Source organism: Oryctolagus cuniculus, chromosome 2, assembly GCF_051225735.1.
Source record: "Oryctolagus cuniculus isolate XC-2025 breed Fujian yellow rabbit chromosome 2, ASM5122573v1, whole genome shotgun sequence".
NCBI classification, from domain to species: Eukaryota; Metazoa; Chordata; class Mammalia; order Lagomorpha; family Leporidae; genus Oryctolagus; species Oryctolagus cuniculus.
In genome coordinates this window covers 161486915-162640347 of record NC_142868.1, presented here as the reverse complement: position 1 = coordinate 162640347, position 1153433 = coordinate 161486915, and the positions used below count along the sequence as shown (strand labels likewise).

Sequence of the window (1153433 nt, the reverse complement as noted above, 5' to 3'; positions counted from 1 at the left end):
TCCTGTTTTCAGGAGCCGGGATATCGGCTCTCATCGCTTTCTCTTCTCCTTCATTTAGGAGAGTGGGGCCGTGCACCTGTGGGAACTGAACTTGTCTTTTGCTCAGGTCATGACACGTGGGGAACAGGATGGAGCAGGGGAAGAGGAGAGCTGAATTCCCTCAGGGGACACCATGATGTGAGCTAATTAGAGTCCTGTCCTCCACCCCCTCTTCAGCTCACACCTGCCGTGGGAGAGCTCCATTCCCAGGCTCCGAGAATTCTGATTAGCAAAGGGAAATGATCAGCAGCCCTTCCTCAATATGGACCCCCCCCCCCTCCCCCCACCACAGCATTCTGGGCAAGGGTCTCAGGGGCTGAGTACAAAGCGAAGTCAGGGGTGCCCTGTGCCCCTCATCAGTTAGGGCCCCTAGCAGAGACAGGCCCCAAGCTTGGGAGAGGATGATAAGGCAGGCCTGCGGGACAGGGAAGCCTGAGGATGCTCACAGGTTCTCTCCCTGCACACAAGGTGCCTGCCCCACCTGGGCAGTGAGCACTCTCCCCCCATTAAAGTCAAGTCAGCAGCCTGTAGTGTCAAGAAGATTCAAATTTACAGCAGATAGAGTGGGAGAGAGGGAAACCGAGAAGAAAAAAGCAGCGATGTTCAAATTAAATTCCGGACGATTTACATCACAGGCTCCGGTGTAACTTAATGCACACCTGAGAAGGATGTTACATCAGTAAGCACGAAGAAGGGCACGGGTCCATCCACGGCCAGGCGTGCAGGTGTTGTGAGTTTCAGCACTGCACACGTAAGACAGGACAGTCATTGAAAGAGAGATTCAGTGGGCTCGTTTGTGGCCCACCTACCATAGCCACACCCATTATTTGTTGAATCTCTGAAATAGTGAGCTGACGGGGTGCTTTGTCCCAGGCCCCCACCCTACTCTGCCCGAACTCACAGCAGCCTGGTAGCTCATCCGTCTGGACAGCAGAGGCCGGCTGTGCTCAAGATCAATGCACGCAATTCCAAAGGAAGCAGGGTGGGCAAACCCGGATCCCAGGAGCTGTCCTCCCAAGTGGGAAGTAGAGGGGAGCCTTGGTGGTGTCATTGCCTTTCAACCTTGGCCAGATGGGGGTACCAGGTGAGTCACGGCCTGCACAAGGCGCAACACGGGCAGCAGCATTTCGTCACCATTCAGTTGACAGTGACTCAGCACAAGCAACAAAAGTCCAGCTGCTTCTGTCAAAGTCCTGAGTTACAGAGTTCTTCTTAAAATATTGTTTTGATATTTTCATATCGAGCTTTTGAGTGAGGTCAACTCAGAGGGACAACTGGAAATCTCTAAGCCTCATTGTTCATTCTTCCTTGCTCGGTTGTTTTCGAGCACGTGTTCCTAACACGTGTGATCGCTGTTTTCGCTGAGCTCCTTTGTATCCTGCAACGCTGTTTGTACAACGGCAACCCCCTGGAGGAAGGATGCGCCGGCCTCTCCTGTGCACAAGGCCATGATCGCACTCAGCAGACAGCGACAAGGGGCAGGTGGCTCTCACGGCGCTCGCATGTTGTACTCTTCAGAAGCTGCACGCCCTTCCGCCTCCTGCCCAGACCTGGTGTCTAAGAGGCAGAGCCGGGCAGTGAGAAAGATTGGCGCGGTAAGCACGTTGCCAGCACACAGCCAGGCAGGGCCATGGAGATAGTCCTGCAGCCGGTTTCTTTTATGGGTCATGAATCTGCGTCCTTTTGGTGTAGGGACATATATGACTGTAGCAGCAAAAACCCTGTCCTTCCCTGACTGGTCCTGGGGTACATTCGATATTATAAAACAGCACAGAATAATAAAGGATGATAGCAAAGGCGCCCGAAACACCATCTAGTCCAGTGTTTCCAAAAACAGTTATCCGGAGATGTTAATAGGGAGGCTCTAGATAAAGAATCTCCTGCTCACATACATAATAACCCCCCATATACTCACAATGCACCCTGAAATATTGAAGGCACTGAGAATCATGGTAGCAGATAAATCTTAACTTCAACATCCAACAAATATATTTATGGATAGAACAAATTTCCCCTTCACAAAGTCAGCAGCATACTGTCATGCTATCATTTTGGTGAAATACATATCTGCCTCCCTCTTTCCCCATCCCACCCAGCCATGAAACTTGGCCAAGCCCTTATGAAAGCTAGGCCGATGCCCGGGTGAAGCCCTCAGAACACCTGCTTCCACAAGGAGGCTTGTCATACTTGCGTGTCATGCTCATGGTCTGGCCAGTGGAGACGGTGGCGTGCCAGTTCCCAGCCTGTGTGGCAAAGGGCCTGTGAGGCTCTTACTCTCCTCTGCCTGTACCATTATTACGAGCACGTGCCTGGGTTAGCCTGCTCCAGGATGAAAGGCATGTGGAGCGAAACTGAGTTACCCCCTTTATTCCATAAGCATTAGCTGATGGCCGGCCAACTGCAGACACGTGAGGGAGCCAGGCAGAAGGCCACTCTGAGTGCTGAGCGATGAGCACTTCTTGTCACATGCTGCTGAAGCTTTGTGGTTGCTTGGGCTGTGTTGTGCAGCACAACTGAGGCAACAGGTAACTGGTGCACTACGGCCAGAAGAACATGGCTTTGGAGTTTTAGTTGTATATTCTTCTTCTTATTATTATTATTATTTAAAAGGCAGAGAGAGAGAGATTGAAAGTGAGACAAGAGTTGCCATCTGCTGATTCACCTCCCAAACGTCTGCAACAGTGAGGGCTGGGCCAGGCCAAAGCCAGAATCCATTCTGGGTCCCTCAAGTACATGAGTCACTACCTGATACCTCCCAGGGTGTGCATCGGCAGGAGGCTGGAATTAGGAGTGCAGCCAAGACTGAAAGCTGGCATTCCTACCTGTGGCCAAGCCACAGGTCTTAACTGCTGGGCCAGTCTGCCCCAGCTTTGGTGACATTCAAGTCCTAGCTCCACAATCCAGTAGCTGTGTGTACCTGAGCAAGTTATGCAAGTTCCCTTAGCTTTAGCTTCCTTGTGTATTGAATAAGGATAATCTCAGAGTATGAGAATCAACAGAGATAACGACTGAATGCTGCTAAAATAGCGTCTGGCACATGGTAGGTGATCAAGCAATGTGACTTCCTTTGTCTGAAGTCCTTTAACAGAGTACACAGACTTTCCAGCCACGCACGCAGGCGTCTTCATTCATAGATTTGAACAGTCTGGAGTCAGAACTCACTAGGCATTCCCAGCCATAGGGGCCATCCGGACATCCATTCTCTTTAGTAGCTGACTTGTATCACTTAGTGGCATAGCACAAACTCCTCCCCAACATCCTAACTTCCTCGTCAGCAAGATCCTACATTGCTGTGGCTTGGGTATGGTTCAGGTGAGTCCCCCAAAGATTCATGGGTTGGAAGCTTGTGGTGATGTTCAGATATGGTAGGGGCTTTAACAGGTGGGTCTTACGGGGAGGTCTTTAAGTCACTGGGGGACTGAGGACATGCCCACAGGATGCCATGTTAGTTGTGTCAAGGCTGAATTGTAACACAGTGGTTTCCTGTTTGGTAATACAACCTCTTGTCCCTGTACCCATTCCTGCCACTGCGATGCTGTCTACCATGAGGCCCTCTGTAGAGCCAAGCTGCTGCAGGCTCCATGCCCTCACACACCCTTTCTTTATAAAGTACCCAGCCTCAGGTATTTTGTTGTAGTAACAGAAAGTGAACTATGCATATATACATCATGCCCATAGACCACAGAGTAGCCCCCAGTAGGGTGAATATGCCCTCATTCATTGTGCCATTTTGCATACTTACATCTGTCATTCTCCTAACCAAATAAGGAGTTAACACGTAACAAACACCAAGATAGATGAAGCAAGGGAATTATAAAATAGCACATAATAAACAAAGAAATAGCAAAGAGAAGACAAACTTTGTAAGTTGACAATGAGGACAATGGCACAGTGTTATCAATGAGTATTTAACATTACTGCATCCATTCTGTTCAAGAGGCACAAGCAATATATTATTATTATTTTTTTTTTTTTTTGGACAGGCAGAGTGGACAGTGAAAGAGAGAGACAGAGAGAAAGGTCTTCCTTTGCCATTGGTTCACTCTCCAATGGCCGCCACAGCCGGCGCACCACGCTGATCCGATGGCAGGAGCCAGGTACTTATCCTGGTCTCCCATGGGGTGCAGGGCCCAAGCACTTGGGCCATCCTCCACTGCACTCCCTGGCCACAGCAGAGAGCTGGCCTGGAAGAGGGGCAACCGGGACAGAATCTGGCACCCCGACCGGGACTAGAACCTGGTGTGCCGGCGCTGCAAGGCGGAGGATTAGCCTAGTGAGCCGCAGCGCCGGCTGCAATATATTATTTTTATTTATTTATTTATTTATTTTGACAGGCAGAGTGGACAGTGAGAGAGAGAGACAGAGAGAAAGGTCTTCCTTTGCTGTTGGTTCACCCTCCAATGGCCGCCGCAGCTGGTGTGCTGCGGCAGGCGCACTGCGCTGATCCGATGGCAGGAGCCAGGAGCCAGGTGCTTTTCCTGGTCTCCCATGGGGTGCAGGGCCCAAGCACTTGGGCCATCCACCACTGCACTTCCTGGCCACAGCAGAGAGCTGGCCTGGAAGAGGGGCAACCGGGACAGAATCCGGTGCCCCAACTGGGACTAGAACCCGGTGTGCTGGCGCCGCTAGGCGGAGGATTAGCCTAGTGAGCCACGGCGCCGGCCGCAATATATTATTTTTAAGATATCTATCTCTAATGGATAAAACAAAAACTGTGCCGTCTAAAAGAAAAAGGCCTTCATCTGAGAAATTTTACTTCAGAGGTGCAAAGTCAGATAATGTAAACTTGTTTCCAAACTCTCTTTTTTTTTTTTTTTTTGTTTGACAGGCAGAGTGGACAGTGAGAGAGAGAGACAGAGAGAAAGGTCTTCCTTTGCTGTTGGTTCACCCCCCAATGGCTGCCACGGCCGGTGCGCTGCAGCCAGTGCACCGTGCTGATCTGAAGCCAGGAGCCAGGTGCTTTTCCTGGTCTCCCATGGGGTGCAGGGCCCAAGCACTTGGGCCATCCTCCACCGCACTCCTGGGCCACAGCAGAGAGCTGGACTGGAAGAGGTGCAACCGGGACAGAATCCGGTGCCCCGACCGGGACTAGAACCTGGGGTGCTAGCGCTGCAGGTGGAGGATTAGCCTATTGAGCCATGGCGCTGGCCTTCAAACTCTGTTTTAAATACTTATGTATTTATTTGAAGCACAGAATGCGTGTGTGTGTGTGTGAGAGAGAGAGAGAGAAAGAGAGAGAGAGAGAGAGTAAAAGAGGGGGGGCCGAGCTGTGGCATAACCGCTGCCTGCAGTTCCAGCATCCCATATGTATGGTCACCGGTTCGAGTCCCAGCTGCTCCACTTCCCATCCAGCTCTCTGCTATGACCTGCAGAAGATGGCCCAAGTACTTGGGCCCCTGCACCCGCGTGGGAGACCCAGAAGAAGCTCCTGTCTCCTGGCTTCGGATCGGCCCAGCTCCAGCCGTTGGGAGTGACCCAGTAGATGGAAGACCTCTCTCTCTCTCTGCCTCTGTCTCTCTGTAGCTCTGTCTTCCAAATGAATGAATGAATGAATCTTTAAAAGAAAGACACAGATAGACACAGACAGAGAAAGATAGACTGGTTTACTCCCCACATGACCTCAACAGCCAGGCTGAGCCAGGCCAGGCCTGGAGCTCCATCTGGGTCTGCCCCGTGGGTGGCAGGGCCCCAGGATTTGAGGCATCTTTGGAAATGGAGCAGCCGGGACTTAAATCAGTGCTCTAGTATGGGATGCCATCCTTGCAGGTAGTGGCTTCACTCACTGAGCCACAAATCCAGCCCCTCCAAATTCTTAAAAAACAGGACAGAGATAAAGCTCAACTCTGCAGATTACAGGGGTTCAGATGTGTGAGGCTGACCATCATGATCCCCCTTCCTCGGACCTATTCCTATTCCTGGTCCCCTCCATGTGTTAGCTGCCTGGCTTGAGAAGGAGGGCAGTGGGAGGGGAGGGGAGGGGAAGGGAAGGGAGAGAGAGAAGAGGGGAGGGGTGGGGAGAGGGAGAGAGTCTGCCTTTTCCCTAAACCCTCTGGAGCTCCCAGTCCCCTCGATGGACCATTCTCCTCATTTCTGAGCCTTCCAGTGGGGACAGCTGCTGGTCAGCAATGGTCCGCTCCTGGAGGAAGTCCTACTGGCCTACAGTGGAAGTCCATTTCCAGTTATTACCACTAGACAAATGGCTTTTAAATTACATCCTAAAAGGCCTGCAGGCCATTTGTCTTCATAAGTAATGACACAGAAATACTGTATTCCTGCCATCCTCGCCCTGCAAAGGGGTTGTGCCTTGCAAGGGGGAGAGTGGGAGGGTGAAGAGGAAAGAGGTCCAGGAAGTTGAGACACTGGGGGTGGGGGCAGGGTGGGAAGTGATTCAGAGAAGCTGGGGGCTTCCCTGGAGCCACACGGAGTGACGCAAGCTGGCAGGGCCTCTGAGAAGGCAGAGATAAAGCAGTGCTTCTTGGAAGCTGTCTAGATCAACAGAGAGAACTGGAGCAGAACTCCCAGGAAGGGAAAGGGAGGCAAGTCTGAGGAGCGCTGACGTGTTGGAAACTGGGGAGTGAGAAAGTCAGACAATGGTCATGACCTGGCCTTGACCATCAGGCTAGAAGAGACTGGACTCTATCCTCGATGATGCAAGCTTGTGAGCCAGGGATTTCCCGAGGAAGCAGCCAGAGCCTAGGCCAGCAATAAGACAGCTGCTCTGACACCGAGCTCAGCCCTGAGGCCCCAGGCCTCTCTCCTCACCACCCGTGGGAGATCTTAAAAGCCAGGAACTGCTACCTCCACCAGGTCAGGCGTTAGCTCTGTGACATGTTATGAATAGGGAGACATTAAAGAAAGAATTCCAGCATTCTTCCTCCATGCTCTAAAGCCTTTGTTTACCTTATTAGTCGAGGCCTGTCAGTTCCCCCATGAGCTGACAGGTCTAGAGGGTGAAGGAAGCTGTCACCGCATGGTTTCCATGCTGACAGACTGTCTCGACTCCGTTTCAGCATACAGCCAGCCTCAAGGCACCAAGTTACACTACATCTTTCAGATCCGTGGCCTCCCTGGGGCATGGCGGGACCAGAGCCCCGTCTGGAGCTCACAGAGTCACACACAGGGGCCCCTGGGTCTGGCGAGAACAAAAAGCTGCCAACTCTCAGGGATGAAGTTATCATCATCTCGTACTGCCGGCTCGTCTCCTTTCCAGAGAGATACCACTTTGTGTACCCTTCTCCCTACTGCTTCCTAGAATAGACCTGAAGTCCCACCTTCCAAGGGGACAGCCCTGGGCCCAGCCAGCCCAGCCCAGCTGTCTCACATGCTCCGTGTACTAACTTCATGTCCCTTCAATTGGACTTACACTCTCACAGATCCACACACTACACAATGGCTAAGCATGGTGTATGTGCAGGAAAGTTGATTTTATACAGCTGTAAGGAGAAACCACTATTTCTGTATTAGAACAAACACAGGTATATTAAAAATGAGCATGCAAAATTTTCATTTTTTTTTTTTAAGAAAAGACAAAGTCCAAGGTGTTTAACCCTTATGGAAAGAGTTAAGCTCCCAGGTTCCACTCTAATATTAGCGATGCTTCGGTGAAAAGTTTAAGAGCTGCTTTCCTAACGTGACAAGTTACAAAATAGTTCCCTGTATCAAGTTTCCAGTAAGTCTAGAGAATAGGTCTGTGTCTCAAGTTCCTCATCTACTGCAGTAAGAATAAAATAGCATTTATAGACCATGTTCCATTCTGTGCATTTTATATGGATTATCTTCTTAAAAGACGGCTGCCACCCAATGAAGTAAGGACTATTATTATAACTGCCTGAAGAGCTTAAGTGACATACCCAAGGTCATACGGCTTTGAAGTGGCGGCACTAAGATTTAAAGCCAGTAAGCATGACACCAGACCCTTCTTCCTGAGCCACTCGTCTACAGCGACTGTACAGTGAAGGAGCAAATTCACGTGATTTCCAAGGTCTCCTGAGCTATGCACTCACAGAAGAAAAAGTACAAGGAATGTGGCCCAACATAGAGGACTCTGTCTTACATAAATATAAAACCAAGATGGCGGGTCATTGTTGTTCTCCTCCTCCAGGTTTGGGTAGGTGGAAATGTTGGGCTGAATCTCCTATTAGAGACAAGCTTGGCAAGGTGGCACCTGGGGGTGCTTCCTAGAGGAAGCCTTGGAGAGGACTCAGAGGACACGGACCACCAGGCTTCCAGTACTTACCCGGTGCTGCCTTAGGACCAACTTCAGTAGAATGGGAGTGGCTTCTTAGTGGCCACATTGAATTAGAAAGCAGATAGAGTTGATGACAATAAAGTGACAAATAGGTGACATGAAAGGAAGCAGGAGAATTGCAGAGTAGAACCTAGAGGAATGCCTCTCTTTCTGAGACTTCGACTTCCCGCCTCCGACTAGGCCTTCCTCTACTCCACCCAGCGCGGAGAATCTTCCAGAGCACATTGGTTGCTGCGGCACTCGACGCTCCGAAGCCCAGCTCTGACTGGCTGCTGCCTACAGTGTTCTCTCTCACCTCTGCCACAGACACCCTCCACCCCCACCCCCAGGATGGATTCTTCAGGAGCAGGCTTTAGGCTCTTCTTGTAACCCCACTGGGCCGAAGGCAGGACTAAACCCCTTTCTGGTGTGGAACAACCACAAAGCTGACTTACGCTGGATTCACATCCTGACTCTGATTCTGGCAGCCATCACCATCTTGGACCTCAATTTCCTCATTTGTAAAATGACGCTGGTCCGTAGTTCTCAATCTTGGCATTACATTAGAACCACGTAGGAAACAGAGAAGGTCTCAATGGTCAAGGCCTACCCCAGGGATTCTGCATGCATAGTGTAGGGCCAGACATCAGTGTGTATCCCGGGCTAAAGCATTCCAGGTGATTCCAGTGTGCAGCCAAGACCATAGACCACTGGATGAGATCATCAAAACAGTCCTATGCAACTCCATGATTCCACAAATTGGACTGAACTGGATTCCAAGTGAGGTCATCCCTGGGAGAAGGTTCAGGTTAGAGCTCTTCCGGACTCGCAGGCGGGGGAGGGGTGTAGTCGGGGTTGTCGAAATGGCCTTGGTCAGTCTCCACCCCACTCATCATCGCCTGTGCCTGGGGCCCTCCTCCCCTGGGCCCTGCTCGTAAGTGAGCACACACGTCTCCACAGGACTCCAAGATGCTCAAAGAAAGGGTTAAGGCCTCCCCCTCGATCCGACCCCTCCCAACATATTATGTGCTCTTTAAAATGTCAAGGAAAGTTCAGGATTGCAGTTGGCAGGTCGTGCCAAAATTCTTGCCTGAACATATTGGATTATAAAATATGTGGATATGACAAGCATATCTGACAGATCAGTTTGCCCCATATTAAGATGATGTTTAAAAGACAGACATGTTTTTTCACTGTTGTGGTTTAGGGTTTGGGGGTTGTTTTGTGTGTTTCCGAAATGTTTTCATTCTTTTCTCCTTAAAATATGGTCCTGACTTTGAATTGTGACATCAATTAAAAGCTAAGCTAATGACCAAGCTCAGCCCAGGGGAGCACATTAAACACCACTTAGGAAAGTTGGTTCCAGCTCCTTTTCAAAGCCAAAGTTTGGACAGCAAACCTGCTCAGATACCGACCTTCACTGTTTCTGGAATAAAAGTCTTTCTGTGACCCTCTCGCATTGTAGGGCTGCATAAATGGGGCACATTCATATCCTTTCTCTTTCTCCCCTTTCCTCCCCACCCCCCCTTTCCTGTCTCACTTGTTGAAACAAGCACAGTAATTGCATTACCAGATTTCCAGGATTAACTTTTTGGTTCAAGAAAGAGAGCTCAGTCTGAGCGTGTATCTGTAATTAGAGGTGGTAGGGTAATTAGCTGTGCACGACTCGGCTGTGTCTACACCAGGCCTGGAGGACCGGCCTGTTTGTTCTGTTTCATCAAGCGACTCAATCAGACAGTGAGTGCCCCACTCTCAGACCTCACAAAACAAATATTTGCTGATTGATTGACTCATCAAACAACTGGTCAATTCAGCTAAAGCAGCTCTTTGCTGTCTGCTGAAGCCAAGGAAAGAAAAATAATTGACCTAAGCCCTTCACTTTTCAAACGACTGCTCTGCTGCCTTACAGAAACAACCGCGGAATGGCACCGGCGAAAGGTGTTGGAGCCCGCTCCTCTCTCGCCTTTTAACATCTTTCCAAAATAAACAGCATTTAAAAACCAATAGGCTACAAATGAAGCTCAGGATGAAAAATCTACCGCAGACGCCCATCACTGGATCTCCAGAAGGCCGAGGGTCTCCAATCACAGAGAGGCATGGCGGTCACGGTAGCTGTGGAGCACAGGGTCTCAGCCCATAGAGGCCCCCTCCCCACGGGCATGGCTGCCAGGCATTAAGGCCACCAGGCAGCCAGGTCGCCAGGTATTTTGGTGTGGACGTGATGCCAACACCCAGAGGCAAAGGGGACACAGAGACCCGATGCTGGTGGCCCGCCGGCCTACCTGTGGTGAAGCCACAGCTTTCTTTGCTCCTCGTTAGTGCACTGGGAGGGGCTGGCTGAAGGCTCCCTGAGCCCTGTGGGTGGAAAGTCCCCCTGAAGAGTGAAGAATTCCAACACATTTTATTTCCCACTGACCAGAGCTATGTATCTGTGGGGCCAGAAGAAAGAAGCTTGCCACACGGTGCAGCAGGGCTGCAGCTGCACACAGAAAGGTCTGCCCGGAAGCCCTAGGGGCAGCTGAGGAATGGGTAATGGGGGCGGGGTGGGGCGTGGGGGTCTTTCTGTGAGGAGCAATTTAAAGTGACACCACGTGAAAGGCCAGGAGTCCACCAAAGGCAAACAGCCCATCACCTGTGAGTGATCCCCGGAGCCCAGGCACATTCTGACAAAATCCGTCTCACAAATTGTCCAGTGTTTAAATTGAAGTCCATTTGTTAATTTGGTAAACACGGACGTGATATTGACAATGTGCCTCTAATCCAGGCAGGAAGGAAGTATCCAGTATCAGACAGCTTCAGGCCCCCTTCTGTCCCCTTCACCTGAAGGGCTGGGCTGCATGTGGGGCCTCAGGGGTGGGGAGTGACAGCTCAGACAGCTGGTGGAAGGACAGTGGGGCACAGGCCCTTTAACCCTTCCTGAGCCACAACCCTCTCCCTTGGGGGCAAGGGAGGAACTAGCAGCACTCGCCTACCACCCTTAGCAGTGTGGAGTAGTTTGCAATTTGAAAACCGATTCTCATGTCTCCTAACAAATCAAATCTTCAGGGCTATTGGATGAGACCGGCTGGGATGGTCACTTCTGTGTGTCAATATGGCTGGGATGCAGGACCCCGACAGTTGTTCAAACATCATTCTACATGTTTTTGTAAAGGTGTTTTTGGAAAAGATTCACATGTAAGTCAGTGGACTCTGAGTTAAGCAAATGGCCCTCCACCATGCATACGGGCCTGGTCCAATCAGTCAAAGACCTTAACAGCATGGACCCCCCTCCCCGGGGTGAGCAGGGGTCCTCCTGACAGACCACAGCACTTCCCTGAGCCACAGCCTGCCAGTTTACCCCAAAGGTTTTCGCCTTGACAATTATTTAAATTGTATCAACTTCTCTTTCTCTTTGTCTACCCTGCACAACCCCATTGGTCCTAGTTCTCTAGAGAACTCTTCAGAGTACTGCAGCAGCAGTGCTACCAACCGCCATTTTATGGAAAAGGAAATGGGCTTATTGAAAACAGTAACAAAAACCGGGGTACCTTCAGGGCTGACATTTTGGTGTAGAGAGTTAAGTTATCACTTGGGACACCCACATCCCATATGTGAGTGTCTGGGATTCAGTCCCATCTATGCTTCCAATCCAGCTCCCTGTTAATGTGCCTGGAAAGGCAGTAGAAGATGGCCCAAGTGCTTGGTTTCCTGCACCCACGTGGGGGACCCAGATGGAGTCCCTGACTCCTGGCTTTGTAGGACCCCAAAAGCGGTGTCCTCTTGTGACAACCCCAGAAACACAGACTCCAGACCAGACGATGCAATAGAGCAGGAGGTAATTTTATTTCATTTGCGCAAATGGGCCCCCTACTGCTGCAAGCAGCAAGCAAGTGAGAGGAGCCCCGAGCAGCTATCTCACACAGCTTTTAAAGGGCAAAACCACAAAATTAACATATTATAGGCTGGCGTAAGTTCATTGGATAATTTTCAGTAGCAGGCCTTGTATGGCAGTCTAAAAGTGGTAATGTCGGTGGAAAAGTACTAGGTCAAAGGGATACATTAGGGGAGGGGGTCTCTAGGAGAGAGGAATAGGTTGCTACGTGCCTTGCAGCTTTCTTTGTTAACCTTGAGCAAGCGTAGGGAAGGGGCTTATCTACAAGGCAGGTGTTCTGTGTATCTCTGGTTAGTAGCTGACTGCTTTCTCTGTGAACCGGTTTACTCCCCATTTCCCAAGGCCGTCTCTGGAATGGTTTGTCTCAGGAGCCCCATTTTTTTATGGTGGCTCTTGGCTCCTTTCAGCTTCAGCCTGGCTTAGCCTAGCTCTTGTGGGCATCTGTGAAGTGAACCAGTAGATGGAAGCTCACTCTCTTTCCCCTCTCTGTCACTCTGCTTTTCAAATAAATAAATGAATCTTAAAAAAAAGAAATAACTGGGGGGCTGACGCTGTGGCATAGCAGGAAAAGCCACAACCTGCAGTGCCAGCATCCCATATGGGCACAGGTTTGGGTCCCGGCTGCTCCACTTCCAATCCAGCTCTTTGCTGTGGCCTGGGAAAGCAGCAGAAGATGGTGCAAGTCCTTGGGCCCTTGCACCCTCATGGGAAGACCCAGGCTCCTGGCTTCAGATTGGTGCAGCTCCAGCCGTTGCGGCCAATTGGGGAGTGAACCAGCGAATGGAAGACCTCTCTCTCTCTCTCTCTCTCTTTGCCTCTCCTTCTCTGTCTGTGTGTAACTCTGACTTTCAAATAAATAAATAGATCTTTTTAAAAAAAATGCCTGAGCCAGCGCCGCAGCTCACTTGGCTAATCTTCCGTCTGTGGTGTCGGCACCCCGGGTTCTAGTCCCAGTTGGCGCACCAAATTCTGTCCCGGTTGCTCCTCTTCCAGTCCAGCTCTCTGCTGTTGCCCGGGAAGGCAGTGGAGGACGGCCCAAGTGCTTGGGCCTTGCACCCTCATGGGAGACCAGGAGGAAGCACCTGGCTCCGGGCTTCGGATCAGCACAGCGCCGGCCGTAGTGGCCATTTGGGGGGTGAACCAACGGAAGGAAGCCCTTTCTCTCTGTCTCTCTCTCTTACTGTCTAACTCTGCCTGTCAAAAAAAAAAAAAAAAATGCCTGAGACACAAGCATGTTAACAACAACAACAAATAGCTGGGTCACCATGGTATACATTGGCTCCCTCAGAGACAGTGCACTGGGAGCACGCTCTCACACGATGACCTCATCATTTAGAAACAGAGAAGGCCAGGCCTGGAAAAGAACCCAAGAGCTCAAGGTTTGAGTCCCTGATGTCCAGGGGAGCACATGTCTTGATTATTCAATTCTGTTCCAAAGATTTCTGGGACACATAGCCTCTACTCTGCCCCTCATGGCTTCTTTCCCCCTGCTGAGTGGATCTACCTTCTCTTCATGTCAACCCCCTTCCTTTGGTGCTGTCATTCACAGGGAGGGTGAGTGCCTCATTGTAACACTGATGGCAAGAGCCTTCTGTGAAGTAAATGACAATTTTAATTTTAATTTTTTTCTTTTAAAGTGAGACAGACATATAAACAGAGATCTTATCTGCTGGTTCACTTCCCAAATGCTTTCAACATCTGGGGTTAGGCCAGGCCAGGGTCTCTCATGTGGGTAGCAGGCACCCAAGCACTGAACCATCATCTGCTACCTCCCAGGGTGTACATTAGCAGAACTCAAACCCAGAAACTGTATTCAATATGGCATGCAGGTGTCCCAAGCAGTGTCTTAACCACTATGCCAAACACCTCACCCCTTCCCTTGTTTAAAATTTCTATTTCTTTTTTGTTCAAAAGTTTAGCCAAGAATAATACCTTGTAGTCCTTGTTCCAGATTTTAGGAGATGGAATTCTGAAGGTAGAGGTCGAACCCAGATACCCACCCCTTATCCAACCAACCATGGTGGACTAGCTTCAGCACCAACAACATGGCTAGCAGAGGCCTCCCCTTTGGTCCAGGGCTAAAGGAGACAGGGATGCCACATCTGAAACTGTCAACCACACCAGTGTTTCTCAAACCTTGCCCTGCATCAGAATCACCAGGAAAGCTTGGAGGAAGGAGATACAGATTCCCTAAGCCTGCTGACACTAGCTCAGAGGCCTTGGACCAGCAGCCTCCAGCTGCCAGGAGCCTTGTCTACTTCCCCCAGAATGTTCAAGGGAACAGGCAGGACAACCAATACATTTAGCAATAGCCTCCTCTCCCTATTCCAACTCTTCCTTCTCCCACCCCACCCAAATGAGTCTGTGCAACTGTGTGACTACCTCTGTTTGGGAAACCACTGTAAAATAACATCAGATAATGTAAATGATGAAGAGATGGGCAATAATGATCTCATAACCCTGTGTGAACCTCTCACTGCCCATCAAGTGCTTTCCCACTTATGAAGCTGGTCATTGTGCTAGGCTGTTCAATTAATAGCCCCTAAGGTATGCACGTTTTATTCTCATTTGCCAGAAAGAGGAAGTGAGGTTCTCATCCCATCCTCATTACAGCCCCCTAAGGCACACACTTTTTATTCTCATTTGACAGATGAAGAAGGCAAAGCTCTGAGAGCCTAAATGACTTGTCCCACGTCACTTAGTGACAAAGCCACTTACTCCTATGTCTGTCACCTTCAGTTAGCAGAATTCCGTGAGGTTAGAGGTGAGAGGTACCTGCTTTTGCTCATCCCACTATGCCTGGCACTAAGCACAATGCCAGGCATGGTACAGTTGCTTGCTAATACTGGAGAGAGGGGGTGGCAGCAACAACAAGAAAACTGATGGCCTGGTGGTCTGTAGCTAGGACACCCCACGGGTCCCACCAGAGTTTCCCAGGCTGATACACTCCAGGCAGACTGAGTTGCTCATCCTCTTAGCCTCCGGAGCAGCCAGGGTGCTTCCTCTGGCCGTCCCAGCCTGTCTACCTCTAGCATGCCGAACCATTAGGGTCTGTGTGTGTGTGTTAGGATCGTGGCAATTGTGTGGAGTTCAGTGCAGTGTCCTTTATTTTTTATTTTTATTTCTTTTTTTTTTTTTTTTTTTGACAGGCAGAGTGGACAGTGAGAGAAGGAGACAGAGAGAAAGGTCTTCCTTTGCCGTTGGTTCACCCTCCAATGGCCGCCGCAGCTGGTGCGCTGCGGCCGGCGCACCGTGTTGATCTGAAGCCAGGAGCCAGGCGCTTCTCCTGGTCTCCCATGGGGTGCAGGGCCCAAGCACTTGGGCCATCCTCCACTGCACTCCCGGGCCACAGCAGAGAGTTGGCCTGGAAGAGGGGCAACCGGGACAGAATCTGGTGCCCTGACTGGGACTAGAACCCGGTGTGCCGGCGCCACTAGGCGGAGGATTAGCCTAGTGAGCCGCAGCGCTGGCGCAGTCTCCTTTAAAGAGTAAAGATTTGTCCCTCTACCCCAACCCTTTCTAGTTATCCAAACACTCTTGTGAGATGTGCAGAAAATTGTTCTTTATCCTCTGTATTGAGTGAGCAAGTGGATAATAGTCCTCTTTCCAACTAGAGCACCCCAAGGCTCCCTCCTCCCTTGCCCAAGTTTCAACTCAGACCCTAAGAGTGGGGTTTGGGTGGGGGTGGTTTCTCCCATGTAGAGGTGCTGACTGAGAAGGCCAAGGCCGGCAGCATCTGGCATTCCTCACATGAAACCCAGAGGCGCTACGCCTGATGCCAGGACTGCAGAACGCCTTTCCTGCCAGGGGATTGTGTTCATTTGCACAGGATCTGAGACAGAAATTCCAAAGAGATGATACTGGAAACCGAAGGCCTATATCATATTAATAATACAGACAGGAAGGCTCCCTCGGCAGCTGGTAGCAAACTCATATTAAATAAAGAAAGGGACCTGGCCCCAGCCCAAGCCCCAGCAATGCAGCCAGGTCATTTCAGATTACAAATAGAAACAATTAAACCTTATTAGCTTTATTATAGACCTTGTCTCTGGCTGGCTATTAGGTTTCTGCACTTACATGCTAATTTCTGAGTCAAGGAATCAGAGATCCCCCCAGATTAGGTATCTACCACAGCCCAGCAGGCAGCAAAACCTAAGCAGTATTTATACTCGCTGGCCCCCAGTACCCATGTCGGGTGCACAGTGAGCAGCAAGCCAAGACAGCTGAGCTGGCTCGCAAGGCACAGCAGAGAGAGCACCAGCTCTGCACTCGGAGCGCTTGGGCTGGAGGCGTGCTTGGGCAACTATGGGAGGCAGAACCCACGTTAACTCTCCTGCCCTCAGTCTGCTCAAGCCCCCGAGCCTTCACCTCTCCAGCCCCGGGGCCACTTGCCACACCCCTCTACCCACCACTTCCTAGAGAGCACATGATTTGGTTGAGCTGACGTCAAATGTGGACAATCCCACGATTAAGTAATGGGAGTTAAAATGCAGAGGGACCAAACTGCAGCTTCTCTTCTGTAAAATGAGGACAACAAAGCTCTCTGCTGATGTCCTGGGCTCATGCGGGTTCCTCCGCTTGCTGGAGTCACTAGTGCTGACTAATGACTCAGCTACTTAACCTCTCGTGGCCTCAGCTTCCTCTTCCCTAAAATGGGGACAGGCTTCTGGAGAGAAGAAAAGAGATGAATGTACTTCTTCTTTGACAAACTGCTAATTCTGCCCTTTGTCCACTTTTCTTCTGAGACGCTCATCTTGTTGATTTGTGAGAATTCCTTCTATGTTCTAAACTTTAGCTCTCAAATTTTTTTTTAAATTTGTCACCTATGGCACATAAAATGCTTAGCCTACTGACACATCAGTGGCAATTTTATTATGAAGAAATGTTTCCTAAGTGGGAAATGAGCTACCAGTATTCCATTGTTACCAGGAAGAATAGGTCAGACCCAAAGAAGGGGAGCGCTGTCTTCCTGGACAACTGAAATCCATCAGAGCTGGCTGGAACCAGAGGTGGTAATGAGATGGACAGGACTGGCACCGACCAGGAGTCTTCAGATGAGGAAGACAAGTGTCAAAAGGAACCAAGATCTTGAATATGACCGGCTCTCCTCGGATGAGAATACGTCCTGGCTCCATCTACCCCTCCTCCTGCCTCCCTCGCTTGAAAGAGCAACAGAAAGGCTCTCATCAAAGACCACCCCACATCTACTGCTGCAGAAATGGCAGCAGCAAGCCTCTGCGGTCCACACTGGCTGCAACAGAAGCTGGTCCAAGAAGGGCTGGACGCGTTTGTGTGGGCCACAGCCACGGTTGGTCATTAAGTGGCCTCTGAAAATGACGATAACATGCTGAGTGCTTACTTGATATCTGGCAGAACCTAACATTCTCTCATTTGATCCTCAAAGCAGCCCTGAGAGCCATCTAGCACTGGCATTTCCAGGCCATTTCACAAAAGGGGAAACTGAGGCTCAGAAGTTCCATGTTTTATTTAAATTAAAAAAAAAAAACAAAACCAGGTTGGTAAATGACAGAGCTAGGACTAGGATCTGGGCCTCTTGATTCCTATTCAAGATTATTCACTCAACAAATCTGTGCCAAGGCCCCACCATGCACCCACCTGGCTCTAGGTCGTGGCTTTGTTCTAACCCCTGTTTAGGCACTCCTAGAATGCCTCAGACCTTCTCATCTGTGCCTCATGTTACCTTGGGGCTCCTCCAGTCCAAGTGCGGGGCTGGAAGGTCCCTGTAGGAGGACCCTGGCCCAAATCTTGGCTTGGAGTTTTGTGAATGTTCCTGTATCCTGTGCCTAAGCAAATGGAGCACTGTTCTCTGGGCAACCATGCCAAAGAGCTGGGCCATGAGGCTCCCATAAAGATGCAGCTTGTGGGCCAGGCGGAATAACTTAAGAGGTTTGTGAGTCCACGAAATACCCTTGGTTTCCCTGCTGCAGCTGCAAACCTTCGACGTTTTAGTTCCTGCTAACTCAGCAAGGTGAACTGGCTTGGCTTAGAGCTGGTGGAGAGGAAGACAGCTCTTGTTCCTAAACCCAGCATGCTGGCAGCCCCAGCAGCCCCGGCAGGCTCCATCTCACTTCATTTCTCCAGGAAGCCCTCCATCGCCACCACCACCACCACCACCACCACCCTGAGATCAACGCAGGGATCCAGCCAGGGGTGAGGCCACAGAGACGGGCGCCCCAGCCAGGCTGCGTGTGGAGCTCTGGGCTGCCAGCTCCCACCCCTCCTCAGCCTCCTCTTCCTCAGGGCGCTCCCGCAGGAAAGTCTCCCCAGCCGGCGGCTGGTGCTGTGGTCAACTGAGCGCAGACACTGGCTCCGGTCCCATCATTCATACCGCTCCCCCTCCCTCCTGCAATGCATGTGCTGGGGGCCAGGCAGCTGACGGGGACAAGGATGAGTCCTGGCCGTGGGTCTGTGAGGTGAGGGATCGCTCTAAAATGGAAAAGCTGCTTCAGGTCCAAAGAGGAGCCACGGGCTCAAGAACTCACAGAAGAGAGCAGGAGGGCCCACCCAGGAGGGCTCCACCGGGTGCTGCTCACTCCTTGTTTCCACAGGGAGCATTTAGGGAGCCTTCCTGTTCTGACTCAGAGCCCTGAATCCCAGGAAACTAGGATAGAGAGGCAGTGCACCAGGGCCCTCCTGGCTTCCTCTGCTCGCAGCCTCACAGCCCAGGGGCGCCTCTCCCAGAGCCCTTGGTGCGTGCAAAGCTCTGGCTCCCTCAGTCGAGGTGGGACAGCTTGATGGAGGGGCTGCGGTGCAGCAACAGGGAGACGCAGGGCTAAGCGTTTCCAGCTGCCCGTGGGCCCGGACTATATGAGGTGAGACTCTGCGAGGTTTCCAAGCATGGGCGAGGACAGCCCAAGGGCAGCCCCGGAGCTTTTTTTCTACTGTCCTCCATTTGATGAAAGACTTGTGGTTAAACCTTTATCTTCCATAAACATTTAAAATGTGGTTACCTTGATTTCCATGTCTCATTTTCCTTTTATTAAAAAAATGGGTTCCTTGCAGTAAAACATCTGATACGGGGGCTGTTCTGCAGAAAACAGATGTTTCTTCATGTAATAGACGTCGGCAGCCTGTGTGTGCCCACCAGGCCTCACACTCACGCTCAGACACATGCACACACATGTGTGTCTCAGTAAGGGCCCGGCGGCCACGCCACGGCCATCTACCAGTGAGGCCTATGAGTTAGGAGGCCAGAAGGACCTGAGACAGGCATGGAGGCGTGGAAGGGGTGGGGTGCATGGATCTGAGTGTTTGCACTAAACATCTCCCTGCTCAGTTCATTGTCTTGCTTTCTGGGGCCTCCTCACACAACCCTGGAGATGGGACACCCCTCTGAGCTCGGGTGCTCCCTGCTTCTGTAGGTGATAAGGGCAAAGCTGAAAACCAATAGGCACAATCAAGGGGAGTCTGCCAGCTTAGCCTGGGGCAAAGTAAGGAGGAGGCTCCGCCCCCCATCTTTCTCTTCTTTCTCACCGTCATAGGCTAAGGGGAGGGTCACACAGGTTCCAAGGCCTTAGGAAAAGCCACCATTTTTGCTTCCTCCAGTAAGGCGCACATACGCTTTTGCCAGTTTTACTTTCATGTCTCAGGCATCGGGAGAGCCTGGCTCACTCTTTTTCCCAGGACTTTTGTTCCTTGTCTTTTCTGGAGGTTCCCCTAGAACTAGATGGGATGTCTGAAGTCTGCTCCCTTTGCAAGGATGCTTGTACTTTCACTGATGCCCTGGAAATTAAGAGTTAGCAAGGCCCAAAGAAATAAGTTCCCAGTTCTTGAATGTCTGGGTGCAAAGAAAGCTGTTCCTGCAAGGGCGAGGACCCCGTCTGCTAAATGTGCGCCCCCCCAACACACACACACACAGCACAGAGGGAAAGTTACAGAATGGGTTCTACGCCCACCTGCCTCTCTCTGTTCTGGGACCCAGGACACCGTGACCCGCATTGCCCCTCAGCCCCCCTTGAGGAGAGCTGGCTTTGTTCTTTTCCAGTTCCTGTGCACAAGCTGAAACCCTGAGCCAGTGATTCCAGGTCACCATTTCCCCCCAATGATCTTGATCTGCATCCAACCCACTTCATTTCAAATATGATTTGTGAAAGCTTACAGAACGGCACATAAGATGAAAATGGTATTTATTCTAGCAAACAACTAAAAAATGGGGATAGAAAAATAAGATAAATCCCGGGAGCTACACCAAATCTTTGCTAAGGAAAACTGTGGATTTGGCCCAGATGCTAGAGCAAAGAGGACAGCGCTATTGGTCCTGAGAGTCACAGTGTCACCAGGATTAGGAACAGACACAGACATTCCTGGATGGGAAACGCCACAGCAGCTTCTCGCATGGATTTGCAAACGGAATATTGAGGGATATAGGAAGCCAATGGGTTGCATCTTAAAAACAAAGCAAAAAACCAGACAGATCTTTTCTTACAGTTTATAAAAAATGAAAAGAAAGGAAGCAGGCAAAAGAATTGCTTGGGCTAAAGGGGCCAAGGGCTCCCCTCTGGGTTGAGGATGCCAAAGTAACCTATAACTTCACTCTCCCAAAATTCAGCTCACTGAAGGCACTGCATGTCTCTCAGCATTTCCAAACTTGCCAGAAGGCATGAGGCCCCTGGAGGGCTCCTTAAGCCCTGAGAACCATGGCAAACAGACTGCAGCCACAGCCAGGGGAGCCGACTAGGGTTTGGTGTGTGGCCCCATGTGCTCTTACATCCAGGCATGCTTTAGAAATCCTGCCACAGACCAGGGCTCCACTCATTGGGCTGCAGCAGGAGGTAAAGAAAGACCCATGAGAATGGCAGACTCCATCCTGGGCACGTGGCATCCATAGTAGAGGCCTGAGCATGTCTCTGCCAAGAGAAACAGCAGGGTGAAAAGGCACTGTAAAAGCTCTCAGCGCCACGGGCTACAGTGACCAAGAGTGGGACAGAGGACTTCCCTGTCACGTTCCCAGTATTTGTCCCCCACCTCCCACACCAGCCCCATCCTGCCTTTCCTACTCCCAAGGTGAAGCAACCCTTGCCGAGCTGTATCTGGGATCAAACCCTGGCATTCCTACCTATGACTTTGTGTGCCTTTGGCAAGTTCTTGATCTATTCAGGGCCCTGGTTTCCTTATCTATATAGTGAGGGTGTTCACTAGGCAGCATATACTAGCCTATACTGAAATGACGAGCAACTCTAAAATTTTAGCAGATTAAAGTAAAGGTTGGGTCTGGTGTTGTGGCACAACAGTTAGGCTGCCACTTGCAATGCGGTATCTCATATCAGAACACCAGTTCAAGTCCCAGCTACTCTGCTTCCAATCCAGCTCCCTTGCTAATGTACCTGGGAAGGAAGCATAGGATGGTCTAAGTACTTGGACTCCTGCCACCCATGTGGAAGACCCGGATGAAATTCTGGCTCCTGACGTTAGCCTGGTCCTGGCCCAACCATCCTGGCCATTTGGGGAGTGAACCAGCACATGGAAGAGCTCTTTCTCTCTACTTCCTTCTCACTATCTGCAACTCTGGCTTCCAAATAAGTAATAAGTATTTTTAAAATATAAAGGTTCATTTCTTCTTTATAATATTTATTTATTTGAAAGGCAGAGAGAGAGAGAGAAAGAGAGGGGGAAAGAGAGGGGGAAAGAGAGAGAGATCTGTTGGTTTACTCCCCAAAAGGCCATGATGGGGACCAGGCTGAAGCCAGGAGCCAAGAATGCCATCCGGGTCTCCCACATGGGTAGCAGGGGTCCAAGTACTTAGACCATCTGCTGCGTTCCCAGGAGCATTCCCAGTGAGCTGGATCGGAAGTGGAGCAGTCAGGACTCAAACTGTCGCTCCAATATGGGATACAGCATCAAAGGCAGCAGCTTAATCTGTTGTGCCACACACTGGCCCTAAGGTTTATTTCTTATTCAAGCAAATTTGGCTACAGGTGCAGGAGCTGACCAAGGCATCTGCCCTCTACTCCAGGCTGCTCTGATGATGGGTCACATAGTCAACCATGGGCTTTCAAGATTGGAATAGGATTGTGGGGAACTTCCAGTGACTATAAAATGCTTTAGTCCAGAGGAGATGCACATCTTCCATTTACCAATTGTGGGGAGCAACCCGGACTAGACTAAGTTACTGGAATTAGGACTTATTCTATGCATCTGCTCTCCCACAATATGGCGCTGAGAAGGGAGAAACAGCTTCTACGCAGCTGCCTCCAGTTCAACCAATAAACTGTAGGACCTGCTCCTGATTGGAGGAGAGCAGCATACTCGGCATGTGGGTAGCAGAGTTGGGATTGGTGGAAGGACTATAAAGGAGGAGAGAGACAACATGCACCAGGAACATCTAAGGGGAACACCTGTGCAGCCCCCGAGAGAGCCGGCCGGCGGTGTGCCGCTCCCCCGCGGAAGTGGGGAAAGTGGCAGGGGGAACCGCCCTTCCACGGAGGTGGAAGGGACAGCAGCCAACCCGGGAAGAACCAGCAGCAAATCCGGGGAGGGCCGAGCAGACGAAAGAACAGCGCAGGGTCCTGTGTCGTTCCTCCATGAAGACGGGGAGCGACATAATGGTGCCATGACTCAGATATGAAGCCTAGGCAGGGTTTAGTGTCGTTCCTCCATGAAGAGGGGGAGCAACACCAATCACTAGGGCAAATTTGTCAACCAGGCCTGCCTTCAGCAAGGCCGTGGCAAAGGGCAATCACCTTGGTGTCTGGAAGAGCCCCAGAGAGGAGGAAGCACTGAGCATGGTATTACCGGGGATAGTAAGAATGGCAGCAGTAACCCACGCACGCCCCTAGCGCCATTGCTGCCGTATGGAAAAGGTTTCAGAATGCTCATCTCTTGCCTTCTCTCCCATTCTGGTAAGAAGCTGCTTTCCATTTACTAGCTGGTCACTTCTTTTTCCCAACAGCTCAGGTTTCTGGAGTATCTTATGACCATGAAGTTCAGCATTCATCATGAGATGCCTAAGAACTTTGGATGCCACAATAACAAGGGGAGGACTTATTATCTCATATTTTATTTCTCCCTCCCTCCCTCTCTCCTTCTCTCTCTCTCTCTCTCTCTCTCTCTCACACACACACACACACACACACACACCACTAATATTTGTTAAAGAATGAGCGTTGGGGCTGTCGCTGTTAGGCAGTATGTTAAGCTTCTGTTTGCAGTGCCATCATCCTATACAGGCACCAGTTCATGTCCAGTCACTCCACTTATGATTCAGCTCCCTGTTAATGTACCTGGGAAAGCAGTGGAGGATGGCCCAAGTCCTTAGGCCCCTGCACTCATGTGGGAGAACTACAGGAAGCTCCTGGCTTTGGCCTAGCCCAGCCCAGCCCTGGCCATTGCAGCCATTTGGGGAGTGAACCAGCAGATGGAAGATCTCTCTGTCTCCCTTCTCTCTCTCTCTCTCTCTCTCTCTCTCTCTCTCTGTAACTCTTTCAAATAATAAATAAACTTAAAAAAAAAAAAAAAGAGTGCCTGTTCTGAGGGTTGTGCATTAAAGTTCCACCACCACCTGGCGACATCAGTGAACGTGGCTGATTCAGGATCAGGGGACAGGAAGTGCTACCAAATGCAGGGGAAAGGCCATTCCTGGGACAGGAATGACAGCTCCGGGTTCTAGAATCTGTGTCCACATCCATGAAATGTGGCTAATACTCCTGCTTCACTCACTGGGCTGTGATCGGATCCTCTGTGAGCAGGAAGCTGAACCCCTGCAACTCAACCCAAATGCAGGCTAGGACTGTCTGACAGGTGCCAAACCCCTCAAACACTGCTCTGTGCTTAGCGATCTCACTCCTCCGAGGTAGTCCTAGTCCCTTGATAAGTGACTCACTGTCGGGCTGCAACGCTCCACAGTGTCCCCAGCAGAGCCCGTCTGGGAGCATGCGCCCTTCTGGCGGCCTTTCCTGCAGCAGCCTGGGCTCTGGGCAACAGCTCACTGCTGCCCTAATCATCACGGAGCTCCCACCACCCGCACAACCTGAATGCCAGCTTTCACGCAGGCATCTGGCAATGTGTGTGCTTATGAGCAATTTGTAATGGAAAAAAGACTGACCTGCAGCAGGCTGGGAGGAGAGGGGCCCAGAACACCAGGAAAGGCAGATCCCTTCACCAGGGCCAACTCGGGGCTGCCCTGCGATGCTGAAGGCACTATTTGATCTCCTGTTAAGTTCCACATGGCTTCAATTTCCACGTGCTCTGAAAGAACGGAATTAGAGTCAACGGATCCAACATGTCTGCCATAAAGACATGTTCTTAATCAGGTAGGAGAAGCAGGAGAAAAGGAAATTCTCACTCATGGAAGACCTACTATGTGCCAGCCTCATACCAACAACTTTGTTATCTCCTTTGAGCTTCACAATAACCTATGAAATAGCTTTTACTATTATCCTTTGTGGTAAGTGGCAAAAAAAAAAAAAAAAAAAAAAAAAGTCAAAACAGCCACGTATTCTACACCTCATCCCATCAAGAAGTGGAGTCTGCTGCTCCATCCTTCAGGTTAAGTGTTGACCATTCTCGCCTTGGCCAATGGGCCTGAGCAAACACAATGGGGCCTGAGTAAGCAGGGGCTTGGAAACGCTTTAGCATCAGGCTAGCCCTCTCTTTTCACTTTGAGCCCTTTGCCAAGATCTGAACAAGCACAAGGCAGCTTCCTGGAGTGTAAGAGAACGTGTGGAGCCAGGCCCCAGATGTTGCAGCCACTGCAGCTTAGGAGTGAGGCCGTCCTAGACTACCCAGTCCCAGTAGAGGCAGTCCGTAACCTGAACAGCTGCCCAGCCAAGCCACGGAGCCATGAGAAACGTCAGTGCATGTTGTATTAAACCACCACGTCTTTGGAGGTTGGTTGTCCAGCAAGAGCTCCTTATACAGGCCTCGCTGTAGGTGGGGCCGAAGCTCAGAAAGCCGAAGTCATTGCTCCCAGATTGCTCAATGGCGAGCAGCAGCGCAAAGACTCGAACCCCGGCTGATGCTCAGCGGACTGAACGATCTGCTTCCCCTACGACACGCCAGCATGCAGAGCGGGTGCCCGAGTGAAAATCCCCCGAGAAACGCTAACTCCCCCCAGCCCCCGCCATCGTTCCACCTTGGGGAAAGCCAGCAAACCTCCAGTCCTCTGGGGAAGTGCTGCTGACGGAGACCTCCTGTCTCACAGAGGCACAGCTCGGATCAGGACGCTCCTGTCCACATGGACTGTCGTCAACAGAACCGCAGGGCCGCCCAAGAGCCCCAGCAACTGCGCTCCGGCTACACGGTTCTGCCTTGGCTCCGGTGCTCAGTGGTGTGACGGTGACCCTCCGGGAGCTCCCCGGGAGTTCTGTTTGACAGTGGTATTGAGAACCACCTCAAATGTTTGAATGCATCCCCAGGAAACTACTTCCTGGCCTGACATCACGCTCTGAGCGGCCGAAGGGCCTGTCTAACATGAACGCGACAGGCTCGGGAGCCCTGGTGACCAGCCCTTGTGGTCCCAGTCAAGTTCTCCTGTGCTGGCACCTCCAGGTTCCGGCTAACCTGTGAACCCCCTACGGAGGAGGAGGACAGCACGTGAGTGTTGGGTCCTGGGGCAGGGAAGTCTGTGCTGCTGAAAGACTGGTTTTAAGCAGAATTTGGGAACAATCCTTGATTGGGTTTTTTGGTACCTCTGGGACTGGCTTCCAAGCCTCCCTGCCTCCCTCCCCCACCACCAAAGTGCTCCATGCTCTGGAATTATTTCCCCTTCCCTCCCCTTCCCCTTTGCTGCTTTCTCTCTCACCACCCAGGTGAACCAGACTTCCAAGATGGGCTTCCTTTAACTGTCCCCACTTTGTTCCACTTTAACTACTTCTCTTCCTCCACTCAGAATCTCATGGATTATGCAGAAGCATCAGATACCTGTCCCCTGGTCTCTCTCCTAGAAATGGCAGCAAAGAGTCTGCTGACAACAGCACTGACCAATCCATCAACAACTTTAATTTGAATTCTAATCACATCCGGGACTTCAGCTATAAACTCTTGCACCTATGGTGAACAGAGTCTGTACTTTGATATCCTTCATGACTTAAAGGTTAAAGTCTAAATCTGTTGAAAAATAAAATGCATAAGGAGAAAGAAATCTTTTGATATGATTTATGGGATACCGTATGGAGCCTGGAATTTGTTCTTGAAAGCAATCATGTGCAAAGAAATTAGCAGATACTAATTGCTTTCGGGACAAAAGTGCATCTCATTATAAACTATTGGATTTTTTTCAAATGAGCTCCTTTCCAGCTATGCGAACATCTGGAATCCCAGGGGCCAGAGGCCATGCCAGAGCCTTCCTTTCAGCCCCAGATGGAAACCTGGCTTTGCAGGCTGCAGGGGCTTTGCATTAGAAAGGCTGCAGGCTGGGGAAGTGGCCAGTGCTGCTTTCTGGGTCACAGGGTGAAACGAGTAAGGGCCATGAGTAGCAAGCACTGAAAATCTCAGCTTCAATTCCAAACTCAGCATCGCATTCAAGCTTCCCTAAAACCCGGACCTTGCCAGCTTTGTTTCCTCCTCGCCTTCTTCCTCCCCAACTCTCACCCCTAAACTGTCCGCAGTCCACAAAGATCTCCTTCACTTGGGAATAATCTCCTCCCCCTGAACCCCATTTTTAAAAAGATTTATTTGAAAGAGATAAAGAGATCTTCCATCTGCTGGTTCCCTCCCCAAATGGCCCACAGCAGGTCTGGACCAGGCTGAAGCCAGGAGCCCAGAACTCTATCAGGGTGTCCCACATGGATGCAGGGGCTCAAGATCTGCTGCTGCTTTCCCAGGCGCTTAAACAGGGAACTGGATCACAAGTGGAACAGCTGGGTCTCAAGCCTGGGCTCTGACCTGGGATGCTGGTGTCCCAGGCAGCAGCTTAATCCACTATGTCACAACATCAGCCCCCATCCCCTTTCTTTTTTTAAAAGATTTAGTTAGTTATTTGAAAGTCAGTTACACAGAAAGAGAAGGAAAAGCAGAGAGAGAGAGAGAGACAGAGAGGGAGAGAGAGGAAAGGAGAGGTGTTCCCTCCGTTGGTTCACTCCCCAATTGGCCGCAATGGCCGGAGCTGCTCCAATCCGAAGCCAGGAGCCAGGAGCTTCTTCTGGGTCTCCCACATGGGTGCAGGGGCCCAAGGACTTGGGCCATCCTCCACTGCTTTCCCAGGCCACAGCAGAGAGCTGAACGGGAAGTGGAGCAGCCGGGACTTGAACTGGCACCCATATGGGATGCTGGCACTGCAAGTGGTGGCTTTACCCACTAAACCACAGCGCCGCCCCCCCATCCCATCCCATTTCTTCACTGATCCAAACCCCGATCCTTCAAGGCCTGCTGCAAAGCACTTCCTCTCCACTTCCTGCAGGGGCTGCATGCCACCAGCACTGCCACAGCAGAACTCCATGGTCCACTTGGACCTCCTCTGCCTGCTCTGCAGACTGAGCTTCTAACAGAGGGGGAAGGTGGGACCGGATGCCTCCTCTGGGCTCACCCTCCAGGTCCAGGGGAGTGGGGTCAGATGCCTTTCCTCCTAGGCAGCACCCTGTTTTGGGTGGCTGGCCAGGCAACCTAGCACCCCAATCCACAGAGACTGATGGACTGAGCAATACAAAAGTGTATTTCCCAGAACCTCTCAGGAGGGGGTGGGGCAGGAGCCTCCCAGGGTCATTCCCAAGCAACAATGAATGGTCTCTAAACTGTACTTCAGGGCCCAATTAACACCAAGGCTTTGGTTTTACTGAGAAGGGAATGTGAGTTGGAGCCAGAGTGGATTAACTGCTCAAGACCAGAAGAGAAAGGACTGTAGTTACCACACAGGTTCCCCTCTGTGGGCCTCCCCCTCCAGCACTCTGCCTTTCCCTAAATGGAAGGGACCACACCTTCAAGAGAATCTACTGGGAATGACCTTGCCCAGGGTAGCTGCTGTGTGCAACCGTGGCCCAGCTGACTTGGCAAGGGGGTCTCTGTTCCTCTGCTCCCAACTGCTAGCTGGGCACACAGACCCAGGCCACTCTCCTGTTTGTGGAGGGCTGAGGGCTTGCTGGCCATGCTGGGAGGAGCACACCCCTCCATGGAAGCATGGGCCTCTAGCCTGCCAAAGCACCCATAAGCAAGGCCAGGGGACTCTGTTGCTGGGCATTTTTTGCTCAGATTCCCTTTTTTCTTTTCTTTTTTTTAAAATATTTATTAGAAAGAGTTACAGAGAAATGGGGGTTGGGGGGGCTTCCATCACTGATTCACGCCCCAGATGGCCGCAACAGCTGGAGCTGCACTGATCCAAAGCCAAGAGCCAGGAGCTTCTTTCGGTTCTCCCACGCAGGTGCAGGGGCCCAAGGACTTGGGCCATCTTCTACTGCTTTCCCAGGCCATAGCAGAGAGCTGGACTGGAAGTGGAGCGGCCAGGACTCGAACCAGCAGCCATATGGGATGTCAACACAGCAAGCAGCAGCTTTAACCACTAGGCCACAGCGCCGGCCCCCAGATTCCCTCTTATGCTGGCAGTTAACAATGACCAGGTCACTCCTTTGACCCTGGAAGCCAAAGCTTCCAGCCCCAGCCTAGGAACTGACTCTGAATCTTTCCAGAATTCCTCCCAACTACAGTGGAAGAGAGGACTCTACCCCAGGCAAGGACCTCCACAGAACGACCTACCATTGGTCCCAGCCTAAGGCAGATCTGATTCTTGGACAGGTAACCTAGAAACATGGAATTGAGCTTGGTACTTTTCCCCTTGCATTTTTTTTAAAGATTTATTTATTTATTTGAAAGTCAGAGTTACACAGAGAGAGGAGAGGCAGAGAGAGAGAGAGAGAGAGACAGAGAGAGAGAAAGAGAGATGTCTTCCATCCACTGGTTCACTCCCCAGATGGCTGCAATGGCTGGAGCTGCGCTGATCCAAAGCCAGGAGCCAGGAGCTTCTTCTGGGTCTCCCATGCGGGTGCAGGGGCCCAAGGAATTGGGCCATCTTCTACTGCTTTCCCAGGCCATAGCAGAGAACTGGATTGCAAGTAGAGCAGTAGAGCAGCCGAGTCTCAAACCGGCGCCTATATGGGATGCCGGCACTTCAGGCCAGGGCATTAACCTGCTGTGCCACAGTGCGGACCCCGACTTTTCCCCTTCCTGACCCTGCTGAGTAGGGAAAATGGGTTGCTCTAAGGAATCATTCTTTTTTTTTTTTTGACAGGTAGAGTTATAGACAATGAGAGAGAGAGACAGAGAGAAAGGGCTTCCTTCCATAGGTTCACACCCCAAATGGCCACCATGGCCAGTGCTGTGCCTATCTGAAGCCAGGAGCCAGGTGCTTCCTCCTGGTCTCCCATGTGGGTGCAGAGGCCCAAGCACCTGGGCCATCCTCCACTGCCTTCCCGGGCCACAGCAGAGAGCTGGACTAGAATAGGCACAACTGGGACTAGAACCCAGTGCCCATATGGGATGCCGGTAACGCAGGCAGAGGAATAACCAAGTGAGCCACAGCGCCGGCCCAGGAATCATTCTTGAGGGAATCTTTTTGTTCCTCTGGGAATCAGCTGCTGCAGTTGGTAGAGCATTGGTACCACCCCTTACACTGTGGCTGTACCTCCCGTTCCCCATTGAGAACAAGTCACCACATGGCTTCTCTGTTCCCCTGGGAGCCCACAGTGCTCAGCAGGAAGCAGCTTCCCCAACACCAAAGTTCTCCCCCAGTGCAGCATTTCCTAGTACCTAAAGGACCCAGGTTTGGTGGCTGGCCCGGGCCTCATGTCTCCGGGCCTCAACGCTGAGTCCTGTCACTGAGGCCTGCCTCCTGCCAACGCTCCTCAACAATTCACGGTGGTGTCAGGAAGCACAGTCTCCCGGACTGCCCCAAACTGAAATGTCTGTGCATCAGACAGCACACTCAAGGATAAGACACTCACACAATGAGAGACTACATTTGCAAAACGTATCTGGTAAGAGATTAACACCCAGCATAGAGAACCCCTTAAATCAACAATGAAAACAAACAATCCGATTGAAAACTGGACAAAGACTTGAATAGACACTTTTCCAAAGAGGATACGTAAGTGGTCAACAAGCACAGGAAGAGACGTTCCATGTCACTAATCATTAGGGAAATGCAAAACAAGCCATAATGAGATACCATCTCACATCCCCTAGGATGGAGCTATCCAGTAACAGCAAGAATAAAGTTGGTGAGTATGTGGAGAAGTTAGAAACCTACATGCTCATGGTGGGAATGCAAACTGTACAGCTGCTACAGTAAACAGTATGGCAGTTTGACAAAAAATTAAGAACAGAATTAACACATGACCCAGCAGTTCCACTTCATGGATGTCCGCACACAAGACTGGAAGCAGAGTCTGGAGAAGATATTTGTACATCTACGATCACAGTAGCATTATTCATACCAGCTAAAACGTGGGAGCAACCCAGGTGTCCAGCCACAGATGAATGGATGACCGAACTGGTTTTACTGCGTTCTGAACATGTATGTCTTACCAAAATTCATACGGTGAGATGACAGCTCCCAAAATGACAGTAGTAGGAGCTGGAGCCTTTGTGGGTGGTGAGATCCCAGGGGTGAAGCCCACACGCATGGGGTTAGTGTCCTCATTAAAAAGGGGGCGGGGCGCTCACACAGGCCTCTGCCACCACGTGAGGACACAGCGAGGAGGCACTGTGTATGAACGGGAGCTACCATGCTGAGCTGGGGAGGTGATCAGAGCAGCTGCCCTTCCACAACTGCTTTACCTCAAGCGCCCGCGATTTTTTCCATACCAGCTCGCCAAGCGAAGACACAGCACACAGACTGTGTGGTGGTCCCTGCCTGCAGAGGGCGCTCCTCCTTCTCAGGCTTCAGCTCCTGGCTGTGGTGGTGCCTGCTGTAGCTCAGGAACCTCAAACCCTGACCCAGGCTCCCTCCTCAGCCCTGACACTGCCTCCTGGCTGGCACTCTCAAGGGATCACCAGCATGCAACAAGGGGTCTGTCTCCAGCACCTCCACTATCTGTCCTCAAGTCTGTCCACCCCACCCCCACACACTAACTTTCTAGAAGCATCAGTGACACTTCGGGTGAGAGCTTTGCTCTGACACCAGGCTCCCTCGAAGCAGCACAGCCCAGTGCTGCCTTGCAGCGGGGCAGCCTCCGTCTCGGGAGCGGGCGTCGTGGGGAAGTCAGGGAGGGTGCCTCTTCCTCACCACATGCGAGACAGAACTGTTTAGCTTGGCCAAAGCCAGCTCCAACTGTGTGTGATAGCCATCTCCAGGCTCGCTGAGGGACAAAAAGACCAAGGCGGAAAGAGGAGCCAGGCTGCGGGCCTCGGAACTGGGAGATAACGGACGAGGGGAAACACAGTCTGAAACCCAAGAATGTCTCCCGGTGCTGGCTTTCCGGACGCACTGCAGCGCACTGGCTGATAGAAAGATAAAGATGCTGACGGGGATGCTCAAGTCATCCTCTAACCTCGTCTCTCTCAAAACCAAAACCAAAAAAAAAAAAGGGGGCAGAAACCCCACAAGGACCCCTCCATGTTTCTCTTCCCTCTTTAATGAGGGATGGCAGCATCTTGCTCCCATCAACACTGGGCACAGAGCCCCCACCCAGGCTAAGTGACCTGCACATCCCTGAGTCAATGGACAAATGAAGGCAGCTGCCCTGTTGGGCCTCCGAGTTCAAATCCCAGCTCTGCTACTACTCCTGCCATGGCCGCCAGCGAGCATTGGATGGCCCCAAGCCTCAGTTTCCTCATTTAGAAGGCGGCGTTTACAACCGACTCGGCCTCACTAGGCGACAGTGATGACCACACAATACGGCACAGCTGAAAGGGCCTGTAAGGCTAACACCATCTCCCAGTATTAAATTCCAGTGAACTTAACCCTGACTTTTACACAGCTTGTAATTTAGACATGCACTGTGCCCTGCAGTAGTCACTGGCCACATGTGGCTATTACGCACTTGAAATGTGGCTGATGCAAATTGACACACACAGTAAGTAGGAAGTGTGTATTTGAATATAAGCATGTAAAAATATCCTGCTAATATTTTATATGAGCAGATGTTGAAATTATCATATTTTGACATATTGGGTTAAATATATGAAAATTTACCCTTTTTCTTTTTACTTCTTTCAATGTAGCTACTAGAAAATTTCAATTTGCACATGTGGCTCATGTTGTATTTCTGTTGGACAGCACTGGTCTAGACGGACACACACACGAAGTCAACACTAACAAGGGAATTAAACAACCAACCGTCTGGCAGTGATCCATCAGCGTTCAATTCCTGGCTGACGCTGGCAGTCAGTGACTGGCACACAAGCGCTGGCCAACCAGTGTCCCCTGAAATGCACACCACACGGGTGTCTCTCTGGATCGCCACTGGTCAGAAGAGCAAACCAACACTGAACTCTGAGCAGCCTTCAGGATAATCCAAACTAACTCCTCATCTTTATCGTTCAGATGAAGAACTGAAGGTTCAGAGAGGGTTGGGACCTCGCCAACCCCACACGGCCCACGACTGACTCGGGGTATTTTCCATCAGACCGCAGTGGGGATTTTTTTTTTTTTTTTTTTAATGAAGACTGCCTAAATCACATTCCGTGATAACTCGGTGGAAATAACAACCATGTCCACATTTGGTGGATGAGAAAACTGAGGCCCAAGTAACTAAACGGGCACAAAAAGCTGCATCTCTGAGACCAGAGCCTTGGCCCTTCACCCCACACTCCCTCTCCCATGACAGGCTTCCTCTCCAGACCAGGAGGATGGCCCAGCACCATGGAGCCTCCCCTGGCTCCTGCCCACCCACCCCCACCTCCGGCTCAGGACCCGCCTTGAGCATTCTTCAGCCTAATTGAATAATGGAACCACACCGATTCTTTCTTCCAAGGGCCAGGGGTCCTGCTTGGGAATGTTGACTTTGGAAAACAGTACCAAAGACACTCTGGCTACAATTTCCAAATCAGAAACAGCCTCCAAATCCTTATTCAGCAAACAGCAAGAGACCTCAGAAGGGCTGAGCCTGCTTCGTGGCGACAGCCTAGAACCTCCTCTCCCTGCGTCAGGCTTCCAGAAACAAAAGAGGGAGTCACAGGGAAGCTCAAAGCCACAAACGTCTGGCTGTCCCAGGATTCAGAGATGAACCCAATAAAAATCCTACCTCTTGGTCACGCCCCGTCCAGTAGAGAAGATCCAGGCCAACAGCGGAGTGGCAGCAGACCGCAGGGAAAGGGGCGGAGCCAGGCATCATGGGGTGGGGTTCTTGCTCCTCCACCTCTGCTGCTTTCCTTCCTTACGGTTCAGTGGCTGGCACTTGAGCCAGCCCACGGCTCTCCCCAGGTGGCAGCTCAGTTACTGTGTCCGACCACTTCCAGAGCCCTCTGTGTGCACGGCCTTGCCCTGCAGCTGTTTTCTCAGAGTCTTTTCCTTATCCCCAAGGGTCTTCTTATTCTCTCTCATGGTATCTAGAATGAGGCTGCGCACGCAGTAGAAGCTCAGGAGATTCTTAGATGTCTAGATCTATAGGCCTGGGGCAGAGGTGGCATGAAAAATAAAGAATATGTTAGGAGAGAATTTCAAACATTGCCATTACTCCCATCTCTCATAGGCACTTTTTGGGAAGTCTTTACAAAAATGACACTAGCCCCTGTCATCATGTCCCAGCGTCTCGCCCCTCACCTGCCACAAACATCTTCCTACTTGTGTGTACACACCTCAATCCGCTTGCCTTCCTGAGAGTTTGACTTTCAGGCTAGTACCTAAACATCAATCCACCTACCATCTATATCTCTTGGGCACAAAGCACAGAAAGTGTGTGTGTAAGGGCTGGGGTGTGTTGCAGAAGGAGACACAGACTTGCTCTGTCTACTCAGCTACAGGCTAGTATGTGCCATAAAAATGCCCTCTGCATTTCATTTTTGTTTTTAAGATGTATTTATTTATTTAAAGGCAGAGTTACAGAGAGGCCGAGGCCGAGGCCGAGAGAGAGAGAGAGAGAAGTCTTCTGTCCAGTGGTTCACTCCCTAAATGGCTGCAATGGCTAGTGCTGGGTCAATCAGAAGCCAAGAGCCAGGAGTTTCTTCCAGGTTTCCCTGTGGGCACAGGGGCCCAAGGAGTTGGGCCATCTTCCACTGCTTTCCCAGGCCATAGCAGAGAGCTGGATCAGAAGAGGAGCAGCCAGGACATGAACCAGTGCCCCTATGGGATGCCAGCACTGCTCACGGTGGCTTTACCTGCTATGCCACACACTATGCCACACGCCGGCTCCACCCTCTGAATTTCAAAGAGTACAGACAAGTGAAAGTGCAAAATGCTCACTAAAATTGAGTAGCTTAAGTAAACGAGGCTAAATGAAATATATTCAAGTTGCTCTCACCTGTCTCTAGTTATGGCTACTAGAACATCCTAAGATAAAGTGCAGGCACACACCTACTTCAGGTATTGGGGGTGGGGCTGTTTATGCTCTTTATTGTCCTCACAGGCATTCCTCCTGCAGTTACACTTTTCTAACGTTTTATTGCAGGTGAGGTAAATGCATAAATGTGCTATGTGGAATGACTGACGTTCAGGATATATGAGGGACATTAAAGGCACCGTTAGGATTTGATGACAGCTGCCAAGAATACTTTCTATAATCATAAATGAGATAAGCACAAAGCAATGAAGACAACATAAAAAATCCTGGCACAGGCCAGGGGCAGGTGTTCCCCGTGCTGCAGCTAACGACCCTATGGGAGCCTGCTGCTGGCTGGCAACAGCTCCAGGGCCGGGGCCGGGCCGGGAGCAGCAGGGTAACGCTCTGTCCCCATGGCCATTCTCACCTATGCTGATGGCTTGGCCTGGAAGGCATCCCTGCGTGTACTTTCATCCTGAAATCCCTGCCAGCTGTGCGAGCTTCAGCCGAGGCCCCTCCTCCCAGGGGTCTGCCTTGCCGCCTGCACTGCACATCAGCAGGGGGCTCTGGCTGCCTCCTACTGTGTGAACTGGTGGGGGTGGGGGGTGAGGGGGTGGAGGTTTGTCCTGGGGTACATGGATATAGCTGGGCCACTCCCGGGCTCCATGGAAGGTTCTCCACCGGAGACGACTCCGTGAGCTAGGCAGGCCAGGCTCCTGCAGACTCTGTGACTGTTCACTTTCCAACCACCCTCCCTCCCTCCCCGAACAAGTGCTCCACTGGAAACTTTCAAGCATACTCTCCATCTCGACACACCCCACTCTGCTATGATCCCAGTGGGGACAGCCAAGGGAGCAGACCTTGGCAAAGCTGCTGGATGCTCAGGGCACCCCAGCTGGCTGTCCTCCTCGGGCCCTCCACTCTGCTCACCCCAACCACACTGTCTTCCACAGCTGGAGGTCTCTGCCCCCTCCCACTGTCTCTGTATCAGGTGTGGGGAAGGATTCGGGGAGCGAGGGAGCCAGCAGGGCCACAGTTCCAGCTCGCAACCTAAAGCGAGAGCCAAACAGCACAGCTGAGCCGAGGCTCAGACCTTCTCTTCCGGCCCTCCAGGGCTGAGGCAGCACAGGGTACTGGGGGCTGCCAGCGGATTCTGCTCCCTCCCCAGCCCCAGCACTGAAGGCCAGACAGAGGGGGGCTCCTCCTCATGAGGCCTGGCAGGACATGGGACCAAGGGCAGACCCAGGCAGGCGTGGGGCAGGGACGGCTCACCGCTCCTCCAGGGCGCTCCCGGTTGGCCCTGAGCCAAGAGCAGGTGGACTGGCGCCGTGAGTTTTAAGGCTGCTCATTTAACTGTAGAGTCTTCTGGGAGCTGGACCTTCCTCCCAGTTCCCACAGCAGCCAGTGTGGGGTACACACAGGCACCAACATGGCTAGGCAGAGGCTTAAGGGCGAAAGCCTGTGGCCAAAGCCTGAGACCCTAGGGCATTCTGGGAAGTCAAGGAGGGGCACAAACAGCAGAAAACCTCTCTCGGCTCTTCTGGAGGGTCTGCCCTCCTGCTGCCAAAGGCCGCCACGACGCCCGGCTCCACCCCTCCCCCCGACCGGGTGGTTCTTCCTCCACTCAGGCCGTCCCTTCCTGCACCACCCACTGGCTTCCCTGTCCCTTCCTCCTCCCTGGGACGGAGAGGATAACACCAGGGCTTCTTTTCAGGTTGCAATGGGCATCAAACACGCTGTGCTAGGCTAGCCTGGGGGCCGGGGCTGCCACCAGCCAGCGCCCCTGGAAGCCAGCCACTGTGGTAGATATTCTCATTCCTGTCCCGATACTCCCGCAGGGGTGAGCTCCGGGATTCCACTGACAACCGCCTTCATGTGCAGTCCAGGAGGGGAAGCTGAGACCCCACAGAGCCCTCCTCTTGCAACTGGTGCCACTACTGCTGACTGTGGTGGAGCCCTGAGCACACGCAGTGTGCCTGGGGTGGCATCTCCACAGTTCTGAGACCTCAGTGGCTCTTTTCACATGGGCACTACCCCCTCCCCCCCAAACCAGGTTGACAGGTGGTGGTGCTGCTGCTGCTGGTCCAGGGACTACACCCTGGTAACCTCTGCTGCGGCAAAAAGCAAGCCGGGAGGGGTCGGCATTGTGGTGTAGTGGGTAAAGCTGCTGCCTGCAGTGCCAGCATCCCACATGGACGCCAGTTCGAGTCCTGGCTGCTGCACTTCTGATACAGCTCTCTGCTATGGCCTGGAAAAGCAGCAGAAGATGGCCCAAGTCCTTGGGCCCCTGCACCCGTGTGGGAGACCCAGAAGAAGCTCCTGACTCCTGGCTTCGGATCAGTTCAGCTCCAGCTAGTGCAGCCATTTGGGGAGTGAACTGGCGGCTTGAAGACTTCCCTGTCTTTCTCCCTACCTCTCTGTAACTCTGACGTTCAAGTAAAGTAAATACAAAAATCTTTAAAAAAAAAAAATAAAAAAGCAAGCAGGGACCCCTCCACGCTGTCATAGCCCCATCCCAGCTCCCAGCAGCTCCCAGCACAGTTCCTGGGATGAAACAAGTGTTCAAGAGCTGTTCATCGGGGCCTTTGGCGTATCTCGCTTCTTTTATGTCTAGCATAGCCACTTTCTGGCTCCTGGGAGTGCCAGTTTGAGAAGCATGGGCGCTACTGGGGAGGTGACTACTCAGGCGCTGGCCGGAACAGCTTCTACATGCATCCCACAGGGCTGGAGGGCAGCGTCTAGCCCCGCCATGCCCCGCGCGGCTCTGTACAGCTGTCCCTCATACTGAACCTTGGGGACTTCCAGCTGTGTTATTGGCGCTAGAGAGGAAGGAGTCATAGGGAAGACAGGTGGAGGGGTGGGAAGGCAGGGAGAGTCTGACCCCACATGGAGAGGTGTTCTCAGCTCTCGGCCTTTCGATAACCCACCAGCCCCTTCAGCTTTTTTTCTCCTTTTCTGCTTCTCCCCCTCTTCCCTTCTTCTCTAACCTTTTTCTTGGTTTCCAGGGTTTTTTTTAATTGTTTTTAAAATCTGTTGTTTTATTTTAAAATTTAATTTTTAGTGTTCTGCTACATTCTCTTGGAATACAGATACTATATACATGCACACATATCTATAAATACTATCTTTTCCTCGAAAACAGAGACATTATCTTCTCAGTCGCCTTTGACCACGATACAGTGCCCTCCCGAGACCAGCGATGGGCTTTAGGGCTTCCCTCTGTTCAAGACAAGGGCTCTGCAGACCCTTGGAGGGTGAGAATGCTTGCCACGGGCAGCACTATTGCTCCTGCTCCAGCTTGGTCCAAGTCTTCCCTTCAAACGGGGCTCCAGGCTGCACCCCAAACCTCGGACTCCTGTGGACTTCCACCCACAGCACGTCCCCTGGATGCTTCTCGGTTTTTTTATATTGACTCTGGCTTTCTCTCCTTTTCATTGTCGTTGCTGGAACAAGGCCTCAGGAGAGAATTACGCCACCTCTGCATTCCCCGGGAAAGAAAGTGGCGTGATAAGGCCAGATTTAGACTGGCACGTTAGGCAGCCAGTGCTAAGGAAGTTCTACCCAACAGTGTTAAATCTTGTTTTAGAATTATCTTTTAGAGGCTGCAAAGAGGGTTTCTGGATGCCCTTCACTCGTGTTCCACAGGGCCACATAGACTCCTGCGTCAGTGAGAAACACACGTGTGTATTTCTCAGTCTGGTGGAAATCGCCCATGGGTGATTTCATTCTTCTGCCTCTCCCCATGGTACTCGGCGGGGACTTCTGCCCCGCAGCATGCTCGAATGAGCAGGCTCCCCACTGACTCAAGGGTTCAAATGAGAGTGGTGGGAGCGAGGTCAGCTACTGCGAACATGAGGTACCAACTCTATTTTAGATCAAGTACAGGCAATCGTGTGTGCACGCACATGTGTGTTTTCTGATCTTCCATCAAGGAAAATGAAAAAGAGAAGGGAGAAGAAACTCAATGTTCCCTTAACCTCAGGAGTGGCCCAAGCCTTGGATTTCTGAATTGCAAGTTCACAGAGTATCTGGGCTGTTTCCTGGGGAAGAGGGTAAGAAGCGGCTTCTCTCTGTTTATGGTGGTGGGGACAATAAAGCCACTTCTGGGATTGTTCACAATCAGGGGGCCCCAGCCATGAATCAGTCCCGGTCCCTGGCTCCCTGCAGGAGGCACCTCTACTTGAACTTACTGTAGGTTTCACCCAACATGCTCCAGGGGTGTGCACCTACAGAGCCACCACCTTTGCACTAAACATCACAGAGGACGGGAGACACCTCCTGTCAGCTGGCAGTCAAAGCAGAGAAAACCTAGGGTTGCAACCTGGAACCCCAAGAGTCCTGAGGCTAGGCAGGCTTCCCTGGGGATTGTTTCCTAAAGATGCAACCCACCCACAAAGGTTCCACGTGATCAGTCTGCACCTAAGGCATTTTGCACAAGGATCTCAGCGATCCTGGCATGAACCCAGGGTCACCACAGAACAGGCAGCCCTGCAGCCCTCTCTAGTTACAGCCACCATTTTGATCTAGCGAGGCAGAGGAAGCTTCTGCATAGGACCATGGCAATGCAGGACTAAGACTGGTGGGAAGTGGGAGGAGTGGGCAGAGTAGGGATGGGGAGGGCACAGCCTGAGCTCTCACTCATTCCCTTCAACTGTCCTCTCCCAAGTCCCAACTCCTGCCAAGACAGGTCCAAACTGCATGCAACTGGGAGCCCCCTGACCTCCATGCCTGACCAGAGCTGGAACCTACTTTTCCCCTGTCCCAGTCCTCAAAGGTACACCTGCCAGACTGCGTGGATTCAGGAACTTGCACTTCCTGAGACAGAAAGAGACACAGCTCCTGCTTCTTCCTCTCCCTAAAGCTCAGCAGGCTGGGAATGCAGGAGCTTAGAAAAGGGGAGGAGGAGGATCTGCAGTGGACTGGTGACTGGGGTATGTGTGTGTGTGTGTGTGTGTGTGTGTGTCTGTGTGCACACATGCACACTGGGACTCATCTGGGTGTGTGCCCAAGTGGACTTCTCTCAATTGGGTTGAGGAGAGAACATGAGTGGTTCTAATTCTCTCCTTTGGATTTTCCTGCATCTTCAACAACAAATACGAGTCCTTTGTACCCAGATGTCTAAGCTTGAAAGAGAGGATTTGATTTTGATGCTAGGATTCCTTTAGAGGCCTGAACGATGAGTCTCTCAAAAAGGAGGAGGCTGATGGCAGGCGCCTGAGAGCAAAATAAAGATCTGCTGGGTGATTTCAGCCCTAGTGCATATTCTTGAGGTTTAGTTCTGCTTGTCCACAGGGATGAGGGTCCTCTTAGAGCTCTCCCTGTGTGCAGAGTCAAGACCTGGGTGAGCTACTCCCTGGCCCAAAGGCCCAGGAACCAGCTTCCCAGAGTTCACGCCCTGGACCTGACTGCTATGCATCACACAGTGTGTGTGTGTGTGTGTGTGTGTGTGCACGCGCACACTAGGGGAGGGTGGTATTGCCAATCTGCCTCCTACCTGAGATGCAGCAGCACCTCCAGATGTGTTTCTAGGTGTCACCATCTCTGCCTTCCCTCAAACCCTTACCTGGCAACAATGCAAAAAGGAGAAGCAAGAGGGTCTCAGTCTTACTCATGATCCTCGCACTCAGGGCCAGCGCTGTGGCATCGTGGGTAAAGCCACCACCTGCAGTGCCAGCATCCCATAAGGGCTCTGGTTCAAGTCCTAGCTGCTCCACTTCCAATCCAGCTCTCTGCTTTGGCCTGGGAAAGGAGAAGATGGCCCAAATCCTTGGGCCTCTGCACCCATGTGGGAGACCAGGAAGAAGTTCCTGGCTCCTGGCTTTGGACAGGCTCAGCTCTGGCCGTTGTGGCCAATTGGGGAGTGAACCAGAGGATGGAAGACCTCTCTTTCTCTCTGCCTCTCCTTCTCTCTCTGTGTAACTCTGACTTTCAAATAAATAAATAAAATTTTCTTTTTTTTTAAAAAGAATACTGCACTCCCAGGCCTATTATAGGACGCTTCCCTCTACTTCCCAGCAAATTCTCGGCATCTCCAGGACATTTGATAAGAACAGCCCTTGCAGGATCTTTGATCTTAAATCTACTAGATTGCCAAGTCATAAAACTGTGCTACAACCTCTGTCACCAGCCCTCCAGTAAGACAATGTCTATGCTTTTAATTTTGACTTAGAGAGCCAAGAGTCATGATTCCTCTGCCTGGACTTTTTCCTTAACTTGGTTAAAAGATCTTTTAGGATACATACCATTTTCCCATAGGCCAAAGCATAGGTTCAAAAATGACCAGTTACCCAAATCACTCTTGTTGACTGACGAGGCTGGCTGGACAGAGAGATGGATGGATGGGTGGATGGATGGATGGATAATGGGTGGATGGATGGGTGGATGGATGGGTGGATGGATGGATGTGTGGATGGATGTGTGGATGGATGGATGGATGGGTGGGTGGATGGATGGGTGGACGTGTAGATGGATGCGTGGATGGATGCGTGGATGCATGGATGGATGGATGAATGGCATGTGGACTCCTTCACTGAGGTCTTCCCATAGAAGTGGTAGTTTTCTGGCCAATCACCCAGCAAATACCTACTTGCCATGTGCAGCTATTGTTATTGGTCCTTGGGATTCATTGGTGAACAAAAACAGTCCCTGGCTTCAAGGAATTAATGTTCCATCAGAGAAAGTCTACAGACAATAAACATCTAAAATAGGTACATCATGGAGGATGTCAGAAAGGAACAACTTATTTGGAAACAACACAAAAGTAGCTCAGGGTTAGAAGGGTTGGGATTTGGGTGGCTACACAGACTGTAGCTCCGAGGGGAGTCAGAATAATCGATCTCCTTGAGATGGCAACATCTGAGCAAGAGGTTGGGGGAGGCAAGGGAGTCCGGCTTGTGGGGGGAGCATGAACAGCCATCAGGTGGAGCATGCCTGGTGTGTTGAAGAACTACAATGGGATCATGGTTGGAGTAGAGTAGCAAGGGGGAGATGACAGCCAATAATTCAGGGAGGTTAGGATGGCCTGGCAGGTCCTCTATGGTCTTGGGGAAATTAGGAGTCAGTGAAAGGTTTTGAGAAGAGGAGTGCCATGATAAGATTTAAACTTTAAGACTCCCTCTAGCTGATGTTTTGGGAAAAGAATGCAGAAAGACAAAGGCAGAAGCAGTAGGAGGCTATCACAGTAATCCAGATGACAAAGGATGGTAGCCATGGAGGTGTAGAGCCCACACACTTGGAAGGAAGGAGTTGCTAGTGAGTGAGATAGATGATTGCGGATGAAGCAGGTTTACCAGTCTGCAGGGGGATGGAGGGGCAGAGAATAGGACATAGCAGAAAAGAATATTGAGATTAATGTATCACCAAGTGAACGCCCAAATAGAGAAATGAGACCTGCAGATATCTATTTAAATTTGGGCATTAGTGAAATACGTATGAAATAATATGGATTAAGTGAGATCACCAAAAGAATTGACACAGATAAAGGAAAGAAAACAACCAAGGACTGAGCCCTCATGGATATCAACCCAAAAAGATCAAAGGATGAGAAGGAACCAGCAAAGACCAAAAAGGAGCAACTTGCAAGAGGAAAACAAAGAGAATGTGCTGTGCTGGAAGCCAAAGGAAGAGTATCATGCAGGAAAACATGATCAATTGTGTCAACTGCAGCTGATGAGTCACTGATGTTGAAGACAAAGACTTGGCCACTGGGCTCAGTAGCAGGAAGGTTGATAAGAGTAGTTTAAAGGAACATGAGATGAAACAGATGGGAGTTAGTGAGCAAAGACAACTTTCTGTAGGAGAAGTAGGTTCAAGAGAAGTTTTTTTTTTTTTAATGGAAGAAGTAATCACACAGGGAAAGGGATGATCCTGAAGAATGAATCATTGAAGACAAAGGGGAAAGTGGGCAGTATCGCCAGACCCCTTGAAATGGGATGGAATACGTCATGCAGGTGGAGAGGGTGGCTCTAGACAGGTACAGGGCAGGGTCTTCCCCATTACAGTCCAGGAAACTGAGATGTGAGGGCAGATGCTGGCAGGCAGATGGAGTGTTTTGTTGGTGAAGAGGGAAGCAAGGTCATGAGCTTGGGAGGAAGGAGTCCCCGGTCTAAAGAAAGAGGTGAGGGTATAAAGTGTTCATCCAGGGGAGTAGGAGATTGAATGGACTTGGGACATTGTGTACAAGACCTGGCAGCAGCTAAAGACCTCCTTGAAAGCAGTAGGCACGAATTCAAAATGAGATCAGTCAGTACGCTTGTATTTTAGTCCCCAGTAGGCATGGAGTAAGTGTAGACTTGGATTTAACCATGCTTGTGGTTTTGACAAGACAGTGCAACAAAATGAGTGGGACAAGAACGTCAGAGAGATACACAAGGGAGCGATTGTAATGATTGACCATGGAATTTAAGTTGCATTCTAGAAAGAGGGGCTTCCAGTTTAGTAAGTGGGAACATGTGGGGTCTCTTACTTTTCCAAGAGTGAGCTGTGGATGGAAAAAGTCTGAGCCTCACTGCCTGGAGCTCCCCCACTAACTCAGTGATCCCTGGTGATAATAATGGAGGTGATCAGTCTTCTGAACTTGTTCTCATCCTGGCTCACCAAAGAGATGTGAAGCAGTGCAGTGGTTGGCAGTGGAACAGGGAGGTGAGGGGCCTCCTGCTTTACTAGACGTGCTGTGCGTCTGCCTGTGGACAGCCATGGACAGTCCTCCCTGCCCCAGCAGCAAGCCTGTTCACTGAGAAGGAGCTCTGTATGGGGAATCCCACAGGAATCTCAAAAAGAGTCACAGATCACCACTTACCTGAAGAGGAGATGAACTGTAGAAACACAGTAAAACATTGAGTTAAGAAGTTACCACTAGCCACAAAATAAAAGTAAAGTGGAGTTATAAGTCAGGAGCTAAGGCAATGCCTAATGGCTGTTAGGGAGACACTCCTAATCATACCAAACAGACATCTCTGGTCAGTCAAATATCAGTGTGCTGTGGACAATACCCTCCTACCCACGCTGACTGGACAGTTCAAACATAAGCAAGGAGGAACCAGCATTGATTGGACAAGTCGGAGGATGGCAAGCTGGAGAACTGCCCAAAATGAGGATCAAAAGGGAGCCCTTGCACCGCTCTTCATCCTCTCGGGGATCATGGCCCGGTGTGTATGAACCTCTGGATCTCCACACATCCGGAGCTGAAGGGGCAGCCCATTACTCTGCATGGAGCAGATAGCAGCACAAGCTGACAACGGACAAAGGGCCCAGTGTGTGTGAACCTCTGGATCTCCACACATCCGGAGCTGAAGTGGCAGCCTGCTACTCTGCACGGAGCAGGTAGCAGCACAAGCCGACCTGCAGATCTGTCCCTGAGCTGTAACACCACTGTCTGTGTGAGTGAGTGTGTGTGTGTGTGTGTGTGTGTGTGCGTGGCCCAGTGCGAGCGAACCTCTGGATCTCCTCGCACGTGGAGTCAAAGAGCCAGCCTGCTAGCTTTTGCTACGCGGCACAAGGTGACAACGGGATCAAGAGGCCATCTGGAGCTGCTGCGTTGCTGCCTAGCTGCTGTCTGACCAGTGGAGCTGCCGCCTCACCCCCTCACCTGGAGTCCTTACCAGCCTGCTGCTAGAGTTGACCGCAGAGCCTGCGGAGCCCGACAAGGCCTCTCAGCAGGGGACCTCTCCAACTTCTCGCCCGCCGTCCGCCTGGAACCTTGAGCCTACTGCCCAGAGTGATAACCTTGCCACGACTTCCCTCCTGTAAGTGACTGGTCCGAGTTCCGTCCCTGCTGGGACACTGAACTCTGGACACTGGACGCTCCCCGCAGGAGAAACACATTCGTGACAGTGATGCGAGCCTAGATACGTAGCAAACCAATGTTCTGACTCTTTTGCTGTGCTTAGTGTTCATTGTGACAGTACTTAAGATTATTTTAATAGTGTTTGTTATGACTTGTGGTATAATATTGATTGCCTGGCAGACAAGTGATATTGTTAAGATTGGGTAGATGTAGTTAAGTAGTTAAGTGGTTAAGTCAGGTAGTTAAGTGGTTAAGTTATGTAGTTAAGTAGTTAACCATTTAAGTCACCTTAAATAGTAGTGTTAAATTTAGTGATAAGTGTATTAAAGAGGATAGATTGATAAGTATATTGGTACTGATAAGTGTATTGACCTCAATGAGCATGCTGATGAGTAGTATGATATAAAACCTCCTGGTGTGTCCCCAGTGTGTGAATAATAAAGTTGGAAAAAGACAGTGTTGTGTCCATGTGTTCCTTTCTTCCCCGTGACTGATAAGTCGTACATCGCACTTGGCTACTATTGAGCTACGTGACAGTAGGCGCTCGCAACACTCTGGCAGTTACCTCTAACCTCAGCCAGGCCTCTCCGCCCCTGCAATTTGGACCAAAGTACCTCCACTGCCAGCTGCCTGTCCTGTCCTCCCACCTCCTGTTGGAAGTTGGCTTTTCTCTACCCAGTGTATCAGTTCCACCTCAGCTCACGTCCTCTGAGTCCCCACAGATTTCTGAGTCTCTGCCCCTGGCTTGTATGCGTGTGACTAAGTCCTTGGCTGTTCTTCCCTAGTCAATGTTCCAGCCTTTCCTACCCAATTGGCCCCCATCAAATATCCAGGCTGGCCCTCACCAGGCAGCGTCATTCCTACACATTCAGTCTCAGGATTTGTTGGCTTCACCCACCCACTGGCAGAGTCAATCTCTAGCCTATTTCCAGCATCATCATGATTATAACAGTGATAGTGACTGCCACAAAATAACCACCAGGAAGATAAGAACCTAGTCTACCTAGCTCACAGCAGTGTCCATGTCCCCAGAATCCAGCACAGAGCCTTGCACACAGTAAGTACTCAGCAAAGACCTGAGAAGGGGCCGTTGCTGTGGCGTAGCAGGTAAAGCCGCTGCCTGCAGTGCTGGCATCCCATATGGGCTCTGTCCCAGCTGTTCCACTTCCAATCCAGCTCCCTGCTGTGGCCTGGGAAAGCAGCAGAAGATGGCCCACGTCCTTGGGCCCCTGCACCCATGTGGGAGACCCAGAAGAGGCTCCTGGCTCCTGGCTTCGGATCGGCACAGCTCCAGCCATTGCAGCCAACTGGGGAGTGAACCAGCAGATGGAAGACCTCTCTCTCTCCCTTTCTGCCTCTCCTCTCTCTGTGTAACTCTGACTTTTAAATAAAATAAATAAATCTTAAAAAAAAATACCTGAGGAATAAAGGAATAAATGAGAACCATCTATCAAGTGCTTATAAAGTCTCAAGGAGGGCTGAGTTTTTTTCACATATTACTTTACTTAATCTTCCCAACAATCTGCTACAAGAGATGACACTGTCCCAAAAATGTTATAGATGGGGAACTGGAGATGCTAAGGAATCACAAGCTAATATCTTGCAGAAACATGTTTGGAGCCCAGTTCTGTCTTTTAAATCAGCTCCCCAGTACGGAGTCCCCAGCATCACTCTCACCTCACTGAAGACAGAACAAGAGGCTACAAAGCAGAGTCTGCAGGCCAGAGCCCTCACTGACCATGCTACCTCTCAACAACGGGACGGGCAGGCGCCTGGATCTACGTCTTTGATTTGCCCCAGCTCTGGGAAACCAGGCTCCCATGCACAGTGGTTCAGCCCCCTCAGTCAGCTCTGCCCATGGTATACCCAGTGAGCACCCAAAGCTTTGGTCAAGACCCAGCCATTCCTCCTGCAGGTGACCAGCCTCACGGTCTTCCTTCCACAGCCTGCCCTACTTTGTTTTCTGGGCATGGGTCTCAGATACAAGGTGAAATGGCAGTAACTTGGCAGTTCAAATACCTGAAATGGATGCAAAGATAGTGTACTGGGTATCCTCACTCATTTGTCCTTAATAATAGAATTCTCAAGCTTCAGACAGGTATACAACTGTCCAGGTAAGTTCTGGGGAATAGGATGACCTCAGAAGTAACATGTGCCTTTTCTTCACCAGTGGTTCTTAACTGGGGGGATCCCCACCCCTGACCAGAGGACATTCGGCAACATCCAGAGACATTTTTCATTGTTACATGGGGAAGGACTACTGGTACACAGTGAGTAGAAGTCTGTGAGACTGCTAAACACCCCCACAGTGCACAAAACAGCCCCCAACAAAAAAGAATTGCCTGACCCAAAATGTCAACAGTGATAATATAAGCTTGAGAAATTTTATTCTGCATCATGACCTTGAAAAGAATGCACACAACCCCTTGGTCCTTTCCTCCTCTTCTCCAAGCTATATGTTGAGGAAAACAGGTGCAATCTACTTGAACTTAGAAACTTCATGCTTGGGGATGGTGAAACCACAGCACCACCTACTTCTTGGGTTGCTTACTCCTCTTATTACCACGAGAGAGAAATGCTCTCTCTTGCATCAGGAATTGTATTTTGGGGTGCTTTGTTACAGCAGCTTAGCCCATACCCTAACTGATACAGTGGATTTGAAGAGGGCAGTGACCTGGACCCCTGGAAATACCTTCCCATGTCCCTAGCACCAGTCTGTGCCCTTGGCCCACAATCCCAGCCCACTCTCTGGTCCCTGTCTAAGATGGTCTCTAATCCCAGACTAAACAGAAGCTCAGTATAGCAGATTTAGTGTAATTCCTTTTCTCCAATTCTATTTTTCTCTTTCTTTTATATAACACCCTGTGACAGGCAGAATAGTGCCTCCCAAAGTGTCCAGGTCCTAATCTCTGGAACTTACGGCTGTGCCATGTCACACAGCCAGGGTATTGAGACTGCAGGTGCAACAAGGCCTGACAATCTGCTAGCAAACTGAGGCGGTCGCCCTGGACTAGCTGGTGGGGCTAGTGTACTCACAGAGCCCCTTATGCATCAGACAGGGTGTCGGGAGAGGCAGAGTCAAAGCCCGCAGTGTGACCCAGACTTGGCTGGCCACTGCTGGCCTTGATGTCAGGAGCCACACGCCAAGGAATACGGGCAGCTCCTTGAAGCTGGAGTCTCCCCTGCAGCCTCCAGAAGGAACCAGCCCTGCTGATATCTTGGTTTTAGCCCAGAGAGACCCATGTAGGACTTCTGACTTCCCAGACTGTAAGATCATGAAAGTTACGTTGTTTTAAGCACCAAGTGTGCACAAACATTTTACAGTAACCTTAGAAAAAGAATACTCACTGCCTTCTCCCCTTCTCCTTCCTCTTTCCTCTTTCCAACTAGCTTCCAGGGATCTGTTTATTACCCTAAGTGAGTCTGAGCTAGTGTGGAGGAGAGACCAAGGCCTCCTCAAAGCCCAAGAGAAGATGACAGTGGCCATGCTAACCTGGAGTATGGGCCAGGGCCAGAGCTGAGTGGGTTCAGGACTAACTCTTTTTGTGATTTGCTTCCAGAGAAACCATTTCATCTGCACCCAGTCTGCTCCTTATGGAATCCAGGCTGTCAAGTCCATGGTCTACTTTTCCAAATGTGCTGTGGCCAAAGCCAAAGGGAGCAATCGGCAATTGCCACGGTAAATGGAGGTGGGATTAGCCAACCCTCTAATTCCAAAGTGTTTAGCTTTGGAGCACAAAAAGTTAAACACCTTCTTGCAACACATTGTAAACATGTCAGTGTGTTTAACATGTTAACCGTGCTCTGTTCTCCTGCCCATGTGTTTAGAAAAGAAACAGGTTATGATGTTTAACTAGTAAATGGATGTATGCGCTCATAGCAGCTAACACTTTTTAAACACTCGTGGATGCTTAAAATTATGATGTGTTTAAGATTCGAACACGTTTGCTTTTCTACACTCTTAATCCAATGAGTGCTGGCTGCACTTTTTCTAATCACAAGGGTTCGTCCACCTTGCAAAGGCCAGTGTGCACTGACAAGTTCCTAGAGCTGCCAAGCGCTGCTTTTTTTTTTTTTTTTCCTTTTTCTAAGCATTTCCTTTACACGCGGAGCCCTTTCAGGGGGGAGGGGGGAGAATAGTGACCAGGAGAGTGGAAATGGGAGTAATTCTAGGAGGAGGTCCAGGGCTCTGTTCTGTTGGACAATCTCAAGGGCTTTCCCAGCACTGGCTCTGAGCTTTTGCCAATGGCACCCTAGGGTTCAGCACAAGAAAGCCAGAAGTCGCCAGGTCCCAGAGGCAGCCCACACACGAGTGTGTGGAGGAACCAGGGGGAAGCCACACCCCCAGGTGCTACTCGGGCTCTGCCTAAGGGTCTTCTCTACACATGCGCTAACCACCACCTTGCCCTTACAAGCCTTACAAGTCTGCAGTCGTCAGGAGGGTGGCCAGGGATGACTGCCTGTCCCCTGTCCCTGTACCTCCATGCCTGCTCTACCCCAGGGCTCCGTGCTGTCCTGTCTGTCTCTGCTGTCAGACATCCTCCCTGGGTGTCCTTCTTCCTTGCCGGTGTCCCCCTCCCCGGTCCTGCAGCCATCTGGGCCGTCTTTTGGTTCTCACTGCTTCCTGCTCCAGTGCACTGCAGTCTCCAGTGCCTGCTGCGTGATGCCGTTCCTTTCTCATTCTCCTCAACTGGCTGTTTGAGAGCAGCACCCAGGGAAGCTTCTCCCGGCAACCCCCAGCCCCTCAAGTCCTCTTCCCAGCCCCCTCTTCTGCATCCTCATCCTGTGGGCTTCTGTCCTTGTTAGCACTTCATCGTCACTTACTTAGATTTGTTCCCCCACTGAGCTCAATTTCCAATGAGGGCAGAGCCTGCCACCATCTGGTTCACCCCCAGATCCCAGTGCCCAGTGCCCGACACGTAGCTGGCGCCCAAGGTATGCTTATCGAATGGCCAATAGGACTTCAGCTGCCCAGTCGACCTTGCAGGAATGGAAAGAAAGATGACATTGTGAGTTGAGTTGGGGGCTGTGGGCCTGCTCTCCCACCTGTGCGAGCTGTTTAATTTCTCTGACTCTCGGCCTGGCTGCATGCCAGATGGGGAAAGGGCTCCCTTCAGAACACGTTATGGTGCTGGCACAGAGGAGAAGGGCTCTGCGAGGCTCTCTTGGTGCCTACAGACATGAAAAACACAAGACTGTCCTTGCTCTCACAGGGTTTGTAGCTCACCGTCCAAGATAAGACTTCAACATCACTAACCACAAGATAGTGCTCCAAGACCACTGAGAACACCGGAGAGTGCCCAGGAGTAAGAGCTGGCTCCCAGGTAACAGACTGCGGAGGCTGTATGGAGGAAGACATCTGGGCAAACTTTCAAACAGGCCCGGATGTGGAGGAATGAGCCGGGGTCCTCTCATCGATGTGGTGACGTTAGGTGCAGAGATGCTGGAGCCTGGCACGTGCTTGCAGAGGGGATCCAGCATGGCTGCCACGGAGGACAGAGGAGGCGGCAGGAACGGCAGTGAGAAGAAGAGGCTGAGATCAGGGACCTATTGAAGAAGAGGACTGACGAGCTGATTGGAGCTAAAGGCCCAGGGCGAGACGGAACCCCAACAAGAATGTCCAGGTTGCAAGACTGGACCATCAGAAACATGATTCTTACTCTTCCCACCAGAATAAGCACAGTGGCTGAGAGTCAGACAGCATATCCCAGACATGCTCCCCACCAGGCACTGATGCAGCCACCGGGCGAAAACACTCGTTGGCAGTGAGAAGTACAGGTGTGGACACGAGCATGTGGATTAACACTTCCCGGCCTGGCCACACAGCTACAGGGAAAATCAAAGGACGTGGTGAAATGGAAGGGATCTTGGGACACACATGCCACTGTGTGCATGCAAAGCAGGGCAATTTCTATGACTGTTGCAGAATAGATTCTAAACTTTCTCAGAAGTAAAGCTAGGGGAAATACGTCTGGTCGCTCTCCTTACTAGAGATTAGAAACCAACCTACACACTTGCAGAATGGAGGTCCTTAAAAGAGACATAGTGGCTTTGGGGCCAGCAAAGGGGCCTCATCCTAGTGGATATGAGAAAGAGGGAGGCACCAGGCACCATTGCTCTTGACCTCCCACACCCCACATACTCCAGGGATGCAGAGGCAGGAGCAAGCCCACCTGCTCAGAACACCTCTCTCTGCCATCACAGGGATTCGCACACCTACGTGCACACGTGTGCATGCACACACTCACACACACAGTTTCTGATGTCTGAGTTCTACCCGCAGAGATTCAGGCTGGCCGTGTGCGTCTGGTTATGTGAGCTCTGTCTATGAGGAGGGTCCACCTGGAGCAAGCCAGGCTGGGCACCAGACCCCACACCAGTGACTCTGCCAAGTGAATGCCACCCAGGGGAGACCTGGGTCAGGAAAGGCAAGCGGCTCCCCTAAGGGAAGCTTGGGGAGACAATCCCACGCTTTCAAAAAGCAGTATTTTAGAAATATTTCACACTTATTCAGAGAAATAAAGCAGGAACTTGTGTTCCAACAATAACAAACATTCAACATGTTTGCCTTCGTAAGAACTCCTCTAATTAATATAAAGTAGAATTTCAGACACTGATGCACCATTAACACATTTGTGCATTTGGAACAGGCTTTCATTTTCCACATCTTTCGTCACTCATAAATGAATCACATTTGTCCCTCACACTCACTGAGGTAACCTCCCCAGATGGAGTTACACAGTCATATTCAAAACACGACTGTAAATGCCTTTCTCCTTGGCATCAAGTGGCCACCCGACTCCCACCTTCCCACTCAGAAAGGAGCCAGCCTTCTTAGGGCTCCGTGGTTCCCTGCAGTTTTCTACACTAGGTAACTTCTTGGGAGGTGCACTAAGATGTTTACATTTGAGATAATAAACGGGATCACTCATTTCCTGAGAATAGCATTACTGCAAACGTGACTCAGGTCAGAACTTCAGCTAACCGTGTGTGCCCATCAGCTTGGGCAACTGACAGCTGGCTGCTCCCAGGACTGCTGGGGACACCCACAATTCACACCATGCAACTTGCAAAGCAGTGATGGACACCGGGTCAGTGCGGTAGAGACTGCTCCCCCACTTGGGAATGCACTGTCTATGAGGTCATGGTAGGCTTTACCAGGGTGCACTAATCTTGCGTTCTCACGCCCGCCCTAGCACAGATAACCAATACTTCTCAAGGGGCTCAGGCCACGGGTTGCCAGGAACGACTCCAAGACCATGGCAGTGAAAAGCCCTGTCTCTTCCTCTGCCTTGTTGATTCAGGAGGCGAATATTTCAGGAAACCCTCATACAGCCCTCCCGGGTCCCTGAGTTGTCACATGCAGGATGGGTGCTTCACGGAACACCAGGACTGGTATGAATGAGAAGTGCAGCTTTTTGTGCTAAAATTAAGATATTTTAAAGATTGTGCATGGAAATGTGACTTACACTTGACTTAACTGGGTGGCATCTGCGCTCCTATGATAGATGGGTGGTTGTATTAATTGCTTACTGCTGCTGAAACAAACTGTCATGAACTTAGTGGTGCAGAATCAGTTCACATTGTGTCAGCTCAGTGGCTTGCAGCAAGGGATGGCACAGTGACCCACGAATTTGCTTACCCAGCCGACCCTTAATCCCATGCTGGTGGAGGCTGGCCAGCAACCAGTCTTCCTCATGTAATATGCCTCTATTTTGGCCATATTTATTTTTATTTATTTGAGAGACAGAAAGGACAAATGCAGACAAATGCAGAGAGAGATCGTCCATCTGTTGGTTCACTACCCGAAAACCTACAACAGTCAAGGCAGGGCCAGGTTGAAGCCAGGAGCCAGGAACTCCATCCACATCTCACATGGATGGCAGGGATCCAAGTACCCCAACTTCTTTCCTTGTGAAACACATACACAGTTGCATGTATAATAACAGATGTTGGGAAAGAATCCAAATAAAGGTAAACTTTATGCACAAAGATGTTTAGGAAGGATTACAGATTTTGTTATAGAAAAACTGGAAACAACTAAGTATGTAACGATAGAGAAATGTGCAAAGGCATTCTAGAATGCACCGCATGGATATTATGCACCTGGTAGACCTGTGATAAATTTTTATAATTCTGAAATTCTCTATATAATCATTTTAAAGCAAGTTATGCATTTATATGATCTCAGCTCTGAGAGGAACACAGGCAGAGAAGAAAATTCTGTGAATATATGTACCAAAGTGTCATAGGCGTTTTTCTGTTTTTGGTTTTTCAGTGGTGATTATACAAGTCAAATAGCCCTTGTCCAAAATGTAGAACCAGAAGTGTTTCAGATTTTGAACTTCTGCATATAACCAATGAGATATCCTGGAAAATGAGATCCAAGTCAAACACAAAACTCATTTATGCTTTATATACATCTTAATACACATAGTCTGAAGGCAAATTTATATAATATTTTTAATAATTTTGTGCATGAAACAAAGTTTCATGATGCAAAGTTTTCTACTTGTAGAGTCTTGTCAGCACTCAAAAACTTCGAATTTTGGAACATTTTCCATTTTGGATTTTTGGATCGGGGATGCCCAACCTGTATCTGTATAAATATTATATAAACATGTATATATATAGATTTTTAAACAATTATTTGGCTGACATTGTGGCACAGCAGTTTAAGCAGCTCCTGTGATATTGGCATCCCATATCAAAGCGCCAGTTTCGAGTCTCAGCTGCTTCCAATCCAGTGCCTTGTTAATGTGCCCTAGAAAGCAACAGAAGATGGTCCAAGCTCTTAGGCCTTTGCCACCTATCTGGGAGACCCTAAATGGAGTGCCAGGCTCCTGGCTTCAGCCTGACCCAGCCCAGGCCATGGAGGCTTTTTGGGGAATGAGAACCAGCAGATGAAAGATCTCTTTCTCTCTTGCTGTATCCCTATCTCTTTCTCTGTCACTCTGCCTTTTTCAAATAAAGAAATATTTTATTTCTTTGAAAGGCAAGGTGACAGAAAGAGGGAGACACACACACACACAAACACATTGAGACAGAGACAGACACAGAGATGGAAATCTGCTGTTTCACTCCCCAAATGGCTGAAGCCAGGAGCCAGGAAATCCCTCCTGGTCTCCTACACGGGTGGCAGGGACCCACGTAAGGTACTTGGGCCATCTTCCACTGTTTTCTTAGGTACATTATCAGGGAGCTGGATGGGAAGTGGAGCAGAGAGGACTCACACAATGCAGGCTCCAATCTTTGTACTTTCTTTTTTGTACTTTGATTTGCTAAAATGTCCACAAAGGACAAGGGCTACTTGTGTCATCAAAGCTCTCTGTTGGTGATGACAGAAGCTCTCCAGACTGGACAAGCATGATTGGGAAGCCCTAGAGAATTATTTTATTACTGCTTATGAGGGAAGTTGCTGTCTCATCCGTCTCTGAGTACCTGTGGACCAGTGAGTACCTAGGTGACTCCGATTGTCTCTCTGAAAATTTGCCCTAAGGGAGCAGCTAGGATTTTTGCAAAAGGTACAGGGACCACCTGGATCAATCTTGAGAATGAACTAGAAGATTGGAGATGTCACACTGATGACTACTCACAAGCTTCTGCTCAGCTCACCAAAGAAAGGATGGAAAAACAGTCCTCGGTGTGCATATGAAAAGATACATCATCTGCCGGGTAGCCAGAACCAAGGAGCAAAAGCACATCATTCCCAAGGTGAAAACAAGTGACAGGGGCAGGTGTTTGGTGTGACTGCTTGGGATGTGTGCATCCCTTATAACAGTGATGGATCTCGGCTGGCGCCGCGGCTCACTAGGCTAATCCTCTGCCTTGAGGCGCCAGCACACCGGGTTCTAGTCCCGGTCGGGGCGCCGGATTCTGTCCCGGTTGCCCCTCTTCCAGGCCAGCTCTCTGCTGTGGCCAGGGAGTGCAGTGGAGGATGGCCCAAAGTGCTTGGGCCCTGCACCCCATGGGAGACCAGAAGAAGTACCTGGCTCCTGCCATTGGATCAGCGCGGTGCGCTGGCCACAGCGCGCTGGCCACGGTGGCCATTGGAGGGTGAACCAACGGCAAAGGAAGACCTTTCTCTCTGTCTCTCTCTCTCTCACTGTCCACTCTGCCTGTCAAAAAAAAAAAACAGTGATGTATCTCAAGTCCTGGCTTCCTGGTCATGCACACCCAGCGAGGCAGCAGGTGATGGCCCAAGAGATTGGGTCCCTGCCACTCCCATGGGAGACCCAGATAGAGTTCCTAGTTCCCGGCTTTGGCTGTTGCATTTGGGAACTGACTCAACAGATGGAAGATCTCCCTCTGTCTCCATTTCTTTGCCTTTCATATAAAATGAAGATAATTAAAAAAAAAGAAAAGAAAAATGGATGATAGCTATTGTGGTAGAGGGAGGGGAAAGAGGAATATTTGCAGGCTGCAAGAAGGAAGTACAACTGGCAAAGCCACACTGGAAGGCAGTAGGGAGCCTGGAGCAAATCACAAAACTGCCTGAGTCCTGTGGCCCAATGTTGCCACTTGGATGAAGTCACCTCAAGATATGAAAAAGAAAAATCTAAACACCCAGCTTTATGAATTTCATCCAGTGGAATACTACAAAGCCATTAAAAAGCACAGTTGAGGAACAGGCGCAGTGGCACAGGGAGTTAAAGCCCCAGCCTGCAGTGCCAGCATCCCATATGGGCACCAGTTCAAGTCCCGGTTGCTCCACTTCCAATCCAGCTCTCTGCTATGGCCTGGGAAAGCAGTAGAAGATGGCCCAAATCCTAGGACCCCTGCACCTGTGTGAGATCTGGAAGAAGCTCCTGGATCTTGGCTTCGGATCAGCTCAGCTCTGGCCGTTGCTGTCATTTGGGAAGTGAACCAGCAAAATGGAAGGCCTCTCTCTCTCTTTGGCTGTACCTCTCTCTGTAACTCTGTCTTTCAAATAAATGAAATAAATCTTTATTTAAAAAAAGCACAATTGAGAAGAATTCATAAGAAACAGAGATGATATTTACAATATGTTGCTATGTTTAAAAATCAGATTATAGGAGCAAGCACTGTGGTGGGGGGGGATGGGGGTGGGGAGGGGACGCCGTCTGCAGTGCCGGCATCCCATGTGGGTGCCGGTTCGGGTCCCAGCTGCTGCACTTCCCATCCAGCTCTCTACTATGGCCTGGGAGAGTGGTGGAGGATGGTCCAGGTTCTTGGGCTCCTGTACCCGCATGGGAGACCTAGAGGAGGCTCTTGGCTCCTGGCTTCAGATCAGAGCAGCTCTGAGTGAGCCAGCAGATGGAAGACCTCTCTCTCTTCCTCTTGTCCTTTGTGGACATTTTAGCAAATCAAAGTACAAAAAAGAAAATATACAGACTGGGTCCTGCATTGTGCGAGTCCTGTCTGCTTCTCTCTCTGTGTACTCTGATTTTCAAATAAATAAATAAATCTTTAAAAAAATCAGATTATAAAATAGCAAACGGCATGATCCAATTTGATAGCAAATGAATAAACAAGTAAATATATAAATAGACACTCCTAGAAAAAAGCTTGCTTATATTAAAATCTTTTTTAAAGATGTATTTACTTATGTAAAAGGCAGAGTTACAATGCGAGAGGGGGAGAGGTAGAGAGGTTTTGCCATCCACCGTTTCATTCCACAAATGGCCACAATAGCCAGAGCTGGGTCAATCCGAATCCAGGAGCCAGGAGCTTCTTCCAGGTCTCCCATGTGGGTGCAGGGGCTCAAGCACTTGGGCCACCTTCCACGGTTTTCCCAAGCCATAGCAGAAAGCTGGATCTAAAGTGGAGCAGCCACAACTCGAACTGTGTTGCAGGAGGCGGCTTTACCCACTACACCACGATCGCAGCCCCTATACTAAGGTCTTACAGCATGACGGAATCACAGGTGATGCTCAGGGTGTCTGGGGAGATGCTCACATTGGATTTCTAAGACTTCTGTAATAAGTGCGTGTTGCTCCCAGCATTATGCTTGTGTTCCCAAGTCATTGGCCCACAGGTGCTTCTGCTGCCAGGACCTCTGTTCTACGCGCTGGCCAGAACGCCCTGGCCACTGTCCTGCAGGACTACAGCAGCGTGGACACTGGAGAACAGGAACTTTTTGGAGGACTACATTGACTTTTGCAGGCTCCCTGCTGTGGTAGTACTGGGCACCCCAGCATGGTTTTAAGGATGGAACAGCCTTTTGAGGCCAGTATTATGGTTCCTTTGGTAAAACAACTTCTTCAAATACTTCTGAAATACTTTTGCCTCTGGTCATTCCATGTGCAAAAACAAAAAATAAAAAACTTCCCCTATAGCTCTCGTCTACTTGTAATTGTAGACCCACAGATTGTTGTTTTTTTTTTTGTTTTTTTTTTTTTTTTTTTTTACAGGCAGAGTGGACAGTGAGAGAGAGAGAGAGAAAGGTCTTCCTTTGCCGTTGGTTCACCCTCCAATGGCCACCGTGGCCGGCGCAGTGTGGCCGGCGCACCGCGCTGATCCAATGGCAGGAGCCAGGTACTTCTCCTGGTCTCCCATGGGGTGCAGGGCCCAAGCACTTGGGCCATCCTCCACTGCACTCCCTGGCCACAGCAGAGAGCTTGCCTGGAAGAGGGGCAACCGGGACAGAATCTGGTGCCCCGACCGGGACTAGAACCCGGTGTGCCGGTGCCTCAAGGCGGAGGATTAGCCTAGTGAGCCGCGGCGCCGGCTCACAGATTGTTCTTCCGTGGCCCAACTGCTAGGTTCTGCCAGTGCTCCTGGTTTGACGGCATCTGTCTTGGGGCCCTCTGAAAGCCCAGGCGCAGGTGGGCTGGCACCGCCCTCCAGCACCCCCAGCCCAGCAGGCTCACAGCAGCACTCTGATTTACCCTCTGCTAAGCTGCTGGCTTCTCAAACGCCACGGACACTCCACGTCAGTTGCAGGCACAGAACAACTGGCTTCTTCAGGGCAGCAAGCCTCCAGTGACCCAACCTCCAGTCGACAGAGATCTCAGGCTACAGGAGGGCAGGGCCAAGCTACATCCCCATGTTCTCTTCGCTCTACCTTCACATCCCTCTTACAGGATGGAGTCAAAGCAACCCGATGCAGCCAAGCACACACACCAGTCAGCCTCTTCCCCACCGTCTCCACTGTTGCCATAACCGCAGACAGCCCCTGGCCACTTGTCTAAGGCCCGGCACCACTTGAGCAAATGTTTTGCGGCATGCAAAAGTCCCCCAGCAGCATCGGAGTCCTTCCTGACAAGTGGAACATGCAGCAAAGATTGCTGGCCTGGAAGCAGGGCCACTGGCAGGGGACAGCCTCATCCAGCACTGTGCCTTCTGTAAGCTGGGTTTTGAAGACACCGCTCTCATCATCATGTTGGTCACACTTGATACTTTTCTGCTTCATGGCCCTGCAGGGAGACAGTCTCGGCACTGAAATGCCTTTCTCAACAAGTAGCAGGAAGTGGACACGGGCTTAGCTTGATTAACTGCAGCCTGTGTTAAGGTGTCTACGCGCAGCAGGTGCGGCCGTCAGTTCCTTGTTAGAGTCCCATGAGATGTCAAAGGCTGATGAGATGATGGGAGCTCTTGTGTCCCCAAATGTCCCCCAAGCCCCCATTTCCATTTCCTCACCATCTGAGCAGAATGATGGTGTTTTCCCTGGGGCCCCAGGCAGGACGTGGCCAGTCCAGTCCAACATCCTCGGTGAGTGGCACACGGGCTGCCCGGGCATGGCTCTGGCTGGCTGACTCCTCACTCCATCCTCCTGCACTAGTCCTGCTGCAAAGAACAGCCTGTTCTTCCCAAGACCCATGATACGAGGTGGGAGGCACCACCCGCGATGAGTGCTGGCATCTCTCTGGCAAGGACAACCCCTCCTAAGAGAACGAGGGGAAGAGGTGGGACAGATGAGCCAGCTGCCAGGAGGTGTGACCTGAGGGACACCACTCCTGCTCTCAAGTCCTCTTGCCCCTGCAGCCTCCACTGCCCCCACCCCACCCCGTGAAGGCTCCACTCCTTAATCAGAACTTGGAATCAGCTCTGCTCTCAAGGTCAGCTCCTTGTGGTCTGGGGTAGGCTGCGGTGAAGACCCCTCCCCAGCTGCCGACCCCTCCCCACACCTCCTTGTCCCGCCTGCTGCCCCCTTCCCTCTCTGTCCTTCTGCTCGTTCCCTATGCTTGTTTCTCTCCAGTTCAGCTCTTCCTGGCTCCAGATGGCAGATACGGGTTTGCCCTACTGCCCAACCCCTGGGCACCCCCAGCTGCTCAACCTCGAGGGGAGCCACGCCACCCATCACCGAGCACCTCGGGAGGGCCCAGCCCACAGCTGTTTCCCAGGAGCTGGGGGAGGGGCCCAGGGATCACTCTGGGCAGGGGTGGCACAGATGCCCATGCTCTTCTCTGCTCCCCACTGTGATCACAGCTGCGAGGGCCACTGATGGGCTGGGCCAGGTTCCCTGAGACTGCCGGTCTTCCTTCAGGTCCTGAACTCACGACACTGCCTGTCTCGCAGGAGAAATGGGGCCACCCCCAGCACAGCAGTTTACAGGCTCTGAGGAGGGGGAAGGAGGGAAAAGCACCTCCCTCAGTCTTTGCTGAAAGCTAAAGAGGCGGCCCTCCTCCTCAGCCCGCCCCGGCCTGGCCCGGCCGTCTGCCTGTGCCCTTGCCAGCCCGCCTGCTGACTGCATTGCATCAGTCGCGGGCCCACACCGCCTCTGCGGCTGCTCCTCCCCAGTCCTCCCCATGGTGACTAACGGGCTCTGGCTGTGGCCTTGATTGATTGGGTGACAGGGTGGCCAGGGCCCGAGGCACCCCCGCAGTTCTCTGCAGAAGAAAGGGGTGTCCAGGGCACATTCCAAGCCCTGTCAGCGCTGGCTTAGCCCCTTCGTGGTGTAAAATCTCACGCCTGGAGCCCTGCGCGCTCCTGGTGCCAGCTGCAATTTTATGGGTGGTGTGTGACTTCAAAGGCCTCCTTCCTGCGTCGCCAGGCCAGGCAGGCTGCAGAGCAGAGGCCCATGCCCAGGGCACCGAGGAATTCTCCCAGGGCCTGGACCCAGCCTCCTCTCCTGCCTGCCCTGCCTCTTCCCCCGAAATCCACAAAACTCACTTTCCCAGCTCACTGTGTGGCCACAGCAGGCGGCACGCACTGCTGGTTAGAAGACTGTTTAAAGGGTCATGTACAGCCCAGGTTCACGGTCAAGGCACTTCTGATCAAACATTTGTTCAGCGTCTCAACAGCAGTAGGTTTTTCTTTTAAGATTTAGTTTTTATTTGTTTGAAAGGCAGAGTTACACAGAGAGGGAAGGGAAGGGGGTGGGGAGAGAGAAAGAGAGATGGATCTTCCATCTGCTGGTTCACTCCCCAAACGGCCATAACAACGGAGGCTGAGCCAGGCTGAAGCCAGGAGCCAGGAGCGTCCTCAGGGTCTCCCGCGGATGGCAGGAGCCTAGGTACTTGGGCTATCTTTCACTGCTTTCCCAGGAGCTGGATCAGAATTGAAGCAGCCAGGACTCAAGCCAGAACTCATATGGGAGGCCGGTGTTGCAGGCAGCAGTTGAACCTGCTATGCCGCGATGCCTGCCCCCTTTTTGTTGTGTTTTTTCCCTGTATAAAGTCCCCACAGCAGCCAGCCAGGCGGCCAGGGTGTGCTCTGGGTGACCCTGGGACCGTCTTGCCATCTATTAGCCTTGTCTACCCAGGAAGGTGACACTGAGGTCTGACCACTGCCTCACAGTTCTGGGGAGGCGGGGGGCAGGGGGCAGAGGAAGATACTGCCCAGTCCCCACTGCTAGTATCCCTCTCTGGCAATCTTGAAACAGTGCAGCATTTAAGATGCACTCAGCGTCTGACTCCCAACTCACCCTGCCCAGCTGTGCTGCACTGGGGGGAGCCAGCCAGCCCTCTGGGCTCCAGCTCCCTGGAGGGGATTAGTCAACATTGTGGAAGCACCTGACAGGTACAATGGAAATGTTTGCCACCATCCATCACACCCTGATTCTTGCTGTGTCCTCTACATAATGCTTGAGTCAGTATTGTTTGCTAATGAGATGACAAGGCTCCAGGGGTCTTCTCTTCTCTTGCATATCACACATAGCACACAGCCACCAGCACACAGCCACCAGGGTGGTGTGGCAGTGACAGCAGCCCAGGTGCCACTCTACCTGCACTTGTAAATAAGGTCAGGAAAGTTAATAAGCCCTGCAACCCAGTTTACTCATTTATAAAGAGGAGCTAAGAATGAACTGCTTCGCTGAGCAGTACAGAATTTACATGCAATTTAAGCAAAGCTACCAGTAAAGGTCAGCAAAGCTCAGTGCCCACTCCGCCTGGAGCAGGCACATGGTGTAGCTCAGTGCACACTTGATGCCTTGAGGCTGTTCTGAAGAGTATATGTTAAACCGCGCAGTGGCATCAGGGCCCTGGTCCACCCTTCCACTGGCCGCACCTGCCACAGTGGCCATGCTTAGGATACACTGAGATGAACTCAGCAGGGTGAGGCCCCTGAGAAGTCTGTATCTTCTCCCTCACACTTGCCAACATCTGGTACTGCTCCGTGCAAGCCCCACCAGACACAACCCCCATAGACATGGCCCTGGCCATCTGAAACCCTGCCCAGAAAAAAAGCTGAGAGAAAGCCAGCGAAGGAGAAGCTGCCCTCCAGCACACCCACAATCTCGCCAGTGATGGAAACTAACACGGGGGGAAACATGACAGCAGAAAAATACAGACTGTTTTGAAGTCTGCCCACCTGGGAGTCAAGCCACATTGAAAATCAATAAGGCATCAAGGCCAGGAGCTGAGAGGGCCGACTGGATACCTGCTTGGGCCTCCTTTCAAACAGCGAAAGCTTTGAAGTTGCAGATGACCAATAAAAATACAGCTGGCATTTACAGCTCCAGTTCCTTCTGCCCTGGCCTTTCCCTACATTGCTAAAGTCACAGACAAAGCTGCCCAAGGCAGGAATCTTGGCCCAGGACTACAGGCCCCATTCCCAAACCATTGACAAGGACAGTTGGCTCCTGGCGACGAGTGGCCAGGGAATGGCGATTAACCCTAGGCAGGCTGGCACCTCCCCAGAACAAGCCTGCCTCGGGCTGTGTCCATCAGAGGCAGTGGCTGAGGCTCCCCGAAGCACTCTAGTTAAGCTGTGGCTGAGACGAGCCCCAGAGACACTCCTACCCCCACGGGATGCCAGCTCTATTCGCATGTCACTGCCTCCCTTGGGACTCTACATAATGCGGCATCAGGGGAAAGGCAGGCCTGCTGGAATGACCCCTGCCCCACACAGCAAGATGGAGCAATCAAGACACAGCAGGGCAAAGAGACTTATCCCAAACGGCAACAAAAGTCACAACAAATGCCCCTGGCCTGGGGTTAAAGACCCTGCCCTCGAAGGCTGCTCTCGCAGGAAGCTCCATGACCCTACTCGCCTCTCGGTAAGCAGGTAATGAGTTCTGGGAAGCACGAACACACAGGCATTCAAGAAGACAAGAGGTAGAGACTCTAACATCCAGGAGAGAAAGCATCACAGCAGGCTTAGAATGAGTGGAAGACGGTACATTCTACAGCGTATATGGGCAATGTCGGGCTTAATGACCACGCGGAGCCAATGTCAATAAACAGAGAACTATTAGGAAATTCATTCATCAGGGTCTTGTTTATACTCCTATTTGTCAACCAGGTTATTTGTTTGACTTGTGGCCTCCTGGGTTTATTATGGTCATTTCTGTCACCGGCAGAGAGGGGCCGAGGGACTCTCACACATAGGCAGGGCCTGTCTATGGCTTAGGCACCCCGTCCTGGGCCACATTCTCACAGAACCTCAGCTCTCAGCAGGTCCAAGGTCAGTGTCCTGTTAACAAACAACCTCTCCCTAGGCTGGTGGCTTATGGAACTTTAATTGATTTGCTAATTACTGTTTCCTTCTTCCCAGGGAAGCTGACCGCAGAAGCACTCTGCTGCCTTTGGGGGAATCCCAGCAGCAACTGCCCCAGGCTGGAAGCACTGCGGGAGACAACCAGGACTCGAAGCTTCCTGAGGACACCCAAGGCCTTTCCTGACAACCCTGGTTTTGGTCCCTGCACTCCCACACCTGCCTCTGTGCACTGCCTGACTCTCAGTGGCCCATACTGGTCCCTCTCCTTCTGCCTTTTCCTAGCCCTAGCCTGAACATCAAGCTCCTGCAGAGAGGCTTGCCCTGTCCACGTAAATCCCAGAAGGGATTTATTTGCCCCACCTCTGGCTTCTGAATCTCTCTGTCCCAATGACGATCACCCCCTGCCGGCACCTCTCGCATCCGGCTCCATGCACTGCACACTTGAGCCTGCGACAGTGTAAGTGCGTAAGTGCTCCGTGGCCAGCCAGCCTTGAATGTCACGTAGCTCTTCACAGTTGCCTTGGCCCTCTCCATGTGCACACTCCCAGACAGTGCTGGACCAAGAAAGAGCTTGGCATGGTGCAAATGTAATTCTTTGGTTAGCGGTTTTGCCTCCCATCACCTCCTAAGATACCTCTGTGTCAGCCCAGCCCATAAGCAAGGAGGGAATGATAATCACCTTGGTAAGGGGTAGTGGCCCTCCCCACTTTTGTCTCCTAAACTGCACCGGCTTCTGGGTCTCTACCTTCTCTGGGCCTTCAGTGGCTGCTCCAGACACAAAGGTGAAGTAAGTTCTCCATGCAAAGTGAGAGATCATAGTAGCTTCCTGAGCAGCAGGCGGCGGGACCCACCCCACCAAAAGTAGACGTCTTTTGTCACCTGGGAGGGAAAGGTGAAGGGCCTCGTGGGAGATGGAACCCGGATCCGATTTCTCCAGAATCCCCCAGGGCCACACCAGCAGCTGCCCGGTGGACTCGGACACGTCTCAGAAGAGCAGGAGTCTGGAAAAAGCAGTCGGGATCCCTTACCTTCTGCAAAAAGCTACTGTGCAGCCTGTTCCTTTGTAGTTGGGGTTTACAAAGGAAAGTCAAACCATCTTGGAAAAATCAGAAAGCAGATGCGCCCATAATTGGACTTGGCAGGGGCAATAGAAACCTTGTTATGGGTGTTACAGGCCCTCGCACCTCAATTCACCTGGGGCTGGGAAGGCTGCTGATGCCTCCACACAGATGTCTGGGGGTAAGAGACCCTGTGGGCAAGAGACGGAGCTGCTCTGAGACCCCTGGGGAAACGCCCTGCCCAGCCTGGGCCTGGAATGACCCTCCAGGCTTCGGGGGCTCTTGTCCAGGGGCATCCACACACCTGGGGCCCCTCCCTGGTGAAGCCGCGGCTGCCCAGGTCACCGGGCCCACCCCAGGAAGGCCCAAGTGCAGCCTGCGGCCGGCCCAGCACCCATAGCCACGACCCGGTGCTGAATTTTACTATCCGCCATTTACCACTCTGATGGGGAAAACAAATTTAAAACACCTGGAAATTTATGTCTCTGATGGGTCGAGTTGCACTGCTCCATTATATTAAATAATCCAGGCTGTGGGCTTCAAAGGCGCCGGCCTCCCAAGGCCACCAGGCCGCATGGCCTTTGTTAATGGTGTGGGGACCGGGCGGCCCACTGCCCACCTGCACTTGTGTCCAGGCTGGGGAGTGCCCTGAGGCTGCCAGGGTACTCAGGGGCCCAGCCAGGCCACCCCAAGGCAGACCTGTCTCCGCCCAGGGCCTCGAGGCCACAGCTCCAGTGATCAGCCCTAGAGCTTCCACAGTGCTGACTTTCCCCCCTCTCACACTGCATGTGGCAGGCAGGACTCCGGTCACATGCACTGAGTGGGGGCAGTGGGCTGAGGGCGCCCTTCTCACCCTGCTGCTAACCAGCTCTGGGACTTAAAGCCTTAGTTCTCTCCTTTACGTGTCAGGACGTTAGCCATGGGGGGCTGTTGGCTTGGCCCATGCCTCTGCCCAGGCACACACACTGCCCACAAAGCACCTGTCCTACCCCGGACTTAGCCAGGGACTGGAATCTGGGTATTCAAGTGGCAGCTCCTTTAAGCTTAATTTCTTCTGGAATGAAAATTTAAAGAATCCCAAAGGGCCTTCAATGGAATAGTTTGGAGTCAGTTTTCAAATGATGGAGCTAGAGTTAGATTAGCTGCACAGGTCAGAAGGTAGTCCAGTCTCGGCCTGGGTGTGGCATGAGTTCTCTGGCCGCAGAAGTACTCAGCTGGACTGTCCCCAGCCCTTCCTGCAGGCAGGCCAGGTGCTCCTACAGTGGACACCCAGAGGCAGGGCCAACCACGTGCTGCCCACCAGGCCTGAAACAGGGTTCTCTGGAATCGCCAGCCTCCATCCATGGGTGTGACCCACATGGTGTGGGAAGGTTTCCTTCCTGACAGTTTAATGACCATGCTTTCCCTTTATGACTTGCGAGGTTCCACTTGGGTTGCACGGGAGGATGCTTCATAACCCCTTGAATGAGGTGCCTGCTAATGTCACTGTTACAGAGAGAGAGCCTCTAGCATGAGTTAGTGCCAGGGCAGCGCAGTTCTGTGAGCCAGGCCTCCTGGGTGGGGTTTAGTGTACCATGATGTAGTCTCACCTTATCTGCCCGTCAAGCAACTCTGTCCAGCTGCAAGCAAGCTGGTACCACTGGTGTGCTCAGCCACTTTAAAAAGAGTATTCACTTTATTTATTTAAATGAATAAATACGTAAATATTTATCTCACTCCCCAAATGCCTCCAACAGCCAGGGCTGGGACAGGCCAAAGTCAGGAGCCCAGAACTCCATCTGGATCTCCTACATGTGTGGCAAAGACTCAACTGCTTAGCGCATCACTTGTTGCCTCCCGGGGTACACATTAGCAGGACACTGGATTCAGAAGCTGAGCAGAGACTCAAACCCAGACACTCTGATATGGGATGTGGGTGCTCCCAGTGGTGTCAACCACTGTGCCAAACACCTGCTGCCCCTGCTCACAAACTGTTTCTGAAGGCAAATGTTATGTTCCTGGCTATATTATAAAAAAGCATGACATAGAATTTTGCTTAAAATGAGGTATTTCCTCTCTTGGAGGCCCCCTCCATGCCACTCTGGTTAGAGGTTTTTTGACTCTAACAAATCTTATTCTTTAAATCTCTCTGCCTGTCCGCTGAGAAATTCTTCCACGTGAGACAAAGAACCGAGGTAATAGCACATTCTTTGCCACCGTTTCCCCATAACATTAGGAGATCTGGACACTGTTCTCAGCTTCTAGCTTCTGTTCCAGTCCAGCCCTAGCCATTGTGGACAACTCGGGAGTGAATCAGCAAGGGCCGGCACTGTGCCATAGCAGGTAAAGCCGCCGCCTGCAGTGCCGGCATCCCATATGGGCGCTGGTTCAAGTCCCAGCTGCTCCATTTCTGATCCAGCTCTCTGCTATGGCCTGGGAAAGCAGTAGAAGATGGCCCAAGTGTTTGGGTCCCTGCACCAACGTGGGAGACCTGGAAGAAACTCCTGGCTCCTGCGGCCATTTGGGGAGTGAATCACTAGATGGAAGACTTCTCTCTCACTCTTTCTCTGCCACTGCCTCTCTGTAACTCTGCCTTTCAAATAAAATAAATAAATCTTTAAAATAATAATAAAAATTTTTAAAAATATGATCCCAACTTTGAGAAGGGGTATGTATGTCACATTCACATAGAACAAAATAACTAAAATACCTCTAGATATTTACCTCGATTATTCAAGGAGAGTAAGAATGTGGTTCACTTTCACTGTCTACATTTACTTTTCTAAGACCTTTAAAATGAGCCCATGTTAATCATGAGTTTTATTTTTTTTAAATTTCCCTATTTAACTTGAAAAGCAGATAGAAAGAGCTCTCCCTTCCACTGGCTTACTCCCCAAATACCCTCAACAGCCAGAACTGGGTCAGGCAGAAGTCAGGAGCCGGGAACACAATGCAGGCCTCCCATGCAGGCAGTAGGGACTCTAGTACCTACTCCTCATGCCATCATGTGGTGCTTCCCAGGGTGCCCGTTAGCAAGAAGCTGGCCTCAGGAGAAGAGCCAGGACTCAAAACAAGGCACAACACACCATGTGGGCATCCCAAGTGGGTCCTAACTGCAACTCTAAACATTTGCTGCGACTCTGAGTTTTAAAGGGAAATATTTTAAAAATTGAGTTTGGGTTCCCAGACAGAACACGAGTAAGCGTCAGCGCAGCCCCACTCACATCATTGTGAGTTTCCAGGTGAGGAACAGCAAGCACCAAGAAAGGGCGTGAAGTCTGGCACCCCAGCCAAGGCCAACTTTAATGGCTGTCAGCCATCACAATGGCTCACTTCTCAGGGATCACCCCAATTAGGATCTTCTCCATGGCCTACAACACTAGCCTTCTCACTTCAGACAAGGAGCATCTGTGGCACAGCTGGAGCAGCTGGGTTGGAAAATCAATCACTGCCCAACAACTGTGCAACTGATGGCCCATCAATCAGAAACATAAGGCGCTTGCTCCATTTATAAAACACGTCCATTTGCTTGCAAACCTGCAAATGCAATAAGCAGCCCAAGCACCTCGAGCCCTGGAGAAACGGCCTCACCAGTCACTTAGCCTGTGAAGAATCACAGGCTGGTGCCCCCAGAGGGAACTCCCACGGCAGGAGCTGGGCAGACCTCTGGCCCCACCGCCACTAGCCCTCCAAACCTCTGCACTCACAGGGCCCCGGAGTCCTCCTCAGAGCCACACTCGAGACTGGGCTTGAGGCCGTCATTGACCCTGACAACCGTCACGCTGTAACACTGGGAGGACCCAGCCGCGTCGGAAGCTTTTCTCTGAGACCTTGCTTTCTTTTTGCCCTCCTTCCTTCCTTTCCTGCTTCCTTCTGCTTCCTCCTCCCAAGGTCCAGATGTTAAAAGATAAATGCTTTTCCTCTATATCCTAGTTAAGTAAAGACCCAACTAGAGGGACTTAGTCACTGAGCTGCACATGAACTGACTTCTGGGTGCATTTACTTTCTCAGCATCTGAAGGATTTTTTTTTTTTTTTTTTTTTTTTTTTTGCATGGCCCACAGAGGACTTTGTGTCACACAGTATTCCAGAGGCCCTGGATAAATATGAATGGAATAAATGTAGGAATTAAAGTCCCCATGTTCAAGTCTGTGCTTTGGACCAGCACCACAGTCACCTATGGCGCAGCAGGACGCTCCAATCCTGTTTGGGCGCGTCTCTCGTGCTGGCCTCCAGAGTAAGGTGGACGGTCACTGGGCTTTGGCTTTACACTGGGCAAGAAAGAGTCCAGCCAATATCCTGGGTCCCTGCCACCCCTCTGAGTAACAACGGGGATGATGAACGTCAGAGCCTACTTCATGGTTTATGTACTATCTTGCTTGATTCTGAAAATCCTAGGAAATGCGCATCATCGCCACCAAAAAAACAGGCGACAACCACAGGGAACTGACAATGAAGCAGAACTGCTAAGTGTTCGCTGGTGCCACGCCTGGCAGCACACTAAGTGCTTTGCAAAGGTAGAGGCATTTCAGACACTTCGGGAGGACGCAGCGTGCACAGACGTCATCAGGCCCATTTTACAGATAAGGAATTTGACGCTAAAAGGAAAAGGAGTCCGAGAGGTTGGAAAAGCACACCAAGCTCTCCCGCTAAGTCTGTGGGTGAACTAAGATCTAAACTGGGGCTTCTGACACCGCGACCTCAAAGCTTCCCAATTACAGTGTGATTCATAGTGTGTTAGGGGCATGGCTCTTGGAGTTGTTTAAACTTTCCCGTTAGCATGATGACTGGGAGCTCAGGATTTCCTTTCCGGAGCAAAAGGCTGGACCCGGAAAACCCCAACAGGGCCCAGCTAGAAGCCCAGAGTGGCTCCTGGGAGTAGAATTCTCCGTGACCGGGCCTCTGCATCTTAGCCCTGAGGCTGGAACTCACGTGCCTTCCGCAGCTCCAGGACCTTCCACCTGCTCTGGTCTGGGAGGCAGTAAAAGGCTGAACTGCCTCTGCCCTTGCACTTGGCAGCCTCTTCCTCTGGAGCCAGGGGCACAGGCCGTTGTGGGCAGGAGGGAGTGCTGCAGCGGGAGCCATTCCTGGCCCGAGAGATGACTCACATAGTCAGAGGGCATCATGCAGCAGCAGCGGCCTCAGGGTGAGCTGAGAGGGGACAGGCATGCAGCGTGTGGGGAGCTTGGTGGGGCTAACAGAATACTAATTGTGGGGAGAGCAGTTACTGAGTGCTTCCCTGTGGCAGGTGCAAGAGTGACTGAGTTTTCCCGTTCGGCTCTGAGGGAGGCTCACAGGGAAGAAGCTAAGGGGAGACAGATTTCAGGTTGTAAAGGGAAGAACAAAGCTATGCAAAGATCCAAAAGGCTGCCTTGTTGGGGGGGAGGGGCAGGTAGGGGTTCCCCATCTCTGGAGGTGTCCAGTCATACGGTGGACAAGCCCCGGAAGTGATGTTACAGACAGAGGAGCAGAGAGCAAGATTTAAAGACCTCTAGTGTCCCCGCCAACCACGTGGTTTCTGTGACTCTGCTTCTATGCGTAGCCATGCACCGCCTCTCTTGCCTCCTGCAAACAAAGTGCTGACACTTTCCGCTTCTTCTCAGCAAATGCCACGTTCCAGATGTTCCTGGAGGGGCAGGGACACGAGGACTCCCTTTCACTGTACTTTCCCACACAAGTTCAAGACTGTACCCCAGAAGCTCCCAACAACATGATATTACGAGGTCATATTTGGAGGCCATGCTACCTTCCAACACACAGCAGCATTGGATAAAATACAAAAGAGAAAGTTACAGTAGGTCACACCAGGAGAACATCTCTGAAACCAAATCCAAAGACAAGCTAGCAAACAGGCAGCAGCTCAGCCCTTGCAGGAGAGGGGCTGGGATGAGGCTTCCCCACCCATGAAATGAGGCAGAAAATGGGTCTTGGGGCCGGCGCCATAGCTCACTTGGTTAATCCTCCGCCTGTGGCGCCAGCATCCCACATGGGCACCGGGTTCTAGTCCCGGTTGCTCCTCTTCCAGTCCAGCTCTCTGCTGTGGCCTGGGAAGGCAGTGGAGAATGGCCCAAGTCCTTGGGTACCTACACCCGCATGGGAGACTGGGAGGAAGCACCCGGCTCCTGGCTTCGGACTGGCACAGTGCCAGCTGTAGCGGCCATTTGGGGGGTGAACCAACGGAAGGAAGACCTTTCTCTCTGTCTCTCTCTATCACTGTCCTTAACTCTACCTGTCAAATAAATTAAAAGAAAAGAAAATGGGTCTCACTGCTGCTGTAGGTTCCAGTCTATCCGAAGGGCAACAGGGATTAGCACAACCTCACAGGCAAGGCCTGGGTCCAGATGCCCCTGGCTCAGGACTGGACAAGAAGCCTGAGCCAAAAATACCAGGTCTAGGACTCAATGGGATTCCTGGGACACGGTCCCAAGATCCCTGCAAAACAGCTATGTGGGAGGGTGAGGGCAAGGAGAGATGTAAAGAGTAAACTCCATTCAAAATGAGTTTGCAAACAAAAATTCCAAAACAGATGGAAAACCAGCCCTCAGAAAACCAACCTGAAAAAATCAACACCAGGAAATGAATGCACTTGAAATGATGATGGCAGAGAAATAGGAAAGCAAATAGAGAGTAAGTATGTTTAAGTAAAGGAAGAAATAACATTTATATTTTAAAACTATGTAACAGAGAAGAAATAAATGAGGGAAAAAGAGAGAAAAAAATAAAGAAAACCTCAAGTCTTGGAAATAAAATGATAGTTGATGAAATCAAGAATGTAAGAGAATAAATTCTACATGGGATATCATTTAAGAAAGAAATAAATTAGAAGAAGTACTTGGAAGGTACTTATTCAGAATGCACTATGTGGAGAAAAATAAATTACATATGCAACTGAAAAGACCTGGAGAATAGATTCAGAGGCTAAAACATATATTTAATAGAAGCTCCAATTTAAAAGAGAGACAGAATGAATAACAGAGAAGCAATATTGAAAGAGAATTTTCCAAAATTGAGGAGCTAGGACTTGCCAAATTGGAAGTAGTCACTGGGTACGGATCAGGATAAAGAAACACATCTTGGCACGTACCCGCAAAACTGCAGACCATCAGGAAGAAGAGGAAAATCATAAAAAGTTCCTGGAACTGGCTCCACTGGAACTCTGAAGAGGAACACTAGGGGAAGCTCAGGCCTTGGAGCCGAAGCTTCCCTCTCACTTGTTTCTAGAACAAGAGGCAAGATTGGTCCCCACGCCAGGAGGGAGCAAGAGGGGAGAAGCTGCTGCCTGCCTCCTCAGCAGTCCAGGCCTGGTGCAGAGAAGGACCCAGGACCCCTGGCACCAGGGACAGCAAGCCCATCAGGCAACTCCTGCTACTGGTCCCCACCCCACAAACTCTTGAGGAAAACCCTCAGCACCATGGTAGCTCTTGAGGGTATCTGCAGTGAACACAGAATGCAGAACTTCTCCGTGTTCCTGAAATAACCCCCGACTCCCAAAGAAACAGGTCTTTGGCAAAGCACTGGATTCCTGCCCTTGCTACTGCCCATTGCAGCTTTTCTTTATAATGTTCAGTTTTTCCCACATTTTGTCAATCTGCGGGAAAAAAATGTGGAAATGGGGCTTTCACATGCTGGAGACAGACAGCAAACTCCTGTTGGAAAAAATGAAATCTCCAACCTGCAGCCCCGGCCTGAGTCAGACTTTCCATGGAATCAAGACCTCTGCCTGCAACTTGAGAGGCAGAATTAAGTCGTAATATTCCAGCAAATAGCTACAGCCATTCAGAAAGCTACTCCCGGCTCCGTGGCTGCATGGCAAACCAACGCAGGGGCAAATTTCATTACCTGTCAGGAACTAAATAAAAGCTTTGCTTCATCTAATACTCCCAGTGTGCGGGACAGCTATGAAAACAAGGCTGACGCTCAATCAATTTGCTGTTTACAGAGGCCCGAAGACGCATGGAGACACACACACTGGCTACTTAAAACTTTGGGAAGTCTAAATTTTTTTAAAAAAGATTTATTTTATGTATTTGAAAGGCAGAATTACAGGGGGTAGGGTGGAGAGAAGAGAGAAAGAGAGATCTTTTGTTTGCTGGTTCACTTCCCAAATGACCACAACAGCCAGGGCTGGGCCAGGCTGAAGCCAGGAGCCAGGAACTTCATCAGCTTCCCACATGGGTGCAGGGGCCCAAGGACATGGACCATCTTCCACTACTTTCCCAAGGCACATTAGCAGAGAGCTGGATTGGAAGTGGAGCAGCCAGGATTCAAACGGGCACCCATACAAGATGCCAGCACTGCAGGCAGCGGCTTAACCCACCGTGCCACGGTACTAGCCCCCTAAATATTCAACTGCTCCCCTTTCCTGCCCATCCCCAAGAGGTCTTGCTCTGTTCACAATCTTCCCTTAAGATATCAAAAATGGCCAGTTAGGCAAGTCCCACCGGGAGAAGCTATCCACAACAGAACACTCGTGTCTCCCAGAGAGAAGCCGGTCCTCTGAGGTCCCAGGCCAGCACGTCAGGGCTCAGGATTCCATCAGTGACTCACAGCAGAGAGAATATCTGGGACCCACTGTGGCGAGAAAGTGAAGCCACCTCCTGCGACACCAGCATCCCACGCGGGAGCGTCACCTTGAGCCCTGGCTACTCCACGTCTGATCCAACTCCCTGCTGAAGCTCCTGGAAGTGCCATGGAAGATGGCTCAAGTGCTTAGGCCCCTGCCACCCACCCCAGATGAAGCTCCTGGCTCCTGCCTTCGACCCGGCCCAGCACTGGCAGTTGCAGCCATTTGGGGAGTGAACCTGTGGATGGAAGATCTCTCTGTGTCTCCTGCTCTCTATCAAGGAAGGCAGAGAGGGAGGGGGAAAATCCTTTGTCACCAGGAGGCTCTGATTACTCTGAACCTCAGTTTCCCCAGTGTGAGCTGGGAAAACCTGCCTGGTGCCCTCACAAAGCCGTAAGGAGCCTGAGGGCGATGATGGACGGGACGGAGCTGGGCCAAGCAGGAGAGGCGCTCTTACTGCTGAGCAGAGCGTTCACTGCTATTTCGCTGCCAGAGGCTAGGAAAGGAGCAATTCTCCCCTTCCCAGGAGCGGGGAGCAGCCTGCGGGGCACAGAGAGCGGGGCCGGGGCAGGACCGTGGTGTGGACTGGGTTGTGAGCCGGGCGGGAGACGGCTGGCCCAGCCAGGACTTCCACGGAGGCTTTGCAGAAAGGCACGTCAGCCCACCGGCCAGCCGCAGAGAACCTGCCCCGGTGTGTTTCAGGGGAGACCCCAAAGAGGCTACAAAAACAGTCGCTGGTTGAAAATAAAGAGCCAAATCGGGACTGGGGACAGACTTCCAGCTTCTCAAAACCTTTTCTTCCCTGAGCCTCAACTCAGCGGCATGGATTTTGGAGTCGGCGTTCCGTGTGGCCGTGTGACTTGGACTTGCCACTTCACTTCTCCGAGCCCCAGTTTCCTAACTTGTGAAACAGATTCTGCAAACGTCTTAAGTGAGAACCATGGTGTAAGCAACTCTGCCCCACTCTGGTGCCCCTCCCCCCTCCTGGGACCTCCTGAAACAGAGGGACTCATCCATCCTCAGCACCTTTCCAACAGAGAGAGCCCAGGCCTAGGCCAGCAAGCTCACTGGGCCAAGGACCGCAGGCTCTCAGAGTGGATGTCCTGGACTTGTGGGGACACACTGATGCACGGTCTCCCCATCTGTTCCCCAGGCCCTGCCACCACCCCCTCCCCAGCCCCAGCGGTCCCCTTTCACCTACACCGCAGGGTGGCCCACGGCATTCCAGCCCTGCGGGCCTCAGCTAAAGAGACAGCCCTGATTCCTCCTCTGCCCACAGCCAGGTAAAGAGAGCCCCCCTCCCACCGAGCCTTGAACGGATCAGATTCTGAGGACAGTGTCGCCTTTTTAAACCTCTCTGTAGTGAGCTTTTTCCTCCTGAGCAGTTCTAATAAAATCCCTAACCCGCTGCTCCTCCTCCGTGATCAGCTGCCCTCAGGCCGCACCAGTCTGTTTGTGTTATAAATAAAAGCTGAAATATGCAGCTTGCTCGTGTGCGCAGGCTCCTTGGGGGCCACCGCCTGCCGCCCTCGTGCGGGGAGGAAGGCCCCAGCGAGGCCTTGCCTGAAGCCAGCTCCTCCGGACGCGGACAAACCACTACAAGGCCCTGCGCCGCATCCCCCGCATCCCGGTTTAATTACGTGGGCGCAGAGCACGCTCCGCGGCCCCCCAGGACTCCCTGTTCCCTGATTATTACCGCCGCAGGCCCCCGGGCGCGGGGCTGCCCAGCCCTCATTTCAATATTTACCACTTAGATCACTTAAGGGCTGTCAGCTTTAATAACATTTTATCAATTGGATACTTATATTATTCACGGCTTCATAAAAATAACAAGGCCTGCCTTGGCATTTCAATCATACCCAGGCTAATTTCTGCGAGTGCTAAGGGATTTCGTTGTTATTAACGTTTAGCTCCGCCGTGACGGCTTCTCTTCCCCGCGCACTGGTGCGGGAGGTGGCTGCTGGAGCAGGCTGCAGGCTGTCAGCCCCTGGGCTTGTGGTCAGGGAGGGCTCAGGGTTGGGGGTTGACCTGCACCAAGCCAGCATGGGACCCCTGCCCCGAGCAGGTGCAAGACTCCCTCACTGCATGTGGGTGGCTCAGAAAACTCCTGCCTTCCGGTCCTGACAGCCTGGCCCTGGCTCCTCTGTCCTACCCAGGCCCCAGGGGCAGCCACAGTGAACTATCCTCAGGGCTCCAAGCCTCAGCCCCATGTCCACCTGCAGAGCCCCTGCTCAGCCTTCCAGACTCGGCCGCAATGGCACCTCCACCAGGAAGCCCTCCCCTGCCTCCCAACAGCCTGTGGCACCCTCAGAGCTCAGTCTGGGAATGGCTCCCTCCTGGCCCTTCTGCCTCACACGGGAGTCTAACTAACGTCCTCTTCTCCCTGGGGCACTAGAGTTCTGGCCTTCCTGGAGGCCACTGCCACTCTCCCTTCCCTTCTGCCCTCCCTCACAGGGCCTGACTTTCCTTTTTTTTTTTTTTTTTTTTTTTGACAGGCAGAGTGGACAGTGAGAGAGAGAGACAGAGAGAAAGGTCTTCCTTTGCCGTTGGTTCACCCTCCAATGGCCACCGTGGCTGGCACGCTGCGGGCCGGCACACCGCGCAGATCCAATGGCAGGAGCCAGGTACTTTTCCTGGTCTCCCATGGGGTGCAGGGCCCAAGCACTTGGGCCATCCTCCACTGCACTCCCGGGCCACAGCAGAGAGCTGGCCTGGAAGAGGGGCAACCAGGACAGAATCCGGCACCCTGACCGGGACTAGAACCTGGTGTGCCGGCGCCGTGAGGTGGAGGATTAGCTTAGTGAGCCGCGGCGCTGGCCTTAGGGCCTGACTTTCCCCAGGGCCTCCCTTTCAGAGTAAAAAGCAGCGAACTGCTCCGGGTCTCAGAGGGCTCAGGCCACCCTGGCTACGGTCCCCAGAGATGTGGTCCTTTCAAGGGAAACACTGCCAGCCAGTGGGCAGCTCCCTCCCCCCGCTGGGAGCCCTGGGCGCCCATCATGAACTCTTGTCTGCTTCCCACCCCCCAAGCCCACCCCTCCAGCCCATCCTCCTCCCCAAGGCCATGGTCTGCAAGTCACAGCTGCAAAACCTTCCCTGGGCTTTCACTGCTCTTAGTCCGCACCCCCGGCTCTGTGCTCTGTGCCACCCCTCGGCCTCACCCACAGCCCTTGCCCGGCTTCCGGGGCTCGGGCCATCGGGGCTGTCGGATCCTCAACCTCACTGAGACTTCCTGGTGCCTGCAAGAGGCCTCTGGCTTCTCCTGGTAGAAGCTGGTCCTCTCTGCTCTCTCCCCGGGACTCATCACAACTTGAAATTGTTTAACTTCGCTTTTGGTTTGCTTCACGAGCCTGGAGACTGTCACGGAGGCGTAGCAGTGGCTCAATGAAAACCACTCATTCCTCCCTTTCTTGTTTTTCCTTAGAGAACCCTCCCGCACCCCAGGCAGCCACCTCCCTCTTATCTCCTCTTGAGTCTACAAAGGGAATCTGACTCACCCGGGCCTTTCAGGTTGCTGGAAACCCAGACCAGTGTCCACAGTCCATCGCTGGTGTAGCACAGTGGTTAGGGCCACACAAGTGCCCACCGCGGGCAGACCGCATCGCACAGCGGGTAGGGCCCAGGCGCTGGGGGAAACTGCTCACTTGTCAGCTGTGTATGCTCAGCTTTCTGCACCGCGGTCTGTTCATTGTAACGTGGCCCTGGTACCACGCCCGCCTAGGGTCTCTGTGGGGAGGACGTGAGCTCCTGTCTGTGGGCGTCTGCGCCCCGTACGTAAGTGACGACTGTCGTGACTGCACGTCGAGAACGGCCTCCTTTACGTCCCACAGACTCGTGGCCCACCCCCAGCCCGTGGCTGCTCCTGGGGGCCGGGGCGGGGGGCACGGCCAGGCGCCCAGGCGGTGCGGTGCGCTGCGGATGGCCTCGGCTGGGGCTGGGCGGGAGCCGGCCGAGTCCCTGCCGCCCGCGCCCCGGCTCTCGGCGGGCACACACGTTCTTGCAGGAAGATGCTCTTTCCCACCCTGCAAAGGCAGACTCCCTGGGTCTCCCTGGGAAAGCAGCTGTTTCTCTCCACTGCTCTCAGGACACGGTTGCGCCACTGGAGAGAAGGGAGGCTTGCGTGGGGCTGGCCCCGCTGCCGGCTGGAGTCCTCGGGGGCAGGGGTGGGTCTTCCTGAGCTGCCAGGCTCCATTTGTGCCCCAGAAGCGGTACTGCCTCTGTCAGCCAATGTGTCTTTGGCTCGAAGCTTCTGCTTGGATGACAGGGCCGTCAAATGCCTCCCAGGTGATCGCGCTCCCGGCTGCCTGGATGGTGCGTGGGCGTGGGCCGCGGTGGGGCTGCGTGAAGCAAGGCCTGTCCCTTTGGGGCCCCTGGGTCGCCTGTGCCCTGTCCTCTCCCGTGTTCTAAACTGCAGGGGAAACGGCCCTGCCAGAGCCTCCCGCCCACAGACAGTGGCTTTTGTTACACGCGGAGGTGTTGATCCGTCTCTAATCAACAGCTTAATTAGGTCTGCAGAGATGAAAGAGGCATTTTCACTTGGGGAGCTAATATTTATAGAGAGCCCTCTCCCCAGCCCCTGCACTGGAGGTGTTAACAACTTGAGGGCTAAATCAAATAAAAATTATAAAACTCATTTCTTCACTCTACAAAACTCACTCACTGGCAAACTCCGAACTCTCTAGGCTGTGCGCTGCCCCCTACAGCAGCTTCCTTCAGGGCCGTGCAGGCCAGAGCAGCCCCTGGCTCGCGGCAGACACACGTGGCAAGGATTTGCTGAACCTTGAAAGCGAAGAGTGTCTGATGGTGTTCTTCTCCAGCAGGAATCACCATGGTGTTGTGGTTAAGAGCTGGGCTTGGGAATCGGACCTGGAACTTAATCCTGGTAGCCTTACCACCTAGTCCTAGGACCTTAAGCAAGTCTGTTTAACGTCGTCACGCCTCAGTTTCCGTTGCTGTATAATGGGACGCTATTATATTGTTATATTATAGCGCTGTTACCCTTCGAGCCTGTAGCACAGTCTTCGCTATGCAGATGCGCATTTAGCATTTGGCTACAAAGAGCACAGGTGACAGGTAAACCTCAGGGCCTCTACTGCTACAGGAAAGTCTTCTGGGCAGTTTTCAAGCTATCTTGTTTCATAGATGGCTAAGAATGTATTAGGCCCTCTCATGAGGGAAGTGAAAAATCAAAACCACAACAAGACACCACTGCAAACTCCCTAAGCCCGCTATAATGAAGAAAACAGGAAAATAATGTTGGCGAGGACACGGAGAAACTGGAAACTTCCTGCCCTGCTGCTGCGTCTTCAGTGGTCAGCCCTCGTGGACAAGTCTGGCAGTTCCTCGAAATGTTAACGTCGCATTTATACCATATCACCCACAGCTCCGCTCCTAGGCTTATGTGTTAGGCTGTTAAGCAAAGATACCTCAGACTAGGTAATTTATAAACAATTGAAACTGTTCACAGTTCTAGAAGTTCAAGGTCAAGGCTGCAGCAGATTCCACGTCCAGAGCAGACCCGTTTCTCATCGGCAGCACCTTCCATGTGTCCTCACAGGGCAGGAGGAGCAGAGGCTCCCGCAGGCCTCTGTTATAAAGACGCAAATACCAGTGAAGCAGGCAAAACCCTTAGGACCCAACCACCTGCTGCAGGCCCCGCCTCCTCATTCCACCACTGTGGGGATCCGGTTTCAGCATGAACTTTGGAGAAACACAAATCTTCAGACGGAGCAGTTGATGCCCAAAAGAACTGCAGAGACTCCAGCAGACGCTTGTGTACCAAGGTTCTTAGCATTATTCACAACAGTCAAAAGATGAAAACACAAATGACTGTCAACCGATGACTTAAAAGAAAAACTGTAGTATAGCCATAGAGCAAAAAGTATTCAGCCAGAAAAAGGAATGAGATTCTAAAACATGCTCCAGCGTGTATCAGAACTTAAAAACATGAAGAAACTAAACACAAAAGGCCACATGATTCCATTTATCTGAAATGTCTAGAACAGACAGATCCAGAGACAGAAAGGAAGTAGCAATTACTATGGCTGCTCACTTCCTCCACGGCTGGGGACACAGGAAGTCGCTGCTAATGAGTATGGACTTTCTTTTGGGGGTGATGGAAAGGTTCTGGAATTAGTGATGATGGCTGCACACCAGAGTGAATATATTAAAAAACCTACTTTAAAGCATGAGGTTTACTTTATGTGAATTATCTCTCAATTTAAAAAAAAAAAATGCATTAGGCTCCCAAGGGTGCATACACAGCACTCACTGGAGGCCTCCTTCAGCACCTTGCTGCCCGGGACCAGAACCCACAACCGTTTCCGGAGAAAAACCTGTACAGCATAAAACACTCTCTACCATGTTGCACCTTGAAGATCCCCTTCCACTTTGATCCTTAGGCTAACCTTGAAGGCAGGTGTTATCGCTGTTCTAACCCACGTGGAAACTGAAATTCAGAAACATGAGGCCAAACATCAGTGAGCAAACCAGTGCGAGAGCTGGGGCCGCAGGCCTCGAACTCCGGCAGCCTCTACTCTCCCCATTGATGAAACCACAACCTAACCAGCAGTGTTTCCAAAGCATCACAGCTCGAAGCCACCTCCCACCAGAGTCCTGGCGTGACTGACTGCAGCCCTTAGCCTGCCTGCACGTGCGCCAGTCCTGGTTCTGTGCGCGCCGAGCCTCCAGAGAGCACATCGGCAATGGGTCCCACAACCCCCTTTCACCCAGACAAGGAGCTTACCTGCAGCACGAGTGATTATCCTGCTGTCAGGTACTCCCCAGCCGTCCTGCGGATTTTGACATTGACCGAGCACCTCAAACAACCAAGGGGAAGTCGCTGTTTTTACGGTTCCCGTCTCCTTCCTGACCCCGCAGAAGTCCACTTGAACGGAGGCTTCCCGTGAGGTCTGGAGGCTTTCAGGTGCAAAGATGAGTGAGGTGTAGGGAGCAGCCAACCAACTGGGTCAAGCAGCAAACGAAGAGAAGCTGAGAAGGAAGAAGAGACTTCCCGTTCTGCAGACTGGTGGGAGGAGTGAGGGAAACGGAGCACAGAGGAAACCAAGGGAGAGAGGAGCAAATGAGCAGCGTGGAGGGAACCACAGGAGCCCAGCCGGCCTGCGGCAAGTAGGGCAGAGATGAGGCGGCGCGAGCAGGCAGGAATCAGATGTAAAGGGGCTAACAAGGAAGCTGGAGGCCCTGAGGACTTTCTGAGGAGGAGCTGACGTGAGAGTTGACCCCTACCCCCAAGGTGTGCGTTGTCCATGTGGACAAACCAGTAAAACAAAGAACTCCTGCTCATGGGTCTCCGATGTAGTTACCAGGGGCAACCGAGAAAGGTTTTAGTAACCAACCAACTTGGCAGCTGCCTCATGAGTAACAGAACCAAAGGTGTTTACACACAAATCTTCTGTGAGATGTTGGGGAAAGGTGCTAAAGTCCCAATGCTCTCGGTCCCTCCCCGCTACCTCACTGGAAGCAGCCTTGTCACTTTCGTCTGTAGTCACGTCCACCCATTTCTCCTTAGGGCTGAGAATGCTGCTAGAGTCACTGATGCTGCCTGGTGAAATCCAAGTGCCGAAGCAACCTCCTTGCCAAACTGTTGTGCAGCCTCTGCCTAAACACCCACAGTGACAACACTGTCATTGTCTACTGGGGAGAGCCTCTGTCTTTAGAAATATCTAGTGCTGGGGCCAGTGCTGTGGCATAGTGGGTAAAGCCGCTGCCTGCAGTGCTGGCATTCCATTTGGGCGCTGGTTTGAGTCCTGGCTGCTCCACTTCTGATCCAGCTCTCTGCTGTGGCCTGGGATAGCAGTAGAAGATGGCCCAAGTGCTTGGGCCCCTGCACCCATGTGGGAGACCCAGAAGAAGCTTCTGGCTCCTGGCTTCAGATTGGCCCAGCTCTGGCCATTTGCGGCTTGAACCAGTGGATGGAAGACCTCTCTCTCTCTCCCTCTTCCTCTGCCTTGCCTCTCTATAACTCTGCCTTTCAAATAAATAAATAAATCTTTTTAAAAAATGGCTAGTGCTTTAGAAATGATTTCCTTGGGTAAAGTGAACATCTTGTGTTGGGGTGGCTGAGTCCAGATTCTTGGCCCTGACACAACAAAGAGGACAACGTGGAGGTAAAGGGCAGCAGAGAAGGAAGATCTATTTGCGTACAAAACACAAGCAGGTACTCACGGAGTAGGGGCACGCTCAAGACAGAGCTGCACTCAGCCGGGCTTGGGTCTACCCCTTTATATGATCTGGGGACACGGGGGTGGGGAGTGGGATGCGGGTTAATTGACATTAAGATGGGGAAGAGTTTGGGGGTGGGGATTCACTACCACCCGTGTCCCTGCCATTTTTGGGAAATCTTGGAAATGTCATAGTGTCAGGTTCACAGTGGAAATGGGGGTGTCAGGCTTTGTAATTTTATTATAATGACATTATAATGAATTAAAAGTCCTGTCAAGGATGCAGCCCACAGGCGCGCTGGATATTTTTGGCTGGCATCAGTTCTAAGAGGTGGTTTTGCAGAAGATGCAGTTTTCCAGTTCTTGGAGAGAGGGGAAAGGTTGAGTGACGTAGGCAGGGCCGCAGCACAGGCAGGAAGGGGCTGGCAAGCTCAGCTGCTACCTGCCAGCTACCCCTCTGCTTACATCAACCCGGTTTCCTGTGACCTCCACTCACTGGCCTTTTCCCACCTCTTAGGGCTGTTCCAAAATACATTTGCCTGGGTCAGGGGTTTGGCAGAGTGGTTAAGATGCTACCCGGGATGCCAGCCTTCCATTTTGAAGTGCCTGGGTTCAAGTCCAGGCTCTGCTTCCAATTCTAGTTTCCTGCTAATGCTTACTCTTGGAGGCAGCAGGTGACAGTTCAAGTCCTGATGCCTGCTACCCGTGTGGGAAACCCAGACTGAGTTCTTGGCTCCTGGCCTTGGCCTGGCCCAGCCGCAGCTATTACAAGCATTTGAGGAGTAAACCAACAGATGGAAGATTCTCTGTCTCTCTGCCTTTCAAGTATAAATACATAAATATAGTTTAATTTTAGAAAGACATTGGCTTATTCCTCTATATGATGGTTCTTCAATATTTTCCGGCTTTTGTTGTATTCTCGACACATCCTCAGTGAGTCTTGCCTTCTAGTTCGTGTGTGTGTGTGTGTGTGTGTGTACTGCTTTGAAGCTTTAAGTGGTCCTAGCCATTTTTCTGTTTTCCTCCGATTTATTTTTTATAGAAGGAACATTTCATATTCTGCATTTCCTCTGTGATATTGCTTTTTATTTTTTAAAAGATTTATTTATTTTTTACTTGAAAGTCAGAGTTACACAGAGAGAGGAGCGGCAGAGAGATAGAGAGATCCTCCATCCGATGGTTCACTCCCCAGTTGGCCACAACGGCCGGAACTGCACTGATCCCAAGCCAGGAGCCAGGAGCTTCCTCCGGGTCTCCCACGGGGGTGCAGGGGCCCAAGGACGTGGGCCATCCTCCACTGCTATCCCAGGCCACAGCAGAGAGCTGGATCGAAAGTGGAGCAGCCTGGACTTGAACTTGCGCCCATATGGGATGCTGGCACTTCATGCCAGGGCGTTAACCCACTGTGCCACAGCCCCTCTCTGAGATATTTCTGAACTTCCCCTCGATGGGGCAACATCGCATAGGAAAGTTCAGTAAAGGTGTGGTCTTATCGCCCCCTCTCCTCCCACAGTCACTCACAGATGACAGTAGGGGTAGAGACCTGGAACTGGAAGCACCAACCTGGACCCAACCAGTTCCAGGAGGAAGTCCAGTGTAAAAGCAGAGTGTGACGTGTAATGGACATGGGAACAAACATCAGTAATCTAACTCTCCCCAAAGGTTAAGAGACAAGATATTTAGGAGCAAGTGATACCCCAAGAACTCAGCAGACAATGGCCAGGGAAGTTTCTCAGCGAGTGGTCAAGCCTCAGGTCCAGGCTTCTCATCTTAAAGAGATTAGGATTCTGTGAAGGGCACAGGAACCAAGAACCAAGCCCAAGTCCTGGCTGTGGGCGAAGGACCCGCTCCAGGCTAGGTGGGGTATTGACCCCGTCTGGTTCTGAGTCCTGGGGCATCATTTTGAACAAGATTCTGGTTCCCACCTGCTCCCAAAGCCTCATCTCGGGCCCTCGGGCTGCAGGTAGGCTGGGCGCCTCCACACTCTCTGCCTCCTCTCCACTCTCTTCCTGGCTTCCGCTTTTCCTCCCTCCCTCCCTCCCTCTCTCCCCACCCCAACAATCCGGAATGAAAAGGCCTCCTCACTCTCCTTAGCTTCAGTCCATCTGGGCTTTCCTTCTTGAACTAGCTAACTGGATGCTCCCACACTTGAATCATCCAGCTTCTAGGAGCTTAAAACAAGATTCTCAGACTCCTTCGAGAAAGGCATTTTCATGTTCCGGGCACGGGAAGGAAGCGCGGTGGCGTGAGTATTTCTAAACTGGGAACAAGGTTTGTCATCAGCACAGCTGGGGCCAGGGGAAGAATGGGAAGAGCACCCAACAGCGCTCGAAGCTGCTGAGACCCGATGCTGGACCAGGGCTGCTTCCACCCCTCCTGCCAAAGGCCGGGCCTGACAGGGCCGTGTGCAGCACAGCTGAGCCTGCAGGGGCCGTGGGGAAGAGGGAGATGGCCACGGCTGGAAGACCGGGCGGGCCTCAGCAGCCACAGTCTTCAGGCCAACACGAGGCTCCGGCTGTTCCGAACTCCTCCGGATTGTGCTGACACGGCTTTTCCCCGCTGAGGTGGTGGAGCTGAGCACTCGGGAAACGTTCTGCAGAACCGATTTTTATAGTGAGCAGAAAGAGAATGCCGCTTGTTTCAGGTCCAAAAAAAAACCCAATAAAAACCAGGGAGATGGGGAAGCTCGGCGAAATGAGGATGGAAACAGTAATAGACTGAGTTCTATAGTAAGTAATTGGCAAAATAGTTGGAATTTCTTCACGTATATTGAAAAGTCTCATCTCACTGCTTGGAAGGTTCTCCTGCCTGGGAAACCTGTACTAGAAAGTGGCCAGGATTTCTCTGTGTGGCTTCAGTGTTTTAAAAGTCCACCATCTTAATGAGGCAAGGGTGACTCAGCGAGGCCACCAGGTCAGACGACAGCAAGAAGGACGGCAGAGATCTCGAGATATTTGGAGCCTGTCGAGACATTCCAGTAGGATTTTATGCAAATTTAATCAGCTCCCAAATCAAATCACAATTATTTAAACCATTATCAGCAGGCCAGAGTAACGCCAGGCATGTGTATTATTCTCACCAGTCCCCCCCGCCACGAGCCCCCCACCAACCCAGTGGCGATGAGGGAAAAATACGTGTATTTACTTTTATTATCTTGCATCCTGTGTGATGCCACCACCGCTAAGTGCATCCAGCACCTTTAACTAAAGCAACTAATTGCAAGCCACTTTCAATATCTCTTGTTTTTTAATTTAATGCCCTCGGAGAGATATAATTGGGCTGGAGGGAAGAATTTTCACTGAAGTCATGAATTTGCTATATAAATACAAACAAGAAAGAAAGCTAATACAGTAAGGGAATATGGGATTAATTTTGAAATTGTCTGATTAGTGGATTGCTGCCCATCGATAATTGCCTTATATTTTCCCAAGGCCCTGTCTTTATTGGAGTCTGGCACGGCATCTGCCTACGGCCTGTCAATCAGCCAGCGCAGCTGGGAGGGTGTGGAGAGACCACAATTGGAAGCCTGCTGGGGCGCCTTGTTAGACGAAGCAATATATCCCAGACGTGAAAACACTCCCCGCGCAGCTCGCCCGCTAACGTCTTGACACTCAATCTTCCTGCCTCGGAGCGGGGCCTCCATGGGACCAGGTCTGAGTTTTCAGAAGGAAAAGGAGAGAAAGTCCCCAATGCTGGCTTGCCAGTCTCTCCCAGGCCTGGGCTCTGCTGGAGTCGGAGGTCAGAGACACTGTCCCCCTCTCGGGGGCGGGGGCACCCAGAGATGCTGTTAAGAATTCGGCAACAACTGAAACTTTGAGAGCCACACCAGCATCATGCGGGGTGGATGCGAAAACTCGCTTCCTACATTAAAAATGAAGAAAGGTGATCGAAGGGTTACGGCGAGTGTGCAGATGGTGGCTTCCTATCGGAATCAATGCTGAAAATCTGGAATGTTCCTCCAGCTCCGAGAAGGTGTCCGTCCTCTCTCTCTGGGCTTGATGGTCTGAAGCCCTTAAAGAGTCCAGGTCAGGAGAGAGGAGGTGGCTCCCTGGGCAGAACCCACTGTAAACAGCTTTTCAAACCCACGTGGGTGTATATGCATCCACGCACACGCATGGAAACACACAAAAGCAAGTTGCAATGCGGCAAATGATGTTTACGTCATGTCCATTTGCAGAAATGCTTGTGTCGATCTTGCCAGCAATCAATCGAAATCTACACCACGGCTGGGCCTGTAAACACGCTTCACTCGGCAGACAGACAGACAGTAGTGATGGGGAGCTAAGATGGCTCAGAGCTCACGCTTGTTCTGCTTTGTCTGCTTGTCATCTACTGTTCTCCTCTCTGATTGGTAAACTGAGCATTTGCTTTAAGTTGGGACTTGGTTCTTGTGAGCAGGAACTGCAAGGAGACGGCAGCACCACTACAGCACCCCGATGGGTTCGTGGGCCACTGCAGGGCGACGTCCTCTGCAAATCCAGGTCCTCACTGTGTCCTGCGGCCAGGACCCACTTTGGTGCCGTCTCCATTCTGCACTGGGGACCTCTGGGTCTGCTCTTTGGCAGCGATGGCAGCCCGCCAGGCACAGGGCTGAGGTCTAAAGGACAGAGGCGGACGAGAGCCAGGCCTGCAAGAAGCAGTGGCAGCCCCCGCGACACTGAGTGAACTCCGTCCTCACTCACCACAGAGAAACCTGCCCGTTCCCTGTCCTTCGACTTTCCGTTGGGGTCCCGGCCCTGGGATTTGTCTCGCCTCTTTCGCTGTGTGTCTTCCATCCTGGGTGATCAGGGAGAACAGGATGCCTGGTTGCTGGTACGTGGGTGGCACTCCCCGCAGCGGGCCGAGTCCTCTCTGGATGTCCCAGTGTGTGCCTGCCCACCTCCCTCGCAGGCTGATCTCGTCTCCCTGGGGGTGGGGTGAGATGGTCCATGAGTGCGTGTTTTTCCCCCAGTCCTTGCCTGGTGCCTCCCTTCCGTCCCCGACCAGCCCAAACCTGTCTTCAAAGCCAGCCCTGATCTCCTGACTCCAACTGCTGGGATTGCTTTTAAGCTCTTGGAGGGCAGGGCCTCTGGATCTTCCAAGTGGCAGTTTGTGTTTCGCGAATGTTCACGGTATCTGTCAATAACGGGGACTCAATGGACACTTACATTCTGGTCACCGTACTTATTACGCACCCTTGAGCAATGTGCTCGCCTTTCCTGTGCCTCACCTGCTGCCTCTGTACAATGGGAAGCTGCCCGGTGGAGTCCTTGCAGGGAGGAGGTGACATTTGATGTGCAAAGCAGTGTTAGTTACTGGTACGGAGTAGGTAGTCGAAGAAATGCCACCCACCACTACTTTCCAGCTGCTCTCAAGAAATATAATGGGCCGGCGCCACTGCTCACTAGGCTAATCCTCCACCTGCGGTGCCGGCACACCGGGTTCTAGTCCCAATTGGGGCGCAGGATTCTGTCCCGGTTGCTCCTCTTCCAGGCCAGCTCTCTGCTGTGGCCTGGGAGTGCAGTGGAGGATGGCCCAAGTGCTTGGGCCCTGCAGCTGCATGGGAGACCAGGAGAAGCACCTGGCTCCTGGCTCCTGGCTTTGGATCAGCGCGGTGCGCTGGCCACAGCGCGCCAGCCGCGGCGGCCATTGGAGGTGAACCAACGGAAAAAGGAAGACCTTTCTCTGTGTGTCTCTCTCTCACTGTCCACTCTGCCTGTCAAAAAAAAAATAAAAAAGAAAAAGAAATTTTAAAAAAGAAATATAATGATGGCTACACAGTAACTATGTTCACTAAAATGCTACATTTTCAAAGCAGAATATAAGCTGACAGGTACACTAGTATGACAGTCTAAAAATATATTCTACAATTTTCAAACAACTTCCACATAGTCTAAGTGCCTACCAGTTACTCACGGCTCACCATGTCAGAGGTAATCGGCTGCTGGAGACTTTGACCCACAGAGAAAATGAGCTCTTGAAGATCACCATGTCGGGGTGCCACTCAGGACAGCAACGTCCTTTGTCTCCTAGGTGGCGTACCCCCTATTCCCAAATGCACAGCGTGACAGACAAAATTAAGGTCGTAAAATAGTTGTGCTCTCTAGAACCAGTCAACTCTGTCTCAGACCCAAAGTGGAAAGACAGGACTATAAAGTGGGCTTACAGATGTCCGGTTCTGGGTCCAGGCAGGAGGCCTGCTGGGGATCCTCTCCAGAGGAGGAGAGGAGGCTGTCAGTGCCTGGGCCAAGGACGAGATCCACGAGCTTCCCAAGGTCATCGTGCAGGGGCACATGTAGCCACCAGTCTCTCAGACTTGCTTCTGTCTGGGAGGCCAGGGAACCCAACAGAGGCTCCCACAGAAGTGCCAGTCCCGGGGGGTGGGGTGAGCTCGGGGATAGCTTTCCCTTCCTCCCACATTTGTAAGTGTTGGAGCGCCCATCTTACCATCCCCGCTCACGCTCCCTCTCCACTGAGTTCTCTGGCCCTAATGTCATTAGTGTGCAGACAACAGGACGTTCACAGCCGCAGACTGAGTCCTCCTCCTGAGCTTTGGATCCTTGTGAATCCAATAAGCATCCCAGAGTCCACACGTCTGAAACACACGTGCGATTCCTGTCCCAAAGCAGCTCCGCCTCCCTCTGCTCGTTCTCGGTCAAGAGCATCCCTGTTCAGCTGTGCGGACCAAACCCTCCGAGTCGCGTGGAGTTCTCCCTTTCTCTCTCACCCTACATGCAAGTTCTGTGGCTCCATCTTCACAGACACTGGGTGTGCCGGCTGCTCCCCACCTAGAGCGCTGTACCAGGTGTGAAGCCGGCTAACGCTGCCGCCCAGCTGCTCTTCTTGCTACCATCTTGCTCCCTGCTAGCCTGTTGCCCAGGCAGCAGTCACAGCGATGTCTAGACATCATAAATCAAATCATGTCAGACCACTACTCAGAATCCTTTAATGGTTTTCCCCGACACCTAGAGTAAGACCCCCAAACCCCATCTGTGGTCTACACCACCCTACCTCATGTGGCCCCATTTCCTCCCAACCCCTACTTACGCACTGGGCTCCAGCTACACTGACCTCTTCGCTGCCCCCTGAAACCAGCACACTCTTTGTGTAGTTCCCCACCTCATGCCACTCTAGCCTCCACCCAAGCACCACCTTCCAAAGAGGAGCGATCCCACCTAACTTTCCCTTCCCCCACATCCTCACCACTCTCTATCCCCTCTCCTTGCTCATTTTTTTAAAAGCAACTGCCTGAAATTTATTTTCTTGCCCGTTCTCATTGGTACCTCCTCCCTGTAGGATTCTTGGGAGTAGGAATTCTATGTCTCTTTTCCTCTGTTTTATGCCTGGGGGTTGAACTGTGTAAATAAGAGGCACTCAACAAATATTTGGTGATGGAGTACATTACTGACTGGGTCAATAAATAAATGCTAATTAGCCTCATTATCGTGTACACAGTAACTCTCTTGGAGTAATTAAAAAAAAACTTGGGACTGGTGCTGTAGTGTAGGGGGTAAAGCCGCTGCCTGCAGTGCCAGCGTCCCACATGGGCACCTGTTCAAGTCCCGGCTGCTCCACTTCCGATCCAGCTCTCTGCTATGGTCTGGGAAGGCAGTAGAAGATGGCCCACGTCCTTGGGCCCCTGAACCCACGTGGGAGACCCAGTGGAAGCTTCTGGCTTCAGATCAGCACAGCTCCAGCCATTGTGGCCAATTGGTGAATGAATGACCCAGTGGATGGAAGACCTTTCTCTCTCTTTCTGCCTCTCCTTCTCTCTGTGTGTGTAACTCTGTCTTTCAAATAAATAAATCTTAAAAAAAAAAAACACCTCTTCTTTGTGGGAGGAAAAAATAGGTCCCTTAAAGGGACAAAAACGAGGGTTGATAATGACAAGACAGCAGAGATTTTTATATAAAGAGATTATTGGCTTCTTTAGGAAAGCAAGACTCAGGTCTTCAACGTTGCAAAAGTGTGTCACAGAGGGTGTGGCTAGATCTCTTCACCTGGTTTTAATCCAGAAAGTTCTGTCCCCTCTTAACAGCTTCAAAACATTACTGCTTTCACTCCAGCTCCAATTTCTTGCAACAGAGCTGAGATCAGACTGGGACGTTGCAACAAGACCTCACCGCTGGTCCAGGGAAGCTGAAGCAAGCTGAAGCAAGGACTCGGCACACTCCTATGGTGAGTGAGGTCCCAGGCCTTGTGCAAGGGGCACAGAAAGGAAGGAGGAAAGAGCTCCAGGCCCGTCCTTCAACGAGGGCCGCTCTCTCTCGAGGTACAGGCTGGCAGCTTTGGAAAAGACAGGATAGGATTTGCGAGATAGAAGCGGTCTGAGAAACGCAGACAGGAACGTGTTTCCGCCTCCATTCATTTAGGTGCAGCTTTCTCCTGAGCCCTGCAAGATGGAATCCCAAGCCCAGGTTTTGCAAATGCACACTGTGCTTGGAGGTAGGAGTTCCAAGCAGGACGTCATGGCTGCAAAGCGGAGGTGTTTTGCAACACCTTGAATCTCCATTCCACCAGGGCCCACTGAACCGAGGTCCCCTCGTGCCAGAAGAACACCCTCTGTGTCTGCGCACCTCCCATTGTCTGTAAGAGTCACTACATGTGTGCTGGCTTATTGTCAAGCAAACGGTATCCACCTTGAGTCCCAAGATTCTCACAGCAAAGTGAGAGCTGGGGGGAAGGAGAGCTGTGGAGCAGGCTCCTTCAGCAAGGTGACTGATGATGTGATAAGAGGGCGCGGGCACCATACAGAATGCAAAACAGGAATCCCAAGGCAACCAGTTGCAGATAGAGAGCTAGGTAACTGATGGCATTCTGGGAACACCGTTTCCACTTACCCGCTTGGAACAGAACAATCTGTAGCACAAAAGGAGGCTAAAATTTGGCAGCGCTCACTGGGAGCCCCCGGGGAGGCATGAGTGGTGGGAATTCCTAAAAGAGATCCTAACTTAATCAATCACCTGGAGCCGGAGGCAAAAAGCTGCCCTCGGAAATAGATCAAAGGGGCTGTATTGGCCAAGGCGTGCACACACTGTATCAATCTCTGGCCCAGCCGTGTGAGGCTCCGGGCGTCACCTCACAAGCGTGCCCAGAGCAGCCTGGTTTTATTTGTGACTGTCCCAGAACGGCCTGAAACAATTGCAAAGCAAGGCCGATGGGACAGGGGCCATGGGGAGTAGGAGTGAGGACCAAATGAACATTCCTGAGATTGATTTCATTTCATTTCATTCCGGCAGAACCCACACTAAATCCATCCTCAGAGTGACAAACGGGTGGTGGGGGGGCCCTCTGAGAGCCGGAGAAGGGCTGGAGGCCAGAACAAAAGCCAGAGCTGGCTTGTGTCCAGCCAGAGGCCTGCCCCTTCGGCCTTCATCTGCTCCGACTCAGCACCCAGGAACCGAGGCCATTCCTGTCTCCCATCTCGGGTTCAAGGCTGTGGGCCCGGCAGCCGGCCTCAGCCCGCCTAGCTCTGCGAGTATAAGCAACGGTGTCAGTAGCATACACAGAGGGACTCACATACACCTTCCTATCCATTCTGGTTTCTCACTTCGTATCTTTCTTCACTTCATGCTCCTTCTTGCAAATATCTCCATGTTGACTATGGTCCCTCAAAGGAATTAAGCCCGAGTGCTCTGTCTGATCCGGGAATTAACTTCTGTGCTGTGCATCCAGATTGGCAGTATCATGTACCATCCTGGTGAGAAACAAGAAAAGAGTCATTCCAGTAGCTTTCTGTTTTCTGCAAGTTGGAGGAGCAGCCAGGTTAAGAAAGGCTGATGTTGGCCAGCGCCGCAGCTCACTAGGCTAATCCTCCACCTGCGGTGCCAGTACCCAGGGTTCTAGTCCCCGTTGGGGCACCGGTTCTGTCCCGGTTGCCCCTTCCAGTCCCGCTCTCTGCTGTGGCCCGGGAGTGCAGTGGAGGATGGCCCAAGTGCTTGAGCCCTGCACCCGCATGGGAGACCAGGAGAAGCACCTGGCTCCTGGCTTCAGATCAGCGCAGCGCGCCAGCCCTAGTGGCCATTTAGGGGGTGAGCCAACGGAAGGAAGACCTTTCTGTCTCTCTCTCTCTCTCTCTCGCTGCCTAACTCTACCTGTCCAAAAAAAAAAAAAAAGGCTGATGGTGTAGCGCACTGTCTTGGGGAACTGTAATTTAACCAGTCCTGAATGGAAGGACATTTAGGTCATCCCTTCCCTTCGTATTGCAAACACTGCTTTTCTGGCTGTTTCCATAACATAACTAGGTGAACTTTCTGGGTATATCTGAAGGGTGAATTCTTAGCCGTGGACATGTTCTGAGCTGGATTTTAAGCTCCTTCAGAATAGGAAAATGCTTTAGCCATTTTTCCTCGCTCCCTTCCCTTGCATAGTCAATATATAATAGTCATTCAATACTCGTTGACATGAATTAATGGAAAAGATACAAGCCATTTCCTGGCATGATCGGGTGATAAGCACAAAACACAACAGAACAAAATGGTTCATAACGAAGTGCTAAACGAAATGGTATGGACCTCGTAAAACTTCTGCAGGAATTCCAAATGGAAGGTGCTGCGTCTTTGATTTTTATCTTTCTTCCTACATCTGAATTTTATATTGCATTGCTAATAAACATCGTAGTCCAAGAGACTAATGATGGGTAGGTTGACTGCCATCTTACTCATGGCGCTAACAAACTGGAGAAAGAGCAAGACCCTGGTGAGAGCTGGTCCTGTCCCCGTGGTGGGAAGCATCTCGAATGCCACAGCCCGCGGATCTGAGAACGCGGTGTTCCAGGAAACTGACGGCTGGCTTAAGGTGCTAGTGAAAAACTTCTAGGAAAAAGGCTGCGATTTGGAATTTTCTATTTTTCTCTTAAGCCACTCAAGGAGTAACCAGAAATTTGTAAATCCATACTGCCTCGCAGATAGGAGAATTAGTCTTGGCTGTGGAATATGGGACTCCTGCTGTTGACTTCAGAGCCAGCCCTGTAGTTCCTTAAGATGACGCCATCACATTCTTACCATCCCAGCACAACATTGTGAGAATTTACTATCACTCCTTTACAAACAAGGGGAGGCGCAGAGAAGCGGAGAAAGTACTTGACATCCCAGGATTCCTAAATGGCAGAGCTGAGCTTGAATTTGGACCTGCCATTCTCCTTTCTTCCCTTTGCTCTTGGGAGTGGATTTTTCTTGATGCTTAAGCTTCAGGACCACCCTGTACCACAACTTCCAAGACTTCGGGAGGGACCCTCACATGGTGTTTATATGGTCATGTATTTTCATAACATTTGGACATGTGAGATATCGAATGGGAGAGAAAACCACTGCCTCTTTTCCTTCTGACTTTCTCCGTGACTCACTCCCTTTCGGTTGGATGGCCTTCAGTAGCTCAGGCACTTTTAGGATCTGGCTAAAAGAAAGTTGAGTTGTGGAATGTATTTAGTTTGAGGTTGCTGAACTATGTTTACATGATTCACAATCACTTCTATGTAGTGCTTTGTTATTGCTATCTCTCTCTGTGCAAAAACAAAATAAATAAATCTTTAATTTTATTAAAACTACAAATTCACAAGGTAACAAATAAAATATCTTTTAAAGAGAATGAAATCAAATAGTAAAGAGGGCCTAGAGAAAAGCTGGATGGTACTACAGGACTCACAGCCAAAAGCAGTCCTCCCCAACTCTCTGAGAGAGCTACCTTTCATTATTTTGGCAATGTGTTTTGATAGTCACCTCCACATTTTTAAACAATATCCTGATGCTTCATTTTTTAAATGAAAAAAAAAAACTGGCAGGTACATAAAATTTTCTTTAAATTATTTTAAAATAATTTGGTTTTCCACAGGAAAATATAGAAATTTGGCTTTGAATATTATAAATATTAAAGTAAGATTTATAATACTTTCTTGAGTTATCAGTGTTAGAAATTATCTTGATTTCTTATTTCAACAGATAGAGCTATAACTCATGACCCTATCCACTTCCTCATAACCCTTTCCCACATTTTAGAGATCCATTGTAACTTTTGGTTAAATGAATAGAAATTATATTTTATTATAGAAATACTAGTTTTACAAATGCTAAATTTAAAAAATTTATTAACAACAGCTGGACATATGTATGGGATACTGTGCAACATTCCAATACGTGTATCCAATATTACTGATCAAATCGAGGTGATCAATATTTCTTCTCTTTGACATTACTTTACAATTGGAGCCTTGGAGACCCTCTCCTCTAATTGCTCACAAAATACATAATAGATTATTGTGAACTGAAGTCACCCCGCCACGTGGTGTAGCACTAAGAACTTACTCCTGCCATCTAAGTCTGACTTGGCACCTGTTACCACCTTCTCTCTGTCCCCACAATAGCCACCCCCCCCCACCCCCAGCCTCTCGGAGTTACTACACTGCATTCAGACTGAGTTTCCAGCATCCACACACGAGGGAGAACATATGGTCTTTATCTTTCTGTACCTGGCTTATTGTATTTAACACCATCGTCATTGGTATTTTGATGAACTCTATAGGATTGATTTGGGGAATATGGACATTTTAATATCGATTCTTCCAATCTGTGAACATGAAATGCTTTTCCACTATCTTATGTCCTCCACAATTTCTTTCATCAGTATTTCATAATTTGTAGAGTTCTTTCAGTTCTTTGGTTAAATCTCCTCCTAATTTCTTTTGCAGCTATCGTGAGTGGGTTTGCTTTCTTGATTTCCCTTTCAGTTATATCATTGGTGTATAAAAATGCTACATGGTTTTGTGTGTTAATTCTGCATCCTGCAACTTTACTGTATTTGTTTATTAGTTGTAACAACTTTTTTGGTAGTGTGTTTAGATTCTTCATGTATAAAATAACGTCACCTGCAAACATGGATATTTTCACTTCCTCTTTTCCCATTCTGATGCCTTTATTTCTTTATCTCCCCTGACTGTTCTTGAATATTCGACAGTTTGTTACTTCAGGAGGATATTGGCTGTTTTCATATATTAGGATGATCGTTTGGAAATAAAATTTCTTAGTTGTACTTTCTCAAAAAGATAGGCTCTATGGTTCTTTATTCACTTTGAGGCTTGTCCAATAAACTAGATAATTTACTATTCCATAAATAATTTAATTTTTTGCCTGCTTTCCCAAATAGTTCTTTGAAGCTCAGTAACTTAACGGGGATATATCTCTAAGTTGCCTGTTTTAGATAATTTTTCTTGGTTGTGCTCTTGCCACATAGATATTCATTTTTTTGGTTAATTTTAGGAGAATTTTCTGGAATATTTTTAATTGCTTGCCTTGCCCATTATTTCTGTTGCCTTCTTGAAGCCCCTATATTACACTCCTTGGTTTGTCTTCTATAACTATCATTTCCTTTCTAAGCTTTTCTACTCATTTGTTTGCTTACATTTCACCTTGCTGTCTTTTCTCATTTCCATTCTCTAAGCTAGTAGTCTTCAATGAAGAATTCATTGCCCTGGACAAAGACTTTACAGGGGGATATGCAAGCCTAGACAGTTTTAAGAGCACCAATTTTCATATCCATATTTATTCTTTCCAAACACTGATCTACCAGCAAATATAATTGAGGTTGAGATGTTCTGTGGGTTCCTTTTTCTTGTATTCCCCTTTCACAGTCTCTCAGCACCGCTGGTATTGGTGATGCTTCCTTCGATGAAGTCTGCATAAATCTCGGTAGAGCTCCGTGTCTTTGCTTCTCTTACACACATTTATGTTAAGGTTGAAACGAGGCATTAGGAATGGAAGACTTTGCCTGTGTTGGCAGGTTCTGAATTAACTGTAGAATGAGCACCAAAAGATACGACAAATTTTGTTTACTCCTCTCACCTCTTCCAATCCATAACTATAGTCAAAGAATTAATTGCTCCTAAGGGAGAGTCCTGTGAGAGACAGTGTGCTGGGAACCAATTTATGACAAGCCTGGCTCGCTCTATCTTATCTACATATCCATTAATCTAAGTATTTGAGTATTAGTATCTATGTCTAAGTGATATGTCCATGCCCCACAAATTGCTCTTTCTGAATTTTACCATTCTTGGTGCTGGAGCTTGGAGAAAACACTTGCACATCTTTGCTTTGGTCTCAGGTGCATATCTGCGTGATTTTGAGGAGAAGGAAATGAACAGGTCCATACTAACTTCCAGTGCTTCCAGGAGATTAGTATTACATCTGGAAATGGAACATATGGCCAAGGTAACGGTTCACATTGTCTTGAGTATTTATTCAGAACAGAAGGGGAAACACTTTCATTGCCTCTGGCCAACAGATATGTGATACTGTAAACTCATAGCTGTCTTTTATTTGGACACATCTCTTTTTCTCACTGCCACTAGCAAATCATTTGTTACTCAATTATTTTTCCATCAGGCAATTATTAGATTTCTATTATCATAGAAGGAATATGTTGTAGATTCTACCATAAACAATACACATAACTTCAATTGTTAGTAAAGTTTTTGTAATTTCTCCGCTTACTGATGACCCAATACTTTCCTTTTACTGTTACTTTCTACAAGGTAGTTTAAATTGCATTTTAAAAGCAAAACATCTACTTTTGAACAGGTGTAGGATAAAATGTTCCCAAAACATACACTAAAACATATCATGAACTCTACAGAACTAACTTTATTTAATTATCAGTAATTCCTACCTCTCAGATGTTGATACACTTTTGTAATAATATCAAACACATAATTGTAAACATACTGCTTTTAAACCATTAAGTGAATTGCGAACTTATCTCTGTTTAATAACAATCAGGTTATCCAATTGTATCTACCTTTCTTACCTTTTTAAGACATTTCAAGATGTCTTAGAAAATGTAAATTATAGTTTGTAATGGCAGATTTATAATTTCTGATTTTATCATTTTTTAAAATGACCTCTTCACTGATTTAAGTTACAAAAATGAAGTTTATCTTAAAAAAAAAAATCCTGCCGGCGCCGTGGCTCGCTTGGTTAATCCTCCACCTGCTGCGCCGGCATCTCATGTGGGTGCCGGGTTCTAGTCCTGGTTGCTCCTCTTCCAGTCCAGCTCTCTGCTGTGGCCTGGGAGGGCAGTGGCCCAGGTGCTTGGGCTCCTGCACCCACATGGGAAACCAAGAGGAAGCACCTGGCTCCTGTCTTTGGATCGGCACAGCTCCGGCCGTAGTGGCTATTTGGGGAGTGAACCAACGGAAGGAAGACCTTTCTCTCTGTATCTCTCTCTCACTGTCTAACTCTACCTGTCAAATAAAAAAAAATCCCAAAAATAATTCATTGTAATTTGATAAGGTTTGAAAAGACTTTCTGGCAAAATTACCAGAAATTGAATAAAGACCAGAAAAAAAGTTCTTTTGCCTGCTGGGTAGATTCCAATTCCTGGGTTTCAACAGAACTGAGGTAGAATCTAATCAATTGATCAGCTATTTGTCATTAAAAATAATTTTGATGGTCACTTGGCATGTAACTTTAAAGGACATTTAAAAAAGGAAAATTCCTTTACCTCCATGTAGTTACTTACACAAAAAAGGGTTCTCAGGTCTTATGTTTACAAAAATGAGAAAGACAAACAGCATTGATGCCCAGCTTGGCTCATCCTGAAAATGTCATATTTATATATTTACTCGTGGAAACATGAACTCATTAGAAAATGCCTCATCCAATATCATAAAGTGATCAGTTTCTCATAAGTGTCTACTGTTAAAATTTAATCAATATGTATCAAAATTTATAATATTTATTTTGCTTAATTATATAACTTAATAATTGCAGTAATTGAAGCAGGAGAAAAAAATGAATACTTAGAAGGCTTATTGACAGAGCAAATTAAAACAAATTAAATTTTGTTTATGTATAATTGTTGCAGAGAACTATGATAAGATAACCATCAAACATCTTTAAACAGAAAAATATTGTTCTGTGATAAAACTACGTAGAAAAGACTAGGAGATCAGATAAGAAGAAATTATGTACAATATTTATTAAAGTGAGGTCATTCATCTGAATGGATATTTAAAGTTCACATACAGTTTAATGTGGTTCTTAGATTGTAGTTTCTCCACCTCTGATCTAATATAAAATTGTTAATCATGTTAATAATGTAGATGAAATTTACAAGTGTGTCACAGCTGTAGCCATTACTTTGTGAATATGAAAAAAGCATTCTTCCAGAATTCAAACATTATTACCTAATTCAGCAAAGAAGTTACACATGCCATTGAGAACTGAGGAAGGAGCGACAGTCCACCCACGTCCGCATTATTTCTCTTTCTTCTCACCTGTTCATGTAAACAAAAGGAGCAGCCAGCATTCCCGTGGGAGCGACTCTGGGCCAGCCCGGCGTGATTCTCAGCAGCACGTGTTCCCAGCTTTCACGTGGGCTCCCTTCTTCACCCATCTCCTTTGGCTTCTCAAAACCAGAGCTGGCCTCGGGAACCTTGGGCCACGCGCCCGCGCATTTCCTTCTTGCTATGGCTACAGCACAGGAGGGACCTGCACAGGTCTCCTACTTCTGGGCTGCTCTGACATCTGCAGCAAGGAACCCTCTTTGCATGCTCCCCAGCTGGAGCCCCCAGCTTCTGTTTTAGTTTCTACCGGGAGTGCAGTAATCTCTGACTTTTTACCAAAGTGTTTCTATTTTAAGTAGTTACTGATGTGCTCAGGCTTAAACCCCCCATCTTGCTATTCACTTTCTGTCTATTCCATTTGTCTTTCTGTACTTCTTCCACTCTTACATATTTTTTTTTAAATTTGACAGGTAGAGTTATAGACAGTGAAAGAGAGAGAGACAGAGAGAAAGGTCTTCCTTCTGTTGGTTCACTCCCCAGATGGCCGCTACGGCCGGCGCTGCGCTATCCGAAGACAGGAGCCAGGTTCTTCTTCCTGGTCTCCCATAGGGTGCAGGGCCCAAGCACTTGGGCCATCCTCCACTGCACTCCCGGGCCACAGCAGAGAGCTGGCCTGGACGAGGGGCAACCAGGACAGAATCCGGCGCCCATATGGGATGCCGGCGCAGCAGGTGGAGGATTAACCAAGTGAGCCATGGCACCGGCCCCCACTCTTACATCTTACATTTTAAAATTAATCAAATACTTTTTGTGTCATTGCACTTCCCTTTTGATTCGCTTGCTGAATATACTTTATGCTACTACTAGAGATGACAATACACATCTTGATCAGCTGGAATCTGACACAAAATTTGTGTTTTCACCAAGGACTAGAGAATACTTTCAGTTCTCTTTAATACTTTTCCTGCTTTTGTTGCTACCATTATCATGAATTTCATTTCTACATATTAAAAACACTTATTATAAGTGTTTTTAAAAATATTTATTTGAGACAGACAGCTACTATTCACTGTCCCTGCCAGCTGGGGCCAAAGCCCAGGTCTCCACGTGGGTGGCAGGAACCCAATTACTTGAGCCATTAGTGCTGCCTCCCAGAGTTTGCATTAGCAGGAAGCTGGAGTCCGGAGTCAGAAGCAGGAATTGATCCCAGGTACCCCAATGTGGAAGGCTGACACCTTAGCCATTATCTTAACTGCTAGGCAATGCCTACATTTCCTGGTGTTCTTAGAGTTAATTTTCATAATCTACAGCCACACATTTTTCTGATTTTGCTATTAGGGTAATGCCAGCATCACAGAAGGAGTTGGAAGTGCCCTCTTCAATATTCTAGAAGTGCTTGTGTAGAATTTGTATTCTTTCTTTCTTGAATGTTTGGCAAAATTCTCCAGTGAAGCCATCTGGGCCTGAAGTTTTCTTTGTAGGAACATTTTAAACTATAAATTCAATCTCTCTAATAGATCTACTACCACATCTCACAACATCTAGTTCTTCATGAGTGAACTTTGGTAGTTTGTGTTTAAGGAATTTGTGCATTTTGGAAGGAAATGGAATCATGAAATGGACATTCATGATCATGTTGAATTGATTGCTGTAAAGTTGTTCTTTTGTACTTCTATATTTTAAATTTGAATAGATGGAGTGGGCATTTGGTATGCATCTAAGTTGCCACTTGGGGTGCCCACATACCATATCAGGCTGCCTGTTTGGAGTCCCTGCTCCTCCGCTTCTGATCTCGTCTCTGCTAACGTGCACCCTGGGAACAATTCTGCCCTGGCCCAAAGGAGAGCTCTCTGCAGATGAAGCCATTGAGTGAGGCAGATGGGAAGTGACTGAGGACGAAGGGGTGAGTGGATTCAGGCTGTGATGCTAAGGCTTCCCGCTTGGGCAGTCCACAGGAAATCATGCACACATGAAGCACGACTTGCTATGCCAAGCAGAGTAATCACGGTGGCACAGGTGGCGAGATGAGAATCATTCCGGGAGGGGCTGCCCTCCCCCACACCTCTCCCTGTAGGCTCTTCTGCCCTGACTCCGGCCTCGAAGAAGGCATGGGGTGGGGTTGGGGAGCGGTGGGAGGTGGGTGGAGTGACTGTGGCGAGAACAATTTCCAACACCTGGGGTTGCCAGGTGCCACCCAAGTGGGAGACCCAGACTGAGCTCCTGGCTCCTGGCTTTGGCCTGGCCCAGCCCCAGCTGTTGCAGGCATTTGGGGAATGGATCAATGGACGGATGCCCTCCTTTCAAATAAAATAAATAAATAAATAATTTTAAAGCATATAACTGTACTGATAAGCATCACACCTAATTAAACCAGTAAATTTTTTTAAAAATATGACTGGCTTCTGTAGTTGTATTTCCTCTCTCCTTCTCCTTCATGGAAGCTTGTGTTTCCACCTGCTTTGCCCCTGAGCATGCTGGGTAGAGGTATACCATTGTTAAAATTTTTCTCAGAGAACCAATTTTGTTTCCACTCAGTTGTTTTCTGCTTCCTGTTTCACTGATTTCCCCCTAAGTATTATTTTCTTTCCACTTACTTTGGTTTCATTTGCTCTTCTTTTCCTGGTTTCTCAAGGTGGGAGCTGAGCTCACTGGCAGGACTTGAGGGTGAGAATCCCAGAGAGAAGGGTAGTGCGTCCTGAGCACTCTTCCTGCAGGGGACCTTGCTGACACTGAGTGGCTTAGTCCAAGAGTTGAAGAAACAAGGAAGGAGTACACAGAACCAGGGCATCCAATCGGCTCTTTCAGTGATCTCTCAGGCGAGGTGCCACAAATAAATGAGAGACCAGGCCCTGGCATGCATCCCAGCTTCCAGTTAAGGCTCTGGAAGTCACACCACGGGTATTTAGGTGAGCTGGAAACAGAACAGCGTGCAACAAAGACCGCAACCTAGCTTCAAAGGAGCACATCCCAGACTGGGTTAAAGTGATCTCATGATACTGTAACTCCCTGCAAGACAGCAGTTAGTCTTCTCTTGAGAAAAAATTATTAGCTTTTCAGATTATATCTACAGTTCGAGGCATTTGCAGACATGCCAAGAGATAGGACCAACCGGCCAAAACCAGGGAATAAGAAAAACTTTAGAACAGACTCACAGATGATACAGATGTTGGAGTCATCAGACAAGCTTTTAATATTTATTTGAGAAGAAGAGACACAGAGGGAGAGAGAGAGAGATCTCTCCTATCAGCTGGTTCACTCCCCAAATACCCACAGTAGCTAGGGCTTGAGTCAGGCTGAAGCCAGGAGCTGGGAACCCAGCCTGAGTCTGTCCAGTGGTAGCAGGAACCCAGCCACTTGAGCCATTACCTGCTGCCTCCAAAGGAAGACGGAATTGGCAGTGGAGCCGGAACTCAAAGACAAGCACTCCGATAAGTAAGAAGGCATCTTTGCCACTAGACCAACTACCCGCCTCTGCCCCAAGCATTGCTTGAAACTGATTAATGTGTTCAAGATAATACTGTGTGAAAGAGACACACTAGAGGACTGGAATCAATAATGAAGAAAAGTGATTTAAAGATAAATTCTTGAACTGAAAAACATAAACTGCTGACCATAAAAACTCATTAGAAATTAAGAGGATTAACTAAAAGATTGGTCATGTTCAGATATTCAAAGTGAAACACAGGTCTACACAAATGCTAAGACTTACCAGAGGGGCCAGCGCTATGGTGTAGTGGGTGAAGCCGCTGCCTGTGGTACCAGCATCCCATATGGGTTTCGGCTGGAGTCCTGGCTGCCCCTCTTCCAGTCCAGCTTTCTGCTGTGGCCTGGGAGAGCAGTAGAGGATGGCCCAAGTGCTTGGGCCCATTAACCCACATGGGGGACCTGGAGGAAGCTCCTGATGGGCGCAGCTCCAGCTGTTGTGGCCAATTGGGGAGTGAACCAGTGGATGGAAGACCTCTCTGTCTCTGCCTCTCCTGCTCTCTGTGTGTAACTCTGACTTCCAAATAAATAAATAAATCTTAAAAAAAGACTGACTTTAAATATATACAATTTATTGCGCATCAATTATTCCTCAATAAAGGTTTGTCAACCATAATGGAACAAAGATCAAAGTTAAATCAGATTTATTCTCCATTAAAAAATTTTCTAGAACACATTACAGAAGTATTTTGAAAGTTCCCATGAAAATAATTATTTTAGTCTAGGATTCTAAGTTCATCTATACTTGCAACTGAGTGAGAGGATGGCTAACATTGTGAAACACACACGTCTCAAAGTATTTGCATCCCATGGATATTCCCCCCACCCGAATTCATGAATTCTAATAAAACAAACAGAAGAAGCAGCACAAGATGATGTAAGCTTTAAGCATCAAGAAACAGTGACACCTCTCTCAAGACAAAAGGTTGAGGGTACCGTACAAGAAACATGTAGAACCTAAAATACAGTAGCATTTTCTCAGACTATAAGAAAGATAACTCCCATAACATGGCACTTAGAACATTCTCCTTCAACACCTGGCGACACAGGGCTATGTGTTCTTTTCTTTTCTTCTAATAGCACTATTTGAAACCACAATTTACCATATTATCAAAGTGAAAAATAATTTAACCAAATGCTATTTTTCCAGTTCTTAGTACTAATTAAAATTTTTTTTAAAAATGCAGTGACAATTACAGTTTGAGAGAGGAGTGAAGACTCTCAGTGCTTTCAGTATCACTACTGCAGAAATGCCATAACACCAGCGGGTGTTGCAGGGCAAAATCAGAGAGAGGAGGCAGAAGGAGCTCTAGTTCATTTTCTCACTTCATGTAGTCTAAAATTGATGGGCAAAAAATAGAGATTTAAATATGTTAACCAAACAAAGGGGAGAAAATAAATAACCAGAGAACAATTAAATGACTAACAGAATCTCCAGTCTCTTCTTTTAAAATAGAGGAATAAAGAAATCTCTTACCCCATCGCTGTTTTAAGAACAACTAGAAACAATTACAATGCAAGGAGAGTAAAAACTCTATCTGAAGACAATGAAGAAACACCTATGACCTGCCCCTTACTACTGTTCATGAAGAAGGGCTGCTAAGTGTGGTGGGAGATGGGGGTGTGGCCACAGATCACAGGCAGAGCCAACGGGCACAGCTGTCCCTGTTAGTGATGTATCCCAGGAGGACCAAGGCAAGAGTTTCTTAGTTGAAAAAGACTGCGGGTTGCAACCTGGATGTGGAATTCTCTATGACTTTCTTTTTCTTTCTTTCTTTCTTTCTTTCTTTCTTTCTTTCTTTCTTTCTTTCTTTCTTTCTTTCTTTCTTTCTTTCTTTCTTTCTTTCTTCTTCTTCTTCTTCTTCTTCTTCTTCTTCTTCTTCTTCTTCTTCTTCTTTTTTTGTTTTTATTAACGAAAAGGCAGAGTTATAGAGAGGCAGAGAAAGAGAGAGAGAGAGATCTTCCATCTGCTGGTTCACAATGGTTGTAGTTGGGCCAATCCACAGCCAGGAGCCAAAAGCTTCTACCTGGTCTCCCATGCAGGTGCACAGGTCCAAGGACATGGACCATCTTCTGCTGATTTCCCAGCCCATAGCAGAGAGCTGGATCAGAAGTGGAGCAGTTGGGACTCGAACCGGTGCCCATATGGGATGCCGGCACTGCAGGCGGCGGCTGTATCCACTACCCCACAGCACCAGCCCCCATGACTCCCTTTTGAAGCCACATAGGTATAACATTATCAGAAATCAAGAAACTAAGGTGAACAGATGGCCCTGAAGCTACCAATTCCTATAAATCAAAGTTGTTTTTCTTTTAAGATTTCATTTATTTATTTGAGAGATAGAGTTACAGACAGAGAGAGAGTGAGACAGAAAGAAAGGTCTTCCATTCACTGGTTCACTCCCCAAATGGCTGCAATGGCCAGAGCTGGGCCAATCTGAAGCCAGGAGCCAGGAGTCAGGAGCCAGGAGCTAGCTTCCTCCAGGTCTACCTTGTGGGTACACTTGGGCCATCGTCTGCTTTCCCAGGCCATAGCATAGAGCTGGATCAGAAGTGGATCAGCTGGGAAATGAACCGGCGCCAGTGCTGCAGGTGGAAGCTTAGTCTACTACACCACAGCACTGGCCCTAAATCAAAGTTTTATAAAGTTTGTATCCGCACCCACAGTATACTTTTTTTTTTTTTTTGACAGGCAGAGTGGACAGTGAGAGAGAGAGACAGAGAGAAAGGTCTTCCTTTTGCCGTTGGTTCACCCTCCAATGGCCGCCGCGGCCCGCGCGCGGCGGCCGGCACACCGCGCCTATCCAAAGGCAGGAGCCAGGTGCTTCTCCTGGTCTCCCATGGGGTGCAGGGCCCAAGCACTTGGGCCATCCTCCACTGCACTCCCTGGCCACAGCAGAGAGCTGGCCTGGAAGGGGGGCAACCGGGACAGAATCCGGCGCCCCGACCGGGACTAGAACCCGGTGTGCCAGCGCCACTAGGTGGAGGATTAGCCTAGTGAGCTGCGGCACCAGAACAGTATACTCTTTTGAACCTTACACAGGTAGGGCTGGGGTTGGTGCTGTGGCACAGCGGGTGGGGCCGCCGCCTGCAGTACCAGCATCCCATATGGGTGCCAGTTTGAGTCCCAGCTGCTCCATTTCTGATCCAGCTCTCTGCTATGGCCTGGAAAGCAGTGGAAGATGGCCCAAAGACTTGGGCCTGTACCCACGTAGGAGACCCGGAAGAAGCTCCTGGCTCCTGGCTTTGGATCAGCTCAGCTCCGGCTGTTGCAGCCAATTGGAGAGTGAACTAGCGGTTGGAAGACCTCTCTCTCTCTCTCTCTGCCTCTCCTTCTCTCTCTCTCTGTGTAACTCTGACTTTCAAATGAATAAATAAATCTTTTTTAAAAAAAAAGAAGCAAAAGTAGGGCTTTAATGTCAGGTAGGAGGAATTCTTGCAGGCCCAAAAGTCATTAAAACAACGAGGATACCTGAAAAAGGAACCAGGAATGATTTTACAACCGTGTGAACATACTTCACAATCACTGGATTATCCACTTTATGAGGGTATATTGCAGGTAAATTATATGAACTATATTTTGTCGCTCCCCTACTTGCGGAGGAACAACACCGGACCCTGTGCTGTTCTATTTGCCCGGCCCTTCCCGGGTTAACTGCCGTCCCCCCCGCCCCCGCCTCCGCGGAGGGGCGGCACCCCTGCCACTTTCCCCGCTTCCGCAGAGGAGTGGCATACCACCGGCCGGCTCTCTCAGGGGTTCCTCAGATGTTCCTCCTGCATGTTGTCTCTCTCCTCCTTTATAGTCCTCTTCCACCAATCCCAACTCTGCTGGCGTTCTCTCCCCACACGCTGAGCATGCTGCTCTCCTCCAATCAGGGGCAGGATCAGCTCCTGCAGCTTGTTAGTCGAATTGGTGAGGCAGCTGTGTGGAAGTTGTTTACTCCCTTTCAGTGCCATATGGTGGGAGATCAGATGCATAGAATTAGTTTTAGCAGTTCCAGTAATTTAGGCTAGTCTTGGTTGCTCCCCACAGATCCCCCTTTCTTTTTATTCTTTGGCGTTGATACATACCTGTCTTCAGTGCCCCGCAGCGCATACTCTGCTCAGCTAGAGTTGCCCACAGGTGCTTATCGCCCTACCAATCAGGCAAACCGAATCCGGGTCCTCTCATCGCCATGTTGTGGGGAGGCTTTTAGGCGCTGATGCGTGCCTGTGTTTGGTGCCCTGCGGCGCATACTCTGCTCTGCTCTGCTAGAGTTGCCCGCAGGTGCTTACCACCTTACTAATCAGGCAGACCGAATCTGAGCCCTCTCATAGCCATGCTGTGGGGAGGCCTTTTTTATTTTTCTCTATTTCTATCTATCTCCGGGCATTCCTATTTCTCTTATTTTACTTCTATCTCCCAGCATTCTTATTCCTCCTATCTGCGCAGCTTCCTGGCGCCCCGTGCTCTCCGTGCTCGGCAGCTTCCGCGAATCATAGCCTAGCTTAAGTCTCCGCTTCTGGTTTAGTTTTTCGTCTTTTGCTACCCGGACTAATCTGACGAATCCCAACCTAGCTTACGTCTCCACTTCGGCCTACCCCCGCATCTTCACCTTCCTCTAGCTTATATTCTTCTCTCATTTCCCCTAGCTTCTCCCCGCAGTCCGTATCCGAGTCTATGCCTAGGCTTTCGCTAGCTTCTTCCGGCACCTTTTCCATCTGGCTTTTCCCTAGGCTCTCCCTAGTCTCTCTCTGGTATTTTCCTGCTTCTTCCCTCATAGGTTTCATATCCGAGTCATGGCACCATTATGTCACTCCCCCACTCGCGGAGAAACGACACCGGACCCTGTGCTGTTCTATTTGCCCGGCCCTTCCCGGGTTAGCTGCCGTCCCCCCCCCGCCCCGCCTCCGCGGAGGGGCGGCACCCCTGCCACTTTCCCCGCTTCCGCAGAGAAGCGGCACACCACCAGCCGGCTCTCTCAGGGGTTCCTCAGATGTTCCTCCTGCATGTTGTCTCTCTCCTCCTTTATAGTCCTCTTCCACCAATCCCAACTCTGCTGGTGTTCTCTCCCCACACGCTGAGCATGCTGCTCTCCTCCAATCAGGGGCAGGATCAGCTCCTGCAGCTTGTTAGTCGAATTGGTAAGGCAGCTGTGTAGAAGTTGTTTACTCCCTTTCAGCGCCATATGGTGGGAGACCAGATGCATAGAATTAGTTTTAACAGTTCCAGTAATTTAGGCTAGTCTCGGTTGCTCTCCACAATATTTCAATAGAACTTTTTGACAAAGGAAACAGCAGACAAAATCACTATAGGGAAAAATAAAGGCCAAAAAGATAAGAAAACAAATTTAGCACATGTCAAAAAAATGTGGTATGTATAGTTGAGAATTATGACCTAATAACTTAATATGGATTCAAAGAACACAGTGAAAAAGTGGCCTATATGAATCAGGTGAACTAAAAAAAATGACTGAACGAAGAAATAATGCAGCATAAGAAGATAAAGTTGGACTAAGATATGGAGAAGCGACATCATAGAAATGGGTATTGTAGAGAGGATTAATAGATAACATTGAAAATAAGCTTAAAAATGGGAAGCAGCCTTGGGAAAACTGCACAAAATTTATTAACAAAGAGTTCTAACGAATGACAGAGGAAAATCATCTATTTGGGAGATGGATAAGGAAGAGTTACTGCTCAATTATGCATTCAGCAAAAGACAGCAGAACAATCAAGCACACATGAAACCTTTAAAGTTTAATTCAAGAAAGTTCTGAAATAAGACTTCCATCTGCAGATTTAAACAGGCACACCATGCCGCAGGAAGAACCAAGAAAGAGGAACTGACAGTAGAACATACCCAAAGTTACTATCAATCAGACAGAAAAACCAACTGCCTCAAAGGGAGAGGATAGAAGTCAGTGGCTTAACTCTTCTTTGGAGCAACATTCAAGAGTGTATAAATTCACAGTTCTCAAAAACCTCATGAGAATTGACTCAAGGATTTTATTTCCACCCAAACATAAAGGTTAGATACACATGTTCAAAGATAGAAACGTTCGAAGAGCACAATTCATAGGAATCATTCTTGAAAACATTACTAAAAGCAGCTCTGCACATTGAACGACAAGAGGAAAATGAAAACAATGAAGGGTTCAATTAAATAAGTTAGAAAAAGAATAGTACAATAATCTTAAGAACAAAAGAAGGGAGATATTAGTAAAGATAAAAGCAACATTTAAAAAATTAGAACTGGGAGAACTATAGGACAAACTATCTCCTACTTAATGTCTCTCAGGAAAAATTAAAGAGTAAACATTTAGCTAAGCTAATTACAATATAAATACACAGAGGATATATATATATATATATAATTAAAATGGAATATAGAGAAATAAGCATAGACACTGAGTAAATTATAAGATAATACATTGCTCAGCTTTATGCAAATAGATGCAATAGATAATTAGCTAGGGAAACACAAATGAACAAATCTGATCCCAGAAAAGGAAGAAAATATAAATAGATCAATTTCTAGAAAATTTAACAAGTGAATTCTATCAAATCTTTCAGGTATATATATATAACGCTAATACTTTTAAATGGTTCCAAATGTACAGAGGAAAAGTCCCAAAATCTTATGAACTCAACATTACACAGTCCTCACCCTAAGCACTGAAACAGAATATTAGCCAGTGCACTTTACAGGTATATTAGTTAAATACATAACGATCACACAAAACTCATACTGAGAATGCAAAGATGGTTCAATATGAAGAAATCCCCTATTACAATATGACTTACACATAGATCAAAGGAGAAATATTGCCTGAACCAGATACTGAGAGTCATCTGGTAACATGTGACATTCCTTTTGAATTTATCAGTAAAATGCTAATAGACAAGTCATTTCTTAAAATGAAAAATACATATATTTCATTTCAAAGGCCAGGAACTACACAATGAACCATTGAGTCCCATTAAAATTAGAAGAAAAACAAGTGTACACATTATTACCACTGCTGCTTAATTTCATTTGGGCAATTCTAGCAAAAGTCATTAGGGAAGAGAAAAGAAAAAGAGCTAAGATGAGAAAGGAAAAGGAGGAAAATATTATTTGCAGATGAGATCGTACTGAGTCAGCAAGTCCAGGAAATCAAGTAAAAACATTCCTATTACCAAGAATAACAAGGTAAGTTAGTAAGGTGGCTGAGAACAAAGTTAAAACACAAAAATCAATAGTTGTTTAAGTAAAGAATGATCACTAGACAATATGACAGAAAAATATTCACTTTACAATAACAAGAAATGTGATAGAATTCTCATGGATAAACCTAAGAAATGTGCATAATCCACAGGAAGGAAGCTTGCAAACATTACCCAAGGCCAGTGAAAAAGACTGGATAAATAGTGAGGCATATCGTATTCTTAAATAAAGTGATGATGGGAATATGAAGGCAGCGCTCTGTAAATAAATCTATAGGCTGGCCCCTCTCAATATTTTGGGAATAGAGTAAGAAAAGAACAATTGGGGGAGATCCCAGCAGGCACTGAAAAGTAAACTTTAGGGTAATTAAAATGGTTTGGTACCCTCACATGAACAGGCAGATCTACAGATTGGAACAGCTATCCCAGGAATAGATGCAAACATTATTGGGACTTAGTTTCTGATAAATCTGGCATTTCAAATCAGTACGATTATACAGTTAACAAACAGTATTAGAGTAAGAGGGCAGTCATGTGAAAATCTGAAACTAAATTTTCTTTCTCCTTATACCAAAATAAATTCTAGTTAGATTAATTAGTTAAATGAGAAAAAATTACATGTAAATATAACAGAAATTATAAATCTGACTTTACAAACATTTTTCTTTATGGCAAAAATAATTGACTATATTTTTCATTTCCAAATAGTAATTTGGCTGCTTTTATCAAATCTACTCTATCATTTGACAAAATTCTCTTTCTCCCTAGATAAACAACTACGTCTTGGGCACATCAGTTAGTTAGATTTATTTTGTAATCCGTGCCTGATCACTCCCGCACGCAAACGCTTTGTGGGTCTCAGGCAGCTGCTTTTGTCTCTGCTGTTGTGACTGGCTTGTTTCTTGTTTAGTTTGGTTTTTTGTTTTTCAACTCTTGATTATGAGATACTCCTTGGAACTAACTTTTTTGAGAGAATTCTCCTTTAAAGACTTTTGTTCACTTTAGCAGGTGCCAAGGAGTACAGGTGATTTTAAAGCATATTTTTGGTGTGCGGATTTGGGGCTCACTCAGGCAGCAATCAGCAGGGAAAGCAACATTTTTGTGATTTGTGATAGATTACATTGTCTCTCTCTCTTTTTTGAAATTCCAAGTATTTTCTAATTTTCTTCTTTGATGTTGAATTATTTGAAAGCGTTTTTAAGCTGCAAACATGTGTTATTGAAGCTTGCTACCCTCGATTACTCCTCTGTGCACTCTGCAAGAAGACACTGGCCATGACAGCCTTACCTGGGCCTTGGTTACCTCGTGCTCATACGAGAATCACCACTGCACGCTCTGTAGCACCCATGCTCTCTGCACAGGGGCAGAACGCTCTTTGTCCTATTTTTCTGTTTTGTTTTTATCTGTGTGTTGTGACATATCTACTCCAGATCTTAGAAAATTATTCCGGAGAAAAATTCACAGAGAAAGCCTGCTGGAGAGGGCCTCAGTGGTGAGCCGAGGCTCCTGGACTCCCGTGCAACACAAGGGCAGCCAGCGTGCTTGCTCTGAGGACACGGGATTGATTTGTTTAATGTCTGAGAGGTCATGCGCCCGGGGGAGGGGAGGCGAGCTCTGCGCTCCCGCCCATGGCCTGGAACCTCATCCCTGCAGCTGCGCGGACACGTGCACCGGGAAGAAGCTTGCCGGCTCCTCTTTCCCCTCCTTAGCTGTTCACGTACACTGCTCGGCCATCCACGTGCATCACCCCGCCCAGGCAACATGCTCCCCACGGAGGTCTGCCGTGGGAAAGCCTTTCCTTCAGAGCCCCAGACCACCCGGCCGGGCGTTCTTCCCCTCCTGGGTCCATCCCGGCATTGACTTCAGTGCCGAAGAGTGTGGCCACCCATGCCTGACTCCGGGTCACTGCCTGTCCCTACCAACTTTGACATTCCCAGCTCCCGAAGGCAGAACACATGGCAACAGGGTCAAAATCAAGGCAAATACGGGCTCCCGCGAACTTGCACTTTACACCAACTTTTTCCTAGCTCCCCTCCTATGTCCAGCCCTCGGTCCCAGCACATCTACCCCAGCACAGCAATCATCCTCAAATACCACTGCATATTTATTTATTTTTTATTTTTTTTTAACTTTTATTTAATGAATATGAATTTCCAAAGTATGACTTATGGATTACAATGGCTTCCCCCTCATACCGTCCCTCCCACCCACAACCCTCCCCCCTCCCACTCCCTCTCCCCTTCCATTCACATCAAGATCCATTTTCAATTATCTTAATATACAGAAGATCAGCTTAGTATACATTAAGTAAGGATTTCAACAGTTTGCTCCCACACAGAAACATAAAGTGAAAAATAATAGATGATTTTTTTTAATGATGCTAAAATCAGATCAGACCTATTGTCATGTTTAATCCCAGTGAGAGTCAAGTTGGGAATTGATAATTTTTTTTTTTTACAGAAGATCAGTTTAGCATGCATTAAGTAAAGATTTCAACAGTCTGCACCCCCATAGAAACACAAAGTGAAATATATTGTTTGAGTACTCGTTATAGCATTAAATCCCAATGTACAGCACATTAAGGACAGAGATCCTACATGAGGAGTAAGTGCACAGTGACTCCTGTTGTTGACTTTACCAATTGACACTCCTGTCTATGGCATCAGTAATCTCCCTATGCTCCAGTCATGAGTTTCCAAGGCTATGGAAGCCCTCTGAGTTCTCCGACTCTTATCTTGTTTTTGTTTTTTTATTTTTATTTTTTTTTATTTTTTTTAACTTTTATTTAATGAATATAAATTTCCAAAGTACGAATTATGGATTACAATGGCTTCCCCCCCATACCGTCCCTCCCACCCACAACCCTCCCCTTTCCCACTCCCTCTCCCCTTCCATTCACATCAAGATTCATTTTCGATTATCTTAATATACAGAAGATCAGCTTAGTATACATTAAGTAAGGATTTCAACAGTTTGCTCCCACACAGAAACATAAAGTGGAAAATAATAGATGATTTTTTTTAAATGATGATGAAATCAGATCAGACCTATTGTCATGTTTAATCCCAGTGAGAGTCAAGTTGGGAGTTGATAGTTTCTTTTTTTTTTTTTTTTTTTTTTTTTACAGAGGATCAGTTTAGTATGCATTAAGTAAAGATTTCAACAGTTTGCACCCCCATAGAAACACAAAGTGAAATATATTGTTTGAGTACTCGTTATAGCATTAAATCTCAATGCACAGCACATTAAGGACAGAGATCCTACATGAGGAGTAAGTGCACAGTGACTCCTGTTGTTGACTTTACCAATTGACACTCCTGTCTATGGCATCAGTAATCTCCCTATGCTCCAGTCATGAGTTTCCAAGGCTATGGAAGCCCTCTGAGTTCTCCGATTCTTATCTTGTTTAGACAAGGTCATAGTCAAAGTGGAGGTTCTCTCCTCCCTTCAGAGAAAGGTACCTCCTTCTTTGGAGACCTGTTCTTTCCACTGAGATCTCACTCACAGAGATCTTTTGCCAGAGTGTCTTGGCTTTCCATGCCTGAAATACTCTCATGGGCTTTTCAGCCAGATCTGAATGCCTTTAGGGCTGATTCTGAGGCCAGAGTGCTATTTAGGACATCTGCCATTCTATGAGTCTGCTGAGTATCTCACTTCCCATGTTGGATCACTCTCCCCTTTATTTATTCCATCGGTTAGTGTTAGCAGGTACTAGACTTGTTTATGTGCTCCCTTGACTCTTAGTCCTTTCATTATGATCAATTGTGAACTGAAATTGATCACCTGGAATAGTGAGATGGCATTGGTACATGCCACCTTGATGGGATTGAATTGGAATCCCCTGGTATGTTTCTAACTCTACCATTTGGGGCAAGTCAGCTTGAGCATGTCCCAAATTATACCTCTCTTCCCTTCTTCCCTCTCTTATTCCCACTCTTATGTTTAACAGGGATCACATTTCAGTTAATTTTCAACACTTAAGAATAACTGTGTGATAATTACAGAATTAAACCAGTCATATTAAGTAGAACAGACAAAAAAAATACTAAGAGGGATAATGTATTAAGTTGTTCATTAACAGTCAGGGCTATGCTGATCAAGTCACCGTTTCTCATAGTGTCCATTTCACTTCAGGAGGTTTCCTTTTTGGTGTTCAGTCAGTTGTCACCGATCAGGGAGAACATATGGTATTTGTCCCTTTGGGACTGGCTTACTTCACTCAGCATGATGTGTTCCAGATTCCTCCATTTTGTTGCAAATGACTGGATTTCGTTGTTTCTTACTGCAGTATAGTATTCTAAAGAATACATATCCCATAATTTCTTTATCCAGTCTACCGTTGATGGGCATTTAGGTTGGTTCCAGGTCTTGGCTATTGTGAATTGTGCTGCGATAAACATTAGGGTGCAGACTGCTTTTTTGTTTGCCAATTTAAACTCCTTTGGGTAAATTCCAAGGAGTGGGATGGCTGGGTCGAACGGTAGGGTTATATTCAGGTTTCTGAGGAATCTCCAGACTGACTTCCATACCACTGCATATTTAAATGGTCTCTCTTTCTTTGTCCCTTACAAAAATCTTCCATGGACACTCTTTGCTTAGAAATTAAGGTTCAAATGAAAGAGCACCAGCAATGGTGGGTAAAAAAGGCTAAAAAATAGCAACTATAAATAGAGACTTGTTTCCTTTTCTCAGCTTCTTTAATGAACACAGAATTATATAAAATAATTATACCAATGTGTTGTTGGATATGTAACATATATGGATTTAACAACAATATAACAATTACAGTACAAAAAGGGGAGAAAAGGAATAGAGGCATAGGATCTAAGGTTTCTATATTTCAGTGGGAATAAGTTAGTATAATCAGAAGCAGGTTCTGCTGAGTTAAGATGTATATGGCAAGCCTAGAGAAACACTAAGACTACAACTCTCAACAAAGACATCACAAATAAAGAAAACCACAGATCAACGTCTATAATGAATACAGCAGCAAAAGTCCCTGCCAAAATACTAGCTGACCAAATCCAGCAATAGAGAAGGAAGGATATGTATATGTATATGTCTACGTTATATCAGTTTGCTAGTGCTGCCCTAAAAAGTGTTGCAAACTGGGTGCTTAAATAATAGAAATCTATTGTCTGGCATTTTTGCAGGCAAAAAGATTGGCATGGGGTTGGTCAGGGACAGGGTTGGTTTCTTCTGAGGGTACTAGGGAAGGCTCTGGGCCAGGACTCTGTTTCTCCTTCTGGTAGTTTCTTGTTTTGTGGCAGAGAAATGCCCATCTTCATACAATGTCTGCAGTGTGTGTGTGTGTGCATGTGTGTGGGCATGTGTGTGAGTGTGTGTCCAAATTTCCCTTTTATAAGAACAGAAAGCATACTGGATCACGGCTCACCTTAATCCATTATGACCTCACTTTAGCTAAGAACATCTGCAATGACCGTGTTTGCAAATGAAGTCACATTATGAGAATATTGGGTTTAGGACTTCAACATATGAATTTTGGGGGGACAAAATTCAATCTATAACCTATCCCATGGCTAAGTGGAAAGTATCCCAGGAACACAAGATTAACATTAAATTAAAATTAACAAATGCAACCTATCACATTAATAGAAAAAAGGAAAAAGCCACACAATTATCTCAACAGATGCAGAAAAAAAATTTGACAAAATTCATTAAAAATTACTCAAAAAAACTAGGCGTATAGGGAACTTCTTCAACCTAATAAAGGGCATGTACAGAAAACCCCCAAAACGCTAATGATGAAAGGCTGAACGCCTTTCCCTTAGGATCAGGGACAAGGAGCAGGTGTTTGATGGCAATGTTCAGGATGCTGCTCAGGATGCCTGCTTCTCACACCCAGGTGCCTGGGTTTGAGTGCTGGCTCCACTCTCAATCCCAGGTTCCTATGAATTTGAAACCCAGGAGGCAGAAGGTGATGCCTCAAAGCACTAGGCCCCTGCCACCCATGTGGGAGTCCTGGATTCAGTTCACAGCTCCTGGATTTGGCCTTGTCCAGCCGCAGCTGTTGCAGACATTTGGGGAATGAATCATCAGATGGACGATTTCTCTCTCTCTGCCTTTCAACTAAATAAAAGAAATATAATTTTTTTAAATAATCAGGAAGAAGACAAAAAATGTCCATTATCATCACTTCTATTGAACAATGTACTGGAAGGTCTAGTCAGAACATTTAAGCAAGAAAATGAAAATAATTTAATTTGAAAATAAACTATCTCCTTTCAAATATGGAATGGAAATTCCAAGAAATCCACTAGAAAACGACTAGAACTAATAAGTAAGCTCTGCAAGGTTGCAGGATTTAAGATCAACATACAATTGTTTCTATATATTTACAGTGAATATTCAGAAAATAAAGATGAGAAAATTCCACTTATAACTGTGTCAAAAAGATTAAAACGCTTAGAAATAAGTAAAACAAAACAAGTGCAAAAATTATACTATGGAAACAATGGAAAGAACTTCCTACTAAATGGAAAGACAGTTCATGTTTGTGGGGCAGATGATTTAACAGAGTTTAGACGGCAATATTCGCCAAACTGACCTATAGGTGCAACACAATCCCAATCAAAATTTCAGCTGTTCTGTTTGCAGAAACTGATGAGGTGATCATACACATGAAAATGCAGGGAACCCAGAACAGCCAAGCAATCCTGAGAAGGAGGAAGAGGGAGAGCATTCACATTTCTGAAATTCACAATTTACTACAAATCTACAGTATTCAAGACTGAGTCGGACTTAGATAAGGATAAACATAGATCAGAGATTAGAATAGATTGACATGTCTACAGCCTAAAACCCTTACCTCCGTGGTCAACTGATAACTGACAAGGGTCTCAAGACAATTAAATGGGAGAAAGAAACTTTTTTTTTTTTTAACAAAAAGTGTCAGAACAACTAGATAACTGAATATCCATTAGCAAAAGAATCAGTTTGGCCCTCTATCCCATTCCATACACAAGCGTACTGATTATTAAACTCTTATTTGTTAGAGAGAGAGAGAGAAGCATGAGCACGAGTGTGCTTGCTGAGGGGAGGGGAGAAGGTGGAAGGGAAGAGGAGGGGAGGGAGCAATTGCATTTGCTGGTTCACACCCCAAATGCCCACAACAGCCCGGACTGGGCTGGTGCTGAAGCTGGGGGCCTGGAATTCAGCCTAGGTTTCCCTCCTGGGGTCCAGGAACTTAGCTAGTTGAGCCGTCACCTCTACCTGCCAGGGTCTACACTAGCAGGAAGCTGGAATCAGGAGTCAGAGCTGGGAAGGGAACCCAGGCACTCCAGTGTGGGACATGGATGTCTTAACTGCTAGGCTCAATGCCCACCCCAGATTGTTAGACTCTGAAAAGACAGCATAGGCATACATCTTCATGCCTTTAGATCAGGCAACAGTTTCTTAAATACGACATTGAAATCTCAAGCATCAAAAGAAAAAAAAAAAAAACAAACAGATAAACTGAACTTCATCAACTAACAATTTTTTTGTTTCAAAGGACATTATCAAGAAAGTGAAAAGCGATGGGCTTTGCCCGAGGAGTTAAGATGCCTGGGTCTCATACTAAAAAGTATTTGGATGTGAATACTGGATCCATTCTCAATTCCAGCTTCCTGCTAAATGTGGGAGTTGAGAAGCAGCAGGTAGTTATGTCCCTCCACCAGGAAGGATACCTGGATGAAGTTCCTGGCTCCTGGCTTTGGTTTGGCCCAGCCCCAGCTGTTGTGGACATTTGGGGAGTAAACCAGGGAATAGGAAAATTCTGTTTCTGCCTTTTTTTTTTTAAAAAAAAGATTTATTTATTTATTTGAAAGTCAGAGTTACACAAAGAGAGGAGAGGCAGAGAGAGAGAAGAGAGATCTTCCATTCGCTGCTTCACTCCCCAATTGGCCGCAATGGCCGGAGCTGTGCCGATCTGAAGCCAGGAGCCAGGAGCCAGGAGCTTCTTCCAGGTCTCCCATGTGGGTGCAGGGGCTCAAGGACTTGGGCCATCTTCTACTGCTTTCCCAGGCCATAGCAGAGAGCTGGATCGGAAGTGGAGCAGCCCGGACTTGAACCGGCACCCATATGGGATGCTGGCGCTTCAGGCCAGGGCATTAACCCACTGCGCCACAGCACTGGCCCCTGTTTCTGCCTTTAGAATAAAAAAAAAAAAAAAAAAGTGAAAAGAAAACTTGCAGAATGGAATAAAGTTTTTTTTTTTTATAAATCATCTTTTGGTAAGAAACTTGTATCTAGAATATATAAAGAATTCCTACAACATAGAAAAACAACGTAATACAAATTGGTCAGTCTGAACTGATGTTTCTTTGGAGATATACAAATGGCCAATAAGTAAATAAAGGATGGTTAACAATATTACACACGAGGGAACTGCAAGTTAAAACCACAATGTAAAAAAACCATTTCACACCCACTAGGATGGATAAAATAAAAAGTACACACCACAAATGCTGATAAGGATGTGGAACAATTGTAATCCCCAGGCATTGCTGGTGAAAATGTAAAATGGTGCAGCAATTTGGAAAACAATTTGGCTATTCATCAAAATGTTAAACATAGCCACCATTTGATCCAACAGTCCTACTCCTAGGTACATAACCAAGAGAAATACAAACATGTCTACACAAAAAATTGTATGTGTATGTTCATGGGAGGATAATTCATAACAGCAAAAATATGGAAAGCATCCAATATCTATCAACTGATGACTGGATAATTCCAATGTATATTCATACAGCAAAATGCTATTCAGCAATAAAAAGAAATGAAGTTGTGACATATGCTACAATATGAATGAACCCTGAGAACGCTAAGCTAAATGAAAAAAAAAAAAAAACCAATTGCAAAACATTATACAATTCCCTTTAAGGAAATCCATGGAGACAGAAAGTAGGTTAGTGGCTGTCTAGGCCTGGAGTTGGGGTTGGAATGTGGAGCAACTGCTAATGGGGACAGGGTTTCTTGTTGGGGTAATAAAAATACTCTAAAATTTACTGTGGTAATGGCTGCAGAACTCTGTGAATATACTAAAAACCATTGATTTGTGCCCTTTAAATGGGTGAATTGTATGGTATGTGAATTATATGTCAATAAAGCTGTTACCAGGAAAAAAGGGCAAGGTGAAGTTTCTGGAGGCAAGATTTTTGATTGCAGACTATTTTCTTTGGTCCTGGCCCTATTCACTGGGACTGTATTAAGTGAAGAGTTGGCCAAAGCCCAAAGGAACTCTTGCTCTGCGCTTTGCCTTGAGCAATTTATTTTTCAATAACCCTTTGTCCAATTAGACATACACAGTCCAGTTTTGCATATCCTCTCCTAGGGTTTTTGATGTTTTTATCTTGGGGATGGAGCGGGGCATGTTTTCCCCTTTGAAAGATGTGGTGGGTTAAGGGCCAACTGTCAGTTTTCGTTTTCTTGGCCCCTGAATCACGTCCATTTTCAACTGCAACAGCTTCCAATATCAATCATACAGGAGCCAAACCCTCCATGAGCTAGAGATCTCCCCACTGCTCTGCATTTCTAATCAGGGTTCTTAGAGGTCTAGATGGAAGGGAGGGATCCGAGGAACCCAGCAAACAAATGAGCAAATAGAGGCGTTTTGGTACCTGGACCACTTGGGTCCTGTTACAAAGTTGCGGGGCCAGGAACAGGCAGGCTGGGGCCAGCTCGCAGGGGAGCCACTTGGGTAGCCTGGGTGACAGTTGAGCTCCACAAGTCCAGAACAGCAGCTAGGCATGACTGGGCATTTGGGCGAGAACTGGGGTGGTGGGAGGCAGCTCAGTAAGCTAAGTGAGTTTGGAAGTAGCTCAGATCTGATGCTCCAGAGGCCGTCACGGACCTGAGTACGAGGCTCCCCAGACTTGATCAGCCTCGCCCGCATCATCCCCACCCTGCCGGCAGCCAGGTCAGCCGTAGCCTGGTTATTACTGCTGTCATGCTGTTTGCGGTCTCACCTGGACCGGGGGCTTCAGCGTGGCCTTCCGCATGCATGTTGCTGTGAGACTCCTAAAGGCTCTAATACAAGGCTCTGACGCGACTCGGCCCACTTCCTTCACGCTGTTCACGGAAGCCGAGTGATAAAGTCTGGGAGGGTAGGTGAGTTGTACCTGGTAAGGTGAATGTCCCAGGAGATAGCAAAGAACTTTCTTTTTCCTACATCCTCATCCCCATCCTCCCCCCACTGTCTTGAGCCACCATCATTCCGCACAGCTTCTTCCAAACAACCTGACAACTAAGAAGTTGGCGATGCTTTCTTATGAGGCTGTGATGAGCTCAGTGACGCAGCCCTTTGCACTGGCGATTTCTGTTGCTGCGCCCATTTCTCTTTTCCCTTCCTCTTCCTACTGGAATTGTAACCCCCAGTAAAGCAGAGCACACAAGCTTTGTTCTAGAGAAAAGTGCGCTGCGACAGAGACCTAGACCAAACTTAGAGGAATCAAAGCAAAGATGGGAGACTCAGAAGGTCTGGAGATGGGGTCCTACTCCGAGGAGGTAAGCAATGAATAAGAGGGGCATGAGGAGCCTGGATTACCACGAGTAGCAGCAGATATCCACGGATGCCATCCTGCTGGAGTCCACAGAGGAAGACACTAATGAAATGCTGTCATTATGTACTTGAGCGCATAGGCAGAGGAGGTGAAGAAGAGGCATGCTGGACGAGGAGAGCTCATAGAAGTGAACTTGACCTAGTCTGGGGGGCTCTGTAAGACTTTCCTGAGAAACACCATCTGGGCTGAGATCCACACTTGTGACTCAATAAAGGGGTGGGGGTCAGAGTGAGGAAAGACTGTTCCAGAAAGAGGATGCCTACAGAGGCACTGCAGAGAGAGCACCATGCTGAATCAGGAAACACAGAGAACCCTGCCCACGAGGAGCGGGGCCTCCCTGCCTGGGCTTTCAGCTTTTTTTTTTTTTTAATATAAACCCACAATAAGAATACATTTTAATGCAGTATCAACACACACACACACACACACACACGGACACGGACACACAGGATGGAAACAGAAGTTCAGGAAGCAATGCCTGTCTTCCTGTATGGGGGTTTTGTACTAGCTATGAAGGTTGAAATGTGCACGGCCTCTGAAGGAGCAATGGCACTGGGACCAGGTGCCACGGGTCCCCGCAGCACGGCCGGCCACTGTTTATATACATACACTGAAACACATCAAGTCAGTGTGCAGGTGTTGATAAGGAAAGATGGACCTGCTGTATGGTAAAGAGAAAAAGTAGAACACTGTAGGATTCCAATTTGTTAAAAAGCCCTACATATGAGGGAGTAGATACGTTGAAAAAAAGCTGGGATACACATAAACCATGCAAGTGGCTACTTCTCAAATTATAGATTTCTGTGTTCCAACTTTTATATTTCATTACTTGTGCTTTCTATAGTACCCATTACTTTCGCAATCAGAAAAAAGTCACAAAGTTACAACAAAATGGCCAAAAATAACTTCAGATGTTTCCTGTGGTTGCTTCCACAGGTAAAGTGACAGTAAACCTTATTAGAAATCCAGTTGTTTGGCTATTGAAGTAGTAAATTACACCAAACTGGACTCAACTAGCCTTTGGAGTTTCAGCTTCATGGAATTGCTTTAACTTTGTGAAGCAAAGAACCTGAGCAAACCTTAGGTTTGATTTTCCTTGGAGCTACCTCCTCCCCTTCATTGCCAAGAGACTTAAACTTGGACAGCAGGTGGGCAACTGTCAAATGATCAAGTGCTGAGACGGGAGGAGGACATCTAAAAGGCATGCTCCCTGGAGGGAAATCTCCCTAGTTATCGAGGGCCTGGCCACACGGATGTGGAAAGTTTGTCAGAAGTGAAAAGCTTTCAGTAGCAGGTTTTCATCCATCTGTTAGTTGATTGCTTTTGCAAAATACTGCAATAAATCTGGGACTTCTTTCTGGCCCGACTGCTTGACTAAAACTTGGTAATCCAACAACACAGAGCTCTTAAAAAATTGCCTTCCCTCCCTCCCCCATCTTCCCTTCACCACTGTACCTTTAACTTCGGATTTTTCTTCCAGGCAGGGCCGTGTGAACATTTCAGGCCGCCACGTCAGATGGGCCATCCAGTTGTGGCACTTTCTCCGGCATCTGAGAGGTTGCCCTGCGGTACTTAGATTAATAATTATTTCCCTTCTTCAAGGTGAGACTTTTCTCCTTGGAAATACTTGCAAGGTGTGTACTGCAATCTTTATTTGGATGCTTGGTGAGCAGCAAGGGAACCGCAAGTCTTTTCTGGGGCGACTTTTAAATTAACTTCGAAAAAGGTAATTTTTAGTGCTGACAGGACCACGATCTCCTTACCCCAATTGCTCCCTAAGAACCCGAGCCTTCATACAGAGAATCATCCTCACCATATAAAATGAGTGAGCGAGAAGAAATCTAATCCTTCTTCCTGTGGACCAGACTGCTTTGGCAACGAGCCCAGTCATTCAGGAGTTCTCCAGGATCTGTTATTTAAATCCAACTCATAATGACTGATTTTAGGCAGGAAGCCAAAATGAAAAGATGGACTGAATCTATTTTGGGTTTTGCCATCCCTGTTCCTTCTTACCAACTCCAATTTGAACACAAGTGCTAACTCTGAGGTCAGGGTTAGATAGATAGACACCCCAACACGAGCTCCCCATTCATCAGAAGCTATGCTTTCCAAAGGTCCTGTGGTTGCAAATGAGTTGGGATGCCACCATGTTCTGAAGTCGGCAGCAGCCAGGCTGAACTCCAAAACGCCCATGTTACTGAGTTTAAAATGCCTTTTGTTGTAGTTTAAAATGCAACTCCTCTAGGCTGAACACAGCCTCAAAATATGTCTTATTCATCTTTCGTCCCTACTACTTGGCACAGGGTCTCACAGTAGGGGTGTAGGAAACGCCTTCTGGATGGAACTACGAGGTCTAAGGCCCATGCTTCCCCTACTTTTTAATTACATCCCACAACCATGGCCACTCAGTCACCTCTCAAAAGTCCTTCCATATTTGGTTATAATTTAAAAACAAATTTTATTTATGTATAATCTATCTAGAATTCAGTTTTGTGTGTCATTATACTTTTGTCCTATGGGAAATACCACTTTTTAACAGACATTAAGTTCCCAATGACTTTGAATTGTTTTTATTCTGCTTTTTTGTTTGTCTATTCCTATGCCAGTAACATGCTGTTTATTTTATTTTATTTTTTTTTAATTTTTTTGACAGGCAGAGTGGACAGTGAGAGAGAGACAGAGAGAGAAAGGTCTTCCTTTGCTGTTGGTTTACCCTCCAATGGCCGCCGCGGCCGGCGCGCTGCGGCCGGCGCACCGCGCTGATCTGATGGCAGGAGCCAGGTGCTTCTCCTGGTCTCCCATGGGGTGCAGGGCCCAAGCACCTGGGCCATCCTCCACTGCACTCCCTGGCCACAGCAGAGAGCTGGCCTGGAAGAGGGGCAACCGGGACAGAATCCGGCGCCCCAACCGGGACTAGAACCCGGTGTGCCGGCGCCGCAAGGCGGAGGATTAGCCTAGTGAGCCATGGCGCCGGCCCAACATGCTGTTTAAATGATGGCAGTTTTCTCTGGTAGGGCACAATCCTCCATACCATCCACCTTAATTTTTCTTTTTCAAGATTTATATATTTTATTTGGAAGGCAGATTTACAGAGAGAGAGGGGAAGAGACAGAGAGAGATCAATCTTCTGTCTGTTGTCCACTCCCCAGATGGCTGCAATGGCCAGAGTTAGGCTGGTCTAAAGTCAGGAGCCAGGAGCTTCCTCCGGGTCTCCCGTGTGGGTACAGGGGCCCAAGAACTTGGCCATCATCTGCTGCTTTCCCAGGCATATTAGCAGGGAGCTTGATTGGAAGTACAGCATCTGGGATTTGAATTGGCACCCACATGGGATGCCAGCCCTGCAGGCAATGGTTTTACCCACTATGCCATAGCACTGGCCCCTCAATTATTTTTTAAAAATATTGATTTGACTTTTGTTACATATTCTCCCCAAAATTTTAATTTTTTGCTTTAGCTAAATATACAAACAGAAGAAAAATCAACTGGCAAAAGTATGTGTGTATATACTAGAGGTCTACAAAAATTTCAAGGAAATTTTTATTATGAAAAGACTGAATGGATTTCAAAAATGTTTTGTGACCCAAAAGCATTCTTTTAATTTCATTTTCTGTTAACTTTTAAAAAGTTTTATTTATTTTATTTGATAGGCAGAGGAGAGAGAGAGAGAGAACCTCTGTCTGCTGGTTTACTTCCCAAATGCCCACAAGAGCTCGTGCTGGGCCAGGTTGAAGCCAGGAGCCCAGAATTCTAACCAGGTCTCTGACAGGGGTAGCAGTACTTCTACTAAATACTTGAGCCATCAACTGCTGCCTCCCAGGGTGGACATTAGCAGGAAGCTGGATTAGAAGCGGACTTCATCCCAGGCAGTCAGGTAAGGGGATGCAGAGGCCCCAACAGGGGCTTAACCTGCTGTGTTGCAACACCTGGAACCTCACTGACTCATATAATACCGTATCTTCCCAGCCTTAGAGCATTCTGTTCCTGTTTTATATTCATTAGCACAGTTTTATAATGTATAATTATCTTCATATTCATCTTTTATATTGCTTCTTAGATTGTCTGATATGTTATAGTGTGTTATAATAAATAGGAATGTTTATCCCATCATATTGTCTAACAAGATTTTTTGGTTGTTTTATATTCAACCATCTTACTGAATTCTTGTTTGATACCGATTTATTCATTTACCCATCCAGTCAATCGACATCTTCTGTACACCTGCCACATGCTGGGCGTTTTCTTGCATATAAGGGACACTGGCGCGAACTACGCAAATGGACATTTCAGAGCACACTTTGCCGTAAATCCTCCTTCCCCCGTGTCCAGCTTAGGCAAATGAGGAGCCTTATTTCTCTTGCACAATGTAATGCTGAAGGAGCTATTCTGGTTACTCTATAATGCCAAGATGGATTTAGGAACTGTCTATCTTTCCATTCAGTCATCTCTACTGCTCTTCAGCACGCCCAGCTCACTGCATACCAACAAGGAAGGAGGGCAAGGACGAAGCTGAGTCCACCCCCATGACTTCTGCCTGCACTCAACTGGTCAGAACTGTATCACATGGCTGTGTCCATCTCCACTAGCCACTTTACTAAAGGAGAAGTATGAATAGGCATCTTGCAGGCCTTGCCACAAGACAAAAATTCCTGCCCCATGGAAAGGTTAAAGGAATTTATGGCCGAGTGCCTTGATTTTCAACAACTTCATCCTTGGACTTCTCTTCTGTATCTCCACTCGCTCCCCTGGTGTTCATATTCAGTCTCATGGCTCTAAGTCACCTCCAAATTTATCTTTTTCAGTCTGGTGCTCTCCCCTGCACTTGAAAATCAAAAATACAACTGCTTAACTTGGCATCTTCACTTGGACATCTAATGAGTATCTCAAATTCAATCGGTCCGAGATGAACAGCCTTGTCTGTCTCCATCTGGTTAGGACACAAACCTTGGGGCTATTATAGACTCTGTCTCACATCTTACACCAGTAAAACCTCTTTGGCTCCACTTCTGCCTTTCAACTACATATAGAAACCCACTTCTCACCATATCCACCACCAACATCCTGGTGTAAGCCACCATTATTTTATGTCTGCATTATGGCAACAATTTCCTAAAATCTGTATCCACATAGATAATCTTTCCAGGATTCTCTATACTTGACCTCTTCTAATGATTTTACTGTCACCCTCTACTTACGCTACCCTCATTCCTCATACTGTGGTTTACCAAACACTGCAACCCTTCTAGAATCTTGAGGTCCCGCATCCCACTTTCGACAATTACTCCTCTCCACCCCTTCTGTCCGTTATCATTCCCTTCCCAGCATCTCTCCAATTCCATCAGGATCTACAACCCTTTAATTTCTTTGTGCATCTGTCCTCAGCTTCCTTGCCCTTATTTCTAGTGCACCCATTTGGCAAATTCTCAAATCTGATGAGAACACCTATTTACCTAATATGGGCCTGTACCAACACAGCTAGTATGGCCAGACAAAAATAACCAAACTTGATCATTAACTTCAAGCAAACATCTCACATTGCCTGGAAATCATATTCCACATCCCTAGGTTTTCTGCTCTCATTCTCATTTTCTTACCTTTCCTTTCTATTTCCAATGTCCCCTACTCCGAATCTTTAGTCTCATGTTATGATAACATTCCTTCATATTTCAATGAAAAAAATCAGAGAAACCCAAAAAGACCTTCCACAAGCTCCCACATTTACGTGCCTACACTGGTGCCCGTATAGTCAACATTTTCTCCTGTTAAATGAACTCTTTGTATTACTTCCTATCTTAGAACAATCACTTGTGTACTAGATTCTAGGATGTCATTCTAGTAATTCTCCCCTATCTCTTATATAAAATTGTTTTGGATCATTTCCATTTGTATACATTATTTATCTCTAAAGGATTTTGTAAATTCACTCAACTCCACTGCCCCCTTCCAGCCACTGCACTATTTCTCTTCTTCCTTTATAGCCAGAATCTCCAAAAGAACCGCCTATACTCACTTTTTCCAAACTCTATCTTCCTGTCCTCTCTGACATTCTCTCCAATGAGCTTCATCCCCAGAATTTTTCAGAAACAATTTTTATATTTTTATTAAGGTCAACAAAACATTTGTCCTAGGGTAACTTCTGGTAATCTTCCATATTTCAGTCAAATGCCATGGAAATATTTCCAAAGACAATTCCTTTATTATATACCATCACCATGACGTCACTTCTTATGGTTGTAATTCTATGTTTTCATATGGTTCTTTAATAATTCTTTCTTCTTCAGTCAACTAAACTCCATAAGAACAAGGATGATGTCTACTTTTCTATCCCAATTGTACCACCAGTGTCTAGCACAATGTCTAATACGTTGTAAGCAACAAATAAATGTTTAGGGGGAATCAATGCTTTGTCATCATCATCTCCATTTTAAACTAGAAAAGAGGCTCACAGAAGTAAAACAGAATAGGGACTAATAGCAGAACACACTAACCACCACGCTACATTCTGGAGTTGTAATGACGAATGAGACACAGACTCTCTTCTCCCAGGTTAGGCTTCACACAGCCCCCACTGTGTTTGAGACAGACAGGCAAACCATGCAACCTAGTGCAGTGTCAAGACCTAGTGCAAAGTCAGTGTGCACAAAGTCTTAGCTGTCAGGTCAACAGAACTGCGTTAGAGTATGAATTCCTCTGGTTCCTGTATTGAAAGCTCCTGGAAGATCTCTTTTCAAAAACCTTCATTTGAAATTACACCTCTGGCTTTAGAATGTGACTCTTTGGCTACATAACATTCATCACTGATCTAAAATTATGAACCAGAAAGAATACTGGGAGGGGTAGGAAGGTCAACTTAAGTTATAACATTAAAACCAGTTGAAAACCAGTGAGAAAGATAAAGACATATTAGGAATGAGACTTCTAGGTGAATAGGATTTGAGTTAGACAACTTTTAAAGAATCTACTGCAGTAAAAACAAAAAAAAAAAAAAACAAAAAAAACTACAAATACTGAACTAGAGAGATCTTCTATCTACTGGTTCACTCCGCAGATGGCCACAATAAAGGTCATCTTTATTCCTTTTTGAGGTTTTTATCATAGCCAGGGCTGGGCCAGGCTGAGGCCAGGAGACTGGAGCTTCATCTGGGTCTCCTACAAGTGTGCCTGGAACCCAGGCACTTGGGCCATCTAGTTTTTTTCCCCAGGCCCATTAGCAGGCAGCTGGATCAGAAATGGAGCGGCCAGGACTCAAACCAGTACTCACGTGGGATGCTGGCTGGTGTCGTGGCACAGTGGGTTAAGCTGCCACCTATGATAATAGCATCCCATGTTTGAGTGCCAGTTTGAGTCCTAGCTGAGCCACTTCCCATCCATCTCACTGCTGCTGTGCCTCAGAAGGCACAAGATGGCCCAAGTGCTTGGGCCCCTGCCACTCATGTGGGAGACTGGTACGGAGTTCTAAGTTCCTGGCTTCAGCCAAGCCATTGTGGCCATGTGGGCAATGAACCAGTGGATGACAGATCTCTCTCTCTGTCTCTCCTTCTCCCTGTGTAATTCTGCTTTTCAAATAAATAATTTTTTTAAAAGGGTTGTAAATTTGGGACAGGAAACGACCAGGTAGAACATTCACAACTTGTAAATGACCACTATTTAGGTGACTATGATTAGTGCCCAAAAAGGGCACTCTAAGAATAAAAAGAGGTACTATTAAAAATTATGCCGGAGGGCTGGTGCTGTGGCACAGTGGGTTAAATCTCTGGCCTGCAGCACTGGCATCCCATATGGGTTCCAGTTCGAGTCTTGGCTGCTCCACTTCTGATCCAGCTCCCTGCTCATAGCCTACGAAAGCAGAAGAAAATGGCCCAAGTTCTTGGGCCCCTGTACCTGCAAGGGATACCCAGAAGAAGTTCCTGGCTTCTGATCGGTCAAGCTCCAGCTGTTGCCACCAGTTGGGGAGTGAACTAAGGCATAGAAGACCTCTCTAACTCTACACCTCTTTTTGTAACTCTCTCAAATAAATAAAATAAATCTTTGCTCATTAGCACTGTCTCAGGCAAACAAATCAACCTGGTCACCACTCATTACCCATGGAAAAAACCAGGTACTCCATTATGCAAATAACTTCATTAGGCAAATCAACAAAGGCAGGAGTAGTCAGAATGGACAGGATATAGTCCCTGTGTAGACTCTGTTTAAATCATTTACCCTGACAGGCCAGCTAACACCATCTCCATGGAATAAAAACAGTAAGAGCCACTCCTTTATTGACTTGTTTTTCTTGTCCTTTTACATCTCATCTATTGTCAGGCTTTAAGAAGGCCATCTTTATCCCTTTTTGAGGTTTTTATCATGAAGGTTAAGAAAGAGTATACCTTTCTGTGCTAAGCTAAGTCAGATAAGATCATTCTTCAAACTTCCAGAGCTTCCCTCTTCCCCAAAGGTACAGTTGCATGAACCACATTTTCATTAATCAATGTTGACTTCTAGATCATTCACTGAATAAAATGCAAAAACAGACGATTAGCCACAAAACTTTATTGTAGGAATTCATACATATGTCCTCCCGCAATATGTTTTGATCCATTCACTTGATGGTTACAAACACATCAGAATTTGTTTGACTGGCATAGTTTACTTAGCAAGGGAAAATCAAGATTATTGCAAAATCATGAATCAAGTCAAAAGCCTGATAGAAAATATATAAAATGGGAGAATTAAACAATGCCAGCCCTTCTGTGTCAACAGACATTGTACAATCCAAATCAAGAAGACAACTCCATACAATCCCATAGAAGGAGACGTTGGCAAGTAGAGGTGAAGTAATCTGTTATACAAAATTCAAAAAGAGTTGAAGATAAATTATAAAAAATAAAATTTTGGTCAGAAAACCATTACTACATAAAGCCATATAAAGATGACTACTAGTTGCTTTCTCTGAGGGAAAAAGAAATCAAGCTATTTGTTTTCTATTTATGCAGAAGGAAGAATAAGTGTTTGGAAAAGACTTCTGATAGAAAGTGAATTCTTTCTCATCTACTAGCCAGAATTCATAAACATGTGACTATCCTTGGCAACCTGCAGAAACGAGGCAATGAAACCCGTGTTTGGTCTTCCGCAGGACACTCACAACACCCGAATGAGGTCCAGAGTTATCCTAGATCGTGGGATGTCAATGTTGAGTACTTGCACTTCCACTCTTTCTCCGGGGCCCAGCCCGAGACTCCTTCTCTTCTTCGTTTTGGAAAGCTTCGCTTCTGTTACATTTCGAATGGGAATCAACCCTGATTTCCCTACTCCTATATCTACAAAAATTCCAAACAGAGTGGCATTCTCAACTTTGCCTGTAAGCACTGTCCCAACCTGCAGATCTTCCAGGCAGACTATGCTTCTCTTGAAATCAGGTTTATCAAAATCTGTATGGAAAGGGAAAACAAGTCATTGTGAGAAATCAGACACCATACTTCCTAGACACAATGTAACTTGGTGAGTAAGCATTTACCGTATACTGATTATATGCCCAGACTAATATTATCCCTTGAGGGGAGACAGAGAAGGAGTTGAAGACACAGGCCTGCCTTCAGAGAAAATACATGAAATGGGAAAAAGCAGCTTTCACACGGTAGAAACAATTCTGGGAAATTTATTCAAACACTTTCTTCTCCCCTAACTCTAGTCTGACATCAGCACAATGAGAAAACACCTTTCTCAATGAAAGCACAAGGCTAAATACAAACACTAAGAACATAAGACCTATGGAGGCAGGAGATTGGGAGGTTTTCTTCAATGCTTGGGGGCTGAAATTATTTAAAGGTGGTAGAAAGTATATTAACTTTTGGTCAAATGTGGATGAAATTCAAATGTCCTCACTCTCACTTCTTCCTATAAATTTGGAACTCAGGAACCAATTTCTATCAATTTCAAATATATGTATCCAATCAAAATTTATGGATTCTTGACTATTTATGGTCCAGAAACCCAGACCAGATAGTACTTAATCTTCTTTCACACACTTGATCTTAGCCCAAAGGCCGAGAAGCGATCTTCTTTCAGTTCAATTCATCAAACCTTTATTAATTCCTGTTCTTATCTCCCGGCCAGGCACTCCGCTGGGTGCTAGAGATCGCAGGTCCCTTATGGCCCTCAGTGCTCGCTGACTCAAGTGTACATTTCTCTGTTCATTAACACCACGCTTCCAACGGCGGGCATAAAGTACGCCAGGGGATCATTATGGCTTTTGGTACAACAGAAACGACACCACAGGTTCGATGAGGGAGATAGTTAAAACTACCTGCGCAAACGGGGCGGTGAGTTATCTGAGGCCTCCACTGAGCCAGGCTCTTCTTGCCCCCTTTCCTAGGATTACTGAGTGTTGACTCTAATAACAAAGAGCACATTCTATGCTTGGAGCTCCTTTTACTAAGACCTCATTTTCCCCTCCACCCAGTCCATTTCCTTTTCCTCCACAGCTGTTGGCTTTATCCTGATTACTTGTTAAAGCTATCCTTTACATTTGTATTAACAACTGGTCACCTCCTCCACCGTCCCCCCACCCCCTCCCAGTCCAACCATACTGAAAGCAGTATTTCTTAAAAATTAAGCTTTTTTCCTGTAAAACAAAACAAAAACCCTCCTTAAACTCTGAATCTCATTTTCACCGTAAAAAAAAAAAAAAGAACATGCTAAAACTGCAATTGCTTTTGCAGAATTTCACCTGATTCTGAAGTATTGAATTCGAAAAAGCAAGAAGCCAATGGTAATGTAATATCACATTGGATGAGGGCTGCGTCAAAGCAAAGTGAAACGAAGTCGCTGCTCAGGGCCAGAGGCGGGATGGACTCTGAGGCCCAGAAAGCCTTCGCTTTTATGCTTGGAAATTCTCCCCCGCTGCATTTCTTGCAGAGGTCCAGCTGCTGCAGATTCCCCAAGGGTTTCTGATCAGCTGCTTAGTTTAATTTTGCATGGAAAATCAGAGTCAGGAACTACTTAACATGTTCCTGAAGACAGTCTGGGCCACTGAGAAATCAGAAAATCCTCCCTGTGCCATGTAAACTGTAACACTTTGATAGCCAGGGCAGCAATATCCAGTCCACTGTGACCAGGCTGCTTCTGAGGAACCCAATTTTGGAAACTAACCCAGAGTGTTAATAGCAATGGAATTGCTTACATCACAGCGAGAACAGAAGACAGAATGGGAAAGGAACTACTTTTGAGAAAATAGAGACAAGAGAGGTAACAGAAGCTACTACCTTGTGGAGATGCCCCCTCAAATGCGGCTCTTGCCTTCCCCCTTGGTGTGGTGGCTAGCAATGAAACAATTCTCAGAGTATCTTGAAAATTGTGACTTTTACATAGGCAAAGGTCAGTTCCAAAGTTTGCTGAAAGAGACTATTTGAGGGGCCAGCTTTGCGGCACAGCAGGTGAACTTGCTGCTTGTGATGCCGGCATCCCACATTAAAGGGTCCCTTGGAGTCCTGGCTGCTCTGCTTTCAATCCAGCTCTCTGCTAATGCACCTGGAAAGGCAGTGAAGATGGCTAAAGTTCTTGGGCCCTTCACTCCTGGGAGAAACCAGGATGGAATTCCTGGTTCCTGGCTTTGCCCTGGCCATAGCAGCAATTTGAGGGAGTAAATCAGTAGATGAAGGGTTTTTTTTAAGAGACCAATTTGGAATTTCATGTGCCATTCTGTTAAACACTGCAGTATCTGGAGCCAGCACTGTAGTGCTGCAGCTTAAGCTGCCACCTGCCATGCCAGCATCTCATAAAGGAGTGTCAGCTCCTGGCTGCACTTGATCCAGCCTTTCAAATAAATAAATCTTTTATTAACAATGACAACAAAAAACCCCCACAAAACACTGAACTGGATAGTTACTAGACAGTAACTGGACAGCCTAGACGCATCTGTTTCTGTTCAACTAAAGGTATCCCAGGTAAGGACCACTATACTACTTAGCTTGTTTGTGGTTTAACTGGACTTTATAACTTAAATATTGGTCTTTGCTCTTAGTCTACAGTGTATTTGCGATAGTGGGCCAATCAACATCATGACAGAAACTCAAAGATGGACAAGAGCATCTAGTAAAGGATACCTGCAGCTAGAGTACACAAGGATACTTCAAAAAACTCTTGAAAATGCCTATTATGAATAAACTATTTATAGATTTCAAATTCTTTTGTACCAACATAAACTTATCTTTGAATTTCATTTTTTCAACAACTTTTGAAATACCTTCACATTTGCCAGCTCCTGATAGGCATACCAACACCAAACACCATGCTGTTTGAGGATTCGGTATTAGTTCTGCTTAGTATTCAAGCTAGAGCTAGACAACACCAGGGAATTCACATAAAAGCATCCCTGACCTCCAAGTGGAGACAGACCCGCTTACTGCAACGGCAGCTTTGTGCAGAGCACCCGCTGAAGGCTTCTGCTCCCATGTTTTTGGTGTAGGTCTTACTGAGTGTTATGGTTTCCCTTGATACTTTTTTTTTTTTTTTAATTTAAAATTTACAGAAGAGTTGAGGGAATAGTACAATATACTTGCTGGGTGTGCTTTTTAAATTCCCTTAATCTTTCCAAAGAAGCACATCTAACCACCTTAGCATAGACCAACTCAGAATGAAAAAGAGCCAAACCCTAAATGCAGGATCATTAGAACTGGTCATGGGACAAGTGTGCAGAGTCATTTAAATCTCAGGGGTTCCTATTCAAACTTCCTCGGGAAGTAGGTCATTTGATACCTTAATTCTTTTTCACCAGGTCATTGCTCTCAACAACTACGGCTGTTATACTTCCCTCATCTACTACCTGTGCTGAAAGCTGAGAACACTTTTAATTAGAACACTTTTAATCAACAGAAAGATATTATCTTATTTGTTGAATGTCTTCATTGACAAAGAACCCATGAACTTGGAAGGCTGTAATTTAGGAGGAAGAGTCACTCTGAACTTCTGAATGGGATGCTTTACCCTGGACTTCTGGGTCTGGGACATGAAGTGGCTTACAAAGGAGGATGAAAAATGTGTGCCTTAACGTATGCAGCAGAACATGCATGATGCATTTATTCTAGTGTGATGGTAAATAAGCACTGCTCAGAGTTTGGTGATCATGCTTCTAACTTTGCCTCTGGATACGAACAATAATGACTTTGAAGGAAGGTCACTAAGCTTCAATTTTCTCAGTATGGAATGGGAGGATAAAATCTTTTTTGCTGATGACACAAGATTATTGAGGGGATCAGAGAAGATGATGTGAGCTATGCAAATACCAGATGTTGTTTTTCAATAGCTTACCTGTTCGAAAGTCAAAGCTTTCAGGCTGACTGAGACCATCTACGATGACCTGTAAGGTGTGTACTGTTGTTTGCAATCTTTCTGCAATTTTCTCTATTCCTTCCTTTTCAAGGAATGAATTTATTTTCTGTTGCATTTCAGGCTTTCCAATCTCACACAGTGTCCCTCCAACAAATGATAAAAACCTGTAGCAGAAAAACAAAAAGCCTAAAACATCAACAATATTACTTTTTTTAATCACCTTACAGAGGTCACCCTAAAATTCATTCATCTCAGATCCATATATCAAGCTTCTTATTGAGTAACCTATTCTGTAATATATGCTCTGTCCTGAAAAAAAGGTAGGAAGAGTAGAGGTGGCTTCGGCTCTTGTGCTACTTTTTTTCAAATGAATTACCTGCTCAGAGTCAGTACCAAAAACATTGCAGAGTTTAACTCATTATAGTTTATTGTTATGTATTTTATCTCAACAAAGTGGCTGACATTTACTCTAAGCTTCTGAAACTTTCAGTTAGGGAAAAGTAATTAAATTTAAATTAGCCAATAGGCAAACAATTGTTGTTACCCAAATCCAACAAAATATGCTTCAAGCATTGCCAGATTTTGAAAATTACTCTACTTATCTGCCAGATCACTGCTTTTTACTTCCGTGTGCTCATGATGGGAGTACACTACTGTGTAGTAGCCTGTGCAGTACACTACTGACCTAATAACCCAAATTCCATCAATAGTCATGCCATGCATAAACTTACATCAAGGTACACTGAGTATCCAGTCAACAGAGAAAATGAGAGAGGATATTTTAAAAAATGAAATTTTCTTCCTAAATGCAAACCAGTAAGACCTGAATTATATAAACCACAGATTAATATTACACTGATACACCGTATATATTTATTTGCAAAATAAAATGTCTGTTCTTAACAATGTCCTTTTAGCTCTGTTACTATTTCCCTTGTTTGAACGACTACCTCTCAACGACTTCCCCTTGGAGTTCAGTAAGAAGTTAAGAAAAAACAACTTAAGGGTTAAGATGCATTTCCCTTCTATTTCATGTGAATATTGGGCTGTAGCTTACTTTCTTGACATCCCTTGGCTGGGTATTTTTCTACATCATTAAGTTCCATTTCCTATGATTAATGGCACTTTAAAAATGTCAACACAGTAATCAGACAGATAGTGATACTAATGCCTTCAAATCCTTTCCTCTAAGGATGTCCCTTGAATTCAAGGCAGAAAGGAAATGGCTGAAGGCTTGTCTATAATCAGAACTGGGATGTATCCCATTTGGCAGGTTGCTGCATCATCGTGAAAGGAATGCTTGTGATTTCATGTGTTTTCCACTGTTGTGTTCCGCTAGAAAAGGCCTCTTCAGTGACACTGCGGTACTGATAGTCTGGTCTGTGGTGGAGAAAGCTCTCCGAACTCTCACTTAACTAGTGCATTTTGTTGGGTTCTAATGTGCGCCTTTTTACATGTCTACAGCCTACTTTAGGTCAAAACCAGATTTCTCCAGCATGCAACTAATTCTCTTGAGGACATATTCTGGCTGATGGTGTATAAAAGACCAAGGAGCAGTGCTGGGTCTCCGTCTTTGGAAATGAGCTTCCATCCAGACCGACTGACCAGTAAGAGACCCACTGTGAGTCTGAGTGTCTGTGGCTCCCCCAGCCTGGTGGAGTGGCAGCCGGTATCTGTTAGTGCTGATAGATGGGCAGTAGCACACAGGGCCCTGGTGACAGGGAACAGCTGCTGGAGCTCTGACTGACAGATCAGATGACACATGACAACCTCTGCCCACAGCCAACTTCCTTACACAACTTTCTAAATAATTCCTGCCCTGCTGAGCAGGCTTCCCTGGTATTTGTCTTCTTGGCTTTACTGGTCTGCAACTGGCTACTTAGAACATCTTTCAGATACTCAAGATTCGAGCTTACAACCATCTGTTCAAATGCCCAAAATTGCATTCATGGCTGTAAATCTAAAACTTTCAATACCATTTTATGATTAATAAAAGTAACCAAATGGCAGAACCTTCCCAAAACACTATACAAGTCTTGGCTCAGTAACAAAAGCATAGGCTCAGCTTATTACTTGGAGTCTTAAGGTTACACGCCTGTGTGTGTGTGTGTCAGAGAGAGAGAGAGAAACTAACTTTATCAAAGTCATTTCCATATAAATACTTCTGCATAAGGTAGATGTAGATGTTAAGAAAAAAACTGACCTGTTTAACCTGAGTGCATATTTGATATATCATTTTCATTCTCACATACATAAGCCTGAGGGCACTGGTAACTAAAATCACTTAAAAAAAGCACCAAGTTGTGGTCTTGCTAATGCTTCATATTGATCAACTCTATTTTTAAATGACCACAGGACAAAGTCAAGTGCTTTTTTTTTTATTTGGAAAACTTCTTTAAAATTAAGAACAAAGTCATAGAAAAAGAAAAAAGGGGAAAGGGACTATAGAATGAACTGAACTGGGAAAAGCATTTGGATAGGGCTCTCCCTTACTGGATTTCAAACACCTTCCGCTGTATATGATAGCAATGTTTTATGCTCAGCAGTCCCACGATAAATACATGCTGCTTAAACAGCCCAGGAAAAACATTCATTCTGCGTACTCCAAAGTCTCACGTTAGGACTGCGCGTGATAGGCACTACTCCATACATGTCCTTTGTAGCTCAGAATCCCTAATGAAAACAGTGTGGGAAGCCACAGCAGACTGCCAGTGAGCTGCACTGGCAGATGTGTGCTGGCAGGACAGCATGATGCAAGGATGTTCTCATTGAAACATGACAATCTGAAAAGGCAAACTGAGGTTCGACGAGGTTAAACAACCTGAGGCCACACAGCTATTCTCACTAATCGGAGTTTCACGTGTCTGTAGAACCAAAGGAATGCAAAAGACAATGTGCTGGCCGGCGCCGCAGCTCACTAGGCTAATCCTCCGCCTTGCGGCGCCGGGACACCGGGTTCTAGTCCCGGTTGGGGCACCAGATTCTGTCCTGGTTGCCCCTCTTCCAGGCCAGCTCTCTGCTATGGCCCGGGAGTGCAGTGGAGGATGGCCCAAGTGCTTGGGCCCTGCACCCGCATGGGAGACCAGGAGAAGCACCTGGCTCCTGCCTTCAGATCAGCACAGTGCGCCCGCCGCGCCGGCCATTGGAGGGTGAACCAATGGCAAAGGAAGACTTTTCTCTCTGTCTGTCTGTCTCTCTCTCTCACTGTCCACTCTGCCTGTCAAAAAAATAAATAAATAAAAAATAAAAAAAGGCAATGTGCTACATTTGTTAAGGTAGAAAACACAGTATTTTGCGTAATATTTTACCAACACAATTAAATGGCAGATTGACTTTAAACAACAGTTAACACTGAGCAAATCCCACAAATAAATCATTACGCACATGCTTTTAAACAGTTCTCTCAAAAGTCAATGAGTTATTAAAGTCATATTTTCATTTTTCCCCACTGTCTCTGCAAGGCTTTCTCAGTTTGCTAAGGACTGCTGTTTGAGCTGCTGTTTTTATTTAATATGTAATTTCATCCATCTTACTTAAAGTAAGAAAGTAGCATAAATGCAACAAATAAGCACATCATGTTCTTTTAGCACACATCTGCACAAAGTTAAAACACAGACCTTGCAGTGGAGATAATGCCTATTTTTCAGAGTGGTATATAACCTAAAATCACTGATATTTTCAACAGAAATATGTTACAAATGCAGGGCTTTCCCCTCAAAGAATAAGAAAAGTCTTTGTAAGGTTTTTTCCCCCCCAAAGAAGAAGAAATTCTCAAGATTCATAAGCCTTCAGACATAGCCAGTCAGTTTTATGTAATCATTTCCAGCATGGAGATTTAGGAGCTGAGGACTTGGTTCATTACATTAAAGCAACATGATACCCTACAGAACACAGAAGAACCATGGTGATGCAACACAATCACTTTAAAAACAACTTAATATTAGCATGTGCTTTGTGGGCAAAACACACATGATTTATAACTCCACCCAGAACCGTGCTCTAAGGGCAAAGTACTTCTAGTCCTCTGCTCACTCTCAACACTTTTAAGACACTTTCATACTGGCTTATTTTCATCTATTACTTTTTGTTTTGTTTTGACAGGCAGAGTTAGAGAGAGAGAGACAGAGAGAGAGGTGTCTTCCTTCCATTGGTTGGTTCACCCCCCAAATGGCTGCTATGGCTGGCGCACTGTGCCAATCTGAAGCCAGGAGCCAAGCACTTGGGCCATCCTCCACTGCCTTCCCGGGCCACAGCAGAGAGCTGGACTGGAAGAGGAGCAACCGGGACAGAACCGGTGCCTCAGCCAGGACTAGAACCCAAGGTACCGGCACCACAGGTGGAGGATTCGCCTAGTGAGCCGCGGCTCATCTATTAGTTTTAAAGTAACTATCTCAATAAGCAAAAAATTTTAGAAATGACTAGGTACAGGGTCAGCAGGTTGTAATCTGTGATACACATAGACATTCAAAGATTTAAAGAGGGCTTTTGCTCTCAGAGAAAATTTGGCCTTTTAAACTGTGACTGTGGATTAACTGATGGAACACAAATGAAAAGTCCAAGAATAATCTGTTACTCTAAAAAAATACAGATACTGTATATATTTTCAGATTGACTATTCTCAAGACTAAATAAAGACTAATAAATTCAAATGTGATGAAGGCTAAAACCTGCTACTCCTTTTACACTGTCTACAGGAGAGCTGCATTGACACAGGTGAGTACAGAGTGGGGCATACTAGGTCCACGTTAAAGAAACAGTGCCAGTCTTACCCCGTCTGCTGGGCCAGCAGTCAAACCACAGAGACAGCAATGCGCTTTCATCATCATCAAAGAATCTTTACGCATTTCTAGTCTCCTTGTTAAACCAAAACACACTTAACTGGGCCAGAATCCTTTAAAATCTTTCTCTGGTACAAAATCCACAAGTAATTATAAATTCAACTAGAGTGCATTTTTGGAGAGCTCCACAGGACTACAGAAGCTAGTAGATATCTGGTGAAAATAATATGTAAGTGCCTTTTCTTAACATATAGTCAGTTACCGAAGGAGCAAGTAATTCTACTCAAGAGTTTACACTGACTTCTGAAAACTAACACACTGCAGATAAATAGTTAAAAAAGGGTAACCCTTTCAAAAAGGGGAAGGGATTGCTCTAGAAGCTCTTACTTAGAGCAGGATCTGGGAGCCCAGTTGTAAACGGGACACAGCTATCGGGGCTGTGCAATGCTATCGCTGGCTACTATCTGCAGTATTTTTGGAACACTGCTTGCATTTATGAGAGTAGCAGAAAATAACCAAGAACTAAAAAAGGAGAAGTGGTCACTGCTTAAGAAATGCGGTTTTGGTCCCTGCACCTGCATGGGAGACAAGGAAGAAGCACCTGGCTCTTGGCTTCGGATCGGCGCAGTGCCGGCCGTAGCAGCCATTTGGGGAGTGAACCAATGGAAGGAAGACCTTTCTCTTTGTCTCTCTCTCCCACTGTCTATAATTCTACCTCTCAAATAAAATAAAAAAAACTTTTTTAATTAAAAAAAAAAAAGAAATGCAGGTTTTTTTCTTGCAAAGGACTTAGTTTGTAAGCATCAGACAGTTACCTGATTGTAACTGATGAAGAGTTTGCTAAATGTTTCCTTCTTTTTAAAAAATCTGTTACACATGCACAGAATCTGGGCACCCACTGCATGCTGCATTATTTGATATATAGAAGAACAATTCATAGAAAGGTGGTGTTTTATTTTAAAAGTTATAATCTTTACCAACTTAGTACAGGCAATTAATTTTGCATATAAAAAGTACAGTTAAAATATCTTCACTTAAAAATCTATGCAGGTTCCCTATTTCAGAACCACTTGTTATATATAATATATACTGGGTAATTATCCTATGATTTAAACTGTAAGGGACAAATGCATATACATATGTATCCAAAAGAGATATAAAAGCAGGAAGGCACTAAGGATTGAAATGCTGATAGCATTGTTCTAAAGAGTAAACTCCTGTTTAAGAAACTGCCTTAGAAATAAATTTGCAAGTGACGTAAGAATATGAGTTTTCTCACAATTTTAAGAACATGTCCATCAAAAGAGACCAGGGTTGGGGGAGGAAATATCCACAGTATTAGGCAGCTTGATTGCCCCCTTTCTAGGGAATTTGGTTGTTTTAAATCCTATGCCCCTTGCTCAAATGATAAAGATTTGCTAAAACCAAGCTTTTCAAGGAAATGTACAACATGCTGAAGCCAACTGAGAATTCACCAGTGAACGCTGAGTTGGTGTGGAGGAAGACTCTCAGATGGAACAGAGCCTGTGCCTGGAATGAGGCTACAGCCGAACCCTACGTCACGACAGTGTAACTGGAATACACAGTTCTGCACTTGGATCTGCTCTTTCAGAGGCAGGGTTTCTACGTGCAGACTATGCGTGAATACTTTGAAAGGACTCAAGGAAGATGATTTCATTTAATTCTCTCAAAAGTTTATTGTGGGTGTAGATCTGCAGATAAGGAAAACCTCAGAGAGACGGAGCCATCTGTCCAAAATCACACAGGCTTGCAGCTGAGGTTAACAGTTACGACGCTTCACATCTTCATTAGCACCCCCTACCCCTTTACCGTGGGGGATTTTCAATGCAGACAGAAGATTTAGATCTCAGATAAAATTTGGCACCCAGGACCCCTGCCTGGGAGCAATTTATTATTATTTTTCAAACTAAATTCAAAAGAAAAAAAATGTTGGCTCTTTTTGAGTTACTGAGTAAGAGTTGGACAAAATTAAGTTAGTGGTTTCAAAGGCTGCAGAGTCTCTACAGCTCAAAAACTCTGTGTTTAGAATTAATATAATTTAATTTACTGCCTGTAAAGCCATAACGTGGATTAGTGCCTGTGAATATTTGAAAGAGAAGGGCAAATAGAAAAGTGGCATTCAGAACTGTAGAGGCCAACGGCTCTGGCTACTGGGGGATGCAGCTCCGGTAGTGAGGGAAAGCTCCTTTTCCTGGGGAAGCAGCACTTTTGCTACGAATACTGACCTCACAAGCAATCTTCCTTTCCTAAAATTTGAAAACGCTCAGTATCCGCCAATACAGCCCATCCTTGGTTGCCCTCTGAATGGGCAGGGGTGCTGTTATCACATTTAAAGAGTGGGCAATGGAGGTAACAGTAATTTGTTTATGGTGACGCAGAGGATCAGAAGACAGGCTGAGATTACAATCCACAGCGAGACTGGGGACAGGAAGGAGGGGGAGATAATGGGAAAGTAAATCAATACCCGCCTGAGCTTCAGGCTCCAGACCTAGCGGCCTAAACTTGAAGAGGAGAAAAGGAGAAGGGCAGACAAACGCTGTGGAGGTGGAAATGCCTGGAGCAAGCACAACTTGATGGCTGGCGGGCAATTCCTTCTTGCTCTTCCTTCTTGGCTTACTAACAAGCTGCTCCAGACAGGCAGGAGAGAAACCAGCCATTTCTCCAGTGCCCAGAGCCGGTATCAACACTAACCAACAATGTAAAATGCCCCAAACCATACCCAGGTCACATGGTAAACCACCCCACCTTTCTTCCTTGGGGATGGACCACTTCCCCCTGCTTTTCTCTGATGGTTCAGCTTGACAGCCCTGTGTCAATCACAACAAATCTGACAATTGCCATGACAGTGGCTACACAGACCAGTCACTCTGTCCTGAGTGCTAAGTACTCCATAGAAAAGGGGTCTTCAGAAAATTCAAGGAAAATACATATTATGAAAACTTGTGCATGAATTTCAAGGATTTTTTTTACAGCAAAATAAACTTATCTCTACATTTCATTTTTCCAACACAGATAGGTATACCAGGGTACTTTCAAAGTTCATGGAAAATGAAATTAAAAGATAAATTTATTTTGGTGCAAAAAACTTTTGAAACCCTTGTATAGGTTTTTCATAACATGTATTTTCCCTGAGCTTTTCCAAGAGCCTGTTTATTAACTTGTGTAATGAGATAGGCACTATTTTTACCCCCACTTACCAGACAAGAAAACGGAGGTACAAGGGGGTTACATAACATCCCCATGGTTTGAGGCCAGGCAGTCTGACTGCCTCTAGGCAGTGCAATGCTGCTAGGCTGAGCCAGGGGTAAGTCATGCATGGCTTCAGGTTCTTGAACTTCAAGTTCCCTCTACTGGGTGTGCCAGAAACTTCGTGTGGGCTGTGTTGGCACAGGGTCTAGGACGTCAGATATGACAATCAAGTCCTAGGAACCCAGAGTCTCATCATCTAATTCCCAAGGGGGTGGATTCTCTTCCAACACTTTTCTCTTTTGTGAGGGCACTTTTGAAAATATGCTGAACATTACCTCCTGAGGGCTATTGTAAGATATTTAGATTTTAACTACTAACAAGAGGAAAAGCCCAAAAATAACTTTTAGTAATCTTCCAACTTAATATATTCATATTTTTAAAGTCTGGCCTCTCTTTTTTATAATGCTGTTTCTCTTCAGAAAAGACGTTCTAATATAGCCTAACAATAGCTCCATTAGAAGTTAATGTAGGATCACTAATTGGTATATGTCCTAAGTTATCACTTATCAAGAGCCAGTGATGATTCTGCCTTAATTTTGGTGTCTGAATGCTGCCAACTCTTGCAAGGCAAGTCCAGAAAACTTTGAGACCTTTCAGATTTGCAAATAATCTCTTAGGTCTGTTTACCTAATCACCATTTATTTTACAGCCTTTGCAGTTGGATTTCTCTTCAGTCAAGTTTCCCACAAGGAAGCATGTTTTTATCATTGCAGGAGTTAGCTGGCACACCAATACGGAACAAAACGTGGTGATTTTAGATGTGAGGAGGTGCACTCAACATTATCAGTAGGCCAGGGGAGTCACTGCTCAGGGAAATCTCGAACCCTAAGTCATGGGCCATCTGCTTGCTCACAGTCAAAACTATGAGTATCAGATCTGTGAATGCCACCGGTCCACTGCTGCTATTTGTTTTAAAACAATTTTCACTTTCTGCCTTACAACTATTTATTTGCTAGAAGACTTCTTTCCTTGCAGGGCAGCAAGCTTAGCTGGAGAGAAGGTGACTGAACCGCTGAAGGCGATCCTAAAGGAGGTGTGGGGAGCAACCCGGACTAGACTAAGTTACTGGAATTAAGACTTATTCTATGCATCTGCTCTCCCACAATATGGTGCTGGGAGAGGAGAAAACAGCTTCTACGCAGCTGCCTCTTGCCAACTTGAGTGATGACCTCCAGGAGCTGATCCTACTCCTGATTGGAGGAGAGCAGCGTACTCGGCGTGTGGGCAGCCGAGTTGGGATTGGCGGAAGAGGACTATAAAGGAGGAGAGAGACAACATGCATCAGGAACATCTAAGGGGAACACCTGTGCAGCCCCCGAGAGAGCCGGCCGGCGGTGTGCCACTCCCCCGCGGAAGTGTGGAAAGTGGCAGGGGGAACCGCCCTTCCACGGAGGTGGAAGGGACGGTAGCCAACCCGGGAAGAACCAGCAGCAAACCCAGGGAGGGCCGAGCAGACAAAAGAACAGCGCAGGGTCCTGTGTCGTTCCTCCACGAAGAGGGGGAGCGACATAATGGTGCCGTGACTCGGATATGAAGCCTAGGCAGGGCTTAGTGTCGTTCCCCCACGAAGACGGGGAGTGACAGGAGGAGTTAACAGACGCTAATTTGCTGAGCAGGAAGGGAGAGACAAGAGACTGAGATGTGCCCACTTACTAACGGTCTTCAGTACTGGGCACTCATGACTCTCTGCCTTGACTTTCTTTCGGCTCTATGGCAGGAAGCAAAGCAGGACCTCTGAAGGGCCTCATCTCAGTCCAGTCACTTTTAGCCAAGGGGCACCGGGTAGGATTCATTTATTTCATCAAGGAATCCTTGTGTATCTGTTGAGTTAATCCCACCTTTGGTCTGAAAAACCCGACACAAGTCTTCAGTAATGTAAGAATGAACACTGCTTGACTTCTGTACAGAGGTTCCTCTCTCCATTCAAGGATCTTGCCAGGCTGTCATTATTCCTGTCCCAGGCCTGAATTTTAAATTCATGGTTGTCTACTCTCTGAAAACACACTTTTCAACCTTGATTGTAGGGGTCAGAAATAGGCACATTAGCAATAATAAAGGAAATATCACAGTACTAACATTACAGTACAGGTATTACTACAAATCATGCCTCGATAAACATTTACCTCGTCCATCAGAATGAAACATCATATTCCTGCCTTATACGCTGTTAACCACTTCCAGAAACTAGACTTTTAAAATTTCCCCCTAATGGCCAAAATGAAAATAACAAATACTAGTTAATGTTTTATCAAAATGAGTGCTGAGTAACAGTCTTGCCATTAAATATCCTGGCATTTTCCAAGTTAAATCAAGAGCGCAACAACTTTCAAGCTTAACTATCTGGAGTGAATCAAGTTCTTAATGCAGTAGATTCCTTGGGAGAGAGCCAGGTCTCACTGTGACACATATAAATCAGCATACTCTGCGGCACAAAGCACTACCTCCTGGCACCTTACTCAAGAAAAAGAGGAAATCTGATATTGCCTTGGCTCTCCCGATCACCCAGAATGGCAGGACAGAAATGGGACACGTAGCAGATGGGTAACCCCTAAATAGGCTGTTTCTGGGCCTTATTTTACTCACGCCATAGCAGCAATTTCAACCATGGCTTACAACATCCATACGATGAAACCATCCACTTGTGGAGACCCTGTGTAATTCCTGGATGACAACTGAAAATGGTAGGAAATCCTCTTGGATGGTCTGTCTCTGCCTCTCTATTTTGTGACAATGAGGAAACCTGGACCCTGAACACACTCCTTTGTGAAGGCAAATGACATTCAATTTGGAGAGGTTCTGAAATCCTTTCAATGCACAGGGATTCTGAAAGAAGCACCTATCCTGCATGTGAAGAAGGCAACACTAGGAATGGATGATCCAAATGGGCTACCAACAGTTTAGCTACACAACTAGATTGACCTCAGACAATTTAAGACTACAGGAAAAATGTCTGCACTGCAGGAAAGCCAGACACATTGCACTTGGTTCTATTAAAGTTGTCAACTCCTGAGTAGTTCCCTTTCCTCAACTATGTTTCATTCTCTATCATTTATTCTTTCAAATGATGCCATGTCAGTGTTTGTCAGGTGCTGGTGGCACTGTAATGACCTGTAATCTTCTGGTCCCTGTGCTATTGCAGCATTCAGCCTACAATAAGTCAACCTTAAATTTAACTGCCACTAGCCTTAAGTGATTCAGATGCCAAACTTTCAGATACATCATTTCTTTTGCAGAGACGAGGACAAATAGAGAGGCTCACAGCTTTACTTTATGATATTCTCCTGTGTCACATTTCTTTTTGACCATCCAAGTCTATAATGAATAAGTGGCATAAAGAAGTTGCTTACTTTTTTTCAACATATTATTATTTTCCTTACTTTTATTAAGGGGGGATCTTCTTTCAAGATCCTGACTCTTAAGATAAGTTCAACGTCCTCCCATTTTTTTGTATTTTCTATGATTTCAACATTTATGAATTTTGCTGGTGATGATTTATTCATCAATTCGAATGTGCAGAGCACTGAGGTACAACCTAAAGAATATACAAATGAATAGAGGGGATTTATAGCCTCAAGGAGCCTCCCAAAGTAGGGAGGATACAACTTATACTCACAGATACCCTAATAGAGGTCAATCATTATGAAGTATCCTCGTGAAACACAAAGGTTGTTCATGGAGAAGGAGCTGTTTTCTACAAAGGAGTATCCCATAGGGTCATGGGCAACTTCAAGGAATCTGGACTGAAAAACAAAGGATGAAATGAAGTCATCTGAGCTGAGGAAGACTGTGGTTGGAGCAAGATTTTAGGGGAAAGAGCTAGGTTCAGTTTTATGCATGTCAGGTTAGGCAGCTAGACACAGGAGTGTGAAGTTGGGAAGAGTAGTTTGGGCAAAGGACATAAATATAGGAGTCAAGAGCTTACCATAATCCTTAAAGCTAAGAGACTGGAAGAAATCACCAGGGGAGTGATCACTGCTTAGTTCTTTAACTTCTCTCTTTCGCACTCCTCTTCCAAAACAGCGAGTTTCTACTTCATATTCCACACTGTCTTGAGTATTCATATTATTTTTGCTATTCATAACCACAGTTACTGTCTTTCACTCCCTTCATCCAATCTGTCAGCAAAATCTATTGGCTGTACTTTGAAAATATACTAGAATCTGAACACTTCAACACTTCTGTCATCTAGGTCTCAGTCATCATCATCTTTCACTTAGACGACTGTAATTAGTCTGTCTCCCTGTTTCTACCACTCCCTTTATAGTTTATTCTTATCACAGCAGACAATGGGATCCTTTTAACATGTAAATCAGATCATGGCACTCTTTAGCTCAAACTCCAGCGATGGCTCCTGATTTCACTCACGATTGAGTTCAAGTCCCTATAACAACATCCCAATGCCCTTTTGACCTATTTTCCACTTCCTTGCTCTTTCTGCTCTAGCCACATGGGCTGCCTTGCTAGTCTTTTTTGAGCATTGCAGGCCTGAGTCCACATTAAGGCCTACACACGTTTGGCCCCTCCTCCCTGAACTTATTTTCACGATATCCACACAGCTGACTCCTTTACCTCCATCAAGATTTTACTCAAACGTCATCTTGTCAGTGAGGCCTGTGCTGACTACTCTCCTTACATATGCAAGCTCTTAACCATAATGCTGGCAGTCCTGATCCCATTGGTCTTCTTTTTCCCTGTTTCTGACAGCATTTATCGCTTGTATCAATTTTTTTGTTAGTTTTTTGCTGGTTGTATAATATCTGTCTCTTTAAAAGCATAGATCTTGGCATTTACCATATATCCCAAGACTGCATAATGGTACTTGGAATACAGCAGGCACTCAAAAGACATTTGTTGAATGAATGAATGATTCTGTCAGTTTAAGACAGTAGTGCCATTATCCATTCATTAGGAGCAACAGAGGAAGGCCAAATCTTTTTGTTTATTTGTCTTGTTTTTGTGAGGGACTAGTGAGGAGAACTGATGAGGAGAGGATGGAATTATAAAATTATATGGCGGTGCACATTTCAGTTTTAGATACATTGCATTTGAATTGCTAACATATTCATGAGGAAACTCACTGATGAAAGAAGAGGTAGAGCCAGAGCTTAGGAGAAAAACCTGGAGTACAGAAAGGAAGATACAGGATTGGAATTACGTGAAGATGTCAGAGATGAAGGGGCTGCACAGAACAAAAGAGAAGGTGACTAAGGTAAAACACTTGAAGAACTTCTCCATCTAGCAGGCCAAAGCAGGAGGAAAAACCAGAGAAGGCACAATATGAAGCCATGAAAGAAGGTCGGAAAGTTGATGCTGTCAAATGTGGCAGAATGTTCTAGAATGGAAAAGTAGCCGCTGGTTTTGATAATCAGGAGGCCATTAGTTAAGACAGTAATTTCAGGAGAGAGCTAAGGATAGAAGCCAGTTTGTAAAAAACTGGGAGGAAGAAGATAGTAAGAAGTAGAGGCAGACAGTTTTTCTGAGAAGTCTGGCAATGAAAAGGAGGAGCAATGGATTACATGTTATAAGGGGAAGTAAGATAAGAAGTGGTTGCTGCCCTTAGCTTTTAGGGAGCACAGAATGAGAAGGTCAAAGCAATAATGAGCCTGTAGACTTAAATGACGGCAGAGTTAGACAGTGAGAGAGAGAAAGGTCTTCCTTTTTTTTAAAATCCAAAATATGAAATGGGAAAGGATGCCATAAACAGAAAAAGAGAAAGACAGTAATTTTACATTTTGATAAATTTCTGAGGGTGACATTATGAGGATGACATTAAGGTCATTTACTTTCCTATCACTTCTCTGATATAACCGAAACTCAAATTTACTGCAATGGAACTTATTCTTACAGACGGAGGTCAAACCAATATTGACATAATCACATACTGAATGGGCTTTTTTTTTCCCCTGGGAAGATATTTGTTTGTCATTCATTACATGGGAGTATGAACTACCTATGTTGAGTGATGTCTAGAGTAGGTGTACCTAAAAGCCAGAAACGACTACTTGGGTTCTAAACGAGGTCATTGGAATGGCAAGTTTCATTAACAATATTATCTCCAGATTTTAAAGATCAAGAATTGAAGTACATACAGAAGACATTTCCCATGAAATAGTCTGCAAGTTCCCTGCTTCAGACACAAGGCCATTTCCAAAAGAAGCCAAGAGAGGGGTGAAATCACTAGCAGGGCATTCATACAGAAATTGGCCCATACGAAAATTGGCAGAAGAGTCTAGTCTGACAGGAGAAATTTAAGACTGTTCAGGCTTAAACACTGTTCATGGCATTATAAACCAGTGTGTTACTTGGCAATGTGTGTGAACAGTCACAAAAACTTTCAAACCTTTGGCAGAAGAATCCTGTTTCTAGGAACCTACCATAAGGAATCACTATTAGCACTGTTGTTATTAAATCAAAGATCATCATTTTATGATATCATCTAGCCTTTTAATTAGAACATGTAGAAACTGTAGAGCTCCCCCCCAAAAAAAACTGTGCTTGTAATAGAAAGCAAGTTGAAAAACTTATAACCTATATTATAACAATATTACAGAAACAAACAAAAACTGTACATTAAAAAAGACATTGTGGGCCAGTGCTGTGGCACAGAAGGTTTACCCTTTGCCTGCGATGTCGGTATCCCATACAAGCGCCGAATCGAGTCCCTGTTGCTCCACTTCTGATCCAGCTCCCTGTTAATGTGCCTGGCCCAGCCCTGGTTGTTACAGCCATTTGAGGAGCGAAACCAGTGATGGGAGATCTCTCTCTCTCCCTCTCTGTGTCTCCTTCTTTCTCTGTAACTCTACCTTTCAAATAAATAAATAAATCTTAAAAAAGACTGGCTTGCATAGAACAAAATTCTAATTTTATCTCCATGGAGACATCAAAGCTATTGAAATCAGTCTGTGGATCCATGTGCACATAAGTATCTTCTCAAACAACAAACACTAAAAATACAATTACTATGAGATCACAAAATACCTTGATTTTTTTTTTTATTTTTGACAGGCAGAGTTAGACAGTGAGAGAGACAGAAAGAAAGGTCTTCTTTCTGTTGGTTCACCCCCCAAATGGCCGCTATTGCTGGCGCACTGAGCCGATCCGAAGCCAGGAGCCAGGTGCTTCTTCCTGGTCTCCCATGCGGGTGCAGGGCCCAAGCACTTGAGCCATCCTCCACTGCACTCCTGGGCCACAGCAGAGAGCTGGACTGGAAGAGGAGCAACCGGAACAGAATCCGGCGCCCCAACCAGGACTAGAATCCGGGGTGCCGGTGCCGCAGGTAGAGGATTAACCTAGTGAGCCACGGTGCCAGCCAATATTTTTTTAAAAATAGGATACATGTCCTAAGGTTGAGAACAAGACAGGAATGTCTACTCTCATCACTTCTACTCAACTTATACGAAGGTTCTGGCCATTGAAATAGGCCAGATAAAGAAACAAAAGGCATGGAGATTAAAATGGAAGAAGTCAATCTTTATTTGCTGATGACAAAACTGCTTAGGTAGAAAAACTTAAGGAATCTACATATACTCACTAGAAGGAATAAATAATCTAGTGAGTCTGTAGGACACAAAGTTACCAAACAAAAATCAGTAATGATCATATCTATTAGCAACAAACTAGCAGTGGCAAATTTTACAAATTCTATTTACAACAGTGTTGAAAAACACAACACACTTAATAAACCCATACAATGGAAACTGTAAAACACTTCTTAGAGAAGTGAAGAAGGCCTAAGTAAATGGCAAGTTATAGTATGTTTATGCTCCAAAAGATTCAATAAACACTAATTGTAAATTCACCTAGAGAGTCAATATAATTCTAATTTTAATCCCATAAGGGTTTTTTTAAAAATGGTGACTGACAAGCTGATTCTAAAATTTATGAGAAAATACTAATCACTTGGAATATTTATTTTTTTTTTAAAAAAGATTGATTTTATTTATTTGAAAGGCAGAGTTACAGAGAGAGAGTCTTTCATCTGCTGGTTCACTCCCCACATGGCCGCAGCGGCTTGAGCTGGGCTGATCTGAAGCCAGGAGCCAGAAGCTTCCTCTGAGTCTCCCACGAGGGCGCAGGGGCCCAAGGACTTGGGCCATCCTTTATTGCTTTCTCAAGCGACAGCTGAGAGCTGGATCAGAAGTGGAGCAGCCAAAACTCAAGCCAGTACCCACATGGGATGCCAGCACTGCAGACTGGGGCTTTAACCCACTGAGCCACAGTGCTGGCATCCAGAATATTCAATTTTTAAAAAGAAAAAAAAATGAAGAACTTACACGATCTAACCTCAGAACTTAATAGAATGCTAAAAAAAATCAATATAGTATAGCTGACATCAAGACTGAAAAACAGAACAACAAAACAGAATAGCCAGAAACAGACCCACATTTATCTACATTTATCTAGTCACTTTTTTTTTTTTTTTTTTTGACAGGCAGAGTTAGACACTGAGAGAGAGAGAGACAGAGAGAAAGGTCTTCCTTCCGTTGGTTCACTCCCCTAATGGCCGCCACGGCCGGCGCTGCACCAATGGAAGCCAGGAGCCGGGTGCCTCCTCCAGGTCTCCCATGCGGGTGCAGGGCCCAAGCACTTGGGCCATCCTCCACTGCACTCCTGGGCCACAGCAGAGAGCGGGACTGGAAGAGGAGCATCTGGGACTAGTACCCGGCACCCCAACCGGGACTAGAACCCGGGGTGCCAGCGCTGCAGGCAGAGAATTAGCCAAGTGAGCCACAGCGCTGGCTAAGTCATTTGATTTTTAAACAAAGGCAACAAATATGAGCTAAGTAAAATTTTTTCCCCTAACTTATTTAATTTTACTTACTTGAAAGTAAAGACACATAAAGACACAGACAGGGAGAAATTCCATTTGTTGGTTCACTCTCCAAATACCTACAACAGCTAGGGGTGGGCCAGTCTGAAGCCAGGAACCCAGAACTCAATTTGGGTCTCCCACATAAGTGGGCAAGTACTCAAGTACTTGGGCCATTACCTGCTATCTACCAGGTTGGAAGGTGAACTGGAAGATGAACTGGAAGTGCAGGCAAGACTCAACCAAGCCACTCCAATATGGGATGCAGGTATCCCAAGTGGGTTATTAACCACTGTGCCAAATGCCCACCTCATTTGTTCATTCTTTAGACATAGTGCTAGGATAACTAAGTGGTCATAATGGAGAAAGAAAATGAACCCTGCTCTCTAATTCAAATTATACACTAAAAGGAATTTAAGATGTATTATACACAAATGTAAAGGCTAAAACCATGACGCTATTATAAGAAAATACTGGTGGATTCATTTATAACTTGAGGTAGGTAAGATCTTGGGTTCTTAAAACAAGAAATGCAATAACTATAAGATCCAAAACATTGATAAATTAGACATCATCAAAATTAATAATTTCTGCTCAATAAGACACCGTTACAAAATGAAAAGGAAGGTCAGAAACTGGGAGAAAATATTTGTGAAACATATTTGGCAAGGGACTTTTTGATGTATGCCAAACAACTCAATTAGAAAATAGTCAAGTTACATGAACAGATTATTTTACAAAAGAAGATACCCAAATGGCTAAAGCTTATCAAGAAAATGCTCACTAAAACTACACAGATACTACTACATACAAACTAGAATGAGAAAAACCAAAAAATAAGACTAACATCAAATGATAAGATATCTTGATAGGAGTTTGGATTACACAGATGTTGGAATTTGTCAAAATTCAGCTATTGTACTCTTAAAATTTAACTGCATGTTGGCCAGTGCTGCGGCTCACTAGGCTAATCCTCCGCCTTGCGGCGCCGGCACAGCGGGTTCTAGTCCCTGTTGGGGTGCTGGATTCTGTCCCGGTTGCCCCTCTTCCAGGCCAGCTCTCTGCTATGGCCCGGGACTGCAGTTGAGGATGGCCAGAGTACTTGGGCCCTGCACCCACATGGGAGACCAGGATAAGTACCTGGCTTCTGCCATCGGATCAGCGCGGTGCGCCAGCCGTGGCGGCCATTGGAGGGTGAACCAATGGCAAAGGAAGACCTTTCTCTCTGTCTCTCTCTCTCTCACTGTCCACTCTGCCTGTCAAAAACAAACAAACAAAACAAACAAAAACAAACAAACAAACAAAAAACAAAAAAAACTGCATGTGAATTTTACCTCAAAAGAAAAAAAATATAAAAATTATTTAATTGTCAATCATATGCATGCTGAGGTCTTTATTGGGAAGTGCGTTGATGTCTGAAATTTTCACACATAGACTGAGACATAAACAGATGGATAAATGTGAAAAAGCAGGTGTGCTAATGTTAATGATTAATGATAATGAGAATGATAAATGATGATGAAACCAAGGTGTGGGTATAGAGGAATTCACTGCAAATTTTCTAACTTTTCTGTATATTTTATTTTAATAATAAAATACTTGGGGAAAAACAGGAAGCACTGTTTTGATGTTGATAGACTATTATGCTTTTTTAGTTTTCTCTAATGTGCTGTAATTATAATTTTAAAGACTTTTAGAAGAAAGCAAATCAATTATTTGTTAAAATAACCAAATAATTTCAAAATAAGTTAAAAATCTTATTTAGCATCAGTGAAAATGAAAATATACACTATTTTAATATCTCATATAAATCAGCAAAGAACTTCTGGTTATATAACAAGTCACTGTTTCTGAACTAGTTAAAGTTTTTAAAATAAATGTGCTATTAAATAGTGTTTTCTTTCTTTTAGTGACTTACATTAAGCTCCCCTTATACTTGAAAACCTCCTATCAGTCTGTGTAAATATAAGCTCCTTAAGAATGCATCATTTCTTAAGACTGCAATAACTCATCAGGCTGATAAATTCTTAGGAAACCTGAGTTGGCTGTTTACTTTCTAAAGGGCTTTATCTTTCGAAAAGCACAAGCATTATGCCAGGTGCTAGTCAATTGTGTCTTGTTAATTTCCAAAACAAACAGAAGAGAGTGCCATGCAATTTCCATTACACACACTTCCCCATTAGAAGCGGGTTTATTAGCTTGACACTGCTCCAGGAATAATGGCTTCAATCCTCACTGAAATAAAATAATGTGCCACATAACTCAGCAATGCGGAACTTCTGAAAAATGTTGTCATGTTAAACACGGTCATATTTTTCAGTTTCCCTTATGCCAAAACAGGCCATTTGCTGTCGAGAACTCATTCTGGGCGTAGAGCCTTCTCCCGTGGGCTGACTTACCTCATTGCTATGTCATATGATTCCGGATGAATACAAGTTTGGTCCAACGGGTTTGGTTTCAGTACAACACTGACTGTACTTTTACTCTTCTTTTTGCCCTGCTTCTCATTTGTGACCTCAACACCTGCTGAAGATGTCACAGCAAGTCCTTGAATTTGGCTTGAAGATTCAGTCTGCTGACTGCTGTAGCAATTTAAAACCAGAAAGAAACCCATAAATTTACACCAAAAAGGGAGGGGCAGGAGGATGTTAGAGGAAAAAGAGGAGTCCTTTAATTTAAAACATGCTCATTTCTCTGCCTTACAAATATATACAAACAGCAACTCTTCACTTCACAGAGATTATCATTTACTTGTATGAACCACTGTTAACAGGGCTTTGTGTTACTTAAATCCAAAAACATTTTTAAATGATTCAGTCTGTGTAATTTGCCAGTTATTCTAGGAGCAAACAGAAAACTGGAGGGAAACAAAATGATGACATTTCTCAGAGCTGAAGAAAAATACAAGTCCTCAAAAGAACCTACTGAGTCAGAACAGGACGAACGAGAAAAGATTCATGTTTGACATATCATGGGGAAGCTTTAAAATATAAATATTCTTTTAAATCCCAAAACGCTTTCAAGAGAGTAAAATTAAATCATTTGCTTCAAAAGGGCCTAGAATCAGACTGGCATCAGATTTCTCATTGGCAAACATCAGATGTCAGAACACGGTGGAGCTGTATCTTAAAAGTTCAGAGATAAAATGATTTTGAATCTACAATTATATACCCAGAAAAACTAGTATTCCAACAGGAAGCTGAATTAAAATGATTATACAGCCTCTCTAAAAAGAGTTTCTTTTTTTTTTTTTTATTTGACAGGTAGAGTTATAGACAGTGAGAGAGACAGAGAGAAAGGTCTTCCTTCCGTTGGTTCACTCCCCAAATGGCTACTACGGCCGGCGCTGCGCTGATGGAAGCCAGGAGCCAGGTGCCTCCTCCCGGTCTCCCATGCGGGTGCAGGGACACAAGCACGTGGGCCATCCTCCGCTGCCCTTCCTGGGCCACAGCAGAGAGCTGGACTGGAAGAGAAGCAACCGGGACTAGTACCTGGCGCCCCAACCGGAACTAGAACCCCGTGTGCCAGTGCCGCAGGCGGAGGATTAGCCAAGTGAGCCATGGTGCCGGCCCTAAAAAGAGTTTCTTAAGGATAAACTCCAGCAAAAACAATGAATTCCAGAAAAATGATAATATGAACTATAAGAAATAGTGATGAGCACAGAAACCATAAAAACTTACATTAAAAAACTGCTCATGAATAATATAAAGTATCAAATATTATGCCACAGAAAGAATGAAAACAAAAAATAAACCAAGTGTTTTCTGAAAACACAACATTACTAGGACAGAAAATAATTTTCAAGGTAACTTTAAAAGTATAACTATCAAGGAAGGATAATCATGATATCAAGGATAGCTTGGATATATAATCAAGGACAGTTATGAATCTTCCAGTAATTATCAGTTGAAAAAATAAGATATTGATCAAATTATGGTCCATCCACATTATTGAATACTATGCAGACATACAGAATAAACAAATAAAGCAGGTTTCAAATAGTTGTATAGAATGATCTCTTCTGTATATATGTTAAGAATAAACACATACACAAGGTGATATAAGCATAAATTTATTTTCGAGAAGCAATATATAAGAAATTATTTTGAAAGGGGAGACTGAGACACATTTTACTTTTCCTTTTGTTCTTTATACTTTTTAAATTTTTAAAGAAAGTATTCAGAAAACATACAGACTAACAAATAGAGGATTACCTTATCCTCAACGTTTTCATTTTTGGCTTTTGAGTTTTGTGACCTAATTACAAAGATTTCCTACTATTCCAATGTTTTGTGAACTTTGTCCATGTTTTCTTCCAGCACTTTTCTAAGAATTTATTTTTATTTACTTGAAAGGCAAAGTTACACAGAGGGACAAACAGACACACACACACAGAGATAGATGAGAGAGAGGAGAGAAGAGAGAGAGAGAGAGAGAGAGAGAGAGAGAGAGATCTTCCATCTGTGGGTTTACTTCCCAATGTCCAAAACGACTGGGGTTGTGCCAGGCCAAAGCCAGGAGCCTGGAGCTTCATCTGGGTCTCCCACATGGGTGCATGGGCCCAAGCACTTGGGCCATTTTTCATTGCTTTCCCAGGCGCATTACTAGGGAGCTGGATGGGAAGTGGAGTAGCCAGGTCTTAAACAGGTGACCATATGGGATATCGGTGTTGCAAGCAGTGGCTTAACTCACTACACTATGTTGTTAGCCCCTTTTCTGGTACTTTCACAGTTCCACTTTTTAGATTTAAGTCTATGCTCCATCTGGAATTTATCCTGGTAAAAGATGGGACTACAGCTTCCTCCACACATATCAAATTCATGCCAGTTGTCATAATACCATTTATTAGCTATCCATCAAATTTTCCTCAACTATTTGAAACATCACCTTTATCATAAACTAAATTCTAACTATGTTTCAGTGAATGTCAGACTCCAGTCTATTCTATTTCAGCATTAAACCAAACTATCTATTATTGCTTTATAATATATTCTATTGTCCTGTGGTGTTGGTTTTCCCTTGGTCTTTCCTTGAATAATATTTATTTTTCTATATGGCCTGTATTATAATCTTGCCAAAAGAAAAATTCATTTGAATGGAACAGATAGTTCTAAAGTAGCAGATATATAAAAGCTGTTCTCTTGTGACTAAGTACTGAGAAGTTTATCCAGTTTTTTTGCTTTTGGGGCACCATCATTAGAAAGTAAAACCCTAGCTCTTAATCTACACAGTTGATAATTACTGATTTGGTCAATTTTTGGTGAGAAGAGAGTAAGGAAGCCCTTGCATCCTTAAGGAACAGCCATCTCAGTGTGAGGTGGTCACTGTGAAGTCTTGAAATCTCCTTTGTCACCTCATCTTGTATCTGTTCTTTCTACTTTCTATGCTCCAATCCTGTGGACCTTATTTTGTTTCCTAGTCCTGCCTCAGGCCTTTGTACACCTAATGATGGTTTTGCCGGGTATACTTGACTTCTGATCCCTGTGTGGCTGACTCTTTTGATCCATTAATAATTGCTCAAATAACTTTTCAATACAACTGCTCTCCAAGACAGTGTCAGAGCTCCCTGTTTGAATTTCTGTAACACTTATTGCATCATAAGAAACCATATACGTGACTAGTTTATTATCTGTCACTCATGAAAAACAGAGTTTCCTGACTTGCTTACTATTGTCTGTACCTAGTAAAGCACACTTGACACATATTGAATGAAGGTGTGAATGGTGGACACCTAGAAACAGTAGGCTGGTGATAACGCTAAGAAAGGAAGCTGGTAACAGGAACAGAAGTATACACTTTAATAATCACCTGCAAAATGTTCGAATGTAATCCTGGTTGATTCTGATGAAGCCAGCACACTGTTGGAAGGATTTTGGACCCAGCCCTTTCACTTTCTTCAGCTGTTCTCGGTTGATGAAGGGTCCATTTTGTTCTCGCCATTCAATAATATTTTTGGCTCTGTTGGCATTGAGTCCTGCAATATGCCTTTAAAAATAATAAAATGAGTAAACTGAGAAAATGCAGATTTCATTTGAAAAGAGTGATACAAACATGTGGACCATAAAAACAACTGCAACTACATTCTTTCATATTCTAAGTTAATCCGAAAGAGAGTTAAATAAAAAGGTCAAAGAGGAAAAAGTTGTCCAAGAGGAGAGGGCAATAGAAACAAAATAATGTCAAAACCAGTAACTGTCATAAATATTTCCACAATATTTCTAAACTAGTCATATTCTTTGTGTTTCTGAATCAAGAAATAATTCTGCCTATTTCCGTTTAGCTTTGCAAAGAGAGTTAGCAACCAAAGTTATAACAGCCACAAGTGTGTTATACTACTTTTATTTTTTGTTGGTCTGTTCTCATGAATGCAGAGTTGAAGCTCAGAAAGGTACTTACCCCTAAATGCCACAATAAGTACAAAAAACTAAAACTATACCTTTAGGGAATTTTCTTAGTATTAAATAATCCATTATGTCCCATCATCTTATACGTAGGACACTTATACAATGTTAAAATGAGCAATAAATATACTACTTGTGCTAACTTTGAAATAAATATCATTGAAATATTTGCAGAATTGAAAACTTGGGACTTGATAGGTAAAAATATTATTATTTACAAGAATCTTAATTCCATTATGTAATTGCATATAGACAATATGAAATGTCTCTAGCTATGGTGGAAAAGTAACATCTGAAAAAATAATACATTCTGCTTTACTAGTTCCAATGAAAAAGGTCCAGCTCAGGGAATTTCATGCTGCATCAGCAAACTTGTATAAGAAATGCAAAGCCATGAACAAAAAAAGCAACTCTTCTATAACCGTGGGAGTGGGGGCGGCAGCAGAGAGAATATAAGATACAACTGTATGATGGAAATTTTGACAGGTGACTTATGAAATCGGGGTAAAAAATATGGTAACCATACCTTGGAACCATCACAATTTATCTTTTGGTTACTGCCAATTTTGACAGATGCATGCAAGAGACTGAACCAGGAAAAACGTCTACTCTCATGTGGTGGGAAACAGCTCTTTTCCATGTTAACCTTATTTAAATTCTATTAGCAACACTAATGCACTCAATGGTTACCATATGTTCTTCACTTTAGATTTGCAATATTAAAAATGATAATGTGAATTGTTACAATTCTTTTCTTAAATGATGTCTTCCCTCCTGACTGATTACCCAAAGCAATGTATAAACTCTTAGCTTTTCTATACTTGGCAGCTCTGCACACATGTGTCCCCTTATAACAGCTGAGTTTGGACTGGAGGGCCAGTTAAATTTGAGATTCTGTGATCTTCAGCCACAGACTTCTTGTCTCACCTTAACAAAACTTCTGAACAGATGTTAATATCCACTCCCACAAAGCTGACACATTCTTCTACAACACTGTCCAGTGTTGCCTTGAGTAAAGTCTGGGATACATCATGCTGAGAAGACAAAGATCAAATATCAATCAACAGTGAAGGAGATGCAGTGCATGGACTATGCCATTACTTTGTCTATAAATGCTGGTAGTTGGCTAACATACACCATGGTAAATTTCTTCATCCTCTTGAACACTGTTAGCAGATGTCATTGAGATGAACTTCAGTAATCTTGTTTTCTTACTTTATAAGATACTTAGACCCCTGACTTGAATATAACAATGTCTACATTTTCCCCTTCTTCAACATTCTGCTAATGCAGTGGTTCTCAAACTTTAGGTTGCATCAAGTCATCCATAGACCTTGTCAAACCTCAGGCTGCTAGGCCTCAGATTCAGATGTTTGATTCAGTGTTGCGCACTCTAGTAAGTTACCAGGTAATGTGGCTAGCAGACTGCTTTAAGGCATATGGGTCTCTTTTATTCATGTCCTGCATTACTATGTTAGCTTAACTTGCATACATGTTCTATTCCATAGTTAAGAAAACAAAGGAGGCCGGCGCCGTGGCTCACTAGGCTAATCCTCCACCTAGTGGCGCTGGCACACCGGGTTCTAGTCCTGGTCGGGGTGCCGGATCCTGTCCCAGTTGCCCCTCTTCCAGGCCAGCTCTCTGCTGTGGCTCGGGAGTGCAGTGGAGGATGGCCCAAGTGCTTGGGCCCTGCACCCCATGGGAGACCAGGAGAAGCACCTGGCTCCTGCCTTTGGATAGGCGCGGTGCGCCCGCCGCAGTGCGCTGGCCGCGGCGGCCACTGGAGGGTGAACCAACGGCAAAAGGAAGGCCTTTCTCTCTGTCTCTCTCTCTCTCACTATCCACTCTGCCTTCAAAAAAAAAAAAAAAAAAAAGAAAACAAAGGGGCCGGCATTGCGCAGCAGCAGTAGATTAAGCTGCCATCTGCAATACTGGCATTCCTTATCAGAGTGTGCAGAGGGAGATGGCCCAAGTCCATGCATACCTGCCACCCATGTAGGAGACCTGGATAGAATTCCTGGCTCCTAGTCCCTACCGTTGTAGCCATTTGAGGAATAAAACAACAGATGGAAAATCTTTTTCTTTTTGTCTTTCCCTCTCTCTGTATCACACTGCCATTCAATAAATAAATCTTTAAAAAAGAGAAGAAAGCCAGTGTTGTGTCGTAGCAGATAGAGCTACCACCAGCAATGCTGGCATGCCATATGGACACCAATTCATGTCCTGGTTGCTCCACTTCCAATCCAGTTTCCTCTTGATGGCCTGGGAAAAGCAATGGAAGATGGCCCAAGTATTTGGGCCTCTGCTACCCATGTGGGAAACCCAGATGACGCTCCTGGCTCCTGCCTTTGGCCTGGCCCAGCTCTGACTATTACAGTCACCTGAAGATTAAACTAGCAGATGTGAGATCTCTATCTCTCCCTCTCTGTGTAACTCTGAATTTCAAATGAATAAATAAATAAATCTTAAAAAAAAAGAAGGAAAACATTGTCATACCAGGAAGTAGTACATTAATACTAAGTTGGACAGTGAATCAAAATATTTTCCCAAATTGGATAGTATTATTTATAGGAATAATATTACTTTATTTACAATTAAGAAAATACACTGTCAATGAAACCCTGACATGTGGCATATTATTGCTTATAATTTTTTTTTTTTAATAGGCAGAGTGGACAGTGAGAGAGAGAGACAGAGAGAAAGGTCTTCCTTTGCCATTGGTTCACCCTCCAATGGCTGCCGCGACTGGTGCACAGCGGCCGGTGCACCACACTGATCCAAAGCCAGAAACCAGGAACCAGGTGCTTCTCCTGGTCTCCCATGTGGGTGCAGGGCCCAAGCACTTGGGCCATCCTCCACTGCAGTCCCGGGCCACAGCAGAGAGCTGGCCTGGAAGAGGGGCAACCGGGACAGAATCCAGCGCCCCGACTGGGACTAGAACCCGGTATGCCAGCACCGCAGGCAGAGGATTAGGCTATTGAGCCGTGGCACCGGCCTAGAATTTATTTTTAAAAAATAAATATGATTTAAAAATAAATATGATTTTTTAAAAATCATGTAATAAAAATGAAAATATAAGCAATTGAAGCCGGTTAAAATATTCCTAAAATTTGTTCACATTTAGTGTGTATCCGTTCTGAATCACTCAGAGTCATAGGTGTCAAGGCTTCTGTGCTGTTAAGACCTTGGGCAGCGTAGTGCTTCTTAAAGGAGCTACTCTCTATTGCCTCCTGGATTTTCTCTGAAGCTTCAGAAGGTCATTCTTGGACACTGTGATGGTAGTAGCCTAATCTTAATCTTTCAATAGAAGAGATTCTGGGCAGCAACACAACTCACATTTCCTTCCCCAAAGGTCTTTAAATGGTCTATTATTTGATGGTTCATTAACTAAAACAATGAGGGATTTGCAGTTTAGTAATGCCTACAAATTAACAACTGATCTCATGTAGAACTACACCATGATGTAGCACAGGGCCAACAACAACTGTAGGAAATCATGAATGGTCAGATACATCATGAATGTTAAAATGTGAGAAAATGTGCATCTTATATTTGATGACTGGTCCTATTTGTAAGGAAACATTTGCTGTTTGATGAAGCCAGGTTGCCATAATGAACACACTTGATGGTATTCGTAATTCTAAAGTTAATAAACTCTAGTCATTTTTCATAGTTAGGAAACTTCCATCTATTATATCTTCCATCTATTGGTTTATTCCCCAAATGGCCACAACAGCCAGGTATGGACCAGGCTGAAGTCAGGAGCCCAAGTTGGCCATCTTCTGCTGCCTTCCCAGGTGCAATGGCAGGACACTGGATTAGAAGCAAAGTAGAAGGTTCTCAAACAGGCGCTCTGATAGGGGGTGCTGATATCACAAGCGGCAGCTTATTAGCCTGTGCAACAATGCCCTTCTCCTCTTTATTTTAAAGAGTTGTTATTTAGTCACATTTTAAATAGTAAAGATAATTATAAAATTTTAAAATAAATGATTTAAAAATAGTACAAACATGTAAAACTTAATAAAAATGACAGACTCCTGATGTATTTTGTTGGTAATGATAGTCTGGTTGTTGACAGCTTAAAACCTTCAAAATTAAAAAGCAAACAGAAACACTTGGGACACTTCCACTAGAGTGGCTAAAATAGAAAAAGATGCAAAACACCATATATTGGTTAAGAGATGGAGCAACTACAATGCTGAAAACATTATCCTAAGTACATTTTAAGGCAGATAAACAAGACAAGGAAGTTTTATGGAGGATATATTTTGTATAGTTTCAATATAACTACCTAAAATGGAAGCAGATATATTTAAATAATGCTAAGATGCATTATTGTTCAATATAAATTAAATTAGATAAATTTTACAGGAATAAAATATTAACTAATTGTCAAACTGACTTAAGAAGAAGTAGAAAAACTGAACAGACCTGTTAATAAATAGAGATTCAATTAGTAATCAGAAAGCCTCCCAACAAAGAAAAGTTTAGGAACAGAGAGCTTCACTGGTGAATTTATTAAACATTTCAAGAATTAACAAAAATCTTGACACCAAAGACAGATAAAAACATCATAAGAAAACTATAGATCAATACCCTTATGAATATAGATACAAAAATCCTCAACAAAATACTACCATGCTAACTCCAAGAGCATATTAAAAGGATTACACACCATGACATACATGTGGTGCATGTAATATGTGTGAACTCAAGAACCAGATTTGTATTTCTTTTTAGTTGGGAAATTCTTCTTGACATTTTTAAACTTTTAATTTTGAAATAATTTCAAATTTAGTAAAAAATCAAGAGTAGTACAAAGAATTTCCTTATAGCCTCCCTTCAAATAAATACTTGTATATATTTCCAAATAACAAGAACACTGTTTTTTATATCCATAATTATTAAAATTAGGAAATTTACCAGTTTAATAATATTATCAAAACCTACAGCCTACACATTAATTAATGTGCCAATTACACATTTTACAGAATTTCCTGCCCAACCTAGAATTCAATCCAGGATCATATATTGCATTTAGTTGTATCTTTTCATACTCTTGGCTAGGCATCTTCCAAGATGGTTCCCAAAGAACCCCCAATTCTGGTATTCATGTACTTGTGTAATTCCCTTCCATTGAGTATAGAATTCAATGATAGATTTATTATTAAGGTTATTTTAACAGTCATAATGACCTATTTGTATAGAAAAATATTTTCAATCTGCATTCAATTAAAATGTAAAAGCACAGGCTTAACAGTGTACCATATGGAGGCACTTCAAAAAGTTAATGGAAATGGAAAAAAAATTATTTTAGTACAATTTTTGAAGTCCATGCACATTCTTCTCATAAAAAGCATTTTCCATAAACTTTTTGAAGACCTTCACATACACTCATATCATTATCCTCATGTTCTGGATTGGAAAAAAAAAGCCCTGAAAAAGAGACTATATCTATACATTAACACTTCTCTAATTTCTGTATTTGGGTATTAAAAACATTTAAATACAAATAAAAAAAGCATTTAACCTTATCATGGGTAGCAAAAGTAAGTATTATTTTGAGATGCTTCTATTTTAAATATTTAGCTGTAAAGACAGATATATATATATATATCATATATATATATATATATAGTCAAATATATGTGTGATGGGTGCTCTGGTCATGATGTAATATGCAGTGCACTTCAAGATCAAAAGGAATGAAAAACAATGGTCTGAGCCAATCATGGTGGTGCCATTCCATTTATTCAATTATGGCAAATAAATGTGAGTATAAATTTGCTGAGTGCTTCAGAAAAAGACTTCACTGCTCTTAAATAGAAACCCTAATAAAGAGCTGGCCCTTTCTTCTCTTTTTTTTTTTTTTTTGACAGGCAGAGTGGACAGTGAGAGAGAGAGACAGAGAGAAAGGTCTTCTTTTGCCGTTGGTTCACCCTCCAATGGCCACCGCGGCCGGCGCGCTGCGGCCGGCGCACCGCGCTGATCCGATGGCAGGAGCCAGGAGCCAGGTGCTTTTCCTGGTCTCCCATGGGGTGCAGGGCCCAAGCACCTGGGCCATCCTCCACTGCACTCCCTGGCCACAGCAGAGGGCTGGCCTGGAAGAGGGGCAACCGGGACAGAATCCGGCGCCCCGACCGGGACTAGAACCCGGTGTGCCGGCGCCGCTAGGCGGAGGACCTTTCTTCTCTTGATTCAAGCATGACTCCTGGAACCAGGCTAAGCATTGTACCGTGCAGTATGATGAGGCTGAGGAACAGCTGGGTCATTAAGCATGGCAGATGGCACACAAGAAAGACTGGCTCTTCATGACACTCTTGAGGCTCTTGAATTGAGTCAACTAGTTCTGGACTCACTCTTCTTCTGTGCTTCTTGAAATGAAATTTTCTTATTGTTTAATAAATAATAATAAATAATATATAAATATATAATAAATAATATATATATATAATATATATATATAATATATATATATATAATATATATATATAATATATATATATATTATATATATTATATATATATTAAATATATATATATATTATATAATAAATAATATATATATAATATATATATAAATAAATAATATATAAATATAAATATTTATAAATATAAATAATAATAAATAAATAAATAATAATAAATAAATAATAAATAATAATTTCCCTTATTGTTCAAGCTACTTCGTGTTAGGATCACTGACTTATTTATTTATTTATTTATTTATTTTTTAGTTGAAGCAGTCACTTTACTTAGCTGCTTAAAGTCTAGGGGGAAGACTAAGGCAATGAAAACAACAATACAGTTGCTACCAAAACCCTTGAGCTTTTACTGCCAGGCATTGTTGTAAGATGACTTTAGAAAATCATATAATTGAGTCTTCACAATTATCCTATGAAACATACATATGGTTCTATATAGCATCTTCATTTATAGGAATTTATTCTAAGGAAATATCAAGACACACACACACACACAATATAAAAATCTACATAAATTATGGAGCAGGCATGCAGTGAACTATTATGAGGCCATTAAACACACAGATCTACAATTTCACCAAAATACCCTGCAAGAAAAAGGGCCCCAGATAACATATTAGTTAAAATATTTAATTCTTCTAGCACCTACTATGCAAGAGAAATTTCCATAATCACTGCTGAGGGCTGTAATCGTGGATTTTGCCGACATTCTTCCCCAACTTCTTGCTTAGGAAGTACTAAGGAAATAACACTATTTTCTACAAGTAAAAATAATACATACATCAAAAAGGGAATAATGAACAAAGTTCCATATTGTCCCCATAAAAATGTCTTTGACATGAAAGCAGGGGCATTCATTTCACCATTCTACAAACATTTTCTAAGCAACTATTATGTACCAGACATTGTGCTAGCTGTGCTAGGTGTTGAAGGTATAGGAAAAATCACATGTATTCCAGTCTTCAAGATCTGCTGAAAGCTCAGATGTGACACATCAATCTACTGGCAGTCACTGTTACAAGAGGAAAGAGTCTCCCAGGACTGCCAGTGCTGATAATTCCCAGGACTAGATGGCCAGGGACAATGAACTATTCCAGTTTAAAAAGAAGTTACCCAACTCTGAACTTCGGAGCAAGCTTTTTGAACCGTATATTCTTTCAAATTCACAAAAATGCTATTTAGGCCATTATATATTTCCTTAAGTTTTATGAGATTTTTAAAAAGGGATATAAGCGGTCATTTATGCTAGTCAGCTTTTTTGAGGTCAGAATCCACATTTTTATTATTACTACCACAAACTTCTAAAGAATTGCTCATCAAACTGGCGTGTTTTATTCTGTCCTGAAGCACTAACATTATCTCACAATTATTAAAAGAATATGCATCCTTCCAGATAAAACAGTGCTGAGAACTACAACTTCTAAGGCAACAAGGTTTTACTGTACATATTCCATATTAAACTTCAAATTTATTCCCAAGTGGTCTTCTGGTGCAATACTCTTACTTGAGTCTTTGTTTTATTTAGCATTATCACTCATGTCCCTTCCTGCCCCTTAGTATTGCCAAAATACACAATGAAGTCAGAAACTAAAGAGGCAAGAAAGCTTTACAGGGAAAGTTTGTTCAATTTTAATTGAAACAAATTTATTTCCTCATCTTGCATCTCCTTTCCTTTGAATGACATGTGACAGTTTAACAGGCATCCAAGAGAGTGTGTGTTGAGTGACCCATGAAAGATAGAACTGACGGGAGAATGGAAAACATTTGAGAAAACAGAATTGTGTGTACTTAAGAGTTTCTCCTCCTCTAAATTCTTCAACTGCAGTATACAAGAAGTTCTTATATTCCCTTTCAAAGACCAAGACAATATTAAGCACCACAGAAATACTTTATTTAACCATTTAAAACCTAAGTGTTCTAGCTCTACTGATCACAAATACAGAGAACGAGACAAATAATCTTGAAAAGGGGTTCTTCATAAGCACATTCTTTTAAAAACACACACATTTTTTAAACGAATAAACTGTATAATGAATAAGTCATTGTGCCTACGGGGCCTGGGATTAAGATGGCAAAGGCCATTAGACTTTCAGCACCACAGGGATTTTTCCAGCCCTGGAAACACAGATCGCATACTATGGCCAATGGTCATTCACAGGGGAAAAAACAACACAGGGAGAGATTCTCATTGCAAACACCCCTCTCCTGAGAAAGCACAAGGAACTCAGTATTTAAGCACCCAGCTTGCATGAGCTTATTGAACTATTCGTTGTAAATCAGTCATGCAAGGCAACATGACAGAAAGGTTCTGGAAAATAACTATCTTATTTGTCCTGCACAAGACATAGGAAACTAATTCTAAACATCCAACCTTTCAGGGCTTGAACAGTATTAAGGCCTTAAGGAACGGACCTTCTGGGGTATGAAATGGAGTGTCCACAGTTGTTCAGTGAGGTCTCCCTACTCAGATGGCCAGAATGCCTGTGCTACCAGGGCACCTCTAAAATCTTCATTCAGCTCACAAATTTCCAGCAGCTCTTTTGTATCCTGACCACCACATATGCATCTTAACAGCTAGCAATTAATTTTAAACAACAGACAACAGGCAGTGTAGGACCATGATCCGAGAAACAGGGGAACCACATAGGATGAGCCCTGTAGTAGTTGTCCAGCTTTAAGAAGATGCTTCCCAGACAATGGCACTGGGACGTGGTCTAAGCAGAGCATAGCAATCTTACTGAGCTGAGAAACAGAGGCTGGAGGGCAGGACTGTAGAGGTCACTGGAACTTAAAGAGCATGATACCAGATAGGCCGGCACTTTGAAGAGCAGAACTCTACAAACCTACAGCCAGCACACCTGATGAAGTCAGTTAAATACCAAGCTGCATATGCCCAGAGTGCCAGGACAAGATTGCACATGGTAGGGACAAACAGCTGCCTGGGAGTTATAGGCTACATAGAGATTCCTGAGATTTCACAGAACTGGGAGCTATAAACTAGTCTATCACCAGAGTGGGGAGACCCCTCTCAACACCCCAGACACTCTGTTGATACCTAGAAAGGGGTAGAAATGGACTACAGTAGTCCCGGAATAAAGGTTACTATATATCTACTTTACCAAGGTTTAAAGGATATTCGTTATCTCAATGGGTTCACTGGTGTATTCTACCAAATATTTAAGGAAGAACTTATCCCAATTCTCTATAGTGGTCTTGTAGGAGACACAAAGCAGAGGGAATGCACTCCTCAGTCTTCTATGAAGCCATCATTACTCTAATACCAAAATCAGACAGAGACGTTATGGGAAAACTATAGACTAGCAGCTCTCATGAAGACAGATGCAAACATCCTCAAAAAAATATTACCAAGTCAACATCTAACGGTGTATAAAGTGAATTATACATCTCAACTATGATTTATCCTAGTATGCAAGTCTGGTTTTACATTCAAAAATCAATTAATGGATTCATCACATCAATAGACTAAAGAAGAAACAGCACATAATCCTAGATGCAAAAAAAGCATCTGACAAAATTCAACACTCATCCTTGATAAAAAAAAAAAAAAAGCTAAAAACAAAAACAAACAAACAAAAAAACACACACAAAGCTTCCAGCAAATTAGGAATGGATGGGACACATCCAACTTGATTATGAACATCTAATGTATGAAAAAAAGAATACAGCCAACATCATACTTAATGATAATTTACTAGAAAATCCAAAAACACTATACAATACCAAATGCTGGCAAGAATGCAGAGCAAAGAATTCTCATTCATCGCTGGCTGGAATGCAAAATGGTACCATCATCTGAGAAAACACTTTGACAGTTTTTCACAAAGTAAGTATAAACTTAATAATACCCAGTAACTATGCTCCTTAATATTTACCCAAATGAATGGAAAAATGAGCCATACAATTTCATTTATAATTTCCAAATCATAGAAGCAATTAAGATGCCTATCAGTAGATAAATAGACAAATAAACTGTGGAATATCTGGACAATAGAATATCACTTAGCACTAAAAAAAGAGAGCTATTAAACCATGAAAATACATGGAAGAACTTTTAACGCATACTACTAAGTAAAAGAAGCCAAAGCGAAAAAGCTACATATATATGATTCCAACTCTAACACATTCTGGGGAAGGTAAAGCTATTCAGACAATAAAAAGATAAGTTGTTCCCAGGGGTTTCCAGGGATGGACCAATGGGTAGTGACTGAAGGGAGCAAAGAGGGGAGGGAAGAATGAATTGGAGTGGTATACAGGGTTCCTATGGATGGTGGAATTATTCTGTATGATATTATACTCATAGGTATATGTCATTGTACATTTGTCCAAACCTATAGAATGTGTAACAGCAACAGAGAACCCTAACATAAACCATGGGTTTGGACAATAAAGATATGTCAATATAGATTCACAGATTGTAACTAACGTACCAGTTTGGTGTGGCATGTTGAGAGGCTGTGCCTACATTGGGGGAAGAGGAATATAGGCACTTCATACTTTCTGTTCAATTTTGTTTTGAATGCTAAACTGCTCTAAAATATTTTTTAAAGCCCTATAAGAATCAGTTTGCTCTGATAGTAAATCATCTGACAGCCAGAGCAAAATTGAACATTCTTCAAAGAAAACCACAAAATTTGCATTCTCAACAACATAACACCCATCTTGTCCACCACACAATAAAAATAATCAGACAAACAACCAAGTAGGAGAATGTGACCTTTAACAGATTAATGAAGTCATTCAACCAAATCCAATCCAGTATGACCCAGATGTTAGAATTAGCAGACAAGAACTTTAAAGTAGCTCCAGGACTACTCTAAGCAAAATAGAGTCAGAAATGAATGAAAAGATAACATATAGCAGTGAGATATGAAAGCTATAATAAATAAGCAAAGAATCAAGAAACACAATATCTGAAATGGAAAATTTATGAACTGTACTTAACACTGAATTGGAGAAGCAAGAGAAACCAATCAGTGACCAAGAAAAGGGATGATCTCATTTGAAGGAGAGACAAAAGAAGGGAGGAGAAACACCAGACATTCAAGTGTCCTGAAGAATGAGGCCAAAATGTGTGAATGTGTAATCAGACCCCTGACAGAAGAGAGAAAAGTACAGATGAATATCTGAAGAAGCAACAATCAAGCCCTTCCCAAATTTTTTTAAAAAGATTTATTTTTTTGAAAGACAAATGACACAGAGAGAGAGAGAGAATCTTCCATCTGCTGAATTGCGTCTCAAATGGCCACAATGGCCAGGGCTGATCTGGGCCAAAGCCAGCAGCCTGCAACTCCATCTAGGTCTCCCATTTGGATGGCTGCATCATTTGCTGCTTACCCAGGCACATTAGCAGGGAGCTGGACAGGAAGTGGAGCAGCCGGGATAGTAACTTAAACTACTGCTCTTCAACACCGGCCCCTCTCAAAATTTTTTTAAAAAAAGTCCAGTGAACCCTAAGAAGAATCTCATTAGAGGACACAGGAGAAAGAAAACTCCATTTGGGAGCATTACAGTCACCCTGCTGGAAAACAAGGATCAAGAGAAAACCATGAAAGCAGAGAACAGACACATTCCACACAGAGGAACAACACTATACTAATGGCTAACTTCTCTGACACATCAGAGGTGAGGAGACAATGAAATCTCACACACACACACACACACACACACACACCCTGTTGACCACAAATTCTGCACTTTTCAAAGATCAAGGAAGAATCAAGGCATTTTAGATAAATGAGAACTCACTGCCAACAGATCTGCACTACAAAAATGTTAAAGGGAATTTTTCAGATGAAAGAAAATTGGCAACAGATGGAAAGTATGTGGATGAATATAAAATCGTGTGTGTGTGTATATATCCTAATTTTACTTAAAAGATATATGACTATTAAAGTACAAATGACAACATGGTATTTAAAATAAGCACACACACATACACCCAAAGGAGGATGGTGAGGTGGTACAATGCTAACTACTGTAGCCTGTGAAAAGGTCAGAATATCCCTAGAGTAACCACTTAAAAAAAAAAAAAAACACACACTGCAAAAAGGTATAGCTGAAAAGTCAATAGAATGAAAATGGAAAACCAGAAATCATTTCACTCTCTCCTCAACAAGGCAGAACAGAAAGAACAGAGGACCAAAGAGCAGACAGGACAAATAGAAAGCAACACTGAAACCACACCAACATTTAACATCAAATGGAAGTCAAGTCAGTGCTCCAATTAAAAGGCAAAGACTGGGGGCCACCACTGTGGCACAGCGGGTTAAAGCCTTGACCTGAAGTGCAGGCATCCCATATGGACACCGGTTCTAGTCCTGGCTGCTCCTCTTATGATCCAGCTCTCTGCTGTGGCCTGGGAAAGCAGTAGAAGATGGCCCAAGTCCTTGGGCCCCTGCACTCACATGGGAGATCCAGAAAGAAGCTCCTGGCTCCTGGCTTCGGATCAGCGCAGCTCCGGCCATTATGGCCATCTGGGGAGTGAACCAGAGGATGGAAGAACTCTCTCTCTGTCTCTACCTCTCTCTGTAACTCTGACTTTCAAAAAAAAAAAATAAAATAAATTCTTTAAAAAAAAAGGGCAAAGACTATCAATAAAGACTGCATAACTCAAATCTTTGCATTTTCCTGTAGAATATAGCTTTGAAAAGAACTGTACTGACATAGGAACCCAAACTGTCTAAACCGTTTGGCCAGTCAGTTTAGAAGGGGAGGATGACATCCAGAACTGCGTCTCTCTCAGGTTTCCCAGTTCTAGAGCTGGGAGCTGGGGTACAAAATACAGAACGTTTCTGATTGTTGCAAACTGGAATGTAATGTTAATGTCCTCTCCAGGGATTTCACCTTCTGACTTTGAAAGCTAATTCTTTTACATATAAAGTGATTTTCAAAGCCAGAATCATTCTCAGCATAACTTCACTAGACCATGTTGGGGAGGTCAGTGGATGAGAACAGCATGCAGTTAGATGACACAAACTTGCTAGTCAGTGGCTTGTTTGGGTCTCAATGGTGATTACTAATGTAAGAAATGCATCCTGTCTTTAAAGTTTCTTGCAACGATTGAAAATGAAGCAAAATGTGTACTTCTTTATGGATCATGCTAAAAAATGAGTCTTTTCATTTGTGATTATAGTAGTCCTGTGTTTAAGTTTTAATCTAATATAGTTTTCATTCTGTCTTCTAGTAGGTGCTCTTATGTCCTCTAGTGGATACAGGTTGATACAGTAGAGGAAAGATAGGGGCAGTACTGGCTAAGGGAAGGTACAAAAATCCTAACCGCCTGCTTTCTTACATGCTTTTCCAAACCAATGCCTTGAACTATCTAAGTTACCATAAACAAAGAAAACATTAACACATCTGAACTGGACCACACCTCTCTGCCCTGTGTGTGGTCACTGAGCTAAAACATAATCTTGGCTCATGACATATGCATGAACAGATGCACACCAATTAACTACACGTTTTGACCTGACATAATACAAAGGAGTCGACATTTCCACTGTAAATCTCTATTTTTAGATTTATAGCTTAGTCATAAAAGTGGATTTTAGAAAAACTCAGGGTGCAAAGATTTAGCCACAAGAGAGAAGTTTTCCTTCTAACAAACTAAAAGCAAAACATTGTGTAGAAAATCTAATCTGTAACTATGGTTGTGTCTTATGCAGGGAGAGAAGTGCCCCTCTTTATGCACAAAATTTTAACAGCCTAGTGTTTAAACTACTTGAGAGAGCAGAGGTTAGAGATAAAAAGGATATTAATGAAAAGGAATATTAAAAGCTTTTATTCCTAAAATGCAGAAATAAGGCTCCCTGTGAATTTTTAGGAACATATTTTTCCTCCACATCTACACATAGACATATGTGGCCACACATGCAGTCGGATATGAATTGGCATCTAGCCCATTATTATTATAGACAGTAAACTTTTCCCAATTAGAGCTGAGGCTGACACTGGCTGCACAGGATCCACATTAATATGTTTCCATGGAGCCAAAGCACGAATGTGAAAAGACTCCCTTTTATCTGTGTGACCTGTCTCTACGTGACCACAACATCACGGAGCCCAGGCACTCCACGTGACCTGCAATAATTACTCCACACCAGACCTTGGGTATTGGTGGAGATCATCACTGGCCTTCAAAACTCTGCCTTCCATAGCACTCCTATCCTCATTTCCTATTTTATCTTTATCCGTAAGTATCCATAATGATCTGAGGCACACAGATGTGTGCGTGGGTAAATAAATAAATACAGCTTGTTCTTTTCTATATCCTGGCACATAATGGGTACTCAATTATATTGCTGTTTTAATCTGCATTCCCTTTAGTACTGGTTTAGGTGAGAATCTCTTTGTGTGTTTACTAGCTGGCTAGCCTTTGCTTAGTATTTCACTTTCTTATACAATGCTTCTTAGTAAACTGTAGGTATTCAACAAACTGGACAAAAAGGAACAATCAGGTCAAATTTCTGGCAATTCCAACTGCTGGATTCTTCCTATTAAAGCTGGGGATTTGGTTTAAGAAGTTGGTTTAAAAATTGTCCCCAAATAAAAGTAGACACAGGTGACTTGGACTTACTTGAGGGTATTATTCCAGTACAACCTATATTTATATTATAGAAAAAAACATTTTTATTGGGCATTAATCAGCGTAAAACTCAGAAAGTGAAATTTTGAAGGGGAATCTAAGATGCCCTAACATAACATGTTAAGACTGACCATGGCCTCAAGTGTTCCCACTCCACACTGCCAAATCTCCAAAAAGTTTCTGGGTAGGTTTCTAGCTTAATAACAACTTCCTGTTAACTTTGATTCTAGTCTGACTAATCTCTGGTGCTTTTAGTCAGAACTGTTTAAGTTTCTGTTTTTCTGGGAACTCAGTAAAATTTAAGCTTCTATCATTTTGAACTGAACTAAATTAGAGCATCTTGTCACATAATAAAAAAAAAAGACCAAAGAAGCTGGGAGACCTGCCATGAGAATGCAAAGAAACACCAGCAGCAAAGTCCTGCCTTGCCAGCTCCCTGATCAAACCTTATGCAACTCTTTCATGGGATGCCATGTATTATAGAAAAATAATCTATCTTAAAACCTACATGGTTAGAAACTGATTAGGTACCTCTACGAGAAAGGTCAAACAGCTAGCTAGAATATAGGTATATACTTTGAAATACAACTAAAAGTTTGGGATAAAAAATTTTTGATATAAAAACATTGCATTTAGATATAATCTTTGAGGGTGTAATTTAGTAAGTATAATGACTCATTTTCCTAAAATATCTCCAAGGATTATAGCAGAATTAGGCAAAACCACATACATCTGACCCATGGGAAATTGGTTGTGGACAAAGGATAGGTCACAAAGTTAAAAACCTATAAACAGAAGAATTGTAGAATGTAGAAGAGGGATCCTAATTTCTCTTTACTAAGGAAGGAATCACAGGGTACAGGAATCAAACACTGTCCTTAAAGGTTTAGCCAACACAAGCAAGAGGAGAACTCAATCCTTCAGCTTACTCACCATTCAAACCAACAAGGGGAATAGTTTGATAGAGTAAATCTTAGTTTAGAAGTGATAGTTTATTTTAAATGTTTGATTTTCAAAATGAAGTAGCAACTTTTTTCTGTTTTAGTTTGAAAACTTTTTTCCCATACTGAGAAGAAATGAGAGGAAAAGGCAGTCTACCTGTCTTCTTCAGGTGCTTCCCACAGGAAAGTGACAATTTATCATGAATTACTGTGGCACACAGATCCTCAGGTGACCCACGGTGATACTTATCTACTCCTCCTCCTGTTCTTTCCTTAGGTCACTCCCTCCCCTTCAGGGCGAACAATAATGTGACTTGCTTATAAAAAGAGTATGGCAAAGAAGACAAGATGTCACTCCCGTGATTGGGTTCCATGACAGGATAAATAAGGGTGATTTTCCTGTCTTGATGGCGTAAGTAGTCATGTCGAAGAAGCCCATGTGGCAAGGGACTGTGGGTGGTTGTTAGGAAGACCTAAGAGTTGTCTCTGGCCACCAGTCAGCAAAATGTTGGGGCCCTCACTCAAACAGCCACAAGGGCATGGATCCATTCACCAACCTAAATGACCTCAGAAGTGAAGTCCTTCCTGGCTGGGCCACTAGGAGACAGTACAGCCTGGCCAACACCTCAGTTGTCACCTGGTGGGATCCTGAGCTGAGGATCCAGCCAAGCCAGATCTGTACTCCTGAGACAGAGAAACTGAGATAACAAATGTGCTGTTTTAAGCTGTTCCATGTGTGATTGTTTGTTATACAGCAGTAGGACACTAACACAAGTATCTATGCTTACTGCAACATCCACTGTTCAGTTATTGAATGCTCTTTGGAAATGTTAAGCCTAGTTTTCTTTAAAAAAAAAAAAAGGATTTATTTATTTATTTATTTTTATTTACTCGAAAGGAGAGAGTAAAACAGAGAGAAACAGACAGAGAAAGGGAGATGGAAAGAGAGATCTTCCATCTGCTGGTTCACTACCCAAATGGTGCAACAGCTGGGACTGAGGCAGACTGAAGCCAGAAGTCTAGAGCTTCTTCAGTGTCTCCTTCAAGGATGCAAGGGCCTAAGCATTTAGTCTATCTTCCATTGTTTTTCTAGGCACATTAGCAGGAAATTGGATTGGAAGTGGAGCAGCAGGGGACTCGAATTTGCGATCATACAGGATGTCAGTGTCACAGGCGGTAGCTTTACTAGCTATGCCACAGCACCAACCCTGCCCAGTTTCATTTTACCAGCTAATACCAGCAACTCTTTCAGTCTAGCTTTCTCTAAATTTTGTGTTGATCCATGTTTTATTAAGATAATTTTTCAGTCTTCTTTCTATGACATTTCCATGTGCCTCAAATAGATCTAAAGGCAAGCAAATAAAGTATTTTTGAAAGCTTGTAGTATTTGTTATTCATTCAATAAATGTTACAAATAATTGCTGAGTGTCTGCTTTGTACTTGTCCCTGTTCAGAGTACTGGTAGTGCAGCAGCAGACAGAAAAAATATACAAGGGGTCTTCAAAAAGCTCATGAAAAATGCATATTATAAAAATACTATGCATGCATTAAGTTTTTTGCACCAAGATAAACAACCTTTAATTCCATTTCCATGAATTTTATGATGTACCTTCATACAATTAGGTAAATAAAAATTATAACTTGTTATAAATGCTATCCAGGAAGTAAACAGAATAACAAGATAATCAAAGGAGCTTGAGGAGTCTTCTTGGGTGAAGAATTGACTCTCTGCAGGTATAAATTAAATCTGACACTTCAAGGATAAGCCAGTCATGTGAACACTCACAGAAGCAACATCCCAGTTAGAAAAAAATGAGTGCCACGGCCTGGAGGTAGGAACAAACCACAGTGCTCATGGCACTGGAAAGTGCGCAGAGTGGTTGGGGCCAAATAGGCAAGGCAGGAAAGTGGTCAGAAATAAGTCTGGAGAAGTAGACAAGGACGTTACAGGTCCTTATGCAAGGAGCTTGAATTTTATTCCAATTACAATGGGAACAGAAATTACAAACATTTTTTAACAAGCACACACCATAGAAAATGGATTGAAAAAAGGCAAAAGTAGAACCAGGGAGTCCTGGCAAGAGACCTTCCCAGTTTATCAAGAGGGACATGATGGCTGGCTAGAGTCAGGCAGCTGAAGGGAAAAGAAGCAAAGATGGAGTTAATATTGGGGTGATGAAGCCAAAGGAAAAATGGAAGATTTTAATAAAAAGAGGTTTCAATGAGAGTAGGTTTGTAGCTTTACTCAGTGAACATGATACAATTAATAGAAATGGGGGAAGGATGGAGAGAAAGTGTTTAGTAGTTTTAACTTTAATGTAGGGAGAAGGTTAGTGGAGGGAAGTCAAGAGTTCATTTCCAAGCATTTTAATTTTGAGAAGTCTATTGGACTTTCAAATTGGAAGGCCAAGTTGGCCAGTGAATACCTGGAGTCTGGAGTTCAGGGGACAGGTCTATGGTTAAGCATTTAAAGAATGAACTGCCTGGCATGCAGAAGAACAGAATGAACATCTAATACAGGGCATTAGGTAGAAGACGTATAAACATCAGGAAACAGATGTGGGACGGTGCATATTGTAAGCAGCTAAGTAGGTAAAAACTGAATATAGCTCTTTTGCATCTGCTATATGCAAGTAATTCTGAAATTCATCTGGCAAAGGGAGCAGGTGACAACCACCTACTTGTTCTGTGAGATGGGTTGCCTCCAGAGTCCTTTTTATATATACCTAATAATTTCACTAGACAAAGTACTTAATCTTTAATGACAGGTACCTCATAAGAAAACGTGACCAGGCTGAATTTCCAGGTAACAGTTCATAATTTGATATGGTTGTTTTGAACATGAGGGGGCAAAATTCCAAGTGTTGCACAGAATCTATACTAAGCTGTCAGAGTTCTTTAAAATCCCTGTACGAGAAAATCCATTTTACAGTAATTCCCAAAAATATTTATATTGGTTGCAAGAACGTGTCTGGAATTTTACAAAGCCAACTTAATTCATCCTTACAACTATGTGGGGCAGGAACTATTATTAACTCCATTTTATAAAGAAGAGGGAAGTGAGGTTAAGGCAGCTGCTCAAGGTCATACTGCCAGAGGATGAACACAGAGGGCCTAACTTAAGCCCAAGCTTTTAAACATGGTGCCCTTCTGATTCTCATTAGGGAAGCAGTATCTCCTGATCTAACCATGCAAATTGCATCTCCCCTGCTTGGGTTGCAAAGAAAACCCAATGACTTTACCTATTTTATTTTTCAAGGGAAACTTTTGTAACAATCATGAACCCTTTTTTCACTTATAATGTTTTCCATTCATTCATAAGGCTTATCATGACTAAAAATGTTCTGACAAAATAGACACACTTTAAAAATTCTATACTGCATTGTTCTTATTACAAACCTTATGGAAAGAGTAACAGTGTCTGTACAATCTCAGAACAAAAAGGCAGGAGAATTCTGAGAAAACACCTGGCAACTTGCTTTGACAGGGCCTGAGTCTTTTCCATTATAAAACTGTAATTTGCTTTCTCCTGTTCCCTTCCCCTCTAATTTTTCAATCCTTCTGTCACTGAGAAGGATCAAACTGCACCATTTTATAGGAACACTGAAAATAATTATGATTTGTCACCTAACCAGCTCAGCCATGAATGACACATGCATTTGTTTCTCAAAGGTGAATTCACTGCTTTGGGACATTTCCATTACTGGTTGGTTCCTTCACAGTAAGCGTAGAGGTTAGATACGAGGCTTCAGGGTCAGAAGAAAAGGACTATGTCTCTCCGAACTGGCAGTTTTGTTGCTTTCCCTTCCTGGCTAACTAACTGCAATTGTCTTGATAAGACTCAAACTTTTATTTTAAACAACTGCATTAAAAATTTTATTTGAAAGGCAGAGATACAGAGAGAGAGAAAGAGAGGGAGACACGGAGAGATCTTCCATCCACTGGTTCACTCCCCAAATGCCTGCAATGACTGGGGCTGGAGGTAGCCAAAACCAGGAGCCAGGAGCTTCTTTTGGGCCACCCTCGAAGAGAGAGGGCCCAAGCACTTGGGCAATCTTCCACTGCGCTCTCAGGTGCATTAGCAGGGAACTGGATTGGGAGTGGAGCAGCAGGGGCTCAAACCAGCGCTCATATGGGATACCAGTGCTGCAGGCAGCAGCTTAATCTTGTCACAGCACTGGCCTCAAACAACTGCAGTTTTATAAGTGGAAAAGCAAAGAATCATGATTATCACCTCCCTTTTGTAGGAGAAAACAGCACAGGAGAAAAGAATGACATCCAAACATCTTCTGGAATTTCAAAAATTTTGGACTGGGAAGGTTTATATTAGTATAACGCCCTCCAATTCACAGATGAGAATTGGACATGAATAAAGTATCTTTGTGTGTTCTTGTACCTTCCACTAAAAATACTGTATGTGTAGAGACAACAAATTTTCCTCTATTGAGCAAACACCAAAAGGTACAAAAGAAAGCAAAGTTGAAAATTATTATCTGAAATACAGCATGATGAAGTACAATGGCTTCTGAGCGTCAGTTCATGATAGGTTTTCAGGGATTGAAGGCACAATGAGGAAAACAACAATGTGATGTCTGTCAACAAGATAAACATTCCGGAAGGGGAGAGGGAGTGGGAAAGGGGAGGGTTGTGGGTGGGAGGGACGGTATGGGGGGGGGGGAAGCCATTGTAACCCATGAGTTGTACTTTGGAAATTTATATTCATTAAATAAAAGATAAAAAAAAAAAAGATAAACATTCCACTGAAACAAGTGTCCTCTAGGGTATAGTTAGGACATTTCTACTATCTTCGCCATTTTGCTGGCTTAATAATTCGAGACCACCTTAGAAGAGGAGCTGGGACCTCCATGCCTTACTTCTCCATATCGGACTGCCAATGTACGCTTACTGATACACTTGAAGGCCCCAGGGTTCTCAGTGCACCAGACAATGAGGATTTTCATTTGCAGCCTGCAACGCTGCCACCAAGCAAGACAATTATCTTATTCTTAAAACCCTTGACACTTGGAATTGACAGCCTCCTTCTGGATGAAAGCCTTGCAGACATCTGTTTCCAGAATAGAGAGGTTTGATCCACACTGAAGATGTGCTGTGGCAAGTAATTTTCTGCCAAAATCAGCTTAGAGTTTCCAGAAATTCTTCAGCTTCCTTCCCACTGGCACTCCCACACTCACCACTCACTTTCACATTATGTGCCAAACAATGATTCTTAAACTAGTCAAACTATCTAGAACTAGCAGTAAATTTAATGTTGTAGTCAGGTCTAGTCTTTTTGTCCAGCATTGCAAAGACCTCGTTTGCTTTGGCAGTGACTGTCATGGTGCCGAGAGGGCTATATTTTTGTGTCTGGTCCTCATTCCCTATCATCAGAAATCTCTCTATATCTGATATAGACCCTTCTCAAGTTTTTGTTGGTTGCGTTACCTCTGATGAAGTAATCCAGTAATGGTTTGAATCTTTCCACAGTTTCTGTCACCTTGTTCTAGATCTGCAAGACTGTAGCTATGGTGGAATGGGACCTGACTAAGGAGCAATAATCATGACTAGTTTTCCACCTCTGTAGTATTTAATCACTTTTTTTAAAAAAATATTTTTATTTATTTTATTTGAGAGGTAGATTTACAGATAGTGAGAGGGAAAGACAAAGAGAAAGGTCTTCCTTCCATTGGTTCACTCCCCAAATGGCTGTAATGGCTGGAGCTGTGCCAATCCAAAGCCAGGAGACAGGCGCTTCCTCCCAGTCTCCACATGGGTGCAGGGGCCCAAGGACTTGGGCCATCTTCTACTGCTTTCCCAGGCCATAACAGAGAGCTGGATTGGAAGAGGAGCAGTCGGGACTAGAACCAGTGCCCATATGGGATCCCGGCGCTGCAGGCAGCGGCTTTACCCGCTACACCACAGCGCCAGCCCCACGGTATGGTTCCTTTTTTGGGTTAATGCATTGTTTTAAAATCGACATAGGATGAGGGTTGTACAACCTTGAATGTACTAAGAACTGCTGAATCACATAATATAAATGGTGAATTATATGGTATATGAATTACATATCATTAAAGCTATTACTAAAAGAAAAGGAGGGAGAAGAAGGGACAAGGAAGAAAGGAAATAAGAGTGTTGATAGTCTCATAGATACCTGTTGGGACTAATACAATAACTTTTTTAAAAAGACTTTATTTATCAGGGTTGGCATTGCAGTGTAGTGAATAAAGCCGCTACCTACAGTGGCAGTATCCCATGTGGGCACTGCTTCAAGTCCCGGCTGCTCCTCTTCCAATCCAGCTCTCTGTTATGGCCTGGGAAAGCAGTAGAAGATGGCCCAAGTCCTTGGGCCCCTGCACCCATGTGGAGACTGGGAGGAAGCTCTTGTCTCCTGGCTTTGGATCAGCGCAACTCTGGCCATTGTGGTCATTTGGGGAGTGAACCAGTGGACGGAAGACCTCCCTCCCTTTCTTTTTTTTTTTTTTTTTTATCTTTTATTTAATGAATATAAATTTCCAAAGTACGACTCATGGGTTACAATGGCTTCCCCCCCCATACCGTCCCTCCCACCCACAACCCTCCCCTTTCCCACTCCCTCTCCCCTTCCATTCACATCAAGATTCATTTTCGATTATCTTAATATACAGAAGATCAGCTTAGTATACCTTAAGTAAGGATTTCAACAGTTTGCTCCCACACAGAAACATAAAGTGAAAAATAATAGATGATTTTTTTTAAATGATGATGAAATCAGATCAGACCTATTGTCATGTTTAATCCCAGTGAGAGTCAAGTTGGGAATTGATAATTTCTTTTTTTTTTTTCTTTTTTTTTTTTTTTGACAGGCAGAGTGGACAGTGAGAGAGAGAGACAGAGAGAAAGGTCTTCCTTTGCCGTTGGTTCACCCTCCAATGGCCGCCGCGGCTGGCGTGCTGCGGCCGGCGCACCGCGCTGATCCGATGGCAGGAGCCAGGAGCCAGGTGCTTTTCCTGGTCTCCCATGGGGTGCAGGGCCCAAGCACCTGGGCCATCCTCCACTGCACTCCCTGGCCACAGCAGAGGGCTGGCCTGGAAGAGGGGCAACCGGGACAGAATCCGGCGCCCCGACCGGGACTAGAACCCGGTGTGCCGGCGCCGCTAGGCGGAGGATTAGCCTAGTGAGCCGCGGCGCCGGCCTTTTTTTTTTTTTTTTTTTTTTACAGAAGATCAGTTTAGTGTACATTAAGTAAAGATTTCAATCGTTTGCACCCCCATAGAAACACAAAGTGAAATATACTGTTTGAGTACTCGTTATAGCATTAAGCCTCAGTGTACAGCACATTAAGGACAGAGATCCTACATGAGGAGTAAGTGCACAGTGACTCCTGTTGTTGACTTTACAAATTGACACTCCTGTTTATGGCATCAGTAATCTCCCTATGCACCAGTCATGAGTTTCCAAGGCTATGGAAGCCCCTTGAGTTCTCCGACTCTTATCTTGTTTAGACACGGTCATAGTCAAAGTGGAGGTTCTCTCCTCCCTTCAGAGAAAGGCACCTCCCTCTTTGAAGACCTGTTCTTTCCACTGGGATCTCACTCACAGAGATCTTTTTGCCAGAGTGTCTTGGCTTTCCATGCCTGAAATACTCTCATGGGCTTTTCAGCCAGATCCGAGTGCCTTTAGGGCTGATTCTGAGGCCAGAGTGCTATTTAGGACATCCGCCATTCTATGAGTCTGCTGAGTATCTCACTTCCCATGTTGGATCACTCTCCCCTTTATTTATTCTATCGGTTAGTGTTAGCAGATACTAGACTTGTTTATGTGCTCCCTTTGACTCTTAGTCCTTTCATTATGATCAATTGTGAACTGAAATTGATCACTTGGAATAGTGAGATGGCATTGGCACATGCCACCTTGATGGGATTGAATTGGAATCCCCTGGTATGTTTCCAACTCTACCAATTGGGGCAAGTCAGCCCGAGCATGCCCCAAATTATACATCTCTTCCCTCTCTTATTCCCACTCTTATGTTTAACAGGGATCACATTTCAGTTAATTTTCAACACTTAAGAATAACTGTGTGATAATTACCCTCCCTCCCTTTCTCCCTCCCTCCCTTTCTCCCTCCCTCCCTCTCTCTCTCTCTCTCTCTCTCTCTCTGCCTCTATCTCTCTGTAACTCTGCCTTTCAAATAAATAAGTATTGTGGGGAAAAAAAAGTAACCACCAAAAAATGTGTAACAATACACAATTCACTAATAGCAGATACAACAGTAATTAACCAATCAACCAAATAATAGGAGTTGGTTCTTGCCTATCAGTAATACCCTTGAATGTGAATGGATTAAATTCCCCAGTCAAGGCCAGCTCACTAGGCTAATCCTCCGCCTGTGGCGCTGGCACCCCGGGTTCTAGTCCCGGTTGGGGCGCCGGATTCTGTCCTGGTTGCTCCTCTTCCAGTCCAGCTCTCTGCTGTGGCCTGGGAGTGCAGTGGAGGATGGCCCAAGTGCTTGGGCCCTGTACCCGCATTGGAGACCAAGAGGAAGCGCCTGGCTCCTGGCTTTGGATCGGTGCAGCGCCAGCCGTAGCAGCCGTTTTGGGGGTGAACCAACAGAAAAGGAAGACCTTTCTCTCTGCCTCTCTCTCTCTCTCTCACTGTCTAATTCTGCCTGTCAAAAAAAAAAAAAATTCCCCAGTCAAAAGACATAGTTTGGGTGAATGGATAAAAATACAAGACCCAACTATACACTGCCTAAAAGAAACATGCATATAGAAATGAAAAAATGAGCTGGAGTAGCTATACCTATGTCAAATAAAACAGATTTTCAAACAAAAATGGTAAAAATAGACCAAAAAAAGGCATTATATAATGCAAATATTATTAGACCTAAAGGAAGAAATAGATTCCAATACAATGATAGTGGAGGATTTCTACATCCTACTGTCATCAATGGTCAGATCATCCAGACAGAAAATAATGAAAGATACAGCAGAGTTAAACCATACTGTAGAGCAAATGAACCCAATAGATACTGACAGGATATTCCACCCAACAGCTGTATAAGACCCACTCTCCTCATCAACACATAGAGCATGGTCTTGGACAGAACATGTATTAGGCCACAAATCAAGTCTCAATAAATTTAAAAAACTGGAAATCCTACCATGTATCTTCTCAGACCACAAACGAATGAAACTAGAAAGCAATAAGAACAGAAAATTTACAAATACTTAGAAATTGACATGCTCTCTAATAGTCAATGGATCATTGAAGAAATGAAAAAAGAAATTAAAAAGATTCTTCAAACAAATGGAAATGAAAACACAACATATCAAAACCTGTGGGATACAGCAAAAGTAGTATTAAGAGGGAAGTTTATAGCAGTTAAGTGCTCACATTAAAAAAAACAGAACTCAAATACATAATCTAATGATCCAGCACAAAGACGTAGAAAAACGAGAGCAAATTAACCCCCAAACTAGCAGAAGATGAGAAGTAGTAAAAACTAGCAGGAATAAAACACAAAAAAACCAACAAAACAAAACTGCTTTTCTTGACAAGATAAACAAAATAGACAAACTGCTAACTAAAGGAAAATAAAAAGAGAAAAAAACAACAAATAAAATTAGAGATGAAAAAGGAGACACTACCACCGATAGAACAGAGATACAAAGAATTGTAAGAAACCATTATGGGGGCCGGCACTGTGGCATAGAGAGTAAAGCCGCTGCCTGCAGTGCCGGCATCCTATACGGGTGCTAGTTCAAGTTCCAGCTGCTCCACTTCCCTTCCAGTTCTCTGCTGTGACTTGGAAAAGCAGTAGAAGATGGTCCAAGTCCTTGTGACCCTGCACCCAGGTGGGAAGACCTGGAGGAAGCTCCTAGCTCCTGGCTTCAGAATGGCACAGCTCCAGCCTTTGAGACCAATTGGGGAATGAACCAGCAGATGGAAGACCTCTCTCTCTCTTTGTCCTCTCTCTGTGTAACTCTTTCAAATAAATAAATAAATCATAAAAAAGAAAACATTATGAACAACTATATGTCAAGAATTGGAAAACTGCAAAGAAACGGATAAATAACTGAATATATGAAATCTACCAAGATTAAAACAAGAAGATATAGAAAATCTCAACACACCTATACCAAGTAATGAGATTAAAGCAGCAATTAAAAGTCTTCTGTCAAAGAAAAGTCCACGGCCTGATGACTTTACTCCTAAAGTCTACAAAACATTTAAAGAGGAACTAACTCCAATATTCTCCAAGTTATTCCAAAGTACTGAAAAGGATGGAACACCCTTTTAGAAAACTGTTTTTATGAGGCAGCATTTTATTGATATCAGAACCAAACAAAGGCACAACACAAAAAGACTTCAGACTAATATCCCTGATGAACACTGATGCATAAATTCTCAACAAAATATTAGCAAACTGAATTTAACACTACATCAAAAACATCATACATCCCTATAACATGGGATTTATCCCTGTGACACAAAGTGGTTTAACAGCTTAAGTCTTATGAAGAGAATGAAGATCAAAAGCCATATGGTCATCTCAATAGATGTAGAGAAAGCATTTAATAAAATTCAACATCCTAGGGCTGGTGCTGTGGCATACAAAGTTAAGCCTCTACCTGCAGTGCTGGCATTCCATACGGGTGCTGGTTTGAGTCTTGGATGCTTCACTTCCAATCTAGCTCCCTGCTAATGTGTCTGGGAAGAGCAGAGGGAGATGGCCCAAGTCCTTGGGCCCCTGCACCCGCCATGGGTGACCCGGAAGAAGCTCCTGGCTCCTGGCTTCAGCCAGGCCCAGCCTGAGCAATTGTGGCCATTTGGGGAGTGAACTAGCAGATGGGAGAAATATTTCTCTCTCGCTCTCTCTCCTTTTCAAATAAATAAATAAATCTTTTAAAAAAATCAACATCCCTTCATGATAAAAACCCTAAATTAGGTATAGAAGGAACTATATGGCAAAATTATAAAGTCTATATATGAGAAACCAACACCAATATCATACTAAATAGGGTGAAGCTGAAAGCATTTCCCTCAGATTTGGAACAAAACAAGGATGTCCATTTTTAATACTCTTATTCAGCACAGTATTGAAAGTATTAGCAAGAGCAACTATGTTAGAAAAATAAATGAAGGGTGTCAAAAATCTGTATTTGTAGATGATACGATTTTGTACCTACAGAAACCTATGAAAGAAATCCATAAAAAAGCTGTTAGATCTGATAAGCCAATTTGGTAAAGTCATAGGATACAAAATCAACATATAAAAAAAATCATAGCATTTTTACTCACCAATAATGATATTGCTGAAAGAGGAATCAAGATAAAAATCCAACTCAGAATAGCTAAATAATATAAATATTTAGGAATAAATTTAACCAAAGATGTGAAAGATCTCTACAATGAAAATTACAGAATATTGATGAAGGAAATCACCAAGAACACACACAAAAAAATGGAAAGATATTCCACGTTCATAGATTGAAAGAATTAAAATAATGTTCATAATTCCTAATCTACAGATTTCATGCAATTGTTCTCAAAATACCAATGACATTCTTTTCAGAATTAGAGAAAAAAAAATCTTAAATTTCATATGGATCCACAAGACCCAGAAAAGCCCAAATGATCCTGAGCAAAAACAAAAACAAACAAACAAAAACACCATGCTGGACATATCTCAACTCCTGATTTCAAAGCATATTACAAAGCTAGAATAATCAAAATAGCAGGTACTGAAAACCCATAGATCAATGGAACATATAGAGAACCCAGAAAAATACACACATACATATAGCCAACTAATTAAACTGCAGAAACAAGTCTTCAATAAATGGTGCTGGCAAAACTGGGTATATACATGTAGAAGAATGAAATTAGATTCCTACCTCTTTTTTTTTTTTTTTTAAGAATTTATTTATTTATTTGGCAGGCAGAGTTACAAACAGTGTGAGAGAGAGACAGAGAGAAAGGTCTTACTTCTGTTGGTTCACTCCCTAAGTGGCTGCAATGGCTGGAGCTGTGCCAATCTGAAGCCAGGAGCCAGGTACTTCCTCCCGGTCTCCCACGCAGTGCAGGGACCCAAGCACTTTTGGGCCATCCTCCACTGCCATCCCAGGCCACAGCAGAGAGCTGGACTGGAAGAGGAGCAACCAGGACTCGAACCAGCGCCCGTATGGGATGCCAGCATTGCAGGCGGAGGATTAACCTAGTGTGCCACGGTGCTGGCCCCAGATCCCTACCTCTCATCATGTGAAAAATCAACACAAGACGATCAAAGGGCCAAATGTAAGACCCAAAACTATGAAACTGTTAGAAGAAATCATCAGCGAAACACTTAAAGACATTGGTTAAGAAGCGACTTTATGGATAAGACCCCAAAAGCAAAGGTAACAAAAGCAAAAGTAGACAAATGGGATTACATCAAATTCAGAAGCTTCCATATAGCAAAAGGAACAATCAATAGAGTGAAGAAGCATCTAGCAACACAGGAGAAGATATTTCTAAGATATTTATTTGACAAAGGATTAACATCCAAGATATAACAGGAACTTAAAATAAAAAATAAACCAAAAAACTCAACAACCAATTCAGATTAAGAAATGGGCAGGGGTCAGTGCTGTGGCATAGTGGGTAAAGCTGCCGCCTGAAGTGCTGGTATCCCATCTGGACATCGGTTCAAGTCCCGGCTACTCCACTTCTGATCCAGCTCTTTGCTATGGCCTGGGAAAGCAGCAGAAGATGGCCCAAGTCCTTGGGCCCCTGCACCCTCGTGGGAAACCCAGAAGCTGCTCCTGGCTCCTGGCTCGGATCGGCACATCTCCAGCTGTTGCGGCCAATTGGGGCGTGAACCGGCAGATGGAGGATCTCTCTCTCTCTCACTATGCCTTTCCTTTTCTTTGTGTAACTCTGACTTTCAAATAAATAAACAGAGAAGAGAAGAGAAGAGAAGAGAAGAGAAGAGAAGAGAAGAGAAGAGGGAAAGGATACATGAAAAAGTGTTCAAAATCACTGAACATCAGGAAAATGCAAGTCAAAACAACGAAATATTTCCTCACTCCTGTTAGAATGGCTATTACATAAAACACAAAAAGTCACGAATGCTGGTGTGGTGGTGTGGATGTGGAGAAAGAGGAACACTATACACTACTGATGGGAAAATAAGTTAGTACAGACACTATGGTAAGTGGTATAGAGATTTCTTTAAAAACGAGAAATAGAATTGTCATATGACCCTGTAATCCTACTACTGGGTATGTATCCAAAAGATATGAAATCACTATATCAAAGAGACACGTACTCCACCATGTTTATTGCAGCACTGCTAACAACAGCTAAGATATGGAATTAATCAAAGTGTCCATCATCAGATGAATGATAAAGAAAATCAATCAATCTCTCTCTCTCTCTCTCTCTCTCTCTCACACACACACACACACACACACACAGGAATACTATTCATCCTTAAAAATACAATGAAATTCTGTGATGTGCAGCAAAATGGACCAAGCTACAAAATGTGTTAAGTGAAGTAAGTCAGAAAGACAAATACCACACATTCTCTCCCTCATATATCAGAGCTAAAAAGAAAGATAACTCCATATGAATACAGAATATTGGTTACTAAAGGTTGAGAGGGATAGAAGGAATAGAGGGAGTTTGGATTAAAAAAAAGTAGGGGAAGGTCGGTGTAGTGTATTAGTTTACACTAATATAAGATGTTAATAATAGAGGAACCTGGGTGTGGAATAAATACAAACTCTGTATAACTCTACAATTTTTGTCTTATAAAACTAAAACTATCATAAAATTAAAAGTTTAGAAAAAAAGTGACAACAGTCTTTTGGACAGTTGGAAAGGGCTTGAAAAAAATTTGTTGGAATAAACGGAATGTGCCTTGGCTTCTGTGGTCAAAATTTCTGGGACTCAGCTGAAACAAGATTCTGGCTTAAGACTTAGATGGTTTTCATCACCCCATAAACATTACCATTATTGATGCAGATCTGTCACTTGAAATATTTTACCCATATCCTCTACTGCAAGGAATTTTCTTTCTATCCATTCATCTCTAGTGACAAATTTGTGGCACTTACAAATTTAAAAGGCTGTCAAAATCTAATAATGAAATCTTGGGGGGAGTCAGGTGGGGCACAGATCAGAAAGAACCAAAATTAATTTCAGAGGATTTACTACATAGGTTAGGGGTCACAGCGAGGCAAGTTTCTCTCTGCAATGTGAAATCTACAGAAGCGATACCTTCCAAGAGGGAAAGAAAAAGTAGAGAAAGAATTAGTGCTTGTCAAGTCACAGAACAAAGTTAGTAACACATTAAAAAGAAACCAATGTATAGACACCGTGGAAAATCACATGATGTTAGTGACTTAAACCAGACCCAGGCCCATACTAGCTTTAATACTGGCTATCACTAAGAGGCAGACATACTTCTCAACTACTGATAACTCCTCTCTGAAACTTTTCCATCTCAATCAAAGCTGAATTTAAAGGCCTGAGTTCTATAACTTTTCCCTAGTGAAGTTTAACAAAAATGGAAAGATGGTTCAAAAAAGGAAAAAGGTTATTTTTTTTCCTTGCCAAATCCCATGAGTTACCTGCTCTAGAGAAAGTTTAATGGCTGGGAGCAGGCATTTGCTTCAAAGCATTAATATTAGGTGTCGTGAAGAAGAAAAATCTGGAGGATAAAGTTGTATTATAAACTGGCACATTCACTCAGGGGACACAGTTGAAGGAGCTCTGAAGTGAGGAAGAACCTATATAGTGCTTCAAAGACCATACTGGGTAAGAACCAGGGCATTAAACTAACACCTGACTTTAAAACAGCTGCCTCCTAAGAGAGATTATGAGTTACCAAGGGGGGCAGCATTGTTGTACATAAGGTTAAGCTGCCACCTGCAATGCCAACAGATCCAGCTCCCTACTAATGTGCCTGTGAAGGCAGCAGAAGATGGCAGGTGCTTGGGCCCTTGCACCCAGAGAGATGCAGACAAACCTCCTGGTCTCTGATTTTGGCCTGTCCCAGCCCTGGCCATTGCAGCCATACAGGGAGTGAATCAGCCAATAGAAGATACGTGTTTGTGTGTGTCTATTCTCTTCTCTCTTTAAATCTACCTTTCAAATATATAAATCTTAAAACAACAAAAAAGTTACTATGTCAAGGAAGTCCCAGCAGGCTGGCTTTAAGTTGTGGGAAGTGGGCCTTTCGCAGTGTGCCATGGGAACAGTAGCCAAATGCTTTAGCTAACCAGATCTCTGCTCCATCATGTCCCCAGTGGTGGAACAGCAAGTTCTGGTGTTGCTGGCAATTCCTGGCATTCCTTGGCCTTGCAGCTGCATCACTCCAGCCTGCCTCTGTCTTCATGTGTCTCCCTCTCTATATGTCTGTGTTCTCTCTTCTTCTAAAGACACCGATCACTGGATTAGGGCCCATCCTAATATAGCCTCATCTCAACTAATTGTATCTGTTAAGACTCAGCTTCCAAATAAGGTCACATTCTGATGTTAAGGGAAGACATGAATTTTGGCAGGACACTCAGCCAGCACACCCCCAAACTCACCACAGGCAGCACCCAAAATATTTATTGAAAGAATTTATTTGAACATTATTTATTCACAGCCAAATATTTATTTCCCTTTCTCCACCAAAGGAGGAAAACACACACACACACACACACACATACAAAACACATGATTCTTCAGTAAGGAGACTAGAAAGGGCCCAGGAAAAAAAAAAAATCCTCTGAAATCTGGACTGTAGTCATTCCCAAGAAACAGTCACCTCCCTTAGAGATTCTGATAAAACAAAATCCACTAAAGAAACAACCCCATGAAGCATTCAGTCCATTTAGCTTCATGTGGCATATTGTAAAATAGGAAGCCACCATTAGGGCTCTTGTAGAAGTTGAACAAGTCTCTATCCTAAGAGACATTATGATACCAAATAGGAGAAAAATAACAAACACAACAGAAGAAATAAAGGAGAAATCTCTCTGGTTTGTATGCTTAGAAAAATTAGACATGCTGTAGTTAAAAGACAATAATAAGTAAGAATATAATACCATGAAAGGTAGATTAGAAATCAAGAAGATATTTTTAAAAATGTTTAATATGAAATATTCAAAATAAAAAGGATGAGAGGATACAGTTGAGGAGCTCCTCATCAACAACAACAATACAAAAAATCAAGAGCTGAAAATTTGAAAATGAGACAAAGATGTTGAACCTGACAGGGCCAATATCCGACTTAGTGGTGTTAAGAGAAAAGCAGAGGGTAAGAAACCAGATATACAGCAAAAGATAACATGCACAAAGGGAAGGAGATCTTTAGATTACAAAAGTACAGAAATACCCAGCTCAATGAAGGGATACAGACAAGCTCCTAGACCTAAAAAGGAGCAAAACAACAACAGCAAAAATCGCTTTCCAAAACTCAACAAACAGGTCACCCTCCAAAGAATGAGACTCGGATCCCTGTCAAAAGCACTGGATTAGTAGAAGACAACTGAAAGTGTGTAATAAATGCTCTAAGGAAAAACGATGTCCAACTTAACAGTCTGCAGCCCATGACACTACTATTCCAGCAAGAGAGTAAAGAGCCTTCCTGACATGCACGGACTCGGAGCATTCTCATACCTCCAAACAGTTGTCCACGGGTGGCAGGCTTTACTTGCTGCTGCTTTTGATCATTTCCCTTGTGCTACTAGAGTAATGTTTTGTGCTTGCTTACTGAAGATTCTAAAGATATTAAAACAGATTACTTCCATGACTTTCTTTTCCCATCACTTATAGTTTATTTTTTATTTTTATTTTTCAAAGATTCATTTATTTATTTGAAAGATAGAGTTACAGAGAGGGAGAGACATAGATCTTCCATGTACTGGTTCACTCCCCAGATGGCTGCAATGGCCAGAGCTGCGCCAATCCGAAGCCAGGAGCCAGGAGCTTCTTCTGGGTCTCCCACATGGGCGCATCTTCTACTGCTTTCCCAGGCCATAGCAGAGAGCTGGATCAGAAATGGAGCATCCAGGACTCAAACTGGGACCCATATGGGATGCTGGCACTGCAGGTGGCAGCTTTACTCGCTATGCCACAGCACCAGCCCCACTAATTGCTTTTAAATAACATTATATCCTAAATGGAATTCAGATACAAAGAGGTGAATGACTCAGGAGACTATTGAAAATTGTGGAGCACATATTTTTTTTCCATTTGGAAGCCAATTATCTTCTAATCAGAATTCTCAAGATTGGCTTCTTTTGCAAAAAAAAAAAAAAAAACAATAACAAAAACAAACAAGCGAAAAGAAAAATGAAACATGTAATAGGCATATGCATATAAAAATGTGAAGGTTGTATATGAAGTATTTACCTGAGAGCTTTTTTTTTTTTTTTTTTTTTTTTTTTTTTTTTTTGGATAGAGTTATAGATAGTGAGAGAGACAGAGAGAAAGGTCTTCCTTCCATTGGTTCACTCCCCTAATGGCCGCTACAGTCAGCGCTGTGCCAATCCAAAGCCAGGAGCCGGGTCCTCTTCCTGGTCTCCCATGTGGGTGCAGGGGCCCAAGCACTTGGGCCATCCTCCACTGCCTTTCTGGGCCACAGCAGAGAGATGGACTGGAAGAGGAGCAACCGGGACTAGAAGCCGGCGCCCATATGAGATGCTGGCAACACAGGTGGAGAATTAACCAAGTGAGCCATGGCGCTGGCCCTGAGAGTTTTGTTTTTATAGACCTATTATAACTTCTCCAGTTATTGCAGGGTATGCTTCTGAATATGTTGTGTAATAGGAGCTGAATATACCAGAATTACATATTTGAAGCTAACATAATTTTATAGAATAAGTATACTATTTTTTAGTATAGAAAACATCATTTATACCAAGTTTCATGATAAACACCAGTACTATTCTTCATATCATGTGATGTACAATTATAAATTAACAGTTTATTATTTAATTCAAGTACAAAGAATATCAGAAACCTTATCTCTTTCTGTTTTTGACAAGCATAAACAATTAAGGCAATCGTTACTAAGTACACTCTTCAAAAACTAAGCAGCCTGGTTAAATATTTTCAGTGCTGCTACTGCATAATCATTATGCATATACCTTAGCTGTTAAAGGTATCTGTTTTGAATCCAATGGTCCTAACTTCAAATCTCTGCAAGCTACAGTTAGTGCAAACTAGATACTCTTCCTGAGTCCGTCAATTCAGTGAAATTTCAGGTGTGAGAGCTGAGAAAGCAAGAACCAGGGCTTCACAAAGGTGATCAGGATCTATACTGATGATCTGTCCCAGTTGTCTGAAGACAGAGGAAACCAGTTATCACATATACCAATTAAGGGTTAATGGACCCATGAAATCCAACAAAAAGTGCCCAAATACCTAAAGTGAAACAAAATTTTTACATTTCACAGCAGATAGCATGGGTTTAAAAAAAATGTACAACAGGTCTCTGGTACTAAAAGCATTAATTATCAGCAAAGTACATCATACATACTGATTTCAAACTTCCTTAAGGGCAAGGACCATGAACTTTGTGAGTTCCATCGTTTACAGCACATTGTGCTTGACATTTTGGATATAATTATTTGCTAAGTTTATGAATTAATGAGTAAATTGCATTTGTATAATATACAAAATATGTATTTGTATAGTACCAAATGCCAAATATTTTTCACATAAGGAATCTATAGCCCTAGTTGCAATCTAAAATTTCCAAAAAATGTAGATCCTTTACACTGAAGTGTTATTTTTAAATTTTTTTTGTGCTCTGTAACTTTAGCTGCAAATTAAGAAGTTCTTCTCAATTAGCATTATAGCTTCAAATGAAACACTGTCCTAATCTATTAGATGTCCAAGGGAGGGAACAAGAAAATGACTATATATGTCAATTAAAGCAATTACAGAACAGAAGGATGCTGGGATGAATATCCATCAAGTTAGTTTTAGAACACATAAGCAGCATCAGACTTTTGGAGAAAAAAAAGGGCAAAAGTGCCCTATCTTGGCTGAGTAGCACTATTAAATTCAGATGCAGGGTTCTATTTAGTTTGGACAGGTCCCAGACACAGAACAAAGTCAGTCTGTCTTAGTACCATAACTGAATTCTACAAGTTAACAGCTTTTCATGAAAAGCTGCCATTTCAAAATGTCAATCAAATCTGAGCATAAGTGGGAACTCCTGCAGAAATAACCAGCTGCAGGTTTGAAAAACATTTTTCACTGAAAGTGGAAACACAAAAGATGTTTGAATGGGATCTCTTTTCATTCCTGTAACAGTAGACGGCCATTTTCACAACATCAAGGACAGAAAACAGAGGACAAAATTGCAAATAATGTCTTGAAAGGGCTATTTGCAGGGGTGATGACTGATTCAAGTTACAAATGACAGAATTATTGGCAAATGGGAACTCATTAATATGAAATTGTTTGTTTCTCATTAAGCGATTATAGTCTCAGACTATTTTTTTAATTGCACTTGAATGATTACATGATGCAGAATGAAATGCAGTCCCAAGTTTTGACAATTATTTCAACTTCTTTACAGAAATTAATGATAGTACCCCCTGACAGTATGGGGAGGAATCCACTAATTACTGTTTATGAACATATAGAAAAGAAATACTACTGTACTTTCCAGAATACCAAAAATAAAAATACTATGCATCAATAGTGTAACTTTCTTCCAAGAAAAAGTCCCTAGTAAGCAATTATGTAATAAAGTGAGACTAAATGATAGAATATTAAATTTGATGTACTATGAGAGTTTTGGGCATCACTCAGGGATATGCACATCTGAAAAGACTGCAGGACATCTGCCACCTTGCTATATCTTCAGAGGCATGCAGCAGCAGAAAGATTAATCAGAACACAGATTTGAAAATTGTCCCAAAACTCTAAGAAACTAGCACTGCACAAATAGCCTGCAAACATTTCGTTTTACAAGACACACTTTGACAAACTGTTTTGTCACCTACCAGTGGCAATTAGGAGAATTTAAGTTCATAGAAATGACAAACTCCTTAACACCAATGTAACTGTGTAGCACAGATGATGTCCATGCGCCCTTTTATAGAAATGAAAAGTAAAATCACACCTGTGGTCTGAAAGGTACTACCTGTGTTGTGAGGTTCTATCAGAATTTTGGGGGCTCCCCAAATTAACCAATTTTTAGTTATTTGAAAAACTCAAAAGTATCTGACCTCTATTTATATAAAAGTACTTAAAAAAGTTAGTATAGATTTTCCATGAACCTTCTGTAGGTCCCTTACATGTTTATTATATCCTATATTATTATAAAATATGAGAACCACAAAAGGTAGTTTTTAGAAATTAAGACTCCTACCCTCAAATGCTACAAACTATTCAAACCAAAAGGCGTTTTCATATGGTATGAGTCAATTCAAGGACATCAGAATTGTCTTTTTTAGTTTTGAAATAAAATTTCAATTTTTCATTTTTAGAAATTTGGAGTTTTACAGCTTTGTTGACTCGAAAATTTGCCACATCTAACATAACTGCAAATTTATTTAACTTTATAGGTACAGTCTAATTAACATACTTATCTCTCAGGCAAATAGTGAGTCACTGATGTTATACACATTAATTGACTTAGGAATTTCTCTTGGGCTCATAATCAGCAAGAGCAGAACCCTTAAATAAGCATCTAATAATATCTGTAATATTTAAATATAAAATTAATTACACTGAAATTTAATAAACCTCACTGATATTCCTCCACTTCTCCCTAAGAGTCACAGCTCATGTTTACTTGCACAGGAGCTGCATTCTCTGTTAAAAGGAAAAACACACTGCATCTTAATTTGAGTCAGTGAATTTGGTTTTAACATATTTGTTCCTAAATATGGGATAGGAAGTCTTAGCACAATGATGTCTTTTGCTTTACCTTCAGAACTTTTTGCCTAGTACTACAGCATTCGTGGATCTTCCTGTGAGAATATTCAATATTTAGTTCTGAATGTTTTTCATTCCTGTGTTCAAATAGCTTTGTAAGATTGTAAAGTTTATTACCAAAAAAAAAAAAAAAATGTTGTGGTGGGGAGCAGGAGTTGGTTACCAGTTGTCACCCAAAGATAATAGCTGCTTTTATTGGGGTATTACAAATGCAAATGGTTTGTGTGGTATAAACTATATACTGGGTTTTAGTTAGAACGTCTAAAGCGATCACACAAGGCGTTCATCTGCATTCCCTGTTTATGGGAATGAAATATGTAGTCATTTGAAGTCCACAATATGTATACTGTGTTTGTAATAACTGCAGATTTTACAAGCACATTATTCTTTCCATTAGGATTAAAACCTCACCGAATAGCAATTTGTGAAAGAATTCTAGCAGGGCCCGGAGCCCAGAACTCTGACCTCTGATGAGACGCTTGGCAGCAACAAACTCTAGGTCTAGGCAAGAACATCTGGTTTGAGTTAGACTTCCTGAAAAAATAGCCCCTGTACTGGGGAAACTGGTATTCACTCAGCTTTGTATATATACTTTGACTGACTTCAACACTGCTATAGAAAAAAAAGAAAAAGAAAAGACTATACTCGAATGCTTGTCAATCATGAGACTCCTTGGTGGCCCCTCCAGAGTTAAGCACTCTTCTTAGGTAGAACAGTCTATTTCTCCCCATATTCTTTGAGTATTTTTTTCACATTATAGCATATAGAATGTACAATAATTTCAAAATAAGCCCATGTTTGTTACTAACAAACAAAATACATTACTTTTAATCACTCTAGGGTAGGAATTACCTGTTAAATTTAACTTCATTCTGTTTACATATATGGAAGGGGAAAGATAATAAGATGTTAATAAGCATGTGTATAAAATTGGCACCTAGTAAAACAAACAAACGAACAAAAACCAGTTTTTAACTAGTATTCATTTCTTCTAAAAATTAAAAACTTAAATGTAATAGCAGTATTTAGTGGGAAGTGGTTCTTGGATTTTCTTTTTGCTCTTCATTGCAAATTTGATAAAAAAAATTAAAATTCCAAACTTATTCCCTCATTTATACTACAGAAAAAATGTTCCAAGTTGAAATGCAAATACAAAACAACAATTTGGAGACAAGACACTAGTTAAAGGTTCACCTTATTTTCATCTTTAGCTTTAACACAAATGTGGCAATCCATCTACTGCAATTAACTAAATCTCTAGTGCATTTCAAAGCCAGCAAAAGGTGATTATTAAATTACTTTATATTCTTTTATATACACACACACACACACACAATTGTCACCTGATTGAAGATGGCCCAAAATTACAAATAGTGCTACAAAAGCCAAGGGCCCTATCTAGGCAGGATGGTTTCTAAAGCCAAAGATTATTCGGCAGCACTAACAAATACACAGAATCTATTCCAGTGTGATGCTCCCTACCTTGACTGTGATTTGACTGAGTTTGGAGCTAAAGCAAAAATGTAACCCAATTTCTCCCACGGTCAATGTGTAAGATCTATGTTGTGTGGAATAATGAGTTGGAGCACGATTCACTTTGAGGGACCTTGGGAGAGTTCTGTCAACCTCAGGTGAGGATAAACTGCCATTGTTCCTTTCCAAATCTCACCTCAATTAGATTTAAGATTAGATTAAGATTTCCCTGGTGAGTGGAAGTGCCAACTCATTACAACTTAGTCTTCTGAAAGAACCGTGTGGAACAGAGTGCACATTAACAGTTATACATTTCCTTAGGTACAAATGTGCATTCCCACCCGCAGTGTTGTGACAGACTCCACTGGAAAGTACGATGGTGTAAAACATTACTCTCGTTCTCCAACAGCTACAGCAGTCTGCAAACCCCGCTTTCCTTCTTCTTTAGGGAGCAAGAGAGGAATAATTATGATTCTTCACACTTTGCTTTGCAGGTTAAAGGAAAAGTCTTATTGACCAAACTCGAGCCAGATTCTGCCCAAAGTTCAGCAAAGTTCTCAGGATGCACACATGCTTGCTTGCCTACTCAATACAAATATTTTCTAACGTATGTCACAACTATGATTCAGCAAATTACAAACTTTGTACCATCTTAACACCATCCCCTTTTTAAAAAGAACATTCACATTTCTACCACAAAGTCTTGCTGTTTCTAAAACCATGGAATGCAAGAGGCAAAAAAAAATTCTGCTTCTCCAAACTTCATGTCTTGAATCTCTAATTTTTATATACTTGAACACAGAGTTCTCATTTGTCAGTTTGGAGTAAATATCATTCAGCACCTCTTTTCTCCTCACTCTTGAAATCTCATTTTGTATACACATAACACACACAACCACTCTGCACTTCAAAGTTCAGAGAAAAATTAAATGTTTCTCTAAAAGGTATTTATTTTGACATAAAATAAAAGTTAATAAAAGTAAACTCCTCTCATTTGAATTTAATTTTTTAGGAGACTATCTTGTGAAATTAAATGAAGGCTAATACGAATAAATTTCTACAAGGACCCACCATCACCACCATTTTAAAACAAGAATAAAATAATTCTGTCTGGGATCATTTCAAAAAGAAGCCTAAGGCATTTTTCTAAAAGTGTAAAAATGCATATAGCATTACCATATATATTTATATATAATCACATGGCAGGTACATGGTGGTAGAGTTAGGGATAAAATGTTTAGAATAAATCATTGCCTGGGATGCCTAGGTAAATTATTTTTGAAAGACTGTTTTTTTCTGAAGTCTGACTGTGTAACAATCTATATTTGAGTCAGTGCATAAGCATAAGTGTGCATGACTTGGTGTACGTGACTTTTTCATTCTGTTGGATGAGGACACTGAAAAGAACCGTTATCCTAATTCTGATGGCCAGGCTGACAGAAGACAGCCCCCGAGCAAAGGGCCGGGCACACCTCTGGCACCCTCCTTACGACACATGCAGCCAGATTTTCTCCCTGACACACGTGTGGAACGGACGTACCTAAAGCCTGTGAGTACACATCAAACCAACTGAGATAACAAGGAAAGATAACCAGCAAATAACAGAGGGGATTCTGTGTTCTGGTAGTACTTTTACACAGGAATTAAACAGCCAATTCTCTTTCCAAAAGACATAAAGAGCATGCCACTGCTAACCCTGTGCATTGCTGAGTGCTATGGCCACAAAGGCACATTTAGAAAATAAGCCCCCACTTGTTAAAGTTGTAACACTGCCACCATCACTAGAGTTTCACCTTCGTGACTTAAATAAATATAAACAAAGTAATAAACACTATATGTTTTATAGAGTTCTATGAACCAAGAAAAAAATCACCTTACTAAATAACCTCCTGGCAAAGGCAAAAGAAAATTTGGTATGCTTATATTTTCTGAGTTCCCAGAATATAAGAAGCAGTGGGGGAGACCTGACTTACTTAACTAAAAGATTTGTGCTTATTTCATTTTCCACATTGGCCTTTCTGGAAAGCTTCGGGGCTGGGGGCAGGAAGAAAAGCATTAAGCAGGAAAGAATGAAAAAATTAGAGAAGGGCAATAAATATAGTAAAAATATTTTGGTGTTTGAGACGCATCTTTCATATTCCAGATTTTATGATGATCTTGATGAAAATCTTTCTACTGACTGAGGTTGGAGATTAAAACTAAGCTCTGTAACAATCAGACAAGATGATCTCTTTCCTGTCCCAGGGAGTCAAAGTGCCCATCAAGTAAGTTACGCACTTAAATTTCTTATCAGTTAAGTAATGGTAAAACTCTGTGCTACTGGTAGTCATGTAAAAGGTTTATTCAGAATGGAAGGATGGAAATATTAATGGCTACTGTCATGTGAACAACTTTTCAAGAATATATTGTTCCAGATTTGTTAACATACTAATAGAGATTTTGTAAAGTTTGAATATCATTTTCGAGTCATCACCTGGATGATATCAATAACAACAATACTTATTTTAAGTAACCCCAAATTATATACAGTTGAGTAAATTTTAATTTGTTTTCACTTAAGGTCTTCTAAAGTTGAGGCCAGCATGCTGAAGAAAAATATTAAACTATCTATAACCCTGTGTAAACATATGATGCTACTGGGACTGGTAAGTGAATTAATTTTCCTTGGAAAATTAATTACTTATGACTTACAGTTGTAAAAGCAAACAACGTAACTCTGGATTAGGGCACATTTAATTTCTGTTTGTAGTAGTGATTAAATTAATTTCATATAATTCATGGTATGTAATGGAAAGCAGAACAAAAATGAAATTCTAGACAATGACTGACGAAGAAAAACGTACATGTTGATGAAGCTGATCCAAAAATAAAGGTCATGGATATTAATCACCCAATAATAAACTAGTATTTCAAAATTTTCTGCAAGAATAGATTTTAGATTAGTTTTTGAGAAAGCATTATTGAATGAAAAAGTCTAACGGAGAAAGAAAATAGAAAACGAGAATATCCTACAACATCTACTAATATCCCTCTCCTCTCCAAAATGCCAACAGAGATCTATACATCTTTTAAGTACAAATGAATACTTTCTGTAAATATAGATTTGGGAAAGCTAAAATTAAACATACCATTAAAATCCTGAGGGATAAAGTTCTTAAAATTAAAGTAAATTTTCTTTCCAACACCCAAACAGTAAAGTGCTTTTAGAATGGATCATCTGTGATTCATTTGACTGAACTATGCACCTGAGCACTACTAAGACAACAGATTTTGGCTAACAGAACCCTATGAATATATTCACAGCTGCCCATATGAAAATATCCACCTTTACACTCCATTACTTCCCATCTGCTCCAATTAAGCCACACATAATCTTTTAATTTTGGATTGCAACTTCATGGTACAGCTAATGTTAAAAAAAAAAAGAAAAGGAAATCTTGCCCTGATATTAAGAGTAATTAAATAGTTAAAAGTAGCTGTAAGAAACATCATTCTTATAGCATAGTTTAAAAAAAAAAAAAAGAAACATCCTCACAAAATTAGAACATTTCACGTTCTCATGTAACCCCTAAGTATTAACTATCACTAGCCACCTGGTGAAATCACTGATAGTCTAACTCCTGCTAACATTGGGGACCATTTGGCTAGGGGAGAGGAAGAATACTGACAAATGTTTTAAATGAAAGTATACTATTTCTGTAACTTAGGCATCTTAGAAAAAAGTAGACAAGGGCTTTAGATGAAAGAAATGATGTGAACAATGCAAATGAAAAAGATCACATTTAAAAGATGTTTTTAAGATGTGACTTTTTACAAATTTTAAAATAAAATATTCCCTGAGTTACACCTTCTATCACATGAAAACACTTACTACTAGTCATATACTATTCTACCTCTGTAATATGTATTTTTTTTTTTTTTTGACAGGCAGAGTGGACAGTGAGAGAGAGAGACAGAGAGAAAGGTCTTCCTTTACCGTTGGTTCACCCTCCAAATGCCGCCGCGGCCGGTGCGCTGCGGCCAGTGCACCGCGCTGATCTGATGGCAGGAGCCAGGTGCTTCTCCGGTCTCCCATGGGGTGCAGGGCCCAAGCACTTGGGCCATCCTCCACTGCACTCCCTGGCCACAGCAGAGAGCTGGCCTGGAAGAGGGGCAACTGGGACAGAATCCGGCACCCCGACCAGGACTAGAACCCGGTGTGCTTGCCGCAAGGCGGAGGATTAGCCTAGTGAGCCACGGCGCCGGCCCTATAATATGTATTTATACAGAGAAGTTATTAATTTGTGAGATGCCTCTGAGATCAAAGGAAGAAAATTACTAAAAATTCTCATGTCCATTATCATTTTATATCTGTAAAACCAAGAAGAAGTTGTGATGTTTCTTTGGAGTTTATGAAAATAAGAATTCCTGACATTGTCATCTTTAATGATTTTTCAGAAGTTAACAGCATTATGAAAAGGTAAATTAAGGACAGTGAAGAAGCTGTGACTTAAGATGATTAAAAGACGTTTCTGCTTCATTTTGAAGAGTTAAAACTAAATGAAGCAACAGAAACCTCACCTTTGTAGCTTGTGTGCCTAAAACACAGGGTTACTCTTATTTCAAAAAGAGCGTCAGTCAGCTTGCTCCAGGTGGAAAGGGTCTGTATAGAAAATGGCCTAGATAAGTCTTCTTAGAGGAGGGGGCATATTTAGTTCTTTTCAGCTAGTAGAGCAATCCTGGAAGCTGGATCGTCACTGTGGACTCTCAGAGAACTTCAACTGAACTTTATTTCCTTTCATTCCTGGCTTCAACATCAAAACAGTGTTTCAAGAAAAAAGACAAAAGACAAGTAAGCAAGCATGAGCTTATGGATGAGCACGAAGTCTATCCTGCTGTCCCCATCAGGGCTGCCTAACTACAGTCGTGAAAACAGAAAACAGAGTCTGTCTCAGATTGGCAATTGTGTCTCTAAGACAGGCCAGAGGTACACTGCTCCTCTCTCCTTAGCTTTTGCGAGGGGGCGTACGTGCACATGCACGCGCGCGCACACACACACACAGGGGCGCACGTGTGCGTGGATGCACAAACACATCCCAACACCATCACCCTCCCTCTGTACCCCCTTCAGTTTGAAATGGATTTCAGAAGTTTCTTCAGACATCTTTCTTTTATTATAACCACATTCATATTTCAGTAGAATGACTACGGGGAATCACTAATTTTTTATCTAAACTATGACGTTTGGCAAACATTATATAACCAGCTATAAATCTACAACAAGCCTCACATACTAAAGAGTTGGTAATTACATGATGAGAAACAGCTTGATTATGGGAGCGGCAAGGCAGGCTGTCAACAAACAAGCAGCTGCTTCTTATTCCAACTCATAACCAGATCGAGAGTTGCAACAAACTAAGGAGTTTGTTTCTGTTGTTGCTGCTGTGTTTGTTTTTAACTACTCTACCCTCTCCCACTCCCACCTCCAAAATACTGGGTCAATTTAAACATTAGATGCAAACCACAACAGAAGAATCAGATACACAGGGATAACAAGTAAAACACTATAGACTTACAAAAAAATTCTGTAGTTAATAACTAACAGAGGTTCAAAGTGTACTTTCCAATTCTACTTCAAATGCCTATCTTTCCCTGTGCAACACGTTCTGTCATTACTATTTATAAGAGGGAGCTCAGGCACTGGGCCTCCACTTCCTCATTCCTGAATTATGACCACAGCACTGCTGCCACTCTGATCCTTTGTTCTGGAAGCTTTCCCCACAGCTTCTTCTGTCCTCCCTTTTAGCAGCAGGAAATGAAATTGCTTATACCTGCCAGTGCAAACCAAATGATCTTGAAAGTACCGTATAACTTAAACGAAATGATTCTATGAATACTTGACAAGCTTATCATAATGAATAAATAATAGTAGTAAACAAGTCCTTACCATCCAAAGTTAAAAACAAACCATTAAAGAAAATGGAAACCATTTATATGATGGTCTCATCATGAAATAAGATCACTTTCATATCTGCAGCTACAGGCATTTTCCTGTTTCTTTTTCCTTTTTACATTCCTTTACAAAGAACATAGGTAGTCTCATCTCACTTCCCAACACAACACGAGGAAATAAAACTATTTTATCAAGGTGACACAGCACATGCGTAGTGAGGCCATGGTAAGAACTCCCTTTGGTGCCTTGGAGCTATGTTCTTTCTATGGAACCACACTGAGGTGTGGATGCCAGAGTGCTCATGCAAATCTAGTTGGATGTAGCCATCTGCAGAGGAGCCTCACTTTTCAGCAAGACTTTGATTAAACACACCCTGAATGGTAACTACTCAACTGCAATGATGGGCATAGGTCTACAAGCAGAATTATGTGCCCTAGCTGTGATTAAGCAAGTATTTTAATCTGGAATCCAAATTTCCTTCTACAAAACCCGAAAAACACGATCCCTCCTTAAGAAGATACCCTCTGTCTCACCTTCAACTACAACGTTTCATTTTCTTCAAAATTAGGTCTTCATCATCTAGCAGATTTGGCTTCTGTGTTTCGCTACCATCACTGGGTCTGTGTTCCCTTAATGCTAACTTTGGTGGCATGCCCATAAATTTGTATACTTGAAAATTCAAAAAGTTGCTTTTATTTGTCAACACATTTGTGAGTAGGCTTCAAACTAATAAACAAGGGTTGAATTGCTTCACACCACAGGAAGGGGCCCTACATGAGGGGCTAGGCAACAAACAGCAGGTCACAGAGACTGGAAGGAGACAAGGAAAGAAGCACAGAAGCAAGCAGACACAGCACAAAGATAGGCAAGAAGGCAGAGCAGGACAGCAGGCATATTTGGAATTAAGACTTCTCAGGCACACTTTAAAAATAACTATTAAATTCTCATTGTTCATGTGGGCACTTAGAAGACGGGAAGGAAGAGGACCAGACTTTTGAAAGCCAGTTCTAAAGAATAATTTTAAAATCTCTATCTTTGGCTGGTGCTGGCACCCCAGGTTCTAGTCCTGGTCGGGGCGCTGGATTCTGTCCCAGTTGCTCCTCTTCCAGTCCAGCTCTCTGCTGTGACCCGGGAGTGCAGTGGAGGATGGCCCAAGTCCTTGGGCCCTGCACCCGCAGGGGAGACCAGGAGGAAGCACCTGACTCCTGGCTTCGGATCGGTGCAGCGCTGGCCTTGGCAGCCATTTGAGGAGTGAACCAACGGAAGGAAGACCTTTCTGTCTGTCTCTCTCTAACTCTGCCTGTCCAAAAAAAAAAACTTCAATCTTTTTAAAAAGTTGCAAAACTTTTATGAAGACAAGACTACTATTAGCAAGTTAAGTGCTACCTTACATAGTACAGTGTCAAGCAGGTATCTCAGAATGTCTAAAACACAGTCTCATTCTACTAGGGAGGATAACTCGGAAGTTTGAGAAGTCCAACCAAGATCACAAAAAGGAAGTTTTGCCTATTTCCTTTTAGAATTAAATTTGTACTACAATCTAGGACTATGGATGATCATTACTAGTCACCATGGCTGAGGCAGTCTCAAAGTGGACATGCTGTCACCATGGCAACTGCATGACCCAGGGGCCCTAGTGCTCCCTCACAATCCACCATGTGCACAGAGACCACAGGTCTGGACCTCCCCCCTCCACACTATCCTTGAACTACACAAATAATGTTTCTGCTGGCTTTCGCCAACTCTCCTGGGGAAGTGCTATGAAGGAATGACATAATTTTTAGAGTAAATTTAGGGTTCTGAAGAGAAATATGGTGCTCCTTTCCAGAGCAGCACAGATAAAATGTAAAATTGATTGTTGTCCTGACTTCCATGGAGCCTTGTGATGTTTCAGAAATAAAACACCTCAATTAATTTTTGCCTATTAAATGAATTACTCATGGCCAAGTCTTTCAGTTTGTAATGGTTGGTATGGGCACATCTGGAAAATGAAATAGTGCTGGGAAGATGACTGATTTTCATTCCAGGCAGGTTCACATATCCAGATGATGCTGGGCATGGCTCAGCTCCAAGGAAAACAACCTTCTCTTAGCCTTGCAGTGACTGTTTGTGAGTATACAACAAGTGCTTTACACACACTATAGCTTGTTAGATGGTCAAGTCCTCTTACAATCCCACTCCATAAATGTGTGTACTTTTGTGTGGTATTATATCCTCATCTTGCCCACAACCATCCCCAACTTCCAAAGGAAGGTTTGTCAGAGACTCTTCGACTACAGGATCTGTCCATGCACTCTACAAAAAGGAGGAGCAACAGGTGTCTCACTTTTAATTAACTCCTCTCTGACTCCAGATATTTACCCTCTTTCACTGAGGGTTGAAAATGTTGATATACCTTGTGGCATTCTCCTCTGAGGTGTGTGTGTGGATGCTGCTTGGAAATTTTAAGGACAGTAGCCTATCCTAATGCCCTAATACATGGATCCTTAACTTCTTTTTTCCCTTAACTTGCTGAAAAAAGACTGTTTAGATCACTGGTGTTCAGTAAATTGCCTATCATAAAATGAAGGGAAAAATTTCTAGTTTATTAGAGATGAGTGGTTGGCATAGTGGTTAAGACACCTCACATCTGAGTCCCTGTATTCAATTCCCAGCTTTGCTCCTCATTCCAGCTTCTTCTAATGCAGATTATAGGATGCAGCAGTGATAGTTCAAGTGACTGAGTCCCTGCCACCTGTGGGAGACTTGGATTGGGTTCCTGGCTCCCAGGTTGCCCTGGCCCAGCCTCAGGCATTGCAGGTATTTGGGGGAGTGAACTACTGAATGGGAGCTGTCTGCCTCCCTCCCTCCCCACCACACATACACCTCAAATAATTTTTTAAAAAACTTTTAATTTCAAGTTTAAAATTAGAAAAAAATCACGGGGAAAAAATCATTTTGTAGATGAACTTCATGTTTTAGTGTTGAAAGTGAAGGCCCACAAATCAAAAAGCAGTCATTTCTAAAGAGCAAGGCTTTCCACTACACTCTCAGTGAATCACGCTGTGGTTAGTTGAAAGTGCTTGTTCACATAATAAATTAACCACCTCATTTCCTTCATCACCAAAATATACATAGCACCCCCATACAGATTTGTTTTAATAAAAGTAATAAAGCAAGCCCAGAGGTTATGGCTGTTATGACATAATCACACCTCTGAGATTTAAAAACGCTCACTTGCACATCATGCCTCAAAAAGGCTTTGCAAGCCCCCCTCTAACAAAACCTAACTGTACTCATACCCTCTGGCCCCATTTATTTCAAATAAATAATGAGACAAAAGCCTTGTATATATCAGGAGAAAATTCTCCCCTTCAATTATACACTTGAAAAGAACATACACTTTTTAGTAATACTGTACAATAAACAGCTTGGGCACTGTGATGTGGATTGTTAAAGAAAATATAGCACCAGAGTTAACAGTGAGCTAGCTCAATGTCATCCCAAAACAAAGACATTTTCTAAAGTTAGCTGTTCAAAATCGCCAGGCACATGTATTTCTTCTCTCTGTGGATTGAGAAACAATCTTTATTGTATACAAATCCATGCACATTAACTCTCCTTACCTGGGACTGATATTCAATTACTGAGAATAACCAAAAGAAAAACAATCTCCCTTGTCAATTTAATCTTTCCTCAATAGAGACTCTCCCTCTCTGGTCCCCAAATTCCTTTCCACGATACCAGAAAGAAAGACACTGCAATACAACTGTCCACAGCATAAGACAGATTTGGTGGAGAAATGGGCCATGCGTGAACTCACCCCGTAACTCAAGAAGGCCAGTTTTCCTGTCTCTGCACCACAGTGCAATCACTCTGCAGGCAGGGCTCACTGTCACCTCAACTCTATGACCTCACAGTCCTTTCTGCAGGTCATGTGTTTAATGCATGCTGTCACTATAATGACAATGATGCCTTCCCACTGAACTTAAAATGTAATACAACCTTACACATAATTAAATGTACCTGTGCCCTTTTTAAAGCCCATGGTCAACACCTCTCCTCACACACACATGCATATAAAGCAATGAGTTAATCAACACCAATGGAACAATATGAGATATTCAGAATACACCTAAGTTTTAGATTCTCAAAAACGGCCCTCTTGATTTTTCATATTTTAGCACAATTCATAGTATTGGGGTTTTCAACTATTTCTACTATGAATATTATTAGAGAAAGTAGTAAAAAATTACATCCAAGGTTCTTTCAGTATGCCAAAGTGTAATCCACATTTAATTATACCCAAAAAGTCAGCATCAGCAAAACAGAAACAAATTTGAGTATCAGAACTAAACACTATTGAAGTAATTTTACTCCACTGTTTTTAGTTGATAGGTTATCTTTCTACATAGAATCAATATCAAATCTAAACAGTACACTAAAAATCACCTTAGTGTTCAGTATCAAAGATAAAACTACTAAAAACATCTGCATACTTCCATTTTGATAGCTAATTTCACTTTAAATATGCAAGTTATACATCTTTAGAAATACTGGCTTGCTGATTTATTCTAATCGAAGAATATTCCTCTATAAATACTCCCTCTTGCCTGTCCAAGGAAGAACTATTTTTGTAGAACAGACTATGCATTGTAGAGAAGGGAAATGAAAACAAATGTGTAAATTAAGAAACTCTAGTTCCTTCATAAGCAGCAATCTTTTTTTTTACTTTACTCATCATTCTCTCAAGCCACATTCTATTCTACTGCCCCTAAATTCTCAAATATCTTTCAGTGAAGGTGCTCACACATAGTACCCCCAAAGAAAGATCTAAGACTGAGAACAGAAAGGAGATGAGAACAAGACAGCTCAGCTCTCCTCAGTAAGTTTTTCACTTGTCATTTCACTCCACAGAGAATTAGCATCCACTTTTCTTTCCTTTTTTTTTTTTTTTAAAAAGATTTATTTATTTACTTAAAAAGCAGAGTAACAGAGAGAGAGATTGAGTGAGAGACAAGTAGAGAGCTATCTTCCATCCACTGGTTCACTCCCCAAATGGTTGTAGCTGGACCAGGCCAAAGCCAGGAGCCTCTTCCAGGTCTCATATGTGGATGCAGGGGCCCAAACACTTGGGCCATTCTCCACTGTTTTCCCAAGTGCATTAGCAGGGAGCAGGATCGGAAGTGGAGCAGCTGAGATTGAAACTGGTGCCCATTTGGCATGGCAGCCTTACCTGCTGTGCCACAGCACAGGCCCCTCAATATTTACTTTTCAATGCCTAATTTTAATTAAAATTCAACATAGGAAAGCAATGTTCTAATGCATCTTCTGAAAACAAATTTCACATTATGAGATCAATGGTTAAATGGCATATATGTATAGTAAAGAAATAACAGTCTTGGGGCCGGTGCTGTGGTGTAGCTGGTAAAGCTACTACTGCCTGCAGTGCCGGCATCCCATATAGATGCCGGTTCGAGTCCTGGCTGCTCCTCTTATGATCCAGCTCTCCACTATGGCCTGGGGAGCAGTAGAAGATGGCCCAAGTCCTTGGGCCCCTGCACCCACATGGGAGAGCCGGAAGAAGCTCCTGGCTCCTGGCTTTGGATAGGCACAGCTCCGGCTGTTGCGACCAATTGGGGAGTGAACTAGCAGATGGAAGACCTCTCTGTCTCTCCTTCTCTTTTTCAAATAAATAAGTAAGTCTAAAAAAAAGAAAAAAGAAACAACAGTCTTCCTAGAGTGTCGACTAGTAAGGAGCTGTCAGGTGTCACCTTTCCCTACTGGACTACTGTCGCTCGCTCTGCAGGCTCGTGGAGGAGCGGCAACGGATTTGCTGTTGTCTTTTTCCCAGGTCCTCCCCGGATTAGCTGCCCCCCCCCCCCCCCCCGTGGAGGGGCGGCACCCCCGCCGCTTCCGCAGAGGAGTGGCATACCACCGGCCGGCTATCTCAGGGGTTCCTCAGATGTTCCTCCTGCATGTTGTCTCTCTCCTCCTTTATAGTCCTCTTCCACCAATCCCAACTCTGCTGGCGTTCTCTCCCCACACGCTGAGCATGCTGCTCTCCTCCAATCAGGGCAGGATCAGCTCCTGCAGCTTGTTAGTCGAATTGGTGAGGCAGCTGTGTGGAAGTTGTTTACTCCCTTTCAGCGCCATATGGTGGGAGATCAGGCACATTGAGTTAGTCTCAATCATCTCAGTGGTCTAGTCCAGTCTCAGTAGTTTCAGTACTTATTTGGCCATAGTCTCAGTACTTATTTGTCTCCCGGGCACCCCGCCATGTTGCGGGAGACGGGCCCTGCTCCCCACAGACTACACAAAGCTGCTGTTACAACGAATAGGAAGGATGTGGCACTGATTATTCTGGTCAGATCACATTTTAATCATGTATCAAATCCTTCACAAGGCCAGTCACTCACCATAAACTCATCTCCAAACCAGAAATTCCTATGGGGACAAAATGCTGAGGCACAAAGCTAGAGACTGAACCACACCCAGAATCAAGAATTTGTATATGAGACAAAATATTTTCAGGTTGCTTAGGTCTTAACATATGGCTCTTAAAAAGAATATGCCAAATACAACTTAATAAAACAAGAAAACAGACTATTTATGAAAGAGTAATTTTTACCAGCATTTTTAAGCGTTTATTAGAACTGTTCTCAAGTATCAATATTCTGTTAATAAGATGTTATGTTTTGAGATAATATATATAAGAGGACTTCAAAAGTTCATGAAAAATATATATTATGAAGACTATGCATGATTTAAAAAATTTTGGACCAAAATAAAAATATATTTTAATTCCATTTTTCCACACACCTTTTAAAGTATTCTCGTATATATAAATGATTATATTATGTGTGTGTGTGTGTGTGTGTGTGTATGTCAAAATTCTGAAGGGACATTTTCCCGATCACAGGGGGAGATCTCCAGCTGGCCAAAGAACTAAACAAATTCTTCCCTTTAACATAAAGAACTTAAAAAAATTAAGGATCAAAGTCTGAGGGGAAACTGAAAAGGAAAACAAGAGAATTTTAAAGATATTTTCTTTCAAAGGAGTTTCGTAAGAACAACAACAAAAACACCTAGTAGCCAACAGTTCAGGTTCACCCAACAAACAATTTTAACCAAGAGACTACAAAATTTAATGGCATGATCATGATAAACACAAGGGGGTAGCACTGTGGCGTAGTAGTTTAAGCCTCTGCCTGTAGTGCTGGCATTCCATAAGGGCACCAGTTTGAGTCTTAGCTGCTCTACTTCCGATCCAGCTCCCTACTAATGGCCTGAGAAAGCAGTGGAAGGTGGTCCAAGTGCTTGGGCCCCTGCACCCATGTGGGAGACCAGGAAGAAACTTCTAGCTTCAGATTGGCCCAGCTCTGGCTGTTGCAACCATTCTGGGAGTGGACTAGCAAATGGAAGACCTCTCTGTCTTTCCCCTTTTCTCTGTGTAGCTCTGCCTCTCAAATAAATATTTTAAAAAACACACAAAAAATACAATACATGATCAATTGTACTGATAATCTACCAGTCATTCATTCAGCAAAAACTGAATGTCTAATGTGTGCTAGGTCCTAGGAGTGTAGACAAACAGGAGGAAATAGACCACTCTCTTATAAGGGTTTATATTGTATTAGAGGAAAGACAATAAACAAACACTGTGATTTCAGAAATGTATATACTAGTTGTTCTTTTTGGGAGACATGGGGAGTATACAACAGGTTTCTACTTCCCAGAGAAAATAAAAACTAAGAGGCAGAGGACAGCCGCTCCCAGTCCTGTTATCTTGCACCTCTTCCCAGCTGCCCTGGACCCTAGGAGTTCCTTTCCCTTGAGCTCTTCCACAGGCCTCCAGAGGATGCCATCTCCAGGCACCAAGCTTCTTCCCTCCACCTTCTCCTACCTCCTCTGAGCGATGAGTAAACAACTCCATTCAAATCTTGACCTCCTTAAACAAACCTCTCTTCTTGAAAAATCTGTACACGCTTGCCTCTTCAATGCTCACTTCTCATTCAGTCTCGGTTTGCTTCTATCCTATTTCTGCCTCTTCATTCCAGTGAAATTATTGTTATAGTCATCACTCACATTTTAAAAATAAAACATGAAAGACACATTTCTGTACTTTATTTTTGTACTGTTTCATAATGTTGATTTTTGCTTCTTCAAACTCTCTTAGATACTGACAAGTCCTGGTTTTCCTCCCACAGTATATACAATGTAATGTGCATTTGAAACAGGTAGAAATCTTGATACATTTAAATATTTAATCTGATTCCATAGGGAGGGGATGGGGGGTACTCAGGAGGCATCAAGTAGGGTTTCTTTTGACTCAGAACAGAATAGCAGGGGCTAGTGTTCTGGCATAACAGGTTAAGCTGCCTCCTGAAATGCCTGCATCCCATATGGGCACCATTTCCAGTCCCAGCTGTTCCACTTCCAATCCAGCTCCCTGCTACCATGCCTGGGAAAGCAGAGGAAGACCTGCCACCCACATGGAAGACCTGGATGAAATCCTTGGCTCCTGGCTTCCAACTGGTCCAGCCATTTGGGGAGTGAACCAGTAGATAGAAGGTTTCTCTTTCCCTCTCTAACTCTGCCTTTCAAATAAATAAATCTTTTAAAATTATTTTATTTATTTATCTGAGAGGCTGAGTTACCGAGAGAGGGAGAGACAGAAAGATTTTCCATCTGCAAGGTCCCAAGCACTTGGGCCATCTTCTACTGCTTTCCCAGGACACAGCAGAGAGCTGGATGGGAAAGGAGCAACCAGGACTAGAACTGGCATGCATATGGGATGCTGGTGCCGCAGGCGGCACTGGCCCCCACAAAATAAAAATAAAATAAACAGGATAGCAGCACTGGTCTACATGGGAGCTTAGAAACACAGATTCTAATGCCCAAGTTCAGATCAACTATAATAGAATATGCATTTTAACAAGACCTCCACAGGGTTTTATATGCACATTCACCCTTGAGAGGCAACAGCGATCACCAGTTCTCAAATCTAAGCTAACACAACACAGATTACAGGGCACTATCCCCAGAATTTCTAACCATACAGGTCTGGAAAAGGGTGCAAAAATTTACATTTTGGGAGGCTGGTGTGGCACAATGGGTTAAGCCACCGCCTGCAACACCAGCATCCCATATCTGAGCTCTGGTTCAAGTCCCGGCTGCTCCATTTCTGATCCAGCTCCAGCTCCTTCCTAATGAGGTAGAAAGGTAAATGATGAGGGCACACTGCTTGGGCCCCTGCCACCTTCCTGGGAGACCCGGATGGAGTTCCAGGTTTCTGCCTGGCTCAGTCCTGGCTGTTGCAGGAATTTAGGGAATGAACCAGGAGATGGACGATCTCTCTGTCTCTCACTCTCTCTGTATCATTCTACCTTTCAAATAATTAAGGACATAATCTTAGGGGGAAAAATTTACATCTCCAACAAATTCTCAGATGATACTGATACTACTGATCTGGAGACTGTATTCTGAGAACCACTGGTTTGTGCCCTGGCTGTACATCAGAATCACCTGCGGAAATTTTAAACATGTGTTGGCATGTGGAGCTCACCCCTAGACCAATTAAACTAAAATCTCTTGGGATGCAGCCTAAGCTAGGTATTTTTAAAAGCTCCCCTGTCTAATCTTGGGTTTCTAATTTAGATAATTTAGGAGTGAGGGAGTGGAGTAGTAGTGAAAAGAAAACAGTATAGGATGCATGCTACTTAAATGATAGTACCATTATTACAACACATTATACTACAATTCCCTCCTTAAAAATCTGCTCCACCTAACTCTGACCTATAAATAAACATTACAAAGTTAACAGTGTACAGGTCTGTCCTAGGCTGTAATTCTCTAAAATAACCACAGTGGCAAACAAATGATATTTAGCTTGAAAAGTCACCGATGAAAAACATGTATTTGTGAGACAATAAATTCCTAAAGAATCAAAACTTCACTTAAAGAGTATTTGATTTGGTATAAAAGTAAGATCTTAAAAGAAGAAAATATATAAGAATATTATGAAGGCAAACCCGTAATATTAAATGTATTTTTTCATTTTCCCTGTTTTTTTTTTCTGATTATATAGATACTGATAAATCCTCATTGTAAAACATACACATACACACAAATGTATAATAAAGATATTAAAACTGAAAGCCAAAGTTCCTGAGTTAAAGCATTTTCAACATTTGAAGCTTTCCTAAATCTTTTTTCAAATTGTGAAATATTTCACCAAAAGTTAGAGAATATAAAAAATATCATGTGCCCACCAACCAGCTTACAAGTGAAACTCCCCATGTTCTACTCCCAGTTCCCATTCTTATCTCAATCCATGCCCCACGGCAAGTAGCCACTACCTCAAATTCCTGTGCTTATTCTATACTCTTAATATATCCATTGGTATTCACAAATCTATAGTTCTATTTTTCATATCTTAAATTTTATAACATTTGTTTAACACTGTACATATTTTGCAACTTGCTTTCTTTCTTACTATTACATGTTAGGAAGATTATCCATATTGATTGATATAGGTGGCTCAGATTGGGTAATTTTCACTGACATTTGATATCTCACTACCTGCGTATATTATTTTAGTTTTCCATTTTCTAGACGATGCAGATACTGTTTCCAAATTTTCACTGCCAGAAACAGTGCTTCAATTAACTTCTTGTGCCCACACAGGAGAGCTTTTCTAGGCCATGGATGTCTAGCAACAGAGTTGTCGAGTTGAAGAGAATCCCCAACTGTTCTCCACACTGCAATAAATGACACTTTTATATATAATGGGCAAACTGTTCAATATTTTACATGCTTGCTAACATCTGATTTGTCAAGACAAATGTTTGACAATCTGAAGGGTTCCCCTTTATGGCTTTAGTTTGTATGTTCCCCATTACTAGTGAGAATAATAGTTTTTTCCCCTTAATATATTGGTCTTTTGTGTTTCCTCTTCTGTGAATTTCCTGTTCATACCCCTTGTCTATTTTGTTGTTGTTTCTGTTGACTTTTAGGAGATGTTTATGTTTTACATTATTTACAGGTTATGTGCTGCATATCCCTGCTCCCTGCCTATGAATTGTCTATATTATTTACTGATTCTAATGTAACAGAAGTAATCCTTTCCTTTCCTTCATGTCTGCTGTTTCATTTCCGAAATGCCTGCAATTGTTGGGAGCTAAGAACTCAATCCAGGTCTCCTATTGTGGGTGGCAGGAACCCAACTACTTGAGCCAACACTGCCATCTCCAGGATGGGGATTAGCAGGGAGTTAGGGTTAGGAGCCACAGTTGGCTATGGAACCCAGGCCATCCAATGTGGAACTCTGGCATCTTAACTACCAGCTAAAGGCACACTCCTACAGTCACATTTTAAAGCCATTAAGTAGGGGCTGGCGCTGCGGTGCAGCGGGTTAAAGCCCTGACCTGAAATGTAGCATCCCATATGGGTGCTGGTTCTAGTCTTGGCTGCTCCTCTTCTGATCCAGCCCTCTGCTATGGCCTGGGAAAGCAGTAGAAGATGGCCCAAGTCCTTGGGCCCCTGCACCCATGTGGGAGACCTGGAAGAAGCTCCTGGCTCCTGGCTTCGGATTGGCGCAGCTCAGGCCATTGCAGCCATCTGGAGAATGAACCAGCGGGTGGAAGACCTCTCTCTCTGTCTCTACCTCTCTCTGTAACTCTGTCTTTCAAATAAATAAAATAAATCTTTATAAAAAAAAAAAGCCATATGTGAATTTTTCCAATTATCATAACTAATACTTCTAAACACTGAAAATTCCCTAAAGTTAGAGTAATTATGACTTTTGTGCTGATGTATGCAAACTGGAATCTGAGTAAAAACTGAAATGGATCTAGTTCCACTGCCAAGGTCAATGACATATAAAGAGTAAGCAAAAAAAGATAAAGGAAATTATATATACTACAATTAACAATTTAAGCCGGTGCCATGGCTCACATGGCTAATCCTCCACCTGTGGCGCCGGCACCCCGGTTTCTAGTCCTGGTTGGGGCGCCAGATTCTGTCCTGGTCACTCCTCTTCCAGTCCAGCTCTCTGCTGTGGCCCGGGAGTGCAATGGAGGATGGCCCAAGTGCTTGGGCCCTGCACCCACATGGGAGAAAGGAGGAAGCACCTGGCTCTTGGCTTTGGATTGGCGCAGCGCGCCAGCCGCAATACACCAGCTTAGGGGGTGAACCAATGGAAAAAGGAAGACCTTTCTCTCTGTCTCTTTCTCTCACTGTCTAACTCTGCCTGTCCAAAAAAAAAAAAAAAAAAAAAAAAATTAAAATATTATTGGTAAAAGTTTCTTCAAATCAAACTAAAATTCTTTATTTCTTTTAAAGATGAGTGCTGATGTTACAGAAGGGTATACTTTTCACTATACTTATTACACTATTGGTGATTTCTAAGAATCTAAGGAATCTAACACTAATATTTCAATGTGGGAAGCACAATTCATCCTGAAGGCAAAAAATACCCAGAATAGAAAACTTTTAAAACTTGAAGTTAAAAGAATAATTAGCAAATTCTAACACATCAGTTTGGTTCAGACTCCCAGTCAAGGTCAATTACTTATTTCCATTTAGTTAGATCTCTGCGTTGTAACAAATGCCTAAAATATCTTAAAAACAAGGTTAAGTCTGAATTTCATTCTTATTACCTTGTAGAGCAGAGATTTGGGTATGGCCTGTTATTCTGGGCCTTAGAGTCAAGTGAATAATGTGAATAATGCCTCAGTTTTAGAATAGTTTCCTATTTCACCGTTATGTTTTCTTTGCTTCAAAATATTGCTTTTGCTTTAGCAAAGAGGCAAAAATGTAAGCAAAAGTCAGGTAAAAGATTGTCCACGGGAGAGACCTTTTTTGTGTCCCACATGGCAATGACAAATAACGTAGAGATTACAAGATTTTAATCTTCTAAATTTTTGCTAATGGATTTTAGCAAACAATATAAAACAGATGAGGTACTTTACCTTTTACAAGCCTAAACTAAAATAGCATTTAATAATCCCTACATGTTAATGATAAAACAGTTTTTCAAAGATTAGTGTTACTGCTGAAGAGTCTTTTTTGTTTGTTTTAACCCAGAATTGATCCCACAGAGAGGGTGCTGAAATAAAATGCAAATTCCCATCTCTGGGGTTTTGCCATGAAAAATTTCAGCTGGGAAGACGATTTTCCTTTCACAGAGACTCCTCGTGGTCCACAATAATGAGGAATAAATATGGCCTGGATATAGAAGCCACTAAGGATTCCAAAAACTTATTTTGGATAACCATTTTATTCTCTGCCTCATCAAATGCTCTAACAGAGCACAAAAGGAGCAAAGAGGTTGTTCTGAGTCTTTCCCATGTTATTGCTTATGCTCATTACCAAATGGAGGTGTTAATGAGCATAAAAGTGTCTAAAACACAGTCCAAAAAAGAAACAAATATAAGTAAATCCAAATGATTTAAGTTGTGCTCTCAGGGTACAACAAGGCCAAGCGAAACCACTGTTCCCCATGTCCCACAGAACTCAACCCAGCCAACCCTGCCTCATCCTGCTCTCACCCTGGAGTGTTTTCTTGGGAGCAACACCAAGCCACTTTCCAGCAAAGTCTTTAGGGGTCAGTTAGGGATATGTTGTCATTTGACCACACTGGCGGCTTCTCTCTCCAGAAATAATGACAGGCATGTGTTTTTAAAATCAACTCTCCCCATTTTCTAAGACAAGGACTGGAGTGCTGCCTTTAGCATTTTAGCTGTTATTAAACCAAAAGTATTTTAGTTTCTATTGAAATAATACTATTATAGCTTCTATTATTTCATCTATTTAACATTCCTTCTTTGAATAACTTTTATTTTTTAAAACAACAACGTTTGTCCATTACTCATATCTTAAGTCACAAGGAAAGCATCAAATTCACACCAAGAACACCTAGAAGACCCACCTAAAAAGAAATTCAGTCCTACTGTGGTGGTACTGGTGGTATTAGAATTCCATGGTACCACGGCTTAAAATTAAGTAGTCAGTTGGCTAGGGGATGAAAATGGCACACATTTTACATTAATTTTTCCTAATGTATATTCACTATAGAAAGTTTAGGAGGGGAGGAGTAAAAAACAAGAAAATGAAATTCCCTAATCACACCAAGCAAAGATAAACACATGAGTCACAGGCCAGGTTTTCTTTCTTCCAATGTAAATGTGCTATCTATACTTGTTTTTTTGCTTGTTTGTTTTTAATTTGCTTATTTGAAAGGCAGTTATAGAGAGAGACAGAGAACCTTCCATCCGCTGGTTCATTCCCCAAATGGACACAAGGGCCACAGCTTCATTTAGGTCTTCCACCGGGGTGCAGGGGTCCAAGGCCTTGGGACATCTTCCACTGCTTTCCTCAGGCCATAAGTAGGGGGATGGATTGGAAGTGGAGCAGCCGGGACTCTCACCAACATTGCAGGCAGGGGGCAGCTTAAGCTGTTTTGCCACAACACCGGCCCCTCTATACTCATATTTTAAAAGTAAAATTAGTTTTACTCTGCACCAGAAAATTTGTTGCAATTTAAAAATAATAGTAAATGATTTCTCACGTTATTAAATCCTCCTTCAAAGCCCGATTTTTTAAAGGTTAATATTTCAACGGATGGGCGGATCATAATTCTTTCAAGTATCTCCTATTGTAGTTGCTTTTAAAAGTTTGCTATTGCAGTAAACTTGGGCAGCAGTTCTTATTATTGTCTTAGAACTAGCTAAAGGGAAAACAACCAGGTAAAAAAGGGATGCCTTTTTAAAAAATGCATCTTGATAGGCATTGACTACTTGCCAGAAATAGCAATTTATACTTTTACCTGCAATACATGGGAATGCTTATTTCACTGTTTCCTCATCTGCACAGATTTTATCATTTTATCACAACTTTACTCAACTATTAGACAGCAATAATAACATTTTAAAAAATATGTATTTATTTATTTGAAAGGCGGAGTTACAGAGAGGCAGACAGAGAGAGAGAGAGAGAGAGACAGAGAGAGAGAGAGACAGAGAGAGATATTCCCTCCGCTGGCACACTCTCTAACTGGCCATAACGGCTGGAGCTGGGCCAATCTGAAGCCAGGAGTCAGGAGCTTCTTCCAGGTCTCTCACATGGGTGCAGGGGCCCAAGGACTTGGGCCATCTTCCACTGCCTTCTCAGGCCACAGCAGAGAGCTGGATTGGAAGTGGAGCAGCCAGGACTCAAACCGGTGCCTTACCTGCTACGCCACAGTGCCAGCCCCAGGAATAACAACTTGTTTTGAGTTTCTTTAATAATGAGAAATTTATATTTCTTTTATGGTAAACTGTACATATATGTTCTTTTTATGTTCTATGTGAATGTTTTATATAAACCAACATATAAATGTGTACAAATCAAGAAGAAAAAAGTCAACAATAAAATGTTATATATTCATAAATAATTGTGGCCAATAATTTTCTCAGTTCATAATCTGGCCTTATATTTTTGTATTAACAAATGAGCCAACAAATTCACTGTAAGGTACAAATCCAAGGGAACTGAAAATGTACATCATAAAAACTTGTACACAAATGTTCAAAGCAGTATTATCTATAATAGCTGAAAACTAGAAATAATCTACATGTTTTGAACTGGTGAATGAATAAAACAAAATGTGATGTGTGTGTATATATATATATATGTATAAAATATATATGTATGCAGGCCGGCGCCGCGGCTCAATAGGCTAATCCTCCGCCTTGCGGCGCCGGCACACCAGGTTCTAGTCCCGGTCGGGGCGCCGGATTCTGTCCCAGTTGCTCCTCTTCCAGGCCAGCTCTCTGCTGTGGCCTGGGAGTGCAGTGGAGGATGGCCCAAGTGCTTGGGCCCTGCACCCCATGGGAGACCAGGAGAAGCACCTGGCTCCTGCCTTCGGATCAGCATGGTGCGCCGGCCGCAGCGTGCTGGCTGCGGTGGCATTTGGAGGGTGAACCAATGGCAAAAGGAAGACCTTTCTCTCTGTCTCTCTCTCTCACTGTCCACTCTGCCTATCAAAACAAAACAAAACAAAATATATATGTTTGCATGTCTGTCTATATATTTAAAATGGAATACTATCTGATCATTTAAAAAATGAAATACTGGGGCTGGCACTGTGGCATAGCAGGTAAGGCCAGTGCCTGTAGTGCCAGCATCCCATATGGGCGCTAGTTCGAGACCCAGCTGCTTTACTTCCGATCCAGCTCTCTGCTATGGCCTGGGAAAGCAGAGGAAGATGGCCCAAGTGCTTGGGACCCTGCACTCGCATGGGAGCTGCAGAGGAGGCTCCTGGCTCCCGGCTTCGGATCGGTGCAGCTCCAGCCATTGTGGCCATCTGGGGAGTGAACCAGCAGCTAGAAGACCCCTCTTTCTCTTTCTCTCTCTCTCTCTGCCTCTGCTTTCTGTAACTCTGCTTTTCAAATCAAATCAAATCAATCTTTAAAAAAAATGAAGTACTTATCCATGCTGCAATGCTGACCAACCTTGAAAGAAGGGAAAAAAGCCAATCACACAAGCCCACATATTGTATAATTCCAGGTATTTGAAATGTCCAGAGGCAAGTAGTTTAGTGGTTTCCTAAGGATGGGGAAGGAAGGGAGGTAGGAAGTGACTGCTAATAAGGTGATGAAAATTTTCACATATGAATATACTAAAAATCATTGACTTGTACATTTAAATGAATTTCAGAGCATGTGATTATATCTCAAGCTCTTCTGTATAAATACATCATGGTCTATTAATGCTTACAAGAAAGTGAATTTGTTTTATTCTCTAATTTTTAGAAAAATTTGTTCTACACCATATTTCTTGAAGTTATGCTGTTAAATAACATAGGGTGTCTGAGCAAATATATTTTCTTGGGCTACTATTTTTATTAATATGAAATAATCCTGCTTTGACTTATTTAATGAATTGTGCTGCAAATTATATTTCGCCTGACACCAACATTGCTGCAGATGATTTTTTTTCACTCATGGGGAATATTTTTACCAAACTTTTAATATCAATGTTGCTCATTTTCTTTAGAAGTATCAATTATACACAGATAACTTAGAGCTATATTTTACTTATAGAAGTCCAAGGTTCCATTAATATAGGAATTTAACACGTTCACTTTTCCCTATTAACTCGTCCTGTTTACTTATATCACTTTTATTTATTAAACTTCCTTGCTGTCTTTTCTTTGCCTTTGGTTGGAATGATAATAACATTTTATATTAAATATTGTGGTGGTTCTTCATATTTTTTCTTTTTTTTTTTTTAAAGATTTATTTATTTATTTATTTGAAAGTCAGAGTTACACAGAAAAGGAGAGGCAGAGAGAGAGGGAAAGAGGTCTTCCATCGTTGGTTCACTCCCCAGATGGCTAAAACGGCCAGAGCTGTGTCGATCTGAAGCTGGGAGCCAGGAGTTTATTTATTTGAAAATCAGAGTTACACAGAGAAGGAGAGGCAGACAGTTCTTCTATCCGCTGGTTCACTCCCCAGATGGCTGCAACAGCCAGACCTGTGTCGATCTGAAGCTGGGAGCCAGGAGTTTCTTCCGGGTCTCCCACGAGGGTGCAGGGGCCCAAGGACTTGGGCCATCTTTCACTGCTTTCCCAGGCCATAGCAGAGAGCTGGATCAAAAGTGGAGCAGCCAGGACACAAATTGGCGCCCATATGGGATGCTGACACTGCAAGCCAGGGCTTTAATCGCTGCGCCACAGCACCGGCCCCTCTTCATATATTTCAGATGATATTTTTAAAAATCAAATTCTAGAATTAATCACTATCTGATTCCTTACCACTTCTTTTTCATATACCCTCCCATGTTGATCTGATCTGATCCAAACACAGGTGGAGCACTGCTAATTTGAAAACTGGAAATCTGAAATGCTTCAGAATTGGAAGCTTTTTGAGCACAGACATATGGTACAAGAGGAAAATTCCACATTACAATACTTTGTTTCATGCACAGTATTATTTAAACATTATACAAAATTACATTCAGGCTACATATATAAGGTACATATAAAAATGAACTTTATGCTTAGATTTGGGTCTCAGCCCCAGGATACCTCATTACGTACGAGAAAATCTGGAAAACTCTAATGCACTTCTGATCCCAAGATTTCAGATAAGGGATATTCACTCTATATTCAAAGATCAACATAACAAAGATTAACATGACCAAGAAAGGCATTTGGCCCAGCAGTTAATATGCTGTTGAGACTCTTCCATCTCATGCAGAACTACCTGGGTTCAGACCCATTCTCAGCTTCCTGGTAATGCATACCCTAGGAGGCAGCAGGTAATGGTGCAAGCAGCTGGTCCCTGTCACCCATGCAGGAGACTGAGATTGAGTTCCTAGCTCCTGGCTTCAGCCCAGAACTGGTTTTAATGGGCTATTTGGGAACGAACCAGTGGATAGGAGATCTTTCTGTGTGGCTTTCCAAATCTATAAAATAAATTTTTTTTTTTTGACAGGCAGAGTGGACAGTGAGAGAGAGACAGAGAGAAAGGTCTTCCTTTGCCGTTGGTTCACCCTCCAATGGCCGCCACGGCCGGTGCACCGCGCTGATGCAATGGCAGGAGCCAGGTACTTATTCTGGTCTCCCATGGTGTGCAGGGCCCAAGTACCTGGGCCATCCTCCACTGCACTCCCTGGCCACAGCAGAGAGCTGGCCTGGAAGAGGGGGCAACCGGGAAAGAATCTGGCACCCCGACTGGGACTAGAACCCGGTGTGCCGGCGCTGCAAGGCAGAGGATTAGCCTAGTGAGCCGCGGCACCGGCTTAAAATAAATATTTTTAAAATGATATTTAAAGACTAACGTTTAGATTTTTAAAAAATCTATGAGACTCAAGGATAACATCTCACTGTGTATATGCACATGCGCATTATATATATATTTTTTGAAGATTAATTTATTTATTTGAAAGGCAGAGTTACAGAGAGGCAGAGAGAGTGTGTCTTTCATTTGCTGGTTCACTCCCCAAATGACTGCAACAGCCGGAGCTGGGCTGATGCAAAGCCAGGAACCAGGAGCTTCTTCCAGGTCTCCCATGTGGGTGCAGGGGCCCAAGGACTTGGGCCATCTTCCACTGCCTTCCCAGGCCTTAGCATAGAGCTGGATCAGAAGTGGAGCAGTTGGGACTCAAACCAGCATCCATATGGGATGCTGCCATTGCAGGCGGAAGCTTTACCCACTAAGCCACAGTGTCAGCCCCACATTACATGTATAATAATGGTTATCACTGTTTTCTATGTCTTTCCCTTCTTTGGACACACCCATTCCTTTTCAGACTGGAGTACTTCCATAAATTCTTTCAAAGAAAGTCTATAACAATCATAGAAGGTGAATCACTGCAGGTTCAAAAAGGTTTGTATTTTCCTTTCAAATTGATGGCTTGCCTGATTACAGAATTATGGTTTCAAAGTTATGAGTTCAAAAATGTTTTTCTTACAACTTCAAAACTATTGCATTTCTATCATTTATGTGTAGTTTTATCAATATCACTGATGTCAATCTCTTTCCTTTGTAGATAAAACTATTTTTGCTCTCTGTTCACCTTTAGTCAATTTCTCCTTATTACTGGTATTCTGAAATTTCATAGGAAGATTTTTTCAGTGTAGGCCTTTCTATTATTCTTTTATTCAGCACTCATTAAGAGTTTTCAAGGGGTTGGTGCTGTGGCACCGAGCTGTACCATGGCAAAGCAAGTTAAACCACTGCCTGCAGCACTGACATCCCATATGGGCACTTGTTCAAGTCCAGGCTGCTCCACTTTTGATCCCTGCTGATGTGCCTGGGAAAGCAAGTCCTTGGGCCCCTGCTACCCACCTAGGAGAACAGGATGTAGCTCCTGGCTCCTGGCTCCTGCCTAGCCCACACTCAGAAGATACAGCCATCTGGGGTGGAAGATGGAAGATCTCTCTCTCCCTCTCTCTCTGTAACTCTATCTTTTGATAAAATAAATCTTTAAAAAAGTTTTCAAAAGACTTCTCTATCTTCAGTTTGGAGAATTTTCCTTCTATTATCTGAGAGATTGTAACTGCCCTCCATTTTCTCAATTTGAATTTTCTATTTAATGGCTGTTGAAACTTTAGAGAAGTCATCCATATTGTGACTTTTCCTTCAATGTCTCTTGACAATATTTTAAAATTCTAATATAACTGATTAAACTCCTCCCACCTATGTTTGTTTTATAAACACAATAATCTTTCCTCTCTCTGTGAATATTAATTTTATTGATGTCAGAATATGTTGTGTATTCATTATTTCAATGTGTATTGTTTTTGTTCATTAAGTTTGGTGCCTCCGTTTTGTTTTTTTTTTGGCATAGGTTTTCTTCAAATCTTAAATGATTCTTAGTAATATGGTCATTTGAGAATCCCTGCTGTTTTTGTTTTTGCCTTCAGTGAAAATGTGGGAAATATGGGACATCCTGCTACATGTCATGTGTATGTTGGGAGTTTATCTTCTCAAAACAGCATGGTACTGGTACAGAAACAGATGGATAGACCAATGGAACAGAATTGAAACACCAGAAATCAATCCAAACATCTACAGCCAACTTATATTTGATCAAGGATCTAAAACCAATTCCTGGAGCAAGGACAGTCTATTCAACAAATGGTGCTGGGAAAACTGGATTTCCACATGCAGAAGCATAAAGCAAGACCCCTACCTTATACCTTATACAAAAATCCACCCAACATGGATAAAGATCTAAATCTACGACTTGACACCATCAAATTATTAGAGAACATTGGGGAAACTCTGCAAGATATAGGCACAGGAAAACTTCTTGGAAAAGACCCCAGAGGCACAGGCAGTCAAAGCCAAAATTAACTATTGAGATTACATCAAATTCAGAAGTTTCTGTACTGCAAAAGAAACAGGCGAGTGAAGAAGCAACCGACAGAATGGGAAAAAATATTTGCAAATTATGCAACCGATGAAGGATTAATAACCAGAATCTACAAAGAGATCAAGAAACTCTACAACAACAAAACAAACAACCCACTTAAGAGATGGGCCAAGGACCTCAATAGACATTTTTCAAAAGAGGAAATCCAAATGGCCACTGGACACATGAAACAATGTTAAGGATCACTAGCAATCAGGGAAATGAAATGAAAACCACAATGAGCTTTTATCTCACCCCGGTTAGAATGGCTTACATACAGAAATCAACTAACAACAGATGCTGGCGAGGATGTGGGGAAAAAGGGACACTAACCCACTGTTGGTAGGAATGCTAACTGGTAAAGCCACTATGGAAGTCAGTCTGGAGATTGCTCAGAAACCTGAATATAGCCCTACCATTCAACCCAGCCATCCCACTCCTTGGAATTTACCCATAGGAAATTAAATCGGCAAATGAAAGAGCCGTCTGCACCTTAATGTTTATTGCAGCTCAGTTCACAATAGCTAAGACATGGAATCAACCTAAATGCTCATCAATAGAAGACTGGATAAAGAAATTATGGGATATGTACTCTACAGAATACTATACAGCAGTAAAAAAAAATCCAGTCATTTGCAACAAAATGGAGGAATCTGGAAAACATCATGCTGAGTGAAATAAGCCAGTTCCACAGGGACAAATATCCTATGTTCTCCCTGATTGGTGACAACTAACTGAGCACCTAAAAGGGGACCTGTAAAAGTGAAATGGGGGAGTGCAGTGGAGGATGGCCCAAGTCCTTGGGCCCTGCACCCGCATGGGAGACCAGGAGAAGCACCTGGCTCCGGCTTCAGATCAGCGCGATGCGCCGGCCGCAGCGTTTGGCTGCGGCGGCCATTGGAGGGTGAACCAAAGGCAAAAGGAAGACCTTTCTCCCTGTCTCTCTCTCTTTGTCCACTCTGCCTGTCAAAAAAAAAAAAAAAAAAAAAAAAAAAAAAAAAAAAAAAAAAAAAAAAAAAGAAGAAGAAGAAGTGAAATGGATACTATGAGAAACAATGTCTTGATCAGCCCTTGTCCTGACTGTTGAGGAATAACTTACTATTTTATTCCTCTTAGTATTGTTTTGTTTTACTTAATACCATTGGTCAAACTCTTTAATTAACACACAATTATTCTTAGTCATTTAAATTTAACTGAAAAGTGATCCCTGTTAAATATAAGATTGGGAATAAGAAAGGGAAGAGATGTACAGTTTGGCACATGCTCACTCAGACTTACCCCTAATGGTAGAGCTAGAAATGTGCCAGGGGATTCCAATTCAATCCCATCAAGGTGTCATGTACCAATGCCATCTTACTTGTTAAAGTGATCAGTTTAAGTGCATAATTTATCAAAAAGGTTTAAGTGTCAAAGCGATTACATAAATAAGACTAGTGTCTGCAAATAATTGATAGAATTAAAAAGGGGAGAATGATCCTACATGGGAAGTGGGATACACAGCAGACTCATAGAATGGCAAATACCCTAAACAGCACTCTGGCCTCAGAATCAGCCCTTAAGGCATTCGGATATGGCTAAAAAGCCCATGAGAGTTTCGCAGGCATGGAAAAGCAAGACACTGTGGGGAAAAAAAAAAAAAAACAAAACCCTGAATTAAAGATCTCTGTGAATGAGATCCAAGCAGAAAGAACAGGCTATCAAAGAAGGCAATACCTTTCTCTGAAGGGAGAAGAGAACTTCCACTTTGAATATGGCCTTGTCTAAATAAGATTGGAGTTGGTGAACTCAAGAGGCTTCCATAGCCTTGGCAGCTCATGACAAGAGCCTTGGGTGATTACTGACACTATAAACAAGAGTGTCAATTGTTAAATTAACAACGGGAGTCACTGTGCACCTGCTCCCCATGTAGGACCTCTGTCTTTAAAGTGTTGTACTATGCGATAATGGTAAAACTACTACCCAAACAGTACTCTATACTTTGTGTGTCTTTGTGGGTGCAGTCTGCTGGAATCTTTATTTAGTATAAACTAAGTTGATCTTCTGTATATAAAGATAATTGAAAATGAATCATGATCAAGAATGGGATGGGAAAGGGAGTGGGAGATGGGATGGTTGTGGATAGGAGGGAGGTTATGGGGGGAAAAGCCACTAAAATTCAAAAGTTGTACTTTGGAAATTACATTTATTAAATAAAGGTTAAAAAAATAAAATAAAATAAAGAAAATGTGGGAAATATGGGACATCCTGCTACATGTCATGTGTATGTTGGGAGTTTATCTTCTCAGGAGGAGGCCCCGTGAGTCCTGACGATTAAAAGCCTCTTGATGTATTTCTAAGTTTTGTTGGGCAATGTTAGAATCAGTGCTGTGGCCTGAAATCAGGGTCTATTAAGGAAGGGGTTAGAGTGGATCTAGCAGGTTTCCATGCATCTTCTTATGTGATACTACAGGGCCCCTTCCCATTACTAGAATGTAACTCTGGTTTGACTTACCTAAAACTGCATCCACTTAAACACTATTGATCTGTACATGTTGTTAAGTTTTAGCTCTACCAGATTTTTACTTTTCTGTGGGTGTGACTGCTTATATTTATTATCCTTCAGGAATTCCTGAGATTTCCATCCACTAATGGGACCCATTCTCGTTTTCAAAGGATATTTCCGATGTAGTAATAATACATATGCGTCTATTTAGGCATAAACATACATGTATACCTTTTCTGTAATCTCATAGAATTTGAGTTTGTGGCTATGCTGTTGTTTGGGTAGTGTACTTAAAGATTATCAAGGGCTCAGTCTACTATCTTAATCACTTTCTCAGTTTCATTATCTGCTAAGCAGTATGTCCTCCAACATTAATATGGTTATTTCTCTTCATCTCAGACTTGAATAGCAAACTCCTATTTGGCTCTTCATTTGCATTATTTATAAGTATCTCAAACTTAACATATCCCAAACTGAATTAATGATCTTACTACATCAAATCCACCCTACTTAGGCATTATCCATACATCAGAACCCTTGTGGCAAATTCTTCACAATTCTCATTCCTTCACTTAGCACCAAGTAATCCCTACAAAATAGACTTCATTTCTTTCCATCTTTACTGGCATTAACTTTGCCCAAGGAACCACCACCTCTCACCCAGGCTAGTGTAATACCCTCCTAATTGGCCCAACTGCTTCTTGTCTCCCTTGCTTTCTCTTCCATTACTTCTCACTGCTATTAGAATGAATCCCAACTTTTTTACAAAAGTTTTTTACTGTGAATCTGAATCTAGAGGCTGAGTCTCTGCTATTTACTTAGAGTCCTTGTTGATGCCAACAGCTTATGGGTTTGCCTGGGTGCTATTACTACGAAATCTTTTCTTTATCCCACTGCCTTGCTGAGATGCTCCTTACTACAATGCCTGTATCATAAAACCTCTATAGTTATACTCTTCAAATCTCAGGCTTTTCTATTTACTTGTAGCTAGATCATTCCTTTTAGCAACCATCTTCCCCAAATAAACAAGTCCAGCTAAAGGTCTGAATGTCTCTTGCCCAATTAAAATGGGACTATTTCCAGTTGAGTCTCCATATTTGACAGCTTAGTCCAATTTTTGCCACTGTGTGATCCTGGGTAAGAATCATACCTACTGTAGAACACAGCCTCTTTTTCTGTCAAATAAGAGAATAGGATTGTCAAGATTTCTAAGATCTCTTCTATTTCTAGGAGTTACATTCCATGATCTAATATATTTCTTTAGAAAAAGAGTAGCAGAGTACCCTTTACCCAAATCCCATGAAAATTAAAAAGCGAATCATACTCTATTGCAGATTTAAGAAGGACATTCATCAAAGCAGAAAAAAATTTGATGCAAACGTTCTGGAGACAACTTAAGCCCCACATTCCCTTCTACTATCTCCATGGATTCATTTTACCTTGATTTAGGGCTATCCTCAACTACCCAAAGAGCATATATAACCTGAAGAATTTAAAATACAGTAACAAAAGTAAAAAGTACCACTATTATTACTATTGCTACTACAACACAAGACAACCATTGGATGGGTTTAAGCTATACTGGGCAATGACCAAAAATTAACTACAATAATCAAATAGGGATGGAAAATACAAGAAAACATAAGAGAGAGTAGCTACCAAAGGTTCTTCCTGAAAGATCAGCAAAGATTAACTGTTCATACTTGTTTATAAAAACAGATAGCATGTCCCCTTTGTTCCATATCCTCTCCAGTTTTATAATAACATTAAAAGAAGAGATGTTTCAAATTAAGTTACTAGTTTGACCTAATGTTTTAATAGTTTTTAAATCTGATTACACTCAGTTTTAAGCCCTGGTCAAAATTCCTACACCAGAGGGGAATAAAAAAAAAGTCTCTCCTTCCCTAATAACTTAGAACTAACTACCTTACCACAAACTGTGTAACCTTTGAACATGAGAATCTATTCTCAGTGACACTTAATTACTACGCCAGGTTTGAGTAGTCCTCTTTGTATTATTGATGGATTTCATAAATTAAATGATCCACATTGCTTTACCTGATACATTCCAACTCCAATGTGCTTCGGCTCAATTTTCACTAGCTCAGCTAATGGATCTTGTACACGCCTTGCTATGGAAACTGAAAAACAGAATCAGAAAACAAGTATGACTTAATGTGAAATGCAGGACTCACATAATTGCTTACATTAGATTCTTAAAATGTAAGTACTTAATCCTGTCCCTCCTCTCCATTTCATCTCCCCAAAAGTCTGACAATTTAAGTTTCAAAGTTGCTTTTTCTTCCCCACACAAAAAGAGACTGCAAAATTTCAGGATTAATTATATGATTCGAACTCCTTAAAATTCCTGAGCACAAATAGGGTTTAGATTTAGAAAAATGAATGAAACAACCAGTCCCTATATTTATACAATTATCTGTTCATTCTTTACATAGAGCATTATAGTGTAGGCTCTACTTTAAAAAGCACGCAGAACTTTGCTCTACTAAAATAAGCCTGCATTATTATAAATGATTTAAATTTATAATCAGGGGCCGGTGCTGTGGCACAGTGGGTTAACGCCTTGGCCTGAAGAGCTGGCATCCCACATGGAACCGGTTCGAGACCTGGCTGCTCTGCTTCTGATCCAGCTCCCTGCTACGGCCTGGGAAAGCAGTAGAAGATGGCCCAGGTCCTTGGGCCCCTGCACCCACGTGGGAGACCCGGAAGAAGCTCCTAGCTCCTGGCTTCGGATCAGCACAGCTCTGGTCATTGCAGCCAATGGGTTGTGAACCACTGGATAGAAGACATCTCTCTTTTTCTGCCTCTCCTCTCTCTGTGTAACTCTTTCAAATAAATAAGTAAATCTTTAAAAAAATAAATTTATAATCAAATATGCTTACTGAGGCTACATCCCACTAATAATGAATAACTGATGGAATCACAATATAGCTGGAGACTGAGGTCAGCTGGTCAGTAAGCACACATCGCAAGATGGTACTGGGAGGGGCTGTCGAGTCTCACTTGTTGCCTCTTAATGCTCATATGACTCCAATCGCATCCCTTTCTTGACCATCACAATCCATATTCAAGAGATTTCAGGATTAACTCCGAACACTCCTTTATATGTGCACAATTTTACTTGGCCACAAATTACTAACATCAATTTTTTAACCAAATATTTTTTAAAGATTTTTTAAAAAGTTATTTATTTGAGAGGTAGAGTTAAGACAGTGAGAGGGAGAGATGGAGAGATATTTCTACCGTTGGTTCACCCCTCAAACGGCTGCAACAGCTGGAGCTATGCTGACCTGAATCCAGGAGCCAGAAGCTTCCTCCAGGTCTCCCATGTGGGTTCAGGGGCCCAAGGACCTGGGCCATCTTCTACTGCTTTCCCAGGCCACAGCAGAGAGCTGGATTGGAAGAGGAACAACCGGGACTAGAACCTGGTGCCCATATGGGATGCCGGTGCTGCAGGCGGAGGATTAACCTACTGTGCCATGGCACTGGCCCCTTTAACCAAATATTACTATAATTTCATATCTAATTTAGTTTGCAAGTTAGATTTAGTTAGAAAAAAGATCTTCATTATGACTTACAGAAATGTCTGATGGTAGTTCTCCCCACCTTGAAATAACTTACATTGAGTCCTTACATATGAACAGCATCCATTTTGTAAACAAAAGGAATCTAATCAGTGTCACCTACTCACATAGGTTGGGAAACTCTGTTAAATGTTTAAGGCAGCAACAGAAGCCACCTTTTGGACGGGATGATTGGATCACTGATCTTTGCCACCTCTCTCACCAGAGATAAGATTCACTGTGAACACTGCATGAACATTCATGTCTTTCTCATTCCTTTATTATTTTTTAAAGATTTATTTATTTATTTGAAAGAGTTATATAGAGAAGGGAGGCAGAGAGAGAGAGAGAGAGAGAGAGAGAGAGAGAGAGAGAAAGGTTTTCCATTCACTGGTTCACTCATCAATTGGCCACAATGGCCAGAGTTGTGCCAATCCGAAGCCAGGAGCCAAGAACTTCTGGGTTTCCCACACGAGTGCAGGGGCCCAAGCACCTGGGACATTTTCTACTGCTTTCCAAGGCCATAGCAGAGAGCTGGAGAGGAAGCAGAGCAGCCAGGACTTGAGCTGGCGCCCATATGGGATGCCGGCACTGCAGGCGGCGGCTTTACCTGCTTGCCACAGCTCCGGCCCCCATATCCTTTATTATTATGTCTAACATATAATGATAGTGGCAGCCTGCCAAGCAAGCTTGAAGAACAATAAGTTGGTGTCAGACAATCTGTTTATCTCTTGCAGAGAAGAGACTGACAATTTTAAGGCTTTCAGATACACCTTTTTTATCAAAAATCACGACAGGTTAATTAGTACAAGATCTCAGGTTATAGGTGAAACATTTTCCTCTGATAACCAGTATTAGTGTATAATTATGAATTGAAAAAAGTGTCAGCAATGTGCTTGAATTTCTCTAATGCAAATATTCTTTATACTTGCCTTTAAATTAACAAATTATGATTTTCAAACAATTTAAACACTGCCAAAGTATTTTCAGAGTTAAAAACCACAGTAGTAAACTAAACTAACAATTCAGGCATCATGGAGGGGTGTATGGCCCAGCAGTTAAGAAAACATTTAGGATGCCTGCATCCCATACTGGAATCCCTGGGCTCAAGTTCTGGCTCCACTTCCAATTCCAGCCCCTGCTAATGCACAACCTGGGAGGAAACAGGTGATAGCCTAAGTATTTGGGTGTCTGTCACCCATGTGGGAGACCCAGACGGAGTTCCAGGATCCTGGCTTTGAATTGGTCTTGCCCTTGCTGCTGAGGGCATTTGCAGTATGAACCAGTGAATGAAGATACCTCTTCTCACCTGCCCCAACCTGCTCCAAAAAAGAATCAGAACATTTACTGTGTAGGAAAGCAGTATTAGAAATTCAATAAAAAATATGTCAATAGTGAGTAAATCCTGAAATCGACCCGTACAGAAAACACACATTTTGAAAATCTAAACTTAGAAACAGTTTAGAAGCTGTATAATTTGGTGAGTTTGGATACTCATATTTAGCATATACAGAAAAATTTTAAACTATTTTTTACCTGGCTCCCTTTAAAATAGTTCACTGCTAGTGAACTATTACCTTTTACCTTATATTATTAAGTGCAACCAAACAGTGGAGTGGAAATGAAGATTTCTAAGTGGCACATGTGTTAATTCTAAGCTAACAATAACAATTGTACTGTAAATTCTGAGTCTCTGGAGTAGTAATAGTGTCCCCAGTAAACAACCTTGAGAGGGGCTCTAACGTCTCTAGAATCATGACTCTTCTGTTAGATGTTCATAGCGTAAAAAGCCTAGCGTGGAAGGCACAGGAGGCAAGGGGAGAGATAAATGAACAACTTTTGGGGTAGAATCCTAAAGTTACATGTTCAGGCTTCAGGAAGAAGATGGTGCTGGCAGCATCACTAAAGAAGAAGCATGGAATAGACAGTGATGATGGAGAGCTCTGGGTCAAGAATGGCCAGGCTGACAGCAGCTTCTCAGAAATGAGAGAGAGAGAAATGGCTCAGGAAGAGGGAAGTCTAATGGATTGCTGATAAAGAGAATTAAGAGAGTAAGAGCTGAAGCCTGAGGATATGGGGAACATCTACATTTGGAGACAGAGAAGAAAAGGAAGAAACAGTGAAAGAGGCAGAGAATGAATGGTGAAAAAAATCTGTGGAAACTGTAAACAAAGTTACCAAGTGCACTTTAATTTTGACTTCTGGATAAACACACAAGAGAAATGTAAGCATATGTCCATATAAAATCTTATATATGAATGTTCACAGCATCATGCATATGGCATAAAAAATAAAAACAACCCTAACAGCCATCAACTGATAAATAAAGTGTTGCATACCCATATAATAGAGTATTATTTGGCAATAAAAAGAAATGAAGTCCTAACACATGCTACAGCATAGGTGAACTTTGAAAACATTGTATTTAGTGCAAGAAGTCAGTCACAAATTTTATGATATGAATCCATTCATTTGAAATACCCAGAACAGGGTTCAGAATGGAACTGACTGCTAATTGGCATGATTTTCTTTTTTTTTTTTTTTAAGATTTATTTATTTGAAAGGCAGAGTTAAAGAGAGGGAGAGGAAGAAGAGAGGGAGGGGGAAGGGGAGCAGGAGGGGGAGAGGGAATCATCATCTGCTGGTTCACTCCCCAAATGGCCGCAATGGCCAGACTTGGGCCAGACAGAAGCCAGGAGCCAGGAACAACTTCTGCATCTCGCACGTGGGTGCAGCGGCCCAAGCAACTTGGGCCATATTCTATTGCTTTCCCAAGCACATTAACAGGGAGCTGGACTGGAAGTGGAGAAGCCAAGACTCAAACTGGCACCCACATGGGATGCCAGCATTGCAGGCAGCAACTTTACCCAATATACCACAATGCTGGCGCCCAAAGTTTTCTTTTTGAGGTGATGACCGGTTTCTAAAATTGGATGTGGTGATGGTTGTACAATTCAGACTATACTAAAAAACATGGACTTCTTCATGTTAAAAGGGCAAATTATATGTTATACAAATTATATCTGAATACAGCTATTACATATTTTCAAAATGCATGATGTCCAAATGTATGCCAAATACTATTATTCCCACATATGACACCCACAATTCATTGTATCACTGATATTATTTACCACTGTATTTTAGTGATTCGATTCAGCCAAGAGAGAGAGAGAAGATATAAATAGGAGACTTTTAAAAGTCTGTGGGGCCGGCGCCGTGGCTCGATAGGCTAATCCTCCGCCTGTGGCGCCGGAAAACCAGGTTCTCATCCCAGTTGGGGTGCTGGATTCTGTCCCAGTTGCTCCTCTTCCAGTCCAGCTCTCTGTTATGGCCTGGGAGTGCAGTGGAGGATGGCCCAAGTGCTTGGGCCCTGCACCCGCATGGAAAACCAGGAGAAGCACCTGGCTCCTGCCATCGGATCAGCGCGGTGCGCCGGCCACAGCGCACTGGAGCGGCCACTGGGGGGAGAATCAACGGTAAAGGAAGACCTTTCTCCCTGTCTCTCTCACTGTCCACTCTGCCTGTCAAATGGCCAGCACTGCACCGATCCAAAGACAGGAGCCAAGTGCTTCCTCCTGGTCTCCCATGAGGGTGCAGGGCCCAAGCATTTGGGCCATCCTCCACTGCCCTCCTGGGCCACAGTAGAGAGCTGGACTGGAAGAGGAGCAACCAGGACTAGAACCCAGCGCCCACATGGGACGCCGGTGCTGCAGGCAGAGGATTAACCAAGTGAGCCACGGTGCCAGCCCCGAGCTCAGTTTCTTTAGGGATTGCCACTTGTGTTGGTCAGAATCTTCTCATCTGCTCAGAAGGGTCATTCTCCTGCAAGGTCTCCACAACAGGAAGTATTTCATGAATGCCCTTTTTGTCAGCAGGTATCCCCACTGGCTCTCGTATGCCGCCTCTTCCACTGTTTAACCCTCACCAGAGAGCAAATCTGCAGTCTTCTGCAAAGGAGCAAAAGTACAGTTATGCAGCTGTGTGGAAGAAGTCTAAATTACTGTTGGTGTTGTTATTTTACTGCAGGGAAATTCACATAATATAACCATTTTAAAGTGTAGAGATCAGTGCTACTTAGTCTACTTACAATGCTCTGCCATCGTATCTATCAAGTTCAAAACATTTACGCTGTGCCAAAAGACAACCTGCAAGCATGTTCCACTAAGCAGTCACTCTCCAGTCATGTCTCTCCCCAGAGTCCTGGCAATCACCAATTGACTTTCTGCTTCTACAGATTGGGCTATTCCGTACATTTCACATAAATGCTATCATGTCCTATATAGTCTTTTGTCACTGGCTTTGTTCACTTAGTGTAAAGTTTTCAAGGTTCATCCACGTTGTAGTATGTAACAGTACTTCACCCATTCTATAACTAATATTCTATTATATGGATATATCACATATTGCTTATTCATTCATCTCCTGATGGACATATGTGTTGTTTCCAGGTTTTGGCTACTGTGAACAGTACTACTATGAGCATTTGTATAGAAGATTTAGTCTGAATTCCTGTTTTCCAATTCTTTGGCATATATAAAAAAGAAGCAGGTCAAATATAGAATTATGATCTAGCAATCCTTGAGTATGTGTATGATCTAGCAATCCATGTGTGTGTGTGTATGTGTGTGTGTGTATATGCTAGGTCATAAGTCTATATTTGACTTGTTTTTCTTTCTTTTTTTACTTTCTAAACAGACTTTCAATCAATCCTCTCATTTTAAACCCACGTGCAATCTTCTCAAAATACCTCCAAAGGTACTTGATGTCATTTCCTGAACCATAATCCATGTCATTTAAACTGGATAGATCAATCAGTAGCAGATGGATAATATTCAAGAATTTATTATGGATTTCTGATTTAAAATAGAAGATTAAGTATACCTTTTATTTTTTCCCTCCCTTCTGAAATCCCTTAAGATAGAAGTAACGTTGTAAGTCCACCGGGGCAAAAAGAATGAGAGAGAAGATAACAACAAAATCTGAAGCTTGAAATCCAATGAGTAATAAGGTACCTAGACAGCTTGAGAAAGATGAATCCCAAGATCGCATTGTAGAAAATAGACTAAGAGAGACAAAGAAAGATTTTTCCAACCACTGGTTCCCTCCCCAAATGCCCACAACAGCTCGGGCTAGGCTAGGTCAAAGCTAGGAGGCCAGAACTCAATGCAGGTCCTCCACTGGGGTGGCTGGGACCCAAGTACTTGAGTCATCATCTGTTGTCTCCTAAAGTGTGCAATACAGGAAGTAGATTCAGAAGTGGAGCTGGGTGGGACCCATATGGAATGAGGGTATCTCAACCACTGTCTCAACCAAATTCCTGCAGAGAACACACTCTTTTAGTACCAACTTGGGAAGTCTGAAGGGCCGGTGCTGTACCATAGCAGGTTAAGGCCCTGGCCTGAAGTGCCAGCATCCTATATGGGCACCAGTTCGAGTCCCGGCTGCTCCTCTTCCAGTCCAGCTCTCTGCTGTGGCCTGGGAAAGCAGTAGAAGATGACCCAAGTGCTTGGGACCCTGTACCCAGGTGGGAGACCCGGAAGAAGCTCCTGGCTCCTGGATTCAGACTGGTGCTGCTCCAGCTATTGTGGCCATCTGGGGAGTGAACCATCAGATGGAAGACCTCTCTCTCTCTCTCTACCTCTCTCTGTGACTCTGTCATTCAAATAAATAAAATGAATCTTTAATAAAGTATCACTTCATTAAAATATTTAGATACACAAATATGTACATGTGTGTTCTCTTTAAGAATTAGTTTCCATCTGCTATTTAGGACATCTGCCAGCACTCTGGCCTCAGAATCAGCCCTAAAGGCATTCGGAGCTGGCTGAAAAGCTCATGAGAGTATTTCAGACATGGAAAGCCAAGACACTCTGGCAAAAGATCTCTGTGAGTGAGATCCCAGTGGAAAGAACAGGTCATCAAAGAAGGAGGTACCTTTCTCTGAAGAGAGGAGAGAACCTCCACTTTGACTATGACCTTGTCTAAACAAGATAAGAGTCGGAGAACTCAGAGGGCTTCCATAGCCTTGGAAACTCATGACTGGAGCATAGGGAGATTACTGATGCCATAGACAGGAGTGTCAATTGGTAAAGTCAACAACAGGAGTCACTGTGCACTTGCTCCTCATGTAGGATCTCTATCCTTAATGTGCTGTACATTGAGATTTAATGCTATAACGAGTACTCAAACAATATATTTCACTTTGTGTTTCTATGGGGGTGCAAACTGTTGAAATCCTTACTTAATGCATACTAAACTGATCCTCTGTAAAAAAAAAAAAAAGAAATTATCAATTCCCAACTTGACTCTCACTGGGATTAAACATGACAATAGGTCTGCTCTGATTTCATCATCATTTAAAAAAAAATCATCTATTATTTTTCACTTTATTTTTCTGTGTGGGAGCAAACTGTTGAAATCCATACTTAATGTATACTAAGCTGATCTTCTGTATATTAAGATAATCGAAAATGAATCTTGATGTGAATGGAAGGGGAGAGGGAGTGGGAAAGGGGAGGGTTGTGGGTGGGAAGGACGGTATGGGGGGAAGCCATTGTAATCCATAAGTCGCACTTTGGAAATTTATATTCATTAAATAAAAGTTTAAAAAAAAAAGAACTAAAAAAAAATTTAGTTTCCATCTGTAAATATCTCATATGGCAATTGTAAGGGTAAAATTAAAAATATCCTGGAAATGTATTTATCACAATGTTTCACATATACTAAGTGCTTAAAAAAGATTAGTAGTAGCAATCCCCATGATGATTATTGTTTCTACTCCCCATATCATTACTATACTATTACAATGCAAGCACCAAAGAGCACTTGGTGGGGTGGTAGAGACCTCCTGGAAGCGAGGGAAGAGCTTCAGAGGAGCAGCCAGAGTCTGAGCTGGGATGTGAGAGGACGACAGGGAGTGTGTTACAGAACTAACAGCTGAAGAGAAACTACAAGCTCTTTTGGATGCTGAAAGAAGCTTTCTGCTTCTGAGTAAAGAAAAAGTTTCAAATCCGTATCTCCAGGAACAGATTTCAAGAACAGCCAAGAAAGCTGATAAGACTACATGAGGAAAAGAAACTAAAGGCCCAGTCCTAACAAAGGGGTCTAAATGGCCACCTACTACAAGGAAAAATGCTCAGGACAGATGTAATATTTTGCTTATGATAGTAATTTCTTTCACTAGAGGTATCAAAGTATCCCAATTTCTTCACACATAAGATTTTAACTATCCCACAGCACAGAAATCAAAGCAACTGAAGGCAGTCAAAATGAAAGCAGGCTGTTTTAAGCAATACACTATCAAATGACAACCTCTTAGCAAATAGGCAAACCTAGTCACTTAACAAATATTTAGCAATAACTTGAAAGCCTGTGTATGTTCATACATTTACAAACTACAGATATTTGTATGTTAATATATTACTTCTTAACAACAGAAGACTGATAATAAATATTCTATAATAAAAGAAAGATAAAATGAATCCAATAAAAGATCTTAAAGTACTTCATTATCTATTATTAAACTCTCTTGTACTTATTTTTACTAAAGACCTTTCTGGTTAATTTTTCACTATACTCTAGAATACTTACAGTGTTCTTTAACAACAGGATAGTATTCTTCCTCTTCTTTTCTATAGTTGCAGTTATTAGTGCAATCAAGCACTTTCTTTCTAATACGCTGTTTACCTTTTAAATATTGTTGAATATTTAAAATATTTAGCTCAGCATATGTGCAAGTTCAGAATACAAAGTTACATACTTTTGTGATGGCCCATCATTTCTTACCTGCACTTCTCAAATTAGGGTCCAGCCCTGGCATCTCTTTGTTTGCTTCAGGGCTGACACTGTAGATGGAGGCTCCTGCTTCACTCACGATACTGAGAAGAAAGAGAAGGGGGAATATCATTTCCCAAGTTTTGGCCTGGTCAAAGAAAATAAATGAATGAAACTAGCTATCCAAAGAAAAAAACAGCAAGGCAAGTTGCCCTCTTCATACCTCAAAGATATCTACCACATGTAATATTTCATTAATAAAAAGTAATTATGCAACATTTGTTTTCCTCACAGAGGAAACACACAAATTTAAACCTCTGGTGAATTCAACCTGTTGTTTTATCTGAATGGTAACAAAAGTTGTCTCTATCACTCGTAACAAAAGACGGTTTCTAGATGAAAACAAAGAATACTCTCCCAGATGCCAACAAAAAAATTTCAGACTATACTTGTACTTAGCCTCTCCTGTGTTTATAATCCATTACTGACATTTATGATTCTTATCTGGATTAATCCTTCTAGTGTATCTTGGAAAGCATACAGACATAAGTATGGATGGATATGTGCTTATACAGACAAACAGAACACATGCATATGAAACACTGCCATAAACTATTATTATTACCTGGGCATGACTAACACCCACAACATGAAAAGAAAGGGATCAGACAAGAAGTCATCCCACCTCTTTCCAATGAACTTGAAGCCTTTCAATTCAGGTAGATGCAGAACTACTTCATTACCTCATTAACATAACCAAAGCATCATGTAAATCTTCCTTTCTTCTTTGATTCCAAATACTTGATAATCCGCAATGGGAACATCCTATTACAGCTGATATTTTTATGTTGGTGGACGTTTGTATAATTTATCAAACATTAACAAATTATAGTTCTTTTTAATATGCAAAAAAAACCATCATCTACCTTAAGTATACAGAACACGCATGGCTCTGTACCATGTGACCGTTTGGGTGTCAAAAATCAAAAGCAGAAGCAGTTCATGTTTACTTTTTAACCCACTTTTAACAATCTCTCCCTTTTTCTGCTCCAATACTTCAATTACATGAGGCAAATTCAATGAATAACTTTTAATGTCTTGTACCATTAAAACAATTGAATACTGAGAAATAAACAGTGGAAAAATTACTTTCCATCCCCATCTTTAGAGAACTCTATATTGAAATCTGATTACAATTATAAACCATTAAGATTTGAGAAAAGTATTCTGGAGAATGTGAAGACTCATCTGTTTGCCACTAAGATCTATCTTAAATTTTATGAAAAAAAAAAAAAAAGGGAACATTACATTTGAAAAGCAAAACTACTCATCTTGTTTCTCATCAACACCATCCTCATGATACTTTAAGAGATGACTGAATATCTATTATATTCAAAGCACAAAACCAAGCACTTTATGGATGTTATCTCATTGAAAGGACTAGGTTCAAATTTATACTTAAGTAATGGGCCCAATGTCACACAGCTGGGTAAGCAACTGAGCTGGATTTGAACTGTAAACCTAACAGATTCCTCTTTACCCATAAAAAACCAGGTAACTCCTAAATAGCTTCACAACCTCTCATTAAAATGAGAACCTAGGTTTTTCTGCCAAATAAAATTTTTTTCTAAAGAAGAATTACTTTCTTAAACAACACATCCATAAGAACTCATATTTCTCTCCATTGTCTGCACCTCTCATTCAAAGTTGAAGTGAGTTTTGTTTTCTTAAGAATCCAAGGTAGGACCTAAAGCACATAAAGGTCAAATATGTTCTATAGTTTCAGAGACAAATTTTAAAATTAAAAGATAATTGTACTTTTTCTACAAAATAAGATTTAGATTATAGGTATCTTCCACTATACAATGATCAAGGAGGAAATGTAATATTAAATAATGCTTGAAGAAATTCAGTGTATCATAATAACATGATGCTAAAAAATAATAATAATATGGTGCTAAAGTTCACATACTAGAAGATCTTTCAGTTCCATTATGGCAGTAGTTCCTAACCCCGAGCCCTTGGACTCCTGAGCAGGGAGAGGCAGGATTGATTAAAACTACATGCAAAATGTTTGTGTTGATGCATTTTCCCCCCTGGGAAAGAGAGTTATAACTTTCATTGATTACTTAAAGAAATCCATGACCCCAAAAAAGGTTAAGAAACGCTACCACAGGATATGAATATTCAATCACCAGTCATGGAAAATTCCATTTGCAACACAACGGTCAAATCACAATCTAAAAAAGTCTTTTCTGAAAAACCAAAGCATCTGCGTAGTGCAGAAGGTGGACCTATTCTTCACAGAAAATGTTTGTTTTAAAGCTCACTGGAAATTTATTTTCTATCATTTCCAGAAGGCTCCACAGTTACAACTCTTTAAGCAAAGGGAATTTAAATGAGAAATAAAAATTCTAATTAACTATGGTCTTTAGCTGTTGAGTACCTGAGAATCTGCTGGGTGATTCACTGTCTCTTGGAGGTTATAATTCTCAATAGACTGAGAGGAACTGTTGCAAAGAAAAACACTCAGATAATAAATATTCCTCCAAATACCGTACTGCCACTTCTTTTAAACAGAAGAATACAAAACAGATGTGACACATTGCACCCAAAGATTTTAGATTAACATTAATATTAAATCAATACAAAACGCAGTAAATTTCATATGCTTTAGTTATTGAATAGTATGGCTCCAATAAACAGTTCAGTACTAAGCACAGATCAGAAAGCTTAAATAATCTAAATGAACAGAAAAACCTTAACACTGATTACTTCAATATAAAACATGTAAGGACCTAAGAAGTATATGTGGCAAGAATTAAATGAAACAAATCAAACTGAGAGTGGTGATGATTTTTTCCAGGAGGAGTTGCTAAGAACAAAAGCTATTATGCCCCCTCCTCTTTTTCTTTTTTTTTTTCAATCCCTGTTTAGAGTTCAAGTATAGACAGCAGAAAACATGCTAATTTTGTAAAGCAATTTCTGTTCAATGGGAAGTTTCCAATACACAATTGGGAAATTATTCTAATAATCTCCAACATAGTTTGAAGAAAGCAGAAATGAACTTTATATAGAATTCATATAGCTAATTACTGAATAAGTATTATATTTCAGAAAACAAATTTCTCTCTGGTAAAAACAAATTCAGCTCAAAGTCTTAGTAACTGGATTATTTTAAGTATTTTTCCACAAGACAGACATGATTCTGAGCAGGATTTATTTGGGAGGATTTTAAGAGACACAGTTGTAACTGAACTAATGTTTTAGTTTATTATAGTATTCTGAATGCCCTTCAAATGCCTATAGTTTAGACAAACACCTAAATAGATACATATGGCATCTCCAGCTTTAAATATAAGAAAGTATATCTTAGATACCATCTTGACTTACCTTTTACCAGATATACATGCTAACATGCTAATTCTCTAAAATTAAATCAGCAATTTTTAAGATTTTTACTTAATGAAGATATATTTAGGTTTTTTTGGTTTTGAGAAAACATATCACACATCATAATCCAAATCACAAGTACAACGCCTACACTACAGATGCATTCACTTTCCTGGTCATTTAAAGATTTGGGAGAAGAATCCCATAAGTTAAAGATGTTAAATTTTATTATCTCTAGTAAAATACAATGATGTTACATAAAACTGACCATTAATCAGCATAATTTGTTTTCTTTTGAAACAATACATGTTTACATTACAGAATGGATATCTCCCCAGGTTACGAGGCTCTTTCACCGTGACAGGTTGTATGTCGATGAGCCTTTTAAACCCAGGTTTGCAAGTACTTTTCTTACAGTGACTATTCTGACAGTAAGGGAATGGTTTGTTTTGTTTTGTTTTGATCGAATTAATATGGGAGGGTGGGATTCTTTTCACGAGAACACTGGCTTGCTTGCTGTTTTTCTGGCTTAGAGCTGAGGGCTGCCGGCTTCCACGTTCATTTACGAGGGCAACGGCCCTGGCAGGAATTGCCTTCTCTCTCCTCATCTCCCACAGCCACACGAGCTTTACCTGGTTTTTCTTTTCTTCTTTTTTTCTGATTTTAAAACAAGCTACATACTTCCTTATGTTCATAGGAGAATTTAATTAAAAGGTAATCCACCTCAGTGAAAACAGTTATTAAGATACCAAAAATCAGGGTATTTTTCCTAAACAAATACAGACTAGTATGTTTTTATTTAAAAAGTTTTTTTTAACAGAAACTTTAACTTTTATTTATTTATTTATTTATCTGCAAGGTAAAGAGAGACGGGGGTTGGGGGAAAACACAGAGAGAGAGAGAGGGAGAGGGAGAGGGAGAGGGAGAGGGAGAGGGAGAGGGAGAGGGAGAGGGAGAGGGAGAGGGAGAGGGAGAGGGAGAGGGAGAGGGAGAGGGAGAGGGAGAGAGAGACTCCCACTTGCTAGTTCACTTCCCAAATACCTGCAATGGCAAATGTTAGGCCCACATTGAAGCCAGGAGCCAGGAACCCAATCCAGGTTTCCCATGTTGGTGGCAGGGACTCACCTACTTGAGCTATCACTATTATCAGGAAGCTTGAATCCAGAGCGTGACTGGGGCCCATAGTCACTCTGACATAGTATGCTGGTGTCCAAGTGCCTGCCCCTGATGAGTTTTTCATTTTTTTACCAAAGTATACTAGAATTCTTTAAGTCCTACCAATATCTAGCACCTTTCTCTTCTTTCTTCCTTCTGCCTACCCAGAACAGTATACTAAAAATAGCAACTATGCTAAATGCTTAGCTCACTTCACTAATTTTTAAAAACACTTCATCTAAAATGCATTCTTTCTGCTTTTCAAACTGCAAAGCATTCATATTGAGAGACCGTACATGACTCAGGCTATGCTGCTCAACAATAAAAAGGGCTAAAAACATTAACCAGCATAAATCCTGCTTCTTTGCTTTGCATGTGAGATGATCTGCTCTGAAATAGGAAAGGAGAGCTATCTGTATTGTAGGTGTGGGGAGCAAGGTCAAAACCCAAACCACCATCTACAGAAGGGGATCAAAAATTTAATGCTGAAAAGATGCAGTTATTTCTAAGAAAATACCAAAGCTGTTTTAAATTCCTTTACTTAATGATAAATTGTCATTTCAGGGAGTCTCAAATGAGCAATATCAAGTCATTTTAAAACCGAAGGTAATCTGGTGGTGAAGAGGATACAGGGAAACAAGTAAAGTCACACACCAGTGAAGACATCTGAGTAGCAGAAGTCTTGGATGGTTACTTGAAAATAAGACCAAAAGTCACAAAAATGTACATTCTCTCTCAACCAGATATTTTAACAACTTATATGAAGTAAATTTTAAAACACACAAAATATTAAATTGCACCATTCATGATAGCACAGCTGCGGCCAGAAGAAACTGAAACCAAAGTGCCTATCGCCAAAAGTGTTCATTACAGGTCACTAAAAATTATTACTGTAAGACATTTTGACCTCATGTAAAATACTCATGATAAACTATTTAGTGAAAAAAAAATTGGTAATAAAATTATGAGACCAACTGTGATATTTTAAAATATATGCATGGACAAAAAGAAAAAAATGAATTTTATGTACTATGTTAATACAACTTGTTTCTTTAAAATTTCCAACAATAATCATGTAGTATTTATTTGTAGTCACAAAAAGTTTAAAACTAAAGCATAATTATTAATTCATCTGGAAATCTGATAGACAATAGCCAACATAGTCTTAAATTCTACCAAACCTTCTGTTAAAGCTATTTTGAATTTAAAACTGAGTAAACATATAATTTGCTAATAACAACCTCTGAACATGGCTTCCAAAAGATCTCAAATAATGACATAATTGTAGTGTCAATGATAACATTTTTTAAAAGGTAGTTAATTAGAAAAGCCAAGATTAATATCCCAATTTTTACTTGTAGGCTGGATAAGAAGCAAATGCATAATGAAAATCAAACAAGAAAGTACAAATTATGTATCTGTAAGTTTTACTGTGCCTTCCTGAAACCACCTCCCAAGTAATTCTGCATGATCACCGAGGCACTATCAGCTCACTCTCCCCAATGTGAAAACTGTGAAATGATGCCACAGTATGCCAGGAAAGTGAGTACATTAGACAACACACACACTTAGGGCCAAATATGGCGAAGCAGAAAAAGAGAAAGAGAAAAGACACAACCACTTTATTCCAAACATACCAAAGGGTTTGCTTTTGGTTATGTGACACTACCGCCATCTGGTGGAAGATTATTGGAAGCAATTCTTCAACTAAGTTTTTTAGAAAAGTGGATGTAGAGAGTCTACCAACCAGAGGAGCTGCATGTACTCCCAGACAGACATCCTATCTTATTGGATCCACAGAGCAGGATTTCAAGACCCCTTGGTTGTTTTTCCTTTAGTGCCCTGCACCACACTGGATGCCCCATACCACAGTGGATGAATAGAACACCTGTCAGCCACAAACAAACAACCTAAAAGGGGCAGATTCAAATTAACAACTACCAAGTAGAATTGTAATTGGACTTTGGGGTTCAAAAGCATCAACTACCTATCCTGTTGTGTCAGGAACAAAACAATAGCAATCAATCTGGGAACCTGACTCATTTAGCAACACAGGTTTATACCACAATGATGCCAAGCTGTTACAATGTGCCACAATGGGTCCAAGCACTACACCAAAATTACTTTCAAGGCTGTCAATGGGCCATTCAAGGACAGGTGAAAAACTCAACAGAATCTTCAAATGCCATCACAGGGAAAAGCAAATCAACAAACTCAAGGACAAAGAAGATGGAGATCTTGTCCCCTATTTGTAGGTTAAGTCCCGCTACTGAAGTGGAAGCAATTTCTGTCAAAGAAAGGCACAAGCAGAAATTCTCCACCAGCTTCCACAGTCATCATGTCTTTTATTAAACTCTCTTCCTTCATCTTCTTCTGCTTTCCTCCTTTGAAATCACTCATTTATTTCTTTTTTCCCCACCTATATCTGAGACCAACAGGAAGCAAGATAGCACTAAGGGAACTCAAGGAAAAAATAGCCAGAGGACCAAGCCCAAAACTTGGTGCACGAGTAGTGGTATTCTATTAGTACCAGGGACAGGGAACATCTGGCCCGGGTGCTGCACAAAGCCCGCGTAATCATCTGGCCTGGCCCTGCAAAGGCAACTACAGGCAGGACCTGAAATTCAATACATCTATAGTAGGCTAACTTTTGACAATTTTGTATGGCTTGCAAATGATGCTATAAATATCCACATGGCCCTTTGGCAGAAAAGAGGGTTCCCTGTGCCTGCGCGAGGTCAATTCTGGACAGGAAAAGTAGGATGGAGAAGATAAACACCAAGTAGGAAGACTGGTTGTTTGCAGCAGGGCTACAAACACTCCATGCTCACTACCAACAAGGTACAAAAACTGAGAAGGCAGGGAGAATGCTGGTCTGATGCTGCAAATCAAATGTTTTCTGGGCAACATCCTGAAATGTACTGACTTAATTAAGTACATGATACCACAACCCACTGCTGGCTCTGGCCCTGCCTCATCCCGAAGGCAAGCGTGCTTGTCCTGGGTCCTGTAGTTGACTCCAAAACTGCCCACTTTCTATGTACTCAATTTGTATTCACTCACATCGTCACAGATTATCAGTGTTTATTTATTCTTGTTCAACTGCAGTTCTGCTCAGATATAAATCTGAAACTGGCACAGAAAACTGTAAACAAGGTTTTCTTTCAAAGGAAAAAGTCAGCTTTATTTACTGTTCTTTCCTAGCACTCTTATATGACATTTTTAAGCCTTTTATGTCACAAATATGAGGACTTCAGATTGCTATGGCATAGATTTCTCAAAATGAAATTTATTGCAAATAATTCTACTCGCATTATTATTTATTCAGTAACATAAGCCAGAATCAGAAAAACCAAATTCTATAACAACCATATTCTAATACTTTGCTACTAAGTGTGTACCAACATAATACTGAATATTAAAAGATTTTTAAAAATACAAGAATATAACAAAATGAAAACCTCAAATAGAAAACAAAGAGAAAGAGACAGTAAGACAAAACCTCTAATTTGAAAGAAAGATGGGGCCAGCGTTAAGGCACAGTAGGTTAAAGTACTGCTTGTGATGCTGGCATCCTATACTGGAGCACCAGTTCAAGTCCAGGCTGCTCTACTTCTGCTCCACTTTACTCCCTGCTAAAGCACCTGCGAAAGCAGCAAAAGATGGCCCAAGTGCTTGGGCTCCCGCCATCCACGTGGGAGATCAGAATGGTGTTCTGGGCTCCTGGTTTCTGCTTGGCCGAGCCCTGGCTATTACAGCTACTTGGGGAGTGAACTGACAGATGAAGGCTTTATCCTCCCTCTTTCTTTCCCTCTTTCCTTCTCTCTGTCACTCTACCTTTCAAATGAATATTATAAATTAAAAGAGCAGAGATATGCTTTGCTAACAACAAATAGCCTAATTCTCTTCACCAATAGCTAAACCAAGCTTTGGAAACAATGGTTTGTGCTATAGACCCTTACACTTTTCTAAATTGCCCAGCTATCAATCTCAATGAACTCCACCAATAAGTGACAAGTTTTCACCAGTTTCTCATACTCAGAGTTCCTCTCCCTATTCTACCGTTGCTTACATATGCCCCTCCTCCCACAACCTCTGCTTCCCTGTGAAGCAAACTTACACCATGACCAAAGTCATCATCCCTGCAGTCAACGGAGCAGTTACCCACAAGCTTCACTAACACACTCACCGACACGCACTGCAGTTTGGATCTCCAAGCCCTATTCTGCAGCAGCCTCAACCTGCAGAATCTCTTTAGGTCTCCTAGCTAATGCTGGAAAAAAAAAGTCCTGAAAGGACGTGCTATGTATACGACCACTTCCCCTGCTGAACCCCTCTATTAATTCTGGTTTTGAAGCACACGGAACAGGCAACTGGAGAGACTGAGCTGCTCGGCTGAGCCAGCTGCTCTGTTCACTGTTTTATCTCTAGTCAGATCTTTACTTTTTTAGGATCACTGCACATTTCTGGCTGTGCTATATTACACTGTGTAAATATTTAGGAGAAATAATTCCTTTCAAGGATCTAAACTTCCACTGTCGTTATGGCAAATGAACCTGTTTAGGCAATGCTCGTTAGCTAACAACAAACCTACAAGAGCACAGGAATTTACTAGCATATGTGGTACACAAACATCACAATCATAAAGCTTCTCACAGGGACATATCAAGAACATGAAAGAACAGTTTGTTTTTCCTCCCACTGCCCTGTAATTTCCATTAACTCTCCTAGAATAGACCTTAATTCAAACCTTCCTTGCAGTAACAGCAATAGTGCAGAGTGAATGGACAGAGACTATACCCAAAACTACCCACTTAGCTTTCCATGATTCTAGAGCAGAGATTCTTGCACATGAGGCAGCAAGAGAATCAGCTGGATGGTGTGTGAAAACAGACTGTGGGGCCCTGCCCTCTGGAGTCTGCTTCACTAAAACTGTAACAAGTTCACTGGGGACCACACTTTCTGCTCTGTGGTTTTACTGAGATACAATTTGCATTCCACACAATTCATCAACCTTGGCCTATGATTCAACGACTTTTAGTAAATGGACAGTCATGACTAGCACATAGTTTCAGAATATTTTGATTTATAAAGATCATCTGTGTCCATCTGCACTCACTCCTCCTTCCCCAGGTATCCTTGCATAGAGAACTCTCTCTATGCAAGGACTTCAAAAAGTTCATGGAAAATGGAATTCAAGGATAATGTAAAATGGAATTCAAATAATGTAATATTTCCTGTTAAGTTTTGGAAGATCCCTCATGGATGCACTTTCTCTGGACATTTCCTGTGAGTGGAATCACACAACAGGCACAATGTTTTTGAAATCCACCCACATTACAGCATTAATGTTTCCATTTTATTGCTGAAGAGTATATTCCATTGACATGGGTATATCACATTGTGTTTATTCATTTACCAAATGATGGACTTTTGGGTTGGTTCTAGTTTTCTGGTATCATGAATAATGTTGCTCAAATAGTCCCAGAACACACGCTGTGTGAACATAGGTTTCATTTCTTGTGGATAGACTCCTATGAGAAGAAATGCTGGGTTGTAAATTTATGTTTACTATATAAAGAAATGGTCTAGGTAGAGTGAATAAGGACTTTGGTTCATAACTTGGGAAAAACCTGTTATTTCTATCTTTTCACTATAGCTATTCTAGTAATTATGAAATAGTTCTACTTAGACTTTATTTTATATTTCTTTAATCACTAATGACACTGAACACTTATTCAATATACTTACTGGCCTTTCCTAATCTTCTTTAGTGAAATATCTATTCAAATCTTTCGCCCATTTTTAGTTGGCTTGTCTCCTAACTAGAAACCAGTATGTGGTCTTATTTATCCTATTACTTACTTATTTGAAATGTAGAGAAACAGACAGTGACCTCCCACTGGTTCACTTCCCAAATGCCCCCAACAGCCAGGCCAAGGCCAAGAGCCAGAATCTCTACCCAGGGCTCCCCTGTGCATGGCAAGGACTCAAGTACTTGAACTACTTTATGTAAAGTCAAGTCCTCTATCAGATACACAATTTGTAATTGTTTTCTCCCAATATCTAGTTTGTCTTTTCATTATCCTAACAGTCTCCTAAAACATAAAAGTTTTTCATGTCGATGAAATCTAGGAGTATGCTTTGAGAAGCACTGTTTGGCAGCCCCCAAAACTCAAATAACAAGTCCTTGAAAAACGTGAAAGCTTAGTGGTTTTCTATCTGTATAAATATTACTCATATGATATGCACATACATATGAGATATACAGCATGTAATAATATGTGTGTGTCTGAGATTCACAACATATGCTTTCCCTATTTTTCTTCTTTTTCAACAAAGCTTACTATAAACATCATCCTAAATAGATGTATTAGGAGGAAGAGAAAACGGAACTTGCAACTTGCTTTCATACATTATGTAATGAATAAATTCAGTAGTACATGGGCCTGAGCTATCACCTGGGAATACTGGATGGAGTGCTGGCACAAAAAAAAATGGACCTCTAATCCAGCATTTTCTGAGTTACTGTTCCTATGATGTCTGGTATCGTGCTTATTAAAGATGTAAGAAATAAGTCTACTCTATACATTCATGGGAAGAAAGATAAGTAATGTGCCATGGTAAAGAATACAGAGTATATGAGAGCACTTAAAAGAGTTTGGAAAAATGGAATCAAAAGGTAATTTTGGTGCAAAAATATTTTGAAATCCATGCAATATAAATTATTCACAACTTGTTAAAGACCATGCAGATGCATAATTTAAAAATGTTTCGATTTAAATTAAGAGCAACCAAAGATGGCAGCTAATGTTCAACTTATAATTAGTAAATACATGAAATGCACTCCAATAAATATAAGATATTCCTGATTTATGGAGAAACAAAGTGAAAACAATGGATGCTTATTCCTTGATGATTATCTATGTCCAAAAAAATGTTAAGATGAATATGCTGGAAAGCCAAGACACTCTGGCAAAAAAAAAAAAAAAAAAAAAAAAAAACTAAATGAAAAATCTCCACGAGTGAGATCCTAGTGGAAAGAACAGGTCATCAAAGAAAGAGGTACCTTTCTCTGAAGGGAGGAGAGAACTTCCACTTTGACTATGACCCTGTCGGAATAAGAGCGGAGTCAGCCAACTCAAAAGGCTTCCATAGCCTTGGCAACTCATGACAAGAGCCTAGGGTGATTACTGACGCCATAAACAAGAGTGTCAATTTGTTAAGTCAACAACAGGAGTCACTATGCACTTATTCCTCATGTAGGATCTCTGTCCTTAATGTGCTGTACATTGTGATTCAATGCTATAACTAGTACTCAAACAGTATTTTTCATTTTGTGTTTCTGTGTGGGTGCAAACTGTTGAAATCTTTACTTAATATATACTAAACTGATCTTCTGTACATAAAGAGAATTGAAAATGAATCTTGATGTGAATGGAAGGGGAGAGAGAGCGGGGGGTGGGAGGAAAGTTATGGGGGGGGAGAGAAAGCCATTGTAATCCATAAGCTGTACTTTGGAAATTATATTCATTAAATAAAAGTTAAAAAAAAGATGAATATGCTTATGTGAATGTTATTTTTATAGCTATAATCCAATATATATGTTCTGTGATTCTATGGAACATAAGAAGAATCTAGTTAAAAGATGAAGAAAGTTTAAACTTGTAATAAAAATCCTTCATTATATAATTCAAGGTAAACTAGCACTCTAAAAAAGAAGCTCTGTCTACTACAGAACTACCAGTTCTCTCCTATAAAAATGTTTTCAAATATTTAGCTCAATTGTCTTCACTGCCTTCTAGCTGCTGCAGATGAATTTTACATTTCTGCTAGTCTTCATCTTATACTACAGGGAACAAGCCTGCCGGCCCATATTCATTCTCCCTTGAGAAGCAGCTTTCGAAAGCAGCTGCAAGAAACAGTTTCACATGCGAACCAGCCTCACAGCATGTTCCGGTTCCCAACAGAGAACTTTTAGAGCATCTTCTCATCTAATCTCTACATTCTTTGCAATTTAAAAAGATGGGAGTCATTGGAACTTCCTTTCCAAGGCAGACCATATTATACCATCACCATCTGTGATGTTATGGCACTTGAGAGTCAAGATAAACAACAGCACTGAGAAATTGAATTGTTTACTCAAAAGCAATAGCCAATTATAACTTATCCATAAGATCAAATGGCAAGACTAAGCAAAATAATAGTAAGATCAGTTTTTAGGACTTCACTTTATGCCAGGATTCAACTCTTCTTCAATCAGTTAGACACCAATTACTTAAAAGGAATAAATTTATCGAGTTAGTTATTCAGTCCTTTATTTACCCATAAATATTCTGATCTTTGAACACTTAGATGGCTCAAGGACAAAAAGGGAAGAAGAAGCAGCAAGGACCTCGAACCAGCGCCCATATGGGATGCTGGCACTTCAGGACAGGGTGTTAACCTGCTGTGCCACAGCACTGGCCCTAGTAAAGACCTCTTATAAGAGGTCATACTCCCAGCAATTTAAGATTGAACAGCCATCAGTGTGTGCTTCTGTGTAGCAAAATGACTATAACAGAAGTCTATCACCCCAAACTCCACAATTCCCTAGTGAATTTTATACTAAAAATGAGAAGGTTCAGAACTCCCCCCAACCGTCATCAAGTATCCAGTACAATCCAGAACATAATCATTAAAATTTTTGCTTATACAACAGCAAATTAGTATCATGCTATATAGGTGCAAAGCAAAGGAAAATAAGAACATATAAATGCACTGGAATCTTCTACGAAACTCCCATGTGCTCTCCCAAAAATAACTGTGCCACTTGAGCAATTCAGCCATCTATGAACAAACGCCTTCAGCCTATTCCTGTGAAAGGGAAGACCGATCAGTTATGTCTTCATCTTCTCTGAAAATCCTGACATTTTTCACCAAGTAAAGGTTCCAAATGGCAGGTGTCAGAATGTCTTAGCCTCACATGTGGTGCCAGAAGGCAGAAAAAGCAGCAGCAGCATGTGGTCATGTCAGAGCCACACAGTGGCTGCCTGGAGAGCACATTCTGAAAAGAGCAAAGCTCAGACTCAGGTAAATCAGTGCAGTGCCAGATGCCGCTGTCAGAACAAAGCTGTGGTGCCAGGGATTAGCTGCTCAGAGGAACATTCAACTCAAGGCTCTGACAAAAGGGAAAATGGCTCAGCTCAGTGGCACCTGTCCATGTCCTCTCTGTATAATAAATAATTTGATCAAACTAACTCCTACCACGCAAAAAAGAAAATGGCCACAAAATTCTTTATTTAGTCTATAAAGATTATTTTCATCAAGGTCATTATTAGCTTTTCTGAAGTAATCACACACATTTGCATAGTGCAGTCATGTGTCACTTAATAAAAGGGAAATATTCTAAGAAATACATCATTAGATGATTTCATCATTGTGCAAACACAGAGTGCATTTACACAACTAAGATGGCTATGAAGGTGATACAATCTTATGGAATGACTGTGGTATACCCAGTCCATCACTGACTAAAATGTCACATGTAGGGATGTCTATTCATAGAGCTTTCAGATCTACTTTTAGTTTTCAAGATCTACTAACTCAAACTAACCAATTTAAACATACATAGATAGCCCTATATGGAAGTCATGATAATAAGCAATCTTCTTACTTCTCAAGTAAGAGAGACCTAGAGTGTTAAACAACCACATCAAGATTATCTGAAACCAAACCAAATAGTAAAATCAAGACTCAAAACAAAACCTGTTCTCTGGATTATCAGGCCTGACTTCTTTCTATTAGGAAACTTTTCCTTTCTCCGCACTTTTCCTTATCATCCTTATACAGCTTTTTCACAATAATAAAAAAGCTCTGGGAGCTTTTCAAAGTTGTTTGTGAAGGTAAAGCAGTTAGCATGTTAGCACTGTTGTTGGCAGAAATTAACATAACCGGTGTGATAATCTACTCTGTTTCCCCTAAGACCCCAGCCTAAGAAACAGTAAGGATGCCCGAGGGACGCTCACAGCAGATGACACAGAAGCATACAAGTGAGTGTTGATGGAGGAGCGGTCACTGTCAAGCCATTTGATCAGTTACATCAGAAATTAAACAACCTAGGACTATTCCAGCAGTAAGTACACAGATAATGATATGAGCCATTCACAGAAAAAGCAAACTCACCATCATTTAAGTTTATAGACTATCCTGGAATATACAAAAGATCCCTTAATACAATACCAAGGACTGTTACTCAAAATTACTTGATTTCCTTTCATACCTCACAAGAAGAAGTATAAGCATTTGCCAGGACTTCGCTTGGATTTAAGTTAGTAATCTTTTAGTATAAAAGAGTGTCGCTGTGAAGGTTTTTGAAGCAGCTAGAACAAGCATAATCTCCTAATTCTCTCACAAAGAAGTTGCACTTTTTTCCCCTCAATTTCATTCTACATGACTACACACTGACCTTTTATTTATTTGCCACACATGTGTGCCTATCTTCACGCTACAACAACTCAGTGAAGCCTACAAGCTCTTGCTTTGCCTTCTAATCCACTGGCAAGTCTGCTCTTCCACTCTGTGCAGTAGCTCAAGAAATTCCTCATCTTCATATTTTCCAGATCTTCTTCTCAGGCTGATTAAAATATACAGCATGGAAGGGATAAAAATACCAATTAATACAGATAAGTATTCATATAAGGACTAAGAGTACTCTCATATTCTATAGGTTGAAAACCAAATGTATTAAATAAAACAAAATTTAAATGTTCTAAATTAATTTAATTTCTTGTTCACCACTTAGTCTGCTGGTTTCCATTTCCAGGTCTGTTCTCTTTTTTGCTAACATTTTTCTGACTTTTAATTGATTACAGACTTCCCAAAAATCTCATTTTCTTATGTTTTACACATTAAAATAGAGGGATTGGTTTTTTTCAGTAACACATGCTCATGATCAAAAATGAATGCTGGTAAAACAGCATGGTGTTGTGGACAAGAAATGTTTATTGATCAAAATCATGCACATGAAATGGACAGTTTTACATTGGATAAGACCTGATACATATTTAAACTAAAATCCAAGGGGGAGGAGGCCAACCCATAGACAAATATAATCTCCAAATGTACAGTCATACTGATATTCATCAGTTTTCTTCAGTTCACAAAGAAGTAAGCAGATTTCAGGATGTCTTCAAACTGAAATCTCAAATGTTCTCAGTATGAAAAAACTGCAATCAGATGCCTATGTAAGGAAAAGTTCTATTTACCCAGTAAACCCAAAGAAAGCAAATGGATAATGCTGGCCATATTTTGCCTTTCTGACATTTCCTTGGGAATTTGCAAGAACCTTCCCTTTCTCCTCCCTGAGTAAGACCATTTAAGTGGGTGTTAAATAACTACAGAAAATTTTTTTAAAAAGGGGGGTGGGTGTGTGCAGCACTATGGTGTAGTAAGTTAAGCCTCCACCTGAAGTGCCAGCATCCCATATGCTCCACTTCCAATCCAGCTCTCTGCTGGTCGCCTAGGAAAGCAGTGAAAGATGGCCCAAGTCCTTGGGCTCCTCCAACCTCGTGGGAGACAGGGAAGTAGCTCCTGGCCTCAGATCAGTAATCAGCCCAGTTCTGGCTGTTGCAGCCATTTGTTGAGTGAACCAGCGGATGGAAGATCTCTCTCTCTCTCTCTCTGTCTTTCCCTTTCTCTCTTTGTAACTTTGCCTCTCAAATAATAAATAAATTTTTAAAAAATACTAAAAAAAAGTTTGGCTAAAACAAACAAAAAGTGAACTAGGACACTTAGAAGGCATTTGGCTAAAGACACTCACTGGGATCTCCCTGACTAAACCAAAGCTCAAAAGACTATGCCTATCTCATCTGCTGCCTCAACTTCTGTTCCTACTCTCGCTTTTACCTAGCTCCTGAACTCATCCGGGTACGAACCTGCCATAGACAGAAACTAGTGATGGCAAAGGGGAGAAAGGGGAAAAAAATTCCAGTAGTCATTAGTCTTTTCTTGTCCTGTCATCTTCTCTTGCTGAGAACGAGAGCATATTCGTCTTTACAAAGACTTTAAACCCAGTCCCTTGCTCATTACTGTTCCTTCCATCTAGCTCCCATCTTGTAATTCTGGAAAGACAAAAAACATAAAGAAAAGTTTCCTTTAAAAAAAAAACCACTATGCTTATTACACTCAGTGAACATTCCCTGAAACTTACAAGCAAATCCATATTCAGCTAATTCTTCTTTAAAGCCAACAAAATCTTCAAAAATTTCTTTTGATATCCTTGATAATTTTAAAATGTCACTGTTGGGTCTAATTTTTGGCCAATATATTTTATCTGAACAATTCTCAATGCCAAACTTAAATCAAATGCAGCAGAAAAAAAAAAGCCTAAAAACTAACAAATGAGTAAACATAACTCTCTGGGTACCATCTTACCTAGAAGTATGAAATCTCCCTCATTCTTTCTTAGTTTCTTGCCCCAAATTCCTAAAACCTAGCCAATAGATATTACATACAAAGCATAATATACTAAAGAAAGTTAGAAGGGTGTCAGATTATTTAGTTATGTGGCTGTTTCTAATCTTGAAAACCAAAAACAAATATAAAGATAACAGAAATTAGAAGAAAGCTAAAGCCAGGTTCTCAAAATTCCCAAAGGTAACAGAGGCAAAGAAAAGTTATTGCTATCACTTAATAAATATATACTTAACACCATGTGAAAAGAAAATCTGTAATAGCACTTCACCCTGAAGAATTAAAGTATAAACTTCCTGATTTCCCAGGACTGGAAATCACCTCCAACAGTAACTTTACACAACAACTCAAAGAACTTTAAAATTATCTTGTTTCTCCTAAGTTTGTATTAAGTATGAAGTCTCCATTCCAAATTGCTATTGTCCTGAAAATACGTTATTTCATATCACAGGGCTCCAATGAGTGTCTCTTATTAAGTTTTCCAACTCAAATTTTAGGAGAATTACAATTATACATAACATTACAATTTCTAAAATACTATTAATGTAACATTATGCATTATCACTAACATTCCATATGTTGGAATATCACAAAACATGTAGTGATATTCTAACATCATTTTCATTTGAAAGCTTAAAAAAAAATTTTTTGTCATTAGAGGAAAATTGAATAGTGGTGTTTCTCTTTTACCAGGGAATTGTTACACATAATAAACAAATAATTTTACTAAAAATTAATGTAAAAATTATTTATAACATTGTCTTAATGAAACATTATTTCTGGTTATAGGCATCCTTACACAATGATAATGAAAGACGTTTCCATTTTTCTCATATTTAAATGGGAGAAAAATGAATAGGAGAAGACAAGGAAAGCAGGCAGATAAATGTTTTCACAGGAGGTGGGGAGGAAGGGAGAGGAAAGGGAAAGGGAAAGTGGGGTGGTATGGAAGAAGAAAAACTCATGCACACAAATGACCCATCAATCCATTAAATTTTTCTTTTTTCCACTAAGATACATAACATGTTAACCAATAATTGCTTGTAAAGAAGTAAAAAATTGTAATCAATCAATACTAAGTAGTCTGCTGACCCAGATCACATACCCACCATAATATAAGAGTAATAAATTGGCAATAAAATCATTGTTTTCATCACCTGGAATAAATAACAATACACAAGGAAATTTGAGAGTATCAACTGCTAAGCTTATCTATTCCTTCAAAATGGAAACTTCAGGGGACCAGCGTAGGGGTACAGCAGATTAAGTCACCACTTGCAAAGGCTGCATACTATATCAGAGCACTATGTTGAGTCCCTACTACTTCTCTTCCCACTCAACTCCCTGCTAATGTGCCTGGCAAGGCAGAAGACAATGGCCCTACTTCTTTGGCCTCACACCCACATGGGAGACCTGGGTGGAGCCTGGCTCCTGCTTCAGTTTGGTGCAGACTGAGTTATTGAACCAGAAGATTTAAGATCAATATCTCTAGCTACTTCTCTCTCTCTGCAACTCTGTCTTTTAAATAAATAAATCTTTAAAAAGAAAAAGGAAACCACATATTAGAAAGACACACACACACACACACAAGGAAACTAAAACCTATTTTCCAGGCTTAGAAAACAGGCTTCTGCTACCAGACATTTTTTAAATACCTATTTCATTTTCAATCTGGCCATTTAAATATTCCCCCAATATCCCTGGAGAAATGCTGCACTCTAAGATAATTTCCAGAAGTAAATGCAAGCATCTTTGTGTGTGGTATGTGTGTGAACACACTATATTTGCTTCAAGCTTTAACTTTATTGCTTTAAAATGTAAGTTTTCCATTATATGTACATATGAAACAGGCAGGAAAAAAAATTGTAATTGGAATTAGTCTATTCTGAGGTCAGCACTGTGGCAGTGTAGGCTGAGCCTCCCCCTGCAGTGCAGACATCAAATATGACCGCCAGTTTGAGTCCTGGCTACTCCACTTCCGATCCAGCTCTCTGCTATGGCCTGGGAAGGCAGTAGAAGATGGCCCAAATGCTTGGACCCCTGCACCCGCATGGGAGACCTGGAAGAAGCTCTTAGTTCCTGGCTTTGGATCAGCCCAGCTCTGGCTATTACTGCCATTTCTGGAGTGAACCAGAGGATGGAAGATACCCCTCCCTCCTTCCTTCCCTCTTTCCCTCTCCCTCTCTCTCTCAAATAAATAAATAAATAGATAAAATATTAAAATAAAATTAGTCTATTCTACCATTTTAAAAAGCTAGATGATAATTTTTTATAGATTTATGTATTTGAAAGGCAAAGTTACAGAGAAGCAGAGGCAGAGAGAGGGAGAGAGAGAGAAAGTCTTCCATCAACTGGTTCACTCCTCAAATGGTTGCAATGGCCAGGGCTGGGCTGATCTGAAGCCAGGAGCCAGGAGCTTCTTCCATATCTCCCATGCAGGTGCAGGGGCCCAAGGACTTGGGCCATCTTCTACTGCTTTCCCATGCCATAGAAGAGAGCCAGATTGGAAGTGGAGCAGTCAGGACTTGACCTGGCGCCCATAAGGGATGCCGACACTGCAAGCAGTGGCTTTACTTGCTGCACCACAGCACTGGCCCCTAGAGGACAATTTTTAAAACAAATAATAACCTACAAGTTAGAAAGATGTAGACCGCAACATGATTGAAGAATAAAGGGGCATAAAAGTACACATTTTATAACTAAATGTATGGTCCTTCTACACAGCTAGGTTTTTGTCAAAAAGATTATAATTTACAGCATTGTCTTCCAAATCCTTGTATCTATAGAAAAAAAGTCTTCCAACTGTAGTCTTCTCAGTGAGGTGCCTAGAATATGCCTCTCAAACAGCTTGAGCTACCACAGTAAGCAGGCCTCAGGGCTTATGAAATGCCACAGACTTTCTTTCTTTCTTTTTTTTTTTAAAGATTTTATTTATTTGAAAGTCAGAAATACAGAGAGAGAAGGAAAGAGAGAAAGAGAGAGAGAGATATCTTCCATCTGCTGGTTCACTTCCCAAATGGCCACAACAGCCAGGGCTAAACCATACTGAAGCCACCAGTCAGGGGCTTCCTTCAGGTCTCCCATGTAGATGCAGGAGACCAAGGACTTGGGCCATCTTCTACTGCTTTCCCAGGTGCATTAGCAGGGAGCTGGATCAGAAGTGGAGCAGGGGAAATCAAGCCAGTGCCCATATGGGATGCCAGCACTGCAGATGAGGCTTAACCTTCTACACCACCGCGTTGGCCCCATGCTGCACACTTTCAAAGGCATTCCCTGCACTGAGTCTCCCATCATAGCAAGAGAAAACTCTAGATACATGTCTAAGTTGTTTCTCTGAACTGTTTCTTGTCAAAACAGAATGTCAAACATTATTCTATCAAATGCTATCCCTATGGAATCTAGTTCAATCCAAAGAGCAGCTACCAATTAGCAAAGTCGGGCCTTTTTCTATTGATATGTGAAATTAGTAGGATCCAAAAAGAAAGTTTCATCTCAGCAGCTAGTTTAAGTGCTACTGATAGCTATAATCACAGGCAGGCTGCAATTCCTTTTGAAGGGCTTTTCAAATGAACAAATACAAAGAAAAAAGAGAAACACAAGTGTTTTCATAGTGAATGACTGCCTAGGATTATAGAGTTATAAAAAGCCAAGGTTAGAGATCCAGACAGCCATGAGTATTGTGAACTAACAAGCCAAAGTCAAATGAAATTCTCTCTCACTCTTTTGACAAGGTCAGTGCACCCATCCCTCAGCACAATGACCAGCTGAATTTCAGGTTACCAAAGGTGCTTCAAAAAATAAAATCCCCCACGAGTCAGCTAATGTTTCTTTATCACCTTGGTTGAGGAAATAAAATCCTATAAGAAAAACATTTTCTGAGTCACTTTGCAGTTTTCCAAAAGCAGCATTATCACTCAGAAACTGCCCTGAAGAAGTGTTCATTCATTAGCACCGTAAGTGTGCAGATGAAAAAAATGGTATCCAATCATACCTTCAATCCAGATGAATTTTTACAGTCCATTTATAATTTGTCCACGGAAGTGAGTGTCATGTGCATCTATTAGAAAGATCTTTGATTTCTATGAACCCCCCCCCCAAAGCTCTAAAACTTGATTACAAAGCATAGAAATGCAAATAGGACAAAGAAGCTTGCAGAATAAGACTGTTTACAGGAAGCATGAATTTGAGATGCATAAGCCTACAGTTTGGCAAAAATCATTACATGACCCATGGCTACTACTTAAAAGATTAGATTTTAACTGTGTTAAAAAAAATTCAATAGTGTATATCCCCATGTGTATCTTCTCTGCACTTTCATTTAAAAAAACAAACAAACAAACAAACAAAAAAAACCACACTTTTAAACTTAAATGATCAAACACTTCCTAATGTTGATGGTTTTTAAAGTCTCCATTCCCAGATACTAAGTGTCCTGGCTTTGTGACGTAAGTGATGACAAATGGATCATTTCCCACCTACTCTACTTAACTCCTTCACCAATAGGACTGCTAGAATCCAGTTATGTAAAGAATTATTTTCAACAGCCACCTTCAATTACAAATGTTTGACATGATCACAGACATTCAATGCTAATCTCCTTTCAGACTGAAATACCCACATGAGGCCCTCTGAGACACACAGCATGGCTATTCTTTTTGCTTTACCTTATCTAGCACAGAGGCTCAAGTATGTTGGAATCCTCCCTCCTCCCCCATCATTATTGCCAAACCCAGCTCTCATGCAAAACAACATGCAAACCCACTTCCTTAGGTGCCACACATTTGCATGATTGAATATACTTAATTTCAGAGCCCTAATGCTAAGCACAATTTTGGACTCAAACTTTCAGTCTAGGTTAGTTCAGGAATACTCATCACTTATTCAATGAAAACAAAACCTCAGCCTATAAAGGAAAACCCTAACAGCATACTAAATTATACTCATCTGTTAAAGAGAGATTTTTAAATTTCAAAGAATAACTGTTTTCTGGTATATCAAATTCAAGCATTTATAGCAAAAGCATTAAACACTACTATTTCCATATGACAACTAGCTGGGACTCTGAACACAAAGACAATGATTCTGCTTCACGCGTAGGTGGATTCATGAAAACTTGCTCTTAAAGTGATTTTTCATAAGTTGAAATCCATTTTAGGTGCAATGAGGAAGCTCCCTAACTTACAGAACTACAAAGTGAAATTTTTACAATACAAAGGATTCATCAGAAAAGCAGCTGTTCACTTCTTTTTGAGCTTTTAGTTTGTGATTACTCGTTTACATTTGCTTAAGTGAATAATACTTTTCTTTATGACTATACCACACCATTAGTAATCAGAGAAACATGGGCCTCCTTGTTCCGTTAGAGGGAAAAAGGTCTGACACCCTTAATGTACATCAAGCTCATAAGAAGAAATGTCACAAAGGACACAAACCTCATGCTGAGAAGAACCAAGCAAGCACATAAAAAACACAGAGAAACTGCTCTCAGAGCATACACTCCTCAAAAAGCAAAATCAGAAACAAAAAAATCAAGTTCTGCCTTCAACCTCTTTGCTTCTGGTCATGCCAGTATTCCACAGTAACATTTATTCCACTGTTCCTGCCAGGTCATAGCCACAGGACAGCACACCAGCAATGGTAGATGGACCATCTTCCCTTTCTTCCTCCATGTTCTTCATTACATAAAGGTGTGTTTGCCCAAAGGTGATTACTGCCCTCGGTGACTATTTCTTGCCATCTGCTGAGATTAGAGGCTTGAAAAATCTCCACATATATTGAGAACATCTGACAAGTAATCTAGTTACACAACAAAGGCTAGATTGCCCCCTGAGAGTTACACTCCTACAGAAAAGATAAGCAGTTAGTGAGACAGTTTCAATCTAGCATCCGACCAAATTCAGTTCATGCTGAATTTTTAGCAGCTAAAGAAGATGAAAAATTCAGAGATGTTGCATTCTACTACTTAAAAAAAAAATCTATTGAAATATTTTACAGCCCATAAAGAACAAACTCTGGCTGGTTTGATCACTGAGCCTCAGGTCCACTCTAGAAAATGAGGAATCGGACTAGAACTTGAAGGGCATTTTTGTTCTAATAATAAATATTGTGGGGGCCGGTGCTGTGGTGCAGTGGGTTAATACCCTGGCCTGAATTGCCGGCATCCCATATGGGCGCCGGTTTGAGACCCAGCTGCTCCACTTCCCATCCAGCTCTCTGCTATGGCCTGGGAAAGCAGTGGAAGATGGCCCAAGTCCTTGGGCCCCTGCACCCTCGTGGGAGACCCAGAGGAAGCTCCTGGCTTTGGATCGGCACAGCTCTAGCCATTGCGGCCAACTGGGGAGTGAACTATCAGATGGAAGACCTCTCTCTCTCTCTCTCTGACTCTCCTCTCTCTGTGTAACTATGACTTTCAAATAAATAAATGAATCTTTAAAAAAATAATAATATTGTGTATGACTTAGGGAAACCCCCTAATGCTGAAAAACATGGAAACTGATTAATATTAATATGTATTCAGTGTTGGTCAGAGGTTTTTGTTTTAAGATTTGTTTATTTATTGAAAGAGAGAGAGACAGAGTGAGAAAGAGCTCTTCCATCCACTGGTTCACTCCCCAAATGGCCACAACAGCCAGGGCTGAAACAGGCCAAATCCAGGAACCTGGAACTCCACCCAGGCCTCCCACGTAGGTGGTAGCAGCCAAAGTATTTGGGTCACCTACCACTGCTATCCCAGGCACATTAGCAGGGAGCTGGAACAGAAGCAGAGCAGCTGGGATATAAATCAGCAATCTGAAATGGGACTCCAGCATCACAGGCAGTGGCTTAACCTACTGTACCACAGTGCCAGCTCCTAGAAGGTTTTTCTTTTTGTTTTGCTTTGTTCTGATTTGTTCTTGTCTTCAATTGAAAGTAAAGGTGAAATTAAGAATGTTAAAGACAAATTTATTCCCTCAAATTAAATTCAATGGTAACAGCCACCATATTTAACCAATGGAGAAGTGACAAGGCAACCATGGTGTGCTGGAAATATATCTAAGGTCTGATAACTGGGGCCGGTGCTGTGGCGTAGCAGGCTAAGCCTCTGACTACAGTGCCAGCATCCCATATGGGCACTATTTGTGTCCTGGCTGCTCCACTTCCAATCCAGCTCTCTGCTGATGGCCTGGAAAAGCAGTGGAAGACAGTCCAAGGCTTGGGCCCTTGCACCTGTGTGGGAGACCTGAAAGAAGCTCCTGACTCCTGATTCACTCAACTCAAGCAGTTGAGGCCATTTGGGGAGTGAACCTGTGGATGGAAGAACTTTCTCTCTGTCTCTGTCTGTCTGTAGCTATATCTCTCAAATAAATAAATAAAACTTAAAAAAACTTCAAATGGGGGGCGGAGCCAAGATGACGGAATAGTGAGGGTGCGCACTGATAGTTCGGGAAAAGAGAGTTTAATAAAAGTGGAGTTACTGTAGTCTCAGGAAAAAGCTTGGGAAAAAATTGCAGAGGAAACTCTTCCGGATCTAGTGGATGTGACATGGAGGACCTACAGGGAGAGCAAGGACACCCACGGCGCAGAAGCTGAGCTGCAGAGTCTGCGCGCCAGCTCTGGAAGGAGAGGTGAGACAAAAACTCGGTAACCCAAATCATTGGCGGGGAAAGGCAGAAAGAGCCTAGAGGGAATGAGGCTTGAAGCCCCGCTGGGGAAAGTTCACCAGGCTGACTGGAGAAGAGAAAAAAAAAAACGAATAAATAAGGGGAACCAGGACGAACACTAGCCTCTCTCTCCACTCACCTTACAAAGGCGAGCAAGACAAAGAGCAGGCACCATTTTGGACATACGTAAAGCGGCACCCACCATCAGCCAAGCAGAAAAACCTGACTCTAGTGGAGAGAAATAACTGGAGGTTAGAACCTAGTGAAAGTGTGGAACTAACGAACTGAGACTGTGAAAATCTAAGGGTGGGCGAGAGAACTCACTGAGTACACAAACTTGGTAACCTTGGCAACCCAGTGAGAGACTGTGGAGAAATTTGAGACCACACTGAGGGCTGCGTAGACCCTTTGTGTGGTCCTTGGGGTAGAGCAAACTAATACCCACAGGTGTCAGATTTCATACATCAACTACCCTCAATTCCACTCAGCTGTGCGGAATTACTTTCCTTCTGAGTCAAAAAAAAAAAAAAAAAAAAAGAGCGAGCAAACAACCTGGGTGAGTCACCTTTGGCACACCCTTAACCCTGAAGAACCAAACAGAGCTCTCTGGCCACACCCATCACAGCCTCTAAGGATCCATCAAAAGCAGACAGTCCACTTAATCTAGAGTCACAGTATAACGAGAAAAAACACCACAGTGAAGAACCCAAAGAATATCTCCACAATGCCAAACAACAAATGCAGAAACCAAGTTAACAAGAACAAGGAAGACACTATGATGCCCTCAAATGAACAAGACACCCAATTCAAGATGATGTAGATAACGAGATAGAAGAAATGCAAGAAGCGGATCTCAAAAACTTGATGAGAACATTAAGAAGTTCTCAAAAACAAATTCTTGAACTACAGAAAGGAGGAATCAAAATGAAATGAAATAACTAGTAGAACAGGAAACTGTGATAGTGATGAGAAATCATAATGAAATGAAGAATTCAATAGATCAAATGACAAACACATTAGAGAGCCTTAAAAACAGAATGAGTGAAGCAGAAGAGAGAATATTGGACTTGGAAGACAGAGAACAGGAAAGTATACAGTCAAACCAAAGAAAAGAAGAGGAAATTAGAAATCTAAAAAATATTGTCAGGAATCTACAGGATACTATTAAAAAAAAACCAACATTTGGGTTCTAGGAGTTCCTGAAGGCATGGAGAGGGAGAAAAGATTAGAAGGCCTTTTTAGTGAGATATTAGCAGAAAATTTCCCAGGTTTGGAGAAGGACAGAGACATCCTAGTACAGGAAGCTCATAGAACCCCTTGTAAACATGACCAAAAAAGATCCTTACAAAAACACGTTGTAATTAAACTCTCCACAGTGAAACAGAAAGAAAAGATCCTAAAATGTGCAAGAGAGAAACGTCAGATTACTCTCAGAAGATCTCCAATTAGACTCACAGCTGACTTTTCATCAGAAACCCTACAGGGTAGGAGGGAATGGTGAGATACAGCCCAGGTACTAAGAGAGAAAAACTGCCAGCCCAGAATATTATATCCTGCAAAGCTCTCATTTCTGAATGAAGGTGAAATAAAGACCTTTCATAGCAAACAGAAACTGAAAGAATTTGTTGCCACTCGTCCAGCCCTGCAAAAAATGCTTAAAGATGTGCTACACACAGAAACACGGCCATCAGTATGAAAGAAGGTAAAGGAAGAAAACCTACCAGTAAAAGATCATAGGAAGCTCAAAGCATATACTAGAAAAAATCTTTGGGAAAATGGCAGGGCAAAGTCACTACTTATCAATAGTCACATTCAATGTTAATGGACTCAACTCTCCAGTTAAAAGGCACAGACTGGCTGAATGGATTAAGGAACAAAACCGATCTATTTGCTGCCTACAAGAAACACATCTTTCCAACAAAGATGCATGCAGACTGAAAGTGAAAGGTTGGAAAAAGATATTCCATGCCAACAGAAATGAAAAAAAATGCAGGTGTAAACATATTAATATCAGACAATATTAACACAAAAACTGTTAAGAGAGACAAAGAGGGACACTATCAAATTATTAGAGAACTTTGGAGAAACCCTGCAAGATATTGGCACAGGCAAAGAATTTCTGGAAAAGACTCTAGAGGCACAGGCAGTCAAAGCCAAAATTAACTATTAGGATTACATCAAATTGAGAAGTTTCGGTACTGCAAAAGAAACAGTCAGACAAGTGAAGAGGCAACCGACAGAATGAGAAAAAATATTTGCAAACTATGCTAGAGATAAAGGATTAATAACCAGAATCTACAAAGAGATCAAGAAACTCCACAAGATCAAAACAAACAACCCACTTAAGAGATGGGCCAAGGACCTCAATAGACGTTTTTCAAAAGAGGAAATCCAAATGGCCACCGGACACATGAAAAAATGTTTAAGATCACTAGCAATCAGGGAAATGCAAATCAAAACCACAATGAGGTTTCACCTCACCCCAGTGAGAATGGCTCACATACAGAAATCTACCAACAACAAATGCTGGCGAGGATGTGGGGAAAAAGGGACACTAATCCACTGTTGGTGGGAATGTAAACTGGTAAAGCCACTATGGAAGTCAGTCTGGAGATTGCTCAGAAACCTGAATATAACCCTACCATTCAACCCAGCCATCCCACTCCTTGGAATTTACCCAAAGGAAATGAAATTGGCAAACAAAAAAGCCATCTGCACCTTAATGTTTATTGCAGCTCACTTCACAATAGCTAAGACATGGAATCAACCTAAATGCCCATCAACAGTAGACTGGATAAAGAAATTATGGGATATGTACTCTACAGAATACTATACAGCAGTAAAAAAAAAAATGAAATCCGGTCATTTGTAACAAAATGGAGGAATCTGGAAAACATTATGCTGAGTGAAATAAGCCAGTCCCAAAGGGACAAATATCATATGTTCTCCCTGATCAGTGACAACTAACAACTTAATACTTTATCCCTCCTAGTATTTGTTTGTTCTACTCAATACTATTGGTTGAATTCTGTAATTAATACACAGTTATTCTTAAGTGTTGAAACTTAACTGAAAAGTGATCCCTGTTAAATACAAGAGTGGGAACAAGAGAGGGAAGAGATGTACAATTTTGGACATGCTCAGGCTGACTTGCCCCAAACGGTAGAGTTAGAAACATACCAGGGGATTCCAATTTAATCCCACCAAGGTGGCATGTACTAATGCCATCTCACTAGTCCAAGTGATCAATTTCTGTTAACAATTGATCATAATGATAGGACTAAGAGTCAAAGGGATCACATAAACAAGACTAGTGTCTGAAAATACTAACCGATAGAATAAAAAGGGAGAGAACGATCCAACATGGGAAGCAAGATACATAGCAGACTCATAGAATGGCGGATGTCCTAAACAGCACTCTGGCCTCAGAATCAGCCCTTAAGGCATTCGGATATGGCTGAAGAGCCCATGAGAGTATTTTAGGCATGGAAAGCCAAGACACTCTGGCAAAAAAAAAAAAAAAAAAAAAAAAAAAACAACAACAACAACAACAAACACCAAACCTAAATGAAAGATCTCTGCGAGTGAGATCCTAGTGGAAAGAACAGGTCATCAAAGAAGGAGGTACCTTTCTCTGAAGGGAGGAGAGAACTTCCACTTTGACTATGACCCTGTCGGAATAAGAGCGGAGTCAGCCAACTCAAAAGGCTTCCATAGCCTTGGCAACTCATGACAAGAGCCTAGGGTGATTACTGACGCCATAAACAAGAGTGTCAATTTGTTAAGTCAACAACAGGAGTCACTGTGCACTTACTCCTCATGTAGGATCTCTGTCCTTAATGTGCTGTACATTGAGATTCAATGCTATAACTAGTACTCAAACAGTATTTTTCATTTTGTGTTTCTATGTGGGTGCAAACTGTTGAAATCTTTACTTAATATATACTAAACTGATCTTCTGTATATAAAGAGAATTGAAAATGAATCTTGATGTGAATGGAAGGGGAGAGGGAGCGGGAAAGGGGAGGGTTGCGGGTGGGAGGGGAAAGCCATTGTAATCCATAAGCTGTACTTTGGAAATTTATATTCATTAAAGTTTAAAAAAAAATTCAAATGACTCAGACTTAAATCCCTCTTACCCTAACTCCTATCCTTCTGAAGTTCAGTTTCCTGACCTGCAAAATGTGAATGACACAACGAGGGGGTTGTACTTCCCAATTACGAACTCAAAGTCAGTATTTGAAGGCAAAACTCTTGAATTTCTGACCGTACTAACATTTTTTGTTTTTACAAAGCAACAAACTATTTGGACAATTTTGTTAATCCAGAGTACTGGACTGGGCATTTGGTGCAGCAGTTAAGCATCGCTTGGAATGCCTGCGTTTCTATATGGGACAGTTTCTGGGTGCAAGGTCCAGCTCTGCTCTACTCCTGAAATGCATCTCCTGGCTTCACCGTGGTCCAGCCATGGCTATTTGCAGGCATTTGAAGAGTAAACCACTGAATCAGGAGATTACTGTCTCTCTGTCTCTATCTTTCAAATAAATCAAAATAAATTTTAGAAACTTTTAAAAGGGATATTAATAACTTCAACTTCATTCTTCACAAATTCCCATGCTCTGAAGTGGTAACCTAGTGAAAAAGCAAAACGCAGGGATAATTGGCTGTGGTGAAGTAACATCTAGGATAACCAGCAGTTCCAAATAACACAAATACAATTTCATAAGCTAATGGGTGTGAATCTCAAGAAAAAACAAATTTGAGAAATAAAATGTATCTAACAAGTCACCTGTGAAAGAAAAGAAAAAGATGACTACTACACTTTATCTCCTGAAGTGAGAAAACACCATGCAGAAACACATTCCAGCACGAATAATTTTGCCAACTCTTAAGTTAAAATTAGGCAGAAAAGTAACTCTCTGATCTGTTTACATAGTGCATGGCTAGAATGCAGACAAACACATGTCATGCTTCTGAACTCTTCTTAGCAACAATGAAATGGAATGGGGGTGCTGGAACTTTCTGAGACCTTCTAGCTCCATCATTATGGAAATCCGCCAATAGTCTGAGTCAGGGTTTCCAGAAGAAATACTTATTTTCATCACAGTTTCTCTGGAATATATACTTTTTAAAGTATTCTAACTATCATTTAAGTCGCTTTCAAAATTATTTAACAACTTCCTTATTCCTTATAAATTTTACAGCATTAACAATTTTCAAAGTACTATCAATGAAAAACTGCAAGTCTGTCTTAAATTATAAACAGCAACGACAGAACATACTCTTTACCAAACATCTCTCTTCAGTCTTTTTAATCATGGATGTCTACTCTTCAATTTTAAAAGCAATTTCTATCTCATAAGAAAACAAATAAGTGAATGATATGACAAAGACACTTGGAAACTAAAACTGCGTCGAGTTCAAAAACAGCAAATTCATTGAGAAGCAGGGAACAAGAGCATAAGAAATTACATCCCACTGGGGCCGATGCTGTGCATGGCAGGTTAAGCCTCTGCCTACGGCACCAGTATTCCATATGGGTGCTGGTTTGAGTCCCGGCTGTTCCACTTCCAATTCAGCTCCCTGCTAATGGCCTAGGAAAGCAGTGGAAGATGGCCCAAGTACTCGAGCCCCTGTACCCATGTGGGAGACCTGGAAGAAGCCCTTGGCTCCTGGCCAAGCTCCAGCTGTTGCAGCAATTTGGAGACTGAACTAATGGATGGAAGAACTCTCTCTCTGTTTCTGTCTCTCCCTCTCTGTAACTCTGCCTTTCAAATAAATTTTTAAAAAATCTTTAAAAAAACAAAAAGGAATTATATCCCACTAGACATCTCTTTGTACCAACTTAAGAATTAAAGGAGAATTCTTACAAATAGCTACTGAGTGTGAGCACTCGCAGCTTAACAGGGGCAGATGCTGCTGTCCTACATGTGCATTAATGATTTCCTTAAACTGCACAACAAACCTATCTCTGAAAATGAGCTATCCTGCAGAGAGGTGAGATGTTTTGCTACAGGTTATGTAACTAACAAACTAGTAAGAGGCAGATGCGAGAACTGAACCCAGTCTGACTCAAGAGCTAGCTTTTTTTTTTTTTTTTTTTGACAGGCAGAGTGGACAGTGAGAGAGACAGAGAAAGGTCTTCCTTTTGCCGTTGGTTCACCCTCCAATGGCTGCCGCGGCTGGCGCACCGCGCTGATCCGATGGCAGGAGCCAGGTGCTTCTCCTGGTCTCCCATGGGGTGCAGGGCCCAAGGACTTGGGCCATCCTCCACTGCACTCCCAGGCCATATCAGAGAGCTGGCCTGAAAGAGGGGCAACTGGGACAGAATCTGGCGCCCTGACCAGGACTAGAACCCGGTGTGCCGGCGCCCCAAAGCGGAGGATTAGCCTAGTGAGCCGTGGCGCCGGACTAAGAGCTAGTATTCTTAACCACTATTTTGAGCTTTACATTATATTCAGGACAATAAAGATATTTGATTAAATTCACATACTCATGAAGAAAAATTATTACAGTTCTCAGATTACTAACTGGCAAAGTGCAGCTTAGCTAGATTAAGAAAGATGCCCAAAGTCTGCCAGTTAGCAAGAAGAAGATTTGAGGTTCAAACTCAGGATGGTATGAATGTAAAGTCTGCTCTTAAACTGAACACTGTCCCACCTCACTAGGAGGCAGCAACTCCACTACCACCATCACAACCCTTCACCTCACTGAGGTCCTGATTCATCGTCCTCTATCTCACTGGACTACTACCATGACAGGGTAGATACAAAAAATCAAAACAAATTATTTGAAGAAGGAACATTGGCTGCCAAGAAAGACCTGAAAAATCATTTAAGTATTATGATAACTTTAAGCCACCTCTATACAGAAAGTCATTGTCAATATTTTTTGAACCAATTATCAGGTGATCAGTCATAAATTCACCTCTTCATAATCACTGCACATGTGGCTCACTCCATGACAAGTCCTGGAAACACTCTAAAGGGAATCCTGGGGCCAGCGCCGTGGCTCACTAGGCTAATCCTCCGCCTAGCGGCGCCGGCACACCAGGTTCTAGTCCCGGTCGGGGCGCCGGATTCTGTCCCAGTTGCCCCTCTTCCAGGCCAGCTCTCTGCTGTGGCCAGGGAGTGCAGTGGAGGATGGCCCAAGTCCTTGGGCCCTGCACCCCATGGGAGACCAGGAGAAGCACCTGGCTCCTGCCATCAGATCAGCGCGGTGCATCGGCTGCGGTGGCCATTGGAGGGTGAACCAACGGCAAAGGAAGACCTTTCTCTCTGTCTGTCTCTCTCACTGTCCACTCTGTCAAAATAAATAAATAAATAAATAAAATAAAGGGAATCCTGGAATCCCGGGTATAAGCGTGATGTTCTTCAGCAAATTCTGGCTTGTCTTCTGGGTCACCTATGTTTTGTTCCCCTCTGAAACCACTCCAAGTCAAATACTCTCTCTTGACTTTACACGCAGGAGAAAGAAAAGGGAGAGATCTAATAAGTTCGTTTCAAAGTGCTGAGAGCTTAATGTGTTCAATTCAAAAACAGAATTTGAGATAAACTACTAAACATACAGATTACACCAAAGGGAAAACGAATATCCTTTGTTCTTATGAAGGGGACATGAGACCAGCATTGCAGTACAGAGGGTTAAGCTGCTGCCTACATCACCAACATCCCATATGGGTGTCGGTTCAAGTCCTGGCTGCACCGCTTCTAATCCAGCTCCCTACTAATGGCCTGGGAAAGCACTGTAGGATGGCCCAAGTCCTTGGGCCCCTACCACCCACATGGGAGAACCAGATAAAACCCCTGGCTTCGACCTGGCCCACCCCAAGCCATTGCAGCCATTTGGAGAGTGAACCAGCAGATGAAAGATGTATTTCTCTCCCTCTCTCCTTTCTGTAACTCTGACTTTCAAATAAATAAATCTTTTTTTTTTTTTTAAAAAGGGGGAGGGAGGACAAAATAGACATTCTCAATATATAAGCAAAAATATGAGCAGGACCAGTACTGTGACATAGAGGGTAAAGATGCAACCCATGATGCCGGTATCCCTTATGGGCACCAGTTCATGTCCTGGCTGCTCCACTTCTGATCCAGCTACCTGTTAAAAGCCTGGGAAGGCAGCAGAAGATGGCTCAAGTGTTTGGGGTCCCTGCCACCCATGTGGAAGACCCAGAAGAAGCTCATGGCTTCTGGCTTCAGCCTGGCCATTGCAGCTGCAGCCAGCACACTGTGCTGATCCGAAGCCAGGAGCCAGGTGCTTCCTCCTGGTCTCCCATGTGGGTGCAGGGCCCAAGCACTTGGGCCATCCTCCACTGCACTCCCAGGCCACAGCAGAGAGCTGGCCTGGAGGAGGGGCAACCGGGACAGAATCCGGCGCCCCAACCGGGACTAGAACCCGGTGTGCCAGTGCCGCAGGCAGAGGATTAGCCTAGTGAGCCGTGGCGCTGGCCACAACACTTTTCTACATGCTTTGTGGGCAAGTCTATATTGTCTAAAGTACTTACAGAAACACCTATTTCCACAAAAATAATGAAAATACTCTTAATTTGTCATTATATAAATAGGTGTACATGTTTGAGAGGACACATCCTGACTTCACAAAAAAAGTTTTGTTTAAAAAAAGGCTAAGTTCTTTAATCAAGTATATACTGTAGGAATTTTTAGTGATTCTGTGGGAAAAGGTATTTTGTTAATGTAAATGTAAATCTGAAGAATGTAAACTCTGAAGAATGCTTCTACAGGACATATTAGTCACCCAACTTGTGAGTGAGTACCATGTACTAGGCACTTCTCTATGCCTGGGGATATAGCAGTAAACAAATAGTCAAATATGCACTGTAACTACAGAATTTATGCTAGTAAAATTTGCTAATCCTTAACTTTAAAAAACAATAAAACCTAATAGCTAAATATATATTGATAGTGAGTGCTAATATACTGTGCCAGTAAAAACATTTTTCAAAAGCGAAGTAGCTCTCAGAAAGGTGGTACTTAATCTATACATAGTGTATGGAGTTTCTATCTCATCAACCACCCATCAGCATTAAATATAACTTTAACATTTTAAAAATCAGTTTGAACATTACTAAACCAAAGTGTTTTCCTGTTATTTTGCTGTCTTACCATTTAAATGGTCAGTTCTGTCCTTACATTCTCTACTGTATTTTATTTATTCTCCATTTAATCAATCCCTATTCCTTGTTGTGAGTGCCACACTGTTTTGTAGTATTTAATTTCTTTTTTTTTTAAGATTTATTTATTTATTTGAAAGGCCGAGTTACAGAGACAGAAGTAGCGAGAGAGAGACAGAGAGACAGACAGAGAGAGAAAGGGGTCTTCCTTCCGCTGGTTCACTCCCCAGATGTCTACAATGGCCGGAGCTGTGCCGATCCGAAGCCAAAGTGCAGGGGCCCAAGGACTTGAGCCATAGAAGAGTGCTGGATAGGAAATGGAGCAGCCAGGACATGAACTGGTACCCATATGGGTACTGCAGATCGGGCTTCAACCTGCTGAGCCACAGTGCTGGCCCCTGTAGTGTTTAATTTTAAAATTGTAACTCAAATTTATATCAGTGAGGCTTTTCAATACTGGATGTCGTGGTAACAAACAAGCCTAAAAACAAGCAGCTCCTGGTAAGCAACTGAAGCAGCAGGCGGCTAAATCCCTCAGAAGACAGGGGAGCTATTCAGAGCAACGGGAGGTGAGTCTGACAAGCTTTGGGCTAGTCACACTAAGTTACAGAGTGTTAATCTGGCAGAAATGTCCTGCTGACTTTAAGTAAAAGTTAACTCTCAACTCAGCCTCTGAATGCAGAGTTTCAGAAATAATTTGGTCAATTTTGCTTAATTTATTATTTACGTGCAGGAGTAATTGGCAGTAAAAATTTAAGTCTCAATAAAAATTCAAAACACTCTTTCTGAAGCAAAAATAAAATGTCATAAATTTGTGGGTGATTTTTTGCAAATACATAAAAATTACATGTCTTAAACTTGGTAACATTTTAGATGCCATGAAATACAATAATATTTTTTGCCATCGTAAGAATTCTGTATGATTATTATCACCATTACTACAGGTAGAAAAACTGAAAGGTTAAGTAATACACCCAAGGGCATAAAACTAGCAAAATATTGAAGTCTACTTGGAATACAGAAATCCAGCTCTGCTACGCAACAGTGTTCCTTCAAAGAGTGTAGAATATTTACGTAATTATCTACCATAACTACCTCCAAACTTACCCAAGCACTGTTATATGGGATTATTGTGAGCAGATTGAAGGAATAGTATTGCACGGTAATTTCCAAGTTGGCTGGCAGCACTTGTCAATCCAATTGTTTACTAAGTGGAATGGAGAAGACAGAAGGAATTGAGAGACTGGTAGCTGCTTCCAAGCCCCAGTTCATGCCTGTTTCTCTTAATCTATAGTACCTTATTAGGAAACCACAGCTATGGACAAGTAGGTAGTAATTTTCCGTTTTACATTTTCACATGCTTTCCTTAAGAATCAACCAAGGCCGGCGCCACAGCTCACTTGGCTAGTTCTCCGCCTACAGTGCCGGTACCCAGGGTTCTGGTCCCGGTTGGGGTGCTGGATTCTGTTCTGGTTGCTCCTCTTCCAGTCCTGCTCTCTGCTGTGGCCCAGGAGTGCAGTGGAGGATGGCCCATGTGCTTGGGCCCTGCACTCGCAAGGGAGACCAGGAGGAAGCACCTGGCTCCTGGCTTCGGATCAGCACAGTGCACTGGCCGTAGTGGCCATTTGGGAGGTGAACCAATGGAAGGAAGACCTTTCTCTCTGCCTCTCTCTCTCTCACTAACTCTGCCTATAAAAAAAAAAAAAAAAAAGAAAAAGAAACAAACAAACAAACAAACAAAAAGCAATCAACCAAGAGAACATCTTCTTTATGAGTTGGACAGCCTGTAAAAGGATAGCTTAGAAAAAGACAGAAAATAGAATAATGACCTGAAATATTTCTAGATAAAGAATACAGAGATATTTGATCAAAAAAAGCTCTTAAAACACAAATATCTTATTTGACTTATTTTACTTACAACAGTGAGCTAACAATTTATAAACTGATGAAGTATGTACCTTTTTACTTTGTACAAGTAAAACAATATATTTACATCCCATTTTCCCAGACAGCAATAGCAGATTTGGGTTTGTTTTCTCCATGGCTTTCTCAAGATGAGTTCTTGAAATGAACAAAGCTGTAAGGGAGAAGAGAGAGGCGGGGGGGGGGGGGGGGAGTTGGAGGGGAGAAGGGTTGGGAAGAGAGAGAGGAATCTCTCCAGTTTTGTCTAACAGAATTTCTAGCAAAGTAAAGAATATTGAGAAAGCTTAGAGAATTGATAAGTAATACAAAAAGCTATAAGAAAAAAATTAAAGTTATCCTAGGAATGATCTCAAACTATAATTTTTTAAAAAGATTTATTTATTTACTTGAAAAAGTTACACAGAGAGAGAAGGAGAGGCAAAGAGAGAGAGAGAGAGAGGTCTTCCATCTGATGGTTCACTCCCCAGATGACTGCAATCTGAAGCCAGGACCCAGGAGCTTCTTTCAGGTCTCCCACGTGGGTGCAGGGGCCCAAGGACTTGGGCCATCTTCTACTGCTTTCCCAGACCATAGCAGAGAGCTGGATCAGAAGTGGAGCAGCTGGTACTCGAACTGGCGCCCATATGGGATGCCGGCACTGCAGGCAGCGGCTTTACCTGCTATGCCACAGTGCCGACCCCATCAAACTGTAATTTTTAAATCAAACCACATTTATAGCTCTAAAAAGTTCAACTAGATAGATCCCAGTTAAAGAAGACCATTGAAAAAGGAAGCAAAATATTCAGTTTCCTCAAATATAGATAAGTGAAAATATTGGTTATTCCCAGGAAAACAAAGGGAGCAACTTTATAGTCCTCACTGTATATCCATAGCCAGGGGGTCCTCAACTGTATAACATGTGAACCTGTTGACCCTCACCAACACCTCACCTTACACCCTGCATCTTTCAAACTAAACCTTAACCTCCCTGATCTGGAGACAAGAATATTTTTACCAAAATATAATAAGAAACAAACTGTTCATACAGCCTACAAGGGCCCAAGTGCTGGTCAATTAAGGAGTATACAGGGTTTCCTTGATTAAGTACAATTTTCATTAAGTACCTACCCACAAAGATTAACCTGAAATCCATTTAATACACTTGTGTGGTCACTTTAGAAAGTTAGTAGAAAATGAAATTAAAAGATTATTTACGTACAAAAATTTTTGAAATCCATGCATAATTTTTCATAGCTTGCATTTTTTCATGAGCTTTCTGAAGACCTCTCATATGGACAAATTTCAAAATTTTTGTACCAAAATAAATCAATCTTTGAATTACATTTTTATGAACTTTTTGAATTATTCTTTATTTTGTAATTCCAGAAATTGTAGTATTTGATGGGTCAAAATAAAATTTTGTTACTTTTGTTGACTTGGGCCTACAAGTTATATGGCTTTTTTTTCAAATCGTTTATTCATTTTTCCTGGACCATTAACTTTGGGAAATCTCTGATGCTTGGGTTAAATCTGTTTTTGCTTTAAAGAGGATGGAATGTGCCTCTGTTACATCCTAGTATAGCACTCTTCCGAGTACTTTCATACATAATTAATTTAATCTTTGCAACAATCTTATAAAGTTACTATCTATTATTATCCTCATTTTACATATGCAGAAAATGAGGCATAAAGACCAAAAAGCTAGTCAGTAGTGGAATTAGGATTTAAAGTCAGACAAACAATACTTCCCTGTACAAGTGCTTCAGATTTAAAACAGATAAATCTAAAACACAACACACCAAAAGGACAAAAGAACAGAAAATTACATTCCAGGCAAGTATTACCCAAAGAAAACTGTTCCAGATGTCATCAAACAGAGACCAGCAAGCTGACAATTTAAGGCCAGCACAGAGATGGCAAGTGGCAAGATGGCAGGGCCCAGCAGTACTCCTATGCTGTTACTGGGCCATGTCATGTCTAGGCCTACAGGAGTGTATCTGCTCAAGCTATGAATCTGGGTTGACTGAAGAAGGGCTGGAGGAGATAGCCCTCTGAAGCCCCATGGCTAGCTCAGGCAATCATGTGAGAATATAAACATCAGCACCTGTTCTCACTGCCACAAGGCAGTTTGGTTTTGCATCCTTGATGACAGCTACATTACTGAATTCACCACAAGGATGCAGCTCAATGACTACAGAGAATTAGTAAAGGAGAGAAGGAAGGCACTAGATCCACAATATATAAGAATTCCTGGGGGTGGCATCGTGGTACATCGGATTAAGCCAGTTCAAGTCCAGGCTGCTCCACTTCCAATCCAACTCCCTGCTAATGCACCTGGGAAAGCATTGGAAGATGGCTCAAATGCTTGGGTCGCTGCCACCCATGTGAGAGACCCAGATAGAGGTGTTGGTTCCTGGCTTCAGCTTGGCCCACCCCTGGACATGGCAGCCATATGGGAAGTGAACCATGGAATGGAAGATCTCTTTCTCTCTGTCTCTCTGCCTTTTAAATAAAAACAAAACAAAATAAAACCAAAAAAGAACTCAACAACAAAAAGGCAAAACTCCAATTCAAAACTAGGCAAAGGACTTGAATAGATGTTTTTCCAGTGAGGTGATACAAATAGCCAATAAGCCCATGAAAAGATGTTCAATATCATTAGTCACTGGAGAAATGTAAATCAAAATTACAATGAGATACCACTTTACCTCTACCAGATGTCTATAATAAAACAGAGAGGGGAGTGGGGGGAGAGTGAGAGAGAGAAAGGAAATAGGGGCAAGTATTTAGCCTGTAGTTAACATACCCACTTCCCATATCTGAGTGCCTGGGTTCAATAATGCCCAGCTCTGGTTCCTGACTCCAGCTTCCTACTAATGTAGATCCGGAAGGTAGCAGTGATGCACAAGTAACTGGGTTCTTGTGACCCATGTAGGAGGCCTGGATTCAGTACAATGCTTCTGGCTTCAATCCCACCCAGGGTCCACTGCAGCATTTGGAGAGTGACCAATAAAACAGAGCTCTCTCTCTTTCTCTCTCTCTGCCTCTACCCTGTCTTTCGGCCTCTCAAATTTTTAAAAGAGAAAATAAAAAATGTTGACTAAAATGTGGACAAATTGGAATCTTCCTTCACTGTTGGTAGGAAATCAAAATGATACAACCACTGCCAAAGCCAGTTTAGCAGAGCTTCAAAAATCAAACATAGAATTACCATATGACCCAGAAATTGTATTCCTTATTTATGCAGAAGACCTGAAAGCTGGGATTCAAACAGATATTTGTTTACCAATGTTCACTGCAGCATTACACACAATAGACAATAGATGGAAACAACCCAAGTGCCCATTGACAAATAAGTGGAAAAACAAACTGGTACATACAAACAACAGAAAATTATGCAGCCATAAAAGGGAATGAAAGTCTGATACATGACACAAAATAGATGGACTTCAAAAAGTTTTGCAAGTTGAAAGAAGCCAGACAGAGAAGGATGAATCGTGGATGATTCTCCTTATAAAAGGTACGTGAAACAGGCAAATTAAAAAAGTACAATAGAGGTTATCAGGAACAGAGAGAAGGTGGTAGGGAGAATTTGTTTAATGGATGCAGTGCTTTTGTTGGGGATGATGAAAATACTTTGTAAATAGAAAGTAGCAATAGTTCCAAAGCACTGTGAATGCAATTAATGCCACTGAATTTTATGTTTATGAAAGGTTAAAGTGATAAATACAGTGTATGCAATTTATCACAGTAAAAAAAATTTTTTTTGACAGGCAGAGTGGACAGTGAGAGAGAGAAACAGAGAGAAAGGTCTTCCTTTTGCCATTGGTTCACCCTACAATGGCCGCCACGGCTGGCGCACTGCGGCCAGCGCACCGCGCTGATCCAAAGGCAGGAGCCAGGTGCTTCCTCCTGGTCTCCCATGGGGTGCGGGGCCAAGCACTTGGGCCATCCTCCACTGCCTTCCTGGGCCACATCAGAGAGCTGGCCTGGAAGAGGGGCAACCGGGAAAGAATCCGGCGCCCCAACCGGGACTAGAACCCGGTGTACCGGCGCCGCTAGGTAGAGGATTAGACTATTGAGCCGTGGCACCGGCCAGTAAAAAAATTTTTAAAAGCAGTGAGATAACAAACCAAAAAATAGATCCAAAAACTGTAAAAGGATGGAAACAATGCAAAGTATGTCCTATGACTATAATGGGATTAAATTAGCAATGTAAGAAATTTGGGAAATTAAATGATATAATCCTAAACAACTAACAAGTCAAAGGAGAATCAAAAAGAAAATTAGAAAATACTTTGAGATGAACAAAAAAGGAAGACACAACATACCAAAATCTATGGGCTACAGCTAAAAAATGCCTACAAAAAGAATAATAGCTGTATTTTGCTATCTTCTAAAACGAAAGATCTCAAATCAACAACCTAAACTTCCACATTAGACACTGGAAAAAGAGCAAATTAAACTTAAAGCAACCAGAAGAAATGAAATAATAATGATTAGAGCAGGAATTAATGAAAGAGAAGAAAAAATAACAAATTCAATAAAATCAAAAGATGATTCTTAGAACACATCAACAAAATTGACAAACCATTAGTTGAGTTGACCAAGAAAAACTGGAAAGAATTAAATTACTAAAATCACAAATGAAAAGGTGACATTACTACTACCTTTACAGAAACAAAAATGATTTAAAAAAACAATAACTACACGCCAATAAAGTAAATAACTTAGATAAAATAGACAAATTCTTAGAAACACACAAATTATTGGATATGATTTAAGAAGATATAAATGATTTGAAAAATCAGTATTAAGTAAAAAGATACTAAATTTGTAATTTAGAAAACTATCCACAAATAAAAGTCCAATTCACCACTGAATTCTATCAAATACTTTAAAGAAGAAGTAATATAAATTATTCACAAACTCTTAAAAAACTGAAAGAGGAGGTATACTTCCCTATTCTTTATATAGTCAGTAGTACCCTGGTGCTAAAATCAAAGACATCACAAGAAAACCGTAAACCAATTATGTCTTATGAATATGAAAGCAAAAATTCTCAAAAAAATACTAGGAAATCAAATCCAGCAACATATAAAGAGATTCACAGGGGCCAGCCCTGTGGCATAGTAGGTAAAGCTGCCATTTGCAGTGCCGGTATTCCATGTGGGCACCAGTTCAGGTTCCAGGTGCTCAAATTCTGATCCAGCTCTCTGTGGTGGCCTGGGAGGGCAGTCCTTGGGCACCTGCACCTATGTGGGAGACCCGGAAGAGGCCCCTGGCTCCTGGCTTCAGCTTGGCACAGCTCTGGCCTATGCGGCCATCCGGGGAGTAAACCAGAGGATGGAAGACCTCTCTCTCTCTCTCTCTCTCTCTCTCTCTGTCTCTCTCTCCCTCTCCCTCTCCCTCTCCTTCTCTCTCTTATAGCTTTTTCAAGTAAATAAATAAATCTTTAAAAAAAAGAGAGATTTATAGACCTTGCCCTATTAGATTTAACCCCAAAAATGTATATTAATGTAAAATTAATACATGATATCATATCAACAGAATACATATGATAACCTCAATAGACCCAAGAAGGCATTTAACAAAAGTCAACATTTTTCATGATTAAAAACACTCAACACACTAGTATTAGAAATGTGGGGAGCAATCCGGACTGGACTAAGTTACTGGAATTAAGACTTATTCTATGCATCTGCTCTCCCACAATATGGCGCTGGGAGAGGAGAAAACAGCTTCTACCCAGCTGCCTCCAGTTCAGCCAATAAACAGCAGGACTTGCTCCTGATTGGAGGAGAGCAGCGTACTCGGCGTGTGGGCAGCCGAGTTGGGATTGGCAGAGGAGGACTATAAAGGAGGAGAGAGACGGCATGCACCAGGAACATCTAAGGGGAACATCTAAGGGGAACACCTGTGCAGCCCCCGAGAGAGCCGGCCGGCGGTGTGCCGCTCCCCTGCGGAAGTGGGGAATGTGGCCAGGGGGAACTGCCCTTCCACGGAGGTGGAAGGGACAGTAGCCAACCTGGGAAGAACCAGCAGCAAACCCGGGGAGGGCCGAGCAGATGAAAGAACAGCGCAGGGTCCTGTGTCGTTCCTCCACGAAGAGGGGGAGCGACAAGAAAGGCACTTCCTCAACAAGATAAAGATTATGAAGGAAAAACACACAGCTAGCCTCAGTTAATGGAGAAAGATTGTATGCTTTCTTTTAAGATTGGAACATAATGAGTATGTGCACTCTTGTCACTTCCATTCAGCATTTCATTGGAGGTTGTAATCAAGGCAATTAGGCAAGAACAAGAAGTATTTCCAAATTCCAAGTTGGAAAGGAAGAAGTAAACTATCTTTATCCATAGGTTACATGATCTTCTATAGTAAAAATCTAAAGGAAGTTGCTAAAAAATTATAAAAACTAATAAACATGTTCAGCAAGGTTTCAAGATACAAAATCAATCACAAAAACCAACTGTTTTTTCTACACACTTACAACAATCCAAAAATGAAATATAAAAACTCCACTTACAATGGCAGTATGAAGAATAAAATATTTAGGTATAAACTTAACAAAAGTATAACATTTATACTCTGAAAACTATAAAACATAGTTGAAAGAATTTAAAAGAGATGTAAGTAAATGGAAAAACATCACATGCTCATGGATTGAAAGACATTATTAAAATGGGAATAATCCTATCAGAATTCCCCTGATTTCTTTGTAGAAACTGACAAGCTGATTCTAAAATTCATCTGAAATTGCAGGTCACCTTGAATAGCCAAAACAATCTTGAAAAAAATGTAAAACTTACTATAAAGTAATACCATGGTACCTATTCCATTCAATGGAATAGGATACAAATAAACCAGCACACCATTCATCAACTGATTTGGACAGGGTATTATGATCACCCAACAGAGAAAGGAGAGGTTTTCAAACAAATGTTCCTGGGACAAATGAACAGCGACATGCCGAAGAACAAAGCGGGATCCTTAGGTTACATTATGCATAAAAATGAACTCAAAATTGCTAAAAGAACCGAATGTAAGGCCTAAGGCTATAAAACTAATAGTAGAAAATGTAGTAAATCTTTTTGATCATGTATTTGGCAAAAGGTTCTTACATATGACACTGAAAGTCAAAACAACAAAAGAAAAGTAGATAAACTAACCTTCATCTTTAAAACTTTTGTGCCCCAAAGGTGATCATTAAGAATGTGCAATAGGGCTGGTACCATGCCTCACTTGGTTAATCCTCCATCTGCGGCACCGGCATCCCATATGGGTGCTGGCTTCTAGTCCCGGTTGCTCCTCTTCCAGTCCAGCTCTCTGCTGTGGCCCGGGAAGGCAGTGGAGGATGGCCCGAGTGCTTGGGCCCCTGCACCCACATGGGAGACCAGGAGGAAGCACCTGGTTCCTGGCTTCGGATCAGTGCAGCACTGGCCGTAGCCGCCATTTGGGGAGTGAACCAAAGGAAGGAAGACCTTTCTCTCTGTCTCTCTCTCACTGTCTATATCTCTACCTGTCAAATAAAAAAAAAAAAGAAGAAGAAGAAGAATATGCAATAGTAGTGGGTGTTTGGTACAGGGGATAAAACACTGCATAGGATGCCTGCATTGTAAAGGCAAGTGTCCTGGCTCTGCTTCTAATTCAGCTTCCTGCTGATACATACAATCAATTAACTGGGTCCCTGCCACTGATGTGGGAACCAGGACTTTCTGGCTCCTGCCTTCAGCACGGCCTGTACTTGGCCATTTTGGGTATTTGGGGCATGAACCATCATATAGAAGATTAAGCTATCTCTTTTTCTTTCCCTCTCTTCCTCTCAAATACACAAATAAATAAATTTTAGAGCCTGGGAATGAAACAATAGTTGCCCAACTCCTTGTTCTGCACTTTGCAGAGAAATATCTACCTTCTTCCACCATCCCAATGTCAGTGACTGGCTTTCTATGAGCCAGATGAGAGAACCCAGGTTGGGGGTTCTAGAGCAATAACTCCAACTAGCCTGGGGAGCTGTTCTGCAACAAAATGGCAACTATGAAAGGGCTACAGTCCTAAGTGGGCTTCTTGTGCATAGCACACTGGCCCCTGGTCCACAATAATCCATCGGAGCTGTTTTGCAGCTGCCTGAACACTTTGTTTGTCTCAGAAACAGCCTGAAGTAGCTGACTGTAGACAAGGCACCGTTGGCCTAACAGCTTGTTGGGTGGACTAAACTAAGCTTAACTTCAGTTTGAAATATGGGGAAATGTCTTTGGTGAGTAGCAGTCTTATAATTATGATGCCAGGACACTATCTCTGGTGCTAATTTGGGCAGTTAGAGACCCCTATTTTTAACAGATTACTTTGTAACTTGTTAAACAGATTTTATAACTTGGTTTGGTTGAATGACTTCATGGAATTTTGTCTCCTTCCTTGCCTCTCTGGTTGACTTTTTCATAGGTCTTAGTCCATTGTGGGCTTTGGATTGGCTCTTCAGGAGTTTTGATGAATGGGCCCTTTGGGCCCAAGTGAAGGGAAACTTCCCCCCAAACAGAGTCAGAACTGAACTTAGTTGCAGAGGTGCTCCTAACAGACATCTATGGAAGGCTGAAGTCCAGGCTGTGTACCCTGGCATTCGTTGTTTGTCTAAAGTATCCTAAGATTTGTGTTGTACATGTTGTTTGTAATTTTATAAAGTGTTAACTGTTATGTGTGTTATACATTTGTACATGTTGTTTGTTGTATCTATGTGGTAAAAACTCCTAAATAATTGTATTTTTGATTGGCATATGGATAAATGAGCACTCATACAGATTAAACTTAAATTAACCTAAAATTGTTTTAAATAAAAAAATGGGAGAAACACTGCAGAGATAGAATCAATAGGACATACTAGCAGTCTAAATGAGGTATATGACACAATAAAAAACTTTAAATTACAAATTGTACACCCAAGAAATGTCATCAACAAAAGATGGGTTTATAAAATAACAACAATACATGAGAAACGGTAGGGTAGAGAGCCAAAACAGCAGGTAACTATGGCTGAACCTGAAACACTAAAGTGAGATTCTAGAGCTAACAGAAGGCATTGAATTTGAGTCTGAGAGTCTAGAGAGGACCTGAAATTAATGATATACACATGGAACACTCAGGGTCAGGGTCAGGGTCAGGGTCAGGGTCAATGCAAAAGATGAAGCTCCAGAAGCAGAACAAGAGATTATCAAGGAAATGAAGACATAAAGAGAAAACATAGGTATTGAGGAAACTATCTGAAGTGTTGTCTAAATTTAAGAGCCAGGAATTGGTGATAGGATGCATAGAAAGAATGCCTAACAGAATTAGAAGCAAGACTATCACAAGGGAATGGGAGAGCATCACTTTAGGAAACTGAGAGGAGTCTGGATAAGCTAGAGATTAGAAGAGGCTGCTGCACTGCACATAACATAGTCAGTGAAGATGGTTTCAAGAGGCTTTGACTCCACAGTGTGTAGCACAGACCAAGAACTCAATAAATAATTGTTGAATGAATGACAAAATGAATGATGGTCAAAGGGAAGAAAATCATCCTATATAACCAGAAGATACCTGAATATGACAGTGAAGATGACAATAACCATGTTACTATAATAAGATCTCAGGCTTCTAACCATGAAGGGGAATTTAAACAAAATGCTTCACTTCTCTGTACAATGCCAAAAAAAGGATGCTATGCATTCACTAGATTTTGAAGACAAACTTCCTCCCAAGATATTAAATTCAACAAGACAGATACAATTTACATTTTTCCACTAAGCATAGACCTGTCACTTCTCACTAAGAAAAGGTAATCAGAAGGAAGATGGGGGTGGGGGGGTAATAAAAAAAAAAAAAAAACACTGAAGACAAGTAGAGGCAAATCAAACCTGAAAGATCTAAGATACTTCAAAAGCCCAATACACTCCTGAAGTACTCTCAGGTCTGCTTTCTTTATCTGCTCCTCATACCTCCCCATCAAAAATCATGAATGAGAAAAATGTCAAGACCTCAATCTGGAACTTTGAGGAGTCCTTCCCATCCTTCCAATCTTTCTGCACCCAACAAAAATTCATTAAAAAGAAAAAAGACAGATAAATATTTTTCCACCAAAGTCTGCACAATCTAAAAGTAGTATTTCCTATTTAGAACCAGAACTTAAAAGGCTTGAGAGGCAGGACCCCACCAACACTTGGAGAGTAGATAAGATAGCATGTGTCCGGCACCCCAACAGGGACTAGAACCTGAGGTGCTGGTGCTGCAGGCGGAGGATTAGCCAAGTGAGCCATGGCGCCAGCCTGAATAGCGACCTTAAAATCAGTGAATTTTAATTCAAAATAAGTCTGGCACCTTGAGGAGATGAAAATCACTAAATCCTAGAAATCAGAGCATATGGGGAGTGGCACTGTGGCACAAAGGGTTAAAGCCCCAGGCCTGCAGGGCTAGCATCCCATATGGGTGCCAGTTCGAGTCCCAACTGCTCCACTTCCGATCCAGCTCCCTTCTAATTCACCTGGGAAAGCAGAGAAGGATGGCCCAAGTCTTTGGGCCCCAGCATCCATATGGGAGACCTGGAAGAAGCTCCTGGCTCCTCGCTTTGGATCGGCTCAGCTCTGGCCATTGCAGCCATTTGGGAAGTGAATGAGCAGATGAAGACTTCTCTCTCTATATATATAACACTTTCAAATAAATAAAATAAATCTTTAAAAAGAATTCAGAGCATATGGTTTGAATAGAATTCTTCTCATTATCAAAGTTATTACAAGAGACTTCTTTGCATCTATATCCCATGAAACTTTGGCAATACCAACGGCTGAATTCTGGGCCAAAATAAGATGCTGAGTATAAGTTACAGAAGTAGAACATGATAACACCAATGATGATAGAGGCATGTGTTAAACAATGGAATATCTGAATTCCAACCTGCTGGGAGTTAAGAGGGTTGTCTAGCAAAAATCTTCTCATCCTTTTCAGTCCTATAGTCAGAAAATAATTATGTTGAAAGGAAAAATAAAAAAGCTTTGAGGGGCCGGCGCTGTGGTGCAGCAGGTTAATGCCCTGGCCTAAAGTGCCGGCATCCCATATTGGCACCAGTTCGAGACCCGGCTGTTCCACTTCCGATCTACCTCTCTGCTATGGCCTGGGAAAGCAGTGGAGGATGGTCCAAGTCCTTGAGCCCCCACGCCCGCATGAGAGACCCGGAAGAAGCTCCTGGCTCCCGGCTTTGCATTGGCACAGTTCCAGCCATTGCAGCCAATTGGGGAGTGAACCATTGGATGGAAGACCTCTCTCTTTCTCTGCCTCTCCTCTCTCTGTGTAACTCTGACTTTCAAATAAATTAATAAATCTTAAAAAAAAAAAAAAGCTTTGAAGAAGAACAGGAATTTTAAGTACGGGGGTACCTGAGTAAACATAAGAATCAGTAAAAACTATATCCACCAACTGCTAAACTGGTGACAAGTTCAAGTTGCTTATCACTAAGTAACTAATAAATATCACTTTCTATCCTTGGTTACATGGCCCTTGTCAATCAAGCTATAGAATCACGTAGTTAATATATTTGAATGACAACATATGCAATCCTATGGACAATTAGGTCCATATTAGGTAAGATATATAAAACTTCAGAGTCCTAAAAAAACAATGTGAGTCAACCTAAAGACTACAACTCTCCAATTCAGGAAAATTAGAATGCTTACAAAATAACATACTAATGACTTTCTCTCCCTCTCTCCTCTACCTCTCCCCGTCCCCTCTACCCCTCTCTCTCTTTGAGATTTATTTATTTGAAAGTCAAAGTTACAAAGAGGGAGAGACAGAGACAGAGAGATCTTCTACATACTGGTTCACTCCTCAGATGGCCACAATGGCTCGGGCTGGGCCAGGCTGAAGCCAGGAACCACGAGCTTCATCCAGTTCTCTCACATGGGTGGAAGGGGCCCAAACACTTGGGTCATCCTCTGCTGCTTTCCCCAGACTATTAGCAGGGAGTTGGATCAGAAGCGGAGAAGCAAGGCCAGGAATCAACACCCATACTGGCTGCCAGACTCACAGGCAGCGGCCTTATCTGGTACACTACTACTGTGAAAGCCCTGATATTGATGACTTTCTAAGCAGTATAATCCTTCACTTTCAATTCTCTATGACCATGACGGGTTATATCATATAATTAAAGGAACATACCCTGTATAAGAAGATGTGTTTAACTTTGAAGGTGGAGAGAGAATAGGGGTTGAAGAGAAATATAGTATGAATAAAAGGTATCTACCTTCCAGCCTTCATTCTAGTATCTCCTAATTTCTATCCATTTCTCCCTTTCTCCCTTTCTCCCTTTCCCTTTCTCTCTCTCTCTCTCTCTCTCTCTCTCTCTCTCTCTCTCTCTCTCTCGTTTTCTCACCCAGAATTCACTCTTCTAAATGTGAGGGATGAGCCATAAACAAGTATGATACATGGCAATGGCAACAAGTTCTAAATTCTATATCCACAAAAGGGCAAGATGCACCACTCTTGTCTTCCATAATCACAGGTGCATATGCCACATAAACTGTGTACACTGCTTACCCCTCACACATACTAGGCTAGACCCGTGTAGCTCATTCTATATTGTCTCAAATATCTGTTTTCTATGAAAAGGCCACTACCAAACTCATTTGTGTCCATTGTATTGTTGGTTTCTTACACTTTACAGGCCAAAATCTTTGGTTCAATAAATTGCCACATCCATATCTGGGTTGAAATTTATTCTCACAGTATATATTAATAAAAAGTAAGTGAGTAACTATAAACAAAATTATAGAATATCAACAGAATATACTATTTCTAAAGCATTTTACTGCCATACAAACACACACTAGCAAGTATTATTTACAGAAAGTTTTATTTCAATAAATCTTACACTATCTACAAGAATGAATATGAAGGCAAGCAAATTTTATTTTCTAAAACATTCCATGATTTCTCTTTTTCTCTATTTAGATTAAGAGAGTTCTATGGTTAACACTGAGAACAGACCCAGAGACAGCCCTAGTGATAATCTAAATAGCAAAATGCTTTCTCATAGTTTTTACCTAGGAAGAAATAGCCAACCACTATTTGGGGGGAAAAGGAATGAAAGTTCCAAACTTTAGCTACAAGAAGTTCTACCCCAATATATTCAGCCCAGAACAGAGACAGCAGCCTCTAAAACACATGTTGACAGGAAAATAAACATTCTGCAATACCTAGGGCAAGCCTTCTTGAGTCCTGTCCCCTTTGTTCTTTCTTCAGACTTGGTTTCCCACTACTACATTTAGCAGCTTTTGCTCATACAGCTCCCGTACTGAATAAACAGGCTGTGAAGTTAAACTGGTCAAGCAATTTCTAAATAAGATAGCAAAATTGCTTTCTCTTCTTTCTTTCATTGAGGTCACCTTCTTCAGTCTTACCATAACCAAAATGAATGCTTCTTCCTTCACATGCAATGCACTCCACTCAACATTGGCCAACTCAAAGAAAAACACAGTAACAAACAATACTGGGATAAGCAAGTTGTAAAAGAACAAGCTCTAAACCTCATTTACTCTCTTTCTGGCTAACTACTGCCACCCCATCACCACCACCTCAACCTGACCCTCAACCCCCACCCTGCCTTGAACAACTGCTTTAGATTTCTTTTAGCACAGCAAGCAAAAGCTTGTAAAAGGATGCAAACCAGCTGAAACATTTGACAGACAGTGCTAAATACCAGGGAATTTCTATCAACCATTTTACTTTAAAAGGTGCTTTGATGTTGGCTATCTTTCATGTACCTCTTTCATGCCACATTAATAAAGAAAACTGGAGCTGAAGTAAATCAAGACCCAAGGTCACGTCTAGAATTACAGCACTGTAGGTACCTGATGAAATACGGATTAATGCTGCATGAGTAGTGAATAAAAGCACCTCCATGCACCAATCGGGCAAGTTTTACAAGTGTTTGTGAACTTTTTTCTGCAACTAGACCTGAGACACCTTTAATCTCCCATACCCCTGAAACCTAATTATCATAACGCGAACGCAAATGTTAGGGTTCCTTCAAAATCCAAGTGCTATGAAGCGGAAAAGTAATGCGAATTAAGCTGGTGTAACCTTAGAAATGTACGGATGTGGGGAACTTGAAAGTGGTATTTCAATACGGTAGAAGGGCAGAACACAAAGATTTAGCCACATAAAATACATTAAAATCAAAAGGGAGCCCCCACCTGCCAAAAAACACATATAAAACACAAATGAGGTAGATTAAAGAACTACTATTTTCAAATATCAACTTTTGGCCCCCGAATCTCTAAGGCCTATAACCAAGTGATAAAGATCTCAACAAAGGACTCCAGCAATTCTGAATTCCTCTAATGTAACTGAAAGGCCAGCAAGAACCACAGCGACTCTGTACAACCCAAACAGGAGTAGTAAGAAAAAATTTAAAATGTTCCTCTGGAATCAACTGAATACATTTTTTAAAAAAGCATTGGCCAAAGATTAGGGAAAACAGCAAGTTGTTTAATGGCAAAGGAAAGACAAAAATATGAATGAGAATAGACCCAAGAGTTAACAATCTCAAAGTAAAAACTGTTCCATCAGTAATCACTGATAATGCAGTCTTACCCTTACACATCTAATTTACTTTAGGAACTCTAAACAAAAAATGAGCTAAGAGTACTCAATATTAATACATTTTCTACATGTCTGGTTTCAACACAACATAGAATCCAGCACTAACCAAGACAGTTACTGAAATTCCCAAAAGATGGACACTACATCCCTGTTTCCTAACTTCACCAAAAACATCATGAATTGAAAGATATATATATATATCATTATTTCACCTGCTTATTTAGTAGCATTAGTCTGTCCTGTGACAGAAAATATTATTTATCTGATGTATGTCCTTCAAGAACTAACAGAACTATGTATATATGAAATTCGTGAACTTTATTCTATTTTCAAAACCACAGTAAAATATCAATTTGGAGAATTACCTAAAGATGTAAAACAGTACATTCACAGTAAGATTAGACAAAGAAAAAAATGAAAAAAAAATTTGTTAACCATATTTAATGGTTAACAAAAACACTCATAAAATCCTCAAGTTTCCTATTGTTGCATTAATGCTGAACATATTGTTGTTTAATTTACATTTTAGGTTCTGTTACAGCATACACTTGTCTAAACAGAACATCTGTTTTGGTTATAATACACTGTATCTTTGGCAAGAACTTATAATAAAACTAACAAAAACAATCAAGAATCTGTATTAGATACGGCAACAAAAGCAGATTTGTAATAAAAAACCTAAAGAGGAGAAATGACCATCACTGGGCTCTAGGCCAGTTCTAATCTAAGTCAATAAACAAAGATCTGTAAGAAGGACCACAGTTAAGGGTGGATTGAAGTCACTCCTGCAGATATTTAAATTGGACTTAAGGACACAAAAACACATGGGTTACAGAACTGGCAAAACATTTTATTTTGGTCAAAAACTGTCAAACTGAATTCAAATCCAAACAGTATTTTAAAATCAATCTATCTCTCACTCCAATTATTCATTCCTTATGCCTCCTTTCCCAACAAACTTCACTGAATCAGTCTATTTAAATATGTAGTTTTAAAAACTTTCTGACCTTTCAAAAAAACACACACAAATTATATTGGTTTTAACTCAGTTTCATTTTAAGATTCATTTAAAATTTTAATATTCCTAGCGTCCTAGAAAGGAAACCTTATAGAGTTCACTGTTTATAATAGTCACAGAAACAGAGCAATATCAACAGGTAAAAGGCAACAAAATTCTAAAATGTTACAGGACATCTGTCACTACAGAAAGAACTGAGAGATTTAAATACTGTTATCACTTTAACTTGTTTTAAAAGCATCAAAATCAAACTACTATTCAGAAAACAAGTTAGGCTATTCCACATTCCAGGCTAATTCATGACTTTTATCAGCACTAGAACATTATAAATGGAAGAAAAGAGGATGCTCAAATACAAAAAAAAAATCTATTTTCACATTGCACCAATAAGAAATAAATAACACAAATCACAACATTCCCTTCACATAGAACAGCATTCACTTTATCACATAAGGAGCTTTACACAGTTACATATCGCTTAAGTTCCAAAGTTGAACTTGATTTGTTGGAAAGTAAATTTCTTTGAACTAAAGAACAAGAAAAAGGTCCAGGTGGATTAGGGTGGGGATGTGCTGCACATTCATCTGATAGAATCACCCTATGATCAGAGTTTAAAAACAACAAGAAGAAAAACCTTACAAACCATTTCAACAAAATTTCTACCAAAAATTCCCTCTAGCAACACATGTCATTCATCCCTATGACAGTTCATGTTGCTAGATTAGGTCTTAAAGCTTCAAATCTTTCAACAACTTTTCTGGGGCCAGTCCCGGGGCTCAACAGGCTGAGCACCACTTGCAAGGCTGGCATCCGTACCAGAGCGCTGGTGTGAGTCCTCGCTACTCCACTTTCGACCCAGTTTTCCTGTTAACACTCTTGGGAAGGCAGCGAAACACAGCCCAAGTACTTGGGCCCCTGCCACCCATGCAGGAGACCCAGATGGACTTCCTGGTTCCTAGCTTCCTGGGCTCCCTCCCTGACATTCTGCCTTTCAAATGAATAAATAAATAAACCTTAAAAGATTTTTTTTTTCTGATGGTGATTCAAACAGACTTCTGTGTCCACCAATGAGAAAAAGCATGACACCAAACCTTGATTAATTTATCGACTAAAGCTTAGCCACAGTATCTGTGGCATGGCACTGGAGACCTCACACAAAACATCAAACCCTTAGCTAATCAACATCCTTTGGGGAATCACATAACTAAATCTCTAGTTTGTCCCTAAGAGTATTAAGAGACTAGCAAACACTGTGCTGAGATCCAGATGCATCCACCAACCCAATTTTCCTAACAAGAAATGACCAAAATGTTTTCTTTATAAGAAAGGTAATATGATTTTCAGTGGTTATAGCTCTATCATCCCTTCCTAAGTGCTCACAAACCAACTTTTCATAATAATCATCTTGCCTGATCAAGATCATCCTCAACAGTTATTTGTACAGTCTATTCTGTTTCTCCCTTGGGAACATCAAAATAACACCTGCCTCTCTCCAAGTTTCCACTATTCCTCAACAAGCACAAACAGTGGAATTAAAATTTTATTTATAAATACACCCAGAACTCCAGAAAATATTTCATCTGGGCCAGAACATTAAATGATAAACATAAGCTCTCTTAGCATCATATTCTTTTAATTACATCCTACTAGCTTTCTTTCATTGATAAGTATTCTTATTTTTCAATTCACAAGTCAAAAGAGGACTTGAGCAATTCCATTCTCTCATTGCCACTGATAAGGATTATAACAAGCAGTTACAATAATCTACAAGCAATGGGATACCTTTTCTCACTCTTCCTGAAGAATATCATTAAAAGCCTTTCATGCTACTTAGCATTCGGGAAGAAGCAGGTAATGAAAGGACCCAGGCTTCGGCTTCAGTCTTCCAGTACGATTTTTGACAGATCAGTGACTCCCTTCTTAGACACAACCTTAGTCACTCACACTTGTTTCAGCTTTGCATATGTCCTTTTAACACCCTCAGTTGGAAGGGAGTCTGCAGTCAGTACACACAGGCTGATTTACTTTAAATTTCTAATCTTTTTTTTGCTGGCAAAGCCCTAGAAGTCAAGGCGCTCTATTCGGAACACAATGCAACATTTGTATATTAAACAATACAGTTAAATACACAAGTGCTAAATCAGATACAAGATATTAGTAGACATAAAAAAATTAAGGAAAATGCAAAAATAAAAATTGTTCTAAACTTGGTTTGGCAAAAACCTTTCTTGTATAACATATTATAAAACCTTCTTCTAAAACAATGAAAATAAGCATTCTTAATAGAATGTTTAAGTAATTTTATTATATTCTTTAATAGGTCTAAGAATTGCTCTACAAACCAATAACCTGAACATTTTTTGGCTTTTTTTTCCCTAGTGTAATTATTTTAAATTCTCTTTTCCATAAAATCTAGTTACCTAAAATATACCTCTGAATTGGCCTACTAGGAGCCTTTTTCCTTCCAATAATATTATAAGAAAACTCTGACGTGTTAATAATTGAAGTGTTCAGAAGGTTTTCTTGGACATGAGGAATTTTAACTGAGAAAAGTCTATCTATTAATTTTAACTTTTTCCAGAGAATTTGGAAAGGATCAAGGTTCACGATTTTACTGATAGAACACATTAGCTCAGTTCACATATCCAAATATGTTTTGAGAACTGTTGCCCTATTTTCTTTCCTTAAAAAGACCTTTCACAATTTTATAAGGTATTCTATTATATTTCTAAGAGCATCCTCAATTTTCATGAGGCTCTTTTAGGCTAGTTTTCTCTCTAAACTTTGCAATTTTAAAGGTTCAAAAGCTGAAGTTTAGAAAATAATGTTTCTCAAACTTTTCTGATCATCAATAATAATGTACTTGATTATATACATCAACAAAATATACTTTAGAGCACAACCCAATACACAATACATGTATGTAACCCGAATAAATACGCAAGTGATAATACTTGTCTACTACATGAGACACAGTCTATTTTCCAGCCTTTTCTACTTATAGTGGTTAGACACACACATGCATTTATCTACGGCTACTACCCCAGTAGAATGAAAGCATTTAGAGGGCACGTACTCCGCCTTATCATTGCTCTAATTCCCAGTGCACAGTACTGTGCCTGACACATAGTTTCAGTGCTGATTATTTGAACACATATATAAAGGGAGGTTTTTGCTATAGAAAAAGCTCGAAAGGCTTATTTGGCCAACAGCAGCAATCACCTACCTTTGTCCCATAAAATTGGTGTGTACTGGGGAGGATGGACAGGAGAAAGTTAAAAGTTGGAAGAAAAAATTCCTTTAGGAAGCTAGTTGGAAGGCTGTGACATTTCTCTTGCTGCCTCAATACCCCTGGGGAAAGGTATCCCATTCATCGCATGCCAAGTGAGAGATTTCACTGAGACCACTAGGTAAGCTTCGAATGTGCTCCCTGGAGTATATAGGAAGCTATACATGCCTTATAAAAATAAAAATAAAAAAAAAAAAGCTACCTCTGAAGGTGCAGAAGAGAAATTACCAGAATTGATAAGAAAGAAAACAGAGGGGGGCAGATTAAAAAGGAGGAGATAAATGCTAAAGATAAGTTATTGATCCTCCTTTCAGACTAATCAACAATGTATGAACCAAAGGGGCCTGCAGGAAGAAGTGTGTGGTAGGCATTAAAGAGATTCCATCCAAGAGGACTAAGTAGCAAAATGATCTAGACAAGAATGGCCTATCTGAAGCCCAGGTCTAGAGAAGAACTATAGCCTGTCTGCAAAAGAAGACATCTGCCACGTCACAGAATGCTAGTGTGGGCATTCTCAGAAAACAAAACCAAAATCAAAAACTCTTCAAAACGCCCATGAAATAAAGAATCAGCAACTGTATGTGGTCACCTGGCCTATCCCCAGACTGTAATTGGTCCCAGGCTGTAACACAGTCCCTAAGACTATGATCCTTCTCCCTTTTCTCAACTCTATAAAGACTAAAAGGTGGAGAGATTAGAAAATTTACCTAGTAATTTGGAGAACAGGAGAACAAGAAGGAAGGAAGGAAGGAGAGAGGAAGCGAACTATATACCTGCAAATCCCTATAGTGAAGTCATGTTTCCCAGTGTGAAACAACTGACATGGAATTTAACTTACATCAAGTTTGGAGCTTTGCTTACTGCACTAGAGAAGATATTTCAATTGCTGAAATGAGATTGTTCTAATGATGAAGAGTGTCTGAAAAAGGCTATGAAGCCATTCATTATTTCAGCTAAGATGAACATGAGTTCCTACAAACATGAGCTGAATAAGAAGCAAAAGTAAAAAAATAAAAAGGTTGTTCTCTCTTCTTGTTCTTTACTGAGTATAACTCACTTAATTTGACATTTACATGTATAAATACTTCTTGAATGAATGAATGTATAAATTAACTAGAACGAAATAAATAAAAACATAATGCTATCCTTTAAGTAGTGAGACTACAAATTAGCTTTTAAAAGGCAGAAAAAGACATGCTGAAGGTAAGTTATTGATCCCCCTTTCAGGGTAGGCGACGTTGTATGAACCAAATGGGCCTACGGGAAGAAGTGAGTGACAGGCATTAAAAAGATTCTGAGAGGACTCTGTATTTTCCTTGATATTTCAAAATCCCTCTTGTAGGCACACTTCAAAACAGAAAAACAAAAATAAAAACAAAATCAAGTAACTGTCAGACAGTGAAGGCTACAACATAAGCATGTTACATTAAGCATATGTATATTGATAAGACAAGAGAAGGAAGTAATTACTAACTTGAAAATGTAAATTGAAATGGTTTTAAATGCTCGTCTTCAAGTCAGTGCTGTGACACGGAGGGTTAAAAAGTCACCTGCAAAGCCAACATTTCATAAGGGAGCCAATTCCAGTCCAGGTTGTTCCACTTCAATCCAGCTCCCTACTAATGCACCTGGGAAAGCAGTGGAAGATGGTCTGAATGCTTGGAATCCTGCCACCCATGTGGGAGACCCAGAGGAGCTCCTGGCTCCTGGCTTCGGCCTGGCCCAGACCTGGTCATTGTAGCCATTTAGAGAGTGAACCAGCAGAAAGAAGATCTCTCTCTCTCTCTCCTTCTCTTTCTCTGTATCTCTGCCTTTCAAATAAATAAATAAATCATTTAAAAAAATAAATAAATGCTCATCTTCTAATTTTTTCTTTTATGGTCTATGTCTTTGGTGTCTGAAAACACCAAATTTTAAATTTAAAGGAATTTGAAACAGAAAACCAAATAGTGACTTCTGTGTCCCAGTAATATGACAGACTAGCTACCTAGATTGACCTTTTATGGAAACCAATAGATATCATGAATAATAATGTAGATCTAGCTTCTTAACTCTATCAGTAAGTTGACAAGAAAGAAATATGCAAGCTAAAAAAATATATGTAGTGAATGTGGGAACCCTGATTTCTGAAGTTCAATTTCAGCTGACAGCATTTGCCAAATCAAGGTGTATTTTCTAGCTTTTTGGACTCACAGAGCTTCACAAAACCAAAGGAAACAAAGACGAATCTCAGGTTCTACCTGGGACAGATATGAAACAGAGATTGCCCCTATCCTTCCTCAAAGAGACAAAGCTGGGCCCCCAGAGTGCTCTGTATGAGGATGAAACAGAAATAAACTCAATATACCCTCCCCACAGGACATCACAATGAAAATGGACTATCTGAAACCTTGTCACACGGTGATGTGGGGGGAATTATTGATGAGAATATGGAACTAGAATCCATCTCTCTAGTTTGTAGCCTAAATTCACACTACCTGGGTGGTCAGAAAAAAACTCAAGCTGAGAATTTAATTTAAGTGATTCCAAACCGATAGTGTATATAAGAGCCTGGCAAAAGTGAATGCAAATCCTCTGAAACAACCCACAATCAATCCAAGCCTCAATGAATTCTCATGAAAACAAGGACAGAAAAGGAAATGAGGCACCACAAACCAGAACCAGCAGCTACAACAGATAGCAAAAAGACTTGTACAGATTTTAGATACTATAATTAGCACACAAAGTGCAAAATACAATGCTTAACATGGTTAAAAAAATAAAAAATGACCTTAAAATATATTTTAAAACAGTAAAGCAATAAATACACAAATTTAAAAAAAAAACAGAACTTTCAAAAAAAAATTATAACAAATTAAAATTTAATAGCCGGTTATCAATTCTCCAGAAATTTTAGACCTAAGTAGGAGTTAAAACTATAAAGCTTCAGGAATAAAACAAGGAATATTTAGTGTCCTTGGTTTTGTCAAACATTTATTAAACAGGAAACAAAAAGCAAAAACCACACACATGTTACACACAAACTGTATTCTATCAAAATTGAAAATCTTTGTTATTCAAAAGATCTGTTAAGGAAAGGTTGGTTAGCCTAGTGGTTAAGTGTACAGTGAAGATTCTCAAGTCCACATTAGGATACCTGGGTTCAAAGTCAGCCTCTAGCTCCTGACTGCAGCTTCCTGCTACTGTATATCCAGAGAGGCAGTAGTAGCTCAAGTAGTTGCCACCCACATGGGAAACCTGGATTGACTTCCTGGCCTTTGCAGGATACAGAGTTAATCATCTGTGGTGTTCAGAGGTGGGGTCCTTGGGAGGTGATCTGATAGGATTAGGTTGTGAGGTGGAGCCCTATGACTGAATGATGGTGGCTTTATAAGGGGAGGCACAGAAGCTCACGACCTCTTGTGATGTAATACTGTGACATGCTGAGACCCTGCTGGTAAGAACACCACCACCAGATGCCAAACCACTGGAGCCACTTAGTCGAGGACACTGAACCTCCAAACCTTCCTTCAAAAGTAGTTTGCCTTGGGTGTTTCATTACAGTAACAAAAAAAAAAAAAAAACAGCTGATACAAAATCCATGCACAGTTTTTTCATGACCCATTTTCCATAAACATAAAAACCCCTTATATGCACTGATTTCAAAAAATTTTTTGCACCAAAATAAACTTTATCTCTAAATTTAATTTTCTATAAGCTTTTGAAGTACCCTCATATATGAAAACCTTCCAAAATCTGGGGGAAAAAATATGAAATCCACAACATTTCCAGTCCCAAGCATTTCAGATAAGGAATACTCATAATTCAGGTCTTGAAAAGACTTACCTGAATATAAACTTTTACATTTAATATATCAGACTTCAAATTAACATATATTTAAAGAAGTAGACTTTTAAGTAATGTGTTTAACATGAAGGAGGTAGAGTTATATAAAACAAACCCTTGATTCAAGAAAATTTCAATAAAGAAGAAATTGGATACATTACATATAAACACAAGTGCATCTGAAAGAGCCAAACCATTTCTACATTTCAATAAATGTCATCAATGCTACACAAAAGAAAACACTGTTTATAAAAGAAATAATAGGGGTGAAGGATTAGAAAATAATTGAGAAAATTATAATAATAGAAACAAATACTCAGATATTCAAAAAATAAAATAAGTGCCTATTATATGTCAGAGGATTGAAAACAGCAAATGACTGCAGCATACAGTTTAAACAAATGACATTTAATACTGCAGAATTTTTCATGCACGCTTTTAGCTGTAAACATGTAACTAACAAACCTTAGCATAGTTATATTCTGCAAATTAATTTTTTTTTCCTGTGTTAGTGATACTTGAAGCTCTGGATGACTTCCCCTTGCTTGCACAAGTATCAGAATCTGTAAAGCATTCTAAGGGTATAGAGAAAAATCAATGAGGAAAAAAAAAGTAAAAAGGCCAGGGTACACAAGGGTTTGTAAGTCAGATATGAAACATGTCAGGGTAAAGAGTGTTAGAAAGAACAGTTAAGAGGGAATGTGCTGGTAGATATGTCTGAGAAAGGTTTTTCAGGATGACTGCTGACAAGATTATAGAAACGCACATCTGTTCCAAAGGTGTAAAAATGACAGGCAAAGAAAACCTAGCGATTTCAACTTTAATGCTGGGGCCGGCACTGTGGCTTAGCAGGTAAAGCTGTCGCCTGTGGTGCGGGGATCCCATATGGGTGCTGGTTCGAGTACTGGCTGCTCTGCTTCCAATCCAGTTCTCTGCTATGGCCTGGGAAAGCAGTAGAATATGGCCCTAGCACATGGGCCCCTGCACCCAAGTGGGAAACCTGGAAGAAGCTCCTGGTTCCTGGCTTTAGATCAGCCCACCTACAGCCATTGCGAAAGATCTCTCCTTCTCTACCTCTCTGTAACTCTACCTTTCAAAAATAAATTACAATTAGATATTTGGATCACTTGAGGAATTGAAAGCACATGATAAAATATTAGCAAGGAGAGGTCTGCACTGTGGCTTAGCAGGTTAAGCCTCCACCTGCAGCACTGGCTTCCGATATAGGCACTGGTTTGTGTCCTGGCTGCTCCACTTCCAATCCAGCTCTGTGCTAACGCCCTGGGAAAGCATTAGAGGATGGCCCAAGTGCTTGGGCCCCTGCACCCATGTGGGAGACCCTGAAGAAGCTCCTGGCTCCAGGCTTCGGATCAGCCCAGCTCTGGCTATTGCAGCCATTTTAGCTCTGGCCATTGCAGCCATTGGGGAGTGAGCCAGCAGATGGAAGACCTCTATGTCTCTCCCTCTCTCTCTGTCTCTCCCTCTCTCTGTCTGTAACTCTGCCTCTCAAATAAATATTTTTAAAAATTAGCAAAGAGAATCTAAAAACACAGCAGAAGAATAATTCAGAACAAAACGAGGTCAAGTCAGAACTGCAAATATGGCTAAACTGTAGGAAATGACTACTATAATTCACCACATAGGAAGAGCATTATCTCCATGTGACTGGAGCTGGTGTTGTAGCATAGTGGGTAAAGCTACCACCTTTTATGCAGGCATCCCATATGGATGCCAGTTCATGTCTCAGCTGCTCCACTTCCAATCCAGCTCTCTGCCAATGGCCTGGGAAAAGCAGCAGAAAATGGTCCAAGTGCTTGGGCTCCTACCACCCAACTGGGAGACCCAGATGAAACTCTTACCTCCTGGCTTCAGCCTCTCCCAGTGCTAACCACTGCAGCCATCTGGGGAGTGAACCAGGAGATGAAAGATCTCTCTCTCTCTCTCTCTCTCTCTCTCTCCCTCCCTCCCTCCCTCTCTCCCTCCTTCTCCTTCTCCCGCTCCCTTTTCCTCTCTCTGTAACTTTGACTTTCAAAATAAATAAATAAATCTTTAAAATATTCCATGTGATTATAGAAAAATCCTGAGAAGGTATAACTTTATTCTTTGTACTCAATTTATAAAACTTAATAAAATAGGAATCAAGTTTTAAAATTTATTTTAATCTATTTGAAAGCCATAGAGAGAGAGATAAATCGATCTCGAGATCTTCCATCTATTGGTTCATCTCCCAAATACCTGCAATACTCAGGGCTGAACTAGACTGAAGCCAGCAGCCAGGAGTACAGAACTCCATCCGGGTCTCTAATGCATGTAGCAGGGTCCTAGGTACTTTAGCCATTACCAAATGCCTCCCAGAGTCTGCATTAGCAGGAAGCTGGATTGGAAGCTTATTAGCCAGGACTCAAATGGGCACTCCCATCTGGGATGCAGGCGTCACACCCAGCAGCTTAACCTGCGGTGCCACAGTGCCCACTCTAGTACTGTTTCTAAAACAATCAGATAAGGACTATCCCTATGCAACATTTAGTACATGTAATGGTTTAGATATGTAAGTTGGTAGAAACGAAAGGATATGTGCATTTGCAATTTTGATGGAGTTTGTAACAATTTCCAGTTCCATTATAATAGAGCATCTGTGCCCCAACAACAACACAGTATGCTATCAAATGTTTTATTTTTACCAATTTGATAGATAAAATGGTATTTTATTAAGGATTTGATTTGTATTTCTTTTATTGTAAAAAGATAAAAACATCCTTTTATATATTAAAAAGCCAGTTCAGGTTCATTTTTTACAATTTGCTCATGTTCTTTGGCCATTTTTCTAACAAGTGCTGTTTTTTCACTGTTGATTTCTAGGAGTTCTTTATATATAAAGAAAAATAACCCTCTACTTTTAATAGAAAGATATTTTTCTCTTTGTGTTTTCCTGTAGTTTTATTTATGGAATTTTGATCATATATAAAACTAGATGATGAACTGGGAGAAGTATTCACCACAAATGTGTGTGCATACACATATGTATATATATACATATATAATGATTATCAATTTGCACAAGACATTGCCTCTGATTTCACAGTAATAATTTAAATATATAGAAATTATATTTATAGTAAAAATGAATCTTATGTAAGAACACACATTAATAAACACAAACAGCATATAATTTACTAAAGCCTTGGTGTTCTGTCTTAACACTGACTACCTTACTTTTAACACACCTAAAAATCCAGTGAGGTAGGTATTCCTTCCTCCATTTTAAAGACGGTCAGTGAAGCCAAGAGAACCCAACTAACTATTATAAACTTGCCTAACTAGTAAACGATGAAAACCGAAGAGGAACTACAATTTGTGTGACTCAACAGTTCAACCTTTTTACTACTACACATTGTCTGAAGTTCAATAAAGGGTTATTCTATAAGCAAATTTAGGTGAAACTCAAGACATCTTCACTACTTAATTTCTTTTAGGATTTGAAAGTTGTCTTTATAATCACTACATATATACCCCAGATATTTACATCAAATTAATGTGAACAAGTTAAAAGGAAATTAGAGAAATTGTCTTAAACTGAATCAGCTCTGTTAGATATTTTATTGGCTTCTCAAAATGATGGGGATATGTTTGCTGTTCTCAGGATGGGGAAGATCCAGTGTGTATTCCCCAGGCCAACTTGAATAACAAGGAGAGGTAGAAGGAAAAAACTAAGGCAAACTTTTCAAACTGGTACTTGATTGAATTGTGATTCTTAGACACCTATATTTTGTCCCTGATTTCCCAATCCCCTTTGGTTACCCTGAGTTTGTTCTCACTCATTTTGACTGTTTGTAGCACATAGAATACTACACTAAACACCTGGCCACTATCTTTTGGGCTACCTAAAGGAATCCTAGAGGGGCCAGCACTGTGGTATAGTGGAGAAAGTCGCCACCTACAATGTCAGCATCCTAAATGTGTACTAGTTTCAGTTCCAACTGTTTCACTTCCAATCCAGCTCCCTCCTGGTACTCCTGGGAAAGCAGCAGAAGATGGCCCAAGTCTCTGGGCCCCTGCACCCACACAAGGGACCAGGAAGACACTCCTGGCTGACTTCAGACAGCCCAGCCCCGATCCATTGAGGACATTTGGGCAGTGGACCAGAGGATGGAAGATTTCTCCGTCTCTGTCTCTCTCTCTCTCTGGAATTCTGTCTTTCACATAAATAAATAAGTCTTAAAAAAAAAAAAAAAAAAAAAGAATCCTAGAACTCTTCCAGTACAAAGTTTTGCTTTTTGTTTTAGTTTGCTATTCATCAGCTGACTATTCTTAGTTATTAGATTTCTCACTAACTGGAGATAGCTCTTGAGTACTTTTCCCTAACTATCAGTCATTGTAACTACCCCTTGTCCCAGAATTAAGCCCTGTCGAACTTAATATTTACTGTAGTTCCAAAGAGGTAAACAAAGCTATTTTAGATCCAATGGGAAAGTGGAGAAACGATGGAGAAGGAGAGCATAACTACTACAGATGCAGAGGTAGGACTAGGAAACCGAGTTGTGCTAGTCCAAAGTTCTTCAGACGCATGCTTACATGAAATTAAACCTCTGACCAACAGACAAGTTAGAAAGCAAGATCAGAAATATTTTTAAATTCTTAATACTTACCTTGACTGAAGGGAAATGATTAATAGGCTTACTTTGGGAGAAGAAGGCTAAGCTATCTGGAGTCTATAGGTGCTAGCCTATACCATCCTACTTATGAGTTAATGAGAGTCCTCATACAATGAACAACCTGAAAAAGTCCATGAAATTGAGTAAGCCTTAACACACTGCTTCAGTAAAAGGTTCTGGGACACTGTCTGGCTCTAATCATTCCTGTCTCAAATTTCTCCAAGAGACAGACACTATTTCCTGCAAAGCTCTTACAAACAGCAAGAGGTAGTTTGGAAGACAAACAAGATATATATCTTACAAAGAGCAGAGTGAATTCATCATAAAAGGAATTTTAGAAGTTCCCATTCCTCTCCAAGGAAACAAACATTCCTAACATCCTTACCAGTAAACAACATCCAGTGGTGCAAAGTAATTTTTCATTATCAGGTCAGCAAAGTAAGCTTCTGTTTCCCGGCAGGCAGTTCCATTTCCAATCACCACTGTGCTGCAGCTTCAAAACAGAATGAGAAGCTGAATGAGTTCAAGGTATGCTTTGAAATCAACCGGTGAAAATGTCCAGAATGCACAAATACTATTAAACGATGCTCTTATTCTCTTATATATTCAAGCAACCTCTCCATACTTTCCTAAGAGAAACATCAACTTATAGAGAGTAAGACATTGCCCCTGCACTTGGTTTAAGAGGCAGTGGAGAAACATTTAACATCACACAACCCATAACATCAACTTTCTTCCTATTTAGAAGGAAACAAAATTAGACATGAGTAAGTAAACTCTGTAGCATTCTAGGTTACAATCAAGGCATTACAACTGAATTATATGATATGCTATCAATTTCTGAAGCATCTAACTACTACCACAGCCATTCTATAGATCTCAGAAGGAAGGAGGGAGGGATAGAAGGAGAGAAGAAGAAAGGCAGAGAAAACCAGGCAGGAAGGCAGGGAAGCAGGGAAGCTAGAAGACAGAATGGAAGACAGGCAAGCAGGAAGAAAGATGGGAAGGAAATCCAAGCAGAAAAATTCCATGCTCACATATGCCCACGTGCCCAGCTGTATTTGGGAAGGTGGCAGAAGGTGACAAGCATTCTCTGGAGTCTCCACATGTAGAGTTCTCCAGCAATTTGCCCCAGAATTATTGTACATGGTTCCTTCTCTCTTACTTCCCTTAATCCCTCCCTCCAAATTAGGGCCATCAAAGGTATCTCTGATTGACTGAGCCACTGTAGTACTCAAGATTACTTATTTTCATACTTGAAATTCAGCAAAAGCCTCTTTATTTTCTCTGCCTCTCGGAAGCCTTGTCCACAATGCAAGTAAACCACATCAGTATGAAGTATCTGACCTTAAAAAGAAAAAAATGAAAATAAGTCATTTTGTAAGAAATTATAAAATATAACACACCAATGATTTGGTATTTCAAAATATTTCTAAAATACTGTTACTTCCAAAGTCCCAGAGATTTGATTTTGCCACTATTAACTGCATATTATAATACCTAAAAGAGAAATGGTTTTCAATAACATAAACTGAACATTTACTATATATCAGATAATGTGATCATCTATTCTCTTTTTCAATTGTAGATATAAAATGTGTTTCTCCTATGTAATTCTTTGAGCTGCTTAATTGAGACTTAGGAGGTTTTCTATATTGCATTATACAAAATATTTATTTTTAAGTATTTTTATTTTATTTAAAATCATTTTATTTTTAAAGATTTATTTATTTATTTGAAAGGAAGAGTTATAGAGAGAGAAAGAGAGAGAAGGAGAGACAGAGAGATCTTCCATTTGCTGGTTCACTCCCTAAGTGGCCACAACAGCTGGAGCTGGGACAGGCCAAAGCCAGGAGCTTCTTCCAGGTATCTCACATGGTTGGCAGGGACCCACGCACTTGGGTCATCTTCTGCTGCTTTCCCAGACTCATTAGCAGGGAGCTGTATTGGAAATGGAATAGCTGGATGGATTGCTGGCGCACTAGGCAGCAGCTTAACTCACTACACCACAGCACTGGTACCTAAAATCATTTTAATAATTTTTTTTATTTGAGGGTAACCATCTAAAAAAAGAAATAATGAATCAAGGAACTGTCTTAGGAAGTTAGGAAAAGAGCAACAGAATAATGAAAAAACAAAGAAAATGATGAAGTTAATAAGAAAAAATTAATGAAATAGAAAGTGTATATAAGGGCCGGCGCTGTGGTGCAGCGAGTAAAACTGCCACCTGCAGCGCTGGCATCCCATGTGGATGCCAGTTCAAGTTCCAGCTGCTCCACTTCGATCCAGCTCTCTGTTATGGCCTGAGAAAGCAGTAGAAGATGGCTCAAGTTCTTGGACCCCTGCACCGGTGTGCGAGACCCAGAAGAAGCTCCTGACTCCTGACTCTCTCTCTCTCTCTCTGCCTCTGCCTCTCCTTCTCCCTCTGTGTAACACTTTCAAATAAAATAAATAAATCTTAAAAAAGAAAAAAATATATAACAGGAAGGATCAACAAAGTTTAAAGTTAAAAATTACTTATAAGAAAAAAAAAAGAGCAGGAGTTTGGAACAGTGGTTTAGACATTGTTTGGGACATGTGCATCCAGTAATAGAGATCCTGGGTTCAGGTCCCATCTCTACATTTGATTCTAGCCTCCTGATAATGTGCACCCTGGGAGGAAGTAGGCTCTTGCTCCCTGCCACCCATGTGAGAGACCCGAATTGAGTTCCAGGCTCCTGGCTTCAGCCTGGCCCAGTTCTGGCTGTTGTGGGTATATGGGGAGTAAGTCAGCAAATGGAAGAGCTCTGTCAATCTCTCTCTCTCTCTCTACCATTCAAATAAACTTAAAAAAACTTAAAAAGAAAAGACAGAAGACACAAATCATATTAGAAATGAAAAGGAGGCCGGCGCCTTGGCTCACTAGGCTAATACTCCGCCTGCGGTGCCGGCACTCCGGGTTCTAGTCCCGGTCGGGGTGCCAGATTCTGTCCCGGTTGCCCCTCTTCCAGTCCAGCTCTCTGCTGTGGCCCAAGAAGGCAGTGGAGGATGGCCCAGGTCCTTGGGCCCTGCACCTGCATGGGAGACCAGGAGGAAGCACCTGGCTCCTGGCTTTGGATTGGCACAGTGCGCCGGCCGCAACGCGCCAGCCATAGTGGCCACTTGGGGGGGTGAACCAATGGAAAAGGAAGACCTTTCTCTCTCTCTCTCTCTCTCTCTCTCACTGTCTAACTCTGCCTGTCAAAAAAAAAAAAAAAAAAAAAAAAAGAAAAGAAAAGGAGATACACTAGAGATCGACCATAGATTAAAAGAGATAGAGACTATAATAAATACCTTCATATCAATCTAGATTAAATGATGAAATGGTTAAATACTAGAAAAATCTTACCAAAACAGATGGCAGAAACATGTGTGTGTGCATAAAATTTTAAAAAGTTTTTTTTTTCCTATTTATTTGACAGATAAAGTTATAGACAGTGAGAGAGAGACAGGGAGACAGGTCTTCCTTCTGTTGGTTCACTCCCCAAATGGCTGCCACGGCCGGCACTGAGCTGATCCGAAGCCAGGAGCCAGGTGCTTCTTCCCAGTCTAACGACTGAAAACTAATGTAGCAACTTATCCAGAAGAGAGTTATCATGACCCAGTTGGTTTATCTAAGGAAAGTAAGTATGACTAAATGTTTTTTTCAAAAATCTAATAATATAATTCATGACAGTAACATAGTAAAGGATAAATCTATATGACCTCTCAATATATGCAAGAAAAGAAATAATAAATATACTGCCCACTCACTGTAAAAATGAGTACCATTAAAAGACATCAAAACCAAAATCCCATTGTGTATCCATAGCACATAAACAGGAAACAAGATATCCTCACAGAAGCCAAAGGAGAAAGGAGCAGGGGAACAATGCGAAAACAGCTAGCTACATGCATCAGGACTTGTGTAGGACGGAAGGTGAAAGACGACTTACTGGTAGGAGAAATTATAGCTAATTTGCAGCCATGTTTGTACCCAGGATCCACTCCCATCAAAGTACGTCCTGGAACAGGGCTTGTTAAAAGAAGCTGACGAAGGTTCCGTCCAAACATCATTACTGATTCCTTCTCTGCATCGGAAGTCAGTTTGGCTCTTCAAAAATATAAAAAGAAAAGAATTACTGAGTTTTTTCATTTATCCAAGTTTTCTTTCCAGAAAAAGAGAATTTATTTTGTATAGTCGGTCCTTGCAGGAACATTTATTATAACAAAATGACATAGTAGAAAAGCAACATATAATAAAATTATATTGTCTATTTTTTGTTAATCCCTGTAACACATGGCACCACAAACAATTCTGAAGTAAACCTTATGAGCTTGTCATTTCTACACTTCTTCTCTATATGGTCTCCATCATACACAAAATCTATAGGTATAAGAGTGAGTGAGTGTATGAGCGTGTGTGTGTACACATGTGTGTATGACAGAGAATATACAGATTTGGATGTCAAATTGAAGTGTATCAACTGATTAAAAAATACAAACAGGACGGCACCGCGGCTCACTAGGCTAATCCTCCTCCTGTGACACCAGCACACCGGGTTCTAGTTCTGGTCGGGGCGCTGGATTCTGTCCCGGTTGTTCCTCTTCCAGGCCAGCTCTCTGCTGTGGCCCAGGAGTGCAGTGCAGGATGGCCCAAGTGCTTGGGCCCTGCACCCGCATGGGAGACCAGGAGGAAGCACCTGGCTCCTGGCTTCGGATTGGCACAGCACGCTGGCCTTGGCGGCCATTTGGGGGGTGAACCAATGGAAGGAAGGAAGACCTTTCTCTCTGTCTCTCTCTCTCTCTCTCTCACTGTCTAACTCTGCCTGTCAAAAAAAAAAAAAAAAAAACAAACAGATTAAATGGCAAATTTTCTAATCACAAGCCTCCTCCAATAACATCAAGTTTCACACCTCACATCTTTGATATAAGCTCTAGATTCTTTGACTCCCTTGCAATGGAGACTGAAGAGTGCAACACAACAAGGTTTACTGGGGGCTGATGCTCAAACACAAGAGAAACACCATGGTGGATGAGGATCCACTAACTGGCTCAATGAGAGGAGGTGGACAGCGGTTTTTAGCAGCACACCCTTGGGATACAGCACTTTAGTCTGCTCCCAGCTCAGTGTTCTGGCTTGCCCTCTTCAGCACAGAGTACCTGTGTGTTCTGTTGTTGTTTTACATTAAGACACACTCAAAATCACAGTGTGGCTCACTACTGCCACCACAAGAAGGTCACAATTCAGTTGCATTAGGCTGCTTGGCACAAGTGCACAGGCAGTAGGTGGGGTCTTTTGTCGTCAGAGTGTGTACACTCCTTGCTCCTGATTGGTTTGGAGCTAAGTGGAGCAGGCTGTGCTCTGTCAGAGACAGACATATGTTAGGGTGGGAGAGGAATACATATCAGGTCAAGAGTGCTCAATTTTGTGACTCCTTCCAGCCTGTCTCACCTTCACCTGCAATTACACCTTCTCACCCTAATCCACTCTCCACATCTACTCCTTTGTCATTCACACAGTAAGGTGACATGACCACAGATACTAACAGATGATCCCAAACCATGCCTTAAAGAACTTCCCAATTTAATTAAAAAAACTTACTAAAAGTCTACTTTTAAGACTTCCTAGGATAAAAATATGTTCTATAATGGGTTTGAAGGCATTAAACCACTCATCTCCTTAAAAGTTCTCAATGTATTATCTCCCAAAACTCACAATAAAACTTTTGTCTTCTCAATTAGACTAGGTAAAAAAAATGCACACCGCTGGTTATAAGAAAATTGACAGTAGAAATGAAATTCAAAGCCCATTTCATATAATTACTGAGGGAGAATTGCTTTCCTATGTAAAGATGCATTTAGCCAACTAAGATTTGCTGGCTTAATTCAGTTTCTTAAGGTTTTTGTGGTTCTACCTGCATTCAAGTAAGAAATAAAGTATCATGGTAGCTATTTTTAAATATTCACTTTTAAATTTATTGTCACTCTTACATAAGATGCCATAGTACGTGTAAGATACACAACTGAAAAGACAAGACCTCTCCCCCTTTAGACCGTTACCTGGTGAAAAAACAGAAAAATAAACACCCAAGTCTCAAACAATGGTAAGTGCTATGTTAATGAGAACCCACAGAGGGATAGACAAACCAGAAAAACTTTCTGGAAGAGATGTCTTCTCAGGTAATTCAAGAATGAAAAGGAATAGAGTTAAGCAAAGGAAGGAACTAGGGACAATACATGAGGGGCAGGAATAAGATACCCCAGACAGTGGAAGCAAGTAACTTCACATGCTAAAGTAAGACAGGGATTCTCAAAAAGTTCATGGAATATGGCTGATAAGCAATATCAATGCATGCATTTCCAAAGTGTTTGCACTACAATAACCTAATCTTTTAATTCCTTTTGAAATTCCTTTGTAGCCAGACATAAAAGCTGCAGAAGCAAGAAAAAAAATGAAAAATGGTCATGCATAGTCTTCTTCTTTTTTTTTTTTTTTTTTTTTTTGACAGGCAGAGTGGACAGTGAGAGAGAGAGACAGAGAGAAAGGTCTTCCTTTTTTGCTGTTGGTTCACCCTCCAATGGCCGCCGCGGCCTGCGCGCTGCAGCCGGTGCATCGTGCTGATCTGAAGTCAGGAGCCAGGTGCTTCTCCTGGTCTCCAGCACTGTGGCGCAGCGAGTAAAGACACCGCCTGCAGTGCCAGCATCCCATATGGGCAACGGTTCTAGTCCCAGCTGCTTCACTTCTGATCCAGCTCTCTGCTACGGCCTGGGAAAGCAAAAGATGGCCCAGGTACTTGGACCATTGCATCCACGTAGGAGAACCAGAGGAAGCTCCAGGCTCCTGGCTTCGGATTGGCCCGGCTAAAGCTATTGCAGCTGTTTGAGGAGTAAACTAGCTGATGGAAGACCTCTCTCCCTCCCTCTCTCTCTCTCTCTCTCTCCTTCTCCCTCTCCCCACCTTCTGCCTCTGTAACTCTGCCTTTCAAATAAATAAATACATCTTTTTTTTTTTTAAATAATGATGTGCAGCTCAATTCACAATAGCTAAGATATGGAATCAACCAAGATGTCTGTCAATTGAAGACTAGAAAAAGAAATTATGGTATATGTACACCATGGAATACTACACAGCAGTTAACAAAATGAAATTCTGTCATTTGAAACAAAATGGATGCAACTGGAAAACATACTTTATCTTAATGGGAATGGCTTATTTCACTAAGTATGTTTTCCAGTTGCATGAAATAAGCCATTCCCATAGTGAAATAAGCCATTCCCATTAAGATAAATACCGTATGTTCTCCCTGATCTGTGATAACAGAATATATAATGGGTAATCTATAGAAGTGAAATTGACACTTTGAGACATCATAATTCTGAACAGCCCTTGTCTTGACTGTTGAGGAACAGTTTTTTGTTTTCCATACTATTTGTTGAACACTTTTTTTAGTGTAGGGTTAATTGCATGTGTATAAAGTTAATTGAAAATAGATCTTAGTAAAAAATAAGAATGGGAATAGGAAAAGGAGGTGGAAGAAGGATGGAAGAGTGAGTGGGAAGAATCACTATATTCCTAAAGTTGTATTTATGAAAAGCATGAAGTTTGTATTTCTTAAATAAAAAGTTTCTGTAGGAAAATAAAAAGAAATAAAAATGAACTCTTGCAGCTAAAAAATAAATAAAATAAAAATAAATCCATTAATCCTCACAACAACAACAATAAAAAAGTAAAACAGATCTTTGTTAAAAATAAGAATGGGAATAGGAGAGAGAGGAGGAGGAAGGGTGGGAGTATGGGAAGGAGAGAGGGTAGAGTGGGAAGAATCACTATGTTCCTAAATTTGTCTATTTGAAATGCATGAAGTTTATATACTTTAAATAAAAGGTTTCTAGGCAAAATAAATAAATAATAATAATAAAGTTATCAATCACATCCTTCTGATGGCTTTTTTGTATTATCCTGAGCAAGCCAGACAGGATCACCATTCCAGCCTTCTCACGGGTTGGGTCCCCACCCTCTGACTGATTGTTAGCTGCTGTTCTGTTCCTCCCCACAAAATTGTGCTCAATAGACTCAACCTTCAGTTTCTCAGGTCTGTCTCTCATGGTTGGAGCTCTCCTCCTGGCTGCTGCGGAGGAGGTTTATGACTTAAAGAAATCTTGCTTTGCTCTCTGCCTTGTCCACAGGGAAATTCTTTCATGTGAAACAAGAACCAAGGTCACCTTTTGTCATTGCTGTTTTAACAGTAATAGCAGGTAAAGGCATAGCCTGAGATGCCATCACCACATATGGATGCCAGTTCCTGTCCTGGCTGCTCTACTTCCCGTGCAGCTCCCTGCTAATGGCCTGGGAAAAACAGCAGAAGATGGAGTACTAGGACCCCTGCCACCCATGTAGATCTGGATAAAGCTCTTGGCTCCTGGCTATACTGTGGCCATCTAGGGAGTAAACCAGCAGATCAAAGATCTCTCTGTAACTCTTTCAAATAAGTAAGTAAAACTTTAAAAAAATCAAAATTTAAAAAATTACGTTCTGAACTAAGATTACAGCAATAAAAAGAAAAACTCAACACATGATAAAATACAGTAAAATAGGTAAGACTTGGTAACTGACAAGGCAAGATTGAGGAGAAATGGGTATGAAAAATGACACATGGATGAATGATCATGGCAGAAACAGAAACAAGAAATGCAGAAGTAGGTTTTGCATAATATATAGTTAACTGAATAAAATGACTATAAAATAATATAGTTTGTATGATTTCTTTTAGTGCACATACATAAATGCAGAAAAGTGTGGGTTAATAAGGATTATGCTTAAATACTTAAATTATGTGATTTTTCCCCCTCATGCCTTACTGATTCGTTAAATTTCTCTACAATTAGACAAATTTCTTTTGAATTAGGGAAATATTTTTCTTAAAAAAACCTACAAAGCATTTCTGCCTCTCAACTGCTGTTTAGGTAAGTCAGTCTGTCAAGAGACACATCTGTAGACAATGTCTGCAAACTAACTTACAAACTGAAATAAGGTATTTTATTTTTAACCACAGGCGTTTTTTAAAAATGAAAGAATTCCTGCATGCCCACTGTTAATGGAAATCAGAAAAGGAGTATAAATTAAATACTCCCATACCAAACTGCATACATTGCATCTTAATGAACTTATATGCAGAAATGTCAGAAGCAACACAGGACATTCCAGGCAACATGAGAAAACAAAGAAAAACACTGCAAAAAGAAATTGACATTTCAAATAATGTTTTTTCCTTCTTCAAGAACAGAATTCCTATTTTCAAAGTTTATGCATTACCACTTAAAAACAAGAGATGATATTTTACACTGACATGAAATGAAATAGAATTACAGAAGGAAAAATATTTTGGAGGGACATCTAGGCTAAAAACTATGAAAACCAGACTAAATGACTTTGATAATAAGATACTGGACAGTGGGGTTATCTTTTTATTTTTTTTTTCCCCAAGAGGTAGATAGAGAGAACTCCCACTGGTTGGTTCACTTGTGCAACTGCCCACAACAACCCCAGGCTGTGGGCCAATACTAGGAGCAGAGAACTCAATCTACCATGTGAATGGTAGGAACCCAACTAGTTGAGCCTGCTGCCTCCTAGGGTGTGTATCAACAGGAAGCTAGAATCAAAAGCAGAGCAAGGACTTGAACCTAGGCACTCCAATGTTGAGATGTGGGTGTCCCAACCAGTGCCTTAATCACCAGGCCAAACTCCCACCACAGTGTGTGTCTTTTTAATACTACTAGCTCACTTCCTACTTAGAACACCTCTGAACTCAATGGTTAAGTCCAGCAAAAGAGAAAATATCACATAGGTTTTTAGGAATTCTAGTGAGGTTGAAGAGATGAATAGAAATGTACATTCCCTAGGTGACCTTGCTAAAACTTTTCAACTTTATCACTCTTTGACCTTCTACTAGTTCACTTACATGGTTCATGGTTTTGTTAGGATTTATTTATTTATTTCAAAGGCAGATTACAGAGAGAGGGAGAAAGGGATCTATCATCCACTGGTTCATTCCCCAAATGGCCACTAAGGCCAAGTCTGGGACAGGGCAAAGCCAGGAGCCTGGGGCTTCATCCAGGTCTCCCACGTGGGTACAGAGGCTCAGGGCCCTCTGAACTTTGGCCATCTTCTGCTGCTTTCCCAGGCATATTAGCAGAAGGCTGGATCAGAAGTAAAGCAGTCAGGACTCAAACCAGCACCCATATGGGATACCAGCATCACAGATGGTAGTTCAACTTGTTACGCCATAACACCAGCCCCATTAACATGGTTATTTTAATTATCTCCTAATATTTGCTCATCATTGCTAATAATTCTTTACCCAAACAACTCCCATTTGGAGTTTAAAACACATATATTAGCTTTTCCTCTTCACAGCAATAAATTCTTTTTTGTTAAAGATTTATTTATTGGGGCCAGTGCTGTGGCGCAGCAGGTTAAAGCCCTTGCCTGAAGCACTGGCATCCCATATGGGTGCCGATTCTAGTCCCAGCTGCTCCACTTCCAATCCAGCTCTCTACTATTGCCTAGGAAAGCAGCAGAGGATGGCCCAAGCCCTTGGGCCCTTGCACTCACGTGGGAGACCCAGAAGGAGCTCCTGGCTCCTGGCTTCGGATTGACACAGCTCCGGCTGTTGTGGTCATCTGGGGAGTGAGCCAGCGGATGGAAGACCTCTCTCTGTGTCTCTACCAATCTCTGTAACTCTGTCTTTCAAATAAATAAAATAAATCTTAAAAAAAAAGATTTATTTATTTATTTAAGAGGCAGTTACAGAGAGAAAGGCCTTCCATCTGCTGGTTCACTCCCCAAATGGCCACACAGCTGCAGCTGGGGTAGATTGGAGAAGCAGTAGCTGGGACATGAACCAGTGCCCATATGGGATTCTGGCACCACAGGCAGAGGCTTAGTCTGAGCCACAGTGTCGGCCCCCATAGCAATAAATTCTTTATATTCTACAACGACTTCCTTTCTTTGGCTCTCTTACCTCCAAGAACTGCCTCCAACTAATTTCTCCATTAAATTCTGTTTGTTTCTTCCAAGCCAAATCTATAATTAATAAAACCATTTGTTTGGTTTTATTGTCAAATTGCAAAACTAGTACTTAGAATTGGAAGACACAGACATTAAGTGGTCAAGGTTTAGACAGTCTATCACAATTAAGAATCATTTTATGATATACTCAAATACCTCTACAGATAGAAATCAAGAGTTAAATTTAAGACTATGATTCTGATTGAGTTCTCTGGAGTGTTTAATCAATCATGCTTTAACAGGATGTAGTATGTGCTTTAATAGGACCAGTATCATGCAAAATAAACAGTATTAGAAGTTAAACAAGAAAATATGTATACCTGAACTCTCTACAGAGAAGAGGATAAATAAGGCGTTTAAAGGAATCATCCAGTGAACTATGTAAAATCTTCATTAACTCTGGTCTTGCAAAGCCACGTGGCCTCCACCTGTAAAAAAGTAAAGTTCATACTGAAATTGATGTAACAATAAGACCATGAATGGAATCCTGCAAGAGTGGTGTGCAAGAAAATCCTCACTGAAGCCAAAGTAACATAATATGTGAGAAGAGGTCATGGTATCTGGAAATTGTTCCTGTAACATCTGGAGTTTTATTTTTTAAAACCTGGTAAACATAGTCAGACACAAAATTTAATGCAAAAACATTCTCTTCCGGGAAGAGACTCCAAAGTATTATCAACAACGGCAAAAATCCCAAGACATAAGTAAATCGCCATAAAATTATTACAACATTGCTACAGACTGAATTGTGTCCCTTCTCAAATTCATACAGTAAATGTCAACTGCTAATGTGATAGTCTTAGAAGGTAATCAGATTTAGACAAGGTTATGATACCAGAGACCACATTCTCTCTCTGTGTCCCTGCCTCCACCATGTGATGACATAGGAAGATGAGCCCTAACCAGGAAATGAATCAACTGACTCCTTGACCTTCAACCTTTCAGCTTATAGAACTATGAGAAAGTGAATTTCTGTTGTGTAAGCCATCTAGTTTACAGCATTTTGAGATGGCAGCTCAAGCTATGACAAGTACTACATCCTTCTTTTCTCATTTCTTTATCTCTTACTGAGAAACAAAGGAGAATTAACAAAGGAAAAACTCCACTGTAACACAAGCTTCTTGCCATTCTCAACTAGAACTTACTCTATTGTTCAGGCACACCAAGCAGCATACATACCATGGAATATGTAAGTGCCTCAGAACCAACTGTCGGCAGATACTAGAGAAAGAATATGAGAGAAAAATACAAGCTAAACAGGACAAGTTCAGCCCTAACCTTTCTGTGTTTTGATCCAGCATCTCTATCTTTGCCCTTCAGGGGTTCTCAAAAATACTGATGGTTTAAAATATTAATGTATTCTAATGAAAAATTAATATATTATCTCTAAGGATATCCTATCTCTTCTACTTATCTCAGGCTAGGAAATAAACTGAACTAGGGACAAGCTTTTAAGCATGTCTGATGTGCTGTAGCAAAAGTTATGTAATACTAATTGAAACACTTTCATAGAAGAGTGTTACCTGAGCAACATACCGTTTGTGCTCTTTTATTTCAATGAAGATGCTTTTAGGCAGGGCATACATCCTTCCTTCCATTCAAATCCCTGCTATTCCCTACTGTCATCTTTATTTTAGAGATGTAGAATGGTGAGCAAAAGGATATTAGGTAAGTTCTATTCTCAGTGGGAAAAACTTTAACAAAAGTATGCATGAATAAAGTAAAATCAGAGTGGGCATTTTGCCTAGTGGTTAAGATGCCCATGACTCATATCAGTGTGCCTGGATTCAATTCCTGACTCCCACCCTGTCCTCTTACTTCCTGCTAATGCAGACCTTGCAAGGCAATGTTGATAGTCCCAGTAAACAGGTTCCCACCACCCAGGTGGAAGATCCTGATTGATTTCCCGGCTGCCAGCTTTGGCCCACCCCAGTCCCAGCCATTGCAGGCATTTGAGGAGTAAACCAGCAAAAGGAGCTCTCTTTGTGTCTCAAATTTTTAAAAAAGGAAAATCAGAAATAATGTAAAACATAAAGATAAGGAAAACTCAAAAACAATGATGCTTAATAGCATAACATATTAGTTAAAAAGAAGATCTGAGCCAGATTACCTTGACTCAAATTCTGCTTTACTACTTTCTTGGGAGATATACTTGACCACCCCTGTGAAATGAGAGCAAGAGTATCTACCTCATGGAGTTGTGGTGAGTTCACACACAGACTTAACATGGTGCCCAGCACATTACCTGTAAGAATTTGCTGCAGATACTGCTTCATTACCATCATTAAGTCAGGGAATGCAGTGTCAAGAATGAATTCCCAGAAGAAGCATCTGAGACAGGTTCTAAAACTGCTCAACAGGCTAATCCTCCACCTAGCGGCGCCGACACACCAGGTTCTAGTCCCGGTCGGGGCGCCAGATTCTGTCCCAGTTGCCCCTCTTCCAGGCCAGCTTTCTGCTGTAGCCAGGGAGTGCAGTGGAGGATGGCGCAAGTACTTGGGCCCTGCACCCCATGGGAGACCAGGAGAAGCACCTGGCTCCTGCCATCGGATCAGTGCGGTGCGCCAGCTGCAGTGCGCTGGCCGCGGCGGCCATTGGAGGGTGAACCAACGTCAAAGGAAGACCTTTCTCTCTGTCTCTCTCTCACACTATCTATTCTGCCTGTCCAAAAAAAAAAAAAAACCACCAAATGCATTATGGCTCACCAAGCAAAACAAAGGAACGTGAGTGTTCCAAGAAAAAACCATAGCATATATAAAAGTTCAGAAGCATGAAAGAGCATGATAAATTCAAGTAACTACGAACGGATTAGTGCTGGTAGGGCACAATGTGACTGTGTCAAGTGTGGGGAAAACAAAGTAAAAAATACAATAATGACAAGATTACAAAGAGTTTTATAAATCACGGCAAGAGTTTGGCCAGTTAGGAAACAGAACATAGTACTGGGTCATGGCACAATTTGGTAGGAAGATAGCCCTTAGAAGCAGGAAGACCCTATGGAAGTGGCTTTTCTTAACTGTACAGTAGCTCCTTCCCCTTCACCCATGGATTTGCTTTCCATAGTTCACTCACTCAGGGTCAACCATGGTTTGAAAACATTACTATAACGCAATGAGGAATTAAGATATTTTAAGAAATAGCATATTCACATAATTTTATCACAATATGTTATTATAACTAACCCATCTTATTATTGTTGTTGTTACTCTCTTATTGTGCCTAATTTACAAACCAAGTTTTATTATAGGTATTTATATAGAGGAAAAAACATAATATATGGTATTTCAAAAAGTTCATGGATAGGGCATCCCTTTAGCCTAGTGGCTATATACCAGATCAGAGTACCTGGGTTTAACTCCTGGCTCTGAATCCTGACTCCAACTTCCTGCCAAGGCAGACCCTGTGAGGCAGAAGTGTTGTCTCAAATAATTGAGTTCCAGCCACCCACGTGGGAAACCAGGGCTGAGTTCTCAGCTTCTGGCTCTAGCCCTGTCCCAGCCCCAGCCACTGCAGATGGGAGTTTCCTCTCTCTCTCTTATACTAATAATTTTCCATGAACCTCTGTATATATAAGGTCCAATATTATCTACAGTTTCAGGCATTCACTGGGCAATCTTCCAATGGATAAGAAAAAACTACTACATATATCTGATAACTTTCAGGTCATTCACTTTTACTCTCAACCAAAATTTCCCCATTGCTCACAGGAAAATGCCAGAAAGTCTATTCCTTACTCATATTCTCCTGAAACTTCAGTAATATTCTTCAAACCTCAAGGTCCTCATTTGGCTTGGACTCCTCTGCTCCCCTCCATGGAACCGAAGGGTGTAGCTCTATTTTATATTTGAGGACACCTCAATTATACTCATTCAGCTGACCATTAGAGCATCAGACCCAGCCCTGAAAGACAACAGCTATTTCTATATCCTACAGCATAGAAACTCTTTTTTTGTTCCTTAAGCTACAACAATTTCTGTCCCTGCACTGACTTCTTGGGATGTATTCATGGCACTTAGCATCTTCAGGGAACTGAAATAGTATAAGGAATTAAGAGACTTTTTTTCACTTACTATTATTATAGCTAAGGAGACATTTATGGCTCAGAGAAAGAGCCAGGCAACATCCTCCTGCAAAGCTACCTCTAAAAACTCCCATGGCCCACAACCTGAAATCACTATTAAAAAAAGCAAAGTTGCCATCAAGACCCAACACTGGCCAAAAAAAATAAAATATAGCTGCTGTGTCTTTACAATGATCTATCACCACTGCTGACATCTCCCATCGTGCACCTGACACAAGGATACTTCTGAAACTTCCTAAAAAGGCTAGGAAATGGTCTGTTACCAAATTCCTGGGAGTCTCCATCCTTTCCTGGAAAAAACTGCCCAAAGCACCACCTCCCACACATCAACATCACATAAAGGGATGCTGATCACAAACTTCAGGGGTTGCAGCTCACTCTAGAGCATGCCAGTATTCCCTGTTAGTGTGTACTGTCATTTCACTAATAAATCATATTCCTCTGCTAATCTTCATCTACATCTTCTCTTCTAATTCTTTTTCACAGCAGAAACAAGAACCTTGAGTACCTCATTCCCCCACCAATAGCCTTTAATTCAATACTGAAATATCCCTGAATAAAACGAAGAAGGACCTCATTTAAACCAAATTTCACAATATAAAATACATATTATGTAAGATGTACACAATCAAGCACAAATTTAGCAGGGTCGCAAACTCAAATGCCTAAAAGGGCCAAGACAGCACTGTAAATAACTGAAACGACTCTTGCCCTAAATGCTATGTCTTTGACACGGACATGCTTTGTTCAAACAACAAAGACACATTTTCCATTTTAGCAAAGAAATATGCTCATCTTATTTCTTTTGCTTTCTGTACTTTTGTGGTCTTATCTATTCCAATGTCCTGAAGCAATTCTACTATGTTTTCTTCAAATAGTTTCATAGTATTAGGTCTTACAATTAGGTCTTTAATATTCTGTAAGTTCGGTTTTATGTAAGGTGACATTCTCCATGTGGATATCCAGTTTCTCCAGCACCATGTATGGAAGACAATTCTTTCTCTAACGTGTGTTCTTACCACCTTTATGAAAGATCAATTGGATAAAGATTCATGGGTCTATTTCTAGGTTCTAATCAGTGAGTTTCCTAAGTCCTGATATTTTCTTTTTACTTGTTAGTGTATTTTGGCTTGAAGAACTCCCTTCAGCACATCTTGTAGGACAGATCTGGTAGTGATAAACTCCCTTCATTTTTGTTTGGGAATGTCTTTCTCTCTCCTTTATATCTAAAGAATTTTGCTATTTTAGTTGGCAGGTTTTCTTTTCCTTTGATATTATGTTCCATCCTACTTTCTCCTGACCTGAAAGTTTTCTGCTAAGAAGTCTTCAGGTAGGTGAACTGGGCACCCTTATGTGTGACTTATTTTTGTTATCTTGCAGACTTGAGAATCCTCTATTTTTAACTTTGGAGAATTTAGTTATGTCTTAGAGGCAGATCTGGTTGAGTTATATCTAATTGCTGGTGACCTCTGCCATTTTTAAACCTGGATAGCAGTATCTTTCTCTAGGCTTGGGAAGTTTTCTGCTATTATTTTTTTTTATTATACTTTCTACCAGTTTGGTCTTCTTAAGTCCTTCTAGAATTCCAATAATTTTATATTTATTCTTTTCATGACATTCCAAAGTTCTCATTAACTTTTTTCAGTCCTCTTTTTTCCCTTTTGCTCCTCTGACTGTGTACTTTCAAAAAGACTGTATTCCAGCTCAGGTATTTTTCCTTCTGTTTGATCTAATCCACTACTAATCCATTGTATATGTTTTAAATTGTGTGTATATTGTACTTTTCAGCTCAAGGATTTCTGATTGCTTTTACTTATTTTCATCTCTCTATTAAGTTTCTACTGGAGAACTGAATCATTTCTCTCTGCTTTCCTGAATCTTACTGAGTTGCCTTGAAACAGCTATTTTAAACTATGTATCTGAAAACCTGCACATATCAGTTGCTACCTGATCACTTTCTGAGCCCTTATTTTGCTCATTAGATGAGGTCACGCTTCTATGAAAGTACTTGATGCTTGCTGGTGTACACTATCTGCGTATCAAACGATTAGCATTTTGTTTCCAGTTTTAGTAATCTAGTTTTGTTCATGCTTGCCCTCCAAAAATTCTAAGCAATCCATTTATTTTCTGAGTCTTCAGACATTTCCACTATTTCAGCACTAGATGGCAGCCCAACAAAAGGTCCTCTGCACATCTGCTGTCAGTGTTGTACCTACTGCAGCACTAGAGGGCAGACAGGCATCCAGGTTTGTCCCAAACCCACAGTTGTTGTGTTTCTCAGAATGAACTTGTAGAATTCCGGTACCTGCTTCATCTGTGAGCACTGGCCTTTACCCTCATTGGCTTTCACTAAAGCTCGGTCTCACTGCAGCAGGCCTGGCATGGAGCTCCAAGGCAAAAGTTCCCCAGACTTTCCTACCTATACACCAGCAGCCGGAGTCTTGCTCTGCTGTCTGCTGCAGATTGGAAGACAGGGTGGTGGGGACCTCCCTCCGCTGTTTGGCTAAGGAGGTGTGAAAGCCTCACTCGGCAGGTACTGGCCTAAGAAGGAGCAATGCAGCTCCCCAAAACTCAGGCTTTGAGGTTTACAGTAGTAAGCCTGGTAATGGATTTCAGTAGGGTCTATACTTAATTCCCTCTCTTCACCCAAGCAGGAGGTGTAAAAAAAGTGTTGCTTAGAGCTGGGGGAGGGATAACATGGCAACTCTTTCTTTCCTGCCCTCTTCAATGTATCTTCCCTTATATTATAATAAAATGTAACTTCCTGGGCTCTTGTGAAAGTGACTTGGTGAGTGAACTGCTATTCAAATTGGTGTCTCTTTGGGGAGATGTTACTTAAAGCAATTGTCACTCTATGAATCTGCTGTGTGGACTGCTTCCTATGTTGGAACATTCTCCCCTTTTTAATTCTATCTATTATTATTACCAGACACTTGATGATATTTATAGGATTACTTTTATATTTAATCCTATATGGTCACATTAATACTAAATATGATCACTTTAACACTTAAGATGGCTTTTTTTACCACCCAGCTTAATGGGATTTGGAATCCCATGACAAGTTTTTAAATTGTACCCTTAGAAGTAAGTCCATAGGAATGTATGCAGAACTATAGAATTTTATAGTTACAAACTTCCTCCTCCCTCTCTTATTCTCACTTATATTTTACTGAGAACCATCTTCAATTAAATTTATAAACATATGATTAACTCTATATTAAGTAAAGAGTTTAACAAATAGTATGAAGAAAAATAGTGAAAAGAAAAAAAATGAAACTGTTCCTCAACAGTCAACACAAGGGCAGCTCAAGTTACCCTTCTTGAAGTGTCAATTTCACTCCTATAGTTTTCATTTTAGGTGCTCTATTAGTTCTCACAGATCGGGGGGAACATATGGTGTTTGTCCTTTTGGGACTGGCTTATTTCACTAAATATGTTTTCCATATTTATCCATTTTGTTGCAAATGACTAGATTTCATTTTTAACCACTGTATAGTACTCCATAGTGTACATATCACATAATTTCTTTTTTTTTAATATTTATTTTATTTATTTGAAAGAGTTACAGAGACAGGTAGAGCCAGAGAGAGACAGGTCTTCCATCCCACTAGTTTACTCCCCAAATGACAGCAACAGCCAGAGCTGCGCTGACCTGAAGCCAGTAGCCAGGAGATTCCTCTGGGTCTCCCACGTGGGTGCAAGGGGCCATCCTCTGCTGTCCTCCCAGGTCATAGGAGAGAGCTGGATTGGAAGAGGAGCAGCTGAGACACGAATTGGCACTCATATGGAATGCCAGCACTGCAGGGTGAGGCTTTAACTCACTGTACCACATTGCCAGCCCCCCCAATAATTTCTTTATCCAGTCTTAGGTTGATGGGCATTTCGGTTGATTCCATCTCTTGGCTATTATGAATTGAGCTGCAATAAACATGGAGGTGCAGATAACTCTTTTATTTACTGATTTCATTTCCACTGGGTAAATTCCCAGGTGTGGGACAGCTGGGTCATATGTCAGGTCTATATTCAGATTTTTGAGGTATCTCCATACTGTCTTCCATACTGGCTTTACCAGTTTAAATTCCCACCAAAAGTGATTAGGATACTGCTTTCCCCACACCCTTGCCAGCATTTGTTGTCTGTTGATTTCTGTATGAAAACCATTCTAACTGGGGTGATGTGAAATCTAATTGTGGTTTTGATTTGCATTTCCCTGACGGCTAGTGATCCCGAACATTTTTTCATGTGTCTGTTGGCCATTCGGATTTCCTCTTTTGAAAAATGTCTGTTTAGGTCCTTTAACAATATCTTAAATGAGTTGTGTGTTTTGTTTTCTGAAGTTTCTTGATCTCTTTGTATATTCTGGTTATGAATCCTTTATAAGTTGTGTGGAGAGCAACTGGGAGCAACTCGGACTAGACTAAGTTACTGGAATTAAGACTTATTCTATGCATCTGCTCTCCCACAATATGGTGCTGGGAGAGGAGGAAACAGCTTCTACGCAGCTGCCTCCAGTTCAACCAATAAACAGCAGGACCTGCTCCTGATTGCAGGAGAGCAGCGTACTTGGCGTGTGGGTAGCAGAGTTGGGATTGGTGGAAGAGGACTATAAAGGAGGAGAGAGACAACATGCACCAGGAACATCTATCTGAAGGAACACCTGTGCAGCCCCCGAGAGAGCCGGCCGGCGGTGTGCCGCTCCCCCGCGGAAGTGTGGAAAGTGGCAGGGGGAACCGCCCTTCCACAGAGGTGGAAGGGACGGTAGCCAACCCGGGAAGAACCAGCAGCAAACCCGGGGAGGGCCGAGCAGACGAAAGAACAGCGCAGGGTCCTGTGTCGTTCCTCCACGAAGACGGGGAGCGACATAATGGTGCCGTGACTCGGATATGAAGCCTAGGCAGGGTTTAGTGTCATTCCTCCATGAAGAGGGGGAGCGACAAGTTGCATACTTTGCAAAAAATTTCCCATTCTGTCAGTTGCCTCTTCACTCTCCTGGTTTTTTTTTTTTTTTTTGCCATACAAAAACTTCTCAATTTAATGTAATCCGATTTATTAATTTTGGCTTTGACTGCCTGTGCCTCCAGGGTCTTTTCCAAGAACTCTTTGCTTTGTATCAATGTCTTGCAGGGTTTCCCCAATGTTCTCTAATAATTTGATGGAGACAGGTTGCAGATTTAGATCTTTAATCCATTTTGAGTGGATTTTTGTGTAAGGTATAATGTAGGGGTCTTGCTTCATACTCCTGCATGTAGAGATGCAGTTTTCCCAGCACTATTTGTTGAATAGACTGTCCTTGTTCCAGGGATTGGTTTAAGCTCCTTGATCAACTATAAGTTGGTTGTAGATGGCTTGGATTGATTTCTGGCATTTCTATTCTGTTCCACTGATCTATCCATGTGTTTTTGTACAAGTACCAGGCTGTTTTGATTATAACTGCCCTGAAGTATATCTTGAAATCTGGTATTGTGATGCCTCTGGCTTTGTTTCTGTTGTATAAGATTCCTTTAGCTATTTGAGGTCTCGTGTTTCCATATGAATTTCAGCATAATTTTTTCACTATCTCAGAAGAATGACTTTGGTATTTTGATTGGTATCCCATTGAATCTATAAATTGCTTTTGAGAATATGGACATTTTGATGATACTGATTCTTCCAATCCATGAACATGGAAGATTTTCCATTTTTTTTTTTTTTTTGCATCGTCTTCTATTTCTTTCTTTAATGTTTTGTAATTCTGTAGAGATCTTTGACATCCTTGGTTAAATTTATTCCAAAGTAGTTCTTTTGTAGCTATTGTAAATGGGAATGATCTTAGAAGCTCAATCTCAGCCTTGGCATTGTCTGTGTATACAAAGGCTGTTGATTTTTGTGTACTGACTTTATTTTGTGTGTGTATGTATAAATACATTGACTTTACATCTTATAATTAGCAATTTTACCAATCTCTTCTATGAGTTCCAATAGTCTCTTATTGGAGTCTTTTGGATTCCCTACATATAGAATCATGTTGTCTACAAATAGGAATAGTTTGACTTCCTCCTTCCCAATTTCCATCCTTTTGATTTCTTTTCCTTGTCTAATGGATCTGGCTAAAACTTTCAGAACTATATTGAATAGCAATGACGAGAGTGGGCATCCATGTCTGGAACTGGATCTCATTAGGAATGCTTCCAACTTTTCCTCATTCAACAGGATGCTGGTTATGGGTTTGTCATAAATTGCCTTAATTTTGTTGAGGAATATTCCTTCTATATCCAATAGGCTTAGAGTTTTCATCATGAAAGAGTGTCATATTTTATCAAATTCTTTCTCTACATCTATTGAGATAATCATATGGCTTTTGTTATTAAGTCTGTTAATGTGATGTATCACATTGATTGATTTGTGAATGTTTAACCATCCCTGCATACCAGGGATAAATCTGATGTGTTGTTGCATTTGACTGGCTAGAATTTTGTTGAGGATTTTTGCATCTATGTTCATCAGGGAAACTGGTCTGTAATTCTCTTTCTCTGTTGCATTTTTTTCAGGTTTAGGAATTAAGGTGATGCTGGCTTCATAGAAAGAAGTTGGGAGGATTCCTTCCCTTTCAATTGTTTTGAATAACTTGAGAAGAATTGGAGTTAGTTCTTCTTTAAATGTCTGGCAGAATTCAGCTGTGAAGCCATCTGGTCCTTGGCTTTTCTTTGTGGGGAGGGCCTTTATTACTGATTCAATTTCCCTTTCTTTTTATTTATTTATTTTTTATTTTTTTGACAGCAGAGTGGACAGTGAGAGAAACAGAGAAAGGTCTTCCTTTTGCCATTGGTTCACCCTCCAATGGCCGCCGTGGCCAGCGTGCTGCGGCCAGCGCACCGCGCTGATCCGATGGCAGGAGCCAGGTACTTATCCTGGTCTCCCATGGGGTGCAGGGTCCAAGCACTTGGGCCATCCTCCACTGCACTCCCTGGCCACAGCAGAGAGCTGGCCTGGAAGAGGGGCAACCGGGACAGAATCCGGCGCCCCGACCGGGACTAGAACCCAGTGTGCCGGCGCCACTAGGCGGAGGATTAGCCTAGTGAGCCACGGCGCCAGCCCGATTTCCCTTTAGATCCCTTAACATTTCTTTTAAACAGCCAGGTGCCCTGTAATTAGGTGCATATATGTTTATAATAGTTACATCTTCCTGTTGAATTGATTTCTTACTCATTACATAGTGCCCTTCTTTGTCTCTTTTAACAGTTTTTGTGTTAAAGTCTATTTTGTCTGATACTAGGATGGCTACATCAGCTCTTTTTTGGTTTCTGTTGGCATGGAATATCTTTTTCTATCCTTTCACTTTTCAATCTGCTTGCATCTTTGTTGGTGAGATGTGTTTCTTTTAGGCAGCAAATAGATGGGTTTTGTTTTTTAATCCATTCAGCTAGTCTGTGTGTTTTAACTGCAGAGTTGAGGCCATTCACATTCAAAGTGACTACTGATAAGTAACAACTTTGCTCTGCATTTTCCATACATATTCCTATTTTTTACTTTAGATTTTCTTTGTACTTTCATTGGGAGATTTCTTTCCTTTGCCCTCTTTCGCATTGATGACCATGTTTCTTTGTTTCTAATTTCTTCTTGTGTTGGGTTTGACTGTATAATTTCCTGTGCTTTGTCTACTAAGTTGGATATTCTTTCTTCTGCTTCACCAATTCTGTTGTTAAGGCTTTCCACTACGTTTTTTATTTGCTCTACTGAATTTTTCATTTCTTTAAGATATCAATTTCATAAGAGAAATCTTCTTTCATGTCTTCTAGGGATTTCAGTAGTTCATGCATTTGCTTCAGTTGATTACTTCTATGTAATCTTAGGTTCAACATTTTGAATTCCATTTCTGGCATTTCTTCTATCTCATCATCTTCACAATCTACTATTATTGAAGTATTGTGTTCTGGTTGGGGGCATCATGCTGCCTTCCTTATTCTTATTTCTTGAATTGGTGCATTTGTTATTCGGCATTTGTGGAGAAACTCTTTGGTTTCTTTGTTTCTTCCATGTGGTGGCTTTTATCTTTGTACTATTCCTCTATAGATAAGTGGAGTGTCTGCTTTCAGTGAATATCTAGAGGCATGTGGTGTCTGTGGTCAGAGAGCTCTGTTAAGTTCTCAGGGTGAAGGGCTTGTCTAAAGTGACACACCCTTGGAGCCAGAGCTGTGGCACTGTGGGGAAAGCCGCCGCCTGCAGTGTCAGTATCCCATATGGGCTCCAGTTCAAGTCCCAGCTGTTCTGCTTCCAATCTAGCTCCTGCTATGGTCTGGGAAGGCAGTGGAGGACGGCCCAAGTCTTTGGGCCTCTGCACTCGTATGGGAGACCCAGAGGAGGCTCCTGATTCCTGGTTTCAAATTGGTGTAGCTCCAGCTGTTGCAGTCAACTGGGGAGTGAACCAGTGGATGGAACCCCTACCCCGCCCCACCTCTCTTTCTCTCCCTGTGTAACTCTTTCAAAGAAATAAATAAATCTTTAAAAAAAAAAAATAGACACACCCATGTTTAGCATGATAAGTATCCTCTTTTTTTTTTTTTAATCATCAGAAGGGAGGTTCATTCTGCTCAGTTGATCTCTCCCTAAAGGAGACCAGTGCCTGATGGGTATAATATTCTTCCGCTCTCCCACAAGGACCACACCAAAGATCTGTGCAGTCCTCAGTGTAAGCTCAGATTCCCCAGCAATGTCCCTCACCAGGTAACCAGAAAGCACTGAGCACGTGGAGTCCCCAACAGTAACTGCCCAGAGTCCCAGGCACACCATGAGTCCTCCCACACAGTCTGTTTTTTCACAGTCCTGGCACATAAGCCTTCCATAGTCACAGCATCCAGCCTCCTGTTAGTTCTCCCCACCAGAGTCAGGAGTCTCCACTAGACTTGTTGCTGGGCATGGACATGAGCTGGTGCAGCTGTCACATATGTCCAAAATGGCACCCACTATTGGCTGTTACAGGACACCACTGCAAGGTGATCAGAGAAGGGTGAAACGTGTCCCTCCTTTTTTTTCTCTCCTCTAATTTGGCAGCTATACTATCCCCCTCGGGGCTCCAAGCCGGTTTCCTTCTAGGCTCTTCCTGCAGTTTTATTGCCAATGGTTTGGGCTGCTGCAATCTAGTCTCACCTCACTCTCCAATGCTGGTGCAGAGGCTCTCAACTGCTAGGGTCCTGAGTTTTGGGCGTCCAAGCCCTCCACATAGGTAGGTCCTTTGTGTCCCTCTAATTTGCATAGTTTCCTCTAACATTTTCCCCCTAACTCTTCCCAGAAACTGCACTCTCTCTACTTTTTTTACATTATCTTCTAGACTAGAGCAGAAAGCTCCCTCCCTATTCTGCCATCTTGGAAGATCTCTTGTAAGATTTGTTTGTATCACAACTTTAGTTCTATCTCAACTTTATCTAAATGGCTGCACAAAAGTCCACTGTTAAAATGTAACCTAATAGGTTTAAATGATCTACCTACTCCTTAATACTTTGTTTCATTTGACAGTTTCTGGATTAGTGACTTTTGGTTATTCAATAAGTTGATCCATTAAGGAAATTGGCTTAACAAGTTGACTTCTAAAGAACCAACAGAAGAGTCATGTTGAAGAGGCTGGCATTGTGGCGTGGCAGGCATTCCCTATGAATGCTATTTTGAGTTTCAGCTGTTCCACTTCTGATTCAGCTCCCTGCTAACACACCTGGTAAAGTAGCAGAGTGGCCCAAGTGCTTGCGCCCCTCTATCCCTATTGGGAGATCCACATGGAGTTTCAGGTTCCTGGCTTAGGTCTGGTATAGTCCTGTCCAGTGCAGCCATTTGGGGAGTGAACCAGCAGACAGACACTTGCGCTCTTTTGCGCTCACTCTTTCTCTTTCTCTCTCTCTCTAACTCTGCCTTTCAAGTACACAAATAAACCTTTAAGAAGCAAACCAGTCATGTTGGATGAGATAGCTAATTCCCAAAGTAGCCTTCACTTATTCTTCTCGAAGAATAAGTTGCCTACCTTTTCAAGTATTCCCATCAATCCCTTCAGGGGTGAGGCACCTTTTTTCTGCCAAGGGCCATCTGGACATTTATCACATCATTTAAGGATCACACAAAATTATCAACTTAAAAATTCGCCTGTTATAGATTCGTTGGATTTTCAGTCCTGCTTGTGGTTGCCTTGGCAGGGCTAGACCAAATGAATTTGTGAGCTTTACACAACCTGCAGTCAGTTCTCCATCCCTGCAGGTCTAAACTAAAGTTATACAGAGCTAGCTGGTAAAGAGCATATCCAAGATTTACACCTCCTGCTTGGCAAGATGCTTTAACCTCTATGCATAGTTTTCTCATTCCCTCAAATGGTGGCTACAAAATCTGATTTATAAACCAATCTAACACAGATCTTGGTGAGAGTCAAACACTTTAAAAATTTAAAATTAATCATTTTAAAGTGTTATACAAATTGCAATACTATTTTAAAAAACAACATACGAGCTGGCGCCGCGGCTCACTAGGCTAATCCTCCACCTTGCGGCGCCGGCACACTGGGTTCTAGTCCCGGTCGGGGTGCCAGATTCTGTCCCGGTTGCCCCTCTTCCAGGCCAGCTCTCTGCTGTGACCAGGGAGTGCAGTGGAGGATGGCCCAAGTCCTTGGGCCCTGCACCCCATGGGAGACCAGGAAAAGTACCTGGCTCCTGCCATCAGATCAGCGCGGTGCGCCGGCCGCGGTGGCCACTGGGGGGTGAACCAACGGCAAAAGGAAGACCTTTCTCTCTGTCTCTCTCTTTCACTGTCCACTCTGCATGTCAAAAAAAAAAAAAAGAAAAACCTACATACGATCATAAATTTCTTTGAAAAATCAACTTTTATTTCAGTTATCTTTAATGTACAAAATATTTTAGGTAAATTACATACCATATCTTTAGAGATTTATAGTGTAACATCTATTAAACTAAATGTTTGACTCAATCATCCTTAATGGGCAAAAAATTTCAGCTATACTACAAACAGTATGATGTTTTTATTTTTTCACAGTGGAAAAAATGCTCTTTATAAAAGAATCAAATGGTACCAAAAAGTTTTGAAGTAAAAATTCCTTTTCCTAAAAGTAATCATTATTAATAATTTCTTCTACACCTTTCCATATATTTTTCATTTAAACATATACAACATATTTGCTATCCTTTAATGAAAAAAGGACCTCTATACATTACCTGTCACTTGCTTTTTATTTTATTACATAATAGATACATCTCGATATTAGTAAATATAGGGATCAGTGTGGTATTTTAGAAGAGAGGAAATTCTGTAAAATCTATAAACTGGAATGGCACTGTGCCATAGGAGTTAAGCCTCCTCTTGCAGAACTAGCATCCCATATGGACAACAGTTCCAGTCCCAGCTGCTTCTCTTCCGACCTAATTCCCTGCTAATGGCCCGGGAAGGCAGAAAAAGATGGCCCAGGTGCTTGGGTCCCTAACCAACATGGGAGATCCAGAAGAAGCTACTGGTTCCCGGCTTTGGATCAGTCGGGTTCCAGACATTGTGGCCATTTGCAGAGAGAACCAGTGAACAGAAGCTCTCTCTGTCTCTCTTTCTCTCTCTGTAACTCTGCCTCTCAAATAAATAAATAAACCTTTAAAAAATATATCTATAAACTGACCTGTTTTGGATGCACCACCTACAGAATTCATTCTTCACTCCATCAGAAATGTTGACTTTGACTGTCAGTATCTTCAAATTTTCTCCACGGTTAATTGCCAGAATCTGAGTGCACAAATATATGACAGATAATCCAAAAAATACATAAATGATAAATATAGCCAGTCAACATTTATGAAACAAATCAGGCAGCTATCCTGGCAAGAGCTATATAATTTTTCACTTGTTTATTTACCAATAATATATTTAAAAAAATCATTTTAGACTTTTTTTTTCAAATAACCTATCTCCCTCATACAGGAAACCATAATATGCTCTTTGAAAAAGAAAAACAGGTAAAAAGCCTATCCACCACATTCACAGTAAGAAACTTTGGAATAAACTATTTTAAATTCTACTAATTGAAATTTTTTGATCTTCTTAAGTTGAAAGCATATACTTTTTATAATTGTGAAAAGATAATTTGTGCTAAGATAAATACCAACATGTGAAATCCTAAGTGGAATATTTAATAGCTACAAATTATTTTCACCTATTGAGCATCTACTAATTGTAGGGCTCATTTAAGCACTTTACAAATACCTCAATTCATATAAGTATAATCACCTTAATTTTAAAAATAACTTTTCTGAGACTAATCCATCACAAATCAAAGCTAGCAAGTGGCAAAGAAGGAATTTAAATTCAGATCAACCTGCCCATGTTCTTAATTAGTATTACATTAAAAGAGCAACTGGTTTAAAACAAATTAAAAGCATTCCTTAAAGGAACGCAAACACAATCTAAACCAAACAGAAGAAAGGAAACAACACTTAGGACATTCATATCCCATATTAGGGTGCCTGGGTTTGAGTCCAGGCTACATTCCCAATTTCAACTTGCTGCCAATGCAGACTCTGGGAGGCTGCTGATGGTTCAAGTAGTTGGGTTCCTGCTGGGTTAAGTTCCTGACTACTGGCTTTAGCTGGCTGTAGTGACCACTTGGAGGGTGAACCAATGGAAAAAGGAAGACCTTTCTCTCTGTCTCTCTCTCTCTCTCTCACTGTCTAACTCTGTCAAAATAAATAAATAAATAAATAAATAAATAAATAAATAAATAAAATTAACTCAAACTAGATTGTAGACCCTAAAATAAGTAACAAAACTATAAGATTAGCTTGTTATTTCACACATGCCACAGCTGGAGGACCTCAGGCTAAAGTTAAGACATTTGAAACAGGTGTAGCCAAAGAAAAATAGAAGAGGCATAGAATATTAAGGATGAATTCACAAAAGCCCAAGATCATGGAAATCTGGCCTGTTCTCTATACTATTTTTCCAAGGAAAGGTTGTTAATGATGTTAGACTATAGAGCTGTTAATCTCAGGTGTTGGAAGCAAGGTCTGGTCCAACAAATTTACATGTTATCGATCAAAAAGGTAAGTACTTTGAAATAATAGATGTTGAAGACAAAGCGTGGGTGAAGCTCATTGTCTAACAGATTTAAAATTAAAAAAAGATAAAAGTATCCTTCTAATAAATAAAAAAAATTTTCATTAAAACTAGAATTTAAGAAGTGTCCCTCTCTTTGAAAGTCATCACCAGAGCCATTCTTTTAGCCCAGTGGGTTAAGTTCCCACCTGCAACACCAGAACCCAATATGAGCACCAGTTCGAGACCCAGTTGCTCCACTTCCAATCTAGCTCCCTGCTAATGTCCCTGGAAAGGCAGCAGAGGATAGCCCAAGTGCTTGGGTCCCTGCCACCCAAGCAGGAGATTTGGATGGAGTTCCAGACTCCTGGCTTTGGCCTGGCCCAGCCCCAGCCATTGCAGCCATTTAGGGAGTGAATTAGTGGATGGAAAATCTTTCTCTATCTCTTTCATTCTGCCTTTCAAATAAAGACATAAATCTTGAAAGAGAGAGAGAGAGAGAAAAGAAAAAGAAAAATCAGTCATCACCAAAAGACTGGGAAAGACTTCAATCCCAACAACATTATCACTGAGCAAGAAGAGGAGGCAGTCCTTCCAGGATTAAACTGGGCAGATCATCCTTGAGGGTGTCCTGAACACTACCTGCAAAAAGTAGGGCTATAGAAGCCATTTTGCAAGCAGCCAGGTGGGACTAGAAGTCTGACCTTATGAAGGATTCTTCTAGAAAAAGAAAAAGAAACATGGAGACAGGAAGTGACTCTAATAGCTCAATCTCAGAGTGATATGGGCAAGAGAGCAAAGCACACATCAAAAGACAGCAAGGCAGTAAAAATTAAAAAGCAGCAGCACCACAAGAAGAATAAGGAATGAGAGCAGAAAGAGCTGTGGAGTGACTCAAAGAACTAGGAATTAGAGCCAAAGCCGTGACTCTTAGAAAGACTTATTGGGAATATGGTCTCCCATCCCTGACTCTGCTCCCCAGGGAGATGGCTTTTCTATCTATAGAAGGTAGGTTTCTGGGTAAAGGTCAAAAGCAGTTGCCTCAATGAGCTGCAGTTTCCGTATGATTTCTGGTTCCTTCACAGGTGACCCCTGTAGCTTTTCCATTCATTAGGATTCCAGATGAAAGCCCAGTTATGGCTGGACATGAGCCTGGCTGTAGCTGGTAAACAACTGATTGGCCCTTTTCTATGGGTCTGTCTTGGGCTGACTGGGAGGTAGGTTCTGCTGCATCCAACACAGGAGCAGAGAGACAAGCAGCAGGAGGAAGAACAAGGTAAGAATTGGTGCTCACTTTTTCCCTTCCCCTGACGTGGTTCTACTACACTAGAAATGACAGCCAGTAAACAAACAAAAAATGATAATTTGCAGTGTGACTTATCTTGTGTATGGCATTCCAGCTGACCACTCAGACATCTGGAGTGAAGATCACTGCTCAATTTTGTATTTACTCTTGTGTGACAACTGGTTCTACTTCAGATCTCTGCATAAACTTTTGGCACTAAATGGAAGTGTGTTTGATTTTAAACTTACTAAAAAATTCTTAAAAAAAAAAACAACTGTGAATCTCTCAGAAGAAAAGACAAAAGAAAACCTTTGTGATTTTGACTTAGTTAAAGCTGTCTTAAACATACCACCAAAAGCATAATCAACAAAATAATAATAATGGATAGATTGAACTTGAACAAAATTGTAATTTTTGTGCTTCAAAGGATACCATCGAGAAGGTAAAAATAAAATACATAAAATGAGAACGTTTTTACAAATCATACTAGTATTTCAAACTAGGGAATCTAGGACAAATAAAGAACTGTTGGGGCTGGCGCTGTAGCGCATCAGGTTAAAGCCCTGGCCTGAAGCGCTGGCATCCCATTTGGGTGTCAGTTCTAGTCCTGGCTGCTCCTCTTCCTATCCAGCTCTCCGCTATGGCCTGGGATAGCAGTAGAAGATGGCCCAAGTCCTTGGGCCCCTGCACCCACACAGGAGACCCAGAAGAAGCTCCTGGCTCCTGGCTTCGGATCAAAGCAGCTCTGGCCGTTGTGGTCATCTGGGGAGTGAACCAGTGGATGGAAGACCTCTCTTTCTGTCTCTACCTCTCTCTGTAACTCTGTCTTTCGAATAAATAAAAATATATCTTTAAAAAAAGAACTGTTACTCAATAATAAAAATATGCAATCCTATTAAAAATGTATAAATGATCTGAAGAGGTATTTGATCAAAAATTTTATACAAATGAGTGATAAATACATGAAAAGTTGCTCGATATCCGTAGTCATTAGAGAAACTGAAATCAAAACAATAATAAGAAACCACAGACAGCAAGCGTTGATGAGGATGTAGCGTGAACTACAACTCTCATAAACTGCTTCTGGGAATGTAAAATGGATTAGCCAATTTGAAAAATATTGTGGCAGTTCTTTGAAAGGTTAAATACTGAGGTACCATACAATGCAGCAATTATACCTCTAGGCATATATTCAAGAGAAATGAAAACATTTCAACACAAATGTCTGTAGCAGCATGAGTTGCACTATCTGTATGATGTGATATTATATGGCAATAAAAAGTAATGGAATACTGACACACACAACATTTGCTAAGCGAGGAAAATCAAATGTAAAAGGCCACATATTATGTGATTTTGTACAAAATGACCAGAACAGATAACTCAATATAGATAAATAGGTGGTTTTCAGGAGCTTGGAGCAAGAAAATATTTGAGGAGAACTGGAGTGGTTACTAATGAGTATCTCATTTCTTGTTCAGTTGATGGAAATGTCCTAAAATTGAATGTGCTAATAGTTGCACAGTACAGCACACACTAAAAATGTTTAAATGTATAATACAAATTGGTGCATTATATGTGGTATGAATTTTATTTTAATAAAGCTGTTATAACCTAAAACACTTGGCTTTAAGGTCCCACTCTGCCTTCTGCTAATGTGCACCATGGGAGGCATCAGGCAATAGCTCAAATATTTGAGTCCTAACATCCACGTGAGAGACCTAGAAGGAGATCTGGATTCCTGGCTTCACTCTAGCCCAGCCCTAACTGTTTTGGGCATTTGGGGAATGCCCAGCAGGTGGAAGATATCGTCTGTCTTGCTCTCTTTCTGCCTTCCAAATAAGTAAAAGAAATACAGTTTTGTAAAAGATGGAGAACAAAACAAGAATGCCCACTCTGACCATTTCTATTGGATACTATACTGGAGGTTCTAGTCAGAGCATTTAGGGAGAAAATTTTTAAAAATTTAAATTGGAAATAAGTAAATAAAACTATCTCCACTCAAAAATGGCATGAAAATCCCAAGAAATCCACTAGAAAACTATTAGAACTAATAAATAAGCTCAGGAAAGTTGCAGGATTCAAGATTAACATAAAAATCAATTACTTCTATATACTTGCAATGAATATTCAGAAAATAACAAGAAGAAAACAATTCCACCAAAAAATTAAAATGCTTAGAAATAAGTATAACAAAACAAATGCAGGGTCCAGCGCTGTGACATAGCAGGTTAAGGCACTGCCTGTGGAGCCAGCATACCATGTGGGCTATGGTTCAAGACCCGGTTGCTTCCATTTCCAATCCAGCTTCCAGCTTATGTGCCCAGGAAGGCAGCAGAAGATGGCCCAAGTGCTTGGGCTACTGTACCCATGAAGGAGACCCAGAAGAAGCTCCTGGCTCCTAGCTTTGGACTGGCCCAACTGTGGCCCTTGTAGTCATTTGGGGAGTGAACCAGCAAATGGAAGACTTCTCTCTCTCTCTGCTTCTGCCTCTCTGTAACTCTGTCTTTCAAATAAGTATATAATTTTTTTTAAATGTGTAAAAGTGATATTGTGAAGACAACAAAAACATTGTTGAAAGAAATTTAAAAACTTCCCCCCAAAATGGAAAGACAGTCCACGTTTATGGAGCAAACATGATCCAGTTCCCTGTTAATATACCAGCAGAAAATAGGACACCTGCAGCCTACGTGGAAGACTCAGAAGAAGTTCCCGGCTCCTGGTTTTGGCCTGGCCCAGGCTCAGTCATTGAGATCATTTAGGGAGTGGACAAGTGGATAGAAGATCTGTCCCTCCTTCTCTCTGTAACTCTTTATTTATTTATTTATTGCCAGGCAGAGTTAGACAGTGAGAGAGAGACAGAAGAGAGTTATAGACCATGAGAGAGAGACAGAGAGAAAGGTCTTCCTTCCGTTGGTTCACTCCCCTAATGGCCGCTACGGCCGGCACGCTGCGCTGATCCAAAGCCAGTAGCCGAGTGCCTCCTCCTGGTCTCCCATGCGGGTGCAGGGGCCCAAGCACTTGGGCCATCCTCCACTGCCCTCCCGGGCCACAGCAGAGAGTTGGACTGGAAGAGGAGCAACCAGGACTAGTACCCAGCGCCCCAGCTGGGACTAGAACCCGGGGTGCCGGCGCCGCAGGCGGAGGATTAGCCTAGTGAGCCACAGTGCCGGCCCTCTCTGTAACTCTTTCAAATAAATATTAAAAAAAAAAAAAGTTAACTTAGTAGATGAGTAAAATTATTCTCACAGTATATAGAGAAGGAGTTCCAGAGGACCTGTAGGGTTCAAACTCCCTCTGAAGGGTTGATGTGTGAATCTGCTCTAACAAACTGGGGACAGACACATTAACAAGAGCCATATTAAATTTATTCATGATCATAAGCACAGGAACCATACAAAATATGAAAGTCAAAAAGGACCATATGGTTGAAGCTTAAATACCCTCTTCATGGGGGAGAAGGAGATGGGAGTGTAGGAAATCTGAAATTTACAAGAGTAATAAGTGATTTTTAGGGGATATGGATAGGCCTGCAAAACAGATAATGGCCTGCAAGAAAGCTCCTCTGGGCTCCAGGTGTGGTATTTGATTTTCAGTTCCTTCCTCTGTGATATGAATTTAATCTCTCTTGGTTAACAAAATTTCAATAAAAACAATAAAGTCAACTGTGCTCCTCTGTGGTGGATGTGGTCTTAAGGTACCTAAGAGACCTTCAGCAAAAGCCCTTTCCGGTGCTTAAGGAAAGAAAGAATTGAATAATAGTGGGCTGCAGAAAAGACCTTAGTTCAGCATGTCAATGCACCATTCTTTGCAGTATCATTTTCTGAGTCCTAAAACACCCAAAATATACTAAATGGTTAAGAAATATTTGAATAACATACTCTTCATATCATGTTATACCAAAACAAAAAAAATTTCACATCTGTGTTATCCAAAGTTTAAAACAGCATTACATTTTTAACGATGAAAATTAAATATCACCTGAAAGGGAAAACATACTAGACTTCCAGTATCCTCTCTTTAACAACAAAATGCAGATAAAAAAGAAGAAAAATAAATTTTAAAATGATTTATTGAGGACTTTCAGGTTTGGTAAACACTGCTAGTCCCATGAATCCAAATCTCTCCTTATCCTTCCTGGCAAGCTACAAAACCAATACAGAGAATTAATAAAACACAGAATCAGCATCTTCTGCATTTCTAGAACAGAGTAATAGACTGGCATCAGATTTCTCAATAATAACATACAACAGCAGGCAGCAGCGCAGCAACATATCCAAGAAATTTAAGAAGGAGCCTGCGCTGTGGTGCAGTGGGTTAAAACCATGGCCTGCAGTGCTGCCATCTCACTGACTTCCAATCTAGCTCCCTAATATTGTGCCTGGGAAGGCAGTGGAGAATGGCCAAAGTACTTGGGCCACTGCATCCACATGGGACACCCGCAAGAAGCTCCTGACTCCTGGCTTTAGATCAGCCCAGCTCCGGTCATTGCAGCCTTTTGGGGAGTGAAACAGAGAATGGAAGACCTCTCTCTGTCTCTCCCTCTCTCTGTAACTGCCTTTCAAATAATAAATCTTTAACAACAAAAACAACAAAATTTAAGTAAAGAAAGTGCAAAACACAAATTATCATACCAAACCAAGCTGTCCATCACATGTCAAGGCCACAGAAAGCAATGCTGAATGTGACAGAGTTCAGAGACTACTGTATACATTTAACCTTCTTGAAGTATATACCACAGCAGAGGTCGGCAAGCTATGCCCCATGGGTCAAATCTGGCCTGACATCTGTTTTTATAAATACAATTTTATTTCTTTAAAAGACTGTATGTATTTATTTGAAAAGCAGAGTGATGTGGGGAGGGGGCTAAGGGGAAATAGGGAGAGATCTTTCAACTGCTGGCTCACTCCCCAAAAGACTGCAGTGGCAGAAGCTGGGTCAAGTCAAAACCAGGAGCCAAGAACTCCATCTAGGTCTCCTGCATGGGTGGCAGTGACCCAAGAACTTGGGACATCTTCTGATGCTTTCCTAGGTGCAATAGCAGAGAACTGGAACAGAAGTGGAACAGTCTGGCCAGGGCCACGGCTCACTAGGCTAATCCTCCGCCTGTGGTGCCAGCTCACCGGGTTCTAATCCCGGTTGGGGCGCCGGATTCTGTCCCGGTTTCTCCTCTTCCAGTCCAGCTCTCTGCTGTGGCCCTGGAGTGCAGTGGAGGATGGGCCAAGTGCTTGGGCCCTGCACCCACATGGGAGACCAGGAGAAGCACCTGGCTCCTGCCTTCGGATCAGCACGGTGTGCCAGCCGCAGCGGCCATTGGAGGGTGAACCAACGGAAAAGGAAGACCTTTCTCTTTCTCTCTCTCTCTCTCTCTCACTGTCCACTCTGCCTCTCAAAAAAAAAAAAAAAAAAAGTGGAACAGTCAGGACTTGAACCAGCACTCTGATATGGGATGCCGGTGTCCCAAGTGGCAGCATAACCCACTGCACCACAATGCCAGCCCCAGTAAAATTTTATTAAAATAACAAAGCTTATTCATTTATTTTTTTGTCTATGACTGCCTCATGATACATGGCAGTTGTACGGCTGCAAGTCATCTCGGTCTTGTAGCCTAAAGTATTTATTCTCTGATATTTTACAGAAAAAGTTTGCCAGCTCTGTACTGGACTACAGAATAAGTTTTTATGTAACCCAAAGACTAGAAAGCTTTGTCAAAACGATGCAGAGAAAGCATTTCAAGAAAATTGTAGGGCTAAGATTAAAACAAGAGTAAAGTTGATTTCCATTAAGTGTGCACAAATTCCAATCCTGATATCAGGTTTCCTTAATCAGACTGTCACTGCAACAAATACCTGAGAGAAGGTACTTATAAACAGTGGAGGTTTACTTTGGCTCATGGTTTTGGAGGTTCACAACCCACGACTGGATGGACAACACTGGATCAGACATCTGGTGAGGCCAGAGGGTAGCATCAGCAGAAGCACATTCAGAATAACATTCCCATGGCAAGCCAGGAGGCAGAGACAGGGGTTAGGTCTAACTCAGGCTTCTATGACCAACCCTCTCATGAAAAACCTCTCATGAAAAATACTTTCCAAGGGCACACTCCTTAGTGACTTACATACCTCCCACTAAGCCTACTTAAACACTATAACTAGATTAAGCTTGAATTCTCAATACCATTAACTTATCATTTAAGGGTTAAGGTATCTGCATGAGTTAGTAAACCAAATCATGTTCACATTATGGCACAAATAGATTTCAAAATAAAAACAAGATAAAGGAGGAAACCTGGTAAGTTAAAATCCACATTCCAGTTTTAAATAGAACAAGGGGCATAAATACCGTATCTTAAAGTTGTTATTAGGAGTAATATCACCAAAATGGTGGAGTAGGGAACTCCAAAACTCTATCCCTCCACAGAAGTAACAAACTGCTAAGGTAGCAAAAACTGTCAGAACCAACTTTTTCATAAATCTGGAATCTAATAAAAAAAATTTACAACCAGAAGAAAACATGAAGAAGAAAGAAGCTGCAGAATTTCCAGAAATCAGCACTTTTAACTTACCCAGCTACCTATCATTCCAACTCCCCAGCTCAGTGTTAACCATATAACAACCCACGTTCCTGGGACAGGGACCCTATATCAATCTATGTCATATCTATGTCACATATATACATGACTATATATATATATATATATATAGCCTAATATCAAAGGTTGCGGTTGTGTGTTTTGATCTGTCTGCTGCATCCCTGAGGAACTAATTCTAGGGCTTGCTTTTGTTTCATCTGCCTTAGGGTTTACCCAGAGCACAAAAAGATTCCCAGAATCTGGTTTGTTTTTTTTGTTTGTTTGTTTTTTTTTTGACAAGCAGAGTGGACAGTGAGAGAGAGAGACAGAGAGAAAGGTCTTCCTTTGCCATTGGTTCACCCTCCAATGGCTGCCGCGACCGGCGCACTGTGGCCGGCGCACCGCGCTGATCCGATGGCAGGAGCCAGGTACTTATCCTGGTCTCCCATGGGGTGCAGGGCCCAAGCACTTGGGCCATCCTCCACTGCACTCCCTGGCCACAGCAGAGAGCTGGCCTGGAAGAGGGGCAACCGGGACAGAATCCGGCGCCCCGACCGGGACTAGAACCCGGTGTGCCGGCGCCGCAAGGCGGAGGATTAGCCTAGTGAGCCGTGGCGCCGGCCACCCAGGCAGTTTTTGTCAAAAGTATTTAAAAACAGATATATTAGTCATATCCACAAGGGGAAAGAGATAACAGTGATACAACTGGCAGACAGCAAAAATGAGGTATTTGACAGAAAAAGGATTTTTTAAATTCCATTTATACCAGGAACTCTACTGGGCCACCTGTATGCTCAGAGCCAGCTGCAAGCTCTGCAAGTACCTGAGAAGACCTTAAGCTTTCACATCTGACTGACCTCGGGGCTCCAAGCAAAAGGAGGTAAGGCTCTGGCAGAGCTGTTGATGACGAAGGACCTAATGAAGTGTTGAAGTAGTGCTCCGACACACAGCCAGTCTTTAAAAGCAGAGATAATTTGAGCTTTGTATTAGTTGGTTGCTTTTTGGGTTTGTTTGTTAGATTTTTGGATCCAAATTTATGGAAATCTCTGTCAATTACTAGCTAATTACTAAGCTGAAAGAAGAGACACGTCATTGGCCACATATTGCAAAGAATACAGAATTACAAAAAGTATTAAAAAGTCATTAAAATAAACAACCCACAACAACAAACAATTGAGAGGGAAGAGAATTTGATTTCCAGAGTTGCCAGGTTATAATATTAAAATCACCCAGTCTTTACCAAAAAAATGAAAAGGCACACAAAGATTAACAAAGTATTATTCACTTACAAGAACAAAAGAAATGAATAGAAATTGTCCCTGAGGAAGCTTAGACATTGGCCTTCCTAAACAAAGAATTAAAACCACTGTCCTTCCGAGTCCCACCACTGTAAGCACGTTCTCAGCTAACACCATGATGATGCGATTGGTGTCCCCATCGAGTAATAAGCCTGAGACCAGCCTGGCATGGCAGGCCTGGCCTAACCATGGGACGCTGGCCCTTGACACTTGAGCCATCTGCAAGCAGTGTGGGCAGGGAGCCCAGCACTCTGGCCTCCTGGTCAGGTGGCCCCATCTCCTCAGGCCCTTACCCAGGCCTCTGTTGGGAACCACGTCAACATAAATCTACTTTCCAGAACCCCAAAGCGGGAGCTGCAGAAACTGTTCAGCAGCAGACACCTAAAGTAAACTTGAAGCAAGAGCCAGTGGCTGGTGAGGCTGTCAGCTGCGGGTAGTGATAAAGGTAGTGAGGAGATGCCACAGGTGGGCTTCCTGGGAACCCTGGGGAAGAGGCCCTGCAGGCTGGCTGGGCAGATCACGTGGTGGGGGCACCTAGGAAGAAGAAAAGTTCCCAGGCTGCCAACCGGAACAGAGGCCTGGGTGTTGGTTCGATCCGTCCCCCTTGGGTTTCACAACTTCGGGGTCGCTACCTCTGCTCACCGCAGCTGAGGCTGCTGCTGCTTGGGCACGTTTGGGGCCCCGAGCCTGACCTCTGGAACTGACCATCACTCACCTATAGTTTCTGCCAGTAAATCTGATTCTGGAATGATTAAAGGCCGCTTTGTCATCAAAAATAAATAAATAAATAAAACCACTGTCCTTTAGTTTAAGGAAATCACAGACAGAAACCTAACACAAACAAGGAAAATGATATACTAACACTACAGAAAAAATGAAGACTTGGGAATTATTATAAGGAACTAAGTGGAAATTAAGGAGCTGACAAGTATAATGATTGAAATGAAAATTCACTAAAAATGTACTAGGTTTAACAGCAAATTTGAGCAAGCAGAAGTACAATCAGTAAACTGGAAGGCAGGCCAATTGAGATTCCACAGCTTGGGAGGAAAAAAAAAAAAACAAAGAAAATAAATGAACAGAACCTAAGATACCTGTCAGACACTACTAAGCACACCCACTATACAAAATGGAGAGAAGAGGAGAAAACTGGCAGAAAGAATTTTTAAAGAAAAAATAGCCAAGAATATCCAAATTTTGAAGGAAAAAATTAATCTACACATCTAAGACTCACAATCAATTCCAAGTAGGATAAACTCAAAGAGATCCAGAACAACAGACATTATAATCAAATTGTCAACAAAAGACAAAGACGGATAATCTTGGGGTGGGTGTTTGATAGAGCAGTTAAGACCTTTCCGATGCCTTCAACCCGTATCAGACTGCTGGGTTTGAATTCTAGTTCCCCTTCCAACACCAGTTTCCTATTAATGTGCACCCTGGGCGGCAGCAGGTGACAGCCCGTGTACTTAGGTCACTCAAGTGGGAGATCCGAATTGAGTTCTGGGCTCCTGGCTTCCAGCTCACCTAGCCCCAGCTATTGTGGGCATTCATAGAGTGAACTAGTTGATGGAAGCTCTCTCTCTGCCTATTTGTTTCTTTATTTGTCTGAAAGTCTCTCTGCCTTTTAAATAATAAAATTTATTTTTTAAATGAGTCTTTAAAATAAGATAATCTTTAATGCAATAAGAAAATGGCCTGTCATGAACAGAGGTTCAATAATATTAACAGTTGATTACTCATGAAAAACCATGGCGGCCTTACCACAAGACAGTGAATGTGAGATATGAGATACTCAAACTGCTATAAGAGGGAGTGTCAGCTAAGAATTCCACATCCAGAAAAATTAACGTTCAGAATAAGTTCTGGAGACTGGCTAACAACAATGTGAATATATTTAACTTTATGGATCTATATGCCTAAAAATGGTTAAGATAGTTCATTTTATGCCACAATTGAAAATAATTTTTAGGCTAGTCCTCCACCTAGCGGCACCGGCACACCGGGTTCTAGTCCCGGTCGGGGCGCCGGATTCTGTCCCGGTTGCCCCTCTTCCAGGCCAGCTCTCTGCTGTGGCCCTGGAAGGCAGTGGAGGATGGCCCAAGTGCTTGGGCCTTGCACCCGCATGGGAGATCAGGAGAGGCACCTGGCTCCTGCCTTTGGATCAGCGTGGTGCGCCGGCCACAGCGCACCGGCTGTGGTGGCCATTGGAGGGTGAACCAATGGCAAAAGGAAGACCTTTCTCTCTGTCCCTCTCTCTCACTATCCACTCTGCCTGTCAAAAAAAAAAAAAAAAGAAAGAAAGAAAGAAAATAATTTTTAAAGTGAAATTAAGACACCCCAAATAATCAAACCCTAAGATATCTGTCATTGAAAGACCTGTCTCACATGAAATACTATAGACAGTCCTTCAGGCTAAAACTAAAGGAACTCAAAGACGTACCAAGAAATAAAGAACACTGGTAAAGGTAGCTTACATGTATAAATATAAAAGTCAGTAATATTTTAACTCCTCTTTTTTCTCCCATATGTTTTAAAAGCCATATTCCATATGTAGATATAGCCTATAAATATATTTAGGAAAAAAATTGGTAAAATGAAATATGAAATTAAAAAACCGAGATTAAATGACCATGGTTGTACAACTACACAAATCTCTCTCAGTTGTATTCTAAATCAGGTATCTCTGATTTGTGGGTAACATGGAAATAATCCAGAATTGAGTTCAGCTCCATGTCTAGTAAGAAGCAGAATCTAGTAAGAAATATTGCTGAGCAGAAAGTCCATACACCTGAGTGGCTACACCATCAACCTCACTAAGAATGCAGAGTGACTTACTATCTTCTCTGAAGTCTTCACTTGTGGTTTGTGATATGAAAAGAATATGACAGTATTATAAGAATTTTTATGAAGAAAAAATAGTTCACACAAAATCCTTTAGTAGGCAAACACAAAGTATTATCATTATTATGACTAAGGTAGCAAAAACTGTCAGAACCAACTTTTTCATAAATCTGGAATCTAATAAAAAAATTTACAACCAGAAGAAAACATGAAGAAGAAAGAAGCTGCAGAAGCAGTTAGTTACCTGATGATGTTGGATATTTCTTATGTTGCACGAAAAATTCTGGTACAGCTGAAATTTATCGACATCTTTCTCATTTACCTTTTTTGAGGAAACTTTAGCCAGTGATGACTGTATACAAATGTATCTATTCTGGCACCTATTCAGACACACAAAAGTTGAAAATAAAAAAGCAGCAGTTATCAATCTGTGCTTTAGAAATATACTTAATGGAAGTAAGGGTAGCAAAAAGGTAAATCAGTTAGCAAATGAGGCATTTTAAGGATGCTCAACTAAGAAAATGATGTTATTAACCCATCAAAAGAGGAATCTGAAGTAAGTTTTCAGTGTTGCCTCTAAGACACCTGCAGCTACGACAGCAACATACCTGGGTTCAGTTCCTAGTTCTGACTCCTGACTCCAGCTTCTTGTTAATAACCTTGCGAGGCAGCAGTGATGGCTCAGGTAACTGGGTTACTGCCACCCACGTAGGACATCTGGATTGAGTCCCCAATTCCTGGCTTCAGGCAGGCAGGCAGAGTTCTCTCCCTCTGTCTGCCTCATTCTACCTTTCTATTTGCCTCTCAAATAAATACATTAATTAATTTTTGAAAAAGGAGAACTCTGCCTACTCATGCTAACACAGGTCCTACAAATTTATATTATCAACCCAATCCCCCCATAAAATGTCTAAATGAATTCAGATTCTATCTGTAGGTAGGCAAGAGCCTCTGGTCTAAATGTTATCCTTTCCTAATCCCTGAGTTAGGCAGTCACAGTCAATTAAAAACTAAAAAGGAGAGAAACAAAAGGATGTGTCAGGATAGCTTCCCCAATAACAATTTATAAAATAGAACCAAATTGTAATAGTATAATTAGCTATAAAAATACATTTTAAACGTAAACAATTCTCCTACTTCAACTCATTCCTGTTGGGGCACTGAGAAAACAGAAAAGTTCTTGCCCCTTATTAACAAAATCCCTGGCAAGCAACAGTAGTCAGTTAGTCTGTCTCTCCCTTTTACACTCCTTTGCACAGCTCACTCAGCTAGGGATGTGGAGAGAGAGAGAGAGGGAGAAGAAGAGCAGGACCCTTAAAAAAGCTTGTCTTCTGATACACAGCAGAAAAGACAACGTAACTCAACAGAAGGGAGTTTTACATTACTGTCATTTTTTTTAAAAGAAGTATGAAAGCCATGTGCCCAAACAGTTCTAGGTGACAAATCTTGTAACTTTATAACTGAGACTGGACTAGACAGATGAGCTGCTCTCCCCAACAGCTAACATCTCTTTTGAGGTCAGCACACTGATCCATCCCTGATACCGTACATTATCAAGTCAACCCAACTACTGGCCAACACCAGAAATGAGAATTACAAAATTAAGCGCATACCTCACAATCAACATGTTTAAGATGCAATGCCACTCACACTAAAGAATCATGAATCTCTGTGTGGTGTATGTTATGCAATGCAGTGGCTTTTAAACTGTAGTCATCAGAACCCTTAGCTGAGTTGTGTCAGTGTAAGGAGGATGAGTAGGCAGAGTTCCAGGCTCCCTGCCCAGCATTCATTTAAAAGAACTTCACTTTTATCTGTTTTATATATTAGAGTTCTGCTGTTTGAACAAAGACTGCTACTTTAAAAAGAGTCTGAAAACAAAGTTTTTAATGAATGCTGTTGTTAGCACTAATCATGTAACCCTTAACAGCACCGGTCCACAAAGCAGAAAACTCTATGGAAGAGTTACTCACAATTTCCGAATGAAGTCAAGCGTGTCTTTGTCTTTAGCAATCATGTCTGCTAAAATATGTTGTACTCCTGTTTCAATATCCTGCAGCACTGAAAGCCCTTCAGAAGGGTAAAAGAAAGAACAAAAACAAAAAGTGTTAAGATTAAAGTCTATAATTGAAAGACACTAAATTAATTCCAGTCAAAATAAAATCTTAAGTGGATAAACCTAAGACAGAAAAATACTGCAGCAGTGACTAGCTTGTAACAAAAAGCAAGTTTCCAAAAGCAATATAGGCCCTTTACATGTTATATTGCCTAGTGGTAAAAATGCAGCTCTGGAACCAGCCACCTGGCTGGATCCTGGTTCTCTCATTTATATTATTACATATAATTTTGGGATCCTGGGCAAGTTTTCTGACTTCTCTGTACCTCAATTTCCTATTAAAATGTGATAATAATACTACCTCCTTCATTAAGTGGCTGCAAAAACCAAACTTGTTATAGGAAATAGGCACAATAGAATCATCTTCCAAAGTATACTATTTCACCTATTACAAAAACTTTCCTTTACAAGAAATTTTATTATACTCCTATTTTGGTTTGTGAGGCACTTATTCACATTTTCAATAACTATTTGAATTTCTCAAATCTCATACGCACAAAAGAGATCATGCATTTGTTCCTCTTCACAGTTATATTTTCTACAAATGGTGCATTAAGTTCTAAGTGAGTGCTTTATAGTATGAGTCTTGAACATCATGCCCCTGTGACATACCAACTTAAACACTGGTAGACATTATTTGCTTTCTTTCATTCCTTTAGTCTTTTTGCTTGAGAGCTCTTTATTTTTTCAGTAAAGCTTGAATTACTTAAGCACTTTGTATGCTTTTCTGTGAGTATACTTTTAACAGGTAATAGACACAAAAGCCAAAGAGAACAGGAAAACAAAGTTATTATGGCATAATTAATAAAGAAGAAATGCCTTGTGTGGTTGTGTTAACATTAACTACTGAAGTAAATGCATTTATTTTTTATAATTCAAAGAAAGAATTTTGGCCAAATTAACAGGAATTATATTTACATTTTAAGAAAATTAACAAATCACCTGAAGACTGCTCATATAAAGAATTTTAGAATGGTTGTGGCACATAGTAAGCCTGCAATAAACATTCATGTGTTAGTTATCTGCCTGGATAAGTTTTCATCTAAGAGAGGTCTATACTATAGGCTAAGTCCTGGAGCCCCAAAGCACCTCAGAGCAACACTACACAACGGTCAATGACAAGGGAGACACCAGGGAAGATTAAACCTACAATGAGAGCCATCAACAGAAGTGGATAACAGAAAGAAGAAATTACAGCCTTTGCTATAACCAAGGGTCTTTGAAAATCTCCCATTGTATAGGGGAATACAACTTAAAACCTAATATAATTGATATAATCTTATGTAACTAAAAGTTTGCTAGAGTTCCAGAGAAATGTTTTATAGTTTCTGAGGATCCAAAAATAAAATTATACTAGGTACTTATTAAACATAAATTCCTAGACTGTGGGCTTCTGATACTCATTAAATTTTAAAACACCACTCCTCGGAAGGGTCTTTGAGCTACCTTTAAAGCAGTGGTGCTCAGTGGGAGGCAAACACGATCAGTCATTTGAGAAGTTCTTTCAAATCACACACTCCCTCTTTAAGTCCAACCAGGGTGGAAAACAGGTTGGAAAGAAAGTCTTGTGTGTTCTGAAAAACCTCCTTCCCCCATCAAAGAGACCTGCTCTTTGAGGCTTAACACAGCCAAGGATAACAGGAGCTCCAAAAGTTTAGCACCTCAAGGAAATCCAGAGGAAACAAGGTACCCAGAACCAGAAAATCACACCCTCTGCCTTATAACAAAATCTTCCTAGGCGTGGACTCGCCAAACCTCCAGACCTGTAACAAAAGTTGAAAGGCCAACATTTCTTTTCACTTTATCTGCACTTGGACTACCTCTTCTTACACAGAATAGGAAAACCAGCTACTCCTCCTTGAATGCAACACGGGAATATTCAGGATCTCCTAGAACATGTCCATCTGTGGCACAGTGTAGATTTCTGATTCAGACCAAATTCTGGGTAATCTGTGGCAATGAGGAAGTGTCTTCCATTGAGGGGAAAAAAATCAAAATATCTCATTTCTTAAATACTTCTTTGAGGAATGAAGAAAATACTTCTTCAGAAAAACAGTAATAGAATTGAAGGTGATCATGATGGGAAACATTCTAAACTAACTTTAGAAAGCTGTACCTTGTTTAGAGGAATACTTAATTCTCCTTCATTTGTGATCGTGGTAAAAGAAAGAAGGAGTAAAGGAAATAAAGTCCTGATGTATCTGCTAATACTACTGTAACTGTGCTAGGCCCTGAGCTATCCACATGAGCAGAAGTATCACCAAGTGCTGTCATCATATACTCCAGGAGCATCACCACAGATGATAACCAAAAGAGATGGTTATGAACAACCTACTCAGTAAGAACTCGGTTTTGTGTGAGAACTAAGGAGATCTTTGTACCAAAAAGGCTCTGAAGTAGAAGGAAAGGAAATCAACATTACGAGAAAAGCAAGAATAAAAACAGCCAATAAACCTGTGTGCATATAACATTTTGCAAGCTCCAACGTTCCATTCTAGTGAATCATGCCATGACTGCGCACAGCTCGTTCCCACTAGCGTTAACCTTAATACTTGGCTATACAGTCTCAGCTATTATTAAAATATTAAATGCTGCAACCATTGAAAATCCAACTGCTAATACATGTTAAAAATTAAAGTAGAATTTTACTCATTTTGATCCATCTCTATATTCAAATAATCCTATTGTGCTGCTTCATTATCATCCCTTACCAAACATATTAAAATGTGTTTGTGTATGAATAGAAGTATTTTACAGATACAGACTCAATATTTTAATCATAAATTCACATTTGGTAGATTATTTAAAACAAAAACAAGTATGGTATACAATCTCTATGGTTTCGTACATAGTGTGGATTTTGTTATCAGAGACTGCCCCCTACAGACAGCTATACCCCAGACTAAAGAATCAACAAAAGGCCAAAAGAAACCAGAATTAAGGTAGGGGATACAGGAAGAGATGTAGGTCACAGGGTATAAACTTGCAGGTATATAACCTGAATTAATTCTGGAGATACAATGTATACCATGAGGATTACAGTCAATAATATTGTATGGTATACTGGAAATTCACAAAGAGTAGATTTTAGATGCTCTTAACCACAAAAAAATAATCAAGTATGTGAGATGATGAGCCACATTAATTTTTTTAAAAAATTTATTTACTTATTTGAAAGGCAGAGAGAGAGAGAGGTCTTCCATCTGCTGGTTCACTCCCCAAATGACCACAATGGCCAGAACTGAGCAGATTCGAAGCCTGGAGCCAGGAGCTTCATCCGGGTCTCCTATGTAGGTGCAGGGGCCCAAGGACTTGGGCCATCTTCTACTGCTTTCTCAGACCATTGCAGAGAGCTGGATTGGAAGAGGAGCAGCCAGGACTCAAACCGGCACCCATATGGGATGCCGGCAACGCAGGCAGAGGCTTTACCCACTATGCCACAGTGCCGGCCCTGGGCCACATTAATTTGCCTCATAAGCACATAGAGTATTCCTTGACTGTAGTTATCATTTCACTATGTAAATGATTGTCAAAGCACCATGCTGTCTACCCTTAAATAAACACCAATTTTTAAAATAAAAAAATAAATTTTTTAAAATTTTTTTGACAGGCAGAGTAGACAGTGAGAGAGAGAGACAGAGAGAAAGGTCTTCCTTTTGCCATTGGTTCACCCTTCAATGGCCACTGCGGACAGCGCACCGCGCTGATCTGAAGCCAGGAGCCAGGTGCTTCTCCTGGTCTCCCATGGGGTGTAGGGCCCAAGCACTTGGGCCATCCTCCACTGCACTCCCGGGCCACAGCAGAGAGCTGGACTGGAAGAGGAGAAACCGGGACAGAATCTGGAGCCCCGACTGGGACTAGAACCCGGTGTGCTGGCGCCGCACGCAGAGGATTAGCCTATTGAGCGGTGGCGCCAGGCCAAAAAAAAATAAATTTTTTAAAGAGAAGCGATCACCAGAGCATCCATCTTCCCAGTCAGTTCTAACAGAAAACTCCTGAAAAAAGCTCCTGCTACCCAGAAAGGTCTCACTCTAAGGCTGATTTAGACAATGAAACCAATGCATCTTGATATGAATTGTCATTGTCCTTGGGTTTTTCTTAGCGGTATCTCTTCCTTACTCTTTCCTTCTCCCATGCTCTCTCATGCAGGTGCACACACATAAAAGAATAGGAAGACACACATAAAGTAAATTTTAAGAACAAGGCATTTATTGCTAGGGAGTGGAAGGGTAGGAGTGGGGCCACACTTTATACTTCATGCCTGTCAGAACCATTGAAATGCTTTTTTAAGGAGGAACTGTGACTTATATCATGAAAGAAATTTTTAGAAATAGAATAAAAACTTTAAAAGATAATGTAGAAAAAACTTTGTAACTTTGAGATATGAGGGGATTTTTTTACGGAAAAAAAAGCAACTTAAAAAGATTTAAAAATTATAAAACTAGAACCTATTTATCAGGAGATAGCATAAGTAAAGTGAAAAGACAAGTTATGAACTGACAGTACCTATCTGCCACACATACAAGTGAAAAATATCTGAACAATACTTAAAAGTTAATGAGAAAAAGAGAAACAACAAAACACATAAATGGGCAAAAGACCTAACAGGTACTTCATCAAAAGGGGAAAGCTAAGGAATAGGTATGCCAGGATTTGTGTTATCACAATTACTTGTTCTTTAAATGCTATAATATTCTTTTGTGTAGTCACTACTTACTTTTTTAAACAGAAGCTTTTGAATTGAAAGAAAAAAAAAAGAAAGAAACAGGGCTGGTCTCTTGAATTAAAGCCGGTACCTTTAACGTCGGGTCGAATGTAGGAGAGAAGATTGAGCTCCCCTGGACGCTCAAGCAGTGTCCTGGCTGCTCCTTCCAATCCCAGCTGTTTTGCTCTCTGAGCTTTGGTGCCCTTACTCCCAGTTTTATATGGGGCAGACTAGAGAAATAAGGGCAGAAAACATATCGCATAATCTAGTTTTAAAAAGTAAAAGTTAAAAATAATACACAAAACTGGAGAACATTCTGAGAATTCTAAAGAATCCTTTTCTCCCTTCCCCCTTCCATGGCAATGAATTAATACTAAATAAATTAATACTTGTAGTACAAACAGGGCCTGTACCTTATCTCAGTTTTATTCTTTTCTACATGCTTAGTTATTTTTTGGTTTCATGCAAATTAAAAGCTCACTGCCCGGATTACAGGGTCCTCTTCTCAACACAAGCAGGATCCTAAACTCTGTCTTCATGCAGTGTTTCTGCTTTGTAATCCATACTCACTCCTCACCTGCCACCATCAGGCTTGTTAAATGTGGTGTCCAAGAGGATCCTCTAATTACATACAGCTATTGATACTCACCTCCTTCGAAAGCCCTCTTCCTGACTGCTCCACGCTACAATTATCTCCTGATTCTTCTTACACTTCTCTGTCCATTTTTTCCAGGTCTAGGCTCCCCCTTCCTCCACCCACTTTTCAAAAGCTGCTATTGCTGATTGGCTTCTCCCATGAGCTCCTCTTGAGCAGGTACTTCCAGTCTCAAGCTTTCAAATGCAAGACAGGCCAAAGATGCTCACATCTGGGTCTCATTCTGCTTTCCCCTTCTGTGTAACCTACTTCCTTCCTCACGCAGCTGGGAATTCCTCAAGGATATGGACTCTGTATTACCTTTAAAACCCCAAGGGCCTACCATGAAAAAAGTACTCAATAATTATTTACTCAATAAATAAATAAATAATAAAGGCCTGGCGCTGTAGCATAGTGGGTAAAGCCACCATCTTCAGTGCCAGCATCCCATATGGGCATCAGTTCAAGTCCTAGCTGCTCTATTTCTGAACCAGCTCCCTGTTAATGCACCTGGGAAAGCAGAGAAAGATGGTCCAAGTGCTTGGGCCCCTGCACCCACATGGGAGACCTGAAAGAAGCTCCTGGCTCTTGTCATTGGATCAGCCCAGTTCTGGCCATTGTGGCCATTTAGGGAGTGAACCAGCAGCTGGAAGACTTCTCTCTCTGCCTCTGCCTCTCTGTAACTCTGTCTTTCAAACAAATAAATAAAGCTTTAAAAAAAAAAAAGAATATTCTGTGGAATTAAATAATAGTAGCTAATGACTAGCTTTTTTATGTCTTTTCTTTTTTTAAGATTTTATTTATTTACTTATTTGACAGGGAGTGTTACAGACAGTGAGAGGGAGAGATAGAAAGGTCTTCCCTCCGTTGGTTCACTCCCCAGATGGCCGCAACAGCTGAAGCTGCACTGATCTGAAGCCAGAAGTGAGGTGCTTCTTCTCGGTCTCCCATGCAGGTGGGGGGCCCAAGGACTTGGGCCATCCTCTACTGCTTTCCCAGGCCATAGTAGAGAGCTAGACTGAAAGTGGAGCAGCTGGCTAGAACCAGTGCCCATATGGGATGCCGGCGTCGAAAGCGGAGGATTAACCTACTGTGCCACAGAGCCAGCCTCAGCTTTTTTATTTCTTAGTCTTCTTTAAAGATCCAAATCATAACAGTTTCAGGGATTACATTAAAAGACAAAGCAAGTTCCTTACCACGTGTTCTAGCTCTTCAAAAGTTTTACAGTTCAGCAAGGCTTTTAACAAGCATTCAGACATCTTCCCCTCTTTCTTAATTTTCTGGATTGTACTATGAACCTTCTTTGCAACGGCCCTGAAATTAAACACTGTTGTAATATACAAGATCTACATGTCAAAACTGTCATTTTGAGGCCATCTCAAACTTACAGAAAAGTTGTAGGTAAAGTACAAATAACTTTTTTGTCCTTTCATTCATATGAGAAGAATGATCTCCAGATACTTTAGTTGTGCATCTCCAATAGCCAGACTATAACCATTAAAATCAGGTAAATAACACTTACGTAACACTATCGTCTTATCCTCAGATCTCAGATCTCATTCAAGTTTCATCAGTAGTCACATTAATGTTCCTTTTAGTGGATTCAGTTCAGAATCACAGGTTGCACGTGGTTGCCATGTGTCTATTGTTTCTAGCTCAAACAGTATTGCAGCCTCTCCTGATTTTCAAGGCCTGGATTCTTTTGAATGCTATGGCCAGTTAGTTTGTAGAATGTCTCACAGTTTCTGTTCCTGTGATGTTTCTTCAAAACTAAATTCAGATGGTACATCTTGGGCAAGACTATCATAGGAGTGATGCTGTGTTCTTCTCACTATAGCTTACTTGTTTACAAATGATTTTCACTTGGTCCATTACTAATTAACTTTGGTCATTTAATTAAAGTAGCATCTGTGGGTTTCTCCACAATACTGATACTCTTTATAATTAATACGTATTCCCTTTGTAATTAACAAGTATTTTGGGTAGATGTACTTTTAGACTATGTCATTATCTCATTCCTCATTAAACTTTCAATTTATTCACTGATATACTTGTATCACTATAGAGTTATGGCTTCTTATTTTATTTAGTGGTTAAAATTCATTGCTATTACTTATTTTAATGCCCAAAATATTCCAGATTTGTCCAAACCCTTCCAACTACTTTCTATGTAGTTCTGACACATCCTGATCACTGTTTGAGCACTTTCTTATCCTCAAGGATATGGACTCTGTATTACCTTTAAAACCCCAAGGGATCATCTTTTACTTTCCCTTCCACAGCCCTGAAATCAGGAAATGGTACTCAGAAACCAAGTTATAGGTACTGGTTATTGCTCACTGCTATTATAGTATCACTGTTCAAGGTGGGTACACCCAGCACCCATGATTGGTTTCCAGATACTGTTCTCCAATACAAAGAACCAGGATTCCATGTAGGAACATAAACTCTAGGATAATCAATACACAGGGATCAATATAGAAGACAGGACAAGGGGAAGCACAAGCGTGGCAGTTGCCACACTTTCCACTTTCCACTGTGAATATACAATATTACTGATGTATTTAATGCAGCTGTTACTATGTACAGAATCTGCCTAAATATGCCATTTGCTAAATTGATTGGCAAAAGTCATATATGATAACGTGAATTACTAAAAAGGACTGATGAAAAAGAAAATTAAATATCTACATTTTAAAAAAAAAAAAAACAAAGGCAGATGATTTTCAATTAAAAGGAGGAATAGATAGTCCTTAGATCACACCTATATGTTGCTGATAGTCCTAGCAGTCCAAGACTGTTTTCAAGGGCTAAAGTCTACTGTGGTCATTTTCACAAAAGACCAAGCTCCTGTTGGCCTGCATATAAGAAAGGAGAGAGGATCCTTTAGAGAAAAATGCAGGAAGCTTTCCTTATTAACCAGAATCATCCTCTTTAATTCACTTTTTAACAGTGACCCATAGGAAGAAATATATTTCACCTCGCATCCCATTAAACACATACATATAGAGGCTATATCTTATTACCAAAAAGAAATATCTACTAAGGAAAAGATCTTCTAAGCCCCAGTCAATATCCTCTACTTATTTCAAGGAATATTCCCCTACCAATATTCAGTCCACTCCTCTCTTAATAGAAACCCAGGGAATGAAACTCCTTTGCAATGAAAATTTTTTATAGAAAACATAATAAAAATTTGAACATAAAGCTTCTGTTTGTCCCCATGCACCAATGACTTTTAGAATACCTTTAATATTTTTAAACACACTGTTTTTGCTTGTTTGTGACACTTCCCCCATTTCAAGTCCCAAACTCTCAAGCTTTCTTCATTACCTCGCCTTCAACCAAACAGAAAGTGTCCTTTGTAGTTTGCAAACTGCTAGCCTTCCAGATATGGAACATAGATGATTTTGTTTGGTTCAAACATTTTTTATGCAAAATCCCAGATTGCCAGCTTCTTTTCAGAAACAGAAAGACTCTGTAAATGGCCCTCCATGTCAGTAATGTTCAGGACATGAATAGGGACTGCCCCTCTCAGACAGGATTTGAAATCTCTAGCTCTTATCTGCCAATGCTTGATTTTACCAGCCTGGGCCTGGAAGATTTGCATCTGAGACCATTGGTTAACAAGTCATTTATAACTCCAGGTTGGCTAACAGATTCTGCCTCACATGAAATACAACTTTGCACATATCACCAATTTAGTTCTCCTGGCTATAAAAGAACTGTAACAAAAGTGATAGAAAAGTTAGTACAATACAAGTCTTCCAAAAATCACAGGAACCTTATCAAGTTTATTGTAAAATTAACCGTTGGTACTTTTTAGAATGGCTTGGTGATAGGATTATGCCCTATTTTAATCAGATCCTTGTTGTAGACTTGCAGAACATACACATCAACAACATAGTGCCTGTGGTGAACATGTGATAAATGAATTGTGAACATTGTTTTAATAATTTTACTGAGTAATATGGTCAGTCTTAGGGTCTTTATATGCATATTTTTGAGTTATTACATTATATCCAGAGGCATAATTTTTTAAAAAGTACTTTCCAATCTATAACCATACAAAATTTATAATCACTAATTCTAAATTACCATAACCTTTTAAAAGAATGGAAAAAGAAATTATAATTATTTTCTACAATACTCTACACTGCCAAAGAGATCATTCAAGAATTGTATGGTATTAATAGCACAGCTTTATACCAGCTTTGAATATTTAGATACAACTTACTTTTCTGAGTTTCCTGCTGGCAGTACAATTCTGTCACTCTGCTCGATCACTTGTGTGAGAGAAGGTAACAGTCAATCTGAGGCATTCGCTTTCCTAGTAAAGCACCTGATTGCTGACGAACACCCAAGCTATGCAGAAACACACCAGTAGAGGGACTCCGTACACCTCTAATAGGTAAGTAAAATGGAGCTGACTTTCTGTCAGAAGATGGGTACACAACAATTTAAAGAAAAAAAACTCTGGAGCACTCAAAACATTCTGCCTTTCACTTCCTCCCTATTTCTTATTGGCTCACAGATCCCTTTCCCTTCCATTAACCTCACCTCCTTCCAGGTTTCTTACCGGAGCTCCTCAAGGGTTTGTCGAACTTCTCTCAAGGAATCAGCATCAAGATTATTAATGAGCTCTTTTCGGTAACGTATGATGAAGGGAATTGTGTTATCATCATTAAAAAGACGGATGATGTTGGCACAAACCCAGAGTTCAATATTAGTTCTCTCAGATAAAACCTGTGAATCACAGACATTTAGTAATTTCAAACACTATAAACTAAACATCTATATTTTAATGCAAACTTTAAAAATCTAATAATGTTCTCCAATCCCTTAAAAGTTACTTATGTGGTATTTTAAAAGACCTTTATAAAACACACACGTATAGCAACAAGGCTTTGGTAAAATAGTCATTTCACTAATTCAATAAAACCCAATCTGAACACCTGTATCATTCAAATCCCATGATGCTCACATAGAGAACACTTTTCGATGATGCTGCCTTTTCTGACCACCACAAAATCCAGCCTGTTAGTACTTTTTCTCTCAAACCTGTGGCTTTTCCTGTTTCCTTTTCCAGCTGTCGTCGTCGTCGTCGTCATCGTCATCATCATCATCATCATCATCATCAGTATCTACTATCGAGTCTTTGGGGGGATATTGTGGTTACTTCCTCCAATATTGTGGTATTACCCCACTATGTATGTGTGGCTTGACAGCACTTGATCCAACTCCATTTCCACAACATTTGGTTCCAGTAACCACCTGTGCTGGTGTTGTGGGACAGCAGGTTAAGCTGCTATCCACAAAGCCGGCATCCCATATGACTGCTGGTTTGAGTCCCAGCTGCTACACTTCAGATTCAACTCCCTGGAAATGCACCTGGGAAAGCAGTGAAGATGGCCCAACTGCTGAGACCCTTGCAACTCCAAATGGAGTTCCAGGCTTCTGGTTTTGACCTGGCCAATCCTCAACAAGTCATGACCATTTGGGAAGTAAACCAATGGATGAAAGATTAGTTCCCTTCGTATCTCTCTCTCCCCTTCTCTTTTACTCTGCCTTTCAAATAAATAAAGTAAATCTTACACACACACACACACACACACACACAGGCAAAGTGTGACATTGCCCTGGCCAGGGAGATTAGCCCAAGCAACATGAAATTGAAGATTTGGGCTTGAACGGTAGACTCAGGTATGATGACGATACCCTCCTCTGGAGAAATAATTTGTAGAACTAGAAACTGGAAGCTACACCATTTTTTTCTATTAAGAGAACAATGGTGCTAAAAAAACAGTAGACAGACTTTTTCAGTGCACTGACCTTAACTTTCCTGTTACAAGATCAATAAATCTTCATTATTGCTTAAACTAGTTTGAGATGGGTTTTCCCTTGCTGTAACCAAAAGCTTTCTAGTCAACTGCCTCAGCATCACTGTGGGTTTTCTATCACATCCATCTAGTCTGTTACTAAGGAGGCAAACAGAACTTCTAAAATGTCTGTTCTCTCCCTTCAAGTGCCCTTTCCACTAATATCATCTTTTATCTACCCACAAGGCAGAGCGTGTTACTGTTGTTCATGCCTCCCACCTAACCTCTTTGTATTGCTGGTTACATTTCTAAAACCCAGATGTAACAAAGTCCCTTATTTTCCCCTTTTCTGGTTTTGAACATAAGCTCCAGTAACTCTTATCTACCTAGAAGTAAAAGTCCAATCACTTTACCTTAGCCTTAAAGTCCCTACCAAAGCTTGGTCCTGAATTGTCACTGCCCTCCAGGAGTCAGCAGTCCACAAGGAAGACAAAACATAAATGCAAGTAAGTACAAGTAAAGCAGCACATTGCAGGCACTGAGTATGCTTTCAGAGAAGAGAAAGATCTCAAAGGAGGCTATCTCTGACACCAGGTGGCACTGGCATCCCATATAGGCTCTGGTTCATATCCCAGCTTCTCCACTTCAGATCCATTGCCCTGTTAATGGCCTAGGAAAAGCAGAAGAAGATGGATGAAGGGTTTGGATTACTGCAACCACAAGGGAAACCCAGATAAAGCTCCTGGCTCCTAGCTTCAGCCTGGCGCAGACCTGGCTGTTGTAGTCATCTGGGAAATGAACCAGTGGACGGGAAGATCTCTGTCTCTCTGTGTGTTTCTCCCTCTCTCTTTGTAGCTCGACTTTCAAATAAATAAATCTCTAAAAACAAAAAAAGTTTGAATGCTATCCTATATTCAGCAAGAAGCCATTGGAATATCTGATCTGCTCACTGCTTATTGTTACCTGCAGAGTCAAGCCCATACAAACTGTCACATTCTGAGAATGGGTAAGACCCATGGACTGCAGCTGTGGTTAGGGTCTGTGGTTTCCCAAGCCAGCAGCATAAGCATTATCTGAGGACCTGCTTGAAATGCTAATTCTTGGCACCTACCCAAAATTCACTGAATCACAAACATGCAGTAGGCCCCAATAATCTGTATTTTAGAAAAATGAAGCAGACAACAAAGAAATAGAAAGCAAGCCCAAAGGACTTGCCCCAATTGGTAGAGTTGGAAACATACCAGGGGATTCCAATTCAATCCCATCAAGGTGGCATGTGCCAATGCCATCTCACTATTCCAAGTGATCAATTTCAGTTCACAATTGATCATAATGAAAGGACTAAGAGTCAAAGGGAGCACATAAACAAGTCTAGTATCTGCTAACACCAACCGATAGAATAAATAAAGGGGAGAGTGATCCAACATGGGAAGTGAGATACTCAGCAGACTCATAGAATGGCGGATGTCCTAGATAGCACTCTGGCCTCAGAATCAGCCCTAAAGGCACTCGGATCTGGCTGAAAAGCCCATGAGAGTATTTCAGGCATGGAAAGCCAAGACACTCTGGCAAAAAGATCTCTGTGAGTGAGATCCCAGTGGAAAGAACAGGTCTTCAAAGAGGGAGGTGCCTTTCTCTGAAGGGAGGAGAGAACCTCCACTTTGACTATGACCGTGTCTAAACAAGATAAGAGTCGGAGAACTCAAGGGGCTTCCATAGCCTTGGAAACTCATAACTGGTGCATAGGGAGATTGCTGATGCCATAAACAGGAGTGTCAATTGGTAAAGTCAACAACAGGAGTCACTGTGCACTTACTCCTCATGTAGGATCTCTGTCCTTAACGTGCTGTACACTGAGGCTTAATGCTATAACGAGTACTCAAACAGTATATTTCACTTTGTGTTTCTATGGGGGTGCAAACGATTGAAATCTTTACTTAATGTACATTAAACTGATCTTCTGTAAAAAAAAAAAAAAAAAAAAGAAATTATCAATTCCCAACTTGACTCTCACTGGGATTAAACATGACAATAGGTCTGATCTGATTTCATCATCATTTAAAAAAAATCATCTATTATTGTTCACTTTATGTTTCTGTGTGGGAGCAAACTGTTGAAATACTTACTTAAGGTATACTAAGCTGATCTTCTGTATATTAAGATAATCGAAAATGAATCTTGATGTGAATGGAAGGGGAGAGGGAGTGGGAAAGGGGAGGGTTGTGGGTGGGAGGGACGGTATGGGGGGGGAAGCCATTGTAACACATGAGTCGTACTTTGGAAATTTATATTCATTAAATAAAAGATAAAAAAAAAAAAAAAAGCAAGCCCAAGGGATGGAAGAGAGGTAAAGCCAGGAACTAGTGCAGTTTTCACTTGAAAACTATCACCTTTAATAAATATATATTTATTAAAGTAAATAATATTTAATAAATATATACTTAAATACAAGTTATACAACTGGCAGACAAAAATGAGAGGTTTAAGCAAAACAAAGGCAGCCTGGAGATTTTTCTCACCACTAAGACTTAGGCACTTTTTGCAACTGTTGTTTTACAGTAACACCTGTACAGTTTATTATGTTCTAAGGATTTTTACATATTCAATATTAACTCATTTAAATTATATGATAGGTATTATTTATACACACAAAAACTGAGGCCCCCAAAACAAGTAAATTACCCAAAGCCACACAAGCTATATTATCTCTTCAAAAATTCACTTTGTGGAGCAAGTGTTGTGGTGCAGCAGGTTAAGTTACTGTGTGAGATGGCCATGTCCCCATTCTGAGCGCCAGCTTCAAGGCCCTGCTGCTCTGCACTTGCACTTATGATCCAGCTTCCTGCTAAGGCACCTGGGAGACAGCAGTTGATGGCCCAAATACTTGACTTCCTGCCACTCATGGATGGAATTCTGGCTTCTGGCCTCTGCCTGGCCCAACCCAAGCTGTTGTAGGCATTGGGCAGTGAACCAGTGGATGGAAGACTGATAACTCACTCTTTTTCTTTTTCTTTTTCTTTTCCTTTTTCTCTTTCTCTTTCTCTCTCTCTCACTCTCACTATCACGCTGCCTTTCAAATAAATCTTTGAAAAATTCAGTCTGTGTGCAAAGCAAGATGACTTTTCAGGCAAAAATACAAATTAATCAAACAGCCTCACTCCTCCTAAATACTACTGTAGAACAGTAGAGCTTCCCTATAGCTCTCTGGCTGTCAAAACCCCTGACAAAATGCCCTCTCCCAAAGTGTCCTAAAATATACTCCCTTTTCCTCAGGTAACACGAAAACAAACTATAGCCTTAATCTTCATTTTATAAGAACTAACAGCTAAAGTAAATGACTCTCCAGTGAGCTGAACTAAAATGACTTGCTATTAAAAAATCACTCCCAAACCAGCAACTGCACACTTCTCTACTGTAAAGCTATTTGATTCCTGCTGTTCTTTTTATCTAGTCGTTTTATTAGAGTATTTATTTTATCACACAAAAGTTTCCTTAAAAGATTGCACAAGGAAAATCTAGCCTATGCCATTAGAAATCAGAAGTAATAATAGGAGAGGAAAAGGGGAGTTAGAAAAACATATGATGGGAAATTTAGTGTGGTTAGTTATGTTGATTTTTGATCTGGAAGCTGGTTATATGATTATACTTTTTTTTTTTTTTTTTTTTTTTTTGAGAGCAAGCACCCAAGCTCCCACTCAATGGTTCATTTTCCAGATGCATGCAAAAACCAGGTTGGGCCAGGGATGAAGCCCACAGCTAGGAACACAGCTCAGTCTTCCCACATGGGTGGCAGGGACCCAATTACTTAAGCCACCACCACTGCCTTCCATGGTCTGCATTGGCAGGAAGCTGGAGCCAGAGCCAGGAATTAAACTCATGTACTTCAAATGTGGGCCTTGAACATTTCTGAGCTATATATTCAAGTTCAATTTTCTCTATGTATGAGTATGCTAAACTTTATAAAAAAAAAATGTGTTCTTTAAAAAGTTCATACAGAGGTCAGCGCAGTGGCACAGTGGGATAAAGCTCCAGCCTGCAACGTCAGCATCCCATATGAGTGCCAGTTCGAGTCCTGGTTGCTCCTCTTCTGAACCAGCTCTCTGCTATGGCCTAGGAAAGCAGTAGAAGATGGCCCAACTCCTTGAGCCCCTGCACCTGTGTGGGAGAGCCAAAAGAAGCTCCTGGCTGCTGGCTTTGGATCAGCTCAGCTCTGGCCATTGCTTCGTGGAGTGAACCAGCAGAATAGAAGACCTCTCTCTCTCTCTGTCTCTGTCTCTCTGTCTCTACCTCTCTCTGTAACTCTTTCAAATAAATAAAATAAATCTTAAAAAAAAAAAGCTATTACAGTTTCTTTGATTTAAGTAGGACAAACAGGTTAAACCTAAAAAGTGGTACCACATTTAAATGCAGAATTGCAGTGAGATACCCAGTTCAAAGACATATCTTTCCCTAATTTTGTCTCCCATGATCTTTTTCACCCACATACTCCCACATCATCTTTTAAAACAAAGGGGTAAATGGCTGATAAAAAGGTTTTCATTTGCATTTTCTCCCTAATTTAGCAAATGAAACTAAAAAGTATGGTTGCTCCACTCCCCCCACATCCACCACCCTCAAAATAAAGAAACTGTATAATAGCAACCTCAACTTTAGAATAGATTACTTTCCTCAAAAATTACTTGTAGGGGCCAGCATTGCGGCACATAGAGGTTAAGCTACTGCCTGTGACACTGGCATCCCATATGCAGGCAGTTTCTTTTTCTTTTCTTTCTTTTTTTTAAGATTGATTGATTTATTTGAAAGGCAGAGCTACAGAGAGGCAAAGGTGGGGGGGGGGGAGTGGAGAAGGTATTCCATCCACTGGATCACTCCCCAAATGACCACGATGGCCAGAGCTGGGCCAATCCAAAGCCAGGAGCCAAGAGCTGCTGGGTCTCCCACACAGGTACAGGGACTTGGGGCATCTTCTACTGCTTTCCCAGGCCATAACAGAGCTGGATCAGCACCCAGATGGGATGCTAGCATTGCAGGCGGCAGTTTTACCTGCTATGCCACAGTGACAGCTCCAGAGGCAGTTTCAAGTTCTGACTGCTCTACTTCCAATCCAACAACCTGCTAATGGCACCTAGGAAAAAGCAGAAGATGGCCCAAGTATCTGGGCCCTTGCCATCCACATGGGAGATCAGGATGGAGTTCCAGGAGTCCAGCTTCAGAGTGGCCCAGCCCCAGACATAGCCATTGCAGCCATTTGAGGAGTAAAGCATTAGATGTAAGATTCTTTGTCTCTCCCTCTCCCTCTCCGTAACACCACCTTTCAAATAAATAAAAGAAATCGTTAAAAATACATATTATTTTTTTAAATTTCTTGTAACTAGTCACTTCTTCAAATTCTTATTAACATCTAGTGCCATGGCTCACTAGGCTAATCCTCCGCCTGTGGCGCCAGCACCCTGAGTTCTAGTCCCAGTCGGGGCGCAGGATTCTGTCCCGACTGCTCTTCTTCCAGTCCAGCTCTCTGCTGTGGCCCGGGAGTGCAGTGGAGGATGGCCCAAGTGCTTGGGCTCTGCACCCCATGGGAGACCAGGAGAAGCACCTGGCTCCTGGCTTTGGATTGGCGCAGCGCACCGGCCGCAACACACCAGCCGCAACACACAAGCCGTAGCGGCCACTTGGGGGGTGAACCAATGGAAAAAGGAAGACTTTTTTGTCTGTCTCTCTCTCTCACTAACTCTGCCTGTCAAAAAAAAATTCTTATCAAGTTCATGTTATTTATAACATATTTGCATATGTTATAAATATTTATGTTTAGACATAAAGCCCAAAAGTAAACCAAGTGTCAGGTTGCAGCTTTCCCTCCCCAAACAGCACAGCAAAACTCTTGAAACAGCAGAGGAGTTTTCAGAGTTTAAACACATCTTGAAGAGAACAGACCAAGGACCAAGATACCACGGCAGGCAGGGGCCTTGGAGAAGAACATACAAAATAAGGGAAAAATAAATGACATTTCCACATGCTCAATTAGTAAAAATTAACAACTCCATAAAATTTTTATTAGCTATTCCTTGCTTACTAGGTACTATTCAGGAATTCCCAAACAACTTGGACCTATTTTGTGAGCAGGTAATATGCATACTATAAACATTTTATTCAGTGTGGCCCTTATCTAAGTGTGCAATACTCTCCTGATTTTCTGAATTAGGACAACTGACTCTCACTCTTCTCAGTTCCCTGTTCTTCTAACACGCGTGCTGCTCTCAACCATATTTGAAAGCAGGAATACAGTTTTAAGAACAGAATTATTTTCTTTCCCATAAAGGGTCTCCTTCTGGGAGTGGGCATTTGCCTAGCAGTTTCGATACCCATGTCCCACATAGGAGAGCCTGAGTTTAATTCCCAGCTCCAGACTCTAGCTGCCAGCCAATGCAGACCTTGGGAGGCAGCAGTGATGATTAGAATAACTGGGTTCCTGGGGAGAGGCAAGATGGTGGAATAGCAACAGGGAAGTCTGCTTTAGGCCACACAAACCTAGCAGAAAAAATAAATAAATAAAAGTGGAGAAGGTACACTCTCAGGGGAAAGTGGCAGGGAAAGCCACAGTGGGAGGTCCCACGAAAGCAGTGGAAGGTGCAGACCTGCAGCAATGGAAACGGAGCATGAACTCTGAACAAGGACCCAGCATCCCGCTCTGGTGAGCAAGGTGAGGTCAGACAGCACCAGCCCACGCCACTGTTGATATGGCTAGAGGGAGAATTTAGTAGACTGCACCGTGTTTTGAGTCCAGCCTGGAACCCTCAGGAAAGCTGGGTGACTGCTCACCGGGGGTGGGGGATGGTGGAGTGGGAGGATGCCAGGGTATGTCTCTCTCTCTCTGTCCCCCTTTCTTCCTACCTATCTCCACACCAGCACCCTGTGGCTAGCTGTGGGAAGGCTGGTGCCATTTCAGTCATAAACAGGCAGAGACTGCTCCAGCTCTTCTGGGCACACCCAGCAACTAGCAGGGACTGTTGGCATGGGCAACCATAATAGTCTGAGTCAACTGGTGGGAACTATCCCCACCTTGTCATCCGGGCAACACCACCAGCTCTGCTGTGCTCACCTGGCAACAGGCAGGGAGGTGGAGCCATCCCCACCAAAGGGGAAGGACCACCTGTGAGGACTCTTGTACCCACCCAGCACAACTGTGAAAGGAGTGGGGCTGTGGCAGGCAGGTATTGTGCACACTTGTGATCCAGGGATTTTACCAGAGGGTAAAATCTGCTTTCCCCGCTGATTTTGACTCTGGCTGGGGGGATCAGATTCAATTGGCTGGGGGTGAAACACACACAGGCAGCAGCTCTGGGAACCTCTCAGTCTCTCTGTGGACAGGACAGGCTAGTGGGGTGGAATGGACTCTTGTGCTCCTTGACCATGGGAGTCCCGGGGTCTGAGACTGTGTAAACACTGTGACTGCATGAGAGGGGCCAGGGTATAGCTGGGTTTCCAGGCAAACTCTGGGTGCAGAGCCACACTGTCAGAAATCCTTGGTTGCCAGGGCAGCTCACTGCAGCTAGAACAGTGCTCACAGTGAGGACTGCGTAGAACATTCGCGTGGATGAGTGTTGAACCACTGAGGGCTAACACCCGGCCATTGCTCAGCTTGAAGGAGAGGAAGTGAGGAAGTGATTATGCCAACAGATGTGACCATACCCCCCTTCTGTTAATAAGAGGACATCTACCACCCCCAAACTAAATGTTACCCTGGATACTCACTCCACCCTGGACGACTGACCAGAGCTCCCTAGCACACCTACCACACACCTCTCAGTATTCACTGAAAGCACAGACACTCCACTAAGCCACAGAGGCACAGCTTCAGATAAAAGCTATCAGAGGGGGAGATAAAACAAACCTCCACAAATGCCCAAAAATAAATGCAGAAAATCAAGAAACAAGAATAAGGAATCATGATCCCCCTCCCCAAAGGAACACATCAACATTTCAATATTAGAATGTGAAGATGAAGAGACTGATAAAATCCCAGAGATGGAATTCAAAAAATTAATCCTAGAATTACTCAAAAGCAATCAGAAGCAAATCCATGAACTAAAGAAAACCATGAGACATGAGATCAAATAAATACAGTGGAAAGCCTTAACAGCTGACTTGGTGAGTTAGAAGATAGAATATCCAAACTAGAAGATAAATCTGGAAATCCTACAGTAAGACCAAAAAAAAAAAAAAAAAAAAAAAAGAAGAAGAAGAAGAAGAAAATAGAAAACTTAAATCAGTGTTGTAGATTTATGAGATACAACCCAACACATGGCTCTTAGGAGTTCCTGAAGGCATGGAAAGAGACAATGGACTAGAAGGCCTATTTAGTGAAATAATAACAGAAAATTTCCCCAATGTGGAGAAAGAAAGGGATGTCCAAGTAGAGGAAATACATAGAACTCCTAACAGACATGACCAGAAAAGATCTTCACCATGATACACTGTAGTCAAACTCACCACAGTAAAACCAAAGAAAAGATTTTAAAATATGCATGAGAGAAATGCCAGATTACTTTCAGAGGATCTCCAATTAGACTCACAGCTGACTTCCCATCAAAAACCCTATAGGCTAGAAGGGAATGGTGAGTTATAGTCCAAGGCCTAAAAGAAAGAAACTATCAACCCAGAATACTGTACCCTGCAAAGCTCTCATTTATAAATGAAGGTGAAATAAAGACCTTCTACAACAAACAGAAATTGAAAGAAATTGTCACCACTTGTCCAGCCTTATAAAAGATGCTAAAGGATATGCTACACACCAAAACACAGAAAGATAATCATCCTTATGAAAGAATGAGAAGGCAGAAAATCCCCAGAAGTACAAAAGAAATTCAAAGTGAACAATAGGAATATTTATGGAAAAATGGCAGGGCCAAGTTGCTACTTATCAATAGTCACCTTGAATATAAATGGCCTGGAAGTTTTAGCCAGAGTTATTAAGAAACAAAAAGAAATCAAAGGAATACAAATTGGAAAGGAGGAAATCAAACTATCCCTATTTGCAGATGACATGATCCTTTATATAGGGGATCAAAAAACTCCACTGAGAGATGACTGGAACTCAAAAAAGAGTTTGGTAAAGTGGCAGAATATAAAATAAACACACAAAAATCAACAGCCTTTGTACACACAGAACTTTTAAGATCAGTCCCATTCACAATAGCTCCAAAAAGAATCAAATACCTTGGAATAAATTTAACCAAGGATGTCAAAGATCTCTACACCAAAAATTACAAAACACTAAAGAAAGAGTGGGAATAAGAGAGAGAGGAGAGGTACAATTTGGGACATGCTCAATCGGACTTGCCCCAAATGGTGGAGTTAGAATCGTGTCAGGGGATTCCAATACAATCCCATCAAGGCTGCATGTACCAATGCCATCTCACTAGTCCAAGTGATCAATTTCAGTTCACCATTGATCACATTGATAGGTCTAAGAGTCAAAGGGATCACACAAAGAAGACTAGTGTCTGCTAATACTAACAGATAGAATAAAAAAGGGAGAGAATGATCCAACTTGGGAAGCGAGATACACAGCAGACTCATAGAATGGCAGATGTCCTAAACAGCACTCTGGCCTCAGAATCAGCCCTTAAGGCATTCGGATCTGGCTGAAGAGCCCATGAGAGTATTTTAGGCATGGAAAGCCAAGACACTCTGGAAAAAAAAAAAAAAACCTAAATGAAAGATCTCTGCGAGTGAGATCCTAGTGGAAAGAACGGGGCCATCAAAGAAGGAGGTACCTTTCTCTGAAGGGAGGAGAGAACTTCCACTTTGGCTATGACCCTGTCTGAATAAGATCGAAGTTGGCGAACTCAAAAGGCTTGCATATCCTTGGCAACTCATGACTAGAGCCTAGGGAGATTACTGATGCCATAAACAAGAGTGTCAAATTGTTAAGTCAACAACAGGAGTCACTGTGTACTTACTCCTCATGTGGGATCTGCCCTTAATGTGTTTTCCAATGTGAAGTAATGCTATAACTAGTACTGAAACAGTATTTTATACTTTGTGTTTCTGTGTGGGTGCAAACTGATGAAATCTTTACTTAATATATACTAAATCGATCTTCTGTATATAAAGGTAATTGAAAATGAATCTTGATGCGAATGGAATGGGAGAGGGAGTGGGAGATGGGAGGGGTGCAAGTGGGAGGGAAGTTGGGGGCGGGAGTCATTGTAATCCATAAACTGTACTTTGGAAATTTATATTTACTAAATAAAAGTTTAAAAAAAATGGAAAAATGTTCATAGATTGGAAGAATCAACATCATCAAAATATCCATTCTACCAAAAGCAATTTACAGATTCAATGCAATCCCAATCAAAATACCAATGATATTCTTTGCAGATCTAGAAAAAAATGATGCTAGAATACAAATGAAAACACAAGAGACCCCGAAGAGCTAAAGCAATCTTATACAACAAAAACAAATCCAGAGGCATCACAATATCTGATTTCAAGTCATACTACAGGGCAGTTATAATCAAAACAGCCTGGTACTGGCACAAAAACAGACTTGTAGACCAATGGAACAGAATACAAACTCCAGAAATTAATCCTTGCATCTATAACCTACTTATCTCTGACAAAGAAGCTAAAATCAATCCCTGTAGCGAGGACACTCTTTTTAACAAATGGTCCTGAGAAACTGGATCTCCATGTGCAAAAATATGAAACTAGACCCCTACCTTACACCTTACACAAAAATCCACCCAAAATGGATCAAAGACCTAAATCTACGATCTGATGCCATCAAATCATTAGCGAACACTAGGAATTGGCATAGGCAAAGACTTCTTGGAAAAGATCCCAGAAGCACAAGCAATCAAAGCCAAAATTGACAAATGGGATTACATCAAGCTGAGAAACTTCTGCACTGCAAAAGAAACACTCAGCAAAGTGAAGAGGCAACCAACAGGATGGGAAAAAATATTTGCAAACTATGCAAATGATAAAGGGTTAACATTCAGAATCTATAAGGAACTCAAGAAATTCAACAACAACCAAACAAACAATTCAGTTAAGAAATGGGCAAAGAACTTAAACAGGCATTTTTCAAGAGATGAAATTCAAATGGCCAACAGACACTTGGGAAAACGCTCAAGATCGCTAGACATCAGGGAAATGCAAATTAAATCCACAATGAGTTTCACCTCACTCCAGTTAGAATGGTCCACATATAGAAATCAACAAACAACAGATGCTGGCAAGGATGCAGGGAAAAAGATACACTGGATGGGGCCAGCACTGTGGTGCAGTGAGTAAAACTGCTGCCTGCAGTACCGGCAACCCTCATGGGAGCCAGTTCAAGTCTCGGCAGCTCCACTTTTGACCCAGCTCTATGCTATGGCCTGGGAAAGCAGTGCAGGATGTCCCAAGTCCTTGGGGCCCTGCATCCACGTGGGAGACCCAGAGGAAGCTCCTGGCTCCTGATCGGCATAGCTCCAGCAGTTGTGGCCATTGGGGGAGTGAACTAGCAGATGGAAGACCTCTCTCTTTCTCTGCCTCTGCCTCTCTGTAACTCTGGCCTTTCAAATAAATAAATAAAAATCTTAAAAAAAAAAAAAAAAAAAAAAAAGGTACACTGGTACATTGTTAGTGTGAATGTAAACTGGCACAACCACTGTGGAAGACAGTATGGAAATACCTCAGAAATCTGAATATAGACCTACCATGCAATCCAGCCATCCCACTCCTGGGAACTTACCCAAACCAAAAGAAATCAGTTTATGAAATAGTTATCTGTACCCCCGTGTTCATTGCAGCACAACTCACAATAGCTAAAATACGGAATCAACTCAGATGTCCATGAACTGTTGACTGGATAAGGAAATTATGGTGTATATACACTATGGAGTACTACTCAGCTTTAAAAACAAAAAATGAACTGTCTTTTGTACAAGATGGTCACAACTGGAAACCATTATACTTAGTAAAATAAGCCAGTCGCAACTGGATACCATTATACTTAGTAAAATAAGCCAGTCCCCAAAAGAAGATATCATGTTTTCCCTAATCCGGGGTAACTAATAGAGTATCTGAAATATAATGTATTGGAGTGAAACAGACATTTTGAGAATCAATGATTGTTTATAACCTTTGTCTCTTTTATTGAGGAACAATTTTATTTTGTTTTCTCTTCATACTATTTGTTGAACTCTCTTACTTAGGGTAGGGTTTACTATACAATAGATCATTGTAAAAATAGAGATTGGGAATCTGACAGGGAGAAGAGATTGGAGCGTGGGTGGGAAAGGAGGGGAGGAGAGTGCCACTATGTTTCTAAAATGATATAAAGGAAATATATGAAACTTGTATAACTTAAATAATATATACAAAATTTTAAAAGAAAAAAAAAGAGTCATTGGGTTCCAGCCACCTATAGAAGACTTGGACTGAGTTCCTAGCTCCCGGCCTGGGGACAACCCAGTCCTAGCTATTACAGACATTTGGGGAGTGAAAGAGCAGCTGGAAGCAGTCTCTTTCTCTCTCCACATGCACCTATCCCCACTGCCACCTGTCATGTAAATTTAAAAAAAAAAAAAAGTTTCTCCTATTTAAAGGGCTATAAAAAATAGGAAAGGAAATTCATATATCCCATAAGAAGTGTCTAAAAGTGAAGCTAAAGTTAGGGAAGGGTGACTACCTGGTTACATACATAAGAAGAATTCCAACAGAGTAAATGTACACTAAACAGTTTCCTAGGCAATGTCCTAAGTCACCTGGAAAACGCTGAGCTGAACAGCTGTCATCAGATTGCTGAGCAAAGGTGGGAGCTAGAACCATCACTCTCCCCAGCTTACAGGGAGAGCCCAGAGTCCCAGCGAACAGGCTTCCAGCTGTTAAAGGTCATCACCCATAAGGAGGAGAGAGGAAGACTGTGGAATTGAAAGGACACACAAGTCTATTTTCCAAGTAGGGCCTTAAAATGAGGTAACTAGCTTCCATCTCATGCTCCCACACCAAAACAATGGACATCCCTGCTATTGGCTCATTAATGAGTCTTCTGCCGTTCCTCCTGGTGTCTGGGCACCTGTCTCTCACCAAACACTCTTTCCTCATTCTACTCAGCAGAAAATCTTACCTCTCTCTGCGAACATATTTTCCAAAATATTTGCTTAGCTGTTCTTTTACTGACATTACGGAACTCAGTAGTGAACCAAGGTAATCACCCGTAACAAAAAATAAAAGTTCCAGGTTAACAAACTTCAGAATAAGCTTTCTTCCCTCAAAATCTGAAATCAACTTTAGTTATACCTGTTACAGAAAGGACACACATACAGAAACTAAATTCTACAGATACCTTGAATCAATTCTCAGTAATTTTTTATTTTTAAGATGGTTTCTCTTTAGTTCTTACTATACAAAGAAAAGTGTATTCTATTCTAATTAAAGCTACAAACAAGTTTTGGATTATCCATTACTTCTAATAACCCATTATGATAATGAAGGAATAAATGTTAACAGTTAAGTGCCCAGTACACCAGTACAGAGTCAAGCCCACAGTAAGCCAACTATTAATAAACAGCAAGTATTGCTATTCCTTGTCAATCAAAGATCTGTAAACAAACACTGTAAGGTATTATGGCAGTGATAAAAAGAGGAAGCTATATAAATCTTCACTATGAGAGGTTAATCCTCACTTAGAATTATAAATTTACATTCTGAAGCTAGACCTAGAGCTAGACACTTTCACTAAGCTACAAACACCCACCCCTGGCCTCAGCACAGGCACACAAACACAGCTGGAACCTCAGCAATCCCATTTCTACAACACAGTGAGGCCTCTGGCCTCCAGGCATTGGCCCACAAGAGGATACCTGACCACGGTCTGTCAATCAGAATCTCTTCCTGAAATTAGGAACCAAAATGCACAATCAGCAGGTCAGTCCATGTAACCAATGAAACTAGTAGAGCTAGTGGAGCTGTCATTTTTCTATCCTCTATACATAAACAGAGAAACCTGGTCTGCTGAGAAAAAATCACACCTCAGAGAAGCAGCAGAAGTAAGTGATCCTACCACCCCAGGTATCTTCTGTGAGTCCTCTGTTTTCCAATTTCTGAGTTGAGTCCTGTAAGAGACCTGATCACATTCTGTCCCTTTTTTTCTTTGAAAGGCCCCCATGTCTGACGGTAAACTCTCTTCTGCTTAAGCTCGTAGGAAGTAGGTTTCTATTACTTATCACCTTGAGACAAAAAGGCTAAGGTAGGTCTATGTTCATCTTTCTCTGTAACAAAGATTAGGGGATGGGGTGGGAAGCAAAGTGTCATAAAGCAGCTCTTGACTCAACTATGAATAACTTATTACCGAATCTCAAAGACCAGGGATTCCATGGTCACAGAAACCTGTCTCCGTTTCTCCTGCACACTGTCAGCTACCTCTATAGTAGTAGAGTATATATTACTAGTATATATAGAGTAGTATAGTATATATAGTGTATAGTCACTAAAAGACCTTAGCGATGACCTGCCTTGACTGAGGTCATATCAAAGAACTAACCTTAGTCAGCAGAACCCCTATACTGTGGGGAGCAATCCGGACTAGACTAAGTTACTCGAATTGGGACTTATTCTATGCATCTGCTCTCCCACAATATGGCGCTGGGAGAGAAGTAAACAGCTTCCGCACAGCTGCCTCCAGTTCAACCAATTAACTGTGGGACTTGCTCCTGATTGGAGAGCAGCGTACTCAGCCGAGTTGGGATTGGCGGAGGAGGACTATGGGGGAGGGGGGAGACGGCATGCACCAGGAACATCTATGGGGAACATCTAGCTGAAGGAACACCTGTGCAGCCCCCGAGAAGAGCCGGCCGGCGGTGTGCCGCTCCCCTGCGGAAGTGGGGAATGCGGCCAGGGGGAACCGCCCTTCCACGGAGGTGGAAGGGTCGGTAGCCAACCCGGGAAGAACCAGCAGCAAACCCGGGGAGGGCCGAGCAGACGAAAGAACAGCGCAGGGTCCTGTGTTGCTCCTCCACGAAGAGGGGGAGCGACATAATGGTGCCGTGACTCGGATAGGAAACCTAGGACGGATTGCAAACTTAGGAGGGAAGAAATGACTCGGATTAGGAAACCTAGCTCGGATAGGAAACCTGACTCGGATAGGAAACCTGACTCGGATAGGAAACCTGACTCGGATAGGAAACCTAGCTTGGATAGGAAACCTAGGACAGATAGCAAACTTAGGAGGGAAGAAACGGGAAGAACTGGGAAAATATCGGAGAGAGAAACTAGCAAACAGCCTAGGGAAATTACCGGAGAGAGAGACTAGCAAACAGCCTAGGGAAAAGCCGGACGAAAAGGGTGCCGGAAGAAGCTATTGAAAGCCTAGGCATAGACTCGGATACGGACTACGGGGGGAAGCTGGGAGAAATCTCTAAGGTCGAAAGCGAAAGTGAAAGCTAGAACAAACAGATTCGGACGCGGACTGTGGGGAGAGGCCAGGAGAAATGAGGGAGGAATATCGTTGGAGGAAAGTTTGGGGAAACATACCGGGTAGAGAAAACTGTTAGGGAAATTGAAGCCGCGGGGGGCAGGCCGAGGCGGATACGAAAGCCACTTTGGGGTTCTCAAGTTAGCCCGGGAATAGGGGGCGAAAAGTTAAAACCAGAAGCTGAGACGCAAGCTAGATTGGGATCCGTCTGATTAGCCCGGGGAGCAAAGGACGGGAAGCCAAACCGTGGGGCGGAGACGTACGCTGGGTTGAATTCGCCAGGCTAGCCCGGGGAACTTAGATTGAATCCTAGTGGCGGACACGTGAGCTACGCTGTGTTACTCGCGGAAGCCGCCGCGTGCAGAGAGAGCACGGGGCGTGAATAGATAGGGAACGCTGGCGTAGGCCGTGGTTCAGACGCGAAAGGGTTAAGCGTGGAGACCGCGGAGCGCGCGAAGCCGCGGAGCGCGCGAAGCCGAGCCTCGCAAAGCCGGGAAGCTGCGTAGATGAGAGAGGCGCGCGGGCTGAAGCGGCGCAGAGCCGGGAACCCGCCGGCGGGGCGAGGTGCCGGAAAGCCGCAGGGATAAGAGAAACAGAAGTTTGGAAGTGAAGTAAAAGAGAAATGGGAATGCTGGAAGATAGAAGTGAAATGGGAGAAATAGGAATGCCCGGAGATAGAGAAATAGAGAAAATAAGGCCTCCCCTCAACATGCCAATTAGAAGGCTTGGATTCGGTCTGCCTGATTTAAGGCGGTAAGCGCCAGCAAAGCTCGACCAGAGTATGAGCTGCAGGTCACCGAAGATAGGCACGAACCAACACTAATAAGTCTCCCCCACAATAAGGCAATGAGAAGGCTTGGATTCGGTTTGCCTGATAGGTTTTGTAAACACCTGCAGGCAGTTCTAGCAGAGCAGAGCATGCGCTGCAGGGCACCGAACACAGGCATGCATCAGCGCCTAAAAACCTCCTCACAATGGCGAAGAGAGGACCCGGATTCGGTTTTCCTGATTGATAGGACTTGTAAGAGCCTGTGGCAACTCTAGCAAGTAGAGCAGAGTGTGTGCCGCGGGACACCGAAGACAGGCGCATATCAACGCTAAAAAATAAAAAGAAAGGGGGATCTGTGGGGAGCAATCCGGACTAGACTAAGTTACTCGAATTGGGACTTATTCTATGCATCTGCTCTCCCACAATATGGCGCTGGGAGAGAAGTAAACAGCTTCCGCACAGCTGCCTCCAGTTCAACCAATTAACTGTGGGACTTGCTCCTGATTGGAGAGCAGCGTACTCAGCCGAGTTGGGATTGGCGGAGGAGGACTATGGGGGAGGGGGGAGACGGCATGCACCAGGAACATCTATGGGGAACATCTAGCTGAAGGAACACCTGTGCAGCCCCCGAGAAGAGCCGGCCGGCGGTGTGCCGCTCCCCTGCGGAAGTGGGGAATGCGGCCAGGGGGAACCGCCCTTCCACGGAGGTGGAAGGGTCGGTAGCCAACCCGGGAAGAACCAGCAGCAAACCCGGGGAGGGCCGAGCAGACGAAAGAACAGCGCAGGGTCCTGTGTTGCTCCTCCACGAAGAGGGGGAGCGACACTATACCAGTCACAAAGGAGTCAAACCAACTAACACGCCAGAAAGGCTGCACATACCTGGACTATGTCCCAGTTCATTTCCACCTCCTCTTTAATACTGTTGGCATTTGCTGGAAACTTGACAGGCTGCCCCTGAGGACACATTTCAGTCTTCATTTTCTTTAAAGGGGACTGACCAAATGTAAAGTCATCTTCATTCTCTTCCTTCTTGCATGTACCTTCCCACATGGTGCTTGTTGATGGGGTCTCTGTACTGTGATCCCCACCCTCTAAGTTGCTGACTTTGTTGATTTTTTCCACTTTCAATTTTTTGGTCCTTTGAGCTGAATTCTTCTGTTTTGTCTTTGCTGTTTTCAGAGTCTGTACAGTTTCCAATTTATTTTTTCTGTCTTCTAAATTAACATCAGCAATAGCCACAGAATTATTCTGTCAAACCACAAAGAGAACACATGAGAATTAGAAAATAAAAACCAATCACCCTGGAATATTACTCAGAAGTAAAAAGGAACAACTTAATAATATACACAATGACTTGGAAGGATCGCCAGGGAATTATTTTGAATGGAGAAAAAGCCAATCTCAAAGTTACATGCTATATGTTACATTTATATAATGTTTCTGAACAGTTCAGTCTTGCCAGGAGTCAGAAGGGGACAGAGAAGGGGGTACAAGGGAGGCATGTGGCTACAAAAGGGCACCAGCATGGACCCTTGCTGTGATTAAACTGTTCTACTGGGATGCGTACACAAAAGTACACATGTAGTAACACTGCTTAGAACTGTATACACACACATATACACATAAATAGAAACAAGTAAAACAGAAGAAATCAAAGTAAGATCAGTGGATTTTACCAATGCTGTGATACTGAATTACAGTTTGGCAAGATATTATCACTGGGAGAAACTGGAAAAAGGGCACATGGAATCCTTCTGTATTATTTCTTACAACTGCACATTAATTATTTATAAATTTAAAGTTTAATTTTTAAAAAATAAATGGGGGCCAGCATTGTGGCATAGCAGTAAAGCCATTGCCTGAAAAACCAGCACCCCATTATGGGCTCTGGTTCATGTCCAGGCTGCTCCACTTCCAATCCAGCTCCCTGCTAATGGCCTGGGAAAGGCAGTGGAAGATGGTCCAAGTGCATGGACCTGCCACCCATGTGGGAGACCTAGATGAAGCTGGTGGCTCCTGGCTTCAGCCTGCCCCAAGCCCGGACACTGTGGCCTTTTGGGGAGTGAACCGTGGATGGAAGATCTCTCTTTCTCTCTCTTTCAAATAAATAAGTAAAACTTTAAAAAAAATGAAAGTTAGGTCTATAAGACAGAAAGCAAAGATTAAAGTTTATAAACACAGTCAACACTTAGGGAGAGAACAGTAACATTTACACTCTCATTAAACCAATAGGCTACCTGCCTATCAAGTTATACAAAAGGATGGAGGACAGAAAACACAGAATGATAGTAGGACACTGTCAGACATTTGTCTTTTCTTTTTCTTTAAAACTGTTTTATTTATCTGAAGGCAGAGTTCTGGCTCACTCCTCAAATGGCTGCAATGGCCAGAGCTGGGTCAGTCCAAAGCCAAGAGCCAGAGCTGCTTCCAAGTCTCCCACGTAGTTGCAGGGGCCTAAGGACTTGGGTCATCCTCTACTAATTTCCCAGGCATGTTAACAGGGAGCTGGATCAGAAGTGGAGCAGCTGGGACTTGAACTGGTACCCATATGGGATGTTCGTGTCACAAGCAGAAGGTTTTCCCAGTATGCCACAGTGCTGGCACCAGGCATTTGTCTTTAATAAGAATTCACAAAGTAGCCCACATACGTCCCAGGCCTACTCTCTGAACCACCCCTGTCTCCAACTCAAATGATGTTCAGGTGTGAAGGAATGACTCTTGGCACTGGGAGTAGAGTAGAGAATAAGATAAAGATCCTGCCTTTAAAGGGATTCTCATTTCCCAAGGTCTGGTTATCTAAGTGATACAGAGGGCATAAAAATAAACAACTCTCAAACTAAAGTTTAGCCAAAATTCAGTCTCTTCCCTTATCAAACATTTTTTCCAGAATTATTATTAAAAATTTTGGGTACAGCAGCATAAGCCACTGTTTGCAATGCAAGCATCCCATATCAGAATGCCAGCTGGAGTTCTAGATGCTCTAATTCCCACCCAGCTCCCTGCTAATGTGCCTGGAAAAGCAGAAGAGGATAGCGCAAGTGAATGGCGCCCTTTGACTCACATGGAGACCTGGATGGAGTTCAGGTCATGGATTCAGCCTGGACCAGCCCCAGCCATTTGGAGAGTGAACCAAGAGATGGAAGATCTCTTTCTCTCTCTGTCACTTTGCCTTTCAAATAAATAAGTAAATCTTTAATAAATAAGTAAAAATATTAGGAATAACAAAAACAGCATTTCCAACCCAATGCTTGCCTACTAACTACCAAGTCTGAACTTGAATATGATGTACATTAACAGGCCTCTGAGTATTAGATTTTTTATCCAAAACATGAGGGATCAGAGCAGAGATATGAAGATAGCATGATTCTCAGGCTTGTAAGAGCTGATAATAACTTAATCAAATGAATTGACATGAAGAATGTGTCAACAGTGGAACTGTCAGACACAGAAGTAGAAAAAGGACAACTGCAGAAAGCAAACATAATCAGCATTCTGAGTAATGTACTACAGATAGGAAAGCTTAGCAAATAGATTGTGAGTATTTTGGTCCAATGATAAGACAGTACTCCAGTGAGGTAGATAACTTCAGTCCAACTTAGGTTCACACAATTAAAACATTCAGTTGTGAGGCTGGCACTGTGGCATAGTGGGCTAAGCATACATCTGTGCTGCCGGCATCCTATATGGGTGCTGGTTCGAGTCCCGGCTACTCCTCTTCCGATCCAGCTCCCTGCTATGGCCTGGGAAAGCAGAGGAAGATGGCCTGGGTACTTGGGCCCCTGTACCCGCATGGGAGACCTGGAAGAAGCACCTGGTATGCAGTCATTTGGGGAGTGCACCAGCATCTAGATGGAAGACCTTTCTCTCTGTCTTTCTGACTCTCTGTAACTCTACTTGTCAAATAAATAAATAAAATCTTAAAAAAAAAAAAAAAAAGGGACATGCCATTTGTCTAATTTAAAAAAAAAAAAAAACACTCAATTGTATGGGGCAGGCATTGTGGCACAGCAGGTTGAGCTGCTACTTGGGATGCCTGCACTCCATACAGGAGTGCCAGTTTAATTCCTGGCACCTCTGCTCCAATCCAGCTTCCAGCTAATGTGCCTAGGAAGGCACTGGATAATAGTCCAAGTACTTTGGATCCTGCCACTGAAATGGGAGATCCAGATGGTGTTTCTGACTCCCGGTTTCCGTCTGGCCGAACTCCAGTTATTACGGGCATTTGGGGAGTAAACCAGATCGATCTCTCTCTCTCCCAACTCCAGTTATTACGGGCATTTGGGGAGTAAACCAGATCTCTCTCTCTGTGTGTGTGTGTGTGTGTGCGTGTGCGTGTCTCACTCTGCCTTTCAAATAAATAAATCTTTTCTAAAAAAAATTCAATTGTTGGAGCCAGCATTGTGGTACAGCTAGTTAAGCTGCTGTCTGCAACATAGGTAGCCCATATGGGCACTGGCTCAAGTCCCAGCTACTCCACCTTCAATCTAGCTCCTGCTAACATGCCTGGGAGAGCAGCAGAAGATGGCCAAAGTCCTTGGGCCCCTACACCCATGTGGTAGACCCAGATGGAGTTCTAAGATCCTGGCGTTGGCCTGGCCCAACCCTGGCCTTTGCAGCCATCTAGGGAATGAACCAGAAGATGGAAGATCTCTCTCTCTCTCTTTCTCTCTATCTCACACAGTCTCTCCGTAACTCTGCCTTTCAAACAAAACAAATATTTTTTAAAAGAAAATTCAATTGTCACTGTTACAAATACAGTGCCAAGACCACAGCAGGCACTCAATAAATCCAAATGAATGAATGAATGAATCATCATGCAAATTTCTGATTATTATGTAATCCCCACTTAGTCCAGCCTCCAAGGAGAAATACTGCTAGCAATAAGAATTTCAAGTCCTTGTGATGATTATTTCACAGTATTAATTTTTAAAGGAGCTCTTTGGTTGCTCTTGTGAGCACTACTGATGCAAAAACACCCACGAGAAATATACTGGTTCCTGAAATGCTGACAAAATCACATTCCTAACTTAAAAACCCAGTCTCATCACTTAATATTTATGTACCATGAGCAAGTCACTTTGTTTTACCTAGCTTCCTCATCTAAAAGAATCAGATAACAACAACAAACACTTCAACAGTTGTTGGAAGGATTAAATAAGATCATGCAGGTCAAAAGTTGACCGACTATGTTGCCTATGTAAAAATAAGCACTCACATATTTGCAAATAGCCAAATCATTACCATCACCTAGGAAAGGAAATGTGAAGCAGACCAAGAAACACAGTGCATCTGATGGTAAACAGTATTAAGACCCATGGCAGGGTATATCACTGTCTGGCATGTTTTGCTATTTATATCTTTGTCCTACTTTAAGATCTCCCTAAAGGCAAAAACCTGATTGGATGACTTCTTGGCAAAGGAGAAGCATAATTCTAGGACAGAATCTAAGTCAAGCCACTGACATTCTCAAAGTGAGCTCTCTTCAGAGGTGGATGCTAAACTCCAGAGTAAACAAATACTGAACAGAAAATCATTAGAATAACCTAAAACACAAGAGCAGGAGAAAGCAGTATCACCAGTCAGGAAAGCAGGCCAGCACTCCCTCTCTGTGCAGCTTCAGCACCTACCAGCTCCTCTTTAACAGCCACAGCTTCTGAGCTGTCACTGACCACTTGGGTGTTCTTCTTCCCCCGAGGCACCCTCTTTGGTTTGGGTTCCTTGGGAGCGGGCTGCTTACGGACTCTGGGGGCTTTCTTCTGGGGCTCCCAGATGCTATCTTCCTTGTCATCTTCTTCAGAGGCAGACGATCTAGGGGTAAGTTAAAAGAAGAATTTCTAGTTAAAAGGAAACCAAATGTCAAAGATAAAAAGAGACACATGCTTCTTGAAAAAACAATAAAGTAGGAAATGTTTAATATGAAGCATAGTGATCTGTGAACAGGCTGTGAACAGTAATTGCTAAGAACTGAAACAACAGAATTGATCAGGGATCAGGGATCAACATAAAAATATTCCCCAATATGCTATATATCACAGGATTCTCTTCTCACCTAATGGACACACATATATGCATACTTTCAAGACATAGGAACTCACTTATTAAGTAATTTACTAGGCCATGTCACATCACAGTTAAGCATAAGCTTTTCAAATTTTTAAATTTAACAGTGAGAAGTACTTAAATTAGTTCCTAAGTGATAATCAATGTTTTTAACGTATTAAGTTAACCAAACCAATGAACAGAGAAAGAAATGACTCTAGGAAAGACCCTAAATAACATAAAAAGCACCAAAACCTTTCAGCTGTTTTCATTAACCCTTTTCTTTCACAAAATGGATGTTTTCCTGATTAAACTGGATTGAGTGCAGCCACAGCACTTTGCTAACAACCAAGAATCAGATTCATAGCAAGAACAGAGAAAATACAGCTCTAGCAGCTATGTAAACTCTGTTAAATGAACATCACACTGCTGCCAACCTGGTTAATCTTATTTATACCCTAATGTAAGAGGTCAATATTGGTGGGAGGGGGGACCACTTCTTTCACAGAAACAAATGAATAGAAATGTCTGGATTTTGTGGTTTAAGTTCTGCCTGCAGGCAAAATCTGACTGGATAACTTCTTGGCTAAATGATGCTGGAGGAGAGCATAATATTGGCAGGTCAAACCACTGATATTCTCAAGGTGAGCTCTGTTGAGAGACAAGAGTAAGCAAAAAAGAAAAAAAAATTACAAGATAATCTAACACAACAGCACTGACACAGAAAGGAACTAGAATCAAAAACCCAAGGATCTAGAAAACCACAGCCCCGCCTGTACTCTCAGCTGAGCAGGACAACTTCTCACATCAGGTTCACCACCTCGCAAGCCGACGCACTGACTAACCCTATTTCCTATAGAAAAGTCATCAAGATTAAAGGGTAATTAGTTATTATGAGGAAAACACAAGTACAGGTATCATCTCATTATACCCATGGTGGTTCTGAGGCAGCTGGTCAACTCTATTCCCAATCACACATCAGCTCTTGGCAACAACATTACGCAACTTCTCTGACCCCTCCTCGCCTCAACCTCTAGATGTGGAAATCCCCAAGGTTTAGTCCTCAGCCGTCTCCATGCTCTTCTGCAGTTTTTGTTTGTTTTCTTTTTGTCCTATGGCTCAGCACAAGAAATTCGATTTTATATCTTTACTTTGACCTTTCCAGAGTTCAGGACTTCTATATCTACTTTCATGTGGATGTTTGGCAATCACCTCAAACTTCCCAGGTCCAAAACAGAACTCATGAATGCATCACACTCACACCTGTTTCTCTTCCAGCCTTCCCAAAACACCTGTTTCCATCACACCTCCAAACTCAACCCATTAACATAGTCTGCTTTACCTTCAAAATATATCCTATATTAGGCCATTTCTCACTACTTTTTTTTTTTTTTTTTTTTTTTGACAGGCAGAGTGGACAGTGAGAGAGAGAGAGAGAGAGAGAGAAAAAGGTCTTCCTTCGCCATTGGTTCACCCTCCAACGGCCGCCGCGGCCGGCGCGCTGCGGCCGGTACACCGCGCTGATCTGATGACAGGAGCCAGGAGCCAGGTGCTTTTCCTGGTCTCCCATGGGGTGCAGGGCCCAAGCACCTGGGCCATCCTCCACTGCACTCCCTGGCCACAGCAGAGAGCTGGCCTGGAAGAGGGGCAACCGGGACAGAATCCGGCGCCCCAACCGGGACTAGAACCCAGTGTGCCGGCGCCGCTAGGCGGAGGATTAGCCTAGTGAGCCGCGGCGCCGGCATCACTTCTCACTACTATCACCACTAGACTTCTACAGTAACTTTCTTAGCTCATTCGTCCATTCTTCCTGCTTCCATTCTTATCCTCTAGGGTCAACAACAAAAAATCAAAACGTAAACCAGGTCATGTCACATCCCTGCCCACAATACTCTAGTAGTTTCCAAATGCAAGTCACATAAAATCCTAACACCTGAAATAGCATGGTATGTCCTCCCCATCCCAGTCTTATTTCCTATCACGCTCTGCCCTGATGACTGAGGACTGGCCACACCGGCCTTCTTGCTGTCCCCTGAACACATCAAATTCATTCCTGCCTTAGGGTCTTTTCACTTACTGCTCTCTCTGCTTGAATCACCAGCCCTGAGATCTTCACAAGTTACACTCCCAAATCTTACCCACATCTCTTACCAAATTCTCCAAAAGAACTTCCTGAGTACTCTAGACAAAATGCTCCCCCGCTATTGTCAGTCACCGTGCTCTCCATCTCTTCCCCTACTTTATTACTGTCTATCATAAATCAGTATCTTACTTAACAAACATCTTCAGAACACAGATTCTCAACTGGGGACAACTCTGCACCTCGCCCAACCCCAATGTCTAGGTAAAAAGGAAGGGGAAGAGGGAGGGAGGCTTGTGGCTGGCATCTGATGGGTAGAGGCCAGAGATGTTGTCAATGTCTATAAGCACAGGACAGCCCCCACAATAAAGAAATATCCTGCACACAATGCCAATGATGAGTTACCCTAACCTAAAGCAATACAAAAAAACTCCCTGTTCTCATGGAGCTGATAAGCTACTATAAATCTTATGTTACATATTTATTGGTTACTTTCTCTCTCCTTACTTAACACTTTATCACTAACATTGGACAGAGAACCTGGAGCATAACATGAGTTCAACAAATATTCACTGCCCAAATGAATAAAAGAGGCTCATTCCACTCAAATGACAAATGTAGGCAGAACTCCTTAAAATATTCGTCATTCCCCACCACCATATTAAACCAATATGCTTACAATTCAGAGCAAGAAGAAAATTCATCTTTGTATACCACAGTCTGGACCTGCACTTTTGCTCTTCTGGGCAATGATGACATCTGAAAGAAATGGAACAGGAAATCAACATGACCTGAATGGTCTCATCAATTTATTTGGCTACAAATATACCATTCAAATATACCATTCAAAACTAATATTCCAAGGGTAGGCACTGTGGCACACCAGGTTAAGCCCCCACTTGGGAATCCCACATCCCATATCAAGAGCAGTTTGAGTCCCAGAACCTCTGCTTCCAATCAGCGTCCTGCTAATACATACTGGAAGGCAGCAGATGACAGTTTAAGTGCTTGAGCCCCTACCACCAACGTGGGACACCGAGATTGAATTCTGGGCTCCTGGCTTTGGCCTGATTCAACACTGGCTACTGCAGGTATTTGGGGATCAAACCAACAGACAGAACACCTCTTTATCACTGCGTGTTGCTCTGTTTTTCAAGTAAATGAAAATTCGAAAACAACACAACAACAACAATAGTTCTACAGCTAGAAATGCCGAATGGGAGGTCCTTCCCCGGCAAGGCAGAACATGAGGCCTATTCACAAGCCCAAACCCTGTACTTTCCTATGAAAGGAGCAGCAAAAAGCCTTTAAAAAGCTTCAAAAGCCTTATAGATATGGACCATCTCTTCAAACGATAAGCTCCAGGGTTGGCTTTGTGGTATAGTGAGTAAAGTTGTAGCTTGCAACGCTGGCAACCCATATGGGCACACGTTTGTGTCCTGACTGCTCCACTTCTAATCCAGCTCCCTGCTAATGGCCTAGGTAAAACAGCAGAAACTGACCCAAGTATTTGGGCCTCTGCCACCCACATGGGAGACCTGGAAGAAGCTCCTGTCTCCTGGATTTGGCCTAGCCCAGCCCTGGCCTTTGCAGCCACCTGGGGAGTTAACCAGTGGATGGAAGATCTGTCTCTCTATTCATCCCTCTCCTTCTCTCTCTCTCTCTAACTCCTTCACATTAAATTAATAAATCTTTTTTTAAAAAAATTATAAGCTCCTATAGCATGAGAATTCTTAATTCCTTTAGACCTATACACTGGAGTATTCTTCAAGTGTTATTTGATAGTGATACGATCAGGTAGCAAATTATAAAGTCCTTTATTAAACTATATCTCAAAGACAAGAAATATTTTCCCCATTCTATATCTTCATGGTTTTAAAAAGATTTATTTACTTATTTGAAAGGCAGAGTTACAGAGAGGCAGAGGCAGAGAGACAGAACCATCTTCTGGTTCACTCCCCAAATGGCTCCATCAGCCAGAGCTTGGCCACTCTGAAGCCAGGAGCCAGGAGCTTCTTCCGGGTCTCCACGTGGGTGCAGGGACCCAAGCACTTGGTCCATCTTCCACTGTTTTCCCAGGCCATAGCAGAGAGTTGGATTGGAAATGGAGCAGCCAGGACTCGAACTGGCGCCCATATAGAATGCCAGCACTAGCAGGTGGCAGCTTTACCCACTATGCCACAGCACTGGCCCCTCTATATCTTCTTACAATATAAACACCTTGCTACAAAGTTGGCAAATAAATTATCCTAAATGACGGAATAAGCAGTTCGGTTATTCCTAAAACAAGAAAACCCTTCCCTTGTAATAAGATTTCTTCATAATATTCAAATAAAATGATTAATTACCATGCCACTAAAAAGCACTTAACAAATTCAAAGGCTCAGATCTAAAAAATTTTTAGATAAATAGGCAGAGGAAGTAAAGGAGTTTACTTCAGGTGGTTAAGACTTATCACCTAAAGAATATGTGTAAAGGGGCTGGCACTGTAGCGTAGTGAGTAAAGCCAATGGCTGTGATGCCAGCACCCAATATGGGCACTGGTTCATGTCCTGGCTGCTATACTTCCATTCCAGCTCTCTGCTAATGACCTGGGAAAAACAGTGGAAGACGGCCCAAAAGCTAGGGTCCCTGCTACCCACGTGGGAGACCTGGAAAAAGCTCCTGACTTCTGGCTTTGGCCTGGCCCAGCCCCGGCTGTTGTGGCCATCTAGGGAGTATAAGGATGGAAGATCTTTCTGTCTCTCCCTCTCTCTAACTCTTCAAATAAATAAATCTTTAAAAAAAAAAAAAAAGGAATATGTATAAAGCCATAAAAACTGCCTTAGACTCTGACATGTTTGGAACCCTTTAAACAAATTCTTAAACCAGTTGTATACTGTAATTCCTCTGGTTCTAACACCCACTCCAAGGAGGAAGTAGTGCCTCATAGAAACACTAAAAGAGCTGTCACCAAAGGGAGCTTGTTCTCCCAGCAGGCCTCGCTCAACTGCATCCAGGAAGCACAGAACCCCTGGGCAGAAGAGCGTTCGGAAGCTCCAAGGGAAAGCAGGCTCCAGCAAGCCGATGGGGTAACCCTGCACCATTCCCTTCATTCTCATCTTGGGATTTTCTGGTTATGTGTGTTATCCTCCTCCAAATGGGTACTTCTAGATACTGCTCACAGAGGAAAAGGCGACTGACTTCTGTTCATGTGTACTGTACCACAATGAACCAAAAACAGAGGAGGTTAGTGTATGACAGGCATAGCATTTCAAACTGGAGCAGGGCAAGAATGGATTATTCAAAACATAGTACTGAGACAACCAGCCATTCCTCTGGAGAAAAACTAATGTTCTATTTCCACACCATAAGCAAAAATATACTCTACAACGAGTAATGATTAAAAACATACAAAATAAAAGTATAGGGGTTGAACATGTGGCATAGTAGCAAAATTGATACTTATGACACCCACATCCCAAATCACAGTGCCTGGATTCGAGTCCCAGCGTGGCTCCCAATTCCAGCTTGCTTCTAACGCACACCCTGGGAGGCGGCAGGCAAAGGCTCATGTACTTGGATCCCTGCCAACCATGTGGGAGACCCAGACTGAGTTCCTGGCTCAGCCTGGCTCTTATAGGAAGAGAGATTTCTGCTGCTTTTTCTCCTTCCCTCCCTCCCTCCCTCCCTCTCTTTCCCTCTCAAACAAATAAAACTTAAAAAAAAAAAAAAAAAAACTATAAAAACCAAAGACAATTCTTCATAATCTTTTATGATTTATTTATTTATTTATTTGAGAGGGAGAGTTACAGAAAGAGAGAGAGAAATATCTTTCATCTACTGGTTCACTCCCCCAAATTGCTGCACTGGCCAAGTCTGGGCCAGGCTGATGCCAGGAGCCCGGAATCGTATCCGGGTCTCCCACACGGGTGGCAAGAGTCCAAGTACTTGGGCCATCCTCCACTGCTTTCCCAGGCACATTAGCAGAGAGCTGGATAAGAAATGGAGCAGCTGAGCCATGAACCAGCACCCATATGGGATGCTGGCATGCAGGCAGCAGCTTATTCCACTGCACCACAATGCTGGCCTGATTCTTCATAATCTTAAATGGGGATGGGGGAATGGAGGTTTTCTAAACATTATTAAAGTCTTAAAACCGAGGAGATTAACGGTTCCCACCACATAAAGTTAAAATCCTAAGCCAGTAATAGGAGCATTAAGCCATTTACCCAGTAGTATCCTTAAAAAGCCACAGAAAGCAATAGCTGATACTGGGGAACTAAAGGTAAAGGGAACTGGGGCTGGGCATGAGCTGTCTGACAAGGGAGCATCTCTAGGTACCCCACCCCTCTTCATGCTGCTAGCCATCTGCCCAGAAAACATCCTCAACCTTTATTCCCCAGAGAAGGTAAAATTGAGCCTCTGAACAACAGGACAGTAACTATAACCATAGGCATGGGAACCACACCAGCTGCACGCCAAACACAGAGACCTGCAGTCCTCTTTACCCACTAAGCTCCTAAAATGCTACAAGTCAGACCCTTGCCCTCTAGAACAAGGGTGGGGAACCTCTTCCCTGTCAAGGGCCATTTGGATATTTATAACCTCATTCACGGGCCAACAAGATCAACTTAAAAATTAGCCTGCTATATATTTATTGAAATTCCAGTCCTACTGGTGGTTGCCTTGGCAGGACCAGAGCAAATAATTTCAGTTCAGAGGCTTTACACAGTCCACTGGCCAAACATTCCCCACTGCTGCTCTGGAAGGAGGTTTTTCTTTGGAGAATCTCACCAATCCAGTTAGAAAACTAAAGGTGTTAGCTCCCCATCAAACAACAACCCAGATCCCCTTGTAACTAATCTCATTATACATTTTATTGCTGATTTCAGGGATCCGCAGTCAAATGTTAACTGGAAAATTCCAGAAAGGAATGATTCACAAATTTATAATCATGCACCATTCAGAGCAGAGTAATGAAATCCTCCACTGGGCCATCCTATCCCATCCAAGACATGGATCATCATCCCTTTGTCCAGCGTATTTGTCCAGGTGTTTATGCCACCTCCTCTTTCATCTTTCACAAGCCCATCATGGCTACCAGATTGAAGGTCATGGGATCATAGTAGCTGTGTTCAATAATATTTGTTTCACTTAATAATGGCTCTGAAGCTCAAGGGTAGTGATGCTGGCAAATTACATATGCTAAAGAAAAGCCATATAAAGTGATTCCTTTAAACAAAAAGGTGGAGGTTTTCAACAAGAAAAGAAAAAAAAACCATATGCTGAGGCTGCTAAAAATCTACTTTTGAAACACCATTCACATAACCTTTATTACAGGATATATCATTACGGTTGTTCTATTTTAGTGATTGCTGTTACTCACTCACTATGTCTAATTCATAAATTAAAATTTAGTGGAGGCATGTATGTGTATGGAGTGGGAAATATAATTTATATAGGCCCCAGTACTATTCATGGCTTCAGGCATCCATTGGTAGTCTTAGAATATATCTCCTGCAGATAGAAGGGGACTACTGTGCCTGAATTCAACATATTCCTACACAAACTACTGTATACTAATTCCATCTCCACACTTCAGCCCTAACAGAAATAATCTCATCCACTTCTGTGACTCACCTAAATCATCTTTTAACAATCCTAATCTCTCCATCCCACACCTTGCCTTCAAGATTCACATTTACATAACAAACTGCCTGCCTCTGAAACTATTTAGTTACCTAAAATGTAACACATCCACAATAGCACTCCAGATAACCAGTTCTTGTCACAGAATCCAATCCTACCCTAGTCTTTCTCTTCTCCATAAATGGCACCACCATCCACCTATTTGCTAAGCAGAACACTGGAAATTCTTTTAACAGCTTTGTTAGGTATAATTGACAGATAATACACTATATGTGTTTAAAATGTACAAATGTGGTAAGTTCTGACGTACGCACACACATCACCACAGTCAAGATAATGAATACATCCATCACCCTCTACAGTGCCATTTGTTACACCAAAACATTGCAATCCTGTTTTCCCACATCCAGTCTATTAGTAAGTCACATAAATTCTTCCTCCAAACTGTCTGAAATCTCTATGATCTCCATGGATCAGTAACACTTGTCTAAAGACACATTCTGCTTGCTATAACAGAATACCAGACTGAGTAATGTATAGAGAAATCTATTTCTTACAGTTCTGGTGGCTAGGAAGCCCAAGACTGATGGTCCTCAAGGGCCTTCTTGCTATATTAACCCATGATGAAAGGTGTCACGTGACAAGAAAGAGGGTATTTGTGACGTCAAGTCTCTCCCCCTCAACTTATACAGCCACTAACCCCATCCTAGGGGCCCTACCTCATGACCTCATCTAACTCTGTAACTACCTTCCAAATGCCTCATTTCCAAAGATCAACAATGCATGAATTTGGGGATTAAGTTTCCAACACAGGAACTCTGGGGGAACACATTCAAAGCACAGCAGGCCCCCTTCTCTCACCTGGATCACTCCAACGGCCTCTTCACTGCCCTCCCTACTTTCCCTCTTGCCCTTGCAACCCATGCACCACATATCAATCCACTCGCTACATATCAACCCAAGAGACCATTTAGAAAATGCTTAAAAAAAATTTCAGGGACTTCCCATACCACCCTTCATTTAGAATCAAATCATATTTTTTACCACAGCCTTCTAAAATGCCCTGCGGGACTGATGCTTGCCTCTCTAAATCACATTTAGCATTTGCTATTCCTGTAACAAGCAAGACTATTTCCCATCTCAGATTCACTCTGCCACGAGTACGCTTCCCCCTGCTCATCAATTGGCTGGTTTCTTCTTTTCTTTTAGAGCTCAACATTTTCAATCATAAAATGGGCTTCTCAGTTACACTTAAAAAGAACCCTACTTACTGTGCCCAGTAATGTGGCACCTGGGACATCAGTATCCCCTATCAGAGCACCAGTTGAAATGCAGCTGCTCCGCTTCAGATCCAGCTTCCTGCTAATGCACCTGGGAAGGCAGTATAAGATGGCCCAAGTCCCTACATCCAAGGAGGATGGAGTTCCCGGCCCCTGGCTTCCACATGGCACAGACCTGGCTACTGTGGTCATTTGGGGAGTTAACCAGTAGATAGAAGATATGTCTCCATCTCTCTTTCTCTGTTACTCTGACTTTCAAATAAATAAGTAAATAATTTTTAAAAACAGGATCCACTTATTTCCTCTATACAGCAGTAAATAACGTAACTATTATTCTTTTATTAAATCCCTCTCTGGGCAGTAAACACTATTTAGAAATATTTGCCTTATTTACTACACCTAATCACACAGAGCCTGGCACTTTATAACTGTGCTATAACTACTTACTAAATGAACATAATATATATAAATGGTCATTATAGAGAAAAACACATTCACTTTGCATCATTACTAAGCAACACTACAAGCAGTGCTCATTGCCTTCTTGAAAAAGTGACAGCACATAACAACATCGCTACTCTTTAGCGACTTGGGATTTTCCCTTCCTCCAGGCTATCATTATTATCATGGACCCAGGGGTCCATGAGCAGAGCCCGAATCAATCATTTAGAGGTCGCCCTGATGTGACTAATGTCGGGAAAGTGAAATTCGGAGTGCAAGGACCTACATTCACATATATTCAAGTTGGACAAACGATAATTTAAAAATTCAAGGAGAGCGAAGGGGAACAACTTTTTCCTCTTCTAAAGAAGCCACAGAAGGGCTTGGAATGGGAGCACAGATATCTAAGTCATAAAAACAAAATACCAGAGAGCTACAGCCTCGGAGATCAGATAGTCCTGCTGTATTACTTTATGAATGAGAAGCCTGAGACCCAACGGAGTGAAACGGTTCACTCAAAGTTAAGACACATGGCAAAGGACTAGAACCTAGAGCCCAGACACCACGAGGAGACTGTCCCCATGGCACACACGTGACATTAATGACACACGTCGCGGGGGAGGGTGCAGGCAAGCTGCCAGGAGAGTTTCCATTCCTTGCTCTGCTCGACAGAAACTCAGCGCCTCCTAGATTCCCAACATACTGCTCAAGAAGCAGATGATTCAGACAGGGCCATGACCTGAGGGTGAAAAGGCTGCTGTCTCCCCCGTTCCGGGCCATCTGTGATATTAAAAACCACAATCTAAGTCTGCCCGGGCTTTGCCGCGCCTGCCCCTACGCGCTAAGAGCTGCTGCAATTTGACATAAGAGCCAGGTGACACGCGGCAGCTAGGACGATTTTCCGGGTGTAGGTTGTGAGTCAGGAGTACAGACCGCTGACAATAAAATGGAATGAGGCTTCTCACTTTTAAAGAGGGGTGTTAGTCCCCAAATGAGCGCTCGAACTTTTTAAGTGGCCCCAAAAACACCGGGGCCCGGGCTCCAGGCTCGTGCGAGCCCGCAGGACGACCGCCAAGGCGGACGCACAGCTCACCTTCCCGCCCGGCGTGTCGGAAGACCGGGAGTCGGCGTATCACAAGACCGGGAGTCGGCGTATCACGGCACCTTCCGGTTCCCGCCGGAAGTTTTTCAAACGCCGGAAGTCCCGCCTCACTTCTTCCGGACCGGGTTAACAACAGCCTCCCGAGGAGCCGCGCTCCCGGAGCGGGGCGGAGCCGAACGGGACGCAGGCGGAGCTGGAGGGGATAATCAGTCGGAGCGCGGGGGTGAGCCCTTCTCGGGGGGCGGGCGGAGCTCCGTTTTTCTGGATCCGGGAGGCGGTGGAGCGGCGCTATTGGACTCGCGGATCCTCCTATTTTTTTTCTCTTCTTTCAATCGAAGATGTTTCTTTTCACTGAATTGCTTATTTGCAGGAGAAAAATGAAAAACAGTTCGGCTTTATTGTGACATAGGGTGTGCCTGGAGTATTTTATTTCCTAAGCCCTCAAATAAGGGTTTTGCCCCAGTCTTATGGCAAGTTCCCAGTCTTGCGTAGACCCTCTGCCGTAAGGAAGGACTTCAGTCGTAAAGTCATCACTGCCTTGGTTGGATCTCTCAGGCCGCTTGGTGCACTGCCAAGTCCACTGATTTGAAAAATGTGGTTCTGTCAGGGACTTCCTAGAATTGGGCAAATCGCTTTATGTCTTTGGACCTGTTTGTTTCCACTGCCTCCCCCCCCCCCCCCGTCCCACCTCTTACCTGTTAAGATATCTGGCACATATGTTAGGGGTAAATACTGAATTAATTTTTAAAAACATTGATTTGTTTATTTGAGAGGTAGAGCTGATGGCACTGCAGACGGCTCTACCCACTATGCCTGAGAGCCAACCCCAACACTGAATAATTTACTTGAGACAGTGGCAAGTCCTGCAACCAAGAGTGTAGAATTTAAGCAAATGGGGAGCTTAGGGTTGAGGGGTGCCACCCTATAAGGGGAGCAGAGAATCTGAACTTTCTTGAGCTTGTTTTTCATAGGAGGGCTTATCTTGGCAACAGTGCACTAAGAGGGGACAGATCACCACAAAAAAGGAGGAGTTAAAGCTGCAAGGAACCAGTTTGAGTCAGATCTTCACCACCAAAGCTGAACTTTCCTCATTAAAACACTAAATTCTCCACCTAGGAAAAGGGATTGCCTTCATGAAGAAGCATGAAGATTTTTGTCACTTGCATGTTAGGAGCAGGGGGACCTTTCTGCTCTTTCACCCTATCTTAGGAACTCCTGTAACTTTTGCTATAAAAGTCCTGGTACACTGCACTTCTGCCAGGCAGTTTCTTCAGGGAACTCTGCCTTCTACTGTCTCCTTTCTTTTCACAAGTAAATAAAGCTTTCCTTTGAGCAGCTCCCGCTTGAGGCTGATTGTTTGGCAAGACTTCAAGCCAACAGACCCCCTTGTGTCTACTTAACAGTCCCAGTAACCTGTCCTTCTTCGGCAAGAATGGAAAAACTACCCCACCTCATTGTCAGATTCTTGGAAAGTTTTGTGACTTAAGTCCTGGAAATGTAGTATCCTAGGTAGGCCTTTCTGCAGATCCAACGTTGTCATTGCCTTCTCACAAAGTAGCTCCTGCTTTTTATTTCAATCAGGCCTAACCCTGGTCTTAACCGCACTAGGATTCCCAGAGCTCCTCCTCCTCTTCTTCTTCTTCTTTTTTTTTTTTTTGATTAAACCAACATAAAAACTATAAAGGGGGCAGGTATTGCAGTATAACAGGTTAAGCTAACCATTGGAATGCCTGCATCTCATGTCAGACTGCCCACTAGAATATGGCTACTCAGTGCTTCTGACCCAGCTTCCTGCTAATGTTCCTGAGAGGCTGCAGATGGTGACCCAAGTAGTTGGGTTCCTGCCATCCACGTGGAGATCTGGATGGAGTTCCTGACTCCTGATTTTGGCCTGGCCCAGCCTTGACTTTGTGAGCATTTAGGGAGTGAACCAGTGGATGGAAGGTATTGCCCGCCCCCCCACACACACACACACCTCTCTCCCTCTCTCTGTGTCACTCTGCCTTTTAAATAAAAATATAATTTTAAAAACTAGAAAAGGCCTTCTCAGCAATTCTTTCACTGTTTACGTTAAATGCACATATTCAAAATCAGTTCCCAGTAGAAAGGAAAAAATGGCTGTTTTTAATGTTGTCTTTTTTACCAAGAAAACTAAACTCTAAGCTCATAGAAGCAGCCAATGACATTAGATTGTGAAATCAGGGAGGAAAGGCTGTTGTTAGTCTAGATTAGACCTTAGCAGACCAAAGCCCCATGGCTTTATTTCAGAAGATTCTAAAGAGCAGCTTTCCAATGCTGATGACTCACTTCCATGGACTCTCAGAACTGAAGAGCTTACAAGGTATTGAAATGACCTAGGAGTGGACATTGCTTACAGATCCACTCAAAGTCAGCGTAGATTTTATTGGATGATTTTTGTGATGGAAAGAATAACATGACTCTTCTGAGTAAATAAGTGTAATCCTCTGTATCTGAGATCATTGGTCATGAATGAGATTTTTTTCTTTTTTCCTAGTTTACACAGCCTTGTGCTGCCTTTTGCGATGGTTCCAGAAGACCTAAAACTATCTGCTACGATCACAGTCTGCTCCATGGTTTATAATACTGAACGGATAATAAAGAACACATTATAGTCCAAGATTATGGGAGTAGAAACCAGATCATAAAAACCAACAAGAATAATTTGTTATTTACTATTCACCTACGTTTGGTATTGCATTAGACAGATTTAAGGTGAGGGTTTTAAAGGTCAGGGTGAACTAATATTCAACAAAGTGTTTTTAAATATTCATGTTCTGAAAGAATTTACAAATAAAGACTGAGATCCTCTAGATACAAACATAAAAGATAGAGACCAAGCAAGAGCAGATTCAAGGGTTGGGTGATGCAGTTAATAGCCACACTACACAGTGAGCAGGAGACTAGGAGTTGCTGGTATGTTGGCCTTTGAGTCTTCTCTCCCTCATCATGGATATTTGTCTTTCACCAAGGGAAGAAACAAACTTTCTAAGCTAAACTAAATAACCTAGTAAGATTTTATACATCAGACATCTGGAAAAAATAAAATCTGGAGTAGAGTTTCCTAAAAGTAAAATATATAGGTGAAGGCCTACCCCAAAGACAAGTTAAGACTGTCCAAAGAACATTTTCTTTGGAATGTTTGTAGGAGAGCCTCTCCCGCTACAAGCTGTCTAGGGAAATTTACAATCTCTAAAGTATAAACCAGTAAAACTGCCTGTTCTGTCTCAGACCCTGCCCAATATGTTGTTTACCGTTGGATTTCCAAAGCTGAATCCCAAGGAATTCATGGATCTAAACCCTGGAATAAACCGGATAGCCACCTGAGACTATGCAATAGAGTTTGGGAGTAATAAAAAAAAAATGCTTTGGAGTTCTTAGAGGTTATTTATTTTATCACTCCAAAGCACATAGCTCTTTCCATGATATTAGTTGTTATGTTACATTTATGCGTTCCTGTCTATATGTTTAAGTCCTTTCTCTATGTGTTCTGTATCCCCTGATAGAATGTAATAATAGTAACAACTTACCTTAGTTGAGCACCTAACCTGTGCCAGGAACTAAGTCAATGCTTTTACGTGTATTTTTGTATTTAATTCAGGTACCAGTCCAATGAGATTGCTATTATCCCCATTTTATTTTATTAAGATTTTATTTATTTATTTGAGAGGTAGAGTTACAGAGTAGAGGGACACTAGAGAAAGGTCTACCATACACTGGTTCACTCCCCAAATGGCCACAACAGCTGGAGCTGAGCTGATCTGAAGCCAGGAGCCAGGAGCTTCTTCCAGGTCTCCCACGTGGGTTCAGGGGCCCAAGGACTTGGGCCATCCGCTACTGCTTTCTCAGGCCATAGCTGAGAGCTGGATCGGAAGAGGAACAGCTGGGACTTGAACTAGCACCCATTTGGGATGCGGCGCCACAGGTGGAGGCTTAGCCCGCTACGCCACAGCACCAGCCCCAATTATCCCCAATTTAATAAATGAGAGAAAATGAAGCATGGAAAAGTTAAATAATTATCCCAAGGTTACAACAGCTAATAAATTGCAGATCTGGAACTCAAACCCAGTAACCTGGCTTACTACAAGTTAGAAATTTTTAAAATATCTGTATACCATGAACTTAAAGCAAAGATCTTCAGTTTCTCTGCTATGATGGCCAGTGAAAAACTGAATCCTGGACATGTTCAGGGAATATGCAGTTATGAAGTCCAAGCATAGAATAAAAGGGTGTTCCAGTTTTATGGACCCTGAAACTTGTGAACAGCTCACCAGTTTCTCAGGCCTTTGGTCTTGGGCTGAGCTTTTCTGATTCTGAGACTTTCAGACTTGGACTGAGCCAAGCCTCCAGCTTCCCTTGTCCTCCAGCTTAGAAATGGCCTTTTGGCAGACTTAGCCTCTGTAATTCCCCTAATAGCCTCCCTTCTATCTGTCTATCTCTATCTCCTGTTGGTTGTTTCTGTGGAAAACCCTGAGTAATAATACACTCAGCAAAGGTGGCAGCCCCTTTTTTTAAGAGTCTAATGTTCTACCAACCAAGCTAGCCGGGCCTTGTAGGGAGCGCAGAGGCAGAGCCTTTGTGAAGATTAGAGAATATACAAACTGAGACAGCCCTTGTTCATTAATCTGCGTGTTAGCTCTTGTCCATCCTTTTTTCCCACTATCAAAAGCTCATTCCTAAACACTAAAACTGATGGATGTAATGAGCTTCTCTGAATAATTTAGGCAGGAATGTACAGATTTCCTGCAAAATCTGAGACAGGTGAGCAGAGAGAGGACTGCCTCTGTTTCCCAAACTTTCTTTTTAAGTGAGATAGACCAACGTAATTAATGGGGTTCCCAAATCTAGCCAGACATGTTATTCTTTCAAACTGGTGTGAAGCAATAATGTAATCTAATTCTGAGCCCATTGCTCTAGCCTAGATTAGATGTAGGTGTTTGTCAGCCTTTCTGATAAAAGGATTCAAAGATTAAAATCCTGAGTCTTGATTAAATATTGAATGGATGTTGAGGAAGTATCAGTTGAGCCTGAGGAAATTAGTTGTACAGATTTTCAAGGAATTGGAATTAGAGATTGCATATATTTAACTTTATGTCATGGGACCCACATGTTGGACTAGAATATATAATTTCTATCTTTAGCTGAAAATTTAAATTTGCAATGTTTTAGCTCACTTTTTAAAAATAAATTTCTAAGGCATTTTGTAATGAATGGAATTAGAAGTAAGATCAAGATTCATAAAAAGCACAAATAATAAATGAATGGCTGTATTTATTGCATAGTCCACTGTCCTACTCATCACTTCTTGGCAAACTCCCTGGCTAAGAGGCACTCATTCAGGTGCAGACATAGTACAAAATTTTTCTTAGTGACTTTCTCATCAGTAGTATCCAGGGACTACCTGAAACAACATGAGATCAACTATGGTAACCCCATGGGGGTCATTAAGATCATAATAATGTCATAGGGTTGCAAGAAAACTGAGTGGTAGCTTTGTGGGGCCAGATATGTTTTGATCTAATCTAGACTAACTACAGGGAGCCAAGTGTGGAGACTCCACACATCAGAACTAGATTTTATGTCTAATGTCTTTGGTCCATCTTCCAACTTAATAAACTGAAAGTATACTGCAAAGTGCTTGCTTGAAACATTCAGTAATGCTTACAGTCAAAATTATAATACTAGAGTCTTTATACATTAACTGGAACTCAAATGCAAAGAAGCATTGGTGATTAGATCAGTAGTCTATGTCCAACTTTGCATGGCTTCTAGAAGTTAGGTTTACTGAAACATAATTTACATGGAGTAAAACTCAACTTTATCACCATAATCAATCAGGATATGGAGCTTTTCCCTCACCCACCTCCCCAGAAAATGTCCTTTTGTAGCCAGTGCCCTCCTGACCCTGTAGCCCCTGGAAACCACTGATTTGTTATCCCAATATTTTTTTCCTTTTCCAGAATGTCCTATAAATTAATCGCAGAGTATATAACCATTTGAGTCTAGTTTCTTTTATTTAGCATAATACATTTGAGATTAATCCATATGATTGCATGTATCATTAGTTTGTTTTTTTCTTGCCAGTTGACATTCCTCTGTGTGCCTATACCAGTTTATCCTGTTGATGGACATTTAAATCATTTCCTCTTTTTGGCTATTATGAAAAATGCTGCTTTGAACATCCATGTACAAATTTTTGTGTGGCCACACATTTTCATTTCTCTTCAGAGAATAAATACGTGGCGAATCACTGAGCCATTTCATAAATGTATGTCTTAGTTTTATAAGAAACTACTAAACTGCTTTCCAAAGTAGCCATATCATTACGCATACCTGCCAATGCATGAGTGTTCCAGTTACACCATATCCTTGCCAGAAGTTGATATTATTAGGATTTTAAAGTTTCTTTTTGCAATTCTAAATGGCATATGTGGATATCTCATTAAGGTTTTAATTTGAGCTTCCCTAATGACTCATAATGTTTATTAGTAGTGTGCTTACTATCTATATGTATTCTTTGGTGAAATAGTTTAAATATTTTGTCCATTTTAAGTATAGTTTTTTGATTATTAAATTATGGGAGTTCTTTTTATATTATGGATACCAGTCCTTTATCAAATATAACCACTGGCCTTAAATTATGGCAGTGGGTATTTAGCCTTGTGGTTAAGATGCCAGTGGTTATATTTTAGATGCCTTAATCCCACATCAGAGTATGTGGTTTCAATTCCCAGCTCCAGTGCCCAATTCCAACCTCCTACATACAGTCCCTGGGAAGCAGTGGTGATGGCTTAAGTAGCTGGGAGACCTGGATTGAGTTCACAGCTCCCAGCTTCGTGGCCATTGCTGCATCAGGGGAGTGAACCAGCAGATGGGAGTTCTCTATTTGTGTCTCTGCCTCTGCCTTCCAAATAGGTAAATAAATAGACAGTGTTTTTAAAGTTGTTAGCTATAGGCAACAGCCAACGTAGCAGCAAACAGAACATGCCACAGCCAAGTGTCCTTCAAGAGGCTGGCTGACAGGTAGACTCAAAACCACCAATATTTTCACATACATGAATTTTCCAGATACCAACATTACTGCAGATAGAAAAGAGTCTTCATAGAAAAATGACCTAATTTTGCAGTGAAAGATGATAAAAGTATGAGCTTAAGTACTTGAACTTATCATCCTACAGAAGTGCATTAAAATTGAGAACATGGGGGCCGGCACTGTGATGAAGCAGGCGGAGCCTTCGCCTGCAATGCCGGCATCCCATACACGTGCCAGTTTGAGTCCTGACTGCTCCACTTCCAATCCAGCTCTCTGCTATGGCCTGGGAAAGCAGTAGAAGATGGCCCAAGTCCTTGAACCCCTACACCCATGTGGGAGACCTGGAAGAAGCTCCAGGCTCCTGGCTTCAGCTTCGGCAGTTGTGGCCATTTGGGGAATACACCAGTGGATGGAAGACTTCTCTATACCTGCCTCTGCCTCTGCTTCTGCTTCTGCTTCTGCCTCTCTGTAACTCTGCTTTTCAAATAAATAAATAAATCTTTTTTTAAAAAATTTGAGAACATGACCCTCATAAGCTTTAGCAAATGTGGAAAGTTAGTGAAGCCATTATGTTCTTATAGTATAAGTGGGTATTTGTTTAGACTAAACCTTGACCTAAGTAAAAGAAAATCCAAATAGCTTACTAAGAAACTACTATTGTATTGTGCAAGTGAGAGTTTAGCAGAAGTAGGTATTGTGTGTACAAGGTCCTTTCATAACTCTACCATGAGCTTTTGTTTTCTCAAAGACCTCAGGTCTACAACTTCTATAATGTTATGCCTGTTTTAAAAAATCATTAGCTTAACCTTCTCATATTTTTATGCACATACAAATCACTAGAAGGACTTCTTTTAAATATCAGGGTGTTGGCATTGCGGTAAGTCAAGTTAAGCCACCACCTGCGTCCCATATTGGAACACTGGTTGTGATTCCAACCCAATGTAGTTCCATGCTGTTGTGCCTGGGAAAGCCCTGGAAGATGACCCAAATACTTGGGTTCCTGCCACACATGTGGGAGACAAGGATGGAGCTCCTGGCTTCTGACCTCAGCCTGGCCCAGCCCCAGCACTTAAGGCCATTGGAGAATGAGCCAGCAGATGGAAGATCTCTTTCTCTTTGTGTCTTCCTCTCTCTGTGTCACTCTGCCACTCAGATAAATGAAGTAATTTTTAAAATGCCAGTTCCCAACTTTCAGCCCTCAAGATCCCAAATGAATGGGTCTAGCATGGTACCTTTATATGTATGCAGACAGCAGATGAATCTGATTCACTGTAGAAAGGCTGGACTAATTCTTAGTGTGCATTTGATTTAGAAAGTTTAGAGGACTGAGCTGTAGCAGTATCGTTTCTATTTATAGCATTTTATGGGGCTTGAGCCTAAACATGCCCTTCCAAATGATAGACCAGATATTTATAGTTCCTGCAAGCCACAACAACTACTATAGTTTGGTTTATTAATTGAAAGTCATGAAAACATCTAATATTATAGATTGCTTAACATTTGCAAGATACTATAATAAGGGCTTCATATACTCTGACTTATTTAAATTTTTCAATTTGTTTTGGTTTTGAAGCAGATAGAGGATATATTTATCCCCTTTTGAAGATGATAAGACTGAACCTTGGAGAGTTTAATTTATACAAAGTTAGAATAATTAAATAAATGTATCAAAGTTTAAAAAAAACTTACATACAGTACCTACTTTGACTGAACCCACATATTTTAGTTATCTATTGCTGCAAATTACCCCAACTATTTTTAATGTTTGTGAATATTTTAAATAATCCACTACTTTTCCTGAAAAACAAATGGGATGAAGTAGAGTCCAGAAAGCCACTGGATAAATAAGAAGAATGCATATGCAAAGATTTATTAAAAATGATATCCCTAGACTATTTCATCATCTAGTTAGGTAATTTTGGTTGTTTTGTTAAGAAAGTTTTTATTTAATGAATACAAATTTCATAGGTACAGCTTTAGGAATATAGTGGTTCATCCCCCTATCCCACCCACCACCTCCTCTCATCCCACCTCCTACTCCCTCTCCCATCCCATTCTTCATTAAGATTTGTTTTTAATTAACTTTATATACAGAAGACCGACTGTATAGTAAGTAAATATTGCAACAATTTACACCCACACAGACACACAAAGTATAAAGTACTGTTTGAAAATGAGTTTATTTGAAAATGAGTTAATTTTCATAGTACAACTCATTAAGGACAGAGGTCCTACATGGGGAGCAAGTGCACAGTGACTCCTGTTGTTGATTTAATAATTGACACTTTTTTATCACGTCAGTGATCACCCAAGGCTCTTGACATGAGCTTCCAAGGCTATGAAACCTTTTGAGTCCACAAACTTCATCATTAGTTAGACAGGGCCATAAGCAAAGTGGAAGTTCTCTCCTCCCTTCAGAGAAAAGTACATCCTTCTTTGATGTCCACTTTTTTCCACTGGGATCTCACTCACAGAGATCCTTCATGTAGAAGATTTTTTGCCACAGCCTCTTGGCTTTCCATGCCTCAAATGCTCTCATGGGCTTTTCAGCTAGTTCCAAATGCCTTAAGGGCTGATTCTGAGGTCAGAGTGCTGTTTAGGGCATTTGTAATTCTATGAGTCTGCTGTGTGGACTGCTTCCCATGTTGGAACATTCTCTTTAATTCTATCTGTTGTTATTACCAGGCACTTGGTCTTATTTATGTGATCCCTTTGACACTTAATCCTATCTGTATGATCATAAGTTTTTATGTTTTTAGCTTAAAAGAGGTTGACCTCATTTAGTTAGAGAATAATACTATTCAAGATTTTATTAGCAATACACAAGAAAGTCATACCATATTGACAGTGTCAATCCAATCAAAGGGCATTTGCATGTGTACAAAAATATATATTTAATATTGCATACTAGACCTGAATATGCACAGTTCAAATGAACACAAAAATAAGTTTGAATTTAACTTAAGAAGAAAAACAGGAGGAGGAGAGGGAGATACAACTCATATTTATGCTCTTTTGGTTTTAAGAAGTCACATAGAGTTAGGAGTTGGGCAAAGCCAACCTTGTTTCCTTTGGCCAGCCCACAACCTTCCCATTCAAAAAACTGTAAAACTAGCAAGAGCTGCCATAAAGGATTATTTTAACACCTTGTAACATGCTATTGCAAATATCTTTTTTCATTTGTTTCTTAATTTTCTTATAATGACTTTTCTGTCAGAATTGTTCTATGTTTATGTAGTTGACCTCTGGGATTTATGCTGTACTTGTGAAGGACTTTCTCATCCTAAGTGGTCTCTTAGTCACTAAATGACCAATTCACAGTAGTCATTATCTTGCATTAGCTTTCTTAGGTTTATTTTTGACTTCTTGATGAGCTTTGGAAGGCAGTTGAGAGTCCTAGTGGGAGATTGGGATAATGTTCTAGAAAAAAAAAAAAAAAGAAAGAACAAAAACCCACTTTGTTTTATTAGCAACACTTAAAAGAAATCACCTACTCGTGACAAATTCTCCCATTCTGATATGTCTAGCTATTAATTGGAAAGCTTATTTAAAATACTGATTCCCCAGACTGACTTCCAGAGATAGAGTGAGTGGGGCCTAGGAATCTGCCTTGTTGATCAAGTTTGAGATGGCTGTGAAGTGACAATCAACAAACTACGTTTTTAAAAACCCTGGTTTGGAGGGCATTGTTCCATTTGGTCAAATGTGGGCTAGATCTGGGTGCAGTCTGTCTGGGTCCCAGCAGTAGACAAATGCTACATTCAAATTAAGGTAAACTATTTTTTTTTTCTTTACAGGCAGAGTGGACAGTGAGAGAGAGAGACAGAGATAAAGGTCTTCCTTTTGCCGTTGGTTCACCCTCCAATGGACACCACGGCCAGTGCGCTGCGGCCGGCACACCGTGCTGATCCGATGGCAGGAGCCAGGTGCTTCTCCTGGTCTCCCATGGGGTGCAGGGCCCAAGGACTTGGGCCATCCTCTACTGCACTCCCTGGCCACAGCAGAGAGCTGGCATGGAAGAGGGGCAACCGGGACAGAATCTGGTGCCCCGACCGGGACTAGAACCCAGTGTGCCGGCGCCGCAAGGCGGAGGATTAGCCTAGTGAGCCTCGGCGCCTGCCGGTAAACTATTTTTTAAGGATGTGGGCGTGGGGAAGGGAAAGTAAGAGAATGACTACAACCTCTGGGCCCTAAGGGATGAGGGCAGGGACTAGTTATTGTAGTTGGAGAGAGTCCTGTGTAGTCAGCATCCTTGGGAGGAACAGTGGCCTTTGGTCAAGGGACACAGCCACCCTAAGCATGCAAAAGTGGAGAACAAATACCCTGACTTAATTCTTCACCCTTGATTTCCTGCCAGAGATCCCCATAAGCCAAATTGAGCTGGACACTTATGGGGGTAGGATCCCAGGAGGTTTCCCATAGAGAACAGCAGAGTGTAGGGTAGAGAAAGGTGGCAAATAGTTCTGGAGGGACAAATAGGGCACCTGGCACAGGACCATTGGAAGAATTGTGCTGGGGAGTACAAATGTATGACTGAGAAAGAAAAGCCATAGCCAAATATGTACCCCAGTGATTCTTGAAAGGAAATTACAGGAAAGAGCAACACTTATAATCTGGTAGTAAAATGAGAAAACCATATTTTCTGTATATAGATTGGAAGAAATTGTCTATTTTTACTTTGGCAAGTTATTATATGGAATGTTTTATGTTGTACATTAAAGTATTGGTCTTACGGAAGAATAAATGTGTATCAAAGTAGGTCTGTCCCAATGTTAAGCACTTTTATTTTACCTGTGCCCCAACACACAAATCACAAAAAAAAAAGTGTTCATTTCACTGCTTGGCCCTGAGCTTGCTTTGCCCTGTACCAGCCTGCTGATAAGAATGAGCCACAAATGCCAACAGGAACTGATGGGGATCACACTGGAACCTGCCCATTTCCACACCCCATCAGCATTGGCCTGGGGCCCATCTCTGTACAACTGGAAAGCTCCAGCCCTGAAAATTCTACCTCTAGTCCATAACAGACTCTTTGGAATAACTAATATGTTCACTTTGCACTGGTTGTCAGTTATTCTCTACCTCCCAGGATTGCTAAGATTCATTTTCCTTATTTGAAATTTAATATGACTGTGTGTGTGTGTGTGTGTGTAGAACATTCAGAATGATCTGAGAAGTGCCTATTTGAACTTCTAAATAACATCATTAATAAGAATGAATTAGCAGTGGTGTTTTAATAACATGCATGGCTGCCAACACTTTAAGTCATTCCCTGTGGTCAGCTCCCGTTTTATATAGCAAACACCACATATGAGCTATCGTGGTAGCTCAGTTGTTGAAAAATGCATTGATGCCAATGAAACTGTTTTTCTTTTCTTTTTGTGGATGTTTCTCTTCTCATCTCTATAGATGCTGTTCAGTGATTCTGTTAGAAATAAAAATCTATTATCAGCAGAGCATCTGATGTAATATATTTATGCCTTGCCTTGAGAAGCAGTTTCATCAACAAGAAGGTAAAGGAAGCCATGAAACAGCTATGTTGAACTTAATTTTAACCAACAAAGATCTGGTTAATGATTTGCAAGTGACCAACACCTTGGGACAAAGGGATGATATCAGTTGGAGTTAGTCCTGACCAGGCACTTGTGGGACTCTGGATTAAGAGTGTTCTACACAATGGCACAGTGCTAATTAGCTGTTACTAGGAACAAACACTAACCTGTGCACATATCTACACAAAGCAGTGACATCTGAAGGACTCATATCCAGCAATATTTTCTAAATCTGCATGAACTCTTCAGATGTTTTATTTAACATGGTTATTGATTCAAAAGTGGGAAAAATACGAAAGGAAACAGCAATAGAATAACTGTCACTCCTGCTCCCCAGCTACCTCCTGTGATTGGCATATAGTTTATTCTCACCAAAATTCATGTTGAAATTTATTCCCAATATAATAATATTGAGATATGATGGGACTTTTAAGAGATAATTAGGCCATGAGGGCTAGTGAATGGATTAATGTCTTTTTCAAGAGACTGGGTTAGATCTCTCGAGACTGAATGAGGTCTTAAGAGATTGAGTTGGATTTCATGGGACTGCAAGGATGGGTTGTTATAAGGTTATTCCTGTGCCCACATGATGGTGTCTATAAGACATCCTTGCCATTAGCTAAGCATGTGCCCATGCTCTGCTCTTGGACTTCCAAAACTATGAGCTAAATAGACCTCTTTTCTTTATAAATCATTCAGCTTCAGATATTATGTTAAATCAACACAAAACAGATTTAAGGTGTCTCCCATTGAACACTCTATTTTACCAGTATCTTCAGAGTCTTTTCAGAGAAAATTCTATGCATATGCAAAACAAATACAAATAATATATTTTGCCAAGCTCAGTGTGCCATTGGTTGCAGCATGTACCATTTTTATATATATTACTACAAAAGAAATTTTCCTAAAAGTCCTGCCAATTACATTATAATATGCCACCTGGTAGACAATGCATTCTAATTTTACCTGAACATATTTATTGAAGCTTATTTCATATTGTTACCTAGAGTATCTCCTCTTCCCTTTTATGGCTAAATCATACAAGGGCACTTCAAAAGCTCATCTAATGTGGAATTAAAAAATAAGTTTATGGGATGACCATTTAGCTCAGTGTTTAAGACGCCACTTGGGATGCCCCACCCCACATGGTAGTGTCTGGTTCAAGTCCTGGCTCTGCTTTCAGTCCACCTTCCTGAGAAGCAGTGGGTAATGGCTCAAGTACTTGAGTCCCTGCCACCCACATGGAAGACCTGGGTTGTGTCCTGAGCTCCTGGTTTCAGCCTGGCCCAGCCCCAGCTGTGGTGGCCATTTGGTTAGTGTACCATCAGATAGATGGCACAATCCCTTCTTACTCTTCAACTCTCCTCTTTTCTTCTCCTGTCTTTCAAGTAAAAGTGAAAAAATAAAGTGATAAGTTTATGTTAGTACAAAAATTTTTTGAAATCCAGAGTAGAGCAGTGGAAATAAGACTTTAGAGAACTTGTTCTAAGAAAATGAAGAAGGAAGAAATAAGACATTCTTTGGAAGAAATAGTGAATACAGATGACTGAAAGAAAGACTCAATAAACCTTAATTTGCTTCTTTCTTCTTTAAGGATGAAGATCTTCAAGTTGGAAAGTATAAGACAAATTATATAAAGAAGAGCTCAAGTCTGACATAAAAGAAACAATAGTTTATAGGAGTTAGTCTCTGAGTCTGAATAAGTAGAAACCATAGCACTCAAATACACAGATGTGACAGAACCATTCTTGGTGATTTTTGTGAAATGATGAAGAAAAGAGAGGACTGAAGATGAGGTGAAAGATGTTTACAAACATGGGAAGTAGAGATGATAGGAAATACAGATGAGTAAAATTTCCCAACAACAGCAAGGTTTAAAACACATTATTGGAGGCAGTCGTTGTGAGACAGCAGGTCAAGCTGCCACCTGGGACACCTGCATCCCATATCAGAGTGCTTGGGATTAGGTCAGCCTCGCTTCTTTTTTTTTCTCCCGACAAGCAGAGTGGACAGTGAGAGAGAGAGACAGAGAGAAAGGTCTTCTTCTTCCGTTGGTTCACCCTCCAATGGCCGCTGCAGCCGGCGCACTGTGCTGATCCGAAGCCAGAGCCAGGTGCTTCCTTCTGGTCTCCCATGCGGGTGCAGGACCCAAGCACTTGGGCCATCCTCCACTGCACTCCCGGGCCACAGCAGAGAGCTGGACTGGAAGAGGAGCAACCGGGACAGAATCTGGCACCCCAACCGGGACTAGAACGCCAGGGTGCCAGCACCGCAGGCGGAGGATTAGCCTATTTGAGCCATGGCACCGGCCAGGTCAGCCTCACTTCTAATCTAGCTTCCTGCTAATGCACCAGGCAGCAGATGGTGACCCAAGTGTTTGGGCTTCTGGAACTCTTGTGGAAGACTCAAATGGAGTTTCTGGCTCTTGACTACAGCCTGGCCCAGCCTCAGCTATTGCAGGCATTTAAAGAGTGAACCAGTGAATGGAAAATCTCTCTCTCTCTCTCTCTCTCTCTCTCTCTTTATCTCCCCCCCCCTTTCAAATAAGTAAAAATTTTTATAAGTACATTCTTTAACATTTAAAGAGGAAAATATAATTTTTTAATTTAAAGAAAAGGAGGTGAAAAGGAGCTAGAACAAGTCCATCAGAAATGTTACACCACAGCTAGCTTGTGGCTGTGGTGAGAACTAAGAATACACTTGCTTTGGCTGGCAGGGTGTAACTGCTCCTCACTCGTGCCCTGAGAGACACTTCCGGGAGAACCACAGGCATAGCAGGGTGAAGAAGGGCAAGGATGTGAGTGACACCTGGACCAGCCTCTAAAGTTCTCAGTGCGCTTTGCCTTCCTGCACCTCTGGTTGCAAGTCGCAGACAGCAATGACTTGCCTCTGGTACAGATGAGGGTGTGGACATGCAGAGCCTTTAAGTGATTCACTCCAAATCCCACAGCTGCTAGCTGGTCAAGCGGGGACTTGGAATCTGGATCCCATCCATGTTCCAGGAGAAGTTCACAGCAAAACTGAACTGCAGTGAGATTAATCCTGTGGGGCCAGAGTGGGAGGCAGGGGCAGGAGTTGAACTAAAGGAGCTTTCAGTAAACATTAGAGCTAATTAGAGCAAGAAAACCAGTGAGGAAGAGACCAGTCTTAACGTGTGTTCCCAAAGTGCTTTTGCCACCACAGCCTTTACCTGCCTTTTCTGAACAAGCTTATTAACCAAAAGAACAAGTGCACGGTCACTTGATTTGAAAACTGAGCGCTTGGACAGTTTTCCTTCCTGGAAAAAGACCATTTCCTCCTAAGGAAGAGAGCAGCCAGTGAGAAGGAAGTGTGATTTCCCCAATTTGGGTGCAAAAGAGAAATTGAAGATGAGAACTGGTAAATTGGGGGTTGAAACCCTTATATTCCTTTTTCTCTTAAAAGCTCGGCTGCTGCTCACTGGGGAATTTCTTAGAAGGACTGGTGGGAAAAGGAGACTGGTGGTGTTCCCAGCGTGGGCATCCCTGGCAGCTGATGGACCAGTTCAAACAACACGAGTACCCCTTTTCCAGGAGATCGTGTTCTGCAGGCTGAGGGAAGATGGACTTGGAGCACGGGCAAGTAGGACAGGAAAAGTTAGCACCCCGACCTCCTTTGTCCAAATAAACTCTTGGTTCACACCTGTGCTGGTCACCAGATCTGGGTACAAATAGCCCCAGAGCGTGAGGTCAGCTAATACTCTCATGATCTTTCATTTCTGAGTGATGGGTGGTCCCAGGAGAACAGAGCAGCTCGACGTTGGGCTTCTGTGTCAGTTCATACCCAGAGTTGCAGCTCTTCCTGAAGCAGTCAGCCCAGACCCATTGCACGAGACAGTCGGCTGCTGTTTTCCAGGGAGCCTGAAGAGAAAGAACAGCAAAAAAGGGTGAACCAAGTGCTTCCCTTTTTCACCTTTTGCCTGCACACTTGAGCCTTTTCTAACTTCCATAGTGAGGCGGCAACTCCCAGTGTGGAAAACAGAAGCTTTGGGGCCAAATGGACACTGCAAATTGTTTCCATCACTTAAAACCTGGATGATTGTGGGCACATTGTGTCCACTCTGAGCCTCAGGTCAACATCTCTAAAATAGAATCATACTGCTATTTAACCCATGACATCCTTCTGGGGGTTGAGCAAGATATGCATTTGTTCGAGCTAACGTGATCCTGGCTCGATATTTTGCCCCTAACTTGTATAAGTATTCCTGGCTCTGCTAGAGTCTCCGACTATGTCAGCTATGTGGGCAGATTCCCCTAGGGGAGCGAACCTACCCAGTGTGCCCTCTAAGGAGGCTGCTAGAGAGATGGGGTCCTCTGTGATGTATTCCCAAGAATGAGAAAAATTTGTCCTGGACAATCTACAATATCGTTTACCTGGTTTCCCTGAAAGATCAATGACTAAAGAGAGAGCAACACTTACAACCTGTAACAGGGTCAGGATGAAATCTGATAGCAGGACTGGTTTTGAACAATGGAGTAGGCACTGGCCTACTCAGCGCCTGTGAAGAAAGGCTGGCCATCACACACCTGCCCAGTCCTACACTCCTCTTCTAGATCCCCGGCCTTTTCTTTTTTGGGGTCTTTTGACCTCTCAGCAAGACCTCATCTGAAGATCTTTAACTTAATTAAGTCTGCTAAAAACCCCTCTTCTAAATAAGGTATCAGTTACAGTTCCCAGGATTGGGCACCAGGGCTTAAGAGCTAGACATACCCTTTTTTGTGGGCAAGCATCATGCAACACAGTGCACCACCTAATCCCTTTCTAGAGCCAATCAACTAATACACAGCACTGTGAGTCCATATAGTACTCCATCCACAATAATGCCCTCTTAACCTACAGAAAAGGGCAATGATTAACACAAAACAAAAATAGTCTGTAATAGTAATGTTTCAAATACTAGCAAGGAATGATTTATCTTCATTATTTTCCATTTCCTTCTCAAAGGAGGCTTTTCCCAGAGAACTCGCCAGGGGACCCTCCCACTCCCATGTCTCACTGTGTAGTTCTGAATCATCATAGGCGCGTTCCTAGACTAACCACAGGCAAAGGGAAGGCGTTAAACTTCCCCTGATGGGTTGAGAGCCTTCCGCTGATGAGGAAGACTCGTGGGACGGCAGATGTGGGAGGACCCAGCCTCAGAGAAACATATCACCTCCCGTCTATGACAGAACAAAATAATCACGGACAAGGAAGTAGAGGTTGGTGAATTGTTGAAAGGGTACTGTGTCTATATTTCCTGTGTGTGCTGTCTCCTTTCCCACCAGCTGTAGGGCTGACCCTTGCCTGGCACCTTGCTCCAGGGTAGAGAACATACCTAATTGAGAAAACACAAGGAAGTACCCAGTGTTTTTGCATGTGTTGTTGCAAGAGGCTGTGAGAGAAGGCATTTTAATAAACTGCAACATAATTTGTTTTCAATATTCTTTCGAAAGGCACTGTTAGGGTTTGGATGTTAGTTTCTGTGTCTCCAAAATACCTTTGTGTTGAAGGCTTGATCTCCAAAGTCTTTTGTTAATAGTTAATGGTTTAAGGGCAGAAATGTAATTCAATTATGGCGTCTGAGGTTGGAGTCTATGGGAAGTGGTTAGATTGGATTCCGGTGCTGGGATGGATCCCACATGATCAATCACAGTAGCTTTATAAACAGAGACCACATAGAAGTGGATAAGTGTGCTCCTTCCCGCTCGCTCCCCCGCCCCCAGACTCAGCATGTGACTCTTCTGCATGTGTTCTGCCAGCCACGACCCTTGTCACGCCAGACCAATGGGGCCACCTGATCTTGGGCTGTGAACCTCCAAAACCATGAGCTGAAATGAGTATTCTTTCCTTCATAAGTAATCCATATCAGGTATTTAGTAGTAGTGATAGATAAGACCTATCTTGTCATTAAATAAATAATCAAAGCATGTCCACTCAGTATTTTCAAAATACTAAGGTTTCAAAGCACCAAAAGAAAAGCTCTTTTTGAACCTTAAAGTATCTCTTTAGAAAAATATTTGCCTATGCAAATATGTCCTGAAAATGGGTTGGCAAAAATTTAAAGGAAGAAAGATCAAGGTATTTGCATTTAAATTACCCTGGGGACTGTAAGGAAATTAGCCATATCTGACGCAGCCTGCTTCTCAACAGTGACGCCCGGGTCTTAAAAGGTAAGCATTCTTTCTGCAGAAGAAATGTCACAACAGCAGGTTCCATGAGAGGCAGGAACCCACCTCTCACTAGCGCTACACTCATGGAGCTTATATTAGCATTTGATATGGTACATGTTATATCCTGTGAGGTAGTGCTTTGGATTGTTCTTGTCTTGTTATTTCTCTTGCCATTCAAGCCTACCTCAGGATCTATCAAAGCATAAAGTAGGCATCTTACCCACTGAGCAGCACTGATGAGAGTCCAGATTCAGGTGTTGGGAGAAAACCATTGCTCCAACACACAATTGTGTTGCCATGGGATGTACTTACTTTTTATCTTACTCATGCCATTATGCCAGAGACTTCCAACTGGCAACCTACCAGTTGAGTCTGGCCTGCGATAATTTTTAAATTTTAATTAGTTACCTACATTAAAGTTTTTTCAAATAATAGGAGGAAGGGTTGGGTGTAAATATTTGTTCTGTCTTCTCCCCCCAGAATTCCCATCATATATACGTTAAACTGCTTCCGTGGTTCAATAATGATCTTTTCATTAAAATCTTTTTTTTCTCTTTGTTTCATTTTGGATTATTCCTATGTTTTCAAATGCACTCAGTCTTTTCTTCTGCAATGTTTGTACCATTAACTCCATGTGCTTTTCTTCTCAGATATTATAGGATATTTTTACCTCCAGATGTTTGATATTTGGATTTTTCAATATATTTTCTGTCTAAATTTAACCTTTGGAACATTTGGAATTCAGTTATAATAACTGTTTTAATGCCCTTGTCTGCTAATTTTTTACATTTGTGCCAGTTCTGGGTCAGTTCCAGTTGATTGGTTTTTCTCCTCATTATTTCTTGCTTCATATTTTCCTCATATTTTCTTGCTTCTTTACATACTGCTAATTTTTTATCCTCTGCCAGATATTTTGAATTTTAACTTGTTGCACAATGGATATTTCTACATTTTCTTCAGTATTCTTGAGCCTTATCCTGGAGTATGGTTTGATCCTTTTGGGTCTTGTTTGTAAGATTGTTAGGCCGTACTACATCAATGCTCAGTCTAAGGCTAATTATTAACACCCAACTAAGGCAAGACCTTTCTTTTTTTTTTTTTTACTTTTATTTAATAAATATAAATTTCCAAAGTACAGCTTATGGATTACAATGGCTTTTCCCCCCATAACTTCCCTCCCACCCGCAACCCTCCCATTTCCCGCTCCCTCTCCCTCTCCCATTCCATTCGCATCAAGATTCATTTTCAATTATCTTTATATACAGAAGATCAATTTAGAATATATTAAGTAAAGATTTCAACAGTTTGCACCCACACTGAAAAACAAAGTGTAAAATACTGTTTTAGTAGTAGCTATAGCATTAATTCACTTTGTACAACACATTAAGTACAGAGATCCTACATGAGGAGTAAGTGCACAGTGACTCCTATTGTTGATTTAACAATTTGACACTCTTGTTTATGGTGTCAGTAATCACCTTAGGCTCTTGTCATGAGTTTCCAAGGCTATGGAAGCATTTTGCGTTCACCAACTCCGATCTTATTTAGACAAGGTCATAGTCAAAGTGGAAGTTCTCTCCTCCCTTCAGAGAAAGGTACCTCCTTCTTTGATGGCCCGTTCTTTCTACTGGGGTCTCACTCACAGAGATCTTTCATTTAGGTTTTTTGTTTGTTTGTTTGTTTTTTGCCAGAGTGTCTTGGCTTTCCATGCCTGAAATACTCTCATGGGCTCTTCAGCCAGATCCAAAGGGGCAAGAGCTTTCTACATTCTCTACCTTGTGTCTTGTGAATTATAAGGTTTTCCACTCTGGCTGGTGGAAGCAGGCACGATTCCAGGCTCTGTGGGAACATCAGGCACCATTCTCTGTGGTCTTTCCAGGTAGCTCTTGCCCAGGTGTTCCAGTAGCTTCCCCCATGCATGCACTTGTCAGTACACAGATGAATACTTGAGAAAACCACCTCATGTATCCAGAAGAACCCCTCTTTACAGTTCTCACTTCTCCAGTGCTATGTCAGGCAAACTCTTTTTTTTTTGGGGGGGGGTTGCTTCTATGTATTTTTTTTTCATTACTATAAGGGATAACAATCAGTCAGACTCTCGCACTGCAGTCGCCCCTACCTGTCAGCTTCATCTCTTCCAGCTAGCAGTCTACCAAGCCCTGCCTGGATTCCTTCTCACTGCGCCATGGCCTGGCAAGGCTCTTAACACACCAACCTGAGTCACTCTTGGGGCTCACCTGGTCTGTCCTCTGTATCTCAGGGATCATTCTACATTGTCACCTGCCACCAGCATCTTGAAAACTCTTTGCTTCATATGTTGTATCCTTTTTATGGTTGTTTCAGATGAGAAGGTGATCTTGTCTCTGTTAGATCGTCTCAGTTGAAAATGGACTTTCTGGAGCCCTCTCCTCCCATGTTTACCTTCCCACTCCTAGGTATTTACCCTACAGAAATGAAAACATACGCTCACACAAACACTTGTATACTAATGTTTATAGCAGTTTTATTTATAATCATCAAAACTGAAAACGCCCCACATCCCCTCGGTGAGTGAATGGCTAAGTAAACTCTAGAACAGTCACTCAGTGAATCATTTCTCAGCAGTAAAAAGGAACAAATGTTTGATATAATTTTGCTCAAAACATGAATAAAGCTCACGATCTTTTTGCTGAGTGAAGGAAATCATTCTCAAAAGGCTGCATCCTGTGTGACTCCATTTGTCAGACATTCTGCAAAAGGTCACACTGCAGGGATGAAGAACTGCCCAGCGGTTGCCAGAGGTTAGACAATGAGAGGTCAGCATTTCACCATAAATGAGTAGCATGAGGGGGTTTGGAGGGCTGATGGAGCCGTTCTGTGTTCTGACGGGGATGGCAGTTAGGCAAATGTGTATGTGTGTGAGAGCTCAGAGAACTGTACATGTGCTCAAAATATAAACTGTATTCTTTGTAAACAAAAGGAGTATACATGGTGGAGGATGCCTGCTCAGATGTCGACTAAAATGGTAGGGAGACATCACCGAAAATGCCTGGAAGCGGTGCAGGAGCCTCACTTTCCAGCTGGAGAAACTTTCTCCAGAGAGGAGTCTACTTAGGGCCAAAGAAGCACAACAGGAGTGGATTTATTTTCTCTTGGGGAACATTGCTGACGCCTGAACCCTACCCAGGCCCATCCAGCCAGTGTTAAGTTGGTGTCTGTTTATCTTTAAGGAATATCTAAGTCAAAGATTGCTGTGAAAGAATAGAGTCGTGGTTATAGTTGAAAGGCAAAACAAAAGCTGTGTGTGTGTGCGTGTGTGTACCATTTGAGAGCAGTGTGGTCAGCAAGAGGCAGTCTCCTGATTGACAAACTCAGGCCTGACTATGAGGGCAGATGTTTACAGAATGCTTGAGATCGCAAAACAAGCCAACAAGCAAACAAATGGGTGGACTTGGGAACTGGACCACTTGTCCATGAATCCAGGCGTATACCTACTTTTTACAAGTAGTATATCCTAGTATTGTGGCACCCATGAAAGAGCTTAAAGAAAAATAAACTGAGCTCCAGTGCACCCACCTAGATCGAGAAGTAGAACAACCAGTAAGGGGATTGGCACTGTGGCACAGCGGGTTAAGCCTCGGCTTATGAGGCTGGCATCCCATATTGGAGTGCAGGTTCAAGTACCAGAGACTCCACTTTTTTTTTTTTTAAGATTTATTTATTTATTTGTTTGAAAATCAGAGTTGCAGTGAGAGAGGGAGAGGCAGAGTAATAGAGGAGAGAGATTTTCTATCTGCTGGTTCACTCCCCAAATGGCCACAACAGCCAAGACTGGGCCAAGCCAAAGCCAGGAGCCAGAAGCTTCATCCAGATCTCCCAGGTAGGTGCAGGGGCCCAAGCACTTGGACCATCCTCCGCTGCTTTCCCAGGCATGTTAGCAGGGAGCTGGATCAGAAGTGGAACAGCTGGGATTAGAATTGGCACCCATATGGGATACTGGCACTGCAAACAGCAGCTTAACCTGTTGCACCACAGCTTTGGCCCCCTCCAGCTGCTCCACTTCTGATCCAGCTTCCTGCCAATGCACTTGGGAAAGCAGTGGATATTGGTCCAAGTGCTTGGGCCCCTGCCACCCATTAGGAAACCTGGATGGAATTCCTGGCTTCAGGAACCCAACAACCCAGCTGTTGCAGCAGAAGGAAGCTCTTTGCCTCTCCCTCTTTCTGTTACTCCACCTTTCAAGTAAATAAACAAATACATGAATTTTTTTTTAAAAAAAGCTGCTAGGCATATTGCTTCGTTTTTGTCCACCTGAGTCAATTCATTTGTAAAATGTACCCTAATTTTACTTACCATTAAGATATCTTTTAAAAACACATTAGGGATTATAGTAGATAGTACTTTCTTATCACAGGTTATAGGATGCTGATAGTTTATAAAAACATGTATCTTCATATTGGAAAAATATGGTAATTCATTTTGTTGGGCTGTTTTTTTTTTTTTTTTTGGGGGGGGTGCTGTTTTGATGATTAGAGTTGTTAAAAGTTAATGTCTGGCCGGCGCCGCGGCTCACTAGGCTAATCCTCCGCCTAGCGGCGCCGGCACACTGGGTTCTAGTCCCGGTCGGGGCGCAGGATTCTGTCCCGACTGCTCTTCTTCCAGGCCAGCCCTCTGCTGTGGCCAGGGAGTGCAGTGGAGGATGGCCCAGGTGCTTGGGCCCTGCACCCCATGGGAGACCAGGAAAAGCACCTGGCTCCTGGCTCCTGCCATCGGATCAGCGCGGTGCGCCGGCCACAGTGCGCTGGCCGTGGCGGCCATTGGAGGGTGAACCAATGGCAAAAGGAAGACCTTTCTCTCTGTCTCTCTCTCTCACTGTCCACTCTGCCTGTCAAAAAAAAAAAAAAAAAGTTAATGTCTGGCACATAGATCCCAACGAGCAGTTGCTAGCTGTTATTATTGTGTTGTTGTTACTACTATTCCTGTTCCAAGAAATGAATTACTATTATTGTATTGCAATGGACTGTAACACACCCCTGTCCCACCCTGTTCTGCATGCCCCACTCACTCTAACTTCTACTCTGGTGCATGGAAACACTGGGGAGATCAACAGAAACACTTACCACTTCTCAGTTCTTGCTGGAGAAAAGTAACAACAGCACGCTCGCCACCGTGCTGGCAGCGTCAGATCCATGTCAGCCTGCACACTGGTTCTCACACTGGAACTTGAACTGGATGATGGGTGCATCGATCCGGTGCTGAAGGACGGGGTCAGGGGCCTGTGTCTAGGGCAGCAGGGACATGGACTAGGGCCACAGTTCTGGGCCTGTCGCTGCCTGCCCCCGTGCTGTGGGTACATGGCTCAGTGTGAGCGCAGTTTCAGGTTCTTCCCCAGGACACAGAGATAAATAATTACTAGTGCACGGCGCTGAGAGGGAGGGACATAAAGCAGGCCTCCGGCTGGCCCAACTGGCTGGGAGACACAGCTGCAGCTGCAGGGTACAGCTAGCAAGCCACGGCATATGCTTGCTTCCATTTTTATTTGTATTACTATTCATATCCTCTACATTTTCCAGCATAATCCTATATCTGGTAGGGAGGAACAGTGTCTAGGGGGATGCCCACACCACACCTGGTCGTGGGACCATTGTTATTGAGGAAGCCGAGCCCAAGGCACACCCCTTACTCTGTGCCCATCCTCCACAACAAAACCCCACTATCCTGGAAGCACCTTGAGGAAACGGGGTAGCTGTCCACGCTAGCAATAAGAGAATTAGCAATGCAGTGTTCTGTAGGGAGGGTTTCCTGATAACTCCTTGTGCCAGAGACTGTACCTACATCGTTATTCTGCAAGGTGTCATGACAATGCCTTGTTAGGTTTCCGTAAATGGAGGTCCACTGAGGGGCAGGAATGTGCCCAAGACCCTAGAGCTTCCATGCTGGATCCCTCCACACCCTGAGCTGTGTGTAAGGAACAGGTGCAGAAGGCACAGGCACTTCATCCCAGCCATCTGGCTGCTCAGATGGCAGTGCTGAAGATTCTCCATGCAAACCACTGGCCAACTAAGCATCCTTTCTTCCTTTTGTTCTTCCATTTCATAAATGTTTGCCTGGGAGCCCAGCTCTAAGCACCAGGGGTGACCCAAGGAATCGAACCTACATCTCTGAATTTGCAGGGTAGTGGGAAAAGCTATGGGGGGCCCGGGTTTCATGGCTCCTAAAGCTTGAACAACTTGAAGAATCTGCTTTAGGAAAAAGAGCACAAAATTCAGAACAGGGCCTTGCAAGGTGTACAAGTGAGTGACAGGCCCACAAAAGGGCCACTGCAATTATGCTTTGGGAAAAAACAAACACGTGGGCCAGTGATAACCAAAAAAGAATGGGTGCAGGGCTGGTGGCAGATCAGAGACGGCTCTGGGGAGAATTGTCACTTATGCTGAGACCCAAGGGAGGGCAGCAAGTCCTGGCAGAGGGTTCAGCAGGTGCAGAGCCCAGGTTTTCAGAAAGGGATGAGGACAACAGCATCTTCTTCCTCCCAGGACCCCAAGGCTCCAAGGCCCTGAGTTGCCACTTCCTAGAGGTCAACAGCGCCCTGCCCTGGGTGGTGCTGTCACATTTCCTCCAGCACTTCTAGGCAATCTCAGGTCCCAGGGTTGGTTCTGACACTCCAAGAAGGACACCAGCCTGTGCTATCAGCATCTGGCCGCATGTTCCCAATCAGCTTATGTTTATACCTCCCCCAAACAGAACCATCTAGAAAAGCTTCCTTTGCCAGAAATTAACCTAAGGTGCAGTGCAGTAACTTCAGAAAAAGAAAAATAGGGAAGGGAGGAGACAGGAGTGCGGAGAAGACCAACTTTTAAAAGAAAATCCAGACCAGCGCCGCGGCTCAATAGGCTAATCCTCTGCCTGCGGCACTAGCACTCAGGGTTCTAGTCCCAGTCGGGGTGCCGGATTCTGTCCCGGTTTCTCCTCTTCCAGGCCAGCTCTCTGCTGTGGCCCGGGAGGGCAGTGGAGGATGGCCCAAGTGCTTGGGCCCTGCACCCGCATGGGAGACCAGGAGAAGCACCTGGCTCCTGGCTTCAGGTCAGCGCGGTGCACCAGCACAGTGCGCCGGCCGCAGCAGCCATTGGAGGGTGAACCAACGGCAAAGGAAGACCTTTCTCCGTGTCTCTCTCACTGTCCACTCTGCCTGTCAAAATAAAATAAAATAAAATAAAATAAAATAAAATAAAATAAAAAAAAAGAAAATCCCTCAGCCAGGTAAGAACTTGAGAGACATCTGCACCAACCCAGGTGGTCAGGGGTAGAAAAGAGTTCATATAAGAAGCAGTAAGCAGAGTCCCCTCCTTGCTCCAAGTTCTTAGTGAACACATGTCTTGTTCATTGTTCCCATCTGTGTGAGCTCAGCATCAGGCCCGGTGAAGCGAGGTTTGCTGAGTGGGCAACTCCCACAGTCCCAGGCCTTGCGTCTCCTGGGGCTTCCCTGGAGGCTCCAGTTCCAGGGATATCATAGGGCACACACACTGGCACCTTTCTCACTGCCCGGGCTGGTCAGGGGTCCTGGAAACCTGCGTGCTTTCTCTGAGTTTCGGTGGGAATAATGATACTTGCCCTCCGCTTGTGGTTGAGAGGGGAGGAATAAAGGGGGAGTCGGGATGAATAGCTCCCTCCAAAGGTCAAAGTATTGGGTCCTCCATGGCACAACCCACTGTGTGCTGCAGCAGCTCCAAGGTCAGCTGCAAGGAGGACCTTGACGAAGTCTCACTTGAGAGCTGAGAATGGATCCTTCCCCTAGGAAACAGGAGGCACAGCTCCTACCACATCACGACTTGTGGCAGATAGGGAGGCAACCAGGCACTTGAATGGGCAGAGAGGAGCTGAAAGAGAGTGTCCAGCACCTGGCTCTCCTGATCATGCTTCAGCGTCCTGCTCTTGGGCCATATGTGCTCCCAGGTCTCTGCTCACACCTGCAGAATGCCTTACAAAATACGATGGGGAAGGGAAGAGGAAAATAAAGAAAGGTTGGAATTTGCATGGAGGGTAAACCCAACAGATCATACCCATCCAGCTCCTGGGAAGAGGACCTAGTGGGAGACACCTGCTCTCTGCTCATGCCAGGCTCTCGCCTTCCGGACACACAGCTGGGCTTTGATTTCCAGCCTCCCTTGCAGTGACCTGTGGCCACGTGGCTAAGTCCCAGCCAATGAGATGCAAGTGACTTGGCCTAGGGAAACTTCCTGGGCTTGTTCCTTAGCTTTTCTCTTAAAATAGGATTTCTTTATTTGAAAGGTAGGGTGACAGGAAGAGAAAGGAAGACACACACGCACACACACACACACACACACTCAGAGCACTTCGATCTACTGATTCACTCCCCAGATGGCTGTAAAGCTTGGAGCTGGGCCCGGCCAAAGGAGACAGAAGCTCCATCCCGGTGCCCCATGTATGTGGGTGGCAGGGGCCCAAATGCTTGGGCCATCTTCCACTGTTTTCCCAGGTGCATTAGCAGGAAGATGGACTGGAAGCAGAGCAGCCAGGACTCAAAGCTGTGCTCTGAGGTGGGATGCCAGTGTTGCAGGCAGTGGCTTAACCCACTGTGCCACAATGCTGGCCCCCTTTTCTCTTGTCAAAAGATTAATTAGACATTATGGATGATCCCCAGGGTGATCAGAGAAGCCTGAGAAGGCTGGACTATCCCTTGGACCTGTTCACCACCCAGTACCGTTAGCATCTGCTGTGTTTGAGTTTTTACACATTTGGTGGTTTATTGTTAGAACACTTAGAACAGTTAACACACCCTAATTCACACAGATCAGCACAGCCCATGAATTCAGCCACCTCCAGGAAGCCCATGGCAATCTCCTTTCTGCCACCTGCTCCCTTATTTGCTATGGAGTCATTTCATAGCAGGGGACTAAAATTTACACTTGGGGCTCACATCTTTCTTTTCTATTTGACACTATGTCTAGCAAAAGGCCAATGTCAGGGGCAATTGTCTTGCTGGTGGTTCAGATGCCAGAGGGGCCAGCACTGTGCATAGCAGGTAAAACCACCGCCCATATGGGTGCCGGTTCAAGACCCAGCTGCTCCACTTCCCATCCAGCTCTCTGCTATGGCCTGGGAAAGCAGTGAAAGACGGCCCAAGTCCTTGGGCCCCTGCACCTGCATGGGAGACCAGAAGAAGCTCCTGGCTCCTGGCTTCGGATTGGCCCAGCTCCGGCCATGGTGACCATTTGGGGACTGAGCCAGTGGGTAGAAGACCTTTCTCTGTCTCTCGACTCTCAAATAAATCCATAAATAAATACATTTTTAAATTATTTTTTAAGATTGAGAAGGGCTAGGGGAGGAGATAGAGGGCAGTTGAAAGAGTTCCCAAACATGGTTAGATCCAAGGGCTGATGTCTAGTGTTCCACAGCACAGCTGGATGCCTGTAGTTCAGGGTGGCACATTTTTATCTTATAAAGAACTGGAAAGGAGGAGCTAGAAGCCTCCAAGCGGGGAACGAGGAGAAGCAGATGGGGATGCTGATCTGATTGACCAGTACGTGCTGTGCACATATTTCAAAATAGCACACTGGGGCCAGCGCTTTGGCGCCTGTGGTGCCAGCATCCCATATGGGCACCAGTTCAAATCCCGGCTGCTCCAATTCTGATCCAGCTCTCTGCTATGTCCTGGGAAAGCAGTAGATGGCCCAAGCCCTTGGGCCCCTGCACTGGTGTGGGAGACCAGAAAGAAGCTTCTGGCTCCTGGCTTCGGATCAGCTCAGCTCAGCTCCAGCCATTGTGGCCAACTGGGGAGTGAACCAGTGAATGGAAGACCTCTCTCTCTCTCTCTCTCTCTCTCTCTCTCTCTCTCTCCTTCTCCTCTCTGTGTAACTCTTTCAAATAAATAAATTTTTAAAAAAAAAGAATGTTTAAAATATTTACATTGAACAAAAATGTCCCTGTTTCTCTGAAATACTCTGAAATGTTTTGCAATTCCTGAGTGTTCATCAGATCATACACACTTTAGCCCTACCTCTTCCTATTCGTGATACCATTATAGTAGAGCTCTAAAATTCCGATTTCCAATTGTTCACTGTTGTTATACGGAAGCACCGTTTATTTTGTGAACTGATCTTTTAAATTACCACCTTGATGAACATATTTACTACTTCCAGGAGCTGTTTTGAAGATTCTATTACATTTATTTCCTTGATGGTACCGATCACGATCATCTGCAGATACGTTTTACCTTTTCTGTTAATTGCACGGTACGGAGTCTTCGCCAGCAGGGCTGGGAGCTGGATCAACAGCAGCAGGTGGAGAGGTCCGCGGGGTCCTGCTACAGATGCGCTGGGACGCGGGATCGGGCTTGGCGTTGAAAGGTCGCGAGCTCCTCGGGAGAGGGGCGACCTGTGCTCGGCCCCGCAGCTCCCACCCCGGGTCCCTGCGTCCGGCGGTGCTCCCTGGCCACTGCCGCCGCCCGCACCCCGGAGTCGGGAGCTGCCCTCTGAGCTCTGTCGGCGAGCCCCGGGAAGTCCGCTTCCCGCAGAGTCTGGCTTCTTCAATCCCAGCGTGGACCGAACGAAGGGACACGGCTGGAGCCCCAGCACAGAGCAGAAGTCTTTACAGCGGCGGAGGCCGTGATGGGGCGGGAGGAGCCGGCACTGTCCTGTCCCCTGCTCCGGACGGACAAGGGACAAAGGCAGCGCCCTGACGACCGAGAAGCAGCCCATGCCATAACCCCACAAATGGGGAGCCAGTGGCCAGGGGTGCTGACCTGAACCACATAGCCGGGGGACACTCCGGAACCCTGGCTGGGGCCACCGCCGCTGCATGTCTCTGCTCCTGGGCCTTGGGAACCCTCCTGGGACTGCGGCCTCGCCTGTCCCCGCCTTCCACTGGCTTTCTCCCGTCCTGGCTCCGGGCCTTGAACCCCGCTGGGCTGAGATGAGCTCCGGGCACGGCAGCCGCCTGCCACGCACCCCGCAACCCTTCTCGCAGCTAACCCCGGGAGCCAGACTCGCCCGAGCCCTCCTGAGGTCCAAGATTTCCCGATCCGAGCGGCCGCGGGGCTCGGGCCGTTGCGCTCGCGTCCGCCAGAGGGCGCGGTCGGCCCGCGGAGCCGGGCGCGGGAGGCCGGGGCGCAGAGGCGCGGCCTGGGGACTTCGTCACAGGCCCACGGAGGAGACCCAGCCGCCTCCAAGGTGCACGTTTGGGAAAGGAGGACAGAGGCCGAGGAGAGCGCTGTTCCTGACGCTTTTCCTGCTTACAGTGTTTGGCGAGCGCAGAGTCGCGCCCTGTGTGTTGCAGGACAGGCCAGAGAGGAGTCATTCTCATCTCCTGGCCGACAGGTGCCCAGCAGGTGTGTGGCCCGGCAGGGTCGCTGCTGGACAGGCAGGCACTCCTAATCGGAGTCCCATCCAGCTCCCTGCTGATGCGCACGCTAGGAGGCAGTGGGTGATGGCTTGGGCCCCTGCGCTCACATGGAGGACCTGGATGGAGCTCCTGGCTCCTGGCTCTGGCCTGGCCCAGTCCTGGCCGCTGAGAACATCGGAGGAGTGAAACAGCAGGATGGAAGATCCCTGCCTGCCTTGCTCTGCCTTTCAAATAAAGTGAAAAATAAATAACTTTTTTTTTTTTTGACAGGCAGAGTGCACAGTGAGAGAGAGAGACAGAGAGAAAGGTCTTCCTTTTGCTGTTGGTTCACCCTCCAATGGCCGCCGCGGCAGGTGCGCTGCAGCCAGCGCACCGCGCTGATCCGATGGCAGGAGCCAGGAGCCAGGTGCTTTTCCTGGTCTCCCATGGGGTGCAGGGCCCAAGCACCTGGGCCATCCTCCACTGCACTCCCTGGCCACAGCAGAGGGCTGGCCTGGAAGAGGGGCAACCGGGACAGAATCCGGCGCCCCGACCGGGACTAGAACCCGGTGTGCCGGTTCCGCTAGGCGGAGGATTAGCCTAGTGAGCTGTGGCGCCGGCCATAAATAACTTCTTTTAAAAAAAAATAAAGACAAGACAGGTACCACCAACTATGCTAAATCTAGGGGGGAGAGGTAAGGGCTCTAAGACAGGAGGGTGAGGGTGGGGGGAGCCCAGGGCCTCAGCTGGGGGAAGGAGACCTGGGGAGGGGGCAGTTGGGGGGGGAAGCTGAAGGCAGGGAAGCATTTACCACCAGCATCGTGTGCCAGGGACTTCAGAAAGTGCATGGGAAAATGGAATTAAAAGGTAAGTTCATTTGGGTGCAAGAAATTTTTGAGATCTATGCATAGATTTTTTTCATGAACTTTTTGAAGATCACTGCATAGACATGGGTCTCAATTTTCTTTTGCACCAAAATCAACTTATCCTTTAATCTTTTTTTTCCATAAACTTGAAAAAATGCCTATTTATTTTCATCTACTTTAAAGGCAGAGCGACACAGCCACACAGAGTTAGAGACACAAACACACACACACACACACACACACACAGAGAGAGAGAGAGAGAGAGAGAGAGAGAGAGAGAGATCAAAATGCCTGCAATAGCCAGGAGCCAGGAACTCCATCCAGGTCTCCGAGGTGGGTGGCAAGGCCCCAGCACTTGAGCCGTCCTCTGCTGCCTCCCAGTGTGCTTTAGCAGGGAGCTGGATCTGAAGTGGGAGCCGGGACCGGAACCCATACTCTGATGTGGGATGTGAGTGTCCCAAGTCAGGGCTTAACCGGCCGCACCCCAATGCCCGTCCCTTCCATAAATCTTTTAGAAGAACCTAGTGGACTCTGAATTCACACAGTCGTGGTTATACATTTTGTTATGCCGGACTGACTATTACTGGGAACAAAAATAACATCCCAGCCCTCAAGCCCTAGCTTGCTGGTCCTGAAAAGTGAATCAGAGGCAGAGAGGGCCTAACTGACTGTCCAGTCGGATCAGTCACGCTGGTCACTGACCAAATGTCCACAGGGCACCTGCAGAAACAGCGGCTCCTCCTGGTACAGGTGTCACGGAACTGTCCCCCGGGGAACACCAATGCACCCGTGCGGCTGTCTGTGTCAGGAGAGAAGAGGTAAAATACACAAGTTGAGGAGCGATGGGTCTTTTTATTTTAAAGACTCTCATCACAAAATGGCCTAAGGAAGAACCCTATCAACAGCCTGGTCCCCCTGAGAAGGTTATATTAGTTAGTATAGTGTACACTGAGTGTACTTATAAAAATGCCCATTTACAGCAAGTGGGTTTACAGAAGTCTTGCTCCCAGGGGATTACAATGTGCTTGGAGTTATTGTCATGAAATGATGTGCACTGGTTCCAGTGTGACCAGTGGAGGAGGCAGTGAATTTAACTAGGAGACTGGGGTTTAGGCCTCTATTCTGTGTGTGCTTCTTCGGAAAGTCAGTTAACTTCTTTAACTTTCCTCATTTAACAGAGGATTTTATCACAAGAAAACTATGGACACGGCGATCTCCTAGACCCTGCAGAGAGTGACTCACACGTGTTCAGTTCTGTGTCCAAATACCTCCTGGGTGCCGCCTTGGCTCTGGAGTAGCTTTAAGGCCCTGAGGGTCCCATGAGGCTGGGCCTGCGGCAGGGTGTGGGAGCTCTGGTAGCCAGGAGCCATGAGAGTATGCAGGACTCTCCTCCTAGTCTGCCCATCTTCTGTGTGCAGTGGCCCAGGGCCAGTGGCGGAGGTTGAACAGTCCCACTCTTTATCGGTCACTTAGCGTGTGCTACCCCGAATCACCTCCCTGCACCAGTTACTGGACAGCAGCATGGATGGCCGTCTCCAGTGTCATTCCCCAAGTAGCACTGGCCCTTCCCAGCCTGCTGTGGTTGGAGGAGGGGTCGCAGGCCAGCACGAGTGATGCTCAGCTTCCAGGTGGCCATGGAATCGCCTGGCTGAGCCCCTCCAGCTGCGCTTTCGCTCCTTGCCTAGGACCAGCCATGCTCCGGCACGTGGCTTGGCAGCTGGCCTGCAGGCAGGAATCAGCATGGAACAGACGAGGCATCCAGCTCCCAGCCGACCTGCACAGACTAACAGCGTGTGTGAGCGAGACCTTTGCGATTTTAATACCGCAGGATTTGGGATGTGCTGGCTACAGCAGGACCATCCAGGCCATCTCAACTACTCAAGGGTCATTGTGTGCCAGCATTTTTGTTTTCCCGCTGCTCCGAATGGCATGACACTAAAAATGTGAACTACAGTAGGAATCGTCCAATTGCTGTTTGTTGTCCCGAGAGCACCTGCTGTAGCGTCAGTACATACAGCTACTTAGTTAAGATCCCTGGGCTGATACACATCTTAAAATCCCAAGAAGCGGCCCAATATCTGAATCCAAGAAGATGAGGTATGGGATAGTGTTTTCCATAGGGGCCCGGGAGTATGGAGCTTGGAAGGAGAGGACACCAGGCTATCTCCTTCCTGCATGTTTGTGAGCTCCATGGGGCCACCTCTGACCCCTCTACCTCCATGCAGGTGTAACAGCAGCTTGGCCTCTGAGTCACCAGCAACAAGCCAGCAGGCCTGGGGCAAAGTAAGCAAGCAGCTAGGGCTGGGCCGGGGCAGGGCTGGTGTCGCTGGGCTGCAGTACATTCCGCCCTGACCCAGGTGTTGAACTCTGTTCCCGGAGCATGTGTGGAATGTCTGACAGGTGCAGGCCAGGCAGACCTCTGCAGCAGGCCCTCGGCATTCTGCAAAGGGCCATGTGAGCCCAGAGCCCAGTAGCAGGGCCATGAATACTGGCATGCAGGCAGGAATTACTGATTGCTGTTTTACCTTCTAAGCCACCCTTGGTCTGGCTTCCATTTGCACTTGAAGTGGAGCAGGGGGTATTTTAGACTCCTAGCCCCTACCCGCCCTGGGTGAGCATAAAGGTTTTCCCACCAACAAGATGGCATCTGGCATCTGGCATCTTCACGGTGTGCTTGGGGAAGATCTGTTTTCATCTGGCCGAATTTGAGAGTATGAAGGTGACAGATTTGTTTAGAAATAAGGAAGCAGTTGGGGCCAGCACTGTGGCGCAGTAGGTTAATCCTCTGCCGGTGGTGCCAGCTTCCTGTATGGGCACAGGTTCTAGTCCTGGCCACTCCTCTTCTGATCCAGTTCTCTGCTGTGGCCTGGGAAAGCAGCAAAAGATGGCCCAAGTGCTTGGGCCCCTGCACCCGCATGGGAGACCCAGAGGAAGCTCCTGGCTTTGGTCAGTGCAGTTCTGGCAATTGCAGCCATTTGGGGAGTGAAGCAGCGGAAGGAAGACCTTTCTCTCTGTTTCTCTCTCTCACTGTAACTCGACCTCTCAAATAAATAAATAAAATATTGAAAGAAAAAAAGCAAGCAAGCAGTAAGGATAGGAAACCAGCAATGTGTGCATGAAGAGTACCAGAGCTCTCGCCTTTTTATGAAGAAAAACATTCATCGAACACAAAATGGGTGTTCTGGTTGGCCCCATCTCTTAACATCTGCATCTGGAGAAACCTGTAATAGGAGGGAGCCGGGCCTTGCTCACCTGCAGACAGCACAGAGGCAGGTGCTGCCTTCCTGGACCCTGACCCAGGCTGCAGGGAGACAGTGTTGGAAGCTGGAAGGTTATGTTTGAGACAGTCGCCAACAGGCAATGACCTCTACTTCATGTATTTGGCAGTCTTGCTTTGGGGAGGGAAGGGGTGGAAATATCACATGCAAAAAGTTCAAGTTCAGTGTGTCCTTAATTCTAAACATATGTCCTGCTTAGTACACTAAAAAGGAGGGATTCGGGTCAATGTTTTTCAATCCAACCTACTTCGATTTGCATGCAAGACAGGCCGCACTCAGAGCCAGCGGAGGGAAGGTATGCCACACTAAGTAGACCAGGAGCCCTAACTTCACAAACTTCTGGACTTTCTAGACCTCCAACACGCTTCACAAATGGAGCACCCAGCTCCTATACGGAGATGCAAGGGGTGCCATGAGCTCAGCAGCTTAAAAAATATTTTAGTACAATACTTAAAATTATTTAAAATGTGCACAGTGTGTTCACCCTGGCTTCTTATATTAACTTTTATTTTTTATATGCGTCGCATCGAAGTGCTGAGCTTCTTGGTGCCTTTACCGTTTGTCTCTCAAGAATCTCTGGGTCACCTCCCTCCCAGGCTGGCCCTGCCTTTGAGTGCATTTGCAGAAGACGAAGCCCCACTTGCTACCCGGGAGAAAAAGCGCAAGAACAGATTGGTGGAACCCAGAAGCAGAGGAGGAAAACACTGCAATGAGCAAAAGAGATAAAAATTAAACAGCAAAGAACTGACAGGCACGGCCAGCTGGTGGGAGTGGCCACAGCAGGCGCAACTCTGGGAGCCTGAGGTTTTTCATGGGAATGGTCTCTGTAGTGCCTAAGGTTGCATGGGAGTCCCTAGCTGCCCGATCAGCCGGCGGGGCTCCAGGAAACTTCCAGTAAGCGGCTGCAGGCATCTGCTACCAAAAGGCGACGCCTGCCACGACGGCCTTGGGACTTTTCTGATGGTTTGGGGACCCATGTGCCACCTGTCCTTGTGCTTCCATTGTTTCACACACTGCCTCCTTCCTCACCTCCAAGCCTTTGAAAGCCTCTACGGCGACAGGCAAATGATAACTTTGTTGCTACCCAGGAAAAAAGGGACTGGGAGGCAGGTTTTGAATTTTGCTCTGCACTACCCAGATACTCGGCTCGCCGTGATCCCCACGAAACCGGACCCCACCGGACACCCAGGCGAGGGCGGTGGTTTCCTTTCCACGCTCGCAGAACGCCCGGGCCCCAGGTGGCGGCTACCCCTTGAGCCCCAAGTCCCAGCTGGGCCGCGCCCCGGCCTCCGCGCTCCCGGCTCCGCCCTCCCAGGTTCCCGGTCCCCGGCACGGGCAGTCCCCGCCAGGCCACCCTCCCCGCGCCGACTCCCGCGGAGGACGTCCCTCCCCCGCAGCCCAGAGCCCGGCCCACGTGACCAGTGGCCGCCGCGGCTCCCGGCCAGGGTTGAAAGGTTAGGGAGCTGCCCCCTAGGGCGCGCCCCGCTTCCCGCACCCCGGCCCCCGCGGGAGCGCAGACGCGGCCGGCGTACAGCGGAAGAGTCACTTTGGCAAAAGTAAACAGACAATACAGACGGGCCCGGGACGCTGCCAAGCTTTCACTTGTCCAAGAGTTCCCGCAGCTTGTGCAGTCCTGTGTAGGTCCCGAAGCGGGAGGCGTCCCCCGAGAAGGGGACCACAACGACCGTGTTGCAAACGCACCGCAAGCCGGGCTCGGCTTCCGCCCCTCGGCCGCCGCAGAGTCCCGGGACGCAGGGGCAGCCAGGCCGCTCCGCAGGCCGCTCCTGCCGGCCGCTCCTGCCGGCCGCTCCTGCCGGCCGCTGCCCGAGCGGGGGCTGGGGCTGGGGCTGGGGCTAGGGGCGGGCCCGGGTCTTTCGGGGCCACGGGGCCACCGCTACTCCCCAACCTAGGCTCCAAGAGACAAGCTGGCCGCAGGGGCTCCGAGGAGTGAGCGGCCGCTCCCGTCTCGGCCGGGGCCACAGGACCGATCCAGAGCGCGCGCGGCACCGCGCCCCGCTCAGGCCGCTTCCCCCAAACCCGACGCGGGGTCCCCGCCCCGCTCCCCACCCGCCGCCGCCTCCGCGGCCCGGGCCGGCTGGCCCGCTCGCTGCCGTTCTGGGCTCGGCTCACTTTCCCGAATTGCTCCCCCAACCGGCAAAACTTTCTATTTCCCCAAGCACTGGTGCGCGCGCGCGCGCGCGTACACACACACACACACACACACACACACACACACACACACAGACACGCGCGCACACACACTGACGTCTTTTGCGCATTTCCTGCATTAGAGGAGGCAGCGGCGCTCGCACACCGACCGAGGGAGCAGAGACCGCGGGGCGGAGCGGACTGGCGGGCTGCGAGCGAGTGGCGGCCCAGAGCGGGGACGCGGGCTGCGGGCGCGCGGGCGCCGGCGCCCGGGAGGTGGGGCCGCGCCGAGTCGCAGTCCGGCCCCGCCGCCGCGCCGCGCACCGCCCGGAGCTGAGCCGGCCTGCGCCCCGAGCCCCAGCGCAGCCGCCCCGGCTCCCGCGCCCGCGCGGATGTGAGATTCCGGGCTCCTGGCGCCTGCTGATAGCCGGCTGCGGCGCGGCGCTGCTTGGCCCGGGAGGCGGTGGCCGGGCTGGCCATACGGCTTGTGGATTTTTTCCCCCCTTCTTCTTCTTCTTCTTTTTTTTTTTTTTTAATTTGGCTCGGAGGAGGACCATTTCCTCTCGACATGCATCCCTCCGGATAGACTGAACATCCCTGGGTCCACCCCCGCCCCGCGCGGTCAGAGGCAGGCGCTTGGGTGCACGAAGAGGATCCGGGTTGAAATCTGCGCCCCCGGCTCGCGTCCCCGCCCCGGCCCGGCCCCCCCTCCCCCTCCCGGAGTCGAAATTTCCCGGGATTATGTTTCGGAAAGGTAGGTGAGCGCCGGGCGCGGCGCCCGCTCCGCGCAGCCCGGACCCCGAAGCCGGCCCGGCGGCCCGCAGACAGCCGGCTCGTCTCCTCTGCTGGAGGTGCCGCCGGTGGCTGGCGGGAGAGACTCCGGCACGGACGTTCCCGGCTCTCCCCGTCGTCGCCGCTTTCCGTTAGGAACCCGGCGAGGAAATACATGTCCTCGCTGAGACTCGCCCGCGCCGGGGCGCAGCGCCACAAGGTGTAAGGAGTGTGCGGGGTGGGGCGACAGGGGCCCCCGAGGTCCCCGCCGTCCGTTCTTCACCCCTGTCATCCCCGCCCCGACCATGGTAGTGTTCAATGGCCTGCTGAAGATCAAAATCTGCGAGGCCGTGAGCTTGAAGCCCACAGCCTGGTCGCTGCGCCATGCGGTGGGACCCCGGCCGCAGACTTTCCTGCTCGACCCCTACATCGCCCTCAACGTGGACGACTCGCGCATCGGCCAGACAGCCACCAAACAGAAGACCAACAGCCCGGCCTGGCACGACGAATTCGTCACTGATGTGTGCAATGGGCGCAAGATCGAGCTGGCCGTCTTTCACGATGCCCCCATCGGCTACGACGACTTCGTGGCCAACTGCACCATCCAGTTCGAGGAGCTGCTGCAGAACGGGAGCCGCCACTTCGAGGACTGGGTGAGTCCCGGGCCTCCCCGCCCGGGAACCCGGTGTGGGATCCCCGTGATTGCTGGGGAGGAGAGAGAGAGAGGGAGAGAGAGGGAGACAGAGAGGAAGATGAGACTTCGGAAGAGGCTTCAGCCCTCTGCTCGCCGTGTTGCCCTCCAGATGGCGGGGGCTGGCCAGAGCTTGCCAACTGGGAGAGCCCCAGTGCGCTGGTGCTGAAGGCTGGCCGAGGACCCAGCGCGTGGTGGACTGGCCAGTGTGTGATTGTGCGTGGGTGGGTCCCTCCGTCCTTGGAGAAGCACGTGGAGCCTGAGACTGAAGGCTTCTTGCTGGTCCTGGCTTTGTCCTGCGGTAGCCTTCCAGTGAGCACTTGGTTTATTTTTCCCTCTGGGAGAACGCCTGCTTGTTTTTCTGCTCCTGCATGGTGGTCAGCTCATCTTCGGCCAGACAAGGAGAAAAACGTGTTCTCAGGATGTCCCCTTGAGGGTCCCAGACACATGAGCCCAGCTGGTTTTGCCCAGTGCATTGCCCATCCACCTAGAATGAATTGTGTTTTAGACATGGTTCTGCTTGTAGGTCTTTGCAAGTCAATGCTTTGCGTCTTAAAGTTACATCGTTGCCTTGAGTTGCTGTGCAGTGAAATACTGTTTGCCAAGTCTGAGTTAATTGATTACATTGTCAAAATATTAGGGACTTGGAAATAGGCCTTGTCAATGTACTGTAAACCAAATGCATACCTTGGCCCTCAGACAAGCCGAGAGAAGCAAGCTTGGTTTTGAGCTGTTCTTGGAGAGAAGGTGTTGCGTTAGGAGATGGAATTCTGCATTTTCAGGTTGGTTACGTGGGTCTGCTAAGAGCAGCTGTTGCTGTGGATGTGAATGGTTTCAGGGTGCTTTGGTCTACACACAGAGAGAGGTTCAGAGATGGAGATGGAGAGGAATCACTTTCTATTGAAAAAGCACTCTGTGAGTGCCCCAGGGGTCAGAGGTTGCACCTGACTCACCTTGGGGTATCACCTTCCCTCCTTTTTGCAAGGACATGGAGTTTCAGGGGGAAATAGGAAAAAGCCTGTTCTTTTTCTGCTCATGGCTGTGATGTAGTCTGCCTGAAACCATGGTTACGGGGCTCACAGGGAAGCGCCAACAAGTACAACCCTGGGAGATTTGTGGCTTCCACTTTGGGAAGCAGGCAAACCTTCGTGGCATTCCCAGAGAGCTCAGTGGCATCCCGTGGCATCTCACAGGTGCCTGCACCCGAGGCCCCTTCATCCCCAGCCGCCTTTCCCTTTGCCTTCTCTCCTGTAAGCAGTGCGTGTCGGGGAAGCTGATGGGATTGCTCATTTCATAGCCAGACTTCAACACTAACAGCTGTGAGTTTGAAACTTGTTGTTTTTGCTCAGGAAGGGGCAGGGGAAAAAAATCGAAAAGCTAAAACCCCTTGACTGTAGTATCAAGGAGCTGGGGACCTTCTGCAGAGAGCAGGGGACATGACCAGCCGCCCTGCGTCTGTGCACGGAACAGGCAGTGGCTGGTGGCACTGTGTGCATTGCTGGCAGAGCTTCGTGGGACCCACTGCCCACACTGGACACATCAGGGTACCCCTACCCCCTTTCAGCATGCCCAGTGAAGCATGCCGTGGGAATTACTTGCTTGATTATCCTCCTGTAAGATTCTCAAATTCACACTGGACTTGGCCATAGACCAGATCATCCAGTGCACAGGCAAGTTTTACAGGCAAGGTCACTGAGTTCCAGAGGAGCTAACTGGATATAGCCAAGGTCACATGGCAAGCAAAGGTGGATTGGAAGTAGGGTCCCCACCTCCTCTTACCTCCCACTGCAACCCATCTGGCTTCCCGGTCTATTTATTCTCCCTGCAGATTCATGTGCTGTGTCCATGACATTTTTATTGTGCATGATAACTTCAAGTGCTTTCAAAATCATTATCTCTTTTGCCTGATAGCAAGTGTGAGTTAGGTATGACAGCTATTGCACGTATTTTAAAACTTGAGACACAGAGAAACCCGAAGTCAGAGAATCGAGGAGAGGAGCGGTGCTTATTACTCATCTGGTATTGTTTTTCCTGGAGAAGGCTGTGGCCACTTGACCCAGAGACCAGTGGCAACTGGGCTGAGTCAGGGCACCTTTTCCATTCCCATCATCCAGGGCCCGCCCACAGCATGACACCTGTGGATAGAATCGGCTGGGCTCAGGCCTCGGTGCTCCTTACCTGGAAGGAACAAAAAGACACACCCTGTCTTGGGTGTGGCTACCAAATCTGGCCTGAAGTACGGAGAAGTGCAGGGCACGAAACAGGTGCTTCTACCCCTGCCAGGGAGCCTGTCATTCCACTCAGGTTTGGATTCATGGAGCTTCCGTTCTGCGCTAAGCTCCACTGGTTGGAGGTAATTCAGAGGTGAAAGGCCATGGATTACTCTCCAGGGGCTTTCATTTCACTAAAGGAATGACACCAAAGCAGATCCACTTAAGTAACATTTAGATCCCAAATGAGGAGTACCATAAGTGTGTTAAAAGAGTTCAGAAAGATCATGTACTGAGAGAGCCTGAGGAATCCTGAAGGGCTCCTAGAAGGAGGCGTGAACTGGGCAAGAAAGAGTAGATACCATTTGAAGAGGAACCCACAAGAGGAGGCAGTGCTTAGGCATGGACGCGGCTGGGATAAAGGCAGAGAGTACCTAGGTCAGGGCTGGAGAACACACAGGCAGGGCTGAAACTGAAGGCACCGGAGAGAAATTCCCAGGTACTCGAGGTTTCCCAGATTGAAGACTTTTTTTCTAAGGATGGTCTGTGCTGTTTACTTGATATTTAAAAAAAAAAAATTGATTCTTATTTTCCACTTAATCCTTTATTAAGCTCTACTCTTGATAATACCACAGGTTTGAATATTAGATCTGATTTTTCTTTGTTCCCAGGGCTCTTAAAAACAAAAAAAATTCATCCCAGGTGCCCCTGAACAGCGTTTGTGATACAGGGTTCAGGTTTTGGACACACAGGAGTGGAGAAACTTTCGGAAACTGAGGCGGATCTCAAGTGTTTAAAAGCCAGGCTGAGATAATGATTCTCCTGCTAATGACAACTATTTCAGCTGTGATGACAAAGAGGGTTGCCTGAGAGAAGGCGCATTACAAAGAACAGGAGAGATTTCTCCAGTGCTTACAGCGGAATCCATTATCACAGCGTTGCGGTGGCTAGGTTTTCCAAGAACTAGCTAGATCATGATGCCTCTCAGATCTCAGTGTGCACAGGTGTCACTAGGGGAAGATCTCCAAAGTACGGGTCTTCTGGCTTCATGTTCAGGGCTTTGGGCCCTGTGGTTTGGAGTGAGCCCTGGGCATCTGCACTGATGGTGAGTTGTCCCAGGGGTTCTGACCAGACCCTCCTTGCTTTGAGAGGTATAGGTTAGGAAGGAAATTGCCAGCAGGGGAGGTGCCAGATAATTAATGGATCATATTTTCATAACAGAATTGTCTTGCAATTTTATAGGAGAGTGTGCTCATTCCTAAGGCAAGGTTGGTAAGGACATGTATGTGGACCAGGAGTACGGGCAGGCACTGGGGGAGCAGCGGCTGACTGCGTGCCGGCTGGAGTGGCGTTTGCGTCTGGGAAAAGAGCTCGGGAGAGGGCTTCCAGGGCTGCCTGCAGGTGCCAGCTGGCCGGCCCCTCCGCTGCTGCCTCCTTGCTTCTCATACCAAGCTCAGTTGCCCCTTTGTTCTGCGGCCAGAGCCCTGCAGACATCTTTGGTCTGTGTCCGTCTCCCGGTCTCCTGCTTTATCCTGTAGCAGAGCTGCTCATGGAACAGTGGTGATGAGAGCGGTGGCTCCCCAGACAGGCTGTGGGCACAGCTCTGGGGCCAGGTTGCCTGGGTTTGAACACCGTGTCTACTTTTGTGAGCTTTGGTGAACAATGTCACCTTTTTAATGTCTGTTTCTTCCTCTACAAAATGCGGGTGACAGTACAAGTCCCTATCTATAATGGAATGGGGTTCCTGTGGGGATTAAATGAGTTAATCTGTGTCAAGTGCATAGACCAGAGCTTGACCCCTAGTAACTGCTTAGTGGGTGATTAACTTCTGCAGTTGTCATGTTGTGTCTCCTACACCTAGCATGGGGCTGGCCCCAGAGAGGTTTCCTACTGAACTGATTATTATGCAGGCCCGGAAGAAGCACATTTTGCATGGGCTGCCAAGTAGTACTCTTCAGCCCTGTGGTCTCATTTGACAAGAAGTTTCCAAAGTGGCCCATGGGCGGGGCTTCTCAAATGAATGGCATATCTGGCGAACCAGGGGAAGGGGCCCAGAGGTGAGGCCCTGGCCTGTGGCCCACCAGGATTGCGTAGGGGAGGCACAGCTCCCCAAGATGTTTGGCCTCTGGGGTCTCTGTAGGAGCCTGGGGCTCTGGTGGTGAGGTTCCACAGGATCCCTGCTGAGCCACACCCTGTGGGGCTGGGCCGCAGGTTGCTGTAATTGCCCAAGGGCATGGTGCTATCTTCAGAACACTGGAAATCTCAGAATCTAAAGCCTCCAGGTATCCGAGGAGTGAGTGGGAAGGGTTTGCAAAGGAAGAGAGAAAGGCTTGGGAGGGTCTACCACACCCCCTCTGTGGGCGGCTCCTCCTTGACCTGGTCCTCCACAGATGTGCCTGAGCTCCTACATTCCATGTTGCTCCCATTGGATGTACTTAGCAGGGGGTTATGTAATAATTCCCCTGTGGTGCTATCTCACACCGCCTCTTAACATTGATGGGGCCAGCAGTCCTAACCCTGTGTCCTGACACCAGGTGGAGTTAGGAACATTTGGGGCCCTCAGTGGCGAGTCCCAGCCATCGGATACCTCTTCCACTCACTGTTGTATCCCTTTGGGCGTGCAATACGGGCTCTTAAAGCTGCTTCTTCATCTACAAAATGGGGATGGCTCTTACCTTTCAGAGTTGTGAGAATTAAATAAGGGATCTTTGTAGCGCTCTTACCAAAAGGTCTGGCTACGATATATTTCAGAAATTTTATTATTAATACTTGGACGTGTATTGTATGTGCTCTTGGTTTTAGAATCTTAAATGTATGGTATAGTGAGATATTTCTCTCACTGGCTTGTGAATGTATTCATATGAAAAGTCTTACATAGTCTAAAAATAAATTTAATTTAGTTACACTTCTAAAATATCCTTTTTGAAAATAATAGGATTATTTGAAATGAGATTATTTTGGGAAGTCTAGGAACTGTGGCCTTTGTGGCCAAAGGTTAATTATTTATTGAAGCATATGAGTAATTTGAAATAGGGATATTTGGGAGCTGGTGTTTTAGTTATATCTTGTCAATTTCATCTGGTTTCTTGAATTTAAATAAATTCCTGATGCTACTGACTCTAAATCCCTCATTTCAGCCCATACCCACCCTTGAACTCTAGAACTCAGATAAAGGTCAGATAAAGGGCTGCCTGCTTTCTCATCATTGCCATCTGACTGTGAAAAGGCATCTCAAACTCAGTGCATCCAGTGTGGCGTACCCGTTCCCCTCTGCTCAGAAACAGCAACTCTGTCCGTCCACTTAGCCTGGCCAAAACCTTCTCATTGTTATACATCTCATATCTAGCACATCAGCAACATCTGTTGTTTCTGTCTTCAAAATATAGGCCAGAGGCGGGTACTGTGGCACAGTGGATGAAGCTGCTGCCTGTAGTGTGGGCATCCCATATTGGAGTGCCAGTGCGAGTCCTGGGTGCTCTGCTTCTGGTTCAGCTCCCTGCCTATATGGCAGTGCAGCAGGGCAAGGTCAAAGTACTTGGACCCCTGCCACCCCTGTGAGAGACCTGGATGGAGTTCCAGGCCCCCAGCTTCAACCTGGCCCAGCCCTGGCCATCGTGGTCGTTTGAGGGAGTGAACCACAAATGGAAGGTCTCTTTCTCTCTCTTTTCCCTAGTTCTCTGTAACTCTGCCTTTCAAATCAATCAATCAATCAATCAATCTTTACACACACACATACACACTCTGGCCTAAGTCACTGTCATCTTATTCCAATGGCCTCCTAACTGGCTTCATTTTGCTCCAGTCTGCTCACAAATCTCTCAGCTAAAAACCCAAGTCCTCACCATAACCCACAAGGCCAACACAGTCAGGCGTCCTATTGTGCCCTCTCTGACACTGTCACCTCCTTGTTCATTCCTCTCCAGCCATATGGACCCACTACATACCCTTGAAACATAGCATGCTCTGTCTTCAGCCATTGCACGGTTCTCCTAGCACTGAGAGGACAGGAACAGACTGTTAGAACTCACTGACATCTCAGCAGAATCAAAACTCCAAAGGGAAGGTGATCGCGCTCCATACTCCTGTGATCGGCGCAGTGCCGGCCGTGAAAGGAAGACCTTTCTCTCTGTCTCTCTCTCTCACTGTCTGTAACTCTACCTGTCATATAAATTAAAAAAAAAAAAAAAGGAGGAAGAGGAGGAAGAAGAAAAGGATACTTTATTTTATTAAAATCAGTGAGATTCCCTGAAGATGTCTTTATGGGAGAATGCTCTCTTGCTTCCATGTGACAATTTGCACTAAGCTAAAAAATCTCCCTCCATCAAATAAGAAGTTTCTCGAAGTAGGAGCTGTGTACCTGTGGGATACCCAGGGCCCATGCAAGGTGCTCTGGTGAGGGGAGAAGGAAACCTTCTGTGCCCTTCATTTACAGAGCTTAAAATCAAGTTTCAATTCTCATGAGGATTTGGGATAGAAACCCCTTTGTCTTTGGCAGCAAGAAGAAATGAAATGTCAAATTCCGGCACCTGAACTCCCAAAGCTCACTGAAACATGTGCCGAGCAAGCTTCCCGGGGTTTCACTTCAGCTGAAGGACTCCAGAGCAGGCCTGCAGTATTTTACATAAATGAACGCTACACTTGGCAAATGGTCTGTCCCGGTTCCTCAGGGCACATATGGGCTTGTTAAGCCATTACAGTCTATTGTCATGCTAATCAGCAGGGCTGTACCTGTTTGAAATTTAGTTTTCAGGCAGCAATCGCGTGAAGTGGCCGAAAGTCTGTGCAGTGCTGGGATTTCTGAGAGGACGGGCGCAGACTGTCAGAACTCCCTGGCATTGCAACAGAACGGACACTTCAGAGCGAAGGTGATCACGCTCCATACTGCTGTGCCTGGGGGCAGGAGGAGGAGCCCACACCTGCCCCCAAACCCAAGTGCTGAAGTTAGGACCTCCCCTCTCCTGCTCCCTCCTGTCCCTTCCAGCGCACCTTCAAGCCACAGACAGGTAGTGGTGAGATAGTGAAAGTCACTTTTATTTGCTCACTGAGCTCCGGGCCTCCGGGACTGGATCAGACTACCGTGTTATCAGGCTCAAGCAGGGGTCGGGAGTCCTGGTCATTATGCTTACTGAGGAAGATCCCTGACTGATGCTGTGCCTGTCTTGCATGAATGGATTTGTTTGTTCTTCCAGTCCGCTCCACCTCTGGGTGCCAGTGCTCTTTCTCCAGACAGATAGATGCATCCTGTGAGCAGGAGGCGCCTCTTTCTTCCCCTCTGCAATCAGAGTAGGAGCCACTGAGGGGGTCCCTGTAACCCACTCACTCCTGGGTTGCCTGATTGAAAGGCTGCTTCTCTGGGGTGTGTCTTGTGAAGCTCAGCTGGGCCGCATTCTGTCATCCTACCGACTTCAGTTTTCCTCTGATGAGTCCATTGTCTGGAGCACTGCTGCAAAGAACCATGGTAGAACCCATAAAAGGTTCTAAACAGTGGGCAAAGTGGTGTATGCCTTCGTTGTTCTGCCTATAGTTTCATCCATGGAGCAAATATTTACTGAATGCCTTATATGCCAGGCACCAGGCCAAGAGCTGGTCCCTGCTCCCCTGGAGCACATAGTGTAGCAGGAAGCACAGTATTAATCTGGGAATAGCATCACTATCCTGGTCTAAAAACATTATCACTGAGAAGCAGGGGTTGTCATAATCTTTTCAGAACCTGGGGACAGTGGAACTTCAATTCTGCAAAGTTGGGTTGGCTAATACTTTGTCCTTTCCCAAGGACATATGCTAAGTGGGGAGTTCTATTAACTAGTAGTGTCAGACCTTGGATTCCAGTTTGTGAAATAGGAGTTAGAATAGTCTAGAATTTAGATGTTCTGGATCGTGTTACCATGACCCAGACTCAGCCATCAGCACCCTACGGTTTAGGCTCTTGATAGATGTTTGTTGTTCTCCATGAAGCCACGTCTTCTCTCCTCTGCAAAACTGTCAGCTTCCTGCTTATTCCTCCTTCATCCTTCTTTACGCCTGTGCTCAAAATCACACAGCTGTTTTTGATAGCTTGCTTCTTTACCTTATGTTCAAGGCCCACATAAATAAAGAAATTTACTTAAAAAAATGAAAGCCTGTCTCCATATCATCGAACCACTCAAAGGATATCCTAAAAACAAACACGCAAGCAAGCAGAATTTCTGGAATGCAAGGCCTGTGAATCTGTCTCCATCCCTGGCACTGATGAGTATCCCAGCTGTTTCAGGTAGCTGAGAGCCCATCCGTCACCCGTCAAGGTTGGAGCGCATCATCAACCAGGGTTTGCCAGCTGCCTTTTAGGAAGTGGGAGCCTTACAGTGTTTCCAGGTCTCTGTGATCTCAGAGCTTGGGAGATGTTATGGAGTCCTATGCATGCTGGAGAATTAAAGACAATTAAAGACTTCAAGATGGACAGTAGCAAAGGGAGTTGTGCACCCCTGCATAATTAGGTATTGCCTAAGCACATTTCATCATAGAATGATCTTAATGGGTGAAACCTTAAGAACCTGTGTTTTGTAGATCTGTTTTGAGAAGCGTTATAATTAGATAAAAGAGGAAATGGACTTTCCTCAAGTGAGCCGTTTGGGGAATCAAGATTAACACTCTTTTACAAAACAGTGAATCAGAGGAACTGTGGGAATTCACAGGAGAGGAGGTTCCTGCGAGTTCCGACAGAGGCTTCTTGGTAAGATTTTGAGCCAGGCTTGGAAGAAAATGGATCTAACTAGACCGATAAGGAGACCCTTCTAAACTGGGTGACGACAATAAAATATGTTAGAGAAGCAGTTTTTAGCATTTTGGGTTATGAGGAGTGGCAGGAGCCCAGTTCAATTAAAGTAGGAATGCAACCCAAAAATAGTTGCTTCATTAAAAAAAATTAAACGTCTATCCCAAGAAGGAGAGCAGTAGATAGAATGGGTAGCCATTCATTCATCTGCCCATGCTTCAGCCAGCCAGTCAGCTAGCCAGCTGTTCCACACACATATGTACTGAACACATCCTGTGTTCTAGGGACTTTTCTTGGAGCAAAATGTTAAGCAAAAGCACTCATGATTTTATTGAACTCTTGGCTATCAGGGGAATCTCTCCTGAGGACTCACCTCTGTCTCCTGTGCTGCAATGCCAGCTATTTTTTGTTTATTTCTTGGTAGATTGATAAGGATAGAAAATACTTTTGTAGAATCCTTCATGTAATTGAATGGTGGTGGTTTGTCCACATCCATGGATCTAAAAGAGTCGTATGAGCTTTGGAATTAGTTCTGAGCTTGAATTTTAGTGTTATCAGTGTTGTCTGCATGATATCGGGCCAGTGTGTGCCGGTCTCCCCATCAGCAAACTGAGAATAATAGCCACCTAGCAGAGTTACTGCAATTGGAGATGAGAAATGTAAAAGTGCCTGGCTTACAGCAAGTTTCCAATAAATGGTAGCTGGCAGTTATTGGTGGTTATCTGCAATTAATATTTTTGCTAGATACAGGTAAAATTGTACTTCTGTCTGAAGATGTTGTTTGTGATGACCACCTGGGAGGTACTAGCAAGGTTTTTTTCCGGCCTCTGTGAAATGAGCTAGCTACCAGGAGGCATTGGGATTGCTGCATTCCAGCGCCAGAACTAGAGTTCCATGCTTGGCCCTTCTTAGGCAGCTCCTGGCAGGGGAAGTGAGAGGAACATGGATTCCCTGCCCCCTGGATGACTTCTGCCCCAGTGGGGCAGCATCTGGTGCCTTGTTTCCTCTTGCAATTTTGGAAAGCTGAGAGCATTGCCTTTGGACCTGAACATCACCTGCATTAGCTGTGGGCCTCGTACGGAAACTGAAGTTTGAGAGTTTGAGTCTTCTTTTTTTTTTTTTTTTTTACAGTCGGTTTTGCCCTGGTCTGTGTGTGCATCCCATTTCCTCTGGGCCAAAGTCTCTGAGTTCATTTACCTACAGTATGTGCCTTCTGTGCCCCTGGTGATGCACACCGGTTGTTCCGTTGTCCTGGCCTGAATTTGGGCGGTGTCCCGTGGTGCTCCATTTGGAGAGTGAGGTTTGGCTTTTGACCACGATGTCTGGATTGCTTGGGAGCAAGAAGGATTGAATCGCAGCTAGCCTCCTTGCTGTCTTCTTCCAGAGAACTCTACATTTACTTGTTAATCATCTGTAAAGACCTTTGCTCTTTAAGCTTGGAGTTTAGATAAGTTTCGCTCGAGTAACAAGCATACACGTGGCGGACGGCTCATCTGGCCGTCACTGAGGAGCGGTTCTCAGACGTTGCTTTCCTTCTCCTCTTCAGCCAGGCTCACCTACGTCCTTTTCTTCCTTCTAAGGAGTCCACCCAGGAGTGGGAGACCTGCTGCTTCTCTCGTGCAGCTTTGCGACTTCAAGAAAATTCAGTTAGCCTCCTCACACTTCTGTCGTCTCATTTATGCAAAGTGTTAATTAATCCTGTCGAGTGTCGGTGAGGATCAGGGAGGATCCAGGGAGGCGACAGTGCCTGGGCATTGAGCTATCACCTCCGGGCTCTGTTGAGCCACTGAGCGTCTGCAGGGCCACCACTTGTCTTTGGCACCCAAACTCCTTCTTTTGTGTTGTTTGCTGCTCCCGGGCACCTGTCCTGTTCTCTAAGGCTGGTGTTCCCAGGCGGAATACAGCACGCCCAGTTAAAATCAAATTTCAGATAAACTATGAATCCTTTAAAAAAAAAAGATAGGGTAAATATCGCACACTTATGCTATAAAATCATTTATTGTTTATTAACAATAAATTAAAATGAGCTGAGAAGAGCCCCCATTTCCTGGCTGGCTAACGCCCTGGGCCACTGTTCCTACCACCCCGACTGTGAAACTTGTCCAGCGATAGATCTGCTCATCTTCTGGCCCCTCTGAGGACAGAGAGGGAAACCTGACCTCTTGTTAAGATCCTTCCAGAATTAGCTAAAGCCCCTAGAGTCTCCGAGAAAGCTGTCAGCCTTGAGGTCAAGAGTTCATTCCATGCTCTCAGCCTGTCCCACACCACGGGACCCCACACCTCTCCTCCCCACACGAAGATTGTCAGGGCTGTGGTCACAGGGAGTGCATCATCCCTGGCTGTGACCACCAAGCTGGATTTAAAAACAGTGTCTTCCTTGTAGAAAAGAATATCTCATTACACTTCAAGTGCTGAGTATGACGTCACGGTGATAGCTTTAGGACTGGTTTTCTTATCGTTCAGGTCTCCTGGAATCCAGGGGATTTGTGTGAGCTGTGCCTGGATCAGGGCGCTGCGAGGCCCTGGGCCTGCAGAACCGAGTCTCCCCGCCTCGTCCTGCCAAGTGTTCGGGGCTCTGCAGCTTCCATTCTCCTCCAGGAAGACCCCTCACCTCTGGGCTGGAAATGAGGTTATGCTTGTTTCTGCCCCACCCCCAACCTTGCTCTGTCCTTTCTTTGTGCTCTGCTTCCTCACACCCCCTTCCTGGCATGGTCTCACACCCACCCTCTCCTCTTTGGGCCGCCTTTCCCCAAATCCAGGCTGCAGCTCCTTGGGTCCTTGTGTGCACTACAGGGGACTTCAGAAAGTTCATGGGAAAGTGGAGTTGAAAGATCAGCTTGTGGCAGGCGTTGTGTCTCGGTGGGATAAGACCCTGCTTGCCACGCTTACATCCCATAAGCAAGTGCCTGCCGTTTAGTTCGGCCTCTGCCTCGGCTTTTGTTCCTGCTTACTGATAGTGCACCCGGGAGGCAGCAGATGATGGTCCAGTCCTGGAGTCCCTGCCACCTGTGTGAGAGACACGGATGGAGTTCTGGGCTCCTGGCTTCAGCCTGAATCAGCCCTGGCTGTTGTGGGCATTTAGGGGAGTGAACCAGTAGATGGAAGACCAATCTTTCTTTCTGTGTCTTTCTGTATTTCAAGTAAATAAAATGGATTATTTTTAAAAAAAGATTTATTTATTTATTTATTTGAGAGGTAGGGGTAGGGGTAGGGGTAGACGTAGATGTAGATGTAGATGTAGACATAGAGAGAGGTCTTCCATGCACTGGTTCATTTCCACAATGGCCACAATGGCCAGAGCTGGTCCGATCCAAAGCCAGGAACTTCCTCTGGGTCTTCCCATGTGGGTGTAGGGGCCCAAGCACTTGGGCAATCTTGTAGTGCTTTCCCAGGCCATAGCAGAGAGCTGGATTGGAAGTGGAGCAGCTGGGACTTGAACCAGCGCCCATATGGGATGCCGGCACTGTAGGTGGCAGCTTTACCCGCTATGCCACAGTGCCACCCTATAAAATGGATTAATTAATAAAAAAGCTCATTGTGGAGAAAATGAATTTTAAAATTCGTGCACAGTTTTTCGTAATATGCATCTCCTGTGAACTTGTTGAAGACCCTCATCTTTTCATCCTTTTTAAAGTCATTGATTTCTGGTGTTGAGGATCTGATACTTCTTGTCTGTTCTCTTGTAGAGACGGGGGGAGGGTTCCCCAAGAGTCAAAACTCCTACCTTTCTGTGCTAACATTTAGATATTGCCTTGCACATCATAGATGCTTGATTAGTCAAATAAAAATTTAACACTAAATCATAATATTTATCTAAATAATAAAGAAGTAGGTATTTGTCTGTAGATAATTTGTGCTGGGGTGTTCCTCTTCCTGCCATGCCAAAGTAGAATGAAATGTTTAAACAAATTACATACACACAAACACACACACATACTCTTTTAGGTTCTTCTTTTAAAAAAAGCAAGGGAAGATGCTAACACATTGGGAGGATTTTTATCCTTTAGTTCAGCATTTTTAAAAATTAATAAACTTTATTTTTCGGAGTAGTGTTAGATTCATAGGAAAATAGAGCGGAAAGAACACAGAGTTCCTATTTGCCCCTCTCCCCTAATATATATAATTTATTTGAGAGTAAATGGGGAGGGGAGGGTGAAGAGGATGAGCGAGTGAGAGCGAGAGTGAGAGAGAGAGAGAGAGGTTCTCCCATCCATTGCTTCACTTCCCAAATTCTTGCAATGGCTATGGCTGGACCAGCTGAAGCTGGGCACTAGAACTCAGTTCAGGTCTGCCATGTGGGTGGCAGGAACCCAGTTACTTGGGCCATCGTTAGGTGGAATCGGAGCTGGAGCCGGGAATCCTAGCCAGGTACTCTGAAATGGGATGAGGGCATCTTAGATGCTGGGCTGAACACCCACTGCTTTCTGTCTTTAACTAAAAGAGTGAAGAAGAGATGCAGCACAGCCCCAGAGAGCGAAGCAGGTGGCAGCGTGTTTCAGTGTAAGGGCTTTGAGTCGGAAGGAGGGGGTTCCCCCACGGAACCAACTGTGTGACATTTTCACAAGTTACGCAATGTCTCTTGAGCCTTTATTTCTTCATCTGTTAAACAGATTCGCTTATAACTATCTAATTATTTGAAATCAGTAATATGCTACATGTGAAGTGCTTAGAAAAATCTTGTCACATGATAAGCAACACAAATGTTAGTTATTTGCATAATTCTGCTGTTATAAAAATGAGTTGCAAGGGCAGGTGTTTGGCATAGCAGATAAGATGCCACTTGGGGGACCCATATCCTATTTGAGTCCTGGGTTTGCATCCAGTTCCAGCTTCCTGATCATGTGCACCCTGGGAGGTGGCAGGTGATGGTTCAAGCTGTGAAGTCCCTGCAACCCCCTTGGGAGACCTGGATTGAGTGTGGCTTCCTGGCCTCAGCCTGGCCCAGGCCTGGCTCTGTGGCCATTTGCAGAGTGAACCAGTGTCAAGGAGTATCTCTGACTCTCTGTCTCTCCCTTTGTCTGGCTGCCCCTCTGCCTTTCAAATAAACAACACAGAATCAAAGTGAGCTGTCGGCTCTGCGATTAGGGACTGATCACGTCGTGGGAGAGTCCACTGGATTCAGTCCTTTGAGTCTGAGGTCCCTTGGGGTTAGGGTCGCCTTTCCTCTGAGGGCCGGGTCTTAGAGTGTAGTTCTCAGTATGCGGAGTTCCGTAGGCCGTGGCTGTGGTTTGCCCACTTTTGGCATTATCGGTCGGTGTGTGTTCACAGAGCCCTGCACGCACAGTTTACTTGTATTTCTCTTTTTGGTGAACTCAGCTCCATCACCGATGAGCTGTGTGACCTTGGGGAAGACACATAATCCCGCTGACCTTTGGTGTCCTCGACTGCGGAACGGAATCAGCCTATTGGCTCTGCTTACCTCGGTGGGTCGTGAGACGCATTTCATGTCCCTCTGGAAAATGAAAGGTGTCCCATGGTGTGAGTAACCAGGAGGCACCGCCTTCGGCTGCAGGGCAGGCGCTGGCATCTCAGCGGTGACAAATGGGGACGCTGGGGCTGGAGTGGCGCGCAGACCTCATCTCGCCAAGTCCCTGATGACCGCAGCAGCTTTTGGGTTTCGCAGGCAAACAGTCTGCCCCAGTCTTTCCCATTGTTGGGGCTGAAGCTGTAAGACTGCTCTGTGGGTTTTGTTTCTAGGAAACTGGTGTCTTAGAAGCCCGCCCCCTCATGCCGGCAAACGCGTCTCCTCTCTTGCTTCCCTGTCCCTGCTTGGCTCTTTAAAACTGTGCCTTTATCGCTGCTTATCATATGACTGCACAGACGGCCGTACAGCCAGCTATTTTAAGGGGAACAGGGGGAGGAAGACAGATAAGACAGTGATTCAGAAACGGCAAGCGGAGCTGTGTGGTTGTCCCCTTGTGGGTGGGATGACAGCAGAGTTGTAGGCCGGGGCAGCCTCCCGAGCGCCCGCACAGGCAGCCAGCCGGGCCCGGCAGGATGGTGCTGGAAAGCCTGGCCCCGGGAGTGCTGGGCTGAGCTCTGCTGCCCTCCCAGGCGGGGCTGGGAGCAGTGGGGGCTGCGGAGGATGGGTCTCAGTGTCTGCTCCCAAGGAGCAGAAAAGGGCGCAAGGGCCATGTGCAAAGACCGACTGCAGCATTTCAGTGAAACCCGTGGGAAGCTGGGTCTGGCCTGCGTGGTTGCTAGAGGTGCAAATTAGTGGCACCATTTTTGGGAAAGCAGCATGGCAAGCAGTATCTGTAAAGATTAAAAGGCATACGAGGGGACTTCAGGAAGTTTGTGGAGGGGCCAGTTGTGGTGCAGTACAGTGCTATATCCCTCATGTACACTGGTTGGAGTCCTGGCTACTCCACTTCTGATGCAGCGCCCTGCTAATGAGCCTGGGAAAGCAGTGGAAGATGGTCCAAGTCCTTGAGTCCCTGCAACCTACGTGGGAGAACCAAATGGAGTTGTTATGGGCTCCTGGCTTTAGCCTGGCCTAGTCCTGGCCATTGCAGCCATTTGAGAAGTGAACCAGCATATGGAAGATTTCTCTCTGTCTCTCCCTCTCTCTCTCTGTAGCACTGCCTTTCAAAGGAATAAATAAATCTCTAAAAAAAGTTTGTAGAAAAGTAAAATTAAAAATTAGGCTTCTGTGCAAAATTATGAAATCCACTTTTTTCATAATATCTTCATGTTATCTGCATGAACTTTTTGAAAACTATTCATATGCATAGATTTCAAAAAATATTTTTTCTTGTTCAATACACACACACACACACACACATATATATATATAGAGAGAGAGCGCCAGCACCTACCTATCTGCTAGTTCACTCCCCAAATATCACAGTGGTTAGGGCAAGACCTGGAGGAAGAGCCAGGAATGCAATCCCACTCTTCCACATGACAGAGTTTACTTGAGTTATTACTGCTGTCTCCCAGGGAGGGCACATTGATGGGAAGTTGTGATTGGGAACTGGAACTGGGAATTGAACCCAGGTACTTCAGTGTGGGATGTAGGTGCCTTAAATGCTAGGCTAACTACCCTCTTTGGATTTCAGTTTTTTAGCACTCAAAGCTCATCTTTTAATTCCATTTTCCACAAACTTTTTGAAGTAACCTCATATAATCCAGGTGATCAATTCCATTTTTAGATATAGATGTGTGTGTATATATATATACACACACACACACACTCATATGTCTGTATGTATTGTGATACAGTAACATTACTCACCATCCATACACTAGCTTGTCTCTGTTGGCTGAAGGGCAGCCCTGTGGACACTGCGTAGGAGTGTCCTACGTAGGGTGCTGTGTGCCTTCCCTGATGGGTGTTAGATGTGAGGCAAGTAAGCATCATTTGCCCCTTCTCAAAGTTAAGTCTGTTAACTTGCAGGGTTTGTGTGCGTTTTTTCCTTTTTGGAGAGGGACAGATGTAAGAGAATAAAGACACATCTTGAGTAGAGCCTTGTTTCCCTCTCTGGGCCAAGATTCTCCACTGCAAGCATCTTGGGAAGTGGATCTCGAGCAGCAATTTTCAATATGGAAATAAACAACGTGGAAATGATCAGAATGCCTGACATGCAGTAAAGGTAAATACTGCTTTGCAAAAACTTCTGTTATAGTTTTATTGATGTGAGTTTACTGATCTTGATTCCCACCACACGTCCCAGTAGAAAAAAAATGGAGAAATGCTATCCTAGGATACAGCGCCTCATCCAACATAGGTTTAGTGAATACCCGTAAGGTGCAGATAGGAAAGTGGAGACGGTTTCTGCACTCAGTGAGCTCACAATTGGCGGCTTAAATGATTCCATAAAGACAGATGTTTTATGGTTCCCCAGGGGAAGGCCAGTTGAGGCTTTGAGGAAGAGGTGGCTTAGACCTGGGCCTTGAAGGACGGGGTGAGGGGTGTCAGGGGGGTACACTGGTCTGAAAATCTGGCTTGATTGCTCTTCAGTGAAGGAGCCTGTGACAGAGAAGCCTGCAGAAGCGCCCTGAGCAACTGAAACACCTGTGTTCTCCAAGGATGCCTGCCAGTGGCATTCACCATCAGATAGTGGTACAGCAAGGTTCCCGGGTTGAACCACAGGGTTCAAGGTTAGAGAGCTCAGTTCATGTCCTGTGATACATGGTGGGGTGCCCTAGCACTAGCTACACTTCTGCCAGCACAGGAGTGCAGGGTCTTTGGAAGATAAGGCATTCTGGCTTCTCCTCTTAGTGCCTACTCAATGTCAGTACATTTATTTGACAGTTGTGCTTTTTCTCTTGATTGTCCCATTAAGGCTGTATGTTAGTGAATATATGGGTGTATATCCTTATATAAAAAGTATACAACACACCCACACATTTACTCTTTTAAGTATATACACGGCACAAGTGTGTACTCCTTTTTAATTTGATATTTGTGAACAACAAAGACCAAAGGAATTTGAAGTGGTGGCTGAAGCAGACGAACAAGTACTTGGGTCTCTTGGTTTCCAGAAGGGCTATTTACTGCAGATGCATGGAAGTTCCCAAACACACTAGATCCAGGAGACCAGGACCTGGAGCAGAAGGTACTGATATTGGTACCACTAACGTTTAACACATCATACATGTATGCATTTCAGTTACATGAGAAAGGCAAGCAAAGGAATCAAAATGCCTTCTTCTCTTATTTTCTTCCTACTTTCCCTTTCCCCTTCCCTCCCCACCCCTCCTCTCTTACAGGGAAGATCAGATGGGGGAAAGGGCTATGAAACATTTTCCTTCTAATTGGAAGGACATAAAAACTGCTGTCTAACAACAGATGCTCGTTAAATCTTCATTAGTAGATCAAAAAATGTGAGCTCAGAAATGCAGTGATTTGCTCAACGTAAAAAATCCAATAGAGAACAGAAACTATGAGCGAACAGTGAGCTTGATCTTAAGCAAGGTGCCCGTATCACTCCACTGTGCTGCGTCCAGTCCTCCCCATCACATTTCTGTCAGTCATCATCCGTCCCCCATCCATCCATCACCTGTCCATCTGTCCATCCTGCCTCTGCCTGCCTGTCAGGTTACCTGTCGAATGATGCCAGTTCCATGTGTCTAGAATGTTTAGTGATGGAGGCTTGTTGGTTTATTTAGTTTGCTGTTCAGATGCTGACTGAGGTCGGGGCAGTTGATCAGACCACACCCTGGCCTGACAGAAGCTGAACCCTGTCTGCGGGCTGACGGAACCGTCTGCCTGCCCCTCAGCCACCAGTCTCTGCATGTCAGGAGGCCGACGGAAGCTGGGATGAGGGGTTTTTCTTTGAAGGCTTCCTCTTTTCTTTTGGTGATGTCCTTTCTGTTCCCCCTGCTTCCAGAACTCTCCAGAGAGTGCCAGGATCCATTTACTTGTGTCGCTCAGTCAGCCTGCTGGGACGGCCAGTCTTCCTTTGGAACTGGAGCTCTGTCTCACAGCAAGTCCCCTCGAACTGTGTTCCACACAACAAAGGAGACTAATAGATCATGCACGCTCCAGAATGAATGCCTTAATCAAGTGAATTGGGAAAGCACTGGATTACGTTAAGCAAAACACTGACTGGAGGTTAGCAACACTTACTGCTTATTTCCCACAGTTTCTCAGATGGCAATTGAGTAGTTTCTAAGTTCATTTGAACATGCGACACTATTTTGGGGCTGGTGCTTCTGTCTCTCACTATCGGTGGGGAAGCACTGCTTTCGACTCTGGCCCTTACCATTTAAAGAAAATACTCGTATCACGTAGGTGGGGTGTGGGCCAAGGAAGACTCGTGTGATGATTGGGAATGGGCCATTGTTTGGTTTTGTTCTTTTTTTTTTAAACTTTCTCCATTAAGACTAAAATTTAACTTTTTAAAGTAGAATCTCAACTTTTTTTTAGTAGGTATCTGACTCTAACAGAGAGAGAAAAGCTTGTGTTGAACAAACATATGAAAATAGGAGTGCAATTAGGGCCTTCGCTGGCAAGATTTTCTGAATGATATTCTGGGAGCTCACTCTTGTTCTGTCTTTAGCCGGTGACATTTATAAAGCAAAGGCAACGTTGCGGTCCCAGGGACCGTTCATATAGAATGACAGGGGCCCATGCCACAGGCCCACGGGCCTCCTTTTCTCCCTGAAGTGGGCCAGAGGCAAGATCACCCAAGAACCATTTAACTCTTGCGTCTTCTCTTCGAAAATCATTAATCCCTTGACAAGCCCCAGGTCTTTGCCATCAGTAGCTCTGGCGTGAAGGTGTACGTCAGCATCTCCAGTCCTCGGACCGGTTGGGAAATGACTGGGTAGAGGCTGCCTGCGCAGAGGTGAGTGCGGTCCCGCGGGCGGCCTGGCGGGGAGACGTGGAGAAGGCAAAGTCTGGTTTCAGGTTCTCAGGCTCTGCCTTCCCAAGTGCCTTCACCCAGAGGGTCGCATTCAAGGGCTGGAATTTTCACATGTGACTGACAGGTGGCGATCGATCCAGGTTTCGGGCAGGTCCACACGAGGTCGGGCCTGTTTGCGAGACGGCGATGCATCAGCTCAAACCTTCAGCCGTGGCCAGGGCCCGCCTCGCTCGCGCTGGAGGGACGTCTTGCGAGATGACGTCACGCTTGAAACGCCGTCTGCCCACTCTGTGAGGGATTAGTGCCTTTCTGCTTTAAAGGAAAAAGAGGCCATAAATTACTGCGGAATGTTATGGCACTGTCCACAGCATGGATTGGATGCCAAGGAAAAAGAAAACTCTGGCTCCTTTATGGAAAGCCAAATGGAAAAAGGAGATTGCTTCCTGAAAGGGGGCCACAGCCTGAGGTGGGGCGGTGGAGGGCAGGTCTGTAGCGCTCCCTCTCCTGGGCTCCTTGAGGCGATTTGGAAGGTTCTGGGTCTCCTCTTGATTACCTGGAAGACAAAACAAAGCAGGCACCTGGCTCTTTGGGAAACGGACGATAGAAGAGACTTTTTGGTAGCAAGGTTTTTTTGTGTGTGTGTTTGGATTATGCTTATTATCAACCCAGTATCTTTATTTCTGTTTACCTCGGATGGTCCACATCCCAGATTCCGACGCCACGTTCGTCAGATGTCAGAGAGGGGAAGGAAGGGGTGAGGTGGGAGTTTCCGAGGCTGGCAACTGAGGACGATGAAGGCAGGCAAATCCCGGGGACTGGACTTCATCATCGATTACAAACACACAGAACAATCCGGAACATTGTTAAGTTGCAAAACAAAATAGGAACAACACTGAGACGGCACTTTGTAGACAATCAAGGGTATGTGAAAAGCTCTTGGAAAATGGAATTTAAACATAAGTGTCGTTTGGTGCAAACCTTTTTGACATCAGGCGTGGTTTTTCGCAGTGTGCATTATCCATGAACTTTTTGAGGACCCTGTGGTGTTCCTCACACCAGGAAGACCCAGTGCGTCCCTTGGCCTCTGGCCCTGCGACTTTGACTTTTCTCAGCTTGCTTTCCTTTACGGAGAAGGACAGTGAGGCTCTTTAGAAGTCTGGCTTTCATGCTTTCGTCTGAGCAGTAAGGGCTCTTGCGCCCAGTGTAGGGCAGATGAACACTGTTGATTCCCTGTCATTTACCTTTTTCAGAATTGGAGTGAATCTAAATGAATCATAACAGTTGCATTTTGTAATTATTCTCCTGGGTATTGGCTAATTTTAAACCAGTCTGACGAGTTTTAAGGTCCATGTGATTGGGGGAAATTCAGCGATGCATTTCCCAGTTGGATCGCCCCCTTATTTCCTCCTCCCCCCCCTTGCCTCTTTGCAGGTGCTGATCTACTTGGCAGGGTTATCTTGAACATCTCAGCTGGGGAGGAGGAGGGGAGGCCGGGAGGGGCTGGCCTGAAGTTCATGCCAGAAAAGTCTAGGCCTCTGCTTATCAGCTGGCACCACTCAGAACTCCCAGACAGGCCTGAGCCCGGGTGGGGAGGCAGCTGTCCACCAGGAAGCCTCCAGCTGCTGGGGTGGGGAGAGAAGCTGAGGCTGGAGGAGTACCTGAGCGTCCTCCCTGCTTGGGAGCTGCCATCTCCACTCCAAGCTGTGATGTGAGCTGCTTTAGTCCTGACAGCCATGCCCCACCTATTTATTATTTATTTTTGCCTTGGTTCTACAGTCATGGCGGTTCACGGACACTGGTTGTTGACTTGGTATTGCGTTTTGTTTGTGTGTTTTGAGAAGTGGTGTACACCCAGAGTGGGGGATCTTGAGGGCCCTGGGAAGTTCAGCGGACGGGAGATGGCTTCCCTGGAGGTGCCGTGAGCGGCTTGTTAGGAATCTCATGGCTTGTTAGGAGTCCCATTCTCAAGCTAGAGCCTCCTCGGCGTCTCGGCTGAATGTCATTGACAAACCACAGCTCACCTGTGCTGGCTCCCCAGCCAGTAGGCCAGTGATTGAAGTGTTCCTCTACAAAAGAGATTTTTCAAAACCCAAGCAAGAGCAACAAAACAATGTGAAACATTTAAATAACTCCTTGGAGTATACAGAGCTTTTTCCTCTCCTAACCCATGTGGTTCGGAATGATATCAGTAAGGATGGCATTTTCGCGTTAAAAGGAAAACTAAGTTCAAGATTAGGGTGTGGATAGAGTCTAAGATGGTTCTACAATGATTGCCTGTTGCATTCTTTCTTTCTTAAAAGTAAATATTTATTTACTTTTATTTATTGAAATGCAGAGGGAGTTTACTCCCCAAAGCCCAAAACAGCTGGGCTTGGGCCAGGCTAAAGCCAGAAGCTGGGAGCTCAATGCAGGTCTCCCACATGAATGCAAAGACTCCAGTACTTGAACCATCACCTGCTGCCTCTCAGGGTGCGCGTTAGCAGGAGCAGAGGTGGGACTCGAAACCCTCCCTTGAGCCAAGGCTTGCACGTCGGGTCTGATATGGGAGTGGGCCTCCCAAGCGGCAGCTGAACTGCTGCAGCAAACTCCCAGCCCCTTGTTGCCCGCCTGAGTGGATACACACACGGCTCCTTTGGGAGCAAGGGTTGTTATTCATGCAGAGGAGAGTGGAAGTCTCTGGGCAGGCTCCAAGGGGGCGGCAAGTCCAAACAGCACATGCCCGTCCTTATGTGCTCAGTCATCGACAGCTGGGGTTGGGGAGGTACCCAGTATCTCCATCCTTGCCTTTATATCTCCTTAGCTTCTAGATCATTCATTCATTCAGCAGATCAGAAAGGAGCTCCTGCCAGACATCAAGTGAGGAGGCCCTGAGGACATAAGTAGGACCATGGTAGGTGAGAACCCTGAGCCTAGAGGCCTGGTATCCAAATTGGTAGACAGATAAGCAAATGGGCAATTATTCTGCCAGGGTAGCTGGGAAAGTTCACGGAAGTAGAATTGAAAGATAAGCTTGTTTTAATGCAAAACAAAACAAAACAAAAAACAAAAAAAAACCCACTAAGGTGTATGCATAGGAAGGGACTTCGAAGAATTTATAAAATATATACTATGAGAAAACTATGCATGGATTTCAGATTTTCCCCCAAGATTTATTTATTTGAAATATTTATTTATTTGAAAGAGCAACTGAGATGCAGAGACAGAGATTGAGATCTTCCATCCATTGTTTATTCCCCAAAAGCTGCAATACCCCAGGGATGGGCGAGGCCAAAGGCAGCAGCCAGGAACTCCATCTGGGTCTTCCACGTGGGCAGCAGGGGCCCAAGTCCTTAAGCCATCGTTCATTGCCTTCCCAGACATGTTAGCAGGAAGCTGGACCAGAAACAGAGTAGCCAGGACTTGGACCAGCACCCTGTTATGAGACGCTGGCGTTTGAAGGCAGCAGCTTAACCTGCTACACCATAAGCCCAACTCCTCAAAGTTTTTTTGCACCAAAAATGACCACGCCTGTAATTCCATTTTTCCGTGATGTTTTTGAAGTGCCCTGGTAGAGTATAAAGCACTGTCGTGTATGCCATCAGAACTCTTAAAGGGATCCCAGCTAGACGTGGGGGTTGGGGGAGGCTTTTAGAAGGTGACAGCTAAATGGAGACCTGAAAAGAGGAAAAGAGTTTAACATGACTGCAGCGTGCAGGGCGGTGGTGGGTGGGAGTAGGAGGCATGGGGACAAGTAAGATGGCTCTGTCAGCTGCCATCTCCTTCCCACCTCCCCTCCCCTCCTTCCTGCTGCTTGGATCCTGGAACCAGGAGGGCCCCCTTGAGCTGAATAGCAGCAGTTTGGGCTTTATTCTGAAGGTACTGGGAAGCCAGTGAATGGTTTTTAAACAGGGAAATAGCCTGATGAGATTAGCATTTTATCATGTTGGAGAATGAAACAGGGACAGATTAAAAAAAGGGGTGGGGGCTCTTGTAGTTAGCCGGCTAGAGCTGTGGGCTGAAGGCAAGTGCTGTTGGCCATTGCTTTAGATCTGCTTGGGGCAATTGTGTCACAGAGGCGGCTGTTGAATATGGGCAGTGAGGAGGACAAGTGAAAGGTGAATTATTTGGTGGGAAGTGGGAGGAACAAAGCACCTCTAGGTTTTCCTGCCCCTTCTCCTCCCTCCAAATGTAAATATCCATTTGATTTTTCATGGAACTGAGAACCTAATCATAGAAGTTGGTGGTTTGTCCGCCTACTGATCCTAGGGGAAGCTTTTGTTGTTGTTGTTGTAACGAGGGTATTTCCGCCCACTGTCTTTTCTCCTTCCTCACCTATTTTTCAGTTTCTTGGGAGCTGATTGTATGTCATATAGAAGTTTGGGGTTTTGCTTTTTAAGATCTTTAATATTCTTCCTGTTTTCAAGGGTATTCAGAATATGTAATGCAGTTCTTTTGAATTATAGAATGCAAAATACTTTTAAAGTGATTTTTTTTTAAATTAAAAGAATAAGAGACCAGCGTTAAGACTTTTGATTTTCTTTGGGCATTTGTGACTGCTTGTCATTTATAATTCTGGTAACGTTAGAAAGGGATCGGGGCTGGAGGATTTCTCCAGCGTTGCCTTCCGCAGATTGCAAATGTTTTGCAATGACTATTGCCAAATTAAAGATGCGTTTGTTCGCTAGGAGAGGTGACCAGTCATTCCCAAATGTCTCTCTAGATGTAAGGGTGTATCAGATGAGCACACGGGAGTCAGAGTGTTAGAGCGATACGTGAGGGTGTGTGCTCAGAGGGTGCAAGAGTCCATATTAAGGGGAATGTGTAGGGAACCCCTCTTTCCAGATGATTAATCGTCTAGAAGTTTAGCCTGGATTATCTGGGAACTCTTTTTCATTTCTCTGAGCTTTAACCCAGCTCAGTGGACTCTAAGATTTCCCACATGCCATAATGCATTATAAAATTTCAGAAGGCATGGCATGAGAATTGCAACTTCAGGAATTTGTAAGAGCAAGTGTTTTGGCTGTCTCCATTTCATCAGCTCCCGTTATCAGTACGGTTCATCCTCGGCGAGGTCTGGACAAGTGGAAAGTTTCTCATTTTCAAGTTAGTTGTTTTTTAATTGGTCACGCAAAAGAAAGACTTACATTGATTTTGAAAGACAAAACATGTCATTGTTTTTTTTTTTCCCACAAATGCCCAACTTCTACATGGCTGACTGGATATTGTTCAAATTTTCCAAAAGAAAAAAAAAAGAGAGAAACACCCTTATTTTGGATCCAAAGGCAGTCATGGAAAATTTCATCCTGAAGGGATAATTTTTCATAAATATGCAAGCAGCAAATGGCAATGTGGCTATAATAGCATCTGCCCCTGGACTTCTACAGACAATACCTTGTTGTAAACACTGAACCCGTTGCATCCAAAAGGGAAACATAGCATTGGAAGTTGGGATTGAGAATTATTTCCCATGAAAAGCTGCCCTGGGGAAGGTAAGGGCTCCTCCCTTTCTCTGCACCGCCTTACTTCACATTTTACGGTGTGCCTACCGTGTGGAAGGGGGCACTGTGCAGGGCAGAGCTGCCCTCCATTTGCAATCCAAAATGGGAAAGGCAAGTGCGTGTGGATAACCTCAGTCTGCTCCTAATGCGTGTTAGGCACATGGTCCAGACGGGAAGAAGTGCAGGTCTAGAGAGGTCGAGCTGATGGGTGCACAGACTGCAAAATCAGAGCAGCTCTGCTGGGAGCAGCAGGGCTTGGACGATGCGTTCAAGCATGAGGTGGAGTGGGGTGATTCAGGGAGTGGCTGCACGTGGAGTATTCTCACGAGGAGGGTTATGGGGAGCCGTAAGTGCCGAGAGCAAGGAGCCTGGAGTCTGTGGGTGTGTGGGTGTCTGGGGCTCCGCTGTGTGTGTGTTGATTGACCTCTGCAGGCACTTTGAACTTCTTTCATCTGGATTCCTTCCAGCTAGGGTGGAGAGGGCTGGCTCAGCGTGGCTCTTCCAGGTCCAGCCAAAGGTCTATGCAACGTGAAGGTGAAGTACTAGTGGAGCAAAGGGCATGAGCAGTTTCTGTTCCAAGCCTAGGCCTTGCTCATGTCTATCCTTTTATTTGGTGCTGATTGACATGGGAAGTTGTTTAGCATTTCTGTGTATTAGTAGAGCCCTCTGAGATTATAATGATGATTGAGGGAGAGGCAAAGAGAAAAGAATCAGAGATAAAGAAGGGTGTGTTGGGACGAAGGGTGAGGGTGCAGATTCCAGGCTGGCATTCACAGACCAGCTCTGGCTGTTCTGGAAGCAATAAAAGTTGGTAGGCAAGCCCTGGTGTGGTGGTTTGGCATGGATGCTATAAACCTGCAGAGGTTACTTACTTGGTTGGAGTGGAATGGTGAGCGCCAGCAAGCAGTGGAGGTCTAGCTGCGGATAGGAGTTCTTTCCAAGTCAGGAGGTCCTGGTTTGCTAGAACGAATAGAATGGAAGCACAAGCTCCTCTCATGGGCCCCTCTCTCTGCCCCTGGGAGCGAGAATGGAAAAAGAGAATCATTCCTCTGATAGCCCAAATAGGAGCTGACCCTCTAGGCTCAGACCAATTCTTTGAGTGATAGTTTTATGGTGCCCAGGGTTAAACATTAAAGTTGGACTGTTTACATGCTCAGGACATAGAGAGCCAAACTGGGAAAGGAAGATAAAGACAGGCTGATAAAGCACAGCCGACTTCTGCCGCCAGGCCCAAACTCACTCACTCGCAGATGTATACATCGTGGAGAACCCAGACATGTTGCCTTGGAGGAGTTTTAGGAGAGTAGGGAAACCTTTTAGCAAATGTGCATATTACAGAGACTTTCCAACAGCCTTATACCTTTCAACCAGCAAAGATAAATAAGAAGATATGGTTTGTCTCAAGGTGCTTATAATGAAAACCAGACGAACACACATAAAACAATTAGAGACTTGTCGCAGACGCTCTGAAGTTCTTCCACGCCATATTTGTTCTTCCTTCAGCAGACGTCTGTGGCGTGCGTGCTGTGTGCCCAGCCTTGCACCTGAGATTCGAGATGTGGAGTCTAGTCATTTGGCCCTTATGATCTACAGATGTCACTCACAGCGCTTTCTCTTGTGGTCCCTGTGGCTACTCTCCATTTGCCTTGCAGTGGGAAGTCATTGTGATCGTGTAGGGTGAGCTAGCTATTCTGAACTTTAGCTAGGTGGTTTGTAATTGCTGGATGAGAAATGGCCCCATTATAGGTCTCCATAAACTGAGTCATGCGGTTTTCAGAGGGCCTAGGTAGAAACATATGACACGCCTGCATAGAGGCCGCTCAGCTCTGTTTTAGTGTCAGTGTTTGTATGTACACCGAATGCCTCATTGGGCCCTGAGCAATTTCATTGGGAATCATCTTCCAAAATGCATCTGGCTCTGCCAGCTAGTCCTTCCTTGGCCTGTGGGTAAGACCAAAGCTAGGGCTATTTCTTGGTGACACAGCTGCCACGCCCATGTGAGTGGACACAAGTGGCCGGTGCCTGTGGAATCTCCACAGCAAGGATGCGACTGCATCCCTGGTATTTAAAACAGCAGGACGCTTGGTTCTCCTCCAGTGCACAGTCAGCACTCACGGCTCGTGTACCATGTATCATCTGAGTCACTCATTTGGCGCTTGCTGCATCCTGTCTTGGGTTAGTAGTGACTGTGGCATGCATTCGTTTCTCCTCCCCTGCTGCACTGCCCCAGTCCTGCAGACACAGGGTTTCTTCCCCTTTCCCTGTCCTCACCAATGCTGTGTATGGGGAGCAGACTGGATTTTGTTTTAATTATGAGATGGCTAAAATGTAAGTATTGTTTATTCACACAGTTATAAATTGACTTATTGAGCTTATTAAAAATAGCATTAGGGAGATATCACTGACATGCAATAAATTGCGCATATTTAGAGTGTTTAGTCTGATAAGTTTGAACTTGGTAACTTAATATCTTTCTTTTTTTTAATTATGTATTTGTTTATTTGAGAGATGGGGCAGTGGTGGTGGGGGGTCCTATCCACTGGTTTGTTCTGCCAATGGCTGCTTAGGCCGAGCGACTGAGCTGGAAGATGAAAAGTCAATCCAGGTCTCCCACATGGGAGGGAGAAATGCAAGTACTTGAGCCATTCCCACTGCTTCCCAGGGTCTGCAAGAGCCAAAGCCAGAGATTTAACTCAGAACTCTAATGTGAGATATGGGTGTCCTAACCCATGTCTTAACCACTAGACCAATTGCCCACCTCTATAATTTATTATTCATTTTTTTAAAATGCCATTGAATGGCTATTCCTTTTATATACATTGCCTTTCTGTGAGTATGAGATAGGAACTTTCAAAATGACACTGTGGCGGTGAAAAGGGGTCAGTTGGCTCCAGGATGACTTTTGGATTCTGGTTTCCTGCCATTGTGAGTTGAGGGGTGTCTGACATGCCATCGGCACGCAGTAAATCCTGCTCGTTGACCGTCATGTGTGCATAGCTGTGGAGTCTTCATCTCTCTGCCTTTTACAAAAACGAATATTTTACATCTTTTGTTTGTTTAGATTTCAATGGGGAAGTGTTTATAATGGCCTCAGTAACTTAGAGCAGTTTATCCTCTTGACAAATCCAGCCAAGATTTCACTTCCTGAGTGAAGGGATCCTCCTGGCCAAGGCCGGGTTGAAAGGTTCAGTGGGGAAAGCAAGTCGATAGACCTAGTGCAGCAGGTATATCTTTTCCCTCTGATTCTCACAAGGGCTGAGCGAGTCCTGCGCTAAGATCATGCAGTACCAGGGCAGGCCGGTCGAGTTTTAATTGATTCTAATTAGCACCCGGATAGGTTGACTTTAACAATTTTCCCCCAACCAGTCAGCCAAGTGGCGCTAGGAAATGTGAGACATCCTTCTTTGCAGTCATCAAAGGGCCCAAACTATTTTCAGATGCAGGCTCTGCAAGTCCTGCCTTTCTCAGAAGTTGGGAGGAAGTGAGATAAGGGGAGAACAACAGGGGAGGAAGGTGCTGAGTCGTGTGCGTTCTGGACTCACCTGTCGGCTCTGTGGGGCGGGGAGAGGGTGCTCAGTCTGTGCTCTCAAGGCCCTTGACTTGAGCAGGAGAGAATGAGAGCAGGGGTGTAGTCAGGGCTCACTGTTTCCAGGGAGCTGGGGAAGTGTTCCTTGTGGTCATTCCAGAAGCATCTTCCTACCTTGAACAAGTCACGTCAGCTGGAAATGCACACTGATGCCACAAAAATAAAGTCTGAAAAAACAAGCGGTCCACAGTGTCCAGTGCTCAGCCCCACTCAGCTGGGATCCTGTGTCTGCCGTTAGCTGCGGATGCGCTTGTTTTCCCATCCCCTGGCTGGACACAGGCTTCCCAGGATGGACCATTGGATTTGCAGGCAATTCCCAGCCATTTGTAGTGGTAGCAGATAAAAGTAATGTGGGAAGCTAAGTACACGATCAACCCAAGGCCTTCTTCATTGGAAGTTTTCAGTCTTCTTTGCCGTTGAACTCCAACGACAGCTTCAGAGTACAGTTGGCTTGGGGGTGAGGGTGGGGGAGAGGGAGGGAGGGAGGGAGAGAGAAGCCGTGCCAGAGCTGGGCAGCCCTGTGAAGTTTTGAGGGGAACTCTTCTTTCCTCTCCTCTCCATGAAATGGTGCCGTAGTCTCTCTCCCTCTGCTTGACACCTGCTGTCAGGAGCACCTGCAGGGAGCCTGTTAGAGCCCAGTGTGAATATCAGCCGGTGGCTGCTTTTCTCAAGAAATTCGTCTGGTGAACCTGGGCCTCTTGGGGGAACTGCAAGGCCTCAGCGTCTGTGAAGGAACCCCAGGGAGATGTGGAATAGGCAGACATGACTCCGAGATTGCACTGGGTTGGGGTGGGGGTGGGGCAGGCCTGCCTCACTTGTGCTCAACGTGAGCACCAAGGGCAGGTTTCAGGCTGGGTTCCCCCACATCTGGCCTGGACCCACGATGGGAAATAGATTCTGCCCTGCAACACGAGGTACACACGTAAGGGCTCAGGGAGCGACGCTTCGCTTAGTCTTACCACATGAGCAACATCTCATCTATTTAGTAACCTTACTAAATTGATTGCACAACCCACTGTGGCACATGGCCCATAGGCCAGGCAGGGCTGCTGCTCTGAGCTTCCGGCACCTGGGCGCTTAGGGCAAGTTGGGGCTCAACTTTCGCTCTCCTTTCTCTTGCCAAGTGCAAAGCAGACTTGAAGCTGGCTCTGCATGATACGGGGGTGCTTTCTATGACATGCATGGAGAGTGTTCCACATGTCGGTGCATGAAATGCCTGGGATTTGTGTGCCCCGACCCCAGCCCGTTTGTGAGGCATAGGTAGGACCACGCAGGAAACACAGAGGAAACACAGCAGAAGACCTGGCGGGAGGAAGGACACTGCCCTGGCTTTGGCACTGGTTAGATCTGCGTTTCTGGCTTGCTCCTCACATCTCCTTCCCTTGCACTTTGTGGTCTGAAAATAGGCCCAAAGACCAGGAAGGTGCTGGACGGAGGGAAGCCAAGAAGGACTCACGTGACCCGGGCACTGGCAGGTGACTCCTAGGTAACCAACACTTGGCAGAAGGGAAGAACTGGGTTCCTGTCTGTGTGGGCAAAGAAAGGCAGATCAGTTCTCTGTTGAATGTGGCAAATACTTTCGCTTAGTTGACCAACAGTTGCTTGTTGAAAACCTTCTCTGTATGTGGACTGAGTCAGTTAGTTTGCTGTTTAAGCAGCTTCTTATAGTCACTGTGCATTAGACACATTTCTTTGCAAAAAAGATGAGATGTGCCATCTGCATGAATGCCCGCATTGGAATTCTGGAGTCCTGAGATTTCACTGCTAGCTTGTCACTCTGCATATATTTCTTTCTTTCTTTTTAAAGATTTATTTATTTACTTGAGAGGCAGAGTTACAGACACAGAGAGAGGTCTTCCACCCACTGGTTCACTCCCCCAAATGGCTGCAATGGCTGAATCTGGGCTGATCTGAAGCCAGGAGCTTCTTCTGGGTCTCCCACGTGGGTGCAGGGGCCCAAGGACTTGGGCCATCTTCTACTGCTTTCCTAGGCCATCAGCAGTTAGCTGGATTGGAAGTGGAGTGGCTGGGACTCGAACTGGTTCCCATAAGGAATGCTGGCGCCACCGGCAGATGCTTAACCTTCTACACCACAGTGCTGCCCCCTACATATATTTCTTGAAAGCAGAAGAGATTCAACTACCAGGATTCAAATAATGACCTTGGTGCCAGGAGAGAGTGCCAGGGAGTTAATTACAGCTAGCAAAACAATTGCCAGGTTTCCTAGGGTAAGAAAAGTAGTTTTTCCCCCCTTCGTGCTGTTGATAGCATCAGCTAAGGCACAGGCATTTCAGCCAATGTGCGTGCTCTACACGGGGTTGCACAGGCGCGACAAGTCCCTACTCCCAGGTGCAGGTTTAAGGAGGAGATGAGGCTCACTCACGTGCAAGCATCAGAAAGGGACCCTAGGCCTTCTAAAGTGGCCAGATAGGGCCCCACCCAGTATACACCTGTTAGGATTCAGTGTATCTGCATGCAATGGAAATTCAGATTAGCAATGGCTTAAAGACATGAGATTTTATTTTTTTCAAGGGTAGCAAGTCTTGAACCAGGCTACTGTGGTGGTCCATGAAGCCATGAGGCACTCAGGCTCCATACAGCTTTCTCGTCTGTTATCTGTAGAGTGTGGCCTTCATTCACATGGTCCAGTATGGCTGCCAGAGCTCCGGCTATCAGCACATATTACAAGAGAAAGGGGAGAAGGAGAGCATTCTTTTTAGGAATTAAGGAAGGTTGGGAAATATGTATATATTTCCAGGTATTCATGTGCACAGGTGAAAATTGAGAGAGTCATTACCGAGGAAAAAGAGAGAATGGATCCTGAGGTTGGTATCTAGGCATGTCTCCCCCAGGAACGCGGTGCGGCTGGGAGGGGAAGCTTTGTAAGGGCTAGGGATGTGCTTCACGCTTTCCTGGGCGGAGAAGACCCCTCTGCTGTGGCGGATGGGCCCGAGAGGGAGCTCAAGAAGACCCAGCTCTCGCAGCGCAGTCCCTGCCTTGCGGCCCGTAGGACTCTACCCAGCCAAGGGACAAGTCATAGCTCAGCAGGCTTCGGTTATTATTACTTAGCAATTTACGTACGGGAGACTTGGCAGGAACGATGCGGAGAATCACAGATAGATGTTCTTGGAAAGGGATCTTAGTCCCTTTGCTCGTATCTGTCCTTCACAAAACCCACGGTGGCTTTATAAGGAGTGGCAGGTTTTAAAGGAGACAGGGAGGCAAGGAGAAAGCAGGAGGCCTTAGCAGGGAAGTGCAGTTGGAGGTGCCTACAGAAAAACTTGTCTTTCATTTCTGTTTCATTGGGACCCCAGAGCAGCAGTCAGCAATCTGATTTTCTCCCTTCCTCTCTCCTGTAAGGGTTTGCAGAATACAGGGCCAGCAGGGCTGCGTGAGCTTTCAAGCACCATGCTGCCGGAAGATCAGGGCTGCTCCCGCTGCTTTGACTGCACGTGGTCCTGTAGGTGACAGTTGGTGCATCAGGACAAAAGCAGTAAAGGGGGGGTGGGCACTTTCAGGCAGCTGGTTAGGCCTCCACTTGGGATGCCCATGTCCCGTATGGGAGTGCTCGTTTCAGCCCTGGCTGCTCAGCTTCTGGTCCAGCTCTCTGCTACTGTGCAATGTGGTAGGCAGCAGGTGATGGCCAAGTGCTTGGGCCCTGCCACTATGTGGGAAACATGCATGGAGCTCTGGGCTCCTGGCTTTGGCCTGGCCCAGCCCTGGCTGTTGGGGGCATTTTCAGAGTGAACCAGGATGGAAGAGCTTTTTTCCCCTGCCACTCCCACTCCCTATTACTTTTTCAAGTAGATAAAAAAAATTTTTTTTAAATACAAAAATTTACCTATGTAAAGCAAGATATGGAATTATTGCTATACTTATATACTATATTATGTGCTATTTATTACCAACAATAAGAAAATATAGTGGGGTGGTTTGGAATTGATATACAAACGCAGCCTTAGAGAAAACAACCAGGGGAAAACTGAATGGCAGTGAAGATCCCATTCATGATAAGGATAAATGAGAGTGAATAAGATGAACTACCTCTGCCACAATATTGCCTATTTAAAGCATATTTTATGAAGGAACCTCAACCTGTTCATGGAAAATGGAATTAAAAGATAAGTTTATTTTGGTGCAAAAACTTTTAGGAAATTATGCATAGTTTTGTCCTAATAAGAATTCCGTGAAGTATTAGAAGACCCCTTGCATGTATTTAAATAGCATGGGACTGCCACTCGGATAGGCAGAGAAGTCATTAGTACAGAACTGAATCCCAGGCTGAGTGCTAATATGCACAGAAGACTTGTCTTCAGAGGCGTCGTGGGTCACTGAGACAATGATATGTGATGAATGGTTGGAACACCTGAGTAGACATCTGTACAAACAGAAATGGGGTCTATACCTTGTTGCTTTCTTTCTTTCTTTTTAAAGATTTATTTATTTATTTAGTTGAAAGGCAGAGTTAGAGGCAGAGCCAGAGAGGTCTTCTATCTGCTGGATTATTCCCAAAATGGCAACAACAGCCAGAGCTGGGTTGATCTGAAGTCAGGAGCCAAGAGCTTCTTCCGGGTCTCCCATATGGGTGCATGGGCCCAAGGATGTGAACCATCTTCCACTGCTTTCCCAGGGAGCTAGATCGGAAGTGGAACAGCCGGGACTCAAACTGGCACCCCCACACGGGATGCTGGCACTGCATATGGTGGCTTTATCTGCTATACCACAGTGCCGGCCCCTATACCTCACTTCTATGCCAACATATGTGTCAGATGGGTCAAAACATTAAATATTAAGCTAGTACATAAAAAGGATTTTAAAAAACCTTATGGTAACACAATCTTCCTAGACATAACACAAACTCTGGAAATCCTAACAAGAAAGACTGATAGATTAAATACCAGCTTTTTTTTTTGAAAAACCCACTTTGCATGGAATTGATCCCTGAAACTTCATGGAGCACCATCAGCAAAGTCAAAAGATAACAATGAACTTAGAATCACAAGTAAAAACCAAAGAACTCACAGCCTTACATGTATAAAGAGCTCTAATAAATTCAGAAGAAAAATGGGAAAAAGATTGTTGACAAAAAATACAGATGACTCTTAAATATAACAAAAACATTCAACTCCCAATAAGTTATCATTTTAAAAAAAAAGAATGGTAATTTTTTTTCTTTTATTTGACAGGTAGAGTTATAGACAGTGAGAGAGAGAGACAGAGAGAAAGGTCTTCCTTCCATTGGTTCACTCCCCAGATGGCCGCCATGGCCGGTGCTGCACCGATCCGAAGCCAGGAGCCAGGTGCTTTTTCCTGGTTTCCCAAGTGGGTGCAGGGCCCAAGCACTTGGGCCATCCTCCACTGCCCTCCCGGGCCACAGCAGAGAGCTGGACTGGAAGAGGGGCAACCAGGACTAGAACCCATCCCGGCGCTGGGATGCCAGCACCGCAGGCGGAGGATTAACCAAGGATTAACTCTGGGCGCCGGCCCCAGAGTGGTAAATGTTAACAACAACAACAAAAAAAACAGCTATCGCTGAGGGTGGAGGGAAGGGGGAAGCAGGCATCCTTGTCTATTGGGAGAATAAACTGGAATGTCTTCCATGGTGAGTGCTTTGATGATCGATAAGCAAATGCAAACTACACATACCTGATACCTCAGTAATTCCGCTTCCACCAGCGTTACCCTCCAGGAATATGTATGTGCAGGGACAGGCATGCGAGTGTTTGATAAAGCAGCTGCGTGTCTTCCTGAACTGCATGTTGGGCTTTGCTCATCTGCAGAATGGGAATGATGATTCGAGCTACCTGACCCTTGATCTGGCCAGCAGAGGAGCCTCTCAGAAAATCACGAGGAAAAAAAAAAAAAAAAGGTGTTGTCTAAATTTAGGAGATTGTTCTGTAATTTCAGAAAAAGGAGAGGCCCTGGTGATTAGGTAATAGCCCTGTACTTTGAAATGCCAGGCCAAAGGCAGCCCACGGTGCTGGATATCTGCTGGCTTCTGTACTAGGACATCGAGTGTCCTGTGTGGCCAGGGTGATGGAATTGCTGGCAGCCTCTGTGACCCTGGGCCCTGGCAGGTGGAGCATTAGCACCCAGACGATGTGTCCCCTCCACTTCCTCTCCCCCACAGCCGAAACCAGCTCTGGGCTCTGGCATTGCCTCTTGGGTGCCAGCAAGCGAGGACCCTTGAGGTTGGACCACATGACATTCACACCAACCTAAATCTGACTCAGATAATGATGCAACCTGTTGCACAGCCCATCTGCATAATTAGAGGTGAGGAAATTGCTAAGAGAGGTCCCTGAGCACTCGGAGTCCAGAAGGAAATATTCTCAATTAATTAATGGGTGGGCAGGCAAAAAATTTAATATTTAAGTTAATGTTTAAAAATTTGATATTAAAAAATTAAGAATGCCCCGGAGTAGGATGTCATCGCTGTCCAGACAAGGGTGTGTATTACAAGAAGGACAACTGAGATTCATAGGTGTTCAAACTTTGGTTTTTAATGTTATTAAAAAAGATACCATGTTAGCATTCCTTCTTTTTGCCCCTGTAGCCCCAACATAAGGTGTAATAAAACAACCATTCTGGGAGCTAATAAATAGCAGAGGCTAGAATTTAGCAAAATGAAGAGAATTCATCTTGGACGAATACATTATGCATATGAAAGAGAGCATCAGTCTTGGCTGTGTTAGTGGCAGATGCCTAAACCACCAAATGATTGTGTTGATTTTTTGGGTTTCTGGAAAGAGACCAAGTATTTGGACTCTCCCTGGCTTATGTAATGTGTCAGCTATCGCATTGGTTAAGTCGAGAAGAATAAGGAACAGAGAGCAGGACTTGCAGTATGTGGGCTGGGAGAATACCCATCCTAATGAGTTGTCACGCTCATTTTTATAAATTACGACGACAGTGAGCATACCTTGGTCCATGCGCATTAGCCGGAGAGACTGTCATATCAGAAGGCTTCTCAATTGCTTGTGTGCGGCATGATTCATTGGTTGTGCAGCAACAACACAAGAGTCCATGCCAGCCTTCTGGGAGCTCACGTTTCAAGCTGATAGTGCTGATGTGGCCAGAACATAAGGACACCAGGGAAAATGAGCAGAGTGGCGCAGGCGCAAGTGAGCCGTCGGCTGCGCCGCGTTTCAGGCCAACCCCTCAAAAGAAAAGCTGGGTTAAAGGAGCTGAGTAAGTGAGGGGTATCCTGTACGAGAAGAGAGTGATGAAGCACAGCTCTTGTAGCACGTTGGACATAGAATCTCATTTTCGAAAACGTCAAGACCAGGTTCCTGCTTACAGGGTGTCATATGAATGAAAGAAAGATCAGTGTTGCTTCGCTGAAGCTGGGAGCCGAACCCTGGCATCGAGAACACGAGCACAAATGAGAAAATGTTGTGGAAGAATAGAAAGGGCTGAACCAAGCGGCGGGGGCGGGTGGGGGCACGGCCTCCCCCGAGCTTCAGGCCGCTCTCCCAGCCTTGGCTTCTCCAGGAGGGAGGTTCTGGATAGGCAGTTTCAAGGTCGCTCTCCTTGTTAAAAATTAACAATGTAATCTATGCTTTGTGTCTTAAAAATGTATTTTATATGTTTATGTAATTTTGGTATTCAAAACACTTTTAATAAATACACATAAGAAAGAATTTAAATAGGAAAAATACAAAGGTTAGAAGTGACCCCTCCTCTCTCTCCTTGTTATCATCCTATAAATATTCTGTTCATTTTATAGGCAACATGTGTCTGCTTCTTTTGAAAGCAAATAAGATAATCACCATATGTATGATGCTACTTTTTTTTTTTAAACTTAATTTTAGAAATTGCTTTCTTAGTTCTTAGACTCCTGTTGATCTGCTTTCTAACTTGGGAAGACTCCAGTACAGTGATCCCTAGTTAAAGAGTTAGCCTGCTGGTGTTCAGCTAGCTTCTTTTCACACATTTTCAGTTCCTTCCAAATGTCTGGGACTACCATCTAAGATACACAGGTGTCTAAGATGTCCCAGTAAGAAAAGGTGCTGTGAACTACGTGCTGTTCCTCCCAAGGTGCTGTGAACCGTGTGCTGTTCCTCCCGTTCCTGTGAGGCAGAGCCCCACCTGTTATGACTCGAGGCTGGAGCAAGGCCAGAGCTGGAGCACGCGTCCCTATGTCAGCAGGGGCAGGGGATGGAGCATGCACATTTATTCACGGTGTGGACAGGGTTTTGCACGTTCACAGGTTTTTTTTTTTTTTTTAGGGATTTATTTTCTCGTTTGCTGGTTCATTCCCCAGATGGCCAGGATGACCAGCGCTGTACCAGGCCAAAGCCAGGAGCTTCTTCCAGGTCTCCCATGCGGGTGCAGGGGCCTAAGCAATTGGACCATCTTCCCCTGCTTTTCCCAGGCTGTTGACAGGGAGCTGGACTGGAAGTAGAGCAGCCAGGTCATGAACTGGTGCCCGCAGGGGATGCCGGCGGTGGCGCAGGTGGCAGCTTTACCTGCTACGCTGCCACGCTGGCCCCTGCCTTCTCAGTTTGACTCACACGAGGACTGCTGTTGCTGCAGATGACTAGGTTGTGGGTAAAGATCCGGTCACACTGCAAGCAAACACTTCAGCCTCTTTGAAAACAGTATATTCATGTAAGAGGTTTTTTTTTTTTTTTTTTTTTATTTTGTTTTAAAAGTTAAAGCAATATCACCCACCGTTACAGATGAATCCCTTACGGAGAGGGCTGAGTATGCAGCCGAGAAGCTGGCAGACAGGCAGTTCACAGAATTAGGAAGGAGAGGGGCGAGAGATTTTGCCTCTGTGTCTACAGAGACCAGGTGAAGAGACTGGTGTCCCTGTGGGAGCTGGAGAAGGGAGACAGTGGCCAGGCAATCGTGGAGCAACCAAGATCTCCTAGAGTCTAGGAACAGTGTGGCCCAGGCTGTCCTGGGTTACCCTGAGATGCATAAAGCACATAACCTTGGGTGCCTGCAAAGCAGGGTCACTGCACATTTATTTTGGAAAGAATTTAAGGTTTAATATTTACCTAAAAGCTTCAAGACAGTCAACATGGGAAAGCCTGAAGGTGGACTTCCTTCTCTCGTGGCCTAGTGTTAACTTTATTTAAAAGGACACACACGGGGACATTGAGTTGCAGGACTGAGGAGCTAAGAGCCTGGGCCCAGTAGAGGCCTTTGCAGACCAGTGAGCGGGCTCCCCCATCGGCCAGCCTAGGTGCTTCTCCTTCCAACCCTTGCAGGGTAGCATGAGCCATTTGTCTGTTCAGGGCAGGAGTCGTCCTTTTGCTACCTCCACATCTGATTTCCTCACAAGAACAGGCTGGGTGCACCTGTTGCCGGCTGCTGTGTCTCCAGAGAGACTGTGGATTTTCGCTGTGACTCATGAGTATTATTTATGGCCACCATACTGGTGGAGACCAACATCCAGACTGAATGATACAAGCTCTGAGTGTTTCCCCTCTGTCCATCCGTGGATTTTCTGGACAGCTTCCCACTCGCTGGTTTGCAGCGTGTGTTCAAGAAAGAAACAAGCACGCCTTGTCCGGCCCCTCCAGCAGCCTTCTCCCCAGGGCTTTCATTCCTAAAAGGCTCTTGGTTCAAGGGTCTGCTTGGTTGAATGGAAAACGTGGCCGTGGCCGTGGCCATACTGCCGTCTTGATAATTATGCTCTGCCTCACTTTGTGTCTGGAGGGAGACATAGTGTTTATCCGTCTTCCCTCCCCACATCCCTTTGAGTGAATCTAATTTATGCTGGCTGCTATTTGAGGTCATTAGCTCAGTGGAACAGCACCCTGTGCTAATGGGGCCAAGGTCACCACTCTGCGTGGAGGACAGGCTCTTCCCTGTAATGGACAGCAGCAGACCCGACCAGCTGCTTGGCTGGCATTTCTGTGACGTATGGGCACACCAGGTGGGGAGGGTACAGGTGGCTTAAAAGTCAGCCCATCTCTGGATTTCTTGGGAAGCAAAACTCTGCTCTGAGGGGCTGCTGATTGCGCCTCAGGGATTCTCTTAGGACATGGTGGTTTAAGCAGGACTACAGCACTTCTGTCTAAGGGATTCGTTCATTTATGTCTTCACTTATGCTAAAAGGTCCTTCAGGTGTGTGGTGCATTTTTGTTTGGGAAATCTTCAAGGTGTTAATGGGTTTTAAGGACTGTGCCCGCCGAGGGCTGTGCAGACTAAGTGGCACAGTCCCTACTGCTTTACTCTCCTAGGGCTGCCATAGCTGGGAACCTCGGACAGCATGGCTTATGACAACAGACATTTATTCTCTCGAGTTCTGGAAGCTACAGGTCTGAGAGCAAGGTGTTGACAGGGTTGAGTTCCTTCTAAAACCCCCAGGGCACCTGGCTGTCCCATCCAGGCACTCCCAGGCCTGTGTTAGCACAGCACTGCCCCAGGCTTTGTCTCTATGGGGCCCGCTGCCCTCCCTTTCTGTCCTGCCTTCTTATGAGGTCAGCCACTCATTGATGTAGGACCCTCCGCCCCCCCAGCACACAACCTCACTTTAACTCGCTTGTGTCGGCATAGACCCTCTTTCCAAATCAGGTCCTGCTCACAGGGACTGGGGGGAGGGCTTTGACGCACCTTTCTGGGGGCTATAGTGGAACTCATCACCCCATGTGATCTCAGGAAGCTTCCAATTCCATGGGTTAAGTGATGGAAAGATGGCAGAGTCAGTGTCTAGAGGCCCAGCGCCAGCCAACACACGTCCATGCTACGGGACAGAGGCCTGGTAAAGGAGCCTGCCCTGAAGAGTGGGTGGGATTTCAGTTGCAGACAGGAGGGCAGTGAGGACGCATTTCAAGCCAAGTGAGCGTGAACAATGTCCAGAAGGCACCTTTGGGCAGGCCTGGGCAAGGGAGATGCTCCTAGTAGAAATGGGAGGGAGGGGCTGGTGAGCTGGAGGCTGGAGCCAGTGGAGGGGGCTGGGGCTGCTCAGGAGGGCTGGGCTCGGGGCGGTGGTGACATGAGAAGAGGACACACAGCATGAGGAAGTGTGAGGTGGGTCGATGGGGGGTGGGAGATGGTCCTCAGGCCTCCCGTGGACTGGCGCACATGGGGCGAGTGCTCAGGAGGAGAGCAGATTTGAAAGGGACAACAAGGAGTTTGCTTGTGAGTGTGTGGGGCCTGTGATCATTGCTGCTCCTGGAGTAGGCGCTTGGCACAAAGTTAGGAACTTGAGGTTGGCCTTTGGAAGGACAGGTCAGGGCCAGAGGCAAGGACGTCAGTGTGACAGTGGACACCAAGGGAATGGCTGGAATGACCTGGAGAGAAAGTGGGCAGAAGCAGAAGAGAAGCCAGTGGAGACCCAAAGAGTGGGGAATCCCCAGGCTGGACAGGGGTGGGAGGCGGTGCGGAAAGGCCGGAGGAAGGGGTAAGAAGAGGAGAAGGGTGCGCCCCACCCCTGGGTCCTGCCTCACGCCAGCTGGGAGGAGGGAGCATGAGGTGCACGGACTGGACCAGCGATGTTCCGCCTGAGACTGACAGGAGCAAACTCTCAGTGAAATGGCTGGGCCGACTCTGAGCAGCGAGAGGTTAGGGAGCTGTGGAAGGCAGGCAGGCAGGCAGGGGCGGCTGCCACTCTCCAACAGTTTGGTGAGAAAAGTGACAAGGAATGGGCACCTGAGGAGGCAGGGGAGAGAGCAGGAAGTTTTAGTTCATCAAGGAGCTAGAAAAGAGGGGATAAATAATTGATGAGCCGAGTTCTGGAAAAGACGGCAGGCAGGCTATGGGATCAATAGCAGGGAGAAAGGATGTTTACCCGAGACTCCCCGGGGGAATCTTGGGAATGATGTCAGGGAGTGCTTGCGTGAAAGGCATTTTCGGCCCACGGAGGGCCACTCTCGGCTCTGGGGCCCTCCCTGAAGACTGGAAGGGAGAGTGACCCGTGGACCCAGCGTTTTGTGGCTGTGGATCTGTGCTGTTACGCTGCCGATGTGGGGACTGAGAGCTTACACCCTGGCCCCAAGAGCTGTCCCACAGATTCCTTTGACCCTTCCAGAACTCAGGGATGCCTCTGGAATTCCAGAGAGGGGCAGAGCATCTCATCTAGGAAACAAACGTGCCGTAGAAACCTTGGCCTGCAAAGAACTATCATCCCCGCCCCCCATCACCATTCAGGGAAAAATTTATGCTTCTCCCCCTATCCCTGCCTCCATCTACGTCTGAATGTCTGCGTCTGGGGAAGGGGGCGTTGAAGTCAGTTGGGGTTAGGAAGCCTGGGGTGCCTGACCTCAAGCTCACAGCGTGTTCAGTGGGTGTCAGAGGCAGCGAGTCAGTCCAGCCCTATGCTAAGTGCTAAGAGGTGTGACAGGGATGACTCTCCTGCCTTCATGGGATTTAGGGCCTGTGCTAAGGGAGATACAAGAGCCCTGGGAAGTGCATATGTACCTGTGCTAGCTGTATGCTTCAAAAAGGAGAGGCTAAGTCAGCGTTGCCTAGAGAAGTTGAGAAATGTTCATGGAGGACAGGAGAGGGACTTTGAATGGGGGCGGTTGGATGGATGGATAAGAGATGGAATAGTATCCTAGGTAGATGCCCGCATACCAGAAGCAGTGTAGCATATCCTTGAGGCGATGTAGCTGGCCAGGCCAGAGGGGGAGTGTATCTGGGAATGAACTGTGGTCAGGTAAGATGAACCTGCGTGGCGGAGGGCCCTGCATGTCCATTGAATGGTGTGCACTTTTAGCTTGAGAAAGGCTGAGAGCTCCGGGGAGAGAAGTGGTCATGTGAGGAATCAGTGCTTTGGAAACAGGGCTGCCTCGCTCTGCGACTTGCGTTCGGCTTTGAAGAGCTGACTGCTTCCTGTGAGATGTGTTCCTTCTCCACGTGGAACTCACACATGAGTTCTTCCTTCCTGCTTTTCCCCTCGGAGCTGGAAGGCTGGGGGAGAAATTCCCTTGTCTCTTTCCCGTCACCTTTGGTCTCTTGCCCTTAGCCACTGGGTACCTGTGGCGGCAGCCTCTGTGGACTTTCTCCTCCAGTGATGCTAGTGCACCCCCACCGCCCAGGCCCGGGCTGCAGATTGCTGACGTGGCGGTCTTTCTTTGGCTTGCCTGTGAGGAGATGCTGCGTGTGCTAGACCAGCGCAGCACCGCTTCACAGAACAACTGCCCGTCACCGGGTTCCTTGATGAAATCCCGAAATAGCAGTCCTAGACCATGTGGCATGCGTGTGGGATACAAGGCTCTTGGGGAAGGGGTGGGAAACAGAGGAAAGAAACAGATTTTAATGTCAGGCTGACAAGAGTTTATTATACACATCAGTGGTTAAAATAATTACTTTTTACAAAAATTATGAAAAAAGACTTTCTGGGGCCTTGTTAAATACCAGCTGCAGTTCCTTGCGATTGATTTGCTGGGGCCCCACTAGAGACACCTCGTTCTCCCAGACCCCTTGGGGGATCTCGGCAGGAGGCGGTGGAAGGGTGGCCCTGGGCTTCCTGCTCCGGTTTCTCCATTTTATACCTGGAGGTTGGTGTTGCTGGTGTCTCTCACCATCATCTTTTTACTTGCTTTCAAAAAGATAGGCCCTTGCAGCTAAGCCAAAGTTAGTGGAGGTCAGAGGAGGCCCGAGGACCTGAATCCCTGTTTCCCCACCCATCTAGAATTTAATCCAGGGGAGCTGAGAATGTGCAGAACTCTTGGGGCTGTGCAGCATCTTGTTCCAGAATCAGGCCTTTTGTTAGGCTCATTGTGGAGCTCAGAGCGCAGACCCTTGATGGGGTGGGTGAGAACCAGGAAGAGAGTGTGCAGGGCTGTACTGGTCATGTGACTGGTCACGTGTCCACAGCCCCCATCATGGGTCTCTTGTTCTCCCTGTGGGGCCCTGCACTCCCTGCCTGTTTATTCTGGCCTTTCCTCCAGGTTCCCTCCACCTTGGCTCTTTTTTTTTTTTTTTTTTTTTGACAGGCAGAGTTAAAGAGAGAGAAAGGTCTTCCTTTTCTGTTGGTTCACCCCCCAAATGGCTGCTACAGCCAGTGCACTGCGCCGATTCGAAGCCAGGAGCCAGGTGCTTCTCCTGGTTTCCCATGCGGGTACAGGGGCCCAAGCACTTGGGCCATCCTCCACTGCACTCTGGGCCATAGCAGAGAGCTGGACTGGAAGAGGAGCAACCAGGACAGAATCCGGCACCCCAACCGGGACTAGAATCCACAGGCGGAGGATTAGCCAAGTGAGCCGTGGTGCCAGCCCACCTTGGCTTTTGTACCTACCAAGGAAGACTACTTTCAGTGCAGAGCCCAAAGCACCATTCATGTCCATGGTAATGTGGGGGATTGTCCCCGGATCAGAATCATCCTGGAGATCACAGGCAGATGCTGTTTTCATGCTCAGGAAGATGCCTCCAAATAAAGCCGTAGGCTCTGTGGTAGCTGGCAGGCCTTGCATTCTCTAGTCAAAGAGCCAAGGATCTACCTGTGAGGGCCTGTGCAGGTGAGGAGGGGGGTGCGCCCCCTGCTGGCCCTGCCTGGCCTTCCTGCTTGCCCAGATTCCGCTTGACACTGGTCCTGAGGTTTCCTTTGGGCTCTGGAGAGCTTTGGGTTGGCTAATGCCATTTCCCTGTGTGCTTCCTAATGGTGCTCTTGGCTAAAATATGGGTGAAAATCCATTTTATTCTTCATGTAGCCAGGACAGAGAATGACTAAGAAACAAAATTAGAATGGAACTGGAATCCAGAACTTTCCTGACAAAAGTGAGGACGGGCAGGGGCAGAGAGCAGCCTTCTGTGTTGACCAAGCACAGACTGGTTGGCCCCCATAGAAGCAGCATCTCCCACTCTGTCACTCCAGCCCTGATGGCCTCACTCCTTAAGCAGTCTTGCTCAGAGGTCATCTTCCCCTGGGCACACTTGTTCTTCACCTGTTCTGTTCTCAGGAGCTTTCTGGAAGTGGCTTCCTGTTTCAGAGCCCTGCTAGTTCGCTCCCCAAATGCCTACAATGGCTAGGACTGGGCCAGGCCAAAACCAAGAGCCTGGAACTCCATCTGGGTCTCCCTCATGAGTGGCAGCAGTGGCCTAAGCTCTTGGGCCGTCGTTGGCTGTCTTCCAGGATGCATTACAGGAAGCTGAGTAGCTAAGACTCAAATGTGTGCTCTGACATGGGACATGGACATCCCAAATTGCAACTTAACCTACTGTGCCACAGAGCCCAGCCCCCTCTGTGAGCTCTTTTTGATGAATCAGCACCCAGGTCTTCCTGGAAGTACCTGGAATTTGTCCCTGGATTCTTCTATTGTATATAGGTTACATATCCTCTGTCCAAAATACTTGGGACCAGAAATGTTTCAGATGTTGGAATTTTTTGGATTTTGGAATATCTGTGTACGTTTTCCTAATTGAGCATTCCTAATCCCCAAATCCAAAATCCAAAATGGTCTGAAATTCACCACTCAACAATCAAAAAGTTGCAGATTTCAGAGCATTTAGGATTTTAGGTTTTCAGGTTGGAGATGCTCAACTTGTACATATCTGTTTTGTTTGCTGAAAGACATTGAGAATATTAAAATGAAGATTCTTGCACACATCATTGCTAGCCAGCATGAATGGAAAACAGCGTTTCAGCAGAAGAGAGAGACCAGTCTCCTGCAAACTGCCAAGCATGTGTCATCTCCTTGTAGATTTATTTTCGGTTTCCAGGCAGCTACGATTTGAGCGGCCCTCCGTCTGTGCTGCCTTCATTTTCCACAAATGCTCCGCTGGGTGCCCCGTGCAAATGCAATGTTTGGCTGCAGGTCAGGCAGCATGCGCTGGTTTTGTGGGCAGGCTTCTGGTGAAGTCCTTAAAATCAGGTTTTATGTGTGATGCCCTACTTGATGTATTCACATGAAAATACCCAGATTACCAGGAGGTACATTGGATTGGATCATTTTCTATCAAAATCCCAAATCATGTTTAGAATTCTCTTTAAGCAAAATTAATGTAGCCTGGCTTGATGGAAAACTCAGATCTCTAGTTGGGAGATGTGAGTGAAGGGTAGGGGCTGTTTGGGCGGAATGCTCCAGCCAGTGGGGAGATGGCTCCCTGGGGGTGCTGGAGGGGCTGGGGGCTGAAGGGCTTGATTTTGTCCAACGTCTCTGCTAATGATGTGGAGCACAAGTAAACAGCAAGTTAATGGACTTCCCAGATCTGTGAAATTCGGCAGCTGTTGCAAACAGCAGTGAGCCCAGGGGAAAAAAAATATAAAGGAAGAGGAAAGAGAGGAAGGGAGGGGGTGGCAGGGAGGTGATCCATGTACGGAGGAAACAATAAGGTGAGACCCAGTTTTTCAAATCCTGATTCTTGTACCCTGGCGTGGCTGCAAGTGCCATGTGGCCCAGGAGCCCATCTGGCCAAATGGCCACGCGGAGGACACCCTGGGGGTAGCCAGGGTCAGCCATGCTGGGGGAGTTGTCTGGGATACTGAGACTGCTTGCTTTGTAGACACAGAACGGGTGTTATCAGGTACGCAAGGACCGTGTGGTCACCCTCCCTTTTCACAGGATGAACATCCATGCACTTAAAATCTCACCACTATAACAGGTTCAGGTGTGTGTATTGTTCAGGGCAAATTATGCCCGGTCAGCCAATTACCAGACCCAAGTACCTGCTGCTGTCCGGGATGCATGTTCTCAGAAGGCTAGAATTGGAAGTAAGCCAGGAACAGAACCTGGGCCCTTTGATAATGATGTGGGCAACCCAAGCAGCATCGGAACCACTGTGCCAAATGCCCACTCCTGTTCCTATTTGTGATAGGCAGCCCTAGTCGTAGGCACAGGGCGTGGCTTACTGTTCCTACCACGTGCTTTTCTTTCCCTCTGCAAGGAAGCTCTGTCTCAAATCCTGCTGCCTGCTCCATTCTCCTTCTGGTCTTCAGGAGTTCATCCTTGGGGGTGGGGGTGGGGGGGGCTTTCCCTCCTCCCCAGAGGCCTCCGTGCTGACCTCTGCAGGGGATGTACCCCTGGCTTCTTGCTATTTGCTTCCCTGTCTGCATCTTCTCAGGGCTAAGATGCTGCAATGTGGGAGCAAGTGAGCCTCTTCTGTGCCCTTTCTCATCAACTCCATTGTCCTCAGTTGGTCCTTGGACCTGGCTGATGAGGGGCTGAATGAGTTAGCAGTGAGTGACAAAGTGGAGGAGAGAGCGATGGCCAGACAGCCTTCAGTGTGATACCACGTGGAGTCTGTCTGTGGGGGAAGGGCTTTCTGGTGGGGGCCAGGGACTCATGAGATTTGTGGCCAGCCCCGTGCTGAGTGGGTCACTGTAGACACAGCTCTGCCATCCTTATCCACATGTGCACCGTCTTGTCTTAGTGGGGATAGCTATTTAAAGCTGACCCTGAAGGAACCTGTCATGTAGTATATGGACCTGGAAGTTCTCAGAAGCAGACTGGGGCTGTGTGTGGTAGCAGGTAGGCTGGTCGAGGTAGGTCTGGCTCCGCAGGAAGTACTGGCTTTGGCTGGGTCACTGCTGCAGGCTGATGTAGGCAGGTGGGGAGTGGAGACACCCTCTGGGATCCAGGAAAGCAGCAGGTGGATGCTGCGCCGGTGTCTGGTGGGAGTGAGACGCTCATTGCACACACTGGTGAGGGATGAGGGTAGTGTGAGGAGCTGTGGCGGCCAGGGGGCTTCAGCTCTGCCTCTCCTGTGATTGCCAGGCCTGAGATAGGCTGTCCTAGGGAGGTGGCAGCTGGGCCCAGCCTATGGGAGGTGGAAGGCGTGGCCCCCTGGGGTGAATGCCTTGGTTACTAATTAGGCTGCTTGGACTGAGGATAAATGTGTGTCTAAGTTTCCTTGCACGTAGCCGAGTAACACCTCTGAGTCCCTCCTGAGAGCCAGGGGCTCTGCTGAGAGGTGGAACACAATGGTGAGCAGGGTAGGAAGACAGTAAAAAGAGAGCTCTCTGTCACATCATGCCAAAGGACACGGGACACTGCAGTGGTGGTGATGAGGACGATGAGGGAGACAGCGCTGGTGCGCAGAGGTCCTGCAGACCCGGGAGGTCAGGGGAGGCTTCCCAGGGCCAGGAGGCTTGGGCTGCATGTGAAGGAAGGAGGCACAGGAGCAGCTGGGGGATTGAGGGGAGGGGGAGAAGCTTGAAGCCGAGGGCACAGCAGAGCACCGTCACTCGTGGATGTGCTGGATTTCTCCAGGACATTCCAGTCTCTGCTTCTGCCTGCCCGAAGGTCATCGGATGAAGCTGAACTTCACTTCGATGAGACCTGGGACGACCCTGAGGTCCTCCCTGTCTGCAGGTGGGAGCTGTGAGTTGAACCGTGTGGTTTGCACACAGACTCTGTCCAGGTCTCAGCAGCTCGCTCCACAGCACGTGCGCTCTGGACGCAGGGTCTCCGCAGACATGATCAAGTCAAGATAGGTTCATTAGGGTGGCTCCGGTTGGTGTTCTTGTCAAAAGGACAGCTTTGGACGCGGAGACAGACTTGGGGACGAGACAGCCAGGGGTAAATGGTGGTGGGGACTGAAACTGTGATGTCACTAGCCAGAGAATGCCCTGGACTCCAGACGTTGGAAGAGACAAGGAAGAGTCCTTTGGGAGCCGCGCTAGACTGACCTGTGCTAGGAACCAGGGTCCCTGTCCCTCCGCCTCTGATGAGGTCGCCATCCCTTTCCTCATAGGACAGGGCTTTAAAATGCAGGTGACCGGAAGACCCACTTACAGGTAAGCGGCTGGTGCTTTCCAGGGGGAGGTTTGGATACAAATAACTAACTCAATGAGAAGCTCCTTGAAGGCAGAGGCACCTGGTTCAAAATCTCCAGGACTCCCCTTGCTTGGATGACAGGGATAGACCCTCTGTGTTTGGAACTGATTTTTCTCTGGATTTTCTTTTATTGTCTTAAATAGAAATCGCCACTTGTTCTTATAAACAGTCTTAGAATATTTATTTTGTTTTGTTGTTTCAAAGACAATAATTGGGTTTCTGTCACAGTCTTTGCAAAACTATCTTCAACTGTGCAGCCTGTTCACTCACAACAACAAAAAAATCATAGTTTCTTATCCATATGCTCACAGTGGGTAAAGCTAAAATAGCTTGTTTTCTATTGCTGGTATTAAAATGATGGCTATGTCTCCAAATATCAAATGGGTAGAGTAATGCATTTTAAATTCCACTTGGATTAGGAAGCATTATTTCTGACCATATTATTTCATCTGTCCATCTGTCCATGCATCCATCTATCCATCTAGCCAGCCAGCCAGCCGGCCAGCATTCATTGAGCATTTGCTTGGTGCAAAGGCCAGAGACATATGGGTGACACAACCCTGCACGGAAAATGGCCAAGGAAGTCATGGCAGGAAACAGCACATAGAATGTGGGGTTATTAACGTTTGAGTTCCATTTGCTCTCTTCCTTTGCTTTTAGGATTCAATGTAGGGAAGCAGGTCTGTCTGTGCCTCTGCAGTGCAGTGTATCTCAGGGGAACCCCTGGTTTCATGTGTAGGGTTTGCTCTTGCTGCCTTGGGGATTGCTCATTTTTCATTCTTTCTCTGAACATTCTGTCTCCTCTGTGTCCCGCCCTCCTGGTGAATGGGGGTTGGAGAGGGACAGGAAGGGAGAAGGAAGGGAGAAGGAAGCTTTCACTTTTGCTTTGTGGTGACTACTCTGGTTGAAGACTAGGTCAGAACTCAAACCCTGAAGTGCCTTTCCTGCACCAACCGTGACGACTTGTGGGCATTTGAGGTTTCCGTAGCCTTGCACTGGGTCATAGTGATGTGGCCTTTGTCACCAGCCTCCCTTGATCCCTAGTCCTGACTCTGTCAGTGACCCTCTGGAGCCCTCCCCTTCCGCATTAGAAAATGAGATCCCAAGAGCAGTCTTGTGGAATTACATGAGGACAGAGTGCCTGCTCCTGTGTCCCACACGTGCAGGTGCTGGGTAAGTGGCAGACTCGTCCCGCCCACTCTGATTTTTCCAGAATCACAGGCAGGAGTGAATCTTTGATAACACAGTTCAGTGCCATATTTTAAGATTCTCATGAATATTCAGTTTGTTCAAAGAAGACCAGGGGTTGAGAAGCTGGTCTTGACCTTGCCAGCCAACATGCACTGTGACCTTTGGTGATTCTGGGCCCCCTCTTTTTGCACCCATTTTACCATGTGTCAGATGGGACCTGGATGGTCCCCTCTTTTTCCAGGGCAGCTGTGAGCTAGCAAGGCTGAAGTATTTTGAGATGTCTAAAGCTTACAAATGCCAGAGGCTGGCCCTCAGCCCTGTTTGGACATGTTGCCATTAAATTTCAGCTCCTCGTCCAGTATCATTTTGCAGGCATGTCTTTTAACACCGTGTCTAATGCATACTTGTCCCTGGATCTGTGGGAGCTTGGCTCTGGGTAACGCTAGAGGCCTGAACTGTGGTTGCACTCTTAGGACATAATTGTATGTGGGGAGAAGCAGCGAGCTCTATTTCACCTGCTGAAAACTCTAGTTACAGAAACATTTGGCCCAGACTTTCCAAAATAAATTCACCTTTGGGCTACATCCAGGAGTGGAAAATTTTAGCTGACAAATGGCTTGTCAGAAAATAGCAACGACTGCAAACTGGGGTGTAGGTGCTTGTGAGAGAAGGCTGGGTATGACCCCTGCCCTCAGGCCCCCTCTGTCCCTCCCAGGCCTCCCTGCCTACAGGTTATAGGCTCAGCAGAAAGAGAAAGGCGTGAAAAAAAAAAAATCTTGGTTATTGGCTGTTTTTTTCCACTGCTGGATAAACCTCCACCTTGTGGCTTCTGGAGTCATGGGTGGGCTTGCTTCCCTTTTGTGGGTTTGATAGCATTTGACTGGGCGACCATTCCCCACAGCTGGATATCCAGGAATATCCTTTGACATGATGGCGCTGTAGGTAGCTTTACCAGGCCTAATTCCTATAATCTGCACAGTGTCAAGAAGGTGCTTATTTTCAGATCAAATGCTGCTGACCTGATTAAGCCTTCTGTCTTGCCTGGGAGCCAAGGATAATGAATTTGTCCAGTGTAGTGGCTGGGGGGACCCTGGGGCTTTTTGACCAGGATTCTGAGCCTGGGTGCTGAGCGGCGCTTTGATAAAGCAAGCCAGGCTTCAAGTCAGACGTGGGCTCTCTAGAGCTCTGTGTCTGGGCCCCTGGTTCCCTGGCTCCGCACATCACTGCAAGCAGATAAAGGGATCGGGTCCTCAGCAGTTGGCCCCTCAAATTCGCATTGTTTGAGGATCAGAATCCATCACTACCGGGGCTTTCGGGGTGGGGTGGGGTGGGACAGAAACGTGGCTGGGGGCGCAGGGTAGAATGAGAAGGAGGGGGAGCTCTGGCGGGAGGTGCAGTCTGCCCTTGGAAGTGCCAAGCGCTGGCCGGGAGAACGGTGCTTAGTAGCCGCTGCCGGACTTGGCAGCAGAGGCTCCGAAGTGCTGTGGTATTACTCAGGATTGCCCTGGACTCTGCGTGTTCCAGCAGAGGAAACAAATGCACACCCGTGGTAATGAGGAAACGTGGCTCCGACAGCGCCCTGGTTTTCTTCCTTCTCCTCTTTCCCTTCTTTTTTCCCCAAATCCCCTCCCCGCCCTGCCCTTGCTTCTGACCTGCTCCTGTGGTTCTGGTGGGTCAGGGGCCCTGGAAGCAGTGACCACCAGCCGGTCCTGAGTGAGGGGTGGCTGGGAAGCCGGGCTCTGCCCCTGCAGGAGCTGGACTACAATCCAGAATGATACTCACTCTCCTTCCTGCTTTGAATTAGTTCAGCGTTTGCACACGCCACCCTCTCCGCCATCTCGTTCTAGCAGTATCTTCTCTCTCATTTGGCCTGAGGTAGGTTTTTGTATTGACCGAGTGATAGGTTGCTCCTATCACGTGAACAAAGTTCCAGCAGAAGGAGAAATGGGAAACCTTGTTTTCTCTGTGTGAGAGAATCTGAGAGCACTTGCAGGTACCCGTAGGTAAGACTTGATCTGAGCCAGCGCTGGGATGTAGTAGGTTAAGCCTCCGCCTACAGCGCTGGCATCCCATATGGGTGCTGATTCAAGACCCGGCTGCTCCTCTTCCGATCCAGCTCTCTGCTGTGGCCTGGGCGAGCAGTAGAAGAAGGCCCAAGTGCTTGGGCCCCTGTGCTCATGTGAGAGACCTGGAAGAAGCTTCTGGCTCCTGGCTTCAAATTGGCTCAGCTCTGACTATTGCAGCCCTTTGGGGAGTGAACCAGCTGATGGAAGACCTCTCTCTTTCTCTGTCTCTCCCTCTCTCTGTCTGTAGCCCTGCCTCTCAAATAAAGAAAGAAAAAAACTTGATCACCATGAGCAAGGAATGCATCTGGACTTGGTTTTCAGTTACCCAGTGCTTCTCACTCCTTTTTCCTCTGGGGAGGAAGCAGGGCAGAAGGTGGCTAAGTGAGGTGCTCAAGATCCCACACCAAGTAGGTGATGAATGAAACAAACCTGCTTCCCCTTGCACAGGGCAGTGGGAAATGGCCTTGACCTTCCGCTGTCACTTGGGAACTAGCTCATTTCTCCAGGGACAGGATTGGCGCTCATGGCCTCAGGTAATACAGTTCTAAGGTTTTATGATTGCTGGGTTCCTTCCAGGGACACACACTGCATCTGAGTCTTGGAGAACTGGCTTTTGATGTCTGCAATGTAAGTCCCTTAGGGCTCTCTGGTGGCTCCTGGATTCACAGATGTATGGTCCTTGGTTGGAGCAGGTGTCCTGTAACTTACCAGGTCTGTGGGTAGCACAGGCCTGCAGCTCAGTCCTCACCTCTTAGACGTGGAGGCTGCTCATCCAGCCAAGACTGTCATTGTAAGCAAACATTGGATCCCTTGGAGAGGCAGGAAGGGTGAGTGGATAATAACACCTTGTATTCCCCTCTAAAGCTTTCTACTTCTCAGAGCCATCTAAACATTGATTATCTCATTTGAACTTCAGATCAGCCTTTATCATCTCCATTTGACAGATGAGGAGAAGAAATGGAGACCCAGAGCATTTGTCGCTGGCCCAAGGTCACCATGCCAACTTGTGGCTGTTCTCGCCTCTTGCTGTTTGCCCCATGCTGGCCTCTGCTGGGGGAGGCTTCCTCTGCTCCTGGAAGTCCAGGGTGTGCTCTTCACCTCCACCCCCCAGCCCCTGCTTTTGAGGAGCTGCGGTGGGGGAGGGAGAGAGTTTCTCTTGTGGCTTCTCATGTCTGTGGGACACAGTTCGTGACGAATATGAAATAAAATGGAAACAGCGCCTGCTTCCTTCCCACACAGGAGAGCTGAGAGTCTGCCTCTGACGTGAGCGCCGGCCTGGAGGGGGAGGTGGCTCGGGCTGGCCCCTTCTCCCTGGCTCCTGGCTGCTGAGCCAGGAAGTGGACCTGGGAGTGCTAGGCACGAAGCGCCAGTTAGTGAGGCCCCAGTGCTCGGGTAGTATCGCTGGGCCTCATACCCTGCATGTTGCGTTCTTGCCTCTTGTCCCCACTTAGCAGACGCGGATCAGGAGCCTGCACTGTGGCAGGCGGCGGGTGAGGGGTGCTGGGCGTGCTGCAGGGGGCTGTGCCCAGCTTCTGCCTTCAGTGAGCTCCCCGTCTGCTGCCCAAGTCTGCTCCGTCTTCCTCCCTGCGCATTGTGGACTGGGTGTCATGGACCACAGGGCTCCCTTGAGCATCTCCACGGGCATAGCAAGTTGCTGTCTGGGCTGTGTTCCAGGCCCATGGAGTGCTCGTGAGCACAGCCGTGAGGCCTGTCCTGGCAGAGACAGCCTGTGTGTCCACTAACGCCCATGTCCAGCCAGTTCCTCTCCTTCCCTTATGACCAGGTATGGCCAGGGGAACCAGGTATGAAATATGAGAGGAGTCTGCGCCTCTTCTAGGCCAGCCCACAAAGCCTTCTGGGCCAATCAGTGTCCCAGGTGAAGCCCACGCCCCCTCCATCAGCTCAAAGCTGCCAGTCGTGGTGGTCTCGGGGTCCATGGGCTGAAAATGTCAGAGCCTCACTGGGGAAGGAATGTGCCTCTTCAAATCCCTGCTTGGAGGGCAGCCTCTCCCATGTGGACCAAAGCATACAGTTTTGACTCCAGTTGCACTGAGCCACTGGTATTTGGGTGATTGGTCTGTATCCCAATATGCTGGCGTGGGGACAGAGACTTTTGGCTTGATCAGCCACGTGGAATCAGTGGGACTTGTGGAACTTCTTGGGCTGCTCTTCTGGATTAGTGCCCTGGCCTCGAGCCACCTCCAGGTGTGGAAGTACAGGAGGTGGGGAACTCCAGTTCTCACTTCTGTGAGAGGAGATTGGCCTTGAATACTTGAGAGACTGTCAGAGCTTGGTGGCAGGTGCTGGCCAGGAGCACCCTGGGCTGGGGCCAACACCCGGCAGGTCCTGGCCAGGCCGAGATAGCAGACGCTTCCACCAGGCCCACACCCGTGTGCTGGGCTCTCAGCCTCGCTGGGGCAAGGCCAGAAAGCTGATGCAGTAGAAGATGCCCCAGATGGAGCAGCCCTCGCTGTGTTCCCCACCCTGGCTGTGTGACCTTGGGCGAGGCCCTCCAGTGGCCTCCGCTCTCCCGTATAGCAGCCGGTGTGACTAGATGACCGTGGGTGTGTGTGTGAATTCTGGAAGCATCAGTCCAGATGAGTACAGAAGTCTCTAGCATTCTTGACTTCCAAGGCTCTGGCTCTGCCTTAGTGTACCTGCTCTGATAGCTCTTTGACTTTTCTGGGACCCTAGATCAGAGACTTCCAAGTCTAAACTCTTTTAAAAGGAATAGGAGGGGCCAGCACTGTGGCGTTGATGGTTAAGCCGCCACCTGCAATGCCAGCATCCCGTATGGACTCCAGTTCGTGTCCCTGCTGCTCCACGTCTTACCCAGCTCCATGCTAATGCACTGGAAAGCAGCAGAAGGTGGCCCAAGTGCTTAGGCCCCAGCACCCATGTGGGAGACCCAGAAGAACTGGCCAGCTCCAGCCACTGTGGCCATTTGGTGAATGAGCCAGTAGATGAAAGACCTCTCTGTCTCCTTCTCTGTCTCTGTAACTACCTTTCAAACAAATAAATATTAAAAAAAAAAGGAATAGAATAGGAAGCCCCTAGCTCCCACCCTCATTGGTTTGGATATCATGATGACGTCTCCTGGGGAGAGATGTGCCCTGTTTCCCATGGCCCATTTATCATAGTGAATGAACTCGTGCATAGTACACAGCTCTGCCCAGGTGCTGGGAACTTCTCCAAGATTTCTATGTTTTTATTTAGATTTATTTATTTATTTGAAAGGCAGAGTTATGGAGAGGCATGGAGAGTGAGAGAGAGGTCTTCCATCCGCTGGTTTACTCCCCAGATGGCTGCAATGGCTGGAGCTGAGCTGATCCGAAGCCAGGAGCCAGGGGCTTCTTCCCAGTCTCCTTCATGGGTGCAGGGGCCCAAGGACTTGAGCCATCTTCTACTGCTTCCCCAGGCCAAAGCAGAGAGCTGGATCAGAAGTGGAACAGCAGGGATTCGAACCAATGTCCATATGGGATGCTGGAACTGCAGGCGGCTTTACCCACTATGCCACAGCGCCGACCCCACTTTCTATGTCTTAACTCACTGAATCCCTATAACAGCCTGAGGATTTAGGTCCTGTCCTTGTCCTGATATGACAGGTGAGAAAAAAACTGAGGCCTAGAGAGTTAAGGACCCTGAGCCACATCTTTCTGGTAAGAGAACAAGCTGGGATTTGAACCCATGGCTCTAAGCCCATGCCCTGGACCACGGTGACACACAGCCTCTCCTGAGAGCTCCTCCAGGGCCTCTCACGTGTCCTGCTGGGGTTTTGTTCTCCTTACCTGGGAATCAAGGTCCTTGATGGTCATGGGTCAGCTGAACCGTGGGGAATTTATTTTCTGTGTTTTCTTTAGGAAAATTTCCTGCCCATTTTCCTCCTAGCGGAGCTGTCCATAGACAGGCCCATCCCATTGCCAGGCCCCACGCCAGAACTCCCAGTCCTGAGAAGTGGCAGGAGAAGGCTCTGGACACTGTGGCTCCAGCATGGCCCCCAGTGTGCCTGGGGCCTGGGGGTTTACAGCTGCTGCTGCCCGGGCTTGACTGAGATGCCATTGTCTGCTCTCCCTGTTCCTGGTGCCCAGGCCTGCAGACCCCCATCCCCCAGGGTCTGAGCTGTTTTTTTTTGCTCATTGGACTTGTCTGGGAGCCTAAACTGGAGTGCAGGGATCTGGGTGGGGGATGGTGGGGGGAGACTTCCCTTCTCGCTGCTGAGGAGTGGGTGGGCAAATCTGCCCGCTTGCCCACTGTTTTCAGCGTTCAGTCTTTGTTCTGTTTCCCTGGTTTTCATACTTTTAGAAGTTAGAGAGTGGGGCAGCAGTAACACACATGAGCCTGTGGTCACACAAAGCCATGTGCAGTCCGTGCACTTACAGTGTGTGCAGCTACAGGCAAGGGGCCCGTCCAGTCTGTTACTTTCTCTGTTTGTTGAACAAGGAGGAAGAGGAGCACCCACCTTGTAGAATTTTCATGTAGACCAAAGTAGTAGACAGCAGCTGGAAGGTCCTTGCCACGGTGCTGGCCACGTAACAGACAGGGGCTGTGGACTCCGTGACCGAGAGCAGGGCCTCGGGCTGTACCGTGTCTACCTGGGAGACCCGATGCGAGTTACTTCGTGTCGCGCTCTATTTCCTCGTCTGTAAAATGGGCATCACAAAAGCCCGTATTTCATAGGATGGTGGCAGAGCTGACGTGAATTCCTGTTTGCAAGGCGCTCAGAACAATGCCTAGTGCATTGTACAGATGCTACATATTTGTGTAGGAAAGTATGTGAGCGCTCGGTGTGTGTGGACTGCTGTGTCTGATATCTTTCCATTGCTGCGAATGGCTTCAAAGCAGCCGTGTCGCTGAGGCAGGCCCGGCGTTCTCGCTGCACTCGGCAGGTGACAGGCAGAGTCCCAGTTTCTCCCCACGATCACTCGCCTCACACTGTCATCTTCTCCTCGCCGGTCTCTGGACCCCAGGTCTCCGTCACCTGCCCACCAGCCCCTTGTCCTCCCCATAGCCAAATCTGATCATCCCATTCCCCGTGTTTAGAAAAGTCCATGCTGTGCATGGCCTCCAGGAAAGACTCCTTCCTCCTGGCAAGGCCGAGTGGACCCAGCAGATCCCACAGACATTTGCAGCCCCTTAATGACCTGCCGCAGCTCTGGGGACCGGGGTGTGCTGCTTCCTCGGCCCGCAGTGACTGCTTCTTCTCCATCCATCTCCTCCTTGCTCCGACAGATACAGTGGAGCTTCCTCCTCGGGGGTCCCATCTGCTCGGCTCCAGTTCCCTTTATGGTCTCATCTGTTTAGGAGACAGTCAGCTCCTCTTGCACGCTGCCCTTTCGTTCCGGGGCAGGGACCACACATCATTTGTCTGTGCTCACCCCACGCGTGGGCCCCCCTGCGCCTGGAAGCACAGCGGGCATATGGTACATGCTCAGAGACTTTGGATGAGGAGGAACGATGCTTTCATCACTGTCACCTTGCCTCCGGAGTGCCCATCACGACTGCTTAAAGCCATCACCTCTGTTTTTGTCCTGGTCCTGGCCCGGTGCTGGCTCGTAGCGCTGTCTTCCCCAGTCTGGCTCGGCTTCCTGGGCCTCGGTTTCTCTGCCTCGTCAATGATCTGCAGTCAAGGAGCTTGGCAAGGGGAAGTGGCTGCTTGCTTACGAGGGAGTTTGGAACCGAGCTCTAGACATGCGGAGGGCGTCCTTGTTTTTACACCTCTTGCCCTTGGACTCAGCAGCCAATCACCTTGGCAGATGGGAGCAGCGGCGGGAGAGCACAAGCCCTAGGGTGGCTAACAATGTGTATTTTTCTGTGCCCTACATAGTTGTGCGATGCCTGTTGGCAGTGGATGGCTGAAAAGCCTCATTATGTCCTGTGTAGCTGCAGGGGAGGGCAGGCTCCCACCGCTCCGGAGGCTGAGCCCATAGACGGGGTCGTCCCGTGCACACTGGCAAACCCTGCTGCATGAAAACCGAGTGTGTGCACACATGTGAACCAACCGGGGAGAAGGTATTAATGCGGCCAAAAGTGGTCCTTTGCGTGAAGAAAGGATCCATTGGCATTGCTTTAAATAGAAACCCAGGAATGTTTACAGGTTGAAAAACCGAAACCTGCATAATAAACAGCTTGGCAGGCCAGGAAGGAAGACAGAGACAAGCTGGAAGCCCTGGTGTCAGTGTCCACTGAGGGCGGATGGGAAATGAAGATTAAACACCTCTAGAAAAGGGAGTTTTCGGGGCCGGCGCTGTGGTGTGTAGCAGGTAAAGCCTCTGCCTACAAGCACTGGCATCCCATGGGGGAGTTCGTTCGAGTCCTGGCTGCTCCACTTCTGATCCAGCTCTCTGCTATGGCCTGGGAAGGCAGTAGAAGATGGCCCAAGTCCTTGGGCCCCTGCACCCCCGTAGGAGACCCGGAAGAAGCTCCTGGATTCGGATCAGCACAGCTCCGGCTGTTGTGGCCAACTGGGGAGTGAACTGGCGGATGGAAGACCTCTCTCTCTGCCTCTCCTTCTCTCTCTGTGTAACTCAAATAAATAAATCTTTTTTTTTTTTTAAAAGGCAGTTTTCTGGAAATAGATATGAACCAGATGACATTTCATTGAGAGGCACCTGTCGCAGAAGTAGTTTTGTGGTTTACCTAGAGGGACTCCCATAATAAAAGGACATTTATTCTATAAAGCATTGGTTTGCAAATATTTGCATCTCTTGAGGTAGTAAAATGCCTCCTCCTCATACCACAATTCCCCCCCACACCCCAAAAGAGGAGAGGTGATTGACCTGGAGTTACATTCTTTTAATTTTTCTGAGTAAGGATTTGAACAGTAAATTTCCTCCCAGAATTACTTCGTGAACAAACACAGCTTTTTAATTCAATAATTGAATATGCATTTACTGATGGCCAGAGTGCCCCCAGCACTGTGCTAAGTAGCGGCTGGTGTATGGCAGGCCAACAGGCATGGCCCCTGCTCTAATGGGACTTAGTGCAGGGTGGAGGATGGACAGGAACCAAGCCATCACCTGAACACATGTGCACAAAGGGCTTGGAAGAAAAAGCCTGGGGCTGACCTCAGGGTGAGGTGAGGAGCTTGCTTTCAGGGGAAGACTGCTTTAGAGAGCAGAGTTAAGTGGAAGCACAGATGGAGAGAGCGAGCAGGGCTTGGAAAGAGGCACAGGTGTTCCAGGCAGCAGACGCTGCATGTGCAAAGGCCCTGAGGCAAGAAAAAACGTGGTGTGCTCAAGGTTGAAAAGCTGCAAAAGTAGGACAGACACATCTCGAAATAGAGAATGGCTCTTTCAAGGAAGTACATTCAGCTTTGTGAAAACTCAGAAGGATGTCTGTGTTTTCTCTCTGCTTGCCTGCCTCATGTTGACTGTGGCCTCATGAAAGACTTCCCTGGCCCAGAACCACTGACCCTGTGATGGGTGGGAGTTGGGGCAGGGATGGGGAGGGTCAAGGTGGATCTTCCCTCACTCAGGGGACGATGGGCCTCGGGCCTGCTGAGCCTGGCCTGCTATCTCTGTGGCGACCTTAGCATCTATGTCCTGTGTTCCTCAGCACCAAGGTAGAGCGGAGGCAATGGCGTGTGGCCCGAGAGTGGTGCTGACTTTCGTGGCTGTGGATAAGCCGGCCATTGGCGGCGTGGGCATCCCAGCGAGCGAACACCCACAAGGCCTCTCCCTCTGGGCCTTGGGTTTGCAGCGTCTGTGGGTTCCTCCCTGGGCTTTGTTGCTTTCCCTGATGCCGGGCTGGAATGCTGCCCTGGAAGACAACGAGACCAGGCTTCTCAGAGCTTCTGCGTGAGCAGGCGGCTCTGAGCTGAGAGGCGAACGAAGTGCTCATGTCACAGATGTGTCCCCGCCACCGGTTGTGTGCAGCTGTGAGTACAGAGTACAGCAGTCCCCACCTTCAGACGCCCCGGGGCTGCTCTGTGGCATCTTGGGCCTTGGACTGTCCCCAAGTGTATCAATCTTGTCTTCACCATGCTGAAGCTCCTGGTGGGAGGAGGCTTCCTGACCCCCATGTGGAGCCCTTGGCATCCGCACTAGGTGCAAGTGCGCCTGGAGTTATGTCCTTGATGGCCGGCGCCTCAGGGAGCTGAGAGTCCTGGAAGACCTGGCTGGCTTTGCTGCCTGACCCCCGTCAGCTCCTGCTCTTGGTGGAATTCCCCAACCTTGCCTTCCTCCCCCTCCCGTTGTCTTTCATTGTCACTGGGCTTCTGAGAAGCAAGGGACCCCTGTTCATCTCTCCCAAAGGCTTGGCTGCTTCTGGCATTTTCCACGAGTGTCAGTCTACTGTCTCCATAGAAACAGGCAAGTATATTCTAAGGAGTTGAATCCCTTTCAAAAATAAAATCTGCACGGTGAGGGGCTGAGGAAGAGGGGAGTAGGGAAGGTGGGATTGTGTGGGGCGCGGGGAGGGGGTGGTTTCTGAGGGCCCCCTGCAGGTCTTGTCCCTCCTGGGCCCTTCCGGCCCCAGCCCTGGGGTAAAGGCATTGCTGCCACCTTGCTCCCGGTTTCCAGGACACTGAGCTTCCCAGTGGGGGAGCCAGGGGGGCAGTCAGGGTCTTTTGGGCAGCAGCACCTGCTCTGGCTGCACCATACAGTGGGGCCTCGCTTCCTGAGCCCATAGGTCCTCCCGCTGACTACTGGGGACCACTGGCCTGGAGCAGGGGGTGCTGTTTTTCTCAGTATGGCCCCTGTCATCTTGTCTCTTCCCCAGTTCTAGCTCCTGGCTGTGAGAACAGGGTTGTTTTTTGGCTTCTTGGTGCCTTTGCCCACTCTGCAAGCTTGCCTTTCTTTGGTGATCGGCAGTCATTTCTTGTCTTTCTGATGGCTGTGGCAGTCTGGGCTCCGATGGTTTGGGACAGGTGGAGCAGTGTTAGCCAAAGGCAAGTTGAAGTCCCCACATCCTCCCTTCTTGCTCTCATCTCAAAGCACACCAGAGCCCTCCCTGCTACAGAGGCCCAGAGGTCCCTGCTGCTGGGGACCTCAGCTCAGTCCTCCCTGGGCCAGGCCTGTTGTAGTTTTTCACTTCCATGGTGACTTTGAGACCTGCAAACCCTTGTTTTCTCTTCCTTGTCTTTCTGCACTTGTCTGTTCTTCAAGCTGCAGGTGTAACAGGGGCCCAGGGAAGACTAGAATCCTTGGCAAAGTGATTTCCTCAGATTTCATAGATGAAGGCAGGTGCTACATGGATAACCAAGGTCCTTGAATGAAAGGAAGGGGATCCCACTGTGTTGGCCCCATGGTAGGTGGAGCCTGGACAGGGATGACGTAACTGCTGTGAGGGAGGAGCTTAATCCTCTCCTTGCCCAATCACCATGCAGCTTCTCTTGCTTGCCAGCCATGTATGCTGAATGGGCAGGAGAGTTGCACCTGTTAATTAAGCTGCACTCAGATGCCAGTTCTCATTTCTCAGTCAACATTTAACTCCCTCTTGCTCATCCATTTTTGTCTACCTGTTTAGCTCTACATGGGCACGCGTGCTTAAACGCAGGTTTGTATGTCTTTTGGGGAGTTTAGCTTTGCACAAGAAAGCCCCTAGAGCACAGCACGTGCTTTGTGCACACCCGCAGGTTCTGAAGCACAGTGCTCCCCCTGTTCTGAGTCCCTCCATCCATCCTGACTGCAAGGAGAGGGCTGGAGGCCTCTGCCTCATCGGCTGTGTCTGTAACGGTGACGAGGATGTTGGGTCGGCTCAGGTCGTCTGCTTCTGCCCCTTGAGGTGGGACTTCTGAGGATGAGGCGGCAGCCGACCTGGCTCCTTCCACGCTTGTCATTAATTTTTGTGTGTGAATGGTCTTATGTGGCTGTTAACCATGGTGGAGGCTTGGGCAGAGGATGCTGTGACGTCACAGCTTTGCTCTCCGAGTGTCCAGCGTTGGTGCCCCAGCTGTATCTCTTGGGCACATTCAAGGAAAGATCCTTTTGACCTATGAGCAAAGAGGTGCCCCCTGGAGAAGCTGATGGCGGGTTACCCAGGATCCTTTTGGGGCAGCATTGATCATTTTGGTGACTTCCTCGGGACTCTCAGCCTTGCAGAGCAAGAGTGTGGGTTTGTAGGGTTCCAGCCTCAGCCCTGCTGGCGATTGGACCGGGGAGCTCTGTGCGCTGAGGCTGTCTGATACAGTGAAGGCTGCTGAGCCATGTCCCCGGCCTCTGCCTGCCAGATGCTCACTGCACTCTCGTTGTGGTGGTCACACCATCTCAGATGTTATCAAACAGCGCCGCACCTGCTAGGGGGCAAGATGGGCTCCAGTGCCCACCATTAGGTTAGCGCGTGAGGAGGAATGCCAGCTATTTGTACAGTCCTAACGATAACCAAGAGCTTGCAATTGTTGGAGGAAGTTGGTAGGTCTGTTCAGGTTACCAGGAGAGCTGTGTGCTGTGTCAACCAGGATTCAAACACCAGCTCTGGAGGCAGGCTGTGCAGACAGCCCGGCGCTCAGGCTGGAGTCGGAGCCAGGAGCGTGAGTCCCGTGAGTCCCTGGTTTCACCCTGACTCCCAGGAGCACTGGTTAGTTCTGGGAGCTGTCCATGATTGTTTCGTACAGAAAGGGTTCTGTGATCAAGAAAGTTTGGGCAACATTGAGTTAAAGGTTAAGCACATTTCTTTATCTCAGAATTTCCCAGAACCTTTAATATGCAAGTGTGGGTTAAGTCTCCTATGGAGTTGATATTCAGTGTTGGCTAAACTTACTAAAACTGGTGGAGCATCTCTTGACTCTACTAAAAATCTAAACAAAAAAAAAGGTTTATTAGCATCAGGTGGAGAGGATCGCGTGCTTGGGGGTGTACGTCTTCCTTGGCTGTCTTGGTTGATCCCTGTATGTCCACATGCACATAATATGTGCTGTGCAGAGAGCTGCCTTCTCCCCACTGAGTAATCTCAATCAAACCAAATCATGACCCCATAAACTGCCCCTCCCACTCACAAACCAGTGAACAGACCCACTGTCACTAGGAAGTTCCCACAGGGTGTGTGTGCTGTAGTCCTGCCCCGGGGTCACACCCCAAGGCAATGAAGTTGAATTCACATGGAAGGTTAGTGATTGGAACGGTGAGAACCTTAGCAGGTGCTCTGGGTAGAGGAAACCAGCAAGGAGCTCCCACCCCTCTGGGGAGTTGAGCTAGACGGAGGGGGTTGAGATCCAGTGAAGCGGACACACTCTCATGCCAACCTAGGAGGTTGGCGGAGCTGGCATTCCTCCTGGGGATTTGAGGATTCCCTAATACACCCCACTGGTGGCTTGGGGAGTGACATGGAGACCCTCCTTTGTGAGTGGGTGAGGGGCACACTATGAGATACCAGAATCCCGAGAGCGTCAAGTTCATGTCTGAGCTAGAAATCTGTAGTATTTGGGTAGATGGTGGCTTAGAGATATCCCTCCCCCCAAATGCTGACAGTTCTTGTTCACCAAGCACCCCCGCTGCCCACATTCACTTCCAAATGTCTCTCTCAGAGGGCGGCGCTGTCCTCTGGTGAGACCCCAGCTTGATGCACTGATTCATGCATCATTCATTCACCCAGCCATTCATACAGGTGAGAGGTAAACCTGGCTGTGCAGGTGGGAGGAAGGTTGTTCTGCCGTGTGTAGACCAGCACCTTGCTTGGTGCTGTAGGTCCTGGTTCTCCAAAAAACTCCTGAGCTAGGTGGTGTTGGAGGAGCAGCGACCATGCTGCTTCTAATTGCCTGGCTTGCATAGGGAGTCTGCCCACGCTACTCTTTAGTAATAAGGAAACAGGTTCTGTAACTTGCTGGAGTCAGCTGGCCGGTTAAGAGGCAGAGCTGAGATTGAGACCCATTTTCAGAGTTCCTGCATTTCCTTGGGGGAGCCAGACACGCCCACGGGAGAAGTCAAACAGCAATGGAAGTTACATAACCCAGGACACCCGTGCAGTGGATGTCACAGAGCGGCATACTGTGAAATGCCAGGTGAGACAGAAAACCTAGCCGTGGGAGGAATTCAGAAGGTGCAACTCCCAGAGGAGCGGGGCGAGGTGACCAAGATGTGGTAGAGGATGCAGTGCCCGAGCCAGACCCTGGAATGATAGGTAGACTCTGATGGACCAAAAGTTGTAGTTGCTCAAGAAGCAGATGGGAAGACAGCATCTTCCTTCTCGATGAGTGGTTCTCAAACTTCTGGGTCTCAAGACCAAGACTTGAACTATGTAAATATATGCAGACCCCAGAGAGATTCTGTTTGTATGGCTTTATCCATCAATATTTACAACATTAAAGTGAAAATGGAGGAATTTTTAAGTTAATTAAAAAGAAACCCACTACGTGGTGGCTTAAAAAGAGCGTATTTCTATGAAATAGAACTACATTTTCCAGGATGACAGTCTTTGAAGTGTCACATCGTTTTATAGTTTTGCGAATCTTTGTCATGTTCAGCTTGAATTACCTGCATTCTCAGATCTGCTTCTGCATTTCGTGCGTTGCGGTGTCGTGTGATGTAGCCCCTGTACCCCCCGAGAGTGAAAGAGACAAGACATGATTGTTCCTATTATGACGAGAAGAACTTTGACCTTGCAGAACAACTGGAAAGACTTCAGAGACCCCCTAGAGGATCCAGAACACACTTTGGGGACCAGTGCTGAAATTTAGGTCTAGGCGGAAGCGGGTGCTGAGCTGGGGTGGGAATTCTGGTCTTGGGAAGCTGGAAGAAGAGGGAGGGCAGAGAGGCCAGCGTCCTCTCCCCTCCTACCATCCGGCTCTCTGAGTATTCTGACCATGTATGATGGATTCCAGGCGGGGGACACATCTGTCCTGTTTCCATTTGGAGCTGTAAGCTCGCCTGGTGTATGTAACCAAGGCCCCGCAGGGCTGTCTTCATAGAAACCCAGGAACGTGTTGTAGTGGGTCAGAAGATAAAGGAACCGCCTTTAATCTCTGTTTGCTAATGGTGAGAATCACAGAGAGTAGGAGAGGCCGCTTGTGTCTGCGCAGTGCTTTCAGGCCGCACGGTGTACACGTGTGGTTATTCCACTCCTGCAGCTTCTTGGTAGAGTGCAGTCAATCCTCCCTGTTAAAACAGTGATGGGGAAAGAGAGGCCCCTGGATCCGGATCCCATGTGTTTCCGAGGTAGTAAGTAGAGGTGTCTGCCATGAGCCTCGGGAGCCTGCCGGGGCCTGAGGTGTAAGTGTTAATTTTCGGCCCAGATGTGCTTCTGGAAGTCTGGGTTCCTGGGTAAGTGACTGTGCTTGGAGCTGTTTATTGGGAAGGCACTGTTTCTTTTCCTAGCCAGTGTGCCTTGTAGATGGTCGTGATTCAGCATTCGCTCTGCCCACTGTGGGTTTCTGCTGCTCAGAACTGCTCTCCAGGAGCTGACCATTGCCACACACATCTGTTCCTGTCTTCCTGCTGTGATGACACGGCCAGCTCCCGTATGCTTTCAGGAGACCCTCCTTTTGGTTCTGTGGAGTCTGGTGCCTCCAGCACCGCTGCATGGCTGCAGAGCCTGGACCGTGTGCTGGCATCTCAGCCATGTGGTTCTGATCCTCAGCTTGTGTTTTTCTTATAAAGAATATTGCTGATTTCAGGAATCAGATCTGTCCCTGGAGACTCTGGATTCCGCCACTATTGCCTGTCGGTCAGCCATCCTGTCTTCCTAGGTGACACAGAGGCCCTTGTAGGGTGACAGCTGGGTAGCGGAAGGGGAATTGGAACTGGATTCCAAGGCTGACTTTGCGCTTGCTAGCTGGACGACCTTGAACAAGCCACTTAACCTTCTAGGCCTCACTTTTCTCCTGGGAAACCAGATTAAGAATGTATGCAAAGGCTTAGTGTTGTCAAACTCTGTTTAGTTTAAGATTTGGCCTCAGAGTTCTTGTTAATAGATCTGCCATTTGCTGAACAAATTTCCTGGATAAAGATGTATACCTGGATGCTTGGCATAGTATAGTCCCTCATCTGCCCAAGGTGAAATTAATTTTATTGGACTGGGCATAATCTTTATTAGGCAACTAGTGCAGTCTTCACTTGAGAAGAAAATTATGTGTATACGAGGTTGGTCAGCTTACGTGTTTAGACCATGGTTACTTATTCAGCATGAGCCAAGTGCAAGGTGATACAGGAGATACGGTAGAATCTTCTAGAAGTCCTTTCATGGGAATGACTATGTAGTGAGGATAGAGCACAAGCAGTGGCAGAATGTTCTGTGGGTCTAACCAGTGTGCAGAAGTGGGAGTGGGCATCAGCCGTGTGACAGAGCAGTGAGTGCTGTGTTAATCAGGGGGGCTTCCAGGAGGAGGGGATTGGAACTCTGCCTTAAAGGATAAGAGGATTTGGAGCAGGAGGGTGGACATTCCAGGTAGCTTAGAGGATTTGACCAAGCTTTTGTGCAACATCTGTTGTTCCACCCGTAAGAGCTGGCTATCATCGTTTGAGCCCTGGTGACACCAGTTCCCTGCCACTGCGTTGATCTCTGCTTCTTGGATCCACAGTTGGTTCTTGTATTTTCAGATTATACCAGAGCTCTGAGAAGCCAGGAAGGAAGCTGAAGCCCTCACTGGTTTAAACTTGGCTTAAGGGAGGTGGTGTATTATCTAAACACCATGCCTACTCTCTGTGGAAGAACATTTTTTAAAGTATGACTTCATCTATTTTTAGAAAGCCTTTTGTATCCCATCAAGGGAGAAAGACGATGGTTGAAAAGCAATTCTATATAAATTAGATGTACTTATCAGTTTTGGCTTTAAAGGTTAGGACAGCATCCTATATAAGCACCACATGGAGTCCTGGCTGCTCCACTTCCAATCCAGCTCCCTGCTAATGCACCTGGGAAAGCAGCTGAAGACGGCCCAAGTGCTCGGGCCCTTGCCACCCACGTGGGAAACCAGGATGGAGTTCAGGCTCCTGGCTTCGGGCTCACCCAGCCCCAGCTGTTGTAGCCATTTGGGAAGTGAACCAGTTGATGGAAAATCTCTCTTTCTATCTCTCCCACTCTCTCTCTCTCTAACTCTGCCCTTCAAATAAATAAATACATCTTTAAAAATAAATGAAAATAAACACATGACTTAATCTCTCTAATGGTAAAGGATACATGATAATAACACCTTCCTCGTATAATTGTTATGAAAAAATGAATGACATCATGCACGGGAAGCACTTAAGACGAGGCCTCAAGTGTGGGTGAAAGAAATTCAGCCCAGATACTGAGAAAAACATCGTGAGCTGGTGAAGCGAGACCTGGACTGACTGTCAGTCATCCTGGGTTTTCAGTTCACATTTGTACAAAGAGGATTCACCATGAAGGTTCCTTCGAACTCGGGCATCCTAGCAGTTTGTGACTAAGATGCAGGACTGAGATGTCACATGGACATTACCAGGGAAACCCAGGGGACACCAAGAGCACTGCCACCTCCATCAGAGGACGCAGCAGGCGCAGCAAGACCGCGTGCAGGGTGCGGTCTGGGTGTGTGTGTGCTGGGGTGGGGGTGGGGGGTCAACCACAGCTGTCACTGCTTCCACTGTTATTCACTGGTTTGCTAGACCAGCCTGCAGAGAAGTCTCTGGTCATCTAGGATCAGGTGGGCAGCTAGGAGCTTATAAAAAAAAGTTTGCCCGAAACTCAAGTGGGAGTGATTTCTCCTTGCCCTAAACGTTCAGCCTCCTGGGCCCAGAGCATTCACTTACAAAGAGCAGCCCATTCCTTGTGGTATCTGGTCAGTATTTTAGAACCATCAGTTCTGTGACACATGCAGGATTGATCCACAGATGTATAGCCTGGGAGGGATGGCCCCCAGAATCAGAGATGGATTAATATGAGAGTAATAAGCATTTATATGGAGAATCTTCATTTGCAGAGTCCAGGAAATGAAGAGAAGTTATTTCTTTCTTTTATTTTATTTTTTTTAAAGATTTGTTTTATTTATTTGAGAGGCAGAATTATAGACACACACATACACACACAGAGTGAGAGAGAGAGAGAGAGAAACAGAGAGAGAGACAGAGAGAGAGGAGAGAGAGTGAACCATCTGCTGGTTCACTCCCCAAATGGCTGCAATGGCCAGAGCTGGGGTGATCTGAGGCCAGGAGCCTGGGGCCTAAGCACTTGGTCTATCTTCCATTGCTTTCCCAGGTGTGTTAACAGAGGGCTGGATTGGTAGTGGAGCAGCTGGGACCCGAGCTGGCACCCAAATGAGATGCTGTCATCGCAGGCACAGGCTTAACCTACTACGTCACAGCGCTGGCCCCAGATGTTTCTGTCTTGTGGTCTCACATTCATGTTAGGGGTGGAGACACTCCGAGACGCTGCATGTCTTGGTCACATTCATGTAGTCAGCAAGTGGGAGACCTAAAACTCAGAGGTCTTCTGCACTGCAGGGTTTTCTGCTGCCACACTCAGCCTGCCACTTGGGATGCAAATTAGAGCTTGGGGATTACCACAGTCTGCTAACAGTCTGACTAAGTCTACCTTCAGAAAGTCTTTCCTGTAACATGAGCCTTGTTATGAATAGGTTAATATGTAGATGTCTTGGAGAAAGGGCACACCGTTTTATCAGTATTAGACTATCAGAGTCAGTGAAATTTCTGAGAGCCTTACCTGGCACAGGCTGAGACAGTCTGTCATTCTGGAAGAAGTGAGTATGAAGGCCCTGGACACTCTAGGACAGGCATGGGGCCCTTATGGGGAGCTGAGGACAGACACGGCTCATGGATGTGGGTTTTGCTGTAGGTAGGCACCTCTGACTTCACCATCTACTCAGGATGGTCATGTTAAAATACTTGGATGTGCTGAGATCTTTATTTGGCGATGTCAACTCGGGAGTCACCTCTGTGTTTAGAGGACCTGTTGTACAGCCCAGAGGGCACTAAATAATCCAACGCAGTGTTACTGGTCATTGTCCATGCTATTTCTTTTTATTGTATTCGCCGATGCCCCCCTGTTTGTATATTGTCCTATGTTTTACAAATTACTTTCAGCAGTGGGAGCGGTGGCAGCAATAATAGTGTTTTTTGATGTCATTTCTCCAGGAGGTGTTCTTGGATCCTCCGAATCAGGGTACACACATCTCTTTATTTGCTTCTGTAGCATCCATGTGCTTCTCCCAGGCAGCCCCTAGCACACTCTTTGGTATTTCCCTGTTTGGCTCTTTTACTCTCTCTCTCGAGGATTCCCCATCCAGACCACACAAATGTGTAGAGTTCTCCCAAGGGTGACACCTAATGTACACCTGTAGCTGACCAGGAGAGAAGTAAATTCACTGTAGCTCCTGGGTGCCCCAGATCAGGGGTTGACAACTTCCTTCTTTCAAGGACTAGGGAGTATTTTCGGCTCTGTGGGCTATGCAGTCTGTGCAAGCAATTCATCTCTACTATGGAGGCAGAAAACCACAGACAATAAAAATAAACGAACTTTTTACACACGTAGGCAGTGGCTAGGATTTGGCCCTGGGACTGAGGTTGACCTGGGCTGAGGAAGTGCTAGACTGACTGCCCGTGAGCTTGGTGAGAGCAGGAGTTCCGATCTGCTCACCAGCTTCTCCCTGGTGGCTGGTGCATGGTAAGAGTTCAGCAAATGTTAGTTCCTGCTCAGTCGTTCATTCACTCAGCAAGTATTTATTGAGTGCCTCCTGTATTCCAATCATCATTCTAGGGGCTTCAGATAAAGCAGTACAGAGAACAGACAAGATCCCTGCCTTCAGGGAGCTTACATTTTAGCAGGGGAAGACAGATAATGGACAATAAACAGGGCATTGTAGCCTACCAGGTGAAGCTGCTATGATGCTGGTATCACATATAAACGCCATTTTTATTCTCCACTGCTCCACTTCTGATCCAGCTCCCTGCTGATGCCCTGGGAAGGCAGGAGAAGATCCAAGTTCTTGGGCCCCTGCCACCCATGTGGGAGAGCTGGATGGAGTTCCAGGCTCCTTACTTTGACCTGGCTGAGCTCTGACCATCATGGCCATTTGGGGAGTAAACCAATGGATGAAAGGTCTCTCTCTACTCACCCTACCTTCCTTCCTGCCTTCCTCCTTCCTGCCTTCCATATTTATTTATTTTACTTGAAAGTCAGAGTTACACAGAGAGAGAAGGAGAGGCAGAGAGAGGACTTCCGCCCAGTGATTCACTCCCCAATTGGTCATAACAGCCGGAGCTGCACTGATCTGAAGCCAGGAGCCAGGAGCTTCTTCTAGTCTCCCACATAGGTGCAGGGACCCAAGGACTTGGGCCATCTTCTACTGCCTTCCCAGGCCATAGCAGAGATCTGGATCAGAAATGGAGCAGCCAGGTCTCGAACCCGCACCCATATGGGATGCTGGCACTGCAGGCGGTGGCTTTACCCGCCACGCCACAGTGCTGGCCCCTCACTCTGCCTTTCAAATGAATACATCTTCCAAAAAAGACACTAAACATAGGAAATGAAAGATAATGTACTGTGTGATGAGTTGATAAAGGCCATGGAGAAGGAACTAAAAAGCAAGCTCGGGTGCTGGGTTGCAGTCTTCCCTAGGTTGGCAGTGTTGGCCTGGTTGACCAGGTAAGAGCTCAGCAGAGCCTTCAAGCTGTGTGGCTGACCCGAAATGCCCTTTCTCCTTCCTCCTCTATCTCTCTTGCTCAGCCTGCCTTCCACTGAGCTAAGAGTCTCTGTTCCCCACAGGAGTAGACAGCAGACACCTGGATTCTAGCCCCGACCCTGCCAGTGACCCTGGGGCTCTCTTTCCGCTCTGCTGTGGCATGAAGCTGTTCAGGGCCTGCTGATTTCTGCCTTCTCAGATCGGTGACTTCACGTTGCACCTGTGCCACGGGCCAGCCAGAGTGTAACTTTTTTTTTTTTTTTTTGAGGTGGGGGTCTTAGCTTCTTTGGAAAACCTTGAAGGCAGGGCTATCCGATCCTCTGTGTGCACAATGTGTAGGGCAGAGAGCATAGCATGTGACATGCAGTTGGGGCTGGATGGTGTTGACGTGAAGTATATGGCTTCCATTCTTTGCACTGTGTGGCTAGGAAGTGTGGTCCAGTGACAGACATTGAACTCTGTGTCTCCAGTTGAACCTCACTTTCCCTAACGATTGCAAGCCTGAGCCAGAGTGTTCTTCCGTCTAAATGTGCGCTCACCTGTGTCACGTGGCTGGAGTCGTGGAAGTGAGCCAAGGTCAGTAGAAGAGGAGGCTTTGTGGTGTGGCTCTGGAATCAGGCAGACCCTTGGGGAAGTGATGCGCTGGGTAGTGTGCACTTGGTGTCCCATGGCAGTAGGCCTTTGGGCCCTAGCCTGTAGCCCCCGATCTTCCTGGCCTGAGTAGAGGTGGATTCTGTGACGCGTGGACCCCTAGAGGCCCGAAGGTGAGGGTGCTGCCTGCGGACAGGTTGCCACTAGACCCGTCTCTACTCCCTGAGACCATTGTACCCTACTGAAGAGTCTGAGGCCCCGCCCCTTCCCCAGGGCAGCCCATGCGAAAAGATCCGGTTTATGGGGAATAAAAAGGCCCCAGCCCCTGCCCCACTAGGCCCTCCTAGCTCAGGCTGAGGCTGTGGCTGTGCGTGCTACGAAGCCCACCTTCTCCATCCTGATGCCATCCCTCCTGCCGCAGGGGTCATCCTGAGGGCAGCCCCCAGTGGGCCTCCTGCACGCAAACCTCAGGGTCGCAAGACCCGAAAGTGTCCAGTGGCAGCAGCCTGTGCTGTGGGCAGCTCCTGTGGAGCCCGGGGACGTGACGTCTCAGCGCTGTGTGTGACCCTCCACCATGAGGGGTGGGCCCGTGGCTGTGGCCGCCCCGTCCTGCCACCCCCGTGCGTGTCTGCTGTGAGATGATCGGTGTCCTCCTTGAATCAGACCTGGGTAGCTCTCACTTCCGTGCAACCCAGTGTCTCAGAACTGCAGGAAGGCGGTTCTGGAAAAGTACTCACAGAAGCTGTAACACGCGTGGTGGTGCTGTTTGGGGTTGAACTGTGGGCTTCGGAATTCCAGCCATCTCAGCGGGTTTCTGGCGTCCCCGTGAGCCTTGGTCTCTGCGTCTGTGTGCCTCAGCTTTGTCATCTGCAATCCGCAGTCATCATAGCCGCTGGCCCCTTCACAGGGTCGTTCTGCAGACAGAGCGGTGTGCTGGGGGTGCTTGGCATGTGGCCGCATGCGAGTTGGTTCTAATCCGGGTGGCAGGAAAGGAGAGGGGCTCAGGGCAGTGGGGAAGTGGCAGGAAAGCAAAGCGTCTGGGGTTTTCAAAGAGAAAACAACCGGAACACGCACACTGTGTGCACCTGACATTAGTTGGGCGCCTACTATGTGCTAGACACTGTGCCAGGTCTTTCCCTCTGTTGCCCCTGTATTCCTTCCCATGTGCACTGGAAATGCACACTTTCATCCCTGTTTCACAGGTGGTACACTGAGGCTGTGAGACCCTAAGGCAGGTCCCCAAGGTCAGAGGGCTGTTATGTGCCAGGCGGGGTTGGAATGCAGGTCTGTGTGACAACAGGGCCTGTCTCCACAGTGCTGTCATAGGCCAGGCTGGAGGGGCATTGGAAGAAATCATTTGCTTCCAGATATATCAGTCTATTAGTCAAATCAGGCCCTGAGAAGCCACCTCCTCCAGGAAGGCTTCCCCGAGTTCCCCTGCCCTGGAGCCTGCTCCTTGTCTCACGTCCCTGGTGCTGCCTGTATGTCGGTCATGTGTAGGGCTCCTCTCGGTTTCTGCCAGCTGTTGTGGTCAGCTGTGGGGCTGTCTACCTTCCTCTTTCTGGAGAACAAAGACAGCTGGACCTCTCTCCTCTCGTTGTTCTGTGGGTTCTGCTTCCCCAGTCCCCTCCATTCCCATGGAAAGAATGAACAGGTAGGAGCACTGGACAGCGGGGATCAGTGGCTGTAGCTCCAGCAGCCCCAGGTGCTTTGGTAATGTGACAGGGACAAGGATCCCTTTAGTGCGGGGTGATCAGGGCAGACTTCACTGAGGAGGTGCGGGCCACACCTGAGCTTGGAGGGTGGGAGAAACTGGGGTGGCCAGTGGGGAAAGCTGCCACTCTCTGGTCCTGGCTGGAGAGTCATCCATGGAGTGCCTGTCCTGTGTGCCGGTAACCTGCTCATGGCATGTGGCAGGGGTCGGCCAGGTCCCCCAGTGGAGTGTGGCTACAGCAGCCTGAATTACCCGGGCCCACGTCCTGGCTGCCTCGCAGGCTGCCAGGCTGCTGGAGCTTGCTCTCATCTTGCCCATAAATCAGGAACTCCCAAACACTCCCGTGGAGCTGTCCCCCACGCCCTCCCCTCCCAGCCTGGCGGTCCTAGAACACGCTGTGCTCTTCCCCACGCGCTCGGGAGACATCACGGGTCCAGCCCTCTTGCGCAGGCGGACCGAGGAGGCAGGCTGGGAAGTGGTGGCCCCATTCACAAGGCAGGAGTCCCAGGGGTCTGTCGCCCCTCTTGGCAGCTGCCCGGAGGGGGTCTTCTTGGCTCTTCCTCCGCCTCTTTCATGGGTGTCTCCTCCCCTGGACTATAGATGCTCCCCCAGTGTCTGCCGTCACTGGGCCTCTTCTCCCTTGACCCATAACAGACGTGAGGGTATCTTCAAAAAGTTTGTGGAAAATGTGCATTAGGAAGAACAGCATGGAGTTCAAATTGGTTTTGCAGCAAAATAAACTTACCTTGTATTATTTAAAAATTTTTATTTATTTGAAAGGTAGAGAGGTCTTTCATCCATTAGTTACTCCCCCAAATCCCTCAAGGACAGGGAAGGGGCTGGGTCCAAAACCAGGGGTCCAGAACTCAATCCAGGTCTCCCATATGGGTGGAAGGGTCCTATCCGCTTGACTGGGCACCTGCTGCCTCCTTTGGTGCACATTAGCGGGAAGCTGGGTGGGGTGTGAAGCCGGGACTTGAACCCAGGCACTCCGCTATGGGCTGTGGGTGCCCCAAGTGGCGTCTTCGCAGCTGCACCAACTGCTTGCCCCAAGCCTTCCTTTTAATCCCACCTTCCATGAACTTTTTGCAGCCCCCTTGTACAGTGTCAGGGTTGAAAGGGCACAGTCCAGCCACGCACGCTCTTCTTCCACTGCCCCCTTGCCTGGTCCCTTTGCTCTGTTGACAGAGCCCCTCGTGCCCCCACAGCAGTGTCGTGCCTCCGTGTGGGTCCTGATGCTCCTCCCCCCACCTGCTGGTGTGTGCAATTCCAGTGCTTCTTGGACATCTTTGCCGGGACATCACCCCAGCACCCCAAATCCAGGAATCCTGTTACCCTCCCTAACTCCAGTCTCCCTTGCTGGTCACAGCAGGTCTCCCTGGCTCGAACCTCCTGTCTCATTCCTCTCCTTGTCATTCATACCTTCTAGCAAGTTCTGTCTGTTGCTCCCTGACAGCGTCTTGTACCAACATCCTCCTTCCCGCCGTCCAGGCACAGGTGCCTGAACCTTCTGCCTGGCCTTTTCACTTTCCCCTAACTGGCCTCTCGGATGCCAATTTCTCCCAGCTCTAGCTTCATCCTACAGCTATTAGCAGATTTATAGGTTTAATTATGTTAATTCAAATCACTAATTAACGCAGTCTTAATTACGTTATTTTCCTGCTCAAATCTTTGCAGGTTTTCCCTTTGCTTTAGGATTAAATAATGACTTCTTGCCTGGCAACTGGAGTCTTTTATGGTATTTGCTCAGTCTCTCTGACTTAATTTCTGTGCACCTGTAGTTAGAGCGCAGCCAGAAGAGCTTATTTGAATGAGCTATGCGTTTCCTTCCTCTGTGCCTTTGCTTATGCCTTGCTTTTCCTTGCGTGCCCTTTCTTCTTTTCTGCACTGTCTGAAAGCCCATCCGTTCTCCAATCACGTGTCTGTGAGGCTCTTTTTTTTTTTTTTTTTTTTAACTGACTTTCGCAGCCAGATGTGCCGTCTCCTCCTTTTGGGCTGCGTTTCTGACGGAGATCTGGCCTGCTAGTCTTTATGTAACCACAGATCCTAGCCTTGTACCTTGTTCTCGGGGCTGGCTGAGTTGTGCTGAACTTGAGAGTCTTCGCAGGAGTCAGTGTGGGTTTCTATGAAGGCCTAACTGGTGCTGATGAGTCTTAGATGCTTCCTTGTCATCTGGGGCATAACAAATGCTGTGCCTTTGGCCTTAGAGCTATTAGAAATTAAAATGTGACAACTCCTAGAGGTATGGGATTGGGGATCATGTTTCTAAGGACCGAAATAGATGATTTTTTTTTTTGACAGGCAGAGTGGACAGTGAGAGAGAGAGAGAGAAACAGAGGGAAAGGTCTTCCTTTGCTGTTGGTTCACTCTCCAATGGGCGCCGCGGCCGGCACACTGCAGCCAGCACATGGTGCTGATCTGAAGCCAGGAGCCAGGTGCTTCTCCTGGTCTCCCACGCGGGTGCAGGGCCCAAGCACTTGGGCCATCCTCCACTGCACTCCGGGCCACAGTAGAGAGCTGGCCTGGAAGAGGGGCAACCAGGACAGAATCCAGTGCCCCGACCGGGACTAGAACCCAGTGTGCCGGCGCCGCAGGTGGAGGATTAGCCTATTGAGCCGTGGCACCGGCCCTGAAATAGATGAATTTTAATGTTGTCCATCTGTGTAGTTTACAGAGCCCTATCACAGGGATTTCATAATCCTCGCGGCAACTTCTGAGTAATAGGTTGTCCATGTAGTATTTTTACGAAGCAGTTAAGGGACTATCCTGGTTCACATACGGGTCCAGGATAGGTGGAAGGTTGCTGTCTCTGTCCCTGCAGACTGCTGTCTTCTGGTTCGCTGTATTCTCAGCCAGCGTCTTCCAAGTCAGGGCAGGCACAGCCAGCAGCAGCTCCAGGCTTAAATTCAGCCGTTACCATTTCAGGGACCTACAAAATGACAAGTGAGAATGTCTTTCTGATAGCCTCGGCAGAAGTCACTGGAAGGTCTGTCTTCACACTCGCAGCTTGGCCAAGAAGGCATGGTGGTCTCCTCGCTGGCTCTGGACCTCACTGAGACCCAGAGAAGCTGAGCATCAGACTCCAGATTGCACCGCCGACTGAAGTGTCTGTCTTCTGCCCAAAGTGTTTGTTCTTTGAATCACACAAGGTTGTGCTTGGACAGCCAAGGTCTCTCTGCCTCTAACTGTGAGCACCCCTTAGAGCACAGAGCAGCCTTGGCCATCCACAAAGGTGGCAGGTTGTGCCGAAGCCCTGCTTTCCCTTTGTTATATCCTCTTCTGGCCCGAGGATTCAGCAAATGCCCAAGCCCCTCAGGTTATTTCTCCCCATCCTCTTTGAAAACCTGACCAGTGCTATGTTAAGTGAAAGAAGCCAGAATCAAAAGGCTCTCCTCTGTGTGATGCCATACACGTGATGTTCCAGGAAAGGTGAAGCCCTAAGATTGGAAACCAGATCAGTGGCTTCCAAGATGAGGGTGGGGGAGAGCAGAAAGGGCACGGGACAGGGGATCTTCCGAGGTAACCCTGATGTGTATCTTGATTGGGTGGCCTCAAGACTGTATGTATTTGTCAGGATCCACAGAACTGTGCACTACAAAGGGCGACTTTTACAGTAGGTGAACTGTACCTTAACAAACTCCTTAGATCTTACGGGGCCTGAGTGACAATGGGCTCTGCGTGTTAGTGAAACCTAGAACTGCAGGCTCAGAGGAGCTAAGATACCACCGTCTTTAATATTAAGAACGAAAAAGCTGGCCGGCGCTGCGGCTCACTAGGCTAATCCTCCACCTTGCCGCGCTGGCACACCGGGTTCTAGTCCCGGTCAGGGCGCCGGATTCTGTCCCGGTTGCCCCTCTTCCAGGCCAACTCTCTGCTGTGGCCCGGAGTGCAGTGGAGGATGGCCCAAGTGCTTGGGCCCTGCACCCGCGTGGGAGACCAGGAGAAGCACCTGGCTCCTGCTATCGGATCAGCGTGGTGCGCCGGCCGTGGCGGCCACTGGAGGGTGAACCAACGGCAAAGAAAGACCTTTCTCTCTGTCTCTCTCTCTCGCTGTCCACTCTGCCTGTCAAAAAAAAAAAAAAAAAAAAAAAAAGAAAAGAAAAAAAAAGAAAAAGAATGAAAAAGCCACCCAGGACAGAAAGAGCAGCAGACTCTGCTCTGCTAGGAAGTGAGAAGCCAGCTCGGAGCTGTGGCGAGCTAACCCAGTGCAGCTGCACCCCAAGTCCCCTAGCTAGAGGCTCAGTGTGGGGACTGGGGACTCCTTGGCGAATGTGGGATCTGGGATTGAGGGGGTGGGCTTGGTGACAGCCTGAGAAATAAGGCTTGGGGAGGAAACATCCTGGCGCCCAGCACTGCTGCAAGCCTGGTCTTCCTGTGCCTGCTGAGAGCTTGGACGGAGGTGGCAAGGTGCAGCAGTCTCAGAGTTTAGCCTTCCCCCACCCTTCTCTGCCTCCCCTCTTCCACCCCCTCCTGCCATCTTTAGGACCTACCAGGAAGCTCCCTGCTGGCTACCCATTGCAAGTCTGCTTGGACAGCCTCAGTCCCAGGAGTCTCCCGCACACTCAGCCTCTTGGATGCCAGTTGCTGGGTTCCTCGTTCTTTCAGACTCCCCCAAGCCCCTTGGAATGCAGCTCATTGCAGCCTGGGCCTTTGGCTTTCTCATGCAGGTCTGATTATTTGCTCTGTATCTCCCCCTGCCCCACTCTAGTTCTACCTGGCTTCATCTCAGACCACAGTTGTTAGAGAGCCCAGCAGCGTTGCAATAGGAGGTACTTTATAATAAACAGATTACGCAGCGGTTTCTAAAGGGTTGGTAGCCTTCTGCTCAATAAAAATGTTTACAGACAGGGAAGTAATAAATACTTTGTTGTTAATGTCACATTTTCTGGCTTAAAACATCTGCTTAAAAATATATAGGAGACACAAGCAATTTTCTGAAATGGCCTCCTTGCAAAAAAAAAAAAAATAGTAGCTCACCAATTATCAAAATTAAATGGGGGAAGCTCTGATGGTGGAAATGAGGTGCTAGGAAGCCGGTGCCAGCAATCCCCAACGTGATGGCTTCGTTCTGTGGCTGTGAAGAAGTCGTGATTATAGAGCAGGCTTATGCTAAGCTGCAGGCAAGACCTGGAGCCTGGCAGACCATTGTTTGTTCAGCAACACAAGGGTGTTTGTGAAGAGTTGGAAAATCAGATTGAACAACCTGCCCTGGGAGTGAGGCCCGAGCTGACACTGGCTGCAATAAAGCTTCTTAGAAACATTTCTTTTCTGTTGTTTAGAGCTTGCTTCTGGCGCACACAGCTATGACACGTCCCATCTTTAAAAGCACAAAACACCCTACCAGTTGGAGGGAGTGAGACAGGGTCTTGGGCCAACGAGGGACAAATACCAAGGTCTTCCTGGGGCCTTTAGCGGCAGGGGAAAAGGCCCTGGTTGGGGCAGACAGAGAGCAAAGGCTCCTCTGGGCAGAGCCGGCAGTGTCCTGGCCGAACACTCAGCTCCGCAGGCTGACTTCCTCAGTCAGATGTCAGCTAAGCCCAGCAGATGGGCATGGGCACATTCTGGGCCTGTGCCCAGGCTGGATGGTGTTGCTGAGAAGCTGTGGGCTGTGGTCTCAGAAGGTCAGGTTCAGGGGATGGCTTGAAGTTAATGCAGCCAGGGATTGGATAGCCTGGGACGGCCGCCAGCAAAGCAGCCACTGTGACCAGAGAAGCTCAGCACAGCTCTGCTGCTCCAGCTTGGTCCTGTGGGCCTGGGGAGAGCTCCCTGCAGCCCCGGGGCAGGGTCTCCCGCTTCAAGAAGACCGGAGGCCCCGTACTGCTTGTGTTCTGCTCGGTGCGGAGGGCAGCGGGCGTCTGTGCTGTGCTGCACGGGTGTTAGGAAGGCAGGTTTGGGGAAACTGGGAAGCACTTCCCCTCTGCCTGCTCCCAGGTGCTGTCTGTCTCCTTCCCGGAGATCTGGGGGAAGATGCTTCCAAAAGCACAGACAGCAAAAGCAAAAATAAACTGGTGGGACTACATCAGACTAAGACTGCTTCTGCACAGCAAAGGAAACAACACAATGCAGAGGCAACCCACGGCAAGGGAGAAAATGTTTGCAAACCATGCCTCTGATAAGGAGTTAAGATACATGTACAAGGAACTCCTACAACTCAGTAGCAACGAACCAACTAACCTGATTAAAATATGGCCAGAGGACCTGAATAGAGATTTTTTCAAAAGAGATGTAGGAATGGCCAACAGGTGTAAGATAAGAGTGCTCAGTATCACTCATCATCAAGGAAATTCAAAGCAGAAGTACACCACACCTGTTAAGGTGGCCATTATCAGAAATGCAGAAGATAACCTGTGTTGGAGGGATGTGGAGCAAAGAGGACCCTTATACGTTGTTGACAGGGATGTAAAGTGGCACAGCCGTTATGGAAGACGGTATGGAGACTCCTCAGACTGTTAAAATTAGAACTACTGTGTGATCTAGCAATCGCGCTGCGGGGTGGATGTCCAAAGGAAATGAACTCACAGAGATTCTGAGTTTCTCTCTCCATAGCAGTGTTATTCACAATAGCTCGGATGTGGGAACAGCCCAAGTATCTATTGATAGAGGAATGGATAAGGAAAATGTGAGATGCACACACACAATGGAATGTGATTCCTCCTAGAAAAGAAGGAAATCCTGCCATTTGTGACAGTAGGGATGAGCCTGGGGGGCATTAGCTAAGTGAAATAAGCTGCTCACCAAACACCCAAATCCCGTGTGATCTCGCCTGGATGGGGAATCTCAGTCCAGCCCTCCGAAACAGCAGCGTGGTGGTCGCCAGGGCCGGAGGAGTTGGGGGTAAGGGGAGGACATAGGTCAACGCATTCAGCTATCAGATAAATAAATTCTGGAGCCTAATACACAGCGACTATAATTACTAATAATGTGTACTTGACATTTGTGAAGAAAACATCCTAAATATTCTTATAAAAAATAACCAAGGGGAGCTGAATCTGTTAATTAGCTTGATTGGTGTCATCTTCTCCCAATGTAGACACACATCAGAACACGGTAGACACCTTGGATACTGACATGTCGCACTTGTCGGTTATATCTCTAAGGTAGGCGCAGCAGCCAGCCAAGGGCAGCCCTCAGAGGCGCAGGCTCCGGGGCCTTCAAGGCTGGCCCGTCCTTTTCTGCCTTTGAAGTTGCCCGGAAGAAAGGAACCGGGAGGAGCTGCTGTAGGAAGTTAGCTCATCCCTTCCCACGGAGCCAGTTCGGGTTTCTCTTTCAGGCCCCGCCCTGCCTGCCACATCTGTGTACATTTACTTGCCGCAGGCGTGGGTACTCTCCCCCCAACCCCCGACTGCTGCTTTCAAGACATCGCCCCAGGCAGGAGGTTTTCGAGACTGTGTTTAGTCCGAACAGTTTGAGCAGACTCCACAGAGGGCTGGATTCCGGCTCTGGTCCCTACAGCTGTTCTGTCGGCTCCTGGACTGCAGGAATAGGAAGCTGGCCTGGTCAGAGGCTGCCCGCGCGCCAGCATGACCTCATCCCCGGCCTAGGGTAGGGTGCAGGGGCCTGAGTCTACAGGAAGGAGCCTGACTCCTGGCAGCTAGGTGGATCACTGATTTGACCACTTTTTTTTTTTTTTTTTTTGATAGTGCATCTCATAAAAACGATGCATGGGAAACAGGCAGATAGCTCTGGGTTCAAATCCCAAAACTTCATGTACTGGGTAACCTTGGTTTACTTGCTTTATGTTTATGATCTTAGTCTCCTTGTTTGCAAAATGGAAATGACAGCCACCATGTGGCTTTTCGTGAGAAATGGTAGAGAGAGTGGGGGCCGGGTATGCAGTGTAGGAATCTCGCTCAGTCGTGGTGATCAGGTGATTATTCCCGGGACTGCCTATCGGGGGAGGCTGCAAGCACAACTTTCCAGAATCTTCTGATAGGAGGCGGTGTTTTCCTCTCAATTCTGGCCACACATCAGAATCACATGAAGTTTTAAAAAGTGCGCTTGCCTGTTTTCAAAACATTTTTTTTAATTAAACATCTTTAACAGAGGTATTAAATCATGCATATTTATGTTTTAATATGTAATGTCCAGTCAGCGTGAACAGAGTTCCTCAAACATTTAGAGTTTCTTTTTAAAAATGTTCTTTTTTTAGAAGTCTGAAATCCATTTATAGCTTTTTTTTTAAAAAAAGATTTATTTATTTTACTTAAACGTCAGAGTTACACAGAGAGAAAAGGAGAGGCAGAGAGAGAGAGGTCTTCCATCCGCTGGTTCACTCCCCAGTTGGCTACAATGGCTGGAGCTGTGCCAATCCGAAGCCAGGAGCTGGGAGCCAGGAGTCTCTCCCAGGTCTCCCACGTGGGTGCAGGGGCCCAAGGACTGGGGCCATCTTCTACTGCTTTCCCAGGCCATAGCAGAGAGCTGGATCAGAAGTGGAGCAGCTGGGATTTGAACCGGCTCCCATATGGGATGCGGGCACTGCAGGCAGCAGCTTTACCTGCTACGCCACAGCACCAGCCCCCTAAAAATGTTCTTTTATTTATTTTGTTTATTTATTTGAAAGGCAGAGAGAGAGGGAGAGGGAGAGAGGAGGGAGAGGGAGAGACAGCTCCCATCTACTGGTTTACTTCCCAAGTGTTCAAGGTGCCCAGGGCTGGGCCAGGCACTCATTGCTGGTCTCTGTGCTACTTGAACCAATTACTGGGACCCTCGCCTGCTGCCTCCCGGGGTTTGTGTTAGTGGGAAACTGAATTGGGAGCAGAGTTGGGACCTGAACCCAGGCACTCTGATATGGGATACTGGTATCCGAAGCCATGTCTTACTGGCCACAGCAAATACCAGCTTGTTGCAGTTTTTTTTTTTTTTTTTTTTTTTTTTTTTTTGACAGGCAAAGTTAGTGAGAGAGACAGAGAGAAAGGTCCTCCTTCCATTGGTTCACCCCCCAAATGGCCACTGCGACCTGCGCACTGCACTGATCCGAAGCCAGGAGCCAGGTGCTTCCTCCTGGTCTCCCATGCAGGTGCAGGGCCCAAGCACTTGGGCCATCCTCCACTGCCTTCCCCGGCCACAGCAGAGAGCTGGACTGGAAGAGGAGCAACCGGGACAGAACCGGCGCCCCGACCGGGACTAGAACCTGGGGTTCCGGCGCCGCAGGCGGAGTATTAGCCTAGTGAGCCACGGCGCCGGCCTTGTAGCAGTGTTTTTTTCTTTTTTTTTTTTTTTGACAGGCAGAGTGGACAGAGAGAGAGAGAGGGAGAAAGGTCTTCCTTTTGCCGTTGGTTCACCCTCCAATGGCTGCCATGCCTGGCACGCTGCGGCCTGTGCACCGTGCTGATCCAATGGCAGGAGCCAGGTTCTTCTCCTGGTCTCCCAAGGGTGGCAGGGCCCAAGTACCTGGGCCATCCTCCACTGCATTCCCTGGCCACAGCAGAGAGCTGGCCTGGAAGAGGGGCAACTGGGACAGAATCCGGCGCCCCGACCGGGACTAGAACCTGGTGTGCGGCACCGCAAGGCAGAGGATTAGTCTAGTGAGCCACTGTGCCGGCCTTGTAGCAGTGTTTTATGGTGAAAGCACTCAAAATCCTAGCTTCTAGGTTTTGTGAATGCAGAGATACATGGTTTATATAACATTATCCGTAGTCACCTGCTGTGCAATAGGACCTCAGACTTTCTTACCCCTATAGCTTTGTAACCATTAATCAACCCTTCCCCATCCCCCCTCCTACCCACTTCCCTCCCCAGCCTCTGGTAAATACCATTATGCTTTTAACCTCTGTGAGATGACTTTTTTTCATTTGTTTGTTTTAAGACTCCACATATGAGTGAGATCATGTGATCATGTCCTTCTGTGCTTGACTTTCTTCGCTGGACATAGTGACTTCCAGTCCCATCCATGCTGGTTTCTGGATCTTGGGTGGTGGTGCCCCACGGTGCCCCAGAGTGCTCGGGCTGATTCTGGTGTTTGACCTAGAGGAGTGGGAGATCTCCATATGTGTGGGATGTCAGGCAGTGTCGTGGGAGCCATGGAGGTGGGGGCAGGGAGGGAGTTTTGCCAGGCAGGCAGGGAGGACTGTTTACTGGGCCTCTTGAGATCGAGCACATTTTATAACTGTCCCTGTGTGTCATGGAGGTCCTGGAAGCCACCCCATCGTGTGATTGCTCCTCCTTCCTGCTGCAATGGAGGCAGATGGTGGTGGGCAGGGCCCGGGGGAGGAGGCGGCCTGGGACAGATGCCCTCAGCTCCCTGTGTTCCTGCAGGCCCACCCCACCTTTCACTGCAGCCCTCCAGAACTGTGCCTGGACTCCCAGCCTCCAAGAGCTCTCTCTCCCCATCTGCTGTGTGCTGTTTCCTTTTCTCATCCTTGTTCCAAACAACTTCTCCTCCCCTCGGCCCTACCCAGTCACTCCCTGTGCCCTGTGCGGATCTGGCCCCTGGACCTGTCATTCCAGAAAGCTCTCTTGTTGCAAGAGATTGAGGTACACAGATTTTGCTTTTCGGTGCTCATGTTGTGCACCTGCTGTCCAGCGGAGCTGGGTATGGTGGTAAAAAAGCCAATTCTCGTCTCACTTAGAATGCCAGCAGTTTTTTTCCTGGTAGTTAATAGGGTGCCTGGGAGATGGGGGGCTGGCCCTGACCAGCTTTCAAGCTTGTCTTCCAAGCATACTATGGACACAGGCAATGCTTGTAGAGCAGCCCTGAGAGTGGACCCAGGATGGGAACGTGGTGACAAGGGGAAGGTAGAACCATGCCAGGGTTCATTCTCAGAGCTCCACTTTCTGTGTGTGTTTGTTGAACATCTAACTTTTCCACTGTATTTCAACCCCTTCTAGTTCTGGGTCGCTGCACTAATTTAAATGGGTGGCCCAAGAGATCATTATAGATGGGGGTTCTGAGCCCATGGACTTTTATCATACTGTTTTCTTTCTTTCATAAATTTGCATGTTGATTATTACATTGTCCCAAGTGCTAGTTTAAAGAAATTGGAGAGGGGGCTGGTGCTGTTGTGCAGCAGGTTAAAGCCCTGGCCTGAAGCACCAGCATCCCATATGGTTGCTGGTTCAAGTCCCAGCTGCTCTTCTTCTGATTCAGCTCTCTGCTATGGCCTTGTAAAGCAGTAGAAGATGGCCCACATCCTTGGGCCCCTGCACCTGTGTGGAGACCGGGAGGAAGCTCCTGGCTCCTGGCTTCAGATCAGCGTGGCTCTAGCCGTCGTGGCCATCTGGGGAGTGAACCTGCGGATGGAAGACCTCTCTCTCTCTCTCTCTCTCTACCTCTCTCTATAACTCCTGCCTTTCAAATAAATAAAATAAATCTTAAAAAGAAAAAAGAAATTGGAGAGTGCAGTGGAGGCAGTTGGGCAGCAGTCCTAAATGCGCCTGTCTCTGCCCTCTGAGATGTTCCCTTCTTTCTCTTCTCTCCCTTCTTCTCCTTTTGTCTCCCACTTTTTACGTGTGTCCGTAGAGGACGCTCTCAGCCAGCTCCAGCCCCACAGTGTGCACTGCCTCCTATCTATTGATGATTCTCCAGCGCGTCCCCCGCTCTGGCTGTCTCCTCTGATGAGGACTTTGTGTCTGTCGGGGGCTCGCCGGCTGCGTGCACATCACACGTCCTCAGCTCATACGGAGCTTCTGGTTTTCCTCCCCGTAGCTGCTCCTTCTGCAGACTCTTCCTTCTGCAGGGTCGAGGAGTGTGCCTGGCCCGTAACAGTCACTTCATAAATATTAGGGAACTTCAAAAGGTTCATATGAAAGTGAAATTAAAAGATACATGAGATACATTTAGGAGCAGGGGTTCAGACTAGTGGTTAGGACAATTGCCTGTGTCCCATATTGGAGTGCTTGGGCCCGCGTCCTGGTGTTGATCCCTTATTCTGGCTTCCTACAAATGCAGATCCTGGGAGGCAGTGGGTGATGGCTCAAGTAGTGGGATCCTTGCCTTCCATATAGGAGACTTGGGGGCTGATGCTGTGGCATAATAGGTTAAGCTGCCACCTGCGACACTGGCATCTCACATGGGTGCAGGTTCAAGCCCCGGCTGCTCCACTTCCAATCCAGCTGGTTGCTAATGCACCTGGGAATGCAGTGGAAGATGGGCCCCTGCGCTCATGTGGGAAACCCAGATGAAACTCCTGGCTCCACCCATTGAGGCCATCTGGGGAGTGATCCGCGGATGGAAGATCTCTCCCTCTCTCTATCTCTTCCCTTCTGTCTCTTTGTTAACACCGCTTTTCAAATAAGTAAAATAAATCTTTAATAAAAAGAAACAATCTGGGAGAGCTGGCCCTGGCCGCAGCTGTTGAGGGCATTTGGGAAGAGGCTGGTGGATGGGAGGTCTGTCTGCCTGTGTCTGTGTCTCTGTCTCCCTCCCTCCCTCTTGAGTAAATAATAGAAAAAGAGTTAAGTTTAATTGAGTGTAAAAAATTTTGAACTCCACGCATAGTATTTTCATAATGCACATTTTTCCATGAACCTTGGGAAGATGCCTTGTATTTGCAGAATGAGAACTAAGAATATGACGAGCTTGCACATTTATGTTTGGAGTCCGGAAGGATCCAGGCCCAGCTCTGTGGCTAGTGAGCGGAGCGAGGGTGGAGAGGAGTCGCTCACCTCCGTCTACCTCCAGCTGTGCCTCGGCAGCGTGTGGATGGTGCTGCTTCGTCCTCCAGTGTGGGCAGCAGGAGCTAAGGTGAGAAGTGTGCTGTGTCGGTGCAGGACTTTCCCACCGCGCACCCTCTCCATCCCATAGACATCACAGCCAGCTTTTCTCCTCGACTGCTCCACGCATCTCTGTCCTGTCTCCCCGAGGATTTCTCAACGTGCTCTTCGAGGAGGCAGACTTCCGCATTGTCTCGGGAGCATGTCATTGCATTCCTCCCCTTAAGTCTCCTCTCCTGGCCCCAGGCCTGGACTGCTCTCCTCTCTCCCCAAGGCCCTTCCAGGCTCTTCTACCTTTCAAGGCCTCTGTGGCTGCTGCCTCCTGCGGAGTCCCCCGCCGTGAGACTGCCTGGGCCACAGGCCTCTCGGAGCTCTCCAAGGCGGACCCGCATTGTTAGATCCTGGCTCCTTTTGCGTGAGTTCATCTCATGTCTCCTGAGATTGTAACCTCTTGAGGCCAAGACATTTGTTCCTGATTTTCTTGCAACTCTGTACTGCATCGCTTGAAGCAGCTGGGTACTTTCTGTTTTTGCAAATTAAAAAAAAAAAAAAGAGAGAGAGAGAGAGCATGGTAGGGGCCACATATTTAAGACAAAACTTACCTTAGCCGTCTTTTTTTTTTTTTTTTTTTTGGACAGAGTGGTCAGTGAGAGAGAAAGGTCTTCCTTTGCCGTTGGTTCACCCTCCAATGGCTGCCGCGGCCGGCGCACCGCACTGATCCAAAGCCACGAGTCAGGTGCTTCTCCTGGTCTCCCATGGGGTGCAGGGCCCAAGCACTTGGGCTATCCTCCACTGCACTCCCTGGCCACAGCAGAGAGCTGGCCTGGAAGAGGGGCAACCGGGACAGAATTGGGCGCCCCAACCGGGACTAGAACCTGGTGTGCCGGTTCCACAGGCGGAGGATTAGCCTATTGAGCCATGGCACCGGCTACCTTTGCAGTCTTTTTAAAGGCCACTCACGTTGTTGTGTGGCCGGTGTCCAGAACTCTGCTGGTTCGTCTTGCAGATCTGGAATTCTGTGCCCTCCTCCGGTCCCTGGAAACTACCCTTCTCTTCTCTGTCTCTGTGAATGTCGTAACTCCAGGTGCCTTGCAGAAGTGAAAACATCCAACAGTTGTCCCCTGTGACTGGCTTGTTTCATTTTGCACAGTGTCCTAGGGTTCATGCGTGTTGTAACACCTGTCGGGATTCCCTTCCTCTATGAGGCTGGGTGGTATTCTAGTAGGTGTACATACGCATTTTGTTTTTCCTCTCCTTTCTTGATAGTCATGGGGGCTGCTTCTGCTTTTTGAGTTTTATGGAAAATGCTGCCATGAACATGGGGTACAAATATCTCCTTCAGACTCTGCATTCCCTTATTTAGGGTGTATACCAGGAAGTAGAATTGCAGGGTCACATGGTGATTCTATGTTTAATTTTTTTGAGCAGCCACCATCCTGTTTCCCGTAGCAGCTGAACCGTTTTACATCCCCACCAACAGCGCCCATTTCTTCACATCCTTGCCAACACTTGTTATTTTCTGCCTCCTGTTTTATTTTTTTTTCTGGAAAGTAGCCACCATTCACATTTCTGTAATGGTTAGTGATATTGAGCATCTTTTCATGTGCTTATTGGCCATTTGTTCTTGGGAGAAATGTCTATGCAAGTCCTTTGTCTACTATTCATTAGGCTTTGCTGTTGTTACTGAGTTGTGGGAGTTCTTTATATCCTAGATATTAACCCTTTATCAGCTCTAAGGATATTTTACAAGTTGACAGAAAAAGAAAATCTTTATGCAAAAGCTTTGAAATCCATGCATGCCTTTTCCATAATGCTCATTTTCCGTATTACCCTCCTAGCTGATTTGTGGCAGCTGGAACTGTAGATGGGGAACCCGTCGCTAACCACTGCCTATTGTGGGAGTCTGCCCCTCGGCCCTGCCGTGCTGGCTGGCAGGCCGTCTAAGGGATTTTTCTCATCTGTGGTTATATTTCCCAGCACCAGTCTCATGCAGAACACCCAGCAACCCTGTCAGGTGTGTGGCATCACTCCCATTTTATAGGAGAGGAAACTGGGGCTCAGCGACGTCAGCTCATTTGCTGAAGATCTCCCAGCCTCGTCAGCGGCCGCATCAGCACATGGAGCCAAGCCTGTCTGACTCCCCACGCTGCCTCCTGTACCTTCAGGATGCGTGCGAGTGTGTGAGCCAGCCTCACACATGTGTTGCTCATCACGCCTCGCCTCTGGATTTCATTACGGAAACCCCCGTGCCTGGCAGGCAGACTGTTGCCAGCGTCCCTGACTCTGCAGAGTGCCATCTTGCTCCGGCTTGGGCCCTCAGCATGACTCACATACCTGCTGTCCCTTTATCCACCCTTCACTGGGAGGGCAGGTAGCCTGGTTTTTCAGTCTCTCGTCTCCACCCCCGTTAGTAGTGGAGGTGTTCCCAGAGCTGCTCGCCCACATCAATGCATTGGATTCTGCAGGAAGTGTATACTGGGCAGGCGAGGCTTTGTGCCAGACAGAGGGGGAAGGGAAGGCACAGCCATGCCCTGCAGGAGTCGCCTCTCCAGGTGCTGCACCAAGCAGCAAACACAACTGGGGAACGATGAGAGACGTTGTTGTGCCCTCAGAAACCAAGTAAGCAGAGCAGTGCAGGCTGTCAGGACTCCAGATGGGAGTTTAATGTGTTCTTGAAGCATTGTCTTCAACCCAGCATGGGTGTGTGCTCAGAAAAGCCAACACCTGCGTTGTGGTGCAGCGGGTTAAGCTGCCTCCTGTAACCCTGGCATTCCACATGAGCACTGGCTCAAGTCCCGGCTGCTCTACTTCATTCCAGCTTCCTGATAATGGGCCTGGGAAAGCAGTAGAAGATGCCCAAAGTGCTTGGGCCCCTGCTACCCATCTGAGAGACCGGGATGGAATTCCTGGATCCTGGCTTTGGCCTGGCCCAGCCCTGCTGGCTGTTGTGGCCATTTGGGGAGTGAACCAGAGGATGGAGGATTTCTCTCTCTCTCTGTCTCTGTCTCTCTCTCTCTTTCTCTCCCTCCCTCTCCCTTCTGTCATTATGCCTTTCCAATAAATAAATAAATATTTTAAAAAAGAGAAAAGCCAACTTACTAAATATGCTACTTGCAGATGGTACAGTACAGCTCCGAGCTAAGAGGCGCAATCCTTGCAGCATGCATTCGTCTAGCCCCGGACCTCAGTTTACTTGGACATTGAATGAGCATCCTGGGCAGGTGGCTTGTAGCTGCACACAGGATGCAGTTCTGCTCCCGGATTCTACCCCCCGGGTGGATGCCCAAGCTAACCTACAGGAAATGGTTACCCGAGGGCATCCGCAGCCTCTGAGGGGGATCCCACCGGACCCCACACGGAGTGGCGTTCTCGCAGTGTGGATTGCCATTGGTAGTTACCGCACACGTCATGATTAGTAAGTGATGAGTACTTTGTGAACACTCTGTCTAATTGCGCAAAAGCTTTGGAGTTCTGTTACTAGGGAAGCAGCGCGGCTTCCCTGGAGTTTCACCCCCAGCTGACTTGTGTCCCAAGTCTTTGCTCTCCAAAGCCGCCCGAAGCCGCCTCTTCATCGCAGGTGCTGCAGGAGACTGGGACAGAGGTTGATAAAGGAAAATCCACCCCAGGGCCTCTGACCCTTGCCCACACGTGACAGTTCTTCTAGAGATATTTGTCAGGGTCAAGAACCGCGTGAAAGGCTCCGGCATATTCTGTGTTGAAGGAAATCTTACTTGCTTGTAGCCTGAGGTCTCTGAGCGTGGCTGAGTTCTCCAGGCTCTTAGGTACAAGTGCTGAATAATGCATCCTCTTCAGCAACTCCCTTCTGCTCACACCCAGGGGGTTGTAAATTGTGGTCAGATACACACGACATAAGATCCACCATTGGTGATGTGTAGTGCATTCGTGGTGTCGTGCAGCCATCCCTTCTGTCCAGTTCCAGAATCTCCGTGTCACGTAGTTCCTAGCAAACGCTGATCTTGTCTGTATTGCTAAGGAGTTGCCGACTCTGGGTGTTCTTTTAGAAGGAATGGTCCAACACGTGGCTTTGCGTGTGTCCATCAGTCGCCCTGCTCATGGTTCCTCCTTTCCAGACTGACCTTTGCAGACCCTCCGCCCTGGTGTGGAGCTGTGCCACACCCCTGGGAGCTGAGTCCCTGTGGGAGCACAGCTTTGGGATCACAAAGACTGAACCGTGCAAGTGCTTGGTCAAGTTCCACGATTTCTCCAGGCCTGTCAAGGTTGCTGGGCAGATTAAGTGAAACAATGTCAGAGCCTTAGGCTGGGCCCTCGGCTGGTATTCAGTACATCTCTGCCTCGGCTTTCACCTCTGTACCACAGGGCTGTAACAGTACCTGCGCATGGGGTGGTTCTGAGAGTTCAGTGAGGTGGCGCCTGGCAGTCTGCAGAGTAAATGCTTGCATTTGGGAGGTTAGCATTGGGGTTAGGATTAGGATGTGTTGGGATCCCATGCTTGATGAGCGTTGGGTGCCGTGATTTGGGCTGGGTCTCCGAGGCCCTTCAGGGGTCCTTCTCTTTCGTCCATGCTCGTAGACGGACTGAATGTCACCACAGCAGTGCTGCTCACTCACCCTTCGTGTTAGGAAACTGCGACTCTCCACTGCCCAGAGCTCACTTTTGCTTCCTTAGCTTTGCATGGAGGGCCCTCTGCATCTGACCTCTCATTCCCCACACCCCCACCCCACGAGCCTGCTCCCTGGTGCCTGCTGGGCCACCTCCTGTTCCCTAGGGCGCTGTGCCCTGGCTTACATGCTTCCCTCTTCGGGGAATGGCTTCCCCTGTCATCATCTGGTAAAACTGCTCATTTCTGTCCCTAGACTGTTTCTTCCGCCATGGTAGTATGCAGCCACATGGGCTCGCCCTTCCTCACTCCCTCCCTTCCTCCTCCCTCCCTCCCTCCCTCCCTGCCTTCCTTCCTTTCAAGATTTATTTATTCATTTGAAAGGCAGAGAGAGAGAAAATCTTCCATGTGCTGGTTCACCCCCCAGATGGCTGCAACAGTCAGATCTGGGCCAGGAGCTTTTTCTGGGTCTCCCACATGGGTGCAGGAGCCCAAGCACTTGGGCCATCTTGCATTGCATCCCCAGGAAATTAGCAGGGAGCTGGATCAGAAGTGGAGCAGCCAGGACTTGAACTGGCACCCGTATGGGATGCCCGCGCTGCAGGTGGCAGCTTAACCCTTTGTGCCACAGCACTGGCCCCCACAGTCTGTTCTGAGGATTCACTGACACAGTACATGATTGAGATCCTACAGGGTCAGGGTGCGGATGGTGCTGGTAGTGCAGTGTGTTATTCTGTGAAGTCTGATCTCACAGTGTGAGGACTGTCGTGTGCACCTGCCTCCCTCGCTGGACTGCAGACGCTTTGAGGTCAGTGCCGCGTCTTGTTCATCTCCACGTCCCCACTGAGGTCTAACATAATGCCCTGCTTGAAGAACAATTATGTAACTATTCATTAAATTGAGTGAAGACGCTGTTCACCCTTGACCCAGAGATCTACGCAGACATAGATGAGGGGTCTTCAGAAGGTTAATAGAAAATGCAAATTATCTTTAAATTCTGCTTTCAGCAAATTTTTGAAGTATGCATGTGTGTGCATGCATGTGTGAGTGTATACATTTGGCGCTCTGTATCTATGGATTCCACATTTGTATATTCAAACAATTGCAGATCAAAAGTGTTTGAAAAAATGCATCTGTACTGAACACGTGCAGATTTTTCTCTTGTCCTTATTCCCCAAACAATACAATGTGACAACTATTTATGTGGCATTGCCATTGTATGTGGTATTATAATAGCTATACATAGGGATGACTTGAAGTATTAGAGGGAGCATAAGTGTAGGTTATATGCAAATATTACACCATTTTATATAAGGGACTGGAAGATCTCTGAATTTTGATATCCGTTGAGGATCTTGGTACCAGTCTCCATTGGATACTGGTGTGTGTGTGTGTGTGTGTGTGTGTGTGTGTATCACACAGTTGTAATATGTACTAGATACCCCCAGGCCAGCTTCAGAGACCTGACTTCTTTGATTTGATTAGAGATACCAGCGTGAAACACAGGCACTGTCAGAAACCAAATTAGTACCTGATGCGTCCGCCATTGACCCAGAGTGCTGAGCGTGCACACGTAATCTTCAGCCGGTGTCAGGTACTAATTTGGTTTCTAAACAGCTCCTGCGTCTCACTCTGCTGCGTCTAATGAGGTCAAGGAAGCCAGGTCTCTGAAGGAGAGCCTGTGGAGCATTTAGTGCCAGGTCGCACAGACAGAATTTGATTAATACGTACCTGATTAATGTAATGGACTTACAATAATTACCCAAGCAGCCTCCGCGAAAATGGATTTTTGAAAACACAAGAGAGAACATTTCCTGTATCCCACCTCTGATGCCACCCTCCACCCTGTCCCCCAAAGCTAACTGCTGTTCAGGCTGCATGGGCCAATAGCCTGTGAAATGAATGCACTTAGGGGGGCTTGCTGTGTGCTGAGGGGTCCCCCCGATTTCACTCACAGTTCACGTTGTTTCTACCGGGAAGCAGATGTTACCACAAATCCCATTTTACAGAACAGGAGACCAGTGCACAGAGAAGTTAACTTATTTAAAGCTGCAAGGCTTGTATATAGAGCATCTGAGTTCTAAATCCAGGATCTGTACTCTCAACTCTGGGCTGAGAGCTTGCCTCCACCCTCCTCCCACACTCACTGAACCCCCTCCTCCCCCCCAAGTATTTAATGGAACAGTCAGCATTGAGACCCAGGGAAGTAAGGTGTGCTTCCTCTGTGCGCTCCCTGGTTTGTGACGTTGGGACTGTTCACCTCTCTGAACCTGTGCCCTCATCTGTGAAGCTGGGAGCTGAATCCAGCAGTCTGTGCTATTCAGCTAGAACGTTCTGTGATTTTATGAATTAAACACTGGAGCCGAGGCTTGCTTTTCTGCCTTGGCCCTCCCTGCTGTCCTCGCCTCCTGCACCTGCAGGCTTCTTCTCTCTTGTCCCCTGCAGGCAGGAGGTCGAGTTGCCCTGACCCACTTATCGCCCCCACCTCGGTGTGCCTGCAGCCGCCAGCCAGGGCAGTGTGAGCCGTCCCTTGGTGGGGTTTGCTGAGTGGTTGGGACTAAGTGGGTTATGTAAGCCCTTTATAATCTGTTTTCATAGTTTGCATCCTTTGAACTGCAGATGGGGCCCCTGCTGTTTGTGGGGCTGCCCTGGGTGCACGCTTTCAGAGGAGGGTCCTGGGAGTCTCTGGTGGCTTCCCTGTAGCTCACGGATTCAATGTGGCGCTGGGTGGTTGCGTTTCTTCCTCCTGCCAGCTTTCCTGGTCAGGGTGCAGGGGCAGGCTGAGTTTCTCTGGGCACGGCGTGTGCACACGTGCCCCTGTGCTGTGTGTGTGTGACAGGCACGTGGTGATGTCTGGGTCCCAGCGTCACCTGGAGGTTGGGTACACAGGATTGCGGGGCCCACCCTCGCAGAGTTTCTGATTCAGCGGCTCTGGCTCAGGCCCCACAGAGTGCATTTCTAGCAAGTTCCGGGCGATGTCATGGCTGCCAGGACAGGGAATTCCTACAGACAGTTTTACGTCCCTGTAAGTTCTCAACTGAAGGCAAATTAAGTGTTTGGGTAAAAATTATTCACTTGACATTGCGGGATACTGAGCCAGCGACTCAGTAGCATGTTGATGTGCACAGCTGTAATGAAGGACACTCATCACGCCTGGCGTCCATCAGCATGCCCTGAGACCCCGTGGAGGCTGGGCCAGGCAGTTTGAGCTGTTGGTTTGTGTTTTGCCTTCTCCTTTCTGATTAGCCCATCTCCCTGACCCTGGCTGGTGTGCCTGAAGCATTCTTCTCTGCCTTTTTATTAAAATATTCACACCTATAAAAATAGGGAGAGTAGAACAGTGAACTCCCATGTACCCATCATCTAGATTTTTATCATTTTTGCTTCCTTTTTTTTTTTCTCACAGAAGTATTCCAAAGCCAGTCCCAGACATCCTAGCATTCCAAATATTTTTTGACTGCATCTCTGAAGACAAAAAGACATTTTCTTGCCTAACCACAAAGCCATGATCCTAACTAACACATCCGACAAGTGTTCCCCAGAGTCCTCCAATGCTCACCCCACATTCACCGTTCCACGGTTGTTCAGAAAGTGGTCTTTCCAGTTGAATCAGGACACAGACAAGGCCCACCTCCATATCATCTTTGATTGTTAGGTACCTATCCCTCCGAATTTGCTTTTTGGATAATGAGGGGGCTATGCATGGGCTGGAGAGAGACGGCCGCTGTCGGTGCCTGGAGCGCTGAACTCTCACAAGGCAGGGAGAGCAGGCTGCGGCGTGGGATGTGTGTCTGGAGACACCTCGGGTGATTTTATGTTCTTTGATGGGGAGAGGCACCGAGACCGGGCATGGGACGTGTGGATCAGTGCGTTGCTTTGCTGCACGAGTGTGTGTCTGTTAGAAGTGTCCACAGAGCAGCTAAATTGCCCAGGGGAGGAGAAGCCGTTGTCAGCTTTCAGGACTCCTGAAGCCTGGCCATGGCTGTGCTCCACTGCTTACAACATGTGCTGTATTCGGGCTCCCTGGGTTTCTCGTTCACCCTCCGTTCATCAGCCAGGCTTCGTTGAGGCTCCATGGATGGCAGACAGCCCTTGGAGCTCCAGGCTCTGAGAGCTCGCACGCTCACCTAGTCTGCTTGGGTGGCCTGGTTTCTTGCCAGGAGTATGATAAATAAATATGGACGGGCCGCGCCCACCCCCTTGCAGCCCTGCCCCCGGTGCTCCTCCTTCCCGTAGGTGTTCTGAACACGTGGCAAGCCTCCAATTCCGCTTTTGCGTCTCCATCCAAGGTCCCTCACTGCATTGTAAATGCCACAGTGTACCCGTGGTCGGGCTGACGTGGATGGCAAAGCAGAACTGCTCTGTGTCACGCAGCATCAGCTGTACAGCCATATGGTCTGCTGTGCGGGGCCAGGGGAGCCTGCCAGCCTCGGGCTGGACTAAGGATCGAGGTGTGAGGCTGCCAGGAGGGGAGGACTTTTCTGGACAGGGTCCTGATGGTTAGGGGCGCAGGGGGCTTTTTCCCACCAGTTCAAGTGGGGAGGTGACACCACTGTGCACGTGGATGCCCTGTGGCCTGGCTGGCCTCGGCAGGGAACCGCTGGCGGGGAAGGGGATGTGCTTGGCCGAGTGCCCGAGGTCACTGTGCTGCCTGCGGACCCCCTAGGGCCATGGCTAACAGGCCCCTTTGCACGTCTTTCCTGGTTCTCCCTGTGCTCCTTCAAGCCACCGGCCAGGCTGTATCATTGTGGGCTGTTGCCTCGGCATGACCCTCAGGGGCAGGGAGGTTAGCATCTTGCCAGGTGGCATACCCAGGAATGGGAGGGAGGGGAAGCATTTTGTAGGGTATTGGGTAAGGCACATGGTACAAAAATAAGTCAGAGGGGACCCCGAGTGCCATGGGCCTCCTGCAGTGTGCCCCAAAGATGGCCCTCTCCGGTCATGTCTGCTAGAGTGTGCTGCGTTGCTGAGAGGCACTTGCTGACCTCCTGTTCCTCACTTTTGCCTGCCTGGCAATGCCAGCCCCCCGCTATAGGTAGCTCCGATTTCTTGTACCAGTTCTCAGGTCATTCACAAATATTCCGCCTGTAACCCCGTCTTACCCGTGATCTATGTGTCCTACAAGGGTGGCGTTTCCACTTGGGTTCTTTTCACCCTGGCCCTGTGCTTTACACACACTAACAGGGACTCCATACTGCTTGCCCAGTAAAATGCAAAGCGTCTGTGTTTAGTGAGTCTAAGGGAAGTGGCTCCGGGAGAGGCTTTCTTTGAGTTTATAGGAGGGAGAGCCCCCGGCACTGAGGTCCTCAGAACTGTCCTAAAAGTGGTTGACCTGGCAGGTACTTGGAGAATCGGAGAAGGAGGTGACTAGGGAGCAGATTCTGGGTTGGGCAGATCTGGGAGACTTTGGGTCCCCACTTCTGGGTATAAGAAGGAGGCCCAGAGACTTAGTTTGGCAGCTCTGGCTTCCGGGTGTTTGCTAGACACACAGGGAACTGCCAAGGACTATAGAGACCGACCACAGGGAAGGGTGGCCACGGAATTTTTAAAACATAATGCTGACTCCAGTTGTTGGTGAGATTGATGGGGGATGAGTCAAACATTTGCGTATCAGACGGAGATCCACCCTGTTTCCCGGAGGGTGTTGGACTGTGACAAAAGCCGGTTTCCAAACACAGACAGTGGAGAAGGGGTGGGAAGACAGAGCAGGTTTTGCCCTCCCAGCCTCTCGTGGTTTGGCAGTTCTAGGCTGGATGGCAGAGGATGGGCAAGTGCATAGTTCAGACGTAGAAAAGGGGTGACTGTATGGTCCTTTGGAAAACATTTTTGTCTGTTTCTTTGAATGTTCAACATAAAGCCGCCGTGTGCTCCAGCCGTTCCACTCATAGGTATTTACCCAAGGTAAATGAGAGTGTTTGTCCATTCAGAGTCTTGTGCGCCTATGTTCCTAGCAGCTTAACTTGCAAAGCTGTAGAATGGAAGCAATCCCAGTGTCCATAGAGAGAACGAATAAACGAACTGTGGGCTAACCCTTCAGTGGACTATTACTTAGCAATAAAAAGATGTGCTTGATGGATCTCAAAATAATTATGCCAGACAAATAAGAATATATTCTATATGATTCTACTCACATAAAAGTCTACTAGTCGCAAAGTAATCTACAGTTACGGAAGATACAACAGTGGTTGTTTCAGAGTGGAGATTGGGTGCAAGAGGCAGGCGTGGGGGGCTGGGAGTGAAGAGGAAACTTTTGGGCCGAGAGAGTTGTGATGGTTCCACAGGTGCATGTTTGGTGAAGTCAGCCAAGTCTGTTCTGGAAGTGTGTTCAACTCATTGTGCGTTCACGTTGCCTTGATAAGGTTGTTACAATTAAATAATAGTGATGACTGAGATTCAATGCAGTTCAGTTAAACAAGCCATTGCTTCTCTCCCTTCGCTTATTTATTTGGGAGGCAGAACAATAGAGAGAGGCAGAGAGGGAGAGACAGAAAGGTCTTCCATCTGCTGGTTCACTCTCCTGGATAGCTGCAACGGCTGGGGCCAGGCCAGGCTGAAGCCAGGAGGATCCGGGAACTGCATCCGAGGCCCTCATGTGTGTGGCAGGGGCCCAAGCACTTGCGCCATCATCCCCTGCTTTTCCAGTCACTTTAACGGGGAGCTGGATTGGTAGCAGAGCAGCTGGGGCTCGAAGTGGCACTCCAATATGGGATGCTGGTGCTGCCGGCCGTGGCTTAACCCACTGTGCCATGATGCTGGCCCCGAACAGGCCATTCTTCTGAGCGTATTACAGCTGTCCCTCGGTCGTCACAGGAGACTGCTTCCAGGATCCCCCTGATACCCCAGTCTTAGGATGCTCAGTTCCTTATACTAAGCGGCATAGGTAGTGTAGTATTAGCACATTATCTATACACAGCCCTCCCCCATATACTTTCAATCAGCTGTGGAGTATTGATAATACCTTAATACAATGTAAATTTTTTCACAAATAATTGTTATACTGTTTTGTTTAGGGAATAAAGTCAAGAAAAAAAGTCTGTGCGCGTTTGGTCGGTTACCCTCCCAGATTTGAGGTTTCTGTGCAAATGTCGCCCCCTCAGAGGGGCTTTGCTGACAGCCATATTGAAAATGGCGGCTTCCTCATGGCTCCCCCACCCCTCCCAACACAGGTAAATATCTGTGTATTTGCTCATTCCTTCCCTGCCTCCACCTCAGCTATGAGCTCCGTAAGCTCCAAGTGGACGTGGACTTTGTTTTATCCACTTCTGTATCTCCTGCACCCAGACGCCCTGAGCTGCAGCAGGTGTTCAACATGTGTGGCCTGGGAGACTTTCCTACGCTGTGTCCTGTGGAGGATCTCCGTCTGCAGCCTCCCTCTCCTCACCTGGGACTGCGGAGGCTGCGTGTCTGGAGCTGACGTGAGCCTGTGGGCTTGGGAAGGCTTCCAGGGCCAAGGGGCTGGGCGGGCAATGGGCGTGGCCAGCAGCAGAGCCTAGGGGGCAGTGGCCGCTTGTACCTGTGGGTGGGTCACCTGATCGGCAGGAAGGGGCGCTCCACTCCAGGCCAGGGTGGCTCCACCTCCACCTGCCGCCTCTCAGCCTTTCGGAGCAACTTTGCGGAGGTACGATACCACCACCAAATTATGAGCCCGTGGAAAAGGCACAGTGCGGTGGATTTTAATGTAGTCATATTTTCTCTCCAGAAAGAAACCCCACACCTGTTCCTTTCACTCTCTTCCCCTGTCGGCCACCAGCCTCCTCTGCTCTGGACAGTTCTCGCCAGTGGAGCCCCATACCATGTGGCTATTGTCTCACTTGGCATGTCGCACGCACCTGGTGACGGACAAGCAGAGCGCGAATGAGGGGTACAGGGCAGGATCGCGCGAATGTCAGGTACCAGGCTCTGTGCATGAGGAGCCCATTAGGTAGAGGGGTGTGGGGGCTAGAAGAGGAGCCGACATGAGTGTCACAAGAGGAGCCAGAGAGATGGCTGTGAGCGCCCGAGTCAGCGCAGGGCTGGGCGAGTGCTTGTGGTCCCTCGGCTTCCTGGGCTGCTCAGCCCTCAGGAGGGGCTGGGTGGCTCCCCCTCACGCCTGAGCCCCCGGAGGAAGCCGGGGTGCAGCGGCTGGGAGCTGCTCAGAGCTCGTGAAGCCCAGCCATTGGTGCCCGCCCTCTGGAGGCCGCACGCTCAGCTCCAGTCTGAAATGTCAGTTATCGCATCTTTGGATGTGACTGTAGAAGCACCCCGGGTAGGCTCTCCGGAGAAGGACAGAAATAGCTAGTCCGAGCTGGTGAGTAATCTGAAAGCACTCACAGGGCTCTTCCTGGCCGTGCCATTCCGTGCCGTTGCTGGTTTGAGTCAGTGCTCTGGAGTCTGGCATTTAGGGTCGGGGGAGGGGTGATGGAACTTCTTAAGGAAATCCTGGGTTCCCTGCCCTCCCAGTTTCTGTTCCATGTGATCCACTGAGACCTGCCTGTGGTTTGAGCTCCTAATGTGTGACTGTGGTTAGAGCTTATGCTACCTGTGGGCAGTCCTTGGACCCTGGCTGCCGTGCTGGATAGGAGAGAGGATGCATTTGAAAAGTGCTGCCTGAAAGGGCCATGGGAGCTGTTGGAATTAGAAGAGGATGTGATCTCCATGGACGGGGGTGATCAGGGAAGGCTTCCTGGAGGAGGCAGGGTATGGAAAGATGAAGATAGGAGGGATGGCTGGTTCTGCTTTGATTTTATTCTCAACTGTCTCTGTCTACTAAGTAGAGAGGCATCTTACTGCCAGCCACCTTAAGCAAGAAAGTTAACAACGTAGAGGCCATGAAAAGGAAACTGGCTGATGTAGTGGCTCTCAGCGAGCCCTGGGTTCACCCCGCGTTCCTCGGCAGCCAGGGTGTTAGGAAAACCAGGTTAATTACTTGGAGCTCCTGCTCGGAAAGGGACAGTCTCGCAGCCCTTAGGGGAGGCAGAGCTCTTGCTGGCACAGTTCTCTGAAATCATTTTCTCGTGTGGGAATTTCCTTAAAGGACGCGGGGGTGCAATACACCTGGGTCCATCCACTGCAGCCCTTACAGCCGTGGCGCGTGGACGCACAGGTGTGCTGCCGTGAAGGGGGGCGGCCTGTGGCTCAGCTGGCAAGGTCGGCAGGCCGCCTCTGGGGGCTCTGGCTTGTGCAGTGAACTCAGAGCTGTTGGCTAGCGGCGCAGACGGAGCACAGGTGCCTCAAGCAGTTTGTACAGAAATCCAGAGGGGAGCCTCCTTGGCCTGGGAGGGCACTACCGGTGTGAACGGGTACGGGTGCTCCCCGTGCCGGGATCCCACTCTGCACCGTCGAATTTCCTGGCTTGGGTGTCGCATGCAGTACCGAGTGTCCTGAGTGTCCAGGGCCAATGGACACACATGTTTGATACCAGCATCCAGAGCTGGTCTTATCTCTGTTGCCAGCAGCCCTCGGTGTGCTCTTCCCTGTTCAGTCTTACTGGAGGCCCCGAAGCATATGTTCTTCTAGGACACATTCGCAAGCGGGTTGAAGTCTAAAAAGGGTAATTTAACTTAAAAAAAATCAAAATACAAAAAGGATCCCATGCTAGCGGCTTAGCTTTTTAAAAAAGGTTTGTTTGTTTGAAAGGTAGAGTGACAGAGAGAGAGGGAGAAGGGGGGAAGGGTGGAGAGAGAGTGGGAGAGAAAGAGGGAGAGGGAGGTTCCATCTGCTGGTTCACTCCCCAAATGTCTGCAATGACCAGGGCTGGGCCAGGCTGAAGCCAGGAGCTCAGAACTCCATCCCAGTCTCCCAGTGGGTGTCAGGGGCCAAGTACGTGGGCCATCACCTTCTGCTTTCCCAGGAGCATTAGCAGGGAGCTGGATCACAAGTGGAGCAGCGGGGACTTGAATTGGCGCTCTGATATGAGGTGCACGTGTCCCAAGCAGTGGCTTAACCCACTGCACCCCAGTGCCCACTCTAGTAGGTGGGTTTGGCATCAGTAGCTGCCACTGGGTGAGTATTTATCCTGTCCTGAGTAATTGGCTCCAGGACGTTGATGTCGTCCCCACAAGTACTTCTCCAAGTCTGTGCTGGGATGCTCTCCCTTTATCAGAGGGCCTGGGCTCGTGGAGATTGCCTATCTGAGGACACGTCCAGCTGGCCTGGCTGTTGGGTGTGCTGGCCCCAAGCTTGGCTGCCAGTGTATCTGGCCGTGGTTCTCCCTCTCCGCTCTCCGGCTTCCTGTCTGGCAGGTCGGTTCCAAGTTTCAGGTCCCTGGCCTCTTGTATGCGATAAGCGCTTTGCTGTGTGATTTCTGAGTTCCCTCTGGGCCTCGTGCTGCCATGCTCTGCCCCTGAGTCACTCCCTTTCTCACCCTTTCTCCTGAGCCAGTGCTGTTTACCTCCCATCGGGCCCTTCCAAGAATCATAGACACGAGTCCAGGTCTCCCTGTTTCTCAAGCCAGCGCCCCCTTCAGGACCACCCAGCGAGTTCCTGCCTCCATCTGGGAGGTCCTGCAGAGCTGGGGCTGGTGAGGGCTCGAGCCCAGCCTGGCTTTCCAGGCTTTGGTTGGTGCGTTCTGCTCAGCCGCTCTCCAGGGCAGTACCTGCCGCTTGCCAGTGCCATTTTGCTGCAGCAAAAATGTTTTAAAAACACAGAAAGTTTTGCACCCTCTATGATGGAGGAGGGGCAGGGAAGAGGGTAGCATTTTTGTCAAACTCTTTTACTTCTGAAGCCTTTGAGGCTCTTGCTTGCTCAGCCCCCAGGACTTGTATGTGTTTAGTTCTGTTGGAAGGGATCGTGGATCTGGATATATTGCCAGACAGTTTGCTCTGCTAAAAGCTGGTGACCGGCTGAATCACGGGAGGTTTAGGCGACAGTTCCTGCCTCCGTCCCAAGCCCTCTCCTTTGCTCCCAGATGACCCATGCTGACCGAGAACAGAGTGGGATGCACTGGGTGGCTTCAAACTCCCATTCTCGGAGGCTCGGAGGCAAGGCTCTTGTTTGTCCTTTGAGACTTTTGAAGGCTAATATTTCAGTGGCATCCACATGGCCCGTTACGTCTAGCTCTGTCTGGAAGGGCTGGTCCGCGTGGGCGAGGGAGGTGGTTGTGTGAAAGATCCAACGCGAGGGCCTCTTCCCTGGGCCACCGCAGATGGCTCTGTTTCTTCCACCGACTTCACGGCGACCTGTAGCGAGAGCTCATTTTACGCCAGGCGCGGTGCTAAGGGCATTCAGTACATTTGCTCGTTGAAGTCGCGCAGCAGCCTGGTGGACACCTGTTAGCTCACTTTACGGATGACATAATGTGAGGACCAGGATGAGAAGCCCCTGGGCTGTTGGAAGCCAGCAGCCTGTAGTGCCCAGCTATAGGTGCAGAGGGGAAAGCCCTTTGCTTTTGAGGTGTTCCTTGCTTAGTGAGTGTAGGTCCTGGGTGTGCTTTGCCTTGGGCCTATGAGTGGGAGAGCTAAGGGAATCTCTCAATAGAAATCACCAGGGGCCCGTCTGGTGGATGAATGAGGCAGAGCTTGTGGTCGAGGGCAGGGGCTGAAGTGATCTCCTAACGTTCCTCCTCTTCCCCGTCTGTACCCAGACCTGGAGCCACCAAGCGCAGGGTGTGTTACGGCTTTGGGCACTGCCCACCTCGCTCCCCGGCTGTCCTCTCCACCTGCTTCTCAATGCTGATTTCCCTTTTCTTGAAGATTCTCAGCATTGACATTCAATAACGACTAACCCAGAGCTTGATTCTCCAGTTTCCCTGGACAGCAGCCCCTCCTGCTACTTCTGGTAGCTGGGCCCTTCTGTTGTCTTTCTTTTATTTGAAAGGCAGAGAGAGACAAAAAGAGGTCTCCCATCCTCTGATTCACTCCCCAAACGGCCATTGTGGGAAGAGGCTGAAGCCTGGAGTCTGGAATTCAATCTAGTTTTCTTCCATGGGTGGCAGGGATCCATGTGTTTGAGTCATCACCTGCTGCTTCCCAGGGCGCAGGAACCTGGATGGGAAGTGGAGGAGGCAGGACTTGAACCAGGCACTCTGATTTTGTGATGTTGGCATTCTGTGCAGCATCTTCACTATTAAATGTCCATCCCACTTCTCTTCTCTTTTGCAGCCCCTTTGCCCAAACTAGGTGAGCAGCCCTGGCATCAGGGAGGACCCGAGGGATCCTGTGGCTTAATCCCCTTGTTTCTCCAGTGGGGAGAGAGAAAGCTGCTAAGGTTCTACTGAGAGCCTGTGAATGAAGGTGGAAGATTTTAGTTCAAAGGAAGAAATGATATGGTTGACAAGAAAAGTGAAAATAGGACCTTAGCTTTAATGAATTGATTAGATAATTAGCTAAATTAATCTACTGACAGGCTTCTGTTGCAACCAGGGGGTTCAGTCTTGGCATGACTCATGTCTACACCTGTGCATGAAAGTTAATATCTGCAGCTCAGCTGTGTAGGGCAAGGGCCTGGGCCCCAAACCCTAATTCTCATCTGAGGCTAAGTAAAAGGGGTAGGTGACAGCAGGTGGCCATTCTCTGAATTTTCCCTTTCCATTTCTTGTGTGCTATAAAGTGGAGGAAAAAAAAATGTGTCTGTTCGTTTAGTAAGCCTAGCTAGAAGTCAGTCCAAATGAATATGTTTGTGCCAGAGGCCAAAGGTAGGGGTTATTCATATCCCTGGAGTGGAAAGAAATTGCCATCCATTCTGCTGAAAATGAATTAGACCATAATATTAAATTCATCATATATTAAAAAATGTTTGTAACCGCCCCCCCCCCCCAACCCTCATTCTTTGTGATTTAGCCCTTAAATCTTGCAACAAAATGGTCCGAGTTGGATGCCGTCAACACAGAAGGAACTCTGGCCCCTCTCATGCCTGCCTTTGGCATGGACGGGCTGAGGAACCTGGAACCCACTGGAGCCCCAGACTGTCCTCCCTGTGGCTTTGGCCTGGGACCATCCTAAGTGCCAGACCCTCCAAACCTGCCCACTCCCCAGCAGCTTGTTTCCCGCAGATCTGCAAGCCTGCACACAGGAAACGCTGTAGCCTTGGTGTGCTCCTCAGCCGTGCATAACTTGAAGAGAAATTGAGCCATGTGCTTTTGATTAATTTTTACTTAATTCTTCAGTGTTGGCTTTCTTCTTCTTTTTTCAAAAAATTTTTAAAGAAGAATCCACATGATGATGAAGCCTTCTGGAGAGGTTTTCTTGACAACAAAAGTAATGCATGTGTTTCCTGAGAGGAGGAGCTGCTGGCCAAGTCCCTGGGGTGTCCAGGTGTGAACTGTGGCTGGAGTTCCAAGGACAGGCTCCGCTGGGACCTCCTGGGCCATCAGAGCCGCACATTGGCCTCGTTCGCGTGTGCTGCTGCTCTCCAGACGCTGCTCTGTGCAGTGCACTGCTGTCTCTTGGCGCTTGCTTGCCGAGGTCTTCATTCAATACCACATTTCTCTCCCCAGTGCCGCTGTCCATTCGCGTCTTCTAGCTCTTTCCCCTTTTCCCTTTCATTTGGGGGAAAGGGTTGAAGAAAAGAGGTCAAGCTTTTTGGCTGAGGTTCTGATGGTACTGGAAATAGAGCGCTGGACCATTGACTGTCTCCCTCCCCCAACCCCCAGTAGGGCCCAAAGATGAGACCACCCAGTAGGATCCTGAGCTGCCCCAGGGCTGCTTCCCAGAACAGGGCTCTTGGCAGAGTTTGCCTCACAGAACACAGAGCATTAACACACAGGAGGAGATCGCCCCTTCTTCCTGACACCCTGCCTCCTCCCACTCCCACCAGAAGCGCGTGCCCACGTTTGGGAAAGGGGGTGACACTGGGTCACTGTGGGTAGCAGAAAGAATGGAAAGCTGTGTTACAGTGAACTTGCGAGGTTCCAGCCTGACCCGCCCCCACCCCCACCCCCCCTCCAGGCAGCACTAAGAAGAAAGCTACAGGAGATTCTGGAGATGGGAGAGATTATTTCGGGAGTCTGGCAAGCCCAGCAGTTGCCTGGTGTTGCTGGCAGGTACCCAAGTTTATCTGTGTTTATGGGGATTTGCAGGGCTGACTGCAGTAGATGGAATCGTGCAGGTCTGTAGACCCTGTAGTCAATTAAGTTTCCTGCTCATCCCCAAACTTCAGGCCAAGATAATCAGCTGGGGGAAGGGAAAGAGGAGGCTGTTTATTAGTCTGAAGGACTTGTCCCCATGTTCTGTGACATTTCTGGTTCTGAGTGTGCTGGGCGGACCTCCATCAGTTCTGAAGGAAGCCAATCTCGCACTTTCTCCCAGCAGTGAGTGAGAAAGCCCTCGGCTGCCTGGAGGTTGGTGCTACTCTCCTCCTCTTCTGCAGCCCGCAGCCCTTCTGTTTCACCGTGGGTAAGGCTGGAGACACTCCTGGGGAACTGATGGAGGCCTGGAGAGGCAGAGCGGGGTGGGGAGAGACGTGGGGTCAGCATCACAGCAGGACAAGGGGGGAGCCTGTGGTGTGGCTGCCTGACCCACAATAACCAATCTCCAGGGAGTAACTTCGGAGCCTAGGGCGGCTGATGGCCAGGGTGTCTTGGTTTGGGTGAGTGGCAAATCTGGGGCCTCTGGAATCACACCCTAGTGTTGCCTTACAGTCGCAATCCTCACACTGGGACGAAAGAAAAAGTGACTTCCTGCGGGCGAATTTGGGCAAATGGCTAGTCATGTCCTACTTTCTTTGAATTTGCTTCCCGTGGAACTGTACTTTTCACTTTGAAGGGATTTAGAAAAATAATGTTCACAAAAATAACACGGAGGCAACCATTTTTTTCCAAATACTCTCCTGGAAGGAGGGAGGGCAAGAATTCCCCCCTCCCTCTTCACTTAATATATTCGTGTTCTTTGTGATTATTGAAATGAAAGGAGCAGGAGATTTAAAAGCTTGCAGAGCAATGTCCCCTTTTAACTGTCTTCTTAATGGGCCATTTTAAGCACTTTCAGTATTTGGCAGCGTGTTTATGCCAGATATAGGCATTATCTCAGCATCCTTGTTATGCTTTATCCAAAAGTCTTGATGCTCCTGCCTCTCCTCGTTCTAAGGGCATTTATGTGAAAGAGGGTAGGCAGTCAACCAGGATCATACTGCAGCGAGAGTCTCTTAAGGAAGACGCTGGCATGGGCTTTGTTTTACCGAAGCCTTACATCCAGAAGAATTTCAGAATGCACACACTTGGGCTACCAGATGCTGCTTTTCCTCTAATCCCTCAAGTTCTCTTAAGGATCATAAAGCAACCTTAGAAGAAACGTGTCTCCCCGTAGCAGAACCTCTGTGGACGTGCTGTTGACCCCAGCATGGGTGTGCACTGGGAAGGATTAGACGTTGCCTTCCTCCCTGGCTGGTTTTCCTAGAGGAAGACTTGGGGCTCTGTTTCTGGAGTCAGGACAGCTCTTCTCCTACCTTTCAAGGTGTCAACAGGTGTTTGCCTCCCAGGTGATCATGGAATACTAGAAACACCATTGATGAGAACTGGTGGGAAAACATTGGTGGGAATTGTGGATCCGTGTAAAAACATCCCAGAGAGCAAAATGTGGCCCCGCACCAAGCAGAGGCCTGAAAATTCCAAGTGCCTGCTCCTGCAGAGGAGCTGCGCCCTGGTAAGAAGCAGGAACGCTGGCTGGGCCTTGTGGATGTGCCCAGCCCAGATGCTGGAGGAGGAACCCTGGGCTGGCGGAGCTTTTCCCACCTTTCGCATCCAGATGGTTTCTGATGGGTAGACGTGACCCCTCGGGAAATTTGACAGTCTTGGTAGTGGAAAGAAGTCAAGACAATTAAAGAACCTCAAAAAGCTGTCACATTGCTAAATGTACTTATGGGAATGGTTTTTTCCTTTGCCCTATCCTCGCCTGGCTCTAATTACCTACAGAGACATCTGATTAATTCCAAATGACATGGTCTATGCGTGAGTCCCCAGGGGGTGGGCTTTGGAAGGAAGCCTTTGGAAGCGTATCACGTTTCATTAGATGGGTCCATTTCATGGCACTCCCCAATCCGGTCGAGAAATGAAAGCCATTTTCGTTTTCCCTCCTCTCTTTCCCCAAAAGCTGAAGAAACTGATAGTTGGCTAAGGGAACTAGAAGGGTACCAGAGTTAGGAAGGGGCAGTCAGGGCTGGGAGGCGACACGAGGGGCTTCTTTCCCTTCTGCCTGGAGCCCTTCCTGAATAACGGGCTGAGCAGATGAGTAGGAGAACGGGTGTCGAGCCAAGTTGCTGGTTTTCCTGCTCTGTTTATTCCAGTCTCTGCATCCTTCAGAAGCTACATGCAGGGAAGTTCATCACCCCTGTAGTTACCTGTCCCTTCCCTGAGTAGGTACAGCAGTTTAACAGGCGCTTGGCACCTGCTTGTTGATTGCTCTCTCTCACTCTTGGGAGCTGTGTGTCCACCGCACAGCCGGCTGCCGGGGGCCCAGCACTGAGGAGTGATGCTGTATCCAGTTGCCGGGACAGAAGCTATTGATCCTCCGGTTGTTCTGCTGCTGCCGCCTTCATCTCATCAATACCTGGTTTCTGGGGGCTTTGGCGGATTCTGGGCATTTTTGGCAGCAGGTATTTGTTCTCGTGTATTGGTGGGCAGTCAACCCAAGTGTAATGTTCTCTAATCAGATTAGCTCATTTTTAATGATCGGGAGTCTGGCTGGGTTTGTTCTGTGTGGGAGCCAGCGAGGCACAACTATTCCATTGACTGCCTTTGTATGTCTTCAATGAAGGTCTTTTCACTCTCGCCTACCTCGCGCCTAAAAGACTGGGCGTCAAGCTGTGTTTCAAGGCACTTTTTCCTCCCTCCTTTCCTTGGGTCCTTTTGTGTTGCCATTTGCTCTTCCACCCTTTTGATTAGGTGTGTGGCTTCATAGTCCACCCTCTGGCAGCGTTGGGGAGAGCATGTGCACCTGTACACATGCGCAAGTGTATGCATCCCTACACACATTCACCCACACCCCTGTACATGCACACACTGTGTGGGAGTTTCTGTGTGTCCATCTGAGAGCTACTGGGCACAGACACATTCACACACAGTTCCTGGCAAGGGGTCTGTGAGTGGTGACATGGCTGCTGAGCAGCATCTCGGGCCCCAGCGATGTGGAAAATGAACCGTTATCCATCCAGAGACTACAGCTTGTCCCTCACTGATGCTGCGTTTGCTTAACCTGTGGTACAGCGTTGTGGAGGGATTCTATTGCCCAAATCTGTAAGTTTTTCTCTTCCGCAGGCTTTGGCCAGTTTGCCTTTAACATGCATTTTGCACTCTGTGCTTACATAGCATGGGAAGTGTTGCTTCTTGAGGTCCTACCTAGGATTCAGGATCCATCAGATACATGAGTGGGGTTATGTGTAGGACATTTGGCCTTTGCCTAGCGTGTCCTCCTTTCCAAGTCTTCATGCACCAGCATTTTGGATAAAATGGGATGGCGTGTGGGGAAGGACTTATCTGAGGACAGGTAGGCAGAGACATGTCCCCAGCCCCAATCTCGCCTCACCAGGGTGCAGCAGGCACATGCGTACCCCGTCGTCCTCCGTCCCGCTGCCACTCGCTCACAGGTCCCTGCATGCCTAGGGGATGCCTGATGCAGCCATCAGGAGCTTCAACAACTCCACAGGAGGTCGGCCTGCCATTAGTAACCACTTCCTGTCTCTTTGCCCGCTCTCAGGCAGTGTTAGGTGATGCTAGCGTAGCGTCAATTCTCTCTTGGGGACTACAGTCCTGTGGGTGTGTTCTGCTGCCTCCCCCTCCATGCAGTTGCTTCTGGTCCCTGGGGTCAAGTGCTGAGCAGTTGGGTCCCACCTGGACTCCTGGTGCACAGGCATCAGGAAGTTCGAAACCCTGCTTCCTCTCGGGAAACACCGTGCTGGCTGTGGCTTCTTTATTTTAGGGACATGCTGTCGCCCTTCTGTTCCATACACATGACCCTTGCCTGGGCTTTCCGCGTACGGACAGATTGCAGCGTGGGATGTCAGTTCTGAGATGTCAGATATGAGGGGTCCCTTCTGCCTTGGTGCTGGGGCGAGCGGAAGGAAGATTCACCTTGGGCCCCGCACTCTGAGTATTGCTGGAGCTTTGTGGTTTGACAGGAGGACCAGGCACAGCTGTGGTCCCACCCCCAAGCCACAAGAGCACCCTGTGATTTAGGCAAGCGGCATTTGTGGCGCGCTTCCCTTCCTAGGTGGATGATGGAATGGAGACAGCGAGAAGCCCGCGGGCCGGCTGGGATGCCAGCTCTGTAGCCCCACCCTCCCTTGTGACCTGCGGAGTATTTCTTCCTTCCTAAAAAATCCAGGCTGCTTCTGGCCACGCGGAGACAATGAGCTCCTTAAGCCAGGGTGAAAAAGACCAAGCAAATCAAAACAAACCAGGGTTTCTGTTCACACTTTTCCTAGGAAGTCATTAAGGAATTATTGCGCTGATTAATGTGGGTGGAAAATATTTAAGTTGGGTCATTGTTTAGCCGGCCACTTTGGTTGCATTAGGAATCAACTTTTCGAAACCACTGTCACGTTCCCGCCAAGCATCCTCTTAGCTCTGGGGTGCTAAGGGCGGGTGACCCAGGAGTTCAGTGAGGGCGGGGCGCCCTTGTGTTTAGGGGGCCCGAGGGGTCCATGCAGAGTGGGGGGGTGGGTGGGAAGAGAGTGGTGGGTTCAGATGTCTCCTCCCAGGCTGAGATGCTTTCCTGTCCTGGGTTGGCAAAGAGGTAGCGACCTAGGAGCTGGGAGCTGCAGGGCCTCGGGGCGCAGGTGAAGTGAGAAGCAGCAAGCAGGGCTGTGGAGTCGGCGGCAGACAGGGCCAGTCCCCGGTTTTCTGGCAGAGGCTGCCTGCAGCCTGCTGGGAAGAGCCTCTCAGACAAGCTAATGAGAGGTTCCTCCTCCTGCGGGCGCGGCACCTCCCCTCCCCGGCGGGCTGGACACGGGGAACCTGCCGGCCTCGGGTTGACCTCACTCCCCGCGGTCCTGTGTCGCTGACAGAGACGCGGGCACGGCGCAGCAGCGCCCCACGTGCCCTGTGGCCCTGGATTTCCTGCTGCTGCAAGCCGCCGAGCGTGACGCGGACTCAGACCTGGTCATCTTCCCCTTCCTCCTCCTTTGTCTTTCCTTAGAACTTTTGTTCTGGGTTGGTGCTTGCTTAAGACCCAGGGAAAGGTGGTTGTGTGGGTGTGGTGGGGGGCAGGGGGTCTGTACGCTCTCAGTGGCAGGCAGGGTGGGTCCTTTCCTTCCCAGAGGCCCCCAGCCCCTCACAGATCCTGCCGGAAGACACCCCCTAGGGGCCCCTCATCTGTGCATGCTGCTTGGGGCGGAGACGGTGGAGCAGGCGTGCTTGTCGACACTAGGTCAGACCAGAGCCCTCAACTCCCTGAAAGCATGTGGGGACTGCGTGTATGTGTGTGTGTGTGTATGAATGGCAGTCTCAGGCCGGCGCTGTGGCATAATCTGCAGTGCCGGCATCCCATATGGGTGCTGGTTTGAGTCCCAACTGCTCCGCTTCCGAGCCAGCTCCCAGCTATGGCCTGGGAAAGCAGTAGAAGATGGCCCAAGTCCTGGGGCTCCTGCACCCACGTGGGAGACCCAGAAGAAGCTCCTGGCTCCTAGCTTTGGATCGGCACAGCTCCGGCCTTTGCAGCCATTTGGAGGATGGATGGCAAATGAAGACCTCTCTCTCTGCCCCTGCCTCTCTGTAACTCTGCCTTTCAAATAAGTAAATAAATCTTTTTTTTTTCCTTTTTTAAAAAAAGGAGTGGCAGTCTTTCCTCATCTCATAATCACTTCCTTCCCCACCTCGGCTCTTGGATGCCATTTGACCACTGGCAGCGGGAGGATGGGAGACCCAGGGAGACGGAGGGGCTGCTTCAGCCAGGTGAAGCAGGCAGCCTGGGTACCAGAATCAGAATCAGCACCAAATTCAGGATTTCTCCTTCCAAAACCAGAGAGAGCAAAGAAAGAAGGTAGGAGTCAAAGTATCTAAGGGAGAAAGAGAAACAGAGTGATGGGAGAGGGGTGGGAGGTGGCAGAGCCAGGGAGGGGTTTGGGGACTGGGGAGGGGCACCTCCTGTCTGCCTCTGAGGGTCACCCGGGGAGGACGTGCAGTGCATCGCCTAGGAAACACAGACCATCTTCACTTGTCTGCCATCTCCCCATCACTTCCATGGCTCAGTTGACAATCTTCTGAGCAGTCTGCCTGTGCCTGGGCTCCTTGGGGAGTGTGAGGAGGGCCGGGCTCCAGTGCAGTGAGCTTGCAGCCCATGCCAGGCGACTGTGCTGGGAGGCGTTCCGTGACAGCACGCAGGTGTTTGTGGCAGAAATGTGAGCTGGGCGTCTGCTGTGTTCGTCCCCACTGAGGGCCGTGTCGTGGGCTCTGAGCTGTGAGATGGGAGGGCGGTAGGAATTTAGGTACTGGGGAGGGACTGAAGAGGAGGAGGCGGCGTCTCCATTGTTCCTGGCCTGCGAAGGCACTGGAGACAGGTGAAGTGGGCACAGCCGTTGTGCAGCCCCAGGAGTGCCTTGCCACTCTGGCTCGCCATGGGGCCCTGCCTGCTAAGTGTCTAGGTGTCACTTGCTGTGGCTCCAGAGACTTAGTGCATAAGATGGGTCAAACCGCTTCCCCAGGTCTGGCCCTCCAGCCTCTTTTCTTACCTGCAAGTCAAGACTTGAATGAGCTGGCTGCTTGGGTCCTTCTTGGCTTTGCATTCTAGAATTCTAAAGCAGGGTTTCTCCAAGTGGGCAAAGGCTTTGGCCTTGACGGTGCCGTAGAGTACTGAGGAAGAGGAGACCCTCAGTGCTGAGCCTCTGCTTGCCCCAGAACTGCCCAGGACCTGAGAAACAGGTCCTCTCTCCCCGGGCCACTCAGAGGAGCCTGCCTGGAGGAAGCATCCGGCTAAGCCCTGGGGTGCTTGTGTCTGAAGCTGTCAGTCTCCTAGAAGGAGAGGAGGGAGGAAGGGCAGGCTGCCTGGGGCTGTCTCGCAACCCCATGGAGTGGCCCTCAGCGGGCAGCCCTGCTGATGTGCGCCCATGTGGAGCTGTCTGCTGCTCCCACCTTGCAGCTGCAGCTCACTGCCACAGCCCGTTATAAAGAGAACTCCCAAGCTGGCACCGCGGCTCACTAGGCTAATCCTCCGCCTTGCGGCGCCGGCACACCAGGTTCTAGTCCCAGTCGGGGTGCTGGATTCTGTCCCGGTTGCCCCTCTTCCAAGCCAGCTCTCTGCTGTGGCCAGGGAGTGCAGTGGAGGATGGCCCAGGTGCTTGGGCCCTGCACCCCATGGGAGACCAGGAGAAGCACCTGGCTCCTGCCATCGGATCAGCGCGGTGTGCTGGCTGCAGCGGGCCGGCCGCAGCGGCCATTGGAGGGTGAACCTACGGTGAAAGGAAGACCTTTCTCTCTGTCTCTCTCTCTCACTGTCCACTCTGCCTGTAAAAAAAAAAAAAAAAAAGAGAGAGAGAGAGAGAACTCCCGCTCCAGCCCCTCCTGCTCTGCTGCCCCGGATGGGGGGAGGGGTGTGTACTGCCAGGGCTGCCCTCGTGGGTGGGGCCTGGAGGAAGCCAGAGATGGTCAGCCTGGGAGATCCAGAGCCGTCCTTGGCTGGGATTACCTCGAATGACAGCCTTGCTTGGGGTCAGCAGTTGGCTCCCGGGCTCTGAGGCGTCCCCTGTTTGATGGTGGCTTCACACAGCCTCGCAGAAGGGGACTGGATGCTGGCTGGCAGATGCCTTGTCAGACTTTTTTGGCAGCTGCCAGCCTTCCTCCTATGGAGGTGCTCCCGAAATCTGTGTCAAACTGGGCTGTGGAGAAGGCCTGGGTGGGATCCCGCTGTGGGCTATAAAAGCAAGCTTGGCACAGCCTCGGGGCTGGAGCACCTGCTTCCCTTCCCTCCGCTCCTGTCTTCTCTCCAGTGTGGAGAGCGCCCCCTCTCCACCCACGTGCCGTCTGCCGTGGGGAGCTCAGACTGTCAGGAGGCAGGCATGGCACCAAGGGTGCTGCTCTCAAGCCACAGCCCCAGGGAGACAGGCGTTGGTCTCTGGGTCCACATGACCTCCAACCCTGCCTCCTGGTAAAGGAATCCAGCCGGGACACCCGGTCACCCTGACTGTGACAGCCTCCCGGGGGCCCGTCCAGCCTGTTGGGCCCCAGAGCCAGGACACCCGTTCCCACGTGCGTCTGAGCCTTGGCGCTGCTCCTCCCATTCCTGAGGCTGTCTCCAAGCGCACGGTATCACGCTGACCCCAGGAAGCCCAGTGACAGCCTCCCGGCTGGGTGTGGTAGAGGAAGTTGTTTTTACTGATGGTAAACAGGATAGTAAAGCAACAATAGCAGTGTGGCCCCTTCTCAGTTATTTACAAGTGGATCCCTCTGCGTTCAGGATGATCTATGGCTTTCTCCTCCCCAAGGTGGGCTTGGCTGGGGGGGAGGATGTCAGCGAGGAGGGAGGAGTGGAGATTTCCAAGTTCTGCACATTCCTTTCTGTGCGTGTCCCCCGACTCCTGTGTGTCAGCGACTCAGTCATGGTGACATGGTTAGCAGTTGTCCTCAGCCAGGCTGCTGGCAGGTCTGTCTCACTGCGGTGGTCACTGTCTTCCTGCTCTGAGCGTGTTCTGCGTGTGCACCCCTATGCCGACGTGGGTCAGATGTGTGGACCGATGGACACCGCTCAGACCCCTCCCTCAGTCTCCACGTGGTGCTCATGGCCTTGGGGTTGACAAGGCTTCCCCCATGCAAGAACCGACTCATGCCGGCTCCAGGCCATGGTGACTGGAAGCGGCCCCAAAGCCCTCCATGTGGTTGTCATATCTGCTTCTTTTCCTATCTCCCTGCAAGGCAGAGAGGAGGGGAGCAAACTGTTGCACTTGGGAAACAAGTCCAGATTCTGGCCCGTCCTCTCCGTGTTCACTGGGTCCATCGGAGCCTCTGCCACCTCCCGCCAGGATCATTGTGTTCTTGCCGCATCCCCTGTGGCCCCGGCCTACAGGAACTGGTGATGTAATCAACCCTTCTGCTCAGAATCCCTTCATCGCGGGCAAAAACCAGATCCTTGTAATAGCCCCAGCGCGTCTCCACTCCCGCCTCTCCTTGCTGACCTCATTTTGTCTTTTCCTCTCCTGACCCTGAGTCTCACAAGGGGCAGTTCTGGCTGCGCCACTTGCCTGAACCTCGCCCATGCCCCGCACCCCTTTGCATCTCAGCCTCTCCCTTCAAGTCTTTGCTCCAATGTCCCTGCAAGGAGGCAGGGCTTGAACTCCCAGCTCTCTGCACCACCCGCACTCCCCATCCTGTGCTTCCGTCCACCTGCTTCTCACGGCCTAACATGCCATCTCATTTGCCGATTGCTGATTGCTCGCATGGAGGCTTTTCAAGGGGAGTGCCGTTTCTTCTTGTTCACGGATGCATGCTGGCTGCCTAGTGCAGTGCCTGGCACCTAGGTAGGTACTTTAATAAATATTGATGAGTGAAATCTCCTATCAGGGACATGGGGAGACGTGACTTGAGCCCTGGTTTTTACTTCCAAGACAGGGGCTTTCCCCCAAGTGCTGTATTGTCGCTCCCCGTCTTCGTGGAGGAACGACACAGGACCCTGCGCTGTTCTTTTGTCTGCTCGGCCCTCCCTGGGTTTGCTGCTGGTTCTTCCCGGGTTGGCTACCATCCCTTCCACCTCCGTGGAAGGGCGGTTCCCCCTAGCCACTTTCCCCACTTCCGCGGGGGAGCGGCACACCGCCGGCCGGCTCTCTTGGGGGCTGCACAGGTGTTCCTTCAGATAGATGTTCCTGGTGCATGTTGTCTCTCTCCTCCTTTATAGTCCTCTTCCACCAATCCCAACTCTGCTACCCACACGCCGAGTACGCTGCTCTCCTCCAATCAGGAGCAGGTCCTGCTGTTTATTGGTTGAACTGGAGGCAGCTGTGTAGAAGCTGTTTCCTCCTCTCCCAGCGCCATATTGTGGGAGAGCAGATGCATAGAATAAGTCTTAATTCCAGTAACTTAGTCTAGTCTGAGTTGCTCCCAGTTGCTCCCCACACTGTATGTTAGAAGAAAACAAATTTTTTTGAGTGGAATTATAAGTTAACATGGACCTAGAAAGCAGAGGGAGGGCACTCGCTTGGCTACATATACAGCCGGTGCTAAGCACAGTACATACACGATCTCATCCAGTCTACATGTCTCTCCTGGGAGGCGAGGGAGACTGGAAGGAGACACATGGTGCACCCATGGCCCCAGCTCCTGAGGGACAGAGCTGGGTTTAACCCCAGGTCTGCCTGGCCTCCACGCCGCCCTCCTACACCCCCCGGGGAACACAGCACAGTGAGTCTGCTCATTTGCCCCTCACTTTCCTGCCAGCAGTGTGGGATCCCAGACTTGATGCCGCAGCCAAGTCTCCTGGGTCTGGGGCCGCTCCCCGGTCTTCCTCTCCCTTTCCTCTGCAGTCCTGGGTGGCCATGACTGCCTCCATATGGGCACTCATTAGTCACACGCTGGCGTTCGCCCAGGCTCCGGCAAACACAAGCCAGGAAACTGCAGAGAGGTGACCGCAGGCTTTGGCTGGCCACCGCAGGGCCTGTCCGCTGCTGAGCTCTGGCCCCCTGCTCTCCAGCCAGGCTTGGTTGGTTGTCAGTTGTGCAAAGGGAGGCTGCAGAGTTGAGCGGTCAAGGTGGACCTGCTGTTGGGGCCTCCTGCGTGCCTCTGGCTGGATGAACACACTCCCATGCAGAGAGACTTCTTGTTGGGGGCCCAGGAAGATACTGGGAAAGGTAATTCATTTCTGTGATGCAAGGAGTTTCTGTTCCACTCGTGGGGACCGGCTATGCTAATACCGTATTACAGATCCCACATGTCGGGGCGTCGATGTGATCCATGAGCCGTGTGCTCTGCACGTTTCTCAGTTGAAGTTTCGAAGTAAAAAAACACTATGTAAGTAGATTCATTCTGGTTTTTTAAGATTTTTTAAATATTTTATTTATTTGAAAGGCAAAGTTACAGAGAGAAGGAAAGACAGAGAGGTCTTCCACCTGCTGGTTCACTCCCCAGATGGCTGCAATGGCCAGAGCCGTGTCAGGCTGAAGCCAAGACTCTGGAGCTTCTTCCAGGTCTTACATGCGGGTGCAGGGACCTAAGCACTTGAGCCATCCTCCACCGCTTTCCTGGGTGCATTAGCATGGAGCTAGATTGGAAGTGGAGCAGCTGGGTCTTGACCCAGAGCCCATGTAGGATGCCAGTGTTGCGGCCATCAGTTTAAGGCCCTATACTACAACACTGGGCCCATGTAGGTGCATTCTTGAAAATTAAGAAGTGAGGAAAGTAAGGCAAATGGAGAGTTAGTCTCCATGGAGAGAGTAGGGCACACTCCTGACCATCAGTGTTAGGGACATGGAGAGCATCACTGAATTTGAGGGCCAGGATGCACCCAGCTAGGTCCTGGGTTACGACAGCTCATGGTCGTTGGAAGTAGGTGACCTTCTCAGAGAGGCCGGGCGAAGCCTTCCTGATGGCTGGTAAGAGGGAGGTAATTGGGAGCACTGGGCATGCCTTTCAGAACACTGGGTTCCAGTGAAGTGAAGGCTTTGGAAGTTTCTATGGAGACGGGAAGAGATCCTCAAGCATCCAGTGCTAATACAGGGGCATTTCTCATCCCTGCCCATCTTCAGGTGCTAAGGGCTCAGAGCCTCAGGGTCCTGGTAGACTCCAGGGAGAGTTGAGGGTGGGCACTGTGAGTGTAAGTGTGCAGAGGAGCACTAGGCAAGAGCCCGGTAGCCCTGAGCCAGTCCTTCTTCCTGCAGGGCTTGGCTGCTTCTTAGCGCTGGAATTCTACAGGTTTATAGTCCTGCCCTCTAGTGTAATTAGTTAGACTAGAATTCGCCCATAAAACACCGAAATAGTGAAGCTTCTGAGAAGAGACAGTTGGGTAGAAACCCTGCTTAAGCTCTCTTTACTTTCTAAGCTATTCCCTTGGCATTTTCCTTGAGGTCAGGGATCGGACAAAATTATTTGACTCCCCTGCATGGCTCAGCATGTCCCTGTGCTTAAGTGCTGGTTGGCTTGCAAGGGTCTGAACCTGCTATTGTCCACCCGAAAGAGTAAACAACCAGGAACCTGCAGGTGAAGGAGGAAGGGCCATGTCCTAATCGACAGCCCAAGCCGGAATCTACCCGTGTGATCTCCTGGGCTTTTCCTCGAGGAACTTTAATCTTACATTCAGAGTATTTTCTTTTTCTTTCTTTTTTTTTTTTTTTTTTTTTTTTTTTACAGGCAGAGTGGACAGTGAGAGAGAGAGAGACAGAGAGAAAGGTCTTCCTTTGCGTTGGTTCACCCTCCAATGGCCGCCGCGGCAGTGCACCGTGCTGATCCGAAGGCAGGAGCCAGGTGCTTCTCCTGGACTCCCATGGGGTGCAGGGCCCAAGCACCTGGGCCATCCTCCACTGCACTCCCTGGCCACAGCAGAGAGCTGGCCTGGAAGAGGGGCAACCGGGACAGAATCCGGCGCCCCGACCAGGACTAGAACCTGGTGTGCCGGCGCCACAAGGCGGAGGATTAGCCTGTTGAGCCGTGGCGCCAGCGGCAGAGTATTTTCTATTAGGTGGTCTGCTTGCACACGTATTTGCTTTTAATCAGGACCCGCCTGTGAGAAACACTAGTTCAGATGACCTAATCACAGCCACAGGAGACTGAGGATGCTGCTCTGCCCCTGCTTCTCCCTCACCCTCCCCACCCCTTATACCCGGATTCTGTTGATAGGAGCCTAAGTGCGGCTCCAGGGCCTGGGAGAAAACCGTCCGAGGAGACCAGCCTCCTGGCCTTGTGTTCCAGGTGGCTGTGGCTCTTCTGTGAATCAGAACAATTCAAGCAAACGCCTCCCAGAGCCTGGAGTGCCAGCCCTCCTTCTGATTTGCATGTCTTCTTGGAAGGACCCTAGGCTTAATAGGAACGCTGTCCTCAGATCAAAGGAGCTCTTTGGTGTCGTGTGACCTAGTGGGAAGTGTGCAAGGTCTGTGCCTGCAGGGATGCAGCTCCAGGGCCCTCTAGGGCAGCATCCTCCGTATCTTGATGGTGGCAAAGGTGCCATCCCTTGGTGCGCCCTTCTGTGAATGTGTCCCGCTTCCATCCAGAGTGAAGGGAGAGAATAAGTGACAGAATGATAAACACAAATCCAGCTGCGTGCTTGCCTCAGAGTGGGGGCAGGTGGGGTGATGGCGATGGCACTGGGGGCCTTGATGCTGTTTTCTTGGTTTCGGGCTGGATGCACGGCCTGCTTCTTGCAACCCTTCTTGCTGTGTTTTCTAACTCATGCATGTAGAAGTCCATTGGTGTGTATCAGATGTTAAGCAGCATGCTATATGAGAGTATATGAAAACAATCCTGCCAATCTATGGTCAAATACACCAGGGCTTGGATCTCACTCTGTGCCACTTAGATGAGTGACAAGAGTTCCCAGAACCCTGGTTTGCTCATCTGCAGGATGGTGATTGCAACCCACTGTTAGTAATTCAGTTGACATTTGGGGTGTGCATTATTGAGCTGAGTATACAGTATTAGGAGAGCATCAACGATAGGATTGGGGCAGGCGCTTGGGCTAGCGTTTAAGATACCCGTATCTCATATAAGAATCCCTGGGGTCAAGTTCTGGCTCCAGCTCCTGATTCCAGCTGCCTGCTATTGCACACCTTAGGAGGCCGCAGGTGATCACTCAGGAGTTGAGTCACTGCCACCATGTGGGAGAGCCGGCTTTGGCTTGACCCAGCCTGGCTGTTAACTGATGTTTGGGGACTGAACCAGTGATGGAGCTCTGTTTTTCTTTCTCTGTGTGTCTGCCTCTCAAATGATGATGATGATGATGATGATGATTTAAAAAAAACCAGTGTGGCCTAACCCCGACGGAGGAGGTTGTCAGGGAGAACTCTCCTGAGCAGGTAATAAAGTGTGAGGTGGATCTGGATGGGTGGCTCGGGTTAAGTAGGCAGAGTCAGCGCCTGGGTTCCTCTCCACTTACACTCTTACGCTAGCTACATGCCGAGAGGAAACAGGAGAGAAACGTTCCAGAGGAGCATGGCATTTGAGAGCGACAGTGGACTTCAGGGAACATTCTGCGACCCTTCCTTGCCTCCCTTCACTCTTCCTCACCATTGCCAGTGAGGGACATGAAGCCCACAAGGTCATGTGACCTGCCCAGGTGCCCCCAGCTGATGAGCAGCGGAACGGGGGCCAGAGCGCTCAGCCACATTTGTCGCTGTTGGCTGTGACATGCTCCGGCACTCTGTGTGTGTGATACTTGATCCGCAGTAAGAGCCCTGTGCAGTAACTGCTGCTATTTCTTGTTTACAGAGGAGGAAGCTGAGGCCCAGAGAGCTCACGTGTCCCCTTCAGAGCCCAGGGCTCAGGGTGGAAGCAGGATCTGCGCCCAGTCTGCCTGTTGCACCCCTGCTCCTCATCGCTGTGCGGTGTTATTCTATGAACCCTGTCCCTGCCTCTGTCCCTGCCTCCTAAAGCTATGGTCTTTAGGGAAGGAAAATGGCAGCAGTCAGCACAGAGGGCAGCCCAGGGGTGCCTGGGATGGTACTGAATATTCATCGCAGGGCAGCGGCGTGCTGGGTGGGCTGTGCAGGGGGGACCTTTGGCAACGGCGAGTCCACTCAGCTCGTGCGCTTTGTTTTCTTCACTGGTGGCACTGAGGAAGAGGGAGGGTGTGTGTGTGTGTGTATGGGGGGGGGGTTATCAGTGTTCTCTGATGTCCACACTGGGGGCTGGAGTGTAGACCAGCTGCTCAGGATGCTGCCTCCGGATAGAAAAGTTGAGATTTTGTGCAGAGCAGTGGCTGCGAAGAAGTGTTGTGTTGCTTCCTGGAGACTGAACCTCCCAAGAGATCGTCCCTGGTTGCTTCGGCTGCAGGAGTCGTGACGGGGAGATGCTCGTGGCCAGGCATCACACTGTTAGTGCTTTTCACATGGGGAAGGTTCAGCCATGGTTTGGCCTTCGGGCAGGTTCTCACTTCCGGCTGGTGGTTCCTCAGTCTTCCCCTGCCCACCATTTAGTCCCAACTTTCCTACTCAGTCCCTTACAGAGAGACCCAGGGAGCTCCAGCGGGAGTTCATCCTTGGTGCTAGTGGACGCTCTAAGTGCGTGCATTTCCTCAAGCTAAGTCCTGTTCCTCTATTACTGTTGTTCCTTTGGGTCATGAGTTTGAGGTGTTTGCTTGCCTCTGCTGATGCCCCTCCCTCCTATTTGCATAAAGGTAAGAAAACAATTCTGCCACCTAGTGAGAGCTCAAAATCTGACCTCCAGAGCCCCTCTCCTGACCCCTGTACAGTGTTCTCCCCAGGGTGCAGATCCAGGTGGATTTGCAGGCCGTCTCTTTCCATTCTCTTAAAATTTGCAGCTGCCCGTCTCAGAGGGACTGTTCTGTGTACATCAGACAGAACCTTTGAAACAGGTGCAGGTTGTTTTACCTGCTTTTCCCCGACTGTTTCTCATGGCAATCCAGTGAGGTGGGTACCTCTATCCCCATTTTACAGATGAGGGAGTTGAGGCTCAGGAAAGTTAGGTAACTTGAAATTGATTGAGTGCCTAACATGTGCCCAGCGGTGCACTCGGTTACCCCGGTAGTCTGGGGCATTGGGCCTGCTGTTAAGAATGTACCATCCAGCCGCCATGGCGGGGTGCTGTCAGGTCCCGGCCAGTGCAGCGGGGATGCGGGTTACAGGGGAGGGGAACGTTTGGAGGGTGGAGCACCGAGGAGACGCTGGTAATGAGGGTGTCTGTGGGCGAGGAGAGGCCCCACACTGGTTGTCTGGGTGGTGGGGTGGAGTGGGGGTGGGGCCACCACGCAGAGCCTGTGAGTGCTGGACTGGGGCTACCCCCATTCTGCATCGGTGAACTGAGAAAGATGATGTGTTTGATGGCAGAGGAATAAAAAAACGAAAATCTCCTTCCAATCCTGTCCACCTCCTCCCTGCAAAACGGGATTAACAGCCAAGTTGACTTGTGACTGTTTTCAGCTTCATGGTGGTAAGAAGGTGATGGGCGTTCGGTAGCAGCCATCCTTGGAATTCTGAGTTTTGATCTTTTCCCAGGCTCGCCATACATGGTGCAGTCCTCTCTGGAGGGACTGAATGGTGGCAGTGGGCACAGCTCCCACCAGCCTGTGAGCAGCAGGTCAATACCGAGTGTGCCGTGGTACGCGGTGGGTGGGTGTCGGAATGCATTTCAGCTCACTGGCATTTCCCGTTCCCAGTGGGCTCCTCAGGAGGTACCTCCACGTAAGCTGAGGAGCATCTCTACATACTTCCAAGGAAGCACTCATGCCTGCAAAACTATAAAACGTAAAAATTAATACGTGCATATCTAGTGTGATGTGTCTGTGTGTGTTTTTTTTTTTTTTTTTTTTTTTTTAACAGGCAGAGTTAGACAGTGAGAGAGAGAGACAGAGAGAAAGGTCTTCCTTTTCCGTTGGTTCACCCCCCAAATGGCCGCCACGGCCGGTGTGCTGTGGCTAGTTCACTGCGCTGATCCGAAGCCAGGACCAGTTTCCTTCTGGTCTCCCATGCGGGTGCAGGGCCCAAGCACTTGGGCCATCCTCCACTGCACTCCCTGGCCACAGCAGAGAGCTGGCCTGGAAGAGGGGCAACCGGGACAGAATCCAGCGCCCCAACTGGGACTAGAACCCCGGGGTGCCGGCGCTGTAGGTGGAGGATTAGCCAAGTGAGCCGCGGCGGCCAAGTGTGATGTATTTTCAATAGGAGTTAACTACTAACTTATATTTCCTTGTCAAAGATATTCTAACTCAGTCATCTTTTAATTTTAGGAAGAATGTTGACCATGGAAAATTTAAGACCTACACAAAGATAGAACAGTATAATAACTCCACTCCTCCAGCTTCCGCCAATCTTCTTCGATTTCTACCCCTCGCCGTAGGCTCCCCCAAACTGGCTATTTTCAATAAAGCACCAGATATCACATACTGCATCTGTAAATATGTCTGTGTCTGACTCAAAAGAAAAGGATGCATTTAAAAAATATATAACCAGAATGCCATTATGCATTTAAAAACTGTGAATTCCTCTGTGTCATCAAATATTTAATCAGTGTTCAGAGTTTTGCAATTGTCTTATCAACTGTTTTGAAAACAGCACATGTGTTTGAATCATGATTCAGATAAGGTGCATAATGCATTTGATTGATGCTTTCAAAGTCTATGTGACTCATCGATTTCAATCCCATTCTTCTCCGTTTGTTCCTTGCCACTTTTTTGTTGAAGAAACTACTCATTTACCATTAAAGTATCCCCCTTATTTTGTATTCTGCTGCTTATATTTCCAAGGTGTTTTTTCTTTTTCCAAAGATTGAGACTTATGTGAAAGTCAGACTGACAGAGGAAGGGAAGACAGAAAAAGGGATCTGTCACTTGCTGGTTCACTCTCTGGCTGCAATGCTGGGTCTGGGCCAGGCTGAAGCCAGGAGCCAGACGCTCCATCTGGATCTCTGACATGAATGGCGAGGGCCCAACTACTTGCACCATCTTCCACTGCCTTCCCGGGTGCCTTAGCAGGGAGCTAGCTAGGAAGTAGAGAGCAGAGGAGCCGGGACTGTGACTCATGCTCTGATTCGGGATGCAGACATTGCCAAGTGGCGGCTTAACCCGAGGCACCACAGTGCCGGCATCCCATGGTGTCTTTTAAGCTGTTGGCCTGTCCCTGTGTTTCTGTCATCTGGTTGTGCATCTCAGGGGCATGGGCAGAGTCAGATGTGACTCCTAGGCAGAAGGGCCAGAGCTTCTTGGGGCACCGGCTGAGCGGAGCAGGAGCAGTGGTTTTAGGAAAGGAAGAGATACCTCCCCCGCCTCCCCAAACAACCCCTTAGGTTTGCTCTCTCTAGGTGCAGGTGGGAAACAAGGGGCACCCCCACCTCTGTAGGGCTGGCTGTGGGGGCACTCAGTTGCCAGAGGTGGGAGTTCCATCTCATCCGAGCCCTGGGCGGGGCGGCGGGGGGGGGGAGTCTGAGGCCATCTGATGGCAGCAGCTTGTTCTCAGCAAAGTCTTCCTCCTCTCTTCAAGGTTTTCCACTTCCTTCCCTTCTTCCCGTCTGCAAAAGAAACAGCACAAAAATACCTTTCTTTCCAGCCCTCAGCCAGTTCATTGACACTGCTGGAGCCACCAGGACGGCTTAGCTGTCTCAGCTCAGGGCCTGGAAGAATCTGGAGTGTTTGCAGAAACTGCAGTGCTCTTGAAATGCTTCCTGCTTGGGATCAGGGACTCCTGCAGAAGAATCACTGCATTCAGAAGTCGAAACGGCTGTCCCTGGATCCGTATCCCACCCTTGCTCAGCCACGCTTTTCTTAAGCAATCAGGGCTTTTGGTGAGCTTCCCCTCCCCGCGCCAGGGGGACTGAATGGCATTTCTTAGGGAACGTTTGCTTGCTGGTTCCTAGTCATCAGAGGCTCAGAGCCAGGGCTGCTGGTCACCAGCAGTGAACACGGGGTCCCCACACCAGCACAATACCCCAAACCAGTAGGATTGATAACTGGATTCACTGTGTAGTTGCCTCTCAGTGAAATTACGCTTTTCTGTAGGCTTCTAGAAATGTTATGTTCCTTGTCATCACTTTGCTGACTGCCCAGGAGTCTGCTGTCTGGGGTACTGCAGAGTGGGGTCACTTCTCCTAGTTGTTAGAATCATCAGCCTTATTGGCAAGAAGAAAATCTGCTCGCGGGAGGTGTTTGGTAGGCGGTTCAGATGTCACTCAGGACACCAGCATCCCACATCACAGTGCCTGGGTTTGCATCCTGCCTCCTGTGGTTCTGATCCAACTTCCTGCTGGTGTGCACCCTGGGGGGCAGCAGATGATGGCTCAAGTACTTGGGTCCCTGCCATCTATGAGGGAAACTTGGATTGAGTTCCTGGCTCTTGGCTTCAGCCTGGCTCAGTGCTAGCTGTCGTGGGCATTTGTGGAGTGAACCAGTGGATGGAAGCTCTCCATCTGTTTCTTTGTCTCTCTCTGCCTTTCAAAGGAAATAAAAGAAAATTTAAGAATTAATAAAAATATCTGGAGAAATTAAAAAAAAGAGAGAGAACTCCTGGCCCAGTCTCTTTACAAGGAAGTCAGGAGCTGAATTGCAGACAGATGGTATCCTTGCTTGGAATGGATAGGTAAGAAATGGAGGTGAAGTTTGAGCTTAGCCTTGGTTCTGTCTGCCCGAGCATTATCAAAATGCTTATTTTATGACTTAGCTGCAGGGAGAAAGCCCATGGGAGGGACAGCCTTCCTCCACGCATCTCTCCTATCTGCCTTCTCTGCTCTCTGGGGCTCCGGGAGACCTCTGTCCTCCCCGGGGCTTCCTCAGCCTCCTTCCTCTGTCCTCTCCCCCATCTCCTCCTTCGCACTGTGGTCCAGCAAGTCCTCCTGGGCTTAGCTGCTCGCTTCCTGGGAACCTATGTTGATTTTAGAGACCGAACGTAGGTTCTTTCATGGAAGCAACGAAACAGACCCCAGACGGTCTAAGGTTCAAATCCCGAGTCTTCGCTTGACTTCAGTCATCATCCTGAGCTTCTTTACCTTTAAAATGGGCCGACACGGTTCGAGACCCAGCTGCTCCACTTCCGATCCAGCTCCCTGGTAATGTGCCTGGGAAAGCAGTAGAAGATGGCCCAAGTGCTTGGGCCCCTGCATCTGTGTGGGAGACCCGGAGGAAGCTCCTGGCTCCTGGCTCCTGGCTCCTGGCTTCGGATAGGCCCAGCTCTGGCTCTTGCAGCCATGTAGGGAGTGAACCAGAGGATGGAAGACCTCTCTCTCTCTCTCTTTTTCTCTCTCTCTCTGCCTCTGCCTCTCTGTAGCTCTGCCTTTCAAATAAATAAATAAACCTTAAAAAAAAAAAAGGGGGGCTTACAGTCCCCACCCCGGGATGGCATGGCTGTTCCAGACTGTGCATCTTCAGCCCGTGACTTACTGCTACATAAATGGTTGCTATTGTTACCGTGGAAGGACGGAGTTGAATCCAGCTTCTAGGGAGAAGGGGCTGGGAGAGAGCCCAGACAGAGGGCCAGTGTTTGCAGGATAATGCACACTTTTGTTTGGCCCTTAGATTCGGAGCCATGGTTGTTTTTCACAAACTCTCCACTTGACTTCTTCACAACCTGTGAACTGAGTTGAGATAATCAACTCTCTGTCATATAATCTTTGTTTTCTTGGCTGATTGATTATGTATACATACATCAGGAGGGTCTTCAAAAAGTCTGTGGAAAATGCATAGTATGAAAACTCTCTGCATGGATTTCAGTGTTTTTTTGTACTGAAATCAACTGATCTTTTAATTCCATTTTCCACAGACTTTTTGAAATCTGCTCAGACATACACACACAAGTACACACACACATACCCTCCACGGCCAAGGGCAGGCAGTCGGCCCGCCGCTCCCCACGGACTGGCATGTGGTTTCTGGCTGGGCGTCGGGAGCCCAGTGAGCCATCGGGGCTGCACGCAGTTCATGAGCCACCTCCCCTCGAATGACCTCCGCAGGTACTTCCTCTTTATTATTTCATTAGTTTTTGTCTCAGCCAATTTTGCTCTTACAGTTTCAAGATAATCAATTTATTTTCATGCGCCTTCCCCATCCAAATTGGATTACAAATATAAATAGCTGTGCACTGGTCCCAGTGGCCAGCCTGCGCTCCCGGGCTGGTGCTGGGCAGCCCGGCCCCTGGGGCGGCTGGGGCTGTTTGTTTGTTTTCAGTGAAAGCTCTACATGCTGGAATGACTGCCACCTCTTTTACACACAGCCCTTTCCAAACCCCGCTTTGTCCTCTGGTTGCGGGGCACGGACTTGGGGCTTCCATTAGTTGTGGTAAGAACGCCCGTTCTCTTGGCATCATCCTAACCACTTGTTCAGTGGCTAGCCTTTCTACATGGGTGTACACTCCGCGCTGCCAAGGCGGTTACCTTGCAGATGATTGCAACAGCCAGTGCTGGGCCAGGCTGAAGCCAGGAGCCAGGAGCTTTATCTGAGTCGCCCATGTAAATGCAAGGGCCCAAGCGCTTGGGCCATTTTCTGCTACTTTCCCAGGCACATTATCAGGGAACTGGATCAGAAGTGGATATACACGGGTGCCCGTATGGGATGTTGGTGTCACGGGTGGCAGCTTTACCTGCTACACCACAATGCCAGCCCCTGAATCTGAATTTCTAATGGTGAGACTCAACACTCTGTGATAGGAGAGGGACAGAAACAACAAAGTGCCACTACTCAAGGTACTCCTTCTGCCTCCACTCATTTCTGCCTTTACCTTCAAGACTCTGCCTTTGAGCTTTGTCAGGATCCAGCTGGGAGGCGGTTTGCATTTCATTTCAGTCACCTACATGCCCACCCACGACCGCTGTCTCCCCAGTATCTTGTCATCAACGTCAACATAATCCTATGCTTGCCCTCAAGGAGTTCAGGAGCCAGCGGGGGAGCTGAGGTTTGCTCATATTAAAAGAAAAGTCAAAATAAGAAGATATTTCAAAAAGTTCATGGAAAAGTGGAATTATGAGATAAGATTCAGTACAAAAAATTTTTTTGAAATCCGCATGTAGTTGTTTTTCATAATGCACAGTTCCCATAAACTTTTTGAAGATCTTTCTGTGCCTGGATTTTAAGAACTTTTGCCCTCAAGTAATCTCTCAGTTCCACTTTGCACAAAATTTTGGAAGTACCTTTGCACAAGGCAGAGAAGGCCAAGTGGCAAGTGTAGCATAAGCTTGTATTTTAAAGGAGAGGAGAGGCATTGGCCTTGAGCAGGATCCTGAGAAAGGATGGAGGTGGGATTGGAAGTGGGCAGTTCTGTCCCGGCATAGGGAGCCGTGTAGACAAAGGCTCCAGTGATACAGGTGATGTGTGCAGCCAGACCTGCCACAGAAGCAGGAAGGCTGGGCTGGTTGTCAGTGTAACTAGGAAAAATATTTCCTTTTGGGGAGTAAAGGATATTCAGATTAATTGGGATTTAGGGGAAAAATTTGGCAAATCACTATTATGATCAGCATCGTGTTGAGATTTGCAAAGTCAGAATGTAATTTCCTAATTTGATGTCTACCCATTTCATTAGTTCAAAGTGCCCCAAATTATAGCTCTTCACCCACTGACAGGTCTGGAGAAGACTTTAGGTAAAGCACAGACTGGCAGTCCTCAAGTTAAAAAAAAAAAAACACAACTTTTCATTATGAAGATTTTCACACGCTTACAGAAATATAATAAGATCAGAACTTTTATTTAGGAATGGAAAAGCCATCCCCCTGGGCCAGTAATTTGAAGTTCAAGAGCATATAAAACTAACCTATGGTGGGGCTAGTGCTGTGGCATAGTGGGTAAAGCCACTGCCTTCAGTGCTGGCATCCCAAATGGGCACCAGTTCCAGTCTTGGCTGCTCTACTTCCCATCCAGCTCTCTGCTATGGCTTGGGAAAGCAGTAGAAGATGGCCCAAGTGCTTGGGCCCCTGCACCCGCACCAGAAGCTCCTGGTTCCTGGCTTTGGATCAGAGCAGCTCCAGTAGTTGCGGCCAATTAGGGAGCAAACCAGCAGATGGAAGACTCTCTCTCTCTCTAGCTCTCTCTCTCTCTCTCTCTCTCTCTCTCTCTTCTCTCTTTTCCCCCCTTCTCTCGCCATGTAACTCTCTCAAATAAATAAACAAATCTTTTAAAAAAAATCTAAACTATAGAAGTAGAAATCGAATGGTGTTGCCTCTGGGGGCGGGGAGTGCTTGGCTGGAAGAGGCAGGAGGAGGCTTTCTCGGAGGCAGGCATCGTGGCGCAGTGGGCTAAGCTGCTGTTGGGAGCACCGCATCCTATTTTGGATACCAGTTCAAGTTCCAGCTTCTCGGCTTCCAAACCAAGCTTCCTGCTGATGCACCTGGGAGGCGTTGGAGACTTTCTGGGAAAATGGTAATGTGCTTTGTCTTTATTGGAGCGCCAGTTACGCAAGTGCCTGTGTTTGTCATGCTCACCAAACTGTGCGCTTCAGACCTGGCTATTATATTGCTTATAATTGTGTCTCAGGAAGTAGAAGCTACTCCTTTTCCTTCTTGTCTAGCTTTATTTTTTTCTTTTCTTTTTTTTAAGATTTATTTATTTGAGAGGTAGAGTTACAGACAGACAGAGGGAGAGACAGAGAGAAAGGTCTTCCATCCACTGGTTCACTCTCTCAGTGGCCATAACAGCCAGAGCTGAGCCAATCTGAAGCCAGGAGCCTCTTCCAAGTCTCCCATGTGGGTGCAGGGTCCCAGGCACTTGGACTGTCTTCCGCTGCTTTCTCAGGCCATAGCAGAGAGCTAGAATGGAAGAGGGGCAGCTGGGACTCGAATCAGCGCCCACATGGATGCAAGCACCACAGGCAGAGGCTTAGCCTACTACACCACAGCACCGGTCCTCATCGTCTAGCTTTCAGTCCAGATCTCATCAAAGATAAATTCCTGTTAGGGCTCAAGTGTCATTAACATCTAATACATATTTATTTCCTCTTTAGAAGAAAGGCAGAGGGCCCTCGAGTGATATTATTTTGTTTTCATTGCATTAAAAATAATTGTTTATGGCCAGTGACACTAATTTTTCTAAGTAGTATTATAATGTTTTTTTCTTTAGAAATAAAATTACATAAGAAAAAAGCCTCCTCAGGGCTAGCGCTATGCAGTGAAAACTGGCAGGGGTTTGAGAAGCGCTGGTGGGAGAGGAGCTGGCCCTCCAGGGTTCCCCTGTGTGACAGCTGAGCAAACCAGCTGTTTCTACCCAGAATCACTCAGACTTGACTTGTAGTGCGTGGCTGCATTTCCCAAACTCATGGTGACAACTCCACTCAGAGCCAGTGGCATTGAGAGATGGCAGTCAGGGGCAGGGCTTCCGTGGGGGACAGGAGGCCAGTCAATCCAAAGGAAATGGAGCAGATGCACGGTCCTACCTTGGAGGCGAAACTCTGACCTGTGCCTCGCAGTGAGATGCAGGTGCCTGGGAGGCCGCCTGTGCTGGAGTAAGCTGCAGAGAAGAAGATCTAGATGTTGCACTGATCCCTCTCCCTTGCCTACCTCTCACAGCTGAGGCTCGGGACTTCTGCTGCAGCAATAGGTGATGGCCCAGCGGCTTTGGTGTCACCTGGCAGGTGAGGGTCTTGCAGTCATGCTGAGCCATCGTGGGGCTGAACATACATCGCCTTCTCCCCAGGGCCCGGTGGCCTGGCGGAGACACACCCTCGCAGTCCTTGTTTAACTGAACAGTGTTGCCGGGACCTGGATTGCAGTCTTCCTGGGATTTCTCTATGCCGGGGGCTGCTCCTTGCCTTCTGGGTCCCAGGGAGCACCATGCTTTCTAGGTTGCTTGTCCACTGTCCCCATGTATTCCTGGCCTGCCCGCATGGCAGAATCTACCCCAAGTTGCCAGCAGGAGTTACAGTGAAGAGACAGTTCAAGTGACAGTTGCTGTTTAACTGCCTCATTCATGGTTCCAAGAAAACTGTGACATCGGTGAAGTTCATATTCCTTACCCCAACTTCCATTTCTGTCTCCGCCCACTCTGTCTCTGGCTGCTCCTAGTATCTGCTTTCATCCATTTTATCTTTAGGTTCCATCTGCACACTACCGGATTCACTGCAACAAGATGAGGCAGAAGACAGACCCGAAGCAGCTGGGCCCCACTCCTGGGGACAGGCTAGGCCTTAGGGACACACAGTAGCGTTATCTTGGCACTGGAGGTTCAATTGGGAAAACAGGGCATTTTATAGGAGAAATTAGCGGTGGGGACAAGGTGGCAGGCACGCCACCTGGGGTCCCCCACATGCCCAGTGTACTCCCTGTGCTTTCTTTTATTTAAAGATTGAATTATTTATTTTGAAAGTCACAGTTACAGAAAGAGAGGGAGAGACACAGAGAGATCTTCCATCTGCTGGTTTACTCCCCCAGATGGCCTCAACAGCCAGTGCTGGGCCAGGCTGAAGTCAGAACACACAAGCTTCATTCAGGTCTCCCACATGGGTGGTGGGAGCCCAAGGACTTGGAGCATCCTCTGCTGCTTTCCCTGGCACATTAGCAGGGAGCTGGATGGGAAGTGGAGCAGCCAGGACACAAACCAGTGCCCATATGGGATGCTGGTGATACAGGCAGGCAGATAGGATAAAGTTGATTAGAATTGTAAGCTGGAAACCATGCCCTCTACCATGCCCCCTGTGTGACCTCACACCCTATCTGGCCCCACCTGTATGCCCACCTGCCCATCGGAGTATGCAACCAGTCCCCCTTTGGGAATAAATAAAAGGCCTGGAGCGCTGTGGGCCCTTGATTGTTCCCTTGTGCTCGGCGGGCCGGTGGCCTTTGGTTGCCGGCTCTCTGCTTTCCTGCCTGCATGCTTGTTCCACGTCGTGGCTCATGGCCTGCTCTCTGCCTCCACTTTGCTACCCGCGCTGAGCTACCTGTGGCTGCTCCTAACCATACGCCTTCTCCATGTGGCTCGCTCCCGGCCTGCTCTCTGCCTGGAATGGACCCAACTTAGCTTCTAGACCTCTCTTTCTCCCCTAAATAAAGCCCTCACTCTGCTATGCATTTCTCTCACTGAATAAAAAGCTTAAAAACTTACCATGTTGCCTGGTCTGTTTGAGCCAGTATTCAGAATTCTCTGAATAAGTGGCAAGACCTCACAGGGTTATTAATATTGAAAATTATTAATATGCTGGTTGATATCACTGGTGCCACAGGTGGCGGCTTTACCCGCCACGTCACAACGCCAGCCCCTCAGTGGTTGCTTTATGTGCCCTCACCCGGTTCTCCATCATCCCAGGGGAGGAAGCCGCCATTATTACCTGCATTTTACAGATGTGGAAGCTCATGTAACTTGCAGAGAATCTCGTGGGAAGCAGCGGGGCTTGGCCCCCCGGGGCAGCATGGTTCCAGGTGTCGCCCAAAGTGGCCTGGCGAGTCCCCTGTGGCTTTGGTTAAAGCCTGGAACCCCCAGCGGTCTCTGCTGTAGACTGTGGTCCTGTGGGTCAGGGAGTCTGCACACGGGGACCCTAAGTGACTTGCACGTGTGGGCAGCTTTAGAATGATCTGCCCTGGACCGGTTGAAGTGAGGCTGCCTCTCTGGCTGGGCGGAGCCGGGTTGTAGCCACAGGCCCTGCTGGGAACTCTGGGCTTCCTGACATGAGTCCCTGGTCACTGGAGTACAGCCCAGATGAAGCGGTGTACCTGAAGTGGGCTTCCAGGCCCAACTCAATAACCAGACACAGACTGCTTGCGGGGTGGATTTGGAGAATGGATAGAATGCCTTAGGTAGAATAAAGTGTAGGCCGGTGCCGTGGCTCAATAGGCTAATCCTCCACCTGCGGCGCCGGCACACCGGGTTCTAGTCCCGGTCGGGGCACTGGATTCTGTCCTGGTTGCCCCTCTTCCAGGCCAGCTCTCTGCTGTGGCCAGGGAATGCAGTGGAGGATGGCCCAAGTGCTTGGGCCCTGCACCCCATGGGAGACCAGGAGAAGCACCTGGCTCCTGCCTTCGGATCAGTGCAGTGTGCCAGCAGGAGCGGCCATTGGGGGGTGAACCAACGGATAAAGGGAGACCTTTCTCTCTGTCTCTCTCACTGTCCACTCTGCCTGTCAAAAAAAAAAAAAAAAGAAAAGAAAAGTGTAGTGAGGGGAGAGGGGTAGGGGAGGGGGAGCGAGGTGGGGAAAGGGGAAGAGTTGGGGGGAGGAGAGGGGAGGGAGGCTCAGACTAGCAGCTGGGCTCTAGCCCAGTCACCGCGGGTAGGACTGAGCCTGCAGGTGCATCTGGGGAGGGGAAGTTCCGCTGTGGGCAGCAGGGCCAGGCCGGCCCTTTCCAAATGGCTTCCTAAGCAGGTGTTTCATGGGGCTCTGTCAGGAAGCAGGGATGACAAGGCAGCCGCGTCCCTGGGAGCAGCCTTCAGCCTCCGATGAAACGTGCTGCTGAATGAGGGGTGCTGAAGAGAGCAAGCATTGCTGCGCACAGTTCTCAGGCCTTCCTGAGACTGGGGTGGGGGGGAAGCAAATGTGGATGTGGGGGGGCGGGACTCAGCAGAGGGGAGGAGCTGCAGGATGCGCTGAGCCAAACAAGCGCGTGTGTGTTTCAGCCTCACAGATTTGGATTGTCAAGTTCGCTAATAGGGCCCGTGGTATTTTTAGCCTTGTTATCAGAGCACAGAGCAGGTTTTCAAGGCTTGTAGGATGTATCTATTAAAATAACCTATGTGACTGAGTAGCTGCTCACTGTAACATTTTTGTTCCACTGCAATACAATGAGAGGAAACGGGGCGCAGGAAATGGCCATTATCTGAGGGAACCCGAGGCAGTGCAGGCCACTCCAGTATTTACACAGGTCCTGGCCATTGTGCCGCAACCTCGGCGGGAGCCCCCCACTCTTTCCTGCTCCTGCTGCATCTTGCGCAGACCTTGAGGCCGGGCGAGGGATGCACTCACTCTCGCTCTGGGAAGCTGATGTGTGAGTGCACCTGGTGTCTCTTTGGGTGCCATCCCTGGGACCTTTCAAGGTTGTTGACTCTCTAACCAAGCAGCCCATGGTGTGACTCTGCGGTCCTGGAGGGAGCGGGGCGGGGAGGGAGACAGCTGTGGTGCCACAGAGGCACCACCCCCAGAAAAGGCCTCCAGGGCCTCCTGCAGAGGCCTGACCAGCACCCCACGGGGCAGTGGGTGTAGGCTTCAGCCCCTGCAGCCCCCCCACAAGGTGCCTCCCCTTGCTGTAGAGAGGTGCTAGGTGCTGCTGCCGCTCTGGTACAGCAGGAGAGCCCTGGCTCCAGCGTGCAGGCCCTGCAGGCCTCTCTGGGTGTCAGCTTTGTCATCCATGGAATAAGGAGAATGAGCCTGATGTCCCATGGCGCTGTAAAGGACCACCTGCCCCTGGGTGCTTGGTGGCACAAAGGGAGCCTTCAGGAAATGTTCCTTTGTTGACAACAGTCACTTCCTGTCCCTGTCCCAAACACGAAGCTAGGGAGATGGCCTCTCGCACCTCATCACCTCCACGCACCTTCTTCTTGTGGCTCTGACACCAGAGAGCACAGTGGCTGAGTGTGATGTCTGGTGCCAGACTGCCAGGTCCCACTTCTGTCTCTCACTAGCTGTGTGACCCCAGGCCCTCTATTCAACCTCTCTGTGCCTAGATCTCCTTTCTTACAAAATGGGGTTAAGAAACCCTTCTTCCTCCCAGGTTGTGCTGAGGATTAAATGATAGCGCCGACTGTAAACACACCCATCCTGTGCTGTCCTGAGCACTGATACATGGATGGCAGAATTCATTTGTTTACCCTTCTCTGCTCTAGGGTAGGTTGGAGCAGGACACAGGAGAGGTATTCAGTAAACAGCTTGTCCTGGAAAGCTCCTGGCTGAGCCCGAGAGAACCGGGAGGGGCTCCTCTTCCTTGTTGTTGAATCTGGATGACGCGGGAACAGCCAGGATCCCCAGTCCTCTGTTGTCTGGTTCCTGGGCGGCTGCTCTTCTTGCTCGCTTGTTCTCTTCTTCCTGTGTGCTGTGTTCTGTTTGGGTAGCTTGCTCATGGGGGAGGGAAGTCTGAGCGAGGGGGAAGGAAGGAGCAGTTCTACCTACATTTCCCCCAAGCTCTGCTGTTGGGGAGCCGGGGGAGCTGACAGGTGTTGTAGCTCTCGCTTCTCTGCCTTGAGAATTTCTGATCAGTGTGGGCTTCGGCTTAGCCTGCTCCAGCGGGGCTGAGGTTTGTGTCAAAAGGCAGCTCGGCTTACTGACTGTTTCTCTCTGGTGCCCTGGCTTTCCGTTCTGCATAAGCACATGTGGGGCGGCTGGCCAGTTCCAGGTGTGGCCCTGTGTTAACCCTCCGCTGTAACGGAAGCACGACCGTTTGAATGTCCCTGCAGGCCTGTTTGGAAGCAGGATCGCAGCTCCGAGGGAACCTGTGCTGGTGCCGGTCAGGAGCCAGGACAGGGCCTCCCGCTAGCCCATCAGCAGCGTCGCCAGTGAGCCGGGCCCACAGACTGAGTCGCGAGCTTGCCTCTAGTTGGTTGTGGTTACTGGGACGTGAACAGATCTATTCTATCTAGTAGATTTAGATGGACGCCACAGCAATCCCACATCCCCAGGCCTGACTCCCACAGAGGATGCTACTGTCCCTTAAACCTTGCCTGATGCTCGCGGGGACACCGGCGAGAGGCGCCGATGTTTCAGCGCTCTGCAAATGAACTTGTTGGCTGGTCACATGGGACCCTTCCGCCGAGTGCAGCCTCATTGATGTATGAATTACAGCCCTTTTAAGCTCTCTGCTCGCCCTCATGGCTATTGACGTTTTTAAAAAGTGATTTCTCTCGCGGATCCCGTTCAGAAACATATGCGCAGCCCGGGATGAGCCGTTGCGCCAGAGCGGAGTGCAGCACTCTGGAGTGGCGTGCCCTCTGAATAATGCATTGCTCAGGGAGAGATCCGCGGCTTGGGAAAGTGGCAAGTGCATGGCCAGGGCGGACGGGAAGGAACCGAGCTCTGGGCTGGGTCGCTCCTTCGCTTTGAGGGAGGGCTTGCCCAGCTGGACTGAGGCAAGATGCATTTTCTTTTTTCTTTTCTTTTCTTTCTTTTTTTTTTTTTTTTTGACAGGCAGAGTGGACAGTGAGAGAGGGAGACAGAGAGAAAGGTCTTCCTTTGCCATTGGTTCACCCTCCAATGGCCGCTGTGGCTGGAGCGCTGTGGCCGGAGCGCTGCGGCCGGTGCACCGCGCTGATCTGAAGCCAGGAGCCAGGTGCTTTTCCTGGTCTCCCATGCGGGTGCAGGGCCCAAGCACTTGGGCCATCCTCCACTGCACTCCCTGGCCACAGCAGAGGGCTGGCCTGGAAGAGGGGCAACCGGGACAGAATCCGGCGCCCCGACCGGGACTAGAACCCGGTGTGCCGGCGCCGCAAAGCGGAGGATTAGCCTAGTGAGCCGCGGCGCCAGCCCAAGATGCATTTTCATTCCCACACAGACCCTGCTGCCAGCCTGTTCTGGGATGTGAATGCCCCTGAAGAGACGTGGGTGGTCTCTCTTCATTCCCTGGGCTTTGCTCTTCCTCTTGAGGGGCTCTGACTTTCTGTGCACCCCCCACCCCCACCTCGTGCCAATTTTAGACTAAGATGTAGCCTTTCCTCTTTCTGATAACTTGAAAACCACAGCGATAGCCATCGTGTATCCACCGTCTATGGGATCCTGTAGGGGAGGGACTATTACTGTCCCCTCTGTTTTTTTTTTTTTTTTTTTTTTTTTTTTTTTTTTTTTAAACAAAGGAAGAATCTGAACTTCAAACAAGTAGACGTTTCGAGGTCGCAGAGCTAATGAGAGCGGCATGATTCAGAAACAGTAGTTGTTGGTGGGTTGTTGCTTTGCAAACTCTTTCCTTTCATCCGGATGCCACCTACCCCCACCTGTTTGCGGGGACCCAGGCATGGCTGCTGGGTCAGTCCCTCACTGGGATTTCCCAAGACTGCTCCACCTGTGCTCAAGAGCCAGCCCCCCCCCCTCCCCCGCCTCCTGATTGCCCCTGGCGTGGGTGTGGCTGCTGCCCTGGAGCAGGCCTTTCTGGAACTTCTGCCCTGAAGAAGCCAAGCCCCTTCTGAACTCAGACTCGCTCACTTCTGCTTTGACCTGTGCTCCTCTCCCACCTCCAGGCCCCGTTCTCCCACGAAGCTTAAATGCTTGAAAATCCAGTTTCCCCAGGCTGTGGTCTGCTGCCTGTTCACAGGGGATCCCCGCCCTGGACCAAAAGACGGCACTCAGCTACTTCGCACCACGCATGCACGCTGGCTCCCTGGGCTCAGAGTGCCTCACCAGGGAGCCTCTTGGTGATTGGCCGCTCTTCACTGCTGGCCAAGGAGCAGACACCAGCTGGACATTGTCATGGGGGCCCCATGCATTTGTCCACTGCAGAGCTGTGTCCCTTTTTATAACATGATACCCCCCCCCCCCACTGAGGCATGATGGGACTTTTTCAAAACATTCTCAGGCATTCAGACAAGGTGTAAAGGCCAGAAAAGTAAACATGGCCCATTGTCTGCAAGTGGTTCTCCCATTCTTGGGCTGTGCGGGCACTGTGCCCAGGTGTGGTTCGTGACATCCCCTCGGGCCAGTCTGCCGCGGTCCCCTGCTTGCTTTCTTACCAGGTGGGTGACCCTGGGTAGGTACTCAGCCCTCTGTGCCTGGACTTCCTCATGTGTTTGCGGAGGCTAAGAGGAATTTCCACTTCTTAGGGATGCCCTGAGATGAATTAATGCATGTCCTGAAAAGAATGCTTGAAACACAGTACATGTCACGTATGCTGCTATTATTTTCCTTCTGTTAGCATTTAGCACTGCCAAACTGAAACCACCACTGAACTTGAACTTCTTGAGAGGAGGCACTGTCTTAATTTAGGCAGTCTCATTCCAAGCAAATGAGCTTACCCTCTTTGGTCTTAGCTTCTCTGTCTGCAAAACGGGGTTAATGTGATGTCTACCTCATTGGGTAGCTGGGAGGATGAAGGGAATAGGTATGAAGTGCTGAGCACAGCACCTGTTTGGTGTGGGAGATAAGGACCAGCTGTCACTATGCCGTTGTCTTGCCCAGGACTCCGATCCAGAGTGGTGGAGCTGGAGAGGACTTGAAGGGTTTTGAGGCTTTGTAACTTCACAGATAAAGATCTCCAGGTAGTCAGGAGATCATGGAGGGTCACAGAGCTCTGTGACTATTTATTTAAGATACAGGGGTGGGGCGGGGAGGGCATTTGGTGCAGTGGTTAAGTCACTACTTGGGATGCTTGCATCTCCTAGTGGAGTGCCTGGCTCAAGTCCTAACTACTTGTAGTCTTTGGGTCCAGCTCCCTGCTAATGTGCAGCCTGGGAGGCAGCAGAGGAGGGCTTGCGTGCTTGGGTCTCTGCCACCTACATGGGAGACCTGGGTAGGAGTTCCTGGCTCCTGGCTTTGGCTTGGTCCAATTCCGGCTATTACAGACATTTAGAGAATGAACCAGAAGATAGAAGATCAGTCTCTTTCCCTGTCTCTCTGCCTTTCAAATAAAATCAAAGTAAATCCATTTTAAGATTTACAAAAGTAGGGGCCAGCGCTGTGGCATAGTGAGTAAAGCTGTTGCCTGCAGTGCCGGCATCCCATATGGGCGCTGGTTCGAGTCCCGGCTGCTCCTCTTCTGATCCAGCTCTCTGCTATGGCCTGGGAAAGCAGTAGAAGATGGCCCAAGTCCTTGGGTCCCTAAACCCACATGGGAGACCTGGAGGAAGCCCCTGTCTCCTGGCTTCAGATCGGCACTGCTCCCACCATTGTGGCTAATTGGGGAGTGAAGCAGCAGATGGAAGCCCGTGCTCTCTCTCTCTCTCTCTCTCTCTCGGCCTCTCCTTCTCTCTCTGACTTTCAAATAAATAAATAAATCTTTAAAAATAATTTACAGAAGTGCATGAGAACATGCACCTAGGAGTGTCAGACAAGCAGCCCGAGTCAGGGAGGGAACGGGGCTTCTGCCTGGTGCCTGATGCTGTCCCACACTGCCTGTGACCGCCTCTGGGTAGCAGGCTGGGCCCGTGTTATTAACTCTTGGTCCAGGTGGCGAAACTGCACCAACACTCATTTTGCCAGCATCAGCTGCCCCATGAGTCCTTACTCCTGCCACATGGCTGAGGCTTCTCTGAGCCAACAGCCTCCCAATGACAGCTGCTGGGGGAGAGAGGGAGCCGCAGATCCCCCAATCTGGACCGTGGTTCCTCAGCTCTCTGTGACAGAGCTGACCCCACATGCTGGTTTGCCCAGGGCCGTCCCAGCTCACACCTGTAGAGCCCATCAAGCGAGGCCTTGTGTGCCTGCTCACAGTCACAAGTGTCTGCTCCAGGCCTTGCGCTTTATTTTATAACCTCTGACAGGCTTCTCCCAGGCACCGGGCCGAGGCCACTGATCCCTTCCATCTACTTCCGTTGCAAAGCAGCCAAGGCCACTGAGGCTCTGGGAGGAGGTGGAGGTGGTCGCGAGACTCCAGCATCTTCCCGGGTTGCGGAGGGCTTTGCAGCTGGGACAGTGGCATTTCGGAACAGGTGGCCACAGTCCACACACTCAGGAAGGACTGTGTTGTGCTTTGTGGTTTTGTGTTGCTCGACCGGGACCACCTTGGCACTTGATGCCTTCAGCTGCAGTTCTCATGGGCGCTCTGCCATGATGCAGAATCCTGGGGCAACTCAGCTGGGTGTTAGCTGGCGGGAGAATGCAGATTTCCAACTTGGAGAAACCAGGCACTGGGTTTACTGAGTCCCTTGGTTTATCAAAATCCAGGCTGTGGGCTTGTTCCCATTTCCTGACAAATACACCTTCAGAGTGACAAAATAAAACAATTACGTAAAGCCGCAAGTTTGTTTGCTTGATAGCCAGCAGAATATCAGGTTCAAGTTGCACATTCGATGGCAGTATTTCTCTTGCTAATTTGCATTGTTTTGATCAGTAATTGAGTCTTCATTAAGTCAAGAATTTGTGATATTATTTCAAATTGTATGTGGGTCATGCACAAGTTTGCTTTTGTTGTTTTAAGTTTTTAAAAATGTGTTCTCATTCATTGTTGATTTTCAATTTCTTTTTTCAGCTCCACTTTGTTTTCTGCTTCTATCATAATTTCAACTCATATTCACTGTCAGTGACATGATAAAATGTCATTATATTCGAAGTAAATAAAAGTCAAGAATATCTTATAGATATGCAAATGGCAGTAGTGTGTAAGAATTCATTCAAATTACTTTGACATTTTCCAAAAAAGTTATTTTTCTCCCAAACTGTTCAAAACTAAATGGCAGATGCCAAGATAATTAATATGTATTAAAAATTTAAATAAAGTTATTTAGGTAAAGCTGAACATTTTAATTAATTAATTAATTTTTTTTGACAGGCAGATTGGACAGTGAGAGAGAGAGACAGAGAGAAAGGTCTTCCTTTTGCCGTTGGTTCACCCTCCAATGGCCGCCGCGGCTGGCGCACTGTGGCCGGTGCACCACACTGATCTGATGGCAGGAGCCAGGTGCTTCTCCTGGTCTCCCATGGGGTGCAGGGCCCAAGTACCTGGGCCATCCTCCACTGCACTCCCTGGCCACAGCAGAGAGCTGGCCTGGAAGAGGGGCAACCGGGACAGAATCCGGCGCCCCGACTGGGACTAGAACCCAGTGTGCTGGCACTGCAAGGCGGAGGATTAGCCTAGTGAGCCGCGGTGCCGGCCTAATTAATTTGTAAAAAGATTTATTTATTTACCTGAAAGTCAGAGTTACACAGAGAGAGGAGAGGCAGAGAAAGAGAGAGAGAGAGTCTTTTATCTGCTGGTTCACTCCCCAGATGGCTGCATTGGCCAGAGCTGCGCTGATCCGAAGCCAGGAGCCAGGAGCTTCTTCCAAGTCTCTCACATGGGTGCAGGGGCCCAAGCACTTGGGCCATCTTCTACTGCTTTCCCAGGCCACAGCAGAGAGCTGGATTGGAAGTGTAGCAGCCAGGACTCAAACTGGTGCCCGTATGGGATGCCGGCATCACAGGTGGCAGCTTTACCCACTATGCCACAGCGCTGGCCCCTGAACGTTTTAAATTAACTTTGGAAAAGTTAACTAAATATTGTTCAGTCTTTTTAATGAAAGTAAAGCCAGTCACAGTTTTAGGATTCCAGCCTGTCTTGTTGCCAGTGAACAGAAGTGAATCACCTTTGTTGTGCTTTGTCTAGATCTAAGCCTGAACACATTTAACGGTAGTAGGAGTTGAGATTGCAGGATGTGCTTCAGTCATGCGCAGTGCTAATTCTCAGCTGGCACTGAGTTGCAATGCGAAAAGAAAAGAAGCAACAAAGTGGTCACGTGGCACTTCTGAGAAATGTGCTCGGTCGTGCGAGACGTGATTGCATCACTGGTGCCATTCGGAAGGGAGAGATTTTCTCCTCTGCCCTAAGCACCTAGGCTGCGGATCCTCCGCACACCCTGAAGCTGGGCCCATCTCCACCTTCAGTGGCAGTGCGACCGCAAGCCGCCTGACATTTGGAGAAGTCATCTGTGGCTTTGAGGACAGCCGTAGTGGAGAGAGGCTGCCCTGGGCCTGGACTGCGCATGCTGAGCGTGGAGGTTGAGGGCGACGGCTTTCACTGTGTCTGTGCTGAGCTATGCATGGTTTTTGTTAAGGTCAACTTTTTTGGTGTTGTGGTGTGTGCAGCTGTCTAAGGCATAGGGCCCAGGGCAGTCTTGGACCCAAGTCTCCGTGCACTTATCCGAGGGACAGACTCAACCACTTCTTGCTCGAGGCAGGGTAGGGAGTCATTAGCAGAACTTGGGTGCTGTCCAAAGCCAGGGCTTTGCAGCAGAGGCAGGATGGAAATTGGAGTCCTGTCACCAAGCTGTAGCTTAGTGGCACCCAAGGCAAACCATGCGCGGCTGTATAGCTCTGCTGCTCTTCCACAAGGCAAGGAAAGACCACGCTGGGAACTACGAGGGGTCTTCAAGAAGTTCATGGAGAAAGTATACGATGGAAAAAAATATGCATGGACTCTAAAAGTTCTTTGCACCAAAGTAAAATTATCCATCATTGCATTTTTCCACAAACTTTTTGGCATGTCCTGTGTTGCTGTGGCATGCCCTAGGGAGGGGGAGGCCTGGCACATGGGTCATCCCTGCCAGTGTGGCCAAGCAGGGAGGGATTTGTTCTTTCTTTCTCCAGGCTGTAGAAGGCTGACTTGTGGGAATAGAGCTGCATGGGTGTGGAAGGGGGGGGGGGAGACTGGATGCTGTGTTAAAGCAGAAGTGTGAGGTAGAGCTCTGATCTCCCCCACAGTCAGGCCAGGAGGCAGCAGGGGAAGATGGGGGTGGGGGTGTTTCTGATTACAGCGGGAACTAGACAGGTGAGCATGTGCAGGGTGGGGTGTGTAAATCTTGAGCAGCTGGGGACTTCTGGGCTGAATTCTCCAACCCCCATGCTCAGGGCTTTGCCTCCAGAGAGCACTGGGATGTGCCATGGGTCACAGGCCCAGGTCAGGCCTGGAGGGACTACAGCCCAGGCTGACCTAAACTACTTGGCAGGTGCCGGGGGAGTTGGCATGTTCCAGTAGGGAGTTGGCTATGGGCTGTGGCAATAGGCACTAAGAACCCTGTCTGGATTGGGGTTTGAGGACAAGCTTCCCTCCCAAGAAAGACTGGGGGCTGGAGAGAAGGACCAGTTCTTGGCAAAGCTGGGCTGCTGGACAGGGGATCCAGTGCATGCCTTCAGCCCTGTGGGGAGTTTTGACGTGGGCAAGGGGTGCATTTATTTCCCTGCAGGCTCTTGTCATGGACAATGACATGCATTCTAAGCGCTGACACCATATGGTGCACAAAGTGATGAAATGTGTTTAAAAGGTTTAGAAAGCATGCACACACACACACACACATGTGCGCATGCACACACACACACACATACACACGGGAAGAAGAGTTCCCCCACACAGAGAAATACCCATGATGAGTGGGCATCAGACTGGCAGGTTGCCTGAAAGGAGAAGGGATGGGGGAAGGAAAGCAGAGAGACAGCACCTGGCAGCCCCTACAGCCCTGGTCTTCAGTGGAAGCGAGGGCTCCTCCCAGCCATTGATCTCTCTTAGGAGACACGGGTGGTGCCTAATGGCCTGAAGCCTCCTGGGGACATCTGGCACTTCTGCAAACTCCACGTGGAGCTCAATATCTATATTTTCATGGTGTCCCTCCTTAGGTCCCAGATGAGGCCGCTGCATCCTGAGAAAGCCAGCTTTGACTGATAAGGAGGATAGAATTACATGGGTGCTTGTGCTGTCTAGCTCAGCAGACCTAGCTAGCAGCTCACCTAGCCCGCATCAGTTTCCTCAGACGGGGCTAAGGGCAGAAGAACAAACTACAGCTCCCACCATTGAGACTGGGGAAGGAATCTGAGAAGCAGCAGCAGTGAGCTGACTTCCTTCCTTCCATGACAGTGCATGTCTCTGCCCACTGCACTGTGTGAGGTGCTCCCAGGCAGGTGTGGTGAGCCACAATTCCAGTTCTTCCCCTGCTGGGTGGTGAAAATCCACTGTGGGAGTTTGAGAGCAGATCACTCCATTCACTGAAACTAGCGCCGCAGGAGTGCCTGGATCCTTTCAGCAGGTCTCAGAAGATGGGGCAGGGCATCCAGGCAGGGGCACAGCCTGTGAGAACCTGAGGGTTGAGCGACAGCGTAGGCATGTTCTAGCATATATAGGCAGTTGAAGGTATAAAGTGGGCCGGAGGATGGGGAGAGAGGTGGACAGGGAAGGATCAGCAGGTTTGCTAAGCTTGGGAGGTGACTTCTTGATCTCACTGGTGACCATGGGAGAGTCTCGAGCTGGAGAGTGCCAGGAACACTTAGACTTTAGAAAGACCATCTTTAGTGCCTCGGTGGAGGTTCGGCTTAATTGTGAATTTTTCAAGGATGAATTTGAAGAGAAGAAGGCCAGAGGAGGGAAACCAGTAGGATGGCTGTTCTAGAATCCAGGCACAAGGTGGTGAGAACGGACACTAGGGCTGTGTTCTTTGCCACAGGAAGCGGGGGTCCGGAGTGTGTTTAGTGGGTGGAATCCGCGAGACTCAGTGACTGAGGAGCACTGGGGGAGACGGGGGAGTACCAGGCGGGCCTGGCTTTCCTGCTCCAGTGCCGTTCAAGGTGGCAGGAGTCTAGAGTGAGGTTCTGGTGGGGGCGGACGAGGCCTGCTGTCCAGGAGCTTGGTGGAGAAGAGGCCATAGAGGCTTCTGGGGAACGGCCAGAGGGGACATTAGGTGGGGAAGGAGGCCCAGTCCCAGAGAGGACGTGGTGCTGCAGCGTGTCTGGGGGGTCGCTGCGGGCAGGTTGCCTCGCCTGAGGCAGGTGACTGTGGGTTTGGGGTACCCAGAACTGAGGGTCCCAGCATTGCTGGGGTCAGTCTTGTACCTCTCCTTTCCTTTCCTGCAAAACAGAGCTGATCCTGTCTACCCTCCTGGCTGAGGTTTGAATAAGCAGTGCTTTATTCCACTGAGTCTAAGGCAGTCCGCGCCTTTACCATTCGCGAGGTCCAGGTGTATCTTACAAGGGTAGCCTGTTATACTGCAGTTAGCACCGTCTTTTCCTTTCTTTGTGATCCATAAGATAATGGTGTATCCTATCGTGATGCTGTCTTAGATGGACGACTGTAATGAACGTGTGTTTTGTAAATCTCAACAGGATGACCAGGGTCAGGCCTTCCATAAGCCACCTCCCACAGAAGACGAGGCTCTGGCCCCTGGCTTAGTCCTCACAACAACCAACAAAATGCATGAAGTCACAATTCTGAAAGCAAAGGGAGAGCCCTGCAGGGAAGTTAGAGCCCTGTAGAAGGGTCTGCTGAGCCCCACTCGGAACCAGGGAACTGACCCATCTCCAAGAGCAAAGGTTTGAATGCAAAGAGGCTTCCTTTGCTGCTGCCACGGGGACTGGGTCAGTTGCCCTCAAGCCTCAGTATGAATTAAGGGCATTGGACACAGGTCTTTAAACACATGGACACAGGTCTCTAAACACGCACGCCATGTATATGCTACGGCCTATGAGTGGCTTGGGATTTCCATGGCTCCTCGTCAACATTTTTAGCTACTGACTGGATGACTCACAGCTGGATCTGCTACAGTGCCACCGTGACCATCACCTACACACTGAGGAGGGCTCAGGTGTTACACAAACTGTAAACAACCTCGTTGGGAGCCCCCAGGCTCTCCAGCCCAGGGTACTTTAGAACGTTCAGGAAAAATGAGATTTATCATTTCTTTTGGTGCAAAAAAAATTTTGAAAGCCAGGCCCACAAAGAGGTCTTCAAAAAAGTTCATGGAAGAATGTGTATTATGAAAAACTGTGCATCAATTTCCATTTTTTGCATAAAAATAAACTTATTTTAATTCCATTGTTCTGTGTACTTTTTGAATCACCCTCATATGAAAGATATTAGAAATTGCAGCTTTGTGGACGTAGATGCGTCTATTTTTTAAGTATGGTAAAAGTATATGACTTGAAAGTTGGTGCTTGATTTCCGAATGACATTTCAAAACAATTTAAATGGGAAATTCACGATTTAAAATGTCTCTGACATTGATGGAGCGTTTAAATAAACAGTGTGAGCTTTGAAGAGAAAGGAGACGATTTAGACATGAGAAAATAAGATTTGGTTTGCACCCAGGTATGTGAGTTGTACGAGACGGTCCGGTCAGTTAGCTGTGATCATTCGGCCCCACAAACTGTCATAACTGTCATAACTGAAGCTAAATCTCAGGAGAGGAATCTTGGATGACTGCTTTGGGGTCTCTGGCGTGGTGGGAGCTGGTACTACCTCCGACAGCAGTCAGGTTTCCCATGTTTGACTCCCACTGGGATTTTGCCACAGGGGCAGCTCCTGCCCCGTGTGGGCATGGCTTATCCCTGGGAGGGAGCCTGCATTTGTGTTTTCCCCACTGGTGTTATCAGAGGCAGTGGGAAGGGTTTGCTGAGACCCCTTTGGCCCTGCTTGTCACATTTGTCTCGAGAGAGGGGTCACGGGCATGCTTTTAACTTCAAGCACCCCTGGTCCCCAGCTGTCGGTTGGCCTTTGATATTGACTGATGGCTTGGATTTGGGCGTTCATGGGTTTGTGACCATCCCCAGCAGTAATGAGTGCTGGCTCCATCACTGTGGGGTATGCTCTATGTAGGTCAGTGGAATAAACGTTTAGTAAATTGTTTCTGAAATGTTTTAGTAACAGAGTGCTTCCCTCCAAAATACTATATACGCTATAAATCTAGTCAGTTTTATAAAATGTATTATGCTTTTGGGGAGGATCCCATAAAATAGTCTATCCAAACTGGCAGGGATTCTCTGCAGAGAATGCTGTGTCGTGGGGAAAGCTAAAAGTCAGGATTCTCAGGTCCTTATTCTCACCCCATTGGGGAGAGCTCTGGGCCTGTGGCCATGCATTTGAGCCATGCCTCAGGTTCACTAGTTGGCTTTTTACTGCACGGGGTCCTGGGGTGCTGGGCTGCAACCCCCAACAGCATCCTCCTGGCTAGTGCCTCACTTGTCATGAGTGTTTATGAAGATGCCGTAGCCAGTCGGTGCAAGCTCAATGCCATGTACGCAAAGCCAAGAGGTGTTAGGGAACACAGTGGAACGGGTCTCAGCCCTAAGCATCAGCATTCTCTGGAGGAGCTGCTTGCTTTCTTTCCTTAAATGTATTTGAAAGGTAGAGTTACGGAGAGAGGGAGAGGGAGAGGGAGAGAGAGAGCTTCCCTCTGCTGGTTCACAGCCCAAATGGCCACAGTGGCCAGGTTGGGACAGGCAAAAGCCAGGAGCCAGGAGCTTCATCCAGGTCTCCCATGTGGGTGCCGGGGCCGAAGCACTTGGACCATCCCCCACTGCTTTCCCGGGTGTTGCTCCCCCTCTTCGTGGAGGAACGACACAGGACCCTGTGCTGTTCTTTTGTCTGCTCGGCCCTCCCCGGGTTTGCTGCTGGTTCTTCCCGGGTTGGCTACCGACCCTTCCACCTCCGTGGAAGGGCGGTTCCCCCTGCCACTTTCCCTACTTCTGCAGGGGAGCGGCACACCGCCGGCCGGCTCTCTCAGGGGCTGCTCAGATGTTATTCGGATGTTCCCCTTAGATGTTCCTGGTGCATGTTGTCTCTCTCCTCCTTTATAGTCCTCTTCCACCAATCCCAACTCTGCTACCCACACGCCGAGTACGCTGCTCTCCTCCAATCAGGAGTAGGATCAGCTCCTGCAGGTTATTGGTCGAACTGGAGGCACCTATGCAGAAGTTCTTTACTCCTCTCCCAGCGCCATACTGTGGGAGAGCAGATGCATAGAATAAGTCTTAATTCCAGTAACTTAGTCTAGTCCGAGTTGCTCCCCACACCCGGGTTCATTAGCAGGGAGCTGGATTGGAAGTGGAACAGCCAGGACTTGAACTGACGCCTATATAGGATGCCAGCAGCTTAACCCATTATGCACAGCGCTGGCCCCTGGAGGAGCTTTCAGATACACCAATGACTGGGTCCTGCCTGATCCTCCAGGTGGGGAGGACCCCCACTGGGCAGGGCAGGTGAGGAAAAGACACCAGCTCCTACGCTGAGTCGTTGAAGGCTGTGGGTGACGGAAGGGTCAAGCCTTGCTCCAGAAAGCGTGTGCAGCCAGGATCATGGAGATGGCCTACTTGCAGTGGAGGCCGACCTCATGGGGAAGGAATTTGCTTCCAATCAGAAAGTAGCTCTTTCTGGGAGAGGAGAGGGCTTGCTCTTCTTCCTCCCTGGCCGCTGAGTGAGTTGGAGTCTGAGGGACAGGGCCCTTGGCAGCAGGCCTGGTTGTGTTGTCATCAGGATGTCAGAAATCAGAGAGGAGGCCAGGTTAGCCCCAGAAGTCTGATAGGGAATCCGATTTGATTGTTTCCAAAGGCTTCTCTGGGTCCGTTGCTGTGGCGCAGCAGATTATCACCCTGGCCTGCAGTGCTGGCATCCCATATGGATGCTGGTTCGAGACCCGGCTGCTCCACTTCTGATCCAGCTCTCTGCTATGGCCTGGGAAAGCAGTAGAAGATGGCCCGAGTCCTTGGGCCCCTGCATCCACGTGGGAGACCTGGAGGAAGCTCCTCGTCCCTGACTTCGGCTCAGCTCCGGCCGTTGCGGCCAATTGGGGAGTAAACCAGCGGATGGAAGACCCCTCTCTCTCTCTGCCTCTCCTTCTCTCTCTGTGTAACTTTGACTTTCAAATAAATAAATCTTAAAAAAAAAAGGTTTCTCTATCTGCTTGTTTCTTTGGGGTACGATTTTGTATTAAACCTTTTAAAGACTCAGTTGAATTCATCGACTATTTTTTAAGCATATTCTGTTTTACACATCAAGAAATGACCCATCTAGAAATCTTTGCTAGAATAGACTGGAGAGATGGAAATAAAGAAGAAAACACACAAAACACGCTGAACACCCAATGGTTCTCAGATGCTGCTGTGAACAGTGATTTCTTCAGTCTCTGCGGGAGTTCTCTTAGTGTTATTATGATCGCTGTCTTACAGACAGAAAATGGGGGCACGGAGAGAGGGCAGCCGGCATGCCCAAGGTCACACTGCTGGATTCACACCCACACTGGCAGCACGGTTTTTTGCTCAGAACCCCTCTGCCTGTGAAGTTCAGGGCTCGTGAGGGATGCTTGGTGTCCCGCTCACAAAGGGACCGTGTGGTATGCAAGCCTGTGTCTGCCCTTGACTTCTCTGTCTCCCTAGGCCATGGTTCCCAGAGGACAGAAGTGATTTCTACGGCACAGGCCCTGGCACCTAAAGATCCTTGTAGAACAAGCATCAATCACTGGCACCTTAGCCTAAGTAGTTGTTGAATGCGTTGTCTCCTTTCTCCTATCACAACTTTCCCACTTGACCCAGAAAGAAGTGACCTTTACCGAGGTCAGGTAACCTGCCCAAGGTCACCCGGTGTTCCAGCATGTCCTCCTCCACGCTCGCGAGCTCCCTGTTGTCTAACTCAGTACATGTTTGCAGAGTTGAGCTCCAGGGCTGCTATGATGCAGTCTTCGCTGACCTGGGGGCTGGAGGCGATGAGACGGGGGCCTTTGTCCCAATAGTTCTTAATCCGCATGTATGTCATTGAGAAAGTAGATTAGAGGAGAGGTTAGCTCTGGAAGTCCCTGCTGGTGCATCAACAAGATGAACCCTCTAGTAGAGCAACACCTGTGAGCTTAAAGCACACAGAGCAGCATTAGAATTCCAGGCCGGCAGCTCTGCCCCTCCCTCCCCAGCCCGAGCCTTCGTGTCCCAGCTCACCTTCCTTTTCACTTCCTGCTGCACCTGTGCGAGCAGCAGACCTAGGAGACACAGACTCAGGAGATCTTTCTTTTTTAATTTGATTCATTCAATTAATTAATTAACATTTAAAATTATGGTAAAATATACATAGCAAAATTTGTCCTCCTGTCTACTTGATATGTGCATAATCAGTGGCACTAAGTACATTTAGATTCTTGTGCTATCATCACCACCATCCATCTAGAAAATTCTTCTCGCCTTGCAAAGCTGGAACCCTGTGTTGTTCAGCACTGGCTGCCCATTCCCCTGTCCTTGCAGCTGCTGTCACCTCCCTTCCATGTGATGTCTCTGAGTTCCATGACTCCAGGTGCCCTGGATAAGTGGCACTGCACAGTGTCTGCCTGTTTGTGCCTGGCATCTCCCCGCTTAGAGCTCTTGCTGCTTCGCCCCAAATTATCATTTATTTATTTATTTATTTAGGACAGGCAGAGTTAGACAGTGAGAGAGTGACAGAGAGAAAGGTCTTCCTTTTTCCGTTGGCTCACCCCCCAAGTAGCTGCTACGGCTGGAGTGCTGCACCGATCCGACGCCAGGAGCCAGGTGCTTCCTCCTGGTCTCCCATGCGGCTGCAAGGCCCAAGCACTTGGGCCATCCTCCACTGCCCTCCCGGGCCACAGCAGAGAGCTGGACTGGAAGAGGAGCAACCAGGACAGAATCGGGTGCCCCAACCGGGCGGGACTAGAACCCAGGGTGCCGGCGCCGCTAGGCGGAGGATTAGCCAAGTGAGCCGCGGCACCAGCCCACCCTCAATTATCTTCTGGTTGAGGGCAGATAGGGAGAGCCTCGAGGGGTGGGTAAGGAAGTGAGTGTGCAAGGAGGGACCCTGGGTGTGTCAGGACTGGAGAAGGGAGGACCAGGCAAGCTCTGAGATTCCAGGGGCCTGTGAAGGTTGGATCTGCGCTCACCCCTCACAACTTGCTAAGTCACTGGGTCCCGGAGGCCATACTGCCTGGAGAGCCACAGCAGGTAGGCCTCCCCCAGGCCCACGGGACTGCACTGAGGGGGCTTTCAGGAGCTTCCTGCAGTTCTGGGTAGAAAGAGCAGAGCAGGCTGCTGCATGCAGCCCGGCCTGGGCTGGGGAGCAGGTAGACCTTGATCCTGAATATTTGGCTCTGCCTTCCATCTGAGGCCTGGCTGTGAACAGACTTGTCTCTGCCTCAGTTCTGCTGTGAAACGCGGTGAGCATCCCTCCCCTCAGAGCCGTTGTAAAGAGGGATGGCCCCGGCGTGTGGGGCTCTGTGCCTCGCATGCAGCAGGTGCTCAGAGCCCGACGATGGGGTGACCAGAGCTGAGCTTCCCAGACCCAGCATCTCGAAAGGAGACGACAGCTCCAGCCACACGGTGCTTTCTGCTGGCCGGTGGTGGCCAGAATAATGGCTGCTGCTTTCTCTTGAGAAAGCCACGTGTCTCCCATGGAAGTGGGAAGTGGGAGTGTGAAGAGACGTGGGCGGTGGTGGTCAGTTTCTCCCAATCCTGTCTACGAAGAGGCTGAAAAGCTGCTTGTAGAAGCAGAAAGGAGTAGCGTCCAAATCACAGAATCCCGACTCCTGGTCCCTTGCCATTTCCCCAGGGGAGGATTCCCGCAGTCCTCGTAGCCCAGCCCAGGGCTCCTCCAGCGGGAGTTCTGGACATACAGCAGCAGTGTCCCCTGGAAGACACGTGAGCCCCTCCCCCCACCTCAGCTCTCCGGGAACCAGAAACCCTGGGGGAGGGGCATCCTGAGGTTTCATAAGCCCCGCAGGTGATAGGCGTGCAAGCCCCGTGTGAGAGCAGCGGGCCCTCTTCCCTGCCGCCATTGCTACCTCTGTCCTCCTACTGCTTGCCGCACCCTCTGCACTGGCCTCCTTTCTGATGCTGCAAGGGGCGTTTCTACCCCCTGCCTCTTGTGCCACCACCTGTATTGCCTTGTTCTGGGGGCTCATTCTTCCCCCATGGCTGCCCCTGCTGCTTCTGGCCAGCCTGCCCACAAACCCCCCACCCCCATCACCTGGAAGCCCTAGGGTCTGACCCTGGCTCCGCCCCTTTCATGGCCAGTTAGCTGGTCTGTACCCCAAGCCAGGGTTGTAAGTGTCTGGTCGGCAGTGGCTCAGTGAGCTGTTTCCCCTTCACATTCCATGTGCGTTTGGCTGTCATGAGCACCCGTGACAGGCACCTGTGAATATGCCGAGAGGATGAAATGACATGTGGCGGGTGGAAAGAACCGTCGAGAACTGCCAGGGGAATAGGGCTGTTGTCATCTTGGATGGTGCCGATGCCATCCACCCTGACAACCAGCAGAAGCTGTGACTCCCTGGAAGCCTGACTTTTCACATCATTAGCGGCAACTCCACAGGTGCTGTTGGAGCGCTGATTAAACAATTATCACCCCTCCCTGGCTTCCTGTTTGTGTACAGGCTGGAGAAGGCCAAAGGCACCCAGGCTGCCAGCCCCTGCCTCTGCGGTGGAGCTAGCGGCTGGGCAGCTGCCCGGATGGGAGGCCCTCCTCTCCCCACCCCCTAGCCCTTCAGCCTGGGGGTAGGGCAGGAGGGACGGTTGTCTGCCCCCCGCCTGCTGGACTGAAGACACTCTCGAGGCTGTGGAGCCTGCGTGTCCTAGATAGAAAGAAGCAGACAGTCTTACAGCTGCAGCCTTCTAGTCCAGTCTCAGATGAGGAAGCGAGGGCAAGTACCTCGCTTAGTCCCAATGCTAATGAGGAGCAGAGTTGGAGGGGACCGGCTCCCCTTGTTCCTTAGTTAAGTGCTCATTCTCTAGCTGCAGCTGGGATTGGCCTGGGAAGCATGAAAATTTGGGGGTCTCTTTAATAGATCCTACCCCTCTCCCACTGCAAGGACATGCACCTGCCCAGAGTCCAGCACCTGCCAGTGCCCATGCGACCTGACGATGCATGCCCTCTGTGACAGATGTGGATGTGGGACGACCGGGAAGCTCCCTGAAGGGAAGACCCTTGGACTGGCCCAGACCAGGGAGGCCACCCTGGTCTGGAAGTGCTGCGAGCATTCATCCAGTCCCCTGTAGTTTGCTGCCCTGAGCCCGGGGGACCAGGCGGGGTAAAAATCTGTAAGTTTGTGTTAGAGCCTGAAGAATCGAGAACTTTGTTCTGGTTTGTTATGCTGCTGCAGGAATGGTGACTGAATGCCGTTCCTAACTCTCTGATATTAATGACCACCTAGGAGGTAGCCTTAAGGACAGCTCTGGGGGACAGAAGGCAGCGTGACAGGTGACTGATGCCTGCCGAGAGCCCTGTGCAGGAGAACTTGCAGCTGCATCTTCTCCTATTGAAGACTTCCGCTGGGAGTCATTCTCCGTCCTGCTTGACTCTCACAGCAAACCCGGGTGATAGCCACTTGCAGGAGGTAGACGTGCGTTTTTCTTGCACATAAACATCCAGGTAGACTTCCAAGGTGCCAACGGCTCTGCCAGGCCACAGGGCCCAGCCCCTTCCATCCAGAGGGGGCCTACATCTTGTTCCAGACATTTCTGTTCCAGACAGCAGGAGGGAGAAAAGAATTGTTAAAGAATGATTTTTTTTTAATGTGAAATCATGATTGTCAAATAAATATAAACAAAACACACAAGAAAGATTTTTTTTTACATCATGAGTTAGTGAGGGAATCAGGAATATGTTACCGCTGGTTCTAAGGAGGACCACATACATACACCATCAGGAAAGAGGAAGTGAACCTCTAACTCGAGGCAGAATTGTCCATATCCACTGCATTATGCACTTCATCGCCATTGGGCATCATTTGCATATTGATGATAGTGCACACTTGTGTTATGAACAGGGTTCTTTCACTCAGAGTTAGATCACAGAAGACTGCTATGGAAGGGGCCCCCAGTCATCATTTTTGTCCATTGCAAAGTCTCACAATTTTTCTGATGAGCTGGAGGGGAAGAGACTGAAGGGAGTACATGTGGTTACCCTTATGGAAAGTTCCTGAACATTGCCACACACGTGTTTGCTTATACCCCATGGCCAGTGTTTAGGCATCTGACCGTACCTAGTTTCAAGGGAGCCTGGGAAGTGTGGTCTTTATAAATTCTGTGACATGCGGGGAGGGTCCGCAGGTGTTGGTGGAAGCCAGCAGCCTGTGCCTCGGCCACCATCTCTGTGCAGCGTGTGTTTGCTGGCCAACAGGGATAGGTGTTCAGTGACACTCAGGTAACCTGCAGTGCATCCTTGGGGTAGACTATCGTGTGGCCTTCAAGGGAGGCAGCTAAGTGCTGACATTAAGACCTGCAGGACGCAGTGCGTATGTAGGACAGATTACTATTGGAGTGGAAAATGAACCTACGAATATGCTTGTGAAGGCACGGATTCTCCCCACCAGGAAAAGCAGTCGCTGGAGGCCAGAGAAGAGAGAGAGAGAGAGAGAGAGAGAGAGAGACTTTATGTTACAATTGTCTTGGGGTTCTTTTTTTGGAATTGGTGCCCTGTTCACGTAACATCATCAAAACCGTAAAATGAAGTGAAAGTCACCACCTCTGAGTGGCTCTAAGGGAAATCCGGTTGCTCTGAGGCTGGGGAAGGCTGAGGTTTCTACACCGTGGGCACAGGTTGCCAACTCACGGGCAGAGGCGGCAGGCTTGGGGATGTTGAACCCCGGAAGCGAAGCTGGCGCTAGTGAGTCTTTTCCCTGAGTGCACTTAGGCGATGGTGGAGTTTTGAACCAGTGAGGCTGAGTGTTATTTTAAAACCTGAATCGTATTTTAAGATATTTAAAATGACGGTAGCGCTTCCAGGCATGTTCCTACTTTTGCACACACCCCACTCCCTTTATTCATGCATGCATTCATTCTTGTCTGAGGGCCGCACTGCAGGGGAATCTCTTGGCTTTAAGTGGAAAGGAGGGTGAGCAGGGCGTTGTGCAGCCTGGGTGGTGGCATCAGCCTCCTCCCTGACCTGCAGCGTGACTCTGGGGCCCTTCTGCGGCCCTGTGTCTGTGAAATGGGTTTACCGGCACTTGTCCCACCTCCCCCGCAGGGGCATCTCCAGGACGTGCATCTGGGTGGGAGGCAATCCATCAGCGATTATGACAAACGCAAAGCATGATTCAAATGCAAGCACTCGGAGGGAAGGAACCACAGGTCTGGTGTGGGAAATCCCATCCTAGGCAGCAGAAAGCCCGTCTGAGCCATGAATGAAACCTGGGAGGCCCAGCGCTGAGCCATTAGCTGGGAAAACCAAAGCCTGCTGAGCAGGCGTGCATGCCGAGCCCTGTGCCGGGACCTCGCCGGGGCGGCAGGGTGGGCTGGCGGAGAGCCGGCTCATCCCTTTGCCTGGGTGGCCTTGGGCAGTGGTGCTTTAGCATCCTCTTCTGTACAGCGGGTGTCTGTAGAGCCCATCTCGTGGGCTCGATATGAGGATTAAATGAGTTAATAGACGTAAAACACTTATCACATGGGCGACTCACACATAGGTAAGTGCTCTGAAGTAGCGATAATATGATCTAGCTCAGTAGGGTAGGCAAGTTAAATGTGCTACTGATGTTTGCGGCAGTCAGAGCAGGCCCAGAGCCCGGAGAGATGGGTCCGCAGCCTCGTGCTCTGCTGTTGTGTAACTCACCGTCCGGTTATGGAAACCAGCAAACAGAACAGTGTAGCGGGTGAACATTGCAGTTTCGGGTGGACATATTCAAGTTATTAAGCCCTGGCAGGTTAATGAGTACTTTAAGGAAAGTTTTCCATTTGATTTTGAAAAAAAAAAAAAAAAAGCACAAAGAACAAAAATTGGAAGAACACAGCTATTGAAAAATTCCAGTTCTGGGGTTTCCTGGCCCCGCCAGCTGCCTGGGGGATGGGTCTGGTTTGGCTTGGAGTAGTTTGCTCTCCGTGTTAACCTCCGGGATGCAGCACTCCAGGGAATTCTGCATTATCTCATCCCGGCCACGAGTCACCAGCCAGGCAGCCTTTCCACCTTCTCCAGGAATCAGCAGGACAGCTGCCTCCCAGGGCCTGGGGTGGGCTGCTGGCTTCTCTCCTCAAGGGCCTCCCCGGCCACTGGTTATTACTGCAAGAAGGGCCTTGAAGTGACATGGACTGCATCAGCAGGCAGGTGCCCAGAGGCTCAGTGGCTCCCTGGGGTGAGTCAGGGCAGGTGCTAATGGCTTGTTTCTGAGCAGGGAGGAGGCAGGGGAGGGGAAGGAAGCCCCAGTCTCCTCTTTCCCTTGCCTTCCCACCCTGCGCCCAGCCCCTGCTAGGATCCACGCGGGATGTGAGCTCTAGAGCTGGAGGAAACTTTGGGAGTTACCCCTGCCCTTTCATAAAATCAAAGGCTAGGGGGATGCAAGGGAGTCACTCAGAGACGCTGGCTAAGCCATGCCCAGCACTTGGGATTTGGGATTCCAGGTCCCGGAGGCCACGCGATGCAGCAAGTTGGGAGAGTGCAGGGGAGTGCAGGGACTACCTCTTGACCTGTCACAGATGCTCCTCTGTGGGATGCAAATAACCCAAGGGGCATTGTGGGGAGCCCCTGAAACATGTAAAATGTCCTTCACAGCCCGTGGAGCACGTGTTGTGGAATGTCTGCCCCGAGTCTCTTCTGATGAGCTGAAGGTATGTGGAACACACAGTAAATTCAAAACCAAGTGCAGTCGGTGTGTGGCCAACACACGTGGCATCCGTTGACCCTTGTCAGGGCACAGAGCCCCAGAGAGGGCAGGATCATCAGACAAAGCCCTCGGAGGGTGCTGGGTGGAGAAGGGGGTGGATTCTGGGTGGGTGGATTTCCAGTTGCAGTGAGGTAGCAGCTAACACCCTCTCTGTCTGGGCATTGTGATGGGGCTTTGCTGTGACTGGGACCCACGTGTGGCTTTGGTGCCAGGTTGAGGAGCCTCTTGAAGCCACAGCTGGGGATTGGTGATGGGGATCTTGATGGATTTGATGATGAGGGACCCTTGCCCTGGGGGAACTCAGACCCGGGTCATGGGACGGCGCTGTCCCTTGCACACAGCCCTGGGGCTGGCAGGGGGCAGAGGTCCTTCCTGTGTGGAAGGTGGCAGATGCTGACGGCAGCCCTGCCTCTGCCCAGATCTCTACTTTCATTCCTGGCACTGCTGTTGGGGGTCCGAGTGCACTCCTCCTCCAGTAGGATTTTAGGAATCTTTCTTCTGAAAACCAGGAGGCAAATCACACTCTGGGACAAAATATGTCATGTGTGGAAGAGGGGCGCTAGGTAACCTCGCTTTGCCAGGGGGTTTGGAAAGGCGATGAGGAGCCCTGGTTCTCTGGGTGCTGAGCTGCCTGGGAGTATGAGCCAGGCATCTTGATTCTTGCGGCCTTGGGCGCATGCAGGAGGTGGCTCCGGCGCCAGGAATATTTACCGTGCACAGCTGCTGAGGCGTCCTAGCCCTGGACAGTGTCTCACAGAGTGTTTTATTCTCTCTGGAGGGAGGCAGGAGCGGAGCTTTTCCTTGCACCTTAGCCACAGGCTGCACACGATTGGCCTTGTGGGCCCTGATGAGGAGAAGAGACCCAGGAAGCAGTCTTGGGTCTCCACGCTACGCCCCAGGCTTTTGACTTCTCCAAAAATGACCCAGCAGGGCAGGGCATTCGCATGGGTACTGTGTGCATTTCTTCTGGGCTCCAGGTTTGAGGTGGTTTGGGCTGCGCTTGCAGACGGATCAGAGGCCCCTGCTCCTACCCTGGTTCATGCGGCCTGGCACCCCCCCTCCCCGTGGGAGAGCTGGGCTGTGATACAACTTAGTCCCCAGGCCAGAACCTCATTACTAGCTAAGAAGGTGCTAATCTCCTAAGAGGATTTTGCAGGAAATTTGATCTACCAGTGCCCCCTCCTTCCTGGGTCTCTCTTGTGGTAGAGGGTTGAGAATATGAGTTTTTAAAGAAGTATTTATCAAGAAATGTATCTGGCCAAGAGTTGGTTGCAGAGCCAAAGCAAAGTGTGTTCCTTGAGCCATGACCGTGGCGGGCAGGCTGTCTCTCCTTGGTGCAGGCTCAGCTGTGCCTTCCCAGGCTGCCCCCACAGCTCCCTTCTCTCCCTCGGCCCCGCCCCTCGTTCTGTTCTTGGCTTCTACTTTGCTGCCCACATTTAGTCTTCCAAGTCTCAGTGCTTTGTCTTTTTCTTCCTAGTTCTTCCCGGGCCCTAGCATTTCTGGGCCAGTGCCTTCGGGGGCAGATAGCCTAAATAAAAATCCTTAAGGCAGTGGTAGATAGCCATATGTGTTCAGCCAGGCTGGGAGAGGGTTTTATTGATAGAACATTCCAGCACATACACGGCTTTCTGTGTCTTATTCTTCAGGAAGAATTGGGGGATGTGGCTGAGGAGTGACAGGGAGTTAAAGTAAGAATTCCCGACTACTGGTACTCTACCAGTACAACCAGTAGGTTCCAGTTCTGCCCCGGCATTGTCCCGTTAGATGGCCTTGGTTCAATCATCTTCAAGTCTCAACTTCTCATCAGAAGCGAGCGAGCAGTCGTGCACACCTCACCACTTCCACCCTGACCCTGGTATCGCAGATGTAAGTGCCACACAGTACTCGAGGGTGATGAGAGCACTCATTCCACTTTGTGAACCTGGCAATTAAAGGGAGGTGCCTCTAGGCTGTCGGTGAGGGTCTCACGTCACTGCTGTCTCTTGGTCTGTGAGTACAAGAAGGAAACACCTTGTTTATACTGGCATTTGTTCCTATGCTTGCTTGTTATCGCGCATATTAAAATTCCTGCTATAGTGGTGGCCTGGCACTGTGTAATATGAGGATACTTTAAGATGTGTGGGAAATGGCATTAAAAGGTAAGTTTTACTTTGGTGCAACAGTTTGCACCCACACTGAAACACAAAGTGTAAATACTGTTTGAGTACTAGTTATAGCATTAATTCATATTGTACAACACATTAAGGACAGAGATCCTGTATGAGGAGTAAGTGCACAGTGACTCCTGTTGTTGACTTAACAAATTGACACTCTTTGTTTATGGCGTCAGTAATCACCCTAGGCTCTTGTCATGAGTTGCCAAGGCTATGGAAGCCTTTTGAGTTTGCCAACTCCAATCTTATTTAGACAAGGTCATAGTCAAAGTGGAAGTTCTCTCCTCCCTTCAGAGAAAGGTACCTCCTTCTTTGATGGCCCGTTCTTTCCACTGGGATCTCACTTGCTATTCCTGTCAGTCCCCTTTCTCTAATTGGTAAGAGGGTGGGCTGGGGGCCAGCTCTGTGGTGTTGTGGGTTAAAGCCATGGTCTACAGTACCAGCTGATTCTGTATGAGTATAGGTTCGAGTCCTGGTTGCTCCACTTTCTATCCAGCTCTCTGCTATGGCCTGGGAAAGCAGTAGAAGATGGCCCAAGTGCTTGGGCCCCTGCACCCACATGAGAGACCTGGAAGAAGCTCCTGGCTCCTGGTTTCCACCTGGCATAGCCCCAGCCATTGCAGCCATTTAGGGAGTGAACCAGCGGATGGAAGATCTCTCTTGCTGTCTCTCTTTCTCTGTAACTCTTCCTTTCAAATAAATAAACAAATCTTGAAGAAAAAAAAAAGAGTGGGCTGTTCTGAGGCATGAAAGGGGCAGGGGTTAGGTTTAATTCCTTTCAGAGATGTTGGGAGCTATCCAGGAGTTGTTGGGAGGATTCAGGGAATAGAACAGGACTTCTACCAGAGAGGGTGACACGTTTATGATTCTGTGACTTTGTCCCTTTTGCTGCAATAGGAATGTCATGATCATTTTGCATAACCAGTTGGTCTGTAAGGTAAAATTTGCCATCCATCACAGAAAATTTAGGTTCTGTTTTTATTGCCTTGGCATTCCCAGGACGTGTTTCTGGGACATCAAAACATATTTTTCCAAATATTTTGGATGGAAAGCATAAACAAATATCAGTCTTGCAAATCTGTCGATGTCTATCTTTCGGGCTTCCGAGGAGGGACTGGCTGCCCCAGCCCTGCTCTGGATTGGAAGTTGACTTGGTAACACAGCTGAGAGCAGTGCCCCGCCGGAAGCGCCAGCGAGTCATCCTGTGTTTACGTAGGAGGAGCAGCCCTCCGCTGGAAGCTGTGCTATGCAGTGAGAACATCCTAAGGGCCCAGCTGACACTTCGGGGTTCGCCTGTCTTCCCCGCTCCCACCCGGAGCTTTTCCCACCCGCCTCGTCTTCTTCCCAGGCCGGCTCTCTGAGTGGACAGTGTGAGCTCAGAGCAGAAGAGCCAGCCCGTGTCGGGCTAGAGCCAAGAGTGATTCTGAGGAGCTGGAGCCCCGTGCTGGATCTCTCCTTCCCTGGGTCTCTCCTTTGCCCCGCGTCAGCACTCTCCACACATGTTTCCAAGCGTGTATAATGATAAAAACCTGCACTGACCATTTTCACTTGGCCACCAAGGGTATGCGCTAGCTTGCGAGGATCCAGGGCATTCGCTGGGAGAAAAAACTGGGAAGGGCTCTTGAGTGCTCGCGTGGATATTCGATATTTCACGTTGGAGGCACGAGGACGAGGAGGAGGAGGTGGAGAGGAAAGGGGTTTGGAGTGTGGAGTTCCCTGGGACAGAAGCTCTGGGTTGAGAGCGGACCATTTGCTTTCCTGCCTAAGCAGGGGAGAAAGGGATACTAAAACCAGGAGCGGCTGGGAAAGAGGTACCCCATCAGCTGAACTCATCAGACTGTCCCTACATTGCTGCTGTTTGCAGTTTGTGGATCGAGGATGAGGCCTGGAGGAGCACTTGCCTTGTCCGTGGGCACGGGCTGCTTAGTGGAACTTGCGTGCGGGCAGCCTGGTTTTCACGTCCACACCCCTATACGTATTGTGATGCCTCTTCCTCTTGTCTGGAGAGCTCAGACTACTGCCTTTCCCCTGGGGTGGTGTGGAGAACGTCACTCTTGGACTCAGGGTCCACAGGGTTGAATTAGGAGGCGCTGAGAGGCTGTTCTGTGCCTCCAAGCCTGTGGCTGCAGGGAGGGTGGTCTTCTTCCAGCCTGCTCCCTGCCAGGCCTGCTGGTGCTTAGCTGGTGGTGAGCAGGTGGTGAGCAGGTTCCCTGGCTGGGCTGAGGGTCTGGTGGATGGGAAGGCAGCACATTCATAGTGCAGGAGGGAGGTGGGAGGGTAAAGGGTTGAGGTCAGGTCTGGACGACACTGCCTGGCAAGCTGGTTTGTGAAATTGTTTGACTTGGAGCCTTGAGAGCCACTGACGAGGGCTTTGAAACCCTGCGCGTGCTGGAAGGCGTGGAATGTGAAGCACGTCCCTAATCATTTTTCCTATGAAGCTTCGAACAGAGCTCTCTGGGTACATGGAGAACAATGGAGGACCTACAGGGCAGCAGCAACACCAGGAATTAATTGCATCAAGATGGATTTGGAGTGCGTCTGTGCACCGCCCACTGCCTCCCTAACGTATGGATCTGGGCTGGCTGCGTTGCTTTGAGAAGTAGCAGTGAGTTCAGTGGGGGCTGGACATGACCGCTGGTCTGGGGAGCACGCGTGGGACGTGTGTGCGGTGCTGGTACGGGTCTAAGATGAGCTCAGTGGTGAAGTGAAGGAGGATGTTTTTCGGTGGATTGGACCACAGAGGTGAATTGCCAACAGGATTTTCCAGCCGAATGTGATAGAAACATCATGGAGCTTGAGTTCGTCTTGGTATTTCATTCTGTAACTCACAAAAGCCTGCTGAGAGCTTTTTAGTGTCCAGTCATGTTCCATGTGCACGTGGTAGAGGGAAGGACAGTCCAGGACCAGCAAGGTGTGGATCCGCCCACGTGGGACTCTGGTGCTGTTGAGGGGGAGCCGACTCCAGGTGGAGGTGGGCCTGAAAGTTTGGGTTGATTTATTTGGGCTTTTCAGAGGGGGTACTTTGGGAGAAACAAATTTCTCTAAGGGAGGGCAGAATAAGAAAGGCCTGGGGTAATGGGAGGGCAGGGTGGCTGCAGCATGAGGGTATGGAAAAGCTGGCTTTCAGTTGGGGCTGAGTTTTTGTTTTAAAGATTTATTTATTTTTTATTTGAAAGGCAGAGTTACAGAGAGGGCGAGAGAGAGAGAGAGGTCTTCCATCCACTGGTTCAATCCCCAGGAGCTTCTTCCAGGTCTCGCATGCAGGTGTAGGTGCCCAAGAACTTGGGCTAAACTCCACTGCTTTCCCAGGTACATTAGCAGGGAGCTAGATCATGAGTGGAGCAGCTGGGACTTGAACCAGTGCTCATATGGGATGCCAGCATTGCAGGCAGCGGCTTAACCTGCTATGCCACAGCGCCGGCCCAGGCTGGGTTTTGAAGGATCTTAAATGCCAGCAAGAGACTTGATGTACGGGCTGAGCACTTTCATTTTTTTATTTGGGAGTGAGGTCTTCAGGAAGCCTTTGAAAGTTTCAAACCCAAAGCATTTCACACTTGTCAAGTTCTTGGTCGTTCTCAACATTCTGCTTCATGCCTGCATGCTGCACATCTCTGCCCTGCCCTGCATGAATCTAAAGCTCAGACTCTGAGTGCTGATTGTGAAAACCTTAGCAGCAAAACGCAGCAGGAAACTTGGCCTTGGGCCCACTCCCCTGACAATGAGCTGAAGCATTGTGGAGGTGTCCTCCCCTTCAGAAAGCTTGCTTAGGTCTGGTGACAGCTCATCTGGCCCAGGGGACCACAGAGCCAGCCTCAAGGTCAGGACAGGCAGCCTGGGGCAGGGGAGGTGGAGGAGGCTGCCCTGGGGCAGTTCACCCCTTGAAGCGCCCAGCGCCCTGTGAAAATCTCATGGGCTTTAACCTCACTCCCTTTTTGTAATATTATAAACAGGCTGACTGAGGGCAGGGAGGTACATTTTAAAAGCTTTGTTTCTGTCTAGAGTCCCCGTATTCAACATTGAGTATTTGGAAGCTGAAGCCATTATCTCCGCCAGACTATAGATGCTACAGGACACCATGGAGCCTCACAGGTTGGGGCTAAAGAAGCCCACCGATGTTGACGGAACAGCTCCTGGGGGCAGGGCCCTTTGCTAGGCCCTGGACCTGGGGGGCTCCCAGGGAGGCAGTGCCCCTGGGACTTGGATGGTTGTGGGACGGACGAGGGACCTGACAGTGTACGTGATGCTGACACCTGAGGAGCAGCCGAGGGGCTGAGCACTGGAGCCGGGGACGAGGGATCCTAGGACTGAACGCCTGTGGAGCAGCGTGAGGTGCATGTGGAGATCAGCACTGTGGGAGGACTGGGCAAGTCTGGCCGGGCCACTGGTGCTGCTGGACACTGGGTCCAGTGCAGAGGATGACGGCTGCATGTCAGACTGTGGCTGGACGGTGGTGCTGGGGCCCAAGGCTGCTTGGTAGATGGGTCAGGTCTACATGCTGGGTGGATCGGTGTTGGGGAGAATAAGGGAAGAGCTAGGAGCTGTCAGGACAGAGCCTGCGAGGGGTGCTGCCGGGTGGGAATGGAGCCAAAGGCAGGCACGCAGCTCATGAAGAGGAGGCTTCGTGCCCGAGTAGATCTGAGGGACAGGCTGCGGGAAGATGTGGTCGTGGCCCAGATAAGATTGGCCACAGAATGTTCTGGCGCTTGTCCGGTAGTATCCCTTCACCCCCAGTCCCTCTCCCTGTTTGCCCCTGGGTCCTTCATATGTATCTCTGCAGAAATTGTTGGGTAATGTCAGCATATGTCAGTTATCATGTATAGGAAGTGTGTGTGTATGTAAGAAGGCAGGGGAGCAACATGCTCCTGTCATCGTCAGAGTGAACAGAAGTGGTGTTGTAGCTTGCAGAATGCCCCTGGCACTTGAAGAGCAGCTGGTTTGCAGAGGATGAAACTTGAGTCCACCCCGGAGAGCCGTGCTGAGGGCTCTGGGGAAAAAAGAGAAAGCAGCGCAAATGGCCACGCACAGTGGCGCCAGCAGATGAGGCCGAGGGCTGGGGGCTCCATGTCCTGCCTTCAGGGGCAGTGCTGGCTGTGGGCGAGTGTGTGAGCTGTTGGAAGGGGAAGTGAGGGAAACCACCAGCCACTCTCGCCTCTGCAGGATGATTTCTTCCTTTGGCCTGGGTTTAACGGATGCCCTGGCAAGCCTCTGGGCTGTGGTCAGGATGTCCTGGCAACTTAGGCAGTGGTCAGGTGCATTTGGGGCTGGGGGAGGCAAGAGGTGTGAATCGGTGCTCCTCCCTCAATGAACTGTATAGTCAAGGTCTAAACTGGCCTTCTCCTTTCTGCCCTGGGAGTGCTTGCTTTGTGGCCTGCTGTCTATATGGGGAGAGTCGCTGCTTGGCTTTTTGCTAACAACTCTCTTATACAAAACATAGACTCGCGAGAATAATGACCCTTGTCTGTAGAATCAGAATCACAATGGAGTGAGTGTGGCTAAAAGCTAATTGCAGATCTCTTGCTTCTGTACATAGTAGCTTTGCTTGCTAACGGCTAAGGGTGTATCTTGTGAAACTATGTGGGCCCAAATTCCCAGGAACTAGGTTGACAGAAATGTGTCCTTCACTGTTATCTTACAGCCATATGTTGGATCTGTTATTGGGTTTGTTATTGTTAACTGTTATCTTACAACCATATTCTGGTTTTCTTTTTATTGTTCACTGCATACCAGGAGCCCGGTTCGAAATTGTGAACCCTAGTGGACAGAATACAATAAAAATCCGTGTAATCTGCTATTGGGGGCCGCACTCTGATAAGGAGTGTTGGTCCAGAATAATGACCCTTGTCTCCCATGATTGATACGTAATAGCCAAAACAAAACACATGCATAGATAAGGGGGTTATGCACGGAGTCTTCTTGCTGGGTTCTGCTACTCCCTCCGTGTCACTCATGTCTGTTCGCCTCCCCCTCTGCTTGGGCTGGGGGCCCTGTCTACTGAGGCCGCTCCGTGCTGTGTTCCGAGTTGGCAAGGAAGGGAGTGGGCTCCACGAGGGCTCTGAAGATTGAGGTTGACTCCCAGGGCTGTGATTCTCAAAGCAGCTGCCTCAAACAACACACCAGGGCGCTGAGGCTGATCAGCGGGGATGTTGATCCTCTACTGTTCCTGGGTGAAAAGAAACGGGAGTTGGTTGGAAAACATGTCACACCCAAGAGCTGAGCTGCTGAGTTTACTTTCAGACAGGCTCTGAAACCTCTGGGTGCCAGGAAATCAGGACACGTGCTGTTCCCCGATAGGTTAATGAGTTAAAGAATCTGAGAGCAACGTGACTTTGTAGGAGATGTGTGTGGTGGGCTTTCTCATAATTGACCACTTGGGTACCAGGGTGTGTGTTGCACACCAGGACTGTCACTTCCTAGCAATGAAGTCTGCAGGAGGAGGGAGAGGAGAGGAGGGCAGAGAGGAAGCCGTGGGTTGGTCAAGTGGCAACACCCCTGCAGCTTTATTTCAGTGCCACCTTCCATCTGCCTGTGACGGCACTTCAGGGGTTCCACTCCCATCCTTTGGCTGCACCTGTTCGTTTCCTAGGCCTGGTCCGACCTCCGAGAGCACGCTCTGTTCTGCTCCTGGCAGCCACAGCAGCATCTGAGATGCACGTGCCCTGGGCAGCTGGTTCTGGTCCAGTGCTGGGAACATCTGCGGGCACCACAGATGCCTGCCCAGGGTCACAGCCCCGGGAATGAGCGAGGGCAGGGCACCTGGCTCGGCTGCAGGAGCCTAAGCCTTGCACTCACAGCATGTGTCCCTCGCACTGCCGGCTTTTCTTGGCCCTGCTGGGAGATGGGCAGGCTCGTTTCACAGCCTAGGGGCTGCCGCACTCTGTGTCCTGAGTGGTGCTGACTCTGCACACCCAGCTGTCTAGGGAGCCCAGCCAAGCCCAGTGGGAGTTGAGCAGGTTTGGCGGTGGTGAGGTAATGTTGAGGCAGCCGCTGGGAACCTGGAAGAATTTGCAGGCTTCAGCAGGACGGTCCTGTTCATCACTCCGTTAGCTCCATAGTCCCCCTACACTCCTCGGAGGTAAGCAGCCTTTGAAGCCAGGGCTAGCATCTTTGTGAAGAAGGGAAAGGATGCGGAATCAGCTCCTCTTCTCAAGGCACTTGTCATCCGAATCCTGAACACAGTGTTGAAAACCCCCACCACTGCTGTATCTGCATAGGAGTCTCTCTAGAGGGGCTTTTCAGAATGCACGGCTGTGTCCCTGCAGGGGCTGAGCTGTGGGAAGGACCCCATCCCCAGGGGAGGTCTTTGAGATGACTTGAGAGTGGTCCAACTGGGATGTTTAAGTTGACTATTTCTTCCCACCTTCCCTTGCTTCTCCTCTTCCTTCTTCTTTTCTCTATCTTTTGTTGTGAAACATTTCCAGTATATGCATAGATCGAGCACACCAGTGGCCCCCCCGTGTCCACCAGCCAGTTTGAACAGTCCTTACTGGAACGCTGGAAGCCGGTGTTTGGGTTGATATGTATGTGGTGACCACACCCGCTTGGTTTCTCTTATTTGCTGTATGTTGGTGAAGGAAGAGGCCCCTGGACACTGGGAGAGAGATCTGTAGTCTCTTATTCGGTACAAGCAGAAGAGCCTACAACTTAGGCATGGGAGCCACGCAGAGGTGGTCCAGGAGGTTGGGCGGTGGGATCTGGGGAGAGGTAGCGGAGTGTGGCCCCGTTGGGTAGACTGGATGGACTCAGCACTGTTTAACAGGTTACTTATCTACAGGAAGGCCGCCAGCTCTGAAGCACTTTTAATCCCTAGGAATGAGTGGAGGAAATCAGAGCTTCCGGTACCAGCAGCGTATCGGCGTCCTGTTCACCTGCTTGGTTCTAAACCATCCGAGACCCCTCTTCTTAGTCTCACTGGCTGTGTGAGCACCTTGGGCAGAGGGTCTGAGTGTTAGCCTCTTGCACTAGTGTTTTCCTGCGAGAGGTCTTGGACTTGGGGTGCCCCGTGCCCCTCTCCACTGCATCCTAACTGGGGGCTGGGGTGTTTAGTGGTGGGAGCTGGGGCTCTCAGATCTATCACAGCAGCGGCAGCAAGCTTCCCAGCAAGGCCTTTATGCTAACTTGAAGCATTAGTGGGGTTTGTCTGTATTTTTTTCTTTTCTGACCACATAAACCCCACCTTTCAAGAGGCATGAACAGTGAGTTCCGTGGGGCATGACATCAGTGTTATGACCAGATTCATAAAAATCCATGTGTTTGGGGGGCGGGAGGGGAGGAAGGTCATGGAGACGCAGAGAGAGCTTAAGCCCACAAGGCTCTTGTGAGCCGCGTGTGGGTGTTAGTGTGTCTGTTGGTGGTTTGGGGGCAGGAAGGAGCAAAGTCATCGTGGACTCCACCCAGGGCCTGCGTCTCCGTGGACATCAGGGCAGGTCTGCCCTCGTCTTCCTCGTCTCCGTGCGGCGGAGCTCGGCTCCTCTCATTTTGAGGCTCAGAGTACAGGTCCACACGTCCCTTCTCCGAAACCCTTCTTTCCAGCTTTGTTTGGAAATTCAGCATTTCCCCGGGTTTAGAAGGTGAATACGGGACATGTTTTATATGTTATGTAACACCCCCGGATGATTCTGGGGTAGCCTTTCATGATTAAACAAATGAATATTTTCATGTCACAAATAGTAAATATTCATATGAAGTGGAGGAAATGTAGACAGTAAATACACTTGTGTCAGTTTGGGTCAGATTTTGTCACCAAATGATTTTGAACTAAACATCAAAAACCTTCCCAGTGTTGAGCCTTGGATCGTAGACCTGCGCCATCCGTCTGCTGGTGACTCCCACACTCAGCACTTGTGCTGAGACCTTCTCCCAGGCTTTCAGGCTTGTATAACCCATGGCCCCCAGCTCTGTCTTAGGCCTTTCAAGCTTAGCCTGTGCAAACTGCCCCTGGTGCCCACTCTCTGCCCTGCTCCGTGCACACTCTTCTGCCCAGCAAGGGCAGCTCCATGTTTTGCCCAGGCAGGAAATCTCCATACTGTCATTCACTCCTCTCATCGTCTCACACGTAATCTCTCAGCAAGTGGATCTACCGTCAGTGTTTCCTGGAGCTGGGTTCCCAATGCCTCCACTGCTACTGCCCCTTCCTAGCTACCTCACCACTTGCCCACCTTCTTCTTCTTCCTATTCCTCTTCTTCTTCAGGACTTTTATTTATTTATTTGAGAGGTAGAGTTACAGACATAGAGAGGGAGAGACAGAGAGAGACAGAGAGAGAGAGACAGAGAGAGGGAGAGACAGAGAGAGAGAGAGAGACAGAGAGAGAGAGAGAGAGAGAGGTCTTCCATGTGCTGTTCACTCCCCAAATGGCTGTGACTGCCAGAACTGGGCTGATCCAAAGCCAGGAGCCAGGAGCTTTTTCTGGGTCTCCCACATGGGTGTGGGGGTCCAAGGACTTGGGCCATCTTTTACTGCTTTCCTAAGCCAGAGCAGAGAGCTGGATTGGAAGAGGAGTAGCTGGGACACAAAACTGGTGCCCATATGGGATGCCAGCATCGTAGGCGGAGGCTTAGCCTACTACACCGCAGCGCTGGCCCCTCTCGCCTGCCTTCTAAGTGGTCTCTCTGCTTCCTTGCTAACGCATAAGATTTGCCTGAGGTGGGAGTGACATACCGTCCCTGCTTGGTTTACGGTTTGCTTGGGACCAGTGCCAGAGTACCTGCTGTACTCCACCCCCGACCCATCCCCAGTGGCTCTCTCACCTGCGGCACTCATGCCCGTCTCCAGGTGAAGACCAAGTCCTCTCCCACGCCCGAGCCTCTGCACTGGATCCTGTCCCTGGCCCCAGATATTCACGAGGCTGGTTCCTTGGAGAATTGGAAAGGCTTTCCTTGATGATGCTAGATTAATTAACACACAGTCTCCAAACCCAAACTGTGAAACCTGCCTTTTTGCAAATAAGACATGAAACACCCTAAATGAAAACCAACAGACGGTTCAACATGGGTGGACAAGATCTAGTCACAGAGGACAAGGTTTTCGTGACATCCTCTCTGGGCACTCAGCAAAGCATTGACTGTTGTGAAGAGAGACTTGGATGTTTTAACCTTCATTTTCCTTTGATGTCTTTGAAAGGCTGAGAGCTTTCTTTGGGCAATCATTTCAAGCCTTGTCCCTACCCCTTTAATTAATTAATGATTGTAAATGACCCTAAATTGCCCTCACAAACTGGATGTGAACTCATTGAAACCTCATGTGTGTGCGTGTTTTTTTGTTTGTTTGTTTGTTTTGTTTTGTTTTTTGACAGGCAGAGTGGACAGTGAGAGAGAGAGACAGAGAGAAAGGTCTTCCTTTTGGCGTTGGTTCACCCTCCAATGGCCGCTGCTGTTTTCGCACTGCGGCCGGCGCATCGCACTGATCCGAAGCCAGGAGCCAGGTGCTTCTCCTGGTCTCCCATGGGGTGCAGGGCCCAAGGACTGGGGCCATCCTCCACTGCACTCCCTGGCCACAGCAGAGAGCTGGCCTGGAAGAGGGGCAACTGGGACAGAATCCGGTGCCCCGACCGGGACTAGAACCCGGTGTGCCGGCGCCGCAAGGTGGAGGATTAGCCTACTGAACCACGGCGCCGGCCTCATGTGGTTTTTAACACATCATAAGAAGAACTCTTATCTAATGCTTGCCCAAAATACCGCGTGGAAATCTAGGGTCCAGGGTAGGAAGGTGCACATATATGCAGGAGCTGTTATGCCTTTCATAGTTTTGGAGCGTGTTCAGATTCCCCCTTGCTGTGTGCTTCAGGACAGATCCTCTCTTCTAGTTAAGATGTTGGTGGGGCTTTGGCACACAGAAGTCTAATTTGTGTGTCTAGTTCCATTAGCCTGTTCATTTTTAAAGGCTTGAGATTGATAACGACATAGTAAATAAGCTTAGAATGTCTAAGGAGAGTTGCCCAGAGAACAGATAGCTGCTACTTTTGTATATAATTTGTACCTAAAACCCAACATACTCATTTAGTTATGGAAAAAAAGCCAGTGGACTATTCAAACACACTCTGTAGATTACATGTTAAGGCTGGTTCTATCTCCCAAAATGGCAGATTATACCACATTTCTTATTTACAACTTCTTTACCGTTCAGATACAAAATCTCAGAGGTTCAAAAATTTGATGTTTTCATTCAAAATTCATTGCGGAGTCAACTGATTAATATCCAATTGAGGGTTAAATGTCATTGCTTTGGACATGTCTACTAAATTCCGGTTTATGTTGAGTGAATTTGAGACATGTGCTTGAGTTTCTTAGGACCAGTCTTTTCCTTCTTAGAGCCATTCTTGTTATTCTTTTGTTGGGAAAAGAAAACAGATTAGAGAATATATTCCAAAGATTACCTGTAGGACACAGAGGGTGGCATTGAATAGACAGGGGCAGGGCACTGTGGCGTGCTTTCTCATCCTCCTGGTCCAGGAAGTCTGTGTTGTGAGTTTCTCCCATGAAAAGCAGTTTGAAAGTAGCTTTGTATAAAATATAAAAATATGGGCTACATTATACAAGGATGAAGGAACCCCATCATATAGAGAAAAGATTTGATTAAACTAAGAGATTTTTAAGCTATATTCAAAAATCTATTGGGCGATGGAAGCTTTTCCTTGAACGTGCAAGGAATGCAACCAGCTACTCACCACTCAGGATTGGTGATGAGGGCTGAGTAGTACTATTACCATTTGACCAGAAAATTGCGCTTTTAAAGACATATGCAAATTTGAAATACTTTGTCACATATTTAACTTACACTTTAAAGAACTAGAAATCAGGCTGATTTCCTTTTTCTTTTTTTCAGCTCTGGACAGTTTGCTGAGGTGCCTGCGTGGCTTGCTTAGCCTCATCATTGCCTCAGTTTCCTTACCTGTGAACACGAGGGCATTGAGCTATGCAGTGTTCCTAAAGCAACACCGGATTTGTCTGTTTTTCACACAAGAGTTGTAGTGGAAAGTAGAAAAAAGGCAGAAAGTTTAGAAACTATAAATCTGTGAAACAAAGGAGAGAACACAATATTCCACTCTCCCATAGACACCTTCTCCCCTCTGTGTATGCACCTAGCTCAAGCACATTTTACTTTTGCGAAGTTGAATGGCAGAGTAGTTATTCCTTCTTAATCTCATTTTTCCACTTAATACCGTGTAGTGAATATTTTCCATGTTACTAATATAATTCTATAAGGTTTTTTCCCACAATGGCATGATATCTAATGGTTTGAATATGCAATGATTTATTAAAAGAGTTTGCTATTATTGAACAACCAGCTTCTGATTTTACTGATCTTAAAAAAAAAATGCTACAGTGGTCATCTGTGTAGTTAAATTTTTCTGCATGTGTGCGATTTGGGATAAATTCCCAGAGTGGAATTTTGAGGGCAAAGGATTTTTGTTATATAATGCCGATCCCCTCTTTACAAATTTGTGCCAATTTAGACTTCATCGGCACTAAGAATCTTTGGGTGGCAGGGACCCAAGTATTTGAGTCATCACCCGCTGCCTTCCAGGGTATGCATTAGTAGGAAGCTGGAATTAGGGAGCTGAGCCAGGACTCAAACCCATGCACTTTGATAGAGGAAGTGGGCGTTTCAAGCAGTGTCTTTTTTTTTTTTTTTTTCTGACAGGCAGAGTGGACAGTGAGAGAGAGACAGAGAGAAAGATCCTTCTTTGCCATTGGTTCACCCTCCAATGGCCACCACAGCCGGCGCACTGTGGCCGGCGCACTGTGCTGATCCGAAGGCAGGAGCCAGGTGCTTCTCCTGGTCTCCCATGGGGTGCAGGGCCCAAGCACCTGGGCCATCCTCCACTGCACTCCCTGGCCACAGCAGAGAGCTGGCCTGGAAGAGGGGCAACCGGGACAGAATCCGGCACCCCGACCGGGACTAGAACCCAGTGTGCCGGCGCCACAAGGCGGAGGATTAGCCTAGTGAGCCGTGGCGCCGGCCTCAAGCAGTGTCTTAACCACTACAAAAAACACTTATCCCACAAAGTCATCATAAGTACATGCTATTAGTTTTTCAGTTTTTGGGACCAATGAATATCACCAAACATGGAACTTACCTTTGGCTGGAGACAGGGGTCAAGGTTGTTCACAGACGCAGTGCCCCAGGTGCTGGGAGTGGGCGGAGGATGGGGAAGTGCCGGCACTGCCCTTGTCTTCTAGTTGCACCGTGGAGGTCAAAGGGCCTTGCCTGCAGTTGATGGAATGGGAAATGGACATTTTAGATGGCTTTTGTTGTTGTTGTTGCAGTTATACAAAAGAATGGAGAAAGAACTGGAAATTGTGATGTAGAATTATTTTGTGCAGAGGAATGAAGTTATGAGTGAACTAAATCCTCACCTGTCACAGTGCCAGGCAAGACAGATGTCTAAATAAGAAACCAGGAAATCGAGGTATATCTTTAGAGATTTCTGTATTGATTTTTGAAAGGCAGAAGGTAGGGGCAGAGAGAGATAGAGATAGAGATAGAGATAGAGATAGAGATAGAGATAGAGATAGAGATAGAGATAGAGATAGAGATAGGAGAGAGAGCGAGTGAGAGAGAGAGAGAATATGACTGTCTTCCATCTGCTTGTTCACAGCCACAACAGCTGGGGCTGGACCAGGCTGAAGCCAGGAACCTGGAGCTCCATCCTGTTCTTCCACATCAGTGGTAAAGGTCCAAATACGTGGGCCATCCTCCACTGCTTTTCCAAGGTGCATTAACAGGGAGCCGGATCAGAAGTGCAGCAGATGGGATTCAAACTGGGCAGCTTGATCCACTGCGCTACAATGCAGGTCCCAAGGTACAGACATTTGACTTAGGAGTTTGGCGATGACCACCAGAAGAACCCAAGTACCAGTTATTAAAGTTGGTTCCCTCGGGGGAGTGGTGGTGCAACAGGCTTGGCACTTCTTATTACAAGAAGACATGCAAGCCGGCGCCGCGGCTCACTAGGCTAATCCTCCGCCTAGCGGCGCCGGCACACCGGGTTCTAGTCCCAGTCGGGGCGCCGGATTCTGTCCCGGTTGTCCCTCTTCCAGGCCAACTCTCTCTGCTGTGGCCAGGGAGTGCAGTGGAGGATGGCCCAAGTCCTTGGGCCCTGCACCCCATGGGAGACCAGGATAAGCACCTGGCTCCTGCCTTCGGATCAGCGCGGTGCGTCAGCCACGGCGGCCATTGGAGGGTGAACCAACGGCAAAAGGAAGACCTTTCTCTCTTTCTCTCTGTCTCTCTCTCTCACTGTCCACTCTGCCTGTCAAAAAAAAAAAAAAAAAAGAAAAAGAAAAAAGAAGAAGACATGCAGTTTTGATTTCCTTAAACAGAACTCATCACAGTCATTCTGGTTGCATTTTAATAAGCAAACAACATAGAGGGAAACTCTGACCAATTTCTTAGGCAAAAGAAAAGAGAAAAAGATCTTACCATGGTTTAGTGTTTCTAGGATGCTCCCTACTCTTAAATTTCAGGCTCCTATAATTTTTATAAAGGCATCCTTTTTTTGACAGGACGTGGCTCCAACTATACAATGAGAAGTAATGGCAAATAACACTGGATACATAGAATGTCACAGGAGGAGGGTGGTCCCCAGGGGGCACGCTTTCTCGGCATCACGTTGGTATTTGATCATGGAGTCTTCCAGCTGTTTTGCTGAGGGCTCCATGTGCCTTCAACTGTGGGCTCCAGGACAGAGGGGGAGGAGGGCTTGACTTGTGTCCAAGAAACAGCTCCGTCTTCGTATGCATTCAGTGTGGGCTCCACGAGCCACTCACACGTGTTCTCTCCACAGAACACAGCACACACGCTGTGTGCTGGGCAGTGTGCCAGGTCTAGGACTGTGGTTGGGAGCATTGGGTGTGGAGTTGGAGAGTCCTGCTCTAATCCACTCTCCGTTTCTTCACGTTGAGAGAATGTGAGCAGGTCATTTCAGTCTCTAAGCCTCAGTTTTATCACCCATGAAACTGTTAAGAATGATTTGCCTCCCTCATATACATAACACATGTAGAGTGAGCAATCAAGAGTGTTTGTTGGAACTATGATTATTATTATGGAGGAAAAGTCTCTCTTCTTGAAAGAGAAGGAGTGGGTAACAGTGAAAATGTCACCAGATAAAAAAGCCATGACGTACTCTCGGTATTGGGTTTGGCACCCTTGGGTGTTCTTTTGGCTTGGGAGAGCCTGTGTGGATACCCCGAGCTGCTTGTTTTGGGGCACTGTCGGCTCCCTGGGGCCATTTCTGAGCCTGTTGAGAAGAGGCAGCAGGTGCATTGTGGAGCTGGCTCCATGGGTGGCCTGTTGAGAGTGAGGACCTGTAGTGTAGGCCTCCAGTCCAGTCAATAGCAGCACTACAAGGAGATGGTGGCTGCCTGTCTGTTGGTTCTGGGTGACAGGAAAACAGCGACATGCCAGCTGGAGTGCAGGCGCCTTCCTGAAGGTGTATCTGGGGACAGAAGCCAGCTGCACTGTGGGGGACTTTTAATTTTTTTTTAAAAAAGGATATTGACTTGCATTTTGTTACAAGTTAGCTCAGAACATAGCTATCCCACTCCAGTGGTTCCCCAGGGCTTAGGATGGGGGCGGGAATCAGTCCTCTCTCCTGGGTTCTGATCCCCTCTTCCTGGAGTGTCCCTCCCCTGAGCCAGGCCCCATTTCCTGTTAAGACTCCTTCTGGAGATAACTTGTGCAGAGCAAGTGTGTGTGTGTGTGTGTGTGTGTGTGTGTAAGTGAGTGCACACTTGTGGGGAGCAACTCGGACTAGACTAAGTTACTGGAATTAAGACTTATTCTATGCATCTGCTCTCCCACAATATGGCGCTGGGAGAGGAGAAAACAGCTTCTACGCAGCTGCCTCCAGTTCAACCAACAAACTGTAGGACCTGCTCCTGATTGGAGGAGAGCAGCGTACTCGGCGTGTGGGTAGCAGAGTTGGGATTGGTGGAAGAGGACTATAAAGGAGGAGAGAGACAACATGCACCAGGAACATCTAAGGGGAACACCTGTGCAGCCCCCGAGAGAGCCGGCCGGCCGTCGGTGTGCCGCTCCCCCGCGGAAGTGGGGAATGTGGCAGGGGGAACCGCCCTTCCACGGAGGTGGAAGGGTCGGTAGCCAACCCGGGAAGAACCAGCAGCAAACCCGGGGAGGGCCGAGCAGACAAAAGAACAGCGCAGGGTCCTGTGTCGTTCCTCCACGAAGATGGGGAGCGACACACACTCACCTATTTTATTCACATGGCAGCATAGTATAATAAACACATTGTGCCTGGCTTTTGTCCCTTCTTAGTGTGTCCCATTGATAAGTGAGTATCAGTGAATTTAGTTCTTATTTAGGGCTTGCATCTGATGTAGCACAGTTGATTAAAGCAGTCGCCTAAGCATGCATGTTTCAGTCATTGAGAGATTGTGGGGGGCTGGTGTTGTGACGCAGTGGGGTAAGCTACCGCCTGGGACACTGGCATCCCATATGAGTGCCAGCTCAAGTCCCGGTTCCTCTCCTTCCAGTGTGGCTCCCTGCTAATCTGCCTGGGAAAGCAGAGTAAGATGGCCCAAGTATTTGGGCCCCTCTCACCCATGTGGGAGACCTGGACAGAGTTCTGGGCTTGGGGCTTCAGACTGGCCCCACCCCAGCCATTTGTGGCCATTTGGGGCAGTGAACCAGAGGGTGGTTAAACTTCCCCCCACTTCCTTCTCTCTCAATCTGTCCCCCCACGCCATTCTGCCTTTCAAATACACACACGCACACACGCACACACACACACACACATTTAAAGGTGTTCTAGAGCGCTTGGTCTCACGACCTAGCTCTGGATATGAGACAATGGAGAGCCACACACGCGAAGGCAGATTTGAATAATCCCGTAGATTCTCGAGCCTACATTCGGGGTGTGTTTTTCTTGCCGTTATTGTATTTTGATCACAGAAGGTGGAAGAGGGAGTCTCAGCTGTGTGCCTGTGAGTGTTTGCATGTGTGGGTGGGCGTGTGAATGTGCCGCCCACGTGGGGAGGTGGGTGTATGTTAGGTTGGGTGACAGATGTGCTCCTGAAAAACTCTGAATGAGTGCTTTTATTTTTAAAACTGGAATCTGAGATTTGAGCTGCTCCAAGGGTGGGAAGCTGAAGTGTTATTTAAAGGAGATGTGTGGAGGAGCCCTTATGGGAGAGGAAGACTTTGGGGTTTTTTTCTCCCCCGTTTTCAAAAACTGCTTCATTGAGGTATGATTGACATAAAATTCAGTGCCTCCATTTCAAGTGTGTGGCTTGATGGGTCCTGTCAAATGCACACATTCTTGTAACTGCTACCCGCAAGGTAAGCCCCCTACCCCACCCAGTGTTACTTGCCATACACGGGCCCCCTCCATCCCCAGGAGGTCGCTGGTGGGCTCTTTGTCACGCTCTGTTTTGCTTGTTCTAGAATGTTCCAGAACATCCCATGAGTGAAATTGCACAGTGTGTGCTCTTTTCCTGTGTCGTCCAGGTTGTTGCTTGGTTCAGTGGTCCATTTGCTTCTGTTGCTGAGTCAGCCTTATTCCATGGATGTGGCCTGGTTTACTAACTCATTTACCTGCTCCTGAACATTTGGGTTCTTTTCATTTGGGACTGTGAGGAATGAAGCTGCTGTGGACATTGGTGTCCAGGTTGATGGCTTCCCAGGAAAATCATTTCCATAATTTAATTGTGTAGATCCAAGTTTTAAGAAACATATTGAAGTGGTTTAAAATAAGGCAATGCATTCATTGAGCCGACACGTCCAAATGTGTACTAAGTCCCTCCCATGCACTGGACAGACAGGGCCCTGCCCTGCAGGGATTTGTACTAAAGGCTGCATCGGATCTTTGCAGGGCAAGGGGTCTGAGAAAGAAGCGATCTTCCTCTCCCCTTATTTGATGAGCGGAAGTGCTGTCCTAGGCCAGTTGACGGTGGAGTCCTGAAAATGTTTGAAGTCGTGAGTACCCTCTGCCTGAGTAGTCAGTGCTTCTACTAACAGAGCAAGCAGCAACTTCCTCCCCAAGTCAAGTCTTTAACTTAATTCGCTGCTAGAAAATCCGCACCAGCAGCTGCCGAAGCCTTCCTTGCCCAAGGCCATGCCTCCGTGCAGTGTGCCCTCCAGATGCCTGCACCGTGGGGGTATGAGCTGCCTGAGGGTCCCCTACTCTTGGGAGACCTCCGTGCCAGGTGGCTTTGGGGACCGCAGAGTGCTTGCAGGGAGCACGGCCAGCCACGAAGCAGGTGCGGGACTTGGGCAGCAGGGCTTCTACTTGGGGAGAGAATCCTGAATCTGCTCTCTTTGGCTTCCGCTTCTGCTCCTTCTGTTATCTAGGACAGGTGTGGCGCAAGCCCCTCTTCCTCCTCCTCCTTCTCCCTCCTCCTCCTCCTCCTCCTCCCCCCTGACCCCTTTCCCTACCTACCTTGTGCCTTTCCCCAAGCCTTTGTGCCTGAGAACAGCTGGAGAGGGAAACTTAGGTGGGCCAGGTGCAACCTTTGTGGGCGGTCGTCAGGAAGGATTTGCCCAGCAGTCTCAGGTGGAAGTTGAGCCTGGGGTTAGGAGGAAGCTTTGACTGGCGGACCTGCTTTCGCTTGAACCCAGTCACTGATAGAAGGCGGGCATGCAGACACCTGCGGATCCCCAGCGCCGACAGTAACAAAGAAGCAGGAAGCTCCCTGATTTTGCAGGTGGACTGAGAGCCAAGACTGGAGGCTGTGAGTTCGACTCCGTCAGGCACCTGCCAGCTGCCCAGCTCCAGGGGATGCAGTGGCAGAGCCTAGATGTGAATGGTGCCTCCTGCAGTTGTGCGGCTGTGTACCCAGCCTTGCACACCATGCATTGGCCGCTTGTCTTCCTTACCCTCCGTCCTCTCATCTACAGAATGGCTTACTTGTGAAGAACAAGTGACGTAACACATGGGAAGGGCTTTGGGAATGGTTGGGCACCACCCAGAACATGTCCTCCCCACTGGGGGTCGTTTTGTTTCTCAGTGTTGCTTTTGCAGGGGCTTTTCCAGGGTGGGCTCTTTCCCCGCTGCTTTGTGCTTAATTCAGATGAGCGGAGCTCTTGTGCGTGCCGAGACCTTCTGCTGGGACTGGGTGGAGCGTGGCGGTGTTTGAGGCATCACTCTGCCTTGGAAGGGTCTCACTCGGGGGAGTTGATCGTGCCTGCCAAGGGCAGTGAGACGGGGCTGTCTCCAGGCTGGAGATGCAGGGGAGGAAGGAGCAGGCACCTTGGACAGGGCTGTCAGGGAACATGCGTGGCCCGGAGGATCTGGGGGCTGAGTCAGGGCCATCTCTCCTGTGCACGCCTGGCAGACCTGGGTGGGGCACCCCTGGTGAAAACTCCCTGCACCCTGCATTTCCTTTTTTTATTTTTAAATCTGGAATGTAGGGATATTAAATGCAGGTGTAAGGCATCCAAAACGGTGTCTCAGGCACAGTAGGTGCTCAGAAAATCTGCAGTTCTCTCCCGTTCGTTCTCTTGTGAGCGCCTCAGGGCTTCTGACATCTAGCAGTGTAGCCTTCCTTACCCCTGGGTATCTCCCAGGTTGGGGACAGTACTCTTGCCTTTAGCTATTTATTTTAAAATTTCATTTATTTATGTGAGAGGCAGAGAGGGAAAGAGATGGATTCCATCTGTTGGTTCCCTCTTCAAATACCGGCAGTGGCCAGGGTTGGGCCAGGTCCAAAACTGGGAGCCAGGAACTCAGCCCAGATCTCCCATGTGGGTGGCAGGAACCCAGTCACTTGGGCCATCCCCACTGCCTCCTAGGGTGTGCATCAGCAGGAAACTGGAGTCAGGAGCTGGAGGTGGGTATTGAACCCAGGCTCTCTGACAGGGGACATGGGCATCTGACCTGCTGGGCCAAATTCTGCCCCCTTAGTTCTTTAGTTGATATCCTCAACACTATAAAGTCTTCAGGTCTGCTGGAACAACATATGATACCAGTTATTATCAATCAGGGTAAGAAAATGCCTTTGTTGTTTGGGGGAGGTTTGTTCTGGGAGGAAGAACGCTGGACTAAGAAGCAGGAGACTGGCGACTTGGATTTTGAAAAAACAGCATCAACAGTAACTCCTCTGTGCTGGGCACCATGCTAAGCACTTGGCAGCAGTTACCCATGTAACCTCACACCAGCCGGAATGGCTCCGGAACTGTGAGAAGTTCCATTTCCCTGACAGGCAGTCCGAGCTCAGGGAGGAGAGTTGCCAGTTTCAGGCCACGTAGCGAGTAAGTTCACACGTACTTAGTATCTGCTAAGTGCCAAGTGTTTGCATGTATGTCTTAGGGAGTTTTCCAGGCAACCCATTTCACAGATGAAGAAGCTGGGGCTTGGGGACAGTGAGGTAACTCAGCAGGTGAGGGACCTAACACTCAGCGCAGGTCTGACACCCGACGCTGTAGATGTCGTCCACGCTCTTCAGTTGCCAAAGGCACCTTAGCTAGAAAGAGACTCACAGTCAGCGAACACAGAGAGAGGACCCAGGAAGACTGCTGAGTCAGGGCACGGGGGCCAAGCAGATCTGAGGAACTGGGTTGCACCTGGGACAACTGGGCAGCCCCGGAGCGCAGGGGCAGGGGTACAGCACTAACCTTGGCAGTGGCCAGAGGCAGGTGGCAGGCAGGCCTGCCCTTCTTCACGGCGTGCCAGCTGCCTGGTGCTGATGCTGACAGCTTGCAGGGTTGTGTAGGGCCGGGCACCCACACTGCTTCATCATCCAGGCCATGGGATCATGCTCAGCATTTGGGACTCCACGAATTGGGCCCTGAAGTTGCTGCATACTGCCCGCCCCCTCCCCCAGCACCTTTTAGAAACGGTGACCCCTTGACACTGGATACCCATCACCCTCCCTGGAGTCACAGAAACTCCTCTCTTGGCTGTCAGGGGCTCAGCCAGAGCTGCACAGCGACCTGCCCAGGCAGGCTGCAAAGCTCTTTGTGGCTTTGGGCGTGCTGAACAGCTTAATTGCTGTGTTTCTCTGGGAAATGCAGTTCACCAGCTCTGAGGCGGCAGTGGGTGCTCAAATGGTTTCTGATTGCTATCTTGAATGTTAATATCCTAATACTTGTTATCGGCCATGACCTGTCCTCCCTGCCCCGAGCTCGCACTGCCCTGCCCGTCTCATTCCTCTGCGGTCTTCCTCTGCTTCTCGCAGATAGCATTGTACTTGGCCAGCGGAGTCCCCAGTCGTGGGAAATCTTTGACTCTGAGGAAGCGTTTCGTTTTGCCAGCGGGGTTTCGTAGGGATGATCTAATCTCTAAAAGGCATACGTTATTTAAATTCCATGCTTTGGGGCAAGGGGGGCCCTGATATTTTTGAACTTTGGCAGGGACAGAATTCTGGTTTGGCTCCATTCAATAGAGCCAACTGTTGGTTTTCCTGCTTTTAATTCCTTGCAGGGCTGGGTCAGACTTGTGGTGGGGGTCAGTCCCAGTGGGGAGAGCTCTGGAGAACATTTTCTTGACCCAGAAACCTAAAATCATGGACTCTCAGGGCAGAAGGAATGAGAAAAGTCATCTCTTGGAGTCGCCAGGTTGTTTCTCGGCTCCCATCTGTTTTCCTGACGTGGAGGGAGCAGTCCCCTGGGGTTCCTGGTGGAGCAGTACAGGTCTGTTCACCGCACCCCTTCTCCCCTGTCCTGGTGGAGAACCTGAGCTTGCTCCGTGGCCTTCCCGGGAAGGCACTGCAGATGCCTTGTTGGAGAAGGGGAGGATTTCAGAGAAGGCTTAAGGGCTCAAGCTTCCAAGGCTGAATCTGGAAATGAAGGGACGCTCATTAGTGGCTCTGGAAGCTGGGCCGTGTGTTGGGGGGTACTGGAGCACCTCCTTCCCCTGATGAGTCTTTGCCTCCCGAGGAGCATGTGGTACTCATGGTGGCACCCCCTCATCGGCCCCTCTCCGCTGGTTGGAGTGCCATTTTAGCGTGGATCCCATGCCTGCCAGTCTTCTTGGTGCTTCCGTGGTGGGGTGACTGATACCAAAATAGGCCCTGGAAGTTCTGAACATAGAGGCTTTTCCCACCTCCAGAAATCTGTGCTGGTGTCTCCTAACAAAGAGTGAGCTGAGGAGTTGAGATTGTGTAGTGGGAGAGAGAGACAGAGACATGGACAATATGCGGCAGTTGAGCAGGAGCCAGGGCCAGGAGGTGTCTGCTGTTCTCTGGAATCCTGGGGAGCAGGGGGTAATCTGATGGGGCGTGTCTGGCAGGGCTTCAGAGAGGAGGCCATAACTAACCTTGACCTTGGCGGAGGCTGTGACCACCAGACTGACTCTTCCCAAGAATTATTTGCTCAATGTGTGTCTGTTCTTTGCTGGGAACGAGGGAAAAGGAAAAAGAAAGGATGGTGGTTCCTGTCTTTAAGACACTCACAGTTTGCTGGGGAAAGAGTCTGGTGCTTATGAGAGCAAGAACACTGTGCATACACAGCTGGATTTCGGAGCCAGGGAAAAGCAGCAGGCAGACGTGGTGACCCAGGGTCTCCGTCACAGAGGACATGGCGTCAGATCTTGCAGAGACGCCTTCCTGCCAAGACGCCCAGGTTTTCGACTTTGCCCCCACCCCAGGCTTTCATCAGCCTGGTTCTGCAGAATCAGAATCATCAGCTGGACTTCCAGTGGGGCGGGAGGAATCAGGGTGGAAGGAGATAGTCAATGGGAAGCAGTTAGCGGTATTGACTCCCCTTCACAACCTGATAGAATCCAGGTTTGCAGAACACCGGTGCAGCCAGCGGACAGCGTGAGCGTGGTGAGCACCACATGTTTCCCGCTTTGCTTATGTTGCTTCTTGCACCTTGAATGGCTTCCCTTTTTTAGCCCTGAAAGGACTTCCTGGACTGCTCTTGTGCACCGTGTCAGGCTCAGAAGGTGTCTCGTCCGCTGTTCTCTGTCCCCGTCATTAATCTGGGTTCAGCATGGTTCTCTTTCACACCCCAGTGAGACTGTAAACACCTCAAGGGCAAGGGTGCTGTTTCATGCTTCTCTGGTTTCCCCGGGGAGCAGTTTGTATAGGATAAAACACATGTGTTTCTTTAAGATATCTTGGTGCTGAGCTTCAAGCACAGTTTTCCTGTCTGTAAAATGGGATCATACAGGGGTTTTATTTCCTTATTGTTTAATTTTCCTTTAATTTGAAAGGCAGGGAGATACAGATATAGATGAACGGATCTTCGATCTGCTGGTTCACTCTCCAAATGCATGCAACAGCCAAACCTAGGAGCTGGGAATTCAGTCCAGGCTTCCCACATGGACAGCAGGGACCCAAGTACTTGGGCCTCCATCACTTGCTGCCTCCCAGGGTGTGCATCGGCGGGAAGATGGAACAGGGAGCAGAGCTGGGACTGGCACCCAAGCACTTCTGTATGGGATGTGGGTGTCCCAAGCTGGGTCTGGACCACACAAGAGTTTTTAAAAATGTGACACCATTGACATCTTGGGCTGGGCGATTTTTGTTATGGGAGCTGTGCTTAGCTGTGGCTTAGCCATGTCCTTGTCCTCCACCCATTAGATGCCAGTAGCAGCATTCTCTCTCCAGTCGTAACAATCAAATATACCTTTAGAGGTTTGTCAAGTGTGCCCTGTGGAACAGAGCTCCCAGCTGAGAACATGGGCTGCGCTGCCTCCGACCTCCCAGTGCTGCAGCGGGAGCACAGGAGGCAGCCTCCGGCAGCTTTCCTGCCCCTCCATTCCCGAATCAGCCAGCACTCCACACTCTTCTAGGTTGCAGGATTGCGTGGCGCTGTCTCTCGATTTTAGCAGTCAGGGGTAGAAATCTGGGCCTTTCTGGTTGGCCGCACGATGCACTAACAGAGTCGCTGTCATTTTCTCGATTGCAGATTGACCTGGAGCCAGAAGGAAAAGTGTATGTGATCATCGATCTTTCAGGATCGTCGGGTGAAGGTAGGAGAGCGTGACCTCTTCTTCTTTGTTATCTTCTGGTGACCCTGTGTCTTCCAGGTCTCTTCCTTCTCTCTTTGCCTGGGACGTATTTACAGTGACATTTAATTAATTGGCGTGCCTTAGAGGAAGAGGTTATTTTGAAGATGCATATGCCTGTGTACCAAAAGGGACCAGCCATCTGTTAATTTCGGTGGAGCAGAGGGAAGATTTTTGAGTGACTTAGCGAGGCCAGTACAACAAGGCGTTTTGGCATGCTGTGTGCATGGCACACTTCGGCACAGTGGCATCCTCTCCCGGTGGCGGGAGGGGGGGCTCGTGGGTGTGTTTGGGGGTGGGGATGGGGGAGGGGGATGCACTACGGGAAGGAAGCCAAACCAGTTGGTGTAACGGTGCTCAGAAGTGACACAGCAAGATGTCAGCGTCAGAGCCTTGTTTCTGTGGAGCTGGTGTAGAAGTGCCGCCTCCCTTAGCGCCCTGTATTCGGCACGAGCTCTGCTCTCAAGGGGAAACGCTGGGAGGGGGGGGAACGTCTGCTCCCCACCGGCTGACGAGATGGCAGAAGGTCGCCTCCCATACTTGGATTTGCCTTCTCGCACACCATCGTCTTTCGATCCTTTCTTTGCTCACTTAATACCTTTCAAGGGTTTTTGGGTGGTGAGGGCTGAGCAGTCGGGAAGGAAACTAGAAAATAAAATCTTGTCCAAACAGGACTGACGTGATGGTGGCTGGTGGAAGCTCTGGAGAAAGTCGGGAATCAGGGCTGAAATGTAGTTATAGGGACCATCTGCCTCTTCTCTCTGCCCCCCCCCCCCCCAAGGAGGCACAACAGTTGGCTTTAATGGCATGGCAGAGAGTTTAGGAGACCACAGCTGGTTTCTCTTGGCACAGGGGAAAAAATGGAGTTTGGGGGCAGTGTCCTGAGAGAGAGAGAAGAGCAACACTCAGCTCTCCTGGCTGGAAAACTGGAATCTTTTATAAAATCTCCCTAGAACACTGGGGGTCACATGCACAGAATTATAGCCCCATGCAGAGTCTCTTGTTGAAGAATAGGAGAAGAGATTATGGAAGCAAATTCAAAAGGGCCAGTCAAATTATGCACTTGAGTGTGGTGCCTGATTATTTTTATTGAGCTAATTGATCACCTGTTCTCAACAGGTGTTTGGAAGAATTCAATAATTGTGCCTATGGGGCTCATAATACGGTGCAGCTCCCTTGTAACAGATTCCTGTGCTTGGGCACAGGGTTAAAACTTGAAGCAACCTTCCAGAATTGGTTGCTTACATTTTTCTGCTCTGGATTGCAATTCCATTTTGGCATTTCCAACTTCACTTCTCTGCTCTCAGCTCCGAACAGCCCAGAATAGAACCTCTTGTAGGAGACTTGAGGATTTAAACAATATTTGGTATGAAATGTTTGAGACCTACAAAAGGGCCTAAAGAAAAATAAAAGGAACTCCAGTGTACCCACCACTTAGATTAAGAAATAAAGCAACTGGAAAGGTGTAGCCTCATAGATGCTTTTTGCACCACATGTGTTTCAAATGGAGCATGCTTCGTTCGGGTTTTACGTGGGCTCCTGATTGTGGACACTGGTGCAACAGTTGATAGGCAAAATCAGGCCCTCCCCTTTTCCTTCCATACTCTTTGCAATGGGATAATTAATTAAATATGTATTTCCTGTGCCAAGATGCTGGGCAACAAGCGACAGGCTCAGATCATTCTCTTTTGCTTTGAAAAGATTAATGACTTGCAAAATTATAGAAGGCACCCCTTTTTACCTTAGAGGAAAAGGAGATGGACAGTGAATGAATGAATGCATAAATCAGGAGCAATTGATTTTTTTTTCTTCTTGCTGCTGTGGCTTATTGCATGTGAATAGCCAAAGCGATTTTCATTGGACCAAACCCTGAATCTTTTTATCTCTTTCATCTAAAGAAAATAGAGTTTACTTCAGAAATGCTGACATATGCCAGAAGCCGTAAGTGCTAGCATGTGTTGCTCTGAAGGAAGGAAGGCGTCTTTCCACTCTGCGTTTCTTGCTGTTCCTGGACTGGAGAGCCTTTCTCTGGCTGGTGGGGAGGACTCTGAGTAGCCCCTTCTTGAAGTTGATCCTGTATTCCCTCTGCATGGGACATACCTGTTCTCACAGTTCTGTGCCTGGCCCTGTGAGGGCTTCTGGCTCAGAGGTGGTTTTGGTTTTGGAAAGATTGGGAGGTGAAGAGATGACGTAGAGGGTGGGAAACCCCACCCCCATCACTTGGCCAGTGCAGAAAGGGCCTGGGGTGAAACAGTGTGGCCACGGGCACAGTCACGGCCACGGCCACCCTGTTGGACTTACACACTGTGGGCGTTCACAGGTCCTTGCTGAAGACCCCTTTCCTGAGTGCATGCAGCCGACTCTCAGTTCCATGAAAGGTGGCAAGAGAGTTGAAGTGAGGCGTAGCTGGAGTTTCACCCCTCTCCTTTCCTGCCATCAAGCATCTCTTCAGTTCGTCTATGTCGAATGCTCCAGCTTCATCAATGGAAAAAATATATTCATGGAAATTGCACAAACTACAACACATGCAAATTGCGAGGAGCTCAGGGAACGGTGTGGGGGTGAGATGGTGTGAATACACCCTCTTCTTCTAGGATGTGCCAACGGATTCTTTTTCTTGCTAACATACAGTTAGCAAGCCTGGGCTAAAGCAGGAGCTAATGTGATTTCTAGCTGTCTAATAAAATTCCACTGCTTGCATGTCCTGTGCAGGTCACCATAATGGGATTTGACTGGTGTGTGCTTTAGCTAAACCAGGCAACCTAATCCGAGATGTAAGGGGTCAGGCTGGATGACAGTTAAGGTCATTTCCGGTCATGAGATTTGATCTTTGGGTATAATTTGCATAGACATCTGGCGGAGCTCACAGCTGAGTGCTGGCTAATATCTACAGTAAGTAGAAGTTGAAAGCAATGAACTCTTTGACAGGTGTGGTGCAGTTATGAGCTACTTTATCCCAAGGAGCGAATCTACTGCAAGTGTTCTTGTGTAAACCTCCGATCCCAGGGGCATAGTGTTTTGCTTCTATCATACAGAGTAGTCACAATTGTTCCTGATAAGCAAAACATGGTTCTGCAGGCTTACTGTGTACTTAGAACATAGTTAACCCAGGTAACAGAAGCAACACTAGTAATTCTCAAGTGTGCAACTGATTGTTTCCTGCTATATCCATTTGTTACTATTTCTTCCTTTGCTGTGACATAATTTATACGTTATTTCTTATTCTTTGTAACAATTTACCAATGTACCATAAGCCACAGGTGTCCCAGTGAGGAAGGGTGAGGGCCTGACCGGGGGAGCTCCAGGCCCTGCTCCCCTACCTTCCATCCAGGTGTAGTGCTCATCCAGAGAGTTCTTGGGAGTTTAAACTCACGATGGAAATAGCAAGAACTGGGTCTCACTGGGATGCTTGTATCACAATAAAACACAAAGGCTACAAGATAATTTGCATGAGTTTTGCAACACAGACTTCACAAACAGTGCGGTTGAGTTTCGGAGGGATTGTGTATCATGGAAGCGGAAGATAGGGAGCAGGGAGCAGGATCGATACTCGTCTCACTTGCAATACAAAGTGTTTACTCTCCTCCTGGACTGATGGCAGAGAGAGGGGAAGGAGCATGCGCCCCGGGAGCCCATCAGACCTGGGTTTGAATTCTGGCTGTGGTGCTTCATAGATTCTATCACATTTGTAGATAGGATCACAGCACTTATGACGGGACTGTGCTAACCCTGCTGTAAGAACAGTGCCTTCGCATGTAGGAGCTGCTCAAAGACCCGAGGGCCGGGAGGTGGTCGTAGCTCTACTCAGTGCCCCGTGTCCCCTTGGAGCAGCGGGCAGAGTACACAGGGAGGCAGTTTGTGGGCAGGTTTCTGATTCTGGGATGTGGCCCACTCACAAGACTCAAGAACTAGACACGATAACAAAGAAGCATCTTGTAAGCACAAGATTGGGAATCCCAACATGCTTGGGACAAGAAGTGCTTGGGAATTCTTTGTTCAGATTTTGGAATATTTTCTTTCTTTATTTTTTTTTCTTTTTTCTTTTTCTTTCTTTCTTTCTTTTTTTTTTTTTTTTTTTTTTTTTGACAGGCAGAGTGGACAGTGAGAGAGAGAGACAGAGAGAAAGGTCTTCCTTTTCCATTGGTTCACCCCACAATGGCCGCTGCTGCCGGTGCACCACGCTGATCCGAAGCCAGGAACCAGGTGCTAGGTTCTTCTCCTGGTCTCCCATGCGGGTGCAGGGCCCAAGGACTTGGGCCATCCTCCACTGCACTCCTGGGCCACAGCAGAGAGCTGGACAGGAAGAGGAGCAACTGGGACAGAATCCGGCGCCCCGACCGGGACTATAACCCGGTGTGCCAGTGCCACAGGTGGAGGATTAGCCTATTGAGCCGAGGCACCGGCCTGGAATATTTTCATATATATAATAAGATACCCTGGGGATGGGACTCAAGTGTAACCATGAAATGCATTGGTGTTTCTTATACACTTTCTAGACCTAGCCTGAAAGTAACTTTGCACCTTTTTAGTGCACCTGGGCTCCCTCACAGGAGGGCAGATGTGTAGTTTTTCACTTGTGGCATGAGGTTAGCATTGAGAAAGTTCAGATTTCGGAGCATTTCTGATTGTGGGTTTTAGACCAGCAGTGTTCAGTCTTGAGAACAGGGGATCTGGTGCAGGATGTTGAAGAGCTGTGGGGGTGGGCCACGAGATTGCTTTCTGCCTGCTGCAGAACTTTCCGCCATGCTGCCCTTTGTCTCTCTCTACTTGTCCCTCAAGGAGGAAATTTCCAGAAGTGCATTCTCCAGGAGCTCTGAGCCACTGGTCTGCGTTCTCATTTGGAAGGGTTGGGAGGTGAAGAGGAGAAACTTCTTGTCAGAACCTGGCTCGCCCGTCTCTGCTCAGAGCAGACTGAGAACATGTGGTTCCCATACTCTCACCAGCCCCCTCATAAAAGCCTTCATATGTTTGAAGACACTTATGAAACCTCTCTTCTTCAGGCTGAATCAAGCAAATCCCTTAATGTTTCAGAAGAGATGTTGTAGAAATCTTAACTCTTCATTGTAGCTCTCTTTTGGACTTTTTTCAGCTTGCACAGGCAGACAGACATAGTCAAACCAGCTTTGTATGGTTCTGGAATGATAATGTGTGTAGGGGTGTTAGCTTTACTGGGTGTGTGGCACTATTACCTTTATGTGGGAGATGGTGAGGTCGGGAGGCCCTCTGATGTGCCCAAGGCCGGAAGATTGATTACAAGGACCTGTCGGGTCCAGATCCCAGCCTATGCTCCAGGCCCCTTGTCCAAATCATGGCCCCCGTAGTGAGTTGGCCAACATGGCTGTGACTTCCCTGCTGCTCTTTCTATTGTAGTTCTTTTCTTCAGAAATACAAAGCCCAGGTTCTTGGCTTTGGATCCAGAGGTGACCCAGAGAGTCCATTTCATAAGTAAGCAGATCTTTTTTCCATTCTTGTGGGAAAGGAAGCTCTCTTGGCCCCAGTTCAGGACTGGTCGGACCCTTCTAAAGCTCTCTGTGCTGAAGACCCATGACGGAGTTCTGGCTTGCAGCTGGACTAACGGAGATCACAGCAGGATGGTGATCTTTCCTGCTGACCGGCCCTCCTCCTTCGCCGTGTTAGCTCCGTGCTCGAAGAGTGCTGTGTCCAGGACAAGCACCAGAGCACTGCCCTCTGGGTGGAAAGGTGGCTGGGGGTGGAGGGCAGGGACTTTCTGCTGACACTGCCTCAGCCAGTAGGCACTGTAGATCTAGATAGCATCTCAGATTCCAGAGCCCTGCAGAAGCGTTGGGAATCCTAGGAATTCTTCTTTTCTTCTAAATTCGTTATTGAATCCAGTGCTTTCTGGTTATCAGATAGTTAAAAGGAACCATTTCTTCAAATGAACAGTCATCACCCATGCACCTCAACCAGTGTGCCTCGCTTGGTGTTGGTGCTGGACCGGGGATGGGAAGTGGACACTTTGTGAGACATGGCCTTTGCCTTCAAGGAGCTCCCTATCGATTAGGAATCTAAGACTTCCCGGAAGAAAACACTGGGAAGTAATGCAGCACAACATCACAGAGAATGCTTCTTTGGGTGTTTTGGAAGTTCTCCTAGTGGGAATAAATCTGGGCTGGGATAACCCAGGAAAACTTCAAGGAGGAGGCAGGGCATGGCCTGGAAAGGAAAGAGTGGCAGTCTGGATTGGCAGAGAAGCAGGGGAGAGGCCGTTCTGAGTACAGCGAGTCATGTTGTCATTGTCAAAGACCATTTGAAGGTCTTGTTTTAGGCATGGCTGGAAGACAGGATAAATTAGAGATGCAGTGTGTGTGTTTTCTAGGAGCACCCAACAGAGATGAGCATCAGGGTTGCAGGCGGAAATGTTCATGCTGTGAAATGCCTAAAATGATTAATCCATGTACGAAGGTTGAAGCGGAGCCTTCTGGGTATGACTTCATGATCAGGGCCTCTCTCTCTCCCAGATGTCCAAGAAGGAGGAGTGTCCTAGGCCAAGTTTGGTCAAGCCCAGTTCACTGGGTGAAGCACAGCTTACAACCACAGCACTTACGTTTAGAAGATCAAGCCCAGGTACAGGAATCCTTTTGTGGTCATTTTTTTTTTTTTTTTGAACATTCTTATTGTTGTCCCTTATAAATCTCAAAGAGTTATGGTCATCACTTGACTGCTATCAGCATTCTCCTTGCTAGCTTTTCCCAGGGATCCTAAAACTCAGGTCAGAAACTCTCACGCTTTTGTTTTGCAAGTTTTGTCCAGCTTCTCATAAGAATTATTTTTTTTTTTTTTGACAGGCAGAGTGGACAGTGAGAGAGAGAGACAGAGAGAAAGGTCTTCCTTTGCCGTTGGTTCACCCTCCAATGGCCGCCGCGGCCGGCGCGCTGCGGCCGGCGCACCGCGCTGATCCGATGGCAGGAGCCAGGAGCCAGGTGCTTTTCCTGGTCTCCCATGGGGTGCAGGGCCCAAGCACCTGGGCCATCCTCCACTGCACTCCCTGGCCACAGCAGAGGGCTGGCCTGGAAGAGGGGCAACCGGGTCAGAATCCGGCGCCCCGACCGGGACTAGAACCCGGTGTGCCGGCGCCGCAAGGCGGAGGATTAGCCTAGTGAGCCGCGGCGCCGGCCTTCTCATAAGAATTATTACTTGAGAAGTTAAAGGGAGCCTCCATCTTCCCAAAGAGGGGACTGAGAAGCCAGACCCCAACTCAAGGTGCTGACCCATGTCCCTGCAGTGAGATGCCTTAGGCAGCAAGGTTCCAGTCCTGCTCACTCCATGGGTCTCCCAGACTCGAGTGGACGTTTCACATCCTTCAGTAGTTCCTGGCATCCAGAAAACAGTAGAATAACAAAATCCAGAGGCTCAAAAACATTGTTGTTATAGTATACTCCCCAGAGCCCCCCAAGCCCCAGCACAAGTACTTGCTGCTGCCGATACCCAGACACAGGGAACAGGCCCCTTAGTGTGGCTCCATCATTCGTCCTGCCAGAATAAGACTTGTTCCTAGAAGTGTTCACATGCTTCAGCTGAGACAAGGGAATCAGCCTGAAAACAGCGAGCATCAAGCCCCCTTCAAGGAGGAGTTTACAATGTCACCGAGAGACATCGCTAAAACGCTGGATGAGAAATAAGCCAAGAAGCCCTCATTTCCTTCCAAATAGCCTCGAGATGCACAGCAGTTGCTCTGAAATGAATCATGCGTGGTTAACAACACCAAATGCCAACCATTAGCAGATGAAAAACAGAATTGAGGCCTGAGTGTTTGAGAGCAGAGCTCTTCGCGGTCGCTGCGAGAGCCTCCTCCTGCTCTGCAGTGTGAGAGCACAGACAGATCACTTCTGTCGCCTTGTGTGCCTGTGCACTAATGAAGTAATTTAAGAAGCAACAGTCATGTCGCAGCAATAGCATATGGAGAAGGGTGGGTGTCCTGTGTGGATCCTTAGGAAGTGGGGCTCCTGGCTCCTTGCAGCCCTCTAGTTCTGTCCCCATGGTCTTGCTGTGTGTCATTTCTGCGTTCGATAAAGAAGATTGTTTTTGGGAAATTCATGTTTGTGGCTCAGATCCTGCGTGGTCGGAATGGCCCATAATTCAATCATTTGCTGTTGTTGATGTCCCTGTGATTTGCCTTAAAAGAAAAGGATATTTACATTCATCTAACCTAATTGAGTGAGTTGTCTTTCAGGGCCAATTATTCTATTCTTTTATCCAATTGAAATTGCCCAGTGCTGACAGTTTCATTGATTTTCCTTATTACCTGGCTTTGTTGAAACGTTCACATTTTCACGATCAAGTGCCTCACCATCATTAATGGAGCCGCCAACACTGGGGCTTTTATCTTCCTCCTTTATTATAAACCTTTGCTGGGAGCTTGGGCAGGCAGGTGCCCATGTGCACCTGGTGGGAAGGAATGACTTTGAATTACCTATTTGGACTCCCTCCCATTCGTCCCCAGTTTCCTTCCTGGGAAGCATCCTTTATTTTATTTACGAGGCCCTGGGGGTGTAGACTTTCCTCTCAGGAAGCCGGGGCTGTGATGGAAGGAGGTGAGCAACAGACGCACGGTAGTGTGTTTTAGCCATTGGGCAGCTGTTGGGAGGACAGGGTTCAGTGGGCGCACTGGGGAGACTCCTTCCATTGGAGGCTCCTCTTTGAGTGGGCCACCATTAACACTTCCACAGGATTGCTTTACATCTGCGCGAAAGCCCCTAAATGCTGGGAATGACAGGCGTCCTCTTTCTTGAGTCGAGGAAAAATCCAAACAGAAGATAAAATAAACAGGGGCTAGGAATTGATTTACCCGAACTTGAACTTTTCAAGGATATGTGTGATGTATACACATTCATTCATTCGTTCGTTCATACAGCTGTTGGGTGCCTGCTGTACACTGGTTACTCTACTCAGGGGTGAGGGCACAGCCCTAAACAGCATACACAGAAATCCTTGCCCAGGTGGGGTGTGCATTCCAGTGAATATGTGTACGTATGTGCACCTGTGCATGCATGGGCCTCAGCTTTCTCTGCAGTGGCCCATTGCATGCTGGGAACAGGGGTTGTCTCTGGGGAAGGGGGAGTTGGGGAATAAAGGAGTGTGCTTCTCGAGTCTGTAATTTTGTTTCTCTTTCCCATGTACATATGTGTATGAGCTTAAGAATTACTTAGAAATTTGAAAAAAGAAAATGCTTAGGAATTAGGTGGAAATGTGACCATTCCCATAGGGACAGTGACTTCAGGAACAAAAGTTAGAACAGAAAACCCTGTCTGAATCCACAGAACCGATCATCTAATGGCAGGAAGCTCCAGAATCGTGCTCTCCACTCATTGATTGCTCCACAGACCCCTCCAGTACGTACTTGCAGAAACTGAAATTAGGGATTTCCTTGGACTGCACCTGTCCCTTTGGACCGCATGTTCCCGACTTGGAGAGGAGGGTGTGATGCGTGGGACCACTCCCCAGAGTGGGTCGTGAGAGATACCCTCGGTGCAGTAACTCCATGGAGCACCTCACCTCTGCTTGCACCCTGCACAGTCCCACTGTGGCATGCTAGCGGCAGCACTGGCCCAAGCTTGGTCATCTCCACAGACCAAGCTTTGGCACCTTCTGCCCAGCTAAGTAGGGCAAGCGGCTGCCAGTGAATCACACCTGCTTTCCAGGCTTTCATGTTTGTTTCCTGACATTGAAAATAACAGTGATGGGCTGGCACCGTGGCTCACTTGGCTAATCCTCCACCTGCGGTGCCGGTACCCCGGGTTCTAGTCCCGGTTGGGGCGCCGGATTCTGTCCTGGTTGCCCCTCTTCCAGTCCAGCTCTCTGCTGTGGCCCGGGAAGGCAGTGGAGGATGGCCCAAGTGCTTGGGCCCTGCACCCGCATGGGAGACCAGGAGGAAGCACCTGGCTCCTGGCTTCGGATCGGTGCAGTGCACCGGCCATAGCGGCCATTTGGGGGGTGAACCAACGGAAGGAAGACCTTTCTCTCTCTCTCTCTCACTGTCTAATTCTGCCTGTCAAAAAAAAGAAAAGAACAGTGATGGTCTTAGAGGGGGAGACGCTGTCTGTCAGAGCATCTCACCACCATTCCTAGCAGCCCACTAGGAGGGCTGAACCCAGGGCGACTGCAGTCCCCTTTCGGGCGTGCCACTGCATATCCCTGGAACCTGCATCTGTGTTCCGGCTCCTCATTAGTTCACTCCTTGGTTGACCCATTCATTCAGCAAGCATACCGGGAGCTTCTGGTCGGCCAGGCCCCATGCCGAGGATGATGAAGACAGGGCCCATGCCCTCTGGGAGCTCCCCAGTAGGAGACATCCAGTCACGGGTCACGTGCTGTGCATGCGCCCTGGTGGCCTAGTCTGTATGCAGAGAGGGGATGGCAGTAAGGGCTCCATCTAGCTCTCTAGTTCTGGGTCAAAACCAAGAGAAGTTTGCACATAGCTGGGAAGGGTGAAGTGGGAGGGAACCTTTTCCAAGGCAGATCTCTGGACAGAGACGCATTTGTCTCAGCCCAGCTGGAGCTGCCAGGTGTGTTCACCACCGCTGTCCCACGTGTTGGGAGAGGGAGACTTCACCCTGGAATCCTGTGCAAATGCAGATTCTGACACCGTGGGCCTGTGCAGGAGCCTGAGGGGCTGGGCTGCTACCCAGCCCCCAGAAGATGCCCGAGCTGCCGGTCTTTAGCCCACGCTTGGAGTCGTGTGGGACTGACCGTAGGACCCGAGATTTTCCCTCTGAGCCGTGCTGAGCAGGCCGCCGTTTCTGTTGGATGGAGAAGTATGAGGGCACTCTGGCTTCTGTCTTCCCGAATCCTCATCACTGAGTTCTTAGAGTCGGGACTTCTGACTCCTTCTCCGGTTAAACTCTTCCCCCTCGGCTTGCCCTTTCTGCCAGGGAAGGGTGTCGAGAAGGTACTCAGCATTAACAGGGAGGCTGGGCAGTGCCCAGGCTGTGGTCAGCCCTGGCTTCCATTGTCCTCACGAGGTAAAAATGGACGGCATCGGTGTTCTTCCGAGATGAGCACAAGAACCAATTTATACCAGGAAGACAGAACACTAAGTAACCCTTCTAAAAGCAGCCAGTCAGGATATTGGATTTTTTTCTTTTTGGTTTTGTATTTGTTTTTCTATAAATACCCTGAAGTATTGAGTGGTGCTTGAATTTGATCCTGCTGTGCTAATTTTCTCCTGGTTCCTGGGGCTTTAATTAAAATCACCCACCTAGGGACATTGCGAGAACTTACCTCTACGTGATCTTTCTCTGAGACAGGAACTTGCACCTGCTTTATATGGAGGGGGAATGCAGGGAGAGAATTCTGGATTAAGTGCTGTGTACACCGTAGGGGCATAATTTTTACTTGTTGGATAAATGAATGCATGACTAAATGAAAATAACAGGAACAAGTGTCACTTTCCAAGCAAACTATTGAGATAAACAAGGTGTTTGGACCGGCTTTGCTTTGGATAACTGGCTGTTTCATATTCCAGGGTACAGTTACGTGGGTGGGCGTGGGCCTGAATGTTTAAGCTTTCTGTGCTGGGTACTTATTAGGGGCTTTCTGAGGCCACCGCAGTGCCTCTACACATGCCACAACCCCACTTAGAATACCCTGTCTCCTCCCTGTGCATTCAGCTACTTCTCTATTCGTTTAAGGTTTGATTTTTACTTTGCTTCCTCCAGAGAGCCTTCCCACGCTGGTCCACCCCACCTGCACCCCCTGCCTCGCGACACTGGATTTGCCCCCGTGGGCCTCTTTGCCTTTCTATAACCGTGTCCTCATATGTTTGTATCACGTCCATAGCTAGAGTCCAGCTTGTGCCCTGCTGTCCTTTTAAATCACAGCCATTCAAGTACAGAAGTTTCTGTAACAAGGGCCCAGAGCTTAGAGCCAGCCCTAGGCAGGGAGGCTCCTGGCTAGTCTCCTGATTTGACAGGGCAGAGCTTAGAGTTTCAGTCTGTCTTTGTGACTACATGAAACCAGTAGGGGAGCAGGGGCTCTCTTTGTGCTTGCAGCCACGCAGTTGAGTGGGGAACTACACGTGCCGTCAGACCACCACGACCCAGCATGGAACAGGCTACCTCTAGGGACCAAGGTGAAGTCTCTGGGAGCCTGCTAGTGCACAGCCCTGTCTCTAGTGCTGGGCACGAAGCCCTGGATGAGTTACACTGAAATCAGCATTAAGCGGCCCTTTTATAGAAACCAGCAGCTTGGATTCTGTTCCTGGCCCTGGTACTAACCGGTCCACGGAGGGTGAACAAATCGCTGGGTGATTCTGGCCCTCAGCTGGCTTGCGCTGACAGCATTCATGGGCTTAGTTCAGCACACGCTCAGGATTTTCAGTGCTGAGATTGAAGACTTGCTGAAAATAGGTGGGTAAAACTTCTCAATCTCGCTACACTTAGTGCCAGGGAGTCAGACCTGCTGCTTCTTGGCCAGAGAACAGGAGGAGCCTTGGAGTGGGTATGACCTGGTGACTATCTGTTAGAACAGAGTGCAACTAAGGGGTGTGTGTGTGTGTGCGCATGTACACGCTTATTCTGTAGTTTCTTAGGGCCACTTTAGGACCAAAGGGATGACAGAGAGTTACAGCAAGCAGATTTACGCTAGCGTAGTATGTGGGAAAATCCTTGAACAGGCAGACCTTGCCAGCAGTTCAGTATGCTTGAACAGAAAGTAGGGAATGCGTCATTTCTGGAGGTATTCAAGTAGAGACTGAATGAGCATTTCAAACTATGGTAGAAAAGATTCATATATTAGCCAGAGGGCTGGATTGGATAATTGCAGTGATTTTTCTGATTTTAATCTACAAGTGATTTCATTCTTCTCAAGGTTTCATAAGATCTGAGTGTTTGTAATAAATGACTTCCATAAAAATTATATAAATGGAAACTTAGAAGGCAACTATTTATTTTATTAATAAAAAAAATCCAGGGGCAGCACTGTAAAAAGGTGGGGAAATGGAATGTATGAAATAAAAGGAAAAGGGAATAAATAGGACCTTAGCCTCTATTTATAGACTACTTCAACAAGGGTAATTCAAAAGTTCATGGAAAATGCAATTAAAAGATTTTTATAATATGTGTTTTCCATGAAATTTTATAATATCATATTTCTTGAAAATGTAGGCAAAAATGGAAATCTGAAAACCTGAATCTTGCTACTCTTAGCATAGCAGGTAAGCTGCCGCCTACAGCACTGGCATCCTATATGGTTCGAGTCCTAGCTGCTCTGCTTCTGATCCAGCTCCCTGCTGATGGCCTGGGAAAAGCAGAAAATGGCCCAAGTGCTTGGGCCCCTGCCACCCATATGGGAGACCTGGATGAAGCTCCTGGCTCCTGGTTTCAGCCTGGCCCAGCCCTGACTGTTGTGGTCATTTGGGAAGTGAACCCGCAGATGGAACATCTCTCTCTTTCTCTGTATCTCCATCTCTCTTTAACTCTGCTTTCAAATAAATAAAATAAATCTTTAAAAACTTGACTCTTGGGGCAAGCATGTGTCCTAGCACTTAAGACAAATCACATCCAATTGGAGATCCTGGGTTCAATTCCTGACGTTGATTCCTGACTGCAGCTTTCTGCCACTGCAGACCCTGGGATGCCATGGTGATGGCTTAAGCTGGGTTCCTGCTTTTCACATCGATTCCCAGCTACTTGTTCCCAGACAAAGATCTTGGCCAGGCAATGACCCGGCCCTGGCCATTGGGTGCAACTGGATTCCCCACCTCCACCCCTCACTCTCTCTGCTTCTCAAATAAAATCAACAACAACAAATCTGAATCATGGTTCTAAAGGGATAGGGAAGCCATTTGTTTGAATGGACACTTAATTGTGTGAGCTCCTCCTCTGAAGTCTTTGTATTAAGTGAAAAAATGTCTTGTTGCATCAGTATTCACTCCTTAATTTCCCTCTCATGTGGCTATGCGTGTGGAGCTTGCTTAAAGAGCAGTCCCATGACCAGTTCACCCATATACAGTAAATTTAAAATAATTACAGATCATTAAAACTACTGTAGTATAACATCCTTAACCACTGGTCTGACAAAGATGTCAAACAAAGTTACAAAACTGTATTTGCAGCAGTACTGATATACACACAGACATTTCTTCCTATTTTTTCCTTTCTTTTTGCTTTTTACTTGTTAAACTTCTTATTTGGTGAAGTATTAAGTCTTTTTACTATAATGTAATTTTAAGATACATTATCTTGAAAACTAGAAGAAAGAGAAAAGGAAAGAGGGTGGGAGGAAGAGAGGGGAAGAGAGGGAATATCATTATGTTCTTAGAATTCTATCTGCAAATCACACTGAATCTGTTAAAAACTAATAAAAAATTAAAATAAGAATATTTTTTAAAAAGAGTGGCCCAGTGGAGTCAATCTATGAACAGGTCCCTTTGGAAGAAAGGAAGATGGCAACAAAAGCCCCCAATTTGATAGGAACAGCCTTTGCTCGTGCTTGTTCCTGTGGGCTGTGAGGTAGGGATTTTCTCCATCAACTTAGGAAAGTGTTGCGTGGCAGCCACAGAACTGGGAAGGGATGGAAATTTCTTTGGGAAGGGTTGAATTCACCTCAACACTAGAAGGGGTTCCCTTTTGTATAGAAACTTTCTCACTGTGGTGGGTGATGTTTTGTATAAATAGACTGGACAATTTATTGCCTGTATGCAGTGCAGCCCCAGTGAGGCAGCTGGACCTCCCCGTGACATTGGCCTGCCTTCCATCTAACGTTGGCTGTTTTGCCTTCAGAGCTCTTAAAGCTCACAAAAAACGTGAACCCTTCCTTCCTCCAGAACAAGCAAACAAAAGCCAAAGGCAGAAAGGCCAAATCTTATAAAGCTAGATGGAAGGCTTTCTTTTTTAAAGCAAATTATGGGGCTGGCGTTTTGGCTCAACGGGTTAAAGCCCTGGCCTGAAGCACCGGCATCCTATATGCTGGTTCTAGTCCTGGCTGCTCCACATCCAATCCAGCTCTCTGCTGTGGTTGGGAAAGCAGTAGAAGATGGCCCAAGTCTTTGGGCCCCCGCACCCACATGGGAAACCTGGATGAAGCTTCTGGCTCCTGACTTTGGATCGGCTCAGCTCCAGCCGTTGTGGCCATCTGGGGAGTGAACCAGCTCATGGAAGACCTCTCTCTCTGTCTCTACCTGTCTCTGTAACTCTATCAAATAAAAAAAAATGAGTCTTAAAGCAGTGTTTATCTTTAAAAAATCAAATTATTTATTTTGAAAGTCGGATTTACAGAGAGAGAGGGAAAGACAGAGAGAGACGTATCTTCCATTTGCTGCTTCATTCTCCAGATGGCCACAGTGGCCAGTGCTGGGCCAGGCTGAAGCCAGGAGCAAGATCCAGGTCTCCCACGTGGATGGCAGGGGCCCAAGTACATGGGCCATCTTCCACTGCTTGTTCTAGGCCATAGGCAGGGAGCTGGATCAGAAGAGAAGTAGCCAGGACATGAACCGGTGCCCATATGGGATGTCAGCATAGCAGGCGGCGGCTTTGCCGGCTACGCCACAGTGCCAGCCCCTGGCAGGCTTTCTCGAGTCTTGTGTTTGAAGCATGAATAGCCAGGCTTGGTTAGTTCCCCAAGTTTGCATCTGGTGCTTCCTCAAAAGGCAACTGAAAGTCCTAGGGATGAAAGTCGAATGACTGAGTTAAACATTACCATGCGGGACTTGGTGACCATAGAACTAAAATGTTTTATAAAATCTTCTCATTACGTCCCATTTTTTGGACACACTCTGTGGCAACATGTCCAGAATTTTGTTCTTTTGAACTTTTTATGGACTTATTAAATTTTCAGTTGGTCGTCTGGGTGGCCTGTCAACCTGCTCTAGAGCTGGGAAGGTTGCAGGGAGACTGCAGATGGATGCTTTGCTGCATCGGCCTCTCTCCTCTCATCCTGCTTTCTTAAGCCATTGCTCTGATTGTTTTTATAGGGTGGGAGGCCATAATGTATTTAAATGCTTGCACAACTTCTTTCAAGTCCAAGTTCTGTCCACGCAAGGACCGTGTCTCCTTTGATCTCTGCCGCACCTCCAAGGCCTGAGCCGGTGCCAAGACCCAGAGGCACTTAGGAATTATTTGGGAAACGAATCAGGGTGGCGAGGAGTGACTGTGGCTCATGGCGAAGCGGTGGCAGGGCACAGCTGCCTGGCAGGCAGGCAGGCAGGCGGCACCCCGGTGCAGCGTTCTTGCTAGCTGGTGGCAGAGCATCCGTGTTTGGCCTGTGTGGTGTTTGAGGGCTCCATGGTCGAAAGTCAAGAACTGCCTGTAATAGGTGGGTTTGGGGTGACCGGGGCTGCTGGCAGGGCGGCCGCAGCTTGGCAGAGAGGCTTCACCTGCTTAATTACAGAGGTCCCTCCCGCTGCCTGACCTCTCCCTGCCTGTAATTACGGCTCCTTGTGGCCACTTCAGTGACGGGCCAACTAGAAACACCTAGCTTGCCCAGAGAAGGACCTGTTTTGCTTTTATTTTTAATTTTTAAAAACAGAAATCAAACCAAAGCCAAGGGCTTTAGCGTTCGCTTCCTTTACTGTGGGAGGCCTTTGCCAGGCTTTTTTTTTCCTTATAAAATGAACAAATGATCAGTTCTTTATTTGACTTTAGGGAAAAAAAATACCCTCTGTGATTTGTTTCCCTTCAGTCTGTCCTTTGAGCTTAATTTAAATCAGCCTTATCCTCTGTCCCACTACGTTGGTTCTGGAATTCTATGTTGGGTCAGGTGCCCTGCCATCCGGGACCCCGTGAGGATTTTGTCTCCAACCTTTCTCCCCAAAAGGTAGCAACTATCTTGGACTTTGTATTAAGCATCTTCATGCATTTCTTTATGGTTTTACTGCAGTTAACACTAGCAAAGTAGGGTGCTGTGCCTGATGACTGCCTTTGGAAGGGAAGCGCCCTGCAGGTGCGTAATCCACATTAGCAGGCTGCATCTGCCCTCCGTTTTTATATACAGTACACTTGCTGCATTTTTCTTTGTTATTGGAGCTGATTTTGTAAATTACTTGGTACCTTATGAAATTAGTGTTTGTTTACTTATTATCTGTGGCCCCTTTGGAATGTAAGCTCTTTGGGACAAGAGTTTTATCTGCCTTGTTTATCCTTGGTTTCCTAGCAATGTGGAGTGGTGCCTGGTATAGCGTAGTCTGTCCAGAGACTCACTGCATCAGTGGTGTGAGTGAGTTGTGTGACCATTTGCCGTGTAATCACCCAAATGCTGCTTCTAAGGGTTGCTCTTGAAGACTTACGTAGAGTACTGTGGAGTGTATCTCTGGCCTTTTCTTTCCAGCCTGGGTGGGTGGAGCAAGAGGAAGGGACTTGGGAGCAGAGAGCTCAGTTTTTAGACTTTTTAGAGGGGTTGGCCTCCTGGAGGGTGGGTTCCTAGGGGGAGACCACATTTTCCCAGGCAATTTTCTTTGCCCTTCTCTATGGTCGCTGTCAAGTTTGCTGCATTTTCAGACCCTGTTGGCTTTTGCTTTGTTGCTATAGAAACCAGAACTGATAGTTTCAGGGAACTGTGTGTGCATGTGAGTACCAGGGAGGGAAGTAATGGAGGTGGTGGCCATGGCCGTGGCTGTACACGGAGTGAGGACGGTGGGAGATGGTCGCTGTGGAAGTCTCTGAAGGACCTGCACGTTCAGGCGGTTGCTCTCTTGAGAGCGGGTTTGATTTCTCATGGGGCACAGTTGGGGAACAGGCATCCCTTTGTAGCTCTGCACGGCGCTACCCTGGAACATCCGGAGAACCTCGGCTCCTCCCCGTGCCAAAGCTGCTGTGCCCTGGAGACAGAGGTCAATGACCTCTTCCTGGTGGCTCCTGAGCCTGTGTCCCGACAAGTGCTTTTCCGGGAATCAGTGGGCAAGGCGGAGTTCAGATGGTCCTGTGCTGTTACAGTCACACTTTCACTTTTGATAAAAGGATGGGGGTAGAGAAAGGGCCGCAGCAGAGAGAGCAACGAGGATTTTGCTTTTCAGGAAATCAGAACTTCAGTGGGGAGCCCTGCTTCTTATTGGGAAAACAGCAGGCCGAGCCATGGCCTGTTGTTAGCTGCTCCTTCCTGGTGTTAGGGTTGGGTGGGCGTGAGGCTAGAGATGAGTTTGGTTCTAACCTCCACTGGCAACCCTGGTGAGCCCTGGGAGAGTGTTCTGCAGAGGTAGAGGTGTGTGGTGATAGTTAGGTACATAATTTAGAACACGCTGGGTGGTGCTGAACACAGTGAAAAGCACTTATGATGTAAGATAGATTGGGGTAAGTATGCTCTGTAACTACCTGTTCTGCAGGAATGTTTATAACCTGTGTGTGTGGCTGCACATTTAACATTCATCATATGTGTAAGTATGCAGTTACACACACATGCACCCACACTAGGAAACATATCAAGTAGAAATGCCCTGAATCCATGCCTCTTTGTACTTGGGGCCAGATTTCCAAGACAAGCTTATCTCCACTGTCACTGTTATTCTTACCTCCTCATTTTTTAAAAAAAAATTTATTTCACAGAGATTCAGAAAGAGAGAAAGAGAGAGAGAGACCGATCGATCTTCTATCTATTATTTCACTCCCCAAATGGCCACAACAGCTAGGGCTGGGTCAGGCTGGAGCCAGGAGTCAGGAGCTCCTTGTGGGTCTCCCACGTGGGCCACCTTCTGCTGTTTTCTCAGGCACATTAGCAGGGATCTGGATTGGAAGTGGAGCAGCCAGGACTTGAACCGGCGCCCATATAGGATGCTGGCACTGCAGGCAGAGGCTTAACCTTCTATGCCACAGTACCGGCTCCAGTTCTTACCTCTTTCTTACACACTGTTGTTACTCAGTAAATGCCATTGGTACTGTTGGTGACAATGACACTGGGGTTTCTCTTGACCCAAACATTCTGCTGCAGGTTCACCCCGCTGGTGGTGAATCTGTCCATGTACTGCAAAGGCAAACTGCTGTTTGTAAAAAGACAAATATAAGAAACAAGCTAAAGGGTGTGTTCTGCCTTCCTATAATGGAACAATCAACAACCAGTGTAGGTTTTTAAGCTTATTTTTATGCCTTACTGAGGAGAGATGTCCAAAATAACTAAGTAAGAAATGTAAGTTAGAGTAGTATGTCTACTGCAATCCCATTTGTGAAAAGAAAAAAGGATACACACGCGCACACCCAGAGACTCCGCGTGTGTGCACACAGACGGTTGTACGTCTGGAAAGTGGGAAGAAGGACCAAGGGGCTTTCGTTTCATTTTCCGTTCAGCTGATGGTGTTGCCTTGAACGTGTATTTACTTCATGTTTCTTACTTGGAATTCCTGGTTGTGCTGCTTCCTGCTGTGCCATGACTACCTCCCCTTCCCCGCAGCACACAGCTCCTCCTCCTCGGGCCTCACCCCTCCCCAGTGCAGCGTGGCCTCCTTCCCTGCACGCACGCACACATGGCTGAGCGGCAGGGTTGTTCCACGTCCCAGCCCCTGAGCAGCTGTCCCGAGAGAAGCCGTGCACCTGGAAGTGTGCGCCATCACCAGCCTGTGGCCTCTGAAGGGTAGGTGTCTCAGTGCCAGCTCTCCCAGCTTCCCGTGTCCCTGGAGCTGGCCTCTGAGCCTCTGGCCTCCACTTCTCATAGCCCAAAGGCTGCGTCACTGGGACATCTCTTGACAGGTTACCCCACGCATGACAGGGACGGGGTTGTCACATTTGGGGGCTTGGGGACTGCTGGGACTCAGCACAGGCAGCTTAGTACAGAGTCAGCCCTGTCCTGCCCCCAGGCTGTGCGTAGTGCAAATGCGGGCACACATGGGCGCTCCGTCATTCCCGCTGCTGCCTGACGGCTTGGCAGGGGTTGTGTTCGCACTGCCAATGCAGCCAGCCTCCTGCCTCAGATCAGAGCACTCTGGCCGAGAACCCCAGGGGAAGACAGCCCTTCCTGGCCACTTTTCTTTTCTCTGGTGTGTGCATGCTGCACCACCCCTACAGCTGGGGCCAGTGCATGTGGCTGGAGGGCGTTGGTGGCGGGGAGAGGAGGCGGCTACACCTGAAGTTGGCCCTGTTACTGTGGGTCTGCTGCCCTTGTTTTTCAGCACATGAGGGGAGCGCAGAGAAAGCTCCCCTCACCTCGGCTGTTCCCCAGGTGCTGGAACTTTGAAGGCCAAAGCAGCATATGGGGGGGTGCATCTCCTAAACTCCCTCGGTGGCACCAGTAGAACAGCCCTTCCTACAGTCACTGTTGGTAGAGGAGAAAGCTGAGGTTCTGCGTGCGCACTGGCTGGAGAGAAAGCCAGCATCAGCCCAGGGGCCCGAGAGCTGCCACCATGAGAGTCAGAATCTCTTCCCTGCCTGCTCTTCAGCGTCAGACCCTTGGCCTAGGGGCCCTGAGCCCTCGGACTCTGCGGAGAGTTCTCTCTCTTTTTGCCACTTTCATGGAGGGAGGCTCATAGCTTTGCTTCCGTTCTCAGAAGAATTCAAGACCTCAAGGAACCTACGAGCAACTGCTTGGCTGCGACCACGCCACCCTCCTGTAACCTTTCTTCTTGTCCCCTTCCTGGAAATGAAGTGCTTGCCACAACAGACTGTCCTAAGCAAGCGTTTTTCACTTGCAGGACATGTAGAACATGGTGGTGGAAGTTGCTCTAAGCTGTAAACTCAGGTGTCTTCTCGCGGAGAAGGTGCTGAGCCTAAGTGTCGCCTGCTTTGGATGCGTTGAGATTGGCGCGTGTTCTTCCAAGGAGTGTGAGGGTGGAGGGTTTGTGCCTGCCGCGGAGGAGCCCAGTCCAGCCTTGCCTTCTTTCTTCTGTTCCTCCCCACCGTCTCCGTGCGTTCTAAAGAGATGTCTTGTTTTAGGAATGCTTGTTTGCATGGGAACCTGACACTGGCTTCAGCTTCTCTTTGGTAGCCAAGGGCTTGTTTTTCTGGCCATCGCCCGCTGCGGGGGCAGTCTGGAGCTGGGTTCCAGGCTGCAGAGCGGTGGGTCTCAAACCCGAGCCGTGCATCAGGCTCACCTGGAGGCCGGTTCAGCTACAGCTTGGTGGGCCACTCTCCCAGGCTGTGCTTCTGGAGGTCTGGGCTGAGGCCAGGACCGTGGGTCCCGAACAGTGTCCCAAGTAATCACAACTCTGGGCAGGAGACCAGCCTTGGAGAAGCCCTGTTCTCAGGTTTGTCCAACGTTTATGTGCAGTTAAGTCACCTGGGAGACCTTGTTCACATGCAGATTCTGAATCAGGAACTCTAGAGTGGGCTCCGAGAGCCTCTTCCGGAACCAGCTCCCAGGCGAGGCCAGCTCTGCTGCTCAGTGAAACGTGCTTCATGGAAAACAAAACCCTAAAAGCTGGGGTTTTCAACCCTGGCTACTCAGCTGACTCACAATCAGGGGTTTGTGGCAAAATGAGGAGGCGGAGAAAAAGCAGGCAGCCAATCAGAATCTCTGGGGGTGGAGCCTGGCTGTAGATCTAGCTCCCCAGTTAGTGGGAGTGTAGTTGAGCTGAGTGCACGGGTGAGACAGAGAGTCTGGGTTTTGAGGTTGTGAGGTTGCCAAAGTCTGCCCTCTATGTAGATGGAGTGTTACATGATTGACTACATGATGGACTGGGGGTGTGGTTTGAATGGGTCTCCTCCACAATTCTCTTGTTGCCAGTGACATGGCATCAAGTTGGGGGGAGGGAGAGCCTTAGGAGGTGGTGAGGCCAAGAGGGCTCCTCCGTGGGGAGGGCGGGGATGAAGGCCTTTATGAAAGAGGCTTCCTGCAGCCCTGCCTGCCCGTCCAGAACACAGCAGCACCTCCTGCCCCCAGAGGTGCCACCTTGGAAGCAGAGAGCAGCCCTCGCCAGGCCCCCGGGCCTGTCTGTCTCCAGAGCCAGTCTCAGGTACGTTGTTTTCGTAGCACAGGGGGCTGACAGCGGCCATTGATTCCGCTGCAGTCTCCCGTTTGACTCATTTGGGAAGCTTTGGAAGACAGGGGTGAAGCAGTATGTCTGGGCCGAGCTTCCCAGCGGGGTGCAGGGCCGTGCTGTCCCCTGCGCAGCTGCTGAGCACCCGCAGCCGCTGAAACATAGACAAACGGTTTAAATGCTGAAAATGTAGCCCCCCCCCCCCCCGACATCCGTCGCTCTCGGTCCCGTGTGGTCAGAGGCTACTGTAGACTCCCACCGTGGCAGAACGTGCTTCCGGACGGCACTGGTGTATGGAATGCACTTGTCTCCTGATGTGGGTCCTTAGGGGTTTATTGTCCTGTTTATTGTCTACTTTCTAGATCTTTACACTTGTCTATGGTAAGACGTTTTAAAAAGTTGCCCAGGACTCCTCTCAGTTCAGCCCGAGTCTATCAGATGCAGCCCAGGTACCCACATGGGTCTGGCAGCTCCCCATGTGTTGACCATGGTTGTGGCTCCGGGGCCAGTTGAATGGGTGTGTTAGGAACCAGCCGCAGCTGTGCTCCTGCCCCCGGAGGTGGGGTCTTCTCTCCAGTGCTCCGTGCTTGTGTTTCCCTCGTGTGGTTAGTGAGGACGAGGCACCTGCCCTGCCTTCCTCCCACACGGGCCAGTGAAATCCGAGAGAAGAGGAAAGGAGGCTTGAACAAGCTCACCTGGAGCTCACTGCGTGCAGAGCTCAGGGGCTGTCACCGTTCCTTGTGCAAGGCACGAGGGTGAGGCTGCCAGCATCAGCTCCCAGAAATACAGCAGGTGCAGTGCGTCCGAACTGGAGGTAAACTGTGTAATTTTTAGCATAAGTTATGTTCCACACAGCAGCTGGGACTTGCATAGAGTAGAAACTTATTTTCTTTAGCAACCTGGACTCGAGGCCTTTTCCCCGCTGTGGAGGCCCTGAGCTCGCTTTCTCGTCTTTCTTTTCTACAGCTGCAGATCCAGGGGTTCCTTTCGTAGGGGGGATTTCACGGGGAGCCATTGTTGGGAGGGAGAGCAGATCAGAGAGTTGGAGACTTAGCTTTTCTGATGCAGTGCAGGACAAGCTTCCCACGTCGCCAGATCTTTGGTTTGTTTCCTCACAGGTTTGGAGTTTTCCTTTGTATAGACCTGGCACATTTTCCATGAGGTGTGTGTGTTGTTGTGTCTTTTGGTGCTAATGTGCTTTTAATTTCAAAACTCAATTGAATATGAGGGCACTTCCAAAGAGGTTGGGCAAAGTGGAATTTTTTTTTTTGTGCAAAAACTTCAAAGTCCATGTATAAATTCTGCATAATATGCGTCTTACCTGAACTTTTTGGAGACCCCTCACATAGGCGAGCAACCTACTCCTATTGCCTGACAGGGACTGATGAAGCCGAGCCATCCACCTTCCCTCCACCTCCCAGCCTCTGTGGGACAGCCCCTCGGGGGACCCTGCACATCTCCCCAGCCACAGGAAGGCCACTTGGTAAAGAAAACAAAAATCCTCTCTGTGGTAGTGTCCCTCCCTAGAACCAGGTGGCCCAGTGGATCCACGTGGCTGCAGCTTTGTAAGGACATTGGCTGCCCCGCTTCCCCCTGGAGCCGTGGTTCTCAGTCCTGCTTCAGACAGGAATTACCAGGACGCTTTACAAAGCACTGAGACCTGGCTGGTGTGGGCTGTGTGCAGGGCAGGTGCGGTTTTTAAAGTTCCTCAGGTGATTCTGGGGCTCAGCCTGGCTCATGGTCATCTGCTGAACAGCCCCAAACTCCCGAATTTCTTTTCCTGTCCAGAAACAAAGCTCTTTTCGGGACACTTTGTCCATCTGCGGTGATGAAGCCCGAAAGGGGCCCCACATAGGTGACCTTCCACGTGGTTGTGGGGGTTGCTAGATGAGCCCCCCGAGCTGTTCTTTTCCTCTGAAGTGTGTGCATTTTGAATAGTGGATGGAATACTCTATAGCGTGACCCGATGAAAAGAAGTGCTCACTTGGTGTGCAAGGTGCACCTGGTTTCCTTGACCTGGAAGGCTCTTTATGATGTGGGGAAAAAATCCATTTGGCAGCTGGGTTTCAGAGCTGGTGGAAATGTTTGACAGACACTTTCAAGAATATCTGGCCAACTACTTCAAATATAAAAATCGATAATTGAACACTAATGACTCAGATTCGCTAACAGCTGTGGAGAGACACGGCATGTGCTAAATGTTAGCTGTCATTGTTGTCACTGGTGTCAGTGTTGCTATACATTCCAGCCACGTCCTTCATGGGTGAGGAGGACATCCAAAGCTTCATGTTCTGTGTCGTCTTTGGAGTTACTACTGATAACACTAATAAATGCTAATACCAGGAAAGTCTCAAAATGCCACGAATGATGAAAAAGTCACAAGACCTACCACTTAGTTCGCTCCTCTTGTGTGCCAGGCCCTGGGCTGAGCCTTTTGCACAGGCTGCCGGATGGGTTTTCTCTATAACAGCACTAGGTCAGGCAGGGACAATGCTTCTTTCCATTGCCCTAAGCAGAGATTGTGTTGCCTGATGGAGCGTACCTGGTAAGCTTGCTTCAGCGCCTCACCTGGGTAGTCCCTCCCCAGGGCCCTGGACTTGTCCTTTGGGGGAACTCTGTGACTGTGGGTGACCTGGCCTGTAACAGGAGGCACTCGGAGTAGCGGTTCCCATGGTGCTCACTTCAGCTGTGTCTGGATTCCTTGTCCCTTGAAGAGCCTCCATCTCCACTGACTTGGTGGGCGACCAGGTTGCTAGGGTGTGACTCTGGAGGTGCCTGGATGAAGGGGGACCCAGGGGAAGTGGTCTGACCAACTCTGGAAAGGAAGGCGTCTGGGCCGAGTCAGGTGTTAGCATCACGTCCCAGTACTTGAATGATCTGGGGACGCTGACCTGTTTGAAAAGTAGAATTGGAGAGAAGAACACTTATCCTTAGTCCTCGGTTACATATTTAACATCAGCCGTTTGATTTGGGCCTTTACGCGAGACTGTTTAATAAAAAGCATGTTATGGTTTTTCGCTGTCCTATTTCACCAGACATGTGGAGAACAATCCCCGACCTGTCGTCTCTTGGAAAGCATTTTGGCAGTGAGGAGGCGGGGAGCCCGTGGTGAGACGTGGAATGGAAATTGCGTGCTGTTCAGCTGCGGTTTCTCTTGGTTGCTTCAGCAGTGGCCCCTTGTCAGGTTTCTTTAGCTGCTCTAAGCCTTGCTTTCCCTGTCTGTGGGCAGGGTTGAGAGTTCTGTCCTTGGCTCCACCTGTTGACAGGTGGAGGTCACAGTGAGCACTCAGTGACGACAGGGACCTTGGACCCGTGAGGCTTTAAACCCCAGTGGGGCCAGAGGCATGGGGGGTGGAGTGGGAGAAACAGGATGCCCAGAAGGTGGTGCGTGAATGCCTGTCTCCACCCCTCCCCAGCAGCCTTGGGCCAGCGGCAGGGCCTGGTTGTCAGGGCTACTGGGAGGGGGCTTGTCAAGGCCCCTCCCCCAGGGACCTTGGCCTTGGCCCTGCTCCCTCTCCAGAGGAGCTTCAGTTGGGCAAGGTGCTGGTTTTGAGATCACTGCATGCCCTCCCTGCGGGGACAAAGGGAAGATGGATCAGGGCTGGGCGTGCGGTGCAGGGGGACCCACGGCCTTTGTCCAGAGGGCATTTACATGGATGGAGCTTTGAACTGCTGGAGATCAAGTGCTCCGGGAAAGCTGTGGTTTCATCATCCGGCACCGAGGAGAAAACGCCCAACAATGGCTTCATTGTCCTGTGCTTCTGCTTTGGGTAGAAATCCCAGCTTGATTTCTGAGCAGCAAGAGTGATGAGGACATTCAGGGGAGGAACAGGTGGTTTTTTTTTTTTTCCTCCCCAGACTCCTTGAGAGCAGATGATTTAGAAGGAACTCCAGGAGATTAAATGGGATTCAGGTAAACAGCTGAAGGGTTTACATGGGATTACGTTTTAAAAACGCTGGCCTAGGGGGGTGTTTTCCTTTGCAAAAATGAAGGGGGCGCAAAGCAGCAGCTTTGGAAGCTGAGGGCGGTGAAGACCTGAGGGGTGCAGGGTGGTTTTCTGCACAGCCGCTCCCACGACGGTGCCCAGGGACAGGGGACAGCCCTCTTTCCCACCCACTGGAAGCTTCTCCTTAGTCACTGAGGTGTCTGCTCTCTGGAACTGGTGGCCAAGTGGAGAAGGGGCAGCAGCCTGAGCGCCTTGGGCCAGCCACACCTGTGCCCCGTAGAACACCTGCCCTCATTCCAGCAGAGTGGGGAGCACCCACCTGTGGCAGCCACTGCGGTAGTTGCTGGGGCTGTAATGTGAACAGGACAGGCCTGTGTCTCTGCCCTTGTGGTCATCCTGTTGTGTTTTCCTAACTGCTAAGTTGGGAAGAGAGAAAACAGGAGAGGGGGCATGAATGGCAGTGGGTCAGGGGCCCGAGAGACCTTTGGGAAAGGCCTGGAAGGAAATGTGGGTATGGGCGAATGTCATCCTGCACAGAGAAAACGGCAGCGCAAAGGCCCTGCGTGTGCAAGGAAACCAGTGTGGCTGGGGCTGAGAGAACAAGGAGGCAAAGGGGCAGGAGGCCAGGTCGGAGCCACAGCAGAGCACCCGCCCAGGGCTGTGCAGGTCAGAGCTGGGACCTGGAGCAGAGGCCGTCCCGATCTGTAAAGAGATCATTCTGGCTGCTGGGTAAGAAGGGAGAGCCGTGGGCAAAGGCCGAGGCAGGGGCTGGTGGGGGGCCGCTGCCGTGACGCATCAGGCAGGGGGAATGTGGAGGAGTAGATTTCTGGATGCACCTGAGCAGGTGGAGTTGAATGCTACTGACAGGCCCAGGGAGGGTGGTGAGATGCAGGGAGCAATCCAGGATGGCTCCAAGGCGTTGGTTCTGAGCAGCTGGAGGGATGGCGTTGCTGTGGTTGCTGTCCACTTGGGGGAGATGCGAGGCGTGGAGGGCCTGTCTCAGAGCTCTGTCTTGGCTGCGTTGAATTTGCGATGTCTGGGAGATGTGGGAGGCAGCTGGCTGTGTGCGGCCGTGGTACTCAGAGACTGGTCCCGCTGGGGAGTGTGGAGGAGTCCTGAGCACGCGGTGGCCCTGCAGAGCCGGAGGGCCCTTGCATGGCTGCGCACCTGCTCATCTTCCGGGTGAAGGGCTAAGACTGGAAACTGAGAGGAAGCATTTAGCAGTCCCCAGGTCGACTTGACCTTGCCACCAGCGCCAAGGGCAGGTTCAGCAGGGTATGAACAAGTTGGGATGTTATAGATCTTACATGGTGGCTCATGCGTGGTATGAGCTGCATAATAGAATCATGCATAGTAGATCATCAGTACACTGCGACCGAAATAAATTAAAACACAAAACAGGGGTTGTTGCTCAAAGCATCCACAGCTGCTGGACCCCAGCAATGCTGGGGGGGGGTGTGTGTGTGACCCCTCTGGGAATACTTGGGACCGAACTTACAGAAGCCTGTGTTCCTTCTCCTTTTGTCTAAGACTCAGGCCCCGCCCTTGGCCAGATGATGTCAGCATTCTCCCTTGGCTCCCCGGGCACCTCTGCTTCCAAGCCCCTCCTCCAGGAGGTCGGTGATTCCACTGTCTGCTCTGCCAGGAGCCTGCGTGCCTCCCTGCTCAGTGTCAGTCAGGCTCCTCCCCTGGGCCCTTCTCCCATGACTCCACCCTGCCTTCAAGCTGGGCATCCAGCAGTATCTTCCCAGGGCCACCTGGGACTCCCCAGAACCGAGACTCTTGGATGTTCCAGGCCTGGGATGAGGTGCGCTGTGCTTTCAGGAAAGCGGGAGCTGTTGAAGAAGGAAGGAGGAGGCAGACATCAACAGATGCTGCTGTTAACCTTTTTGAGTCTTTATTTTAAAAAATATTTTATTTATTTGAAAGGCAGAGTTAGAGATGGAAAGAAAGGTCTTCTATCCGCTGGTTCACTCCCCAAATGGCTACAACAGCCGGGGCTGGGCCAGGCTGAAGCCAGGCGCTTCTTGCACATCTCTCACATGGGGGCAGGGGCCCAAGCACCTGGGCCATCTTCCACTGCTTTCCCAGTACACTAGCAGGGAGCTGGATCAGAAGTGGAGCAGCCAAGAGTCAAACCTGCGCGCATGTGGGACGCCAGCACTGCAGGTGGAGGCTTAACCTACTATACCACAGCACTGGCTCCAACCTTTTTGAGTCTTAACCTTCCCTTCCCCGTAAAACGGAGCCAAGTCTTCCACCTCCCAGTGGTCCGAGTGCCTAGAGCCGGGCACCTGCAGCTCCATCAAGTCACCCTGGAGGGTCACATCCTCCCTAGGAATGAAGCCTTGCTTCCGTGTTTCAGCTCTCACAGGCCTGAGACTTTGGCAGGGGTCCCTTTTCTCCCTGGCCCTGCCTTCCCTGCCCGTAAGTTTTTGGCCAACGCGCAGGATCCCAGATTGCTGGACTGGCTGTGCCTTTGTCCTGCTGGTGACAAGAGGGGGCGGCGACAGGGACTTCTATGATGACAGTGACCTGCCCTGAAACATGCCTGGCCTCCTGCTTTCTGAGTCTCCCATCGTTCTTGGGACCAAGGGAGGGAGGAGACTGCTCACTCAGCCTTGGAGGGAGCTGCCAGTTCCCCCAGGGGTCCTCCTGACATTTGGGCAGTGCCTCTCAGAGCTGTTTTCCCAACTTGTCACTCACCTCTGAGACAGTTTCTGATGGCCACCCTGTCTGGGCTCCCTGCCTCCTTCCTCTCACTGTCGGGCTTGGAGCTTGGGAGGAGTCGTGTCTGGAGGGTGTGGCTGTGGGAGGCGTCACAGATACAGCGCAGGTGCACCACCTGTTCTGTTTTATTTAAAGAAGCACCTTGACCGCCCCTTGCCTGCAGGTTCTAAATTCCTGGTGATCAATCTGCAGCTGGTGGTTTTCGTTGCCGTGAGCTGCGCACTGCTGTTTACCGGGAGAGAGGCTGCTTAGTTTCTGCTTGTTGCTGGCACTGGCTCTCAGATTTCAGAATATGCTACTCAACAGATGGCAGCTGGGGATATTTGGGAATTAAGCACCTGGTTCTATTTGTCTGATTCTGGCTTGTTTTAATTTGGGGGTGTAGCTGACCTCTCCTAGGCCTGTGTTTCAGGCAGGTAAGAGTAGCTTGTTTTTCTTATTTCAGAAAGGGGAAATGGATCCAACAGTAATTATGAAGGGAGTGTTCGTGTGCGCATACAAGAGTATTTCAAAAAGTAAAATGGAAGTGAAAGATAAGTTTATTTTGGTGCAAAAAATATTTTGAAATTCATACATAATTTTTTTCAGAATTTGCATTTTCCATTAACTGTCTGAAGATCCCTTGTGTGTATACCTACAGGTATAACCTATATACAATGCATGTCCATAACCCTAAGTAGGGGTGGCTGGTGTCCCCAGGCCTCTGGGATGCTGAGTGTTGAGCACAGGGATGGTGTTGGCTAGTGGGGGGACACACAGGCCCTTCAGGCAGCTCGTCCAGGCGAGACCCAGTGCAGAACTGGTAGCAGCAGGTGTCCTTGCGCAATGGTGGAGAAAGTCACACATCCGAGCCCCAGCCTCAGCCAGCAGTACTGGCGCCCACCGCACATCTGTTCTGTTCTAGTTAGCATTTTCATCTGTTGCTTCAAGTTGCTATGATCTGAAGCCTACCCATCTGTGTCCACAACCCTGCGGAAAACTCTTCAAGCTGCAGACTGGTTTTGCTGTCACGTGCTGTGGGGAATGTTAGGGGCTGGCATTGTGGTGCAGCAGGTTAAGCTGCTGCCTGCGATGCCAGCATCCCATATGAGTGCAGGTTTGAGTCCCAAGTGCTTCATTTTGAATCCAGCTCCCTGCTCTAATGCACCTGGGAAAGTAGCGGAAGATGGCCCAAGCCTTTGGGACATGCACCCACATGGGAGATTCGGCAGAAGCTTCTAGCTTCAGCCCTGGCCATTGCGGCCATTGGGGGAGCGAGTCCGTGGATGAAGATGGGCCCCACCACCACCACTGCCCCCATGACTCTGCCTTTCAGTTAAATAAGTAAATAAATCTTAAAAAAAGAAAAAGAACGAAGGATGTCAGAAACACCAGTTTCCAAATCTGGAGACACTGGGAGATGGGCTGAAGGCTTGGACAGAGGGAGTCTCTGGCAGATCCCTTTCATACTATCTTCACTTACAGGAGAGGCGTTTTATAGAAAACGCTTTCATTTTGTTCTCCTTCAAGTCTGAAGACAGTAGAGATCAGTTGGGGAACAGGTAAGCTCAAGTTAGAGGTTTTCCCACCACGAACGCTGCTCTGGGGGTGCTGAGCTCCCCTCCCTGTGAGGGATCCCATGGTGGCTGCTGCTCCACCTGCAGGGGCTCCTGCAGTGCCTGGCAGGTTGGACTGAAGGAATTTGCAAACTCGTCAAAGACATTTTAGAAAGCAAGTGACCTTGTATCTCCTCCAGGGTCAAGGTGCTGGGTCTTTGTGTGTGTTGTGCCATGCTAAGCTGATGCCTAGTCCTCAGAGATGCTAAATAGCTGTATGTGAATTAATAACAGTGGACAGGTTGTGCCACTTCTAAAGAAGCCTGTGCCAGGCCGGCGCCGTGGCTCAATAGGCTAATCCTCTGCCTGCGGTGCTGGCACACCAGGTTCTCTAGTCCCGGTTGGGGCACCGGATTCTGTCCCGGTTGCCCCTCTTCCAGGCCAGCTCTCTGCTGTGGCCCGGGAGTGCAGTGGAGGATGGCCCAAGTGCTTGGGCCCTGCACCCACAGGGGAGACCAGGAGAAGCACCTGGCTCCTGCCTTCGGATCAGCGTGGTGCACTGGCCACAGCGCGCCAGCTGCAGCGGCCATTGGAGGGTGAACCAACGGCAAAAAGGAAGACCTTTCTGTCTCTCTATCTCACTGTCCACTCTGCCTGTCAAAAAAAAAAAAAAAAAAAAAGAAGCCTGTGCCCAAAATGTTGGGTGACCATGGCGGGAAGACCCTTCTGTGGGTGCTGAGTGTCCTCATCTGCTCCCCAGATTTTGGTCTCTCCCTCTGGGACATGGGGAAGAAGCTTCACTTCTTTGTACCTCATTGAGCGCCTGCATATGAAGTAAGAAAACACTACAGTGGCTCAGAAACCAGCGTGGTTTAACTGGTCTCCCTACTTCCAGTTTCCCCTCACTTCATCATCCACAATCTTGCCTGAGTGGTTTAATGTTAATGTGCACGTCTCATCAGATCACTCCCGTGTTTAAAATTATTCAGCATCTCCCCACCTTCAGGATACAAATCTGAATTCCTTTATCAGAAGGCAACCCCTCTGGGGCCGCCCACTGAAAAGTGGCATCCTGTATCAGAGCACCAGCTGGAGTCTTGATTGTTTATTTGGCTGCTGATCCAGCTCCTTGCTAACATGCCTGAGAAGGCAGAGGAAGATGGCCCAAGTACTTGGCCTCTGCCACCCATGTGGGAGACCCAGATGGAGTTCCTGTTGTGGCCACTGGGGAGTGAACCAGTGGAAGGAACACGATACCTCCCCCTCCTCTTCTTAAGAAAAAGAAGCAAACCCCTCTGTCGTCTGGTCCCTGTGGTCTCTTCCAGGTCATCTCTAAATTATCCTCACCTTAAAATTACATTCTAGGGGCCAGCATTGTGGTGTGGTGGATAAAGCTGCCACCCGCCACACCAGCATCCTATATGAGTGCCAGTTCGAGTCCCAGCTGCTCCACTTCAAGCAGCAGAAGATGGTCTAAGTCTTTGGGCCCCTGCACCCATGTGGGAGACCTGGAAGAAGCTCCTGGCTTCGGATGGGCCCAGCTCTGGCCGTTTTGGCCATTTGGGGAGTGAACTGGTGGATGGAAGATCTCCCCCACTCCCCCCACCGTAACTGCCTTTCAAATAAAAATAAATTACACTCCAGCCCCATCGTTTCCCACACGGTCCAAGTTGCTCTGTATTTGTGCTCAGAGCACTGGTTCCTTGTATGTGTGCTTGTCTGTTGTGTGGCAGCTTGAGCTTGTCAGTGATGTCATCTGTGTCTCTTCCAACCCCTTGGATAAATTCTGTAACAGTTTTTAACCTGCGCCCGAGTGGACCAGCCCCGCCTCCCCTTCAGGCTCATCTCGGGCCACGTTTCCCTTTCATCTGTACCCCTGACCACACTGACCACCAGGCCGTGCCACCGTGCAGCTGCTGGGCTTGGCAGATGCTGTTCCCTGTGCCTGGATAGCTGTTCTTCGCCAGCTTGACAGCTGCTGCTTCTTCATATTTTATCTTATCTCTTGCAAACAGCAGGCTTGTAGATTTTGAATAACTCTAGTCCGACCATCTTTGTCTTTTGGCTATTTGTCTATTGTCTATTTACATTAATGTAAATGCTTTAAACAGAACCATTCTTTATGAATGCTCTGATCTGTTTCTTGTCTTTTGGACTTGCTTTTGCCTGCATTCACTAGCTGGAAAATGGGCATTTCTTCCTGTTCTTTCGATGATTGAGTGCCTCGGTAATTGCTGCTTAAACATATTTGTGCTTCCTTGTAACTTCCGCCTTCTTGTGGATAATAGAAGGACCTTACCATGGTCTCATTACATTTATTTCCCTGCACTCATCTTACATGGTGCTAATAATTTAAACACACAAAGTGTAATTACTGTTTTATGTAGCCAATATCTGGGTAGATCACATATTTAACACTGTCTGCTCTTCTTTCTTATACTTCAGACTGTTCATTTGGGATCATTTTCTCCTTTAGAAATTCCTATATTGAAACATGCAGTGGAACACTGTTTGAAAACATTTTCAATCACCTTATTCTGGGATGATTGTTTTTTTCTGGTATAGAATGCTGGGTAAGGAGTTGTTTTCTTTCAGTACAGCGAGAGTATCATTCCGCTGTCTTATATGATTGCCATTGAGAAGTTAGCTGTCAATCTGTCAGTTTTGAAGATTATGTGATTTTTTTTCCGGGTCCCTAAGATTTTTATTTTTGCCTTTGGTGATGCATATTTTCATACCGAAGTGTTTAGGTGTGCCTTTTATTTTTCCTTCCTAGGATTTGGTGGGCTATCATTTTACTTTTGTTTATTTGAAGCAGAGAGAGAGAGAGAACAGAATGAGAGTGCTCCTGTCTGCAGGTTCACTCCCCAAATGCCGGCAGTGGCTGGGGCCAGAAACCAATCCAGGTTTTCCATGTGGGTAGCGGGAAACCAGTCACTCCATCTATCACTACTACTTCGCAGGATCCATGTTAGCAGGAAGCTGGAGGCAGGAGCCAGGTACCAAGCTCAGGCACTCCCATGTGGGACGCAGGCGTCTTAGCCACTGGGTGGAACGCTGCCCCCGGCAGCTTAAACTTATATACTAGTGTTTAGAAAATTGCCTCCGATGCTCCTTGTGCCCATTCTCCCCGGCCCCTGCCCCAGGATCCTGATTAAATGGACTCCGTCTCCTTGGCTGTGTTTTCCATCTTTCACTTTAGGTGGTTCCCTCTGGATAACTACTTCTGACTGCTCCTCTCTGCAGCTGCACCTAATGTGATATTAAACTCTTCTAGTCAGTTTTAAATTTTGGTATTTTTCATTCGAGAAGTTCTATTTGATTCTTCTTAGGTGACTAAGTTTTGTGTTCTTGACATATTTTTAAACTTGTGTTCATATACATACAGATATATACATATCTTAACATCACCCTTGTATACGTGGTTGTTTTTGGTCTGATAATCCCAGCACTTGGAGTCTGGGGCTCTGGTCTAGGGTTTTCAGCTGTTCTTGCTCACGGTGTCTGCTTAGACGTGCTTACCTTTGGACGGTCCTTGAGCTTGCAGATGTTATTTGGGGCTGATTACAACACCTTCCTCCCCTGTTTCCTTCTGCAGGATGCCCAGTCATCCAGACCCACTTTAAACCAAAGCAGGGCTTGAGTCTCCTGCAGTTGACAAATCTGCCTGAGGGTTCATTTCCAGCAAATCCTTATCTTCAGGTGTGGGCGGGCCCTTTGGGTCCTGGTGCGTGGAGGGGAATCTCACTATGCTCAGGTGTGGGGTCCTGGGGTGTGCAGGGAGGTCTCTCACTTCTGCTCAGGTGTGGGGTGTGGGGTCCTGGTGCATGGAGGGGAATCTCACTATGCTCAGGTGTGGGGTCCTGGGGTGTGCAGGGGGATCTCACTTATGCTCAGTTGTGGGATACAGGGTCTTGGTGTGTGGAGGGAGAGCTCTCACTTATGCTCAGGTGTGGGGTGTGGTGTCCTGGTGCATGGAGAGGGATCTCACTATGCTCAGGTGTGGGGTCCTGGGGTGTGGAGGGAGGTCTCTCACAGACCCTGATCTTTTTATCAAATCTCCTCATCTTAAAAAAAATCTTCCACACTAAAATGTAACTTTCTAGGATTAGTAAATACCCACAGGGCAAAAGTGCCGCCCTGGGTTCACGTTTTTCTTCCATGTCTTTAGTTCTCTGCTCTCTTATCTGCGTGCGGATTTGAAGTTGTTTGAACAGTGTGGTTTAGCGTTTTGGGGGGGTGGGCTTTTTAGTGACAGAGTTGGTGCCAGCGACCAGCTCTGCCATTGCTATAGCAGAGGCCTCGTCCGAGCGTCACTTCTCCACGTGCAGTCGAGGCTGAGCCCAGTCTCAATTAGATCTCCCCGCTATAGACCCCTCATCCTGCTTTGTCCCTCAGGACATTTATCTCAGTTTGTCATCTTGCACATGTTTGTGTAAATCAAACATCGCATTAACTCCCTGGAGGGCTGTGTGAGGTGCGTGACTGTAAGTACTCCGGCCCCAGCCCCTGGCACCGTGGCTCTCACAGCAGGTGCACAGTCAGCATCCAGACTCTGAACAATGAATGCAGAGAGTGTGCAGATCTGCTGGCACTGGCTGGGTGCAAAGCACTGTGCTCTCGGTTTGAATATGATCCTCTTGAGGGCCACTTGTCACTTCCATTTTCAGATGGGTAACTAAGACCGAGCTATGTAGGATTCAGAACAATGTTTTGGGGAGATTTCAGAGCATATTTGCCCTTGGGTTTGAGGCTGGCATCTTCGTGTGCCCACCTTGTCCTGGTCTGTGTGGTGTCAGAGAAGCAGAGCCTCGGAATCAGGAGTCCATGCATGGCACACGCTGTGCTGTGACGTCTGTATACACTGAAAGACAAAGGGTGACACGGATGTTGCCATTGCAATGGACGTATTTTTAAATATCTAAATGGATTTGATTATTTCCAGGCCTCTTTACTATGCTTTTTCTTTTTTAAGATTTTTGTTTTATTTATTTGAAAGACAGTTACAGAAAGAGGTAGAGACACACAGAGAGAGGTTTTCCATCTGCTGGTTCACTCCACAAATAGCTGCAGCAGCCAGAGCTGAACCAATCCGAAGCCAGGAGCCAGGAGCTTCTTCCAGGTCTCCCGTGTGGGTGCAGGCGCCCAAGGACTTGGGCCATCCTCTGCTGCTTGCCCAGGCACATTAGCAGGGATCTGGATTGGAAGTGGAGCAGCCAGGACTGGAAGCGGCACCCATGTGGGGTGCTGGAGCTGCAGGCCAGGCCGTTAACCTGTGCCACAGCAGCAGCCCCTCATTACTATGTTTTCATCATATGCAATACAGATATCACTCAAGTACTAAAGTCAAAAATGTACAAATATCGTTATGATTACAATGAGGTCTTTGGCAAATGTGCATGAATTATAAATATAATAGAACCCTTTAAACATGTCTTGAATTTATTTTTATTTATTTGAACGACAGAGGCAGACAGAGATCTTCCATCTGCTGGTTTACTCCCCAAATGCCGGCAACAGCCGGGCCTGGGCCAGGCTGAAGCTGGGAGCCTAGAACTCAGTGCAGGAACACAACTGCTTGTGCCATCACCTGCTGCCACCCGGGATGGGCTTTGGCAGGAAACGGAGGCAGGGGCAGAGCCAAGATTTGGACCCCGTTACTCTGCTATGATAACCAGGGTGTCAAGCACCCACGTCTAGCTCACTCTCCATTAGTGCTCACCCTGTCCCAGGAGCTGTTTTAGCCACGTGGTGTGTGTTAACTCACTTGGTTACTGCAGCCTCATTATCTGGGAGGGGCTATCATCATTTTCAGAGATGAGGAAATGGAGACCTAGTGCGATGGAGTCACCTGCTTACGTCCCACAGGGGAGGTAGGAGTCCGACGCAGCCCTTCTTGCTCTGATACCTGCTCTTTATCTCACACGCGACTGCTGTTGGCTTTCTGAAGGCAGTCCAGGACCGCGTGGAGCTGTGCCGGCGAGCTGGAAGCTGGAAGCTCAGTGGAGCTCGGTGCACTGATTTAACAGTAGCCTCGGCAGAGGCGTTCTCAATGCTTTCCACTGGGTTTCCGAGTTATTTCCCAAAAAGCTGAGGAGTCGGAGCTGACCGGCTTAAGGGGAAAGGCAGAGCAGGAGTCAACATTTTTTAAAGGTTAGAGAGGAAATTAGTACGTCACAGCTGTTTCTGATGCGTCGGTGACTTGTGTCACCCACAGTTCCTCCAGTTTCTTGCTCTCACCACTGACACACAGAGGGGCCGGTGCTGTGGCATGGTGGGTAAAGCCGCCGCCTACAGGGCCGGCATCCCATCTGGGGAGTGAACCAGTAGATGAAAGTCTCTCTCTCTGCCTCTGCACCTTTCAAATAAATAATTAATTACAAACAATTGACATATGGAGGTGCGTTCTGAGTTTTGGGCAGGAATATTCTGTCGACACACCTGTGCGTAGGAGCTGGGAGGTTGTGGGGTTTTTGTCTCCTGTCAGTTGGCTGTTGCGCTGTGTTGCGGCTTAGCTGCAGAACTCCCTATACCATGTGGTGCAGGGCTCTTGCTGCTGCTGTTTGTCTTGTTGGTGAGCCAGCGGCACCCGTGGGCTAACACAGCATCCCTGCTCTGTTGTTCTGAGCCACACAGAGGTCTGAGGCAGTGGCCATGGTTGTGGCCTCGCCAGATGAGTTATTCAGTGGTACTGGGGTTGAAGAACACCAGAATAATACAGGACTTGGGTTCAGCTGATCTGGAGAAAGTTGGTGTTTGGACAGTCATCCCCGCAGGGTAGGTGGTCACCCGTGGGCTTTGTTCCAGTCGCTTCTCCTCGTCTTGATATCTGGTGGGCCTCTTTCTTTCCTGAACTAACCAGGCAATTGGCTTCACTTTCCAACTCCCTGACCCTGGCACAAAGGGAGGAAAGGAGGAAGAAGAAAGTGAACGGAAAACACACACCAGGGCTGTGAGCTCCCCTCCCCTTGGGTTTGCGCTGAGCTTTGCTTGGTTGGGGGGTGCTGGCACCTCCAAGTGCACAGACTCTAGGGCGGCTCCGGCTTCTGTCGCCGCCTCCGGCAGGATAAGCCTCCATGGAGGCGAGCAGGCTCCATTCAGGGGGACTTTGCAGCTGTTGCTACAGCCACCACGCAGGATGTGTGAGGCTGTGCGAGTGTGTGCCTGGTGTGGCCAGGCTGGAGCCACAGCGGGGAGCAAGGTGTGGCAGCCCCCAGCCACCGCTCAGATATTTGGCTCCCTGGGCTTCAGTGTTAGCGGGTGGGGTGGGTGGGTGGAGTCTTCAAACATTCAGATCCACCTTGAAGTCCTGTTCTGCCAGCGCCCCTGGGTATTCATCTGTATGTCCCTCGTGTTTCAACCCCGCCATCTGGGGACGGCCCTACACAGATGGCCCATGAATACAGCCAGGTGTGAATTCTGATGCTGATGACCCGAGCACTGAGTTTGCGTGGATTGCAAGCTACAGCATGCTAGAGCAATCTGGAGAGGACTCTGCAACCGTGACTTTTGGCTGGTCCTTGGGTGTGGGTGAGTGCCCCAGCCAGGCCCCTGCTGCAGCCTCAGCTGCGGCCAGCAGCTACTGCCCTGCAGGAGCCAGGTGTCACATCTAGAGGTGAGCTCCCCTGCGTTAGGGGCCGAGGTTGAGCCAAACCCCCTGTGCATTTGCCACCCTGATTGCCACCGGCCCTTGCTCATCCGTTTTGCTTTTTGGAGGGTGGAGGAGTGAAGTATTGTACATCGTAGCTTTTACACATTTATGGGCCTGCTGTGCTGAAAGTGAGTCCTAGTTCCGCTGAACACTCCAAGCTTCTTAGGATGTGGTAGCAACTCCTTCCCCGTCCTGCAGGAGGGCAGGGGAAGCTGGCCTCACTTGGGTAATTCTGCATAACCATTGTGGGACAAGGTGTGGGGCCATGACCCACGGTGGGAGCATCCCTTCCTCTTAGCCTGGGGCGTGGTCAGGCTTGCTTTGGGGATGGGCCCTGGGAATCTGTCCTTGGTAGCTGCTCGCTTCATTGTCAGTGCTTTGCGGAGCTGAGGTCTCTGTTTTTTTGGTGGTTTTGTTTCTGTTTTCGTTCTGCAGAGCAGAATTCCTGAGGCTGCTGGAGGCTTCAGGGGCATGGAACTGGTGTTTGGCAAGTGCCTTGAGAGCAGGTGGCTTTGCATGTCACAGGCCCTTCTCTGCCGCACAGTTGCTATAGCAGTTATCGTCAGGTGTCGCAAGCCACAATTATCGTGCACTTGTAGGAGCCTGGAACCATGGGGTTCGAGAAGAAGGGAAAATGTGGAGGTAATTCATTTGAGAGGTTGGGGTGAGAGGATCTGAGTTCAAGTTCTGTGGCTGTGGTGGGGCAACTTAGTTAACCAGAGCTGTTTCCTTCTTGGTAAAGTAGAGATGCTACTATTAGACTCTATTGAAGGGATGCCTTTGATAGTGTGCCCATTTTACTGCTGGGTAGACATAGACCAGAAGTGACCTGTTTGCATGTCACAGTAGGAAGACAGAATGGCACAGAGGGAGATCCAGGTTCAAGTTCAGGTCCCTCTGCTACAAGCCCTGGGGTCCTGGGCAGGTGGTTGAGACTCCAGGACATCCATTTCTGCACAGATAAAATGGGAGCGGTGACTGTCCCAGGAAGTCCTGAGCCAGTGTGGTGGAGACCGAGGGAGGTAGCGCATGCATCGTAAGCCCTGAGGCGAATGTCCCGCCTTTGCAGCTTGTTGGGGATCAAGCAGGTGTGTGACCCCTGCTGCAGGGGTTGGGTTCTTGAAGTGTTTTTGAAAACATTTTCATGCCGGTTTCTTTTTCTTTCTTTAGAAAAAAATGTTTATGCATTTGTTTTGAAAGGCCGAGTTATAGAGAGAGAGCCAGAGACAGAGATAGATTTTCCATTTTGCTGGTTCATTCCCCAAATGTGCACAATGGCCAGGGCTGGACCAGGCCAAAGCCAAGGGCCTTCTGGGTCTCCCCCACATGGGTACAGGGGCCCAAGCACATGGGCCATCTTCTGCTGCTTTCCCAGGGGCATTAGCAGGGAGCTGGATTGGAAGTGGAACAGCCGGGACTTGAACTGGTGCCCACATGGAATGTTGGTGTTGCAGGCAGTAGCTTTTTGAGCTATGTCACAATGCTGGACTCCAGTTTTGCTAACTAAAAAGTAATCCAATGGTAGAACTGCAACCAGCACATAGAGGTAAGAGTGAAAGATGCCCCTCCCCTGGCCTGTTCCTCAGAGGCAGCTCCTGTGTCTTTCCAGAATTCTCCTCTGTACCCCTTTAGGAGGGTACTTCAGAAAGTTTATGGGGAAAATGGCTACTTATTTTTAATAAGTTTATTTTGGTGCCAAAAACATTTGAACTCCATTTAAGTTTTTCAGTCAGAAATTTTCATAAACTTTTTGAAGTCGCCTTGTGCATATGGGCTCACAGATATATGCATGTCTCATTATAGGAACTGCATGTGCTCTTTCATACGCAGACCATAATTTCTTTTTACTAAGACTCCAACCAATAAAGATCTGGGTAGTTTCAGTATTTTGGTGGGGTGGGCGTGTGGCTCAGCAGTAGAGTCGGTGTTTGGGATACCCACATCCCACACTGGAGTAGCTGGCTCTTCCACTTTGGATCCAACCTCCTACTACGTCACTTGGAAGACAGCAGGTGATGGGCCAAGTGCTGGGGTCCCTGCCATCCACATGGGACACCCAGATGGAGTTCTGGGCCCTGGCTTTTGAGTGCATTTGTGGAGTGCACCAATGGATGGACTCTCCCTCTCTGTCTGTCTGTCTCTCTCTCTCTGCCTTTCAAATAAAATAAAAATAAATCAAAACTGAGAAACAATGCCACAGGAGCAGAGATATACAGCCCTCTAGCCTGGTACCCCTGGATTTGAAACAAATATTGACAGTTGCACCTAGCAGCTCAAAGCTTTCCGAATTATCTCTTTTGCACTTGGAGGAATAAACTTCTCTTCCCAAAGAATTATGTTGTTAATACTGCGGTTTTCCACTACTCCACCCAGTTAAATTTAATCATACCACGTGACTTCCAAATAAATGATGTGTGTGGAGGAAAGGGACCTGACAAAGCTTCCCTTCTCTGAGCTACTTGGGAGAACAGCGAAGGGTCTGGGACACTTCGTTCATTGGAGTACAGCGAAGCCCTCGGCCACAGGCCTGGGACACTTCGCTCCGCAGCTCGTTTGCTGGTGTCCTTGGAGGAAGCTACTGCTACTGACTGGGTTGTAGGGGGTTATGTGTGTCTTTGAAAACATCTTCCGGCACACTAGCACATTCGTTTGTCCACAGGACACCTCACCTCCCTGGGTACCTGTCTCGGTTTGGCGGCATTTGGCTTGGCTGGCTCCTGGGGCAGTGTGTTCATGGCCTAGTGGAATTCCTTTGCCTGTCGTTGGCTGCGTAGCGGATTTAATTCTTAGCTCAAGCAAGCATTTCAAAGGTCCTAACATGGATATTTTGGGGTTGTAACAATTCTTCTGATTTCAGGTTGCTGTATGAAATGGTGTCGGTTATGATTTAAGAAGAAATAAAAACCATGGATTTGCAGGGTTTGATGACCTTGATTTTTATGTTGACAGGTTGATTTGTTTCCAAAATGTCATGTGTAAGACCATTTACAAAGCTAAATTGTAATTAAATGCAGGGGAGCGCCTTCACAGAAACCCTGTAGAGCTGTGCGTTTTGCTTTAATGAAGGCTCTTTTGGGGACATAAATCCAAGAGTCAGGTGTGAAAGGCATGTTGGGCTCAGCTCTCTTCAGGACCTGGCTCCTTCCCACCTCGCTCCCTGCTCAGTGGCCTCCTGCTCCTCCTGCTGCTCCTCCAAAGGCCTGCCTGGGCCTCTTGCCAGGGACCCAGCTCTTGCTGGCAGGTGTAACCCCTACCTGCCTGGGCCCACATGCTGGGTGACTTCTGTTCTTGGCCCTAGAATGCACAGTGAGTTGATTGTAGAACTGTTCCCAGCCCCGGGAGTGCTGGCTTCTGGTCTGTCACTTGTCTCCGTTCCTAACCCACTCCCCTCTGCACCCTGAGAGCCCCGGGCTCTGGGACCTTCGGCTGGCTGCTGCCTGTTTGACCACCTCTTCCTGAGAACCCCTGCCTGGTGGCCATCTGCTGTCTTTACAGCGCAGCTGGAGAGCGTGTGGAAAGGCCTTACTTTGCATCTGGCTCTTATGGCCATACTGATTTCTATTGGGTCAAAAACTCAAGAAACAGGGGACATGCTCAGATCAAAACAGAAACAGCAACAGCAAGCGCCCAGAGCAACATAACCGCGCAGACAGGAAGAGTACCCCAGCCATCTGGTCGGACAGCCCAAAAAGACGGCGGCCGTGCAAAATCTTGGTGGTGCTGTTGAAGGGAAATGATCTCTCCAGTGCTTTCCCAGGGCTTGGCTGGGATCTAAAGGAGGCATTGCACTTGCAGTGCCTGGGCTTTTTATGGGGCTCATAAAGCTTGGTCTCTAAATGCCAACGTGCTGAAAAGTCGAGAGTATTAAAGATATAGCCAGTATCTCTCAAAGTGCAAGAAAAGTTTCCTTTTTACTTGCTTCAGATGGCTGGTGCTAGTAATAATATTAGTAGTGATAAATCTCATCCTTTCATAGAATACTTTTTTTTTTATTAAGATCTATCAGGTCTACTGTCTTCAGTCCTGACTTTCCAGGAGGTGGCTGATATCACTGTTCCTGCCTGGCAGAGTAGGCGTTGGCGTTACAGCCCAAGTGTATTGCTCCTTCTCTTGAATTTTGCTGCCCGGGTTTTTCCAAGGTGTCTGCCCATGGGAGCTTTTACCATAAAGTTGCTGCTGCTTAAGAATCTTTAGGCTTCTTGCTGTGGCAGGGGTAGACACCTGAGCTGACCTGGCCCAGGATGTGTGCTTGGTTACAGAGAGCCAGCTTTGCGTGCTGTGCTGCCAAGGTTAGGGTTACAATCAGCTGGGTAGGAGGCGCCCCATCTGGATGGAACATAGACAGTGATAAATGTTTGGACTCTCACGGTCACTGGGATAGGGGACAGGAGAGGTAGAGCACCCTTGTTGGCACCCACCTTGAGTTGGGACCTGTGGACCAAGGTTTAGTTGCAGCAAAGAGTCCGCTGTAGAAAACTTTCTGAGGGGGAGATTTATTATAGGGGATTAAATTGCTTAAAATTTCGGGGATTGAGAACGTCTGGCCCATGGGTCGTGTAAGTCCAGCAAAGTCAATTGTCTGGCCCTGCCATGGCAACCACAAGTGGCACTTGAAATTTGACCTGTAGCAGGCCAAGCTTTAAGTTGATAATTTTGTAAGGCCTGCGAGTGATGTCATAGACATCCAAATGGTCTTTAGCAGAAAGAAAAGGATTCCCCACCCCTGACTTAAATGATTAGGCCACCAGGAAGCTGCTGCCCTTTCTACAGTCATGAGGTTGGGGCTTCTGCCCTGACTGAGAGGGTCCCAGTCAGGGAGCCACCCTCTGAAGGTTCTGGTCCCAGGCCCTGTCTCCTGCCAGGGTGACGATGCCACCAGCACCTGGCTGATGAGATGGCTATAGAAGAACCAGGTGCCTCCCGGACTCTACTTGCTGAGCAAACAGCAGGTGCTGCTGATGCGTGGTCTCTGCCTCACTCTGGCTCTTCAGATTTCACAAAAAGGCATGTGATTGTCCAAACCTAAAACACGTCTAGGACCTGAGCCACAAGGGCTTGGAGAGATGGCAGTTTAGCTGGCACTCAGGATGGGAGGCAGAGTATGTGGGGATGCTTCGAAAAGTTTGTGGAAATTGGAATTTAAAGTTTATTTTGATGCAAAAAATCTGAAATCCAGGGCCAGCATTGTGGCACATAGCAGGTAAAGCCATCACCTGTGACCCTGCTATGGCCTGGGAAAGCAGCAGAAGATGGCCCAAGCATTTGGGCCCTTGTACCCACATAGGAGACCCAGGTGAAGCTCTTGACTTTGGCCTGGCTTAGCCTTGGCCATTGTGGCCATCTAGGGAGTGAACCAGAGGGTGGAAGATCTGTCTCTCCCTCTCTCTGTAACTCTTTTAGATAAATAATAAATAAATCTTTTAAAAATGTGTTAAAAATTGAAATCTATACATATGAGGGGGCTTCACATAGTTTATGGAAGATATATATTATGAAAAAATGATACATAGATTTCAAAATTTTTCTGCACCAAACTTTATCTTTTAATGTTATTTCCCATGAATGTAAAATTTTAAAGTTCCGTATATCTTGAAAACCAGCTGCCATCTCCCCTGGGGCTCTGTGATCCCTAGAAATGGCCTTGACCTAGAGTCAGGTACAGAAGCCAAAATTGATGAGATAGCCGGAGTGTGGAATGGTCATGGATCGTTTCCTGGTGTGTGTGGATGACCCCAGGGTAGGTGGTTAAGAGTTAAAAGCAGCAAAGGGTCACAAGTTTGTCCTCTGGCTTCTCCTTAGCTTCTTGGGGGATGGGTGAACTGAAACTGCGGTGTCCCAAGGCGGGTTCTCGGGAACTCTGCTTTCACTGGGTGTTATAAGGGGAAACAACATGCTAAAAAAATTATCCTGACCGCAGAGCCTGTACGATGTCAATGTTGCTCGTGAATCTGGATGGAAACGTGCCGTTGCAAGGGTTCCCTAAACTTACTCGACCACAGGAAAGCCTCATTCGCAAAAAAACAGCAACTAAGGCAGAAGTAACTTCCCAGCAGGTGTGGGGAGCACTTTTGAAAGAGGAAGCCAGGGAGTCCCACGGAGAAGAGGTCTGCTTTATTTCCAGGGAACCAGCCTCCTCAGCAGCGTCTGATCAAGGTGGCAGATTTCCTTAGTGCCCACGGCACCCTGCCCTTCCGGATACCAAAAGGGAGATGACCCTGGCCAGGGAGACCAGCCAGTGTGGACAGGAGATTCTGCATGAAGCCTTGTGGCCCTCCGAGGAGGGAGTCGGTGATCAGTGTGATTACTCCAGTAAGAAAGTGCGAATCAGTTGCAGACCAGGTGTTGCTTGTGTGGATCGGTTGCAGAAGCAGGCAGTGGTGCAGAGGAGGACCAGCGTGTGGGTCACGGAAGATAAGGACAGCAGCGTGAGGGCAGAGAGTCCAGGAGAGCGTCCTGCAGGAGTCCTGCCAGCTGCTCTCTCTGCAGCGCATGGGTGCCCCAAGGCAGGAGGAAGGCAGCCTCCCCTTCTGGGGATTTGCAGCCAAAACAATGAAACCCCAGAGCTGGTCCTGAAAACAGGCAGGAGTAAACGTAGCCGGGAGATGCCCTCCAAGAATCAGACGAGGCCAAAGGGCTCCGAGTGTGCACCTCTGCTGCTTCACGCGAGGTGGGGTCCCAGAGGACGTCAGACATGCCTTATATAGATCGATTCCCAGCTTTTCCCTAGAACCGGAGCTATGGAACCAAACTGGCTGGCTCAGAGGTGGAAGCTATGTCTGCACAGAGTCGTGGCGACTTCCAGGCTCCCTAAGTTCCCATGTGCTCTGCTGTGCTGAACTTGAAGATGCAGGATTGGCGCCCGCTTCATCTGTGTATGAAGGTCTGTCACTTACACTCCCCCACTGGCCGTCTACATCAGCACGGGGGCTGGAACTGGCCAAGCGGTGCAGCGGGTGGGGAGGGAGGGTGTAGGATCGCTGTCCCTTCCCCTTCTGTACTCTATGGGCTCCGATCTCTCAGTGCCGAATCCCTTACTGGAGCGCCCGTTTTCCCCTCGTAAGCACCTTAGTAAGTGGAGCCTTAGCATGATTGCTAAATCCTAGCTTTTCCTAATAAGTGCTTGCTCTCTACTCTGGAGCAATTGCTTATCACACAGTCACCAGGGATTTGAATCCCATCCCAGTGTATGCTTGGAATTTCAAGGATAGTCATTTAATTTTTGTTAGTTGTGGGGAGCAACTCGGACTAGACTAAGTTACTGGAATTAAGACTTATTCTATGCATCTGCTCTCCCACAATATGGCGCTGGGAGACAAGAAAACAGCTTCTACACAGCTGCCTCCAGTTCAGCCAATAAACAGCAGGACTTGCTCCTGATTGGAGGAGAGCAGCGTACTCGGCGTGTGGGCAGCCGAGTTAGGATTGGCGGAGGAGGACTATAAAGGAGGAGAGAGACAGCATGCACCAGGAACATCTAAGGGGAACATCTAAGGGGAACACCTGTGCAGCCCCCGAGAGAGCCGGCCGGCAGTGTGCCGCTCCCCCGCGGAAGTGGGGAATGTGGCAGGGGGAACCGCCCTTCCACGGAGGTGGAGGGTCGGTAGCCAACCCGGGAAGAACCAGCAGCAAACCCGGGGAGGGCCGAGCAGACGAAAGAACAGCGCAGGGTCCTGTGTCGTTCCTCCACGAAGAGGGGGAGCGACAGTTAGTTGCAATGTCACCTTTGTGCATTTTTATTATGGAAAATCTCAATATCAAAAGGAAAGAAAGTGGTATAATACACCCCCACCTGCCCCTCCCTAGCTTGTAGACTCGGACTCATCCCCCCCCACCCGGGGTTATTTTGCAACAGAAGCTGGAATTCACACGCTCTGTCTGTCTGTGTCCCATCTCTGACCCTTCTCCTCCTTCCTCAGTGCTTTCCCGGTGTTTCTAAACATTGCAACAATCAAGACTTTTACTCACGTTAGAGGCGGTTTAGATTTTCCTTGAACAAATACATTCTGGTCACTCTGCAGGTGCACACAGTGCCCACCTCACACAAGGCACTGTGGTAGGTGGGGGACAGGTTTGATTGGCTGCGGTGATGTGAGGTGACAGAAGTGGATGTAGGTGACGTTAGCCCCTGTGGTTGGTCCTGGGAATGCTGCTAGCAGAATTGAACTCACGATCGGTGCTTTGTGTCTCTGCCTGTTTGTGCCATGATGGTTCAGTTGAGCTGGGGGCTTTGGGGCTGAGGGTTTTGAGGAGGGACCTAGGGAAGGTATTGATTTAGTGCTGTTGTCGGTGAGAGTTATCAGTAAGCCACAAAGATTCTGACTGAGGGAGCCCACTGGAAGCCCACGGGGTACCAGTGTAGTCACCAGGCTGAGTGTGGCTGGAGAGTACACACTGCCAGGCCACAGGAAGCTCAGCCCACGTAGTACCACAAAAGCTGCCACTGTTGCCATCACTGCTGGATGCCACCCTGGGACTGAATCCTACATCACTCCCATGTCCTTGTCCCCCTCCTCCAGTCCCTGAGTCCCGGGTGGGACTGTGTGATCGAGGTGTGGGTCTCACGCCTGAGCCGTGGGAGGCCGAAGAGCATGTCAGACTCCAGCTTTTGGGGAAGACCTAGCTCTGGCCTCCCTCCAGGGCCCTGCAATGGTGATGCTGCCCGCATAGGGAGGAGGTGTCGATGTGCAACACCCGGTGGATGAGTGTCCACTCTGAATGTCACTGTCCTCTCACACCGCTCCCTCTCCCTTGTGCTCAGCAGTCACAGGGCCTTCGCTTTCCTTGAAGTTGCTGTTTGCATCTGTTGCTCTGCTTTCCTGTTCCCATGGCAACTGCGGGAGCCCGGGTGGGGCACCGGCAGGTGCCTCGCACTCTCCTGCACAGATTGCAGTGTCCGGTCGCTCTCATCTGCAATTCTTGCTGCCCAGTGCTGCTGCTGCTGCACTCATCTCAGCCACGGGAGCAAGGGGCTGCACATCTCCAGGGCCTCCTGTTGCCTGGGAGCTAAAGGCTGAGTCCTGACCTTGGCCTGCCTTCCCCAGCTGGCATCTGGCCTCTGTGTTCAGCGTTATCCGTCATTGCAGAAGTTCTTCTCTCCAGCTACAGAGATCCTTGCCACCCTGTGCTCTGTACTTTGATAGTTCCGTTGTCCAGCAGGGCCTGTCCTGTCCTCGCAGCCTCACAGAGCCTCTGTCCCGCTCGCGCTCTGCTCACCTCCCCAGAGAGAGGTCCTCCCTTGCCCTGACTCCTGCAGCTCAGATGTGCATTGCTCCCCAGGCCATCTTGTGCCTCACGTCCGTTCCATTTGGACAGATGGACTCCTTGGACAGAGCAGTTCTTGGTTTTTCCTATGAGCCAGCCGGGTGCTGAGCACACACAACAGGTACTTGATGCTTTCTTTTTCTCCATAGGAGAGAACGGAGAGAGAAAACTAGCAACAGGGAGAGGAAAAGGCAGGGATGCAAATGCATCAGTTGTGATTGGAGTCTAAACAAGCTGGAGTGGGGCGGGCAGGAGGTAAGTTGGGGAACACAGAGCAGTTAAGTTTTCCTCAGTTAGTGGGATAAACCAAATGGAGACCTTTTGGCCGTATGAGAGCACTTCCAAACGTTCGGGGTGAGGTGTGTGTTTATTTTGGTGCAAAATTTTGAAATTTATCCAGTCTTTTCATAATACACATTTCCATGAACTTTCTGGAGACCTCTCGCAGGCTCGCCTTGTGTGCTTTGAGCACCTGCCTGGCGCAGAGGCAGCTCTGAGTCGCCAAATCCCAAGCAGCTTGATTTTCCGGAGACTGCAGCATGAAGACAGGTGGAGACTTCAGAAAGTTCCCAGAAAACGGCATTGAAAGATTATTTTGGTGCAAAACGTTTTTGAAATCCATGCCTATGAGAGGTGTTCAGAAAGTTCATGAAAATGTATACTATGAAAAAACTATGCATGGATTTCAAAATTTTTTCACATCAAAACAAGCTGATCTTTCGCTTCCATTTCCCATGCACTTCCTGAAGGACCTTTGTATCTCTATAAGGAGAGGTAGGGCGGCACGTGCTTGAGCAGGAGAGGGACTCGCCCAGCACGCACGTGGGTAGCAAATGCATCGTTGTGCAGCCCGCTGCAGCCTGGAGCTTGAATAGGCGTCGGTGCGCTCTTTGCAGAAAGAGCAGCCAGAAGCGTGCCCCGGCCCACTACCGCAGGGGTTGCCGCTGACTGCCGATTTCCCAAGGAGTCCCCCTGAGGGCCGGCCTGGGCCTCCTGCTCCTTCCCCCCTCAGCACCTTCAGTTCAGAGGAGCGTTGGAAGGGGTGCCCGATTTAGACGTTTTGTGTCCCTCACAGCACTCTGAAAGCCATGTCCACAGCGAAGTTTGTTCAGAAGAAGGAGAAGGGAGAATTAGGAAGGGCAGGTCGCACAAAGGCACATTCAGCTGAGCGGTTTAGTGGAAGCAAAGGACGTGAGTGGTTTCTTCGGGGACTTGTGGAGACTGGAGACGCAGAGGGATGGCCTGGGAAGATAGTGGCCGTCTGTCTGGCAGACTCCGTCTGACAGAGTCTGCGTGGTCGGGGCTGCTGGGGGGAGGCTATCCCTGGGGGCCGTCCCCTCCCCCTCCTCACAGCCCAGCTCACATCCTTCTGCTTGGGGTCTGGGTCCCCCACTCCCACCTCAGCGGCTGTTTTTGTTGGACAGGACTTGATCCCCCTGCAAACACTCACACAAATGGTAGCTTTGTTTTCTTTTTTATTTATTTGAGAGAGAGAGACATGGCAACACACAGAGGAAGGACAGAGATAGATGTCTCCCATCTGCAGGTTCACTCCTCAAATACTGACAATGGCTGAGACTGGCCAGGTTGAAGCCAGAAGCTAACTCAACCTAGGTGTTCCATGTGGGTGGCAGAAACCCAAGTACTTGGGCCATGGCCTGCTGCCTCCCAGAGTGTGCACTTGCAGGAAGCTGGAATTGGGAGCAGAGCCAGGACTCAGGCCCTGGCATTCCAACAGGAGGTAGGAGCTTCCCAGTGTCTTAACAAGACACCTGCCCCTGTGGGTTCATTTTCTCGTGAACACCAGGTTTCCCCGTGAGCTTCTGAGGATTGGGGTTATTCTGTGTTTTGTGTGTGACCAAGGACTCTTGGCTCTGCGGCAAGCAGTGTCGGAGACCTGTTGATAGACTGGGGTTCTAGGGCAATAATGCCAGCCTCTCTCTTCTTGCAGGCAAGTGACTTCGAGTTTAAGTTTTGGTTTGCCCATTTATAGCAGGGATATATATATATATAAGCATAGCCCAGATTAAACAGGTAATGGTCCTGGATGTAGTGGGCATTCAGCAAACACTGTCTTGATCAGCCCTCTTATGTCCAGCAGTCCGTCTGTGTTGTCACCCAGGGTTGACGCATAACAGTACCTGCGTGTCTCTTCATGGAGTAGTTGCTCTTGCAGTCTCGTGAGAGCTCTGATTTTAGCCAGTGAGTACTCAGTACCAGAAATGGCAGGGAGAAGCCTGGAACTTGCTGCATTCAGGGTGATGAAGGAAAGAAGTTGTTTGATAAAGGAGAGTGAGGGAGACGGATTACTTTGCTGAGCAATAAATACCAGGTAGAGATATCTTAAGGGAGAAGAAGTTAGGAGTCCAATAAAGGAACCAATAAAAATTCACAGACTAAACGGAAGATGGAGGGGGCTAGATGGAATGCTCTGGAACTTGGAGCATGTGTGCAAACACTGCAGAGCTTCCGAGGGTGAGCCAGGGCAGGATGGTGGGAAGGTGGGCTCAGGGGTGCTTGACCTGGCTGAGCTGCAGTTTCCTTAATGACAATGGGGACAGTAAACCGCTTCATGGTGTCCCTGTGAGGATGGGGTGTGACGGTGTGAGAAACACCGACCGGCACACAGTGGTTCCCTCTCATTCCCCTGCAAAGTAGCAACAATTGTATGTTTTAAACATGAGCGTAGGGGCCAGCGCTGTGGCATAGCAGTTAAGCCACTGCCTGCGATGCTGGCATCCCATATGGGTGCCCGTTCAAATCTCGGCTGTTCCACTTCTGAACCAGCTCCCTCCTAGTGCTCCTGGGAGGATGGCCCAAGTGCTTGGGTCCCTGCCACCCACATGGGCGACCTGGATGAAGCTCCTGGCTCCTGACTTCAGCCTGGCCTAGCCCTGGCTATGGCAGCCATTTGAGGAGAAAACCAACGGTGGAAGATCAACGCCCCTCCCTCTTTCTCCCCTCCCTCCGAACCTCTCTATAACTCTGCCTTTCAAATATGTAAGTCAGTCGAGAAAAGAAAGTGAGCATGGGGGCCAGACATGTTTGTTGAGGGCTGGAGTTACAAGGAGTTGGCCTTGCACAGAGTGAGAGGTGCACATGTGTCTCCTGAGAAAGGAAACAGACTTTTCCCAGGCTACGTGGGGTAGGTTGGGCACCTGCAGCCGCTACCTGTCGCAGGTGTGCCTTTTGGGAACACACTGACACCCATAGCATTCATCGTTCCAGCGGCAGTGAGCCTGATGCTGGTTATGTTGACTTTGAGGGGTTTCAGTGAACAGGGAAAGGGACTCTCTCTTTTTAAAAATAAAAGCCTCTACGAGGGGACACCCAGCTGTCTCTGTGGACCCTGTCATCTGGCTGGGCCCTGGACAGCAGGGATCGATGGTGCAGGTGACAGAAGCAGATCTCAAAGGAATTGAATTGGAGGACACCAGGAAAAAGCCCAATTGGCTCTTTAATGCAACTGGGTAGTGGAAAAGCTCTTTTCTGAGTTTGTGATTAAAATAGGACCATACTGCATCACCTGAGGAAGTTGCTATGGCATGCAGGGGAGCTGCATCAGGTCTCATTGAGTCCCTCTGCCCTGTGAGGGGCTGGGGAACCCCAGTGGAAGCGGAGGTGGTCGCTGTGCTGGTATATTAGGAACAGGGGTCGTCTCAGTGAGGGAAGAGTAGAATAGGTGTGCAGGAAGTCTTTGAAATATCTATGTTGAACGTGCATTCAAGTCATCTAGAAAACTGTGCGCTCTTCAGCTGAATGAAGTATAGGCGTTGATGTCATTTATTTATCCAGCCGTCCCTCGGCCCCTAAGTCCATCTGTGTCTCTGTGGCCAGCACTGCTCAGGCTGAGTCTTGGGGATGGTGGTGGGGTTTGATGCCTTTAGACCTCTGTGGGATGCAGCTTGGTCAGCAGTGTTGGAGGCAGCACACTGGTGAGGCTGAACTGTGGGCAGCCTTCTTGTCTGATGCTAATAGAAATAGGTCATCTCTCTATTTTACGTTTTTATTTTTAAAACTGGAGTTAAGGCTATCTGGGTCGAAGGGCTGCAGGAATAGCCCATGTTGCGGAACAGCATGCCGTGGAGGATCTTCAGCGGGGAAAGGCACTGTGCCCAAGTGAGCAGCAGGTGCTACGTTTCCTACCACTGCACGCCAGTGACTTCCGTGGCAGACGTGGTCTCTGCCTCCTGCCCTGGTCACTGCTGAGCTGAAGTAAGGGGAGCAGCGGGCTGTCTGGGGGCAGAAAGATGGAGAGGAGGTCGCCGGGTGATGTGCGAGTTGAGAGACACGCCATCTTAGCCACCCAGCCGTCTCTCCATTGCTCTGCCCAAAACTCTGGCACAAGAGACAGAATCCTCTGAGTTCACAATCAGCTTTTGGAATAATCACTGCTGGCCACAGCGTGTGATGAGAGGGAAAACAGACACAGCTCTGAGGGTTCACACTGGCCCAGACTTTGTGACTGGGCAGCTGTGTGGCAGTCATCTCAGGAGTGCATGCATTCTCTACCCACTGTTTCCCCTCTTTTTAAAAAGATTATATTTATTAGAAAGAGTTACAGAGAGAGGTAGAGACAGAGAGAGAGGTCTTCCATCCGCTGGTTCACTCCCCAGATGATTGCAATAGCCAGAGCTGCGCCAATCCAAAGCCAGGAGCCAGGAGCTTCTTCTGGGTCTCCCACATGGGTGCAGGGGCCCAAGGACCTGGGCCATCTTCTGCTTTCCCAGGCCATAGCAGAGAGCTGGATGGGAAGAGGAGCAGCCAGGACTAGAACTAGTGCCCGTATGGGATGCTGGCGCCACAGGCCAGGGCTTTAACCTGCTGCGCCACAGTGCCGGCTCCTCTCCTCCTTTCAGTTCATGTAGGACACAGTGGGGTAGCACACAGAGGCACGTGTGTGGTTCTCTGCTGCATGACTGAGGTGACAGCTAATGCCCTCCATCTTCTTTTAAAAGAGTTTATTTATTTATGAGGGAGAAGGAGAGGAAGAGGCGAGATCTTCTGTCTGCTAGTTCCTTACTCAGATTCTTGCAATAGCCGGGGCTGGGCCAGACCAAAGCTGGGAGCCTGGAATTCAACCCAGGCCTCCCACGTGGCTGTCACCTGTGGCCTCCCGGCATGAGCATCAGCAGGAAGCTGGAATCAGAAACAGTCAGGACTCAAACCCAGGCCCTCTGATATGGGACATGGGTATCCCAAGCAGTGGCTTAACCACTGTGTCAAATGCTGTTCCTTTTTTTAAAAAACTAATTTGTGTTCTATTTATTTGAAAGGCAGAGAGACAGAATAAATCCCCTTTTAAAAAAGAGGAATTGAGGAGCAGCAGTCTGGCGCTGTGGTTAAGCCCCTGCTTGGGATAACAGGACACCATATCAGAGTGCCTGGGGTTGAGTCCTGGCTCGCTTCTGAGTGCAGCTTCCTGCTAGTGTGCACCCTGGGAGGCAGCAGGCGATAGCGAAGTGCTTGGATCCTTGCTGTTCGCAAGGGACACCCAGCTTGAGTCCCAGCCTCCTGGCTTCAGCCTCGTCCAGCCATGGCAGTTACAGGCTTTGTGGGGTGAACCAGTGGATGGAAGATTTCTCACTGTCTCTGTCTGCATTTCAAATAAAATTAAATAAAACATTTATGGCAGGCGCCACAGCTCAATAGGCTAATCCTCCACCTGTGGCGCCGGCACACCAGGTTCTAGTCCCGATCGGGGTGCCGGATTCTGTCCCGGTTGCCCCTTTTCCAGGCCAGCTCTCTGCTGTGGCCCGGGAGTGCAGTGGAGGATGGCCCAAGTCCTTGGGCCCTGCACCCCATGGGAGACCAGGAAAAGCACCTGGCTCCTGGCACCTGCCATTGGATCAGCGCGGTGCGCCGGCCGTAGCGCGCTGGCCGCGGCGGCCATTGGAGGGTGAACCAATGGCAAAGGAAGACCTTTCTCTCTGTCTCTCTCTCTCACTGTCCACTCTGCCAGTCAAAAAAAAAAAATCTTGTTTTCTAACCTATACTTCATATTTTAATAAAATAAACAAGTTTAATTATATAAATCATTAAGTGTTCAAGATGCCCACCTTTTAAAAAAATTTTTAAAAGACTTATTTATTTGAAAGGCAGAGTTATAAAGCAGCAGAGGCATAAAGAGACAGAGAAGTCTTCCATCCTCTGGTTCACTCCCCAAATGGCCACAATGGCTAGAGCTGAGCTGATTCAAAGTCAGGAGTCAGAAGCTTCCTCTGGGTTTCTGACACGGGTGCAGGGACCCAAGGACTTGGGCCATCTTTTACTGCTTTCCCAGGCCACAGCAGGGAGCTGGATCGGAAGTGGAGCAGCTGGGACTCAAACAGGTGCCCACATGGGATGCTGGCCCTGCAGGTGGCAGGCTCACCTGCTGTGCCACAGCTGTAGCCTCGATGCTCACCTTTCTTAATGTATAAATATTTTAATAAATAATTTATATTTTAATAAAATATAGATAAAAAATAATAGATTTAATAGTATAAATCATTGAGTTTATTTTTAATATGATCACCTTTCTTAACATGTAAATATTCCCTAAATGATAGAAAACTATATTAGAGATATATTGCAACATAACAAAATTATCCCAAAACCTATCTGCTTTAAACAGTAAGCTTTATTTCATACTTTCTGTGGGTCAGGCATTTGGGAAACTTGGCCTTGTCCGTCCGGGCTCTGGGACTCTCAGGGAGTGGCATTCAACCCTCTGGTTGGTGTGGGGAGCAGCTCGGACTAGACTGTTACTGGAATTAAGACTTATTCTATGCACCTGCTCTCCTACAATATGGCGCTGGGAGAGAAGAAAACAGCTTCTACACAGCTGCCTCCAGTTCAACCAATAAACTGTAGGACTTGCTCCTGATTGGAGGAGAGCAGCGTACTCGGCGTGTGGGCAGCCGAGTTGGGATTGGCAGAGGAGGACTATAAAGGAGGAGAGAGACGGCATGCACCAGGAACATCGAAGGGGAACATCTAAGGGGAACACCTGTGCAGCCCCCGAGAGAGCCGGCCGGCGGTGTGCCGCTCCCCTGCGGAAGTGGGGAATGTGGCCAGGGGGAACTGCCCTTCCACGGAGGTGGAAGGGATAGTAGCCAACCCGGGAAGAACCAGCAGCAAACCCGGGGAGGGCCGAGCAGACGAAAGAACAGCGCAGGGTCCTGTGTCGTTCCTCCACGAAGAGGGGGAGCGACATAATGGTGCCGTGACTCGGATGTGAAGCCTAGGCAGGGTTTAGTGTTGCTCCTCCGCGAAGAGGGGGAGCGACAGGCTGGTACTAAAGTCATCGAAGGCTCCCCTGGGGCTGCAGGATTGGAACTTCCAAGATAACACTCTCCCATGGCTACCAGTGGGGGCCCCAGTTCCCTGCCACGTTAGTCCACGGACTCACGATGAGGTGGAAGCTCCTGGCCACAGAAGCCATTTTGGAGTCTGGTCCTCTTCCTGCATCCCAGTGGTGTGTGAAAGCCGACCTATAGGAAGGCGGCTTTGACTGTGATGTGAGCCTCTGCCTGGGTAACCCTTAAGGAGCACGAAGCCAGTAACAGAAACAGGACTCAGTGTGGAGTGTGGAGGGTCATGGCTTTGCCAGACGCCCTAGCAGGTTGTGCTGAGGACCTGACAGACGAATGCAGTGGAAAGGACCCGTGTGTGCTGTAGGGCAGCCAGGGGGCTGTCCACTTCCATTCCGGTTGCCGCTGGAAAGGAGAACCAGTGTGGGAGACGGGAGTGGTGGAAACAGAGGATGGAGCCGAGAGGGGAACCGGGAATCTCTGCTAGCAGGTTAGAGTGTTCTAGCGCTTGCTGTGAGGCAGGGGCAGAGACAGCCAGTCTTCACTGTGAACTTGCATGAGGGCCTCAGGGAGGTCTGTGAAGGACCACTGTCTCGGTCTCTACCAGGACACGGAGGCCTGGGCCACGAGAAAGGCCACAGCTCCCAGGGCAGGATGTCCCAAGGAGACAGCAAGCCCCCCAGTCTTCTGAGCCGGGTCGTACATCCTTTTACTGTCATGGAACCTGTGTTTCTTCCCAGGTCTGTGCCAAGTCCTGTGCTGGGCAGGAGAAAGACACAGTTCCATAGGCGGCCACAGCTCCCTCTCCCTGGCATCTGAGTCCCCGGGGACGGACTGACGCGCAAACATTTGGAGTGAAAGAGTGAGCTTTGGCTGGTGGCCGCGTTCTCTAAGCCTGGATTTGAGCTCCAGGAAATAGTTTTCTCAGATGGCCTTACTCTGTTGGAGGTCACAAAGTCCTGAAAATGGTATGTCTTTGGAAATTAGCCACCCCCCGCCCTGACATTTATGGACTCTCAGAGTGCTGGGCAAAGATGAAGTCAGGCAATGGCGTTCCCACTTCCTCCTTCCAAGTCTTTTTTTTTTTTTTTTTTTGACAGCCAGAGTTTGACAGTGAGAAAGAAAGAGAGAAAGGTCTTCCTTCTGTTGGTTCACACCCTGAAATGGCCGCTACAGCTGTGTGCTGTGCCGATCCAAAGCCACGAACCAGGTGCTTCCTCCTGGTCTCCCATGCGGCTGCAGGGCCCAAGGACTTGGGCCATCCTCCACTGCACTCCCGGGCCACAGCAGAGAGCTGGCCTGGAAGAGGAGCAACAGGGACGGAATCTGGCGCCCCAACCGGGCCTAGAACCTGGTGGACTGGCGCCACAGGTGGAGGATTAACTTAGTGAGCCACAGTCCCAGCCTCCTTCCAAGTCTTGGTAGCCAACACCACTGTGTCCAGAGGCCCTCTTCCAGCAGGGGCTGTCGGTCAGTGCTGGACAGAGCAGCGCCTGTGGACTGGGACCATTTGCACAAGACATTGCTGTGAGCATGGGAAGAGAGCTCCTTGATGGATTTGCCTTGCTTTTGCTCACTTAGGTTTCTAGTGTGAGACAACTCTAAGCATTCAGAAATAATCCAGATGCTACTATTCCAGGCTGAGCTGTGAAAGCTAAGGGTTTTCTTTCTTTTCCTAGCTCTCTCTGACCTTGACTGTGCGTTATTTGGTAAATCAGATGGGTTCATAGTTTCTTCTCATGTGATCCACCCAACCAGCGTAAGTGACAATGGATGCTTCAGAGAAAGTTTGGTGAAAACAAAAACAGAGCCTTGAAATAACAAGTATTGGTGAGGATGTGAGAAACTGAGACCTGTGTGTGTTGCTAGTGGGCACGAGAGATGGTGCAAGCACTACAGGAAACAATATGACATTTCCTTAAAAAAATGAATTGAATTACCATATGATTCAGCAATTCCAGTGTTGGGTATATACCCCCAAAAAACTGAAGGCAGGGACTGGAATGCATATGCAAGTATGTATAACGTTCATGGAAGCATTATTCGTAATAGCCCAAAGGTGGGGACAGGTCAGATGGCCTTGAGTACATGGGTGGATGAACCAGAGGTGACATAGACATGCAGTGGAACCCTGTTCAGCCTTAAAAGGAGGAAATTCTGATTCTTGCACCTGCTACAACATAGATGAACCTTGAAGGCATTATGCTGAGTAAGCCGGACACAAACAGAACAAATGTTGTATGAGTCACCTTCTCTGAGGTCCTGGAGTAGGTAGATTCATGGAGGCAGAAATAGAGTGATGGCTTCCAGGGTTAGTGGGAGGGGAGACAATGGAATTATTGTTCAACGAGTACAGAGTAAGAGTTGATTTAAGAAGCTGTGGAGGTGCGTGGTGTGGTGATGGTGGACTGTGAATGTTTTAAATGCCACTGAATTGTACACCTGAAAATGGTTCTATAGGACAGGCATTTGGCCTGGTGGTTAAGACACTGTGTACTTTGGGTTCAAGTCCTGGATGCAGCCCTGGCTTCTGCTCTCAATTCTAGCTTCTCGCTAATGCAGACCCCAGGAGGCAGCAGGTGATGGCCCACAGGGCTTTGTCCTGCCACCCAGGTAGGAGACCAGGAGTGCATTCCTGGCTCCCAGCTTTGGCCCAGCCTTAGGTGTTGTAGACATTTATGGAGTGAACCAGCAAGTGGGGTCAATCTTGTCTCATCTCCTCCTCTCTCCTCTTCTCTCCTCTCTCTGCTCAAATTAAACGTAAAAAACTTAATAGTGTGGCAAACTATGTGATGTCTGTTTTCCCACCATAAAGCAATGTTTTTTAAAAATGCAGTTGGTTCACAAATTCATGCCACCAGGCCCCAGTCAAGGCACCAGATATGTCCCTGATGGGAGGCCTGACTGCAGGGCTCTGAGGTTCTTTTCTACGGAGGAGAGATGAGCAGTGAGCGTTTAACAAACATCTCAGGCAGTGCAGGAGCTGTGAAGCCTCCGGGAAATGCAGAGCCTGGTCATTAACACAGCAGAGAGCTGAGCTCTTGCGCAGGCTGGGGGTGCAGTGGCCAGCTGTGGAAGGACCCTGAGAATTGGCGTCTGGGTTGAATCCTGAGCAATTAGAAAGGACTATATCTGGGGCCAGTGCTGTGGTGCAGCGGGTTAATGCCCTGGCCTGAAGTGCTGGCATCCCATGTGGGTGCTGGTTCGAGTCCTGGCTGCTCCACTTCCCATCCAGCTCTCTGCTATGGCCTGGGAAAGCAGTGGAAGATGGCCCAAGTGCTTGGGCCCCTGCACCTGCGTGGGAGACCTGCAGGAAGCTCCTGGCTTGAGATCAACGCAGCTCTGGCTGTTGCGGCCAATTGGGGAGTGAACCAGTGGATGGAAGACCTATCTCTCTCTCTCTCTCTCTCTCTCTCTCTCTCTCTCTCTCTTTGTAACTCTGTCAAATAAATAAATCTTAAAAAAAAAAAAAAAAAAGGACTGCATCCTCCACCCCCTGCTGAACATGCTAGGGCTCCATTTCTACGGGAACTCTCCTAGATTTCTGACATGGAGGAAAATTACCTCAAAACCTAGAACTCGCTACAGTGTGCTTGTGAAAAGAAGATACCTGTGTTCGGTGTTCCTGGTTGGTTGCTTAAGGATTAAGGTGGGGACACACAGAGCATTTGTGTTTTTGGAAAGTTAAAGTTTTTTTTAAGTGTTTTCACCCGGGAAATGTATTGGCTGCTTCACAAACTTCTCAATTTTTTTCCCACAGACTGCATCAGTGAGGTGTGCCATGGGCCTTGGTAGCAAGACTTTTGTAGAAAATAGTTGATTTACAAAAATCAATTTAATACTGATCTTCCTATTACTTGTTATTCCTTAGAAGGAGATTGAACTATTTCAAATTGGAAACTAAGGGTATTTATTTAAAACTCTGAGTATGAAGTTTGGAGATTTTGTTTTTTAATCAAAAAACTGACTTGGGATGGCAAGCAGCCTGTTGGCCGGAGGAGATGTGTGCGTGGCTGATGTTAAGCGTGTTTAGATTCCCCACCGTGTGTGTTAGAGACTCCCTTGTTGCAGCTCCAGTTTTTCATTCTGAGTCAAAGGTTCGGGGTGGGAGAGCATGGACAGGCAGTCAGATCCCTGGGGTCGGTATTGCAGCAGGCTGGCTTCCTGGTGGAGCTCACAGCACAATGTCTATAAAACCCAGCCGTGCAGCCAGGCACGTTAAACAAAGAGTGCGGTGACTCCGCGTTGGCGAGCAGGTCCTTTTGCCATCTCTTCTTTCCATGAGCGCGTGTGGTCATCTTTGCCTTAGGACAGTGAAGTGGTATCTCCTAGGACAGAGGGATTGCAACCAGTTGAGTTTCTAGGTTGCAGATCCCATAATCCTTGGAAATTTTGGCATAAAGCCAGCTCTGAAATTATTTCACCCTCAGGAAAGTCTCCAACCTCTCAGGTCCTTCCGGCCACCCCCACCCCCCCAATGGTTGGAATTGGGTGTTTGGGGGTATAATGAGTTAGGTGATGTGTAGTCAAATGCAGCTCAGAAAGCAACTTGAGAGTTAATCTTTCGTCTTTCCCAGTACATGTGAGAAGTCAGCTCATGGCTCTGTTAGAGAAGCTGTTCTTGCAATCTGCAGTCGCTGGACCCACAGGTGCGTGGACAGGCAAATATAGTTCTGTTTGTAAGCATTTGCCAGAGGCCTGCTGGACCATGGCCCATCTTGCACGAAGGGGCTAAGGTCGAGCAGGAGGGAACTTGCCCCCCAAGGAGCTTCAAGTCTGCACAAGGAGCTGAAATCCAGAGAAGGGAAGTAATCACAAAAGAGCAAAAGAGCCAGATCCAGAGATCTGGGTTAATATCCCGAGGGCATGGGGTGTGGGAGGGGAGATGTGCTGTGAATAGTTGCTAAATGAAAAGCCAGAGAAACAAGAAGGAAGCAGTCTCTGTGGACTGGAGATGGCAGGAGAGGGGGCTGGAGGGTTTCCTGGAGGAGGTGGCACTTGAATAAGGCCTTAGTGGGCAGAGCATGAGTCCGCGGGTCCGGAGTGAGCTAGGAAGACTTCAGAAAAAACCCAGGTTCCCGGATCTGACTTGGGGAGGAGGAGTAAGGGGGACTCCAGGGTTGGCTGTGCTGAGGCAGTGTTCCTGTGTCTCTCTTGGCTGAAATGATGCCTGTAGGGGCCATAGGTTGAGAAGGGGGAGTGCTGATCTCACAGTGGCTTTCTGCAGACGAGCGTGCCCGGCGTGCCCCGTCCTGCTCACCGCACCACGGAGCCAGGCGTCCTGTCCCGGGGAGCCCTGCAGGAATAGAATTCCGAGAGCGTAGCCGAGTCGGGGAAATGCTAGCTTAAGTGATGGGAGCTGCGTGTGGTTTTTAGCGCGAGGCTCTGTTGACGGTCATGTCTGCAGTGGTCTGAGCGCCCCAGGGAAGCATCTGGAAGGAAGTCAGAGGGGCTTCATTTGAAGAACGCGGCTGTTGAGTGGTGCTTCCCCAGAATCGCATTCTGGAATAAAATCCCCTCTGGCCGCCTCCCTTAAGCCGCGATTCCTCCACCTCCGCGCAGACACGAAGCAGGGCTGTCAGCAACACTGCCTGGCTGCCGTCATTCCTCTCCTCTCGAGACGTGGGGCAGGATGCTGTGTCGCTGGCCTGACCTCCACTTCCCGTGGGGATGGAGCCCGGGGTGGTGAGCGCCAGCCACAGTCGGCTCACAGGAGTCAGGCTGCTGGTCACATGCAAGACCTGAGTTCCACATCAGCTCTGCGAAGTGTTTGAGTATAACTGTGTCTCAGATACTGCATGAGACACCCCAAAGAGTTCTCATTTGTTTCTGAGAGAGAGGCTTCCCTGGGCATCTTCTCTGTTCTCAATCTGTCAGCCCTATCGCAAAATGTCCCAGAAACACACAGACCAGAGAGAGAGTGAAGTGGGCGAGGCAGATGGCCCAGCGGGAGGCCCAGTCCTAGGCAGCCCAGAGGCTCCCTCCTGGGAGATGGGTTAATGTGCCCTCCAGCCCACGCCTTATTCCGCTCGCTTCCATCGTGGCCTGCTCCCTTTGGGAGAGTTTGTATGTGAGGGCTGTCGCCTGCCTGGTGCTTACCATGCCTCACCTAAGGCAGACATAAGATCCGAAATTCTACCAAAGCAGCCTTCCAGCTTTTTGTCGTCCCTTGAAAATGTAGGAAAGCTTCGTTTCCTAGGAAGAAGCCAGCCACGCATGAACCTGAAATCCTGCAAACCCAGAGGCTTGCCAAGTTCTCTGCCGGCGGTGAACGCTGTTGGGATGGCACCGTGGCTGTCCCTGGGGAGGAGGGAAGATGACCAAACGTCTCATCACTGCTTCCCCTTGGTTGGGGAATTTAGAATGTAACGAGGGACACTGACTTCCTGCACATCTCAAAGCCTCACCTCTTTGTGCCGACTCCGGCTGAGACGAGCATTTAGAGGAGAGAGCCACGTGTTTGGCTGGGGCCCTGCAGGCTCTGCCCCTGCCCCTCCCCTGCCCTGCCAAGAAGTGACACGTCCTGGCTCCTGCTTTCCTGCTACCCATGGACTGGCCCGCGAGTACTGGACATGGGCTTTGTTCAGGAAGAGACCCCTCTGGGAAACGTCTCCGGTGCCCTGCTGGGTGGTGGGACCACCCCTCTCCCCTGCCAAGCTGTGCCCCACTTCCCTCTGCCCCAGAAGCCCACTGTCCCCAACAGCCCTGTGTGGGACCTACTGCAGACAGCAGAGGCCTGTGCTGTGGGTGGGTCCTGGGCTAGGAGTCAGGGGACTGCGGGCAGCTGGGCAGTGGGGCCTGTGTGAACCACAGTGCGTTGAGTGGGACAGCCTGTACTGGTGGTGAGCGCTGTACAGGCAGCGGCAAGGGCTCCCTGTCACTTCAGCAGGTGCAAGGACTCCGGCTCTCTGGCCACCAGCAGTGTTCATGGCTCCGATGGTCTCCCCTGGCAACAGCGGCCCCTTGTTCATTCAGCCCTGCTGGGGGCAGGTGGCAGGCCAGCCCCTTCCTGCTGGCTGGGCCAAACCCTGGGCCAGGAGCATTCCTGAGTTTAGGCCCAGCCCCACAAAGCGTTTTGCCTCCTCTCTAGAGAGCCCCACCCTGGGAGCTGGTGATGGGAGGCGGGGCAGCCGAGAGAACGTTCTTGCAGAGGTCAAGTGAACGTTGAATCATGAGTCCATTAGATTCCACAATCAATACTCAGCTTCTAAACATTATGTTTATTGATGAGCTGATTGCTACGAGACTCGTGCTGAGGGAATTGGAATCAATTTTCCTGGGGCCAGATTGGTTGTTGATGGGTCACAGTGGACTGTGGCTTTAACGGTCAGCGAGAAGACATCCTGCTGTTTGGTAGAACAGAGCTGAAGCCCGCAGGAGCCCTGTGTGCTTGCCTGGGAGTCAGGCAGAGCAGGGTTTCTACAGGGCCCTGCCTGGTGGCCCTGCCTCAGGGACAGGTGGGCTGGCCAGGAGCCCTGCTGGAGCCTGTGGTGGCGCAGGGTGAGCAGGGAGAGACAGGCAGGGAGGTGGAGGCTCGAGCAGAAGTGCAGCTGGGGACACAAAGGCTGCTGTGGCCCGTGCAGTCAGTAGGTGAACACCCAGGACCTGACCTGCTCACCTGGCTTGGTGCGCAGGACTCCGTCGTAGATTGGGTGAGATGGGGCTCCCACTGCTGAAAATAATTTTCTCAAAGGTCTTTAGTCCAAGAGGCTGGCTGGGAGGAAGCGTGTGTGTGCACGTGTGCACGTGTGTACATGCAGAGTGAGGGGGGAGAGCTGTCGGTGCTGATGGTGCACTTTGACCTTCCTCCCCCTCCCCCGTGTCCCAAGTGTGACTTGGTATTCTGGTAGCATGCTGGACCCTGGTCTGAATCATCCTCCACTCCCAGGGTGCTTCCTCCCCAACTCTCGCTCTGCTGCCTGTCAGTTATCTGTTGTTTGCCAAAGCTAGGGAGGGGGCACCACGTGGTCATGAAGGCCTGGTCCAAGAGTCTGCACCACCCAAACTGTCGGATGCCTCCTGGTCGTCTGGTTGCTGCTGGGCACGCGGTGCCAAGTCCTGTTCCTGGGACGGGTGCAGCTCTGCTCCAGGCAAGGTGCAGCCAAGGTGTGGGCAACAGGTTTCAGGAGACAGGGAGCTGAAGGCAATGGGGCTAATTAACCCCCTGCAGATCTCCAGCTGCAGCTCTGCTCTGAGATCTGAAGATTTAAAATCGTGCATTTACTGAAGCAAAATCATGACACCCACGGTTAAGCCAAGGCAAGCCTTTTCCACCTGTGGCGCTGGGCACTGCTCAGTTTAATTTTGGGGTAGGGAAGAGTGCAGAGGGTTTCTGGTGTTCTCTGAACATCTCTGTCGGACTCTTGTGACTCCAGGGTCATCTCATGCTCCCGCCCTCTGCCCAGCAATGCAACATGCTCCTCCATGCGTGTGCCCAGGCTACGGGGTACGGGCCTTGCTCCGTGCTGTCCGCAGGGCCCGCTCTATGTTGGGAAGCAGCTCTGGGTGTCAGCAGCCCGACTGCACGTACTAGACCTGCAAGGCCCCGCTGGGCACTTCTGAGTAATTCTCAGACCCTCTTCTGGAGATCGGGCACATCTGCCACATGCCAGGCAGGGTTTTGCAGGGTCCCTGCTTGTCATCCTTCCCTAGGAGGCTGCACTGGGCTTCCGCTTGGCAGTGGGGCCCTGAGAGCGAGCTGGGTGAGGCTGAGGGTGCCAGGGTGTAGACCGTGTCCCTCAGAGCATCCTGCACGTGCTGGGCTGGGTGGTGCCCTGGGCAGCTCCAGGTGGGGGAGATGGGAGAAATGAGGGCCACTGCGGGACACCTGGCGCCTTCTGCTCCGGAGCAGCAGAGGTCAAGTGGCAGGGTGGCCCATGGGGTCGGTTCAGCCGTGAGGGAAGCTGGAAGGTCTCAGAGCAGGTGATGGAGAGTGGAAGGGTTTTGCGCAGACCCACGGTTGGCAACAGAGAAACAAAGCAGTCCCCTTGAGTGACCTTGGGGAATAAGAGGCAGCGTGGCCCGGTGTTAGGAGATGCTGGAATGTTTGAGATGGCCTCGGGGTCCAGGCTGAGCACCACTCAGAGGCCTTCCCCATGCTCTGGGTGCAGCACCTGGCGCCATCTCCCGTGGGGCTGGGGAAAGGCTGGGCTAACGGGTTTGTCCCTGGTAGGGAGGTGGCAGAGGGTGGAGACCCATGTGTGCAGCTTTCTGAGATGGAGGCCACCCCGAGGGATGGCTGAGCCTTCTCCCCGGCCACCCTGGCCGTTTCCCTCAGAGCCAGTCTTTGGGTCTCCCCAGGGAGACGGCACGAGGCCCAGGTTTGCCCTGGGGGCTCCCGTCCTGGGCCCAGCAGAGCCAGTCTCCTGGGCAGCTGCCAGCCAACTCCTGGACTTTCTGGGTCTCTGTGGCCTCGTTCTAGAATGGACCCAATGGGTGTGCCTACTGCAAAGGCCTTGTGCCAGCAAAGTGCTCAGAGCAGCACCTGGCCTCCCGGGGAATAAAACTCCCGTCTAGAACAGTCTCGCACATCTCTTCCAGTGTCCACTGTCCAGGATTCTGTTCATCATTGGCCTTCCTCAGGTCCCTGAGGCCTGCATTTCTGAGATAGGGAAAGCACCAGGAAGCCTCAGATTCTGCAGAGGGCCCATGTCAGGTTAATGGATGAGCAGGGGTGGAGGCCAGGCCCCCTGAGCACTTGGCCATGCCACCTGCACAGGACAAGAATCTACATTTGACTCCCGGGGCTCCTTGCTGTGTCGCCACCCTCTGCCTTAGTTTCCCAGTCTTATCATTGGCCCTACAGGCCCAGCATAAGGGGAAAGGAGAAGGTGATGCAATCATTAAATCCCTCTTTGTGGCTGCGAAGAAGCCAGGGCCCAAGTGGCAGCCGGGTCCGCTTTGCTCCCAAGGGCTGACGTGCGGCTGGGAGTGTCCTTTCTTCCTCTCTCACCCAGCCTGTCTGTGGACCAGGGCTCAGCCTACTGGAAGGGCAGTGTATCCACAGCCCGGCCAAAGTGACTGCGGTCCCAGGTTGTCCAGGGTGGAGAGGAGGAGGAGGATGCTGTCATCTGGGGGATGGGGCAGGTGCTAGTCTAGCCTCTCAGCCTCTGGCTGGAAGCTGGGGCTTCCTGGGTGGTACCCCTGCTCCTCCAACAGGGGCACACATGCAGGATCATGGTGGATGGGAGGGCTCACCCAACGCCCCACCCAAAGCATCCGCACCCCCTCACCAGCCTGACTCCTGGGAGTTCGTGGCTCTGCTTCTCCAGTGTGCATGCAAGCAACCTGGCGGCTGTGTTACTGTTGGGTCTGACTCAGCAGGTGCAAACATAGCCATAGAATCCATATGGGTTACCAGCTCCTAGCCTTGCCGATCCTGGGGCTTGGGGCCCCTGTCTGAGTAGCATGGGCCTCTGGGACACACAGGCACAGCCTGAACACCCTTCCAGTGAGGAGGCGTCGCTTCTGTGAACTGTTCCTGTTTTCCTTCTCGCACTCACAGGTTTCTCCACACCAGTCCAACGGGGAACATGTGGAGGGCCTTCTCCAAGAGAGCTTTGCTTCAGTTTCCCTGTGCACGAAGCGTGGCCCTCCAGAGTGGGCAAAACCACGGGAAAAGGAGCAGGCATCCAGTGCCGGGGCCCGACCGCTCCCTCCCTCCCCCTCCCTCTCCCCCTCCCCCTCCCCCTCCCCCTCCCCCTCCCCCTCCCCCTCCCTGAGCCAGGAGTCATCTGTTCCCGCAGCTTTCTACTTAGCACTCTGATTCCTGTGTCCAATCGATTGGCCACTCTCAGTGCCACGTAAAAATGCGTGACGGAGCCTTGACCTTGAAGCCAGACAGCCATGGCGACTCCTGTCTTTCACTGTCTTCTTGAACTTAGAACAAGGTTGGCAGAGAAAAACTCCAGACTGTTTTTGCTACAGGAACGTTGTCGTTAGTAATGCAACTTCTTTGCATTAAACCCTGCCTGTATAAACCCTGCCTGTATAATACCATACCATTCCTTCCATCTGTGGATTGCGCTGTGTTTTTACAGAGCACTTTCACAGTCATTATCTTATTTGATCCTCGAAACGCCATTATGAGATGAAAGAAGATTACTGTCCCCAGGAAACTGAGGCTGAGATTGGTTTCCGAGCTTGCGGAAGATGGCAAGGCAGTGGGTAACAGAAACGGGGCGGATGCTCAAGTTCTTCTGTGGCTGATGGTGACTGTCGCACAGACTCGCCAGCACCGAAGGTCGTCATTCGCCCATCCCAAATGCCATGCTTCCCTACCAGGTAGAACTTTAGTTGTTTTTTCTTTTTATTTGAAAGTCAGAATTACACACAGAGGAGAGGCAGAGAGGCAGAGAGAGAGAGAGAGGTCTTCCATCCATTGGTTCACTCCCCAATTGGCTGCAACAGCCGGAGCTGCACCGATCCAAAGCCAGGAGCCAGGAGCTTCTTCCAGGTCTCCCACATGGGTGCAGGGGCCCAATGACTTGTGCCATCTTCTGCTATCCCAGGCCATAGCAGAGAGCTGGATCGGAGGAGGAGCAGCTGGGACTAGAACTGGCGCCCATATGGGATGCCAGCGCTTCAGGCCAGGGCGTTAACCCACTGCGCCACAGCGCTGGCCCCTTTAGTTTTTAAGATTTACATATTTATTTGAAAAGCAGAGTGAGAGAGAGAGGTCAGTCTTCCAGCTGCTGGTTTGCTCCCCTAATGGCCACAAGAGCAAGGGCTGGGCCACGTTGAAGCCAGGAGCCAGGCAGGGGCCCAAGGACTTGGGTCATCATCTGTGGCATTCCTAGGTGCATTGGCTGGATTAGAATCGGAGCAGCTGTGGATTGAACCAGCAGTCAGAGGGGCTGCTGTGGTCGCATGTAGCAGCTTACCTGCTGCACCCTAGCCATGGCCCCCGAGTAAAACTTCTGAAATGACAGTGTCCACATAGGTCTTAAGGTGCACAGTTGAGAATGTTCTAAAGTTTCAAAAGGTGTTGAAACAGCAAATAAAGTTAACAAAGTCAGCAAAAAATAGAAAACTAAGCTATAAAGTGTGTTTTAAATCCTCTCTCTTTCTCTCTCTCTCTCTCTCTCTCTCTCTCTCTCTCACACACACACACACACACACACACACACACACACACACACACTTGGTGCTTAGCCTTCTTGCTAAGGCTCACATGGCACAGTGAGGCACTTGGCAGCGTCACCAAGGCAGGAGTGTGTGGGGCAGCGCCGGCTGGAATGGTTCCTCTAGGTCGTCACACCTGTCTCCTTCCTCTGGGCAGACATTCCAAGCCACTGCCTGTGACAAGGGGGAGGACACGTGGCATCCACAACTTAATTCTCCTCAAACCTTATTGAGGCTCTAATTCTACATGCTGCTTGGGGTTGCCATGGAGACCGTCTACTGCCTTCTCCCTCAAATAGAACCGGAATCACACTTCTGCTTCTCTGTAAGGTAGAAGTGACAGAGTGACATTTGTGTAAATGGCCCCTTCCAGGAAAGGCACCGAGCCCCAGCCGAGTGCCCAGGAATGTGTGCGCAGGGCACCTGGACTCACACTGCAAGGTGCTTAAGGCAGAGCAAAGCACCTAAGCATAATGACCCAAGTTCCTTTTGTGGTTAATGAGTCTAGGAACGCCAGTGCTAGATTGCTGTTTAAAAACAATAGGTCGTGCACAACTGGAGCATGATCATACAAGTGTCTGTGGAGGCCGTTGTCCCTGCAGACTCCTTGATCCGGAGTTCCCAGGGGCTGTGTGCAGAGTTCCAGGCCAGGGGTAACTAGGAAGCAGGAACGGAGCATGGTGTGGAATCTTGAGGGTGCTGAAAGAGGTGCCCTGGCCCGTTCCAGAATGGCTTGCCATCCTGCAGGAATATGCTTGTGTGCACAAATATGCTTCCTCTGTCCCGGTGCTACGTAGGGTACCAGCTGGGGGAACCGCGGCACCTTATGCAGAGGCAGGACAGAGTTCAAATCCTGGCCTTGCCTTCATTACCTTGGGGCCTCGTTGCTTTGCCCCTGTCAGTGAGAGTGTGTCTGTGGCCACGCCCAGCACAGGATGAGTGATTTCTTAAAACATTCTTCCTCCCAGGGCTACCTTGCCCAGGCCTGCCGCTCTGCAGCCTTCCCCCCCATTCCTCAAAAACCCGGATGACTTAAGCGTGTGAGCGTGCGGCAGGCGGCGCCTGCACCACGTGTCCTGTGCGGTGTGTTCCCTGCTCAGAAGCCCTGCGTGCTGCCTGCGGGGCCTCACAGGGCCTCTGGGGAGAGGAGGTCAGAGGCTCCCAAGTGTGGCTGGAAGCAGCCGGGGCTGTCACTTCCAGGAGGCCATGCTTCCTGGCTGCACGTGGTCCGGCTTCCCCTGAACCCTGGAGGCCAGATGAGAAAGTGCTCCGAAGGAGAATTCCTGCTGAGCCGTGCCTGGAGGCAGAAGGATGCGTGGATGAGGGGCTACTGCTCACAGTTTCTGCCAGGCCCTGTGCTGAGGCTTCAGGGACACCCAGGCCTGAGGACGGCTGATTCCAGGGCGTGACCATCTCGGGGGCAGTGGTCACAGAGAAGGGAGTTGAATGGGGCCTGCTCCATTCCTCTGCTGGTAGCTCTGTTGCTTTGACTTCTCCAGGTTTTCACTTTGTTCTCTGAAACGTGCATGTAGCAGCAGTAATTTATTAGGATCGCCGTATTTACCCGGTAGGACTCCAGCAGGGTCTTCCACGGGGGTGGCAGGGGCCCAAGGACTTGGGTGGCATTTCTAGGTGCATCAGCTGGATTGGAGTTGGAGCAGCTGTGGGCCTGCTAGGGCTGTTAGGATTAACCGTGAGCGTGTGTGCCCTGGTTGCATTTAAATCTCACCACGTGGATGTGTTAAGCACTTACAATCGCTGCTGGCTGCTGGTCTTGCTGTTTACTGTGTGGTTATTGCTGTGGTTTTTATTTAAGAGCGCACACTAAAGGAAGATAGAGAATTTCTAGAACTGGGAGGATGTGGCCCAAACACTTGGAGTGAATGCATCTAGCTGCGCTCATGGTGCACGGAAGGGCTGTGTTGGGCACAGTGGCGGTGGTACTGGCAGGCATCTTCCAGAATGCTCCCGTGGTCGTGCTGGACCTCTGCAGGGCTCTGAGGGTACAGGGAAGGTGCTGTCCCACGTCACAGGTGAGATGAGGGCTCGTGTCTTGCTGGAGAACATGGGTAGCTGGCAGCAGAGTGGCCCCGTGTTCTGCCGCCTCTTTAGCTGCAGGGCCTGGGCACTGCCCTGGGAGGGAGCTCCAGGGAGCAAGGAGGATAACAGAGGATGCAAACCTGGCGTGGCCATCACCCGGGGCCTGCTCCACCTCCAGGTGTGGCAGTGGCCGGCTGCTGTATTTCCTGCCTACCAGGTGGAGGCTGGGGTTCTGCCTCGGGCTGCAGGGTCCTGATTGGAGGGCCGAAGCCTTCAGAAAGAGGAGGTGTCTTCACAGCTGCTGACAGCAGAGAAAATTCAGGAGGCTGGAAGGAGCCTTTCGGGATGGCGAGAGCCAGGCTGGACAGGGTGTGCGGAGTGGCCTCAGCAAGGCACCTCTGGGGCCAGCGCTGTGGCGTAGTGGACTGAGCCTCCGTCTTTGGCACCAGAATCCCTATGGGTGCCAGTTCTAGTCCCAGCTGCTCGTCTTCCAATTCGGCTCTCTGCTATGGCCTGGGAAAGGGTAGAAGATGGCCCAAGTCCTTGGGCCCCTCCACCCCCATGGGAAACCTGGAAGAAGCTCCTGGCTTCTGGATTGAGATCGGCCCAGCTCCAGCCATTGCAGCCCTTTGGGGAGTGAACCAGCAGATGGAAGACATCCCCTCTATCTGTAACTCTGCCTCTCAAAGAAATAAATAAAATCTTAAAGAAACAAACATGATATCATTCACAAATAAGAGCAGTCTGGTAGCTTAAAAAAAGCCTCTCCGAAGCCTTGTTCACCAGGAATCTCCATGAAACAACCAGCGCCCGTTTTCGGCCTCCGGTCTCAGCCAGGAGGAGCTCAGGGTCTCTGACGGAGAGTAGATGGCAAAGAAGAGGCTCTGAAAAGAGTCTGCGGGGCGGTGCCTGGTGCAGTGGTTAAAACGCGCCCCAGATTGGAGGGCTGGAATTTGGGCCCTGCTCTCTCCATATTCCCGCTTCCTGCGAACACCCCACCTGGCAGGCAGCAGGTGGGGCTCCGAGTACTCACGTGAGAGACCAACTTGGAGTTCCGGGCTCTGGACGGTGGCCTGGCCCGGCCCCAGCTGTTGTGGGCATTTGGCAAGTGAACCATCAGATGGTAAATATATGTCCATTGATTTCCATCTCTCCATGCCTTTCAAATTAATTAAAAAGAGTCTGTGTGAGGTAGGGTTTGCCAATGACACGATAGACTTAGATCTGGTGTCCAGAAAGGAGCCGTATGAACCTTTTTGCAGCCTCCTGGGGCTGCCGGCCCACCCATACCAGAGCCCAGACTGAATGTCCTGATGAAGCCCACGCTTCCCGGGCTGCTCTGGGGACACAGCAGTGGCAGGTGACTTAGGAGAAACGTCTGGGGTTGGCACTCAGGAGCCACTTCGGGAGGGGGCTGATGCAGGGACATGATCATGAGGTCTGCTGTAGCCTGTAGATGTGCACAGAGGCGAGGTAGGGTCTTGAACACCTGGAGGAAGGAGAAGGCACCATCAAGCATGAGGAGGTGCTGGGGAGAAGTGTGCTGCCTTTGGGTCACCTGCACAAGCGTGCTCGGTGCCGGGAGCTCTGGGTTCTGGTGTCTGCGTGTGAGATGGCTCTCCTTGGAGAGCTGCGTGCAGTCTTGTAGCCTGGCCTCATGTGTGCAGCTCCAGTTTTCAGCACTTGTGGTTGCAAGACCTCCTTCAGCTCAGTAGGCCAGTCTTCCTGGCTGGCCGTCCAGCTACCCACTCACAGTTGAGTCACATACCTGCCTTGGCTGCTGAGGCTGGAACCTGTGTACACCATCCCTGCCATCCAGGGGGCTGGTGCGTGGTCAGGGCGAGGCGCCAGGGCAAAGACGGGCAAGGCATCGTGTGTGGGGAGCAATCCGGACTGGACTGAGTTACTGGAATTAAGACTTATTCTATGCATCTGCTCTCCCACAATATGGCGCTGGGAGAGAAGTAAACAGCTTCCGCACAGCTGCCTCCAGTTCAACTAATAAACTGTAGGACTTGCTCCTGATTGGAGAGCAGCGTACTCGGCGTGTGGGCAGCCGAGTTGGGATTGGCGGAGGAGGACTATAAAGGAGGAGAGAGACGGCATGCACCGGGAACATCTAAGGGGAACATCTAGCTGAAGGAACACCCGTGCAGCCCCCGAGAGACCTGGCCGGCGGTGTGCCGCTCCCCTGCGGAAGTGGGGAATGTGGCAGGGGGAACCGCCCTTCCACGGAGGTGGAAGGGATAGTAGCCAACCCGGGAAGAACCAGCAGCAAACCCGGGGAGGGCCGAGCAGACGAAAGAACAGCGCAGGGTCCTGTGTCGTTCCTCCACGAAGACGGGGAGCGACAATCATGCTTGTACCACAGGGTTTAGCTGTCAGCCTTGGTGATCCTGGGACTTCCCCGTCAAGGTCAGCCGGCCAAAACATGAATGTCTGTTCCTCAAGTGCCACAGAGACAAGGATGCCCCACCTGTTCTTGTTCCTTCACGCAGAATTTACCAGGATTTTCTTTGTGGCCTGTATACCTAATGGAGCCTGGCACGTTCCTTCCAGAGTGGAAACCATTAGCACTGCCGAGAGCTGTTAGTGGATTCGGCTTTCTCGCCATGGGTAGCACAGCGAAGTTCACTTTCTAGTCCTGAAATAACTTGCTGGTGACTTAAGTCACACCCATGCCTGCGGTCTCATGACAGGTGCTGTGAGGGCATTGAGGTGTTCATTATGTAATTAGGGAGATAATAAGCCCATATGTGAATTTGAAAAAAAAGTCCAAACCATCCAAACCAGGTTGAGAGTGCCTAGGGGGGGGTGTCCTGTGGCTGAGTCTGGGAACCCCACAGGAAGTGATGAGTTCTGTTTGGCCCTGTGGAGTGTTTGGTGCACAATGTCCAGGGGGCTGCTGGCTCCTTGGGTGTGGAGCGCAGTGGAGTGTTTTATGCTGTAGATCTAAATTTGGGGATTGTCAGCATATGGGAAATCCCCAAAGCCATGGCGGTCCAGGAAGTGTGTGTAGAAAATGTTTGCCAGAAAGGCAAGCTAAGGACGGAGCCTGAGGAAGACCCGGATGCCTGGGATGGGCTGAGGACTGAGAACCTCCGGGTCAGATGGAAGGTGGCCATCCAGACAGGCGGAAGGCAGATCGGAGGGCTGGAGTCTGCAACCTAAACAAAGAGCTTTTTAAGAACAAAGGAAGTAGTGATGTCTCCAGTGTTGAAGAGCGATCAGAATGAGAGCTGAGGAGCACCTGCTGGATTCTGGGGCCCTGGGATGGGGCAGGGTCGAGTTCAAGGCCAAGGGCAGATCCCACTGCACTGTTGGATAAGGAGGGGCAGCAGCGGGGAGCTGTGCAGGGAGAATCCCCTTTCAGGACCTCAAAGGGTGGAGCGTGCACAGGCTGAGTTTTCAGTACCCTGCACCCCGGGGAGGGGCTGGTGGTTTTCTGTTTACAGAGGAGGCAGCGCCCAGAGAGGTTAGAATCAGTTGCCCGTTTCTGTGTCACTGTTATAAACAGAAACCCCCACCTCTTCCCAGGAAATGTTATTAAAATGGTTTGTTTCAAAAGTATTGCAAATATAAAGTGGTAGGGTAGGGACCCAAATCCCTGGAGGCGTGGCCCCCAAGTCTAGGTCCCCGCACTCAGACATGTGGGTGTCGCCGGGTACCCGATTGGAAATGCACACTCGAGGCCCTTGTCCCAGACCTCCTGAGTCAGAGTTTACATCTTAGCAAGGTCCCAGCTGCTGGACATGCACGTTGCAGCGTAAGCAGCCGGCTCTGTGCCTTCTTCGCTGTCATGGTTTTGTAGTCCAGGTATGAGGTCAGGAGGCCTGAGTTACCAGGTTGACAGAAGCGTGCAGAAACGGGGAGGAGACTTGCAGCCTTCTCCTTTCGAGCGTGTCCTCAGTTGCCCTTGAAGAGCTGACGTTCCCCAGGAAGGGGTACCGCTGGTCCTGGAGCACTTCCCTGGACACCGGAGCCACAGTCCTCCCTCTCCACGGGGTGGTGGGCCGCCCTGAGGTCTGGGCAAGTTTTGCTACATTGTCAACTAACAGCCATTTCCTTCCAATAATGGTGCTGATGCAGAGGAAGGAAACACCCTTTCAATCGCTAGCATAATTAAGCCGCGTGGATGAGGCTGATCTTGGCTGCCTCTCCACAGCTCTCTGGGGGGAGATGGCATGCGTGCGTGGAGGTCTTCTCAGATGTTTTGCTTCTAAGAGGTTGGGGAGCTGCCTGCCCAGGATGGTGTTTTATTACAGCAACCACCTCTTCACACACTTGTGTGTTTTGAAGGCGCACTCTCTAGAAGGTTCTAGCTGCCTTCTCATTGCAGCAAAAACAACCAAACCACATGCAAAACGCGAGGGGCTCCAAATCCTGGTTCCTTTTTGTTGCCCTTGTTCTTCTTCCGTAGACACTTTGTTTTTCTCGCCTTTGCTTCCTGTCTGTTGAGTTCTTGGAGGTTATACAAGCATTTCCTAAAGTTCAGTATCTCCCAAAGTGACCCATTAGTGAGTCTTAAAATGGATTTAGTGGGTCTCAACAAACTGTGTGTATAGAAAATATCACCGAGTAGCCTACTCGTTGGGGTGACACATTTTTTTTTTTTTTTTTGACAGGCAGAATAGATAGTGTGAGAGAGAGAGACAGAGAGAAAGGTCTTCCTTTTGGCGTTGGTTTACCCTCCAATGGCCGCTGCTGTTTTCGCACTGCGGCCGGCGCATCGCACTGATCCGAAGCCAGGAGCCAGGTGCTTTTCCTGGTCTCCCATGGGGTGCAGGGCCCAAGCACTTGGCCATCCTCCACTGCACTCCCAGCCATAGCAGAGAGCTGGCCTGGAAGAGGGGCAACTGGGACAGAATCCAGCACCCCGACCGGGACTAGAACCCGGTGTGCTGGCGCCACAAGCTGGAGGATTAGCCTAGTGAGCCGCGGCACCAGCCGACACTTGTTTTTGTGAAGCTTTTATTTGCAGTATGTAGCTAGGTGTGCTTCCCAAGTTTCTGTACCATGTTTTTCATACCATGAGTGATGGTCAAAAAGTATGAGAAGGGCAGCTGTTTGACTTGGCACTTAGGACGCCACTTGAGATGCCCCCAAGCCATATCAGAGTGCCTGGGTTCGAGCCCCAGCTCTGCTTCCAATTCCAGCTTCCTGCCAGTGTGCACACTGGGCAGCAGCAGATGATGACTTGTGTCCCAGCCACACATGTGGGAGACCTGGAGTGAGATCCCAGCTCCTGGCTTGGAGGTATTTGGGAAGTAAAGCAGTGGATGGGAAATCTGTCTACTCTGCCTTTTTAATAAATTAAATACAAATCACAAAAAAAATGGATGAGAGCCACTGATCCATCTCAGTGATTTCCTATCTATCCAATCATGGATTAATATAAAGAGTGTTTTTAAAAATTATCTATTTCCAAGCCAGTTTCCACCCACTGTTTTCAATAATCTGTATTTGAAAGCATTCCCAGAGATTCCAGCCATCAACCATGTTTAAGATCCACTAATCTGGTTCAGACCCCCATCATTGATATTATTTCTGGCAGGTGATAAATCTTTAGGTGTCAGCCTTCTCTCCTTGTTTGTATCAGGGAGGCGGGTGGATGAAGAACTCTGTTCGCGTGCTCCCCTCCCCACAGAGCTGAATGCAGCCCCTGCCTTGGGGGGATGCATCATCTTCCTAGAGGCAGCCCCTGGAGGCTGCCCTGTACTCTGCTTGCCCATAACTTTCATCATCGCAGGCTTTGGTCACTCGCCTAGAGCTCTCTGCAAATAAACCCATCATGTCTTCCGGACTGACAGCCCTTCAGAGAATGAAAAGCAGCTATTGTGTCTCTCTAAAGCTTTCTTCTTATCCAGCCAAGCAATTCTGGGGTACGAAACCATCCTTTATTGGTTATGTAGCAACGCCTTTCCTTATCCCACTTGAGCATCTCTGAACTACCCTTTTATCAGAGAGAGACAGAGAGCATGCACAAAACTCTAAATATATCTCCAACAGCCTTGTGAACAGGGAGTCTGGCTTCTGCCGCCACAGTGAGGTGACCTGGGGGAGCCACCTCCTGTCCCTGGGCCTTGGGTTCCTCATTTGTAAGTGAGGCTGCTTGACTGAATGACTCATTTACAAAACTCCAGGTTTGCTAACTAGAAGGCAGGTGTGTGACTCGACAGAACAGATTATCCTTGTTTTTATGTTGAAATCGATGAGGCATGATCAGACAAGGGATTTTGTTTTTAGAGTCCTTCATTCATTGATGGCAAATTAATCACGTGTTGGTTTTATGGGAAGCAGGGAATAACCACATGTAACTATCCAGGGGCCCCAGCTTCGGGGGATTACACACCTGTTCCTCTGTAGGGGACTCTGTCTCCCTCCTCCAAACCCTGTCTCTCCTTACTGTCAGCCTCTGAAAATATGTGTGAGTTTGCGAAGATTGAGCATCTTGGAGTTTAGAAAGAAGACATTGTGTTTGTGCTTTCGCTATCCCTGAAGTACACAATGATATAAAATAATGGAAGAATCGGGAAGACAGTTCTTTGGGCCCAACAAGAGTCTTCGTTTCTCGTTTTGGTTTTTAGGAATAGTTTCTTTACCTTTTTAACTGTTCAGCCAGAGCATCTCTCGTTAGCCTCTGAACACATCTTTGAGATCCTTGGCATGAAAAAAAAAGGGTTGAAATAGTCATAAGATTGGGAATTAGCGGTTCTGCGTCAGGATTGTAGAATTCAGTGAAGCTCCACTGAACCCTAAAGGACTCAGCCCACATCATTGGAGATTTAGGTTCCCCCGGGGGCCTTCCAGGCGCCAAGTCCTTTCTACCTGAAAGGTGAACAGAGGACAAAAGAAAAGGCATCGGAGGCTCCTGGAGGTAGATGGGGACTTTGGAATTCCCCAGGGTTTTCAGATCTTCTCCTCCCTCACTGGGCAGAGGTGTAGGTGGGGCCCAGTCACGGCCTTGTTTGGGTGTTGGCTAACTTGGTGCTTGCGCTTGATCTTGCGGGGACAATGGCCAGGGAACACAGAGAGAGCGAGCTCGGGAGGGTGTATCTCACCATGGGGCGCTCCACAGGATCTGTACCCTCAGAACAGAATCAGCTTGGGGCAACTTAGGGAATTTTTCCGGGGGAGCCGCTACTTCCTGTGAAAGGCGGTAGCACTTGGAGCGTTCAGGGTGAGTCCGGGGCTCCTGGGAGAGACGGCCCAACGGGTTGAGAAGGAGCTCTGTAGACACAAGGGCGGTTAAGATCTGGAACACGTTGTGTTGGCCCTTTCTGTGGCTATTTATTTTTCCTTTCAAGTTGGCGAAGATTTAGTGTTCTTAAGACTGAAGAGAGAACTAGTTCTTGTCTTCTGTCTACACTGAAGAAAGCTCTTATTTGACAGAGTCTGCAGTAATGTTTTATTTGGGCAATTTTCTCATCTTCTCAAGTTATTTCTTTGGCTAACTTGACTCTCTGATGCTCTGCTCTCCGTAGGCTGTGCCTCTAAAAGAGCAGACCTCCAAACCCACTCAAGCTCCATTGTAGAGTAGCTTGTTTTTCATAAGTTAGCACTGCAGGAGAAGTCTCTGCAGCTGCCTGTAGAACAGTCCAGGGTGCGCTTCCTTCCCAGCCACGAGCAGGGAGCGCAGGCCCCAGCTCCAGCCACTGTCTAATCTGTAACAGTGCTTACTGTCCTCCCCAAAACTGTAGCTCATTTATTTTCAGTTAGGCTGTGATCCTTGCACCAGCGTTGTCAACAGTACGTACTTGAGATTAAGGCTCTGTGATGGAACTAACCTTTTGCTAGGACTGAAAAGCGAACCAGATCGGAGTTAGGAAGCCCTCGGGCTTTTGGAGACAAGATGAAGGTGACTGCTGCCAGCTAAGGCCCGTGTGGGCAAACACACATACTTAGATGACAGCCATAAGGGATCCTGTGGGATTAAGGGCCAGAAAAGGGTTCAGACAATAAATGCAATGTAAGAGGGAAAAAAAAAATCACCATATAAATCATTTGTAGGTTTCTTCAGCTACTTTAAAAGCCAGATGATTCAAATTCAACCCAAATCCCTGCAGCCTTCATGGTTCTGTATAGTAAACCAATCTGTCCACCAGCTGGAAACGGAGGTGTGGACGGGGATTCCTTGTCGTGAGCTGGAGTCCTGCGTGGCAGGCCCGGGGCAGGCTGGGGCGCCGAGCTTGGCAGGGAGTTCAGAAGTGCGGGTCCTCAGAGCCTGAGCTACTCATGTGAGCGTTTCCAATGGCGATGCAGGGGTTGGGAGGCCTCCCAGCAGCCTCCACGGCCCAAGTTTTGTTCCTTTGCTGCCAAGCAGTTGTCTTCAAGGAGCCTCCTTTGTGAATAGGAACCTGGGAGGGGCCGGGGCAAAGCTGAAGCACAGTGTATGAACACACTCACCCCGGGGTCGGGGGGAGCGTCTCCAAAGACTAGCAGCGTGGCGTTTGGGTGGAAGACTTGAAGGATTTTTTTCTTTGCCAGGTGTTCTTGAATGGTCTTGTAGAGTTTGTGATGACAATCATCCAATGTATAATATCAAGAGACATCCCAGGCCCCGGGGAGACACACGCCAGCACCCAGGGCGGTGCCGCCTAGATGGGATGGGCTGGGAAGGCTTCTGTGGGCTGGCGGGCAGGGCTGTGGCTGGCGGGAGTGTGTGAAAGGAGGGCCGCCTGAGCTGCTTCAGGGGCAGCAAGTGCCCGCTCTGGCACGGCTGGCTTGCCATGGCCGGGGCCAGGGTGTCCCAGCTGGGGCCGACCGCCCCCAGCAAGGAGGGTGTCGGGACAGTTGGGCCAGAGGCCAGCCCATGTGGGCTTGACAAGGTTGATATAAATCAAAGCTTTTACACGGAAACAGCTGGTTTCACTTTAATCTAATTGAAAACAAGACATCAGGGGTGGGGCGACAAGGAGGGGAGGTGGGGTGGACAGCAGGGAAAAGAAAGGACGACTTGGGCTCATGAGATGACACAGTGCAGACTCCCTGCCCAGGGAATGGGAGCAGCAGACGCGCTGTCGGCTGCCGTGGAGAGCTTAGAGAGCTGGGTGTGGGCTGGCTGGGCCCTAGGGAGCCTTGCTTTCCCTAGCATGTGATCTGTGAACCGCTCAGCGATGCGAGCCTGTGCAAAGGTGGGGGCCTTCTGCCTCCGTTCTCTGTCCCACGGCCTAAGTCTGTGTTTCTCGTGCCTGCTTGTGAACTTGACTTCTGTGGAGTCCCCCTCACCTCCCAGAGGGAGCCCCTGCCCGTCTTCGCAGCCTCTCTCCCCTGGGCGAAGCTGGTGCTCACAGTGTGCCCAGGGTTGCTCGGCTCATGCCTTGGAGAACATGGAGATGGTCTGGGGTGGGGAAGGCTAACAGGAGACAAAGGCCATGGAAGGCTGAGAAAAACAACCCAAGAGATTGCAGGTCACTGTCGTAAGACGCCATCTGTCTGGAAATCTGGGCCTTCCGTGACTCTAGGGTGGGGCTGGGGAACGACACAGGGCACCCAGTGACAAGCATGAGGACCCTGGGGCAGACGGAAGCAGAAGGAAGCAGTTGTGAGAAGTTCCTGCAAAGAGGTGAACACGCACATGTAGGACGTCTTCACCGCTTAGACAAACGCAGGTGGGGAAAGGAGACGCCTGGGTGAAGGGGAGACACCAGGAACGGGGGAGCAGGAACCAGCTGCCCTCAGCCCGGCCCCTCCCCTTGCTGGGTGGCCTCGTTTCACAGGCACCCACGAGCCCAGCCGGCTCTGATCGGCCACACCCCGACTAGCCTCATCTCTAGAAGCGGGGGCCCTGCTGGCGGTCAACATCAGGTTTTACTCTTCAGGGTTCAGGCAGGCGCTGAACAAGCTCACAGCTGGGCTTCTGTTCTGTGAGGGGGAACTGTGCCCTAAGGTCTGATGGAAGAAGACAAAGTGACATCAGTGGGAGGGCCAGGATTTGGACCGTGGAGTGTACACTAGGCCCTTCGCCAAAGGCTCACCCACTGCCCACTCACTGAGTAACTGAAGGTGAGAATGCAACGTGGTGCGCTTGCTTCAGGAAACTGGCAGGTCCTCAAATGGCTCAGTGTACAGTGACTGTATGACACAGCCGTTCTGCTGGGTGAACCCAAGAGAAGTGAAGGTGCATGTCCATGCGGGAACCTGCACACGAATGTCCATGGCAGGTTCATAATATCCAAGGAGGAGAAGCAGCCCAGATGTCAGTCAGCTGCTGAGTGGGGCAGTATGGAATTGTCCGTGTCACTCAGCCATCAAAAGGAATGGAGCACTGCCTTGGACAAACCTTAGAAATACTGTGTTAAGGGGGCCGGCGCTGTGGCGTAGCTGGTAAAGCCACCATCTGCAGTGCCGGCATCCCCTATGGGCACCAGTTCAAGTCCCTGCTGCTCCACGTCCAATCCAGCTCTCTGCTGTGGCCTGGGAAAGCAGAAGAGGATGGCCCAAGTCCTTGGGCCCCTGCACCCGTGTGGGAGACTCAGAAGAAGCTCCTGGCTGAGACCACATGTTAGATGATTCTGCTCATATGAATGCCCAGAAAACGGAAACCCATAGAGACAGAAAGCGGATGAGTGGCTACAGAGGGTGGAGGGGGAGCAGGGAATTGGAGGATAGAGGTGATAGTGAACAGACAAGGATTTCTCCTTGAGGTGACAAGAATACTCTAAAACAAGCTGTGGTGATGCTATACACATCTGTGCATGTGTTAAAAACCACTGGATTGTACTTTAAGTGGGCAAATGTATGGCCTGTGACTTACACACCAGTCAAACTGTGGTATAAAAAGGAAAGCAAACAATTGCCCCTCCTCCCTGCCACCTGTCCCCTTGCCCCCTTCACCTGCCACAGGCCAGGCACTGGCAGCAGCAGTCAGATGAGAGAAGAGGGCAGCTCGCCTGGGGGGATTTTATCAAAAGAGCTAGCAGAGCCCTCTTACAAGGAGGGCAAGAACTAATAGTTGACTTCAACTGATCATTCGTTATGTACCTAAGCACTATTTTGAAAGTTTTGCCTCTGTTAGCTTGCTTGTTCCTCACAATGATCCGATGAGTTATTTGTTATCCCCATTCCCTAGATTAGGAAAGCTCAGTAACTGAGTAGCTGGGTGATCCGAGGCCATACAACTGGGAAGCGGCAGAGCAAGGGTAAGTGGACAGGGTGGCCCAGTGGCGAGCATCGCCTGGGAGAGCTTCCTCCAGTTGTCCCGAAGTGCTTGGGATGTTTCCCACCTGTGCCTTGATGACAAGCTGAGGGCCCTGAGCTGTGGCCCTTCTGCGGGACCCTTGAGGGGAGGCACTGTATTACCTTCATCTTGGCGTCTCTCCCTGGTGTGAGGCTTGCTGGGTTATAGAAAGGACCGAGTATGTATTGACTGCCTTGGGCAGAACTGATTTGGATGCATACTAAAGGGAGGTTCACCCACTACATTTGTATTTGATATTTGGTTTGAGTGACAGGCGAGAGAGAACTATGAGCTGATACACGTATCCACCTGCTCCCTTGTGTGGAGACAATGAACTAAGGTTCATGTGGGATTACAGGTGGGCTGTGATCTCAAAATCGAACCATTTCAGCTCAGTGGCTTCCTTTCTGGGGCCGGGTTTTCTGAAGGGTACCCATGGTGTAGCTGTGGTTGCTACTGAGCTGACGTTCCTCTGGGAGGTCAAGGTGAAAGATCCAGGCTGGAGAAGGTGTGAGCGTTTCTGATGGACTTCACCTGAGGTTATCTCTGGTGCTGGGGGATTGCTGTAGCATGGATAATTAAAATCCATGGAATTGCTTCAGGGTAGAGCCCAGTAAGAGGAGCTGTCCCTGAGGACCCCTCTGGGTCAGTCTCAATTGCTTCTCCTCTACGTCCCTCTGCCCCAGTTTCAGGCAAGAGGCTTGTGAACTGGGCAGTTGGAAAAAGAGACTCCAGCTTCTTGACTCCCTTCTATAGCCTGAGCAGGCTTTGCCATGTTGTTCTGTGCATTGGCCCGTTTGACAGCATCTTAGATGAGCCGGCTTGATTTATCATGATATTCATACTGCAGCTCTATAGCCAGACACACATTTTCTCAACAGCCCCAGGGTGAACAGGTGGCTACTAGTACCTTCTACAGATAAGGCCCCCCGAGCTGGGTAGTGGTAGCCTCTGAACTCCGGCCCAGCTAGCCTGGGCTCCAAGTCCCTGCAGCCTCCCTGCTTCCATAGCTGTGCTTCTCTGTCCCAGAGCTTCTGGGAAACCTTGAACTTCTGAAGAATCTATTATAGTTTTGCGTTCACAAATTCCCATTCGCTTCCCTATTACATTTAGTGTAGTCGAGTGAAAAGGAGTCCTGAATTCTTTGTACCATTGTCCCTTGCTATCCATGAAGGATTGATTCCAAGGCTCCCTGTGGATACCAAACTTGAGGGTGCCCGAGTCCCTTGTATCAAAGACATGTAACCCACACAGGCACTCCTGTGTGTGCTTTAAGCCATCTCTAGGTAACTTACAGTACCTAATACAATGGAAGTGCTATGTGTAGGGAATGGTGACAAGAAAAGCCACTACATGTTCAGAACAGACAGCTTTTTCAAATATAGTCCATCCATAGCTAGTGAATTTGTAGGTGCAGAACTGGTGGGGACAGAGGGCCAACTGTATCGAGCTGTTGGCTACTCGGTATTTTTAAAGCCAGCCCTCACCCCCTCAAGGGGCACAGCATTGAGAACGGGGAGCAGAGGAGTAAGACGCAAGAGCTTCGGAGTAGCCTGGAGTAGCTGAGTCCCTTCCCTGGGACTGCAGCCTGTGCCCACTCCAGTCCTGCTTTACCCTCTGCACAGCTGCTGACTGTCTTCACTCTCCCCTCCCCCTCCCCTCCCCCCAGCCCTGGAGGGCCTGGTCCTTGCCCGGCAGCAGCTGCCCAAGGGGCGGCCTCCAGCCCAGGCCTGCGCTTAGCACGAGGCAGGAGCAGCCCTTTAACAGAGACGTGCGAGTGGATCCTCCAGCCTGGGTTGCTAAGCAGCTGGCTTCGGGTTGCCTGGAGATTATTGTGGAGTTGAAACGCGCGGCGCAAACGTGTGTGTATCATCTGGCACCGGGATGCGCTCACAGGCCTAAGCACCCGTAGACCTTTCTCTTGCAGTTCTGACTTTAGGTTAAATCCCTGTAACTTGAGGGGAACATCTTTTGCTATTAGTCATTGCAAATAGCAAGTGCACCAAAGGCCAAGCTCCCATAGCCTTGGGTTCCCAGGGCTTGACTATTCTTTCTTTAGGTTATAAGAGGGGAGCAATCACCATGCACCTTCAGCAAAGAAACAGACGTTGCGTGTCTGTGCTTGGAGTGCAGGGAAGGAAGCCTGCTTTGGAATCATCCTCACAGTGCCTGCTTACTTGCATGGGGTAAATTCCTAAATGGGAGGGGTTGCTCGCTGAGGGGCAAGCATTTGGGAAAGCTCCTATACAAGAGAGTGTGACACTACAAGTCTTCTAGAAAATGTAGAAATTGTAGGTCCCTGGGCCCCTGGGCTGATAGGGAGACACACATACTTCCTGCTGAAGTTTTGACTGCTTTCGGAGCTGGAGAGAAAGGATTCAGCCAGACATCCTGCCAACAAGTGTTTGTGTGTCCAGAGCAGTGCCCGCGTGGAGAAGCCTTGAGCCCAGCTCCCAGGGCTCAGAGTCTGGAGTTCTGAATTCTTCCTCCTGCAAGGAGCTGGTGCCAGGTGGGTTCCATAGGATTTGTATCCCTGGCCCATCACTGCTGTTTGGACCTCAGCCCTGGAGGTAGAGCAAGGCCCAGCCAAGTCTTCCTGGCCTTGGCTGTGTGCTTGGCCCTGCCTTAGGGGCTGAGGCAGCTATAGAAGCCTTAGACATGTGCTCTCTGCTCTCAGTTAGGAGACACAGGTGAAACAGCATAGGAGGAGGGGTGAGGAATGCTGGCTTCTATAGCATGGGCTTTGTGCAATATAGGAGGGCACAGCAGGGGGCTATAACCTCCAGCACAGGGGGTCCCTGGGGAGGTGGGGCGGGGGTGGCCCGGGAGGGTGGTTTCTATGAGCAGGGAGTCTAGGAGAGGGCATTCCAGTTTGGGAGATGCTGGAGAAGCAAATGGCGAAGTGGCCCTGGCAAGATCAGACAGGAAGGGGGGAGCCCAGGCGAGCAGAATGGAGCATTGTTGGACACAGCAGGTGGGGGGGGGGTATTGGAGGTTTGGAGATGAGGGCAGGACGAAATCAACAGTGAACCATGACTTTGGTGCATCTTGGGCTCCACTGAGATACTGACAGCAATCAGTCAGCGTCGGCACCCAGCCTGCAGCCCCATTGGCTCTTCTGTGACTTAGCTGCCTGTGGAGCTGTCTGCCACAGGAGCCTTTCCTTGCGGGAGGAGAATGGGCAGTGGAGTTGGCTGTTCACGCCTGGCCTGGCCGTTAGGGAAGCCAGGATAGCCGGGAGGGGAGGAAGGGAGTGTTCTTCACCAGCAGGGCGCATTCTCTGGGGGCAGGAGAATGGGGGTCTGGAAATGCAGGCTCCACTGCCGGACAGAATCCCGGCTCGGCCTTCCTCTCAGTGGGACCCAAGGCTCCTCATTCACGCACCAGGAAGATGACAGGAGACACCTCTGTCCCTCCTTGAGGGGTCAGCACACCTGGAGCGAGGCCAGAGTGCTTGGGCGCAGAGTGCTGCTCTCAGGCCACAGAGAGGCGCTGCTCTTCCATCGCTGCCTGCCTGCTGCTGAGAAAAGTGCTTTTAATCTCCCCTGGTGGTGGCAAAGAGTTCTACAGCAGCAGGTTCCGGGGACAAGTGAGGCTGGCCGTGGAGCTTGGGTGAGAGCAGATGTGGCAGCCATGAGCAAGTTTTCCAAGCCAAGCCCAGGCTGCGCAGACACCAGCAGGGCTGTCCTGGGCCAGCTGGGGCATGGACAGCTCCGAGTACAGGGGGCCAGCCCGAGAGCCTGTGGCAGCCAGGGCTGGAGGCTAGAGCTCTGGGACAGGCTCAGAGAGGGAGACTGAGGATGGGAGAGACCAGGCCACATGACACCAGACCCGGGGGCAGAGGGGCTTTGAAAGCTGTCCAGCTGCCTCCAGCATCCATTTGCTGAAGTCTTCAAGGGTGGGGGTGGGGGAGAAACAAAAGGAGCCTCATAGTGGGCATCCAGGGCTTGGGGACTGTTCTTCAAAATTTCGAGTGGCTCAGTTCTGAGAGTGTGCCTCCATGCCTTGCAGGCTGGATATGGAGGCAAAGTGTCCCGATTCCCATTTCACCCACCCCCTCTCCTCACCCTGCATTTCCATTACTGTCAGTAGTTACTGTGTCCCCCGACACCTTCAGCTGAGCGGTGAACCAGGGGACAGCTCTGCAGCATCAGCTCTGGGACCGCAGAGGCTGACCAGGGACCCCCTGGGTCAAGGTCAACCCCTGCTGTGAGCCAAGTTTGTGGTGGTGATGAGAGAAGGCTGCTGTCCATGATGGTGGGCTGGGGAAACCTGGGCAGATGTATAGCGACTCTGGGACGTGGGGTAGGACTTACAGGTGTTCGCATAAGCAGATACACTGTTGGCCCGGATGCAGTGGAGTTCAGTGGGGAAGGCTGGACCCTTCGTGGTGAGAGGACTCAGACTGGGGGAAGGCAGTGGACAGAATAGTAGACATCTACCATCCACCAGAGGTTGGGAGTTCCTAAAAGGGTATTTTGCCAATATCTTCTACATCCCAGGAAACTGGGGACTTGCTTCACACAGATTTGTGCAGTATAAATAACTCAGAAATGCTGAGAAATGACAAGATCGGCAAGCATGAGTTTCCAGCCTTCTGCCCGACAGCTGAGTACTGGGCATTGCGATGCTATTCTCAGAGACTGGGCTTTTGCATTCTCCTTTCTCCAGGGTCCCGGCTAGGGTTGGTGGTGCAGGGAACCGAGGGGGCTGAGTCAATGCTTTGTTTCTGGACAACCACCACGCATGACCACTTTGTTCAAGGAAAAGCCTGTCACAAATAAGTTTCCATCACATAGCAAGTCAGCAAGGAGCTAGTGAGGGCCACCTCAGAATCCTTTCTGATGATGAAGATGGTGGTGGCAGCTGGGGAGAGTGTGGTGCTGACGAGGAGAGGGGCAGGTGTTCAGTATCGTGGCTAAGAGGCTCACAGCACATGTCGGAGTTCTTGGGTTCAATACCCAGCCCCTGCTCCTGACTCCAGCTTCCTGCTGTTACAGCAGTCAGGAGAGGGGCTACAAGGGAAGAGTTCCCTGGGAAACTTGCTGGTGCTGGGCCTTTTATACACAAAGTGGCTATCTAGAGAAGCAGAATAATAGACAACAACCAATCAGAGGGCTAGAATAGCAGCCAGTCAGAGGCTGGGATAACAACCAATCAGAGACAAGGACAAAACCTATTAAAGAGGTGGGGTTTGGAACCTTGTCTAGCTTGTTCATGATTTAAAACAAAACAAAAAACCAAAAATCCTAAATGTTGCCACAGGCAGCCTCTGGGAGGAGGCAAACACCTAGTCTACTCTTACAGGGACTGCCCCCTCTTATTCTGACGGGTATCTGAGCTGGTTGCTTGTTAGCCCATTTGACTCCTTTCACTGCTAATGTGGACCCTGGGAGGCAGTGGTGATGGCTGAGGTTCCGGTTGCTGCCACCAATGGGGAGACCTGGATTGAGTCCCTTGCTCCCAGCTTTCGTCCTGTCCCAGCCCTAGCTGTTGCTGGCATTCCGGAAGTCAACCAGTGGATGGAAGCTCTCTGACTATATTTGTCTTGCCCTCTCAGTGTTTTTGCCTCTCAGATAAATTTTTAAAGGAAAACAGAGACCTTGCAGGTGCATAGTGCTGGCGGAACTCACTGCGCTTGCACACTGGTGATCTTATTTGACCCTGAAGTGCAGCTGACTTAGAGCTGCTTAGGTGGTGCCTCTGGGTGAAAGGCAGAGGCTGAGACTCAGAAGAACGGGTAAGCCCGTGCTGGTTGTTGCTGTTGTTGTTGTTGTTGTTTTGGTACTTTCTAAAAATTAAACCGGTGTCTCTTGTCTCTTGTCAATGAGTGACATGATGGGCAGAGCTAGATGTGTTCACAAATAGTGAGCCAGAGGTACCAAGAAGATTTCTGGAAGTAGAAATTTGGACTGAAAGGTAGGACACAGGGTGGTGAAGGAGTGAAGGTTGGGGGGGGGGGGTAGAGGGGGAGGGAGGGGAGGAGGAGCGAGGGAAGGGGAGGAGCGAGAGAGAGAGTGTTGGGTGGGGAGACTCCTCCGACAGGGAACAGAGACTGGAAAATAAACACAGAGGGGAGGTGTTTGGCCTAGCAGTTGCATCACCACTTGGATGCCTGTATCCCCTGTTGGAGCACCTGGGTTCGAGTCCTGGTTCTGTGCTCCATCCCAGCCCCCTGCTGATGCACACTCTGGGAAGCAGCCGTGATAGCTCAGGTTGTTGCCACCCACGAGGGAAACCTGAGTTGAATCCCTGGCTCTCAGCTTTGGCCTGGCCCGACCCGGCTATTGCAGGCATTTTGGGCAAGAACCAATGGATGGAAACTGTGTGTGTGCATATGTGTCAGATGGATAAATAAATATTTTTAAAGCAAAGATAAAAATATAATTGGTGAAACGGAAGGTTTAGTTGGGTTTCCTTGGGGTTGGAACCTAGAGGAGAGTAGGAAACAAATATTCATGGACCTCCTGCAACATGCCAGGCTACGTGTTAAGCATTTGGGATGTATAACGTCCGATTTTATCCTCAGAATCTCCCTGTGAAGCACATATGATTGTGCCCCTACTATACTGTTGCGAACTGGTGCATAAGCACAATGAATACTTTCCTCGTGGGAAAGCCGGGTGAATCCCAGCAAAACTGTCCTCACATCCTTGTGCCTAACCCAGACCAAACGTGGGAAGTGCCAGCCCGGAGCCTTGTAGCCTGGCTTGTGTTCCTCAGTCCTGCAGCGGAGGCTGAAGGTATTGGACAGGGCGTCCTGTCTCCAGCGTTGTAAGCCAGCAGGAAGTCAGATCTGTCTGTAGTTGCTGGTGTTTTGTCCTGCAGTAGATGGGAATACAGCTCTTCCCATTAGATGGGTAAACACATTATTGCTAATTGCTGATGTATGTGGCAGAAAGACTCGGTTTTGTCTGGCTCTACGATGACTTCTCCATGGTGACTTCAGATAGCCTTTGAGGTGCCCAAGGCTTCATGGAAATGTGTGCTTTCTGGCGTGACTGTTGCCTGTTGCATAACCTTCCCTGGCTGGGAGTCAAACCAGGATCGGGGGCAGGATGGGGTTGATGGAGCCCAGTGTATGGGGACTTCCGCCCAGCGAGCCCAGGACCTGGGAGGGGGTGTCTAGCTTCTGTGAGCTCCTTCAAGCTCTGTGGCGGGACCCAGCACTACTCTTAACCCCCCAGGCTCCCCTCTGCCTCCCTCCAAGGCTGCCTAGCTGCCTAGGCTCTGGTTCTGTATGTAACTGACTGCCCAGGAACTTGTTTGATGTGAGGGAGTAGCTCAGCCCCGCTCTGCAAACTTGACTTGGGTACATGATCCTGGGCATGGTTCAGTCGTAGGACCAGGCTTTCCCTTTGAACGTAGCTTGACATGCATTGATCCATCACAGCCCTCTCTCGCCCCTGGGTGGTGATCCTGAGACAGATGAGGCTTTTTCCCTAGGCTGGCGAGAGTCGATGCAAGAAGGTAAGGTTAGGTTAGGGCAAGGCTTTTCTCAAGCCCTCTTCATGCTTCTTCCTACCTCCCACTAACAGTGCGAATGGGTGGTTTTTCCTAGAAAGGCCCACAACTCGTGCATACAGCACTCATGTGCCATGGTGAGGCCCGTGTGCAGCCACTGCAGCCCCCGAAGACCCCGGAGCCAGCCTGGGGACACCTCTGTGGCTGCCCGGCCCCACCTGCTGCCTGCCTCGCGCAGCTCATCCTCCTGTGTTTGTTGTAGGCGGAGCAGCCCCAGCCGAGCAGGCTGCAGTTCGCTTTGGAAGTGTACGTTCTTTTTGCTTTCCTCTTTTAGAAGGGATGGATTTAGCCCTGGCACGCCAAATACAAACCCTCGCTTCATCTCGAGAGCTCTCTTCCCATCCACCCCTCCTCGGGCAGGCTATTTACAGACTTGCCATGGTCCGCTCGTCATCCTACCGTGCGGGTCCATCCACCAGTGAGATCAGAGCAGAGAAAGGGCCCCCAGCCAACGAATTTGGGCAGATGAGCCTTATGTAACACGTGCTAAAAATATGTAGCTAATTGGAATGGAAAAGTGAAGAAGGAGCGAGGCTTTAGTCTTAGTGGGAGACACCAAAGAGCAGCCGGGGAGCAATTCCCCCGGTGGAAGATGCCCGTGTATAAATAATTGTACTCTGGTGTGTACTCTCCATTGCTGTGGGCTTCTTCACCATGTTCAGTTCTCACTCATCCCCCTCCGGGACTGGATTTGGCCAGCAGAAACCCAGAAGGGAGCATCAGAGAGAAGCTGCAGAGAGCAGCTGCCCCCGCAGGGCAGGAGGAGCAGTGTCAGGTGGGAGCCCAGGTGTTTAGATGCTTAAAAAAAAAAAAAAAAAACAGACTCTGACTTCTCCCAAAGCCAGACACTTGGAAACCTAAAATTATCAAAGGGCTCCTTCTGCCCCGGAAATTGGTTACATTGGGATTTTTCTGACAGATCCCAAGAATACTGCTTTCTTCCAGCTCCATCCCCAGTGTGGTCCCCATGCCCAGAATCTCACTCCGTCAATTATCTCCCACCCTCCTCTTGCATCTTTACTCCTGGCTTCTCTCCCTCTGCCTACCACGTGCTCACTCCTTTTTGGTGCTGCATTGTGTGTGATTCATGTTCACTGCCTTTCACCCATTTCCTACAGAGCATGAGAGCCCAGAGGGCGGGGCCTTGATCAAACCTATCTTAGTGTCTCCCCCTGCCCTGCGTAGTGCCTGGGCCACGATGGCACCAAATCCTTGCTTGTTGAATGCATGAATCATTCAATGGAGCAATAAATAGACAAACCGGAGGTGGCCTGCTATGGTTTCTGGAAAGTCAAGTGTGAGAAATGAGCCCTCCTCCTATTATCCAGGCTTCTGTCGATCTCCTTTGGCTGTCAGATGACACTTGCGTCTAACTCATTTGTCACCTGATTACTGCTCTGTGTGACACTCCGCAAATGAGGACACGCAGACTCTAAAGATAGCAGAACAAGATGTCATGAGTGAGTTAGAAATAGAGGAAGGTTAACTTCGGTGATTTGAGAATCAGAAGTTGGTAAGGGATGTGGGAGATGACCTGGCACTAATTACTAGTTTAAAAATGAAGAAATGAAGGCCAGCAATGTCCAGAAAATTTACCTGACGCTACATGGTTAGCTAGTGGCAGATACAGACCATCTGAGTGATTGCTCCTGTTGGGTGCTCAGTGAAACTTTCGTACAAACACAGGCCACATCTGCAGAATCCAGCCCTCCCAAGACTCTGCCGTGCCCCTGGGTGGTGAGACGGGGGCATCCCTTGCTCCATCATACAGGGCACCCTTCCTTCCTCACTCAGGCAGCTCCAGGAAGGATCATCTCTGCCCACTTTCCAGCTTGCATGTTGGTATGGGGTCTGTGGAGGACATGGCAGTTGCAGTTACCTGTGGTGAATTCTTCCGCCTCACCATGGGGAACAGATCACTGGCCCTGGATGACCTATGATGCTGAAGTCCATGCAACAGGTGCCAGTTTGGCGTTTTCCCACTCAGGAGCCTGTGCGTGCAGAAGGGAGTCCAGGGGCCAGGTCAGGGGTGCTGGTGTCTAGTCCGCCTAGGGACTGCCTCCAGGAAGGGTTGAGGACACAAAACGTGGATGGGTAGGGGGGTCAGAGTCCTCTCCCATCTCTCCTCTGCTCAGGGTCATGTTGCACAAGGGTTTGGAAGAAGGCAGCTTATCGTACTTGCTGGGATGCTGTTGGCACACAATTGCATCCCTGATTCCCCAGCCCCTTTCCTTACCTCCACTTCATGTACCCTGGGTCATCCTCACACCAACCCCGTGAAGCCACTGCTTCCCCACTCTGGGATTGCATGGCTGAGATCCACCGTGCTTTAAAGTGCAAGCTCTCAGCTGGCACCATGGCTAACTAGGCTAATCCTCCGCCTAGCGGTGCTGGCACACCAGGTTCTAGTCCCAGTCAGGGCGCCAGATTCTGTCCCGGTTGCCCCTCTTCCAGGCCAGCTCTCTGCTGTGGCCTGGGAGTACAGTGGAGGATGGCCCAAGTGCTTGGGCCCTGCACCCGCATGGGAGACCAGGAGAAGCACCTAGCTCCTGCCTTCGGATCAGCGCGGTGCGCCGGCCGCAGCGCGCCGGCCGTGGCGGCCATTGGAGAGTGAACCAACGGCAAAGGAAGACCTCTCTCTCTCACTCTCTCACTCTCTTACTGTCCACTCTGCCTGTAAAAAAAAAAAGTGCAAGCTCTCAGTTGATGATAAAGTTGCCCTTGGATTGCCATTTGGGGATTTCTTCCACCAGTTGCTGCACTCACTGCTGACACCTTCATATCATTGTCATATGGTCCTAGTATGATGGGGTACGGGCATTAAATGAGTGGTTTTGCTAGTTATGGCATACCTTGCTCTGTGCTGGGTGATGGGACTGATGCTAGAGAACTCTCCCGAGAGTTCCTGCCTTCAGGGAGCTTATAGTTAAGGTTGCACACTCACGAGGCATTTGAAACAAGGCTCTGTGTGATTCGATGGCAAGATGAATGAGCTAAGTAGTAAATGCTCCAACGCCACCTTCTAGTGTCAGCCCGTTGGCCTACGTAGCCCCCCTTCAAGACAGCTCCCTGAGGGGCAGCGATGTGCTCCTTGAAGTGCACGCATTGCTTTGCTTCACCGCTGTCCCATTAGGGCGTAACATCCCCACACTCTCGTGTCCTAAGTATTCTGTGATGGATCCATTCAGCAAATGCAGCACTGCATCCGGCTGCCTTTGTTCATGTCTTTGGTGGAATAATCCAGACCCACGGGAAAACGCGCAGCTGGAGAGCGTGGCGCTCGCTGGCTTTTCCCAGGCGCAGACGCCACGCGAGCAGCTTGCAGAGGAAGGAATGGAGGGACCACCCCTCGCCCCCGCCAGTCACTTGACTTCCAAGAGTAGCCTTTCTTGGCTTTAAACTTGAAATAGATGGCCTCGCACGGTATATACTCTTGCCTATCTGGTTTCTTCCAGTCAGCGTTGTGTTTCTGAGACTCATCATCCATGTCCTGTGTTGTTGCTTGTTCGCTTGTGTGGCTATGGGGTAGGCCATTGTAAGAACGCAGCCATCTTATCACCCACAATGAAGCCTCTACTCTCCCTATGCACCTCCATCCCATGATTTCAGTTATATTTTTATCAAAAGTTGCATGCTAATTGCTCTTATTGCAATTACATGACTTTGACAAAATCTTATGAAGCTACTGAGATATGCATGTGAAAAGAAAAATTTTCTAGGAAAGCTAACACGCATGGGATGGAAAGAGTGGAACTTGAGTTGATAAAATTATTCTTGAATCACAGGCGAGAGAGAAAACAATAAAATACTAGGAGTTAGGTAATAAATCTCTAAGAAGATCCTGGACATAGATGACTTCATAAATATCTTTTAGTTTCTGCTCTGCTAGAAAGAAATCAAAATTGGAAATCATTAGATGACCCATTATCTAGGAGAGAAATGCAGAACTCAAAATAGGAGCTATACCTTAAAGACCTTGGCCTTCAGCTGCTGGCAAATCAGCGTACATATTTGTTTTCAGATAACTGTTCTAAGTTTGAGTGCATGCTGCCAGTTAAAATATTTAAAGTACGTTGTCGTCTTTTCCATGATTCTCTGCTTTGCAATGCCTTTTTTATTAACCACTCTTCCACTTACAAATAAGGGAGAGGAAAATGGTCACATCCAGAGTTGCTCTCAAGTGAAGAACTTCTTTGAAGTACTATCTTATCTAGAAAAAAAATCCTAATACTTGAACACTTGTGTTCTAGTCCATGTTTATAAACAAAATAAAAATGTTTTTTCTTTTCCCAAATCTTCAAACAGACTGCAGCTTAACTGAACTCTTCTGTGATAGGAGCCAGCGATCAAAATAGCCTTCCCTTCTGTTGCTTCCTGGGTCAGTGCATTCGGATCCTGCATTCCCGTTAAAATGGGTCCACCAGTGGCGTTTCGTGCAGCGGCTAAGTTGCCTCTTGGGATGCCTGCGTCCCCTACCAACATGCTCCTCCACTCCCCAGCCAGCTTCCTGAGAATGAACAGATGGTGGCTCAAGTTCCTGGCTCTCTGCTACCTGCATGGGAGACCTAGATTGGGTTCCAGGCTCCAGGCTTCAGCCTGGCCCAGTCCTGGCTGTTGCAGATAGAAGATCTCTCTGTCTCTCTCCTTCTCTCTGTATTTCAAATAAAGTGAAAATAATTAAAAATTAAAATGGTCCCAGAGCCTGGAATGCAGACTTGGCTGGGCCTCATGGTTCCTGCTGCCATTGGGAGTTTGGGGCTGGAATCTTGGGGTTCCCCTTGGTGGGTGAGGAGGCGGCTGCCCATGGGTGGTGAGGGGGACTCCATTGAGAGACCCAACAGCCTGGAGCCCTGCAGCAGTGGCTGAGTTCTTCACCCTGAAAGGGCCAGGCCAGAAGGCCAAGGACACCGGGGTGACCCCTGCAAAAAAGGGCAGTTGCCCTGCAGTGCCTCTCCAGCTCCCCAGGGAAGGAGTTATTTTCCATGGAAACTGCAGTCATTCATTCACCTCCCTGTGCAACTCAGTGCCCTGTGCCCCTTGTGGTGCCTGGATCATGCTTAGAAAGTGAGGGAAACCTTGGGGCCGGCACCCACTCAGGTCTGGAGTGGCCGAGGGCCATCTGCCCTGGTCCCTGTCTTGGGGGCGGTGGCCAAGCGAGGACGCATCCTCCAGCAGGCCTGGCTCTCACCACCTCCTCCACCTCCTCCAGGTTATTTAGGAGGCCAGCGGGAGGCCAGAGCTAAGGTGTTGACTTGGGTGCCCCCGTGTGGCCACGGCGCATGGGTGCAGAAAACACAGCCTGGTTTCCCCCACCTTACACCAAGGCAGTCTGCGGCCCCTGCCACTTTTTGCGTCCCAAGGGGTCCATTTAATTTGAGTTGTGAAGCATAGTTTTGGGGGACCAGTTAATATTTCTGTTGGGCAGGGGTGGGGAAGCTTTTTTCTGCTAAGGGTCATTTGTGTATTTATAACTTCATTCAGGGGCCATACAAAATGATCAACTTAAAAATCAACTTGTTATAGATTTATTGAATTTTGAGTCCCACCTGCAACTGCCTTGGCAGAGCCAGACCCCTGGCCTCCCCACTCCCCACTCCCCACCCCCCACCCCGGTAGGATGTTCCTCACCCTGATTTGGAGGGCCCCCTGCCCATCTGAGAGACTTCTCCAGCCCAAGCCTCCGAGGGGTCTCTGTGTTAGAAGAGGCAGGAACAAAGGCTCTGGCTTTGCCTGTCCCTCCGACTGTGAAGCCACAAGGAGCAGGCATCTGCCAAGCACCTGCCAGAGCAGCCGTATGGAGTCTCCACCCTCAAGACCAGAGCCCACGCAGGCGCAAAGCGTCAGTGGTCGGCTGTGAGCTCCACAGATGTTGGGCCTCCTTCCGTGGCCTGCCTCAGGCTGTGATCCCGGATGAAGGGTTGTGCCCAGGGCCTGAGCAAGGTGACCACCTGGCTTGGAAGTGAAGATTCCACTTCCATCGCAGTTATAGTTTATCTACTTGTCTAAAACCCTTTCCCTTCCTTTATGGTTTTCTAATGGCACCAACATAAAAATACCTGTTTGGGGGGTGTTGTCGGAACTGCTAGTGTCCTGACTCTAGCTGTGTCCCATCCTAGAGGTCATCAGCGACTACTCCCACGGCCTCCTGTGTCGCTGCGTGAGGCCAACCTAAGCCGCAGTGTTATGTATGGGGCTGGAACCTGACCACTCTACATTTTGGGTGGTTTGGTTTAAAAAGACATCTCTTAGGTGTATGCCATCATCCTGATGACACCTGCCGTTACTGAGTGCCCTCTGTGTGCCCCGTGCTTTATAACGAGATCCTTCTAAACGCCATCCGAACTCCGGAAGGAAGATCTTCTCCCTTCTTTTAGAGAGGAGGAAACCGAGGCTCAGCCAATGACCACAGGCATCTGGGAGCAGCATGCAGGTGTCACTGGTCCCCAGGTCTGCTCCCGCTGCCACGTTGGCTCCTCGGCGGTGAGAACATTCTATGCTGGATCCTCTGTTAATGGGGTTCAGGCAGCCCCACCCTCTGAGCCCCAGAAGTCTCCATCCCCTTCCTCCTCTCCCCCTTCTCTCTGATCCTGTTGCACTCTCAGCACCCAGTATGGCCCCAGGAATAAAGAACCACAGACTGTCCACGCTCACGTGTAACCCTGTGCTTGTGGGACACTGCAGCTCTGTGTCTCCGGGCAGGCTTGGTGGGGTGGCATCTAACCCTTTAGAAGCCGGTGTGGACAGCTTGGCTGGGGTGAGGGTGCTCTCTGGCCATCCAGTGTATGTCATGATTTTCTGAAAACTCCTGTGACTGCTTAGCTCAGCCTCTGGGATTGGGCACCTCTGAGAATCAGAAGTGGTGCTGCTCACTGTCAGCCCTCTGAGCAAACAGGCAAAACCAAGCCATGAGCTGGGTGAACCTGACCCTGCCTGCTCCCTCCCACTCTGCAGCTCTCTTTGAGATTCCCACCTTGCTCTCCTGGCTCAGCTCTTGGGGCCCTGGGAACATCTTGGTACTGTCTCCTCACCCTGGCCAGTCCTGCGAGCAGTCACTCATTCAGTTAGCAAATACCTCCTGGCCTTCAGTTTGGATTCTTTGCCAACTCATGGAACCCTTCTCCTTTGCCTGAATGCTGCCTTTTCTTGATTATTGGACCATAAGCTCATTGTACTGTGCTTTATTCAACAACAGGCAGAACAACGTAAACAAGTGTGCAAGTAGGCTCCCACTGAGAAAGCTTATATTTAGAGAATCATGCCAGCTTGCTTCTCATTTTTGGTCTCTCCAACACTGGCCCTGTTTGTGATATATCAGAGTGGAAACCGCTGAGGGCAGGGGCCAGGTCTTCTCACCCAGTGAGGCCTGGCGGGCACCTCATCCGTTACTCACTGGCAAACATTGAGCCCTCTGCCCTCGTGGAGTCTTGTGGCCAAGTCAACACTCAGGAATCCAGCGCAGCAGGCTCGTTCTGCACTGGCTCCAACTGTATCCAGCCCTGATGTGCCAGTGAAATGCAGCCCGGGGAGGGAGGGGCTGGGTGGGGGAGGGCGCGGGAGGTCTGGGCGGTCACTCTCCGGGAAAATGTTTCTTCTCCTGAAAAATGTAAAGCATGAAACCAACCCCAAGCAGACCTCTGTAGGTTACCCCCTTGGGGGCCTTGTTCCCAGGGTCCCTTGCAGGCTTCCCTAGGTGGGTTTGGGAAAGAGAAACGTGATGTAACCAGAGTGGTGGTGTTACAGACCTGAGGTCTACGTCTCGGTAGCACCCGGATACTGACAGCAGACGAGGCTTGTAGAAAGCCAGCACCCCCACCTTCCCTGGGGTGCTGTTTCACTCCCTGACCGGGCCTCCCGAGACGGGGCCTTGGGGCCGATGTGACTCCCCCTTGCCTCTCTTGCATCCGAGCAGCTCTCCTAGACAGGCCTCTCGGACTTTCAAAGCCATGTCACCTAAATGACTCCAGCAGCAGTCAGCTACTGCCCTGGAAGGCGTGCTGGCTGGAGCGTGGCGGGTGGGCATGAGCCAGCCCCTCTCCGTGCAGGACTGGCGGTGAACCACCAGCAACAACTTCCAGAAAGCATGTCAGTGCTCTCCCCTGCCTCCGAGAGAGCCGCCGAGTCTCCTTGCTTACTCGTTGTCTTAGAACTCCGCTCTCTGCCTTCCTGCCTTCCTCCTTTTCTCCTGTCCACCTCCCAGAAATTGGCATCAGCCGTTCAAATTGCAGATTGTCTTCATGAGCAAAAGAGCACAGACCGCTTCCCAATGCCACCTTTGCCGTTTGCTCCCAGGGACCCAGCGCTAACCCTCAGCAGGGGGCGTGTGCCCCCCCCCCCCACAGTGGGCTGAGAGACAAAGTTAGGGACAGTTGTGGCTCAGAGGGGTGGCCTGCACAGTAGTGTTGATGTGCATTGGCACACAGTGATGAGACGAGCTGCTGGGATTTGGGAAGCAGAAAATACACCTTCCCTCTGTATTCACTTTTGTATGTAAGAAATTAAGTGACTTCTCTTTAATATTTAATATGTGGATTGCTAGCGGTACCTGTTTCTAATTTATAAGGAAATAAGCATACATATATATATTTTACAACTTGGTAGTATTTGCTACCATAAATATTTGGAGAACTCTGACTCAGTAGATCCAAGTAGGTCCAAGAAATGGGAGCATGAAATTGTATGCCAACTGCAGCCATGGGCGTGCACTACGCTTGTGTGTGCACACTCACACAGCACACTCGTGCCGGTGCTCCCACTCCCACTTGCTTGTACCAACACGTGCCCCACATTCACCTCCCTCCTGCACCCACACACTCTCAAACACATCCATACCTCTTGCTCAAGCACCCATCATGATTACAGTGTTCCCAGCGGCACAGGTGACTTACGTATTGGCCACAAGCAGGGGCACGTGTTCCTGGGCGTGGAAGGGTACAAATCACCTGGTTAGCACCTTAGGGAGACACTCATGGGGCCCCTTGCTGGCCGACTTAACTCATCTTGATGGCTGGAATTTGACTTGAGCATTGAGAAGCCTGCTCCTAGCAGGTGCACAATGTTGGGGCCATAGTGACCAAGGCTGTGATTAACTCTTGGAGTCAGGGTGTTTTGATGATTAAATGCTTGGGGGTAGACGTTTGGCCTGGCCTTGAAGATGCCAGTTGGGATGCCTGCATCCCATTTCAGAGTGCCTGGGTTGGAATCCTGGCTCTACTTGTGATTCCAGCTTCCTGCTAATGTGCACCCTGAGGGGCAGCAATCGATGGCACAAGCAATTGGGTGTCTGACACCCAGGTGGGAAGCTTGGATTGAGTTCCTTGCTCTTGGCTTTGGCCTATTCCAGTTCTGGCCATTGTAGGTATCTGGGAAGTGTGCCACTGGATGGAAGCTCTCTGTGTGTCTCTGTCTGCCTCTCAAACCAAAAAAAAAGTTTAAAAAATAATGCAATGCATATAACACATTGTAAGTATGATAGAACACATGTAGTAACTTTATATATATGAGAATCTACTTCAAAAAGTTCACTAAAAGTACAATTCTAAGCTTACTTTCATACAAACATATTTTGGAAATCCATGCATGATCTTTTCCTCCCAGTATATCAAAATTCCCTGTAAACTTCTTCTTTTTCTTTTTTTTTTTTTTGCAATTTATCTTTTTGAAGGTTTTAATTTAATGAATACAAATTTTCATATGTGCAGCTTTTAGGGATATAGTGTTTCTTTCCCCCATTCCTGCCCTCCCACCTGTAAACTTCTTTTAATTCAACATCATTTAAATAATGCAACTAACAATGTTACAGTACAACCTTTAAGAGTACCGAGCAGTGCTTCAAGGTGTAGAACAGGTTTCCCCCAACTTCCCAGCCTCTTAGACCCTCCCCTGCTGGGAGTTAGCAAGTGCTGATGCACTCCCTTATATCCTTGGAAGTGTGCACAGTGCCTGTGATTAATAATTATCCCTTATTTCATATGACATCTCGACTGTTACAGCATTTTGTAAATTGCAAATCATTTTAGCCCAAGAGCATGATGGCATCTTGAGGCCGGGACTCAGCCGTAAGAGCTCATCGTAGGCAATTTCTGTTTTCGAATACTGTACGCGGTAAATGCTTTTGGTAGATGACACAATCAAATTTACCCTAAGCCAGAGCAGCACTCATTCATTGATTCCTCCACTGAGAAAGCAATCGTGCACTTAACCACGGACGGGGCACTTACCCAGCCTGTGAAAGGCAGAAAGAACCACAGCATCTCAGCCGGGACAAGAGTTACTGCAGATGCTACAGGACGGGCTGCAGGGCTGCAGGTGGATGGCCATGGCGCTTCTCCTTGAACTCTGCTAGCCAAGGGCTTAGCCAGGACTTCTGGGGGTTGAGGGAGAGTAACATCCAAACTGGGCCTTGCAGGCCATTGAGAATTTGGGTCCCAAGAGAAGAAGTGGTTTTCCTACCATGACTCAAGGCTGTTGAGCTTACAGAGGCCTGGATTTCTTCCTTCCAGAGCCCGTGTATGTGTGTCTGTGTTTGTGTTTTCTGAATGTTTTCCCTTTCCTGCCGTCTGGGGTGCGCCTTTGAGGAGGACACAGGAATACACAGTTCTCACCAGACGCCGGGCTGTCAGAGGTGCTGGCTGGGTTACAGCATCTTCGAGTAAACAGAGCCCTGCTGCAGCCTAGTCATCAGCACAGCTCCCATTTGCTGAAAGCGGTGGACAGGGGCAGGTCAGGCTGTGTCCATGCAGAGTTAACACAGGAGAGGGCGGAGCCACTGTGCGGCGCGAGTGGCCTTGCCGAGACAGCCAGGAGGCGTCCTTCAAGTGGCTGGAGCCAGAAAAGCCCTCAGTCGCCTCTCCTTGCCTTCCCGGCTCTGGAAGCTGAGAACTGGGCTGTGATGTGACTTGTTCGGAGTCCCAGTGGGCGCGATGGCTGAGCCGGGTGTGGAGGGAATGGTGGGGATGTGTTCCGGGGCTCACGCAGGGCCAGCCCCTGCGTATCCTTCCCTGGACTCATGCACCCCAGGGCCCCTGAAGGCTGAATTGGGTGGTGGGTGACTCAGTTCTGCTCTCGGCCCTGCTTCACTGCTGTTTCTCTGTTGAACAGGTTCAGGCTTTCGGATGCTACTGTGTTCTGCGTGTTGCGGGTTGTCCCAGGGGAAGGGCCAATGAGCACCCCTGACGCTGACACAGGAGCTCCAAAGGAGATGCCTTCGAGCCAGGACATGAGAGACAGTGCAGCTTGGAGAGGCAGCTACACCCTGCACTGGGATTTTTGCAAAGTAGCCTTCAATTTACAAAACAAAAGCTGAAGTGACCTTATAAACCAGAGCCATGGAGGTTGGTGAATTCCCCAGGAGGCCATTTGCCATGGACACGGAGAGATGGGGCCCTTGTCTTCCTGCTTCCAATGTTCCCTGTCTGTGTTCTCTTCCTCTCCAGTAGTGGTTCTTCCCCCTCCTTCCTCTTCCATGGTCCATCCTGGTATGCAGGCAATGGAGCCACGTACCTGTGCACTCGGATTAGGGTGTGTTGTGGGACAAGTTCAGTCTTAGCACGAGACCTGGGGAGGGTGACGCCGCACAACGTCCACAGCCACAGTGGTCATTTTACTGAGCACCTACTGTGTGCCAGATCTTATGGTGAGTGCTTTCCGTGTGTCACTGCAGTCACGCCTCACGGTCACCCAGAAGGTAGATGCAGTGAGTCACAGGCAGCAGCAAGAGAGGCTGCGTAATAATTCACCCGGCGGTAACGGCCAGAATTAGGATCGAGGCATCTGTTGAAAGCCAGAGCTCCTCTCTCGAGGAGGGCATTTCTAAACCCTCATGGGAAAATTGAACCAAAAGAGAAGTGTGTTTTGTTGCAAAGCATGTTTAAATCCACACATTCTTCACAGTGTACATTTTTCACGAACTTTTTGAAAACCTCTCTTATGCATGAATTTCAAATTTGTTTGCAGTGCAGGAGACTTTGAATTCCATGTTCCCATGAGCTGGAAGTCGTACCCTCATTTGCCATTCAGCTTGTTGAAAGAATGACTTTCTGTGGGGCCGTGCCAGGCACTGGGGGGACCACGTGGCGAACGGCTTCTCTGTGTGTCCCTAAACAAGGCACATGAAGGGCATTTACACCTGTGTGCACGCCTCCATGGGACGGTGCTGATGAGAGACCACAATGTGCAGTGGATCCAGCGCTCTGCGCGTACAGGCGTTGTGTTGGCTAGTGAGCAGGGCTGCCTTGGGTCCCCCATCTGATTGTGAACATGGCAGAGGCCCTGCCGGAGATTGGATGAGGCAGAATACCAGCCACGGTGGCCTGAGCTTGCAGGTCATCTCCTAAATTCCTATCACTGGGCTCTGGAGGTCGTTGGTGGATGTGAGTCACACTTGTTCAACCGTGACTGACCCTGCGTGGAGGCCATGTGGCCTATTTGCTTTCCCGTTTGTTTTCTGGCTCACTTCACTCAAAGCTCCTTTCCATTTAAATTTTATGGAAATGATCCAGGTTCTAAATGACCCAAGTCAGAACCTTGGGACCTGCTGGCTCAGCTCTTTCCAGGCTGCATAGGGGAAGCAGGTGCAGCTGAACCATCTGCCCATCCAAGGGGAGGGGAGGGCAGCCAGGGCCTGGAGAACAGAGCCGGCTGACCCCAGAGATGGGGGCCTCCCGCGCTTGTTCGGAGGAGGCCAGGGAGCAATGGGCAGCGCCACCCCGCCAGCCGCTGCCCCTCCTCTCGGCGTGCTCTGTGCTGGAGCCCTGGGAAGCAGACAGCTGTGAGAGGTTCCCTGTGGAGTGCCATGGAGCGGGGGAGGGATGCAAGGTCATTGGAACCAGACTGTGACAAAGGTGCCAGCATGATTTCCTGGGTTAGCACCTCCCCTGTGTGCCTCCTGGGAGTTCTGTGAAAACAGTTCCAACACAGGGAGGTGGGACCATATTCCAGAACATTCAGAACACTAGGCTGAGTGGAAGAGGCTAGTCACAAACGGCCACGTGTCGCATGATTTCGTTTATGTGACATGTTCAGGATAGGCAAGGCCACAGAGACAGGAAGTTAACTAGCGGTGGCCTCAGGCCAGCTGTGGGAGGGAGTAAGGGATGCCTGTTTGGGGCTGGCACTGTGTCGTAGTGGGTAAACTATATCTGTGATGCCAGCATCCCATGTGGGCACCCATTCATGTCCCAGCCACTCACCACTGGTCCAGCTCCCTACTAATGGCCTGGGAAAGCAGTGGATGATGGCTCAAATGCTTGGGCCCCTGCACCCATGTGGGAGACCTAGAAGAAGCACCTGGCTCCTGGCTTTGCCTGGCTCAGCCCTGGCTGTTGCAGCCATTTGGGGAGTGAACCAGAACCAGTGGATGGAAGATTCTCTCTCTCCTCCTTTTTCTCCTCCTCCTCTGTCCACTTTGTCCCCAGTCTTCCTCATTTGTGTTCTGCCACTTTGCTGTGTTGTTTCTTGTCCAGCTGGTAGGCAGCCAGGTTTCCATATTTGCTGTGGTGCTACTGATAACAGCCAGTGTTTGTAGAGAGAACAGAATGTAGCAAGTTAGTGAGAAGAGATACAGGGGAGAGAGGCAAGATGGCGGAATAGGAAGGGAGCACACTGATAGTCCAGGGAGAGATAGTTTAATAAAAGTGGAGATACTGCAGGTTCAAGGAAGAGTAGGGGAGGAAACAGCAGAAGAAACTCTTCCAGAACGCGTGATTCACAGCGGACCTGTGTGGAGAGCGTGGGAGCCCACAGTTCGGGACACCAGCGGCAGACTCAACACACCAGCGCTGGAACGCAAGGTGAGCCGAACCTCAATAGCCCGAGACACCGGCAGGCAAGCAGAGAGAGGAGACTAGAGGGAACGACCCCCGGGGGGGAAAAGTTCACCAGGCTAACTGGAAGAGAGAGAGAGAGAGAAAAAAAAAAAAAAGGTGACTGGTACGGACACGGGTTTCTCTCTCTCTGCTCACCTCTCAAGGGCGAGCAAGACAAAGAGCAGGCGCCATCTTGGACATACGTCATAAGCAGAGCGACCTCAGGTCTGCACCGGCCCTGAGCCTAGCAGAAAACCCTGACTCTGGGCGGGGCGAATTAACAGGAGATTAGGACCTAGTAAATTTGTGGTGCTACTGAACTGAGACTGTGAAAAAAGAGACGGTGGGGGAGAGAACTCACGGAATTCACCTGAGTACTCTCCAGAGACACTACAATTCCGTAACTTTGGCAACCCAGTGGGAGACTGAAGGAGAATTTGAACCCACTCTGAGGGCCAAACAGATTCCCTGTGTGGTCCTTGGGAAAGAGCTTCCGATCTCTGGCTCCTGTGGGTATATCATTTGCCTGCTAACTACCTCCAACTTCGTTCAGCTGTGTGGAATTACTTCCCTCTTGAATCAAAAAAAGAAAGAGAGAGAAAGAGAGATATACCACTCCTAACCTGGGAGTGTCACCTTTGGGACACCAAACAGAGCTCTCAGGCCACACCCATCTCAAGCCCTAAGGCTCCATCAAAAACAGATAGTCCACTTAATCTAGAGTCATAGTATAACAAGAAAAAGCACCACAGTGAAGAAACCAAATATCTCCAATATGCCAAATAACAAATGCAAAAACCGAGGTAATAAAAACAAGGAAGTCACCATGACACCCTCAAATGAAAAAGACACCCCAATTCAAGATTATGAAGATGATGACATAGAAGAAATGCAAGAAGCAGATCTCAAAAAATTGATAAGAGCATTAAGAAGTTCTCAAAAACAAATTCTTGAACTACATAAAGCCTTAATGGACAAGATAGAAAATCTCTCTCGTGAAAATGAAATGTTAAGGAGGAATCAAAATGAAACGAAACAATTAGTACAACAGGAAACTGTGATAGTGACTGAAGTAAAGAATTCAATAGATCAAATGAAAAACACAATAGAGAGCCTTACAAACAGAATGGGTGAAGCAGAAGAGAGAATATCGGACTTAGAAGACAGAGAACAGGAAAGGATACAGTCAGATCAAAGAAAAGAAGAGGAAATTAGAAATCTAAAACATATTGTCAGGAATCTTCAGGATACTATTAAAAAAACCAACATTCGGGTTCTAGGAGTTCCTGAAGGCATGGAGAGGGAGAAAGGATTAGAAGGCCTTTTTAGTGAGATATTAGCAGAAAATTTCCCAGGTTTGGAGAAGGACAGAGAAATCCTAGTACAGGAAGCCCACAGAACCCCTAATAAACACGACCAAAAGAGATCCTCACCACGACACGTTGTAATTAAACTCTCCACAGTGAAACATAAAGAAAAGATCCTAAAATGTGCAAGAGAGAAACGTCAGATTACTTTCAGAGGATCGCCAATCAGACTCACTGCTGACTTCTCATCAGAAACTCTACAAGCTAGAAGGGAATGGCGAGATATAGCCCAGGTACTAAGAGAGAAAAACTGCCAGCCCAGAATATTATATCCTGCAAAGCTATCATTTGTGAATGAAGGTGAAATAAAGACGTTTCATAACAAACAGAAATTGAAAGAATTTGTCGCCACTCGTCCAGCCCTGCAACAGATGCTTAAAGATGTGTTACACACAGAAACAAAGAAACACGGTCATCAGTATGAAAGAAGATAAAGGAAGGAAACCTCACAGCAAAAGATCACAGGGAATTCAAAGCATATATTAGAACTTATCTTTGGCAAATGGCAGGGCAAAGTTACCACTTTTCATTAGTCACATTGAACGTTAATGGCCTGAACTGTCCAGTTAAAAGACACCGATTGGGATTTGCTTTTTAACCTGATGCAATTTTAAATGATGCTTTATTTTGTTTTTAAATTTCAAATCCTAGCTCTTACCCATACATGGAACAACAATTAAATTGTACATGTAATTCGCCACTTTGCTACACTAACATTGTTCCAGGGGTACTTATGATGTACTTTTGAATTTTCTATACATGCAATAATGACATTTGCTAGCAGTTTTATGTCTTCCTTCCCAATATGTATGCATTTTGTATCCTTTCTTTGTGTTACTGCACTGTCTAGTAATTCCACCATAATATTGAAAAGTAGTGGTGAGAAAAAGACACTTCCGCCTTTCCCCAACTTAAGGGAAAACTGTCCAATTTCACTATTAAAGTTGGTTTTGGTAGATATTCTTTATCTAGATGAGGAATTTCTCTTCTGTTTCTTGTTTGCTCAGTTTTTCTATGCCAAATATCTTTTATAAAAGTTGATGTAACCATTTAACATTTTTGCAGTTTGTGTAGTATGTCCAATTTATTGATTTTTTAAAATGCTGACAGCCTTGCTTACGTGGGATAAATACCACTTGCTTGTACTACATAAAATTGTTGGATTTTACCTATTATTTAAAAAAAAGAGAGATTTCTAAAGGCAACCCAGAGGAATCCTTAATCCAGTTCTTCATTAGAAGAGATGTGCAATTCGGGACATGCTCAAGCTGACTTACCTCAAACGGTAGAGTTAGAAACATACCAGGGGATTCCAATTCAATCCCATCAAGGTGGCATGTACCAATGCCATCTCACTAGTCCCAGTGATCAATTTCTGTGCACAATTGATCATAATGATAGGACTAAGAACCAAAGGGATCACATAAACAAGAATAGTGTCTGCAAATACTAGCTGATAGAATCAAAAAGGGAGAGAATGATCCAACATGGGAAGTGAGATACATAGCAGACCCATAGAATGGCAGATGTCCTAAACAGCACTCTGGCCTCAGAATCAGCCCTTAAGGCATGCGGATCCAGCTGAAAAGCCCATGAGAGTATTTCAGGCATGGAAAGCCAAGACACTCTGGGGAAAAAAAAAAAATGAAAGATCTCCACAAGTGAGATCCCAGTGGAAAGAACGGGTCATCAAAGAAGGAGGTACCTTTCTCTGAAGGGAGGAGAGAACTTCCACTTTGACCATGGCCTTGTCTAAATATTATCAGAGTCAGTGAATTCAGGGGGCTTCCATAGCCTTGGAAACTCATGACAAGAGCCTAGGGTGATTACTGATGCCATAAACAAGAGTGTCAATTTGTTAAGTCAACAACAGGAGTCACTGTGTACTTACTCCTCATGTAGGATCTTTGTCCTTAGTGGGCTGTACATTGAGATTTAATGCTATAACTAGTACTCAGATAGTATTTTTCACTTTATGTTTCTGTGTGGGAGCAAACTGTTGAAATCTTTACTTAATGTATGCTAAACTGATCTTCTGTATATAAAGAGAATCGAAAATGAATCTTGATGTGAATGGAAGGGGAAAGGGAGTGGGAAAGGGGAGGGTTGCGGGTGGGAGGGACGTTATGGGGGGGAAGCCATTGTAATCCATAAGCTGTATTTTGGAAATTTATATTCATTAAATAAAAGTTTAAAAAAAAAAAAAAAAGAATGTAGCAAGTTAGTTAGGGGCAATGGCAGTGGGCCTAGAAGATCAAAATTCCTTACTGTGAAACTAACCTATTTTGACCAATAAAGTTGGGTGATGTAACAATGGCTGAGAAACAGGAGGAAGCTGAGCAATGGGTATGTGAAATCGGCAGTGCCATCTGTATACAGTAATAAACCTCCCTCCCCTCCCCCATCCTGGACCTGTCACTCATACAAGGGTGATCCAGAAAGTTCCCTCATGACAAATGGAGTTAAAAGTAGTGGGGCCAGTGCCAGGGTGTACTAGGTTATTCCTCTTCCTGTGGCACCGGCATCCCATATGGGCGCTGGGTTCTAGTCCTGGTTGCTCCTCTTCCAGTCCAGCTCTCTGCTGTGGCCCGGGAAGGCAGGGGAGGATGGCCCAAGTGCTTGGGCCCCTGCACCTGCATGGGAGACCGGGAGGAAGCACCTGGCTCCTGGCTCAGATCAGAGCAGCTCCGGCCATTGTGGCCACTTGGGGAGTGAACCAACGGAAGGAAGACCTTTCTCTCTGTCTGTCTCTCACACACTGTCTGTAACTCTGCCTGTCAAATAAATAAATAAAAAATCTTTTTAAAAAAAGTAGTTTAGTTTGGTGTTATACAAATTTTAAATCCATGCATAATTTTTTCATAATACACATTTCCCATGAACTTTTTGAAGGCCCTTCATATGCATGGAATTACAAATTTTTTGCACCAAAAAAACTACTTTTGACTCCATTTTTCCATGAACTTTTAAAGTCCCCTCATATACATAAACGTTTTCTGTCTAAATGTTAAGCACTGGCTAATAACCATAGCTCTGGGAAAATGCTGAACCTATAAATTGCATCTTTCTCTCAGAGAGAGAGAATCTCATATCTTCTGGTTCACTCCCTAAATACCAGCCAATAGCTGGAGCTGGGCCAGGCTGAAGCTGGGAGCCAGGAACTCAATCTGGGTTTCCCATGTTGATGGCAGGAACCCAACCAGTTGAGCCACCTCCACTGCCTCCCAGGGTGCGCATTAACAGGAAGCTGGACTTGGGAGCAGAGCCAGGCCTGGAATCCACACGCTTCTGTATGGAATACAAGGGTCCCAAGCACCATCTTAACCGCTAGGCCAAACACCTGCCCCAAATTGCATCTCTCTCTCTCTTTCTATTTATTTTTTTGTTAAGATTTATTTTATTTATTTGAAAGAGTTACAGAGAGAGGTAGAGACACAGAGAGAGGTCTTCCATCTGCTGGTTCACTCCCCAAGTGGCTGTAACGGCCAGAGCTGAGCTGAACCGAAGCCAGGAGCCAGGAGCTTCTTCTGGGTCTCCCACGAGGGTGCAGGGGCCCAAGGACTTGGGCCATCTTCTGCTGCTTTCCCAGGCCATAGCAGAGAGCTAGATCAGAAGAGGAGCAGCCAGGACTCAAACTGGCGCCCATATGGGATGCTGGCACTGCAGCACTGGGTCCCCAAATTGCATCTTTCTCAAAGTTGCACAGTGTAAGACAATCACGTGGTGAAGTGCACGTGTCACGTCTTCAGTGCACTGAGGTGAATTCCTTGCTGTGTCATGTTCCAAACATGCTCATTGATGGCCACACACAGCCTTCCAAAGTATTGGAAAGATTTCAGACCTAAGTGGAAGAGGGGGACTAATTAGTGATCATCTGGTCACCTGTACCCTTACTCATGTGCTCCAGAGAGCATTCATTCGCTTTGTTCAAGAAATGGAAACCAGATGCATGCAGTGGAAGTCCCTTGTGTGGAGATTTCAGCTCTTCCTCTCTCTGCAGAGGTAGCTGTGGCCTCTAGTTGGGGTTTAGCCCTTCATGGGTGTGTGCTTTTTAGAACATGTTTGGTTTGTGAATCTGATTCTTTGAAAATGGTCTACTGTGCATGCTCTTTGGTAAATCACTTTTCCAAGGAAACGTTATATGTTAATGATTTCTCCATGTTAGTGTGATAGCTCTGGCTCATTTATTTTAGCTGATACATGAGTTTCTTTGATGACCTCATGGTTTATATCCATTCACATTTTGCTGGGCATTTCAGTTATTTTCCGATGTTAACCACCGTGAGCAGCATTCCAGTGGACACCTTCATGCGTCTCTCTTTGGATCTGAGCCTACAAGCTTCTCCACACTAAATACTTGGGAAGCACCTGCTGGTTACACAGCATGCACCTCACTGATCCTCACAGAATCGCTCTGCATCAGGGCTCTGCGAGTTCACAGCCCAGCACAGGTGCGCAAGCTTCTTTCAGTCTCACCAACACTTAGAAATACCAGATTTTAATTTTTGCCAGCCAATAAACATAACAGGGCACGCCATTATGGTTCTTAATTTGCATTCCCCTGATTACCTTAAAGGTACAGAGCCTTTTAGGATTACAGGCCAGCTCGATGTCCTCCTGAGGAGGAGCTGTTCATATTATTTTTCTTCCTGGTTGTGAGTTTTTCTCTATTTTGTTTGGAGTGTTTGACGGATCCTGAGCAGCTGAATCCGAGTCTGTTACCTGTCACAAATCCCTCCTCTCGCGGCTGGGGCTGGTCCTTATTTATTTATGGTGTCTTCTGCTCTGCGGAAACTTTGTGTGTTAATATCATTATGTTTGGCTTAAGCTTTTTGCGTTTTGCTTAATCAGTCTTCTCCTATCTATCATACAACCATTTTCCCATTGACTTTTAAAATAACAGCTTCAGCATTTTGCTTCGTCCCTGGGTCTACCCTTGCCCCCGTTTGAGGACCTGTGGACCTAGGATCGTGTTGTGATGGATCCTTGCCTTTTCCGTGAAACCTCCTGTTTCTGCTCTCTGCTTCCTTCCTTTGCTCTATCCCCGCCGCCGAGCCATTGCACCGTGTGTTAATTGCTTTCAGCTTCAAAATAAACCTTGATGTCTGATAGAATGGGTTCCATTCTTTATTCCTGTTTGTTAATTTTGTTGGCTATTTTTGGCCATTTTTCTTTGAATTCTGGGATCAGCTTCTCAAATTCTAAGTGTTACCTATTGGGACTTAAACTAGAAATGCATTGATTTTTGAATTACTGATTTTTTCAAACGGCTACAGATCTATTCAAGTTGTAAAATTCTTCCTGAGTTTTATGAAGCAAAGCACTTGCCTAAAATAAATCCTTAGAAAATATGTCCCTAATGGCTTTCCTAGAGCACATAACAAAAGAGGGTTTTTGAAACTTTTTTTACCGAATGAATTTTTTACTAACACTAAAGCCATTATGCACATTGCAGCTAAGCTTACCAAAAACTCCTGCTTAGTTTGAACACTGAGTAAAAACATGACTGCTTTATGGATCAGGAAATTTATTACGCCGTAATGGACATCAGCCAATCTCTGGTCTTCAGATAAGTTTATTCGATGTTCACATTTTATTATGAAAAGGTTTATCTTGAAAATTTCTGGCAGGATTTCAGTTACACTCACTGAGAGTTAATTTATTTCTGCTTCTCACATTCTAATTTTGAGGAGAGCTGATAAAGATGTCACAATGCATTTGCATGAAGAACTCTGAGTGAGGAGAAAATGGCTTTCAAGGTCATTACCAGGGTTTATTCTCGACTCTGCCCCAGTTTCCCCAGGGATTATCAGATGCCTGATTTGCTGATGTCCCAAGCCAAGCATCTAATAAGCCATGGAGTGAAAAAGATTACATGGATCATGCAGAGTATAGAGAGGACAATGGATTTGGATGTAGACGGTGGGCACAGATCAGTGCGTGTTGTTGGCTCAAGATGAGAAGTGTTTGGGGACCAGGGACAGCAGCTCATGGACGAGTGGGACAGTTGGCACTCCTGATGACCTCCGAGACCCTGGCTCCTCTGATTCAGTGTCCTTGAACTACCAGGCTCATTCCTTTGACTTATCTTTGCCCTGTGGGTAGTACTCGGATTTCCTGCTGTAGGACTATGTTCATGTACCACGTGACAGAGAGCCACATGACGGCATCCTTGCATGTGTGGTGGGGTCTCTCCCTGGTCATGATTGTGAATTGCTCTCCAAGCCTTCCCATAGCACCACACCCCTGTGTCTAGCCCATCTCTCTAGCCAGGGGTCTCAATGCTGGAGCACCGTCTGGTGCTTGCTGACTGCAGATGGCTTCCTGGGGGCTGCTTGAAGTGAGATGTCCACACCTCCCCCAAGGGAACTGCACCAGCTTCCAGCTTTGGAACCACTGCTCTGGACAACTGTACCATAAGGCTTGGGCCGAACCAGGTCAACTAAGGATCATACAGACTGTTCAGGAAGCAGTGTTGCCAGTTACAGTCATCGAAGTATGACCTCTGTGCTTCCACCATCCCTCCACCAACCCAGCCCTGACATCCTTTCTGAAACTAGATGGGGTTTATGTGTCCATGGTCTCCTCACCCGAGCCAAGGCTCTTTGGGGCCATTTGGACATGAGGCCAATCTTAATTGTTAATCATAGGTGTATGCCCTGCTGCCCTTAGAGTGAAAGGGCCGACTCTCACTCAGGTCACGCTAGGCCACACAGCACCCACCAAAATGGGAGCCTCCAAGAAGCCAGTGCAACCCTGTGCCAGAGGCAAATGTACCAAAGGCTGAGAGCTTTTGTGCAGTGTGCAACCTATCCAACCACTCAGGGTGAGCTTGACTCTCTTATCCCTCATCCTCAGTCTGTGCCTTGTCACATCAAAGCACTAATAGAGTGGCTGTAGGACTAAAACTTGACAACCTCAGCTGATACCGACTCTCCGAACACCCGAGAACGTTAGAGCTAGAAGAGACCTAGAAATGACCTGGTCTGGTATTTCCAACTCAGAGATGAACAAACAGAAGGCCAGAGGAAAACTCAGAACTGGGTGGCATGGTGGTGGTGGTGGTGGTGGTGCTGAGGGGAAGAGCCCAGGCCCCAGCTCCTGAGTGTCACGTGCCTGTCGTTATCCCATGCTGTTCCTGGACCTCGTGAACTTGCAGGCAAGTCATCGCTGTGCCGTTCCTCTCCCTGCCCCTGTAATTGGCTCAACACAGAGAAGAACCTTAGAATTTAAACCAGTAAAACAGCCCTCCTTTTGCTGCAAGTATACTTTCTAAAGGCGCATGAAGTACCAGCAGAACTGATTATCAAATACCCCAGGCCCCTATTGGTAAGAGTTTAAAGGCGCATAAAGCAACCTCTATTTTACTTTGAAATGGCTGTGTTAAAAATGTACATTTACCAACTAGTTGAGTTAAGGTGTAATTATTAACATTACCAAAGACGTTTTAGTCACACTTCAAAAGCATTCGCCCTAGGGATCCCATCTGGAGCGGTTCATGCCCATTTAAAATTGGGTTTGGTTGATGGAAAGCCCATTGACACACTGCTTCCCAGGGCCAAACTTTTGGGGGAAAAGTCAGAGCTGTTTCAGCCGTGTCGGACCTCACAGCACCAGGACCCCATGAGACAGCCAGTTCCTCACTTAAGGGGCTTTGGAACCACTGGGACTAAGTTAGGATGAGAATTTGTTTACGCTGCGTGTTGACTTCACCTGGGAAGCTATTGTTCACAGGAAGGTCCCACCAATAGCCTTTCTTATTGCTGAACCCTGTTTGAGATAATGGAATTCTCCAATCCCAACAGCTTGCAAGTGGCCCTGGGTCCAGGCAAATGCACATTGACGGAACACTCCCCCCCCCCCCCCCCCCCGGGCAATCTCAGACTTGAAAACTCAGAACCGTCCCATGGAATATTTTTTTTTAAGATTTATTTTATTTATTTGAAAGGCAGAGTGATAGAGGGAGAGACAGAGGGAATGCTCTTCCAGCTGCTGGTCCACCCCCCACATGGCCGCAACAGCCAGGGCTGGGCCAGGTTGAAGCCAGGGGTCTGGAGCTGTATCCAGGTCTCCCACAGAGTGGCAGGGGTCCAAGCACTTGGGACATCTGCTGTTGCTTTCCCAGTTGCATTAGCAGGGAGCTGGCTTGGAAGTGGAGCAGCTGGGACTAGAATCAGCATGTTTATGGGATGCTGGTGTCTCAAGCTGCGGCTTAACCCACTGTGCTGCAACACTGGCCCCCTGTGTACATTTCAGCTTGAGGAAGATGAGGCGATGGTGAGAGAAGTGATCGATGCAGGGATCACTTGTGTGATTAGTGCCAGAGCCAAGACTTCACCTTTGTGCCTTCCGATTTGAGTAGAACACCCCTGAATGCCCAGCTCCCGCTCTCCTGCCCCAAGAGCCCAGCTGAGTTGTCCCCAGAAAACTTAAAAAGAAAAATGACATTGAACGGAAACCTTTGTTCAGTGTCACCGGCAGCTACACCGTCAGAAGCTGCTGGCTTGATGGGTGCCTCCGTCCTTTGACACCCCTCCTGGCTGTTAATCCACTGTGTCTCCCACTCGGCCAGTGCTCCTCCACCCTGGCTGCGCGTTAGAATCCCCGATGAGCTGTAGAAGCAGCCCCATTGTCTTGGCTCCACCCCAAGATTGTGCCACAGTTGCCTGGGTCAGGCTCCCCAGCCTCTGGCTTTTCTCAGCATGCCAGGTGAGTCGGCTGTGCAGCTGGGGAGGAGGGCCAGGGTCATGCAGTGTTAGTTCTAATTATTTCTGGGCACCTGCTGTACCTAGTTTCCCCGGGGATGTGGGTGGAGCTCAGAGGGGGACGAGTTTTGCCGGAGGAGAATGGATTCGCAGGAGCTGTTTCCTGAGACGCCTGCACAGTGCACCCCTACTGCCTTTCCCTACTACCATTCCTGGAGCAGCATTTTCTAGGGTTCTGTTAGTTCCTGAATGCTGCAAATCTTGCTGTGAAAAACGCCCTCATCCCCAGGTAAAGGGCAGGAGAAGAAAGGACAGCAAGAGCCTCTTGGGGACCTGGGAGCCCAGATCCAGCTGTGAGAGGCTGTTGAGAAGCTCCTGGGGAGTTTCTCAAACTCCTCTCTAGCACTGCCCTAGGCCCTTTCCTGGAGATGTGTGTGGTGGGGCCCACGCGGTCTGCAGCTCATGAGAGAGATGAGCTCGTTTGGGTCCCTCCCTGGAGGACACGGGAAGAAGCTGTGAACCAGGGCATCTCCTCCGTTCCTGGGGTGGTGGAGAAATACCCCAGGAGAGGGGCACCCAGGCCCTCCCTCAGCCCCTTCGCCCTGGGGCCAGCCGGCCCCCCCTACCCCCGCCATAGCCCAGCTTGCGGCAGGTGCTCTGGGGGCGGGCATAGATTGGCACTGTGTTCCTATCACCCAGCCGCTCCCGCTGTGTTCCAGAGTGTTCCTCCCCTGCTGCCCCCGAGTCCAGCTCCACAGCAGGAGCCGAGAAGCTGACTTCGGGGATAGCTGGGGCTGTGATCTCCCCGTGTGCCCACCAGGGCGGGCTCCTCAGGAGCACTCGGCAGCCTCTGTCCCTGGGGCCTGCGGCTGCCATGTAGGAGGGCTGAAGGCCCAGCTGGGGCTTGTTCGCATTTCTCAGTGCAGAATCGCCTGCACATTCGGGTCATCCAGGGGGCTGGAGACACGCAAGGGCAGTGGGTCTGCAGGTGCGCTTGGTTCTGGACCCATCAGTGTCCCCTGGGCACCAGTTAGAAATGCAGGGTTGCAGGCCCCAACCCAGGCCTGCTTCATAGAACCTCTGGGGCGCACCCAGCAACCCGTTTTTATTTTTTCTTTCAACAAAAAAGCTTTAAAGATTGATTTGTTTATTTGGAGGGCAGAACAACAGAGAGAGAGATCATCTGTTTCCTTGTGCATTTCGTTGTTTAATCCCTGCATGGCCCCAGCAACCATGTCTGAGCCAAAGCCAGGAGCTAGGAACTCCATCCCATTTCCCACACAGGGTATCAAGCACTTGGGCCATCACTCACTGCCTCCCCGCATGCTTAGCAGGGAACTGGATCAGAAGCAGAGCAGCCAGGACTTGAACCGATGCTCTTGTATGACTTCGGGCGTCACAAGCGGCTGCTTTACCCTCTGTGCCACAGTGCTGGTCCCCCAGCCATCAGCACTAACATCGCCAGGAGATTCTGTTGCACACTCAGGTGTGAGGAATGCTGGCCTAGTGGTTTTTGTGTGCCTCTCACACTCAGTGCTGTAGCATCTGATAGCTGTTTTGTCTACCTGGAGACGTACATAAGTTCATACCTTCAGGCCAGAACTAGCAAGCAGTGGCCTTTCAGGAAGTTATCGCTTCAGACAAAAGTGTCGACTTACCAACTTTTCCAATGCGCCCCTCTACCGTGGAAGCGGACTCTGAGGACATGGGCTCTTCTTACGGTCCCCGTGACAGCCAGCAAAGGAGGAGACGGTTCTCCGGCTCATTCACCCCCAGGTCCAGGAGATTGTTGTAAGAGGTCTGTCTATACCCCCGAGGACTGCTGATCTCCTCATCTCGAAAAACTCAATATTGTTTCGATGCCAGTTAGACATTTTCCGAAGAAAAAAGCATCTCCTTGTGATCCAATACCTTGTTATCATATTGCATTGGGCATTTACCTTTCACTGTAAAATAACCGGACCATGGAATGAAATTTAATGTGAGACTCAGAATACAATGGCATGAAGCTGGTGTGACGCTCTCCCTGAGTCTGTGCTCTGTGGGATTAAAAGGCTAATTGCACTGGCCTTTCAATTTTAATTTAAACAGAAGCATGCGTGAAAACAGAAAACATCCATAGCTGTGCGTATTTACTCAAGATGCTTAGCCACAGACTTCTCTGGAAGAGAAATGAAATACATAGGATTTGTTTGATTAGTGTTAAAAAGAGGGGCGTGGGAACCCCCCTTTCCCTGTGCTAGGACTTGAAAGGAACCTTGTGCTTGGAAACAATTATATATCAAGAAATGCCTGTGCTTCTTGAGCAATTGTGGGTCCTTTGTGGATTGATAAACTGTTTCAACTGGGGATGGCTTTTATTTTGTGAAAAGACATTTTAATGGCATTGTATGCGAGGAAAAAAATACAGTGATTTTGAACTGTAAGTGGATGAATTAGCATTTATTTGATAGCTCAGTGTTTCTGGTACCTATTGTCAATACTTGGGTAGTTGGTTCAATTAATAGTGATTAGCCCTGGGCCGTGGGAGTGACTGGGGTAGGGGGTGAGGTGGGTTGCCAGGCGAGCTTCTTTTCCCTAAGTAATCTGCAGTCTGGGCGGGAGCAGCGGGAACAGCACACCCAGCGCTAGCCCAGTGCATAATTAAGTGTGCTGAGGGTGAACATTAAATTGAACAGGAAAGACGGCGTGTCCCAGGGTAGTTCAGAGAAGGAGCAGATCCCGTGGCGGCGGGCTCCCCTAAGGAAACTTTTCATACAAGAGTTCATTGTCAAGGGTGGGGAGTGTGAGAGGGCAGCTATGTGTGGAAAATTGGGAGGGGTTGAGCAGGAGCAGGGGGAGAGGGGAGTGAGAAGCCGGAGGGGAGCAGGACGAGCCCAAGCTTTACAGCGAGAAGCAGAAACAGGCGATGTGGCGCCGCTGGGACACCTGCGTCCCATAACAGAGGGCCTGAGGGCCCATCCTGGTTCTGCTTCCTATGCCAGCTTCTTGCTAACGTGCACCCTGGGCAGCAGCAGGCGACTGTCCAAGTCCTTGGGTCCTTGTCACCCACATGGGAGACCCAAATCAAGTTCCAGGCTCCTGGCTCCAGCCTGACCCAGCCCCAGCTGTTGTGAGCATCTGAGACGATCTCTCTGCCCCTCTCTCCCCCGTCCCCACCTTGCATATAAAGCACATACATAGAGGTAAAAACCACCAGTGGCGGGACTCGGGTACCCCCAGGTAGCACAGGTCTGCGGGTCCCGCTCTGCTGGGCTCTCAGTGGCAGGCATTCAAATGCTTCCGGCAAATATTCCTTCTCAGCTGTCCTCGGGGCCACTTTTTGAAGCTTCTGTAGCTCTTGACAGGCCTGAGGATATAATAGGGCCTTAATTATTTTTCTGCTAAAAAAATTAAATTCTTTCCATATAATAACCTTTGATCTTTTTAGGGTTTAGTTTTGTGAGTTTTGGCAAATACCTGTATGGGACTTGTTCCCATTTCTCAGTGCAGAATCGCCTGCACATTTGGGTCATCCAGGAGGCACTCGTGCGACCTCTACCACTATTGAAATACAGAACAGCGCCCGGCAGGTGCTGTGGCTCAGCCGGTTAAACTGATGCTTACACGGCTGGCATCCAGTAAGAGTGCTGGTTCGGGACCCGACTGGTCTGCTTCCCAGCCAGCTCCCTGCTAATGCTTCTGGGAAGGCAATGGAAGACGGCCCAAGTGCTTGGACCCCTGCCACCCATGTGGGAGATCAGGATGGAGTTCCTGGCTCCTGGCTTTGGCATGGCCCATTCCCAGCTGTTGTGGACATTTGGGGAGTGAACCAGTGGATGCAGGAATGTTTCCCTCCCTCCCTCCCTCTCCTTCACCTCTTTCCTCCCCACCTCCTTCCTCCTCCTCCCTCTCCCCCTCTCTCCTCTCCCTCTTTCTCTCCATCTCCCCTCCCTCTCCTCTCCCTCCCTCCTCCCTTCCTATTCTCCTCCCACTTCCTCCCTCTCCTCCTTCCTTCTCCTCCCTCTCCCTCTCTCTCTCTGTTGCTCTACCTTTCAAATCAATCAATCTGTAAAATAGAAGAGTTCCATGCCTCCCCTCAGTTTCCCAATATCTTTCCTTTTTCGTAGTTAACCCCGTTGCCCACCTACAACCAATGGTGACGTGGGATTTTGCTTCTTTCTGAATGTCACTGAGGTGGGATCACACAGCGTATGTGTCTTCTGAAATTGACTTCCCTTTTTGTCACTTAGCCTGGTGCATGGATGTTGCCTGTGTCCGTAATTCATTCCTTGCTCTTGCTGAATAAAATTATTGATGCGGCTCTGTCCCGATTTGTCTGTGTATCCATCTTCTAGTTGAGAGACATTGGATTCTTTGCAGTTTTTGGAGATTAAAAAGAAAGCTGCTATAAACATTTGCATATAGGTTTTTGTGTGAGCGTGTTTTCCTTTCATTTTAATACATCTGTAGGAGTGGGCTCACTAGACTGCCTCTGCCAAGTGTGTGTTTGATTTTATAAGAAACTGCCCACTGTTTTTTTTTTTTAATTTATTTGAAAGGCAGAGTTACAGTGAGGCGGGAAGGGGGAAGTCTTCCTTCTGTTGGTTCACTCCCCAAATGGCTGCAACAGCTGGAGCTATGCCAAACAGGAACTAGGAGGCTAGGAGCCAGGAGCTTCTTCCAGATCTCCCATGTGGGTGCAAGGGCTCAAGCACTTGGGCCATCTTCTACTGCTTTCCCAGGCCACAGCAGAGAGCTGGATCGGAAATGGAGCAGCCGGGACTCAAATCGGTGCCCATGTGGGATGCTGGCACTGCAGGCAGAGGATTAACCCACTGTGCCACAGTGCTGGCCCCAAAACTGCCACCTGTTTTCCCAAGTGGCAGAGTCATTCTGTATCTGAGCAGCAAAGTGTGGCAGCCCCAGTCACATGGTGTCTTCACCCGCATATCCCGCTTTCAGGTTTCGTTTTCTTTGCCGTTCTAGTGGGCACACAGAAGTACTTCAGTATTCTTCCTGGAACTGCTGTCAACTTGAGCATCTTCTCATGGATTAACCTCTCTGGGTCTTTTTTGGTGCAGTGTCTTTCAGATCTGTCCTCCTGTTTATTGGGTGGCTTTCTCTGAACTCTGAGAGTTGTTTACATATCCTAGATTTGTATTTTGCCAGATACGTGATGTGCAGATAATTTTCCCATTTCGAGATTTGTCTTTTCATTTTCAAACAATGTCTTTTGAGCAGAAGTGACTGATTTTGATGAAGTTCAGTTTGTCAGTCTTTTCTTTTATTCATGATGCTTTCAGAGTCAGAGCTAATAGATCTTTCCCTAACCCCAAGGTTACAAAGATTTTCTTGGTTTTCCTCTAGACGTTTTACAGTTTTAGGTTTTATATTTTTTGTGTATGACATTTTGAGCTTATTTTTGTACAAGATGCAAGGTATGGACCTTCACTTTTCTCTTGCACAGTTTTTTCCAGTACTAGTGGTGGAAGAGCTGTCATTTCTCCATTGGATTGTCTTTTTGCCTTTGTTGAAAATCAGCTGCACTGGCTATGTGGACAGGTTCTGGACTGTTCCGTTGACCTCTCAATCTGTCTGGATTTTTGAAGTGGGCGTGGCAGTCTTTCCAGCTTTCCACATCCTAAGCAGGAACCCAGTAACTTTTGAGTAGCTTGGCCACTTGGAGATGACCCAGGTAGGGTGTATGTATGGTGGGGCCTGCATGGGTCTCAGAGCATCACCCCACACCTGCAGCGTCAGCATCGCCTCAGAGTGTGCGAAATGCAATTCCAGCCCCACTCGGGACCTGCTGACCGCCTCTCTGGGCCTGAATCCGGCCGCGGATGTTTCAACAGGCCGGCCCTCCAGGTAGCTCTGATGCGTGCTGAACTTTGCGAATCACTGTTGGTTGAATTCGGAACTCAATGTGGTTGAATTATGATAATACACTTAAAACGGGTTCCTCTCCGCTCTAATTCGGTTTTCACAAGCACCGTGTCCGTGCCTCGATGAACAAGAGAACCGTTCTCCCTCCTCCCGGCCTTCAAATCACTTCCCCAGAGTTCTCTGGCCATCACACTCCAGCAGGAAATAAGGCTTCCTGTGAAGGAGTGAGGGGCCACTTCTGAAATCTAGAAAGGTTTTTCACGTTGGATGTCAACCCACGTGACTGGTGCACGTGGCTCACGGGTCAGTGTCGGCCTTGGCCCGAGGCCTCAGTTTCCCTCCAAGGGGCTCCTCCTGGGTCCTCAGGCGGCCTTGGCCCGAGGCCTCAGTTTCCCTCCAAGGGGCTCCTCCTGGGTCCTCAGGACCCAGCAGCTGACTTTCCCCAGGGTGACTCAGGAGAAGCTGCCGTGTCTTCTCTGTGTGAGCAGGATCCTTTGGCTTACACAAGCAGCAGGCTGTCTCTGTTGCAGGAGGGGCCCAGGTGAGGGTGTGAATCCCAGCAGAGATTGCCCCCGGTCAGCCTGGGGGCTGGCTACCTTCTCTCTCACCAACTCTTTCTTATTTCTCCCAGATACCATGAGATTTCTTCTGACCTCCTTCCCCTAGTAGACCTGGATTCTCACCTGGCTATTAGAGGTAGCCAGACTTGCTAGAGTTGCAGAGAAGTGGCAGCTTGCTTTGGCCAGGGGCATGGCTGGTCCCTTGCTGGGGATTCTTGTTTAGACCGTGTGGTAGGTCTTAACCCCAGCCAAGCCTTCTGGCCTAGTCCTGGTTGCTCCTTGAAACAAAGCCTATTGAAAGGCACACAGCTGCCCTCAATGTGAGCAGGGCGCAGATTTCCATGTCGGAGAAGTGCTGCCTTCCGTAAGTGAAAGACCCAACTCTTGGGCTGCCCTGCAGTCACTTAGGCAGAAAGTGGAGTGTGTGTGTGTGTGTGTGTGTGTGTGTTTCGGAGGGAAGTTGGATAACACCACAAGCCATTCCTTCTACTTCTCCAGGACCTAGGAATATATTGCTGGCTGAGATTCCAGCAGGGTCTGTGGCCAGCAACATTTTTCCTCTGGATAAAGGAAAGTTACTCATTTGGGAAATTGGATCTGCACATTAGCACCAAGAGCTAAGCCGATCGGAGCTCCCTGAAGCCTCTGAGGTTTCTTAGGTTCATTAAGCTGGGGGTGGGGCAGAGTGTCCTCTCTTTTTCTCTTGGTGATTTGCATTTCCTCTGCATGGGAGTTTGTGGAGATGCAGCTGACATTTAGCTGAGGTCTCTGCTGGTTGCAGCGCTGTGAGAATAGATGAATCTTCTTTCCCTGATGATCTCAGATCACCATGGAAGACAGCTCAAGGGGAGTCAGGAGTTGGCAAGACCCTAGGCCTGAATAACCAGGGGGCTGGCAGCATGTTTCCTGGACTTCAGGGCCATGTGGCAAGGGAGAGGTGCCAGCAGCAGGGGGTTCGTGGTGTGCATGCATGAGTGCTTGTGTGTTTGCAAGTCGCAGCCTAGGTGTCCTGCAGGAGTCTGGGGTAGGCAGTGCAGGACTCTCAGCTATGAAAAGCATTATCGCTTTTGACCACCTCATTCTTCTCTCCATGTGCAGAGTTCTGGTCACAGAGTCTCAGGGGAACATAAAATACATAGAAAATGTTTTATTTAAGCAGGCTTTGGAGGGCAGAGGAAAAGGTTTAAGTTGCATCAGCGGGTGGACCACTGCAGCTGCTTCTGTGGAGGGATGGGGCATGCTCACTGTGTGCAGCTCCCCAGTGCCCTGCCTGTGAGGCCAGATGGGCCTGGGTTAATGGGAGGGAGCATGGACGGCAGGCGAGGCACTCCCTGGTCAGTAGGAACCCAAGGACCCGATAGAGCTTGTGTTACATCAGATCTGTCTGCTTTCTGGGAAGGTGTGGGGTTCATTTGCCCGAACTTCCTGACAATCCATCGTTACTTCTTTATTTCTTTTTCTCCATCTCCTCTGTTTCCTCTTTCATTGCTATTTTTAGATGTGGTTTGATTTTTAGTTAAATTTTTATTTATGTATTTGAGGGGTGGACACACACACACACACAAGCACACACACACACACACATGAAAGAGAAGCTATCCACTGGTTCTCTCCCCAAATGCTTGCAGAACCCCAGGCCAACCCAGGTCTCCCACTTGAGTGACAGCAGCCCAATCACACGAGCCATCGCCGCTCTCTGCTAGGGTGTGCAGGCAGGAACCTGGAATCACGAGTCAGTGCTGGGAATTGAACCCGGGTATCGAGTGTGGGACCTAAGTGTCTCAACCATGAGGCTGAACACCTGCTCCCCGTTTTCTTCTGTGACTTGTGACTCCTGAAACTCTCCTTCCTTTCCATAAAAGTACTCGCCTGGTCAGCTTCATGGGGACTCTGCCCAGAATTCCAGATCTCTTTGGAAGAGGCCATGTTTCTTCTTTTCAGTTTTAAGATGAGTGAGAGCTCAAGACTACCTTAGCAAAGAAGGAGTTTGGGGAAAACAAAAGCGAGTTTATTGTGGTGTTTTGGGAACTTGAGCAGGGGCTTGATTTTGAGAGGCTCTGTGCAGCCGGGGCCTTAGAGGGATCCTGCTTAGCTGGCTCTGCTCTGGCCTTGTTTCCTTGTTTCCCTAACCCTCTGCTTGCTGCTGCTAGGCTGATGGCAACAGCTGATGCAAACAGCAAGGGGAGGGTGGCCTTTGCTGAAAATGATCCCAGGGGCTGGCGCTGTGGTGTAGCAGGTAAAGCCGCTACCTATAGTGCCGGCATTCCATATGGACGCCGGTTAGAGTCCCCGCTGCTCCACTCCTGTTCCAGCTCTCTACTATGGCCTGGGAAAGCAGTAGAAGATGGCCCAAGTCCTTGGGCCCCTTCACCCACATGGAAGACCCGGAAGAAAGAAGCTGGCTTCAGATTGGCACAGCTCTGGCTGTTGTGGCAGTCTGGGGAGTGAACCAGCTAGTGGAGGACACCTCTCTCTCTCTCTCTCTCTCTCTCTCTCTCTCTCTCTCGCTGCCGCTGCCTCTCTGTAGCGAGACATCTCTCTGTAGATGTAGACATGTAGACATGTCTGTAGACATGTATCTGTAGAGAGACATCTCTCTCTGCCTCTCTGCCTTTCAAATAAACAAATCAGTCTTAGAAAGAAAGAAAATGACCCCAAGCCATTGTGGCTACAGTGCCTATTGGCACCGAAAGGTGCGTTATTCATATTGGGAGGGGTGGGGGTGTTGATGCTGCGCCCCTGCCGCCACCCCGCCCTGGAGGAACACACAGGCACCTTGCTGAGGCCCCCAGTGCATATTTAAGGCAGCCTCTTAGATTGAGGAGCCATGGGCAGAGCCTGACTCCAGGGGACAGCTTCCTGTGACTCACTGGCAGCCGCAGGGACTCTGGCCCTCCCTCGGCCGGTGCCCCACTTGGCAGGGTCCCAGGCGGGGAGCCCTGGGAGCAGTTAGCAGTCCGCCTGCTCTGCAGTTTCCTCCTGGAAGGAGTGATGTTTCCTGGGTGCCAGAGCCTGCAGGGCGGTCCCACTGCACCTACAGGAGGTCACGGAATGAGTGAGTGAGAGTGAAGGCAGGGGGCCGGCACTTCTCCACGTTCAGGGCGGTGTGCATGGCGTCAGAGCGTGGGGGTGGGCTCTGCTTTCTCCTCTTCCCCCTATTGTCCAGCAGTCGCCATACTTTATCTCAGTTTCCGTCACCCTATCTTCTCTTCCAGCCCCATAAAGTCCAATGTTCTGCTCTTTTCCTGGCTACAGTTCCCCTCCCCCCATCACTGGACAGAGCGAACGCTCCGTCGGCGGCACAGGACGGCAGATTGAGAGAGCAAGGAGAGCAGCACGGGTCTTGACTCGCGCACTGTGCCCTTCCGTTTGGGTTGCACAGGAGTAAAGCAGGTGACGCACGCGTCTCCTCTGCAGCGCTTCTGATTCCCATCATCGTGTGGCTCTCTGGAAAGACACAGAGAGCTCAGGACCATCTCTCTGAAGGAATTCATCGCCATTTCCTCTTTCCTGTTTTGGACAGAAGTTTTCTTTAACGTATTGTATGAGAACAACATAGAGAACGTATTCTTGGGCATCACATAAATATTTATTCCGTGTTTAAAACTCACCATCATGTGGCATTTATTTTACTTGAAAATATTTCCTATGAGAAAAACAGATGATAATAGTTTTTTTTTAAGGCATGCCTGCTTTGGTTCTCAGTATATAGTTTTGTTTTCCTTCCATGGACCTTACATTTTTTTTCTTCTTTTTCTACCAATCTACCAATAAGTTCATAAAGTCAATCAAGAGCGTTACTGAATGGGGAAGTTGGGAAAACTCCCCAGAATTTGAGTGGGGCAGGGTTCAACGTGGCTTCTGTTACAACCGCCTCCTGCTCCTATCCAGCACGTTGTCAGCAGTAGCACAGATCTATTTATTTATTTATCTGGAAGGCAGAATTACAGAGAGAAAGAAGTCAGGAGAGGAGAGAGACAGAGAGAGACGGAGAGATCTATCTTCTGTCTGCTGGTTCATTCCCCAAATGGCCACAACAGCTAGTGCTGGGCCAGGCAAAGCCAGGAGCCAGGAACTCCATCCAGGTCTCCCACGTGGGTGGCAGGGGCCCAGGCACAGTAGCAGGGAGTTGAGTCAGAAGTAGGGCAGCCAGGACTCCAGCCATTGCCCACACGAGCTGCTAGCCTTGTAGCCGGTGGCTAAACCCGCTGTGCTGTGGTGCTGCCCCCTCCCCCGTGCGTTATTTTTTGGAACCTGCCTGTTGAGGACCCAATCCAGAATGTCTGAGAACAACACTTGCAGGAGTGCGTCAGTCCGTCACCCTGTGGCCAGCAGCAGTTCAGTCCGTGGCGGAGCAATGCCTGGCCCGCAGCAGCAATGTTTACTACCTACCCTCTCAGCAGCCCTCCCCTGCAGCTTTGCTCCTGTGGACCTGTGTGTATTTGTCCTGTTCTCATTCCCATCTTGTGTAAACAGATACACGCTGGAAGCATGTTTCATAGTGTTTTTTTTTTTTTCTCTTTAGTTTCTTGATGGCCTTAGCACATCTCCTTCATTAAACTGCTGCGTTAACTTCCATTATGTGGATGAGGCGGGATTTAATCCCCTTAGCTTGATCCTCTGGGTCTCTGACTGAGAGCTGGGGCAGGTGCGTAGAGAGGTGAGCCGTCAGCAGCCAGGAGCAGACTTCCACACACAGCTGGGTTCAGGTAGGACCTGGCCTCTTCCGCCATCCTTGGGAAGCTGTTCCCTGTTAGCTTCCCGACCTTCCACAGAGCGGCTGGTGCACCATGTGGTGCCTGGGTTTCTGTGAGAATAACACACCTCATGGTATTAGAGCATACATGCATGGTGCCTACTTATTGCACGTCCTATTGCCTCCATCTCAGCAGGGGGTTGCTTCCAGCAAACGACCCCCCCAAGATACCAAACTCTGAGGATGCTCAGGACCCATATATAAAGTGGTGTGATACTTACATGTAACCTACAGACTTCCCTCCATATACTTTAAATCATCCTGGATTACTTACACCTCTTGCAGTGTAAGCAGTCATTGCCTTCTGTTGTTTAGGGGAAAATAACAAGAAAAGCGGTCTGCAGGAGTTTGTGCAGATGTGATTTTTAAAAGGCATTTTCAACCCATGCTTGTGCAAGTGCAAATGCAGAGCTCGCAACTCCAGAGGGGTCACTGTAGGGGAAGGGCTTCCACAAGTTCACGGAAAATGTGAATTTTGAAGAAACTGTGCCTGGATTTCAGAATTTGTTGCACTGAAGTCAACTTTTTGTTTTTTAAAGATTTATTTATTTATTTGAAAGGCAGAGAGAGAGAGAGAGGTCTTCCATCTGCTGGTTCACTCCCCAAATGGCCATGACAGCTGGAGCTGGACCAATCCGAACCCAGGAGCTTCCTTCGGGTCTCCCTCGGGAGTGCAGGGGCCCAAGGACCTGGGCCATCTTCCACTGCTTTCCCAGTCCACAGCAGAGAGCTAGACTGGAATTGGAACAGCTGGGATGCAACCAGTGCCCATGTGGGATGCTGGCACTGCAGGCGGAGGCTTTACCCACTACGCCACAGCGCCAGCCCCAATTCCACTTTGCCACCAGCTCTTTGATGTGCCATTGTATGTGTCACACTGCCTCTTGCATTTGCAGTTGTACCTTGTAAACAGCAGGTGTTTATAGTGGTACTCAGAACGTGGCAGGGGCCGCCTAAATGGTGGCCATTGTTTTTAAGGTCCAGTGTTTGCCAGTTATTTAGACAAAGGTGCCAGAATGGTGGCACTGTGTTGTGTGGTGAAATTGCCCCGAGGACTAGAATCATCCTTTCTCAGGCTCCAAGATAGGACTTGTCGGAAGCCTTCAACCTTTTCTCTGAGTTGCTGGGTTGCTCACTGCCTGAGTTCTACATCTTGAGTGTTCCTGGCCCAGATCAACCTTCCTGACAGTTTTCCAAATCTGGAGATGGAGTGTGCTTTCTTGGCCTCCTTGATGGATGGGGTGGACAGAGTCCAGGGCTGGCAGGTGGCAGGTGTGTGACATCTGGAGGCAGCAGGACCCCAGCAGGGTGGAGGCAGCAGAGGGGCGTCGGGCAGGCGGTGCAGGTGCAGGCTGGGCTGTGAGGCCATTCCACTGTCTCTCAGGAGGGCGGAGCCATGTTGGTCCTGGGAGGTAAAGAGGGGATAGGGAGGCTTCTGGAAATCAGTGCCATGTGACTCAGGCCACAGCTCTGATGGACGCAGTCTGTCTTTGAAAGGATAAAGGAGGCAGAACCTGAGCCCTGGTTGCACTGTCTGACCTCAGGAGCAGTGGGCGACGTGCTGGTAAATGTGACAGCAGGCCCTGGGAGAAAGTCTGAATTCACAGCATTTGCAGAGTTTCTGGTGGAAACTGCTGTGGCCAGGGAGAGATGCTTATCTTGGGCTCGTGCCCGCCACGGGCACAGGGGAATGAAACCCTGCCCCGGTGTCTGCCTGGTGCCAGAGCAAGTTCGAGAGTCATGGTCTGAACCCGCTGCTTGTTGGGCAGTAGCGTTTTTCTGTCACCTCCCATCCTGACACCATACTGTTGGCCATCTCGGGGTGTCCTTACATTGAGGGTGGGTCCTGGAGGGCCCCCCTCATTCCATGGGCGGCCTATTGAGGGGAAGGGGCGGCAGCAGCAGCAGCCCCATTTTGTCTTTTGTAGTCACCACGCCCGTGGCCGGCATTACAGTGGGCGTGAAGTGGAAGAGGCACCCGAAGGCTCAGGAATTAAGATAAATAATAGTTGAATGCAGCAGTTTCAAAACCAAATTAATGAATGAAACGTCAACATTTTAAATAAAGATACTATCAGGATGACTAACGTTTCCTGTGCCTCCAGCTGGTAATGTGGCTCAGCCCCACTCCTACCAGCTTTGGATTTCGGCTGAGCCATTTTATTACCCCTTCTTGGCAGATAAGAAGACAGAATGCCAAAGAAATTAAATGTTCAAGGACACAGAGCAGGTGTAGGATAAAGGCAAAATCTGTCTGGTCTCCCGAATCAAGTTTAACCACACTGGCAGAAAGAGGAGGTCAAAGGCAGGAACTCAGAAAAAGAAGACGCCTCACCCCCACCCCCACAGCACACCTGTGCCCTAGACATGGAGAGCTGGTGATTTCCTACAGTCAGGAAAGACTGTGTGCCTGAGCTGGCCACTCCTGCCTGCCACTGGCGAGCCTGGTCCAGGCAGTGTGGACCCTTGAGTTTGGCAGTTGCTGCTACACCTATCCCAGAAGGAGGTGCCGGCCTACAGCAGTCCGTATGTCTGCCCTGTTGGAAATTCCTGGCTAGATATTGTTACGTGCAAAGGCGTTCTCAGGATGTTGAGGTTGAGAGTGCCCACGACCTTGTGTGGGGACTGATGTTCAGTGCTGTTGGCTCGCTTCTTGCACAGGAGGAGATGTAGCTGGGAGGGGAGAGGGCATAGAGTTGAGTGCCAGGGGCTGCCTCCCCTGGATCCCTGTGTAACCCCAAAGGGTAGGGACCAGGTGAGGGTAGACAATAAGGACAAGATGTGAACTCTTTTTGGCTGTTCCCACCTGCCTGCAACCTGTCATGAATTCTTCTGCACGCTGGGGCTGTGAACTATTCATTGGTGTGGATGGATGTTTGACACAGTGGTTAAGATGCCCCTGGGAGGCCTGCATCCCATATCCGGGTGCCTGGGTTGCAGTCCCAGCTCTACTTCCAAGTCAAGCGTCCTGCTAATGCACACCCTGGAAGATGGCAGGTGATGGCTCAAGTACTTAAGTCCCTGCCACAAACAGGGGAGATCCAAGCTGAGTTCCTGGCTCCTGACTTCATCCTGGTACGGTAACAGCTGTTACAGGCATCTGGGGAATGAACCAGTGGGTGGGGAGATTCTCTGTCTCCCTCTCCCTCCCTAGGACTCCATTATGGATGCGAGTGCCCCAGGTGCACCAAACGCCTACTCCTCCTCATCACTGTTCAATTCCTATACATATAATATAGCTGATGACACCATTCTCCTAGTGTTAAGTTATTTCTGTTGGTTAATATAAATATGCACTGAGAACATTTATAAATGTACTTAGCTGTAAGTTTCTGTTTAATTGTTAACTTAGGGTTAATTCCTGAGGAATTGCCAGATTAAAGGGTGTGAATCTCTCTGCTATGTTTTCTGAAAATGTTAGGTCAGCTGCCATGGCCTCCAGCAGTGAGTGGCTAGATCAGTTTCATAGCAGCCGTGCCAATAGTGGGTAATACCATTTTTAAACACATTTTCTCCCTTGTATGAAATGATGTGCAAGACTGCTCTGCCTTGCGTTTTACAAATTCCTATATAGTGAATTCTTGACATTTCCCATATAAGTTCACGTTATTTATACAGTTACCTGTAAGGCTCTTGATCCTGGCCATTTAATCATTTAATCCATTTAATTAGTTGGGAAAAAAGGATCAGATGAGTCCAAATTATGGGACATTCTGTAAGACAACAGACTCTTTCTAAATGTGCCATAAAAATGGGAAAATGTGAAAGAAACTCTTAGACTAAAGAGACTGAAGTGATATGGCAACCAAAGGCAGTGTGTGAGTTCTGAGTAGCTCCTGTATTAAAGTTTTTAAAAAATCAAATGATGGACATTTAGGTAATAATCATGGAAATTGGAATATGAGCTGTCCATAGAGGTGGGCATTTGGCACAGTGGTTAAGACACTGCTTTTGGCGTCCCTGTTGTGGCACAGCAGGTGACACTGCTGCTCCTGACACTGGCGTTCCCATACAAGAGCACCACCTGCAGTCCCAGCTGCTCGGCTTCCCACCCAGCTCTGCTCAGGGGCCTGAGAATGCAGCAGGTCATGGTCCAAGTGCTCCTGTCCCTGACAACACAGGGGAGACCAGAATGCAGCTCCTGGCTGCTGGTTTCAGCCTAGCCCAGCCCTGGCTGAGGCAGCCATTTGGGGAATGAACCAGAGAACGGAAGGTATCTCTCTGCGTCGTCTTCTATCTGACACTTTGCCATTCTAATAAATAAATAAATCTTTGGGGGTACTGGGGTAGACGATACTGCTTGCAATACCTGCATCTCTTATCAGAGTGCCCAGTTCAAGTCCTGGCTCCTCTGTTTCCAATTCAGCTTCCATCTAATGCACACCTTGGGAGGCAGCAGATGATGGCTCAAGTAGTTGGGTCCCTGCCACCCACGTGGGAGACCCAGCCCTGGCTGTCATAGGCGTTTTGGATATGAACCAGCACATGAAAAATTCTCTGTCTGTCTGCCTTTGAAATAAAAATGAAAATCATTTTTAAGAAGTTCTTGGGAATGCATATTTAAAAAAAATTTATACCAGAATGAATCTATATTTTAATTCCATTTTCCATGAACTTTTAAAATACTGTCGTTTTAGGCAATACATCAGTGGTGAGTGTCTTGGCTCTGACACTGTGATTATGTAGGACAACGTCTTGGTTGTTAGGAGTTAAAAGCTGAAATATTTAAGGATGAAGTGTCGTGATGCAGCTTGCAAGTTATTTAGCAAAAGGACATGAGAGTACTTCATACATTTTATTGAAAAATGGAATTCAAAGAGAAATTTTTTTTGGTGCAGATCATTCATGAAATTCATGAACAGTTTGCTCATAATATGCATTTTACACGAACTTTTTGAAGATTCCTCATATATTTATATATGGTAAATATATAGTATTATATACATTACATATAATGTATTTAATATCACACAAAATGTGTTACTCCTACCATTAGAGCTCTGAGTTTTATTTTTTAAATTTATTTTTGGGATAACATGTAACATAAGATCTATCCTTTTAGCAAACGTTTAACCATATAATGCAGTATTGTTGACTACAGGTTCCAGGCAATATGGTAGATCCCTAAACCCATTCATTCTGTGTAACTGAAATGTGATACCCTCTGAGTTATACCACCTTTTAAAAAATATTTATTTATTTATTTTGAAAATCAGAGTTATAGAGAGAGAGGGAGAGAGATTCTCCATCTGCTGGTTCTCTCCCCAAATGACTGCAATGGCCAGTGCTGGGCTGGGCCTGAAGCCAGGAGCCAGGAGCTTCTTCTGGGTCTCCCATGTGGGTGGCAGGGACCCAGGTAGTTGGGCCATCTTCTAATGCTTTCCCAGGCCATAGCAGAGAGCTGGATCAGAAGTGGAGCAGCCAGGACTTGAACCAGTGCCCACATGGGATGCTGGCACTGCAGGCGGTGGCTTTACCTGATGCACCACAGCACTAGCTCCTGACTGACACCACCCTGACTCCCTTCCCTATGACCCTGGCAACCTCTGTTCTACTCTCTGCCTCAGTTCCCCATGTAAGTAGCATCATGTAGTATTTTCCCTGTGCCTGACTTATCTTACTCATTTCTCCTCCAGGCAGGGGAGGTCCTGGGGAGGAGGCAGCTCCAGAACTACAAGGCCCCCTCTTCACACCACAGGGGTCACTTTCCTCTCTGCTGGTGGCTGACAGGGCCCTGGACGCTCCAGCCTGGCCTTGACTTCCTGGTCCAGAGGACTGTGGAATGCAGGTGATTCCACGTGCCCTGGGCTCCGACCCCACCTCTGTCACCTGCTCTCCAGCTTTTCAGAGGTCTCCTTTGGAGCCGGAGTCTACCTGGGGTCAGGCTCTGCTCCTTTTGTTTGGACATAAACCCAACTTAAAAGGCCGTGCGGGTGTGTCCCAGGGGAGGAGTAATGGACACCTTTTGGGGCAGCTCGGCCCAGGCAGACCCTGACTCACGAGAGTCAGCCTTGGCACCTGACCCCACCTATCCCAGAGGAGGCTCACCCCTCCCCCCACTCCCAGTTCAAACAGCTTTGACCCAGGTGTCAGCCACCCTACAGAAAGGTCAGTAGAAAAGACATGGGGTGGGATCACTTGGCCACCACCTCGCCCTGTTCACTCAGTGTCGCGTGGTGTAGGACGTTTGGTTTTGCTGCTGGTCGTTCCTGTAATGGGCTGAGCAGGGAGGACTCCAGCCACAATCCCAGCAGTGTTCCTGTCAGAAGAATCGACTCATCTTGTTGCCATTTTCACCTGGACCAGAGTTCTCCAGCGTACAAGTGACTAGCTAGTTTGTTTTTTAGAGCACTTCCATTGAGCTATGATTCACATATCGTACGAGCTACTCATTTCAAGTATACACTCAACAGTTTTTAGTGCAGTCACGTGGGTGTACGACCATCACCGCAGTCCATCTTGGAGACCAGCTAATTCACAGATGGAATTACATCGCAGGTGCATCAGGGGGCTGTATACTGCTTAGTGTTCTGTGCTGAATTCTGTGAAAGAAGCGGATGGTGCGTTTTACAAGAAGAATTCTCTCCCCACCCCCAGCCCCACCTGCCATGCCCAGGTCTGGGATCTTTGAGTTGGACTTCTGTAGACCAAGTTTGTAACAAGAAGGAATTCTTGATGAGATTGGATTTTTTTGTTCTCACATTTTTGTCTGCTTACAGAAATAGAACAGCCTAAATATAGATTGAGTGTGGAACAGAAGTGAAAATGACTCGTAGCTGCAGCCCCGTGTGGTGATCAGCGTGCTTCTGTCGTGTGTGTGTGCGCACCCCTGGGTGTGCCTGTGTGTTTGGATGCCCCTGATCGAACACCCCGGATCTTCCAGAGAGAACTTGGGTAGTGAATCCAGGCTCGTGGGTTCTGGGAAGGGTAGGAGGGACTGGGTTTGTCCTACTCAGAGTGGTCAGTGTCAGAGACTTTGAAACAGGAAGGCAGGGCAGGCAGGCTGGGACCACCAAGCAGACCCCCACCCCGGGCCGTGGTCTGTGCTCAGGATGCAGTCAGAGGTTTCCAGGGCACCCTCCCGACCAGCAGCAGCCTGTTCGCTTGGGGACTACTTCTGGCTCAAAGCCCAAGCCACGCACTTGGTCCCCACTCTGCCTTTTTCCTCTTTCAGCTTTCCTTTCTCCTCCCCTCCCCTCTTTGGACTCATAAGAGTCCCCAGGACTCATTGCTGTTGGGGTCACCCATGTAACCACCACGGCCTAGAACCATGCATTCAAGGAGGCCCAGTGGGGAGCAGCCCACCCCACCCAGGGCTGGCACTGCACTGCTGGGACTTGGGGACTGACGTGCTGGGGCGCGCAAAGCCCTCTCAGCACACTTCAAGCAGTGCTGTGCAGGGCACCTTCCAGGAGCATTGCAGGAGACCAGGGCCTGCCGACTCTGCCCTCGGGGACGCCACAAGCAGCTCAGTTCTTTCCATAATGGGAGCTGCCCCGGAGAGTGCTGGGGGCCTGGCTGTAGGGAACCTGGGCTGTCCCTCGGTGCTGTGTGAGCTGGAGAACGTTGGTTTCCCCCTCCGCTCTGGGTTAGGATCCGAGCTCCACGCTTACCAGCTGTGTTAACAGGAGAGCATCAAACCCTCCACACCTCAGTGTGCACACCTGTGTGATGGGGAGACCAGCAGTACGTTCAGGTGGGATTGTTGTGAGGCGTCAGTGAGTGACTGCATACATCACACTTGGCACAGCATCAGCCGCCCCTGGTGGCAGGTTAGCCGTTGTCGTTGGCTGAAGCCAGACGGCCATAGCAGCAAGACGCCAGATCGGGGCTCCAGTGAAAGGCAGTTACCTCTCACGTTGCTGCAGGCTGGAAGTCCAAGATCAAATTCAGGCCACCTTCTCGCTGTGAGCTTACTTACGGAGAGCTCAGTCCAGTCTCTTCCTGTTATAAAGGATGCTCCCCCCACCGTGGGGACGGGTCCCGCTCCGTCCTCTGACCACATCTGAACCTACTCACATCATTCCTGAACATCAGGACAGTGGGGCTGAGGGCTGGGCACATAAAGGGAGAGGAGACACAGGCACGCCGGCCACAACACTCTCCATGATCATTTTTGTTGTCATCTGTTAGGCCCCTTGCGGGGCGTGCTTAGGTTTGCGGCAGCCTCAGAGGTGGAGGGAGGGAAAGAAATCCAGGTGCTTTGGTCTCCCGTGGGGGTGGGCCTTGAGCCTTTGGGAAACTGTCTCCTTTCACAGTGTCGTGTTTCCCTCTCTTTTGGACCTGTGGGAAAAGTTCCTGATCATCCCAGTCTGGGTGAGAGGGAGAGAGCAGCTGCCTGTGTGGTCAGTGCTATGGTCCCATTAGCAGAGAGGTGCTCTCAGAGGCCCAGAGTGCAGAGACCCCATCTGCCCAAGGGAGCTGCACTAAGGTCGAGACCTTGCGCATTTTAACTCCTAGACCTGCAAATGTGCAGTTGGTGCAGGGAAGAATGGGGAAGCCCACAGGCAGCAAAGGCACAGCCTGGGTCATCCTGTCCCCTGGGGGCTCTCTCCGCAGCTGAGTGGTGAAACCCCCATGTCCCTCCAGTAGGAAAGGTGCCTTCCATGGGCCCCACCCCTGCCCACAGCAGGTGCAGCGACTCTCCAGCGGGAACTTGGAGCTCGTGGTGGAGATGCACTAACCCAGACTGTTTCCTCCTCTGCTCTCGTCCCTCCTCAGCACCTAAAGACAATGAAGAGCGCGTGTTCCGGGAGCGCATGCGGCCGAGGAAGCGGCAGGGGGCGGTCAGGCGCAGGGTCCACCAGGTCAATGGCCACAAGTTCATGGCCACCTACCTTCGGCAGCCCACCTACTGCTCCCACTGCAGAGACTTCATCTGGTAAGCCGCTCCCTCCTGGGAACCTCTAGCTATTGCCACTCTGGGGTTGGGGGGAATTGGAAACTCCATTTACAAAGTGCTGACATAAGGAAAGTATTGATCGTAAGAGTTCATACTCGATGGGGCTGGATGTTTTCTTCCAGACAAAATCATTATGTTTTAATTTGAAGCCAAGTCGGGATGGCTCCAAAAACGTGCTTTGCTTTAAGCACCAGGGTTTAGAGTACGGTCGCTTGGCGTGGTTCTGACATCCGTGTAAAGCTTAAAAGGAGAGCCGCAGTGAGGAGAGAGCCCGCCGTCTCCAGGCGCTGTCACGGCGCAGAGCCGACACCAAGCCTTCCACACTTCGATATTGACATGGTTTCCATGAATAAAATATTGTGCAGGAGAGTTCCTGAAATTTTAAACTTTGAGTAGAATCGGTTTCAGCTAAAAATAAATTTTGCTGTCTATATCGAAAAGCAAATAAAAATCACTGCCATGCACTCTTTCTTCTGTATCCGATGGCAGATTTTTCTGGAAGGCTGAGTGTGTCTGTGGCGCGTGGGAGGAGCGGATGGGAACAATAACCCCTGGTTCCTGGTGCTCTGCACCCAGGGTCAGACCATACTGAAGGAGTGAAGACTTTATAGCCAATAATGATATTGTAATTGTATTTTTTAAAAAGAGTCCATACCTTTCCTAGAGACAGATAAATGATTTAGAAAGGAAATGAGATGTGTCTGGCATTGGTTTAAAACTAGCCCTGGGAGGAGGGGAGAGAGGGCGGCAGGAGAGGAGATACAGGGCCAGGCAGGTACAGGCGCTGTGGAGCTGAGGGATGGGTGCATTGTATTCACCCCTCCACTTTATATGGATTTGCATTTGCCCCAGTGATGTTAAAGAGCACTCGATTGCCAGTATCTGTAGCACAAAGCAGTTTTTAGGAACTGTTCCAGTAGTGGTGCTGTTAGGATGCCGAGACCTCAGAGCAGTGAGAGCCGAATCAGCTGGAATAGTCAGGGAAGGCTCCCTGGCGGAGGTGGCGTTTTTCCTTTCATGATGAATAGGATTTTGATATGCAGACAGAAGGGGGTCGTAGGTGTTTTGGGCAGCTGGGGCAGGATACAGAGCACTGGTCTTGGCATTGGAGGACTCTCAATGAATGTCCTCCATAGTCAGTTTCTTTCTTGGACACTGGAAATATCAAGTTAAATCTTTCAGGTGTCCTGTGAGCTCTATAGTGTTGACCCCATTCCACTAAAAGTACCAAAGCTCAGAAATGACTAAGCCTCATCTGATGTCCTCCAGCTGGGGGGCGTCAGAGGCATGTGTCTACCCTGGGCTGGCTCATGCTTTTCCTGACATCCCAGCAGCCTTCCCGGCATGCTCTGTGAGCTCCTTGAAGGTGCTGTAAGAGTTGCCAACACAATGGGACACAGCGGGGAGGAGTGAGTGAGGCCAAGTTTCAGTCTGAACCCAGCCAGGGGTGTGTGGATTGGGCTCCTTGGCTTCCCCTGGTGTCCGGGAGTCCCTTGTCTTATCCTGAGGTATTGTGACACCAGTGACCTGCTTGGCATGGACATCTGAGATGACACAGCTCCGGGCAGAGCAACCCAGTAGAGTCAGAAGCTGATGCCCCATTCCCAGCATGGCCACTTCCCTACCCCCACTCTGACTCAGCTATCTGAAGCCCATTTTCCACATTGGGGTTGTCAGTTGGGTGGTTGGGCTTACAGCTTCAGGCGAGTCTCCTCAAATCCCATAAAGAATGCCACTGAGTTGGAGGTTTGCTGGGAGGTGGGCTGATAACTTCTGGATCTTCCCGCTGGGCTAGGAGCTACAGGGGCACCCGCAGCCCAGTTGGCCTTGGCACACACTGGGGATGGGATAGGGCCAGGGTGGTTTGATCTGTGTCCCTGCCAACTTCCAACCTTGCCGCTGGCACCTCCTCTGGTCAGGAACCCCTAATGGTGGCCTTCACCCAAACTGTAGACCACAGACTGGCTCACAGCTCTTGGTGGTCACTGAAGGGCCCAGAGAATCCACCTGCCAGCGTCAGCCCTGTACTGGGACAGGAGGAATGTCTCTCTTATCCACAAGGAGGGCAATGGTCCACTGATCCAGGCCAGCAGGGAGCAAGCAGGGTCATTTGTGGCTTTCCAGAGCCCTGCTGGAATGACTGTTGGTGTGGGAAACCAAGCCCTTAACGCTGACCAGACTTTGTACCCAGGCCAAGCAGTGCACTCCATGGGACTCGGTACAGTGTGGGTGGTGCACAGAGTTGGGTGGCTTGGTGTGCTGGTGTGTTTTTTTTTTTTTTTTACCTAACAGACTTTCATTTTCCTAAAAGGCTGTGTCTTCCTTTCAGGGGTGTCATAGGAAAGCAGGGATACCAGTGTCAAGGTAAGAGGTATTTGATGAACAAAGTCTTCCGAGGCCCAGGGTGAGCTCCTGATCCCTGATGCTCACAGGAAGCTGTGCTGGGTCTGAGGCCATGTTTGTGGGCTTATCCTGCTCTCTGCGTTCCCCAGCCAGGACTCCACCTGTGCATATGGGAGGGGCCTTGCAGGAACAACCTGTCTGCCAGTGGTCTCAGCAAGCCCAAGCCCCCCCCCCCCCGGGCTTTTCGTGCCAGGTGGAGCAGGTAGCACTTGCCTGCTTCCTGGTGGGACAGACCGCTTCGGTGGGATGCTCCTTCGAAGCCTTGCAGTGTGGTGAGCCAGGTCTGCCTGTTCTGTCAGTTCCCTTCCCCCTCTCTCCCTCACTTGTTTAGGCAGTATTGCTGAAGGAGCCTCGGCAGTTCTCTCTTTTGCTATCTCTGCCCTGGATTCATTAGTTCTTAAAACTTTCAAACTCACTCGATGGTCTAGAAGATGATTTTCCCCCTCTGCTTAATTGCCTACAAATGCAAGGTCAAGTTGTGAACAAATTGGAGGGTGGAAATGCCTGTGTTCATGATGAGGTTTCTCTGTGGTTAGAGCGGGGAGGCCGCCCAGCTCCTTGCCAGGCTCTGTCTGACATGGGGCTCACCCCTGGGGGACCTTGGGCAGACGCTGGTGGAGGTTGGTGTGCCTCTGGGTTAGCCTGTGTGCTCAGAGAATGATCTCCTCTGCCACCTGTTGGCCACACTGCCCAGTGACACAGCAGACAGCTGTGGGCCACCTCCTTGGATATACACAGGTGCCTCCCAGAGCTCATGGAGAAATGGAGTTCAAAGATGAGTGGTGGGCATTTGGCGGAGTGGTTAAGATGCTGCTTGGAACTCAGGAATCCCACATCAGAGTACTTGGGTTTGAATTCTAATACTCAGAGGCAGTAGGTGGTGGCCCACAGTTGGGTCCTGGCCACCCATGTGGGAGACCTGGATTACATACCAAGCTTCTGGCTTTAGCCTGGGCCAAACCCAGCCACTGTGGGCATCTGGGGAGTGAACCAGCAGATGGGAGACATCTCTCTTTCTCTTTTTCTCTAATTAAAAAAGTTAAAAGGTAAGTTTATTGTGGTACAAAAAAATTGAAATCTACACATACCTTTTTCATAATATACATTGTCGCAAACTTTTTGAAGGACTTTTGTATTAAATGCCATGGGAATGTTCAAGTTTGGTATATCAGATTTTTTTTTTTTTTTGGACAGGCAGAGTGGACAGTGAGAGAGAGAGACAGAGAGAAAGGTTTTCCTTTGCCGTTGGTTCACCCTCCAATGGCCGCCACGGCTGGCGCACCGCGCTGATCCGAAGGCAGGAGCCAGGTGCCTCTCCTGGTCTCCCATGGGGTGCAGGGCCTAAGCACCTAGGCCATCCTCCACTGCCTTCCAGGGCCACAGCAGAGAGCTGGCCTGGAAGAGGGGCAACCGGAACAGAATCCGGCGCCCCGACCGGGACTAGAACCCGGTGTGCCGGCGCTGCTAGGTGGAGGATTAGCCTATTGAGCCGCGGCGCTGGCTGGTATATCAGATTTTAAAAGAAGACTAGGAACTTCCCTGCCACCTGCTACAGCTCCTCCTCTCATCTCAGCAAGATGCTAAGTGGAACAGGAACCAAGGGCAGTGCCTTTCACAGGCCGTGCCCCGCGGGAGGGCTGGGGAGGAAGTGGTCCCCAGGCCTTGGTGTACTGAAGGAAGAAGACTGATCCGTAACCAGCACTGGAGAAACCTCCCAGCGCCTTTGAATGCCAGTGTCTTACTCTTCCACAAAGCGCTCGGGATCTGCCCATCTCCGTGTGGGCAAAGTGTCTTTTGAAATAGCTGCCCTTGGGGCTTTAGTGAGTGACACAGGGGCCTGACTCCCCACCTCGTCCCTCAGCCTGGCTGTCTTTCTCTGTTTGCAGTTTGCACCTGTGTCGTCCACAAGCGGTGCCATGAGCTCATCATCACGAAGTGTGCTGGGTTAAAGAAACAAGAAACCCCCGATGAGGTGAGTGCTGCGAACGTGGAAAGTCCACGCTTCCCTCCCTCGACTGCCGCCTCTGTGGGTCCCAAGAGAACCTGATCTACCTGATCTCTCAGGGATCCTGTGGCTTGCTTCCTTGTGTTGGTCGCAGTTACCCAGAGCTTGGTGGCTGGCACACAACATACAGAAAGAGCACAGCTCCCAGTCACTCTCTCAGGATTTGCAAGCCCTTCTGTCCTTCCCTGGAGGGAGCAGTTCCGGGAGGGACCACGCCATGCAGGCTGGAGGGCCAGGATGTGAATGTGCAGCCCCCTGCCCTAAGCTGCGACCTCCTCCTGTCTGTCCTGCCGTATCGGGCCGTGAAGAGTCTGCAGAGAGCTGTGTGCCCAGACGTGGCCATGTCCCAAGGAGCAAATTGCCAGGGACTGACGGAGGGGAGCTCCCCGAGTCCCTAGGAGCAGCTGTCTCCAGGGCTGGCCTCCTGCCTGCTCTGAGAAGGGCCTGGGTTGTGCACCTGCTCCACTAGAAACACAGGGTGGGAAATAGCCCCGCAAGGTCAAGGTCGCTGGTGCTGACACCCCTGCTGGGGGGAGCCCTTCTAGTTTCCTGCCTCTTCCTGCCCTGTTAGCTCACTGGCCCCAAAGTTCTGAGACTCTGTAGGGCACTCTGAGGGATTCTGCTGTCCTCATTTGTCAGCTGAGAATCCAGGCCCCCATGAAGGAAACCTGCCTGGGACCTCACCGGTGATTTTGGGCAAACCCAGGCTCACACGCCTGGCCTGCTGGTCCCACTTCCTCCCCTTCTGCCTGACCACTTTCTCTTCAGTGCTTTGGATTGCTCAGCAAGGGGCAGTGTGGTAGTTTAAAAGCCGGTGCTCTGGATTCAGGCTCCCGGGGCAGAAGCCTCTTGTCAGCTTGCCAGTGAATTCCTTCAGCCCCACGCCTTTCATTGCCGTACTTGTGAATTTGGGGTCACAGTGTCCCCACTCACGCAGCGTTGTGACGTGTCACTGGTGCATGCTTGGCACTAGGCCCTGAGCATCATTAGCGGCCAGCACTCTGTGTTGGCAAGCTTTGTTGTAATTACTGCCTGTCCTGGCAGCACAGTCCCCAGCACACTTCCGGAACCCTGCGTCTACCAGGGAGCAGCTGAGAGCCTGTGCAGGTGTGGCCTCCTTGTGCAAAGCAGCATGGGAAGCTCGTGGTGATATCCCAGAGAGTGCAAATGGAGGGTCTTGTGTATGAGTGTGTGTGTGTGTGTGTGTGTGTGTGATTGTTCAGGGGTCTGAAGTCCCGGAGGGACCCCTGGGGGAGCAGGCCTGGCCTTGTAGAGCCCAAGGTCGGGGCATCAGAGGCAAGGCTGGGCACAGCAGGGAGGTGCAGCCACCGCATTTCTCAGGACAGTGTTTGGGGCCAGGCCTAGGCCACCCCGAGCTCTCTGTGAGCCCCAGGGCAGTGGGTGCAGGCTGTGAAGGAGCTCTGTGCTGATGTTGTATTTGGCCACCCTGCAGGTGGGCTCGCAGCGGTTCAGCGTCAACATGCCCCACAAGTTCGGCATCCACAACTACAAGGTCCCCACCTTCTGTGACCACTGCGGGTCCTTGCTCTGGGGCCTCTTGCGGCAGGGCTTGCAGTGTAAAGGTGAGTCACCCCCCGCCCCCATCCTCTGTGCCCCTCCCCCCAAACATCTCTGTTCTCAGAGGGCCCAGGAAGGACATTCTGGATTTAGTCCGGGGTCTGAGCACATGCCTCGGTGTGGCCCTTGTGGCTGACTCTGCCCTTCTCCGAAGAGTACTGTGTGCACAGATGGTCCAAGGCTGGGTGCATGGAAACACAGAGGAGGAGGAGGAGGAGGAGGAGGCGGAGGAAGGCACTACCCCACCCCCTAGTGATGGTGGGAAGACGAGCTGAGGCCACTCAAGCATAGAACTCACTTAAGGAAGACATGCTTGAAAGTACTTTTGGAGTTCGATGTGAAGTGATAGCTATGGGTGGTTCAGAGTTTATTCTTAGAGGGAGCCAGGCTAGTAGGGTTTGAACCTTGACTCTTGAGTCATGGGTTCCTCCCTCTGTGTGCTGTGTCCCACCTGTGTGCTGTCAGCATGAAGGAGTGGTCATAGGGCCATGGGTAGAAGCACCCAATATGGGAGGATGAGGATATATTCCTAGGCCCTAAGCAAGTGCTCAATGCCTTAAGCTGGTCCCGCCACTCAAAGGGTTTATTGAATGGACATCACTTAAAAACACTATCTTATGGTTTGTACTGAATGTATTATGAATAAATTTCCATTGTGGAAAATATTAGAATCCTAAGTAAAGTGTAAGAAAAAAATGCTCTAAAAGATGTGAATAAATTACTCATGGAAGAGATTCCAATGAGAAATTATGAGAACTGGAAGAAAGGGAATGGTTGCCATGGAAACACAGGCGAAGCACTTCAACATGGAGAGGGGTGATTTGGTGGACGTGGTGACTGGATCTGGCTTGGAACCTGGTGATGCCATTCACGGGGATGGGGACCCAGAGGGAGTAGGCCCAGAAGCAGAAGTGGTGGCGTCCAGCTGGGGGGTGTGAACTTGGGATGCTGGTGGGAAATTTACAAGGAGCCGTGCACCCGTGGGACACGCTCATTGAAAGTGAGGGGGACAGATCTGGGCTGTGCATCTCGATTTGGGTCTGAGCCACGCGTCAGCAGCAGGCACAGCTGTGAGGCCGATGTCATCCTTCCAGGGGACGACCGCTAGTGGGAAGGGGGAAGAGTCAGAGGTGACACCGGGCAGGGGGTGGGGAGGGGCAGTCACCAGCACCTGAGGATGATCGTGCGGGCAAGCAGAGCCACAAGAACAGGGGAATAACAAATAGAAAGTTCGTGCGGAGTGGTGCCCAAAGGCTGCTAGGCAGTGGCTCAAGGTGACATGGGAAAGGTGAGGAATGAGGAGGCCATTCGTGGCCACAGAGGGAGCAGGGGCAGAGGAGGCACCAGGCCTCGTGGGGAAAGCCACATGCCCATCCTTGAAGATGGGGCAGGAGCCGGAAGAGCCGGCCTGAGTGCAGACGCGGGTCTGGCGTCAGGAACAGCCGTCTGGGGCGATGACCGGGCAGAGCCATCATTTAAGGACTGACTCTGCCGAGGGCTCTGCAGAGAGACTTCCCTTGTCTGCTGGGGTCGCAGGTGCTTTTGGAGGTGGAGGGGAGAAGTTGGGGTGTGGGAGGCAGGAGGGGGGCAGCGAAGCTTGGACAGACCTGCAGTAAGGACAGCAGATGCCCTGGCTGGGGATGGGGAAGCGTGACCTGTCACGTGGCCACGTCCCCTGTGACTTTCCCAGCGGCTGCCTCCAGCCAGGGTCAGGGAGCAAAGCCGGCCTGGGCTCCCCATCCAGTGTTCTCGCTGGCTGGGCATCCTGGAGGGAGCAGGGGAAGTCCTTCTGGGCATTAGGTGAGGTGAGAACCAGAGAGGGAGGAGGGGCGGGCTCAGGAGGCCGGAGCCTCTGTCGCAGAGGCGCGATGCATTTTTGTGGAAAGCTGAACGTGGCTGCTGGGAACCACTGCAGCGCCTGCTTTGGAGGGGCCTCGGATGAGGTGATGTCTGGTTTGCAGTAAATATATTAATTATTGATCTTTCTAGGGAATCTAAACGAAGATACAATCATCTCATAAATATTGATATTTTAAGAAAGCAGCCTAGATGTCGCCACCATGGCCCTGAGTCCCTGGATGACCCTGGAAGAAGGCAGGGCCCAGGGATTGTGGGCTCAGCACTTTGGGCAGGAAACGCTCCTGCACCCGCTAAGGCAAGGATGCAGAGCCGAGGGAGCTGAGAGCACCCTGCCTGTTCACGGGGAGCCAGGCCTCACGGGGGCTGCAAGGCCAAGGCTGGTCAGAATTGAGGGTCTCCAGGACCCTAAAGTGATCTGGGTGGGGGTCCCCAAGCAAGCCCCTGTGGAGCTGGAGTTTAAAGCCAGGCCGTCTGGTTCTGCACCTGTCCTTGACCAGGGCCTTCACCCTCTCCTGCTCAGCAGGGACTCAGCCAGGTCCTCTCCTCTGCTGTGCCTGCCGCTGCTTGTCCTGGGCTGGTGCTGCTCCCACTGCTCCCTGGTGCGGGTTGGAATCAGCCCTTTGGCTGCTGCTGTGTGGCTTCTGCTCTGTTGTGAATTCCTACTCCTGGGAACGGGTTCCAGGATCTTCAGCAAACTAGGATTTTCAAGTGCATGTGGATCCCGGAGATTGTCTTGGCCACTCTCCTTTGAGCCTCCAGCTGTCCAGGCACGGAAGTGCAAGTACGCACACACACGTGTGTGTGTGTGTGTGTGTGTGTGTGTTCTCCTGGGACTGTCCCTCTTGAAGGAGCTTGACTGCTTCTGCTTTATTGCTGAGAGAACGGAGAACTGGAAAGATTGAGCCATGTGCAAAAGGGCACTCAACCAGGAGCCCGGGGGCAGGGGCGGGGGTGCGGCCAGCGTCTGGGCTCTGGGCTCTGCTTTCCTTGCCCACAGTCACACGGGGACCAGACCCTTGGAGGATGCTCTCACAGTCGTTTCATTCCTGAGCTCCGTAACCGAGGGCAGTAAACCACTGGCGCTAAGTGAGCAGGGAAAATACGTCACTCCTCTCCTTTGTCTTAGATTCAGGTGCACGCAGGGTGTGGGCTTCTCGCCGGTCTTGGGGCCACCTGTGACCTCCAAGCACTGTGAACGGCCTAGAAATTGCCATGCAGGGTCCTGGTGCTAGCAGCCCTGGGTGCTGGGCTCTTTGGATCCCTTTTGGTTTTTGCTTTTGTCCCTTTCTGCTGCTCAGTGACCTTATCTGGCACCCTTTTCTGCCAGTCCCCTGTGGGGACAGAAATCCCCCTACAGCTTTTGTTTCCTTTTCTGAAGAAGGTGGTCTTCTCAGCTGCCCTGCCCCCACCCCTGTTTCTCATGACTGCCCATGCCCCAGCACAGCTGTTGAAGGCGTCAGACAGCCAGGGGTGACTGAACCAGAAGGCTTGCGGTCTGGCCCTCGGACGCCTGCACAGGCCTTATTTCTTAGCATCCCCGTCTGCGGAGGTTCCTTTGCACCTGCCTTTGTCCGCCAGGACTGCAGTTGCTTCTTGGGGCTGAGGAAGGTGCCTTCCCGCAGGGCCTGCCTTGGAGATTGCTGAAGGATCGATCCCCTTTTAGCTTCCGCTGCACTCTGCTCTCGCCTAATGACTGCCCTCCGCTGAGGCTGCCAAGTCCTAGGCTGTTGCCTGCTCTCTAGGAAGTCAAGAAGAAAGGGACCCTCCCACCCTGGAACACTGTGGCTCTAGGGATCGCAGGCTAGGGGCTGGGGAGCTGCCCTGGTCCTGAGTGGCTTCCTGCCGGATGGGGGATGGCATGCAAGTCACCGTGGCTGGGTGCCCCCCCACCCCCCACCCCGCAGCCTTGCTGCTGCTGAGGGCACCCGTGACAGAGTGCTCTGAGCTGCGGACCTCAGGGAGTGGCTGCCTGATCCCCGCCCTCCCACCTCCTTTCTTGCCTCTCTTCTGTCTTTCTGCCCTTCCTTTTAAAAAAGGCTTTTTGGGAGCTGGTGCTGTGGCATAGCCGGTAAAGCCACTGCCTGCAGCGCTGGCATCCCGTATGGGCACCTGTTCAAGACCCGGCTGCTCCTCTTCTGATCCAGCTCTGTGCTGTGGCCTGGGAAAACAGTAGAAGATGGCCCAAGTGCTTGTGCCCCTGCACCCACGTGGGAGACCTGGAAGAGCTCCTGGCTCCTGGCTTCGGATTGGCACAACTCTGGCCATTGTGGCCATCTGGGGAGCGAACCAGCAGATGGAAGATTGATCGATCTCTCTCTCTCTCCTGCCTCTGCCTCTGAGTAACTCTGCCTTTTTCCTGAATAAATAAATCTTTTAAAAAGGCACTTTGGATATTTAAACACAAAAAATTATAGAATTTTTATTCTTGTCATTTCTGAAATGTCAGTTCTTTCTTTGTTTTCAACAACTAAACCTGTGGCTATAACTTCAAATTTTCTTTATATTTTTAGATTTTTTTTTTTTTCAAAAAGAATGCAGGTGATATGTGCAAGGTGAAAGATTCCAGCACAGCTCCAGTGTGTGCCTTTGTATTGTGTCCGGCTTTATATTCTTCTCTCTGCCATCCCCAGGCCCAGCGTCTACCAAACCTCCTGCAGTAACATTAAGGCCTTGTCCTTGAGGGTGAATGACAGAGGGCGCTTTGATTGCTGTCTGTTGTTTGTTTCGCCTTCGTTTGCATTGACATTTAATTCTGCACCGTCAGCGAGAAAGTGCCTGCGGTGAGGTTAGGGCTTCAGTCTCCTATTGGAATCTGCTCTGAGAGCTGTCGGTTGTCACCGATGCTGCCTAAGAATTACTGATTCCCGTGGAGTCAAATCCATGGAAATCAACAGCATCCTGGTTTCTGCGAGCCACCAGGAAGACTCCACAGACGAAGCATCACTTTAGCCTTCTGCAAACCTGTGTGCTACAGCATAGTAAATTACATAAGTAGAGCAGTGAGTCAGAAGGCAGGCAGGTCTGGGACAGAGAGGCCAGCAGGGCTGGCATGGACTGGAAAGGCTTGGGGGAGAGGGGCTTAAGCTAGACCTCGGTGCGGGGAGGGACCTAGCAGGGGGAGTGGGTGTCTGGTTGAGGCAGGGTGGAAGGGGCAGTCCAGTCTCAGCACTGAGAAGCCACAGAGTGTTCGTGGTGGATTTGATGTCCTGTGCAGTAGCATCTGGCGATGCCTGGGGCCCAAGGGGCAGCCCCTCTAACCTTCCCACTCCTCGTCTGCCTGGGTCCCTGTAGGCTCTCCCCTGCCCACCCGCCTGCTTCCCTTACACCAGTCTCCAGTTGTCCAGACCACTGCCCTGGCTCCCCCTAGGGGTCAGATTCCCTTGACATCCCTAACCTGAGACATCTCTGGCAGCATCCAACGGCTGGAGCCTCTCCTTGGGCATGGCTTTGTCTCTGTTCTCAGAGAGCCGGCTGGCTTTGGAAGAATTTCCAATAGACTGAATCATCTCGCTGCCACCCTGGCTTTAATCTCAGCCATGAAAAGGATGGAAACACAGACAGAAAGCCATTTTCCACAGGATGGTCGGATGTATAACAGAAGACGAAAGTCAGTGTGCCTGAGCCCGGATCTGTGCTGCAGCCGCACCCAGCTCATAGTAGATGCTCAACGGAAGAGTGAGCAGTGTCTGGGTACAAGTAGAATCGCGCCTCTCCTTGTATGGGAGCTCTGGCCACGTCGCTCTGTTTCTCTCCAGCGCATCTTCTCCCGGGTGAAGCAGTGGCAGCGAACAAGAGGCATCCTGGAGAGAGGCGCCGTAGAGGGCAACCCAGGGCTGCCTGACCTTGGCTGTGACGTTCCCCACTGTAATGGGTGGGAGCATGTGGGAGGCTCACACAGCCACTTGGCTGCCAGTGCGCCCCAGGTGTCCTTGGGTTCTCAGTGGAACATCCACCTTCCCTTGCTCGTCGGCAGCCCCCAGAGTCACCCCCAGCTTCTGGGGGCCATGTGGCTTCCTGAGTTATTTCAGCTCCACTTCCTGGGTGTGTTCAGACTTGTCACTTAAAGCCCTTTCAAACTCACTGTCTCCTGTTAACCCAGTGTAACTGATGTGTCTTTGAGATTTTTATTTTTACATATTTAGACGATTGCATAGGTCTCCCAGAGTAAGAGTCTTTAAAAAGCGGAGGATGGAATTTGGTGGCTAAGGAGCAGCTTGGATGCCTACATCCCTTATTGGCCGTGCCTGGTTCTAGCCCTGGCTCTGCTTCTGACCCAGCGTCTGCTAATGTGCGCTGTGGGGGGAAGCAGGGTGGCTCAGGTAGGTGGGTTCTTGCTATCCACGTGGGAGACCAGGTTGGGGTTCCAGGCTCTTGGCTTCAGCCTATTTCACCCGTGGCTGATATGGGCATTTGGGGAGTGAACCAGTGGATGGGACATTGATCTGTATCTGTCTTTCTCTCTGCATTTCAATTAAAATAATTAAATTTCTCAGAATAAGAAATAACATAAAGCAAAGTCCTCAAAGAAATGCTTTCCTTGTCAGGAAAGACAGAACTGGCATTTTAACACCAGAGGGCGCTAGTGATTAAATTATGGGAATAAATCCGTTGCCTTTGCCAGGAAATTCTCTAATTTGGCTCCTGTGTTCTTGTCCTTTCCGTCAGCTCAGAGAGGCAGAAGGGAGCTTTCGTGAGGTGGCGGGCAGAGCAGGGAAGGCATGAGTGCCAAGGGGTGGCTTTAGGGAAATGAGACGGGGTTGCCCGCGGAGCGCTGCTGTTTGAAGTCCTTACATCGGATCGGGCTGAGGGTCGTGATGACTCAGTGTAGTCAAATCAGGGCCCTGGCCAGGCTGTGGCCGGGCTTTCTTGTTGGTTTGTTGTTGTCTGAGAAAGCCAGCTGCCCACCACCACCGCTGCGCCCTTGCTGAGAGCCCCATGGAATCCTCAGCTCAGTAGCACCCTGCAAACCTGCACTGGGAGATCCTGCACTGTCCCCACCTCCAGGCCAGTGGCCAGGTTATTCAGGGCAAGAAGAGAGTCTGGTCCATCCTGCCCAATTCTACCCCCAGGAAAAGTCTTTACAGTTGTTTGAATAGAGTTGATATTTTTAAGGACAGTATTCAGTTCCCAGGAAAACCGAACAGAGGGTTGAAAGATTTCCATCCAGCCCCTGCCCCTTCTGATGGATACGTTCCCCCACCCCCACCACCAGTGTCTCACACTACAGTTGGACATTTGTTCACTGATGGACCCACACCAACACATGGTTCTCATTCAGAGCCCGTAGTTTACCTGAAGGTTCACTATCGGTGCTGTGTGTTCCTGAGTTTGGGTGGGTGTTTAATGGCGTGACTCCACCATCATGGTGTCAGTGTGGTTTCACTGCCCTGAAAACTCCCTGTCTCAGCCTCGTCACCCTTTGCTCTCTCCTGACCCCCTCAGCCACTGATCCTCACACTGTGTTTGTGGTTTTGCCTTTTTTCCAGTGTGATGTAGTTGGAATCACACAGTGTCAGCCTTCCACATGGACCCCTCTCATTAGTAGTATGCATTCAGTGTTAGTCTATGTCTTTTCATAGTTTAATAGCTCATAATAAATCTTTTTTAAAAGATTTATTTATTTATTTGAAAGTCAGAGGTACACAGAGGAGAGGCAGAGAGAGAGAGAGATTGATTGATTGATTGATTGATTGATTCCATCTGCTGGTTCATTCTTCAGTTGGCTGGAATGGCCCAGGCTGGGCCCAGCTGAAGCCAGGAGCTTCTTCCAGGGCTCCCTCATTGGGTGCAGGATCCCAAGGACTTGGGCCATCCTCCGCTGCCTTCTCAGGCACATTAGCAGGGAGCTGGTTGGGAAGTGGAGCAACTGGGTCTTGAACCAGTGCCCATATGGGATGCCAGTGTCACAGGTGGAGGTTTAACCTTGCTACACCACAGTGCCAGCCCCCATGTGCGGGATTTTATGGACATAGTTTTCAACCCACTTGAGCAGTAGCAGGAGTGAACTGCTGGGTCACAGGATTAGCTGTGGAAGAATCTGCCCGGGTGCTTTCCTGAGGGGCTGTATTCTGTAGTCTCACCAGCAGTGACTATGAGTTCCTGTTGATGTACCTCCTTGCCGGCATCTGTGTTGCTGTGTTCTCTGCTTCAGTCATCCTCGTGGGCGTGTAGTGGTGTCTCGTTCTAATAGGCAGGACCCGAGTGAGTATGATGGGGAGCTCCTCTCCCGCGACTATCTGCACCTGCATCTCTGCTGTGGTGCTGAGTGTGCTAAGGCCTTTGGCCTGTTTTTAAGTTGGTTTGTTCATTTTGTCATTGCCAAGTTTTAAGTCTTTTTTTGGTCTACTCTGGACAATAGTCCTTTATTAGAAGATTTATCTTTTGTAAATATTTTCTCTCCATCTGTGGTTTGTCTTCTTGTTCTCACTCTCTCTTTTTTAAAAGATTGATTTATTTATTTGCAAGTCAGAGTTATACAAAGAGAAGGAGAGATGGAGTGGGGGAGGCATCTTCCATCGGCTGGTTCTCTCCCCAATTTACCACAACAGCTGGAGTTGTGCCGATCCGAAGCTAGTAGCCGGGAGCTTCCTCTGGGTCTCCCACGTGGGTGCAGGGGCCCAAAGACTTGTGCCATCTTTTACTGCCTTCCCAGGTCACAGCAGAGAGCTGGATTGGAAGTGGAGAAGCCTGGACGCGAACCAGGACCCATATGGGATGCCAGCACTGCAGGCGGCGGCTTCACCTGCCATGCCACAGCGCCGGCCCCGTCTTCTTGTTCTCTTAACAGTAACTTTGCAGAGCTGAATGTTAAAATTTTTTCTGAAGTCCAGCTTATCAGTCAGTTCCTTAATGGATAATGTCTTTGGTGTCATATCTAAAAAGTCGTCTCCGTAGCCGAGGTCATCTAGAGTTTCTCCTATGTTATCTTCTACAATTGGAGTTTTTTGTTTTACATTTAGGTCTGTGATTCGTTTTGAGGTGATATTTGTGAAATATGTACGTTCTGTGTGTCTATTCATTGTGTGTGTGTGTGTGTGTGTGTGTGTGTGTAGGAGTAACTGCTCCAGCACTATTTGTTGAAAATACAACTTTGGCTTCATTGCATTGCGTTTGCTCCTTTATCAGCGATCAGGTGACCATATTTTTGTGAGTCTGTTTCTGGCCTCTCTGTCCTCTTCCATTGTTCTACATGCCCTTGAGTTCACCAGTTGCACACTGTCCTGCTTGCTGGTGGCTGTCTGGTAGGTCTTGAAATTGGGGGGTGTCAGTCTTCCAACTTTGCTCTTCTCCAATATTGTGTTGACTATTTTAGATCTCCTACCTCTCTACATAAACTGTAGAATTGGATGTAGATATTTACAGAATAACTTGCTGGAATTTTGGTTTCATTGTGTTGGTTTTATGGATCAAGTTTGGAAGAACCCACATTGTAATATACTTAGTTTTTCTATACATGAGCAGTTACTTCTGTAGATTAACTTTGGATCCTAAAACCTTGCTGTAGTCACTTACAGGTTCCAGGGTCCCCCACCCCCACCCCCTATTCTTTCAGATTTTCTGCCTATATAATTAAGTCATCTGCTAGCTAAGACAACCTTATTTCTTCCTTTATATCAGTATACTTTTTCTTTTCTCTTCCTTTATTTTCTTTTTTTAAAAAGTATTTATTTGAAAGAGTGACAGAAAGAGAGGACGAGGGAGAATTAAAGAGAAAGAATCTTCCATCTCCCAGTTCACTCCCCAGATGCCCACAACAGCCAGGGCTGGGCCACGCTGAAGCCAGGAGCCGGGACCTCCGTCCGGGTCCCCCATATGGATGTGTGGCAGGAACCCAAGCACTTGGGCCATCATCTGCTGCTTTCCCAGGCCCCTCAGCAGGACTCTGGATCATAAGCAGGGAAGCTGAGCCTTGGACCAGCACTTCCAATGTGGATACCTGCAGCACAAGCAGTGGCTTAACCTGCTGCACCACACACTGTCCCCTTGTATTTCCTTTCTTTGTCTTACTGTATCAGTTAGGACAGCTGGCATAGAGTTGAAAAGGAGTGGTAGGAGCAGACATCCTTGACTTTTTCTAATCTAGTTTCATAGCATTAAATGTGTGGTCAACTGTAAGATTTGTTTTAAAAGATTTATGTTTTATTTATTTGAAAGAGTTATAGAGCCCGGAATGGTGGGGGGAGAAGAGGAGAAGGGAGAGGGGAGAGGAGAGAGGGAGGGAGGAATAGAGACAGAGACAGAGACAGAGAGAAAAAGAGAAAGAGAGAAAGAAAGAGAGAAGAAAGAGAGAAATTGATCTTTCTTTCATCTTCTGGTTCTTTCCCCCAAATGGCTGCAACAGCCAGAGCTGGGCCAGACCAAAGCCAGGAGCCAGGAACTTCTTCCTGGGTCCCTACTTGGGCCATCCTCCGCTGCTTTCCCAGGCCATCAGCAGGGAGCTGGAATGGAAGTGGAGCAGCCAGGTCTCAAACTGGCTCCCAGATAGAATGCCTGCGTCTCAGGCAGAGGCTTAACCTGCTGTACTACACGGCCAGCCCCTCTAGGGTTTTTCTTAAAAGATATTCTATAAGTTGAGATTGTTCCTTTCTTGCCCAGTTGTTGAGATATTTTATTGTAAATGGGCATTGGACTTTGTCAAATGTGTTTTTTGTTTCTGTTGATAGGATCATTTGGTTTTTCTTTTTTAGTACATTGATATGATTGATTACATTAGTTGGATTTAAATGTTGAACCAGCCTTACGTACTGGGATAAATTTCATTTGGTAGTAATATCTAGCTCTTTGTATATATTGTTGGATTCTGTTTGCTGGTATTTTGTTGGGGATGTTGCATCTATGTTCATGAGAAGTTTTTTTTTTTTCTTGTAATGTCCTTGGATTGTTTTGGTAGTAGGGTAATGGTCAACTCATAAAATATGTTAGGATATGTGAGTATTCTAACTTCTGGGAGAGATGATAGCAGGTTGGTATAATTTCTTCCTTAAGTGTTTGTTAGAATTCATAATTTGGGCCTAGTGTTTTCTGTTTGGGGGAGTTATTAATATTGAATGCATTTTTTTTTTTTTACTAGGGACAGGCTTATTTGTATTGTCCATTTCCTGTTGTGTGAATTTTGACTGGTTGTGTTTTTCAAGGAATCAGTCCATTTCATGTATGCTATAAAATGTGTGGACATAAATTGTTAATAGTCTTTTTATCATTTTAATATTCATGGCATCTGTAGTAAAAACCCTTTCACTTTTGATACTAACAATTTGTGTCCCCCCACCCCGCACGCTCTCTGCTAGAGGCTTACTGATTTTATTGATATTTTCAAGGAACCAGCTTCTTATCACTTTTCCCTCATTGAATTTAATTTGCTCTTCTTTTTTCTCATTTCCCAAAACACAAGCTTAGATGATTGACTTTTAGATTATTTTCTTTCTACCATATGCATTCAATGCTATAATATTTCCCTGAAGCACTGCTTTGGCTATGTCTCACTAATTGTGCTATTTTGGGATTTTAGTTTCAATCAATTGAAAATACTTTAAAATTTCTCTTGGTATTTCTTCTTTGATCCATGTATTATTTAGCAGTGTGGCATTTGATCACTAAGTAGTTTGGTTTTTCCAGTTATCTTTTTTTAAAAAAATTTAACTCTTTTTTAAAGATTTATTTCTTTATTTGAAAGGGAGAGTTACAGAGAGGTAGAGGCAGAGAGAGAGATCTTCTATCTGCTGGTTCACTCCCCAAATGGCTGCAACGGCTGGAGTTGGGCCAATTCGAAGCCAGGAGCCTGGAGCTTCCCCCAGGTCTCCCACGTGGGTACAGGGGCCCAAGGACTTGGGCCATGACCTACTGCTCTCCTAGGCTACAGTAGAGAGCTAGATTGGAAGTGGAGCAGCCCGGACACAAACCAGTGCCCATATGGGAAGCAGGCGCTGCAGGCTGCAGCTTTATCCACTACGCCACGGCGCCACCCACCACCCCAGTTATCTTTCTGTTGTTGATCTCTGATTAAGTCCATTGTGGTCTGAAAGCAGACATTGTTTGATATCTGTTGTTTTAAGGTGTGGTCTGCCTTGGTGACTGTGTCTGTAGCTTTGATAAGAATGTGTATTCTGGCCACTGCCATGGCTCAATAGGCTAATCCTCCACCTAGTGGCGCCGGCACACTGGGTTCTAGTCCCAGTCGGGGCCCTAGATTCTGTCTCGGTTGCCCCTCTTCCAGGCCAGCTCTCTGCTGTGGCCCGGGAGTGCAGTGGAGGATGGCCCAGGTGCTTGGGCCCTGCACCTCATGGGAGACCAGGAGAAGCACCTGGTTCCTGCCTTTGAATGAGCACGGTGCACCGGCCGCAGCGTGCCAGCCGTGGCGGCCATTGGAGGGTGAACCAACGGCAAAAGGAAGACCTTTCTCTCTGTCTCTCTCTCTCACTGTCCACTCTGCCTGTAAAAAAAAAAAAAAAAAGAATGTGTATTCTGCTGTGAATGATGTCATCTGCATCCAGTTGACTGATGCTCTGTTGGCTTCAGCTATTTCTGCCTGCTGGATCTGTTCAGTTCTGGTGCAGGGATGGTAAGGTCTGTACCAGTAAGAGTCATTTCTTCTTAAAGTTCGCGTATTTTTTATTTCATGTATTTTGATGCTCTGATAAGTGAATATACATAAAGGTTTGTGTTCTCTTGGAGAACGATAAAGTAGTACATAATTATACATATATAATATATAAAATGCTGGATATGTTTATGTGCACACATAATCATTCATAATGCAGTAGATTGTTGATAGTATTTTGAGCATGCGATTTGTTATTAGATCAGGTCAGAAAAAGAAGCCTTTATATTATCTTCACTTATTCCTTCTCCAGTGGTCTTCCTTTCTACACGCAGATCCAAAGAGTCTGACCTATATCATCCACCTACTCTTCTATTGTTTGTTGCTAGGCAGGCCTATCTGCTGCCCACAAATCTCCCAGTTTTGTTGTCTGAAGTTTTTATTCCTCCTTCACATTTGGAGGATAATTTTGCAAGGTATAGAATCCCACACTAGTGAGTTTTTTTCTCTGAACACTTTAAATAGTTCAGTTCATTCTCTTGTTTGCATGGCCTCTGAGGGAACATCAGGCATAATTCTTTTCTTTGCTTCTCTGCAGGTATGATGATTTTTCCTCTGGGTTCTTTCAGGATTTTTCCCCCTCTGTCTTTGAGTTTCCGTTGGTTTGAAAAGGATGTGCTCATGTGGGTTGCCAGGGGGATTTATCCTGGTTAGTGCTCTCTGAGCTTCTCAGAGCATGGTTGGATGTTGGGGAAATCTCAACCACTGTTTCAAGTATGTCCTGTGTTCCCGTGTTTCTTTTTCTTCTGGTATTCCCGTTATGCACCTTACACCATTTGTGGCCATCCACAGTCCTGGGGTATTGCGTTCATTGGCTTTGTTCTCTTTGTCTTTGCATGTTCAGAGTTGTTTCAAGATATCCTTGAGCTGGAGATTCTTTCCGCCACCATGTCTGCTCTGCAGATCAGCCCATCAAAGGCATTCTTCATTTCTTTCACAGTGTTTTCTTTCTCTAGCATTTTCCCCTGGATTCTTCATTAGACTTTCCATGTTTCTTACATTGGCCCTTGGTTTTACATGCTCTGAACTTTATCCATTAGCACCTTGAGCATATCAGTCATAGCTGTTTTAAGTTTCCAATGCTTGTTCTGTCTGTTCAAACTGTGTGTGTGTGTGTGTGTGTGTGTGTGTGTGGCGGGGTGTTGTTTGTTTAGTACACCTTGCAAATGTTTCTTGATAACGGGACACGATGTACTGGGTGACAGGAACTGTGGTCATTACTCATGATAGTCGGATATGGGGGAGGAGAGGCATTCAGTTTTCTGGTGAGTGGATCCCTGTCTGCTACGGAACTTGTGCCTTCGGACTGTGAATTTGACAAGTGCTTCTCAGTCTCTCCTTGGTCCTAGGTGGGACCGGGTGGCTTCAGGGAGCAGGAGTTGGGTGTTTCCCTGCCCTGGTTTGGTTGGGATCTGATAAAAACCCCGCTTAGTTTATGCTTTAGTAAAATAGTTTCTCTGAAGGGCAGGCTCTGTTCAGAGCAGAATGTTTTGATCTGTTTCCAAAATGCTTCTCGCCCATGTCCTCCCCCTGCTGGAAGCGTGAGGAAGTTTTCCCTGTAGTAAAAGTGAGAAGGCAGTCCAGCTCCTGAAGCTAAACCGCGTGCAGTCTGGACACCCCATGACTTGGTCCCCCTGGAGTTTCTGACTCTGAGTTGTCTACACTGAGCCTCCCCCCGTTCAGGTTTTCCTGCCCCGCTGCTGTTCCTGCCGAGGTGGCTCTGGGGGATTTGGGCTCCAGTAAGTTGTGGTGCTTTGTGTTTGCCTGCCTGCCTGTCCGCCTGTCTGCCTGTCCAGCTGGCCTTGTGACCTCACTTCACTGATGGAACTAAAAAGAGTTGCTGGTTTTTCTTTTCTTTCCTTGTTTGAATGATGACGTCTAAGATCCTCATCTGCTAGACCAGAAATGGGAGCAGTTGGTATTTGCCCCTTTCATGTCTTATACCAAGGACAGCTGAGAAATATGGACAAAGCACGGGCTTCCTTTAAAATCCAACTGGAAGTCTGAAAGGAGCCTTAGAAATCCTACCGTGGCATTCCTTGCTCAGTAACATCCCAGCATTGCAGTAGAGCAATGGAATGGACTGTGAACATGGGACCCCTTTGGCTCTAGAATCCAAATCAGCTTTTTTTCAAAGAACAGAGTTAAGTTCTTCTAGAGCCAAAGTTGTGCTCCCCCAGAGGAAATGTAGTTTTTTAAAAATAGATTTCTTTCTTAAAAAAAAGGTTGATTTGGGGGCCGGTGCTATGGCGCAATGGGTTAATCCTCTGGGTACCGGTTCTGGTCCCAGCTGCTCCTCTTCTAATCCAGCTCTCTGCTATGGCCTGGGAAAGCATGGAAGATGGCCCAAATCCTTGGGCGCCTGCACCTGTGTGGGAGACCCAGAAGAAGCTCCTGGCTCTTGGCTTTGGATCGGAGCAGCTCTGGCCATTGTGGCCATTTGGGGAGTGGACCAATGGAAAGAAGATCTTTATCTCTGTCTCTTCCTCTCACTGTCTGTAACTGTACCTCTCAAATAAATAAATAAAACCTTTAAAAAGATCTTTAAAAAGGGGGGGGTATTTTATTTGAGAGGCAAAATTATAGAGAGAAGAGACAGAGCTTCACTCCCCAAATGTCTGTAATAGCCAGAGAAGTGCCAGACTAAAGCCAGGGACCCAGAACTCCATCTGGGTCTCCCACATGGGTGGCAGAGGCCCACATGTTTGGGCCATCGTCTGCTGCTTTCCCAGGTGCATTAGCAGGGAGCAGCTGAGACTCCAACTGGCAATCCTATATGGCATTCTGACACGGCAGGAGATAGCTTAACCCACTGTGCCAGAACACCATCCACCAAGAGAAAATTTAAATCTGATGCTTATTTATTTTGTCTTAGTTAATATATGTCAAAGGAAGTAACTAGAAACAGTGATTATCTCTGGAAGGTGGTTTGAGGGTGGTTTTAGTTCTGTGTGAAGGATGATGGATGATTTTTATTTTTCTATTTTTTTCTCTGCATTTTCCACATTATAGCAGACAAGCATATACTATTTTTACAACCAGAAAAAAATAGAGTGGGGGGTGTGTGTTGAATTTCCTAGGCTGTGAACATTTGGATATTTGTCTCCATGTCTCTTTACAGTCTGCAAAATGAATGTTCACCGTCGATGTGAGACCAACGTGGCTCCCAACTGCGGAGTAGATGCCAGAGGAATCGCCAAAGTGCTGGCCGACCTGGGGGTCACTCCGGACAAAATCACCAACAGTGGCCAGAGGAGGAAAAAGGTGACTGCCTTTGGGTGGCGTCCTGGAGCTCTGCAGTGAGGCTATACGATGCCTGGGTTTGAGGCATTTTACTGAAAACAGTGAAAGACCACCACAAAACACAGCAAACACTGGAGTAAGGGAGAGGGTTGATTGTCGGGTGGGGGAAACCCAACAGGCCGCCTCCCCATGCCCGAGAGAACAGCAGCCTGTGCTGGGAATACAGGTCTTACGTAGCTATGCAGAGGGAAGGATGTGGGAACAGCGAATCCTGTTAGGGTGGGGGTGGAGCTGACGCTTGTGGTTGGGCCACTTGGTCACCTGACTTCTAGTAAGCCAGACTGGGTTTAGTATTGAAGCTTATTGTACAAGATGGCGGCAGGGCCAGAGCCCAAGATGGTGCCCAGGGCTTAAGATGGTGCCTCAGATAAGATGGTACCATTTCACTAACAGACAGAATGTGACTAAAGGAAAAAAAAAGAGGCCGAGCAGGTAACACTGAAGCCTCCTTCGTCTCCAAAGGTGGGGGTGACAAAGCAAACCTCCAGTGTGGTGTTTCTCAGAGAAACTGAAGCTCCAAAGAGGACTTTGGAATTCCTTCTAGAATCATCTTAACGTTAGACAAGGAAATGGGCTTATCTGCTCGGGAGCTGGCATGAAAGCAATGCCAGTGGCTAAACCTCACCGCAGCATCATTGTAATGAGAACAAATGGATGAAGAGCCGGAATCACGTTCTTTTCTAGGGAGGGAGTCAAGAAGATTTGTGATGGCGCCAGCACTGAGCTGCCCGGGGGGACGGTTGACGTCCCACAGCATGAAGCACCCAGGGCTTTCTGTGGGGACCAAGCCCTGTCTCTACCCGGGGGACATTCTGAGTGCTGGTAGCCAGAGATCCACTGGCTAACATGTGACTTTGGTTTGCCAGGGCCCACACATGTAGATAGAACTGGAGGCACTCACAGCCTTTTGTTTGAGGGCTCTTGTTTAGCCTTACTCCAAGACTTAAGGGGACTTTAACAAGTTAAGTTATGAAAAAATCAGAACCATGTTAACTGGGCAGGGAATCCTGGTGAGGGGTGGGTGGGAGTGGTCTTCGTCGAGCAGCGTCAGGTGTTCCGGTGCTCTGTGTTGGAAAGCAAGCCGGACTCTTGGGGCCTCTACAGCCTCGACTCCTACACTTGGCCCCGAAGAGGCCTGTGTGTCTTAGACCCTACCCACGCCTTTTTCCTGGAACCTCATGGAAGAGTCTTCTCCCCTGGATTGGGAAGGGTTGGATTGTGTTCATCCCCTTCTTGTCCCTGTTCCCATAAATAAATCTGCTTCATGAGGTTTGCAGATACACCTCTGTCCTCCCTGGTTTAGGTATCTCTGAAATTTGGAGATTTGGGTGGCTTGTCTCAGTTCAGTCCCACTGGTGGGGATCAGACTTAAGTTGTTGACCCAAGGCGTTGAACTTGCAGAGTGTCAGTACGCGAGGGCCCCACGGGAGAGGCAAGCTGAGCAAACACTCAGAGGATGACGCTGGACACCTGTGTGAGTGCCAGAGAGCCTTGGCAGGAGGCTTTTTTTTTTTTTTGCTTGCTAGAAATACATTAAGACAGAAACATTCATGGTCATGGAACACTGAACAGAGAACTCCATCTCTGCCCTCTTTGCCGTGTTTGCAGGGACTCTGAAACTAGCAGTGAGAACTAGTAGTTGAACTTCATCTGCCCAGCTTGCGTTTGAGGCTTCCAGCAACAGAAGCCCACAAGGAGCTATTCAGGCAGGAGCAGGGTAAAGGCTAAGGGACTCTAGGCTTGCTATTTGTATTGCTGTGCTGCTTCAGGCACAAAAGCTGGTAAAATTTCCAAGTGAATAGGAGAGGACAGGAGACAAGGGCGCTGGGTCAGAAGCTGAAAGGTCTTCTTGCAGCAGCACCAGATTCGCTGCCACTTTGGTTCCCCTCCTGTGACCCCTTGAACAGGCTTTGCTGGGTGTGTTCCATTCAAATTTGCCAACAGATACCAACTTATTGAGCATCTATTTATGCATATTACTTTGTGCAAATCACTTTGGTGCAACAGAAGTACTAGATAGAAGTCTTATCTTCAGCAAACATGTAGTCCACTTAAGTAGAGAGCCCCACACAATATACACATGCAGATATTATCAACTGAATAAGATAATGAATAAACGCCCAAGAGCCATTGGGTGCAGTGTCATATTGGGATGAGATAAGTGCAGTGTTTGGATAAGCAGAGGGTGGCTTTGTGCAAGAGCTGGGGCTGAGCTGTGCTTGCAAAGGTCATTTGAATTTGGATGGAACGAAAATCGAACAAACCGAAGTCTCCTGGTTTTCTCCCCTTGAATCGGCGAACAAAACCCTGAGCCTGTGCTTTCAGAGTGCACGAGGACTCGTGCAGCTCTCGGGATACTGTCCTCATGCTTGTGACTTCAGGGGCACTCACAACCATCACTTTTCCCTCTCCTCCTCTCTAGCTCATCGCTGGTGCCGAGTCCCCACAGCCCACGTCTGGAAGCTCACCGTCCGAGGAAGATCGGTCCAAGTCAGCACCCACCTCCCCCTGTGACCAGGGTGAGACCCACAGATTTGCTTCCTTACCTCTGGGCTCTGTCCCTGGAAGGACCACAGCGCATGAGGCCCCTCTGCCTAGGAATGACCTCGGGGGCTGAAACAGCCAGCGGCACCAGGAGACCTTCCCACCCCCTTATCCCTGTTGCTGTAGTAGTGGTTCTTGCCTTCTACAAGGCTTTCCTGAAGATTGGGCTCTCCCTGGCAGTGCCTGCTTGGAATTCCTTCCAGACCAGGCTCAGAGAGAGCATGTGTGTGATGCCGTTGTGGCTCTTTGTGTTGCCTTGCCTCTTGCCCTGGCTGCAGGTAGAGAGAGGGGCATAGACGGCTCCTTCTCTTCTTACGCCATGCCGGCGTCTGGCCCTCAGCCTGCTCACTTGAGTGCATCACCCTCCCCCTTGATTCCACTCATCATACTCAAAACCCAACCAGGTTGACTTGAGGGATAGGTGGCAGAGGGTATCTCCTCTGGACCTTTGGTGGGTGAGAATAAAAAGGTAAGCAGGAGGAGAGCCTGAGAAAGGAGTGGGTAGGAGCCAGCAGCATTAGGCCCGACTCCCCTCCATGGCTCACCAACGTCTCCTAGATATGCCCAAGACTATAAGTTCTGCAGGCATACTTTTGGTCATTGGCATCGTGGTTCTGCAGGCATCTTGCAGTGCTGAGGCTAGAGGAATGATACACAGATGTCAGAGCTCCCCTCTGGTGACTGGGACAAACCTCCCTGGGGAGGGGACACTCTCTTCTGTGGCTCAGGGGTGCCTGTCACAGCATAGCAGTAGCCCCCGGATTTTCTGTAGCCCTTCTGTATTCGGGATCCCAGTTTTATGCTCACACTGAATCTCTGTTGCTGCTCCATTTACTGTCCCCAGGTTACAGGGTGGGAAGTCGAAGGTCCAAGAACTGCAAGGGTTTGTCCCAAGGTCAAGAGCTAAATCAGTGGTAAGAGGGGGCCTGTGATGCCCCCCACAGCTGAGAGTCCCACTCCTAGGATCTATTCTTAGAACCCTCCCTGGAGGCCGTGGCTTGTGGCTCAGCCCTTCTTACCCGGGACTAGGTAGCACAGCCTCAGGGGCCCTGTGCCAACCCTGAGGCCACTCAACAGTTGGTCTCAGTTCCTCATGCTGCTCTGCCTCCCTTCTGGGTGTCTTTGCACAAACTCTACTTAGTTCCATGCAAGACTTTACCCATTTGAAAGTACCTGATGGTGCACTGGAACCTCCAAACTGGTAGATGTCATCTCGGTCCTGTCTAGGCACATTCATATTTCCCATTTCAATGCCGAGACCTCCAGGAGACAAATAAGGAGACCCCAGGTGATCAAGAGGTGACCAGGGTTTTTAGGCCTGACTCCGGCTCACTGTGCTATGTGGCCTGGGCAGGATACCGTGCCGTCCCCGCCCTCCCCCTCCCCCCCAGTCAGTGTGGCACCAGTATCTCCCAGAGTGGCGTGAGCACTCCTGCCAAGGAAATCCCTCTTGGCAAGAATGAAGAGCCAACAATAAAGCATTGTAACAAAAAGAATTAAGACAGAGTTTGTCTCTCTTCCATCGGAAGAACACCTAGTCATTTTCTTCCAACTTTGATGTTCCCAGACACCTAAGTTCTGCCTGCTAAAACCCATTTCCTGACTGAGATTTTAGCTCTATGGTGAGACTGAAGTTTTACTTAGTTAAGAGTGATGTCAGCTGCTGAGTCAGCATGGGGTGTATCCGTAGACTCAGAAGCTGTCCCCACCTCTCTGTCCCCCCACTGCCCTGGCACATCTCCGAGGAGCCAAATGCCAGGCCTAGAAAGATGGCCAGATTTCTTGAGTGAACTCCCATGGGCCCCCGCCCTTCTCAGAAGCGGCTGAAGTCTTTCTGTCAAGTGGCACGTGGTCCTGCATGCTTGATTCTGTTCCCAGGGGTTAATAGTCTGTGTTTTCCTTCTGTAATCCCAGTCACTCACGAGCATCTTTAACGTGGGATTGCGCTCCTGGTGCCCATTTCTACACAGAAGGGTGCCTGTCTTGGTGAATGAATAGCCAACAAGGAAGCTTCCTCAAACAGACGCGGTCAAAGGCTTGTCCAGCATTATCACTCCCAAGTCGCACATTCTGGAGAGACACAAAACTGTCTCAAAATTATGAAACTGTCCCAAGGAATTCCTGCGCCATCAGAGATAAATTTGCAGTGTGTTACTCTGGGAAACGATTCTTTCGTTAATGATGAACCCATTGCTCATTTTGTTAGATAGTCTTGTGTGGGATGGCCGAGTAGAGATCTACAGAAGGCCTAGCTGTTGCAATAACTGTATCACCAGTGATTACTGTGGTGTCAGTCACTGCTCAGTTGTTGTTCTTCAAAAGACATTTGAAAGGGACCTGTTGCCTTTGTGACTGTGCAGGTTTCCAGAGAAGGGCCGGATTCTCTACGATACCTCGAGTGATGAAATAGCTACCAGGCAAAGGGAGCTTGCAACAAGATGGCCAGGTTCAGTATGAGCAGGAGGAGTTCGTAAGGGCAGAGCCTGAGTGTGTCCTCCTTTGCGAAACGTGGCCCTGCTGTACACCCAGTGCCGATGCAAGCGTGTCGAACAAAGGAAGCAATGCATGAAGGATGCCTCCTTGGGTCTGTAGCTACGAAGACCTGGAAAATGGGTGCAGAGCTCCTGGGGCAAATGCTGGGTACCGAGGCCTAATGACAATGGCTCGTGGGTGTGCACTAATGCAATGTCCTGTTTCCCTTGGCCCTAGAATTAAAAGAACTTGAAAACAACATCCGGAAGGCCTTGTCATTTGACAACCGAGGGGAGGAACACCGGGCAGCATCATCCACCGACGGCCAGCTGGGGAGCCCCGAGAACGGTGAAGTGCGGCAAGGCCAGGCCAAGCGCTTGGGTCTGGATGAGTTCAACTTCATCAAGGTTTTGGGCAAAGGCAGCTTTGGCAAGGTCTGTGGCACACAGGGGTGGATCTTTTTGACTTTCTTACACCCTTGGCATGGTCTCATCTGTTTGATCTGAGATTCAGTGAGGGACATTTCATCCTGGTCTGGCTACATTCGCCTTTCTTGGTGAGTGGCAATGGGCCAAGGCCACACAGATGGGAGCCCTGCTTGTGCTGTTCAAATTGGCGACGGATCCCAAGGTAGTCATTTAACCTCTTTGGGATTCGCTTTTGGCAGATGGGTTCGGGAACCGAGTGCAGTGGTGAGAAAGTGCTAACCGGCTTGAAGTGCCCATGATCAGTGATGGTATCAGCACGATTCTTTCCTCCTCCAGAGTTCTGTCTGCGGTTTTTTGTTTAGTTCATTATGAAGACTTTGCCAATGAACTCCAGAATCTGCCCTCAACAAGCTTAAGGCTCAAAGCAAATCTCAGCAAATTTTCCTTTGGAAACCCAATGTTATTGAACTGGTTTTTCTGGCACCTACGAAATGTTATGTCTGTCCTCTACATGGGGCAGAATGAGAACAGGCAGCTTATGTTTGGGGTCAGGGTCCCATGCCCCAGGGCCATTTTTCCGTGCCCTGCTTCCCACTGAGACAAGCCTGGTGGTGTGAGGGTTGCCTTCCTCTGGGTCAGGGAAGCTTTCATGCTGATCAGCCAATGGATGCTGGCTGGGCAGACTGGAAAAATAATCCCAGTTCCTTTCAGAAAGAAGGTGGAGGGGGCGCAGAGGCCAAGAAGCTGGTTAGCATTGCAGCCAAGAGTCCACATTTGTGGCTGGCTCTTCTCCAAGCTGTGCCTGGGAAGCCACAGGGATTGCTTTTCTGGGAACTTTGGAGCGAGGAAGCCCTGCTCTAGGGACCAGGCAGCTCCTGGGAGCCCCATGCCTTTGCATGTTCTAGACTCTAGACAGAAGCCAACCTGCAGGGCTGTTGGCTGGCTGAGCTTCCGGCCCACTCCACCCAGCCCCTCACCTACCCCTATCTCAGCCTGGGATCACCGGAGTTTCTGGAAGTGGCAAGAGCTGAAGCAACCACATTCTTTGGAGACTGGCTAAATAAGAAACAGAACCCTGTTCTCGGGCATGGCGTGACGTTGGGATGCGAGCAGAACTCGGTTTATTTTGAGCAAGATTCAAGGGAAACGAGCAGACTCAGAGTTTCCAGGTTTCCATGCCGTGTAGACAGGAGGGCAGCCGGGATGACTTCAGAGCACTTAGCAGTGTCTTAGGGAAGGTCACAGCCATCGGTCGAGCCAGTTTTCAAGTCTCTGTTAGGTGTGGGTGGTGAGACGTCTTCAGGCTGACATCAAAAATCCCCTTATTATGTTTTTGAGTTGCTCTTTTTTAGCTCTGACAACTTACCTTGGGATGCTGTACTTAGGAGTTAGTTATTTAAAAAGAGAAAAAAGGCTCCTGCATTTGTAGGTTATTCCATAGGAAAGTATCAATGGCTAGGAAAGCTTTAAGAAAATGGAAATGTTAATTGGCTCACTGGAGAAAGAGTCCCATTGTAGCTGTGAAGCTATGGAAGCAATGACAAATGTCTCTGCATCAGAACCAGTGATTCTGCTCTGTGGAAAGCAAAAGCGGAAAATTGTAAAACAGACTTAGAAAAACCTTTGCAGAAAGTGGAGGGTTAATATGTTTGTACAGTACATTTGGACAGCCTTGTAAGAATGTTATAACACTGCTGGTCTCTAGACAAAGGAGACAAATAATCCACCCAGAAAGAAATACAATTAGAAAGCAAACACTTTAAAAGTGTCACGGCAAGTTATAACCGCATCGAGATAGCACTGTATACCTTGTAAATGAGCAAAAGCATTTTTAAGTGAAGGCATCCAATGTTGATAGATCAGCACGAAACTAACACGCTGCCATGTTGCTGGTGGTACATTGTATTTCTCCTCCTTTTGGAAAATTGGTTAGGAAATGTGCAGAATATTTAACCCTTCAATTTACTTCTGGGAATTTCTATTTTAAGGATGTAACACAACAGAAGTTCAAAATTTTCTGTACAAAAATACCTAAGGCAATTTATTTATGAATATGTGGTAAGTGGGTAACATGAAGGAAATGACTAAATAAGTCGTGTGGTATTTACTTATTGAGTGTCAGCAGCCATGATAGAGAAACGCTTATAAAATACTAGTTCTGTTAAATCCTATCCTGTAAAAGTATATGAGCATGTGGGTAATCATTTAACAAACGTGCAAAGCTGTACCAGACAGTGGAAGGAAATATGTTAGAGTGGACAGTTTTCCTAAACAGTTTTTAATCAGTTATAATATTTAAAATGAAAGGGATTCATTTTTTAGAAAGCATGTATGCGGTATCATTCGCGTTGCTTCTTTTGGTCCTTTCGTGCCGGGATTGATGGTGCTGTTGTGGTTGGCCGCAGGTCATGCTGGCCGAGCTCAAGGGCAAAGATGAAGTGTATGCCGTGAAGGTCTTAAAGAAGGACGTCATCCTCCAGGACGACGACGTGGACTGCACCATGACGGAGAAGAGGATCTTGGCTCTGGCGCGGAAGCACCCGTACCTAACCCAACTCTACTGCTGCTTTCAGACCAAGGTGCGTCTAGATAGAAGCTGGTGATCACCAGCCCGGAGCAGCTCCGTAGGAAGGGCAGTACGGTCTCCTGAGTGTCTTAAGTTTCGGTTTCAGAGCCTCTCCATTGCCTCTCCACACTCGGTGAAGTGGAATGGATTTTCTGCTTGAAAAGACCAGAGGGGATGTGAGGAGCATCCTCTTTTTTTTCAGGGCATGGGATTTTTCCATTGGAGGTTGTGCTTGTGAAGGGAGGAGAAGAGCCGTAGAACTGTGCAAATAGAGCTGGACAAAGCCAAGTAGCTCAACCCAGGGTGTGCCCTTGGAAAAACCAAGAGATGTGGTTAATCCATGTGCTTCTCCTAAGTTTCTGTCCCTTCTCAAATCACTTACCTGCTAAGTTGCTTTCAGGTCACATGAAAAAAGAGGAAAGGCCACCCTAATCGTTTCTAGCTTTGGTTAACGTCAGAGAAGGTACGGGATGTAAACAAATGCTTAAAATTCCACAGTGCAAGACAAACAGGAGCTTGGTGGGGTTTTGATTTTTTTTTTTTTTTTCCAATGTGCCATGTCACTGCCTGGGGACCAGAAGATGGCAGTAAAGAAGCGAAGATCATCTGGGGAAGCTGTGCCCCGACCTCTGAGTATCACAACTCATTTGTTGCTTATTCTTAGGACAGAAAGGAAATGCCACCCAGCATTCTTCATGAAGCTCTTGTTTTATTAGCCTTTTTGGGGGGAAGGAGAAAAGGTCTCTTAGGCTACATCTGGATTTGTAGCGTTGGCTTCTTGAGAAAGCAGAGATGACGTCACCTGTGCCTCCTGCCCACCCCCATCCGGAGCCCCGGGCAGAGCTGGGGCGTCCTGGAAGGCAAGTGCATGCCCTCTGGCAAACTCCTGCCTCTGTCCGGCTGAATCCTGCTTAGATTCCCACGGTTACCCATTTGGTCGTCCAGCAAGTGTTCATGTTCCTGTCTGATACTGGCCTCTTTCTGTGTGCCTGGTGCTGTATCGGGTGCCGGCGCTGTGTGGTGAGCAAGCCCTCGGAGAGTTTGCGGCTCTTTGGTGCACCATTGCTCAGAGGGTATTTCTCAGAACCCTAATCCCTGGAGCAGCTGGGAGCACCGGGCATTCTGTGGCCCGTGGTTTGAGACACTGCAGTCTTGACCTCTGTCACAGAATTTCAACACACATCTGTTTACTGGCATCCCTGAAGAGAACTGCAGTGGAAAAAAAAAAAAAAAGATAATCTTTGTTTAATCTACTATTTCCCAACACATTTTATCTCGAGACCCCACCACCACAAACACAACACCTACTCCACACGGAGAAACACGGAAAGATTTTTTTCCAGCCCTCTGCTCGCACAGGGGAATCAGCAGTATCTTCTGCAAACTCTTGAAATCTTTCTGCTTAACCTTCAAGGACACTTCGATTTTATTGTCTGTGAAACTTTCCTCTGAGACTCTTGTTTAATGAGACCTATCCGTTTTCTGAACAAGCACAGGGCTTATTAACCATCCTCATTTTGGATGCGTGTTGTGTAATACCTAGTATTTATGAGGAGCAGCCTGTGTGTATCTGTGTACATAGGCAGAGTCCAGCACACAGTCCAGGCTGGCGATGAGGTGAGCTTTCTTCTCCTCTCCATGACAGCACAACCCTAGATGAAGGAGAGAGATGTTGTGTCTGACTTTTCACTATATTCCTGGAATTATTCCAGGTGTCTTGGCCCAGGGCCTCCTACCTCGTGGGTCTCACTATCAGAATCAAAGGTCTTTTTAAGATTTATTTATTTATTTATTTGAGAGGTGGAGTTACAGACAGGTCTTCCATGTGCTGGTTCATTCCCCAAATGGCTACCATGGCAAGAGCTGGGTCAATCCAAAGCCAAGAGCTTCTTCCAGGTCTCCCACATGGGTGCAGAGGCCCAAGCACTTGGGCCGTCTTCCACCGCTTCCCCAAGCCATAAGCAGACAGCTGGAGGAGAAGAGGGGCGGCAGGGACACAAACTGGCACCCATATAGGATGCCGGCTCTGCAGTGGGAGGCACCACCTACTGCACCACGTGCCGGCTCCTGTAAGATTGTTTGTAACCACCCTTGTGCTTTTCTTTTCTCACCAGTGGCAAAAACTGGGTTTAAGAGAAGTCAAAAAGCCCTTTGCCTACAGACACTCCGTATGGACAGAGCCAGGCCTGGCATCTCACCTGGTTCCTGGGGTTCCCAGCCTAGTGGGGCCTTGCTCGCCTGATGCCACACTGTTGCTCTGTGGTGTCTGGCCCAGAACAGCGTCCCCTTGGTGAGGCATCCCCACCCCCCACTTCCGCTCTCACTGTCGGGTAGCTTCTGAGGCAGGGAGACACTCTGGCATTCTCTCTGTGTACATGCTGTCAAGAGGGCTGGCACCCGAGGGGCATCCAGTGTGGTTCTGAGGGCCCTGTGGAGCCTCTGAAATGTGCATGTGGGGCGGTCTCAGTTGGAGCTCGGCTTGGGGAATGGGTGAAGGGGGAGAATGAATGGCCTCCGTGTGATCTCCCCGAGGCTCAGCTTCCTCCTTGTACAGCAGCTTTGGGTGCACCAAACGCTGATGAGGGGCACCGTGAGTTTCTTTTAGGACAGAGCCAAGAAGGTTCTTGGAGTCTGGGTTCCTGGAGGGTGAGGGTGGGGAGAGAAGGGACTTCCTTGGCAGCTCACCGATTTATTAACACTTTGTCCCAGGCAGTATCAGGAGTGGCCTTGTACCACCTTGTCGGTGGCACCACTGTTTGGTGGAACACCTTGCTTTACGCAACAGATGTGTTTTCATCTAAGCTTTCTGAAACAAATATTTTAATCTCCCTGAAGGACATTGACTTACTAATAAAAAGAACCTTATGAGGAATTATCCTATAAATCCCCAACTTAGCTTTTCAAAAACATGTGACCTTTCCTAGGATAACCAGTAGTCATGGTTTTAAAGAGATGGGTGCAAGGTGTGACGTTATTAGCAAAAAGGAAGATGATTGTCAAGTGGAAGGGTTTATGAGTGAGGAGTTGGGAGATTTTCCAACTTCCACAAGCTAGCAGAGAATAGAAAACAGTGCTGATTAGTTTTAACCAGAGTGGGGGTATTCAGACTTGAGGACCCAGAGGAAGCTGCTTTTTAGGGGCTAGTAGAGGAAAGGAGCTGAAGTCGGGCTTGGAAGCAGAAGCAGGGTTTGGACAGCACTCGGAGAAAAATGGGAGCCAGGAGGTTTGGTCGCCATCGTTCAGTCTTGCTTGAGTTTCACTTTCCTGAAAATGCAGTTCCTCCGAGCCACCCTGAACTCATTTTGACTGCGTGATTAGGAATGCAAAGACCTGACTGCAATCCTATTAAGATTTATTTCATGCTCATTTAATTATGACACACAGAGTGGCAAGAATGTTAAGACAAGTTTAATTATTTCCAGGTAAGCCTTATTTTTCCATGCATAGGGATACATAGTGCTATTGGAAACATTCTTGGATAACTTCCTGTTCTGTGGCACCCAGCTTTAGGCTGCACATCACCTGTGGGTTGCCCAGCAGGAGGCAGAAGTGTGTGTAGTGAGGGAATTATATCTAACATGGGGACCGATGGCAACCATTGTGCAAACCCATTGCATCAGTCATGATGGCATAGTCATCTGCTCACTGCAGCCCATGAAATGAGCAGGTTACAGGCAAAGAGTGATTTGGGCTTTTCTCAACAAGCTTTACTTGCTCTTTGATCATTCTCCATGCAATCTGAAAAGAAGAGAAAGCAAATGAAATGACTGTAGCTGACCTGCACTCCCTAGGCCAACAGGTTAAAGCAATGACTTATAAACCTCAATGAAAGTCAGCCACTGTGTTTGACTTGTGTTCCCAGCATGCTGTGTACTCTTTGGGATGCTCATGTTATCTAAACTAAGAAGGAAATCTGAAAACTGTTAAATTGTCAACATGTAAGGTTTGGAAAGGACAGTAAGGGATTTGCAGTTCCAGCCATGATGGAGTGGCCTTAATCCTCACAATTATAAAACCATGGACATAATTCTAATTTTTTAAAGATAATATACCCATCTAAGTTGACACAGCCATAAAGAATGTACTTACTTTTTAAAAGTTTTATTTATTTATTGGAAAGGTAGAATAAGGGGTAGGGGTGATAGAGACAGAGAGACAGACAGCACTTCCTTCTGCTGGTTCATTCCCCAAATGGTTGCAACAGCCAGGGCTGAGTCAGGCTGAAGCCCTAAACCCAGAACTCATCCGGATCTCCCACATGGGTGGCAGGGGCCAAAACACTTGGACCATTGTCTGCTGCCCTATCAGGCACACCAGTAGGGGGCTGGATCAGAAGAGGGACCAGCCGTGACCCAAACTGGCACTCCTACATGGGGTGCTGGCATCACACGTGGTGACCCAACCTGCTGCACCTCAATGCTAGTCACAGAATCCTCTTTTGATATGGATGAGAAATGAAAATTTTAACATCTAGAACTGCCAAATTATTTTTTAAATATTTATTTTTATTTAATTTAAAGACATGGTGAGAGAGAGAGCTAGAGCTAGAGAGAGAGAGAGAGAGAGAGAACCATCTTCTATCTGCTAGTTTACTCCCCAAAGGCCTGCATAGGCCCAGACTGGGCCAAGCTGAAGCAGGGGCCCAGAACTCCATCCATGTCTCCCATGTGGGTAACAAGGACCCAGGTTCTTGAGCTATCATCTGCTGTCACCTCCAGGGTAACATTGGCAGAATCTGGATTGGAAACAGAAGTGGGACTCAATCCCAGGCCCTCTAATATGGCATATGGGTACCCCAAGCAATCATTTAACCTGCTGAGCTACAGTGCCTACCCCCACGTGACTTTCAAATATATTGCTTTAAGTTACTCTCAGTAGCACTTAATCTGTTCTCATAAACATGAGGACAAAAATCTATATTTTCTCATACACAAAGAATTCTTTTTTGCTTAAGAGAAAAATTTGGGGCCTGTAATTATTGCAATGGATACATGTGCTTATTAGTCATCTACTATAGGCTAGGCACTGTGTGATAGATGCTAGGGCTACACAACTAAAGACATGTCCCCTGTAAACTCAGAGTTAGCGTCTAGTGGGACAGACTACAATGACATTCTACAGCCTGGCTACTCTTCCAAGGAACTACATAAGTCATCCATTTAAAACTCAGCAGAAGGCAGTCAGGAAAACTTCCTGGCAGAGGTAGAAGCTGACCTGGACCTTGAAAAAGGAGTGGCATTTGGAAGAGGGTAGGGGCAAAGAGACGGCTGATGAAGCCTAGAAATTATCTCCAAATCTCATTGTCCCTGTTTTCCCAAGGCTAGAATTTCCAATTCCTTCTGTGTGCTGTTTCTTCAGAGGAAACGATAAAGGCTGAACCACAGCAAGCAAGGAGAGGAAAAAGTGGGGGCCGCTAGCTAAGAGGGAGAGAAATTCCTGCGTCTGGGAGATCAGATGCTGACAGGCAGGGAAGGATGGGTGGTGCGGTGAGCCCTCTCCTCTGGCCTGAAACACTGTGCAAGGTGCTGAAAGGTCATGGGCTTGGTCAAGGTCAGGACTTAGGTAGAGAAATAACCAGGAATTGGCTCTTCCTGCTTCCCGTTCATCCGCTGATGGCGAGGAGGGGAGAGCCACCCAGAGGTGGGTTTCTGTTTGCTTTTGATATTGTTTTTGTGGTCACAGGAAAGAAAATCCCCAGCCGTTTTTAGATTCTGTGCATTTGTATGTGTGGTCCGCATCGTGAAACCATCCCCTGCAATTGGATCCCACAAAACCTGGCTTGAATAATTTCACCCCTGATTTTTCCTCCTTAAAACTGTAGCTCAGCACAGCCGTCCCCAACCCCCACCCCGTGGCATTTCCTGCCAGGCCTGGGAAGCCAGGTCCTGGAGGGCCCCGCGGAGAAGGAAGCCCAGGGCCAACTCCTACAGAGGCTCCCTAGGCCAACCTCCCCCACCGCCCTGGGGGAAATGCGGCATGGAAAAATCCTTAAAAAGCAACTGGGGATGGCTATCCAGTGTGTTTGACTCATCTGTGTGAGCAGGGGGAGAGAGGAGGAGGAGGGTTGACAGTGCCCGGGAAAAGTGGCCCTGGCAGGAACTCTGAGGTTTGTTTTGTTCCGAAGAAGAGTAAACACTAAGGCAAAAAAACAAAGTCAAAAACTTCGGCCGCTGGTAGATGATTTGTTAAAAGAGGTGCCTGGCAGATTAAACTTCAGCACTGAGAGAGCCACCGAATCTGGCACGGGCCCCTTTCCTGCATGACCACGGTCAGGCTGAAGGCCTTGGACGGGCTCGGTGGGACTTGTGAGTGCCGCCCAAGCATAGGTGTTCAGTACCCTGTGGCTGGCTGGGAGTCGCCATGTGGGTCAGGCAGCCGCCGGGGAGTTAGCGTGCTTGCCAAGGAAAGATTTCAAATACAGATAGCTTCAGAAATTTTTAACAGAGTTCGGTGTGGTGAGCCCACGGTGGAGGTTACGGGCTTAGTGTTACGGGAGTTACATCCCAGCCAGCCCCGCCTCCGGCCTCAGTGGCCGTGGGCTGCATGCAAGGCCATTTCTCACCATCCACCAGCCAGCACGTCCGAGCAGGCCCTGTGGTGTGCACGGTGCTGTGGGGCAGGGGGAGATTCACGGGAGGGTCTTGGGTCAAAGGCCTTGTGGGAATAAACTCCCTTGGGGTGAGGGGCAGGCTAAGCCTGTGTCCTAGAGCATTCCACGAGAAGACAGGCTGGGAGTCTCCGTCCGCAGGAAGATCACAGATTGCCAGGCTCGAGCCAGGCCTCGTGCAGCCAGAGGCCTTCCCCCGGGTCTTGAAGCATGGCGGGACTCATCTGTGGGATGAAACCACAGGCTGTGGGGTTCACAAGTGCTCGTGTGCCCCAGGAACAGACAGGGCCGTGTGTGCGCGGACATCGGCTCATAATCTAGACATGGCTGTCTCACGTGACTTCTCTGCGTGAAAGGAACCCTTGCCTATAGCAGAGTTGCTTTTAAAAACGCCTTGACTTACACCTCTTCCTAATGACATGAAGTCCATCCGGTCACCAAGTCTCTTGTTCCTTCAAAAGCTTTTCGTTGTGGTTAAATGCATGTAAAACCATCTTTGCAATTTTTTTCAGTGTCCAGTTCAGTGGTGTCACTCAAGCCTCCATTGCCATAACACTTTTCATCTTGCACCAAGTGAAAGTCCATCACATAGCCATTCCCCGTTCTGTCCTCCCGCCCCGGCCCCTGGCAACACCTGTGTTCTACCTCCGATCCCCTGTGATTCTGGCTCAGTCCCTTGTCTATTTGCAGTCACGTAATATTTGTCTTGTAGCGATTGGCTCACCCCATGTAGTATAATGTCCTCCGGGTGTGCCCACGCTGCAGCACGTGCATTGCTCCTGAGGGTTGAAGACCGTTCCATTCTATGTGGACAGCACGTTCTGCTTCTCCATTCACCTGTGGTGGCTGCTTGGATTCCTTCCACGTCTTAGCTACTAGGAATGCACATGGGTGTGCAAATGCCTCTTGGAGGCCCTGCTTTCAATTCTTTTGGCTGCATTACCAGGAATGGGATTCTTGGATCATATAGTAATTCTGTTTTTAGTTTTCTAAGGAACCGACGTAGTATTTTCCATCATGGCTGGGCCATTTTACGTTCCCACTCACAGTGCACAAAATTTCTAGTTCCTCTACTAGCTCATGAAGGCTTGTTGCTTTCTGCTGTTTTAGTGGAAGCCTTGCTGATGGGTTTGAGGCGGTATCTCGTTGTTGTTGGCTCCTTTTTACAGATGAGACAACTGAGTGCCCGTGAGCCTTGTCACTTGTTGGTTTTTTTAAAATAAGATTTTATTTATTTGAGAGGTAGAGTTACAGACAGTGAGAGGGAGTGACAGAAAAGTCTTCCTTTTGGTTCACTCCCCAACAGCTGGGTTGCAACAGCTGGAGTTGGGCCCATCTGAAGCCAGGAGCCTCCTGGAGGTCTCCCACGCAGGTGCAGGGGCCCAAGGACTTGGGCCATCTTCCACTGCCATCCCAGGCCATAGAGAGCTGGACCAGAGGAGGAGCAGCTGGGACTAGAACTGGCACCCATGTGGGATGCTGGCACTGCAGGCGGCAGCTTTACCCACTGTGCCACAGCGCCGGCCCCTTGCCACTTGTTTGTAGCAGAACCTGGACTGAGATTGGCATTTCCTAGCAGCCTTTGCTGTGTGCCCTCTGCCTCTGCCTCCAGCTTCTCCCTCCTGTGCAGGTTCTTCACTTCAAACGTCTCCATCCCCAGCCCCCCCCCCCCCCCCGAAGTCCACATTTACCATCACAAACATGGAAGAGGGTTGAACGGTGACAACTCTGCGTTTGGACTCAGTGAGGCTGGGATTTAAAATAAAATGAATGCCCCTTGAGCTGGCAAGAACAGGAGGCTGTCAGCCTGTTCCTGCTCTCTGACCACCCTAGAGGAGAGGAGAAAGGGGCTTGGCACAGGACTTGTATCCAGAATAGGCTGGGGAAGGGTGAAGGCCTTTCACTCGCCCATTCAGCCATGGTTTGTTGAGCACTTACCACGTGCCATGCCAAGAAGTGTCACAAGGCACCGCATTGCCTGCCGAGAAGTCCAGCGGCAAGCAGGGTGAGAATGTGTGCTGACCTCACAGGCGTGTGCTTGTGCCACCACAGTGTGAAGCGTGCTGGCCTCCACCTAGTGACCCTGCCGTTTCAAATGATATTGAATTTTTCTTTATCACAAAGGATATTTGTTGTGTGCAGAAAATTCGCAAATTCAGAATAGGCCAAAAAAAGACTGTTTCCAACAACCACTCCTAACGATTTGATGTGTCTACTTCTAGTTTCTTTGAAAAGTAGCGGTCCATTCATACATATGTATTTATAAAAATCAGTATACTTCGTGGCAAGGTATTCCACCTGGAAACATAGCATAGCCTGCCTTTGTCACTAAATCTTCAACCTGCTGGTAGCTCAGCGTCCGCAGTATCCGAGGGCCTCTAGGAAGGGAGTTTTGTATCTTGTGCTTGCAGACAGTAGCTGAAGCTGTTTGTCCTGCTGCAGTGGCACCACCTGCCTCGGTTTAAATTTCTCTCTATAGCACAACTGTACTGGGAACACCTTGTAAATACTCCACTTGTCAAGAGCGTCCAAAAAACCTGGATTTGAATCTGTTTGACGCTAAATGGTCCTCTAGTGGGTGCTTATTCACGATGAGTTTATTTCCCATTCTCCTAACTGATTAAGCTATTTCTTCTGAGCTGTTTTGTGGGGGCATGGCCGTGGCTGCAGGGTACGTGCTGGCCTGTCTGTGGACACTTGTGTGTGTGTATGTGTGCACATGTGTGTGTGCACTCATGTGGGTGCATGGGCACACAGAGCCTGGAGGTGCTGTGGCGGACGACTTCTCACCCTTCCTTCTGCCCCATGGAGCAGAGCAGCCCTATTTCCAGCTGCTTCACCTGTTAGCATCCCAAGTAAGAGAACATTTGAACAAAGGATTTCACTCTGGGGGGAAAAAATTTAAAACACCACTACGTCCACTGAGAATTTGCAATGGCCTTGATGATTTTGTGCCTACCTGTGCATAACTCCAAAAAGTCCGTGGAAAATGGAATTAAAAGATAAGTTGGTTCTGGTGCCCAAAATTCTTGAAAGCCACACAATGTTCTCGTAGGATGCATTTTCCATGAATTCTTTTGAAGACCCTTTGAGTGCATGAATTTCAGACATTTTTGGCGTCAAAGTAAACTTGTCTTTTGGAGGTTCTCTCATATGCATGCAGGGTTCATTTCCTGAAGTTTTCGCTTATGGATGTGCTCCCATTATTAAAGTGGACACCTTCGTGAGACTGGCATAGGGGAGGGAAGTTTGGAAGCAGGCTGGAGACTCCCTCTTCATGTATTCCATGGCCGTGCTGCCTGTAATTTGGTTGGCTCACTAGTAAAAGTGCCTTCCGATAGGGAGAGGCACATGTTTAACCTTGGCTTATGATAGAATGGGACTGGGGTTTGACACACTCCCTTGCTCCGGAGACTCTGCTCCGTGCCAGGGCCTTCCTACACAGCCCCGAGAGATAACAAGGCCTGGGGCTCTTCTGTTGGAGGAGAGATGGCATCATAAGCATCGAGCAGTGAGTTGGAATAAAGGCATCGTATGATAAAGAGGAAGGGGAGACGTTTATCAAGTGCGTGTTACTTGGCCAGGCTTATGCAAGGTGGTTAAGCACTACCGTCATCAATCTCACACGATGCCCACTGGGTATGGAGTGGTTGTGTTTGAACAGACGAGGGAGCTGCCTGTGGGTCGGATCATACAGAGTTAAATGACAGAGCCAGGATTCGGACAACCACCTCCACCCTTGTCTGCTGGGGACGAGGAGGCCACTGTGGGACAGGGTGGATGAGAAAGGTGCTCTTTGGGGTGCTGACAGGGGAGGGGAGGGGCAGGGCCCGCGGCTTTCAGGGATGGAGCCCTGTATCAGGGAGTGCAGTGCCACGTCATTGCTGCACTGGGAAGTTGTGAGAAAGATGGCATCTGGACGCGCACAGCATGGCTGCTGTGGGTGGCGTTGATCAAAGGGGAAATTGAAAAGCAGAGCTAGCGGTGGGGAGGCCGTTTCAGTAACCCGGGGGTCCAGAGGCAGCGGGGAAGGACTTGGGAAGGAAGAAGTGGCCGAGGCCATGCGGTGCTCCCGCTGCATCTGGAGAGGCCAGCCTGCTTCTGAGGAACGTACTAGGCTGCCTAATACTCTAGGAAACATCAGTTGTGTAGCCCTGGACCGATCAGAAATGAGTTACGGGCCCGCACTGTGGTGTAGCAGGTTAAGCTTTCTTATGTGGTGCAAGCATCCCCTCTGGGCACCAGTTTGTATCCCAGCTGCTCCTCTTCCGATCCAGCTCCCTGCTAATGGCCTGGGAAAGCAGTGGAAGATGCCCAAGTCCTTGAGCCCCTGCACCTGTGTGGGAGACCTGGCAGAAACTCCTGGCTCCTGGCTTCGGATCGGCCCAGTTCTGGCTTTTGTGGCCATTTAGAGAGGGAACTAGTGGATGGAGGACCCCTCTCTCTCTCTGTCTCTGCCTCTCAAATAAATAAATAAGTCTTAAAAAAAAAAAAGAAAGAAATGAGAAGTTAGTTCGCTGCCAACTGCAGTAAGTGATCTACACACCTCCAAGGTGTCATTTTGCCCACAGCTGAATGGGTACATAAAGGTTCAATTTAAATGAAAAGTTTCACCTTGAAACCTGAGACCAGAGGTCTAAGTTATATAACCTGCTCACCAAACAAAGCCAGTTTCCTCATGGTTGACGTCAGATTGCTCCTCTCTCCCAGTGTCTGCCTTCTATTGGATTGCAGGATTTATCCCTTTTTGAGTGTATCTATTTTGAGGCTCACGTTGGATTTTGATAGTGGTCTAAGTTGTTTCCAGCAGGGCAAGTTGCATGGGGCTTCTGGTAGAGAAGCTTCTACCTAATTTGTTGAAGCCATGGGCTGTCCTCGGATGACCTGGACTTGACGTTTTAGTGGTCTCTGCTAGTCCAGATACCCTGCTGGCCTTGCCTGCTCTGACTTTGAAGATCTTGCCAGGCGCAGGGCACAGCCCATCAGACTGTTTGGGTTCATGAGTGCCCTGTTGATTTACAGAGAACACGGGATACAATAAAGAGAACACCATGAGTCCAGAAATCCTGCTTCTAGCTCTGGCTTCTGCCACTGATGCTTGCTCTGAGACCTTTCTCTGAGCACTGATCTCCTGATTCATACAAGATGGGGGCAGGAGGTACCAAGGGGCATTCAGATGACATGAGGTCCCACCAGAATCTGATTCTGATGATCTGTGAACATGGAGCTACTGCAGATTTGTCCGTTAGCCAACATATGAGTAGACAAGGACAATGACAAATCAGTGGGCTGGGCTTCTGTCTTGCATCCCTTTTTCAAAGCTTCATTCAGCTGATGCTCTTGCCCTAACCAAAGCCCATGTGTTCATACATATCCTTCTGCATCAGGGTTTCAAACTCAGACACACTGTCACTGACTAATGAGCCTACAGCAGAAGATCTAGCAGGAGGTGGTATAGTTTCACACTGTAGTTTTTAGCACATGTCTGGCACACCATGTTTTAGTTTTGTCTTAGCTACTTAGTAGTTTCAGTAGCCTTTATATAGTAGGGCCCTTAAAAAGTTTATTAAAAATGATTATGATGAAAAAACGATGCATGGATTTGAAATGTTTTGCACCAAAGTAAACTTTTTAAAAAATGTATTTGTTCATTTCTTTGAAGGGCAGAGTGACACAGAGAGAGGAAGAGATAGAGACAGAGAGATCTTCCATCTGTTGGATCATTCCCAAATGGCTGCAACAGCTGGGGTTAGCCCAGGTCAACGGCAGGAGCCTGGGCCTCCATCTGGGCCTTCTATGAGGGTGGCAGGGGCCATCTTCTACTGCTTTCCCATATGCATTAGCGGGGACCTGGCTAGGAAATGGAGCCACTGGGACTTGAACCAATGCTACCATATGGGATGCTTGTGTCACAGGCAGCAGCTGAACCCACTGTACCACAATACTGGCTCCCAAAATAAACTTTTAATTCCATTTTTCCCATGAACTTTTTGAACTCTGCTCACAGAGAGACACCAAGCTGGATTAAGAGCTTTGCCATGTTTCTCATGACCTCTTTTGTTAGTTGGCCAACTGTACATGAATTCGAATTGAGAAGCCATTACTGGTAGACTTGACCCCAAAGAGTACTAGTTTCATGGAGAAAAGACTTGAGTCACTGTTTTCTAACCTGCACCTGCATGATCCTTTTTTTTTTTTCTTTTTGACAGGCAGAGTGGACAGTGAGAGAGAGAGACAGAGAGAAAGGTCTTCCTTTTGCCGTTGGTTCACCCTCCAATGGCTGCTGCGGCCGGCACACTGTAGCCGGCGTACTGCGCTGATCCGATGGCAAGAGCCAGGTGCTTCTCCTGGTCTCCCATGCGGGTGCAGGGCCCAAGCACTTGGGCCATCCTCCACTGCACTCCCGGGCCACAGCAGAGAGCTGGCCTGGAAGAGGGGCAACCGGGACAGAATCCGGCGCCTCGACCGGGACTAGAACCCGGTGTGCCAGCGCCGCAAGGCGGAGAATTAGCCTAGTGAGCCAAGGCGCCGGCCTCCGCATGATCCTTAACTACTGTTGTGGCCGAGCCTCTTTACCTGTGCAGGTAGAGAGTGCTTGGTCAGGAGTACACCACACAAGAAATGACTGAGAATTGCCTCCTTCCCCAGAACAGGCTATGCCCAGCTAGAAGGCGAATGCTTTGTTGTATCATTTTGCTCTCTTCATTATAAAATCTGTTCATGGATGCAGTGAGGGACCTGGTTAAAGTGAGGGCCAGAGCTTTGGGTGTGGATCCCTGGGAGCTGGGCAGTCCATCCTTCTAATGACTCCACCCATAGCTTAGCCTGGAGCTAGCACAAGTGGTTCATCAGAACAGGCTTCGAGGCTTGGTTCCTCCATGAGATTCCAGTGAACTCTTCCTGGGCACTCTGCCTCCTGCTGAGGTGGGTGCGGTACGTCCCCAGTTGAGGCTGGGCTCCCCAGAGATGGAAGAGGAGGTCAGCAGTCCCAGAGAAGGACATCTTGGACCAAACTGCCCCTTTGAGGGTTTATCTTTGGAGGCTGCTGCTTTAGCCCAAAAGGAGACAGGGCTCATCTAGGTGAGCTGGTTATAACTTTACTTCAGTGTCACTGGTAGTAACTGCAACAATGTGTGCAGAGTACTCATCATAGGCCAGGTTCAATTTCAAGCATTTTACATATGTGAATGCATTTAATCTTCGCAGTAACCCTATAGGGTAGGACGGTCCTACAAAGAGAGGTCACACAGCTGGAAGTGGCAGAGTCTGGGTTCAAACCAGTTGGTCAGCTTCCAGAAACGTCATTTTGTCTGAATACCCAAGAAGATTAAGCTTCAAAGGATTGATGAAAATGAACCAAACTCCCAGGAGACCAAAGTCTACATAAAATGGCAATTGGTTGATACATCACAGGGTGGCCAGACCTCCCATGTGAGTTGCCCAGGCACTAGGGAGTAACTCTTGGGGGGTAGAATTTTAGGCAACCTGAGGAGTGACAAGAAGGCGATAGAAGGAAGAACCAGGCCTTCTGCTGCTTGTTACGAGAACAGTTTTGCAGTGGCAACAGGAAGTTGAAGCATCCATTTTTTTAGTCCATTGGAGCATTTTGTTTTTACCAGGACATTCCAGGGAGAATGCTAGAAAGAATCTTAGACAAAAAGAACTCTGTCAGTCAGTCCCCATGGAATGGTGGGAGGTACAAATTAACTCCTCTGTCGGGTCGACAGGCTGTGCACTCAGGATTCATCAGCAATGTGTAATCCGCTTTATCAGGAACACTTGTGTGCAGGTTGCTAGGGAACTGAGCTCATTATGCGGCTCTGGCGCGCTGAGCTGAGCCTGCTGGCTGGACAGCTGGATGTGGGCCTTGCAGCCTTGCAGCCTTGTGTGGTCTACAAAAGGAGGGTACAAGGTCCAGTCCAAGCATCAGAGGGGTGGGGAGAAATGATGGTTCTTAGGGTTCTGCCTCCTCTTATCCAGCCCATGCCCATTTGTTGTTTGCTTTCTAATTTCCAGATCATAGCTTACCACCTGCTTCCTTTATAAAGGCCTAACTCATGAAGACTTTCTGGATTCCCCAGTGCTAATGCTAAAAAACCAACCCAACCAACCAAAGCCATTCAACCATTAATGTTGAAGTCCTTCCACAGCCTCGTTTACCCAGAATTGTATTTCTTTGGGGGAGCTTGTAAGCACTCTGGGAAGTAATGTTTGATGTGCATAAATTGGAGATAAATCTAACTAGAAGAGCACTGGAAAAAAAAAAAAACAGCCCTTAAAATAAACAACTTAGGTGTGATTGTTCACCTTGCAAAGCCAACTCTTACTAGCAGACCTTTGTCAAAGAATTCACTCGAAAACTCTCTGGGTCAGGAATTTCCTTTTGGATTTGCCAGCAGGGCATCAGATGGAATAACCAAAATCTGCTACATTAAAACAGTGCAGGAGGGGCTGGCGCTGTGGCATAGCAGGTACCGCTGCTGCCTGTGATGCCAGCATCCCATTTCAGTGCCCAACTGAGTCCCGGGCAGCTCCACTTCTGACTCGGCTCTCTGCTAATGCTCCTCGGAAAGCAGTGGAGGATGACCCAAGGGCTTGGGCTTCTGCACTCATGTGGGAGACCAGAAGGAAGTTCCTGACTCCTGGCTTTAGCCTGGCCCAGCCCTGGCTGTTGTAGCCATTTTGGGAGTGGACCAGCAGTGGAAGGTCTGTCTGTCTGTCTCTCTGTAACTGCCTTTCAAATAAATAAAATAAATCTTAAAAAAAAAAAAAAAAAAACAGTGCAGGAGCAAGCACCAGCAGATCCCACCTGCTCAGTGGCCCAGCAGTCAGGGCATTCCTGGGAGAGCCAGTGTTTTTTAATATGTTACTCATCTTCCGCTTAGCACCAGGCATTCCAGGAATACAAAAGGATACAGAACTTGTCCAGAGACTTTCTGGTCCACCCAGGGAAGTGAGGCTAACATAGGTGATTCTGTGCCAAAGCAATTGGTGCAGAAATTAAGAAAGTTGAAGACAGGGGAGCTGAGAGGCTGCAGCAGCTGGCGCCTGAGGCATCATCATCGCAGTGCTCCCTGAGGGGTTCTCTCCTCGCAGGTGCCAAGGACTTTGTCGTAAGAGTAAGAGCCTTGGGTCCCCCACCCTCACCCTGAGGAGCATCGTGGTGAGAGCCCTTCCTGATCAAGGAGATGGGTTTGATGAGGTCATCGCACGGTGTGGACAGCAACCACCACAGACTGTCATTCCCCCCATCTAGCTGCCCAGTCCTGAGTTGATCTGTGCTGCTCTGACCCACAGACATCTGGAAAAATCAATAACTCAGTCCATCACCATGGGAACGAAAGAGAGCCTGCACCCTCAGCCCTGGGGAGACACTGGAAGTCAGTAACTTGGCAGTGGTCTTAGGAGGAGCATGCTGGGGGCTTCTAGAAGCTTCAAACAACTGTCACTCTGGCTCAAAAACCTGGGCACCTTGCCAGGCACCTGCGGCCTCGGAAGGCTGGGTTTTGTTCAGCTCTTTCACCAAACGGCTAATTCCGTGTGTTGAAGACACCAGTGAAGGTGCTATTGTATCTCCCTTTGGGAGGTGGTCCTAACAGTTTGCAGGATTCTGGCAGTAATGAGGCCACTTGATCCAAACAGACTGGTTTTTTTTTTTTTTTTTTTTAAGATTATATTTATTTATTTGAGAGGTAGTTACATATAAATGGCTGCAGTGGCCAGAGCTGTGCCAATCCGAAGCCAGGAGCTTCTTCAAGGTCTCCCACGTGGGTGCAGGGGCCCAAGCGCCTGGACCATCTTCCACTGCTTTCCCAGACCATAGCAGAAAGCTGGATCAGAAGAGGAGCAGCCGGGACTAGAACTGGCACCCATATGGGATGCTGGTACCGCAGGCGGACAATTAACCTACTGAGCCACAGCGCTGGCCCCCAAACAGCCTGTGTTTTTTTGTTTGTTTGTTTGTTTTTGTTTGTTTGTTTTTTGAGAGGCAGAGTTAGTAAGAAGAAGACAGAGAGAAAGGTCTTCCTTCCGTTGGTTCACCCCCAAAATGGCCACTATGGCCAGCGCACTGCGCTGATCCGAAGCCAGAAGCCAGGTGCTTTCTCCTGGTCTCCCATGCGGGTGCAGGGCCCAGCACTTGGGCCATCCTCTACTGCCTTCCTGGGCCACAGCAGAGAACTGGACTGGAGGAGGAGCAACCGGGACTAGAAACCAAGGTACCAGCGCCACAGGTGGAGGATTAGCCTAGTGAGCCACGGCGCCTGCCCCAAACAGGCTCTTACAGGAGGGTGAAACTAAGAGGGCTGTGTGAAACGATGTGAAACTTGGAATCCCCAGAATAGGACATTGGGACTTCATGAGAAAGGAAAGAGCAGAGTAGCAAAGGGTGTGAGCAGTGGGATACAGCTCGAGAGAAACACACTGGCCCATGCACAAATACGAAGAAGCATGAGATGCTCTCAAAGCTGCCGTTTTGGAAGACGGTCTCATTTGGAAGACTTGCATGCATTTCCTTGGATCCTTAAATCTGCTCCCAAACGCTGCTTGGATGTAAAGAAATGACATTTGGGTGGAAAGGGTGAGGAGCAGGTCTGAGCTTGCTTAGTGGAGCCATTTGCATCCAAGGGAACAGAATGTTGATTCGCGGTGGCGTGAGAGTTGGGAGAATTTTGGAGGGATGCTTTAAAGGACCCTCTTAGGAGAGTGGCTGAGGCTCCTGAGCAGCAAGAGCTGGTGATAGAAGGGAGGATGCAGAACAAGGAAGCAGGTCCCAGAAAAACATGTGCTGCCACCAGCCCACTGACACAGAAGCGCCAGACTGGCAGAGCCCAGCACCATGCACTGTAGATGTGATACATGGGGGAGGGGGACCCAGGAAGTCCCCGTGGTGACTGCCCGGGGTGCGCAGTGCGGGACTCCGAGAGGTCTAGCGTTCATGTTTGATTTGTCACCACCGGCCTGCTTCAAAAGGGGCCCTTGTGGTATGTGATTGTTCTTTAAGACACCCCTGAATATTTTATTTTGGACAGGCAGAGTTAGTGAGAGAGACAGAGAGAAAGGTCTTCCTTCTATTGGTTCACCCCCCAAGTGGCCGCCGCGGCCGGTGCATCACAGCTGGTGTGCTGCACTGATCCAAAGCCAGGAGCCAGGTGCTTCCTCCTGGTTTCCCATGCAGGTACAGGGCCCAAGGACTTGAGCCATTCTCCACTGCCTTCCAGGGCCACAGCAGAGAGCTGGCCTGGAAGAGGGGCAACCGGGACAGAATCCGGCGCCTTGACCGGGACTAGAACCCGGTGTGCCAGCGCCGCAGGTGGAGGATTAGCCTAGTGAGCCACAGCACCAGCCAGAACACCCCTGAATATTTTACAGATCCCCCTGTAGGTGTATTTTACAATAGAGGTGTGGATAGAAACCAAGACTATGCATGTATCTGAGCCATCTGAGATGGTCACAGTTCAAACGATGCCTTCCAGAGCATTCGGATAAATACCGGCTCCGAGGACAATGTCTGCCGAGTGCTGTTTTGCCACTGAAGTTCTGCCTTTCCTGTTGTCTTTGGCAGTGAGCTCTGTCTCAAGGACAGGAAGTGTGGCGACTGGTCACATGGTGCGTGGAACTGGAAGGACGGAGCCTAGTCCCTGAGCTCTGCCCAAGTCCAAGGCCAAGATGGGGCTGAAGACTCGGGGTTGCCCCGGGAAATGCCGGCCCACCTGCAGCCCACCCCAGGAACTCCCCCCAGTGCTGGAGAATTCTTAGCCGGTAGCCTAGTCCCGCCTCACTCAGCACACAGCTTGCATCCGGGGAGGAATCGTTCTGAGTTCCCAATGCTTTGATGTTTCTCAGCATTTTTGCTTAGCCACGTTGTAGAGCTGAGAAGACATAGTGAGACATTTTATTTGGTGATTTGTATTATGAAAACCATAGTCATCTTTCCATTTCTCTCTGTAAAGTTAGGTTGCAAATTAAAGCTACTTGTAAGCCGTTGATGTTCCTGTTCCGACCTCCCCTCTTGGGCGCACCTGCCCCTTGCTGTCACCTGCCATCCCCACCGCAGATGACAATCATTTGCTGCCACCTCTAAGAGCTAGCATTTGTACAGTGTTTTCTGTAAACCATAACTAACAGCAGCTGGCCTTTTTAAACAATGGCCATGTGCTTTGTTTTAAAGCTCCTTACAGAAATTGATTAATCCTTGCCGTAGTCCTAGGAAATTGGTATCCTGAGACACAGGGAGCTAGAGTGACTTCAGTATCACAGGGCTGGGGAGTGGGAGAACTGTGTTTGAACGGAGCCAGACTCCATTCCATTGTCCTGGCGCTCACCTTCAACTGTGCGTGTTATCTCAGATAGTGCGCTAACAACGTGGCAGATGTCACTCGGTCTTCTCCACGCCTCCGGCAGCTTTATTCCTCCTCCATTTTACAGATTGGTATGCAGAGGCTCAGAATTTCATTTCAGGTGCCTGTGAACAGCAGAGGGAGCCACAACAATGGCTTGGGGGTGAGGGGCCCAGTGCACACCCGGGGTGCTCGTTGCCCCCACACCTTGCTCAGGGATGTGAGAAGGCCCGCTTGCATCCCTCAGCCGAGGACAGCATGGCTCCTGCCCCAGGAGGCAGGAGCAGGGCCTGGAGCAAGCCTGTTCATGCATCGCTAATTGCCGAAGCCTCATGGAAAGGGGTTTGTCTTATTATAGGTCTTTTGGTGGGAAAGCTTTTCATACAATGTTGGCTGAGTCGTGAGTCTTAAAGTAAACAACTACATCATTCTGTGCAGAGGGTCAGGAAGAGGAAACTGTAAGAAAATCTCAAACTGCGGCTGCTCTTTTTTTTTTTCTTTTTGGTAAATCTAAGTGGAGGAAATGATGTTTAGGGGGATTTACTGGGGTCCTTGTAATAGGCAGCCTGGTGAACAACGACCCCCTTCCCAGACTGTCTCGGAGCAAACATTTCCCACACCGGACTTTGGGCGGAGCTCCCTCTCTATGATGTAAGGAGGAAAACCCACCCGCAGAACGTGGCTAGAAGATTCTGTAAATCCATTAGAAAGCCCGCTACTTCCCATTAGGAGACGGTGAGGAGCCCTCACTTGCAAAACCGCCGGGCAGCAGGGCCGACTGCGGCCTGAGATTGCCGTGTCCCGAGGGTGCCGCTGGCCCGCCGCCGTCACTGTTGTCTGAGAACCTGGACAGCCAACAGACTTTGCTGAACCCCCCAGGGTGGGGGGGGGGGAGGACGGCACCACAGAGCCTTCTGTGTCAAGAGACACTCAGAGGCTCCCGCACGTGCCGCAGCTTCTGCGCTCGCCTGCACAGCGGGCACAAGCCCCCTCGTCTCATTCTCGTGTCCTTTCGTGCTTCGATGGCGGACTCTGGGGGGCTTTCCTTGCGTCCCCCGACCTCTCCCTGTCATCTCAGCAAACCTCAGGGCAGTGGATCAGGAGGGTGACAGGAATCAACGCTCAGACTTGCGTGGCTCTTTCTGCCCCGTGCCCACCTGGGCGTAGTGCTGCCCCCACCTGTCGCTGTGACTTGTGAAAAGCTATTGCATTTTCCCAGTGTGATCTGGGGAGGCCTAAGAGATAGCCGTGCTAGCTGGAACTTCTCTGAACTTGCTGTCTCTTGGGGATGCTGCCACAGGAACCCTTCCCTGTATTAAATTACATTTCTGATGTGGACCGCTGTGCCCCTCCCCGCTTCCAATCCACCGTTTTTCCTAGGGGTAGTTTCTGTCTTAAGATCCTTGCCATCATTGTCACCCAAGAATCAGCACATGTTTCCTCCTGAAAATAGTCTTCATTTTGTGTTTCCTTTGGTGGGGAACGTGGGTCTTGCGATTCCTGTATCTATCCTTTATTAGCTGGAGGGCGTCCTGTTCTCAAACAGTTTCCTTGAAAGTGAGGTGACAGGCCCCCTTGGAATGGGACGAGTACTTACATGGACTTTTCTCAATAACAGCCCCCACCCATTGTCGTAGGGCAGCCATATTGATTTCTATTTTACATGAATCACCCGTGGAAGAGTTCCAATAGTCCCAGAGAGCTTTCCCACGTTCACCACCCCATTCTGAGACTTTGGGCGCCACCCATGGGCCTGTGAAATGAAATGTCAATCTCTTTGTGTTCTTTGTTGGAGCTCAACCTGCCCTCTTGAGTTTCACCGCCCACTTTCTGGAAATTCTAGCGTGTGAATTCCTGCCTGCTCCTTTGGCCTGGGGATGACCCAGCCCCACTTCTCTGGTCAGCCTGACTTCCTACAACCCCTCTCATATCCCACCTCTTCCATGAACCCTTTCATCCATCCCAGTACCTCTAGCTGGAGTTCTTTCCACACGGCACCCAGCATATGCCTCTTGAATAGCTGTAGAGTTCTGTGTGCACAAGTGCCTGTCTCCCCAGACCAAGGGTAAGCCTCTGGAGGCAGGCACACACGTTCCTACCCCTTCACACCCTTCTCTGGGCACACGTGCACAGGCACGTGTGTGCAGGAAAAGCCCACTTACCAGAGTGAGCACTCAATGTGTGCATCCTGTGTAGGCAGCGGCGGGGTGGTGAAAGCTAGCTTGATTATGTCCATCAAGAATCATTCCTGGAATTCAGAGCAGCTGATTTCACAGCTCCCGTCTCATTTCTCATCCATCGTTCTGCTCCCAGAACATGGCTAAGATGGAACCCTGAATCTCCCACGTGCTCCTCCCGGCCCTGCTGGTGGGTTGCAGTTGGCAAGGGAGAGACTCCAAAGCTGGCCTTAGGCGAGCTCACTTCACAGCTCCTTAGGAGCTGGGATCAGGCCTTCAGGTCTCCGTGGACCTGTTATTTTGTCTGCTGTTTCAAAACTTCCAGCAAATACCCAGAATGCCAATGAACCATTGTTTTCTCCCCTCCAAAGTTGGAAAACATTCTTCTCTCCAAGGGCCACCTGGAGGATTCAGTGATAACACACGTGTGTATGGCTTTGGGCACAGTGCCTGGCATGTAGCATGTGTGTGACTTTGAAAGGGGCTCATGGGTCCTTTGTGCCTTATCTTCTCACTTGATCTCCCCTGGGCCACTGAGCGGGGGCTGGCATGGTTTCTTTGACAGATGAGGAAATAGGCATGAATCAGTGATGGGATTTGCTCAATATCCTATGATTCATGAAGAACTGGGACTGGAGCTGAGCTCTTTCCAGGCCCACCCCAGTGCTCCTCCCCTTCCTGACCGTGTTCATTTTGGGGAGGGGTAGACAGCAGCCAGCCTTTGCCTTTGGAACAGCCCGATTCTGCCTGAGAAGACCACCACTTCTGTCTCAAAACGCGCATGGATTTGCTGGCAGGACTTGCCCTTAATTATGGTCAGACCACCCCTTACCCCAAGCCTTCCAGAACCTTCCCATGGCTTGCTTCCAGTTGTACAATTGGTTAAAGGATACTGTGTATTTTTCTTGCATCCCAGTCATCTCAGAAAGTTCCAGAATGACTTAGGAGTTTTTATTGGCTAGGTTAAAAAATACCCAGCCAACACTGGGTATGTTGACGCTTGGAGTCAGATTGGCTAGGGTGATTTTATGAGAAGCCTTGCAACCCTAGAAGGTCCTAATCAGGAGACTAAGAAAAAGAAATAAGGCATTTTAATCCTCTCCATGATTTCCTTATTAAGAATTACTCTAATTAGTCATGGGTAAAGTTTCAAGGTGTGTGCTTTTGGGGATATAAAAAAAAGTCGTGTTTCCCAGCCGAGACGTCCACATGTGCAGCGTGCCCATTTTGGGCTGTGAGAATAGAGCCATTTGCCAAGAATGCGACATGTCCTGGAATCAGGAAAGTATGGATTGAAGTGGTTGCCTCGTGTGGCTTCTAAAGGTCAAGGTTTCATTTATAGAATTGGACCCATCCATTGGAAGAGAAGGGCCCATTCTCATCTGTAATCGCTGTGACAGGTGTAGAAGCGTGGATTGGAGCCTCCACTCACGTGTGATGATGGGAAGCCAACATGGAGTGTTCATAGTGATCGGTCGTTTGGGGGAAGATTTGAGAACAGACAAGGTGGAGCAAACCTGAGTGTTGGACTTGGGTGGATCTTCATGGACAGCACTGACCGCACATCGTCACTATGGGGGAAGAGAGGGCTTAAGCAGCCATCGTTCCTCCTCTTCCTCAGTGGGCATGGTGCTAGGACGTCCCACCAAAGTGCAGAGCCCCACACCCTGTCTTCTGATGACCCTTGGACATGGGTCTTGCTAAGTGTTGTTCCTCCAACTAGTGTGAGTTGCATCTCCCAGAGAGCTGGTTAAACACAAATCCAGGTCTCAGCCCTGGAGGTACTGATTCCATAGCCTAGGAGGATTGCCTTTTTTACTGCAAGGTGGTAGCTGACCATACTTGGAGAAATACCGCTTGGTAGTGATGTAGCTACCTATTATTGAAGGGAGTTGGCTTTCAAATCAGGCAGCATATTTTTGCCAAAGCCACTGCCCTAGCCTTGGTGGATTTCAGGAAAGATTTCTGTGCTATGAGCCATATTCTCAGGAAATGTGTGCAGGAAGTGGCATAGGTGGTGCAGGAGCTGACAGAATCAAGTGCTGGGCTACTGATAGAGTTAGCTAGGGAGTCAAAGCCAGTGGGTGTGAGAGGTGACACTTTATGCACCAGGAGGACTGTAGGGTTTGCACTGATGACTCATTACAGAAAGAGGGATTTTTGACAAGAGGAATAAATCCAGGGGGTACCGGCATGAGGGCTGCCTTGAGCTTGATGGAAGGCATATGTTTCAGTTTAGAAAAAGCCATAGGATCCGATGGCATTGGGTAAGGCTCCCTAAAAGCTGAGATTAATGGGCCCAGAACAGACCCCTGCAGCCCACCATCAGCGGTGAGGTCTTAGCCCAGGCCATCCTGGAGCTGACAAAGAACACTCTGGACTTTCAGAAAATTTGCTGTGAAATAAAGAGTGTCTTGGAGGCATGCCAAGAGCCAAGGTGGTATACGAGAGCTCAGATCCTTCATACTTCTGTCTTAATGCTGCTTGTCATGTACATGAAAGATCTGCACAGCCCTCACTTGTCTGTGAGCCTTAGGGGAGCTATCACCTACTCCCCAGAGTTGGAAAGAGGATTAACCACAGTTGCCTGTTCGAGCACCTGCCAGCACCAGGCCCATGGAAGCATTCAGTAAGTGGCGGCCAGCATTAGGGCTTTCCTCCCTACTCTTCCCAGGAGGGGCTGCGTGTGTGCGCCCCTCCATGGCCATGGGTGCCTTCTGAGTCTGTGGGCTTAGGAGAGACAGCCTGGCATCCTGGAAAGAACTCAGAGCAAGATGCCAGTCAAGATTCTTCTGCCCAGCCAGGGGGCTTTGGCACATTAATCGCTCTAACCTACCCTGGAAGTTTAGTGGGAAAATTAGAGATGTTACTACGACAGCGCCAGGCACCAATTAACAGTGGCTTGACTCGTCGTCACTCAGGGGATGCGGATATTTGCAACCTTGAGAACAATTCGCTTGTTGGCATATTCTGCCCGTATGGAAAAGGGACTACCTGGTAGCCCTCCTTTGTTTGACCTCTGCAGATCTTGGTGCTGGGAAGTGGACCACACATGGGGATATGGCCCGAAGCAGCCCATGGTCACAGGGGTTGTTCTGCGACAGCACCTGTACCAGGTTCCCACACACCTGCAGGCCCGTGCAGATCCCAGTGCTGAGGGCACACGTCTGATTGGATGCTTCTGTAGCGGCATCAGAATGGACCCGAGCTGGAAGCACCTGAACTAGCTCCTCACGGAGAGAACAGGCACAGACCTCCTGTGCAGGCAACAAGTACAAGGGCCAGGGCTTTGTGGCACTGGACCACAACTTGGGAATTTTCCCCTTGACTCTGAACTCCCAGCCAGGAAGTCATCCTTGAATGTGGTATCAAGTGGGAGACTACAGTGCCCTTGTGAGCCCGAGCCTAACCTGGCTGGGGCCGGGGTAGCGGCTGGGGGTTTGGTCCCTGCCTCCTCTGCCCGCACACCACAGTTCCCCTCTTCACTCCAGGGAGTGCCCTCCTAGCCTTGTGGGGGGAGTGTAAACTGCAAAACCAGCCAATGAGGGTCTGAGCCAAAGGAGAGAGATTTGTAATATTGTTGCACCTCTTTCACATATATGTATGCATATCACATAGACGCTTTACATATACGTACTAGATGGTAAGGTACGTAGCGATTACTATTTGCTGTATCATACTATATTTTAAAGATTTATTTTATTGTATTTATTTGAAAGAGTTACAGAGAGAGGTAGAGAGAGAGAGAGAGAGGTTTTCCATCTGCTGGTTCACTCCCCCTACCCCCAGGATGTCCACCATGCCTGGAGCTGAGCTAATCCAAAGCTAGGAGCCAGGAGCTTCTTCCAAGTGTCCCATGTGGATGCAGGGGTCCAAGGATTTGAACCATCCTCTGCTGCTTTCCCAGGTGCATTAGCAGGGATCTGAACCAGAAGTGGTACAGCCAGGACTCGAAAGAGCGGCCATAAGGGATGTCAGCACTTTAGGCCAGGGCTTTAACCCACAGCGCCGGCCCCTATCATGCATTATTAAATATTTATTATATGTACAGCACTTCCTTAAGTGTTGGAGACCCAGTGGTGAATAAAACAGTTGGGAAACATTGTCTCGTAGAGCTTACATCCAAGGAAGGAGAGAGAGACAAGGAATTCAAGGAATGATTTTTGGAAATCTGTGACATATGGTGGGGATAAGAACTGAGTTCAACATAGCAGGAAATGGTGGAGCCCTGGGAAAGGATGTGAGTGCTCATCTAGGGGGGCTGCGGAAGGCTCTCTGATCACTTAGGGTCGCATTTGCACAGGGTCAGGAAGGATGGTTCAGATACCTGGGGGAAAGTGTCACAGGGAGCAGGGACAGCCTGTGCAAAGGCCCTGAGGCAGGCGTGTGCTGGGCAGTTCTCAGAAACAGTGAGGAGGCCGGCATGGTGGGAGGCAGAGTGAGCTGAGGGAAGTTGGGGGAAGATGGGGTCAGAGGGCACTCACCTGACCATCTGGGAGGGAAGGGATGAGATTGTGAGAAAGCTTAGATAGGGGCAGGTGTTTGGCTCCACAGTAAGATGCCCTGCACCTGCCTTTGCAGTGCCTGGTCTACTCCCAGTTCCACCTCCCTGTCCCTGCCACCTGCGTGGTTGACCTGGATTGAGTTTCTGGCTCCTGATTTTGGCCTGGCCCAGCCCCAGCTATTGTGGGCAACTGGGGAGTGAGCCAGTGGATGGAAGCTCCCTATGTCTGCTTCTCTCTCTCTTTCTCTGTCTTTCTGCCTTTCAAATACATCTTAAAAGATGTTTTTAAACTTTTCAGTAGACCTCTAAGACCCTGAGAGGTAGAGATGGCCTCTCTGGGCTGGGGTGTTCCAGGAAGGCTTCCTATGAGAGGAGGCCTGGAGCCGGTGTGGACATTGCAAGCCAAGTGGATGCTCCAGGGTGTCCCTGGCAGGAAAGAAGTGAACACAGCCCAGAGGAAGCCTGTATGGGGCATCACTGACGATAAAGCGGGAGCCAGAAGTGGGGGCTGTATTTAGAGGTCTTCGGAGGATGGGCAGAGGAGGTCATGAAAACCCAGTGGGAGCCTGGCTGTCCCACACCCTGTCTCAGCGAGCAGGCAGCTCAGCCCCAGCCAGTGGGGAGAGATGTCAGCTCCCAAGAACCCGGTGGCACACGGGGCTCAGGCCCCTCCCCCCGCTGTGGCCCTGGAGTGGAAGGGGCCCCTCCACCTGCTCGCTCAGACTCTGCTGTCCCCCTTACAGTAGTGACTATGGCTCTGCCGGGGCACCACCCCCCCACACACACAGCCACAGACGCCCCTCCCCAGCCAGAAGCTCGGCCGTCCGCGGGCACTCTCCTCTTTGGAACCATGGGATCCCACAGGCATGGGGTGAGCAGCTTCGCTTACAGCGTTGTGGGTTTCAGGACCATCAGGTTGTTCCCCAGCTGCAGATGAGGGTCCCCATCCCAGATGCTAGGCCTGTCTGCTGCAACCCCCGGGGCCTGCCCTCCTCTTCTCTCCCATGCCGTGTGAACCACGTGTGAGAAAAGCAGGGAGACACTGTTACTCTGTGGCAAGGCAAAGAGGACTTCCCTGCTAATGCCGCTTGGTTTCGTGGTGCGTTATTACATAACTAGGCTGCAGGAGTCCCGATGTCCCGCCAACCCCCGGACTGATGCCCACATCCCCGTGTTGGGAACTCCATCGCTGAGTATGGTTTACCTGGCATTTGTCGGAAGAGGGAAAATCCTCCGGCCGTTCTTCAGCCTGGCGGCCCTGGTGCTGAAGAAGACGGCCGCCAGTGCCCAGGCCTTTTGGAGGGGAGGGCTTTGTGGGGCTGTGGTTCCTTTTGAGGCTGCTCTGCAAGCCACGGAAACTGGCCTGGGCTGCTGTAAGCTCAACAGCAGGTATGAGAAGGCCCCTGGGAGCCAGACAGGTGTCATAAAGACAGCAGCATCACCCTGGCTAAAAGGGGCAAGACCACTGGATTCAGAGCCACATGCATGTGGCTTGTTTTTCTGGGTGCTGGTTGACTTTGGAGCGGATTACTGAAATTGCTTGAACTGAGTTTCTTCATCTTAATAAGTGGGGGCCAGTAAGAATGGCCATCTCTTAGGATTGCTTGACAGCTGGGATGCAGGGATGCACAGGTGGGTACCTGGCAGTGTGTTCTAGCTCCAGCTTCCTCCTTTCCTGCGAAGGGCACCAACTGGGGGCCCTTTCTCTGTATCAATCTTCTTTATAAGTCATTTATACTTTCGGTGTAATTTTTGAGGAGAAAAAAAGGCAAGAGGCTACACAGCATTTAAAATTCTTTTTAAAGACATTCTGGCAGCAAATGCCAAATTATTGCAGTTCCCAGACAAGAGAGCAAATGTTGGGTCTTGGCAAAGTGGGATGGGGAATTTTCTGAGTGTGATATTTGAATAAAGAAATCCAAGATCTTATCGTTGTATAATGAAGAGTTGTATAAAAACTGTTTGTCCTCACTGTGTGTTTACTTACCAATGGGCAGGATATTTCGCAGGCCAAAAGTTCAGACTACTGTTCGCTCCCAAGTGATGTGTGAACTCAGAATGAACCGGCTTCGGAAAAGGCTCGAGAAGTGGGTTGACCACAAATGCACCTGCCTGCCACACGGTCCCCACTACTTGCCCTGGTCTTTTGAGATACGATTTTAAATATGGAGAAAAATGGAACGAAGGCATAGTGATAACCGCTTCCCTCGCAAACACACAGCCTTAGAGAACTCTTTTTCCAGATACTTCCTCATGACCGGCTTGTTCCATGACCTCAAGCCCTTAGTTCTAGGCACCCTTTGGAATGATGAAACGGAGCTGCTCTTGCAGCTCCAAATAGGGAAAGGAAGAACAACCGAAGGCTTTTGTGGTTTTTACATTTTTTTTTTTTTTTTTTGGCTGCTGATTTCATTTTTCTACTTTCTGCTGTAGCGACCGTGACTGGGTTCCTGTTGGAAACCAGATCTGATTCCTCACACATGGTGTGCCGGTAAAGCCAGTAAAGCCGCTGGCACCAGCACACCTGCGGGAACTGCTTTATTGCATGAAATTGATTTCATTCCGTAGGCATCCGAGCTCCGGTGACGGTGCAGTTTCAAGTGTGGGACAAGCAGGGTCCTAGGTGGCCGCTGCGGTCTGAATCCCACCTCTGCTCCCGCTCTCCCCGCTGTGCCTGATTCCTCTGCAGCTCTGCTCAGGGCTGCCATTCCTTCCGTGAGCAGACAGAACAGACAGCCACAGTCCCTGCTGGCCTCCTGGTACAGTGGGAAACCTTCAGGAGCGCACACGGGCTGCAGGATGCGCTGGGCCTTGCCTCGTCCCTGCCCATCAGCTCCAGCTCGCCTGCTTCCTGCCCAGGCCCTGTGACTCTCTCGCACTCCTGTCTGTGTCGGCGGAAGTCTCGGGGACCCAGCTGTCAGAGCTGCTGCCATTTTCTTTGCACAATCGCACTTGACCGCTAAGAGCTCCAGGTCCCCACACTAATGTTCCAGAATATGCTGGCCTGTCCCTCTATCTCTGTGGAACATCTTTTGCTGGCTGCATTATTGGTTCACAATTTTTTTTTTTAATCAAAACACACACACACACACATACACACAAAGACAAAGCAAAGCGGCTTTGCTCCCAGGGTCTAAGTGAGGGCTCTGGGTTGACTTAGCCTTAGCCTTCCAGAAGCCTGTTCTGGCTAATATCCTTGGAAGTATGTTTCCTCTTATTTTTCCTGTTGTTTATTCCAGAAATAGCTCAGGATGACGGTATTGGCATTTGGGCTGAGGCACCCACGGAGGCCCTGAGGGACCCGCAGGGCTCAGGCCGTAGCTCCCTCCATGGCTTCCTTTCCCCGCTGGCCCGGGAGGAGAAAGTCCACTTGCACCTCAGCCTGCTCTCATTGCGGTTCTCTGGGGGTCCCTGAAGCCACCTCCTTTTTTCATCCTCGCGTTGAATCAACGTGTTTGGGCTCCTGGGCTTGCAGGCCTGGGCCGCTTGTAGAAGTGCCATCTTCCTCTGCAGAGGGAGGACATTTAATCCGAGTGACTGTCTTAGAAAACTTGGGTTTCTCAGCCGGGTCCATGGGTGCGTGTCCCAGGCCTGGAAGTGCCCTGAAGCCAGGGCCCGCATCTCGTGCTTGTCTGTGTTCCCAGAATGGAGCACAGCATCTGGCTCACAGCAGGTGCCTGGGGGATGCTGACTACCCGAGCTGAGCTGGGCCTTGAAGGATAACGAGGACTTCAGCGGGTGGAACTGGGGGGCTAGGGGCGTTCCAGGGAGAGGGTGAACATGCAAGAGGTGTGAAGGGTGCAGAGCAGTCAGACTGCACTGTAGTTGGCCACAGGCACTGCTGGGGGGCAGACGAGTGCAGTGCCCTGAACACCCTGGGACACACGGTCTACTCTGGCTCCAGGTTAGAATCATGTGACCACTAGAAAAGCACAGCACCTCCTGGTCTCACCCAAGTCCATTGGAAAACTGAATCCCTGCTGGGGGAGCCGTGGGAGAAGGTGAGGGCCCCTGGCCAGCACTCCCAGGGTGGCAGAGAGCCCTCCTGGGAGTCCTCGCTTACTGTCAATCCAGAACAGTCTCTGGAAAATGGCAGACCCTGCCGCTTAAGCTGGAGTGTAGAATTTTTGAATGAACCTAGAAAGAATTGAGCTTAAAAAAAAAATCACAGACTCAGATGTGTTGATAGCATAGAATTCACCGAAGGTCTAGAAGACACCAGAGCAGGCAGGCTAAAGCCGTGGAAAGACCTCATCACCCTCCCTTTCCCTTGGTGGTATCCTTCGCATCTGAGGTCCCACAAACTGGCAAGCTGACTAATCTTGATTTTAAATGTAGTTCAGAATTGACGTGCTTTCTGGGTCACAGTGAAAGCCACCACACGTGTCGGGAAGGAGGGCTTCGTAGGTTATGGGACCATTTGCATTTTCTGCCTTCACAGCCAAGCATTCCGATGAACTGTCTATTCTAACTTTTGGAGCATCACTTCTGTCTGTGGGCAGCCCCAGGTATTCCTTTCGTAAGTAGGTTTGTATCCCGCAGTCTTCAAGTTCACGGCAGGGGCACGGTCTGGAGCGCTTCTCCTGCTGGGGCCAGTAGTTAAGACAAGGCGCTTACACTCCTAAATGGTTCCCTCAGTCTTAGACTAAGTACACACATGTCCCACGTAAGAATCGTAAAGCAGAATTTAAAAAGTAAATGCTGTTCGTTTTTTACTCCCCTAAGTCATTTTCTGGGGCTTTGGCTTCTTAGGGTACACCCAGTTAACAAGCCATGCTCCTGGGGAACATCTTGGGTTTTAAAAAGAGAAAAACACAGGCTGGCGTCGCGGCTCACTAGGCTAATCCTCCGCCTTGCGGCGCCGGCACACCGGGTTCTGGTCCCGGTCGGGGCGCCAGATTCTGTCCCGGTTGCCCCTCTTCCAGGCCAGCTCTCTGCTGTGGCCCGGGAATGCAGTGGAGGATGGCCCAAGTCCTTGGGCCCTGCACCCCATGGGAGACCAGGAGAAGTACCTGGCTCCTGCCATCGGATCAGTGCAGTGCGCCGGCCGCAGCGCGCTGGCCGCGGCAGCCGTTGGAGGGTGAACCAACGGCAAAAGGAAGACCTTTCTCTCTGTCTCTGTCTCACTCACTGTCCAGTCTGCCTATCAAAAAAATAAAATAAAATAAATAAAAAAGAGAAAAACACACACATGTAATTCCCTGTGGCCTGACTCAGGTCACATCTGTGCTGGCTTCGAGAAAAACAGCACACCGCACAATGCAGACAGCTGCTGCGTGTGCAGGAGCTATGGGAACCTCAGTGCACAGTCTTAAATAAACTTCACAAGGATTGGCCCGCGTAGCCGTGAAGGTAGTGGCTTTGGATCTGTATAACCAGGGTGATTGCCAAGTCACAAATAATAGCTTTTCGCTTAACATGGAATGATCAACATAGCACTCGCGTGTTTCCTTGTGAATACCTTTCCCTATGCATCATGCCGCAGCAGAGATCAGCTTACGGGATGTTGTTCAGTTCAATTCAGAGTTCTCTGGACAGGAGGAATTTGCCCTACAACCCCACTCCACTGCCAACACTCGGATATCGGAAAAGCCAGCCTCCGTTTGCCCATTCAGTGTGCATATTCTTATTTTCCGTTCTAAAAATCCTAGCATGAGCTTTTATCTTCAGTGGTTAACTTTTAATTACTAAAATGTGCAAGGGTATACTTCTAAAAGTTTATAGAAAATGGAATTAAAGAATTAGTTTACCTGGGTCAAAAACAACAACAACAACAACAACAATGGAAACCCTTGCCGAGTTTTCATAATACGCAGTCTCCAAGCGCTTCTCTGAAGCCCCCTCATGCGCCTTGTCTGCCACGGGCTGTAATCCCCCCAGTCTGATGGTCCCCTCTTGAGGAAGACCGTTATATCTTTTTGTTTTAAACAGATGAGTTACAGCCAAACTGCAAGTGTCAGCTCTCGGGAATACTGGCTCGCTGGTATTAGCGTTATTCAACATGTTAATCAACAGTTAATCATGGAAGGGAAAAGTCACGCTCATGATGGAAGCTGCGGGGTCTAGTGTGTTAGTGTGTAGTGCGTAGGCCCTCAGTGCGTTGCTGTCAGTGACTCCCGGGCTGAGGGCGTCCCTGGGGGCTCCCACAGCTCATTCTGTGAGCACCCCCCCCCTTTTCTCTTTCTTCCAGCATCCTTGTCTCAAAAACAAAAAAGTGTTGTCACTTTATTCTGAAGGAGGTGAAGAAAAATGGTTTTTCTTGTTTGTTTACTGTGTAGGTGATTCTGTTCCAAATTTAAGTAAGATCCAGGCCCAGGTTGATGGGTGGGCTGAGTTTTAGGGGACTAAGGACGGCCGCCTGTGCCTCTGCAGAGCCAAGGCCTCCCCAGCCCCAGCCCCCACGCCACAAAGTCACCCCTCTGCAGCCTTCGTGGGACACCTGTTGACGCTCAAGGAATGGCGTGAGCCGTAAGCCATAGTCTGAAGAAACCTCCCCCAGGCCTGCTCCGTGGCAGATTTCCCTCTGTGTTGTAGGTCACCAGGGGTGCAGGCTGGGGCACACTCCCAGCGCCCAGCTGGAGGAGACCCTGTCCTCGTCTCCCCAGCCAGGGTCAGGGGCCCTGTGGGCTTGCTCACGGTCAGCCTCATGCCCCCAGCGCCGTCCTTGTCGGCTCTGCTGTCCCTAGACCTTGCTGTATCAGCGCGGGTGTTTTGTGTCACATTTTTAGTAGACGAGACAGAAAGCCTCAGAAGCCGCGTTGGCCTCTCGGTAGGTGCTGTCCATCCAAGCCCTTTTAGAACCAAGGTGGTCTCCTGAGGGTCCTTTGTGGAATCCGGCATCCTGAACTCACTGGCAACTTCCCGGCCGAGTTAAACATCCAAGAACGGTGTTTCTGAAGGTGTTCTGTAAATCCGGCTTCTCGCTGGTCCTCCCGCCAAAGTCACACTAGATACAACAGTTGCAGATCTGTACTTTCAGTGACCCAAACCCTCTTTCATCAGAACTGTGTCCTTAATCTGTTCTAGGATCCTTGCCATAATCTTATCACTCTAATTATAGCCCCCAAAAATGTGAACTATGTTATATAACTCAGAGCTTGTTTGGACTTCTTATAGACATGCTTACATGGCAAGAAAAATAACTCGCAGCCCAACAGTGAGGGTGAGACTCATCCATGAGGTAGCTATTCCAGTTTTGTTTTGTTTTTAAAGCAACATTGGAAATGCCTGGCCACTTTTTTTTTTAATACATTACATTAACATTTTCTCTTTGGAGGGCAGTGGCTGGGTCCCCCTGCAGATAAGAGGGTTGGACGGTGCTATGGTGTAGAATGCATGCACCTGTCGCTCTGAGCGACCACTTTCAGAGCAAACCAGGGGTGCTTGGTGGTAGGGGTGGGGCGGGGAGGTGGGTGCACGGGGCAGGGTTTGGGGGCAACAGAGATGACGTGTTAGGGAAAGTCAGATGAGGGAGAGGTTCTAGTCTGATATTCCCCTGGGACCCTGTATGGCGCTCCAGATGGGAGGAATCCCAAAGGAGTTTCTCTGTGTCCCTGAGTGGCTGTAACTCTAAGCAGTTAGTTCTGAAGAAGTGGGCTTTGCTGTTTTAATACCGGCTTGTATAAAGGACTCTTCCAGTTTGGAAGGACGAAGAGCTCTCTGCGTGGGGAGAGTTCCGGTGTCTGGCCTCAGGACAGAGTGGCTCAGACATAGCAGGAGCAGGTGACATCGTGGGCTTTGTCCTTGTTAGGTTTCCCTGCCAGCCACTGTGGACTGGGGGCCAAAGTACCTTTGAAATCCTGATTGCCTATTGTGCAAGTTAAATCCTGTATTATGAGTGTAGACTTGGAACTCTGCAGATCCAGGTCTGGAGACGAAGAAGAATGTAAAAGGAGGGCAGGTTGGCGCCTGGTGGATACACAGGAAGTACTGACTGGGTGAATGGGGAGGCCTGGGCTGGGCCCTCGAATTCGCATTTACTGAGGAAGGTTTGGCCACACGAAGTCCGTGAATGCACCATTGTCTAATATGGTGTGTTGGGAGACAGGAGCTATCCATGGACTAAGGGTTGGGATACCCAGGAAGGGCTTGTGAGGATGGCCCAATGGCAGCGCTTGGGTTCTCGGAGGTGGGCAGTGGGGGGACACTGCAGGCCACGTTGAAGTCTTAAAGACAGGTGGAGGTGGGAGTAGGGGAGGGGGATTATAAGAGAACTTCAAAAAGTGCATGGAAAATGCATATTATAAAAAAAAGCATGGATAGATTTCAATGTGTTTTTTTTTTTTTTTTGCATCAAAATGAACTTATTTTTTTCCATCAACTTTTGAAGACCCCCTCGTCTATGGACAGGGTAGGGGTAGGATGAGGGTTAGGAGACACTGAGGACATGCGCTGCCTGAAGGGGTGACGAGAAGCTTGTGGGTGCGTGGGTTGGGGCCACTCACAGAGGGCTGTGGCTCGCACTGTGAGGCTGGCTGCCTCCTCCCGGGTGCTGTGGGGCAGAGCGGCCGTGGACCAGGGCTATCTAATTCCTAGGGCTGGAGGAGCAAGTGTGGCTGCATCTGTGGCTTCAGGACTCCACACGGAAAGTAAAGAGCAACGCACAGCGGCATCGCCTGGCCCACGTAGGGCAACGCTGAGTGGCTTTCCTTCCACAATGCCCAGGCCAGCTCCGAGATCTTCCACGCAGCTTGTGCTGTTCCCTGACTCAGGGCAGGCCAGAAATGGTTTTGGTTGCACTCATCTGGTGCCTGGGGTCTTTTGGTTCAACGGGAGCCCTTAGCTTTTGCCCAGAGACATTCATGTAATTATCGCTAGCTGTGATGCAGTCCCGTGGGTGTGCCCAGCTCAAGATTTTCCTACTCTTGCTAACTGACCTTATTAGGGTCTGTGTCAGTTAGCATTTTCAATGCAAAGTGTTCCACAGCAGGAAGGTGAGGTCCCCACACGCAAAGCTTTAATTTATGCTAATTCCTTGAAAGGTCATTGGCAAATAAATAAATTAGAGCAGGTGCACCTTGCACTCCTCCCCTAGAGCAGCACCATGGATACCAGAGCTGCTGGACCTTCAGGGGCTCTCCCAATGGGAAACTCTCCTGGGGAGGTTGTCCTAAAGCTGTCACATCACGGGTTTGTACCTTATGAATCAACGTTGTCATTTATCGTGTATGTTGCATAGATTCATTCTGCCATTTTATTTCCAAAGTAGTACGCATAAAACTACGTATCCGTCACCCTGCAGCCAAGTCATAGCAGCATTTTTCCAACTCCAGGTCTTGTTGAGTTCATGGATCATGAGATTCTTTTTTACCTTAATGAAACAGAGTAGGGTAGGGAATGTAGTAAAGATAAGAATTGTATTGGAAAACTTAGTTTCAGCTACTGTGTGTGTGTGTGTATACATGTCACGTGTATATCACACACATACACACCTAAGTGCAACCTTTCATGGTCCACACATGTGTATTTACTAGGTCATCGGAACTGCATGTTGTGGTCGCAAGGATGAACGTGATAGTAATTTACAGGATGTTTAAAGCACTTTAAGCCGCCTGTGACGTACATGATTTTGGCCTGCTGCTGGCTTCTCTTTCTCCTGCCTAAGACCCAGATGCTCAGCCTTGTGCTGGGCGCAATGAAGGACTTCTGGGCTCCGCTGAGTAGGGCTGCGTGTTTCAGTCCTTCTCCACGCCTCCTCAGTGGTTTCCAGGGATGTCCATTCTGCTGTAGAAAACAGAGCACATTAGATTCTAGGTCTTTATCTGAAGGTGGCACCCTGCTAGGGGAAACTGAGTCAGCAGACGAGGGACCAAAACAGCGTCCTTGGAGGGCAAAGACAACCCCATAAGGAACCTTGAATCACCACAGGAAGATGGTGGCTAATGGCAGATGGAGTGCCTCCCTCCTTCCAGGAAACCCGGTGCCCCCACTCAGCCAGCAGGCTATGGCTGGGATCCTTTCCTGGAGGAAGACTGGGGAGAGCCAGGGGGGCCCTGCTCCTACAGGCTCAGCTGCCGGCCTTTGCTCAGGTGCTCCAAGCAGCCATCTGCTGTCCCAGCCTGTCCTGACCTTGTCTGGGCTCCAGGGGTTTCCCATCTCCAGGGCAACGGGTCACCTTTCCCAGCAATGTGTGGTGGTCCCTGGCTCTACAGGACTGTTTCTCTAGGGGTAGGCCTCAGAGCTCCTGCTTCTCATCAGAATCAACTCCTGAAGCAGAATCCTGGACTGAGGCCCAGGTGGTTTTCGCAGGCCTTCGAGGGCAGTTGTCTGTGTGTCCAAGTTTGATCATCTCAGCGTCAGGGTATCTTTGCTCTCGTTCGTCAGAAAGTTCATGGAAAATGTGTATTATGAAAAACTATGCATGGATGTCAGAATTGTTTTACACCAGAATAAACTTTTTTTTAAAAAAGATTTTATTTATTTATTTGAGAGGTAGAGTAACAGACAGTGAGAGGGAGAAACAGAGAGAAAGGTCTTCCTTCCGTTGGTTTACTCCCCAAATGACCGCAACGGCTGGAGCTGTGCCGATCTGAAGCCAGGAGCCAGGAGCCTCCTCCCGGTCTCCCATAGGGGTGCAGGGGCCCAAGGACCTGGGCCATCTCCTACTGCTTTCCCAGGCCACAGCTGAGAGCTGGATTGGAAGAAGAGCAGCTGGGACCAGAACCGGCGCCCATATGGGATGCTGGTGCCACAGGCAGAGGATTAACCTACTGTGCCACGGCATGGGCCCCAGAATAAACTTTTAATTCCACTCTTTCACATTTTTTTTTTTTTGACATACCATGCCTTGTAGAGAAGGGGGAATTTTAAGCATACCACAGTTCTAAAACTAAAACATTCATTTTGGGTTCTTCTTTTCTTGGTCGGTGTTCACACAGTTAGTTGAAATGTTGTAAAGGTGGCTGCAGCAGCACCACCGTAGGCCTGCCCTCGAGGCCTACACGATGGCCAAGACCCTTTAGGAGTGCCCTTGAACTTGTAGCACTTGAGTAGTCGGGGTCTTCTTGAGTGGGGTTCCAGAGAGGCTCCATGTTCTAGCCTTGTTTGCAGTCTGTTCATCGAGGGAACAGTTCAAGAATGCCCAGTGTGCATTTGGGCACCTGCCAGTTAACGAGCAGTTCTTCAAAGCTGACCGAGGGCCAGACCCTGCCCTTTCTGCCTCTCGCCTGGACTCAGCATCAGAGGCCACTCTCAGCCCTTTCTCCTGAAGTGGACACGTGGTAGGCCAAGAAACATGGATATGATCTCCACAAACCTCTTAGGACAGGAATCCTGTGGCATTTTTCTTCCTGGAGACCCAGCCTTCCTGGCCACATTTGTCCCTATGGAGAGAAGATTTCAAGGCACGGGATTAAGACGAGGTTGGGCCAGGCAAGCAGATGGCCAAGGCACTCCCTTGTTTACATCCCCTGTTTTCTAAATACTCATCAGCAAAAGGGAACTACAATCTCTTCTCCAGTCAGTCAAGGAACGCCAGGTACAAGCGCCCATCAGAGGTTGATGAGTACAACCGATACCTGGTGATGCAGGTGCCCTTTTATGGAGCAGCAAAGACGTAGCTGGAAGAGAAAGCGAACGTCAGGGAAGACCTTGGCTGAGAGGTTATCACCGCCTCGTGCTGCTATGAGGTCAGCCGATGAGGGCTTGAACCCGTGCCTCCTGCGGAACTGGCTGAGCCAGACACCGTGGAGAAGCTCGGCCCTACGAGTCGTAGGCGAGACGTTAAGTGGTGAGGAGCTGTGCGTTTCCCCCGCTGCATGCATGGATCAGGACAGACACCCACCGTGTTGATTGCTCATCCTCATCCCTGTCGCCCAGGTCACTTCCTGGGCTCATTTCTTGTCGAGTGTGGAAGTCCAGTGACTCAAAAGCAAAAGTTTGCGCAGATGCAATTGTGAGTGCAGAGAATGTCTTGGCCGTCAGTGTTTCCACTGATCGCCTGCTTCTCACCTGCATACAGGGAGCTTGTTGTCAAGTAGCAAGCAGATCCTGGAAAACTGAAGTAGATTTTAAAATGCCATCCTCTCTCTCGGCTTCTCAAGGACCAGCAGGATGGCTCATTAAATCAAACAGTGCTTTGAAAATGCGGAGGACAACACACATGTTAATTATAAGTAATCATCAACTCAGTTCCTTTTCATTTAACTTACCTATTTTTTTAAAAGTGTATTTTTATTTGAAGGGCAGAGTTACAGAGAGAAAAAGAGAGGGAGAGGTCTTCCATCCACTGCTTCACTTCTCAAATGACTGCAATGGCCAGGGCTGTGCCAAGCCCAAGCCAGGTGCAAGGAGCTTCCTCTGGGTCTCCCATGTGGATGCAGGGGCCCAAGCTCTTGGGCCTTTCTTCTGCTTTCCCGGGTGCATTAGCAGAGAGCTGGATTAGAATTAGAGCAGCCGGGACTTGAACCAGCGTGCATGTAGGGTGCCGGCATGTGGGATGCTTTACCCACTGCGCCACAGCGCAGGTCCCGGCTTATCCAGTTCTGCACAGTGGTTGAGAGCTGCACAGATACACACACCTGCCCAGCATAGAAGCTGTAGTGACTTCTCACAGGCATGTGGGGGGAAGGAGAGTCAGGTGCTGTCTTCTGCTATGGCTGATTAACTGTAGAACTTTAGCTGTGTGACATTTTTGAGGCTCCGTTTCTTCATCTATGAAATGGAGACCGCACACCTTCCTGCTTCACCCACAGAGCTGCCTGAGGCTCAGGGCAGATTTGGAGACGTCCCGAGGGTATTAAACTAGAAAGCTCCCATCTGTGGGTTCCTTTTGCTAGTGACCCTCTGCCAGGGATCCTTCATCTCCCGCAGGGACCGCGCAACAGTCACTGGGCTGCTGTCACCTGTGCCCCTCTGCCAGTGAGCCAATCCTTGGGTCTCAGCCCAGAGGGGCAGGTTTGCCCAGGGGCGAACGTGTCTAGTTGTCTTTGCTTGGCCTTTCTCCACGAGTTAGCCTGATGCAAACCTGGTATGGTCTTCTCTGTGTAGGGTCTCTGGTCAAGAGGAAGCATGTGAGTTGGGGTGGGGGTGAGGGAACCTGTGTCTGACAGGGGAGTTTTGTAGGAAGCACGGGGGGCTTGAATGCACCAGGGAAGCTCGGTGAGCCCAGAATGTTCTCCACCTTGTGAAAGCCTGAGTGCCCTGCAAGACCCCACTGATTATGACCTTGCACCCTCCTTACTCCTCCCCAGAGAGAGCGCACTCTGCACTGGTGCACTCCTGCATGGCAAAAGTCACAGGATGAAAGCTTTGGTCCTGGCCTGGAGCCGGTCTCCCACTGATGCCTGCTGTCCACAGGCATAGGAGGATTCCCCAGAAGGTTCGCTAAGCAATTCAGCTTAGGCTCCCGGGGCCTTCCTTGGGGTCTTCCTCGGAGACCCCTGGTGGAGACAACCCTGACCTCTGGAGTCAGAGCCGGCAGGGAGGAGAGGAGACAAGGCTTTTCTTTCCCCTTAACTGAGCTGGGAGTGAGGCTGTCCAGGCCCACCCTTCTGGAATCTTCCGTACCTCCCCTCCCCCTGTTTGATGGTCTCCAGGGGCGTCAGGGTTTCTGCTTCCTAACCGATCAGTAATTGAATGGGGTTAGAGACAGAAGCGCCCCCTCCCTGGATTAATGCTGGTTCTGCCCAGTCCTGCCAATGTACACAGCCCCACCTGCTTGCACCTACAGATCCCTTAAGCCTCTGTTGACTTAAAGTGGCCCGAGGGCCGGCAGCAGGGGACAGACTGGCGTGTACCAGATCGGCACAAAGCCCTTTGCACACATGTTTTGCCATTCCCTGGGAGCCTAGAGCAGAGTCCAGGGCGGCTAGGCTGGGTCACTCTGGAGTTGTGGAGAAGCATCTGTATGCGTCCTACCTATGGCAGGAAACACTGGCTGGCTCCCTGCAGCTGTGGAAAGCATCCTCACCTGAGCCCATGGCGGTCGGCCTTGGTGAGGGCCTCCCCCTGTTTTCTCGCCTGTGAATTCTGGTGAGAAAGCCGGCTTGGCCTCCCATCATGGGTTTCCTTCTGTCCGATTGCTCATGCTTCATGTCAGCTTAGCCCCCGCAGACCTCCCATCTGATGCTACGCCATTGCTTTCATGGTGTTTGGATTTCCCCTCCATAGTGACTGAGAGCCTTGAGCCCCCGAGAGGAGCTGTAAGCCCAGGCATCACAGTCAGCACAGAAGGCTGGAGGGCGAAGGCTAGCCCAGACACAGAAGGCTGGAGGGCGAAGGCTAGCCCAGCTGCAGAAGGCTGGTGGGCATAGGCTAGCCCAGACCCGCTGGCTCATGGGGGAGCTTAAAGTCTTGACATGTCCTCCATTGGTTCTCCACGGCTCACCCCGCCGCCAGGGCCCCAGGAGTGGCTGAGGCAAGCTCCTGGCCTCCGCTGCACCCCCAGATCTGTAAAGTCATTTCCCTTAAGTCCTGTTTACCTTTCTCAAGAAGCCAGCAAAGCTTGGCAGAGGCACTGCCACCACCATTCGGGCACTGGTGGTTTCTTACGAGCCCTTTGTGATTGTAGAGTTTATAAAACTTAAGTAAACAGGCTTCCTTGTAATCCCCAGGCCGTGAGAAGCCGTCGGAGCGCCTATTTGCTGAGCCGTCCCTGCATGCCTGCCTACGGCACACCTAGGCTCCAGTGGCCCACTTGTTAAAAGGTGTCTAATTTCTGTAATCACTTCAGAGCCTAATGGGTTTAAACCACGTGGTTGCCCAGGAGAGAAAACATTATTTCTCGTCCTTGGCTTCCTTTCCTGCCTCCCTCACCTCCTGTCCCTCCTTGCCTCTCCCTTGTAAGCTGAATGGATTATAAAATATCAAGTGTGACCTGTGGGTTGGGAGGAAAGGCAGGCTTTTCTTCCCCCAGCTCTGGCCCCTGGAGAGCTTCCAAAGGTCCCTGGGGGCCATTTCGGGACACTGCTGCCCCTGGCTTACATGGAGCGAACATGACTTGGGAGAATCCTCAATCCCCACCCCCACCGCAGCCCAGTCAGGGGGGCTTGTTTTGGATGCTCCGACTCTTATTTCCTTCCTTTTGGTCAAAGCCACATCAATTTCTCAAAACAAAACAAACAAGCAACAACACCAAAAACCCGTGGTCTTTCTGGGCGGAAACGTCTCCTAGGCTGTCATCAGGTCTAGTGCATCCCACGCCCAGGCAAGAGGGGCACACGTGGTGTCGTGTCGGTGGGGGAAGTGCGCTTTCTCCATGGGCGTTGATCTCCCCTAGGCGAGCCCACTAATGAGGACCGGGGGGATTCCGTGTCCCTCCACAGAACCAAGCCAACACTCCTTGTGACAATGGTTCCCCAAACATCTTGAACTTTCTGAAGCCCGTGTCATTTGATGCTCAAATCTGACCTTACCAAGTGGAGTCCATGAGTGGGCTCTGGGCAGGTGACAGGGGCTGATGGTTTTTGGCGCGGAGTAGGGGGGCTGCCCTCAGATCTCAGAGTGCACATGGGTGCCAGCACTTTCTCTCTGAGACACAGCTGTTGAGGCTGGGAAGTCATGGCCAGGTTGGGCGTCACCACCGCAGTTTTATAGAGGAGGAGACCGAGGGTCAGGGAAGTTACCTGGCCCACAGCACAGTGGAAAATAGGTCAATTGACAGAGCTACTACCAGGAACGAAGTGCTCAGGACTACAGTGAACAGAGGAAGCTGAAGACTTACATACTAAAGAGCCCCTGAGGGCCGGTGCTGTGGCATAGTAGGTAAATCCTCCGCCTGCAGCGCCGGCATCCCATATGGGTGCAGGTTCTAGCCCTGGCTGCTCCACTTCCAATCCAGCTCTCTGCTATGGCCTGAGAAAGCAGTGGAAGATGACCCAAGTCCTTGGGCCCCTGCACCCATGTGGGAGACCCGGAGGAAGCTCCTGGCTTCTGGCTTCGGATCGGCGCAGCTCCAGCCATTGCAGCCATCTGGGGAGTGAACCAGCAGACGGAAGACTTTCTCTCTCCTTCTCACTGTCTGTAACTCTAACTTTCAAATAAATAAAATCTTTAAAAAGAAAAAAGGAATCCCTGAGGAAAATCTAGAATGACCTGAGTTAATGGAAAACCCGTCCGTGTGTGTGCATCAGAAGACTTGGTTTCTGAAAATGGGTATTGCCCCCAGTCAGTCTGTAAGTTCAGCGCAAGCCCTGTTAACGTCACGTAGCAGGCTTCTGTGCAACAATGGGGTTCCTGTGGGAGTGGGAAGGACTCGGAGTAGTGACAGCAGCCTTGAAGGACGAAGTTGGAGGACTCACAGCGCCTGATCAAAGCCTGCCATAAAGCTACGGCACTCGCAACAGGGTGGTACTGGAGTAAGGACAAGCGGTCTTCAAACATGCGTAGGAAAGGGGCACCGTGGAAATCCCGTCCACGGACTTCATTGTTTTGGACCAGATTAACTTGCTTTAATTCCATTTGTCCAAAAACTATTTGAGGGGCCCTGAGGTAGATGAGTGGCGTAGGACGTGACTGGAGCTGGCAGTGAGGTTGTTGCTTTCCAACAAGAGTGCTAAGACCATTTGGTGGGAAAAGGGTGGTTTAGGCTCCCTCTTAGACCGAACACAAAAACTAAGTCAAAGGGCATTCAAGCAGGTAAGAGCCTGTCGTGCGACTTCCTGTTATTCGGGACACGAGCCTCAGAGGCTGCGGGCCCTGAGAGGCGCGGGATGAGCACGAGAGCTTCCAACCACTAGGTGGATGTGGGAGGGAGAGCATCATAAACAGGGGCGGGATCCCTGCTCCTAGGGGGCCTTGTTTGAGATTTCTTAGACGTTGGCAGCCTAAGAAATCTGACCTAGAAAAGCCTGAGAAAAGGACCTGTGTTTTAGAGCAACTTACTTTTTTTTTAATCTTTTTTTTTCAAATTTTATTTAATGAACATAAATTTCCAAAGTACAACTTATGGATTACAATAGCTCCCCCCCACCATAACTTCCCTCCCACCCGCAACACTCCCCTCTCCCACTCCCTCTCCCCTTCCATTCACATCAATTATCTTTATATACAGAAGATCAATTTAGCATACATTAAGTAAAGATTTCAACAGTTTGCACCCACACAGAAACACAAAGTGTAAAATACTATTTGAGTACTAGTTATAGCGTTAATTAAACACCTAAGAATAATTGTGTATTAATTACAGAGTTCAACCAATAGTTTTAAGTAGAACATAAAAAATACTAAAAGGGTAAAGTATTAAGTTCTTTGTTATATAGTTTTTTATTTAATAAATGTGAATTTACAAAGTGCAACTTTTGTATTGTTGTGGGAGAGCAACTTACTTTTCAATGAAGAACGACTACTTCTTTTATTAATCATTTTTTTTTTATACTTGAGAAGCAGAGAGACAGGAGAAAAAGAGCTCTCCATCCCTCTGGTTCACTCCCGAGTACCTCCAGGGCCAGGGTTGGGCCAGGCCAAAGGCAGGTCCCCTGTGGCAGGCAGGGGTCCAGTGACTGAGTCGTCACGTGTGGCCTTCCCCGGGGTGCCTCAGCAGGAGCTGGATGGGACATGGGCGCTCTGGGTTGGGACCAGGGCAACACACCCAGCACCAGCATCTTTAACTGCCAGCCCAGTTGTCCTCCACCCACCCTGCCACCATTTTTCCATTGTAGTAAAATACCCTTAAAATTAACCATCTTAACCATTCTAAGTACACAGTTCTGTGGTATTAAACACATTCATAGGGTTTGTATATTCATATCTGTAACTCTTCTGATCTTGCAAAATGGAAATTCTATACCCATTAAGTAGTTACTCTTCACTCCCTTTATTGCCTGGCTACAACCATTCAACGATTACAACTATTCTAGGTCCTTCATGTAAGTGGGACCACACAGTATTTGTGTCTTTGTGACTGGTTTATTTTACTTAGCACGATGTTCATAAGGTTCATCCTTGTTGTAGCATGTATCACAATCCCATTCCTTTTTGAAGGCTGAGTAATGTTCCGTCATACACAGATACCACATTTCGCTTGTTCATCCACTGATGGCCACTTGGCCTCCATGTTTAGCAGCTGTGACTAAAGCTGCTGTGGGCATAGTATGCAGATACCTAAGGCCCTGTCTTCAGGTCTTTGGGGTGTATACTGAAAGTGGGGGTGCTGGATCCAGTGGAGATTCTGTTTTTAAATTTTTGAGGAACCACCCTTCTGTTTTCCACAGTGACTGCACTATTTTGCATTCCTCTCAACAAAACAGCCTCTTATCTCCACGTAGTTCTCATTCTCCTAACTCCTGATGGGGTAGGAGGACGCTGCCGCCGTCCGTCTTCATGTTTGCTAACGCTCACCTTGGTGCTGGCTGTAAGTCGGGCTGCTTTCCAAGCACTGTGCAAACTGTTAACCCGCTGCGTTTTCACAGCAGCTTCGGGAGGTGGGTCTGTTATTACTCCTGCTTCTGCCATGAGGAAATCCAGGCTAGAAGTGTTTTTGTGGCTTGCGTCTCGTAAGGTGGAGAGTGGATGCCAAGTCAGCCGTCTGGCTGCGGGACTGCCCTCACCTCGCCCATGCCGCCTCTTATCGCTCCACGGGGTGACTGAGGAAACTGGAGCGCAGGGGCACGAAGTGGTTCCCTCAGGGTTACACAGCGAGCAGGATCTCCTGCCTCTTCACCCGGTGCTTTTCTTCTGCATCATACGGCCACCCAACCCTGCCCACTGAGAGTGCCTAGCCACACGGCCCACGCGTCAAGTGGTGGGTAGAGAATTGCAGAAGGAGAAATCTGCAGCTCTGGGGACAGCTGATTCTGAACACAGCTCGCTGTCACTTCAGCCATGCACAGCACCCCAGGGGCCGAAACTGGCCCTAGAAACCCTGCAGTGCGGCCTGTGCCTCGGAGCTGAAGCCCACCCCCAGCCCCAGCCCATGCCCTGGCTTCTGTGCCTTCTGCTGTGGGATGCCGCCTGCCTGGGACTGCCAGTGCTTCCATAGGCAGTCTGTAGAAGCCTCTCCTCTTCTCTGGGCCAACCTTGGCATTGGCCTTGCCCTGACTTCCCTTCTCCATCCTGGTCCCGCCCGTTGGAGCAAGGCTGAATCAGTCCAGTTTTTACTTGCACGACTCAGGTGTCTGATCTCCTGGGTCTGAATCCTGGCCCTACCAGAAGCCCACTCTCTAACAGTAGGCCTTAGTTTTCTCATCTGTAAAATGAAAACAAGCTGTTTAGAGGCATGGAATCAGGGGACGGTGTTTGGTATAGCAGCCCGTGGAAATGCAGCATGGGGCACCTGTATCACATTTTGGTGTGCCTGGGTTCGAGCCCCAGTTCCCCCTCCAATTCCAGCTTCCTGCTAATGTGTGCTCTGGGAGGTAGCAGTGAGGGCTCAAGCACCTGGGTCCCTTCAAACCACATGAGTTGGGTTCAAGCCTCCTGGCTTTGGCATTTCAGGAGTGAACCAGCAGATAGAAGACTTCTCCTCCTTTTCCTTCTCCTTCCCTCCCCTCCTTCCCCCCCCACCCCTTTCACCCTCCTTCTCCGCCCCCCCCACCTTTCAAATAAAAAATAATATTTTAAAAAGTAGAAGTATGAAATCAGCTATGCCAGAATAGTGGGAGCTCAGTCACTTGTTCATGGTTCGCACGTTTGTATGTAATTATTATGTTCTGTCTTAATCTTACTCCTTTACTATTAAAGTCCATAGTTCAGCAACTATTTTTTCACCACATTTCCTACCTTGTAGGCCCATTGATTTTATGTTATTTTTCATTTATTTAAAAGGCAGAGAAAGCGAGATACAGATGAAGAAAGTTCTCCCATTGGCTGGTTCACTTCCCAAAGGCCTGCAACAGCAGCTTGGGGTAGGACCAGGCCGGAGCCAGGAGGCAGGGACTTAACCTGGGTCTCCCATGTGGGTGGCAGGGACCTAACTACCAGAGCCATCCCCTGCTACCCGCCAGGGTTCAGAAGCAGGACCAGACGGGAACCCAGGCATTCCATTATGGGATGCCGGCATTCCAAGCAGTCTTAACCACTATGCAAATGCCCGCCACTCCTTACTGTTACATCTCTCTCCTCTCTCTCTCTGGGTGCTGTTTGTCTTCAGATATCTATCACAAGGACACAAGTCACAGCTGTGCTGGGTCCCTCCAGTCGGTCACACCTGGTGTGAGCTAAACCCACAGTTGGGTTCATATGAGATTCGTTTTTCCTGGTAGAGGTCTTCTGTTAAGCTGTCTCTCATCTGAGGATGCTTCCAAAAGTTCATGGAAAATGAATCCTATGAAAAAGCCTTGCATGGATTTCAAAACATTTTTGCATCAAAATAAACTTTTTAAAAATATTTATTTTATTTATTTGAAAGAATTACAGAGAGAGGTAGAACCAGAGAGAGAGAGAGAGAGAGAGAGGTCTTCCATTCCGCTGGTTCTCTCCCTGAATGACTGCAATGGCCAGAGCTGAGCTGATCCAAAGGAGCCAGGAGCTTCTTCTGGGTCTCCCACGCAAATGCAGGGGCCCAAGGAGTTGAGCCATCTTCTACTGCTTTCCCAGACCATAGAAGAGAGCTGGGTTGGAAGTGGAGCAGCTGGGACTTGAACTGGTACCCATATGGGATGCTGGTGCCACAGGCTGGGGCCCTAACCTACTGCGCCACAGTGCTGGCCCCCAAAATAAACTAATTCAGTGTTTCCTGAGCTTTTCCTTTGTTATCTGGAGGGACAGTATGATACTTTTGCTAAATTGTCTCATCTTTCGTTTCTCAAAGGGTATTGTATTGGGGCTGGCATTGTGGCATAATGGGTTAAGCCACTACCTCTAATGCCGACATCACATATGGGCGCCAGTTCAAGCTCCCATCCAGCTCCCTGCTAATGTGCCTGGGAAAGCAGTGGAGGATGGCCCAGGTGCTTGGGCCCTGTACCCATGTGGGAGACCTGGAAGAAGCTCCTGGCTACTGGCTTCGTCCTGGCCCAGCTCTGGCTGTTGCAGCCATTTGGGGAGTCAACCAGAGGATAAAAGACCTCTCTCTTTCTCTCTCTCTCTCTCTCTAACTCTGCCTTCCAAATAAAAGGGGGGAAAATGGTACTACGTTAAGACAAAACTGGGCAGCAATTAGTGTTTCCAGAGTTTAGGCCATTGCCTTTCAAGTCTATTCATTAAGAGCTTTGCTGTGTATGAGTAGTTTTTTTTTTTTTTTAAGTTTTATTTATTTACTTACTTTATTTACTTGGAAGGAAGAATGAGAGGGAGGGAGGGAGGGAGGAAGAGAGGGGCCTTCCATCCACTGGTTCACTTCCCAAATGGCCACAAAAGCCAGGGCTGGGCCAGGCCAAAGCCAGGAGCCAGGAGCTTCGTCCAGGTCTCCCATATGAGTGCAGGGGCCCAAGCACTGGGGCCTCCTCCACTGCCATCCCAGATGCATTCTCAGAGTGCTGATTCGGAAGAGGAGCAGCCAGGACTCGAACTGGTGCCCATATGGGATGCCACTATTGCAGGTGGCGGCTTAACCCACTGCAGCACAACACTGGCCCCTAGTAGCTGTTTCTTAAACTGGAAAATATCAGCAGGGTAGCAGGAGACAGAGTGGAGTTCTAGAGCTGGTGGCAGGGCTGAAATGGCCTGTGCCCCTCCCTCAAAGATAGCTTCAGCCCTTTTTTATTTTTTAAGTGGTGCCATTCATGACTGCAGCACTAATGAGAAAACCCAAGGCTCTATAGCAGAGGCGAGCGCTGCTTCCCTGACCGAGGTGGGACAGGGAGCTGTTTGGTTACCTTGGCTGCCAAAGAAGACCCCCAGTGCTCAGGGGCACCGCTGGCTGGTTCTGGGGCAGGGCCCCCAGGTAGGGGCTTGTACAGTAGCCAGGGAGGAGGCAGCCGGGGGAGGGGGCTGCCTGGGCACCTCCCTTTCTGCATGAGGTCTTGGTGTCTCCACATGGTCTTGGACTTGATCTGGCTCCCGGCATGGTGGCCTCGGACCAGTGAGACTGCTCCTCTGCCTGGCCACCCCTCCCCGCCAGCTGCGGGCTCCTTGCGGCACAGTGTAAAGATGTTGGTACAAAGGATTGGAAAGAGTGAAACAGGATGGAAACACCAAGACTGTGCAAACGCTGCTTTGACTCTGTTACCTGACTGCAAGGCCTTAGGACAGAGAGAGACAGTTTTGTTTGAGTTGGAGTCTTGTGCTCGTGCATTTGTGGTCCAGTTGGTCCCTCCCCAATGCTGGGCACGAGGAGGTGGCTCCCAGTGTCCCATGCCCTGGGGCTGTGAGGAGCAAGCAGACCCCTGTGAGAAGAGTGGAGGGGAAATAGTGCAGGGAGGGTTCTCAGCGAGTCTCAGGCCAGCAGAGACACAGGCCACAGAGCTCTCATCCGCCAATGACAAGTTGAACACATAGTTCAGATGGAAACCTCAAGTGTTGCCCTCGTCTTCCAATTCCGTTTCCACTGCCCTCACTTTGCAGTTTGCACCTGCAGATAACATGCGTGCTCGTGTCTTTCTCAGGAGGTGGAGCCGGAAGCATGCTGGGGAAAGCTATGTTCACCCCCGCTAGGTAAGGCGGCCTGCCGGAGCTCATAGGGGCATCAGGCGAGACAGCAGGGCACCCCGGGTCTGCCACTGCTGCAGCCTGTGGCCACGTGTCCCCAGCACAGCCGCCCACAGCAGGGCAAACATGACGGTGGCAGTGGCCACGCTGTGCCACCAGGCTGCAGCAGGACTGGCTGGGACCTGTGCGGTCATTGTGTGTGGGTGGAATGCAATGTTTCCAGAGAAACTGGCCGCTGCTTCGGGATGCCAAATATTTATTTGACCAAACAAGACTTCCACTAAAGAAGCCCAGAAGTTTGAGTTCTAAATCCCGTAAATTTGGCTTGTGCTCAACAGACGGTGGCAAAGGGGAGGTGACGGCTGTCTCAAGTCGCAAAATTATGGTGAAAGATGTTCCTGCAAGACCCTCTGTGCATTGCCCAGGGGGAGGAGGGCTGTAGCAGTGACCACAGCCAGACAGGCGTTTCCCAGAGGTCTCCTGCTGTGGGTTCAGTCACATTTATTCTCCTACTTAAAATGATACTGTCAAATAACATAAAACAGGATTGATGACTATTTCTTGTTTGTTTGTTTAGATTTTGTTTATTTGAGAAGTAGAGCTGTGGAGAGAGGGAGAGACAGAAAGAGAGGTCTAACATCCACTGGCTCACTCCCCAAATGTCTGCAGTGGCCAGAGCTGGCCTGATCTGAACCAAGGAGCCAGGTGCTTCTTCCTGGTCTCCCATGTGTGTTCAGGGGCCCAAGCACTTGGGCCATCTTCCACTGCTTTCCCAGGTCATAGGCAGAGAGCTGGATCAGAAGAGGAGCAGCCGGGACACAAACTGACACCCATACGGATGCTGGTGCCACAGGCGAAGGTTCAGCCCACTACACCACAGCACTGGTCCCTAATGACTATTTTTTCTTGCATTGTTTTGCTTTGGCCGAAAATATTCCCTTATGCAACTGCTTACATGCAGAGGAGTTGGCATGGGTCACTTCATCAACCAAAGATGAGTCTTGCCACCCAGCTGCTTTGAGTAGCCAGCGCCAGCCTGGCCGGCCCTCACAGGTCGGGATTTTCCCTCTTCTTTTACCAGATTTCGAAAACTGCCCTCTGAGGCCACTGCCATTTGGCTTGCCCTTGCCAAGACGAGTGATTTTGCTGATGTTTCCAAGCTGACCTGGGGGGCTGCCCATCAGTGAGTTATCCCTACCTTGCTGCTGCCTCTCAATATTGTAGCCCCGTGTCTGCTCTGGGCCACGGCTTGCCACTTCCTGTTTGCTCATTGGAGCCAGCATTTGAGTTTATTCCTTTATTTCTTTAAAGATTTATTTATTTGAGTTACAGAGAGAGAGAGAGAGAGAGAGGGAGGCAGAAACAGAGAGAGAGAGAGGTCTTCTATCCACCAGCTCACTCCCCAAATGGCCACAATGGCTAGAGCTGGGCTGGTCCGGAGCCAGGAACCAAGAACTTCCTCCAGGTCTTCCTTGTGGAAATTCGGGCCATCTCCCACTGTTTTCCCAGGCACATTTGCATGGAGCTGGATTAGAAGAGGAGCAGCCAGGACTTGAACCGGCACCCATATGTGATGCTGGTGCTGGAGGTGGTGGCTTTACCCACTGTGCCACAGCGCCAGCCCCAGCATTTAAGTTTTTCTGGATCGAACTAAAATGCAAGAGATCTTGAACATTTTAGAGATTTTCCAGGGATGTTAAAAATTTTTTAAATTAAATGGCTAAGGAAAAAATATGAATTGAGTGGACTGAGTGTGAATTATCGTGTATTTTATTAGGAAGCAGCAGAGCGTGCCTTCGGCTCTGACTCCCGTGCTATTGAGAGTGAACAGAAGGGTGGCGTGTGTGCCTTTGTTCTAGAGGAGGCACTATTTTAAGTCTGGAATGTGTTCACAGCTGCCCACCCCAGTGATGGTAGCAGACGGCGTGACTGAGGTAGCAAGTTCATTGACAGTCACCCCCAAGGTCAGACAAGTCCTTCCTTCCCTGGGCATGGCCTAGACAGCACAGCAGCCCACAGAGAGGACCCTCTCCAAGGTCTCCTGACACCTGCTGTGCAAGAGCCTTTTGGTGGGCACAGTCAGTGATCCCAGAGCTCGCCTGGCCCTGGGCAGCCCACATGCTCCCCACGACAGAGCTGGCGTCCAGAGGGGAGTGAGCGAGCCCAGAGAGGAAGAATGCTGTGCCCAGCTCCGGCACTGAGTGCCAGTGCTGCAGGGGGAGCAGGGCCCCAGGAGAGCCCCCTGTGCTCCCCACCACAGTCTCAGTGTCTGATGCTGGGGGCAGCAGACAACAGGCCCTCACTCCTGCTGAGGATGGCGTTTGAGACTTTCAGGGACAAAATCTGGCCCAGTGCTCAGGCTGCTCGCATGTTCTTGTGACAGTCCCCCCTGTGGGTGCTGCCTGGACACTTGTGTCTTGCTCAGTCTGTCAGCCTCTCCATATAAACCCTGCCCTTTAGGAAGCCAGGGGTAAGCTGGCTTGCCAAGAACACCCACCTGTAAATCTGAGCTCCCCCAGGGAGTTAGCCACGGAGCACACGCTCTGGGGGCTGCATGAAAGTGGGAGACTTGAGCAGACTGTGCTGTCAGAGGGTCTCTCCAATGCAATGATGATCAGTGCTGGATTGACCACTCCTTCCGGCCCTGTCACCTCCAGTATTTTTTTAACTAGGAGTTGAAGATAAAAGCGCTGTTTATTCATGTAGATTTCCCCTACATTTCAAGCAATAATGCACTTATGTGGAAGCTGTTCCTTCATTGTATTAAGTGCATTCTTGGAAATCACAGGAGAAAGCAAAGTGGCGATGCTGACCCTATTTCCCCCTTAGTGTTAAGTTCCAGAGCAGCTTGCAGTTAACAACTTTCGCCACTAGAGGGCAGTGAGACTAGGAAAGGCGGTGCTGAGCAGGAGAGGGTGGATGAGACTGGGGCTGGAGACCTCGAAGGCTTTAGGGTTAACCAGGTGAGCATAAGGGCAATGCTCTGGGAGGAGAAATATTGGAACTGCCTCTGCTCCCAGCATTTTAGCACACTTTCTTTTATATGCAATATCCTAAAAAAATAGAGAAAAAGTCAGGAGCAGGTCTGCCTTTCTTTTAAAAATACACACATGTATGTGTTTGGTCCTCCTTGGTGTCTTTGTTTTATTCTAAAATGAAAACAGCTGAAATAATTCCTGAATTGCTTTGGACTTGTGCACACAGACTGACTCCCAGACTGTCTCCCTGGCCTGGGCCCTGCAGACCTCCCCGATGGGGGCTGGGGCTCCTCTTTGGAAAACGGTCTCGGAGGCCCTGTTGGGGCAGCCACAGTTTGTTTGTTTGCTTCTGCACTTGACCACGGAAGTCAAGCATGCTCCCAGGACACAGAATTCGGCAACTGTGACCGTCTTGTGGGGAGAAGCTGGGCTTTGCCTCGTGTTTGTAGACAGTCTCAACGGTGGTTCCTTCTCCGCTCACAATCCTATGTGGTGACTCCTGCTTGCCTTCGGTAGCATTTTCCTGTCAAACTCATCTAAGATACAAGTGATTGCATAACCTGGACGGAGGGTGGAATATTGATGTTGAATGGCTGTAGGGACTCCCAGGACAGTCAGCTGTCTCAAGGTGTTGGTCCTGACACCGTTCCTTTGTTGCCAATGTTTTGCTGTCTGTAACAATGCTCAACAACCCCTCTACTGTAGTAGTCTGATTCCATTGACACCCAACGTGATCTAAATCCATTACAGAAGAGTTCACCTGAATTTCACGTAATGGCGCATCTGTCAATACTGACTGCTTGGCAACCCCCAATCAGTCAGACTCCCTTGCACTGACGGTGTCTTTAGATGATGGACAGGGTGTCCTCGACAGCTAATGATTAAGTCGCAGCTGAAGGGATTTAGGTATCAGCAGGCATGACCAGAAGTCACCTCTCAATGAATGTGCTCTCTTGTCCAAGTTAGATACAAAGAATCAGGGAGATGCAAGGGGGTGTCTTCTGAGAACGACTTGACTTTGCTTTCAGTGACAGACTGTGGGAATTGGGCTGTGCCTCATTGGTCTATAACTGGTAACGTGGTGGATCACTAGAGAAGCCAGACTTGCATTTAGAGAGACATTTGCGATTCTCTTGGGCTCTCTCTCTCAGCGCCTTAAGCGTTACAGAATATTGCTTCTTTCTGTTCACTTTACACCTGTCCCCTGGGTTGGATCCTTTGCCTGTGGACTTTATTCCCCTCCGAGTGTCCATGTGGGGAACAGAGGTGGGATAGTTGGCGGGGGGAGGCTAATTTTTTTAGCAGTGAGCTGAAGTTTTTTTTACCGATGCTGCCCTTTGCTTTCCACCAGAGTGTGAAGGGGAACGTGGTGACTTTCTAACTTGCAAGACCAGGCCTTGAAGTTATTTGATCCTTGTATGTTCTTGAGCCTTCCGAATATTTAATTTAAATTCTTGCATTCAGCAGAGCTGGGATCAGAGACTGAATGGTAGTGATCCCAGCTCCTTATATTCAAGCAGGAAGAGGAGTAGAGGGAAGCATGGGGATGTAATTCCTGGAGAATGCCAACCTGAAAACCTGCTTCTAAGAAAGGGAAAAGGGTGAGAGATGGCTGCTCAAGACCTGTACCTGAAAGAATGCTGTTTTCCTTGTGTCCTGGGCTGGGGAGCTCGTCTTTGGCTCGCTAGGCAACCCCTGCAAGAATCCCAGTGAGAGCAGTGCTTGGGTTTGTCACAGTTTCGAACGTGCTTTTGAAATAGTCTATTTCCCATGCATGAAATAGTCTGTTTCCCACCCAGTGACAGATACTGGTTGCAAAGACTCTCCCTGCCTCATCCAAACCCCTTCCATCTTCTCTTCTGTCCAGTTAAGCTTCGGAGTTGGGAAAAGGATGCAGCCGTTTTAGCAAAAGACTGGCCAAGAATTATTTGTGTATGAGATCACGGATCAGCTTAGCCGTAACTACGTTTCAAGAAATTACCGTTCATATTTTCTCAGAATGCTTTTTGCCTTCCTGTTCTAGAATTCAATACTTCTCATCTTTCTTTGCTTTATCTTCATGATCACAGCATGATGTCACTACAGGTCAGAAGCATAGGTAAAACATAGTTAATATAGTTTCCAACTGGAAAATTATCCTGAAACATCTTTCGGTTTCCAAACCACAGTGATCACAGGTGCTTTCAGTCGTGTTGCTGATTCCAAGAAAGTGTTTGTACAAGTTTAGAAAAGAGAACAGACCAGTTGATTCATGCTTTAGCTGATGGCATTGTCTCTCTTTTTTTAAGGTTTATTTATTTATTTGAAAAGCAGAGTAACAGAGAGGCAGAGGTAGACAGAGAGAGACAGACAGACAGAAAGGTCTTCCATCCCTGGTTCACTCCACAGATAGTTACAATGGCCAGAGCTGCGCTGATCCGAAGCCAGGATCCAGGAGCTTCTTCCAGGTCTCCTTGGGCCATCTTCCACTGCTTTCCTGGGCCATAGTGGAAAGCTGGATCAGAAGTGGAGCAGCCAGGACTTGAACCAGCGCCCATATGGGATGCCAGCACCACCATAGCACCGGCTCCGGCATTGTCTCTTAGGAAACAGATGCACTCTGTTCTTATGTCTATGTGGCTGGTAGAAATCTCTCTTAGCTGCTTTCTGGGACCAGATCAGCCTGCTGACCATGCATGTGTAAAGGCCTAGTAATCCCCCAGCGGCTGCTGTTTTTCATAGACCTTTCCTAGGGCCGGCTGCTGATGGCCCAGCCACCGTTTTGTCCTGAGCATTCTTCTTGAGAGAATGATGGGAGGCTGTGACCTGGAGGAAGGACACGGAGAGGGTGAGCAGCTTCATTGCTTTGGGGAGAGACAGCTCCATGCAGTATGAGGCAGAGTGGGAGCATTTATAAACTTCTTTCCTTTTTGCTGTTTCATTGTCCTCTGTTTTCCCCTGCTTCCAACACACCCATCTAAGTGTTGGCTTGGCTAAGGTCACCTCAAGGAAATGGTGAAGTAACAGGCCTCACTACCTCACTTTATTTATATTTATTCCTCACTTTTTCCCCTTCCTCTCCCTTCCCCAAAATTCATGAATGGAAATAGATAAGCAGAGGTTGAATTGGCTGCAACTGTAGGTTGCGTCTTGATTTTTCCAGTTTCCAAGGAACAAGAGCAGGAAACCATCTATTCTGATTAGGAATTCTACACTTAGACTCATTTAACAACTTCATATTACCCAGGACATTTTGTTCAAATAAATTATGAAAATGAGCTATTTCTAGTGCTTGAGGCACAGTAAACGGATCTGTATCTCTCTCCTCAGTTTTCTATTCAGACGATCAGCTCGGGGCAGAAGCTTCTCCCCGTGCTCTTAGGCTACAGGCGACTGTTGTCACTGGCTGACCCTTGGTCGTGAGTACGTGGGAACCCTGTCCTGGGCTTCACAGGCAGCAGGAGAAAATCTGGTTCAGGGGTAAAGGCTGTCCTTGGGTTTGTGGGAGGCTCCCGCTAATGATTCTCTTATCAGTGCTGCTGCTTTGACCAGGTTGGCAGAGTTTTGTCTTCTCCAAGCAGAGATATATGGCAAAGGAAAACTAATTAGGGCAATTAGAACGGGTGGGTTATGTGGCTTACGTGAAGTATGTTCATAGAGATAATATTACATTATTTCTGTGCGTGGACAAGGATTAGAACTGCTGGCAAATTGTTGCCAGGAGGAATCTCCCATGAGAACATAAATAAATAAATAAGAGTAACATTAATTTGCATATTTGTGAAATAGGTGTTTGTGCTATGTTCAAAATGTTTTGTTATCAAATTATTAAAATTTTTTATGCATCTGAATTGGCCTTTCATGGGCCAAGCAATGCATTAGTTTATGAGGCTCAACTTTCAGCCTGGTTTTCTTCAAGACCTCTCTCTTTGCATCCTGTTTGAACAGGTGCCCGATGGATGGTGTGCACTGTGTCATGAGCCTTAGTCCTCCATCAGAGTTTGATTGAATGGAGAAAGAACGGTTCTGAAAGCAGAGGTTTGCAGCCATGAGAAACCTTCTGAAGTGACGTTGGAGAGCTGGCTTTGGCTCCCTGTGGGCGGTTGAGGGCACCTGTTAGTACAGCAGTGGATTTGCACTGCGGCCTGGCCTGTGCTTGCGTGTGGCATTGTTTGTCTCTTCTATGCGTTCATCCCATGTTCAGATTTGGGCTGAGCCTGCGTGTACAGAATGATTTCAAGGTGAACACATCTGGGAGTTCTGAGCGAGAGATGGAGAATGAGCAGGGAGTGTGTCGGAGGCACACCCCGTGCCCCTCATAGGTGCTTATGAAATACCTGCTAATGCTTGGCTGGCACTCCTCAAAGTCAAGTGCAGAACTTGCAGTTTGTTTGAAGATAAGGGTAGAAGTCCAAAATGGAGGGATCAGCCATTCTTGGGAAGCCATTTCACTTGCTGGTAGTTACTTAACTGTCTCACTAGCTTGGAAACCAAGAATCTGACGCAAGGTTGGGGTACAGTAAAAGTCATATGAGTCTGGAAATAAACTAGTATTCCAGGCATTTGTTTGGTTTCCTGGCATTGGCTGCTTGTAGGTCAGTATTGCAAGAGCATGCACACATTTTGCATCATACTGGGGAGGAGAGCAGGGTTTCCTCATCAGCATTTAGGAACTTCATCTCCAACTAAGGAATTAGTCACAAAGACAACTGAAAACTGAAGTGTTCATTGTTCAGGGGAGACTCTGGTAGACATGTGATTGGTTGTTAGAATTCCCCTCCGGGATTCTTCAAAGAAGGGTCATGAATGAGGATAACCCATAGCTGGTCTGCATCCCAGGTGACGAGAAGTCGCTGATGTGGGTGAGTCATTGAGGAATGTGCCATCTAATTTATGAGCGTGCCTACTCTAAGTCCAGTAAAGGACTCAGAAAGAGACCACAGGGGCTGCTCCGGGAACCAAGATGATAAAACAGCGTCGCACTAGGATGTCTAGAACAACGGTTCTCCCCCATCTTCGCAGTGCAGTCTTGGCTGAGCGGAACCAAAGTTACCTTAAATATTTTGATTGCCTTATTTAATTAATTGGTAATTATTCACAGGGCTGAGGAATCTTTTTTCTACCAAAGACCATTTGGATGTTTATAAATATAGTTTATGGGTCATATGTAACTATCAACTTAAAAACTAGCCTGCTATAGATTTATGGGATTCTGAGTCCTGCCTGTGGTTGCCTTGGCGGAGCCAGACCCAAACATTTCGTGGGCCTGATACGGTCCACAGGCCTGACATTCCCCACCCCCGGTTTATTGGTTGGCAGTTGTATGGCATAGTGAGGGCTTTCAAGGACTGAGAAAGTCCAGTTGAAGAAGTAGGGTGCAAACCTAACAGCAAGGTGAAGAACCATCTCTCTTCCAGCAGAGTAAAGCAGTGGGATAAGGTTGGTCATGGCATCAGATGGGCAGCTTACAAGTGCTGGGAATTCAGAATTCCCTGTGGGCTGGCTTCACTTACCAAGGTGTCACACAGCAGGAGAAGGGGGATAGGAAGCGCTTGATGCGTGGAGAGGAGGGACTTGGAGTGATTGCCAGGATGAATCAGAAGTGGCCAAGAACAAGGAGTGCTCATGATAGGAAAAGAAATCTCAACTGGGGGATCTATGAGATGGAGGGGGAGGGGCTTCAGCAAGTCAAGGGAAATGGAACTAAAAGATAGTGTGAACGCTTGATGAACTTCTTGAAGCCCCTGCTGTCAAATTGAAATTGAGGCTTCCGCCAGATTAGGGGAGATCTTGACCAGTGCTGCTCAGGTTATGGCCCCAAGGCGAGCAGCACTGCATCACCTAGAAGCTTATTAAACAGGCAGGATCTTGAATCACAACCTAGACCTCCAGATTCAGAATATGTGGGTGCTGAGTCTACATTTTCACAAAGTGTCCAGCTGGTTCCTCTGCATGCTGATGTTTGCAAAGCACTGTTGATGCCACTCTGGGCTTCGTTAGATCCTTGGAAGCAGAGAGGAAGCATTGAGAGGCAAACCAGGGTGTTTGAGACTGTCTCTTACAGGGCTGCCTCTTCCGTCTTCTCTCCCACCTGCCACTCACCACCTGCTAGACGAAACCTATCCAGTTCAAGTCACGTAACTGAGGAAGTTTTAGTCTACATGGGTGTACTCAGAGGTGACTTCTGAAGACTGAGGGCAGGGCTGTCTGGACAACACTGTGCATGCGCTGTGGTATATTTCTGTAAGCAGAAATTTTAAAAAGTGTATGCTTTGCAAAAAAGAAAAAGAAAAAACTCAACAATGAGGAAAAACATCTACATGGTTTATCATTTAAAATATGACTCATTCATATGTTTTCTGATCACTAGTTCCTACTGTCGTGAATTGGTTAATTTATCTGACACTTATCAGATTTCCACATTAAAAAGAAATATAAGCTCTTCTAAACCACTAGACCATTTTGATGGGAAAAATTTTCCAAACAATGTTATGTAATCATTAATACCAGTAGCATCCCTGTCAGAATATTAAAATTGGCACAAATTTGAGGCCTTGGCAGAAAAGAGCTTTGAGTAGTATTTTAGCTTTTCTTGGTGCCTTTGCCATAATAACACCTTGCAGGCTGTAAGAAATAGGAGTGCCGTTCAACAGTCTCAAAATGGAAGTGTTGCAGCGGCTCCAGCAGTTACCTAGACCCTTACTTCTTGCCATGCCGCTGCAGTAGCTGGCAGGAATGGAGTCTCTCCTAACCTGCATTTTGTGCCAGGCTTGAACGTGGCGTCTGTCACACAGGTCTTGGCGTCAGTGCCTCCCTTCCTGCCCAGACCACCTTTCCCGTCTCATAGATCTGCGTTGTAAGGTGGGAGGCCTTTTCCAGAAAGCAGGCCACTGTGAAAAAGATAGGACACTGTGTTCACTCCCGTGTGACTGTGAAGGCCAAGGCCCCCGTGCTCGCAGGGAGAACTGTCCTGCTCCCTCAGCAGTGGCACAGTCTGTGCTCTTGGGACTCAAGACCCCCTCTATGAATAAAACCCAGACAGAAGCTCCGTGTGTGTTCTGGAACCGTACCTCATGTTCCCTTAGCTCTGATGTATAAAACGTGAGCTTTGTTGGCAGCTGTATTGGATGATGTCGAGGGTAACTCCTGGCACCATGGAAAGACCTGGGTTCACGTTTTCACTGTGGTCCTTGCTTGCTTTATGGCCTTGCGCAAGTCACGGAATTCCTTCTCCGAGCCTCTGCTTCTTCGAGTCAAATGCAGATGGCTATTAGCACCTCTTTCAAGAGTTCTGCATCAACCATGATTAGTCTCTGCTTGTGAGATCTATCTTAGATAATGACTATAAAGACAAAGGCCAAGATGAAGATAGCGAGGAGGTGTGACCCTCACTGTTTCCAGATGGGTGGAGATCTCTTTGGCTTCAGGTTTCTCCTGGACCTGGCATGCCCAACACCCTACCCTTTCTGATCCCTTCTCTCTTGAGTCTCGCTCCCGTGGAGCTTTCCTCCACAAATAAGAAAATCCCACCCATGGCGCTAACTCATCTTTACAGGAATTTGTCATACCCCCAGCCAGACTGCAGCCTCTTAGAAAGTCCTCTGTAAATACTAACCGACTGATTTGAAACCGGTGCATCACCAAATGCCAAACCCTATCAGCTACTGGATGGAGGCTTTTGATTGCAATATTAGAACAAAGATTTTCCTGAACAGTTTTTTTTTTTTACATGAGAAAGAATCTATTTTAATTCGCCACATGGTAGCTACTGTGTCAATCTCGATGATACAGATGGGGAAATCAGCAGCTGAGCTAGGATTTGAACCCAGGCCATCTGAGTTTGGACTGTTGTACCATACAGGTGAGGACGGGGGTGCAGAAGTTTCTAGAATATTTTTATATGCTCACAGAAAGAGGTCCACATGGAAGGAGTGATCACAATGAAATCAGGAGCTGTTTCTGTTTTCCTCCTTTGTGTTGCCAACACATCTACTAAGGTCAGATAGATTCCTACAAGCAGAGAGAGAGGCCTCCCATTTGAATTGGGGGCCCTCGGGCCACACCAGAGCTGCAGCCTTGTCCTGGAACTCTACCTTGCTGTGTCCACATCTCACCTTTCCAGGTAGTTAAGAACAAAGGGTGTGCATTCTGCTTCTACAAGCACCTGTGCCGCTGGCTTAACTGGGCTACCTGGTGTTGACTGGAGGTCGTGCTCATTTATTGCAAGTAAACACCACCTACAGGAACCCAGCAAGAGCATAACAATGGTTCCACAATTCTCCTCAAGGACGCTGTGCTGTCACGTCAAATATTTACAAGTTGATCTCACCACACTGCTTGTGCTCAGAATAAACCTGGGCAGAAATACGTAGATCAAAGAATTTAGTAATCAAAAAACTCCCTTTCATGCTCTACCTGTCATCAGATGAAGGTGTTAGTGAAGTGGTACGGAAATCCTCTTCGGTGTGCCTGCGACCTCCAGCCATGCCGCTTAAGATGTAAAACAATGGGACCGTGTGTGTGTTGGTGTGTTCTTCCCAAGTTGCCAGTTTCCCCCAGATTAGCACGTTTTAATTTCGGCTTCATTGACAGAATCACAACATGTATGGGGATTTAGCAGAGTGGAGACGTCAGCCACGCTGTCTTGTGGTCACGGCATGGTTTATTTGGTTCGGGGCAGTCATGCATATGAATTCAACAACACATCTGTGGGACTCAAAGGCAAGCCACGTGGGGCAAGAACTACGATTCTGTGGTGGGGCCCTGAGTGGAGCTTCAGGGCTCTGAGCTGAATTCCCGTGGCCCCTACAGTTGCACAAACACAAGGCAGCACAGTATCAGGTGCACAGTTAAGTCTGGTGACATTGCGGGGACGTCTTGGATGAGCCCAGGGTGCTGATAAGGAAGATGGCCAGAAATAGGAGACGTGGCCCTGGTGACTCCAGGAGATCCCTCTTGTTGCTGGAGGTCATGGTTTTGATGGGAGTGCACCCTGTCCATCGGTGTGCTGGGCTAGAAGAACACTGAGAAGCCACTGGCCCAAGAATTTACGTTCTAGTGGGATTTACCAACACATCAAAGTATCAGGGGGAGATGCAGTACAAAATCCAATATCCTCACCAAACCTTAATGTTAGAAGACGCCTGGCATTTGCTTAGTCCACAGATCCCCACCCTTCCCTACATACCTGGGGCAGGTTAGCCTCAAGGCCTGTTCCCAGGACTCGCTTCTGAGTTAGAAGCTCTGCTGCAGGGCTGGGAATCCGAGTACTTTCGAGTGGTTGGAAAGATTCCGACATGCCTCTGAGCCAACCTCTCGATGAAGAAAGCCTGTTTCTCTTGACAGCCCCACAAAGTGGTCGTCCTGCTGAGGCTGGCAGCCCTCAGGCTGGAAGGAACTCACCCCAGCACGAGCTCGCAAGACGCAGTGTTGGACGGAGGCTTGTGGTTGCCACAAGCCCTTCCGCCCTGCAATGGAAAGAGCCTTGCTCTGTCTTCTTCCCATTTGTCTGTTTGGCCCTCTTCAAGGGTGCAGGCCGAAGCTACTTCCAGTGTGCAGATCCTCCAAGTGTCTTAAGGGAGGCCATGTGCAGTTCATGCTTCTCAATTTGTCCATTGCTTCATTCAGTCCACACTGTCCGTCTCCTCCGACCATTGGCATGGCCTCCAGCCTCTCCTTGGAGGTCTTGACTCCTTCTCCACTCTGTTTTACCTTCCTCTGGGTGAATTCTAGTTTGTCGGTGTCAAATCTAATGCCAGAGTTGGAGCGACCATGCGGTCCAAACAGCAGAGTCCTACCAGAGCCGTTGCTGCCTGCATTGTTGGCTTTGATCTGAGTCCACTAAAGACTCTGAGAAGAACCAAGGGCCCAAATCAAGGGCCCAAACCAGGGCACACAGGGAAAGCTCCTTGGCTGTGGCAGATCCAGTATGGAAGGTCCATGTGGCTGGACTTACCAGGCATGAGCGGGCCCCAGTGAGTTTGGTATACTTTAGAATACTGCTTTTCCAGTATTCCAGACAGAAAAATGGCATTTCATTGGCTAGCTGGATTGATTGCTGCACAGCCCAAAGTGTGCACATGTCGTCTGCATGCTAAACAGGTTCTCACTGTGTCACTGCTCTTATCAGTAGGATCCGCTCTGACTCCTACACTTAACCAGATGGATTTGTGGGGTCTTCTGTTTTTCCTTCTTTGTGTGGTGTGACCAACCTAAATATTTCCATCTCAGCCAGTTATGTTTCCTTCCCACAATTGAAAAGAAATATTGATGCACTTTCTTTATTTGGGGTCAGCTTCCTGGCATTTATGTACCTGTAAAACTGTCACAAGAATTTTGCATGGCCTTAGGAAAGAAAAGGGTAAGAAAAGAACCATTGTGATACAGACAGCTGCCTGTCCAGTGCAGGATTCAGTTAACTAGCCAGTTGTTTTATATATACAAAGCTGGAAGCCATGTCTTGCTTGCTTTTCACTGAATTGACTTGTCATTTTATCATAGATGTGGTTACATTCTAATCTCCTGATTGGTTATCAGGATTTCTTTCTGAATAAAATTTAGCAAGTAAGCAAGCTAGCAAAGAAAGGACAAAAATGATAATAGCAGAACAGCAACAATAATGTGGTTTAAGGACTGACCTGAGTCAGGACTGCAGGTTTTAAATACAGCGTCCCAGAAATCAGAACTGTAGCCTGACCTTGGTAGGTGCCTCTTTTTTTTTTTTAACTGACACTTGAAGTGATAAGGTGGCATCTGTTTCTGGAATCAGTGTAGCAGCTTCTTGGGATATTGAGTTCTGTGTGGAATCCATCTGTAGCATCAGTGAGCTGGAGACTGGGGAGTCTCATGCGTGTCTTCTTTCCTGAGCCACACACCTGGAGGAAGGCAGACAGGAGACACGAGAAAGGGACGTCACGAGCACCGTCTGTTGGCTGCTTCGCCCTGCCGGGGACAGGGGAAGGTATACATGTGGGAAGTAAGCAGAGCTCGCACACTGTGGTTGGCACACTGGGTTGTAGGGAGCAGTCTGAGGTCATGGGAAGAGTGTGGGTAAAGAGCAAAACCATCATGTGGGCTTTGACTGGGTCAGAGAAATGGGGTTAGAATAAGAATATTTTTAGTCCTGTGCTTTAAAAGATTAACAAGGAACATTCCATAGGTCCTTGATGTTGGCTCCAAACAACTGCCTGCTGATGCCAGTGGTCCCCAGTGAACAATTCATAGTCTTTTCTGTTTAAATTATTTCTTGGTAGCATCCAGAGGAGATTTTTTGCCTGTGCCATCATCTTGTCAGAACAGGCAGATTAGACTCTGAGTGGGCCACAGCCCTAGCATGGAGCATGCAACTGCTGCAAGCTGACCATGCCCCTGAGTTGGGTAGGTATGAAGGTTGGAGAGGCTTTCTGCTTCCCTGGAGCCCAGGTGAGCACCAGGGGACAAAGAACAGTGGCCAGGTGCTGTGTCCCGTATGTGGCAGTTGGTGGAGTCGGGGTGAAACCAGGAGAACACCACCATACTGGAGAGTAACAGTTCAGCTCGGACTTCACTGCTGGACGCACGAGGAGGAACAGGAGAGGGTTCCACAAAGCAGCACCGGTGTACTTTGCCGTGGCCAGGTTCCCTGCACGAACCCTCTTGATTGTGTCCTTTTCGAAGAAGAAACTCAAGACATGCCACTCGGGCTTCACATTAGATATGCAGCTATCATGGTAGTGGTCAGCATTACCAAGATGTAGCCTGGTTGGGGGCTGGTCCGTTTGCACTGTTTATCACATGACAGAAACTTCTTTCCCGAACGATGCAAAAGGACCCCTGTAAAGGAAAGTGCTCTCGGATCGATGAGACCCTCACTCCTCTCCTATCCCCTGGCTGTCACACAGACGGCGAGAGCGGGGCAGGGTGGCAGCACTTTGAGGTTGCTGCCTGGGCCAAGTGCAGCTCTAATCAGAACAGGAAATGTTTATTTGATTTTTATTGGATGAGTCAGTTTGGTGCAGCTTTAGGTCACTTTAAACTTGGGAAACTCTGTTTAAGTAATGATAGTTTTAAGAAATGGAAAAAAATGTGCATATGTACATGAATAATATCTTTTCAACAAAGGGTCCGTAATGTGGAATTTTTACTGTTTGGCCAATTCTTATTGAATTAAGTCTTTTCCCCAAGAAAAAGAAAGGCATCTCCCTTTTTACTAAAATAGAGTTGACCATATCCTCCATGGTTTATGAGAGACACTATTAGAAGTGGCCGTGGCTGCATACAATTTGCAACAACATGGATGAAAGTAGAGGATGTTATGCTACGTCACATGGACACACAGGACAAAGAACTTGATACCACTAATGTGAGGAATCTAAAACAGACTCCTAGAAGCAGAGAGTAGAATGGTGGCTGCCAGGGACGAGGGGAGAGAGAGTCAGGTCGGTGTTAGTCAAGGGGTACCAGGATGAGTAAGTTCTAGATATCTGCTATGCAACACAGTGCCAAGAGTTAACAATGCTGTCTTATGTATTTACACTGTTGCGAGGTGGGTAGATCTTCCATTAAATGTTCTTATTACACACTCAAAAATAACAAAGAGGGTGGAAGGAAACTATTGGAGATGATAGACATATGTATGGCATGGGCTGTGGTGATGATGTCACTGGTGTATGTCCGTCTCTAAATTCATCGAGTTGTATACATGAAATATGGACAGCCTTTTGTATGTCAAGGTGGGGTTTTTGAAAATAATAGCATTGTATTTAGAAAAATAAAAAAAGAGGCTGGCACTGTGGCACAGTGGGTTAAGCCACTGCTTACAGTGCTGGCATCCCATATCAAAGTGCTGATCTACTTCCTACCCAGCTTCCTGCTAATGCACCTGGAAGGGAGTGGATGATGGCTCAAGTGCTGGGGCCCTCACTAACCATGTGGGAAATCTAGATGGAGCTCCTGGATCCTGGCTTTGGCCTAGTCCAGCCCTGGCTGTTGTAGCCATTTGGGGAGTGAACCAGCAGGTGATCTTGGTGTGTGTCTCTCTCTATCTCTATCTCTCTCCTTCTCTTCTCCTCTCCTTCCCTCCCCTCCCCTCCCCTCCCCTTCTTTCTGCCTTTCAAATAAATAAATAAATAAATCTTTTAAAAAAGAGAAAGAAAAACAGCCACATGAAAACACATTTTCTGTTTCCCATACAACTGTTGGTGTCAATGGAATTGGCCATTCCTGTAGGAATTTCAGAGTTAGCACAATACTGAATTTGGGAAACTAAGTCATCACACACAAGTAAGGCCTTGAACAACAGAAGGTGGAAGAAGGAAAAGACCTAAAAGAAGGAGTGTTGAGAATGCATGAAAATGATTTTTAACATTATTAGGGTGATTAATATTGCACTGGGAATTTTGTATCACTGGCAATAATTATTATTCAGGTGAGACTTTCATTCTCTGTGAATTGACAGATAAGTCTCCAGTAAGGAAAAAAAAAAGATAGTTTCTTCTTGTTTTCTGTGCTGACCTTCTAACTAAGAAATCAGCAGGTCTGTGACTCCATTCAGCTTCGCCCACGGTGCGCACGTGGTGTGCAGCATAAGGCCTGGAGAGTCTCACTCACTATCTACTCTTTTTCATTCATCCTAGTGGGGGCTGTGCTTTCTGGGTGGCTTACCATTCAGAAACAGGGAAATCAGATGGGTTTCATTAAGTTTCCCGAAGTGGCTGGCGTTTTCCTTTGTTCCACCTGGGAAGTGAAATGGTGAGGAAGGTTTTCATCTTCAGAGGTAATAAAACACTTAGGGCAGTGGGCGTGGGGAAGAGATGGAGTGACTTCAGGTTGCCTTCTTCTAACCCATCTTAAATTCTGCTTCCAGAAGAGTCCTACTTAAAGTCAGCCTTAATGATGCCATTTTACCATTCAAAATATTTCCAGGGTTTCCCCTCCCATCTGTGTTCAGTGCCACTCCTAGCACCATCCAGGCTGTCTCCTTCCTGTCTGTATTCCGGGTTCATGTGAGTTGCCTAGGAGGCAAGTTTCTTGCTGGATTCACCTGCCTTCCTCCTGCCCACATGCAATGTTCACCCCTCTCTGTGCCCCTCTGCCCTTCAGGGCTCTGCTACGAGGCCTTCTCCCATCTCCTATTGTCCACGGCTGAAGTTCAGTCTTTGCTCCAATCCAGCTTTATCTCAACCAAGTTCCTGCAGCAATGGCCAGTTCCTACCACGCGTGAGTGCTGTAGGAAATTTAGAGAAACTTTTTATATGACTGTTTCCTAACAATGATCTTTTATAAGTGGCTGTGTTCCAGGTGGTTAGTCTCGAGGAGGCTAAGACAATACAGTCCACGTATGTAGGTTTCATAGTCCAGTTCTATACGGGAGAGTTTAGCACATGATGATACAGTGTTTTATGTTGCTTTCAGTGGTTTCCTAGCACTTGGAAATTGCTAGCACTTGGAAACCAAAGCCATGGCTGATGTTGCCCTCTATGGCCCCTCATCACCTGACCAAGGGCTGGGCACCCAGGAAAGGCCGGTTGAGAAATTGGATGATGTAGTCATGCAGGAGAAAAGGCAGTGTTTCAGAGTATGAAACAAGGACCCGTGATTCCCTGGGGTTTGCTGAGGAAAGTGTGCGTGCCATCAGCAAAGCAGACAGCCCCAAGTCCAATCTTTTGTTGGACACTCATGCAAAATTTATTTAAAGGTGATAGAATCTTTGCACATATAAACAGCTGGCAAATGATGGAGAATGTGTGTCCAAACAAACTCGGTTGGCAGGACATGCAGTGCTCCTTAGAGGAAGCCCCTGGCTATCCATCACACCTTGAAAGATGAACAGGGCGGGGCTAGTTTTCCCTTCCAAGGCAGGAAAGGTTAGCGCTCTGGGAAAATGGAGCCCAGTGGGAATTTCAAACACATGGTGTGGCCTTTCCAGCTTGCAGGTCATTATTAGCTATTCTCACCCTAAATGGCCATGACACATAATCTCTTTCCTAATTTTATTATTCTACTTGCAATCACAAAACCGTAACTTTTTAGACTTTCAGGTGAGATTAAGGGAGGAGGAGGTGGAAAAGGCCTTTACAATCTTTGATTACCCCAGAAAACATATTTGCTTACTTGACCAGGAAGTTGGGTTTTGTTTTGTTTTGTTTTCTACCAATGCCAAGAGGGGATTAGTGAGTAGCTGCTGGGTTTGCCAGCTTTCTTTTGATTTCAGTTTATGTAATTAAGCAGTTCCCAGAATGACTCGAGGTTCTAGCTCTGCATCAAAACACACCTCTCACATGTGTTCAAGGTGAAGGTCAGAAACAACCCCAACTCACTGAGCAGAGGGAGAAGGAGTGAAAACCTTAACCTCGCTTTCAAACTTCCCTCATATGTAAAAAAGGGTAGGTTATGCTTTGGGGCCCGGTCCATTGAGCTGTAGTGAACAGAAAGCAGGTGGAAACTGGGTTCAACGTGGGCTGCAGCTGGGAGAGCCCAAATGGGGTTAACAATAGAGACAATGTGTATGGGAAATCGACTCTGGGTTAATTTTGGATTTCTAGTAACCGGAGCCTCATCCACAATTTAGGATTCAGTGACTCAGGCGTTCAGCACAGATGTGCTAGGAACCTGCCATATGCCAGCCAGGCCCAGTTCTAGTGGCTACAGGACCAGTCAGGAACTGAAGCAGCCTACGTTCTTTCTCTCATGGTGCTCATCAGAGTGCCGCTGGGGTGATCAGGTTTTTTCCAAGTGCCAAGGAAGCAGAGCGCTATGCTGTGCCGCTCTTGACTGGGCTGTCAGGAAGAATGAGATGTGTTCCCCAAAGAGCTGACCGTGGCACTGGGAAGAGAATAGTCTCTCCACGGGAAGAGAGAGCCATTCAAGGCTGTCGCCAGATATTGGGCTGCGGATACAGGGAGGTCCTCTGTGGCTGGCAGGGTTCCAGTGGGCACCGCAGGAGGTCTGAGCAGGGGGCTGGCTCAGCTCTAATGCATTAAGCAGGGAGAACTGGCAGGTGGTGGACCATCCTTGGGTTCTGTTTTTGTCTTAGAACCCCCTGGCCATTTTAGCTCTTCTCTCCATGCAGTGCTTGGATTTCAAGGAACCTGGTCACTGAGGCCCTGCCACTTACATAGGAGACCTTGACTGAATTCTTAGCTCTTCCTTTGGTCTGGCCCAGCTCCAGATATTGAGGCATTTGGAGAATCAACCAGCAGATGGAAAGGATCTCCCTCCCTCCCTCCCTCCCTCCCCCCCTCCCCCTCCCTCCCTCCCTCCCTCTCCTTCTCCTTCTCCCTCTCCCTCTCCCTCTCCCTCTCCTTCCCTCCCTCCCTCCCTCCCTCCCCCCCCTCCCCCTCTCTCTCCATTCCAAATAACAGTAAATACAGAAAAGGAATTCATCGAATTCCCTTAAACACACACACACACACACACACACACACACAGAACAGTCCAGAATTGCCAGTGGTTTCCTGCCCTCAAGAAGCATACTAGGGGATAGGGTCATAAGTCAGTTACACAAATCAAATCTCTGCTGTGCTGAGTGCTGCAGCAGAGAGTGTGGCACGGAGAAGGGGAATTTGGCCAGCTTTCTAGGAGAAAAAGATGGCCTTGCTGAAACCTGAAGATGAGGAGGAATTAACTGGAGAGAGGAGGGAGAAACATTTCAAGCAGAGGGGGCAGCATGAACAAAGGTCCTGGGGCACAGCTGGAACGGAGACCATTCAGGAGGTCCTGCAGGCCTGAGGTATATTTCTATCACTGTCATATACTACTCTATTATGCATTACTAAGGAGTTTTCTGTCTATTCCAAGAGTGAGCAGAAGCCTTTCAAAGAATTAACAGCATAGTATGAGGAGGAAAGGGGGTGAGTGACAGTCACAGTTCCATTTCAGCAGGTCAAGCTGCCTGGGGTGTGACTGGCCTTTGGAGGCAGGACTGGAATAATGTGGGGAACGTGCATGCCGTGGTAGCTGCTTGGGCTGGGTGGGTGGCAGAGAGGGAGAGAAATAGACGAAGGGAACAGGTCCAAGGGCAGCAAGGGCAGAGATTTGGTCACAGGTAAAGGCACCACAGCTTGGCAATGGATGCGAGGGTTGAAGGAGGTAGGAAAAATGACTTCCATGTTTCTGGTCTGTAAAATCGACTGAAGGGTGAGCTGTTGGCCAAAACAGGCAACAGACAACCCCAGGTGAGAACCAGTTTGTGGGAGAAGATTCTGGATTCACTTTTGAACCTGTTGACTCTGAATGCCTTTGAGGCATCTAGAGGGAGGTCAGCAATGCGGGTGGAGAAGTGGGCCTAGCGCTTGGAGGAGAGTCCAAGTTTGTGCGTCATGGGCATGGAAGGCACAGGAACTGTGGGCGTGGATGAGATCACTTGGTGGGCAGAAAGCAAAGTGGAGGGGGGAGTTCGAACCCCTCCTTGTGGGAGTCCAATACTTCCTGACTGGGAGAGGAGAAGCCTACAACAGAAGCAGAAAGTATCCTGCAAAACAGAGGGAGAGAGTCAGCCTGGAGGAAAGCCACAGGGAAGGAACCTGCTGAGAGCTCAGAAGAAACGAAGTCGGTAATGAGGACAGCAGCCAGGAAACCGTCAGTAACGCTGGTCGTGGCCATCTTCATGGAACACCGATTGTGAGCCAGGCGTTTTTCAAATAAGTATTTATCTATTTTCATTTTATTTGAAAGGAAGAGAGAGAGAGAGAGAGAGAGAGAGAGAGAGAGAGAGAGAGCGCGCGCATACAAGAGCACTTCCATCCACTGGTTCATTCCCCAAATGCCCATGACAGCCAGGACTGGGCCAGGACAAAACCAGGAGCCAGGAACCCCATGGACAGCAGGGACCCAAGTACTAGAGCCATCACCTGCTGCCTCCCAGGTGCCTGTGAGCAGGAAGCTGGAATCAGAAGTGGGACCAGGATTCGAACCAGGCACTTTGATACAGGATATGGATGTCCCAAGTGACGGCTCAACCACCTTGTCCTACGTCTGCCCCAAAGCCAGGCATTGTTGCATATGCTCAGTCCTCCTAAAGGGCAGGTCCTGTTGTTGCAGATGGGAAAACCGAGCACGAAGAGATGAAGTCATCGGGCTGAGGTCACACAGCCCATAAGTGATGAAGTGGGGTGGGAGTCCCCCTGACCTGAACGCTTCGTGTCCAGTGCTGGTGGCATAGGAAGCACCCAGGGCCGCGTGGGGGAGGGGATGTTTGTATTCTCTTCAACATGGCCAACAGCTTCCCCTGCTGCCAAGTTCAGGTTCAGTGACAGCTAACAGGTGCTCCCGTGGCTCTGATGGTGCGGACCGCTGGACTGGGGTGGCGCGAGAGGACCGATGCAGCTGGACTTGTGAAGGAGGCTCGCCCAGCCGCTGCAGGGCAGGGGTTTCCAAAGTGCAGCCTGGCCCAGCAGCATTGGGACCACCTGGGAACCTGCTGTAGTTGCTGATATTCAGGTTTTGCCCCAAACCCTCTGAGTCAGAAACTCTGGCCAGGGGCCCAGGAATTCCTGCTCTAAGAAACCTCCTTGCCTTTCTGACACATGCATTGGAGAACCCTTGTTCTTTGGGGGAATCCTCAAGGAGAAAAAGAGGCAAACCAGAGTGATTTGTAATTCTGTATGGCACCGATGCAGAATACCTTGACAGAAACCAGATGGATGTGAGCGCCTGGTCCTGAGCCCTAGCTGCACGTTGGGATCACTTGGGGAGTTCTAACGGCTGTGGGGCCCTGGCTGCCACAGCAGCGGGGCTGATTTCATTGGACAGGGGTTGGCCAGAGCCCTTGGGTTTTGAAAGGAGGATCTGAATGGAGGATGGACAAATCCAGGAATTATCAGAAGACAGCCTGTGCTCTCCTGAGTACTCAGCTGTACTCTGGGGAGAAACTGACAGGCAAAGGGAAGAGAAGCCGGGCCCTGGGCCTTTTGAGCAAACAGCACAGCTGCGGTCACTCTGGGACGGTGCAGAGGGAGAAGGCTGCTTGCGTTAGTGAACAGTTCTTAACCGTGCACTTACGGTCACAGAGCTGCTGCTCCGGCAGATACGCTTCATGAGGGAAGAATCTCCACTGGTGGTGTTTCCTCCATGTTCGTGAAAGCCAAGTGTGACCAGCCCCGGAAGCGTTGCCCAGATGCATGGAGAATATTCCCTGCCCCTCTCCCCTCTTAGACCTCACCGCTCGCTTTGCCAAGCTTCCTCCCCAGCTGATCAGGTCAGGTGACTGACCCCTCAGCACGCGCACCTTGCTCCCACTCCCACACCGTGGTGGCATTTGTTCCTGCCTCTCCCCACCTGCTCTTTCTCGCAAAGCCTAGTTCCTTCTAGAATCTTCCACAACCCCCAAGCTCTAAACCCTTTCAGCTCCTGGTGTCTTGAATGCACTCAGATCCTACTTTATTTCTATCATTCTGCCTGTTCCCCATCTCCATCTCTGGATTGTAAGTACCCCAGGGCTGTGATGGATTTAATTCTTTACCCACCACCTAGCATCCCATATGCTAGTCACTTAGAAGATAGCAGTCACGACACTGTGCACAAGTGTATTTCAGTCCCCCTCTCCACACGTTATCATGGATTGCGGACAGGAAGACACCACCTCCCATGGCATGTGCCTAGCGCTGAGAGCTGCCTTGAGAGAAGGCTCCGCAGGAACCCCGGGAGGAACCACCTCCGGAATCAAGGGGAGCCCTCCTGGATCTCACAGTCTCATTCCTCCATGCCACTGTTTACTACATACCTATGATGCCACAGCTAATGCCAACGGATGGGGTGGCTTCAAACCCTAGAATTTGATTCTCTCACTGTTATGGAAAGAACTTGACTCTCCTGAGTCACAGTCAAGGCGTCGGCTGGCCATTCTCCTGCAAGGGCTCCTTCCTTCCTCTCCCCACTTCTCATGGCTCTTTGCATCCGTGGGCTTGCGGCTGCCTACCTATAGTCTCTGTCTCGGTTGTTATCTCGCCTCTTGCTTCTCAAATCTCTCTCTGCCTCCCTCTTTTAAGGACACCTATGGCTGCATTTGGTGCCTTCCCTGGTAATCCAGAATATTCTCACATCTCAGCATCTTGTATTGGTAAAATCATTTTATGCCATATAAGGGAACAGTCACACATTCCAGGAATTGGGCCCTTGGTATCTTTCAGAGGTTCCCTGTTCAGCCTGACATACATGTAGAGCTAACTGGAACCTTCAGAAGGACAAAGTCTTATCTGAGATCATGCCTCGTTAGTGCCAGGCCTCCTTTCACTACATCAGGTGGATGCCCCCAGAAGTAAGGCAGAGGGGCAGTGCTGTGGCATAGCAGGTAAAGCTGTCGCTTGCAACACTGGCATCCTGTGTGAGCGCTGGTTCAAGTCCCAGCTGCTCTGCTTTCCATCCAGCACCCTGCTAATGAGCCTGGGAAAGCAGCAGAAGGTGGTCCAACTACTTGGGTCCCTGCACCCACATGGAAGATCCAGATGAAGCTCCTGGTTTTGGCCTCGCCCATTGCATCCATTTGGGGAGTGAACCAGCAGATGGAAGATTCATTCTCTCTCTCTCTCTCTCTGTCTCTCTCTCCTGTATGTGTGTGTATCCTTCTGTCTCTAACTCTGCCTTTCAAATAAATGAATGAATCCTAAAAAAAAAAAGACAAAGTAAGAGAAAAACTGTTAAAATAGCCCACATACCCTAATGTGTGTGCTTTATTCCTCTGTTCTTTCTGGAGCAGATGCTACCAAGAAAGGTACCTTGTACCAAGGTACGAGTGTACCTTGAGCCTCCAACCTGGACTCGTGGCCACGTGCAGCGGGCTCACAACAGCTGTCCTGTGCAGGCAGCTGCGGTGACGTCATGCTCTTTCCTCCTTTCAGGACCGGCTGTTCTTCGTCATGGAATATGTCAACGGTGGGGACCTCATGTTCCAGATCCAGCGCTCCCGAAAATTCGACGAGCCTCGTTCCCGGTTCTACGCTGCAGAGGTGACGTCAGCCCTCATGTTCCTGCACCAACATGGCGTCATCTACAGGTAGCCTGGCCCCACTTCTGTGTCCCGACAGCGCACGCGCACGCACACACACATGCCCCCCCCCTACACACACACGAGAAAGAACTCTCCATACATTTGAACTGGTGTTGGCTCCTGCCCCACTGGTCTCTTAGCAACCCGTTTTAGATGGGTTGTTTGTTCCGATTTGCTTACAGAGGACTTTTTGGGGGCTGTTTATCGCTGTGAATGTTAATATTCAAATGGCCCCACAAGATTTGACCCGTGGTTTGTGCCAGTTTTGATTTAAAGCTCAAGTGTAGCGCAGCAGAGGCTTGGCGCCGAGTGACCTTGGAGCGACCTTCGTTTCTCTCCCCCTGCCCCTCCCCTTGCCCCTCCCCCTGCCTTGGACAGCAGGGCATTCTCTTTCCTTTCCCTTCTGTACCATGAACTTCCTCTCCTCCCCAATCTCTTGCCACTTCCTGAGTTTGTTTGGCTTAGTTGTCTCCAGCGATGGAATCAGGGAAGGAGGAGCTGCTTGGGGTCTGGGGGTTTATGACCTGGGAGCGGGGGGATGGGAACGAAACAATATCCAACAGGAAGTGACTTTTTGTGGATCATCCAGTGCTCTATTACTGCCCAGTCCCGTTCCAAGAAACACACACACACACACACCCTCGCGCTCATTTTCCAGTAAGGGAGCAGGACTATTTACGCAGGCTCTTCTGTGAGGCCAGGAATTCTGGGAGGAGTAAATATTTATAATTAGCAACAAGAATACTAAAGGTCCTTAAGGTTTTTCAGTGACTGTCAATTTCTTGACTTGATCTTTGCCTCTTCCTTTTTGTTTTCTTTACTTCTTTTTAAATGGGGTGGAAGAGTAGCTGGCTTATTTTATCCCAGAGTGCAAGTCACTTACCTAGGCTCTGCAGAGCCACCCCAGGGAGCAGTGCCCTGCCTAAACTGTTCTCTAGGGGCTTGGGAGCAACCCCAACCCAGGCTCCCCTTTCTTTCCTTCTGCCTAAAGCAAGGCAAAAATAGCAAGGGTTCCTGCAGCCCCGAGAACAAAGTCCCTGGTTCAGAGACCCCTGATTGTGGCTCTCCGCACTGGGGAAGTCCACATGTTGGTCTCCCCGGCCGCATAACCAGCTACCTCAAACGTGGAGGCGTGAATCAACACCCGGTCATTATCGGGGTCTCCCGAGGCTGTGACCGAGGTGACAGCCAGGCTGCGTTCTCCTCCGAAGCTCGGCCACCGCCTCCGAGTTCACTTGCTTGTTGGCAGAATTCCTTTCCCTGTGGCTTCAGAACTCATGTGGTTTGCATCAAGGCCCGAGGAGGGACAGTCAGTGTTCAAGTCCCCAACCAGACCCTCCTTTAAAGGAATTCGTCAGCCCCACCCACGATGAGGTCCTTGCTGTTGACTCCGACTCACAGAATGGGAGCCTCCATCCCATTGGTGGACTGCCTTTGCACGTGATGTCGCGTCATCTCGGTAGTGACGTCACATCGCCTTTGCCGTAGTCTGCTGCTTTGAGGGAAGTCACAGGTTCTGCTGAGCTAAGGGGAGGCACGATGGGATTGTACCTGGTGTGACTCTCACTGGGGGCCACCTTAGGTTGTGCCTGCTGAAGCCCAGGCCACCTTTCTCTCCTCACTTTCCCCTAACACCTTGTTTTTGACCTCACCAAGGTTCTTAGCTTTCCATAAGCTTACCTGCTGATTTCCAATTTGATTGCGTTCTTGTGCCCCTCTGCCCCTAGCACCTGATGCAGCACAGCCTACCTGGTCCCATCAGCCAAAGCGAGTCTCCCTCCTTCCACTTTTCCTAGTGAATGCGTTGCAACTGGGGACACCCACTGCTGCACGGCCACTGTTCCCCGTCGTCAGGACTGGGCCCCTATGTGAAGTGCTGAAAGGCCCTCTCTTCTGCTTCTTCCTCTTGAAATCTTCCACCTTCTTTTATTCTTATTCTGTAGTCCCTGCCCAAAGTCAAAATATGGCCATTGGTTTAAAACCCTCATCCCTGTCTCCAGAGCAATTCACAGACTAGTTAGCCATAGGTGTTACACATGAGGGGTCTTGCAAAAATTCACGGAAAATGCATCTTATGAAAAAACAACGCATGGATTTCAACTCTGCACCAGAATAAGCTTCTCTGTTAATTCTGCTTTCCATGAACCTATGGATGTACCTCATGTGTGAAAAGACCCATCTAGCCCATGAGGCAGTGTTCTGGGAGGGGCCAGGGGCGAGCCGAGAGACCGCCAGTCTCTGAGCTGTCTTTCCTCACCAGCTTACCAGAGTGGGTATGGTCAGCTGCATTTTTCCAGCAGGGACACAGTCACACCTGCAGTAGTTTGATCAAGGCTGTACATGGTGAGTGACACACGTGGGAGGTGCAACTGATGACCACTCATGCTGCATTCCCGGTGACATGTCACCCTGCCCCATGACAGCTGTCACCCTGCCTCTTCAAGTCCAGTGCAAACTCAGCGTCTTGTTCTAGGCACCTTGCATTTCTCCGTCTCTCTCACCACATCCGTGACCACTTCTGCTCCACGGACTTCTGTAAACTGTCCTCTCCTCTCCTCTCCTCTCCTCTCCTCTCCTCTCCTCTCCTCTCCTCTCCTCTCCTCTCCTCTCCTCTCCTCTCCTCTCCCCTCCCCTCCCCTCCCCTCCCCTCCCTCCTCTTCTCTCCCCTTCCCTCCCCTCTCTTATCTCCTTCCTCCTTCTCCCTCTCCCTCTCATCATCTCCCCAACCATTTCTCTGTACCTTTCTTTTTCTGTCCCCCGTTCTGTGAATGCTGGTTTTCCCTAGAGCCTAGGCGTGTCACCTGTCTCTATTCTTATGCTGAATATTCTCCCTGGATGGTTTCAAATGACTCCTATATGCTAGTGTCTCCCCAATCTCTGTATCCAGCTCCCGCATAACTCCAGAAACAGAGGAGGTCTCCTCCTGAGATGGTTTCCTCTGGAGGCGTGATCTTCCAGGCTGCCTTGCCTCCAGTCCTGGCCACGCTGCCGCAGGTTGTCGGTGTGACCCCCTCACTGCCTCCCTGCCTCTCCCATCCTCCCCACCCTCCCATCTCTCCACCTCTCTCTCCAGTACTACTCAGCCTTCTTACAAAACACAGACTGACTGTCCCCTGGTCCCTTCTTAGCTTCCTTCAGTAGGCACCAGATAAAGAACAAGCCCTTTTGCAGCCTCATGCTCCAGCCCCTCCTGCCTCCTGCCTCAGTGTTCTCATCTACAAAATGGGAATCATAGTTGTACCTATCTCGTGAAGTTGTAGGGATTTAGTGAGTTAATAGGTCTAAATAATTTTGGGTAGTGCCTGCCACAAGTAAATCCTCAATAAATGTTAGTTTAGTCTTATTGTACCTTTCATTGCTATTTATCCAGATATATTGGAAGGACATCAGATCTTTCATCCACCCAAGGTTTCCAAAGGGACTCCTGGATTATATAACATGCATGAGTTCCTACTTGCCTCCCCCTCTCATTCTCCCTCCTGATGAAGTTGAACCTTTTTTTTCTTGAAAGGAAATTATGAAAGCAGTAGTCATGGGACAAGCATTGTGGTACAGCACATTAGGCCGCTGCTGGGATGCCCATGTCCCTGTGGGAGTGCTGGTCTGAATTCCAGCTAATCTGCTTCTGATTCATCTTCCTACTAATGCATGCTGGGAGGCAGCCAGTGATGGCCCAAGTGCTTGGGCCCCTGCCATCCGTTTGGGAGACTTGGATGGAGTTTCTGGCTCATGGCTTCAGCCTGGCCCAGCCTTAGCTGTTGTAGGCATTTGTGGAGTGAACTGGCAGACAAAAGATCTCTTTCTCTCTCTCTCCCTCTTGCTCTCTCTCTCTCTCACTCTCTCTGTGTGTATATGTGTGTGTCTGGTGTTGCTCTGCCTTTCAAGTAGAGGAAAATTTATAAACTTTAAAAAAAATAAAGTAGGCATCATAGGACAAATGAAAATAGAACCAATAAAGACAGGCCTCAAGTCAGTTGCCCCTTTACCAATCTCATAGTTACCCAAGGGTGAAGCAGTCAAACAGTTCCTGGAGAGTCTTTCGAGAAATCTTTGTGTCTGGTTTCCGTGAGTGGAGGTAGTACTTGCCTGGTCTGTGACAGAGCTCAGGGGAGGTGCTAGAAGCCAGACTGTGGTAGAAGACGTAATTGCAAATAGAGGCTGAGGAGGCACTTTATTTTTATTTATTTTTTAAAATTTATTTATTTGAAAGGCATAGTTAAAGGGAGGGAGGGAGAGAGAGAGAATCTTTGATCCGCTGGTTCACTCCCCAAATGGTCGCAATGGCTGGAACAGGGCCGATCTGAAGCCAGGAGCCAGGAGCTTCTTCTGGGTCTCCGACATGGGTGCAGAGGCCCAAGGACTTGGGCCATCTTCCACTGCTTTCCCAGGCCACAGCAGAGAGCTGGATTGGAAGTGGAGCAGCCAGGACTTGAACCGGTGCCCATGCGGGAGGCTGGCACTGCAGCGGCAGCTTTACCTGCTACACCACAGCGCTGGCCCCAGCACTTTCACTTTAGTCATGTAAAGCATTGTGAGTGATGAACATTGTCACCCGGAGCACCGACACTGGGTCTCCATCCACAGAGGAGGGAACTTGCGTTAAGGAGCACTCCTGCTCCTGAAACCCAGGCCTTCCATTCTTTCTGGAGCCATCATCCCCACTCCCAGGGTGCCTGTCGTGAGCTTTCCTCATTCAACATGACATTGATCGAAAGCTAAATGAGGATTCAGAGCAGGGAACAGAGATTTAATCAGAATCTCAGCAAACCATGTATACCTGAGGCTCCAACGTCTCATTCTCTGCATCGCTGGGGACAACCCCCTAAAGGAGGAGTTCCGAAGGGGTTTCCCTGGGAGGGACTGGAGACGTACACGATGCAGAGGTCTGTAGCTGTGCTCTCCAGGCCAGATCTTCCTAGGACATGCACACCAGCTTGCAATCGAAGCAGGAGGTGGATGGAACCGCCCTCTGCTGTTGGCACAGTTGGGGATGCCCCGACAGTGTGAATGTCCCCGGTTAAACTTGTGTCCGTAATCAGAAAGTCTCATCTCCTTTCAATGCCTTATCAGCTCATTTAAAGCAAACACAAAGCAGGGGAGGAGATGGCAGGAGGGACCCTGCTTTCTGCCTTGCCAGTCTTCTAGGATCTGGTTCACGGGGAGTTTCTGGGTGCACCTGAGGATCGCCTCCCTGAAAGCATTGTTCTCGGCTGTTAGCCTTCTCCCACCTCCTAGAGAAGGTGACATTTTAATATAAAACTCCCAGGGATCTGAGGACTGAGTCTCTACTGTGAGGACATCAGCTACCACGGCAGGAATCACGAGTGTTCAATCAAGGAGGGCCTCAGAGATTATATAATCCAGCTCTGCCGTTCTGCAGAAACAGAAACCAGAATCGGGCAGTAACTCACCCCTGTTTCAAGCTTAGATGTTATTTTAATCAAAGCTATATGCATATATAGAGTCGAACAGTCCTACAAGGTGTTCAGGGAAACAAAAGCCATGTTCGTCCCCTAGTTTTCCCTCTCAAAGCAGCAGCCACTTCAGACTCTTTGATCTGACTCTTGGTATGGAGCACTGTGTCTCTAAGTCATATTATTTTGCTGTTACTTTTTACAAAATATATTCGTTCTGGGCATTATCTCATGACTTTTCACTATGCAAGATTTAATTTCTTTCCCACCCATTTCCCCACCCCTCTGTCTCATGACATGCACACACCTTTCCCAACTTCCTGGCCTCTCCACATGTCTTACTGTAATTTGGCCAAATGAATATATACTGTAGACATTGTTATGACTGTAGTATTCTTTGGGACTAAGTCATGCAGTATACTGTAATTACTTTTCCTTTTTCATACTCATACTTTTTTTTGGTTTGTTTTCCCTGGAGTTAATAATTATCTTTGTTTTCTGTGTGCTTATTGTTAATTCAGCTATGAACTCTCCACACATTGTCTGCATGCCTGTGGAGGATGTTTAGATGCAGTTGGTATTCAGTGGGTTTCACATTCTTGGATGAACTTCTCCTGGAGTCTTCTTAATGGTCCCAGGATAAACAGTTGCCCTCTGCCCGCTGCAGAGCTGCCCCCTTCACTGGGCTGCCTTTCCCACATATCCTGAGTTGAAGCTCCTGTTCCGTGCATCTTTCTTGGTGTGATCTCCTGATTTGGTAAAGCTCCTCCAGTGGTTTTCTGAGAAAGAGTATGAGAAGTAAATTTTTGAGACCTTCTATTTATGTCTAGAATCTTCTTGATCCTATTCTCAGATCTGGTGAAGAGTTTGGCTGCATGTAGAAGTCTCATTTGATGGCATTGTTCCATTGTCCTCTGACTCCCAGTGTTGCTAGAAAGAAATCTGAAGTCATTTTGACTCTTGACCCGTTGCATGGACCTATTTCATTTTTTCTCAGAAGTGTGTTGAAGCTTTTTGTCTGTTATTCTAAACTCACCTAATGATGTGGTGTAGGTCTGTTTTCATCCATTGAATTTTGACCCTGGAGAGATTGTTTGAATTTGGAAAACCAAGTCCTTTACATACAGAAAATATTGATGAGTTTAATGATTCCTTGTCTTCTGTTTTATCTTTCTGGAACTGTCACTTGAATATCGTCATTGTAGATTAATATGGCTGCCCACTTCGTTGGGGAAACCCTGTCTTTAGACCTTTCTTCTTGGAGTGCTTAGATTACCTTGGGAATACTTTTCCACAGTTCTGCCTGAAGGAAGAAGGAGTGCCTCAGAGGTGCCGAGTGGAGGAAGACAACGGGAGGACCAGCTTCCAGAGTATAAATGTATTTTTTTTCTCCTACATTCAGTGCTATGCTCTGGTGCTACTCCCCACCCGATTTGGAGACACCTGTTTCTCTTCTGCAAAGGAAATAGGCTGAGAAGTGTAGAATGAAGGAGAGAATTCAAGTTTATATCTGCTCTTCAACCAAATGTCTATTTTTTTTTCTCTTCACATTCCCTCATCTCCAGAGCTGTTTCAGCTTATGTCTGGGCTTTGTAGAAGGAAGTGGAATTCTGCAGCATGAACTTCTTTTTTCCTGACTTTCCCTGTTGCTGTTTTGATATTGAACTTTTTCAGCTCTGCTAAGTCAGTTACCACTCATCTATTTGCTTATCAGCTTCTAATATTGTGTTGCTGTTGTTTATTTCCTTGTTCTCTCCTCTTGTGTGTGTAATTTGGAGAAGGAAAATTAGTTGTGGGTACTTAATACACTCCCTTAATCCAAAAGTCAATAATAACAACAACAACCACAGCAGCATCAACACCAACTCTATGAAGTATCTACTTTATTATCCACAAGGTTCCTGTTGTTTCCAAATAAAAAAAATTGCGAGATCTTTCTTTACTGCCATTGTCAGGTCACCCTGTCCCTTTTGCTGCCTATCATAGTTTCACATGGGAAGCAAACTCCTATGTTGAAGCCAGCACTGAATTTAGGGTAAGAGGACTGGGGCTGAATCCAAGGTCTGCTTCATCTCAGTTGTGCTTTGCTGGACAGGATAATTAAACTACTTGAAATGTAGTTTCTTCACTGTAGTGTGGATTGTTTTGAAAATTACATGAGAAAACATTTGCAGAAGTGCCAAGTGCTATCCCTGGCCATCAATGTCAGTTGGATGAAAAGCGAAAGATTTCATGGTCAAAAGGTTAATGGACTGAATTCTCTCTCTCCCTCTCTCCCTCTCTCCCTCTCTCCCTCTCTCCCTCTCTCCCTCTCTCCCTCTCTCCCTCTCTCCCTCTCTCCCTCTCTCCCCCTCTCCCTCTCTCCCCCTCTCCCTCTCTCCCCCTCTCCCTCTCTCCCTCCCCCTTCTCCCTCCCCTCTCCCCCCTCTTCCATCTCTCTATCTATCTCTATCACACACACACACACACACACACACACACACACACACAGTTTCATAGTTTCTACTTCTTTGTACCTTGAAATGTGACTGTGTTTGGAGATAGGGTCTTTAATGAGGTAGTTAAGGTACAATCAGGTCATATGGGTGGACTGTAATCTCAAACCTGACCGGTATCCTTATAACACAAGGAGATTAGGAAACAGGTAAACACAAAGGGAGGACCATGTGAAGATACCAAGAGAAGATAGCCATCAGCAAGCCAAGGAGAGAGGCCATAGACTAAACCAACCGTGCCAGCACCTTGCTCTTGGACTTGTAGCCTCTACAGCTGTGAGAAAGCATATTTCTGTTGTTTAGGTCACACAGCCTGTAGCTTTTTGTTATGGCATTTCTAATAAACTGATGCAGAGGACTCGGGTTCAAGTTCCAATGTTGCCACTTGCTAACTCTATAGCCCTGTGCAGATCATCTAATCTCTGAGCCCCTGTTTTCCCAGCTGTAAATGGTGCTAATAATAAATTTTAAATAAAATAATGCAATAAAACCTATGGACTTGGCATAAATTATAAGAGTTTAATAAGTTAATGGGCATAAATGCCTCTGGAGGTGGTTTGGGGGCTCAGCTTAGTGTCTGAGGAGCTGCAGACACACCCATGACAATGGGCACCATGTTTGGGAGAAGCAGGTTGGTGCACATGCAAGGCTGTGTGTCCTTTGTGCATGTTAAGGGCCCAGCTAGGGCAAGACCCCAATCTCAGAAGCATATGATATTACGGAGAAAGGAGCCTTTCTTTGGCAATATTCCATTCTTGTCAGCACTGTGGAACCCTAGGACAGGATAAGTAAATGCAGCCACTCCTCCTTGCCTTCTTATTCTTGGGAGACCAATTGAGGACTCCCCCAAGGATACCAAAAATCCATAGGTGTTCAAACCCTTTTATAATATGGTGTGGTGTTTAATACAGCATACACACATCCTCCCACTTGCTGTCACTCTTCTCTAGGTTACTTATAATCCTAATACAGTGTGAATGCTAAACGAGTAGTAAAAGCAATCTGCACGTATTCAGTACAAACATGGTTTTTATTTTTATTTTTAATTGTAATTAGTTTTTAACATTCTAAGAACATAATGACGTTCTCTTCCTTCCTACCTGCCCCTTTCCCTCCCACCCTTCTTCCTTCTTGTCTTCTTTTTGTTTTTGGATGACATTTTTTAAATGGACAATACAAAGGCTTAATACTTCCCTGAATAAGAAGTTTAACAAATAAAAAGACCATGGTTTAGTGGGAATATAGAAAATAGCTATACATAATAATTGAATGGGCAAGTGACCATTTCATCCATATACATCACATTTTAAAGTAATAGGTTATTAAAACTATAGTAGTATAACACTCTTGACCATTGGCTTCACAAAGGTAGAAAACAAAGTTTTACGAAACCCTATTTGCAGCTATACTAGTCCACCCAGATATTTCTTTATTCTTTCTTCTTTTTGTTTTTTTAAATTTTAGCCCCCACATTTAAGGCAGAACATCAATTACTTTTCTTTCTGGGTCTGACTTATTTCACTCAAAATGCTGTCCTCCACTTGCATCCATTTTGCTGCAAATGGTAGCATTTCATTCTTTTGTAATGCTGAATAATATTCCATTGTGTATATATACCACATTTTCTTTATCCATTCACATGGTGGTGAGCACCTTGATAGATTCCAAATTTTGGCTGTTGTGAACATGCCATAAACATGGTGATGCGTGGATCTCTTTGATAGATTGTGTTTAAGTCTTTTGTGTATATATCTAGTAGTGGACTGGCTGGATCATATGGCAAGGCTATTACTAGTTTTTTAAGAGATCTCCACACTGACTTCCATGGTGGCTGCACTAATTTATATTCCCACCAACCGTGTGTAAGTGCTCCCCCTTTGTCAACATCCTTACCAGCATTTGTTACTCGCTGTGTCTTGGATTTTAGTCATTCTGACATGGGTGAGGGGATATCTCATTGTGGTTTTGATTTTCATTTCCATCATGGCTAGTGATACTGAACATTTTTCACATATTTGTTGACCATTTTTATTCTTTTGAGGACTATCTATTGAAGTCCTTTGCCCATTTCTCAGCTGGATTGGTTGTTTTTTTGTTGTTGAGTTTTTTTAAGTTTATGATATATTTGGAATATTAATCCTTTATCAGATAGGTGGTTTGCAAATATTTTTCCCATTCTGTTGGATGTCTCTTCACTCTTAATTATTTCCTTTGCTGTACAAAAGCCTCTGAGTTTAATACAGTCCCGTTTGTTTAGTTTTGTTTGGTTGCCTGTGCTTTGGGGGTCTTGTTCAAGGAGTCGTCCCACACACAGATGCAGGGTTTCCCCCATGTTTTCTTCTGGCAGCTTCCTAGTGTCAGATCTTAAATTTAGGTTTTTGAGCCATCTTGAATTGATTTTTGTATATAGCGGGAGGTATGGATCTGATTGATTCTTCTACATATGTAAATCTATTTTTGCTAGTTTTGTTGACTTTCTCCTCCTTTCCAATTTTAATGCTTTTCTTTCTCCTCCCTAATTGCTCTTGCTAAAACTTCCAATATAATATTGAATAAGAGAAGCGAAAGTAGACATCCTTGCCTTGTTCAGGATATGAGGGGAAATACTTTCTGCTTTTCCCCATTCGGTATGATGCTGGTTGTTGATCTGTCATATATGGCCTTTATAATTTTGAGAAGTGTTCCTTTTGTACCTAGTTTGTGGAGGGTTTGTATAGTGAAGGGGTGTTGAGTCTTATCAAATGTTTTCTCTGCATCTATTGAGATAACCATAAGGTTTTTGTTCTTCATTCTGTTGATGTGATTTATGATATTTATTGATTTGCAAATGTTGAACCACCCTTGCATTTCTGGGATAAATCCTGCTTGATTGTGGTCTATGATCTTTTTGATGTGGTTTTGGATTCGATTTGCTAGTATTGTGTTGAGGGCTTTACGTCTCTGTTCATTAAGGATGTAAGTCTATAGTTTTCATGGTATGTCTTTATTTGGTTTTGGTATCAGAGTTTGCTGGCCTCATTGAAAAAGAGTTTGGTAGAGCTCCACCCTGTTCCATATTCTGGAATAGTTTAAAGAGTATTGGAGTTACTTCCTCTTTGAATGCTTTGAAGAGTTCAGTAGTAAAGCCATCAGGTCCCGACTTTTCCTTGATGGAAGACTTTTGATTACTGTTTCATTCTCATAGCTTGTCATGAGTCTGTTTAGGTTGTCTACATCTTCTTGATTTAATCTTGATAGGTTAGTTGAATCCAGGAGTTTATCGACTTCTTTGAGGTTTTCCAGTTTATTAGTATATGATTCTTCAGAGTAGTTTCTTATGATCCTTTGTATTTCAGGTGTGTCAGTGTTAATGTCTCCTTTTTCACCTTTAATTTTATTTATTTGAGTTTTTTCTCATTTTTTCTTTGTTTGGTTAGAGGTTTATCTATTTATAGTCTCAAAACCCCAACTTTTTGTTTTATTGATATTTTATATTTTTTAGTTTTGATTTCATTAATTTCTGCTCTGATCCTTACTATTTCTCACCTCTTATGATTTTGGGTTTGTTTCGTTTTTGCTTTTCTAAGTCTTCAAGATGCATCATTAGATCTTTAATTTGAGACATTTCTCTTTTTTTAAAGTAAGTGCTCAATGCTATAAAATTACATATTAATACTGCTTTTGCTGTGTCCCACAGGTTTTGATATGTTGTATTTTCATTTTCATTCATTTCAAGAGAGTTTTTTATTTCCTTTTTAATTTCTTCAATGACGCATTGATCATTCAGTGGTGTATTGTTTAATTTCCAAGTATTTATGAGTGTTCTATTGTTCTTGTTGATTTCTAATTGTCCTCCTTTATGGACTGGTATGATTTCAGTCTTCTTAAATTTGCTGAGACTTGATTTGTGGTCTATCCTAAAAAATATTCCATGTGCTGATGAGAAGAATGTGTATTCTATAGCTATTGGGTGAAATGGCCTATGAATGTCTGTTAGGCCCATTTGCTCGATAGTATGCTTCAAGTCTGATGATCTTTATTGATTTTCTGTCTAGATGACCTGTCCATTGGTGAGAGTGGGGTGTTGAAGTCACCCACTAGTATTATATTGGAAGCTATCTCTCCCTTTAGATCTAATAGTATTTGCTGCATATATCTGGATGCTCCTGTGTTGCATGCATGTGTGTATTTACGATTGCTATGTCTTCTTGCAGAATAGAACCTTTTATCAAATTGGAATGTCATTCCTTATCTCTGTTTACGTTTTTTGATTTAAAGTCTGTTTTATCTGATATCAGGATAGCTGCCTGCTCAATTTTGGTTTCCATTTGCCTGATAGATCTTTTTCTAGCCCTTCACTGTCTGTCTTTTTGAATCTTTATGAAGTGAGTTTCTTATATGCAGCACATGGTTTTTTATCCATCCAAACAACCTAAGTTTTTTGGTTGGTAGGTAAATTTAGTTCATTAACATTCAAGATCAGTACTGATAGATAAGAACTAAGACCTGTAATTTTGTTGACTGGATAATGATTTTAACTACTCTGTTAGTGAATTTGCTGGTGACATGTGTTTTGTGTTTACTTCTAATGCAGGACACCCTTCAGAATTTCATGTAAATTATGGGCTGGTGGTGGTGAATTCTCTGTTTTTCTTATCTGAAAAATACTTTATTTCTCCTTCACTTTTTTAAAAAAATATTTATTTATTTCTTTGAAAAGCAGGGTTACAGAGAGGCAGGGGCAGAGAGAGAGAGATCTTCCATCTGCTGGTTCACTCCCCAGATGGCCACAACAGCCAGAGCTGGACTAACCTGAAGCCATAAGCTAGGAGCTTCCTCTGGGTCTCCCACGTGTATGCAGGGGCTCAAGGACTTGGGCCATCTTCCACTGCTTTCCTAGGCCATAGCAGAGAGCTGGATTGGAAGTGGAGCAGCCAGGACTTAAACTGGCACCCATATAGGATGCCTGCATTGCAGGCAGAGGCGTCACTCACTATGCCACAGCACCAGCCCCTCTCATTCACTTGTAATGGCTAGCTTCGCTGGATACAATATTCTTGGTTGGAAGGTTTTTCTTTTAAGTCCTTGAATATGTCATCCCACTCTCTCCTGGCCTGTAGGGTTTCCACTGAGAAGTCTGATGTTAATCTAATAGGTTTTCCTTTATATGTAACGTGACACTTTTCTCTTGCTGTCTTGCGAATTGTTTCCTTGTGTTTAACTGGTGACAGTTTGACGACAGTATGCCTTGGATGACACCTTTTATGGTTGAGTCTGCTTGGGGTTCTTTGAGCTTCTTGTGCCTGGATGTCCATGACTTTTTTAAGACCTGGAAGGTTTTCAACCATTTTTTAGCAGGCTCTCGATGTCTTTTTTCCTTTTCTTCTCCTTCAGGATACCTATAATACAAATATTTGGTCATTTCATGGTATCCCATATTTCACATAGACTTTCTACTTTCTTTATTCCTGTTCATTCTTTTCTCTTTATTTTTGCCTAGCTAGGTTATTTCAAATTTCTTGTCATTAATTTCATAAATTCTTTCTTCCACTTGGTTATTATGCTATTAAATTTCTCAATTATGTTTTTATTTAACTGATTGAATATTTCATCTCCAAAATTTCTATTTGGCTCTTCTTGATGAGTCCTGTCTCCTTAGTAATATTTTTATTCATGTTACTCACTGATTTCCTTATTTCTTTAATCTGCTTATCTGTATTTTCTTGTACCTTATTGGGTTTCCTTCCAGTCATTATTTTGAAATTTATATCTGTCATTTCATAGATTTCTTTCAGTTCTGGAACTAATTCTGGAGGATTACTGTGCTCTTTTGGAGGCACCATGCTAGGCTTGCTTCTTCGTATCTTCTGTGTCCCTACTTTGACATCTGCCCAGGTGGTGTACTCCTCCTCCTCTATGGAGTAGATTTTATTGGAAAAGAGTTGATGGTTTAACTGGGATGCAGGCTATCATTTGGCTTGTTGCCTTGGTTTTGGTTCTAGGTGATCGCAGGAGTGTAGTCTCTGAGTGATTGCTTTTGTCTTAATGAATGTCAGCTGTGTCTATAAGTGACACAGTGGCCTGGAGACACAGTCTGTAAAACATTTTTGACTTGTGGTTGGTTGAAACCATGAGTACAGAACCCATGGATGCGGAGGGCTGACTGTCCTGCTAAGTGCATGTGACAGTAACCAGCAGACTGGGACAGCCCAACAGGTGTCCCTGCCTCAGAAAGCCATGTAGGCTGACTTTGGCGCCTGGACCTCCTTGCTACGGGCCCTGTGCACCCCACCACCTTCACGAACCCCTCACCCACCGCCTTCCCCTGCATGATTTGCTTCAGCGAAGAAGCTGACTTGGAAAATGTACATTTTAGAAAGGAGAGTTATTCTGTCCCTTCACCCTGTTGTGGAATGGAAGGGCACATTTGTTTGTTAAGTCACTAAATATGAACTTGGAGTGTTTTGAAGCAGTCCCTTGGATCTGGGGCCCAGACTTATGTGAGGGTGAGACCATCTTTACCCCAAACGGATTTCATGCACTTGTTCCTGCTCAAGAAATGTGGGCTGGAATCATTGTGACGTGATGAAGGGGAGGGGAGAAGGAGAGATCAGAGGCAGAGCTGGTTGGGATGGAGCCAAGTTTACATTCTTCTGCGGAAGCCATGTTATTGCTGACCAGATCAGAAGCAGGATTCTGACTCCCACTGACATTGGAGGTTCAGAGCAAACAGGAAGTTTGGAACCGGAGGGAAATTCCTGATTAAATTTGTTTGAGTGTTTCAGCTTGTAATGTGTGTTCAAAGAAAAACTTATCAGTAACTCTGTGATCTGCTGCTTCGGTGTCTCTCGTGGTACCCGGCCTAGAATGGTGACGCCCGCTGTGTTGGTTAAGAACGTGACTCTGTAAACCCAGGGCACAAACTCTGCCTCTGCCACTCATTAGACACGTGATCCTGGACAGAGGATTTCTCCAAACCTCAGGTTCTTCATCTGTGAAATGGGGCTATGACTGCCTCCACATAGACAGTGGGAGAATCAAATGAGTTAACACTTGGGAAGCAGTTACAACCGTGTCTGGTACAGAGCCACTGCTCATTAAGTGCTGGCTGATACACTGTCAATCTGATTCACTTTGTGTCCCTAAAAGTTCGCCAGGACTGCATCCTGCCACTGGCCTGCTGGTGAAAACACCTGGCTGGGTTAGAGTCTTCCAGACAGAGGCTGTCCTAAGGCATCAGGACCTGTCCCTGAAGGAGAATTTGGTAACTACATCTTGCTTTTATTCTGTGTGATCATGCAGTGTTCTGTAGAAAATAGGGATCTTAGAGCAATGTATTTAACCATAGCAACTGAATTGTCCCAGCCTCAGTCATATACTTTTGTTTCTTCAATGCCTTTGGCTAATGATTGAGCTACTAAAAACGGGAATTGTTTTAGCAAACAATCGGTGGGTTTGTCTTGGTAAGCAGAGTCCTGTGTGCACACCGGTCTCTGTGGGCCCTCCCAGTTGGCTGTGTTTGTTTCAAGATGGTTCAAGCCGGAGTGGGGCAGGAAGGGGAGGCACAAGGGAGGCACAGTGAGTGGAGGCGGTAGGGACCACTTGTGGTCAGCTTCGCTTCTCTCTCTGGCTCCGAGGGTAACGGCTGAAGATTTAATACTGGTGGTTGCTGCCTCCTTCTTGCTCCTTGCTGGGTCTCTCCTCCTGCCATTCCTGGCTGATTCAGTCTCGTGAAGCTGGGAGCGGGCCACTTAATTCTTCAGAAGCCTATGACAGCTGTTATCTGGAGATCATGTCTGCATGCTTCTTACTTGAAGCCATCCACAAGCTGACGCTCTCACTGGCTGCATCCCTGGGATTTGGACGCAGGCCTTTCTGCTCCACAAGATGACCCCTTCCTGTCTTGCGTTGGAGCTGCTTTCTGAGGCACTTTGGGGCCTTCTCCCAGGTGTGCTCCTTGGCGGGCCTCCAACACCCATTCATGTGTGGTTATTACCTAGCTTCTGGGCATTGACAGTCACAACACAAGGTGTTTCCACCACCCCATGCCTTTGCTCTGGAATACCATAGCTCTTATACAATGCCATGCCTTTTCTTTTTCGTCATTTCTTTCTCCAATTACCGTTACACCAGCCGCCTTGTTAGAGCTTTTCTCACATGGTAAAGTGACAGTTCTTGGTTCAATGATCATATAGAGCTTCTACTGATAATTATAAATTCATGCTTCTACCTAGGGGCGCATCAGTTCTTGGCTGACGTAATCAAACATATCAATAAAACATCTCCAGGGAGGTAGGGGAGTTCCCTAAACATATTTAGCCACTGGACACATTTTTCTAATGGACTTCTTGCTGGACCAGCCTTTCCCTGGACCTGTGTTCTGTGTGCACTGTCCCATCCCCCACATCTTTTTGCTCTTGACAATGTCTGGTTGTTGAATGGCTGCGGTAGAATACTAGGGTCAGAACTCCAATAAGCTGTGCCTTAGCTGGGTGGCCTTGGGTAAATGACTCATCCTCTCTAGCCTCAGTTTCCCTATGCACACAATATGGTGGCCAGATTACCTGGTCTGGCTCTGTGACCCTAACGTAGTTTGGTCTGAGAATGCCTTGACCAAAATCTGCAAATGAATCTCTGAATGTGCTATCTCATTGTGGCTCCAAATGATAAGAGAATCCAAGTAGTGAGAGGGTCCGGCTATGCACTAGGAGGGTTTAGGACCATGGTTTGCATGATTCCTTAGAAGATGAGACTTTGTTGGCAGGTGTTCCTGTGCACTGCTCTCTGCATATCGAAACATCATCTGTGGATCTCTCCTCTCCATAGGCTGTGGGTCCCCTCCTCCCGTTTATCCTCAGTCCTCTTGTGTTGCCAAAGTCAGTGTTTATCTCTGTGGTGAGTGGAGCTCCCATGAGGGGCTGTAACCGACCATGGGAGCAAGAACTCCTGGCCCAGGGGCTGGGAAGCTTACTTACAAAGTCCTAGTCCTATCAGGATTGGGCTCCCACGGCCACTCATCTGCACATCACGGAAACTGGACAGCTCTCTGATGAAGCACCTTCCCTTGCAGGAAGTCGTCTTAGGCAAAAGCATTCATCTAAAATGGATTTCTGCTCAGGTTTGCACTTTTGCCTTGAGTAGCAAGCAAGAAAAACGGTCTGGTGTTTGGAGAACAGTGTGGCTAAGCAAATGTTCAGCTACTTGGTCAAAAATAGTTGTTGGGTCCCCTTTAGTATGCCAAGTGTAAGGAAAAGAGGTGACGTCTCTGCCTTCTTGGTGCTTGGAACAGCAGACAATAAAACAAGCAATAGCAATCAGCTCTGCGAAGAGGTACTGAGGGAAGAAAGGGATGTACTGCTAAGCAAGCACACAGCAGGGAGTACCTTGGCCAGCCAGGGAAAAGTCAGGACGGCTGTAGGGGGAATGGCCTCCCCCAGAGTGGGCCAGGGTAAGACACGAAGAGTGTGCCAGTGAGTGGATGTGAAGAGGCGTGCTGGGGGGAAAAGGGGAACACCAGAGGGAGTGGGCATAGAAAGTTCTATACACCTGCTACTTAGAGCACCAAGGAGGGCCTGGTAAGCAGTGAGGGTTGGCAGAAGGGGCAGAAGGCAGGGACGAAAGAGTTGTGTATGTGGAGTGGGAGTGTGGAGTGACGCAGTCTTGCGGTGTATGGGACTCGTACAACCTATAGGTGGGCACTGTGAAAGATAGGCCTGCTTTTAATAAAATTAGAGGTGGACGAAAGTGGGAGGTGATCTGTTCCAGTTCCACCCTTTACAGATGAATAGACTGCCGCTCAGAGGGACTGGGTGACCTGCCCAAGGTCACTCGGTCTCTTGGTGACACAGACAGAATCAAGAGTTGGGGCTCAGGTGTTTTGACAATGTGTGCTGATTCATTGGCTCCCCCCAAAAAAAATAAGCCTGCTTTTTAGCATTTGCTGATGTCTGTGGTGTAAATACACCCACTGAGGGCAATGGCAAGCTGCCGTGTTTAACACCCAGCTCTTAAAACTGCTGGAGAGGTAGCTGTCTGCTCTTGGGAGCTGCGTGTGTTTCCATCTGCCCCACCCCCGCCTTTCCCATTTCTGACATCTCACACTGGTTTGGTGTCTCTGCCACCCCTGATGAACCAGGACTGGCGCGATCGTATGTGGCATTACTCAGGATTCCTACGTCTTCACTTCATGTCTTCCTCCCCGCTTTTTGTGTTTTGGCCCCAAGAGATCTCATCCAGAATTCGTGGTCATGTTTCTCTTAGGGCCTCGGACCTTCCATTTTGGATAACCGTAGTCATTTGAGAAGTACTGGCCAAGTATCTTGTATCCTGTCTTTTGATAGGAAAGCATCTGGTGTTCTCATGATTAGACTGTGATGATGGGTTTGGTTAGGAAGACCACAGAGAGTACCATGTTCTTTCTTTCTTTTTTTCTTTTTAAAGATTTATTTTATTTCTTTGAAAGAGTTACAGAAAAAAAAAAACTCTGAAAGAGTTACAGAAAGAGGTAGAGTCAGAGAGAGAGAGAGGAGAGAGAGAGAGAGAGAGAGAAAGAGAGAGGTCTTCCATCCACTGGTTCACTCCCCAGTTGGCCACCACAGTTGGAGCTGAGTTGATCCAAAGCCAGGAGTCAGGAGCTTCTTCTGGGTCTCCCATGTGGGTGCAGGGGCCCAAGCACTTGGGCCATCTTCCACTGCTTTCCCAGGTCATAGCAGAGAGCTGGATCAGAAGAGGAGAAGCCGGGACTCAAACCAGTGCCCATATGGGATGCCAGCACTGCAGGTGGCAGCTTTAACCCACTGAACCACAGCGCCAGCCCCGCAAGTGCCCTTCTCCTCACTTCACATCAAGAGTGCATGCAGGTTTTTCCACTGTAAGATCCCTGTCCTCTCCACGTCCACTCGTTTTTCTTACTGCGTGTGTTCTTTGGAAGGAAGTCACTATTCAAAGCCTGCACTGAAAGTGAGGGGGATTGTTTTTTAGCACTTCTTTCTTTCTGGCACTATAAATGCTTCAGGCTCACCTTGTGTATTTCTTGCCCCAGTCCTAGAATCAGCCATTTTTCTTCTTAAAAAAAAAATGTATTTTTTCATTTGAAAGAGCTACAAGGAGAGAGGGAGAGACATAAAAGATCTTCCATCCTGTGGTTCACTCCCCAAGTGTCTACAGAGCTGAGCCAGACCGAAGTCAGGAGCTCTATCCGGGTGACCTCGTGGGTGGCAGGGGCCTAAGCACTTGGGACATCTTCCACTGCTTTGCCCATGCCATTAGCAGGGAGCTGGATCACAAATAGAGTCACTGGGACACAAAGTGGTGCCCATGTGGGACGTTGGCATCGCAGGCAGCAGCTTTACCCACTGTACCACAACACAGGCCCCAGAATCCTCCATTTTTCTAAGAGTCCCTGGCTCCTTTTGTTGGAGAATGGTAATAGAAGCCAAGATCTGGGTGCCAAGTGTGCTGATGGCTATAGATATCATTTCTTCCATTTGGGGCAAGTCCGATTGAGCATGTCCCAAATTGTACATCTCCTCCCTCTCTTATTCCCACTCTTATATTTAACAGGGATCATTTTTCAGTTAAAATTTAAACACCTAAGAATAATTGTGTGTTAATCACAGAGTTCAACCAATAGTACTAGCCCCAAATGGTGGAGTTAGAATCATGCCAGGGGATCCCAATACAATCCCATCAAGGTGGCATGTACCAATGCCATCTCACTAGTTCAAGTGATCAATTTCAGTTCACAATTGATCACACTGATAGGTCTAAGAGTCAAAGGGATCACACAAACAAGTCTAGTGTCTGCTAATACTAGCTGATAGAATCAAAAAGGGAGAGAACAATCTATCATGGAACGCGGGATACACAGTAAACTCATAGAATGGCAGATGTCCTAAATAGCACTCTGGCCTCAGAATCAGCCCTTAAGGCATTCAGATATGGCAGAAGAGCCCATGAGAGTATTTTAGGTATGGAAAGCCAAGACACCCTGGGGGAAAAAAAAAAAAAAAAGGAAGACCTAAATGGAAGATCTCTGTGAGTGAGATCCCAGTGGAAAGAATGGGGCCATCAAAGAAGGAGGTACCTTTCTCTGAAGGGAGGAGAGAACTTCCACTTTGACTATGACCCCGTCGGAATAAGATCAAAGTCGGCGAACTCAAAAGGCTTCCATAGCCTTGGCAACTCATGACTAGAGCCTAGGGAGATTACTGACGCCATAAACAAGAGTGTCAAATTGTTAAGTCAACAATAGGAGTCACTGTGTACTTACTTCTCATGTGGGATCCGTCCTTAGTGTGTTGTCCAATGTGAAGTAATGCTATAACTAGTACTGAAACAGTATTTTACACTTTGTGTTTCTGTGTGGGTGCAAACTGATGAAATCTTTCCTTAATATATACTGAATTGATCTTCTGTATATAAAGATAATTGAAAATGAATCTTGATGTGAATGGAATGGAAGAGGGAATGGGAGGGGTGTGAGTGGGAGGGAAATTATGGGGGGGGAATTATTTACTAAATAAAAATTTTAAAAAAAAGAAATATCATTTCTTTTAGGCCCACTCAAATGACAGAGCAAGGATTCAGATGGGTACTATTCATGTATAACCACATACCTATAAATATTTCTAAAAGAAACAGCCTATGTCTATATTAGACTCAATAGAAGGAATTCATATTGATATCACTAATTCTATCATGTGGATTAGTCTAACCCCTTCCCTTTACTTACACGTTAACTTCCACTCTGACAGTAAGAAATCCTGCTCCTACCATCTGCCACCCATTATGGAATTGTTCATTTCCATTACACTTGCACAGTGATATCAGAATTATTAACCCATGCTGCCGTGGGAAACAGTATCAGCTCTAATATGGTTCGTCCCTTTTATGTGCTATAGTGGAAGTATAAGTGGGGGAAGTGTCCTTGACTCACATTTCTGGATGCTGGGAAGGAGGGAGCTTTCTTAGTACATCACAACATGGCAGAGGGGCAGGTGAGCCTGGGCAAGACAGAGGCAACCATGGGGGCCCCAGACTCGTCCTTCTGTTGGGAACGCACTCCCAGGGCCTAAGCACCTCTTACAGCCCCCACCTCTTAGTGCCGTGACACTGGCCATGAAATCTCAATGTGAGTTTTTAGTTGTTAGTCTGTTGTTAGTTGTTAGTCTGCTCAGCTGCCGTAGCAAGATGCCACGCTGTGTGGCTGTAAACAACAGAGATGTGTCTTTCATGGTTCTGGAGGCTGGATGTCGATCAAGGGGCCGGCTAGGCTGGTATCTTCTGAAGGCCAGAAGGGAAGGCTCTGTGCAGTCCCCTCTCCTTGGCTTGCAGACAGCTGCCTCCCTGATGCTCCTCCACACAGGGCTTCCTCTGCACGCTTGCACGCCTGGTGTACCTCTGTGTGTCCCAGTGTCCTCTTAACAGAGGTGGGACGTTGGACTTGACCCCACCCTGACGGCCTTGTTCTTAATCTAACGACCTCTCAAGGCCCTATCGCCAAATTCAGTCATATTCTGAGGCACTGAGGCTAAGGGCTTCAATATCTGACTTTTGGGGGACCACAGTTCAACCCTTAAGAGGTACAGTGCTTATGCACAGTTTCTTTTGTATACAGTCTTAAAAAGTCCCCTAATTTCCAACAGCACCATTCCTTCCATGCCCTTCAAGGAAGATGTTTCAGACATTGATAAGAGATTTTGTCCCATTCTTCATGCTGTAAAGTTCTATAGGTTTTGACAAATGCATAGTGTGATATATTCAACATTACAGTGTCTTATAAAAAAATTAGCCTAAAATATCCCCTATGCTTACCCCATTCAACTTTCACTCCTCCCTAAGCCCCTTGTAACCACTTATCTTGTTCCCAACACTGTAATTTTGCCTTTTATAGGATGCCGTGTAGCTGGAATAATGTAGTATGTCACCTTTCAGACTGACTTCTTCCACCTAGAAATTATCTATCTACCTATCTATCTATCTATGTGTAAAGATTTATTTTACTTATGTGAAAGAGTTACAGAGAGAGGTAGAGAGAGATAGACAGAGGAGTCTTCCATCTGCTGGTTCACTCCCCAAATGACCATGATAGCCAGAGCTGAGCTGATCTGAAGCCAGGAGCCAGGAGCTTCTTCCTGGTGTCCCACGCAGGTGCAGGGGTCCAAGCACTTAGGCCATCTTCTACTGCTTCCCCAGGCCATAGCATAGAGCTGGATCAGAAGAGGAGCAGCCAGGACTTAAACTGGCACCCACAGAGGATGCCGGCGCTGCAGGCTGGGGCTTTAACCTGCTGTGCCACAGCAGCACCCTAGAAATATCCATTTAAATATTCACATGTCCTTGTCTTTCTGGTGCTTGACAGCTCATTTCTTCTTGTTGCTGAGTAATGTTCCATTTTATGAGTGTATCCAGCTTGTTTATCCATTCCCCTCTTGGGGGACATCATGGTTGCCTTTGCTTTTGGTGACTATGAATTGAGCTGCTATAAATGCTCACAGGCAGATTTGGTATAAACATTTGTACATTTCAGATCAGTTGGGTAAGTATCTAGGAAAGTGATCGCTGCATCTAGAGTAGACCAAGTTGAGCTTTGCAAGATATTGACAAACTATCTTGTAGTGGCTGAACCATTGTGCCTTGGCATCAACAGTGAATGAGCGTTCCTATTGTCGTACATCCTCTCTACTCACTGGCAATGTTAGCTGGGTTTTTTTTTATTTGTTTGTTTTTTGCCTATTCTAGTAGGCACATAGAGGCATCTAAGTATTATTTTAGTTTTCAGTTCCCTAATGATGAAGGATGCTAAGTGTCTTTTCATGCATGTGTCATCTGTATATTTCTTCACTTAGGTGACTTTGTAGGTCTTTTGCCTATTTTCTTTCTCTTTCTCTCTCCCATTTTTTTTTTCTCTTTGGAAAATAAGACACAAAGTGAATTAGTCTTATTTATTTTTTTTAAAAAAATTCTTGATTAATTTATTTAAAAGGCAGAGTTACAGAGAAAGGCAGAGTCAGAAAGAGAAATCTCATCCACTGGTTCACTCTCCAGATACTTGCAATGGCCATGGCTCAGCCAGGTTGAGCTTCATACGGGTCTCCCATACGGGTGGCAGGAGCCCAAGCACTTAGCCTGTCTTCTGCTGCTTTTCCCAGGCCATCAGCAGGGAGCTGGATCAGAAATAGAGCACACAGGACGCAAACCAGCACCCTCTTGGGATGCCAGCATCACAGACTGTGGCTTTATCCGCTATGCCACAACCCTGGCCCCCTTTTGCCTGTTTTCTAATTGAGTTGTTTCTTATTGTTGAGTCTTAAAAGCTCTTTGTATGTTTAATATTTTGAATACAATCTTTTTAAAGATGTACTTGAAAAGCAGAATGACATAGAGATGGAGAGACAGGGAGACATACAGAAAGAGATCTTCATCCTCTGCTTCATTCCTCAAATGGCCACAACAGCTGGGGCCAGGCTAGGCTAAAGCCAGAAGCCCGGAACTCCGTCTGTGTCTCTCACATGGGTAGCAGGGGCCCAGGTTCTTGAGCTATCACCCACTGCTTCTCAGGTGCATTCACAGGGAGCTGGGGCAGAAGTGCAGTGGCCAGATCTCCACCAGCTCTCCGATGAGGGATGTGAGCGTCCCAAGGGGCAGCTTAACTCTCTGCTCACAACACGCACCCCTGAATACAAGTCCTTTATCAGATAGGTGTTTTTCAGATATTTTCTCCCAGGATTTGGCTTGCATTTCCAGAGCACATGTTCTTAATTTTAATAAAGTATAACTGATCAATTACTTTCTTTCATGAATTGTGTTTTTGATGTTTTATCTGAAAAATCTCACCAAAACTGAGGTCACCTAGATTTTCTGCTATGTTTTCTTTGTTTAGTTTTGTAGTTTATAGGTCTATGGTCTGTTTTGAGTTAATTTTTATGGAAGGTACAAAGTCTGTGTCCAGGTTCTTTTTTCATTTTTATTGGATATCCAATTGTTAAAGTACTATTCGCTGAACAGACTATCTTCCCCATTGCACAGCCTCTGCTTTGCTGTCAAAAATCATTTGGCTGTTACTATTTCCAGGCTGTCTATCATCTTTCACTAATCTTTGCAACACCTCTTTCCTCAATACCATACCATCTTGATTATGATCACTGTATCATAAGTCTTAGACTTGAGTAATGTGAAGCTTTCAACTTTGTCTTACTCAGTATCGTGTTGGCTCACCTACTTCTTTCGCCTTTACAAATAAACTTTAGAATAAGTTTGCTGATTTCCATCAATCAGCTTCATGGGAATTGTATTGGGATAAACTTGAATCTATATATTAAGTCAGGGACATTTTACATCTTAACAAGATTGAGCCTTCTAATCCATGGGCATGAAATATCTCTCTGTTTAACCTCCCTTGATTTTTTTCATCAGTGGTTTGTAGTTTTTCTGCATATGGATTTTTGTTATTTTTATACCTGAGAATTTAATTTTTATGTGTGTTATTGAAAATGGCATTTTTTTCCTAATTTGAAGCTTCAGAGATTCACTGCTAGTATGTGGGTGTTACATTTGTATATTAACCTCGTATCTTGCAACTCTTCTGTACTTTCTAATTAATTCCAGGAGGTTTTTTTTGCTTTTTTTTCCCCCTTTAATCATAGACAGTGATGTTGTCTATGAATAAAGACAGTTTTATTCATCCTCAGTCTACATTCCTTACATTTAATTTTCCCGTCTTGTCACACTAACTTGGACATCCAGATCAGAGTTGAGTAGGAGTGGTGGCAGAGGACACTCTTGGCGTGATCTTGGTGGGAAAGCAGCTGGTGTCTCACCATTGAGTAAGGCTTTGTAGATGATCTCCACCAGTTCAGGAAGTTCCCCCTGTAGTCCTAGGTTACCAAGAATGGACTTGTAGTGGATTCCATTACATTAAAATGCTGAACTCGCCTTGTATACATAGAACGCCTACTTGGCTGTGGAATATTGCTCTTTAATACATTGTTAGATTTGCTAATTTGTTGAGGGGCCTCTGTAGCTACACGCATGAGAGAGATTGATGAGTGGTTTTACTTTCTTGTCATGTCTTTGGCCCCACAGAATGAGTTAAGGAGCATACGTTTTACATCTGGCTTCTGAAACAGATAGAGGAGAATTAATATCATTGCTCCCTTAGATGTTTGTCAGAATTCACTAGTGAAACTACCTGGAACTTATACTTTCTTTGTTGGAGAGTGATTAATTATGGATTTAATTTCTTTAGTCAAAACACTTATCCTTTTTTTCCTTGTGTGAGTCTTGGTAGCTTGTATCTTTCAAGAAATTGGTCTGTGTCATTTTGTTATCAAATTTGTGAACATAGAGTTATATGGAAATATAAAAGTATAATTTTTCATGTCCATGTAATCAGTAGTGGTGACAACTCTTGCACTTCTTTTTTTTTTTTTAAAAGATTTATTTATTGAAAGTCAGAATTACACAGAGTAGGAGAGGGAGAGAGAGAGATGTCTTCCATCTGCTGGTTCACTCCCCAGTTGGCCGCAACAGCCAGACCTGTGCCAATCTGAAGCCAGAAGCCAGGAGCCAGGAGCTTCTTCCAGGTCTCCCATGTAGGTGCAGGGGCCCAAGGACTTGAGTCATCTTCTACTGCTTTCCCAGGCTATAGCAGAGAGCTAGTTTGGAAGTGGAATAGCAGGGACTCGAACCAGCACCCATATGGGATCCTGGCACTGCAGGCTGCAGCTTCACCTCCTATGCCAAAACACCGACCCCAATATTGTATTTCTAATATTGGCAATTTGTGTCTTTTTTTTTCTTGGTTAGCCTGGCTAAAAATTTATCAATGTTATAAATCTTTTCAAGGAAACAGCTTTTAGTTTCATTGATTTTTTTTTTAACAGTTTCTACATTTATATGTCATTGATTTATGTTTTAAAATTTTTGCTATGTCTTTGTTTCTTCTGTGTTAGGTTTAAATTGCTATTTTTTCTCTAGTTTCTTAAGGTAGAAGCTTGACTTAATAAAGTCTTCCTTATTTTCTAACATATGCATTCAATTCTATACCTTTCTCTGGAAACGCCATTTTCACTTGGTCCTGCTAATTTTAATAAGTTGGATTTTCCATTTTCATTTAGTTCAAAATATGTTTAAAATTTTTCTTGAGACTCCATCCTTACTCATGTCACATTTAGTAGTGTGAGGTTCAGTTTCCAAGTATTTTGAGGTTTTCCAGCTATCTTTCTCTTGTTGATTTCTAGTTTAATTCCATTATGGTCTGAGAAAATTCTTTGTCAATTTTCATTATTTGAAATTTAAGGATTTTATCTGGGCTTAGATATGATCTGTCCTGATGGATGTTGCATAAATACTTAAGATGAATGCCTACTCTGATGTTGTTGGATAGAGTATTTTATAAATGTCAATTAGATCAAGTTGATGGATAGTGCTGGTCCAGTCAACACTTCTTGTATTGATTTTTCTGCCTGCTTTGATCTGTCACTGAAAGAGAAGATTGGTGCATTTGGCCTTTAGTTCAGTTAGTTTTTTGGTAACAGTTTTATTGAGATGTAATATATAACCCATCACATAACCCTACAATTTACATTTAAAGCATGCAAAACAATGGTTTTTAATGTACTCAGGCAGTAGTGCAGCCATCACCACAATCAACCTTAGAATGTCTTTATCACCCCATTAAGAAAACCCAGTCCTTTCTAACCATATCCACCCCCCACCCCTGTCCTGCGTGCCCTCACCCCTAGCCCTAGGCTACTCTTTCTCTTCATATCAATGGAATCCTATCAGATGTGATCTTTTGTGACTAGATTCTTTTATTTAACATAATGTTCTCAAGTTCCATCTGCCTTTTTTGCAGGTTATCAGTATTGTGTTACTTTTTTATTGTTTCATTCTGTGTATATAGCATGTTTTGTTTTTCATTCATCAACTGATGGACACTTGCCTTGCTCCCACCTGCTGCTATGAATGTTGGTGTACACGTTCTTGTGTAGACACAAGTTTTTATATCTCAGTGTATGTAACTAGGAGTCGAATTACTGGGTCAAGTGATGCTGGCTGTTATTTTACATTCCGACTAGCAACATATGAGGCCTCCAGTGTTTCCAAATCCCTACCAACACTTGTCATTATCTGTTTTCTGTATTCCAATAGATACCTTGTGTCTTACACTGTGGTTTTGAGCTCTGTCCATTTTGACACTCCTTTGAGGTGCATCCCTACTTAGGATTTGTTGGCCCTTTGAGGAACTGTCCTCTGTCATCATGTAATTCCTTCCCTAACCTTGGCAGTTTTCCTTGTCCTCAAGTCTGCTTTGCCTGAAATTGATGAAAGTACTCTAATTTTTTTTTTTTTTTGATTAGTGGTAGAATGGTGTTTCCTTCTCCTTCCTTTCCTATTGAGCTATAAGAATGTTTATATTTAAAATGAGTTTCTTGTAGACATCATATGGGTGGATCTGGTGGGGACTTTTGGTTTGTTTACCTGGTTTGTTTTTATCCACTCTGGCAAACTCTGTCTTTTAATTGGCCTATTTAGACCATTAACATTTAATGTGGTATAATAGGATTAATATCTACCTTTTTTATAACTATTTTCTCTTTGTTCTTTGTTTCCTTCACTTCCCCTTTTTTCTTTCCATTTTAAGCAAAAAATCTGCCAGTTATAATTGTAATGCATCTGATTTCAAATTTGTTAAAATGTGAAAAAGCATGTTCTAGACTCTATAACAGATGGTCACAGTACCTCCCTCAAAAGCAGGCTGTGAGGCTAAGTAGGGCAATGCATTAAAGTACATAATGCATAAAGTATATAAAACATCAGCACATATTAGCAAAAAGACAAAAAAGAGCAGATGCTAGCAAGATTGTGGGGAAAGGGGAATCCTCACACACTGCTGCCAGGAATTTTAATTAGTATAACAATTACGGAGAACAATGTGGAGTTCCTTAAAAATCTAGAAATAGATTTACCATATGACCCAACTGTCACTCCCCAGGGCATACATCCTAAGGAAATGAAATCAGATACGTGCACTCCCTGTGTTCATTGCACTCAACAGTTGCCAAGATATGAAGTCAACCTAGGTGTCCGTCAGTGGATGAATGGATAAACAAAAGGTGGCACATATGCACACTGGAGTATTTTTCTGCCATAAAAAATAATGAAGTCCTGACATTTGCGGCAAAGTGGATGGAGCTGAAGAGCATTGTGCTAACTGAAATAAGCCATACGTAGAAAGACAAATTCTGATGCTCTTTCTCATAAATGAAAGTTTAAAATTACACATACAGGGCCGGCGCCGTGGCTCAGTAGGCTAATCCTCCACCTAGCGGCGCCGGCACACTGGGTTCTAGTCCCGGTAGGGGCGCCAGATTCTGTCCCGGTTGCCCCTCTTCCAGGCCAGCTCTCTGCTGTGGCCCAGGAGTGCAGTGGAGGATGGCCCAAGTCCTTGGGCCCTGCACCCCATGGGAGACCAGGAGAAGCACCTGGCTCCTGCCATCGGATCAGCGCGGGTATGCCGGCCACAGCGCGCCGGCTGCAGTGCGCCGGCCGCAGCGGCCATTGGAGGGTGAACCAATGGCAAAAGGAAGACCTTTCTCTCGGTCTCTCTCTCTCGCTGTCCATTCTGCCTGTAAAAAAAAATAAAAATAAAAATAAAAATAAAAAAAATTACACATACAGGGGCCAGCACTGTGATGTAGCAGGTAAAGCTGCCACCTGCAGAGCCAGCAACCCAAATGGGTGCCAGTTCAAGTCCCAGCTGCTCCACTTCCAATCCAGCTCCCTGCTGATGGCCTGGAAAAGCAGTGGAGGATTGTGCAAGTCCTTGGACCCCTGCACCCATGTGGGAGACCTGGATGAAGCTTCTGGCTCCTGGCTTTAGCCTGGCCCAGCCCTGGCTGTTGCAGCCATCTGGGGACCTTTCTCTTTCTGTCTCTCCTGCTCTCCCTCTATAACTCTGCTTTTCAAATAAATAAATAAATCTTGAAAAAAATTATATACATACATTATCTGAATTTTAAAATAGTGATTGCTAGAAGCTGGGAAGGGTTGGGGAAGAGGGCTGGGAGCAGGTTGGACAATGGATACTGAAACACAGTAGGTGAACTGAACAAGGCCTAGTGTTTTACAGCACTATACATTATATATACATTATATACTACATTATAACTATGCTCATGATCATGTAAACATATCCTGTATAAAGACCTGGAAGAGGGGCCAGCGCCATGGCTCACTTGGTTAATCCTCCACCTGCGGTGCCGGCATCCCATATGGGCGCCAGGTTCTAGTCCCAACTGCTCCTCTTCCAGTCCAGCTCTCTGCTGTGGCCTGGGAAGGCAGTGGAGGATGGCCCAAGTGCTTGGGCCCTGCACCCGCGTGGGAAACCAGGAGGAAGCATCTGGCTCCTGGCTTCGGATCAGCACAGTGCCACCCTTGGCGGCCATTTGGGGAGTGAAGCAATGGAGTGAAGACCTTTCTCTCTGTCTCTCTCTCACTGTCAATAACTCTACCTGGCAAAAAAAAAAAAAAAAAAAAAAAAAAAAAAAAAAAAACCTGGAAGAGAGAAGCTGCTAAGCTCCAAACCCAAAGAAAATACCAGGAAATGGAAAGGCTAGTTTCATGGTGTGGTCAACTATGTATATGTGTTCAAAAGTTTCACTGTTCCCTTAAAAATGTGCAGGTATTACATGTTAATGCGTAGTTTTTTAACAGTGTGGTGAGCATAGTATTTGGCTTGGCAGTGAGCACATACATTAGCCATTATTGTAATTATTATACTAGTCCCACCCACGTACTGTATAGAACTCACAGCTAATCTTGACATCACAACCCCAAGCCTCAGCGTTAGGAGTAACTCCCCTAAATATGAGTACATAGCAAAGCAAAGTGCTTCCAAAAGTTCACAGGAGCTGGAAGTGAAAGAGAAATGTATTTGGGTGCAAAAGTTTTGACAGCTATGCATAGTCTTTCCAGAATCCATATTTTCCATGAACTTTTTGAAGATCCATTGTGCGCAAGGATTTCAATTTTTTTTTTTTTGCACCCAAAGAAGCTTCACATTTCATTCCATTTTTTATAGCCTTTTCTGAAATACCTTCCCGTGGCTCTAGGGCTGCTTTTTGTATAGTTACTTACTGGAAACTTCTTGTTGCTTAACTGTTCTGTTGTCTACATACAGGACTCTGAAGTCGGACAGCCTCGGGTTGAAATTCCAGACCAGAGATGTCTGATCTTGGGAAGGTCCCTTCATCTCTCTTTGTTTCTGTTTCCTCACCTGTAAGATGTTTATACTAATACCTTCCTCAAAGAATGTGGCCCAGTCCTAGCTGCTGTCCAGGTCATAGATACTGTTTTGCTTCTTGGTTGTCACCATTGTCTTTCTCTAAACGAGGTGCTCCCCGTGGCTCAGTCTTTCTGCTTGCGCTGGAGACTCTGGGCGGGCGTGGTACTTTAGACATGGAGGAGGCAGAGGCTACATATAAGGATGTGCACAGTACTAGGAAAACGTCTTACAGCACAGAAATGCATCTCTGTAGGTGAGAGTGTTCTGCCGTTGACTGGGCAGTGGGAAAGGGGATGGTGTTACTTCCTCGCCCGCCCCATGTCCAGGCCATGTCACCCTGGCCAGGCTTAGCTTTTGAATAGAGAGAGACCTGTGTGATGAAGACAGCAGGGACAACAAGACAAGAACCCCTCTTTCTCATTCCCCATATCAACCTGAAAATCCTGCAGGAGTGCCAGCTGCTTACTCCTGGCTGTTGTGAGAGCCCTAGATGGGTGACTATGCTTCATCTCTGTGGTTTTCAAGAATGTTCTAGATCTTTCTAGTTTATTCATGTTCCTTATTTTTTCTCCTGTGTTGTTGCTTCTTGAGTCTGCAGTTTGGGCCTAATGGGAATGAATCACTGCTCTCTCTTCATTCCTCAGAAACAGTTTTAATGTCTGAGCACTCCCAGGCTGGCCTTTGGACCCAGAAGAACAAGGAGAAGTCCATTTACAGAAGAGTCTGTAGTGCTTGGCTCTGGTTCATACCAGTGGCGGATATGTGCAGCGCTAGGCCTGCCCTAAGAGGAAATCTGTGTGTCTGTCTGAGTTTCCTGTGGCTGGGGGCTTTGTTGATGGTTTTTCTGAGTCAAGGCTGCAATCTTCCCAGAGGCCAGGCATCATCTCACCAACAAGACTGGAAACAACATTGACCTCCCAGAGCCCAAGATTTCTATCCTATCCTCCAGAGAGCCCCTTGGCAATGCCTGGGATTCAGTGAAAATTTCAACATGGCATGGGTTTCTTTTAAAAACTCTGTGTGTGTGTGTGTGTGTGTGTGTGTGTGTGTGTGTAGTAACTTAGAACAATTATCTTGATTGCTAAAGCCAAGAAGAAGGAGAAAAAGGTAGGCTTGGAAAAAAAAAAAAAAAAAAGGAAAGCATTTGAGACCTTCACAATATCTGTCAGGATTCCTCTTCCCAAGATGATGCATTCTGGAAGATCCCAGGAAATCCTGTCCCGTTGGCATGGGCTGCTCAGGAAGTGCAGAGACAGTTCCACCAAGGCCGCCCACTCGTCCTGAGGGCCCCTTCCCAAGAGCCAAGCCACTGGGAAAGAGCCCACTGCAACTTTCCTCTGGGCTCACAGTATATGGTCCAAGTCTCCGTTCTAGGCACTGGCAGGTTCTGTTTGAATCGGGTGACAGGTCAGACAACTTGTCAACTATCCACAGCAGAGCAAAGATTCTGAGCTCCCTGGTCATCTGGAACCCTCGGCCCTCAGCCTGGTGTGCTTCCCCAGGGCCCATTCCCAGAGGCTGTCTCATCTCCCCAGGTTCCGGTGTGTGCTGTTGGCCAGAGTCACAGTACACACAAGGGAAATGCAAATCCCCAGTGAAAAGTTCCCACCCACTCTGTCTTGCCCAGAGATGTGGGCCCCAGGCGCTGGCTGGGAGAACCAACAGAGGGCTGTGACGAACCCAGAAGCCCCATTTCCTTGCGGGTTCCCCAGCACCCTCCAGCAGGGACCCCTTTATTGTCTCAGGGTGAGCTTGTGAGTTGACAGCGTCAGACCATGGATGGGCGACACATCCCTGCGTGATGAGGCCAGGTTTTAGAAATATCTCCGAGCACACCAGTACTTGCTTCAAAGCTACCAAATGCTTTTGGTGGGTTTGTCTGAATTCTAAATCAGTGTTTTAGATGGGAGTAGGGTTTAGAGCTATAATTAGAACAGGCTTCTTTCCCCTCTGTAATTATCACCCCATGGCAGCCGGGACCCTGGGAACGGGGCTCCGAGAGAGTGTTCCCACCACTTGCCACCTCTGGAGGACTTTCTTTCACCCCTCTAGAGGACTCCTCGTCCCTTTTTTTCCTTTTCGGCAAAATACACACAAACCTGATTCTTCACTATTAGGCCTTTGTGGTTTCTGTCAAGCAGGGCCTGGAGTCACAGAGGGGAAAAGCGCTTCCTTTGTAATGTTACAGGGCAAGAGGACTGGGAGGAGATGCCCCCAAAGGTGAATGAGCATGTCCCCAGTGGCTTGTAGGGTCTGGGGGCGTGGGCAGGGCAGAGGGGCTGCCTCAGTCTTGCCATGATTCACTTCTGTTGGTCTGGACTTCCTGACTCGATCATTAGCCCTTGGAGGAAAGGGACCATGGCCTCTCCTGTGTCTTCCAAGGTGCCCCTAGGGCTGTGCAGGAGGTAAGCCTCTGTGAAGGAGGTGACACTGTCCTCCGTGGTGAGGACTGTCAGATGCAACCTGCTTTTCAGAACTTCTCAGTGGTGTGCACAGGGAGGCGGTGGAGGGTACCTAAGCCGGGTGCAGCTATGGTCCTCAGGATTCTAACCCAAAAACACCCCCACAATGGGTAAATGTCACCTGGCCACTGTCGTCCTGGTTTCCAGTAAGATAAGATGATCAAGAAAAAACGCAAGAGGAGATTGGACAGCTGCTGATTCCTTGGAGCTGCTGATTCCTCGGAGCAATTATGAAATGAGGAGAAAACAGGGTTATCCTGAGTGTACAGCGACTTCAAAAAGCTCGTGGAAGAGGAATTCAAAGATAAGCTTCCCTTGGTACAAAACATTTTGAAATCCATGCAGGTTTTTCATAATGCATATTTTCCATGAACTATTTGAAGACCTTGCCTGTGGGTGTTCCTTCTTCCCTCATCCGGCGCCACCCTTACTCTCTGTCCTTAACTGAAATCAAATGGGGCACGTTAAAGGTGGGAGTTTGGTCTGTGCTGACAACAGGACCACCCCCATAGCCCCCACTTGCTTCTTGGTCCACATACTTATTCCCACTCTCCACTGTGTTGGGCCAAAGATGCTAATTCAATCATCACAAACAATGCTGTTTCTCAGAAGGCTTCTATACAAAGGAAAAAAACCTCCTTGAAAGGATAACTGGAGAAAAGGGGGGAGTAAAAGCACTTTGGTCTGAAGTTAGGGGAAGGCATGAGGAGTAGCAAATGAGAAGTGCTCTACAGTGGTGAGGGGTAGAGAGAAGAAAACAACCTGGGAAAGCCGGAAGACTTTTCACTTGGTGAAGCTAAAGAATTCGGTGGTGGTTTTTCTTGCTGTTGCTTAAAGGCAAGCCAGCAGTAACCAACCTTCTAGGTCGTAATTCACATGAAAAAGAACATGAAGCAAAAAAATGTATCTTTAATAGCCAAGAACCCTATATGAAGTTAAGCTATGAGAAAACCATCAAAAGTGCTCTAAGATCTGCCAGATTCGCTCTTCCAGAAAGGAGTGAGGGCATCAGGGGAGTTTCTCGACTTTGCCATAAGGAAGTAGACTGATTATTAAAGCAAACAAACCAGAGTGTACGCATCCAAGTGAGTACTGCCATCCCTTCTAAGAGTTTTCTCACAGACTTTATTCTCAGGGCAAAAACACTGCTTTTTAAAAAATATTTCTGTAATTCCTTCTCAAGGTTTTTGTGTGAATAGTCTGTCTTGTGGCTAATAGCCCTACTTTGCAAGTAAATCTGATTTCTGAAAATCATTTTATATTTAACAAATACCATATTGAGATAAGGAAGAAAGCTTGATTTTTCTGAGTGACTTTGAAATGGTGGATTCTGAGGGAAATTGTAGATGGGTCTCTGGAGAGTCCAACATATAGCCAGCCTAGGTCCTAGGTGCACCTGTGGCTCAGACACCTGGTGGTCCTGGCTCCATCTGTGGATGGTAGTCCAGTTCTTTTTCCCTAAGACCCTCAATTTGCTCATCAAAAACCTGGGATAGTTATAATACCTGCCTCATGTGACTGTCGTGAATATTAAATAAGGCAATGCTTGAAAAACCCTTAGGAAGGGCTTAGTAATTATTTATGATTATCATTCCCTTTTAATACCTTAATGTGGAGCTGGTATGTGGTAGGTAACCCCTAACTACGCGTGTACGTCTCTTGCTTACAAAGCTGCAGTTAGATGTGAAGTTTCAACTTGAAAGTGCACTTGTATTTGAAGAGTGGGGTCATCCAAGGTGATTATAGAAGGACTCAAAAAGCATTTATAATCCCCAGGCCCATGAAGCGATTCCAGAATGGCATTTGTTTAGCTCTAAGAGTCTGTGAAATCTCGATGGTGGATTACATAAAACAATAGGATTAATATGAACAAGAAAAACATGTTGATAAGTGGCATGAATAATTGAAGAAGAAACCATCAGAGCCAAGTCCCCTTGGAGGAAGAGCTTAGAGGACAGACTTGTGGACTCCTCCGCGGGGTTGACTCCTCTGTGGGCTGGATGTTTGAAATGATGACATCATCGTGTAATTGACTGTGAGAAGTATCCCCAGGAGGAAACTTACCCAAACTTGCACCTGCAGAGGGGAGGGGGCACTTGGGAAACTGAGGGACAAGGTGGAGAAACTGCCCAAAGTTGGCCAAGACCTTGTCCCTTATTCATTACAATCTCAATTTGGTAAAGGTGTTCACAGCTTTTCAGAAGGTTTGAACAGAGAGCTGTGAAAACCCCCCATTGACTGCAACAACCAATGTGACCTGGTATTATAAGCAAAGTGTTAAAATTATTTTCAAAGTGCAGAAACACCATAGAGTACACCTTTCATGGAAAGCTTTCAAGGAACAAAAATAAAAATGGAGATAAAACTAGTATTCGATTAATTAACTTCAGTAAGGAGCCTCGTAATGCTTTCTTGTAACCACAGAAGACAAAGGCAGAGGAAATGGATGTAAGTGAAAGCAGAGAGGGAAGATGAGGCACGAGGAAGAAGACCGTGCTGCTGTTCTCGGGATGGGCGTCAGAGCCACGGTCCCTAGCAATGGGCCAGAGTAACTGGAATCTCGAAGTTCAGCATTGACCTCCCCAAAGGCAGAGCAGGAACATGGACCCCAGGGAGCCTGGGAACTTCTCAGAAAGGCAGACCCCTGACCCAGACCCTCTCATTCCACCAACCTGCAGCAGATGGAGCGAAAGTCTCACTCTGGGACCGGGGAGACTGAGTGGGATGGGAGGAGAGGGGAAGCCTGGGGACTTGCCCCTGCAGGAGGAGGACTTTTCCTGCCTCTGCTCCTTGCAACCATGGAATCAACACGCCAAAATTAGCAGAGCTAAGTAGGCAGATTTGTGGGTTTACAGGCATAATTGGTCCTGTTTTTCTCTAGTCTTGACCTAACTGGAGTTCACCGGGTATGTAATGGAAAAAAAACAACCCGCTTGATATAAAAATACAGGAAATGCCTGCAATCACTGCTGATTACAGGAGCAGCTTGCCTTCTGTTATTTTTGTGGAGGGGAAAAAAGGAGGGAGGGGGTTGTTAGGAGTTGAGTTTTTTCTTCTCTCTCTCTCTCTTTTTTTTTTTTTTTTTTTTTTTCCTTTCCTAAACAGTAGAAGCAGCTTGGGCTACCAGCTCTCTTTAGGACATTCTTTACTCTAGCAACATGATGTCACTTAATCTCGGCAAATGAGGGGGAAGGAAGACAACGTTTAAATTGGTATCATAAGTGAAATTCCTGTGAGTATCAAATACATTCAGAGGGCTCCCGGGATGACTTACTGGCCTTGGAGGGGCTGGTGTTTTCTAGATTCCTCTCATTTCTGATCTCTCTGGGCTGAGCAGGATGCATTTAGTTTATAACATAATGACTCATGTTGCAGGGTGGTTTGCTTTAGAGCTGGGAAAGGTAACACTGTTTCCAGCAATTTATTTCCCAGAAACCATTGCTGCTTAGTAACTGCAGAGACAGCCTCAGCCTTGACTGCGAAACACTTTGTTCCAACAGCTTAGCAAGACCACACTGGTTCTTAGTGCCATTCATTGAGCGTATCTAAATCTTTTTTTTTTTTTTCCTTTGCATCAAGAGTCTCAAATCCTGTTGCTGATATGTAGATAGAACTACTGAAACTTGTAGTAATAACGTGTCTCTTAAAATGTCACCTGAGAATTTATTGGATTCTCTGGCTTTCTGTGCATATCACACTGGGGCTTTGCAGCCAGGAGGCCACCCGGGCACCCTTAGGAGATGCTGTGCTCTGCCTGCTAAGGCCTGAGCTCCCTTTGTTCATAGGCCCAAGGGATGCTGCTATCCTGGGTGATAGGGACTCAGTTCCCCAGGTTAGCTTAAAAAAAAAAAAAAAAAAACACACACACACACACACACACGGAATCTGGTTCTTAAGTGGGCAGTGTTGTCTAGGAGGAAAGTGCCGAATTGGGTTTGGACATTCATCAGCCATGGCTGCTGCTCCTCCCTGATGAGAGCAGGTGAGGCTGGCACAGGGCTTCCCAATCCCCGGGGGTGACCTTGCCGTGGCCCCCAGGAACAGTTAGCACATCTGGGGACATCTGGGGTTGTTGCAACTTGCAGAGGAAAGACAGCAGTAGGTTGGGAGCACCTAAAGGGTGGAGCCCACCAGTGCTGCCACACATTCTGCAGTGCCCAGGGCAGCGCCCCAACAAAGCACTGCCCAGCCTCAGCAGCATCCACGTTTCTGAGGCTGAGAATCCCTGCTCTAAGCTTCTGTGGTTGCGACTCTGAGGCGTGGGGAGGTGCCGCGTCAGCAGAGCCCTCACTAGGGCAGGCAGGCTTCTGCAGATGTCTCTGTAGTGTTGAGTCGCCAGAGTCGCCGATTTTTCAGATCCTGCAGGATATCAGATGGAATGGGTGAAGGTGCTGTGAGCTCTTTTGAAGTCAAGAAAAGGTACAAGAGAAAGGCTTCCATCTGTCATCTCATTCCCTTCTGTACCGTTTACCTTCTCAAATTGTATTGAACTTTAAGGTATCACCAAAAAGATAATCTGTTCCTACTGTGAAAACCAGAACGGTCCAAATGGACGCCTCTCTCCTTACTCAGGTATTACCAGTTTCCCACTGTTTGCAATCCTTATGACTATGTGCCACTTGACCTACATGATCAGAAAGACTATTAAAAAAAAAAAAAAAACAGCCTGAACCATAAAATTTATTGTTTAAGAAAGCTTGGTATCCTTTGCGATGCTTGGCTCTATTCCCAAAATAAAAGCCATTTTTCTATAGATAACCAGTTTCAAACAACACAGTTATTTAAAAAAAAATCACTTTACTATCATAACTCAGTTTAATCAGAATATATTCACCTCAGCCACCGTTTCAGCATCTTTTATGGGCAGGTTCATGCCACTACTGATCTGGTGTTCTTCAAATTGAAAGGATCAAGCATTGACCGGTACGCCATTTTCGTGTCTACCCTGGTGCACCCATTGTCAAGTACACTTTGCATTGTTCATGGCCCCTTGGAGCCAGACTGCCTTGAACATTTTATGACATGAGATCAGCCTGAGGAGACACAGTCCCCAAGTTCAGGGATGGACTCCACTCCACACACTGAGAAGAATCTCCTAGCCTTGAGATGCTATAGGCACCTATAGGGAATTTTTAGGACCTGGCCTATAGAAATGGCTAAGAAACACTCATGAGAAATTTTGATTTGGGGTGGGAATTTAAGCCGAGCAGTTAAGATGCTATTTAAAATGCCCATGTCCCACATCAGAGTACGTGGGATCAATATCCATGGTTTCCAGACTGTAGCTTCCTGCCTATGCAGCCCCGGGAGACAGTGGTGATGGCCCAAGTAACTGAGTCCCTGCCCCCCACATAGGAGACGATATTGATTTTCTGGCTCCTTGCTTTAGCCTGGAACATTCTCGACATTTTGAGACTTGGAGGGTGAACCAATAGATGGATCATTTGTTCTTGTTTTTTCTCTCTCTCCCCTACCCCACTCCCTTCCACTCTCTCTCTACCTCTTTAATAAAAATAAAAAAGAAATCATCTCTCAAATAAATGAGATTGAGGAAAAAGGTGTAGAGGAATGAAGGGAAATAAGAAACCATAACAATGGAAAATTGAGGTTGTTCATTAACCAAAAAAAATGTCTGGACTGATACTTACCAATTTCAAAACACTGAGCCTTTATCCCACGTCAGTGAACACCTTTGGATTGAAAATAGGCCTGCATGACCTCTTGGCATCATACACCTGAACATGTGCCAGAATGTTCTCATGCACGCCTGGTACGGGAGCTGGGGTCTGGTCCTGAAACCAGCACAGCACTGTTCTCCTTGCATTCTGCTCACTTGTTGAGAGAGCCTCTCTAGAGCAGGGTTTGTAGGCAATTGAAAAGGAACTGAGGAGCCACTGCTGTGGCCTCGTGGGTAAAGCCACTGCCTGTAGTGCTGGCATCCCATATGGTTGCCAGTTCAAGACCCAGCCATTCCACTTCCAATCCAGCTCTCTGCTATGGCCTGGGAAAGCAGTGGAAGATGGCCCAAGTCCTTGGGGCCCTGCACGTGAGAGACCTGGAAGAAGCTCCCAGCTCCTGGCTTTGGATTGGCACAGCTCTGGCCATTGAGTCCATCTGGGGAGTGAACCAGCAAATGGAATCCCTCCCTCCTTCCTTCCCTCCCCCCCTCCTCTGTAATTCTGCCTTTCAAATAAATAAATAAATAAATAAATAAATAAATCTTAAAAAAAAAAAAAAAGGAACTGATAAGGCCAAGGGAGAAGCCATTTCCGTTCACCTCCCACCCTGTTTTTTTTTTTTTCTTCCTTCCTTCCACTCCTCTTTTCCTGCCCTCTTCCCTTTTCTTTCTTTTTTCCAATGGAGATACAATAGGCCTAGAGGAGCATACCGTTCTGGGCTCTTGATGAATTTTCGCATGAATAGACACTAGTGCAACCCAGGCCAAGATGGAGAATGTTCCCAGCTCCCCAGCAGGCTCCCACAGGCCCATTGCAATCAGTGCCACCCCTGCTCCCAGAGGAGGAAAGCACCATTCTGACCCTAGATAAACGCTACGTTCAAGTCTCTCTAAAGCTGACCTTGGAGATGAAATTCCCTAAATAGCCCTCACTGTCTTCCTTTGTCCTTGCTCCGATCTAGGTTGAACTATGAAGCGATGCCCTCACTTTGGTAACTGCTAATACCATTTATAGAGGGGTTCACTGGGTTTGTCAAGAAGTGTTTTCTGTAAATTCTCTCATAGACCCTCACAAACACAGGCTGTGAGGCTGATAGTGTTGGCTCCATGTTACAGATGAAGAAACTCAGGATTCCAGTTGTGTCAGGAGGCAGAGTTCCAACGGCCAGGGCTCAGAGCTGGCTTAGAACTAACTGGCTGTTTTCTCTAGCGTCCGTAAGCGTTTGTCTGCTTTGTAATTAGGAGGGTCCCCATGAGCCCAGCTCACCTTTCACATAAATTCAGTTCTGTCCTTCCTAGTACAGTTTGAGAAATGATTCTAGAAAATACTGCCAGACCGCTTTGCCATTCACTGTGGCAGTATCACCAGCCCATGGCCGCGGTTTCTGAAGCCTCGCTCGGGTATGTATGCTTAGACTTTATGAAGAAAGTTTACAGAGGCTCTCTGGCAGAACTGTAAATACAAGGAAAGGAGGGCCTTTACAAAGGAAAGCCCTGGGGTCTACACACTGCTTAAAGGAAACCGAGAATAAAGAGATAAGCAAATCACACCCTTGGCTTTAACCGTTACCTCCAATTGTGCGACAATAACTAGGAAGTAGGCTGAAATGAAGATCAATGAGATAATGAGAATAAAAGAATTTGGGGGCAGTAGAAAGCACTGCACAAAAGTAAGGAATTTTATTTTCTGAGGGAATGAGTGGCTTGGCCTCTTTACTCTTGCAATCCCCAAGAATTCTGCTCTGTATCCCATAGGTCAAAAGCCAGTGTGGTGGGTTTTACATTCTTTTGTATCTTACTCCTTCCTCAACCCTCCTGAGTGTGTGGTATAATGGTCAGTGCCTCTTCAAACAAAAAGAAGTCCAGTTGCCAACAGTAAATGAAGGAAACAAATGTTTATGTGGCAAGTAACTGACCGAAGGGAAGTGGTATGGTTTGCATGTGGCTTGTCCCTGGAGGGTGCGTGTTCTGGAAGTTGGGGCTGTGATGTGGCAGGATTAAGGGGCGCAAAACCTTTAAGACAAGATTGGGGAAATCTTTTTTCTACTGGGGTCATTTGGATATTTACAACATCACTCATGGATCATACAAAATCATTGATTTAGAAGTTAACCTATAATAGATGTATTGAATTTCAGGCACCGCCTGTGGTTGCTGTGGCAGGGCCAGACCAACTGATTTCGTAAGCCAGACATTCCCCGCTGCTGCTTTAAGAGGTGGAGTCTGGCAAGAGGTGATTTGGTCACTTGGGGCCACATCCTCAGAAGGCATGGTTCTTCCAGAACCCTGCTTCATTTTCAAGTGACCCAGACCAGCCCCACTCCACTCTCTGGCTGCTTGTCTTGCCATATAATCTCTCTGTCCTGGACACTCTCCTACCCTCGTGCCAACCATCATGAACTGACACAGCCAGGGGGCCCTCACCAGAGCTGGTGACTCACTGAACTTTCACCCTCTAAAACTCTGAGCATCTTTTGTTTTTGAGTTACCCAGCCTTGAGTATTTTGTTGTGACCACAAAAAGCAAACTAATACAAGGAGAAAACTCAAGGCAGTGCTGAGTTCAAATGATTAGCAGTTGTCAAATGATGTCCCCTAGGCCTGGGAGTCTGAAAAGTGACTTTAAAATGTTTGCTTGTTTACAAGGAGATACTAGTGTGGAGCCCTCAGCACTCTTCTTATTTCCAGTGTTAATGGCAGTGTTGCTTTCTCAGACACAATGAGGAATGTGAATAGACATCTATACAAAGTTCCCTTTAAAGAATAGTTCAGTCTAATCAACTGAAATCACTATAAACACATTCTCTTCTTGGTCAACCGCCTTGACTCTGCCTATAACTTTATGGTCATTCCCCAGCTAGAGCCCTCTATGTATGTTAAAAATTATCCTATGAATTCATGGCTCTGCTTGTTTTTAGACTTCTGGGTGGAGGAAAGAGATCCCATTCTTTACCCAACACTTCGCTTGCTCATCTGTCTTTGACAAACTAAGTCATCAGGGATGAGCAGTGACTCTCACAGCTCTCTGATCTCCTGCTATTTCTGGCAAAGATCCCTGCACGGTGAACATGAACCATGGTAGAGGTGGTGGTGCTGTATGGTCACAGGGAATCAAGTAGTGCTAAACAATTAAAAATAACTTCTCCACTAGCAACATCCACTTAATTACTGAGTATGGTGTGTCTTGAAAGCAAATTTTACCATACAGTTCAGTCTTGGAGAAGGGATACATCACTGTGGCACAAAGAAGATACTTCGGTGGTCGTTGGCAGTGGTGTCCTGTCTACTTCGGTCAGTCACCAGTACTTTCTCCCTACAGCAGTTTCTCAAGATTTTTTTCACAGTTACAATCAAACTAAATTAAATTCCCTTTTTCCAAAGTTTATATGGAAAGGAAATTGGAATTAAATGATTTGAAATTATATTTAAATATCATAAGAAATGTTTTGGGGAATGGTATTTGGGAAGATGCATTTCTGGTCAGCACTTTGGTTTATCCCTTCTTAAGAATGATTGAAATTCTGATAGAGGGGCCGGCACTGTGGCATATTGGGTAAAGCCACCATCTGCAGTGCCAGCATCCCATATGGGCTTCAAGTCCTGGCTGCTCCACTTCCAATCCAGCTCTCTGCTATGGCCTGGGAAAGCAGTAGAAGATGGCCCAAGTCCTTGGGTCCCTGCGCCCATGTGTGAGACATGGAAGAAGCACCTAATTCCTGGTTTCAGATTGGCCCTGCTCTGGCTATTGCCTCCATCTAGGGAGTGAACCAGCAGGTAGAAGACCTCTCTTTCTCTCTTTGCCTCTCTGTAACTCTGCCTTTCAAATAAATAAATAAACCTTAAAGTTCTGATAGAAAGGAAAAATAGGTATTATCCCTGTTATGTGCTTGAGAAAAAAGACAGGTTTGTTTCCAACAGGCTGTGTTTCTCTAGGATGTTCTTTAGAACCAGCTGATAACACTGAGTTTTTGCAGACATTTTAGGTTATGGTGACTCAAAGTTTGAGATCATGGGGATCAGTTTATCTGGAAAAAAGAACCTTCTGAAGTTGACATATGGACCAAAGATGGGTTGTCACATCATGGCTTCCTGCAGATGATTGAGTGTGCATCATGAGGGGACTGAACTGGCCATCCCCTTCATGTAAGCAAATACAGCTGATTAGAGTTTTTCCACTTTTCAATATCTTTGACTATAGTTCCCTTCTCCTAAATTCACCCATGCCAATAAATACATTAGTTTTTGAAAATTAACAATATAGAGAGATTAGTGGGTACATAAGGGAGGACCCTCTAAGGAAAACAAGTGTTTAGCCTATGATAGTGAGTCATTCATAATTCACTTGAGGATTAAATAAGCATGAAAACCAAAATCCATCCCATACACAATCGCTACAGTACAAAATGGAGTGTGAACCCAAATCCACTCATACATGCCTCCATTGTTTCTAAGTGAAGGGCCTGTTTAAAGTGATTAGAAGTGACTTGAGACAAGTTAATCTGAGCGAACAGCATGGCAGACGTAAGCGGCAGGGTTGGCACTGCCAAGCCAGGTACTAACACCCCACCCAGCAGGTCGGTTCTTGTCGCGTGCGTTCAGACAGCGTTGCTTAGTCAGCTTGGCATCAAAGCTATGGCACAGGTAACAAACGCTAAGTTTCCCGAAGAACATTACCTAATGGAACTTTCTTTGGTAATAGTCCAAGGGCCTGCTGGCTTGGAAGCAGAGATCTCTCCGGGTGGCTTTCAGTCCTTATGTTCATACTTAGTCGCCCAGCAGATATTTACTTACTTATTTCTAACAATAAACACCTTGATTGCACGAGGGAGGACTTATTTACCCTTCCAGGTCTTGATTTTCCCCAGACGGAACTCCAGCTCCTTGCCCTCCAGCACACGGCCATCTGCTTGGCCACGCTGGCCTGGGCTTGATGGAAGGCGTGCCAGGAGCTTGCCCTGCTGGAACCACTCCTCCCAAAGACTGCTGATTTGGCCATTCTTTTTCCTTTCATCATATTTCTTCTGCATTTCCTTGATAAGTTTTTGTTTAACATCTCTTCCTCCTTGAGCGTCAGCTTGGACCCCTTCTCGCAGCCCAGGGGCACTGCCCAGGGCGACTCGCACCACTGTCGGTATGGCATGCTGTCAGTAAGCCCCATGCTGTTCTTCCCCAGGGCCTTGGTGCCACCTGCTCGTTATCAGAGGCACCGTAGACAACATCTGGGATCCTTGTGCAAGCACAGCACTTGGAGCCCCAGGAGAAGTCCCCCCATCCAGCCTCAGGGCACAATGCCTTGTTGCCTCCTCTCCCTGGGGCTGTATGTCTGATGCCAACTTCGGTCTTGGCAGCCATGTGGCTGAGCTCCCACTCTGCTTCTTATGGTAGGACTTTCCCTTGCCTGCACTCTGGTGGTGCTTTTGCCAATTGGCACGAGTGATGCCCATGGCTCGGCACTGGCCAGAAAGAGCCATGAGATGCTTAAGCGCCTGCTGCATCCCGGGGACTGTGCAAGGTGCTGAGGGGATAGAGTGGTGAGCCAGGCTTGGTCCCTTTCACCCCTTCCCTCAATACATAATGGGATCTTTCATATTTCCTCTTGATGAATACTAGGGCAGGAACGGTACTCCTTAGGAAGGGGCCAGGAAAGCTCCCTGCAGGGAGCCACGAGAGTTGGCCAATGAAGAGAGAGGGGAAGAGTGTCACAGGCGAGGGTGCAGGTGCAGGTCATGCGAGAGCCCAGAAGGGAATATGCATGCCTTTTATTTGATGTTAATGCATACTTCAACATGTATTTCCTATTTTCATGTCAGGTTGAAAGCCTTTTCCTGGTCATGCTTCTTTCTCAGACTTCTGTGTCTCCCCATGGCCCTTGCACAGAGCCTGGTGTACTCTGTGTGTACGGGAGGAGTTTGACAGAAGGGAATTCCCAACCCTCTTCTCTCGATCCACGCTGGGATCCAGTCCAGACACAGTCTCTCTCAGAGTGGGGGAGTGACAGCTGGGCAGAGCTGAGGCCAGTCAGCGTGGGGGCAGGAAAGGGGCCTGAGGAGGGGTGGGGGTGAGAGGAGGACAGGCTCTGACAGCAAAGAATCGCCTCGGTGAGTTCAGTGCGCCTCCTCGGCCCTCTGCCCCTAGAGAGCTCCCTTGCAGTACGGGTGTTGCTGAGCATCCAGGTGTGAGTGAGCGCCGTTTTAAACCTCCAGACCCTAATCTAGGGATGGAGGGAGATCACGGGAAGAGAAAGGTTTGCGGGTCAGAAAGCTGACAGGTTGGGGGCTCCCCAAACAACTCCACCGCCCGAGTTCCGAGCCTGTTCAGCTTCCGGGTTTGTTCATTTCAAAACTGCTGATCCCTGCCCTTCAATGATTTGTCATTGATATTCTTCTCACATGTCACTAAATTCTTGGATTGATTCCTGCAGGTCTTAATAATCTGCCTAATATTTTCTCTTATTTTGAAGTGGAGTAGAAACAGCTGTGCAGACTTGTTTTTAAGTAGAAGATCATATCCTATGCCAACATCTGCCTCTGACCTCTCAGCCGGTGTCCACGGGTCATGTCTATGTACACTGAGAAGCTAGCATTTGCCCTAGTCCTGTCTTGGAGCAGGCAGGCATTACGCACTTGGCAATGCTGGTCATGCTGCCCTTGACTGCTTTTCTCAGTACTGGTCTCTGCTTCCAGCCAGTACTGTGCACATTGCAGGCGATCGGCAGGTGTCAGCCAGCAGGGCCCCTTCACTTTCAAATACACTGGCAGGTGGAGGATGGCCCAAATGCTTGGGCCCTGCACCCGCATGGGAGACCAGGAGAAACATCTGGCTCCTGGCTATGGATCAGCGTAGTGTGCCGGTTGCAGCGCGCTGGCCACAGCGGCCATTGGGGGGTGAACCAACGGAAAAAGGAAGACCTTTCTCTCTGTCTCTCTCTCACTGTCCACTCTGCCTGTCAAAAAAAATAAATAAATAAAATAAATCAAATACACTGGCAGAGCCCCGGGATTGCTCCCAGTGTATAAGCCTTTGACCGTGAGTGGCCATCATCACGAGCAGTGTGCTGTTGTTGAGGAGCAAGGAGTTTGTAGACTAACCTGAACTGGGGAATTGGTCAGGGTTTCCAGAAAAACTTGCGCTAACTTGCCCAGAAAAAGAATCTGGTGGAAAGACATGTGGCAGCTCACAGATGCAGTCAATGGGAAAATGGAGACCAAGGAGGCTGGACAAAGGCAGGCTTTGTAGATATGGGAAACCTCTGCCTGGTCAGCTCACTGCCCCTCACCTCTGTGCCATTGGCTCAGAAATTGCCAGAATGTTAGAATGGCCAACCCGTGGTGTCCACATGTTTCTGCAACTCACACTCTGAGCTGTGCCCCTGTCCATGACAAAAATCTCTTAAGGGGGAAATAAAAATAAAATAAAAGCAACCAGATGCAGCCACCATTCTGAAATTCCTAGGCTGAGTATTCAGCTGATATCCTATTTATCTTTCCTCTTTCTGGTTTTTGGTGTCACTATTGCTTATAACTGTGTTGCTTTCCTACAGTGACACTTGTACTGTAGTTAGTCTTGTTAAAAGGGGAGGGGGTATCCTAATCTATTTATATAACAGACCATATCTCCACTGCATGTGAGAGAGGAATAAGGAAACAGATTGTTTGAATGGCACAGTTTGGAAATTGCCCATGAAAGAGAATTGGATCTAATATTTGTCAGGCCTCTATGGTGCACCAGAAACTATTATAAACTGTCCCCTTGTCGTTTCATTTAAGCATTCACAGAAAGCCTTTGAAATGAGTATTTTGATCCCCATTTTACAGATCAGGAGGTTCCACTGATTAAATCACCATAGTCATGCATCGCTAATGAGAAGGCAGAGTCCAGGTAATCTACAGCACAGCTCTTTAAGACACACAGTCTCCTGCTTGGAATTGAGCATCCTAAGTGCCATCATTGAGTGTCCTTGTCTGGGAAAACATTCCCTAATCCTATGTCCTTGATTTTATAACCAGTCATCCAGGTATCCCACAGGCTGAGCACTACAAAACAAGATCGAGGAACCAATGAACTATCACGGCCGAGAAGTCAAAGCTAGAGAGCTAGACCCCTGAAGACCTTCTGGGCGGGCAATTACAGTGATCCTGAAGTGAGACCACCGGCGAGCGCCCAGGCAGTCAGCCTCTCCAGCCCTCCTCTGCCACCTCCATGAGGAGCAGGCACCGTGGCTGTGGGGCAAATACGGCCAATGTGGCCAACGTGAGTGTTTCCTACAGGGGCTCACAGCGTCCCAGGCCCTGTTTCTCCACCAGCCAGCCTGGGCACACACAGAGGCTATGGTTGAGTTTGCTGCACAAGGTTGAAATCTTGGTTCTCCACCCTGATGCTAGCTGTGGACTTCTGGGCCAGGTGATCAGCTTCTCTGGGCCTCAGTTTCTTTCTCTCTAAAATGGGAGTGGTGCCAGTACCCATGGCAGAGAGGTGCTCACTACAGGAGAACGAGACGAACTTGTGCACTTGAGATGCACCAGTAAGTGCTCACCAGGTTCTGTCATTGAGTGTGGTGTCTTTGTGGCTCTCTCCTCGTGTAACATGTGGATGGAGGAAGACAAACCTTAAAATTCTAGCTCCTAAAAATCATCTCACAAAGGCCTAGCCTGTTGGAAGGTGCTCAGTACATATTTGTTCACTAATGCAAAGGAATCAAGACGTGGGGCAGGGTTAATCCCAGCCTAAATGCTCATTGCTCTTTCACTCGTCACTCTGTAGAATTCTTTTGCTGTATGAGTTGAGTTTCTCTTTCTGCATCAGACTGTAAGCTCCATGAGTATGTAGGGAGCTTCTTCCCATCGTGCCAGGAACAGTGACTACCATCAAGTAGTTGCCCTGTAAGTATCTGAATGCATGCACGATGGGTTTTATTTCCACGGAAAGGAACAAGCTGACTAGGAAGCTGTAGGCAGCTTGGGTTCTGGAACCCTCCCGAGCCCGGAGCTGACCATCTACCTCTCCCACTTGGAACCCAAGCCATCTTCAGGTCTTGCGCTGCAGGCTACCAGCCAGAAGCTGCCTATGCCTGTTCCTTGCCCTAGCACTTGTAGGGCCCAGGGCAGAGCTTTGCTGATTGGCAGCTGCTTAGTTTGATTTTGTAAGACTGGCTGGGGATTGCTGCCACTTGGATTTATGACTTTAATTGTTTTACAGTTTATACTTGTGCCCTGCAGTGATTTTCCATTAAATCAGAACATTTATGTTTTCAAAAAAAGAGCAGGTATGGTTGTGGGTGTATATCTTAATGGCGAATCTCTGGCAATAAAACCTACTTGACAATCATCAACAGATTAGGATATTAGCATTTGTTTAATTATCATCCATTAGGGACTGTTAGCACATGAAAAAATAGTGATTTCTTTCTAGCTTAAAATGACTGGTTTTGCTTTTTAAAAATTATTTGTTTGTTTATTTGTTTTTGTTTTATTTGAAAGGCAGAGAAACAGGGATAAAGAAAGAGATCTTCCATCTACTGGTTCACTCCCCCAATACCCACAACAGCCAGACATAGGCCAGGCCGAAGGCAGGAGCCTGGATCTCCGTCTGGGTCTCCCACATAGGTGGCAGTGGCCCAACTACTTGAGCCATTAGCTGGTACCTCCAAGGGTGCAGATTATCAGGAAGCAGACCCAGGACCTGAGCCAGGCAGTCTGATGTGGGAGGCGGGCATCCCAGACCAAGTCTTCACTACTGCACCAAATGCGTGCTCCTACATTTTGTTTTTGTATTCTTTTACGGTTTCAATAGTTATTGTTTTGGTTGGTGTTGATTCCATTTCTATTCTCAAAAACTACTGGATTGATAAAAATAAATTTCAAAATTGGAAAGAAACCAGCACCACTAAGTATAATCATTTTCAGATAAACTTACTGATTTTATGGACACTGTATGCACATGTATTATACTACACATACACATGGATTATATTAAACATGTAAAAGTACTTATACTGAATATTTGTGACATGTTAATTATACTTTATCACCTATATACTTTAAACATATATATAAGGCAACACATAACTCCCAACATCTTTTTATATGCAGGGTCCTCAAGAAATTTATGAAAATGCATATAATAAAAAACTGCATATATTTCAGAAATTTTTTGCACCAAGTATGCATCTTTCAATTCCATTTTTCACAGTTTCTGAAGGACCCCTGCATATGGTATATATCAATCATAAAATATACACCATGTTGTATAGGTGCTTTATTTCATCCATATCTCTTATTACCCATAATAAAATACAGTCCTGCACGTCTTAATGACATTTCACTGAGCAACAGAGCACACAGACGACAATGGCCCCATCAGATGGTATCACCGAGCAGCGTCATAGCTGTCTCCGGCTGGATGAGTGCATTCTGTGAGCTTTACTCGGCTACAGTCTCCTATAATTCATCTCTCAGAGCACGTCCTTAACATTAAGTGATCCCTGAGTTACATAACATGATTAATGTATGTGACGGAGAAACAGAGAAAGAGAGACTGAGAGTTACTGTTGCCTGGGCTCATTCTCAAGCCACATAACCACCTTATTACATGTATGTTTCATTTTACATATAAAACCAACATGTCTCTCAGCATCTCTCTCCTATTTATCTATATTACATTAGTCATTATATACTTTATTCTACATTATGTATACACTTTGTTATGTGTGTCAAGACATGAAATTACAAAAAATGAGTTCTAGATCTACCTGGCTTTTCTTTGTGATTCCTGACTCAATCTGCTAAGGAGAATGAGGGTTCCCGCTCAGCTATGGCAGACCAATGGGTTTCATAATGTGGGAACACAGAAGCAGAACCACAGAAACAAGTGGAAGGCCGCGTACTTACTTTTGTCTAAGGGTGAAAGCAGAAGGAACTTCCTTGTCATGCCAGCTAACATGGCCAGCTTGGAGACTGGTCTGTTCTCATTCTCTTCCGATTTCTGGAAAGATCTGATAAACCACTTTGCTTCTGCTTGGACATATGGGACGTCAGCATGACCAACTCCATCTTAGTCTGGTCTGTCGGGCAGAACGTAGGTGCTTAGTCCAAACCGATGTCCCCCTGTGTGTGTATGTAATAAAGTGAGCAGTATGACTAGCCCAGGATAGAGATGCAGCTGGACAGAGCTAGTGAGAGTTCCATGCTGGGCACACTCTCACAGCACGTGCTAGCCATGGCCTTCATGTTCAGTGAAGTTCGTCTTTGCCACAACACTTTGCTTAAATGAATCCATCACAATTCCTTTATTTCAGAACAGAGTATCTGGAGGACTTTGCTGTCACAGATCTGAACCCGCAGCAAGTCCCACGTTCCTGTTTGATTGTGTCAGAGCCCTTGCTTTCTGGCTGGAAAATGTCCCTTTCGCAGCCCTTGACACTGTCTCCACCTTATCGGCCGAGTTGTTGGCCTCCTGACTTAGCCCCCATGCCAGCTTCATAAACACAGGGACTCTACACGGAGGAGATGGCTGCTTGTTGTGGGCTCTCAGGGTAGCTCAAAGCCAGTAAAACTGTACGCGTTGAATGTGAAGGTCTGCTGAAGTCGGGGTGTGCACCCCCACATCTGCAGTGCACTTCTGTGACCTGCACAGTAGCTGCGGTGACTCGGCTTACAATGTGAGTGTCACTTGTCCCCAAAGCAGAGGTGGAGTGACCTTTTGTAAGTACCTCTCCACCACTGAACACGACTTACTGATACTTCATCCTTGGCTGGGGCCAAAAAACAGCCTGCTCCTGATGGGAGGAGCGATGCACTGGGAGGCAGCTTGGGTCTCAGCTAAAAGATACCAGGAACAAGGTCTGCTCCCAAAATCGCCCTCCAATGAAAAGGAAGCATTGACCCAGGGGAGACTCGGAGGCAGGACTGAGGCAGCGGGGACCTGAGGAGCTAAATCTCTATCCCCTGCCACCAGGATCGGAGAGGTATGCCGAAGCTGCTGCCCCTCTGCCACCTCCACGGACCCTCTGGCCTTCTGGACAGTCCACGTAGGCTCCCCGGAAGAGGAAGTCTCCACCTTAGTTCACTGACCTTGGACAGACCTGACGTAGTTTGCAGGGCCTATAGGCTGGGCGGAAGAGGGTTGTTTTTAAGGAGGAGGACGTAAAGACATCCCAGGAGCAAGCGGATGAGGGCTGGCAGGGCAGCCAGAAGCACCGGGCCTGGTGGAACGGAGGGAGAGAAAGCAGTCAGGAACATGGAGCCGGTCTTGGGCCAGGCACTGGCCAGGGGGGAGGTGAAGCTGCTGGACGTTCCCTGGCAGAAAGCCTGGCAGCTGGAGGAGACCAGGGCGCACGGTGCTCCCATGCGCAAGGTCGTGTCTCCCAGGGTCACTTGCGGAACTGTTGCTTTTTCCCACCCATTGGCAGGGTGGAAGTTCACAGTTCTTGCCTTTACTAAAGCCGATCGCTGGGCCAACTCGGGTACCTGATACCCCATGGGACTGCAAAGTCTTTTCTTGAAAATACAACTACTCCTACGTATCACTAGTTCTTCATGACAGTTTGCAGTGCATAGCAGGGAAAATAATAAATATAAATAAGGGCGAGGGACTCTGCCTGGGCTCTGACCTAGGAAACATGAGCGCTCTTTGCTCCCTGCTCACCAGGCCTGGCTGGAGAGCACCCTCTGCCTGGGTGCTTGGATGCCGGGGCCTCCCAAGGCTCTCCACCTGTCTTTCTGGTGCATGTCCTGGCCCCTCCATGTCGGTCCTGTTCACAAACCAGTTCGAACTTTCTTCTCTTGCCACACCCTCATCACATGTGCGTGCACATGCGCACACGCACACACACACAATTATTTTTGCCAACCCAAGCCTTCACAGGTAATCCCCCCATCAGCGTGTCCAATTGGAGGCCTCCGGGTTCTGCAGACCTGCTGGGTTGCCCCTGTGTTCACTGCCGAATGTGGAGCTCACCGGTTCATCGTAGATACTCAGTAGTGCTCTTCCCAAGGGCACCAGGGGCTTCCTGTAGCTCTCCACCAGCTCTCCCTGATGAAGAGGAGGCATCTTCTTGGCCTACCTTGTCCCCCCAGGCCTGTGCCTGCTCCTCACCCACTAACATGTGTCCTGCTAAGGCCTGTTCAGAGATTTATAACATCATCTGTGGGCCATACAAAATTATCAACTTAAAAAGCCTACGGCCAGCGCCGCGGCTCAACAGGCTAATCCTCTGCCTGTGGCGCCGGCACCCCGGGCTCTAGTCCTGGTTGGGGTGCTGGATTCTGTCCCGGTTGCCCCTTTTCCTGTCCAGCTCTCTGCTGTGGCCCAGGAAGGCAGTGGAGGATGGCCCAAGTCCTTGGGCTCTGCACCCCATGGGAGACCAGGAGGAAGCACCTGGCTCCTGGCTTTGGATCAGCACGGTGCACCGGTCGCAGCGCGCCGGCTGCAGCAGCCATTGAGGGGTGAACCAATGGAAAAGGAAGACCTTTCTCTCTGTCTCTCCCTCTCACTGTCCACTCTGCCTGTCCAAAAAAAAAAAAAAAAAAAAAAGAAGAAAGAAAAAAAGAAAAGAAAATTAAGCCCACTATAGATGTATTGAATTTTGAATCATGCTTTGCTGTTGCCTTGGCAGGACCACTGCTTATACGGCCCACGGGCCAGAGAGTCCCCACCGCTGCAGGTATATGCCCATCCACACCTGTGTGGGCACAAGCACAGTCCTGTCCCTTCCTCACACACATATGTACGTAGCGTATGCATGCACGCGCGCACACACACACACACAAACACACACACACACACTCTTCTGATCGGCTGAACAGCCCCACGTGGTCTGAAAGCAAATGCCTTCTGTGGCCAAATTAAACAAATAGAAATGTAAGAGTTCGTTTTTAAGAATAATAAAATCTGTTTTCTCTCCCCCCAGAGGTCACTCTGTTTTCAGCCCCCTGGCCTTGCCCCTGAGGTCTCTGATAGCCTCCAAGTAACTTGGGTGACCCCCGCTTTGCAGGGCGACGTGCTTCCCCAACATCCCCCCAGCGTGTGTGGAGCGGCATGTGAGTTTGCTCACTCGCTCTCCAGGCTGGGCTGACCTGCCAAGGGCCGACCACTCTCTGAGCACGTGGCTCCCTGTGTGGCTGGACCTGGAAGGTGGCCCCGTGCTGGTCTTGGCAGCTGATGGTCTTGGAGAAAGGATCTTGAAGAGTGGTCTCCTGGCCTTCCCGGCCCTGAGCTAGGTTCTGCTGTCCACTTGCGTGAAGCACCCCGCATACCCCACCCCACCTCCACCCCCAAAAGGTTATTCTTGGTCTTTCAGCTGCAGTGGCCCTTTCTGGGACGACACGGTGCTGGCTGGACTTTGAGCTGAAAATTCTTGGGCCCAAAAAAGGCGAGACCAGCAGCTGTGGCCTTCTAAGGGCAGTGATGATGCACTGTTTGTCTTTCTGACGTGGAACTCACCATCCCAAGTGCTCTGGATGTCTGTCCATCCGTCCCTTTGGACCCTGGACCCCTCCCGTGAGGTCCTGACGATTGTGTCTTCTTTCTCTTCAATTCTTAGCACCAAAACAGGCTCTGAGTAAATATTGTAGAATGATTACTTAGTAGAGCCGAGAAGACAATACTTGTATTCCCAGTTGCAATGATGCCATTAACTAGACGGTCATGAACGGGACTTATGGGAGGCCCTGCCCAGCATTTCATTCTGACAGCCAGTGAACACTGAGTACCAGGCACTTTGCAGGGCCCTGGGGACCATGCTGTGAACATGGAGACGCTGCCCTTGTTCTCATGGAGTTCATGTGAGGGAAACCAATAATAGCCAAGGGAATAAATGAGCAAAATAATGGACATTGTGAACACTGCTCTGAAGGAAGTGACCAAGGCGCTGGGGCTGAGATTAAAGGGTTGGGGCAGGCAATGGTGGGGCTGCTTTGGGTAGGGTGGCCTGGAAAGGCATCTTTGAGAAGGCAGAAATGTCAATGGCTAGGAGTCTATTGTGTGTGCTTCTTTTTTTCTTTTTTTTTTTTTTAAGATTTATTTATATATTTGAAAGGCAGGCTTAGGGAGAGACAGAGAGAGAGAAAGATCTGTTTCACTCCCCAAATGGATGCAATGACTGGGACTGGGCTGGACCAGGCCAAAGCCAGGAGCCAGGAGTGGCAGGGGCCCAAGCATTTGGACCATCTTCCACTGCTTTTTCAGGTGCATTAACTTGGAGCTGGATCCAAAGTGCAGCAGCCTGGACTTGCACTGGCACTCACATAGGATGCCAGCATCGTAGGAGCAGCTTAACCCTCTGTTTCATGATGCCAGCCTCTTGGCCTTGATTTTAATAGTTTTCAATTAAAATTGTTTTCATAGACCTTTATGTTATCTGGAAATGTATGTTTAGGCCATCTGATTGCCTGTGGCCACATTCCATGAATTCACCTCCTCTCTGATGTCTTCAAGCATTTCAACAACAGATGGCATCAGGCCTTGTGAGCAGGGATTTTGGACACCCTGCCCTTGTGGAGTGGTCCTTTGTGAAAGACACTCATGGTGGAGCCAGCACCGGGACTTCAGGACAGGAGACAGGAGGCATCTGAAGACCCCCGGGCTTCCAATCTGAACTGTGAGAGGCTGTGGTTGAGAGGTGAAGCTGGAGGGCCAGGCTGAAGGAGACCACAAAGGATGTCTCGTGCCATGCTAGGCACCATGTCCCTGGGGTGCCACGGAAGAATGTGAGTGGGAGGAGAGCATTGTCTGGCTCCTGTGTTGTCTAAGAAGACACGCTGGCCAAGGCTTACTCCTTGTTTGGTGTGCCACAGCCAGGATTGCAAGTGCAAGCTCATGGGCTCCAAGTACCCCCACTCTCCAAGATCTTAGATTGGAAGTGTCCTCGGGGGTTGATTCATCTGGCCATCTTCTCTCACGGTTGAGGGTGAAGAAAAGCAGCCATTTCCCTGGCTCCAAGTTGGCCACATCCTTGGCTCTGGCTGATTCACTGAACCCTAGTGAAGAGCAGGTTGATTTGGCGGCCTGGAGAGTGATGGAGGATTCGGTTTGAGTGTCATGATCGTCCCGTGCTGGGGACACAATCAATGCCTGGATCCTATCAGCAGGATCAGGATCTATCCAGCAATATTAAGATAAGATTGTGCCTTTATTACTGGATTTCTTAAAAAAAGTAATCGGACACTCATGCGATCAGATAAGTTATTCTGCAGTAATTCCAAGTCTTAATGCCCAGGTACAGCCGCAGGCTGTTTATTTTGGCCGTCACCCAGGATGCTGTTTGACTGCTGCAGTTTCCAGCTGTGGCTGCAGCGGCTGAGAGCGTGCACCCTCCAGACAAGGGGCCCTCTGCCCGGCCAGCAGAGCCTCGCTAGCTTATCAGTCCCATCTCCTAAGCGTGCAGAGACTCAGAAACAAACCACCATCGCCCCGGCGGCAGCAGCTGTGTCTTGCAGCCCACGGAAGAGCAGGAGTGTGCACGCGATTTTTCATTTTCTTCTCGAGAAACGTCAGCAAGTGGTTGCGAGCAAAGAAGTGAGGTCAGCCAGGACCAGCTCTCACTCCCCCATTGCCTGGGTGTCCCGGGCCAGATGAATAACCCCTCACAGCTTTTCTCCCTCCAGAAAAGGGGACGACAGTCCCACCAGATTCATAGAGCATTTGTGGGGATTAAAGGAAACATTGAATATCAGAGACTTTACACTGAGTCCAGCTCACAAAAGCATTTGGAGATTTTTTTTAAAGTTTTTTTATAGTTATTATTTGAAGTTTTTTTATAGTTATTATTTTCTTCCTAAATGATTGAATGTTCCTATGAGAAGACTTGGAAGAGATTTCCCTTGCAGGCTGGCCCGGGATAGAGTCTTGCCATAGACCCTCAGGTATCAGCACTGTGGTGGGCAATTTGAAGGTCACTCCTGTTGACTCTGGAACCAAGGAGGCCTTTGGTTTTGAGGCACAGGTGATGGGTTGGCCTCCCCGTTTGACCTCAGGTGGCCTCTGAGATGGGAGGTGTTGGCTGCCACCACAGAGAATGCTGGGAGAGGAGGGTGCTGCCCGCATCACACAGGGCATCATGGCTGCCTCCTGAGCATGTTACACTGACAGAGGTGTGTGGTAACATCTGCCAGGAGAGCTTCTCTTCCCATCTGATTAACCGCAGTCATTCACGCTGTTTGTTCAAAAAACAAGCAGAGTTTCTTCATGACTCCCCCCCCCGGGGCCTAACTCTGTTAACCCAAATCCTTGGCGTCCTCATCTCTTATCTTCACGTACATGGCCCTAGGCCCTGAGCTCTGAGGGCGTTACAAGCTGAGTGCTGGGCGGTGGGTACAGAGGCAGCAGGGTCTCTTGGGGACAGTTTTCAAGTCAAGAGGGTATATGTATTTCCCCCATTCTTTCTGATATGTTACGGGGGCCTTGCATGCCAATCCTTTGCTAAAAGTCGTGTGGCTCACCAAGGTAGAACTTTCTGGCCCTTGGAATCTACCACCACATTGGGAAAGTCCCAGTGGGAAAGGGTGAATTCAGATGAGACAGCTGAGCAGCACATAGGGGCCAAGAGGATTCCACAGAGGCCCAAGTGCAGGTCCCAGGCCGCCTCACCGGCCTCTGCCTAACCAGGCTGCTCCCCACTCCCACCCAGCCCCGAGTCTTGGGATTGAGATATCTACCACCCAGAGCAGTTGTGGGGAGTGAGGGTGACCCTGTTTGTGGCCCCAGGTTGGAGATCTGGGGTCCTGAGGGCTGTGCTAAATGTCTGGAAGCTGTCGCCCTGGTCCTGGTTACGCACACCTGTGCAGCTCCACCCTGTCCCTACCTATGCCCTCATCCTTGCTTTCTTCCCTCAGGAACTTCGTGTCCCTGTACACCGTGTCATTTCCCAGTCCCCCAGGGAAAGGAATCCATGATTTCCTCACTGGGCTGCAAGAAGTTACAGTGTCTGTGTGTCTATCTCTCATCATCTCATCATTTGTCGGTCTCTCCCATACTTTAAAGTTGCACATGCTTCATAGTTTGCATTCCACAGGAGCTATCTCAGTGACTTGGACATAATAAGAACTCATACGCATTTTTTCAAAAATAAACGAGCTGTTAGGAATTCAGGGACTTGTCCCAGCAGGGGATATGTATTTTAAGAAGTGATAGCCAGAGACTCCTGGAGAAGACAGAGAATTTCTGGGGGCGCTGCCATGTATCAGGCACATCATGTGAGATCAAGGCTGTCTTCTCCCCATGGAACAGATAAGAAGACTGAGTCTCGAGGATACTTTTGGTGGAGCCAGATGTCATCCAGTTAGCAAGTGGCAGAGTTAGCATGCAGATTCAGAACTACTTCATTTCCTTTCTGCATGAGAGAGAGAGAGAGGGTGGGGGACCCCAGATCACAACAACTAGGCACTGGCAACTCGTGACTTGTAAACCACTTTACAAAGAACCAGATGCAAACACAGCTGCTCCTGGGAGGCAGTGCTTAAAAGTCAAAATATGCATCTCAGATTATTCTAGACACACTGCTTGAGACAGCAACAGCCGGCTCACTGTCACTGCCTTGGCTAAAAACCCAACTGGACCTCCCACAGGTCTCGTGCGGCAGACACTGCACTGCTGAGACGCAGGCTTCTTCAGACCCTCATTCTCCCTCCGTGTGGACCACTTCCTCCCCCACTTCACAGAAAACTCATTTCAGGGGTCTTGGTCTGTACCCGCGAGGCCGCCTCCCTGTCCCCACTCCCACAGTTGGCCTTAGAAGTCAAACATTTTCGTTTCCCCTGAAACTACTCGGTCTTCTTTTTTGCCCCTCACATAGAATGCTTTTAAGTGTATTGTTTGGGGCATTTCCTTTCTGAATGCCCTTTGATTTTCTGGAAGAGATCTGCGCTCCTACCCAGGCGAGCCTTGGTTTTACCATCCAGCCTCTAACTCTGTCCATCCCTGTTGGTGGCCTCTGTGGGCTCCTGCTGGCCACAGAGCCTTCTTTTCCCAGCCTGGAGGAATCTGGGTCCATGCATGAAATAGAGACTTCCAATCCTTGTGTCTTCCATGCCTTAATTAAAAGGTGGTCACCAGCAGTCACCTGGGGTCAGCCCCATGCTGCCTCTTTACTGTTGTGGAGGTACAAGGGTCCCCAAGCAGGATTTAGTCCAAGCTCCTGTCTCAGCATAAGAGATGAAATTGAAGCAGAGACTTGCTGACACAACTGGAGAAGGGTACTAACAGCATCTAACACATAGAGACCGGGGATGACACCACACATGAAATGCACAGGACAGCCCCCTTCGACCCTCCAATACACCACACACATGCACAGGGCGGGGCAGTTATCCCGCTGCCCCAATGTGTCAGGGTTGAGAAACCACACGCTGGAAAGGCCTGCTTTTCTCCTCCCATATCCTATTTGGCCCTCTGGCACATGATGGAGGAAGCTGGTTCCATGGAAGTCTTTGGGCTGGTGGAGAACACAGTGAGATAGCCATCAATGCAGGTGCAAGTGACAAGGCCGAGGATAGGGGAAGTGACAGATGTGGCCATCCTGAGGTCAGAGCAGTCGGATGCTTAGGGTCCCGGAGATTCCGTGTCATTGTTCTGGAGGTGCCACTCGCCACTGTCTGAGAGAAGTGAGCGAGAAGCAAGAAGTCTGAGAAGGAGATAATGTGGAAAATCCAGAGAATCATCTGGAAAACTCTTTGCTGTCAATCAAGAGACTCAGTAGAGTGACAAGGTACAGAATGACAAGCAGAAACCAATAGCTGGCATGCACGAGGGCACTTCAAAAAGTTCGTGGAAAATGGCATTAAGTTGATTCTGGCTCAAAAAAGTTGAAATCCACGCATAGCTTTTTCATCATATGCATTTTCCCTGAACTTTGTGAAGCCACCTCAGGCATATGCAACCAGATAGATCTCATGGGAGAAAGGACCTCATTTACAGAAGGAATTTAAACTATAAAATAATAGCATGGATTATCTAGAAGAGGATTCAGTCACAACTCATCCCTAAACTCTAAACAACAGTGCTTTAAATAAGATCTAAGTTTCTGTCTTTTTCATCTGAAAGTTACCTGGGGGTGGGTGGTGCCGTGAGGGTTCCTAGGGGTTGATTCTTATCTTTCGGGTGGAAGGTAGCTATTAGGACTCCAGGCATTATATCCTTATCCAGGCAACAGGTAGAGGAAGGCAAGCCAAGGAAGAGAAAGGCTGTGCCTTCCACACTAGGATCGGCTAAAAGTCAATCACTTAAGCATATGCAGCCCCAAGGCAGATTTTCATTCCAGTTTATAGCAGCGAGGCAATGTGTGTGTGGTTGGAAAAGAAAAAAATAATGCTTACTGAGAAAGAAAGTGAAAATGAATATAGGAACAAACAGCAGTGTGCCATAAAGTAAAACTAGAAGTGTTCAAATATATGTGAGAAGACCTTAAAACATCTCTAAAGGAGACAGATAAGACTTGAGAAAGCAGAAAGACAAACAACATTATTGGGTAGGAACACTCAACATTGTAAAAATATCAGTCCTTCCCAAGTTAATTTATAACTTTGAGCATTTTTCCAATAAAAATATCACCAGAATTTTTTTTTAGCTAAACAAATAATTCTAAAGTTCATATGCAAAGATACATAAGCAAGAATAGGCAGGAAATTTTGAAAAAGAATATGGGCCAACACTCCTGGGTCTAAGGACAGATTATAAACCTGCAATAATTAAATGAGTGTAGTTAAAAAAATTATAGAATAGAGAGTACAGAAATACCCAAGTGCTTATGGAGATTCAGTGCCCTTATTTGATAAAGGCGGCATTTCAGTCAGTGGGGGAAAGATGATCCATGGGACAACCCCGGGGCTATCCAGAAACAAGCAAAGTCAGACAGAAACCTCACCTCTTTCATTAGAACAGATTCTAAATGCATCAGAGACTTCATGTTTATACAATGAAAGCATAAAAGTACTTGGAGTGATCTTAGGCAAATGCTTTTACAATTTTGAAATGAATAGAGCCTTTTCAATGAAGATATAAAATGTACCTCCCCCCAAAAAAAACCCACAAAACATCAGTTCAGCTACATAAAAATTAATAGCAACATGACAAAACCACCATAACCAGTGTCAAAAGCCCAGCACTACTGGGGAAAGTATCTGCTCTTCTTATCCCACATAAATCAGTTTCCTAATATGTAAAGAGCTCCTACAAATCAACAACACAACAATAAAAATGAGAAGCTATCTTTTTTTAAAAAAAGTACATATGCCTTTTAAATATAGGGGGAAGGTGCTCAAACTTATAGAAAAACTGAACAATATAGTGAGGCACTGTTCTTTCCCCAATCAGACTACCAAAACTTGATAACATACCATGTCGGCAAGAATATGCAGAAGCAAACACTGTCATAAATTGCTGATGGAAGTGTAAATTGTTCAACCCCTAAGGCAGGTTGACAGCCTCCACCAAAAATTCACATTCTTAGAGTATCTGATTCAGAAATGTTTCTTGGAAATGTGCACAGTTACCATGATGCACGTGCACAATGCCTCAGTGCACGGGTGTTCCCAGAGGCACTGTCCATGATTGTATAATATGGGCAGCATCCTAATGTCCCCCAGGAAACGTGGTGGAGTTTTATACAGCCATAAACAAGTATCAGGAGGGTTTTGATGTGCCAAGACAGAAAAATTTGAGTGTGGATCAAGGGGAGAGGGAAGGCCTCAAAGAGGGAAAATAATCATCCACTCACATTCTCTTACGTGTGTTCAAGGGGCTACACGAGGAAGGAGGTGTTGCAGCCTTGACAGAGTGCTGGTGCTGTCGTCAGCTGGGCCACGCGGGTCTTGGCAAGGCACCTTGGTTACCGGGGCCTGAAGGGTGTTTGAGTCAGCTGCCCCCACACCTCAGCCTCGTGATGCTGCACCCATTGGCAGGTGGGCAGGCCGGGTGCCCAGCTTCCTGAGTTTCTGCGTGAAGGCAGTGAATGCTGCCATATTGAACACGCTCTGCCCTCACACACAGCGTCTCATTAGCCCTCCGAGGAGGGCTGTGTCATCCCAGTTTGGCAGAGAAGACAAGGTGACTTTACCAGGGCCGAGCCACAGTGGTGATGAGAATCCAAGCCTTGTCTCCCTGCTCCCCCGCCCCAGCCGGAGCTGCACCGCTCAGCCGTGTTGGGCTCACTGCCCTCTCTATAGCTTGTGAGCGTTTGCTGAGGACAGCACATTTCACGTGCTTGCTCTTCTCTCAAGGAGCCCCAGCTGTAAGCGGAAACAGGGTCATGGATATGAGGCAGGCGGGTCCGAAAGTGCTTCCTGCCTCACCTTTGCACCCAGGCCTGGGTCCCTGGTGATGACTGGAGTTCAAGTGCACACGCCAGCAAGCTTGTGAGCACAGCCCCTCCTGCTCTCTGTGTGCAGTGGAGTGGGCCTTCTTTGCAAGACCTCTCAGCCCAGAGCAGCTGCCGAGGAGGCCCAGCGCGGGGCACTCCATCTAAACAGCCTAAGTTCTTCTATGGGGCCAGGCTTGAGGGCTCCGTGCTTGGTGACTCTTACCTGGAACCCCGTTAGACAGAACTGTGTGATTCCTGGGCACAAGAGAGCTGAGCTGGTTGAGGCCAGCCCAACGGCTCAGCCGTGACTTGCTGCACATGACCAGACTGTGGCCAGTGTCTGCCTTCCTACCCTCAGGCGCTTCCCCGCCACTCAGCCTGCCTGCGCCTACAAGTCTGGTCTTGCCGATGCTGCAGGCTCGTGCGGGCAGGGCTGCCATTGCTCTCATCACGAATGCCCAGCCCCTCTCCCTGGCATTCTAGTGTCTCCCAAGTTGGTTTCAGCACACCTGGCTTGCCTTCTCTTTACGGGGGCTCACGGCTCCAGCCTCCTCACTACCTTGTACATCAGCTGTGCTGCCTTGCCCTTTTTCCTACCCTCTCCCTTCATGAGCCACCCAAATCTTACCTTCTGCCCACACTTCCCTTGAAGGTCACTGTCTCCTGGAAGCACTCAGCACCTGCACCAGCTTGCTGGGGAACACAGCAGCTTGCACAATCATGCAGTCATGCCCCATAAGGTAGCACCTCGTTTCCAGGTGGTTTTGTCCAATGCACTGCTGATACTAAGGGTCGGCCTGGTCCTCCCAGAAGATCCCAGGGCTAACTCAGAGGATGGTAGGTAAGCTGCTGCTTTCTCTCACAGCAGGGTTTAAAATAGGGATTTCAGCACATAGCAGGGTCTTGGTGCATTGCAATTTTAATCTATGAAACCACAGCAGTCTGGATATATTCTTGGGCTCAACAGAATCTCCTCCCTCCAACTGAGGGGAGCAGAGGCACCTTGGAGGTTGAGCATCACAAGAGAGAACCCCTGGTCTAAGACTGGTTTGGGGCAGGTCAAGCCTCCTCCAGGACTCCTGTCTCTGGAGCATTCCCTGGGGTGAGCACGACTGTTCAGTGCGAGAAGACCATACTGGGGAGAGTGAAGCGTTCACCATGTGGCCCTGGGCTGTCTTTCAGGGATTTGAAACTGGACAACATCCTTCTGGATGCTGAAGGGCACTGCAAGCTGGCCGACTTCGGGATGTGCAAGGAAGGGATTCTCAATGGCGTGACCACCACCACCTTCTGTGGCACCCCTGACTACATAGCTCCAGAGGTAAGACCCTAGGGCACAGGACCCTGCCTACCGATGCCAGCACTGGGGCAGGGGTCCAGCCCCCTGCACCAGGGATATCGAGGGGTTCTGGGAGAAGGCTCTGGAACACCAGGATTGAACCCAGGGAGGAGGAAGAATGGGGAAGGCAGATGGCCTGCTGATTCTCCATGAGGAAGTCGCAGCAATGGGGGAGAGCATAGATGAACTGAGAGTAACAGGTACTCCCCAGATTTTGGACAGTGTCCCATCCTAGACCGGAGCAACCAATAAAACTGGGACCAAGAGAGATCTGTTGATGTTTATCGTCACTTCTACTTTTTGATAGTCAGACTAAAGGCAGGGATCAGCTTGATCGGTTGTAATGTGCCTATGGTGTAGCCAGCAAGGGTTGGCCATGTCCAGTGTAGGGGCGATTCTATACAGTGGGCACTCAGGAAGGAACAGGGAGTGGGAATGACTATGCCTGATCATAAGCAAGGATCAGAGATGTTCATCGTGAGCCTTGCGAAGGGGCTGCCTTGGGAACATTGTTTGGATGTTTTGCTCTTTGTCCAGTGTTTGTTTACCTTGCGTTCCTGAAGGTCAGTCTTGCTCAAACTGAGCAAGGTCAGATCACCTAGTGTGCTGTGCAGATTTAAGGCACTGGCCTTATCATAGATAACTAGCCAGCATGACTTTGACAACTATCCCTAACCCATTCAACCTTGCCCATTGGTGGACAGGTCTTAGCACATTCCAATTCCATTTCCTCTTAGTGGGCACTGTTTGAGCTCCTGCTAGACACAAAGCAATGGGGGATGAAGAACTGACTGACCTGGGTCTCTGTTTTGAAGGAACTTTCGCTTTACAGGGAGCGACGAGTAAACAAGTAAGCCAACAGAACACAGAGGTATTCAAAACAAGACAGTATCTGCAGGGATCAGGAAGAGCACATGATGAGGGAGTTGGGTTGTGCAGAATAAGGGCTGGGAGCGGCATTCCTGCAAACACCAGGGAGGTGTGGAACAGGGACAGAGCTGGGAGGCGGCCGGGTATCTCTGGGATCTGGCGCGTCTGGAGTCAGGGCACTTGCGTCTGACCTGGCTACTCCCAGAAACCAGCGCAAGTCAGATGTGCGTAGAACGGTTTGTTGAATGAGCAAATGAGAACTCGTGACATTCCAATGGGAGCAAAGGCCTGGAGATCGGCAACCTCTTGGCCCTTTTCTGAGTTCAGGGTAGGTAGGACAGAGTTTCTTACGAACGAGATCAGGACAAGGACGAAAGGATGTGGACTGAGTCCTGTTCCAGGATCTATGAACCCAGGAGCAGTTGCCGTGGGGGAGGGTTCTTGTTGGCCAGGGAGAAGACGGATGGGAAAGTAGAGGGAGGGCTAGCCAGCGGAGAGCCGCCTCGGAGGCTTCAGGGTTCAATGTTTCTGCTAGCAGGTTCCCTCTGCAAAAACCCCGGGGACTCAGCCTTCAGGGCAAAAGAAAGGAGCAGCCTCTCAATGGGCTCCATGGTTCTCCTCTTCCTGCTGCATTCCTTGTCATCAGATGCTCAGGTCCAGTCCCTTTGTGAGTCAGGGCCAGAGTGGAAGCATTGACAAGGCCCAGTGTGGTGGTTAAGGACCCCGCCCAAGACAAGTGTTCACTTTACACCGAGCGAAACTCCCACCCCACTTTCCTGAAAAGCAGTCCACCCACAAGACTCACAGTGGCCCACTGTGCTGTCTATAAAGAGGCACAGACGCTCGTCCTCCACTCGCAGCCTCCGTGGCCACCGTGCGGGTTCACCCCTGCACTGGAAATGGCACATGGTCCCTCACCTTACTGCGGGCAAGTTGCAGCTGAGAAACGTACCGCTGCCTTTATCAAGGTCTGCTGGGCAAATTCCATGAAATGATGCCTCTAAAGCACTCAGCGCCTGGCCTGTAGCAAGCGCTGGCGAAACGGTGGCTCCGTCCCTGCCACCGGTGTTGGCTTGTGTAATGAGACGGGGACAGCACCGGCCTGAGAGCCGAGAGCTGAGCCCGGCATGAGCATGCATGCCCCCATGTGGCCTTGATGAAGTCACCGAATGTTCTGGAATCTCGGATTCCTCATCTTTCCCTGACTCCTGCCCTCTCCACTGCACCAGGATGTGGTGAGTACTCTAATGCGGTGAGGGCAGGGCCAAGCTTCAGAACCATAAGCCTGTCCTCAAACAGGAGAGGCGGACACGAAACTGGAGATGCTTGCGAGGCCTCGGCTCTGCTGTGGAGCTCGCCTCCCTTGGCTGACCCCCGTGGCACCCACTCCTTTCTCCACGCCCGGCCCCTGCCTTCCTGGGCAGCACCTGACTCCCTGAGGTTCAAGAACACGCCAGGTGCCCCCGGCAGCGGGCAAAGCCTTGCCCGACTCACCAGCTCCCTTGCTGGGAAGGTGACTCACTTGTTTTATGCAGGGAAACAAGCCTGCAAGGAATTTTACAACAGATGCCACCTCGAACCAAAAGGCTGGGGAAGGGGCCTGGGGCAGTGCAGGCCTGTGGTTGCCACGGGGCAATCCAGTCTGAGCACACAGGCTACCTGGGGTCACCTTCTCACCACACCACAGGGGCACAGAACCTAGCTGTCCCAACCCCCTCAGGCTAGAGGGTGGCCACCTTAGCTCCCAGAGTCCGCTGAGTCCAGGTAAGAAGGGAGAACAGCCAGGAAGAGACACACCTGCCAGTCAGGTGTTGGAATGGGCTGGTCACCCTACGGGACTCAGAAGGCGGCTGGCACCCCCACCTAACAGCGTTTTATACACACGTTAGGGAAACAGTTGGCCATGAAAAAAATTAACAAAACTGTGGCAGTGTGTGGTAAAAGTGCCTGCAAATCTCAGAAACAGGCAGGGCTCAGAGGATGTGAGAGGACAGGAGAAAGGACTAGAGGAGTTCCAGAAACCTTCTGGAAGAGAAAGGTCATAACTGTGACATTGACAGACAGAAATCGGTGGTCCATGCTGAGCCAGCTGGGGTGCTGGGTCTTTGAGAGCAGAGGGAGAAGAGTCACTGACTCTGCAGGACAGTGGAGCCTGTAGCCCTGACCTCACAGAGTCCATGCATGAACCATCAATCTAGGAGACCAAAGGTTGTCACCAAGCAGAACACCAGCCCCACGTCATTTAGGGTTGGCCACATCTTCTCGCATTCCTTCAGACTCCAAATGCAGAGGTTTCCTAAACCATGGATGATTTTACTCTTTACAAAGACCTCTAGCTAAGTCTTGTTATCTAATCCTACCTAGCACTTCATGACCTCTAGGAGGATGGTCCGAGTAGACCACATAAGATCCTCTCTTCTCCTGCCACCTTGAAATCAGAGAAGCAAGCTGGAGCCCTTTCCTGGGCCTGGCAAGTGACCTGCCCAAGGCATCCTGTGAGCTGGCATGGGTCAGCACTGCCCTGGCTTTTGTATCCGTGGTCCTCAGTGGGTGGCCCCTTTTAGAACACGCGGTCTGGCCTTGCTTCCCCACTACCCTCTTCACTTTTTGGGATTCTTTCCAGAACTATGGACCTCATGCCGTGCAGTCTCCTGTCCTGGGCGGGGCAGTGCCTAATCCTGCTCTGACTGTCCCCAAGAGCCACCATTTACTTGCCCCCGGAGCCTGACAAGCATTGCTGACCTGCCCCCCCCCCCCACACTTAACGTATGTCATACTTTTTAAGTATAGCTGAAAATGCAAAGCTCTGTACAATTGGAAGATAGTCTTAAATCCAAGTTTTCTTTTATCAGATTTGGTCTTATGTCATTGACTCTCTACATATTTATACACACACACACATACACATGCAAGGGTGCTGTAAAAACATTGTGGAAAAAATGGAATTAAAAGATAAATTTGGTGGCCAGCGCCGCGGCTCACTAGGCTAATCCTCCGCCTAGCGGCGCCGGCACACCGGGTTCTAGTCCCGGTCGGGGCGCCGGATTCTGTCCCGGTTGCCCCTCTTCCAGGCCAGCTCTCTGCTCTGGCCAGGGAGTGCAGTGGAGGATGGCCCAGGTGCTTGGGCCCTGCACCCCATGGGAGACCAGGAGAAGCACCTGGCTCCTGGCTCCTGCCATCGGATCAGCGCGGTGCTCCAGCCGCAGTGTGCCAGCCGCGGCGGCCATTGGAGGGTGAACCAAAGGCAAAGGAAGACCTTTCTCTCTGTCTCTCTCTCTCACTGTCCACTCTGCCTGTCAAAAAAAAAAAAAAAAAAAATTGGGCCCCTGTTGTGGCACAATAGGTTAAGTCACCACCTGTGACACTGGCATCCCATGTAGGCTCCAGCTCGAGTCCTAGAGGCACCACTTTCAATCCAGCTCCCTGCTAATGCACCTGGGAAGGCAACAGAGGACGGTCCAAGTACTTGGGCCCCTGCACCCTCTTAGGAACCTGGACAGGGTTCCAGGCTCCTGGCTTCAGCCCTGCCCAGCCCTGGCCATTGCAGCCATTTGTGGGATGAACCAGTGGATGGAAGATCTCTTTCTCCCTCTATCTCTGTAACTCTGCCTTTTCATATCTGCTGTCACCCATGCCACAGGAAAATTAGGATGGGGCAGTTATTTGCTTTCCAAAGCTGCTTCAGCATCTGGATATCAGATAGAATTCTTCATGTGCATTGAAGTTCTGAATCAGTACTTAAAACACCTTTTAGTTTAACATGGTCCTAACCTCAAGTCGGGCACTTCCTGTGGTGCGCAAACGGAAAGAGCGGTGTATACCCTCTGGAATGACAGATGTCAATGCCAACCTGGACAGATGGCAGTTGGCACTCATCAGACTACCCCCCCAACTCACTTTCACCCACTCGCTGATTTAGACACACAGCCCTGTAATGGGGGGCTCTGCCCTGTGGGGGAACCAACTGAAAATGAGGAGGCCATCCTCCCACCTGGGGCATCTGTGGCCTGGGGGTGGCTAGAGTGGACCCCTGTGGTGGCGCCTTACACTGCCCATTCTCTATGCAGATCCTGCAGGAGCTGGAATATGGCCCATCAGTGGATTGGTGGGCCCTAGGGGTGTTAATGTACGAGATGATGGCTGGGCAGCCCCCGTTTGAGGCGGACAATGAGGACGACCTGTTTGAGTCCATCCTGCACGACGATGTGTTGTACCCCGTCTGGCTCAGCAAGGAGGCCGTCAGCATCCTGAAAGCTGTGAGTGGTCACTGCCCCTCCCTCGAGGCTCTGCTCCCCAGCTCCTCCCCCCGACATTCACCCCTACACACACACACACACTCATACTCACATGAGCACACACATACACACACACACACACCTTTCCTCCCTTGCTCACCCACCTCCGCCCCCTCCCCCCCAGGGATCGGAGGAGGTAAGGGCAGAGACCAGCACCTGCAGGCTCTCTGACCTGCCCAGTTAATGACCTTGTGTGCGCCACTTAAAAGTCAGAGAAAATAACAACAATACCTCATGGGGAGGCCCTGCACCCGCGTGGGAAACCTAGAACAAGCTCCTGGGTTTGGATCGGCGAAGCTCCAGCTGTTGCAACCATTTAGGGAGTGAACCAGTTAGATGGAAGAGCTTTGTCTCTGTCTCTTCTCTGTGTCACTCTGCCTCTCAAATAAGTAAATAAAATCTTTTTTTTTTAAAGAAAAAAGCAGAAGAAGAAAAAAAAGAAAACCTGTGTATAACACAAACGCGGGCGGGGTGGTGGTGCTGAGGATGAAGCCCCGGCGGCCGCCTCTCCGTGGCCGAGCGGCTCTGCCAGGCCGGTCGGTGACATCACCATGTTTTGTTCTGGTTCCCAGTTCATGACCAAGAACCCCCACAAGCGCCTGGGCTGTGTGGCGGCCCAGAACGGCGAGGACGCCATCAAACAGCACCCCTTCTTCAAGGAGATCGACTGGGTGCTGCTGGAGCAGAAAAAAATCAAACCACCATTTAAGCCGCGAATTGTAAGTGAAATGCTTGACTTCTACCCCGCGGGGCAGGCCCGGCTGCGCGCATGCGCCCAGCGTGGCGGGGGGGGGGGGGTGTCACGGGGACACGTGACCGCCACAGAGCCAGTGGTGGAGCTGGACAGGTGCAGCGGGGTGGGGCGCGACTCCCCAGGCTCTGGCTGTTAGAAAGATGGCGCCCGCCTAAAGCAGGACCAGAGAGGCCAAGGTTTGTAACCCCAGGAGAACATTTTTTATTCTGATTGAGCTGGATCGGGTCCTTGTTGGCCTAGTGGAGAAATCAGATTTGCTTGTAGATCAACGGGCTTGCTTTTTAAATGAGCCGAGTCTAGGTAAGCCTTTGAAGGAGGTAGTGGCGGCAGCGTGGTGTTTACACAGCCCAGCGTGGGAAGCTGGGTTCTGCTGGTGACTGGAGATGGAGCGCTCCTTGCTACCTATGGGGAGGGCTGCGGTGGCTTCGTGCCCTTTGTCGGCTCCTCTTCCGTGCTCTCCCACCTTTCTCCTGCTCTCAGCCTCCGTACGCGCCTCCTCCCAGGACCGAGGCCTGTCCTGATGCCAGTGGAGCTGAGGCATGGAACCTGGGGTAGGGAAGAGAACAGGGCTGCGGTGGGACAGGGATCCCCCCACTGCGGCCGCGGCCGAAGAGTGGTCTGCTGCTGGGAATGAGAGCCTGGAGGAGCCCCGCTCAGAGAGAAAGAGAGAGCAGGAGAACACCCCGCCTCGGCTGCATTGGAGCCCGAAGTGGCAGCCAAAGCCTCAGCCTGAGCTTGGGCGGCAGTGGGCAGGGCGGAGCCACTGCAATCTCTGTACACCTGTCTTGCCATAAAAACTAACAGCCGAGCCCCCCCTCCGCCTCCACGTAGAGAAGAAAAGCCTCGCGGTGCTTTGTGACTCATCAGAAGGGCCCCATCTACTCCAGGAGTGAGGTTTTGGGGGCGCCATTACTGATTATGCTGTGATTCTTAGAAACGTTCTGGGGTGGGGGTGGGGGCACGTTGACTGGTGGGCGTGGCCCAGGCCTCCGCCACGCTGGCGCCTGCGGAGCTGACCAGCTGTGAGTGAACTCAAGTACTTTGTCCTTGACATGCGTGGTGTGCACACTTGTGACAGGCTAAACTCTGCTCACCTTTCTCGACCATCCCTTGCACTCCCGCCCACCTCACAACTGTTGTGGGGACTCCAGGCCAAGCCTGTGCTGTGGATTCGGTGGATGGAGAGGGCTTGGAATGCAAGCTCCTTGGGCTGACCATTCCCCCTCACTGCTGGGCTGCTGGATGTGGGCGTTGCGGGGCCAGAGAGCCTCTGCACACGGTCTTCAAGGGCTCTATCCTGAGCGCCTGGTGCAGCATAGGGTGGAGGGCCCGGAGGTCTAGCAGCAGTGGAGGGCGCTAACTGCTCGGATCTGATTTTCATTTAGATTTGAGATAAATCATTCGGCCCAAAACACAATCAGAAGCAGAGCTAAGTACAGAATCGGTGCAAACAGCAGGCCGACGCAACAAAACTGCTTAAATGCGGGCTTGGGCAAGGCCGGTGCCGTGGCTCACTAGGCTAATCCTCCGCCTGCGGCACCGGCACCCTGGGTTCTAGTCGCGGTTGGGGCACCGGTTCTGTCCCGGTTGCTCCTCTTCCAGTCCAGCTCTGCTGTGGCCCGGGAAGGCAGTGGAGGATGGCCCAAGTGCTTGGGCCCTGCACCCGCATGGGAAACCAAGTGGAAGCACCTGGCTCCTGGCTTTGGATCGGTGCAGCGCGCCAGCCACAACGCGCCAGCCGTAGTGGCCACTTTGGGGGGGAGAGTGAACCAATGGAAAAGGAAGACCTTTCTCTCTGTCTCTCTCTCTCTCACTGTCTAACTCTGCCTGTCCAAAAAAAAAAAGAGGCTTGGTGGGAAATGACACCAAGGAGATTGTGCCCTGTGCAGCCGTGGGGGATGGGTTCTGCCTTGCGTGGCACACATAGGTGATGGAACGGTGATTGCCACAGGCCTTCCCCAAAGGGGGCTTTACCAAGCCCGGGTGAGGTGCAACACGGGGAAGAGGAAAAGAGAGAGGAGCAAGCGGAAGGGAGGACAGTCCATGACCTGCTCCTTAAAGCCACGCTCTTGCAGGCAGGGATGTAGGGGCCCTGGGAACCAGCAGGAGGAAGCCCTGCTCTGGCTCGTGGGCTCAGGTGGAGCTGCACCACCACCTGGACCCCAGGAGCACAAGGGGACAGCGCCTCCCTTCCTGGGGCCTCTCAGGAGCCCACACCCAGACCCTGCTGGCCTCTTTGGCTGAGGGGCTGAAGTGCTATGCCCCGCACCCCAGCTGAGAGCACATGGCCCAGAGGAAACACAGAACTGTCTTCCCCCCATGTCTGACTCCGTGGTGACCCTGGAAACCATTCTCTGTGCACTCACGCAGGTTACCCTCCACGCTAGACAGGGCCCAGCCCCAGGGTGTGTTGAGTTGGTTTGCAGTCAGGTACAAGAAGAGAATTAGAATGTTGTCCAGAGGATGGAGAAAACAGGAAGCTGACCGCATGCAGGGGCAGGGAGGGTCCTGCTCTCGATGCGAGCTGAATCACGCTGCTGCTCCGAGGGTGCTCAGCCCCAGGCCCTCAAGACTTAGTCACGTAACCGTCACAGTACATCCTTGAGACTCAAGACCTCTCTGCAGAGAAATGTCACAGTGAAAAGGGAAGCAAGAAGCCACATCTTGTTGGTAGCTGGGAAAGGTGCCAAGTCTGGCCCTCAGTAGAAAGCTTTCTCCCGGGAAATGTGAATGGTGCCAGCCGGAGTCATCTGTGAGCTTGTGGATGGCAGAGATGAACCTGAAGCTGAATTAAAGTCATGGCAGGGATGATAGAACCTCACAAGCCCATGTGAGGGCACTTGGGGGCTTTTGTGAGCCGTCAGCCCCCTCTTGCCAAGACAGGCTTGACCCTGGGCGTAAGGGGACCCGCCTGACTCACAGCCCAGCAGTGAGGACCACTGTGTGCTCCATAAACAGGATCAGCCTTCCCATAGGCCAGAGAGGTGGTCCCCCACGAGGGGTTGGGGCAGGCACCAGGAAGCTGAGCTGTCCCTCAAGGGAAGCAGTCTTCTGCTCCTGGGACAGGGAGTTCCATCAAAGAATTTGCATGCACCTCACCCGCCTACCCAGGCCAGCTGGAGAGACAGGGATCTGACAGAGGGAGGAAGGAGGGCTGATGCAGAACCCAACGTCGGGGAGAAACAGGACAGAGGGTCACAGCCGCCAGGGGCAGGATGAGGGTCTTGGCTCTTGGGTCCTAGGGAATCCCAGTCAAGAAGACACTTTGTGAGAAGAGAGTTTATGAGCAGATGTCACCAGCCTTGCCATTGTGGTGGCCTCAGCCCGTGTTCAAACAAGCAAGGAAACCAGATGCACACACTCCCCTAATCTGGTGAGCCCTAAGACCACCAGGGCAGTGCAGTGAAGCGCAGCGCCTGGGGTCCCTGAGGAAGCCCCCGGTTTCCTCTGCCTGGGGCTAGCTCCACCGGCTGCCGAGCCATGCCCTGCTCACACCACAGCAGGATGCACCTGCCAAGTAGCTACAGCCCCACTCCTGGGCTGCCCGCGAAGCCGAGGGACGCTGGGGTGTCCTGCCTGTGTGACTCCGGACGGTGCAGGAGTTGGCAGGTGAGGCTGGGAGAGAGCACACCATCTAGCCCAGGACTTCCGAAGAGCCCAGACACAGCAACAGCTTTGCTTGGAGCTCAGACTCAGCCACCTGGCAGCACCCAGCAGGAGCCTGGCAGGCTCCCTGGAGGCTGGTGGTCTCTGAGTCACCCCCGTGGGGCCTTGAGGATGCAGCAGAGGGGCTCCCAGGCCTGCCTTCCACCCCGCCCCCGCCCCCACCCCCAGCAAGCCTGGCCCTGCGGAAGGCATCGCTGAGAAGGGGATTGTGCAGATTTGTGGCTGGAATCTGGCCTGGGGTCAGGTTCCGTTGCATACCTCCGCAGGCTGCTGGCCCCGCCAGGCTTTTGCCTTCCTGAGATGTTTGCTGTGTTAAGAGTGCCGCTCCCAGCGCCTGAGCCTCCCCGTCAGCCCTGCCCAGAGTCCCGAGCTGTCAGGAGCACAGCTGGCCCTCCTGATGCCCCTTGGTGCTGGCCCCACCCAGCAGCTCTGCTTCTGTGTGGAGTGCGCTCCCGTTGTCCCCCCAGCTCTCCTCTGTGTCCTGCCTCCTCCACGTCCTTGTGCCTCCACGTCCTCCTGCCCCGCCTCTGCCTTTACCCATGCGTGGACTGAGTGAGTTTTGCACTAGCAATGCACCATCAGCACCAAGCCAAAGCCGTCACGTTGTCTTGTGTGCAAGTCCATTTTCTGGGGGTGCCTGGCTTCAGAGCAAGGGTACCCAGAGGGGGAGGTTTGGTGGCAGTGACCTTAGCAGTGGCAGGGTGGGGGCCTGGGAGAGCTGGCAAGGCTAGAGCCAATACCTTTGTTCTTGGAGAAAATCTGCCAGCCTGGAATTCCCTGGTCGATTCCTTTGGCAATTGCATCCCAAGAGGGTGGCATTGCCCACTTTCCATCAAAGTGTCACCTTTAGCTTTGGTGTGACTGGTGGGGTGGCTTTCCGTGGGGCCCCCAGCATCCACAGCCGTGTCTGGCGTGGTGGAACAGCATCATGTCTTGAATCTTGGAGATACTCAACTCATTTCTGGCTTCCCTGCTGTGAATGCATCCCCTCCCCTCAAAAGCATTAGGCTCTGAGATTCTGGAGTGGGCGAAGCCAGTGTAGGAGGAGTCGGCTGCCTCCTCCACCCCCACCCCAGCCCCAGCCCCAGCCCCCTGAAACCCAGCTGGCCTGAGACAAAGCCAGAGGCGAGGAGGGAAATACCGGCCAAGTAAACTTCTCTTTGTGTACGTGTTCTCTCTTTTCAAGTTTGCTTCAGTGTGAATGTCCCTCTTTAAGGTAAGGCCTCAAGAGTGGGGAGTCTGTCCAGGTAGGTGAGCCCTCAGGCCGCTGATGCACATAGAGGTCCTTCCAACTCCATGACCCCACTCCATCCAGCCATCCGCGCTGCATGGCGGGACCCGGCGGGAGGCCTCTCCTGCATGCTCCTGCATGACTGGGCTGTGCTGAGAGAACATCCGGGAAGTGGGCTCGAGACCCTCACACCCTCACCACCTGAGCGGCCTGAGGAGGAGCCCTGCTCAAAATGCAGCCCCTTCCCTGGAAGCCAGCCCACCTGCCCAGGGACTGCCAGATGCCATCCGCAGCCTCCATCCTGGGGGTTGGGGGGCAGGTGAGGACCCCTCCGTGAGGACCTGCCCTAGACTGTCCTCACCACAGTGAGCACCCGCAACATCCGAGGGGCTACAGGATCCCTTGCAGAGCCAGGACTGGAAGGTGTAGGAAAACGTGTTTCTGGTAGCTGGCCTGGGGGTTGGCGTAGCACAGTGGGCGAAGTATTGGCTTGGACCGCACAGAGACTAGGTTGGGTGGCACTTGCTATTACAGGGCTAGTCACGTGATCCCGAGACCCATTGCCCCCAACCTCACTCCTGGACTTGGCCTCCTTGAGGTCAGAGCAGTAAAATGGGGCCAAGGACGCTTGTCCCATAGATGTACAAACAGGACTGGATGACAAACCTGAGATACTTTGTGCACCATAGGCCCTCAGTACATCTTGGTTCCTCTCTCTCCATTCACCACCCACACCCCAGCCTGGTAAACCCCTCTTCCTCTTATCTCAAGACTCCAAGATGCTCTTTAGCGTAGGAGGTGTGTGAGGGTCAGACCCTGAGCTTTAGAATCATGTGCCGATTTGGACAGTGTGATCTGGGGAGAGTCATCTCTCTGAGCCTCAGTCTGCTGATCCATGGAATGAGGATAATAACTATCTAGGGTCAATGTTGCTGTGAGGGGTCCGCAAACAGGACTATGTGGATTGATGAGCTCAGTGTGTGACATCCCATGAGCATTCAAGTTGCTGTTGATGCTGCCGGTGAGGAGGACCAGAGGCCAGGCTGGGTGGCACCCCTGTGCAGAGGTGCTGGGGGCACCAGTTTGGCCCTGGGGCTGGGCTCATCCAGTCAGGTGGCAACAACCACAGGGCAGAAGAACACAATTCAGAAGTGTGTGGGAACCTGCTGGCACCTAATTCTTGCACAGCCACTGGTCTGAGCTGGGACAGTACCTAGGGGGTGATAGCCTTGTTGCCGCTTGGGACAGTGCCCCAACTATCACCATGGTGCCCCCTTTTATTCTGCAAACTTGCTCTCCATTTTTCCTTTTCCTGCCTCCTTCTTGGTAACATTTTTGCTGGGGCCCTGTCCGACAACGTGCAAGTCACCAACGCCGCGACTTCATTTCACCTAGCAGGTGCCAAGGTAGCTCCCAGCTAAACGGGCTCAGTGGCACATCTGTAACTTGCTCTAGAGATTTTGCCATCAGAATTCTGACTGCAGGAACAGCCCTGCGACCTGCTGCACTTGCCAGCACTTCATTTTTTGCCCCCTTCCACCCTGGGAAAGAGTTTGAGTCCTGGGCAGGGCTGTCTATCCTGCAGCCAGGAGTGGAGGGACAGCGGTCAGAGGCAGGGTCGTGAGCATCAGCATAAAAGCTGGAAGATCCTCAACCCTTCCCATGGAGAGGCACAGTCCTCTCGCCTATATCTCCATTTGAGGAGTCTGTGCATCTGGGGACATTATGCATCCTCTCGGGGTTCCCCCGCCCACGTCAGCCTCCAAGCACAGGGCCCTCGGTCTCCAGGGGGGCATCTGTTGCAGAGGAGAGAAGCTCTGGGGAACCCAGTTTTGCACGTGAGGCCATCCGTGCCCTGTTTCCTTCCTGCTGTTTGTACTGCAGAGGATGGGAGGTTGGTGACTGAACTGGATTGGCCTGAACTTAACATTCAAACCTTATTCTAGACTTCTAGGATCTCTCAAATGCAAATTAGATTTTTGAAGGTTTGATAAGCTTCCCAGTCAACCTCAGCCTCTTCAGAGTGAGAAGGCGTGGCCTCGTGCCTGCCAGCCACTCCGGACTCCACTGTGGGCTTTCCTGGCTGCTCCTCTCTGGGCCCTTCTGAGGGAGTGGAGGTTGGCTGTCGGTGGAGTGCTCCAGCTAGGGATGGAGAAAGGCTGGACAAACAGGAAATAGACCTGTCTGCCTTAAGCAGGGAGCTGGGAAATCAGCCCTCCGGAGCAGGGCCTCTCAACAGAGAGAGATAAATTAGAAAATAAACCAGACTTTGGTCTGGGGCGTGAGCCAGAGGCTTTGGCCATGCCAGGCTTTTGCAGGCTTCCTGGGGAGGCCTGGCAGACTTGGGCTGCAGGCACTCAGGTACCCAGCGTGGAGGTGTTCTACCCAAGGAGACCGGATACACCTGCTCCAAAATAGGAGACGAATTCTGCACTCGCTCTGTGCCACAGGCAGGGGGAAACACGGGGCAGAGCAGGGCTTTGGTCCCCACTGTTGGTTTCTCTGAGATGCTAAGCAAGTCATCAGGGCTCTCTGCTTCCTTCCTATAAGGGGTTTAAGAAATCCCTAAGATTTCTTCCTGCCCCTGCTGCTCTGTGAGGACAGGGACTGTGGGGCTTTAAAATCAACTTTATTTCAATAACATCTCTGTAGACAGAGATGTCAAAGTCCATTTTAGTATATTTTACAAGTGTGCAAAGGGTGAGTGTTTGGCCCAGTGGGTGAGTTGCTGCTTGGGACACCTGCATCTCCCATCAGAATGCCTAGGTTCAAGTCCCAGGCCCCATTCAATTCCAGCTTCCTACTAATGCACTCCCTTGGGGACAGTAGGTGATGATGCAAGTTGTTGGGTCCCTGCCACCCACATGGGAGACCCAGATGGAGTTCCTGGTTCCTGGCTTTGATTCGGTCAAGTCCTAGCTGCTGCAGGCATTTGGAGAGTAAACAGGCATTTGGGGGAGCTAATTTTTTTTTAATATTTATTTTATTTATTTGAAAGAGTTACAGAGAGAGGTAGAGACAGAGAGGTCTTCCAAATGCAGGTTCACTCCCCAGATGGCTGCAACGGCCAGAGCTGCGCCGATCCGAAGCCAGGAGTCAGCATCTTCTTCAAGGTCTCCCACATGGGTGCAAGGGCCCAAGGACTTGGGCCGCCTTCTATTGCTTTCCGTGACCATAACAGAGAGCTGGATCAGAAGAGGAGCAGCCGGGACTAGAACCAGCGCCCATATGGGATGCTGGCACTTCAGGCCAGGGCTTTAACTATTGTGCCACAGTGCTGGTCCCATGGGGGAGCTAATTATTAATGTCTATCCCATGTGTCCACCAGCACGAAGAATACATAGAATGCCTCATCCTTCATGAAAGTTCCCTGGTGCCCTCAGCCCCACCCCCCGCAGCCCAGGTCTGCTTTCTGTCACTGCGGGTTGGGCTCATCTTTTGCAGTGTCTTGTAAGTGGAGCCACATGCCGTGTGCTCCTTTGTGCCTGGCGTCCTTCACACAGTATCATGCTTTGGAGATCTGGGACTTGTATTTTTGCCTTGTATCATGGAAACTTTGAAACATGCTCACCAGCAGAGAGAAGCGCTGAGCGAATCCCCATGTGTCCATCCGCCCGCCCACAATGTGTGGTTAATCTATCAAGGGAGGGACTTTGATCTGCTTTGTTCACAGGTGTATCCCCAGCAATTAGCAATTCCTGGCACAGAGCAAATACTTAGTCTGTCTTGGTGGAGTGAATTAATGAGTTCTGGGGGTCTACAGTATTTTTCCAAAAGACTTTTTGTTCCCAGATGTATCTGTGAATTCTCATCTTTTATGGCCTAAGGTTGATTCCAGTACTTGCATATGCCTGAGGATGTAGGGTGATGAGAGCCCACATTTGGAATCCCACACTTGTTGAGTGGTGGGGGAGGGGGGTGACCTCACACTGATTAGTGGGGCACCTATGGCACCTGTTAGAATGTTTACAGGTCCTGTTTCAAAGCCAGCAGGCAGCACAGAAGTAAATCCCTGGCAAGAAAAAACCCATCTCTATCTAGAACATTTTCAGAAAAAGGGTTGGGAGTGGACCAGATTTGAGAGTTTCTTCTCCAGGCACTGAAAATGGAATGGCTCTTGACACCCAAGAGCTGGCAACAGTGACCCAGCTTTGCAAAGCAGATGATAAATGAAAAGGGTTACATGGTTAGAAGCAGGGCATGGCTGGGTTTGCCACCTTTGGCCCTCCTGCTTCCAGCAGCAGCCATGGGCTCCTGATGCATCTCCAGGCTTGCCTCCTGCCACTGCAAGTCCTGCTGTGTGGGCCCAGCCTGCTGCAGAGCCCAGCTTGGCGAGCTCAGACCTCAGCCAAGCCGCGGCAGGCAGCATACTGTCTCCTCCCAAGGCTTTTGATTCTTGGACAACAACACACAGTACTTTCTACAGCGTGTTCAGTGCCAGCACCCCTTGGGGCCCCTTGACCCCACTCTAGGGTCTCATATTTAGTAAATTGTCAAATTGATTTAGTGAACTGGGTACAGCCAAAAAAAAAAAAAAATTAAGGCAAAGATAGAATGGAATGGAATACACTGGATGGAAGACAACACAGAACGCATCACAAATAGTGAAGTGCAGCTTGCTGGCTCTCTTGGTGCGGGTTGGATAAGCAGTATGCAGTAGGTCATATGTAAAATGTGTTTCTCCCTCTTGCTCGGTGGGCTGTGTCCCACTTCACCCCTGATGTCTAGCAAGGGCCCCGGAAGCCTTGGTGGGGATGGGGTATACTGTGAGGATGAGTTTGGAACAGCATCGCCGCCCCTGGCAGAAAACACTGCCCTGGCAGCCTGTGCTGAGCTCAGCGCAGATGGCCTCCCCACCTCCCAGAGTCCATGGTAGGAGGCAGAACTCACCCAGGACACCTGCCTCCAGGCCAGATGGAATCCAGGTCCTGACTCTCCCTGGCTGGGTGGCCGGGGTGCACTTTGAGCAAGCTGCTTAGCTTCTCAGCCACTGTCCCATCTTCACAAGCGGTGGCACCTGCTTCCCTGTTAGCTGTTATGGTCACATAAATCAGACACCTATGCTGCTAGGCCAGCCCCTGGCCAAGCCTCCCTCTGTGAGCGTCATTGTTTTTCCTGCAAGGAACCCGAGGCTGCCCCACGCACTGTGCTGGCTGCAAACACAAAGCAGGTGCCCACCCGGAGCCCACTGCGCTGGCAAGGACATTGCCTGAGCCATCGTTTAGCCCCAGTGGCAAGGAGTGCCATGAAGGAGAAGTACAGGTTAAGGTGCAGGAGAGGCTGGCCTGCAGGGTACAGACCTCAAGAATGGTTTCCAGGCTCATCTGCAGCATTGGAGAGGGAAAGGAAGCCGCCCTTACTCTCACTTCTGCACTTGGGGGAGGGGTGCCTGCAGAGGCAAAGGCTGGTGCTCTCTGCTGGCCCCTGGGGACACCAGGAGCTCCATTTGGTCAACTGGGTGCTGGTACCACTGGGCTGAGCTGGACATGCTGGGGCTGCCCACCTCCCGGGAGAGCCAAGACTCAAGGCCCTTGGAGACACCTCCAGGTCCCCTATAAACTGCAGACCGAGCAGCCTCAGTGTGGCTGGCACACACGATGCAGACGCATCCAGGATCACGTGGCCCGACATGACTCAGAGCTGGAATTTATCATTTATGTGGGGGGAGTCTTCAAAAAGTCCATGGGAATGTGTATTGTGAGAAAACCCTGCGTGGACTGCTAGCATGTCTGGGGGAGAAAGGAAACGGATTTTCTTTTTCCTTTTTCACAGACTTTGGGAAGGCCCCTCGTGTTTAATTTCTCAAGGTCAGAGCCAGAAGTGTGCCTGTGTATGTATTTGGGCAGGCCTGGGGGTGGGGCTGGCCCGGGAGGGTGTGAGGAAGGGGGTAGAAGCCCAACCCAAGAAGTGCCCAGCAATGTCTCCTTCCCTACAAAGATCTAAGAAGTGCAGCCTGCATCCGGGGACTTTTCCCTGGTTTTCTATGAGACACTTGAGCCTTCCCCCAGCGGAGCACCCCGTCATCACCGAGGCCAGGTCAGATGTCCTGTGCTGGGGACCCCTGTGGTCTGGGTGACTTCAGCAAACAGGGACGTGGCAGGGCTTTGTCGTGTGTGGACTCCTCAGACAGAGCCGCCGTACCACAGAGAAAGGCTGTGTGGCGGGGATCCAGTCAAGCGAGTGGTTCTCGGTGTGGCTGTGGACTCGCCGCCTGCTTTGAGAACTGGCACAGTAAGCTCGCTCTCCAGGCAGACTCCAGTGTGCCCTCACCCACAGCACGCCCCACTCCATTTGTGAGCCCTGAAGACCATGATCTAGCACCAGGGGTGACTGACTGTGTCCTGTGGGCCCAATGCAGCCCACTGCCTGCTTTTCATTCAGTCCATGAAGTAAGAATGGCGTTGGCTTTGTTTGTAAACGGCTGAAGCAGAATATTTCACAACACATAACAATCAGGCAAAAGGCTGGTGTGTCAGTGTCCGTACATAGTAAAGTTTTATTGGAACACAGCCACAGCCGTTCATTTACATATGACCCATGCTGCTTTTCGGCTTCAAAGGTGGAGTGCAGTGGTTATGACAGAGAGCTCGTGTCTTAGAAAGCCTGAGATGTTTACTATCTGGCCTTGCACAGAAAAACTTGCCAGCCCTGGCTCTAGGAGTAAGAACCCAGGTAGAGATGGCTTGCCTTAAATTCTTTACTCTGGGGCCGGCGCCGCGGCTCACTAGGCTAATCCTCCGCCTAGCGGCGCCGGCACACCAGGTTCTAGTCCCGGTCGGGGCGCCGGATTCTGTCCCGGTTGCCCCTCTTCCAGGCCAGCTCTCTGCTGTGGCCAGGGAGTGCAGTGGAGGATGGCCCAGGTGCTTGGGCCCTGCACCCCATGGGAGACCAGGAAAAGCACCTGGCTCCTGGCTCCTGCCACCGGATCAGCGCGGTGCGCCGGCCGCAGCGCGCTGGCCGCGGCGGCCATTGGAGGGTGAACCAACGGCAAAGGAAGACCTTTCTCTCTGTCTCTCTCTCTCTCACTGTCCACTCTGCCTGTCCAAAAAAAAATAAAAAATAAAAATAAAAAAAAAATTCTTTACTCTGACTTAAAATGGTAGACCCATAGGATGCATGGATGGATTCACTCCATCCATCCTATGTGCAGGCTTCCAGACAAACCTTGCCCTGTGGTGCTGGAAATTCGGAAGCCACTTCCTTATACCAGAGATGGCTGCCCTTTCCCTGCTGGAGAGCCCTGAGGGCTGTGTCCACAGACAGAGCCCAGCAGGCCACTCCCTCGGATGAGAACATTGGCCAGGCATGGAGGAGGTTGGTGTCAGCTCCTAGCTGGAAACTGGGGCTCTTTGCTTTCTCCAGAGTAGCTCTTCAGAGGGAATTGTGACAATCGAGATCTGCATAGTTTTGCAAACACTAACAAGGGGAAAAGAAGAGGTAGCTTCCATCAACAGCTGAGCCCACAGCGTTCACCTGTGCTCAGTTACTCAGAGTGCCCGGCGCTCTGAGGGGATTTGGTCCATTTTAAAAATGGATGTGTACAGACTGCCACAGAAAGGTGTACCACTCCCCACCCCACCCCCCGGGACTCTGGAAAGGAGATCCTCCGATGGGGGGAGGGGCATTTCTTGCTGCCCGGAAGCAAATCCTCAGTACTGGGAAAACATCTCCTAGACGGTGGAAGTCACTCCACTAACTAGAGCAGAGGTCACAAGCTAAGGGCTTGTGCAGCCTGTTCAGCCAGGAGACCTTTTATCAAAAACAGAAAACAGACAGACAAAAACCCTGAATTCCTTGGTGCCATTTTAAAAATCAGGAGCTTGAATGTGAAAATGCAGATTGGGGCATTTCTTGGCAATTCAGAAGACAAAGGAGCCCTGGGTCTGTGTCCCTGACAGGCAGCCAGGGCTGGTGAGGTGCATACCCCAGCTTGTCTGGTGCCACCGCTCCTGGTACCTCCAGGCTCCAGCACTGTGCGACTTTGTACACACGCATTCACAGACACAGCACACAGAGACACACAACACACATAGACACAGCATGAGGGACACACAATGTACACGTACACCACACATAGCCAAATACACACAACATGCTCAGCCACACATACATGCAACACACACACACAACATAACCATACACATAGCCGCACATCCATCCAAGACACATACAACATACAACACACACACCCACACATACATGCAACACATATACATGACACATACAGACCCACATAACCACACACATAGCCGCACATCCATCCAAGACACATACAACACACACAACACACATCCACACATACATGCAACACACATACATGACACAGACCCACATAACCACACACATAGCCGCTCATCCATCCAAGACACATACAACACACACATCCACACATACATGCAACACACATACATGACACAGACCCACATAACCACACACATAGCTGCACATTCATCCAAGACACATATAACACACACATCCACACATACATGCAACACACATACATGACACAGACCCACATAACCACACACATAGCTGCACATTCATCCAAGACACATATAACACACAAAGCCACACATACATGCAGCACACGCATCCCTCATTACAGAGAAACGGAAATAGGACATCATAGCCAGCAGTACTAAAAATAAAATCCATTTTTTCCCTTTCTTGTTTTTCATATCTTGCCTCATTCCAGAAGGCTTAAAGATGGCCCACCAAGATGTATAAACTACATACTGTAAGGCAAAGTCAGTGAACATGAAGAGAAAGCAAGGCCAAAAGGGCTCGGGAACGTTCTTGGGGTGGGCCCTGCGTTTGGCTCTCGGCTTTGCGTGAAAGCTGGTTAGTTTCCATCCCAGCTGTGGCGCAGACGAAAGCACACGATGGGCCACCGCAGGCACTGGCGATTTCCCTGGGCACTAAGACCACTTGGAGAGGTCTCCCCTGACTCGTCCCAAAGACAGTGCTGTCTGTTGTATACCAGCAGTTGTGAAGGACAAAGGGGTCTCTACAAAGTTCGGAGGTTACGTGCACTGTGAAAAAGCCATACAGGGATTCCTAAGGGTTTGGGCACCTAAATAAGCCTGCCTCTCAGTTCACCTTGTCCCTGCACTGCCTGAAGCAGCCCCGTGCACCGAGGAAGGAGAAATGCTCGTGGCTCTCATTTCCTCGGTGCCGTCCACCGCTTTCCCTGCTCGGACGAGCCATTTCCTTTCTCCCTCCTTACAGACATCTGGGGCAGCTGACTCACGTCCCCATTTTATGGATGAGAAAGGGGAGGAGGGCACAAAAAGGTCACATAATTTGCCCAAGGCCACAAGAAGCAGAAACTGGAAAAACGAGCGCAATCCAGGCAGTCAGGCTACAGAGCATGGAGGCCAGCCGCCAAGCTCTCTGCCTCTCAGACAGAGAAACCAGCGTGATGGGCCAGTGAGCTCTCAATGCCCAGATTTTAGAAAGATCGATGTGGACGGGAAGGAAGGCAGGAACCTGAGAAGCGGTGCCTAGACAGAGCGTGAACTTGAGGCAGAATACAGAACAACCTTAGGCTCCCAAACAGGCTTTCGGACAAAACAAAAAAGCTCCTTTTAAGACTGAAAAGCAAAAGGAGAAATAAAGAGACTTCCTGATCCTTTATAAAAACTCAGCCAGGCTGCAGTCGGAACCGTTCATGGACCATGACAAAAAACAGAGGCCTGCGCCCCAGCCCCCTGGAGGGGCCAGCTCCTGAAGCCTGGGCGAAGCCCAGGTGTCTGTGTAGCTGCACTTTGGGTACATGGCCAGCATTGAGAACCACAGTGCTCATCAGAGACAAAAAGCAAGGCTGTTATTCCATCGCCAACTTTGCCTCAAAGAAAAATATCTTAAAAGTACAAGGATGAGGGCAGAAACCAGTAAGAGGGACCTGAAGCCCAAGAATAATTAATGAATTACATTTCATACAGTGTGCCTTGGGAGCCTCGGATCTCATGCCCAGGGCACATCTCGGAACAGTTAATCAGCCTCTGGGTGGACCAGCATGGGGGGCATGTGAGTCTCCCCTGGAGCTTCCAGCGTGCTCCAGAAGTTGAGCGCTGGCCCAGGGCAACTGTATCTCGGGTATTGAAGAACCAGCCTTGCCTATTGCAGTGAGAGGAGACAGGCAAATAGTCTCCCAGGATGTAGAAATAGAGAAAACATGGACTTGAGGTGCTTTGAGGTGGTTACTGCTAAAACAGCTTTCCAGACATTTTTACGCAGAGTTTTTGGACATTCAGGGAGAAAATGGTGCTCCCTTGCCACCAATTAATTTTATTTCTAGCAGATGAGTGCAGCAGGCATTTGTACCTCCATTATCCTCTTGAAGATAATAAAGAGTGACCATGACTGGTTGATCCTTAAGGGATTTAACAGCCATATCCCAAAAAGTGGGACTTGCTGTCAGCTGTTTATAGAGGACAGATCAGAGGTGTCCTGAATCAGTATCTTATGCTTGTCTTCATGCAGAGATTGGAAGTATGCCCATTAAACCAAGGTTGAAGGATGCAAGAGTTGGGTGACAGTGTTCCAATGACTCTTGCACGGTGGTTTGGAGTTTACTTGGGCTTTACCCATTTGCTCTTAGAAATTTCCAGAAGCTCAGTGTATTTGTTGCTCCCATTTCCTAGATTCTGAGAGGTAAGTTATAGAATCATTTATGGTGCTCTCAACAGGCTAGAAATACATCCCAAAATAAGAAGAAATCAGGGTTAAGTGCAAAGAGTCACATTTGGATTTAGAAAATCAATTCCAGAAAGAAGAGAGTGGGTTTCTGTTAGTTTCCTAGGACTGCAATAGCCAAGGACCACACCGGGGTGGCTTAGAACCTCAGAAGTGTGTTGTCTTTCAGTTCTGGAGGCCGGAAGTCTGAACTCGGTGCTGGCAGGCCCTGCTCCCTCTGAACCCTGTAACAGAAGGACCTTCCTTGTCTCCCGCAGCTTCTGGAAGCTCCAGACATTCCTTGGCTCGTGGCCATCTGTGTTGTCACATGGCCTTCCCTCTGTGTTCCTGTCTCCGTGTCCAAGTTCCCCTCGTGGTAGGGACACAGTCTCACTGGATCAGGGCCACCTTAGCGACCTTATCTTTATTTGATGACACCTGCAAAGACCTTGTCTCCAAATAAGGTCCCATTCTGAGGAACTGGGGGTAAGGACTTCACATACCTTGTTTGAGATGCATAATTCAACAGGTAACAGGGTTAAAGCAAATGGCTACCACTAGGAGACTACTGGTGTTTTATTACCACAGCTATTGAAGAAATAAAACACTGATACTATATTAGACAGCAAGCTGTTCGAGTTCCCAGCAGGTAGAGTGTACTGCCCCTGCACTTGGCATTGTGCACGCCCCAGAGTTGAACTGAGCAGTCCGCTCTGACCACCACCTTCCAGGAAGGAGGTAGTTGAAAAGTAAAAGGTCATCACCAAGGGCTCATGGCAAGATGGGGCCTGCGAAAAGTTCCATGGGCAGCCAGTGCCAGGCAAACACTACATGTTCTGCCCTGCTTTCTAGAAAGGAAATCCAAAAGTACAAATAGTCCTCAGCTAAGAAGAGCATGAAGGGTGAGGAGGGACGAAGGAGTGGGTTTGGAGAAATTTCTAACTTAACTTGACATTCTGTTCCAGCCCTCATTTTTGCCAGGCAGGGCACCAGGGGTGCACACATCGGCGTGTATATACACACATATGCTCTGTGACTTAGAATGTACGGATGTAATGAGGGGAGGGGCATATGCATGCACAGAAAGATCCAGATAAACTCTTGCTTTTTCTTTAGAGTGTTATTAGAGGGAGAAAAGTCTGACTTAAGGGAGAGTATTACTGTTTTAAAGCTAGGAAGGACTTGGGGTTTGACTGCTAGCATGAATAAAATTAACTTCAAGCGTATGCACACTGTGTGCTGTATACACAGTAGATGTCTTCAGGGCTTAGTGAGTGGAATCTGACACAAACTAAAAGAAGAGGCCAAATTAGGGTGCAGGCAGCATCCCTGGAGCGGGAAGAAGGGTGAGGCCAGATGAGGTTGGCATCAGGGAAGACGTAAGAGGGGGTTGGAGCCTGGGGCGGGACCCCAGGAGCAGCTGGTTTTTCTGGAGGGCATGGAGAGGCGGCGTGTCTGCCCAGATCTGGCCACATCCAGGAGGCAGAGGACCCTGGCTTGGGGCCCCTGCGCTACCTATGCTTCTGTGTCGCGCCAAGCGGAGGGCAGGGGTGCGCAAGGCGGCCACATGAAAGGCAGCCCTGTGCCTCAGCCTGTAAGATCAGGGAGTTTTCTGGGCGCTTGAGAACAAAGTCATCTGTTGATCTCCTGGTAATCAGATAAGGACAGACAGAAGTCACTGGCTCCTCCGAGAGCTTCTGTTTATGACTTGGGCACAGGGAAGGCTGGGAGAGAATTGCAGTAGCCAGACAGGAAGCCAGCCTATCGCCCTGCTGGGGTCCCTACACGGCCCTGTGCAGCGTAGAAGGCAGGCTTTGCTTCTCTGAAACAGTCTCACAGACCTGTGCAAGCTCTGCCTCCCCCTACACCCTTGAAGACCCCAGGAGCACGCCCTCCTCCCCAGCACCAGTCCAGGTCTCAAGTCCAGGACCTTGTTTCTGGAGAGATGCCAAAGGGAGCCGGGATGCAGTTTTCCCCCAACACCAACCACAGGGATCAGGGTCAGACCCACCGAGTCCCTCAGTGCATCCATCTCCATGGAATTTTCCCAAACCTCGGCTGTTTCCATCTTGTACCAGCAGTTAGAGAACCTTCGTGCCCCAAGTGCTGGGAGAAGACAGCCCATTAATTAGGCCTGTTTTGCAGGCCCCCAGGGCTTTGTGATGGGCCGGGCTGTCTCGCTCCAGGCCCTTCATGACTCAGACCTCAGTCTCTCCTCCCTGCCCTCCCACCTCCTCTTCCCAGAGGAAAAAAAAATCCCCTCTGGCAGGACAGCGGCCACTGGCCCCGAGTCCAGGTCACTTCGCTGCCTCTCGATACAGTAGCAGCAAGAAAGGGGTGCTCATTCATTGCACCTAGCAGGTGTCTACTGATTACCTAGCACGTCCCTGCCTGCAAGGGGTACAGAGGCGAGTTATAAGAAGCGTTCCATGTGATAAATGCTGTGATCAGAGTTAGGAGCCACTCACAAGAGGCCTTGCTCTCATCCGTCTCAGAGGGGCAGGGAGGGCTTCTTGCAGAAGTCTCTACACCAAGATGGGGAAAGGGAGTGAACGCAGCAACAGCGAAGGAGGGGGAGAGGTGCGGTGGCTTTGCCGGGCAAAGGCTTGGAAGGCGAGAGGAAGCCGGAGAACGTGGAAAGCCACGTGGCTCAGCCCCATCTGGCAGATGAGACTGGGAAGTCGGCAGGGGCAAGAGCCCGAAGGGCCTGAGAAATACGTGAGGGCGAGGACTCGAGGCTTCATGCCAAGAGCAGTGAGCAGCGAGCAGAAATTCTCCATCACTGGGAGGCTCGGGGCAGGCCCCACTCCACACCATAGGCCGCATGGACCATGCTGGGTAACTCAGCCAAGCCATCCCTGACGCGTGCCCGTGCCACGCAGGTGCTGAGATTCAGAGGCGGGGAAAGAACTCTTATTTCTTGGGTGCCAACTGTGTGTCAGAGTATACAGCGAGGCACCTAACAGCTGGCGCCTCATTTAGTCCTCATGGCAGCCTATGGGACCGCAGTCATCACCCCCATTGTACAGATAGAAAGGAAAAGGCTCAAAGAGGTTGACCTCACAGTGTCCCATAACCAGGAAGGGACAGTACTAGGGTAAGAGTTCAACAGCGACTTTTCTCCTGCTTCGGCGGCCTGCCCTAAATGTAGGCCAAAGGTTGTGGGAAAGGCTTCATGGCGGAGGAGAGAGCTGGCAGGCTCCTCCCTGGAGCAGAGTGGCCCGATCAGGCTGAGCATGCGCACTGGAAGTCTGGCGTTCGGGCCCATGGGGAGCAATGTGGGATGACTGAGGCCTGGGAGAAACAGTCTCCCCGACAGCCTGCCTGCCCGAACCTGCTCTGGGAAGGAGGAAGCTGCTTGTCAAAGAATAAGGTCAATGCGTAAGGATAGACGCTCGCGTCTTCTCCGCATTTGAGGATGCTGGGTGCCTACGCGCCTTGATTAGGGGGCGGGGCTACCCAGAGCCTCTGTGGTGAATAATCCGGTGTTGCACATAGTAGGGATGCGGATTGTTGGAACTGGAAAGGGGTAACTGCACTTAAAGCATCCCCAGAAGAGGCGTTCCCACACCCTTTTCCCGGGGTGGAGGTGAAATTGTGCCAGGGGGTGGGTGAGGCATGGCTAGAGATTTCTAGAATGCCACGGAGGAGTCTGGGACCCCTGAGAAAACTGGAGCTGAGCTCGAAGCCCTCTGGGGATACCATCTGCAGCTGTCTGGCCTGAGCCTGGCTCCTGGGTACACAGGAGCGGGTTGTGAAATGCAGACATCGCATCCTCACAGCATCTGGCTCCATCCCTGTGCTGAGTTGACCTCAGGAAATGAAGGCAGTTCCCGTGACTCAGATGACCGATAGGTGAAGCACAGACCAGTAAGTACACAGGGAGAAGCGATGCATTGTCCGAGGCTCTTTGCATACGTGCTGCTCCTCAGTAGTGACTGGCAGAGAGGATGCTGGGAAAGACGCCATCCTGCCCCTGGGAACGCCGTGGACCTGGGCATGGCCCATCGTTAGTGAAGTCACCTGTAAGGTTCTCCTCCCCCCATCCCTTTGCTCTCTTCTTGGTGCTGCTGCCACCTCTGGGCCCCTCCGGGCCCTTGTGCAGCAGTCCCTGGGACGGAGGGCCCCTGGCTGCCTCCTGGGAGGATCCCCAGTGCTCCCCAAGTTGTTGCCAACACCCCCCTCCTCCCCTCCCTTTGGAGGGTGCCTTGAACCTCTCCAGTCAGCTAATCCCTCCCTCCTGTGATAGAGATCTTGAGCAGGGGTCACCACACCCTTTCCCGAGGCACCACCCTCCCCTGTGCGTCACTCAGTCTGGGGACGTCTTTGTTGTTCCTCTCTGAAGTCCCTCTCTGCGCAGCCTCCCTTTTCCTCTGGCGTGTTCACACTGCAGAAGGACCGATAGCCATGTCCTCCCGCCTCGGGTCATCTTTCGGGAAGTGCTTTGGGTTTTCTGGATCGCCCTTCTGTGCCCCTTCCAAGCTCTCTGAGATCTACTGAACTAAGCAGTTCCAGCCCAGGGAGAAGACGCCCCGCAGGACTCACGGTGCTGAGAGATGGGGGAGTTGAACTCATGCCTGCTCCGCACCGTCAGTCAGAAGCCACATGAAAACTGGCCCCTCTGCCCTGCTCCCCCAGCCCACGGTACTGCTGGCTTCTTGACCCACGGCCTTTCCTGCCACGCGTGGCAGGCCTTGCTGCCTTTTTCCTTCAGCCGCCCAGTAGAGCCAGGTGTCTCCCCTTCTCTAGGGCCCCCCACACCGTGGGAAGCACCACACTGAGAGCCGCTTTGAGTTCGGCCCTGCTCTTTCCTGCTCAGGTGGCTGTGCGCCCCAGCGTCAGACCTCTCTGAGCCATAATTTCCTCCCCTGTAAAACCAGGATCATCACACCTGCCTGTTCCAAGGACCCGATGAGCTTCGAATGAGCATGGAGACGCTTTGTAAACCATAAACCAGCTTCTTCACACACCGTGTTCTTCAGAATTCTGTGGTCAGCAGAGGTGTTCATGAACTTTTCAAGAGAAAATCAGTTATGCCAAGTTTGAGGAAGGCACGCCTAAACAAAGGGAGCCAGGTGTCCTTACGTAGAACTTGTGGTTGCCAGGGTGCCTGGCAAATCCTGAGAGCAGGATGCAGTTACAGCTTTGTCTCAAAACCATCCTTTGCGTGGACTAGTTATTCACATCTTTTCTGGTTTCCACGGAGTGTAGCATCTATTAGATCCCCCTACAGACAGTAACGCGCATCTTTCCCTACAGTTTGTGCCGACCTCCTGGTCACAAGTCCTGGGCAATCCCAGTTCATCAGGGCCTGAGTGTGCCATCTTCCAGCCCTGCGCTGTGTCCTGGGAGCGGAGAGGGGGCCTCTGCCACAGGACTGCAGCCTTACCGCCCGGCATCCTCACCTGGCTCTGCCCCGAGCACCTTGGCAAATCCATTGTCTTACGGAGCCATCTGTCTTTTGTGTTCTTGCCACTGGCCATGTCCCAGCTTTCCTCCTGCCAAGGTACCTTCCTCCCACCTCTTCCAACACGATGGGAACCCATTCTTCACATCTTAGCCCAAGCCCTGACTCCTCCATAGAATGTTTCCTACCCAATGAAATGTATTCTGGATGGGAAAACTCAGCTCCCCAACATAATTGCATGCTCTTAATGGCAAATGGCATTATTTACACTTCCCAACTTTTCTCTAGAAAACCAGGTTTCATTTGTGGTTTGGTTGACTGCTGCCCTTCACCACAATCCTGCTAGCACAGAAGTATTTGTGTTTAGTTTATATATTTAGGGAGCTCTGGGAAATGCATGTGCAACAGGTGGAATGGATTCCATTCCCTGTTAAACCAGTTCTATGAAATAGGCAATCCATTGCCCTCCCAGAGATGTAGACATAAAACCATGGCACAGCTGTGCTTGGAGGACTTGAATTTCCCACTGGGTAAGGGTCCTTCTGAGCTGCATAGTCAGCAATGTATCTTCTGGCTTCATGCCATAGATGCTAAGGGAAAGGGGGTCTGCTGGAAGCCAAGGTTGAATAAGACAAGGTCCCTGCCTTTAGGAAGCTCTCAGCCAAGACAAAAGCAGAAGCACCTTGTGGCAAGTCAGTGTGTTGAGGGTAATACTAGAATCAAAACAAAACAAAACACCGGATCCCAAACTAGAGCTGACGGTGAGAGCAGGTGGGGATAGAAGGAAGCATCCCGGGAAGCAACCCAGCCCCTGGGCCCATCCTCCTGCTCATAGAGAGGGGGTCAGGGGAGCAGGCGTGGCAGCATTAGGGGATTCTGTCTCTCGGGGCTTTGCAGAAGGGTGATTCAAGCTTGTCCCTGGGTCACAGGGCGGGAAGACTTGAAGGAGCCAGAACATCTGGCAGGTGCTAGAAGGGTCTGAGATGGGAGTGTTGCATCCCACTCTGCCCAGATGCATACATGCCTACGTACATATGTACGTACGCACACAGACACACTCACGTGAGTCTATGGGATTCCCACTTCCCTGCTTCTCCATTACCCCCTCACCCCTACTTCCTTCTCACCTTGACTCATTCTTCCTCTTCTCCTCTGTCACCTCCCGGGCCTGGGGCCATCCATCGTTGCCTCATTGGAACAGCCCCGTGTCTGCTCCCAGTAGCTAGAGGCCCACGTGGGCATGAGGCCCACTCCCCATGGGTGGGCCTCAGGTTGGAGACCAGCCACCACTCAGCCTTTTCTCTTTTCCTCCCACAGAAAACCAAAAGAGACGTCAACAACTTTGACCAAGACTTCACGCGGGAAGAGCCGGTCCTCACGCTGGTGGACGAAGCCATCGTGAAGCAGATCAACCAGGAAGAATTCAAAGGCTTCTCCTACTTCGGGGAAGACCTGATGCCCTGAGGGCCACCCCAGCTGGAGTTTGCTGTGCTGCAGGAAGAAGCCCCCAGAAGATCCCTGTGTTCCAGAGGCTTGGAAGGTCTCAAACTGCTTCTCCTCCCTGGAGTCCCGGCCCCGTGTCCACTCTCTATTTATTGCATTCCCTTCCCCGGCCACCCCTCCCTGTCCACCTGGTGACCAGAAGGAACTCTTGGCACTTGTCTCTGCAGCCATGCCTACTCACAGTGGGTCAGCACTTGGCCGTGCACACTGCCGCGTGCGACTGTTGCCAAGCCTGGGGCCGCACCTTGGGGGCTCCTGGTGGTAAAAAGCAACTTCCGTTCTTTGACCACAAAGAAGAAGAAGAAAGCAAACAAGACGACTCTGGCTCTGCCATGCGACATAGAGTCCCCGCCACCTCTCGCCTGTCATCCTTCCTGTGCCTGGCTTGCCATCCCTTCCTTCTGCCCAGGACGAGAGGCTGGTGCGTCTCCCGCATGAGACTGGGCACCCTCTGGGCATCCCTGTGGCGAAGGGAGGTGGGGAGACACACGGGCCGGCTAGCTGTGTTGGTTTGCTCTGGAATGGCTACTCGTCTCTTGCTTTGGTTTCTGCTTCGGAGCATGCCAAAGTCTTGTAAGTCTGTGTCTCGTGGAAAAAAAGAAATTTGATTGTGAACTCTGTTAACATTTGACATGCATATTATCAAGTTTGCTTTCTAATTGGCCGAAAGATGTCAATTCCAATGTGAATATCAGATATTAACAGGTAGATATTAAAGGGCTAATATACAATGAGAAACCATGTGTCCAAGGTTCATGCCAGCAGTGCTCCAGTGGCACGTGATGGTCTTAGGAATTGTGAGGAAAGGAAACAAGTCGTGGTCCTCATGACGACAGTTCTACCTGAACACCAAGGCCACCGCAGCCATGGCCGCACCCTGGGGGTCTTGCCAAGCTCACCTCCCGAGTTCTCTTTCCAGATTCATCCTCTGTTCACAGCATCAACGCGACTTGTTTTCTGCAGCAGTGTGTTCTTTTTTGCGCTCTTCTACAAAATGGTAGTACTACTGTGTTGTGGTTTTCAAGCATTCAACATGTAAAGACAAATATGAAATACCTGCTTTTGGAACAGGCAGGATGAGACTCAACAGGAGTCTTGCACAGGATATCAGGAGCCCAAAGAGCAACTGGAGTAAAAACTGACCATGTGGCAAGATGGACTCGTAGTTTTGTTTCTGGGTGACACGCGGTGGTGACGCATGTGGACACCATTTCCTGGATGTGGCATTACCTCCTATAGCCTTGCGAATGGTGTTGCATTCTTGATTTCCAAAGGTTCTCCATGGCTCTGGGAGTATGTTTCCTGGAGGTCATTGGGTCACCTGTTTTACTGAGCTGGTTTAGCGGGGAATGGAATCCATTCCACCTGTTGCACGTGGGTCTCCCAGCGCTCCCTAAATATATATACTTGTGAGTGGCAAAGTGGCACGAATGAAGCTTTTTGCCTTTTGTACATTTGAGATTTTTGTATATAGTGTTTGCTGCAAGGCCTGTGGAATTAATTCATTGACTATAGAAGTATCAACTGCTGCATGTTCAGGCATATTATAAAACTTTAGTGTATGAAAGAATAACTATAGGAATGTTCAGGTGCAATACTCTGTATTGGTTCAAGTTACCGAGAGATAAGTATGTTCCTTTGGGGGGGAGGGAGTCATCTGTACTGTTTATTTCAGTTTGGTTTCTTTTGAAAAATGTACACATAGAGTAAGCTATATCAAATCTTACATATAGCTCTCCTGTGCTCTGTCGTGCCCAGTTAGAGATGACAGAGAGAAAGGAATGCTGTTGATGGGATTTCACGGCTTGGACAGTGACTATCTCGAGCCCACAGAGAGTTTGCGTCCGTATTTGCATCCGGCTGGTCATAGCCTTTGTTCCTGGTGATGACATTCAGTTCTCGTTTGTTTTTATTTTTAAAAAACTCAGGTGTAATTATTATCTGTTCTTACGATAATTGCAACTATTAAATATGCTATGTCAGCTCATGTGTTTGGCATACCAGTGAAGTGACGAAGAACTTTTAGATTAATTTAATTTATCTTCGGTAACTTGACGTCCTGGGGAGAGACTTTCTTCCGGAGTTGAGTACAAGCACAGAAACATCTTCTCGGTGGCATCATCTCATTTTTTAGGAAGACATGACAATACTGCCCATCATACTCATGCATAACTACTGCTCGCTCGCTCGCTCTCTCTTCTGCTTCCTGCACCATTATGAACTTTGGACAACCAAGCAGGCTCTAACTGCAATGCCAAAGGGCCTTATCCAAGGGCTTGGTGGTGTTTGCATGGCAGTGGGGGGTGGGGAGGTTGGATCCTTCCTACAGGACAACTGGCATTCTTTGCTGGGAAGTCAAATAATACATTCCACCTGGCAGCTCCGGACAGCCAGGCAGCCCGGCTCCCCGCTAGCAGCCCCAGCCCGGCTGGCTGGGATGCTTCTGCCGATGTTCTCGCATGGGCAGAATCCACTCCAACCCGAATCTGCAGAAAAAGGCTTGTGTGCTCCTTGGATGTTTTCATTTTTCCATTTTCAATAAGGGTTTGGAAGCAGACACAATGTTAAGTTTCTATTTCCTTCTACTCTTCCCACCACTTCTCTCTCTTGTTCTCTCCCTCTCTCTAGTAAAAAAAAAAAAAAAAAAAAAGTTGAGTGCAAAAAAATGCCAAAAAAATATGAAGGATAGCTGTTCTCCTGTGTTCTCTTATTATGGACTTTGTGAAGTGGAAACCTAATTTTCCCTCCAAAGGTGAAAAACACAATACAGTCTTGCTTTAAAAAAAAAAAAAGGCTAAAAAAATTACCTCTTTTTAAATTATGTGCAAAATAATTCTGGCTAAATATAAAATGTATTCAGTTTTAGGGATTTTTTTTGTATTGTGATGCTTTATTTGTACATTTTATTCCTTTCTGGATGTAATTTTAATATCTTGCCATTCATTAGTGTTATTTCATTGTAAACATTATTGTGCCAAATGTACTGTATTCAAAAGGATGTGAATGTGTATTGTTTCAGAACCTAATAAATACAATGATGTTGAATCTCCTCAGTCCCAGTAGGGGTTGTGACCTCCCTCATGCGTGGCAAAGGGCACTCGTGAAGCCTTTTTGCCTCTGCCATGCTACGGAGTCCCAAATTCCCAAACCTGGATGTGGGTTCAGCTTCCTCCTCAGAAGAGGCGCAAAGCTGCACCCAGCCCTTTTGGCATCCTCCCCTTGCCCACGCCTGCCTGGGCTCTGTGCCTCTGGGGCTGCCAGTCCAAGGGGGATGAAGGAGCCCTGTGCAGTCATGGCCCTGCTGCCTTGGCAGAGAGGGAAACCACCCTCGCCACTTGGAGTCCTGGGAGATAGGTGAGAAAGCAGAAAACCTTGCACCTGCCATTTTGTCTTTCCAAAGGAGCAAATGCAGGACCTCCTTGCCACTAGGGTCACTCAAGGCTCCTTGGGACTCAGTTCCCGGCCTGTTGCTCAGGCCTTTGGGGTCCAGGACGATGCAGAGGCTGGGAGCCCCTGGCAGGCTGGCTGGTAGGGTGCCCTGCTCAGCCCACTCTCCGGGTTCCCTTCCTGCCAGTCCACCCTTATGACCTTGGCTCCTCCAGGCTCCTCCTCTTCTTTCTCCATGTCAGATTGTTCAAGAACGTTTGAAACTCCAAAGTGCCCCCGAAGTGTCAACTGGCCCAGACTCCCTGTCCCCTAAGAGTTATAGAAATGACTGCAGCTTTGCTGTCAGTCATCCTAAAGTGAGAGAACAGCTTAACTTGTCATGCTGTCAGTCCACAAAATCACTTCTTCATCAGCCAGCCACAGGCTTCCATGGAGCATTCCAGAAACCCCCGACTCAGCACACCACCTTCCTACCCGGAGGTGTAGCCGTGGTCTCCCACTCACCCGAGGACGAAGGTGCTGTGGTCCTGTAGCTTCTGAGATTTCAGCCAGCTGATTCCCGGTGAGGGCACCTCTGAGGACAAGCAAGTTTCGCACCAGGTAGTCTGATCACGAATTTAAATACAATTCATGAGAAACGCCCACTCCGAAAAGCAGGGCATAGAGTGCTGGTGGCCCAGGGGCTTTGGGGCTTGAGAGAGGCAACGGGGTGCTGGTGATGGAGAGGCAGCATTTCAGCTAGAGGCAGAGAGAGGTGCTAGAGGTTTGTCGTGCACATGGAGACTGGTTAAGAACACCTGAAACTTGGCTAAGGGAGGCTTGAATGCTCTCCCTGTAGACTCAGAACAAATGCTATGGGTGTGGGGCGATGGGTCTGCGCTGGCCCCAGGACTCTGTAAGTAAGTAAGTAAGTAAGTAAGTAAATAAATAAATAAAAGCTTCAAGGGCTACAGTTCTCCTCTACCTCCCAGGACACCTGAAAGTTTTATTATTAGCATACAGGATGCTAGAAAATGATTTTGTCAAGGAAAACAGGATTTTTAATTAGCAAAAGGCTGTTAGAAATGTGACAACAGCAGTGGCTGAGACATACGTAGACGGACAAAGATACTTGAAGACAAGTCTCTGCATTTTAAAACACAGGGCATAAAACCCCAGGGAGCCATCGACTTCCCTGGTCGTCAGAGACAGGCGAGTGTAAATCTTCACACCTTCCCGAATGACTAAACCAGGAAGCAGACATAAGATATGGAACAATTAGAACCTTCACTGGGTCTCGTCTGAGCAATGAACTGTGTTCTTGGAAAAACGTCGGTGCACTCTTGACTCATCAGGCGAGTCTGCTGACCCGGGGATGGGTGCACGAAGTGTGGGCCTCGCACAAGGAATCGCCATCCAGCTGGGGGCACGGGGATTGACAATTGCAGCTGAGTCGCAAGCGCCCGGTCGCTGAAAGACGCCAGACCGAATGGCGTGCCCTGGTTCCATTATGCCGTGTGTAAAGCAAACCGTCTCAGCCACTAGGAACCAGGCTCGCGGTGACCCTGTGGCGAGGAGAGGTGGTGACAAGGACAGGCGCTAAGGGCTTCTGGGATGGGTTCTTGTTGAGCTTTGCTTTCCGAGCCCGGGGCTGGAAACAAGCGGGTGCACCTGTGGCAAGCAAACTTTACCTGTACCATCTCTGCACTTTTCTCAATAAGAGTTGTACTTCAATACAAAAAAAAATTTTTTTTCAAAAATTACCCAGCACATGCTGTGATCTTTTGCCATGGTTTGAACCTGGCTTGTCCCCTCCGAAACGGACATGGAAATCTGTTTGCCAGGTGGTAGTGCTCAGAGGTGGGGCCTTTAAGAGTTGATTGGCTTGTTCACAGGATGGCTGCTTGTCTCTCGGTGGTGGGGAGCACAGGAGGGGCTCATTAGAAAGCGTGCCTGGCCCGTGCAGCCTGGCCCACGCAGCTTCCGCTGCTGCGCGCACTAGCTCATCCATCCACCTCTGCCAGACCCCCACTGCTCTGCCCTTGAACTGGCGGCCTGCAGAACTGTAAGTAAAGTGAACTTCTGTCCTTTGTAAATTACCCTTTACAAGTTAGTCCTGGTGTTCTGTTAGGGCAGCAGAAAGGGCCAGGATGCCCTTGGGTTGCACCCCTGGGGACGGCACCAGCAGTGGGGTCTGGGTGCTGTGTGGGCGGCACCCTGGCTGTCTAACTGCCCCCAGGCGTCCTGATCACGAGGCTGGAACAGGCCCATGTCACAAACACCCCACAGGACAGAGAGCTCGGACTTCACTGAGCTCCCAGAATGGTGGCCAGACTCCTCCTCTGTGCCTGATTGCTAAGGAGGTCTGGGTGGGCCCCAGACGGAGGCTCAGAGGTCATTAGGGAAAAGCGGGGCTTCTCTTCTCAACGATATGGAGGTCCGCACAAAAAAAACCTGGGGATTGGGCCTCGGGAAACTGACGCAGGGAGTCAGCTTTCTCCTTAGGCAGGTAACTAGAACTTTCTAAACTCACACCTGTCCATATTTGTAAAATGGTGCTCTCAAGACCTACCCGCTCAGAGCCCCGTTGTGAAACGTCGCGGGGTAAAAAGTCCCAAAGAGTCCACTGGATGGATTCCTCCCCGCGCAGCGCCCTTGTGCCTGGCTTGAGCCCGGCACCACCTGAACCATGGAACCATAGGGGAGAGTGGCTTGGTGTGTTCAGGACGGCCTCTCTCTCGTCTCTCCCAAGTGAGTTTCTCCTCATCCTCCAGCCCTCCTGTGCCTCTCCTGGGGGCACCTGACACAGCCCAGCCCCCCAGGAAGGGCCCCCCCCATGGGGTAGGAAGGGGGCACAGACAAGGAGATAAGGACTGGCCTTTGCTGAATCACAACCAGCGGGAGCCTAGGCAGGCACTGCAGATGACCAGGGGAGTGCAGGGAAAGATGGTAGGTCTGCCTTATCAAGGTAGCTTCCTGGAGGAGGCAGTAGTGAGGGGCGAGGAGGATGTGGACAGGCAAGGGGCAGGGAAGGGCCTGGGAGGGAGGGGGCTACTGGGGCTGGGAGCTTGCGGGACTTGAGCTCCTGGGCAGTTCTGCAGCAGCCATTGGCTTCGTGTCTCGATGTGAGACTGTCAAGGTCACGGCAGTCGTGGTTAGATGATGCTGGCAGGTGGGACGGTGGCCCAGAGACGGCCCACTCTACCAGCCCTTCAAGGAGGCACCCCTGGCCTCGTGTATGGAGGAAAAGTTCGGGTTCCACTGCCTCCTCTTCCCCAGTGGGTCAAGCAAATGCTGCAGGAGACCCAGACCAGCCTCTGTTCTGGGGCCCAGGTGCTGGCTGGCCAATTGCACACTTCACTGCCTCACCAGCGCCCTGCACGTAGGAGCAGCAGCCCCCCTTGGCTGCTGGGAGGGGCTCTGGAAAGGCCCCATCCTTGCTTCTGTAGGTTATGAATAATTTAAACTTCCTACTTATTGTCTTCTGTGTCCCAGGCATTGCCCTAGGTACTCCTCGTGAGTAGCCTGTTGAAACCTCCCAAAAATCACATGAAGTAGCCCACTCCATTATCCCCATTTTATAGATGAGGAAACTGAGGCTCCTAAATTATAGAACTTGGAGCGTCCTGACAATTGCAGGAAGCTTTCCTATTCACATTGCATCCTATGGATGAGGAAACAAAAATTGCCCCAATCAGACCCAGCAACAGGCCAGGTCTGGCTGACCCCTGAGACCCTATAGAAAGACTGTACACCCAGGGACAGACGACACACAGAACTATTCATTCACTCATTCCAGCCACCAGTTATTAGACACCCTCGAACAATGCAGATAAAAGTCCCTGCCCTTAATACAATGTCCTGCAGGGAGCGGGGAGCTGGCAGATACTAACAAGCTGTGGCTATGACCCTGAAAGTCACACCGTGTGTGTGTTCCAAGACACAGGCAGCCCTCACGTTTACGCAGTGGTATTGTTGAACATGGGACTAGATTTTCTGAAGTTACGAATCAAGCTCTTTCCAAGTAAAATATACCCCAGCTTTGTCCCTCAGCAAAAATGCCCCTTTATAACAGCCTCGAAGGCCAGCTTCGTTTATTGCTGGGAGAGAGAGCAAAACTCCACACCTGAAGCCTGGTTTCCACTGAACGTGGACTGCTCTTGCAGCACCGTACTGTCGAGAATTCAAGTCAGGGGCTGCCTGTACTCTGACTCCTGGGAGTCCCAGCTCCCAGGATGCAGCTGCTCGGGAGAGCTGACCCTGCCTGCAGGCCCCACGCCCCCCGCCCCACCCCCACATCTGCGTCGCACTCTATGAGGGCACCCTGGTCAGCGTGGCCAGGTTCCACCCATGTCCTGGCCCGAGGTGTGCATGCAGTGGGCTCCGTCACCCCGGGAGGATGGACCCAAGCACGAGGTCTGTGCCAGGGGCCTCTGCCTTCCTCTCCCTCCCACACCGCCTACAGGGACTCAGAATGCTGGGTACTGGGAGGGTGACCCCAGGCCCTCTAAATTGCAGGAACGGGCAGGGGTGGGGCCCCTTGGAGCTAAGTCCAGGACTGCACTGAGGAGGCCGTGTGTGCTGCAGAGAGAAGCGGAGCAGGAGGGGTTGCTAGAGGCCGACGCATGGCCGCGGTTTCCAGGCAGGCTGGACTGAGTGCATCTCTAACGTAGAGAATGAGTGAGCAATACTGGCCACTCCCGGCGAGCAGCCTGGCGGGACGGGGGCATGCAGGGCCGGCTGAGACAGCCCCAGCCCTCATTTCCTGCTGGGTGCTTCAGTCAAATCGACCGCCCTGAGTCTCGGGCCGCTGTGTGGTGTTTTTCTGCAACAGAACTGTGCCGCTCGATGGTGTAGCTCTTGTCCCCTGGGCTCTGAATCCCCAGGGGCCCTGGGGAGCCCTGGTCCCTACGGTCTCCCCTCCAGGAATACGGTCATCAGGAGGTCACAGGCCTGGGCTTTGCTCACGCCTGCTATCTGTGTGTGTAGACATCTAGAAATTTCCACAGAATTGCCACTTTGTTGCGCTGCACAGGAATGGGGGTGGGGGGTGTAGAATGAAGGAGGTGCTGGCTGCCACCTCTGCTGGACTCGGGCTCAGGTGAGCTGTGTGCACTTCACCTGATCATTGACTCATGTCTCAGGGACTCGGCCACTCCCAGAAGGCTTCGCCCCACAGAGAAAGACCAGGGCCCATCCCAGGGGACACTGGTCACGGCGAGGCTAGGGCAGTGACACTGCAGGCAGCACACAGATGACATGTGAGCATGCGAGGGACTGGATGTCCCCTTCCCAGCCTCCCCGGCGGCCCTCCCACTTAGCCAAGGCTGGCCCCTGCAGAGCTCCGGCCAGCAAGGGGTCTTGTCTGGCCAGCAGCGCCTGGCCATCTGGGGCCTTGCTCATGTCCTCCTGCAGATGGCCTGGCGTCCCACTCCCTCACCCCTGCCCTGCCCAGGGGAGTTCAGTCTGGGTGGGGGTTGGTGGGAGGGGAGTGGGCCCCAGGGGGACCCTGACAAGCAGAAAGGAGCTGGGGAGGAGAGGCGGAGCAGCAGCAAGTGGGTGGGGCCAAGCAGGAAGTTCTGTGCTCCCACCCAGGGAGGCGATCAGAGAGCCTGGAGCAGGAGGGCGGAGGGGCTTCCCTGGGTGGGAAAGAGGCCACGAGGAGGGCAGGGGAGGGCAGTGGCAGCAGCAGGAGCAGCAGCGAGAACATGACTTTCACTCGGGCCCAGGAGGAGCAGTGGGTTGATGGCTGGGAACAGGTGTGCTTCTGTGCCCCTCTCCCCACTGTGCTGGCTGGCAGGGAACTGAGGACACAACACAGCCAGCGTTCGAGTGCAGGTTTGAATCCGGGCCTGCTTGGCTCCAAAGCTCTTCGTGCTGTGCTCTGGTCACAGTCGCCACACAGGTGTTGCTTTCTCTCTCGGGGCAAATTTTACCTGCATGTGAGATGCAAATAAATACAATCGTTTACCACAGTCACACTGCTCTCTCTCCAAAGGCTTTGGACATGACCCCAAAGGCTCAGCTGGGGAACAGGGCCAAAGCATCAGTGGTACTCTTGCCCACCCCCCTGGAGGGGCCCCGAGAGCGGGTCCTCAAGTGCAAGGCAAGCCAGCAGCCTCCACCCCAGACACCCCGCCCACCATCAGAAAAAGCAGCCATCCCTGCGGACTGTTCTAAGCCGGAAGCAGGGGTTCAGTTCATGGGAAAACAGGAAATGCCTCCCAGGGTCTGAGAGCTTTCTAGTTGTTACGCCCAGTCAGGGAGGGTCCGCATCTCAGCCAGTCGCTCAGGACAGCCCTAGAAGCAAGGCGTCACCGAGCCCCAGCCCCCGGTGCCACTTAGCAGCTCCTGAGCTGGCGCCGACTCTCCACCCCCACTCGGGACACTGGACTCTTTGGACCAGTGCAAGAGAGCACAGGGTTCCAGGGAAGCTGTCTGGAAGCAGCAGAGAAGCGCATTAGCTCTGCCCGGAGCAAACCCCGCGAATGCGCTGAGATTGCACCCACACCCAGCCCCTGGGACGGGTAATGCAAACCATCACTTGCACAGGGCCTAGCTCTTTCACCTGTCTTCTTCCCTGTATCACCCACGGCGGGGAAGAGGCAGGTGTGGACGAGTGAGACCCTCAGGAGAGCTGGAGTCGTTACATCTGGAATAACTTCTCCGAGAAAGGTCCAAGGACTCCCTGGGTCCTCGAGCATTTCATGGGTTATATAGGTATCTAAGGCTGCCTGGTAGATTACCCCCAAACAACACTTGCTTATCTCTCTGTTATCTCCCGGTAAGTCGAGAATCTGGATGTGGCTTAGTCGCATGCCTCAGTTTCTCCAGGGCTGTGATCAAAGTGTCGTCTGGGGCTACAAGCCTCGAGAAGAGGAAGCTCGGCTTCCCGGCTCCCGGCTGCGGCTGTTGCCAGGATTCCGTCCATCACAGTGGCCTCGGGTCCCCACTGGGCAATGGCCAGCAGCTCCCTCCGTTCCTAGTCGGGCGGCAGTGGGGGCAGAGGGGGATGCTGTCTCAGTAGTACAGCTGGCTTCTCTCAGAGCAAGGAAGCAGGAGAGGGCGCCCTCAAGACAGAGCCACAGCCTGTCTGTAACTTAATCCCCGAAGTGACATACCATCACTCGTGCTGTATGTATGAGGGTCTTTGCAAAGCCCGTGGAAAAAGCGTATTATGAAAAAAACTATGCATGGACTTCAAAATTGTTTTGCCCCAAAATAAACTGATCTTCTAGTTCCATTTTCCCACAAACTATGTGAAGTACTCCCATATTCCTTAGAAGTGAATCACTAGGTCGCCATCCACAAAAGGAGGGGATTTCAGGGGGATGAACGTTGGAGTGGGGTGGTGTGGGGACCAACTCGGACTAGACTGTTACTGGAATTAAGACTTATTCTATGCATCTGCTCTCCCACAATATGGCGCTGAGAGCAAACAACTTTCACGCAGCTGCCTTGCCAATTTGACTGACGAGCTGCAGGAGCTGATCCTGCTCCTGATTGGAGGAGAGCAGCGTGCTCGGCGTGTGGGTAGCAGAGTTGGGATTGGTGGAAGAGGACTATAAAGGAGGAGAGAGACAACATGCACCAGGAACATCTATCTGAAGGAACACCTGAGCAGCCCCCGAGAGAGCCGGCTGGCGGTGTGCCGCTCCCCCGCGGAAGTGGGGAAAGTGGCAGGGGGAGCCGCCCTTCCACGGAGGTGGAAGGGACGGTAGCCAACCCGGGAAGGACCAGCAGCAAACCCGGGGAGGGCCGAGCAGACAAAAGAACAGCGCAGGGTCCTGTGTCGTTCCTCCACGAAGAGGGGGAGCGACATAATGGTGCCGTGACTCGGATATGAAGCCTAGGCAGGGTCTAGTGTCGTTCCTCCGCGAAGAGGGGGAGCGACAGGGTGGGGGGCGGGGGCATCCTTTGGAGGCATTTTGAAGGCCGTGTCCTACAGGGGGTCCAGGAAATCTGCTCTTGTCAGCTATTTATCTCTGTGTGCTGGGTTTTCTTCATAGACTGTAACCAGACACGCCGGGAGAGTTCATATGGAAGCATATAGGATCCCTTCTATTAAAGTGTGCACGAAAGAGGGTTACAGAGATGTAACACAATGCCACCATTTTGATTAGTATAATAATCAAAAGGTCTTTGGGGTCCTTATAACTTTTTAAAGTATGGAGGAGTCCTAAGATTTAAAAAAAGCAAGCAAGCTTGAGAACCACAGGTCTAATGCTGCCCACGGAGGGCTATTCTGGGCAGGCCTGGGGCGCACACCTGTGAGAAGCCACATGGCTGCCAGCCAGGATCAGAGACCTGGACCCCTGGGAGAGAGGCGGTCGCAAGTGAGTGAGAGGAGGGGCCACCCTGCAGCTCTCACTGTTTCTGCAGTTGGCACACACGGTGTGTCTGAGCAGGTTTGCCTCTTCTGAACCTGTGTGCTGCAAGGTTCCCTCTTGCACACGTGTGTGTTGGCAAGAGCACATGTGTACATGTGCTTCCATGGGGGTGTCTGGGGAGGCACGTGTCAGAGTTGACATATGAGTGCAGATGTAAGTGTGTGTGTGCCCAGAAGCCCTGAGGGTGGACAGGGGCTGGCCAGGAGGTGGCTGAGCATCGTGCCTGAGGAGTGTGTGGTGAGGAGGTGGGTGGCACACACCACCTCAGCCAGGGCTGTGCCTCCCCGACATCCCCCCAGCCCTCTGCCCTCAGCTCAGCTCCCAAATATTTTCATCTTCTATGGGAACTTCCTGCTCAACTTCCTGTTGTTCTTGGACTTCTCTAGGGTTTTTTTTTTTTCTTTTTTTAAAGTTGTAATTCTTTAATCTGCCTTTTGAAAAGTTTGCCCAGAGAGGCACTGTAGTCCCCAGTCACTGCTGGGAGAAGGAGAAAAAAAGTCTTGCTGGGGGGCGGGGGGGCAGCTCCTTGGCTGGGATTAAGGCTTCCAAGAATCGAGCACAGGAGTGAGCTCCCCTTTCCATGGAGGTAAAGGAGAAAAGCCCAGTCTCTCCAACCCCGACAAACTGCAGAAATATGCAGTAATCCTGCCTTCTGTGCCCCAGGGCAGGGCTGGGCAACAGCAAGGGGCTCCGGGCAGAGTGTTCTGGGGGTCAGGGAGGACCCGCCTGCCCTGCCCTGCCCTGCTCTGGAGCCGGTTTCAGGGCACCGTGACCCACGGGCTTTGCCCTGCCACCCTTTTGGTTCCCTCCACCTCTGAAGCTGCCACAGGGAGTGCAGTTAACAGAGTTGGGACAGCTGCTTCCAGCCGCCTGCACCGTGGAGCCACAGCCGGGCCTCGCACCCTCACTGGTCCTCCTGCTCGCAAAGGGGGTCCTAACCGAGTCTAGTGCCCGCTGCGTCTCTGCTTGTGCCCTTTGTGTGCCAGCCACTGGCATCGCCATCAGGTGGTTCCCTGGTGCTCCCAGGCCGAGGGAAGCGCTCCACCCTTCATGCTTCAGCCCCAGGCTCTCTCCCTGCTGCTCCCAGCCTGCCTTGTTTTGGTACCTTCTGGCTTTCCTGCAGAGCCCAGGCCTTCTCCTCCAGAGTGTCAACTTACTTCCCCCAGCTCCCCACTGCCTTCTGGGTATTCCCAGGAGGCAGGTGCCTGTCAGGGTTCCCACGGTTTCTCTCCCCAACCTGGGCTCGGTCCTTGGTGCCCTGAGGACACTGTTGGGGTTCTGGTTGTTTCAGCTCCTGGAGGGCTAACCTCACACCTGCCCCACTGTTACTGCCCCCTGTGCCTTTTCCTGCCTGCCCAGACTGACCCAGTCTACTGCTGCAGGTGGGAATTTCAGGAACCCTAGGTGGGATGAGGGTAGAGGGTAAAACTTCCTTCAGGCCTTAGGGCGAGCCCTGACAGGCTGCAAGAGGCCAAAGCTAGACCACTGCCCTCCTCTGGCCGGCCCACAAAGGAATTAGGTCTCCATCAGCTGCTGGTGGCCCAACACCACCCCACCCCACACCCACCCTTGACAGATGAGAACTGGCATCATCATTTCCAAATATGTTCAAGTGAAAATGTGAACTTGGGCCCTCTCTGTTAGGAAGTCAGCTTGGGGTGGGGACAGGGTGGTGCTCTCTTTGTGATCTCTTTGGCATACCGTGAAACTGTCCTCCTGTGGACAGGGGTCCTCAGCTTCTAGCCGAGTGACTGCCATGGCCAGCGTCCCATAGAGATGTCTGAAGAACTGAGCATGGGTGACTGTGACTTTCTCTGGGACACTGGGCACGTGTCTTGCCCCAGCCCACTGGAGACACTCAAGCCTGCCTTGCCGGACGTAGGGTGCCCAGCTAGGGTGTGTAAAGGACACCTCTCAACCCAGCCTTGGGGAACTCAGGAAGGCCAGCACCAGCCATTTTCTGGAGCTTTGTCCCCACCCCCTGCCCCTGCCTTGGCCAGAGGAGCTTCCTTGGAATCCGTGTTTATGCGCCCTGGATTGTTCCTCTGGGCCCAGCCCAAGCGAGCAGCATTCCTGGAATCTGTTGTTTATTAGCAAGGATAAGAGGACAGGCCGCCACTTGTGGTTGCACCATTGCTTCAAGACCTTATCTCTGCCCAGCACCTCTGCCCTGGAGGCTGCTGCCCTGGGAAGCCACCGCAGCCTGCTGGGGGCATCGGGGCTGTAGCCTGTTGATTTTCCCATCCACCTCCAGAGAATTCTCCTTCCTGGCCCCTCTCTGGAAATTTCCTGCGGGATATCTGAATGGAACCTGGGTCAGACCAGCCCACCGTGCACCATCCAATTGCATTTGCATCGGTAAAGCACTCTTCACGCCAGGCCCCACCACCCAAGAGGAGCGATTAAGGTGGGAGATTAAAGCTGTCTGCACATTAATGTTTATTGCAGCTCAATTCACAATAGCTAAGACCTGGAACCAACCCAAATGCCCATCAACAGTAGACTGGATAAAGAAATTATGGGACATGTACTCTATAGAATACTATACAGCAGTCAAAAACAATGAAACCCGGTCATTTGCAACAAGATGGAGGAATTTGGAAAACATCATGCTGAGTGAATTAAGCCAGTCCCAAAGGGACAAATATCATATGTTCTCCCCGATAGATGACAACTAACTGAGCACCAAAGGGGAAACTTGTTGAAGTGAAATCGACACTATGAGAAACAGTGACTTGATCAGCTCTTGTCCTGATGGTTGATGTACAATGTAATACTTTATCCATTTTAGTATTTTTTTTGTTCTAGTACCATTGGTTGAACTCTGTAATTAACACACAATTATTCTTAGGTGTTTAAATTTTAACTGAAAAGTGACCCCTGTTAGGAATTTGGAAAACATTATGCTGAGTGAAATAAGCCAATCCCAAAGGGACAAATACCATATGTTCTCCCTGATTGGTGACAACTGAGCACCAAAAAGGAAACCTGTTAAAGTGAAATGAACACTATGAGACACGGTGACTTGATCAGCCCTCACCCTGACTATTGCTGAACAACTTAATGTTATCCCTCTTAGTATTTTTTTGTTTGTTCTACTTAATACTTTTGGTTGAATACTGTAATCAATACACAATTGTTCTTAAGTGCTGAAACTTAACTGAAAAGTGATCACTGTTAAATATAAGAGTGGGAATAAGAGAGGGAAGAGATGTGTAATTCGGGACATGCTCAAGCTGACTTACCTCAAACGGTAGAGTTAGAAACATACCAGGGGATTCCAATTCAATCCCATCAAGGTGGCATGTACCAATGCCATCTCACTAGTCCCAGTGATCAATTTCTGTTCACAATTGATCATAATGATAGGACTAAGAGCCAAAGGGATCACATAAACAAGACTAGTGTCTGCAAATACTAGCTGATAGAATCAAAAAGGGAGAGAACGATCCAACATGGGAAGCGAGATACACAGCAGACCCATAGAATGGCAGATGTCCTAAACAGCACTCTGGCCTCAGAATCAGCCCTTAAGGCATGCGGATCCGGCTGAAAAGCCCATGAGAGTATTTCAGGCATGGAAAGCCAAGAGGCTCTGGAAAAAAAAAAAAAAAAAAAAAAAAAAAAAAAAAAAAAAAAACTAAATGAAAGATCTCCGCGAGTGAGATCCCAGGGGAAAGAACGGGTCATCAAAGAAGGAGGTACCTTTTTCTGAAGGGAGGAGAGAAGGAGAGAACTTCCACTTTGACCATGGCCTTGTCTAAATATGATCAGAGTCGGTGAGCTCAGGGGGCTTCCATAGCCTTGGCAGCTCATGACAAGAGCCTAGGGTGATTACTGATGCCATAAACAAGAGTGTCAATTTGTTAAGTCAACAACAGGAGTCACTGTGCACTTACTCCTCATGTAGGATCTCTGTCCTTAGTGTGCTGTACATTGAGATTTAATGCTGTAACTAGTACTCAAGCAGTATTTTTCACTTTATGTTTCTGTGTGGGAGCAAACTGTTGAAATCTTTACTTAATGTATGCTAAACTGATCTTCTGTATATAAAGAGAATCGAAAATGAATCTTGATGTGAATGGAAGGGGAGAGGGAGTGGGAAAGGGGAGGGTTGCGGGTGGGAGAGACGTTATGGGGGGGAAGCCATTGTAATCCATAAGCTGTACTTTGGAAATTTATATTCATTAAATAAAAGTTAAAGGATAAAAACAACACATTTGCTCTCAAAAAATATTCAATAAAATAAAATTTTCTCAAAAAAGTTTTTACAAAAGTGAAGCATCCACAAGGCTCACAGATCAAAGGGTAGAAAGTTACAAAATGAGAGCTCCCATCTGATGGTAGTGCACAAAGTGACTCCACCCCCATCCTTGTGTTAAGCACCATTAAAGGAGGAGGATACACTATTTTGTAAAATCTTCTTTGGAGCTTTGACAGCATGCTGGAGGGCAGCAATGTTAGGAGAATCCAGAGAGGGAAGCCTAGTCACTCTAAGCTGTACTTGCCCTGAGTTGATGTGTCTGCATAAACAGCCATGAGCCAGAGCTAAACTCCTTGTCACTTTAGGGAATCCAAGAAAAGAGACAAAAGTCAAAGACAAGAACTTAGCTGAAGTAGGCACTCGGGGTGAAGCGCTCCTCACTGTATCTTCAGGGCAGAAGGAATTAAAAATAAAAACACCAGTTGAATCAGTTCATCCACCAGCTTGTAGCCTCCCTCCCTGTTCATCTGGGGATCTCAGATAATCTCCTGTCTTCAACTTGGGTTGAAGTGGTCTGAGACAGGTAGTCTGTGCAGGAGCCTCGCAGAATGAAGCAAAACTCCATGGTGGAGAAAGGTAGCATCATTACAGGCATAACATTGTTTCTCGAAGTAACTTGTACACCACCAGTACCTAGTCAAAGGTAAGATAGCACACAAGAAAGGAGAGTGAGAACTGCAGAAACAACAGGTGACAGAAATAGACCGCCCATTGCAACAGGTGAAAAAACCAGCAGAATAAGCCAGGAGGAAGAACGAGTGATCTTAGAGCAAGAATTAGTGAAATAGAAAATATTCAGAAAACAGGAATTCATAAAATTAAATGTAGTTCTTTCAAATGACTAATAAAATGCATAAATCTTTAGCTAAATCAGTGAAGAATAAAAGCACATAACATTGTGACTAGAAAGGGCACATCATTACATATTCTGCAGATATAAAAATGATAAAGTGATATGAAAATTTTGTTGATTTAAAAATTAGATGAAATAAATTCCTAGAAAAGTACAACTTACGAAAATGCTCATAAGGAAAAACAAATCTTGGAGAATTATGTAATTAGAAAATAAATTAAATCAGCAGTTTACAGTCTTTGCATGAAGGAAACTCCAAACTATGACTGTCACTGGCGAGTTCTACCTGCTGTCTGAGGAACAGATCACTGGAATCTTATACAGATGTTTCCAGAATCCATGAAGAATTATATCCTCCATCTCATTTTGTGAAACTAATAAAATCTTCACAGCAAATCAAGACAAACATTGTTGGAAAAAGAAAATTACAGGCCCATCTCACATAAGAAATAGACACAAAAGTCCTGAACAAAATAAAAACATACCAAATCCAGGGTTATATAAAGATTTTTAAATATCATAAGCAATATGGTCTACATTAGCATGTGAGATGATTTCACAGAGTTTGTCGTCCTGGGTACTGTTGATATTTGGGACCGGGTAATTTGCTGAAGGAGGGGACTAGCCTGCTCATCACAGCAGGTTTCTACAGCATCACTGGCCTGCTACCTCCCTAAACTAAAAAACTGTCTCCAGATGCAGCCAAATGTCCCCTTCCAAATTTGTCCCCAGCTAATCCACTGATTAATATTTAAAAAATCAATCGATACAATTCATATAAAGAATTACAAGTTAGACCCATATAATGTAACCAATACAAAAAAAATAAGCAATCATTTGTGGTAAAGGTGATTAACCACTGAGACAAGAGGCACACAGCACTGGCAAGAGACAGATCTTCTCGAATAGGACCATAAAGGCCAGCTGTGATGTGAAGAGTGGCAAAGCCAAAACCCCAGAGAGAAGAAAAGCAACCTTTGAAACCAACAGCCCCCAGTTTTTGCTGGCAAGATGCTCAGAGCGGCCTTCCTCTGCACTCTCATTGTGTGACACCCAGAGTGATCTGCCCTGCACTTGGTGCCATGGCTTCGAGGAGCATCACAGAGTCCTCCTCTGCCCAGCTGTCCAGAGACGCCACTGCAGTGAGGACCTGGGGGAGGTATTACACCAGGCTGCCTGCCTTGCTCCAACACAGCAGGAAGAAACACCTCATGGCTACACTGTGCCCCAAGGAGGAGGACTGGGCGTTCGATAAGGTTCCCCTTTAGTTGACAATAGCAACTAAACAACAGTAACCACCAGCCGGTAGATTAGGAAGAGAAGGGAATTCTTCAAGTTTGGCAACACATTATATTCAGCAAGTAAAGTGCTGAAAGCGTTCCCTTTGACATTGTGAGGACAGCCTACTGCCACCCAGCAGTTGCTCTATTTTGCATTGTACCAGGATGTCCTACGTTGTGCAGTCAGCCAAAGTAGCTGACCAAACAAATAAGAAAAAAGAATGACATAAAGACCAGGACATGTAGAAATAAAATTCAGTACCAAAATAGAGGATTAAGTGTGAAATAAATCCAAAACAGTCTGCAGATAGAGCTAATCAGAATTTAGCAAACTTTCTCCATACAAATTCAGTGTCCAAAAATAAATTATATTTCTATATACCAGCAATAAATAGAAAACTAAATTTTTAAGACTATTTACTATAGAAAACTAAAAAAATGAAGAAACATTAGAGAATACTTTTTAACAAAGAAATTAACCATGTTCATCAACTGGAAGATTTAATTCATGCAGTTTATGGAAAAATCTGAGCCTACTGCTTTTTTTTTTCTTCCTTTACATGTGATTTACTCTTTTTGTATGACTAGCTAAAAACATTTTGTTTCTCCTCGTCTGGGGCTGTCTTGACATCTGTGCCTTCATGTATCAGTTTGTTCTGACATGCAGTGGGTGCTCTTTTAGTATGTAGACGCAAGCTGCCTGTTGCTTAGAGATTTCAACATTTTCCTAAATTCTATTTTCTATCTTCAGATCAGTTAAATATTCCATGCTAATTTTTCTTTTTAGTCATCAGTGGCTCCAGTTATGTGTATGTTGATCTCCTTTGCCCGTCTTCTCTATAATCCTTTGAACACTTTTATTTACATTTCAGTTTGGTCACATTGTTTCGAATTTCTGATAAGGTTACTTACTCAGTTTCTGCCACATCTGTTTCGCTTTGTCCCTGTATGAACTTCAGTGTTGTTTCCATGGTGTGCTTTCTTTCTCTTTCCTGAGTACCTCTAGTTCCCCATTAACTCCTTATGCTTGTCATTTTATATTAGCCAGCTCTTCATCACTGTAACAAATACCTGAGAGGAGCTACATGGGAAGGAAAAAGGTTCATTTTGCCTGATGGTTTTGTAGGTTCACAGTGCAAGATCGGGTGGCCCCTGGTGAAGCCAGAGGATGGTGGAAGAACAATCACTTGGCAAGCCAAGGAGCAGAGAGACAGGAAGCATGTGCATTCCTCTATGTGGTCTCTTAGAACGCCATCGTGATTTGATCATGGGCTCCACCCTAGCAACTTACTCCAGTTCTGTCGCTTCCTAATGGTTTCATCTTCAGACACTATACTTGGATCAAGCCTCCACTCTGCATCCCTTGGCCTATGACCTCGGGATTTAAATGTCTATATCACTTGGGTAGGCAAATCATATTCAAATGATAGCACATCTTTTACTTGAGTTCTTGTGTTTCTTCCCTGTGATCTTTTTTCATAAACTTTTTTAGATTTTAATTTATCAATCATAGTAAAGGGTTTTGACATAATTCTCATCCCTCCCATGGCAATATATTGCTGGTGAGTACTTTGCACCTACTAAATGCTGCTGCCCTTTTCCAAGAGAGTTGTACATTCTTGACCCAGCCACATACAAGAGAAGGTTCATGGAGCCATCCTTGCAGATCATTCTCTGCCATCTGCCACCCTGGGGCTGTTACACTGTTCTCTACATATTCTGTTGCATTTCTCTCATGTTTCACGCTCATTCCTATTCTATCCCCAGCTCTCCATTTCTGCTCTGTCCTCAGATCCTGAAACTTGTATTTAACAATACACGGTTTCCACTGCAGGGTGAAATTCTGATCATCAGCCGAATGTTTTTGACAGAATGAATTCTCTGAAATCTGCTGTCCCTGAGATGTCTGGATATTATCTGCTGATCTGTGTTATAATTTTCTACCGCAGGGTTCTTGCTCAGTTCCTTGCTATTTTCCTTAAATCCCATAAATCTTTATCTCTAGGGGGAAAATGAGTTTCTTACTTTCAGGGTAAGACCCCCTTCTGACCCGTCCAAGGCTGTCGACTCCACGGGTCGTCCTCAGGATCTGCTGCACCCACTCTTGTTCTTACCTCCGTGTGCCCTACACTGTGTGTTTCTGGTATCTTTTCCCTACCTTTGCTGAGAACAGAGTGTATGCAATTCCACCCCCCCATGCACCTGGTTGTTTGCGACACTTAGGATGAGAAAGGGGAAATTCTCATGCTACCAGGCTCCTACATTTTGAGACAATCTATTGACAGTATCTATCCATCTATCAGCAACTGAGAATCCGAGTTGAATTCTCTAATTCAATACCACAAGGTTGGTTCCAGCCTTCCCCATTTCCTTATTTGTAATTTTTCCCCTGGCATTGGTGAAAGTTGGCTCTCATGGCCTATAATTGTATTAGCTTCCTATTGCTGCTGTAACAAATTACCACAAACTGTGAGGCTCAACAGAACAGAAATTCACTACCTGACAGTTCTTAGATTCTTAGTTATTTATTGAGTTGTTCAGGTCAGAACTTTCAGATGCAGTTCTCGTTGGGATATAATCATAGTGCTGGCCAGGCTACGTGACTTTCCAAAGCTCTAGAGGAGAGAATGTTTCCTTGTCTTCACCTTCTAGAAGCTACCTGCATTCCTTGGCTAATCCTCTTCCATCTTCAAGGGCAGCAATGGCAGGTTGAGTCATCGACTGTAATCGCTTCATCGCTCGGGTCTTCTCTGTCTCCTTCCACCTTTGAAGAGTCTCATGACTGCATTGTATCCTCTTGAATAATTCTACAGGATGAGTCTCCTGTGCTACGGCTGACCAGTTGACAACCTTAATTCACCTTTGCTCTGTAGCATAACATACTCACAGATTCTAAGGGTTCAGGAGGGGACATCTTTGCGGAGCCATTATTTTACCTACCACAATAATGTATGCATGTATTTGTTCAATCCAAGTAGAGACAAAGACAATTTCAGAATTGTTAGTCAACATCCTATTAAGAAACATGTTTACATAGAAATATGAGAAGATTTGCAAATAGTTCTGTCTCTAACCTTATAGTATCCAATCAAAATTATTTTCCAAAGTTATTAAATTTAGTTTCTTCCCCTTGCCATTCAGTGTGACTGTGCTAGTCATTGTAACATAGCTGGGCTCATTTTTCACTGTTTGTATTGTATTTGCCCCCCCCCCCAATTCTGACTGGTTTTAATGAATTTTTTTTCTCTTGTTTATTGATGTTCATTTTTGCAAATTGAATGTTATCAACCTACACATCATTCATTTGGAGATGATTTGTCTTTCCCATCCAGTGTCTCTTAAAATTCCTTGTTATTCTTGATATCCTGCAAATTTGCTATAATACATCTAGGCAAAAGCTTATTTTTCTTTGACCAGCTTTGTATTTATATTTTTGACCTGAGGGCTTCAATCATCCTTCAGTTCTGAAAAACTTATAACTCTTATCTCCCAAATATTATTTCTCCACCTTTCTTTCTTTCTCATTTTTTAAAAAATTTCTTTAGGAAAGTTTTTGACAGTCTCTATCTCAAGTCTCTTAATTGCTCATTAATATTTTTTAGCTCTTTGCTACCTTTTTCTGTTAGAATTTCAGTGAATTTCACGGTGTTCTCTTCCAGTTGACTATTTCATTAACTGTGGTCTCTGAAATTTACCTTTTGTACTGTTTATCTCATTGCCCATTTTTTCTCACTTCTAGTATAAATCCACAATAGCTTATCCGAAAGTGTTGGGCCAGATGTATTTCAGAAACTTTCAAATTCTAGAATAGTGCGTGTACCATGTAACATCTTCAGCAGGGTTTGGAGTGACCCATCCTGATCAAACATGTCTAACCATGTTCAAGTGGTTACTCTGGAGCAAATCATGTAAAATTTCATGCTGGGTAAGATATAGAAAGATACTAAATAAACTCACATTGGTTCATAGCAGGTTTTTGCACCAAATATGTTTCACTTCAGTCACATTTCACTGTCAAATAAATGAGAGAGTTTTGGTGTTCAGAGTTTGGGAGTTTTATAAGAGTCATGGATCTTACTTTGTTTTATATCTACCTGTAGCTGATTTATTTTTGTCTGTATTCTATGTTTATAAAATTAATTTCTGTAGTTCTTTGAACATCCAAATATCTTTAAACTGCTTATTAGATTGTCTTAGGAAACAAACAGAAATAAAATGTATTTGGAGGGAGAAGAAAACTTTCCCAAAACAAAAAAGTACTATCCTTAACATTCTCAAAGAGGTAAGAGAAACATTTGTAGTTTTATAAGAAAAATGTTACTTTTAAAGAGGGTAAGGTATATTTAAAGAACAACAACTAGCAAAAAGGAGAATCAGAGATTTTTATAAAACAGTTACAGAGAGGTGTAGTAGAATGACTTGGAAATTTTTGAACATTTCTTGAAATATTGCTCTTTCCCCCACTCTAACTCCCTTCCCCTTCAGGGATTCCAGTTGCATGTGTGTTGTATAGTCATTGTCATGCCCCATATCTCACTGCTGATCTCTTCTGTTTTTCCCCACTCTCATTCCTTCTTTCTTTCAGTTCTTCAGTTTGGGAGTGTTTGTCTTCATCTCCCACCAAGTCTCCTAAATCTGTCTTTGTGGTGTCTAGTCTGCTGTGAAACTTGAGGATAAATCAATTCCTGTGTTCTTCTGAAGAGACTGTACTCCCCACCAAAGCCTGCTTTTCATCCAACTTATCAACTGATTACAGCCTGTTCAAGTAACCAGGCTTCTGAATATCAGTTAGCAGCAGCTTCACTCAGCGATCTGCTTTTGTACCAAAGGCCGACCGTGTCCTGAACACAGCGATTTGTAAACTCTGCCAGTACTGAGCTCTACCCTTCCCAAACCTTATACAAAACCAACTTCATGCTTTCCTCAAAAATACTCTGTCTAGGGCCTTGCACCATGGCTCACTTGGTTAATCCTCTACCTGTGGCGCCGATATCCCATATAGGCACCAGGTTCTGTCCCGGTTGCTTCACTTCCAGTCCAGCTCTCTGCTGTGGCCCAGGAGTGCAGTGGAGGATGGCCCAAGTGCTTGGGCCCTGCACCCGCATGGGAGACCAGGAGGAAGCACCTGGCTCCTGGCTTCAGATTGGCGCAGCGCCGGCTGTAGTGGCTATTTGGGGAGTGAACCAACGGAAGGAAGACCTTTCTCTCTGTCTCTCCGTCTCACTATCTATATCTCTACCTGTCAAATTTAAAAAAAAAATACTCTGTCTTGTAAGTGCAGCACAAGAGGGCCTGGTACTGTGGCGCAGTGGGTTAAGCCACCACCTGCAACAGTGGCATCCAATATGGGCACCATTCGAATCCCAGCTGCTCCTCTTCCAGTTCTGCTCCCTGCTAATGCACATAAGAGAGCAGGGGAAGATGGCCTGAATACTTGGGGCCCTGCTATCCATCTGGGAGACCTGGAGGGAGTTCCTAGATCCCGGCTTTTGCCTGGCTCAGCCCCAGCCATTGTGGCCATTTGGGGAGTGAACCAGAGCACATTGAGGATTTCACTTTCTCTCTCTCTCTCTGTCTTTAAAATAAATAAATCAATCTTTAAAACAGCATAATATATTCAGCTTTTTGTCATATTGTAAGTAAAGGCATCTTTTGATAATCCAATCCAGACTTTTAAATTTCAGATATACATTAGGTAGTTATTAGGGGTCAATTATTTTTAGTGTTCTTTTTTTCTCTGTTGTAACACACCCTTATTCATTTATCCATTGTACCTTTGTATTTTTTGTTATATGAATATGGCTATTTACAAATCCTTGTCTGCTAATTCCAGTGACTTATCTTTCTCTCTCTTTTCATATTGACCTTTCTTTCTCTTGATCAAAGCTCCCTTTTCCCTATTTTTTATTTTTGGCAGGATTGCTAGGTTTTCAAGGTAAGCTGAACAGTGTAGAAGCTTGGGATTGTGGTATCTTTCTCTAAAGTAGGAATCAACAAATCAGAGCACACAGAGCAAAACTCTGCCTGCTTTTAAAATGAAGACATACTGGAACAGGGTCCTGTTCGCTACTTTACATATTGTCTGTAAGCTGCTTTCATTTCATAATGGCAGAGTTGAACAGCTCTAATAGAAACTCACAAAGCCCAAAATATTTACTCTCCAAACCTTTACAGAATATTTGTCAAAAGAGTATTGGGGGCCAGCGCTGTGGCGCAGTGGGTTAACGCCCTGGCTTGAAGTGCCGGCATCCCATATAGGCACCGGTTCTGGTCCCGGCTGCTCCACTTCTGATCCAGCTCTCTGCTGTGGCCTGGGAAAGCAGTAGAGGATGGCCCAAGTCTTTGCACCCCTGCACCCGCGTGGGAGACCCGGAGAAGCTCCTGGCTCCTGGCTTCGGATCAGCACAGCTCTGGCTATTGCAACCATCTGGGGAGTGAACCAGCGGATGGAAGACCTCTCTCTCTGTCTCTACCTCTCTCTCTAGCTCTGTCTTAGAATACTAATTTTATAAAAGAGTATTAGGTTTTATTTTGAAAGACAGTTTTTGGGCTGGCACCATGGCGCAGCAGGCTGAGCTTCTGCCTGCCAGACTGGCAACGGTTCATGTCCCGGCAGCTCCACTTTATATATATATGAATTATGAATTATTTATTTGAAAGGCAGAGTTACAGAGAGGCAGAGACACAAGAGAGAGAGAGAGAGAGAGGTCTTCCATCTGCTGGTTCACTCCCTCAAATGGCTGCAACAGCTGGAAAGGGCTGATCCAAAGCCAGGAAACTCCTCTGGGTCTCCCACACTGGTACAGGGGCCCAAGGACCTGGGCCATCCTCCACTGCTTTCCCAGGCAATAGCAGAGAGCTGGATTGGAAGTGGAGCAGCTGGGACTTGAACCAGTGTCCATACAGGATACTGGCACTGCAGGTGGCAGCTTTATCCGCTATGCCACAGCACCAACCCTGTGCTCCACGTCTGATCCAGTTCTCTGCTTATGCCTTGGGAAAGCAGTGGAAGATGACCCAAGTGTTGGGCCCCTGTACCTTCATGGGAGACCTGGAAGAAGCTCCTCGCTCCTGGCTTCAGATTGGGTCAGTTCTGGCCATTGCGGCCATTTGGGCAGTGAAACAGCAGATGGGAGACCTTTCTCTCTCTCTCTCCCTCTCTCTCTCTCTGTGTGTGTGTGTGTGTGTGTGTGTGTGTAACTCTACCTCTTAGGTGAACAAATAATCTAAAAAAAAAAAAAGTAAGACTGTTATTACTACTGTGGGTCAACTTGATCTCATTGAGGCTGGATTTTCACTTTCACTAGAGCAGGTCTGCTGAGTTTTGCCCTTTTTTAGAGCATAGTTCTTCTAGGATATGGCTTTCCTGTGATCTCTATTGAATGCCTAGGGTGTTCATCAAAGTTTCTCCACCTAGCCAGGTAGACGCTGCAATGTCTGCTCACCTCTAGATAATCTCTACGACTCTGTTCAATTGCTAAGCTCCACCCTGCAGCTCATTTTTTTAAGGCCTCCTGGAATCTTTGTTGGTGCATGCACCTCTGAAGATTAGGCTAAAGATCTAAGGAACCCTCTACACAAATTGCTGAGATTTCTCCTCTGTGGTTTTCGTGTCTTTAGCACTATGCCCCTCCAAATCCCAGCCACCGCAGGAGCAGCCCCAAACTCTTGTATCTGTTTCCTCCACCCAGCAAGACTTCCTCTCCTTGCTTGGTCTCCACTTCCTTGTACCACCATTTGGAAGAAAGCCAGAGTAAGCATGGGGTTCACTTTACAATGTTTCCCTTTTTTATGGTTTTCAACATTTTAGAAAATGGACTTTTTTTCAGTGTGTGTGTGTGTGTGTATGAGGCGTCCATCTGATGCTGACTACTCCATCATCATAATCTTAGATGGCAGTATTCAGAGAATAAAGATGACGGGTAGTGTTTGGTGTGGCAAGTGAAACACCACTTGGGTTGCCCACATCCCATCTGGAGTGCCTGGGTTCAAGTCCTGGCTCCACTTCTGCTTCCAGCTTCCTGCTAATGCACACCCTGGGAGGCAGTGAGTGATGGCTCAAACACTTGGGTCCCTGTCACCCACATGGGAGACCTGGATTGAGTTCCTGACTCCTGGCTTTGGTCCAGCCCAGCCCTATCATCCTATCAGGCATTTGGGGAATGAATCAGAAAGTGTGAGATTTCTCTCTCTCTCTGTTTCTTAAAAGGAAAATGAAAAGCCTTCAGGAAAGAAAAATGAAGAGACATTGAGATGTTAAATAGGAATATAAAGCAAATTTAAAAATTAAGGAACTAATTTAGGAGATCCAACACGTAATAACCAGAAGTTCCAGAAAACATTTAGAAAGAGAGTGAGTGAGAGAATGTATTATGCATTGCTAAACAAAATACCCCAATATTTAGTGGCGTAAAACAATAATAAACATTTATGTCTCTTTCCAATTCTGCACCCACTCATGAGTGACTTAGCTCAATAATTTTGGCTCAGGGCTTCTCACAAGGGCCAGCTGGATGTTGGCAAGAGCTACAGTTTTTTTTTTTTAAGATTTGACTGTGCTTGGAGATTCGGCTTCCAAGGTGGCTAACTCCCATGACAGGCAGGCTTGTTTTCGTTGGTGGTGGAAGGTGTCAGTTCCTCACCGTGTAAACTTCTCCGCAGGCTGTCTTGAGAATCTTCATGACATGACACCCGGCTTTTCCCAGGGTGAGTGGTCCAAAAGAAGGAGAAAAGGCTGAACTAACATTCATGACCGGCCTTGGGTGTCGTCCAGTGTCACTTTCACCATATCTGTCGGTCATGTGGGTCACCCCTCCCAGTGCTGCAGGGGACTACAGAAGATCATGAATTCCAGCAGAAATCACAGGGAAGGGGCACAAATCATCAAAGCATAACAGAAGAAAGGGTCCTAGGTGATAAGCTCATGTGGTTCCAGACCAGCAGGCTCTTTAAGTTTCTAGCACAATGGGTGAATATAGACCGTCCTCCAGTGCACATGATGCTGAAATTTCCTAACACAGAAGGTCAAAGAGATGTCTCCTGAAGGATGATATCAGACAGTTAGAATCATATGGCTGGTGTGGGCATTTGACCCAGCAGTTAAGACACCCACGTCCCACATGAGAGGGCCTGGCCTTCGTACTGGGCTCTGACTCCTGACTCCAGCCTCCTGCTAAGGCAGGCCCTGGGAGGCTGTGGTGATGACTCCAGTGTTTGGGCTCAAGCCACTCACATGGGTGAACTGAACTGAGTTTCCAGCCCCTGATTTCAGCCCTCCAGCACTGTGGACATGTCGGGGATGATTCGGTGATGAGAGCTCCCTCTGTGTGTGTCTCCATGACTCTATTTCTCTGCATTGTGACTTTTGTTTTAAAAATCACTATGATGTCCTCTTCCTCAAAGGCAACACTGTGAGAAATGAAACGTCATGCAAAGTGAATGAAGGCAGGGGCTAGTGCTGTAGCACAGCGGGTAAAGTCACCACTTGCAGTGCCAGCATCTTATATGGGCGCTGGTTTGAGTCCCGGATGCTCCACTTCCAGTCCAGTTCTCTGCTATGGCCTGGGAAAGCAGTAGAAGATGGCCCAAGTCTTTGGCCCCTGCACATGCGTGGGAAGACCTGGAGGAAGCTCCTGGCTCCTGGCTTCGGATTGGCACAGCTCCGGCCATTGCGGCCATTTGGGGACTGAACCAGAGGATGGAAGACCTCTCTCACTCTGCCTCTCCTTCTCTCTCTGTGTAACTCTAACTTTGAAATAAATATTTTTAAAAAATGCATGAAGGCATAATATAATGAAGTAATATCTTTAAGATTCTGAAGAGGAAAACTATTGGAAACTTACAGTTTTATACCCAAAGCAAACCTTTCATCAAGTTTCAGTGCAGGATAAAGACACTTAGATGCGCTAGTTAAAAAAGTTATCTTCTGCACACCACTTCTCAGAAACCTTGGGAAAGCAGAGGAATCAGGAAATAAGGAATTCAATACAAGGAAGAAGAGAAGGAAGTCCCCAGAGTGATGCAGAAAGGATTTCCCCAGACAGCAGCCATGTGCCAAGTGCAGAGGGCAAACAGAACAGCCTTGAGCAGGACAGAAGACTGTTCCACATGGAGGCGACGTGGCTAGCACGCCTGCTGCGTTCGAACATATCGAAAGGAGACTTACAAAACTGGGAGAGGGTTTGCGGTTGAAGGACTGACAAGTGTAGGTACAGGGGCAATGGGAAAGTCCCCCTCCACCCTCTCTCGGCTCCCTGGAATAAACAATGATCAAACAGAGGAAAACATAGAGGAATTTGTTAGCATGCGGAAGGGGGAATCACGGGAGTGTGGTTACGACCACTGAGCAGTATTTGCACACTTGTGCTTGGAGCCCCTTTCTGTGCAGGGGAGGGGGAGAACGGGCAAATGAGGCCATTTGGAGGACTTGTCAATAATTATCGAGGAAAGGACAGTTTCGGAGAGTGTCTCTTTGGAATCTGGATGAGGCCAAGGGACAGACGCTATCTTGTGATGAAGTCAGGTGTACTTACATTCCTGTCATCTCTTCCGAGATAGAGAATGGGATCTCAGGGCAAGGATGGAAGACAACTGTGTTCCTTTTGCATTCCGGTCTCGATGCAGATAAGAGAATTCCAGGGAGATATTTTCCTTTACGTCAAATTGCTTGGCATGCCAAAAATCATTGTATTTTGAAGGTGGCCATCTCTTAGTCCAAATACTTCACAAAGTAAGACCTTGGGAAAATGAAATAGGTATTAATTTCAGAGAGGGCACTGTGCAGGAAAGGCGAAACCATCAACGCCTATTGTGTGTCTCAGCCAGAACTAGCATTTATGAAACCATGAAAATATAAATACAAACTAGTAATTTAAGTACATTGTGTCGTTATTTTGGGAGGACAGAGGAATGGAAAGTATGGGAGTCTATGCTGGGGCAGCTCAGAGTTAAGACGTAGCTAAATCCTCATTTACCACAGGGAGAAATCAGTAGAGATCATCTAGAACTGAAAAGGCGATCAGCAGCCAGCAAAACACCCGGGAGTCAAGCTTGGCTGTCGAAACTGTCTGCTGCTCATGAGCAGTCGTTAGTGCAGGGGATGGGGAAAGCGATGCTGCTTTTCACAGGGAGCCTTGTGGGGCTTCTTTATTCTCCCGCCTGTGCCCTGTAAACGTGCATCAAAACAACACTAAGTAAAAACTGTTAAACCTGAGACAAGTAGGGAAGAGGCAGAGAGTGGCCAATTGTTCTGAACGCTGTTGAGCACCCAAAGAAGATGAGAACAGAGAATTATTCAGTAAAGTTGACAACAGGTGAGTCATGGGGACACGGGGAGTACCAGAAGCACAGCCCCCTTAATATTAAAAAAGAGAAATAAAGCAAGAAGAGAAAAGATGCGGCCAAGAGAAAAATAAGTTTAAAAATATGAATAGATGTCATAGAAAAAAAATAATCATGAATAGACACATGAGAAGACTGTTTCATTTATAATTAAATAAAAGCAAAATAAAGCAATATTATTCTGATTTTTGTTACATATTGACAGTAAATTAAAAAAATACACTTATCAGTGGCCAAGGGGAGGCAGATTGACAACCTCACACATGGCAAGTGAGAGAGAAATTGGAGCAGATCCCCTTGAGCGCTAACTTGGAATGTCTAATGCACCTGCTCATTGAGTGCGTCCTTTGTGGGGATTTTATCCCAAAGGTGTATTCACACAACCAAGAAGTCTGTGTCAAAGACACTCCTTGGAAACCATGCGAATGCCTGTCAGTACAGAAAGCGCTAAACAAACGATCCCTCTCCTTTCCCTGGAATCCTACGCACATTAAAATGAGCAGCTGCTCTGCCTGGGCTCCTAAGAGAGGAAGAGAAGTTAAAATTTTTTTGGAATGGTACTTGTAGCAGGGTCGTTTGTGCAACCGATGGAGAAAAGTTGTTTGTAAGGATCTGTCCCCTACTTGATACTGGGTGGAAGTACTTAGCTAATAGCCTTAATGTAAGCTGTAACACTGAATAGTGGTCATGATTCCCAGCCAAATGCAAAAATCCAGCGGCTACTGAGGGCTCAGCTGGCTGCAGGGTTTATGGCTAATCTGGATGGTGCATTTTCATATATGATTTGCAACAGGTTTTCAAATCATTGATCAACTTAATCATGATTCAATGGTATAAATTTAAGCATAAAATACTATAAATTCATAGAACCTTCTGTCTTTATGTGTTTTAGTATATTTTACTGATTGGGCTTATTTAAAACAGGTTTTCTTTAAAAGTTATGTAATCCTTTGGCTAAAATACAACCCTAGAAAATAATATTCCCCATTTCCTTCTCCAGCTGACCTGTAGATTCATGACCCAATAAAACCTCAGCAGATTTGTCCTGGACTAGAATTCAGAGACCTGGGTGCCAGTCCTGGCTCAGTGGCTCACTCCCTGGCCGGGTGACCTTGACTGGCTCCCTCGGGCGCTTTTAGTTCCTCCTCTCAGCTGTCAGGTGGGACACAGTACCTTTACTGCCTACCCCATGAAGCCATCGTGAGGAGCAAATGAGCTAACAGGTATAGAAGCTGTTCCTCTGGTAATCAGGGAGAACCTCTCAGAAGTCAAGTGTTTCTGCTTTCTGGTCTCACCAACGAAAGGCAAGCTTGGTATTTATTCAATATACTTTGACTGCCTTTCTGGGCCAGACATTCTGCCAGGCGGCTGGTGGTCCACACTGAGTAGGATACAGTCCTTGTTCTCGAAGGATCCACAGTTTGGTAGGGGAGGAGACCAAGAATCACCATGAATGGTGAGAGATGCAATTTAATATTTATGAATAATGAGTGGTGAGAAATACAATTGAATATTTATGAATAATGAGTGGCGGGACTCAAAGGAGTAACTGTCTCTGGTTAGGGGAAATGTCACTGAGGATGTGACATTTGTATTAAATCTTAAGAACATAGAAGAATTTTCCAGGTGGAAAATTCATTTCTTCGTTGAACCCAAAAGTTACCCTAACTTGGGACCCATTTCCCACCTATCTTTCTTTATCTAACTTTACCTGTGTTGTGTTAGAACATGAAAAACTGGCTCTCAGCTGCCTGTCCTATCGGAAAATATTTGTGAAAAGATGTTAATAATAGGGTAAGTGTGTTTCCCTCCCCTTGAGTCTGCCAGTAACATGGGTCTCTGCACACAAAGAAGTAACTTTTTAGCTCCACAGCTTGTATTAGGGAAAGTACTTAAGTACTTCCTATGGTCACCACCTGGTGCGAGAGTGTGACAAGTGTGACTTTGATTCATTATCCTAGAAACCGTTTCTTTTCATGCTGCGGTTGAGGGATGGAGGGCCTGAATCACCTGGCCAGCTAGTGGCAAAGCCAGGATTCAAACCCAGGCCATGATCCTGTGTCTCCATCAGGTTTGTTCTTCCATCAGCCATGGACATGGGCAGGAAAGGGGCGTTACTGCTCTTTAAGATGGGAGCTTAGAAAGCTTCGCCATGGACCCCCAGCCAGCCCTCCTGACTCAGGCCCCAGGGGAGGCTGCTATCCTGAGGTGGAGGGAGAAACCCTGACGGGCATTGGGGGAGATATGTTGAGTAGGGCTGCCTCCCTGCTGTTTTTCAGATCTCATTGTGTGTAGCAGCTGCCCACTGGCCTGATGTCAGCCCGGCCATGGCTGGTCTTGGGACCCTATTGTCTTGGAAAGCTATTGGGAAGGTACCTTCCCTACTCCCCTACTCTCCTCCCCACGAGGGCAGGTGCATCCTGTCTACCCGGGTCCCCTCCAGGTTAACTCCTTCTCCTGCCCTTTTCAAGGACTTGCCAAGGCTGTGAGGGGAGAATTTGCCTCTTTGGTTTGAGACAGCATGTGGGGTGATAAAGAGTAATTTCCTCTTTGATGGACAGCTTGGGGTGGTTCACCAAGAAGAGCCCCTCGTGGGCCACTGATGGAAGAACCCGAGTGATGGTTGCCCAGGAGGCAGTCACTCCCAAATGTGAGATGATGTTGAAAACCATACCTATTCGCGGGTCTTCAAAGAGTTCTTGAGAAATGCCCATTGTGATGAAACTCTGCATACATTGCAAAACTTTTTGCACCAAAATACATTTACCTTTTAATTCCACTTTGCACTAACTTTTGGGAGTCCCTGTGTGCATATCATCTTTTAAGCTGCTTGGATGTACTCCTCAGAGTCCACTTGTCTTCCTCCGCCCGTCTGTCTTTCTCATATCTCTCTCGTAGGCCCTTGGGTGTGCTGACAAGGACTTCAGCTGGCTTCCCTCACCCCAGCTCTTTCCTTCTAAACTGTTCTCTCTCCAGCTTACGAATCTCTTCCTCCACGCTTCCTCGCTTCTCTTGGTCCCCACGTCTCCAGCCTCACTGCAAATCTATGTGCATTGAGGTCCCACCGTTCCAAGAGGTTGTTTCACCACCTCTGTTAAAAAGCAGGCGAGTCGCAGCCTATATGCCAAGAAAAAACAAAGTCATCTTAATTTAACTTTTTCTCTGGACATAGGCCTGTAACTGGAGCAAAAATAGGTCTTCCCACTTCTGGCACTCACACACCACCCTACCCAGGCTGTGAGACAGCTCAGCTGGCAGACACAGCTGCGGGGGCTAGAATCCTGTTACCCAACTCAGGGCCTGTGCCAGGCTGCTGAGTGCCCAGCCAGGCCTCCTAGCCAAGGCCATGGATAGTTCTGAGGCCAAGGGGGCCCTCAGGACATGGCCAAGAGCCTTGCTCACCTGGCCCATGGCTAGTGGGCTGCCTCTTCCCCTTCCCTGTGGGACTTCTGGAAGGGCCAGGCTGTGGGCTGGCTCCATCTCAGCTTATCGCTATGCCCCGTGATGCCCTACAGCCCAGTCCAGCACCGCTAAATTTATTGGACTAACATTTGAATCAGGGTTTAGAGTTACAGAAAGTTTTTACCTCGTACCAACCTGGTAGAGGAGGTTTTATAGAGTCTTTAGAGATAACTAAACTGAGGCTCATGGAAGTTAATTATCAGTTGGTCAGAGGGGCAGCTGGTGCTCGGGCTCTGGCATCCCTTGCCCAAATGCTCCGTAGCCAGATTCCAGGGCCTGGACAGCCCACTCCCCCAGGTGTGTTCTCCCAGTGTGCATGGCACTCTGAATCTATCCTCCTGGGTCTGCAGGGTGACCCCAGCAGCAGTGTGGACGTGTAGTCTGGAGTGTCCCCACACGTGAGTGTGACGGCCTCTCCAGGGTTGCGAAGAAAAGTGCAGGGAGCTGGAGTCTGACATGGGGTCCTTCTTCCTCCGTCACCACATCCACCATGGAACAGTCTGAGAAGCTTGCACTTGAACCTGGCCTTTCAGGTCACCACGAACGTATATTGGTGAGGTTAAAGAGGTAGCGGGTATTGACTTACTAGTTTGCTGACCAGATTAATAACTTAGAAATGCTGAAATGTGTTCATTGGGTTGTCACCAGACTTAGGGGTTCCGGGCCCTACAAACATTACAGATGGGCCTGTTGAGCACTGTTTCTTGTGGCTTCGGGGCTGTTTAGTTGTCCTTTTTCATGAAATTCCTTGTCAAGTCTCTTATTTTTATTTTTATTTTATTTTTATTTTTTTGACAGGCAGAGTGGACAGTGAGAGAGACAGAGAGAAAGGTCTTCCTTTTGCCGTTGGTTCACCCTCCAATGGCTGCTGCGGCCAGCGCGCTGCGGCAGAGGCAACCAGGACAGAATCTGGTGCCCCGACCGGGACTAGAACCCAGTGTTCCAGCGCCGCAAGGTGGAGGATTAGCCTAGTGAGCCGCGGCGCCAGCTCAAGTCTCTTGAGATTTTTTTTTTAACTGGGTCATCTCAATCCCTTTGGAGGTCTTTGTGCCCCAACCTTTTGGAGACCGTTCTAGACCCAAGAGGAGGGACAGAGTTGCAGCCAGCACCCATCTGTTGTGGCTTCATCTCAGCCCACCTGCCTTGCAGTTGAAAACCGGCTTCCTGCCTGGCTCCCAGGCTGTCCTTGGCTTTGCCTTGACCTGAAGGCCCAGAAGGCCGCCGCCACAGTCCTGCTGGGCTCGGGCAGGACTCCCAGGTCTGGGAGGGGCTCCATCCTTCTCATCCTTGGCATTTCTCTACACCCTGTGGGTGGGCTTAGGGCTGCCCCTGTAACATCCAGAGGCCCTGGGAAACAGACCAGAGGGAAAGGATGAGAGACAGCCCCCACCCCACAACCCAAGGGGAAGACGAGCAGGTCTGTGGAATGCTCCCAGCACAAACTGGGATGGGTGGAGCCGCTCTGGTCAAGACTCCATCCCCTTTGACTTCCTGCTAACCCCTAGCTGTCTTAGGATACCCCTGTTACAGGGGGATTTGTGTCCCCCCCAACAGATACGTTGCAGTCCTAACCTCAGTACCTGGGAATGTGGCTTATCTGAAAATCAGGTATTTGCTGATGTAATCATGGTAAGATGAGGTCATCAGGGCGACCCTAGTCCAACGTGCCTTGTGTCCCTAAAAGAAATCTGGATATTGACGCACAGGGAGAATGCCATGTGACAGCAGATGTTGGTGTGGTACAGCTATCACAGGTTCCAAAGAGCCCGGGGCCGCCGACCCCTCAGCTTCGGACCTGAGGCCTCCAGAATTGTGGCAGAAGTTTCTCTTGTGAATGAAGTCGCTCGCTTCGGGATTCCTGGTTCTGGCAGTCCTAAAAGTTGATGCCAGCTCCCTTCCCCCACACCCTGCCTCTTCCTGGGGGCCAAGAAGAATGGGTACAGACCTGCACTCCTCCTAGCTGCCTTTGCTCTGGGCTCTGGGCCTCAAACTAACCTCCCCACCACCTGCTGACAGGTAGGGGACCTGGGTCCCTGGAACTGTCTCCTCCCTTCTTCCCTCGGCTGCCCCCGGCTAGCTCACCTGTCCCTTCGTGCACAGTCACGCCAGGGCTGAGGGGTCCGAGCAGCCATCCTGGGTGCCCCACCATCTCCTCGTGCTCCTACTCAATCCGCTCTCCCCAAACCTGCTCCTCCTCACGCTCCCTGCACCCAGGGGTCTGACTGCCTCTTCTCCCCCACTGTGGTCCATTTCGCCTCCTTCAGGCCACTGAGGCTAGCCCCATCACCCACAGCCACTGCCACTGCCCCAGCACCCCTCTGGCCCCGTCCTGTGGGGTTCAGGGAGCCCCGTCTGCCGGCCCCCCTCCAGCCCCTCACTGCAGCTCCTGATCCCCTGCTGTGCCTGCGGGACGTCCGGAGCTGCTCAGAGGCTCCCACGTGCCCCACTGCCCGTGTGACAGCCCTGGCGCTCAGGCTGCCCTTCCAGGCACTTGCTCCGGGAGGAAGCCGAGGCCAGAGCAGGTGCGGGCCACTGGCAGACCTCAGCCACGCAGCCAGACGTCAGGCACCAGCCGGGAAAAGTCACGGAGGAGATCCAGGCCGCCAGCAGCGCTGGGGCTCCTGGAGACTGGGATCCCGGTGGGGCACAGAGGCTGGGCCACCCCTCACCTCTGCGCGTGTGTGCCCGGCTGTCTGAGAAGTTCTCAGGAAGACTCACTTCCGCTTCACTCTCTGTCCTCTTCCCCTACTCTCGTCAGCAGCCAGCTGCCTTGCCTTTCCTGTCTGTATTGCAAAATCGCCCAGAGAGAGGATGCCTAGGTCCAGTCCCCCAGTGTTGCTTTGGCCAGAGGGCTCTCGCAGGGGTGAGGCTGGAGCAGGTGCCCCTACTCCACTGAGGGCCAGGAGGACGGGGTCACAAGGTGTCTGGAACTGACTGATGTTCACCCGTCAGGCACCAGGGCAGCACCTGTGAGCGTTCACCCGCATCATCTGATTGCCTGTGCTGTCCCCTCACCAGGCACCCTCAGCTTTCAAGGCTCAGGATCAGTGTCACTTCTTTCTCTTCCCTGCCCAGGAGGCCTCCCCTAAGCCCCCAGTTAAAATGAGCCCTGCACTCTGGGCCCCTGTTGCTGGTTGCTTGTAACTTTTTGTTGGTACGAATTTTTCCTTTCTTTCATGGTTGTGTGTTGTTGCTGGTCTGTCTCACTGATTGGGTGAAGACACCATGAAAACCAAGAACTCTTCTAGCTACTTTTGCATACGATCCAAGTGCCTAACACAGAACCCTACATCTAAGATGCTTGCAGTAAACACTTGGTGAGGTCAGTGAATGAATTAAATGACCTGCAGAAATCAATGAAACAGGTGATCCCCAAGTCACCTTCTATCTCTTCCATGCGTCTTAGCATTTTTAAACCCTAAGAACAGAGTTTAAAGCCACGAGGGCTCAGAGACTCCTGCCCCACTCTTTCCTCATCCTACACCAGCTCCTCCTCGGTCAGAACCTGGGTGCTGCTCTTGGTCCCCGGACGCCACCCGGGAATCTGCATGGTCATGGTCTGTGTGTGGAGGACCTGCCAGGGCTGCCCGGGATGTGGCCGGCCTGCTGCGGGGGCCTGGGCAGCTCTAGCGTGCTCTGCCTCACGTCCTGGAAGCTTCGCCTGGCCTCTGACTCAGCTCCAGCATCTCAATTTGTGGATGAATGCCCTGGTCCTAGACAGAGAGCCGATTCAGCCCAGCAGGGTTTCTGGAGGGCTCCCAGTAGAGAGAGGCCAGAACATGGCCAGGGGGCGGCAAATTTGGGGTGGTGGCCAGTTCGCTCCAGCTGCAGCTCAAGGCTGCACTCCGGCCCCCTCCCCACATTCTGCTGGGGCCTCCGTGGTACCCAGCCCTGCAGGGTAAACAGGAGACTGGAATACACCTTGGAGCTCAGCTGCTAATGTCCTCAACTCCTAGCCCTGCTCCTCTCTCCTCCCCACATAAGGTCTAAGAGGGCTGCATGAGTATGTTGCACTGTGAAGTGTGTGTGTGTTTGTGTGTGTGATAGGGTATACATTCCTGACAGCACATGATGCCTCCCTTTAGGAGTCCCTACACCCTACCAGGAATAGCCACAAACAGAGTTGCAAAAGGAGTTGAACCCCTTGTTGAGCTCCAAGAACCCCCAGAGATAAGCTTAAATTAAAAAAAAAATGTAATTGATATGATCATATCAAAACTTGACCGCATGTGATAAAGGAACATCTAGTAGAAGACATGCTCAGTTTGACCATCTTTGACAGTTTGGGTCCAACTCCCAATGCAGGTTCTCGAGGAATTGCATTTATTCCACCATGGATCAGTGCTTGGGCTTTAAGGACCTTCATCAGAGGCGGCGTGGTGAAACTCCATGCTGTGTGAATACAAAACCTCCCCAGCAGCACTGGGTCCCCATGAAGCCCTCCCTCCAGGCACCGCCACTCCAGGCCTGCACCTGCAGTAGGTACTGCATGCTAGGGCAGTGGCAAAGGCAACCATCAGGGAAGGAGCAAAGGCCTTGAGTCAAGGGGTCGTGGGTTGACCTGTATGGGTGGGACAAGGTGCTGGATCTTTCTCAGGCTCGAGTTCTTTAGCCAGACACTGGGATTCAGCCCAGTGTCTCCCCAAGGCTGCTGGGGATCAAGGCCAATTTCATAAGCCAACTTAGATCCTTTGTAGAGGGAGTCTGGGCATTAATCTATTGATTAATGTACACATGGAGTTAACACACCAGGTACTAGGCTACCAACTTCCGTTAACCTTCAAGTAAAGGAGGGGGATTCATGTAAGCCCATTCTACAAATGGAAAAACTGAGGCTCGGAGGAGTTAAGAGCCTTGCCCCAGTCTAACAGAGCACGGTGGAGTTGGTGTCTGCCTCGACACTCCACGTGTGCTCTGGCCCACTCTGTCATTCTTCCCGGATGAATACAGCAACTGACGAAAAGGAGCCCTGGCTGACAGCTGCTTGTCGGCATTGCCAGCGACGGTGTGCCTTGCAAATGCTGGGCGTGACCATTTCTGTCACCTTGTTTGGAGATGTCTCCCCCAGCATCACCCTCGGCACTGGCCTTTCCCAGCGCGTCCCAGGCTCCTAGGTCCCGCAGAGCACTGCACAGCACCTGCAGCCGAGGAAAGTCCTCCGTCAGATGCAATTTGGGGCTTGCCACTGGCTTTCTGCAAACAACGACCGATAATGTGCATGGTGTGCCCCAGCTTCCTGCCCTGCAGGGCTCTCCAAAGCACTAACATCTGAAAGGGGGGTACCCTCCACAGGGTCCCTTCTGGTCCTAAGCATGTGGTCCCAGGGCCTCTGTGGGGCTGCTCTCTGCAGAGGGAGGAGTGGAGGTGGGATAGAGGGGAACAGAGAGAGCATCCGAGCTGCCTCATCTTTGTCACGCTGCAGCGCCTGTGGTGGCTCCTCTCTCGGGAGTCCTTTGCCCACCGCAGACTTGGCTCTTATGTCCTGGTGGCATCTCTGCAAGGCCTCAGGAGGAAGGGACGTGGGGAGAGAGGAGAGCAGAGGGCCCAGCCGAGGGAGCTGGGGGAAGTGCCTTGCCTTCTGGACAGAAGACCAACTGCTCGGCTTGACCTTGGTTGGGCCAGGGCCTGGCTCCCTCCCCTGCCAATCGAGCTAATGTCACCTGCCTCCCAGGGTGAGCTGCTCTGAGCCCAAAGGCTCAGATGATCCCAAGGTGGGGGAAGGACCTGGCAACACAGATGCTGAAATTCAACCCAAGGGATCGCTTGAGGAACACAGCAGTACAGAGAAGGGCTCTGACTCACCTAAGGGAGCTCAAGGCCAAGGGCTGGCTTGCTGACCACTGGGCGAGGCTTCTCATGGACACCTGCTGTGACAGCTTGAGACAAAGGACAGACACCCCAGCCCACCCCCAAACCAAAGAGCTCCCAGCCCTGCTGTGTGGCCTCAGTGTCTGCACATAGTGTCTATGCAGCAGGGCACAAGCTGAGGGCTCTCTGTGATTGCAAGCGAGTTCTGTCCTACTCCGTGTCTCTCAGCATCTCTGGGCCCATGGGCCTCTCTGTGTGTATGTGCCCATGACCCAGAGCACCTGGTTTTTAAAAAGCAGCCCAGAATTTAATGTGCCTGTCACTTGGAGACCGGGTGCCTTAGTCTCTGAGCATTCAGAGGCGCCGTGGTTGTATTGTGGGATGTGGGTGAGGCGTCCACCAAGGCTTCAGAACCATTGCTGAGGCCATGTCTTGGCCTGGCGCTCAGGTCCTCTGCAGCCTGGCATTCATGCCACACCCCAGATGGTGCAGACTTGCCAGTGACCTTGGGTTGGTCACTTGCCCCTCTGCGGCTCATGCTTTCAAATGTCAAATGAGCTGTGACAGTCATTTACAGAACATAGTGTGAAGGCACAAGAGGGAGCTTCCCTGCCCCCTCTTTGTGTCTTTCCTCGTGCTTTTGTCCTTGGTTTGGGGGGAGGTTGCCCTGGCTATGCCAAAGGGACAGGGCCAGAGAGTGCTGCCCCCCCCTCCCCAGTGCCTGCATATGGCTAACTTGCTTCCTCAGACCCCCAGCCTGGGCTCTGCAGGCCTGGGTAGGAGAGGGTGAGAAAGAATTGGCCTCCAGGGCCACTGCAGCTTGAGACAAAAATACGTTTCTTCTGGTATGCTCAGAAATCCCGTTCCTACAGAGGCCTGGGCTAGGTGGAGCTGACCCTCGGAGGGCATATGATATGTGGAGGTCAGGGCTGTGGGCTCTCAACCTCCCCCCAAATCAGCCACCCCTGCATCCCAGCATCCAAGGCCCCAAGAGGGCAACAGTGGGGTCCTGTTCTCTGCCATTCAGCAAATAACCAGGAACACAGCAGTTGGGCACGTGGAGGGGAGTCTTTGACAGGCATTTCCTGCCTCATGGTTGGTGAGCTGGATGAGCCCAGGCTGTTCACACAAGGAAAGGGGCGATGAACTCAGAGACCAGGCCTGGGTGCCAGCAGGGCTATCAGAGGGGACTTCAGAGCAGTGGAAAATGGAATTAAAGGGCGGACTTCTTTTGGTGCAAAAAAATCGAGAAGTCATGCTTCCCCTTCTCGCCCCATAGTAGACATTTTCCATAACCTTTTGGAAGAACCCTGGTATTGAGTTCAGCAGAGATGAGCAGGACTGGGCCAGAGGGGCTGGGGAGGCAGAGCCAGGCACATGGCCTGACAGCTCCCCTGGGGGAAGGCTCTGGGACAAGGGAGGACCCCTAGAGGAGGTGTCCGGCATGACCAGGGTGGTGACATTGCCCACTCTGTGTCTGTAGTGGAGAGAGGCCAGGCCCTGGTGTGGACCCCGCCGGGCACATCGGTATGCACTCCACCTGACCCTTGCACTGACGCCACCCCCTTCCAGATGTGTGCATCTCTCAGGGACTCAGTGAAACAGGAAGTGACCCTAACCATCCTGCGAAGGTCATTTGTCTGCCTGGGGTTTTGTCATTTTGGGGAGGGAGGCAGTGCCCTTGAGAGACACTTCTCAACTTTCTCTGATCTCAGCGAGCTAGAGTGGTGCTGTTTGGTCTCCTTGACGTCTGCCTATCAAAAAGTATCTGCTTTCTCATAAGATAACTGCACACCAGGGACAGGAGAAGGCTGGCTGCCAGGGCACAGGACAAGGGAAAAGCTGAGTACTCTCCATGGGTCTAGAGTTTCCGTTTTCCTACACAGGTAATAGTTCATAGCACTCAGTGAACTCAGTACTACTGAACTGCACCCTCAGAAATCACCAAGATAGCACGCTGTATTTTATGCCAATTTCACTCCATTGTTTTTTTAATTGGGAGAAAAAAGTTCTTACGTGCAAGATTTTGCTCCCTGTTGCGTGGCGTGGGGGAAACGGGATGCTTCGGAAAACTCCAAGCCTCCCAGGAAAGACAAGGTTGTTTTTGATAATGAGACTGCCCCTGGAGAGACAGATTCGTGCCCCCCTGCCTTCGTGTGTGTGGTCCAGGGCAGTGTGGATGAACGGCCTGGGCCAGGCAGCAGGAGCCACAGTGGCTCGTAAAAGAGGCCAGCTGAAGGCCGGAGGATCGGGAGCCACTTGCTGTCGGCACTGGTATTTGAATGGAACTTTTGGCTTTGTTCAAATGTCACAGTGTGGTAGCTGGTTTCCCCCAGAGGAAGAGCTCCAAGGAGAGAGTCAGGCGGCAGGGCACTCACCACCACCTCCCCCCTTCCCTGTTCGAAGGAAGCCATCACTAAGTACCCCCAGCACTCCTGAGGAGGGGATGAGCTGTCGCAGAATTTGTGGACATGTTTTAAAACCATCAAAATTACAGCTTTTTGTTTCTTTTTAAAAATATTTATTTATTTGAAAGAGTTATTGAGAGGCAGAGGTAGAGAAAGAGAGAAAGAGGTCTTCCATCTGTTGGTTCACTCCCCAAATGGCTGCAATGGCTGGAACTGAGCCCATAGGAAGCTAGGAGCCAGGAGCTTCTTCCGGGTCTTCCATATGGGTGCAGGGACCCAAGGACTTGGGCCGTCTTCCACTGCTTTCCCAGGTGACAGCAGAGAGCTGGATCGGAAGAGGAGCAGCTGGGACAGGAACTGGCGCCCATATGGGATGCTGGTGCTGCAGGCAGAGGATTAACCTACTGCTCCACAGCGCCCTCCCCCGGTTTTTGTTTCTTTTCAGCAGTGGACATTTCAAACAGCCTGGAGAATAGCCTAATAAAGCCCTCTATACCCGTCATCTGGCTTCCAGTGCTGAACACAGGCCAGGATTGATCAGCTGTATTGAGATATAACCGACATGTGGTAAAGTACTGATGATCAAGTGCACAACTCGATACAAGTAGACGCATGTTTACCTCCGGGGAATCATGTCCACAGTCAAGAAAACCAGCACATCCATCACCACCCGGAGTTTCCGTGTGACCCCCTGCAGCCTGTGTCTTCTATCCCACCTTATCCCACCCTACACGCAAGCAGCTGTGTATCAGCTTTCTGTCCTTACAAAATAGCTTACGTTTTCTAGAACAGTATATAAATGACATCAGCCAGTGCTCTCTGCTGGATTCTTCCACTCAGCTTAATTGTTTGGAAATCCATTGATGGGGACAGGCACTGTGGCACAGCAAGTTAAGCTGCTGGCTGCAGCACCGGCATCCCATGTGGGCGCTGACTGGAGTCCCAGCTGCTCCACTTCCAATGCAGCTTCCTGCTAATGCACCTAGGGAAGCAGCAGAAGATGGCCTAAGTGTTTGGACACCTGCACCCACTTGGGAGAACTGGAAGATACTCCTGGCTCCTGGCTTCAGCATGGCCCAGCCCTGGCCATTGCAGTCATTTAGGGAGTGAACCAGAGGATGGAAGATCATTCTCTCTCTCTGTATCTCCCTCTCTCCCTGTCTCTCCCCTCTCCTCGCTCCCTCCCTCTGTAATTCTGACTTATGAATAAATAAGTGCATCTTCAAATAAAGAAATCTGTCTACGTTGCTGTGTCTATCAAGCGTTCATTCCTTTTCACTGCTGAGTAGTATTCCATCACAGGTCTAAGTTACTACTTAGTTTCTATTCACCATTGATGGAGATTTGCCTTGTTTCCAGTTTGGGGTTCTTACAGATAAAGCTATGAGTGTCTTCCTGTACACGTACAATTTCAGTTACTTGGGAGAATATCTAGCAGTGGAATGACTGTTGTATATGGTAGAGCATGTTTAGCTTTTCTTTAAAGATGTATTTATTTATTTATTTGAAAGAGTTACACACAGAGAGAGAGAGAGAGAGAGAGGTCTTTCGTCCACTGGTTCACTCCCCAGATGGCCACAATGGCTGGAGCTGTACCGACCCGAAGCCAGGAGCCAAGAGCTTCTTCTGGGTCTCCCACGTGTGTGCAGGGGCCCAAGGACTTGGGCCATCTTCTACTGCTTTCCCAGGCCATAGCAGAGAGCTGCATCAGAAGTGGAGCAGCCATGACTTGAACCGGCATCCATACAGGATGCCAGCACTCCAGGTGGCAGCTTTACCACTATGCCACAGTACCGAGTATCTTTAACTTTGTAGACAACAGTCAAACAATTTGGCAAATGTGTGTACCACTTTACATTTCCACCAGTGGAGCTAGTTTTCCACCTCCTCACTAACACTTGATACATTTGGTCTTTTACTGCCGGCGCTGTGGCTCACTAGGCTAATCCTCCACCTTGCGGCGCCGGCACACAGGGTTCTAGTCCCGGTCGGGGCGCCAGATTCTGTCCCGGTTGCCCCTCTTCCAGGACAGCTCTCTGCTGTGGCCAGGGAGTACAGTGGAGGATGGCCCAGGTGCTTGGGCCCTGCACCCCATGGGAGACCAGGAGAAGCACCTGGCTCCTGCCATCGGATCAGCGCGGTGCGCTGGCCGCAGCGCGCTAGCCACAGCGGCCATTGGAGGGTGAACCAGCGGCAAAGGAAGACCTTTCTCTCTGTCTCTCTCTCTCCCTGTCCACTCTGCCTGTCAAAAAAAAAAAAGAATTTTTTAAGAAGATTTATTATTATCTGTTTATTTGAAAGTCAGAGTTACACAGAGAGAGGAGAGGCAGAGAGAGAGAGAGAGACTGACTGACTGACTGACTGACTGACTTCCATCTGCTGGTTCACTCCCCAACTGGCTGCAATGGCCAGAGCTGCGCTGATCCAAAGCTAGTTGCCAGGAAATTCTTCCAGGTCTCCCATTTGGGTGCAGGAGCCCAAGGACTTGGGCCATCTTCTACTGCTTTCCCAGGCCATACAGAGAGCTGGATTGGAAGTGGAGCATGCAGGACTCGAACCAGCGCCCATATGGGATGTCAGCTCTGCAGGCAATGGCTTTACCCACTACACCACAGTGCCAGCACCTAAGAATTCTTAACTCTCAGTCATAAAGGTTTTCTTCTGGAGCTTTTATGGTTTCAGATTTCCATGGAAGTCCAAGACTCATTTTGAATTGGATTTTGGTGTGATTCGAAGTTGTTCTTTTTCTTCCACATATGTGAGTATATCAGGTTTTCCAGAACTGTTTGTTGAGAAGACTTATTTTTTCTCCACCTTTGTCAAAAATCAGTTGATTACATATCTATAGATCTATTTATGGACTTTTTAATTTCCCACTAATTTATTTGTCTTTCTCTAAACCCAAACACAATACGTTCATTACTGTTACTTTATAATAACGGTATGTTTTTTAAAAGGGAGATGCAATTCATACAGTAGTTGCCTTGTGAAGCATACAGTTTAGTGGATTTTGTGTACTGACAGCCATGTGACCCTCACCACTGTCTAATTCCAGGATGTTCTATCACCCTAAAAAATCCACTATAAGCATTAGAAGTCACCCCCAAGCCCCCAGCCCTTGGCAACCACATGTGTGCACTGTCTTCCGGGTTTACCTCCAGCGGTGTGGTCCTGCCTTACGGCTAACTTCCTTCCTTCCCCCACCCCGCCACTATATAATAACAATCCTGAACCCAGCATTCTTCCTTCCTTTGTGCTGCCTTAAATCGTGTTACTCCACCTGCACAATTCCTAAAATGTACTTTTAGATTCTTAACTGTTGGAACTCAGTGAAAATGTAATACTGCATATAACTAGGAGGGCTTTTATCACTTGATCTGATACTGCCCAGGCTTGTTAATATCATTTTCTATCACTAGAGTGCATTTACTTTAACCATCATGTGAAACTACACCACTTTCTGTGGGTGGACATCTGGGCTGCTTCCAGAACTTTGCTGTTCTGATGGTGCTGCTATGAATATTCTTGCATGGGTTTCCTGAGTGCAAACCCATGCTTATGTCCAACGGTAGGAAGTCGTGTAAAGCCGTCTGTTAGATTTATATCTCCCCAGCGACACACGGGACACCACATAGATGCAGCGCCACGTATTCTAAACACCTGTACTGTCAAGCTTTTTGAAGTTGTTACCAGTTGAATGGGTGTGGCGTTTCCTCCCAGTTGTGCGGTCTCTGTTTGTGATGCTGAGCATCTCTTCGTGTGCCCTGTGAAACCACCGTTCGTGTCTGTCTGTTGTCCAGCTGCCTGCTGGGTCGGAGGGCCCGCCTTCCTCCTGAACGGGTGGTGGCTGTAGATTCAGATGCGTCCCTGCTGCTAATCCTTGTCAGGTCCAGGTCTTACAGATATTTTCTCCCAGGATAAAACGTGCTCGCTTTACTTTCTTCAAATTGTCTCTTGAAAAACAAAAACCCTTAATTTTAATATGGTCGACTTGGTTCACCTTGTAGACTTTAGCCAATGCGTTTTGTGTTTCAAGAAACCCTTTCCCGCCCCCAAGCATAGAAGTTATGCACATATATTTGCTGCTAAGCACATTACAGTTGGGTTCTGGACATTGAAGTCCTTAATCTACGCTTAGCTATGAAGAAGGGATCTGATTCAATCTATAGGTTTGGATAACTATTCTTACTCAGTTTCTGACTAATCCGTCTGTCCCCATGGGCTGTTGGCATGTCATCTGTCACACACCAGAGTCCCATGCTGCGTGGATGTATTTCTAAGTGCTCTGTTCTACCTCACTGACCCAGGCACCTATCTCTGCCTCACACAGGGCACCACACTGTTGTAGCCACAGTGTCTTCAAAGAGGTCTTCATACCAACAGAAGCATAGCTATATGGACCCTATAATCCTTAGGATAATTTTATCAAGTTCCATTAGGGGAAAAAAGGCTCCTAATGGGTTTTTTTAGTGGGATTGCATTTAATTTACATAACAGATTGGGAAGAAGTGAGATCTTTAGGATAATCAGCTTTCCTGTCCTTGAATTTCCAGCTATTTATGCTCCTAAAATATCTCTCAATAACATTCCCTGTTCTTCAATACCTATCGTTAGACTTATTCCTGCATATTTGATATTCTTTGATGTTTTTGTACATGATGTATTTTCTTCAATTATGTTTTCTGGATATTTGCTGCTAGTAATCGTTATTTATTTCTAGTATATATAAATATGACTGACTTTTGAATATTAATTCTGTATCCAATCACCTCAATGAGATTTCTAGGCTTTTAGAAAGTTTATCTCTAGTAATCCTAAATTTCACTGTACAGCAAACAGGACTTTTTTTTTTAAGGTTTGCTTTTTATCCATTTGAAAATCAGAGTGACAGAGAGAGGGAGAAACAGAGGGAAAAAGAGATCCTCCATCTGCTGGTTGACTCCCAGATGGCTGCAACCACTGGGCTGTGCCAGGCTGAAGCCAGGAGCCTGGAACTCCATCCGGGTCTCCCACGTGGGCGGCAGGGACCCAGGTCTTTGGGCCATCTTCTGCTGCTTTTGCAAATGCTCTGGTCTGGGTTGCTGGTGTCGCAGGTTTAACCTGCTGTGCCACAGTGCTGGTCCCAATGCATCGGCTTGAGTCTCCTGTTTTGCAGTCTGTGGGTTTTTTCAGTCTTAGCCTTCTCAATTGTCCCTCTCCTTTTTTTGTTTCAGGAAACATACCTTTACTATTTCCCTCTCCTTCTGATAGTTCCTATTATGCAATATTAACATTTCCACCCCTAAAATCCATCTCTCTTCACTTTCCTGGCATATGTTCTATTCCTTCCTTTATCTGTTTGAGTTTTTCTCAATTGCCTTTGCCAATTGGTGAACTCATTCCTCTGTTGAAACCAACCTGCCATTTACCCATCTATTGTGTTCTTCGAATGGTATGTTTCTGCTTGGTTCTACTCATATTTCTACCAGGTTCTTTTTTTTATGAGATTTTCACATGGTTGCCTATTTTGGCCCATTTTCTCCCAGAGGCACTGGCTACTGACTCAGGCAATAAGTATGGATGGGAAGAGCCAGACCCTGGTCCATGAAGATTCCAAAAGACTGAAGAGATGGCAGTGAATAGGCCTAAGTGTGAGAATGCCTCAGCCACCTGCCAGCCACAGTGCCCCCCGGGGCCAACCTGTCCTTTCAGCCGCAGAAAGCGCAGTGCCCAGGGTCCAGGATATTTTTGAATGAGCCCCTCCCCAATTTTTTTTCTAATTTTGTATTATCAGAAGAAAGAAATGAACCTGATAAAAGCAAGTATATGACACTGAATCTAGCTGGATCAGAGTCAGCATTATATTGATGTGGTCTTAAAATACAACTTTTCATCTATTTTATAAGGAATTATCTGTTGTATGTCAGAATCCGCTAAACTCATTATATAACTCTGTCCGTACCCTGTAAGACACAGCTGGTCACTGCTCATTGCACGGCTGGGAAGCCCAAGACTGGTGAGTGAAGAAGAATGTGGCAATGACGTTCACCAGCCCTCGGGGTTAGAAAGAGGTGGGATAGGCAAGGAGGCCCAGTGGTCCGCACCTGTTCAGTCAGCGCTTCTTGCCCAGCTCGTACACAGCCCTGGTTTTACCTCTAAAGCATCCTAGGTGTGCAGGCAGGTCCTGTTTGGGGCAGGGTGCCAACCCTTCCCTTCTCAATTACCCTCAGGGGGAGCTGTGGAAGCACGCCTGCTTCCAGCCCCAAGCCAAAGCCACCACTCCCCACACAACAAACCAAGACATCTGCCAGCCCAGGGGTCCACATGGCTTTTCTCTCCCATGGGCTCTCATGGGTTATCTTGGGGGAAGAGAACTAGAACTCGTGCTCCTTAAACCTTGAACGTGGCAAACCTTTGTCACTTGCCTGGCCAAAGAGCCTTCTGATGCTTTGTTATTGGGTGTCTGGATTCTTAACCCGACTCACTCACATAGGACAAAGGAGACTTTCTTGTGTAACCTCTGCTCCAAGTGCGTCTCTGCTCCTTCTTCTCAGCTCTTTTCCAAGAAGTACTAACCTGAATGCTCAGCCTTGGGAAGTGCTGGGACCTGGTCCCAGAGAGAAGAACACCAGGGTCACGTGTGTGTAGATTACAGGTACCTGCTGGCCTTTCTCCACCCAGCTAGATGGCCAAGCTGGGTTAGCAAATAGGCGGCTTTTTGCTGCAGTCTTAGCCTCATGACTCCCCTCTACCTTTGGTCTCTTTCATGCAGCCCCAGACAGAAGCTGCTGAGCTCACAGACTTTGACAGTGAGCCTGCAGGGAAGCAGGAAGTCTTCGTCAACGTAGAGTCTAAGCTCATCCTTCAAGCCGCCTTTTGCCCAAGCCCTGCACTAAGTGTAGTTTTGATTCCTATTTGGCTCTGGTTCCATCTAATGGGAACTTTCAGGGGCTGAGAAGAGAAGAAATGATTAACAGTCGAGCTTCCAGGGTCCCTGAGCACATGCCGTTGACCGCCAAGTGCACCATTTTCCTTGTGCTGACAAAGGTTTCCAGTGCCTCTGGACAGTGTCCTGCCCTGTTATTCCAGTCTTCTTGCCATCTCCTCTGCAACCTTTAGTGTTCCTGCCAGATGGGTCCTTCTGGGGTGTCCCCAACATACATATGGCATACATGTGTCAAGTGAACAGAGATAAATAGGTAATGTCTCCCCACTTCCTGGATGTCACTCAGGGAAACGAGGTGGTTTAGGCAAAGTCACACGGCTGGAAAGTGTGGGCTCTGGGATTGGCATCAGGCTGGCTGGATTCCCAGTCCCTTCTCTCCTCCACAGGGCCAGGCAGAAAGCTTTGCCTGGCCTGGCCCCGTTGCCTCCAGAGCGGGAAACCGCAGCTCACAGCAATGGCATGCTCTGGTGCCGACGGCCTGCTCATCTCGCCCACTTACCTGCCGTCTGTCTTCTTTACTAGTGAGAGTACTGTGGGCATAGTTCTTAGTAAATTAAGCATGAGATGAAATCATTTCTTTAAAGCCCTTTACCTGTCCGTTTCCCCAGGGCACCTCTTCGTGAAGTCATTTCTCACATTTTCCGAGTGACTCAGTCTGCGTGATGTGCCAGGGGAGGAGAGAGGCCGGAGGAGGAGACAGACAGTGAGAGCTGCTAAAGGCCAACTGGGGTGCCGGGAAGGAAAGCTACACACACGCACACACACACACACACACACACACAGAGCGAGAGCGAGAGCGAGAGCGAGAGAGAGAGAGGTGGAAAGAGCGTCTGAAGCCTGCCACGGAGGCCCTCTGCCCTGCTAGGCTCTGGCCCCCAAGCACTCTCTTTAGAAATTAGGCTCCTCCTGAGTGACTGCCTTTTGCTGTTCTTTGCTGGGGCAGGAGTCGCATGGCAGAAGAGCGTCTGTGTCCCCAGGGTCCTGGGAAGCAATATGGAAAGGCCTAGAAAGGAGAGGGAGGCTGGCGGTAACATGGCGGACTTCATCTGGTGCAGAATATGGGGGGGGGGGGTCGGACCCCTGGGAGAGAGAAAGCTACCCCATGGTGGGATTTGAGGCCTGCCAGAAGGACAGGGCTACAGAGCTAAAAAATGGCCAAGCTCTCCCCACCACTCGAACAAGACTCTGAGAAATCCAGAGTCAACCAGTGAGAACTCACGGGGAGGGGAGACCACTGGAGCAGGATCAGAACATGAGGCTGGGGGCCCTGTTTTCCAAGTTTGATGGCCCAGATCTCCATGGGAGCATCAGTCTCGGGGCTCTCATCCCTTCAGGATCTGCTGCCTGGGCCACAGCTTCCAAACCATGTGTCCTGGGTCCAGCCTCTGAGGACCTCTGCCATGCCACCACGTGTGGCCACAGAGCCACAGAGGCCCAGACTCTGCCCCGAGCCTCAGTGTAGAGGCAACACGTCCAGACCTCAGAGCCGCCTGGCCCCCTCGATGACTTGATGAGATCAGAATCCCTGGCCTTCGATGAGGACCCTTGGTCCAGATTCCTGTGCGGTCTTAGTCAAGTCACCACCATTTCTGGGCTTCAACCGTACAGTGAGGAGAGTAATGCCCATGGAAGTTGAGAGATGTGAATGGAATGTGCTGTGAATGAGCTTCGAAGCCCTCGGAGCTCTCCTGCACAGCAAGGGTGTTCTCATCAGTGGAGGTGTTACTGGGCCACTGTGGAGAGGACGCTGTGATGCTCAACTTTATGAATGAAGACACATCATTTTGGAGTCATTTTGAAAGCATGTCATTTGCTGGGAAAAGAGGGATCATCCCAGATTGGCCACTTAAAGTGTCGATCAGCAACACTGTCCCCTGTTGGTAAGCCTGTGTGCCCACACCCTGGGAAAGTCCCGTCTAAGGGGTGGTCAGGCTTGGTGCCCCAGGACCATTCACTCTGGGCATAGCGAGGACAAAGGTTAGGTGTGGGCACTCTGGGGCTGCCAGTGTAGCCAGTCTGAGATCTGTGCCCTCTAGGATGGACAGGGCTCTGAGGGAGGTTGACTGGTCATCCCCAACTCATGGGTCTGCTGAAGCTTCGCCAAGCTTTCCCACCAACCCCGCAGTCCTGGGCAGCCCTGGGCAGCCCTGGCCTCCTCCTTCTGCTCTGCTTTATCTCAGAATGCCTCAAGAGTTGTGTAAATCTGTGATCTCCTGCAAGGAGACCTCCCCCTCTCCTTATTTCTTAACTAGATTCTAGTAGCGTCTGGCCCTATGCATCCCCTCTTGTCAGAGCTGCCAGTGGCCACCACCACGAGAAGGCTTCAGGATGCTGCCTTCTCAGTCCCAGGCTGCTCTGCCTGCCCGCTGCGGCAGGCCCAGAGGGTCAGCCCACTCTCGCTCCCTCCAGGCACTTCTTCCTCTGCCGTGAGGATCCCTCTTTCTTGGCTTCCCTGCGGCTTCACTGGCTGCCGCTTCGTTCTCTTCTGCAGGATCCACTTCATTCTCTTGAATACGGGAGGATCTCAGGGCCCAGTCCTTGGCTCCTCCTCGTCCCCATTTTATTCTCTTCGAGCTAAGGCCATCCACTCTGTATTCAGCCATGGACACGCTGATGATCCCCATGCAAACTTCAGACCTTTCCCCTAAATGCCACTCAAAAATTCAATTCCCATCCAAAATGACCACATGGATGAAATCTCAGATTAAATGTATCTGAAAAACCAGAGTCCTAATGCCCCCCCACCCCCCAGTCCCCTATCTCAGCAACTTCATTTTTCTAGTTACTCAAGCCCAAAGCTTGCAGACATTTTAATCCCACCCCCTGTTCTCTAGACGACTCCACCAGCAACTCCTGTCATCTCTACCCGACCATCTCCAACCACTGACAAAGCCACAAGCTGGTCCCGAGTCACCCAGGCTGTACCCAGAGACTGTGACAGATTCACCACCCTCTCCTTCATATGTCCTTGTTCTCGTCCTCTTATCACAGCAACCAGAGTGATTCTTCATGCTAGAAAAGTAGATCATGCTATGTATTTGTCAAAATACATGGGATAGGGGCAGGTGTTTAGCCCCTGACCCATATCAGAGTACCTCAGCTCAATTCCCAGCTCTGGCCCCAGATGCCAACTTGGTACTAATACACCCAGGAGGCATTAATGTTTGGATTGGACGGTTGGATTCCTGCCACCCACCCGGGAGACTTGGATTAAGTCCTGACTACTGGCTTCAGCTTCAGCCCTGCCCTGGCCATTGTGGGCATATGGGGAGTGAATCATCAGATGGGAAGTCTGTTAATCTGTCTCTTTGTCTCTCACATTAATTAATTAATAATTTGTAAAACCACATAAACTATAGAGCAAGAAGAGTGAACCCTACTACAGGTGAACTGTGGCCCTTAGCTACTGTAGCTGCATTGGTTCACCAATCGTAACAAATACAAACCTAAAAGCTTTACATATTAAGTCTATTAATTTTTTTTGAAAGGATCACATCACTCCTGTGCTCTGAACCCTGCAGAGGCTTCCATATCCCCTTGGAGATAAGGGGCATAAAGTCCCTACTGTGGCCTACAAGACCTCATGGGGTGTGCACCCTATGACCTTGCCTCTCAGCCTCTCCCTCTCCCACTGCTTTGCTCTTCCTCAAAGGTAGCATGCATGCATGCCTGCCTCCTCCAGTTCAGGACTTAGTGTCACTCTTCCCATTGCTTGCTATCTCTTCCAACATTTTCCACTCAAAATGAGAAGAACCAAACACCCCAAAGCTTAGATCTGGATCACACGGCATGCTCTCTACTTCCTCCTCTGATTCAGACACCCTGCATCTCTCAATGGCCAGCAGCGTCCTGCATCCGCAGTTAGGCTCAACACAGTCAAGCCTTAGTACAATCTTGGCCCACCACTGCCGCTCAGCTTCTGATCATAGCATCTGTTTCCCGGGGCATGAATCTTTGCCCTTCTTATACCAGGCCACTTGATGAGGCTGATTCTTGCTGCATTTCTTACAGAACTTCCTTGGGTTTTAGGTACATTGATCACCTGTGCAGTCTGGACACCTTTACAATGACAATGGGCAATTTGGCCTCTGCCTTCCTCTCCCCTGTCTGCCTCTGTGTGTGTAATTTTGTCTTCCTCTGCTAGAATAGAAGTACCATGGGCACAGGAACTGGGTGCCTTTTGGTTAGAGCTGTATCTCTGGCGCCTGAAAGAGATTTCCTCGTGTAATCCATATGGCTTGATTTGATGAATTAAAAACTTATTAGAACAGACACAGGCATTTGGCCTAGCAGCTAAAATGCTGGTTAAGATAGCTGTGTCCCATATCAGAAAACCTGGGTCTCAGCCCCAGCTCCTGCTTCTGACTCCAGCTTCCTGCTACTGCAGACCCTGGGAGCCAACAGTGATGGCTCAGGTAATTGGGTTCCTGCCTCCCCACCCCCAGCACCATGTGGGAGACCTGGATTGAGTTTCTGGCTCCTGCATTCAGCCCCAGCCCAGCCTCAGCAGTTACTGGTATTTGGTGAATAAACCAGCCAGTGAGATAGAGATTGCTGTCTATCTGGCTCTCTCTCTCTCTCCCCCATATTTAAAGCTATATTTATAAGAAGAAAAGTTCAAGCCCTTCCACAGAGTCTGCCCCGGATGGGCTCAACAAGCCAGTAGTGCTAGGAGTGGTGTAGCCAGGGCATGCGAATGGCCTGGTCACCGCAATGATGGAGTTTGGCAGAAGGAGCATCAGCCTCTGTTGCTAAGGATGACCAAGTCACCATGTCACTACAGCTGTGTTGCTCCTAAACAATGACATATTTTCCAAGTGGCGGGTCAGCCTCCTTGCAATCTGGCTGTTTAGTGCATTTGAGGTTGTTTCCTGTTCTTCTCCGTATCCTTTCAAAAACCTCTGATTAGCTGAGTTCCCCCCAGTGTGTCTCCTTATTTGCCCATGGAAGGACAGAGTTAGCACAGGGAGCTGCGTGCCCACATCTAAATTGAATATCCTGATTCACATTGCCTACTTGTCTTCTTGTTTCTTTTCTCGTGACCAACTTCAACTTGACCCCGATATCAGGGAATTGAAAACAGCAGATGATAATGTTGTCTCACCATCTTTGATGTTATAAATCATACCTTTCCAAAGCAATCTGTCTTTGTGTCCCTCAGCCTTTTCTTTGGCCCTCTGTCCAACAGTAGAATGATGGGGTTGAAGGCCACGAATCCTGATGACGCTCAGGTGTAAGGTGTATTTTGTTTATTCTAAATGATTCCTTGGAATAAAGAGAATCGTTTATTGCCAGATGCTTACAGATGCTATTATGGACAGCAGGTTTTAAGTTGTTCTATTTTTAACAGCAGAGCTGTTGGAAGTGATACATAGGTGCAGGATTTGTCTACCTTGGCAGGGGTGGGGAAGAAAGAATTCATGGGGTCTCTCCTGAAAGCAGTGGTGCCAGAGTCTCGGGGGTGCACCCGGGCACCAGTTTTTTTTTTTTTTTTAAGACACTTCCCAGCTGTTTCCCGTGTACAGCTAGCAGAGAGCCCCTGCCCCTGCCTTGACCTCAACCTTGCTAATTTTATATACTTATGAAAGTCATTTCTCAGAGTCAGGGTCCAAAGAGCTAGAGAAAATCAGCTCTGATTCAGTATTATTCCTGGGGGTGTGATTTCCTTCTCTTCTTACCAGCCCATTGTCAGGAAGCCAAGCCACTGGGCCACATGGAGGTGTTAATGACCGATAACGCTTTGTGTGCCGGGAAGCTGGTTAGCTTTGGACCAGGATCTCCCTGCTCTGTACCCAGCAGCCCTGGGGCCTGCCACGTCCACGCCCACTTCTCCCCTATCTTGTGGGCAACCAGCTGCTTCCTGTAAGGCCCATCCGGATTCCTGAGAAGAGCACGAGGGCTTCCAGCCATAAAAATAGAGCGTTCCCGGGCCGCCACCAGCCCTGGGTCTGCGCACAGGCAGTGTCCTTTAATTTGGGGCTGCAATTGGGCAGCTTCAGAGACCAGGACCTTTGAAATATTTATCTGCTTGTTATTTATCTGGGCAGGGTGCAGGGGGGAGGAGGAGAGGTCCTGGGAATATGCCCAGAGCCAGAGAGAGTACAGCAAAAACATTGCTAAATTTGCTTTAACAACTTCTACTGTACTTTTTGTTTTTATTAGTAACAAATGCTTCCTAGAGAAAAGTTGGAATATGGAAAAAGCATGGAGGAGAAAACAAGCCATGAGCACACCACCCAGAGATGGCCAGTGTTAGCTGCTTGGCATCTTTCCATGGCGGCGCCTCTGTTAAGCACACACACGTGCACCATATGTCATTATGCAGAGTGTCACACCACTTTCCCCTGAGCATCACTCGTATATCATGAGCACATTCCTGTGTGATTCCAAGTTCTTTAAAATATAATTTGGAATGGCTCCATGAAACTCCCTCATTTGCTATCTCGCCGGTTATTTAACTAATTGGCTATTGTTGGAGATTTAGGTTATTTCCTAGTTTTCTTTTTTTTATGAAAAATAATTGGACTAGCATTCCTCCACAAATCTGCTCATATTTCTGATGAATTTCAGTCTACTTTTTGACCAGAAAGTCAACAGAGGATAGAGAAAAGTTGTTTTCCGTTGAGGTGAAATTCATACAACATAAAATTCCCCATTTTCTCCATGAAAAAGTGTCCTCTCGTGGCGTTTAGTGCATTCGCAATGTTGTGTGGCCATCACGACTATGGAAGCCCAGTATATTTTCATCACTCAAAAAGAAGCACCGCTGGGCCCTGAACTACTGATCTGCTTTCTGCGGGGCGGGGGGGGGAGGGGGGGGGGATGCGGCTCTAGCTCTCAGGATCCTGACTCACCTACTGCCTGAACCCATGACTCTTAGAAGGTTCCATGGCCTGCTTCCCCAGGCTCAGAATCCTCGTGAATAAAAAAAAATTGGGCTCTGGCAACTGAAATGAGCCTCCAGGTAGGGAAATGCAAAGCACACAGTAGATACCCTATCATTTAGAAAATGACTATTACAGACGAAATGGACTTCAGGGAATAATGTCATACAGTCTGCTACACACATGGGGAAGGCAGGGTCCAGAGGAGGAAGGAAATGGGGCCCTCCCAGCGAGGCTGTACCTGAGCTTACGTGTACACTAAAGTCCAAATTGTGCTACTACGATACAAGGTGTCCAATACACACAGCTGTAGTCCAGTGTGGCTGCACTGGAGTTTATGCCAATAGTAATTTGTATGCATGTTTTCAGATGAACAATGCTCTGCTTTTTGTGAAAAATACAGTCTTCCAGGGCAAGCATTTAGCGTAAGAGTTAAGATTACACTTGCAGCACCCGTAGCCTGTATTGGAATGCTTGGGTTTGAGTCACAGCTCCGCTTCCAATTCCAGCTTCCTGCTAATACGCAACCTGGGAGGCTGCAGTGATGACTCAAGTAATTGGGTTCCTGCCACTCATATGGGAGAATAAGGCCTGGCCCAGCTCCAGCTGTTGTGGGAGAGAACCAGCAGATGGATGATCTCTGTCTCTGTGTCTCTACCTTTCAAATTTAGAACATCAGAGTTACAGAAAGAAAAGGAGAGAGAGAGAGAGAGAGAGAGAGAGAGCGAGCGCATCCATCCACTGGTTCACTCACCAGAGCTTTCTTTTAGACAACTCCTGAATCTGGCTACCCTATGCCACGTTTTCAACAGGGCAGTAGTTGGTGCCTCCAGGTGGTCTTATTCTGCTTTAAAAGGGCCCTGGTTCTTCACTAATGGTGCAGGCCTGGCTCTGCCCCTCACTGGTGCAAAAGCACTGGACCAGGAAACCCACGATGAAGGAGAATTTTCACATCAGGCTCTATGTGGGAAGGAAAGGGCTCCAGAGAAACTCTCGGCCACCTACGGAGGGACTGGGGTGTCCATGTGATCAGCCAACACAGCCGAGCCACGGGCATGGCCATGTCACCCCTTCTACACAGTGGCTCATTAGGATGGAGCTGAGCCTCCTCCTTCCCTCCAGGGAGTGCCTCAGAGCCCTGTCCTGGCCAGATGAGGGCTTTCTGAGGGCAGAGACCATAGACTTCTACCCTTAGTTATTTCCAGAGACAGGTGTCCGCGGGGGCATGCATCATTGCCAATAAGCTCCCAAGTAACGGTTTAGGAATCTCCACCACACCCACGTCCACAGTGACTCCCCCAACAAGGTGTGTCACTCAGAGACCAGTGTGCTGTTGGCAGCCAGTCCATCTCCATGGTGCCCATCATCTTGGCCAACCAATCACAAGCCCACACAGGTTGGGACAAGAACAACACCTTATGGTCTTGCAGACAAATATGACACTTAATTGGCTAAGATGAATCTAATTAGGAGACCTGCACTTGCTTCACATGACATTATTGTGGTAGGATAATGTCCTTGTTGTTGGGAGAGGAGAAGGAAAAGCCCCACTCTGGTCTCAACTGTCACTAGCTCGCTCTCCAAAGTTGAGTGAGGCATTTAATCCATCAGAGCTCTCCAATGCCTCATCCATCAGTTGGAGAGAACTTGACCCTGCTTCACAGGCCGCTGTGATGAGAGAATAAGATAATGTGCAGAGGGAAGGGAACTGAAAGATAAGTCCTGAGGCACCATTGGTATACTGTGCAGGGACTAGAGCTACCTTCCCTGGTCCAAGGCCATCTAGTTCTTTTGTTATTATTGCTCTTGTAATTATCTCTCCTTACTCTGATCTTGTCCTTACTTCCTGATGCTCTCCAAGCAGGCCTGTGAAGATGCAGGCCCCAAAGCATACATGGTAAGGCCTTGAACTTGAACCACAGGACTTCCACAGTGGGGCAAGAAAGGGTCTTATCTGTCTCTGTAGTCCTGCATAGGTACCAAGAGGCTGGCATCAAGTAGGAGGTCAACTTGAGTTTGTTGAATGAGGAAGTGACTCAGGGATATGGGTGGGCCCCTGTCTGAGGAGGGCTCAGGTAGGGAAGGGAGGGGCAGAAGCCAAGTGTAGGGAGAAGAGAGGAAGGGCCTGGGTTTGGGGCTGATGCCCAGAGAGGCCTTCTGCTCTGCCCTGAGGAGAAATCTCTGGTTTGGGCAGCCTTCTCCCCTCACACGTGGGGGTGCAGGAGCCAGCTTTGTCTGTAAATGACTAATGGTGGCCCATATTAGGCAGAGTGGAGAAGAGAGGCGTCTAGGAGTTCCTGCCCCCGCTTTCTCTCTGTCTCTTTCCCTCCCTCCCTCCCTCCCTCCCTCCCTCCCTTCCTCTCTCTCTCCCTCCCTCCCTCCCTTCCTCCCTCCCTCCCTCCCTCCCTCCCTCCCTCTCTCCTTCTCTCCTGCCCTCCTGAATGATCAAATGAATAATTTAAAAAGTAAAATTGCTCCTTCTAATCCTAACCTTAAATGCTTGAAACAAGAGTAGGGAAGATGGAGCAGAAAAATTCAAGCTGTGTGGTTGTGTACACAAAATCAAGAAATAAGTCCGTTTCTCTCTAAGTCGTCCTAGGTCTCCTCCTCCAGGAAGCCGGGACTCCCTCTGATGTGATCCCAGACAGTCCTGTGGCAGCTTTTCTGCACTTGAGTCATGTGACTTGAGTTATGTTCCTCTTGAATCAGTTGTTTTCTTCATTCAGCATAAAAATCTCAAGAGCCTATGTGCCAGACACTGTCCAGGGAACCAGACAGGTGAGGACTGGTGCCTCGTGGGGCTTTAGACACCTGGAGAAAGAACTTGCCTTATTCATAACCCATATCAGGGGGTGAAAAGTACAAAGTGGGAAAAGGGAATGGGGAACGGGAGTGTGTATGGAGTGCGGGCTGGGTCAGGTAGGGCCTGTCCAAGGGTGGGTCTGAGTGGAGTTCTGAGGAGGGTGAGCAAGTGAGCCCCACTTGATGTAGAGAAAGAGTGGTGCAGGCAGTGCCTGCGAGAGCAAAGACCCAGCAGGCAGAGGGCACCAGTGGGCTGGGGCAGAGGGAGACCCAGGCTGAACCTCATCATCCAGCCCTGAGAGGCCTTTGCAGTGAGATGGAGATAATTCTTAGTGGGAGAGACATGACCCGAGTCTTTAACAAGGTCACTTGTGTTGAGAGGTTACAGGGGGACACAAGGAGAGAAGGGAGCAGTCTGGACCAGAGCGGTTGTGGTGTATCTGGGTCGTGAGTCATGGCGAGCGTCCCATAGGCTCCAAAGCAACCCCCACAGGTCTTGCTGATGAGCAGGGTGCGGATACGACAGAGAAGATGAAGTCAAGGATGATTGCAAGGCTTTAGGGCGATGGTAGGGCGGAGTCACCACTGACTGAGGTGGAGACAAGGGCTGGTGGGGTTGGGTTAATTTAGATGTCTCAATGTTGAGAAGTCTCAGCGCTCCAAATAGGGACGTCAGGAGGGCAGTTGGATGAAAACACTGAATTGGAGGAAGTGGTCTAGGCCTAAAATAGAAATTTGAGAGTCATCAAATTTATATAATTTGTGGGTGAGTTAGGTCCATGAGGGCAAAAATTATGTCTTATTCATTTTTGAGCCCTCTTATCACCTAAAGGTGGCTTACTCACCCACAGCGGGGACTCAATAATGTCTATAGAATATGCAGATATATCTGTATGTGAAAATAATATCATGATTGATTGATTTGGGGGACAACGGCACCTTCCGCTTCCACACACATGTCCAGACAATGGAAAAAGCACATGGTTCAGAATGAGCAAACCTAGACAAGAGTCCTCATTTTGCTGCCTTGTAACTGGGCAAACTTGGGTAAGTTATTAACTTCTCCTAGCTGGTTTCCTTACCTGTTAAATAGGATGTGATCTCAACAACTAGTTCAAAGGGTGACTTTGAAGAATGAGGAAGGTTATACATGTGGAATATGTGAGTACCTTATAAACAGTGGTCACGAGGCCTCAGAATCGGGCAGAGGTTGGGAAGGACATGTCTTTCTGCTTCTTGCTGCCTCCTTGTTCATCTAAAGGACTTTGGGTCTTGTAGGGACCCCAGAGAACGAGATTCAGGTTGCAGTGAGCTGGCCTCTGCTTGGCCAGATCCTCCCACTGCTGAAGCATCGGTTTAACAACTCACTCCCACTCCGTAGGCACTGCCCAGGCACTTCTCTGAGTAGCCTCAGCCCTGGTGGAGTTCCCCCACCAGTGCTTCTTCCCATTAGCAATGGCCTCCAAAGTTCCAGCAACTAAATAACACCAAGGTTGAGTGAGGAAGTACTAGAGCATTTACACATATTTACTTTTTTCTTACAATACAAATGAAAATATTTAACATCACTAGTCATTAGGTACATCAACTTACAACCACAATAAGATACCACTATATATCCATTGGAATAGTTTTTAAAAACTTACACCAAAAAAAAAAAATCCTAATAATATCAAGAGCTGATGCAAAGTTGGCACAGTTGGAACTCTTCTAGCTTCCTGGTGGGAATGCAAATAGCCCAGACTCTTTGGAAAACAGTTAGGTAGCTTCATACAAAGTTAGACGCAGACTTGACATATCTTCAGCATCTATTCCTAGGTATTTATCCTAAATAAATGAAAGTGTATGTTCACATAAAAGTCTGGGTATGAATGCTTTTAGTAGCTTTATTCAGAGTTGCCAAAAACTAAGAGGTAACCTAAATGTCCTTGAATAGGCCAAGGGCAAACAGCTGTAGTACATCTCTTCAGTGGGTGGAATACTACTGAGAAGTGAAAAGGATCAAAGCACGGATTCCAACCACAATATTGAATGTATTTTTTAAGTGAAAGGAGCCAGAGTCAAGAGGTACCCTATTGTGGATTCCATCTGTATTCTGGAAAAGGCAAAACTATGGGAACAGGAAACTGTCGATCAGTGGTTGTTGGGGAGACTGGGAAGAGCTGGTGATGAAGAGGAAATTGAGGGAATTCAGGGGTAATGGTGGTGGTAGATACACTCCTCTATACACTGGTCAAAACCTACAGAATTACACATTACAAATAATGAGCTTCATGTGGTGTAAATTTAGCATAGGATCCAAACTATAGCAAAGGAACCTAACCACTGTATGAATGAGTAACACTGCCGCACTGCGGGGGGTGGGGGAGAGGTGAAGAAAGGAGCAGGCAGAGGAAAGCCAGCAGTATTTTGCGTGGGTGTTGTAAGGTTAAAGAAAAAGGAACTCTACACAAATAATGTGGTTAGTTAATGTGTTTCTCACAGGGCTATGCATTAGCAAGTCTGAAAATGGACAAAGCAGGATTGAACAATAAATGGAGTGAAGGAGAATGTGGTTTCTCAGCATCTGAGAAGAGAGTTACAAACAAGGAGAGGAGGAAGGGTAGGATGAGCTCTGTGTTGCTGGACTGAATTGAGAGGCACCAGCTTGAACTTGTGTTTATTTGTAGAAAAACACAAGCAATGTAAGAATACTATTCTATCCTTTTTAACTGTAAAATTCACTGACAATTCACCATGTTGTACAACCATCAGCACCATTTGTTTCTAGAATTTTTTTCATCACTGAAACACCAGCTCTGTAACCTGAGATTAATAACCCTCCGTTCCCCAACATTCTCACCCCAAATAATCTCTACTTTCTGTCCCTGCCTATTCTAAGTACCTTTGTAAGTAGAATCATACATTTGTCATGCTGGGCTTTGTTTATTTCACTTAGTATGCTTTCTAGATTCACCCATGTTTATAGCATGTATCAGAATTCCTTTCCTTTTAAAGGCTGAATAATATTCCACTATATTGTTTTACTGCTCATGTGTTTATGTGCATTTTAGCACATATTCAGATAGATGGCTATAAAAAATTAATATAGACACATCACTTGTGTATCCCTGTGTTAGCGTACACATGGTCATTCCATTGTATCCACAGAACAAAATCTGGTACCCACAGATACCAAAATCTGCTGATACTCGAGTCCTTTTTATAAAGTATCATATTATTTATATGTACTCTATGCACATCATTCCAAATATGAGAGGGCTCCAAAAGTTCACAGAAAGTGCACATTACCTTTTAATTTCATTTTCCCACAAACTTTTTAAAGCCTTCCCCCACCACATTTAAATAATCTCTATATTACTTATTTTTTTTTTTTATTTTTTGACAGGCAGAGTGGACAGTGAGAGAGAGAGAGACAGAAAGGTCTTCCTTTTTGCCGTTGGTTCACCCTCCAATGGCCGCCGCGGCCGGCGCGCTGCGGCCGGCGCACCGCGCTGATCCGATGGCAGGAGCCAGGAGCCAGGTGCTTTTCCTGGTCTCCCATGGGGTGCAGGACCCAAGCACCTGGGCCGTCCTCCACTGCACTCCCTGGCCACAGCAGAGGGCTGGCCTGGAAGAGGGGCAACCGGGACAGAATCCGGAGCCCCGACCGGGACTAGAACCCGGTGTGCCGGCGCCGCTAGGCGGAGGATTAGCCTAGTGAGCCGCGGCGCCGGCCAATAATCTCTATATTACTTATTATACCTAAAATAATGCCTACACATCACTCTAGTCACATAGATTCAGTATACTACTTGACACATGGCAAGTTCAAGTTTTGTTTTATGGAACTTGCTTTCTGAAAACATTTCATCCTGTGGTTGGTTGCATAGCCCTGGACGCAGAGCTTATGGATACAGAGGGCCAACTGCACATATTTCCCATCTCTGCTGAAAGAGCCTAGAAGCAATGGCACTCCTGTAGCAATGAGCACCCCAGCACTCAGATCTTGGTTTCTAAATACCATTTGTCCAATAAATGGACACAGAGCTCTTTGGAGGGCTGGGGCAGGGAAAGTGCAAGGTGATGTTGTAGCATCCTGTGATGCCAGAAAGATGGGAGCATACGGAATGGGCACAGGAACCAACATGCAGGTGTACCCAGTAGCCAAAACTGGAACAATCTGAGAAATAAAAGAATAGTAATAATGTCAGATTATAGCCATAGAAATATCCATGAATTTATACTGATGTAGCGGAATAATTGAAGAAATAGATAAATGAGAGCAAGAGTACAACTGTGGCTTTCAGAAGAATTCCAATGAATAAATGTAGAAGGAATGAAGGAAATAGGAAAATCGCCCTTGGGATGTCACAGCGATGACCCCTGAAGGCAGGATCCACACAGAGACTAAAGCTCACGGGCAGTGCTTGAGGAGGAGGAAGATATTTTCATAGTCTCAAAATGCCTTTCCCAAAATATCTGTAAATTACAAAGGTTAAAATCGTAGCTGAATAGTGGGGTAATCTGGCAGACACCACCTTATCCAACGGATCCAAGTTCACTTCACCAGCAATACAGCATCTGGGCATCCTGTGTCTCTGGTGGATAGTACTATACTAAGGTTACTATTCTGCTTTGATCATTGTTGCATGATTAGGTAAGAGATTTACATTAGGAGAAACTGGGAGGGGGTGTATGGGAAGTCTCTGTACCATTTTTGCTAGTTTTCTGTAGGTCTAAAATTACTTCAACATAAAAAGTCTTAAATGGAAGGAATAACATGTGTATTGCCCTCTGTGTTTTTAAATGTACACAGTATATTGACATAGTGCTATGACTGTATTGATTTATAAATTAATAAGTAGAGATATATTGGTGGGGTGTGTGCAGACCACTGGTCTTCAACGTGAGCAAAAAGTACTATCAATAGGGGGAACAGTCCAGCTGGAGAGACAGAACTAGAGTAATGGTTCCAGGATTGGGGGAAGCTAGAATGGGACTTTCAGTTTAATGAGTGCAGAGCTGCTGTTTCGCAAGAGTTCTGGGGATACTTGGTTGAGAGGGTTGAGGGTTGCTCTACAATATAAATCCTTAATGCCACTGAGTGTGTGCACTTACAATGGTTAGGATAATAAATTTCACTTTATATATGTATTACACAATTTTTAAAAGAATACCAAGAAAGGGGTGGGGCTTGCAAAGTCTAGTTCTGCCCTATCTTGCTTCTGCATATTTCTTGCAGGTCCATCTTTTCTGCCCATCCAGCACTGGTGTGATTTGGGTCTGGGATGTGCCTTGTTGTGCAAGGCAGAGCCATGGGGCTGGATATCAGTTTGTACTTAGTCCACAGATAGAGAGCAACAGGAGACAAAAAAGATCAGAGCACAGAAAAGGAAAACTTTCTGCTTTTGTTCATTTGGAGGGAGCTACTAACAAGGTTTCCCTGAAGATTATCTTAATCTCCCAGAGACAAGACGGGCCTTCCCTTAGATCTTTGAGGCCTGGCAACTCCAGACTCGGGGTAACCTGGGAGATGCATGCCCGCTCTCCACACTCTTTCCCCACCTCCCTGGTGGGACTCAGCCCTGGCTATGTGTGCCCCTTAGTTCCATGAACTCTTCCTACGGGATGTATGTTCCACCCATCTGTCCTGATGCAAGCTCTCCCCTGTACAGATGACTCTCCAAGGTTAAAAGCCTCAGAGGCATGTTTCTTGCTCATTCCTCACATTCAGCACCGGTTGGCTGCGGGTCCTTCCCTGTGCCATCAGCCCTCTGGGAACCAGGATAATGTCCCAGCTACTTCCTGGAAGACTGTGGTGAGCCGGGGTGCTGGCTCTCATTGCCTTTGCCTAGAAATGAGCCCAGGTCAGTTTTGCACACATTTCATTCGCTAAAGCATTATCACCTGGCCACGCATGACTTAAAATAGGAGAGAAATTACAGTCCGGCAGAAGTCCTGCGGTCCTGCAGACTTGACCAGCTGTGGGTCAGACATGTTTAGGAAAAGATGGTTCGGAACACGTGCAGTCCATTTTTCTTATGATTCCCCAAGTGATGGAGTGTGACAGCTATTTATTCACACAGCACTGACATCACATTATGCGCTGTGATCTAGAGATGATGTAAGAATATGGGAAGGTTGTATAGGTTAAGATGCAAATGCTTTTAGGCACCAAAAAGAAAAAAAATGCAAATGCTGCACCTGTTAGGGACTTGAACATGTGCAGATGTGGGTATCTGAGGGGGGTCCTGGGACCCTCCCACACACCATGCCATGCCATCATTGCATAGTCCTCTTCCAGGAAGATCATTGTGTCATTGGTGCACAGTCCACCCTCTCCTCAGCCTCCCTAACAACCCCTTCCGCCGCACAGGAGAGACCCCATCCCCACCCCCACCCCCACCCCAGCCAAAGGCACTCCGCCCCACAGAAAGAACCCTCGATGCCTCTGCCTATGGGGGGAGGTCTCACTGCCCAATCCAGGGTCTCTGATGCTCCCGCTGGAATCGGTTCATTTCTTGTTCAATTTGCACACCCCCTGCAGGGTTCCCCCTGCTCCTTCTGGGACCTCTATCATTGACGAGCAGCCCACAGGACTGCCTACCAGGGCTCCTGTGACTCACTGGTCTCCCAGAGCTAATAAGCATCTGGTATTGAGTGCCTTCCCAGCCTGTTTTCCCCTCCGCCCTTACTAGGAATCAGCCACTGCAATCCTGGAAGACAGGGAGAATCCCTATCCCCTATTTGCTTTTTTTTTTTTTTTTTGACAGAGTAGACAGTGAGAGAGAGGGACAGAGAGAGAGAAAGGTCTTCCTTTGCTGTTGGTTCACCCTCCAATGGCCGCCGCGGCCGGCGCGCTGCGGCCGACACACCGCACTGATCCGAAGGCAGGAGCCAGGTGCTTCTCCTGGTCTCCCATGGGGTGCAGGGCCCAAGCTCTTGGGCCATCCTCCATTGCACTCCCAGGCCATGGCAGAGAGCTGTCCTGGAAGAGGGGCAACCGGGACAGAATCCGACGCCCCGACAGGGACTAGAACCCGGTGTGCTGGCGCTGCAAGGCGGAGGATTAGCCTAGTGAGCCTTGGCGCCGGCCCACCTATTTGCATTTTTAAAAGGCAACAGCACTAGGGCATTTTCTTTCTGTTTTTCCTTTTAAATAATACAATGTATTCTTTAAGAGTGGCCCCTCAGCAACAGAAAAAGAAAGACGTGGGAGAGTGCAATGAGTGTAGACATATAAGTGTGCATCATTTCTGTGATCTCTCTGGCTATTGCCTGACTCTATCTAACCACTTATTCCCTTTCTGTCCAAATTCACTGCATTCTTAAAATAGCCAGTTCTCATTGTGCATTTAAAATACTAAATTGTTTTTGCAAAATCCTGACTTTCGGGAGCATTGTTCCTTAGTAAAGCAAAACTATTGCCTGCATGTTTCTCATTGAATTCCTAGAACTATAGACAATATGGAAATGCAGAATCCTGCACACAGTACAATTGGACTAATTGTGACTCACCCAAGACTTGCTTCCCTTTGGGATGGGAGATTTCTGGTAGGGAGAAAACAGATTCATTCATTTGTTCAAAAATATTTGTTTTGCTGAGTGGCTTCTAAGTGCTGAGCACTTTGCTAGAAAAGATTAGCACTCAATACTCCCTGCTGCAAGTTTACAGTGTGGCTGCGGGCTTACTCCACTAAGCTGCTGATCGGCGGTCCCTGCCTGCTTCGTGAACACTCTCCACCCTGCCGTCCACACCTGCCTCCCCTTGGACGCCGTCCTTGGCACACAGGACTCTCTCCACCAGCCCCGTGTTCTCCCAGAGAACAGGACTTGGCCCCAAGTGAGACAAATCAATTCGGCACATGAAGCGTCCAAGCTCAGAACTCTATTTGCTTAAGTTAATCCTTTGTTTTTGTTCAACATTAGCTTCGTATTAAATCAGGGCGGGCCTTAGCTGGCATGTGAGGGCTGGGAACGGTAATGGCCTGGCAGAGCTGGGCCAAGTTGTGTTCTGGGTACAGAAACCAGCACTTGGGTTTGTCTAGGTGACCTGGAGCTATTTTCAGGACCTGGGAGATCTGGGCAGCCATGCTGTGAGGCAGGTGGGACTGGGAAAGGTTGGTCCCTGCTCTAGGGTTCAAGCCTGTGCTGCCCCCAAGGGAAGACAAGTCTAATTGTAATAGGGCAAATGCCAATAAACTGAGAAACCGGCAAAACTGACCTCCATTTGATTTCAAGGCCTCTTCTGTGGAGCACTTCGGCAAAGAGGTTGGAAAGACCACCTTTGCCCCTTTGAGAGGCTGATGTCAGGCCTTGACCTTCTACAAGAGCAAGGGGGAGCACACACTCAAGCAGGGTGCCAATGCCCCTGCCCCCGCCTTCCCAGAATCCTGCAGGAGGCAGCTGCATCAGGCGCAGAGGTGCTGGGTAAATCCAAGCAGCTGATCTGGGACTCAGGTGTGGTTTCTGCTCTCCTTAAGGGATTATTGCTCTAAACGTAGCCAGCTCTGCAGCTGCAGTTTGGGATGTAAGAGGTGATTGAGCCTTGTCCCCAGCGGGCTTTCTGAAGGCTTCCAGGCTTGTGTTCTTGGGGCTATGCTATCTCTACTCACCTTCTCTCTAACGTCTCCCTGCAGAAACACTGCTCTCCCTCTCCTGCCCTTTATTCTTACCGGGGTTCCAGGTGGCACAAGGTGACTTGACTGTAGCTGAGACTGTAGAAGGCAAGGATCTTGCATTTCTCATTGTGCAAGGAGACTTCAAAAAGTTCAACGAGTGGCCAGTGTAGTGGGTTAGGCCTCCACCTGCAACGCCCACGTGCCTTATGGGTGCCAGTTCGAGTCCTGGCTCCTCCACTTCCCATCCATCTTCCTGCTAATGCACCAGGAAGAAGATGGCCCAAGCGCTTGGGCCCCTGCCACCCATATGGGCAACTCAGATGAAAATCCTGGCTCCTGGCTTCAGCCTGGCCCAGCCTGGCCATTGTGGCCATCTGAGAAATGAATCAGCAGGTAGAAGATCTCTCTCTGTCTCCCTCTCTCTCTGCTACTCTGCCTGTCAAATAAATAAATCTATAAAAAAAAAACTTTATGGAAAGTGAAACTAAAAACATGAATTGATTTTGGTGCCAAAAATTTTTTTGAAATTCATGTAGTGTCTTTTTCACAATATGTATTTTCAACAAATTATAAAACATTTTTGGCATCAAAGTAAACTCATCCTCTGAATTCTATTTTCCGCAAACTTTTTGAACTGTCTTGGTGTTCCCAGCCCCTCACATGGTGCCCGGGACAAAGCAGACACTCAGAGGGTGGCAGCGCTGGATTGAATGCTTCCTCCCTGCCCACTCAGCAGACTTGGTGGCTTCCCGCAGAGACTGCTTTGGAACTACCTCCCAGCGGGTTCCTAACCAAGAGCCTTGTGCCCACATCGCATCTTCCCTTGTTCAGAAATGAATGACTGGAGACTCCTTTGCTTTGCTGTTGGTAGGGGCAGCCCCTGGTCTGCAGAGGAGCGACTTCTCCAAGTGCTCCCAGGCGCTTGCTCCCCCTACGGGCCCTCTGTACAGGTTTTGGAGGGAGCAGGGCTGGTCAGAAGTGCCTGACAGCAGGTGGGGAGACTGGAAGCTGCTTTGGAGGGGTTAACAGTGAAGGACCTCCCCAGATGGGAGTGGGGCCTGAAGCCTGGTGGGGGGTCTGCTAGGAGTGCTCTTGGAAGGATCCAGTAGGAGCACTTGGTCTCCAGCAGCTCTGTCCGTAGGAGAGCTGACAGCATTACCTCCACCTGCTAATTACAGATGGGGAAACACCAGTGTTATGTATTAACCTCCTCCAGGCCCAGCAAGAAACCAGAGAGGCAATGTGAAGAACTGTCTATAGGTCTGAGGCACATGGTAAGCTGAGTGCCCAGGGCCCACAGCCCCATTTTGCAGAATGGCTGGGCCTCCAAATCTGACCCCTGTTGATCTCCCTGCCCAGGGCCTCTTGATAGGCACAGAGCCCAGGCTGGGTCCTGGGAGTGGCAGAGTGTTGACACGGTGCTCAGCCCAGGATCAGAATGAGTCAACAGGCAACCCAGATTCAAAGCAGCTCCAGGGGCGTCGTGCTGCCGGTTAAGCTGCTCCCTGCAACACCAGCATCCCACACTGGAGCCGCAGTTCGAGACCAGGCCGGTCTGCTTCCAATCCAGCTCCCTGTTAATGTGTCTGGGAAAGCACTAGATGATGGCTCAAGTGCTTGGACCCCTGCCACCCACAGAGATCTGGATAGAGCTCCGGGTTCCTGGCTTCCGCCTGGCCCAGCCCCAGCTGTTGCAGCCATCTGGGTAGTGAACCAGCAGATGAAAAATGGATCTCAATCTCTCTCTCCCTCCCTCTCCCCCTTCCTTCTCTCCCCTTCCACTCTACCCACCCCCACCCCCCGGTATTCTGCCTTCGAAATAAATAAATCGTTAAGAAACAAACAAACAAAAATAGCCCCAGAGTCAGCCCTTACTCACTGTGGCCACAGCCTCCTGCAGAGAGCTCTGGGCAGAGGGAGAGGCAGAGGAGACGCCAGGAAATGAGTAGCTCTGGGCGAGGTAGGAGGGGTGATGAGGGATCTCAGGAGGCCGGGGCACCCCAGCACCCAGCCTGTCCAACTCTCTGCAGATGGGGGTTCTGGCCAACACCCATTGTTCAGGGCTGACATTGGCTACGGCTGAATTCTGGGGCCGCCGCCTGAAACGGGCACACATGGAGGACCACGTGACCTTAAATCAAACAGGCATCTTAAGGATTTTAGGTCGAACTAAACTTTTAGTGTGTGTATTTTCTGAGCCGATTGTGGAAGACTCTTAACTTTGCCTCCCTGGGGAGTTAACAATTGACAATATTCATGCAGCAGTGATGGACAAATATTCCTAAAATCCTGAAATTTCTCAGCCCGATGTGAGTACCAACTTAAGTAATTCTAAGAGGCCCCTCTGTCTTCACCATACTCTGACCTAGTTGACCAGGAAGCACCTATGCTATTTCATAGCATGCTTAACCCCAAGTCACCACTTTCACGGCTAGTGGATTGATCATTTACCAACCTTTAAACAGCCCATCAAACAAACCTAACCAACCTCTCTGGAATGTGTCAGAGGTATTTTGGAATCTCAGGATTTCAAAGTACCCTTGGGATCATGATTTCCATTGCACAGGCCTGAGCTCTGAGAGAACAGAGGAGTCAGGGCCAGGCACATTTAGTGCATCCTGCAGAGCAGGACTGTATCCAGTGGACAGAGGGAATGAGCTTCTTGGCAGGTGGAAGATCAAAGAGAGACAGCACGTGCATCAGTTGGGATGGACAAAGGGGGTGTTCATGTCCCTCAGAAGTTTTGTGTCCCTTGAAATGGATACGTTGAAGCCCAACCTTCTCCCCACCCTATCCCCATCCCATGCTGCCATGTAATGAGATCAGCAGCCAGGGCTTTGGGGAGGTGATCAGGTTTTGATGACGTCACGAGGGCAGAGCCCCACCCATGGGGGCATGAGTGCCCTTCTAAGAGGAAAGACCCAGAAAAGACTTGCTGCATTCTGCCTGTCTGTGGCGCTCTGTTACAGCAGCCCCGGGTAAGGCACTGGGGCTGAGTCTACCCTGACCAGGCACGATCCTATGAGATGTCTCCTTAGGAAAGCAGGGAGGAAGCCCCTGTGAGCCGTACTTTCCCTGGACTCCAAAGTCATAGGGGTCTGCTCACTTATGTTTTCTTCCGATGGGGAGGATGGTGCTGGGGGAACTGGGTCTCGCTGTATCTTGTGAGTCCTTGAGCATCCTCGTAACTGTCCCTCTGCCTTGGAGACGGCAGTGAGACAGATCTGAATTGCCAGGAGGTGACACCGGCTGAGACCAGACTGGCTCCAGTTCTCTTGTTTTCTGTTCATTCAACTCCTCCATCTGATTTGTGTGGCAACAACCAAGGCCTAGGTCAGAGGCAGATAGTAAAACCTGCAGGAAGCCAAGGAAGGCAGGCTTGCCCCTACCGTGGGAAGGGCATGAGGCTCTCTGTGCAGTGAGACAGAGAGACCCTAAGAAAGTGCCTCTGCCTCCCCCACCCCCACTCTCCCCACATTGCCAGCCCCGCTCCCCGTCTGCCCCACCAAACTCTCCTGGTGCCTTGTCTCCTGGCAATGCCAGGGCTGGAATCCAGGCCATTCATTCATTCAGCAACTCTCCAAGTAGCCATTGTGGGAAAGAAGGTATGAATCCTGCGGCTCTTCTTGTGTTTATTTGCAATCTTCAGGCATTTTAAAGTTACCAACAAGTAAAAAGGATAATACAACCAGCACCCATGTTGGCACCACCTAAAATGCAAGCCAAGCTTTTTGCTCACCTGTCTTTCCAATCACTTCCTTCTGCAAGGAATGAACACTGCAGAGAGAGCCGAATGCCCTTGTAGTCATGCCGGATCCTACTGAGACTTATCTGTTTGTGTAACTTTCTTTTTTTATCTAGATTTAAAAGAATAATGTAAGTCTTGAATGGAATAGCAATGCCAGGAAGCCATGGTATTTTCAGGGCTTGGGGTCCTGCTTAGGGGGTCTTTGGGATCTGGGAGAGCACTGTGGAAAGGCAGAAGGGTGGCACTGCCCAGTGGCCAGCAGGGACCCTGGGTCGCTCTCTGCTGCAGGCGGGAAAAGGCAGCTTCCCAGAAGACCCCGCCCAGGCTTCCGCTGCAGGCCTTTCCTGCAGGCCATTGTGGCCGGCTGGGAGGACCGCACCAGCCTGGCCTCCCTCGCAGGGGATGCATTTCCGGGACGCAGGGCCCTGCAACCTGGCAGGGTGGCCCCTGATGAGGAAGTGTCTTATTCTCTGGCACGTTTACCCCAGGCTATGCCAGGTGTCCTGCTGGGCAGAGAGGGTGGGGACCTGCACCAGGCTGCAGGGGGGAAGGGGACAGGGAACCAGGCCTTGGGGGATTTGCAGCAGAGCCCAGGGCTTCTTATGCACCTGTCACTTCTGCTGTTTTTGTTTTTAAAGATTTACTTATTTACTTGAAAGTGAGAATTGGAGGTGGGGAGAGAGACAGAGATCTTCCATTCTCTGGTTCACTCCCCAGATGGCTGCAACAAGCCAAAGCCAGGAGCCAGAAACTTCATCCGGGTCTCCCACTTGGGTAGCGGGGACCAAGCACTCGAGCCATCTTTTACTGCTTTCCCAGGTGCATTAGCAGAGAGCTGAGTCAGAAGTGGCAGCCGGCGCCGTGGCTCACTAGGCTAATCCTCTGCCTTGCAGCGCCGGCACACCAGGTTCTAGTCCCGGTCGGGGTGCCGGATTCTGTCCCGGTTGCCCCTCTTCCAGGCCAGCTCTCTGCTGTGGCCAGGGAGTGCAGTGGAGGATGGCCCAAGTCTTGGGCCCTGCACCCCATGGGAGACCAGGATAAGTACCTGGCTCCTGCCATCGGATCAGCGCGGTGCACCGGCGGCAGCGCGCCAGCCGTGGTGGCCATTGGAGGGTGAACCAACAGCAAAAGGAAGACCTTTCTCTCTGTCTCTCTCTCTCACTGTCTACTCTGCCTGTCAAAAAAAAAAAAAAAAAGTGGAGCAGCTGGGACTCGAACCAGTGCCCATACAGGATGCTAGTGCTGCAGGCTGCAGCTTAACCCACTGCACCACAGGCTGGCCCTAGCTATCACTTCTTAAAACTCTGTGTTGGGCATGGGAGTTACGGAGGTGGGTTTTGCCTTCTTTCCTTCCTTCTTCCCTCCCTCCAGTCATTCTTCTACTCCACAATTAGTTAATGAGTGCCTAAGTACAGCAGGTGTTGGGGACACAGCTGGGGAACAAACCCTAGAGAGGCCCTCGGCCCCCTGGAGCTCGCACTCCAGCAGAAAGTGATAGGGTCCTGGAAGGGGACGGAAGGAGGAGCACAGTGGGAGAAGCTCACCGCAGGAGATGATGCTCGGGGCCCACTGCCAGGCGCGGCCACAGTGGGAGCCCTCCTGGCAGGCCTGACTACTCCCCGATGGTTTTCTCCCCCGGCACCCCGGGCCTCACCTGGACTCCCAGAGCTCAGCGAGGGGCAGAACAACTCCTGGGGCAGGGCCAGCAGTGACAGCGGCTGCTGAGCTCCAGTGGCTCCTGCCCTCAGCGGGACAACACTCGTACACCGTGGGTGTCCCCATCACCTGGCCCCTGCTTGTTCTCCTTTCCCAGTTCCCACCTCCTGCTGCTCGCACTGTGTCCTGCAGGTTGACGCATGATGTGCGTGTCTGGGTGTACTGAGATGCTGCAGGCCTCGGCACAGGACAGCTCCTGGGATGCGGGGCACGCTCCCCGCACCTGGGTCCACCTGACGAGCCCCTGCTCTTGCGGATTCTGCTCAGCGTCACCTCCTCTGTGGAGCCCTCTCTCACTGCCCCCTGAGCGCTCACCTGGCAGGTGTCTGGCTCACGATGGCTGTATGCTGACATTTCAGCAGCTCGACCAAGTGCTGCAGTCCATCTCTCACACCCCTGTGTCCTCTGCATCTAGCATCTGCCTGGCCTGGAGTAGGTCCTCGATCCAGGCTTTCCAGGTGATGCAGTGAGCAGGGCTCAGCTTCTTTGGTCCCCTGTGGAGGCCTCAGAGGCCTGCACCAGGCAGCACCCCCCCACCCCCGACCCCCGCCCAAACCCGGCCAACCAGCCTGCCTTTAGCCTTGTAGCAGACTTGCATTTGCAACTGTGGACTCCCAGGACATTGAACTTGCCCTTCCCAGGGCAAGGAACTGGCAGGAAGAAAGGCCCTCATTTTAAACCACAGAATACGGCTGGCTTTGGGGGGACATTGTTGTACGAAAGAATAGGCATAGCCACAGCTCCCCCTGACTCCACCCCTGCTCCGGTGCCAGCCTGGGCCGGCCACACAACTCCTGGAAACCCTGGTCAGAAATGTGTTTCCTCTCCCTCCCCCAGGGCCCCTGCGCGCCTCAGCAGTGGAGACCCAGGTTCTTACTAAGAGTGCCTGGGGATGCCTCCTTGGGCACCGCTCTGCTGCCACCGTGGCCTGCCTAGGCCTCGCCCGATGGCCCTTCAGCACTCTCCTTCTCTCCCCATTCCCAGCTCCACAGGCCTAACCCGTGCCCCTGCTTCCTCACATGCAGGGCAGGGCTTGTCTGATACACCACCTCACCTCCAATGCCAGCCAGCTCCTACCCACTCCTGCCAAGGTTCAAATCATGAAACTTCTCTTTTCCAAGTCATTTCTTTGCTCAGAAACCTGCAGGGGAGTCTTGTCCTAAGGACGAAATCCAGACACCTGAAGCTGGCGTACTGGTTCCTCTGAAAGTTGGCCCTAACTCCCCAGGGTGCACTTCTCGCATTCCTCACCTTCACCAACCTCGTATGACAGTCTTTTCATTATTCCTCAGATACTGTCCCATCCCTGGGCTGCACCTGTCCTAGGGCTTCTCTCAGTCCTGCACACCTAGCCAGGCCTAACAACCCTTCTACATACCAGGGGGTCAAGCTTGAAGGCCAAAAAAGCATCTATGTGTTCTTTTTGTTCTTTGCACACATTTGTCTTAGTTCTCTGTCTATACAACAGGAGATGTGAGGACCAGACTTGCTTGTATCAGCCTGTGTCCTCTTTTTATTTTTAAAGATCTATTTGTTTTTATTTGAAAGTCAGAGTAACAGGGAGAGAGGGAGAGGCAGAGAGGGAGATTTTTCCATCCACTGGTTCACTGCCCAGGGCTGGGCCAGGTCAGAACGAGGAACAAGGAGCTTCATCCAGCTCTCCCGCATGGGTGCAGGGGCTATTAGAGATGTGAATCGGAAGTGGAGCAGCCAGGACACAAACCAGCACCCGTATGCAATGCCAGCCTCTCAGGCTGCCCTAGCTTTACCTGCTACACTCCAACTCCGGCCCCCTAGCTTGCATCTTCTGTATAAAACAGCACCCAGCTCATGGTAGGAAGCTCAGTATGGATTTGCTGGGGGAGAACTCAGAACTCTATCCCCACGTGTATCCAGTCTCAGTCATTCCCTGTTCAGCTGCCATGTCACATGCATGCCTTCTGAGGGGCAGCTGATAACAATACGCGTGTCGAGGGGTCACAGCATTAGTATGTTTGTCCTCCCAGGGTACACTGCATTGTGAAGGAGCCTGGAAAGAGCATTACGTAAGCGCCACTAAGCATTAACGGTGCACCCATTCAGTGAGGCAGGAAGGCTGCTAGCAGGACCTTCTTGGGACCACCTCCCTTCCTGCTTCGCCTGTGTGCTCGTCAGCCCCAGATCGGGGATGGAAAGACGAGAAAGGAATCCTGCACAAGGAGACTCGCTTCCCACTCCTTCCCTCCATGCAAACCGCACCTATACTCTATGGAAATAATGTAAAAATGTACAGAGACAATAAAAACCATTCAAGGTACTTCAAAAGGTTCATAACAATAGAATTAAAAGGTGAGTTTACCCTTGCACCAGACAACTGGAAATATGTGCATACAATCATTCCATAACCGAGATATAACCACTGCTTGTGGTTAAGTGTGTGTGCTCCAGGTTTTAAGATTTGTTTTAAACATATGTGACAGCATGCTGTCTATACACTTTTCTGTATTTTAAAGAACTTCCTCACTGTTCAACTGCTGTGCACCTGTTATTCTGCCTGTTTGAAATTATCAATAGTGGTCCAATATCTTCTTTATACCAATACCCTCTGCTGGATTTCTGATTTCTTTAAAAGATAGATTTGAAGAAGAGGAGATACTGGATCAAGCAGTGTGATTGTGCTTTTAAATAGTAGTTTTATTTCCTGAATTTAAAAGTGACATTTGTTTATTGTGAAAATTTGAAAAATAACATCACAACCTTTCAGACTATTGCTTTTAACCTTTTGGGTGTTTATTTTGCTGCTTCTAATGGCATATATATAATACATGTAGATAAATACAGATACATAAAATTGAAATTATACATTGTATACGATGGTACATCCTGCTTATCAGCACACATGGCATTGTAATCATATTATCTGACAATGTGGTGAAAGCACTATAAAATTCCGCTTTCAGGATGCCTTGCAACAAACGTCAACGTTCACTTACTCATGGTCATTTAGGTTTTTCTTTGCAAAACTTTCCTATTAATAACTCTGTGATGAACATCTACGAATATTAATCTTTTTTTTTTTTTTTACAGGCAGAGTGGACAGTGAGAGAGAGAGACAGAGAGAAAGGTCTTCCTTTGCCGTTGGTTCACCCTCCAATGGCCGCTGCGGCCGGCACACTGCGGCCAGCGCACCGCGCTGATCCGATGGCAGGAGCCAGGTATTTATCCCGGTCTCCCATGGGGTGCAGGATCCTCCACTGCACTCCCGGGCCATAGCAGAGAGCTGGCCTGGAAGAGGGGCAACCGGGACAGAATCTGGTGCCCCGACCGGGACTAGAACCCGGTGTGCCGGCGCTGCAAGGCAGAGGATTAGCCTAGTGAGCCAAGGCGCCAGCTTAATCTTTGACCCCATCTCTGATTATATCCTGCAAATAGATTCCTAGAAGTGAAATGGCTGAGTTAAAGTGTGTGGGCACCGTTGGATCTCGTGGCACATTCTGCCTGACAGTGTTCCAAAAACATTCTCAATGACCAAGCAGGGACCACCTACCCTTGTCAATGCTCATTAGTGAAGATTAAAAACTACAGCAACTCTTCAGGACTTTAAAAATGTTTTGTTTATTTGAAAGGCAGAGTTACACAGAGAGAGAGAGAGAGACAGAGAGAGAGAGAGAGGTCTCCAATCAGCTGGTTCACTCCTTAGATGGCTGCAATGGCCAGGGCTGGGCCAGGCCGAAGCCAGGAACCAGAAGCTACTTCTGAGTCTCTCACAGGGGTTCAGGGGCCCAAGCACTTGAGCCATCTTCTGCTGTTTTCCCAGGCCATAACAGGGAGCTGGACTGGAAGTGGAGCAGCTGGGACTCAGCCCAGCACTCCTAGTGGATGCTAGCGCTGCAGGCAGCAGCTTTCCTGGCTACACCACAATGCTGGTCCTTGTAGTATCTTTTCATAAGCAAAATGTGCTACACTAATTTTCCTCTGTATTATGAGAGATGCTAAATATGTTTTTGAAATATTTCTAACTACTTGCAGTCCATCTTTTGAAATGACCTGTAATGACATCTGCCTCCTTACTTCCTTTGTCTTAGTGTATTTCTTGTTTTAGATGAATTTTTTATACTTCAAACCTGTTGACCCTCTGCTATTACATTCACTCTTGAAGGCTTTTTCAAATAAAGAAAAGTCCCCATTTTTACAAACAAGGAAGCCAAGACTCAATGAGGGAAGTGAATTATCTAAGGTCAGCCAATTGGCAAATGGTCTTGCTGGGATCTGAACTCTGGGCTGACTGGTTCTGGGGCTCTTGTTCAGGGGAAGAAAAAAAAACACAAGGAAAGGAGGAAAGGAAACAATAGCAGCAGCTGTGGAAGCCTTAGAGGGAGAACTTGAGGAGGTTCTGTAGTGTTCACCTGTAGGAAGAGTTAAGGGCGTGGGTGGAGGAGAAGCACCCTTTGTTATCCCTGGCACAGCTATTCAGGGATGGGAGGGGCCTTGGAGACAACATCCTCAGCAGAGCGCAGAACCTAAGGACCTCTTTGATCATCTTTTTTGACCCAATTGCTCTAATGCGACCCACAGCCCCTCCTGATGCTTGCTGACTGGCAGGGAACGTAGAGAGAAGTGGAGGAACAGATTTGATTGCTGACTTCCTGGAGCAGCGGTTTGGCACAGCAGTTCAGACACCACTTGGAACACCTGCATGCCGCAGTGGAGTGCCTGAGTTCAGGTCCTCGCGCTGCTTCTGATTCTAGCTTCCTTCTAGGGCATGCCTGGGAGGCAGCAGGTCCCGGCTCAAATCCTCGGGTCCCTGCCATCTGCTCGGAAGACCTAGAAGGGATTCCTAGCTCCTGGCTTTGGCCTCTCTGCTCTTCAAGTAAGTAAACATACATAAAGGCAACATTGTCGCCAAGTGTTTTGTGGGTGTGTGCACAGGGTCCTAACCAGTCTCCTAGCCCCACCACTCCCCTGCACCTCCTCCTTTCTCTTCCCCAGCAAGGACCTGCTCCAGGAGGGGCCCCAGTACATACCTGAGGGTGACTGTGGCCAAGAAGACTTTCATGCTCTCCGCCTCCCCCAGGAAAGAAAGGAGGTAAGCAATGCTAGTAAAAGTAGTGAGGATGATGATGACGGTGGTGATAGGTCAGTACTTTAACCTGGCTTACCAGGGTGAGCAAGGTCTCCTTCATGGGTGGGGGAGGTGGCAAAGGAAGCCGGGAGACGAGAGGGTCCTGGTTCTTGGCCTTCTCTTCTCTTTCATGGCTCTGACTGGGCCTGTCCTTAGGACTCCTGGCTGTTAACAACCCTATGGGAAATGGAGCCAAACTTGCAGATCCGGGAGACTTTGTGGAAGCAGGGATGGGAGGGTAGAGAGGCTGCAGTGTCCCTGGAGAGGGGGGAATTGTGAGGGTCTGCTGGTTGAAGGAAAATGACTCCCAACAGCACCAGAGGTAGAAGCGTATGGATAACTCTGAAAAAATAAGCTGTGGTTCTTAATGTCTCTAAAAGATGATTACCAAAATCAGTGACAACACCAGGTTATTCTGGGACTTAGACTCAGGAGTAGGATGTGTGACAACAGCAGAGAAAAGGATGGGCTGGTTAAAGGGAATCATGCTAGTCGCAGTCTTTCTCTGTGAATGCAAGGTAGGTGCTCACAAGTTAAGGATGCATGCTGTTATCCCCAGAACACACACCTACAAAAGACAGCGGGGGCACTTAGCCGACAGTGGGCACCAAGGTGGGCTCTAGTCCAGCTTCACGCTGCTCAGGGGCGGAGTCAGCCAGGGCAGCCAGGATTAAAGTGAAAATAAGATGACCTGGGTCTGGAGGCAAACAACTCAAACACAGGAGGCTGCTCCGAAAACGTCAACCTTCTGTGGCCTCAGCTCCAGAGGAAGAAGGCGGCTCTCTCCCGTCCTTGCCTCTGTCATCGACCTGGAGAGACTGCACGTGGGAGCTGGGATAAAGTGCCCGGTGGGTTTCCAGAGGGGAGTTCTGATTCCCTTAGCTGACAAGTGATCCTTTGGAAACAGGACTATGACAAAGTAGAGAGGCACCAAGGAGAAGAAGGACAGAGACAGGGGAGGGAAGACAAACGGAAATAGAAGAAAGGAGAAAGGGGCAAAGCGCAGACACGAAGCTCTGGGTTTGCAAGGTGGCCACACCCAGCATCTGACGGAGATGACGACAAGGGAATGAGGAAGAAGCCTGGGTGGAGCTCTGTCACCCGCCACTTCCGTTACAGAGATAGACAGAGGGGTGCATGAGATTTCCCTTATCAAGAGAACTCAAGACCTTGATCACATCTCCCAATCTGCCATTCCTCCCCGAGTCTGCGAGGAGCAGGAGAGTCTGAGACCTCAGCCCTAGCCCCTCTGTCCTTGCTAGCATGGGTGGCGGAGGCCTCAGGGAAGCCAGGGTCTGACCCCAATGGTGAGGTCCAGCAAGTAAGGCGATGGCACTGAGATGGAGGCCTCCAAGACTCGTTAACCGGAACACTGCAGGGCCCTACTGCTATGGCTTAAACAAGATTTGGCTCTTGAACACAGGTAGATGTTGAATTCCTCAAAGTCATAAGTTAATGGCACTAAGAGAGTGGAAACTTAATCCATTTACAGTGTTTAGGAGGTGGGCCTCATGGGAGGCCCTGAGGTCGCTGGAGGCCATGGCCTCAGAGGGCATTTCTCACAAGAGGGCTGGTTAGAGAAGCCCAAGTTGGCCCAGCAGCCCTCTCTGCTTCCTGGCTCACCGCGACATCCTTTGTCCACGCACACTCTGCCATTGCCAGCCTTCAGTTTCCCCAGGCAGCCGAAGCACCAGGCTCACCGGTCATGGACTGTGAACCTCCAAAACCATCAGCCAAAATAAGCCTCTCTCCTTCATAAGTAGTTTCCCTCGGGTGTTTTGTAATGGTCATACAAGGCTGACTTGTGCACCTACCACATGGTCCCACTAAGGCATGTGGTGGTAAGGGAAGGTAGAGAAAGACTTGGAAGTTGCAACCAAGGAAGAAGGGAAAATATGGCAGGATTGTGTGGTGCTGGAAATTTCTGATGCCCTGAAGGTCAGGCCGTATGAGCATCTTCAGAATCGGAGAAAGAGGAATTAGCAAGTAAGCTGTTGATCTAATTTAGGTATCTTGGTGGACAGATATTTTGGCAAACAGATGGCAAAAACATGTTTCTGCAATGTGGATAAACTCAGGGTCTTAGATTTGTCAGAAAAAAGTTACTTTTTTAAAAAAAAGATTTATTTGAAAGGTAGAATGACAGAAAGAGAGGGAGAGACGGAGGTCTTCCATCCACTGGTTCATTCCTCAAATTGCTGCAATCACCAGGTCTGGGCCAGCCCAAAAGCCAGAACCATGGGTGACTGGCGTCTGTGAGAAAGGGACGGTGGGTGTGCACTGAGGTTGGAGCGCCCAGTGAAGCTGCTGAGTTGCAGCGGGGTTAGCACTACAGGTGTTAATTCAGCAGCCCTGCAGAGCAAAGGCGACATCGAGTCAGAGGCGCGGTGTGTGCAGTCGCTGCTGGGTTGGGTCTGCTGACCAGAGCTGCAGGGCGGGGCGCACCCAGGGTTCAGGAGCACAGGCCTGGGTGGGGGCTGGCTGATCCTGCAGAGCTTGTGTAGCCTCCACAGCAGCCTCACTGTGATGTCGTGCACGCTGGCCCCGTCATTAATAACCTGTTTCTCCTCACTCTGTCCCCTGGGACTCTGCTTTTCCCTTGCTCTTTTCAGTTCAGTGCAGTACCCACTCATTCCCAAAACCCTTACTGGGGCCGGTGTCGTGGCCCAGTGTGTTAGGCTTCCCTGCCGTCACCGGCATCCCACAGCTGAGTGCCTGTTCAAGTGCCCCCTGCCCTGCTTCCAATCCAGCTTTCTGCCAAGGTGCCTGGGAGGCAGCAGATGATACCCCCTGTGTTTGGGTCCTTATCACCCACGTGGGACTTCCAGATGGAGCTCCTGGCTCCTAGCTTAGGCCTGGCCCTGACCTGTCGTTGTAGCCTTTTGGTGAGTGAATCACCAGATGGAAGATGTGTGTGTGTGTGTGTGTTTCTCTCTGTCTCTCTCTCATCTGTTGCTCTGCCTTTCAAATAAATAATCTTTAGGAAATCCTCTTTTGATTACCCGTGATGTGCCAGGTCCCATTCTAGTTACTGGGATGCATCATGGACAAAACAAAGCCTTTTCTCCACCAAGCTGACCATCTACGTGACAGGATTGAGAAGACCTGGGACGCGGGAGGGGCAGGCAGGCTGAGACAACGTTAGAGGCAGGGGCGGCTTGGGCAGAAGCCTGGGGATGGGGCCGCAGGAAGCCAGCATGACATGAGAGGTGGCCAGAGCTGGGGGCAGGTGAGCACTTGGATTGTATTGTGTCCTAAAGGTTACAAGCCAGGGAGTGACAAGGCCTCCTGGGAGGTCCTGGGACTCTGACGACTGGCTGCCGTGGAGAGAACAGCCTGTAGCAATGACAAGAGAAACCCAAACAAAACAAACAATGGAGTAAGAGATATGAGCCCTGGAGCCCTCTCTACTGTGAGATCCTGGCTACCTCACTCAGTCTGTCTGCCGGGTTATCTCGCTGCTGCGAGCTGCCATTACTAAGATCTAGGCTATTTGTGTCAGAGACATGGAGGGGATCAGTGTAGACGGTTTAAAAAGTTGCTTTTAAAGAACAAAGGGCCATACGACAGCAAACACTGATTTTCTTCCCTGCTCCTCCGTGTGTTGGACCCTTGCTAAATTCATTCAGCTTGGTGGGGTCTGTATGCTATTCATCTGCGTTTGTTTCCTCTATGAACACTGTGGCTTCTGAGTCATCACGCTCATCGTGGCTGGTTAGCTAACTTGGTTAATGAGGCCAGACTCCACTGTGGACTCCCATGTCAGCAGGGCGTTTTCTCTCTGTTGCCAAGCCAGGGCCAGCTTGGAATTGCTGACCCCCACCAACCCCTCTGAGAGCAGGGCTCCTTCCCTGTGGCTTCCCCACCACTGGGGCAGCCCCTTGCCCCATGCAAGGCCTGACAGTAACCTCTGGGTTGCTGTTACTGGAGACCACTTCCCAGCCTGGCCCTACTGCGAGGTATCTCCTTTCTCCAAGGCAATCAGGGACGTGGGGGGGTCAACAGAATCCCCTGGGGAGGTGTTCCAGCGCTGCTTGTGTGGCTGCTGCCGAGGGACATCCATTCCTGTCGTCAGGAGATTGAGAAACAAAGCCTGTGGCACACTGAGAAAGGTCATGGTGCTTAGCGTTCCCCGGCAAGCCTTCACCTGCGCATAGCCTGGCCCCGCGGGCCAGAATCCAGTGGAAGGACGTTTTGCTTAATCACACACATGCACAAAGCAAAAAACAACCGACCAGGCAAAAAAACAAAGATAGAAATAAGCAAACAAAAAAGGTGCAGAGGGAGAAGAATGCAAGAAGCCAGATACCATGCACACATGCACTTTGGGGGTGATGTGGGTGATGTTTGTGTTCAAACCTCACAGGGTACTCCTCAGGAACCTATGTACTATGAAAGCACTGTGCGTGAGTTAAAGTATTTTGGCATCAAAATAAACTTATCTTTTCATTCTGTTTTTCCCATGAGTTATTAAATGTACCTTCATACATCTGTTAAAGCTCGCTGCATCCTTCAAAGTTACTTCTTCTCCATTTTACAGGCAACAAGGTGGACATTAACAGAAGACAGTGGGTCTGCTCGAGGCCCTGAATGAGCTACAGGGCAGTGGGCTATCCAGCCCTCGGCTCCCAGTGGTAGGGCGTTTCTTGAGATTCTCCACTTCTCTCTCAATAAGCCCAGAGCTCCTGATGCCCTGGAAAGTTCTCAGGTCCGTGGTGATTGAGGTCAAGGTCAGACCTTGGAGCTGGCAGAGGATCCTTCTGCCAGCAAATATCAACGTAGGCCCATGTGAAAGATCTGGCAGGGCAGGCAGGAGGCAGCCACGTCCGTGCCTAGCAGAGGGGCACTACTGGCCACCAGGGAAGGAGCTGACCAGCAGCTCAGGGTGGGCAGAGTCAAGGGCTGTGTTGGGGGCAGGTGGAACAGGGCGATGCTAAGGTTCAGAGGCCACCATAGGGAAGCCAGAGGGGCTGAGGGCTGCCCTTCCTGGAGCCTGGGACTCAGGGGCTGGGGGTCTCTCTGGAGCACAGAGCACAGCCTGCACCTGCAACCCAAGCCTGCCTAGGCAGCTCAGGCACAGAACCTGGACCCTTGTCTATTTCCCTTCAGAGCTAATGCTTGAGTGTGGGATGGAGGCTGCCCAGGCCTGGGATGCAGGAACTGGGTGAGGCAGAGAGGGTCTCTGGGAGGTGCCTGGAGAAAAGGGAACATGGGAAGGACCTCATGGGGCTGGCTTACAGCAGCGCCCTCTAATGGGTGGGGCTGGGCTGACAGCTCCTGTGGGGGTGACAAGGTGACAGAGGGCAGGGCAGGCAGGCTAGAAGGGAGGGCAGAAAAACCTGCCCTTCCTGTCAGTGAGCTGCCCTGCCTGCCTCTCTCTCAACACTATTTTAAAAGTATAACCAGGGGCTTGCTCTGCCCCCACCCATCTGCTCAGAGAGGAGGGAGCAAGTTCACCCCAACAGCCCTGCCCTGGCAGGTGGGGAGGTGAAGCGTGGGTCTCCCCGCACCCCATGGAGTAGCCAACTCAGCAAGGGCAAAGGGCAGGGACAGTGGGCTCTCCTAACACTTAGGGAAAGCTCTGGAATCTCTCCATGAACTGATTTGCAAGGATCTGAAATGAACGTTAGGTTTTCAAATGTCCTGAAGTGGCGTTAGCTTTGTGTGCAAGATTCTAGTTTTTTTCCATCTCTTCGAGGCTATTCCATCTTGGTTTTCGGAAATCCCTCGTGGTACAAGATACCCCATGGTATTAAGTGTGGAAAACTAGTGACCATGTTTGTAGCATACTTCCTCTAAGGGCTTTTGGTCTCAGTTTGGTCTCAAGAGATCCTGTCCCTGAGCCTGGTGGAGGTGAGGTGGAATTATGCAAATTTCCACCCTAAAGATGCAGAAGCCTTGGCCAGGGCTCAAAGCCAAAACTCCAGGCAGAGCTCCACCCCCACCCTCAAGAGGCTCCTAGGCCCGGTTGGGGGGGAGGGTGAAACAACCCCAGCCCCCAGCCCCTAGCCCCACAGCAGCAGCTCACTCTGATGCAAGCCCTTGTATTGATCTTGGGTTTGTGTTTTTCCATCCCACATGGCATTTGCTTCACCTGTGAGGCTAACAGGGTTCTTTATTTTTTTTCTTTTTAAGATTTATTTATTTATTTGAAAGTCAGAGTTACGGAGAAGGAGAGGCAGAGAGAGAGAAAGAGAGAGAGAAAGAAGTCTTCTATCTGCTGGTTCACTCCCCAGATGGCCACAATGGCCGGAGCTGGGCTGATCCAAAGCCAGGAGCCAGGAGCCAAGAGCTTTCTCTGGGTCTCCCATGTGGGTGCAGGGACCCAAGGACATGGGCCATCTTCTACTGCTTTCCCAGGCCACAGCAGAGAGCTGGATTGGAAGTGGAGCAGCTGGGACTCGAACCAGTGCCCATATGGGTTCTTTCCACTTGGCAGAAGAAAATGAAGTGGGATCCATTTGTCCCTGGAACCTCTTCTGCCATACTGCACAGCATTCCCAGCCCCCTGGCTCACCCCCAGAGCCTCACTGGCTCTGTTATAGGCCTGAATGACTTAAGGGGCCTGAAACTACTTTGGAGAAGATTGGCTGGCTTGGTTTTCCTCCAGAAACCTCACAGACAGTGGGCCAGGCCAGCAGAGAGAAGCATCCCACAAGACCCTTGCAGGAGGCAGCAGCGGGCACAGCTCTTCACTTGCCACCCTACAGCTAGGGAACTCCAACTATCAAACCCAGCATGCTCTGCAGAAGCTCCTGGGGAAAAGGAAAAAGAGAAAGGAAGTAGTGGAGAGGAGAAGAGGAAGAGAAGAAATAGGCGCCTAGGGTGAGCTTAGTGGCAACTTTCAAGGCCCAGGTCCCTTCTCGCCAGCTCCAGTTCCAGAGGTTTCCCCTGTGCTGCTGACACCTACGAAGAACCCCGAGTTGGACAATGGGAGACAGTTTGATTCGCCTTTGACCCTCTTTAACATCCCCAAGATGCTGGGACCACAGCCTCCTGTCTATATTTGCAAGGCCACACGTATCAACAAGTGTCCCTTCCAAGTTCAGTTTGCTTTCCCTAGAATCTAGGAGATTCTATAACTCACTGGAATTCTGCTCTGATGCGAATGCCTACGAAGCAATGCTTTCAGTGTAAAGAGAATAAGGATTTGCAAAGACTGGTCTGAACTGGAAAGATGACGCTTTCTTCTCAGGGACTTGAAAGAGGGACCGGGGAGCCTGCACAGGTCAAGGACAGCCACACTGGGCTCCACAGGTGCTCCTTGAATTGGCTGAGAAATGCTGACCACTGTGCTTTGGTGTCATCACTGCCTTGATGGTCACTTAATTATTAGGAACAGACCTGGGACAGGAAGGCTGGAACGTGAGGGCCGAATGATGACAGTCACATCCACCCACATCCAGCGCAAGGGCTACTGTCATCCTCAAAATGCCCCGCCAGGAACCAGCACTGGTGTTCAGAGCCAGCAACCACCGATGAAGATGGACGATGATGACTGCACGTCCACGAAGGGCCTTCCAGCGGCTCTGAGCGACCTGCCCTTTGCATCGAGAGTTAGAAGACTGGCTGCCCACCCTTGGCCCAGATGCTCCTGTCTGCTCCTTGATGAGCAAACTCCTGGTCCCACTTCAGGACCCACCTCCGCATGGGAGTTGTGGCTCCACAGTTAAGCCATCATTTGGGATGCCCACATTCCCTGGGAAGTGCCTGGTATGAGTCCTGGCTACTTCACACTTTTGATCCAGCTTCTTGCCAATGTAACTGAGAGGCACTGGACCAGGATGGCCCAAGAGTTTGGGTTCCTGGCTCCTGGATTTGGCCCGGTCCAGCCCTGTCTGTTGTGGCCATTTGGGGGAGTGTGCCAGCAGATGGAAGATCTCTTTCCTTGTGTGTGTGTGTCTCTCTCTCTGTAACTCTGCTTTTAAAATAAATAAGTATTTAAAAAAAAAAAACAGGAAAATTAATCATTGGAAGGAAATAATTAAAGATTCAAATATATGCAATCAAAGGGGATGATTCTCAAGGGCAGTGGCCTTTGAGGAGGGAATTTGGAAGGCTGCATCGTGTCAACTCTACTGCATTACTCCTTTTCAAAAGAGCGATCTACACTGGACAGGTAAAGTTAGCTTGAAAATTCTATGGGTCTTTCTAGCACTCTTGTAATTATGGCCTTAATTATTCTTTAAAAACTGGGGCATGGGAGTTTTGCCCTAAAAAGTCTTGTGTGCAATGAACTCTACGCTCTGCCTTGGAGCCATCAACTTAGAGCGTCACCACAGGCCAGAAGACATCTCTCCCCTGTCAACTACTTTCTAACCAGGATCCTTTTCAATGTAACCCGCTATAGAAATAACTGGAAGGGCTAATCTGCTGTGATATAAAATTAACAGTGAAGCCAGGGCAGGCCAAGACCATCGGCTCGTGTTTTTGCAGCGTCTCCAGCTCATCTTCCTTCCCCTGGGGTCCATCATTGAGCACCCTGGGCACAGCCCACCGTGTAACCCCAAGATTTGTGCACCACAGGGTCAACCCCTCCAGGAGAGTGACAGAAAACCCTCAGGGTTTAAAACCTTGAGCATTTACAGACACATTCTCAGCATTGCATCCCTGGTTTAATTCCAAGGGCAAAGACAGAGGTATGCATTCAAGAGAAACCAGACGTCTGTGGTGAGGTTTGCGTGGGAGTCTCTGCCTTGGCATGGCACCTGGGGAGACACACAACACATGCATGCACACGGATGTGCACGTGCATTTGGGGGCGTGTCCACATGTGCTGGAGAAGTTGTACCGTACCTCTGCCCTCTGCCACCAACACCTCAGGAGGACCTGGCCTCGGTCCCCAGCACCAAGCAGATGTAAAAGATCCTTACGCAGACATGGGAGATCATAAAGGGGCAAACATTTTCCTCCCTCTTTGTCTATTATTTGAGGGCCCATTTTACACCAACTGCCCTGTCAGCCATTTCAGAGGCTCAGATAGTACCCAGTCCCTACTTAGTACCTCCACCCCCATCCCCAGCTGGCTTCCTGAGCCGCCCCCCACCCCCAGGAAGGAGGGAGAGGGAGTGAGGGGTAGGGAATTCTCTCTCTCATTATGCTAGCATGGGTGCAATTTCTCTTTGATTTTCTCTGGCCATGGCAGTCTTTCCCTCTTTGGGGTCTTCGGTTCCCTGCACACTCCTCTCCTGATCCCCTCCCACCCACTGCAGCCCCCAGGGGCTGCCCATTTACAATCATCCCTCCCCCCTTCTCCTGCCCAGGTTTCCTTGAAGACACTCTCACAGAAAGGATGGCCATAAAAATCTCAGGGCATTACTCTGGTGGGGTCCACATCTGGGCCTGGATGCCATGCACCCTACTGGGCCCTGGCATCACTGTCCGGATCTCCCTTCAGGAGTGAAGGCCATACTTCCCCAGGGGCTGCTGCTCAAGGTCACAGCTCTCCCCCAAGGTCAGCCAGCACCAAAGATGGATCGATGTAGAAAGATCTTTCACTCTACCTTGGGACGCATGCAAGGTTCAGATCTCCCTGGAGGTTGGATGCATGAAGCTGCTTCAAAGTCTTCACTTCCGCCTCTGCCCATTCTTGGTTCCCTCCCCTTTCCTCCCTCCAATGCTAACCCAAGTGCACTCCCTAACAAACCTGCTACACACCAATCTTCCCCTCAGTGTTGGGCTCCAGGGAATCCAACCTGCCACGTGCCAATCTATTGCTACAACGATGCAGGCAACAGGGAGGAGCTCCCAGATGCAGCTTCACTTGGCTGGAACCGGCCACATCAGCCACACTCTCAGCAGCGGGCATTCTCCTGGGTCCCTTGAGCTCTCTGTGCGGGAGCCCGTAAGCCCCAGTCACTGGGCTGCCAGAGGGGACTCAGGGGAATCTTCCCTTCCTTCACGGTACGGGAAGAGTTGTCCTTGATGTTGAAATCCAACGTCCATTCTCTAGGCTCAATCCATGCACTCCCTTGAGCTGGGCAGTGGCTAGAGAAAGCACGCAAATCAGGTTCTGAAGTGAGGGTAGTTGGCACCTGTTGTTTGGGGATGTCAGTTAACACTAGGTAGAAAGAGTCCCGCGTTAGCACCTGGTTACAGACCAAAGCCACCCCACGGGATGGGGAGGCTCTCACTAAGCCCCACTCTGCCAGTTACGGTCACCCAGGCTCCAAGGCAGTGTTGCCTGGGGCCCAGGGCCATTATTTTTAGTGACAGAGCAGCTTTGGCCTTTTTCTCTCCAAGGTGGGGCTGGCATGTCCTTCCTATTGGCCGTTCCTCCCACATGGGTGTTATTTTACCGAGGTCACACCCATCAGCCTGGCAGCCAGGACAGTCCAGGCCAGGCTTCTCTGGGCCCTGGCAATGGACACAGCCTCGAGACGTTTCTGCTTGTTCACTCTCTCCACCCTCCCGCCCACCACCACCAAACTGTTGCCACACCTACTGTTTAGATGACATGACTTTGCTCTCATATTTCATATTTTTAAAATATGGTTTTATATATTTACCAATTTAAAAAGTTTCGAGATAAAAGGGTGGAGGGGCCAGGGGTCCTAGCAGTTAAGATGGTGGTTAACATACCCATGTCCATACCAGAGTAGCTGGGTTCAAATCCTGTCTCCAGCTCCTGATTCCAGCTTCCTGCCAGTGTAGATCCTGGGAAGCAGTCGATGATGGCTTAAGTACCTGGGTGCTTGCCTCCCCTATTGGAGACCTGCACTGAGCTCCCAGTGCCCAGCTTTGACCTTACCCAGTCCCAGCAATTGGAGGCAATTGCAGGAACCAGTGGATGCAACACAAGTTCTCTGTCTGCCCACCCCCATTGTCTGAGTGTGTGTGTGTGTGTGTGTGTGTGTGTCTGCATGGGTGTGTCTCAGATTAATTAATTAAAATTTAGAGAATATAAAGGATCATGGCCACATTAAAGGATGCTTATTGCATTCAAAATCCTTAAAAAGTGAGTGCGCACCTTGATCATCTGGGGAACGCAGCGTGTGCTCAGCTGAGCTCTGTGCCTGGAGGGAAGGCAGCCATAGCGCTCTCTTCCACCAATCTGGTGTCTTGCCATTTCCTCTTGAGACAGCACAGCAGGGTGGCCATGGACCAGTGACTCCCCCACTATCAGCTGAATGACAGAGCGATCAACACCCAAGACTTCCATGGGCAAAATGTCTTCCTCTGACCCGGCAATGGAAGAAGCAAGTCTGTAAGTCACTGGGAACCCAGTTGTGAAGAATGGAGATGCCCTGGTGCTGTTAGACCGGATCCTTCCTAATCAGTAAGTACTCAGACATTCAATAGAACAAAAAAGTTTGACCCTTTCCTCAATTAATAAAGAAAAGAACAAAACCCACCCAACTCTTTTCCAAAGAGGACAAGTTCTGGATTTGTGGAGCCAAAAGCCACCATGTTTCAGAGGAGATGTGGCACATGTCTGTAATATGTCAGCTCTGCAGGCAGGCACGGGGCATGGTTCTCTGGGCCTGGAGTCCAGTGACAGGGAGTGGGAGAGATTTGGTAGTCACAGAAGGGGTGGTTTGTTGGGATGAAGTAACACGCAAGTGTGAGGCAGGGCTGACTCAGGGAATGCTCGCTCAGTAGCGGGGCAGCTCCGGCCTCTGCCAGGTTTTCCGCCTCCCATTCTCTGTGCCCCCACCTCCAGAGTTCAGTCAGATGAGTGTCACGTGGGATTACGCATGTATAGGAGAGGAAGCAGCGCACTTGCGCAGGCCTGAGAGTGCCTCCTTGAGTTCTGAACCCATGGGGCCTCTCGGTCTCAGCCCATCCAGGTGACCACGTATTGAATGTTGTAAAGTCCTAGTGACACACACTACCTTTCCAGGGTCTCTTCTGTTAAATCCTGTTAACCCTTCTGTTAAATCCCACCTGTTCCAACCATGGGGTCTGATACTCTTGCTGGACTACTGAGGCCCACCTTCCATCTGCCTCCCAGATGTCTGAGGTCTACCAAGTTTGTAAGTTATTTAACTTCCTGTCTCTATCCCAACTCCCTAAGGGGTATCCCATTAAAAAAACCAAAACACAAAAACAGAGGAAGCTCAAGGCCCTGTCTTGCCCCTGGGGTCCCAGCCTTCCTTCCCAAGTAATCCAGCTCTAGCTGGGAGACAGGTGAGAGATCCAAGAGGAAGAGAGATGGCCAGTTTGTTTCTCTTTAAAGCAGCCTGGGAACTTTGATTATCTGTGCCCACTGCTGCCCTCTGTGGCCAAAAATACATGAATGTCTCCAGAGAGTCCCTTCTAAATCTGGAACCCAGCTCCCCCACTCCCATGCCCAGCCCCCCTGAGCCCTTTCAAAGCTCTTCTCCTGGAGTTCTCCATGGGCCCTAAACATTAAAATAGGAGACTCCCTAGCCAGTGGCTGTGTCTGGCTTATACGGCAACTCCTTCCCGCAAAGGCTGTTGGCTGAATCCCAGAAGAAATCTTAAGAGGTTGTGGGGCAGCCCAGCTCTCCTCTAAGCAAGACTGGGCCCAGTCCCTCTGGGAATTGTACACAGCTTTTGGTGAATCTCTCAGACACTGCCAAAACCCTGGACTCTTCAAACTTATTCACTGGAATTCCCACAAAATCTGCCCATTGTTGATGATAGTGGGAGGACCTTTCACTCACAGGGCAAAATCCCAATTAGGAAGACAGACAGAAAGGCCACGGGGAAGGAGTTGACTGAGTATGGCTGACATGCCCGAGTGACCCTTCACCTCCCCTCTTTCTTGTTTTTCCTACGTCTAAAAACCTAATCTTGTGACCTCATCCCTGCTGACACGCTGTCCACCGTCACAGGTGTGGCTCGCGGACTGCCGTGTCTCTGGACTTCAGGAAGCTCCAACATCCCTGCCCCTCCACCCCCAGTCCCAAGTGAGGAAAGTAAGCTGAAGTTAAGGTGTGACCATGTCTACCAATGAGGATTCCTCATGGAGATAAAATCAATGTGGCCGCTAGGGCTGGTGGGCTCCAGTCACCAGGTAGGAACTCACCCTGGTCCTGAAACCCCCTCCCACTCAGCCCGAAGAAACGGCACTCCTTCCCTGCCCCCCTGCCCCCCAAGAGAAGACGACTTGGAAATGTCTGATTTCCAAGTCTGGATGCAGTAGTGCTCAGCGACTCTAAACCACGGGAAATCATCGGGTTTCCACGCCTTCGGACGGCTCTTCCGAAGTATTCTCGCTCCTCTTCCTTGCGCACGAGGAGGAAAATGACGGGTATGCCTGTCACAGCGCCGAAACAGACCCTCCCCCTGCCCATCGCTTTATGCAGATTATTCCGACACCAAACGTGGCGAGAGGCTCAAGCCAGGTCCTACACGATGATCTCGGGTCCCAGGGCGGAACCAGCCCTTTTAAAACTCATAACCACAAAGCCCATGGGCCCTTCCCCGGTATGCGGAAACTAGGGGCTTCCCGTGCCCCTTCCCGAGGGGCCGGTGCCGAATTGCGTAACGCAGGTGCAGAGCTGGAGAGCTGCTCAGCGCGGGGCAGAGGCGCGCACCCCAGATGCGCACCTGGGCCCGGCGCAGGGCGCAGGCTACTTGTGAAGCGCGCTGGGCAGTCCCGAGCTCCAACCACATGCAGGAGTCCTGGGAGCGCCCGGCTCTCAACACCTGTAGCCTCTGCGCTCCTAAGACTGCAATGGAACCCCAGAGACACGGGGGCCAAGCCCGAAATCGAGCGACTGGAGGACACGCAGCCAAATCTGTCCCCAAGACCACACTGGGCAGCCTGGCTGACTTCTCCAACGCTGACCTCTCCAGGATCCGCGCGTTGGTTCGGGGGTACAGAGAGCGGGAGGCGGCAGGCCCCACGGCTCCAGGGCCCTCCACCGCCCAGCGCCATAATCACACAGCCCGGTGCAACCCTGCAAAGTACTCAGGTGTTGGCCGAGGGGAGGGACGAGTAGGCGCACCCTGAGCCCAATTTCACGGCACAGTCATCGTTCGCCAGGCAGGACGCGGCCGCCAGGGTCCTCGGAATGACTGCCCCAGGCTGCGGGGACGGGGATGCGGGAGCGCAGCAGAGGGCAGGGGTTGTGCAAGGCCCGGCGGGCGCGGGACACTCTGCACTCGCGGTCCTGCCCTACACCCAAGGGCACGGCGGGGTCGGAAGGGCCTCGACGCGGTGGCGCACTCCCGCTCTCCCCCGCGCTCCCGAGGGCCGGATCCGGGCTGCCGTTTAGCTCCGCACAAGTTGTGCCTCCCTGGCGGCGGGGGTCCCATCCCACATCGACCTCCCCTCAGCCTCGATCTCAAAAACAACTCCCAGGTCTGCGGAGAGAGGAGGCGGGGCGGGCGAGGGCAGGGGGCGGGCCGGGGTCAGGGCAGAGGCGGCGGCCGCGCCTCCCCATTGGCCGGGGCGCAGTGGGCTGCCCGGCGCGCGGCGCGCAGCGCGGCGGGGCGCGGGCGGGCCGGGCGGGGGCGGGGCCTGCCGGCGCGCGCCCGCCCCCGCCCCCGCGCCCGCGCCCCTCGCACCGCCCCCGTGCTGGCAGCCCGCTGGAGTTTTAAAGTGGGCCGGCAGCTGCTGGAACCGCACTTCGGGGAGCGGCCAGCTGCACAGCCTCGGCGCTCGCCGCGCTCCGCCCCAACTCTCCTGAGGCGGCCGTACAATCCTCGGCAGTGTCCTGAGACTGTATGGTCATCTCAGCGGCCGCGCCAGCCCGGCCCGGACTCCTGCCAACGCCAGTCGCTTGGGCAACTTCTTTTAGGAAAACCCAGAAAAGCGACTCCTGCTCTAGGGAAGAGGGAACCTGGGATCCCTTCTCGCGGCTGACAACCTCTTCCCACCCCTTTCCCGACCCCGCCTCCGCGTGCAGGTTCCTCCCCGTCACCTCTCTCCACCCCTTGGCCCCGCACCTATCTGGCCGCCCGCAAGTTTCCACCTGACTGCGCGCGGCGCTCGGCACCTGCAACCACTTAGGATCTTTCACTGTGTCCCGGGCCCCAGGAAGCCCACGAGGACCAGCGCGAAGGCAGCGGCTGCATCCTTCTCTGGCCGGAGAACTCAGGCGCTCGGCGTCTGCGGCGGCCGTGGCGACAATGACAGCTGACAAGGAGAAGAAAAGGTAAGCTGGCGTCAGCGCCAGGGGAGAGCTGGCCTGAAGCCGTGGCCGGACCGCGCGAGCGCTTGGCAGAGGAGTGCGGAAGATCGGCGTGGCTGGTCTTAAGAGCAGGTGTGCCGAGTAGGGACGTGGAGCTGTGCTTGCGCAGCGGAGGGTTCTGTGGCCCCACGGAGACGCGGGGCCGCTAGTGCTAGGAGGCCGAGAGCGACGGCCGGCCGCGGAGTAGCGAGGCGCTTCCCGCGGTGTCTTCCAAATCTCAGGTTCCTGTATGCCACCCTGCCTCGACTAGCAAGTTGAAATGGCCCTGGGGAGATGCCCTCCACTTTATCTGGTCTCACGTGCGGGGGCAGCATCCACGCTTTTCTCTGAACCCTTGGGTCCTTCCAAATGCGTTCCCATGCCCCTGCTGTGCCCCAAGGGGCGGGAGGCAGAGCGCAGCCCCTGGACTGCGCCCCTGGCCGAGGAGCAGGGCTCCGCTCGCCAGGAGACCCCCCCCTCCCCGCCGCTAACCCCCGCCAAAGCTTTGGAGAACCCCTTCTCCGTCCCCACACCTTTACCCCGCCGGAAAGTGGGTAGTGGGCTGTACTGCCCTTCGGGGACAGGTGTCTCCGTGTGCGGGGAGGAGATGACGACATGGGGCGCCCAGGGCAAGTCCGATGTCCGTCTCCCAAGAGGACAGGAAAGGACAGCCACCATCTGCTCTCCTGCCCTCGCGAGCCTCTAGGCACTGGGTGAGAGGCGACTTCGGCCGACTCTCTCGGCCCTCCTGCCCCCTCCCGGCCACTCCCGGCTGAGCCTCGGCGTGCGAGGGCAGGAGCGGCCGCTCAGTCCTGGGTACGGCCTCAGCACCCGCGAAGGCGGACGGCTCGCCGCCTCGCTCCGTTCTCCCCATCTCTGTCCCTGGGAACTGCGGCTTTCAGACCCGCGCGCTCGAGGCGGCGACCGGCCGGCCCGAGCCGCCGGGGACCCGCGACGAGGCGCCAGCGAGGCGGTGTGGGTAGGGGAGGGCTGACCCGCAGGACTCCGTGCCCGCGTCTATTTGCTGTGGTGCCGACTTCCGATGCGGGACGCGAGCCAGAAGCCCTGTATCCTCGGGTCGAAAGCGACGGCTCCCACCTCGGGGCATGATAAGGACTAGATAAAAGCGAGCAAATCGCACCCGTCCTGGCGGGGCGCCCGGCCCTTCGCTCGCGGGTCGCTAGAAAGAGGCAGTAGAGCCCCGCACCCCCTTCCCGGCCACAGCCCCCTCCAGCGTCCCCGGAAACGGTAGCAGCACGGTCCTGGGACCCTCGGGGGGCGTCCCTGGAGCCGTGCGTCTTTTTAGCGCGACAAAACCTGGGCGAGCTCCCGATGCGTTTGGTGAACCTGAGGAAAGTGCCAGTGATGACTGCGGGACACTGAAACCCAAAGCTCTGGGCAGCCCCTCGGCTAGCGCGCTGGGCTGCGGAGTGGGCAGGGGACTTGTGCGTTTCACAGCTGCGATGCGGACCGGCGCCGTCGCCGAGGGGCGGCCTGATGGCTGTGGCCCCGGTAGTCGCTGGTGGGACGGATGTGTGGAGTGTCCGCGTCTACGCGCTCCTTAGCGCCAGCTCCAGTGCTATTGTGAATATTAACAGTCGCGTGAAACTCGGAAGCGGGGTATGCTTGCGACATGCCGGGTTACAGTGCCACCTCTGTTAGCACCGGCCGAGGGGTGAAGGGAGCCAGAATGGGAGCCGGGGCCAAGTTGCATAATCCCACTGCACAGCTCTGACGAGGGCGGCCGCTTTAAGAACCACTGCGGGGCCAACTGCGAAAGCCGTGGAGGCTGTTTCGAGGGCTTCAGGCTGCCTGGGGGCTGCCCTGTGTGCCCTGCCTGGGCTTCAGAGTCTCAGCGTGGCGGGACCGGCCGCGCGCCCCTTACCATCCATGGAAGGAGTGGTCCATTTCCTGCTGGGCTGAAAAGGGCTGCCTCCCAGGAGCCTTGTGACGCCAAGGGGCTGAGATCCTTGGATAATCCCGGATCAGAGTCCGGTCGCCAAGCCAGCGCCAGATACAGGCACCTTTTGCTCCGCGCTGCGCACGGGTGGAAGGCGAATCAGAGGCATCTGTACCAGAAGTTTTTCAACTGCCCCCCCCCCCCACTGGACTTGGTTATTCCTCTGCTCCAGAAAAGTCAGATTCCATCTTTTATCCTACTCTGAAAGGAAAAATATTGCCGGACAGTTTTTCTTTTAATAAATACTTGCTCTGCATCTGCTGTATTTCTGTTGTCTTTCCCAGAAATGCAAGGTGATGCACAATTGATATAAGTGACGGATTCAGGCATCTCCGTTCCATCTCTTAAACCTTTGCCGAGAGCAGGTCAGGTGGCTTTAGGTCTTTTCTGTGTTGCGGATGGGGACGTTAGAATTTCTTCGTCAGGGATCGTGGAAACCATCTCCTCAAAGCTTGCCCTGTCTGGATAAGGAAACTGAAACGTAGAGAAGTGAAGTGATTTCTCTGCTCACAGGGAAACTTACTTGTGATAAGGATCAGAACGCTGGGTCAGTCCTGTCTATTAGGTAGGTGTTTCCCTATGGTTCATGAAGGTGGTCCCTGTCTTGAAATGCTTTGAGACAGGGAAGATGATTTCCAAGTGGTTAGAGTGCCCGTGCACCCCATGCATCTCGTCCGGAGGAGCCGTGCTCCTCGTTACAAAAGCAGGAGTGCTTCTGTTTGCTCCTTGCAGAACAAGGGAAGCAGAGTTGGTACAGTTCCTGTGGCTGTGAACTTTGGGAAGAATGAATTCAGACATGTCCTCCCTTTATTGCAGTTAGAAAAAAACCTGCTTGTGTTTGGCTAGACCTCACTATACAAAGCCAGTGCGAGGACCCTTGCCTGGGCAGATGGCTGTGGGAAATGGAGAACTCTGTGCACCTTCTAGATTGGTTCTTGTGCTAGGCGAGTTGACATTTGCTCTTGGGATGAAAATCATGAAATTAAGTTTTATTTACTCGAATGTGAATCTCTCCCTCTAGGGTGCTGCGCAACTTTCTAGGAATTTATTATGTGAAGGGTTCAGAAATAGAAGGAACTAATACAAGTAACAATAGCTGCTTGTTAGCGTTCCAGGATTTTGGCCCTGTGTATTTGAAAATGTGTACTGCTGTCCGTTGTCTCACAAGTCAGGTTAAGCTCCTCAGGAGCTCCCTCCAGGGGTGTGTGCTTTTCCACGGTTTTCTCCAGTTGCATCTTACGCCATCTTGGTAGTTTCCCTTTCCCTCTCAGCCTAATAAATCTTCCCTTTCACGTTAGTGCCCGTCATCGTGGGGTGTGCATAGCAGGTCTGGCTTTTACCGATACTGTAAAGTTAGTGATGTTTGCCCTGAGGGCCCCAATACCCTTTACTCCCAGTCCTCCTCCCTCCCATCTCTTGCTGCCTGTTTTCGTGATGAAAACCAGCTCTGATAGTCACTCCACGATATCCATCAATAAGATGACAGCTGTGGGTGGGACACCTACTCCTACCTGGGTGATGGGCTGCAGAGAAGACTGAGAAGTGAGGGAGAAGGCCCTTGCCTGGGAGTTGCTTAGTCTGGGAGGAAGGAGGCCACACGGGGCAGCTTAGTTGAAAGTGCAAGTAGCCGGCAGCTGACTCGGGACTGTTAGGTAGGGATCAAATACTTTGAAATGAAAGATAAGAAGCCAGTACTTTAGGTAGTAAATACACAGCCATTTGAGAGTATTGGGCAGGGGGTAGGGTGCACAGAGACTTGGCTCATTGTGTCCCTGGAATCACACACAGGCAGAGTAGGTGCTGACCTCCAGCATAAAGATGGGCTTTGAGGAAAGACCCAACGAGGGTGGTCAGTGTTTGGAGATTACAAGTCAGGACAACATGGAGGATTTGCCAGTATTCCCTTTTGTGAACTTCAATGCCATAGGCAGAAGTGCCCCCAAATTGGCTATTGTATATGTAACACCTTCAATACACATATGCTGTGTTATCACTTTTCGTCCGGATTAGGAGGAGGTATTCAGGACACATGTGTTGTCTTAGTAATTTATATCCGATATCTATTCATATTTGCTTTAGATGAGGGGCATGGAGGGAGGAACCTGGCAGAGATGCATGATTGACAGGAGCACAAGTGCCTGGTTCTGCTGAGGGTTACAGCGGAGAGTTCTAGGACTTCAGGAAGATCAAAAAAGGAGAGAGGGCTTTTTTTTTTAAGATTTATTTTATTACAGAATTAGAGAGGTAGAGACAAAGAGAGAAGAGAGGTCTTCCATCTGCTGGTTCACTCCCCAGGTGGCAGCAATGGCTGGAGCTGAGCTGATCTGAAGCCAGGAGCCAGGAGCTCTTCTTATCGGTCTCCCACATGGGTACCAGGGCCCCAAGGACCTGAGCCGTCTGCATTGCTTTCCCAGGTGCATTAGCAGGGAACTGCACTGGAAGTGGAGCAGACAGGACTCAAACTGGCATCCATATGGGATGCTGGAGCTGCAGGATGGGGCTTTAACCCACTGAGCCACAGTACCAGCCCTGGAGGGAGGGGAGACTTCTAACCCAGGCTTTGTGAAAGGCCATGTGGGGTGGTCCCCAAATCTCTGAAGTTGTGTGTCATGCATTACATATGTAAGCTCCTCCCCTCTCCCCAAAGCAAGCCTGGTCAGGTCTCAGTTGCCATTTGAAAGTTCTGTGGTCTGCAAAGATGAGCCCTTGATGTTGGATGTCTGATCTGGTGATGGCCTTAGCTTTCAGGATTGTCCCAGACAGCTGTGCAGTTCACTGCTAATGTCTCTGCCCATGTTGGAGAGGTGGCAGGGGGTTGCACCCAGTAAAGCTTTGGTAGTGCAGGCTGACCATGCCTGTACTTGGCTGGCCTCTGCCCACCTGCACATCTGCCCTCAGTCACGGAAGGAAGAGGCGATGCATGCCCTGTACCAGGTCAGTTCTGGGGTGATCTGCCTTGTTAATGCTTCTTAAAATGGCCATGAGGATAAACTCATCCTCACATTTCCTGTCAGCCCCGACAATGGCCGGGAGGGTCTCTTCTGTACAAGTCCTTGATGGAAATCGTACATGGAGTAGGAGAAAGCCAAACTGAACGCTGTCTTATTTACACCCATGTGGTCCTCAAAACTTTACGTGGATTAGCTCTTTTAATCCTCATAACAACCCAGTGGCCTCAGCCCTGTTATTATCCCCACTTCACAGATGGGATGGCTGAGCTATAGAAAGGTCCACTGCCCAGGGTCACATGGGTAGGATGGGAGGAGCTGGGACTAGACCTGGGCAAAGTATCCCAGGGTCCTGCGCGGTTAGCCACGACTCCGTACCGCTTTGCCGAACCCCGGATAGCTACAAAGCGTTTCATATCCTGCCTGCCTTGTGGTAAGCACTCTATAAATGATAGCTGCTTTCATTGCTGTCTCTGTTATAATTACTTTTCTCTTCTGTGACTCATCACTGGTGTCAAGCCTCACACACAGAGAGGAGTTGAAGATCTGACGGGTAGACTTGGGACTCCTGGAGTTCCTTATTTTTCATGGATTTCCCTCAGCTCTGACAGGAGGTGGTTCTCTGCTGCCCCAAGAAGTTCAAAGCCTTCTACCTCCCACCCTTGGCTGGTGGCAGGACTTCAATAATGTCTTTAGCCTGCAGGCTCCATTGTGCAGGAGAACCTGTTAGCAGCTCTTCCTCTGTGGCTTCTGAGGAACCATCTCCAAATCAAGATGCACAGGACTTCCTCTGGCTGTTTTGATCTTTTGAAATCGCAAGCACAGGAAGGAAAGAATGGATGGGGGGATAAGGAATAGCTATGATCATTGCAGGAATAACATGTTCCATTTTTATAGAGCCCTTTCTCTGATGAGCCCTGAGCTTTCCCAGCTGTCACACTGTTGACCTCAGCACTGTGAACCCAGAAGGCTTTTTGAGGTTTTTCCAGTGCTGGGAGACAATTGCGCGGATACCTGTCCTCGTGGGAAGAGAAGCGAACCGTGCTGGTAACGCCACCCCTCAATGCGTGTGGTGCCATCCACGGGTGTGGCCATCAGCCACATCTGCGAGTTTCCAGATGAGGGGCTGTTGTCTGGTCCCACTGCTGCAAGCCACAGAACTGGTCAGAAAGCATGACATTAAGAAGAGTGGCGGGGCCCTGTGAGACCCCTGGAGCCAAGGGGACAGGTGCGGAATGGACCAAATGTTGTCTACTCCTAAGTGGCCTTGTTTTGTTCTAATTTCTCCAGAAATATTGGTTTGCTTTGCTGCCTTAGGCTGCTTCCAGGGACTTCTTTCACATCAGCAAAAATCTTAGCATATGGCATCACCGCCAGAAGCTTCGTGTGTTCCTGAGAGGCACATTTCCCCCCTTTAACATGGGAAGATTCTTCAGTTTTAAAGTCACAAGTAATTTACATGTGAGATAATGACTCTAGGGAGCAGGTCTTAGAAAGGGTGGCTCATCAATTGCTCCACTAAAAAGAAAAGACATTTATTTACTATGCACCTACATGGCATTATACAAAGCCATGGAAGTGAATTGCTCCAACTCTCCTTATATAGACAGACAGGGGATTCCTGTACCCCCTCCCCATGGCATCCTCCAGTGAAAAAGAAAATCAAACCTGGGAGTAGGCGGTTAGGAATCCCAGAGATTGGTGATTTTATGTGGTTAGGCCGTGGAATCCAGCACACGGTCTGGAAGGCGGATTCTTCCTGTTGCACTCGTGATTGCGATGCTGGAGGTTAGCCCCCACTGCCAGGGTGGCTGTCCAGAAGCTGGGGTGCAGCCAACAGCAGGCTTGGAAGCCAGTCAGCTCTGCAGAGCTGCACTTGATGTTCACTCTTGTCATCTCATTTTTAGTCAGGTGCCCTGATGTTGGCCTGGGACTGGCGACAGTCAGCTGTTCACTTTCAGTAGGACGACACGTGGGTTTGGGCTGAGAAAGTCCAGAAGTGTTTTATAAATCCTTTAAAATGCATCATCTAATAAAGTGTGTACATTTTTTGATAGTGATTACTTTAATCACTGTGCTGTGTTGAACCCCTTGATACTTTCTCTCTCTCTCCCTCTCCCTCTCTCCTGTTCTCTGATGTATTAGTATCAACAAACACGCAAATTTTACTCTTAGTAGCATGCATTTTCCCACTGTCACCGCTTTGCATAAATTTGCCCGGATTGGCCTGGGGAAGAGGCCGGAGGGGAGAAAGACAGCGCATCCTCTCCAGTGTCTGTCTGGGAAATGGAGTTGCTGAAAGAAGCAGCCCAGAGCGTCTGGAGCGAACTCTGCAAGGGGCCCCAGTGCCTCGGTGAGGCCAGGCCCCTGTGTGCCATCCAGGGCTCCTGCTGCATACAAGATAATGAGTCAAGTGACTCAAACTTCAGAGCTCACTCTTCTCATTACGCCTGAGTAATGGCAGCAAATATTTACAGGCCTCCTTCCTACCTTTACAACTTCCTGTTGCTGGAGCACTTTGGAGTATTGGGAAAGACTGTGCTGGAAAAATACGTCACACACAGTTGCAGGAAGAGTGTCTTTAAGCACACAGAAAAAAAAAAAAAACAGTTGCCTGTTTATGAATTCCATGTGAAAACAACAAAAGGTTATGTTTGGGAGGGGCTGTTTGAGAATCCTGAAATTTGGAACAACATTTTAAACATTAAATCTGGGCTGTCAGCTGTATGAAGAAATGGGACAAGTGTTTTCAAAGAGCGTTCTAATATATAATACAATATAATACAATATATGATATAATATATAATTAATATAATATTATAATATATAATATATGTAATATAACAAGGCCGTGCAAATGAGTAAAGTAGAACTTCGGGTCCTGATTCAGGCCGGTTGGTAAATGCCCTTTGGTGACCATACAACCTGCAGGATCTTTTTCTGAATGAAAACTGTAGTGCTTAAGAGAATAAACGGGGGTCTATCCACTGTGCCATGGGGGAGGTGTCAGGGAGCTACAGCAGTGGCATTCACTTTACAGAAGATTCCCGAAGAAGTCCCGAGTGTGTTCATTTCCTGAGTATTTGGTTTAAAAAGCACTCCTGTGTTCTTGCGCTCCCAGTGTGTCTCTGTAAACCACTGTACCCTAGCATTTCTTTCTTGTGTTCGCAAGAGTCCTCCGATGCTATTTTAGAATGGCAGCGTTTACTCCAGCCCTGGCTGAGGTCGGCGGAGCTAATTTTGGTGCCCAGGGAGGAGGGAGAGAAAAGTCATCCCGAGCGCCAGGAGGGCCTGCTGGTGCCTGGGCTGGGAGCAGCGTGGTGTAACCAGACGCACCACATCTCACCTTTAGAACCTTTATTTGTGTGCTTGCACAACACGTGTTTACCCAGATCCCAAGATAAGGAAAGTATGAAGGTCGCATTTTGTGACAGGGCGCTTCTATAAATGTAACCATATCCTGTGTGGCAAGAGTCTGTCGTTTATCCTATACCTGCAGCTTTAGGGGACTCGGGGTGGGTGGGGCACGGGACTCATGCCCTTTTCAGGGTTTCTGCTTTGTGACTTTCTTGCCGGCACTCTGCTGTCTTGGCTTAGCTGCTGTGGCCCTCCTGTTTGGTGAGGCCCCTTTGTCGTGGGCAGCAAGTCTTCTAAGTCCTCCTGCCCACTCTCCGGGGTCTTCTGGAAATCAGTGCTGCAGGTGCGTGGCTTCGTGGGCCACACCCTGGCTGCTGATACTTGTCCTAGCCCGTTTCAGCCCTCCTGGCAGGCTCGCCCTGCCCTGGGACACACTCTCTTTAGGGAGGGAGGAGGACTTCGTTGGTGGGTTTGGGTATTTCCCTGCTGAATCGTAGAGGTTAGCTGGACACTCTGTGAAGACAGGAGTCCTTGTCCCAGTGTCCTTCCCCAGGGCAGCCTGCGTGGCAGAGGTTAACCTCACCTAGACGAGGGACCCCGGCCCAGCCCTCTCGTCCCCATCATCCAGCAGGGCCCCTGGGTCCCCAGTACCTCTTCCCTCTGCCCAGAGGCAGTGTCACAGTGCTCTTTGTCACCTCTGTTCTCTCAACTTGTCCCTCTGTTTGGATGCATTTTCTCTCTTCCTACTCCTCTAGTTCCTACCCCTTGCAGGAGCCCCAGCTCCCTAATTTGCACTGAGCCCTTGGTGGTAATTCCCACACCAGCCCCTCCCCCACTCTTGGTGCTGTTTGCCAAAGAACCTGATTATATTTCCTTGTTATCTAATGACATTTTATTTGTTCTTGTCTATCCAACAAGATTGCCTGTTGCTCAAGAACAGGGGTGTCTAATTTTCTCATGTGCCCTGTAACACTTTGCTTTTTTTTTTTTTGCTCTGAAATCATGCTTAATTTAAAAAAATACATCATGGAAAGGATTTGTTGATGTCCGTTGGGTTACCTGGAAAGCCTGCACTAGGGCTCTGCTCTCCCTGGATAGATTTGACCCTTTTACTCATTTCTGTTTTGAAAGAAGGAAAATAAAAGATTTAAGGGACCACAGACAGATCTTATTGATACATGATTTTATATCAAGTACAAGATCAGGCTAGCATTATGCCAGTACTTCACAGAACGCCTTGTACATTAAGCCAAGCCAAACAACAATACACTCCTGCTCCTGCTTCATTTCAGAGTTTGAAAAACCAGGTGGTAAAAGGAAATCTGTAGAAATGAAATTGACACTTTGAGAAGCAGTAACTTGAACAGCCCCTTTCTTGGCTGTCTAGGAACAGATTATTTTCTTTTCTTAATACTATGTGTTGAATACTTTACTTATCATAGAGTTAATCATATGTGTACAAAGTCAACTGAAAATAGATCTCAGTAAAAAATAAGAGGGAGGAGGAAGTTTGTAACTGTAAAGCTGTATAGTTCTACATACATTCCTATGGACTTACATCTAAAGGTACAGTTTAAAAACTTGCGATGGGACCCCAAATCTCATTAAGCTGGGTGATAAAAATGTCATCTTAAGTGTTGAAGTGATCATGTGAACTGTTAAAGTGATCATATAGATATAATTATTAAGTTTTAAAGGGATCATAAAAATAAGATCAAGTGTCTGGCAATAATAATAGAATAAAAAGGAGAAAATTTCCAACATGGGAAGCAGTCCACACAGTGTAGAATGACAATCGCTCTAAACAGCATTCTGACCTCAGAAACAGCCCTTAAGACATTCTGGTCTGGCTGAAAATCCCATGAGAGCATTTTAGGCATGGAAAGCCAAGACACTGTGGCAAAAAAAAAAAATGTCCTACATGAAGGATCTCCGTGAGATGTACTTTTCGCTGAAGGGAGGAGAGAGCTTCCACTTTGCGTATGGCCTTGTCTAATGCTGTCAGAGACTGTTAATTCAGAGGCTTCCACAGCCATGGCAGCACATGTCAAGAGCCTCAGGTGAGCACTGACATCATAATAAGAGTATTAATTGTTAAATTAACAACAGGAGTCACTGTGCACTTCCCATGTAGGACCTCTGTCCTCAATGAGTTGTATTATGAGAATTAACTGTAAAACTTGTTCTCTGTGTGTGTGTGTGTGTATGTGTGTGCAAATTGTTGAAATCTTTACTGAGTGTAGAGTTGGTCTTCTGTGTATAAAGTTAATTGAAAATGAATCTTATTGGAGAATGGGACAGGGAATGGGAAAGAGAGGAGGAGGAAGGGTGGGAGTAGGGGCAGGAGAGCTGGTATGGTGGGGAGAATCAGTATATTCCTAAAGTTGTACTTAAGAAATTTGTATTCATTAAATAAAAGTCTTCTCTGGAGGAAAAAATTATTCAAGAGCTTCCTATTTTTCTGTGTTTTGGAAAACTTTAGCTGTATAATGATTGGTTTTCAAATATTCAATGGAAATTCCCTCTAAAATCTGAGAATCTGGTGCTTCTGAGGTGGCTTTCTTAATTCTCAATTTTAAAACAAGTGAATTCTTTCTAGATCTGCTACAAAGTGGAGAGGCATCATCCAGATATGCTAATATTTTCTCAGCAATCTGGAATTTTCTTAAGTCGTGCCTAAATGCACGACTCTCTGCTGGAGTAGGGCGGGGGAGTGGGGGTGGAAGGAGGTGTGATTCTGAGTGCATAATCCTTCTGTGGTTCCAAAGTGATAGGTTGATTTCTGAACACGTGGTGGTTCATCAGCTGTTCAGTTGCAGCCTCTACTGGGCATACCTCTGCTACCCGGCCACAGCCCCTTTGGATGGAACCAGAGATGGGGAATGTCTGGCCTGTGGACTGTAGTGAAATCATTTGGTCTGGCCCTGCCAAGACAACCACAGATGGCACTCGAAATTCAATATATTTATCGTGGGCTAATATTTTTTAAGTTTTACTTATTTATTTAAAAGGCAGAGTTGCACAGAGAGAGAAGGGAAGGCAGAGATAGAGGGAGAGGTCTTCCGTCTGGTGGTTCACGCCCCAGTTGGCCACAATAGCTGTTACTGCGCCGACCTGGAGCCAAGAGCTTCTTCTGGGTCTCCCCTGTGGGTGCAGGGACCCAGTGGCTTGGGCCATTTTCTGCTGCTCTCCCAGGCCACAGCAGAGAACTGGATCAGAAGTGGAGCAGCTGGGACTCGAACCAGCACCCATACGGGATGCCGGCACTGCAGGCAGTGACTTTACCTGCTATGCCACAGTGCCGCCCCATGGGCTAATTTTTAAGTTGAAAATTTTGTATGGCCCGCAAGTGATGTTATAAATATCCAAATGGCTCTTGGCAGAAAACGGGTTCGGCACCCCTGGACCAAGGAGTCAGGTTTTGCATCAGTGTGCTCCGCCCGTCCCCTGCAGTAGTGCGCTTTGAGCAGTTGGGTCTCTGAGGGAATGCGCTTCATCCATTGCTCCCTACATGAGTTCCTACTTTCCCCCTGTACCTTTAGGTGGTCCTCTCACATATCTTAAAATTTGAGGCTTTGGCTGTCTATTTAGCTGAATATCGGATGCATGTGTTTTGTTTCTTTCTTTTAGATGATTTCTTGGAAGAGAATTGTAGAAATGCTCACTTAATGACTTCATTTTCAAATGAAAAGTTGACGAAGACGTATTTTCTATATACATTTTATTTCATGAATAAACTTTCAGTTTGCAAAAAAAAAAAAAAAAAAAAAAGCCAGGTGGGAAATTTGTGCAAGAGGTCAGCAGTTCAGAGGTCATTTTCTCTGGCAAGCTTTCCCTTCAAGAGTAGGGGGCCAGTCATCTTTTTCTGTATTTTTTTCCCTCAGCACCCAGAACAGAGGTTGACATTGAGGCGCTCAGTAATTATTTGTATGCTGAATAATTCCACGTCAGGAACTCCGGGGGCTTAGTGTGGAGCAAGAATGGAAACACACACAGAAATTTTGCTCAGATAAATGAAGCCATCCTCATTGGCTGCCCACGTGTGTGTACTGAGGGTTGTGGGGATGCTGGCCTCATCATTGTGTGTAAATGTGGGTTTCCTGTGCCGCTCAGGGACTGTGACACTATGCAGTGAGGTTACAAAGAGGCATTCGATGGACCCTGCACCTAGGGTCCCGAAAATGATTTGTTGAAGGTGATGTAAGATGGTTCATGTTAGTGGGTGTCGCTGTATTGTCGGGAAGTCAAAACCAGCTCAGATCAAGTACTGCACCAACTGTGGAAGCTTGGTAGTAACTGAGAGTGAACAGTTAGAAAGGGGTGGGGCTAGTGTGGATCAGAGGGAAGTTTAATGCAAGAGCTTTGAGACCTAGGTCTTTTTTTTTTTTTTTGAAGATTTATTTTATTTATTTGAAAAAGTTACAGAGAGAGGTAGACAGAGAGAGAAAGGTCTTCCATCCACTGGTTCATTCCCCAGATAGCCTCAACGGCCGGAGCTGCGCCGATCCGAAGCCAGAAGCCAGGAATTTCTTCCAGGTTTCCCACGCAGGTGCAGGAGCCCAAGGACTTGGGCCATCTTCCTACTGCTTTCCCAGGCCATAGCAGAGAGCTGGATCGGAAGAGGACAACTGGGACTAGAACCGGTGCCCATATGGGATGCCAGCACAGCAGGCCAGGGCTTTAACCTGCTGTGCCACAGTGCCAGCCCCGAGGCTTAGGTCTTGAAGATGGGGTGGGTTTGGGTGGGCATGTGGGTAAGGGGAAGTCTGGTGGAGGGGAGCAGTGTGACCAGCATCAAGGCAGGAGCGCACAGGTGTGCCAGCCAGGGCTGGTGGGTGCTCCTTCCAGAGCTGTATCTAGAGCTTTGCTAGTGGATGGAGGTGAGGACATGGGGACCTGAGGACCAGGTCTGGGCTGGCGTGGGGCTTTCCTGAGTCATGTTGTGACGGAGTCTTTGGACTGCTGTGGGGCCGTGGGGCCGGGCCCACCTCTTCTGGGACATGAGGAGCTGCTCCGGGTCAGCACCCTGGCTCTCACGTGATTATCCAGGGTGGAAGGAGGAGGCCGAGTTGTCTTCCACAGTGTTGGCCTCACAGGCTCCCAGTGCCCTGAGGGCGACCGTCATCTACGAGTGTACTCAGCACTCCGGCCTGTACCACCCCTCCGGGTAGTAAATGCCATCTGTGAGCCTCCCAGCGGGCAGAGCGGGACCTGGAGGAGGAGAGCGAGGCATATCCCACACTAGCAGTGCTGGTGCTCGTTCTGAGTGCAAAGCCTTCGTCCCCTGCTGACTCCGTGAGGTCGCCTGTTCCATCCGTCTTCCTCTTTCTCACTCCACATTCTAGATTTTTGAGTCTGATTGTCAAAGAAAGATAGGGCGGCTCCTTGAACACTTCACTGTTTGTAGGACACGAGACGGCCACTTCCATGCCACACCAAGCCTGTTGTCCATCTCTGCTGATGATGGTTCATCAGACAGCCTGTGTGCAGGCCTGTGGCCACGCTGTTCCTCTGTCCTTCCGTTTCCTGTCACGTGGTCGCAGTAGTCCCTGGAGCCCTGGCACCCAGTGCTGCCAGAAGAGGGAATTAAAAGGATGCCCCGTTCTTGCCCCCACCCCCAGCAGGTGTAACCTCTCCCCTGGAGGAGTTTAGAAGCACTTATAGTCACAGCTGAGCACTTGTGGCAGGGCCTTGGCCAGAGGTGGGGAATTGCTGGAGATGGTCCAGTGCTAGGGCCAGCCTGGTCCCAGGCACATTAGCTCACCCTGGCCGGTGGGACCTCGAGGGAGGCTGTGACCCCTGAAAGCCATTGGCCTGGCATTTGACCTCTCAGTGACAACTGCATGTCTCACCTCCTAGGCCTTTCCTGTCCCCTGGGTGATCAGGGATGACTGAAGAACTGAGAAAGTGCTGCATGGCTCAGGCAGGGTGGCTCAGTGGTCACCCAGATCCCTGCTCTGTGAGCTGCAGGCCTGGGCTCCGGGCCCCAGAAGGAAAGGCCCTCTGGTGCCAGGTGGCAGTGAATCTTCCTTATCCAGGACTGTGAGAACCAGGGAGGGACCCCAGGGGCCTAAGAGCTCCAGAGCTCACAGCAGCCCAGCTCAGACTGAGGGCTGTCCGGGGCCTGGACATTCCCTGGGAGGCTCCCCCGGGGATACCCTAAAAACTCTGCTGGCCAGAACGTGATGTCTGCCCAAATCTTGCCATGGCTAGAAATCTGAGTCTAGCATCCGCCTTATCACAGCTCCGGGCAGGAAAAGGAAGGTGTCCTGAGCAAGGGCCCCTGTGGCAGCTGTGAGAGTGCAAAGCTGGGAGCGTGTCTGTCGCTTTGGGTTCATTTTCTGACCTTTCCAGAGAGAAAAGTCCCTTTGAAAAATCCCAGCTTTTCCTCTGCTAAGCCCTAAGGAAGTTTTCTCCCCTGCCTTGGTTAGTGAGATGGTGGGGCCTGGCACCCCGCAAGGTGACATGGTTCGTGGTTGCCAAATGGCTGCAGGCCTTGGGTCATCCTGGGGACCACAGAACCTTGGCAGAAAGCAGTCTGCTGCGAGTGTGGACCCTGACTCCCCCTCTCCCAAGCCCTCTCTTTGGAGCATGCTTGAAACCATCGTCTGTGTCCAGATCGACCAAGGCTCTGTGACTCTGGGCTTCTGCAGCTCCTTGTGCAGGTTCCACTATTACAAGGGCGATGATGACAATTTAATTCTCCTCGAGTTAGACCCTCAGGGCCAAGGCAGAGAAAGTGTTTGTTTTGGAGAGGGACAAACTTTCACCCACTTGAATTCCTTAGCCTCCAAAATTAGCGGCAGGATGACCACAAGGGTTCTGTGTTTCTTAGCTTTGTCTTGCCCAGGAGATCACAAATGCTCCCAGGGCCACCTTCTCTTCTGTTGTGCCCCTGGCCAAGCCTGCCTTCCCAGGAGGTTCAGAGGTGCTTTCAAAAGGCCCTCAGAGTGTGAAGGGCTGTTCTAGATCCTTCTCTGAGTTGTGTGCCGAGAACAGGAGTGTCTGCCTCTCTCCCTGTTCACCAGTCCTAAGCAGGGGCTGGACAACTCACTACTTTCTTGGAGTATCATTGTAAGATTGAAATGTGCTGGGGTTAGAGTAAAACTGCATTTAAAAAAAAAATCACTTTTGCAACTATTATCTCAATAAAGAGACTTTTTTTTTTTTTTTGGTGACAGGCAGAGTAGACAGTGAGAGAGAGAGACAGAGAGAAAGGGTCTTTCTTTTCCGTTGGTTCACCCTCCAATGGCTGCTGTGGCCGGCGAGCTGCGGCCGGTGCACTGCGCTGATCCGATGGCAGGAGCCAAGTGCTTCTCCTGGTCTCCCATGGGGTGCAGGGCCCAAGCACTTGGGCCATCCTCCACTGCACTCTCGGGCCACAGCAGAGAGCTGGCCTGGAAGAGGGGCAACCGGGACAGAATCCAGTGCCCCGACTGGGACTAGAACCTGGGGTGTCGGCGCTGCAAGGCAGAGGATTAGCCTATTGAGCCATGGTACCAGCAATAAAGAGATTTTTGAAACGTGTAAAGTGCAGACCTTCCAGGCACGGGCATGGGCGAGCACAGCGCCGCCGTAATCGTCAGGCGCATTATTTCTCTGCAAGTGATTGGGCGCCAGCCCAGGGAGCCTCAGGAGACCTGAAAAGCAGGGCCCGGGCCATGGGCCCTGAACGTCCCTCCTGCTGGGTGACTCAGACCATGGGCTCCTGCCCATAAGGGTTCAGGCTTTGAGCCAACCTTGGATTTTTCCCCGTAGCCGGGGATGTGAGGAAATCGTGGCTGATAAAGCTGAGACCGAGGGTTGTGTGGCCAGGCAGGAGCCTGGCTCTGCCCGGGAGACCTGGCAGGCCACTCAGCGCTGACTGTGGTCCATCACCTGGAACATCTCTGGAACCTCCTGTGCTTGGGCTAGCTCTTGCCTCTACCCGGCCCCCCAGCCGCCCATGAGGCTGCGCAGCAGACTTCAGCCTGAGGCCCTGGCTTACATACCACCTCCCCAAGGAAGTCTTTCCTGCCCCCCCCCAGGTCGGCTGCCACCAAGCCTTCCCCCACATTGTCATTTATGTGCTCTCAGACCTCCCCTGCATCCCCCACCTCTGCCCAGTGCCTAAGCCAGTGTTTAGGGCAGTGTCTGCGCTTATCAAGTGCATCTTAAATATTTGCTCCATGAAATAATTAATCCAGGCTCGCTGGCTCTTTGTCCTGGATGTTATCATTTCTTAGATCTATTCGGTGGTTAATTTTCTTCCAAAGCTCTTATAGATTAAAGCAGTTGTTCGTTCGTTCTTTCTTTTTTTTTTTTTTTTTTTTGTCACATTGATGAAACAATTGAGGAACAAAAATGTGATGGCCAAGTCAGGGAATGGCAGCGCCTACGTGAACAGACTCCTGCCAGCCAACCCCGGGCTCTCTCTCTTGGCACCTTGCTGTTCTGCCCTGGTGATGTTATTGTTTGTCTTATTTGGCAGTGTTTACACCGGAGGAGTAGGGACCATTGTGTGTTGGTGGCGTCTGGAAATACACAACAGAGTCCCCAGGGAATGCCACTGTCGGCTCTTACCACAATTAGCAATTGTCAGGCCGGGGGCAGTGGCTGGGTGGCTGCCTAGGCAGAGGGGAGTGGGGGTGCTCGGAGCACACTGCCCCTCCCCCCCCAGCCCTGGCTGGCCCTCTGTTGGGGAAAATGTGCTGTAGGTGTGTGGACAGGGGGTGGGGGAGGCAGGAAGGACGAAAGCTACCCAGCTGCATGGCCCCTCTGGGCCTCAGTTGCTCCATCTTCAAAATGGACTGAGTCGGTGAGAAACAGACTGGAGAATCTCAGGGATCCTTGTAGGGTTCCATGTCCTTTGGGAGGTAAATTGCAGGGGGAGCCTCGTCTGACTGCTGTCTCCAGACACCCCCTTCGGGAAGGCAGGGGGAGGATTAGGGGTGATGAGAGGGGCCTTGTAACTGCCCCCTGCCCTCGGAGGTCATGTTGCAGTGGAGTGGAGCAGGCCGGAAGTTACTGTCGGGCACCGTCACCAAACATCAGGGGGCCTTGGAAAATTTCATGGAAAATGATGAAAAAGCTATGCAAGAATTTCAAAAAAATGTTTGCACCAAAAGAAGCTTTTCTTCTCCTGCCATTTTTCCATGGCTTTGCTGACGGTGCTCGGGGCTGACATTGACGTGAGATGACTGACAGGATCGATGCGAGGGGACTGCGTGCTGCCGTCCCAGGCAGTGGGAGAAGGCTGAGTTGCAAAGCCACGGCCTTGAGAGGCGCCGGCTTGAGATTACTGAATGAAGTCACGCTGTGCTGTGGGGCAGAGGTGAGTCACGGAGCCACCGTGCAGAAGTGTTGGGGAGTCACCTTGAACTTGGGCCAAAAGAGCTGAAATAGTGGGAGTTGGGTTTATCTGCCCCGCATCAGGGACACCACGTTCTGGATGGCCACCCACTGGCCAGAGACGCGAGGTGGACGGCTCTGCCTCGCAGCCCTGGACAGGCACTGCTGGCCCCGGCCCCGCTGAGCAAAGTCCGCTTGTTCACTGAGTTCACAGACTCCTTGCCAGGCCTGCCCAGAATCCTGTCTCCTCTGACTTCCTGTGCTCTTGCATAATATTTCCTTACTTCTTGAATGGCTGGCCCCAGCGCAGGGCCCGCTCCCTGATGCTGGCGGACAGAGAACAGGATGTAAAGGGAGGCTGGGGACATGCGGACATCACCGAGGGGTGCTCTGGGCCCTCATGGGTGACAACAGGACAGGCCAGGGTCCCCCAGATTGTTTGGTGAAAGATTTTACCTCCACAGGTGCATATGCACACACACACACACACACAGCCCCGTGTCCCTGAGTCACCTCCTGGAAAATTATTTTTTTAAGTACCTTTTTTCTTCTGATCATAAAGTATACACATTCCCCCATGAAGAAGGCATAGTACAGGATGGCATGGAGGTAAAAATAAAAACCAGCAAAATTCAGCCACCTTGAAGTCTAACTACCGTTAACACTCAGGTGGCCACGCTTCCTTCCGTATGGTACATGCCGGTAGTTACAGAGCAGGATCGGCAGTGTGCATTTTGCACAGCAGTGTGAGGGAACCGTGTCTTGCAGCACAGGTGGCTCTAGGAGATAGCTGCGTGAAGTTCCGCGTCCAGATGTCCTGTGTTCGGAGGCCCCTGGACATGTCCAGGCTCAGAAAGCAAGCCGTTAGCAGCCCAAAGATTATTTTCAAACCTGAAAAACAGCATCGTTCTTACATTTCTGACCAGTGTGTGAGCGCGGCTGTCCCAGAAATAACTGCTAAATAAAAGGTTGTGTTCGCACAGAGGCCTTTCTCTAGGCTTAGAATAATTCGCATGATTACATAGGAAGACGGTGCAGCGATGACAGCTCACAGGGCTGGGCCGGGTCTCACTTGGGGTAGGATGACCTCCCAGCGCGGCCCAAGTGAGTGCTCTGAGCAAGGAGAACAAGTCTGTCTTCTGTGGCATCCCTGTACCCAAGATTTTAAATAAGCTCCAGTTAACGTTTAATTGGCTATTGCCCTCCCAAAATTCAGTGACACAATCCCCGTGTTCAAAAAGGCCCCTTTCTTCTGGGTGCAGTAGTCTTTCCCTGGTATCGAAAATTTCAAAGCCTATCTATAATATCACCCAGACTTGCTTGTCATTAGATGATTTTTAAAACCAGCAAGTTGGCTGCAGGAAATGCTGTTAGCACAGTGCTGCTCTTCCGTCCCTGAAGGCTGTCTGTTCTCAAGGCTCCTGTGAGCTCTCTCTCTTCCCATGCTGATCCTGGTTGGACCCACAGCCTAGATGTGCGGTGACCTTCAACATCGCCGGGGCTCCTGTTCGTTTCAGAGCCAGGTGTCTGCAGCGTTTGCTGTTTTCGTCAGATCGTTTTAAAACTGGATTGCAGCTCGCTTTGATGCCATCAGAAGTTGTCGTAGGAGGCTGGGGGTAATTGCTTGCGGTTCGGAATTGCTTGTTAGGTTTACTTTTGAGTCGGGGTAAATTGTTTCCTAAAGCTCTCTGTTTCAGACTTTGTCGGAATCAAAAAGCATGATGATGCCAGTGCGTTGAAACATATTTATTTACAAGCTTCCAGGCATGTTTTAAACGAAAATGTGCAACAGAATTGGGCACCAGTCAAATCCAAAGATTTTTACCTTGTTTTGTTTATAACTGTCTGCTCGCCAGGCCAGTGGTCTATTAGAGCAATTTGCATAATTATAGTTTTCTCCTTCAGGGTATTCATCTCAGACTTTTTTCTAGAATCGCTGCCCAGAGTGTTGTTATAACAAATTCCATGAGTCTGTATCCCTGAGAACTGAGGGATGAGAATATGAGTTAAGAGGAAATAATCCTTTTTGCCCTGCTTTTCAAAGTTTTCGGTGCCTGGGGATTTAGCCGTTGATTTTGTGATTGCTTCCTGGCTGGCTCTGTACCTGATTTTGGTGAGGACATTGCCGTTCATGAACGTCTGGGCAGAGGCTGAATTGTTCCCCAGAATTGGGAGCCGCGGCTTGGGTGAACTTGATACTCCGGTACAGTGACCGTGGAGCAGCCGTCGGCATGGCAACTCCTACGTGGAAAAGCGCACGCTGCCTGCAGATGACTTTTGCAGTGCCCAGTGTTAATTTGATAAATGGCTTTTTTAATAGTGGTTTGTGGGCTAATGGAAAGGTTGAAGTGAACCTCCGTTAAGGGAAAGGACGACGGGGGCTGAGCGGCCGCTGAGAGCTCAGCCCAGCCCGTAGGCAGCACGGCGTCTTTCTCGCAGTGTCTGTGCCTGGAGCCCCTGAGCGAGTTGGCCACTGGAACCATTTTAAGTGTGCGATTCTGTGGCTTTAAGTACATTCACGTTGTAGTGCTGCCGTCACCACTGTCCATCTGCAGAACTTCTTCATTCCAAATTGAGAGTCTGTACTCATTAAACAGTCACCCTCTCCACATTCTTCCCTTCCCCTCATCCAGCCTCGGGGATTGGGAAACCACAGTTCCTCTCTGTAAGTTTGACAGTTGTAGGACCCCATATGAATGGAAACATAAAAATGTTGCCTTTTTGTGTCTGGCTTATTTCAGTGTTCCTCCAGGTTGTAGCATGTATCTGAATCCCACTCTTTTTAAAGGCTGCATACTATTCCATTGTGTATAAACACATTTGTGTACCCATCCTTCCATCCATGGACATTTGGGCCATTTTCACCTTCAACTGCAATGAGCTTGAGTGTACAAGCATCCATTTAAGCCCCTGATTTGGGAGCATATACCTAGAAGTGGATAATTTCTGAAGCAACTGCCCAGTGTTCGTTCCCACCAGCCAGGAGCAAGGATTCCAGTTTCTCCACATCCTTGCCAATGACAGCCTCCTGGTGGGTGTGAAGTGGCTTCTCCCTGTGGTTCTGATTGGTAGTTCCCTGGTGATTAGTGACTCCTTTGTCCTTATAATCACGTTGCCCCATCCACCCCCTTCCCCCAGGGGGATGACCTGTGTGGGGATGGAAATCACTGCCTCCCTGTTTGTACCTGAGAGGCAGACGGGACTGTCAATGCAGAGATATCTGTGAGGAGTGTCAAGGGCTGGAGGGGGCAGAAGGGGGCAGGAGGCGCCGTCTGACTAGCACGTGGACCAGACAGGCACCCCAGTACTGGACTGGACAGGCACCCCAGTAGTGGACCAGGAGGCGCCGTCTGACTAGCACGTGGACTGGACAGGTACCCCAGCAGACCTGCTTTCAAAGTTTGTACTGTGGAGCAGCAGGTGACACCATTTTACACAGAAGCCTTGGGGACTGAAGGCATGGCAACCCTTTCTGATGGAGACTGAACTCAGGCAAGCCTGCTGCTGGGCCTGGCCTGTGTGGTCCTTCCTGGTGCAGGGTGAAGCATGGGCCTAAGTATCTGTCCTCCTGGAGTGGCTTCTTCTGCTGCGCAAGCCTAAGCCCATCTTCCCTCCTCTTCCTGGGGAGGAAACCACCCAAACAGCTTTGCCCGCCGTGGGCTTAGCTCCTTGAACCACCCCAGCCTCTCTTCTCCTTCTGAAATAAGGCACAGAGCCCCCTTTCCCCTACCCACCCCTCATGTTTTTAATGGCAGCAGTTTGTACTTTGGCAAGACTGGAAGAGGAATGAGAACTTATTGAGCACCTGTCCTAAGCCTGGCCCTCTGCTGGTTTCTGTGTAGCAGATGAAAACATCACTACCATCCGTGTAAGGACGTATGCTTTATATGTGATTCTTGCTCCAGACTTCTGCACACATCAGAACCAGAATTTCTTATTCCAGAGGTCTGGAGTGGTACCTGAGACCTTGTGTTTCTACCAGGCTCCGCAGTGATGCTAACATTGCTGGTCCCTGGACTGCACTGTGAGAACCATTGCTGTTCAGCCCTTTGGAATAGGCATCCTTCCCTTTCACAGAGGAGCAGCCGAGGTAGAGAAAGCTGACACACGTTGGTCTTATGCACAGTTTTGAGTGCCAGAGCTCAGATTTGAAGCTGGGGCTTCCGTGCAAAGCCTCTGGTGTTCCCGTTAATCAGGACTGGCAGGTGCACAACACCTGAGTCCCCTCCTCTGGTTCACAGTATTCCTAGCACCCAGAGGTGGCCCTGGAACCCTTCACACACCACTGCTCCCAACAGCCATCACCACCCAGCAGGGGGAGAAAGTTTATCCCTGCACCTCCCTCTGCAGCCTCTCTAAAATGGAGATGTTTCCAATGAGTCAAGCTGTTAACAGCTAAACAGAGACCTTGCCCAAACTCCAGTCTAGTCTGCTCAGGAGGGAAGTGCTTGTGGATTGGCAGCCGTGGAAAGCACAGAATTCCCAGACTGTGCTGGAACCTCCTGGGTCAGAAGCGGTGTCTTCACTTAGGGTGTGAGCAGCACAGAGCCTTTACCCTTCCCGGAGTTTAAAATCATTTGGAGTTCATCCACAGAGTTTTTAAAGCTGCAAGTTTAGCAAGTTTATATCTGCTATGTTTGGTTCTGAAAATCCCATTACTCTGCGTGAAGTTTGGTGGTGGATATAAAGTAGCACTCAGTAAATACTGCTGAGAAAGGTAAGCATAAAGCAGGTTCCAGAAGTGACTGTGCCCACATGTGCACTGAGGTCTTTTACCGGATGGATGGGAGACACAAGCTAGGCTGAACAGAGGGCGACACCTTGAACGGATGTTGCTTCCCTGTGTCCCAGAGTTACCCACAGGCGTATTTCTTGCGTGTGTTCTTATGAGACACTGTAGAAGACTGGCCCAGCTCATCAAGGGAACAATTTCTTTTGCTCTTGAAGTTGTGAGTGGTGGCACACAGGGGCACTGTGGGTCCCTAGAACACTTGCTTATTGAGGGAAGCTCACGAACTTCATGGAAAACGGAATTAAAAGGTAAGTTGATTTGGGTGCAAATAAATTGAGGGTCCGTGTGAGTTTCTTTCATAATATGCATTTGCCGTGAACTTTTTGAAGACCCCTTGACTGTTTTCCAAAGGGAGTTATCGGAAGCCCAGGCAGAGTTGTCTACAGATCAGGAGTCTTCTCCTCTTATGGCCGTGAGTGATGAAAGGAAACTGACAGAATTGCTTGTGATTCTCTCATCTTCTGAAATATCCCACCGCTGTCTTCCACGTGTTTCTGGTCCTCATCTGCATCAACAACACGTTTTTAGTCTGTGGCGCTCTCTTGTCTAATTTGACATTTGCAAGCAGCTTCCAAACAGGGGCCGGATGTCTCAAGCTGCCTGCAGTACTTAGTAGGGCCTGCATGCAGGAGATGCTCACTGAATAGTCCTCAACTGAAGATTCAGATCTGATTTATGACCATACAGAGCACAGATGTACGTCTGTTGGGGTTAAGGCAGAGGAACCCTGGGGGCAGGCTGGTGTCTGGCCAAACACGACGCACCTACAGGAAGCTGATGCCCAGCCTTGGCTCTGAGATGCTCCATGGCGGGCAAGACTGGGGTGAGCTAGTTACAGTGAAAAATGATCATCCTCCAGCAGTTCCCAGATGCCACGGCTTTTTCACAGCGAGCTTTAAAGCCGTGTATTGAAAGCAGTTACGTAAGTGGGAAACCAACTGCACCTTATAAGAGACCTAACAGGAGAGGCAGGGCCCTCTGTCTGGAGCTCTGTGGTTCCGCGTCAAGGGGAGAGGAGTCCCACACTGGTTAGTGCTCTGGCTCAGCAGTGAGCCTCTCAGGCTGCCGAGTCCTAGGCCAGTCCCGTGTGCTGGGGCACAGACCTCTGCTGTACTGTTGGAGTGGGCAGTGCCCCAGGGGCTGGTGGGGGCTTTTTGATATTCCAGTGTATTTTGGAGCTCTTTTAATGCTGAAAGAGGAAAAGAAGGGTCCATTTTTCTGTAGGGGTGGGGGGCTGAGCTTTTCAGATGGAGCGGGGTGGGAGGGGTCCCTGATGGTCGGGGTCCTGGGAGGAGCCCTGTTCTCTATGTGAAAACGCCATGGGGCAGGTTCCCTGTGGCCTGTTTGACCCGGCGCTCCCCATGGGCAGTGGTTCTAGATGTCCGAGGTCAGAGTCTGAAACAATAAGGGTTGTAAAAGCCTGAATTTTATTAGAGGGTTAATGTCCTTTGGGACTTTTTAAAACAGGTTCTTTAAGGAGGGAAGCTCTTTTTCCCCCCTACCCATTGCAGGTGGAAGGAGCTCCCCAAACAGAGCATAAAGAAAACTCTGCTGATGTGGGTGTTTGCCTGGGGCTGAGGATCTGGGAGGGGCACCAGTGGAAAAGTCCTAAAGGCTCGGTGTAAGAATGTCCCCTGGGCAGGTGACACCTGCTGACCTTGCCATTCAGCTAAGAATGCCAGCGAGTGAGATCAGCCAGGGGTAACCACAAGGTAGCCGGTCCATTCTGGCCAGGGTGCTGCCAGTGCCAGGCAGCTGTTGGGGGATGAGTGCCATAGCCGTCTCCTCTGGCCCTGCCAGCTGTCACCGGATCTCCACCGGGATCGTACCCCTGCTTGCAGGCTGCTCTCTGTCCCTCCACAGCTGCTGCGTGGATGAGAAGTTTGGTGAAGAGCTTGGCCTTCTACTGCCATGATGCTTTTCAGAATTCATGTGGGGACTTTTTTGTTGTGAAAACAAGGACACAAAACAGAGAAGACACAGAAAACTGCTATATAATGATTACTAAAAGTGCCTCCCCCTTCGCCCCTTTTAAGTCCCTAAGAGAGAAAATCCCTGAGCTGGAGTGATTGCTTCCTGCAAAGCCCACTGCCATCCTGGGGCTGAGTGGTTCTTCCCGCGGGCAGCCTTGGCAGAGCCTGGGCACTACTTTGAATATTTGGGGAAAGAGTGACATTCGGCGTGGGATAGAAATGATTCCGTGGTGCTGGGATTGGGGCGGTTCCCAGTGGGCATCTGTACCCTGTAGGGGTAGCCCAGTTTCCTCTCCTGTGTGGATTTGGGGAACCTGGAAACCTTGGCATTGTTGCTGACTCTCCCACCTGTAGGGGACCGACTTAGGCTCCTGGAAGAAGGCGGCCAAGTGGGCCATGTCCAGTCCCCGATGCCTGATAGCAAGGGAACTACGCCTTCCCAGAGCAGCTGGGGTAGGGGTCCAGGATGAGTTCTTCTGTACAGAGTGGAAGAATACGGGGGCTACAAACCATGAATGGGTGGGGAAAGGAGTGGCTGGAACACCTGCCTGGGGGATGTGCCTTGCATATGACCTCACGGTTGTGCAAGAATTAGGCAACGCTGGGCCTGGGAGAGGCCTTGGCAAGGCATTTGCACTCCTAAAAGATTCTAATCTCCTCCTTGGAGAAAAACAAGTATGAAAAGATGTGCACAGCATTTTGGGAGGGAGAAATTGATTGCCTTCCTGCCTGCTGTGCTTTCTCAGGGCTTTATCCACCAAGCACTCACTGTAGGGAGGATGCTGGGCTCAAGACCAGAGCATTAAGGAGACACCTTTATCCCTGCCCTCTAGGAGCTACAACCTAGTGGGGACCAGGCAGGGGTAAGACAAGCGTGCAGATGAGAGTACATTCCAGGATGTGGAAGTGGGGGAGTGGCTCTGGGGGTTCCCGAGAGTAGAAGCAGCAGGGCTGTTGCTAAGCCTGCAGGCGCTGCAGCCAGGTTGCCTGGGTTGACATCCTGGACCTCCACTGAGCTCTGGTGTGTTGGATCAGCCACTCATACACTCTCAGCTGCAAAATGAGGGTCACCACAGCGCCTGTGTCGGAGGGCAATCCCGAGTGCTCCTAAAGACGGGTCTTAGCTCCAACACCAGGAGGTGGGACCGAGCTGACCCCTAGCCAGTGACTTGGAACCTCCCCGCCTCAGTGTCCTCATCTGTGCAATCAAGGCATTAGACCAAAGCAAGGCTAACACTTTGTTCTGCGGCACTCTGGTTCCATGGTGGAGTATGTGTTCAGTGGCTGCTGTGTGCCCAGCATGGCGCCTGGGCGTCACGGAAAAGAGGAGAAGTAAGCAGGTGGTCCCTGCCTCCGGGAGCTGCAGTCTGAGAAGGCTGGAGCATCAGTGCATAGCGGCAATTAAACACTCAGTGCTGTGGGTGGAGAGTTTAGACCTGTCCAGTTATCCAGGAGATTTGAGAGCAACTTCTCTGATATTTGTTTCTTTTAATTGTTTGCTTGACATAAATTGTCTTTGAACATTTGGAGGATTCGCGCACAGCTACTGGGTGAGCAGCAGCCTTCCAGTGGAAGCGCTGTGTTTGGTTTAATCCATCTCCAGAGACAGTGGGGCTGTCCTCAACACACAGAGGTGTCCAAGATACTCAACAACAGGTTAAAATAGAATTTGGGTTCATTTTTAAAGATATATTTATTTTATTTGAAAGAGTTACAGGGAGAAGCAGATGCGGGGTGGGGGGGGGAGGTCTTCCATCCACTGGTTCTCTCTTTAAATGGCCACAACAGCCAGGGCCAGACCAGGCTGAAACCAGGGGCCAGGAGCTTCTAACGAGTCTCTCATATTGGAGGCAGGGGTCAAGCACTTGGGCCATCTTCCACTGCTTTCCCAGGCACATTAGCAGGGAGCTGTATCAGGAATGGAGCAGCTGGGACTTGAACCGGTGCCCATATGGGATGCCGGCACTGCAGGCAATGGCTTACCCTGCCATGCCACAGCACTGTTCACCAGGGTTGTTTTTTTAAAACAAGTTGTTAGATTCCTGTCTGATATTTAGAACCACAAAGGCTTTAGACAGGAGCTCCGACTTACCACGTTCCAGAATTCTGAAGCTTAGGACATTGGCATGAATATTTAAATTAAAATTGACCTGCAGAAAAACAGAAGTTACCAATTTGAAATTTAGGGGAGCTAAGTTTATAAAACTCCTTACCCAGAATAATAGTGTGGGCTGAAACGATAGGGAGGCCTGCACTGGTTTCCCAGGTATTCCTGGATGCTGATTCTCTGAGCACATTGTGCCTGGCGTAGGGTAGGCACAAAAGAAAATCATGGAGACCCCAGTGCTGTGTACTGCTCGGCTGTCACAGCCAGGGTGCTGCCCTGGTGGGGTTTTCAGCCCCACCTCTAGAGAGCAGTACACAGAGGAGGCACTCCAAGAGTGGCTGTGGGTGCTCCCCAGCAATGTTGGAATTGGGGTTCTGGGGGAACTAGGCAGCAGCCCCAAATGTCTCCTATGGCCTGACTGCCTTATGTCTTCAGGGTCCATATGCAGACTGGGCTGTTGGCAGCCTCAGCTGACACAGGGAAACGAGGGGCCAAAAAGAGTGGTGTAGACAGTAAATGAGTTCACCCTGGCCAGGGAGTTGGCAGCACCTTCTGCAACAAGTGAGCCTGGGGAATGAGTGGAGGCCACTCCTGCAGATAAGACAGGTAGAGGCATCAAGTACCTTCCAATGTCCCGACCGTGCCACCCCTACTGTCTTAGCACCAGACGTGGAGGCTGGCAGGTCCATGAGGTCTCAGACTTTATCCTGGGGGAAGCGTGAGATGGAAATGACCACCAAGGTGCGTGAACTCCCTGGCCTCACTTGACAGCTCCTGCTCATCACCCAGGAAGTCAGCCAGGGCCTGCTTCTTGGCCAGCTCCCGATGCACTGGTGTCAGCTCAGCATATCACAGCCCCACAGAGCCCTCTGCCCAGTTTCCTCCCCAGTACGGACCAGACAGCCTGCTGAGACGTTTTGTCTACACAGGATGCTCAGCGGAGGCTCAGGTCCAGTGTTTGCCATCAACCCAACCCCTTCCACAGGCACCCACACCAGCAGGGAGGACAGAGGGGGCAGGGAGGCAGTGACTCGCCCTCACTGCCCCTCAGAGCAGATTGGAGGTGGGAGCGCTCTGAACACACGTCTGCTGCCTAGCGCTCTCCTGGCCACCTTTTTCTTCTGTCCCAGATTCCACCCTTGCCTCAGCCCCCTTCCCCTCCTTCTTTTGGTCATTAAAAAAAAAAAGTTATTTTTTTTTTCCAAATAAGCAAGATGGACTCAAACTTTGCAACCTCCCAATGTATGAAATAAACATTATTCCTAATGAGGCTCTGGGAAAGTGCTCACCTGTGAACTTGGCCGAGGATTATGGAGGAAAGAAAAAGTCTTAGGAACTTGATCGAGTGCTAGAGCTTGCTGGGGTTTTTAGGTTGAGTTGTGTATTACATTTCTTTTCCATAGTAAGGCCAGTTTGAATAATCCGCCCTGGCCGATCAGGCCATGCCTGAAAGGGGAGACCTAGGGCTGCTTGCTGACTCTGGTTCAGGGGTTGCCATCTGGGTGCTAGGCAACAGCTGGGTAGGAGGCGCCATTTCTAGAATGTTCTTTTCTGAGAACTCATCCCCTTCTCTGATGGTCCCCACAAAGCAGAAGCAGAACATGGGGGATCTCTTAGTTTGAGGTAGAGACCCAGAGAAGAACGGGAAGATGCTAGAGGGATGCTGACAGTTAGAAGGTAATATGACTGCGTTCTCCAAGACAAACATCTTCCCCTTTGGAGTCCAAGCCTGCTCGTTGGCTTGTGTTCATCTCTGTAATACTTCTATGGGAAAAGAAAGACCTTCATGCAGGCAGAGCATCAGTGGCTCTCTGTCTCGCCTCCCCTGCCTTGTGGGTATTGCACTCCCTTCCCCAAGCTGTTGCTCACAGCCAGTGTTCACCTGTAGGCACGGCGGTGACTCATTCACAGGATGACGGAGGTCCCCCTGAGAGTGTGTACCTGGGACTGCCACGCTGTTTCCCACTGAAGTCCCAGAGTCTCTGCCCAGTGTGTGTCCGAACACGCAGGCGCATCAGTAACATTTTGTTTCCCCTTTCTTGAAACTTTACCTCCCAGTTTCCATCTGAATGCATTTAATGGTGACAAAATCAAACAAGTTCCCCTACTCCCTGGTGATGACATGAACTTCCCCAGGCACTCCTGTTCCCACAGAGATCTGGATAAAAGGCTTCATAGCATCCAGCAGTGTGGACTGCCATTTCTGAGCTGTGACAGCTCCACGGCCCAGGCTGCCATCCCCCGCCAAACTGTCCAGTCCCTCCACGCGGTACATAGCCCTGCATCAGGGGTTCAGCCTACCTTTTGCTCAGGAACTGTTCAGTGTCACTTATCATTTAACATAAGCCACCAAACAGCAGCTCCCTGGTGGCACTGAGGTTTGTCAGAGGTTCTCTTGAACAAGTGACTTAGCTGTGACCTCAGAAGTCTTGGCTCTGGCGCATAAGGTCTTTGCACCAAAACAGGCTCGGTGCCCACAGAGATAATCACCTCTTGTAATATCCACACAATCATCTCATTGTCAAAGCACAAGCAATGCAGAAATGGAGAAAATGCCACAATGGGGTTGCCCCATGGTTCAGCTAACCCGGGATTCTGCTTCCGGCGGAGGGCACCTTGGGACGCCTTGGGAGAGCTGGTCCCAGGCCTTGCTCTGGAGGCCTGTGCTCCGGCAACCCTCGCCACCAGTTTGTCCTGTCCAACTCCTTTGTCCTTTAAACCTCAACCAGGGAAGCTCTCCGGAGCTCCCTCGTGTCCCCACCGTGGGCTGTAACATCCCTCTTGCTCCTGACACGTGGCTGCTGGCCTCTGCAGAAGCTCCCCAAGGCTCAAGACCTGCCAGGAGCCACACTTCTTACAGGAGCGCTCCGGTGCCACAGGGTGCTTGCTGGTGTTTGGGCTTTTCTTCAGCTAACAGAGGGTGGCTTTTTAGAGCTCTGGGTGCTTCAGAGCTGGCTTCCCGGTGGCCTGGAGCTGTGGGGCTGGGCAGACTGCCTGCAGGAGAGGGCTTGTCCGAATCTCCAGGGCCATCAGAAGTCACTCCCAGGAAATGGGCCATATATCTGACATTTTCCAAATAATTAAGGGAGATAGCAAAGAACTCTCTTCTTGGTTCATCCTGGAGAAAGGAACTTTGTCGTGCAGGATTTGGAGTGTCCCAGCCACAGCAGAGGGGCGAGCTGGGAGAGCCTCTGGTCATATACCCACTACGCCCAGGGCTGCCCGCGTTGCCTAAATTTCTGAGGGGTTTAATTGGGCACGGCACTACCTCGGGTCCAGGGGGACTTCGGGGTGGCTTTTTTCCCCAGACTTAAAGTCTTTCTCCACTGCTGACTCACATGTTAATTATTGCTTTCCACAGAGTTGCACTAACTGCACTCACCTGCCTGCGTGTTATACAACTGTATTATCCGCCAGGGCTCAGGCTGGCTGGCTGCAGTGTCACCGGCCAACCCTTCTGAACTGTGGGGACAGCGAGCTTCACACATTCACACACACACACACACACACACACGTACACACACAGCCCGCTTAGCAGTGCCACAGAAGAGGTGCCAAAGGTACTGGGCCGGTCAGAGGAAACGGAGTGAGATGCTAAGTCCTTTGACTAAAATCCCCCTGGAAGAGCGACCGCATGTCCGTGGTTCCTGCCACCTGGCAGCATTAATGGACAGAACTGGTGTTTCCAAGAGAAGATCCCAACTTGTTTTCTGCTTGACTGCTGGGCTGGATAATGCAGTAAAAATGACATTATCACTAATAAAGGCGATTTGCAGAAATCGCTGACAGAACCCCAAAGGCAGAGATTTGCCATTAGCAGGTTCACCAGATAAGAGCAGCAGCAGGCCTCCGTTAACCTCCTCCTGGCCCGGGCTGTGCAGGCTCAGAGAGCAGACTTCTGCCATTGAAGTTCGCACTAATGCAGGTGTCTTGTTGCGAAACGTGGGCAGTTCCAGACGCGCGCTTGCTTCAAGATCTCTCGGGCTGTCAGTCATGGCGTTTCTCACTTATTTCCCTTTGTTTCACAGGCATGAAACTGTTGGGCAGCTTTTCTGGGGGTGGGGCAGTTGGCCCACTTTCTGACCTCCGGGTTGCATCACCAGAGGGGTTGAACCCTGGCCAAACCCTGCCACCCTCCCTGCTGGAAATCTGACTCCAGAAAGGGCACCTACACGTGTGGCGTGAGGGCTCCGGGCTGTGGGCAGGGTGGGGCCGTGGAGGTGGGATCCCAGGCAAAAACCACCCTGGCTTCCTGGGGCGGGGGGGGAGCCGTCCCCACCTGTGTCGGTGGCAGCTGGCTCACGGAGCACACCACCTGTGATGTGGACAGCAAACCCAGCCTGCTGTGTGCAGACATCCTTATGGTATAGGGGTCTGTTTGCCTCGGACCACAAGGCATCATGGGGGATTAAGTATCCCAGTGACCAGTGCAGGTGCCACCTGTGCATTCTCCGCTGGAAAGTGCCACCCATCAGGGCTCTGCAGTTCTCTCCTGTGGTTGGTGGGCCGTGGCCGGTCTCACTCCAGCAGCTCACTCCAGCATATCTGAAAGAGCTATGTGACGTCGTGGCCAGGGCCTGGGATCCCATTTTGTCTGTGTCCTCAGTTGGGGAGACCCTTAGAGAAGGGATAGCAAGGTGATGGTCATGGATAGCGTGGGTTCGTGGTCCAGTGTTGGGGCAGGGGTGTGGAGGATGCACCAGTATGGGCTGGGTGGGGGTGGCAGCCCCACGCTGGTTCTCTCAGGAGAGGGTTTGGAGGGCCAGAAAGGAAGGGACACAGAGCAGCTGGGGGCCTGGATGAACCACAGACAGGGGTGTGGACGAGGGGGGCAGTGGTGCACAGTATGGGCTGCTGGAGCTGTGGATTTAGTGGGAACTGAGTCTGGATGTGAGATGGGGCGAGCGTAGAGGAGCATGCTGAGCTGCGCGGGCGGCAGGAGCCACTGCCGTTGTTTTGAAAGGGGGAATGACACACTGAACGCGGGTCTGGAGGAAAGGGCAGTGGGCTGGTGAGCTGTTCTCCTTGGCCCGGATTCAGCCCGCATCCTCCTCCGTCAGGGGTGGAGGGGGCGAGGGGCAGGGGGGAAGCGGCCGGGAGACAGGGGCTGGAGTCTCTGGGAAGAAGCAGGAGTGCAGCCTGCGGAGGCTTGTGCAGGACCGTGGGTTTCATCCCATGGGTCACGTTGATGAGTTGTGCTCAGCAGGAATGCCTGGCGGAGGTCTCCGTGGACCTGTGGCAGCCCAGAGGGTTGCTGCCATATTTAGAGCTTCTAACAAGGGATTCGTTTTCCTTGGCTTCAGGGCAAAAAAAAAAAGGGGGGGGGGTTCTCACACTTGCTGTCCAGTGTGGCCAAAGCATGGGGGAGAGCAGGGCTGGCTGGAGTGAGGTTCCTGCACTGTCTGCCACCTGGCACCTGAACTGCTACTTAATTAGTCATCGAGGCAGGTGAGTCTCCTCTTGGCTCACTTCATCTACTGTCCTGGGTTGGTTAAAGCCCCCTGCTGGGCTTGGCACCTGGTGGGTCCCCAGCGCTGTGTAATGAGTGCGTTCTTCTCTGTGTGGCCAGGTGCCTCTGTCCAGCAGCATCTTTGTCCTATCATCTCTTCGGCCCTCCTAATCAACTCCCCCATCCCACTTCCCGCACGGAGCCTTCCCGGTCTCCTCCAGCCTCGCACACTTTCTCCTCCCAAACTCCTGCAGCACTGACCAAGTGACAGCTCGGCCAGTCCTCCAGGACGGAAGCCGCCTCTGTCCTGCGTGCTGCCAGCGGTCAGGAGTCGTTGCATGCTGAGTTCCACGGCTCACAGCTCCAGCCCGTGCAGAGGGAACCTGAGACTCTGTTAACGAGCGGAGGGAGCAAGCAATTCCTGGGGAGCACAGGAGCATAGTCCTCCCCCCCTCCCCACCCACTGCTGCTCAGCGTTCCCATCTGGGAGCATGATAGAAATTTGGGGGAAGACCCTTGTAATTTCCTGTGGCTTTTGTTGGCTTCTCTGCAAAGGAATGGATGTAGCTCCCTGTGTGTGCATGGGCGCCTCACTGCTTGCAGACAGAGGGAGCAGAGTTGGGAGAAAACATGTGCTTATGCTGTGTCTGAATCAGATCTCACAGAGCTGGACCCGGGGCTGCGGCACAGGCTCCAGATTAGAGTTCTGTGTCAAGGACCCTTGAGAGGGCTCTTTCTGCGTTTCTTTGCTTGGTTTTGTCTTCTCTTTCTCTCTCTCTCTTTTTTTTTTAATAGGGTTGAGGGGAGACCTTTTTTCTGCCAAGGGGCATTTGGGTATTTATAACATCATTCATGGATCATGCCAAGGGATCAACTTAAACATTAGCCTGCTGTAGATTTATTGAATTCCAAGTGCTGCCTGTGGTTGCCTCGGTGGGGCCAGACCACGTGATTTTGTGGTCCTTACACGGCCCACAGGCTGGACGTTCCCCACCCCGGGTAGGGGATAGGAGCAGGACAGAGAGCGAGAGAGCGAGCGAGCGAGTGAGTCAGTGCTTTTCTTCCCCCTCTCTTGCCGCTTTGAAAAACTGTAAACACCAGGCCCCAGCAGTTCTGGCGTCAAATTGGGATTAGTGGGCAGATCCTGGGATGTTTCCCTGTTACACGTGATCGAGCCTCACTCCTGATTAACACACGAGACGAACGGGATTCCCTTTGAAATTGAAGTGTCCGAGATAAGAGAGAGCAGACCCCTAAAATCATATTCTTGGCTGGAAAGTGAGATCTGACAACTGTCTTCCAGCGATGGTGTGTTTCCTTTCCTTTCATTTCATGCAGAATGGCTGACAACACTGCCCCTCCCTCCCGAGTGTGCCCGGCGCTGGCCCCCGCTGGCCCCCGCGGCAGCCCGGCTCTGTTTTCCCATGACACAGGGATTATTTTTGGCACAGCACATATTTTCTCTAATGCTGTTACCCACCCCCTCAGTCGCCTTTTGAGGAGCAGTGGTTCCGGGGGGCAACTCCATGTAAACCAGAGGGTGAGTGCCAGCCCCTGCCCGTGCAGGGAAAGGGGGAGTGGGCGAGAGGAGGGCGGCACCCCTGCCTTGAAGTGAGCAGGCCCTGCCCCTGAAAGAGCTTGCTTTCTCCAGCTCTGTGCTCGCCATTCATTCTCTGCCGGCGGCCGGAGGACCCAGCCATCCAGAGGTGCCGCTGGGGGCTGCACCTCTGGGACAGCATCTTAATGACTCGGCTTGGCCCGCGTGAGAACAGCCCCATTCAGAGCTGCGCGCTCCCCCGGCCTCTGTCCATAGAGTTCTCTTGTTCACACTGCAGGAGGAAATGGAGATTTGCAAGAGGGAGGCGGCCTTCCCCGGACTTTAACTCTTCCCTGAAGGAAGAGGTGCCGCAGAGCGCAACTCAAATCTCAGCTGGCCCAGCTGCAGCTCCCAGGGGAGGGGCGCGCCCAGGGCTGGGGCTGCAGGCCAAGGCAGCTGCAATCACTTTTTCTTTTCCTCTGTGAGAGGGAAAGGAGGAGCGTCAAGGGCACACTTGGCTTGTCCTTACAGTCAACGAACAAATATTTACCCAGTTTCCCTTCCCGGGCCCAAGGTCCTGCGAAGGATCCGCACAGGTAGAAGGTGTGGTGTTTGCACCACCCCCCTCCGCCGCCAGGTACTCAAAGTCCAGTTACAGCAGCGGGATGATTGCCTAGAAAGGCCAGCGAGACTGGAAGGCCAGGGAGTCGTGTGGGCAGGACACGCCATGGAGAAGGCATTAAGAAACAGGAAGGGATGCAGTGATACAGCGGGGACCCCGTGAAGGAGGAGGGGGACGCAGACCAGGGCTGAGCGAAGGCTCAGGAACACGCATGCTAACATGTGGATTTTAGCAACCTCCGGTGACAGTGGCGTCGGAGCAGCCTCGGCCCTGCTGGCTGACGTCCCCGTCGTATCTCTGGTCTCGAGTTCATGGGCCGCCCGCACCTCTCCAATCGTGAGGTTGCAGACCGTAAGAATTAGCCTCGTAGGAGAGCTTGATAGAAATGCGGAGTCTCAGGCCCCGGCCCAGAGCTGCTGCATCAGAAACGGTGTTGTCACAAGGCCCCAGGTGACTCAGTGGAGGTTGAGAAGCACCGGCTTGTGTGGCTCCGCAGGTAGTTGCCAGCCACATGAGTTCCGACTCCAGATTCGAGTCATGATAAAAATGTGCGTACGCACGCACACACACACACACACACACCTTTGAGTTTCCCTGAATCAATGGCTCTTCCTTGATGGAAACTTTAATGCTGCTGAAGAATTGGCTTCTGATTCCTACGAAAGAGCTAGAACAGCGAGAGGCTTGAGGGAATTTGCAGGGCAGCAGTCATGGAAGTGGTTTCTGTCCCATGTCTTCAACTCGCAGCCCTTGGGGCTGCTTACATAGCCTAGAGGACGCCAGAGGAGCAGGGGGTGGGGTCTCGTTAGGGGGAAATGACCACATGGGCATCTCCTAACTGGGATGTGGAGGGGAGGTTTGCACCCGTGAGGCCTTCCTGGAGGAAATGGAGTTGGGGGAGGTGAAGAAAAGTGGGGGCGATTTAGACGGAGGGGATGAGAGGTGTCTTCCAGGAGGGCCGTGGGGAGGGACAGCAGCCAGAAATAAGAGTCAGACACTAGAGGGGCACAGTTGGCGGCCCCTCGCTGCACCTGGCGGTGCTTGTTCAGGCTGAGGAGTCCCTGTCACATCCCAGGGATGTTTTCCTTTATCTTCCTGCTGTGCAATTGCTGGGTCAATTTTCTAGCTGAAGGCAGTGTCATAGGAGCAGGATGGTGGCACACGCGGAATGGTTTGAGCCAAACCACAGATTGTACTATTGGAAGCTTGTGGGATCCCAAGGGAGAAGGCTGCTAACAGGTAGAAGCCCTAAGGAAAAACTCCAACTCAGATCTGGCAGCAGCTGGGAGGCGGGGAAGTGAAGTGGCCCCAGGGAAAATGACCCGGTGAGAATGAAGCGCTCCACTGGGGCATCTGTGGGCTCTGCTACAGAAGTCGGAATCTGTAAAAGACAGACATCTCCCAGCAGAGGAGAACCATGCCAGCGGCTGGCGTGCCAGCGAGGCGCTGATCTGAGGTGAGAGAGTAGACAGGAAAGCCCTCTTTGCTGCTTCTGAGGCCGAGAGCGTGTGTTCCCCCAAAGCTCGTCACGTTAAGTATCCTCCGAGGACTCTGCTCCTGCCAGGCACCTGCCTCATGGACCAATCGGTACCTTTCAAATCTGCAAACAGAGCCTGCTTCATGGCACTGGCGGGGAGGTTGTCCAGTTGCAATCAGGAGTGTGAGGTTGAAGGTCCAGGGAAGGAGGAGTGAGTCTTGCTCTGCCCCGGTGACAGCTGCGCGTGCCTCACGTCCTGGGGCCACATCGGAAGATGCCATACCTACCTCTCAGGACTGCTGCAGGAGTAAGCCACTGGCAGCAGGACGGGAGTTCTTTAGTAACTGAAGAGCATTGCCTGCAGTGCTGGTGGCAGCACTAGCCGGCTCTCTGCTGGCTGAGGTTCACTGGTCCATTAGCTGGAGTCTGCATGGTGTCAGGAGTCACACCATAGTGGGCATCAGAGGCCACAGAGAGCAGTGGACAGCAGGCAGGTGTCCCTGCCCCTGCTTGCTTTGTCTCCCCTTTTCATGGGTGAAGATGTATGCAGTCTTACCTAAACATCACCATGCTGGGTGTAGTAGGAGGCGGGATTCCAGGGAATCCCCCAAGTTCAGGAACGTTGGTCGTCCCTCTCCAGGTGTCCTAACCTGGATGTGGCATGAGGAGAGAGCTGGTGCCTGGGACCCTGCAGCACACTGCTCCAGCCCCTCTCCCGGCTCCACAGCTGTCCTGGCGGTGGTGGCCCTGAGGAGGCTGGTGCTGGCCGTTCTCACGGTGAGGGCGGCCCGGGAGCCAGTGGCAAGCTGCATACCCGTCATCTTGCACGGTCACACACTTAAAAGCAACATCTGATCCAAAGATCACCATCATATCTAGAACAGCTGAAAACTGGGAACCATACCTGAAAAATAATATGGAGATAGAAAATGCATTGTGGTCTGCCTACAGAATCTGACGTTGCTGGTTATTGTGGGTATTTGGACGGCATTCTTAATAATGTGATGTTAAATAAAGGGAGCCAAGTGAGGATCCACAAATCCACTGACATCTCAACTTGTTTTCTTTAAATCTCTCCGTATTTTCAAAGCTGCCTATGCCAAATGTGCTGTGTTCTTATCTCTACTGAAGCAATACTGTAGAAGGAAATGGTCAGAAAACACAGGATTGTAAGAGGCATCCAATTCTAGTGCTGGCTGTTCACCTGGCCTTGAAAACGTCAGATGTCAGGGGTTTTGTTCCAGCTCTGTGTATCCCCATTATCTTTCTAAGCCTCAGTTTTCTCCATCTCTAAAGTGGGGATAATGGTGGCTGTTCCTCCTGTCCTCCTTTTGTGGGGGTTGATGATTGATTTACAGATTCACTTACAGTGCGCTGCATGAACTGCAATGTATGATACAAACGGGAGGGGGTTCATGAGCCCAAACCCCTCCCGGCTCACACTGTGAGTCTCCCAGGAGCCCTGGAATGAACCCAGGCTCTCCCTCTATCTCAGCAGCCCAGCTTTAGCTCAGACTCCCAAGCCTCTTCCTGCCACTTTGTACCATGTAAACCACTAGGGTGTAGGGAAGGGGCTCTCTCTCTGCTAGGTGTTTGCTGGCAGCTGTCTACCGTGCGTTCACCGGGGAGGGAGCCCCTCCCAGGCTCTCAGGCTTTATTCTTCTGAACAAGCCTGGTTGGGCTTTGGCTTCATACTCTGTCTCTTCTTTCCTGACAGTACATGAATATGTTCATGAACCCCATTTGGGCTGTTAACAGCAAAACACATAAAGTGTGTGGCTTCGACACAACAGGGATTTGTTCCTCACAGTCCTAGTCATTGGAAAGTCCAAGATTACGGTGTTCTGGGTGAGGGCCCACTGTCTGGCTCACAGAGGGTTCCAGGGAGTATTAGGGGCAAGGGATCTGCCTTGGGCCTCTTTTCTAGGAGTACAAATCCCATCAAGACGGTCCCACCCTTGGGACCTAATCACCTTTTTAAGTTTCACTTTCAAATACTATCTCACTGGGGATGAGGATTTCAACATATGAATTTGGGGGCAGGGGTGGGGCACAGACTTCCCGGTCAGAGCATCTGCCAAGACAAGACTCGTGCTTGTGAAACTAGGCACGACTGCGTCACAGCTACTCCTGTCCACGCACAGCTTTTCCCAGCAGGGTTAGGGACTGCACATGTCCTCAAATTACGTAAGGAGCTGGGTCATCTGGAGCCCCAGATGGGCTGCACGATAATTGAATCTTCTGCTGTCTCCTCCAAGGCTGCCTGGAGCGGAGAAGGCCCGCAGATAAGCATCTCCAGTGTGCCCCGAGCAGAACTGACCATTAGAGGGCCGAGCTGGGTGGGCACCAGACATTACTGTCATCCCTGAATGCAGTGCAGACCCTCTGCTCCAGGGACACAGACCCTCCGAGTGGCTCAGCGAGCTGGGGCGCAGGCGCAGAGGAGGGAGGATCGGGAGGTTGAGAGGTTGAGACACTTTCCAGGATTCCTCCTTCAGGGAAGGAGCGAAAGCATCTGCTCCCGTTTGAGACATTCCAGCCGTCGGTCGTCGTCCCTCGTCCTTGCCCGCTGCTTTAGGACTTTGACAAACCAGCCTGTGTCTCCCAGCCGGGCTGGGACCCAGACTGCGCCCCTCATGAGACGTGTGTGCATTCCAGTACACGGGCTGGTGCTCCTCTCCCCTCGCCAGGTCTGTCTGAGCTGCCGGCTCCCTCCTGAGTCTGATGGTTTCATCCCTGCTTTTCTGATTGCTCCCATTGGTTCCCTTCTCTCTGCTACATCACAGTTCCCTGCCTTTGGCCAGACGTCAGAGTGCTTCCAGAACGGGACCCCTGGAACTCAGCCTTCATGTCAGTCGTTTTTGTGCCGTCCTTGGATTGCCCCGAGAGCCAAGACTGTTCTTTTGAATGTCTTCCATTGTGGCCAGGCCTTATCGTTGGAGAGCACATTGTATTCTTTCAAACAATCGCCACCCATCCACAGCCAAGTCCAATGGCCAGAGGAGTGGGTAGGCCAGAGCATATTGTTTTAGGGTTGAAAACGAAGTGTGTGCTATGAAGCGTTACACCTGGTTTCCTTCTGTGGCTCTGAAGTCACTCCTGAAAGGACCTCCCCAGATGCGCAGAGCTGTGGCCACCGCAGCAGAACACATCTACAGCCCTCTCCGGAGGGGGCTATCCTGAAGGGTCTTTCATGTCGCTTCTGTTTCATGTCTCTGTCTGGTGACTTTTGCCTCCTCCTTTCTGTCAGTCCCAGCATCTGGTACAGTGATGGCCACCGCAACACCCAGACAAGTACCTGTTTGGTGTACGATGGCGACTCCAAATTTGCTGGACACATGAATGTGTACACAGTGCACGCTAAGGGAGAAGGGGGTGGAGAGGCTCTAGGAGTGAACCTCGATTTCGTTCCTCCATGACTGGTGATCCCAGGCTGGGAAATCTGTGTGTTCATTAACCTCCTGGCGTTTGTAATGCAGGCTCATGTTGTGAGTCCCAGCTCTGCACAAATGGAGCTGAAAACCCTGCCTGGTTAAAGTACGGGTCCTGTGATTGTTTATGAAATGCACCTAGCTCGTCCCACTGCTCAGTGCATGTCAGCTTCCTTTTCCTTCTGCACCACTGAGAAGCAGAATGCACAGCTGTTTGCATCTCCAAAAATACCTTTCTCCAAATTCTACCAAAAAAAAAAAAGTGCTAAAGAGTGGATCTCAGCCTTGGCTACGAAGGAGAATCCCACAGGCAGCCTTAGAACCCGACGCCCAGCCTGCACCCTGAACTTGTTAAGTAGAAGTCCCCCCAGGGATAGAGCCCAGGCATCAGGCTCTACCTGCTCCTCTGGGAGTCCAATGAGCACCAAGATTGAGAACCACTAGCTTTGATTCTGCTTTGATTTAACCTACAAAGCCATCAGCTACCTAGGGTGGGACAGCAGATTCTGGGTCTCGGAAGCTTGGTTCATTTCTCCCTCCAGGTGGCCCTCATGCAGCAGCCACCTGGCCTCACTGAAGGGTCACTATCTACCCCTCCCCCACCCCACTTGACCTTCATTTCTGCCATTCATAGCCTATGCAGACTGGCATAAGCTTAGAATTTCACCACCATCCTAATGCAGTCTGGCTCCAATGGCTTCAGGGCTGTGTCTCCCTAACCTGCCGAAATCCATTCTGCTCTAAGCTGGTTAACCCTGCAGGCCTGTAGACATACGGTCTGGATCCCCCATGGCCACAGGCATCAGGCATGTGAATCCTAACTGTTGTAAAGGGCAAGAGCTCATAACTTAAGAAGCAGCTGCTCCCCTTGGTGCTGCTGGAGGCCTCTGGGGCCCAGGGCAGGCTGTTCTCACCGGGAAGCCAGACTCCAAGATCACCTCCACCGAGAGCAGAGTCCCGGGGACGTTAACAGTGTGCCTTGGGATCCTCAGGTCACCCTGGCACCAAATGATTCAAAATAACATGAGAAGGCTTTGCACAAAAAGGTTTTTCCTGGTTGAGTGACAGGATGTATGAGGATACTTAGAAGTGGTCCTGGAAAAGGCACACTATGAGAAAAGCTGCATGCATTTCATTTTTTACACTAAGATGAACTATTTTTCCATAGTTTTTGAAAAGTTTTATTAATAAAAAGATAACATATTTCATGTAGTTTATAGTTACAATTCTAATATAATGATACTTCCCCCTCCTTCCATGAAGTTTTTTTTTTAAGATTTATTTGTTTGAAAGACAGAGTTACAGAGAGGCAGAGGCACAGAGAGAGAGAGAAAGAGGTCTTCCACCTGCTGGTTCACTCCCCAGATGACTGCAATGGCTGGAGCTACGCTGACACGAAGCCAGGAGCCAGGAGCTTCCTCTGGGTCTCCCATGTGGGTGCAGGGGCCCAAGGACTGGGGCCATCTTCTGCTGCTTTCCCAGGCCATAGCAGAGAGCTGGATTGGAAGTGGAACAGCTAGGATTCGAACTGGTACCCATATGGGATGCCGGCACTGCAGGTGGTGGCTTTACCCACTACACCACAGTGCTGGCCCCTCCGTGAACTTTTTAAAACTCTTATTTGCCTTCTTTCTGAGAGGCAGAGAGAGAGAATGAGAGAGGTTGAGTGTTCCCATCCACGGGGTCTTTCCTCCATGTCTGTATCCTTCAGGGCTGAAGCAGGGATCTAGGAATTCAACCCAGGTCTCCCACGTAGGGAGTAGAAACCCAACTACTGGAGCCATCACCTGCTGCCTCCCAGGGTACACATTAGAAGAAAGTTAGATTCGGGAGCCAGAGCTGGCTGTCAAACCCGACACTCTAACATCAGACGTGGGCATTTTAACCTAGCTAGGCCAAATGGCCACCCTTCCCAGAGTTTTTTGAATTACCCTTGTATCTGCTGAGCCTTTCGGACAGTCAGTTTTGTTGCATCTTTTGGCTGGCTGCCTGATCCCTAAGAGGTTGCCTCATCTACCTGGGAACAGATGCTTTAGAATGTAGGTTTCCAGCTTAGGAGAGTAAGTATAAATTTGTGCATATGAAAATGTCAAAAAGTAAACCAGATGTATCAGAAGCGGCTTGTTTTCTGCCTGCACAGGGCTAGACCTCTGCCACACATAGAGAGCTCTGTGGACTCCCATCTGACCATACCCGTCACAAGCATCCTGCCGTACTGGAGGATGCACCTGCCAAGGCCCCCAGAATTGGGTCCCCTTCTTACCCCTCATGTCCTGTTTGAACTCGGATATTGGTTCTTAATCCTACTTCTCAGGTCCCAGGTCATTTTGTGGGGTAGCAGAGCCTCCCCCACCCCCTGCCACACACAGAGAGACATAGAATCCTTGTTATTGTATTCTTTTCAAATCATAGCCTTCCTCTTCTTCCCATACACACATCCAGTGCATGGGAAAATGTCTAACAAGGCGAGGGCCTGTGAGAGCTGTACACTGAACAGGAGCTCCCTTGCCGCCAGTGGAAAACAACTTGTTCTTGGAGCTAGATTTGAGACAATGTCTTTAGAAACTCATTTCCACTCCCCCAGTCTTTATCTCCTCATCTATGATACGAGGTTAATAGTTCCGATTGCTCAGGGTAGTTGTGAGAATCAAATGAGCATATATTTTTTTAAAAAGTGCTTGCTGAAGCCGGCGCCGTGGCTCAATAGGCTAATCCTCCACCTTGCGGCGCCGGCACACCGGGTTCTAGTCCCGGTCGGGGCACCGGATTCTGTCCCGGTAGCCCCTCTTCCAGGCCAGCTCTCTGCTATGGCCAGGGAGTGCAGTGGAGGATGGCCCAGGTGCTTGGGCCCTGCACCCCATGGGAGACCAGGAAAAAGCACCTGGCTCCTGGCTCCTGCCAGGATCAGCGCGGTGCGCCGGCTGCAGCGGCGGCCATTGGAGGGTGAACCAACGGCAAAAGGAAGACCTTTCTCTCTCTGTCTCTCTCTCACTGTCCACTCTGCCTGTCAAAAAAAAAAAAAAAAAAAAAAAAAAAAAAAGTGCTTGCTGAGCTCCCAAACGTGTAAGGGCATTGTTATTAATCCCTGTAGGTTCTGTTGAAATCTTGCCTCCTGAGTTGCCTTCCTTGTCCTTGTTAGTGACACCAACTTGTTTCCTGTCCCAGCCTCCTGTAGTGTTTGTTGTCTGCACTTATTTCTTTGGTTGCTGGAGCCATTTCAAGTTGTTGAGCCCCTGCCTAGATTGCACACTCATGGGGAACAAGGAGTGTGCATGCTACTCACTGTCTCGAGCGCGGGAACCACTTCTGGGCCAGGTGCAGCTTTCTGCTGTGCCCTCTGCGTAGCCAACCTGGTGGGAGCCGGAGGACCACCACCAAAGACAGGAGGGGAAACAAAGGAAAACCATCGAAATTTAGAATCAGAAACACATTTCTGAGCCCTTTCCAGTAATACTGAAAATTTAGGATTTAAGCACTTGTTTCAGAGAAAAAAAGGAGTTCTATTAGCATGTAGATTTTAGAATTCTCACTAAAAGTATTGATGTGTTGTAGTTAATTCTAGGACCCATCTAGGGAGAGAAAAGAAAGGACAAGTATTTTAGGAAATGAGACAACTCATTGGCCTTGGAAGATTCAGCAGTGTGACACGAGGAACGGGTCAGGGGCTGCCTGCCTGATGCACACCCCTGTGCCCAGTCTGGGTCAAGCCTGGGTGTGGTCAGAGCTCCAGTTAGGCAGAGGAGGAGCCATGGATATCTGGTTTGACGTCACCTTTGGCAGAGCACTTTCTAATACTCCCAGCCTTCCCTTTCATCTCATCTGACCCTGATAAGTAAGATCTGAGGTTCCCCATTGCACAGGTGAGGCCATCAGGGCCTAGAGAATGTGTTTTCCTGTCCAAAACCAGAGATGCACCAGTGTCCAATCATTGAGATGCCGCCACTGCTCCCTTCCAGTCGCCTGCACTGTTTGTGACTAAGTAATTGTGGAGGGGAAGTGGTGTGCACCCCCAGCAGAGGGGCTGGGGGCAGGTGTGTGTGTGGGTGGGGGTGGGGTTCTTGTCCTCATACCTGGTGTTCATGATTCCTGTTCCTCCCTGTTGATAATTAGGTGATGGCAATGTTACCGATTGCTGCCTGTTCCTCCCAGCGTCCATATCACAGATAGCTCTGGACTGTGTCAAGGTTAACTAGATAACCTAATTAAGGCTGTATTAGTCCCAGGGTGCTACTGCTGAAAACAAGGTAGCTAAAATGGAGCTCGCAACTTTTAAACCAAGAGTCTGCCCCAAACCCTCAGTCTTTCTTTTTTTCTAATTGTTAGGATGTTGCTGTTTCTTTATCATTTTCCAAAGCTTCAGTCCCCTTACAGTAAGCAATGAAAAGACTGGTGGCCTAGGAAGAGAAGGGTTCTAGCTCTGCTACTAGTGGTAGCTGGATTGCCCTAGGAAAGTAGTTTAACCTGGGTGGTACTCAGTCACTACCCACCTCACATGGGTATAAGGATGGACTTAAGAGGGAGCACCTGTGTGTCGTGGGACTGCTGCATATTGGCTGCTAATTGACTGTGAGCTCTCCGGGGGTTGATGGCTTTGTGACCTTGGGCAAATGACTTAGTCTGGCTGGGCCTCCATCTTCGCATCTGTAAATTGTGCCAGCAGCACCTGCCATGGTGTGTGGTGAAGAGGCCTGTGATGAGATTGTAGAGACGGGCACCAACACAGGCACGGGGCTGAAGGGACTCAGCAGCGCTCAGCTCTCATGCGCCATGGCCAGACAGAGCTACGCGAGGCACAGACCTACCTGGGTCTTCTTCCCTGCCCCCTTGGCCCTTCCCTCTAAGGGAAGGGGTGGCAAAGGGAAGGTTCGTGCAGGGGGATGTTGCCATTGAGGCCACAGCCTGTGGCTCCTCTAGATGCCCCTAGTGACCGCTTATGTGTTGATGGCACTTTTGTTGGTGCTGGAGAATGGAGTCCAGCAGCTTTTAAAATCTGGTTCTCTTGAACCAAGGTGTGCCATGTCCCCGTCGCACTTGAGGGACCCCACACACCTGCCCCTACGTCTCCCACGGAGGTTGGGACTCCAGTGCAAATGGAAGGGACTAGGAGAGAAGCTCCCACTACAGATCTGCCTGGAAAAGCTGCCCCTCTGAGGGCAGGGCCCGGGAGGGTAGGGGTACACGTGACATGGGAGCCCCGGGAACGGGGAAGCAGGAGTGAAAGGACCGAAAAAAGGGAGACAAGACAAGGAGAGCGAGGACCCTCCTTTCCCCAGTTCCACTGAAGGCTCTCCCTGGCTCTGCTGACACCCGAGTATGCACCCTGGACCCGCCCAGGGAGCTGCACCTCTGTCTTCGTGAAGTCAAAGCAGAGCTTCTACCCCAAACCACGAAGGGTTTGAGAGGTGTCACCACATTCTGTGACTCCCAGAATACTGACTTCTGTCCGGAGAGCAGGCTGCAAAATAAATGGGCACGAAGTGGGAAGACAGGGCGGAAGGAGGGAGGCAGGTGCGGGATGTGTCCTCTCTCCCTCCCTACAGCTGCTGAGTGGGAGACGGGCTGCGGCCCCGTGTTGCACAGCATCTGTGCTCACTCCCTGGTGTCACTGAGGGGTGGAGCTGTTCCCCCTGGGGCTCTGGGGCGCTCTCCATGTCCACTGTGGAGACTCTCCCTGGGGCAAGAAGGATGTAAGACCCAGCAGCGGGCCTGGCTCTTTCTGAGTGTCTCTTCCCCAGAAAGGGAGCACCGCGAGGCAGTACCACAGGGCCTTCGACACAGCCCTGTTGGGTTCCTCAGCCTTCCCTGCCCACCCTCGGAAACTCACCCTGTCCCCGGGTAACCCAGGACCAGGCTGAGGCCTTGCCAGTCAGCCTAACCAGCATGGCTCTGCTGAGCACCCCTCATGGGAGGCCCCAGGCTGGCGCCCGTGGGAGCAGGCGAGGCGGTGGGTGGTTGGGAAGACGCCGCACAGGCAGAGGCAGCACTGACGGTTGTGCGGCAGCTTGCGCGGGGCTCCCAGCGCAATTCCAGGAGAGGGTCTGGCTGCACTGTGGGCGGGGGCTACCTGGACCAGGGGGGTGCTAATATGACAGTGACCTCTGAGAGAATGACTGCCTTGCTCCCTGTTTAGGAGTAGCTCGGAGAGGAGGAAGGAGAAGTCCCGTGATGCGGCGAGGTGCCGGCGGAGCAAGGAGACGGAGGTGTTCTACGAGCTGGCCCACGAGCTGCCCCTGCCGCACAGCGTCAGCTCCCACCTGGACAAGGCCTCCATCATGCGGCTGGCCATCAGCTTCCTGCGGACACACAAGCTCCTCAGCTCAGGTGAGGCCTCCCTGGCAGGTTGCGACTCAGGGCCCCTGTTGTACCAGAGGCGGAGGTCTTCCTGCCCGTCCAGCCCGCTCTGCAAAACCTGCACCCACAGGGATGCCCCTAGTGGTCAGTGGTCCCTTCATGTCCAGCATCTCCCATCCAGCAGGGGCCTCTGCCGGTGACCCCCAGCCATGGGATGAGCGAAGGCCAGGATGGAGCGAGAACAGCTTCTGCTGGTTTCCCAGTTCCATTGCCCCCAATCGGGAGACCCCCTGGGCCAAGTAGCCTGAATCGGGGGCAGCATTTTAGTCTTGTCTCCCAGCTCCTTCTGCAGCGTGGCAGAGAAAGGGCTCCCTCTTACCAGCTAGTGAGGCCACTTGGGCTCCAAGTGTGGGTTTCTCCAGCCGTAACATGGGGTTAATGACGCTGCACAGGGTGTCCGTGTGGCTGGACTGGGACATGGCCCCCCTGCACTCATGTGTAAAGCATAGTCCCCCACCCCTCCCGCCAGAGCACAGATGAGTTCTCACCCTCCCTGGGATCTGCAGCCTACAGGTTCACAAAACACTGTTTGTTTTCCTAAGAGAGTGAGCATTCTTCAACAAACCATTTCCTGTTAGTTCTGACCCCAGAGAGGTGGCCCGAGAAGTCTCCCAGTGACAAATCTCGTTGAGTTCCTCAGTCCTGTGGTGCCCCACCCCATCCCAGGTGGGCAGTGTCCACAGGGGTGAGAGAGCAGGAGGCTCTGTGGCCCGCGTTCAGTTTTCCTGAGTGCGCATGGCACTTGCAGAAGGGCCCGCTCTGCCATCCTGTGCCCCGGCGGCTGTTCTGGGAGCCCGGCCCTGGGCGGGGGGACTCCAGGCCAGTGTGTGCTATTCCAGGCTCTGCAGCACAGGAAGGATATGGGAGGAACGCTCCGAGCAAAGCAGACAACAGCTCTGTGGGCCCAGGGGTTACAGGGTGGGCTGTATTGCAGACCGATGGAGGCCAGGTGTGCAGTCTCTGAAAAGCAGGCACTCTATAAATACTTCCAAGGATGCAGGGCACCGCAGGGTCATGGTCACAGGTCCCCCAGAAAGGGGGAACAGCCGGCTGGCAGCCTCTTGGGCAAGGCTGGGGCTGCTGCCCCGTAGAAGGAGGGCTGCGAAACTCTTAGAGTGCTCGGTCCCTCCTTCTTTTGAAGGGGCTGGTCTTCCTGGAGACGCCGTGTGGGAATGCTGGGGTCGTCTTTACGGAGTAGGCAGTAGGGGATCTAATGACTAGGTTGACACCCAGAACCAGGTCCTGTGCTTCCCTCCTATGGGACTTGGAAGTCTGCTCTTAGATATTAAATCCTTTGGGTTAACCATTGCCTCTGTCACCAGCACTCCCATTCCTTAGTGAGCAGAAGGCCCTCGAAGGGATGCCTGCTAATCCTGGGGTCTGGGGTGTCTTTCCGACTGCCTTGGCTCATGTAGGGCACTCATCCTTGTTTCACAGATCAGCTCAGGTTGTTCAGAGTCATACATGGAACGTGTGGTCCGTCTGCACCTAGAGTTCAAGTCCTCTTGAATCCACGTGCATGAGATGGACAGAGAATGGCAGGAGCCGTCAGAGGGCCTGGACAGAGAAGAACATTGATCAAGGCAGGGAAGGCAAATGGAGGCCTCTAGGGCTGGCCCCAAGGTCCTCGCCTGCTCGGAGGGCTGTGTCTACACTTCCTGTGGCTGCAGCACCCACGGGCCCTGCCCAGCCCCACATGAGCCTGCTCTTCCTTCTCAGTGGCCCTGGGGAGGGAGGCTGAGCCCTCCGGGCACACGTGCGGCTCAGTGGGCCTCCGTGTGCCGGATAGCCCCGTGGAGTGGGCTCACGGTGGCCTGTCACAGGTCCTGGCTCAGGAGCTGCTGAAAGTGATAGACACGAACCGCCTGTCCCGCAGTCATGCTTGGCCACGGGCTGCCCAGAGCCCTCAGCATGGCAGCTCTGGGCTTCTCTGTCCCAAGGAAAGAAGGGGCGGAAAAGGACACAAAGTTCTGCTTCTGGCCATCTGGCCCCGGTGTCCTTGACGGACAAGCTGTCAGGAGATGAGCACAGCGGAGGGGAAGTGGCGGTGGCAGCTCGAGAGCCCCCTTCCTCCGCCTTCTCTCCCAGGCTCCTGCCGCCCGCTCTCCAGACTGGCTGTTGAAATGAATTTTCAGAAACTACGTGAGACAGGCTCTTTGCGGGGGGCGGGGAGCAAACACCCCGTAGTTTGTTCTGTGTGGTGCGGGCAGCATGATGGAAACAAGTGCAGGGTGGTGGGCAGATGGAGCAGCCTTCAGGTCTCAGTGTGGCTGCTCTGCAACCTTGTCCAAATCTCTCTTGCTGATTGAGCCGAAGTCTCCTCATCAGCACCCAGGGGACTCCAGTGTTTGGCCTGCAGGGCTGTGTGAGGGCTGAGGCTATGGGAGACCAGGGAGGCCTGCACCTGCACTGAGCAAGGGAGCGCTTAGAAACAAAAACAACGTCAACAGGCCTACTGACTTCTTGAAGTCACTGTCCGAGAAAACCCAGAGGCCACGCTCCCCGTCCGCAGTCTCTGTCAGAATGCAAAGCTGCCCTCGGCTTTCCCAAGCCCAGCAGCCCCAGTGTCCTGACTTAAGCCTTGCCAACAGAGGTGAGTGCCAGCCTCCGCGCACTGTGCAATAGGAAATGGCCGGTTGCATACCTCAGCGTTCAAAAGGCTAACAAATACCAGGTTTTGCCTCAGCAAAGCTGCTGCTTTACTTAGTAACACGCTGCCCTTTGATTCTCACAGTAGGCCACTCCGTGTGGGAATGTTGGAGAGGAAGCCTCAGCACTAAGAAAGCCGGGCTGTGGGTCTGGGCAGCCGAGTGAGATCCGTATCGCAGGAAGCAAAGCCAAACAATAGCCCTGTGATACTAGCGTCCCGGCTGGGCCCAGCCCAGGGCTCGCTCTGACGGGAACCTCAGTGGGAACCCCACTTGACGGTCCTCTTGCCAGGGCAGCCAGCAAGGGCCCCAAGTGCAGAATCTGCTCCTTGCACAGTGCCCAGGGCAAAGTGGGCGTCCCGGCGCTCAGACACGGTGAAATGGGATTTGTCCAAGAGAGCGCCGGAGACCAACACCCAGCGAGGTTTCTGAAGAGAAATGTCAGGTTTATTTTGGAGTCGCTGGCATTTGCCTGGGGAGAACATCAGCGTTAACAGCAGAGATTATGAGTTCCCGATCGCTAGACCAGCAAGGGAGAGACATGAAAACGTGGGGCGAGCCGTGGTGAAGTGCTTGCTGTGACCTTGCTGGGCAGCAAAGGCGGGGCGCCGAGAGGGAGGCGGCCGGGGCACGTGTGGTTTCTGGCGCCCTCTTAGGGCCCCTGCTTCCAGATTCTTCTCCTGGGGTTTCACACACACACACCCCTGTTTGTCCCAGCCCCTCCCCCAACCCCTCCAAACCAAGGCCTTTCTCTCCTGTTTGGAAAGAGGCCAACAAGCTGATTGATGCGAGGCCATCAGGGGCAGCGAGCAGCCGCTGCCTTGGAGGTGCTGACCTTGGTCAGGTTGTTCCCTTCATTAAACCAGAAGCCTGGGCATTGACAGGGTTTCCCTGGCCCAGCCCTGTGCTGGGACCTAGGCACAGGGAGAGGGGCTAGGATCAGAGATTGCACAGTGATCTCGGAAAGGGGACCTGCAGGGCTTCCTGGGAGCCCAGCTAACTCAGATGGGGTCCAGCTCCTTCTGCAGAAAGTGGGAGCATGGCCCAAGCCTGCTGATGGTGGGACTTAAAGGGATGGTGTTGAGAACGATAGCGAAGCAGTGTCCGCCTGGCACAGCTGAGCCAGGAAGGCTTTGAGCAGAGCCGGAGCAGCCCTGAACTTCGCAGAGTAGGAAAGAGAGAGGACAAAGGTCCATGCTGGGATGAACTGGGAGGCAGCCACCTGGTCTCAGGGACCCAGTCGGGAGGCGTCTGCCCTGCCTGCCTGCTCACCCCAGATGCCCAGCTCCTGTGCCCATGCCCTCCCGCCCCACATGGGTGGTGCTGCCTAAAGGAAATGAGCGATACTCCGGAAAAAGTGCTCCGAAGCCTCGGCCGGCGCATATCCTGGACGTGGAAAGTCATCAAAGGCTGTTTACCAGGCCTATTTTGAGCATTGAAGAATCCTGGACTCTCCACGCGGGGCGTATTCCGTCTTAGCAGAGTGCTGCTGGCCACTGGTTCACATAAAGCGAGCCTTGGACACCTAGACCCTGGGGCAGCTTAGTGACCCCATCAGCAGCTGGCCGAGGCCCCACTGTGGGCTCCTCACTGTAGTCTGCACTCAGGGTTTGTTTCTTTTTCTTTTATTTATTTATTTTTTTGACAGGCAGAGTTAGACAGAGAGAGAGAGAGAGAGAGAGAGAGACAGAGAAAGATCTTCCTTTTCCATTGATTCACCCCCCAAATGGCTGCTACGGCCGGCATGCTGCACCGATCCAAAGCCAGGAGCCAGGTGCTTCCTCCTGGTCTCCCATGGGGGTGCAGGGCCCAAAAACTTGGGCCATCCTCCACTGCCTTCCGGGGCCACAGCAGAGAGCTGGACTGGAAGAGGAGCAACAAGGACAGACTCTGGCGCCCCGACTGGGACTAGAACCAGGGGTGCCGGTGCCACAGGCAGAGGATTAGCCTAGTGAGTCGCGGTGCTGGACAGAAAATATTTTAAAGCACTTGGGTCATCCTCCACTGCTTTCCCAAGCACATGAGCAGGGAGCTGAATCAGAAGTGGAGTAGCTGGGACTCGAACTGGCTTCCATCTGGGATGCCGGCGCTGTAGGCAGCAGCTTTACCCACTATGCCATAGCACTGGCCCTGGGGTTTAACTCTTGATTATTATGCAACCTTCCAGCAGTCTTTGTCACCCCCCCCCCCCCACCACCACTATCACCACAGGGACTGGTTGTTTTGTGCCTAGCCCAGGGCGCACACGCAGTAGAAGCTGGATAACTATGGAAAGGGTACGTGCATTTTCCCGTATGCCTAAGGCTAGTCCAATGTGAATGACACATTAGAAATGTGTCGGGATGTGATGGGAGCCCCTTGGTGAGGCCCTGCCTCCTGCCTGTGCAGCATTCACCCTGATTGCCAAGCCAGGATCCCAGGAGCTCCCTGGAGGATAAGCAGATGCTGTGGGAGCAAGTAGTGCTGCTGTCTCGTGGTCCCTGGGGCTGGCTGCTGGCTTCCTGGTCCTGCAGCCTCTGTGACTTCCCTTCCATGGTGCTTGGTTTCCCTGCTAGACCTCTCTCCTTCCCTCTCAGAAGTGGGCTGACGGGCTGGTAGAGCAGATTTCGCCACCTCCTGGAAGCAAGTGTGCTAGGCACAGGTGGACACCAGTTTGGTTGTACTGGAACTGTTCAAAACAGGAAGTGTTCAGCAAAACTATTTCCTCTGGGCCCAGTTAGCCCAAATAGGATTGTTTTTGGACTACTCCAGATTTTGAAGTCAATGTTACCACTGAGATCAAAGAAATAGAAAATTGCCCCTCGATAGACCAGAAACCACAGGACTGCCTCTGCTCATCTAGACAGGTGGTCACCGATGGCGTGTGATGTTTAAATGGCGCCCACAACTCTTCCTCCCCACTCCCCAGTAAGTCTTCAGTAGACTAATTTCGCCAACGTCAGGGTCACTTGTGGGAGTCTGAGTTAAGGCAGGGCGTCTCAGCCTGTGCTCCTGGGAGCAACAGCATCTACGTCAAATGCAAGCGTCTCAGAAGGCAGATTCCTTGGGCTACCTGGGTCCCCCAGAATGGGACACTCTCGGGGGAGGGCCCTTCCACAGCCTGGCTTCCTGGGGTGTAGCCTGGGCAGTCTCAGCCGTGTCCACACTCAGAAGGCCTCAGGTTTGGTGTGATCTTTCCGTAAGTGGTCCTGAATTTTTCCTTTGCTCTCGGCCCTGCAAATCGTGCCACCCCGCTGGGCCCAGCAGTCTTGGGGTTAGCCAGTCCTCCGGGTGATTCAGAAGGCTCTGGGCTGAGTCACTGTCTCTTCTACAGCCACTGTAGGACATTGACATTGGCAGCTGCATCACCCACACCTGAACTGGCATTTCTCCGTGAGTCCGGCTGACTAGTTAGCTGAGACAGACCCTCTCAGGGGTCAGCTGCAGGTGCGGTGTAAGGCAGTTCCCATAGGGTCCTCCCCTGCATAGGGCTGACTGCCCTGGCCAGGGCATGAAGAGCAAAGACTTTCCCTCAATTGGTTGCGCCATGTCACATTAGCAAAACAGAGTGGCCACGGCGATACAGCTCTGTGCTTTGAGGGCCTGTGCAGAAAGATCCACAGCTGTGACCCCAGTCCGTACTCTGATGCCTGGTCCCCAGCAGTGCCATCAAAACCCCTTGGTAGGAACATCTCCTAACCTGGGTTTTTTTTTTCTTCATCGGGAGTAATGGCAGATAGCCTAGAGCTTCAAGTTAGAGCTTGAGGAAAAGGAGAATGAAATAAACCAGCGCCCCTGCAAAAAGGCTCCTGCACCTCACTGCCCAGTGTCCATGCGCCCTGGCTGAGTGGCCCGTACAGCTGGCTGCGTTTTACTCTCCCTAGACTCCCTTTAGTTAAAGTGTATGCTGGCTTTTACAAAGGACACCTCACTTCCTGATCTCTTGTGCTGCAAATCAAGCAGGGTATACTGCTACTGAGGTTTAAACCCCAGAGAGCCAAATATAAATATTTATAAGTAAGGGTGTGTTTGGAGTCAAGTAATGGAGGAGGAGGATACAAGTGGGGCTGAAATGCATCCTGTTGTCTCGGGATAAAAACCCAGAGCCTGGGCCCCCGAGGCGTTTCTGGCTGGTGAGCAGCGTCTGCGTTCTGCAAATGGCAGAGGTGTACTTGAGGGGCCCGGGCTCTCAGAGTGTGGGTGGTTTGGGTGGTGGTTTGCCCACACTGCCCCTGTCCAGTCTGCCTGGTGCAGCAGCCGCCTCTGTTTTGACCGTCCTGCGTGCCATCGCCAGATTGCCGGGCTTTCGTCTGCCTGCTATGCCCTTGCTCCTTTGCCTGGGGGCTGAGCCCCTGCAGGCCACTGGGCTGGGAATTGGAATCTCCTCCCTCAGGCCCCATGTGCTGTCAAGGGCCGGCTCAGCCCTGTCAGGGCTGGAGAGCCCTTCTCCTTTCACTGCCACAGAGATGTCGTCTTCCATGAGCCGTCTCACATCCCCGGCTTCAGAACGGCTGTTTCTGGTCACATGGAGGCGACCCCACTCCTCTGACCCTGAAAGCACTTGCCATCTGCCTCCCACCCTGGGCACCCAGCTGTGATGCCCTGGGGTTTTTATTTCGCTCTCCTTCTCGGGGGCCTGCATGGTCCCTGCCTGGGCTGTGAACCTAGTGAGGGCAGAGGGAGAGACAATTGGCAGTTGTTGGTGCCGTCTACAGCACTTCATGTTGTTATTTAATCCCCACAATCCCAAGAGATAGGAATGGCCATTTCCTTTAGCTAATGAGGAAACCGACGTGCAAAGAGGAAGTTCCTTAGCCAAGGTCCCAGCCTGATAGGAGGCTGCTCTAGGAGAGTCTGTGTTTGACTCCAGTGCCTGTTAGAGGCTGAGCGTGGCTTCTGGATTCAGTGTCAGGGCTTGCCAGCTCTCCTGCCCTGTAGAATGTAAGAATTGGACCTGTCTTGTAGGTCTGTGAAGGGAATGAAGCACGCTTAGTGAGTGGTGTTGCTAGGTGTACAGCAGTAGCTAAGATCTTCCTGCTACAGTGACACTGCCAAGCCCCCGTAAGGTGCCCTCAGTCAGAGCCTGGGGTTTGGCCACGTAGTGGGCACTGTATTTCCAGCGAAGTCCACGCAGTACCCTTGACCCTTCCCTGCCAGGTGCCTGTCCATGCCAGTCATGTCTGTGTTAACACCACATTCACGCAGGCCGTCCACCCCTTCTCTCTCCAGTGTGCTCGGAAAATGAGTCTGAAGCCGAGGCTGACCAGCAGATGGATAACTTGTACCTGAAAGCCTTGGAGGGCTTCATTGCCGTGGTGACCCAGGACGGCGACATGATCTTCCTGTCGGAAAACATCAGCAAGTTCATGGGACTCACACAGGTGACAGCCTCCTCTGTGTATTTCACAATGGGAAGGTGTTTCCGTGGCGGGAGGAGTGGCTAGGAATTTGTGGCAGATGCTGGTCACAATCCCCTCGACCTGCCCCCGCACACGCCCACCGGGACCCTCAATGACTCCAGGCCACAAGCCTCGGCACCACACTGCCCGCTCCCTGGTACTGGGTTTGGCGTTGCCCATGGCAGTGTACCCGGTTGCCGCTGGACAGTGCTCCAGCTGGATCTATAAGCCACCACCGTGAATCATGTCCCTGCCTCGTCTGTCGTCCCTCTGGGTATCTCTGGATCTGTGAGCGGACCTGACGCGTCCTCCCTGGCTCCGGATCTGGAGTCTCTTGCTGCGGCATCAGCAGTGACAAAGCCTAACTTTGTTTCCAAAACAGGTGGAGCTGACAGGGCACAGCATCTTTGACTTCACCCACCCTTGTGACCACGAGGAGATCAGAGAGAACCTGACTCTCAAAAGTGGTAAAGTCCTGCGTGTCTCCTTCCTTCTTGCCCCATCTGCAGGGGAACACTGCTTTCCCTTTGCTTGCAAGTGTAGGCAAGACAGCTGATGGCCATTATGACACCCGGGAATCTGACATTGCTAAGACACTGGAGCTGTAGGTTCACCCTTTGCTGTAGGTGTGCAGTCTATGAGATGACACCGCAGGTGCCGAGAGGGTCCCATGCACAGAAACAGCTCCTGCAGGCTGCGTGGAGGCCTGGGGTCTCACTCCAGGGCCTGCCTTTGGGCTAGGATGCCATCTCCAGGAGGGTGCATCAGCTAGGAGCCAGGCATCTCTGCCCAGACCAGTAAACTCGCCTATGCTCAGGCAGCTGTCAAAGCTGTTGGTTCCTGTAGAACAAACCACTCAACACGTAAGGTCAAAACCAGCAGTGTCCTCCCATTCAGGTTTCTGTGTGTTCTGAGGACAGATCTTTGGCTCTATGTGATGTCAGCTGGCCTGCAGTCCTCTGGGGGCTGGACCAGACTGGATCGGCAGCCTGTGGCAAGTGGCTGGATCCCGGGATCTGCTCTGGGGCTGGGCCAGCCATGTGGCTCCCTCACTGCGTGGAAGCTCAGAGCCTCTGCCCCTGCACACACTGTCCTCAGGGTGACCAGACTTCCTGTGCAGCAGCTCGGGCTCCCCAGAGTAGACACTGCCAGGCCTTCCCAAGACTCAGTCCCGACACTGGCATAGCATTACTTCTGCCCCATTTGTTAGTTAAAGCAAGTTACAGGGCAACCCTGACCCAGCATGGGAGGGTACCACGAAAGGCAGTGGCATGCTTGGGACCACCTGTAGAGAACAGCTGCTGTGGGGGCCCTGGGCTGAGGCTGCTGCTCTGGGGATGAGGCCTAGGACAAGTAGGTGAGATGGAGAAGGGATTTGAAGGGTCTGGCAGGCTAGCTCCTACCTGGGGGAGGGTCTCACAGCTGCCAGTAGATGAGAGGGTCCGCCCTGAGCAGAAAGCACTTTGCAGTCACAGTGGGGCTCCACAGCTTGTCACCGGGCACATTCAAGTCAAGACACAGCTGGAGATGTTACCGAGAGACTGGCGTGGGGCCCAGTGGTTCCCAGAGTCCCCTTTGGACCTGAGGGTCTGTCACTGGCCACACCTGGACTTCCTCTGTCGGTGACTGTCATCTGTCCCTGCTGTGGCGTGTGTGCCTGCCCAGCCTAGAGAGCACAGAAGGGCTAGCTGTGGATTACCACACTTGCTGCAAAAGCAGACACGTCAGTGGCTCACCACCTCCCGTGTTGCACAGTGAACCTGCAGGCCATGTCTGCACCTGCGAGGTGCAGTATTACAGCAGCCTCACCTTCCACCACCAGAAACAGCCTTCCAACCAGGCCCTCTGCTCTCCCAGCTCAGGGGCCTGGACCCACTTGGCTCCCAGGGCCCCCCAGGCCAGAGAGCATCCCCATGAGCTGTTTAATATCCTGAAAGTGTATGCTGTTCAGAGTGTTTGTTTCTGTGGGCGAGGGGCTGCCAGACTTTCTGGATCACTTCCTCAACAGGTGCTTAAAACATGAGAAAACCAAAGCTCTGATTTCTTGTGTCCAGAAACCTGTTAGCCTGGGGGTCTCGGTCTCAGTGCAGCCGCTGACCACAGACACAGCTCGACTTTGAGGCCTGCACAAAGCACCTCACTTCTCTGGTGGAAACTGACGGTATTGGAGTAGGCGAGGGCTAGGACCCTGCAGCGCCCCAGTGCCGTGATTCACAGCCCAGTGAGCTCTGTGTATCTGAGGAGAACTTTAGATCTGTCGGTCCCTCTGTCAGGGCACTCAGGCGTGGTGAGTCAGCAGCTCGTCTCCGAGGGTGCTGGCCTGAAGGTGGACTCGGGACCTGGAGGCAAAGGGTCGCTGTGGTTTCCTGCGGGCAGATAAGGCAACAAGGCGGACCGTGGAAGGCTTTGAAGGCCAGGCAGAGGGCCTTGAGCTTTAGCCTATAGACCGCGAGGAGCTAATGGGAGTATCTAAGCAGGGCTGGGGAGATGTGGGAGTTACATTTAGAAAGAATACGCTGATGTCAGAATCGGGAGAAGCTGGAGGTTAACAAGTTAGGAGACCATACCAGTACCCCAAGCCAGCAGCCACAGACGACTCCCCAACCCCTGGGCTGTTCCCGGTAATAGGACTCGGCCCCAAGATAGGAGGTACAGAGCACCATATGCAGGCACTACCTGTGAATATTAGAGTGGAGAGAAACCTAAGTAAGGAGGGGAGACATGATTTTACCATTTTCTCTCTTTACAAAGAGGTTTTCTCTCTTTGCAAAACAAAATGTTAACCTTTCAGGCTGTTACTTAGTGGGCTCCCTTAAAGGTATGTAAGTTTGTTTCTAGGGGGCCGCAGTGCTTTTGACGCACAGCTCTTTGGGAATTTGTCAATCAAACAGTCAAGGCCTTCTGGAAGTGTAGGTGGGGAAGCTGATGGCTTTGCCTGGAGGGAGGAATGTGACTGAAGCAAGAGTCTGGATTGCTCTGTGATGCTAGGCGGGGGCCAGGGATGATGGTATAGGCAGGACTTGGACATGAACGAGAGACTCGGCTGGCACTGCGCTCACTGCACTCACTGTGGTCTCACAGTTACTGTCCCTTGCAGTAGTTCTTGCAGCAGAACCCAGCCTGCCCCGGGAGAGATTTGCTGAGATTGCCGCTAATAGGGAATCGCTTCCTTGCTGCTGCCAAGTGGCCACTGACCATGACCTCGGTGCAGTGGGAACTCAAACGGCAGAGCAGCTCCCACCTCTCAGGAGTGCATGCGCCCTCCAGCTGAGAAGACAGGCTGGAGATGAGAAACCAGTGGTCCATAGGCCAAGGTGGCCCTCAGTGTTCCCGGCAGGCTGCAGGTGCTCAGAGCAGAAGTGTGGGGAATACAAGCAGAAAGTTGCCCAGAAAGCTGTAGCGGGGCCACTGTTGTGAATGTAAGTGTAGAACTAAGGCCACCTGGCTCCCTTCCCCATCCAGGCTCTGGTTTTGGGAAGAAAAGCAAAGACATGTCCACAGAGCGGGATTTCTTCATGAGGATGAAGTGCACGGTCACCAACAGGGGACGGACTGTCAACCTCAAGTCAGCCACCTGGAAGGTAGGACGGTGTCAGGCCAGGGAGGGGCCTAGAGCACCATCTCAGCCCCAGTGCTCTTGGCCGCACGTCTGACCCTCCGTTGCTGGTCCTCAGGTCTTGCACTGCACTGGCCAGGTGAAAGTCTACAACAACTGCCCTCCCCACAGCAGTCTCTGTGGCTACAAGGAGCCCCTGCTCTCCTGCCTCATCATCATGTGTGAACCAATCCAGCACCCGTCCCACATGGACATTCCCCTGGACAGCAAGACTTTCCTGAGCCGCCATAGCATGGACATGAAGTTCACCTACTGCGATGACAGGTGGGGTCCGGGTGTGTGCGGTGGGCAGGGACGGGGCGCCCTGTATGCGTGTGTGTGCTCGTGCCTGTGTTGAAGGGATGAGCCTGGGGCACAGATGTCATGGTGCCTGGGTCACTCTTTCATCGGAGCCCCCCAGGGGTCCCCAGCCCATACTTGGTTGAAGTCTTCCATTGACACAGCTGCAGGGCCTGTGTGCAGTGCTGTTCTGGGGGTGGCTCTCCTGTCATCCTTGTCATGTGTGCAGATCTCTCCATGTATGTATCAGGCTCCTAAGGCCATTTTCAGAGCCCTCTACTGCCCCGGGAGACAAAGGTCGGAGAGATTCCCACTTCTGATTCGGGGGCAGCCAGGGGCACTGGGTTCTGGCCAGGAGGCTTCCTGGCTTTCCTTATTCTCGTCCATGGCCGGCCGAGCTTTTCTCCCAGCCTGTGCAGCTCCTGTGTGCATCCCCATGCTGGCCCTTGTCCAGTCTAGTTTTGAAGGCTCTTGGATGATGGGAGCTAAGCCAAACTCTTACCCCTAATGCCAGACCCAACTGGAATTTCTTGAAGCCGCATAACAGTGGCAAGAGCATGGTCTCCGGGGCCGGTGGCCTAGGTTCAAACCCAGCGTTAAATGTTCCGTGTGGGCTCTGACCCGCATTTGTGCTTTGTTACAGTCGTTGGGAGAGGTCGTAGAGCTGTATGGATAAGGCCGGCTGAGGGCTGGCACAGGTGGGGAAGGGGCCAAGGCTGTCACAGGAAGGGGTATTCCAACTGCACTGCAGCTCCTACCTCCTATCCCGCCCCTGCACTGAGCTGCCTCTGGGGTGGGAGGCAAGGGGGCACAGAGAGGAAGGGGAGGAGACTGATCAGGAGGTAGGCAGAGGAAGTGCTGAGCAGCAACCTGTTCGGGGGGGAGAAGGGGGAAGCCAGGAGAACAGACCGGGCCTGGGTAGACTGGGCATGGGGTTAGATGCCACCAGCTTGCGGCCGAGTGCACCCCCCAGCCCTTCAGGGCTGAGAGCTGCAGGCTGAGCTCAGCTTTGCACAGCATCTGGAGTCACAGTTCCTGGGCAATTCTCTCTCACCCAGGACTCTTGCCACTGCTCGGTCATCTTCTAGGACTCAGACCTGAGAGTGCAGGGCCCCCATCTTGACCGTGGAGATGGGATACTGGCTGCGCCGGCACTTTGGGAAATGCAAACCCCGCATCACCCGTGAGGCTTCTTGCTTTTGCTTCATCTTAGCCTCCCATCCTGGAGCTCCCCCCAAAGCCCAGTCCCCCACTAAACCCAGGGCCACGATCGCTTCTGGAGGCTTTCGGGGGGCTGGGCCTGGGAGAGGTAGGAGAGCCCACTAGCAAGGACCCACCTTGTCTGCCCACCCTGGCAGGGGACTCCTTGCAGCTCCCACAGGCTCATCTCCCTTTCCTCACCAGCGGACATCCCCTGGGCACCTGGTTCTTCGTGGGGTGCCGAGTGTCTTGCTGGTGACCTCTCCTCCCTTCTCCCAGGCCCCAGCCACTAAAATACCCTCAGCAGTGATCTTGGGTTTAGCAGGGATTCTTGGGGGAGGTCAAGGCAGGAGGTAAGAGAGAAGCAATGGCAAGAAGCCTCCTGGGAGTCTCCGTGTTTGTACCTTTCAACGTGCTTTCCGGGAGAGGCTCTGACTCCAGCCTGACCTGCTGCTGGCCGGCGGCATGAGCTACCACGTGTGGCACCATTCCAGAACTTTGCCCAGAGTAGCCACGAGTCATTCCCTCCTCCCAGTTCTGACCACAACAGGGCCAGGCCTCAAGGCTGGTGGAGGTAGCGGGTGGTTCTCTGCTCTGAGGTCAGAGGGAGGAAAAGGGCCCCCTCGTGCTGAACACCATGGTGGTGGTGGTAATGAGAGAGAAAGCACACTTCGGGGCAGGCACCAGAGGAAGCCGGTTATGCTTAATGTTATCCGATGAATGTCCTAGGCAAAAATATGCTTTTGTTCTATGCACCCTCTCAGTAGCCTTCTGAGGGAACCAGGGAAACCCCAGTGTGCAGCTGGCGTAGCACCAGCTCGGGGGTGAGGGGGTGCTCAGGCGACCGTAGCCACACAGCCTGGTCACAGCCTCGGTGCGGTGGGTGCGGGAAGCTGGACAGAGCACCAGGAGCCAAGCACAGTCGAGTGCAACTCCACAGGCCCTGGAAAGCCCCGCCATCCTGGAAAATAGCTGTCACCCTGGATAACAGATGGCGGGGGTGGGGTGCAGAAAACCCAGAGAATTCTGGGTTTCAGTGACTATGTCTTGATAAATGGAGGAGAAGCATCCCCCGGAAAGGGTGACACCGGGTTTTCAGTCCTTCACTATCTTGCACTGAGTGAGTTTCAGGTGATTTTCTGAAAGCACTCAGATTTGGATAAAAGAAGAGGTGGGAAAACACAGAACTGGGGAACCTAAAAATGGCTGGAGAGGAAATGTACACAGAAATGGGAGAGACACCAGGCTCGGTTCTTGGCTGGGTTCAGGACTGGTAAGGAGGTGTAGGTAGGAGCTTAGAGGAACCTGTGACGCAGGGCTCTGTGACCCAGCGCTGGCACAGACGGCTTCTCTGCAGGGCACTTTGTACTCACAGCAGAGTCTTTGAAGAAACCTCATGCCATGGCCCCAGCCCTGACTCCGGGGCTGCTGGGGAGATGTAGTAGAGGCATTCAAAGACAGAGAATGCTGTGCCACACACAGGTCGTGTTGAACCGATTAGCAGATTAGTTGACAAGGGCACAGACATGGCTTAGACAGTTTATGAAGTGACTATTTTAAGTTCTTAATCCCTCGATGTTGTTTTTCAATTGCTATGATGAAGATTCAGATGGTTTTGGTTTTGGTGGCTTGTATTGGTTTCCTTCTCTATATTGACATGGGGAGCGTGTGTGTGTGTGTGTGTGTATGTGTGTGTGTGTCTGTGTCTGCACACAAGCATTTACACACACACACATTCTCTTCATACCCTTCTAAGATAACTGCTTTAAAAACCAACAGCTACGTGTGATAGCTCATGGGAGCCAGGGTTCTCCATGTTAATCAAGAATTCTCTGGGTTTAATGAATCCTGCCATACATCATGGGCTGTGGTTTCCCACAAAGGGGGCAGTTTTCCCATAAAGGACATGGAAATTAATCTGGGGAAGGCAATTAGAATCCACAGAATCAGTTCTGAGGCTGCTGGATACATCCCTCAGGTACACTGAGGCCGCAGACATTACCCGGCAAACCAAAAAGAGGTTCCGGTGGAAAAGCGAGATGGGGGGAAAGAAAGCAGAGAGAGGCAGGAACTCGGCTTCTGAGTCACAGATTCACAACATCTGCTGAACCCACAACAACATATTCGGAAGCACAGGAAATTGAGTGAAGGAGTACAGGAGATTCAAAATGCATCTGTCCTCCCTTTACTAAAAGGCAGAGGACCACGTTAAATCCTGTATTCATGATGCTCACATCATGTGGTAAATATCTTTAGAAGTCTGTAATGAGGTCTGTATCTGTCTCATTTATATATACAGGGTGACTGTTCCCTATCCAAAATGCTTGGGACCAGAAGTGTTTCAGATTTAAGTTCTTAACCTTTGGAATATTGGCATAGATGATACCAGTTAAGCATCCCTAATCAGAAAATACGAATTCTGAAATACTCCAAAATCCAAGACTTCTTCAGTGTCACATTGGCACGTTCCATATGTATATGTATACGTATATATGTATATGTGTATATATATATATGATCAATGGCTCTGAAAGGGAACACAGTTGAATGAAAAGGTTAAAAAAAAAGAGTCCTCTGTATCGCTGTTATTGATGTGCCATCTTCATCGATGACTCAAGCCAAAAGTGTTACTGGTATCTTGGCATACAGAGAGTAACCAGGCAATCAACTGTAATCATTGAGCATCTAACCCAGTGCCAGAGACTGTCATATCAAAGAAGAAAAGATGATTCCTGATCTCTAGGAGTTTAAAGTTTGTGACACAAGCAACTTAATTAAACTACAGTGAATAATACAACACAGAACATTCCCAAGTAGTTTAACTTCAAAGTGGGGTGGCTCTTAAATTCATGTAGAGGTGCCATCTGCTGGCAACTGAGAAAACCTGGAGCAGGACTCGGTCAAGGTTGTAACTCTCGGGGAATCCCACTGTGAACTTTGTTAGTTTCACAAGTCTTCCTGTATCTTAAAAGTAATAAAAATTACGTGGCCAGGAGCAGGATCACTGGAGGTGGGAAAGGTATCACAATTACAGTGGGAGTTTCTAAAAACAAACAGGTGCATGTAATCTTTACAATTAAGGAATTCCGAGGCAGTCCTGTTTCCTGACATCAGGAATCACAGTGTAACAGGGTGCCTGCATTTCAGATTCTATGGATAAAACTCATGATGAATTCCTTTTGTACAAAGAAGTTGGGAGAGCAAAGATAGCAAAAATGAGGGAAACATTGAGGATCATAAAGAGAACGCCAATAAAGAAAATCATGGAGAGCCCCCTGGATTGCGAAACACAATCACACACACACACACACACACACACACACACAGCTGGAAGGCGTTTTGCAAATTGGTAGCAAGAGATTGTGTAGTTTCAGTGCATACTGAGATAGATTTAATAGATTCTCTTTATTCTTTTTAGGGATGGATGCCATCTTAAATTCAAGGCGATCTTTCAGATTAATATATTAGATATATTTAATTTCCTATATAGTCAGAATATTCTATTCTTGCAGACGTATATGTGTGCCTTTCTCTTCACATCTTAACTGAGTAGGGTGCTTTTCTTTAGATCCCCGAGTTAGGAAGAACTTTAGGTACCCTCCTTGTCCTTGGCTGCAGTGTCTGAATTCAGCACTCCCTGAGTTTGAGTCCATAAGACTTAGTGCTAACCTGTTGTCCTGCCTAATGTAGAATGCTGAAGAACTCCGGGAGGAAGGAGGTTTACAGATTCTCTTTGGAGTTTGTTCCAAGCTTCAATAGGCCTCACCATTCCAACATTATTCCCTCTACATGATCTGCTTCTCTCTTGCAAAAATTCAAGACAAGTTCCCTCTTTCTGCTTGGAGGCGTCAGGGTGATAAAAGGCAGCCATGGCTTATGGTGGCGCTTGGTGCAGGCTCTGCTCAACATCCAGCCAGGGACACTTTGCTAGGTATAAAATCAGCCCATGGGTGCCCTGTAACATGCCACACGTCAGGATGTGAAATCGGCTTCCCATTGACTGCACAGCTGCGTGTGGGGGTTTCATATAGCTGTAATTCTTAGCTGTAATACTCAGAATTGAGGAAGACACCAGGCTTAACTGGATAAAAATAGATGATGGAGAGTCAAAAAGTTTGTGGAAAAGTGGAATTAAAAGATAATTTTAGTGCAAAAACTTTGGAAACCCATGCACAGTTTTATTTTTTAAACAGTATGCATTTTCCATCAACTTCTCATGTGCATGGATTTCAGAATTTTTTTTTTTTTTGGCACCAAAATGCACTTACCACCTTTTAACTCCATTTCCATGAATGTTTTGAAGTGCCCTCATATTAAAATTAGCAGAAGACACTGAAGTCTGAGTTGGTGAAACATCTGTATATGATAAGGGCGTGCAGCACTATTGCTTACAAGCTTTGTCACATGGAAGCAAAATGAGGTGACGTGAGTGCTGTCTGGGAGAGGCTGTTCCCAGGAGGGTGGCAGGAAGAGCAGCCTCCCATATAAGTTTTAGTAGCAAATGCACTCTTTGGAAAACAAATAGGTGTTTCCAAAGCCCTTAACACTTTTATCCTCTTAAATCATTTAAATACTCCCCAGCCGTCTTGGTTACGCGATTAGTTCACTTAGCAAATCCTTTATTTGTGTGAGGTACAGAAGTGGCCACTGCAGCCAGACCTTGCTCACCGAGGCAGGAAGCCTGGCTGCTGTGCCCCTGGGCTGAGGCTGCAGCTGGGTTTCCTGTGCCTCTGCAGGGGCCAGCACTGATCAGTGGCCACGGAGCAAGCGTCCTCCTCGCTCTCGGCCTCGGCCATCCGCTGTGAACGGAGCTCCTGCACGTTTGTAAGGGGGAAGGGCAGTTGAGGAGCCAGGAACAACTCATTTTGCATTTTTCTAAGACTGATTTATTTGAAAGGCAGAGTTACGGAAAATGAGGGAGGGAACTCCATCTGAGTCTCCCACGTGGGTGCATGAGGCCAAGCACTGGGGCCATCCTCTGCTGCTTTCCCAGGTGCATTAGCAGGGAGCTGGACGGGAAGTGGAGCAGCCGGGACTGGAACCGCTGTCCTTATTGGATGCAGGCAGTGCAGGCAGGCCTCTCACTTTGCATTTTGAAGGCCCATCTCACTCCGAGGTCCAGAGCTAAGGGCAGTGCGCACCTTTGCATGGGCTCACACCAACCCCTGGCGCTGTGCGTGTGAGCTTGCTTTGTTCCTTGGCTTCTGCGTAGCTGCCTCTCTCTGTGTCTCTGTTCTCCATTCTTGGTCTGCTGCCTCTTCCACGTTGCTGTTACAGAGTAGCCTCTGTCTTGGCTTTTTAAAGTCTGGTAAATTAGGTCCTTTTACATTTCTCTCTCCTTTTCCAACAGGACAGCCCGAGTTGACTTTTAAATGTATGGGTGACCCCCTCACACTGATTTTTTCCTAGTTCTGGGACGGAGGGAGTTGGGGCCTTAATTAGAAAGAAAAAGCAAGTTGACCTGCCCCGGCTGGAGAGAGAGCAGCTGAGTCCATCTTCATAGCCTGGCTCCGGGGGCTGGTCCTGGCTGGGCATAAACAAGTGCTGGTTCGTTGACCTCCCCACTGGCGTCTCCAGGCCTGCCCAGGGGGCGAATGACCAGGAGCCTTCAGATGGGACCTCCTGGCTTTGTGAAGTTTGACAGCGCGGACGTTCTGCAATTGTGCCGGGCGTATGTGTGTTTCCCAGTTGTTCCAGTGGTCTGTTTAAAGGCATGAAGAACCAGACATTAAATATTTGTTTTAGTTGACAAGATAAATGCAGGCTGCGACTGGGATGAGATCTGGCAGTTCTGAAGTTGGAGGTTTGTTTGTTACTTCCAAGACAAGCCCATTGTGTGCCTTTGAATGGATGATACATTAATTAGATAAAAAGCATTTTATTATGAGGCTGATTATAATATTTACATTGGACATTTTCATTTAGAGATTCTAATCGGCAAAGGAAATTTAACGTCTAGACCTGCCCAGGAAGAGAAGCAGTTTACCTGGCAAGCCAGGGTACCTGTCACTGCCAGCCATCGCCAGCAGGGCTGGTGGGGATCAGGTCACGTTCTGATCAGAGCTGATCCCCAGGCTAAGGCATTTCTCTTTTCTTTTTCTTAATTATTATTTATTTATTTGAAAGGCAGAGTAAGAGAGGGGGAGACCGAGAGGACTTCTATCTGCTGGTTCACTCCCCAAATAGCCACCATGGCCCAGACAGGGCCAGGCCGGAGCCAGGAGCTTCATCCTGGTCTCCCACCTGCATAGCAGGGGCTCAAGCACTTGGGCCATCTCCCACCACTTTCCCAGGTGCCTTAGCAGGAGTGCTAGGGAGGGAGAAGCAGGGATTCAAACTAACACTCCGATGCGGGATGCGGGCATCGCAAGCAGCCCCCAGGCTAACGCGCTGGACCCAGCAGGAAAGCTGGGGTATGGCCAGCACATCCGTCTCCTTGTTCTTGTCCCCTCTCTCCCTCACCTAGCATGCCACTGGGGGCTGGCCCCAGGGTCAGGATGCAGGGAACGTGTCCATTGTGAGTTCAGACCCCTCTGCACAGAGCCCAGTGAGGGGACAAATCCTGTGGCCATGAGGCTGGCGGCTGAATCGCGGGGAAATCTCCCCTGGGCTGAATCAGCTGATGCCTAAGCCTCTCAGCCCTGTTGAGCTGCCCCTTGTTTGACGAAGGCTTTGACCTGAGGCTCTCGCCCAGGCCGAGGACCCGCCTCCTTTGCCTACCTCCCAGCCACACTCCCTACCAGAGCAGAGGGCAGACTGGTCACACCTCAAGACGGCTCCCGCCGAGGCTTGCGTGCGCCCCAGACATTGCTCTGTTTCCCAGAGAGAGGCCCTTGGGGCCAGGTTCCTCCACAGAGCAGGAATGGGCAAGGCTGATCTGCTGCTTGGGTATTTAAGCCCCCATTGGAGGCAGTGGTCCCCGAGCACAGGGCCTGAGGACCTAGGATTCCTCGGTGACATTCCGCGTGCCTGCAAGGACTTCACGGGGAGACGTGGGTGAGGGCTCCGGGAGAAGTGCTTGGAGAAGAGGCTAGAAGAGTCCTAAGGCCCTGCTGCCCAGAATGCGTGTGCCCGCTGTGGGCACAGGGGGCGTGGGGCTGGCTGCAGAGGGGTCAGTGGTCAGTGGTGTGGCAGAGGAAGGCTGTGCTCTGCAGGGGAGGTGGCAGGCAGAGTGCCCTCTTGATGTGGCTGGCACGAGGGAAAACTGACACTTCAGTAGGGGGAGGCAGGGTGGAAGTGTCGGGGGCCGTGTAGCCTGACACACGTACGCAAGGAGCCCACTTAGTGGGGCAGGAAGATGGGCAGCCCCACTCTGCTTTCTGCCTCTGCCTTCCTCTCCTCGCTGTTGCTCCCCGGATGCCACGTACTCGGGGCCGATGAGCGCCTGACGCCCCTGTTCACGGTGACGGGCCCGTGATGCAAGGCAGTGAACCACGATACTCGGCCGTGATGGGGGATGGCAGCCAAATCGGATGGTTCTTGAGCAGGGCGCCGTGTGTTTCAATGATGCCAGCACGTGGCAGAGGTCCCCAGGGGGTTAAGCGGCTCCTAGTGCTCCCCACGTTTGCGTCGGAATGAAGGAAGGCACGCTGGGGACAGCCAGGCTCTGTCGTTTGACAACTGCAGATCAGAGTGTCGCGTTTCCATGACAGTGAATCTACAGTGCTGCTTCTCTCACCTCCTGCTCTTGTTTCTTTCTTCGAAGTGGGGTGGCCGGGAGGCAGGCAGGTAGGAGCAGCCACGGGAGACACACCTGGTGTTCTTGAGGTACTGGCAGCCCCTGGGTGGGAGAAGCGTCCAGGGGAGTGAAGATTTAAGGCCAGGCCAGGCCAGGCCAGGCCACCCCTGCCCGGCTCCTGCTCCCACAGCTCTGACACTGCGTCCCCACTTGGGCCCTCATCCCCCACCCTCTGCTAGCGTGAGCTTGGTCTCGTCAGGAAGAGGCCCGGTCATCATTCCTGCCGTGTCCCTGGACACTCGTGCAGACATGAGGCACCTGTCTGCCCTCCCTCGATCCCCAAGCCCACATCCGCAGAACTTGGGCTTCGGGAGTGGGTGAGCGGCGGCTCGTGGAGAGCCAGCGTTTGTGTGTAGCGGGCGTGGTGTGGAGGAGGAGGCCACAGAACCGGTGCTTCTCCTTCCTCCCAGTCCTGACTTGAGGAAGGGCGGGAACAGAGGTGTCCAGTGGGCCCACAGTTGCAGATGAGCACAGTGTTTTTCTGCTTGGATCCATGGCACGGCCAGGAAGTCTGGACTGCGTTCCTCTGAATGTGTGCGTTGGGTGGGTCCTCCAGGTTCACCCCCTTGACCCCCTGCCCGTGGGCTCTGCTGAGGTCTTTCTTCCCTTCACGCTGCTCTGGTTTTGTTTTCAGAATCACAGAACTGATTGGCTATCACCCCGAGGAGCTGCTGGGGCGCTCGGCCTACGAGTTCTACCATGCCCTGGACTCTGAGAGCATGACCAAAAGCCACCAGAACCGTGAGTTCCAGGCGTGCCCTGTGCAGCTTCCTGTGGCATCTGGCCTTTGCGGGGTGTCATTGGTGACGTGGAAGGCTGGGTCATCCCGTGAGGCATGCAGGCCCCCGAGATTGGGTAGAGAACCAAGGCTGCCTGTGGGACACCTTCATGCAAACAGCAAACGAACCCCTCCTCCAGGGAGACACGACCCCAAGGCACGCTGCGCGGAGAGTGGAGGGGGAGCTGAATCCCACACCCCGTGCTCCGTCTCCACTGTGCACCCTGTGCACCCGGCAGTCTGCACAGCAGCTGCACACTGCCCTGTGGGGAGAGACTCAGCACCGCACAGAGCCAGCCCAGGCCTGTGCTGCTGGTGCAGGTCTACCTGCCCGTGAGGAGGTGGGCTAGGGCAGTTCAGGAACAGGCACTTGTGTGAGGCCAGAGAGGGTGGGGTGAACCAAAGGGAAGGTAGCACAGGTGTCCAGCAGCTGTGGGTCTCCAAGAGAACTGCAGAAATTACTCCCTGGGCCTCATACCCAGTGTTGGCGTCGGGGGCAGACTTGGCTCTGTAGCAGGAAAGAAACCTGCGTTACGAAAGACCTCCATGGCAGAGCTGTCCGGGAGACAGGCCACCCCCTAAGCTGGCTGCCAGCAGTGTTAGCTCTCTTAGGGGGAGAGTCCTTCTCTGATTGGTTCCTCTGCTTCTCCTGGGTTTTACCAGATAGTACAGTAGGGCCTGTTAATTATATATCTAAGCTGTTCCACTCTGGCAAGACCTAACCTAGACTGAGCCGCATTCAGAGGCTCATGAATGGCGGGAGGGAGGTGCAGGGGCATCCGTATGCCCATGAACGTGACCCAGCCCTAGCCTGCCCCAGTTCGGGGGTGGCAGGATCTGACTCCTGCCCTCCCTGGAGGTTCCCTGTGCCTTTGGAGCTCCTGCTGCAAGGACAGGTGGACAGAGCCGTGCAGGGCCTGGGACTCGGGGGCACCGGACCCACTGGCTTCCCAGGGCCTGACTCTCGGGGAAAAGTCCAACCCCCCTTCCCAGCCCGGGGCAAACCAAAGCAGGGGACCACTGTAGAAACGTTTCCGGGAATCCTTGGACGACAGAGTCGCACTGGGTCCTCTGGGCTGGGAAACAGAAGCCGCTGCCGTCAGGGAGCAAACTGGAGGACGTCTCACAGGCAGATAGGGTTTTCCTTCCCCTTAGGGCCCAGGTCCTTAAAGATGGCCCGGATAGAGAGTTCCCCATTTCCTGCTGGCGTCCGGGAAAATGTGGTGCTTTTTACGCTATTTAAGCCTGGGCCACACTTCAGGGTAATTCCTAGCACAACCCCAGGCCTCGCCCCTGCCCCAGCTCAGTCCTGCACCAGCAAGGGAAAGCTGTGGGGTTGGAAGTCGGGTGAGCGTCAGTCATCTCGGACGGCCCTCTTGCTCCTTCCTCGTTGGGTTTCTGCAGACAAAGCTGCAGCCCCACCTTCTGCCATCAGGGCCCAGGACGCTCAGGCATGTGGCTGGCCCAGGTGTACTTGTGTCTCACACACGAAGTGAGGGGACGCTCAGTCTTGGGCTGTGAAAAGCCATCATTTCCAAATGAATGAATAATTCGTACATTGTTGTGAGGGGGAGGGGCCAGTTTCTCTTTGTTGTGAGAGGACGTGATGTGCTCTTAGGTTTTTATGGCCTTTAATCTCATTTTCCTATCTACCGAGTAGCAGAGCCCTCACCGAGACTGGCATTAATGAGCAGATGATTAGGGAGCTGGTGTTAATTATATTCTCCTGACAGAGCAGGCCCTCACCTGCAATTGCTAGAAATACAGTTAAAACCTTGGCTTGCTGTGCTGTTTCATCAAAAAGAAGCAGGGTCCCAAGTTTGGTTTGCATCAAGAACCATCTAAATAAGTTAACAGCAGGCACTTGAACTTGTGCAAGGATCGTTCTACTGCAGCAGGGGCCCTCGATGGCATGGTCGAAGGGGGAGCAGCGGTGGCCCCGTCAGGGGGGCCGTGATAGCTGGGACAGCAGCCACTGAGAACTTAGTCTTCCCAGTGCAGGTGACAGAGCGAGCGCGCCGGGTACTGGTGGCCAGAAGCCCCGCTGTCTTGCCCAGACTCTGCCACTTGTGTCCCGTGTGATGCCAAGCCTGTCACAGCCCCTCGGGCCCTAGTCTCTTGGTCTTAAAAGAAGCTGCTGTGTGTCCTCACTGTGGCACAGGGCTTTGTTAGAAGGAGAAGACCAGGATGATACAGCCACTTTGGAAAATAAGTTGGCAGCTGCTTCTATGGGAAGCATAGTCAAACATGTATTGGATAAATGAAGAATTGGTCTCCTGGCTACACCCGATAAGTGGAAATGCATGTTCGCATGAATTGTAGACAGATGTTGGTGGCAGTGTTATTCACCATCATCAGACTGAACACGCACACACAGCAGCAGGGGATGTCAGACTAAGTGTGGAACATCCTTGTAATGAAATACTACTCAGCAAGGAAAATGAAGGAATGAGGAATACCTGCAACAGTGTGACAAGTCTCAGGCAAACCTTGACACCGAGTGTCAAGAAGCCAGATGCAAAAGAGCACATACCCTCATCTGACCCCACTTACGTGAACACCTGGAGAGGGTCATTTCAATAGAGAGTCCAAAAGCAGACCAGGGGTCACCTGGAATCAGGGGTGGCACTGGGAGCTGCCTGCCAGGAGGCACAGAGAATTTGAGGGAGTGATGGAAAAATTCTGTACCTTCAGTGTGGTGCCAGTTGCCCAAGCGTGTACATGTGTTCAAACTCAGTGAACTGTGTGCTTAAAACAGATACATTTTTATTGAGAACAACTGGCTTTGAGCAATAAACACATAGGGCTTAGCCCAGGGGTAATTTAGACTGTACCCCTAGCTGAGAGTCTCCACTGAGGGGTTTTCCAGCCAGCCGCTGGGTGGTTTCTGCAGATAGAACGTGGGAGTCGTCATGGAGCGCCTTGGTCTCGCGTATTAACTGAAGTCGTGAGAGCGCTTTAGTGCCAGGCACTGTTCTAATTGCTTTGCAGAAATGAGTTCATCTTAGGAGACAGTTTGGGACCCTGCAAAGCACTATATAAATCTAAGTGACGGTAATTCCTACACCTTGTAGGAGATTTTAAGTTTTTACTTTTGAAATTTTATGTTTGAGACATAAAAACCGTTCATATTTATGGGCACCATGTGATACATGAATACACTGTGTAATGTTCAAATCAGGGTAAAAGTATCTACTCCCTCAATCATTTTTTTTAGAAAAATACACAGTGCATTGGCATTATCTGTAGTTACCCCACCGTGCAGTAGAACACCTGAATTTCTTACTCCTAACTGTAATGGAGAACCCATTACTTAGCCCCTCCCCCTGCCCTCTCAGCTTCTTCTCACCCCCTTTCTGCTCTCGACTCCTACGAGAGCAGCACATGTGGACTCTGCTAAGGAGCGACATCCCAGAATCCCTTTCTTCCTGTGCCTGGCTTCTTCCACTTAACACCCTCCACTCCATGTTGTTGCGCAAGACAAGATTCCAACCTTTTCGTGGTTGAAGGGTACTCTATTGTGTATGTGTACCCCTTTTCTTTCTCCATTCCTCAGCTGATAGACACTTAGGTTGTCTGTAGTTCTTGGCTGCTAATTACATTTTCTGAAGGAGAGTCAAATGTGCCAAGTCAGTCTTCAGTGTAAAAAAGTACAAGCGGCAGTGCCGCGGCTCACTAGGCTAATCCTCCGCCTTGCGGCGCCGGCACACCAGGTTCTAGACCCGGTCGGGGCGCCAGATTCTGTCCTGGTTGCTCCTCTTCGAGTCCAGCTCTCTGCTATGGCCCAGGAGTGCAGTGGAGGATGGCCCAAGAGCTTGGGCCCTGCACCCCATGGGAGACCAGGAGAAGCACCTGGCTCCTGCCTTCGGATCAGTGTGGTGTGTTGGCCACAGCGCGCCGGCCGCGGCGGCCATTGGAGGGTGAACCAACGGCAAAGGAAGACCTTTCTCTCTGTCTCTCTCACTGTCCACTCTGCCTGTAAAAAAAAAAAAAAAAAAAAAAAAAAAAAAAAAAAAAAAAAGTACAAGCAGCGTTAGCACAGACCTAGCTGGACTCTCCAGCCGTGCAGGTCCAGAGGCTGGGGAGGAAGCCCATGAACCTGACAATGGAGGAGACTCTTGGTGTTGGCAGAGAACCTGGAAATTCTCCCCTGTGGCTCTCAGGATGTAACCTACACACATGTAACACACAGGGCCTGGGCACTTTGCAGAGGAGCTTCAGGAAATTCAGGGGAAATGGAATTCAGAGATGTTTATCTTGGTGCAAAAGATATCTGAGGGCCATGCATAGTGTTTACAATATAATAGGCATACCCATGAATGTTTAAAGACCCCTTCTACATGTCAGTAGCTTTGGGAAAGAGATGGCTTGTCCGCTGCAATCCTTGTCAGCGGTAGTCAGCCAGCGTTTGTGTATTTGATGGGCCAGGCAGGTGCACTTGGTCCTCAGCGCTGACAGCAGTGGTCTCTGGGTGGCTAACAGTGACCGTGATTACCACTCGCATTATCAGGAACCCATCTTGCAGAACAGGAAACCAAACCCACGAGGGGCCGTTCCTTTCCCACTCTGCCACCCCATCTCTCATGCTTCTTCCCAAGTCCCTGAAGTCTGGGGGCTTCTGAGCTGGAGTTCTAAAGAATGAGTTCCCAAGGAATCACGGCAAATGGGCAGTTCAGAGAACACCAGAGGTTCTACCGTTAATCCACTATTCAGGATGTATTGCTGCCTTTTTAATGAGAGCAGTTGGAGCATTCTAGACAGGTGAAGAGAGCAGACTGGGACATAGGACCCCTTCCCCAGTGTTCTCAGACAGGAAAAACAACATTAAATGAATGTTGAGATCAATCTGGAAGAGGGAAGAAGTCACTGGCAGGCAGCCCCGCTGGAAGAGGAGGGTGATGGGCTTACCTTGGAGCTGTGCACACTCCTGGGGCTCTGTCCTTTTTCCACCCCAGCAGTGTGGCCCGTATCAGACGTCACAAACCTTCTGTTGCCCCAAAGGTGGCAGGCCTGACAGCTGACCTGGAATAACTAAGGACATCATTTAAAACCCAAAACCAAAACCCCCTGCATTTATCCAGAAGCAGGGTGTGGGTGGTGCGGCTGCTGCCGAGGGCAACGCTGGGGTTGGGCTTTCTCCCAGCTGCTTTGACCCCTCCACCACCTGGAGTGGCCCTCAGCGAGGGGTTTCCACCCATTGAGCCCCATGCAGGAGGGAGGGAGGGAAGGACCTGCTTGTGTCTGTGCCCAGAGCAGAGCCAGTCTGGGAGCCTGGCCAGCCTCAACCAAGACATTCAGCCTCTCCCGGCCTCTCTTGCCTTTGTTTAAAGCAGAGGGCAGCCCGCCAGCTCACATTCCCAGGTCCCTGCTGTTCTGTGGCCAGTCCTCCCTGTCCCCCTACACACGGCCGCTCCACCCCACCCCATGAGGTCCCCTGAGCCCATGGTGCACGCTGACCTCATGCTCTGTGTCTTTCCCCAGTGTGCACCAAGGGCCAGGTGGTGAGTGGCCAGTACCGAATGCTCGCCAAGCACGGGGGCTACGTGTGGCTGGAGACACAGGGGACCGTCATCTACAACCCGCGCAACCTGCAGCCCCAGTGCATCATGTGTGTCAACTACGTCCTGAGGTGAGCAGGGGGGCCGGGGGCCCAGCTCCTCACCCTGAGGGAGGTGGCCCTGCCGGGGGCTCATGGCAGCATGAGTCCTCGCAACCAAGGGGGCTGCCTGGGACCTTCTACCCCTTTCCCCTTGTCTGTCATTCATGCCGGGGCTCTGACCCCGACGAGGGGCAGACGGCCCACAGCTGGCACTTAGTAACAAATGTTTTTGGAATGGGGAAAAAGGGAAGAGACCCGCTCCCGCTTTCGGGAACACAGATGTGCCACCCCGCTTCTTGGCGCCTGGGGAGAAGGCCTCACTAGGGCGGAACAAAGAACAGCTAAGGAAAAGGGTTTTGCTGGAAAAGCTGGGCGATCTGACTGGCGCTCTTGTCCCGCCAGCGAGATCGAGAAGAACGACGTGGTGTTCTCCATGGACCAGACCGAGTCCCTGTTCAAGCCGCACCTGATGACCATGAACAGCATCTTTGACAGCAGTGGCGAGGTGGCTGTGTCCGAGAAGAGTGACTTCCTGTTCACCAAGCTGAAGGAGGAGCCGGAGGAGCTGGCCCAGCTGGCCCCCACGGCTGGCGATGCCATCATCTCTCTGGATTTTGGTGGGTGCTTTTCAGCTGGCCCACGGAGGCATCTCAGCACGTGCTGGGGAAGTTCTCACCCCAGCTGCGGCGTCTCCTTAGCCAGACCTACCTGGGCCCCGCCCCAAGTCATGGCCATCACCCACTAGTAGGCAGGCTCTGCTGGGCACCAGAGTCCCCCGGGAGCCCCTGCCTGTAAGTCCACCCCAAGTTTGCATTCGTCAAATGCTAAACAAGGCCAGATTATGGGTCGCTGCCCTCCTAAAAGCGCTGAGGGTCTAAGCCTAGAGGGAGGGAAAGGCGGGGGACCTGCTCCAAGACACTGTCCCAGAAGGAGGGCGGACCCCCACCTGGGCCTTGAAGGGAAGATTGCCTGTTAGCCGGAGGGCCAAGCTGGAACAGCGTCAGGAGGGGTCATTCCAGAAACACGGGGGGAGAGCAGATCCAGGCCCAGGAGTAGGTGCTCAGATGCACGACTTCCTTAAAGCAGGCACCTGTTCTGCTGCAGTGCTGTGACCCCCTGCCGTTCTCAGCCCCCCACCCCCACCCGGGGAGCAACCCTGAACTGTGCTGGGGCAGCTCCCACCTGCAGCCTGCTGCCGCCATTCCCAGCCCTTGCAGGCATGTTCTTGAGACGCCTTGAAATCCTCGTTCCGTGGCAGAGCCAAGGCAAATGGCCCAAATGCCCCCTTGTAACTTCCTTGGGTTGTTCTTTGGGGAAGAGTGGCTCCTACTATGGTCACTGAAAATGCAAAAGGCATAGCCCGTCATCCCAGCTGAGCCCCAGGGTGCCGAGGGCCCAACCCCAGGCCAACTTCTCCCGCCCCTTTGTGCAACTCTTGGGTTTCCTCCCTGGCGGGAGAGGTGTGGATCGTTCACCAACCAGGCCCTTGTCTCTGCAGGGAGTCAGAGCTTCGAGGACTCTTCTGCCTACAGCAAGGCCATCCTGCCCCCGGGCCAGCCATGGGCTGCAGAGATGAGGACCCACGGCGCCCTGAGCGAGGCTGGGAGCCTGCCCGCCTTCACCGTGCCGCAGGTGGCCGCCCCGGGGAGCACCACCCCCAGCGCCAGCAGCAGCAGCAGCTGCTCCACAGTGAGTCCTCAGCCCCTCTGTCCCTCGAGTGTGGGTGGGCTCCTGCTTCCGGTTGCTGCAGATGGCTGAGGGCAGAGTCCAGTGAGAGCTGCTCGGAGTGGCAGTGACTTGGCCCCATTGAAGCTCGCTCCTTGGAGAGTCTTGAGCTAATGTGCTCAGCTCCTAAGTCACAGCCCCGGGGCACACGCTCGTCCGGTGGGGTGGGGGGGGCCTCGGGGAGCCGAGTGCCATGTCCTTGACTTGCTCCCCCAGCCCAGCAGCCCTGGAGACTACTACACCGCCCTGGAGGATGACCTGAAGATTGAAATGATCGAGAAGCTCTTTGCCATGGACACAGAGGCAAAGGACCAGTGCAGCGCCCAGGTGGGTGGCCCTGGAGCCCGAGGGGCAGCGTGGCAGGGGAGGATGCTTCACCGAGGCCCAGGAGGACACAGGACAGTGCAGCCAGTGGTCCCCTCTGCTTTTCCCACAGTGAATCCAGCACTTCCATTTCTGATTCTCAGCCTGTTTGTCTCCTACTTACTTGACTAGCTTTCTTGGAGCACATGAAAACCAAAATCCAGCACTGAAACCATCCTTGCAGGGAGCCCCACACTGAAAAAGCGTATCCAGAGGTCCAGAGTGTTTCTAACCAGAAGAGGCCGCCCCTCCCTTCACCAACACCGTCACATCGTGGTTTAAGGAACCATTTGAAATGCATTTGAAGATGACAACTGATTGGCACACTTGCATACCACGTTTTAGGAACATGTCAATCACACAGCCCAATATTCTTGCAAAAACCATGGAAGTGGCTGAGGGGGCGGGGTGCATGTTTCGTAAAACCCCAGGGAAGCTCCTCAGCGTGGGTCTTTAGCCTACCTGGCACAAAGTCCAAGTATTGCTGCCCTTCTGCCTCCCCCTCTCTCCTATCTGGCTTATTACTCGGTACTTAAGCCTAGCCATCTGCTCTGCTGGGTCACCCACTTGTCATCATCGCCCACATGTGCCTGTGAGCAGTCCCAGCGACGCACATATGGCACCGGGAAGCTTAGAGGCCATGGCTGAGGTTCTGCTACCGCTGGGGCTTGGCCGTCTACACAAACCCTGGGCACGTGGCAGGGCCCATGCGGGCAATAGGGACACGCTGTCCAGGGCTTGCCAGGAGCCATGGTGTGCACCACAGGCCCAAGCGTTGCAGGAGGACAGGGGGCACTCTGTGAAGAGGAAGGGCTTGGGCAGGTGGAAGGGAGAGAGTAGGCATTGTGGAGTGGTCGGGGAGGCCACAGCAGCACGGAGACTCGAGGTACACAGCCGGAAGGCCTTGTGCCCCGGCGTCCCAGGCCTTTGCTGCTGGGCCCGCGGCAGCCCTGGAGGTGCTTGCGACGAGTGGCTCAGGCAGAGCGCCCAGCTCCACCTCTCAGCCTGCGCTCTGCCCCTCCTTAGACGGACTTCAACGAGCTGGACCTGGAGACGCTGGCGCCCTACATCCCGATGGACGGGGAGGACTTCGAGCTGAGCCCCATCTGCCCCGAGGAGCCCCTCGTGCCCGAGAGCCCGCAGCCCACCCCCCAGCAGTGCTTCAGCACCATGACCACCATCTTCCAGCCGCTGGGCCCCACGGCCGCGCCCAGCCCCTTCCTGCTAGAGAAGTATCCACCACCACTTGAGGGCAAGAAGACAGAGCCCGAGCACCACCCCATGTCCTCCATCTTCTTTGATGCTGGGAGCAAGACAGCCCTGTCTCCGTGCTGTGGCCAGGCTTGCACCCCCCTGTCTTCCATGGGAGGCAGGTCCAACACCCAGTGGCCCCCGGATCCACCATTACATCTCGGGCCCACAGACTGGCCTGCTGGGAACCAGCACACGGAACCCTTGGGGGCATCGCCTTTGGGACCCCCAGTTGCCGTGCCCAACGTCTCCATGTTCAAGACGAGGTCAGTGGTTGGTGAGGGGTGAGGGGTTGGGACTCAGCTATATCAGCAGGAGCCAGGCAGGCACCCCCCTGAACTCTGGGAGGATAAACAGCACCCTGTGCTCCATTAGCTGCCCCTTCCACAGCTGGAGAGGAGTAGCTGGGCGGGGGGGGATGGGGCTTGAACCCTGGTATCTCTCTTAGGACCACCCGGGGGGTGCATCCCCTGAACCAGAGAACATGGGAAGTTGTGGGAGTGACAGCTTTCTTAGTTCTCTCCTGCAGACCGTGGTTGAGGAAAGCAATGCCTTCCCCTCCCTTCATGCCCTTCAGGGTTCCCCAACAAGCTCGCTTCAAGGAGTTGAGAGCCCACTGGGTGCAGTCTCAGTGGTTGGGAGGTGTGGTGCCCAGGTCTGTCTTGGACTTTGGAGTACTCCACTGGGCAGGAGAGGCAGAAGCAGAACAAGCCCTCATACAGACCTGCGTCCCCTAGCGGGACAGCCTGGCCATGACTGGCTTGGCAGGTGGTGCATGGTGGTGCATGGGGCTTGAACCATCCAGCCTCTCCCCGAGTCCAGAAAGCAGAGGAAGGCAGGGGGAGCTAGGGCTCGGCCCTCCTCTGCAAGTCTTTGCGGAGGCACCGAGAAGCCGGGGCTGCACCGCCTCACCCTGTACCGTCTCTGCCTGGCAGGTCTGCCAAGGGCTTCAGGCCCCAGGCCCCAGACGCAATGAGCCCGGCCGTGGTGGCCCTGTCCAGCAAGCTGAAGCTGAAGCGCCAGCTGGAATACGAGAAGCAAGCCTTCCAGGATGTGAGTGGGGTAGGGGAGGTGCATGGGCTGGCCAGGGCTGCGGGGGGACTGGGGTGTGGCCCTCAACCCCACCCTCTGCCCTGTGCATGCCCAGGGGGACCCGCCTGGCAGCAACGCTTCCCACTTGTGGAAACGGATGAAGAGCCTCCAGGGAGGGGGCTGCCCTCTGACGCCGGACAGGGGACTGGACGCTAACGGCCCCTCGGGTGAGCATGCTGGGGCCCCAGGGGGAGGGCTACCCCCCCCCCCACCTCCCGGAGCCTTGGAATGGGGTAGACATCAGGAATCTCTGAGCACCTTCCGGGCAGGAAAGCGGGTGCTGGAGGCGTCCCAGCCTCTGCCCTCATGCTCGGCTTTGGCCTCGGGTCTTTCAGATGAGTTCATGCAAACCCCCGCCAGGGGCCTGGGGCAGCCCCTGAGACACCTGCCGCCACCACCATCCACCCTGAGCCCAGGGGACAACTGCAGCAGCGGACTCATCCCGCAGTGTTTCGCCCCCCAGTACCAGGACTACAACCTGCCTTTGGCTCACAAGATGTCAGGTGGGTGCTCAGGAATAGGCGCCCCATCCCAGGGTCTGAGGCGCGGGGAGGATGTGCGGGGCAGAGACCTGGAGCCTGGCTGCACCTCACCTCCACCCCGCCAAGGCGGGAGTCCCACGTTTGGAAGAGCATGAGAGGTTTGATACTTGCTTTCCTGGAGGGCAGCTCTCCCCAGGACAAGCCCCCTCTGCTTCCTTCCAGAACCTGCATGGTGCCAAGCACAAGCAGTCACTTGGCCACGCCTTGCCCAGGGAGCCTCCTTGCGGGGTCTGGCCCCCCCTTTCCACGGCTGCTTCTGTCACATCAGCCCTGCGGAGGGTCGGTACAGGGCGATCTAAGACTCAGAGAACCTAAAGGGAAAACTACAGACGAGGTCACCCCTAGAATCACGCTGTCCTGCAAACTGAAGCCCATAGGCTGCCAGACACAAGGGCGTGGCCAGGACAGAGGGGCACGGAGGAGTGGCAGCTCCTGGTCCCTTACGAGGCCACCCTGCGGGGTCTTTCACCTGACTGTACCGCCTCAAGCTGCCCACTAGCATAGAGGGAGCAGCACTCCCTGCCTCCTCCTCTTCCGCACCTCAGCCCCACGGGCCCCCTGCCAATTAAACCCTGTTCCAGGGCTTTCCCGCAGGCCCCCCTGGCAATAGCGCACACCCACCCCTCTTGCAGGCCTGGCAAGCCAGCTGCTCGGGCCCTCGTTTGAGCCCTACCTGCTGCCCGAACTGACCAGATATGACTGTGAGGTGAACGTTCCTGTGCCGGGAAGCTCCACGCTCCTGCAGGGCGGAGACCTGCTCAGGGCCCTGGACCAGGCCACCTGAGCCAGGGCCTCCTGCGGGGCCGGGGCCCAGCCCCGCCGACGCCGTCCCGCAGCGTCCCTCTCTACGGCTGTTTTTGCAACTAGGTATTTCTAACACCAGCACACCTTTTACGAGATGTACTTACCTGGCAGCTTTGCCCAGGTCACCACGCAGTGGCCTTCGAGACGCCCACTCTGCCATCCATCCTTTTTAAAAACACCATCGTGTTCACCTGCTCTGTTTTGCTGTCAAGGAAAACGTTCAGTTTTGTAAGATTTTTGCCTCCCTCCCTCCCCCCACCCCCTGACTTCTAATTTATATTCTCCGTAGCTGTCTGTCTCCCCCCCCCACCCCCACCCCGTCTCTACACTAACAGGTTCAGTGGCGGCTCGCGGTCCTCCAGGGACGGCGGCGGCTTCATTGGACTCAAAAGGTTTTCTGTTGTTGTTGCCAAAGAGACACAAATGATTTTGCTTTCTGCGCTTCCTCCACGCCCCCCACCCCCACCCCGAGCCCTCCTGTTTTCTTTTTCAAAACTAATCACTTTATGGGTAAAGTTCAGTCTTTCTGAAGCCAACCCCCTGCTGCGACTTGGAAAAACCAATGTGAAGGGTGAACTCGGACGCGTGGTTTCCTGCGAAAGTTACCCGGCGCGGCTCCTCCTGACCTCTGCGGTGTTTCCCCTCCATTCTGGCAGATTTTTTAATATTATTATTCAAAAAGCATAACTGAGGTTCTTTAAAAAAATTTATATCTGGGTGAAGTGTTTCTTATCATATATATGGGTACTTTGTGATATCTTAAAAACTTACAAATGGAACCCGGTTCATACAATCACCGTAAGACCTTTTGTAAGCTGTTTTCTCTTTCTCGGTGTTGCCAACACGGCAGGACTGTACGGTAGTGCCACAGGCCTGTACTAACCCTGCTAAAGCTCTCCCCCTGCCTCTCTCTCCCGTTGGCTTTGTGCTCTGCAACAGGCCACAGGGGTTGCGAACCACGTTCGTGGGGTGTTGGCCACCATCTCCCCTCCCTGTGTGTGTGTGCTGATCGCGCCCGCCAGGGTCTGACGGCACGTGCTGGGAGAACACTGACGGAGGGGGCGCTGTCACTCCTGAGGTTTTGTGGCTGGCCCTTCAAGTGCACTGAGCTACGTCACTTCCAAAGGCCTTGCATGCAGCACACTAGGATAGTTGCAGAAGTACTATGAAATGGTTTAGATGGGTACTCCCGTGAGTCAGGATTCAGAAATGGTGTAGTGACCTGGTGCACATCCTCCTGGCTCAGGGTCTTGGAGCTAGACTGAGAGGGCACCAAAGGGAGGGCAGTGGGTCCTGACCAGCCCCAGCTGGGTACCCCTCCAGCCTGCTGCAGGCAGGCGGCCTTGCAAGGCCTAGGTGCAACACCCCACTGCTGGCAAGCAGTAGGCAGAGCTCCAGGGCCAGCCCAAAGCCTCAGGCCCTTGCTGGGGTCTCCTTGTCACAGGAAGTGACGCGTATAGGTAGGAAGCACTGTGTATCTCACTGGGGAAGAAGAACAGCACCTTTTGGTTTTCAATGCCATCTCCATGGAACTCCTCTGTCGTGGGTACAATGAAGTTGCTAAAAAAGAAAAAAAATGCACACAAAGCCCATCAGACCAAGAATCTGGTAAGCCCAGACAGACTAACTGCCAATCACAGAAAGTTACTTACAAAAGAAACCTAAGTTCGATGAGGAACAGGCGCACGGCGGCAGAACTTGAAGGGTTCCTGAGAGGTCAGCGCTGGTATTTGATTTCCTGTGTGTGTTGCCTCAGCATTAAGGGCATTCTACCCTCGCAGTTGTACTAAGACACTCTGAAAAGTATCCCAAGCTTTGTATTAACCTTATCTGTCAATGTAATGATTTCATGAACATTATTATATTGTCAAATTCCTACTGACAACATTATAACTGTATGGGAGCTTAACTTTATAAAGAAATGTATTTTGACACTGATATCGTATTAAAGTATTCTGATCCTACACTGCTGGTGCCTCTTCCTTCCTGTGCATTTGTCATGGACTATGCAGTGGAAAGCAGTCTTGATTAAATAGTTTACACAAAGTGAACCTTACCACCCATCTTGCCCAGATGGTTGAAGCCAGCTGGCAGGCAGACTGGGGAAGGAAGGAACGACTAGAAGGACTGTCTGGTAACAGCCTAAAGCCTGCAGGTATTTCTCTGTCTGCCCCAGGGCCCTTTCTCATATCCCACGGGGAGCCCCAGGACAAAGAGATCCTGGGGTCTGCCTTCAGGAAGGATGTGGAGCAGCTTGCGAGAGCCTGTTGCTGGTCTGCGCATGTCCACTCTGCACCTTCGGGGGGAGGCCCCAACAGGAAGAGGCAGCCGGGCTCTGGCTGTCAGAAGGGATTTCCATTCTCTTGGTGGCTGGGCTCAAGCAGGGCCTTCCCAGGGAGCACATGGACAGGAAAAGCAGCCGTATCGGCCCGATACAGGTGGTGAAAGCCCAGAACTGGACACAGGCCTGGAGAGGCCTCTAATTCCCAGTTTGCTTTCCTAAACTGCATGTGCATCGGACCAGGCCGCTGCCATCGCAGTGTAATGTGCAGGGTGCGGGGTGGGAGAGACCCGGCCACCTACCTTTGCCCACCATCTTGGAGTAAAAACTCCCCCTGTGCTTTTCTGAAGCTGTTCTGTGAGTGACATCTCAGCTTGTCCTTCAGAACACTGGCAAGTTCAAGTCTTAGGCCTGGAAGGGGGGGGGCTACCGCAGGACCCCATCAACCTGGGTGGACTTGCATGGTCCACATTGCTATCCCCAGGCAAAACCCTTAGGCTGACCTTAACCATCCGAAGGCGAGGGGTAGGCAGGAGCTCCCAGCTCCTCTGGCTTCCACATCCAGTGGGCCAGCAAAGGGGAGCACACAAAGCGTGTTCAGGGAGCTCAGCTTCCCCAGAGCACCCAAGCGTGAGGCCTGAGGCCCAGGCAAGCCATCACCGCCCCATGTTTCATCTCTAGCGGTGAGGATCCTGGGTGAAATTGCACTGGTTTCCTGTTTAATGTCCACACCACAGGTGGCTTCAGAGTAGGCCAGCCCCATATGGCCAGGTCTGTAGGGGCAGAGAGCTGCCACTTGCTCAACCACTGGGATTCCACCTGACTCAAACTCTGCTCTCCTTTAGTTGGCAAACCCTGGCTGGGGCTGACACCTTCTCAGCATTGGCCTTGGTTGGCGGCCAGGAGGCCGTACCTGCTGGAAAAGGACCAGCGCTGCCTCGTCAGAACCGAGCAGGGCAGAAGTGAGCCTCACACAGCATGGTCTCTGCTGCACGTGCCACCTGGGGAGGAGAAAAGCTGGTTTTCCTGGAGTCACGACACAGACCCACCCCCTTTACGACACAGATTCACTTGCTTTACGACATGCAAGACTCAACCACCCAGTCTTCTTCCTTCCGACCCCTCCCTACCCTCTGCTTTGTGGGAAAACAGGACTTCTGCTGGGCGCCCGTGCATGCGTGGTCAGATCACGGTGGTACTTGCACCCAAGGCAGGGAGGTCCAGGGTCAGGGAGACATGACCTCAGGCCAACTCCTGGTGCCAAAAGGGGGCCTAGAAACGCCAGAGCCAACCCCATCGCTTATTCTTTCAACCTAAAGCCCACGGAAATGGTGGCTTGGCTGTGGCCACACAGTGAGTGACAGGGCTGGGGCAGAGCCCACGGGGGTGACATGGGGCCGGGGCGGGCCTCACCTAAGTGAGGTCAGCTCTTAGTTGCAGTTGTTCAGCGTTCAGGCCTCCTTCCCTGCAGCTGCCTCCCGCTTGTCTTTGTGCCGTCCCTCAGGGCACTTTCGGTTCTTCTAGAAGGGTTAGGATTGCAGCATCAGCCCGTTTCTTTAAAATACTCCTCTGAACTCAGCGACCCCTGTGGGAACAGCATGGCCTCTCGGCGACCTCCGATGTCTCACTCGGGTCCTTCACTCCCACGCTGAGTCCTCCCAGGACTCCGGAGAAAAGGGTTTGATGTCTACACGCCACCTGCTACATACACAATGCCAAATACAGTGACGTCTTGATCCTCTCCATAAACACTGCAAACTGGTCCAGCAAGCACTGGGCAGCCTGGTGCACACGATGGAGGCCCCCAGCCCACCTTTCCCCCCAGGCCCAGCCTTGGAGACTGCTTCAGTGCCGCAGGGGTGCAGTTGTACTTGGCGAAGGGCCCCCATCGTGAGTTCAGAGAGCCCAGGAATGGTAAATCAGGGTGGGAAAGATTTTTTTCTACCCTGAGGCCATTTGGATTTTTATATCATTTGTGGGCCATACAAAATTATCAACTTAAAAATTAGCCTGGGGACAGGCATTGTGCCACAGCAGGTTAAGCCACTGCCTGCCACACGGGCATCCCATCTGGGTGCTGGTTCGAGTCCCAGCTGCTCCAGTTCCAATCCAGCTCTTTGGTAATGCTCCTGGGAAAGCAGCAGACGATGGTCCAAGTCCTTGTGCCCCTGCACCCACGTGGGAGACCCAAATGGAGTTCCAGGCTCATGGCTTTGGCCTAGCTCAACCGTTGCAGCCATTTGGGGAGTGAACCAGTAGATGGAAGTACTCTCTCTCCTACTCTCTCTCCTCCCACAACTTTCCCTTTCAAATAAACTTTTTTTTTTTTTTGACAGAGTGGACAGTGAGAGAGAGAGACAGAGAGAAAGGTCTTCCTTTGCCGTTGGTTCACCCTCCAATGGCCGCCGCGGCCGGCGCGCTGCGGCCGGCGTACCGCGCTGATCCGATGGCAGGAGCCAGGTACTTATCCTGGTCCCCATGGGGTGCAGGGCCCAAGTACTTGGGCCATCCTCCACTGCACTCCCTGGCCACAGCAGAGAGTTGGCCTGGAAGAGGGGCAACCGGGACAGAATCCAGCACCCCGACCGGGACTAGAACCTGGTGTGCCTGCGCCGCAAGGCGGAGGATTAGCCTAGTGAGCCGCGGCGCCGGCCCTCAAATAAACTTTTAAACATTTTTTTAAATGAGCCTGCTATAGATACATTGAATTCTGAGTCCCAACTGTGATTGCTTTGGCAGGGCCAAACCAAATGATTCTGCAAGCTTCTATGGCCTGTGGGTGGGATGTTCCCCACCCCAGGCTGTGGATGCAGAGGAGTACTTGGTTGTCTCAGGGTGGACCCCAATCCCTGTGGGAGTTTAGAGGAAGCCAGAAGTCAGCACAGGCCTCAGGAGTGGAGCAGCTCCCCGCCAGGGCTGGGCTGGAAGAGGATCAGAGGGGAGAAGAGAGATGAAAGGCATGGAGTCAGAGTGGGCAGCCCATGCAGGAGACCCTAGGAGCAAGCAGGATTGGGGCTGAGATGGAGGGGGAGGCACACCGGGCAGCCGGGCCATCAGTCAGACAGACCTGTGTTCAGATCCCAGCTGAACAACCTCACACAAGCCCCTCAGTGCCAGACAACCCGGGTCTGCTCTTCCGTATAATGGGCACATCATAGCCCCTGCCCCAGAGGGTACCGGCTGGAGATGCAAACGTGAGACGCACCAGTAGGCACCTGAAACCTGTGAGATGAGAGTGAGGATGGGGCAGAATGGAGGGCCCGAGATAGAGCCCTGGGCCACTCGGGTACCCAGGGGCAGTCAGTGGAGGAGCCAGCAACAGAGGTAGGAGGAACCCTTGGTGTGGAGTCCCACAAACCAAAAGAAGAGGAGCCTTCAGGAACGGGGGAACAGTTAGCTGGGTCACATACGGCACTCAGCAGTAAGACGGGAGCAAAGCAACATGGAGGTCATCCTTGACCCTAACAAGAGCCACTTTGCTGGGAATTAAGGGCAGTGTTGCTGTGGATTCGTTCTGAGAGGAGGAGCGCAGTGGGGGCAAGAGGTGTAGAGTCACCACACAGATACCAGGAGTTGGGTGAAAGCGGGCCAGAGGCAAGCAGCCCACAGACTCGTTTATTTCAGTTGGTATAGCAGCTTATATAGCCAATGTAGCCAATCCAGTCAAGGGGCAGTTTATGCCCTAACCAATCACAGCCTGTTGCCAGGCAGGCTCCATTGCCAGGTAGGTTTCGAAGCCATTCCTGAGTAACTGATGCTCGCTTGCCAGTGGCCATCTTGGCATGGCCTTCTCATTCCACCACAGGGCAATAGCTTGCCTGGAAAGTATCCCAGAGTGCACTGGCTGTGTGAGGCCACAGCGACACAGCAATGCACGGCTCCTTCAGGAAGTCTGCCTGGGAAGGGCAGCAGGGATGGGGCACGGAGCTGGAGGAAGACAGGGCTCAGGAGAGTGTGAGTGTGAGTGTGCGTGCATGTGAATACTTAACACATGTTTAGGACAGATGTAGATTTACAGAAAAGCTGCAAGAATTTCATAGCTAATACTTCTATGGCAGGTGTGCCACAAATGGTGAATGAAAGCGGTTACATTATCATCGAAAGACTTTCTTCAAACTTCTCTAGTTTTTACCTAATGTCTCTGATGGTTTTCTCTGTCCCAGGACCCAATCCAGGCCACTAGATTACATTTGGTTGTCACGTCTCCTTAGGCTTCTCAGGCTTTCTGTTTTGGATGAACTTGACAGTTCTGAGAAGTGCTGCTTAGGTAGGAAAGGCTCTTCAAAAGAAAGTTGGAGAAAATCCATATTATGGAAAAACTATGCAAGTATTTCAATTTTTTTGCACAGAAATAAATGTATCTTTAAATTCCATTTTTTTCCATGAACTTTCAGAAGTAGCCTCATATTTTGTGAAACATCCTTCAGTTTGGGTTTTTCTGATGGTGTTCTGGTTTCAGAGGGGTCACGGGCTTGCGGGGAGAGGAAGCCCACAGAGGCCCCATGCATTCTCACAGCATCCTATCAAGGCCACACACAATCACCGGCCCGGTTGATGCTAACCTTGGTCATTGGGCTGAGGGAATCTAGGTCCAGTTTGTGCTCTGTGTTTTCGGGACTGTGATTTTCGAAGATGAGCTGTAGGAGTACGCGGGGATGTTTCCCTGGCAGTGGCGGAGGGAGAAGTTGACGGAGGCAGGAGAGAAGGCAGACCTGCAGGGGGGAAGCTGCTGCAAAGGTAGGAGGGCGGGCACGGCGCCCAGCGTGCACAGACGAGGGCAGCTGGGCATCTTTAATTCAGGAAGTGGAACTCACTCGGGGGGACTTGGTGTGCTAACCCACGTCTCATCACTTACCTGGTGCTGAACGAGGCAACACCTTTAACTGACAGGAAAGGAGGGGCAGAGTGAGGTTGGACACAAACAAGAGTCGGTCATTCTAGAAGGTTGGCCTGGCGGTCAGTCCCGCAAGGACGAGCGAGACCCACAGCCACAAGCTGACCCATCGGTGCAGCCGTGCACCTGTGAGCACATCCTTCTACCCTGAGGGAGGCAGACGGACAGACAGCAGTTTCCCGGGGACAGTCAGCGAGGAGGGTGCATCTGAGCGTCCTGGAGGGACTTCCAGGACGGGCTGTGCGAACTGTTATTGTGCGAAGGAGAGACAAAACCAGGAGGTGGGAAGATGGTAGGCGAGGTGGAGGTTCTTAATGAGGGAGCGGTTAGAACAATGCTTAGAGAAAGAGAAGCCGTGGAGAGGGAGGCATTGTCGGGGGGGAACCTTAGCGTGGAGACGTCATGCACGCCACCCACGCAGGCCAGCAGGACCACTTCCAGGTATTGATCCTAAGTGGAGATGCTAAGTTCACATAGAATCTGCACACACACGCTTACAGCAGCAGGAATCATGGTTGCCAAGAACTGGGAACAACCTTGGTAGGGCATCCACACACAGGTGCCCAGCGCTGACCCCGGCACACGCGTGTCTCAAAGGCGCTGCACTGAGTGCAGGAAGTTAGTGCCCAAGGGCTGCAACCTGTATCGTTCCACTTACAAGGCATCCCGGGAAAGGCAAAAATACAGGAACAGAGCAGAGCCCACCACTGCTGGGGGTGGGGGCCAGAGGAAGCTCCCTGCAGGGCTGCTCTCTGGTCTAGGGCTGTCTGTGGCTGGGCTGGAGAATCCATGCTCCAGAAGTGAAAAGCACTTCGGGAAAGCAAATGAGAACTTGCTCTCAAAGCAAATTTCAAGATTTCAGAGTGGCAGAAGTAAAGTATTGGGGGGGGGGGGCGTGGGGAGGGGAGGTCTGAGGCATGAGGGAGCCGGGGCGTGGCCCGGGGTGCCCTGGTGGGTGCCTGCTTGCTTCACTGCCTGCTGCAGTCCACACGACTGAAATCCTGCAGGCAAGTGACTGGAGCGCAGAGAAGAAACCAGAATCTAAGACACAGGGCTGGTGTTGTAGCATGGTGGGTTTAGCTGCTGCCTGTGAGGCCAGTATCCGGCACCGGGTCAAGTCCCAGCTACTCCAGTTCTGATCCAACTCCCTGCTAATGCGCCGGGGAAAGCAGTGGAAGATGGCTCAAGTGCTTGGGCCTCTGCACGCATGAGGAAGACCCAGATGGATTTCCAGGCTCCTGGCTTCAGCCTGACCCAGCCATGGCTGCCACGGCCACCTGGGGAGTGAGCCAGCAGACAGAAGATCTCTCTCTTCTTTAAGTCTGCCTTTCAGATAAATAAATCTGAAACAAAAACTGTAAGATGCAAACAGGAGGTGCAGGGAGGAGGCAGCATGCGGAAGCAAACATGCAAAGCTGGGAGGACGCCCTCCTCCCTCAGTCCCTGCCCAACACCTGCCCGCAGGAGACAGTAACTAGGGGCCTTGAGGGCACAGAGAGCCAGGCTTCAGCTAAGGAACAAGGCAGAGGCAGAATCAGAAAACAGGGGAGGGGCCAGCGCTGTGGTGTAGCGGGTAAAGCCGCCGCCTGCAGTGCCAGCATCCCGTGTGGGCACCGGCTCAAGGCCCAGTTGCTCCACTTCTGATCCAGCTCTCTGCTATGACCTGGGAAAGCAGTGGAAGATGGCCCAAGCGCTTGGGCCTCTGCACCCACGTGGAAGACCCAGAAGAAGCTCCTGGCTCCTGGCTTCAGGTCTACACAACTCTGGCCCCTGCAACCATCTGGGGAGTGAACCAGCGATGGAAGACTTTCTCTTTCTTTCTCTCTTTCTCTTTCTTTCTTTCTTTCTTTCTCTCTGTCTCTACCTCTCTCTAACTCTGCCTTTCAAATAAATAAATCTTTACAAGTAAACAGGGGAGCCTCTCTGAGTCAGTGATGGCAGGGTTCCCAGGAGCACAGTGGCAGGATCGGGAGGGTGGGGGTGAGTGGATGTGCAGAGCTGTCCGGGACGAGGGCCAGCAGGTGGCCGGTGACCCAGAAGGCTTGCTCTGTGTGTGACTAGGTAGAGTCAGGAGAGGTGGTGCAGCCTCCCGGGGGCCTTCTGGGGGTGGGCATGGCCGGGAGGTACAGGTACCTGTCAGGCTTGCCACACCTGCGGGGCTGCCCGGCCCTCCTTGTGTCCTGCAGCACCCAGGGGCTGTCACATATGTGTGCTCAATTGCACAGTGGGCCCGAGCTTGTCCCTTTCTAACAGCACATGTGAGGGTGGCCAGAGGCAGCTCCCTTGCTCTGTCCCGAGCTTGGTGTTAAATCCCGCGGGTAGGTCCGGCACTTGTAGGAACAGAGAAGGAAGACAGCTGCAGGTGGAGGACCCTTTCAGGCCGGAACAAAAGCTGCTCCCCCGTGCTCATTAGCCTGGTTGAGACGAGGGCAGCCAAGCGTGAACATTGACATCATTTTGGGAGCCTTGCGAGTGAACCAAGGCAGGGCTCCAGCTATGTTTTAGATCCGGGTGAGAACGGTGACTCAGGCTGGGCTAGATCAGCCCGCATGGGTTCAGGAGCCCAGAGTGTGCATGTCCACTCCAGGGGGTTGGCTTAAGGCAGGAAGCACCGGCGGCGCTGGCCGTGGTGGGTCCCTCCCACTATGCTGTGTGCCAGGGACCAGTGCTGAGCCTCACTGGGCTGGGCCAGGCCCTGGGACTCGCCACAAGCTGCTCACTCTGTTGCTGGAGAAAACTGCAAAGCTGGTGGGACATAGCCCTTGGAGCCTCTCCCCATCCAGCAGCCCCTGTCAAGACCCCTCCCCAGCCACTCACTCCCTCCTGGGGAGACTTCTGGAAGAGACTGGAGGACCTGGGCTCGCCTCTGCAGCTCTGCAGGCACCGGGGAGCGGGGGAGCTGTGGCTTAATAACGACTCCCATGGGTGAAGGCTCGAATTGCAAACAGCCCATCCGGTGAGTAGAGGGCACATTTTCCAAGCAGAGGAAGAGACGGGTGGTCCTGTGAGGCTGACCCATCTTCTCACATTCCTCACATCCCTCCTCCAGCATAGGTGTCATCTAGGGGTGACTGAGGTGGGAAGAAGCAGGAACACTGTCACAGAATACACAGTAGGGAAACACAGGCAGGAGCCACTAACTCTGTCCTGGACCAAGCTCCATCGGCTCAGCGCCACGGTCCTGGGGACTCACGTGATCCTCGTTATCCATGTCTGGACACCAAGAATCTAGTAACGAGAGCCACGGTCACCATGCCAAGGAGGTGCCTTTGTATGGAGCTTCAGAGTTTGTGAAAATTATAGGCTGGTGTTCATTAATGTAATAAAGTAAGAAGGGGCTGGTGCTGTAGTGTAGTGGGTTAAGCCACTGTCTGCAACACCGGCATCCCATAAAGACGCCAGTTTAGTGCTGGCTGCTCTACTTCCAATCCAGCTCCCTGCTAATGGCCTGGGAAAGCAGCAGAAGATGGCCAAGTGCTTGAACCCCAGCCACCCATGTGGGAGACCCAGATGAAGTGCCTGACTATAGCCTGGCCCAGCCCTGGCTGTTGTGGCCATCTGGAGAATGAACCAGTGGATGGAAGCTCTCTGTCTATTCCTCTTCCTCTGTGTGACTCTTTCAAATAAGTAAATGAAATCTTAAAAAAAAAAAAAATAGATGCAACCGCACCAAGTACGGGAAGATGCTCACTGCTTGAGAGCTTGGTGGGGACTGAGAGTCCCCACAGAACACCTGCTCTACAGCTTCCTTTAGGAACACATGGCCATTTCCAGGAATGACCTATGGGCACATTACTCACACACGGAGGCAGTGCTACACAGGGAGGGGCCTGTAACAGTATGTGCCTCTGATACGATGTGATAAAAACCACACCTGCCCCCCCCCATGGCTCTTCTTCCCAAAAACCTGTCATTGCAGTCTAATTGCAAGAAAAGAAAACATCAGAGAAACCCCAGCTGAGGGACATTCTCTACCAAGACACCTCTGGCCTGGCAAGGTCATAAAACAACCCGTCCAGAGGAGCACAAGGAGACGTGATGAACCTGGCGTGCATTCTCCCATGAAATTGAGATCTTAAAGAGAAATCAAAATGAAATCTTGGAAATGAAAAGTTCAATAGAACAAATGAAAAATTCAGTGGAAAGCCTTAACAACAGAATCAGTGAAGCAAAAGAAAGAATATCTAACTTAGAAGACAAACCACAGGAAATTTTACAGTCAGATGAAAAACAAGAAGAAGAAATTAGAAAACTAAAAAAAAAAAAAAAAAAAAAACACTGTTGGAGATCCACAGGATACTATCAAATGACCCAACATATGGATTTTAGGAGTGCCTGAAGGTGTGGAAAGAGAGAAAGGATTAGAAGGCTTTTTAGTGAAATAACAACAGAAAACTTCCCTAATTTGGAGAAAGAAAGGGATATCCAAGTACAGGAAGCACATAGAACTCCTAAGACATGACTAGAAAAGAGCTTCACCACAACACATTGTAGTCAAACTCTCCACAGTAAAACATAAAGATTCTAAAATGTACACAAGAGAAATGCCAGATTACTTTCAGAGGATCTCCAATTAGACTCACAGCTGACTTCTCATTAGAAACCCTACAAGCTAGGAGAGAATGGCAAGATGATATTTCAAGTCTTAAGAGTAAAAAACTGTCAACCCAGAATACTGTACCCTGCAAAGCTCTCATTTATGAATGAAGGTGTGAATGAATGAAGGCCAGCACTGTGGCGTAGCGGATAAAGCCACCATCTGCAGTGCCGGCATCCCACATGGGCGTCAGTTCAAGACTCAGATGCTCCACTTCTGATGGAGCTCTCTGCTATGGCCTGAGAGGGTAGTAGAAGATGGTTCAAGCCCTTGGGTTCCTGCATCCATGTGGGAGACATGGAGAAAGCTCCTGGCTCCTGGCTTCGTAACAGCACATCTCCAACCATTGCAGCCAATGGGGAGGGAACCAGCAGATGGAAGACCCCCACCCTGCCCCTCCTCTCCTTCTCTCTGTAACTCTGACTTTCAAATAAATAAATCCTTTTTAAAAATGAATGAAGGTGAAATAAAGACTTTCCATAACAAACAGAAATTGAAGGAATTTATTGCCATCTGCCCAGCCTTGCAAAAGATGCTTAAGGATGTGCTACACACAGAAACATGGTCATCACTACAAAAGAAGGTGAAGGCTTAAAATCTTCCAGTAAAAGTATAAAGAAAATTCAAAGTAAAAAAATAGGAATATGTAATGAAAAATGGCAGGGCAAAGTCGTTACTGATCAATAGTTGCCCTGAATGTAAATAGTCTCAACACTCCAGTTAAAAGACACAGACTGGCTGAATGGATTAAAAAGCAAAACCCATCTATTTGCTGCCTACAAAACATCTCACCAACAAAAATAACAGACTGAAAGTGAAAGGATGGAAAAATATATTCAATGCTAACAGAAACAAAAAAGAACTGGTGTAGCCATCCTAATATCAGACAAAATAGACTTTAACACAAAAACTGTTAAAAGAGACAAAGATGGGCACTATGTAATGATTAAGGGATTAATTCAACAGGAAGATGTGACTATTATAAACGTATATAAACTAATTACAGGGAACCTGGCTATTTAAAAGAAATGCTAATGGATCTAAAGGGAGACATAGACTCCAATACAATAGTAACAGGGGACTTCAATACCCCACTTTCAGCAATGGACAGATCAATCAGACAGAAAATCAGCAAGGAAACAATACAGTTAATTGACACTTTAGACCAAATGTATATCTACAGAACTTACCCTCCAACAGCTACAGAATACACATTCTTCTCACCAATAAATGGAACTTTCTCTAGGATTGACCACATGCTAGGCTGTAAAGCAAGTCTGAGCAAATTCAAAAAAATCAAAATCAGACCATGCATCTTCTCTGACCACAATGGAATGAAGTTGGAAATCAGTAACTCAGGAATCTCTAGAATATATGCAAACACTTGGAGACTGAACAACATGTTCCTGAATGAACAGTGGGTCATAGAAGAAATCAAAAAAAGAAATAAAAAATTTCTGGAAAGAAATGAAGATGACAATACAACATACTAAAACTTATGGGAGGGGACTGGCGGTGTGGTGCAGGTTAATCCTCTGCCTGCAGTGCTGGCATCCCATATGGGCACCAGTTCTAGTCCTGGCTGTTCCTCTTCCAATCCAGCTCTCTTCTGTGGCCTGGGAAATCAATAGAAGATGGCCCAAGTCTTTGGGCCCCTGCATCCACATGGGAGACCAGGAAGAAGCACCTGGCTCCTGGCTTTGGATTGGTGCAGCTCCAGCCATTACAGCCATTGGGGAGTGAACCAATGGAAGGAAGACCTTTCTCTCTGTCTCTCCCTCTCACTGTCTGTAACTCTACCTCTCAAATAAATAAATAAAATCTTTTTAAAAATAAAAAAAAACTTATGAGATATAGGAAAAGTAGTGTTAACAGGAAAGTTCACAGAAATTAGTGCCTACATAAGAAACTGGAAACACACCAAATAAATTATCTATCAATTCATCTCAAAGATCTAGATGAACAGCAGCAAGCCAAACCTAAAACTAGCAGGAGAAAAATAAATAATTAAAATTAGAGAATAGACAAAATCAAAATCAAAATCAAAAAAATACAAAAGATAAGCAAAATGAAGAATTGGTTTTTCAAAAAAATAAAATTGACACATCATTGGCCCAACTAACCAAAAAAGAGGGAGAAGAACCACATTAATAAAATTAGAGATGAAAAAGGAAATGTAACAACAGACACCACAGAAATAAAAAGAATCATCAGAAATTACTACAAAGAGCTGCATGCCAACAAACTGGGAAACCTAGAAGAAATTCACTGATTCCTGGACATATACAACCCACATAAATTGAGCCATGAAGACATATAAAACCTAAACATACCTATAACCAAGACAGAAGTTATATCAATAATAAAGACCCTCCCAACAAAACAAAGCCCAGGACCAGATGGCTTCACTGCTGAATTCTACCAGACATTTAAAAAATTAACTCCAATTCTTCTCAAGCTATCCAAATCAACTGAAAGGGACGGAATCTTCCCAAATTCTTTCTATGAAGCCAGCATTGCCTTAATTCCTAAACCTGAAAAAGATGCAACAGAGAAAGAGAACCACAGACCAATTTCCCTCATGAACATACATGCAAAAGTCCTCAACAAAATACTAGCCAATCGAATCTAACAACACATCAGAAAGATCATTCACCTGGACCAAGTGGGATTTATCCTTGTTATGCATGGATGGTTCAACATTTGCAAATCAATGTGACACACCACATTAACAAACTGAAGAGCAAAAACCATATGATTATCTCAATAGATACAGAGAAAGCATTTGCTAAAATACAACACTCTTTCATGATGAAAAGTCTAAGCAAATTGTGTAAAGAAGGAACATTCCTCAACACAATCAAGGCAATCTATGACAAACCCATGGCCAGTATCCTATTGAATGGAGAAAAGTTGGATGCATTCCCACTGTGATCTGGTACTAGACAAGAAGTGAGAGTGAGCACTCTCACTACTGCTATTCAATATGGTCCTGGAAGTTTTAGCCAGAGCCATTAGGCAAGAAAAAGAAATCAAAGGGATACAAGTTGGGAAGGAAGAAGTCAAACTATCCTTATTTGCAGATGACATGATCTCTTATATATAAGAGATCCAAAAGACTCCACTGAGAGACTCTTGAAACTCATAGACGAGTTTGGTAAAGTAGCAGGACATAATATAAACACACAAAATCAACAGCCTTTGTATACACAGACAATTCCAAGACTGAGATTGACCTTCTAAGGTCAATCCCATTCCCAATAGCTACAAAAAATCAAATACCTTGGAATAAATTTACCAAAGATGTCAAAGATTTCTATCATGAGAATTACAAAACATTAAAGAAATAAAAGATGACACACCAAAAAATGGGAAAATCTTCCATGTTCATGGATTGAAAGAGTAAATATTATCAAAATATCCATTCTTCCAAAAGCAATCTACAGATTCAATACAATACCAATCAAAATAACAAGGACATTCTTCTCATATATAGAAAACATGATGTTGAAATTCATATGGAGACACAGGAGACCTGGAATAGCTAAAGCAATCTTTACAACAAAACAAAGCCAGAGGCATGACAATACCACATTTTAAGACATACTACAGGGCAGTTATAATCAAAACAGCCTGGTACTGGTACAAAAACAGATGGATAGACCAATGGAGCAAAACAGAAACACCAGAAATCAATCCAAGCATCTACAACCAACTTATTTTGACAAGGAGCTAAAACCAATCTCTGGAGCAAGGACAGTCTCTTCAACAAATAGTGCTAGGAAAACTGGATGTCCACATGCAGAAGTATGAAGCAAGACCCCTATCTTATACCTTACACAAAAATCCACTCAAAATGGATTAAAGACCTAAATCTATGATCTGACACCATCAAATTATTAAGAACATTGGAGAAACCCCATAAGATGGTGGCATAGGCAGAGTTCTTGGAAAAGACCCCAGAAGCACAGGCAATCAAAACCAAAATTGACAAATGGGATTATATCAAATTGAGACGCTTCTGTACTGCAAAAGAAACACTCAACAAAGTGAAAAGGCAACCAACAAAATGGAAAAAAATTATTTGCACTCTATGTAACTGATAGAGGATTAATAACCAGAATATATAAAGAGATCAAGAAATTCAACAACAACAAAACAAACTACCCAGTTATTAAATGGGCAACGGACTTAAACAGACATTTTTCAAAAGAGGAAATTCAAATAACCAAACAGCACATGAAAAAATGCTCAGGATCACTAGCTGTCAGGGAAATGCAAATCAAAACCACAATGAGGTTTCACCTCACCCCAGTTAAAATGGCTTTCATACAGAAATCAACAAACAACAAATGTTGGCGAGGATGTGGAGAAAAGGGTACCATAATCCACTGTTGGTGGGAAGGTAAACTTGCAAAGACAGTATGGAGATACCTCAGAAATCTGAATATAGACCTACCATATGATCCAGCCATCCCACTCCTGGGAATTTACGCAAGAGAAATGAAATCAGAGTATGAAAGAGTTATCTATACCCCCATGTTACAGCACAATCCACAATAGCTAAGATATGTAATCAACCCAAATGCCTGTAAACTGAAGACTGGATAAAGAAATTATGGATACATAGACCATGCACATGCACAGTGGTTTAAAAAATAAAATCCAGTCATTTGCAAAAAAAAATGGATGAAACTGGAAAACACCATATTTAGTGAAATAAGCCAATCTCAAAGGGATAAATACCATATGTTCTCCCTGACCTGTGATAACTAATGGAGTATCTAAAAGGCAATCTGTAGAAGTGAAATTGATAAGCAATGACTTTGAACAGCCCTTGTCTTGACTGTTGAGGGATAGGTTTGGTTTTTTTTTTATACTATTTGTTGAACTCTTTACTTAACATAGAGTTAATCATATTATATAAAGTTAATTGAAAATAGATCTTAGCAAAAAATAAGAGATGGAGGAGGAAGGGGATATGAGTTTGGGTGGAAAGGCTAGCATAGTAGGAAAAATCACCATGTTCCTAAAGTTGTAATTATGAAGTAAATGAAGTTTGTAACTGTAAAGCAGTACAGTTCTGCATACATTCCTGTGGACTCACTTCCAGGCATACAGTTAAAAACTTGCCATGGACCCCTCATCCACTTAAGCTGAGTGGTAAAAACATCATTTTAAGTGTTAACGTGATCATATGGGTAGGATTAAGTATTAAAGTGACCATCTAGGTAGGAGTAAATGTTTGGTAATAATAGATAGAATTTAAAAGGAGCAAATGCTCCAATATGGGAAGTGGTCCATACAGCAGATTCACAGAATGACAATCGCTTTACGTAGCACTCTGACCTCAGAATCAGCTCTTAAGGCATTCTGGTCTAGCTGAAAAGTCCTTGGGAGCATTTCAGGTATGGAAAGCCAAGACACCGTTATAAAAAGTGTCCTACATGAAGGTCCTCTATGGGTGAGACCCCAATGGAAAGACATGGTTATTAAAGAATGTACTTTTCTCTTAAGGGAAGAGAGAACTTTCACTTTGCTTAGACTTCCACTTCTCTAAATACTGACAGAGTTTGTGGACTCAAAAGACTCCACAGTCTAGGCAGCTCATGTCAAGAGCCTCATGTGATCACTGACATCATACATAAGAGTGTTAATTGTTAAATTAACAATAGAGTTACTATGCACTAACTTTCCATGCAGGATCTCTGTCCTCAAAGAGTTGTATTATGAGAGTTAATAGTAAAACTTGTTCTCAAAGATTTACTTCATCTTAGTGTATTAAGTGTAGGATATTCTTATGTCTCATAAGTTATAGTTATAGCTAAGAGCTCACAAAAGATGTATCATTCTTGGTTTCTTCTTTAAAGTTAATTAAGTTTCTCAAAAGAAAAAAAAGAATGCTTAAAAATTAAAAAAAAAAGAAGTGAAATTGACTTTGTGATGCAATGACTTTGAACAGCCCTTGTCTCGACTACTGGGGAAGCGTTGTGGGGTTTTTTTCCCATATAATTTGTTGAACTCTTTACTTAAAATAGAGTTAATATTCCGTGTATAAATTTAACTGAAAATAGATCATAGTAAAAAAATAAGATTTGGAATAGGAGAGGGAGGAGGAAGAGGGGTGGGAGTATTGGTGTGAGGTTAGGTATGGTGGGAAGAATCACTATATTCCTAAAGTTGTATTTATGAAATGCATGAAGTCTGTATTACTTAAATAAAAGGTTTCTTTGGGGAAAAAAAGACAAAATAAAAAATTTTTTAAAAGTACCGTAGCACCAAAAATGGGAAAGGGCAAACAGAGTTTAGTGTTTTTTTTTTTCATATTTGCATTATCTAGGACTTGGTAACTGTGCTCACTTACATTAGACATCAGTTAATCAAGCATGCACATTGTAATTACCAGGCAAATCACTAGAAAATCATAATATAACTAATAGAGTAGGAAATGGAATCTTTAAAAAAATGTGATTATTTCAGAAAAAAAAGTAAGAAAGGAGAAATAAGCATAGGTGTGACGACTAGGAACCAAATAATCAGATGCTGCATTTAAGTATAGCAGTGATTGCATAAAATATAAACAGGTATAAATATATGTATATAAATTTCCATTGAGTGACAAATATTGTCAGACCAATCTAAAAATAAAAGGGTAGACTGCTTACAGGAGATACGCCTTGAGTAGCTAAGGATATAGACAGAAGAAAGGGCAAAGAAAGCCAACGCGCTAATATTAACCCCAAAACATGAGTGCAGCATACTGCTATCAAACTGGCAGACTTTAAGGAAGAAGAGGTCACCAAGAAAGAGTGTAATATTATTAATAAAAGGGTCAAGGCAAAATAGTGAAGTATTATAATTCTGTGTGTGTATACACCTAACAACCATCAGAAATTGATACTACCATGAAGAAGAGCAGAAAATCTACAGTTAACACAGGGAATTTTTAATATACCTCACTCAATCACTGATAAACAAGCAGGCAAATATGAATGAGGGTCAGGAAAATAAAAAGACAACTCATACAATGGAAACAAACACTGGCAGCTCATATACAAATTCTTTTTGGTCTCCAAAGGCGTCACACCCTGACTCACATCGTAAGCTGAAACCATTGTTAGCCCTACGGAACAGTAGGGCTTCGCTGAGCCTGCCTTTGGGATGCTCAGAACACCCACAGTACGCTCCAGCCAGGCAAAGTCACCTAGCACAAAGCCTGCCTTCCAGTAAGGTGCTGAATAGGTCATGTATTAAAGCTCTGCACCTAAAAATCACTGGCAACCCAGTGCACCGCCAAGTGTCAGCCGTTTCCCTTGTGATCCCGTATCTGACAGCAGTGGCTCACATGCACACCATGAGCCTGCATCAGACTGCCCAGCGCTGGCCCCGGAAAAATCAAAGCACAACCTACTCAATGAATATTGCTTTCACACCATTGGCAAATTCAAAAATCATAAGTGGAGCCGTCAAGAGTTGGGGACTGCCTGAAAAGGGACTAATATCAAGAATATATAAAAGGCAATTAAGGCACAACAATTAAAAGAAATTAACGTGGGCTGGCGCTCTGGCACAGCGGGTTAACGCCTTGGCTTGAAGCGCCAGCATCCCATATGGGCGCCAGTTCGAGACCCAGCTGCTCCACTTCTAATCCAGCTCTCTGTTATGGCCTGGGAAAGCAGTAGAAGACAGCCCAAGCCCTTGGGCCCCTGCACCCGCGTGGGAGACCCAGAAGAAGCTCCTGACTCCTGGCTTCGGATCAGCACAGCGCTGGCCGTTGCAGCAATTGGGGAGTGAACCATCAGATGGAAGACCTCTCTCTCTCTCTCTCTCTGCCTTTCCTCTCTCTGTGTAACTCTGCCTTTCAAATAAATAAATCTTGAAAAAAAAAAAGAAATTAACTGAATGAACAGTGGGTACAAGATTTGAAAAGATGTTTCTCCAAAGATATATAAACAGTCAACACACACATAAAAGGATGCTCAAAGTCAAATGAAAACCACCATGCGATACCACGTCACATACCACTAGTATGACTGAAACCTAAAAGATGAGCTATAAAAAGCATTATTGAGGATGTGGGCAAACTGGAAGCTTCTCCCACTGCTGGTGGGAATCTAAAACAATGTGGCAACTCCTCGAAACGTTAGAACTACTGTATGATGCTGCAAGTCCACTCCTAAGTATGGCCCCAAGAGAACCGAAAACACAGATTCACACAAAGCTTAACACAAATGTTTGGGAGCTGGTGCTGTGATGCAGCAGGCTAAGCCACTACTTGTGATGCCAGGATCCCATATTAGGGTGCTGGGTTTGACTCCATGCTTTCAGTCCAGCTCCCTGCTAATGTGCCTGGGAAACCAGTGGAAGATGGCCCAAGTGGTTGGGTCCCTGCCACCCACGTGGAGACCCAGTTGGAGTTCCTGGCTCCTGACTTTAGCCTCGCCCATCCTTGGTGGTTGTGACCATTTGGGGAGTGAACCAGCAGATGGAAGATCTCTCTTTCCCTGTCACTCTTTCTCAATCATTCTTTCAAATAAATAATCTTTTAAAAACTCACAAATGTTTATAGCAACCCAAAAGATAAACAACCCAAACATCCATCAACTGATAAATGAATAAACAAGATGTGGCATACATCCATACAATGGAATACTATTCGGCCATATAAAGTAAGAAAGTGCTGATAGATGCCACCATTTGAATGAACCTCTAAAACATGCTGAGTGAAATATTTCAGATACAAAAGGCCAGAGATGATATGATTCCACTTTTATGAAATGTCCAGAAGAAGCAAATCCATAGATACAGAAAGTAAATAATCAGTTGCCAAGGGCTGGAAAAAGAGGGTTTCTTTTTGGGGTGATGAAAATATTTTTAAATTACACAGTGGCAATAGTCATGCAATTTTGTTGTTTTTGTTTTTTGTTTTTGACAGGCAGAGTTAGACAGTGAGAGAGAGAGAGACAGAGAGAAAGGTCTTCCTTCTGTTGGTTCACCCCCCAAGAATGGCTGCTATGGCTGGCGCACTGCGCCAATCCGAAGCCAGGAGTCAGGTGCTTTCTCCCGGTCTCCCATGAGGGTGCAGGGCCCAAGCACTTGGGCCATCCTCCACTGCCTTCCCAGGCCACAGCAGAGAGCTGGACTGGAAGAGGAGCAACCGGGACAGAACCGGCGCCCCAACTGGGACTAGAACCTGGTGTGCCGGCGCCGCAGGCGGAGGATTAGCCAAGTGAGCCATGGCGCCAGCCGTTGCACAATTTTGATATATATACTAATAACCACTGAAGCACACAATTTAAAGGGTGAATATTTTGGCATCTAAATTATATCTCTATTAAAGACAAACTAGTAAGGATATAAAAGATTGAAACACAATTAAGAAGACCTAATTAGCATGTTTTGCACCCAACCACTATGGAATGGTCATTTTCTTAGATGAACATGGAGGAATTTACTAAAACTAGTCACATACTCAGCCATAGTACCAGTACTACACAATCTGTAACATAAATAAATTTTTTTAAAACATTCAGTATATTTTCTGGTCACATTGCAACTTAGAAATCAATAGCCAAATGTAATTTGAGAATCACCAAATGTCTAATTCAAGCAATACACTTCTAAATAACCCATGGATAACTTTATGTTTCTGTGTGGGAGCAAACTGTTGAAATCTTTACTTAATGTATGCTAAACTGATCTTCTGTATATAAAGAGAATCGAAAATGAATCTTGATGTGAATGGAAGGGGAGAGGGAGTGGGAAAGGGGAGGGTTGCGGGTAGGAGGGACGTTACTGGGGGGAAGCCATTGTAATCCATAAGCTGTACTTTGGAAATTTATGTTCATTAAATAAAAGTTAAAAAAATAACCCATGGATAAAATATTATATATATATATTATATATTGAGTGTTAATGACAGCACTGTAGCAAAGTTTCTGGGATTCAGCTAAATCCATACTTGAAAGGAAATCCATAGCCTTAAATGGATACCTGAGAGAAGAAGGCAGTATGGAAACCAATGATAGAAGTATTTATGTCGTCCTCTCTTGGAACCACCCCCTCCCTGTGCTGCTCTGGCAGGAGATTTCCAACTTGAATAAATCCTACTTTACTGTCACTGCCGGGTCCCCGTGATAATTCTTCTTTTGCATGAGACAAAGAACCGAAACCGTCTCTCCGTTGCCATTTCCCTGTGACAATAGCAGCCAGGACTGGGCCAGGCTGAAGCCAGGAGCCCAAAACTCAATCTGGGTCTCTGTCTCTCTTTCTCTACATCTCTGCCTTTCAAATAAATGAATAAACAACAACAACAACAAAATGGGCCCAGTGCTGTGGCGCAGCAGGTTAACGCCCTGGCCTGAAGCACCAGCATCCCATATGGGCTCCAGTTCGAGTCCTGGATGCTCCACTTCCAGCCCAGCTCTCTGCTGTGGCCTGGGAAAGCAGTAGAATTTGGCCCAAGTCCTTGGGCTCCTGCACCCACGTGGGAGACCAGGAAGAAGCTCCCGCCTCCTGGCTTCAGATCGGCATAGCTCCGGCCATTGTGGCCAATTGGGGAATGAACCATTGGATAGAAAACCTCTCTCTCTCTCTTTGCCTCTCCTCTCTGTGTGTAGCTCTGACTTTCAAATAAATAAATAAATCTGTGAAAAAAAAAGAAGTATTTATGTCAAGAATTTAGAAAACATGACAGAAAGCTAACAAATAATAAATTCAAGGAGATTAAATATAAAACAAATCAATAGCAAAGAAAAATCAATAAAGCCAAATTAGTTCCTTGAAAATGCTAATAAAGTAAGCACACAGGGGCTGGCACTGTGGTGTAGCAGGTTAAAGCCCGTCTATAGCGCCGGCATCCCTTATGGGTGCTGGTTCAAGTCCCAGCTACTCCACTTCTGATCCAGCTCTTTGCTATGGCCTGGGAAACCAGTACAAGATGCCCCAAGTGCTTGGGCCCCTGTACCCACATGGGAGACCCGGAAGAAACTCCTGGCTTTGGATCAACTCAGCTCTAGCCATTGCTGTCATTTGGGGGTGAACCAGTGGATGGAAAACCTCTCTCTGGCCCTACCTCTCTCTCTGTAACTCTTTCAAATAAATAAAATACATCTAAAAAAAAGACAAGCACATATAACACATTTGTCAGGAAAATAAGGAGTAGGCACAAATTAATATCAGGAATTAGAGTTTGTAAAAGAATGTTGGGAATAATTTTTTGCTATTAAACTACATGGAATAGATTAACCCCTTGAAAAAATCAAAGGTACCAAGAAGAACACAAGAAGAAATGGAAAATGTGACTAGTTCTATGGTTATTAAAGAACTAAATGCTTAAATAAAAATTTCCTACTAAGAAAACTTCAGTCCCAGAAGGCTTCACCCCTAAATTCTCCCAAATGCTTCAGGAACATCGCTCTTTCTTGAATACATTTAGAGGATAGAAAAGTAGGAAACTATGAACTCATTTATGAGTCAGTATACCCTTTATACCTAAGTTTGACAAACATGTAACAAGAAATAATATGTACAGGAAGCCATTCTCCCTCATCAATTCAAATAACTTCAAAAATCATATCAAATCCAGTAACACATGAAAAAGAGCTGGCTCCATTACAGGAATACCAAGTTAGTTTAAGACGGAACAACTGATCTAAGCAATTTACCATATTAACAGGATAAAGGGGAAAAAAACTTAATAGATGAAGAAAAAGATGTTTGATAAAATCTGAATGTATTATTAAAAACAAAAATGCAGCACAGGAGAAACAGAAAGTGGCTTCCTCAGTCTGATGAAAGGTACTTACTGAAAATCTACATCACACCTTGGTGAAATACTAAGAAGTTTCCCCAAGAGAAACAAGAAAAGGGTGCAAACTACCTTCATTTCTGTTTAACATTAAATGAGATAGGAAAACAAAGTTAGTTTCTCCTACTCTCTGCTCCTGCACTCATTTAACACAACACTTTGTGACACCAGCTGTGGGTGAGATTTTCCTACACATCAACCAAACTGTTCTCCAGACTGTTCGTCCTAGAATTCCAGAAGATACCAACTGGCCATGCTAGAATTCAATTCAACTCATTTCTGACACTGTCTGTAGACAGCATCAGATCCCAAAAGTTGGGGGCCGAGTCACATAAGGCTTCTCCCATCTATACCTCTGACCAATCAGCTAGAAATCAAAGGTTTCCACGATGCAACTAATTTGCTAGCACAGCTCAGACAACTCAGGAAACACCTTTGCTCTATTACAAAGGATATTACAAAGGATATAGATAAACAGCCAAATGGGAGAGGTTCATGGGACAAAGTATGGGAGAAGGGGAGGGGAGCAGAACTTGTCTCTCTGAGCAGGTCACCCTCCGGGAACCTCCCTGTATTCAGCTATCCTAAGGTTCCCTGCACCCAGACCTGTTGACTCCCGTAGAAATTCCATTACTCAGGCCTGATGCATTAAATCCCTAGCTCAGCTTTGGCCTCTCACTTCTCCCCAGAGGTCGGGTAAGCAGGATGGTTTGAAAGTCCTAACCTGCTACTAACATTTTGCTCTTTCTGAGGATCACCCCCTCTCCTGAAGCTGTGTAGCCCCCACCCAGATAGTTCGTTAGCATACAAAACTCTCTCATTACTCCAGAGATCCCAAGGATTGTAGGAGTTGCCAGGACAGGCAATGAAGACCAGAATGTATATTTCACAATCTTACAAGCATTAAACTAGAGGACTTAACCTGTACAATAAGAAAAATAATGGTATGAAAATCACAAAGGGAGGTAATACTACTCAACCATAAAATAATGAAATCCTGTCTTTTGCAACAAAATGGATGCAACTAGAAACCATAACGATTAGTGAAATAAGCCAATCCCAAAAAGACAGATATTTTCCCTGACCTGTGGTAACTAATAGAGTACAAAAAAATGTAATATAACTGCGCGAAACTCAGATTTTAAGATTTGATTATTGTTTACAGCCCTGTCTACGCTGTTGAGGAACTGTGATATTTTTTCTTCTTACTACTAGAATTCTTTACTTACTGGGGGGTAAGCTTATGATTATAAAATAAATTGAAAGTATGTCATTGCAAAAAAAAAAGGGGGGGGGATGGGGGAAGGGGAGGGGAGTGGAGGGAAGAAAAAAAGGAAAAAATTGCCACTGGGGGCAGCATTGTGGCACAACAGCTTAAGCTGCTACCTGTGATGCCAGCATTCCACGTGAGCCCCTGTTCATACCCAGAGGCTCATTTCTGATCCAGCTCCCTGCTAATGTGCCTGGAAAAGCAGTGGAAGATGGCCCAAGTACTTGGGTACCTGCCACTCACATGGGAGACCTGGTTGGAGTTCCAGGCTCCTGTCTTTGACCTGGCCCAACCCTGGCTGTTGTGGCCATTTGGGGAGTGAACCAGTGGATGGCAGAACTCTCTCTCCCACTCTGTCTCTACCTCTCTCTAACTTTGCCTATCGAATAAATAAATCTTTTTTTAAAACTGTCATTATTTACAATTTACATGATTGCATATAAAACAAGCAAAAGGACAGTCCTTTCAGTAAATGTTAAGTCAATAGGTTATCCCTGTGTGGAAAAAGTATTCTTGGTTCACACTTTATATTAACTATAAAATTTCCTGCTCTGTTAGAGATCTGAATGTCAAAGATAACACTTCTAGAATGTAATATAAGATAACATCTTCACGACCTCAAAGTAGGCAAGACTTCTTGACTACAAAAACCCTGTCAACAGAATGAGAAATGATATTGTCAATATTGACATCTGACAAAGGACTTGTTTTAAGGATATATAAAGAACTCCAGTCAATCAAAGAAGATCGACAATTCAACAAAAAAATGAGCCCAAGTCTTGAACAGAGACTTCACGAGGTATTTATAGCCACGACAATATGAAGTGGTACTCAAACTTGGTCATCATTAGGAAAATGAAAATTAAAACCACAATGAGAAACTACTTACATTTGCCCCACAGAGGCTAAAATTGAAAAAGCCTGTCAATGCCAGGTCCTGGAGAGAACATGCGGTACCTGGGGTTCCCAGACACTGCCAGCGGGAAAGTGGAACATGCATATGTTCCTCTATTGGGCTGCTCCACTTCTAGGGATGGCTAAAAACCATGAGGCGGCCGGCGCCACGGCTCAACAGGCTAATCCTCCGCCTAGCGGCGCCAGCACACCAGGTTATAGTCCTGGTCGGGGCGCCAGATTCTGTCCTGGTTTCCCCTCTTTCAGGCCAGCTCTCTGCTGTGGCCAGGGAGTGCAGTGGAGGATGGCCCAAGTGCTTGGGCCCTGCACCCCATGGGAGACCAGGAGAAGCACCTGGCTCCTGCCTTCGGATCAGCGCGGTGCGCCGGCCACAGCGCGCCAGCCGTGGTGGCCATTGGAGGGTGAACCAATGGCAAAAGGAAGACCTTTCTCTGTCTCTCTCTCTCACTGTCCACTCTGCCTGGGGAAACATGTGCAGCAGCATTATTTCCAGTGGCTCTAGACTGAAAATAATGCAAATATTCCTCACTAGCAGAAGGGACAGGTAAGTCATGGTATATTCCTAATGTGGGCTATGCTCCAGCACTCACAATGAATCCACTACTGCCCCATAGGAGACCCCGGAGGAATTTCATAAATGCTCAGTGTTAGAATCTAGCAACAGATTATACTATAAAGGTTAGTACAAACTAATCCATGGTATTAAAAATCAGGTATTGAACACCTTTGGACAGGAGTGTAAGCAGTGATCAAAAGGGGCTTTGGGATGTCATTCCTCTATTTCTGACCTATAGGTCTGCAGTACTTATGTTTCAGCTTAGGAAAACACATCCAACTTAACAATTTGTGTGTTTCTGTGTGGATTTTCTACCTCAGTAAAATTGTATGAGCTGGAAAAAACTTTGAAAAAATATTATTGACATAGGTATGTAGGACGATAGCCATTCTGTAGTATCGGTGGAAATTAAAAGTGTAAATATCTTGAAAGGCAATGTGCCCACGTCTATACAAACTGAATAAGCATGTCTATTTCTAGGATGCCTACATATTATATTGTTAGACCCTCTGAGTGAGGATGCTAACACATTGAGAGTCACACCCCAAAGACTCAGAGTCCAGACCGGCTGATGCAAAAGCAAGAGGATTTATTCGGCGTCTGTGCAGACGGGCCTCCTGAACTTGGGAGTCCAGAGAGCGTCCCCAGCACAGAGCCACACGGTTTATATACCCGCAGCGACCAATCCATGAGCTGATCATGTGAAAGGCATGTGCCTTCTGTCCAATCAGTGAGCTGATCATGTGAAAGGCATGCGTCCTCCATCCAATCAGTGAGCTGATCATGTGAAAGGCATGCGTCCTCCATCCAATCAGTGAGCTGATCATGTGAAAGGCATGTGTTCTCTATCCAATCAGCTACGGGATCACATGGGAGGCATGCCCCTCGTCGCCATTTTGTTGTTTACTTCTTCAGCAGTTCCTTTCCCTGTCAGCGTCATCTTGTTCACCCTGAGGGGGACGACGTCTCGCTCCCTTCGTTCCCCTGGAGGGAGAGCAGCGTCCCGCTTCCCACACCGTTATCTGAGTATTAGGAGGCATGCAAACTGGGTTAGGTCTTAGCACAGCCAGGCGCAAGTGTCTCAGCTAGCTAAGCATAGGGTCCCTTATTTTTATAGCTGCACCTAATTTTAGCTCTGGGGAAAAAGTTTAGGGCTATAATTTTTAAACTTTAATTTTATTTGGGATACAGGTGACTTCTTGTTTTTAATAGCGTTAGCTTAAGTCACTCCATCTTGGTTTGATTTTAAGGTTCTTCAATATTTCTACATATTCACAAAGATGAAGTATGAGGATATTCACGGCAGCATGGTTTTTCAGCCTGTTGGAATAAATTATGATGCATTTAAACAATAGAAGATCAACATTGGGGGCAGCGCTGTGGCATAGCAGGTAAAGCCACTGCCTGCAGTGCCGGCATCCTATATAGGCGCTGGTTCGAGTCCTGGCTGCTCCACTTCCCATCCAGCTCTCTGATATGGCCTGGGAAAGCAGTAGAAGATGACCCAAGTCCTTGGGCCCCTGCACCCACGTGGGAGACCTGGAAGAAGCTCCTGGCTCCTAGTTTGGGATTGGCACAGCTCTGGCCATTGTGGCCAATTGGGGAGTGAACCAGCGGATAGAAGACCTCTCTCCCCCTCTCCCCCTCTCCCCCTCTCCCTCTCTCCCTCTCTCTCCCTCTCTCTCCTTTTCTGTGCAACTCTGACTCTCAAATAAACAAATAAATAAATAGTTTTTTTTTTAAAAAAAAAGGATCAACATTAAAAACATATGAATGTTTGGCCAACGATCTGGCCAAGCCCAGGAAGCCATGGTGTAGGTTTACATGTGCAGGAAAGGTTCTAGAAGGGCCTGGAAGGAACTAGCAAGCAGAGGTGGCCTCTTCTGTACCCTCTGAACTTTGTACCACATCAGAACACAAACTCATTAATCAAAACAGAAGCTTGCTCCGTCATGCTGGGAGGTTCTCGACAGGCGAGCGTAGCACGAGAGCACGTTCCCGCCCTCACGCTCAGGTGAGATATCTCTTTGAATCTTCTCTCCATGCTTATTGCGGTGTAACTGAAGCTTGCTAAAAGCTGCACATACTTACGGTACACAGATTATTTCCAACACAAATACCCCCATAAAACCATCACCACAACTAAGAAAGACAATGTCTCTGTCACCCCCAAAAGTTTCCTCGTGCCCTTTTTGTAATTCTTCCCTCCTTCCACCCACATCTCCAGGCAACCAGTGTCCTAAAGAAAGGAAACCTGGTCTGTGTCATCTACTCAGGCTGATCCTTAGTGGACAAGGGTGAGAGGATGAAGAAAAATATCAAGAAAGGAGGGGACATGGTAGCAGAAGCGCAGGACTGGATACAATGAGAATCAAAGGCAAACAGCTTGAGTCCCTGATGGTAGTGAACCCAGGCAGCAAACTCAGGGGAAAGGAGTCCTCCTCCCCCTCTATAATCACAGGTACTGGGCCTCCGAGAGGTTAGGAGCCTGCTGCAGGTCACACCACAGGGCACCAGTAGCAAAGCTGGAGCCCAGCCTGTCTGCGTCCAAAGTCGGCACTTGTTTGGCTATGGGCATTCCCTGCAGCCAGCTTCCAGAATCATCTGGACCCACCAAGGTCCCCAAGGATAGCCTGTGCATCCTGTGGGAGTCTCGGCCCCTCCTGTTGTGAAGAAGGGGGGCAGGGGCTGAGAACACAAACTCCCACCTACCCTCAAGATGCAGCCCCACGTGAGCCTGATCCTGGCGAGCCAGAACAGCCACCCTGAGCCAAAACACGACAGGCACGGATGTCGCACGTTTGCCAAGTTCCTCACAATGTGCAGATGCTTTCTGTCTGCCCTGACCGCCCCAGCGCCATGGAGGGAAAGCCGGGGTGAGAGAGTCCCAGATGCAGCTGGGGCCAAGGAACGGGAGGAGAGGGAGCAGAGTTCAAGGGCGATGACTTGGGGAGGGCCGTGGGACATGTGACCTGGTAACTTAACGAGAAAAAACAGCCAGTGGTTTCGCATCTGGACAGGATCATTGTGACACAGCCACACCAACATGGCTACTATCTGGTGCCAGACAGAATGTTCCAGTGTGCTTTCTGTATCCACAGCACATGTGGGACAGAGGCTGCAGGGAGCAACTGGAACAGAACATGTTACAGGCTCAGTTCCTTCAGGGAGCTGGAGGGGACAGAAGCTGCCATGCACGTCCCGCTTGGCAAGACAGAAAATGGAAAAGACGACACTCATCCAAATCTTGAGTGATCGGCATTCGAGTTCACGGGAAATGAGCACTGTGAAAACATCACAGGTGGATTTCAAACATCGTTTGCAGCAAAATAAACTTCCTGAAAAATCCTTGGACCAGACTTCCTGCGGGATGGGTACTTGACGGGCAAAGTGGTTCAGGACTCCGCTTCATTCTCTGCACAATGGGCTCCTACTTGGTCTCACACGTTGTAGGTAAGCGTGCTGGATGCCCAGCCCAGGAGCTGTCACACTGAAGGAGCCCAGTAAGTGGCAGCCCCATTGCCAGTCCTGCCAAGCCCCTCATCCCAGGCTGCTGACTGAGGGGAGCTCTCTGGACGCCTCCAGATGCCCTGCCTGGACCCATCTCCCTTCTCTTGTATGTGCAGTCCCAGGTTCCGGTCGTGCGGGACGGGGTGGCCACCAGCTCTGCACTTCGGTTCCCTGTTACTCTTTGTCATTTCAATTGGGGAAAAGGGGGTCAGTGGTGGCCAAGGGGCTTCCTGACAGTATCCACTGCCTGTCTGCCGCCCGCCTCCCTGTGCCTAGGCCAGAGCATGAAGACATACTTTGACCCAAGTCCACGGAGCCTCCTGCTCCCAAGTGTGATCCAGAGCCCTTCCCTAGACGGTGGCCAATGGCGGCTCCTCTTCCACCAGCAAAGCCACCCAAGAGCTGACCAACCACGTTCTCGAGTCTTGGAAGAGGGACAGGAATGCTTCCTGCACAGGAGAGAGGGAGGGAGGCGTCCTGGAACAGAGGGCCCAGGCTGGAGGGAGCAAGAAGGAATTCTGCCACAGTCCTATAGAGGGTGCTCATTCCTGGGCTGCTTGGTTGTTGTTTGTTTTGTTGTTGTTAATAGGTTTTAAGCACTCACAAGTGCCAAGCACTGTGGGCAGCAGGATGTGAAAATGACAGAACGCCATCCTTGCCCTCAAGAGGCTCACAGGAGAAAGCTATGCGACAAAGGTTGCAAAAGAGGAATAGCACTGAGGAGGAAGCGTCAGGCCACGCCTGGAGAGGCCCTGGGCTTCAGGTGAGGGCAGCGCCAGAAGGGTCCTCCCAGGTCAATGACAAGTTAGGGGCAGAACCCAGGCCCTCCAATGTCCACTCAGTGCTCCAGACAAGGAGGACTCGGAGAGGCCAAGGTGCCCAGGGGCCTTGCCCCATGTCCGCCCCTGCAGGTGGCCTACCACAAGTGCCCCCACCTTCCTCCTCAGGGGACATCAGGCTGCCTAGCAACCTGATGGGACACATTCATTCCCTGTGTCTTCCATGCTAGGGGCCCTTAATACATGTTGCACAAGACAGTCTGGTTTCACCCACATAGATGTGGAAGCCTTGAGAAATTTAAAGCAGGCTTTTTATATGTTTCAGTATTACTTTGCTAGCCTGGATGGATGGACGGATGAGTAGGTGGGTGGATGGGTGGATAGATGGATGGATGAGTGGTTGGTGGGTGGATGGCTAGAATGTTTCTGGCTGTCTGGAATTACTGATGAACTGTGTACTCAGGCTGGCAAGTTCCCTCATGGCAAACCTGACTTGCTGTCTCTCTCCCCAGAAGATAGCCCTGGGGTTGTGAATGGATCACCTCCCTCTGCCAACCCCCAGCAAACAAAAGGACTTCAATGCAGCTACCAAAGCAGGCCAGGGCACATCCCCTGCCTTCCTCAGAGTAGCCGAGCAGGTACTGGCCAACAGCCCATGCCGAGCCTGGATAAGCGGGACCTTTCCGATCAGCTGGAATGACAAATGCCGAGAATGTGTCTTTACCAAAGATTACTGAACACCTCTACTGAGGACACAGATGTGACGAGGCCAGGCCCATCCCAGACCTCACAGGACTCAAAATCCTTTCTGCCTCAGAAACACCAACACAGCCAAATTGATCCAGCCCTGCTGGCCCTGTTAGATGAGGATGGATAGAAAGACAGATGGGCATGGATGGTGGATGGGTGGGTGAATGGATAGATGAGTGGGTGAGTGGGTATATAGACGGAGGGATGGATGGATGGGTAGGGGGGGCGGGTGGATGGGTGGATGAGTGGGTGGATGAGTGGGTGTGCGAGTTGGTGGGTACATGGATGGATGGATGGGTTGGTTAGTAGACGGATGGATGGGTAGTTGGGTGGACAGGTTGGTGGGTGGGTGGGTAGATGAATGGGTGGGCAGGTGGATGGATGAATGGGTAGATGGATGGTTGGACAGATGGATGGATGGATGGGTGGGTGGGTGGGTAGGTGGGAGGGTGTATAGATGGATGAGTGGGCAGGTGGATGGATGAATGGGTGGGTGGGTGGGTGGATGGGTGGGTGGATAGATGGATGAGTGGGCAGGTGGATGGATGAATGGGTGGGTGGATGGGTGGGTGGGTGGGTAGGTGGGAGGGTGTATAGATGGATGGGTGGGTGGATAGGCAGGTGCTCGAGTGAGTGAATGAGTGGATGGGTGGATGGGTGGGTAGGTATATGGATGGATGAGTGGATGGGTGGGTGACTAGGTGGATGGGTGGGTGGGTAGATGAATTGATGGGTGGGTAGGTGGGGGTGGGTAAATGAATGGGTGAATGGATGAGTGGGTGGGTGGGTGAGTGAATAGACAGGTGGGCAGGTGGATAGATGGTTGGATCGACAAGTGGGTGGGAGGGTTGATGGGTGGATGGATGAGTAGGTGGGTGGGTGGGTAGACAGATGGATGAGTGGTTGGTGGGTGGATGGGTAGGTAGATGGATAGAAGAGTAGGTGGTGAGTTGGTAAGTGGGTATGTGGGAGGGTAGATGGATGGATGGATGGATGGATATGCATGTGGGAGGGTGGATGAATGTATGGGTGAGTGAATGAGTGGGTAGGTGAGAGGACAGACATAATGAAGAACAGATATTCAGGACCTTGCTGGAGAAAAAAAGATGAACACCGAAATGCAGTTTAGGAGACCACCTTGAGAACGATCGCTGCACGTGATTGCTGAGCGTTTACCACGACCAGGTCCAATGTGGAGGCACTGACTCCACAGTTAACTTGCTGTCCCTGTAAGCAACCTAAGCCCCAGAGAGGTTGCCTAACTTGCAAAGACCCCACAGCTGGCACGCAGCGAGGGAGGATTTGAACCCGGCATTAGGGCCCTGGCACTCAGACACCCTGGCAGGCTTCATAGCTCTCTGCAGTGGCTTTCACCTATTTTAAAGGTCTGGACTGAATCAGGTAGGATCATAAAGGAGGTGACAAAGGGACAATAAGATCAAGGGGTCTCCTAGGGTGGTATTTCCTGGGCATTTCTTAGCAAATTTAGCATGATCAGAGTCAGGCCTTACGCTGACTGGAAAGTAGACTTAGTCATTGATGCAGAGAGGAAAATACTCATAAAGAACCGATTGACTCTGGTCAAATGCAGAAGTGACCTATAAAAATCCAATGCAAGTGCACTCATTAACCTGGGGAGGAGATATAATGACCAGAAAGCTCTCCTCTGTCCAGGAGTGCCACCCCATAGATGGGATGCAGCCCCATGAGACTGGAGTGGTACTCTAGGACTAGGAGGCAGGTGTAAAATTAAGACACAGGAGTGGAAAGGGTCTCCCCACAAAATCTAGCTCCCCTCTGTGGTCATGGCCTACACACCCTGGGCTGTGCAGTAGGAAACCAACTGAGAACCAAACAACCTGAGCCTGACTTCATTGAGTATAAAGCCTTAGTAGTGAAGGCAGACCATGCACATGTCACCATGAGTGACCAACAGTTATCCCAAGACACACGCAAGGCGCTCTTGGAAAGGAAAACTGGATAAGCCACATTCCCGAGCATCAGCTCTCCTCTTGTACTGGAGAGGCCTGTTGGGGCCCCGCATTCAGATGGATTCCCCCCTGTGTCCCCCAATCCAGACAGCTGACGCAGCCCTGAGCTTCGATAGTTGGCCCTAAGTCACCTTTCCCACCTCACCTTCCGGCTTCCAAGTGCAGGCCTTTCTTTACCTTTGTCCCCGCTTTCGGCCCAGCAGGTGGCTCCATCATTTTGTGCTGGTGTCATCTCTGCAGGAGCCTAGACCCAGCCTTATCCTCAAGGCTCCTCGGGCTGCACAGCACAGCTTTTGTACTTGCTTTCCTGACCTCCATGTTGTAGGGCCAAACGTCATCCTCCCCCGTCACAAAGTCCAGCATCTGTCTGGCCCAGGTGGTGGGAGCCAGCGTGACACTGGGAGAGGACACTATTTTGCTGTGTAGACAGGTAGGCACCTCCCAACCGCCCACAAGGACCCTGGATGACCCATGAAAGTCCCTGGAGTGCCTCCATCATGCTCAGTCATAGCAGACCAAGCAATCACACATTTGGGCAGCTTATTCCTCCAAGCTCTTTGCTCTGCCAAACACAAAAATGAACAGCTCCTAAAGGGCAAGGAGAGAGGAAGCCAAGAGTTTCCATACTCCCGATTTAAACCATTCGAGTAAGAGAAATAAGCCCACTGTGCAAATAGACAAATTCCTCATTCCCCAGTCAAATATTGATATTTCCCTTAAATGTTCAGCAAAAATACTCATCCTTGGGCAGAGAGAAACTTGTGGTTATTGGACAAAAGCTGGTGTAACTCATTTTACAGACATCAAAATTATGACTTTCAAACAACAGTTACAGATTTAGAGTGACTTTCTGAGCCCAATAGTTATTTTGACATTTCAGAAAATAAATCATCAGATTAGTACATGACCACCTTGTGTTGAGGGTACGGTCCAAAACAGTTCTATTTATCATTTTATTTTTGTCAATTTCTAATTATATCACTCATAATTAAATAGTGACATTTATATTTAGGATTTTTTAAAAAAAATTATTCACTTTTTTGGAAAGAGTTACAGAGACAGAGATATCTTCCATCCACTGGTTGGCTCCCCAGATGGTCACAGTGTCAGGAGCTGGGCCAGGCCGAACCCAGGAACTTCTTCCAGGTTTTCCACATGGGTGTCAGGGACCCAAGGAACTGGGCCATCTTCCTCTGCTTTCCCAGGCACATTAGCAAGGACCTGGATCAGAAGTGGAGCAGCTGGGACTCAAACCAGCACCCATATAGGATGCAGGTGCTGCAAGCTGTAGCTTTGCCCAGTACACCACAACACTGGCCCCTATATTTAGGATTTTTAAATAACCAGTATAAAGAAACAAGAAGCAGTTGTAGTCTTGTCTCTGGCAGATGATACGTAAGATGTGTTCCTAGAATCCTCTTGAATGTTGATGGGATTTATCTCCCAAGAAGCTTTTGATGTGAATCCAGGAAGATCAAACCAAAGACAGCACAGCATAGGTCTTGTGTTTATATTAGCAATTCCATAATTCAGAGGGTCTCTGTATTTAACTGTGGCCATAGTGCAGTCGAGACGCTCAAGTCATAATTGATTCCTGTCCAGAATTCCACACCAAAGACCTCATTTTTAATACACCCACCAGGGGTTGGTGCTGTGGCGTAGAGGGTAAAGCCACCACCTGCAGTGCTGACACCCCATTTCTGTTAGAAATGATAAATTCAGTAGGGTTACAGGACACAACATCAACATCCAAAATCAGAAGCTTCTTTATACATCAATAGTGAAATTGCTGAGAAAGAAATCAAGAAAACACTGCTATTCACAATAACTACAGAAAATGAAAATAAAATAGCTAGGAATAAATTTAATCAAAGGAACTGAATGATCTCTACCATGAAAATCACAATACACTAATGAAAAATTTGAAGAGGGAACAAAATACAGGAGAGACATCCCATGTTCATGGATTAGAATAACTAATATTGTTAAAATGTTCATACTGCCCAAAGCAATCTACATAGTCAATGCAATTCCTACCAAAATACCAATGGCATCCTTTGCAGAAATGGGGAAAAAAACACTCCTATAATTTGTATAGAACCCCAAAAGACTCTGAATATCCAAAATAAACCTGGGCAGAAAGAACAAAGTTGAAATCATTACAACATCTGAATTCAAAACATTCTACAAGTGATAATAATCAACACCATATTGTATTGGCTTAAAATCAGACACATATACCAATAAAACAGAATAGAGAACCCAGAAGTAATTTTTTTATCGCCAACTGATCTCCAACAAAAGAAGCAAGAACATACCTCAGAAAAGTGACAATCTCTTCAAAAAGTAATGCTGGGAAAACTGGATATACAAATGCAGAAGTTATCTCTAGCCATATAAAAATCAACTCAAAATTATCAAAGACTTAAATATAGGACCTGAAATTATGAAATTACCAGAGTAAAATATAGGGATATTGGTTTTAGGCAAAGATCTTTTTGGCTATGAGTCCAAAAGCACAGGCAAAAATTGGCAAACATGGTTACATCAAACTATAAAAGCTTCTGCAAAGAAAATAATCAACAGAGTTAAGAGTCAACATACAAAATGGAAGAGAATGTTTGCAAATTATTTATCTTAAAAGGGATTAACTTACAGATACATAAGGAACTCCAATAACTCAATGGCACAACAACAAAAACTAATTAAAAGTTGGACAAATGGCCTGAATAGAGGATATCTCACAGGAGGATCTACAAATGGCCAACAAGTCTATGAAAATATGCTCAACATCACTAATCACCAGGGCTATGCAAATCGAAACCACAATGAAATATCATCTCACCCCAGTCAGAACAGCTAATATAAAAAGGGGGGAAAGTTGTCAAGGATGTGAAGAAAAGAGAAATCTCACATTGTGTTGTGTCATGTTAATTAGTACAGCCACTATGGAGAATAGTATGGAAATACCTCTAGCAAACTAGAAACAGTACCTTCTTATGACCAGAAAGATCACTACTGGGTATCTATGCAAAAGAACTGAAATAAATGTGAAAGAAATGTCTGCACTTGTGTATTTCAGTCTAGAATGTACAAAAATGAGTAGTTAAAGACAATGAGGCACACATATACAATGAAATATTAGTCAGCCATACATAAGAATGAAACTCTGCCTTCAGTGTAACGTGGATGAAATTGAAGGACATTAAGTGAAAAAAGTCAGGCACAGAAAGACAAGTAATGTGCATTCTCACTTGCATGTTGGAGAAAAAAAGTGGATCTCAAGCAAACAAAGGAAAGAAGAGTGGCTACCACAGCCTAACAAGCTTGTGGGGAAATGGGGGGTGGCGAGAGAATGGTTAGTGGGAACAGCGGTGCAGTTGCAGCAGAGGAATAACTTCTAATGTTCCATAGCACAGAAGGGGATAACTATGTTGACAACAGTTAATGGAATATTTAAAAATGACTACTCAAAAGATTTTTGAATGGGGACTAGCGTTGCAGCACAGCAGGTTAAGCTGCAGCTTGCAACACCAGCATCCCATAAAGAGCGTTAGCTTGAGTCCCAGCTGCTCAACTTTTTTTCATTTTTATTTATTTATTTGACAGGTAGAGTTACAGACAGTGAGAGAGAGAGAGAGAGACAGAGAGAAAGGTCTTCCTTCCGTTGGTTCACCTCCCAAATGGCCACAGTGGCCAGAGCTGCACCGATCCGAAGCCAGGAGCCAGGTGCTTCTTCCTGGTCTCCCACTCGGGTGCAGGGCCTAAGCACTTGGGCCATCCTCCACTGCTTTCCTAGGCCACAGCAGAGAGCTGGACTGGAAGAGGAGCAGCTGGGACTAGAACCGGTGCCCATATGGGATGCCGGAGCTGCAGGCGGAGGATTAACCCAGTGCGCCACAGCACCGGCCCTCCAGCTGCTCAACTTCTAATCCAGCTCCCTGCTAATGCACCTAGGAAAGCAGTGGAAAATGGCCCAAGTGCTCAGACCCTGCCATGCCTGTAGGAGACCCAGATGGAGTTCCTGGCTACTGGATTTGGCCTGGTCCAGTCCTGGTCTTAAAGCCATTTGGGAAGTAAACAAGCAGATGGAAGATATTTTCTCCCTCCCTCTCTCTGGGGTCTCTGCCACTCTGCCTTTCAAATAAATGTCTTACGGGATCTACACTGTGGTGCAGCAGGTTAAGCTGCTGTCTGCAGTGCCAGTATCCTATATGGGCACCAGTTCAAAGCCCTGGATGCTCTACTTCCAATCCAACTCCCTGCTCAGGGCCTGTGAAAGCAGCAGAGGATGGTCCAAGTCCTTGGGGCCCTCTACTCACATGGGAGACCTGGAAGAAGCTCCTGGCTTCAGGACCAGCCTGTCCAAGCCCTGGTCATTGCGGCCATTTGGAGGGTGAACCAAAAGATGGAAGATCTGTCTCTCCTCTCTCTGTAGCTCTTTCAAATAAATAAAAGATTCTGAATGGTCTCAACACAAATGAAATGATACATGTCAGACATGATTTATATGCCAATTACCTTGAGCTGATCATTATATATGGTTTTCATGTGTTGAAAGTCCCACAGCTCCCTATAAAATATGTATAATTTCTATGTATAAATTAAAATATTAAAAAAGGAAATGACAAAAGTGATTAAATGAGCAGACAAAAGTTAAAATCAGGGGCAGTGTTGTGGTGCAGTAGGTTAAGCCACTACTGGAGATGCCATCCTATATGTGCACTAGCTATAGTCCCAGCTGCTCCACTTAGAAACCAGCTCACTGCTGGGAGAGCAATGGAGGATAGCCCAAGTGCTCGGGCCCCTGCACCCATGTGGGAGACCTGGATGAAGCTCCTGGATTTGGCCTGGCCCAACCCTGGCCATTTTAGGAGAGAACCAACAGATGGAAGATCTCTGTCTCTCCCTCTCTCTGTAATACCGTCTTTCAAATAAAAATAAAATTTCTGAAAAAAAGTTAAAATAGTTAGCATAATTATATTTTCTATGTTCAGGAAAGTAAAGATTGAATATGCTGAGACATGGAAAATATAAAGAAAAAAAAATCCAAACTCTAAAAATAAAAGTGTTAAGTGTCTGAAATAAAATAGACACTGGAAAGGATGAACAGGAAATTAGACACTTCTACAGAAAAGAACGGGTGGGGGGGCGATTTCATGGCACTGTGGCACAGCATGTTAAAGCCTGCAATTCTGACATTCCACGTGGGTGCCAGTTCTAGTCCTGACTGCTCCACTTCCCATCTAGCTCAGCCCTTGGGCCCCTGCACCCACGTGGGAGATCCAGAAGAAACTCCTGATTCTTGGCTTTGGATAGGCTCAACTCCGACTGTTGTGGCTATTTGAGGAGTGAATCAGCCCATGGAAGACCTACCTCCCTCTCTCCCCCACTCCCTCCTCCCCCATTACCCCTCCCTCTCTTCCTCTCTCTGTAACTGACTTTCAAATAAATAAATCTTAAAAAGAAAGAAAGAAAGAAAGAAAGAAAGAAAGAAAGAAAGAAAGAAAGAAAGAAAGAAAGAAAGAAAGAAAGAAAGAAAGAAAGAAAGGTGGGTGCCAGGACTGTGGCGTGATAGGCTAAGCCTCCACCTGCGGCGCCAGCATCCCTTATGGGCACCAGTTCATGTCCAACTGCTCCTCTTGTGATCTAGCTCTCTGCGTATGGCCTGGGAAGGCAGTAGAAGATGACCCAAGTGCTTATGTTCCTGCACCTGCATGGGAGATCCAGGAGAAGTTCCTGGCTCCTAGCTTCAAATCAGCTCAGCTTCGGCCACTGCAGCCATTTTGGGGAGTGAACCAGCAGATGGAAGACATCCCCCCACAACCACCTGCCTCTCTCTCTCTCCCCCTGCCCCCCCCATCTGTAACTCTGCCTCTCAAATAAATAAATAAAATCTTGTAAAAAAAAGAATGAATAAAAGAAAAGAATTGTGTACTTGAAAATATAGCAACAGAAAGTATCCAAAAATGAAAGATTTGGGGTGAGGGGTAGAGAGAGCAGAATATCTGTGAACTAAGTGAACAAAATAGATGTAATTGGAGAAAGAGGTAAGATAGAAACATGGGGGAAATGAAGGCCAAAAATTATGTAAATCAGTCCACAGAAACAAAAATGAACTCCAAGCAAAAGAAACACGAAGGACACACAACCATAATTAAATTAAAGAGAGAAATCTTACAACTGGGCAGAGGGAACACTTACACTATGTACAAAGCAACAAAGAATTTTATCAGAATTTTGATGGGCAACCATGTCAGCTAGAAATCATGGAGTGAAATCTTACAAATACTGAAGGAGGAGGAATAAACACCTGTCAGCCTAGCAGTCCAGACCCCACCCACCCCCCCACCCCCGCCAAAAAAAAAAGACAAAATAAGGATTTCAGAGGGGGCCAGCATTGTGGTGCAGTATATTAAGCCACCACTTGTGATGCCAGCAACTCATATCAGAGAGCTGGTTCAAGCCCTGGCTGCTCCACTTCTGATCCAGCTCCCTGCTAAGTCACCTGGGAAAGCAGTTAATGATGCCTCAAGGACTTGGGTTCCTGCCACCCATGTGGGAGCCCTGAATGGAGTTCCAGGTTCCTGGATCCAGTCTGGTGCAGCCCTAACTGTCGCAGACATCTGGGGAGTAAACCAACAGATAGAAGATTCTCTCTCTTGTTCTTCCTCTCTCTGTCACATTGCCTTTCAAATAAATAAAATAAATCTGAAAAACAAGACTCAAATATAAAAGCTGAAATAATTCAGCAGCAGATGTGTATTAAAACAAAGAATTTAAAGAAAGTCTTTTAGGGGAAAAAATCTCAATAGATAAATAAAAAGCACTAGAAACATTAATTTGTGTGTTTGCTATGTTTAGTCTTAAAAGCAGAATTAACTGCTTAAAGTGAAAATAACAGCAAAATGTTATACCACTTACAGCAAAGATGGAAAATATATGACAAAAAAAAAGAGAAGCCAGAAGGGAAATGCAAGGAAACTGTTGCCAGTTTATTATATTACACAAGAAGCACTACTAATTGAAGATAGACTATGATGAGTTAAATATGTATATCTAAACCCCAAGCAATCACTAAATAAGCAAAGTGTAATAACTATAATCCAACAAAGGAAATAATTTTTAAAATAGTCTATAAATTTAAAAGAGGAAAATCAACCCAAAAAGAGGAAATGGGGAACAAGGAACAAATAAGGTAGACAGATAACAAATAACAAGGTAGTAGATTAACCAAGCCACAGTATCCATAATATTAAATGTAAATGGTCTAAATATGCTCACTTAAAAGACAGAGAGTGCCATATTGGGTAAAGAAGCAAGACCTAACTGTATGTCTCCTATAAGAAATGTACTTTATCAACAAAGACAGCAGTAGGTTGAAAGTTAAAGGGCAAATATGCCATGCTAATAAACTTAGAGCAAACCAGGGATGAACAGAGACACTTCATAATAGGAAAGGGAGGACCTCAGGCTACATGTACATAGACCCAATAACAGTTTCAAAATGTATAAAACAGAAGATTATATAAGAAATCATAGAATCCAAAGAATAGTCATAAAGGTCAATATTCCTTGTTCAGGAATTGATAGAACAACAAAATAGTCAAAAAGACACTTCCAATCAGTTTAATTGGCTAATATTTATGTAAATGTTCACCCAGTGACAGAACATACATTATTCTAATGTGAACATAGAATATTTACCTAGATTGACAATATTTTGGGCTATAAAGACCATATGATATTAAAAGGCTTCAAGTCATATATAAAATATGTTCCCTAACCTCAAAGGAATTATACTAGGAATAAAAAGTATTTAGAAAATATTCAAATACTTAGAAACATGAACCAAAAAAAATATTTACTGTATATGGGTGAAACTGAACACCTTTCCATTTGATTATTGTTTATAGCCCTTGCTTATATTCCTGCTGAACTGTGGTCTTCTTACTTTTTATTGTTGAACTCTTTAGTCAGTGGAGTATTAAGTCTTTGACTATAATGGAAATTAAAAACATGTTATCTCTAAGATAACAAAATATTAAGTTGAAGAAAAGTCAGAAGTATTTTAACTGAGGGAACTAAAAACACTACATATCAAAATTCATAAGATGCAGTTAAAGGAATGCTTTAAAGGAAATTCACAATACTGAAATGTTTTCATTAGAAAACAGGAAAAGTCTCAATTCAGTGATCTCAGCAGTCACATTAAAACAAAGAAAATAATTCTGATGAACTTACAAGTATAAGCAAAATTCCTCAACAAAATACTAGCAAACCAAATTTAATAGTATTTTGTATAAAAATCACTTACCATGACCAAGATTTATCCCTGGGATGTAAGGATGATTCCACATCCTTAGTCAATAAATGTGATACACCTTGTTAATAACACAAAGGACAAAAACCACACAATCATCTCAATAGATGCAGAAAAAGCATTTGACAAAACTCAACACCTTTTATGAATAAAAAATCACTCTCAAGTAATTTAGAAGGAATGTTCCTCAACACAACTAAAGTCACATTTGACAAACCCACAACTACAATACTCTTGAAAGATTTTACTGTAAAATTAGGAACAAGACAAAGATACACTCACTACTTCTCTTCAACAGAGTACTGAAAGTCCTAGCCAGGGCAATTAGGTAAGAAAAAGAAAGAAAAGGAATAAAAATTGGGAAGTTGGAAGTTAAATTGTCCCTGATTACAATTATCTCATTTATAGAAAATCCTAAAGACTCAAAAAAAAAAAAAAAGAAAAAAAAACCCTGTTAGACTTGATAAACGAAGTCAATAAACTTATTGGATAAAAAAATCAACATGCAAAAATCAGTAGCATTCCTACACATGAATAAACTATCAGAAAATAAGAAACTAAAGCCATTTACAAGCGAAAAAATGCTTAGCAGTAAATTTAATCAAGGTAAAAGATCAATAAAGTGAAAACTATGAAACACTGTGAAAGAAATTGAAAATGACACAAGCAATTGAAAAGATAGCCTATGTTCATGAATTGGAAGACTTAATATTATCAAAATGTCCAGGAGCTGGCATTGTAGCACAGGTTAAACTGCTGCTTGTGATGCCAGAATCCTATATCAGAGTACATATCAAGTCCTAGTGCTCTGCTTCTGATCCAGCTTCCTGCTAATGAGCCTGGAAAGGCAGAAGATGGCCCAGGTGCTTAGGCCCCTAACACCCACATTGAAGACCTGGCTCTCTGCTCTGGCTTGGCCCAGACCTGGCTGTTGCGGCTATTTGGAGAGTAAACCAACAGATGGAAGATCTTTTGTCTCTCTTTCTCTCTGCTTCCCCCTCTCCATCATTCTTTCAAATAAATCAATCAATACATTTTTTAAAAAGTCCATAATACTTTAAATGATCTACAGATTCTATGCATTCACTAACAAAATTCCAATGATACTTTTAACAGAAATGAAAAAAGAATTCTAAAAATTAATATTGAATCACCAAAAGACCCTGAGAAGCCAAAGCAATCTTGAGTGAAAATAGCAAAGGTGAAGGTATCACTCTTATTTCTTTTTTTTTTTTTTTTTTTTTTTTTTTTTTTTTTTTACAGGCAGAGTGGACAGTGAGAGAGAGAGACAGAGAGAGAAAGGTCTTCCTTTTGCCGTTGGTTCACCCTCCAATGGCCGCCGCTGCAGCCGGCGCACCGCGCTGATCCTGGCAGGAGCCAGGAGCCAGGTGCTGTTCCTGGTCTCCCATGGGGTGCAGGGCCCAAGCACCTGGGCCATCCTCCACTGCACTCCCTGGCCATAGCAGAGAGCTGGCCTGGAAGAGGGGCAACCGGGACAGAATCCGGCGCCCCAACCGGGACTAGAACCCGGTGTGCCGGCGCCGCAAGGTGGAGGATTAGCCTATTGAGCCACGGCGCCGGCTCTGTATCACTCTTATTTCAAAATATATTATAAAAGACTATCAGGCCAGCGCCACGGCTCACTAGGCTAATCCTTCGCCTTGTGGCGCCAGCACACCGGGTTCTAGCCCCAGTTGGGGCGCCGGATTCTGTCCCGGTTGCCCCTCTTCCAGGCCAGCTCTCTGCTGTGGCCAGGGAGTGCAGTGGAGGATGGCCCAAGTGCTTGGGCCCTGCACCCCATGGGAGACCAGGAGAAGCACCTGGCTCCTGCCATCAGATCAGAGCGGTGTGCTGGCCGCAGCGCGCCAGCCGCGGCAGCCATTGGAGGGTGAACCAACGGCAAAGGAAGACCTTTCTCTCTGTCTCTCTCTCTCTCACTGTCCACTCTGCCTGTCAAAATAAATAAATAAATAAAAAATTTTAAAAAGGACTATCATCATCAAAACACTATGGGACTGGTGTTAAACACACAGACACACACACAAACACACACAAAGGAAAAAAATGAAACAGTAGAAAACCTAGAAGTAAACCTATACTTTTATGGACAAGTGATTTTCAACAAAGGTGCAAAGAATGTACAATGGAGAAGAACAGTCTTCAATAAATGGCTGGGGAAACTACATATCCACATGTAGAGAAAAGATAGCAAATCCTTCTATCACGCCATATACAAAAATCAGATCAAAATGGATTAAGGATTTAAATGTGAAGGTCTGAAATTGCAAAACTACCAGAAGAACACAGAGGAGAATCTTCACAACACCAGTTTGGGTGGTCATTTCTTGTACAGAGCTCCAGAAGCATGAGCAATGAGACTAAATGCATAAACATGAGACTCCATTAAGCTAAACGGCTTCTACATAGCAAAGGAAACAGAGTAGAGAGGTGACCCATGCATTAGCAGAAAATGTTTGCAAGCCTTACATTTGATAAGAGGCTAATAGGCTCATAATAAAAAGAACTCAACTCAATAGCAAGAAAAAAATTATCTCCATTTAAAAATAAAGGACTTGAATCGACATTTCTCAAAAGATGGCATATGAATGGCCAACATATATATCAAAAAATTCTCAACCTTGCTAATCATCAGGGAGATGTAAATGAAAACAACAAGGAGATACAGCCTCACACCCATTAGAAGGCTTTTATGCAAAAATTGACAAGCCATGTGTTGGCTCAAGATGGCTATGCTGGAGAGCTGAGAAAAGGTTACAGGGTGAGCCTCAGCCGTGGCTGAGGAAGACCAGGGGAGGCACTGGCTGCTGGCACAGGGCGAGCACAAGGGCTCAAGATGGGAAGTCATGACCAGATACTGTCAAAGAAAACTTAACAATTTTGGAGATCAGAACCAAAAAAATTAACCAACTTCCAGAACCAGAAAGGAATCTACTTCAACACGGATCAACATATGTTGGAATTAATGCTGTTCTCTGTGGCCTAATAGCAAACAGTCTTTCTCTACGGGTCTTGATTGTGATGTATGCTCATATAGGTGCTGGCTTACCCATGGCAGTGATCCCACTCTTGACGGCACATGTAGCCTACAAAGGTTTTCTAAGTTTTCCTTCGAGTATAGGTGATTTGAATTGTAACACCTGTCCTGTAACATGGAGTGGACTCGGTGGTCTTGTTTTTGGTGGTTTGCACCCTGTTTTTTGGGCCACACCTGTGAATCGTGGCCTAGCAGCCAGGTGTCAATCAGCCCTGCTGCCAGAGAAAGGAAACATTCTAACAAACCGGATTAGAATTTCAAAGTCTGTCTACAAAGATGGTATTTCCCATTTTGCTCCAGACTGTTCGATGTATACCTTGGGTCTAGACAATATCAACTACTTATAAAGGCCCTTCAGTTACCTGAACCCGGCTTAAAATTTCACTGATTTTAAGCAAATATATGTACAAAAATAAAATGGTAAAAATAAGCTATATCTAAGATTATGAATATATATATATATATAAAACTGTCATTTATCATGTGAAGTACAATTTTGGAGCTTCACAAAAGATTACACAAGGCAAGAAAAGGCTGAACTCCAATAAAGGATGTCAACTTAAAGAGAAAAAAAAATGATTGGCAGGGCTGCCGTGGTAGCACAGGACATTAAGCTGCTGCCTGTGGCACCAGTGTCCCGTACGAGCACTGGTTGGAGTATTGGCTGCTCTTCCTCTGATCCAGCTCCCTGTTAATGTGCCTGGAACAGCAGAGGACAGCCCCTTGGGCCCACTTCTACCCACATGGAGACCCACATGGAGTTCCAGGCTCCTGGCTTCGGTCTGGCCCAGCCCTGGCTCTTGCAGCCATTTGGGGAGTGGAACAGCAGATGGAAGACTGATTTGTCTGTCTCTCCCCCTCTCTCTGTAACTTTGCCTTTCAAATAATATAAATACATATATAGGTTTATATCAAATAAAAATATATAAGCATCTATACAGAGGCATAGATGTGGAAAAAAGAGAACAGTGGAACACTATTGATAGTAATGTAAGTGAGTTGAGCCATTTTTGAAAACTTTAAGGGTTTGTTCACAAAATTAAATGGACCTACTATGTGATCCAGCAACCTTATTTCTGTGTATGTATCCAAAGGAGTTGGAATCAGTATGTCAATAGATATCTGTATTCATGTGTTCATTTCAGCATTATTCACAATACCCAAGAGATGCAATGCACCCAAGTGTCTATTCAACAGACAAGTGGCTAAAGAAACACAGTGTATACACCCAAGGGAACGCTATGCAGACTTTAAAAAGAAAAATTCTGTCACTTGTAACTACATGGATGAATCTTGAGTGCTTTGTGCTAAGTGAAACGTGTCAGGCTCAAAAGACAAATGGTGTGTGATCTTACTTATTCGTAGGATCTAAAAAAGTCCGACTCTTAGAAACAGAGTAGAATGGTGTCTACCAGAGGCAGGGGGGTGGGCAAGATGGGGAGAGAGGAACTGATGCTCAGAGGGTGCACTTTCAGTTAGAGAGGAAGAGTAAGTTCCAATGATCTACCGTACAGCATGGTGACAGTAATTAACAATATGTATTGTGTATCTCAACATTGCTGAAATGAGATTTAAAATGTTTTAATCTCCCAAAAATAATAAGTAGGTAAAGTGGTGGATATGTCAATTGGCTTGATTTAATCTTTTTACAATGTATACACATAACACATTTACCCTCTGAATATCTGTGTATTATCAAATGCTTTAATTTAGAAAGAAAATTAAACCAAAGTAAGTACAATAAAAGAAATCAATGAAATAAGGGGGAAAAGAGAAAATCAATGAGATCAAAACCACTTCCTAAAGAAAAATCAACAAAACTTAGTGTATTTTTATCCAGATCAAGAATAAAAGAGAGAAGATATAAATTTCAAATATCAGGAATGAGAGATAATTTGCAAATTCTAAGCATTAAGGGAATAAAGATTATAATTTTATGCAAGTTAAAAAGCTTTGATGAAATGAATATATTCCTGAAACATTCAAAATACCAGAGCTTGCTTAAGAAGAAATAAGTAAACTGAATAGCTTTGTGCCTTTTAAAGAAAATTCCAGGTTCCCATGTCTTCACTGATAAATGCTACCAAACATTTGAATGACAATTCTGCAAAAACTCTTCCCAAAAATTCCAGAGGAAGGGGTATTTCCCAGTTCATTATAGCAATCCAACATCAGCCTAATACCAAAATCAAAGACATCCAAATAAAGAAAACCAGGGGTAGATACTCTTCACAAACACAAGTGTAAAAATCCTTTTCAAAAATTCCACTGGGCAGGCCTTTCCCACTACCACCTGGGACACCCACATCCCCTCCTGGAGGGCCTGGGTTCCAGTTCTGACTCAGGTCCCAGTGCCAGCTTCCTGTTGATGTGCGCCCTGGGAGATGGCAGATAACAGCGCAAGTAGCTGAGTCCCTGCCACTCACATAGGAGGCCTCCCGACTTCAACATGGTTTATGCCAAACCATTGTAAGCCTCTGGGGAGTGAATCATCACCTGGGAACTCTCCATTTATATTCTCTCAAATAAATAGTTTTTTAAAAAAAATTCTTATTGGCATCAAAAATATGAAATAATACTAATTTTACAAAATACTAAGAGCATGCTGACATGTTGAAAACATAGAGATATATTGTGTTCATAAACAGAAGATTATTGGTAAGAGGTTAATTCTTCCAAATTGCTCTGTCGATTCAGTATAATCCCACTTAAAATGCTAGCTTTCTTTTTTTGTAGAAATTGGTAAGTTTGTTCTAAGATTAAAATGGTTGCACAAATGGCCTTGAAAATCAGGAGCAAGTTGGAGGAGTTATATAACCCAATTTCAAGAATTATATTTTAGCTTTAATTTGTCTTTTATTTGAAGTCAGAGAGACAGAGAGAAAGGAAGAAACAAATCTTCCACCCATTGGTTCATTCCCAAAAATGAACAATTTCCACAACAATGCCCACTGGGTAGAAGCCAGGAGCTATAAACTCAATCTGAGCCTCCCACCCATGTGAGTGGCAGAGACTCAAGTACTTGAACTGCTGCCTCCCATGGTGCACATTAGCAGAAAGCTGGAATTGGGAGCAGAGTTGGACTTGAACCCAGGAACTCCAACATGGATGCAGTGTTTAACTTCTCTGTCATATGCCTGCCTTCTCAAGAAATTAACTGCCGTAATAAAGACACTGTCTAAAAATAATATAGTAAAAATGTAGAAAAATTAAACAATGGTTTAAAATAGACTCAAAGATACAAATGATGTTTGACAAAAATGCAGACAATTGTATGGAAAACAAGAGTCTTTTCAACAAATCATGCTGGAACAAGTAGGTATCCATGTATGGAGAGAAAGCACAGCCATCCATCCCGTGCCCCCCGCCACACACTGCACATTGGTTAAAGGACACAGTCGCCCCATCACTGCAGATCTGGGGCTGGGCCCAACAGTTCCTCATCTCACCACCAACCCTCACGACCCGGGGAATCTCTGCCGCCCAGCAGAAGGCCAGGACATGGTATGGGTTTTGCCACTGCCAACCTCAGATATAGACACTTTTTAGCATGCAAGGAGGATGTAACAAGACACTGATGTGAAAGGTCAAGGTAACTAACTGGCCAGACTCAGCAGGAATTTGAAAGAACCTTACATAAAACATTGTTCCTGGTAGCATGAGAGGTCCGTTTTCTTGATTCCTTTGTGTTTCAATCCGTGTTCTGGAATTGGAAACAACAATGACTGCTGATTTCAGGATTCTGCAATATTAAACCACTCATATTTTTCTTGAATGTAATATGCATGAAATGCAATTCTACTTCTTCATATTACCAACTACATAGGAAATGATGCTACAATTGTGAAGTTTCTTAGTCATGAAGTTTCACATTCCCACTCATTCATACAGAAGTATTACATTTTTAAATCAGTAGTAAATGTTCCAATTTTTAAAAAGTATTTAGAATTTTCACAGTTCAATTACATTTTGTATTTTGTCTTTATTTTAGTAAATAATTCTGCACAGTTTAAGAGAAATAAAGTTTTTGAAGCATTTGATACTTCATACGAACTAGAAATTTTTTGGTGAAAAAACATTCATTAAAACTTCTACGTCATTTGAATCCTTTTTATTTTTTAATGCTTTAGACCTTCAGGAAGGTTTAGTGAAGAAGGAGATGGTCCTAGAATAAAATACAGCAAAGCAGAACTCAGGAAGGACAAAGGTAACAGAGGGGTCAGCGTTGTGGTGCAGCTTCCTGCTAACGAGCCTGGAAAAGCAGAAGGCGGCGGCCTACGCACTTGGGCCCCTGCCACCCACGTGGGAGACGCAGATGCAGCCCTCGGCTCCTGTCCTCAGCCTTGCCCAGCCCTGGCTGCTGCGGCCAGAGAGTGAACCAGTGGATGGGAGATCTCCCGCCTCTGCCATTGTCTTTCAAATAAATAAACAAAATCTTTAAAAAAAAGAGAAAATACCTAAAAGTATGGCTATGTTGAACTTTTAAACACTAGAAGCAATTACAAGGAACAGACTTCTGTCAAACATGAGACAAAAGGGAATTTGAGAAAAAGACATTAGAAAATTTTTAACGAAATTTTAATAATTGATAAAAAAAAATGAGCATTAAGATATTCTTAGGAAATCTGCAGTTTCAACAAGTCGGATAAAACTTGCAACTTCATACTAAACAAAGCTGTCAATAGCAATGAAAAAAGAGCCATTCTAATCTACAACTCATAAGTAAAACTAACCTCTCGCCTTCCCATTAAAATCAGAAATCCTGTTCATAAAATTAGCATGTTAGATGTGAAAAAAGACACTTGCTCGACTTAACTGTCTATTGGACAGAGATCCTAGGGGCAGCAGTCGACAGTCTTTGCACAGCAACAGAATACTCACCAAACCCAACCTGATACAAACCAATGCTCACACGTCCCCACTGGATAAATATGGAAGAAAATTTGATGTTTCATTTTACATCAAAACTATTTCCAATGGAGAAATTGTAGATAAAAAGCTTTATAATGGTTATATGTTTTATAATCAAAATTCAAGCCAGCTTCTACCATGAAAGTATTTATGACTAGAAAGAATTGGATTATTGATTAATAAAAAGTTGAATATCAGATGCACAAAAAAATCCATATTATTATTCAAAGTAAAAAAAGCAGCCTCTTGACTGTACTCAATCAGGAGACATGTGCACTAATATGATGAGAATTATGTATCCATTACTGATACTCTGATGAGACTTACGTATCCATTATTTTAACCAAGCAAGTTAAGGCTTTTAAAAAAAACTAATGGTACAACATTTAAAGAAAAATATAAGACAGATTTCAAAACAGAAACAATCACCATCTAAGTTAGAGAATTCAAAATGAGATGTTAACAGGAAATAAGGTTAAAAATATAGAAACTAAGTGCATACAATAAAATGAGAATGAATATTACTTTATTCAACTATATTATAATAAGGACAAAAATTACATCAAACGACATCATTGCTTTGTATTAATGGACTACAAGAAGGGGAAAACCTGGGGTAAATAAAAAGTACAGGTTTTGTGTTAAGAGGAGAGCCACCCAAACTACTTTTGTTGAAAGAAGAGGAACCGACTTTAAAAGTCGTCGTGAGCAAAGTTTCAGCAATGGCACTGTCCGGCTGGTAAATAAAAAGTATAAGCCAGAATTCTGTCCAAAAATCTAGATGCATTCTTCAAGCAGTATAGAACACAGTTCAAGTTTGTTTCTAGGAGAAACAGGCCCAATTGTGTTAACAGTTAATGATATTATTCAAGACAATTCAAAATTATATGCAATTGTATGGATACTTCAAAAAATTCACAAAAAGTATAATTAAAAGATTTGGGTGCAAACAATTTTTGAGATCCATGCACAGTTTTTCATAATAACATTTTCCATTAATGTTTTCAAGAACTCTTATATGTGGAGCATCTTGGTTAAACACACATAGATTTGATCTCACAGACACCATAGGGCACTGGATGGAAACGTTGAATAAGTTTTCTTAGAATAAGTAGATTTGATTTAGATAAGATATGAAATGTACTAAATGAGTTAAACAAAACAATAGCAGATCCTCAAATAAACAAAGCAATGTGGTATTTGGGGGAAGGTGATGATAATTTTAATTTGCAAATCAGTTATTTGGAATGAATTTTTTCTTGCTATTAATAATGCAGAAAGACCAAAAAACCCAAAAGGTTAATATTTGGCTCTTATACTTTTAAAAGCATTAAAAACTTTTAAAACTTTTTAGACAAGGTCAAAGTCAAAGAAATTTCATGAGAAAGATGCAAAAAAGGGAGTTTTCAATAAATGAGAAATTTAAAACAGGGAAGCAAAAATATTTGTATAAATTTGAAGGACAGGATTGACATACAAATAAGCCTCCAAATAAGTTGTATCATCTAGTTTCAGACAATTATAGAACAAGAATAGTCTTGACTGAAGGAGATTTGAAAAACAAACAAATGTGGCTCTATGTTTTAATTATAGCATCTAAACACTGGAAAATGTTTTTAAAAACATACTGAAGGGATCTAGTTATCACTTTAAATTGTTGGTGATGAGGATTTTTTGGTGAAATATAAGTATTTGACTCCTTTCTACAATAGCAATTTTTATGCAACTCCATTGCCGTATCTGTACTACATATAAGATTCCAAATCAAAGCAATGCTAAGTATTTTGTTGATAGCTTTAGTTCTCACTCTTCAAGCTAAGAGAAGTTTTTCCAATTTAAATTATTGCTTAAAATTAATAATTACAAAGACTCATTGCTGCCAATTAATATAAATTGTGTAAAAATCTTGATTAGAAGAACATGATTATTAATTTTTAAGAAGTAAAATAAAATTTTCATCAAAACATTACAGGCCTGTATACAGAATACCTAAGATATGCCAAATAAAAATTATCTCAGATGTTTTATCAATTTTAGCCACACAGAAGCTATAGCTTTCACATATTTTCCAAGTTTGTTGTTACATGTTTATCTTACATTGAAAAATAGAACCATATATCCTAAGTGTGCTATATACATATTGATATACATAAGAAATCCTATGCATATCTTCCATTTGTACTCTTGTCCTAATCTCCACGGATGTTTAGGGAAGGCCTTCACACAGAGCAAATAGAGCCAGAAGTTGTTTCCTTGAAAATACTAATAAAACTGATCAACTCTAGTGAGACGACTCAAGTAAAACAGAAAGATCAAATAACCAGCATTATGGATAAAAACGGGGGCACCACTAAAGAGTCCGCAGATGCTCATAACTAAGTCACAGTGTAAGAGATACCTTGAACTGAAAGCCAGTTAACTTGAAAGTTTGTATGAAATGGGCAAATTCCTAGAAACAAAAAAAACACCAAGTCTGGTAAAAGAAAAAAAAATAGTAACTCTAAGTTGCCATATTACTTTTAAAGAAATTTAATCCATAAACCCCTCCACCAGGAAATTCTAGGCAAAGATGCTTACAACTGAACCCCACTCAGCATTTAAGGAAGCAACCACCAGTCAGCCGTACACAAACTCTTGCGCAGAGACTGCAAGCTTCAAAACTATGCTAAAGTTACATTTACCATTACAGGCTATTTTATGAATAGGTTATCTTAAGGAAGAAAAATCACAGGCCGATCTTATTCATGAACACAGATGAAAATTTTCTATACAAATGACTGGATGGGTTAATTCATAGACCTAGGAGTTCACTCAGCTTGGCAAAGATTAACTACAGACCTGATTCAGGATCCCCAGTGAGCTAAGATGACTCTGAGAGCCGTTGAAGTTAGGCAAGCCAATGTGCTCGTGGTCCTGGGTCAAAGGGGGACTGGAAAAGTGTCAAATTAGCTGCCTTAACTCGATGTCCCCCATCCCTTAACCTCCAGTCATTCCCCTCATCAGCGTGCCTCAGCACCAGCCCTCAGCCCCTTCCTCTCTCCTCCTCAGGGCTACACATCACTGATCACATCCTCATCTGTGTGTGTGCTTTGCTCACCTCCACCATCACAGGCCTCCTGAGCACAGGTACTACGGCTTGTCCATTACTCCACATTTCCCACACCCCCTTAACACCTGCAACTGAGTTTGGTTCAACGCTTACCTTTCTGGTGACCTGAAGTAAAGCCATCATCCTCCTTTGAGGGCCAAGTCCTATCATTTACAAAATGTTCCCTGTGGTCTCAGCCAGCTGTCACAATCCTGGTTCTTTCTGAAGGGTTTGTGTGGCTCTTGGAGAAGATACAATGGAAATTAAAGGCATGAAATGCCAAATAGCAAACTATCAATTGTTTATGGAAAGGAGCCAAAACTCAAGAGAACAAAGTTAGAATAATGCAGAGGAACAGAAGCGAAGCAGCAGTAGAGAGAGGGCTCAAACCAAAGAACAAAGACCTCAGCTGGGCAACTCCATTGCAGAAATAGGGGGTGAGGGCCCCCAGGCACCCCTGGAGCTGAAACTCCCTGGGTAGGAGCTGTGGGGCTGGTCGGGTTGCACTGATGAAAAAGCACTTGTGAAAGGTAAAGGCTAGGGGACCGGCACTGTGGCGTAATAGGTTAAGCTTCCACCAGCGCCAGTTCAAGTCCCAGCTGCTCCATTTCCAATCCAGCTCCCTGCTAATTGGCGGGGAAAGCAGTGGAAGATGGCCCAAATCCTTGGACCTCTGCATCCACATGGAACACCTGGACGAAGCTCCTGGCTTCGGATTGGCCCAGCTCCAGCTGTTGTGTGACCTGGGGAGTGAATCAGTGGGTGGAGCACTTCTGTTTCTCCCTCTCTAACTATGCCAGAAAGAAAAGAAAGGAAGGAAGAAAGGTAGGTAAAGGCTATGCTGCTCACCCCTTCAATTCCTTAGCAGTCCCATGGAAATTTAAGGTGAACTGTGTCATTCTAAATTTTCCATTAACCACATGACTAAACATCAAAAAGAAACAGATAAAGTTTAATAACATGCATTAATCTATCAAAACTATTAACAAGGTATTTTATGTTCTCTTTCTTACATCAGGTCCTTGAAATTTGTTGTGTATCTTTCTTATAGCCAACTCAACTCAGACCAAGCAGCGTATCAAATGCTGATGGCCACATGGAAAGTGTGGGGAGCAACTGAGACTAGACCAAGTTACTGGAATTAAGACTTATTCTATGCATCTGCTCTCCCACAATATGGCGCTGGGGAGGAGTAAACTTCTACGCAGCTGCCTCTTGCCAATTTGACTGATAAGCTGCAGGAACTAATCCTGCTCCTGATTGGAGGAGAGCAGCACGCTCGGCGTGTGGGTAGCAGAGTTGGGATTGGTGGAAGAGGACTATAAAGGAGGAGAGAGACAACATGCACCAGGAACATCTGAAGGAACACCTGAGCAGCCCCCGAGAGAGCTGGCTGGTGGTGTGCCGCTCCCCCGCGGAAGCGGGGAAAGTGGCAGGGGGTACCGCCCCTCCACGGTGGTGGAAGTGTCGGCAGCCAACCCGGGAAGGACCAGCAGCAAACCCAGGAAGGGCCGAGCAGACAAAAGAACAGCGCAGGGTCCAGTGTCGTTCCTCTGCGAATGGGGAGCGACAGGAAAGCACAGGGCTATGTGGGGTTTGGGGTGGAGGCACTGTGCTAGACTCTGGAAAGAAAGTATAAGTAAAGCAAGAAAGGTCCCTTTTTCTCGTGGAAAGGCACTCTCGTGTGAGAGGCATCCCAGGTCAAGGGCAATGTCAGTACAAAGACCTGGGTCCAGACAAATTGTGTGGGCTCCAGAAGCAGAGAGAACAATGTGGCAGAAACATGGGCATCTAAGAGATCATTGGTAAAGGAGCATTGGAGAGGCAGGGGGCTACCAAACCATGAAGCAGCAGCTCTAACCCTGGCCACACTACAAAATCAGCTGTTCTACTTCCAGAAAATTCTCTGGCCCATTTTCCCATTTTCCCCCACTTCTACCCCTGGAGACTTTGGCTAACTGGTCTATGGGGCATCGGAATTTTTTTTTTTTTTTTTTTTTTTGGACAGGCAGAGTTAGACAGTGAGAGAGAGAGAGAAAGGTCTTCCTTCCGTTGGTTCAACCCCTAAATGGCCACTAGGGCCGGTGCTGCGCCAATCCGGAGCTAGGAGCCAGGTGCTTCCTCCTGGTCTCCCATGGGGTGCAGGGCCCAAGCACCTGGGCCATCCTCCACTGCACTCCCTGGCCACAGCAGAGAGCTGGCCTGCAAGAGGGGCAACCGGGACAGAATCCAGCGCCCCGACCAGGACTAGAACCCGGGGTGCCAGCTCCGCAGGTGGAGGATTAGCCTAGTGAGCTGCGGCACCAGCCAGGGCATTGGAAATCTTAGGAAGCATTACAGGTATCAAGCTTTGGCAGGGTTGACAGCCCCCGAAGTAAGGAGTCACTGTGGCAGGGAGTCAGCGTGTATTCCCAGTGCAGTGGGGAGGCAGGGAAGGAGAGAGGTGTGACGCAATCCAGTTTCAGGGCTGAGCCTTTGCAAGAGAATGGACTGTAGGCGGAGCAGAATTAAGGGCCCCAGTTAGAAGAGAATCAGGACACAAGCTGGGCCTAGGACAGACGAGACGAGACCTGTAAGGGGTACGGGGGAATGAAGGCCACGGAGGGGTCCTGGGAGTCTAGGAAACTACAGCAGTCCCAGGTATGTCTACTACTAAAGGACCTACTGTGTGCAGGCAGGGTCTGCCCAACAGGGCCCCATCAGCTGTGGCAGCAAGCAAGGCCTCCTCTACTACTCTGGTTCAGACTCTCTAGGGGAGAGCCGCTTGCCATAACTACTTGAGGAGGGGAGAGGAGAGGCTGGAGGTAAGTATTCTTTAGGAAGCTTGCTTTTACTCAGAGTCTGTGTGTTAAATTGCAAGGTGGGCAGGCGTCACAGCTCACTAGGCTAATCCTCCACCTGTGGCACCGGCACCCCGGGTTCTAGTCCCATTTGGGGCGCCAGTTCTGTCCCGGTTGCTCCTCTTCCAGTCCAGCTCTCTGCTGTGGCCTGGGAGTGCAGTGGAGGATGGTTTGGGCCCTGCACCCACAAGGGAGACCAGGAGAAACACCTGGCTTCCTGGCTATGGATCAGCGTGGTGTGCTGGCTGCAGCGTGCCAGCTGCAGCGGCCATTGAGGGTGAACCAATGGAAGAAGGAAGACCTTTCTCTCTGTCTCTCTCACTCACTATCCACTCTGCCTGTCAAAAAATAAAAAAATTTAAAAAATTTTTTTAAAAAGTTGCATATATTGGATGTCTGTCACTTTCATCCAGAGGATGTGAGCTTTCTGGTCCACTTGGTAGCATACCAATTCCCTTCCAAACACCTGACTCAAAACACGACAGCAGCAGTGTGACAGTTGCGGGGCCAATCCGATCTCCTCGTTCTGCTACTGCCTGCACTCTACCCTTCCTGCCCTAGCCCACTGCTGCTCCCCTCTGCGCTGATCCGGCTTCTCTCCTCTTGGCTCTTCCTGTCCCCACTCATCAATACACCCCATCACCGCCCACCCCCTTGTCCTCTCCTTTAAGACTGTTTTCCTGCAGCCCGCTCAAAGTCCTATAATTTCCTCTACCCCTGGCCCCAAAGCTCCAGGTACTCGTTCCCTCAGGGCACACCCCCAGCCCTATTACAGCTTTCCACCCAGTTCTGCTCAGTTCTATCACTGCTGCCTGGTGGTCTGGTAACTTCAGCTCCCGGACAGGAACTCCCGCACTTGTCTCCAGCGGCCTCCAACTTGGTAGGCACCCAGGAAACCTACTTGAATGACTGGACTGAAGCAACCGCCTCTCAGGCGCAATAACCCTCCAACAGTCTCTGGCATGGTGATGGCAAATCCCTGCCCTTCCCTTCCCTGCCACAGAAATGGCCTTTTCCAGAGCCTGCCTCACAGGCAGAGGTCTTCTGAGCGTCCAGGGCACTGCTGGACAGTGCCAGCTGGTGGTGGTTGTCTTAAGCCCAACTTGGCACTGGCAGGGGCTGTTTACGAATGAGGACGTCAGCCCTAGGAGACTCGCTAACTACTGAGCCCAACCTGCTGATGTGGGTTTGGATCCAGACGGATCAGACTCCGAATTCTAGAAGGCTCTCACCACGTGACACTGAAACCACAGTGCACATGTGGCATATTAGACGCTACACTGGAAACATGGCGAGGAAATGAACACATTCACTCGTTGCTCCTCATACGGAGACTCGTGCGATTCTTTTGAAAAGCAGTTTGGCAATAAGCATCAAAATCCCAAGACTGACCTTGATGAATCATGGGCAGGAAATCAACTTGATACTATCAACATATGCATAAAGTATTCATTTCTGTATATTTGTAACAGCAATGTATTTGGAGTAACTTAAATGCCCAGCAGTAGGTAACTGATTTAGAAAATGATGGTGCTGGGGCTGTTGGTGTAGCATAGCAGGTAAGGCCGCCGCCTGCAGTGCCGGCATCCCATATAGGCACCGGTTCGAGTCCTGGCTGCTCCACTTCCAGTCCAGCTGTCTGCTATGGCCTGGAAAAGCAGTAGAAGATGGCCCAAGTGCTTGGGCCTCTGTGCCCACATGGGAGACCTGGAAGAAGCTCCTGGCTTCAGATTGGCCCAGCTCTGGCCACTGTGGCAAATTGGGGAGTGACCCAGCAGATTGAAGACCTCTCTCTCTCTCTCTCTTCTTCTCTCTCTGTGCAACTCTGACTTTCAAATAAATAAGTCCCTAAAAAAAAAGAAAATTATGATAACAAGTCAAAGAATATTACTCAGTAGCTTCTCAGCTGGGGATATCTGGCAAAGTAAGGTGATCTCGGGTCATTTAGTGTGGAGAGGCCCTGGCTGCTAGGAAACATAATGTGTAGGATAAACCCCTCACATGTCAACAATGCTAAGTCTGAGAAACTTATGCAACAATTGAACATTATTACCATGAGTAACTTATAATTTGCTGTTAAGAGAAAAAAGTAGAATCTCAAATTGGACCCCAATTTGATTGTAATCATGGAACATTACCTTGCATATGAAATAACACTAGATGCAAACAAAGAAAACTAAAAAAAAAGCAGCACTAGCAGAAAGTTAAATCTCATTCCTTGAGCATTTCTCTTTAATAGTGTTATATAACTAAGTTTATAGCTAAGCAAAAATTGGGAAAAAACTGATGTACAACCATCTACAGCTAGGAGTTAAATATAATCATTACTGTCTAGATGAAACACTGTAAGTGGCATATTTTTTGTTTTCAATACTTATGGAAGGAAGCAGGCATAATTTTTTTAAAGATTTATTTATTTATTTGAAAGTCAGAGTTACACAGAGAAGGAAAGACAGAGGCAGAGAGAGAGAGGTCTTCCATCCGATGGTTCACTCCCCAATTGGCTGCAACGGCCGGAGTTGCGCTGATCCGAAGCCAGGAGCTTCTTCTGGGTCTCCCACATGGGTGCAGGGCCCAAGGACTTGGGCCATCTTCTAGTGCTTTCCCAGGCCATAGCAGAGAGCTGGATGGGAAGTGAAAAGCAGCCGGGACTCGAACCGGTGCCCATATGGGATGCCGGCGCATCAGGCCAGGGAGTTAACCCGCTGCACCACAGCACCGGCCCTGGCATAATTTTTTCTTTTAAACAAAAACTAGGTAAATAGATCTGGATCAAAAGCAGGACTTCTAGCAAGCCACGTGAATGTCTTATGCATTGCATAGATCAGAACTCCTGAGGTAAGAAACAGCAATCAAACTAAAATGATTTCAAAAAACAAAAACAAAAACAAAAACACCACATAACTGTGCATGTGATAAAGAAGAGGGGTGGATCTGGAATCAGATCCAGGAGCTCAAACAATGCCATTTGCTTCTTTGACTCATCTGTTTTTGCTCTCCCTCCTCCACAGTTACCCACCCACACGTACAGAGTGTGCCCCTTCTCCCCCACTGCATACCTCCCCATGCAGATGGGGGACAGGGGTTCACAAATGACCCCAGGCTTCACTTCTTTTCAAGCACTCAGTTATGAGTCCAGACAAAGCTTCCTTAAAGAAGACTCGATGTACGGTTTCTGGTTGGACAGAGACACGCTCATCCCACTGGTCCAATTGCTATGGCCGAGTACTGTTCTTAGAAAACAGGATGGAGTTGACAGGAACAGAGCTGGGCAGATGAAAACAGCAAATGCCCACCAGTCTCAACATTCAAGTATTTGGAAACATTTAGGTACACAAACCCAAGAGTGAGGTGGGAAGACAGAGCCCAAAGATACAAAATATGTTGGATTTCATATTATCAAGAAAATCATAAGATACTTTGGTTCACCAATTTTTTTTTTTTTTACAGGCAGAATGGACAGTGAGAGAGAGAGAGACAGAGAGAATGGGCTTCCTTTTTGCCATTGGTTCACCCTCCAATGGCCGCCACGGCCGGCGTGCTGCGGCCGGCGCACTGCACTGATCCGAAGGCAGGAGCCAGGTGTTTATCCTGGTCTCCCATGGGGTGCAGGGTCCAAGCACTTGGGCCATCCTCCACTGCCTTCCCGGGCCAAAGCAGAGAGCTGGCCTGCAAGAGGGGCAACCGGGACAGTATCCAGCGCCCAGACCAGGACTAGAACCCGGTGTGCCAGCACCGCAAGACGGAGGATTAGCCTATTGAGCTGCAGCGCCGGCCTGGTTCACTAATTTTTTTCTGAAACAAAAGATAATCGTGGAATCATAAAACCAAAGACGTTTTAGTGTCTGGATTGAGGAAACATGAAGTCACAGCTTTTTTGGAAGCCTACAGCATGCGTAGTCCTAATCTAGGCCTTGGCAACCCGGAGGCAGGGAGAGCCAGTCCTCCCAGTCCAGCTCAGTCCTCTGCAACACAGTGATGTGAAAATGAGCTCTGATCTCCAAAATCACTCATTCCACTGGGTCTCAGAAAACATGGACCCTGAGGCCAGTGCTGTGGCACAGCAGGTAAAGCCATCATCTGCCGTACTGGCATCCCATATGGGTGCTGGTTCAAGTCCCAATTGCTCCACTTCCAATCCAACTTCCTGCTAATGTGCCTGGGAAAGCAGCAGAAGATGGGCCAAGTCCTTGGGCCCCTGCACCCATGTGGGAGATCTGGAAGAAGTTCCTAGCTTCAGCCTGGCCCAGCCTCGGCCATTGCAGCCATGGGGAAATGAACCAGTGGATGGAAGAGCTCTCTGTCTCTGCCTCTCTCTCTCTGTAACTCTGCTTTTCAAATAAATAAAAAAAAAAAAAGATGGACCCAGTGAATACTTTGAAGAAGGTATTATTTACAGTAGTGCATTTCAAAACTTTGAGGACAACTCACTAAAAGCCACATTTTATATAACATTCTGTATATATACAACATATACACAGATAGTACTAAAAGTGTGAGATAAACAATTCTTAGCCTTACTGCACATATAATAAGTTCTAGCATTTTCTATTTTTAAAGATTTATTTATTTGAAAGGCAGAGTAACAAAGAGACAGAGGCGGGGAGAGAGAGAGAGTGAGAGAGAGTCTTCCATCCGCGAGTTCATCCCCCAGATGGCCACAACAGCCGGAGCTGCGCCGATATGAAGCCTGGAGCCTCTTCTGGGTTTCCCATGCGGGTGCAGGGGCCCAAGGAGTTGGGCCATCCTCCGCTGCTTTCCCAGGCCATAGCAGAGACTGGATTGGAAGTGGAGCAGCTGGAACATGAACCAACGCCCATGTGGGACGCTGGCACTGCAGGCTGCGGCTTTACTCGCTATCACAGCACCAGTCCCTCTATTTTAGTTTTTAAAAGATACTTTTGGCCGGCGCCGTGGCTCACTAGGCTAATCTTCCACCTGCGGTGCCGGCACACCGGGTTCTAGTCCCGGTCGGGGCGCCGGATTCTGTCCCGGTTGCCCCTCTTCCAGGCCAGCTCTCTGCTGTGGCCAGGGAGTGAGTGCAGTGGAGGATGGCCCAGGTGCTTGGGCCCTGCACCCCATGGGAGACCAGGAAAAGCACCTGGCTCCTGGCTCCTGCCATCGGATCAGCGTGGTGCGCCGGCCGCAGCGTGCCGGCCGCGGCGGCCGTTGGAGGGTGAACCAACGGCAAAAGGAAGACCTTTCTCTGTCTCTCTCTCTCTCACTGTCCACTCTGCCTGTCAAAAAAAAAAAAAAAAAAAAAAAAGGTATTTTTGTGACCCATTACTCTGATTTCAAGTCAAGACCAACTAAAGGGGGCCGGTGCTGTGGCGCAGCAGGTTGACACCCTGGCCTGAAGCACCGGCATCCCATAATGGGCACCGATTCTTGTCCCAGCTGCTCCTCTTCAATCCAGCTCTCTGCTGTGGCCTGGGATGGCAGTACAAGATGGCCCAAGTCCTTGGGCCCCTATACCCACGTGGGAAACCTGGAAGAAGCTCCTGACTCCTGGCTTCGGATTGGCGCAGCTCTGGCTGTTGCAGCCAATTGGGGAGTGAACCAGTAGATGGAAGACCTCTTTTTCTGTCTCTCTCTGTAACTCTGTCTTTCAAATAGATAAAATAAATCTCAAAAAAAAAAAAAAAAAAAAAAAAAAAAAAAAAAAAAAAAAAAAACTAAAGCTTTGGACCAGTGATTTGAGACATTCAGTGAGAAAAAGCCTGAGGCTCTCTTAGACCTGACTTGGGGCTGGAGCTCAAAGATTCCACTGTCAGATTCCCCTTCAGGGACTGAGGCATCTCCAGAAGTCCCTTTCATAGGTAAATCTTAGTCTGAGTAATAAGGAACAATTGAAGCCTGCTGAAGGCTCTTTCCACAGGGTCCCATGGAAAATCTGGCAGTGCCGGCTGCACAGGGACACCTGCTGGAGCCTGGCTGTCAGCAGGCAGCGAGAACAGCTGAAACACACACAGTCCTTCATTCATAACCGGGAAGGATCTGAGTCTTTGTTCCCTTGTTATAAACTAGATTTAAAACCGTAGAACCTCATCAAATTACTCTATCTGGAACAAAGCAGGCATCGCCTCGCGCACTGCACTGAGCACAGCCGGGCTCCCAGCAGAAATCTGTGGTTAACGATTTCGTCATTCCCAACTCTTGGCTCCCTTTCCTGAGTCCCACCCACTGCCTTGTGATCCGAGTGCCTCCCTACAGATGGGATATACGTTCCACCCATGTCCGTCTCGGCCACGTGACTTGGCTGGGCAGAGGGGATGTGAATGGAAGTGATGGAGAAAATGCCTTGAGACAATGCAGATGTTTTCCAGGTCTCTCGC

The 1153433-nt window shown here is 47.8% G+C and overlaps 3 protein-coding genes, 4 long non-coding RNA genes and 2 pseudogenes across 23 annotated transcripts; 6 read left to right on the top strand and 3 right to left on the bottom strand.

Annotated features, from left to right (window-relative positions):
- Positions 1 to 125899: 125899 nt before the first annotated feature.
- SRBD1 (S1 RNA binding domain 1) lies at positions 125900 to 382507 on the bottom strand. Of its 13 annotated transcripts, XR_016230408.1 has the most exons (23): positions 382377 to 382419; positions 374611 to 374690; positions 371440 to 371620; positions 368874 to 368981; positions 366692 to 367060; positions 348341 to 348507; positions 344958 to 345075; positions 343219 to 343357; positions 338280 to 338376; positions 336551 to 336686; positions 322900 to 323003; positions 307507 to 307614; positions 300072 to 300229; positions 297375 to 297465; positions 296504 to 296611; positions 248029 to 248196; positions 233046 to 233137; positions 223732 to 223814; positions 154881 to 154987; positions 153361 to 153537; positions 149952 to 150134; positions 130675 to 130859; positions 125900 to 126797 (listed from the first exon to the last, which is right to left on the bottom strand). XR_016230408.1 is itself a non-coding variant. In XM_089327707.1 (22 exons), the coding sequence occupies exons 5-22, from the start codon at positions 366860 to 366862 to the stop codon at positions 126508 to 126510; spliced, it is 2514 nt and encodes an 837-aa protein (XP_089183833.1). In that variant the 5' UTR covers positions 366863 to 367060; positions 368874 to 368981; positions 371440 to 371620; positions 374611 to 374690; positions 382377 to 382419; the 3' UTR covers positions 125900 to 126507. The 13 variants fall into 13 exon arrangements, 7 of the variants coding, with proteins under 7 accessions (XP_089183833.1, XP_089183834.1, XP_008252676.3 ...); XR_016230405.1 differs by lacking the exons at positions 248029 to 248196; positions 368874 to 368981 and adding an exon at positions 267915 to 268014 and having other exon boundaries at positions 382377 to 382507; XR_016230404.1 differs by lacking the exon at positions 368874 to 368981 and having other exon boundaries at positions 382377 to 382507.
- LOC138848634 (uncharacterized) lies at positions 382499 to 389949 on the top strand. Its single transcript, XR_011386662.2, has 2 exons — positions 382499 to 382608; positions 389706 to 389949. It is a non-coding gene; the product is annotated as an uncharacterized LOC138848634 (long non-coding RNA).
- A 29000-nt stretch (positions 389950 to 418949) lies between these two features.
- On the top strand, positions 418950 to 924191 carry PRKCE (protein kinase C epsilon). Of its 4 annotated transcripts, none has more exons than XM_051828578.3 (15): positions 418950 to 420190; positions 597844 to 597907; positions 728855 to 729014; positions 731365 to 731399; positions 733325 to 733410; positions 734897 to 735026; positions 750600 to 750742; positions 753204 to 753300; positions 756035 to 756231; positions 758631 to 758804; positions 830652 to 830806; positions 892587 to 892725; positions 897681 to 897869; positions 898481 to 898627; positions 903515 to 903544. In XM_051828578.3, exons 1-15 carry the CDS (start codon positions 419843 to 419845, stop codon positions 903527 to 903529), a joined length of 2079 nt encoding a protein of 692 aa, XP_051684538.1. In that variant the 5' UTR covers positions 418950 to 419842; the 3' UTR covers positions 903530 to 903544.
- On the top strand, positions 436974 to 540355 carry LOC149128118 (uncharacterized). Its single transcript, XR_016230402.1, has 3 exons — positions 436974 to 439484; positions 528240 to 528449; positions 539280 to 540355. It is a non-coding gene; the product is annotated as an uncharacterized LOC149128118 (long non-coding RNA).
- LOC149128116 (uncharacterized) lies at positions 604755 to 689759 on the top strand. Its single transcript, XR_016230401.1, has 2 exons — positions 604755 to 619766; positions 689381 to 689759. It is a non-coding gene; the product is annotated as an uncharacterized LOC149128116 (long non-coding RNA).
- LOC149128117 (uncharacterized) lies at positions 620622 to 631448 on the bottom strand. Its single transcript, XR_016230400.1, has 3 exons — positions 626444 to 631448; positions 625236 to 625572; positions 620622 to 625068 (listed from the first exon to the last, which is right to left on the bottom strand). It is a non-coding gene; the product is annotated as an uncharacterized LOC149128117 (long non-coding RNA).
- On the bottom strand, positions 872929 to 876355 carry LOC149128115 (small ribosomal subunit protein eS8 pseudogene; annotated as a pseudogene). Its single transcript, XR_016230399.1, has one exon. The product of XR_016230399.1 is annotated as a small ribosomal subunit protein eS8 pseudogene (transcript).
- Positions 924192 to 1012549: 88358 nt separating the features above from the next.
- EPAS1 (endothelial PAS domain protein 1) lies at positions 1012550 to 1093493 on the top strand. The gene is made up of 16 exons (XM_008254453.5): positions 1012550 to 1013167; positions 1058296 to 1058486; positions 1066373 to 1066524; positions 1066925 to 1067009; positions 1070005 to 1070123; positions 1070217 to 1070422; positions 1080010 to 1080116; positions 1085635 to 1085782; positions 1086155 to 1086369; positions 1087251 to 1087441; positions 1087694 to 1087804; positions 1088867 to 1089357; positions 1090027 to 1090144; positions 1090239 to 1090350; positions 1090519 to 1090686; positions 1091358 to 1093493. The coding sequence occupies exons 1-16, from the start codon at positions 1013142 to 1013144 to the stop codon at positions 1091507 to 1091509; spliced, it is 2592 nt and encodes an 863-aa protein (XP_008252675.1). The 5' UTR covers positions 1012550 to 1013141; the 3' UTR covers positions 1091510 to 1093493.
- A 42780-nt stretch (positions 1093494 to 1136273) lies between these two features.
- Positions 1136274 to 1136647, top strand: LOC100348549 (transmembrane protein 126A pseudogene; annotated as a pseudogene).
- The last annotated feature ends 16786 nt before the right edge of the window (positions 1136648 to 1153433 follow it).

Coding starts and splice junctions, on each gene's coding strand:
- PRKCE (XM_051828578.3), top strand. CDS start 419,843: ATGGTAGTGTTCAATGGCCTGCTGAAGATCAAAATCTGCGAGGCCGTG. Junction 420,191..597,843: donor GCCGCCACTTCGAGGACTGG/GTGAGTCCCGGG, acceptor TCTCGATTGCAG/ATTGACCTGGAGCCAGAAGG. Junction 897,870..898,480: donor CCGTCAGCATCCTGAAAGCT/GTGAGTGGTCAC, acceptor TCTGGTTCCCAG/TTCATGACCAAGAACCCCCA.
- EPAS1 (XM_008254453.5), top strand. CDS start 1,013,142: ATGACAGCTGACAAGGAGAAGAAAAG. Junction 1,066,525..1,066,924: donor AGTTCATGGGACTCACACAG/GTGACAGCCTCC, acceptor TTTCCAAAACAG/GTGGAGCTGACAGGGCACAG. Junction 1,089,358..1,090,026: donor GTCTCCATGTTCAAGACGAG/GTCAGTGGTTGG, acceptor TCTGCCTGGCAG/GTCTGCCAAGGGCTTCAGGC.
- SRBD1 (XM_008254454.5), bottom strand. CDS start 374,690: ATGTCATCATTGCCCAGAAGAGCAAAAGTGCAGGTCCAGACTGTGGTA. Junction 348,508..366,691: donor TGAACTGGGACATAGTCCAG/GTATGTGCAGCC, acceptor TGTGATTCACAG/GTTTTATCTGAGAGAACTAA. Junction 297,466..300,071: donor AGCTATAATTTCTCCTACCA/GTAAGTCGTCTT, acceptor TTTCTTTTTAAG/GTCAGATACTTCATACTGAT.